The following is a 1,001,001-nucleotide window of genomic DNA, read 5'->3' as shown; positions in this document are numbered from 1 at the left end:
TAAGGAAGGGCTAAGCACGGGTGTCACCGAACATTTTATACTCTCGCATGATAAAGTGATAATCGAGATTTCATTATCCGTCATTTACATATTTTTCAAATACCGTAATTGTATAAAGTTTTATTCCGCTATCACCATTGGATCCTAATGTACATATATATTATACAGAGAAGGAATCAGATGGAATTCAAAATAACGTTATATTGGAAGAAGGCGGGGTTGTGAACCGATTTCACCCATATTTCGTACATGTCATCAGGGTGTTAAGAAAATATCATATACCGAATTTCATTGAAATCGGTTGAGTAGTTCCTGAGATATGGTTTTTGGTCCATAAGTGGGCGACACCACGCCCATTTTCAATTTTTAAAAAAGCCTGGGTGCAGCTTCCTTCTGCCATTTCTTCCATAAAATTTAGTGTTTCTGACGTTTTTTGTTAGTCGGTTAACGCACTTTTAGTGATTTTCAACATAACCTTTGTATGGAAGGTGGGCGTGGTTATTATCCGATTTCTTCCATTTTTGAACTGTATTGACATAGCTATAGTAGTTTCCGAGATATGTTCAAAAAACTTAGTAGGGGGCGGGGCCACGCCCACTTTTCCAAAAAAATAACGTCCAAATATGCCCTTCCCTAATGCGATCCTTTGTGCCAAATTTCACTTTAATATCTTTATTTATGGCTTAGTTATGACACTTTATAGGTTTTCGCTTTTCGCCATTTTGTGGGAGTGGCAGTGGGCCGATTTTGCCCATCTTCGAACTTAACCTTCTTATGGAGCCAAGAAATACGTGTACCAAGTTTCATCATGATATCTCATTTTTTACTCGAGTTACAGCTTGCACGGACGGACGGACGGACGGACGGACATACAGACATCCGGATTTCAACTCTACTCGTCACCCTGACCACTTTGGTACATATAACCCTACATCTAACTCTTTTAGTTTTAGGACTTAAAAACAACCGTTATGTGAACAAAACTATAATACTCTCCTTAGCAACTTTGTTGCGAGAGTATAAATATGCCGATTGAGCCAGTCTTTTGGATTGAGTGCATAAAAAAATGGTTTCCAACAGGCATAACTCCTCGAGAGGCAATAAAATTTAACCGATGGATTTTCTAAACAGTAAAAGTCTATAATCAAAGTCGACTATTTTTTGGGTTTATACCTAATTATATACATATGTATGTATCTACTCTTAGGACCCTAAATTTGTCGGTTACCACACAAAACATATAAAAGCGGTGGCTGTACTGACATTGTTGGCGGTTTATAAGCTCTCTCTTATTATTCATACTACATTCCTTTATTGTGCATTGACTATTTAATTGCGATTATTACAAATGGCATGCACAAACAAATATTTGCACATATGAAAATACAAAAAATTATACCAGGGGAAGTACCATACGTACACCATATAAAAATTCTCAACTTTGCTTTAACACAATAACGTTTGACTAAGTCAATATTCCTACATACAAGTAGGTGTATAGTAAGAAGAGCCAAATACGTGGCACATTGTAGCGATATATTTGCAGTTTTGTAGCAATTAAAGCTCCCAACATGACTCCTCTCCCGCAATGGCGGCAACTTTTGCACTTTGGCACATGTGTGGCCGACGATCGTGTGTATAAAAAGGGCAGCTGCTTGCATGCCGAGCACATTTGAAAACTTATTTTCAGAGTGAATGCAACAACGGCGAGCTGAATTCTTCCAAAGTTGAAAGATTTTACTGTTATACACATACTTACATATTTGGTTGCAGATAAACGTCAGCTCATTGGTGCTTTATGTACTTATTAATATACATATGTACATATTGACTTATCTATGTAAATGCTTGAGTTAAGCGAGCATACAGAATTGATTACTTCAGCTGAATTCTGAATTTCACCACAAGGCAATTTGATTTGCCCAAAAGCCTTATAAATTATATTAATTTTTTTTAGAGATTTTCTTATTGAAGTTTTTAAACATGGAAAAATTCTACGTATTACAAGTAAGCATTTATTTTTAATTATACTTATATGATATTTGAATATAAAAAATTATATGATTTCATATGGAAATTATTCAAAATGAACAGTTAATATTAAGGATACTCAAGGGCTCGGTGTTTAAAAAAAAATATTGGCTACTTTATGGGTTATGCCCTAAATGACGTTCCTTTTATGTACAAAATTAATAGAAATTTACAATATATTTAACGCTCTGCCCTTATGTATGACGTTATGTATGAAGTTGGAAAAAATTTTCATTGAAATTGAAATTCTTCAAATTTTTATATTAAATAATTTGTTTTTAAATTTGGCTTCGTAAACATTCTTCCGAAATTAGATTCTATTGGTGTTATTTCAAAAAAAAATGAACAAATTAACAGTAAATGTATATTCTATTATTATTTCAAACATATTAACAGTACATACAAACAATTTAATTTTGAAAAATTCGCAAATTCATTGCATGACATGGCTATTTGTTTGCGAGACGCCATTTTATACGCTTGACGAAAGTGCAAATGATCGTCTCTCAAAATAAGTAGCGCACACATATATACTACATACATATGTACATATGTACATTAACACATTTGTATATATGTATGTATATAAGTATTTCTATGAAAATTCCGTTATTCGCTTCAGTACAGTTCAAATTGGCGTACAGTTGTCATTTATATTATAATTGAAATTATTTCTAGTATATTTAAAACTGAAAATATTTTCTTCAAACAAATATGCCACCTATTATTTTTAGTATACATACATATGTACATCATATCTAATTAAAAAAACCAAATATTTTCTTCGAACAAATGCCACACGTTACACCTGCCCACTTATAGCGAATATTATTTTCCAAGTAAAAGCTTCCCTCCTCCCCTGACACTAATACATACATACGTACATGCATACATACATTGTAATATTGTATTTTTCGATCGTTATTAAACCGAATATCCAAGTACTCATTATATTTTCTACATACATACTATGTAATCTGCCGTCACATGACGTGAACTCGGTGAGTCGAGACCGAGAGCAACGTTTGTTTCTGTTCTTTGGTAGTAAGATGACTCATCCGCTGAAATTGCGCTTCGCTCACCCATACTTGCACACATACAACTGTGCTGATGTGGTGGTGCATAAATTTCCCAATTTTAATTAAAAGCTTTGGCAAAGCTTTCTCTGCTTCCGACGCACTTTTGCGCATGTGTTGGCGAAAACTTTTTTCAAAGCACCGTTGTTCTTATTGTTGTTAACAATACAATACAAATACATATGTATTTTGCCATCAAAAAATTCCCCATTATATTGTAGTGCAGTGAAACTTGGCATATTCGGATTCGTTTTTAGCAATACCGATGCGAAACCACGAGTATTTGCTAAAAGCAAAGCATATTTTAACATTTCCCGAGTACATAGCATGGGAAAAAAATGTTAAAAAAATTTCAAAAAATTAAAAAATTTTCGAAATAAATGGCACTTAGTATTTAAATCATGAAAATTTGGTAATTCATGTTTTTCAATTTCTCTCTTTCTAAAGTTACGAATTACTTCTCAATTCGGTTATAGCACCTTTTTGAAGTTAGGAAACTTGAGTGTTGCTTTTAAAATTGTCATACAATATGATTAATGATGAGAATTAGTAGCACCTTCTTTTAATTTTTTATTTCTTTATTATTGATACGTGCCTCCTTGACGATTGAAAATATATTCTTTACTTGAAGTTTATAACCACATGTTTACCACTTTTCAAAGCTTTATTTTTTAACTTCAATATTGGTAATGTCAATGTATGAAGTGGAATATACAGTTATCATGTACCGACCCATTCGGCGCCGACCATTTTAAGCTCTAAGACTATAAATCTACTCAAAAGTACTTACTTAGATAAAATTAGACTCGGCACTCGCACTCGTGTGAAGGTATTTATTTAAATGTATTATCGCTTAGCGATGGGGAAAAATTATTGAATTGTATTTTTTTAAATAAATAGTAACCCATAACCGAATTGGCTCTGGTTGCAAGCCGATTTATTGCGCATTAGCAATGGGGAAAAGTATTAAATTCAACTTTTTACAGTTAAGTAGAGAGCTATCATCAAAAGGGTTCAGATTATAAGCCACATTATGCAGTCTTTGTATAAGTTCTTTCGATTTTGTACTTTTGGATACATAATATGCTTTTTGCTATAACTATTTTGGTTTAAAGAGAAAAACCGCGTTTTTGAAGGAATTTCAAATCAATATTTAACGAATTTAAATTGATTCAGCTTTTTCCGGAAATGAAAAGAAAATAGGTATTCATACCTACTTATATTTATTAATTTTCCAAAGTTATTATTTAATAACCACATTTATCTATGTTTAGTTTTTTTCGAACTTTCCTTCTTCTTAAATATTTTTCTATCCATAAATACATATTAGATCATGCAAAAATTTCTCTACTTATTTAATAACATTCAGTATGTATCATAGAAATGACTTCTTGCTTTGGCTTGACTTCTGGTTTTCTTCGCCAAAAACTTCGTTCGTTGCCGGTTTTGTTCAGCTTTAGCATTTTATCCCATCACCGGCACTTGCAGGGAATTTAATGTACACACACAATATAGAAGAATAAAAACCGGTTCACCACCAGCCATAATTTCGCTTTGGCTCTTCAAAACATACACGCATATGCTTTCACATATACGGTGGTAATTTTGCTCAATATCTGTGTGTGAAGCGTATCTCTATGTATCACACTCGTGTAGGGGGGCTATGTATGTATGTAGTGTTATCATTGTGAATGTTTTGTAAATACGACGAGCACTTTGACTACGTTCAGCGAGTGTCGATTTTGAATTTCACAACAGATTCGTGGAGTAAAGCAACTTGACGTGCCGACGGTCTTTTATTCCGTGTGTTATTTAGGTGACTTGGCTAGCTTCGGTGATATTTTGTGTCATTTTCCATATAATAGCTAAAGCCAACGTTTGGTGTTTGCTCAGCAAAAACTGAGTTGTGAAATCTACAGAAAATTGTGTAGATTTAAAGGCGAATAGACGGCACTTTATTGGGTGCACGCCGCCAATAGTGCGCAAGGCTCTAGCGAAAAGCAGTGAAAGCTAAAGAAAAAATTATAAGTGTGGCATAAAGTTATAAATTGAAAAAAAAGAAAAAAAGTCAAGCACAAATCGCGCATAAGTCGCAAATTTTGCAAAAGAAATAACGTAGTAAAGTTTTTCGTATTTGGTGGAATCGTCGGATTTCCGCCGATCTTATAGACATATAAACGTAGTAAAGTAAATTCGGTTGACGTAGTTCCTGCGTCTGCCGAACCGCGTTTTTTCGCGAAAACAACAACAACAACACCCACCGATTGGTTTCTGAACAGTTTATGTAAGTTTCCATTTTAACATATACCAAATAGTATCTAAGACCACATATAGTATATACCTATGTAGGTATATTAGACCATATAAGGTATATACCTAGGTATTTATGTACATTCATAGTATATAGTGAGTAAAAATTTTCAAAAATCTACATATATACAGTAAAAACCCGCTTAAGTGCCGAACCCGCTTAAATATCCACCATTTCGCGCTTAATACTCACTTCGAAAGACTTAAGTGGGTCTTTTAAGCACCCAACCCGCCTAAGAACCTCAAAAACATGGAATTTTTTGTGAGGCATTTAAGCGAGTTTTTCTGTATTGGCCAAAAAAGAGGCGGGCAGCAAGCAATTTGAGGGTTAAGTTATGATAACCGAAAGTACTGTGTTCTCCAGGGTGACAGTTGGACCTTGTATGTTATATAATATAAAGAAAAAATTAATTTTTTTTATCGAAATAATATGATTTAGGGTTATGTTTAGCACATGACTACCATGAGGCTACCGTATGATAGTACTTACATACTTACATACATACATACTTATATCTAATAGTACTCCTATTAGTACTCGAAAGTTCTAATGATCACTCAAATCTAATGGCAAATCTAGCGTTGGTGGTTATGAAGGCTGAATTTTATAGAAAAGCTATAAGAACATTTGGTAAACTAACGGTTATAAACTACATAGTATTAGCGTACAGAATCAATTTTCGGAAACAGTTTTAATGAAGTTAAACTATGAAAATAACTTCAGCACTTACAATCAACTTTAAGAATCAAGTAAATTATACATAGATACATAAGTATGTATGTACATATGTATGTATGTAAGTATGTATTACCAGCGAGATTTTTAAGCATTTTAACCTTATAAGAAGAGTGACATCATGCCTTAAGTAGAGTCAAGCTGCACACATACATATGTAAATATGTATGTAAGTTAGTAACTACATACTTATGTACTTATGTACGCATGCAGTTAAGCTTAGTATCATCGTTACTTTCCAAAATAAAATATTTGGACAACAAGAGCAGCGTTGTGTTGGCACAAATCCATACATTTACTACTTACATACTTATGTAAGTATGCCTATACTTTATGACTTACTTATAACCAAGTACCTTGGACTTAAAGTGGTGTTTTTCCACACCTTCCCGCTTGCTTCCAACCCTAGGTCAACACCTACTGTAAGTGTACGCAACTAAAACGTAAGCAAACGTTTGCTGGTCTCACCAATTTTTCTTGGAATTGCCATTACCACTTGCCATACATACACACATACATATGTACATATAATTATTTATTTGTATCTGCTCATACCATACATATGCTGCCTACACGCATGCAATGAACTTGCGCTTTACTCTTTCGATGAGTAATATCAGCAACAAATGGCCATGTCGTGCCATGCACGAACATGCACAATCTTGCTTCGATCATTGTTGTTATACAGAAAGCCAAACGAAAGCTCGACATCAACTCTTTGCCCTCCCAGGGGGCGTTGGGGGACAAGCATACATAGTATGTATGTATGTATGTATGTATGCCTGTTCGTACATAGCGAGCTTTTTCTGACGCAAATGGAGTGCTGTTTGTCGTTTGTACATTGAAACGCAAAACAAGTAAACACCTATAATTCCTGGAACTGATAAAGATATTTATTTGTCTGCTTGTAATTGAAATTTTTTACAATACCATTTTATCTAACGTACATATGTACATACTTATACTTATACTTATGTACATACAATGTGAGTCGAATGGTGCCTGCAATCAACACGACCCATACAAATTGCTTCGTGTCAATGCGAACACCAATAAACACTTGTACGTTTACTACTTTTGTTTGTATTGTCTGGTGTGTGTTTATTTATTTAGTTGTGTGCGTCAAAAAAGCACACACTTCAGTTTCCAGCTTTCGGCCGATTGTTGTGAAATTCATTTTTGCTGAAGCAGTGAAAACTTTTGCCAACAAACGAGTACGTTGGCCGCGCCGCCATCACCTATAACTACATTTGTATACACACACACTCATACGCACTTACTACGGTAATTAGGTGGGGATTTTTCTGCTCACTTTAGTTCGTTTTTTATTATTTTTTTTGGTAGGCTACTAATTATCTGATTGCTTTTATAAGCACGTACATATTTATATGTACAAATAATTATAGTTTATATGTATGGATGTATGCACATAAGTATGTATGTATGTATGTATATATTGAAGCACGTCAGTCCACTCGCTGACAGATGTTATCAAATAGTTTAATATTTGTTCTAAGCGTTATATAAATCCCCAACTGTGCGAACTGAAGCACATGCACACAAACACACTTTCATATACATATACATATACACATGTACAAATGTATGTTTGCATGTAATTATCAAAATTGAAAGTCACGACATCATCGTATTTATACAGGTACATATGTACATACATATGTACATATGTATGTATACATGTGAATTGTATTTCAAAATAATAAATGCGCATGCAGGCGGCAATTAGTCCAACACAACAACAACATTAGTTTAGATAATTTTGATGGAAAACACGCGCTGTACTGCTGCTATCACCACGTATGCAGATATTTTCAATTTTATTGGCTTTTGTAATAATATATGTACATATGTATGTACATAGTATGTATGTAGATCCACTTAGATTTTTGCAAATGGCGAACGCCATTTTGTAAGCTAACGGTTTTGTGACCATGTATTAGCATATACATATGTATGTATGTATGTATATGTACATATTTAGCTATACTTACATATGTACATATGTATGTATTTTCGAAAAAATATCTATTTATGGCTTCATTAGAAGGCTAATATGACATTCAGCTATAGCCTAAATTAATGATAATAATATATTATATAATAATATCAAAATAACGCAACATCACTTTCCATAAGTTTAGGGGCGAAGAAAAAACGAGTTAATAGAAACCACTAATATTGAAACAAAATTTTAGTTTTAGTTTTATATTGGTTATATCTATTTTTTATGCTACATATATGTACATACATATGTATGTATGTAATATAAGGTAGTGAATCGTAGCAATAAAACATATCAATTTCGATTTTTCCATATGCATACATACTTATGTACATATGTATGCAGGCATGTCTTCAATAGTCTTGAAAATTTTAAGTAATTTATGATTATTTCGCTCATTAACTACAACATTTTTTCACTTTTAATTAAAAAGTTGTATAACATAAGTATCATTCAAAATAAAGCATTATAAATAATCATGTTGTTATTCTCTCTTCTCTTTGCAGTCTGAAGGGAAACTACATCTAAGGCTCTATTCAGAGACCGTTTAGAGGTTCCCCTACAATTTCTTTATTTCTTTATAACAGAGAGTTAAAAGTAAGTAAACCGAGTTAAATAATAAATATTATCATAAATATTCCATATGCCATATACAAGCTTAAACGAATGCCTATTTATGAATAATTAAAGATTATACTTAAAAATGTAAAAAAAAAATACTTATGAATTTGAATATTTATATTTAATAAAAAACGAAGCAGTAAAAATGTTTCTGCACTTTGGAAGTCATAAACAAATACATACATTTTAAATGACACTGTACTGTTACAAATGCGTCATAAGTATCAAATACTTAAACCTAATTCCAAACTAAAAAAGATTCGTTCTAAATCTATAAACAGTTCTGTTAGTTAATAAACACACGAACATGAGATGATTGCCTTCTCTGGATTGTTATCAGTATTGGCTAGAAACTGTTCATTTTTATTAACAGAAAATTCAAATTTTCATATACACACTACATTTAACAAAAAAAAACATATTTCATTTTTATAAAAACAATTTAAACTCATGCATATCCTAACGTAACGTAACTTAAAATGCAAAATAACGTAATATCACTTTTCATAAGTTCACAAGTGAAGGATAAAATGTAAAAAAAAATTGTGTTGGTTACAAACTGGTTATATATTGGATATTGTTTTGGTTATACTTATGTATATTGGATATATACAGCGGAAGCTCAAAAGTTTATGATATACTTACATATAAGTACATATGTACACACTACATCTAATACGTATGATAATATTATGAAGCGAATCGTAAGCAATAAAAAACCCAACTTCGAATTTTTGATGATACGTTGTTTTGTATTTTAATTGACGATATACACTATTTAAATTTTTACTATATATTATTAATACGTGGATAAAAAATATAATAAAAATTGAAGCAGACTTTATTAACAATTATTATATATTAGGAGACTGAAAAATATGGAGACTGTTTGAAATTTAGCTCTCCCGACCAATGGAGATTATTTCTTTAACTAACGGAAAATGAAGTTTTGAAACCTGGTTAATAATAATAACCTCGATAATGAATATAAAAAGTATATATTTAAATTATTGTATGTTGATTTTCTATATATAGTGTAAAGCGCTTTTTGTTAAAAAAAAATAACTCAAAAGTACTCAAATTTTTCTTGAAATTTAAAATTTATGTTTTCTTTCTGGAAACTCGTATTTGGGGACTTTAAACTTTGAAATTTATATGTCAATTCTAAAAATTAAAAAAAAAAGAAATCTACTTATATGCAATTGAACTTCCTTAACTCGCATCACCATAATAAAGAACTATTTCGAGTTAGAGAGACTTCGAGTTATGGAAGAAAATTTGGAAGAAAGTTGACTTTTATTGCCAAGTCAAGGGTTCAAGTTATGGAAGTTCAAATTAATTTTCATTTGAGTGTCTTAACACACTTCATTATTTACGAAAAATATTAATATCTATGCCTTCAATGCAGTCATTTATAATGTTATCAAACAACTTGTTGCTGTTCCTAAAAAAATTTTGAACAAAATAATTATTTTATACAAAAGTATTGCATTTTTTCTTCAAATATAAAATAAATGTTTTGTTTCAAGAAAAGCCTTTCTTAAAGACTTTTAATTATGATAATCTGATATAAAATAAATAATAAAATATAGTAAAATAAAAATCTAAAAATTAAAGAAAATATACATATATATATTTCTATTAAATAAAACCCTTTTATGAAAAATAGTAGTATATATGTATGCTTTTAAAGTAATTTTTTATACCGTTAGCCAACATTTTGTTGAAAAGAGCGCTTTTCCTAAAAATTGATATGACCGTACATACATAAAACAGAAACCAAAAAAAAATTTTTGGTATCGTAAAGCTTGAAAAATTTTAGTTAGTCCGAATTTTAAGTATTTTTGAAAAAAATTTACAACAAAAATATGTATTTTTATAATGACTATCATTATAATATCCGACAAATTCTGCTTTATTTATTTTACATATCCATGTATATATGTATGTATTACAGCTGTATATAGTATACACATACTCACACCAGTCCCTTTGTTCCATACTTCATCGTATGCCATGTTCATCGTATGGAATGAATATGTTTATGAAACATTATGTTTTGTTTTACTCTGTTCGCATTTTCGAATTTTTATTAATACTATTTTTCTCTTTTATCTATTTTTCTTCCACATCGAATTTGCGTTCGCTCCACTCATATGAAATATAATAAAAACTCTCTGTCGAAACTTGGTGTTAATTTGCGCACACAAAAACAAAAAAAAAAAACAAAAAACTGAATCCCAACGATACAATTTATGCACATGGATAATCCACTGATGAATGAAATTTTTTTTAAATGAAAAATTTGAAAACTAAAAAATCTAATTGAAAATTTGTTGCCGATCTTTGTTGTTGCTACTATTATTATAACCTCAACGAAAAAAAAAAATAAATAGCCCTGTTCAAAATGGCATCATTCAACGCCGCCCAGTCTAGCCAAACACGGCCCACAAGCGAATCCAACAACAACAACTGCAACAACCAGAAGAACATTTGTACTACCGAGGACAACAACCAGAGCAACGGCATTACCAAGCAGGATTACGAATACGTCAAATTCAAACAAGATAATATTGATCCGGGAGCAACAACAACAACAACAACAACAGCAACAACCAACATTAGTGCAAACGAATTTGTGTTCCCTGAACGAGACAGAGGATCACCAAACCATAGCGATACAATTGAAGCCATCGCAAAGATTATTGGTGATAACTTCAGCGCCCACTACTGGCCAAACGAAAATCTATCAAGTTCGCAAGCAAACGCCACAGTTGCAACAGTCGCAACTGTCGCCACAAACGCAACAGCAAAGACAAAGGAAGAGTATAAGCTTACAACAGCTGCAAAGAGCACGCTTAATAGCAAAGCAAAACAGAATAGCATCGGCGAGTGCCTCAGCAATCAGGGTACCCTTTTTACCAGGCTCGCCATCAACGCTGCCTATACTGAAACAGAGTTCGCCAATAAGGAAAAACTCAAACTTGCTGGCCTCAACGTCCCCGACATTGATAGGAGATCCAATAGCAAGCAATCCAAATACGATTACGCAATTAACGCAAACGCAAAGGCAAACGCCAGCGGTGAATACGTTGACCGACACCGTCTACTATACGACTGTGTTGGATTCAACCAATCTGACCCAGGTTCAGGAGCAAAACAAGAATTCGGAGATAATATTGACACACTCCGACAATATTATAGACAATTATACGAATTTGTGTGCGTCGTCACAGCAACAGCAACAACAGCAACAATCGTCGCATTCATCTGTGCAATTTACGCAAACGCAAACGCAACCACCAAGAACACTGGCCGCCATGGCTGGGATTCAGTTGACAGGTGCCGACGAGCACATGTCGCCCGCGTTCATGAGTGGAGCAACGCCTACTGCTACAGTTGAAGAGATAAATGTTCCGGTATTCATAGATGGTGAGTACTGTGTTTGTGTGATGTTTATGACGATGTTAACCGTGTACGCATACCGATATGAACCGTTGCAAGTGCAAATCAAAAGTATACATATACATATTTTATATGCAAAAAGCAAATGAGTAATCATTTTACCTAGAAACATGCTAACTGGTATTTTCGTAAAAATAAAAACAACCATAACATACATATATACTCATATGTAAATACCATGTGTCAGTGTGTAGGTATGTAATGACTCGCCCGGTTCAGTGGCATGGTTGGTGGCCAAAACGTCTGTGCCCAGCCGAGCTGGCGCTGCGGCGTTGACTTCACCGACCCATATGCCGATTTAGGTGGTACGCGATGTTAGAGCACAGTGCAATGACCCAGGAAGAAAACCTTGGAACAGTGTCGGCGCAAGAGAAGTAAGTGCGGAGGCGCAGAGAAGAGCAGTACGACACCGACTACAAGTTGGTTGTTGTCTAATTAGCAGAAATTTGTTTTTTTTATTAATTTTATCATAATTATTATTATATACATATTTTTTGCGCCATTAGAATTGTATGCAAATCTTTACATACATATATGTACATACATATGTATGTACTTACTAATCATCGAAGTGTGATTTATATGTACTTATGTATGTTCCAAAAAAAATATTTAAAAAATCACTTTTCCAAAAAATGTTTAGCGACGTTTTCTCAATGTCTGGGTAGCAGCCATCTGTCAGTTAAGTTCTGGTTAACTTAACCAAGACTCCATTTTCAGTTAAGAACATTTTTTTTAACCAGAATTTAACTGACAACTGACATTGATAAAACGGCCCTTAGTGGTCTGTTGGTAATATTTATCTCGAATAAATATTATTGGAAGGACATACATGACTATAAAGAGAAACTAATTTAAAAAAATGCTCTTCTTTGTCGGTGTTTTTTCGATAAAAATAAGGTATATTAAATTAGCTTATCCAGCAATTATACTTGTAACTTAAATCTTGTTAAACAACCACTTTAAAGTATGAGTTTATACTTTTGGGTATTGGTTGCCATTGGTGGTCTAATGATGCCCCAAGGAAGACCCCCTGTGGTCCAGCGCTCATGTGCATGTCGTTTCAAATAACCAAAATTAAAAAGTAAAATCAAAAGATCTTCCATTTTAATATTTTAGACGCAAAAAAGGTACTCGAAAATTTCGATTAATGTCAAAAATCTACGACAATTTCAAGTTTTAGAGTTTATTTCTTCAGTTTGTGGGGAAAACAATACAAATATTAGGAAATAAACTTTCATGTCAACAAACAACAACAAAATAACACTGCGTAGTTAGTGAAAATACCTTGTTTTTGCAAAAAAAAAAGGGAAATTCAAGTTCAAGTAAAAACTGGGAGTGCTTGGCTGGGATGTTTTAATGCACCCACCATATAGCCCTAACCTCCCACCTTCGGACTACCATTTGTTTCGGTCAATGCAGAACTTTCTTAATGGAGTAAAGTTGGTTTTGCTTGAGAAGGCTGTGAAAATTACTTGTCGCAGTTTTTCGCCGAGAAACCAAAAAAGTTTTACACTGATGGAATAATGTCTCTAGCGGAAAAATGGCAAAAGTAGCCAACCAAAATGATACATATGTATGTATGTATTTTGTTCATTAAAGTTGGTTATAAATATACACACATACATATGTATGTATGTATGCACAAAAAAAATAAATTGAAGTTATATGAGAAATACGAAAAGACTTTTTCGACTACCCAATATGTTATATTATATGTACATATGTATATATATTAATTTTTAAAGTAAATACTGTAAATATGCATACAAACAAACATACATACATATGTATGTACATGTAAGTATGTACATAAAAAGCGACGAATGGCTCGGCAAGTTTTTAGTTTATCTATTTGGTACTTTATATAATCTAATACATACATAAACATATTTAAAAAGCCAAATCTACACACATCTGTATGTAATTGTGGATTTCAATCTAATGTTTTAGTGACAATGATCACGTTCTCCATCACTTCACCACTCTATTTCGCGCTCCACCTGTTTAATCGATTTTAGTCACATGTGCAACAGATGACTCATGGCCTTTGTCTATCGTGCACCGATGGACCAATTAAAAGTACACAAAAACTGTCTACAGTAGGCACAAACGCGCATTTGTGTGCATATCCTATCATATAAGTATGTATCTACTCTTCTTCGTACAGACTTACATATGTACATATGTATCTACTTGCATGCCTATATTTGTATATTGGTTATTTTCAATACTGCACCTGCAATCAGCTAAAATATTGTCAGTCAACTGCTTAAAAATAGATTACATTTTGTTTGCATAATAACCGTCTCACTCGTTACGAGTGTTATGACGTGTCGTATACGTATTTACACGAAGCTCATACGCCTAGTAGAGCGGCATATCAACGAAAATTTTTGTAGGCACATGTATGTAAGTACGTATGTACATACATACATACATGCACAAACAAACTAAAATATGTACATATGTACATACATACATATGTGCGCAAATTATTAAAAATATAAATTAATATACATACAAACATATATTCATACAAACTAAAGTTTACTATTTACTACAAAAATGACTTTGGCAAAATTTCTACAAAACTAAAATACTGAAAAGAAACTAATTCATAAAAATTAATTTTTTATCGAAATTTCAAGTACTTCCATAAATACATAAATATAATTCCCTACATACATAAATATTTCAAGTATTAACATACATATATACAACAAATATTTTCTAACACATGTATGTAAGTACTTCACGTATTTACTAGTATTCACTCATATTAAGTTAAAAAAAGCCGCAATAATTCTTACAATGACAATGAAATCGAATCTAACCTCAAAATTTTGCAAATCCCTTCTTGTGAAATTCACTTACCCTTTAAACACCTTCGCTCCCGTTTCACCTCAACACATGTTCATGCTCTGCTCTCGTTTTTGGATAACAAAAATACAAGCCGAAAGACGAGCTGTTGGTAATCGCCTTCATTCACGCATACCTATGTATAAAAAAATATACTTCTCTTTCCTATGTGCGTGTTTACTTCCCCATTTAGGGAGACCATGAGTGCTTTCAACTCTTAATTAATTACATTTGTATATATGTATGTATGTAGTTATTGTCTTTGTCTTTTGATATGTTAACATGAAGTGAGTCCAGACCATGATCAGCTAAGAGTTATTGCTGTTTCACACTAACAACTAAGAATGTAGGTCAGTAAAAACGGAAGAGAACTACAACCGAAAGAGCCAAGTATAGCCCCAATAACGTTAACAGACTACCCCAACTCTAAAGTTTACTGAGTATTTTTTGTTTGCTAGACTTTTTTACTTGACTTTTGTTTAAATTTTGTTTTTGATATCTAAAAATTGTATTTAAAACCAGTCCGATTTCTTAGAATTTTAAAGTAGACGGCAGATGAAAAATCTAACGGATTTAAAAATATCTAATCTATATTTAAATACATGTATGTATGTATGTACGTATGTACATGCATATTTATGTACACCATTTTATATTTTCCAAGAATTGCCCCTCGAAAAATTCGCCTTTTTTCCGCAAACCGCCATTTTGTAGTAAACACTTGTGTACTCGCAAAATGCATTAAGAACAAGATGGCTTAAACGGATGCTAATTTTCCGCCATTTTATGTGCCCACAGAAACACATATTTTGCAACTCAAAACTTAGGCAGCGAGGATGAGCATCTTAATACATACATACATACATATATAATATTTATGTGCAAACGTTCATATATTTTATATAAAATGTAACACAACATCATCAAGAAAATTGTTCGCATTATTTTTAAAAGTCCCACGTTTGTATTATTCATACACACACAAAATTCTTTCATAGATATTTCATAACTAACGCCGATCAATAGACACAAATATTGCCCCTGATAAAAATGCAACAGATAGCTGTGAGCCAAAATTACGCTTCCCCAACTGCCTACCCCTTTCCGAGTGCTGTTAGCAGCATTGATTTCTCACCACGCTGTTAAGCACGTCACATTTGCTATTTCCTATACACCTCTGCGTACATCTTTTTCACGCCTATTGACAACAATTAGCAATACAATTTAGAAAGGGATGTGAAAAGTAGCTTAACATAATACAACATAACAGTAATTCACTCATAATTTGTGTCCCCTCCAATTGCTGACAATGTCAACAGCTGATAGCGCGGCAAAGAGGCACGACCATTGAACTAAAAACGCAAACAAGCACATAAGTCAATATGTAAATATGTAGGTGTATGTGGATGTTTGCTTGAAAAATCTATTCAAGATCACCACCTGATATTGTACCCACTCGCTCTAAAACACCTCCGTGTTGTTGAAAGGGGCACGAGCAGTGACAGCTATACCAACAACAGCCCCATTTCTCTCGCTCTCTCTCTCTGTCTCTATTTCTCTTAATCTTGCATTCACTATACATTTGGAGCTCTCCCCTTTAAAATTTGCGCGCGCCGGCATGCATTTGTATTGGTAGACCAGCACCATAGCCACGAACGTGTTCATTCTTGTTCGCACGTGAACGATTTCTCCTTACCACTGCTCTGCCAGTCAGCCACTCAGCTTATCGTTGACGTGCACGAATGCCATATATTTGTTTACGATGCTTCACTTGCTGTTCAAAGTTATTTCAACAGCCAAGGAAGTAACATCGTTTGCAGCGGCACACAGCTCAAGGTATTTACACATTCAAATATATTTTGAAATTGGCTGCAACGGGTTACAATATAATAAAATGCAACATTGAAAACATACATAATTTTTATGTATGGTATGTAAAAACATTTTTACATACATACATATGTATGTACATATATTTATATTGTGGCTGGTTGATTCTAAGTTTGACTTATTTTTGTTTTACAGCATGACTTGTGATTTTTTGTGCGTCCGAAATGTTAAATACAAAACAAACATTTGATGTTCAAATGTACAAACATACACACACATACAATAATGTGTGCAGTCTGTTCATGCCTAAATTTTTTTCATATTCTATTAGGTTAGAAATGTTTTTTTTTAGTTCGAAAAGTTTAGAACTTAAAGAAAAAAACTTATAATGCCCCTGATCTGCGTCTTTAGGTTATTTTTTCAGTTAGCCGACATTTCTGACCCTTTCCAATTAATAGAAAAATATTTTAAAAAAATATTTGAAAAATTTCCAAATTGGATTATTTGACAACGAAAGCTACAAAGCAAAATTTAAACATTTTGATTTTTGTGTTTTATGTTACAAGTGACTCAAATTTTTTTTCTTACGTGCATACCATGTACATAACACATTTATTTATTTACATACATACTATGTACATATGTATGCATGTATGGCTTTTGTCTATAAATCAAAAAGAAGATGTTTGTTTCTTTTAAAGAAAGGCTCAAACTAATGCGTTGGATGTAATTAATGTATGTATGTATTTGAAGTTAGATAATATGCAAGCACATAAGTATGTATGTATGTATGTACATTTGCACATACATATGTATGTTTATGCGCAATATAAGTATGTATATTTATATACATACATACATACATACATACTTATACATACATATGTATATGCGTGATATTTGATGTTTCCTACCGGTAAATCGCATGCAATATTTTCAAATAAACCATTTTCCGATACTATTTCGAATATAAATATATACATACATATGTATTTATTTACTTACATATGTATATAACTTTGTTTGCATATTTAAATACATGTAGCACATTAGTTACATACTTATATGTACATAAATACATATGTATGTACATACATACATATGTATGTACTTATGTGCATGTAAGCCACGTAAGTTTTACTTCCCCCAAAGGCCAAACATTATCCAAAGCCATCAGCTGTTGCGCACCTTTTCGCAAACATTTTTACTCCGCATGTTTAAAATCAAAACAAAACATGTTTTAACGTGCTCAACGCACAAACAAGCAATTTTTACACGCACACCTTAACACAAGTCAATTATTCTGGAACAATTTCTGTGTTATGAATGAATTTTCCTAGCAAGAGGCTGGTGGCGATGACTCACGTTTGTACGTGTGCCAGAGAAAGCCCTGAGAACTAGCAGTGTTATTTGCAAAAATTTTGAGAGAGCAACAGCGAAATTGCGTTGAAAAGAGTGTAATAATTAAGAGCAGAAAGAGCAAATCCAAGTGACAATGGCAAGCATGTGCCAAAATGTGCTACACATATTTACCTGTGCATTTGTATATTTTGAAGTGCACGGTCAATAATTTTGCAGTTAAAAACTCTTTGTTTTATTACATATGAACCTTTTAAGTTTTTTTTTTACTAAAAAAAATTTAATTCGATTTTACCAAAAATCAGCACGAAAATCTTAAATAATTATTTTTCGCTTCAACAAGTTGCATTTTGTTGCTGTCAATTTCACAACAAAAGTCTACATCTATGTGTGCGTAGGAGAGTTGCATTGCAAAAACTGCACTCTCCGCAATAAGAAAGAGCGACCTTGTATAAGAGAGTGATAACAAGAGCATGTATTTGCCGGTTATTTTTTATGCATGTATGTATGTATGCGTTCTCTGCAAGTTACGATCGAACACCCACAAATGACTTTGCTGCCCATTGCCTAGCTTTATTAAGTGCCATACTCTTCTATTGAACGGATTGTAATTGAATTTCTTATAAAGGTGCGCTTAAAATTATGCTGCAATTTTTCTGAATTACTTGTGTGATTTAAAAATCTTTAATTATGTTTGAAAAGAAAAATAATTTAGAAAAATATTTATTCTAAAATTAAAAAAAACTGTTTTTTAATACTTGGCGATAAATTTTCTTGTCTAATCAAATGTGTGTGCGTGTTCTCCAAACAAGCCAGCATTGAAAAATTACAATTTAACTACAAATTTGTAACAAAAAATATATGGTTTTAAATAAAATAATTTAATTTAAGAAAGTGACCAATTTAATTTAAGAACTAACCGAAGAGTCAAATGCAAATAGTGTAGCAATAATTTTTTCATTAACCTACCTCGAACATTAAACATCAGAATTGAATTATTCGTAAAAAAAAAATTATTTTTAATAAAATAATTGCTTTAAAAAAGTGAGCTGAATAAAAAGTCAAATGTAAATATGTATATTTGCGCTTTTACTTCATCTACTTCTAACATTAATCTAATTTAGGAACAGAAAACTATTTTTTGTTATTTAGGAATTTGAAAAATAGATAGCTACGTGGCAAACGCAAGCTGGAATCAGTACCTTGGCTTACGAGAGGATTATAGTTTCTTGTGCGCAATTTCAAAAATATATATTTTTTTAATTTCGAACTTGGTTTTCTTAAAGCAACAATGCACCTAAATAAACTACGTACCTAAAAGGTACATAAGTACATAAATATGTATATACTTGTATTATACATTTAAATGTATATTTGTGTATATACACATACATATGTATATATGTACATATGTATATGTGGTCCATTTTCACAGAATTAAAGATTTTATTATTTTTTTTATTTATACATACATATGTAATGTTTCAATATGTATTATACAGGATTTTGCTATATACATATGTACATCGGTCAGTCGGTTGTCATGTCAGTGTGTGCGTACACAAAATAATAAAATAATGTAAATAAATATTGGCTGCAAATATTATCCATAACTAACGCTTAAATTATCTTATCTCCCATAAAATTTATATAGAATATCTACAGCAGCCAGCGGCTACGCATACTGAAGCAGCAACCAATATCAACAACTACAGCCAAATCAGCAGCAATAGCAGCAGCAGCAGCAGCAGCAGCAGCAATATTTGCCATAGCATCAGTAGCGGCAACGGCAGCAACGCCAACAACAATATCATAAACGGCAACGGATTTGTAGATTTTGAATTTGACATTGATATGTTTCTGGACGGCAGTGACGCAGAAACTTATAACAACAACCACAGCAACAATAACAACAAAAATAACAACTCTAGTACCACCAGCATGAGTAACAATACTTTGAACAACAACGGCATCGACATGGCCGACATCGATGACACCTTTTTAAGCTGCATTAATAATACAAACAACAACAACTATATTATTAATAATAATAGCAACGCCAATAATAATCAGTGGCAACAACCCATTAACATTAAATATGAGAATTCCGAAAATTTATCAGAATTCGATTTGAGCAATGATCTCTTACTGAGCACGGATATTTCGACAGCTATCGATGATTTTATGCCAGAGTTTTTCGAATGCAGTGAGCAGGCGATCAATATCAATGGTTTGGATTTCGGCAATCTGTTGAACAATTCACAGGATCCAATGTTGCCTTGCACCAGCAGCACACCGAGCAACAGCCAACAATTGTCCGTCAATCGTTTGGAGCCCATAGTTCCGAAAATCGAGGAACACGACGAAGTACCATGTGACGATGATAACATGCTCGTAGAAATAGAGGATATGGATATAGCAACACCAATCATAATACCGTCATTATCATCACTGCCATCAAATAGTAGTCGTATGCAACAAAAGCGTTTAAAATTGCATCTACCATCTGCGCATATAGCAGATCCACTCTCAACACCTACCGTACTCGGTGGTATTGTGGATCTACAGGTACGTTCGTTGTTATTATCTACTTTTCGTTTTTTTTTTGTATAATATGTTCGTGTTTCATTTGGTTTCCTTGTTCAATACGAACACCGATCGACTGACTTGAGAGTTTTCAGCTTGCCATTACGGATTGCGTCATGCTTTTCGCTTAGTGACCGTGTCATATTGGCTAACTCGGTTAGTAGCTTGCGATTGCTTACTGTGCGCAGAAGATTAATTTCACAATAGGCGTTCACGAGTGCATTACTTAGCAACTTCTTTTTATTATAATTCGGAATCTCATTTATTAAATGTAATATGGTATATTAGATTTTTTTACTTTTAATATTTGATAATATTTTTTTTTTAGTTTTATTAAGGGGCACATTTTTTTTTTAATTTCGAAATTTTTTTTTTTAATTTTATTAATTGTTAATAACTTTTTTTTTTTAACTTTAATAATTGTTAACAATTTCTTTTTTTAATTTTAATAGTGGTTACATTTTTTTTAATTGTATTAATTGTTTAATTTTTTTTAAGAATAATTTTTTATTTATAATTTGAACATTGTTAAATATTTTCATTTTATTAATTTACATTTTGTATTTCTCTTTACTTGCAGGTCGAACAAATGGCTATTGGTTCTACAAATTACGGTGAAACTACCATCGATGACATTGTAGAAGTCTTACAAGATCCCAGCAGCCATCCGCTCATATACAATGAAGAAGATTTGCCACCAACGCCGCGCAGTTACACCTCCACATCAACATATACCAATGAATATATGCCCAGCTCACCATCACCATCCAACATTTCATCCAATCAGCAGATGAACAGCAACAAAAAGAAACGCGGGCGTCCTGCTAAAGACCGCAGCGATCAACCAGATCCCTCAAAATTGTTGAAAATGTCCGAGGCTGAACGTAAGAAGCTGATGGATCGTGCCAAGAATAATGAAGCGAGTCGTGTATCGCGCCGAAAGAACAAATTGCGCGAGGAGAGGGAAATACGACTGGAAAACGAACTGCTTGAGGCAAATAATCTGAGGCAGGCAGAGCTGATGAAACTCAATAAGATCAAGGATAAGCTGAAACGCGCTCTGAAGCGTGGACTGTCCAACACTAGACCACGTAGCTTCAATTAATCATCAAACGAGATCTATACATTTATTACATTTGTTAATTGTTAATTGTTTAAAATTTTAAGCAGCGAATTATAGTATACCTGTATTAAGTATAAGTATATTAAGGTGTCATTCTTTAGTTGTTCCAATTGTAAACAATTGCATGTGTGGAAAATACTCCACGTTTAATGTTGTTTGAAGAGATATGATAAAAACAAGTGGAGATTTATATTTTGTAATCAATTAAATATATATTATTTTAAATTCTTACAATACATATACATATATATTTTTAAGTTTATATGGAAAAAATGATTATCTTAAACATAGTTTACAAAGAATACATATACACAAAGTAGTTTTAAATAAATGGAATAAAAAATAGATCGCAAGATCATGAAACCAACAAAAGACGAAATATTTTTATTGCGCGGGAGAAATATTGTGAGTAATTTAAAAAAAAAAACTTTCAACGCATTTTATATTTATATATTAATGGCATTTCTATAGATTTCAATTCGACTTGACGGTGTTAAGCAAAAGCGAAGAGTTAAATAAAACTCTTCTTATGTTTGCAACAACAACACCTAGCGATAAGCATGGAAAGCGTAAACATTCTAAATGAAATTTATTTTAAATAATTAAAATCATTAATTTTTTGTAGCAAAAAATTAATTAAAAATCTCGGCAGTTTTTTAACCCGTAAAACAAAAACGTTGAAAATAGTTTTAAAAAGAACGAAACGAGTAGAACATAAATTAACATTGTTTTTATATCCATTAACGAAAAAATACATAAACATGCATACAATTGAGTATATTACACGATTTTAGAAAATATTTATACCAAAAAATTATGCAAAGCAATTTACGATATTTGCCCACGTTAATATGTAACTTCAGAAAACAAAGACTCCAAGTATAATATATTGCGTACATATGTATGTTAAATATAGTAACTACGTCGCGTATAGTTATGCGCTACTTATGTACATACATAGTATATATGTATGTATGTACTTGTATGTGTGCGCTTATGGCGCGAATTTAATGTAACAAATTTAAAGAAAACGAAACTAAAATTTAACTCTCTAGCAACAGTGACTAGAGTATACAAATTAAGCGTTCGAATTTCACAATAATGCGATCAAAAGCATTTGCTGCGCGATGAAGATTTACTGCGATTATTATTGACGTTGGTAGAGGCAACACTCTCGCTGCTGGTAGCTGATTCATCTTCGTCTAATACTGTTTCGTCAACACTATCATCGTCCGGTATGTCCTCTTCGCTATCGTGTTCTCGTGCGCCACTGTCGAGTGAGTTCTGTAAAATATTTACAAAATACGACAATTTATTAAAATATGGGAAGAGCACACACAGAGGTAATGTACATATATACATATGTATGTACATATATACTAGTTCAAAATCAAACAACAATTAGTGAAAAAATGGAGTTAGGTTATAATTCACAGATATGAGGTGATTTTATACAATGCATTCACTAAAAGTTTCGTGAATGAAAATCTTCTTTTTGTAGTTTGGAGGATATGTTTAAAAGTGGAAGGTTGATTTTTAAGTTTAAATATTTAAAAAAAATATAGATGAAGAGCCAGTTTCTGATCAGAAAACTTATCACGGACACTAACTAATACGGCCGGCGGCTGTATTCCTTTTTTTTTTGAAATATTCAATTTTGAAAAATTTATTTATTTGTACTACAGAGTGCTAGCGTTCAGTTGTGCGAACTCAACGGACATATTAGAAAAAAAATTGATCTATATACGTATACTATATTTCTTGTTGGGTGTAATTTCCCATCGAGTACGTGATAGTTAGCGATCGTCAAAGTCCCCTAACGATCCAAACTAGTTGAATGAGTAAGCAAGAAGTGATTCTAAATCTGAGAATTACAACGATATTTAGACTATTTTAGCAATTTACCTATTCGTATTTGGCAGAATAAAGTACATGTTATATGTATTTACATAAATAGGTATGTCTATATGTATATGAGTCTTTAGGTGAATTGTATTACACTGCATTTAATTAAAATGTTTGGTTGGTTAGATTCAAGATAGTTAAAGTGTGTAGTTAGTATATTATAGTATGTATGACTTCTTACCTCAGACAAGATTACATCGCCATGAAGATCCTTATTCTTCAAATTGCCCATTGTAAATACTGAAGAACATTTATTGGATGTCATGAGCGCTTTCACACGGAAAACTATGGTTTCAACGGTTTCACGTAGTGCGGGAATTTGGCCAACTATTGCGGTATTTTGAAGCGCCTAGAAGTGCGTTAAAAATTAGTTTCCAATTGAATCATTAGCAGCTGTTTTCATTAGTAACATATTTTGATACACTTTGATAGTATTAATAATTACAAAAATTAGCTCCAATCATTAATAACGGTATTTTTGAAAAAATATTAAAATATTTCAAATATTAACACTAGAACTACCGATGTTAAATATCGGCATTTTGGCGGGTCTTGGTATAAATAGGTATAGGTCGTACCGATTATGGAAATTAAAGTCGATGAGGGGAAATTGAATAATAATACTTAACTGTTCTTATATTTTATTAAAAGTCGTAATAAAACTCTGGAACAGTTATATAAATAATAATCAAATTTTTAAGCGTTTGTAATTAATCTTAGAGTTTTTGATTGGTATCTTTGTAGAATCTCAATATTTGAATTACAAGCAGTGCCCCAAAGTTGCACACCGTATGTCCATATAGGTTTTAGTATAGATTTATATAATAGTAATTTATTTTCAAGATATAACTGCGATGTTTGCCCAAGTAGCCAATAAAGTTGTTTGGTTTTTATTTTTAATTGTTTATTTTTGGCTTGTATGTGCTGTTTCCAAGTTAATCGTTTGTCCAAGTGCATGCCGAGGTATTTAACGCAATCACTTTTAGGAATAGTATTACCATTTAAAAGCAAAGGAGGGCAGTCGCTTCGCCTTAACGAAAATAAAACGTGTACGGATTTACTCACGTTTGCTTTCATTTTCCAGCAATCTAACCAAGTCTGAATCTTGTTCAATTCTCTTTGCACTAAATTAGTTGCTTCAATTGGCGACTGGCTTGACGACAATAGAGCAGTGTCATCAGCATAAGTAGCAATTAATACATTTTCAGTTTCTGGAATGTCAGATGTAAAGATGGTGTATAGTACAGGGCCAAGAACGCTTCCCTGTGGTACTCCTGCATGAATGTATTTTATGTCAGACGTATCGTCATTTATCTTTACATAAAACGACCTGCTTGTTAAATAGGACTTGAGAATTAGATATACTTGAGAGGAAAATACTTTTTTTAATTTGTATAGTAGACCATGATGCCAAACTTTATCAAATGCTTGTTGTATGTCTAAAAACGCAGCTGAACAATATTCTTTACGTTCTAAAGCATCAATAATGTGATTAATTACACGATGGCATTGTTCGGGAGTACCAACAAACGCGCCTTGGTTCATAACAAATAAAGCCATTCATTCAGATCTGAATGTACCTTTTGTTAAAGATGAAACTAAAAGATTTAGTTCAGCATATTTGCACAGGATAAGTTATCATGACAATCCTTTGGTAGTCATGTTATTAGATGATAGTAATGGTACTATTAGACTTAAAAGACAACATGTTCTAGATCTCCCATTTAGGAATTAAGTAAATGTTTAATTATATATGTTACTACGAAATTAAATGTATAATTAAAAATTTTTATATAAACATTTGTATTTAGAACATATTGTTATATTGTATATTATTTTTGATTTCATGGGAGACTAAAAATATAAGTCAAATTATGGTTTTGTTATCAAATTTGCTTATTATTTACTGAAATAGATTGCAAATAAAATGTATTTAACAAAAAAAAAAAAAATTTTAAGCATGCAATTTGAAAACCGTCAAAATGACGGTCTTGGTAGTTCTAGTGTTAAAATATTTCAAATATTAAAATATTTCTGAAACCATAAAGAGTGCGAAGAACAATAAAAGTGAATTGATACTAGAATCAATATTAACTTTAAAATGGATGTCACGGCATATAAAAAGAGATACAAACATATGTGACCTGGACTAGTTTTCTGGGGAAAAAAAATTGTTCAAATCGGACCACTATAGCATATAGCTGACATACAAACTGACCGATCAAAATCAAGATAAAGATCTATTTAAAATTACAGTTAGCATATTCAAATTTCTGATATGCGTATATTATTATTATTTACCTTGGAATGACAGCATAAATTATGTAGAAATCGAGTGACAGTTTGTAAATTTTTCAAAAATTCGCTGACACGTGCTGGCTCATCACGCAACAAGTTATCGATCACACGTAAGCCATGCTGCAGGAATAGTTTCAAGTATACATGGGCAGACTGAAATAGAAAGAGGGAAAAATATTTAATAACAAAATATTAATTTAAAAATATGTAAGTATATGAAATATAAAAAATATGAAGTATGCAAAAAATCATAAATTAAGTGAAATGAATTTTAGAAACATACATACATACATATATGCTAACCTTTAAAAATATTTGAAAATTTCTTGGCACCTCCAGCGATTTTACAATGTCAAGCAACACATTGAAGAGCTCACAACTTTTCTCCCACATCTTCATTTTGTCAGACTTTTGATTGGTGCCCTGGTTTATCGATTCACATAGATAAGAAACCGTCGTCTCACACAACGCTCGAAACAGTAAAGGAAAATTCGCTCTAAATGGATATAAATATGTTTTAAAAAAATGTTTTAAAGCATTTGTGCCACTCACTTTTTGAAATTTGGAAACGATTTCAGTGCATTATCCTTGCCCTTAAGTTGTTTACACTCTTCCAGTAAAGCCCATAAAATATTACGTAAACGATCAAAATCGGAATTCTTAACAAACTCTTTTACCAAAATATTCAAATATATATTGCATGTGCCACCCTTCTCCGCAATACCTTCATAACTAAACCACTTCCTTTGTAAGAATTTCTTACACATAGCACCTTGAAAATGTTTTATATTAAAACAATTAGTATTAAAATTGGAGAATCTGTTTCACAATACTAACGTATATCTTTGTCATGCCTTTCAGACAATGTTTTGCGCTGCTCGAGTTCATTGCTCTTATTGGTAGAACATTTACTAGAGAAGCGGTTTAAAACTTTCAGCAAATCATGTAAATACACAGCGGTTTTCAAATCAACTACAGAGCTTTCGAATGTAAGCATAGCGTCGAAAGCTGCGTCGGCAACATCAGCAGCTGGTTTTTTATGAAAGCTCTTCCGCTTGGAATCGTCTAACAGCACAAGCAGCGATTCTTTAAAGAAACATTGAATATGAGTATTTGAAAGTTTTAAGAATTTGAAAATACATTTTACTTGGATTACCTTTCAACAGCGTTTCCGTAGCATTGGAATCACTGAATTGCGACCAAGAGAAGAAAATTGCCAACAAGCGTACACATAAATTAAAGCAAACTTTTATGTAACTAAAATCGGTGGCAAAGAGGTCTCCATTACTGTAGACATGCTTAACAAGATCCAATTGTGTATTGATCACTTTCGAAAGCTGAAATGTTTTTAAAAAGTACTATATGTAGCTAATTCAAATGTTGCATTTGGTCACCTTTGTCATGTTCTGCAAGATAGTTTGCAAAAACTTCGATAAATCGGACATGAAATACTCGGGTTTCGCAACATGTTGTAGTGGCAGTTCAATTTGTAGCTTTTGCGCATTATTGATCGACTCCAATTTACACACCAAATCATATAAAATAAAACGAAATTCAAGCAAACCAATTCGCTTGCCAATATCCTCGCTTGGTAATGGGTATGTGATTACCAATTCCTCACGTAGGATTAACATAATATCGGAATCCATTTGCCTAACCGTAATGTTGTACAACCGGAAAAGAAGAATCAATAATTTATAATTTTTTTAGTATTTACATATGTATACAGTATACCTGTATATTTCACGTGGTCTATATAGAACATCAAACTTGTTTCTATGTTCTGTGCTTTTCGAGCGCCCAATGTTTGCCAACTTGGTGGTAACATCGCCCGCATTTGTTACATTGCCGCAATGTGTATCATTGAACACTATAGATTCTGAGTCTAGTGATTTGTCTTTCTGTTCTTTGGCTTGCTCACCTTTGGTTGATGAAACAGGCCCGCCGCGAGCTGGGGAGTAAATTATAAGTATTTAAAAAAGAAAAGATAAAATAAAAATTGTACTAAAAAAGTATATATACCTATTTATAATTACAATAAATAATATTAGCAATAAAAACAGAAACAGAATATAAATAAAAAATAAATAATATATAATAAAACATTAATAATATGACCGACGTTTTCTTCTGTGTATTACGAACTTCATGGTAAACTGAATACACCCTACTCAGGGTAAAAATAATATTAACAGTTAAATTAAAAAATAATACCAATATAAAAAATAAAAATTATGTTGCTTCGACATAAAAAGAAAAAAAATAACAAAAAAAATAAAAGTATATCAAAATTAAAAAATATAAAAAGAGTAAAAATAATGAATTATGTAATTAAAAATTATTTTTGAAAATTAAATGAAATTAAAAAATTACCAACCTTCTGAATTTTCTGTTGCATGCCACTTATTCGAAGTTATAAATTGTGCTTGGGGCGGTAAATAACCAGCTGGCGCTTTATCCAACAACAAACGCAATTTATCTTCGGTCGCAATTAGTTCGCTTAGACGGTGCAGCACCTACCACAATATTATTGGAGACAAACAAAAAGCAATATAAATTACAAATGATAACTACCTTAGAGCGTATCATTGGCTCCTGTTGCGTTGAAAATGAGCTGACTGTTTCGCGCATCCAGTTTACACAATGGAAATAAATATCTAAAATGAGTTTTTGCAATTGTTCGTCGTAATTATAGAATATTGCATCGCTATTGGACTCATCGAAAAACGTAGGCAATACTATAGCGCAACCAAGTAATGCATTTATTTGCTCCAAACTACCTTGATACCGTTGAAAATGCAATGAACGTACTAAATTGAAGAGTGGAGCAAGTACCACAATCGAAGATGAGGAGCTGCAATGCAAACATATAAATCAATTTAATACTCATAGCAGACTATTTCGCAATGTTACATACACAGAGCCCGGCTTCAGCACCAATTCTGCTATATTAATCGCAATTGATGGTATTTCACTTTCCTCCATATTAGCTGTGTCATCGATTGTATTAATGCATTTCTGGTAAGTCAATTCAATACCACTAAAGTTAAAAATAAATAAGTATAATTTTTAGACGAAGTTAGATGTGTAGCTAAGCAGACTTACAATGGTTTGGTGGGTGAGTGTTCGGCAACAAAATTATTCTGAAAATAGAATGTCATAACATCACATAACCAAATCAAATACGGTTTGTCAAGTTGTGTGGATGTTTCGCGTTCGCTGGGCATACACATGCAGCTGCTTGCAAGTTCGTCATAGAATAGTGCTAAGGATTCCGGACAATGCACGCAGGCCGTCTCCACAAGCACTGCAATTGCATATTAAATTAAATGGTTAATAAACCATAAAATTTATTTATTTTTTTATTAAAATATTTACTTATAAAATTTGCTGCCGTTTTGCCGCGTCCATCAGGCAGCGCACTAGCGGTTGAATATGAAGTGTCGAAATCGTCATGTTCTATAATAGTATCCTCAATACGTGCCATACAATCGATAAGTTGTACACCGCCAATGATGCCTTGCTTTCTCACACTTTTAAATAACAAGCATTACAATTTTATCTTAGTATGCGCATTATTTGCTATAAACTTACTGCATATCAAGGTTTATTATTTGTTTTTTCAAAACCATATCTAGCTGGTCCTGCAGCACAGTACATTCCGAAAGCGGTGGTGGAGGAAAGGCTATTGAACAAAGTAACTCCATCGCCAACCGGGTTTGTGAAAGCGACAAATCGCTAAGCCGGTCTAAAAGAGGCTTTAAAAATGTGCATTGTGTAAACAAAAACAGGAAAAAGTAACTTTAGTTGCACCGAAGCTACAACATTCTCCACAAAAACAGAAGATTCCACACAAGAACTTGATTTTGAACGATCAGTTTGGATGGCAGCTATATGCTATATTAATCCGATCTTAACAATTTCTTCGGAAAGTGTTCCGTAGCCTTGGACAATAATCGTCACCAAGTTTCGTGAAGGTATCTCGTCAAATAAAAAAATTCATACAAGGACTGGATTTTGACCGTTTATAAGTCAACTTTATGCTATGCTGATCCGATACCGATGGTTCCGAAAAATGCGCAACTTCTTGGTGAGAAAAGGATGTGCGCAAAATTTCAGATCGTATATGTATACAGACAAAGGGACAAATCAATTCCCACGACAGCAGGTTCTACTTTACCGGAGTTTATCTGGATTTTATCCGGCCAAAAACTGTTTTTTCGGTGATCTAACCCCGTTTGGAAAATAAACAGACGGATAAATAGTCAGACGGAAAGATGGATGGACGGACGGAATGACTGATAATTTAATTATATATTTTTAAGTGTTCCAAACTTCAAACGGACAGATCAATTCCCGCGACAGCAGGTTCTAATTTACCGGAATTTATCCGGATTTTATCCGGCCAAAAACTGTTTTTTCGGTGATCTAACCCCGTTTGGAAATAGTCAGACGGAAAGATGGATGGACGGACGGAATGACTGATAATTTAATTATATATTCTTAAGTATTCCAAACTTCGTGTCAAACCTAATATACGCTGTTCAATGTATAATTCTATGATATTTCCATTTACCATCAGGAGAGTTCCCCAATTTTGTATTTCAGCACGATATTTTCTTTGTAATTCTCGAAGTAGTTCCAAAGACAGAGTTGCTAATTTGAGCGTTGATTTGTCACAGGTTAGCTGTAGCAGCCGCTTAAGTATGGTGCGTTGAATAGACTCACAAGTCTTAAACAATACACTGAAAGTAAGTTAAAAGATAGCAAAGTTAAAAAATACATAACATATCCAGATTACATTACCCAAATGATGATATGGCGAAGCCTCTAACCACATTATGATTTTCTCTTAAAAAATCATACATCAACTCCATAAGAGTGTGCGTGTGTTGCTCTAAAATGGCAGCATAGTTAGACTTCATTTCAGCAAATATATCCACAGTAATATGCTCTAATTTTATGTGTCGACGTAGCTAGTAATAAAATAATGTATGTTGAGCTATACTTTGGCAGAAGAATTTCATTTTACTTACAATATTCGCAATAAACAAATAATTGTCTTCCTTAATATATAGTAGAAGTAGAAGTATGATAAAATCCACAGATCTAAAAAGTGCGTAAAATATATTATAGAGAATTCCCGTTTAATAGGGAAAACATTTTATTCTGCAAACCTGAATTGACTGCCTGGCAAAGAAGCCAACAATTTTTGCCAAGTAGTATAGAACTTCTTGGAACGCACAAAAGCCTGTTCAATAAAAGTGAAAAGGTCTTGTTGTGTTGGGCAATCCAACGGCGTATTTAAACGCCATACCAGAATTTGACGTGTTGTTGTAACTAGCTACAAACATATATATTAGTTAAAAATTAAACACCTCGAACTATACCGAACACTACCTCAGTGACATTCTCATCGCTGCTATCATTTAATGCCTTAAAAAGAAAATTCACTAATAACGGTAAAACCTGATAAAATTGTAAACATTAATAACGCCATATACATATATATTATGTAAAAAGAAAAATAACAATCAAAAGAAAAGGAAAATATATAAAAACTGCCGCATACCGTGTTATTAAAACCATCTTCTTTTATGTAATCTAAGACACGATGGCGTAGCTCTGACTGCATGCTGCGGCCTAAATTCAGATTTGTCAAGGATTTAATTGAAATGGAGTTGAACAAGTCTTTGCTCGTGGGTAGATTCTCTCTAAGAACATAACATAAATAGTAGTAGTTATATTAATAGTTAGTAGTAAAAGGCGCTTACAATAACATTTGTACAAAATCATCATGGTTGCTTTCGTCCAAAACGAGCTCGGCGTTAACTATTATATCCTGTCTAGCTGATTCACTGGCATCTTTAAATGCGCTTGAGATTCGCTCAAATATTAAAGTACTATGCGACTGCGCGACATAACGCAACTGCACCATAAGCAGTGGTAGTAAAGGAACGGTACCATTTCCGAGAAACAAAGGTGTTCTGAAAAATTTCAAAAGTATAATTGTGTAGTTCACAATGTAATAGTGTTTAATTTAATTATTAATTACCTTTGGCTTGCAGCTTCCGTTATTTTCTGAAGCAAAACTTCTACAACGGCATCTTGTAAGAAGTCAACCATTAAAAAGTTGAAAATCATACTCTCCTGTGATTGATATTCAAAATTATGGTCAGGCACCTTGATTGTACAACCGCTTAACAATTTCAAACTGTATTTACATTTCGGTGACAATGCATCACTTAAACCTGTTTTGAACATGTCCACATTTTCCATATAATTTGCACATTTCATGAAAACTTCACGGAATTTATTAACAAACGTAATATGATCACAAGCTAATTTTTAAATATAAAAGATTAATAATATTTTCATATACATATGTACGCATATTATTATACAAACATACATAAAACAAAATTGTCTGCTTCGTCCAAAAGCACACCAGATTTAATTAATACCAATTCAAAGTAACTTTTGGGTGGGCGAACACTTGTGTTACGTGATTGTGTACGACCTAGTGATGAAGCGATCGTGCTACGTTGTGATAAGTAACGCTGAGTAGCCTCTTGGGATGCAGGTATATTTTCTTCGCTACTGCCACCAGCACTGCTAATCTCAGCTGCAACAACAATCTTTGTCGATGGCTGGGTCTTCCGTTGACTATGGCCGAGATTTAAGGAAGTACGCTGTACGATATTGAATGTTTACATTTTGAAGTGCGATTTTGTTTAATCCACTGCCAATTGAAACCAGCTTAGGTATAAGTACTTACTGCGAATTTGACCGATGCGTTTTCATCTATTGAATCTAAAGGCCTTTTGTTTTCACTAGACCCAGACGCATTTGTATCTTTGAGGGTAATTTTATTTTTACCAAATTTTCGGTTTTTGTACATTTTACTTTTTATTTTGAAAATACCACTGAACAATTGTAAACAAAAAATGACCGCGAGAATTGAATTAGATTTCACAAACCTACACAGAGTTGCATATTCGACATGTCATTTGGCAAGTGATTACACTGAGGGCCGAAAGATTGCGAATATTTTTGGTGATATACTTATTAATAAAAATAGAGACAGTGCGATTTCTTCTGTTAAACAAAAAGTAACGAAGAATATAATCGAAAGATTATGTTTTTGTTTACATTATTGTGAAATTGTGACAGCTTGTCTGTGCTTCCTTTTTTTTTTTGAAAAACCTGCATATGTATTAACAACAATAATCCTTTTGTTAATATCAGAAAATTATGATTACTTGGTGTTCATGTCGACCAAAAACGTCTGAACTTCTTTAAAATATCCAATAGCAAGTACGATCAGTGTTTATTAATCATTTAATTTTTATTAAATATTGTATCTACAACTACAAGCTTATTCTATTATTGCTTTATCATCTTAAAGATGTTTTTAATTAAAAACGGCTATGTATCTGACTATTCTTTTTTTATGTTGCTGCATGCTTTATAGTTTAATTTAGCCAAAGTTAAATACGGTTTCAAGTTTGTATTTTTCATATGTATCTTGATATAAAGTGTGTATTGTTAATTAATGTTTAAATTGACGATGTGCTTAGTCCAAGTTATATAAATATATTTTTTTTTTGTATTTCATTATTGGAAAGTTTTGATAATAAGTGTTGTACATACATATATGACATTTGGGTTTTAATTGATAATTCTTAATTAGTTCCACATATTGCTCCTACTTTTACAAGTTTTTAAATACTATAAAATTGAAAAGTTTTGCCAACACAGATTAATATTGTGGTTAATATATTTACATACGTGTAAATTAATCTTGAATAGTTCGTGCTCTTAAAACCATACTAGATTTTAATTGTTTAAACTAATACTGTAATGTAATTTTTAATATGTTTTCCTTTTTTTATACTGATAATCATTTTTAAAAAAATTCCGTTAAAGTGCTTCTAAACTTGTTGTATTCATGAAAATATCACTCTAATATATTTGTTTTTTAAATTTTTTCTAAATTTTATATTTGTTTTTTCGTGCGGCGTCGTTTGAAACCAGTCATTTGCTTTAGTAATTGCGAGTTTTCATCGTCCATATCTGAGCTGGGCTCCCACAAGCGTAAACGCCTAGGTATATAAATGAGTCCAATTAAAGTAATGGCTGGAATGGATAAAAGCATATGATTTAGTATTACAATCCGATATATTTGAAATAAAATATATACGTATGCATAAATATTCATTCATATAATTGTTATCGACCTGTACTTACAATTTAGAACGCAGGGGAAGATCACATAAAAGTTCAATGTACTCGAACGAAAGTATAAAGCTTCGGAAGCATAAAGAACCATGGTTAAAGCCAATGAGCAGCCACCCATGCTAACGACTCTGTAAAATGTAATTTAGAATATTTACATGTAGACCATGGCATGCAGAAGCCATATCAAAATAATTTTACAAAAATTAATTATATTATGCAGTAATTTGAACTTTCTCTTATGTCGTATATTTTAGACCAATTTTAATTCTACTTCAAATATAGTTCAACACTTACTAACTGCTATTAACAGGGTCATAAGATAATTAACGGATAAATTTTATATTGCTTTAAAAATAGCCACGAAAGTAGTACCATCCAATCGCATACTCTTTACAAGTTGCTATTATTGGCGTAAAAACTTTTCAGATTTTCAGGTACTTACGGTCTGTAGTGAATGTAGAGCGTGCAATGAACTAAAGCAATCGCTTTGAGCAAACAATACATGCCAATTATGCGGGATATTGTGTAATCGCCTGAAAATATGCAATATAGAAATTATTATATATAATTATCATATTATTAATAATAAATAATTGTTATTTAATATATCAATAACTTAGAGTTGTTAATAAATAATGTTAAACTACGTTTCATTACAAATAAATCGAAAATTATGAAAATCTTAAACTAGTGGATAACGGTAAAATTAGTCTTTCTCACCTTCGATAAATTGAGTATCCGTATGATCCCCAAGAAAGCTCCGCCTCTCTATATAACTACGAAATGCCGTTCCCAAATCCATAAAAGCAACAAATGCTATCCAGCCCCGAAAGGCGTATAGCAATTTGCGCTCCATTTTCGTTTGGTACGGCGTTTTGGCGATTTTTTTATCTCACCACAATGTAATTATATTAGGATTATATAGAACTCGGTAATCAAATGTTGCTGAAATAAAAATTAATTAATTAAACAGATTATAATTTTTAAGGTTATTTAGTTTTTAAATATTAGGAGTTAAGCCGACGAAGTACACTTTTATTTGAAAGTTGAGTTTGTTGTTTTCGTAAATATTTTTAACTTGTCATTGTTACTTTTTAACATGTACTAGGTCTTTATTTTCCACCATGTTTCTTAGATATTTGTGACCTCAAATTATTCATATTTTCTGTCTACAAAGATATGTAGGTCTACTCCACTAAAAAGAAATTTAGTTTAACATCATACCGGAACACATTTAATATTTCCTTTCATAATTTTTATGGTTACCGTAATATACGGCGGAAATAATTAGTACACATGCAGGGTGCACAACAAATCACACATGCATTCACACATAAGGTACTTGAAGCAATAAATAGCTGTACGAGTATAGCTTCAGATGGCAAATAAAATCAATAAAATGAACCCTTTTGCAATTTAGTAGCGAATGGACTAGGTAGCAAGCGATATTTATGCCACAGGTACACATCCACCAATAAATCGCGTGACATATCCGTTTTTCTGCTCCATCGCAACCGTAGAAAAATCCATAAAACGCTGATCCATTCCGATAGCAATGTACAACTTGCACACATTCCAAGCAATTTAAGGTTTTGCCTTTCGCCTTTACATCAATATCAACTTTTATTTCAATTTTATTTCTACATTAATAAATATTAATAATATTATTTAAAAAATATTATCTTACCGTTTGTTTCTTTTCACTTTTTTGCTTAATAAGTATTCTTAATCAAACTGTGGGTGCACTTGCCGAGTAACGCGTGCATTCAAAATATGTAGATTTTCTTGCTTTAATTTTTTCTTTTATTTTTAATTTTTATGTTAATTTTAGATGTGTTTCCCAGGCTAACTTCTTGATTTGATTGTTTGTATTTTTTTATGAATTGTCTGCGTATTTGGTTTTCCGGCTTTTCCACACTCTCGAAATTTGTTTATATACGTCGAAGAGAAAAGTTTGACTGTCTGACTGCATTCTCTACAGATGCCAATGTACCATGCCGAATGCTGATTGTTTGCTGGTTGCTCAGCAATTTTTTTTTCCGCCGGCACATGTGACGGACTTGCGCACTGAGTTGTTTATAAAAATATGGGTATTCCCTGAGATTTTATATATATACCGTAAACTTGACTAGCGTTGGTTAGAAATGCTGAATGTTATTTAACTTTGTTGGCTTAGTATTTGCAAGCTGAAATGTTAATAAATATGATTTGAATAAAAAAAAAAAAACATGTGTACTAAATAAAGTTAAAAAATTTTATTTAAAGAATCAACAAATGTCTACACACGTTAAAAAATTGTATGAATTTTATGGCTTCTTTTGATCATCGCTAGTTTGAGCATCCTCACTCTTTCGGTACTCTGCATAATCGACATAGCCATCGTTATTCAAATCCATTTGCTTTAGCACATAATCAACTATGTCCATCAATTGTTCATCGGAGTAAATTTTGCCTTTTTCCTCTTCCTCAGTCCCATGATGCTCATCCGCTTTGCCGTGCGCGCCTTGAACTATGGTTGAATGAAAATTTTATGCAAAATGTGGTGTTATTTTACTTTTATTACTAAAGCAACATTTTCAAATGTATGATGAAACCATGCTTTTTAACCAATTTAAGCTCACCAAACACCAAACCCAGCATAGGCACCAATTTTAAGTACCATGTGTCAGCATTTATGTTGTGCTATCTACTACTATGAAGTGTAGACAAAACCAATGAAAACTTAGAAATATTTATAAATATACCTTTGGTTGAAAAAATTCTCGTAATATAAAAACAAAAAACATTTTAGATCACAATACCAATATTAATATTTCATAATTTTAGTTACATAAATTTTCTAAACAGGTTCTATATTACTGCAATTGTTACGGATTTTATTCAATCCAGGGCTGCCATTTCGAGGACCTAACCCTGTTTCGTCGCTTAAGTAAAACTTATGATTGTGTTCTTGTAGAAAAGTCTTAATTCTAACCCACTTGAGCTGGCATGCCTTGTCGGTACAGATTTACTAACGAAATTAAAAAAAAAAAAAATATTTTCACAGGTATGTTTGTGTTTTTTGTGAAATTATGCCATAATCAGTCAATTTTCGAACATGTATTTCTAATATTTGCATTAAACGGTTAAGTAAACATTTTTCTCTTTATAATTTTTGTCATACTTTTTTTCGTTGAATATTTATTTAATTTAAATTTTTGTAGAAAATCTAACTTTGTTCACATTTTATGTAGTTGTAATGAGCACAGTTCTAAAATACCTACATACAAATAAATTTACCTAAGATAATTAAATAAATTAGGTATCCAAAGAAGAAAGAGATTCGAGAAGAAATGGTGAAATTAATTTGCTAAATATATAATTTGTTCATGCGCACAGCTATATCTAATAGAAAAGTTGCCTTTTGTTTGGAATGACGACATTCAAAATGAAAAATTGTAAACAAAAAAATAGAAGAACTAAAGAAATTGCAAACAAATTGAATTCAAATCACAATTTTGCGCCAAAAAATTATGTCATGGAATCATAAGAATCCTTAAGTAGAATAGGGATAACCTAACAACAAATAATAAGAAACATGTTTCATTGCATCTCTTATTTTCCACTTTGTGGCTGTTGCTGTTGTTGCTGCTGCTGTTGTTGTTGTTTTTGTTGTGATGCTGCCACAGCCTTTTGTTGTGCCTTTATAAATTCTGGATAGTCAATATAGCCGTCGCGTGACGTATCATCCATTTGAAGAATGGGATCGATCAATGCCACTAGCTCTTCATCAGAGAAGATCTTTTCTTCCACATGTGGCGTCTGTTCGTTGTGCGGTTGCTCTTTGCTTCCTTGCTCTATTAGTTAAAATCATTCAAATCAAAATACCGTAAGATTTCCGAACATGCGATTATGCGTTTGATTGAATGAAATGAAAGCATTTATTTTTTTCCAAAACCAATCCATTCACAGAGAATTATGGTTGTTAATGATGAAAGTAATGTACGAGTATAATTTGATGTATGTTTGTTGATAACAAATTCACGGTTCACATGTAAATAAAAAATAAAATATGATTAAATAATTAGATTAAAAATTAACTGTACTTGGCATTCTTTGTCTTTTTTAAATAAACTGTTTATATTAACCATACGAGCTTTATGCGTCTACGGTTGAGATCATATTTTTTAGCAATATTTTTTATTGCAAAATACATATATGTACATACATATGCACATATATACATTCATATTTTTAAATCATCAACGAATTGACTTTTGAATTTGATATATATGCTATATGTATGTGAATTTAATATTTTAAATATTCTGTTTTCCACAGAGTAACAGAAGAAAATTTTAAACTCATATATCATTTTTCATTAACGTAAGTTTATAACTTTTTATGCAAATTGAAAAACGAGAGGATTCGCACAAATATTTTTTTTTCGTAGTATATACAAACACAATTGTTGTGGAACTTTACATAAAGTGTGTATGTGATGTTGGTGTAAAAAATATAAAATATATCATATGTGGGAATGTTCCGACACCGTATCAACAAGCATACATACAAAAATCCATATGTAATATAAACAATTGAAACAACATACCATGCCAGTGAATAAGTGATTTTATGAGCTCACAACCGTCCAATTTGTTGTTGTTATCAGAATCATGCATTTTGAAGTAATGGAATTGCAGCTCTGCCTCAGACATTTTGCTCGTATCAATCGGAACCTGCATGTGTTCCTGAATGTGACTAAAATAATATTAAGATAAAATTAGTTTTGAAATAGTTCTTGCTTTTGTATTCCAAACAGTAATATGATAATTCCAACGTTACTTACGCTCTCTCATCTTGTATGTTGGCTGCATTCAACACTTGCTGTTGACCATGATGAGCTTGATGAGGTGCATGTGGCGCTTGTTGTTGTACCGGTTGTGGAGGCTGTTGTTGGAATTGTTGTTGTTGTTGAGGTGGTTGCTGTTGTTGAAATTGCGGCTGTTGTTGTTGTTGATACTGCTGTTGTTGTTGCTGTTGCACGGGCACCTGCTGATATTGCACTTGCTGTTGCTATATTTCAACACAAAATATTTCATTATATTAATCGGTTCTAATTGCTTTTTAACATTTTCGCTCACATAATGCTGAGGATTGACATTTGGCGCATGATGTATTTGTTGCTGTTGTTGTTGTTGATATTGTGGCTGCTGATTATGCTGCACCGGAACTTGTTGCTATATATCGTCCAAATGCAAGTTTCTCATTATTTTTTTTATATTTTGATGTATGTAGGTAGTTTTACTTACATAGTGTTGTGGAGGAACTCCTGGAGCAACCCGTTGAGCGGATGTGAATCCAAATAACATTAACGATAACAGCATCAGCGGAAAAGCTGGTAACTGTTTTCGGTGGAAAGACTTGATTTCAGGACGCATATTGGCACACCTACGTCAGGTAGGCAGGGAAGCACGGCAGTGTAATAAATCTTTTTAATTCTAGACTGAGTCTTAATTTTTATATTAATGCAGCAGAAGGGAATCGAACAACCACGTCAAACAAAAAAACCAGAGAAATTCACACGTATACACGTATACAACTTTGAAATGTCAAAACACTAGAGCTGTGAACTATACGATAGTTAAGAACAGAAACTAGTATTATCGACTGTAACTCTATAACTAGGATACAACCGCTCACACAGGGCCTAAGTTATTAACCATATGTAAATATCAATTAAGCTGTTGCCAAATGTCTAGACGAGCTTTTATATGATGTTTCTCTCAATGATTAACTATGTTGACAAATTACAAAAAAAATTCATGTTATCGCTAAATGATCGATCTCTCAACTTTTGAAATTTATATTTGTATATTTGTTTGAAAAAGTAGTAATATATAATACTTCAAATAAATCAATACTACATTCCTCCCACAATTTTTACTCTGCAAATAACTTATTTTTTTAACTCACAAAATATTTATTAGTTGACTAAAAAATGTTTTCCTTCACTGAACACACTCTGAAAAGAAACGTCATGGTTGAATGAAGAACTCTCCAAAGTGAAATTTTTTTTCTTACAGTATTTACTTGAGGATTTTGTTTTGTTTCACATATTTTCATTTTATATTATTATTAACATATCAAATAACTATAACAAATAAGTATAACTCTGCAATTTCCTGCTCAAGATTTTCAAGTATTTCTAGAAAACTTCAATAAGAAATATTTAAATAATACTTAAATGGTAAGTAAAAGTTTTTATGTAAATATTAAAAAAAATAATTACAAAGTTTCACTAATTTGGAATAATTGTTTATTAATTCGTAGGCTCGTTATTTCAAGGAACAGGATATTGATGGTATGGGAATAACTTATTTTACTTTAATAAGATTGAGTTATCTACACTTTCTCCATATTTGGAAGTTGATACTTTCTAATTGCTTAATCCGTATACTTTCGATGAGTAACCTAATTTATCTTATCATTGCTAGAATTCCGTGAATGTTTTTACCTATTTGCCCGATCGGGACAGATAACTTCCCTCGATGAATTGACAGTAATTATGCGATCCCTTGGTTTATCTCCAACCATCCAAGAACTGATTGCATATTTAAAAAAGAAAGGAGGAAAAATGAGCTTTGCAGACTTTTTAGAAATTATGCATCAACATTCCAAAGTCGAAAAAATTCCTGACGAAGTCATTGCTGCATTCAAAGCGGCCGATCCGCAAAATACAGGAACTATATCTGCAAGGCAACTAAGAAATCTATTGCAAAATTGGGGAGAGGGCTTGTCAGTCCGTGAGGTAAATAGAAAATGATTACTTTGTAAACAATTTGTATTTGATAAATTAAAATCGTTCCCAGGTTGATAATATTTTCCGTGAAGCAAATGTGAACAACAACAGTATGGTCCGATATGCCGATTTCATAAAAATCGCTTGCGCTCCAGTTCCAGACTACTATTAAAGTATATTTTAACTTGATTAAAAGTAACTGCTTACGAAATATATACATTCCTTGACTTCAAATATCATTCAAGAATAAAACAAATAAAGCTCAATTTTATATACAATAGAAAACTGTATATTTCACTATTGTTTCAAAAAATGCATTGTATAAAAAGTTATACACGTTCTTTTTTAGTTGGCAATTGTAACCTCAACTTCTACGCCAGCTTCAATGTTGATTGAGGTGATCTTCTTTACAATCTCAGATGGTGAATGCAAATCGATGATACGCTTATGGATTCTCATCTGAAGAAGATAAATAAGTATAAGAATAAGTAAATGGTGTGAAAAACAGTTGAGCTAAATAATATTTACTGATATTTGCATTTGTAAAACTCAGAGAGCCATTTAGAATGAACAATATTTTAAATGGACTATGTGAGTGCGTTTTTTATGGGCAAGTATATTAATACTGAACGAAGTGTGATACATACATCTAAGCTCTATATTATATTTGCCATGCATTAAAGAATATTACAATAAATTAATTACCTGGAAGCGATCCCAAGTTTTGGAACCTTCACCACAAGGTGTTTTACGTGTGGTGATGCGTAGAGTCTTGGTTGGCATGCGTACTGGACCCTGAAATAAAAAATAATTTATTTATTTTAAAAACTTGATTAAACAACGGAAAACACGTGTAGCTTGAACATAAATATCTTTCTTTGCACAAAAACACTTAGAGAGATAATGTCCAATCCAAGCCAAATATATTATAGCACTAAAATAAAGACTAGGCTATGCTCATTATTTTAAGCAAAACCTCCAGGAAAGTGCAAATACAATTAAATATAAGCATGCCGTATGCTTACCTTGACACGCAGATTCTGGTTCTTGGCACTATTGATTAAATCACGGCACACATTCTCCAAAGAACGTACGTTCCTAGAAGTTAAAGTGATACGAATGCGGTGAACTGATGCAGAATCAGCGCCTTGGGGCTTTTCGATATCCTTAGGTACGGCAGACTGAAATAAACGAATTGAGGTTATACTAGTATAGTTACACGTGCCCACTTTTACATTGGAAATCTTAGCCGTTCTGTTGTAATAAATGCATATTATTGTCAAGTATGCATTATGTTAACAAAAGCGGATGAATGCAATGTTAAATACATACCATTTTAATAAAAAATCCTGGTCGAGATATTCAAATCTTTGACTATTGAACAGCGCTGAACCAGAGCTGAGAACGAAGTGAACGAGGAATAGGTTAGCATTCGTTGTGAACGAGATGCGGCGAATTGGAGAGATATCGATAAGTCGCGCAACCGATAATAATCAAAACACAATATTGGCATACGTCTTATTTTCTTGTTACAATTTTAATTAATTAATTCTGATTTTTTTACATAAAAAAATCGCTTTGAATTTAAAACGACTGATATGATGGTTATTCTTAAAATTGTCTGAAATTATTTCGATTTTATCGATAACAATGAAGAATATTCCCAGTATAGTGGTACTGCAGTTTGCAAGTTTTATAACTTATAAATGTTTTAATTATTTTCTAAACATTTTAAATTAGATATTTATATGTTACTTAAACATGCTTTAATTATTTTTTTACATCAAGAGAAAAAGGGAGATCTTTGGTTAAGAAAAAAAAGTATTTGCATCGTCTTTTAAAAATATATGCTTTGTTTTGTACTTAATAAACACACACAAACAGAAAGTAAACAGGACTTTTTGAATTTCAGCGATTTAATTTCTATGTTTAGCGCCCTGGTGGCATACCATCTATATGTCGACAAATATATGGAATATATGCGTTAGAATCTGCTATCTTTATCGATTGTCCAGTCAGAATTTCATGACATTTCATCGATCATTTAACACTGAAAATGCTCAGTTATTGCGTTTTGAGTGTCAATTTGCTTGTGTTATCGGTGCGAAAATGAGCTTCGAATAAAGAGCCAACATTAAATTTTGTTTTAAATTGGTAAAACTTTTACCGAAACGTTTTAATTGATGAAGAGCTTATGGCGATGATTGCTATCCCTTAGCAGAGTGAACGAATGGTTTCAACGTTTTCAAATTGGTCGTGTGGACATAATTAACGATCAACATGTGTGCCAATCAAAACGTGATCACCGGAAATTCCATCGAAACTTGAATTCATAAAAATCAGCCGTAATCATCATTGAAATTCATGAAATGGAATTGAACATCTCGAAACATCGATTTAGAGCATTTTTAACGAACGTATTGTCCACAAAGAATTTGTTCCACCCGGCCAAAACGTTAATGCGGTATTCTACCTTAGAGTTCTGAAGCGTTTGGTGTGCCGTCTCATCGATCGACGCTTATGGCCGATTATTTGACCAAAAATCACATTTTAACCATTAACCACTCCTCGTATTTACTTGATATGGCACCGTGCGACTTCTTCCTTTTCGGAAAAACGAATTTGCCCATGAAAGGAAAGCCTTACGCAGACATGGAAGCCATTCAAAAGGCTTGCATCTGTTGTTGTTTTAACGGATTCTCAGTCCCCGTTAGGATGGTAAGGGTTATCTGTGTTGTCGTCGAAGTCATCTAACGGGAGGCCCAGGAAACGTGCTGTTTCGACGGGACCGGACCAAAGGAAAAGGGTGTTAGATGAGTAGGGTTGTCAATGGTAGTCAAGGAAAGACCTCTTGAAGCTCCTACGTGGTGGTTCCACTCCAAGCAGGTGTCTGATGTAGAAGTTAAACAGTAATGGGGAGAGGACACCACCCTGTGGAACCCTCTGTTTAATTCTTCTCAGTTTAGATGTTTCACCTCGAAATATTACGGATGATTTGACGACCGCTCAGGTAGTTCATGGTCCACCTTTTGACTCCTAGAGGAAGCGTAGTTTTCTCAATGTCCTGCAGTAGCGTTGTGTGGTTGACTGTGTCAAAAACTTTTGACAAGTCCAACGCTACGAGGATCGTTCTCTCATAGGGTGGTTTCTGGTTGAGGCCAGGAACTATCTGAGTGTTTATGACGCTAAGTGCTGTGGTGGTGCTGTGCACTTTTCGGAATCCATGCTGGTAGCTGGCTAGGCTAAGGTGGTGTGTAAAGGTCGGAAGTAGCAAGGCCTCAAGTGTCTTCACTACTAGGGAGAGGAGAATTATCGGACGATAGGACTCCCCTTTGTTTGCGGGTTTCCCAGTTTTTAGTAGTGGGACCACTCTTCCGACTTTCCACACATCGGGTATTTGAAGAGTGGTCAGCGACAGGTTGAGGACCTTGGTAAAATAGCTTACTCCTGTCGAACCTAGATGCTTTACCATAAGTATGTGGAGTCGATCAGCGCCAATGGACTTAGAAGATTTCGATTTGTTGATGACATTCTGAACCTCCTCATGAAAGTAAGTGGCGCGCAGTCGTTTGGCATTTTGCGCAGCCGTCAGTTAACACATCGCTTGGTTTTGTCTACCGAAGGGTGCAGTGTAAACTGCCGGCTGAAATAGCTCGGACTCTTCCTATGTCCGTAGAAATGGGTAGAGCATTGAAGGTGCTCTCAGTAAATTCTGTGAAGCCGACCCAGTTAGCTTTGTTAAAGTTAACGAAGGTACGGTTGTCCACAGAAACAAATCAAGAGGTTTTTCGATCGAGATAATTATGGGCAGACCATCTGCCATGCGAGAGTTAGCATAGGTCGCTAGGTTATGCTATTTATCAGACCACCACTAGTAATGGTAATATCGGGAGAGCTATTACAGGTGCCCATAACTCTGGTGGGGGCTTCGTCATTCATTGTGCAGAATGTGGAATCGTCAATCTGTTCCGCCAGCTCCATCCCCCTACGATCGTTTGACAGGCAGGAATGATCAAAGATCGTGGTGCGTGTTAAAGTCGTCTAGTACCAGACGGTTTTCACCATGAAGTAGCGCGCCTATATTCGGGTGATATCCTATAAGGCCTGATCGGATAGATATATCCTGACATTCTAGGGTAGTATCCCTGCGGTCGATGTCTTCATCGATTAGACGATACTGCACGCTACGCCACCACCATTATCTTGCTCGCGATCTTTACGTATTACGTAGAAACCGACACAACACAGAAGATCTGAGCGGCTGTTTAGTTTGGTTTCTAGGACCGCAGCTATCGATACACGTTCCCGATTCATATGTGCAACCATCTCCTCGATCTTACTCTGGAGTCCGTTGCAGTTAAATTGAAGAACGCGGGTTTGTCGCGGGTGTCCGTGGGTGATCCTGGGGCCGAGGGAGTGGCGTGTAGGTGGTGTTTGTTGCAGCTGCAGAACCCGCAGGGGCGGTTGTCGCACTGGGGTGTTGGTTGCCGACGCCACTGTTGTGTGTTGCGGGGGCAGACTCCTGCAGCATGGGGCAACGTACGACACACTCCACTCACGTGTGGTGCGCAGGCCGGAACAGACTGTGCGAGGAACCAAGAGTTGCTGATTGGTTCTCGCACGAGGATTGGAGCGGGATGAAGGTTAGGGGGGGCAAGTATATTACTAAAAATTTTTTATGTTAAAAACTATAATTAAAAAGTTACAAATTGAAAGGAAAATAATTATTTAAAGAGAAAATACTTTATTCTAAGCGAATATTATGTTCATAGCTGTTGTTTTCATCTAATTATTCAGCAGGGTTGTTAGTTAGGTAAGTTTTATATTAATTTTTGGGAAATAGTCTGAGATCTTCATTCAGCAGCAAAAATTAAAACCAATATTTAAGGCTGTTTATGTTATCAAATATGTGTGTATGCAGGTATACAAGCAGAATAAATTGTTAAAATAAAGTCGTGTCAACGTAACCGGAACGGACCCGGCCAAAGACATTCTTCAAAATAATTTGAGTGTTGTTTTCTACCGCTACAACAACAATAAACTTGATAATCTTATACATATATGTATTTACACCCAACCCGATAATAAGTTATGAACTAAGAATTAATTCAGACAAGTATTTGTATTATTTTATATTTATATGTATTTTTACAAACAATAATACATTTAAAATATTATAGTACAACTTTTGATTTCGCATCTTTTAAGGCTCGTTATGATAAATTATAAAAAAGCACATTTCTTAATTAATTTCAAATACACTAAAGACTTTTAACATTACACTTTGTAGTTCGCTCTATTGCATCTGCTTTTCTTGAGTTTCGACTTTTGTGGGTTAGTATATAATAAATTTCTAAGTTTAAAGTGATAATATAAGTATGTATATCAAGTAAAACTCAAAACAAAATATTTTTATTAACATAATCCTTAAAATTCATTAAAGTACACAATCGGAGTTTCTGTGCAGTTGACAAAGCCAATTATGCAAAAACACAAGTTTCGTGTTAAAATTAGTGGATGTTAATTATAGACTCACGACCTTTGCCAACTCCAACCCATTGTACTGGTACACTCAGCTCACTTTCTAGGAAACGTACATACTTTTGTGCATTTTCAGGCAACTCCTTAAAGTTGCGTATATGTTCAGTGCTCTCTTGCCACCCGGGCAGTGTTGCGTATTCAACAACAATTTCGCCCAATTCGGCAATTGTGCCGGGGAAATGATCCAAAGTTTCCCCATTAGCGCGTTTGTAACTATAAAAAAATGTTTAACAAATTTGTTACCCATTTGCAATGCAAGCTAAATCGTTGTATACTTACGCAACAGCCACCTTGATCTCTGGTAAAGTATCAAGTATATCAAGTTTCGTTAAACAAATGCTTGTATAACCGTTTACAAGTGAGGTATATTTAAGTAACGGAATATCTAACCAACCACAGCGACGTTTTCGTTTTGTTGTAACACCAATTTCGGCACCCTTTGTCTGGAGCAGCTCACCAATTTCCTAAATACAAAAAAAAAACGGGAAATAAAAATTAAATTCCATACGAATGTATTGTAAATACCTACATTAATTTGTTCGGTGGGGAACGGACCATCGCCTACACGAGTGGTATATGCTTTAACGACTCCAATAACATCACCAATAGTCTGAGGTGGTAGACCCAGACCAGTAAGTACGCCACCTATACTGCAATTGCTGCTCGTTACGTATGGATAAGTGCCAAAATCAATATCCAACATAGCGGCATTGGCACCCTCTACCAGTATCTTCTTGCCTTGGCGCAATGCAGTGTGAAGGAAACAAATGGTGTCTTTTACATAGGGCCGAATCTTTTCCGCATACTCCTTGTATCGCGCTAACTCAGCTTCAACGTCGATATTAATAGAAGGGAAAAGACGCAAATGTGTTGCAACAATCGATTTAAACCTGAAATTGCATTTTTCTTTTATAACAACATGTTTATAAAAGATATAAAAGTAAATACTTTTTGGTACTTACTTATCAGTGAAGATATTGAAATCACCCAACAATTCGCCTACGCGAATGCCATTACGTGTAGCCTTGCTGGAGTAAGCCGGACCAATACCTTTCTTGGTGGTACCGAGCGATTTGCCACCCTTTTCGGCCTCCTGCATACCATCCACCAATTGATGGAAGTCAAAAACCAAATGCGCGCGATCCGAAATAATCAAGCGATGTTCGAGCTTTTGCAAACCCTTTGCCTCATTTTTAGATAATTCTTCGAAGAGTGATGGTAAGTGGATGACAACACCGTTGCCTATAAGTAATTAATAAAATTTGCATTATAAACACATACATACATACATATAAATGAAATTAGCCAGAAGTTGTTTATGAGAATATTTTATAACGCAATAAGTTTCACTTTAAAACCCAAAAAGTCCACGGCAGCAGAACTTAGAATTCTGTAATGCCGGCCTTACAAATAAAAAATATGTGATATCTGAATTATCAAAAACACAAGCCTACGAGTGGTACAATGCCTTTAAAGACGGTCGTTGAATACATGCCTCGTTCTTGTCGACCTTCGACCTCTCCAACCGATGAATATTTTAAAAAAGTGAAGGATATGGTGCTTGAAAATCGTGAGGTAAATGCTAGAGAGATGGCAAGAGAGCTCAAATTTCAGATCGATATCTCAAAAAGCAGAGGGACCAGCTCGCGTATATACAGATAGACATACGGACTTGCTTAAATCAACTCAGCTCGTCATGCTGTTCATTTATGTAATATTATATACCCTCTTCTGGGCATAAAAAATAATTAGTAATAATTAAAACAGTAACAGGGTGGTGAATTACTATAACTTTAACTATACATAGTCTTGTGACATTCGCCGACAGCGCCGCTTCAAGTTGAATAAAGCATCGATTAAACATTTTGAAATAAAGTGGTTAATCTTGCGAACAATTACTCATGCAAAGATCATAAATATACAAACCCATGCACAAACAAAATATGTATGTAACGTGTTGATGTTTGCGTTTTTCTGTTTATAAGTCCCACAAATTCAAATCAATGCTGATTCCTTTGCGTGTCAAATGATAATTTGTCGTTGCGAAAAATGATTAGCTTGCCGAAATAACTATAGCAATTATGAAATTATCCCTAACTATGCTTTATTATAAATATTTATATATGAATAAATTAAAGTGGCAATAAACGCATTTATAGTATTTGTGTAGTTAAATCTGATATGTGTTATCTTCTACAAATTTCTTGAGAAAAGATAAAAACACTGATAGCTCGTATTGCTGAAACAAGAATAAAAACATGTACATGTACTTTGTCCTACAATTTCGTGATTACCCTTCAAAAGCTGTAAATATGTACGTACGTATACATGTTTGCGTTTATTAGATAAAAAGTGCATTTCGGCAAAAAATGTGCTCGTTTTGGCCGTGACCGTAAACTAATAGAATAGCCGACACAACTCAGAATCACTCTTGAGATGCTACATTCACCTAGACTGTATGTTGGCCACATAGTACATACACATTTAAATGTAGATGTATATTTATTTTTGCTTTCCATTGAAGTAACGTATGCAGAATGAGTGTGTGACTAGAAGAGGCTCTTGCCAACTTTTTTCAAGAGCAAATTTTATAAGAGGGACGTACGAAAGTGGCGATGTTGTTCTTATACATATGTATATCTTATATTAGTTACAAATACTAACTATTATACTTTTACATACTCGATAATTTACTTACCAATCACAGATATACACTTCTCATTTACAATTCCACTAGGCAGCAAATGAAAATCAAATTCAGTGCCATTAGCTACAACGGTGTGTCCAGCATTATTTCCGCCCTACAAAAGATATGAATTTATATTAAGAAATATACTCGTATATTATATTATGTATAATTTAAAGACTTTGACGAGCATACGTATATAAATGTTGGTATGTGTGTGTATGCATATGCACTGTTCCCATGCAAAATGCGAAAATAAAATAGTATAATTATTATTTATCTTAAGTTTTTGCGGATTGTTAGAAAGAAAGTGCATGTATGTACATACATATGTACATATGTATATGTCCATAATTAATCATCATTCAAAGGTTTAATGTGTACATAAAATAAATTAAGTACAAAATATTTACCTTCTAGTAGATATACTAGGATTAAGCGATGTAAGAACTCATATTCCTATTATATTTGAACAAATGGAGGAGTATAAATATGTGCACCGAATTATGTGGACGATTTGTTGAGTAGAAAAAATCATAAAATTTGAAATTAGGCGGAACAGAATATAATATAATGGGACATAAGTTTGCCGTTGAGGCAATGTGCTCCCTATTTTGCCAGTATCTATCTCTGTCTTCTTCTTTTCCTTGAGGACGCATCGCGGCAGAAAACTACCTTAATTTGGGGAATGTTGCCGTGTTGACAACCCATGTGTAGAAATAAATCCGGGTTTGATCCGGTTACGTAGATTCTATCGTTTGCGAAATTCAACAAATATAACAACAACAGTAGATGTACTATATGTTGAGGAGATAGTCCTTGAAGGGAGAATCACGGAATTTTTGTGCACTAAAATTTAACATGTCTATTAGCGCTCGCCCGGAAATAGTCTAATCTACTAAAGGAATAGATAAAATATGTATATACATATGTATGTTAAACTAATGTATACATATATATATATATATAAGCATACATAAACATTGTTTGGCACAAGTGCAAAAAGTACTAAAATTTGTAGTTTGTATATATTTATATACATATGTATATGTATATGTATATGTACATATGTACATATTTCAACGAACCATGAGCCCCGCACTCATATAACTCTTGAAAGTACATACATATAGTATATGCTTACGTATCATTCATTATATGAATACATGTTTATATATTTATACAAAAAAAATCATAATTTTTAAAAGAGCATCTCAATAAAATGCCTTAGTACAAATTGTATTTCCAAATAATTAAATGAAAAATTTGCTTCTTTCACACTGAACTGCTATTATGTTTCTATTGTTGTATCATTAAGTTATCAGACTTAGACAGAGTAGTAATGTTTATATAGAGATCGTGCATTCACCCGTGAAGCGACTCTAAAGTTTAATTCTTCAAGTTAACACATAAAATGTGTACATACACACTAGAGCACTGGTCTTACGACATATTAATTTTTAACCGCTTATTTATTGTACGTAAATGTGTGTACATACATGTATAATTGGTTACAGAAATTTCCATACAGTTTACAAAGGTACAGAATATGTACGTATTTATATATTTATGTACATCTGAATATGTATGAGCAAATATATATAGGAATATGGCTAGATAAGATAAATGGTGTTAATTATTTACTCGCCTATAAATGAGTGTTAACTATCAGTTTTATGTAAGAACACTCCTGCACTTTAAAACTTGTAACCATTTGGAAGCAACATAGTTTCCAAAGAAATATGCTCTATTTTGAATTTATTATTAATCAATTAATTAGAACTAATTAATTATACACATATATTTAGTGTAATAACTTTACTAAAAATGTAAACAAGACATACTAGTTTTAAGCAATTACTAGCGCGGTAATATATACATATGTATATGTATGTATGTAGATTGCTTTCATATGTAGAAGTAATTAATAAGAAGAAATACGAATGATTGTGTGTGCATACCATCCAGGCGAGCTACGCGACAAAATGGAATCACAATTGTCGGTTATTCACCAACTCAAAGTCAAATAGAACGCAAAACTATGTGTTATGTAAACATTAAAACGCCAAAAACACAAGTATAGAAAATTTTGCTGAAGTAATCATGCGTATCCAATTTGTGTATGTGTTTTATGAATGAATGCTGTGGTAGGCTGTGAACAGATTGCCACACACAAGGGAACGGGAACTATTTCATCAGAATTAACAAATATTACTCGGTGAATTCTCAAGTATAGGCTTGATAATATTCCAAATATGAACAAGTGACAATTATTTAACTTTTATTATCGTTTTCCGCGTGACTTGTATGCCGCTGCAGTACAATGTGTATTACTCACCTGACACCTGCAAACAATGTCCACTTCCAGCGCTAGCATATCGACAACTTTGCCCTTGCCTTCATCGCCCCATTGAGCTCCTAGCACAACTCCAACCTTGGATTTGTACATGTTGAGACGTCCTTGATGTAATGTCTCATAGTTACTCCCGTTCACAACACTGCTACTGGACTCCGTCATCTTCACACGTTTGGTCGGCGTCGGTGGCGCTATTTTGGTAGATATTCTGCAATCGACCGAAAATACACAAATCCCGATCACTGTCACGAACGTACCCTAAGTACTTTTCTCGACACAAGCAAAACTTGTAAAGAAATCACAGGGAATAGAAAAGCACATTTATCGGTCCATTCAGAATGTGTGCGTCAGATGTCAGCTGTCACTTGTCAAGCATAAGCATGCGTACTTGACTTTTTATAGTAGGGTTGTCAACACTTATTACCAGAGAATTGCCCTCATTGGCAACAATTTGCGAGGCACTTTTCGTGGTAGACAAGGTAATCAATATTATCATCATATCTAACAATTTTTGGTAACAATCATAACAGATATTTAGTATAAATACAAACAGCTTGAGGTATTACACATTTCAATGCATTTCGAAATGTTTTGGGCAAAATGTTTTATCAACCACTATTTAAACATTTTCCATTTTCGATATCTTAATAAATTACTTTTGGAGTATATATATATATATAATTATTTTTCAGTCATATACAGCAGCTTTGATTACCCTTTTCTACAATCAACTAATTTCCATATTTTTTTCATATTATTTTAAGTTCTGCCTAAGATAATTAATTGTTTTTACGAAATCTTTACTTCTATGAACACAATTTTGAAGGTTCCTTCTAATGATTTAATTTTAATTAGCCTTGCTACTTTCAAAATCACGTCATAAAATATTGCAGCATGCCATTTTTTAACTGGCAATAAATATGGCAGCAACAACTACCTTAAAAGAGCCTTCAATAGCAACTTGTATATACGTTGAAATTAATTTAATTTTAATGTGTTAACGTCGGCTCTTTAGAATTTATTTATTTAATAATTAGAGATAAACATTTCACTTTCATTTGCCAAAAGCTTTAATTTTTTACTTATTGGCACACAACCCACAGCACAGAAAAATGCTTGGCATCCCTGCAAAAAATTAAGTATGTGTGTTTAACCATTAGAAGTCGCTCTTGACAAAACCTATTTGGGTTATGCCATTAATAATAAAAAGAATTTCACATCTATAGACGCGTCTGGTTTTGCTATTTATTTTATTTGGTGCAGTTTCCTTTAGTTTAATATGGATTCACCTCATGCAGTTTGTCAATTGTAAGTATTTATACTCTGTAAATTTTCTAGTTTTAATTTCTGTTTTGTTTTCAGCTGCGAAAAGGTTGCATTTAAATATACATGTCCAAAATGCAATGCGCTGTATTGTTCTATCACTTGCTATAAGACTCCAGAACACTTGAAATGTACAGAAGCATTTTATAAATCCTGTATACAAGAAGAATTATCATCGGATAATCGTAATGACGTGAAGAAAATATATGAAATATTAAAAAGCCTACACGAGACAGACGCTGGAATAGAGCATGATTTTAACGCAGAAAAAACAGAAAGTGATTTGGATGAGGATGATATTTCTGATGATGGTGATAACGATGGCAGTGATGATTACGATGAGGAAGATCTTGAAGATATTGCTACACGTATGCAAAATGTTGATATAAATGATGCGGACGAGGTCTGGGAACATTTGTCAATGAGTGAGCGTGCTGAATTCAAAAAGTTAATTGAGAACAACAAAATAATGGATTTAGTGCCAGAGCATAAACCGTGGTGGTCTTTAAAGAAAACAAAAATAATGGAGATGAATAACACCAATAATGATACTCTTGTACCTGAAATTGAAAAAAATATACCAAAATTTTCAAGTATTTTTAGTAAAGCGCCATCACCGTGTTTGCATTATAATTTATGGAATATATTGTGCTCATATGCAGCGATGGTGCGTCACTTCAATGGTGAACACTCTACAACCCCAATTGAAGCTGTTGCACATTTGGTAAATTTAAGTTTAACTTTAAAATTTGGAACGAATTTTGAGAGTGTTGACAATGCTCTAACAACTGTAGAAATTGAAGCGCTTAATACGAAAGATGTTGGCCTAGGCATGTCAGAAAATTTCGAACCAACTTATTCGATGGCATTATGCTCTCTATTAAAACATGATGCTGAATCCTTAATGTCGTCCTGTCATAACAAACTAGCAGCACTTAGCGACATTTACCATTTAATAAAGAAGGCCACAAATCATTTAAAAATAAGTGATTCTAAAAAAGACGGTGATTTTTTCAAATTATTCGCCGTATGTAACGGAAGTGTTATGCTGGATCGAAAAAAATTATTACATTTAACAAAAAAAATCCAGTTTTTATTATCATACGTTAATATTGACAATGAAGAACTATTTGAAAAGAACAATAAAAAATGATCTGAATACTTATAAATATAAATATTTGAGTACATTTGTTTTGAATACGTTTGATTTGTAAATAGGTGTGAATGGAAAACTGTAAGATTTGAATCCATATTTTTTTATTAACTATCGGGTGATTTTTAAGAGCTTGATAACTTTTTTAAAAAAAAACGCATAAAATTTGCAAAATCTCATCGGTTCTTTATTTGAAACGTTAGATTGGTTCATTTTGAAGATAATTTCATTTAAATGTTGACCGCGGCTGCGTCTTAGGTGGTCCATTCGGAAAGTCCAATTTTGGGCAACTTTTTCGAGCATTTCGGCCGGAATAGCCCGAATTTCTTCGGAAATGTTGTCTTCCAAAGCTGGAATAGTTGCTGGCTTATTTCTGTAGACTTTAGACTTGACGTAGCCCCACAAAAAATAGTCTAAAGGCGTTAAATCGCATGATCTTGGTGGCCAACTTACGGGTCCATTTCTTGAGATGAATTGTTCTCCGAAGTTTTCCTCAAAATGGCCATAGAATCGCGAGCTGTGTGGCATGTAGCGCCATCTTGTTGAAACCACATGTCAACCAAGTTCAGTTCTTCCATTTTGGCAACAAAAAGTTTGTTAGCATCGAACGATAGCGATCGCCATTCACCGTAACGTTGCGTCCAACAGCATCTTTGAAAAAATACGGTCCAATGATTCCACCAGCGTACAAACCACACCAAACAGTGCATTTTTCGGGATGCATGGGCAGTTCTTGAACGGCTTCTGGTTGCTCTTCACCCCAAATGCGGCAATTTCGCTTATTTACGTAGCCATTCAACCAGAAATGAGCCTCATCGCTGAACAAAATTTGTCGATAAAAGAGCGGATTTTCTGCCAACTTTTCTAGGGCCCATTCACTGAAAATTCGACGTTGTGGCAGATCGTTCGGCTTCAGTTCTTGCACGAGCTGTATTTTATACGGTTTTACACCAAGATCTTCTGTACGCACTGTACGCATTCGTGTGGTTGGTTTAATGTCCAATAAAGTAAACTGAGTGCGAAACTTGGTCACAATCGCATTAATTGTTTGCTCACTTGGTCGATTATGTAGACCATAAATCGGACGTAAAGCGCGAAACACATTTCGAACCGAACACTGATTTTGGTAATAAAATTCAATGATTTGCAAGCGTTGCTCGTTAGTAAGTCTATTCATGATGAAATGTCAAAGCATACTGAGCATCTTTCTCTTTGACACCATGTCTGAAATCCCACGTGATCTGTCAAATACTAATGCATGAAAATCCTAACCTCAAAAAAATCACCCGATACTAGTAATGCATCACGTAAGTTAATTGTGTAAATTAAAGTGCTGAAAATATAATAAATAAATGTTTTTAGTTTTTCCAACTAAGTAACCGGGCAGACAATAGATGTTCCGATAATTTTATTGCTGTCAATATAACGTTGCATCTTAGCAGGCAATAACTATATCCGCCAATCAACTCACCAAATCCAAATTGGGCAATAATTTTGTGTAGGCATTTGTTATCCGGATAAAACCATTTGTCATATGACGTTGAACAGGTATGTTTGAGATGCTATTGAAATATTTTGGCATCCCATATGGAATCAAAGCTATTTATTATATCCATTAGAGGGCGCAATGTAGTTTTAAGCGATATATATCCATATTGTGTATTTATCGCATTTTATAAAGTTGTTTACAAGTCAACACATATTTTTTATTTTGTGATTTATTTAATTTGGTTCATACTTCGCTTGGAAAAAATAACTTTAGTTAAATATGGATCTAGCTCACTCAGTTTGTCAATTGTAAGTAGATGTGGTTTATAAATTGTTTAGTTTTAATTGCTACTTTATTTTCAGCTGTAAAAAGGTTGAATTCAAATATACTTGCCCAAAATGCAGTGCATTGTATTGTTCGAAGAGCTGCTTTAGGAAGCCAGTACACAAGAAATGTACCAGTTCATTTTACAATATCTTTCGCCAATCTTCATCATATAGTAAAGAGGAGCGTAATGAAATAATGATGAGATATATGATTTTGAGAAAAATACTTGAGATACAGAATGGAACCATGAAGGAAAAAACAATAACTGAGAGTAGTAACGAAAGTGAACATAGTGTCTGGACTGGGGATATTGGTAATATTGGTGAAGATGGTTTCTATTCTCATATTGGTGATGATTCTTTTGATATTTGTGAAGAATGTAATGATGATGCTGATGATTCTAACAGTAATAATTTAAATGAAGTTGGCGATAACTTTGAATTTGATGATGATAATAATAATGATGATAATGGTGATGATGATGGTGAAATTGATGAAGATGAATATGATGATGATGATGATGATGACGATGATGATGATGATGATGATACTGAAGATGATGATGATGATGATACTGAAGATGATAATGATGGTGATGACGATGATGATGATGATGATGTTGATGATGAGGACGACGAAGATGATTCCGATGATTCTAATTATGAGAGTGGGATTTCTAGTGATAACGATTATGATGACGTTCATGATGGTTCTAATAATAATGGTGATAAATATAGTGGTAACGATGGTGACGACTTTAATGATGATGGTGATAATAAGGGCAATGTTGATGATGATGGTGATAACTACGGCGATGACGATGATGATGATGATGATGATGGTGATGACGGTGATGATGATGGTGATGACAGTGATGATGATGGTGATGACGATGACAATGATAGTGATAACGACGGCGATGGCGATGATGATGATGACGATAGTAATGATGATGGTGATGACGTTGATATTCGTGATTTAGGTTACTTTGGTGATTTTAATAATTTATGTAATTATATTGTTAGCGATGATCTACTTGAACTTACAAGACAATTTTGCTATTCGCTGAGAGCGCGGATATTAGAAAGACGATCGAAATCATTAAAAGCAAAGTTCGATTATTACAACATACCCTACTGATTATATGCAACATAAAGGTTTTTTTGTGAATTATGTATTATCATCTCATATTATACCATACAAATATTTTATTTTCTAGGCAATGGTCAATACCGGTTGTCTTCAGTATTATACCTTTGTGTGAGTACGTTAATAACTTGAGTTTTGAATTTTTTCAAAAACGATTCCGTATTTGAACTAGTTGCCCGTTCATCAGGAATTTATTCCTGTACAACAAGTGAAATGCTGGTTAAAACTTGCAGTAACAATGATTATTTTGTACTTGCAATTTTACAAAGCCACTGCAACTTTGACACTAATACGAGCGTACCTAGCCATAGGTATATCAAAAAGTTTCGTATAACCTAATTTGGTTCTGTTAAAAAAAAGAGCAGCACTACCTAGCCCTATAGATATATCAAAAAGTTTCGTATAACCTAATATGGTTCTGTTAAAAAAAAGAGCAGCACTATGTGCATATGTCGCCTAATAGTTAAGACCACAACTCATAATTATTATTTTTATTATTTGCCATTTAGGTAGTAGGACTATGGTATAGATAAATAAGTAAATAAATATATCGAATATTTATTATTATAGTTTAATATTGATAACACAATACATTGTGTTTGTAGCTGAAAATCTAAAGATAATATACATATGTACAAAATACGTTATGACAAATAAAGACTGATCTACATTTTAAAGGCTTTATTTTTATTGCACTTTATTTGTAAACAGGATTTTATCTTTTATCTTGTCAAATAACAGATTTTGTATGCCAGTAATTTACAATTTGAAACATTCCTAAGAATCAAATTTGTCTATAATCTGTAAAACACAACTTGATAGCTTTGAAGAAAGCAGATTCAATTCACTTACCTTGTTCTTTTTTTACACGTAAAACGCGTTTACACGTTAACAAGTGTTGGCGGCTAAAATGCCTAAGTAACCTGGCTAATATGAAACGATTAAATAAAAATAATAAATAATTCAAATCCACACTTAACAACACATCTTAAAGAGTAAAAGAGCTTCCAAATCCGAGCAACTTTTATTCAGAGCTAGCTGTCTTATGTAGTACTAGCATTGAACAACTTGAAAAAAATATCAAATATTATTAATAATAGTAACTAACTAAATGCACAGTATGTAAGCGAATACTATACCGCTATGATCACCAACTAATTAACGCTTTTGATTATTATTATTTTTTGTTAAATTTTGAACCTTGTCGACATACAATCATATCTACAAAGACAATTTTTTTTTCGTTTAATTTTTATATATAAGATTAAGAGTTGAAATCGTGAAAGAATACCGTTACCAGGTCGTTTTAAGCTCTGGCCGTTCACTTGGAATTTACTCCATATTTTCGTGAGTGTAGGTCTTTAAATTATGTTCCATTTGAGTGGAAAAAAACATATCAACAATTAGCACAATATGCCAAATATTTGTTGTAGACTTCAGCCGGTATGGATTGTTGTTCGAAGGAAACGTTGGAATTACTGTAAAATAGTTTCAGTTCAGTTCCTGAGATATGAATCTGAAATTTTGTACACGCCCCTTTCACGCGAAGAAACTGTTCATTTGTGGGAACCACTATAGCATACAAACTAAATTTGGCATTGAGTATTATGTTGTTTTAACGGTTATCAGTACCCGTTTGAATGGTAAGGGTTATCCAGGTTGTCGTCGACGTCATCTAGCGGGAGGCCCAGGAAACGTGCTGTTTCGACGGGGTCGGACCAAAGGGAAAGGGGTGTTAGATGAGTGGGGTTGGCGGGGCATGAGGTGGCCAGTGTCATTGCTAATTGAGTATTATCATTGCCTGTGATGACAATATCCGAAAAATATTTTCAGATTCGAATATTAAAGCTTAAAGCTGCTATACGAAATGACCGATCAAAATCTAGCTTCTGTGCAATTGAAATGAACATTTTTTATTTTGCTTGAGAAAGTAAATTGGGGATTCTTTTCTTGCCATACCTTTAGTATTGAAAATGCAATCATTGCAGACTGAAAAATGTTTTAATGACACTACAAAACACACGCAAGAGAAAATATGCAATATACTACACCAAAACTCATGCTAATTTTCATGCAACGAAGTGTAGCAAAATAATTGCAACCCTCTGCCAGTTGTCATATTAGACATACATACATACAATGTATATCCATTTCGCTATTATTTTATTGAGAAAGGTAAGTTGTACACAATTTTAAATATTTATATTTATATGTACTTATGTATAAAGCTTGATATAACATTTTAGGCATAAATGAGTGAAGAAGGTGAACCCGCCGCAAAAAAGAAAAGGCAGCAGCCACACAAAAAATGGAAGGAGCGCGAGGTGCTCCTGATAATTGACTACCTAAAGGAGGAACCAGAGTTTGAGGCAAGTTTATAAATTTGTTTAAAAATTTAGCCCAATTAATTTTTCCTTCTTCTTAGGCTCCAACGGCACGATTTTACTATAAGCGGTTTTTGGAAAAGTCGCAGTTAGATGCCTCTTGGGAACTCGTGCGGTGGAAGGTGCGGCATTTGAAGGCGCAGTATAGCAAAGTAAATGACTGGCTGGCTTCAAATGGTGCAGGTCTTATGGACAAAACTTATGGAAGAACTATTGCAGGTTGGAAAATTTTTAATGTTTTAACTTATACATACATATGTGTGTAATGATTTTTTAATAATTTCAGCAAAAATAGGTAAAATGTGCCCATATTTCAAACAGCTCAGGGAAATTTTAGGCAAACGCGTATCTACTATTGAGTTGTTAATAATCACGCCCGAAGTTGTTGACTCGCCTTACTCTCAGCTGTGTCCAGCAAGCCCTGCACCTATTAAAGTAGAAGCTGAAGCTGAAAAAGTAGAAGCTACATGTGTTTCGCTAATAAATTTTGCAACTTCTTCTGTGCCAGATTCCACCCCATCATCCGCATTTCAGAGAACAATTTCGCGAGTGCCAAAAGCCTCCATAGGGCAGATGGCAGCTGTGCAGAAGCAAAGAATCGCAATTGAGGAAAAAATGCTGCAATTTGAGAGGGAAAAATTTGAACACTTAAGATAGTACAAGAAAAAAAATTAGACCTAGAAAAAAAAAATTAGAAATGGAATATATGTAAGTGGAAGACATTAGAATTAGAAATGAGGAAAAGAGTAGCTAAATACGAAATTGACAAAAAATATGAAAATAAATATTAATTAAATATATTTAATATGTGTTTGTATTTATGGTAGTCAGGTTGCTTGTTTAGTTTTAGTAAATATGATCTTTTAGTAGCTTCAAAAAATATGGTATTGCTTTATACATAGCATATGTACATTTACGCTTTATAGCTTGTATCGGGTGATTTTTTTAAGAGCTTGATAACTTTTTAAAAAAAAAAAACGCATAAAATTTGCAAAATCTCATCGGTTCTTTATTTGAAACGTTAGATTGGTTCATGACATTTACTTTTTGAAGATAATTTCATTTAAATGTTGACCGCGGCTACGTCTTAGGTGGTCCATTCGGAAAGTCCAATTTTGGCCAACTTTTTCGAGCATTTCGGCCGGAATAGCCCGAATTTCTTCGGAAATGTTGTCTTCCAAAGCTGGAATAGTTGCTGGCTTATTTCTGTAGACTTTAGACTTGACGTAGCCCCACAAAAAATAGTCTAAAGGCGTTAAATCGCATGATCTTGGTGGCCAACTGCCCATGCATCCCGAAAAATGCACTGTTTGGTGTGGTTTGTACGCTGGTGGAATCATTGGACCGTATTTTTTCAAAGATGCTGTTGGACGCAACGTTACGGTGAATGGCGATCGCTATCGTTCGATGCTAACAAACTATTTGTTGCCAAAAATGGAAGAACTGAACTTGGTTGACATGTGGTTTCAACAAGATGGCGCTACATGCCACACAGCTCGCGATTCTATGGCCATTTTGAGGGAAAACTTCGGAGAACAATTCATCTCAAGAAATGGACCCGTAAGTTGGCCACCAAGATCATGCGATTTAACGCCTTTAGACTATTTTTTGTGGGGCTACGTCAAGTCTAAAGTCTACAGAAATAAGCCAGCAACTATTCCAGCTTTGGAAGACAACATTTCCGAAGAAATTCGGGCTATTCCGGCCGAAATGCTCGAAAAAGTTGCCCAAAATTGGACTTTCCGAATGGACCACCTAAGACGCAGCCGCGGTCAACATTTAAATGAAATTATCTTCAAAAAGTAAATGTCATGAACCAATCTAACGTTTCAAATAAAGAACCGATGAGATTTTGCAAATTTTATGCGTTTTTTTTTAAAAAAAAGTTATCAAGCTCTTAAAAAATCACCCGATATATTTGTATATTGTAGAGAAAGTATCCGTCTGTTCAAAAAGGCTGTAGTAAAAAAAAAAAATAAATCAGTCAAATATTGTTGATTGCAAGGGTAGGAAAAAAAAGTTCAGCCGATTCCTCGTCGTCTTAGACAGTAACATAATGTCTACATATTCCATATCATCAGCAGTAGCTCGAATGATGTTATGTAATATGCATCAAACAATAAACCAATTTGAATTTGATTTCTTCTTCCTTAATAGGTGTTCTTATTTTTCAATTTTGTTTACAATGAATAAAGTTAATTTTGTGTTTTGATAAATCATGATTTTCTGATTGGAAAAACGTCGTTGATTCAAAGCAATGGTCTGATAAGTGTTACGGTAAATCTGGCCCAGCTTACTCAATGGTTAAATACTAATTTGCTAAATTTCGTCACAGTCACGAATATCAAATTTGGCTTTAAAAAATATTTTTTAAAGCTTCACACTATTAATCCGCTATCGAAATGTTGAAGCCTCGCTACTCTAGATTACTCCGATAACTGAGGATTTTATGGGTAACACAAAAGGTGAACATCTGCCCAAGTGAGATCCATGGAGTAGGGTCAACTGTAGCTGGAAAAGGTTGCTGGTTTTATATAAGTTATCCTATAAACATACATACTCTGAGAGCACTTAACAGCAACTCGGTATAAGGGAACTGTAGGACGATATTCCTAACGTACAGCAGCAAACGAAACCATTGGTTTTCGGAAAATGTAAAAGACCAGCTGGTACGATGAGGAGTGCCGTGTCGCAGCATAGAGAAAACATACTGCCTACCTCGCAACGTTACAATCGACGGGGTGGGATAGATACCAAGAAGGAAGCGAGACGCATTTGCAGCCAAAAAAAGAGTGAGGCCGATATGCGGATATGCGTGGGTATGATGTGCTTGACAAGCTGGCCTTTAGAGGTGATTTATTAACTCATGGCCAGAGAATATTAAAATTATGGAGAGAACACTTCTCCAGCCTGCTGAGTGGCAGTGAAAGCATAACACCAGGAGATGGCGGACCCGATTCCCCAATCGATGACGTTCTATTGCTCGACCTTGAAGAAGTTCGAATAGCAATCTGGAGGGGCCGATGGATTGGTTGCGAAGAAGTAATATGGAGCATATGACAGCTTCTTTGTAGAATATGGTTTGACGATAGCATGCCTGATGATTGGAATTTGAGTGTGCTCCACTCCAATTCCACAAAACGGGTGAAAAAGACCTATGAAAATAGGATTGACACACACCACTTCTTCGTCGATTTTAAAGCTTCTTTTGACAGCACGAAAAGGAGCTGCTTTTGTGTCGCGATGTCTGAATTTCGTATCCCCGTAAAACTAATATGGCTGTGTTAACGGACGTTGAGCAATACCAAAAGCTCTCTTCCAAAAGCTCTATCAGAATCAAAAAGACCTCTCCGAGCCGATCGATATCAAACAAGGCTTCGGCCACTTATCGTGCCATTTGTTAAATCTACTGATGGAGAAAATAATGGGAGTTGCAGAGCTTAATCGAGCAGGTACAATCTTCTATAAGAGTGTACAGCTGCTGGCGTACGCCGGTGATATTAATATCATTGGCTTCAAGAACCGCTCGGTGAGTTCTGTTCTCTCCAGAATGGATAAGGAAGCGAAGTAAATGGGTCTGGCAGTGAACGAGAGCAAGACGAAATGTCTCCTGTCATCAAATAAACAGTCGTAGCACTCGCGACTTGGCCTTCACGTCACTGTGTGTTTTACGTGGGTACCTGCTGTCGACAGCCTTACTCCACGGCGCTCAAAAGCACAGCGGATCAAAATAATGCGTTGATCACCGCCCTGAAAATGCTAAGCATTTACAGTACCAATTGGCAGTGTGGCATGAACACACTAACCACCTTGGTCGGGTTCGAGATCCATCTAAAACCTCTGCCGTGCTTTGGGCCCGGCACCCGGTTGCAATGCAACTCCACATTCAACTGACAAAGTCAGTTCTTCCCGCATTTGGGTTTTAACCACAACCACCACGAATCTCCACAAAGGGCCAAACCCAATGAGCAGATTGGAGTTACCTCCAAGGGCTACTGCTCCCCGTGGTACCAGAATTGAGTCTCCGGTCAGACCTCGTAACCGAAGCTACTAGCAGTTGAGCTTCCATACAGCTCTGGACTGGTAGCCAGGATATTAGTCGCCTCTTACGACAGGCATGCCTTACCACGGGTATATTCGGTTTCCCCCACGAACTCAAAGAGGGTCCACCCTACCCGCAGGGGGAGTCACTGTTGACAGTCATAACTCCGAAGTCGCAGATAATTTCGTCTATCTTGGCACTTGTATTAGCACCAACAACAATGTCAGCCTCGAAAGCCACAGCAGAATAACTCTTGCCAACAGGTGCTACTTCGGACTGAGTAGGCAACTGAGAAGTAAAGTCCTCTCTCGACGAATAAAAACCAAACTCTATAAGTCACTCATTATACCCGTCCTGAAAGCATTCGACGCAGTACCCTCCGGCGGAAGCAGAGGAAGAGGAAGACCTCCACTTCATTGGAGGGTTCAGGTAGAGAGGACCTGGCTGCACTTGGTATCTCGAATAGGCGCCGAATAGAAAAAAGAAGAGATGACTGGCGCGCTTGTAAAAAACTCGGCTATAACCGAGTAACCGGTGTCTACGCCAATAAAGAAGAAGATATATATACATATATGATCAGCGTGATGAGCTGAGTCGATAAAGCCGTGTCCGTCTATCTATCTGTATATATTCGAACTAGTCCCTCAGTTTTAGAGACATTGATCTGAAATTTTGCACACGTCATTTTCGCCCTAAGAAGTATGTGTCGGAAACGCCGATGTTGGACCACTATAGTATAGTATTTTCAAGAAACTTTTTTTATTTGTGAAATGTATTATGGCTTCGAACTTTTTTCGTGTTAAAACTTAAATTAGACCAAATATTATTTTATTTATTATTTTTAATTTTAAATGAAATGAAAATACATATGTATGTATATGTACAAGTATTTCTAATAAAATTTAAATAATTACTAACTGAAATCACACCATACATACATACATATGTATATTGTGTATACTATTTGTATATGTAATTTGATTACCTTTTAATAATAGTTAAAGTATAATAATCCATCATTATTTGTCTTTTAAGTACTTTTGTTTCAAATATTATCGATAATGCGATAATACTATTTCTTATCACAGATTATGTTTAATGATAATTCGTTTTCACTGAGTGATCTGTTTCAACATAGTATTACCTACATATACTATATAATAGTCAAAATCTATACTAAAACTAAAATTAAATAAACATGAATACCGAAATTAATTGTATCATTATTTGCAAATGCAATATTTCTTAGCCTCTTTTAAATTAATACAGCCTGCGGTGTTTTCATATGAATCAAGTCGGGATATATCTTCAACATTGATCGAGATCGCCTTCGAATTTCTATTGTAAATAGTTGTCGCTTGAAATGACGGCTCTTTTGGCAGTGCTTCGAAGGTGAGTCGGTACGTTGACTGATTTGGTTCATCAAACATCTTCAATTCAGCTGAATTTAAATATTTTAAAGTCAAATTGGCGCATTTATCGCTAATATTTTTAATAACCAAATATTGATTGATTTCCTTGAATACCAGGCTGGTAATATTGCTTATGAGTTCATCATTTTTATCTACTGTTTCATATGGTACGCAAGTACACCAATGCTCCGGAATGCCGGCATCATTACAGGTGCGATTCTCTGGTATTTCACGAAAAATGCTAACTCCACGTATGGTGCCATTGAGGTAAGGAAATTCGTTTTCCGGTTCGGCCACCTCAAGTATATGTCTCATGGTCGCATAAATGTCATATGGCGATGTTAAACGCCGCTGATTTATTTGTAGGTTTTTCATAAAATCCGGATATACGTTTTGATACCATGACGGTATCGATATGAACATTGTGGGTAATCGTTCTTCTAAAAATCCAGATTTTAACCATAGCAAAGAGCCCCAACGCATTCCATGGTCTGAAAAAAATATCACGATTGAACGTTCCAGAATGCCGTCACTCTTCATTCTCAAAAGATATTCCAATATTTTCGTATCCATTGTTGCTGGCGTGTCGAACGCATTATGACTAAATGAGTTGGCCCAGAATAGTCCAAAAAGCGGATCCGCTGGAAAAGTATTCCCAAGTTGTAGAATAAAATCAAATACATATTCAGCGTGATGTTTACGACCAACACAATATTCCAGACCGGCGTTTTTCACAATATCCAAATTTTCGGTGAGGGCCATCAACATGGGCCTCAGATAATAATCGGTCGGCTGTTGAAGAAAACCGCATTTTACATAATTAAATGTACTCATGCCATTACAATCTTCTGCATATGCTGTTTTATAACCGTAATTTTTAAAATTATTCCAAATTAGATTACAAATTGGGTCATTCAAACCGCCCACAGTTGTTGGACGACATTTTTCTTCACCTGTGGTTAAATTGTACGAAGTTAACATAGCCAGCAAATTGGGGAAAGTATTATCGCCTATCTGGGGAAGAAAACACATGTTAAATAAGTTTATAGTATATTGCGTTATATTTTTATAGAAATAAATTACAACAAAAAAAAGGAAAAAGTTTTAACTTCGATTGCACCGAAGCTTTAATACGCTTAACAGGTACATTTCTTATACAGTAGAGGCCCGCTAATCCGGATCAATTAAAACCGGCCCCCATCCGGAATATAAGGAAATCCGGATTAAAAAAGACATATCAGAACTATGTATTATGAAAAAATATTTATAAATTTCTGTTTGTTTATTATAACAAATAATACATATGTTCCAAAAAAACAAAAAAAACTTAAACCAATAAAGCATAAAAGCGAATGTAGTGAATAATAAACATGTGATCCGGATTAGAGAATACGGATAAAGAATTTCGGTCCGGATTATAAGGGACATAATAGAAATTTTGAGTTTTTTAACCCTCTCCGGATTACAGTGGAATCCGGATTAGGCCATGCCCGGATTAGCGCGCCTCTACTGTAGCAAGAAAAGGTATAAAACGATTTATCATGCGATCTGAATAATGTGTTGGCGCTGCTTTGGATAATTATTTATACCAAATTTCATAAATATATAGTAGGTCTAATGATAGAACCCTTTTCGATCCGAGTCGATTCGATCGAATCAAATTACGTTAAAATTATTGAAAACGTATCGAAAACAAATTTCTCGATAAAGTTGATCTCACTCACTGACTCGATAAAAAAAATTCTGCAGAGATGGAGGAAAATGTTTAGAAAATGCTAAATATGCTTATTTCCGATCGAAAATTCTTTCCTTATCGAATTCGATTTTGATGTGGAATGAATGATTCGACTCATTATCAAATAAAACGGTTTTCAATACAAGAACTCCGTCAGTTTGTTTGGCAGCTAAGTATATAACGGGTGATCCAAGTAAAAGTATTTTTTTTAATTTTTGACCGAAAAGACTACGTCCATCACGCAGTCTGGAAAATATAGCAGCCGTGGCTGAGAGTGTACACGAAGACCGTGGAGAGTCGATTCGGCGCAGCAACTCGGACTGACGTATGAGACAACTTTACGCATTTTACGCCGAGCATAAAAATACTGCTTGTGCAAGAGTTGAAGCCGTTCGACCTTACCAAGCGACATCGTTTTGCTGTATGACCTTTTGAAAGGTTCCAAGAAGATCCCACGTTTTCGAGTAAAATTTTGTTCGGCGTTGCGATTCATTTCTGACTCAATGTAAACAAGCAAAATTGCCGCATTTGGGACGAAGTTCAACCGGAAGAGATTCAAAAGCTGCCATTTCGTCCATCCATTTGGCGTGACTTGTGGGCCGGTGGAACCGTCGATCCATATTTCTTCAAAACTGATGCCGGTAAGAACGTAACCGTCAATGTCGACCGTAACCGCGCTGTGATAATCGACTATTTGACGCCTAAAAATGAAGCTCGTGTTCTCGGCGACATTTGCTTTTAACAAGACGGCGCCACTTCCCACTCATCGCATCAATCAATGCATTTGTTGAGTGAACACTTCGGTTAGCAGATATTTTCACGTTTGGGCCGGTCGATTGGCCACCAAAACCGTGTGATATCACACCGTTAAACTTTTTCCTGTGAGGATATGTAAAGTCTAAAGTCTATCCGGACTATCCCGCTCGATTCAGGCCTTGGAGCAAAACATCACGTGTGTCATTCGCCAGTTACCAGTCGAAATGCTCGAACGAGTCATCGAAAATTTGACACAACGAATAGACCATTTGAGACGTAGCTGCGGCCAATATTTGAACAAAAAATAAATGCCAAAGGATGTTCTTTCGCATGATAATAAACAATCCCCATTAAATTTGAAGTTTCTGTTATTTTTCTTTAAAAAAGTAGAGAACTTTGAAATGAATCACACTTCACATGCCCCAGAAGTACGATACAATTAGTAGTAGTCGCTAAGGTTGGAAGTGCTTTTATGAGCTGGCGATTCATTGAATTTTCGTGTTTTTGTTCGTGAATTCTTGGCTAAACACAATACTGTAATGACGTCCCAGCCACTATATTCTCCAGAAATGGCGCCGTGTCCCTTTCCTTTTCCAAAAATAAAAAGAATCTTTAAAGGCCATCGCTGAAAGAGCTAAAGGCTATCCTAAAAATCGAGTTTCAGTGTTTCGACGATTGGAAGAAGCGCTGACGTGAGTGCAAAACATTAAATGGGGACTATTTTGAATAAAAACATATTTGTTCCAAAAAAATATAAACAAAAAATCTCGTTATTTGGCGTGCAATTTTCTTAAAGTGTGTAAAGAGGCAGCTGTTTTTACGTATTTTCTCGTTTTCAGACAACTTAGTACTTTGAATCTGTGCGGTAAAATTTTGAAATGAATTTAGTTAGCTGTATGCACATACAATATGAAAATTCGATTTTTGAAACTTTTACAGGTATTGCCAATAATCTTGAAATAAAATTTATTTAATAGTTGTGTAGTTAAGACTTTCAGTATCTGCTGCGTACTTTCGAGCTCTTCTAAGTTATGAGGTGATTCAAGTAGTTTCAAATTATTTGAAATTCTCAATTCTCATAAGAGCTTTATAGTTCTTTTGAGTTCTGTGTGCCTTTGCATTAATCTGAGTACTCATTATAGATGAATTTTATGATGTGATTTTGCAGAGTATTTTAAGATGCACTTTCAGAGTACTCTGAGTAGTGATACTCATGAATACTGTATATATAATATATCATTGTAAAGAACGTAACTATTAAATTAATTTTATTCATAAGTGCACCTGTTGCATAAAAACTGCATTTGAATGTAGGATAAGCAGTTTTAAACTTGTTTTTGCTTGTTCATGCAATGTTATATACTTATAAAATAAATATATGTATGTAAATATGCGTAGTCATTGTTCCCGGTTAGCGCTTTGGTGTTTAAAGCCACCCAAAAGTCATTGCTTGGGCACGTTTTCATTACGGTAAGTCAAAAAGAATGCAACAAACCATTTCAAGTGCCGGTTTCGTGGATTTTCTTGCTTGGTTTTGTTTACAAAATCTGGCTCAGCATCCAAAACTTTTTTGGTACATACGCTGTGTGTACCTTTAGACTTACTCAGTGAAATCTGTAATTTATGGATAAAAAAGTGTAAACAAAAACCACTAACCGTTTTTAAAAGTGAACAACTAATGTCTTTAATACACGTGACATGTTTGTTGCAATTTAATTAAAAAATGGACCATTTACTTTTAAGGCAGTAGTCTGGTAACTTGGGTTCAAAAACTCGAAAATTTTTTTTGCTTAATTTGAAAGTACAATGTCTGGAGAATATACTGTGAAAATTTCAGACAGGAATTCGAAATATTTCGGGAGTTATAACATGTTTCCTAAAGCGCCTCGGAGTCCTCTCTCCTGGAGTTGTTGAACTTTAAACGCGTTTTTCTCAAAACATTGTTTTTCTGGTCGGCCCGGGTCCTAACTTTTTTCTAATGAACTTATTGCTTTCAAATTTGAACAGGCTATTTTACACACTTATAGTTCTCGTGGGTACTAACGGGAATTTTTTTCACCCCTAACTTTTTATTTTGCAACCCTTTCTTTGCTAAAATAAAAGGACTTTTTTTCAAAGTCCGCCATTTTGTTCTTTACCCTTGAAGTTTAACTTCAGTAGTTCCGACCAGAATGACAAGTCTATAAATTAAGAATAAACAAGAATATTTGATTTCAGATAATATCAAGAGCCAAATCCACCCGCGCCACCCACGTGCATTTTTTTGAGGTTCCAACTTCGAGTGACAATAATAATACTCGTAGTAATAATGTATTAAAATTTTTCAAATATTTTTTTTTATATGTATTTTCAATATGTAAAAAAAAACACTCTAAATATTCAAGATAATTAATTTTTATTTTCCTATAAAAAACCACCCTCCAAAAAAGTCATGAAAATAGGCATAAGTTACCAGACTACTACCTTAAGGCAATTATGCGCTAATTGAATCGTCAATTTAATCATCCTTTTACATTTTTTTTTACCCTGAACAGGGTATATTAAGTTTGCCACGCAATTTTTTACTCCCACAAAGAAACGTCGGAGAGTTTGTGTTTTGGTTATAAAATGGTTATTTGTTGGTTATATCTGTCAGCGGAAGCCGAAAAATTTATGCTATGCATATCTGATATGATGTAGTGAATCGTAAGCAATATAAAACTCAATTTCGATATTTTTGATGATACGTTGTTTTGCATTTTAGGTGACGATATATAAATGATCAGCAGGACGAGCTGAGTCCACATAGCTATGTGTTTGCATGAAATTTGGCATGGATTATTGTCTAAAACATCTATAGAATTTCCGCAAATTTTTTTTCTATCGGATTACTATAGTATATACATAGGTGCAATACAAATTAACCGAAAGTAAATTTTTTGTATTTTTTTTTTTGTATGGAATCTTTTGTATTTGATAAGGGTAGTATAGCTTCGGTGCATCTGAGGTCAACGTTTCTTCATGTTTCACCAGTGGCGAACGCAGGAAAAAAATTGGGGGGGGGTTTTAGGTAAAAAGACAATGTTTAATTTTTTTATTCACAAATTGAAGTCTAATCTTCTTTTATTTTGGGCCATAACATTTAAAATCTCTTCCTCCGTCACGTCTATATCTCTATGGATATTCAAGAGAGCCATTCCGTTCAGGCGTGCTTCTCCAGTTTTATTTCTTAAATATGTTTTAAGCCTGCGAAGTAAGGAAAACGAGCGTTCACTTGAAGCGACAGATATAGGGATTGTTGCTCCAATCTTTAAAAAACGATGCACTGTTTTGAAAATTTTTGCATCGCAACAATTCAACGCGTCTAAAAAAGTTTTGGATCTCTTTGTTTGATTTAACCAGTTCCTGAAAATATATTCAAAATTTTAGTTAGAAAATATAATCTGAAGAAAAGATTTTTAACCTTTTCCACATTCTAAATTCAGCAACGAAATCATCGGGATCTTCTACATCAGCGGACCATTGCTTTTCTAAAACACGAACAGTCTCCTGCATCTCAATAGCGTCAAGATTTATGCATTTATTTGGCAAAATGTTTTCAATTTTGGAAAGCAGCTCTCGATGTTTTAAAAATCGTTCATTGATTTGGTCCAAAAAATGATCTAAAAACGGTATATAAATTAATCTGCGGTAATATTCTTCCGGTTTGCCTTCATAATTGTCGCGATTAGTTTGCCGTTTCGCCAAACGCGGAATTTTGATTTCTAAATCTAATTCTGCGGCTATTGTTTTAACTGATTCAAAAATTAGTTTAAACGATTGTTCAGAATCCTTACGCATTTCACTAATCTCAGCATACAAATTATTTGCATAAGCAACGCAGCTGCTCAAATCACAGTCTATTTGCTGCAAACATAGGCTTATGTGTTTTGATAATGCAAAAATTGGCTTTAGTATCGCTATAGCAATCACAAATTGAGGTGATTGGATTGCAGTCAACAAAGCATGTGGCTTTGATAAATCACTTCTTAAATTTTCAGTATCAAGCTCTTCCAACGCTGTACAGATCAATGGGAATAAATCGTTAAATAAAGAAAGAGATTCTAAATGCTCCACCCAACGTGTTTCGCAGTATTAAGTAACCTCACTTGCTTTGAGTTTGGAAAGGATTCAAGAATAAGATTTTTGAGCAGTGTGCCTGCTTTAGTTGACATCCGAAAAAGATTTACGGTCTCTTTCATGGAACCAATACAATTTCTTATAGCAGGTATCTTGCAAGTCGTTGCCAAGCAAAAAAAGTATCAAAAAGTATCAAAAGCACAACCGTTGTTTTAAAAATTTTCATTTGAAAAACAAATAATAAGTAAAGTTGTATATCTAGGTCAGACCAGTTTTTTCTGGTTGTTTTTATTAAAAATATAGACATTTTAGTTAAGACACTCAAATATTTTTTTGCAAATAGCATAATTTTATTTAATTTAAATTTATTTCACTACAGTTTGCTCATGGAACGAAAACTGAAAGTCATAATAAATGAGTTTTTATTTTTCCTGTATTATGATTAACAATAAACTCTAAAAAAAATAATAGAAACCTTATTGGTGACTCTTCAGTTCAGAACTAATTTTCAAAAGAAGTTCATTTTCGAATCACAATTCCCCTTAAATCTAAAAAAATCCAGTTCAGCAGCCACAGAGTTATAAGGCAAACTCATTACTTTGAAGGAAATTATAAAAATGTCTCTGTCCAGTTTATATTTTTCTGGGTTTTTTAATTGGCCTACATTCCCACAACTTTTTAATACTATCCAGACATAATAGGTTTGTTTTTAGTTTAATATTTTCATAGTTTCAAAAAATTAAATTCTATCAGCAGAAAAGTATCAAAATAGGCCGTTTGTGAACAAAAAATTATCAAATCACAAAATTTAGAAAAAAAAGTATCAAAAAAGATACAATTGTATCAAAACGGCAACGCTGTTAGTGACTAATGTATTCATTTATTTTACATATTCATACATCGTCAGCAGAAAGATTGCTTTGAAAACAACAAATTACAATTTTTCAAATGACTAAAAATAAAAATTCAATTACCTTGGGGGGGGGTTTAACACCGAATCTAAAAAACAAAATAATTTTCTTAGGGAAGTTTTCGCTATAAAAAAGAGAAGTCAACAGATCTTTTCGGTAAGACACTTTTGCCAAATATCGAAGAATTATATTTTTTTTAATCTTAACTGGTAATATGAAGTGTCTGACGAAGTTTGCAAGAGAGAATCGTCAGAGACCCTATAGAATGTATACATATGCAAATACGACGGGCTGAGCTGATTTAGCCATGACCGTTAGCTTTTCCCTCAGTTTTTGAGATATTGAACTGAAATTTCGCACATTCGCACACACATGGAAGCATTAGCAGCTATAGTTATGCCAAACAAACTGAACAATAAAAATCAAGTTTTTGTAATTAGAAAATGGTGCACCACAGGGTTCTCCCCTCTCGGTGACGTTATTTCTAAACGCATTTGAAAAAATTAATGCTTTAATGGAAAAAGTTAATAACATATTGCACTATTTATATGCAGATGACCTCTATTTTGTTTCGAAGATTAATGATGTAAACATCTACGTTAATGATTTGGAAAAGTTGTTTACTTTATTTACAAATTGGTCATTAACATCGGGTGCATCTGTTAATTTTGAAAAGTGTAAGCAACTACATATATGTAAGAAGCGGAACTGCTATCTTCCAGATCCAATATTTCAAAATCATATAATAGAAAGTGTGCTCTATCTTAAAATCCTACGAATAACCTTCGATCAAAAACTCACTTAGAAATACCAAATTGAAGACCTATGTTAAGACCTTTCAAAACGTACAAATCTACTCAAAATCATATGCAGCATAAAAAGTGGTGCACATACAAAGTCTAAATATTATGAAAGCCTTGATATTGGGGAAAATATCCAAACGCTGTCTGCAGAAAATCAAAAAATATTACTCATGGCAGCGCATAATTAGTCTCGCGTTTCGAACAACTCCAATTGCAAACATACTCTATGAACTGAAACTCCCTACTATAGAAGACTGCATTTTAGTTAATAAAATATATAACTGCATACAAAACTCAGATAACATTCTGTACACAGACTTTAAGGCTCTAGCTCACTCAAAAAGATACCTAAAAATTAATTCTACAATCACGGAAATCTTCAAAATGGCTAAGAAGTTAGAAATAGATTTTTCGAAACTAAAAACTTTACAATGTATTCAGTCCTCCCTGGAAATCTGCAGAATCTCTTTTCATCTCCAGTGGTTTTACCAAAAATAGCACGAACCCACTTGCTTTAAGGCAAGAGCAAAATAACTGGCTAATTTGGTACTGTGTTGATTCAAAGAAAGTTGAAAACACTTTTGCTATTACAACAGAATCTTTTAGGGGAGGGATGGACGTGTGCAAAAATTTAGGTCGTCAACTCAAAAACTGAGTAACTAAGTACTTTGCATATATACAGACAGACGGGCGGACACGCTAATCGTATATATTTTATCGGATCTTAAACTTTTCATACTGGGTGCTAAAAACTTTGTGGCATACCGTATATACCATATTAGAATTTTTTTCTAAGAAACACTTTTTTGTAAAAAAAAATTTAATTTACATAATTTTGTAAATTTATTTTTATAAAAAAAACTCACTTTGTTATAACCTTGTAACTCGAACCAATTATTCATTTGCAAATGCTTAAAGGTCTCCGGCATGGTACGTCGTAAGTTTATACGGGAAACACTATCTATGCCCAATAATAATACATTGGGCTTCTTGTGTGAGCTCGTTGTGTGCTTATTACTCGAGTTAGTGGCACTGTTATTTTTTTGTTGAACGAATGAGAAAGCATCCTTTTGAATGATAGTAGTATTTGCATCCTTGCTCAATGAACATTCGGTAATAATATACTCTATGTGTAGAGGCACCATAAAATCCTGATGAAATGTAGAGCATGGCAGTATCCTAAATAGTTAAAATAGAGTAATAAAATGGTGTGGATATAATTTAAATGTATGTAAGTACCATTTTTGGTTAACATACTATACTATAATTTAAATATTGTTAACAAAACTAAATCCAAAACCATTAAAGCTCATTAATATTTGTATATTACTAGGGAATACATTGATATTTGTAAATATTAAAGAGGTTAACAAAGAAATATGGCTGGCATTAAAAACTCCGAAAAGCAAATTTTTCGAATTTCTTCGAACGCCATTGCCATCTATATGTATTTCTGTGATTTGGAAGACGGGAATCAGTTTGTTTTTCATAGAAGAAAGGGCAAATAGTATATAGGCTAAAACTCCTCTTATTGGTTAAGCTATCGCTTGTTAAGTTATTATATATATTATATATATTGAGGGTAAGGAAGTATTTGAGATTATCTGTTTCATTAAGGTACATTATGGAATGAACAATATTTAAGGTATACAGTTAACGGGATATGCGGTGACGGGTGGATTTCACCTATTTTCACATCGGAAGAAGCTGCCGAAACTATTGGGTGAGCTTAGTTATTACAGCTTTAGTGGTTTGTTTGATATGTACATACATTAAACAGTTTGAGGTGTCGCTGTAACGTCCACTTTTTGACACTTTTAAACCAAAAATACCCTTCCCTACTTAGCTTAGTTATAGCGTCCTTTTCGTTTTCGATTAACGGCAATTCCGCCTATCTTCAATACCGAACTTCTTAGATGCACTAAGTCAAGATACATAACTCGCACAGCCATGAACAGACAGTCAGTTGGTTGAGGTGTTACCAACAACAAAACTTTTATGCTATGATTATTAAACATACTGCAGCATGCTATCCCTGCTACTACTTATCGGTTAAATCACCGTTTAATTACCCAATTGCGGCACTAGATATTTTTGTTAGAGTTTCTATGAGTTTCATAAGGGCCAATTCTAAACGAAACTGTTGTGTAAGTGTGATCGTTCAGCTGTTTCTTAGGCAAAGGCCTTATGGGTTGCACGATGTGCTTGGGTAAGTTTTCGCGCTAACTCTATTAATGTATTAGTCGGTAGCCGACTTGACTTGTTGGGATATGAGTTTGATGATGAAGTCCCATCTCAACGACTGCTGAATTTTTGTCAAAGCAGAGAAGTTCACTTCGCTCCTGAGCTCAAGGCGTGGGCATAGTTGTTCTAAAACATTATTATTATACGATAAATTTAGTCTCCAAAATAATACAGACATTCTGTCTACCAAAACTAGTTTCTTGCATAGTAAACAAACAATATGTAGCGATATCGTATTATCTAAATTCAACAGACAACAACAAGCACTTCAATTCATTATTAACTCACTCGAATTTATTATCAGCCCATCCACCGCTGCCACTTCGCACAATTTGCCGATAACAACAGCCGACATCCGCAGCGCTGGCATTTAAGGGTTTAACAGCTCGTTCAATGGCCTCCACATTCATGTGTAGAAAGTATTGTCTTGCATTTAGCTGAGAGTTGATTGTTATGAATGATTCGTCGTTTGCACAATTGGTGTAGTTAAAATCTCGTCGATTGAAGAGTTCCGACACACCCTTCTCGAAAGGATCCACAAATGGCACACGACATTGCGAAGTGTAAATAAAATATTTTTGCAGCTCTTGTGTTGGTGATGAGGATTTTGTTGAAAATGTTGTTATTGCTGCTGGGATTGCTGTTGATACACGTACATATATTAATGGAGTTAGTTGGGAACAATTATTTAGTTATGATTTTCACTGAATGAATAGTTATCAGCAATATTTTTATACCCTGAAGTTTTAAGTTTGCCAGAGATTCTCATACTCAGAGGGAAATGTAGGAGATCCTATAAAATATGTATATAACGGGTTTTTCAATAAGGACGCTACAAAAGTAGACCGATAGGGACAACTAACTACGCCATATTTTTCCCAATCTTTAGACATTTTTCTACCGTAAGGTTTGCCATTTCATAATGGAAAGATATACGATCCAATAATGAGTCAAACTTTGCTACCGAAAATCGCAGTCAGTGGCCTTAACTTTAGGAGCGCTACGTCCAATATATGGCCATCATAATCGTCCTGTTAGATCAACAATTGCACGTTTAGTGGAAAATTTTGAATCCACATGCACAGTAACATGTTCCCGTGTCAGTGGGTTTTTTACACGTCGTTCTCAAGCGTTGGGCATCTCTCTGACGTCATTGTGGCAAATTTTGCAAAAAGATCTTGGCCTACATCCTTACAAGATCAAATTGAAGCAAGAACTGAAGCCGTTTGACCACCAAAATCGTTGTATGTTTGTGAATTGGGCTGAGCAACAATTTGAAAAAGATTCGGATTTTCATCGAAAAATCATCTTCCACGATTAGGCTCATTTCTGACTGAATGACTTCGTCAATAAGCAAAATATGCGCTATTGGTTAGGCAGCAATCCACGCATACTCCATGAGTCACCATTGCATCCCGAAAAAATTACGGTTTGGTGCGGTTTATGGGCCGGCGGCGTAATTGGGCCGTACTTCTTCGAACATGATCAAGACCGGAACGCTACTGTGAATGGAAATCACTACCGCTCAATGATAACCGAATATTTTTGGTCCAAATTCTATGATATGGACGTGGACAATATGTGATTCCAACAAGACGGCGCCACCAGCCACACAGCGAATATCACAGTCGATTTATTGAAAACCAAGGTGAACGTGTTATTTCACGAAATGATCCAGTCAATTGGCCGCCTTGGTCGTGCGATTTGACGTCGTTAGACTATTTCCTGTGAGGCTACGTCAAGTCTATGGTCTACCCAACAAGTCAGCGATGATTTATGAACTTTGGACGAATATAGAGCGTGAAATTGCAGCAGTATCGGCCGATTTATGCTTGAAAACCGTCGAAAATTGGGTTCAGCGTTTGGACTTCTGCAAGCGTGCCCGCAATGGCCATGCAAAAGAAATCAAGTTCCATACATAATGGCATCGAATGTACTTTCACAGGAATAAATAATTTCATTATCTTTGTTGTGTTCTTATTGAAAAACCCGTTACGTTAAAAGATTAGCGTGACGAGCTGAGTTGATTTAGTTATGTATGTATTATCGGATCACTATAGCATATAGTTGCCGTACATATAAAGCGAACCATCGGAATGAAGCGCTTGTATGGAAAGTTTTTTCATTTGTCGAGGTATCTTCACGAACTTCGCATGGGTTATTGTACAAAAAACCGGTACAATCTCCAAAGAATTTTTTCAGCTCGAGTCACTATAGCATATAGCTGCCCTACAAACTTCTTCTTCTTCTTAATTGGCGTATACACCGCTTACGCGATTATAGCCGAGTTAACAACAGCGTGCCAGTCGTTTCTTCTTTTCGCTACGTGGCGCCAATTGGATATTCCAAGCAAAGTCAGGTCCTTCTCCACTTGGTCCTTCCAACGGAGTGGAGGTCTTCCTCTTCCTCTGCTTCCCCCGGCGGGTACTGCGTCGAATACTTTCAGAGCTGGAGTGTTTTCATCCATCCAGACAACATGACCTAGCCAGCGTAGCCGCTGTATTTTAATTCGCTGAACTATGTCGATGTCGTCGTATATCTCGTACAGCTCATCGTTTCATCGAATGCGATATTCGCCGTGGCCAATGCGCAAAGGACCATAAATCTTTCGCAGAATTTTTCTCTCGAAAACTCGTAACGTCGACTCATCGGTTGTTGTCATCGCCCAAGCCTCTGCACCATACAGCAGGACGGGAATTATGAGCGACTTATAGAGTTTAGCTTTTGTTCGTCGAGAGAGGACTTTACTTTTCAATTGCCTACTCAGTCCGAAGTAGCACCTGTTGGCAAGAGCAATCCTGCGTTGGATTTCCAGGCTGACATTGTTGGTGGTGTTAATGCTGGTTCCTAAATAGACGAAATTATCTACATACAACTTCAAAGTTATGACTGTCAACAGTGACGTGAGAGCCAAGTCGCGAGTGCGACGACTGTTTGTTCGATGACAGGAGATATTTCGTTTTGCCCTCGTTCACTGCCAGACCCATTTTCTGTGCTTCCTTGTCCAGCCTGGAGAAAACAGAACTAACGGCGCGGGTGGGAGGATGGAGTCATGTGTAGAAGTTCACGCGAGTGAGGAAAGTTCTCTGATCGCCATTCACTTGGGAGTGGCCAGAAACGATTCTTTTACACATGGCTCAAGCAGCTCGCTACTTCCGGTCTTTGACCAAGTATCCTCTGGGTAGCCTAAGAACATCCGTTCGAAGGCGAGCTAATGTGAGAAGGCGAAACATCCCCTACATAGGGTTGTGCGCTGGGTTTGGGACCCGCCAAGTAAAAAAACACCCCCAATGAAAGGAAGCCCTACAAACTGATGGAGTTAAATTTAGTTTTTGTACGAAATATTTTGTATTTGTGAAGAATATTAAGCTTCAGTGCAACAGCGTTAACGTTTTTTTTCCACAATAAAAATTATTATCATCATAACGTTAATTGGTACTCATAATTTCTTGTATTTAATATTTTTGTCAACCATATATGCATATTACTTACATTTTTGTGATTTTTCATTATTAGGTTTTGCACTTTTTGGTTCCACATAGTTGTTGTTGTCTATGTCGCTAGAGGATTGCCAATGAAGCAAGTGTAGTATAAAAATGATCATACAAAATATTATGATATGTTTCGATTGAATCTTTTGCTCTTTGTATGCACTATTATGTAGTAATTTATATTTTATTTTCGACATTATTGCAAGTATTTTTTAATAGGACACATAAGTATATATTTTTGTATAGAAAATTTTTGTTAACATTTCGATTTATAATATGTTTTCTCACGAACCTAGTTTTCGGCACTAAAGCCCTACTTGACTTCACCCTTACCTATTTATATGTCAACATCGTTGCAGTTTTTTATTGATGTTTTCCTCGTCTCGATAACTCGGCTTTTACTTTTTGCTATTGGCTGAGTTCGCAGCTCGCTAGAACATTACATACATTTCTTATCGCTCCAATTTTTTATACTAGCACGGAATTGTGTTGCACACAAGTGTACTGTATGATTTCGCTCACCCACGGGTGTAAATTAGATGCGCCCGCTTGTAGGTTGGTGTTGTGCATAATTTAAGTAATCTCGTGAAAACTTATGGGTAATGTTTAAGGACAATGTTTCTTTAATATACAGAGTTAGTATTTGCAAGTTTAGATCCAAATTGCTTGGACTTAAACTAGTCAGTAAACTAAAAGCTGGGGATATCCAAAATCTAGAAAGGACCGGAAGGAAGTCGGACTTATCTACGGCCAAGAACTGTCAACTCAATTTTATTTGGGATCAATTTTCTACTGTTAAGGGGTTACATGAGTTTACGGTTTTCAAAAAACTATTTTCTTATTAAATTCTACAATATCTCTAGAATAGTTTCCTAAATTTTCAAGTTGAACGTTAGGGTTGTTGAGGGTAATCGAGACTTCAGATTCTGTCTGGGTCAATGTTTTTTGCTTACAGCTCGTGGGCCTCTGAATGCATTTTTGCATCAGAGGTACCTATCTGATAGATCGGGGTGTGGGGTGTTTGTGGGATTCGAGGATTGGGTGCAGGTTATTGCAGAGCGAAAGATGTACTCGGACATTAGGGCTCTGGGTAGTATGGGAATTAGATAGATTGATGGATGTTTAGATATTAGCGGTGTGATCTCCAGTAGAAGGCATTTAACTTAATTCTGGTACCACGGGGAGCGGGAGCCCTTGGAGTTCGCCGCAACCTACTCATGAGGACTGGTGATCGTGGTGATTGTGTTTAAAACGTGATGGGTTTCGAACGTTACCAAGGTGGTTAGTGTGTCCATTCCACAATCTCAATTGGCATTGAAAAATGCCTGGCATTTTGATACGCTGTGCTTTTAAGCGGTGTGGGGTAAGGCTGCCATAAACAGGTGCTTTGGATATCTTAGCAGGTTTTGATGCTTTCAAGTATCCAGATCACGTTCTTATTCATGAAAATATTGAATTTTGAACAAAATGACATACTGAATATTTTAATAAATATCTAGAATTCCAGTCTACAAAATATCTTGCTTTACTCAGTAGAAATTTCGCTTTCGTTTAAAAAGTTATTCGCATGGATTATAGATTGGAAGGATATATGTACATAGTTTTGGTGGTATTTGTAGAAAATTCAGTACGGAAAAGCTGATAGGCGAAAAATGCGATGGTCCTCAAATGCAGTAATTAATGAAAGATACAGATTATATAAAAAGTTATGACAGTTCTGGAAATTGAATCTTGCTTTGTGTTGATAGTCGAAAATTTCCTACAAAAGTACCGAATTGAAAATGTGCAAAATATGCTGGCAAAATTGAGATACATTGAGGTTACATTGTGAGGTGCACCAACTGTTAATTAATTTAAAACTTTTTTGCTATAATTTGTTATCGGTTATTCGAGCCATGTAAAATTTGAGTGCAACAAGTGAAATTAAATGTCGATGCGGCTCCTTTAAAAATTCGGAAATTGCAGACATCAGTAACTACATACACACATGTGTCATAAAATGCCATACATATTAACTGTGTGTTCTACATGAAAGCAAACTACATATGTTTTTATACTTTGTATAATTTACAAATATCGCTATACCAAAAATAACTGATATTTTGAAGTGGTAATATTGCTAGTGCACACATTTGTTAGTCCTTATCAGCGCCAAATTATGTTTTTTCTTCAATCACTCTATATGTACAAGTATGATCATGATGACGGGAAGAGTTGATTTTCGAGAGAAACTTGAAAGTGTTAAAAAAGCTGCCAAAGAAACGAATTATGCGAGGAACTTAAAATTTAACGATAATAATGAACGAACATCAATATTAAGAGGATATATATTTTAAGGAAGCTATCGAAATTAAACATAGAGAGTATCTCTATTGTGGAAAAATTCATTTGAAAGCGTTTCCTACCTTATCTAGGCCCGTACACTGAATATCGGGATCGACGTGCCTACGACTGACTTTATAACGAAAATATCGGCAGCTTTCTAAGATCTTTTAATGAAATTTGGGGAAACGTATTTTCCGAAACACAAAGCGGCTTCGTGCGTGTATAAAATGGGTTTAAATCTTCCCTCGCCTCTACATTCCCATTACAATGATTTTCAACATTTGGTTTACTTGCAGTCATGTTTTCTTGGACCAATATTTTCATAATATAAATGGTAAACCTCTAACCTCCGCATACTATTATTTTTTCGGTGAGCGAGGGAGATACGTTGTATGAAAACTATCAATAAATAAATGGATAATATTTTGTAGTGTGGTTCAAGCTCTTAGCTCGCACTTACTTGTTTCGGTTTCATTCTATGTCTGATGCTCCCTTCGTTAGAATGTAATTTCAAAGTATATAAACATATGAATCCAGCCAGTCTAAATCTGTTACTAGCAAATATTTTTCATTTATTTTTAGTTTAAGGGGATACATGGGTTTATGGGTTTCAAAAATTCGAAATTTTTTATTGTCTTATTAAATTCTATAAAAACTTTAAAATATTGTCCTAAATTTTCAAGTTGATCCGAGTAATAGTTTCAGATGTGCAGCCTTGAAACTTGTGCGCTCGAGGCTACCTAAGCTAAGTGCGACGCAGGTAAACTCTTTTTCTTGAAACTGTGTTTTTGAAGTCGGTTGGAAAGACTTCTCGAGAACCGAACTTTATGAAATTTTACGCAGGCATTTGATTTTTAAGATATAATTGTTAAAGACTTCGACGAAGTATTTTTCTTTCGACTAAAACTTTTTGAAAAAAAAAATTCACTGAAATTTCAATTTTTTGTAAAAATGTCTGCCAAAAATGCAATTTTAAGTTTTTTTCCTAAAACAGGTATTTTTCTTAATTTAGATGATTCTGTAAGAAGTTATCCTGCCAACGCAGGCGCATCTTTATTCCGAGGGTTCACCGGAAATGGCGTCGCAATTGCCGAGTTTAAAATATTTTTTTCGAAAAATTTCAGAATTTCTTTGTTAACAGTGTATGTTTGTAACAATAAAAAATTCTAATAGAATATTTAATTTTTATGAGAAAAACAGTTTTGAAAAAAGTGCTGTTTTTTACCCGAGAAAACCCATGTGGCCCCCATATGATAACTTCAGGGGTAAATAGGAAAAACTTTCAAAATATTGCAAAATTGAATTTCGAATAAAATAGTAATAGTTTTTAGCATAAGAATTTCGTATTTAATAAAAGAGTATTAAAAAGCCATAGTAATACAGGATTATTCGCGACAAATGCAGTACTTTTTCGCTTCTTTCATATCAATGCAGTATGCTGTCTGCTCATAGGAATCTAGACGTGAAATATCCTCCACATTAATTTCAATTTTATTTGCAGTCCTATTAAAATTAACCGTTGCTTGGAAATCCTTAAATCCTGGCCGTACAAAGTACCACAATCGGTACGTTAGTTCATTATAACTGTTATTGTCTTTTCTGCTTGTTTTTCGTAAGGCTTGATAAATATTGTTTAACTTGAGAACAGCACATTTTGTTTCAATATTTTTACTAACGAGATATTTATTCATCTCATCAATTAATAAATGAGCAACATTTTTCACCTCTTTATCATTAATCGAAACAATTTCAAATAACAAACATGTACACCAGTGATCGGCAATGCCTGCCTTGAGACAAGTACGATTCTCGGGAATTTCACGAAATATGCTGATGCCTTTGGTGGTGCCGTTTAGATAGGGGAATTCTATTACGGGATTGGCCAATTCCAGTACATGCTTCAGTGTTGCATATATATCAAATGGTGATGTAAGACGATTCTTATTCACCTGCAAGGCTTTCACAAATTCGGGATGCTCATTGCGATACCACTGTGGCAATGATATAAACATCATTGGTAAACGTTCTTCCAAGAAACCAGATTTTAATTTCAATAATGGACCAAAACGCATGCCGTGGTCAGCAAAAAGGATTACAATAGTACGATCTAAAATGTTCTCATCTTTCATTCTCGCCAGATATTCCAAAATTTTCATATCCATCGTCGCTGGCATGTCGAAGGAATTATGACTAAACGAATTCATCCAGAAAAGTCCGAAAATCGGTTCATCGGTATAGGTAATCGAAAACTGCTGCGCATAGTCGAGTATGTATTGGGCATAATGTTTGCGACCGATGCAGTCGGGTAGACCGTCTATTTTCTGAACGTGCATATTATTTTCGATACACATTGTAAAAGGTCGTAGATAATAATCGGTTGGTTGTTCCACAAATCCATACCGTCCATAATTAAACGTACTAATTATTGGTACATCTTCTGCGTAAGCGGTTCGATAGCCGAAATCTCTGAAATTATTCCAAATTAGATTGCACATACGTTGATTGTAGCCACCGAGTGTTTTGCATTGACACTTCTTCTCGGCTGTAGGTTGATTGTATGAGGTTAAGGCTGCCATTAAATTTGGAAACGTATTATCGGCGATCTAGTGGTAAAATTTAAGTTTTATTAGATACAAATTAATGAAGGCTGTTTGACTTCACCTTATTAAAACCCTTCAACTCAAACCAATCATTTCTCTGCAAATGCATAAAAGTTTTGGGCATAGTGCGGCGCAGATTTATGCGGGAGAGGCTATCAATACCCAATAAAAGCACGCTTGGCCTTTTTATTCCAAGTTTCGAAAATCTTTCAGCTTTAAATGAATCAGTTAATTTACGATATTGTATAAATGTAAAGGCATCTTTTTGAATTGCCACTTTCGTTTCGTTACCGATATAGCACTCGGTTATTAGGTAATCGATATGGCGTGGCACCAAAAAATCTTGTTGAAATCGATGGCAAGATGAAATCCTACATTAAAGTAAATAATGAAGACTTAAGAGGGTTAGGAAATTGGGAATAAAGCAAGTATGGAAGTATAAAATTTTAAAACAGCCGTTAGTAGCACAAAAATACATATTGTATGTTAGACAGTGATGAAGCGTAGAAGGTTTTGACCTTGATGTTATATTGACAATGATTAATACGCATAAGTGAGCTGGAATAATGCAATTTTAGCACCACGAATGAAGAAAACAAACCCACAATGCTGCAAATGTCCAAAATTATACTTGGAAAAAGTGTAAACGGATTAATTCGAAGAGTATATATTATATTATATTATCGTTGCAGTCGTACATATATCTCCAGTGCTATCACTCACATTGTGTCATACCATATGTGAGATCTTACACACATAAAATTTCATATCGTTCCGGTGAATACTTTCGAAGTTACATACAAATTTGAGAATTCGTTTCAGAGTGCTTGGAAGTAAAAGACCAAACTTTAAGCGCATGTTTCTCAAAATGGTCGGTGACCAACATTACTTGAAAACGGTTAAACCGATTAGTTTCGAATTTCAACACGAGCTTCTTAAATATATTTTTTAGGAATTTATCGAGGAATTTTTCTCAACGATAAATACTTTTTTATAAACAATTTCTGTCCGAAATTTGAAAAAAAATTGTTTTTTTTTAGAAAGCGTCATTTCGTCAAAAAATTTTATTTTGCTTATTACTTTGGTTTGCTTTATTAGATTTAACATTACCATAACAAAATCTGTTTTTTTTTTTAAATTAGTTTCGGAGGATTCAGTTCAGCGATATAGTGGTCACCGCAAAACGTCTTTTTGGAGAAGAGCTTCCGGAGGTCAGCTGTAGTTTCTTTCTAAATAAATATTTTTACTGATACTAAGTCTTAAAATACCGATAATATGTGTAAAAAATTTTTCATCAATAAATTTAAAAGTTTTCTCAGAAAAAATTCTGAAAAATTCGCTTTTTTCAGCCTTCTAACTTTATTGAACCCTTAAAGTTGCTGGCTCCTTTTCATTATCTTGGCCAAAATTAATCGATAGCTAAAACATCAGTTTTTATATTTTCTGCCTAAGTTTGCGAAATATTTGAACGCACTGAACCGGTATTTGTGTAATTTTGTGCTTGGGCCAAACAATATACTGTGAGTGTAATCAATAGCAAAAGAGCATTTGAATATTTGTCAAATTATTTCTTCAACAAACACTTACTCATAACCGGAGTTGGCTAACTCATATATTCCTGACCGCTTAATTTCCCTGTAACAGCAGTGCATATCCTCAATATTGCCATTATTTGTATTCGAAACTTCGGCCATTGCCGACAAATTCATATGTAGCTTATATTGTTTAGTCTTATGTAGATAAATTTGCTGGACGAGAGCTACATCATTTGTACAATTCAAATATGTAAAGATTTTGGGATCAAAAATTTCAAGTGCTTCAGAAGAAAATGGATCCACGTAAGGCATTTGGCACTCAGATGTGAGTACGAAATAATCCGTTGGCGCTATGTCGGTTGCAGTGCGATAAAAGTGACGAGCATCAAGCGTATAGAGTATTCGTATAAACAGAATTATCAAACCAATCACTATAATCTGCATTGAGTTCAATATTATTGCCTTAATATGTGTCCTTCGTGATGTGTTGCTATTAATTGGTAAATATTTCGATTTCAACATTTTGTTTATTTATTTATGTTAAGTGTATGAACAAATGAGAAGTATCTACTATAATAAACAAACAATGAAAATATTTTTTTCAAACCTTTTTGTTTTTACTTTTTGTCATTGAAGTCAAAGAAATTTTCCCTAAACGTGTTGCCAACTAGCATTTCCTATCAAATATCTTTAGCTAGATTTAGGATGAAAAAAAAACGCGTTTAAAGTTTTACGCGCTGAAGCTAACTGACCCGAATATTTTTATGTTACAGGAAACACAGGAAAAACATTCGATATTTGCAAAATACTATAGTGTTCGAATCAATTAAAAAAACTAATTTCTCTCATTAAAGAAGTCTTAAAAGTTCATACAATTGCTCGCTTTTTATAAGCTGTCTTAAGTCGTATTCGTCGTATAAAATATGCGTCGTTACTTCGGATTTGCGGTGTTAACATGCCGATGATATCGCTTAAGAGCCAAACGCGTTACAGTGCGAACATAGTCGAACAGAACATGTCGGTGTTGTACGGCGGTATTAGGAAATGCAAGCGTAGTCAATTAAACACTAATTACATTTCTTTAAGGTGCAATGTTGACATAAACTATCTATTATTATCGAACTCAAGTCAGCACTTTATTTGATTGAGTTGCTCATTTCTGTTAAAATGTAATTGTGAACATAACAAATGAACCGATATTATTATTATTTCCGCTCAGTGATTGAATTCGTCCTCGAGTATTACCATATACAGGTACATTGTATTTACTATCATGATAACAGAATTTTGCAGTTTCTTTTTATTTAACTTTTGACAGATAAGTTAGTTGTAGAGTGACGTCTGTTCAAAACCTTAAAATACGGTAGACGCCATAAAATTTGACAGAAGAGATCTTCTTCTTCTTAATTGGAGTAGACACCGCTTACGCGATTATAACCGAGTTAACAACAGCGCGCCAGTCGTTTCTTCTTTTCGCCACGTGGCGCCAATTGGATATTCCAAGCGAAGCCAGGTCTTTCTCCACTTGGTCCTTCCAACGGAGTGGAGGTCTTCCCCTTCCTCTGCTTCCCCGGCGGGTACTGCGTCGAATACTTTCAGAGCTGGAGTGTTTTCGTCCATCCGGTCGCTGACCTATGTCAATATCGTCGTATATCTCGTACAGCTCATCGTTCCATCGAATGCGATATTCGCCGGCTAACGCGCAAAGGACCATAAATCTTTCGCAGAACTTTTCTCTCGAAAACTCGTTACGTCGACTCATCGGTTGCTGTCATCGTCCAAGCCTCTGCACCGTATAGTAGGACGGGAATTATGAGCGACTTAGAGAGAGGACTTTACTTTTCAATTGCCTACTCAGTCCGAAGTAGCACTTGTTGGCAAGAGTTATCCTGCGTTGGATTTCTAGGCTGACATTGTTATTGCTGTTAATACTGGTTCTAGGATAGACGAAATTATCTACGACTCCGAAGTTATGACGCGGCAGCCTAGTCGCGAGTGCGACGACTGTTTGTTTGATGACAGGTGATATTTCGTTTTGCCCTTGTTCATTACCAGATCCATTTGCTTCATTTCTTTGTCCATTCTGGAGAAAGCAGAACTAGCGGTGCGGTTGTTGAGGCCAATGATATCAATATCGTCGACGTACGCCAGCAGCTGTACACTCTAATAGAAGATGGCACCTTCTCTATTTAGTTCTTCAGTTCGAATTATTTTCTCCCTGAGTACATGGAAGAAGCCGCACAAAAGGAAGTCGCCTTGTCTGAGTTCTTGTTTGAAATCGAACGACTTAAGAGAGAGGTCTCGTCCCGATCCTGACGGAGCTTTTGGTATTACTCAACGTCAGTTTACGCAGCCATATTAGTTTTGCGGGAACACCATATTCAGACATAGCGGCATAGAGACAGCTTCTTTTCATGCTGTCGAAAGCAGTTTTAAAATCAACGAAGAGATGGTGTGTGTCAATCCACTTTTCACGGATCTTTTCTAAAGTTTGGCATATGGTGAATATCTGGTCAGATGTTGATTTTCCAGGCTTAAAGCCACAGTTGTTGTTAACTTGGGTAGCACCGCGTAAGCGGTGTTCACGCCAGTAAAGAATTAGCTGACGGTGGGCTTTAATCTTTCATACAATACGCTCGATAGAACCTTATAAGCGATGTTGAAGAGGCTTATCAAACGGTAGTTGGCGCAGATTGTGGGGTCTCCGTTTTTGTGGATTGGGCAGAACACACTTAAATTACAATCGTCGGTAATGTTTTCATCCGACCATGTTCTACAAAGAGGCTGATGTATGGTCCTTATTAGTTCTTCGCTGCCTTGTTTGAATAGCTCGGCTGGCAGTCCATCGACCTTCGCCGCTTTCTTGTTCTTCAGACGGGTAATTACTATTCGAACGTCTTCATGGTCGGGCAATGGAACGTCTGCTCTATCGTCATCGATTATGGCGTTATGCTTTCACTTCCATTTAGCAGGCTGTTCTCACCATAATTTTAGTTTGCTCTGGGTATCAGTCACTAGAACACCTCTGGAGGTTCTACACGAGTATGCTCCGGTCTTGAAACTTTCTGTCGCTGCATCTTATCGTAGAGTGTTATCTCTGTCAGCCAGCTTGCCAAGAACTTCATATTCACGCATTTCGACCTCTCTCTTTTATTTTCTGCAAATGCGTCTCGCTTCCCTCTTCATCTTTCAGTATCTATCCCATCCCGCACGTGTTGTGGTCGATTGTAATGGCAGTCTGTTTTCTCTGCACTGCGATACGATACTTCTCATCGTACCAGCTGTTCTCTTGCCTCTCCGAAAACCAATGGTTTCGCTTGCAGTTGTACGTAAGGAGCTTGAAATGCCGTCTCACTGATCCCTTATGCCGAGTTGCTGACGAGAGCTCTCAGAGAGCAGGAGCCGATGTTAGGACCTCGGAGTGTACGCACATCTGAAACACGGTAACTTTTCGAATCGGAGATAGCCAGGTAGCTTGATGAAATTTCTTGTGCTGGAATCTAATCCCGGCGAAACCGATCAATCTCTGTTTGGGGATGTTACATCGTGGATGCTGAATTTACCAACACTTCTCATAGGTGCGCTCCAAGCACTCATAGAAAGCATCTTTCTTCAAATCGTCCTTCTCTTCCGTCAAGGCGTGGGCGCAAATAAGCGATATGTTGAAGAACTTCGCTTTGATGCGGATTGTGGCTAGATCTTCAACTGCCGGCGTGAATGCCAGGACTCGGCGACGGAGTCTCACTCCCACCCATCAAAAGGACCTACTCGTCTGTCCTTGTCCCGTCCATCGCACTTCTTGGACGACGGTGATGTCAGCCTTTATTTTTACGAGGACATCAATCAGCTGGGTATCGGCAGCTTCCCAATTAAGGAACTGGACCATCCAGGTGCATGCCCTTTAATCATAGCGCGGGTCTCAAACGCGGGATGGTTCGCCTTCTCACTTTAGCTCACCTTAAAACAGATGTTCTCTGGTTACCCAGAAGATACTCGGTCCAAGACGGGAAGTCATGAACTGCTTGAGTCTTACGTAAAATAATCGTTTCTGGCCATTCCAAAGTGAATGGCAATCAAAGAACTTTCCTCACTTGCGTGAACTTCTACACATGACTCCATCCTCTAGACTACTTTAAGCTAGAAAAATAAGTACTCGTACTTATACATGAAAAGAAACGCAGAAATATGTCTCGAATTTAGAGTTTCTACAATAGTAACTATTTAGTAAATATTATCTTAGCTTATCTCCAATGTACTATATAATGGGTTGTCAAAAAAGTCTTGCTGTATTTTTATTGAATTTTTTTTTTATTGAATTTGAAATGAATTTTTGATGACTCATGCCCAGCTCTTGACCGATGCTACGGCTGCTACTATGTCGCTCTCTTTCGACCAATTCAGCGGTTTTATCGCAATTTTCGACGACAGGCCTTCCGGAGCGTGGCGCACCTTCGACCACCTCTTCACCAGAACGAAAACGTTGAAACCATCGTTGTGCGGTGGAAATGGAAACTGTATCGGGTCCATAAACTGCACAAATTTTTTAGACTTTTTTGACAACCTAATATGTTGTATGAAAATTTGGAGAATTAATTTTAAATTATGTGAACCCAATTTTTTAAGGAAACTCTATTTAGAAAAGGCTCGTTTAATTACTATCAGTAAATAAGAATTAAAATGCTCGGCAATGATGTAATAAATCTGTTATATTTTCTTTGCTAACCTTTTTTTAACTTTTTTTTTTATAATCGGGAATAAAACCTAGCAAAAGGAGCGGAAGTAAAACATTCAAGCTAAGCATTATTGGTTTTGGAAAGTCAAGTTATAAAAATGATTTTTTCAGCCCATTTGTAATGAATTTGAAAAAGTCCCCTAAGTGATTTCGGATAAGCTTAATATGAAGTGACACTACAGAGATATCAAAGAAATGTCGTTCATGAATATTCGTACAAGTGGGGAATCCACGAGCAAACAAACAGACACTGCAGAGACAGGTGTCTCAAGTTGATAAATACATTGACAAAATGATTGTAGTTGTTTCGACATACAGCTAGAATCTGATAACAGAATGAGCGCCGTTGAGTGGAAATGAAGTTGATGTATGTAAATACATATGTATGTAATTAACTATTTGAGTTATTAATAAAAGTGTAATACAGTAAAATGTTGTTGACAGCAAACAAAAGTGACAACTACTGTTTGTCTGATTGTAGTGGAGCGCTGGGAGGCCGATAGTATCATTGGAAGTAATTGAAATTTGAAGACATCGTTTTCATCAGCTGCTAATTCTGGAAGTAAATATGACTACACTAATGAATGTTACTGCACATTCGATTGTCTACGTACATACACTTCTATTTCTATGTACTTACATATATGTATGAGGCCACAATTGTAGGTTATCACAGCAGACAATCTGCTAAAACGATACATAAAGGAACTGCTTGAGCAAAGCACAGTTCACACAAAATTATTGTTGTTTATACACTCGAAAGGGATGCAATTAGTAAGGATGAAAAAATTCGTAATGAAATATTCATGGCCATTATACCGATCAGGCGCTCGTTTGCGGTGACAGATGCTATTGGTGTTGTCATCTAAGCGGCCTCTTTGTGGCATGCGCTCTAAATAGATAATTACTTTGCGGTTGTGTATGTGTAAACTAGTGCACGCATACAAAAGTATTTACTGTTTATTTGCTAACAATTATATCATGCGATCGATAGCTTACGTTAGAGTACCGTAATTAAGATAAGATAGACATATTAAACGGAATTGTGGTATTATTCGCAAAAATCTAATTGGTAACAAAGATATTGTTTCCACTTGACCATAACGGCATTTAGATACATTTATGTATAAGTATGTCCACCGCAATTAGCGCAATTACAATAGTTGGTAATGCAGATAAGAAGGAATTAATTGTCTTCTAAATTACTTAGAATTGCACTTTCACAAGCAGAGATTAAGACGAAAAGCAAATGATGAGTTTATTTCATTTGTATCTTCTAAATTTTCGTTAATTCCGCGGAATCGGCAACAGTTTCTGTAAAGCAGCAAAGATTGTGTGACACTATCAGAAAACGAGGTTCGTAGATAAAATTATCCCCATATTAAGTTCAAATTGGATTATATTTAAAGCACGATCGTTCTTAAATATTAGAGGAAACCTTTACTTTACAACATGTGACGTATTAGCATGCCATTGCATATCTACAGGGTATACCAACATGAGCGACGTGATGCTAAATGAAATACAATACTCAAGTTTTGTCAACATGACTTTGTATTGTTGAAGAAAAAATCGATTTGATATTTAAAAATTTTGTCGTGAAATTATAAATCGATATTACAATTAGCTTTTGAGATAGCACCAAACTCAAATTTGCTTGAGTGATTACTTGGAAACATTTTTCGTTATCCGATCTCTATAAAATTAAAAAAATAATAATTTTTATTAAATCGACGCCTTTTTCCTACTACAATATCTTATATTAGTTAATTTTTTTTACCTTTCATTCACTGAGAAATCTGGGATTACTGCAGCAGCCTTTGGAGATCTCGAAAAACTCGAAAACATTTAATATTTTTCCAAAAATTTTTTACTACAATATTATAAGTATTTCTTAATATGCCCTTAAATTTTTAAAACATTTGATAGAGTGGTATTTTTTTAATCCCAGAAAATCGTCTTATTTTAGGCAATCACTCTAGGTGTGCCCTTAAAAAACATCACTGCATTAAAGCACATATGATCATATATGATCATACATATTAAATCATCACATCACAACAAAAAACTCTCTCTTGAATCACATCACCACATAAAATCACCTTGCTACATTAATGAACATCACTACTACAAATCACATCACTTCACGAGTCTGCATGTTCTTATCTTATAGAAAGGACAATCCGAAGACCATTACTTTGTAACAAATCAAATCACACTTGGCTTGATTTGACTTGATTTGACCAAGTCACAAAACACATTTAGTCATATGAATTTATATATACGGACTGGGAGTATTTCAAAGTTATGCTCGACAAAAATATTGATTCTAAAGTAAATATAATTACTCAAAATATGTTAAAAGATGAAGTTCATACATTTACGAAAACTATTCAAGAATCGGCTTGGAAAAGTACTCCTGTTCCTAAACAAAAAAACGTTTATACTAAATATCCTTCCGATATTTTAGAACTCATAAAGAAAAAGAGAAAACTACGTAAATAATGGCAAATCACGCGATTTCCTCAAAATATTTCTAATTATATTAAGAAATCAACGCCAAACAAACATACGGATTATTCCTTTTAGAAAGCGGTAAAAAATTCTAGGAAACCAATATTATCGTATGCATCCCTCAGAAAGCCAAAGGGATCTTGGGCCAGAGGCGACGAAGAAAAAGCGGTAAAACATTTAGTCTTTTTGCGTTCAATGGTACTCTACCGCAGCTGGAAGAATCGCAATATGTGGGTGAAATCCAACCAGCAAAAAATAAAGAAGTAGAAAATATTATTAAAAGTAGATTTAAACCAAAAAAGGCTCCCGGCTTAGACTTGAAGACGGCTGATGTACTAAAAAATCTAACACGAAAAGCAATAGCAAAGCTTACGACGATAATAAACTCTTGCTTAAATCTCAGGTACGTTCCACTGTCATGGAAAGTAACTGAAATCATTATGGTACAAAAACCTGGCAAAAGCGCACATGAAGCCTCGTCATATCGTCCAATTTCACTGTTGTCTATTTTGCCCCAACTGCTTGAAGCTGTAATCATAAGAAGACTTCAGAACATAATTGAAGAAAAGGGACCTATACCCATTCATCTATTTGGATTTAGATCTCAACATTCCACAATCGATCAAGTTCATCGAATAACGAGCTTAATCGAAGATGCGATGAAAAAAAAGCACAATTGCACAGCTGTTTTTCTTGACGTATCCCAGGCGTTCGATAGAGTATGGTACCATGGCTTATTTCATAAATTAAGACTTCACTTTCCACAGTATCTAACCGATCTCGTTGACTCTTACCTGAGCAACCGCTACTTCAGAATCAAGCAGGGACAATCATATGTATAGGTACTACGTTACAGCCGATAAAAACCGGTGTACCCCAAGAAAGTGTCCTGGGACCACTCTTAAACATTTTGTTTACTAGCGACACACCTACGCCTCCAAATCGCCACTTTTGCAGGTTGCATCATTACGACCGGCAAAAATGAAGTTGAGTCGTGGCACAGATTGCAATCTTCACTAAATCAAATGGACACATAGAATGGACACAGAAATGCTAGATTAATCCATATAAACTTCACTGACAAAAGTTTTACGTACATCCCCTTACATATTGGAAATGAAGTAATCTCGTACTCCACCTCGGTGAAATATCTTGGTATGACGTTGGATGCAAAGTTTAATTGGAAGGAGTAAGGAGGAACTAAAATACCACAAAATAAACTGGTTGATCGGCAAGATATCACCCTTAACAACATCAAATAAAATCCTAGTCTACAATCAAACTTTGAAACCTATTTGGACATCTGGAATTCAATGAAACATGAAAAAAGGTTACAAAATAATGTAAACACTGAAGCCCGACAACTAGGAGAGACTAGAAATAGCAGGCGCAGACTGAAAAGAACAACGTTTCATGATCTATTAAGAATCTAAGAAAGTAACAAATATCATTATTATTATATTGTTATTACAGCTTTTATTGTTTTACTTCATAAATTAAGAAAAATATTGCTTGTTAGTTTATATTTCTCACTAGTTGAAATTTCAATGAAACGTAAAATCATCATTTATTACGTTTAAAAAAAATATATATTCATACGAATTTATATACGTTGTGACAAAAAAGTCCCCGGAAATTGTAAATGACACACAAAATATTTAATTACTAGCTGCATTTATTTTGTCGCCTTCAAAGTAATCCCCACCAGATGTAATACACTTATGTCAATGATTTTTCCAGTCCTCGAAACACTTTTCATAAGCACTTTTTGGAATGGCCTTCAGTTCTTTCAGCGAATTCTTTTTATCTCTTCGATCGACTGAAAACGGGTATGGACCCGATGATTGTTGACTTCTTTGCACGTCAAACTCATAAAACCATGTCTCATCGGCGGTTATAATACTCTTCATGAATGTGGCATAGGAATTCGCACGACCAAGCGTGTCCAAAGAGACCTGTTTACTTCACTATTTTTGAATAAAATTCAGCTTTATCGGGACGAGTCGAGCAAGTTCGGGTTTCATACCTAGAATATCCACCAAACAAACTCGCTTGTTGAGCTCTCTGGCCATTTCACTAACGCTCTCCTGAATATTTTCAAGCACCAAATCCTTCACTTTTGTAATATTATCATCAGCTGAAGAGGTCGACGGTCGTCCAGACCAAGGCATGTCTTCAATGATCTCTAGATCGTCTTTGGCTTGTGTTTTTGTTAAAACTGAATACCCTTAAGCCTTTTCCAACATTCGCAACGATTCCGTGCACGAAATTTGGTTAGAAAAACAAAACTTGAGATAAGTTATTTGTTCGATATTTTTATCCATTGTAAAAATCGCAACGCACTACCGAGGTATACCGACTTAAGCAGCTGGTGTAAACAATCTGGTTCACAGATCGCACTCATATTTGGCATAGCAATTAAGGACAGTCTTACCAACTAAAGCAAAATATCATTTCCGGATGCTCGTGTGTCACAATGTATATAAAATGAGCTACATCATATCACTACATTAACTCAATCAAGTCGATGTCTTCTAGTTAGCCACACTTATAATCTTTCTTTTATTTGGCTAGCAGCCAATTGGCGTTCATGGTTTCACACATCAACTGATAGCGAATGACATCATTTGTTGTATAGTCCCATCAGCAAAGTCAAGTTTCAGCCAATCAACGGCGGTTCACAGGAACTTCATTTAAGACACCATAAAGTATAATGACTTCCCATTAATAGTCATATGCCTTCTGCTTACGAAAAAACTAAAAACAATCAAACTGCTTAAAAGTTCCCCCGTTTGAAAGATAACACAAAACATTCTTGGCAATAAATGGTGAGAAGAAACCACCAAAACGCTACTTAAAAGTATACGTCATATAACACAATCATATTATGTCTTCTTAGTTTACAATTGACTCTGTTTTATTTGTTTCATTTGGGTGGGCTTGAGCCCTGATGATAACACTGAATATTTGTTTTCCAACATCTGTTTTAGAAGCTATTTATATTTACTGAAAGGTTTAAGATTATATCACTACTAATCGTATTGTTTGTTTTGTGATTTTTTTCGTCAAGCGATATAATAAATATGAGTAATGAAATTTGTAGTTACTTCAAATATTAACACTTGGCAGTGGCGTAGCTAGGCCCCGGGCGCAACGTCTTGTGGGCGGAAAAACGATCTTAGCTGTTTTTTAATATTTAGAAAAATACTTCAACAAATTTTTTTTACAAAATTTATTATAAAAGATAAAGAGTTGTACACTCACAATGTAATAATTGGAATAACAATGAAAAATATTAATTTTTACTCGAATACTATTCAGCCTTTGAATTTTTCTTATATCTTTCTTAAAAATAGTGACAGAACTTAAAAAATGCATTTTTCTAGCTTTGATCACTGCAAAATCACACTATAGTAACAAATGTTTGAATCAGTAACGACTTTCGTTCTTAAGGTAGTACGAGCATGGATTCGTTTATTGAATAATTTTTCCATTTTCAAGAAACATTTGTAACAAGCCTCGTGTACAGACAAAAACTTCCATAGTTTCTTTAACCGAACATATTTGGGGAAACCAACGGATATGTCACAGTTGAAGCATAGGGCAAACTGTGAGAGCGACACATGGCGACGTAGGAGTGACAAAAAAAAAACGACGTGTCACTCTCACATTTACCCTATGCTTTGAATGTAACAAATACTTTTTTTCTCCAAATTTTCAAAAATGGTATTTAAAAACTCCAATCCGGGCAAAAATTTCTGCAAATTGTTTTAAAAGTGTACAAGATATAGGGCGAAAATGGGTTTTTTCTACGGTTTTTAATAAGATGTCTTGTAAATTTATTATCAATTTCCTCAAAAACCGTATTGTGAGAATTTTGGAACTTCAGAATTTGTGTGGCTTCTAGTTCCTAAATTTTATATACTTAATATCGACGATATTTTGAAAAAATTCACTTTTGTTCGCACCACCTCATGAAACTTGTAGGTAGATAAACGGGGCGGCAGAACATCCTTGGCCCCGGGCGCCCGAAGTTGTAGCTACGCCACTGACACTTGGAATTGTAAAAGGAATCACACCTACATAAAGCTTATTCAAATATTCTTACGATTAGACTTTATTACGGATACTTTATTAATATCATAAAAGATATGAAAATTTGTCTTCGATAGTTATCGCATTTTTTAATTGTAGCAAATTTTACTGAGTTAGCTCAGCAATTTATGAGAAAAAACGTTTGCCGTGTATAGTATTTTAGCGATTATTGTAAATATTATCTCTATTCTATTTATCTATCACTATCTATTATCATAATACCATATACATAGTGCCCTTAATCAACCCTTATTAAAGTACTTTAATTTTAAGTGGGGTTTACGGGTATATATTGTTTCATAATAAATGGTGGGTAATATAGATTTATGGTTGTTGTCTTATTAAAAATTGGCGTACTAATTGTGTAGGAGGATTTTATGACGAACTGGTTTGTACTTTCCACCAATGTTATAACACTGCACATAAGTATATTAGATATTAATCAACGCCTATTCAATTGTCCTTATGTAGTTGGTACAATTGAGTAGGCGTGGTACCTAGACAGTACTAGTTTACTCCTAACTACTTCATTAATTATATATCTCAACACAGTGGTCATTCTTTCTTGCCTTATAAAATTTAAATATCTCTGAATGTTTTCTGATTTCGTTTACCTTAACCGAGTGGAAGTAGAATTCGTGAGTCGTGGGTGCAGATGCCTGGCGGAGTAATATCTAAAACTATACAAACTGGTTTTTATAAAGAGTGATCGAAACGATTGTTGTTCATATAAAAATCTTAACCAGATCCACCTGAATTTTTCTGCTTCCTGAATTTGAATGCAATGTAATTTGGTCTTATTAGCTTTAGAAGGATATTTCTATTATTATATATATTATTTGTCATTTAATCGTGAATTGTTTTATTTACAGGGAATTAAAAAATTCATCTCGGCCAAAAAAAAGGTATTAACTCGTGAACATTTTCGTGCGATCATATTTCACAACTTTCGACGTGGATTATCACGACAAGAGTGCATCGATGAACTAAAATCTTTGTATGGCTATGAAGCATCATCCTATAGCACTGTGAAAAACTGGTACAACGAATTCAATCGTGGCCGACGCTCGCTCAAAGACGAATTCTGTGAAGGTCGTCCAAAAACAGCCGTTGTGCCACAAAACATCGATGCCGTACGTGAACAATTTGACAATCGCTCAAAAAAAGGCTCGTGTGGATTGGTGTAAGGAAATGCTGAAAAATTACGATCGCGGTGCTTCAAAAGACGTTTATAAGATCGTCACAGGTTACGAATCATGGATCTATGCGTATGAGCCCGAAACCAAACAGCAATCGACCGTGTGGGTCTTCCAAGACGAGCCAAATCCAACGAAAGTTGTTCGTGGAAGAAGCACATCGAAGCAAATGGTCGCCTGTTTCTTCGGCAAAACTGGTCATGTGGCGACTGTTCCGCTTGAGCAACGTAGGACGGTCAATTCTGAGTGGTACACCACCATTTGTTTGCCTGAAGTCTTCGGAGAAATTCGAAAAACGAACAAGAGAAGACGAATCATTGTGCACCATGACAATGCGAGCTCTCACACATCGGCTCAAACCAGCGCCTTTTTGACCGGCCAAAACGTCGAATTGATGGGTCATTCGCCGTACAGCCCTGACTTGGCACCCAATGACTTCTTTTTATTCCCACACATAAAGAAAATAATGCGTGGTCAACGATTTTCGTCGCCAGAAGATGCTGTTGAAGCATTCAAAAACCATGTTTTGGAGGTGTCTCAATCGGAGTGGAAAAAGTGCTTCGAAAATTGGTTTGAGCGCATGCAAAAGTGTATAAATCTTGATGGAGAATATTTTGAAAAACAATAAAAGCATTTTCGTTGATAAATATTCATATTTTCATTATTAGGCCAGAAATATATATAGCAGCCTCATATATGTTGCTGGCTGATGGGACAAGGACTGAGGCGAGTAGGTCCTTGTGACATTTACTACAGTGGCCAATTGGCGCCACGCAGCGAAAAGAAGAAACGACTGGCGTTGTTAACTTCGCTATAATCGCGTAAGCGGTGTCTTCGAGAGTAAAGAAGAGGATGTAGCACAAAATTTTCGGTTTTCGCCCTCAGATATAACCAATATACAATATAACCATTTTTTAATCAAAACTCAAATTTTGTTTCAATATAAGTGTTTTCTATTATATCGTTTTTCCTTCGCCTGTAAACTTACGAACAGTGATGTTACGTTATTTTCCATTTTAGCTCATGATATGTATATACATATATACAATTATTAGGTTAGGTAGTCTGGTAGATCAATGAACCAAGCATAGGCCAGTTTTGATCCTCTACGATACCAGATAGAGTTCATTTGCTAGGTCCATGAGGAGTAGTCATTCTTTAGAATGCCTGCGCTTGACGCGAATTCAGAAGCTTGCAGCGTAGTCTTGTCAGTGCGGGTCAAGTGCACTAGAGATGCTCAGTTGTTTCCCCGGTGCCTTGCTCTAGACATTTCATGCAGTGACCAGTTAGTATTCCGATCATGTTCCTACAGTCTCTTCTATCGTGTGCCAATGGGAATTTTGTGTTCTTCCGATCCACGGTTTTGCACATTACTTTGCAGTTTTACACGCAGCTAGCTTGTTCCATCGGGTTTTATACAACTATTACGAATAATATAAATTTAATGCTATACTTATTTCAATTGTATAATTTGCTATTTATTAAATTCTTATTAATAATCACAACCACAAGGTTATATCCACTTTCTAAGTTATTGTTATGGTGACACAAAATGTAATCCAAATAGTTTTCGGGTGATACTGTCGAGTTAACCGTTCTTTTGCGGATATTGATTCGAATGTTTTCCGGTTAAGTATATACAAAAATCCGAGGATCACTCATGTTTAGGTACGCAATACCTAAGTAGACGAGCTCTCTAACCGCTGCCTGTACTAAGATATAGTTATTCTCAAGGCATGTTCTATCCATTTTTTGAACTGAACAATCATTTAATTATAGCACAATATCACTTTGCGGTTCGGGACTCGAAGCATTTGATGAGATAGTGGACTCATAACTCTCATCTCGCTCGCGTTTTTCGCGTCGCTCACGTGCGCGTCGATTTTGAAACCAAATTTTAACACGAGTATTAGTCAACTCTAACGTCTCGGCCAGCTGATTAGCTTCTTCCGCGCTCAAGTAGTTGGCTGTGCGATAGGCACTTTCCAGTGCTTCCAGTTGGGCGGGTGTGAAAGGGATGCGTGGCAGACGTCCGGGCGTGCGTTTGGCGATTGGTTGACGTAATGTGCCTGAGCAAAATAAAATTCCTACTTAGTAATGCTATCAGTGAACGAAGGGACTCCATACTTACGTGGCAAACGCGGCGGATGATAGCGCGTATACTGTAACCAATCGAACATGGGCATTTGCGCCACACTCTCATGATTGAATGCGCTCATCGTTGCGTCCACAACACCAGCGGCCATATTAGCCAACTCAACGGCTACGCCGGCTTGATAAGTTTCGTAAGCTTCGCGTTGGCGCCGGTGCTGTTCCTCCAATTTAATGCGCTCCACAATGCCAATCGAAGCATTTGTGCCAATATATCTTTCGCCCGCACGATGCAGTATATAATCAATGCTAAAGTCGCTCATATTCACGATTGCTGAAGATAAATAGGCTAGCTGAAAATATTCCTTTGATCTTGACGAGTTTGCAAATAAAATTGTACTGAAACGGTCTTTGCGAATGCTGTGCCTTTTTAAGGATCTTCGAGGATAGTAACTCTGTGTTTAGCTGGACATCCATGGGTTTATATGCCATCCCTCTTTGCCATACAGTGTTTGTAGCGCCCAGTGTTCCGTTTGTAGGATACGAGTATATACATACAAAAACAAAATAAAAAGTACAAAACAGCAAATTGCGACTCACTTTCAATTTAAACCCATTGAGGCATAATTGATACGCTAAATGGGCGTTACCCTTAGCTAAAACCGCAAAGGTAGACCAACATGCCGGAATACAGCCATAAACACAAACACACACGCGCCGTAAGGCGCTCCCATATTCAGGTAGTTGCATTTATTATCTTTCAGATGTGATTAGCACAAATTGAAATGTGGTTGGTCCGCAATGGCCACTTCAGATGCGCTCATGCAAATAATGATACAACAACGTTTTGTTATTGTTTTTATTATATTTTTTCTACAACTTCTACTACCACTACCAGTCAACTGTGCCAGAGCCGGGGTTGCGCTGGCACGTTTCATTCATAAATCGGGCGGAGTACATATTGTGTGTGCTCGTTTGTCTGTACGTGTGTGTGTGTGTGTGTGTGAGTAGAGCACTATCTCGATACGCGATGGGAAAACAAGCTGAGCGGCATATCTTAAATATTTTGATTGATATGTGATTGTTTTCGCATATACAAAATGCAAACAAAGACGACAGCTAATTCGCTAAAGTATCAATTACAGTATTTACATACACTTATACACAAAATATAAACACGAATGGTTGGTTATGTCTGATAACATTATAACATACATATGTGTGCTTTGCGATATACATTTGTTTGTATGTCGAGTTGTGTGTGCATATAAAAAAGTAGTTTTGTGTTTCTAAAAAAATATAAAAAATGTAACCGAGTTCGTAGCCTTATATTAAGCACATAAGTACATACTTTTTTATACATTGTATATGGTACATGCATATTATACATGTATGTATATTCGTTGACATTTATACTATTATAAAGTCAGTAATTTTCCCATTAATGATTTCATATCGCAAAACTTGTACGCAAGTAATTTAAATTAATCTAATAGTTCAGTAAGGCGGGAAATTGGTTGAGCGAGTGCACAGTGCTAGGGAGGCTGAAAAATTCGTTCGTTTGTTTGAGCTGGCGCCACTAGAATTGAGTGAATATATGTATGTACATATGTACATACATATGTAAGTATGTATGTACGTATGTTTTGTAGTTGGACCTCAAGTTTAAAATTCAGAGATATATTCGTAGCATGTGAGGTAAAGATTTCGAGTGATCCAAGCTTTGTGTTTTGTAAAAATAAAGAATACAAGTAAGAAAGGGCTAAGTTCGGGTGCAACCGAACATTTTATACTCTCGCAACTTGCAAGAATGAAAGGCAGGGAAAACCTTACGACGTAAAACGTCAACCAGAGGATCGAAATCCAAACAATTTTATATATACATACACCATACAGGTAAGTATATAACTTATACACTGTTCTACATACATATATTCAGCATAAGGTTTGTTAGAAAAACCAAAATCATCATACATATGCAGTCATTATCCGATTCCACCCATTTTGGATACACGGAATTACTACTGCAGGAAAGGGATTCTGTCTGAATTTCTATTACATACGAGGTGTGTTCAAAAAGTATCGCGAATTTTGTGTTTTTTCAAAAACTATTTATTTATTCATGAATATCTATTTTGTCCCCTTCAAAGTAATCGCCATGAGATATTATACATTTGTGCCAACGAGTTTTCCAATCTTCGAAGCATTTCAAAAAATCATTTTTTTTATCTTCTTCAGCTCCTCCTTCGATGCCGTCTTTATCTCATCAAGAGAAGCGTAACGTCGTCCTTTCATGGGCCTCTTCAGTTTAGGGAACAAGAAAAAGTCACAGGGGGCCAGATCTGGGGAATACGGTGGCTGCGGCATCATTAGTGTGTTGTTTTTGGCCAAAAAGTCGCGCACAAGCAACGATGTGTGAGCAGGGGCGTTATTGTGGTGCAAAAGCCAATTTTTGTTCTTCCACAAATCCTGGCGGATTGCTTCGCGCAAATTGCGCATAACTTGCAGGTAATAATATTCCTTATTGACCGTTCTTTCCTGTGGCAAGAACTCATGATGCACCACGCCCCTGCAATCGAAGAAAACTGTCAGCAAACTGTCGCGATATTTTTTGAACACACCTCGTATTTCACACATTGATCGATATTTTCTAACAAAAGTTAACTATAGGTACTGGGGTCCACATATTCGGTACCTAGGGTCTTGAACAGTTTTGGTTGAATTTGAACAATTTTTTGTCATAAGGTGGCATACACTAAAGGCATTATTCTTGCAAAGTTCAGTCCCGTTATATAAATTGCTTTTTGATTTGTGGACTGGAAAGTAAAATAATCAAGTGGAATTTAAAATTGTGCTATATGGGCAGTAGGCGTGATTATTGTCCGATTTAACTAATTTTCACAGAGCGACATAGAAATATGAAATGAATGCCACGTTCCAAATTTTGTCGAAATCGGTCAGTCGGGTCCCGAGAATTGGCATTTCACCAAAAATCTCGTTTAGTTTTAGGTGATACGTACAACTGTTAGGTCAACAAAACTATAATACTCTGTAGCAACTGGTTGCAAGAGTATAAAAATAATGTCTTGTGTTAATTAAACAATATTTTTGATGAAAAAAAAACGGTGATGAAATAATGTTGTAGGGTTGGCGAGACTAATAGCGTTTTCTTTTCTTGACGAAAATAATTGGTTTGCAAAATTCCATTCAAGTCAGCAAGAAAAAGTGGTAGTAATAACCAAAATCATTTTGAAAGCCCGTAAATGAAGTTTATGAAGATCGCTGGTACCGTAAAGATATCAAAACAGCATGTTGGGCAAATCTTTATTGCTCTCAAACCTCGAGAAAATATTTGCTGGAAAGTAATTTCGTGACAAAGAAAAGTAATCTTAGATCTTAGCAAGTATATAATTGGGACTAGGCTTTTACTAAAATTTAGTCAGAGATTTAGAATTATCTGCCAAGGGCAATCTGCTTTGTGCTTTTTAGGTTTGGTCTTATCTGAGTTTTAATCCCACTATCTAACGACTGGTAGCATTAATTTAATACTTTTGGAACTCGTATATATGTACGTTTGGTCGGGTTCTAGAAAAAAAATTCTTGACCGACAATCCTAAATCTCAGACTGAATTTTAGTAAAAACCTAGTGCCCATTATGTACTTGCTTGTTTCCATTATTTTCTGTCTATAAATATGCATATGTATGATAAATATGGTGCGATGAGCATAATTTGTTAAGTGGTCTTGTTACGTCATCGCTTAATTGTGAAAATATTCTTTGACAAGCAATGAAAAACTAAAGTGTGCAAAGAGTATACAAATTTTATTGAACTAAATGTTTGTTTTAAATGCTTTATTAGAGATATGTACATAGGTATCTTTCGAATTTATCGTAAAAACCAAATAAGTGCCAAGACAACTCAAACCAAAACTGGATGCCAATTTTCCGAAATGTTAATTGGTTTTGTGCGATTAGAATGGATAGATAACCGATTACTTTAACGTTAGAAACATGTATGTGTTACGGTGATAGAGTTTCCTGTCAGTTCCACTTAAACATTTTGAGGACATTTTAATATTATTTTAGTGTGGTTGTTGTAAAACTTGTTAGATGTTCAACACACGAAAATCGCTAGGAATAATGGTATTGTCTGGGAACATAGGGATGCCGGCTAAGGACTGATAATGGCAAAATTCGCTTTGCTTTACGACAATGCAGCGTGTAGACTAACTAAGTTAGCTTCAAGTTTGACGATTTGGGAGTTATTGCGATATTTAACAATATACTGAATACTGTTTCCCAAACGGTATGGATAGAAGATGTATATGTTTAAGCTATGATATGCATTTGATATATGTGATACACTTTATCATATTAACATAAACTGTGTAACATTTTTATTGAACATGAAGAGTGACGTACCAATATCTGTTATAAAGGTAATCTATCATATCTACCAGTTATAGCAATTTAATGAGGTACATATCTACACACATATTATCTACTATTGATGATTGTTTATTGCTCTGGGTAAGCACTACGAAATTAGTAAATCCACTTATAAGTGAAGAGATTACAATGCATATCTATTTAAACAAAATCGTATAATTTTTAGCATTTTTATTGAACATGAAGAGTGACGTACCAATATCTGTTATAAAGGTAATCTATCATATCTACCAGTTATAGCAATTTAATGAGGTACATATCTACACACATATTATCTACTATTGATGATTGTTTATTGCTCTGGGTAAGCACTACGAAATTAGTAAATCCACTTATAAGTGAAGAGATTACAATGCATATCTATTTCCGCAAACAAAATCGTATAACCTTTATTATAAGTTCCTATCGGTTATAAAATATATTTTATTATATTAACATGTTATGAATGTCAGGAATTACTGGTCGTAATATTCGTGCAATCGTTTGATAAATATATCTCTATATATATGTATATGTCAACATTAATGCATATTTACAAAATGTTGTACATATATCGTCGCCAAAATGCAAAATAACGTAACATCACTTTTCATAAGCTTACATATATTATAATAAAAACCACTCATATTGAAACGAAATTTGAGTTTAGATTATAAAATGATTATATATGGATTAACATATGATTATGTTGAAAAAAAAAATTGAGTTTAGGTTAGAAAATGGTTATACTTGTATAGTATATTGGTTATTATATCCGACAGCGATTTTCGATTTTTTTATTGATACGTTGTTTTGCATTTTAGACGACAATATGTATATCGTCACTTGAAATGCAAAATAACGTAACAACATTTTCGGAAATTTACAGTGGCATGAATGAAACACGAAATGAAATGGAACATGAGTGAAAAAAAATTTAAATTGGTTAAAACTGGTTTATATCTGAGCGCAGAACCTGAAAATGTTGGACATACATATGTAATATTATGTGTATGATTTGAAGTAGCAAATCGTAATCAATAAGACACTCAATTTCAAATTTTTTGATGATACGTTATTTTGCATTTCAGGTGACGATATGTAGCTTAAAATTTTCAGCTTCCTCTGCCAGATGTAACTAATATATAACCATTTTATAACGAAAACTCAAATTTTGCTTCTGTATCAGAGGTTTCTATGATATAGTTTTTCCTTCGTCTGTAAACTTATGAAAAGTGATGTTACGTTATTTTGCATTTTACGTAACGATATATGTATGTATAGACAATACATTGTTTGTTAAAGCTGACGTTTTTTCAATACTTGCTTCAATCTTAGGCGTACTTTACAGCCTGACATCTTTGATGGTAACTCACAACTCAATTTTCCACATATTTCACAAACGGAATCAATATGTTTTCCTTGTTTCAGTAGAGTGTCTGCTCCTATGCTATGGTTCTTTGTCTTTTTGCATTATTCAAGCATAGCCTTTTACATAAAGTATTTCAGCTGATTTCAGCAAACCATTTTAAAATAATTTTATCATTCGTATGGCGTTCAGGTTTTCTATGAAGCACCTCAAAACTCTAAAACCAAGAGCACAGAAGCATTCATAAACATGCACTTTATAGGGATACTTAATACTTCTGTGAATAAATGTTTACACTCTTTCTTTGCCAAACACGTCTTGAGGGATGGAACAATATAAAATTTGACTCATCTGTAAAAATGGCATTGCTCAGGTGGTGATTGAAAGTAGGGATTTGACTATATACAGTACTGCTGCGCTTGATGTCAGATCTCTGAACTTTGTCCCGCATTTAGTCCAGTCATTTAAGCTTAAATTAGGTAAGAATCTCGGAATTCGGTATACCTACCATATGTAGGTTTTGAGACAACTTTAGGGTGTCAATATACTTATGTAAAAGCATTTACAGACATATAAATGGGTATATCGAATTCCGAGGTGAACTTACTATAATGACTGGACTAATTGTAGTTTGAGATGCAATCACACCGTCTATCTCTTCACAAATGTACAACAAAAGTAGGTACTTTATATTTTCATAGCCCATTTGCGAGCTTAAGGATGCGTCGTTAGAAAGGCTACTTCAAAACGTTCATTAGCACTTTCACTTCACCACGTGACATATTAAGAAGATTGAAAAAACTGACCGAACTTTACGTGTCACGGCTGTATTCGTAATTGAATATGACGACAGGACTACCGGAGCGTGGCGCATCTTCGACCACTTCTACACCAGAACGAAAACTTGAAACTATCGTTGTGCGGTGGAAATGGAAACTGTGTCGGGTCCATAAACTGCACAAATTTTATTGGTGGCTTGAGATGCATTTTTGCCTTTATCGTAGTAGTACTGTAAAATATGCCGTATTTTCTCTTTATTTTGCTCCATGTTTGCGACGCTATATGTAACTCACGAACGACTTAAAAGAAACGACAATCAATCAAACACGTGTTAGCGCGTGAAATGAGCTTTCCAAAAAGGTATAGCATGACCCGATGCGACGAATAAAACTAGAACTACGCGCTTTCAGCGCTAACTAGCGAAAATACCGCAAGACTTTTTTGACAACCTATTATATACATATTTATTTGTTAAGGTTTCTGCAGTCATCAACAATTCAAAGACCTGTTTATTTTCGATAAAGTAGTAATGTTGATATATGTATGTATCGTACATATGTGAATGGTATAGTGTAATATTTATTTAGCTAGTGATTGACGTTAATTGTTTATGTTTTTACTAGCTTTTACTGTACAAACATTTGGTTTATACTTCATTTCGCTGGAAATTGTTATAGTTTATTTTTATTTGGTTGATAACAAAGCATAAATAAAATGCACTTTTTACAACAAAAACAGAGTGCTAAAGCAGATTTTGGATTTATTTGCCCAGACATTGTTTTATTCATACGAGTATACATTTCTATGTTCTCACACATTTATATGTACAGTAGTTTTACTTCAAAATATTATAGGTATTATATGTATCATTTACTGGCTTAATAAATAACCTTAATAGATTAATTGCTCATGAACTCTTTACACACGCCAAATTTTTTGCCCTTCACTATTATTATTCTTAAATTTTTAAACCTACCAAGTCACTGAAATATGTAAATAAAAGTCAAAGAAGTAAGGAAGGGCTATGTTCGGGTGTCACCGATTTCTTCAATTTTTGAACTGTATATGGAAATGCCTGAAGGAAACGACTCTATAGAGTTTGGTTGACATAGCTATAGTAGTTTCCGAGATATGTACAAGAAACTTAGTGGGGGGCGGGGCCACACCCACTTTTCCAAAAAAATTACGTACAAATATGCTTCTCGCTAATGCAATCCTTTTTGCCAAATTTCACTTTAATATCTTTATTTATGGCTTAGTTATGACACTTTATAGATTTTCGGTTTTCGCCATTTTGTGGGCGTGGCAGTTAGCCGATTTTGCCCATCTTCGAATTTAACCTTCTTATGGAGCCAAGAAATACATGTACCAAGTTTCATCATGATATCTCAATTTTTACTCAAGTTACAGCTTGCACGGACAGACGGACGAACGGACAGACAGACAGACATCCGGATTTCGTCACCCTGATCACTTTGGTATATATAACCCTATATCTGACTCTTTTAGTTTTAGGACTTACAAACAACCGTTATGTGAAAAAAACTATAATACTCTCCTTAGCAGCTTTGTTGCGAGAGTATAAAAAGAAGCTTTTCGAAAACTGATAAAATGTACTTTCTCTGAGATAACAAAGAGGGATTAAATATATAATAATTTTTGGCTGACAGTGTCTCAGTTTAGACAAAGCGGTAAGCAAAAACGGTGCGGTAACGGTTTTTGTTTAAGGCATCGTCTGAGTGTGAACCTCCGAAAAATTACTCATTTTTGTGATTTAGTTTTTTAATGTTGAAATTAACTAATCGGTCTGATTTTTTTATAAATAAATACATTCATGACGAATACAAAATTAATTTTTTATGTTTATTTATTGCGTATACTATATAATAGTTAAATAAATTGTTGAAATGACACGGAAAAAAGGGACCTGTACGATGTCCACTTTTGACCCAAACCAAAAATTTCAAAAACATTATTAATCATTATTAATATTAAAAAAAGCTTCCATAGTGCAATAGAGAATGAGGTTAAAAATGTTTTCTCCAAATTGGAACTAGATATCTTCAAAACTCTTCCTTTAAGAGTAGAAACCGTTTTTGAAAAACACCATTCTGAGAAACGCTGTAGAGACCGTAATAATTTGAATTTCGATTTCAAAATTTCAGAGAATGTTTATTATAGTGTATGTATACTATCCGATAATGCAACAAAAAAAATCGATTTATCGAAAATTTCACACTGAGAAGCTCTTTTACGTGTTGAGAGGTGTAAGGACAATTAAAGCAAAGAGTAATCGGAAAAAAGTTATGTTAACATTTTTATAGTAAATAACTGCTATAGACCCTACATATGTTCGGAATAACCGTTTCCCAGAAGTAACGACAGCGATTACAAGGACCTACTGCCATTGGAAACAAAATAAAAAGGAATTCTTAACTTATATATGACTAGCAAGTAAGGTTTTAATTTTAAGTCGAAAATATCAGAAAATGGCGTATTTGGAAAACTTGAAAATTTTCACCGAAAAATGTAGCACTTGTTTCTAAGAAAGTTGCATGTAGTTAAGTATATGTAATCTTCAAGTGCTATTGTCGCATTATTTGAAAATTATAGAAAGATAAATACATACATTTAACGTACTCATCCGAAGAGTGGTGTGGACAGTGACATTTTTTCCGCTGTTTCACCAGTTGAATAATATTTCAAGGACCTAAAAAAAATACGATTTTTGAAAATTGTAGACCGGCTTAACCCCTTAAAGAAAAAAGAAGCGATCAAGAAAGTGTGCAGTGACTCGAGAATCTGCTAACTGGTAAAAAAATGAGCTCTATTGATATTTATAAAGATTTTCGAGTAAAATAAATTGTTTGCAAAAAATGATAATAGATTCTGCAGAAAATAAAATGATTTATTTTTTTAAATTGCCAAAAGGAAATCGCTATTGTTGGCAGAGAAAGCAATAATCGAAGCTTAGGAACAGTTACAGCTTTCAATAACTGAAATATTAAAAAGAAAACTTGACGAAATTTGAAAAGTTATAAACAATTTAATTTTAATTAAATTTACTCCCATCAATCGACCGCCAAGATCCGGCAAAATGCTGGTATTAGAATAGTTTATCTACTGTTCAAATGGTGCTAGGGAATGCTCCATATTTGCAACTATTGAAACTAAAAAAAAATCAACCTTAAGTTGGCCCAAACGAAACGCGATTTCATTTTGCACCCGAGCATACAACCTCAGGGTCTCATTGGCGCGATATTGGATTTTTAGATGAAAAAAATTAACTTGGAAGGGCTGATATAAATTATTATTCCATGATCTTCGGAAGTTAGTACATCAGTAGGAACGAAAAAATAGTCGGGTAAACGGTTTGACGATGTGGAGAGCCATCTTTTAATTTGGTAAAAACAAACTGCAACAGTTTTTCTCCTTTCCAAAAATATGTTCGGAACTTTACACGTAAGGATGAAGCATAAATCTTCCGCAGAACTTTTCTCTCGAAAACTCGTAACGTCGACTAATCAGATGTTGTCAACATCCATGCCTCTGCACCGTATAGCAGGACGGGCGTGATGAGTGACTTGTAGAGTTTGGTCTTTGTTCGTCGAGAGAATACTTTACTTCTGACGTTGTTTGTGGTGCTAATGCTGGTGCCATGATAGACGAAATTATATACGACTTCGAAGTTATGACTATCAACAATGACAGGAGATATTTCATCTTGTCCTCATTCACAACCAGACCTTTATCCAGCCTGGAAAAAGAAGAACTAAAGGCGTGGTTGTTGTTTTACATATATTAATATATATTGTAAGAGGGATAAGTTGAAGGTACTATAACTGCCGGATCATAAATTTTCAAAAATGATATTGGAAAATTGTACCCAACTGGGATCATTATTAAACATTAATATCTCATTATTAAAATGACATACATATGTTTAATTTAGTTAAAGTTTTCGCTTAAATTATCTATTTTAGGCACATGGATACTCTGTTATGAGTAAAACACGTTCTCTTATTTTCATTGGGATAACTCACATATTGGCCGATATATGTGGGATTTCCCCAAAAAGTGGGCGGTGCCACGCCCATCGTCAAATTCTCACACCAGCTCCCATAAGGCTCTCTCATACCATATCGGTGGTAAAATTTAATGTCTCTGGCGTATTTAGTTATTTATTTATCGCGCTTTTAATAGTACCGTATATGAGAAAATCCATCCATTTCATCCATTTTCACACTGTCGGTAAAAATTCTTATAAGATTTGGGCTCAGCGAATTTGGTTGTTGTAGTTTAGGAGATATGTACATTAAACTTGTTAGAGGGCGAGGCCACGCTTCTTTTTCAAATTTGCCCAGAGTTGCCTCTTGCTACTGCGATCCTCTGATCCAAATTACAGTTTTATATCTTAATTTAGTGCCTAGTTATGGCACTTAATGTCTTTTCGGTTAATGGTGATTTGTGGGCGTGGCAGTAGGCCGATTACGAGCTCGAAATTTTTTTGTACTAAGGAACTCACATACCAAGTTTAATCGAGATATCTCAATTTTTACTCAAGTTACAGCTTGCACCGACGGACAGACAGACAGACAGTCAACCGGATTTCAACTATACATATAACCCTATAACTATCTCGATTAGATTTAGGTGATACATACAACCCTTAGGTGAACAAAATTATAGTGCTCTGTAGCAACTGGTTGAATGAGTATAAAAAAGTGATGTATTGTAAGCGAAAGTGTCACACTGTAAATAAATCTATATTATTATATTCAGAATTATTCGTTTCTAACGAAAGGAAAACGAATAACTTATGCTTGTATTCGTATTGATATAAAGGCATGCATGTATGCGTGCGCGTCGCTTGTTCCGCAATAGAGTGTGTGAAGATACAATAAGTCCATATACATACCTATATATGTACATGTATATTTTGAGTTTTGTAAGTGGGCACATTTAATATTGTGCATTCAGTTATAAAAGTGCGCTCGCGACTTAGAAACTCCAATTGAACGTAGGAAGTGACGAGCGATTACTCGAAATTGTATAAGACAAATGTCGAATGTAAAATATGCTTTACTGAGTAAACATGATTTTAGTGAAATTGCGTATGAAAATCAAAGTCAAAGTGTGTTTGAAAAAATCTTAGCATTTGTAAAGCACAAACAATTTGCAAGAATTTTAGCATTTTGTGCGTTAATTACAACACTACAACTGCTGCATATGCGATTCTACTACGATGAAGCAAAGCGCGTGTATGAGACCACAATCCAAATTGAAGTGGGGGAAAGTAAGAATTAATTTTGTGATATTAAAAAAAGAAAAAAAAAAAGAAAATTAATGTGATTCTGGCATTATCAGGCAGTTTCCAAAAATATTTTTAATGGAAAAAATATTGATTTTAATGAGTGACAATTACTTTTCGTTACTAATATTCGGTAAAATTGTGGCTCCTCATATAACAACGGCGCTCGAAAAACATTTCACATGTATTTTTATTTTATTCTCATGTTACTAATACATAAAATGTTATGCTTTCATACTTTTGTACATATGTACATGGTACATGCATACATGGATACACGTTCGTATATGAGTACATAAATGTTAGTTTTATCGCCACTTGTTCTATAACTTTGAACTGAATGGTATTAGAAAAAACTGAAAAATATGTTATATGTATATACACATATGTATGTGTACTTGCCTATAAACAAAATCGTGACAAATTTGTGGTTTTTACTAAAACTTTAAACTAAAGATTACAAAGTATTTTTTTAATTACAATCCAGTACTTGTGTGTTTTCGTGTATGTGAATTCAAAATGCGTTGGCGGCAAACTTAATTTTAAACAAGAAAAAACGTTAACTTCGGCTGCACCGAAGCTAATATTCCCTTCACAGGTGCATTTCTTTAAGAAACTATGTGTTCAGTTTGTATGGAAGCTATACGCTATAGTAATCCGATATGAACAATTTTTTCGGAGATTATATAATTACCTTAAGCAGTAATCCTTGTCAAATTTCGTGAGGATACCACGTCAAATGCAAAAGTTTTCCATACAAGCCCTTGATTCCGTTCGTTCGGTTTGTATGGCAGCTATATGCTATAGTTCACCGATCTGAACAATTTCTTCTGGGATTACATAGTTGCCTTAGAAAATAATCCATACCAAATTTCGTGAAGATATATCGTCAAATGAGGAAGCTTCACATACAAGAACTTGATTCCGATCGTTCAGTTTATATGGCAGCTACATGTTGTAGTGGTCCGATATCACCAGTTCCAACAAATGAGCAGCCTCTTGAAGAGAAAATAACGTTTGCAAAATTTCAAAACAATATCTCAAAAACTGAGGTACTAGTTCGTATATATACAGACAGACAGACGGACGGACAGACGGACAGACAAACGGATATGGCTAAATCGACTCGGCTCAACATACTGATCATTTATATATATACTTTATAGGGTCTCCGATGCCTCCTTCTGGGTGTTACAAACTTCGTGACAAACTTAATATACCCTGTTCAGGGTATAACTAGCGATTCGCGTATTCGCGTGTTTATGTTCGGCGGAAAGCAGTGGTTTCAATGTCGAAACAAATGCGATTGAAATTTATGAGCCAGAGTGTGTTACAAGATTGAGAATTTAGGGCATTAAATCTTTAAAACTTCCGAAAAAATGAAACTATGATTTCTTGCCACATTATTTGCAATAAGCAACATTCAAGTCAAATTAATGTTACTTAACACATTGACTGCAAAGCAAATTTTGGTTAAATCCATATTATCCTTATGGCTTTCCTCATAAAATAGAAATCTTCATAGTGTCTTGAACATGAGACCAAATTTTTGTTTTGAAAGTCGATCAACCCCTGTCATGCAATTTCATGTGGCGTTGCAGTCAATCTGTCAACGAAGAAGTTAAATCTTTTCTGAAGATCTCTATCTTCACTTTGATCGATTGGTTTGTATGACAACTATATACTAAATTTTTTTGATCTGACCAACATGTTCGTGGACCGTTGCCTTATATAATAATCCATGCCAAATTACGAGAAGATAATTTGTCAAGCAAAAAAGTTGTCCAACCAAGGACTTGAGTTTGACCGATCAATTTTATATGACAGCCTATATATCCTAAAATGGTTCTATATCGGTTGGGAGAAAAGTATGTGTGCAAAATTTGAAATCAAAAACTGCGATAGTGGTTCGGGTAAAGGGTCTACCAACAAGAACGAAAAGTTGTTAAAATGAAATGAAACACTCAAATTTGCTCTAAAGGGGTTATGTTTTTTTGTTACACAGATGATTTTTTATAGTACGTCGGCCAAATGACCACCACGGCTCCGTTTACATATCCCACCCGCTTACACCATTTTTCAATAATTGAGTGCAGTATTTTGGCTTTAGTGCTCTGTCTTCGAGCTCCTCGACCGTTACATATTGATTGGAGTAAACCTTTGATTTAACTATCTATGTTATGTTTAGGCGTTAAACATGAGACGGCGCACCAAACAGTAAATTTTTGGAGATGCAAGTCAATCGCCACAATCTTGTTTGTTGACTCATCTGGGCAGAAGAATTCTCATAGTAGCCGTCGGAGAACGTGAATGCGCGTAATAATCTTGAATAATTGTCAAGCGTTGTGCAAAGTGACATGATGAAATGGCAAACTTTACAAAAGACACTGAAAAAATTTGAAACAAATTCGTAAACAAACATAGCCGCCACGAGCTGTTACGTCATCCCTATTCGTAGACGCAGTATATCGAGACAGACAGACGGGCTTGATTAAATCGGCTCAACTCTTTACGTTGATCATTAATATTATTAATACCATATAGGGACTCCGACGTTTCCTTCTTGGTTTGCAAACTTCGTAGCAAAGTTAATATATCCTATTTAGGGTACAAAAAATTAAATAAGCCAAATATAATTAGGAACAGGACAATGGTTCACATTGGCTACCATTTATTAGTTCAATAAAAATATAGTTTTGGGTTGCAGCTCCTGACTTCAAAAATAAATTTTGAACATTTGTTTTTGTCACGCCCCCATATATGGACAGTTCCGTTAGCCGGCCCAAAGTACTACGACGGCGGTTGTCCGGTTATGAGGAATTTCACTGCTCACATAATTTTACATATTGAAAGAGATGTATGTATTTCAATTAATAGAGAGATAAGAAGTTGAAAGTATACGATTTATGAAGAGGGTTGATTTCTCCCTATAAATATTTGCTAAACGAAACATTTTCGTCTAAATTTTCTGCATTCCCTTGCGACATAAAGCCAATAAAGAGAACGGAGGTCTCATAATTGGGAAATGAGAAAGATGTAAATTGACCCCTATGCTCCTACCGTGTCATCAATAACTTGAACTTCTTTGGGCGTGTAAACTGATTTGAGACAGAGTCAGATGTTGATTGAAATATTAATATATGTATATATTAAATAATTGGTTGCCAACTAAAAGCTCTTGACGGGCACAATCTTCAGATAAGAAATGAATAATGGTGAAGTTTCGAAGAATTATGTACATCTACAAAATTTTTCTCGAGTCGATAAAAAATAATATGAGAAAGTACAAAATCTTAAAGTAAACATTGAATAGTTTCGAGTATTGAAATGTCAAAAAGTATTTAAAAAAATCTGATAAGTTTGATATATTCAATGTAGCGACGTGTGGAGAGAAAACGAAAAAAAGAAAAAACGTTAACTTTGGTTGCACCGAAGCTAAATGCCCTTCACAGGTGCATTTCTGTTAGTTAGTTAACTGTGTTCAGTTTGTATGGAAGCTATATGCTATAGTAATTCGTTTTGAACAATTTTTTTTAAATATTATGTTGTTACCTTAAGCACTAATCCATGCCAAATTTCGTGAAGATACCACGTCAAATGCGAAAGTTTTCCATACAAGCCCTTGATTCCGATCATTCAGTTTGTATGGCAGCTATATGCTATAGTTAACCGATATGAACAATTTCTTCGGAGATTACATTGTTGTCTTAGAAAATAATCTATACCAAATTTTGTGAATATATCTTGTCAAATGTGAAAGTTTTCCATACAAGAACTTCATTCCGATCGTTCAGTTCATATGGCAGCTATATGTTATAGTGGTCCGATATCGGCAGTTCCGACAAATGAGCAGCTTCTTGAAGAGAAAATGACGTTTGCAAGACTTCAAAACGATATCTTAAAAACTGACGGACTAGTTCGTATATATACAGAGAGACGGACATGGCTGAATCGACTCAGCTCGACGTACTAATCATTTATATATATACTTTATAGGGTCTTCGACGCTTCCTTCTGGGTGTTACAAACTTCGTGACAAACTTAATATATACCTTGTTCAGGGTATAAAAAATCCAAAGTATTATTGATATAATTAGCAGTGATAACGACTCTTAGGGAACCTCAGGTGCAATACCGTGATAAACGTAGTATGAAATGATGTAATCAGTTTATAAGTACACTGATTATAAACAACAACATATGAATGTGATTATTAATGATGTAATATTAAATATAAAGGGTGCGCCAAAATTGAAGCAAGATTTTATGTAGTAAAGTGTTGACAACCCTAAAAAAAACAAATCGACAGCTGACAGTTTAGGCTTCGTAAAAATGGAGCGTCACATTGCTTCTTCCTTATTGAACAATATTTCTAAAATATTGAAAGCTTGGCGATCGTGCTTCCATAATTGCATACAAAATATGGTCGGAATGGTGTTTTAACTTCGTCAACTGTGAAAATTAACTGAAATGGAGCCAAATTTAAATCTTGCATTAATTTTGGAACACCCTGTACATTACTTGTAGTTGTTGTTGTTTGATTGTACATTTTTTCAGATTCTTTAAAGCTTATCAATTAAGTTATTTCCGGACTTGCGGGACGCAACCACTTCACGTCAGTTCATAGAGAAATCAGTTAATTTCATATCGGTTACTATGTACACAATAAATCAATTGTATGACAGTATGAAGTGGTTTAGTAAATATAGAAGCCAATTAGAAGAGAGTAATAAAACAACTTCCGAAAAAACTTCTTACTATATCTATGATAAAGGCAAGCGGAAAAGTTCGTATCGGTGACATTTTTTTAGTATGTGGCATAGTATGTGTTACAGACAAAAAAAAATACTAAACGCAAATTATTTATTTTTTTGCTATTGAATTTTCAAGAGTTAGAGAAAACATTTTACCTCAAAATAGTTTCATTTCATTTCCCTAAAGTCGCAAATTTTGATAAGTTTTCTAATTTTTGTTTTCTGAAAAAAATATTTATTCTTCATTAATGCTGTCGCCTTGAAAATAGTCCCCATTTAATATTTTATTAAGAGGTAGATGATTAGGAAATTTATTACTATTACTCTCTGGGTTAACAATATTTATGGCAGGATTAGGGCTAATTTTGAATTTGATTTAAAGAAGATTATTGCTCTTTCTACATTAAGACAGTTGGGGTTGATAATGAGAATTTTATCTATAGGATTTTATAAGCTTTATTTAAGGCTTTGTTATTTATATGCGCTGGAGCTATTATTCATAATATAAATAACTCTCAAGATATTCGTTTAATAGGAGGATTGGGTGTGTATATGCACTTATGGTAGCGTTTCTTTCAATAGTCGAAATACTTCCTTCTCAAATTCGAGATATGTGACAAATCATAAAGAGAGACGTTTGAAATACGAGTACTTCGTACAGTATAAGCCTATTTCTACATTAGTTTCTCTGATTGAGTGAAAAACAAGCGCCAGCACTTTCTGTGCATATCTTGCCAGTTATAAATCTAATTTAGTTAATATGGTCATGAACACTTACTGAAAACCACATTTCGTTTAGATGTATACATCTAACAAGTATTAAAAGAAAATTGTAAAGGATGAAACTTCCAAAGTCTAAATCGTAGTAATGAATTATGCACAAATTTGTATACTTAAATAGTATAAAGACGGTCTTAAATATAATATATTGAAGACATGTTTATCTTTTATTTTCGTAGATAATATAACGGCCACAGAATCTGTTCCAAATGTGACAAATCATAACGAGGCTCGATCACAATACGAGTACTTCATACACACGTCACAATGTCGCATACCGTATGTGGAACCTTTCGGAGAAAGTGTTCTAAAAATATTTAATCCACAAAAATACAAATACACCAATTGTACTAAGGATGAAGCTTTCATTACAAGCATTTACCAACTAAATGCACGACAATACTTTCTACACATGAATATGGAGAACATAGAGCGCGCCGTTAAGCCGTTAAATGCCAGCGCCACGGATGTTCGCTGTTGTTATCGGCAAATCGTCAGAGCTGGAAGGGGAGGATCAGCTGATCTTAAGTATAAGTGAGTGATTAGTGCACACGATAAAAGTTTTTTATCATTTCCTGGTAATGTGTATAAATAAACAGTTATTTATTGTCTTTTGAATTACATTGCGTTTGTCGCGCCTTTACGTACACCTTTGTAAAGGGTGTCCCAAAATGAACGCAAGCTTTAAATTTGCCGCAATTTACAGTGGTGGTTAAAACATTTGCAACCACATCCACACAGTTCACAGAGGAGGTAGGTCTTGTTCCACAATTCTAAGGGAAAACCGGCAAAGAAAAAATTTCTTTACAAAATACCCCAAAGCAGTTCCTAGAGATATTAAAACTGAAGTTTAAGACGACATCAGTCTCTCCACTATCAAAAGACGGACCTTGGAGTTTGATCTGCGTAGTTACAGATGTTCGAAAAACCTATTTCTGCCTCCAAAAAATAGAAAAGCGAGTTTGAGATTTGCACGATCACACACTTAAATTGGACTAAGCGGAATTGGAATTCCATTTTATGATCAGATGAACCGAAGTTCAACCTTCGAGGCTGAGATAGCAAAGCTTATGTTCGCCGCGAGGCGAAAAATATAACACAACTGCCAAAGTAAAACAAGGAGGGGCTAATATTATGATATGGGGGTTCTTCTCCGGTAATGTCATTAATCGTATATCTGACACGATGATAGCTGTAAATTTTAACTAATGGCCGATTGGGTAATGTCACTCGTATGGACTTTCCAATACGATAAAGACCCCAAAAACACGTCTGGGCTCGTAAAATCATGGTTAGAAGAAAATCATATAAATACTGTGATGTGGCCGGCACAGTCCTCCGATCTCACACCGATTGAGAATGCGTGGATGATGGTTAAACGCAAAATAGGCAGTGAAATACTCCGGAATGGTGATTAACATTTCACCAGATTGGAAAGGGAATAGAAAGCGATCCCTTACAGTTACATGAGTCTAGTTGCTGCAATACTTAGAAGATGTGCTGAAGTTATTAAAAATAATGGCTATGCAACAAATTGAAAAAATTTTGGAATATTTTTAGAATACTTAAAAATTGCAAATGTTTTGAACACAGGAATTTTGACTTTTGGTTGGTTTGCACTGGCACTACACAGCTATTGTAGGACCAATTCTGCTCTACGGTGGAGTAGTATGGTGGACAGCCGCACGGAAATCCACCTACCGGAAGCCAATGGAGTTCAGAAGCTCGCTGCGCTGTCCATAACGGGAGCGTGAAAAACAACTCTAACGGCGGTTCTTGAACTGGTACTAAACTTGTCACCTATAGACCTCTTCATTGGATGCAGGAGAACTTGCATATAGAATCGTCGGACATATCTTGGTGGTAATAGCGGTTGGGCAAACACCGACTACTTGATCACACTTTTCAACTGGAAAAGAAGTTTCAAAGTAAACATAGAAAAAGATGGCTGGTATGTTAGCTAAGCGCAACACTCTAAACATCTACATATATGATGGCTCGAAAATGGACGATGGAGTTGGTGTGGGAATATAGTGTCAAGAGTTAAGTATAAGCTGAAGCAAATGAACCTGCAGGCAATTCCAGAGTCAACATCTACGATAGTGAGGTCGCAAAGTCTGTTAAAATTCACGTCTAGCGCGGGGTTCGTATAGGATGACTACTCCTCTTAGACCTAGCAACTGACTCCATCTGGTATCGAAAAGGACCAAAACTGGTCTATGCGTGGCTTATTGGCCTACCAAATTAACCTAGCCTAACCTACATACTTAGGTTGACAACACTATAAAGAAACAAATTGACAGCTGAAAGTTTAGGCGATAAAACTACATATCTCCAATTTTGATCATTATTCCAAATTTCATCCACAACTGGATGCATACTTTTCGAAAAAAACCCTCCTAAGCGATGAAGTACATTTTCACCTTAATGGGTTTGTTAATCGCCAAAATTGCCGTTTTTGGGGGCAAATGTGATTATCGAAAATCAAATGCTTTTACAACATATCTCTTTTTCGTGTGGATTTTGGGCTGTAAGCACAATTTGACCAAACATGTTTGAAAATGGGCCTGGTCAAACAGTAACTGTATCTGGGGCTCGACGTCGCAACATGATAATCCAGTTATTTTTACCGAAATTGGATGATATTGCCAATATGTTGATTCAACAAAGCGGTGCCACATGTCTAGAGCCCGTGAAACAGTTCAATTACTGCATGAGACATTTGCCGGTCGTGTACTCTCTCGTTTCGGTGATCAGGCCACCTAGATCGTGTGATTTAACACCATTACATTTCTTTTTATGGGGTTACTAAAAAATACAGGTCTGTTGCAACAAGCCCATAATGAAGCCTGCTTTAAATGAGGAGATTCAACGTTGCATCAATCCAAATCAGGCACATTTATACAGAATAGTCAATGGAAATTTCGACAAACGAGTGCGTATGTGTGTGGAAAGCAGTGGAGGCCATTTGGCCGATGTGTTATTCCATAAATAACCCTATCCTATGTATGTACTTTATGATCCTTTAAAAAAAACTACAATCAGAAAGCTAAAAACTGTGTTTTCTTTTTCATTTCAATCTTACGTTAATTTTGGGACACCCTTTTTAATTCAAAATTAAAATTTATTCCCCAAATTTCGATTTATTTGATTTTTATTGTTTAAAAACCACTTTTAATTTGAATGAAGAAAAAACTATATTACCTTTACAGCCTCTTAAACTGTGTTATATTTCATCAGGACTTCTTGGTACCGCAACATATAGACTATATAATTACGGAGTGCTACCTAGGCGCCAATGATAAAAAACCGCTACAAAAGGACGCCTTTTCATTTATACAAGTTACAAAGAAAACAAATAGCACAGGCAACGCTAGCGAATCCAAAGTTTCGGGTATAAGGAAGCCAAGCGTTTTGCTGATAGGTATAGACGCAGTTTCGCGAATCAATCTTCGACGCACAATGCCACAGACGTTTAAATATCTGCAAATGAATCAATGGCTCGAACTGTTGGGCTACAACAAAGTAAGTAAGTACATACATGTAATTTTCTCAGAATTTATTTATCTGATTTTAAACGTACATACATACTATATTAAAAAGTGATAACAGTTATTTTAACAGGTTAAACATTTTTGTATTATTATTACATTTTTACACTAGAAAATAGGGGATTTTTCACTTTATATACGTAAATGCGGTTATCATTTTGCAAATAGTGAAATAGTCTTACAGAGCTAACAGTTATTTGAAAGACCATAAATAAATGAAGTCATAAAGTGAATTTATTTCGCGATACTTAGTTGTTAGGGCTATGCAACTGTCATGATCAGAAAACCTTTGGGTACTAAAATGCCTACCAAATCTGTTGCAATTTTTTTCTTCATTAAAACATTTTTAGTTCAATACACATTTGAAAAAATATGTTTGTACTTAACACTAAATTTAGCTACATGTAATGCTCGCCCTTCCTTTTCTTCAAGCAACTACGAGTGCATAAACGATCTGCGCCAATGGTTCTCCTCAATGAGTTTAGAATTGGCTGAGAAGGCTCAGAATACACTGCAGGTAAAGCGAATAAAATCCTAAACGCCTTATGAAGAATAATGGCAAATAAAGGCTGCGTGTGTTTCAGCCGGCGATTTTCACTCGCAAGGTAATGAGATCGGTTGTATTATATGCGACTCTAATATGGATCCAGGCGCTAGGCATTAAAACATATGACACACAAATAAGCACAGTCCACTGGCTGTCGGTACTAAGATTACAATCAGTGCTCTTCGAACAATATCAAGTGACGCTGCTGAAGTACTAGCCAGTATGATGCAAGTTATCAGAGACCGTATATAGGAGCCAAAAGAGAAGAGTGAGTTTAAAGCTTAACAATATGTCAGCAGCGGTGGCAAACCTGACGCAAAGGACGGTGGACCCACATACTGATACCGGACACCCATTCGTGGATTGACGAATGACATGTGGACCTCAATTTTCACCTAACCCAAATACTAAGTGAAGATGGGGACTTTATGTTAGAAGCTACCTGTACAGATTCCAGCACGACATTAGTCCAAATTGATCGACGTGTTCAGAGCGCTTTAAGGAAATTTAAAAAATTTTAATTTGTTCGTTGACATAACAAAAACGTTTAATGTGTTTTCATTTACCTGACGTTGATAACATTTTGTTCGCTTAAAGCGAAGGTTTTATTATTGTTTCACTTGAAAAATTATTTAATGTAAAACTAAAGTATTTATTTTGTTGGTTGAAATTGAAGAAATGCCCGTGAACATCAAATTTTTCCACTTTTCATTTTTATTTCACAGTTTTAATTATCGCTAGATCTGTCATTTTCCACACAGTGAGCACATGGTTGACAAACATGACTATTCCTAAGTTGGAAAGTATGCTATTTACACGTATTCCTTGAATTCTAGACCTTTTAGTATTGGTTATAAATAACACCCTTCATAGGTGCATTTATAAAAGGATATACAAAGATTTTTTTTTTATTGATTTTGATAGATCAGTTTGTTATACTGGTCCAACCCAAAGAATTAAGTATTAAGCCATGCCAATAGTCCATGTCAAATTATAGCTTGTGAAGTAAAACCGTTTTCCATACAAAGACAAAAACAAAGTCTCGATCCAAGGTCCGAAATTGGCGCTTCCGATAAATGAGTACCGTCTTGGAGAAAAGGACGTATGCAAAATTTCAGATAGATATCTCAAAACATGAGAGACTAGGTCGTGTCGGACAGACGAGCATGGCTAAATCGGTTCAGCTTGTCATGCTGATTTTTTGATATACATATGTATATATGTATATAGTTTGTATGGCCTCCGACGTATACTTCAATGTTTTTACAAATTTCGTGTACCACTATTCAGGATACAAAAATATCATTGCAATGTCCACAGAACGAAGATACTCAAAAATTCAAAAAATATGTTCTTATAAATAAGCAAGATAAAGAACAAATACATAGGTCTCACAACAAATTATTATAATTAGATTCAAATGTCGTACCTTTTATTGAATGGATGTTTGGGAAACAACTCAAAGCTTGGAACACCACAAAAAATTGCTCTCCCGTTGTGTGATTAGAAGACAGACACCTAGTGGCCTCACGTTCAAAAACTTGGCGAAAATGCTTACAGATATTAGACATTTTCCAATTTCCCACTTATCAGCTGGTAAAGTGAAACTGGGTCTCTTTCATGGCTTCCACTAATCTAAACTAAAAGTAATGGGAGACTAGTGTAGAAAAACCTTTGTAAATTGATCAAATATAGTGAACTGTTGAGTGGTGCTTAATTAGGAATCACTTGCACGCACTGAACATCATTCAGGCATTTGTCCTTCCCAGTCAATCAATCTGTAATGATAGAAATGCCATCTTGAAACTATAGTATTGTGCTTTGACACAATTTTGTATGAAATTATGTATGTCTTAACACCTGAAAATGTGTGCTTTTGGGCCGTATAGCCTATTAACATCCATATATTGTTTAAATGTTAATAAATAAATATTTATATAACTTCTTTTATTTCTAGATTGGTGATAATACCTTTCCCAACTTAATGGCCTTGCTGACATCATACAATTTAACGATGGCTGAGGCGAAATGCTTGCCCAAAATTGTAGGTGGACTTAACAATCCACTTTGTAACTTTATTTGGAACGATTTTAAGCGATTCGGTTATAAGACCGCCTATGCAGAGGACACAAGTTCAATGAGCACTTTCAATTATAGAAAAAAGGGATTTGAGCGGCCACCTACCGATTATTATCTACGCCCCTTAACAATGGCCATAGAAAAAGTGTTGATAGTGACCAAAAAAGCTGGACTGTCCTACTGTGTTGGCCGCAAACACTATGGCGAATACATCTATGATTATGCTTTACAATTTGCGAATGCTTATCCAGAAGAACCGCTCTTCGGACTATTCTGGACAAATTCCTTTAGCCATAATGCCTTTGATATCGAAGCAACCATGGACGTGAAAGTGTTGGAGTATCTGAAAAAATTGAAAACAGATGGCATACTAGAGCGTTCAATTGTGATTTTTCTTGCTGATCATGGCATTCGTTGGGGTCCATTACTGAAATTAAAATCGGGTTTCTTAGAAGAGCGTTTGCCAATGTTTTTCATATCACTACCACCGTGGTATCAAAAACAACATCCCGATTTTGTAAAAGTTCTACAAACTAATCAGAAACGTTTAACGACACCATATGATATTTATGCGACCATGAAACATATACTTGAAGTGGCGCAGCCAGAAATGGAATTTCCTAAACTGAATGGAACTATGCGTGGTATTAGTATTTTTCGGGAAATACCCGAGAATCGCACTTGTAATGATGCCGGCATTCCCGAGCATTGGTGTACCTGTGTACCATATGAAATTGTACCCACAAAGGATGGACTCGCAAAGAATGTAACTTTATTGGTGTTAAAGGACATAAATCAATATCTGGTTAATAAAAATATAAGCGGCAAATGTGCCGAATTAAAATTAGAAAAAATCGACAGTGCTGAAATGAAAATGATCAAAATACCGAATGAGTCCACATATCGTATAAGTTTCGAAGCGAATCCGGAAAAAGCGAGATTTCAGGCTACGGTCGTTTATAATATAACAACAAATACAATCAAAACAGACGTGGAAGATATCTCGCGTCTGGATTCGTATGAAAAAACTTCCAACTGCATTGATTTGAAAGAGGAAAAGAAATATTGCGTTTGTAAAAAATAATGCTACGAATACGATTTGAGGGAAGCTTCGAATAGTTTCAACCTCTCAAGCGGTAAAAGTGGATGCTAAATTTATAAATGTAAATAGTGAAATTTTAAAACCTTATTAACTAAGTACTTAGATTTATTATATTTTTCATTTGTATTTATTGTGGAGAAATATATATTTTGTAATACCGTTATGGTTTTGTTTTCGTCGCGGCATTTCAAAAGGCTTAACTAATGTGTGAGCCTAACACGTTAAACGAAATTTAACATTTGAAAAAGTTTAATTATTTGTAGAACCAAACAAAGTCATTTCATGATGCTACTCTCATAGAACAAAACTGTTGACTGTTCCGATCTGATACAATTTTCTATGCCACTCGATGTAAAATATGTTGGCACTAACATCATAATGTACAGCTAACATAGTAGCTTAACATGCGTCTGTAAATAGTTTAACATTAAAATGAAATGCGGCTTCTTGCGGCCAGACCTGAAACTCTACTTTCAACCAACTAACCAACATTAATATAAAATTTTAAGAAAAGTGTTCAGACTTGCAAAACGTATATATGTACAAGTATGTACGCAGACGTTGAGTGTTAAGCCAGCCAACAAAGAGCACTAATACAGCGTGCTGTCCAAAAAGATGTTACTCATACGCCGTGTCAATGCTCAAATGCGTTTCTGTTTTTAATTGAAATCAACTGTTATGTAATTAAAAAATCATAGATAGCTAAATAAAAAATAATAATTTCATTTACGACGGTTTTAATTGAAACGGAAAATAAAAGCATGAAGCACCAAAAAAATATTAAAATTAAGTTTTAAGTTTCAAATTTTTTATTAGAAAATGTTTATTTTATTGAAATCTAGTTTGTGAATAACAAAATATTTTTTATTAGTTGTTACTAAAATTAGTAGTTATAAACACACAAATAAAAATATAAAACAAATTTTTTGAGAGCGAGTTAAAACTTTGACAAATTAGGAATATATTTATCTTCACTGTTATGAATTACATTATTTAATTCATAATTTTAGATAAATATCAAAACGGTGAGCGTTAAAAGAGCCATGTACAAAGTTTACTTATTACAGACAAATCAGGGAAAACAAATATTTTCTAATATTAGTTAAAGTAAACTGAAGTTGAACAATACCAAAAGCTCCATCAGGACCTCTCCGAGACGTTCGATACCAAACGAGGTTTCAGCCAAGGCGACCACCTTTTGTGCGATTTCTTCATTCTACTTTTGGTGAAAATAATTCGAGCTGCAAAAACCAATAGAGAAGGTACCTTCTTCTATAAGGGTGTACAACTGCTGGCGTACATCGATGGCATCGATACATTGGCCATAACAGCCACGCCGTTAGTTCTACTCTCTCCAGGTTGGACAAAGTAGCGAAGCAAGTGGGTCTGGTAGTGAACGAGGGCAAGGGGAAATATCTTCTGTCATAAAACAGTCGTCGCACTCGTGACTAGGCTGCCATGTCACTGTTCATAACTTCGAAGTCGATAGATATTCGTCTATCTTGGAACCAGTATTAACAGCAACTAATGTGTCAGCCTTGACTTGAGGCAACTGAGTAGGCAATTGAAAAGTAAAGTCCTCTATCAACGATCAAAAACTAAACTCTATAAGTCGCTCATAATTCCCGTCCTGCTATATGGTGCAGAGGCATGGACGATGACAACATCTGATGAGTCGACGTAACGAGTTTTCGAAGGAAAGGTTGTGAGAAAGATTTATGGTCCTTTGCGCGTTGGCCACGGCGAATAACGCATTCGATGAAACGATGAGCTGTATGATATACGAGTCTAGGCCAATAAAGAATAAGACGTTAAAGTATTATATAGTAAATTCTTAAGTGGTTTTAAAAGAAATGCAAGCTCTACCTAATATTGCACAATAATAAACACATAGAATAATAACTTATTTCGGCTTTTTGGAATCTTAACATATTTCTCATTTCTTGCATAGATATGTGCTTAGCATTTTCAAAGGCTGCCTTAAAATATGTTTACCCTTGGCATATCCGATTTCTAAAATTTCCATTAGCTTATAAATACATACAGAATTTTAAACACACGTAGTGTTGGTTAGTAAAAATCATACCAAACAGTAATAAGTATGGCTTATTGTCATTGAGCGAGGCACACGCGCCGCTGGAATAAATAATGTGTGATGCCAATAGTCATGCCAAATGTCATAAGCAAGCATGAGAGAAACACGCGTAGCGTTGGCGATAAGGGAGAAAGATCAAATGACTGCTACCATTAGGTACATTATGCTTAAGAACAAAAAGGTATTGAAAAATATACACGCAAACTCTAATTTACTCGAGAAGAACGCCTCATCCTCTCTCAAATTTAACGAACTCAACGCACTTGAAAATATTCCAAACTTCTTGTTATCTTTGTATTTGCTGCGTGTGTATCACAATCGGGGTTTTCAAATACCCAGAAGCCCTTCCGATTTGCATGTTGGATAGATAACTGAACTGTGTTTGGTCTTCTTTGAATTGAAACACACGTTGCTATTTGCCAATGCCAAACCGCCAATAAGTAAATATTGATGTGAAATTGTTTGTTGTACTTTTGTTTTTTTAATTTTAATAAGTACTATGTCGAAATTATTTCAACACTCATCCATTATATATTTTTTCCTTTTCTTTACTGGCGTAGACACCGTTTACGCGGTTATAACCAAGTTAACAATAGCGCCTCAGTCGTTTTTTCTTTTCCCTATTTAGCGTCAGTTCAAGATACCAAGTGCAGTGTTCAAGTGTCCTTCTCCAAGTGATCTCTCCAACGGAGTGGAGGTCTTCCTCTTCCTCTGCTTCCCTTCCATCCGGACAACATGACCTAGCCAGCGCAGTCCCTGTTTCTTGATTCGCTGAGCAATGTCAAGGTCGCCGTATATCTCGTACAGCTCTCGTACATTCTTTTGGTGTTGTTTAACGTCAGTTAGCAAAGCGTTATTAGCTCTGCGAGGTATCAACTTCAGACGTAGCATATCTTGCAAAGAAGCTGATACATGCACCACGTTGTTCTTCAGCCGTGTAATTGCTATTCGAACCTCATCATATTCGGGCAATGGAAGATGGAATAGCCATCGTCATCGATTGCGGAATCGAGTTCGCCATCTCCAGATGTTACTCCTTCACTGCCGTTTAGCAGCATGAAGAAATGTTCCCTTCATAACTTCAGTATACTCTGAATAGCAGCCACTAGGCCACCACTTTTGCTCCTACAAGAGTATGCTCCGTTCTTAACACCTTCCATAAGTATCTACGTTTTTTCGTAGACTTTTCGAGCAATACTCCTGTCCACTAGCTTCTCAAGCTCTTCATACTCACGGTTTATTTTATATATGGATAGATATTATGGAGTAAGTACGAACATTTCGCAACACGTTTGAGTAAGAAAACTATCCAATTTTCAGAGTAAAAATACTTCGAAAATACCGGAAACTACACCATAAATTTCAACCAAATTCGTTGTATAAAATTATCTATTGTATATGTAGACCTCAGTGGCGATGAATGACTTTTACCGAAAACTTCGGTCAATTTGAGAAATATATTTATAAACATAGGAGAAAATTTTTTTTTGATAATACTGTGCCCTGCTGTCAAAAATGGGTGAAATCGGATTAATTATTTCTTAAGCAATTATAAGGATTTTCAATTTGTTAAAAATGGTCCTTTTATAGTAGCCACCTCAGTTATTTTCTTGAAATTCAGATACCGTCGTAGACCCGATTTATCAGTTGATATATTTCCGATTTTCTATGTTACTTTGAACCCGTTTTGGTAGGCTCCGACTCTCCACCTGATTTTAAGCCACTTATTTATTAGGTGAAATGTGTGATATTTTGGTGAAATTGAGTGGCTTTGGTTTTGTAGCTATAAAGTAGTTCATCGCCTAATATGAATAAATCGGTCTAATTCTTGGTCTAAACCGCCTAACTTCATACACCTAATAAATCAAATTTCGTTTCCTCGGCTGCGATTAGCTCGCATATATCTCCCAAAAGAAGTTGTCTCAACAAAATTAAGCGAGAATATTTTGATTAGTATTATGTATTATTACCAATCGGTTGTAAGAATTAGGGCACTAGTGTGATGAAAATAACGATAATTAATATAAATATCTCGTTTATAAATAGAGTCTAAGTTAATAACATGGAAATTATTAGTCCATTTAAAACTTTGTCGAATATAAAGTAGAGTCAACAGCTGAAAGCGCTGGCATTACACGATTTTATTTAAAATACAAAAAACACTTTAACAACCAATAATTTTAATGCGTCTCTTTAGGTCCAGCGCAATCAAAATATTACATCCGCACTTCACAATGTTGTATGCCTTATGTGAATCCCTTTTCCGAGGAAGCGCTAAAAATATTTAGACCAGAAAATTATAAATATACTGATTGCACCAACGACGAGGCTTTCATTACAAGCAGTTATCAGCTAAATGCACGACAATACCTTCTACACATGAATATCGAGGCCATAGAGCGAGCCGTTAAACCGTTAAATGCCAGTGCCACAGATGTCCTTTGCTGTTATCGGCAAATTATCAGAGCTGGAAGCGGTCGCACGGCTGACAAAAAACATAAGTGAGTGGCTTGTGTTGAGTATTTTCATACATAATTTTACGCGTAATGAAAGATTTCGATATTAAGTGATAATAATCTTCCTTTGCAGGCTTTTAAATTGCACCACATTTCAACAGGACATTCTGGTCCCCATACATATAGAATATATGGTTACTGAGTGTTATATTGACACGAAACCTATTCAAGCGGATGCCTTATCATTTATACGAACACAAAAGCATTTGAACAGCTCTAAAACTAGTTCGAACGTTAGAAGTGCGAGACCGTCGACTATAAGAAAGCCGAGCATACTCCTGGTGGACATTGATACGAGTAGTATGTCACGCATAAATTTAAGACGCACAATGCCGCTGACTGCTAAGTATCTGGATATGAGCGAGGAATGGATTGAATTTCATGGTTATAATAAATTAAGTGAGAAATGTGTACTAAATACCCGGAATTCATCTATGAACTAAGACTTAGCTTAGTAGATAGATGTGCTGGTGCTTAATATGTTAAAAAAGGGGTAAAATCGGGTCAATACTCGCACTTCCTTAAGCCCACATTTACCAAATATAAGGATTTTCGAAAGTCCCTTTGATTTTATGCCGAACATATCGGTCAGAATATAATATATCTTAAAACATTTTTGAAAGCGCCTTTTTCTGTCCTCGTGCCGAAAAGGGGATATAAAATCGGCTCAATACCATTCAATACCAATGTGCATAAAATTAGATATTCGAACTTCTTTTTGGCGTTGTATCATTTATATCGGCTAATCTGTAAGTTATCTTAATGAAAAGTAGATAGCATCTTTTTTTGGTAAAAACGCTCCCTCTCCCTCTCTTTTAATACGAATAACGCTCATTAATGACTACTTTTTATTTCCCTCTATATAAACACAGGTCGGTGATAACACTTTTCCAAATTTGATGCCGCTGCTAACGTCTTACAATGAATCAATGGCTCATGAGAAATGCAAGCCTACAACGGTAGGCGGACTTAACCAACCCATTGGTAACTTTATTTGGAATAATTTTAAGCAAGCCGCTTACATAACGGCATATTCGGAGGATGTGGTGTGTATAAATACGATTAATTATAAGAAGATGGGATTTGAGCACCCACCAACTGATTACACAGTACAACAGCTAATCTGGGGGGTGAGAAATTCCAAGTCAGGACGATGGTCAGTTTTTTTTATGACCTTTTAAATTTTTTCCTTATCTTGATGTTTTTTCGCTTAGTTGTAACATTTTGGCAAAAAAAAAAAAAAAATTTCTTCTACTGTTCGCGTTCGTCGGCACTTGTTGAATGACAAAAATCACAGAACCAGTGTGAGATATGTGAACATTACAGAACCAGTGTTGCTGGATTTTTTATGAATTAAAAAAAAAATATTTAAATTTTTAGAAACAGATTAGAGAAACTGTAATTCTTAATTTTTCTAAATTTGTTTCATCAAAATCGGACAAGGGGTTCGCGAGTTATGTTAAACTACGTTTTTGCCAAAATGTTACAGCTAAGTGAAAAAACATCAAGATAAGGAAAAAATTTAAAAGGGTTTGAGGGTTTTACTATACTGACCTAGTACCATCACCCTGACTTGGAATTTCTCACCCCCCCAAGAACCCCAAATATGTTCCACAGTGTTATTATCTACATCCCATGACTTTGGGTATTGAAAAAGCACTGAAAGTAGAATCTAAAGCTGGTCTACCACACTGTGTTGGCCGGCGACATTATGGCGATTACATTTTCGCATTTTCGATAGTGCATTACAATTCGCGAATGTGTTTACCGAACAACACACTTTCGGACTGTTTTGGACGAACTCATTTGGTCATACTGCTTTCGATACGGCAGCGACAATGGATCTGAAGGTGCTGGAGTATCTTAAGAAATTTAAAAGTGAAGGAATACTGGAGCGTTCGATCGTGTTATTTCTTTCGGATCACGGTGTACGTTGGGGTCCATTGGTGAAATTAACATCTGGCTTCTTAGCAGAACGTCTACCAATGCTTTTCATATCGTTACCACCGTGGTATCAAAGCGAACATCCAGATTTCGTTAAAAATCTAAAAAGTAATCAGCAGCGTTTAACGACACTCTATGACATTTATGCCACACTCAAACATATACTTGAAGAAGCGGATCCTGATATAAAAGTACCTTATGTCAACGGCTCTATACCTGGTAAAAGTATTTTTCGTGAAATACTGAGGAACGCACTTGTAATGATGCCGGCATTCCCGAGCATTGCTGTACCTGTGTACCATATGAAATTGTACCCACAAAGGATGGACTCGCAAAGAATGTAACGGCACTAGTGTTAGGCGAAATGAATGAATATCTGGTTAATAAAGATATTAGCAATATATGTGCCGAATTAAAATTAGAAAGGATCAATAGTGTTGAAATGAAAATGATCAAAATACCAAATGAGTCTACATATCGTATAAATTTCGAAGCAAATCCGGAGAAAGCGAGATTTCAGGCTACGGTCGTTTATAATATAACAACAAATACACTCAATACCAAAGTAGAAGAGATCTCGCCTCTGGATTCGTATGCAAAAACTTCCAAATGCATTGAGGACGAAGAGAAGAAGTATTGTATTTGTAAAAATAACACAACGACAAAGCCATAAACCATAACATATTACTTAGAAGACTATGTATATATATGATGTTAAGTCTTAAGATTCATACTCATTATATGTATGTGCTAAAACTTGAGAACTTTATGAATGTGCTAAAAATTACAAAAAAATTTAAAATCAAAATGGAGTTGCTTTTTAATGTACATACAAATTTGGGATATGTGCGTCTAGTTAAATGCAGCATTTTTGGTACATAAATTCAAAATCTCAACGATATTACAATTTTTCATTCACTTGTTCTAAGTTTCGATCGTAATGGTTTTTAGTTTCTTCAGCGAACTTACTTTCCTTTAATAGTGTGAATATTTGAGTGTCAGAAACAGAAGAAAAACAGATGGAACCAAAGCTGACTGCGCAGTTGGCTTTTACTGCACCTAGCGATAAAATTCAGTGAGAGTTACAGTTTCAATAGTGTGACTGTGTAAGAGCGGTCAAATATACACAAATAATTCTGAACAACCTCAAATCGGCTAGTAGTTCCAATTAAATGAATTCCTTCTTCAAAGTCTCATGAGCACAGTTAATGATCGGTTCCAATAAAACATTCCAAAATCTGTGTTCTGCCCCCGGTTATAATGCAAATGCTTCATATTCAAAATATCAACCGAAAAATGTTGAGTTGTTCCATAATTAGAGCCTTTTCTATCTCTTAAACAGTATTAACGTAAGCGCAGATGGCTGGATGCTTCGTTTCCATCATTATCACGATCCTCGTTGATTCGCTAAATATGTTATAATGTGTCGCAAAAGTACTTGAGTCACGAACAAATAAACCTTTTTTAATGAAATTTGTAAATGTTTTAGAACATTTGGGGTCTGTGTTTATATATCTGAGTCTGTATTTACAAATTATCATATTTAGCAAGCCATAAATACAAAATAAATGCAATTATGGACACAGGTGGAGGATATTTAACAGGTATACTCTTTTCAATTGGACCTCAAACTTATTTACTGAAATGTAATTAAAATTTTTTTGAAAAGTTTGAGCGACGTTAAGCCCCTTCATTGAGAACAGTGAGAGATCAATGAAATGATCAGTTTAAGAGTTGACGTGATCACTGCCCGATTTGTTTTGGCTTGTTTGAGCGTTTATCTTTTTTTTAATGATACTGTACTTGGTAACACTTTAGAAGGTTCCACTGTATTAACAAATATTAAAATAACCGCAACATTTGCGAATTGTAAAGGTATTTATTTGAATCGATTGGAGTTTTAAATTCAGTAATTTGAAGGGCATAGAAACGTAACAACTGATAAGCAAAAAACGCTAAGAAGAGTGACACCACAATTTGGAAAATGTCGAATAAAGAAGTGTTAATACGTACTAAGTATGAGATTCTCAAAAAAGTGGAAAATCAAAGCGCTTACCTTGTATTAAAAGCTTTTGCGAGAAATTCGAGAAAAGCATTACAATTTTTAATTTGGGGCTTCTTAATCATAACTTTTCAATTGTTTTATATCCAAATGTCATATATTGTGAATATGAGCCCTTCAGATGACACTTTCGAAATAACAGTAAATAAAAATGCTAGTACAAGTGAGTTTTTGAATTTAAAATAATTATATTATATTATATTGTGCTCAAATATAAAAATAAAATATAATTACATATAATTATAAAATAAAATGTTGATTAAGAAATCGAACGAGTCGTATATCACTCTGAATCGAAAGGTGTATGTCTTAAAAATCTGTGAAGTAAATAAATTATAATACAAAAAAAAAAAAAAATTCTCAGAACACCTGCATAAACATATTTTGGAGACGTTTAATTTGCGTCAAAGGTGAAAAAATGTCACACATTCTCATCTAAAAAGAAAAATAACGTAATATCAAGAAAAATTAATTTGAACTTTTATTGATTATGATTTACTATATCTTATCAAATATATCGTCACCAAAAATGCAGCGTATCATCAAAAACAAATCGAAAATCGCTGGCAGAAATAATAACCAATATATAACCATTTTATAATCTAAACTCAAATGTTGTTTCAATATGAGTGGTTTCTATTAATCGTTTTTCCTTCGCCTATAAACTTATGAAAAGTGATGATACGTTTAAGTTATAACTGAAAATCAAAAAAACATATAATTAATTTTTTCTTTTGTTGTAAACTTGTGAAAAATGATGTTATGTTATTTTGCATTTTACGGGACTTGCGGTCAATAAAATCGCACTACCAAATATAATTGAAATAATATCACATAAACAATTTGTTTATAAAGTTAGAATATTGAGGCTATTTTAATTTCTTTGGCCATTTAGTGCAAATTAGTTATGTACAACCATTTTTCTGGAAAATGGCCGATAATTCAAAAAAATTAACAAAAATGTACAATCCATGATACTCATGATTTAATGAAAGAAAGCAAAGTGAATTTAATTTAAAACGACTAAATCACTTTCACTGCTAACGGTGGAAATGTAGACTTCACAATAGGGTCTTCTAATAACAAGTCCTTTCTCCTTTATATATATATATATATATATATATATATATATATGTGCCATTATTGCGAAATTGGGCGAGTTTCCACGCCAGGAAAAGGGAGCTAACGTGCGAAAACTTTTTGGATTCTATCACGTGAAAAAGCATCTCATCTTCCATCCGAATCAACTAAAAAGTGAAAATTGATTTTTTGACACCTAAGTAGGGCACAATCTTCAGATAAGAAATGAATAATGATGAAGTTTCGAAGAATTACATCTACAAAATTTTCCTCGAGTCGATAAAAAATAATATGAGAAAGTATAAAATCTTAAAATAAACATTGAATAGTTTCGAGTAGTGAAATGTCAAAAAGTATTTTAAAAAAATCTGATCAGTTTGATATATTTAATGTAGTGACGTGTGAAAGGAAAACGAAAAAAAAGTGCCAAAGCATTATTAATATAATTAGCAGTGATAACGACTTTTAGGGAACCACATTACTTGTAGTTGTTTGATTGTACATTTTTTGAGATTTTCTTAAAGCTTATCAATTAAGTTATTTCCGGACCTGCGGACCTCTCATGTGAACGCATACATTTTACCACTTTTTAGGAAATTTTTTTTTATGCGACAACAAAATTGAATCATTTTAATTTTTTAATATATTTTTATTTGTATTTTGAAATGTACAAAAATTTTTTTTTTCGTTTTTTACATTTTTAATATTTTTTTTTTATACATAAATCAAAGTAGTCCCCAACAAAAAAAAAGTAGCTCACTGGTCATGGTGATAGCGGCTGTTCATGTTGCCTGAAATAAAAATATCGAATGGATTATTATTCAGTAGTTCTGCGGCTATCGTCCCCACCAAATATAATCAATTTCATTAAAAAAACAAATGTCGAACTTCGAAAAAAAGTCGCGAAAATCTTGTTTTTTTCGTTAAAAATCGTTTAAAAACAAGTAAGGAAGGGCTAAGTTCGGGTGTCACCGAACATTTTATACTCTCGCATGGTAAAGTGATATTCGAGATTTCATAATACGTCATTTACATATTTTTCAAATACCGTATTTTTGTAAAGTTTTATTCCGCTATCATCATTGGTTCCTAATGTATATATTATACAGAGAAGGCATCAGATGGAATTCAAAATAGCGTTATATTGGAAGAAGGCGTGGTTGTGAACCGATTTCACAGTTATGTTAAGACAATATTACATACCGAATTTCGTTGAAATCGGTCTAGTAGTTCCTGAGATATGGTTTTTGGTCCATAAGTGGGCGACGCCACGCCCATTTTAAATTTTTAAAAAAGCCAGGGTACAGCTTCCTTCTGCCATTTCTCCGGTAAAATTTAGTGTTTCTGACGTTTTTTGTTTGTCGGTTAACGCACTTTTAGTGATTTTCAACATAACCTTTGTATGGGAGGTGGACGTGGTTATTATCCGATTTCTTCCATTTTTGAATTGTATATGGAAATGCCTGAAGGAAACGACTCCATAGAGTTTGGTTGGCATAGCTATGGTAGTTTCCGAGATATGTACAAAAAACTTAGTAAGGGGCGGGGCCACGCCCACTTTTCCAAAAAAAAATTACGTCCAAATATGCCCCTCCCTAATACGATCCTTTGTGTCAAATCTCACTTTAATATCTTTATTTATGGCTAGTTATGACACTTTATAGGTTTTCGGTTTCCGCCATTTTGTGGGCGTGGCAGTTGGCCGATTTTCCCCATCTGCGAACTTAACCTTCTTATGGAACCAAGGAATACGTGTACCAAGTTTCATCATGATATCTCAATTTTTACTCAAGTTACAGCTTGCACGGACGGACGGACAAACGGACGGACAGACGGCAGACGACATACTATGAATTTCGGTCTGAGTTTTTCACATGTTTTCAATACGTTTTACTGTCAAAATAAAAAAAAATCAATTTTTCGAAGTGATTACATGATTGCCTCACATACAATGACCAATTGAGTAAAGTCAGCCGGATGATCGAAAATCCTGATAATGGTTATATGGGGGCTAAGCTTTCATCCGATTTATCTATTTTAGGCACAAATATACACTGTTATGACTAAAACACGTTCTGTAATTTTTATTGAGATAACTCAAATATTAGCCGATATCTTCTTCTTCTTAATTGGCGTAGACACCGCTTACGCGATTATAGCCGAGTTAACAACAGCGCGCCAGTCGTTTCTTCTTTTCGCTACGTGGCGCCAATTGGATATTCCAAGCGAAGCCAGGTCCTTCTCCACCTGGTCCTTCCAACGGAGTGGAGGTCTTCCTCTTCCTCTGCTTCCCCCGGCGGGTACTGCGTCGAATACTTTCAGAGCTGGAGTGTTTTCATCCATCTGGACAACATGACCTAGCCAGCGTAGCCGCTGTCTTTTAATTCGCTGAACTATGTCAATGTCGTCGTATATCTCGTACAGCTCATCGTTCCATCGAATGCGATATTCGCCGTGGCCAATGCGCAAAGGACCATAAATCTTTCGCAGAATTTTTCTCTCGAAAACTCGTAACGTCGACTCATCGGTTGCTGTCATCGCCTAAGCCTCTGCACCATATAGCAGGACGGGAATTATGAGCGACTTATAGAGTTTGGTTTTTGTTCGTCGAGAGAGGACTTTACTTTTCAATTGCCTACTCAGTCCGAAGTAGCACCTGTTGGCAAGAGCAATCCTGCGTTGGATTTCCAGGCTGACATTATTGGTGGTGTTAATGCTGGTTCATAAATAGACGGAATTATCTACAACTTCAAAGTTATGACTGTCAACAGTGACGTGAGAGCCAAGTCGCGAGTGCGACGACTGTTTGTTTGATGACAGGAGATATTTCGTTTTGCCCTCGTTCACTACCAGACCCATTTTCTGTGCTTCCTTGTCCAGCCTGGAGAAAGCAGAACTATCGGCGCGGGTGTTGAGGCCGATGATATCAATATCGTCGGCATACGCCAGCAGCTGTACACTCTTATAGAAGATGGTACCTTCTCTGTTTAGTTCTGCAGCTCGAACTATTTTCTCCAGAAGCAGGTTGAAGAAGTCGCACGATAGGGAGTCGCTTTGTCTGAAACCTCGTTTGGTATCGAACGGCTCGGAGAGGTCCTTCCCGATTCTGACGGAGCTCTTCGTGTTGCTCAACGTCAGTTTACACAGCCGTATTAGTTTTGCGGGGATACCAAATTCAGACATCGCGGCAGCAGCTTCTTTTCGTGCTGTCGAAAGCAGCTTTGAAATCGACGAAGAGGTGGTGTGTGTCGATTCTCCTTTCATGGGTCTTTTCCAAGATTTGGCGCATGGTGAATATCTGGTCGGTTGTTGATTTTCCAGGTCTGAAGCCACACTGATAAGGTCCAATCAGTTTGTTGACGGTGGGCTTTAATCTTTCACACAATACGCTCGATAGAACCTGCGATGTTGAGGAGGCCAATCCCACGGTAGTTGGCGCAGATTGTGGGGTCTCCTTTTTTATGGATTGGGCATATACCCAGCATAAAATCACCAGGAAGTTCGAATATCTTTATATTATATGTATGTATATATGGGGGCTCAGGGAAGTATTAACCCGATTCAACCCATTTTTAATATAATACATAGAAATACTATTGTCAGGAAAGGTTTCTGTCTGAATTTCAATTGTATAGCTTATACAGTCACCGCTATTTTCGGTCAAAAGTCAACTATAGATACTGGGGTCTTCAACAATTTTGTTTGGATTTGAATAATTTTTGGCATACTTGTTAGGAATTATTAGTGCAAAGTTTTAGCCCGTTATATCAATAGCTTCCTGATTTGTTTATTCGAAAGTGGAATTTTAAACTGTTTTATGTGGGAGGTAGATGTGATTGTGGATCGATTTCACCCGTTTTCACACTGTGACATGGAAATATGACAAAAATGCCAAGTATATGTAAGTTTAGTCGAAATCGTTCGGTCTGGTTCTGAGGTATGGGATTTCACCAAAAATGCGCGGTGCCACGCCCATCGTTCTATTTTCCATATAGCCTTCTTATAAATCGGAGGTAAAATTTAATGTCTCTTCATCTCTTCATTTATTGCGCTTTTAGTAGTTTTGAACATTACCGTTATATGGGGAGAAAGTTATTTTCCGATTTCATTCATTTTCACACTGTCGGTAGGTCCTCTTATAGTATTTCAGCTGGGTAAATTTGGTTGTTCTTGCTTAGTGAGATATGTACATTAAGCAGTGGTCCGATTACGCCTATCGAATTTTCCAAAGCCCGCATATCAAGTTTCATCAAAATATATCAATTTACGGTTTGCACGATCGGACGGACAGACAGACAGTCAGTCAACCGAATTTCAGCTTTTCTCATCATCTTGATCATTTATATATGTATATATAACCCTATATCTATCTTGCATAGTTTTAGGATAGTTTTAGTTTAGATAGGTACAACCGTTAAGTGAATAACACTATTATACTCTGCAGCAACAGGTTGTAAGAGTATAAATATGGCGGTGCGGTTTTATTGACCGCAAGTGTACATTCTTACATAGAAGATTATGTGAAGGGCAGCTGTTGTGTAGGAGTTAGAGGACTTCTTATAGTCTAGATATTAACATTTTTACTAATAAACCGAGAGTATTCCTAATCACGGTCCCCTCGTGACTGGTAAAGATTTAAGACGGCATTTCTACTTCTCAAAAATCCTCGCTGTAAGACGAACTGCTGGTTCACTAACTCAATATCACAATATGTACATACATTACTTCAAACTGCAAGGGAACTTGGGCCCAACATCTGGCGAAGGCGTAAGCACCCATTGTAGATATAATATATGTTTATATACATACAAGTATTTACGTAGTACGCCTTTAATTGATATATATTTTAGCTACCTATTAAAACCTTTTCTCAATAAATAAAATATATAAATAGTTTTTGAACAAACAACAAATTATTTATTTAAAACAAAATTTAAAAATAACAATTTGGAAAGTTTTTTCCCTGTCAAGCGATTTCTTTGCTGTGTGATCGTTGCTCCAGCTTTAGAAAACGGTCGTTCACTAGGGACTGAAGTGGCCACAATGGATAAATACTTGGAAGCTTGTTTATACAATGCAGGAAATACATTTTTCATATCATCCCACATTTCTGTTGGATTCTGATTGATAGAAGCAACAGCTAATCCAAGATACATTTGCACTTCAACTTCCGTTGCTGTTATAGCAGATAAATTGGAAAGCTTACATTTCATATTTTGGTGGGCCAACTGTTTATGATGGCTCCAAATATCAAACGGGTTTTCTGTTGCACACTCATCCGAAGATTCCGACGTACTAACGCCATTATTTGCATACTTTATGAAATTTTGAAGGGTATTAATTTTTTTTTTCGCCAAACAAGTTTCTATTTAATTTCATCATGGTTGAATCATTATCTGTTACACAAGCAGAAACTTTATTTATGCAAACGTGCCACTCGTTGAAAGGTTTAAACATAGTTTCTTCTAAATAAGCTGCTGTATGACTTTCGTGCAGTTCGATTACTCTGAACGTCCCACTCAACAAAAGTAAATTGTTCAAAAAATGAATTGTTACACCAAGGAACGACTGATTTTTCATTGTCTCCGTCCATATGCCCTACATTAGGCAGTAACTGTCGCACTTACGAAATATACTCTTTGAAAATTGAAGACAGCGCTTCACATTTTTCATCCACTCGTAATTTTATTGTTTCTCTACTTGGAACTTTAAAAACCGGAACCAGTTCTTTCATCATCTGCAGAAAACCTGTTTCTTCTACAATGGAAAATGGCTTGTTGTCCATTATAGTATATTTTACAATTGCTTCAGTAATTTTCCTTGATTTAGGGTCATCTTGGTAAGAAATACTTTTGACCTGCTCAAAAAAGTCTTTCACATTAGGTTGGATCAGCGCAGGCAACTGATCCGATTTATTTTGCAGTACTGATGGAGTACATGTACTAGAAGACGATTCAATACATGCAGTCTTCTTATTACTATTGTCGGATAACTTACTTGACGCTTTCGTCCCAGCGGTTGGTGATATGTTAATTATTTCAGAAATTTTTCGCTGTTTTGGTTCCGTGTCCGGCGTAGTTTTGGAGGAGCATTCTGCATTATCAATTTGATCGAGTAATACTTTTTATGTACATTCTCAACGTGACAGCGAAGATTCGACGTGTTACCTGATGTTTTTAATTTCTTGTTGCAGAGTTGGCATGTGGCGGATGCATCTGAATTTCTTATAAAGAAGCTTCAGACCTTGCTTTTTAATTTTGAAGGCAGCACTTTGAAAATCTGAAATATTATGTACATATTTAAACGTCTAACGCAATTATTTACATATATTGACCTGGTCAGTCAAAAAACAAAAGGGGGCTGACGATTATTTTTAACAGCTTTTACTAGTTTTCGCACGTTAGCTCCCCTTTTCGTGTCAAACAAAGGAAACAAAACTTATATTGAAGTATATTATGTGTTTTCGATTTTTTGTAAAACTTATTTCGCATTAATTCATAAGCGAATTCTCAGTATTATTCAAGTGCACATTCAACCAACGAATTTTCCGTATTTTACAACAAAACACATGAAACATCGCCATAAAACATCGATCCAGGCAACATCAATGTATCGATGTTTTTAGAATAACAACATCGACAACATCGATGCTTTTTGACAAAAACATCGATGTTTCAGAACCATCGAGGCATCGTTTGCATCCCTACCTGGACGTGGTTCGTCGTCAACGCATTTTCATTGAATAGTTTGTACCAATCAAACACACTTTCTCGCGGCAAACAATTTTTAGCGAAGGCCTTTTCTAAAATTCTGAACATTTCGGCACCAGAAGTTTGAATCCGTACACAAAATTTATTGGAACTTCTTTGTTGAATAATTTTACTCATCGCAAAAATCGCCGAATGCACTTTATGTACTTTAGAAAGACAAGCATATACTAAACACTAATGATTATTTTGATTTGACATTTGGCACAAATGTCACAGACAGTTATTCCAACCTATAAAAAATTTTGACGAATAATTTTCCGTGCGAAATTTAAGTTGAAAAGTCTAACTATTTTTTGCCCACATAAGTTTTTGGCTTAAAGTTTAAGTCAAGACAATGAAGTAAAACAGTCCAACTATAAATATAATACGAGTATAGCTGCCTTCGATTCGCAGAAGGAAAGTGTTGAATCGAGCGCACATGCTGTTATATAACAAATATAATATATGTGACCTGGTCTACGAAAAGGGAGCTAACGTGCGAATTTTTTTGGATTCGAAATTTTTTGGATTTTGAAAAAGCATCTCATCTTCCGAATCAACTAAAAAGTGAAATTTGATTTTTTGACAACTAAGCCCCCTTTCCGTAGACCAGGTCACATATACTGAATAGGCACGAAAAGGTGTTATAACACCCTAACGAGATATCAATAGATTAAATTAGTTGGTGCTTTTAAATGAAGATTTTGGAAAGGTGAGTGAAGACCAAGCATTATACTCTGAGAAACGGCGAATCAACATACACATTTCCCAATGTTGCTGAAAAAACAATATTAATATGTACATTGTACATATGTACATACATATGTACTATTGGGAATTATGTGCAGTATACACATATAACAAACAATAACAAAATTATTTAATATCATTTTTGCAGAGCCTTTAAATGTCACAGACTCATACCTCAGCATGGCAAATGATAATGAAACGCAAACCAAATACTTCATCTACACATCACAGTGTCGAATTCCCTATGTGGATCCTTTCGGCGAGGGTGTGTCAGAATTCTTTAACCCAAAAGATTTTAAATACTCCAATTGTACAAACGACGAATCATTCATAACAATCAAATCAAATCTGCTAAATGCACGACGATACCTTCTGCACATGAATATGGAGGCAATAGAAAAAGCCGTTAAGCCGTTAAATGCTAGCGCTAGCGATGTGCGCTGTTGCTATCAGCAAATAGTCAGACCTGAAAGCGGTGGAACGACTGACAACAATTATAAGTAAGTGATTTTCTATTTCTGCAAATGCTTTACTGTAATTTTATGTCCTAAAAGGAGTTAAAAACTGTCGGAAAAGATAATATTAATAGAAAGCTTATATATTTGAAACCATCTTCGTACTTGACATTTCCAGAAACTTCCGAATATCAAAATATATTATAAATTGCATATGTACATATATTAAAATTCGGTGATAAAATAACTGTAAACATTTTGCAGGCTTTTAAATTGCGTCATATTCCATCAGAACTTTATCGTGCCTCACCACATCGAGTATATAATTACAGAGTGTTACATTGATAAGGAATCCAAGATAACTATACAAAAGGACGCATTTTCTTTTATACAAATACCCAAAGAAGTTCAGCGGAAAAATATTACCGGATCTGCAAGCAAAAACCAATCGGCGGTACTGGATGCAATTAAGCCAAGCGTTTTGTTGTTTGGCATTGACGCTTTGTCGCGCATAAACCTGCGACGCACTATGCCACTGACATTCAAGTACCTGCAAAGTAACCAATGGTTTGAGTTGCAGGGTTATAATAAAGTAAGTTTGCTCCTAAAATTGATATTTTTTTGAAAGCGTCAATCATCAAAATTATATTTTTTATATTTATGATGTAGGTCGGTGATAATACATTCCCTAATCTAATGCCGCTGCTCACATCATACAATTCAGCGACGGCGGAGAAAAAATGCTTGCCCCAGACTGTAGGTGGACTTAACAAGCCAGTTTGTAACTTTATTTGGAACGATTTTAAGCGATTTGGTTATAAAACCGCCTATGCAGAGGACACAGGTGCAATGAGCACTTTCAATTATAGAAAAATGGGATTTAATAAGCCACCGACCGATTATTATCTACGCCCCATGACATTAGCCATTGAAAAGGAGCTAAAAGTGACCGAAAAAGATAAACTTCCATATTGTGTAGGCCGCAAACACTATGCCGAATACATCTATGATTATGCTTTACAATTTGCGAACGCCTTTGCAGGGGAACCACTCTTCGGATTGTTCTGGTCGAATTCATTTAGTCACAACTATTTCGACACCGAAGCAACAATGGACGTGAAGGTATTGGAATATCTTGAAAAATTGAAAAGTGATGGTATTCTAGATCGTTCGATTGTGATATTCCTTTCGGATCATGGTATGCGTTGGGGTGAATTACTGCAGTTAAAATCAGGATTCTTAGAAGAACGATTACCCACAATGTTTATATCGATACCGTCGTGGTATCAAAACAAATATCCGGATTTTATGAAAAACCTACAAATAAATCAGCGGCGTTTAACAACACCTTATGACATTTATGCGACCATGAAACATATACTCGAGGTGGCTGAACCCAAAAACGAATTTCCTTACCTCAATGGTACCATACATGGTGTTAGCATTTTTCGCGACATACCCGAGGATCGCACCTGTAATGATGCCGGCATCCCCGAGCATTGGTGCGCTTGTGTACCATATGAAATTGTACCCACAAAGGATGGACTCGCAAAGAATGTTACGGCACTAGTGTTAGACGAAATGAATCAATATCTGGTTAATAAAAATATAAGCGGCAAATGTGCCGAATTGAAATTAGAAACGATCAACAGTGTTGAAATGAAAATGATCAAAATACCGAATGAGTCCACATATCGTATAAGTTTCGAAGCGAATCCGGAAAAAGCGAGATTTCAGGCTACGGTCGTTTATAATATAACAACAAATACAATCAAAACAGACGTGGAAGATATCTCGCGTCTGGATTCGTATGAAAAAACTTCCAACTGCATTGATTTGAAAGAGGAAAAGAAATATTGCATTTGTAAAAAATAATGCTAGGAATACGATTTGAGGAAAGCTTCGAATAGTTTCAACCTTCCAAGCGGTAAAAGTGGATGCTAAATTTATAAATGTAAATAGTGAAATTTTAAAACCTTATTAACTAAGTACTTAGTTTTATTATATTTTTCATTTATATTTATTGTGGAGAAATATATATTTTATAATACCGTTACGGTTTTGTTTTCGTCGCGGCAATTCAAAAGGCTTAACTGATGTGGGATCCTAACACGTTAAACCAAATTTAATATTTGAAAAAGTTTAATTATTTGTAGAACCAAACGAAGTAATTTCATGATGCTACTCTCATAGAACAAAACTGTTGACTGTTCCGATCTTTACAAGCTCCTCTTGAGGCGATTCACCAGCAAAATCATTCGCAAGCTGTAAGGTGGATGTACATGAATATGTCAAGTAAGCTCTCAGAGTTTCTGGTGAGTCACTATCGATATGTGTATGGCCTGTTGTAACGCATTTACCATAGCTTGCCCTGTTTATGTGATTGCGTCCTTCAAAATTAAAAGAAATTAAAAGTAGGGCCTTAAAATATCATAGTATACATATAACCGTCAATTCTGGCTTGGTCACCCTTTGTACTGGCTTACCGCGATTCAATAAAGATCGTCTTCGCTTGCCGTAAACGTAAGTGATCAACTTGTTATCACACGTAATCATTCGGTTCAAGTGAGGGGTTTGGAGCGGTCCATGAGGTCTTTTGCGGCATCCGTACATCGAACTTCTCTTTGCATCCACCCTTACTGAAAAGACTCTAAATTGTTTTTGACTCAAAAATTTCTATAATTTTATCGATATTTTCGACAATCGGTCTTTTAGAACATTGTACACCTTTGAGGTCAAAATTGCTGGAATAGAATGAACAAAGCCAAAATTGCGTGTGATTGACTGTTACAGTATCAGGGCTATAAACACTATTTACATTTTAAGCCGACTTTCAAATATAGTAAAATACGAAATTATCTTGTAATATGTTGACTACTGTAGTTTGAAATACTTAAACCTAAACGAAATAATCAGTTATATATCCTTAAATCCGTTTGCGATATTTAATCTACGCCATATTCGACCTGGTATACTTGTATAGTATGTGTTCCAAAGATTTCGATGAGTACCAATACCAGAAATGAGTAGTATTTTAGTGGTTTCTGTGAGTGTAGTCGTTGAAAGATATATATAAAACCTGAATCTGGAAAAGGATGCAGCGTCGTCTCAACTTTTCGCAGATATAAGTATAATGAAAGTATAAAGTAGCTCAATTAATTTTTTTACAAACGAAAAAACACCTGGTTTGACAACATTTACGCACAAGAATCCAAAAATAAAAAATTAACTGCGAAACAAAGTCTCAATAGAAAAAATAAAAAGAGGTGGGTAAATATTTATACCAAACAAATATAAATAGATAAATAAATTTAGCTGCAAGCTGTCTATGGAAATACTTTTGGTTATTGTCTCCGCAGCTAAACCTCTAACATGTGAACCTAAAATACGGATAAATACATAAATGAGTATTTCTAAATTTTAACCTCATGACTTGAAAGCCTTTTTCTATAATCATAATACGGTATATAATATTATATCTAATTATAAATAAGTAAACATTTTTATGTGCATTTAAAGATACACAAGTATAATCGCTAATAAATTGCTGAAATATATTTAGAGTTACTATTAAAGTGGTTGTACTGTAGATGTTAAAGACATGCAAATCTAACTACTCTATTCTTATTCACTTAATTGCCGTTCATAGAGTTTGCTATATTTCTTCTTATTTATAAAAAACTGCATCATATTAATAAAGTTTCAGTTATAAAACTGAGTTCGATAGAACTGTATACATATGTATAATCTCAATAAGGAATTAGAAGAAAATTAAGTTATGAAAATTAAATTACCCAATTTAATGTGCACCTCACGTGCTTCTAAAAAATGGCGAAATTTGAAAATGTCAGTTCAGTTTGTATCAGTTACCAAATTTAAACAATTCACGAAGTTATCGGTGTTGTATGTGCTCATTTTAGCATTAATTTTGTTTTGCGAATCATTCAATTATACAACTAATGTGCAACACGCAATACTTTACGGAGTGGATAAAAATGTCAAACAGGGTAAGTGTGATCGTAATGTGCTTTTTATTCGTTTCCGAGATACTTGCAAAAATTTATTAGAATCTTAGCACTCAGTTAACAGCATATTTTGTGAAATCAAAGTGATGCAACTAATTTTTTTTAAATTTTTTTTGTATAGGTGGAAATTTCGCCTATACAAAAATATAATTTTAGGAAAATATAGTTTTGAAGTGGAAGCAAAAGATTGTCTAAGGGTTACATGGGTTTCGTCGGGTAAAAAACGGCAGTTTTTTAATAACTTTTTTTCAAACAAAAAATTAAATATTTTATTAGAATTTTTTATTGTTACAAACATACACTATTAACGGAGAAATTTAAAATGTTTGGCAAAAAATATATTTCAAACTCGGCCATCGCGACACCATTTCCGGTGACCACTCGGAAAAAAGATGCGTCCACGTTGGCAGGATAACTCTTTACAGGATCATCTTAAGTGAAAAAATACGTGTTTTAGTTAAAACCTTAACTTAGAACTTGGACAAAGGAAAATAAATTAAAATCGCATTTTTGGCAGACATGTTTACAAAAAAATTAAATTATTTTTCAAGTAGTTGTTCTCGAGAAATTTTGCCAACGACTTTAAAAACACAGTTTCGAGAAAAACGCGTTTAAAGATGGCACAATTAGCCTAACTAGCCTCGAGCGCACAAGTTCTCAAGGCTGTATCTCCGAAGCTATTACTGGGATCAACTTGAAAGTTTAGTACAATAGAAGACAATAAAAAAAATCGATTTGTTGAAACCATTAAATCCATGAACCCCTTAACACAAAAAATTATATTTTTGTTTGCAAAAGTCTAGACTTTCAAACGTGTTTGGTTTATTCTGAGAACGTTACTCGGTGTAAAATATGTTGGCACTAACATAATAATGTACTGCTAACATAGTAGCTTAACATGCGTTTGTAAATAGTTTAACATTCAAATGAAATGCGGCTTCTTGCGGCCAGAACTGAAACTCTACTTTCAACCAACTAACCAACATTAATATAAAAAATGAAGAATAGTTTTCAGGTTTGCAATAGTTTTCAGATTCCGACCACTTTTGAACCCGACCCCTTTAGATTTTGCTGAAACTTATCCATCCTTTTCTATCCTTTAAAAAACATTTTGAGAATTTTTTCAAAATTTTTTGTCCAACTTCAAAAAAGTTATAAATTTTTTAAAAAAAATGGCTTTTTTATTTTCAAATAGCCCTAACTTTTGCAGAAATTGACTTTTGGGGATCTTTTTTTTTAATTTTTGTTTTTGAATGAACTTTTCGAAAAAATACACGAAAAAATTTTACACGATCAATTATATAAAATAATCGGTTTTTTTAAGTAAACTCGCCAATTTTTTTTTGAAGTTCGCCATTTTTCCCCGGAGCGGGCCGATTTTTTTATATTTCCTTTATTTAGTTAAAAAAAATTGTCAAATTTTCAAAAATGAAAACATTTTTTCTCCGTTAACTTTATTTCTATCATATAGAAAATATAATTTAACGATTTTATGATATAATATTCTCAATTTATAGACGATACACACTAGCGTATAGTTTCTAGTATACTGACTATAGGTAAGTAAGGTCGATAAACTAGGGTTGGACAATTATAGAATTTTTTTATTGATACTGTACTTGGTAACACTTTAGAAGGCTCCACTGTATTAACAAATATTAAAATAACCGCAACATTTATGAATTGTAAAAGTGATTATTTGGATCGATTGGTGTTTTAAATTCAGTAATTTGAGGGGCATAGAAACGTAACCACTGATAAGCAAAAAAATTGTATCAATACTTCTTTGGAATTTTGCTTCGTTTTCCCTTCACACGTCCCTACATTAAATATATCAAATTTATCAGATTCTTTTAAAATACTTTTTGGCATTTCACTACTCGAAACTATTCAATGTTTACATTAAGATTTTGTGCTTTCCCATATTATTTTTTATCGGCTCGAGGTGTAATTCTTCGAAACTTCATCATTATTCATTTATTAGCTGAAGATTGCGCCCGTCAAGAGCTTTCAGCTAGCAACCAGTTACATAATTTATTTTAATTTTTACGTACAAAAATGTTTGGGGAGAGATGTTAATATTTTAATCTATATCTGATTCTGTCTCACGCCCAAAGGAGTTGAAGTTATTGACGACACGGTAGGAGCATTGTGCTCGATTTGCAACTTCATTAAAGTCTAATTTGCCAATTATGAAGACCTACGTTCTCTTGACTGGCTTTATGCCGCAAGGTAATGCAGAACATTTAGACGAAAATATTTCGTTTGGTAAATATTTGGAGTGAGAAACCAACCAGTCTTCATAAATCATGTACTTTAATATCAACTTCTTATTTGCCTACATAGTATATCAGTTTCAATATGTAAAATTACTTGTATGTGAGAAGTGAAATTCCTCGTAACCGGACACCCACCGTCATAGTGTTTTTTGCCGGTTAAGGGAGCTATCCATGTGTGGGTGCGTGACAAAAACGAGTGTTCAAAATGTATTTTTGAAATCAGAAGCTGGAAATCAAAACTATATTTCTATTGAACTAATAAATGGGAGCCAATGTCTACCAAAAGTGATTTAAAGATAATTATCCTTTTAATTTTAGTTGAGTCACCGCTAACCAGACGGACAGAAAAAGCAATAAGAATTTACATAGGTTCGGGTTCAACCGAACATTTTATACTCTTACAACTTACAATAAACAACGCCAGGAGATTAAGCGAAATACCTTAAGATGTAAAACGAGCCGATTTTATCCATTAACTATATATTATACCACAAACAAAAAATGTTTTCCGGCTTTCATTAAGATATTCATATCCAATGACCAATCATATCGACTAAAGTCAGCCGGATGATCGAAAATCCTGATAATATAATAGTTATATGGGGGCTAGGTCAAGCTTTCATCCGATTTATCTGTTTTAGGCACAAATATACATTGTTATGAGCAGAATACGTTCTGTAATTTTCATTGAGCTAACTCAAATATCAGCCGATATACCCTGCATAAAGTCACCTGGAAAGGTTTCTGTCTGAATTTGAATTGTATATTTTCGGTCAAAAGTCAACTATAGATACTGGGGTCTTGAACAATTTTGTTTGGATTTGAATAATTTTTGGTCATAAAGTGGTATACTACAAAGGAATTATTAGTGCAAAGTTTTAGCCCGTTATATCAATAGCTTCCTGATTTGTTTATTCGAAAGTGGAATTTTAAATTGTTTTATGTGGGTGGCAGATGTGATTGTGGTTCGATATCACCCGTTTTCACACTGTGACATAGAAATATGAGAAAAATGCCAAGTATAAGTTTAGTCAAAGTCGTTCGGTCTCGTTTCGAGATATGGCGTTTCACCAAAAAATGGGCGGCGCCACGTCCCTCGTTCTATTTTCAGACAGACTCCCGCAAAGCGCTCTTATATCTCGGAGGTAAAATTTAAGGCCTCTGGGGTGTTTAGTTATTCATTTATTGCGCTTTTAGTAGTTTTGAACAGTACCGTTATATGGGAGAAAGCAGCGCTGTTCCGATTTCATTAATTTTCACACTGTCGGAGGTGTTCTTATAGTATTTTAGCTGGAAAAATTTGGTTGTTCTAGCTTTAAGAGATATGTACATTAAGCAGTGATCCGATTACACCTATCCACGAATTTTCCTTGTGCTAAGGAGCCCACATATCGAGTTTCATCAAGATATCTCAATTTACAGCTTGTACGATCGGACGGACGGACAGACAGACAGTCAGTCACCCGGATTTCAGATTTTCTCATCCTCTTGATCATTTATACATAAAACCATATTTATCTCGCATAGTTTACTGTTCATCGTTGTGCAAAAAGCAAGAATTACCGGCCCTTAATTCCGCCCTATTTTTAGCCGCAAACGACGGTTACTAATCAAATAGTATTTCTTGTTAAAAGGTTTGTCTGGTCGGAAGAAATTCGGAGTGCTCGATAATCGAAATAAATTGTCAACATAATTTGATTTTTGACCGGCTTTGACGTGTTTTATCGGCTTCGTCTCATCTTTGCCACAATATTCGGCCGATTAATCATTAATGTTTCGGGATCGCGAGCATAGGTTCAAGATATTCTGGTAGTCGGAAAACATTGTTTCCCAGACGTTAACGCGACCCTGTTTTTCGAAAAAATTAAGTGATTTTGAAACTAATCGTGCTTTCACGTTTCTTGGTCCAAAAGATCTTTTAAAATAGTTTTAACTAATTCTACTATATTCAAACGATGCCAGTAAGATTAGTCAGAGATTGGCGATTTTCAAGTACCAATTTCTTTAATTTATTGACGACGTGACCATCAGCCGTCTTGGACGTGGTTCGTCGTCAAAGCGTTTTCAGCCCTCTTTGAATAATTTGTTGCAATCAAACACACTTGCTCGCGACAAAAAACTTTTACCGAAGGACTTTTCTAAAATTCTGAACATTTCGGCATCAGAAGTTTGATTCCGTACACAAAATTTATTAGAACTTCTTTGCTGAATAATTTTACTGACAGTTATTCCAACCAATAAAAAAATTTCGACGAATGAGTTTTTGTGCGAAATTTAAGTTGAAAAGTCTTACTATTTTTTGCCCACTTGGGTTTTTGGTTTAAAGTTTAAGTAAAGACAATAAAGTAGAACAGTCCAACTATATACATATGTAATATAGCTGCCTTCGATTCGCAGAAGGAAAGTGTTGAATCGAGCGCACATGCTGGTATATAACAAATATAAAATATACTGAATAGGCTCGAAAATGAGTTATAACACCCTAAGGAGATATCAACTGATTAAATTAGTTGGTGCTTTTAAATGAAAATTCTGGAAAGGTGAGTGAAGCCCAAGCATTATACTCTGAGAAACGGCGAATCAACATTCACATTTCCCAATGTTGTTGAAAAAAAAAAAATATTAATATGTACATTGTACATACATACATATGTACTTTTGGGAATTATGTGCAGTATACACATATAACAAACAATAATTAAATTATTTAATATCATTTTTGCAGAGCCTTTAAATGTCACAGACTCATACCTCAGCATGGCAAATGATAATGAAACGCAAACCAAATACTTTATCTACACATCACAGTGTCGAATTCCCTATGTGGATCCTTTCGACGGGGGTGTGTCAGAATTCTTTAACCCAAAAGATTTTAAATACTCCAATTGTACAAACGACGAATCATTCATAACAATCAAATCAAATCTGCTAAATGCACGACGATACCTTCTACACATGAATATGGAGGCAATAGAAAGAGCCGTTAAGCCGTTAAATGCTAGCGCTAGCGATGTGCGCTGTTGCTATCAGCAAATAGTCAGACCTGAAAGCGGTGGAAACACTGACAACAATTATAAGTAAGTGATTTTCTATTTCTGCAAATGCTTTACTGTAATTTTATGTCTTAAAAGGAGTTAAAAACTGTCGAAAAAAATAAAATTAATAGAAAGCTTATATATTCGAAACTATCTTCGTACTTGACATTTCCAGAAACTTCCGAATATCAAAATATATTATAAATTGCATATGCACATATATTAAAATTCGGTGATAAAATAACTGTAAACATTTTGCAGGCTTTTAAATTGCGTCATATTCCATCAGAACTTTATCGTGCCTCAACACATCGAGTACATAATTACAGAGTGTTACATTGATAAGGAATCCAAGATAACTATACAAAAGGACGCATTTTCTTTTATACAGACAGCCAAAGAAGTTCAGCGGAAAAATATCACCGGATCTGCAAGTAAAAACCAATCGGCGGTACTGGATGCAATTAAGCCAAGCGTTTTGTTGTTTGGCATTGACGCTTTGTCGCGCATAAACCTGCGACGCACTATGCCACTGACATTCAAGTACCTGCAAAGTAACCAATGGTTTGAGTTGCAGGGTTATAATAAAGTAAGTTTGCTTCTAAAATTGATATTTTTTTGAAAGCGTCAATCATCAAAATTATATTTTTTATATTTATGATGTAGGTCGGAGATAATACATTCCCTAATTTAATGCCGCTGCTCACATCATACAATTCAGCGACGGCGGAGAAAAAATGCTTGCCCCAGACTGTAGGTGGACTTAACAAGCCAGTTTGTAACTTTATTTGGAACGATTTTAAGCGATTTGGTTATAAAACCGCCTACGCAGAGGACACAAGTTCAATGAGCACTTTCAATTATTTAAAGGAGGGATTTGATCAGCCACCGACCGATTATTATCTACGCCCCATGACATTAGCCATTGAAAAGGAGCTAAAAGTGGCCGAAAAAGATGAACTTCCATATTGTGTTGGCCGCAAACACTATGGCGAATACATCTATGATTATGTTTTACAATTTGCGAACGCCTTTGCAGGGGAACCACTCTTCGGATTGTTCTGGTCGAATTCATTTAGTCACAACTATTTCGACACCGAAGCAACAATGGATGTGAAGGTATTGGAATATCTGGAAAAATTGAAAAGTGATGGTATTCTAGATCGTTCGATTGTGATATTACTTTCGGATCATGGTATGCGTTGGGGTGAATTACTGGAGTTAAAATCAGGATTCTTGGAAGAACGATTACCCACAATGTTTATATCGATACCGTCGTGGTATCAAAACAAATATCCGGATTTTATGAAAAACCTACAAATAAATCAGCGGCGTTTAACGACACCTTATGACATTTATGCGACCATGAAACATATACTTGAGGTGGCTGAACCGGAAAAAGAATTTCCTTATCTTAATGACTCCATACATGGTGTAAGCATTTTTCGTGAAATACCAGAGGATCGTACCTGTGATAATGCCGGCATTCCCGAGCATTGGTGCGTTTGTGTACCATATGAAAATTTGCCCACAAGTGATGAAGTTGCGAAGAATGTTACGGCACTAGTGTTAGACGAAATGAATCAATATCTGGTTAATAAAAATATTAGCGGCAAATGTGCCGAATTGAAATTAGAAACGATCAACAATGTTGAAATGAAAATGATCAAAATACCGAATGAGTCCACATTTCGTATAAGTTTCGAAGCGAATCCGGAAAAAGCGAGATTTCAGGCTACGGTCGTTTATAATATAACAACAAATACAATCAAAACAGACGTGGAAGATATCTCGCGTCTGGATTCGTATGCAAAAACTTCCAACTGCATTGATTTGAAAGAGGAGAAGAAGTATTGTGTTTGCAGGCGGCTGGCCGATCGAAATGTAGTGTAGCATCTGAAAAAAATGTATAGTAGAATCCCGATTAGCCGGATCAGATAAAACCAGGGGAATTCCGTATAATCGAAAATCCGGATAATCGATTTCAAAGCAAATCAAATAACATTTAATTTATAATAAAGTTTTATTATGTAATAAGTTTTACAAGTGTAGTTTAGATAATATGTACGATATATAAAAACCGTGCTATAACGATAAATAATGTGTTGCATAATGCCTATGTAATTTAAAATTTTGGTTGGAAATAACTTGTTATTGGTCTTTGTCGTAAAGAATCACATCGTTTCATTGCGGCCAAGTCGCTGATGCGTTTCAGTTATAACATCTGTATGGGATCCGATACATCCTGTCTTTCAAACCACTTCAAAGCAATATCAAGAGCTTCAAAAGCTTCTGCGTGAGATGGTACTTGACATACATCCCCAGTTTCAGTCTCTTCTTCATCTTCTCTCTCGTTATTGTTCATATTCTCAATGATTTCCTCATCAGTTAATATTTGGAATCCAGGGTATCATTATCGCAGTTCAGCCACTCCTTAATATTTTCTTCATCGTACCCTTCACCAATGCTAAGAATTTTCATTGCTTCTGTTACTTCTTTAAAATCGTCATGCGGTTTAATCGAGGAATTAGATAGAGTTAATTTTAATAATTTATTCCGAGCCCTTTTTAATGTTTACAATTCCACAGAGTTCCACGCTTCTACCAGCATATAACAGCAAACTTTTAAGTTTGTTTCCTTAAAAAACTTTAACGTCGTTTCTACTTCACTGTCCTCTGTTGTCAAAAGACGACGCAATAGTTGCTTTCAGTATAAACGTTTTAAAGTTTCAATGATACTTTGGTCCATTGGTTGCAATATCGATGTTACATTTGGGGGTAAAAACTTAACTGTGAACTTCTCATTTTCTCGATTTAGTGTTTCAGCGGAAGGGTGCGTTGGCGCATTATTTAACAACAACAATACGTCGCCCTCTTTCCACACGACCTTTTGAAATTTCTTCACTTCAGGAATAAACGTATTTTCATACCAAGTAAGAAAAATATCTGTGTTCATCCATGCTTTTTTTGGTTAGCGTAAGTTAGCGGGATTTTAACAGTTTTGAAACAGCGCGGATTTTTTGATTTACCAATAAGTAGCAGTGGCAATCGATGTGTTCCATTAGCGTTTTCGCAAACCATAACTGTAACTCTGTCCTTACTCACTTTGTGACCAGGTACTGCATTTTCACGACGCGATGCTAACGATCTGCTTGGTAGAGCTTTCCAATTAAGCCCTGTTTCATCTGCATTGTATACAAAATCTAAATCGTATTCCTTTTCATCTAGAAATTCTTTTAACTCGTCTACAAAAGAGTCGGCTGATGCAACGTTAGCAGAAAGTTTCTCTCCTTGAATCTCGAATGCCATGTCTAGTTTTGAATCTTGCTAACCATCCACAGCTCGCTTTGAAAGAATTATCCCCACCAAGTTTTTGATTAAAACCCAATGCTTTTTCACATAACAGAGGTCCTGATATCGGCTGGCCGCATGCTCTTTTTTGTAAAAACCAAGTAAAAACTGCATTCTCCAGAATTTCATTTTGAGATTTTTCATAACTTTACGTTGCGATCTTCCATCTTCTTTCTCAAGCGCGCAGGTGAATTTCATTATGGAATCAGAATTCTTTTTAATGTCTGATATCGTAGAAGTTCCTACACCATATATCTTTCCCAACTTACTGCCAGATTCACCATTTTTTATACTCCTAATTATCTTCACTTTGTCATTAAGAGACAACACTACTCTTTTTCGCTTGGACATTGTAAATTTCCAACACAAAAAGGCAGACAAAAATTAGAGACAACCTTTCAGTTGAACGCTATCTAAGAAAATGAAACCATAAAAAACACTATCCCGCAAAGAAATGAGAGCGGTAGTACACGTAACACGATTGGACGCGAAAATAAACTTGTCGTAACATGTAACATTGCGCCGTCAAAACATTTTTAAATTGACAATTAGAGCCGAGACGAATGAGTCCGGATAATCGGATATTCGTATAATCGATATTCGGATAATTGGGATTCTACTGTATATATTTTAACCCTCTAACAGGCAAGACCGTCCTCAGGCCGCCTTAAATAAATTGGCACAAGCTTATAAGAAATTTTATTTTTGTTTACAACTATTAAAAGAACCGTTAGATAATACATCAGCTTATAATTCCTAGATATCAACAAATGTTGAATGCAGAAATTCAGTGTTAAAGTTCAATTAACTCCAGCACCGATTTTGAAATTTTCAAAGATAAAATGAAAAGTGTTTTATCGAAATATTCATACTGAAGATTTTTTTGTAAATAAGTAAGTTTATTTGTTTTAAGTTAACATACTTTTTTATACGAAAACCGCCCATGGCAGCCTTGCCTGTTTACGCGAAATTTTTCTTAGCTATTTCTTTGAATGCTGGTATTTTTTTTATTTTTAAAAATGAATCGTTAAATTTAATCTAAGTAAACTTAGTGATGAAGAGTTGCTCCTTTAATGGAATCAGTTGAAATAGGAAGGGATGATAGTGATTTTAACAGTGACGATTAATGGGACGAGCGCGATTATATGCTATTTCATTTATACAAATCACCGATATGTCCTTGAATATAAGTTCAATTGATGGTAAACCTGTAGGATCATCAACGCTCTCTAAAATACCTTTCCTCTACCGCAGCTAGGTCATTGACAGCAATACACTTTAAAGCAAAAAAAAGGACCTTGATCTCCATTACCAACCTTGGAAACTACTGGTCCCTTGGTCATTCCCTCCTCTGGTGGTTTTACAGGTTCAGGTATATGTTTTTCATTCAAAGTTTACGCTTGATGTGAATGCAGTGGTTTTCCGCGGCAACTCACTCTTACCGCTATGTATCACAAAGCTTGACTCACTGAGGGAAATGTGCTCCGATTTTTTAGAAAAGAACTACAGGGTGGGCCATCTAACGTTTTAAATTTGAATTATCTATATTTCGACGTTGGAAACGTCAAATACCATTCGGAAAGTGACAGATATTCAGTAAAAAGTCTAAAATTTACGAAATGGGTCCCTATTCACTAGAAGAAAACTGGGAAATATTGAAAACTTGAAAAAAACCAAGGATGGTCAATTTTACCGAAAAATCATCGTTCCGGACGAGGCTCATTTCGACCTCGATGGCTACGTTAACAAGCAGAATTGTCGCACTTGGGGCACAGAAAACCCGCACGTGCCATACAGCAAACGCTACGCTCAATATTTTACGCCTTATCTTCGAAAATCGCATAATCAGCAAAAAAAAAGTGATGTGAATTGGTCTCCCAGAAGCTGCGATTTTACTCCGTTGGACTATTTTCTCTGGAGAGCTGTTAAAGATAAATGTAACGCCAACCATCCAGAAACAATTCAAGATCTAAAGTACGAGATTCAAGCTGCTGTAGCTGCCATAAGGCCTGAAACCATCGAGAAAGTACTCAAAAATTGGGTGGATCGGATAAGCTACTGTAAACTCAATCGTGGTGGTCATTTGTCCGAAATTGTTTTCCACAAATAAATTTCATAAAACAACCTTTTAAGTAAATGTTAGACCTTTGAAAAATATTAAGCCGTTTTTTTATTGACTTTTTAAATTTAAAATTTTATATGGCCCACCCGTTAGTTCCATTGATTGGGGAAGAAAAAAATTGAGCAGCTTATTCTGAAAACGTTAACAGAAAGTTTAAGATAGACGCTGAAAGAACTTGCGTACTCAGTTATATGTATGTCTGTTTACCGTTATCCGAATTTGGAAAGCTATTGGGGTAAAAATGCTTTCACTCCAATTCAAGAAACAATGATTGTAAAACAGTTTTGGCGCTAAAAAGATATTTGCATTCAGCGATTTAAAAGAGAAAATAAAAACGAGCAATCGGCCAAAGTTGCACGCTACGATCGAAAGCAATAGCAGCATATTAAAGTAGAAAATTATATAAAAAAATTATACGGGAACATAATAGCCAAAAGGAGGGAGTAGACTTAATGGATGGACTCATAGATCGTTACCATATCCACGCAAAGACTCGAAATCTGATGACACGGTTTTTTTACCATTTCGTTGATATAGAAGACAAGCTGCTAAAGATGCCTGAGTTCCATGAAGAAATTGCTGCTGGTCTTGTCGCTTACAAACACAATCGTCCTAGTGGTCGGCCAAGTTTTACTCCATCAACACTCGTAGGAAAGAAACCAAATGTGGGAAAAAGAGCAGAACATCCAGTCGCGGATGCTCGCTTTGATCAGTATGATCGCTTTCCGATTTGGCTTCCTAAACATGGTGGAAAAAGAAAATGTAAATTGTGCCAAAGTTCAGAAATTAGTGTTTTTGTTTCACATATAAACTAAATTTATGCTGCCCAACTATGAAAATATAAACTAAACTTATGCTGCCCAACTATGAAAAACTGTTTTTTGACTATCATCAGAAAAATTAATAAACTTTGTTATTTGAATTCCCCTAGTTATTGAAATTCTTCTTTTGCTTTTGCTTATTTTCTTTAATTTTTAATTAAAATGAATTCCTAATTGAAATCACACCTATTTCTTTATTTTGACCTAAATCGGCTTCAGTAATTCTCACCTGCCAGCACAAAAAAATTAAAAAAAAAAATCTTCTGATGATATTTTTGAGCCTAAGTACACCACAAAAAAATTCCCAAACTTTTCTGTCTACGACTTTAGATTTGCCTGTTAGAGGGTTAATGTCAATATACGTATACAAGTATACACATCCAGTTACGCAGATAAGAATATCGAGTATAATTTCACTTTAAATGGTATTAGGTTTGTTTGATCTACAATTGTATTTAGTTTCAGTGTGATCGAAAATATTTATCTATTTATTAATAAAAAAATTGTGCCCATATTATGGTAATTTTTAGTTGTATTTTAAGATTTAGTATTAATAAAAATACTTATTTTCAAAAGACCTACAGCTGATCTCCGGGAGCTCCTCTAAACAAACACGTTTTGCGGTGTCTATATATCTAAACTGGATCCTCTGAAATCAAAAGGCCATCGTTAAAGTAATATTAAATCTAGTAATTAATAAAAGGAATAAGCAAAATACCATTTTTTGACAGAATAAAAATTTCTAAAAAATAAAAATCAATCGAGCAAAATTTCGGCCTTAAATTGTGTATAAAAAATATTTATCGGAGAGAAAAATGTTTTCGATCAATTACTAAAAAATATATTTATAAAGCTCGTATTAAAATTTGAGCCTAATCGGCTTAGCCGTTTTCGTGTATGATAGGCACCGACTTTGAAAACACCATTTTTAGAAAAACGCGTTTGAAGTTTCGAATGCACTTCCAAGCACTCTGAAACCTTGTCAAACTGCGTATAACTTTGAAAATATTCTATCTCTTTGTGAGTTCTAAAACATATAAGTACATTAAGAAAATAAAACAATAAAATCGATTTTTTGAAAACCCCTTAAAATAAACGCGACTGGCATAGTACAGCGTCTCTAACAAAAAACAGTGCGCAATCGCTTTTCCAAAATACAAAACTTACTAAAAGATTGTTTTACAAGATAAAGATTTAAAAATGATTGAGAGAAAATGACAAAACTTACAAAAAAATTGTGAGAACAAATATAATTAAAATCGATTTTATACATACATACAAGTATATAAAGTAACAAAACCGTTGGAGACCTGGAATATTATCTAAAATGTCTCTTTTGTTATAATACATTTATGGCGTTAACTATCGGTAACGATTATTTTATCATGCCTAAAATGGTATGGAATAAACAAGATATAAGGAACGAAAAAACATATACATATACATATATGACAATTAGATTTCTCACCAAAAATATAGTAAATTAAATTTAATTAGGGAGTCAACTAAAAATTCTAATACCTAAACTACCTTGTTGTGGTTGGCTTTCTCTACCTGTACAATGGTCCGGATCATTCCCGGTTGCCTTTCAAGAGTCTAACTATTACATGTAACTAAGAGAACCACCACTACTATAATACAAGTATATACTTCCTGGTCAGTATCTCCTGTGTGCTCGTTGCGTATGAATTGCCACTCCAATCGTATGCAACATACATATTTACATAATTATGTATGTATGTATATCTGCACTCAATATATAATACGTACAATCTGTACAAAATTTGTTAACAATAAAATTAGGGAAATTATATTTGAAAATTCAAGCAGGCGGCGTGATCAAAACTAATCTGGAATAGGTGTTCTCGTACGTCAGCACTTCAAGCGTTAAGAGAATACAAATGAACAGCATACATACACATATCATCCATATCTTAGCCGAATAAAAGCAGATCCTCTAAATCCGCTTAAGATTAGGGTTTTCGCAATTGTTGCCATTTTCACAGGCATTTATATATATATACATATATATATACATATATATATAGTGTGTGTGTGTGTGTGTGTGTGTGAATAATATTGTAAGCACGCAAGCGTAAATGTATGTATGTATGTATTTATGTAAATATATGTATATTTGTTTTATACACTTAGAACATATTGAATGGGAAAATTCTGTAAAAGTATCACATTACCAACTAATTTTGTGGAGGAAGTAAGTCATGTGCGTGTGGCAACTTCCGTGTTATGGCAAGAAAATTAATTTTCTCTTAGTGGAAACACTTTTATATACTATATGTAAGTGTTTATAGTATGTGTGCTTTGTAATTGAATATTATTTTCCAGCATTTCATTAACTGTATACATATGTATCTACATATATACATACATATGTATATACGAACATACATCTGTATTTCATATAAAATCTGAAAATATTATAATTTTTAAAACATATGTTTCAATTACCACGCCTTTTTTTATAGGTTAGGTTAGGTTAGGTTAATCTGGTATGCCAATAAGCCACGCATAGACCAGTTTGATCCTTTGCGATACCAAATGAAGTGCAGTTTCTTAGTCCAATGGTAATCATCTCTTAGGATGCCTGCGCTTGACGAGAATTTTAAGAGACTCTGCGTTCTCACTGTGGATACTTTCTCCAGTGTATCATACCGTGGGGACCCCAAATGCTTGCAGAAGTCTTGCCAATGCGGGTCAAGTGCACAAGATATGCTCCATAGTTTCTTTGATGCCCTGCTCTTGACATTTCCTACAATCTTCTTTATCTATCAGCCACATTCTGCGGGCGTATGCCGCCACCAAACTATGACCAGTTAGTATTCCGATCATGTTCATATAATCTTTTCTATCGAGTGCCAAGAGATTTTGTGTTATACACATGACTTTTTCAGTTTTGCACCCAGGTAGATCGTTTCAAGGGGTGTCGATTTTCTTTACTATGCTTCTGTCAAGATCGTCGTATGGACAGCGCAAGGATTTCCCAATCAATCAATCCGTTTTCGGATGTTAATCGCACACCATCATTTATAATCTCGTCCACTATTTTATTGCCCTCGATGCTTTTATAGCATCGAGTAAAAGTGAAATATCCACTGTTGCCATGCTTCCCAAGACACTTCTGGCCGATATGTGATACGAGGTTACTGCCTTCATTGTTGCTTCGTTGTCTACGTAGATGTTGACTCTGGATTTGCCTGGAGGTGCATTAGAGGCCAGCTCCGCGGCTTTCTCAATAGCAAAGACCTCAGCTTGAAATACTTGTATACTGCAGTGATTCGGCCACTTAAAAGGTTGCCTTATGCCTAACTTTGGGCAGCATATTCCCGCACCAACTCCATCGTCCACTTTCGCGCCATCCGTATAGATGTTTATAGTGTTGCGGAAGCTGACACATTTTTACGCCAGCCATCTTTCTCTATGTTTATTTTGAACCTTCTTTCCTAGTTGAAAAGTGGGATTATGTAGTCGGAGGTCTATGGGTGGCAGATTTAGTACCACTTCAAGAACGGCGGTTGGGGTTATCCTTAAAGCTCCCGTTATGCACAGCGCAGTGAGCCTCTGAACCCTTTCCATTGGCTTCCGATGAAATTCAGCATACTCGTCATTGCTTTACATCAACGGTGTTTTTTCGCATCAGAAAACAATGTTCTCTCAAAAAATTTGTTTTCAAAATCAGTAGAGACCAATAACTTAAGAACCCTTGGATGAAAGTTTATTAAATTATGACAGTATTCTTGTTAAGGTAGGCAAGTCTTAGCTAAATGTAAGGCAAGTGAGTAAGTCCGGCCGAAGATTAGTAGTTAGTACTTTTACCATTAGAACATGAGATTAAAAATTGTACTGTTTTTCAATGGCAATGTTAAAATTAAAAAAAAATAATGTGATCCTTAACTTACCTGTAAGTATACCAGATCTTTACTACCACCCAGTCAGTAATAGGAAGAGTGACCGGCAAACCTTTTTGAAATGAGGAGCATCGGGAAATAAATCCTATTCTCATTGTGAATGCAGTCATTGGTGCGACTCTTTTACCATAAGCATTCATTATTAGCAAATAGACAACAAATTAGCATGCGCATGCGCCTCCTTTTAATCCATTGTCAAACATTCTGAACAGTTAAAGAAGTAGCTCATTCGCGACAAATATACGTAAGTAGATTAGGAACTAAAAACACTTACATACGTACATAAACTGTTAGGTATATTCGAAAGAAGAACATCAACATGTTTAAAAACAAAGATATTGTGCACAGATATTGCAAATGAGTGTACATTCCCTTAACAACTAAATAAATTCGCACAATCGGCTTACGATTTATTTTAGTGCAACTCTGTTTACACTACTAATCTAGTCTTGTTTTATAAACAATAAACAATATTTACAACTATTATGTATACTAAGAGTTTTAAATAGCAAGAAGCACTTAGCTACAACTATTGGATATTTCATGGGATGCAAGAAGGTGCATAAGAATACTGTCACATTACTAATGTCTTTCGTTTGCTCAAAACTTTAGATTAAGAAGAGTGCAACAATATACTATATTTATCTATTTACGAACTCATTAGTGGCATGCTTATCCTTTGAACAAGAGATTATTAAAGAAAAAAGTAACAAAGGCGTTGCTAAATATCTATTAACGCTGCTCTAGTATAAGTATGGGTATATACTTTCTAATAATCTTGAAACAATATAGTATATGCTTAAGATATAACTAATAGTAATAGTAACAACCGTGAAACACTCGCTATAAATATGCTTTATTTCGAATATATTCCTAAACCACCTCATAGATAAACAATTTGCCCACATTGAAGTTGTACTACATGGGCTGAAAAGTCTTTGATCTTTGCTGAGATCGCGCCAAATAAATTTTGAACTATTTACATTGGCTTAGAGTACCAATCTCAACTATAATTCTTTCAAAGTTTCATGGAATTTCATAAGAACGTTCTGAATTTAATTCTGCTATATCTAATAAAATGGAACACTCCCAATTCAACTTCTTGATAAATATTACTTCAAATCTGTCCCAGTTAACTATCAATCACTAGTTTGCTGAATTTCTAATTTCTTTACATTGACGAATATCGGGAATCGCTGCGGCTCACTGAGCTTCTGATATGCCAGTTACATAAATAGAAAGAATTGCGCTAATCCCCTAGCCAACCCAATGTATTTGTTAGATTGGGTTTCAAGAGACTATTTTTTCCTTCCCAGACTCACAAATTTTCTGACTAGAAAAATATTACGCTCCAATGAGGAGTTGAAAATGGAAGTAAATAATGCCTATCATAAAGACCTCGAAGCTTAATACTAAAAAGAGCGACGTGATGTTAAATAAAAAAAAAATCTAATATATTTGGTCAAAATTGGTTCTGTTTTTTCTTTCAGATAATTTTTTTCCATTTATAATTTGAACAAGATTTCGGCCAAATGGTCAGAACGGTTCTGCTTGCATATTTGCACCCACTTTCGCCAATTTTCAATGACTCGCTGCAGAATTTTGGCTGAAATTTCCGTATCCGTAGAGAAAATAATTTAGAAAATAATCGCTGGGCCATTTCTCGAAATTAACGAGTGCCCAAAATTTGCACGCATTCTGTCCATGTTTAGACTTGAAACTGCGTACCGTCATGTTGAAAATTGAGATCGTCCGGATCGATTTCACTGAATTCCGAGAAAAAAGACCGTCAACATCGTGTTATGTTGATGGTAACGGCATTTTTTGCCTCACTTCGAAAGAATTAAGGCTCGAAGTACTATTCATACCATACCATAATCCGCAGCAAACGTTCAATTATTGGGAATATAATTGCATTTCCTGACCCACAAGAGAATGACTCATCTCAATAGCCATATTTTTTTTGATGATGACGCCATTAGTTAACGAACTTGAATATTCGTAATAATCTTGGACAATTTCCAAGCGTTATAGCAAAGTGAAACGTGACAAGATAAAATAGTAAACTTTACTGAACACAATGACAAACAAACATGGCCGCCATGAGTAATTAAAATCTTGTCATCCCTATTGGTAAACAGTTTAGATTACTCTGGATGATGTCGAAGGAAAAAGCTACAATTTCATTCAAATATAAAACGTGCTCTAATTGTTTGAAGAAAAAAAAAGAAATATTTTACTTGTATGCGCACACATACATATATTTCTATATATTTATATGCATCTATTATACATACTATACATAAATAAATATCTATATATATATATATATATATATATATAAATATGCCGATATGTATCTCTTTACAACAAATAGATATATACCTAAACACATACATACATATGTATTTATTTTTCACCATTTTATTTGTTGAAAAATTTTGCCAAACCTCCAGGAGTTTTTCTCAATATTTCACATTATTTAGCGATACCATTCGCCACTATTTCGCTTCGTTTCTGCCTCAATGACAGCCATGAGCTGGATCTGCGAATCAACTTTCCGTCCGTAATACAGTAAGCTGCTATCAATTTCGTCCGGTGCATCTACCAAATGTATTAACCAACCATATTTTTGATTCTCCGTAATCGGTGCTAGCGAACGATTTTTTAAAGCATTGGAACGTTGTTTGCTAATCAAATCCACATAGTGATTCACTTTTGGCGAGTTTAAGAGCTTCGGATCGCAATCAAATGACTCATGACGGGCGTAGAATTTTTCCGTTAATGCTTTTATCCGATAATTTGGACGAAAATAGTTGTCATTGTGGTTAGTATTTTTGGTGTTACAACAGGGCATGCCTTACACAAAATATACAAAAGTTATAAAAATTATAAAAATGTATGTAAATAGAAAATCGTAAAAAAATCGGCGCGAGAGAGCAATTTATGTATGTTGCTGTCACTTCCAAATTTTTTAATTTTTAAACATGTCAATTGTTTAAGTAGAACATTTTTATACCCGATCATAATATATACAAGGGTATTATGACTTTGCGGCAAAAAATTGCGGTTACGAAGAGCTGACTGTCGTGGGAACATGTTAAAAAAAAATGCTTACATAGGTGTAATCGATCGATCGTTAAAGAAATAGTATTAATAGTGTTTTATGAATATTATTCACCTTGAATCAAGTTGAATCAGTCCCAATATAGTGGCCTTTGCAAACCTGACTAATACCTCAGTGGACCTATATGCGTCGACAATCGCGACGTGTCATTGTTCTAAAAGTAGTTGTTGTTGATACGGTTTTATAATCCACGCTAGAGTGGCACGGTTTAGGCGGTTGTCATCGCGGTCATCTAACGGTACGCCCAGGCAAAATGCTGATTCGACAGTGTCGGATCATAGGGAGGGGGTGTTAGATGAGTGGGGTTTGCTGTCAATACGAAGAGGTGTTTAGAGTCATGTTGCGACTCGTTGCATGCTGGACATATTATACATATATTTGCTATGTCGGGGTCCCACACAATATAAACAAGACTTTGCCTCTGATATTCATCTGTAAGCAATAAAAACTACTGGCAGCTCTGCTTTAACCTGAAAGTCAGTCGAAATCTCTATATTAATTCAGATTGGGATCTTATTTCAGAATTACATACAAATAAATCACCAGACATTTTATAATATATATATTTGACTTATTTAATATTTCACGTGTTCAGTTTACTTTAATATTTTTATTTATTTATTTCTATTTTGTTGACTATTGGGACTTTCTCATTTGGTTTCGAAAAAATTGTCGATTTTTGCTCTTGTCATTATTTTCAAAGAGAGAACAAAGAAACAAAAGCAGTTAAAGTTTTTACGGATTGACATCTTATAAACGCTTTTGAGAATTTTTTCACAATTATGGCGTTCAATAAATTTTTGCGTTTGTCCAACGGCCCCGATATGCCGGCTTTTGGCTTAAGATTATCTCAGGTTTGTTGAAAACATAATAAGAATAATAAGCTATGTAATATAAGTATGGATTAGAGGTAAGATTAAACTGAGTTCCAACAGTTTTCCTTCTCTTTTGTGAAATAATATTGTTAAACTAACGTCTCGAGAATACATATTTATACCGTTTACTTAATACCTGATTTTCATCTAGGTGAAAAGAGATGACGTTAGTGTGGTTTTAAATGATGCCATCGAAGCCGGTTATCGTCTGTTTGAAACTTCGCCGTCCTATAATAATCAGAGTGATGTTGGAGATGTCTTGACCGCTTGGTTAAAGGGAAATAAAATTAGACGAGAGGAACTTTTTATTGTGACTAATCTACCTGTTTCAAGTAAGTTAGCAGTTTGTGCAAAAAAAAAAAATATGTAAACGATTCTTTTGCAGACAACAGGCCCCATGAAGTTGAAGACACGCTAAAAGAGTCTTTAAAGAAACTAAAACTAGATTATGTTGATTTGTATTTAGTGGAAGCTCCATTTGCAATTAAAATGGAAAATGAAGAAGTTTTTAAGCGAGACAGCGCTGGCAATGCTTTATTAGAGGAAGCAACCGACCATGTGGCCATTTGGGAGGTCGGTATTCGATGACTAAAAACTTATGTTCGAAAAATTATGATCATTTAAAACTTTTAGATCATGGAAGAATTGATGAGTACCGGTTTGACCAAATCCATTGGTTTAGGAAATTTTAATGTCGATCAAATACAACATATTGTAGAAACCAGAAAGATGATACCACACGTTTTGCAAGTACATTGAAAGCACCAAAAAATTTCTTCCGGTTATAATGTTATGGATATCTCTACTTACAGATTGAATATCATGTATATTTGCAACAACCGGAACTTATAGACTATTGCAGAAGAGCCAACATCACCTTATTAACCTATGCAGCACTGGGCGCTGTAAATAAGCCCGACAAATACCAAAGAGTATCTGTGCAAGATAAAGACGAAATTCCTATTTTGGATCTACCGGAATTACGTGAAATCGCTGCAGCACACAAAAAAACACCGGCACAAGTAGCATTTCGTTGGGTGATTGATAAGAAAATGGCACTGACCGTGAAAAGTTCAAACAATGAAAGAATACGCTCGAATATTGATATTTTCGACTTTTCACTTACCAAAGAGGAAATGGAGAAGCTGAATGCATTAGATAGGAATAGGCGTTTTGTGGACTTCTCGCAGTATAAAGGGTAAATATTATACGTTTTAATTATTGAAAAATGTGTATATTTTTAACATATTACTTTTTGGTTTTACAGTATCGAAAAGCATCCAGATTATCCATTTCATACGTAATCTATTTCAAGAACCAAAATAATACATTTTCTCATATGGTGCATTTGTATGGTTTACATATCTTTATGGAATAAATTTTATTTTAATTTCAATAAATAAATAAATTTTATTTTTCAACATAATAAAGTATAAATCTTTATGGGCAATCTTCTCAGCAGCATAGAATATTATCTAAATATTTTATTGAAATAAAGGGTGATCCACTTCGAGATTCCCTACTTGTTTTTAAGATAACTCACAGAAACTTTTAATTAAATGGGGAATGTTTATTATCATTCGAATGAACATTCTTTGGCATTTATTTTTTGGAATTAAGTTTTTTAAATGTAGGCCAATAACTCACTCGAGCATTTCGACTGGTAACTGGCTAATGACACGCGTAATGTTTTCTTTGGACTTTGGACTTTACATATCCCCACAGGAAAAAGTCTACCGGTGTGTTATCTCACGATATTCGTGGTCGATCGTCTGCCCCATAACGAGAAATTATTTGATCACCGTAGTGTCCTCTCAATAAATTCATTGATTGATGCAATGTGTGGGAAGTGGCACCATCTGGTTGAAACCAAATGTGGACCGATGCCGTTTTTTTTTTTCTGGATGAAAATGCAGCTTTTGAATCTCTTCAAGTTGCTCTTCGTCTCAAATGAGACAATTTTAGCTCATCCTTGAAGAAAATTTGGCTCGAAAACGTTGGAACTTCTTGAAACTTTTCAAGAGCTCATAGAGCGAAGCGTTGTCGCTTGGGAAGGTTGAACGGCTTCAGTTCTTGCAGAAGCTGTATTTTTTACCAAGTCGTATGTCAGTCCGAGTTGCTGAGAACGGCGGCGAATCGACTCTGCACGGTCTTCGTGTACAATCTCAGCTTCCACTGCTATATTTTCTTCACTGCGTGCTGAACGTGGTCTATTTGGTCGAATGTCATCCAATAATGAATGCTGGGTCTCACGATGGTTGATGGGGCTGCGAATAGTACGCCCTGTAGGCTGATTATATTGACTATAAGCTGGTGAAGCGTGTGAAACACATTCTTTATAGGACGTGAATATTCGTAATAAAGTTAAACGATTTGTAGACGTTGCTCAGAAGGAAGTCTTTCCTCGATTAAATGCCAGAAAATATTGAAAAAAATGACAGCTTGAAACGACTCACGCGTGATCTGTCAAGAAAGGCTATTGAAAATGTACCTCTACTAGATCGCCCGTTATTGAATTCCAAATTTATAAAAAATTCCTGATTCCTGAATTTTGTTCGAAGCATTCAAGTATTCATTAAAAGATTAAACCTTTCATTTTTCATTCTGTACTCGAGTACTGGACATTTTTTTCACCGGATTCAATTTTACTCTGTGGAATAGCAACGAAACTGAAACAAATATATTCAGTTATGGATTAAATAAAGTTAGATCAATCAATTTTTCATATTAGACAATTATGGGATATAGTTGCCATACAAACAGACCAATCAAAATCCAGTTCTTGAATGAAAAACTTTTTTTTAACGAGATAGCTTCATGAAATTTAGCATGATTTATTTTCCAAGCAACGGATTGTTGGGTTAAACCACTATAGTATATAGCTGATATACAAACTAATTCTTTCTTTCAAATAATTTTTCAAAAGTTTATGTATAAATATCGTAATATGAAAAAATATAAAAAATATGCTTAAGCCCTTAAGGTGAAACTTTATTTTATTTTTTTTGAACACACCACTTTAGAAAACGGAACGTCGTTTTTCGACATTCTACGACGATTTTATAAACAAAAGAAAAACAATATCATTCAAAAATAAAAAAAGAAACAGCAAATTATTAAGCAATTTTAAATTTGAATTGAGTGAAGCACATCGACAGCGTATTTTGGCATTAATTTTATTTGAAAAGTGCTCATTTGCTTTATTCAATAGATGACTGTACCGTTTTCCTTAACGTTAAATGATGGCAACAAAATGCCATCAATCGGAGTTAACACGTGGAATGTTAGTGTTAAAAATTAACAATTATGGAAATAAATATTCATATACATTTTCAGCTTGATATCGAAGATTTGGATTTCGTCATAAAGGAGGCGTTATATGTGGGGTTTCGCCACATAGACACATCGGTTTTCAATTTAAACGAAAGACTATTGGGAAAAGTGTTGAAAAAACTCATGGATGAAGGCAAAGTGCAGCGATCAGATTTATTTATTACCACAAAGCTTCCTCCTACAGGTATACATGAACTGAATATGTGCTTAACACGACGAACATCAGATCACAGTATGGCTATATACTTGTATACCTATAAAAACCAGTGAAAATTTATTTTAAATATCGATGTTATAAATACGAATTTTCGTTCGTCAAAATTCTTCACAAGAATCGCTCGTTGAAAATGTCACAGTAGTTAGTAATTGCTGTAACGATAATTCGTTCTTCAAACTATTTGGCGTTCTCGTAGTGCTTACGGGAGGATATTAAGACTATTTCATTTCACTCCTCATTATAAGAACGCCGACGGGACTTGTGAAAAATAAAAATGCAAATACTTCCTTAAAGGACTGGATTTTGACCGGTTAGCTTCTATTGCAGCTACATACGTAGTGTATGCTATAATGAAGCGATCTGAACAATTTCTTCGCAGATTGCTCTGTCATCTTTGATAATAAGACATGCCAAATATATTAAAGATAGTTTGTCAATTGAAAAAATGCCATATAAACACTTGATTTCGATCGTTAAGTATGCATGATAGCCATATGCTACCATCATAAAAACGCCTTTAGAGAATCGCTTTGGCACCTACATATGTACTATAGTGGTCCGCTATAGGCGGTTCCGTAAACGAGTAGCTTCTTGGGAAGAAAAAGCTCAGATCGATATCTCAAAAATTAAGTTCGCGTAGACACCGACAGACGGATGGATGTAAAAACATACCTTTATGTCTTTAGATATTCTTTTTTTTTTTCAAAATCTAACACTGAAAGGAGTTATAGCCCTTCAGTGAAGAATTTATAATTTGAATATAAATTTATTTTTCGTACTTTTCTTTTTTTTAAGCTAATAAACCCGAATTTGTGGAGACCGCAATGCTACAATCGTTGCATAACTTACAGCTGGAATATATTGATCTATATCTGATACAGTTGCCCGTTACATTAATGCATGACGAGAGTTTCGAAGTGATAAAACGGCAAAAGGATGGCTTAGTTTGCTTGGATAATACGGACCATATACTTGTTTGGAAGGTAATGTACGTACATACTTCATTTCTATATGATAAGAACGATCCATTCAATTTATACAACAAGCTTTTGAAATGAGATGATAGTGTTTTCGCCCCTAAAATTTGTCAACTGTTTGAAAAAAAGAAAAAAAACTTTATATTTTACAAAATACCTTCCCATAAAAAATGCTTTTCAAATTTATGTTAACCAACTTCATAATAACTTTTGACGTTACTTGCAGCAAATGGAAGATCTGGTCATAAAAGGCTTGACAAAGTCAATTGGTTTGGCTAATTTTAACCAAAATCAAATCACCAATATACTATGTAATTGTAGTATTCCACCCGCTGTTCTACAGGTGTGCCCCTTCACTCGAAAAACTCCATGTATTTAATATTGCTTTACGGTTATATTCATGTTACAGATCGAATATCACATATATCTGCAACAACCCGAATTACTGAAATTTTGTCAGTTGCATAATATTACAATAACATCATTTGCCTCACTCGGTACGCATGATATGCTATCTTCCAATTATTTTATGACTAAACGCACGCGTTTGCCGAGCTTGCTGGAAGTGCCCGAAGTGCGAGAAATCGCTAAAAAATATAACAAGACCGAATCACAAATACTTATGCGTTGGATTTTAGAGAAACAGCTCTCGGCTTTATTGCGAATGCACAACTCCGGTCGTATGCATGAAATTATGGGCATATTTGAGTTTTCCATCGGAAGTCATGATATAAGAAAACTGGATGCCTTAGATAGAAACATACGTACCGTAGACTTTGGCTTTTTGAATGGGTGAGTTAATTCATACAGGGTGCGTCAACTTTTAAGTCGTTATGGTGATATTGTGTAGATTTGAAGTTATGATTTCGGTTCGAATATTTCTTGAGCTCGTCGTTGGCCCGAGGAATACCGGCGTATACTTTGCCTGTGAAATAAATTAGATGACGCAACCTGTAGTAACGTGTTATATCCCGATTATTGGGTTAAATGCTTCTCAATAATCTTGTTGTACTTCTTTTCAGCATTGAAAATCATCCTCAGTATCCTTTCTAAATAAAATGTACTTTGGGTATACAATAATATGAAATAAATTATACCTAATCATTTGTATAACAATTGTGATATTTGCAAATTAATATAACGGGTGATCAAGTAGAGGTACTTTTATCAATAGCTTTTTGTTTTACAGATCACGCATGAGTCGTGTCCAGTTGTCATGCTACTTTCGTTTAGTATTGCAACTGCAATTTTCATTTCGAAAATTCACGATCTGTAAGAATGTGTTTCGTGCGCTTCGGTCAGCTTATGATCAACATACACGGAGCGTGTTATTCGCAACACCGTCACCCATCTCGAGACCCAGCATTCATTATTGAATAATATTCGACCGAATAGACAACGTTCAGAACGCAGTGAAGAAAATATAGTAGCCATAGCTAAGAGTTTATACGAAGAGCGTGGAGAGTCGATTCGGCGACGTTCGCAGCAACTCGGACTGACGCATGGAATGACTTGGCGCATTTTACATCGAGATCTCAAATTGAAAGCATACAAACAACAGCTTCTGCAAGAACTGAAGCCGCCCGACTTTCCCAAGCAATATCGCACCGCTCTATGAGCTCTTGAAAAGTTCCAATTTCAAGAAGATCCGACATTTTCGAGCCAATTTGTGTTCAGCGATGAGACCCATTTCTGGCTCAATGTGTATGTAAACATGGACGAAGAGCAACCTGAAGGGATTTAAGAGCTGCCATTTCATCCTGAAAAACAACGGTTTGTTGTGGTTTGTGGGCCGGTGGAATCATCGGTCCATATTTTCTTCAAAACTGATGTCAGTGCGAACGTAACCGTGAATGGCAATCGTTGTCGCGCCATGATAAGTGACTATTTGATGCCTGAAATTGTAAAATCGTGAGCTCGGCGACATTTGCTTTCAACAAGACGATGCCACTTCCCAAAACATGTGGACAATCCCGCCTCGATTCAGGCTTTGGAGCAAAACATCACGCGCGTCATTCGTCAGCTACCAGTTGAAATGCTCGAGCGAATCATCGAAAATTGGATTCAACGGATGGAGCACATGAGATGTAACTGCGGTCAACATTTGAAGGGGAGTAATTTTTTCTGAAAATAGATGCTAAAGAATGTTCTTTCCAAATAAATATTTCCTACTAAATTTGAAGTTTCTGGGTTTTTTCTTGAAAAAAATTTGAAACCTTGAAATACTAGGTACATATATACTACCTCAAAGTACAGTGCGAAATCAGTTAGTAACCACGCCTTCATCCCACCTAACGATACTGTTTGAAACTCTTAGGTATGATAACTTCAAAAAGTAGCGCAAGCTAATTGTTGATTAAACTATAATCCCTAGTTAATAGGCACCATTTATTTTATATAGAATAAATTAATTTCTCCACTCACCTTATGATTTATAGCATACAATTTGCTGTGAAACAGTTATAAACTTGAAATACAAGTATGTGAAATTTGTACTATAAACAAACCTAAATTTTTGTGAATGAAAACGTGACGCTTTAAGCTAATATCATCTAGACGCTTATACTATACATACAAATATGGTGTTATAAAGTGGCTGTTTAATCAGAAGTAACAAATGTTTCACTAAAGAATATGACACATGTGTTTATTTTATCAATACAAATATAACATATTTTCTCAAGGAGCGCTTGTGGGCGCTGGAATTTTCCTTGCCATCTGGGCTAAATAATTAAGCGTGTACGTAAGTAAACATTGGGAGGAAACAATCGCCAACTTTTTGCAATAATTTTAATATACATATTTTATAAATAGAAATAGTTTTCTGTCATATTCTGGAATACTTAACTTCCAGCTGTTCATTTTCTAAGTCAGTTCTTATTGTAAACATACCACAGAATATTTGACCCTGGATAATGGGAGAGATGAACATGTGAATTGGGAATGTTTAAGAGTGGATCTAGTTTCACTTGTATTCAATAGAAAATATCTTACGATATCTCTATGAAACTAATATATTTCAGTACTGAAACTATGACATAAACCCGATGAAATTGTATCGGTTTCTTAGATTTTATATCTCGTTAGCGGTTTAAATCAAATTTAGTATTCAACATTGTCAAAATATAGCATTAGTACTAATCATAAATATTAACGCACATAGTAGTAACTCTTTCAAAAATATGTGAAATTTGTGTGCGTTTTCCACTGATCAGGTTCTAGACCCCTTTCTATGGAACCTAATGTATGATGGAATGCTCAATAGCACCCCATCCACCACCAACCAAAAGACATTAAATTAATCGGTTACGCAGACGACCTTATTGTGGTAGCAGTGGCTAAACAGCTAGATGATCTCCATAGCAAATCCTATGAGTGCATAAACAATGGTACTCCTCAATGAGTTTACAACCGGCTGAGCGAAAGACAGAAGTCTTGTTCATAAGTACTAGAAAAGTGAAGGAAAGTATATCGTTCAGCATAGGGGAGTGTGAGATTAATTCACAGCCACAACTAAAGTATCTGGGAGTAATATGTAATAGACTCAAGGCTCAAATTAATGGATCAACTAGAATACGCTGCTGGTAAAGCGAATAAAATCCTAAACGCCTTTTCAAAAATCATGGCAAAAAGAGGCTAAGTGCGTTTCAGTCGGCGATTTTTACTCGCAAAGATAATGAAATCGGTTGTATGCGACTCCAATATGAGTCCAGGCGCTAGGCATTTGAGCATGCTGCTGAAGTAATAGCCAGTACGATGCCCATTTACTTCTGGAGTGACGAATACGAGCGGGTATACAATTTATCAGAGCCGTCTCACTTAAACAACCGTGGACCGACTGACTGATACAGAACATCCATTCGTGGATAGACTGACGACATGGGGACCTGGATTTCTACCTAACCCAAATACTAAATGGACATGGGTGCTTTAGAAACTACCTGTACAGATTCCAGCATAATATTAGCTCCAATTGTCCGAGTAGGTTCGGGTTGAAGTTCCGGCTTTTGAAGCTACCATGTACAAAAAAAATAAAAATGGTACTGGGGTCCATGGTATTTGGACCTAGGAAATTGAGCAGTTTTGGTTGGATTTGGTGCGACAATTTTTAGTCATAAGGTGGCATACTTCAAAGGCATGCACAGTTTTATACCGATTTTTTGGTTGGTTCTTAATTTTTATACCGGTAAGTGAAAGAATCAAAGGAATTTAAAATTGTGTTATATGCGAAGTATGCGTGGTTGTAGTTCGCCCATTTTCACACTCTAACATATAAATATGAGAAACATGCCACCTACTAAGTTTAGTCGATTCGGCCAAGCGGGTCCCGAAATATTTGATTTCACTTTAAATTAATACTCACTGATCCCAACGGGGTTAGATTGTCGAAAAAATAGCCCTTGGGCGAATAAACTCCGGGTCAATTCCGGTGCGTAGAACCGACTGTCGTGGGAATTGATGTGATTTCACTTAAAAGAGGGCGGTGCCAGGCTCCTCGTCCAATTTTGACACTGGCTCATAGAAAGGTTAAATTTCATGCTTCTGAAGTTTTTGCTCACTGATCTATCGCGCTTTTATTAGTTTTTAACAGTACCGTTATGTGGGGAGTTACCGGGCTTATTATTTGATTTCTTTTTCTCACTTTCGGTAGGGGTTGATATAAAATTTATCTTGAGAGAATTCAGTTATATTTTAATTTGGTGCTTAGTTAAAACACTTTATACATTTTCCTTTAATGGCGTTTTGTGGGCGTGATAGTGGTTTTGTAAAATGTGCAGAAATTAATCAATAACCTTTTAAAAAATCAATTGACTCAAAAGGTCACACGACCTTGGGAACATCTGTCAATATCTCAAGCTATGTATTACTCCTTTTTCGTGTGTTAAAATTTGATTTGGTGAATGCGTAAAATTGATCTAGTTGACTCAACGACAGCTGTTATTTTTTCATAAATAGAAAGCTTCAATTTCAAACTGTTGATGCACTCAAGCTCATTCTTATGCAAATTGTTTAATTATCCCATTATTTTATATTCAAACACACGCACATAAATATTTATATTTGTACGTATGTATGTGAGACTATTTGCGAAGGCACCGATAAAAGTTCGAAGTCAACTACTGATAGGGTAGTTTGACAAAAGGTTCAATTAGTTTTTGGTTAGGTTAGGCCAGTCGAGAGCCCTAACAGCTGACGCTATTATTTTGGAGTATTTGTTCAAAAATATATTCATATTAAAAAATATCAAATCAAAAATTAGCGAACGTTTAAAAAAAGACAAACTTATTTACCACAAAATTACGAGTAAATTATTTGTCAAAAAGTTTGCAAAAATTAAAATACTCTTACGTGGTTTATTAGATAATCTAACTGTGAAGCCAGAGCTTAAATTTTGATTTGATGCGGGCGACAGTCTCCGAGTACTTTCCTCACTCGTTTTGGAGAAACTAACTATCCCATTAAGAGGTTAAAATATTATTATTGTTAGTAATATTCATATATTTTAATTACTTAAAATTAAATGTCATTCTATAAAAAGGCTCAATAAATTACAAAACGGCTATCAACAATTAAGTTGAGCTCAATTTCTTTACTGTAAGGGTGCCATATTTACTCATAAATGACTTCCGTTTTAGACACATGTTCACGTCCCCAGAGAAGTTTATGTATGAAACAAAAAACTATGAAATTTTAAAATGCCTATAATTGATTTTTGCCCTCACCAGCTCACTGGCTAAAATGGCATAAATTATTCACACCTTAGAACCTAAAAAAACACAAATTGCTTGCAAAATTACTTTAATTGTTTCAATATTGCACGAATAATCCAAAGCATGAAATCAATTACAATAAACATTAGGGTGAACTTATTAAATATAATATTATCTAGCTTGACAATAATATAAGAAGGCTCTTAATCTTGGATAGTAAGGATATTAGTAATAAATGTGTAAAGGATTGATGTTAGATAAATAATACAAATATTTTATTAAAACTATTTTCTTATTATTATTGTTATTTTTGTTAATAAATATTTTTTATGCTGAAATTACATGGAAAATTAATTTTTTTTTATATAAATTGTGACAAAAGAGTAACCGGAAATTGTAATTTAAACTCCACGGCTAAATTATATTTCAAAAAAAATTTATTTTGCTAAGTTGGTAGGACTGTCCTTAATTACTATGCCAATTATGAGTGCTATCTGTCAACCAGATAGTTAACAGCAGCTGCTTAAGTCGGTACACCTCATTAGTGATTTGTGATTTTTACAATGGATAAAAATATCAAACAAAGAATTTGTCTCAAATTTTGTATTTCTAACTAAATTTCGTGTGCGTAATCGTTGCGAATGTTGGGAAAGGCTTACGGTGATCCAGTTTTATCAAAAACACAAGCCTACGGGTGGAACAAAGCCTTAAAAGATGGTCGAGAGATCGTTGAAGACATGCCTCGTTCTGGACGACCTTCGACCACTTCAACTGATAAACATATTGAAAAAGTGAAGGGTATGTGCTTAAAAATCAGTCAGGCAAGTGTTAGAGAGATGACAAGAGAGCTCGACATCGCGAGTCCGTTCGAACGATTTTCATGGATATTTTAGGTATGAAGCGCGTTCTTGCTCGACTCGTCCCGATAAGGCTGAATTTTATTCAAAAAGAGTGCCGTAAACAGGTCTCTTTAGACATGCTTGATCGTGCGAATTCCTATCCCACATTCATGGAGATTATTATAATTAGAGATGAGATATGGGTTTGTTAGTTTGACATGCAAACAAGTCAACAATCATTGGAATGGAGGGAAAAAATGTGCCGAAACCAAAAAAATCATTCATTGTTTCTTTTTCGATATTCGTTGTTTGGTGCATAGTGAATTTATTCCCGAAGGAAAGACGGTCAATAAGGAGTTCTCTTTGGCTGTATTGAGGCGTTTAAGAACATCCGTCGAAAACGGCCGGAATTGTGGAAGAACAATTCACTGATGATACACCATCTCATTGAGCCACGATTGTGATCGAATTTAAAGCCAAAAACGCAATGAATACCATCGATCAACCATCGTATTCACCAGATTTAGCGCCGTGTAATTTTTTCTTGTTCCCCAAACTGAAATTACGGCTTTGTGGAATTCCTTTTCACTCGATTGAAGAGATAAAACAAAATTCGCTGAAGGAGTGGTTCTCGAAACACTTTGGAAAAATTCGCTGGCATAAGTGTATTACATCTGGTGGGGATTACTTCTATGCGACAAAATAAATATTGATTAATAATCAAATATTTTGCGTTTTATTTACAATTTCTGGGTACTTTTTTTTCAAAATATTTTTAACTTTTTATTATTCAAATCAATTTAGTTAAAGTTCTATCTGGAGATAGAAGAGCAAACAGCTCAAGATTTTCTGGGGCGCAACAGAAAAGGTCACTATTTTCAAATTGAAGTTCACTACATAAATTTGTAAAAATTAAGCTACTTAAGAAGCAAGTTCTTACCAAGTATATTGTTTGTCGCTAAAGTTTTTTGTTTGAATTGTCTATATTTAAAATTTACAGTTAGGTATACATATTTTAAATATTTTTGGTTATGTTTCTTTTCGATCGTTTTCCACATACAGTGATCCACACTAATATTTGTATCACACATTTTTATACATACATACCCACACATATAATATTTATAATAACATATGCAAATAACTAAGCACAAAAAGTTTTAAAACTCTTTCGAAGCTGCAGGGAGAAGAGGAATAAACATTTCCCATTCTTAATGTAATTAATAAAATAAGAGCTAAAGCGCAGTGAGCGCAGCAAAGTAAATGAATGGCTTTCTTTATACTTGTAGGTATATGAAAACCAGTATTTTTTACGACGATAAAGCTTAACGGTTGGCTAAAAGTGTCGTTGGTTGATACACAGTCAGCTTTCTTTCGTTGCATTCAGAGTAGAATTGAACTCGGCGCGGTCAAGTTTGTTGTGCGCGGTGATATTTGCAATCAAAGATAACACAGTGTTATTTATTTAATTTATTTACTGATAATTACAAGATATGAGCGAGCAAAAGTACTTGAACTTGAACAATGGCTTGCGGATGCCTATTATTGGTTACGGCACTTGGATGGTAAATATAATATATTTTAATAATAAAATATATTTTTAATTTTTCAATATTATTATATTATTTTTTAGCTAAGAATTGTTGTAATCGAAAATTTTTAATTAAAAAAAATGTTTTCATAACGCTTTATATCGTCACTTAAATTGAGTTTTTAAACAATATTTTCAGCTTCCGCTGACAGACATAGCCAGTATATAACCATTTTATAACCAAAACTTAATTTTTTTTCTATTACTGGTTTCTATTATATCGTTTTTCCTTCGTCTGTAAACTTATGGAATGTGATGTTACGTTATTTTGCATTTTAGTTGACGATATGGAATTTTACATTTTGCCGCACTTAGTGAAGCTGAAAATAGTCGTTAAAAGGGGTGTGTTTGATTGCGGGCAGCAACTTGTTATAAAATAAATAATTGCTGGTCAAAGTGGTGAAAAGTGCCGCGCCCTTTATTGTAGTTTAAAGTAGATGAAGGTCTTAAGTTTTAGTTTTGGTCAAGTAAATACGCCCAACGCCAACAGAAAACCTATGCTCCATATCGGCTTAGTTGCCTTACTATTATTAAAAGTTGCAACTTTTATATGATTTTGAAAAAAGAAATGAAAAACGTTAACTTTGGTTACACAGAAGCTATAACTTTCAGAAAAAAACAGTTTTCCATGCAAGAACTTGATTTCTATTGTTCAGTGATAAACATATAGTAGCTAATGGTTCCATATTGATGGTTTCGAAAAATGAACATGTGCCAAATTTCAGTTCAATATCTCATAAACTGAAGGACTAACAAACGGTCATGGCTAAATCGACCCAGCCCGTCACGCCAATCATTTATTTACATATATACATACATTCCATAGGGTCTCCGACGATTCCCTCTGGGTGTCGAGAACTTTGTGGGAAACTTAATATTGTAAGTTAAGGTTATAACAAATATAATTATTCTATCCTCTGGTTGTTGCAAACTTCATCGGACACTTCATATTACCAGTTAAGGTTATAACAAATGTAATTCTTCGATATTGGGCAAAAGTGTCTTCGCGAAACGATCTTCTGACTTCTCTTTTTTATAGCGAAAACTTTCCTAAGAAAATTATTTCGTTTTTAAGATGCCTTTTAGTATTACTACGAATTCTATAATGAGTTATTCAAAGCGTATATTTAGTCTTTTACAGGCTAGTCCTTCTTCCTCAAATTACGAGTTTATTGATATCGCTGGACAACTTACCTTCGATATGTCAAAAGCTCTAAGTAAATGCTCTTATAGTTACTTAACTACAAATCATTTCCGTTTTTAATTTCATGCATATTCAGACTAAATTAACTAAGCTTAACCTCACCCACATATTTCAGTACATTTCCTCCAAGTTTATAGAGCATTTTATCCAGGCATATATACTAAACAAATATATAAATAACTTTATAATTGTATGCAGTGAGCAAAAAGATTAGTGAAATATGAAGAAACGTTAACCTCAGTTGCACCGAAGCTATAATACCCTTATCAAATACAAAAGATTCCATACAAAAAAATACAAAAACTTGACTTTCGGTTAATTTATATGGTACCTACATATATGCTGTAGTGATTCGATCTAAAAAAAAAAATCCGGAAATTCTACGTACCAATGTTTTAGACAATATTCCATGCCAAATTTCATGCAAATACCTTGTCAAACAAAAAAGTTTTGCCTACAATGATTTAATTCCGATCGTGCTGTTTGCATGGCAGTTATATGCTATAGTGGTCCGATATGAGCGGTTCCGAGAAATGAACAACTTCTTGAAGAGAAAATGACATGAGCAAAATTTCAGATTTATGTCTTAAAAACTAAGGGACTATTTTGCATATGTACAGACATATGGACGGACAGACATACCGACATAACTAAATCGACTCAGCTCGTCATGCTGATCATTTAGATTGCTATGTAATTTATAGGAGCCCTGACGTTTCCTTTTGTGAGTAAAAAACTTTAGTGGCAAACTCAATAGTATACCCTGTACAGGTATGAAAATGTAAATGGATAATTAAATTGATGCATCAATTTAGCGCGTAATTGGCTTTGAAGTAAATGTTCTCATATTTTAATTAAATAGCAACAAACATGTCACGTGTATTAAAGACATTAGTTGCTCACTTTTAAAACCGGTTAGTGGTTTTTGTTTACACTTTTTTTGTCAATAAATTACAGCTTTCACTGAGTATGTCTAAAGGTACACATAGAGTATGTACCAATAGAGTTTTGGATGCTGAGCCAGATTTTTTAAACAAAACAAAGAAAGAAAATCCACGAAACCGGCAATTGAAATGGTTTGTTGCATTCTTTTTGACTTTCAGTAATGAAAACGTGCCCAAGCGATGACTTTCGAGTGGTTTTAAACACAAAAGCACTAACGGAGAACAGTGACTACGCATATTTACATATATTTATTTTATGAGTATAGAAAATGTAGTATGATCGATAAGCATGAACAACCAGAAACAGGTTTAAAACTGCTTATCACACATGTAAATGCAGTTTTTATGCAACAGGTGCATTTATGAATAGAGTTAATTTAATAGTTACGTTCTTTACAGTATATCAACTACTGATGTATTATATACGAGTATTAAGAACACTCAGAGTACTCCGAAAGTGCTACTCAAAAGACTCGACAAAATCACATCATTAAATTTATCTATACACAGAGAACACAAAATAATTATAAAGCTCTTATGAGAGCTGAGAATTTTAAAATTATTCTAAACTACTTGCGTCACCTCATAACTTAGATGAACTCGTAAGTGCACAGGAGATACTAAAAATCCTAACTACACAAATTTTTTAGAGCATTTTTTTATTAAGTAAAAAAATTTTTACTTCAAGACCATTAACAATGCCTGCAGAACTTTCAAAAGATGAAGTTTTATATTGTATGGGAAGCCAGCTAACTAAATTCGTTTGAAAATTTTACTGCGCAAATTTGAAGTACTAAGATGTCTGTCCGGCTGTACCGAACCCATAACATCCTTCATAGGCGCGGTTTAGCTCTCTCAGCGGTTTTCAATTATGTTGTACCCACGGAACCATTTCTGTCGAATAAAGTGGCTGGGGCTTCATTATAGCATTGTTTTTGGCCAAGAATTCACGAACAAATTCATTGATCCATTGAAACGCCAGCACATAAAAACACTTCTAGCCTTAGTGACTACTACGGGAAGTTTTATCGTACTTCTGGAGCAGGTAAAGAGTGATCAATTTCGAAGTTCCCTACTTTTTTAAATAAAAAACACAGAAACTTCAAATTTAATGGGGAATGTTTATAGTCATTCGAAAAAACATTATTTGGCATTTTTTGAAGATTATCTCCTTCAAATGTTGGTCGCGGCTACGTCTCAGATGGTTCATCCGTTGAGTGCATTTTCGATGACCCATTCGAGCATTTCGACTGGTAACTGGCGAATAGCACGCGCAAGGCTTTGCTCCAAGGTCTGAATAGAAGTGGGTTTGTCCGCATAAACTTTACATACCCCCACTGGAAACAGTCTAACGGTGTGATTTCGCATGATCTTGATGGCCAATCGACTGGCCCAAAAGATGAAATTATCTGCTCAGCGAAGTGATAAATTCATTGATTGATGCAAGTGAGTGGCGCCGTCTTATTGACACCAAATGCCGCCGAGCTCACTAGTTTCAATTTCAGGCATCAAATAGTCGGTTATCATGACGCGATAACAGTCGCTATTGACGGTTACGTTCTCATCGGCATCATTTTTGAAGAAATATGAACCAAATCACATCAAACCGTTGTTTTTTCTGGATGAAATGGCAGCTCTTAAAGCTCTTCTTCGTCCCAAATGCGGCAATTTTGCTTGTTTACATACCCATTGAGCCCGAAATGGGTCTCATCGCTGAACGGAATTTTGATCTTCTTGGAACTTTTCAAGAGCCCATAGAGTGAAGTGATGTGGCTTGGCATGGTCGAGCGGTTTCAGTTCTTGCAAATGCTGTATTTTATATGCTTTTAATTTAAGATCTCGACGTAAAATGCGCCAAGTCGTTCCATGCGGCGCTGCGAACGGCGCCCAGTCGACTCTTCACGCGTACACCCTCATCAACTGCTGTTATATTTTCTTCACTGCGTACTGGACGTAGTATATTCGGTCGTATATTATCAATAATGAACGCTGGGTCTCAGGATGGCGATGGTGTTGCGAATAGTACGCTCAATAGGCGGATTATGTTGAGCATAAGTTGAGCGAAGCTCGCAAAACACATTCTTTCCAGAGCGTGAAGTTTCGTAATACAGTTAGACGATTTATAAACGTTGTTCAGGCATTAGTCTCTCCATGACTCACACGTGATCTGCCAAAAAAAGTCCATTGAAAAAAGTGTCTCTATTTGAATCACCTTTTATATCGAAATAATAAAACAGAATTTCGACAATAGGACTCTCCAAACCCGCGGAGTTTTAATTTTAAAACTACCGTTATTTTTTTTTATCACAACTACAACTGGTATAACTAAGTCATAAATTCAACTACAAAGGAGAATATCAAAATTAAGAGGGCATCGGTAGTTAAAACGTGGGAATATGCGTTAAATTCAGATGTTACTTTTGAGACAAAAATAGATAATATCGGGGTTTCGAAACCTAAAATAAAGATTATCAAGGTTCAGGTTGACTTTATACCATATACATACAAGTATATCGGCCAATATGTAACATACATATATTTAGTGAGCGTACATTCTTAGATATGCTATAGTTTGGTTAAGAAAATGGGGGAAATCGGTCAATCCATATTACCCTAACCCACATTTCAAGATTATGATTGTCGTTAGTTTATCAACTTTGTGTCACTATATCGGTCAAATTGTAAAGTACCTTAAGAAACCTTATTGAAAACGTGCTCTCGAGCATACTTTATTTCAATGCAGGAAGTAATTGAAATCAGCTCGGAAGGTCTCTAGCTTCGTTGTACATAGTTAAGTGAATAAATCGATTTAGACCTTTGTCTAAACTACATGCCATAATTTTGTAATTTGTTCTTATATTCAATAAATTTTAATAAATATACATATTTCGCACATAAAGAAGAATGGTGTAATGAGGCTAAATGAGGCTATGAACTAAAATATACTCGTAATTTATTAAAATACCAAAGCAACGTTTTCCAAAACTGGAAAGTAAGTTTAAAAGATCAAGAACCACTTTGACCACCTTACTTAAATATATGTACCATTGTACCATTGTGAAATCCGGCCCTTAGGGTTATAATAACCATCGAATTTCTTAGATTTTGCAATAACGCGTAGCCTTTTGCTCTACAATTCCTTATATAGGCTAGTGAGGAAGAAATCAACACTGCTGTAAATGAAGCGCTCAAGGTGGGCTACCGTCATATTGATACGGCACCGGTGTATTTAAATGAAAAGGCCATTGGAAACGTGTTAACCAAGTGGTTTTCTTCGGGAAAAATAAAGCGATCCGATTTATTCATCACTACCAAGTTACCACCACCAGGTATTTAAGAATTGTATACTATATACTATGTAGTTTATCAGTTGTGTACCTAAAAGAGCTCTTGTTCACCCGACAGGTGCCGACAGACCCGATCTAGTTGAACTCACATTGCGAAAATCGCTTGCGGATCTACAGCTAGATTATGTGGATTTATACTTAATACATACGCCAATAACTGTGGTTGTAGACGAGAAAGGTGCATTTAAGCACTATGAAGATGGAACCATAATTGTTGATCCCAGCACGGATCTTGTAGCTATTTGGAAGGTGAATTACACAACGCACGGGTCTATGAATATATGTAAAAATAATTATCTCATCTTGGTTTAAAGGAAATGGAGGGTCTGGTCGCAAAAGGCTTAACCAAATCGATTGGAATTTCCAACTTTACTATAAAGCAAATCGACAGGATCCTTCAGAACTGCACCATCAAGCCAGCAGTCTTGCAGGTCTATACCTATCTAATTAGAATTATGTTAAGATTATAATTAAACTTTGTATTACTACTGCCGTAGATCGAATACCACATTTATTTGCAACAACCAGAACTGATCGAGTTTTGCAAATCTGCAAATATAGCCGTGACCGCCTATTCGCCACTCGGCTCCAAAGGTGTGGGTACCTTGAATAAGAGAGCTGGAGTGGAACGTGAATTACCCGATTTACTAGAAGTGCCCGTGGTCAAAGAGATCGCACAAAACCATAGCAAAAGTGAGGCACAAGTGTTGCTACGCTGGATTGTGCAAAAAGGTATATCGGTTATACCAAAGAGTACCAATCCTAAACGCATGTACGAGAATAAGAATATCTTTGATTTTAAATTGAGGGCGGAGGAAATGGAACAGCTAAACAGTTTGGACGCAAATATACGTGTGGTGAATTTCTCATTTTTCCCAGGGTGAGTAAACCATAAGAAAATAACAATACAAATTTAGAAAGAATACATTTTATTTTTTGTTTTTTTTTCCTGCTACAGCGTTGAAAAGCATCCAGAGTTCCCTTTCTAAGTGTTTTGGATGGTAACGCATGGTAAACAACAGCCGATTTACTCTCTTAATATGTATGAATTATTGTAAACTGTTTCACACGAATAGACAGAATAGACAGACCCTGGGGTGCACACATAAAATAGTTTAGAAATCAACAACAAAATAAACACATTATTAAATCGCTTCAGCAACTGGCATTAAAGTTTTCGTTATTATTTTAAGTTCGATGGCTTGGGGTTTTACTGTGCTCAGATCTTTACTCTCATCTTGCGCCGCTGGTGAATTGTTGATTGGGGTGATGCTTTCAGCGCTCTCCTTGCTCTCCATTGCTTCTGGCAACGTGGGTGCCGGCAACGTAGCTTTCGCCTGGCTGTCTGGCTCGGACATCTCAACTTTCACATCTATTGGTGGGTCAATGTGACAGACCTCACCATTGCAACTGATGCTGCTGTACATACATACATATATGATAATATATTTTAGAACTTGGCTCAAGGAGTTATTTGTAACAAATAATACGTGTTATCCGCTTTGATAGCTGTTAGGTAGGCGCGCAAAAGGCGAAGTCAGTGCACTAAACCACAGCAACTTGGCAAAAAATGTAAAAAACAGGGCTTTGAAAATAGAGGCATACACATATTAGAGGCAATAAGTATTTATTACACAAAAGTGCTTACAATATTTGCAAAATAACACATAAAATCGAGATAACTTTACGTCATAAGGAGTACCGCAGCATTTACGGCGAAGGAACACACCAAATGTGAAATTTCGAAAAAAATCAAAATTTTTATCTTCATACTATACACTTGTGCTCACGCAATTCAACCGCATAGACTAATGCTGAAGTCTATGAAAATTATAAAACAAAAATAAATTCATAGTAGATTGAAACTCATTGGAAGGCACACTCACATTAAAAAAAAAAAACTGAAATTTCAACTTGAGATTTGTTATTGTAAATCACGGGTTTTTCGATATTAGGTCAATACAGTGGACCATCGCCCCGGGCGCAACGTCTTGGGGGGCGGCAAAATGGTATTTAAAAACTCAAATTCGGGCAAAAATTCCTGCAAACTGTGTCAAAAGTGTACAAGATATAGAGCGAAAATGGGTTTTTTCTATGGCTTTTAATAAGATGTCTTGTAAATTTACTATCAATTTCCTCAAACACCGTATTGTGAGAATTTGGGAACTTCAGAATTCGCGTGGCTTCTAGTTCCTAAATTTTATATACTTAATATCGAAGATATTTTGTAAAAATTCACTTTTGTTCGAACCACCTCATGAAACTTGTAGGTAGGTAGATAAAGGGGGGCAGCAGAACATCCTTGGCCCCGGGCGCCCGAAGTAGTAGCTACGCCACTGGGTCAATAGAAGTAGAGAAAAATATATTAAATAAAAAATACTGTATGTTTGGTACATAAGCAGGTAAGTTTACACCGAACTTCATTAAAGAAAACAAATGTGCAACATAAAATAAAAAAAACCCGAAAGCTGAATTTTCCACTTAAATTTTGAGGTTATTTGAAAAAGGTCTGTATGTAAAAGTTATAGATCTTTTAATTATTTTCAACATTGCCATATAACTTAGGACTAGTAGTTTTGGAGGAAATCGAGATAAGCCGTTTTTAATCCTTAAAAATTCAACCATGCTCCCTCCCTTTCTTTTCTCGATCTCAGATTTAATCTGACGTTTCCTGTGAGTTTCATCCTACCATGTTTTTTTATAACTTTTCAACGTTTCGACCGTAGGTTTTCAGACAATATTCTCTAGCTCAGAAGATTTTTTAGTTTCATCCACGCAGAAGGCCGGAATGCAAAAGTAAGGATTTTTTTTTTATATTTTCTTTACAATTTTTACTGTGTATCCTTAAATGCACTTAAAATGTTAAAACAACTGATGATACACAGTTTTTGCTTTTATTACCAAAAATTGCGTTTTTAGGCTGTCACACTGGATGTGCTTCTTAAGTAATTTACAAAATCAAATTGCATAAAACAATACTCGCATATGTACAGGAAGTATTAGAAACATATTGATTAGTCTGTTTTTATTGTTTGCTGCTATGCTGTTATGCTGAATGTTTAATAAAAATAACTTAGTCTGTACACCAGGGTTGCAAATAATTCATAAAAAATTATTGAATTACATAGATTTTCAATTTGGAACCCCTCCATTAAAAAAAAAAGTTTTATCGCAAGCAAATACGGGTTTGAAAAAAATTTTATCCCAAATATTGGATTGAAGAAATAAATGTAATCTCAAATACTCGATTAAAAAAAAATAAAATGTAAATTAAAAAAAATGTTTTAGAAATTGTATATTTTCGCGTTTGTGCTTTACCATTTTCAACAAGAACAAGCCATCATCTTTCATATTCTAGAGCACTAATCGACAAATAGAGATTTAACATTTTTTATTTTATAAAATTTTTAAATATTCAACTGTTAATTCCAAAAGTAGAATTACAAATTTTAAATTTATTTTAATGTTTAACCAGGATGTTGGAATATAATTCTCAAAGCGGAATTAAGGCTTAAATTTTGTTTTTTTTTAAATTTTGATTAAAAAATTCGCAACCCCGGTATCCACTTAAAACTTGTGGCTTGCAGAAGTTCATCTTTTCATGCCTTCTTAATTTATATGTATTATTATCTATTTGCTTGTAAGCATTTATTTACTATTATTATTATTTATTTATTATTATTATTATTATTTATTTATTATTATTATTATTATTTATTTATTATTATTATTTATTTATTATTGTTATTTATTTATTTTTAATATTTATTTAATACGTCTTTTTTATATTAATTTTTTCTATGTATTATTACAGAGTTGCAAATAATGCATTAAAAAATAATTTAATTAACATTTGAAATAGTTTTTTTTCTTTTTATTTGTATCAAAAAAACAGGATGAAAAAAAACATCAGAATAAAATACAAAAAAAATCATATTAATTAGTAGTTCAAGTTAAAAATAAATTTTTACCAGATTAAAAAATAAAAAAGAAAATTATTAATCCCAAGCATATAATTAAGAATTAAAAAAATATAGAAATTGGTTTAGAATTAACGTTTACGTATTTCATTTATATTAAAAATAAAAAAAAATTAAAAACAATTACATCTAATTTTTAATCCCAACATCGGTATTAAAAAATTAAAATTTTATTTTTTAAGAAAATGTTTTTAATTATAAAATTTGCAACTCCTGATTAATTATTTTTTTATGCTTGTTTTATTTATTTCAGTGCTTATTTTAGTTAAATGATGTTTGTGTTTTTTTATTTTTATATTTAATTTTATTTATTTTATTTTATTTTATTATTTTTAACAGCATTTCATTTTTCATAAAAATTTATTTTATTATTTCTATATAAATTTTGGTTAAATGATGTCAGTGTTTTTTTTTATTTTTATATTTACTTTTATTTTATTATTTTTAACAGCATTTAATTTTTCATAAATTATTATTTTTAAATATTTTATTTTATTTTGAAATAATTTCACTTTTTATGCAGTTTTATAACAATTTACTATTTAACAAACTCGAGATTTCCGTATTGTATATTATCTTTAATCTCATTTTTTACATCGTACAAAATTAAATCTTAAGCTAAAACTATTATAAACAACTTTTCATTTTGTAAAAAAATGCAATACAAAAAACTCTAATTACATATAATTTTTTTTTTTGGATAGTGGGCGGATAAAAATTCGTTTAGCAATTTTAAATAATTATATAATATTATTTAAGAAAAACAATAACATGACATGCCACAAATGTACACAGAATTTAGATTATTTAATATTTTCATTGTTAAGTTCGTTTATCATTATTTAAGTAGTTTTATATTTCAAAATTTTCTGTGATTGCGTACAACTTGTAAGCTTACATAAATATATGTATATAGCATATAGGAGTTTAGTACATTAGTTACAGCATCAGTTGATAATGTCTTTATCAAACTATTCGAGGTAGTTATGCCAATTGTTTAACATTAATACATTCATTGGAAAATTCGGAAAATTTTTTCTTGCAATTAAAATTCTTTTTAGTTTATTTAGTGTTAATAGTCATAAAAGGAATGTCTGCGTTCGCTGAAAATACAAAGGGATAATAAGGCAATGCAATTTGAAACTTTAAAATCCAAAATGATGTGGTGAAATGGAATTTAATGCAAACATCAAATTTTTATTTTTTTTTCAAATGAATCGTTAAATTTTTTTGTTAAATCAGCGCATACGCACGTTAGCCCTTAATCCAATGAATGTTTATGGATTGTTATGTAAGTATTAAATAATCAGCTGTTATAAGTTAATGTTGTATTAGCCTAAAAGTGTTAAAAGCAGCATGTTTTTGGCATTAAGATAAATACACTTTAATGCGATGTACTGTTATTTGCGTTAGATGCTCATGTCATTTAGCATGTGTCAATGCGTTTGTTAGGCAACTCACGTCGCGCGGGTGTCCTCATCGGAGCTGCGCCTACAAAATGCACCTTTAATTATTTTTTTACTTGCGATTAGTATAAACGTAATACTCACCTTGCATCTTCGTTGGCACGCATGGCTACGGCAGCCACTTCAAATATGCCTATGAAGAAGCAAAGCATTAACGGGCCGAAGATCGCACCCTGCCAGCCAATCCAATACATGCCGCCGGCGATAGCCAAACCAGTCAAATATGGGTGTCCACCGCTGAAATTAAAAAAAAAATAGTGATTTTCATAAAAAATAAGAAAACACGTTAACTTCGGCTGCACCGAAGCTATAATACCCTTAACAGGTGTATTTTTTATAACATAAAAGCGTATAAAAAGATATACAATATATATTGATTTTTATGAACTGTTGTTGACAGTTTATATAGCAGCTGAACAATTGGTTCAGATCTATGCAAAATTTCGTTAAGATACCTGGTCAAATAAAAAAAAAATTTCATATAAGAACTTCATTTTGATCGGCCGGTTTGAATGACAGCTATATGCTATATGCGGTAGGATATTCCAATATATGAGCGGCTTTTGTGGGAGAAAAGGGCGTGTACAAGATTTCAACCCGATATCTTGAGTTTTTAAAGGGAACCGGTTAGCGCATATAAGGGCGGGCAGATAAACAATAAACACCAAATCGACTAAATTCGTTCCGGTGCTCATTTTTGTGTTTACGTTTTCTTCTGAGTGTTATAAATTTTTTGCCAAATTTAATATATACTGTTCTGGGTACAAAACTATTTACACTATAGCACAAACTTACCCCTTCATCTCCGCATAGATGGCGGCCTCGAAATACGGTGGCACGAAGAATTGCAGTAGAAAGAGCACAAGTCCGGCATAGAAGCGATCTTGCGCCAACCACAACTCTAACAAAGCCGGCAGCGAACACCAATAGCTGCCCAAAAATGGTGCTGCCGACAAAATGGCCGCCAGCGCCGATGGCAGGAAGACAATGCGCGCGCCAAACACTGTATGCACCAGCCATGTGAAGAGACCGGTGAATATGGAACACTTAAACATGGAGATTAGTACGCCCGAAATGGAATTCTCCAAAGCATCGGCGATTTTAGAGCCGGACGTTGAGAAGCCCAAATATTTGGTAACCTGTAGTGGCGCATATTTCGTATTACTGCTCGAAAGCAAATAGAATAGCGCGGTAAAGAAGACAATCTGCGTGCGAAAGGAACAAAAAATTTGACAAATATTAAATTTCCGTATAAAATGTGTGTGTATCAGCAGATCACGTACCATATCGAGTATGAACTCCACACACGCTTGACCGCCAGACAGTAGCAAAGATAAAATATCACCCGTAAAGCTCATGATCATCGAGAGATTCGTGCGTATGATGTGCCACAGAGATTCAGCCACTTCCAGTATGGTTTGTGTGTTGCTCTTCGCCCAGCCGATAATGCCCTGTTTTGCCACTAAAACTAGCTCTTTAAAATGTCCTTTATTAAAAACACATTGCAATTGGTTAGCTTCTGAAACATGCAGTGAGCAATGAGCAAGTACAACAAGGGGGAAAACGAACCAAACGAAACGAAAATCCTTCATAGTATACATAAAAATAGGAGTATATGTATGTACATATGTGTGCATGTACATTGGAAAATATCGTTGAGAAGTCACAGAGAGTCCCGTTATCATTGCATACTTAACACGCTGATATACTTCGGGTGTATTTAAATTAAATTTAGATGGACTTAAGATGGAGCGCGAAAGTTTCTTTTCTAACTTTGGTATACTCACTTTATTATGGCGTAATAATTTACTTTTCTTAGGGCGTTTCTTCAGGAAAGCCTCGCATTGGTATAAATATAGCCTTTTCTGAGCTTCAAACTTGGCATTGTAGAAAGTCAATTAAGAGTTTATGGATGTTAAGACTTAATAGAAAGTATGTGCGCTTTTGTTAGAGCTTAACAAATGTGAAGTATTATTATTTGAAAATAAATGATATGCGGAAAAGAAAGCACTTATTTTCCGACACCGATGTTTTTGTAGATGAAGTTAATTTAATTGAATTGTTAAAATTTTCTCAAAAGTTTTTGACTTTTATTATTTTTCTAACAAGTGTTAAATATAATTTAAAAAGTTCGCCTTCATTCGAAAATGCGTATTTTACGAACAGTATTGCTACATAGTATAAAGAGTATGTATGAGTATTAATGTTGCAATGTGTAAAATATATATATAAATTTTTTAAGCAAATTGTTAGTACAATTGTCATTGCATTTGGGTCATAAGTGGATTAAAAAGTTAAAACACAAATGAAGCAACTACATGTGGAAATTTTTAACTTACCAGGATTATCAACAATTTCACCGAAAGTCGTTTTGAGGGCATCTGTTGGCACACGTGGTCCATAAGCCGAGTCAGATTTATTAACATCAATCCAGTACTGTATTAAACGATCCCAGACATCTAAAATTTGTTCCTTTAGCTTAGTGGCATGTACGGAATCGGCTTCGGCTAGCCAATCATCGATGTACGTTTCGATTTTCCGACGCCCATAATGATGCGCATTATCCAAGGCATCATCGATGGATGACTGTATATTCTCAGGTAATATATCGATCAATTCCGGACGATCAGTAATTGTTTTGTTTATCAGATCTTTGCCCAAGTAAGCAACTTCAATGGTTTCCGAATAGATATTGACACAGAAAAATACGCCAAGAAAGACGATAATTAACAACATGAGTATTATCATCAGTATAGAAGTGACCAAGTCAACAGAGGACTTTAATGAATCGCGTATTATGGCGTTTATTTTGTAATTCAATTCAAGTACACCGGGCAAACAGAGCGGCAGTACGGCAGAATGATGTTCAATAGCCCAACTCTGAGGGTTAATACAAAAATATGGTTTAATTTGAAATTATTGACAATTAAAAACAATCATACCTTTAAGTTTTCATAGGCTTCATTGATTTTATTTGATATGAACGCCGTAAAGCCAGTCACATTGCCCAACGTGTATAACAAATGCAGCGATATGGGTATGGCGGCCAATATGAACATCCAAACATTGCGATACAAAAATGTTGCTACGCATGCGTAGAATAAGCATTTGAAGTAGATGCCACTTAGGTGTGGCACCTCATTTTCATCTAACAACTCAGTATTGTCCAGCGAATCCAATGTTTCGCTCAAGGAGACATCTTCGACGTCGGAATGCAAACTTTGCTTCTTCACACTGATGTTGCTTACTGACTTTTCAAAGTCAGTTTTGTCTAGCAACTTTTTTAATTTTTCTATACAACTGCTAGATCCTTCCGCAGTGCGCATATGGTATATAATTGATACACCTACATACAACATTATCAAAATAAAGGCAGGTACTTGTAGTGCGCCTAAAAAGCTGCAACCATAACTAACTATAGCCACCCAAAGCGACTGGCCAGCCATGACGAACTTGGTGCTATTTTCTGGTCTCCACAAGAAATATACCGACGTCAAGTATACAACAATTATTGCAATTAACTGTAAAATAAATATTGTGAGTGCTTTTTAGAGTTACCGCATTATGGAAGTATGAGTACTTACCAGGTAGATATTAAGAAAACCTATTAACTGCACGAAAGTACTATGCGAGAAAACTACAAAACGCCAAACGGCACACAGGAACCCTTTGGGTGCATATAGCACCAACAATTTGATACAAGTAGCTACGCCCACGCCTGCTGTCAACAATTGCCAGTGTTCGTGCAGCCAACTCACCACTAAACTACCACAATGTTCGGTAGCTTCAAGCGGTGCCAAACATATTGATACCAACACATTAGAGTCACGTTGCTCCAAGCGCTCAAACCAACCATTCAGCAATTGCGCTAAGCGTCTTTTGAAAGGAAAGAGCACTGCTCCCATCAGGAATGCCCAGAGTAAAGGACGCACGAAAGGACCTAGTATAAAGCAGACGGCAATAAATGCTGCAATGCCGGCAGCTATTAAAAAATTGTACATGGCTGCTTTGAAGGTTTCATGATTCTGCGAACGCATACGCATCAACTTGTTAAGAACGCTGTCGAAGGAGCGATCGCGCCTAATCGAGTCGGAACGATTCATTTTGTGTGTAAAAAATATGTACTGCTGTCGGGCATGCAATTAAAGGCTGCAAAAGAAAATAAATTTTAAAATAAAAATTGAACACAATATAAAAGTTTGGATATTTTAATTTACAAAGGTTGTTCCAGCATTTACTATCAACGATTTTACAAACACATGTACTTAAGCATACATCATCGCTATAGCATATAGATATTCAACTAAAAATAGCAAAGTTTTACCACAGATATGTGACCAAATGCGTGCTGATGACGTACGCCACTTCGGCCACACCTACTGCCTTAAATTAATAGCTTGGCTTATACGGATAACAACTAGAATTTCGGATCAAAGCCTTGGTTTATATTATTCACAAACTAGCGATGGATGACTGTATATCAAATATATTTCAGCAAATTATTCTCTATCAACAGAACGAGGACACAAAGATGACGTCAGTGTACTTGACTAACGTTTCAAAAAGTTCGGCTAGTTGATTTGGCCTTTCGGTTCTTCAGCAATAACTCACTTATATCGTTGTTGTTACACTGCTTTGCAATACTATGCTTTATCCGGCTTAATTTAGAATTCCATAATTAATTAGAGCATAATTTTATTCACTTGGTACTTTCGTTCGTATTTAATCAATTGTTTTGTACCGTGTTTATTTTGTTTACATCAGTTAGCATCCACTTTTTATGAAACCATTCAGAGTTGTCGTGAGCTGATAGCAGTGTGGATATCAGCTGTTGTGGACACTAACTACAAATTTAGTATGATTTTTGAAGATTTGAGTACCCAGTACTAATTAATTTAAAATATATATTCTCAAAGCAAAGGAAGCGAGTAAAACTTAAAAAGTACATATCATAAAATATTTTATAGCAATAAATATGTTTAATACTGATTAAGAAACCACTAAAAACTGTCCACAAGTAATCGGTTCGGCAACATTCCTCTTATAAACTATTAAACAACACTAATCTGTACCGTCGGCACTTTATAAGAATTTCGGCAGTTAAATATCTGAAGTGGTGAACACACAATTTCGTTGTGGCCATACTAATTCCTTTCACTTCAATGAAATTTTAATATTTTGTTCAAAGTGAAATTTTTTATGCAAAAAATAAGTAAATAGGTCAATATTTTTGCTTTGAATTATCAATTGTTATTATAAATGATATAATAGAGCTATAATATAGCTATTTTATGCTTTTATATGTAAAATAACTTCAAGTTTGTTAGAGCTGTGAATAATTTTACATTTTACATATTAGTGGCATCACCGCTCTAGCTCATCTCTCTATCTTCCATTTTAAAGTGTAAACACAATGGCTACGACAGACTGCAAACTACATCTGTCAAATATTAAAATACACACGTTCTTAAGTGTTATTTTGTTGCAGGCCGAAGTTGTCGTTCTGAAATTTGCTTATTTTTGCCAACGACAAAAAATAAGTGACGGTAAATGGAAGATCAATATTTTTGCTTTAAATTATCAATTGTTATTAAAAATGATATAATAGAGCTATAATATAGCTATTTTATGCTTTTATATGTAAAATAAATTTAAAGCAAAAGTTTGTTAGAGCTGTGAATAATTTTACAACTGCGTTGTTTTTTACATATTAGCCATTGTGTTGCATGCTTCTCAAAATGTACATCTCTAAGATGAATAACGACGTTTTCCATTTTCACTGTCAACTGCAGTCTGTCGTAGCCATTGTGTTTACACTTTTATTGTCGTTGGCAAAAATAGGGGGATATGGAAGTTATCGAGAACGACAACTGTCGGCCTGCAGTCGTGTCCATAAGAACGTGTGTATTTTAATATTTGACAGATGTAGTTTGCAGTCTGTCGCTCTCTATGTGTTCAGCGCTTCATACGGCGTAGGCTTTTCTAGAGAGCGTTGATCTGATTGAACCTTTTCTATAATCAACGTTCCCTGATGTTTCCCTGCACGGTCAAGATAAATGGTGGAGTTAGGAATGGCAGGTGTTTTACAACAGGTGGGTATATCCATATGTAAGTACATATCTATGTAAGCATACATTAAATATACATACATACTTATGTATACCTAAGTACATTTTAAATTTGTATATATATATACATTTCCGGTAAACCAACAATACTTCAACGATGTAGAAAGTGTTATAATGAATCCCCCCAAGAAACCAGTACGCAGAGAATTAAATTACTTTCTTTTTAAACGAGGTAGTTGTTATTAAATAAATTACTGTCATTTGTATTTCAATATTTTTTTTTGTAGTTGTGCGTCAGTTTCCAGTTGATGTTGTTGGTGCCACATTAGGCAGGTGCGAGTACCTGCTAAGATCAAACATTTTCACGTTTATTTTTACATTTGTCCTTTTAGATCTTACTACCGGTCTATATATGTAGATATATGTTGAAACCTGACCTTGGGTGTGTATCCGACTCTGAGTCCATAGATACATCTCATGTAGTGAAGAATCAAGGATTCACAAATTTACTTTACATTGCTTAGCACCTAAATCGACATCGATGTTATATTCAGTATTCGAAGAAGGAAATCTAGCTAGACAACTTTCGTTTAATAAACGAATCTTGTTGATTGTGCAGAAAATCGACGTGAGGGTAAGTGAATTCCATGCTGAATTGGGCAATCAGCTAAGGGCCCATCTTGATGAGAATGATGAGAGGGGAAGGGTCATGGCTATAAGTCTTTCCACGATGAAATGCCAAACAATACTGATCACAAATAACATGACAGGTTGACACGACGAGTGATTTGTTAAAAAAACGCTACTAATAAATTATCTCTATTTGGATCACCAGTTATTTCAGGATATTTTCTGAAATTTTGATCTTATTTGTAGTCATTTTTTTACTTACGTAATCGGCTTCCAAAACTTTAAAGAGTTACGGGGGATATTTCAAACTATCGATTTTGCATTTTATTAAAGTAAAATACATATGTTATAAATATTGAAAAATAAATAAATCCGACAAATACTTTTGAGTTATTCGAGGATTAGCAAAGAGTTTTCGGGTGTAAAATTTTTGTAAAATTTCAAATGCGTTTTCCGCTAAACTGTGTCTTTTGAACTGATGAATGAACAGATTGTTGAAAACAAGAAAAACTAGTGACTGGGATAAGGATTTTTTATTTAGATTTTTTATAAACAATTAACTGTGGGCTTTTTCTGAAATTTTGAAAAAACTTCTGTTATTTAAAAAATCTAATTTTTTTGTCTGATTGATTTTAAGTGAATCTTCAAATTATAGGGATGGTCCCGGCAAGAAGCTTCGGTGGAAACTGAATCAACACAACACATCGTTTTTTGAATGTTCTCCAGCAGATCACCTAATGGATCAAGTGAATCCAATACTCTTCAAAATGAATCACCGTTAATTAAAACACATGAAATTCTGTAAATACGCTTTATTTTTATTTAAATATTTATTAAGTAAAATGCTTCTTCAAACAACAGACTTGTTTTGAAGTATGGTCTTTACATTGTTCCACTTTATAGCTCCTCAATCCTCGTCGTTAACAACCTCTTTTGGGCGTTCACTGCTTACTCCATCTTCGGTGCACATTTCACCACGTCTAAACTTAGCATACCAATCCTTGATGGTTGATTTTCCTGGGGCAGTGCCCGGAAATTCTTCATCAAGCCAATTTTTGGCTTCGTCTGTATTTTTTCCCTTCAAAAAGCAATATTTTATCAACACGCCAAATTCCCTTTCATCCATGTTTTTCACAATTCCTTTTCACATCCAAAAACACATAACCCGACAGCTGTCAAATTTATACACGCGCCTTTTGAAGGTTAGTGCGGGTGTTGCCGCATGATAAATTCTTTGAGTGCTAAAACGCCTATCAAATCTGCTGACAAACTACCAACTACTTTTATTATCATCAAAACATTGGGTTTTAATTGAATTAAATTTAGTCACATATACATCGTTACTTTTCTTCAAGCTAATCGAATATTTTTATTAATTCCCATTAAAGTTTTGGCTTTAAAGGTCAGGCGAGAGAGAATTCATTAGAAAAAATTTAAGCATTTATCTAACGTCATTATCATTTTATTTATTGTTATACCTAAAAGGCAAGTTGAAAAATATAATTTTAACTATTATTTGAAATAAAACTAAAGTATTTTCTTGTCCACGAGCCTCCTTTTCATTTAGCCGTTGTATGAAGTTGAAGAAATGCTCGCAGATATCAAATTCTGCACACTTTCCATTTTTTCATAGTTTCAATTATTCTTAGATCAGTGAACGTAGTTTTATGTTTCTACGTTCTCTGTTTTATTGGACAGCGGATATTTTCTCGAGATGTAGGTGGCCTAGTTCTATTCTCATGACAATGAGGTCAACGGAAAAGGACGGACTTGATTGTTTATTAGGTATTTCTCACAATTATTTGAAGAATTTTAATTGCTATAACCGTTAGTGTTTCAAATAAAAATATCACTCATCCCATATTAAAATACGGTGTAGTAATTAGGTGGATGGCATTATCACAAACGTACTCCATTAATCCCCTGGTAGAGGTGCAATGGGCCTGTTCTCTTGAATGAAAATTACGTCAACAATGGCTCTGGAGAATGCCTTCGATAAGGGCTAATATAAATGCAAATAAAGTGATGCAATGCTTAGGGCACAGCTGCTCGTAATTTTAGGACGTTAGAGCCGGAATCGACGTAACACTCGACCTTGTTAATGAACTCAAACTAAATTGACAAAGAGGCCGAGAAAAGAGATACATAAGGAATTAAACACAACGTTTTGATTCCCCAGTAGAGAAGAATGGACCAATGGTTCTGTGATCGACAGTTCCGACGGTAAAATCATCATTCCAACGGAGTGGAGGTCTTCCTCTTCCTCTGCTTCCCCCGGCGGGTACTGCGTCGAATACTTTCAGAGCTGGAGTGTTTTCGTCCATTCGGACAACATGACCTAGCCAGCGTAGCCATTGTCTTTTAATTCGCTGAATGTCAATGTTGTCGAATATCTCATACAGCTCATCGTTCCATCGAATGTGAAATTCGCCGTGACCAACGCCCAAATGCCCATAAATCTTTCGCAGGACCTTTCTCTCGAAAACCATATAGCAGGACGGGAATAATGGGCGACTTATAGAGTTTGGTTTTGGTTTGTCGAGAGAGGACTTTATTTCTCAATTGCCTACTCTCTCCAAAGAAGCACCTGTAGGCAAAAGTTATTCTGCGTTGAATTTCGAAGCTAACATTGTTATTGTTGTTAATACTGGTTCCAAGATAGACGAAATTATCTACGACTTCGAAGTTATGACTATCAACAGTGACGTGGGAGCCTAGTCGCGAGTGCGACGACGGTTTGTTTGATGATAGGAAATATTTTGTCTTGTCCTCGAACGCTACCAGATCCATCTGCTTCGCTTCTTTATCCATTCTGCAGAAAGCAGAACTACCGGCGCGGTAGTTGAGGAAAATAATATCAATACCATCAGCGTACGCTAACAGTTGTACACTCTTATAAAAGATAGTGCTTTCTCTATTTAGTTCTGCAGCTCGAATTATTATCCAAGAGTAGATTGAAGAAGTCGCACGAAAGGGAGTTGCCTTTAATGAATCCTCGTTTGGTATCGAACGGCTCGGAGAGGTCTTTCCCGATCCTGACAGAGCTTTTGGTATTGCTCAACGTCAGTTTACTTAGCCGTGTTAGTTTTGCGGGGATATCAAATTGAGACATAGCGGCTATAGCCAGCTCCTTTTCGTGCTGTCAAACGCAGTTTTAAAATCGACGAAGAGGTGGTGTGTGTCGATCCATTTTTCACAGGTCTTTTCCAAGATTTGGTGCATGGTGAATAAGTATCTCGTCAGTTGTTGATTTTCCAAGCCTAATTCCACAGTTGCTGTTAACTCGGCTATAACCACGTAATCGGTGGCTACGCCAATAAAAAAGATGAAAGCAACACTGATAAGGTCCAATCAGTTTCCTTTTTCCATCATTTCCTTTTTTCCATAGCAGTTGGCTCAGATTGTGCCTTTTCATGAATTGGGCAGAGAACACTTAAATTACAATAATCGGGCATGCTTTCGTCCAACCATATTCTATAAGGAAGCTGATACATGCTCCTTATCAATGCTTTGTTGCCGTATTTGAATAGCACGGCCGGCAATCCATCGACTCCCGCCGCTTTGTTGTTCTTCAGGCGGGTGATTGCTATTCGAACTTCTTCATGGTCGGACAATGGAACACCTGCTACATCGTCATCGATTGTAGAATCGGGTTCGGTTCTTGAAACCTTCTGTTAGTCCCCGCGTATTTTCGTAGAAGTTTCGAGCATTACCACTGTCGGCCAGCTTATCAAACTCTTCGTACTTACGCATTTCGGCCACTCTCTGTTTTTGTCTTCAAATGCGTTTCACTTCCCTCTTCAGTTTTCGGTATCTATCCCATCCCGCGCGTGTTGTGGTTGAGTGTAATGTTGCGAGGTAGGCAGTCTGCTTTCTCGCCGCTGCGACTCGGCACTCCTCATCGTACCAGCTGTTCTTTTGCACTTTCCGAAAACCAATGGTTTCGGTTGCAACTGTACGGAATGAGCTTGAAATGCCGTCCCACAGTTCCCTTATACATAGCGAGAGTGCAAATCGAGTAGAAAATCGTTGGGCTGTCTGTTGTGATTGCAGCTTCTCGACGTCGAATCTTCCTTGCGTTTGTTGATGTGCGTTTTTTGCTGCACGGAGGCGTGTGCGTATCTTGGCTGCAAAAAGTCCGAGTCGATGTTAGGACCTCGAGCGTATGCACGTTTAAAGTAATGGAGACGTGTCTTCCGTCTATCACAACATGATCGATTTGGTTGGAGGCTTTTTGAACAGGAGATAGCCAAGTAGCTTGATGAATTTTCTTATGCTGGAATCTAGGACTACAGACAACCATACTTATTTCGGGACCCGGCGAAATCGATCCATTTGGGCATGTTTCCTCATGGAGGCTGAATTTGACGACCGTTGTGCCAAAGATACCTTCTTTGCCCACCCATGCGTTAAAGTCGCCAAGCACGATCTTGACATCGTGGATTGTTGCAGGCTGCCCAGAGGATACTCTGTTGTGAGCTGCTTGTGCCATATGTAAAAGAATCGTTTCTAGCCACTCCCAAGTGAATAGCAAAGTTTTACTTATTTTTTCTTTAATTTTTTATTTAAAAATAAAACAAATCTATTTTCCAGTAAATTTATTTGATTTAAGCTCTATTTTATACAAAATAATTTTGTTTAATATTAAATTTTTCTTTAAAATAAAATACAGTTGTAAGTTCGTTAACCAACTTAAACAATATACATACATTTAAATAATTTTTTAAGTATTAACTCTTTTATTTACTAGAGAGATTACTTCCTTTATTTGTTTGTAGCACAAATAACTTAAACTAATACGTTAGACAACTTTTTTCCACATAATTAAAATATTAAAATTAGGCAATTAATATTTTTAATATTTTTTGCTTAAACAAATGCTCACACAACCGATTCGTTTTGCAAAATTGCAAAAAAACTGTAGAAAATACTTTAACGCTTTATAATATCGTCAATGGTGCTTACTTACACGTATATAATTGTAAATATTTTTGATTTTCTGGCATAGATATATGTTAAGTTTTCATTTTTATTACTTTTATGTAGGCTGCTAAGTAAAAAATCATATAATCGCTTCGAAAAATATCTCAATTATGTCTTTTGAATATATCACTTAGAATGTTTAGCTCAATATTTATTATTTTGCGAACAGCAAAGCCTTGCAGAGTTGTAAATATGTATATAAATACATACATATATGGTATATAATTGTATATATATTATTTGTCATACTGTTTGATTCAGCAATTTTTCTGAGCATTTGCGCCTAATGCCACTAAAAGAGAAGCACCAAACCTTTGGAATTTGAAAATATTTCTAAATGAATTATGTAATTGAACCGGTGTATATTACATATATTTCCAAACATTTTACGCGATATTTTTATATACTTACATAAATAACATTTCTCACTCCCGAATTGTTCGTATAAAAATAGTTAATGTAAATCTTCGTATACATTTCCGACACTTTGCGCACAAAACTATGCTACGCTACACGCTAATGACAGAACACACGTTGACTAACACTGCATAATACCGACGATTTACGCTGCTTAAACGATTACTTGACGCGAATTTTTACTTGTTTTTTGGGTCTTGAGGCAACTTAAAAGCTAAGTTCTTGCAAATTCGAAAATTTGTGTATGAATACCATAAACTTAAGTGTAATAATAATGCCGAAATAAAAATGCTGAGCACATTTTATCAATTATTTGTATGGAAACCATTTGTTCGCATACATTTAGCGAGCACTGTACCACTTACAAATACTTAGGTGTGAGGTGTTCAGCCCTCATTGTCTGGTGAAGTTTTTGCCGTTGATGTGGTGGGCGCTTCCACGCTGGCGTCCGGGTCATTTGTCGAGAGATCTTCGCCCGATGAGATGGTCGAGAGTGAACGCACTGGCAGCGCGGCTGGTGCTGCCGCTGCTGTGGTCGCCACCGGTGCAGTTGCCACGGCTGGCGCTGGTGCTGGCACGACGGTGGTGGGTATTATGGCTGCTGCCACTACGGGCACCACAGTCGGTCCACCATCTATGCCGGGCGCTGTGCTGATAGTGCGCGCCAGCTTTTGTTGTTGTCGCTGCATGCGTTCCTTTTCGCGCGCTGCTTTCAATTTGTCGAAATCGTCGCCTTCGTCCTCGACGCCGGGCGCATCCGTGGTTGACTTCGTGTCCATGTCATCGACTGTGGGGCGAGAATGTTAATGTGTGGAATAACTGTTTAGTTCAGATAAAATTTTATAATAATTTCTAATTACCATGCAATTAGGGGGACTTTGATACATATTTGGAACATTTTTGAGCAAGTCGAGTGTAAAATGTTAGAAAAAGCTCTGTTTACACGCTAGTATTAACTTAGATGACCTTAATGGAAATTTTCGAAAGCTATTTAGGTATTTTTTTGTTTGAAAAACTATATAAACTTTACTTTGTATCATAATACTATTCTCATCCGTCTTCAAATTTTTGAAAATTTAATTTTCCATTATTTTTTATTTTATAGTAAGTATATACTCATACATACATACATATATTATTATACTAAAATACGCGCACATATCGAATCGATAAAAAAAATCCAGATTCGTACAGCTTTTTTATGGACGCGTGAAGTTTGACCTCCATACGAAAAAAAAGTTTGTCAGCGATTACCATGGAAAAAAATTGACATTTTCGATGTTTTGGGTTTCCTATGTAATCTATGAAAATTTTACAGAAGTATTTTGAGGAGTCCTCTTTATTACGAACACAAGTATTTGACTATAAAACCATCGTGTTGGCATTAGAGAAATAACAGAGAACAACTCTTTTGGATCGATTCAACATATTTTGGTTAATGTTTCGGGTAAGCAGTGTTTGTCTCATACCAAAAGACGAAGTGAAAGGGAGGTCACAAAAGAAGTGCTTGGACGCTGCTGAGGGCCCTAGAGGTTTATGAGAATGATGACGAAAATGTCTAACAATCTAGCCAAAGGCGTTTAAAAAAAGACCCAAAGGCGTTTAAAAAAGGCCAAAATTCGCTGACAAAATAGAATCCATTCCAGCCGACGCTTGTAAAAAGTGTATGGCTCAAGAGCCAACTTTGAAGGCGTCCAGGTCAAATTTGATCAGGCAGTATGTAATTCATTTAATTCGGAAGGATGAGTGGCTTATAACGATATTGACAATTGGAAGTTTTTGAAAGCTTGATTTGAATTAATTTATTGGTAATTAAGAAAAAATTATGATAGGAAATATTAATTTTCAAAAACTACGTCATAGCTTTAAATCCTTTGGCTTATAGAATGTTACCAGTACGGTATTCAATTTATTTTTTAACACGACTTATGAGCCACTTCCATAGAACCACAGGTACAAATAATATATTTTTCTTACAACTCGATTGCTCAAAAATACACAAAATATAGGAAAACACTACAAGATCTGTCAAAAGTAAAGAAAATGTATATTACATATACATACATACATAATATTGATCAGATCCAAAAAGTTAATATTTTTGCAGAAAAACGTTGACCAATTAGAAGGAATATAGTATATTCGTAAAATTAAAATATAACTAGAGTTTTAAGGGGAGAGTAGATATATACATACATACTTTTGGGTTTAATAGAATTCAATGCAATATAATGTAATAATATGTGTGGATATAACAACTATTAATTAACAACTAATTTATTTCAAGAACTATTTTAGATATTGTATGTATAATCTGGCGATCGTACTGATAATGCTTCAATGATTTGAGAGGTACTGGGAAAATACTTGATAATAATATGATATTAGTAGAAGTTTTTACCATCTTGCATTTTCAAACCTTGTGAAAAACATATTTTGTGTACAGTAATATATACGAGTATCAGATCTTCGTATGTTAGGTTAAGTTTCGGTGTTGATTACAGTGACGGAAACTACGGAGATCCAACTTGCACTGTTGAAATACCGGTATTTTGTTATATATCAAAACTACCACGATCGAGATTAAGGATCATAAGATCCTTATGTATCGAATCAATTCCAGCCAATTCGCTCGGTTTACCGAATGTATGACCTCCAAGATGTGTGAAGTCAAATATAAAAGTCGAGGAGGAGAGGCGATATGTTTTCAGCCAACTTTAATAATGTTTGCAAAATTTTTGCATCCTTTAATAATGTACACCGGTAGTGTTAGACGGGATATAAAAAATTAATCAATCAATTAGGGTTCAATAAAGCCAAAAACTGAAAAAATACTAAAAGTCGGAAATAGAAAAATGTTGTTTCCAAACCGGTACTATCTAAAGCCAAAAAACCATTCAAGCCATGCAGAAGTTTGACCGCTAAATCTTGGTGGGGTAAGCCGAGCTTCATCAGGTAGCTGTATGCCATGATCGTGAGACCGAGTGTTACATAAGAAGCGATTACTTTAGTATCAAAGGCATAGAAGACTTCGATTGGACTTTAACTAACGAAGCTGCAAGGACTTGCTTGCGTCTGCGCTGCTGGAGCAATGCTGGTTGACACTGCTGCCGCTTCTAGGATGTTGGCACCAGAATCATCTAGGAGCTGCTACGCATGGAGAAGAGAGTGGGCAGAGCAATAGGTAACAAGGTTTTAAAACATGATAAATTTGCCCAGATACAAATTCGTCTACTAGTCACATTGTACACTGGGCACTGCAGATTCAAGAATTTGTCCTCTTATGCAAATTGCCGGTTTTGCCAAATGCAACCGGAAACTCCTGAGTTTCTGATTCTAGATTGTACAGCAATTTGTAGACACAGGCTTAGCGCTCAGCAAGTTCCTGTAATTCGTCTTTGTAAGTATATATGATAGAAGGGAGGGCACAATAGTTCTTAGGCTGTGGTGCAAACGTCAATTATGTTCCATTACATTCAAACGAAACAATAACATTAGAAACATTATTAGTTGAAGGGGTAGATGTAAAGGTATCTCCCTCTCACTCATTTCAGCTCGTGATCTCGGCGACATTTAGTTTCAACAAGACGACGCCACTTCGCACTTATCGCATCAATCAATGGATTTATTGAGAGAACACTTCGGTGACCACTTTTGGGCCGCTCGATTGGCTACCAAGATTGTGTGATATCACACCGTTAGACCTTTTCCTGTGGGGATATGTAAGGTCCAATGTCCCTATGTTGACAACCCCGCTTCGATTCAGGCGTTGGAGCAAACCATCACGCATGTCATTCGCCAGTTACGGAAGGACCATCTGAGACGTAGCCGCGGTTAACATTTGAAAGAGATAATCTTCAAAAAATAAATGCCCAAGAATGTTCTTCTGTTTTTTTTTCTTTAACCTCGAAATGGATCACACTTTACTACGGTAAGGTGCTTCCTCTAAGATACTTGGTTAAAGCGAGGTCTTTAGTAAACAAGCGCAAGTTGAGGCTGCAAGAAGCGGATACTGTTATCTCGGTATTGGAAATAAGTATGAGAATTAAATGTTAATGTTTATAAATACTTGTCTTTTGGATTCATAATCATACCTCAACCATGTTCGATTTGTTACTTCTCTGCATGTTATGTTAACTCTTTGGTCAAAAATTTGTTTTTTTTTAAACAACAACCAAATAATCAATTATTTAAAATAACAGTGGATACCTCATTAAAGTAGTACCATATAGCATCTATTTGTTCTATATCTACTTGATCTATTACTTTAATTCTACTTGTTTTTTCGATTCTCTACACTCTAAGTTTTGGCGAATCGAAAGCAACTTTATCTACTTTAAATTTTTGTTTTTGAAAGCTAGAAAGTTTATGTTCCACAACACAATATCCAAGGCTAACGGAAAGCAAGGACAAATATTAAATTGGGAGAAATCAAAGGGATTAAGATTAATAGGTTATGTAATTTCTAAGCAATTGAGCACATTACGAAACGCAAAACTAGCTAAATCAAAAACAAAATAAAAACAAAAACATGCCAATAAACAGTTGGGAAAATTGCTACATACATATGTACATATGTACGTACATACATACAAACGCAGTTAGGGTGGGAAAGAAGAAGCATGAACACTTTTCTCACTATCAAGAAAAGAACAACTAAACAACAATGAAATTCAGCAAAGTAATATAAATCTTAAAAAAAATTTACCAGTCGACAAATACCATCTGAAAACCTGCGGCACTTCTGGGGGACGTTCTACTGTTGTTTGTCAGAACAAAAAAGACAGTTAAATGAAAATGAATGAATTTTGCTAAAGTAAATATATGAACGAAGAACTTTTCATGCAATTGCATTGACGAAACTTACCCTGCTCTCGACTGCCCTTCTCCGTATTGACCTGTCGATCGAAGAGCGATTTGGTGCTGGAGGGATCCGCAGGCGAATTCGGCACAGTCTGCACCATGCGTGGACTGCCATTCGTGGGTGCTGATGTGCTGAGTAAAGCCTCTACACCGCCCGGTGGAAACAGCGTTGGCTCGTAAGTCGATTGCGTGCGCATATACGAAGTGGGCCGTGGCGGTATATCCATTGGTTGGGAGTGCGCAGCGTTGCTTGCCGACGCCAAGCCCGGCAGAAATATATCGTGTAAATTTGGACGCACCTGATCGTTGGCACGATGCGAAGTGATCGTAGCCTGTTCATCCACCTCTTCGATAACTTGATCTGTGATGCGCAAACTACCGGGAGGTTTCATGATTAAATTGCCCGTAAGACTGGCCGAACTGGCGCTGCCGGGGAAGCGCATTTTCTGTGTGCCATCATCGACGGGTGTCGTAGAACCGGGACGCTCATCACGACTGAGGAAACGTTTCAGCGCCGATGCAACTGTGTTGACGCGGGACAAAGTGCCACTTAGGCTGGCGAGGCTGGGAGATGAGCCGTGTCGCACCTTGCCATTGCCGGCTGTGAAGTGTATACCGCTGGCATCATCGGCCTGTAGTCCACATCGGTGAATAGAAATGGTAAAGCAGATATGTTAGTGGGATTTTGTTTATGATCAGTTGGTTTTGTTGTATATATACAATAGTTGGATTCACCAGTACTTGAATAACCAAAGCGATATAAAAGACAGCCAATCTTAATAGTTAGGCGTAGTGAGACAGAAATAGTGCGTGCAGTTAATATATAAATCCGTGAGAGAAGGAGACTCACACAGCTGTGAGGTGCGTGCAGTTAAAGTGAAATCCCGGTCCTTGAAATGCGGTGAAGTGCAGTGATTAAGACCTAGTTAGATTTGAGTGCATGCAATAAGATATAACTTAAATGATAATTGTGAAATTTAATGTTTAAGCACAAGATCTGATCAAATTTGACCCGATCCGCAGATTTGATTCATACCAGAGTTTAAAGTCGAGTCTAGTCTAATGAATGCGGAACTCACTTTGTTATGTATATTATAAAGTTAGCAAAGTCAAGTAAAAACCTATGAGCTTTCTTGGAAATCTTCAAATAGAAACTTTAAAAAGTATGTTTTTTTAAATATTTTCCTACAGTTTATACATAAATATTCTATAAAATCAAGCAGACAAGCAGCAATCACGGCAATAACCTCGTTTCGGTTTAAGGGGGTATTCTTGTCTAGGATTTTGAAAAAAAATGTTTTTTTGCTAAAACTGTCCAAATTCCAAAAAAATTTTGTATTTCTAACCAAATTTCGTGTGCGGAATCATTGCGAATGTGGGAAAAGGCTTACGGTGATTCATTTTTATCAGAAACACAAGCCTACGAGTGGTACAAAGCCTTCAAAGACGATTAATTTTTATCAAAAACAAATTGTACAAAGCCTTCAAAGTCGAGTCGAGAGATCGTTGAAGACTTGTCTCGTTCTGGCCGACCTTCGACCTCTTCATTTGATGAAAATATTAAAAAAAAGTGAAGGATATGGTGCTTGGAAATCGGCAGGCAAGTGTTAGGGAAATGGCAAGACAGCTTGACATCTCTCGCGGGTTTGTTCGAATGATTTTCGTGGATATTTCTTTGGGTATGAAAAGCGTTCATGCTCGCCTCGTTCCGATAAAGCTGGATTTTTTCAAAAACACTACCGTAAACAGGTCTCTTTGGACATGCTTGATCGTGCGAGTTCCCATGCCACATTCATGGAGAGCATTATAAATACTGATGAGACATGCAGTTATGAGTTTGAAATGCAAACAAGTCAACAGTCAACGGAATGGGGGGAAACAAAAGAAGCTGCTCAAAAATCTTTTTTTTCGTATTTGGTGCATCATGAATTTGGAACAGACGGTCAATAAGGAGTTCTAATTAGCCGTATTGAGGCCTTTGCGTGAGAACATCCTTCGAAAACGGTCGGAGTTGTGGAAGAACAATTCATGGATTTTACGCTATGATAATTCACCATCGCATCGAGCAACGATTGTGACTGAATTTAAAGGCAAAAACTCAATGAATACCATGGTTCAACCACCATATTGACCAGACTTGGCTCCGTGTGACTTTTTCTTCTTCCCAAACTGAAATTGTCGCTCCGTGGAACTTGTTTTCAGTTGGCTGTGGCATTCTACGTTTGATCCACGGCAATAAATAGTGTTTTCTATATACTTAGGTAGGTTTCTCAAATGTTCCACAAATAACCGTTGAGCAAATAAGACATTTCCTCGGTTAAAAATATTTTGACTATCATAACTTAAGTGCTAATACTTAGTGGAATGAAGAAAACTCTTTTGAAATATATACATAAGTTAGTATTAAAAAAATAAAAAATTAAATATGTATGTATGTATATCATCTAATTAAATACTAGAATGAATGTTATGAATGTCATGTTATCATAAAAAATAAAATGTTGTATAAAAATATGCATTTGTATCTCGATTACCAGTGATACTGTGGCAGTCAACGTGTTAAAGGAAAATTTAAATTGAGTTGCAATTTACCCCACTGCCTCATTGCATGTAAACAGAAAATGTTTGCAGGTTAATCAAGTTTAAATTATTCGTTTGTCATTGACGGACCTTTAATCGAGGTGCCACTGTACGCATAAACATATTTTTATGAATGAAATTTAGTAATGCATGCACTCAAATCTATTAAGTTGCTGTTAAATAAACTTTCGTTGGCGAAAAGTGTACAGATAGTTCAAGCATTTGTACAGCTGCAGAAGAAGGAGAAAGAATCAGAATCAAAAGTTAGTTTGAAGGCTTAGTTTGTAAATATTTCTATTGCTTTTTGATATTACGAGTGCAGATCACATCAATTATATATGCATGTAAACGTATACAATCCAAATCCGTGAACTTAAATTTTGTTTTTGGCATTTTACATGCACATAAACACACACAGACATAGATAGTTAGCGATAAGATTGCGTAAAGAAGTCAATTTTGCAACGCTGCGTACGAGCAGCGGTAAATTAAACCCGCGTTGGCAAAGAAAAACGCTTACAAAATATTCAAAAGTGTTTGTAAATAATAACTAATGTAGAAAACCAGTCACCAAATCGCATGAAAAATGCAAACACTTATAACTAGATATAAATATGTAACTAGCGCATTGCAGTTGAACCGATTACCCATTGCAATGTCTATATAAAACACCAATACCAAATAGTATAATTGAATAGAACATTATAAAACTATGTGAAAGTGCACACCAATCACCGTCTGTTATGGCCAATTATCAACCGCTTGCGATTGTTAACCTCAAAGCACTTTTAGTTACAAGTAGTATGTATGTTTGTTGTTGCGCTAGTAGGCACGTGCACAGTAAGTTTTTAGACAAAAGACGTTAGCAACCCAGTTGGTACTTTCTTTCGCGTTGTACGAGCGCTACTAGTTGTGGATAAGACTAGTGACGCTTGGACCATAGATAAGTTATATATGAGTTAGGTGTGAGTTAAATAAGCCAATTGTTTATCTTGCATATCAAATTGTAGCTATTGTTGTTGTTTTTGTAGCAATAGTTGAATTTTAGATAAAAGTTAAAGTTGTAATTGTTGCTATTGGCATTGTTCTCGCTGTTGACGAACAACGCGTGTTGCCTTTTAATGCATACAGGAATTTTGATTCTAACCTCCTCTTCTTGTGACATTTCGGGAAATTTATAATTAACTGCTTGCATTGGTGTCTGTGTTTGGTCTGAATTTTGAGCTTGCTCATGTAAGGACAAACGCTTGGTTGACCCCCTGCTACCAACCATTTCGTCGATGCGCACGCTCGACAATGTTGTTGGCATGGCGGCCTTGTTCGACACCTCGATTTTCGCCGTTGACGGTTCGGGATGCTCTTCGCGGAAACGTTCGGATGCCACCGTGTAGGGCAATTCGTTAGGGAACACTTCATCCCAATATTGATCCTTGATGAGTTCCGGATGGTCGTGATGCATTTCATCGACAATTAAATAGGAGACCTGCAGATTACGATCCACCATCCAGTTGACCTGTTTATGTAGATAAAACATAATGTAAATAGAAATCTTATTACATAAAAAAATACGACATTTTAATTGAAATGTTAATTTTCCTTTTACCTCAAAATCATCGTCATCCTCACCGAACGGATTGATCAGCGACTCGGCCACTTTCAGCCAACCCATATAGAAGAAGAACTGCAACGTTGTGAAAACTGGAAAATATATATCGATCTTTTGAAATGCCTGCTTATCCTCCGTCCACTGTTGACCCATAACCGAGCAGAGAAAGAACGAGTATACCGCCAATGTGACCACTTGTGTGTACACGAGCGGCACACTGATCGTATCGTACGATATCAATAGACCGCATTGACCGCGAAACTTATTCAATTCATCGATAATTGTTTTCACAGCAAAATCATCACGTATGCGTCCCTCCTTTCGTGCTCTTGTTATAATACTGGCCGCCCATACAATGGGTAACCAATGCTTTGAATGACGTGGGAAACCCTTATTCATACTCTCGATGATCGCTTTCTCATTATCATTCAAAAGACCGGCATCCACCAGATGTGTTAAGTCGGGAAATCGTTTCTTTACGCGCGGCGATACATTAATCAATACCATCGTCAGGCAGAGACAGACATAACGCATAATGGTACGACGCATAACACGTCCACGTTCGTCCTGGCCATGCACGTTGGAGCTAACGAAGACTGCAATCGGATCGGGCCATGGTATGCTGGTGTATTGATTCCACCAACGTGTCATCACGATTGATACATAGAAACCCAACACGAATGAAAGCGGTATCAGATCGCTGTAACTGTAGCAATACTTTGCAACGCCTTCGAATATTCTGTGTGTTTTCGAAATGGAGGAAAATCAAGATTAATAGTTGGTTTCGGTTCTTAAAGACAGTCCGTTTGTGAAACAAAAGGAAAGCATAAAATGTTATATTATTGCTGTTCAAAGCAGTTTCAAAATCCTTAATAGGTCTGTAAGGATGCTAAAGAATATGGGTTCAAGTTGCTGAAATGACCTTTTATACTGAATATAACTGGGGTCCGGCCCCAATCTCGACAGGATAAATGATAGTAAAAAAATAGTTTGACATACACAAAAAAATAATGGTTCGTCCTAAAACAAAATAATTTTTAATCAGAAACATAAAATGGTTCAACTCTATATATCAGTGAAAATAGAGTCTCTAAAGATTAAGTTTGTACCGGTGTATACATATGTGCCCAACAAGGTAAACAGTAAAAATTCTTGCTATCTATTTAAAGCCATAAAAGGAGCAAAGGACGGTCGACAAGCTTCTATTTGAAGGTTTTTGGGACATGAACGGCTTTCCTTAAATATGAATTAACTGTCTCTTGGTCTTAATTATCATTTCACAATATACTATTGGCACCAGGACATAGTGCTATTCCTGGCACCTGTGAAGTAACGGGTTTTTCAATAGGGACCCTATAAGAGTAGACCGATAGGTTTGTCATTTCATCATGGAAAGATATACGATCCAACTCGTCGAAGTAATTAAAATTTACTACCGACATTCGGAGTCAGTGGCCTCAACTTTAAGAGCGCCAATTTATGGTCGTCATAATCGTTCACATCTACCATTGAGCGTTGATTCCCGTGCTTGTGAGACAAAGAAGTGCCCGTAGTGTCGAGTGTCGACCCAAATCAGTCTCTCACACGTCGTTCTCAAGCGTTGGGCATCTCTGGACCCTTACAAGATCAAATAGACGCAAGAACTGAAGCCGCTTGAACACCAGAATCGTCGTATGTTCGTGAATTGGGCTGAGCAAGAACTTGAAAATGATCTGGATTTTCATCGAAAAATCATCTTCACCGATGAGGCTCATTTGTGGTCAGGCAGCAATCCACACGTACTCCCTGAGTCATCATTGCATCACGAAAAAATTACGGTTTGTTGAGGTTTATGGGCCGACGGCGTCATTGTGCTGTACTTCTTCCGTGAGGAGCAAGACCGACCCGTTACTGTGAATGGGGATCGTTACCGCTCAATAATAACTGAATATTTTTGGCTCAAATTCGTTGATATGGACTTGGACTTGTTGATGTACTTCCACAGGAATAAAGAATTTTATTAATATCGCTCTTATTGAAAAACCCGTTAGATGAAATAGCTAGCAAGCACCGGCCTACGTTTAGACATCCCATGAAACTTGAATATAATGCCTCTGGCTCTGGGTATGAATGGAATGTGAGCCATACATGCCGATTATCAAATTCAAAAGGAAAGACTAGGAGTGCTAATAAATCACTGTCTTGTTGGCAGGCATGCCAAAAGACTGCGCATACTTTACAACAATTATTGTAGGAGCTGCCAAGACGTAGAAGAAGACTTATAATATGAAAATAATCGGAAGTTGCATATATAAAACGTTTTGATACGATGAACTGAGAGGATATAATAGAATGAAAAGCTTTTAGCCTTATTACAAAACACACATATAGTACAAAAGTATGTTTGGGCAGTGTTGATAGCGTTCAGCTCAAAAGTATTCTACCTTTAGGAAAAATCTTAATTGTTAAGGGGGTATTCTGGTTTAGAAGCCCGAATTTTAGGTATTTTTTTGACGCGATAAAAAAAATCAAAAATTATTTCGACTATCCATTTTTTTACATGTTTTTTTACTGATATTCTAAGAATACAAAAAAAAAAATAATATAAGAAAAAAATTAAATTTAAAAAAACTGCAGGTCGGCGAAGTAGAGACTGATGAAACAATGGCTTGTTCTGGTGTGCAGGATATAAATCCTTTCCGTGACCTAAAATTAAAATTTATGCGAAATCCATGAAGAGTAAAAATGTAGTTATCGCACTACGAAACGTTTTTGAAAAAAAAAAAAAAAATTTTACAAAATGGTGGAGGTTTGAAAAAAAAGTTTCGTATTTTCCCTGTTTTTTTGTGGTTCGGAATTTTTTAAAAATAAAAAAAAATCTTTCGAAAGCTCTTCGTAATGCGATACTATAATGTAAAAGAAAGCTTTGTGTAAAATTTCATGTGAATCGGTCTAGAAAAGTAGTTATGAGAAAAACGAGTTTAAAGAACTAGTCTCGCGCAGTCGGAATCGGAGTCACAAAATGAGCTGTAACTCGGAAAATAATTTGAATTTCGAAAAATCCTCTTAGGGACATTTTCTTGAAGGGTTATACTATAAAAATATGCAAAAAAACAAAACCGATTTTTTCGAATTTCTAAACCAAAATACCCCCTTAAGAGCATTTACCCCCTAGAGCCTCATCTTCTAAATCTTGGTAATGTGAAATCGGCAAAGTATACAGCATGCACTGAGGACAATGTGACCCTTGTACATTACTTTTGCTAATATACGGTTTAGGTGGGATCTCTTCCACGGTTTCCAAAAATCCAATTAAATGACAATGGACCACTGAGTTGCTAAATAGGACATTATTGGCTATCGTTTGGGAATACAATGAGCCACAAAATGGGCCTAACCATGCTCTAAGAATGATCATTTGAGGTAAGGCGTTTGCGCGCTTTCTTTTGAACCAACCAACCATTGCACTAGTACAAGTATTTAAGGTGACTGCTGAGAAATAATTTCCCAAAGTAATATACTTAAGCAATTGGGGTCAACTACTTGAATCGCGTTCGATGATCGAATGCCTTTGTAATTAATTTTTGCTAAAAACATACTTTTTTAAGTTACTTAAAAACTCGTTAACTTTAAGGGCCACCAAGTTGTTTGAGATTCAAGTAAAGTAAAGTTCACTTACGTCTTTTGATATTCATCTAAACAGAAACGATACACTATACTAAGTAGGTAGTAAAGGAAGAGAAATGCGATGAGATCCAGCCAAACTAGCTTGTAGATACTGCCGCGCCATCTGTGAGAAAGAAAATAAAACATGTGATTTTGATTATTGTATAGAAAGAAATCATAATTTTAAAAATATTTTAGAAGTTAGTGGAGTATAAAGTAGATAATTTTCACAATTACAGAAGACTTATACAAGCTGTGTTCCAAAGTAAACAGGACTTTAGAAAAAATAAACAGAACAAATGGTTTTTCGGCAAAATTAATTTATTTTATTTGAAATAGTTTCCTTCTTCTTCAATACAGTTTTTTGCAAGCCTTTTGAATGGCCTTTACGTCTGCATAACGCTTTCCTATTATGGGCAAATGCATTTTTCCGAAAAGGAAGAAGTCGCACGGTGCCATATCAGGTGAATACGGGGAGTGGTTAATGGTTAAAATGTGATTTTTGGTCAAATAATCGTCCTTCGAATGTTGGATTCCGAGCAATTTTTGGTCGTCAGTCGATTTGCCAAAATGCGATAAATCGATGTTTTGGAAATGTTCAATTCCATTTCCATGATTTTCAATGATGATTTCGGCTGATTTTTGATGAATTCACGAACAGTTTCGATGGAATTTTCGGTGATCACGGATTTTGATTGGCCCACATGTTGATCGTTATTTATGCCCTCACAACCACTTTAAAAACGTTGAAACCACTCGTGCACTCTGCTACGGAATAGGCAATAATTGCCATAAACTTTGTTTCATCAAATGAAACATTCGGTAAAATTTTTTTTATTATACCAATTTTAAAATAAAATGTAATGTTGGCTCTTTGTTCGAAGCTCATTTTCGCACCGATAACACAAGCATACTGACACTTAAAACGCAATAACTTCTCTTCCAATGATGAAATGTCGAAATTCTCACTGAACAATTGATAAGGAACAGGAACGCACCAGTCGACATGTAATAGATGCCGCCACTAGGTGGCGCTAGATTCAAAAAGTCCTATTTACTTTGGAACCCATCTTGTAGTTAAATTGTATTATATATTAGTATATTAGTCTTTGAAAAAATTAATTCATTCGTTTGCAAAAAGGTTATAATTAAAACAATTATATGTTGTTGTTTTTGTAGCGACAGCAATCTGCTGAGTTGACAATTCTTGACCGGATAAAAAATCCGGGTCTGTTCCAGTTACGTAGACCCGACTGTCGTGGGAACGGAACGGTCAGGTGTTAAGCTCGAATCCATTATTCTAAATTTTGGGAAATATCTGTTGCCCCTACAATGCAAAAGTCGACATTATAGCAAAAAGAAACTAGTGGTAGGTGTAATTTGATTTTATTATGTTTTGGCATTAAACTAAAATCTGTATCTAAAATATTTCCATTCATTAGGAAAGAGAAGGAGAGACTGAGCCAAAATTACTCAGTTATAAGTTGCAAAATAATAAAAAGCACTAATTCTTTTAAGTTCTGTTGTAACCTCCATTAATGCTTGAGGTTTTTTTTTTTAAAGAAGCAGCCGGTAATCAGATGGGATGCCATAGAAGTGGCCATGAACCAAATTTGGTTATGATCGGTAAGCGGTGCCACGTTCTGATGTCAATTATAATAATAGTGATATTTTTTTGATAACACTACATTCATCCCGACCGGATTCTTTGTAAAAAATGGTTGAAATTATGAATATTGTGTTTGTAAAATAAACAAAAAAAAAGTTAACTTCGGCTGCAGTGAAGCTATGTTATAGTACCTTTCAAGGGTACATTTCTTATACATACAAACTATATATGTATTACTGTGGGCAAAAATAGTAAGACTCACGAAAACCCATCCTTCGAAATATTTTTTCATCATTAGTGTTTAGTATACGCTTGACTCTCTGAAGTATAGAAAGTGCATTCGGCGATTTTTAAGATAAGTGAAATTGTTTACCGAAGAAATTCCATTAAATTTTTTGTGCGGAATCAAATTTCTGGTGCCTAAACGTTCAAAATGTTGGACAAGATCTTCGGTGAAATTGATTGGTACAAATTATTCAAAGAGAGTTCAGAATGCAAGTTCAGGACCGCCATCAACATCAACCTAATGATCAAGAGTGTGACACTTTCAAAAAAAAAAAAAATTTTTTTAATTGCTTTTTCGATAGCTTATATTTTCATAAATATCTTGTGAAATCGGAAAGATCCTATCTTGAATAGTTTTTGGATGACAGCGTTCTAAAGAGCGACCGCTCGGAGGTGCAAACATATATAAGCGAAACTTTAAACGCGTTTTTCTCGAAACGACATTTTTCAAAATTGCTGGCATCACAACTCAACGAGAAATTAACCGATTGACTTCAAATTAAAATTGAGTATTGTTGAATACAATGACATGCGATCTTTCTGATTGGTTGAAAATTGTTAATTTAGCATTAAAAAACGATTTTTTTTTTCAAAATTACGTCATTTTGTTAATTTTTAATATTTTTCAAAGATTGTAGGTCATTGTATAAGAAATATTTTTAAGTTTAAAAAACTTTTCAAGTTTGTATACCCTGAACAGGGTATATTAAGTTTGTCACGATGTTTGTAATACACAGAAAGAAGCGTCGGAGACCCTATAAAGTATATATATAAATGATCAGTATGTTGAGCTGAGTCGATTTAACCATGTCTGTCTGTCCGTTCGTCCGTCCGTCTGTCTGTATATATACGAACTAGTCTCTCAGTTCTTAAGATATCCTTTTGAAATTTTGCAAACGTCATTTTCTCTTCAAGAAGCTGCTCATTTGTCGGAACGGCCGATATCGAACCACTATAACATATAGCTGCCATATAAACTGAACGATCGAAATCAAGTTCTTGTATGGAAAACTTTCACATTTGACAAGAAATCTTCACCAAATTTGGTGTAGATTATTTTCTAAGGCAACAATGTAATCTCCGAAGAAATTGTTCAGATCGGTTAACTATAGCATATAGCTACCATACAAACTGAACGATCGGAATCAAGTTCTTGTATGGAAAACTTTCACATTTGACAATGTATCTTCACCAAATTTGGTATAGATTATTTTCTAAGGCAACAATGTAATCTCCGAAAAAATTGTTCAGATCGGATTACTATAGCATATAGCTTCCATACAAACTGAACACATAGTTACCAAAAGAAATGCATCTGTGAAGGGTATTTAGCTTCGGTGCAGCCGAAGTTAACGTTTTTTCTTGTTTTATTTCAGCTACCCATTCGGCCGGAATCATGCCAGCAGTTGGGGCACTTTTTTTTTGTGCACCTTCGAAGACAGCCCATAACTCCATTATTTTTCAACATTTTTGTAAAAAAAAAGTCTTAAAATATAGCTAAAAATATACCTTATTACGTTTAAAGAAGTTCGAAATATTCAGTCTAGTACTTTCTTTAAAAAAATTCACGAAACTCTTCTAATTTTTCATGCGTCACACTAGTATAGCCCCTTAAGTATCAAAGCTATTTCTAAAAAGAAGCCCACGTTTCCGCATCACGAAATGCACCGTCGCATTGATTCTTCGTGAGTTTTCCGTCAAATTTTCAATCAATATTGTGCCGCAAACAGCGTATTCACCTCATTTAACTCCGTGCGACTTCTGACCATTCAGCAAACACAAACGACTGCTCCGGGAAATCTTTTTGAGTCAAGTGAAGACATTAAAGTTACTTAAGGAAATAATTATTTTATTTTGATTTTGATCAACCAAAAAAAAAAAAATTGTTTGAAAATTGTGGCGTTACTTTGAATTTGATAATTTATATCAAATCGCGTGAAGACATCTTTTAATAAAAATTTTTCACAAAAGGTCTTGATTTTTTCGATCAGTTTGCATTGCACATTTATCATATAGTGATTCCGACAAATGAGAAGTTTCTTTGGTGAGAAAAGGAAGTGTGAAAAATTGCAGATCGATATCCCAAAAACGGTCGGTGTTCGGGGTATAATAATTTTTAGTATTTAAATTCAGAATAAATTGCAAGAGCATTGCAATCGAAGTTTAGTTCACTCAAATGAAATATTATATTTTAAAAATCTTAAAAGCACTTCAGTATATTTAATTAATATCTATACAGAGAAACACTGTTCTTTCTACTTCTTATTGTTTTGAAAAGATTAGCGGTAAAAAAAATATCTTAATCGTTTAAAATTTTCAACAATTCAAAAGATTATGGCAAAAGTTATCGATACCTCCCAATGTTTTGGCATTTTTAAAAATCTGATGACTATAAATAGGAATGAGCAGTAAGTAAGTAAATAAAAAATCAACATAAGCATGTCTGATAACGTCAATTTTGCCTGACAGATATGACTGCGATGTTTAATTTTTTCCCTAGCGAAAGTAAGCAATTAAGTTCAAGGGTGATCTAATACATCATATTAAACTTGCATGCCTATAAGTTCCATTGAGTGGAATAACATGAACTAACAGAGTTATCAGTTTCAAATTGGTCAGCACCTATTTTTGTAAGCGTACGTAGGTTGCTATATATATTTCTGGCCTAATAATGTAAATAGGCATATTTATCAACGAAAATGTTTTTTTCCTTTTTTTTCGTTTTTTAAATTTTTTTTTTAATTTTTTTTGTTTTTTGTAGATTGCTGTTTTGTTTCGGGCTCTCATACGCATAGATCCATGATTCGTCACCTATGACGATCTTATAAACGTCTTTTGAAGCACCGCGATCGTATTTTTTCAGCATTTCTTTACACCAATCCACACGAGCCTTTTTTTGAGCGAATGTCAAATTGCGCGGGATCCAACGAGAACAAACCTTTCTTACGGCCAGGTGTTCATGCAATATCGAATGTATGCTGGTGGGATAAATGCACTTAGTGTTGCCATAGGCCAGAATATATATAGCAGCCCTCGTATTAACACAGAAAGCATCTAAGCGGGTATTACACATAGTTAGAGCCTATAAAAGTTAACATTAGTAATTACAGTTGATAAGATTTTAATTGGTTTCACGTTTATGATTAGCGCGTCATATAATACGTGTAATACACGAGCTAAGTTAACACGCAGATACAAGACTACAAATATACAAGAATATGAGTGTAGCTAAGTATTAGATTATTCAACATATGTATTATATATACATGAAGTTAAGCGAATCCTGTAAATCAGCAAACACTTGTGGCACAGTGGGCCAAATAGCAGAAAAATGATTCCTAAATTGAATTGAGTTTATTTATATAGAGCACTAAGTATATCATTTACTAGAGCGATTGTTGTCCATCAGCTGTTAAAGTAGGGTAAATAAATAACTTTTACACTTATTTTATTAAGTAATGAGTCTCTTTATTGGTCACTTAAGATCGCGATTTGCATCCGGGATTCGGATTTCGGGATTGCTTCCCCTATAATCGTATTTTCCGGATCTAACCTTAAACGACATTTTCGTTCCTCAGATCTCAATAGCATACTAACTGGAAAGAACGTTAGAGACTGGGCGATACGCTTAACAGGGTATATTAATTTGCCACGATGTTAGTAACACCGAAGTGTGCCTAACCTCGTTATCAATAGCATCAAGTGTCTTTGTGATAAGACCGGTATGGGTGCCAGGCCATAGCGGAATCGCAGGAAATCGCAATGCTGATGAGCTAGCAAGGAAAGGCATTCTAGAACTGTTATGGGTGGAATGAGAGCGGGTCGGTGCTCCTGTATCCTCTTGTGTTCTACTACCAGATTGCTGGGCCACCATCGGTACATGCGTTCGCAAAAGCCTTTTGGCCCAAGATCGATCGCAAGAGATCGATAGTTGTGGGCCTTTTAACAGGCCATTGCCCCATTAGCGTCTATGCTGTAAGGTTGGGAAGAAGATGAGGTGGAAACAACTCAAAACTTTCTTCTGAACTATCCTGCGTTTGGGAGATCAAGACTTGAACATTTGGGAGCGCATACCTTCATACATCCCACCAAACTGGCGGGAGTGGAAATTAAACGCCTGTGCAAATTTGTATTGTATTGGAACACAGGAGTTCTTTATTTCGTATGGCTTTACAAAGGACTACATATAGCAGTCCTCGAGCGATCTTTGATCAGCTATCTAACCTAACCTAACCTAGTAACACCTAAAGGAAAGGTCGGCGACCATATAAACTATATAGTTCTTCAGCTTTTGAGATATCGAAATGAGCTTAGGTGTAGCCGAAGTTAACGTTTTTCTATAATAAGAATTGACTTGTAATTTTTAAGAAATATTGTTTTTCGATTGCTGCAAATTACCAAGATATAAACATAACCAACACTGTTTTAACAATCATACACAATGATTCAATTTTACGATCATTCTATAACTTTCCAGTGGTAAGCAGTTTCGAAACAATAGCATAATAAAATACATGGTTATTACAGCCATATAAATGATGGAGTTTGGTATTTTTATAACAACAAAAGTTGTATACCTCCATACATTTATCATTTGTGCTATAAATGTACATGGTGTATGGAAAACCCTGACAAGTATGCCTCATATTTCGCAATTTGCTTATTATGAACGACGTCAACGTCATGTTATTAAGCCTTGGTCGATAATGCGACATGCTTTCTCTCCCTAAGTGCCAATACAGTCATTTAAACGAATATGACCGAACGTAATCTATTTTTGATATTGCCGAATTACGTACCCAATAAATCAAGGGCGAGGTTGTCACGTCCATGTCATGATATTTTTATACCCTGAACAGGGTATATTAAGTTTGTCACGAAGTTTGTAACACCCAGAAGGAATCGTCGGAGACCCTATAAAGTATATATATAAATGATCAGTATGTCGAGCTGAGTCGATTTAGCCATGTCCGTCTGTCTGTCCGTCCGTCTGTCTGTATATATACGAACTAGTTCCTCAGTTTTTAAGATATCGTTTTGAAATTTTGCAAACGTCATTTTCTCTTCCAGAAGCTGCTCATTTTTCGAAACTTCTGAAATCGGACCATTGAAAATTTTCACATTTGACAAGATATATTCACGAAATTTGGTATATATTATAGCAATGCCATATAAACTGAACGATCGGAATCAAGTTCTTGTATGGAAAACTTTCACATTTGACAATATATCTTCACGAAATTTGGTATAGATTATTTTCTAAGGCAACAATGTAATCTCCGAAGAAATTGTTCAGATCGGTTAACTATAGCATATAGCTTCCATACAAACTGAACACATAATTACTAAAAGAAATGCACCTGTGAAGGGTATATTAGCTTCGGTGCCGCCGAAGTTAACGTTTTTTCTTGTTTTTCTTTCTAATTTTTTTGTTTTACTAAAGGAAATCTTATTTCGTTAGTTTCAGTTTCCATAATTAAAAACATTTTTTTTATAAATGAATGACAATATTTGCAAGGAGGAAAAGTAGATGCTTATCAAGCTGTCAAAAACTTTCCTCATATTTTAATTATTTATTTACTTTGTCAAAGTAGTGATAGCAGCAATTGCAAACGATCTATTTTGAGTGTGAAAGCCGTGAGGTTTGTTTGATGTTTGCTCTGAAAGCACGCGGTTCTGTTAGACAGATAAAGATGGCAGTAAATAAGAAAAAAACATTGTTTGTTTTGTATAAGTATTACATATGTACAACAGTTTTATCTTCCTATCATTAATCAACGTCATTTACATTTAAATTAAAAGCTTAATTTTCAAGTAGATAATGCAGAGCATTACTTTTGGTATTTTGTGCTTTAATTGTAATGCCAGGCACTTAGATAACAGTAATTATTTTGAGTAAGATCGTCAACACAAAGAAGAATCTTGCTTACAAATTAAGTTCTGGATTATGTTTCAAGGTGACTGCTGACAGTCTATAAAAGTTTTCAAATAATAATGCCATATATTTAGAAATTGCTGGGCTCAGATAGAAGAGCGTATTAAAATAATACCGAAGAATATAAAGGTATAGTACTAGATGAAAGAAAATTATAGATGAAAGTAACAGCAAAGTAAAAAGGGAACATCAATAAAAAAATGTGTGTCTAGCGGCGAAGATTTTTCTGTTTAAAATTACTTTGATTCAAAAATCAAAAAAATGTTATCATACAGGTTCCCCTATTATAGGTCAACACAGGTGATGATCGAAGGGTTAGTCACAATTAAGATTTTTAACAAATTTGGGGTTTCCGAAAGAAAGCCGTCTTTGAGAAAAAATTGATAATTCAGAGAAATTATTATCGAAAATATTATTCCTTTGATCGTTAGCTGACAAATATTTATATATAAAAAGGTGTTAAAAATTTCAAGGTTACAAGTCGATCGGACTTGCCGTTTTGGAGAAATTTTGCTCAACGACTCAAATAACAACGTTTCGAGAAAAACGCTTTAAAGTTTAGAGAAACAACCACACTATGTTATAAAAATCCTAAAAATACGCTCATATATTGAGGGAACTTCAAACTTTCTGAGAATATTTCTCAACATAAGTTATTCGATATATGTACATATATCCAAAAAATATATATTTTTTTAAATTCAAAAGTGGGTATAATAAAAGTTTAAGTGATATAGCTCTTGCTATTCTATCACTCACCGTTTCATAAACTGAACAGGGTTTATTAAGTTTGTCACGAAGTTTGTATTTTCATTCTGTGCCAAATGTCATCTCAAAATAATCATTAGTGTTTAGTATACGCTTGTCTTTCTGAAGAACATAAAATGCATCCGGCGATTTTTACGAAGAGCAAGTGTTTTTGATTCGTACAAATTAGTCAAAGAGGGTCGAGAATGTGTTGACACGAACCACGTTCGGGACGGCCAGCAACATCAACTGATGGTCAACACGTCAATAACATAAATGAACTGGTGCTTGAGAATCGACGATTAATGGTCAGAGATCTTACTGGCATCATTGGAATTTCGGAAGGATCAGTGAAAATCATTTTGAAAGACCATTTGGGCCTATGAAAACTGAAAACACGATTGGTTCCAAAATCACGAAATTTTTTCGAAAAACAGCTTCGCGTTAATGTAATGTGAAACAATGCTTTCCGACTACGTGGATTTTATGAAACGTATTATTACTGGCGATGTGCCTTGGATATATGCTTTCGACCCGGAAACAGACAATCATCGAAAGATGAGCCGCAGCCGAAAATCCACGTCAAAAATAAAGGTTTTGTTGACAGTTTTCTTCGATTATCAGGTGTGGTGCACTCCGAATTCCTTCCGCCTGGTCAAACTGTCAACAAGGAATCATATTTGTGTGTTATGCGTGGTTTGCGCGATGCTATTCGTAAAAATAGAGCGAAAATATGGGTCGACAACTCTTATTTTTTGCATCACGAAAATGCACCGTCGCAGACTGCATTGATTATACGTGAGTTTCTCGCCATATTTTCAGCCAATATTGTGCCGCAACCGCGGTATTCGCCTATTTAGTTCCGTGTGACTTCTGGCTATTCAGAAAACTCAAACGACTGGACCGGGAAAAGCGTTTTAAGGTAATTGAGGACATTAAAAGTGAATTGAAGACTATTTCAGAAATTGACTTAAACAACTGTTTCGAGGATTGTAAAAAACGTTGGCGCCAAGGAGGATTACTTTGAGCGGGGCGACATACATTATTTTGAGGAATAAATTACGAATTTTAAAATTATGAACAAAGTCTTACTATTTTTTGCGCATAGTAGTATAACGCTTTTATCTCATTTCCTAAAGTAAATGCAAATATGAGAATAAAATCTTTAAGAGAAAGATGTTGTTTATCATATGACATATATATATGTATGTAGTATATTTAGATATATGTAAATGTCTATATGAAATTATTCAGAAATGATTTTAATGCAAGAGCAAACAATCTTTCTTTACTTTTTTCGAATCAGATTGTCAATATTGACAAAGCGGCTACAGCAAATGCATGGTATGTGTGTATGCAGGCATACCTCATGTATGAAGAACGGTTTATTTAACCAATAAAATCATGATATTTTATATGAACACATGGCGAAAAGTTTAAAAGGCAATTGATATACACGACCAATTTAATTAGCACATGACTGTTGCAAAAAAAATATTAAATGAACCCGAAAAGTTAACTTTATTTACATCGTTAACATATTTACATATGTGTGTATACTCGTAAATTCATATCTTATTAATCTAATCAGCCAGAAGTAAGTACACCCGAGTACCTACTCATAAATTTCCGTAAGGACCAATAAAACATAGAAAGCACTTATTGAGTACATTTATTGACCAGATGTACTTGTGTTGTAATGTAATCCTATCTAGGCCATATTAAGTGGCTGATGATCAATGCTCAGCACAACATAATAACTAATATGTTATCAATTATTATCTCATTTATTAATTATACGCTTTCAGTTAATATAAAGCTTATATAAGTGTATGTATGAACTAATAAATTGTATATTACATTTAAGGAGTATTATATTATTTGTATACTCTACTTAGTCTTACCATAAGTTTGTTTACAAAGTGTATAATGCATACAGAGAGGAGAAAAGTCTTCTTAATTATAATCGACCAGATCCATATCAAGACTCATTCGAAATGATCTCTACATGGAAGCCAAAGTCTACGCAAAAATTTCTAAAGATGCAAAAACTGTTATTCCAAGGTGGTCACCATTCAGCTGTTGTAATGGTTTAGTGGAGAGTAAAAACTGGGGCAAAAGCAAAAGTGTTTATCAAGATGTTTTCGAAAGCGTGATAAATCAATTAAGTAATACTCTACTCGATGGAGAGTAAGATTCCAACATGATTCTGCTTCAGGTAAAAACCAACCAACAGTGGTTAAAAAGCAATATCCTGGTTTTATAGCTGCAGGTAATTTGCCGTCTGGAAGTTCAGATTTAAAACTAGGTTGTTGTCAGACTTGAAGAACATGTCTCCTCAAATACCCCACAAAAATTTAGTCTCAGTCGTTAATACCGATAAAAACTGTGATTGCTGCTTTTGATCAACGGCCGAATCGTTTGAGGAAAATGTAAAATAGTTAAATTTTTATAACGATCTGAACTTGTAACAGAACATATAATCTTATAATACCCACACTAGAGCTCCCACTCCCGGAATGTTTTCGAATTCCCGGGATTTCGGGATATCGAAAATTCATTTCCCGGGATTCCCGGGAAAAACGGGAGAAAATAAAAATTGTCAAAAAACAAATAATAAAAATCACAGAACGATTTCTGTAGGAACTAATTTTAAATAGTCTTTTAAAAATACAAGCGCATCCATTGTTTCATCGTTTAAACTAGATCTGATTTTAGTGCAAATGCTTCCAGACACTGAAAAACAAATTCGACAAAATTGTCTTTATTGCTGCCAAGCCCGCCACCCCCAAGAAGTAAATTTATTTATAACGACATCTCTTTTTGAACAGTTTCTTGCAACCTTTCCTTCAGCGTTTTTTCCTTTTCATTTTCGATTATTTTTAAATCGATCAACATAATTCTTTTTGACAATTAGCTGTAACACAAACAATGTTCTTAACCATTCTTACTAATTGTTTTTTGGCAATGTTCATCTATTGTAAATACAACTTTGTTTATGAAAAAATAATAACTTCCCGGGAAATTAATTTTAAATCCCGGGAGGAGTTTTAAGTCCGGGATCCCGGGAGCCCGGGAGTGGGAGCTCTAACCCACACACACTGTTATACCAGAATGTCGAAAACATAAGTGAAAAACGTTTAAAAAATATTGTTAGAAGCATACAAATTGAGATTAGACGCTCAACGTCTCTTGGTTTCAGATCATAAGGAACCCGAAGTCATTGTTTCTAAATCATTTGACCCAGATCATCATTGAGCAATGTCTTCAATTCACCATCTTTGAACATTTTTGAACTTCCTTCCCGCGGATGGTCCCTAATATCATCCCAAATTGTTTCACTTGGGGCAGCACCTTCGTAAACTTTTTGGAGATCCCGACTTCAAATTAGCTTAATAAAAATCCAAACATCAAAGAATTTTTTGTTTCAATAGGTTCATACAGGTAAGGTTGGAAGGACTAAATTTTTCTGTTTGACAAAAAAATTTAGACTTCAAAGTTGGTTAAAACATCGAAATCTTATGAAAATTATTACGTGACATCTCGACCGGTTCAGCTGGATCGGATATAACCCCAAACCCCATTATTCCCATGTAAGGAGATTAAGATCTTCCTTTTTTTCTAAATTTAGTGGGCCAGTATTTATAAGTCTGCTTGCATATTCAATGACGGTTTTTTTCAGTTCAACGTTTTGTAGTTATAAATAAGTGAAGTGGGTTTCACAGCCTCAACCCATTCACCTGTATTTTTCTATGTTGCGCTAATTATCTTAATGACTGCAATTATCTTATACGAGTTTAAAGGTGTGATAAATCACATGTGGGCTATAAATAGTGAAGTGTTAAGCACAGATGTCTATGTATATAGCAGGCAGCTACATAAAAAAGTATAGTTCTTATTGTCACTCATGCACTCACCTGCTCAATAATTTCAGAAAGCAGCCAAAACCCCGACATGTGGCCACCTCCGCTGTGTAGGTTACCGTCATTTTTTCGCACTTTTAGTTTTTTTTTTAATTATCACAATTTCTTACTTTTATGCTTATTTTTTATTTTTTTTATTTTTTCCGTTTTTGTATTAATCTATACTTTTGCTTCTTCAGCTTCTTTGTAGTTATTGTTGTTTTTAAATGTTGACACTCTTTGTCACAAAATGAGCACATTTGGCGGCATATCAATGTGTGCGAGTTGTTTGATTTGAGTTCCAGAAAAGATTTCTTTTAAGTAGAGCAGCATAACTGTAATAAATAAAAAACATATAATAATTAATGACTTGTCATTATTTAGCGGTAATAATAAGCATCAAAATAGTAAGAATTATTCATAAATCTGTATCTAAAAAGAACTGAGTAAGATGGGCTGATTTAGCGAATCAATTCTACATGGTTTCAGATAAGATTACAAATCCCAAACAAGAAGTCTCCTAATTATTACCCCTTTCAGTAGTGGATTCAGAGAATACAATTTAATTATTTTGTCCAAATCTTAAATATTTACCACATAATAGTTCCAAAATGTTGAATTACTCTACTTTCGATAGAAACTCGACACTCCATTACCATTCCAAAAATGAAATAACTCTCACCTAATAAGGAAGCTTGGTCAGATATATGTATGTATATGTACATAGTTTTTTGCCAAGGAACACGTCTACCAAGTTTTATTCAGATATCTTAATATTTCAAGTTGCAGCTTGCACGGCCGGACGGACGGACAGACATACTATCACGCGGATTTCAACTCATCTCGCCAACCTGATCATTTATATAAATATGTATAACCCTGAATTTACCTCGATTACTTTTAGTTGATATATACAGATATAAAAATATATCTGTTTCTATGTAGCTAGCTACAAATCTTAGCTAATCAAATAGCTAGACAGAAAGGGTGAAATCGAGAACGTGAGAATTAGAGCGAAAACTAGCAGCTGTTGGCAACGAAACAGGATTTAACAAGCGATGTTACGGTATTGGCTTTAATTTTGTTTCTTTTTCTAGTTTTAGAATAGTAAATCGTTGAATAATGATAAAGTTGAATAGTTACACCCATTAGAATCCGATCTTAACGATACTTATTGGATATATAACGGGTTTTTCAATAAAAGTGCTACAAAAGTGGTGTGTTGGCAATGCAAAAGAAATCAAGTTCCATACATAATGGCATCGAATATACTTTCACAAGAATAAAGAATTTCATTGATATCCCAAACCGTTTTTGTTTTATTAAAAAAAAAAACTTTTGTAGCGCTCCTATTGAAGAATCCGCTTTTAAAGTTGAGGCCATTTTAATAATTTTGACTCTTTGTTGGAACGCATATCTTTTCATCATGAAATGGCGAACGTTACTAAAGAGAAGTGTGAAAAAAGCAGGAAAAAATATGACGTCGTTTGCTGGCCCTATCGGTCTATTTTGTAATGTCCCTATTGAAGAGCCCGTTGCATATACGTATGTGTTTTTGTTAGGGGTTAGGTGGGTTTCACAGGTTCTAAAAAAGGGTATTTTTACTATTACATAATCATATGTGACCTGGTCTACGGAAAGGGGCTTAGGTGTCAAAAAATCAATTTTCATAAGAGATAACGAGAAACTGACGAAACGAGTTGTTTATTTTTAACAGCTGTTTCCCAGAAAACTAGTTTTCGCACGTTAGCTCCCTTTTCGTAGACCAGGTCACATATATTTTATTTAAACAATTAAGGATATTAAAGAAACATATATTTATAAAATATTTGAATAGTTTTTTGTAAAATTTTTATTGAAAAATTCAGAAAATTCAGCCGTCTAAAAAAGCGATCTTGCTGTGGACAGCAGAACTCATTGAGCGTTGTTCTCGTTAATGGACGAAGGAAGAAATTTTAAAATTTGAAGTTTTGACAGACTTTGAGAAAAAAAATATCTATTGTTAAACTTTTTGCCATTTATAGGCTCGAAAAAATTGTGTAATAAAATAAATCCTTCGTTCATTGACTTATCTATGCTCCAAAACTCACATAAACACGTCGTAGACTGATCGGCGCAACTTCCGAAGTGTCTGTTTCTTAGAACATTTGAAACCTGTTGTGCTATTTAAGAAGACAAAAAACAAAACAAACAAAAAAAAAAACTGTTTTTTTAACACGCTCAAACACACATAACCTCTTAATGCTGTGTGTGGGCGTGACAATGATGCGATTTGCTGCTAATTACAATACTCAAGTAACATTTGTATCAAGCTTCTTCCAGATATCGCAATTATCGTTTGCATGGAAGGACGGAGAGAGAAACACCATCTAGTCAATATAACCATTTTTTAATCTCAAACAAAAGATGAAGAATAATGTTATTCCCTGTATAATATGTGTCGTAATACAATTTTAATTTCATGGTTGTGCTTAACTGTTCGAAAAAAGCAACAAAACTAAATTAACAGAATGTTGCAGCGGGGTTTCCTCTCGAGTTTGTGGTGTGCAGTGTCTCTATTTCTTACAATTTTGGTATGTATGTACATTAGGGTGATTCAAAATCTTTTTTTTTTTTTTCAATTATACTGCATAATATAAAAATCTCCAAATTGAGTTTTTAATAAAACGGTTTTCTATTTTTTCTTATTATCAGATAGAAAAATTTATATCTCGCTTCCAACTACTTGAAAAAATATCTTGTTAATTAGGTTTTGTAGGAAATAATGCTCTAAAATATGTCTCTTTTGATTTTTGTATAAAAGATATTAACAGTTAAAGTTTGATTATTTTTGGGAAAATTTTTATTTCTTATGAATTTTATAACTCAATGAAAAAAAATTATTAAGAATGATGAAACTCATAGTTTTGTAGGAAATTTACTGCTCTATAAAAATGGTCTACTATGAATGATTAAGTTTGTTTACGAGATATTCGTCAAACATCAATGCATATTAGAAATCAAAAAAAAAATTTTATCTAAGAAAGCTTCTCCAAAAATCTATTCATAATAATTTTTTTTCATTGAGTTATAAAATTAATAAGAAATAAAGAATTTTTCTAAAAATAGTCAAATTTAGACCGTTAATATCTTTTAAACGGTTGGGTTTACAAAAAAATCATAAGAGACCATATTTTAGAGCATTCAATTTCCTACAAAACCTAATTAACAAGATATTTTTTCAAGTAGTTGGAAGCGAGATATAAATTTTTCTATCTGATAATAAGAAAAAATAGAAAACCGTTAGGCGGAGGACCTTCCCGTTACAATTAAAAACTCATATTTGGAGAGGCTTTCTTAGAGGTGTCTAGGAACCTATTTTTGCGACTACCAATTGAAAAAAAAAAAAAAAAAAAATTTTGAATCACCCTAATGTACATATGTATATGTATATGTACATATCTTTATTTTATATACATACATATACATAAGTACATAAATATGTTTGGTATTAATTAAGTTTCCCAGTGTAGCGGAAAAGCAACATATGTATGCATTATCAATCTCGGCATCGCGATTTTTTTTCAGTGAAATAAAGATCTAACTAGAACATCTCAGTATTTTGGAAAAACGGTGCTTCGTTTTGGACAGAGAAATATTAAACAAATAAAAGCAATAATACAAAATAAATGCAAAATAAGTAAGGAAGGGTTCAGTTCGGGTGCAACCGAGGATTTTATACTCTTGTAATTTGCAGGAATCAAAGCCTTAGGCTGAACTCGCTTATACGGTGCGGTCAAAAACGTCTTTGACTAATAAGACACAAAAACGTCTTGTGCTCTAACCCAAACCAAGCGAACCACAACAAATGCAACAAAACCGTCTTTCTTGCCGACATGTATTGGTCTTGAGCCACGGCGCAGCCCACACCGAATGGAACAGACAAGACAAGACAGAAAAACACGTTTCGTTGCTTATAGTTGTACCATTGTTTTCCATAGTCAAAATTACGCATTTTATTCGTGCTTACACTGTGCATACAAGCTGTTTTAATGGACATTGACGCGGAAAAATTAGTGTTTTTGATCGAGGAAAGGAGCCCAATATTTAATTACAAAAATAAAGATCACAAAAATAAGTTAATAACGGAAAAACTATGGGACGAAATAGCTACAGAAATGAATAGTGAAGGTAAGTTTAATTTATTTTATTTATACCATTTGTACATATGTACATACGTAATGTTAATAAGTATTTAAAAATATAGTGAAAGTCCATTGTAGATATACAGTACAAAACTAAAGAAAATTAGATAACGTACTTAGTTTGCCAAAAAACTGTGGTAGAGTTAAAAAATGATAGAAACTGGTCACGTATGTAACGCGCACCATTTGATGGCCTTGTGTTTTCAATATTTCATGAAGCAAATGTTCTCATTCCCGAATCATATTATGTAAAGCACAAGCAGCTAATATAATAGTTTCTACTTTATAAGGCGGCAACAAAGTTTCTGTATGAAAAATTCGAAACTTGTTTGCAAGCATACCAAACGCGCGTTCCACGACTCGTCTTGCTCTTGATAAACAGTAATTATGCTTGTATATTCTTCGCTCATTTGTTAAGTTCCTTAGTGCAAAAGGTCTTAGAATATTCGTAAGTGAATAGCCTTCATCGGCGACAAAAACAAAAGGTATGCATTTGCAGCTTTCTGGACATAGCCTTTGACTATGTGGTAAATTTAATTGTTTTTGAATAAGTTGTTTTCCAAAGTCGCCAACATCAACACAAATGAACTGCCCATATGCATCAACTACAGCTTGTAAATGGATTAAATGACATTTTTAAAATTAAAATAATCTGATCCTGCCGATGGAGCCGATGGATTACCGGCCGAGCTATTCAAAGACGGCGGCGAAGAACTGATAAGGAGCATGCATCAGCTTCTTTGTAAAATATGGTCTTTCGTCAGACCATGCACAACGATTGAATTTAAGTGTGCTCTGCCCAATCCACAAAAAGGGAGACCCACAATCTGCGCCAACTACTGTGGGATAAGCCTCCTCAACATCGCATATAAGGTTCTATCGAGCGTATTGTGTGAAAGATTAAAGCCCACCGTCAAAAAACTGATTGGACCTTATCAGTGTGGCTTTAGACCTGGCAAATCAACAACCGATCAGATATTCACCATGCGCCAAATCTTGGAAAAGACCGGTGAAAGGAGAATCGACACACACCACCTCTTCGTCGATTTCAAAGCTGCTTTCGACAGCACGAAAAGGAGCTGCCTTTATGCCGCGATGTCTGAATTTGGTATACCCGCAAAACTAATACGGCTGTGTAAACTGGCGTTGAACAACACGAAAAGCTCCATCAGGATCGGGAAGGACCTCTTCGAGCCGTTCGATACCAAACGAGGTTTCAGACAAGACGACTCCCAATCGTGCGACTTCTTCAATCTGCTGCTGGAGGAAATAATTCGAGCTGCAGAACTTAATCGAGCAGGTACAATCTTTTATAAGAGTGTACAGCTGCCTGCGTATGCCGATGTTATTGATATCCTCCAAACATAACTTTGAAGTTGTAGATAGTTTCGTATATTTGGGAACCAGCATAAACACCACCAACAATGGCAGCCTGGAAATCCAACGCAGGTGCTACTTCGGACTGAGTAGGCAATTGAAAAGTAAAGTCCTCTCTCGATGAACAAAAACCAAACTCTATAAGTCGCTCATAATTCCCGTCCTTTTATATGGTGCAGAGGCTTAGACGATGACATCAACTGATGAGTCGACGCTCAGAGTTTTCGAGAGAAAAGTTCTACGAAAGATTTATGGTCCTTTGCGCATTGGCCGCGGCGAATATCGCATTCGATGGAACGATGAGCTATATGAGATATACGACGACGAGTAGGCAATTGAAAAGTAAAGTCCTCTCTCGACGAACAAAAACCAAACTCTATAAGTCGCTCATAATTCCCGTCCTTTTATATGGTGCAGAGGCTTGGACGATGACATCAACTGATGAGTCGACGCTGAGAGTTTTCGAGAGAAAAGTTCTGCGAAAGATTTATGGTCCTTTACGCATTGGCCACGGCGAATATCGCATTCAATGGAACGGTGAGCTATATGAGATATATGACGACATTGACATAGTTCAGCGAATTAAAAGACAGCGGCTACGCTGGCTAGGTCATGTTGTCCGGATGGACGAAAACACTCCAGCTCTGAAAGTATTCGACGCAGTACCCGCCGGGGAAAGCAGAGGAAGAGGAAGACCTCCACTCCATTGGAAGGACCAGGTGGACCAGGACCTGGCTACGCTTGGATTATCCAATTGGCGCCACGTATCGAAAAGAAGAAACGACTGGCGCGCTGTTAACTCGACTATAATCGCGTAAGCGGTGTCTACGCCAATTAAGAAGAAGAAGATCCTGCTTTTGGAGGACACTGTATTCTTATGTGTTTTCCATCTATACCTCCTGACAATTAGAAAATTTCAGCATGTTTTCAAACGCATCTGCTATAGAAAGCCATTTCGCAACGTCGGGTTTTGGAAGGTAAATTGGTGATATTTCCCAGACAGCTTTGCAGGTTTCCATTACAATGTTTTCAATTGTGGAAGCCCCACAGCGAAAAAAAAACGAAAGCGACTTGAATGATTCTCCAGTTGCCAAATACCTGAAATTATATTAATATTTTAATTAATTGCAATTTTTGTATACCCACCATAATTCAAAAATTCCAAATTTTATATCTTGCAGTAGCAGCATGCAAAAATAAATGGACAAATTTACGGAACTCATATTCGAGGTATTTGAGGGAAGAAAAAAACAAACCATATAGATCGAGTGGTAAGCAGAAGCGGAAATGGTACTTGGCTGATGCAATGTCTTTTTTAAAAGAGTTTGTACATCAGCAACGTGAAATGCGCAGTAATTTACCTGTAAATAGCCCTGATGTCGAAGAGCAAACTGCCGACATGTCGCAAAATGATTTTACGGATGCAGTAAGTACTGACAAAAGCAGTCCAATACCAACGAAAAAGAGTAAGATATCTATATCTGAGATGATAGCAGGACCAATGATTGAGTTCCTAAACTCCAAAACGAAGCAGAAACCAAAAGAAAATGGAAATGAATTATTTTTTAAAAGTTTGCTGTCTGATTATGAAAAACTCTCCAGTAAAAGGCAAAGACTATTCAGAATGCACATGATAAAGGAAATGAATAAATTTCAAGAAGAAGAGGAAAATGAATATTTAAGTAGCTCAACGTCATCGTCGGTCAAGGGATTATCTAATGTGGTATATGAATAAGAATAAATATTATAATAATTTATATTTTCATATTGATCATTTCAAAATTTTACCAAAGCAGGGATTTTGAATTAAAAATACATTGATTTTAAGTTTAAAAAGCTATTTGTTTTTACTTACCGTAGCGTTATAATTAATCTTTCCGCAGGAGTTCTGCTTTTGCGTTAGTTTGCATTTTGCTTAAAAATTAAATGTTTTATTAAAGACAGCAAATATTCGAATGTTTACACCTGCACCCTTTTGAGATTTCGAAATTTTCTCGGATGCAGTGTCAGTTCAGAAATGAAATTTGTAATAATATTTTCCGAATCGCGCTTCTGGTTGTACGGATGCTCCCACCATTCTCTTTTATTTCTTTCACTTCGTTCACAAAACTCAATTATTGAAAATAGAACTGGCACAAAATATTAAATATTAAAAATATTATTACAAATTTGATTTCTGAATCGTCCGAACCCGACGATATCTTTGCAAGAACAGATTCGTGTCCTTCTTTTTTCGTTTTATTTCAATGCACACCATTGAGAGACAAAAAGACAAAATGTCGCATTGTGCTTCGCTTGGTGTGGGTTAGAGCACAAGACGTTTTTGACTAAACCGGTGTGAGTTTAGCCTTAAGGCGTAAAACGTCAATCAGAGGATCTGAATCTAAGCAATTTTATATACATATGTATGTACATATGCTACATATATATGGCTCATACATTGACAGGCACATAAGGTTTGCTAGAAAAACGAAAATCATTATATGTAGTATCGACTAAAAACCAATCATATAGAGTAAAGTCAGTCGGATGTTCGAAAATCCTGATATTAGTTATTTGTAGCGCACATAATTACATACTACCGATATTTTCGGTCAAAAGTCAACTACAGATACTGGGGTTCACATATGCGGTACCTAGTGGCTTGAACAGTTTTGGTTGGATTTGGGCAATTTCTGGGCATAAGGTGGAATTCTTTAAAAAAAGTATTAGCGCAAAGTTTTATCCCGTTCTATTCATTACTTCATGTTTTGTGTACTAGAAAGTAAAAGAATCAAATGAAATTTAAAATTTGTGTTATATGGCAAGTACACGTGATTGAAGTCCGATTTCGTCCATTTTCACACTGTGACATAGTTATATGGGAGAAATTCTAAGCGAATTTCGGTTATTGTGGCTTAAGTGGTTTAGGAGAGTAGAGATGTTAAATCAATTAGAGGCAGGGTGACGTCCACTTTTACAAAATGTTTAGCCCGCATATGGCTAACGGCGTTTCGTTGGCTGTAGTCCGATTATGCCCTTCTTGCAACTGTTATTTTCGTGGCAAAATTAACGCCCATACCAAGTTTCATCAAAATAGCTTAATTTTTGCTCAAGTTACAGTTTGCCCGGACGTACGGACAGACAAACAGTCACTCGCATTTCAACTTGTTTCGCCATCCTGATCATTAATACATTATTATATATATATAATCCTATATCTATGGTGGGGCTGAGCTCAGGCTACTACCGGGGTCACAGCTGGCGGATAGTGGACGGCCTACGCTAAGTAGGTTAGCTGCGAATAGTAATACGCAGCCCCCGACCAAGAGCTGCAGGAGAGGAGGGCCTGGCTCAAAACGCCTAATATGCCCAATGAACCTCCGGCGAAGAGGCGAGAAGATGCCGCCTTTAAATAAGCGTCCATAACCCCCACCGGGGTTGCACCGAGGGAGAACCTACCCACGAGAGGGAGGCAACAAAGCGACGAGGGAACCATACAGGAAGCAGCACCAAAAGTGCACAGACGACGGCGAAAAACCCTGGGCAAGCGCCCATCAGAATCGAGGCCAGTAAGGTTCTGATTATGGAATACTGGAAACAAATAACGGATTAGTCTGACAAAGGGCTGGTGAGGGCAGTATTCTACCACCTCAGTAGGTAAGAGTGACATCTTACCGAAATGGCTGGTAGGCTAATACTGCTCTCGCCTCCGTCTCGTTAAAACCCTGGCAGGTCTTCAAGTACGTTCAATGCACGTCGCCAAAAAAAATTTTTTTTTTTTTTTTTTGGCCGTACAGGTTCAGTTGAGACGAGCTCCTGATTCGTGCCTGAACCTGGCTCTGAACACAAGCTCCCATAAGGACTTGTGTCAACCCTAGCGTGGCCTCCCTGCTTGCATAGATAACCACGGGGTTCATAAAGGGCAACTGTTACAACGTGCGGAGATAGCGGCTTGAAGCGGAGACCCATTAGATCTAAAATGAGTACACCACAACAACAACAAAAACACCAACAGAAGGAATCACATAAAGAACAACAAAACAAAGATGCTCAAGACGAGGAATACGGGACCGTGTTCCGCAGAAGTAGTAGGATGCTTAGATCCCCTATACTGACCATCACTCCCAAGCAAGTCGAAAAAGCGGGAGAAAAAATAGCCGCAAAAGAAACTCCTGTCACACAGGAACCACCAGCAAAACAAACAGAAGGGAAGAGCACCCCAGTGGCCACCACAGAAGGACCTCAAAATTCACCGAAACAGGAGTACATCACTCAAATGAGACGAGCAGAAGAGGAATCTTTGGAAAAATGTAAGAGTATCGTACAAATCATGAAGACGGCGATGGCAAAGCAAAAGAACGTCAGCTTGGATGTCAAGAACGGAGCGGCACAGCTGGACGAACTCTTTGATGTAATGAAGAGTTACCGCAGAAACTGGCTCATCGCAGAAAACGAGAAAAGACGCGGACTTCTAAGCAGACGGATCATGACCCCAGAGCCAACAACCTCGAAGCGGCGGGCGACAAGCCCAGTGGAGCCTCGAGAAACAGTGCGACCAAGAAGCGAAAAGGACGGCCAGTGGCAGAAAGTCTTGCCCAAAAAAGCAAGGAAGACACTCACAACCGAAGGAACGGAAAACAAAAAACCGAAAGAGGGAGGACAACAAGGGAAGAATACCGTCTCAAACCAGAGAGCAAAAAGCAGGCCCAAACGACAATCGGAGGCCGTAATCATTAAGCCAGCAGAAGGAAACAGCTACGCCGAGGTCCTCAAGAATATCCGTAGCAAAGTAAACCTAAGAGAAGCGGAGGTAAAAATCAAAGGGATCCGCAAAACAAGAGCCGGGGCTCTACTACTAGAGCTGGAGAAGGGACAATCCACAAAAGCCAGTTTCTGCGAGGCACTCAAGACGACCCTCCGAGAATCCGCAACTGTGGCCGACCTTAAGACAAAAGCAACAATAGAGATCAGAGACCTCGACTCCCTTTCAACAAAGGAGGAAGTAGCAGAGGCTGTAAAAAAAGTGCTACAAGACTCCATCGGAGACTTGACGATAAGCATAACAGCACCTAACATAAGAGAGCAGGTCAGGGCATATATAACGCTCGACGAGGACAAGGCTGACACACTGATGCGACAGGCACGCATAAAAATCGGCTGGGTTAACTGCAGGCTCCGTCTGAAAGAAACCCCAAAAAGATGCTTTCGCTGCTTTGGACCAGGCCATTTAACCTGGGACTGCAAAGGGCCCGATAGAAGAGGAGAAGGGGTCTGCATAAAATGCGGCCAACCAGGTCACAAAATGAAAGAGTGCACAAAGCCTCCCTCATGCTGCCTCTGCGTGGAGGCTAAACACGAAAAAGTTGACCATATCCCGGGTTCCGCGAAATGTATGGTATATAGGAAATACCAAAACAAATGAATATCTTACAGGCCAACATGCATAGATGCAAGGCTGCTGACGCACTACTCTCGCAAATGGTGATGGAGAACGCCTACGAGTTAATCATCATAAGCGAGCAATACCAAAAGAAAGAGAGAGGTACCTGGCTGGAAGATAGCAGCTCGACCGCCGCTATATGGCTACCACCAGGGAGTAACGCCATCGCTGTAGACAAAGGGAACGGCAATGGTTTTGTGTGGGCCAAATGCGACCTTTTTACAGTAATTAGCTGCTACTTGACGCCAAGCGATAGCATACAGGAATTCCAAGAAAAGCTCGACAATATTGAGGACACAGCCAGGTCTATAGAAGGTCAACTAATAATCGCCGGAGACCTAAATGCCAAAGCCGTAGAGTGGGGTATGCCAAATACGGATTCGAGGGGAAAGCGCATCCTAGAAATGGCTGCGCGCCTAAGTCTAATAGTGCTCAACACGGGAAATGCAACCACGTTTAGAAGACCGGGATGCGAGGAAACTACACCAGACATCACTCTATCATCCGAACGCTTGGCAGGCTCAATAAAGAAATGGAAAGTCCTGGAGGATTACACTGGTAGCGATCACCAGTACATTTCCTTCACTATCGATACTGGAACAAACGCTAACCAGCACAGGAAAAAGACTGCAACACGGAAGTGGAACATTTCGAAGCTAAATACTTCGAAACTGATCTCTGCAATAGACGACCAAAACCCATCTAGCAGCTCCCCAAATAATGCAAAAGAGATTGTCGAGCACACAATGTTTAATATAATAAGAGCCTGTAAAAAATCAATGCCCAAGGCTTCCCACAGCAAACATAAGGCAGCAGTCTACTGGTGGACTGAAAATATCGCCCAACTCAGACGCACATGCCTCCGCCTTCGCAGATCCTACACGAGATCCAGGCGCAGAGGAGCCGCACCCGAAGAAGCCGAGCAATACAAAGCAGCAAAAAAGGAGCTGAAGCACGCCATCGACGACAGCAAAAAGAAAAAATGGGAGGAACTACGCGAGGATATAAACAGAAACCCCTGGGGACTCGGATATAAAGTAGTTATGAAGAAACTCGGCGCTCGAGCAAAGCCGCCTGACTTAACCGCTGTCAAAATGGATCACATCGTGAACGCGCTATTCCCCACACACGAAAGCAGGGCTAGTGATCCAGAACAAACACTAAGATCTGCGCAAATCCCCCTGTTCACCCTTGAAGAGCTGCAGTTAGCCACTGGCAAGCTCAAGGCCAACAAATCACCCGGTCCGGACGGGATCCCAGCAGAAATCCTCAAAATAATCGCTGCAGAGCGCCCGGCAGTACTACTGAAAATGTACAACGCCTGCCTTGAAACCGGAATATTCCCTGAACCATGGAAGAAGCAACGGCTAGTGTTAATCAGTAAGGGAAAAGGAGACCCCAATTCGCCATCAGCTTACCGTCCTCTATGCATGCTTGATACAGCGGGAAAGCTATACGAAAGCCTCATAAAACCCAGACTCGAAGCGGCCATTAACGAAGCTGGAGGATTGTCCCCTAGACAATATGGTTTCAGACCCGGTAGATCAACAATAGGAGCCATAAAATGCGTCGTCGAAAGCGTAGAAGCAGCGCAGCGTAGATGGCATAAATATAAAAGAATAGTGTTACTGGCGACTCTAGATGTCCGAAACGCTTTCAACAGTGCTAGATGGGTGGACATGATTGACGCTCTCGAAAAAAGCTTCAAGATACCCGACTACCTCAGGGCTGTGGTGCGGAGCTACCTTAGCAACAGAAAACTGCTGTATGAAACCAAAGAAGGGTCACGACAGATAGCGGTTACGTCAGGAGCAGCGCAAGGATCCATTCTAGGCCCAGACTTATGGAACATCAGCTACGACGCTATATTAAAACTAGAAATGCCAGACGAATCATATTTAATTGGCTACGCGGACGACATTGCGGCAGTAATCACAGCAAGGGACACAGAAGAAGCGCGAAGAAAGCTGAATCAGGTCATGATACGGACGCAAACATGGCTTGACACACACAACCTCCAGCTCGCTACGGAGAAAACAGAGCTACTGCTGCTAACAAACAAGCACATCCCTCTCGAGATAAGCATGCACACAACTACGGATATTCTTAGGACGCAGAGAGCAGTAAACTACCTAGGCGTAAGACTGGACCCCAGACTAACCTTCTGGGTTCAAATCCAGCACGCCGCAGGAAAGGCAGCGAAGATCACCTCTCAACTGAGTCGATTAATGGCCAACATAGGGGGCCCCAGCCAAGAAAAGAGAAAGCTCCTAATGTCGACGACAATAAGCGTCTTACTATACGGAGCCGAGATCTGGGCAGACGCCCTTAAAAAGGAAAATCGGCGTAAGGTAATGGCCAGAGTGCACCGCACCGCAGCCCTCAGAGTTGCATCAGCGTACCGGACAGTATCAGGCGACGCAATATTAGTTATAAGCGGCAATGCTCCAATCGACCTTCTGGCATATGAAAGGAAAAAGCTGTGGGAGCTAAAGAAACAAGAACGCACCGCCGTAGAAAACCTGGTTGGCCCAATAAACGCGGACAATTTAGTCAGCGTCATGTTGGAGAGTGAAGCAAACTGGGAGATCATCAAGAATTTCGCAGCAATTTTGCTTCGCAGCAAAAAGCGGGACCTGGACGCAGGTGCGCAGATGTAAATCTCTCAATGAGAAAAATGGAACGCCACCCTGAAGTAATGCAAACGCGGTCCCAGGGTGGGCGACGGTTCCTTAGAGGGGGGGTTTTTAGTGACCTGCAAGTGGCACATACCGCTGCTGTGACGATAGCACCGATGATGCGGAAGGCATTTTCCACCCCCTCACCCGCAAAAAAAAAAAAAAAAAAAAAAAAAAAAAAAAAAATTCTATATCTATCTAGATTAGTTTTAGGTGATACGTGTAACCGTTAGGTGAAAAAAAGCTATAATACTCTGCAGCAACAGGTTGCAAGAGTATACAAATTTTAAACACAGGGTTGTTTTAAAGCTCATTATAGGTGTTTGTAAGTACACTTACATATATGAATGCACCTCTACAAAAGCAAAACACAAAGCGTCGCCGAAGTTGATCAATTTTAATTTGATGGCGTAATGATCAATTAGTATGCAAAGCTGATGTTCTTTTCAATATTCATATATAGATCTATACTTTTGTAAGTTCGCAGAATTGTTAGATTGTTATAATAAGTGCACACGTATGTATGTATATAATTCTCGTTCGACTGAAATATTCATAAAAAAAGTAAATAAGTACAGAAATGAATATTTTACAAGCTGTCGACTGCTCATTTCGGAATACAATGCTATGGAAATAATGTATCATACCTTTTTTATGAATTATGACAACAAAAATTAGAATTCATAATTCTTATTAAGAACAAGAACAGGCGATAACCTCGGCTGCGCCAAATAATACCCATCACAGGTGCATTTCTTTTATCATAAAACATTTTAAAAAGACGGGTCATTTGTATGGAAACTATATGCTATAGTGGTTCGATATCGACAGATAAATGAACAGCTCTTGAGGAGAAGAGATCGTGTACAAAATTTCAGACCGATCTCTCAAGAACTGAGTTACTACTTGTAGTTCGCGTATATACAGGCAGACGTACCTGACTAAAGCGACAAAGCTCGTCACGTTGATCAGTTATATATGTACATACATATATAACCTTTAAAGGTTCTCCGACGTTTAGTTCACGATGTTACAAACTTCGTGGCAAAATTATTTACCCTGTTCAGGCTATATAGCTAATAACCCTGAGTACCAAAGAGCCTTAAAATATAATTATAATTAATTATTTCAGCGATTAGCTGAGGTTTTAAACTCTTGTGAGTAATACTGCTACTAATTTGCAAAAACCACAAATTTTATGAAATAAAAGTATCACTTCTAAGAATACTGGTATAATCAGTTCGGCTTAAACATTAAAAATTTTATTTTTAAATTTCTCCTGTAAAGTGCTTTCAAAATATAGTATTCATCTTAAGTATTGGCATGTTAAAAAAATTGTATTCAACATATTAAAAATATTCTAGGTTTAAATTATTTTATTAATAAATTTTTTTTATTACACGTAATTCCAAGCAAATATTAAACAAACAACGCAGAAGTGTTCTCGTGTGGGCGCATTTGAAGTCCGGTCTGCGAAATTAATTGTTGTGAGTAGTTATTTATAGAATTGTGCACTCGCAAATATGGTATATAATATATAGTATATATGCTGGTACATATACAATATATATACTATTTTATGCTTAATCAAACCCAGAAGGAAAATAACATATGGAATAGACCAAAAGTCAAATTAGAGGTCGTGGTGTTACGAACAACATGTGAAGAACTAAGTGAACAAATTCAGCAGCAACTCTCGCAACAAAGTTGCCAAGGAGAGTATTATAGTTTTGTTCAAATAACGGTTGTTTGTAAGTTCTAAAACTAAAAGAGTCAGATATAGGGTTATATATACTAAAGTGATCAAGGTGACGAGTAGAGTTGAAATCCGGATGTCTGTCTGTCCGTCCGTCCGTCTGTCCGTCCGTCCGTGCAAGCTGTAACTTGAGTAAAAATTAAGATATCATGATGAAACTTGGTACACGTATTTCTTGGCTCCATAAGAAGGTTAAGTTCGAAGATGGGCAAAATCGGCCCACTGCCACGCCCACAAAATGGCGAGAACCGAAAACCTATAAAGTGTCATAACTAAGCCATAAATAAAGGTATTAAAGTGAAATTTGGCACAAAGGATCGCATCTGGGAGGGGCATATTTGGTCGTAATTTTTTTGGAAAAGTGGGCGTGGCCCCGCCCCTACTAAGTTTTTTGTACATATCTCGGAAACTACTATAGCCATGTCAACCAAACTCTATAAAGTCCTTTCCTTCAGGCATTTCCATATACAGTTCAGAAATGGAAGAAATCGGATAATAACCACGCCCACCTCCCATACAAAGGTTATGTTGAAAATTACTAAAAGTGCGTTAACCGACAAACAAAAAACGTCAGAAACACTAAATTTTACGGAAGAAATTGCAGAATGAAGCTGCATCCAGGCTTTTTTTTTTAAATTGAAAATGGAACTAATTTTATGCAATTTTTGTTAGTTGCCGGTCGATGTCATTCAGGTATCGTTAAAAAAACTGAATTAACATTTATGAAATTCTGCGAATACACTTTTATGAATTTACAATGGATCAGCCATTAATATTAATAAATGCTCGCTGGGAAGAAAATTAATAGATACAAAAAATACGCAATTAGCTGCCAAGGTTACTAAGTGCATTTTATACGAACAAATAAATAGGTGTGTACAAATAAAGTTTTACGAAACGAAGCAAAACACGTTTTAGATGCCAGATATTGAAAGAAAAGTTGTTTATCTTAGTACTAATCGTACTCTGAATCTCTTAAGGGGTTAGGGGTAGTCAGAGGCACGAAAAAATGAGAGTTTTCAGTATTTTTTTTTGCTATTAAATCATGTTATTTTACAAACGTAGTAATATGGCATTATTATAGGATGTGTTGACGTGAAGTCATGAAAATTTCAAAAAAAAAAACTTGATTTCCAAAATTATAGTTGTTTGTGTTGACCCTGTTCCAAAAAAAGGTACTTGCGGTGACAAGCATAAGTCCTTGGAGATTCATCTAAAATCAATCGGACAAAAAAAAATAGTTTTATAAATAGATAAACTCGGGCCTGATCGAAGGATTTTTTTATTTTCAAAATTAACAAAATGGCGGCCTCAGGAAATTTTTTTCTAAATTTTTGCGAAAAAATCAACCAATCAAGTTAAATGGTCTTAAAAAATCGAACTTTTCGAAAAAATAAAAATCCTTCGTCAGGCCCGAGTTTATTATGTATTCTAAAAGCTGCATAAATTTCATTAAAATCTACAGAACGGTTTTCGAGTTACAGTTGTCACCGGTTCAAACAACATAGTTTTGAGAAAAACGCGTTTAAAGTTTCACACTAGCGCTTTGAAGTGCCCGATCTCTCTTTGTTATTTGTCGAATAACTCAAAAACTAATTATCGGATCAACGTGAAATCTTCAGGGAATATTTTTAAGATATTATACTTAACGAAAATGCAAAAAAAAATAATTTTTTGAAAATTCTAACTACCCCTAACCCCTTAAGTGGTTATCTACAGTTAGAATTTTCAAAAATCGGTTTTTTTATTTCATTTTTTAAATGTACATATATTTCAGACTACACACAGAGAATTTCATATCATTCCGGTGAATATTTTCGAAGTTACATGCAAAGGCTTTTAAGAGTGTTTGGAAGTGTATTTCAAACTTTAAACAAGGTTGTCTCAAAATGGTGTTTTCAAAGTCGGTAACCAACATTACTCGAAAACGGGCTTCTTAAATATATTTTTTAGTACCTAATCGCAGATTTTTTCTCACCGATAAAAATTTGTTTATAAACAATATAAGACCGAAATTCCGGTCAAAAATTGATTTTTTTTGAGAACTGGCATTTTGTCAAACAATTCTATTCTGCTTATTAATTTTCATTGAGATAACTCACAAATTGGCCGATATATGCGGTATGAAGTCAACCGAAAGTTCGAAAATCTTTATATTAGGTATATGGGGGCTCAGGAAAGTACTGACTCGATTCAAGCCATTTTTGATACACAGAATTTCCGAATTTCAAATGTATATCTCACATATTGAATGACATTTTCGGTCAAAAGCCAACTATAGATACTGGGTTCACATATTCGGTACCTTGGATCTTGAACCGTTTTAGTTGGATTTGATCAATTTTTGGTCAAAACGTGGTATACTTTAAGGGAATTATTACTGCAAAAATGTATTCCATTGTGTTAATTACTACTATGCCCAAAAAATAAGGATATTTGAATTTAAACTGCGCGCGTCGAAGGATTTGGAGAATTATTTTTTTTTTTAGGTTGGTAGTACTGTCAGTCACATTTATGTCAAATTTCATGTCAAAATATTTGTTTGTGTTTGAGATACGTGTGGTTTTGTGAGCTGCTAAAAGTGAGTTTTTCGTTTTTTGCGATGTCGAAATTTGTTGAGCAAAGTATTTGCATTAAATTTTGTTAACGGAATCAATTTTCTGCTGCGGATACGTTGAGGATGGTGCAGAAAGCCTTTGGTGATGAGGTTTTGTCTAAAAAAAATGTTTACAAGTGGTATAGTGAGTTCCAAGCCGGCCGTGAACGTGTCGAAGACGAAGAGCGTCCAGGGCGACCACCAACCTCAACCGACGAAGCTCGCGTTCAACAAATCAAAGATTTGGTGTTGAAAAACCGTCGATTAACAATTAGAGACCTGATGAAGTTGGCGTATCGAAAGGCTCAGCCAATACCATTTTGAAGAATGTTTTGGGCCTCAAGCGCGTCAAATCTCGACTGGTACCGAAAACATTGAATTTTTTGGAAAACAGGCGTCGCGTTGAAGTGTGTGAAACGATGCTTTCAGACTACCAGGGTGTCATGAAACTCATTATAACTGGCGATGAGACTTGGATCTATACTTACGACCCCGAAACAACCGATCAATCGATCGAATATCGTGCCAAAAGAGAGCCGAGACCAAAAAAATCGCGCCAAAGTCGCTCAAAAATCAAGGTCATGTTGACTGTTTTCTTCGATTATCGTGGTGTTGTGCATTATGAATTCCTTCCAACCGGTCAAACAGTCAACAAGGAATATTATTTGAACGTTAAGCGTCGTTTGCGTAACGCTATCCGCCTAAAAAGGCCGGAATTGTGGAAAGACAATTCTTGGTTTTTACACCACGATAATGCACCATCTCATACTGCCCTCGTAATTCGTGATCATTTCGCCAAAAACTCAACCCATATTTATTCACCTGATCTGGCGCAGTGCGACTTCTGGCTGTTCACCAAGCTCAAAAGACCGCTCCGGGAACACCGTTTTTATACGATAGAGGAGCTTCAAGTGGAAAGTGACTACAACCAGTGTTTCGAAGATTGGAAAATCCGTTGGCATAAGTGCATTGCATCGGGAGGGGATTACTTTGAAGGGGATGAAATTGATTTGGAAGAATAAATAAAGAATTTTCAAAATAAATACAATGTCACCTTATTTTTTGGGCACCGTAGTACTTCTTGATTTGTGTACTGGAAAGTGAAAGAATCAAGTAGAACTCTTAATTGTGTTATATGGGAAGTAGGTTGTGGTTGTGGTCCCATTTCGCCTATTTTCACACTGTGACTTACGAATATATTTATCAAAATTTTATATCCACATCATACATGTATAGGGATCTTATTTGGACAGCTCATAATGACGGTTCGTTGTGATACCTAAAACCCCTTTATAATAGTTTATAAGACCCTTACATATCGACAAAACGCTTTGAGCCTATCACATATTTGTTGAGACGGTGTTCACCTCACCCTATTCCATACAACTTTGACACTTAGTGCCGACAAGATTTTTATCCTTACCGAGTGAATGGCTATCTATTGGACAGTGTCCAGTAAGAGCCTCTACGATTACCTGCTAAGAGCATGCGAGATCCATTGGTCTATTGATAGAACGCAAGAAGCGAATGGAGATCTAACTCGGTCTCATTCTGATGCCTAGCTCATCGGCTTTGCAGTTGCCAGCGATTCCGCTACGAGTAAGCTGAAAAATGCCGCCACGAGTGGCCTTTGTGACGCAGTCATCGAAGTTTTGTGGAATAAAGGAGGAAATAATTTCGGTGTGTCCTTGTTCGGACGCCTTCATATACCTACCTTCTCAGTATTAATTTTGTCGGTAATGTTCAAGGGTACTGTTTTTAAAATAGAATTAATTGCTATTGTTGGTGCAGTGTGCACGGGTGATGCCGTTGAAAGCCGCTTTTAGGACAAGTTCAAGCTTCTTAGCAGATGTACCCTTTTTCGACCGAACAATCCACTATAGAATATAATTGGCTTGCCTGTTACTTTCCCTCTTTTTAAGTCTAAAGTTTATTTCTAATATGAACATATTATTCATAAAATATGATATACTTTCATTTGTTGCTCTCAGAACCATTGTCATAGGAACATCTCCTGATTTCGAAAACCAGTGTCAAAAGCTGTTTGGGTGACAAAAGTTTCATCACAAGTCACACATTAACGTAAGGAAAAATGCCATCTAGAATAAATAATTTTAATGAAGATAACCAAATGGATAAACTTTGATGTTCGATAACCTCGTTGACCTTTAGTTGCACTTGGTATCAATGACAACACAAGACGGCAAAAATATTTCGCACTTCTCACATATTTATAGAACCATGCACGTTTTTCATAATCTGAGGAAATGCGCTCTTAAATCAACGACTCAAATAAATTTAACGAACCTCTTTGTTTATCGGACTATAGCACAATTTCATTGAACTCAGTTCTAACAAACATGACACTTGACATTTCTCAAACAGTAGCTTGTCAAATTTACGCTGACTACAGGCATATGACATTTATGTATTGGTTATATACAATTTGACAGCAATGTATACGCCGCATAACTTCGAAAAGTTGATTACAATATTTATGTGGAACCAATATGCAAAGTTTATTACCACCTTCTCAACGAGTTTAATAAGCATGGACGCTAGAAACTCGTGTGTCTCTCGCTATTTTTATACCGAATGAAAAAAGTGTTGCTTTATCTGTCACTCACTTCTCAAACGTCACAGCGTGATAACTCATGTCAAGAATATTTTGTTGGACCATAAATTACGCTTACGTCACAGTTGACAATTCGAATTTCGCTGGAGAAGAAAAATGCCAAATATAGAAACCGCATCATTTGTATTTGTTTGCATGATTCAGTTCAGTGGTTAGTGATATCATTTGATAAGAAGGTAGTTGAAATAATGTATTGGTCATAAATAAAAGGCAAATGAGCATAACACTGCCAAAAGATATATCTAAACTCTTAAGTCTGACGTCTCACGTGGACTTTAAGTGTTTGTTACGAAAGATTCGAGATCTCAGAACACTCTATAGGAATTAAAATTCTTCTTATAGAGGTTTCTTAAGCTGAACGCGCCATATTTATATATATTTTTCGAACATATAATTGAAAATAGCCCACTTATAGTGAGCAAAATCATTCAAACCCTTACTCACATACTTCAAAGTGCACTCGATTGTTTTCGAAGTGCTAATTAAATACCGTACCGGAGTATTGATAAAATCTAACTTGTTGAAATTAAATTATTTTAACGGCAGTTTTTGCCGCAATCGAAGGGGAATCTCATTCACGTCAACACATTTAACTAAACAGTTGGTTTTAATCAAAAACAAAGTTGCAACTTTGCTTTAGCTTTTAGTTTATACAATTATCTTCGCGTTTTATTTTTTTCCCTCAACGCAAAACATTTCATAAACGACTAAGTAGCAATAAAAAAACGACTGACAGCACTTGACTTTCAAAATAATTTGCAATTAAAATTCATCTAAGTGTTGTTGTTGCGCTTATCGTATTTCAGTTTAGACTCGAGCAATTTATATGTGAGTACATTGCTCAGATAAATATTAATTAGGAAAGACATGCGAGAGACAGTTTTATGGAGAACTTTATTTTGAATAGACAACCTTCTCAGTTAAAAAATAACTGTGATTCCGTGTTTCTAATTAAGATTCTTTAATTTTTATTGATCTGAATTAATATTTATATGGTAATGTTTTTCTGAAAATAAATAAAGTGGCCAACGTGGCGTTTCAATTTATAAATAAGATTCTATGCATATAGACTTATACGTTTGAGAATAACGATATCAAGGGAATGTGCGAAATATTAGAGCCACAGATAGTGCTCCCGTTAGTGATTCACTGCGCCAAATCATGTTATGTGTTCACAGAAAACATGCTTCAGCTCACCACCTGCAAAGTATGTTTAATCAACGCACTATGCCTTAAAAAAAGACGACTCTACGATGTGCGCTAACTACCGAGGAATCACCCTTCGCTTACCAGGAGTTTTCAAGTACTGAAAGACTGAAGCCGCTTGCAAACAAACTGTTTGGATTTCATCAGTGCGGCTGAAGACCTGGTCGTTTTACTATTGACCAAATATTAACGCTTCTCCGAATCCTGGATGAGACGCGAGAATACAAAATCTGCACTCGTTATATATATCATCTATTTATTCAAGCCAGCTTTCGATACCCCTATAAGGGATCGTGTGAACGCCTCATTGTGTGAGCTTAAGCCATCGAGATAGCAAGGGATCTCAGACGAACCTATTGAGAGATATATTGGATGGCATGCATACACAAGGGCGTAGCAAGCAACATTTATTCGAAGAAATCGAGAGAGAATCTGACAAAATGAGTCTGGTCGGAGTGACAAGTGGCAAGTGGAATATTGAAAAGCAATGCACGACTTATAGTCATAAAAAGTCCAAGTAAAAAAAAGTACATACATATGTACAAAATGACTTTCTCGTGCTCGCTTTAATTATGCCTTTCGGGCAGTATTTCAATCGAATATTGTTTTTTCCGCTGCCTCAAAACTTATGACACACGTACATACATATCTACTCATATTGACATCGCGTGCGAATTGTGTGGGCCCCACGGTGTAAATTGCAGTATCACGAATTAGCAAATGAATGACATAAACCGCAACATGTCAGCTGACATTGAAAATGAAATTGCAGCAAGTAAATTTCCCTGCACTCACAAAATGATGCTTGCATTCAGTTTCTATGAAACGGTAGAAGATTATGGGTGTGGGGAAGTGCTTAGAAATATTTAATATACTTGTAAAGCGCTTGTATTAGGATGGGTCAGTTTACAGGATTCCCAAACAATTAAAAAAATATACGGGATAGTGGTAAAATGTTATTGGAGCACAAATTTTAGTAACATAAACAAAATAAATATAATAGCAAATTAAAAAGGTTTTTAATTTTATAAAATTTTTATACTCTCGCAACAAAGTTGCTAAGGAGAGTATTATAGTTTTGTTCACATAACGGTTGTTTGTAAGTCCTAAAATTAAAAGAGTCAGATATAGAGTTATATATACCAAAGTGATCAGGGTGACGAGTAGAGTTGAAATCCGGATGTCTGTCTGTCCGTCCGTCTGTCCGTCCGTGCAAGCTGTAACTTGAGTAAAAATTGAGATATCATGATGAAACTTGGTACACGTATTTCTTGGCTCCATAAGAAGGTTAAGTTTGAAGATGGGCAAAATCGGCCAACTGCCACGCCCACAAAATGGCGGAAACCGAAAACCTATAAAGTGTCATAACTCAGCCATAAATAAAGATATTAAAGTGAAATTTGGCACAAAGGATCGCATTAGGGAGGGGCATATTTGGACGTACTTTTTTTGGAAAAGTGGGCGTGGCCCCGCCACCTAATAAGTTTTTTGTACATATCTCGGAAACTACTATAGCTATGTCAACCAAACTCTATAGAGTCGTTTTCTTCTGGTATTTGCATATACAGTTCAAAAATGGAAGAAATCGGATAATAACCACGCCCACCTTCCATACAAAGGTTATGTTGAAACAGCCTACACTAAATTTTACTGAAGAAATGGCAGAAGGAAGCTGCACCCAGGCTTTTTTTAAAAATTGAAAATGGGTGTGGCGTCGCCCACTTATGGACCAAAAACCATATCTCAGGAACTACTCTACCGATTTCAATGAAATTCGGTTTATAATATTTTCTTAACACCCTGATGACATGCACGAAATATAGGTGAAATCGGTTCACAACCACGCCTTCTTCCAATATAACGCTATTTTGAATTCCATCTGATGCCTTCTCTGTATAATATACATAAATATATGCACATTAGGAACCAATGATGATAGCGGAATAAAACTTTACACAAATAGGGTATTTGAAAAAAATGTAAGTGACGTATAATGAAATCTCGATTATCACTTTATCATGCGAGAGTATAAAATGTTCGGTGACACCCGAACTTAGCGCTTCCTTACTTGTTTTAATGAAATACGTTGTTTATGGAGCAAAACGACATGACAATGGAAAGATGTGTCTACGTATCTGATATTTATAGTGGCCAGAGCTGTCAAGACGACAGGATTTCTTAAAATTTTTCGATTAATGTTTTTTGCTCATACAAAAAATACAATAAACAAAAACTTATAACACTCTTATCAGGGTCCTATTAAAAACAAAACATATAATTTAACTAGAGACCAAAATAATGATAAGCCAATCTTCCAAATTTTTAATACCATTATTGTAGCACAATTTTTTAGGTCCAAAAGAGGCTTTAATGTTGACGCCAGCACGAAAAGGAACTGCCTCTATCCACCGTGTTTGAATATAGTATCCCCACAAAACTAATACGTCAGTGTAGACTGGTTTTAAGCAACACCAAAAGCACTGTCAGAGTCGGGAAGAACCAAACCGAGCCGTTCGATATCAAACGAGGTTTCGAAATATATTTTGTCATCATACACACAGTCATTGCATTCACACCTTGGCTCACATCTTATTATTAACACCAAGAACCTACCTAGAATACTACCAAAGGTCGCCTGGCGTAGACTTCGATTTAGCCGAGTTAACAAATCTTGCTACTGGAGAAAATAATACAAGTTGCAGAGTTTTCGTCCATTCGAACAACAAAGCTAAGTAGACGCTGTGCATTCTATAAAAGTTACAATGCGCAAAGGACCATAAAGCTGCTAATATGTCATCGTTCATGCCTCTGCACCATAGCAGGACGGGGAAAACTTGTAGTATTTGGTCTTTTCGTCGAGAGAGTTTTCTGTATTACTAAAACTATATTTTTGGCAAAAATGAGGTTAATTAAATCAAGAAGTGGTTATTATCTCTTGCTAATATGCTGAATTCAAAAGAAAAGAGGCGGAGAGGAGACAAATATGCATAAATCTAAAAAATTATTTAGTATGACCGTCAAATGCAGTTAATCGGAAAGGTCGACCTATTCTACGCCAAAAATAGACTAACAAATATATGGACCACCCTAATGTGTATATTAAATCGCAATAAAGATATAGCAGTACATATTATATATCCATTAAATATAGTGCATCTAACTTTAGGCTAAACGTACATATGTACATTTTTATACAGAAAACTGCATATACCTAAGTTAACACACTCAACCGACGTCATGATACATAAAGGTGACATGTTCTGCCACATGACACACACGATAAATAAATAAAAGTCACTAAAATTGCATGCAATTTTCACAATGCAACCATGATTAATAGTTGTGCCAAGAAATTACTCCATATTTCCAGCTAACTAACTAAACTCACACAAAATCCGAGAGAAACGCAAAGCATGCAGCTTCAGCTTACATAACTGACATTTCCAATCAACCGATTTGTACTTGCTTTCCACACATTTAGAAAAGTAAATAAAGAATTGAGCTATCATGTTAGAAGAGAGTGAAGTGCGCTTACAGCTTGGCTTGGGTAAACTTTTCAGACAAAAATGTCGTAATTTGTAGCTTCGTAGATAATCAAGTATATATACAAAGTATTTGTGTGTTTGCGTGGGTAGTCCCAACTCGCGTTCAGTTTTTATTGTCTACTAAGCTGGCTGCCGCCAAGTCGACAGTCGATTCCGGTAATGAGATGACCTCATTGGGTGTTTGCATTGGTAAGAGCCACTAAAGTTAGTACACACACAACCAAATACATTATGTATGTACATACATATATGTATATGTATGTGTATTTACAAATACATATACATATGTGTATGTGTGTGCATTGGTTAAAGAGCACGCAGATAATTCTTCATTAATAAAAAGTAAAAAACATTAATAAAAGTGAACTGAAATGAGCTTGGCTCAAGTAGAGTGTAGAACGAGTGCTGCGTGAATAGGTATGTGCCTCGACTACTTGTGTGTTACATACGCAGCTGAAACTGGATAACTAGGTCGGATATATTAATGTGAAGATATTTTTATGAACAACAATACAATTGAGCTTTTTTTGATATCTGTGTAAATTGCAATTTATTTCCTTGGCTCTTATGATGGTGATAGTAAAGTACAGCTTTGACTTATTATTTTATCTAAAACTGTATATTTTGCTTGATACATTCTTCATAGAGAATCTAATATATCATACCTACAGTACATATGTATGTACAATTGAGTGTCTCGTCTTGAGGTGTATATATTTTTTAATGTTCTTTGAACAAAGCTTTGCTAAAGAGATATCATAATAGTAACAAATGGGCTGAATTTCTCACAAGCGTTAGAATTTAATAATAATATCGCGTTTACACTTTTGTTTGCCCGATTTCCTCTCTCGTTTGGTGGTGTCTGTATGTGTATTAGATCAGTTTTGAAAGCTTTGTCATCAGAAATGCTCTCGGAAGTTGATCATTGGCTAGCCGATAAAAAGGAATAAAGTCCGACCGAAATTGATAATGATAATTGAAAAAGTCTTTGTCATTGGTACTGAATTTTACGTGGCGGGTCCCAAACCCAGCGCATAACCCTATGTAGGGGATGTTTCGCCTTCTCACATTAGCTCGCCCTCGAACGGATGTTCTTAGGCTACCCAGAGGATACTTGGTCAAAGACCGGAAGTAGTGAGCTGCTTGAGTCATGTGTAGATTTACGGTCCTTTGCGCATTAGCCACGGCGAATATCGCATTCGATGGAACGATGAGCTGTACGAGATATACGATGACATTGACATAGTTCAGCGAATTAAAAGGCAGCGGCTATGCTGGCTAGGTCATGTTGTCCGGGTGGATGAAAACACTCCAGCTCTGATAGTATTCGACGCAGTACCCGCCGGGTGAAGCAGAGGAAGAGGAAGACCTCCACTCCGTTGGAAGGACCAAGTGGAGAAGGACATGGCTTCGCTTGGAATATCCAATTGGCGCCACGTAGCGAAAAGAAGGAACGACTGGCGCGCTGTTGTTAACTCGGCTATAATCGCGTAAGCGGTTTCTACGCCAATTAAGAAGAAGAAGAATTGAATAAGTACTTCCAGAATTATTTTTGTTTTGGGAAAATTGCTCAGTCAGAGCTTACATACTATGATGTGATGGTAAGTTACCATCGGATAACTGAAAAAAAGAGAGCGAGAGAGAGATACAAAGAGAGAGAGAGAGAGACAATTTTTACCTCATAAATTTAACGTCTACTTTAAACAAAACCTTCAAAAAGATCAATATCAAACCTGCTGTCCTTAAAGCCGATTAGCCGCTTCAGTTCAGAAATGCTCTTGGAAGTTTAACATCGCTTATCAAAAAGGCACGAAAGAAGTTCGACCGAAAGATAGTTAATAGTAACCGAATAATTTCGTTCAAAACTACTTTTCGTTTTGAAATTCGTTCAATAATAGCCTACAGGCAGGGAGCTGAAAGGTGTAAGCCACCATTAGGGAAAGTAGAGACGGAGAGAGAATTTTTACTTCGAAAATATACCGTCTACTTTAGTCAATATCTTCGAAAATATTAATAACACTTCTCTATTTATTATCTTTAATGCCGCTTAACCACTTCTGGACAATATTTTTCGGCTAAAACGCATAAAGTACTATTATAGGCTCTATGAGCGAGCACTGCACGAAAGGGTATACTTGGTTAGTAAAAAAGCTGGTTTTTACGATATAAAAAAATCTATATAGATCTTGAGCCCATAGTGGACGAAACGATTTGAGTTTATCAATCCAATCTGGTCGTAGCCTCGGCTACAAGGTCATACCAAAGACTTTTATACCACGGGGAGCATGCCTGGAGTTCGCTCCAGTCTGCTCATTGGGTTTGGCCCTTTGTGAAGGCGTGGTTTGACTTTGAACGAATTATATGCAACCAGGCAAGGTTTTAGATGGGCCTCGAGCCCTACCAAGGTGGTTAAATATTGTGAAAATTTAAAATTGGACTCTACAATACTGGGCATAGCTCTTCTATATATTTACGATGTATGTATACTCTCAAAAGCTACTTGTATAAGATTTGAAATCCAAGTTATAGCCGAGTTTACAACAGCGCGCCAATCGTTCGTACTTTTCGCTCTTTGGCGGCAATTGGAGATTATAGGTGTAGCCAGGTCTTTCTCCACCTAGTCTTTCCAACGGAGTGGACGTCTTCCTCTTCCTCTGCTTCCCCCGGCGCATATGCGTGGAATACTTTCAGAGCTAGAGCACTTACATCCATACGGACGATATGACCTTGCCAGCGTAGACGCTGTCTCTTAATTCGCTGAACTGTGTCGATGGCGTCGTATATCTTGTACAGCCTATCGTTCCATCGACTGCGGTATTCGCCGCTGCCAATGCGCAAAGGACCATAAATCTTCCGCAGAACCTTTCTTTCCTAGGACGGGATGATGAGTGTCTTGTAGAATTAGGTCTTTGTTCGTCAAGAGAGGACTTTACTTCTTAATTGCCTACTCAGTCCGAAGCAACACCTGTTGGTAAGAGGGTTTCTACGTTGGATTTAGAGGCTGACGTTGTTGTTTGTATTAATGCTAGTTCCAATATAAACGAAATTATATACGACTTTGAAGGTTTTTAAACTTTACTTTCTTGTGAGTAATATATTATTTAAGTCTCTACCAGGCTATTGTATTTCGGCCAGTTGCTTGTTCGGTTTACCACTTCTTTAGTTTTGGGAAAAATATACGACTGTTTACATTTTCTAATTATTTCGTTGTTTCATTAAATTTTTAATGGATGTTAGAATTTAATCTCTCATATATACTATAAACCATATGTACACCATATGTATGTATATACATACTATGATATTTTTTCTACTTATCCATGAATCGTATACCAACGTATGGCGTCCATTGTTTAGTAGTGTTACCAAACTAGGCTTGAAAGGTAATTAATGACTCAATGACTTGTTGAAGACACACTCGTACATACCATACATAGAGGCGGAAATGAAAATCATTACAAAAACGATATAGAAAAGAGAAGAGAATAAAAAGGTTAATGGAGAAAAAACAAAAAATCTACGCAAAAAATTAAATCAAAATACAAAGTCGGCTTTGTTATTTGTGCGCTTCTCTATTCGTGTGATTACACATTCGCTTGCTCTGCAATTTTTCGCGCTAAAAACATGACATCATTTCAGTTTTAAAACTCTTTTATTATGAGCTCGAGTTGTTTGGCCTGCGAGTAAAGTTTTTATGCCTTAAAAGAATGTTTTTTTTATCGATATGGCTGAATGAAGAAGTAAATAAAATGAAGAAATCTGGATATTTAGCGTATATATGGTAAATTCTGGCTTAAAAATGTAAAAAAAAACAATTCCAGTGGGGGTTTTAATATCTCAAATTATATTTTTCAAGCACGAACGTTAAAATATTTTAAAATCTTGGATCATCAACTAATAAAAAAGCTACTCTGAACCTTTAATATTAGCTTTTTGATAACACAAATAAATATTTAAGATGAAACTAAATGAAATATGAACATTTTTTAATATTTATTTACAGAATATTATCGCTATTTGAAACAGAGTTCACAAGAATGCTTCTATGTTGAAAATTTAATAATAATAACATAGAAATTTTCTGCCTTGAGCAATATTCAATCAAATATTTTCAACAATGAGCTTGAAATACAAGCAAATCCAACCTCAGCCCACGCTTATAATCTCGAATTACGGAAAAGTCTGATTACTTAGATGATACTTTATCTATCTGATCGTATTTGCTGCACTATGGTTGTAATCACAAACCAATGGTAATTTGTTTTTGCGGTTTCCTCATTGCATTGCATAGTCTATCAACATTTTACGAAAATATTTACGCATGTAAATATGTAAACAAAGAAGACTGATGTGAATCATAAAAGAGTGGTTAAGTGTAAACAAAATAAAATAATATTTACAATCAAAGTACAATCTTTCTTGGAGAATGTAGTAAAATACACTTTTTAAATAAACAAGGGACATATTTGGCAGGGTGCAAAGTGCACCACCACAACACTCAGTGTCATAAAATTCCAGATGGTTCAAACCCCAAACTGAGAAATTGATTCCCGAACCGTTGGACTTGCCAAAAGCTTTTGGCACAGTCAATCATACAATGCTGCTTGAGGGCATAGAACATTCCATGCTACCTCAGGTCTGAAGAGGTGCACCAAGAACTATTGGAGCTGTCGGCAATCATCTGTACTGGTTCGAGGTCAAAACTATAAATTAAGAATAATTAAATAGGTGGTTCGTCAGAGTGGTGTATTTCTGCGTTACTGTTGAACTATATTTCGAAACTGTCTCAACCACCAGAGGGATTTCCATCACCTCGAGCTCTGTTGATTGAACGAAGGTGTTTCATTGATTACTCGTAGTACACCGACCAGACTTCGGACGCAACTAACTTTAGACACGCACTGACCATTATTCACCGGAACCATTAACACCTTCAACGACTCCCTCTCAGTGAATGGCGTATTTGGAGTCAAAACAAAAAAACGAAGAGCTCGAGTTGCCACGAGAATATAAGTGACCCTTGCGCAACTTCGTTCTGGATAATGTAGTATGTTAAACTCCAGGATCCAGGATCGACCTCGACATACTAAGTCCAATGTACAATAAGTCTCCGTATAACTACTTCTTTGCATACCCATCAAATACACCTCTGGCCACGGTCGTACCCCGTGACTTCTATGAAACCCAACACGACACTTATCACCCAAGCGAGAACGTGTACAAAATTTTAGATTGATATCTCAAAAACTGGCTGACTGGTACATACAGGCGGATATGGAAAAATCGACTCAGCTCGTCATTCTTATCATTTATATATTTACATATTTTATAGGGTCTCCGATATTTCCTCTAAGAAGTATGACATATCGATGTTTTAAACTGGAGGAGACAATTTTACTTCTTTTTGTGATATATCCCAATATTTATCGTATCATAAATTACTCCGAGATGATAACAAGATCTTCAGCAGAATTTCAAGTTTTTAGCTGGATATCAAAATATAATTTCTTCTTATAAAGTTTTGATTTCATTATAAACCTATTTTAATTAATTTATAGGAAATCTCTTACATCTTAGATTGCTAGCATTGGATTAAGGATATACAACTTTGATGGTTTGATGGATATGTACATCATACATATATAAAATGATCGAGTGTCCTTCATTGACAACCATATATACGGAAGCTGATTGATAAATTAAACTAGAATGTAAAATTCAAAAATAAAATCGCAGCTATCTTGGCCTCGATAAGGGGAAAATAGAGACGTTTTGTACGATCATATGAACTGCATATTCAGTTCTAAGTATCAAGATCAGAGAAATGACAGCAGCGTTTTGCCAAATTTATTGGCCGACATATTCACGGCCGTTCAGCCTCTTGCCTCGAGTGAAAATTTTTTAAACTCTACCACTTGCCGAAATCGCTTAAAAAAGGCTTGGAACAAAATAATCATTAGTGTTGAGTATACGCTTGTCTTTCTGAAGTACATAAAGTGCATTCGGCGATCTTTACGACAACAAAGAAGTTCAGTTAAATTTTATGTGCTGAAACGTTCAGAATATTGGAAAAGGACTTCAATAATAACTGTTTGTCGCGAGCAAGAGTTTTTGATAGGTACAAATTATTCAAAGAGGATCGATAACACATTGACGACTAACCATGATCAGGACAGCCTTCAACTTCAACTGATGATCAACAAGGATCAGTGAAAACTATTTTGAAAGCTCATTTGGGCCTAAGAAAAGTGTAAGCACAATTGGTTTCAAAATCATTAATTTTTTTTGAAAAACAGCATCGCATTAACGACTGTGAAACAATGTTTTCCGACTACCAGGATGTCTTGAAACGTATTATTATTGGCGATGTGCCTTGGATAAATATATGCTTTCGACCCGGAAACAGACAATCAATCGGTCGAATATGATGGCAAAGGTGAGTCAAACCCGAGAAAACCACGTCAGAGCTGATCAAAAATAAAAGTTATGTTGAAAGTTTTCTTCGATTATTGAGGTGTGGTGTATTCCAACCGGCCAAACTAGCAACAAGGAATACCTTGTGGGAAACCGTTTTGAATCAATTGAAAACATTAAACGTTAATCGCTATGCACATTGAAGGCTATTCCGGAAATTGACTTTGACAACTGTCTCGAGGATTGGAAAAAGCGATGGCACAAGTGTGTTGATACTAAAGTGGATTACTTTGATGGGGACGACATACATTTTATTTTGAAGAATAAATTAAGAATTTTAAAATTATGAAGAAAGTCTTACTATTTTTGACCCATAGTTAGTCGACTGAAGCTAATTTGATTGCTAGTAAAACCAAGTAAAATAAATTATATATATAAAATTGCTGCGAAACTTTACAAACAAGATTCAATTAAAACTATTATCACAAACATTGCTTGTACTCAGACACTCAGTACATACGATATGTAAGAATGTATGTATGTACCGAGCGAACAAAACACACAGACCTTGAAAAGAAAGAAAAAGTCAACAAAAACAAAAGCAGATAAGTATGTACGTTTTAAGTTTTAGTAAAGCAATTGCTCAAGTATATTTTACAACAGACATTCAGCAATAAAAATGAGAACGAAACCGGTGGCGAGAGCTTTTAAATGTTTATACGCGGAACATTGAACAATGGAAATTAATATTATTGCAATTATAAGCAATCAAAATGAAATTTATTGCAATTATATGTAAATGAAAAGCACAGGGCGACTAACACGCCCGCCAGTAAGGGGAGTTAAGGGTAAAAGAACGCGCTACAAGTAGCTTATGTAACAGTTATATTTTCTGCATGTGTGTGTATGGAGATAAAATTTAAATTATATAAATATTTCTCGCATTTTAAGGTGTAATATTCATTAACATTTCACGCGCCAAAAAGTCGTGTTATCAATAAACGAAAAATAGAAAATGATATAATAATAAAAACAAAAACAGCGACACGCTATTTTGTTATCGAAGACGCCAAGAATTGTGTTGACGGTGGCGGCATTAAACGGGTACAAGTGTTTAGAAGATAAACCAGAATGAATGGCGTGGAAATAACGTAAAATGCATAGGCTTAGCGAGGCAGTGTTTACTCTCCAGTTGAATATTTCAACAATACATGTGCATAAAAATATTTAAAGGGTGTCTCAAGGGGGGACGAATGAACAATTAGTAAATAACCTGTAGAACATATCAATGAATCACTGATATGAACTGGTAACACAGTATTCTTTCTATTTGTATCTAAAACGCCATGAGTTGAGGATGATATATGGAAGAATCAATTTTTATAAGCAATCTGAAACCTACGGAAATCTGCAACTGACTTTTTGTCCCGCGTTTTATGTAAATATTCAGTTAAAAAAGGTCAGTATTTCTACCAAGCCTAGAACCACAAAATATTAAACAGAAATGAAATAATTCAAAAACTTCTTACAAAATATATCGATAATATTATTTAGTGTTCATCAAGTGTATAAATTTGGGAAAAAATATATTTTAAGCTTGAACATTTTTTTAAGGAAACTCTATAATATATTCATGTCCGTCTGTCCGACTATCTGTATATACGCGGAACTCAGTGTTTTGAATATCGCTTTGAAATTTTGCACACTTTCTCGCCAAAAAGCTGCTCATTTCTCGGAACCGACGACGTCGGACAACCATAGCATATAGCTGCCATACAAGCTGAACGATCGGAATCAAGTTTTTGTATGAAAAACATTTTTCTCTTAAATATACTTGCTATGAAAAACGCACCTGAAGGGTAAAGGGTGTAGTAGCTTCGGTTTCGAAGTTTTGGAAAAAAAGAAAGAAAGAGCTAAGTCCGGGTATAACCGAACATTTTATAAACTTGCAACTTGCAAGGATTAAAGTGAGGGGAGTACCTTCAAGTACATAAGGCTTGTTAGTTAGTTAGTAACTCACATATTGGCCGTTATATGCGGTATAAAGTGACCCGGAAGTTCGAAAATCAGTATATTAGTATATGGGGGCTAGCTAGTATATGCGGGCTTTTAGCACACAGAGATAGTATTGCCAGGAAAAGGTTCTCCCTGAATTTCAATTATATATCTCACACATTGACCGATATTTTCGGCAAATAGTCAACTGTAAGCACTGGGTCTACATATTCAGTAGCTAGGGGCTTACACAGTTTCGGTTCGATTTGGGTAATTTTTAGCCATAATACCTCAAATGTACTATTCGTGCACAAACCTTATCCCGAATATTTCCCTGGCTTTGATTCCTGCAATTTGCAAGAGTGTAAAATATCCGGTTGCACCCGAACTTAGCCCTTTCTTACCTTTTCGATGTAGTTTTTGCATTTTCAACGCATCTGCAGAATGTATGTTGTTTTTTAATAAACATTTTTAATTCCCGTAACAGTTTTAGAATCTTTTATTTTCAATGTGGCACCTAAGTTCTTCGGAAGTCCCTAATTGAAACCAGTCTCTCTTAACTCCGAAAAACATTCAAGTTTGTACTGCTGCTTTACAGGTTTTCTGGGTTTTTATCACACAACTTTTTGCCAAAAAAAGTTATTCGGTGCTTCTAAGAACAAAATGCTTTGTTTTGAGCTCAGACAGTTCTGTAAACAACAATGCTAAATAATTTCAAAGAATGAAAGTCTGGTACAATTAAATTAATTTGATTGATCCAAAATAGAAATTCTGAATTTGAAAGTGCCTAGAGGCACTTCTTTAACAAACAAAAAAATAAAATTCAACAAATTTATCAACCTATACTCAGTGGAAAATCTAGCATTTGGCCACAACTGCTTATTTAGAGAAGACTAAAAAAGAACATTATTCTAAGAGAGAATTTTCAGCTGACAAAATTACACCTTAAACCAAGAAGATTGCGCGGCTCTCACTATATAAAAATTTACTATGCAAATGTATGTATGTATGTATGTTTATATGTATGTCACATGTAATTTATGTGCCATTCAACTTTCTATAAAACTGTTCTAGGTAATATACGATACCGGCATGATGTTGAGCGATTGTTTGCGATATGGGCCACTTGTTTCGGCCATCGATAGCGATTGCTTAGTGCACAATTTAAAATAAGCTTATGTGCATATTTACATACACATACAATGTGTGTATGGTATAAATGGAGAAATTAAAATGAATTATTCAAGGCGTGAGTTACTGGTCAGGCGGTTGGGTTATTGACATATTGGCAACGATTTTGTTGTTTCGGTGTTTTATGACGCCGGCTTTAGCTACTCATTTTGTGCAAAGCAAGCGTTTTTGGCGTGCTTTTCTTTAATTTTAGCCAATTTTATTTGCATTTTTCCATAAACCATTTGCACTTGTTTATTCTTTTCTTCGAATATAGAATTTATGAATTTAAAAAACAATTTATTTGTATCTGGCATTATGAACTGCTGGCGAATCACATAACACAGTGCCAGCCAAGTGTTATTTTTATTGTTTAATTAAGCATATACATACATATGTGCATACTTAAGTGCGATTTCATTAGAATTACTCTGCCAAATGTGAAAGATTATTACACATACGTTATTTAAGCAAGTCACTGCAGGTTCTTCTTCAAGTTTTAGCAAGTCGAGGCATAAAAATATTCTTTGAATTTGAATTTGAAAAAACTTGCATACGATCAAAGCAGAATTGCCTGTTTACTTCAACTGTGCGCACTTAGTACTGAAATTTGCTTTTCGATTTTAATTATTTTATTCTCTTGGCAGATTAAATGTGTTATACTGTAGAATTACTTCGCCTACTTCAACTCGTTGACAGTTTGCGGAATGCGAGCACTGAACTGCACAGAATTTCTTTCCGCATGCCACCAGTGGGGGTTTCACTTTTGTGTATCCACCTTTGGCGGTAAAACATAACCCACAATTGTACATACATATGTATGTATATGTACTTCATTTCACTTGTTCCTTTATTTATTTTTGTCGGTGGTACATACGTCATATACCATATGTGTACGTGTGTGTGTAGTGCGCTACCAAACATGAAGAACTCACTCAATTCTCGGTAGGGCACTCACTTTGATTTACGCTCTTAAGCGATTGCTACTGCAAATGACTCATAGCATGTAATGAACTAGCTGACAGCTACAATATTGCGCGCGGAAATATGCTGCACAGTGATTTGGGTTTAGCAAATTGTGAATGATGGTCTAAGGCTCCAGTTTTATGTTAATTTTTTTTCGCTAAAATTATACTTCTTTTCCAGCATCACTTAAATAGCTTAAAACCTGTTTTTATTATCCACGAGTTCCAAAAATCATCATTAGCTTTACAGACTCTCTTGAAGAAGAATATTATCCTAGTAACCGCCATTTGGTATCAATATTTTTTTAAAGCATTCAAACATATGTTAAAAAATAAGATTTGCAAGAGCGTAATTCGAAAAGGGCAACCGCCCTCAGAAGTTTCAGTTTTTGCCTAAAAATTATCCATTGCCATTCACTTGAGAGTGGCCAGAAACGATTATTTTACATACGGCTCACACCGCTCACGACATCTGGTCTTCAACCAAGTATCCTATAGGTAGCCAAAAAAACACCCGTTTGAATGCGAGCTAAAGTAAGAAGGCGAAACACCCCTCCCCAGGATTGTGCATTAGGGTTGGGACCCGCCGCGTTAAAAAAACATCCGCAATGAAAAAAACAAAACGGTCTCGGATTAGAGAAACCGCTTTAGATGACGATCATTGCATGAAAGTTCGGCCATATATGCCTCATTTGCGCCCACGCTCCGACGGAAGAAAAGGACGAAGTGACCGAAGATGTCTTCTATAAGGGCTTGGAACGCACCTACATATGAGAGCTGCCACCGTTACAACGTCAAAATCGTGCTTGCCGACTTTAACGCCAGTGTGGGCAATGAAGGAATCTTTGGCACAACGGTTAGTAAATTCAGTATCCATGATGAAACATTCCCAAATGGGTTGAGGCTGATCGACTTAGCATAGAAAAATTCATCAAACTACCTGCCTGTTTCCAGATAAAAAAGCCACCAACTAGATAGACGGAAGACACACACGAATCGTAAAATTAATATCAACGAGACGAGGTTTTGTTCGATAAATTATTTTCAAAGAACCATAAATATTGCCTTCTTGAGTTATTCAATACATTAAGATACAAAATCTCATCTAAAGAAATGATTTGAACTAAGAGGTAAACTGGGTGTTTCATAGTCCGATTTTCGAATGAACACAGCAGTGTACTCTTGTTTTTTATTTCAACTTATATAGTCAACAATTTGATTGTAAGAAAATATAAATAATGGGTTGTCAAAAAAGTCTTGCAGTATTTTTATTGAAATTTTTTTTTTTTTTTTTATTGAAATTGAAATGAATTTTGACCGATGCTACGGCTGCTACTATGCCGGTCTCTTTCGACCAATTCAGCGATCTTATCGCAATTTTCGACGACAGACCTTCCGGAGCGTGGCGCATCTTCGACCACCTCTACACCAGAACGAAAACGTTGAAACCATCGTTGTGCGGTGGAAATGGAAACTGTATCGGGTCCATAAACTGCACAAATTTTATTGGCGGCTTGAGATGCTTTTTTGCCTTTATCGCAGTAGTACATACTGTAAAATATGCCGTATTTTCTCTTTATTTTGCTCCATGTTTGCGACGCTATAACTCACGAACGACTTAAAAGAAACGACAATCAATCAAACACATGTTAGCGCGTGAAATGAGCTGTCCAAAAAGGTATAGCATGACCCAATGCGACGAATAAAACTAGAACTACGCGCTTTCAGCGACAACTAGCGATAATACCGCAAGACTTTTTTGACAACCTATTATAAAAATTAAAATCTAATTTTGTACGTGTTTTTATCCCTTGCGTCCCACTGTAACGCACATCAGCGGAAATCCAATAGTCACGCCGGCTCTGTCGCTCAACACTGCATTAAATTCTTGTATCGCAATTGGAACTTTTGCAAACTAAGAATTTAAATATTTATGACAATAGGCAGCAGAAGTAGAACGCACACACAAACAGACAGATATACTTGTACATGTATTTATGTGTCTATTTGTATAATGCGAGTTTCAAAATAGCACAATTATTTGCAACTATGTACATATGTATTAACCATAAATTCGTTGACGAAAATCAATACAGAGCACAATCACGACTCAAATCAAAATGTGGCGAAACGTTTGGAACATAAAAACCGCGACAAAAGGGAGGGAGCGGCTGACGGAGGAAGTGAAGTTAGTTGAATGTACAACGAAGGTGGCAACCTAAATAGAATTCGCTTGTAGCGCATAACATTTAGGATTACGAATAAAATACAGTAGAAGAAAGTAAATAGGAGTCAATAATTTACGAAGATAATTAAAAACACGCGACACACTTTCTGCTTGAATTCAAAATATTTTTATTTTATTCTTTACTTTCTCTTTATTCTTTGTTTGCTTTGCATTTAAATAGCCGATTTCCAATCAAGTTATTTGTTGTTTGTATGTTATTAATTTCACAATTTAGCATATTCACATTCTGTTTGTAAAGAAGAAGCTACGATGTGCAATAAAAAATCTGCCACTCACGAGGTGGAATAAATAAACCAAATATCCGCAAAAAACCCCAAAATACGCGAAGATCAAGTTAATCCAATACAAATCCACTACTTCAGGTAACAGAACACAACAGTTGCAGTAGAAGTAGAATGCTAGCAATAGCACATTCGTGAGAGAGGTTCAAAAGTCGCCAAATACAAATGAAAACACAAACAAACTCACACATGCACACACACTCACGTGCTTGTCACTGCAGCGGCAATAAAGGTACGAAACCGAATGTCATAGGTAGCGGCAGCGCAGAGTGGATGCAATATTTGCAGTTGCCATTGTGTCTCCCGTTCCGTTGCTCTCCCTACGTACGACTCAGCAGACGTGCGCTTGTTGTTGTTGGCAATTCACAAGTAGAGAATGTTTTTGTGCGTTGTTTGCTTTGCTTTGCTGCCTCTTTTCTTATTAGTAATATTTTTCGGGTTTTAATAATTTCATACGCGCACTTATTTACACACAGAATGGCAATTTCAAACACTTGCTTATGTATTTTTATATTATTTACTCAAATATATACATTTACACACACAAATAGCGGCAACAGTGCCAACGAAACGAACGCCGGACGACACTCGCCAAAACACCACACACAAATAATTTAATTCCAAAACACTTTGAACACTTTACCCAACCGCTACTCGCATCCGCACTCGATTGGCAACGCCAGCTGACTGACTCGCAAGCATTTGCAAGCTATTGCGGAAGGCTGCTTATGGAGTGTTTAACCCGTGTATGACTCGATTTGTAATTTTGACACACTGCTTGCAGTGAAGATAAGGCAAAACTTAAATTATTTTTTTTTTCTTATTTAATTGAGTGTAAGTGTACATTATGTGTGACTGATTGGTATTGAGACTGATTGGATTGAATACTTTTCGTTTAAATATAACCCTTAACATGGAAATAAATATTTATTATAACCTGAAAATGTTGAAGCCTTTTAACGAGTTATTTATCTTATCTCGAAATTTAGTATGGAAGCAAAAAAATTTTCAATTTCACTCTAGCTGTAATATTAAACTACTAAGTAAGGGAGGCTTTTGAAATTATTCTTTTCAAATCCTTCCTTCTTAATCCTACTCGGATGTTAGTCCCCCTTACATCTAAAGCGATCACTTACTCAACTTTGTTATTATGGTGGTGTTTTTTTAATCCTTATGTCGATATCCATATATAAAATTGGGGCTGTTATATATATATGTATGTACATACATGTATATATACATATGTCAGAAAGTTTCCCAATATTTATAAAATACTACCTGTTATGTACATATATTAGCGTGTTTTTTTTATTTTAACTATTAATTTTTTTCAGTCCCGTCACGAAATTTCCTTGGAAATACCCTAAAAAAATTCCCTGAAAATTTTAACCCTTAATATTAACATTAAGAACTGGACCAAGGCCTGTAAAAATTTTCCATAGAAAATACACTACAGTCGTGATTTTTTTCTTTAAATTCCTACAGATCAGAGGTATTTTATGACATCGCTTTGACTTTAGACACATATTTCTCAGAATTTTTCACTCTACAAAAGTGCTCAGTGCAACAAAGTCGTAACTCGTACCGGCAAGGTAGTATGGGGCTCTAAACCTGATTTTTCGATGAAATTCGCATTTTTGTTGCACATATCTCGTAAATGTACTTAAAAAGTCGAATATCTCGAGAAGTATTAATGATAGCGATTTTGACCATGGATCTTTTTTGTAGCAAATAAAATTTCCTACAAGTTTGAGATGAACATTTTTTCTATAGCTCTTGTCATTTACGAGATATGTACAAAAAAATGCGCATTTCATGGAAAAATCAGGTTTAGAGCCCCGTACTACCTCGCCGGTGTATGTTACGACTTTGTTGCTCTGGGCACTTTTGTAGAGTGAACAATTCTGAGAAATATGCGTCTAAAGTCAAAGCGATGCCATAAAATATCTCTGATCGGTAAGAATTTAAAGAAAAAAGTCAAGATTGTAGTGTATTTTCTATGGAAAATTTTTACAGGCCTTGGTCCAGTTCATAATGTTAATATTTAGGGCTAAAATTTTTCAGGGGATTTTTTTTTTAAGTATTTCTAAGGAAATTTCGTGACGGGAGTAAAAAAAATTAATAGTTCAAATAAAAAAACACCCTAATATACATTTCTATATACTTTCATATATGATTATTTGTTTGCTCCTTTTATGTTGGAAACTTTATGAGAAATTTCTTTTCTAACAAACAACAATAAGGCATCATTTATTAGTTCAAATGTGACTCATATGTGCTAGCCACCGCTAGATGTCGCCGCAACAAACGGAAGTTATTATCATTTAATAATCAAAGAAGAGAGCTAAATTGGGGCATAGTTGGCAACGCAACCACTTTCAAATTACTGCAAAATGAAATGCTTCTAAATTCTTAGAGCAACAACAACTTTTCGGTGTTAAATTATTAGTTTATATAAACAAAATCAATGTGGAATAGGAACTCAGCCAAATTAGTACATAGAGTGAAGCTTATACAACCGAGTATAAAGAAGAACGAATCTTATTCATCGTTTCTTAGAAGTGCAATTATGCAAGAACATACATACACATATACAGCGACTACTCTCACTTAAATATATGTATGTACATTATATAGCATACTCGTACGAATTTAAATGCGAATGTCAATAGTGTTAGCATTGTGGAGCGTCTCACATTGAAGCTGAGTAATTGTTGCGCAAATGCATTTGCGAAGCATTTATCACTGTTTTGTTGCTAATTAAATTTCAGACGTTCAAGTTTTTACAACTCAATGCGGTTTTTAAATTTTTCGTTCTTATTTAGTTGTTGTTTAAAACTAAAAACAAAAACCGCAGAGCTTGTTGGCAAAGATTTACAGGAAAACCCGATATTAATGCAAATTAAAAATACTTTCTTACACAAAAAGGGCTTTATAAAGAAAAGTAGAAGATAATATAACAACAATTTTTTTTTAATTATTTATAAGAATAATATAAAAAATACATAAAACGATTTTTTTTTTGTTTGATTTAAGTAGGTAACAGTGATATGTGTAATATGTAATTATAAGTTCCAGAAAAAATAAATACATTACTTCTTCAATAGAAGGTTTAGTAATCCGGGCCTTACGTTGTATAAGTGCAATCGGGTTACGCTATACAAATATGTCGATATAAAGATAAGATTTCACAGACAGTCTTGTGATTGCTTGACTCAGCATTTTTGAAAGAGAAAATATCATACTTTCAAATTTTTCTTCAATAGAGATAAAAACACAAACCAGGCGGCTAGGGATGTAAATAGTGTTTACCGTCCCGATATTGTAACAGCAAATTGTAGGCGATTTTGGATTCGTCGATTCTGTTCCAATAATTTTGATATCAACGATACACCACGCTCTGGAAAGGCAATTGCCGAATTGCGAAAGGGATCGTTGAATCCGATAGCTCAGGAGCAAACATTACAAAAAAATTAAAACAATTGGGAACCACTAAAATCTGGCTGAATACAAAATAAAAATCGATGTACAAGTAGCTTTCCAAAGTAAACAGGACTTAAAGAAAAAAAAAAAAAAACAAACAAAATATTTTTCAGCAAAATCAATTAATTTCATTTTATATTTATTTATTCAAAATAGTCTCCTTCTGCTTCAATACAGCTTTTTGCACGATCCAAAAGCATGTCGAACGAGTGTTTTAGCTCGTTGGCCGGTATGACCGCCAGTATGCCGGTGCAAGCCTTTTGAATGGCCTCTACGTCTGCATAACGCTTTCCTTTCATGGGCAAATGCATTTTTCCGAAAAGAAAGAAGTCGCACGGTGCCATATCAGGTGAATACGGGAAGTGGTTAATGGTTAAAATGTGATTTTTGATCAAATAATCGGTCATAAGAGTCGATCGATGAGAGCAATTTTTGTTCGTCAGTCAATTTGTGCGGAACAAACCGTGCACACATCTTTTCGTAAGCCCAAATGTTCGGTCAAAATGCGATAAATCGATGTTTTGGAGATGCTCAATTCCATTTCCATGAATTTCAATGATGATTTCGGCTGATTTTTGATGAATTCACGCACAGTTTCGATGGAATCTCCGGTGATAACGGGTTTTGATTGACCCACATGTTGATCGTCATTTATGTCCTCACGACCACTTTGAAAACGTTGAAACCACTCGTGCATTCTGCTACGGGATAGGCAATCAACGCCATAAACTTGTTTCATCAATTGAAACGTTTCGGTAAAAGTTTCACCAATTTTAAAACAAAAATTTAATGTTGGCTCTTTGTTCGAAGCTCATTTTCGCACCGATAACACAAACATACTGACACTTAAAACGCAATAACTTCACTTCCAATGATGAAATGTCATGAAATTCTCACTGAGCAATCAATAAAAATAGCGGATTCTAACGCACTAGTTGACATATAGATGGCGCCAGCAGTGGGCGCTAGATTCAAAAAGTCCTCTTTACTTTGGAATACACCTTGTATGAATGGCGCGCGAGTTAATGCAAAAGATAAAATAACCTGATGAATCCAATATCCATTTGCGAAAGGAAATAGTGGAATTACCGTGTGCTAGCGGAAACGCTAGGACTTAGGATCAAGAAGGATTTTTGATGTGTTTGGTGGGATTGAAATGGAACCACCAACTGTGAGATCTCTTTTACACCCAACTTTTAATTCGGCGAACCCTTACTTTAACATTACTCTTAAATATATATTGTTTTTAGCTTATAATAAATGTGTTTTCCTTCATCGAATGTATGAAAATGCAGTCTCCTATGTTAATTTCTTTGCAAACCCTTTATAAAGGACGTCCCTAGTTCAGTTTCATCCGAAATTAAAAGTTTACGCAGAAGATTCAAAAGCTTTGAAAAAAATTTGACAACTAATTAGGAACGAAAATATTTTATAAGAAAAAATAAATATAATAAAATAATTTGCTTACTTTCAGTTAGTATTTTGTTGCTTAACCATTATACTTCAATATGACTTCACATTCACTGCGAATTGACGTTATCAGACTCTGACAGCATACCGCTGGTATTCAAGTCTGGGCTGGACGATGGCAGCTCCAAAATATTGATGGAATATCCATCAAAACACTTTTGTGTCAACTCCGGCGACTACTTTGGATCCTTATCTTGTTGGAATTTCCATATAACAGGCAAAGTTTCCTCAGCTCATGGCTACATGACAATTTTTAGGATGTCGACGTATTTCTGCTTGTTGAAAATTCCATCAATCTTACGGAGTGGACCAACATCATTCCAGGTAAAAAACCCCACCATTTATACTCCACCATGCTTCACACACGCGAAACATAGCGAAGATCAAATTCTTGATTTATTGAACGAGAAACATATGTACCTTCGACCATCAAGACCTTTGCGACAAATTTTTGTTACAACGCTCCAAAGGACATACCTCCACTGATTTGTTGACCAAGACCAATAAGAGTTGGCAAAGTCTACGCGCCGTTTCTTTTGAATTTTAGTCAAAAGTAGTTTTTTGCGTAATGCCCTGCTGTGAAGTCCACATACGACCAAACAGTGGGAAATGGTTTTCTTGGATATTTATTATTATTATATACATTATATTCGTCTTGAATTTCACATGGAATGTCAATGGAACTCTTTTTTGGGTCTCTTCGGGAGATAGTGGTATATTTCTGTTGCAGTTTTTCGGGTTTTTTCTTTGAGTGCAATATTGAAAATAGTTTTAAAATTCTTTATATGCTAAAGGACATTCAAAACAATTGTAGGTGTACAGCTTCAGCATTTCCTCATTAAAAAACTTGAATAATACATTTTAGTATATTTTAAACCACAAATTTGAAACACACTCTTACCAGAAATCAATAATATTATTAATAACAAGTAAGGAAGGGCTAAGTTCGGGTGTCACCGAACATTTTATACTCTCGCATGATAAAGTGATAATCGAGATTTCATTATCAGTCATTTACATATTTTTCAAATACCGTATTTGTGTAAAGTTTTATTACGCTATCATCATTGGTTCCTAATGTACATGTATATTATACAGAGAAGGCATCAGATGGAATTCAAAATAGCGTTATATTGGAAGAAGGCGTGGTTGTTAATCGATTTCACCCATATTTCGTACATGTCATCAAGGTGTTAAGAAAATATTACATACCGAATTTCATTGAAATCGGTTGAGTAGTTCCTGAGATATGGTTTTTGGTCCATAAGTGGGCGACGCCACGCCCATTTTCAATTTTAAAAAAAAGCCTGAGTGCAGCTTCCTTCTGCAATTTCTTCCGTAAAATTTAGTGTTTCTGACGTTTTTTGTTAGTCGGTTAACGCACTTTTAGTGATTTTCAACATAACCTTTGTATGGGAGGTGGGCGTGGTTATTATCCGATTTCTTCCATTTTTGAACTGTATATGGAAATGCCTGAAGAAAACGACTCTGTAGAGTTTGGTTGGCATAGCTATAGTAGTTTCCGAGATATGTACAAAAAACTTAGTAGGGGGCGGGGTCACGCCCACTTTTCCAAAAAAATTACGTCCAAATATGCCCCTACCTAATGCGATCCCTTGTGCCAAATTTCACTTTAATATCTTTATTTATGGCTGAGTTATGACACTTTATAGGTTTTCGGTTTCCGCCATTTTGTGGGCGTGGCAGTGGGCCGATTTTTCCCATCTTCGAACTTAGCCTTCTTATGGAGCCAAGGAATACGTGTACCAAGTTTCATCATGATATCTCAATTTTTACTCAAGTTACAGCTTGCACGGACGGACGGACAGACGGACGGACGGACAGACAGACAGCCGGATTTCGACTCTACTCGTCACCCTGATCACTTTGGTATATATAACCCTATATCTGACTCTTTTAGTTTTAGGACTTACAAACAACCGTTATGTGAACAAAACTATAATACTCTCCTTAGCAACATTGTTGCGAGAGTATAAAAATTAACAGCTTGAGGAATGAGTATGTGACCTGTAATACACGCATAAGTTAATAAGATGCTAAACACGATTGTTATCCTTTCACCTTTTTGCCGAAGTTTAAAGTCTATCATTTGTTGATTTAATTTTTTAACAATCGTAAGTCATTGCAAGGGGAATACTTTAGAGATTTATTATATTTTATTTACTTTTTGCCTACATCCACGATAAAAAGTACAGTCTACCATCACAGCAGTGATGTTTTGAGAAATAGCAAATAACTCCAGCTGTACCACTTCACTTTCCTTGCCATAATGAAATAAAGAATAGTCAAGATTTCCAATTAGTTTATATTTTATTTTTGATTAATTTATTTTAATACATACATATTTACGTACATAATTACATACACTCTTTTCGTCAACAAGGTTTGTATAAAATATTTTTGTAAATTATTATTTTTATTAAATATAGATTATATTAGGCATATATTTATAAGGCATGCAAATTTTTGTATATTTTATTTCAAATTTTTTTTTAACATTTTGCAAAATTTGTCTTAATGCCAATCGCTTTTTGAGAATTTATAGTTCGCGCTTATTTAACTAATGACTTAATTTTATCTTTCGTTATTTAAGGAAAAAATAATACACTGGGTTAATATTGATAAATTTCGTACTTAACTTAACTTATGTAGGGTTATATATAAGTAGAAGTAGCAAAAAGACGCAAGTATAATACAGTAGCGCATATTGAGACAGATTTGAGTTTTTTGTTTTTTTTTTCTGAGTTTTTTTCGAGGACATAGAAGTTATAGTGCAGTGCAAAAGTTTGAATTTCGAATATTTATTACTAATATGGAGAAGTAACGGTTTTTAGTTTGCTTTTAATTGCTTTTGGATGAAAATTAATTCGCACTCAAAACTTTGAGAGCATTGCCGCTCAGCAAAGCTTGAGTGCACTCGTTAATATCGTAAAGCGTTCAAGGCCAAAATGAGACCGTGTGTAGATTTTGAGGTTAGAGCGCTGAAACTAGCTTATTTACAATTTTCTTTGATTTTTTTAAGTAATTAATTTTACTTTCCAACAAACAATCTTAGAATTGTACTTAATAGTAAGTGTTATTAGCATTATAATAATTATTATTTTCATTATTTGTGTTACATATTACTGGGTGGTCCGCGGGAGCGGTGTCCTTGCGCGTGTCCGGTTTGTCTAGAGCCGGGACGTGAATGTACAATTGCGTAATTGTCGTTATCAATGGGAATCGACCTTCAAGAATACACAATTTTTAAAAGAACTATTTGTTGTTATTGTAAATTGTTCGCACAAAGTTTTCAAGAAGTAAAAACAAAATTGTTAACAGACAGTTTTAGTAATGGACAAGTGAGACAAATAATTGAGTGACAGTACAGTGGGCGTGTAAAGTGTGGCTACCACTTCGGTATAATATTTTTTTGGAGTTTAAAAATAAAATAAGAAATAAAATATAATTTATTAACAAATATGAAAAATAAATTACAGTTTTTGCGGATTGAGTTGCAGAAAAATTTGTGTACATTAGAGCTATAGTTACATTTTGAGTGAAAAATATATTGAGCGAAAACAATTTGAGTGAAAAATATTCTAACTATGTGCCCGTTGGTTAGTTACAGCACAACTGCTAATAGTTGCCAGATTTTTTGTTTAATTTTACATTAGTATTTGTACTCTAAAATTATGGTAGTTGTTAAACAGTTAAATATTACATTATTATTAACACATACACATACAACTAAACATACATTGTGGCGTATTGGATTTTGTAGTATTTCACTGTACTCTGTGGTATTTCGTATATGTGTTGCTTGTCGGTGGCCCAAATGGCAGTGACAATTTTTTAAAAATTAAAAAATTAAAAATTAAAATTAAAAAAAATATAAAAAAATATATTAAAACAAAATTAAATTAAAATACAAAATATGGTAACATTTCTCAAAAATAAATAATTATAAATTAAAATTAAACAAAAAATTATGAAAAAAATTATTAAAAAAAAAAAAAAAATTAAAAAAATATAAAAAAAATATTTAAATAAAATTAAATTAAAATACATTTATCAAAAATAAATAATTATAAATTAAAATTCAACAAAAAATTATGAAAAAAATTATTAAAAAAAAATAAGATAAAAAAAATTAGTTAAAAAATATTTTAAATGCATATTTTTTAACTAATTTTTTTTATCTTATTTTTTTTAATAATTAAAATTAAATATATATTAATATATTAAATTTAATAACAAATTTGAAAAAATTTAAAAACATAAAAATTTAAAAACAGTACAATGATAAATAAATTTAAAAAAAATCATAAAAAACCATTAAAATAAAAATTATCAAAAAACAGTAAAGTTAATTAATTTTTTTTCAAAATTTCCGAAATTTTTGAAAATTGTGTTCTGGCATGCACTTGTCAACTCCTTGTTGTTTTGATTTTCTTGCTTTTGTTGTTGCCTTTGTCTGCTCGTGTTATCTAACACATACTAGCACATAAACATACACATACATAATTTAATGCATTATTATTTTGTTTTTGTTGTAATTTTGTTTTTGTAAAAAAATGTTCTTTGAGCGAACTTAGTATCTATCAGACCTATTCGAGTGTATCGTCGAGCCACCGCTTGTGTAGCCTTTATGCGCATCACGCCCATGCAGTGAGTAACGCGATCCATACTGGCTACCGTGCCAACTTCTGTACGGATCGTATTCTTCAATGATAGATGGTTCTTTTTCGATGATCTAGATTAGTGACAACAATAACGGCCGGGGGGAAAAAATAAATAATGATACACATTGGTTAAATTTCGAACTTTGGTATGAATGAATATGTTGTTGTTGTTGTTAGTTTTGATAATTACCTCGGTGTTCGCACAACTACAACTCATTGCGGTGCAAAGGAAAATGTTCATCAACAACATGATGAGGAAGAGTACGCCGAGAGTAATGGCCAACCAGAGCAGCCATGGTGGGTTGATGGTGTCCTCACATGTGCTGGTGACCACTGGAAAGGTGGAGAAGTGGATTAATTTTTTTGAAATATATTAAAAATAAAACAAAAACATAGTTTTTTATTTGATTTGTTTATAAAATGTGCTTGAAACCAAAGTTGAACGTAAACAATTTTAGAGCGTCTTTGTTGGGCCTTAATATTTGCGATGCACCAACAAAAACAATAATAATGACACTGAATGTCACTTTGAATGCCTTAGCATTTCTAGTTTTAGGTCTCTAGACAACTTGATGCTAATAAGCAGTTAGCAGATCTACTTCTTCCAGATGTAGCTTTAAGGAGGTATGCATCCATACCGATGGCGCAAGGCTAAGTTCCCGAAACTGGGCTAGCTAAACCGCACTATCGAATACATTGAGTTCTAGATAAAACTCATAAAAATTTCTGACCTTAAGAACTTGCTGGAAACTATAAAGTTGATGATTTTGCAAAGAAGAGTACTCTCTTATATTTATTACCAGACTGAGACCTAGTGGAAGTTCCTTTTACTTCTAACTGTCTAGCCTTGTCTGTCTGTCTGCGTTAAACGTAAGCTTAATGAATGAAAGGAAATCTTCTTAGTTTTTACAGCTTGAAATTAATTTGCCTGCTTATGACTATTTAAGAAGTTTAGACGATAAGAACATGATTGGAATTGTTCAAGTGTGTCTTCATGGTTGGGTAAGTCTAACTTCGCTCTAACTTCTTTTGGCGCTCTAATTTATAAGCTATGCTACTTACATGGCGCCTGCGAAGGATCCAGCACAAACACAGTGGTGCCCGCTAAGGAACCCTCTTCATTTGGACCCAATTTAGCGTTGCCACCTTTGCTAAAACCAACCGCACCCGCACCCGCACCCGCACCAGCCAAAGCGATTTGTTTGCAATCTTCATCATCCATGCAACGTCCATAACATTGAATCACATCGCACTGCAAGTGTACCTCAGAGTCTGTTTGAAGTAGAAAAAGAGAGGAGAGAACAAATTAAATATGTGAAATATTTTTTTTTAGCTTTGCCGTTGAAAAATTAATTAATAATGAACTTTTTTGTGAATATGAAAAAAATGTTGTTAATTTGAATTCGAGGTCAAGAGTTGGTAATAATTTTAATAATTTGGAAAAAATTTATTTCTCACAAACATATCGTCACCTAAAACACAAAACCATATTTCATCAAAATAATCGAAATTATGTTTTTTATTGCGTTTCACTACATCATAATACATATACACTGCGCATCATCAGGTTAGCACATACGCTCGTGCTTTAGGTTCGAAACATAAAGCGCTAATGTTTTTAAAATTAATAAAAATTATTTTTGTTTATGGCCCATTTAATTCCGAGTTAAATAAAACAAAAAAACTGTTTTTTTATTTTTATAATATATTTATTTGTTTTTTTTTTTCGAAAAATAACATAAAAATTAACAATTCAAATTTGGTCATCAGGTTAGCACACATCCTTTTTTTTCATTGTTGAAAAGTTTTTTAACCATGAAATTTTTTATAAAGTGTTACATATAGTAATTTTAACATTTTTATACAAAAATTAATAATGTGCCGATCCTCCCTTGTTGAGGATTACCTCATAGATTCGATTGGGAAGCGATTCATATAATTTTCCAATATAATTAAGTGAAATGGTGGACCAAGCGTCCTTGATGCCTTCAATTAGCTCCTCTTTGTTGGAATATTGTTTCCCAGACTCGTAAACTTTACGAGCCAGCCATCCCCATACGTTTTCTATTATATTGATGTCGGGTGAATAAGGCGGCCACTGCATTAGACGGTCATTTTGGTCCTCAATCCATGGCTTAACCACCCGGGCAGTGTGGATCGGGGCATTGTCGTGTTGGAAAGTCCACGGCAGATCTCCGAACACGTTTTGGAAATGGGGAAAAGCTATTTCAAGTACGTTTTTGTAAGTGCTTGCATTCACATTTGTAGTTAAAAACTGTAACTCGCACGTACCGTAATAGGAGATGGCGCCCCACACCATCACACCCCCACCCTACTATGAAGGCGACCCAACTGATGTTCCTCTTTGCGAAGATCATGGAAGTAGTAGTTGTATCCGACCGGACTTTCCAAATTAAATTTTTTTTCATCCGAGAAGACAACGTAGCGCCAATCAGTGTTCCATGTCATGTGCTTCCTCGCAAAATTCAAGCGCACTTCCTTTCTAGCAACGTTTAGTGGGGGTTTTTTCTTTAATTTCAGTTTTTTAAATGTGGAGCACTACGTATCACTCTTTGAATTGTAGATAAGCTCGCTTTAACATTAACATTTGCCCTAATCTTTGCGGTCGAGGCGTGAGAATTTGAGGCTTCTCTCAAAATTGCTCTCTTATCAGCAGCGGAAATCACTCTATTAGTCCCTCCTTTGCTATTTTTGCCATAATTCAATTTATTGCAGGGGAATGCTGATATAACTTTACGACTTCTGCCCATTTTTTTTGGATATTGAACTTATTGACATCCCTGCTTCCTTGTAAGCTTCAATTTTGGATCTCTCCTCAACAGATAAGGATTTTTCTTTACCCACATTAAAGCGAATAGTTTACTTTAGCAGTACAAAAAAATTGGTTGCAATACGCATTCAACTGTTGAAGATAAACTGAAAAGAGTTTGCATGTGCTAACCTGATGACGCAAAAATACAACACACTTTTCCATCAAAAATAATAGAAATAGCAAAAACCAAATAACGGGATCTTTCTTTCACATGTTCTTTTTGCCAGTGATGGTGTATACGAAGATCAGAAAAATAGAGTAAAATAATTTTGCTGCATCTTAACAAAAACAACTACAAAAGCAATTATATAAAGCTGATAGGGGCTGTGCTAACCTGATGATGCGCAGGTATGAACATACAATCAGCTGCCTCTGTCAGTTATAACCAATATATAACCATTTTATAACCAAAACTCAAATTTTTTTCAATATGAGTCGTTTCTATTATATCGTTTTACCTTCACCTGTAAACTTATGAAATGTGATGTTACGCTATTTTGCATTTTAGGGGACGATGTGTGTATTTAAATGTAAACCAATTTTAGAACATACTTGCTTGGTATAACATTCATATTAATAGCAATAATGTTTAATCGTTAAAAAAAGTCGGAGAACTTTGATTTTATTATCATTTTAAATACATTTTTTTATTAAAATGTGAAACAACGTGCTGCTCAAACAAATATTTTTAAACATAAAATATGATAACTGAAAATGGGTGAAATTGGATGGTGACCACTCATCATATTATCTTTATGCAAAGCGATAACTCACTAAATAAGTTATTTAGAATCAAAAAAAACTCCTATATAGTACAGAAGAATTTCATAGGAGCTGGTATCAAAGTTGGACAATAAACCTAACACCGGCCACTTTAAAGTGAACTCCGATACCTCGAGAACTACTCCATCAATTTTAACCAAAGTTGGTGTTTTATCCTGAAATTCCCATCTTACATCCTGATATTCCCAACGTACATTAAGAAAATGGGTGGAACTTTTCTGAAAGTCACGCCTACTTCACAGTAACAAAATCTCAAATTTTCAACATGATTATTTATTTTTACAGTTTTTAAACCTAGAGCCAATGAGGTTACGGAAATTATTATTGTAATAAAACATTGCACAAATGGTACAGCGAATATCAATAGGGATGACGTGACTTTGACAGCTCATGGCGGCCAAGTTTGTTTACGGATTAGTGTCAAATTTTGTCAGTGTACTAAGTAAGGCCTGCCGTAAAAGATAGTGTTTACCCTTTGTTGATTGAATGCTGTAAATGATAGAAGCCAACGACGATTTTCATCAAAATTCATCAACAAATCTCATCATCTTCTCAGAGAAAGGTCATTTCTGGATTAATGGCTTTGACAACAAACAAAATTGTCGCTATTGGGTTGAGTTAAATCCATTTGTGGTTCAGGAAATGTAATTGTTTTTTCTTTCTTTTGAAATAAGGCACGAAATGCCGTTACCATCAATACGGAGCGTTATCGTGGAGATTATTATCATTTTCGAATTTTTTCTCTCATTCGATGAGTCGATCTCTATTTCCAAAAAGACGGTGCGGCGCTTCATGTGTCACATTTAAACATGAACACATTGAGTGCCAAGTTTGAGGCTAGTTAATTTCGAGAAACGGTCCAGTAAAATTACAGCCAAGATTATGCGATTTAATGCCTCTAGATTATTTTTCTGGAGGTATGTAAAATTAAATGTTTACGATAATCAACCAGTAAACGTCCGGTGTGTTTTACGTGGGCACCTGCTGACGACAGCCTTACTCCACGGCGCTCAAAAGCACAGCGGATCAAATCAATGCGTTGATCAGCGCCCTGAGAATGCAAAGCATTTTCAGTACCAATTGGCAGTGTGGAATGGACACCCTAACCACCTTGGTAGGGTTCGAGGCCCATCCAAAACCTCTGCCGTGCTTTGGGTCCGGCAATCGGTTGCAATGCAACTCCACATTCAACTGACAAAGTCAGTTCTTCCCGCGATTTGGGTTTCAACCACAACCACCACGATACTCCCCGAGGGGCCAGTCCGCACGAGCAGGTTGGAGCGAACTCCAAGGGCTCCTGCTCCCCGTGGTACCAGAATTAAGTCTCCGGTCAGACCTCGTAGCCGAAACTACTACCAGTTGAGCTTCCATACGGCTCTGGACTGGTGGCCAGGCGTTGGACCCCATACACACATCCCTAACACACCCCAATCATACAGAAACTTACCCAAACTTCCAGCTAACCGCCTTCGCCGCTTAAATAATTCACGCGCAAACGACCCTAACTGTTCGGTATTCCGACTAGTGGAGATCACACCACTAACATCTAGTCGTCCATCAGTCCAGCTAATCCCCATACCACCCAGATCCCTAATGTCCGAGTACATCGGGCACTCCGCAATCAAATGCAACCAATTTTCTAACCCCGCCCCACAAAAACACCCCGACGTATCCGAAAGGTGCCTCTGATGCAAAAATGCATTCAGAGGCCCATGCCCCGTAAGCAGGAAACCCAGACTCAGACAAAATCTGAAGTCTGGGTTATCCACAACGAACCCCACGTCCCGAATGTACTCGTACGTCACTCGGCCGTTAGGACTATTGTCCCAACGTTCTTGCCACCTACATCTAACCCTATCATCTAGGAGCCTCTTGCTCCCTAGATATCCCTCCCTCTCCACATCATCGTCAGAAATCCAATCATTCCGCAGCAATGACACACTCAAGCCCCTTCTTAACCTGAATGCAACAGCACGCTGTATGACAATCAGGTCAAGAGGGTGTGCACCTAACAAGACCTGCATCGCATCCGTAGAGACGGTGCGACATACAGGCAAACAAGCAAGCATCATGCAACGCTGGATTGAGAGGATTTTTTTGAGACCCCCAGACAGTCGTGGCTGTCTCCCACCATACAGGGGCTCCATAAGTGGCACAGGCCACAAACAAGCCACGATATATGGTGCGGACAGCACGACGTCCGAGACCCCAATCGCTCCTCAAAATCCGTCGTATTTTGCCTACAGTTGCCTGCAGTCGCTCCTTTACACTCGCCAAGTGTGGAGTAAAACACATCCTTTCACTCATGGTCAGTCCCAGATATTTGACTTGCGTCACATATCTGATGCTGACCCCGTTCACACGGACAATCGGTGGACGACCCGATGACAATCTACCTTTCAGCAGCATTGCCACCGTTTTGTCCATCGATATGTCGACCCCCACACCTAAACCCCAAGAATTAACGATCTCTAAGAGATCTCCTCCCGCCCGTTCTAGCTCAGACCTCGAGCGACCTTCGACCATAAGAAGAAGGTCGTCCGCATACGCACAACATTTACAGAGTGGCTCGAGCTGCCCAAGCAGAGTGTCCATCATAAGGTTAATCAACCAGTAAAGCTCAAGAAACTCAAAGATATCATTTAACGCACTATAGACGAAATTCAAGCCAAAATGCGGTCGAACCCCCAAGATACGCGCCCGCCATGTGCAGCAAAAAATGCAAATTACGGAAGGTTCGACGTCGAGAAGCTGCAATCATAACATACACCCGAACGATTTTCTACTCGACTTGCACTCCGGCACCGTCGGCAACTCGGTATAAGGGAATTGTGGGACGGAATTTCAAGCTCCTTACGTTCAGCTGCAACCAAAACCATTGGTTTTCGGAAAATGCAAAAGAACAGCTGGTACAATGAAGAGTGCCGTGTCGCAGCGGAGAGAAAACAAACTGCCTACCTCGCAACGTTACAATCGACCACAACACGTGCGGAATGAGATAGATACGGAGACGAAACGCATTTGAAGACAAAAAAAGAGAGTGGCCGAAATGCGTGAGCATGAAGTGCTTGACAAGCTGGTCTAAAGAGGTTATACTCCAAATTTGACGAAAAATGCGGCGATTAATAGATGGTTTCAAGCATACTTTTGTAGAACCTCCAGAGGTGATCTAGTGACTGATGCCCAAAACATACTAAAAGTATGGAGGGAAAACTTCTCCAGCCTGCTGAATGGCAGTGAAATTATAACGCCAGGAGAAGGCAAACCGGATTCCCCAATCGATGATGATGGAGCGGACGTTCCATTGGCCGACCATGAAGAAGTTCGAATAGCAATTACCCGTCTGAAGAACAACAAAGTGGCGGGGGCCGATGGATTGCCAGCCGCGCTATTCAAATACGATGGCGAAAATCTGATAGGAATCAAGCAACCGCTTCTTTTTTGAATGTGGTCGGATGAAAGCATGCCCCACGATTGGAATTTAAGTGTGCGTTGCCCCATCTACAAAAAGTGTGAGCCCACAACTTGCGCCAACTACCGTGAGATAAGGCTACTCAACATCGCATATAAGGTTCTATCGAGCGTACTGTATAAAAAACTGACGACCACCGTCAACAAACTAATTGGACCTCATCAGTGTGGCTTTAGGCCTGGAAAATCTAAAATTGATCAGATTTTCACCATGCGTCAAATTTTGGAAAATATCCGTGAAAAGAAAATCGACATATACCACCTCTCCGTCGTTTCTAAAGCTGCTTTTGACAGCACGAAAAGGAGCTGCCTTTATGCCGCGTTGTCTGAATTTGGTATCCCCGCAAAACTAATACGGCTGTGTAAACTGGCGCTGAGCAACACCAAAAGCTCCGTCAGGCTCGGGAAGTGCATCTCCGAGCCGTTCGATACCAAACGAGGTTTCAGACAAGGCGACTCCTTATCGTGCGACTTCTTCAACCTGCTGCTGGAGAAAATAATTCGAGTTGCAGAGCTGAATAGAGAAGGTACAATCTTCTTTAAGAGTCCTGTCTTCTGTCAACAAACAAACAGTTGTCGCACTCACTCCCACGCCACTGTTGACAGTCATAGTTTCGAAGTCGTAAATAGTTTCGTCTATCTTGGAACCAGCATTAACACCAACAGCAACGTCAGTCTCGAAATCCAACGCAGAATAACTTTTGCCAACAGGTGGTGACCAACAGGTGCTGGACTAAGCGACTGATTAGGCAATTGAGAACTGAAGTTCTCTCTAGACGAACAAAGACCAAATTCTACAAGTATTGTCTAGTAGACTCTGAACCGACATATCGGTTAATCTGCGCGTCGTCTTCCCAAAAACATTAACTTAATGTTAATACAATCAGTTAGACCTTCTCCTGGCCTTAAAAGCACTATATATATATATGTATCATATATTACTTTATTTTAATTAATTTTATTTTATTCTGCTTTATATATATTTTTCACTTCACTCACCTTCTGGGAACTTGAACATGGACTTGAGTGTTGCTTCAGCGCTGTGTCCATCCGCGCTTGGCACGAAACGGGAAATGATGTTATCATCCTTCGGGCAGCTGTGGGCGAATTAAACACAAATTATCAGCATTTAATCACAACTTTTTACAAAGCAGCTAAAGTCATTAAGAAATTAGCAAAAGTAAACGTAAAAACAATAAAAATTCGTACAACTCACCCTCTCTCATCGATCAACTGAATGGTAACATTCTTCTTGTCAAACGCAAAGCAGTTGGCCACGCGTACGCCATAGGTGCCTATACAGAAATGTACACAAGTAAGAAAGAAAATTATAGATTTACGCATTGAAAGTACTATAATAGCAATAACCGTTATGTGTAGAGTAGAGTAAAGTGAAATGACGAAATTAATTACCATTTGGCTTCGTTAATTCTGCGCGTATTTTATACTCGTGTCCATAAACCGTTTCGCGTACGCGGCGCTCATTGTCGAAGAACTTCAAAATGACATGAGAGTTATCATCGCTGTTGAAAAAAAGAAATGGGAGAAAGGAAAAAATTAAATAAAGAAATGTTAAAGATCATATTGAAGATGTGAGTAAATATATAATTATATGCCTAAATTTTACTAGCGATATACATAAATATAAATTTTAAGCCGCTGCGCTGACATAAATATTTGAAGAGACCTGCTGTCATTGCTCTTATATCTTTCTCTCCAGTGAGAGATTTTAGTAAAGCTAAGCAAATTGGGGTAAAGCACTTTAGCATCTTTTTTGTGCAACAACAACAACAGTGACATCATATGCAACTGCTAATTAAATATCTGTTATTATGTACAGTTCTATGCGCTTGTTCTGCCACTGCCAGCTGCAGCGACCATTAGATTATTACGTAATATTAGCTCTTTGAAAACGAGAATGCAGCGGGTTAAATGTACTGCAACAATATATGTATATGTATGTATATATTTATATGTAGTCAGGTTTACTATAGACCTGTGACTAGTGAATAGCTGAAAGCTAAGCAAACGTTGCGGAAGCGCGCATCATAACAAAAACAAAAATGCATACAAACATAAAAAAAGCTTAAAATTGCAAAAAGAAAATATTAAAAAATTAAAAAAAAAAAAATAGCAAAATCATGCAATGCCTGCGGAAATGCTCTGTTACGCCGAACAGAGTGCAACGGCTGCGCCTGCGCCGTGCAGCGCATTTTAGCGATTTAACAGAGCATAAAATTTGAATGAAATTGCGTAATAATAAATATATTTTTTTATTTGCCATAAACAACGTTAAAGCACGTAAAAGTGTGCGGCAATTAAGTGGAAACTGTAAAAAAAAAACACAAAAGACTTAAGCAACGAACTCGATGGTACACACATGCTTAGCATACGCATAATAGACATTTTCAAAGCTCTTCGCCGCAAAACATAAATCAAAATCTACAAAACCTAAGAAATGCTGCTTTATTAGAGCAAATTTTTCAGTTCAATAGTTTTTCTGTTTGCGCAAGAAAGCGCTTCTTGACCTTGCTTTCAACATTTTTCGCCAGTTTATTGGCCCTCGAAAAGAAAGCAGACGCAGAGTGATGTGTGTATCTGTGTATGTTTGTCGACATATTTCAACATTTTAAGACTCCAATCAGTTCAGCACATTTGCAAGTAGTAAAGTGTGAAGAATTGTGTGCGCTGACATCAAAGTTATACTTCTGCGTTCGAACGCACTTAATTAAGTGCCAGAAATTCTTTACCCTAATTGAGTGGCCTTGATATTGTTGCTGTACGCTTTGATATGTTTTTTTCGTATCAGAGCAACTCTACTTGAACGCCCGCGCATAACATTCAGATACTTCTGTACAAATGAGTACAACATACAAATATCTATATATATTATAATATTGTATATATATATATATATGTGTGTAGGAGCAGATTTATAGCTTCTTATGTGCCCGCTTTTTCATGTGTATAAAAGTCAACAATAAAAATTCGCATTAATGTCAGCCGTTCTGTATGAAGGTGTTTGATTTTGTTTGCTTTTGTACTAAGCTTTGTTTGTTGTGCACCACAACAACAACAACTACTTGCATGAGTGCCTGTAACGAAGTGGGTACATATGTAGACATGGCGAGTATGTTATACATATATGCAAGTACTTATCAGCACGGGCATTATTAAATCACTTTTGTGTCTGTCAAAACCCACACGCAGGCGATAAACCAGAAAATGTGTGATTTTAAGTGATTCGCTGCTGATTTATATAACAACTGAACTATATCGCTAACAAAGATCAAGATTTGCATAGCAAAAAATAAGCACAAAATAAATAATAACATTTTTAAAATATTTTCACCATATATTAGATTTATTTATTACTTATATATATATGTTATATTTCGCTATATAAATAGTTAAAAGTAAATTGAGTATAGCATAAAAATAAAAATAAAAAAACAAGAAAAAACGTTAACTTTGGGTTCCACCGAAGCTAAATACCTTTCACAGGTGAACTTTGTGTTCAGTTTGTATGGTAGCTATATGCTATAGTTAACCGATCTGACCTATTTCTTCGAAGATTAGATTGTTGCCTTAGAAAATAATCTATGCCAAATTTGGTGAAGATACATTGTCAAATGTGAAAGTTGTCCATACAAGAACTTGATTCCGATCGTTCGGTTTGTATGGCAGCTATATGCTATAATGAGCCGATCTGAACAATTTCTTCTGATATTACATTATTTCTATTAACAATAACTCATACTCAGATTTCGTGAAGATATCTTCAAATGAGGAAGTTTCCCATGCAAGCATTTGATTCCGATCATTCAGTTTGTATGACAGCTATATGCTATAGTAATCCGATCTGAACAATTTCTTCGAAAATTACATTGTTGCTTCAGGAAATAATATATCCCAAATTTCGTGAATATATCTTGTCAAATGTGAAAGTTTTCCATAAAAGAACTTGATGCCGATCGTTCAGTTTGTATGGCAGCTATATGCTATAGTAATCCGATCTGAATAATTTCTTCGGAGATTGCATTGTTGCCTTAGAAAATAATCTATACCGTCAAATATGAAAGTTTTCCATACAAGAACTTGATTCCGATTGTTCAGTTTGTATGGCAGCTATATGATATAGTGGTCCGATATCGGCAGTTCGGACAAATGAGCAGCTTCTTGAAGAGAAAATGACTTTTGAAGAATTTCAAAACGATATCTTAAAAACTGAGGGACCAGTGCCTATATATACAGACAGACGGACAGATGGACGGACGGACGGACATGGCTAAATCGACTCAGCTCGACATACTGATCATCTATATATATACTTTATAGGGTCTCCGACGCTTCCTTCTGGGTGTTACAAGCTTCGTGACAAACTTAATATACCCTGTACAGGATATAATTATAATTTAATACAAATATAAAATACTTCAATAAAAAACAAGACTAGATGTGCATAATTGAAAATTTTATAAAAAAAATTTAAGTTTACAATAAAATGTAAATATTTGAACTAAACAAAACAAAAAAGAATAATAAAAATATTTAAATATTTTCTTTACAAAAAATTTGGAAATTATTATAATTTAGAAAAAAACTATAACATTTTAAATAAAAACAAAAATATTATTCAAAAAACTTAATACTTTCGATAAAAATATGTGAAAATTAAATAAATATAACTTTTTTTTTAATATTGTAATAACAATAAAATCAAAACATTATACAAACTAAATAATTAATTATGATATTTTACATTAATATTTTAGATTTTTCTATGCGTATTGGTATAAAAAAATATATGAGAAATATTTAAATATAAATTTAATATAAACAAGTAAGGAATGGGCAAGTTCGGGCACAACCAAACTTTTTATACTCTTGCAATGCCAAGGAAATATTTAATATATGTGACCTGGTCTACGGAAAGGGGGCTTAGGTGTCAAAAAATCAATTATCACTTTTTAGTTGATTCGGATGGTTGTTTATTTTTAACAGCTGTTTCCCAGAAAACTAGTTTCGCACGTTAGCTCCCTTTTCCCTTTTCGTAGACCAGGTCACATATACATATGCTATATAAGTATATAACTGATACACTGACCGACATATTCGGCATATAGTTAGTTAGAATAACGAAAATCATTACACGTAGTATATGGAGGTTGGGATAGTTCCGAACCGATTTTATCTATTAAGTATTATTATGCCACATATTAAAAAATGTTCTCTGAGTTTCATTAAGGTAGCTTAGTACCAACATAGTAATACTATTGTCACGAAAGCATATCTGTCCAAATTTTCCTTGTAATGGGTTTTTTAATAAGAACGCAACAAAAGTTTTTTTTTTAAACAAAACAAAAACGGTTTGGGATATTAATGAAATTATTTACATTTATGTTTATGCATCGAACTCGATTTCTTTTGCATGGTCTCCACGGGCACGCATGCAGAAGTCCAGATTTTAACTCAGATTTCGTGAGAAAACAAATTCACCAAACTTGGTTTTCAATTAATCGATAATGACATTCGCTATGTGCCTTGTGGCGCCATCTTGTTGGAACTACACATTGTCCAAGTCTATTTAATCCAATTCGGGCCGAAAACATTCGGTTATCATTGAGCGATAACGATTCCCATTCAAAGTAACGTGTCGGTCTTGATCATCACGGAAGAAGTACGGGCCAATGACGCCACCGGCACATAAGCTGCACCAAACCGTAATTTTTACGGGTTGCAATGGTGACTCATGGAGTACGTGGGTATTGCTGCTTGACCAATAACGTATATTTTGCTTATTGAGCCATTCAGCCAGAAATCATCCTCATCGCTGAAGATGATTTCTCGATGAAAATCCAGATCATTTTCATGTTGTTGCTCAGCCTAATTCACGAACATAAACGATTTTGGTGTTCAAGCAGCTTCAGTTCTTGCATCAGTTTGATCGTGTAAGAATGTCGGCCAAGATTTTTCACAAATTCGCCACAACGACGTCACAGAGATGCCCAACGCTTGAGAACGACGTGTGACGGACTGATTTGAGTCTTCCTCCATTGATGTGCTAGCGCCAAGGGCACTGGCACGGGAACATTTTGTATTGTGGCTGTGGATTCAAATTTTTCCACTAGACAATCAATTGCTGATCTGACCGGACGATTATGACGACCATAAATTGGATGTAGCGCTCTTAAAGTCGAGGCCACTAACACCGAATTTCAGCAGTAAATTTTAATAATATCAACTCATTGTAGGTTCGTATATCTTTCCATGATGAAATGGCAAATTCTGCTGAAGAAGAACGTCAAAAGAGCGAAAAAAATATGGCGTCGTTTGCTGTCCCTACCGGTTTACTTTATAGCGTTTCTATTGAAAAACCCGTTACAATTCTCTAGCATATAATTATTTTGGTAATTTGCCATAATTTTAGGGAATGAGCTATTTAATTCTCAAGTATTTGTCTGTGATATTTTAATAAGTAAAATTAGATATAAAAAATCAATGTTATTAAAGATATTCTAAAGAATAATTTTGAATACGCTTTGTGTGAAATGTCAAATATTTTAAAGATATAACAACAACTATTGTACAAGTAAGCTGTGGTCTTACTAAGCCGCCCTACTAAAATAGAAGAATGATAATGATTTAGTATTCTTAAAGTAATCAAAGAGTACTCGGGTAACTGTATACTTATTTTCGATAAATAAACCTTATTCTTGTAACTATAGTATTCAGTCTTGACTTGGTATTTGTATTTTAATATATAGCTTTGTCGAAAGACCTTCTCTGCATCTTCAAATCGTTTTCTGTAACAATAAAAACTAAAAAATGCTGCGAACACAGTGTCAACTGTCGATACAATTTTAGAAAATGAACTGTTTCAAAAGTCAAAACAAATGTTAACTATTCAAATAAGATTTTCGGAAAATTTTCAGCAACAATACCACCTGTTGGCTAATTTATGAATCGAATTTCTGAGGGATGGACTCAGGTAGACATCAATTTGGAAAAGAACAAGTAATTGAAAAGAAAGAATCAATAGGAATTTGAATGATTTTCCAAAATATATATTGTATATGATGAAGTATTTTATTTCACATTCACTTGATCCAGTTATGTACAAAAAAATACTTCAAGATAATAAAATCTGTCTTTTCAACCACATATCACTTGCAGAACTAGTTCCGTAAAATATTTCTATTTGCAGCGAGGATTTTTGAAACATGAATTCTGATACATGCATATTTATTTATGTATGTATGTGTGAATATATTTCTTTCTCAGCGAAAAGCGTTTGTTCTTTTCCAAGTGATAGATAAGCAGCAGAGTGGCGCAGTGGAAGCGTGCTGGGCCCATAACCCAGAGGTCCGAGGATCGAAACCTTGTTCTGCTAATAGCTGTTTCGAGAAATCAGTGATTTATTTTTGCAAAAATATTATTGTAACTCGGCTATAATCGGGTAAGCGGTGTCTACGCCAGTAAAGAAGAAGAAAAAGATTATTGTTTTATATAGGTAGATTGGATAAGAATGGCGAGTACTCAATAAGTGTCATAAAAGAAGCCCGATGTGTATAATTAAAAATGTATTAAAAAAATAATAATGTGGATTTTATGTAAAACATAACACAAGGAAAATAAAAGCGAAGAACACGCTTTGACGTTTGTAGGTTTATAGGTTTATATGTATGGTATATCAAATATATCCATGTTATATACATGTTATATACGTATGTATGCATATGTATTATACGTGAGTTATCAAGGATTCTCTTAAGCAGCGCAAAAAATTATATTATTTTAATTTAATTTAATTAAAACATAATAACTCAATTAGACAACTAAGTGAGCTGAAGGTGCTTCACTTGCGATTCGTTAAGTACCATAATCATATATAATGAGACATTTTCGTCTAAGCAAGAAATGCTTTGATTTCCGGGTGCTTAACAACCAGTTTGACAACCGATTAATTGTTTTGCACAAATTCGAAACTAATTTGCTTGATATGCAATTGGATTTTCTTTGCTGTGGCGGTAATAATGTTAGTGAAATAATTTCTTGCAGCCCGAAATATAATCGAAAGTTAAATAATCTTAAAATTTTGGGGGAAAAATATGTGTGTTTTTTTAAATTTATTGCTGGTTGGTAAAACTTTCTCTATGGTACCTTTAAAGACTGTAGCTATTGCTTATTTTTTTTGCTGTATTGATTGGTTTTAAAGGTCACTAAATTTTTGTGAGTACTGAGTACAGTGGTTATACCAAATTATATGGTCACGCTTAAATTGGACATCGCTTAAGAATGTTCCTTGATGGTTAAAATATATCGAAATTCTTTTAAATTTTTGCTACAAACTGATATCATTGACGAAGTGGACTGTTAAATCGTAATAAGGGCTGTGTTTTTTGAACGTAATGTTTTCAATGAATCAACACTTTTTTCGAAATCGATCTTTGTCACAACTGTTACTTGATTCATACTCAATTTGGTTTGTAATTTTATAATTAACATACTTACTTCAAAACAAATCTCGCAAATCGATAACCAAAATAATTGTTCGGTTCGCTCTACACGTCACCGGCTGCTTTCATATTCGGCACCACCAGCAGAGTTGGTAATTCGAGCAACCACGAATTGGTTTGGTACCATGTTTACTCCAGTGGATAAATCGTATCCTCGGAGGCGCCGTTCAGAGCTCACCAAATAAACTATTGATGCCGTGGAGTAGAGTAACGAAGAAGTCCAGAATGAGTTCATCCGCCATGGCGCGCAACAATTGAGATTGGATTTTGCGGATGAATCTTAGTTTGCGAGCTTACAAAAATCAGCTCTTGCAAGAATCGAGGCTGAACGACGATCAAACGCGTCGCAACTTGACCAAACAAAATGGGCTATGATACCGATTTTCACAGGAGCATTTTGTTCAGTGATCAGCCAAATTTAAGTCGAATTGGTATGTTATTAAACAAAATAGTCGCAATTGAACAAGTCTATTTTTAGATACCGTTATAATTTCAAAGAGGCAATTTTAGGTGTGGTCTATGGGCAGAGGAAATCATTGGTACATATTTATTCAAAAATAAAGCCGGCTCGTTACAGTCAATGGGGAACGTTTAGTACATTGGTTAATAAATTCTTCCTGCCTGATTGGGCTTCAGCAAGACTGCGATATATATCATGCACTCAACGAAATAATCCAATAATAATATTAGAGGCTACTTTTGGTGCGCGCTTTGTCTCGCATCGAGGACTGCGCTTATGTGAGGTCCCTTGTTTGCACAGATAAGTCCAGCGCCTTGCAGAGAACTATTTGGAATTATTGTTGACATTTGGCCTCTATAGCTGCAAAAAGTGATCGAGATTGTACGGATATCTTGAATAATAATCAATAATCCTTGAAGACATTTCGTCAAAAGAAAAAGTTTTCTATACTCTATATAATTGCGATTGTTCAGTTTGTTCAGTTTGTATAGCAGCTATAATGGTCTGATATCGGCGAAATATAAAAAACTCAGGGGCAAGTACGCTTTCGACTCAGCTCGTCATTCTGACATTTATGTATATTTTATGGGGTATATATATATTTTATATGGTCCGATTTTACCTTTTGGGGGTTACAAGCGTTGTGACCAACTTACTATACCTAGTAATACTGTTCGAAGCTGACATAATCAGTAATTTCATGATCTCGTTGCCTGTCGACGTGCACGCCTAAGTTAGCATGAAAAATGTAACTTATCACTGGTTACAATTAGCTCTTTATGTGACAACTTCCGTTACCAGTTAACCATAACTAAAAATATGCGATATTTTATACATGAAATTTTTTGAAAAAAAAAAAAAAAACGATAATTGCTTCGTACTCATGCAAACTTCAAATATTACATAAGACAATAAATACTAGTAATTCTCAGTCATAAAATTTAATCCGATTGTGAATATTACTTTTAATAATTTTTGTTGTTGTTAATGTCTACTTACCGTCCAAAACCAGATTTGCCGCATGTGATCACATAAAATTTATCATCCGCCAATTCCAGCGTTTTGTGTACACGCACCGCCAGCTGTATCGAACGCTCCTCGGTACGCTAAAATATAAAAATAGAAAATTATGAGACAAAAAATCAAAAGGAAGTGCTTTATGTAAGTAAGGAAATGCTGGTGCAAAATACTACGTCGATTAATTTATTATTGGGTTTCAGCTGAGAAATCGCCGACATGCAACCAAATCAGATAACTTCTTGTTTTAGAAAATCGGGAAAATTATAGGTGTAATTATGGTTTGTCTAAATTGTGCGCGTATAACTATGGGGAGTGGAATTAGTTCTTATTTATGCTATTTTGTTTAATGCTTGTTTATTTGTTGTTTAATATTAATTCCATTAATGATGGCATGACTGTTAAACAAAATTAATTGCTGATTAAGAAAAAATAGTATGTATATATGTAATTAAAACATATATACTTGTAATTGCCAAAATTTTGCAGCTAAGCAGGGGAGGTAGGGAGATTGCTAAAGTACTCTGCTAGTAGTACATTTGCCAGAGGATGGCCAAGTTTTATGGTAGAGGATCCAGTGATGGCAAGGAATGCGAAAGACGAGGTGCTGCATACCTGCTGAGAAAAGCTGCAACCGCCAACCAAGGAGAGGCTAACGAGAGCAGTCTTGCCAAATTTTATACTTGAAACGTCAGCAGTGGCAGCCAAGCGACAGAGGTCAGCTGAAAAGGCTAGGCCGTTAGGCGCGGAACTGCATTATCATTGGTGTGCTGGATGAGGGACACCTCTCAGGAGAAAAAAAAGCCCATTAGAAATGAGTGCAAGCTGCATTAACTAATGTGGTGCTGCAGATGCCGGATGGTACCAGGCTCAAATCAATATGGGAGATTTTAATGTTGAGCGACAAGGCCGCAACAGCGAATTTTGGAGCGGTTTAGCACGAAGCTAAGGAAGTAGTGTATATCCCATTCCGGATATACCATCGCAGCCGGACCAGATAATATAGCTCATCGGAGTCTGCAACCCCAATCTGTACTGGGGAATGGAACTTTGAAGATCCCGGCGCGGAAAACGAATCGAGCCATCTGGTGTTGTTGACAAAATAATTCTTAGGACCGCGAACGAAAAATATTTTCCCCATTACTATGGATTCATAACAGCGAAGGTCTCAAGTCGAACGCCATTCACAAATACAAAACGTTCAAGACAAGAACTTGATCCTGAACGGTCAGATTGTATGGTGCTATATGCTCTAATGTGCAATTTCAGTTCGATATCTCAAAAGACCCTGAAAGAGACTAAATAGTTGCCGTATATGCAAACAGACGAATCGAAAAAAGACAGATATTGCCAAATCGAATCAGCTTTTTATGCATATATATATGTATATTTTACAGGGACTCCGTTGTTTTCTTCAAAGTGTTAAAAACTTCAAAACTTTTCCACTTACGCGGTTATAGCCGAGCTGGTAACAGCGCACCAGTCGTTTCTAATAGTGAATATATACCCAGCTTAATTGCAACCAGCTTAGAAGGTCTTGATCGACATTTGTAACACTTACAATCATATTCCTTTGTTTGATCTAAATTCAATCCTTATGCCGCCTCGGCGCCCATGATTTTTTCTTCCAAATCTTTAATAATATTATGAGTTATAACGTATCTTAGTTTAGATAACTTTCACAATGTAACATTACAAAAAAAAAACCGAAAGAGTATATTTTAGGTCGATTTAGCCATGTCTGTTCCTCAGTTTTTGAGTTATCGATCTGAAGTTTTTACCCGTCCTATTGTGCCAAAGAAGCTTCTTCTTGGCGAAATCGTCAATATCGGACACTACAGCATATAGCTGTCATACAAACTGAACAATCGGAATCAAGTGCTTGTATGGAAGAATTTTTTATTTGAAAATATATCCTTGTGAAATTTGGAATAAGTTATTGTGCAAGGCATTCTTAAAAACTCCGAATATATTGTTGAAGTTAACGATTTTTCTTGTTTCTAATTGCGGTTATCTTTTCATATATATTTTAATAACAAAAGCTATTATCATGATATATGTATGTGTAATATTCATTCCAATAAAATGGTGGGAAATCTTGCTATTAACTTTCTGAATAAATTGGTGTGCAAATGCAATGTGCACTAGAATTCCAAGAAAGTCAATAAGATAATCAATGGAATAATCAATTTAGTCAACATATATACTAAGACAATTATTCAGTACCGATTTCGCAAATGAATTATGACTCAGAACAGTTATTAAAATTCCAAGGCACGTTACATTAAAGCAAAAGCAGCAATGACCACCTACAATTAATAGCTGCCACACATACAGAGAAACGCTCCAGCTGCCATTCGTAATCATTCAAATATTTCCAGCGCACAAAACAGAGATACAAATAGCCATTACCGCAGCGCTTCCATAGACAACCAAGCGGTCAATCATCATTTCTACGCCTGCCATTTAAAGCATTTGTTTACTTGGCATTCGCTGTTTGTTGCACTTGTGGCACTTTAATTGCCGCGTGCTGCAATGTAATCATAGTAATTCCTCAAAGCAGTACCTTTATCATTATCACCATTAAAACAGTGGTTTGTTGGCCCAGCCAGTTGTTTCATTGTGGAGGTTTTTCTTCATTTACTTTTTCCGTTTATTTTTCGCATTTATGTTACATTGTAAATGTTGAAAATGGTGAATATGGAGAAATGTTGGAAATCTTACTGAAAAAGCATTTGAGGAAATGTTGTAAGCCCTCAAGTGTGACGCTATGGAAGTGCAGTTATAAAAGCATATGTTTGTTTGTACATAAATACATACATACGTTATTGTTACATAGAAACTACAAGTTTTTATTCTCGAAAAATTTTTCCGATTTAATATTTTCTTTGAGATTACTTTGGCGGGTTATCCACTTCCTTGTCAGAAAAAAAGGCATTGGTCGGTAATTTTTTTAAAAGCATAATTTTATTTAATAAATAAATAAAATAATGTGCGTTTAGAAAATCTATCTTGTATGTATTTTAATATTCGGTGACTTCATTTGAAAACTTTTAAATTTTCCTGATCCTGTATCCAAAAAAGGTGTCTGGCAGGGAGGAGAGTCCTGCTTAAAATTATCTCATATTTATAGATACATATAATTATGTAATGATAAAAGTAAAAATTTTTAATTTTGACAAAATGGCGGTTTCCGAAAAAATCGAAATTATTATTAAAATTTTTACTCATTTGATCGTTACCGACTAATACATACATATGTCTAAAAAGATTGTGTAAATACGGCGAAATTTTCCACACCGATTTTGAAAATAGGTGGAGGAAGCCTTTAACAGATCAACTTACAATTTTCGGAAAATATTTTCAAATATACGCACGTTCGGTATTGATCATCACAACAATAAAATAAAATAATTGGTGCTTGGGAATCGACGATTTTCAGTCAGTGATCTTACTGGCATCGTTGGAATATAAAAAAGAGCAGTGAAAATCATTGTGGTAGATCATTTAGGCCTAAGGGAGGGGAAAGCATGATTGGTTAAAAAATCACAAAATTTTTAAATGCTTTTCGACCGCAAGGATGTCATAAAACATATTATTACAGACGCTGAAGCTTGGAACTACAAAGTGTGTTCCAAAGTAAATACTTTTTGAATTTAGCACCCCCTGGTGGCGTCATTTATATGTCGACTGGTGTGTTAGAATCTGTTATCTTTATCGATTGTCCAGTGAGAATTTCATGACATTTCATTAAATTGGAAGTGAAGTTATTGAGTTTTAAGTGTCAGTATATTTGTGTTATCGGTGCGAAAATGAGCTTCGAACAAAGAGCCAACATTAAATTTTGTTTTAAAATTGGTAAAACTTTTACCGAAACATTTCAATGTTGATGAAACAAGTTTATGGCGATGATTGTCTATCCCGTAGCAGAGTGCACGAGTGGTTTCAACGTTTTCCAAGTGGTCATGAGGATATAAATGACGATCAATATGTGGGCCAATCAAAATCCGTGATCACCGGAAATTCCATCGAAACTGTGCGTGAATTCATCAAAAATCAGCCGAAATCATCATTGAAATTCATGGAAATGGAATTGAACATCTCCAAAATATCGATTTATCGCATTTTGACCAAACATTTGAGCTTACGAGAGGTGTGTGCATGTTTTGTTCTGCTCAAATTGACTGACGAACAAAAATTGCTCGGAATCCAACATTCGAAGAACGATTTGTTGACCAAAAAACACACTTTAACCATTAACCACTCCCCGTATTCATCTGATATGGCACCGTGCGACTTCTTCCTTTTCGGAAAAATGCATTTGCCCATGAAAGGAAAGCGTTATCCAGACGTAGAGGCCATTACAAAGGCTTGCACCGACATACTGGCGGTCGTACCGGCCAACGAGCTAAAACACTCGTTCGACATGCTTTTGGGCCGCGCAAAAAGCTGTATTAAAGCAGAAGGAGACTATTTTGAATAAAATAAACTGCTTTTGCCGAAAAAACCGTTTGTTTTGTTTTTTATTTCTAAGTCCTGTTTACTTTGGAACACACCTTGTATGCCTACGACCCGGAAACAAACGATCTATCGACCGAATATTATGGCAAAGTTAAGCCGAAGCCGAAAGAAACACGTTTAAGCAAGTCAAAAATCAAGGTCATGTTGACAGTTTTCTTCGATTACCGAGGTGTGGTGCACTTTGACTTCCTTCCGACCTGACAAACTGTCAACAAAGAATACTATTTGAGTGTTATGCGTCGTTTGCGCGAAGCTATTTGTAGAAAGAAGCCGGAATTGTGGGCCGACAATTTACCATTTTATTGCTCATAGTATTATAATGTTAGACATTTCTTAACTACTCTAGGGCTTATGGTCAAGCTTATAGTCATCTATAAGCCTAGATTGCCTGAGTATGATAGCAATTGTCGCGTCTTTATGGCTTTGTCAGCGGGTGCTGTGTGCAGACAATTATAATTAATTAATAGAGACCTTTTCAAGTATTCACCAACGATTCTTTCTTTTCAAGAAAATTCTACCTAAATTGAGTATTTTTTCACGCTCATTTTCAAAAGTAGAGACCGTATATGTTTAAAAAAAATATTTTAAATAATGAAAGGGAAGAACCTTAAAGAAAGTAAATACGACTTCGATAATTAAAAATATATAATTTTCAACTTCTTCTTTTGAAATAATATATGTTATTGTTTTATGGAATATAATATTATTGTTCTACAACTGTTAAGTTTGTTACATCCATTATTGATTTAGTAATATAACTGCAAATTACGAGAACAAAATTATTGCTGTCAGTAGTCAACTATTTAAAGGTACATACTTTTTAAAAATTATTTACTTACATTCTGCTAATTGACCTGTAGTCGTTAACAATAAAAACTTGTAAAATATTAATTTTTTCTTTTTGGCAACTTTGCCACAATATTGATTATTTTTTTAATGCATCAAAACACATTTGTGTCAAGCGGCGAAGAAAAGGGTAGAAAAAAGCGCCGACGTTGTGCTGCATCATTGAAGGTAGCAATTATCGCTAAGGCAATCATTGCTTGCAATATGATGATAATGATGACAACTGCTGATGAGCTCATAACAAACAACAATTATAGACACAGTCGATTACAATAAAGTTATTTAGGCAACAATAAATTGCAATAACTCACGGCACTTTGAGTAGGTTGTGGATATTGGCAATAAAGCAGAAGAGAAACAAAAAACGAAATACACGCTAAAACAAATAAGCAAATAAAAGCTAAATGTGCTAACTAGAATGAAGCAATGATTGAGGAACGCCTGTGGTTGTGAGCTTGTGTGATTGTGGTTATTAGCAAAGTTTTTCACGTTACTTGGTTGTAAGTTTTTTGCTTGCAACATCGCAGCGACATATGCAATTTTCATATATTTGTTTTACGCCTCAGGCAATTTACAGTATTTGTTTTTGTTTATTTGGCATATAGGCGTAAATATATGAAACTTTTAATGTTGCAAAGCAGTTTTTTGCTCAGCGGAACTTTTTATTATTTAAGAGACTCCAAACTTTACAGATGTTTGCACTTGCTTATAAATATTTTCAGCATATGTATATTTATTTATTTACATACTATATGCATTTGTGAATATATTGTTGTGTAAGTCAAAATAAATTAGTATTTGTAAGCAATTTTTTACTAGTTTCATCAAGCCCATAGCGTTTATCGAGCACTCAGCAGTTGGAATGAAAAACCACGGAGTCTAGGCAGTTGTTATATAAAATGTATGTATGTATACTCTTGGTTTTATGCAAATTTATTTGCATTTATGGAATACATTAATTTGTACGAATTTGTTAATGAACATTAAACTGTAGGTAGCTAATTCTCCATGGTTTATGACGAATGCTGGGCTGCACTGTCAAATGTATGTCACGCGCATCAGCTACTGATACACTCAAAAATATTGATGATATTTATAAATACTTATGGTGCAAAACAACTACCTATGTAGACTAGACACAAGGAGTAAACAAAATTATTATGATTTTAAAAAATTTAATTAATGAATACAATTATTAATATAACTTCTTCTCTTTCAAGTAAAATTAGTATATATACATATGTAGAGTTTTTCAACAGCTTCAAGAGTAAACTAGGGACAGTAAAAGACGTCATATTTTTACCGCTCTTTTGACATTTCTCTTCAGTACAAGACCAAACTGACGCAAGAACTGAAGTCGCTTGAGCACCAGAATCGTCGTATGTTCGTGAATTGGTCTGAGCAACAACTTGAGAATGATCCGGATTTTCATTGGAAAATCATATTCAGCGATGACGCTCATTTCTGGCTGAATGGCTTCGTCAATAAACAAAATATGCATTATTTAGACAATATGTGGTTCCAACAGGACGGCGCCACCAGCCATACAGCGAATGTCACAATCGTTTTACGAGAACTAAGTTTGGTGAATGTGTTATCTCATAAAATGGTTCAGTCAATTGGCCGTATCTGTCATGCGATTCGACGCCGTTAGACTATTTCCTATTTCTGTGGTCTATGCCAACAAGCCAGCGACGATTAATGACATGCAAAAGAGAATAAGTTCCGCGCGCTTCGCTCAACTTATGGTCGACATAATCGGCTCACTAAGCATACTATTCGCAACACCATCACCCAACATTATTGGATAATATTCCACCGAATAGATCACGCCCAGTACGCAGTGAAGAAACTATAGCAGCTGAGATTAGCCTGTTCCATCTTCCCAAGCGACATCGCTTCGATTTATGAAGAATACAAGAAGATTATTTCTGGCTCAATGGGTATGGGTAAACAAGCAAAATTACCGCATTTGGGACGAAGAGCAACCTGAGGACATTCAAGAGCTGCCATTTTATTTTATACAGAAAAAACAACGATTTAGTGTGGTTTGTGGGCCGGTGGAGTCATCGGCACATATTTTTTCAAAAATGATGCCGGTGGGAACGTAACTGTCAATGGCGACCAATATCCCACCATGATAACCGACTGTTTGATACCTGAAATCAAAGCTCGTGATCTCGGTAACATTTGTTTTCAACAACACGGCGCCACTTCTCACACATCGGATCAAATTACGGATTAATAGAGAAAACACTTCGGTGAGCAGATAATTTCACATTTGGAGCCGGTCGATTGGACACCATGAACATGTAATATCACACCATTAGACTTTTTCCTGTGGGGATATGTAAAGTCTAAAATCTTTGTGGACAAATCCGCTTCGATTCAAGCTTTGGAGCAAAACATCACGCATGTGATTCGCCAGTTACCAATCGAGATGCTCGAACGAGTAATCGAAAATTGGACTCAACGGATGGCCCATCTGAAACGTAGGTCAATATTTAAAAGGGATAATCTTCAAAATATAAGCGCTAAAGAATGTTCTTTCGAATGATAATAATTACTCCCCATTTAATTTTTTGGAACTGTGTTTTTTCTTTAAAAAAGTAGGGAAACTTTAAATGGAACAAACTTTATTGTATTCACTAATTCTGTTCTTTTATAACTTTTACGACAGACTAGAAATGAAAAAAAAAATATTTAAAATTTTTTTCGAAATATATTTCAATTCACCTTTCAATGCAATTCACTAAATATGACAATTCCATAACTTTGTTATTGTTAAGGTTTTTATATTTGCGTGTAATAGTTCTCTCTTATATAAAAATGGAGCCCACAATAACCTTCCGCCAAAATGTACCCGAATAAATTGCTGACTAATTTGGCAAATTTTTACCCAATCGCTTAACAGTAAACACAATCAATGTCACGTAATTACAGAACATGTCTACACCTTCAGTCAATGTTCGCTGAATGCTTGATACCCACTTTTTGATTTGACGACAAGCCTTAAGTGCCTAAACGTTTGTAGGCGCATATGCGCAAATAATCGAAAGACTTAAGCAACAAACTTCAACACACAGTAAATTAAAAGCGCAAATTGACTGCGTCCGCGACTGTTTACACAAATTAACGAAAATAATAACAAAATCAGAATGTGTGCGCGTATTTACATGGTGCGTTGAGGTCAAAAACCATTAAAGTGACAAGAGTTACCGCTTAGTAAACAACAACAACAAAACACAACAAATAGCCAGACAACACAGCGCGGTAATTAAAGTGACAACAGTTGGTAGCCCGGCCGCAGTTGTAATAAGAAAATTGTCTTTAGAAACGCAGCCGCAGCTGCAAATTTGATGCAGAGGTATTTCTAAGCAGTTTTTCCATGAACTAAAACTGTTGGAAATACTGACACAAATACCAAATAGTAAAGTATTTCAAAAATATGCGTTTTTCGAAAGAATGTTAATGTCAAAATGTTGAAAATTTTCCAATATTCTCTTATAATGTGTTTCTTTGTCAGTTTTTTATGAAAATATTTAGTTTTTTTTTATCATTTGTAAGCATTTGTGGCAATGCAACTTGGGCTTTTAATGAGGTTGAAGCTCTTTAATCTCATTTTTGCAATAAATGGTAAAGGATCTTTGATGAAATTGATCATTACAAAAAGTGTGCTTAAAAAAACTTTATGAACTTATATTCATTTAGGGTAAGCCAGTGCTAATAACTTCACTTTCGCACTATACATACTATAAATTCCCGTTTAAAACCTACAACAGGCAGTTGTGTGGGAAAACAGTTCTGAAAAATTACGTAATTTTGGAAGTGTTTCAGTAGTTTGAGATTTCTGTACTTAAAACCAATAGCAGCGCAGGGCTCACTTTCAAAAAACCATATTTAACCACAGAAGCCCCTCCATACTGAGATCCCTGCTTGCTTAATTTTATAGCTAAATTTTGTGACATAGTTATAACAGTTTATAATTTTTCGCTTTACGTTTTGAGTGATAAAAATTTGTTCTAATCCAGCGTTGAATCTCAATATAAGGCTAACATTCATTAAATATTTTTAAATAATAAACTTGAATATATATTTTTCCGACTTTGCACATGAGTATATATCTTATTGAAAGTTCTTAGAGATGCCAGCTATTTTGAATTCAAAACTCTCCCCAAATTTTCCTATTTATAGTGACAACCTTATTATTGAACTTAGCGACATCTAACGTGTTAAATTTCAGAAAATTATAGAAATTTAAGGGGCAAAATAAATGTAAAATAATCAAATAAGATTTCAAAAAATATTCCAGCAACAACTACTGGTTGATTTTTGAACCCAAATACTCATATGAAAAACTAAAAATGCAAAATACTTCATGTTTTGATTTCAAATATATATGGTTATGGCTGAAGACAACTTGAACAAGTAAGGAAGGGCTAATTTCAGGTGAAACCGAACATTTTACACTCTTGCAACTTGCAAGAATCAAAGCCAGGGAAATACTTTAAGGTATGAAACCAGTAATATAGAGTAAAGTCAGCCGATATTCGTGCTTACCAAATTTGGTTATTGTAGCTTAAGTGGTTTAGGAGATACATATGTACATTAAACTTGTTAGAGGTCACTCTTTTTCAAAAATATTTCCCCACAGATGCCTTTTGCTACTGCTTACAGCTTTATAACTCAATTTGGAGCTTAGTTACGTTTTCGCTTTATGCCCATCTACGAACTCGAAATTTTTTTGTATTAAGGAACCCACATACCAAGTTTCATCAAGATATCTCAATTTACAGCTTGCGCGGAGTTACGGATGGACAGTCATGCAGCCGGCTTTCAAATCTTTCGCCATCCTGATCATTTGTACAAAACAAAACTGTAATGCTCTGTAGCAACTGGTTGCAAGAGTATAAAAAGTATAACAAAGAATTTCAGTAAGAAGTCATATTTTTAAATAAACTGTATACAGTATATACGTCATAATTTTTTTAATCATTTGTAAAGTCTTGTAAAAAGCTCGTTTCATCCAGAAGAATTTAAAGGGTTTGCTTTATTTCCCCGACTGCATTCAAACGTTATTTGCAAATAAATATTTAAATTTATTTTAAAAGGTTTTGGCTCAACTATTTTCTAAATTCAATTTCAATTAATAATATTTTCCTTTCAATTATAGCATCAAACAGTAAAATCAACTATACCTGTTTGAAAATAAAAGCTCTTTCCATATTCATATGACCTGTAGAATAAATTTCATAAAAGAATTCAAATTGCAGGGATGATATTTGAAACACTCATATATTCCTGTACACCTACAAATATGAAAACATGTATATATGCATCTCTTTCTTAGCGGAACAAGACTGTAATTTGCATATACAAGTAGTTCGGTAAGCAGCAGAGTGGCGCAGTGGAAGCGTGCTGGGCCCATAACCCAGAGGTCCGAGGATCGAAACCTTGCTCTGCTAATAAATGGTGTGGGAAGCATCGGTTTATTTTTAATTAATTAATTTATTTATTTCTTTTCGAATAAAATATTGCCAAATAACAATACATTTTTTTCATAGCAAGCTCTCTGAAATCTCATATTTTATTAATCAGACAACAATTACTGCGGCGCTATCAGTAGAATAAGACCTCATAAATAAAACTAAACTTTTAATTTTATAAATTAAAAAAAAAATATTTTAAACTATTAAGAAATACTGACTGCACTTACTTAACAATTAATAATTATTAAATCCCTACTTTAAAAAATAATTACTAAAGATTTGAATAAACTATGAAGCCCTTTTACTACAATTAACCAATATCCTTATCTTATTAATCCTGGTTGCTACCTTTTAATTTCTCAATTCAAAGTCGTTACAATTCTTTCCGGCCACCCAATCCCTCACAATGCAGTAACAGCGATTTTCGAAAGTCACTATTCAATAGTTGCCACATCTTTCCGTTAACGGGTTTTTAATGACACGCTGTATTTCTTTTTAATTTTTATTTAACTACCTTTTACCTTCACATATTCGTTTATGGCTTGTCAACGAGCGCAGTGCAAAAAATAGAAAAGGGACACAAAAGAGTGGACTTAAAAAATCACCATTCTATTCTCGAAACCAAAGCTTGCGACAAGCCGCAAGTGGAGCTGCAGAGTGGCTTATCTATTTGTGGTGGACACACCCAGAAAGTTTGCAATTAATAAGAGAAGCGCGATTTATTTCCATGGGTCAACCGCAGTCGCTTCGAGCAGCTGCTCGTTTGCTCGTGTGCTTGGGCCAAGCGATAGTCGCCAACCGACAAAGGTTTCACCAAGACACACATACACATGCAGCTGGACACATGTAGATAATTGTATTTAAAATGAAGGCGAATAAGATGCTTTTAATTCCCTTTTATTGTTGCAGCAACATTTTTGCTCAGCGCTTCTTAGAAATTAAGGCGCGCGCACCAGTCGTCCTGCAGTTAAAACAATTTATTACCGCGAACATGTGTTCGGGCAGCGCATTAATAGTCAAGCGCTCGGAAGGTTAAATATGGCAAAAAATAGAAGGGAAGATTATCGCTTTTTGTTGTTGTCTTTGCTTGCTTGTGAAGGCAGTGAAATAGCAAACAGCATTAATGTTTAAGTGCAGGAGGAATTCATTTGTCTTTGCGTTGCCACAAATGCGGCCACTTACTCAGGCAGCCAGCCAACTATTTGTCCAAAAATTGATGAATAGGCGACAATGCGCGGTTTGTGTTTAAATAAATACTAACATGTGTTTAGATGTCTGCGGATAGATGCTGCAATTAGTTTACTCGCGTGGTGTTAGTGAAGGAAAATAAGTAAGGTGGGGGGATAGTTAGAGTGCAATCGAATGTTAAGGTTAATTAAAGCTCAATTCGTTGTGCTTAAAGCTCAAAGGCTGACTTTCGAATGGAATATTAGTAAGGTGGGCAAAAGTGAGAGTGCGTAAGAATATTAAGGGTATAAACAAAATTTAAGGATCTTAAAGCTTGAAAGCTTGGAATCAGTAGCTTTTAGTGATGAATTTTATAGGCTTAACTATTACCTGTCGTTTGTGTTTAAAGCGCAGTTCAGTAAGCTTAAAGCTTAAAAGCTTAGTTTCACAATTAATATTAGTTAGGTAAGGCAAAGTGAGAGACCAAATGAAGATTCACCTTAGAAAATTTAAGCAGGATTATATATTGCTGAATATCTAATTGATATTTTAAAAGCTCCGTTGAGTAAGCTTAAAGCTTGGTTGTTTGGACCCAGTAGCTTTTACTGATGAATTTTGTAGGTTTAACTTTTATTAAATACAGTCAGTTAAAATGTTTTGAAGCTTTCTTATGGCTTAAGTATTTAACATGTGATATAAAGGGTTTTTTCAAAACGACGCTACAAAAGTTGACTGATAGGAACAGCAAACGATGTCATATTTTTTCCCGCTTTTTTTGACATTTTTCTTCAGTAAGGTTTGCCATTTCATCATGGAAAGATGTATGATCCAACAACGAGTCGACATTTATAAAGTTTTACTACCGAAATTCGGAGTCAGTGGAATCAAATTTAAGAGACCAACAATTGAGCGTCTAGTGGAAAGTTTTGAATCCACAGGCACAGTGCAAAATGTTCCCGTGCCGGTGAGACAAAGAAGTGCCCGTAGTGTCGAGGATATTGCTGTTGTCAAAGCATCAATTGAGGAAGACCCAAATCAGTATCTCACACGTCTTTGTCAAGCGTTGGGCATCTCTGTGACGTCGTTGTGGCGAACACTCAATGAGTCGCCATTGCATCCCAAAAAAATTACGGTTTTGTGCGGCTTAATGATAACCGAATATTTTTGGACCGAATTGGATGATATGGACTTGGACAATATGTGGTTCCAACAGGACGACGCGAATTTTATAATCAATTTATTGAAAACCAAGTTTAGTGAATGTGTTATCTCTCGAAATGGTATTTTTTCAGTGTTTTTCAGCATCCTTTTTGCAAATGAAAAACAGTGTTGAACAAGTTTTCAATAAGCAAAACGATCAATAGATCTTCTAGCAAAATTGTGCTTCAGTAAGGTAAAAATATTCCTGGCTTCATGTCTGCAGATGTTTAGCCGTCTGAAGCTTAGAGCCGTTACAGCTTAGATTGCTTTCTATCTAGATCTCTGCATTGCAGAATCGTCTCCTGACGGTTGCTTCCAGGCTTACACACCTACGAAGGATTTGTGGTTTACGGGAAGTCTTTGGAGAGGGAATGTCGTGAGCTTTTCGGCTCCATCAACATCAAGGTAGCAGTAGATCCACGGTTTCGAAGTGTAACTGCCTTAAGAGAGATGTGCACTTACTTCGATAGACAAGCGGCTATACTGGCTTTAAGCTCGCTGATTGTGTGTTCCAAACTATTCAAGGAGGGCATTACCTCATTAGCACTAGCTTCAAGTATCTTTCATACAATACTTGTATGGGTTATGCTGACAGTGAATTCGTCGGAAACTACAACGTCGACGAGTTGATTTTCCGAAGTGTTCTTACGTACTGATGTTGGACTTTTGCACATTCAGAGAGCTCCGACAGCGCTGGTCAACAACTAAAACTTGTGCAATTGCGAGATCCTTCTACCCAGAGTATATTTGAGACACTCCACAACTACATTTTTTTGAATATTTACTTCATGTAATGAGAGAGAGATCTGATATAGTCATTGCGTCATAAGCTAGTGCCTTCCATTTCATATATACCTTCGGAAATCCTAACCCACTGAAGTAACAACAAGTCTGCTTTCTACTACCTTGGGGCTAGTAGGGCCCATATAATAACTTCTCACAATCTGAATATTTTGATAAATATAACTCAACGCCTTTCCATTACAACACACCGTTAGAAAAGTAGAGCTATTATACCGTCCCCACAACAGTTGGGATTACGTAACCGGAACGGACCCGGATTTTTTCTTATTGATAAGAACTGTCAACTCGGCAGAATTCTGTCACTAGAAAAAACAACAATAACAACAACAAAAGTTATTATAAACCAAACCGTTAAAATTTTTGAGACGGGGTATAAAAAGATATGTTACCTACATACGGATCAATAAATGTGCATATAATGAAGTATACACCTACAAATTATGCCTATGGAAATCTACATATAAACGCCCGACAATCAAACTAACGAGCTGATCGCAAGAAATTAGCATAAGTGCACGCATGCGCGGTGTCCATATGAGCTGCATACCAAACAGCTTAGCGGATGCGGCGCATTGCTTATCCAGTGGGGTCTGACAACACAAATCTCGTATGTGATGCAGATTTCGCGCATGCGTGCATGTTGAGTGGAGCCTGTCTTGCAGGCATACGCATTGACTAGGCATTAAATCATAGAATTGTATGTATGTGCAACGCATTTGGGGCCGACATGAGTGACTGAGTGCGAGCGCCAGCCTGCCCACAGTGGAAATGTGCCGCAGGACCCATATTTCATGCTGCGCCACATTAGTCAGACGCATTGCCATTTATCTGCTCGAATTGTCCGTGTCTGCCTGTCTATCTGTTTGTCCAATCGTCTGGCTGTGTGCGAGGCATGCGCGCGACCAACGATTGACAAGCACAAGACGAGCGCATAGGCGCATAGGTGGAGGCACTAAAAATGTGTACATACATACATATTTATGTGTCTGGAGCACTTTATGTGCGTATATATAATTTTATATATATATAAATATAACTTAAGTATATACATATATATGTACATATTTATTAGTAGCATAGTGCTGAAAAGAGTCAGCCATAAGTAAGTATAAATTGTTGGCAACCAGCTGCGCGCATTAAAAGCTTCGAAAGCATCGTCGGCGGCTTACCGCTGACCAGCCTGGTTTTCTCAATCGCATTTTTCGTAGCTCCGAGTATTTGCTGCGTTTTTGTTTCTTGTCTCTGGCATTTGGACGCGCCTTATTTTGTGTCGTTCGCTTGTCGCTGATTGACTCGGCCGGGTTAAGTACGCGGCAAACACTAAACAACTCAACATATGTACCTATACCTGTGTTATCCGACCGACGTGTGTGCGCATGCGCAAATGTCTGTCTCGCAAATATTTGGCGCTCGTACGTGTTTTGGCTGTGCGCTTGAGCGGCCTTATTGCGGTGCATTGCCGGCTGGCTGTTGGCGTTGTGTCCACTTCGTGTTGAAATCGCTGTGTTGCACACAAAACAATTTTCAATTCAACACCCAATTCTAAATTGTATATACATAAATGTCGTAATTGTTGTTGTTGTTGCCGCCTGTTGTCTTTTGGGTCACAAGCAAATCGGCTTTGTTATTGAAATTTTCATTGGCTTTTGGATGCTGTTTTTTGTTGCTGTCTCTGCTATTTTTAGCTGCGTTTATAATACAATTTTTACGGCAGCATTTTGCCGCTTTAATTTTTCAATTGTCTTACTTTACATTTGTATGTTTTTTAACGTGTTGTTGTCGCTTTGGCGGCGAAAATTCTACTTGCGCAATTTATTATTTTTTTATCTCACAATTTCGTATGGCAGCGTAAAGCTTACGATTAATTGCGTTTATGCAAGCGTAGTTATAAAAGCGTAATGGAAACGCTATTCGCGAGATTAAGCCAATAAAAGACTTGCGCAGCGAACCTGGTGGACAATATAATTGCAGCACCAACGTTTTGAGCTGAATATAAGTTTTATGGAGCTTATGTAATAACAGCATGAGAGAGTTTTGGTGCTGTGAAAAATGCATGCACACATTTTTTTTGAAATTGTGAAAGTAAAATAGTTGATCTGAATTTTGAATAAAAAAATTTAACTTAGAAATATTGCAAAGATTTATATAAAAAATGGAAACAAACATTGATTTTAAGTTACATTGCTTTCAAAATTAATATTTTTATAAAAAAAAAAATTGAATTTAATTAAATACGAGGAATAAACAGAAGCAAAACTCAAACGCAAGCGTATTTTATATAAAACCAGTGGATCGGAATTTACGAATAAAGGCAAAAACGTTTTCGGGGGTATAAGATTGCAAGCGATTATACTTGAGGTTTAATTTAAAATTTGTGCATACAAAAAAAAATTCATTGGAAAAATTAACGAATTTAAGGCTGCTTTCTCAATGTCTGGTTATCAGCCTTTCTGTACAGTTAATAGAGTTGTCTGCGTAATAGATTGTACCTAATAAACATCAACAAATTATGGGACCGGCCAATGTGCTTGGTTAATAGAGATGTTCGCTTAATAAAGCGTCCATTTAATAGAGCTTTCACCGTATTTTTTATTTATGCATTATTTTTAATATTCCATCTTCTAAGTTTGTTCGAACTGGACACAGTGTGCTAAATTCTGCTAAAACAACGTGACACGTAATATTCATACCATATACTATATATAGAGATTACGAGGGCTGCTATATATAATCTGGCCTAGGGCAACACTAAGTGTTGCCAGGTGCAATATGACATTTCCATTGGAAAGTTTGACATTTTTTAGCATAACATCACTCAGAACGTTTTGTCATTTAATCGTGAATTGTTTTATTTACAGGGAATTAAAAAATTCATCTCGGCCAAAAAATGGAATAAACTCGTGAACATTTTCGTGCGATCATTTTTCACAACTTTCGACGTGGATTATCACGACAAGAGTGCATCGATGAACTAAAATCTTTGTATGGCTATGAAGCACCATCCTATAGCACTGTGAAAAACTGGTACAACGAATTCAATCGTGGCCGACGCTCGCTCAAAGGTCGTGAAGGTCGTCCAAAAACAGTCGTTGTGAACATCGTCCGTGAACTGAAAACAGCGTCATGTCAGATGTGCCAGAAATTCGACATCATGAACACCTGGCCGTAAAAACGCTGTGAACAATTTGACAATCGTTAAAAAAAAGGCTCGTGTGGATTGGTGTAAAGAAATGCTGAAAAAATACGATCGCGGTGCTTCAAAAGACGTTTATAAGATCGACACAGGTGACGAATCATGGATCTTTGCGTATGAGCCCGAAGCAAAACAGCAATCGACAAAAAAAAAAATTAAAAAAAAAAAAAAAAAAAAAAAAAAAAAAACAAAAAAAAAAAATAAAAAAAAAACATTTTCGTTGATAAATATGCCTATTTACATTATTAGGCCAGAAATATATATAGCAACCTACATACGTATATATCAAAAGACTTAAGCAACGTACCTGAAGAAAAAATTAATTCAAATTTAAATGCATAAGAGAGTATAAAGCTGCGAATGTGAGAAAATATATATATTTTATGAAACTTATGTAATCTAATTGGGGTTTTTATCACGTTATTTAAAAAATAATGAATCGCTTGAGTTACCAATGACATTATGGCGCCTCCCTAAAAAGCAAGCGTGAAATAAGAGAATGAAAATGTCCAACAATAATAAAAGAGGGAAAACTGCAAACTTCAATCAAAATAATTGCTTCAAATTTGGTAGTATTACATACATTACTTTTTTATGTATATATGAATATTTATGCACCTGTAATTTATTAAGCTTATGCAAATCTGAGAGAGTTTTATTGTTAAGCTTCTTTGAAATTTCGAATTTTCAGATTTAAGGGAGCGAATATTTTTCTTCCATTTAAAGTCTTATTCAATTATAGTATATTACATATACATTTCGTATTTCGGTTGTTACCGAAAATTCAGGATAGGGAGTATATAAAAAATGTAATAAATTTACTTTTGAAAAGAACTGTGAACTTTTTTTTTCTAAATTTGGAGAGTCACTTAATATCAACAAGAAAAGTAACGTCTAACGCTTACTAAACCTTTATAAATTGTACAAATATATATATGTATTTTTTATCGACCTCAATTTTATATATACTGAGAAATATCAAATATATATTATCCGATATATTTGGATCAAACCGAATGTGTATCAATGCAAGGTGCATCCCAAAGTAAACAGAACTTTTTTATTCTAGCGCCTTTTTTGTTGGCGCCATCTATATTACGACTGGTGCGTTAGAATCTAATCGATTGTCGATTGTGTGAGAATTTCATGACATTTCATTGATTGGAAGTGAAGTTATTGCGTTTTAAGTGTCAGTATGTTTGTATTATCGGTACGAAAATGAGCTTCGAACAAAGAGCCAAAATTAAATTTTGTTTTAAAATTGGTAAAACTTTTACCGAAACGTTTCAATTGATGAAACAAGTTTATGGCGATGATTGCCTAGCCCGTAACAGAGTGCACAAGTGGTGTCAACGTTTTCGTTGAGGACATAGATGACGATCAACATGTGGGCCAATCAAAATCCGTGATCACCGGTAATTCCATCGAAACTGTGCGTGAATTCATCAAAAGTCAGCCGAAATCATTACTGAAATTCATGGAAATGGAATTGAACATCTCCAAAACATCGATTTATCGCATTTTGACCGAACATTTGGGCTTACGAAAGGTGTGTGCACGGTTTCTACCGCACAAATTGACTGACGACCAAAAATTGCTCTCTTGTGACCGGTTATTTGACCAAAACTCACATTTTAACCATTAACCACTCCCCGTATTCACCTGATATGGTATCGTGCGACTTCTTCTTTTTCGGAAAAATGCATTTGCTTCTTCTGTGTTTTTAGCAGTGAAAAATTAACATTTTGGTATTGTCTTAATACTTTATTGTGTATCCTTTATTGACTATTACAGCCTTACACCTACGTGGCGTGGAGTCGGGCAAGTCCTGGCAACGCTTAAGGGAATCTACGTCCATGCCTCTCGAACAGCCTGCCAAAACTGCGGCTTAGAAGATAGGGATTGCTTTGAAATAAAACTCTTGACGTCTCCCCATAAGTTTTCTGTGAGGTTGAGATACGGGGATTGAGCTGTTCATGGCACCAAATTTTTTTTTTCTTGGCTGTGCCGATTTTTCACCACTTTGCTGGTGTGTTTTGGATCGTTATCCTGCTGGAGTGTTCATTTTAAGGGCATATTCGAACTGGGATATGGCAGCATAACGTTCCTTAATATCTCCACGTACACATTTTGATTCATGATCCCAACGATCATATGTATTGAGACCACACCGCTATAAGAAAAACAGGTCCTTATCAAAATTTTAAAGCTACCGTGATTTATTGTCCTGACCGTATAATTTGGAATATACTCCGTGTTTGGGGGTCGACGGACTTACTGTCTACAGCCTGCTCCACAAAACAAGACCATTTTGGACTCATCTGTCCAAAGGATATTGCCCCGTTTTGATACTGGCTAGTTCAAATGGCTTTTGGCAATCGCCAACAATCTCCAACAGGGCTTTGATATGTATTTGACTAAGCAAAGGCACCTTTCGTGGGCTTCGCGCTTTCAAATTTTCATTCACCAGTCGTCGTCGAATAGTTTCGTCGCTGATCCCCAATTTCCGCTCGGCTTTTATTTCCCTAGATGATGCAAAGGGGTTGTTTTTGCAGAAGCGCACTATGCGTCGGTCCTCTAAATTTGTAGTTTTGCGTAGGCAGCACTTTTTTCGGGCTTCAATTCATAATTTCTTTTCTTTTATGGCATTGTATACCATCTCGCCAGAATATTTTAAACGATTTTGTATTTTTTTGTATGTTTTCCCCTCTTTTTTAAGCTCAACAATCAAAAGCCTATCTTTCTTGGAGCAGTGAGGTCCTTTACCCACTAAAATTTAAATTTTTTCATTGTTATGGTCTATTGTCATTTAACTTACAATAATAAACTTAATCGAACTCACTATTCAAAAATTTAAAATTTTTCTCGGCACTTTTCGTTGAGAAAAATTAAAAACTGCTATTTCAGTGAACAGCCAAAAAGTTGTGGATTTTCGCAAAAAATATGAAAAAAAGCATCAAATACATCAAATCCAACGGAGTTTTTATATTTTTCTATTCTCTATACTCCGTTTTACAAAAACAATGCGCAAGCGATCAACAAACAGATAGGAGTATGCAAAAAAAACCGTTATATATTTTCGCATCTCTTGCACTGCTATTTCAATGAACACAGCTGTATATGTCATTCTTGTGCAAGGCATAATGGCGGCCATAATGGCGGCCATAACGGCCAAGGAGCTAAAACACTGGACTGATTTGAATGAAATAAATTGATTTTGCCGAAAAAACCCTTTGTTCTTTTTTTTTTTAAAGTCCTATTTACTGTGGAGCGCACCTTGCATATGTATGCAAATAAAATGGTCATTATTGTCACTGTCTGATATTTGATTTTCTGTTGATGGTCTTATTCAAATTCAATTGTCTAATTTTTACTAAAATGGTTGCAAAGACAGAAAATTTTGAAAAATTTGTATTTTCAGAGTCTGCTATTAAAAATTATTTTTCAGCCCGGTTCCGAACTTTTATCACAACAAGTCAAAACTAGAAACTTTAAGGCTATTCATGTTATTGATATTAAAAAAAAAGGGCTATTAATAATTTTAGTCTTATCGCACTTTCTGATGATAAGAACCTGCGGCTTTATATTAAATATGTGTTTAAAATATTGCTGGTTGAATAAGCCTTTAGAATGGCGTAAGCAACATTTGGCTGCAACAGGAAAAAACCGATTGATATCAGTTAGGTGCTAATCTTTTGAGTACTTATGTTTTTCTGTATAAATTGTAGGTATAACAGAATATTTATTTATCTTTTATCGGTTATGACTAACCAATAAGATCATACGTCTTCATCGAATAAACAAAATACCTTGAATAAAATGAAATATCAATCGCCAATTTCGGAGGTGTGTTTTGAGTTTCATATAATCTAATAGTTTATTCTTCCCTGTTACCCAAAACGAAATGTCAAATTGCCAAAGATGAAACTTGACACTTGAGCCTCCAGCATAATTCTATTGTTTTTTTGTCAGGAGCCAGCGTCTTTCAAAAGATGTTAATTAGCATAAAGCACATCTCATATATCCTTAATGCGTCCAATGAACTAATTTAACACATGATTGGTTTGTTTTCTCCCATTTAGGGTTATATTTAGTGGATATCAACCGCTAAGAGAACTGCATTTAGTTTATGTACATGGAAGGGAGGAGTTTATTTGTGAAATAACTAGTATTTTGGCAAAATTTTGAAAATACTTCTGGTGCAAACCGGATTAGTAATTAGTACCACTAATTGAATGAGAAGAAACTTTTAATACCTGTACTTTATTAGTTTTTAAGGTGTTATGACTATCAAGAGCTCTCAAAGAAAAGAAAATAGAAAACACTTAAAGATAAGAAAAAAGAAACCGAATTTACCTTTTTCAGTCTTTATTTAATAAATATTTGATAATATAAGTTTTTTTATATTTGCATTTACATATATAAATTACAAGTATAGATGATATTAAAAGCGAATCGCTATAAGAGCTAAAGGCTAACCTAAAAAGCGAGTTTGAGGAGTGTTTCAACGATTGGACGAAGCGCTAGCAAAACTGCATATTATCGAATGAAGAATATTTTGAAAGCAACCGCAGCTAAAGTAAGTAACTAGAAATAGGGTTTTTAAGCCACTGCTGGTTGGCTTATGTCTTGTGAACTGGTTCAGAATCTGGAAAATCCAATGCTTTCCATCCTTGGAACAACATTTTTTGCGTAGATTTTTTCGTTATGCTTTTAATAATTCTTCAAAAGTGTAAATTGCTTCATCTATAAAACGAAGACTTTCACTGAAGAAGCCGCTTGTATCTGTTGTTGTTGTAGACGAATGAATAAATATTTTTACAAAACAAAAAACTAAAATTCCGTTATTGAAACAATTTAATGTTCTTTTTTCGGGGAAAAATTAAACTGCACTGACCTCACCCGGCATTTGAATGAGAATCATAAAGTATACATTAAGTCATAAAACACAAACATTTTTTGAAAATCTCATACTGTTTTTTTTTTTTTAATTCATGTGAGTCTATTTGGAAGAATATTTTCAATCTTTAGAAACTGTTCCGAAAGTGCTTATAAAGTGACTGGCTAAATCAAGCAAATACTCCTCTGCATTGCTCCAGTGCAATCCGAAAAGTCATTTAGGCGAAATACAATAACAGTAGCTTTACATAAATGAAGTTGAGATTAATTTAATCGAAAGCGGAGGTGCAATGATACAACAAATGTTCATTATTATTGTGGATGAAACTATTTACTCTAAACGTTAACGTCCTAAAACAGTGAAATCATTATTTATTTTTTGGAAGTTTATATTATGGAAACTCCATGTTTTGAAATTCGGATACCGACTCTAAAAATGTTTGGCTTTAAGACAATTTTGTGACGTGAATATAATTCCTATGCCATTTTAGAGTGAAATACAAATTAATATTTAAAGCACATGTTTGCTTTCCTTTTTAAAGAATGTTAAACCTAATCAAGTAACTAACAACAAATATCAATGAATTTAATAAGTTCCCGAATCTCGATTGCAAGCATCACAACTCAAACCACAAAATGTGTACTCATATCCACAACAACATTCTCATCATCATCTTCATTATCATCGAAGAATCATCTATTGAATTACAAGTATTGACAATCGCAAAAAAACGAACACACACAATCCGTTCGACGCCGTGAAAACGTGTCGTGAATTTCGCAACAACACCAAGTACACACGTCGATGCATACAAATCGTTGTACAACAACAAATGTCATGTAAACAAGACAAAAAAAAAGTAAGTGATTGCAAAAACAACACGAAATTAGCTTTCAAAGTCAAGTGAGTAAATTAGTGTGAATTAGTATTGGAACAATTGGTTAGCTTACATTGGCACCACTCACGTTGCTGACCAGCACGCCGCAGTAATCGGGCGCACCCTGCTTCGCCAACAGATTTATGCTGAAGCCCACCGCATCGGAGCCGTCGCCCATGGCCATGCAGGCCGCATTGCGATGATCGCGCGCATGTACTGCACCCGTGTAGGGACCGTTGAATTTCACTTTGATATTCATTGTGCCCGATTTGCATGTCGCCGTTACGCGTGGCGCAAATTCATTTTGTGTCGATACTTCTTGTGTTGCCACCTGGAAGTAAATAGAAAATAATAACATTAGAAAAAACGAGTTAAAGAATTTAAAAGACGACTTAAAGTGCAGAATTTAATTTTAAGGCAATAAAAATAAAAAAAAAACTTAATAAATAACTAGTGCGACCATTTTGGGAAAAATAAATGCAATACTTAATTTTGCTGAAACAACAGACTTCTACAGTTCAATAAGGTCGCTCTATGCTCTTAAGCAAACGTTGCAAGGTTGCTTGATGTTTTAAATTTTTAAATCAAAAACAAATAAAACAAACATTATAAACTGAAGAGGTTGCCGTAGTCTTAGAGAATGTCGAGTTTTTTCGAGAAGGGTTGCCATATCTTAAAAAAATAATGTTTTTAAATTTATGATATAAAGAATACAATATGGGTATAAAAATAAAAGTAATTTGGAATACTCATAGTAGAATATATTTTTGAAAAGTTGTTGCCACCTGTTTAATATTTCTATTAAATAAAAGCGTGAAAGTATATTTTTATATTATACTAAATGCATGATTTAAAAATTTAAAAATAATTTTTGTCCATGAAATTTTTAAGGGTTGCCAGCTTTTTAATAATTTATGTTGTTAAAACTGAATTAAATATTAATTATTATAAAGTAATAATGCAATATGAGTATGAAATAATGGTATGGTAAAGCATTTTTTTAGAAGAGTTGCCACCTATTTGTAATTCATAAAGTAATATTGCTATAAAAGCTGTGACACTTCCATACAGCATAGATATTGTTGCGCAACTCTGTCCATGAAAGAAAGTTCATAGTTGAAAAATTTTTTGAGAAGGGTTGCCATCTCTTTAAAAGTTTTGTTTAACAAAATTATTGTGACATTTGTATGTTTTATTTATAGTATATGCAAATAAAAATATTTAAGCAGGCTTACAGCTGATTTTGTTTATGAGAATGATGCCACCTGTTTCAAATTTTTACTCAATTGATTAGATAATGTAAATAATATAATATATTTTCGAAAAACAGGTTGAAAAATGATTTCAGTGCGGGAAATTAAAAAAAGAGTTGCCACATGATCGGAAATTCATTCAATATATAATGAAATAAAGAGAAAAATATGTACTTGTGAAAACTATATAGCCGTGCTTCTAAATGAAAATTTTAACTGTAATCACACAAATGCTTGTATGTGGTATATTGACGGAAGGGCAATTAAATACATACATACATATGTATATACCTGTATTTATCTTCATTCATCCGCTAGAACATTAATTCCATCGAAAATCAACCTCTAAAACTCACTGTTATTTTGATTCGCGCCTAATGAGGCGCCTATTGTCCCACTTTACACCTTTTAGCCACACTCCAAGCCTCAAAGCAATTTTGCTAAATAACAACAACAACAACAACAGCAAAGAACGTAAACAATTTGTGCTCATCAAAGTAACTTTGAAAAATTAATCAAACAAATTATGAACAAGCAAATGGGCTGACATTAATCACGGCCGCCACGACGCGCGCAGTCACCGCCACATCTTACGAAGCTTACACTCCCAGCCACCTACTTATGACCTCCGGCTTGATTTAATGAGCAACACGGCGCGTCAAGCGCAAATAATGGAAGAACTCGACGAAGCGAATAAAGCGAATGTTTGTTTTTAATGATTACTTATTGGGAAGTCTGCTGCATTAACACAATTTCGTTGGAAGTTCTAAGAACAACAACAAAGAATTTGATCAAAAGTCAGCAGCGAGATAAGTACTAATTGAGGTTAGATAAAAAGGTGTAGGTAAAAACTAAGTGGAAAGTACAAAGAGCGCGAGTTATTAAAAAACTACCGTATCGAAATTCTTCAGTTGTTAAGCGAAATTAAGTGAAACGAAATTCTTTTATTTCAATAGCCTGAACGCCCCATGTGTCGGTGCAAATGTCTGTCTGTGTGTGTCTGTGCTGCCCACACGCTAATTGTAAATAACTGTACTATGGCGGCTGTGAGAGTGTAGGTTGTGCGTTTGCGCACAAAAGCACCGAAGGTTGCCCATAACGGTAGAGCAAAATCAATTAATTTTTGAAATAAGTTTATCGACACCGACAGCGGACGTACACTTACACACATTCATTCTTCTATGTATGTGTATACAACTATTAGAGCGTTCTTTTATGTGAACACATGTAAATGTAGCATAAATAAATTGGCTAATGACTTACTTAAGTGAATTTGCCAAGTGGAGCATATTATGTATAAAAGTGCTGAGTTGTGTTTTGCCGAAAATATTTTTAAAATTTTAATTTTAGATATTTACATTTTATATGAGCATTAGCAAAAATGTAAGAAAATATTTAATTTTTTGTGCCAAAAAGCTTCTTGATAGATGAAATCTGTTGAGGATTTTCCATTATCACAAATTCAATCGCAGTTTTAATCAAAGCAACGTTTCTTATTTTATTATTATTATATTCATATCCATTTATGGCAATGCTTTCGAGCTCAGTTACTTAAATTTACTACTTATTTATAGACCTGGCTGAAGCCTTTGAAAATGGTAAAAAGTGAAAAAATAATAGTAGGAGGAAACTATTTGGAAAAGAAAGAGAATAAATGAAAAGAAAGGAAAAAAACCCTTCACAATTGCACTTTTTATGGCATGAAAGGGTATAACAAAAACTTTGTTTCGATTTTTTGTTCCAAGATTGCAGAGATGCCTTTGGATAATAATCTTAACCAAATTTCGCTAATATACCTTGCCAAACAAAAAAGATTTCCACACAAGGAATTGAGTTTAATCGCTGAGTTTCTACGGCAGCTAATTCTAAGATAATAATATCTTCTAAATTTGGTGACGATATCAAAAAAGATTTCCATACAAGCACTTACGCTCTTCAGTTTCTATGACAGCTTTATGGTGTAGTGGTTCGATAACGGCGATTCTGACAATTGAACAGATCCTTAGCGAGAAAAGGACTTGTTAAGGTGTTCGCATATATACAGACGAGCAAGGCTAATTCGACTCAGCTCGACACGCTGTGGGCAAAAATAGTAAGATTTTTTTATTTAAATTTCGCGTGAGAACCCATATTGATTGGTACAAATTATTCAAAGAGGGTCGAAAACGCGTTGACGACGAACCCTGTCCAGGACGATCATCAACATCAACTGATTACCAACACATCAAAAAATAAACGAATTGGTGCCTGAGAATCGACAAGTAATAATCAGGGATCTTACTGGCATCGTTGGAATATTGGGAGGATCAGTAAAAACCATTTTCAAAGATCATTTGAGCCTAAGAAATGTAAAAGTTCCAAAATCACTAAATTTTTTCAAAAAACAGCGTCGCGTTAACGTCTTTGAAACAATGCTTTCCACTATCAGAATGTCATGAAACGTGTTACTATATTACTGCCGATGACTCCTGGGTCTATGTTTACGAACCGGAAGCAGACGATTAATTAATTAATGGCAAAGGTAATCCGAAGCTGGAAAAACCACGTTAAAACAGGTCAAAAATCAAGTTTTCCTGGATTATCGAGCTGTAGTGTACTATTTGACTGTTATGCATCGTTTGAGCGAATATATTCGTAAAAAGAGACCGGAATTATGGGCCGACAACTCTTGGATTTTCCACCACGATAATGCACTGTCGCATACTGCATTGATTCTTCGTGAGTTTTTCGCCAAATTTTCAACCAATATCTTGCCACAACCACCGTATTTGCCTGATTTAGCTCCGTGTGACATCTGGCTACTCAAACGGCCGCTCCGGAGAAACAGTTTTGAGCCAATTGAAGACATTAAAAGTGAATCGCTACACGCATTGAAGGCTATTCCGGAAACTGATTTGAAATTTGGGTAATTTTTTTGGCCAATTTATGATTTTTTCCAATATTGCCCTGCACCAAATACAGCTGCCGGATCTAGCACATATATGTACCCAAAAATCCCTACATAAATCAACGAGTAAAAAAATACTCAACAACACAGGATTCAGGTCAAAAGACTGCAAAAGCTAAAGTTAATACCTCAACGCTTGCCGCGTGTTCCCTGTCGATATTTAAGAAACCAAAAAACGCTTTCGAACGCCAAGAACGCACCAGCTTAGCTGATATAAGAAGAGCGTGTATGGGCTCAGAGCGCGTTGGATAATTTATTGCCAACACTAATTTTGGCCAACTGCCTGCTGTCGCGGCTGCCAAAGCGATAACGCCAGCGGCGATGGCGAGCTTGACATTGCGGCTATAGCGGTACCCCACGCCAAGCCAATGCATATCACTGCCAAAACGGTGGACAGGCTAAGCCCGCCGATCGGCAGGTAATTGAATTTGTACTTTGCGCCGACAAACAAATCGACTTAAGAAAGCCTTGTCACACACACACACACCCAGATTTCTTTGCTCCCATTTACATAGCCGTGCTCTTTTGTCTGACCTAAAGCGCTGCGGCTTAAGAGAAACAACTCCTTGGCACTTTGCTTAAGCGAAAGGTGAACGGTGAATTCGATCGCTTTGGCGCATGCGCAGAACGCTGACCATTTTAGCCATGTGGCAGCACTTCAATTGATAGAGTTTTTTGCATGCCGGCGCGTTCTGGCGGCAACGATTGTTGGCAGCCACTGCAATTGCTTAGATTAGTAGATAAATCAACCTTAAGGTTGAGGTTTCTATAGCCACCGTGGCACAGCGTGTGCTTGTACGTTGTATATATAGCATTCTAAATGTTTGGCAATATTTTATTGTGAGCGGTAGAGTTGTTTAGAAATTGGAGCAAATTGTAAAAATTTGATGAATGTGCAGTTTGTCGCTTTTGTTGTTTTGTGCTGTTATAATTAAAGTAGCAGCAACATTATTTGCGAATTTTAAAGTAGGTCACTCAGAAACTCGACTAATCGGTTTGCATTTATCAGATATTTTTGCTGTTAAGAGAACATGGCGGCGCTATTAAGGGCACACTTCTTCTAATTTTAATTTCTTGCTTTAATTTTTTTTGATTTCAATTACATTAATCCTATTCCTCCTTTAAAAACAAACTTGCTTATGGTATATAAACATCATGCTTGGCTTTTTCATTTGTTAATTAAAGGAAAAAAATGAATGTTGAAAAATTCAACGAAAAGATGTTGCATCTAACAGAAAGTTTCGAGACCGAGAGCTCCCCAAAGGTGATCTAGTGACTGATGCCCAGAGCATACTAAAATTATGGAGGGAAAACTTCTCCAGCCTGCTCAAAGGCAATGAAGGCATAACAAGGAAAGGAAAGGTTCTGCAGGAGATTTATGGTCCTTTGCGAATATTGCATACGAATGTGTTATACGATGCCATTGACATAGTTCAACGAATTAAGAGACAGCGTCGTCCGAATGGTTGAAATCACTCCAGCTTTGAAAGTATCCGACACAGTACCCGCCAGGGGAAGCAGAGGAAGAGAAAGACCTCCACTCCGTTGGAGAGATCAGGTTGAGAGAGGCTAGAGGCTGGCTACACCTGGAATATCCTCTATCCTCGCAATAATTTTCCATCATGACAACGGTAGGCCTCATGTTGCAAGACCGGTTAAAAACTATATAGAAATTTTAATTTGATTTAGAAATCAACATTTAGAAAATTTTGCCTGCTCTAGATTTTGCCGTTTCTGATGACCTTTCGTTCAGTATAATGCATAACGTCCTCATTAAAATACGGTTCACAACAGAACAGGGTATCAAAAATTCTTGTCTTCCAAGTCAGCACAGTTCTTTTCTGACAGTATCAATAAATTGCCAGAAAGATGGAAAAATGTTATAGCTTCAAATGGGCAATACTTTGCATAATATTATTGTACATTTTTTTGTAAATAAACGATCAAAAAATAATAATTAATTTAAGTAGTAAATCTCCAGGCGATTTGGTTTGGCAGCATCTAATCACTTTATTAACAAATGTACGTCTTACGGAAGATAACTGTTGTTGACATTGATAGCCGTAGAACCGCCTTTGGCTAAATGTGGATGTGTATGATATGTGTATAGTAGAGCTTGTACTCGGTAGTAATTCGGCATGCATCACACTCTGCTAATAGAATATTAATAAGAAATTGACAAACTGAGAAAGTCAAAAATGAAAATTTGATATGTGAACATGTCAAAAAGCTATTAAGATCACAAAATAAAATATATTTTTAATTTATGCAGGTAAACGTAAAATTGTCCAAACTTCATAAACTGCTTCTTGCAGTAAGCATGCTGATATTTAACCTCGTGTCTTAAGATTGGCACTGAAGAAAACCGTTTATAAATGAGGAGCTTGCACTTAATGGCTTCATTATTATATTTTCATTTGCAAAATATACAAAAAATCTTTTAAGATGAAACTGCACCGAAAATCGTGAAATTGCAGCAGAATATGTACGGAAAGATGTCAGTAAACAAAAGGAGGCTAGATGTGACTAGTTCTTCTTCTCATGCCAGAAGCAGCAATGAATATGCATATCTACATACATTTGCATATACAAATGTAAAAACAATTAAAGCTAATTAGCTTATAGTGAAATATATGTTTTTAAGGAGGGTTGCCACTTGGACAAAATTTTTAGTTCAATATAATTTCTATGATAAACTAAACAATATACACGGGTATAAAATTAAAAAGTTTTAGCAGTAATTAGAGTTAAAGAAACATTTGTAATCAGAGTTGCCATATTTTTAAAATGTTTACATCTAGAAGTGTATAACATAAACAATACAATAAAAATGGGTAGCAAATTCAGCAAATCTATGTGTAAAAAAAAATTTTTAATAAGAGTTGCCACTTGTTTAATATTTGTATGGCAATAAAATTTCAAGGATGAACGATACAATAAACACGGGTATGAAATTGATTAGTTTCAGCAAAATTTACGGCTAAAAATATTACTTTAAGAAGGGTTGCCACCTGGTCAAAATGTTTACTTTAATACAATTTTTAAAATAGACTCTACGATATACACTGGTATACCAATTATAGTCAAACAAATACTTTTATAAAAGGTTGCCATCTGTTTAAAAATTTTCTTCTATAAAATATATAAGATTGACAATACAAAAAAAAATGGGTAGCGATTCAGCAAATCTAAGAGTTAAAAGAGTATTTTTAATAAGAGTTGCCACCTGTTAAATATTTGTATTACAATAAAATTTCTAGGATGAAGGATACAATAAACACGCGTGCGAAATTGACTGATTTCAGCAAAATTTACGGCTGAAAATATTATTTTAAGAAGGATTGCCACCTGTTTAAAATTTTAAATAAAATGTCTAGGATGAATGATAGAATAAACGCGGACATGAAATTTAATTGCCTCAAAAAAGTTAATAGTTGAAAATATATTTACGGAGAGTTCCCACAGTGTTGATCATTTGTACTTCTTATGCCAAAATATATAAGCGAAAATATATACAACCACATACATGCGTACATATGTACTATGTAAGAATATATACAAGTATGTACTATTAATATGAATAGTATAAAAGGCAAAGCAAATAAAGTCAATCAGAAAAGAACTTTTTCAACAACAGCAAAACCAATTGACCGAGTTTATGCCATTGCCTTTATGTTGGTCGTGAGAAAAATTGCCATTAAACTTTGAACTCCCTCAGAATCAGAAAATAAAACTCTATTAAAACATCAATATTGTTTTGAACTTCCGCGCCGCCCCCGGAAAGTCAATCACAAACACAAGCGATCAATTGCCAATCAAATGGAGCGTGTAGTGGAGAACTTTTATTGTCAACCATGCCAAGCAAATAACTGCTTGAAAGACAAATGTTGTTGTAATGCTCCAGTTGTTGCTGTAAAGAAAAGTTGTTGTTGTCGAAATGGAAGAGGTGCAAATAAAAGCAAGCGAACTGAAGCAAGAAAGGAAATTAATGCAAAACCGACAAACGGCAAATTGAAAGACAACAATTACAACAAAAGCAACAACAACATATTTAGTGTGTATATTGTGGACCGGAAAAAACTATAAAGCAATATGCAAGCAAATTCAGTTTTCAGCTGAGCCGCAATGAAAGTAGCACAATCCGAACTGTTACTCTTGTTTGATGGCAGCTGCGACTGCGCCGTGGCGCTAACCCAAAATACCTGCTGCCAATTCGTACGACGACGTAGAACGTGCAACGCATTTGCGCAGTGCTTTCTACCGTCGTTCCGATATGCTCGTAAATTGTTGGTGTAATAGCGATTGCACGGCGCTTTGTTGTTGGTGCAATTGGAACGTGGCTTGAGTGCAAAGTGATCCAGTAAAGGAGAGAAGCATAAAATCGGAGCGAAAAAAAGAACAACTAAATAAACTATTAAGTGCATGTGTCTCACATTTGGGAGTGTTCCGTGGTCAAGTTTGTTTCGCAAAAAAGTTGACTTGCAAAAAATTACAAGAAATACAAAAAAAAATTGGAAGAGTGGCAGAAATGCTGCTGTGGCAAGCGAAGCGAGAATGCACATAACAATAATACGGACGGACAGCAATGAAAGCAGCATGACGCATGCCACACACAAACAGGCGCACACAAATTGGTTCAGCCCCTTTTTCAACTGGTATCAAGTATCAGAAGACATTTTAGAAAGTAATTTCTAATACTATGACTATACTATATATTCGATCGTATAGTTTGACAATGACAAAAAAGGTAGTGGAAGGAATGAAAAACTGTCTTAAATATGCAATTTTTCGCCGAAGAGAAAGAGTGAAACGATGTGCGAAGGAGCTTGAAATAGAAATGTGGAACTTTGTAATACATAGTTGCCAGCTGTTTAAAGAACTTAAATCAAGAATATTAACTATGTAGAGAAACATGGTACGCAGAGCAACACACGGAGTAAGTTTGAGGAAATTTACAGTTAAAAAAATATTTAAGGAAAGTTGCCAGGTGTTTGAATATTTATATTAATTAAATTTAGTGAATGGACCAGTAATAATGGTTAACAAATTGAATAGTGTAAATAAATCTGACAATAATACACTATTTTTTTAGAAAGGTTGCCACTTGTTTAAAAACTTTAATGCACTAAAATGTATAAAAAAAAACATTATAACAAATATGTTTATCACAGTAAATAAATTTGGCAAAGCTTACAGTTGAAAAATATTAAGAAGGTTGCCACATGTTTAAATATTTAATTTCAGTAAAAATTTTAAGAGAACGAAGGCATGAATTTGTTTATCAAATGGAATAAACTAAACGAAAAATTAATTTAAAAATAAATTAATTATTCCAACAGGGTTGCCAACAGTTTGAAACAATTTTAACAGTTTGAATATTTATATCAATTAAATTTATTTATTAACAAAATGAATAGCGTTAATAAATCTGCCAATAGTACCGTATTTTTCCTAGAAAGGTTGCCACTTGTTCAAAAAATTTAATGCAAAATAATGTAAAATAAACGTTATAATAAGCATGTTTACCACACTAAATAAATTTGAGAAGACTTAAAAAATTAAGAGCTGGAAAAAAATTAAGTGGGTTGCCATATGTTTAAATATTTTAGTTAACTAAAATTTTTTAGAGAAAAAATACATTTAATTATCAAATGGAATAAACTAAACAAAATCTTAGTTTAAAATTAAATTATTTATGCCATCAGTGTTGCCATCTACTTAAAACAATTTTAATTCAACTAAATTCATAAGATGAACGATGCGTTAAATATTTATGTGTGTGCCTCTAAATGAGTAGATGCAACACAGCTAAAATTTGAAAATATATTTTTGGCCTGAGTTGCCACCTATGTAAATGAAATTTCAATAACATAAAAAATATAATATAAACAGTACCGAAAACCCGGATTTCATATAAGATAAGTATAGAAAATCTTAGAGCTATAAAAATATAAGTAGGGCTGCCACTTGATTAAAATTTTTAAATTAATGAAACTGGTAAGCCTACATAGTTACCAACTTGAATTGGTTTGGCAATGTATACAATGGAGTTGCCACTTTTTTTTAATTTTAAATCAATAAAATGTGATAGATAATCTGTATGATAGATAAGGCTTGGTATCAAGTTGAAAGTATCAACAAAGTAACTACGTCAAAACATATCTCTTAAAAGAACTACCAACTGTTTAAAAATGTTCTTCATTAAAATTTATAAAACGAAATATGCGATAAACACCGATATAAATCGAATATGCTATGAAGCTAACAGTTTGAAACATACTTTTTAATAGAGTTGCCACCAGTATAAGTTTTTTAATAAAATCGTTTCAACAAATTTCACGAAAAACATGATTTTAAAATTGAATGAAGCAAAGCAAAGCTAACAGTTGAAAATACTATTCTCATTTAGGAGAGTTGCCACTTATTTTGAAATCCTAAATATACATAAACGAATTGAAAATAAGCCTTTTAGCCACCTATAGTTAAAGGCTATGCCTATGACTATTCTATTGCACAAAAAAGAACAACAAATACAGCGCAAACATTAAAAACAGATATTTTAAAAGTTACAGAAAACACAACAAATGAACGTGCAAACATTTATTCGAATCACAGCTGCAACGAACACATTCTACAAATCGTTTAATACATATATACAATATGTATACATGCAATACATACATAAGTTGCAACGAGTGGCCATAAAAGCGTCGAGTAACGTACCAGTAATGGCAACGCAAATACAGATTACATGCCCAACAGTTAAGGCGTTGGCGATGAAATGTCGTCATGGCAGTAAAAATTGAGAAGGAAAACCAAGCACTCAAATAACACTAAACTGATAAGCCAATATTTGCAAAATAATTGCCAGCTACCCTGGCGGAATTTGTTGGGTTTGAATTTTATTTTATTTATTTTTTTAATTATGATCGTGAAATTTCTCTGAGAAAAAAATAGTACTTTTTATTGTCAGTCTATTGAAAAGCCTCAGTTGTTGTTGTTTTTTTTTGTTTTTATTTTTTACTTTTTCTGGAAAAATGTCAACAGTTCTTTTGTGGTTCAAATTTTAGGTGGGTTAAAATCTGGCACCATTTCAGGATTTGGTTCATTTTTAATTAGCCTTTTCATATTATCCGAATGAAATATAAAAATGTTCATCCATGCGCGTGGAATTCCATTGTAGCTATTTATCTGTAATGACAGTTCATCGGATCGTAGAAAGGTTTTACTATATAGTCAACGAAACTAATGGGACATTCCTCTTTAATGTTAAGAAATTGTAATTGATGTAGCCTAGCAAACCTTGGCGGTCGTGCAGAATTCTCATAACTCAAAACTCACAGAAAGTCCATTATCTAGTGAAAATATTTTCATTTAACTAATATTTGTCAGTTTTCCTTCTACATATATTTCAAAATGTTATTTAAGCCAGTTTCATGCAAATGACGATTTTGTTGTTCACTTGAGCTTTTAATAAATTATTTTCTGAAATAATAAACGATGAAAGCGTTTTTCCAAACATTTAAAATAAATTTGATCATTCTACATGATTAAAACTATCATAAAAAAATTAGTTTATATTTTAACTAAATGTTACCTTGCCAAATTAAATACCAGAATCCCCTCCAGACCACTGTAATGTCTTCCAAGCGGAGATCCCAAGAATTGCAGAAAATCTTCTTGTTCTGACAACAAATGTGCTCACAATAAGAAATACATTTATTTATAGAGATAGCCAAGCGAATTTGAGTCTCTTAGAGTTTCGTCAAAGATAGTGAAAGAATGCATCGATCCCTTAATAGATATATCATCCTATTTCTCGATAAACATGCATTGAATTCCAGCACATGGTGATATCCCTAATAACTGTGAAGCAGATGAACAAACTGAAACAGGCACCACTCTACAACTAGAATCCAAAAAAAAAATAATAATTCTACTTGTAGACATTTAAACGATAAGTATGGTATAGATATACCTTCGACTCGGTGGAGTTAATCCCTAACTTGTTCAACAAGCAGGCAAACGTAGCATGAATGGAACACGACTATTGAAATTCAAAGGAATGAATGAACCTTGTGGTATAAATTTGTTCGAGCATAATTTCTTTACACTTGCCAATGTGTACGTATACGATATGTACAGAAGAAAAACACTGTAAAATGCGATACTTTATTTCAATTTGATCCTAGCGACATCTAGCGATTATGTTATAATTAAGATAAGGTGTTCGATAAGATGTGGCATGAATCCCTTTTATATAAGATTAAAATCATTCTACCTTTAGAATTATATAAAACATTGGAGTCTTATTTAAAAAATAGACAATTTGTGGTTAAAGTAGGAGAACTCATATCCGTTGAGCGACAGATAAAAGCTGGTATACCACCGGGCAGTATTTTAGGCCCAACTCTATACATCATATATATAGCAGATCTTTCAACAGTTAGTAATGTATTGACATTAACTTTTTCCGATGACATGGCTTTAGTGCGCCATAACTAATGTTACATTATATCATCAAGATTTTTGGCGGAGGACTTAAGTTCTGTCGAAGAATGGCTAGCCAACTGGCGTATAAATGTGAATGAAAAATAACTTGCATGAATATATGAGCTGCAAATTTAAATTGGTTTTTAAATAAAAACTCTCACCTTAGCTTAGACAACAAAGTGCTTTTTTATTGGGTAGTCAAAAAAGTCTTTTCGTATTTTGTCAATAGATGTCGTTACAGTCGTATATCTCCGGTGCTAGCAATCATATTGTGTCATATCATATAGCATTGGAAAAGTGAGATTGTAAGCTTGATGTAACAAAAAAATTTAATTCGGGGAAGTTGAAAAAAAGTTACAGCTGTTCAAAAATTAGTAAAAATAATGAAGAAATTCGCTATATTTTGAAATTATTCGGGAAATTTCGAAATTTTGATTTAGACTGCTGAAAGTTTTTTTGATTAGAAATACGACAAGACTTTTTCGACCCAACAGAATGTGGTCATTAAGTCGATTTGGATGTACGTCATTCAACTGTGGGGTACGACCTGTGCAATTAAAATAGATATAATACAACGGTCCAATGGAAAATGCTTAGAACAATTACGTGTTCGCCATGGTACATTCGTAATGAAAATACTCATACAGATCTTGGCATTTCTGTGATAAAGAAAGAAGTAGAAGATAGCAGAATGAAATATGTACTATATATGTATATCTAAACTCCGAGATCACCCAAACCCATTGACTAATGTTTTTTAGTACATTCCTGCGATCGAAAACAACTAAAACGAAGAGATGTGCCTGCGTGCTAAAGAGCAACGTATCACTACAACTCAATCTCTTGCTTGAGCTTGTCTAGTTTTTAAATAGATTTAAGATTATATAACTTACTGTTAGGCTATAAAAAGTAGATCCAATAAATAAAGAAATATTAAAAAAAAATTAAATTTCAATTACCAAGTTTTCCAATGAGGGCATAAATTTTGCCTAAAACTCGCTAGACATATTAAGTGTTAGGAATGTTATACACGTTCATTGCGAATATTTCCTGTTGGCCATAATGCCAATTGCTGAGTGTGGCAGGGTTCAATGCGCCATCCAATGCCGTTGAGGGTCGTAATTGGTCAGCGCATTGTTGTGCTAAGCCGCCCGCGCGCTGTCTTACTTCGTTCAACAAGCCAAATGCAGCAATAAAACGCAAAGTTTTTAAAACTCAGCTGCAACTCAAAAGTTGTAAGAATATGGGAAAAATTATTTTAATTTTTGTTCTGATATTATAGAACACACTAACATATTGGCACTTTAAACACGACTAGTCGCAACAACAAATGCTGCTTGCTTTTTTTTTACTTAGTCCACCTATTTACTTTGCATTTAGCGGTATTGAGAATTTGTAAAAAATTGAAAAAAACCAAAACAATGAACCTTATATCCGTGAAATATTGCAAAGCTGAGCAATTATTATGTAACACGCTCTAATAACTTTTATGTTACAAATATATTCCATTTTTTTTTGTTTTTGAACGTCAGTAGTCTGTACAAATGCGCAGTTTTAGTAATATGCTAACTAATATTTATGCATATACACACATGTGTAAGTATGTATGTGTTTGGCTGTGCAAATATGCATGAAAATAAATTTTCGTGTAAACAACCGCTGTTAGCTTTGTTGTAGTTGTTGTATTTTTGTTCTGTTTTCCACCATTTTGCCATGAACCAAAGTTATTGCTTTGCTAGCTTTGTAATCAGCCTCAGATAAGTTCATTGTGGCTTGTTCTATATTTTTACATACCAATATATGTACATATGTGTGATATATACATAATATATAAGCATATATGTGATTATATCGCACCATTTGAAATGAAAGTGGCATGTGTTTGCACGATTTATTCAAATTCAACTCGTTAATATTTGTTTTTAGTTCTCCAACAACGGCATAATTGACAGTCACTTTTAGAGTGCCGTGCAGTGGTGTTGAACCTTGAATTAATTGTAGCACAGCTACAAAATAGAGTATTACATTTTATCTAATAGTTGCTTTAATTAATTAATAAATTGGCATAAACATGCGAGCATATGCATGAAAATGCAGCCCATTAGGGTGTGCATTTTTACATAATATGCGCTTAATGAAAGTGAAAGAATTGTAGTAAAGTTGTCTAGTCAAGCGTCTACTGCATTTCAAGTAGTCTACTTTGCATGAAATATGATTCAGATCAGTGTTTGGTAGGGTCAGTATTGCATCCGGTTCAAGAGCCAGACGCAAAAAGAACGAAAAGTAGTTAGTTCAAAGAATTTGAATAAAATCATAGAAAAATTATATTATGCACAAATAAATTGGTAATTTTGGGTGCAATTAGAGTTGAGTATATTTCAACTCAAAAAGTTCGCTGCTTAAGTCTTTTGTGGCAAGTGCAAAACATATGAGAAAAGAAATAATTTTTTTATTAAAAAGAAATATTTAAACACCGTATGACAAGATACGCGCTTTGGTAATATTTTCTGGGTATATATACTTCAAATTAAAAATAAAATTCTTGATGAATCTCTAAAAGCTCGTAGTTTTGCTTTTGAGGTTATATACAGTTAGAATTTACAAAAAAATCAATTTGTTTTTTTTTTCTTAATGTACATGTTTTTAAGAAGACACACAGAGAATTTCATATCGTTCCGTTGAATATTTTCGAAGTTACACGCAACTTTGCTAAGGAGAGTATTATAGTTTTGTTCACATAACGGTTGTTTGTAAGTCCTAAAACTAAAATAGTCAGATATAGGGTTATATACATATATCAAAGTGATCAGGGTGACGAGTAAAGTTGAAATCCGGATGTCTGTCCGTCCGTCCGTCCGTGAAAGCTGTAACTTGAGTAAAAATTGAGATATCATGAAGAAATTTGGTAGTATTTTTGGCTCCATAAGAAGGTTAAGTTCGAAGATGGGCAAAATCGGCCCACTGCCACGCCCACAAAATGGTGAAAACCGAAAACCTATAAAGTGTCATAACTAAGCCATAAATAAAGATATTAAAGTGAAATTTAAAAAATTGCATTAGGGTTAATTTTTTTGTACATATCTCGGAAAATACTATAGCTATGTCAACCAAACTCTACACAGTCGTTTCCTTCAAGCATTTCCATATACAGTTCAAAAATGGAATAAATCGGATAATAACCACGCCCACCTCCCATACAAAGGTTAAGTTGAAAATCACTAAAAGTGCGTTAACCGACTAACAAAAAATGTCAGAAACACTAAATTTTACGGAAGAAATGGAAGAAGGAAGCTGCACCCAGGCTTTTTTCAAAAATTGAAAATGGGCGTGGCGTCGCCCACTTATGGACCAAAAACCATATCTCAGGAACTACTCGAAATATGTACGAAATATGGGTGAAATCGGTTAATAACCACGCCTTTTTTCAATATAACGCTATTTTGAATTCCATCTGATGCCTTCTCTGTATAATATACATATACATTAGGAACCAATGATTATAGCGGAATAAAACTTTACACAAATACTGTATTTGAAAAATATGTAAATGACGGATAATGAAATCTTGATTATCACTTTATCCTGTGAGAGTATAAAATGTTCGGTGACACCCGAACTTAGCCCTTTTACTTGTTTTCTAAACAATTTAAGTCCAAAATGTTGATAAAAAATCGATTTTCTTTTCTTGGAAACCGCCTTTTGTCAAAAAATTTTATTTTACATTATTCTAACGAAATCTGTTTGTTTTTTTCATCATTTCAGAGGATTCAGTTCAGAGTTATAATTTTCACCGCGAAACGTCCTTTTTGAGAGGAGCTCCCGCAGATCAGCTGTAATAACTTTCCAAATAAATATTTTTACTAAAACTAAATCTCAAAATGTATAAAAATGCAGTTAAAAGATACCATAATATGTGTACAAACAATTTAAAAGTTTTCTTCTGAAAAAAATTCTACAAATTTCGCTTTTTCGACCTTTTAACTGTACATAACCCCTTTGATTTACCTACTTGTAATATATAGGTGGTACTTAAAATATTTAAAGAATTTTTTAACTAACTCTAACTTTTCAAAAGACAAATTTGTTAAGTTGATACATTACTACTACATATAGTCCATTCAACTCTTCATTACATATATTATGCCCGCTGAAAATGAGAGCGCTTATGTGCGTGATGACCAAAAGAAGAAAAACTCTTGCTGAAAATGCTAAAACAATTGGAAAAATTGTTGTTTTTAATAAAGATCCATGTTGTGTTAACAAAAATATATCCAGAAATCCAGACCGGGTAAAACTGACAACATTTTAGTAAGGAAGAGCAAAGTCGATCCTTATGTTAGCAGAATAAATTGTGATCGATGTTAATAAAAAATATTGAAGTTAAATGAAGTCTTGAGGTACAAATTCACAACATATGGTGATCATGCGCTATCAGAAGCAACATGTAAAAGAAGGTTCCAGTGATTCGAAGATAAAGATTTTGATGTGAGAAATGAAGAAAAAGTTTGAAGACTACGAAATGCAAATAAAAAATGGTTGAAGATGTTACTTTAGGTCAAAATGAAGTGGCAGCGTGTTAAATGTTGCGCAACAAACAATTACAGACCGTTTGAAAGCTATGGAGAGATCCAAAAGTGGGGAAAATGGGTGCCACATGAATTAAATAAAAAACTATTGGAAACCTGAAAAAACGCTTGTGAAATTTTGCTTCAAAGACACGAATGAAAATCAGTTTGGCATCGAATTGTTACTGGCGATGAAAAATGGTTTACTTTAAGAATCCCAAACGAGAAAAACCAAGGGTTAATCCGGGACAACCATCAACACCGACAGCAAAAAAATATTAATTCGGTAAGAAGGCAATGCTCTGTGTTTGGGGGTATATAATGAGCTTCTAAAGCCTGATGAAACTATTACTACTTATCGCTACAGACAACAAATGGTTAATTTTAAACATGCATTGATCGAAAAATTACTAGAATGGGCCAGAAGACACGGCAAAATATTTTTGTTAGACGACAATTCACCTGCACACAACGCAAAATCGGTTCAGGATACAATCAAAATACTTGGCTGAGAGCTGCTCACACGCCGTATTCACTAGACTTGGCTCCTTCGTTTACCATTTGTTTTCATCGTTGGGACACGCATTTCGGTACCAACGCAGAAGTCGAAAATTGGGTGTCTGAAGAATTTGCTTCAAAGTACGAACATTTCTATTTGCATGGTATCCACAAATTGCCAGAAAGGTGGTCAAAATGTATAAAAAGCATGGGTCAATACTTTGAATAATTTTTTTTTGTTTTCCGTCTTAAAATTAGTATTTCATTTTCTCAAAAAAAAATGCTCATTTTCTCAAAAAAAAAGCTCATTTTGTACTGGTACAAAAAAAGAAATAAAATGAAAAAATTTGTTTTTAAATCCTAATCACTAATGCAGGGAAATGATTTTAATTAGAACGCAAAGTTAGTAAGGCAACGAAGAAGTACAGTGGCGTAGCTAGGGGGGGACCAAGAGGGCCGTCGCCCCGGGCGCAAGGTCTTGGGGAGCGGCAAAGTGGTATTTAAAAACTCCAATTCGGGCAAAAATGGGTTTTTTCTATGGCTTTTAATAAGATGTCTTGTAAATTTACTATCAATTTCCTCAAAAACTGTATTGTGAGAATTTTGGAACTTCAGAATATGCGTGGCTTCTAGTTCCTAAATTTTATATACTTAATATCGAAGGTATTTTGTAAAAATTCACTTTTGTTTGAACCACCTCCTGAAACTTTTAGGTAGGGAGATAAAGGGGGGCGGTAGAACATCCTAGGCCCCTGGCGCCCCAAGTTGTAGCTACGCCACTGAAGAAGTATTTAAGATGTTTGAATGACCTGCGGAAAGCTGGCATTCAATCCAAAAGAAATTTTATGGAATCAAAAAGTCAAGGCAATGAAATAATTAAAAACATTTTAAGCATTTATAATTCTTAGTTTAGCAGGTTTGGTATTCAAGCTCAAAGCAGCGATGTCAAAAAATGCTGGAGAACCTTCCTAATGTGAAGAAGTAATAAAAAATGCTGAATTTAGTTCAAAATACTGAAAAATGAGATATTTTATATCATTTCATAAACATTTGGATATGTTTATGCACTGAAAAGGGTATATACATAGGTTTTCCACAAAATTTTTAACATCCAGTAGTAAACATCGGACACCTTATAATATATGTATATGATAAGTTATGTTGATTTAGCCGTGTCCGCCTGTCTATCTGCCTGTATATACGCGAACTAGTGTTGAAGTTTTCGAAATTTCGCTCTGAAATTTTGCACACGTTCTTTACTCCCAAATAAACTGCTTATTTCTCGGAACCACCGATATTCGAATACTATGGCATATAGCTGCCATACAAACTGAAATATCAAAACGAAATATCTGTATGAAAAACTTTTTTAGTTGACAAGATATCTTTACAAAATGTTGCATAGATGATTGCTTAAAGTATCGCTACGGATCGCCGAAAAAATTTTTGAGATCGAATTACTATGTGATATGGCTGTCATACAAACTGAACGTTCAAAACATATTTCTTGTACGGAAACATCTATTTTTGTGTACTCTAGCTTTAGTGGTACCGAAGTTAACGTTTTTTCATGTTGATTTTTAACTTTTTGTAAACTCTTTTCTCTTCTTTTTCTTTTCGCTATTTATGTGCCTTTAAAAAATAATAATAAAACTGTCGATATTAAAATACCACTGAAAAGTCTCGATAATTTTCGCTAAATTCGTAACTAGATTTTTTAATTTCGCCAATTTTTTATTGGTTTCATATTGTACAAAAACAAAAATTTTGACTATAAGAGTGGTGTTAAATTGCTCCTTCAAGCAACCCACATTTTTGTTTTTATAAAGCTGATTTTCCGGCATTTTGCTAAACATAAATAACTGAAAACACATATGTATAGTAAATATGTAACTATATATGTATATAAATAACTAAAAATTTTCCTTAAACAAGTCGGCCAACATCAGCACACACATACTCCCATATATGCATGTAGGCAGATCTGCATAAGCGCGGATATTATGCGACAAATCACATAACTGTTCCAAATAGACTGTAACCAAAATGTCGAATATCTCACAAGCACAGCAGCAACAGCTAACACTTCCATATAAAGAGACAACAACAAGAACACCAACAGTTTGCTAACAACCAGCCAACCAGCCCGACTTGTACACACACACACGCACACGTCAACTAAGCAGCTCGTAAATTCCATGAAAATTATGTGACACTAACGCTGGCTGACAGTCAGCTGTGAAGCTGCTGCGCGAACGGCGAATTGCACGCACACACACATACATATGCATATACACATATTTACATACATATATCTATATATGTATATACTACCTGGTCGGGCTTCAACAGCGCCAATTGCCACCAATTTGCAATCAGTGCTGCACAGTTGAGCAGATTTGCCACACGGCGGTCAATAAGCTGCTTAGGCGAGCGTTAAAATCTCTTTGCCAGCTTTAACATGCAACTCCAACAACAACAAGCGCGCAACAAGCCGCTAGCAGGCCACCAGCAAATGGCCAACGCTGTCGTCGCTATGCCGGGTGTCGAGTCAAAGGCGAACTGGCTTATGATATAATTTAGTTGTGGGCCAGTTTCGGCGATAAAGCGCAGTACAAGGCAACAGCAACAACAACCACAACAAGTTAACGGCAATAAAACAGTCACAAGACAACAAAGTACAACAAAACTCGTGCAGCAAAAAGCGAAAACGCGAAATAAAGCGTAAAAATCGCACATAGCGGGCATATGAATGCATGCAAAACTCACACACACACACACACACATGCATATGTGCAAACAAGCTTGCATGTTGACCGCATGCAGTTGGCCACCAGCGGCTCGTGATTGGCAGCATTGTTCAGCGCGCAGCTGCAGCTGTGTGCAATTTTGTCTCAACGAAAAATTAGAAAAAAAAACAAAATCAAAAACATTTATCTCAACTTCATTGCTGTAGATTTGCCGATTGTGTAAATCACTGCGAACACACCTTAAAAAGTTATGCGGCAGCTGCTTGTGCGCCAAGTACAGTTTAACTGAAAATTAAACAAACGGCACAAAATCCATTAGTTGGTACTTAAAGTGAGTCGCTTAAGAGACGCCGCTAGCATTTAAGCAGAAAAACCAAAACCCGAGACAAAAAAAAACTGTCAAAACACCATAAAAAATATTGAACCGGAAATCGTTTATGTTTCGAGACAGCAAACCAACGCCCTAAAGCCATTCGAACTCACTTACCACACAGAAATCATTAAAGAGCGGCATGCATACAACGGATATCCATAACGAATTCATTAAAAGTGTTACAGAACGTGAAACCACAGAAGCGTTTCTTATTTTCCGAAGAAAACTGCCTTGCACTTGCGCTTAATTGCCACCGAATGTTGCACTGGAGCAGCTCGTTCTCATTTGCAAATTAATCTTTTGTTGTTGTTGCAGACGCATTTTATCTTAAGTGTCTATGCATTTTTAATCCTTGATAGAATTTATTCAATTTAGTAAGCGTTATATTAGATTGAGAATGTCCTGAGGTGCAACATTAACATAGACGGTTGATGACGCTCCTCATTCTTCAAGGGAACATCTGCTGCATAGTTTTGAAAATAGAGACTTGTTTTCATATAATATTTCGAGAGGTTATACTCTAAAAAGTACTCCACTAAAATTTAAATTGAATATTTCAAATGCTCTTTGAGTAAGGTTAGGTTAGATGACTGATTCCTCAACAAGGCGAGGAACACACTTGCACTGCTATTCATAGTTGTGAAGCCATACGAAAACGTCCTGTGGTTGGATATCAGCAATCGCAAAAGCGCATTCCATCACAAATCTGTTGAGGAGTTTTTTCTAGTTCTAAAGTGTTTTTGTCTTGAAGTGGCAAAACTGGCGCTTTACTGAAGGAAGTGCTATGAAGTTTCTATCTCATCTTCTTCCAAACAGCTAAAGCAGCTAGCATGCGGTAAGATGTTCAATCTTATAGCATGAATCCCAAGCGTACGAACTCCCACAACCATTGAAAGGGGAGCTTGCTGAGAGCAAAGAGTTCCCTAAATCTCTTACGATTTACTCTAGGCCATAAGAACCTTGCCACTGCACTCCAGAGGGTTCAGTAGTAAACCGTATGAAGCTAAGGAAGGTCCAACTCCTTCTCATTCTGCTGTTATTGACGGCTTCCAATTTCCTGCAATACCGCTGTAGCCGATGCTAGATATAAGCAAACTAAACATCTTTTTATTAGTCTTGGGCGCATAGCTTGCGAACGGAAGGCTAATATCGCTCCTCTACTATCAGTAACACTATGAAGGAGACTGAGCTTCACCACCTTTACGGCAGCCACCTCTGCTTGAAAGAAAGTTTCCGGCAGTGTACTCTACCACCAACTCTCCCGACAATCATAGTTCTAGAGGATTTCAGAGTGCCCAGATTCACAGTCATCTAAGTACATAGATTTTCTCAATGTGAGAGCAGGTGGCGTGCACCGATGACATAGATATAATTGGCCGTAAAAACCGCGCTAAGCATATATACTTATATATCTCATATGTCACTCATCATCGCCGCCCTGATATATGGTGCAGAGGCATGGACAATGACAACATCTAATGAGTTGACGTCACAAGTTTTTTCCAGCTCTGTCTCCAGTAATTGACGCAGTATCCGTCGGGAAAGCAGAGAAAAAGGAAGACATCCACTACGTTGAAAGGACCGGGTGGAGAGGGATCTGTCTACACTTGGAGGAACGACTGTCGCGCTGTTGTAAATTCGGCTATAACCACGTAAGCGGTGGAGGATGGAGCCATGTGTAGAAGTTCACGCAAGTGAGGAAAGTTCTCTGAGTGCCATTCACTCACATATGGCTCAGGTAGCTCACAACTTTCGGTCTTAGGCCCAGTATCCTCTTGGTAGCAAAATCCGTTTGAAGGCGAGCTAAAGTGAGAAAGCGTAACATCCCTCCCCAGGGTTGTGCGCTGGGTTTGGATCCCGCATCGTAAAAAACACGCCCAATGAAAAGAATAAAATAGCCTCGGATGAGAGAACCCTCTTTGGATGACGAAAACAGCAAACGCATTAAGGATTATATTTTAAGGACCTGCACCTGGAATGTCGGGTCCCTTAATTGGGAAGGGGACGCTTCCTAGCAGGTTGATGTCCTCGTAAGAGTAAAGGCTGACATTACCGCCGTCCAAGAAGTTTGATGGACTGGGCAAGTACTGTGATGAGTGGTATTTATGGCATTGAGTATAGTTGCCATATAAAGGAGCGAAAATTCGGTGTGGGATACGTGGTGGGAGAGAGACTCCGTCGCTGAGCCCTGGCATTCACCTCAGAGGATAAACGTCTAGCCACAATCCGCATCAAAGCGAAGTTCTTCAACATATCTGCTGATTTGAGCCCACGCCCCACGGAAGAAAGAGACGATGTGACCAAAAGAGATAACTTCTATGAGTGCTTGGAGCGCTCCTATGATAGCTGCCCCAGCCAAGAAGATATTCCATCACCTAATTTATATTTGTATACCCTGAACAGGGTATATTAAGTTTGTCACGAAGTTTGTAAAACCCAGAAGGAAGCATCGGAGACGCTATAAAGTATATACATACATAGGAACTAGTCCTCAGTTTTTAAGATATCGTTTTGAAATTTTGCAAACGTCATTTTCTCTTCAAGAAGCTGCTCATTTGTCGGAACTGCCGATATCGGACTACTATAACATATAGCTGCCATACAAACTGAACGATCGGAATCAAGTTCTTGTATGGAAAACCGTCACATTTGACAATGTATCTTCTCAAAAGTTGGCACAGGTTATTTTCTAGGGCAACAATGTAATCTCCGAAGAAATTGTTCAGATCGGCCTACTATAGCATATAGCTGCCATACAAACCGAACGATCAGAATCAAGAGCTTGCATGGAAAACTACTAAAAGAAATGCACCTGAGAAGGGTATATTAGCTTTGAAGTTGCCAAGCAATTATATGCTCTTTTCTGCCATTGCAAACTTTAGATTGTTATTACGAACATATCAAATCGTCATTTAAATATGTATGTTGTTGAGTTAAATATTAATGTCTTTCAACGTTACAATTCTCAGTACATTTCAGCACCTCCTTAAATTGTTTTGGCGCATAAAATTTGTTCAATCATCTTTCCGATAATTATTAATGAGGTTGCGTGATAATCACAAACGTAATCTTGACCTAATCGTGATTAATATTCCCAAGCACCCAAATACATAATTTTTATTTTTCATTTAATAGTCATTTAATTCTACGCTTTGTGGTGCAGCGACTGCAGCAAAAAACGCATATTCCCACAACTGAAGTAAAGTTTTGCTTAAGTTCTTTTTCTAGTCCTGAAATTAGCTGCTTCACAATGGAAACATTCAAATCATCGCATTCATCAGCAACCAAAGCAGCCGCGACGGCGATGGGAGCAACGGAGGCGGCGCGAACAAAGTCACCAGAAATGTGCTTAAATATTTATGTTAACCTTAATACTTGAAGTGCAGCGTAAGCATTGTTTATCGCAGCCACGCCAATCTGGCTGGCTGCATTCCCGGCAACGCACACACGCATGCATACTTGCCACAGCGCCGCGATCACATGTATGGCTGCATAAAAAGTGGCGCACCCATTGATGTGGAATTACGCGGCAGCATCAGCGCAACGCGACAGGGCATTTACTCAGGCGCAATGACGTGCTAATTTTACGCTATTTAATAGCATACACACAGAAGCATACTGTAGTGCACATGTGTATCCCAGCTTTCTGGAGTAGCCTTGCACCCGTCTCTCTCCTCAACTCGACCGCTTTGCTATCTGTTTTACTTAGCAATTTGTTAGCAGCTGTTTACTAGCCGCTTGTTACTAATATGCTTCAATGCTTGTTCGCCATCTCTAACTGTTTGTTGTTGTGGCATTGCTACTGCTGTTTTTGTTGTTGTTGGTAATTTTACAATGGCAATTATTCTCAATTTTTCTCTAATAACACTTTCAACATTTCCTCCTCTTAATCACACACACATCACTCATGCCACAAACACGCACACACACACATACAAACGCACATATACAGTAGTATCTAAGTACAGCAAGTGCAGTGGGTACTCAGCTGCCTTCACTCAGCAAATGCGCAACTATTGGGCAAATGCGGTAATTTTTCTTTTCTTATTTCATTTGTTGCCTTCCTTTTTGCCGCTGGAAAGTGTCTTGGATTACATTGAAATGCTTGTGATTGCGATTAGATGGATACTGGGCTGCTCCAGAATGCCTCTACTCATGCGCATTCGTAGGCAAGTAGTTAGCTGGAGCTTAGATGGCACGAAAGTGTGTGGAATTTAAGATAAGTGCTCCAGTTGTTGTGTAATGTATCTGCACTTTTGCACCTAGATATTTGTAACTGATGCCTTCAATGAGCCGAGGCAAAGGTACATACATACATATGTATGCGTGTTATGTGATGATATGGTAACACTTAAAATATAGAATGAATGATATCGGGTTTAAGCTATCAGAATGCCCGTCGACGAACATACATGGTTAGGGATATTCCCATTTAAATTAGTTTACCAGCAATCATTTATGAAAGAATTTACCCTCACAAAGTTATTCGCGGTTTTTTTGACCTTGAAAGCAAGCACAGTGTCGTAGTTAAGATTCAATAAAGATATACACTTGTCAAACCATTTTTTATAAGAAATACACCTTAGAGACATGGTGGCTCTTCAAGAATCGAAATCTGGCCCCTTTTCCTAAATTTATGCATTTTCTCAATAAAAGTTATCAGTCTTTTGGATGCTCTTAAGTGAAGCAAGATGGACTTAGTACGCGATAGTTGTGTGCAGATTTAAGCCCAACTGATTTTAAACGCGGCTCTAACTAAAAAGTAAATACAATTTCTAAAAAAATTGTGATTATATATATATCCAGCTATAATTAAGCTGGTTAAAAAAATTAGGCAAAACTCAACTTAGTGCGCCTAGGCTAAGAGTAAACAACTATACACTACACTAAGTGTTGCCAGGTGCAATCTGACATTTCCATTGGAAAGTTTGACATTTTTTAGCATAACATCACTCAGAACGTTTTGTCATTTAATCGTGAATTGTTTTATTTACAGGGAATAAAAAAATTCATCTCGGCCAAAAAATGGAATTAACTCGTGAACATTTCCGTGCGATCATTTTTCACAACTTTCGACGTGGATTATCACGACAAGAGTGCATCGATGAACTAAAATCTTTGTATGGCTATGAAGCACCATCCTATAGCACTGTGAAAAACTGGTACAACGAATTCAATCGTGGCCGACGCTCGCTCAAAGACGAATTCCGTGAAGGTCGTCCAAAAACAGCCGTTGTGCCAAAAAACATCGATGCCGTACGTGAATTGATAATGCAAGACCGTCATGTAACATATCTTTAGATAGAGGCATGCCTATACATTTCTCCCATCAGCATACATTCGATATTGCAAGAACACCTGGCCGTAAAAAAGGTTTGTTCTCGTTGGATCCGGCACAATTTGACAATTGCTCAAAAAAAGGCTCGTGTGGATTGGTGTAAAGAAATGCTGAAAAAATACGATCGCGGTGCTTCAAAAGACGTTTATAAGATCGTCACAGGTGACGAATCATGGATCTATGTGTATGAGCCCGAAACAAAACAGCAATCGACAAAAAAAAAAAAAAAAATAAAAATAAAAACAAAAATAAAAAAATAAAAAAAAATATTTTCGTTGATAAATTTGCCTATTTACATTATTCTTCTTCTTCTTAATTGGCGTAGAAACCGCTTAAGCGATTATAGCCGAGTTAACAACAGCGCGCCAGTCGTTTCTTCTTCTCGCTACGTGGCGCCAATTGGATATTCCAAGCGAAGCCAGGTCCTTCTCCACTTGGTCCTTCCAACGGAGTGGAGGTCTTCCTCTTCGTCTGCTTCCCCCGGCGGGTACTGCGTCGAATACTTTCAGTGCTGGAGTGTTTTCGTCCATCCGGACAACATGACCTAGCCAGCGTAGCCGCTGTCTTTTAATTCGCTGAACTATGTCGATGTCGTCGTATATCTCGTACAGCTCATCGTTCCATCGAATGCGGTATTCGCCGTGGCTAACGCGCAAAGGACCATAAATCTTTCGCAGAACTTTTCTCTCGAAAACTCGCAACGTCGACTCATCCGTTGTTGACATCGTCCAAGACTCTGCACCATACAGCAGGACGGGAATTATGAGTGACTTATAGAGTTTGGTTTTTGTTTGTCGAGAGAGGACTTTGCTTCTCAATTGCCTACTCAGTCCGAAGTAGCACCTGTTGGCAAGAGTTATCCTGCGTTGGATTTCTAGGCTGACATTGTTGGTGGTGTTTACGCTGGTTCCAAGATAGACGAAATTATCTACGACTTCGAAGTTATGACTGTCAACAGTGACGTGAGTGCCAAGTCGCGAATGCGACGACTGTTTGTTTGATGACAGGAGATATTTCGTCTTGCCCTCGTTCACTGCCAGACCCATTTTCTGTGCTTCCTTGTCCAGCCTGGAGAAAGCAGAACTAACGGCGCGGGTGTTGAGGCCGATGATATCAATATCATCGGCATACGCCAACAGCTGTACACTCTTATAGAAGATGGTACCTTCTCTATTTAGTTCTGCGGCTCGAACTATTTTCTCCAAAAGCAGGTTGAAAAAGTCGCACGATAGGGAATCGCCTTGTCTGAAACCTCGTTTGGTATCGAACGGCTCGGAGAGGTCCTTCCCGATCCTGACGGAGCTTTTGGTGTTACTCAACGTCAGTTTACACAGCCGTATTAGTTTTGCGGGGATACCAAATTCAGACATTGCGGCATAAAGGCAGCTCCTTTTCGTGCTGTCGAAAGCAGCTTTGAAATCGACGAAGAGGTGGTGTGTGTCGATTCTCCTTTCACGGGTCTTTTCCAAGATTTGGCGCATGGTGAATATCTGGTCGGTTGTTGATTTTCCAGGTCTGAAGCCACACTGATAAGGTCCAATCAGTTTGTTGACGGTGGGCTTTAATCTTTCACACAATACGCTCGATAGAACCTTATATGCGATGTTGAGGAGGCTAATCCCACGGTAGTTGGCGCAGATTGTGGGGTCTCCTTTTTATGGATTGGGCATAGCACACTTAAATTCCAATCGTTGGGCATGCTTTCGTCCGACCATATTTTACAAAGAAGCTGATGCATGCTCCTTATCAGTTCTTCGCCGCCGTGTTTGAATAGCTCGGCCGGCAATCCGTCGGCCCCTGCCGCTTTGTTGTTCTTCAGTCGGGCAATTGCTATTCGAACTTCTTCATGGTCGGGTAATGGTACGTCTGCTCCATCGTCATCGATTGGGGAATTGGGTTCTCCTTCTCCTGGTGTTGTGCGTTCACTGCCATTCAGCAGGCTGGAGAAGTGTTCCCTCCATAATTTAAGTATGCTCTGGGCATCAGTGACTAGATCACCTTTGGGGGTTCTACAGGAATACGCTCCGGTCTTGAAACCTTCCGTAAGCCGCCGCATTTTTTCGTAGAATTTTCGAGCATTACCCCTGTCGGCCAGCTTATCAAGCTCTTCGTACTCACGCATTTCAGCCTCTTTCTTCTTCTGTCTACAAATGCGTCTCGCTTCCCTCTTCAACTCTCGGTATCTATCCCATCCCGCACGTGTAGTGGTCGATCGTAACGTTGCGAGGTAGGCAACCTGTTTTCTCTCCGCTGCGACACGGCACTCCTCTTCGTACCAGCTGTTATTTTGCATTATTAGGCCAGAAATATATATAGCAACAACCTACGTATAAAACAACTCAGTAAGAAATTATTGGAATATCTTTAGTCTTTCATCAAAAAAACTTTTTCGCGCAAAGTAAATCCACTTAACGACAATCTCTCCGTATTTATTAAACGTTCCGAAGCAGCACAAAGTGGTGGAAAATCGCCAAATAATAATATTTGGAAAGCATACATTATACAAATATATAGTATATGCCACCATCCGATCAAACTTTCCCAAACTTTTGCATATAAACTGGCCGCGCAAGCCGCGGCGATAAAAAAATTCCTAGATTGATAAAAACTATTTTATAATCATATGAATTTTGTTCTCCTTACGTCAATTAGCGATTTTTACCAGAGAAAAAATTAAATAACTAATTTGTTTGAAATTTTAATTTTTTCCAATGGAATTACAAACACGAAATCCTTGAAAATATTGCAGAAGTGGTTTGAGAAGTCAACCTTATCACGAACGCGAGTATTTGAGTAGAACAGAGCATACAGGGAAGATCGTGAAGTCATTGAAAACTATTCTCACACGCGTCTTACATATACCTCTATTAATGACGATAAAATCAAAAAAGTTGAAGGAACAGTACTTGAAAAGCGTCGTGTTAGCATCAAAGAGATAGCAGAGCACCTCAACATCTCTTTTGGATGGACTCAACACATTTTGCTTAATGCTTGGGTATGAAATGTGTCAAAGCTACACTTGAATCTTTTGCAAAAACGACATTGAGTGAAAGTATCAAAGATATGCTTGACAATCTAGCTATTACTATGTGTTGTTCATTCAAACTTCTTCTATTTGACGGTCATGTAATTCAAATAGTCAAGGTAATTGGTTGGATGGTGCAGTAAAAAATTGTTAATAAATTCTGAGAATGTTCACAATATTTCTTTTTATTTTTGAAAATTTGACAATTTTTTTAAATAAATAAAAAACAAGAAAAAACGTTAACTTCGGTTGCACCGAAGCTAAATACCCTTCACAGGTGCATTTCTGTTAGTAAGTATGTGTTCAGTTTGTATGGAAGCTATATGCTATAGTAATCCGTTCTAAACAAGTTTTTTAGAGATTACATTGTTGCCTTAGAAAATAACATATATCAAATTTCGTCAATATATTTTGTCAAATGTGAAAGTTGTCCATACAAGAACTTGATTCCGATCGTTCAGTTTGTATGGCAGCTATATGTTATAGTGGTCCGATATCGGCCGTTCCGACAAATGAGCAGCTTCTTGAGGAGAAAATGACGTTTGCAAAATTTCAAAACGATATCTTAAAAACTGAGAGACTAGTTCGTATATATACAGACAGACGGACAGACGGACAGACAGACAGACGGACATGGCTAAATCGACTCAGCTCCACATACTGATCATTTATATACTTTATAGGGTCTCCGACGATTTCTTCTGGGTGTTACAAACTTCGTGACAAACTTAATATACCCTGTTCAGGGTATAAATATAAAAAAAATCGACCCACTCTGGGATTAGCAGGGATAGTTGTCAAATTAATTGAAGTTTGTTTTGAGGAAAAAAATGGCGAACTTCCAAAAAAATGGCGAACTTCCCAAAAATGACGATTTTACTTAAAAAAACCGATTATTTTATATAATTGATCGTGTTAAATTTTTTCGTGTATTTTTGCGAAAAGTTCATTAAAAAATTAAAAAAAAGGTTCCCAAAAGTCCATTTCTACAAAAGTTATGGCTATTTGAAAGTAAAAAAGCCATTTTTTTGAAAAATTCATAACTTTTTTTGAAGTTGGACAAACAATTTTGAAAAAATTCTCAAAAATGTTTTTCAAAGGGTAGAAAAGGATGGATAAGTTTCAGCAAAATCTAAAGGGGTCGGGTTCAAAAGTGGTCGATTTGGTATGGAATACCTTACATATATGGGCAAAATTAGGTTATTTCCAAAAGAATCACAAAAACCATGTCCCAAATTTACTTTAAGTTGTGGCAAAAGATAATAGTAGAAACGGGTATATGTGATAATATTTTAAATATCTGCCAACCAGCTTGTTTACAACAGCTATTTAAGTCAGAACACCTCAGTAATGTGTTGCGATTTTTACAATGGATATTAATATCGAAAAAAGAGTTTAGCTCAAAGTTTGTATTTCTAACTAAATTTCGTGTGAGTAATCGTTGCGAATATTGGAAAAGGCTTGCAGTGATTCAGTTTTATCAAAACACAAGCCTACGAGTGGTACAATGGTTTTAAGGACCTGTCGATGAGACATGGCTTTATAAGTTTGAAATGCAAACAATTCAACAATGATCGGAATGAAGGGGAAAAAACAAGCCGAAACCTACAAATTTTTTTTCTTGGTTTGGTGCATCACGAATTTATTCCATAGGAACAGACAGTCAATAAGAAGTTCTATTTGAGGCGTTTGCGTGAGAACATCTGTCGAAAACGGCCGGAATTGTGGAAAAATAATAATAATGATAATGAATACTATCGATCAACCACCGTATTCACCAGACATGGCTCCTTGTGATTTTTTCTTCTTCCTCAAACTGCAATTGCCTCTTCGTGGAACTTGTTTTCAGTCGACCGAAGAGATACAACAAAATTCGCTGAACGAGCTGAAGGCCGTTAAAAAGAGCTTATAAAAAGTGTTTCGAGGACCGAAAGAATCGTTGATAATAATACTTATAGTACTGGTGGGGATTACTTCCAAGGCGACAAAATAAATATCAAAAAATAATTAAATGTTTTGCGTTTTATTTAAAACTTCCGGGTATTTTTTGGTCACAACGATGAATGTTACAATAAAAATACGTCAAACTGTAGGATGTCTTAATAAAATTAAAATTCATAAATTCATATTTTTCCCGATAATACCACTATGTGTTCTGGTGCCAGCACTGGTGGAAATTGGGACAATGCTTTCCCTAGTCCTCATTTATCTCATATTAAGATTTTCAAATTTTTGGTTTCGTTTATACCACATATGCATATCGGTCAAAAAATATCTAAACAAAAGATTTCTTAATAAAATTTAGTGAAAGTTTTATTTAAAACATGTAGTACATTGGTGCGTGAAATCTGCAACATCAGCTGAGAAAAATAGCTTGAGTTTACTACAACAACAACAATCGACAACAGAGAGACGTCTTATTCCTTCCCCCATGAAATTCTTAACAGAAGAACTATTTTTTTAACCTGTCGTATGTGTCGCAGAACAATTAAGTACGCCAACATTGTTGTTGTTATTCACAGAGGCTTGACTAATTTTTAAACTAAACAGCTTTAAATAAACTTCCGAGCAGCCTAGGCAGGCGATTTTAATACAGTTGTTTTACAAATACAAGTGCAATAACAAACACACATTGGTGTAATTACAGATAAACCGTGAATAAACTAACATTTTATATAGTAAAAAAATATACGTATGTTAATTTTTTAAATATAAACAAAAGCAAAACAGACTGGCAAAAGAGAAAGTGCTTGAATAAAAATGTAGAATTCCATGACAGCAATGAAAAACAGACCACCGACAACTGCCGCATGGCTGATTCTTTTAGTGCAATCTGGCACTAAGTAAAAGTTGCCATTTTATCAACACACCTACATATTCACATACATATGTACATGTATGAGTGGATTGTTTCTGATATTTTCATCGATTTTTCCTCAAATTCTGGATTTGAATTTGACAAAATCAGTTTTCTCCGAAGTATTTTTTGCATATAATCGCACAAAATTTAGTACAAACTTCTACAGTTTCAATTACATTTTGATGACAACAGCTGTTTTTCTATTCGACCCCCACTTCCCCACCGACTATGGCGAATTTGTATTCACACGACAACGCCGGAACGAAACAATGCAACCGATCATTTGAATGAATGTGCTAAGTGTAACGCAAATGTTACGCCAAATTGAATAGCATAGAATGCAAATGAGAAGAGTAAACTGAAAACAATAACAAAGTGAATGAAAACAATAGAAGAAAGTAAAAAAGAACACAACAATAACATAACAAACTGCAGCGAACGCAACAAAACCAAACGATTTACATCCGCATACATACAAACCTAAATATATAAAAAAATATATATATATATACATACAATACAATACATAAACACATACATAAAATTGTGTGAAAATCACTTGTGGCATCAATGGGTCAGGCGAAAACTGAAGCCAAACAGCTGGTGCTGGGCGTACGTCGCTACGGTGGTCCGCCATGTCTGTTTTAGCCAAAGAACTTTCACCCGAAACGACCATAATTTACTTGCTACACTAATTATAAAAAATGTTGCTTCATTTCATCAAATTGTTAATAAATTTTCCACAACACTGAAACACAAACGCTTTATCCAACCTGATACTTGGGCTTTTTGCTCACCAAACAAGAGCTTCCAATCGCAAGAGTGGAAGAGGTGAAGAGGTATGGCGGAATAAGCTGGAAATGGGTTAATGTGTGACCAGTGTTTAGCAAAAACAGTATTTTTCGTATAAAATATTATTGGTAAGGTAATAAAATCATTTGATTTCACCGGTTGCTTGTGGGTGCTTTTTACTATAAAACATAAAGTATGTATGAAAACTGTAAGTAAAGGTAAAGCTACGTTTTGCTGTATTAATATAATAACAAGAAAACAGGGTTCTTCCGTTGAACCAAAACTACAATATCCTTAATAGTAGCACAAAAGGGTATAAAAGTATGTTTACATCGATTTTGATCGATCAGTTTAAATGGCAACTATATGCTATAGTGCTCCGTTCTGAACAATTTTATCAGAGATTATAGCGGTGCCCTGAATAATTGTTAGTGCCAAATTTTGTGAAGATACGTGGTCAAATAAAAAAGTTCTCTATATTTATCGGTTAGTTTGTATGACAGCTATAAGTATGCTATAGTGAACCAACATCGTTACGACAAATGAGCAGCTGGAGCAGAAAGATGGACATGGCTAAATCGTTACGCCAATCACTAATATATATATTCCTAATAAGGTCTTCGTTTTCATTTGGCAACAAAATGGCTGACAGCACCATCTAAACGCAAAAGGATATCTTCGACCCTGATTCATCAGAAAAACAGAGAACAATGCGTCAAAAATAAAAAGTACTTCGAAAAATTACACTTTTCAAGCAACTAGGAGCTCAAATCGCTATGCATTGCTAGCTGAAAGTTCTTTACCAGACAATATCAATAATGCGGAAACGACCACTTATGGATGTGCCTGCGATTAAGGACACCTTTAACTAAAAGTCGGACAGAGATGGCAACATAAGGCTTATGTTCAATGATAGTGATGGCTATAAAAAAGTAGTAAGAGCGCTCCCCGATGTTAAAGTAGACTTCCGCACATATCAAATGAAAGAGGGGCCTGGGTATAAAACAGTGCGGAAGGGTCTTCATTAAACAACTCCTCTGGAATATGTCAAAAGTGAGCTTGCCAAGCAAGGACACATAGTTCGTCACCTCACTAATGCCAAAAATTATATAACAACAACACCAATAGCATTATTTTTTATTTACCAGCGTCAAGAACAAACAAAATTTTGATGTCAAAAGGATCTGTGGTGCAGTTGTATGTTTCGAACTACCCAGAAAATTTGATAACCTAATCCAGTGTCAAAGATGCCAAGAGGTCGGACATACGCAGAGATTCTGCAACAAACCTTTTAGGTATGTCAAATATGCACAAAACCATCTAACATCTGATTGCACTAAATCGAAAGAAACAGCAGCCTTGCTTTGTCAGGTTGTTGCGAAACGGCCTTAGGCCCCGGCATTTAACCCTTCTCAACCCATATCCTCGTCAGTCGTTAATGAGGAATCAATATTGAAAAAAGTGGAAGTGCTTATTCAGCAATTGATAAAGCAGATGATAGCTCAATTTTCAATCAATATACACAGAATATTTTTATGCCGGTGTTGGAGGCCAAACAGCTTACCCCGAATCATAAGTTTCGTTTCAGAAAATTTCATGGCACAATTGAAAAATGTAATAGGATATATCTTTCTATAACTGATGCTATGGAAAATAATAAATGCTGCTCTGCTATGTACCTTGATAACCGCCAAGCATGTAAAAAAGTCTGGCATCTAGGTCTGTTATTCAAATTAAAGGAACAAAAAAATGTCTTAAAGATGCCAAATGATATGCTGTGTCTCAGAAAATTTCATGGCACAATTGAAAAATATAATAGGATATAACTTTCTATAACTAATGCTATGGAAAAAAATTAATGGCGGCTCTGCTATGTACCTTGATAACCGCCCAGCATTTGAAAAAGTCTGGCATCTAGGTCTGTTATTCAAATTAAAGGAAAAATGTCTTAAAGATGCCATTATGCTGTGTCTCACGGCAGTGCACTCGCCCCTGTGCACTACATTCTTGAACAGAAGACCTTCCAGTGATCAACTCTGACTCCACAATGACGGCAACCTATGCTGATGATAGTGCACAGCAAGCATTAAATGGCAAGCCTAATACTACTTCAAGGAAACTGCAGATGCAATTGAATGCTCTAGAACCGAGACTCAACAAATGGAACATTGGCATCAACACCGAAAATTCCATACAAGTAGTACATACCCTCAAGCACAAAAATTGCCCTCAAGTGGTTTTATGTCTCAAGATCCCGCCTTTGATCTGAGCGTGTGGCATTCAAAAATAAAATCATTTTGAGTCAACAGTAAATCACAAGAATGAAAGAAGAAGAATTACTTCCCACAGAGACTCCAAGAGATTCCTACACACTGATAGGCTAAAAATTTATAATGATTTCCTAACATGGGATTTGAGCTATTCGATATTGATAAAAAAAAGAATTGTAACAGTACTAACTTTGGGGTTAGGAGACATATAGTATTTCTTTATTGTTATTTGACACGACTTAATCAATTCAAAATAAATGTTTGATCAGATAAAAAAGTAGTAGGTCATAATATGGAGCAATGCGTATCTAATACAAGTAATACCTCAAGCAAATTTTAAAAATGTAGTTATAGATGATAAACTCTTTTAAAGACCTCGATTACACCATTAATTTCCTTCAATGGAGTACTCTTTTTTTTACTTCTTAAATAAATATTAACAACCCTGTAATGTCTGCGTGCTTGCTGCTTACAAAATTATAATTATACAACATTGTGTTTACGAAAATTCCACGCTTTGCGCTTGTTTTGCAAATAGCTTTCAAAGTAATATTTGCAAAATTTAGTTGAAGCTATAATTTAGTGTGACAAATCTCAAATTGTTTAGCTAGTTGCACAAGCAGCAGCAGCTAGAAATAAAATAAATAAATAGGCAATCAAATATCAATTCAGCATTTGAAAGCTTTGTTGATCAAAGGTGGCTTATCATGTTAGATTGTTGACTTCAAGTGCGTGTAAAAGTATTGAATTAAAGCTGAGAATTCATAGTAAAATATGAAAAATTAATTAGTCTATTTATATAGCAACAAATTGCGCTTGAAGGCCTCAAAAATATTTTTTTATTTTAATTTTTATTTTAATGGAAAATTAACAATTTCTGCCGCCAATAATATTTTGAAAGCTGCAACCGATTAACTATTTTATTTAATGAGTTTATTATAGTCTTACACCAACTGTTTTTCATTTCTACTATGGTAATTGAATATTTCGCGACGTACAGCGATAAGAATACCAATAAAAAGTAGCTTGTAGTACTACCGGCACCATAAATACGCCTTTAGCGCTGCGCTGCTAGTCGGTTAATTCGCCACTGACACTACTGACCCAGTCAATAAGCATGATTATGACGTCAACAAGCCGCTTGACAATCATCATAAACTCAGCCAACGGCTATTTTCCCATTCAACGGAACTAATGAGCAGCGCGCAGTTCATGCTCCAGCTTGCCTAACTCGTTCGGCGGCCTATCGGAACGTTGACGGCCGCGCGTCTGCAATCGCATGAATGCAATTGATTTGTTGATGGCGCAGAGCAAGTAACATTAATGCACTCTAATTGCAACTAAACAGCCAAGCTAGTGCAACAAGTTGGCAACAGCGCAAAGCAGGCGCTACAGGAAAAGTAGGAAGAATGCAAAGTTGGAAATATGACATTGCGTGCGCATATCTGTGTAGCAGCCGTGGTGGTAGCACTGCTCGGCAGTATCCGCAGTTTTATCACTGGCACTTCGTATTACATAGTTATGTATGAGTCAAAAATGCTTGCAGGTGTTAGCTGAGCCATTGGGCTTGCTTAGCGTTCTCTCTCGCTGTTAAAAGTTATATTTCAGCATTCAAAGTCTTATACAAATTAAAAATTATGATTGCCCTCTAAGCAATTCAGTTTACTAGCTATCTAATTAAAATATTCTTAAGCATTATTGTAGTGCTGGTATCATTTAAAGCAATAATTAATGACTCATAGCCGATGGCCCGCAGTTAATGGGTGCATAATGTAGTGACAAACGTTTGCCGGAAATGCTCGGGTTGCATCATAAACTTGTATTTTTCTACAATATGAAATGTTACTTTTACATTTTTGCTTGCTTTCAGCGTCTAGACATTCTTACATATCCATATAATTTCCCGCTGTAATCGTATTACATAATTTATTAAAGAATTATTTTTTTTTCTTCTGAATTTTTGTAATTTTTTTTTTCGTTCTGCTTCGTGTTATTAGATATTCAGAAATGATGGCTAGTTTCTAGTATTATGCACTTATAGCAACGTTTCATAATCGAGTTCTTGTGCCGCTTGGGGCAGTTAACTTTTTCTTCAGCTTTCCCCTCGAAATTACCACAAACCTTGTTTATTGTTATTATGCTTTTTTATACATTTTATTGCTTTCACGTGTTAATTTTCAGTTTTAACGCGAAAGTAAACAATTTAAATCTAAAGAGTAGACTTTGTAGTAAACAAAAGACTCAAGTAACATACTCGTTTACAAATGAAAACAGAAATTTTAGACCCGAAATAGAAAATATACCATTTTGAACATTGAGTGCTTTTGGATGAGCGCACTTTTGACCTAACTGCGACAAAAGCTAACTGACACGCCTTGGAAAAAATCTGAGTCCGTTCAGGTTATGAGGACCGCACTATTGTGGAAGTAGGATGATGGTATGAAAATCGAACGCGATCATCAGTCCAGTGAATTTCCTCCAATAAACAAAACACTGTGTATGTATATATGTAATTACTGAGTTGCTGGCATAAATTTATTTTAATGGGTTTAAAAGACTAACCGTTTATTAAAGAAAGGTGGCAGCGAATAATATAAATGAAACTCTGGAATAACCAACTTGTTATGAATGATGATGATACTAAAGTAGATGATTTCAGAGAGTAATAAAGGAAAAGAATGGTCTACAAAATCATGAACAAGCAAATGATTTTTCGATTTCATTTCCTTCGAGCTCTTAATCGAATTCATAGAGGATTTTATATACGGATGAAATTAAAATTTTTAGGATACCTGAGAAAAATAATTGACAAATGTAGTAGTGATTTATAATAATTTTTCGGTAAGTTATACAATTAATAAAATTTTTTCCGTTAATATAATAAAATGTTAACCGTCAAAATCTTTTAAATGATTGGGTTTAAGAAAAAATCGTTATATATTTTGTTTTTTTTTTTTGAGAACATTAAATTTCCCTCAAGATCCAAAAAAACAGTTTTGAAGTTATCAGAAGCGAGCTACAAATTTTTCTAACTTATAATAAAGGCAAAAATAAAAAACCGATTACCTTCTCGTTATAATTAGGAGCTCATATTTGAAGAGCCTTTCTTATAGGTGTCTTTCAACCAATTTTTCAGAGTACGAAGCGATAAAAATTTAAATTTTATTTTACCCACCCTAATGTATATTCTACTTAAACATGATTTTAAGAAAATATAGTCGCATATTTTGTATTTGTGTATACTATTGTAAATGCTAAATAAAATTCGTTTTTAACCACCCTAATGTATATTCCACTCAAGCATTATTTGAAGCATACTTTGTACTTTTAGTTGCATACTTTGTATTTGTATATGCTACAAGCATTGTAAATGCTATAATGTGCAATATCTGTTATCTTTTGCAGGATTCATACTGCTACGATAAAAGTTAGAGAAAATCTAAAATAACACAGTGAAGTCCGCGCTCAGACCTTTTGTGTAATTTTTATGGTTAAAAAATTTTACACGTCACCTTAAAAATTATTCTAAAAATCTATTTCCATCATTTTTTACACCTGTATTGCTGCTGCTCATCACATCCTTTTTATACCCTGAACAAGGTATATTAAGTTTGTCACGAAGTTTGTAACACCCAGAAGGAATCGTCGGAGACCCCATAAAGTATATATATAAATGATCAGTATGTCGAGCTGAGTCGATTTAGCCATGTCCGTCTGTCCGTCTGTCTGTCTGTCTGTCTGTATATATACGAACTAGTCCCTCAGTTTTTAAGATATCGTTTTGAAATTTTGTAAACGTCATTTTCTCTTCAAGCAGCTGCTCATTTGTCGGAACGGCCGATATCGGACAACTATAACATATAGCTGCCATACAAACTGAACGATCGGAATCAAATGCTTGTATGGAAAACTTTCACATTTGATAAGATATATTCACGAAAATTGCTATATGTTATTTTCTAAAGCAACTTTGTAATCTCCGAAGAAAATGTTCAGATCGGTTCACTATAGCATAAACTGAACGATCGGAATCAAGTTCTTGTATGGACAACTTTCACATTGACAAGATATATACACGAAATTTGGTATATTATTTCCTAAAGCAACAATGTAATCTCCGAAAAAATTGATAAGATCGGTTGACTATAGCATATAGCTGCCATACAAACTGAACGATCGGAATCAAGTTCTTGAAAGGACAACTTAAACATTTGACAAGATATATTCACTAAATTTGGTATATATTATTTTCTAAAGCAACTATGTATGTAATCTCCGAAGAAAATGTTCAGATCAGTTGACTATAGCATATAGCTGCCATACAAACTGAACGATCGGAATCAAGTTCTTGAATGGACAACTTTCACATTTGACAAGATATATTCACGAAATTTGGTATATATTATTTCCTAAAGCAACAATGTAATCTCTGAAGAAATTGATCAGATCGGTTGACTATAGCATATAGCTTCCATACAAACTGAACACATAGTTACTAACAGAAATGCACCTGTGAAGGGTATTTAGCTTTGGTGCAACCGAAGTTAACGTTTTTTCTTGTTTTACCTTAAGATTGTCATAACAAAAGCAAATAAATACAGAAAATTGGCAACATGGCAAAACTTAAATACGGAAACTTGGCAACATGGCAAAAATCCTAGTAATTAATGGGATATTGCCTAAAAACAGTATATTATGTAAGAACTGGTACTATAAACACCAAACCAATAGTTGCTAGAACATGAGCACGTACTAATAACAACTACATATAAGTATTTGGGTTCAAAAACACAACAGAAACAAAGTCAAATTACTTAAAAGGCAGTCAAAAGGTTAATTGAAAATGTTTTGTTTTTCTGCGACCATAACAATTAACATTAAAAAAATGTAATAATACGTAAAACCAAATTGATAAAAAAATTCAGTCACATAGTAATTACCTAAGTTATCCACGAGCAAAGTAAAATGGCGCATATGCATATGAATTTAATATAAAATAAATGCAAAATAATATAATAAGTATGTACTTGCAGACACACGCCCACTTAAGTATGCATAACGTGACATAGAAATACCAAACGAAATGGGTTTGGCTGTGGGGCGGTGTGACAATTTTGCCGGTCAACACCCAACAAATGGCAAATATCACATGCATTCAGCTGTCTAGTAATGTCAAACATAATAATAGTGGATCCACGCCATGTCATGTTTGCTCTAAAATTATTTAATATCATGTTAAGGTGAGCTAATTTATATTGATGTCTTATTTCTATATGCTCTAAAAGAAATTATAGGTCTTTGAATAAGTTCATGGATTTTAATTTGTAAGTAGACAAATTGAGAATGAATAACATAAACGGGAGTGCAATTAGCTCACATATACATGATGTATACTAACATACAGGGTACGTCAACTCTTATGTCGCTGAGTAAGGTATTGGTTAGACACCTACTGAAACCTTCAATTAATACCATTCTAACCAAGAAACGCTTAACACTAAAATAACTCAATATTTTACTATTTGGGCGAGCTACGTTAGTGTTAAGCGTTTCTTAAGTTAAATCCTTTGAGCGTACTATAATCATTTACGGAACCATGAAGCGTCATTGCTAGATGGAAATATTGGATTTTTAGATAATGATATCACAAATATAAAAAGGTGTTCATTTTTCAGTATTTACATACCGACGTAAAAGCAGAGGCACCCTATAAAACAAATACACACATACAAGCATATGAGGCACATAACTCCGTATATACTTGAAATTTCTCATTAAACCCAATGCACATATTTCTCCATTTCCAAATTTGGTCTCACCTATAAACGGCCGATTACGTCGGCGCGAGTGACTTCAGCGCGCCATAAGCAAAGCCTTACTTAGCCGTATGCGTTCATGTTTTCACTTTCAATTTTATAATTGTTTATTAACCACAAAAATTACGTAGTATTTTTGCATTGTGGATTAACACCCAAAAAAATGCCAACTATTTTTACACATCAAATATTTGACATTGAAATTTCGGCTTGTTTTTTTGTTTGTGCCTCAAAAGCACAACACCATAACGCCCTGAAAAAATATGCTAATGACTAACTAAACAATAAAGAAAAGTCATACATACTTACATACACTGTACTTATATGTGGCTGTGGGTACACATGCATACATTTGAGACGCAATAAAGCACGCGATTAGAATAGTAACGATTAACTACGACAAAATTAATGTAGCATAGCATAGTAAGTTCAGATGATTAAATAAATATTGTGATCTTTAGAGCATACACACATATGCATATGCAGAATATATACTAAAACTTTTTAGATAAGCTTAGACATTGAGTAATATGAAAATAAAGCTCTTAACGCAGTGAAGTAGAGAGGGAGGAGTTCAAGGGCACAATAGCTTCGTCATCCACAGCCATTTGTAGCAAAATTCGGAGGTTAGTCTGAAGTATTGCTTTTGAGCACCAACCAAGTTGGAAAAAAATGTAGAACACTACTCAAAAATTCGAAGTTTGTCAATCAAATACTGTATTTTTACTTCATCTAACTCACCATCCATCCTTCTGAAATATTTGGTCACTCGATTGGGAAATATTTTTATTAATATATTTTATTTATTTTTTTATTTATTTATTTATTTATTTAAATTGATTACAATTGAAATTAAATTAATTAAGCACTAGCTGCCATGGCTATCGGTTTAAGGTGTATAACAGTTTAAATTAAGTTATCAATATGTATTGTTTTACAAAATTCAAATAAAAGTTTAATATTTTTCTCACTTGGAGTACTTCGCAAGTCTAACGGGTTGAGGTTCAGAAAAAATGAAGATCTGTAATGATTCAGATGGGAACAGTCTTTGAGGATATGGGAAATGGTTAAGGGAGCATTGCGACAAAATTGATAGGCTGGTTGAGATTAGTTTTCCAGTAGATGAGCGTGAGTTAGACTAGTATGCCCTAATCTGAAGCGGATGAAACATTTGTTCATGTGTGCTGTAGTCGTCGTGGGGAGCCTGATCAAGGTCTTATACGTGTGGGAATAGTTTGCCCATTTGATAGCACATCGTTGGTACGCTGTATTAGAAATACTTTTCGCCACTGCTTTGGTTGAGAATGGCATGAAAGCGAAAACTGGAGCTTTTATAGCTGAGTTGGCATTAATATACATATTTTATTGTTAATAAATTCGGTCGCTCAGTTAAAAGCTCATTCTAATTAAACGCAATGGACAATAGTTATTAGGAATTGAAATATTGATTTGAAATACTCTAATAAGAATACTTTTTAAATAAACGGATCACTGGTCTATATTAACTTTGTTAAATAACTAAAAAATAAAATAAATTAGTTTTGTGGGAAAAAGTTCTGAATTATATACTTTTGGTCAATGAAGGTCATGTTTCTGGTTAAATATTAGGTTGTTAAATATCTCCCTTCCGCCTTTTTGTCTTTTGAATTTCGCGGCTATGTATAAAGCGCTACAGAGCTCGTATCTGGCAATACTATACATCTTTGAAAGGTCTTGACATAACCTACAAAACGACGCTATGCATGATTAGTTTGGATATTGCGTTCAACAGTTATAGACGTGTAAACATGAAGTTCACTAACGCCGAAATTCGCGCTATTTTAAAGTTTTCCTTCGTTAAAGGCAAATCCGCTAGAGAAACGTTCCGTGAGATTAATGGTGTTTTGGGGATGGTACTCTATCACTTCGAACTGCGGAGGAATGGTTTCGACGATTCAGAGCGGGTAAAAACGACACCATGGATAAGCAAGCCGGCGACAGACCTGCGACGACGAATACCTATCAAATCATGGAAAACGTCGAGTTAGACCGGCATGTGGTATCTGGTGACATCGCCCATTTTAAACCATCTGCAGAAGGCTGGATACATAAAAGAGCTTGATGTTTGGGTGCCGCATGATTTGACGCAAAAAAACCTCCTGGACCGAATCAACGCCTGAGTTAGGCTGCTGAAACCGAACGAACTCGACCCATTTTTGAAGCGATGGTGACTGGCGACGAAAAGTGGATATCAATACAATATCAGGCGAAAACGGTTGTGGTCGAAGGCCGGTGAATTGTCCCAAACAGTGGTCAAGCCGCGAGAGACGACCAGGAAGGTTTTGCTGTGTGTTTGGTGGAATTGGAAGGGAATCATCCACTATGAGCTGCTCCCATATGGCCAGACGCTGAATTCTACCATCTACTGCGATCAACTGGACCGCTTGAAGCGGGCGATCGACCAGAAGCGTCCAGAATTGGCCTACAGGAAGGGTGTAGTGTTTCACCAGGTCAACACCAGACCACACACTTCGTTGGTGACTCGTCAGAAGCTAGGGGAGCTCGGATATTAGGTTTCATCGCATCCACCATATAGCCCGGTCATAGCGCCAAGTGATTACCACTTGTTCCTGTCCATGGCGAACGCATTTGTTGGTATAAAGTTGAACTCAAAAAAGGCTTGTGAAAAGTGGCTGTCCGAGTTCTTTGCAAATAAGAAAGGGGGCTTCTAGGAGGAGGGTATTATGAAGTTGCCGTCTAGATGGAAACAGATTATCGAAACAGATTATGTAACACTTTTTATAAAGCATTGAATAAAGAGCAAAAAACCGGAAGGGAGATAAAAACCCTGCTCTCATCGCAATATCTACACTAATTTCATAGAAACGTGTTTTATAGCCTTATTATATCGGGTGATTTTTTAAGAGCTTGATAACTTTTTTTAAAAAAAAAACGCATAAAATTTGCAAAATCTCATCGGTTCTTTATTTGAAACGTTAGATTGGTTCATGACATTTACTTTTTGAAGATAATTTCATTTAAATGTTGACCGCGGCTGCGTCTTAGGTGGTCCATTCGGAAAGTCCAATCAAGAAATTTTCAGTGAATGGGCCCTAGAAAAGTTGGCAGAAAATCCGCTTTTTTATCGACAAATTTTTTTCAGCGATGAGGCTCATTTCTGGTTGAATGGCTACGTAAATAAGCAAAATTGCCGCATTTGGGGTGAAGAGCAACCAGAAGCCGTTCAAGAACTGCCCATGCATCCCGAAAAATGCACTGTTTGGTGTGGTTTGTACGCTGGTGGAATCATTGGACCGTATTTTTCAAAGATGCTGTTGGACGCAACGTTACGGTGAATGGCGATCGCTATCGTTATGCTAACAAACTTTTTGTTGCCAAAAACTGAAGAACTTAACTTGGTTGATATGTGGCTTCAACAAGATGGCGCTACATGCCACACATCGCGATTCTATGGCCATTTTGAGAGAAAACTTCGGAGAACAATTCATCTCAAGAAATGGACCCGTAAGTTGGCCACCAAGATCATGCGATTTAACGCCTTTAGACTATTTTTGTGGGGCTACGTCAAGTCTAAAGTCTACAGAAATAAGCCAGCAACTATTCCAGCTTTGGAAGACAACATTTCCGAAGAAATTCGGGCTATTCCGGCCGAAATGCTCGAAAAAGTTGCCCAAAATTGGACTTTCGAATTTAAGATTAGCCGCGGTCAACATTTAAATGAAATTATCTTCAAAAAGTAAATGTCATGAACCAATCTAACGTTTCAAATAAAGAACCGATGAGATTTTGCAAATTTTATGCGTTTTTTTTTAAAAAAAAGTTATCAAGCTCTTAAAAAATCACCCGATAGTAACATTTCCATTTTACCAATTTTTAAAATTCAAAACTGAAGTTTTATTTCTCCACAGGCAACAGTGCACTTGTTGAGTAGCGAACTCAGTTGCTAGAACAGAGCACTGTAAATGGCTCTAAATGTACTGTTAGTGTATACGAATGAATATGGGCCGATATGAGAGTAAGTAATGCAAGCAGTTACCAGTTGAAAGGCTGTAAAATTTATTAGCGTAGCTCTGTCATAAATCAACCGATTCCAGCTTAACAAAAACATTAGAACGAAAAATTATTTTTTTTTTCTTCATAGAAGCTCATAAAAATACTTCTTAGAATTATTTCGTTGCATGTCACACCCAAAAATTATATTTATTTTATTATAATATGAAATTTAGTGCTTTGAACTAAAGATTTTAAATATTTTCGAATGAACAAAATGTTGAATTACTGAGCTTTTGATTTAATGCGGTGCTTATTACTTATCACTTAGCTCCTACTTAATAGTGTTATAAGTTCAAATTATTTCTTTATTCTTGCTAATTACATTTATAAAAGATGATTCGTTTCGAGGTTCAGTACTTTTTTAAAGAAAAAACACAGAAACTTCGAATTTAATGGGGAATATTTATTTTCATTCGAAATAACATTCTTGGGGATCTATTTTTTGAAGAATATCTCTTTCAAATGTTGGCGGTGGCTACGTCTCAGATGGTCCATCCGTAGATTCCAATTTTCATGACAGGTTGGAGCATTTCGACTGGTAACTAGAGAATGACACGCGTAATGTTTTGCTCTAAGGCCTGAATTGAAGAGGGATTGTCCGCATAGACTTTAAACTTTACGTATCCCTACAGAAAAAAATCTAACGGTGTGATACATATGATCTTGGCTGCCAATTGACCATAAAGCCATTGATTAATGCGATGTGTGGGAAGTGGCGCCGTCTTGTCATCGGTCATCATATAGTCGGTTATCATTGCTCGTTAACAGTCGCCATTGACGTTTACGTTCTCACCGACATAATTTTTAAAGAAATTTGACACGTTGATTCCACCAGTCCCCAAACCACACCAAACTGTTGTGTTTTCTGGATGGAATGGCAGCTCTTGCATCTCATTAGCTTGCTCTTCGTCCCAAATGCAGCAGTTTTGATTGTTTACTTACCCATTGAGCCAGAAATGGACCTCATCGCCGAACAAAATTTAGCTCGAAAACTAGATTTTCTTCACTGCGTAATGAACGTGGTCTATTCGGTCGGATATTATTCAATAATAGTACGCTCAGTTGAACGAAGCGGGCGAAACACATTCTTTACAGAACGTGAATTTTCGTAATAAAGTTGAACGATTCGTTCCATGATGAAATTCCAAACAATACTGAACAAAAATAACATGGCTCACTGATCTGTGAAAAAGTCTATTGAAAAAAGTGCCTGTACTTGAATTACTCGTTAGTTATAGCCTTGTGTCAGAATTGTCGCGTTAGTAAGCGATTAGGTCTAGAAATTAGTTAATACTTCCAAGAAAAAATATATTTTATATAATCCAAATTCCACTTCAACATGAAACTAACTATTTTAATACTAAAATTTATACTCGTAAGTCTTCAAACATATTTATGGTTTGAAATTTTTCTCAACTTCTTGTTAATTTTCAAATATCACGCGCTTAGCCGTCTCTTATCAACCGTTGCACGCGTGCGCTCGCCGTACCAGTTTGTTGATTATTCAACATTACACTGTTATATCATGCAACATACTCGTTTACACAAGCATCTTCATACATGCATACGCCTACAAAAACAGTAAAAGTGCACCCATTTGGCTTTCGCTTAAATGTTTGCTTTATGCTCTTATACCCTCTACTGCGTACGTTCAACTACACTCCATCGCTGTTTTGAATCTTAAAACTAACAGTTGCACGTTCATTTCTTTTTAATAGCTTTTGTTGTTGTTACACTAGCTGTTTTTTTTTTTTTTTTTTGATTTTTCGCACAGCCGATTTTGGTGCGAATCAGTTTTACATAATGACCGTTGCCAATATTCAAATGGATTTGTATAGCGAGATGGAGGAGACGTTGTCGCCACTATAAATCACCACTTTCCGCCAAAAAGAAATTTGCAAACTATTTTGCAATCATTACATTTAAAACTGTATATATGAGTTATTGAAATTTAGCTTGTGGACACAAACTAATGAATTATCACCCAAAATATTGAAGAAATGGTAATATGCAGAGGTTGTGTCTTACCTATTGAAGCAGTAAGAGGTTGAACCGACAAAAACTTAGTTCATGGAAGTTGAATAGTGGTTGACTTAGTACTTATGTATAACCTTTTTTTATGAAATGACAGATCAGCGGTAGCCATAATTTGATTTATATATTGACTTAATAGCAATATGCTGGAGTTTGGTCAGCCACACAACCCCAAAATAGGTCTTACTTTGAAAAAAAAACCCTATTTAGGGAGAGGGGCGTCAGATGTGTAGGGTTAGCTTGGCGTGCAAAGAGGTGGTTAGTAACTTGCTACAGGATTCAGAATGAAGATGCGTAAGGGTCACTCTCGATTCTCGCCGCAAGTTGAGCTCTTCGTCTGCAACGGGTGGTGGTACGCCATTCACTGAGAGGGAGTCGGTAAAGGTGTTTATGGCTACACTGTGAATGATGGTCAGTACAGGTCTGAAGTTTGTTGCGTCCGAAGCCTGGTCGGGGTGTTTTTTTATGTCGTCGACGTAGTTGAAGCCAGACCTCTTGGTGCTCCTAGGTGGCGGTTCCGCTACAAGCAGGTGACTGCAGATATTATTTCTATGAAAGCACACCAGCAGAAAATGTTTGGAGAGGAGTTTTTTATGGTTCCTTACTGGCAGCATGCAGACCTGAATGTACCTGTACTTTTTTATTTGATAAAATATGTCGCAGAAATTTGGCAAAGATTATTATACTAAGTAAGGCTACAACCTTCTTCTTCTTTTTAATTGGCGTAGACACCGCTTACGCGATTATAGCCGAGTTAACAACAGCGCGCCAGTCGTTTCTTCTTTCCGCTACGAGGCGCCAATTGGATATTCCAAGCTTAGCCAGGTCCTTCTCCACCTGGTCCTTCCAACGGAGTGGAGGTCTTCCTCTTCCTCTGCTTCCCCCGGCGGGTACTGCGTCGAATACTTTCAGAGCTGGAGCGTTTTCGTCCATCCGGACAACATGACCTAGCCAGCGTAGCCGCTGTCTTTTAATTCGCTGAACTATGTCAATGTCGTTCCATCGAATGCTATATTCACCGTCGCCAATGCGCAAAGGACCATAAATCTTTCGCGGAACTTTTCTCTCGAAAACTCGTAACGTCGACTCATCGGTTGCTGTCATCGTCCAAGCCTCTGCACCATATAGCAGGACGGGAATTATGAGCGACTTATAGAGTTTGGCTTTTGTTCGTCGAGAGAGGACTTTACTTTTCAATTGCCTACTCAGTCCGAAGTAGCACCTGTTGGCAAGAGCAATCCTGCGTTGGATTTCCAGGCTGACATTGTTGGTGGTGTTTACGCTGGTTCCAAGATAGACGAAATTATCTACAACTTCAAAGTTATGACTGTCAACAGTGACGTGAGAGCCAAGTCGCGAGTGAGACGACTGTTTGTTTGATGACAGGAGATATTTCGTCTTGCCCTCGTTCACTGCCAGACCACCGAAGACATTTTTCCGGTCGAGCCCTTATAGCTTAAAGCTGTCATACAAACTGACTGATCAAAAACAAGTGCTTATGTGAAAAATTGTTTATTTGTAAGGGTATTATACCTCGGTACAGGCGACGATAAAGTGTTTTCTTGTTTAAAGTTTAACTTCTACAACGAATTGGATGAGGGAAACTATTTTCTATATTCTGTTAACTTGGTACCATTTTCATTAAAAAAAAGTACAAAAAAGTGACATATCTTATGTAGCTCAAGTAGATGATTGTTGCTAGGTATAATATACAAATAGTTTTGTACGTTACTGTATAAGTCTCAAACAATACCGGCTGCATGCAGCGCTTACTACAAGGTTTTCTCAACTAAGGTTTCCGATTTCACACGCTGTTGCAACGATTTATAAAGCTCATACGGCGACTTGCTTTGGCTTTGTTTAACTTTTCACCAGTTTTGTTGTGCGAAATTTAGCGGTAAATGTTGCGAATGGAAAGAGAGACGAAAAGACGCTTAGATGAATGCAAGCAAAAGAGATAATAATAAATAACTGCTTCATTTCTAAAACAAAACCTTGGCAGCTTACACAGAAGTCTTGATGAACATAGAAATGTGCAAACCCAAATTAACAACTCAACTTTGCGAAAAATTGCTGCGGACAACGCCAAAGTGCATAGAGTGTGTTACATAATGTGAATCGTAATTTTCAAGGTTACCATACACACAACAACAAAGACATATAGACGTTATTTTAGGTGCGTGCCACCCATGTGCTAATCAACCGGCGGTTTTAGCCGTTGGCAAACCTGTCCACACACACACACATACACGAATCCACTCGGCCACATGTTTGTCGTTTGTCGCGCATTCAACCGATCGACTTCGTCATCATTACCATTAGCGGCGCTACGGTATTACGTCATTTTTTGCCCCACAACATATTGGATGCTTTAACACCAGATCTGCGAGCACTTAAGCGTACGCTGCAAAAGTGGCAACGACAGGTATAAAAAAATTACAACAATAACAACATTGTTCCAGCGTTGAAGTGACACGAACATATCATTAGCTTTACGATGTGTGTTTTAAAGAATGAAATATGTTTGGTGCGATAGCTGATTGTCACTTCCCTAGAAGGCATTCACACAAAAATCAACACTCGCACACATGCACGTATGAGAACACACACACGCTCAAGCATGCATATTTAATTATTTAACGTTCTGAAGTGGCCAGCTGTTGCTTGGAAGTTGAAAAAGTGAGAATAAGTTAATAATACAAGAAGAAGCAAGATAAATATAGCAAAAATAGAAACAAAACTAAAACACTTGACGATCACAATGCTTAAAGCTGGTTCGGTATAGACAATGGAGAGTTAGCAAAAAAAACCTAACAAAATTACAAAGCGTATCGATTAGCGCAAATAATAAATTTTTTTAGCAGAAATGCGATCCGATTTTTTATTAAAATTGAACTCCACTTTGATTTATTAAATCTAACTAAAATTCTATTATTTGAAACTAGATTTCTGAAAAATATTGTTTTGTTCTTTAAACTATTATATTATCTTATAAACTCTATGCACTTACGCGAGCGTATATCTGTCTATCTAATCACTCCAACCTACAACAATTAGAACTTCTTTGAAGTAATTTCAAGAATGGGTGAAAATTTGGCAGACCTACTCTTCAGAACCTGAGTTCAAATTACTTTCCAACGTATATCAAACGAGTTCTTATGTGATAGTGGTATCCTCTCACAATGCATTGGCTGCTCTCTGAACATGTTTTTGCAGAATTGTATCTGAAATTCTGAAATCCATTGGAAGAAGTTTTTTTTTTATAATTTTCTAGCGCTCAAATAAGATTTTATTATTCAAATATTTCCCTTTTAACGATTTCCGTTCTCTTTGTGACAATTAGAGCAGTTTCACATCCTTTATTGTTATAAACGGCCAAGTGGGGTTAATTTGGTACGTACATTACCGTATTTTCAGTTTAAAATTACTAATCCATCATTAACTAGTTCGACACAAATATAGTCTTCCCCTTCGTATGGCTTTACTTAACTTTGGGGTTACAGAATTCACTGCGACTATATTTTTGCTTAAACGGCAACTGCACCGAACAGACAACTCATGGCAATCCATCCAGCGGGGTTCGAAATAAAAGTGATCGATCTACTGTTATAGTACCATCCAAATTTTCAACAGTTACAACAAAAAGCAAACAAATCAAATTCACCGGAAAAAGACTGTAAATGATCGAAACGTCAAAAAAATTACGCATACAAATGCCTTTCGAAGACAATTTTTCAATCTATGTTTATGTATGCTCAAATATTAACGGAATTTAAAAATTCATTCAGATTCCAATTGTCAAACTTTGTTTTATTATGTTGATATACTACGAGTATAATAAAATATAATAAAAAATTCATTCCATACTTTGTCTGAAGCAACCGCTGAGGTTAGACATGTTTTCATAAACTTGGCGATTTAAATTTTTTAGAAAAATGGATCAAATATTGGTTCGTGAATTCTTGGCCAAAAACAATACTGTAACGATGCCGCAACCTCCATATTCAGCAGACAGAGCTCCACAGAGCTCCGTGTGACTTTTTCTTATTTTCAGAAATACAGAGATTTTTAGTTTCAGATTTGGTTAACAAGACATATGAAAATAGCTGCAAATGCTATTGGCTATCCTATAAATCGAGCTTGGAACATTGGAAGCGCTGGTAAAGTGAATGATTAAGTCTTTTTTCCAAAACACGAAAATTTCCGTATTTTTTTGAACAGCTCGTATATATTTTATTACATATAATTTATGTAGATTAAAATTTTTTATATTACTACTAAAGTGCATCTACTAAGTTTATCTGCTATTAAAGGGAATAAGAAGTAATTAAGGGGTCAGTAGGGAAATATTTTTTGATTTTTTTTTTTGCATTTTCTGTTCTCCTATACCCTTAGAATTAATGTAGAAACCCACTTTACCATTGGAAGGTTTCGAAAAAGGCCCCAACATAATAATACCGCTCGTTCGGAGCGCTCGGAGTGCACACCTCAAAATACACTTTTTTAAACTGGCGGGCATAATTTTTTATAATTAATTGACAATGTTATGACAAAATGTATGTAAAAGAACATGGGAAAAAATTAAAAAAAAACGTTAATTACTTTTTTTATTTATCAACATTTTTTCATGATTCTAGTAGGAACGATAACCACAATTTTTAAGAATAAATTGGGTTTCTGTTCATCGTTTCCGCCAGTGAAAAAACGCATCTCATTCACCCAGCCATTTCTCCGACAGATGTCATCAAAAAATTCCGAAAAAATTTGTTTATACACTCCACGATATACTTCATGATATGTGAAAAAAGTTCTATTGTAGAATAAAAATTTCTATGAAAAAAAAAATTACAAAAAAACAGGACAGATTACCCTACCGACCCCTTAATGAATTATAACCACATTAACTCGTGGAGATAATAATAATTTCGCATTTTAAAATTTAAAGAATGGACGTAAGCATTGAAGCTTTGGTAATTATCACTTTCTAGGCCAAAATTAATAAATTAATAATTGCTACATACTACATATGTATATCGAAAAATTTGTATAAAGTTTTGATTGCATGAAGCTGAAAGTAAGTTTTCCTGTAAGAAGGATACTGAATCTAAATATTGGATAGTCGAAAAAGTGCTTTCGTATTTTGTGAATAGATGACACATACAAGATGTATTCCAAAGTAAGCAGGACTTAAAAAAAAAAACAGAACAAATGATTTTTTTAACAAAATAAATTTATTTTATTCAAAATAGTCTCCTTCTGCTTCAATACAGCTTTTTGCACGGTCCAAAAGCATGTCGAACGAGTGTTTTAGCTCGTTGGCCGGTATGACCGCCAGTATGCCGGTGCAAGCCTTTTGAATGGCCCCTACGTCTGCATAACGCTTTCCTTTCATGGGCAAATACATTTTTCCGAAAAGGAAGAAGTCGCACGGTGCCATATCAGGTGAATACGGGGAGTAATTAATGGTTAAATGTGATTTTTGGTCAAATAATAGTCCTTCGAAACGGATTCTGAGCAATTTTTGTTCGTCAGTCAATTTGTGCGGAACAAACCGTGCACACATCTTTCGTAAGCCCAAATGTTCGGTGAAAATGCGATAAATCGATATTTTGGAGATGTTCAACTCCCTTTCCATAAATTTCAATGATAATTTCGGCTGATTTTTGATGAATACACCCACAGTTTCGATGGAATTTCCGGTGATCAGTGATTTTGATTGGCTGACATGTTGATCGTCATTTATGTCCTCACGACCACTTTGAAACGTTAAAACCACTTTTGCACTCTGCTACGGGATAGGCCATCATCGCCATAAACTTGTTTCATCAATTGAAATATTTCGGTAAAAGTTTTACCAATTTTAAAACAAAATTTATTGTTGGCTTTTTGTTCGAAGCTCATTTTCGCACCGATAACACAAACATACTGACACTTAAAACGCAATAACTTAATTTCCAATCGATGAAATGTCATGAAATTCTCACACAATGGACAATCGATAAAGATAGCAGATTCTAACGCACCAGTCGACATATAGATGGCGCCACCAGGTGGTACCTTGTATATCGGCCAATATGTGAGTTATCTCAATGAAAATAAGAGAGCGTGTTTTGCTCATAACAGTGTATCTTTGTGCTTAAAATAGATAAATTTGAGCGAAAACTTGGCATAGCCCCTATATAACTAATATCAGGATTTTCGAATTTCCGGCTGACTTCACTCTATATGATTGGTTAAAGTATTTCCCTGGCTTTGATTCTTGCAAGTTGCAGGAGTATAGAATGTTTGGTTGCACCCGAACTTAGCCCTTCTTTACTTGTCTTTATAGTAAATTAAATTCTTTCATATATTATTAAATTTTTATAACAATAAAAGTAAAATTTTTATTGCAAAAAATAGTATTAATAAATTTGTAGTCAAAACTCGAGTTTCTACTAGGTATTAAAAATTCTTCAAAATTGTATATTTGGTGAGATGATTGAAAACTGTGTCGTGAACGAATTAAGAGAGCCAAAGTATTTAGAACTCATTAAAAATTGTAGTAGTATCAAAAAGTCTTAAATCTGATTAAATATATGAACCCAAGAGTAAATATTAAATTAATATTGACTTAACAAAAAAGCCATAACCTTAATCGCACTATTATTGTTAATATTTTTTTGCTTTGTAAAAAGCAATAATTCCAACAAATCATGCACAATCCTCGTAATAGAATGCTTTAAGTCCCACTTAACGTCAGTCAAGACTAATGACACCGTTCACACGCCAAAGCGAGGAACTCTTTCCCATATCGCTGGCCAACAGCGGCGAGTGCAACCAACAACAACACACGCATGCAAAGCGCAATCCTCAACTCATGATTGGCCACAATTTGATGAATCGACATATTTTTTAATTTATAGCAACAAATATATAGGAAATTTCTAAAAATATCCAAGCGGGAGAAACTGCAGTTTCACTATTGGTTTTCTCCCTAATCACAAGAAATCACATTTTATTGCACTTAATCCGAGCTTAAACTGAAAAGCAAAGAATCTTGTACACGCTGGGCTGATAAGAGCATCATTAGTGTTTACCTAAGCTACTAAAGGGTAAAAGTATTGCGGCGACAGCAATTGACACAGTAAGCCAATAAGAAGCGTAAGTTTTTGGGGTCAGTCCCAAAACGAGATGAAAATGAAAAGCGGCTGCTTCTACGTGCAGCAAATTACATGAATTTATAGAAGTGTGTATGTGTGTGTGTGTGTACACAAGTAAGAGACGCCGCGTTGAAGCCAAACAACAATTTCACAAGCATAAGTAGCATTAATAAAATAATAATAAATAAGCAACAACAAAATTGGAACAAAACGCTACAAATAACAAGCAATTGTGGCTAAAACGACAAGCGGCTGCTGTGACGTGACGACGGCAATGTAATTGTTACAAGAAAAAAATCATAAAAACGATTTGAGCAACCAAATATCGGTCAGTGGAACTCTACAGCGGCAACAACAACGCCAACAAAATGTTATTGTTTGTATGTGTGTGGATTTAGTTCAGAAAAGAAAAGAAAAGCTGAACTCAGCAGAAAAAACTGACACAAAAGCAACAATTGAAATGACCGGCAACAATGAGCCGGCCGAACGCAACAAAGTGTGCAGCAGTGGCAACAACAACCACCACGGCCAGTGGCGGCAAGTGTTGCTGCGCTTGATTCGCCTGTTATTGACAATTGACCACGAGATATTAGATCGACTTGTCGGCGCATAGAAGGTGCAGCATGTTGTTGTTACTGGTATTTTTTTGTTGTTGATGCTGCGGTTTTCATTGTTAGTGTTATTGTTGGTATTGTTGTTGTTATTATATTTGTTGGTGTTGTCATTGTTGTTGTTGTTATTATTATTGTTGGTGTTGTTGTTGTTGTCAGTGCTGTTTTTGTTCTTTAACGCCACTGCATTTTCTTTGTTGTTGTTACTATTCTGGCTTTGTACCATTGCACTTTGTTGTTGTTGTTGCTATTCAGTCTTGTTATTGCTGTTTTTCTTCTCTTACACCATTGCATTTGCTTTGTTGTTGTTGTTTTCCGTATTTTTCCCTTCCTGTGACCACCTCATCGTAGAACCGATTGCATTCTCATCACCTATCAGCGTTTGGAAAGCTTGAAGAGAAAAGCGGCTGCGCTCTCTACGCGTCAGAGCCGGTGCAATGTGATTATCATCGCTATAATTGATAGTACCGGCGACAGCCTAGCCAACATCAGCAGCTTGAATAACAGGCTCGTCATCATTTGGGCTTTTATGCTCGCCGTTGTTCGAGCGCCACTTTTACCCATGCCATTGAGACTCGCCGCCGAAGAAGACACGCTGCACACATAATTGCTCACGAATCGAGTTTCAGTTTCAGTTTTCATGCAACGCGGCTTATTGTGGCGTGCATATGTATGCTTAAATACACTTACGTGCTTAAGACTTTTATTTAATTTTTTATTAATAATTTTTTCCTCATTTACCGCTTCGTCTTTGACATTCGTGTAGTTTTATTGGTTTCTCCGTTTTTTCAAAATCTTTTATTGCGCATCACGCTCGAACGTTTTGAGCAGCTGCTTACCGCTTTCGTGCCTTTTGCCACTTCAAAGTCATATTTTTTGAAGAAACTTAAGGAGACTAAGCAAATCTTAGCAGTCGACTGACAGCTATGTGTCAAACAATCGTAAATATTGTGCATTTAATGGCTCTATCAAAATTAAAAGCGCACGAACTTCAGCCGAAGTCCAATGGCAGATGAGCGCGAACAGTGAAAACAACATAATTTCTAGTGAAACTTAATATTTCGCTTTTCGCTGGAAGAAATGGCCATTAGAAACATAACTGCCGTGTGGTACATGGAAGTAATGGGTAGTGTAATGCCGAAAAATTACTAACATTACAATTGGTATTAAAAACTAATGTGAGCTTCAAAGTGAAATTGGTTGGATGTATGAATGGAGGTACGTATGTATGTATGTCTGTATGTATGTATGTACGTATATATAAAAACAAGAAAAAACGTTAACTTCGGCTGCACCGAAGCTAATATACCCTTCACAGGTGCATTTCTTTTAGTAACTTTGTGTTCAGTTTATATGGAAGCTATATGCTATAGTAATCCGATCTGAACAATTTTTTCGGAGATTACATTGTTGCCTTAGAAAATAATCTATACCAAATTTCGTGAATATATCTTGTCAAATGTGAAAGTTTTCCATATAAGAACTTGATTCCAATCGTTCAGTTTGTATGGCAGCTATATGCTATAGTAATCCGATCTGAACAATTTTTTCGAAAATTACATTTTTGCCTTAGAAAATAATCTATACCAAATTTCGTGAATATATCTTTTCAAATGCAAAAGTTGTTCATACAAGAACTTTTTTCCGATCGTTCAGTTTGTATGGCAGCTATATGTTATAGTGGTCCGATATCGGCAGTTCCAACAAATAAGCAACTGCTTGAAGAGAAAATGACGTTGGCAAAATTTCAAAACGATATCTTAAAAACTGAGGGACTAGTTCGAATATATACAGACAGACGGACATGGCTAAATCGACTCAGCTCAACATACTGATCATTTATATATGTATAGACTTTATGGGGTCTCCGACGTTTCCTTCTGGGTGTTACAAACTTCGTGACAAACTTAATATATCCGGTTCATCCATATATATGGTAGTATATATGTATGTATGTCGAAAAGTATGGAATTATGTATTTACGTTTAATGTATGTATGCATTTTCAAGTAGTTAGGTCTTAGCAAATGGCAGTAATCAAATTTCTTTTATTATTTAATAGTAAAGGCACATACTTAAACAAATGCTTTATAAGTTTTGAGAGGATATAGACTAATAATATATTTGCAATTTCTTCAATGTACATTAAAATATGCTTAAAGTTCATATCATCTCTGAAAAAGCAAAAGAACGTATCATCAAAAAATTCGAAATTGAGTTTTTATTGCTTACGATTCAGTACCCCATATTACACATACTTTACTTTTTAGCTTCCATTGTCAGATATAACCAATATATAATCATTCTATAACCACTTATTTTGTTTCAATATGAGCTTGTGGCTAGGTCATGTCGTTCGTATGGATGAAAACACTCCAGCTCTGAAAGTATTTGACGCAATACCCGCCGGCAGAGGAAGAAGAAGACCTCCACTCCGTTGGAAAGATCAGGTGGAGAAGGACTTGGCTGCATTAGGTGTCTCGAATTGGCGCCAAATTGCTAAAAGAAGAAACGATTGGCGCGCTGTTGTTAACTCGGCTATAACTGCGTAAGCGGTGTTTATGCCATTAAAGAAGAGGAAGAGCTCGTGATAACCAAATATCATTCAAAATATTTTTGTTTTAGCAGGTATCTTCTCGAAATTTAACAAAGATGATTGCCGAAAACATCACAAAAATACTTGAAAAAAGTTTTTTTCAGATCGGACCAGTGTATAATATGCCTGCCATACAAATTGAACGATCAAAATCAAGTTCTTGTATGCTTCGTTGCAACTGAAGCTCACGTTTAATACTTTTTTGAAATGAAACTTCAGCGTGTAATTGCAAAAAAAAATTAACTTGTGAATGACGGGCACCCTAATGTACATGCTACTACTACTACTCAACAAAGTCATGGTGCTTAATCCCATTAAATTTTAATTACTTGCCCTAAGGGTATTGTGCAGTCAAATATTGAGGTAAAGACGACACGCGCCCAGTAAACATTTAACTCAAAACGATGCACAAACATACGTATATGTAAATTTAAATATTAGATACAATAAGTGTATAGGAGTATATGCTGGCAGCCTGCCGTTTGAGCCCATTTACGCAAAAAGTGAAAAGTCAAGATTTTATTTTTACGAAACATTAATAAATTTTAGGGCCATATAGAGTGACTCAGTGAAAGATACATGAAATTGGCTGCGCTGAACAGTGTCAAATGACAGCATTTTCCTTAATAAATATGAGCTCTTCAAAAGGAAACTAAAAATTTTTTGTTTAATATCCGCAAAAGAAAAATAAATAAATAAATAAAATGTGTGGCTTTTTTCAAGCAAATATTAAGAGGTTTCTTTGACAATAACAAAAATTATTTAATTATTTTTTTTTTTTTAATTTTTACAGTTTTATTTATTATCAAAAGTATGTGTATATAGAAAGAAATTTAGAAATAATATTTTGAGCATTGAGATTATTAGCAAACGAGCAACCAATAGCAATGTTAAACGGTAAGTGTATATCAAAAATTGATTGAAATATTAATTTTAATTAATTATTATACAGAAAATATCGATAAATTTATCGAATTAATAATCGATAAATATCGACAAAAATAACGGAAATATTAATGTGAATCAATTTATATCAAGCGAATATTTACAATGAAGAAATGGCAGAAATAATAATCTTAGATATCGATAAAAAGATTCGAAAGATTATTTTTATAAAGAGAATATTAGCAAACGAGAAATCAATATCAGCAACAGTAAATATCTCACAAATAAATTGAAAAATTTATTTAAATTAATAATTATTTAATAAAATTATCGATAAATTAATCGAATTAATAATCAATAAATAACGATTTAAAAAACGGAAATATTTATATTAATTAACTTTAAGCCAGAGAATATTCACCATAAAGAAGTGATAGAAAAAAATCTATAACATATATAAATATCTACGAATAAATCGAATAAATAATCGATAACTAACGATAAAAATATTTAAGATATTATTTTGATAAGGAGAGTATTAGCAAACGAGAAATCAATAGCAATGTTAAACGGTATTTTATATTTAAAAAATAATTGAAATATTTATAATAATTTATTATATGATAAAATATATTAATAAATGAATCGAATTAATAATAGATAAATAATATTTATATTAATAAACTTTTATTAAGAGATTATTTACAATGAAAAACTGATAGAATAATAATCTTTAAAGAAATATCGATAAATTAATCGAATTAATAGTCGATAAAAATAAGGTCATATTTATATTATTTAATTCTATAAATATATAATCTATAAATATCGATAAAAATGTATTTATGTTATTAAGCAAATAAAAATTTTGAATAATTATGCAAAAGTATTGCGCTAAAGTAAATTAAATAAATACCGTAACAAAAATTATAATTTTTAATTTACATTAAATAACTGATTTTATAATAAAAACAAATTTTCCGCGGATATTTTGAAAAATTATACTAAATGGCCCGACGTATCGCTAAAAGCATCACATATTTAATGATTTTGAAGCGATACACTACTCAACAGATCTAAAGAAAAAATTTGCCACTTATACCTATCAACAATTGGACCGACTGAAGAAAGAAATCGCTTAGAAACAACCACTGTTGAAGAGAAGAGAAACTGTGTTCCATCAGAAACTTGCCCGAAGCTTCGGATGCTTGTTTGGGCGGTTTTTATGCATCCACCATATATATATTAACATAGTTCTTATCTGGTAAAATATAATTCATGTACTACCTGTTCCTGTCTAATGAGAAGAGATCCCACAGACCAGAGACAGTTGAAATGTCTTGATACGAATTTGAGTTCAACAATTTTCAATCACTTACAGCTATTTATGTTATTTTAGTAAATGGTGGTGGTTTGATCCCTACACCCCTTGACTACAACACAAAAAATTTTACGTGTTAGAAAATGTTTACTATCATTTTCGGTTTTAGCAACGCAAAATTTGCAAGAAACAGTCTCTAACATCACAGTCGCAAAACGACTGTAAATTAGTGTTAACAGCGACTGTTGAATGTGTGGTATAACAGAGAAACCTGACTGTATACTATATATTGCAATCGTATTTCTCAAGAGGAAACTAATTCGAATTTACGTTTCGTCAACAAAATCAAAAAAAAAAGGATTTAGTGTACATATTTAAATTATTAGTATAATTATTTAAAACAAAAATTTAATGCTTATAAACTGAAATTAATTTTTAAAACCACTTCCTCCCACAGTGTGAACCTCAATCAATAATTTGATTGAAAGTATTAGAATTTAATTATTTTAATTTCTGGCTGTAATTGCTAAAATTTTCTCCAATAATATAATAAAAATAGTACTAAAGTTACTAATATACACGCACAATTATTTCTTCTTTACGACTAAAAGCGCATTTAAATAATTAGAAAGCCATTTTCATGGTATTCAAAGTAAAAATCTGCATGCCAAGTTAATTTTCGCCGCAAAGTACACAACTTAAATATAATTGCGAAACGCATAAAAATTCCCACAGCGTGACTTACCTGGCTGACCAGCAGACTGGCGAATATTAGCAAGGCCGCGAGCAGCTGGCTCCTTGCCGCGCTCATCTTCGGCGTTGTGTGCGCTTGTGTGGCCATCGCGTTCGGCGCTTAAGTCTTTTGTTTACAAAGAGGTTTGCTTTCACTGTGCCTTTGCTGGCTGGAAATCTGCTAGAATTTACACTCCACACTTGTGCGGCCCTTCACTTGCGAAATTTTATTTTATGTTATCGTTTTTTGCTTTTTGTATTTAAAAATATTTTTTTTTTTCACTATTGCAAGAAGCGCTGCCCACTTGCTGTCGCTTGCAATTACCGCTACCGTTTGATTTTGAATGTTGTCGCACACGAAAAAAATAGTTTCGGCTGAAAATTAATTTGCCTGCGTTATTAGAATGCGTGTACATAAATAAAACCGAAAACCAACATGTAAAGCAAAACAAGCAAAAAACACTTTTGCGTGCGTGCCTATGTGTGCATTGTTGTTGTTTTTTACCTTCAATCTAACTGATTTTTATGCGAGTCACAGCGGCCGTTATTAAATATTTTGCTCAGCTGCTTTTGTTTTGTAGACACTTAGCATTGTATAGTCTTCTAAATTCAGAGGCTGCTAGTGTGGAGGCAGCGCGAGAAAAAAAAATTAAAATATTTTCTTATTATTATGTGGTTTTATAATTGCTTTCGACGCTTACATTGAATTTCATAGAGCGGCGAATGCGAGTTTTGCATAAATTATTTAGTTGTGTCTTTAAAGATGCTTATGAACTGTCTAACATATAAATATTTGTGTGTGTGTGTGTGTAAATTGAACTCTATGATAATATACAAGTTTCTCATTATCTTTGTGGTTTTTGCGATTTGACGCCAGTGATATACTCGCCACAAATTTGAGACAGCACTTCCTAGAATTCACCGCATACCACATAAATATAAGTATATATATACATATACATATAGACATCTCTACATACAGACTTTCATGCATATGGCGCATTGTAGCTTGCGTCAGGCATTGACAATCCCATATTTCATTTGAAGTAATTCAAAGCACATCTGCTGCTTCCTTATGCACACGCCATATATATTTGTATGTATGTATACAGCTACTTATGCATTTAAATGTGTTAAGTCAATAAAACACAGCTAAGAATTAAAATAAAAATATTTGAAAATTTGAAAGCGCATATGCATTATTCTTATGAACTTTTTGTTATTGTTGTTTTTATTTTGCAAAATGGCGCACATTAGCTGTGGATGCGTCATTTCACTTAGCTGAGCAAACAATCAACTGCTTTGTATCAGCGTATTTATGACAGTGGATGACAATTTATTTGCACACATATATGTATGCATACTTGAAACACATACATATATACACATAAACACATACATGTGCGCATTTTATAGTTGTATATTTGTTTTTTTCCTGCTGCCCTTTTAAAGCTTCGGAACAGAATCTTTAGAGAATGACTCACAGTTTCTATCATGATGCACGTTTCCCCAGTAAAGCGGGAACGGTATTGTAGAAGTATTTTTCTAACGGTATCATAGAACTATCTTCTGAACATTTGGTAGCAATATAAAATATTTTCAGTACCTGCAAGTAACTCGAGGAATCGTAAAATGAATTTCGATCCATTAGAAAAATCTAAAAGAACATTAAAGCATGTTTCTTTGAACCTATCAACACTATGCCTAACCCAAGAGTATGCATATCTAATAGTTCGAAAAGAAATCAGATAAGTAGGTCAGGTTAAGAGGTTCAAGACTCGTAGGTGGCTTTGCGCTTTTGTGGTTCGAAAAATCATGGAATCAGCGTTAGTTAGATTAAGAAGTCTGCTAAGCTGCCTCACTTGAACAGCTTAGAATGCTGCTGCGTTTTAGTACCTAAAATTTCTCAATACTGGATTATAATATCCTTACAGATCAACAAAGCACTTTGAGTCAATCACAAATGTGTTGAGACGGCTAATGACAGCATCGGCTATGTGTCTTGGTTCGACGAATGTAAGACTGCCAAGATGTTTCAGCCTCATTTTTGCAAAGAATGGACAATGGAAAAGAAAGTGTTTGGATATTTGTACTTCTCCCTCCTACATACAACTTTGGCAAGCAGTCTTCGACCAGCGCCTGCAAAGCGCAAGCGAGGTCCATTGGTTCAGTGCTAGAACGGAAGATGTCAATGGGGATCCGAGTTGGTCGCATATCGATGTAAGCGAGGCAATGTTGCCCTCTATGTCTAGCTCATCAATTTTGCAATTGCAGTAATATATGAATGACAAAAAAAAAAAAAAACAAGTAATATATAAATAGCTCCGAATTTCGTTTGACCGAATAAAAATTCGAATCCGTTCAGATTACCAATGCTCGTCTTTCATAAAAACGGTCCTTAAACGTGATGATGATTCATAATATGCGTGAATGATATTCAAGTTAAATAGAATAATTTCATATAATGAATTCGGGATCAATTGTAAACTCTTCGAAAACGTTAATCTTACAAGGTAAGCGTATAGACCAGCATAAAGACCAAGAAGCAAAGATCTGTCACTGACATTACACCAAAACAGACAGTACAACATAGACAAGAATAGTTTACGGATACAAAGTTTGGTTAATTTTTCTCATTCCCAGCGAATGTTTTCTGCTAAAAACCTCTAAGCTACTCAATAGCAGAATTTCGCGGTGTGTTTTAAAAAAAAAAAAAAAAATATTTCACTCAAAGCAGACTTCATTTCGATTTAATGAATTTATTATCATTTTATGACAATCAAGCTAAGTCCAGAAACCTTTAATTTCCAATTTATCAAGCGACAGCTAATTATATTTAAGCATAAATTATGCTCCGAATGGAAAAAATGCATAGTATTCTTTCGCCTCCAGCAAATTGGTTCTTATTTAAAACGCTTCCAATTACACATAAATTATGGGATTGAAAACATATGTATATACGTTGCATCTATATGTATTTGTACATATGTCTACGCTTGTATGTATATTAACAACACATCAATTGTCCATTATGTTTTTATGCTTTGATTTTTGAATACGTTTTCTTCAAGTGACATTTTTAAAGCTCCATAAAAGCTTCTATGGTCATAAAAATACTACAAATACGACAGATAAATGTCGCGTTCGCCTTTGATGTAGTGTCTCCAATGCTATGCGCTGTTGATATGTATGTATGTAGTAAGCTGATTAGTTTTTAAATGTGTGCATCGGGAAAATTTACATTATAGATTTTAATGGCGCCGCAATGGCCGAGTTTAAAATATATTTCTCCAAAAATTTCCCAACTTCTTTGTTAATAGTGTATGTTTGCAACAATAGAAAATTCTAATAAAATATTTAATTTTTTATATGAGGGAAAAATTCTTGAAAAAAGCCTATTTTTTACCCAAGGAAACCCATGTAACCCCTTAACTGAGTACGATCAGTTTTTGAATTCACGATTCACCATAAAAATTGTCTCATACCTCTACTATGCTTAATATGATCCTACAATTAGTAGTTTCTAAGACTTAAGTTAAATATTGAAGTGAAAGACTCAATGAAACTCTTCCCAGTAGCCCTATTTACTATATATGATACTTCTGGATGGAATAACCCTTTCTTATTCCATAAAAATGCCACTTTTCATTGGCGAAAATCTAACCAGAGCATGGTTAGCTATCCCGATTCAGGTGTTTCTTCATAAATACGCTCTAGATGTGGCCAGCCAGCCACAGCTTTTTATTTCAATTATTTTCAGCTAAAACCACTTAAATATTTTTGCCCCCTAAAAACAAATTTTAACAACAACAAAAACAAATATTTTCTGTTAATTAATTAAAATCGACGTGCAAAAAGTACATATATACAAGCATACAACAAATAAACGCAAGCATATTTGCATATATATATATATATGTATACAAGCAAATATATCTGACTATAATTGTATTAGTAATTATATCGCCCAATGCCATAACAAAGCAATATTTCATCCGCTTTTCATCAGTCAACCATGCAATGAAAGCTGCATAAATGGCAGAGCCAATAATAAATATACATATGTACAAATACATATGTGTGCGTATAGGCTAAGCGATGAATATAGATAATTGTTGTTAAATATATGTAACATCTAAAATAGCAATAAGCAATAATAACAAATAACGATTATGCAAATTTTTCAACAAAACTAAATGAAAAGTGACATAATGACCAAAATATAGGGTGGCTCAGTATGTGTAGGTATATAACTCAATTTTATTAACTTAACTATTTTTTTTTCAAATGTGTGTATAGTTTTGTTAGAATTTGTAATAAAATACAATTTAAAGTGCATGTGACAAATTATGTATACATAAAAAAATAAAGGGTGCCTCAATATGTGTAGATAATAGTTGATTTTTAGGTAAAGTTGATTGTTTTATTAAAAGCTGTCTATATTTTTTTAAGACTTTCGAGTATTTTGTTTTAAAAAATATATAGGGTGCTTCAGTATGTGTAAATAATATAAGTTTATATGATTTTTAAATTAAAATTTTTAGATGAAGTTGACTGTTTTATTAAAAGCTGTCTATACTTTTGTAAGACTTTCTAGTATTTTGTTTAAAAAAAAGGATAGGGTGTTTCAGTATGTTTAAATAAATTAAGTGTATATGATTTTTTAAATAAAATTTTTTTTGATGAAGTTGATTGTTTTATTAATAGCTGTTCATATTTTTGTAACATTTTCTAGCATTTTATTAAAAAAGATATAGGGTGTTTCAGTATGTAAACAATTTAAGCTTATATGATTTTTTAAATTATAATTTGTGCATATTTTTTGCAAGATTTTTATTAAAAATAATTTAAATAAGAAAAAACATTTTTGTAAAAAGTATAGGGTGACTCAATAACTGTCCATAATTCTCTTTTATATTATTATTTTTTATTAAAATGTGTGGGCTAAAAAAATAAATGCTTAATAAATATGCATCTGAAAATGTATATTGTAAATAAAGTAAAGGGTGCCTCAATGCGTATGGATTGTATAATATTATTTTAATACAGTTATTTTTGTAAAAGTGGTCTTAGTTTTGTAAAATTTATTTTCTTAAAAATAATTTCAATTAAATATAGCAGAAAATGTTATAAAATAAATTTTGAGAAAAATCAGGTATAGATGAAATTTCGAGTATAAAAAACATTAACTTCAATAAAGAAAAGAAATTCTTCGAAATATATTTTTATAGCATAAGTTCAGCGCGTGTAACTGTTTTTGGAGGCTTGGGATTTTTTTAATTTTTTTTTAAACCTTTTGAATTTTTTAAATTTTTAAAATTTTAAAATTTAGTTTTTTTTTTAATTTTTAAAATTTTTTGATTTTTTTTTAATTTTTAAAACTTTTTGATTTTTTTTTAATTGTTAAAAATTTGATTTTAAAATTTTTTTAACTTTTTTTACTTTATATACATATGTTTATATTTTTAATTTCCATCTATTTCAAAGCAAACTGACAATATATTATATTTTATTATGCTTAAGCAAAATTTATTTAAATTTGTGTGCTAAATAATTTCGCTGTACATAATAAATTTTCAAAGTAAAGCGTAAATATAAACATTTCGTCGTGATTTCGCCTTAAAATTTTTTTCTAACATTTTCTATTAGATATTAATTTATATATTCGATCGATTGGCGATAATTTCTAGGCTCGCAATAACAAAATTTTATATGCGCATTTAATTTTAATGTTTTTGTTTTAACACTTTTTAGAAATCACCAAATAAATAAAGCATAAAAAAGTGGTTTACAACAAATTCTGAATGAATTAAAATTTTTTTTTATTGATATACCGAAATTTTTGTGAATAAACACGCAAAAAACCGGCTAAAAAACAAAACGCAATTTTCGAACGTAAATACGCTCTGTACCCACAATGGGCCGCGTGATTTGGATAATTGGCTTGATTTGCCTTGACATCAGGTTTCACGCGCCAATAAACTTTTCTGGCACTTTCGGCATTGGCGCAGTAAACAAAAGCGCTGCAGAAATGAGCCAACAAAACGAAACATTTTTTAATTAAATAATTTTTTAATAATGCAGTCAAGTTTAGACGCTAGCTAAGCAACGAGTTCGCTTAAAATGCAAAAGCCTTCCGAAGTTAATGACCAAACACCGCCTTTAATTAAGTGTGTGAAAAAATGCAAATCCACTTGCACAAATGTGCATTGAAATAAACAAAAAACTGTTTGCTGAAATTCCCAGCACAAGCGAGACTCATTTCTAAGAGTCAGGCGAAGATACGCTTAAGAGCGACAGCCTACAATTGCAAGCATGCTCTTTACGCCTATACACAACTTGGCTGAATAGCGCGGCGCGATTTGGGCGAGACAAGGCAACTGTGTAGAAGCTAAGGCAGCTTAGCAGCTCAAGTTCACTCACACAACACCAAGCGCTTAGCTCACACTCACGGCAACAGATTATTGATGGAGACACCCACGAAATGCCTGAAGTGATTATTTGCCTTAAAATCGCTGATGACTAAAGTTATTTAACGATTTTGTTGTTTAGCAAAAAAATTTTACGTTTTTTATTCATACAAAGCTCGGCTCTGCCCCTCTATTTGGCAATAAAACGTTGCTATTGTTGTTAACTGTTCGCTATAAGCTCGCTCTTGTGGCTACACGCAGCTCTGCTGTTTTTGAAAACTTAGTAAGTTAAAAAATTTAACAAAAAGCACCACAACAACAACAATAAAAACACAAAGGCACAACGCTACCGTAATTAGCTTGAATATTAACCCACACTTTATTAGACACCAACAATATTCACTAGAATTAAATCTCAGTCAACACTTGTTGTTCAGTAACAATTTTTTTTACTTTTCACGTTTCCAACAACGATTCGTCGCTGTAGTGTTTGGCTCGTTTTATCCGCGCTTGTTAACTTTTCCACTCGACAGTCTCGCTTAAACTGATCTCGCCCGAGCGGTAATATTTGGCTTATTGCTAGTTGCTTTTGGCCTGTTGCTTCCACAACATTTCTACTTTGTCTGATAGGAACCATGCTTCCTCCGCGCTGCTTGTTGTTGTTGCTACTATTTGTGTGTGTTTACGTATTTCAGTCGTTTCCAGTTGGCGTAGCTCAGTTGTTATTATTATTGTTGTTGTTGCTGTGTTTATTGCTCGCAGTGCACTCTTTGCACTGTGTGTATTGTTGTTATTACTACTCACCTTTTTACCAATCCGTTATTTGCTTTGTGGCTCATTCGTGGTTTGAGAGGGGGAAGGTGTCTTTCGATTGCAACTTGGCTGAAAAGCTGAATTGCATTTTCAGTGTTGTATAACGACATTAAATTATTTTTGGCTTGAAAGCTTGTTGAGTGGTTTGCCTTACAAGCCAAACACAAAAGTTTTATCTATCTAACGGTTGTTTGTATAACAGTATAATAATGGTAAAGTAATAGTTTTGTACATATCTCTTAAACCACTACAATAAACAAATTATTATAAGAACTCCTGCCGATAGTGTGAAAATTCGACTAAATTTTTTACGTAACATTCTTATTATCACAGGGCGAAATCGGACTACAACCCCGCCTACTTCTCGTGTAGCACAATTTTAAAATGTTTTTGTAGCTTTCACTTTCAAGCATACAAATCAGAAATAATTTAATATATCAAGTAAAAACTTTGCACGAATAATGTCTTTGAGGTGTGCCACCTTATGACCAAAACTTGGTTAAGTCGAACAAAAACTGCTCAAGCCCCTAGGTAATGAAATGGACCACAGTACCTACAGTTCATTTTTAACCGAAAATATCGGTCAGTTTGTGAGATATGTAGTTGAAATTAAGAGAGAATCCTTTCTTGACAATAGTAACTCTGTGTATCAAAAATGGTCCCTTTGAGGCTTCTGTGGGCTCCATATACCTATTCTAAATTCGAACTTTCAGGTGACTTTATACTGTATATATCGGCAAATATTTCAGTTATCTCAATGAAAATTTCAGAGCGTGTTTTACTCAAAACAGTATATCTTTGTGACTAAACTTGAAAAAATTAGGTGAAAATTTGACCTAACCCCCATATAACTAATATCAGAATTTTCGAACATCCGGCTGACGATACTTCATGTTAACGGTGATTGCATGTAAGGAAACCCAGGGAAAATTTTTTGGTATGTGGAATGATAATTAATTTAATAATACAATCGTGTCGATACTATCCCAACTCCTAAATAACTGTTTTTGCAATAGGGACGCTACAAAAGTAGACCGATAGGGACAGCAACCGACGCCATATTTTGCCGTTCTTTTGGCAGTAAGATTTGCCAATTTATCATGGAAAGATATACGATCCAAACAACGAATTGAAATTATTAAAACTTACTACCGAAATTCGGAGTCAGTGACTTCAACTTTAAGAGCGCTATGTTCAATTTATGGTCGTCATAATCGTCAGAGCAACAATTGAGCGTCTAGTGGAAAAATTTGAATCCACAGGCATATTACAAAACGTTTCTCGGAGCCACCATTGCATACGGTTTGGCATGGTTTATGGGCCTGCGGCATCACTGCCAGCGAGCTCAAGGTCTGTACAGTTTCACAAAAGATGCTAAACATCCAAGAAGTACACCGCCTGCTACCTTGATGGCTGTCACTTCTGCTTGAAAAGTACTACAGTGGCCTGGCAGTATGAAACAGGAGTTGATTGAGGGCTGCCGATAGAGTACTTCTCCTCCAACTTTCCCTCGAGCTTCGATCTATACATGAAAAATCTTTCACGCCTCCTCTCCAGCAACTCCGCCTCTGCAAAATTAACATTTGCTATATCAAATTGGCAAACCATTGAGAATTATGTACACCACAAATCTTTCCAAAAAAAAAATAGTTCGTCTAGTTACGAATTTAGTAGCAATTAGGGTTTTATCTAAGTAAGAAAATTTTTCTATAAAACTTTGGTTTTGAGTATGTAACGTTGAAAAAATTATACGGCATCGTCCAGGTTTTCATTCTTCAAGAAATTGTTGTGTTTCCTTAGATCATAGTAGGAATTAACAAGTAAGGAAGAGCTACATATGTTCGGATGTAACCGAACATTTCATAATTTCACTTTCTTGCTTTGCAAGGATTAAAGCCAGGAAAGTATGAGGGCGAGTTTTCACTCGATTTTATTTATTCTAAGCACAAATGTGCACCGTTATAAGAAAACCACAGCACACTCTCTCTATTTTATTAAGATAACTCTCATATTGACAGATATATGCGGTATAAAGTCAGCCGGAAGTTCGAAAATCTCAAGGACTAAGAGAAGTATAGACCCAATTCAAGCCATTTGTAGCACACAGACATACTACTACCATATGAAATCAATCAGGATAGGATTCTCTCTAAATTTCAATTATATATTTCATACACCGACCCATATTTTCGGTAAAAAGTCAAATATAAGCACTGGGTCCACATACTTCAATACCTAGGGGCTCGAACAATTTTTATTCGATTTACGCAATTTTTAGTCACTCTGAATTTGTTTGAAATTGGTCGGGCGGGTGTCGAGATAAGTGTTTTCACCTAAAAGTGTGCGGTGCCACGCCCATCGTCCAATTTTGACCCCGATTCCATTAAGGCCCTTTCATACCATTTAATGTTTCTGGGGTGTTTGGTTATTGATTTATCTCTCTTTTATTATTTTTTCCGGTACCGTTATATAGATATGGAGTGAGTGGGGTTACCATCCGATTTTATCCATTTTCACACCGTCTGTAAGACTTCTTATAATAGGCTGTTGTGGTTTTTCTGGTTTAGCAGATGTACATTAAACTTATTAGATAGCGGGGCCAACAGAGCCCCGACGGTAGTTTGCATCACCTAAAACTCATCGAGATACATATGAAATGTCTGTCTGTTTGAACGATAACTTGAGTAAAAATTGGGATTTTTTGATGAAATATTTATATTAAACATTCCGAAAATCTGATGACAACCACGCCTACTTCCCACATGAGAATTTTTTAAATTCCAATCTGATTCTTTCGCTTTACTTTATACAAATAAAAATGCGCCCAAGGTATTTCATCTTATGCTCAAAAATTGTCGAAATAAATTTTCAAGGGATCAGTTTTTACCTAACCAGTTTGGCGACATAAACTGTGAAATTTGGGGAGAATATTTTTGTGATGACAACATGTCCTTTATTCCAAAAATGGGTAAAAGCTTGTCAATTCACCCTTCTCAATTATCTAATATAAAGATTTCCGAAATTCCGGCTTACTTTATACCGCGTCAATCGGTCGATATTACAAAAAATAATCTCTTTCTAATAACAGTGTATCCTTTTTTGTGTAGTCACTGTATACCTAATATTTTCAAACATTCGCTAGATCATACCTTATACATGATTTCATGACTTTAAGTGTGAGGTTTCTAAATTGTAAATTACGAGAGTATAAAATATTGGATAGTCGAAAAAGTTCGTATTTTGTCAAAAGATGTCGTGAAGTCGTATGTCCACAGTGCAACCAATCACATAGTGTCATACTATATATTGTTGGAAAGGTAAGAGCTTCATTTAACCAAAACAAAAAGGTCGGTGAAGTTGAAAAAAGTTACAGCTGTTCAAAAATGAGTGAAAATAATGAAGAAATTCGCTATATCTTAAAATTTTTGTATAAAAAAGGGAGGAATGTCACGCAAGCCATCAATGTATCAGTTCGTGTAGCACAACAATGGTTCGCTGTGATGTGAAAGATGTACCACGCTCTAGTCCACCTATCGTTGAAAAAGTCGATGAAATTATGGAAAAGATTGATCAGTATCGTCACATAAACAGCCATGAAATCGTTAAGGCACTTAACATTCATCATCAAAGGGTTTTGAACATTTAAAAAAGGCTGGCTACAAAAAGAAGCTGGATGTTTGGGTACAACATGAATTTTCTGTGAAATATTTGGACAGAATTATCATCTGCGAATCTTTGCTCAAACGAAATGAAATCGAACCATTTCTGAAGCGAATGACCACAGGAGACGAAAAGTGGATCAAATACGACAATAATGTACAAAAAAGATCATGTTCCAAGCGTGGTGGAGCTCAACAAATGGTCGCAAAGCCAATACTCACGCATCGAAAGGTTATGCTGAGTGTTTGGTGGTACTGGAAAGGAATCATCTACTATGAGTTGCTTCGGCCTGGTCGAACGATTGATCCCACATTTTACTGTCAACAACTGATGAGATTGAAGCAAGCAATCGAAAAAAACGGCCAAAACTGATCAACTGAAACGGCTTCGTCTTCCATCAGGACAAAGCTAGACCACACACATCTTTCATTACTCGGGAAAAACTGGGATAGCTTGGCTGGGAAGTTTTGATGCATCCACCATATAGCCCTGACCTTGCACCATCCGACTACTATTTGTTTCGGTCAATGCAGAACTCCCTTAATGGAGTAAAGTTGGCTTCAAAAAAAGGCTGCGAAAATTACTTGTCGCAGTTTTTCGTCGAGAAACCAGAAAAGTTTGAAATAATGTCTCTAGCGGAAAAATGGCAAAAAATTAGTCGACCAAAATGGTACATATTTGGTTCATTAAAGTTCTATTCGGTTGCACACAAACTTAGTCCTTCTTTACGTGTTATAATATAATATCATAACATTCCCAAAATAATTCATACTCCTTTTTTCAAAGTTATTTTTTTTCCAACAGGGTGTTTTTCGAAATATTTGTGTACGGGAAAGCGAGTAAAAACAGCAGAGGAATTCGTTTTCCGCCCCAATTTTGCCGAACACCAATAACAGATAAATTCGTTAAACAAAAGAGCATACCACTAGGGTTAACCGACATACTAGCACGCACAGACACACACATACACACGAAACAAAAACTTCGAACTCCATTCGATGCTTACGTGCCACAAGCTCGCGGGCATAATTGAGCAGCGTAAAAATATACCAACAGCCCACCCACCGTCACTCGCCAAACCACCCAACCACCTTTTTGTGTAGGTAGAGCGCTCGAAAAACCAAACACGTGAAAGGGGTTCGTGACTTAAGCACGCTGTACCGAGTGCCGCATAGCTACACACTGCTCTCACCGTTACTTTTTATGTTGACACGCGTAATACGTGCTCTTTGGCTGTGGGGAATTCAAGAACTTTGAAATAACTTGACAAACGGTGAGAATATTACTTACAACAGTAAAATAGTTGGGGGAGAAGGTGAGAGCGCGAAAACAGCATTGAATCGATATGAGCAAATGAGCGTAAAGTGGGTGGCGAAAGGACATGTTTAAGGTGCGCAGATAAGGAGAATTTTGGAAAGAAACTTAGTAGCAGAGGTGTTTAAATTAGTTGCGAGGGGCAATTGGCAGTGGAGGTTGGTGGTTGGTATAAAAGAAAATGACGTTTCGAAATAGCCCCGACTCTTTGGGGTCAGAAAAGTGATTGAATGTTTTGACTACATCAGATGACCAGGCAAGGGCTCAACACTTTTCAATATTTTTGTTATATTTTTTATTTTTCAGTCCATTGCAGTCGCATAAGCAAGTCACGCACGATTTAACCGTTATAAAGACACAAGTAATCGGTTCTCTCGACAGACACTAACCTTTCAAAATGTGGGTGGTAGCGGGCGCTTGTGAGAGCGCGGAGCACAATGCACTCTCGTCGTAGCCGCCGCAAGCTCTTTCGCATGTAACGCTATTTTACTACTAATACGAGCAAATTTTTACTTGGCCACGACGGCTAATCGTAAAACCCTTTGCACTCAGTGAAAATTTCATCACCGTTGTAGACAGTTCATTTTCGAAAGGACGCGGATAAATTTGAGATCTCAAATATTTTAAAACACAATTTGGTTCAAGTTTTGGTTCACAAATAGAAGAAAATTTTCAAAAAAAAAAAAATATTGTAGAGTTTAGCAAAAATTATAAAATTATTTCAAAACCGTTAAATAATCAATAAAATATATATATATAAGTACGAAAGTAAGTCAAGTGTGTATTGCAAGCAAATTTAGTGAAATATATGTATGTGTGTGTGTGCCAATACATACACATAAACGCATAGTTTTGATTATCCTGAAGCGAAAAATATTCGACTGTCGAAAAATCGAAAGAACGACGAAAAATTCTGTATCAGCAATACAGCCATACAAAATATACATACATACATAGATATATACATATACATATATCTACGATTCGTACTACTCATAGTACGAGTATAATGTGCACAGAGCAAGTGCACGCCGCAGAGCGAGTGAGTGATAAGCGCAACCCCTAAAAGCGGTCTATAAACGAGAGCAAAGCGTGTACTTACAAAAATAAAAAAAAAATTAAACACAAAAAAATAATTTAAAAAAAGTAAAAAAAAAAATAATCATTAAAAGATAAGCAAAAATGTTTTGTTAAGTGAAAAAATCGAATTATTTCGTTTACGTTTTCAGCATAAGTACGCTAAGTCAAGGCGAAACGCACCAACACCAGCAACAGCAAGTACAAGCGATTAACGCATTAAACCGTTGCAAGAAGAGCCGAAAAACCTACTCACCTACTTTCGGTCGCACACAGCGCCCACAGCATACATACATACCAACAAACACGCACATACGAGCGCACCGTCGCATTCGGCCAGTAAAGGTGAGTGTTAATTGTAAATCGAAGGCAGTCACGATTAAATGCCATTCATTCATCTAATTTTAATGAAGTATGAGCAATACGCTGGCAGTTCGGGGGACTAAGCGCTTTAGTGTCCTTTTGATTATTTCACATTTTCTTCGTTGGTCTTTTGACTTTCTGGGGTATAGGGGGTCATTGATCTATTTCACTCATTGTTGGTGTTTCTCTTACATCTTGTTACATAACTAGCTTGTGGAGTGGTGGGAGGGGGTGTGATATGCTCGTAGATGACTTACATAAGCATCACAAGCTATTCGTATATTATGTATGGATGTGCGAGTTGTCACCTCGATGGCATCATCTCCGATTTGATGCTTAAAAAAATTCAATATATTTTTTATTGCAAGACAGAAGCAAGTGTGAGTATGTGTGGGTGTAAAGATAAGTGATTTCTTGATATGCTGATATGATGATGACAAATAAGCGAGTGCAATTAGAATTAAATACATACAAAGAGTGATTCGTTTAGAGGTTCCCAAAGAAAAAAACGCAGAAACAGCAAATTCAATGGGGATTGTTTGTTATCATTCGAAAGAACATTCTTTGGCATTTATTTTTTGAAGATTATCTCTTTCAAATGTTGTCCACGGCTATGTCTCGAGCATTTCGTCGGATAACTGGCGAATGACATCAGATGCGTGATGTTTTGCTCCAAGGCCTGAATCGAAGCGGGATTATCCGCATAGACTTAAGACTTCACTTATCCCCACAGGAAAAAGTCTAACTGTGTGATATCACACAAACGTGGAGGCCAATCGACCGACCCAAAACGTGAAACTATCTTTACACTGAAGTTTTCTCTCAATAAATCCATTGATTGAACGCTGTCTTGTTGAAAATCAAATAGTCGGTTATCATGGCACTATAACGGTCGCGATTTACAATTATGTTCTCACCGGAATCTTTTTTGAGGAAATGTGAACCGATGATTTCACCGCATAAAAGAAATGCCAATTTTTTTTTTTTTTGAAACTCTTCAGCTTGCTCTTTGTCCAAAATGTGACATTTTTGCTTATTTACATACCCATTGAGCCAGAAATGGGCCTCATCGCTGAACAAAATTTGGCTCGTAAACGTCAGAACTCTTCAGTTCTTGCTCAATCAATATTTTTTACGCTTTCCGAGCACCTGGAGAGTCAGGACAAACATTTTTGCGCGACGTGTTTCTGTGAGTTGTGCAAGCCGATAATGCAGCGTTCATTAGAGCAGAGGTACACGATTGAATTCTGTGTGAAAATCGGTAAATCTGTGACAGAGACGTTTGATATGACCAAGCAGGCTTACCCAGATGTTGCTTTAGCCAGAAGTGGTATGTATCGGTGGCACCTGGCCTTTTTGGAGGGCCGGGAAGAGGGCGCCGATGAAGACCGTGCTGGGAGACCTGAGACTTCGACAAACATCGACAATGTGACTCGTATGCGCAAAGTTTTGAACTCAGACCGTCGACTAAAAATTCGTTTAATTGCCCAGATGTTAAATTTATCAAAATCTGTGGTTCATAACATGGTGACGGAGCACTTGAATATGCGCAAAATGTGCGCAAAGATGGTCCCAAAAGTGCGCACTGACGACCAGAAATTGCGGCGAGAGGAAATGTGACAAGAAAATTTGAACAAGTGTGAAAGTGACCCCCAAATTTTTGAATAACGTAATCACCGGTGACAGGCTGACTTTTTTTGTTTCCTTGCCTGAAAAGGCCGTTGAAAGACAAACATTTTGAGACGACATAAGGGGTCCAAGCAGCACGCACCTGAGCTCTCAAGGCTATTCGTTCAATGCTTGGAAACCGCGCTGGCAGCGCCTCATCGACGCAGAAGAAGCCTATTTCGAAAGTTTTTAAAGAATTGTAACGATTGGTTCAATATTTTTTTTTTAATTGACTCAGTCCTATTACTTTCCTGACAAACCTTGTATGCAGTCGCTTTCCGGCAGCCACTACATCTAGTGCCTCCCTGCCTTTAAAACATTCTCTGACGTAATGCGTTGTGAGATTATTGACTTAACTGCTGCCTGTCTACTGATATGGTATACATATGTATATTGATCTTCTTTGTGCTGTTTCCTGCGTTATTAGCCTGGAACCACCTGCTTGTTGCGGAGAAATCACTCTTAATTTTTGAGAGTTAAATTTGACAAACAAAGTTGGTGTTAGAAATTTCGAATTGTACTACAAAATCGAGTTTTCTCTGGGGCTGGGATCAGATCGATATTGGATGTTTGGCTTCATTTCGTGAAAAAACAAGAAACGATATTTATCTTGATTTTGATCGGTCAGTCTGGGGCTATAAAAATGAGATAAGAAAAATCCAGTTTGTATGGCTTGAATAATAATCTGTGCTAAGTTTTGTAAAATAAAAAAGTTTGCCCTACAAGAACTTGGTTAGATCAGACAGTTTATATAGCCGCTATATGCTATAAATTACATATGTATATGTATACTTTATAGGCTCTTAGACGTTTTCTTCTAGTTAATACAAACACAATATACTCTAGTATAAAAATAACTAACATTATTTAGGGTTTTCACAAGTCTCATAAAGTTGTAAGTTACAACGATTCGAAAACATAGCATCCAACAACATTTTTTTTTAAACAAGTGTAAAAATTTATAATTTTACGATTTTACGATGCTTTACGTCGGGTTGTGAGTACCCCAATTATATATGTATATGATTTTAATTGTTCCATAACATTCAAATAACAGATATGAACATTAGCAAGTTTGGTTTGTGGGCGGTATTCAAAAATTTATTCGCAGAATCGGGCGCGATTTGCAATGTTTGATGACGAGTCTTTATAAATCGACAAGTCAATGTTGTTGTTGCTGAAGCGGCTAACTAATATCCGCTTGTGTGGTAATGTTCGGTTTGGTTGTCTTCGAAATAATCTTAGCATAGTCGCAGCAAATGTACTCTTTCGACGTTTAACCCGCTACAGTATCCAGAAAGAAGTTGCATAAGAATCACTTTAGATTCTTGATAACGTTATCAATGGCTTTGCGTTTTGGAAAATCTTAGCAAGATTTATGATTTTATAATTGCGACTTTATAAAATATTTTCCAAATTTTCTTGGAAATTGCTGGCAAGTTGCCTGTTCTTATCTTTCCGATAAACCTACATCCGTACTTACTCTCTCATATTCGTATTTTTTTTTATTTTGGTTCTTCCGTTCAAACACTAATTACCGGCAAAACCGAATTTTTTTTATTTTGTTGTATGAAACAATTTAAATAATTACCTAAACGTATAAAAACAACTGTTAATAAAGAATTCTTCAACTATTATATGCAGTTGTGTTTTATACATTACCCAAAAATAACAAATATTTAAATATTCTTAACTTTAAATAGCTTAATAGAAACCATATAAATGTCGTGCTAATTTCGGCAGATGTGGTTGCATATACATAGATTATAAGTGCGTGTGTACCCGGAAACTGTAAATAAAACACAAAATGTTTAATTGGTTGACAGATAGCGCTCATATTTGTCAAATTAATTAAGGACAGCCCAACGAACTTAGCAAATTACATTTCTTTGAAATATTTTTTACCCGGGAAATTTAAATTACAATTTTCGGGTACTCACAATGTATATGTACATTGGAATTATTATTTTTTAATTAATTTTTTAAGTTTTTATAACATGAATTTAAAAAATAATTGAACAAAAATTTTCTTTGTGGCAACAGCAGAGTTAATATCGAGGTGGAAAAATATTCACCACATAATAATATGTATTGCCACATTACACCACGAGCAAACAAAAGAGTAATCTCAAGAGAATTTACAATTGAGACCATTGTTTACACTACACAAATCAATAAACAGTTCTAAAGTGATATTAATTTTAATTTATAAATAAGCATTACGAAATATAAGTAGTGCTACTAAGCTCGTAAATAATTTGTGATAAACGTGAACAGGTGCGGTGAACAGAATCAGTATTAAACCTTGTGCCAGCGTCTAAGGCAACTAGACGCCTTGGTTGCAGCATTAATAATTAGTGATATTTAAACAAGTTTTCCAATATGCCTCTGTATATAGTGTCTAATTGTTGCAACTTGTTGTGTATTATTGCATTTTATTGCCTGTTTTGAGCATTCCAAAGCCTAAAAAGTTATTATTTATAAATCTTCTGTTTGCAAACAAAATGTATATGCAGAACACATGAAAAACCTACCACCTTTTATTGATATGTTAAATTAAGTGTGTGTGGCTTTTACATGGTTGCATTGTGATACAAGACAAAACTTTAGGAATATCTTACCATTTATATTGCAATATAAATTTTTTGGTTTATATACAACGAGTGTAACGTTAAATTTCAGAAAATATGGATTTAAATGAAAAAGTGGAACAACTTACCAATGAAACAGCAGAACTGCGGAATGAAGTTACACAACTCAAAGGTAATATATTTATTTCATTACAATTACGATTCTCAATTTCTGATTTTTCTTGTAGAATCGTTGACAAAGCAAAATCAAACCATAATAAGGCTCATCAAAGAACAATGTCATCTTCTGAGAAAATATGAGGAGAAAAAGCAGGATAGAAACTTTTGTACGCAGAAAGCGAAACAATTTCTAAACATATTTCCGATAAATTCGCAAGACGATTTGGAAAAGGCTGAAGAGAGCATAAATGACGAAAATAAAGGGGAATGTGTGAGTTATAAATGCATGAAACAAATAAATGAGCCCGTAGTAATTTTATATACGCACAAAAATATAGATTGCACTTGCCAGAGCACTCTTAATGCCCGGAAGTTTTAAAAAGAATTTGAATAAGATATTGGGTTGTGATGTCATTCTGGACTACAACGTTGATGGTAGGCACAATAAAAAACGTATACAAGATTATCCGAAAATATTGGATGTGCTTTTTCGTAAGTAACAAAATAAAAAATATTTTATCCATTAATTATACAATCATTTTATTCCATTTCTAAACTGCAGAAGCCACAACAAGAGAGGGATGGAATTATAAGTACTTTCTGGACGACCTTAGGAATGGTTTTAAGTGCGCCAAAAATAAACATTTCAAATTTAATTGGGCTCAACGTAGAAAATATTCTGAACAGCCATCAATTAAAATCGAAGAAGTTTTAATACCATTTGATAATGAATAAAAAGTCCTGCTTGAATGAAATCTGTAATTTTTTTTATTTCTAATAATTCAACTGGATAAGGAACAAAAAAGTTTAATTACAGTTTTACAAAATAGTGGAGATAATGGATTTATTCTGATATATCGGTTGCTATTCCATGCATTCCAGATTGCATAGTCTTTAGACGGCATAAGTGTAATTACCTTTGCGTAAATGTTTTGTGGCAACACCAAAACATTAACTGACATTTTTTCACCTCACTCAATTTGTTGCTGTCAAATATTGGTTCGCCGGGCGAGTGTTTGATAAAATTTATGTGTTTTTATATATTTTAGATTTGCATATTGTAATGCGAGAATTTGTAAATACACGTTTTAAACCAGAAATACAGTGTTGAAATATTTCGCCATATATAATCATACTTTGTTTTGGTTACTGAATATCAAAGATAAAATTTGTCGAGGCACGCGAAATACGCGGCCCTGAATTTGCATATATGTACGAAACTACTGGTAATATTGTGTTTTTTTATTCAATTTGGACGACAATTGTGCGCTCGGAATAGTTATGGTTTTAATTAAGTATGTAGAAAAAAATATATGTAGGGCTGTGTAGCTGAATTATGCACATCTGTGTCTCAAGAAAACAACTGCCCCCACAACATAATCTACCACACTTTGTACAATTTACTTTGCGGAGGGAGTTGTGAAAACAAAATTCATCCAAACAAATGCAGAGCTTTTCTTAGTTGGTGATTTACATCTTGGAAAAATTATTCATGATATATAACGTGGAAATACATTAGTTCGTTATAATTTTAGAACTCAAAATGTTTTTATGGAGTTGTTATACTGAAATATATACTGTATAAAAGAGTTGGTGGTTAATGTGTAGCCGCAGGAGCATCCTCCAAAGATTTTTGATGAATGTTTCGAATTTGACAAGTCCTTGTCCGTTTAAACTACGCGCGTTAAGTTGACGGACAAACTTTCAGAATGTCGTGGGTATAAGGAAAACATTTTGATTTATATTGACCGCCTCTTACTTTAACAGTAACAAGATTTATTAATTATGCGGGGATAATTTTGATAAAAAAATATTACCTAAACTTTTTCTTGCTAGATATCGTTTAATCTTTTTAAGTGATTCCACAATAAAAACTCCGATTTCAGAAAACATGGATTTAACATCTCAAATGCAAGATTTGTCTAAAGAGATGATGGAGATGCGTGCCGACATACAACAAATAAAAGGTAAATATAAATATCATTATTATGCATAACATAGACAACAGCTAAAGAACCATTGAAGTGTGTTAGAAATAATTTTAGTTTGAAAAAAATATTAAAATTTATATAAGCCACAATTTTTAAAATCATCTGCTAAATTAAGAACATACAATTTTGTAAGTTTAATTTTTTATAATGTGAAGAATTGAAACAACTAAATTAAGATCATACAATTTTGAAAGTTCAATTTTTTTATAATGTGAAGAATTTAAACAACCAAATTGTTTACTTTCTCACAGATTTATTTTAAGAAATATTCAATGGGTCTTTAACATTTTATATTTATGTTATAATGCATGTTTACATTAGTTGTTCATAATATATTGGATTCCGAAAGGTTTTATGGAGCGGCAGAATGAGGTAATAGATGAGTTAATGAAAGGACATCAGGAAATGATGAAACGATTGGTGAAACAAGAAGAAGAGGCGGAAGAAGAAAAGAACATCCAAAGACCTGTTTTTCCACTAATGACGCAGGAAGATTTAGACAATGCCGAAGCTTTTATTGGAATGGACGAACGAAAGAAAGAAGAAATGGTAAATATTTATGAAAATATGAAACAAATTGTTCAAGGGTCGTGTGTGAATTTGGAATATAAAAACTAGTTAGACCAGTCAAAAAATATATTATTCAAATATTTATTTAGTACGACAAAATAATTATATAAAATTAAAGTCGGTTGTTTATTATTCTAAAAATATACATTTGTTGTCATTCTTCCGGTTTTTTTTTAGTTTTTTGTGAGAAATGAACAATAATATTTCTTATATGTATATAAAACCATTCAATCTTTTAAAATGTTTTAAATTCACACACACATTTACCTTACGTTCATATTTTTGACATAATTTTTGTTTTTTCATAACTTTTTTTTTATTACAGACAAGATTTCTTAAGCCATTATTGATGCCGATTGGTCTCAAGCAAAAGCTTGTGTACGTGCTATCTGAAGAGATTATTTTGAGTTATAACCTCGAGGGTACCCATGGCAAAAAGCGCATGCTGCTTTACCCAAAACTTTTAAGTGTGTTATACAGTAAGTATAAGTGATAAAGAGTGTTCTTAAAAATAAAGTGTGAAGACAGACATTTTTTAAATCATAATTTATGATTAAACCACAATAAAATAATATTTTTTTAATTGAACTTCGAAATTAAATTTTGTAATTTTCAACTCCAAATACAACACGAAAAAGTTTTATAAACAAAGACAAATCATTAGTGTTCAAGTGTAAATATTTTTAATAGTTTAAAAACAGCACTGAATACTTTTCTCCTCCAAACAGGCGCCACTGATCGACCCGGCTGGTCCTATAAATTGTTCTTAGATGATTTGCGCCGAGGTTTTCAATTTGGCAAGAAAAAACATTTTAGAAAAAAGTGCGCATCAAACAAATTGAATAAAACGACAAGAAATCCACTGTCGAGCGGTCCTGAGGACGACAACATGGATTCAGACTACTAGAACCAGTTGACTTGTATTTGTAGGTTTAGATATAAGCTTAGTTTAAGTTTGTACTTAAGTAAAAAATTAAAATTAATGTTGTAATTTTTATTGCAAAGTAGAAATTTTAACATAATTACTGTATGTATATATAAAAATAAAATTATGTGACAAATTTTTAATATGACATTAAATAAATTCCCTAATGGTTACTGCGTGTGGTTATTTAAGGCGTATTCTAAACGCAAATATTTACAAATAAATGCTATCTGAGCCACGACGAACATGGGAAGCATTTGACCATAATTACAATAGTAATTAAAATGATAAATAAAATAGTTAGTGTGTATATTTCTTGAGCGTGAAATGGCTGTAATAGCTATTACTTTTAGTGGTTTTTATATGGTGCGAATGCGTACTTTGGTATCTAGCTCAGTTTAGTGTTTTCGGCAAGACCGTGCAGACAACGTGAAGGAGTCATAAGCGAATCGCGATGACACGGACATGCTCGTTGTAGGCATTGCAGCACGTTTATCATTTTGAAAGCGCATATTGCAGAGCTTAACGTCGTTTTCGCCTAAAAGTATGCTATGCTAAGTTTGAAATATCGCATTCTGACTATCCCAGCAGGAAATGCTGCCAATCTTGCTGTTAAGTGTGTTTGAGAGTAAGCGTGTTTAATGTAGTAGTTCGTGTAACGCAGTTCTGCTGGCATTTGGGTGTGGTTGGCGTGTATGTATGTGGCATTAGACAAACTCGACTTGCGTTTGCATAAGAAATGCGTTTTAATCGCCATTATATAATGTTAGATACATACATATACAGTATGTCACATAGCGTGCTAGACACATGTTGAAGCCTCTGCAGCTGCTGGCGCTGTCGTCTGCTTGAGTTTCACTCAAAACTTGTGGCATTTTGAGGAACGCTTTTTATTGCTGAACATTTTGACGCTATGCAGTTGCATTAATTACATGGTAACGCATATACAAACATGCAAATAGGTGTATTAGGGTGGGGAAAAAAACGTTTTAAATTATTTTGAATCCAACAATGTTATGATAATTTTTTTACCATTTTTTTCAAAATTTTTATGTGCACTTTTTGTAATCTTTTTTTCAACTCACCCTGAGTTTAAAATTTAAACTCTGTCTAAATTATATTTTTTCCCACGCACATACATATGTATGTACATACATATATATAACTTGTAATTTTTTTTAATATTTTGCATTAAGCAACAAAATCTACAGCTTTGAAAAAGAGATATTGTACAAAAAATGTCTGTCTACAAAAAAGATTTCAATGATTTTTTCCCTTAAAACATTTCTTTTAAAGTTATACGCAGTCAAAGTTATACATCAAACTCAGTGAGATTTCATAGAAGTAATTCATGCATGCTATGTTGCTCATACGACATGGTGTACTGTATGAATATCGTGCATTTGATGCATTACTTTAACTGCGCATAACTTTTAAAGCAATATATTTATGAAAAATATTATTAAGACTTTTTTGTAGGGCGAAAAGTGTTTTTTTAGAATATTCTTATAAAGTTATGGGTTTGCTTTGTTTGGATTTCAAACTTTTATTGCAGACGATCAAAAATTCGCATGTAATGTGTATTGGAAAAGTAAACTGATTTAGGCGTGGTTTAAATTGAAAATAAGGGGATTATTTACATTGAATAAAAAAAAAAATGTTAACTTGGGTTGCAACGGAGCTATAATACCCTTCACAGATACAAAAGCTTACATACAAGAATTTGATTTTGATCGTATGTGTGTATGGCAGCTACATATATGCTATAATAGTCCAATCTGAATAATTTCTTCAGAGATTATATATTTGCCTTGGATAATAATCCATGTAAAATTTTATGAAGATATCCTGTCAAATAAAAAAGTTTTCCATACAAGGACTTGATTTTGATCGTTCAGTTTGTATGACAGCTATATGCAAGAGTTGTCCGATCTGAACAATTTCTTTAGAAACTAAATCCTAGCTTTAGATAATTATCCGAGTATATTTTTGTTGAAGATAACTTGTCAAATAAAAATGTTTTCCATATAAGTACTTAATTTTGATCGTTGAGTTTGTATGGCAGCTATATGCTATAGTAGTCCGATCTGAATAATTTCTTCAGAGATTATATATTTGCCTTCAATAATAATTCATGTAAAATTTCGTGAAGATATATCGTCAAATAAAAAAGTTTCCATACAAGAATTTGATTCTGATCAGTCAGTTTGTATGGCAGCTATATGCTATAGTAGTCCGATCTGAACTATTTCTTAAGAGATTACATCTTTGTCTTGGATAATAATCCGAGTATAATTTTGTTGAAGATATCTTGTCAAATAAAAAAGTTTTCCATACAAGGACTTGATTTTGATCGTTCAGTTTGTATGGCAACTATGTGCTATAGTGGTCCGATATCAGCGGTTCCGACAAGTGAACAACTTCTTGGGCAGAGAAGAACACATGCAAAATTTCAGCATGATATCTCAAAAACTCAGGCACTGGTTTGCGCATATACAGACAGATGGACAGACGGATCTGGCCAAATCTACACATATCGTAAGGAGCCACAAGCGTTTCCTACTAGTTGTTACAAACTTCGGGGCCAACTTAATATACGCCTTTCAGGGTAATAAAAATCAACTTGGGAAGTAACGCATACCCTAATGTATGTATAAGTATTGGTTGGGCGTGCATGCGTTTGCATTTTCGTTATGTAGGACAAAAAGGATGTCATAAATGTCTTCGACCTCAAGTCAAGTGTCTACACATGAAATGCATATTATATATGTATACTAAAATACATATGTATATTCATATATTACTATATATGTACCTTTGTACATATCTGCAAAGACATATTTGCGCTTATATAGTGGCACTGAAGTGGTAATCCTTTTTTATTACACCAGCCACTGCTGGGAAAGTGCTTGTATCATTTCTCAGTTACGACGCTGCTTGCTATTTTTCAATTCGCCGTGATTTATTTTGCCAACAAGCGAGCTGCACTTGTGTGCGGAATATTACACATAAACCAACACGCATAAATATGCATGAAATACTATATGTGTGCATATGTCGGTGGCATGCATTAGTGGTTGCATTTATATGTATGTATGTTTATTTGCATTCATATATGAGTTAGTGTGTCGCTTTCGCTCGAATAATTGCGAATGCAAACAATCGTAAGAAAATGCATACAAACCCCGTGAGGCGTGAATCGCTGTTTGTATATACATACATATGGGTATGTGTGCGTTAATGCGTGGGCTTTTCAGCGGTTTAAAGCTCAACTTTTTGTGGCATCAGATAAACTGCAGCTGACGGATTTTTCAATGCTTTCTGCGCGAAATTTATCGCACATAATTTTTAGCAAACGACAAAATAAAGTACAGCAACCAATCCAACAAATACATAAATAATCGTTAGACAACAAGAAATAAATACGTGTTTGATTTAAATATTTTTGAAATTACTATGTTGAGAGATCTCTAGCCGAAAATAAAGTACATTTTAAAGCTAGTGAAATATTTTCTAAAAAGAGTTCAAATAGCTGCTCTTCAAATATAAAATCCAAACAAAAGCAATTACAAATACCATAAATTTATCACCACAAATTTTCATATTTTCGAGCCAGCCATTTTCAAGGCGAAGCTTAAATCAAAATAATCGGTTGTATGGGAAATATGTGATATAGTTGTGCGATCCGAACGATTTCGCCTAATCAAAAGAATATCAAAACGCAGCTACGTGCTAAATTTCAATAGGATATCTCAAAAACTCGATTTGCAAAAACCCTTAGTTGTCGGTCCATAATTCCGGTCTCCTTTTACAAATAGCTTCGACGCATAACACTCAAATATTATTCCTTATTAACACTTTTGCTGGTCGGAACTAACTCGGAGTGCAACACACCTTGATAATCGAGGAAAACAATAAACATAACCTTAATTTTTGACGTGTTTTTTTTTGCTACGATATTCGGCTGATTGATTATCTGTTTCCGGATCGTTAGCATAGATCCACCGCTCATCGCCAGTAATAATATGTTTCCTGACAACCTGGTAGTCGGAAAGCATTGTTTCACAGACGTTAACGCGACGCTGTTTTTCGAAAAAAATTGAGTAATGTTGGAACCAATCGTACTTTCACTTATATTTAGGCGAAATTATCTTTCAAAATGGTTTTCACTGATCCGTCCGATACTCCAACGATGCCAGTAAGGTCTCTGACTGTTAATCGTCGATTCTCAAGCACCAATTCCTCTATTTTATTGACGTGTTGATCGTCAGTTGATGTTGATGGCCATCCTGGACGTGACTCATCGTCAACGCGTTCTTGACCCTCTTTGAATAATTTGTACCAATCAAATACACTTCCTTACGGCAAACAATCATCATCGCAGGCCCTTTCCAATATTCTGAATGTTTCGGCATCAGAGATTTGATTCTTCAGAACTTCTTTGTTGAATAATTTTACTCATCGCAAAAATCGCCGCATGCACTTTATTACTTCAGAAAGAGAAGCATGTACTAAGCACTATATTAAAAAGTCTTATTACTTTTGCCCACAATAGTACGGATATACATCTAATTTGCGGTATCCGACCTCTATGGGCGGGAGTTGATGGCATGTGTTCAAAAGTATACAACTATCTCACCAAACTTTCACGCTTCTGCTCTGCAAGGAGACTGATACCTCCCTCGCTAGGTCCACAGCGACCATATTCACGAACTGATCGAAGGAGTACAGACTTGATCATAATATCAGAGTCAATGGCTTTTATATTACGACTTTCAACAACCCTTAGATTTTAAACTTTACTTGATAGCCTGTGCTGCTTTACTCCACATAGCCGGAAGAAAATCCTCAAGTCGCTAGCCGACAGCTCTTGGGGAAAAGACAAAAAAAAGTTGTTGGCAGCATAAAAAACAATTGGTAAGCAGGTCATCAACTACGCAGAACCAAAATGCTTGCCTGAATATGGTAAAACGCAGAGGAAGAAGCTTCAGATTTGTAAGAACTCTGCAGTCTTAATGTCTTCTGTCGGTCTACACATTGAGGCTTTCATACTAACGCTTAAGGAACACAAGGCATTTCTCTCCAAGCAGTTTCTGCTTGATGCGGAGCCGCCTCCTAGGAATTTTAAAAGGTATTTCCATAATTACGTCGACGACATTGAACGCCGACCAGAATACGGATGCAATAACTTCAAGCATCCACTGACTGTTATTTAGAGTGGACCCATAAACACCTTCACCGAGTTCCGCCCAAAAATCTATAGTGAACCATGCTCAACTTCGCTCTGGATACTGAGTCAGGTTAAATCCTACTTCTTCTTCTTCTTTACTGGCGTGGAAACCGCTTATGCGTTTATAGTCGAGTTAACAACAGCGCGCCAGTCGTTTCTTCTTATGGCAAGGTGGCGCCAATTGGAGATTTCAAGTGAAGCCAGGTCCTTCTCCACCTGGTCCTTGCAACGGAGTGTAGGTCTTCCTCTTCCTCTGCTTCCTCCGGCGGGTACTGCGTCGAATACTTTCAGAGCTGGACTGTTTTCGTCCATTCGGATGACATGACTTAGCCAGCGTAGCCGCTGTCTTTTAATTCGGTGAACTATGTCAATGTCGTCGTATATCTCGTACAACTCATCGTTCCATCGAACGCGCAAAGGGCCATAAATCTTTCGCAGAACTTTTCTCTCGAAAACTTGCAACGTTGACTCATCACATGTTGTCATCGCCCATACATTTGCACCATATAGTAGGACGGGAATGATGGGTGACTTAAAGAGTTTTATTTTTGTTCGCCGAGAGAGGACTTTACTTTTCAATTGCCTACTTAGTCCGAAGAACTAACGGCGCGGTTGTTAAGGCCAATGTACCATCAGCATACGCCAGTAGCTGAACACTCTTATAGAAGATTGTACCTTCTCGGTTTAGTTCTGCAGCTCGAATTATTTTCTCCAGAAGAAGATTGAAGAAGTCACACGAGAGAGAGTCGCTTTGTCTAAAACTTCGTTTGGTATCGAACGGTTAGGAGAGGTCCTTCCCGATCCTGACGGAGCTCCTACTTACTTATCCAAAATTCACTCCATAATACCAAATATATGTCCTGCGCGCACTGAGTTTTCGCATGACCTTCCCCTCTTAATGAATTCCATTCATCCAGCATCACGCTTTTTATGGTCCGACGCCGTCGATACAGCACGTTTCTTGGGCATGCCTTTAGCTGACTGCGATGAAAACCAACCTCACCGCTATAGTTTTATTTTTTGAATATTTCTCTCGATTGTGTGGAAAAAATTTCTAGAATCAAATGTTCATGCATTATTGAATATACATTGTGACAAAAAAGCACCTGGAAATTGTAATTGAATTCCCGGGTACACCTCAGTAGTGCCATGTGATTTTTAAAATGTATAAAAATATCAGACAAAGTATTTGTCTAAAATTTTGTATTTCTAAACAAATTTTGTGTTCGGAATCGTTGCGAATGTTGGAATCGGCTTACGGTGTTTCGGTTTTCACAAAAATACAAGCCCACAAGTGATACAAAGCCTACAAAGATGGTCGAGAGATCGTTGAAGGCATGCCTTGTTCTGAACGACCTTCGACTTCTTCAACTAATGAAAATCTTAAAAAGTGAAGGGTAGTAAGTGTTAGAGAGATGGCAAAAGAGCTTGACATCTTTCGCGAGTCTTTTCGAATACTTTTGGTGAATATTTTGGGTATGAAATGCGTTATTGTTCGACTCGTCCCCATAAAGCGAGATTTTTTTCAAAAATAGTACGATTGTGAGCAAATTTCAAAGTTTTCACCAGATTTGGCTCCATGTGATTTTTTTCTTGTTTCCCAAATTGCCGCTCCATTGAACCCGTTTTTAGTCGATCGAAGAGATAAAACAAAATTTGCTTATGGAGCTGAAGGCCATCCCAAAAAGTGCTTATGAAAAATGTTTCGAGAACTGAAAAAATCGTTGACATAAGTGTACTACATCTGGTGGGGATTACTTTAAGGGCGAAAAAATAAATATTGATTAATAATGAAATATTTTTCGTTTTATTTACAATTTCCGGGTCACAGTATACGCTGGTCATTCTAGTTTTCTCAATCTCACGATAGGTCACATGACGATCTGGCAATATCGGTTTTCGCTCAGCAGTAATAGTTTCCGGAAAAACAACTGATTTTGAACAACCTCCACGAAATTTGTCTCGAAGTGACCTTCGATTGAATTCACCATAGCATAGATAAACTCTGTTCATTGACAGAACTTCTTCGCCAAAAATTAAAGCACCACCACAATAGTTGTAATGAGGACATTCTATTTATTTATTTTTATTATGAAATTTCGCATTCAGGACTTTCCTTTAATACATGTTCCCTTTTTTCGGTAAGAGACAGAAATTTAAGTAAATTTGTTGTAGGAATATTGAAAACGCCTAGAAACCCGAGCGTTGGGCGAAGAAATCTACCGTAGTATTGAACAATTCGCTGTTAACTCTTCTCAAATATAATTAACATTGAAAAAATTTCGATGTTCTGGAAACTAACCCGTTACTAAGCCAACTTCATTCCAGAAGTTCGATTGTATGCGCTAAAAAAATCACTTCCTTAGCTGAATGTTCCGTAAAAACTTTATGGATATAAAATTATAAGATCCCAGAGGTCAAACTTTATTTCACCTTGTTGTTGTTGTTCCCCCTTATTTTTAGTACGTACGTATACACTACCCATATTTCACCTTCGGAATAGAGTCTCTTCATTAAATAACATAAAATTATCCGCTTGCTCAATGTATATATGTTAATGTGATATACATAGTTTTCCTCTTTACTGCGAGCAGCTACTAAATCAGCGGTGCAAAGATATTTGGTACCGCAAAACTTTTGGGTTATCAGAAAGTGTCGTAAAAATCTGAATATTCTGCTTGACAGCAGAGATGCCACATAAACTTTTAGTTTTGGCAATTGAAGCGGGTATTTGCGTGTGTCGAACTTGTCGATTTCCCCCGGTGATGCATGAAAACTTTTTGCGCACTAATACTTGAGGGAGGTTTACCAATGTGTGTGTGTGTCTGTAGCGCAATGCGCCAAGATAATTATGTAATTCATATATATGTGTTTGTGTGTATAGTTTAGGGTGTAGTATACACTTTCATGAGATGGGAGCATTAAGTTAAAGACGCATGGGCATAAAGCTATTGAATTGCATGATTATAGTTCAATCCATCATTAAGGATTTGTTGAGCACAGCAGCTCACTGCGCTTGGTTAAAGGCTATATAGTTGAAGATGCTAGTCAGCAGTGTGTTTGACATGCTTTTTATGTTTTTATGGCATTAAATGATTGATTATTATTTCCACGTGCTGTCTCGTTTTCTCGCTATCTCTCTCTCCCTCTCTCTCTGTTGGTGACGATGATGGAATGCTAAAGCATTAAATTAAAGGTAGCAAAAGCAGAAAATCTTGAAGGGTTTAAATTATTCTACGGTACTAAAACGGCCCAAATTTTACTTTTTATTTTCGGTTTAAGGAATCGAATTTCTTTCTTGCCCATATACCAAAGTGTATAAAAAATCGTATACAATATTTTAAGGAGCGCACCTAGCGTTCATGCCTACGAAGGTTTGAAGATATTACCCGAAAGCGGTTAAAAAAAATTGACAAACCTTTAGCATTTTTTGGCCTGGCAAAATTCGATTTTTGATCAGATCAAAAAACTGTTAGTTTATTGTATGAAGGAACTATATAAAGAACATGAGAAAAAAATGATATTGATTGGTTCAATGGTCTTCGAGCAATCCCTCAAGCAAGTTTGAAAAATGTACTTTTGAGAAACACGCGGTAAAAGACAAACTGAAGGAGCCCATTGCTACACTTTAGACGGTCGTGGCTCAAAATCTTTAGATATCAATTTAAAATATTATTTTAAAAGGTATAACCAGGGTTGCAAATAACCAATTTTTTAATATATATTTTTTTATTTAATTTTTAATGTGGAATATCTTAATTATATATAATTTTTGAAACTTTTAACTTTAAATAAGGGATTGAAAAAATTAAAAATTATTTTAGTTCCAAATACTGGAATGAAAAGTTAAAAAATTTTAACATAAAAAGTTAAAAAAAAAAATTAAAAAAAAATTTGAGAAATAAAGCAAAAATAAAAAAAATAATTTCCATTTTTTATTTTTTTATACCGTTACTCTCCAAGTTTAAATTTGAACAATTGGGGTACTCACAACCCGTCGTAAAGCATCGTAAAATCGTAAAATGATAAATTTTTACACTTTTTTAAAAAAAATTGTTGTTGGATTTCATACAAAAATGAGTTTACACATTTACAATTCTCAATGCTATGTTTTCGAATTTTAACTTATAATTCCATGAGACTTGGAAAAAAAATTTTTTTTTGTTTCTTAAATTTTAAAAAAAAAAAATACTTTCTCAATTTTAGAAATTTTATTTGAGATTTTTATTAATTCCAAAATTGGAAAAAAAATATTTAAAATCTAATTTTTAATTCCAAATTTTTAATTAAAAAATTTGTAAGGTTCAGTACACGATTTTCAAAATTAAAAAAAAAAATACTATACTAAATGAATAATATCTTTAGAAAATAAACTGTACTTTAAGCCTACAATTTTTTTTAAGATTTATTAAAAATCCTTAAATACCCCAACTTTTTCTCTATCTTGCCTATATACAAACTTCTAATTAACACAAATGCAATTTTAATACTTGCAAATCCTTTTTAAATATTTCAGTTATTCAAGAATGTAAAAATACATCTCAATACTTTTTACTCTACAACCCTGTGAGTATAACAGAAAATTAAAGTAACTTCAATCGATGTTACTCATACGCCATGCACACCCTTCCACATGCGCTTTAATCTTGCCAACCTCATTGCAAGCATGCTTGGCGTTGATTTACATTTTGCCATCGTCTAAGTATTATTTGCATGAAGGCGTTAAAGAAGCTGCAAATGCTTGTGAAAGTGTGTGGTGTGCGGGAAGCGGATGTGAATTTGTACGCGCAAACATTCCAAGCTGCACAGCTTGAATCGCTTTGTGGAGGAATTTCCGCTGAAAAGAAAAAGTGAATGCTTCAGGGAAAATGGGTTAGCTCTCGCGCAGTCCGCAAGTGTTACACCTGCTGGCTCAGCGCTATGAGAACCTATGCAGACTTGGCAATTGTGTTTTAAAGTATGCTTCTGCTTTTCGTATGTACACTCGTGTGCATTATATGCCGTGGCACACACATGCGCTCGCGATTTTTTGCATAAAGAAATCCTTAACTGGTGAAAACGCGCTTTTGCTTGCCTCAGACACATTGCAGCGGCATTAAGAAAAGTGTGCAAAGGCTCACAATAGACCTGTGTGAATATGGCTGTGGGTGTATGAGTGTGTGTGTGTGTGTATGATAAATGGGCTGCTGTCCTGGCATGAGATGATTGTTGGCTGCTGCCAACACTGCCTGACATCAAGAAGAAAATGCACATTCACTTGGATTAATTTACAAAATGAAAAGGTGTGCATGTGGTCGCATACAAAAGTGGAAGATATGCATACATACATAAATATGTATTGTATATAAATGCATATCAGGTTTATGGAATTTCTGGTAATAATATGTGTTAATGACAAATTGCTTTTGTGTACCATAAAATATGAATGCTTGCACCTTTTCAAGGGAATGAATGAAAATATAAAATATTGTGAAATTGTTGAACTAACTAAATATTCTGATTAATCGCTAATGTAATGTTAATATTAAGGGGTTAAGTGTAGTTAGTGACATGAAAAAATTATAATTTTAATTTTTTGTTTGCTTGTAAATTATTTCATTTTATAAAAGTAAAAAAGATTTGACTTGCCAGAAATTCAAAAAAATAGTAATTTGAAATATAATGGCTATTTGTGTTGATCCAGCTCAATCTGAAGCGTTTTGCGGTGGCCATTACTGATCCTTAGAGGTTCATATAAAATCAATTCAACAAAAAAGATTCAAGTGCCCTGATGGAAGCTTTTTTTATTAATACAATTATCGATTAACTCTAAAATTATTTATTAGATTTACTTTTAGTGAATATTTCTAGGATATCATACTTAGAAAAATACATTTTCCCCTTTGTTCAGCTGTGAAATTGCAGCAAAATCATTCTCATCGAAGCATCAGGGAGAAGTGTCACACTAGCATAGATTTTCCACAGAGAAAAAAATTACATACCGACTCAATATCATTATATCTAAATAAAACTGGGGCACCAAAAATTGTTGTATTTGTACATTATTAGTATGGTAATATTTTGAACGGTTTTTATTAATAAGCTGTATGTGCACTCATATTACAGAAAGCTATTGAAGTATACTAGCCAGTATATCTGGGTTGAATACGTTTATAGGACTTTACTTTGCGGTGGGCTACTGAAGTTGGCGTATTTGAAAACTTAGATAACAACCCTAACTTTAAAATTTTAAGAAGCACTGTTCAAAGTATTTGGAAGCATTTCTATAATTTTTGACATAAAATGTAAAGTGAAATATTCCTCGATTAAAATTTAAAATAGTTATGCTCAGTAGAAAAATATTTAATTATGCATCCATATTTATTTTGCCTCCTGCAAAGTAATAACCACAAGATGTAATACAATTATGCCGACGATTTTTCCAGTCCTCGAAACACTTTTCAAAAGCACTTTTTGGGATGGCCTTCAGCTCCTTCAGCAAATTTTGCTTTTTTCTTCGATCGTCAGAAAACGGCTTCCACGGAGCGGTTATTTCAGTTTGGGCAACAAGAAAAAATCAGATGGAGCCAAATCTAGTGAATACGGTAGTTAATCGAATTGGCTTTAAATTCGGTCACACCTGTGACTCGATGCCAGGGTGCATTGTAAAATCAATGAATTGTTCTTCTACAATTCCGGCCGTATTCGAAGGATGTTCTCACGCAAAGGCCTCAATACAGCCAAACAGAATTCCTTATTGATCACCTGTCCCTCCGATAAAAATTCCTTATGTACTAAAAGAGAAATATTGAAAAAAACAATGAAAATCTCCTTGTTTTTGGAGCGGCTTTGGCGTGAGTTTTTAGGTTTTGGCTCACTTTTTCGTCCCCATTCCGTTTTTTGTAGATTTTTTTGTTTTTGAACCTTATAAAGAAAACGCACGATAAAACATATCCAAAGAGACCTGTTTACGATACTTCTTTTGAAAAATAATTGAGCTTTTTCGGGACGAGTCGTTTCATACCCAAAATATTCACCAAAATCATTCGAAGGGATTCGCGACAGATGTCGAGCTCTCTTGCCATCTCTTTAACACTTGCCTGAATATTTTCAAGCACCATATCTTTCACATTTAAAATATTTTCATCAGTTTAAATGGATGAGCAGGCAGTCAATCGGAAAAAGTTTTGCAAAAAAGGTATTCCGTTCATGTAACTGATAAGTTGTCCAATGAAGCTGTTCACCTCAGACACGTTTGCAATACAAAATTTTGCAAACCGTCTTAATCCATAGAACTTATTGAATGTTATCAAAGCTCGAAAATTAGCAAGGCTTTTTCCAAATATTTGCATCGCTTTGAGAAAATTTTGTGCTTTACACATTTGTGTTTCAAGTGATGAACGGTATTTTAGGGCTTTAGCAAGATTCAAAAAAAAAATATTTTCATCGTTCTTGCTCGTAACAGGGCATTATTTAAGGACTAGCTACACTGTGCCTAGAAGTAGAATTAGAAAAAAATGAATTCCCGAACTGTTGTCGACGCATATGCTGACACCAAAGTTTGAAACGCACTTCTAAGTTCCAAATAATTGACAATTGAGTATTTTAAACTGCTTTTTTAAAAATTTAATTATGATATTCAACAGAATTCAAAATAATAATTTTTCTCATTAAGATCATTAGATCGACAAATAAATGTTTCAATGAGATGTTTCTGTATTCTTATTAACTGCCAAGTCCTATATTCATATATTGCGGTTTAAACTGAAAAATATTTTTGACTGAAAGTCTATTTTTGAACTGATTTATACATTTATTTGACATTTCTGCGGCCATAAAGGCTGATAATAATCGATATTATACAAAAAATGACCATTGGCGACGCAATTTTAGGGAAATATATGAATATCCTCTCGTAAAATACATTTTGGTATTCAGTTTTCAAGCATTTTATGTGATTTTAAATAACCAAGTTTCATTGAGATATCTAAATTTGTATTAAATTTATCAATTGCAGTTAAAGACTTTGAGAAAAATAGGTACAGATGATTTTGCGATATAATCATCTGTACTTCCGATAAATTGTATACTTTTAAAATTTTTTTACATTTTATTTTCCTAAAAATAATTTTCAACTCGAGGTCTTTTTGGAAAAATACCCAATTTCTTACAGCAGCATTCGTATCAACACATAGCAAGCACTATAACACGCCATTTATACAATACAGCTTTTGTTAGTTATCCAAGCTTATTGATTTTCCATTTTTACCAACTGCTGCCAACAGCCCATCCACGAGTCGCTGCCAACAAACACTTGGCGAAAAACAAACGCCAAATCAAAGCACTGAAATTAGTGAGCACATACAAACATACACAATTGCATATATATGACACAACTGTATGTGTGGGGTATGTAAGCAACTGTTATGTGTACAAATGTAGCGTGAGCTCACATTGATTCTCGCCTGTTGTCGTGCCAGTGCACAGCTGTGCCTGAAAACTTACGTGAAATCACTAAGGCATTCGGTTTTTGGCAGACATTATGTCGACTATTTCTTTCATTTCGGAAATGACGAAGGCAGCGAAAATGATTTTCTTCTTGCTTTTTTGTGTCTTCTATCTCTTTCTTTTTTCTTCCCGTTTTGTCTATATTAAAAGCGCCGTACAGCGCACTGATTTCCGTTATTTGTAGCTGTTTTGTTAGTTTTTGCTGTCGCCGCCAACAGATTCGGTTGTTGTTTCCGTTTCCTTTTCCAATTGAAACGGTCTTCTCCTCTCTCTGGTGCTCCGCACTGGCACCTGAGTATATCCTTACAACACATGCCATAGTCACATTAGTCTTTATGTATGTGTGTTTTGCTCTTTGTATAATGCTTTTTCGTATCTTTTTTTATTTTTTTGTTTCAGTGCAAATGTGTGCATGTGTGTTAGTGACTTTGAATTTGGCACCGACATTAACTGCCAAATGAGTCGTATCAGATTGCTTTGCTCCAATTCTTTTTTGGATTTTTTTTCTTGTATTCATTGCATTCCCTTTCACAAGCTTTGCGAGAGACTTGGTTCTTAGAGTTTGATTTTTTTTCGAATTCCCATTTGGCGTATCCGTTTCTGTCAATTTGGTTTCCATTTAATTAAGTTCTATTCAGAGAATTGTGATACCTAGACGGTGTGTGCTCCAAAAGCTGACATTATGTAATACAAATATTCGTTTCATGAAGAGAAGCGGCTTAGCTGTCGATCCAAGTAAAATTTAAATGGTTTTATTTACCAGGAGGCATAAAATCCATCTTTTCTTATTCGGATAATCGCTCACGTAACCTGTTGATGATGAAATACAGGGATTTTAGGGAATGCCAAGTGTTGAGGAGAGGGTAAAGAAAACCTCGGTTGCCTTATAGAAGAGATATAGGAAATTGGTGGGAACTCTCCCCAAAGGTGGTGGTTTGGCTCTATGAAACCTTATTCTAGCCAATAATGTTCTATGGCGCATGTGTCTGGTGGATGGCGCTCGAAAAAGCTAGACTCATTAAGAAGCTTATTAATAGCACATAAACCCAAAGGTCGTTCTAAGTCTCAGATAAGAGTCTGAGGCTCAAGGTCGCTGGAAATTCTCTTCTCTTTCTATTGCATTCTTGAACATTTGGACCACTGCGTCGCAGAGGCTACTCCTGCTGGCTGTTTTCCGCTCACATACCGACTAGAGATATGTAGGAGAGAAAATGATTAGTGAGCTTTTTCATGGATGAATCGAAGCTAGTAGAGGAAGTTGAAGGATGTTGGGGAGTCTTCTTAATGGTGTTCTCTATTTAGCCTTGTTCAGGGGGGGTGAGCATTTACTCCGATAGCAATACGGCAATAATAGCGTTAAGATCGCAAAATGTGCGTTCAAAGTAAGTCAGAGAGTACCCAACCCCACTATATATAGCATAAAGCTACTTCATTATCAGGCTCGTTTGGGCTCTGGTCTGGTTGGTCGATGACCAGCCTCTGCGACTGCAAGAACCTTCTGGTCTAGAGTAAAACGTAAGAGATATACTAGACTACTTACCCTTAGCAAAGGTCAACTTGCGTATTGGTAGAATTTCCTACTGGACATTGTCCAATAGGCATAGTGCTGTAAGACTAGCAAACCAGTCAGGTGCAAAGTGTCAAATTATATGAAAGAAGGTGAGGCGAAAACATTCAGGGACTTTCTCCTCCACTGTCCAGATTTTGCAAGTCATATTTTCGGCGAACCAGGAGACATAGCCGAAACTGACATTAATCGTCTTAACAAATTTGTAATCGGCTCAAAATACTTCGTCGATTTATGAGGGTCTTTACGATCAATTTAATAAGAGTTTTGGGTACCACAACGGACCAGCTATAAGCTGTCCATGTGAGATCGGACAATTAACTTAACTGATAGATACTTCAGTAAAATAATATGACGCGATTAAATAAGGCGTTCTAAGGATTGGAGGAATGGCTTTGGTCCAATAATTGGTAGTTTATATTTTCAGGTTTGTACTGGGAATATAAAGAAATTCTGGGTATACCACTAATTGCTCAATGTACTTCTGCCACAAATTGACTATCTGTGACCCTTTAAATTTCCCCAAAACACCCGTAAACCGTTTATTCTCGTGTAATATATTTATTGCTTCAAAAATAGTTCGCTGAAGAACAATTAAATGTATTAAGAGCAGTGGCAGACAATCATTTGATATTTAGATATAATATTATGTTACTTTGTTAGCTCAAATCTAAAGATCTTAAAGATTTTTATAAATTAACATAAAAAATAAAAATATTGTTGAGACATGATATCAATATCATCAGCGTATGTCAGCAGCTGTAAACTCTTATAGAATATAGTACCCTCTCTATTTATTTCTGAAGCGCGAATTATTTTCTCCATCAGCAGATTGAAGAAGTCGCACGATAGGGAGTCGCCTTGTCTGAAACCTCGTTTGATATCGAACGGCCGGAAGAGGTTATTCCCGATCCTGACGGAGTTTCATATTAGTTTTGCGTGGATACCAAGTTCAGACATAACGGCATGGAGGCAGTTCCTATTCATGCTGTCGAAGGCGCCTTAAAAATTAACGAAGAGGCGGTGTGTGTCAATTTTCTTTTCACGGGTGTTTTCCAAGATTTGGCGCATGATAAAAATCTGGTCGATTGTAGATCTTTCAGGTCTAGAACCACACTGATAAGGTTTGTTGAACGTGGCTTCAGTATTTCACACAGTACGCTCGATAGAACCTTATAGCATTGACAGACGGCAGCGTTAAACCAGATTAATTGAATTTTTCGGGATTAATTCAGTTACCACAGCTGTTGCTGAATCCAAAAAAACTCTCAAAATTTTAGGGAGTTTGTGAGATTTTCGTTGGCAACATTGTTAAAAATGGCCAATTTTCATCGGTGTGTGTCGTTTATCAAATTCTCAATATAATATCTTCTATGTTATGATGCCGTTTTAAAAATAATGTGTTGATATGCTTTTGTAATAAAAAATGGTTTGGTAAAAATTGGTCAGCTAACAACCGTAATGTTTATCTTCTATCAATTTTCATTGAAAATATTATAAAAAGGACAATGAGCTGTTTATGAGAGTTTCAAACTCGCATAGTTGCCGTCTGTCACCTACAAATTTGGATCTGATTAAGTGCGCAGTTAATCCGGATTAACGCTGCCGTCTGTCAAGGCTATTATATGCGATGTTCAGAGGGCTTATCTCATGGTAGTTGGCGCAGATTATGGGGTCTTAATGCCGCTTAGTTCAAAGCTTTGTCCAATTATAAGTAAAAATTTGCCTCATTTAAGATGAATATCCGAAAATGGGCTGAGTACCTTGATGGATCATGGAAATAATGAATAATAATAAATTAATTTTATTTAGCACCATATAAGTATTATATAAGAAAATAAGCACCGAAAAGACTTACAACACCAAATGCCTTAGAAACTTTTCTTAAACCCATAGCAAAAATTCATATTTTATATCTGAAATATTTATATTATTTGTCAATCACGTCATTTATAGTTCTAAATACTAGAATTGATATCAAAATCAAATCTCTTCATAGAGAAAAATGAGAAATTTTATCAGAGCGTCTTTCTTTTCGAATGGCAATTCAAGCGAAATGTGAATTTACTCATCTAAATAATCGAAGAGATACCCTCTTTCATATACAAACCACTCATTATCATCTAAAAAATACATTTGTATCTTCGGAAACAAAGTAGCAAATTGAAAAATGAAAAAAATTGAAGAAAAGCTGTGAATACTTTACACTTTTCTTATAAGAAAATTATGCAAAAACTAGACCCTAAACCAAAACAAAACGCAAATAAAAATGCAAACGAATTTATTTATTTAGCAAGAATCAAATTCATTGGCTATACAAAGCAACGTTTATGTTAAAATGCCACGTACTCCAGCAAATGAGTGAAAAAAATACAATTTACAGAATTTAAAGCAATATTTATAAGGAATTCTGCATAAAGCAAGGTAAGCAGTTTTAGGAAATGGCATCGAATTGGTGAAATGGAGCTTACACAAGCAGTCCTTAAATGACTTAGACTATATCAAAGCTTGAGCAGCAAACGATAAGACGAGCGATAACGCTAATAAACACATTCATACGAAATTGGCTAAGGAAAAGGTTGAAAATGAAAAGGAAAAATTTCAAAGCACAAAAGCAGGTGTAAGAACTGTTGAGGCACGCGAATATGTATTACATGTACTATATAGTATATGTGGTTGCGTAGACATAGCTCGAGGCTTTTATAAAAGTGCTAGACGACAGTTTCACTTTCATTTTTTGCCGACAAAAGCAAGCAATAACAAATAACAATGTTTGTCGGCGGAGAAAGGGGGTAGATAAAAGGTTAGAAAGGTTACAAGCAAAACTCGTATATGAAAATGTGCTACAGTGTAACAAAATATCAATTTTGATTAAATTTGTGTATTATATTTTTTCAAGAGAATTTGGAACATTAAGCAACGCTGCATAACAGGAAAACAGAAATGATGTTGTTTCTTGAGATTGGCTTATAATGACTACGGTCTGTTTCGATATGTATTTTCACTTCAGTTATATAAGAAATATAATTCTAAAGCGCTCATTTTGCTTGGAGTTGATCTCGGTTACTTCATTTACTGATTTTGGCAGCTAATGGCTAGTGGTTATGTATGTAAATGTTTTGAGTATAATAAATAGCTTTTCTTTTCGTTGAAGAGCTTTTAGTATTCTTAAATATTCCAAAAGCTACATATCCATTTTACTTATGCTTCACTGAATCAACTTCCATCATTTATTCCATTTGCTTCAAATCTTGCATACGTTCTCCGAGATTTATTTCTCTGTGGCGCTTTAAACTTTGAACAAAAATATAAATGTTTTACATACTTTTAAAGTTTATTAATTATTGGTTATTGAGGTTTGTGACTCGACTAAACTATTATAAGGTCGCCAAAATGTAGGCAACAATTTACCTCAATAAGTGGCTACACTTAGGAAAAAACGTGATGGTATTTTTTATCTGAAATAATATACTTAATTGTTATCCACTTTACACCCACTGTACAGCAAGTGTCGTCTCACACTGTGGCGTTAAAACTTGATAACATTGTGTTGCCTTGTCTACTTCGTGTGTGCAGTTAAGGCTACTAAGTAAAAGCTAAATTCCTTTGAATCAACCGATACGCCCTTCCGCCATCTTAATGACAGCGACATTATGGGTATTAATGGCAGAAATCTCTTCGTCGATGCGCATACACGGCTAATGAACAGCCAGATAGTCAGATTGTCAAGTTGAAGGTTGCCAGCAGCGCAAGGTGCTGTAAGAATGTTCATATGTATGTATGAATCGCTTCACTTCCGCATAATTTCATTTATGAATTCTCTCTGATACTACATAGCAGATGGCAACTGAGCGATAAGGTGAAGGTAAATAATATTTAAGGTAAATCTGCTTAAAAGCATATCCGAAGTAGTTGATTGGCTTACTGGCTTACTTTGCTCGAAGGCAGGTAACTGTGTGTCGCTGGCATTCTACTGCTCGTGGGAGATAATTATCTTCGGCTGCGCATAAATTAATTTTTTCGGTATATTTTGTTTGTGCCGCCAATCTTAAGGCGCTTAAGGCGAGAATTAAATTAGGTACAACCAGTCGTAGGAGGGGCCTGCTATTAATTGGAATTTACTTATTTGATTTTAAAACGGAAATTTTGATTATTTAAAAGTTAATTTTTTGTCTGCTTGAAAATTTATTAACTATAGACCTTTCCAGCAATTTATTGAGTATATGATGATAGGATTTGAAAAGAAATCTACTTTAGGAAAATACATATGACTAAATTTGAGCCTTAATTCTATTGTAACGGTTTTGAGAAATAAAGGTTTGAAAATCGTGTGGCACTTAACTAGTATTTACGGTCTTTACTTATTGTAATGGTTCTTAACATTAGTTGCATTTTGAAATTGAAGAATTTCCATAGAAAAGTCTCAGCTCCCTTAATATAAGAGCTCTCAGCAGAATTAAAGGCTTCAGTAAGTCATAAAAAGTGTTGAGAGTCTCTGCTTATCTCTCACGCTAACAGAACAATTTTCGAGCATTACTTTCTTCGTTTAAATCGTTGTTAAAGTCGTTAACAAATGTGGTTGGATGACTCAGAATTTCAGGCGAAATTTTGATTACTTCGATTTTTGAAAAAAAAACTCTGCAAAATGATAAAATTTTACTGCCATTTGGGATACGACAGACAGAAAATTTTTAAAATTTTTGTGGCGTCACTTCATGAAAACTGCTCCGAATTACGGTGGGGATCTGGCACAGAATTTACTCTGAGATCTGATGTATTTCCTGATAAATCAAGAGATCATTAGTTCACGAATGTTTAGCTTTCTATCTGTCTATTGAGATAGAATATCTTCCACGATGCTCAAATTTCCACTATAGAAGAAATTTGGATGGAAAAATCCAGAACATTTTGAAAGTTTTGAAAGGTCGTTTGCGTGGACCACAGTGGCACTATTGATAACCGACGAATGCCTGAAATAAGTTGTCGTTACGATCGGTTTGTCGAATAGGCTTATAAAGGTTTGGTCAAAATATTTACTTTTTTCAAATTTTTAGAGTCCGTTATATAAAAAAAAACTTCATGCACCGCAATCCGCATCATTAAATTGCAAATTAATCACACCTTCTCGCTACCCGCCCCAATGCAATTAACAACAGTTAACGTTAATCATGTAAACAGCTCCCAGTATTCGTGTTTCCGTGACTGGTACGGAAATAAAAATGGCCGCAAACCCTCTCGCGTACAAAACATAAATATTTATTTGCTTTCAAATACTAAAAAACTAAAAAAAAACGACTAGCCAACTACCTCAATATGACAAGAGTTTATCTGATAATTTTTTAAATTTTTTAAACGCCAGCGACCGTGGGGCGTTAGCCTCGTTATGAGGTGCGCGGTGACAATACACATGTTGCAACAGTTTGTACATATTGTAGACAGTCTTCTCTGAGTGGCGTTTTTGCTGTCGCCCTTTATGTATCCTTTCGACTGATTTTGAAAATATTTATACTCACGAGTGTGTGCTTTGGCTTTTATGTCATAAAAGCTGTGTTACATGCAAGCAAAACAACGCTGCTGCTACACCAAAAGGGACGTTTTGTGTATTTTCAACAGAGGAAACAAATAGTTCGTGTGTCCAAACACACACACATACATATAGTATATGTACACATGTGTGAAATGTTACAACTTGCTGTAGGCGCATAATTCATGGCGCCTTTATGCATGTACATATGTGAGTGAAAACATAATTGTTGTTTGTGTGAGTACGTAGAGTTATTTACTTAGGTATTACAACGAACCTTCAGTTCCGAGCTGAATGTAACATTTTGTTTGGCGTTTAAGGTAATAAAATTAGCGTGTTTATATTTCACCCGAATATGTGTGAAAAATAACATAATGGGCTTTATGAGATAAGTTAACGGAATATAAAATTCTTTTTTGATAAGTAAACATTTATTTTTACGTAAAGAAAATGAACTGCTTTTTAGGTTGACCGCTGCGTATGCGTAATATTTTGATGCGAAAAGTATTTTGAGTTTATTTTAAAGTGCTTTTTAATTGTGTCTTATAACGAGCTTGGACCAAACTCTAAAGTCTGTAATGAGTCAAATTTAATAAAGCTTTTAATATTGGAAACTCAGACTCAAAATTTTCTTTAAGACCCGAAATAATTTTCCGGCTTATATTTTCTGGCTATCGTTCTCAGTTAAGGTTCGTTGTTAGCGTTAAGTCCAAGCGACATACTCCCTAAGGATGTTATGCTTCCTGACAAAGATGAGTAAGAGATGTGTGCAGTAGATTTTTAGCAAAAAAAAAATGCTAGCAATGAGGCCCGAAATAAGTTCAGAATCTTATGTACATATGTCTTGGAAAAAGTTCTTGCATAACAAAAGTGTTTTTTACAAAAAACAAACAAATCAACAAATTTAAATGCAACTTTCATTTACAAATCTAATGAAACCAAGAAGGCGAGTCACCTGTTTCTTTGTGGAAATAACACTGTTGTTGTTGTAGCGGTAGAAAACATTCCCGAAGTAATTTTGAGGCATGGTGCCGAGTTGATAGTCCTTGGCTGGATAAAAATCCGCGTCCGTTGCGGTTACTTAGACCAGACTGTTGTGGGGAAGGTGGAATATTGGAATACTAACAGTCATAGCCATCGGTTTCATATGGTATATCTACAGAGAAAACATAATTAATTATACGTTTGGCTAAAAAAAACGCGTAGTTTCTGCCAATTTTAAATATTCAGTAAGCGATGTTCAGATCGATAAGTTCGTTTTATGGATGTGATTAAACGTTCGATATTTTGTTGTTTGTATGTTTTCGGAGATTACTTGATTTTTTGTTTTAATTTGGATCGTGGGTTTTGAATTTATTTTTTTACAGTATTGGCGATAAACCGGTCTTTGGTAGAAACGGCAAAGATATGGTGCTCGGTATGAATAAACTTACATTTGAGGAAAGTATAGAAATATTTAATATTAGTAATGGCGCCAAGTAGCGCAAAGAAGAAACGACTGGCGCGCTGTTGTTAACTCGGATATAATCGGGTAAGCAGTGTCTACGCCAGTAAAGAAGAAGAAAAAGTAATGGACGAAGCAAAGCGATATTATGACGCTTTAGAGGCACAAATCCAATGTAGTATAGAAAATTTAAAGAATACACGAGCTGTCGGATATTTTACGTAGATTCAAACAAGCGCCTTAATATTGAAATATCAATACGAATAAGAATGCTTGTGATAATGAATTGATTATTTGCTGCATTATAAAGCTAAGGAAAGGTGAACTGTCCCCTTGGGAACTTCAAAAAAAGAAACTAGTAAAATGCAGGTAAACTTTGTTCAATAGCTTTGAAGTATCGAAGAAACTGTTTAATAATGAATCCATTATAATTAGGCATACACAGCTACATGGTCAATTGTTTTAAATGTTTAAGTTGATACTCATATTTATACATTTTTAAATAATACTTGTACACAGGAAAGTGTTTGTTTTCAAAGTTTTGTTGGTTTTGGGCCTGCCAAACCATATGAACCACTATGGGCAAAAAGTAGTAGGACCCTTTAATGTTATTCTCGCGCGAAAACTCATTCGTCGAAGTTTCTTATAGGTTGATATCTCCATCTGCGACTCGCTGCTGAATTGCACCAAACTCAATACATTTCTGACCCTAATGCTTACTACTAATTTAAAGTGGATCACTTACGACAACGTTTTCGAATGGCGGTGAGCCGCCGATTCAATCATTGGAAAAGCCAGATTGGGTTTAGTGTGTCCTTGATGGGATTGGCAGGCAATCGTCTGCTATGAACTCCTTGTCTACGGCCAAATTCTTAATTCGGATTTTTCACTGTCAATAATTGAACCGTCTGAAAGAAGCAACTGCCCAGAAATGGCCAGCTTCGGTCTGGAAGAGAGGAATTCTGTTCCATCAGAGCAACGTGTTGCCACTCACATCGATTGTGACTCGGCAGAAGCTCTAAGAGCTGTGTTGGATATTTTTATAAGACCAGCTGATTGTCCGGACCTGGCACCAAGTAATTACTAACTGTTACTGTTTACGATGAATGACTATCAAAGTCCCAAGAGAAGCTTGTGAAAATCAACTGTTTGCTAATGTGGACAAGGGTTTATATGAGGGTGGCATTATAATACCTATGTTTTATTTTATTTGTCCTATTTTTATCAGTGTTAGTGAACTTAGAAAGCCTTTGGCTCCCCCTGTATAAGTCAAATTGGATACAAGGATGGAAAATTAATAATAATATTATATTATAATAAGTTAAGAAGAGATCTTAGAGTCTTGGTGTCCCGACGTGGTTGAATCAAATTTTCTTTCATTATGTAAATTCAGCTCTCATGCGTACGAAATCCCATAAACGTCTTTGTAACATAAATTTAATTCTATTTCTTTCATCATTAGCCTTCAAAGGATGGCATTTATATATAAGAAACTGCAGTTTATTATTCTCAAGACAACGCAAATAACTTCAACATTCTAATTTAATTTCTTGCAGCATTTGGGCGTGAATCGCAGACATTTCAACGTCTCAGCACTCAGCACGACAGACAAGTAAGGGCCGCAACTGACAGCGAGGATTGCCGCGTGTGGAAATCCTATTTAATAAAACACTTTTGTGTGCTCAATTTGCCAACTTCCTGTGTATCCGAAGCGTTGAACAACGGTATAAACGCTCGCGCCTATTAAGGCACTTGGCTCTGGTAAGCGTAGAGTTGAACACCTGCGGACCGCGAGACAGTTGAGCGCACGTGTGCAAAGCGTCTCGAACTGAACAGCGCAGCACTGTTCGGTTAACTCGCAGTTTTCTGTCAATATTAGCGCTATAGCAACTGCTGGGTGTGGGCGATACTGCGCCCCGCCACCGGTAAGCCCTAAACCAATATTTATTCACACACGCACACATTCACACACAACTGTACATCTGCATATATTTCTATGTGTATGTAAATTCATATATTTATACGCACTTGCACAATCACCTTTTCACCTTTCACCGACCATTTGCACTTGCACATCAATGCTTGCACGAGGTCAACCATCAGCTGCAGAGTTCTTTTTTTAATTTTTTGTTGGCTTTGTGGCTTTTGTACGTGAATTTTTTTATTCATTTATTTTTTTGTTGTTGATTTTTTCGGTTTTATAATTTGTATTATTTATGTAATTAACTTTGAGTTAATATTCGTAAAAAGTAAAATATTATTTTTAAGTAACGGTAACAGTAAGAGTCGAGGGCCTTACGTATTGAATGCTACTCTCTGCCGTATTAGAATTTTTTTTTGCTGCTAGCCGTAACTGAGATCGAAACCAGGTCTTGAAAGTGGTAATGCGCACCTCCAACACACGTCGGCTACAGATAGTCTCAATTTAAAAAGGTCTCTGGAATCTGATTCTTTTTCACAAAACGAGATCACATGTTTTTCATGAAAACAAAGAAGGGTCCAGTTAGCCGATCTGAACAACTAAATAAGCTATATTCTTCTTCTTTATTGTCGTAGACAGCGCTTATGAGGTTATGGTCGAGTTTACAACAACATGCCAGTCGTTCTTCTTTTTCACACTTTGGCGCAAATTGGAGGTTCAAAGTGTAGCCAGGTCCAGGCTTTTCACCTGGTTCTTCCTCTGCTTCTCCCGGCGGGTATTGCGTCGATTACTTTCAGAGCTGGCGCGTTTTCGTCTATTCGCACGACATGACCTAGCCAGCGCAGCCGCTGTCTCTTAATTCGCTGAACTATGTCAATATCGTCGTATATCTCGTACAGCTCATCGTTCCATCGAATACGATACTGATCGCTGCCAATGCGCTAAGGACTATGAATCCTCTGCAGAACCTTTCTCTCGAAATCTCGTAGCGTCGACTCATCATGCCTCTGCACCATATAGCAGGACGGGAATAATGAGTGAGAGAGTTTGGTTTTTGTTCGTCGAGAAAGAACGAAGTAGCACCTGTTGGCAAGAGTTGCTCTGCGTTGGATTTCGAGGCTCACATTGTTGTTGCTGTTAATAATGGTTCCAAGATTATCTGCGACTTCGAAGTTATGACGGTCAACAATGGCGTCGAAGCCAAGTCGTGAGTGCGACGACTATTTATTTAATGACAGGAGATATTTCGTTTTGTCCTCGTTCACTACCAGACCAATTTGCTTCGCTTCCTTATCTAGTCTGGAGAAAGCAGAACTAACGCGGCGGATGTTGAGGCCAATGTTATAATTATCATCGGCGTATGCCAGCAGCTGTACACTTATCAAAGTTTGTGCCTTCTCGATTCAGCTCGAATTATTTTCTCTAGCAGAAGATTGAAGAAGTCGCATGATAGGGAGTGGCCTTATCTGAAACCTCGTTTGATATCGAACGGCTCGGAGAGGTCCTTCCCGATCCTAACGGAGCTTTTGGTATCCGACCATATCCATCGTCATCGATTGGGAAATCGGGTACACCATCTCCTAGTGTTAAAATTTCACTGCTATTCAGCAGACTGGAGAAGTGCTCCCTCCATAATTTTAGTATGCTCTGGTCATCAGTCACTAGAAAACCTAGGGGGTTCTAAGAGGGTATGCTCCGGGCTGGAAACCTTCTGCTTAGACACCACATCCTTTTGTTGAAACGTTTCGAACATTACCCTTGTCGGCCAGCTTGCCAAGCTCTTCGTACTTACACATTTCGGCCTCTATCTTTTTTTGTCTGCAAATGCGTCTCCCTTCCTTTTTCAATTATCGGTACCTATTCCATCCCGCACGTATTGTGGTTGATTGTAACGTTGCGAGGTATGCAGTCTGATTTCTCTCCACTGTGCCACGACACTCCTCATCATACCAGCTGTTCTTTTGCATTAACCGAAAAATAGCGGTTTCTTTTGTAGTTGTATGTAAGTAGCTTGAGATGTCGCTCCACAGTTCCCATATACTGAGTTGCTGACGAGTGCTCTCAGAGAGCACGAGTTGAAGTCGAGTAAAAAATCGTTCGCCTGTCACCCGTGGTTCCTCCACTACTTTACGGTGCTTTGTTGTGGTACACCGATGTCAGCATAATCTTATACAGAAAATCTTTAGTGCGAAAACAGCAGCATACAACAATGCATTAAGAACCTACTCCAACAGCTGAACTAGAAAGGTTACTCAACCAACCATCATAGCAGTGAAAAGCTCTGTAGCTCGAAATTAGCTGTAAGATTGGCAAAGTTGGATGGTTTTCCACAAAAACCTTCGGTATAGCTCAGGGGGTAACAACACATTATAAGCTGTTGAATAGGGCGGTAGCATGAGATGCTGGAACAGCTCCTCCGCTTCTAAGGGCCTTATCTAGAACTAGATATCTAGAATATGAAGTATCAGAATTTGACATTAATCCTCTGTTAAACCTCACAAAAAGCGTTGACGTAAACCACAGCTCATATTAAACTAAACCTCCATTTGGCATTACAGGGGACCTATAGCTCTAGCTATGGCATGACAGACAGCCAGTATAACCAAATCTAACCTATACCGAATAACAAATACTTCTTCTTGCTCCAGTTCATAGGATTAAATATGGCTCTAGAAAATATTTCATGTTCTTCTCCGAGCCGTATAAAATCGACGCAATTTTCTTAGAGCTCGTTGGACCACTTAAACTTGACTTGCTATGGTTTGAGCAAATCTGGAATGAGTTCTATAAAACTCAGATAACAATTCCTCTTTTCTAAGGCATGTCGTGACTGAAAAACTCATTGACCAGAGTACAAAAATAATTTTATATTTTTGGCGCTGAAAATGGTTTATTTTGCCATATTATTCAAACGCAACGATCTGCCAAAGTTTTCTGGATATATTTTCATGTTACTTCTTCCGATTGAATGCAATTTCGCAGAAATATTTTATTTACAAAGCATATAAAAATTTCGAAAATCTGCTATAAAATTTCATTTCATTTATTATGTTCTAACAAGTATTTTTATGAGCTGCATTCGCTACAAAGCGCATATTTTACGAATTGAAAATGTCGCCAGTTTCTGCTGCGGCAATAAGTTTTCCGCCTAAATGTATACTCAAAGAAAATTGATTTTCCATTTCAAGCAGCAAAAGTACAAACAATATACAAACATACAAGTATATACAGTAATTTATTACGATGCCAAGAAACATTTGCGCATTTCAGTCACGTCAACAACACTGCCACCTGACTAACAAGGTCGACCGCCTGCCGCTAACGAAAGGCAGGTAACAACCACAAAAATGCTTAATACTTGTGAAACATTATAAATGTGAGAAGCACATTTGTATGCAAGTATATACATATGTACGCGTATTTGTGGCGGGCTTGTCGTTGAGACTGTAATTGATGCGCTGCTGTCAGCCTAGCCGTGTTTAAGCGCCATCAGTGACCTCTACCCAATGTCTGTAAGCGTAAAAGGCAAAACTGAACTGGCGAAAACACTTTTTCTATATCTTTACAACAATAAAAATGTTGAATCTTCTTGCGGAGTATTGATGCTGTTGCTCAATCGTCGCACGCGCCATTGGCTCAATTGTGTGATGATGGCGTATGGTATTAGATTTGTGGAAATGTCGCAGGCAGACAGTTTTCTTGTGTGTCTTGTATAGGAAAATCCTAGCAATAGTTTCAGAATGCTGCGCGTTCGCACGCGCCAAAGTTAAATGTGCAATTATTTATTATTACTTATAATGTTTTATATCGATAATTTTTCTACTGATTTCTCCAACTTTTGCTTACTTATGTACGTGTGTTGCCTACAAATCGTGCGTTTTGCTTTTATTTTTGCTTTTTTCTTTCACATTTTTTCTTTGCATGCGCTCATTAAGAACTCTTCGTCATTTATTATGGTGTAAAAACATTATTTTAATGTCTGAGAGCATTAACTTTTGTTATAATTACATTGATTTGCTGCACTTTGTGAGCATGCACATTTCTGTTTACTTATTTACTTTTATGCAAAGTAGCAGTGATGCAAGCAAATTTCGATAACAACGTCACAGAAAAGGTAAAATTAATTACAAACAAAAACAAAGTATATTGAAAAGGTAGATTGTGTCAATTTTCATCCCCATCAGTTTCATGAAAATCCCTCACTTTCACTTTCACTTCAATCTCAAGTACATCTCTGTCTCTCTCTCTCTTTCCCTCACTCATTCTCTTTGTATTATATATGTAACGTTCATTTTCGTAAGCTGTCCTATTTATATATAAATATAATTATTATGTAATTAAAATTTTACCAAGAAATTTACTAATACAATTTTGAAGGCATATGAAATTTTAGAAGGCTAAAATGAAAGCGTTGCTTCAAAATAGCTGCCATAAGCAACCAGCTTTTTACGATTTTTACCATCTTTCAGCGTGAAGATTTCATTTGAAGTGAAAGGTTTTTAGTATTTTTAGACTAGCTGGATAATTAGATATGCGTTTAAACAGTTTGAAAATTTATACAAATATGAAATTTAAGACATACTAAAAGCTGTGTAGGTGCCTATAGAAGTTTATTTACGGAAGTTTATGTAAGCTGATTAATTGTGCGCCAGTGTTAGCGAAAATTATGCATAAGCCTTGCTAACTTAAAAGTAGGCTAAATATAACGGGTTTCACTCATATGTCTATATAAAATAATTTTTTTTTTGCCAAAAGAAGTGTTTAATATTTATGAAATAGAGGCTGTTCGAGCCTCAAGCACTGCAGCAGTATAGCAAAGCATCACATTGCAGGCGAAAGTGTTGCAGTATAATTATCAGCTGAGTACCTGAAGAAAAACAAACTAAACAAGGCTAACAGTCATTTGCTTCCTCGAACATCCGCATAGCGGATTTTTTTCTCATTCCGTGAACTACATATGTTGAATGTTCATCATACGCAGTGTCACACTGCTCTTTTTGCCTTTTAACAACTTTTACTGATTAAATTTTCTAAAATAACAAAGTAACAATATTTTCGTCAATATTATGATGCTTCTAATAGAAAGATAGATAGTAGATATAGCCATATATCGATTGTGCTCTCTACTATATCACATGTTGTCACAAAGGTTCAGCATCCTGAATAATTCCAGGAGCCTGCTGTGCGCGACTGAGGTGATGTGATCCCTGCTCACTGCCCCTTGTAGAGGGAACCTAGGGCCTTGAGCCTGCTTCTGCAAATTACTTTGCAATCCAGAATCAGGTGTTCTGGAGTTTCCTGTTCCATGTCGCAGAACCGGCAGTTTGTACCAGAGTCTATGCCTATGTTGGACATGAGCCTGCAGTGCGCTGTATAGAACGCAACAAGTAGGCGAAATTTGTGTCGACAGTCGCTGGTTGCGATAGTTGTGTTGGAGATTGATTTATATACACTGACTAATAGCAAAGACTTCTGTCTAAAAGATGCTCGAAAAACTTCCTATTGGTATGGAAAGTGTACCACTGTATAGTGCTGCCCCTCAGTAGTATGTCGGCAGTGGAATCATTCCACTTCGCATTACTGCCGAGAGTAACTCTGAACTTCTTTATATAGTTAACCCTCTACGTAACGTCGTCACTTGGAAAAAGGGAACTTCAAGTGCTGCGGCTGGACAAGTGCGCATCGTGCCTGGAACGCAGACACAGGAGAGTCTTTGCGTTACCTATGCTTGCTTTGGGTTCTCGAAATAAAGTCCATATTTTTATAAAGTCGTATAAGTCAGTCTTAGCTAAGAAGTGATAATGGATGTTGAAGTTCCCATCCTAGTGATATCGGTGTATTTTATTGCCATACATCACTCATACTAGTTTTATGATATGTTGACTTGATCCCATTGATAGATAGCCTAATCGTAAAACTGATGTTGATAGATAGGTCTTGAAAATATACACCTCCACTAACCTTCCTAAGATTTGACCCATCTGTAAAGAAGCTAAATGCCTCCCTCTCCCTGTGGGAGAGCGACTAGTACCATCAGAGATTGGTTTGGCGACTCCATGTTCCAAATGATTCTATATAAGAATTTTGAGAGAATTCCGAGTGTTCAGATATTCACATGAAGTCCCAAAATAAATTTCTGTCAATAACTTGTACTTCTGTCTTGTCGTTAATATCTACTTGAAGTTACGGCGTTGCACTTTCGGATTACTTTTTCTAATTTTTGAGTCAAGTGACGTCAAATTTTAGAGAGGTTTTTGGTTTAATATTTACTCGTTAACTTTAACGTGCGTAATTAAAAAACTCAGCCAACTGCATTAAAGCCGCAAATAGTCAGCTTACGAGCTTTGTATGTAGTAGTGAGCGGCATATAATCCCACAACAGGCAATGCAATGTAACATAACAGTACATAGAGCGTTAACTTCCGTTTATTAGACCAGGCAACAGCACCAAAATATATAATATAGCTATAGCGAGGTAGTATATGTAGTAGAACAGTGACATACAGTAAATTGTTAAAATATTTTTGATACAGTTAATTTCGGTTTATGTTCAGATTAGCGCAATTAAATTACTAGGTAGGCATATAAGGTATGCATACCGAATATATATCAAATATATAACCGTTAACACAACTACAAATAATGAATAAATTTATTGCACCTAAATAAAATTAGTTAATAATTTTCAATTCTGTGTCTGCCAACTGTTTGTGTTTTGTGCAAAAGACTATCATTTACTTTATTTTCATATAAAAAATGCAATGAAACAGAGCTTTATGTGCTTTTTGTAAACGAATTTGCCGTGTCTTGCTTACACTTTTTGTCAAAAAAGGCTTTTTATGTTGAGAAAATTAAATGCATTTAGTATAAAATTTAACCAGCTCGAATGTGTAATATGTAAAAAGCAGATATCATAAACTATTTATACGAGTTATAGTCGTAGAATTACAGAAGAAGCACCACTAAGAATACCAGAGTAAATTGAACCAATTTTTTTTTCTGCTTTCCATGCGTTCCTCTTTTGGCGTTAATGCGCTGCAGGAGCCTAAAACCAGCACCCTGAATTTCTCATCGTTCAAATCAAGCTTTACTTCTAATGTTAATTTCCTGAAGAGAAGGTAAAAGCCTTAAAAATCCAAGCAGACGTGCTCAGGCCGTCTGCCACAGCAGCGATTAGCACTAATTTAAAATTTCATATGTTCTCTCCATTTTCTTCTTTCATGCTGTTTTTATAACTGTTTTCTTTATTAAATAATCAAAAACGATATTTGAAAACATAAAATCAAAAAAAAAAAAAAAAAAAACTCAACCAACGCTATGTAAATACATGCAACTCCACCAACCACCGCTACCACCAACACATACACATATACAAACACAAACTCGTACACACACACACACGAAAAACCGAAAATATTTTTCCAAAAAACAAACAACAACAAAAACAGATTTAGCTCGGGAGACCTCTCTTCCGAGCACGATGATGTCGATCCCAGTCAACTGCCGCCTGCTGCGCGGCCAATTCAGGATCAGCCCACGAAGCCGCCAATCAGCAGTGGTGGTCCACCGGTCATGCCACCGCCGCCAGCACCAGGTGTTCCGCCTGCCGGTGGCACTGCTGGTGCCCCTGGCGGTCCGGAGTTGTCGCTGAGTTTCGGTGGTGGCAAGGCAGCGGCACCAGCACCGCCGCGCGGCGTCAGCGCTCCAACCAGCCCAGCGAAGTCGCGCGAGAGTTTGCTGCAACGTGTGCAGAGTTTGACAGGAGCAGCGCGTGATCAAGGCGCTTCCATTTTGGGTAAATTCATTTTTATATTACTTTAATAACACACATATTATATTAAATATATAGATGGCTTATGTGATTGATGAGCGCAACAGTTAATCGGCAAATTATTGTTTTTGTTCCGTTTCCGTTCATCTTTGATGATACTCTGAGCTGTCAGATGCTGGTTTCAAGGTGGACATACCATAGCTGACTTTTTATTTGATGACAGGAACTGATCCGTTTTGCCCTTATTCCACACCTATTGCTTATTCAATTAGATGAAATGGTACTTGAATACTTTGGTTCCACTTTTTGGATTATAGTGTGTATCCCTATCTGAAAATCCTGTTTTTCATCAAAGGGATCGGAGATGTTTTGTCTCTGAAAATACTTTCAGTGACCATTCTACGTATAAGATTCTGAATATAGTGAAATGTGAGCCTAACTAGAAAATACGGTGTATATATGTGAAAGCAATTCATTAAATTTTTCTAACGTTTTCATTAATTTGTGCTCGTTTTTACGCCATTTTTTCTCAAATCAAAACTTGTATCACCCAAGATGTAATATCGAACGAACAAATTGTTCGACAGCTGTGAAGTAAGGACACTGTATTTTGAATGTTAATTCTAACCAGACAACATATTCTGGACACAATACGAACTACTATATCAACGACACTTCCGTGGATTTTTAAGTGATTGACAATGAAGTGTTTAAGCCTTGATTTCGTAAAGGCGAGACAGTCAATGAGGAAGTGTTGAGATTTTTCTGCACCGCCTTCTTCCAAATAAATCTAACCACTGTCATCTGGTAAGATTCTCAACCTTACCGCGTGTACAGCAATAGGATAGTTATCAGATAAAGATCTGCAACTAAGGAAATGTTAGTCTTACTGGAGCGAAGAGCCCACTCAAGAGTGGAATGTATGAATAGAACGAGCACCGACCGGTTCCTATTCTACTTATAGCGATTTAGGCTGTACTTCCAGACGTATATCAGTCGTATTAGTCTTATCACAAAGTATCCCGGTTAATTGTTAGCTAGGTTAACCATTTTTTAACTAGTCTTGACCACACAGTTAGTAAGAACAATAGCCGCCTTACTATACCTACACCTGAATAGTGACTTCTCTGAAGGAGGTTGCAAACCGGAGTAGTAGATACGCCGTTACCTTAAAGGCAACAACCACGATATAATACAGTTGCTATAGTCAGAAAGCCTGAAATGGTTCTTGTTATATAGTTTCTGAAAATATACCCCTCCACCAATATTCTCTAACTATAATCAGTCGGTAAAGAAGTTCAATGACTTTCTGCGCCCACCCACATCTCTCTCACATATACATATGTATGTATGAGGTTTGGTTTGGCGACTCCAAGCCCCAAAAGATACGATCAAAACGTGTCAACGTGTGCGAGAATTTCCAAGTGATTTCAGATTTTTCTGAGTCTTATAGCTATTTTCGTGTCTATGGACCTTCCTGGCTTAATGTGCTTGATTATGGTATCGTTAAATCTCACGAGATAATTCGCTCACCAATTGATTGTTTCCTTGGCTATATGGCATGTAGCGCCTCGCAAGTCTTGTTGGAACAAAAGGTGGTCCACATTCCCATCCTCTAATTCAAGCACGTAAAAGTAATTAACCATTGCTCTATAGCCAGATCTATTGACTGCACAATTATGTCGAATTCATTTTTGAAGAAATATGAACGCAGCAGTAGCGTTCGGTGCGCTCTGTGAGACATATCTGAGGATGCATTTTATCCACTAGAGTATACCAAGTATTAATCACAATTATTAGGTTGTGCAATGGATTTAATATTCTACCTTTCAAAAGCTACAATTTCAGAAAACAATATAATTAAATATCACAACAGTTCAAACAGATGACATTAAATGCAAAATAAAGTTGGTAAATTATATTTATTCACAAACTTATGTTCTTAATCTATATTATCCATAACTAATTCATTGTAAGCTCTCTAATAGCTTGCTCTCTTATATTCTCATATTAACCGGCAACCACTCTTACTCAACGCAATTAAATAGTTTCCTAACTGTTAATAAAATTAGCTACTTTTCGCGCATAACCGCACTCACTTACTTGTTGTTTTGCCGACATTAAATTGTCAAAACTTTTGCGCTCATTAAAAGTTCGTAATCCTATAAAACGCTCACAAATTTTTTGCGTAAATTTGAGAACACCGGTATTAACCAACAACCAACCACTAGCTTAATCACTACTAATGAAGTCTCATTAAAAATGCATATGTAAATATAGGTGCTGCGGTGCAGAGTGCCACACGGGCGCCAACCTTCAACAAGGACAAGTACTTCACGTTGCTCGTACTCGACGACCAAAACACCGACTGGTCGAAGTACTTCCGCGGCAAGCGGCTACATGGCGATTTCGATATACGCGTGGAGCAAGCTGAGTTCCGGGTGAGTAGTTGTAACAAGCGCGTGGCGACCGAGAAATTTTTAAAATGTCTGTTGCAACCGAAAGTGTGTGGCTCGTGCGTCATGCTGCAGCCTAGCTGGCCTACAGCAAACATGCGCCCACTGGTGGACAATTGTTTAGTTTTTCTCTCACTTAAATTCCATTTTTTTGTTTTTGTTTTACAAATTTTGCTTTGATGGCACTTTCACCTTTGACCTTGCGCGCTAAATATTTAACGAGCAGTTGTGAGTATGTGTGCGCCGGACTAATTGCGCTTTCACACCTCGATTCTCCACGCGTTTGCCACTTGCAACGACATTCCAACCTCCGTTTGCCGCTTGCTGCCTCACATATTATAAAATGTAACGTTTTTGTATGGGTGTGTGTGTGTGTTTATTTGCAGGACATTTCGCTTACTGCCAGCGCCGAAACTGGACCCATTATTTCCATGGCTGTCTACCGTGGCGGCACCAGGGTGAGTAACTGAACTATAAACTTTGATTTAAACCGTTATGCCTCTTATCCACGCATGCAACATATGAGCTGGCATGCGTGAAAGTACCGTATATAGGTATGTATGTAGTATGTGAATGCGTGCTCGCATTTTAATTGCTCCCTGTTGACCAAGTTGAGTAAATGTTGCCCCATCATTCATGTTTGGCCCACATACATACATACATATGTCCGTTATGTTCGTAAAGCTCCACCACTCAGCCTAGTCTGGGCCTTTGTGAACTTTGTTTGCACTTTGACTTTAGTTTCATTATGATGCTCGCAGTTGCAGCGAAGCCACTCAAGCGCATTTATTTCCATTTTCCGTGATAAATTATATACATATGTCTACATTAAGACGGGTCCGAATCTGACCAACGAAAGGAAACCAAGAGATTGGATATAGGGCATACCTCTTTCCATGAGAATTTTTTTTATATCATACAACCGGATCATTATAGGTCGGAATTTTAATATATGACAACTGATGAGGAACGGATTGCAGTAGTCAAATACGTTGACTGTAGAAGTACCGCTCGCTTAAATTAAATTCGATTTTTTTCTATAGAACTATGTGTCATAAAACTAAATGTAAATACAAGTATGTCTACGAACTCCGAGACTTTGTAGTTAATATATATAATAGAATAAAACAATGGTTACACAATACCTGTAGACTCGTTGGGAGTTTTATTGGTTGTTGTTCAGAACCGCTAGGTCAAATAGTAGAATTGAATAGCTACTATTTTACTACTACATAGATTAAGTGTCTGAGTTGACAAGTGCGACAGAGATTACAAAATCTTATGGAATAGTTGGAATGAACTCCCGTTCTGTTGACTAAAGGTATGACATTCAAGATGTTTCTCAAATAGCTTAGCAATAACTGGACTGTCGAGGAGATATTGTCGATATTATTCTTCGACTAGCCTTTGGAGCCGGCTAAAAGTGTTGAGCATTATTACATGTACTAATTTCGAATAACGTCTGCTCAAAAAACTACTACAACCGGAGGAAGCCCTGATGAAAGCATGTAGCTCAGTTGTGCGCATGAGTTACACTCTAGACTAGTTGGATCCCATATTCACACAACTTTTGGTGGTTTGGAGTTCATACAATTCCGAGTCGTCCAGCACATCGGTCCGTGATGCTTGCTCGAGCTGCTTCACTATTTATGGTATGCGTTGTTGTTACCCATGAACTGACTGCTGAGAGAAAGAAAATATATAAACATATTTTCTAAAGTAGTTTAAGATAAGGGTTCTTCTGTCAGTTACTTTTTTAGTGACTGCCAAGTGATAATTTCTTAGTAGGAAAAAGTGACTGAATGCAGGCCTTGCGGAATGATTGGACTTCTATCCATTTAAAACCTATGACTCTTTTGTGCATCTCGATTAAATTTGCATATGATCATCAATTTCGTTTTATTGGCGTAGATACCGTATACGCGGTTATAACAGAGTATACGACAGCTCGCCTGTCCTTCTTCTTTTTCGCTGTTTGGCGCTTTCTCCAGCTGGGCTTTCCAACGGAGTAGAAGTCTTCCTCTTCTTCTGCTTCCCCCGGCGGGTACTGCGTCGAATACTCGCAGAGCTGGAGTGCTTTCAACCATTCGGACGACATGACCTAGCCACTGTCTCTTAATTCGCGGAACTATGTCAATATCGTCGTATATCTCGTACAGCTCATTGTTTCATCGACTGCGGTATTCGCCGTCGCCAATGCGTAAAGGACCATAAATCTTTCGCAGAACTTTTCTCTAGAAACTCGTTACGCGGACTCTTAAGATTTTGTCATAGTCCATGCCTCTTATTTTCTCCCGGAGTGGATTAAAAAATCGAGAGTCGCCATGTCTGACACTTCATTTGGTATCGAACGGCTCGGAAAGGTCCTTCCCGATACTGACGGAGCTTTTGGTATTGCTCCAAATCATTTTACACAGCCGTTTTAGTTTTGCGGCGATATAAAATTCCTTTTCGTCCTGTCAAAAGCGGCTTTAAAATCGACAAAGAGTTGGGATGTGTCGATCCTCTTTTTTCTTCTTTTTATTAGTAGTGCTTTTTACGTAGCGGGTCGCAAACCCATGTCTCAATCCTGTAGAGGGATGATTCGGTTCGCTTTCTTACTTAAGTTCGACTTCAAATGGCTACCCAGAGAACACTTGGTCTGAGATTCGAAGTGGTGAGCTACTTGAGCCATATGTAAAAGAATCGTTGCTGGTCACTCTCAAGTGAATGGCGCTCAGAGAACTTTCCTCACATGTGTGAAATTCTACACATAGCTCCATCCTCCTTCAAATACATATATTATGTAATATATTTTCATTTTATAAAAACCTTATTACTTCTTTTTAGCAACCAAGCTTTGTGCTCATGCAACCGTATGCATACCAAGTCTTATCGGCAATTAGGCTGGCAAGTTTGTTTTTCTCTGAACACTCGCTGCCACGTCGACTGTGAAGGTCACCGCCATTAATGATTTACTCAGAAATGTATGCGTGTTTGCATAATGGGCCCCTGGCGAGCTGCGCGGAAACAAGTGTTCTGCGACATAAAATCATTTGTTTATAAACATGCGTGCTTATTATGATAAGCAAATGCATATAAATCTGTTTGTGGACTCTTGGCGCACTAATTGGTACTTCACACTTATTTGATGACAAAATGCGTACACATTTCTTTCTAGAATGTCTTTGTATTAGTGCTTGTGTAATCAAAAAGTTCGGTATTAGAAATAACTATGAGAAACTTAGAGAGCATTTTAAATAAATATTTAATTTTTAAATTGTTAAAACAGCTAAGCAAACTCGTCGCCTGCAACAATTTTTTAATCTAAAATGAAAAATATTTTTGCGCGTAGTTGCCGCCTCTTTAAATTTTTTTCTTCAGCATATTTCTAGACGAACGAGTTATTGTAGTATGGGTAGCATAAAAAATAGCTTTACGAAGATTTACAGTTTCGAATATTTTTAAAAGGAGTTGTCAGCTCTTTACAATTTTTACTAAAATTAGAAACTAAAATGCTACAATGTGGAAATTAAACTAGTCAGTTCTAAGAAATTTGTTTTTTAGTTTTATTTTTGAAAGAAGGTTACCAGATTTTTGAAAAATTTCATTTAAACAAATTAATAAAAGACATACAATATAAGTATAAAGATCATCCAATTCGATCATCATCCAAAGAAAATTTATTGAAATTAAGTAGCACTTCTTCTGAACATGGAAAAATCACCCGATTTCAAGACTTTTTTCTTCAAAAACGACTAATTTAATTTTAATGCTCGAAGTTGTTAAACAATTACAATTTTTTATAAAACATTATATGAGTTATAAAGACGTAAAATTTGGCTAAAAAATAAAACCCTTCGGAAAAAGATGCGAACGCGTTGACAGGATAATTCCTTATATAATCATGTAAAACGAAAATATAGTTAGTTAAAACCTTATCCTAGAACTTGGACGAAGGAAAGAAAACTGAAAATTGGATTTTTGGGGGACATTAAAAAAAAAAAACAGAAAATTTCAATGAAAACTTCGTGACATTTGTTTTTTTCCAATAGTTGTGATCGAAAAAAAGTCCTTCGTCCAAGTTTTAAGAATTGTATCTCGAAGACCTGTGTAAAATTTCATGAAAATCGGTAGTCGATTCAAAGCCAACCGACTTCCAAAACACATTTTCGAGAAAAATGCGTTGAAAGACGGCACTTAGTCTAGCTAGCCTCGAGCGCACAAGTTCTCAAGGCTGTATCTCCGAAACTATTACTCGGATCAGCTTGAAAATTTGGGATAATATTCTAGAAGTGTTGTAAAATTTAATAAAACAATAAATAAATAATAATAATACATTTTTGAAACCTGTAAACCATGTAACCCCTTAAACTTTATCACGGCGTCTACATATCATTCGAAAGTAAGTTACTTCTTTCTTAAAACGTTTCTAAATTAGGAAACGGTTGATAATTAGCTAAGATATGGGATAATATTAGGTAAAAACAAGAAAAGTCGAGATGTTTAGGATTGAAATTACAAAATTGGATTCTCGTTTTGCTCGACAAGATCTACAAGAAAAGTAATTTCAGTTCCCAGGTATTTCAACTTTAGATTTTTTTGTGTAATACTACTATGGCCAAAAGTAAGACTATCTTCAAAATTTTTAAGTTCTTAATTTATTTTAAAAAATGTATGTCGACTCCTTAAAGTTATCCACATTGGTCCCAATACATTTATTCCAACCTTTTTTCCAATCCTCGAAACAGTTGCCAAAGTCAATGCGTGTAGCGATTCACATTTAATGTCGGTAATTGACTCAAAACGGTTTCCTCGAAGCGGTCGTTTGAGAAGCAACGCAGCATGCGGCAGCGCATTATCCTGGTGCAAAAACCAACAGTTGTCGGCCCGACTCTTTCTACGAATGGCTCCGCCAAACGGAACATAAAAGTCAAATAGTATTCTTTGTTAACCGTTTGGCAGGTCGGATTGAAATCTTGGTAGTCAGAAAGCATTGTTACACAAAGGTAACGCGACGCTGTTTTTCGAAAACATTGAGTGATTTTGGAACCAATCATGCTTTTACTTTTCTTAGGCCCAATTGTTCTTTCAAAATGGTTTTCACTGATCCTTCCCATATTCCAACGATACCTTAAGACCTCTGACTATTAATAGTCGATTATCCAGCACCAATTCTTTTATTTTATTGACATCTTGATCATCAGTTGATGTTGATGGCCGTCAAAGTCGGAGATTAGAGACTACTATGGTATTACAAAATATTTAAAAAAGCAGAAAATGCCAGTAAAGGAGAATAAGAAGAAGCACAATAACTCAGTTGGAGATTAGAGACTACTAAGATAAAAATAATGCACTATTTTTTCCAATAGATTGGTCTTTAGTAGTGCGTATACCTTGATGTATAAGAGCGATTAGGTTACATTATAAGAGGCTAAAAAGAATAAATCTTCCATAAGATGACAGCCTTTTCTAATAGGAGGGCCATTCTGTTCAAAGAGAAAAAGAGCACACACATATAGTAAATCGGTAAAAGCTCACTAAAGCGTTCTATTACTATCTGTTCTTGTCTATGGTTGAGGACTTTGCAGATGAAAAATTCTGCTCAGGAGAACATCTGAATATCGATTGTTGCCAGTGTTTTTACAAATAAGGATGAGTGTTTATATGAAATCTTCAAAATGGCAACAAGTTACCGAAGAAATCAAAGTACATTTGGCTTAAATCAGACCCATGAACCATGCTAAATAAAAACTAAAATTTGATGTAAAAATAATAGATTTCTTTTTCCTAGACCTAAACTTTCCCAACACTTTAAATGTTAAGTAAAATCCGCTTGCATGAACAACAATTATTTTTATTTTAACTCCCACAGTAATCCTTTTGGGAGAAATATCACATTTAATTGCTCTCACGTGCGTTGCCAGCAGGCTTAATTGTATTTTTATCTACAAATTGAACATTTACATTGCATAAATGATTTCAAGGATTTCAGCAGGGACACATTAGGTACTCACGCACATGAAAGCAAACTTCACGACGGTTTTAACAACAACTATAATTATTTATTTGCAAGCCTTTTTGCTGAAACTCACACACTCTTTCTCTCTCAACAGGTGGCACGCTCATTCCGACCGGACTTTGTGCTGATACGCCAACCACCACGCGACGGTTCCAACGACTATCGCTCGACCATTATCGGGCTCAAGTATGGCGGCGTGCCCAGCATTAATTCGTTGCACTCGATTTATCAATTTCAGGTGTGTAGCATATGATGAAGATTGGTTTTGAATTTTTTTTTATGAGTGTACTTACTTACTGCTTACCTTACATATTTTTCAATATTTTTTTGTGAAAAAAATATTTATTTCAGGACAAACCTTGGGTATTTGCTCACTTGCTGCAATTGCAACGTCGCTTGGGTCGCGACGCTTTTCCACTGATCGAGCAGACCTTCTTCCCCAATGCTAGGGATTTGGTAAGTACATTTTCACTTCTCTAAAAATTTATTTGCAATAAAATTCGACTTTTTCGTAAATTTTTTTTTACACATATAAACAAGTATTATTTGTGGCTTTATTACAATAAATACAAATAACAGTTAATAATATATTTATGTACATACAATTAAAGCTCTAATTAGGTGAAGAAATACAGGGTAAAAGAATAAGTGAGAAGATGTGGAAAAAAATAAAACTACTCGTGCGGAAATGTGAACCTAAAATGTGCTATAGTACGTGGGTTGCCTTTTATATTTCGGGATTAGAGTAAAGAAAACAAAATTTAATCATCGAAAATCGCTTTATCGTGTTCTAAAATATTCTCAATTAAGATCTATAAACTTTCGCATGCGTTTGAACCAATTATCGAAGCGCTTTTGCCACTTTGATTAAGGTATCTCAAAAATCGCCTCTTTGGGTGATGAAAAAGTTTACCTATTAGTTTATCTTTCACATTGGGAAATAAAAAGAAGTCATTCGGTCCAAAGTCGGAACTATTCGGAGGATGACTCATCAAATCGATGTTTTGAGTGATCAAAATTGCGGTTGTTTCGGTCGATGTGTGAGAGTTTGCATTGTGTGGTAAAGAGTAATTCTTCTCCGTCGGCTGGCTTTTCTGATTTCTTGGAATGATTGTATACCACTCAGAATTTAATGTTCTTTATTATTCGAGTTAGATGTTTGCGACATGTCCAGTATTTCCAAAAAACAGGCAACCGTTTGCTTGGATGAGTTTCATACGCAAACCACTTTTGTTGGATTCGGCTCATCTTTAAATACCCATACGGTCGACTGCAGTTTACTTTCAGGCTCATAGACATAAATCCACGATTCATCTCCTGTCACGATGTCATAGATCAATTTCGAAGCACAGCTATCTTATTTTGTTAACATTTCTCACGACCAATAGATACGAGCCTTTTTTGAGCGATCGACAAATTGTGTGGGATTAAACGTGAAATTTTTTTTCACAGTCAAAAGCCCATGCAATGGCTTTATACCAGTATGCTGGTCCCACTAATGCCTTTAGTTGCCTCCATCTCACAATAGGTTACATGACGATCTGTTAATATTAGTTTGTTCACAGCATCAATAGTTTTCGAAACAACAACCGATTTTGGAAGACCTTCACGAAATCCGTCTTGGAGTCTCGACTGAATTCACCATACAATCGATAAACACTGGCCAAATCTTGATAAGTTAATCAACAAGTTGTAACAAATAATCGCTCGAAGTGTGGTTTGATTCTATTTTTTGTCCGGCCGGAATGCATATTTCAAGTTACTGTAAGCAACACAAATAGCGTTCGTACGTCAAAATGTTCTTAGTATGTATAACATTAAAAATGCCAAGCTTTACGACGAAGTTGTGAGTTGCTAGATTGCAACACTAGGGTTGCCTAATCCCGAAATATAAAAGGCAACCTACGTAAGTGAACCTAATTAGTGAAAAATTAATTAAAATATTTTTAAACAATTTTTTTTTTTAAATAGAATACCGAAAAAAGAATAATTTAAAAATTTAATTTTAAAATTAAAGAATTACAAAAAAAAACAAAAATTATTTGAAATTTTTTAAATTAAATTAAATATAAAATGAAAAAACAGTTCTAAGAAATTAAAAGATAATCTCAAAACAACAAAAATTATTTAAATATTTTTAAATTAAAGTAAAAAAAAATTAAAAATAATTTAAAGAAATTAAAAAATAGTCTTAAAAAGATTGATAATAAATTAAAAAAGATTAATTGAAATTAATAATAAATTTTAATAATTAAATGAAACTATGAAATTTGTAAATGTCAAAATGGAAATGCTGCGCGTGTACAACTACAACCAATACATACATATCAATTTTAGTGTATACACGTATGTGTGTAACATGTTAAAATTAAATAAGTATTATTTCGTAAAATACAGCTAAACTACGAAGAATAAGCAGCAAATTTTTGTGTAAAACTATTTCTTGCCGATTTTGCTCAATTCTTTTACTGCCTCGATTTATATATACATACATAACTAGTACATATGTGTTATGCAATTTATGGATCGGACATGCATTTCTTGTATGCCGGCGTTCTTCGCCAGTGGCACTTGGAGATTATGCCTTCGGGCGTGCGGTAGTGTGAGGGAATGCAGGCGCTGTAATCGGTCTCACACTTAGCGAAGGGCGACCATTTGCACGAGGTTGCCGATTGGTGTTCACTTAAACAGCTTTGGCCGAAACAGGGTTGCACCTGTAAGAAGAAGAAAATTTTAATTACTATATTTTTTGTTCTCATGGGAAAAATGAAAATAGTAGCACTTCAAAATTGTTTTTGGTTTTTCACAAGCTATAAGTAAAATGTTAAAGTGATTGGATTCAAACACTTTGCCGATACATGAGTGTTTAATTTATTTTCAGCATTCATATATACCAATAATCGTTTCTTCACGATCAGCAGCTCAGCTAACCTAACCTATTGTTTCTTTCGTACATTTCCAGCCATGCAAATCTTTTTGTAGTAAATTGTAAGTCTATGCAAATATTTTGTAATACTCACCGAGCATTTGCAACCCTTGCGATATGCGCCGGCAAAACCACGCCTCTCAACCACCGACATTTTCAGGTACTCCTTAACATAGCTGCAACTGTTCAAATACGGACCACGACCGGCAATCACGTAGAGCTTGCCTATGTCCAGATTAATGCCACACATAGCATCAGAGTTTGGTGTTACTATGCGACCGTGCTTGAGCAGCTTGTGACCGGCTTCGTTCATCTGCGTACACAATTTAAAATTTATATCTTGCTTTTCGCGGTTTATACATTTTCTAAGTGCTCACTTACCTTATATGACTTCTTGACTTCCACTTTGTATGCGACGTTGTCTTGCACTAAACGGAGGGACTTACGCATTACGCGTATTATGACAACTGAAAATTTTAAAATAACAAATGAAGTTTTGAATAATTTGTGAAAGAAGGTTTGTGAGTTATGATAATGATATGGATGTGTTAAGCAGTCGCTCTCGCTACAAGTTAGCCTCCTTATTCATAATATCACATCGTTTAATGCCCCTAAAGCAATGCATTTCATACAAAACTAGTTTCGAACCATTCTAATTTGAATCAGGAAAATATTTCTAACAACTAAATAATAAAAAATAATAATCGATTACCATTTAGATTTTTTATCAACTTTTATCGATTACTTACATATTCGATTAAAATAGCGATTTTAGGTACTCTTTCGAATTTTAAAGAAGAAGAGAAAATGGCTTCTTTTTTCGAGAAATTTATCGATAACTATTTCAATTGGTATAGGGATTAATCGATTACTTAATATTTTAAATTAAAGTAAGACGAATTTCGAATTTATTTTTATCGACATTTATCGATTACTATTTCAATTGATATCTGGATTTATCGATTACTTATTCTTTTAAATTAGCTATTTTAAGTACTCTTTTCAACGCATATTAAAGAATAAGCCAAATATCGATTTATTTTTATCGATATTTATCGATTAATATTTCAACTGACTTTTGAATTGATAACCTTTCATTGTCAAAAAATTAAAAAAAATTAAAATTTTCGATTCTTGGCCGACATTTATCGATTAAAATAGCAATTGTAGATATTCTTTGGTTCGAATCATAAATAGAAGTTATATAAATATTTCACTTACTTTTATCGATACATATCGATTACTATTTCAATTGATTTATTGATTGTTAATATCCTCTTCAACGACGTTTCCACGGCACTTAAAAATAAAAATTAACTCTTTACGATATACATTAATCTTATATGCAACTAGTTTATATATACGAAGTAGTCTAGAATGAACTAGCTGCACTTTTAGTTTGAAGAAACCTTATTTACGTTGAATAAAGATGCTATAAAACTTGTTGACTTTGAGATGAAATAAAGCTGACATTATCGATTTTTCGTTATGAACTAGTTAAAAATGAACAAGTTTCTTCTACCTCTTTGCACTCGATTTAAGCCTTTATCATTATCCATTTATATTTCTGAAGTTATTAAAAGTCAACTAGTTATAATTTCCATGGCATTTGTAACTAGTTTCAAACTAGTTCTAACGAATTCAATTTGGTTGGAAAAAAGTATGTATTATTTATCAACTAGTTAGAAATTTCATGACATTTGTAATTAGTTTCAAACTAGTTCTAACGAACTCAATTTAGTTCGAAAAAAGTTTGTATTTTTTGTCAAATAGTTAGAATTTGTGTGTTATTTGTCACTAGAGTCTAGCAAGTTCTAAAGAACCCAATTTATCAACTAGTTAGAATTTTTTTATCATTAGTAACCAATTGTAATGAATCTTTTGGTTCGAATTAAGCGTGTATTATCTATAACTAGTTTAGATCTGGTTAAAAATTCACTAGTTATTTTTTTGGCAACCAGTTTTACAATCACAATCAATTAAAGCTAATACTTTTCGTTTCACAAATTATAGTATTACAATTACGCTTTCACCTCTCGTTACGAACATTCTCCAATTTTCATCGCAGATCAAGTATACGCCACGTACACCTGCACTACCTTTCCGATTAAAATGTATAAGAAACTACATAAAACGAACAAAGCTAAGCAACAAATTTCCCCAGCGTAAGAGCAACAGAATAGAGAAATATTAATGTTTATTTAGTTGCATGTTCTCATTCAAATAAAATACTGCGAACTGCAACGATACAGATTAACTAGTCTCGGGAGTTCCGGAGAACTCGGAAGTAACTGCAAGCACAAAAGAAACTAATAGCTGTAACAACAAGCAGTGTCTAGAATAACGCAATAATCTTCAACATATACAATCCCCAGTGTTAGCTGTTGATTCCTTATAGAAGCCGCCAACGTAGACAGCGCTTCGAAGCTTCAACTTTGCTTGCGCATCCAAGCGCAGCTCATATAATTTTTCTTCAGAATCCTTTGCAAATGGTTATAAACGCTTAAGGAAATAGGGAAAATTATTTTCCTGTAACGAATCTGCAGGCAGGCAAAATGTCTTAATGCTGCTAAGCATTGGCTCGTGCAAGTATTTTTAATATACGAGGACTGCTCGAAGAGTCGATGACTGTCTGAATGAAACACATTTTAAGGTATTTACAAAATCTCGATATACTTGTACATAGTATTCTCTTGTAAATAGAGTTAATAATTTTTTTGTTGGATATTCCTTGAAATACGTGTTAGAGTTAAGAAACCTCTGTACCGAGATGCGAGTAAGATAATTATACCGAGTATATAAAGACTGTGAAGTTGGGAAATTCTTTTCCAAGTTTCAGGACCTAATTCATGTAGAGCCTTGGATCTAATTTTCTTAGGGCTCCTCAAAAAATTTTTGGAAAATGATTTCATATCATATGGCGTTGATACGGATCTTCTTTTAGTGTATTCCAGTAACGGATAGCTCACTAAATTAATTCTAAAATTAAGTAGTGCCGTTTAACAGCTGTAAATTCTAAAATTCACATGAACCCAATAAAGTTTCGTATTTATATCCTAGATACTTGCTGCTAGTTCTTGTTAAAAAACAAAAAAAAAATCGATTAATTTGTGGCGATAATGATTTAGTTTTTTTTCGATATTTATCATTTATTTGACTAATTCCATTAAAGTATCGATTGTAAGTATTCCTTCGTTCAAATCCTAAAGACAGGTGTAGCTTATTTTACTTATTCCATTAATGTAGCAATTTAAAGTATTCTTTTCTGCAAATATTAAATAAGCAGACAAATATCGCCTAATTTTTATCGATAATTATCGATTATTTTTTCGAATGATTCCTGAACTATGAAAATTTTACTGTAAAACAAATTATAAAAAAGTAAATATTTCGACTTTTTATCGAAATTTATCGATTTTATTCGGCATTTGTCGATTATCCGTTTAAATTTTCTAAGAAATATTCTTCCGACTTAATCATAAGAAAAATATAAATAAAAATTTCATTTACTTTTATCGACATTTATCGATTATATTCGAAATCTATCGATTACTCGTTTATATTTTCTACAAATATTTCTTAGATTGAATTATATGAAAAAGATAAATAAATATTTCGCTTATTTTTATCGATATTTATCGATTATTTCCTTAATTGATTTCTTGAATGTGAATATCTTCTTGGACGTAAAATTAATAAAAACAAAATATTAATCAAGCTTGAGTGAGACACCATTCAATTTTAATTCTAAAATATAAAAAAAACCTAGGCATATCCAATTGCACTCGTACAAACAAAACATTCAGCTATCTTGACACCTTTTCGCACTTAGAGCGCTATGCTTCTACTCTAAAGCGACTATGATGAGATAATATAATTTGTACGGGCACACTTTAATGTATTATTTCTGCACAACGAAGCCAGAAGCAGCTTCCTTCCTATATTTACTATACTCTACATTTTGCTACAGTAATATTTACACAGTGGCTTCCTGCCTAAAGGAGGTTACGAGTCCTGTATCCTTCCGTGCTGTCCGTCAGTCACGTTGTAAACGCATACCAAACCCACTCTCCTCGCCACTTACCATAGTCAGCATTGCAGAAGTGTGTCTGCGGATGGCTGGGCATGCAACTGCACGCCTCCACCGGACTGCTGTAGAGCGCCAACAGCGAGAGCAGCATCAACGCCAATAATCCCAAATATTTTCCAACATCCATAGTTGACAGCTATTGATTTTGCGCTTGATTTCTATTTGCTTTATTTGCTTAGCCTTTTCTGGTGTCGCTATGCCTTCGAGCGGTGGACGGGTGGGCTATTTTCTATTGCCTTGAGTTGAGTGTGTAACTGTCACCGATTAGTTTTGAAGCTTTTGCTGAAATGAATAAATAGACGAATAAATATAGTACCGTATTCTGTTGAGTGTGTTGTTGTAAAATGTTTGCTAAGCTATTTTAATTAACTTAATTCGAATTGCAGCAAAAAAGTTGTGTGATTTCTAGTCCCTTATCAGTTGTCAGAAACATTTATGCTGGCGAATAAAAATGTTTTTATAACTGTATAATCCACTGAAACTAATTTTATTTTGAATTTTATTATTTATTTTCCAGCACTTATGTAACACTCTCCATCAGCTTGAGCATGTCAAATCAATTGTTTCATTTACCATTTTCTAAGTGTGTCCTTATCACTTACATATGTAAATGTTTGCCACCGCCGCACAAAATTTTGAGTCGGTAGTCATTTACATACATACATATTTATTTACTTATATGTTTGCTTTTTGTTTTGAATGTCATCATGTCAAGCGCAAACCGCAAAGTATTACGAAACAAGAACAAGTGATTTCAAGAAGGCTTCAGGCGACACCTTCACACAGGGTTGTAGTTGTGTTTCCAAAATTTGTTTGTTTAGTCTTGAGCAAATACGTTTGAGCTTAACCAAATAAATATTAATAATATCTGTTTAAGCAAGCTTGTTCAAGCAAAATTGATTACGAAACTTATAAGTTTTCCTACAAATCGGCTAATATTTGAAAGCAGCAATATTAATATGCTACGAACAAGAAAAATTACATGGAATAACTGAAAAATACTAAATTTCGAAACTATTTAAATGAAGTTATAGTTTAAGTAATACTTTTTGGAAAAATTAAGAAGACTTACTGAAATATTTTGATCTCAAACCAAAAAACTGGCGGATTTATAAGTCTTCCTGCAAATTGTGGCTCATATTAACTAAAACACATTGTTATGTAATACCTACTTTTGTGGAAAATATTGTTAATTTCATTGAGAAGCATTCATAAGAGATCAAGCGATCGGCTACTTTCAAAGTTCGATATTCTATTAAACACATTGTCGAGTGTACTAGTGAAAAGGCAGGTGGCGCTGCTGCAGACATACATATGTATATTTTTTCATCGATTTTGTTACTTTTATATTTTGTGTTTATAAAACTGTTCTTGGTATGTTTGCTTTAAGCCGATTTTTGACACTTTGGATTATAACGAGTTTTCCAATAAGGACGCCACAAAAGTAGATCGATAGAGAACGCAAAGGACGCCATATTTTTTCCCGCTCTTTTGACATTTCTCTTCAGTAAGGTTTAGCTATTTCATAAAAAGACATACGATCCAAGAACGAGTCCAAATTATTAAAATTTACCACCGAAATTCAGAGGCAGTGGCCTCGACTGTAAGAGCTAAAATTAGAAAATTTTAGCAATAAATCTTCAGCAATGAAGTCCTTATATATTGGGAAATTACTAAAATTGAAGCAAAGCTATTACTTTTAATAGACTAATAGCAGCTTTCTTAAGATTTGATTTAAGCCGTAAATAATAGTTTTTTGTTCGTTTTTCCATCAACTACTATACATATGTATATCCTCAAATAAATCTGCACTTCTAAACGTCGTAGCCAGCTCTTACTAAATTTAATCACATAAATTGAGTATCGTTACAAATTACTACAATACTGTGAGCAACTTGAAGTACAAATATAAATATGCAACCCAAATAAGTTGTTATCCTTGAGATGTTGGCTCTCCTGCTGTAAACACAATTGCTCATCAATCATTTTCGTATACGCACTATAAGTACTTACAAAGTTACGTAAGTCGTATTGAGTTTATGCTCAGTTAGACTATTCTGCTCGGGGACTATAAAAGTACTTGTGCATACATACATATTCAAACACATAATATATACAAGTTTGTGAATCTAGTTACTATCTTTAATAATAACGCAATAACAATTCTCAGAAGATATGGTGCATTATATTGTGTTTGCCAAGAGTTTAACGCTTTCAACTTTTGTTAACGGGAATAATAATTTAACCATCACAAATTCTAGTTAATATGGTATTTCTGCAAAAGTTCGGTATTAGTTTAAGAACTTTGTAAATTCTCGTAAGTTTGCTAATTTCTATTTGTTTCTCGTTGTCTATACATACATACTTGGTATGAGCCGTGCCGACAGTAGTTTAAAATTGCCAGAAAGATCAGTTCATCACTGAGATGCGCGTCAAAAGATTGGTTTGAATAAACGTATTACCACTCAACATTTCTTAAGTAATGCGTTCGATCCCTGTTTTGGCAATTTCGAATACATCTGTATTCTGTATGAATGGGATGCGGATAGTGTGAACATTTGGGTAATATTCGTTTGTATGATTTCAAAAATCTTGGATTTTTTTACCTGACAAATGTAATTGAGATGGTCGAAAGTTGATCGGGGAAAATTTTCTTCAGCGCCTCTGAGAGCAGCGCTTAAGTTTTTGGGAGCCGGTCACACTAAGTTTTTACAAATACGCTCCTATCTCCGAAACTATTTGTCAGATCACCATCAAATTTTCGGAAAATATTTCCAAATGCATGTAAATGCGATATATACAAGGTGCTTTCCAAAGTAAAGAGGACTTTTTGAATTTAGCGCCGCCTGGTGGTGCCATCTATATGTCGACTGATGCGTTAGAATCTTTAGCGATTGTCCAGTGAGAATTTCATGACATTTCATTGATTGCAAGTGAAGTTATTGCGTTTTAAGTGTCAGTATATTTGTGTTATCGGTGCGAAAATGGGATGCGAACAAAGAGCCAACATTAAAATTTGTTTTAAAATTGGAAAAACTTTTACCGAAATGTTTCAATTGATGAACCAAGTTTATGGCGATGATTGCCTATCCCGTAGCAGAGAGAGTGCACGAGTGGTTTCAACGTTATTAAAGTGGTCGTGAGGACATAAATGACGATCAACATGTGGGCCAATCAAAATCCGTGATCGCCGGAAATTCCATCGAAACTGTGCGTGAATTCATCAAAAATCAGTCGAAATCATCATTGAAATTCATGGAAATGGAATTGAACTTCCAAAATATCGATTTATCGCATTTTGACTCAACTTTTAGGCTTACAAAAGGTGTGTGCATGGTTTGTTCCGCACAAATTGACCGACGACCAAAAATTGATAATGCGTCGTCTCATCGATCGACGCTTGTGACCGTTTATTTCATCAAAAATCACACTTTAACCATTAACCACTCCCCGTATTCACCTGATTTGGCATCGTGCGACTTTTTCCTTTTCGGAAAAATGCATTTGCTCATGAAAGGAAAGCGTTATGCAGACGTAGAGGTCATTCAAAAGTGCTTGCACCGGCATACTGGCGGCCATACCGGCCAACGAACTAAAACACTCGTTCGACATGCATTTGGACCGTGCAAAAAGCTGTATTGAAGCAGAAGAAGACTATTTTGAATAAAATAAATTGATTTTGCCGAAAAGACCATATGTTCTGTTTTTTTTTTTTAAGTCCTGTTTACTTTGGAAAGCACCTTGTATATCAAATTTTAAAATTTCGAAATTCATAAGTGGATATAACTCGAAATATACAAGTATCACATTATCATCGAACGTATCTCCTTCCAACAGTTCGCGAGACGTGTAATCATAGTAATCGCTCTAAGGAACATTCTAATCAAATTGAGTTATGAAAAGGAAGGGAGTGAAGAACATCGCAGCAGTGGCTTATACAAATATTTAGAAAATGGGATTGTGATTGATTATTTTGACGGAATTGAAGGTGAAATTTAAAACCTGTTGTGAAAAGAAGATGAAATGTAAGCTTCGGATCAAATTTGATGAAACGGTATATTTTCAAATATTCAGAAAAAAAATCGTGGAAAAAACACATTACGTATGTATTTATACTATATATATACCCCCTTCCCTTTCTACAAAATGAAATTCATAGTATATATTCCCCATATGAAAAGTGAAAATCGCAATTAATTGAACAATCAAACCTGAAATAATATAATAGTAGAGAGTGTACTGGTAATCAAAATAAGGTTATAACCGCAAATGTAATTTAAATTTAATTATAGTCTATTTAAAGTCATACTGTCGGTATTAACCATAAATGCCGTTATGTGGCCATAAAAAGTTATGCGGTAACTAGTATAAGCATCTCTGCAGTTAAATAATAACCGTGTGGCAAATTAACGAGAATATAAATTGATATGCAGACACCCACACACATGCAAATATATTATATGTTTATTTTAACGGCTTACTGCTTTGCTTGTGGCTACATAAACAGGCACCAAAGCGTCAGATTCATAAGGAGATGTTATGTCGACTGACACTTTGGCACCAGCGTTCATTTGCCGACTCCCAGATATGTTGTACATGTGTAGCACATACATATTTACATATATTTACATATGTATGTGCGTCATATTTACTTGCAAGATGTTGCCCCTGTGTCTTTCGGCGGCCAATTGTGGCTGATGAAAGCTGTCTGTGGAAGTGTCTAATTGCCTAAACTAATGAGCTGCCGCTGAAATAAATGGATACATTTTTCCAAACACACGCACACACACATAGATATGTACATACATATGTATTCAAATGTGTGCTGTGCTCTTTGTCCTTTAATAATTGCCTAATTGTTTAACGGTTTTCTGCATTTCAACATGAATGTGTGGCTAAATTAATGATAATGTTTTTGGTGCAATATAAATTTCGTTAGAAGCAAATATAATTGTTTACACGAGCTGGCTGGTTCACACATATAATACACTTGGGTATATGTGTGTCGTCATATGTTTTCTTGGAATTTTTTTTTCGGACCAGTAAACCAGTAAAACAGATTTTGCTTTAATCTTCTCGTATATATATTTTAGTTTTTTATACTCTCGCAACAAAGTTGCTAAGGAGAGTATTATAGTTTTGTTCACATACCGGTTGTTTGTAAGTCCTAAAACTAAAAGAGTCAGATACAGGGTTATATATACCAAAGTGATCAGGATGACGAGTAGAGTTGAATCCGGATGTCTGTCTGTCCGTCCGTCCGTCTGTCCGTCGTCCGTCCGTCCGTCCGTGCAAGCTGTAACTTGAGTAAAAATTGAGATATCATGATGAAATTTGGTACACGTATTTCTTGGCTCCATAAGAAGGTTAAGTTCGAAGATGGGCAAAATCGGCCAACTGCCACGCCCACAAAATGGCGGAATTTGGAAAAGTAGGCGTGTCCCCGCCCCCTACTAAGTTTTTTGTACATATCTCGGAAACTACTATAGCTATGTCAACCAAACTCTATAGAGTCGTTTCTTTCAGGCATTTCCATATACAGTTTAAAAATGGAAGAAATCGGATAATAACCACGCCCACCTCCCATACAAAGGTTATGTTGAAAATCACTAAAAGTGCGCTAACCGACTAACAAAAAACGTCAGAAACACTAAATTTAACGGAAGAAATGGCAGAAGGAAGTTGCACCCAGGCTTTTTTTAAAAATTGAAAATGGACGTGGCGTCGCCCACTTATGGACCAAAAACCATATCTCAGGAACTACTATACCGATTTCAATGAAATTCGGTATATCATATTTTCTTAACACCCTGATGACATGTTCGAAATATGGGTGAAATCGGTTCACAACCACGCCTTCTTCCAATATAACGCTATTTTGAATTCTATCTGATGCCTTCTCTGTATAATACGAGTACATACATTAGGAACCAATGATGATAGCGGAATACACAAATACGGTATTTGAAAAACATATAAATGACGTATAATGAAATCTCGATTATCACTTTATCATGCGAGAGTATAAAATGTTCGGTGACACCCGAACTTACCCTTCCTTACTTGTTTTCGTATGTTTTTATATACGAAACTACTCCCTTAATTACTGAGATCTCGGTCTGGAAATTTCGCATTCGCTCTTTTCTTTCGAAGAAGCCTCTCAATTGTCGGAACTGCTGATATCGAACCACTATAGCATATACCTAGGTGCCGTACAAACTGATTCATCACCATCAAGTCCTGTCATGAAAACTATTTTTATTTGACGAGATATCTTCACGAAGTTTTACATAGATTATTGTCCAAGGCAAGGGTGCAATGTTCAAAGAAGGGCAAATTTTTTCACAAAAAAAAACGACTTTGTTTTTCCAAAATTAAAGTTTTCAACAGCCTTTTGATCATTACTTGTTTGTATCTATAGTTGCATTTTTTTGTTTTGAGAATATTCGTCACTATGAAATCAAGAGAATCTGCAATGTTTCAACGTCCTCTGGATTAGTCTCAAAGCCATTTGGTCATTATTCAGTAAAATACTTATATCGAGTTATTTATTACTATTTTTATCGTGTCTACTATTAAAATACAATACACAAAGGTTACTTTCACAAATTTTTTCTTGTAAGTAGAACTTGTTGTGAGCAACCGATAGTCTCCGAGTATTATTGAGGTTAGGTTAGGTTAGATGGCTGATCAAAGATCACACGTAGACTAATAATGTAGTCCTTTGTGATGCCATTGAAAAAGAACTCCCGTGTTCGGACTTACAGATTGGCGAAGCGCTTTGTAGCCAATACATAATTACACAGACGCTTAATTTCAACACCCGCCAGTTCGGTGGGAAGTCCGAAGGTATGCGTCCCCAAGTGTCTATATCTTGACCTACTCTAACGGGGGACAGTCAAGCAGGAAGTGCTGGCTTGTGTCTAACGCATCTTCTTCCAAACAGCTTCTACAGTCGGCATTCAGTAAGATACCCATTCTTACTGCTTGTATGCCAATAGGACAGTGGCCTGTCAAGAGTCTCACTATTAATGAGAGGTTAGCCTTACTGAGGGCAAAGAGATCACTAGATTTCCTGCGATCTCCTGCGATCACTGGGCCAAAAGGCTTTTGCAACCGCACAAGTACCGATGCTGGCCCAGCGTTGGACAAGCATCCACGTTGCCCAGCTATCTAAAAGTAGAACACAAGAGGATACAGGAGCACCGATCCGTTCCCATTCTACCGATAATGATTCTAGGGTGCCCTTCCTTGCTAACTCATCCGCTGAGGCCCGGCACTCATACCAGTCTAATCACAAAAACTCTAGCTGCTACAGATAGCGACGTTAGACATTCTTCGACCAACCCTGAACGCACTGTGAATGAGTTCAAGGCCCAAGGTCACCTCTCAGAAGGTGGATGCACTCCATGGTAGCAAATCTGCTGCTACCTTGATGGCTGCGACCTCAGCCTGGAATACACTGTAGTAGTCGGGAAGTCTGAAACAGCAATTTATGGAGAGCTCTCGACAGTAGGGTATTATTGAGGCATAAATCCTTATTAAGCGGAAGCTATGTCGACACCTACTTAGCCAGTTTGCATGGTGCGATTGGCTCGATATGAATAATTTGCGGAATACTAATAGATATTCTTTGCCAAATTTTTTTAACATGAATGTCTTGTTATATAAGTTCTCCATATAAAACTTTTATTTTGATCTATAAATAAATACTGGTCTAATATCGACAGTTACGAGAAATAAGCAGTTTATTGTGAAGAAAAGGACTTTTACAAAATTCAGATCGTTATATAAAAAACTGAGGGACGCCTACATACAGACCGACGAAAATTGCTAAATCGACTTTTGTGCGAAAAGCTTCATGTTCAAACTGCAAAAAAGTTTGATCCATTAAAAAAATTTCTGTAGAAGTTTATATTCGATACATTGATAAACAGTTCATCGCTTTGACGTTAGTAAAATACCTTAAAACAACATCAGATCTGAGAACTTATACACATATAATATACAAATAGTTATTTTTTGAGATTTTACAACATTCTTGGCGCAACAATTTCCAGAAATTTCCCACTTTCCAAAAATAAACTAAAATAAAGCAATAACTAAGGAGAAATCATCAACAAAGTCACGATCGCCTCCCGATCACTGAGCACATTTCCAGCGGCTATCAATCGATCAGTGAGCAAACTCAAAGCAGAACTGTAAATTGCACATAAATAAACAATCGCCTAAATGAACAAGCAGCAACTAACTTACAATGGTGTGATTACTGCGAGATTAGTGAATTGATTGCGGTGCATTATTTTGCAAATAAAACCGTAAAGCATAATGAAAGAGCCGCTGAAAGGCGCGCAAGGTGAATGCGAATGTGCAATGTGAGAATTTCCAAGTGCATAACTGCAAATGTAAATATACGTAGATGATACATGTGTATGTATGTAGCCAAGTGTGCTGCGGCTAATGTATGTATATGCACTAAGCATATACTGATCGCGTTGATCTGGTCGCTGATCTCTAACCCGCAATCAGCGCTATTTAGCTGCGCCTTTGTGTGTGGCGAATGCAAAATAACGCAAAACTAAATGCAAATAAAACGAAAAAATATTAAAAATATAATACCCTTTACAAGTGCAGTTTTTATTTATATAGTAAATAGTTATGAAAAGATATTAACTTGATTTTGATAGGACAGTTTACATGGTAGCTGTATGCTATAGTGGTCCGATCTGAACAATATTTTCGGAGATTGTAGTCACACCTGAGATAATAATCCGTGCCAAATTTTGTGACGATAAATTTACCAAATAAATCATTTTTCCATAAAAGAAATTGAGTTTGATCGGTCAGTTTGATTGGCAGCCATATGCTATAGTCGTCCGATCTGAACATTGTTTTCTAAGATTACAGAGATACTTAAGATAATAAGCTGTGCCGAATTTCCCGATGATGCATTGTCAAATAAAACAGTTTTCCATACCAGGACTTGAGTTTGATCAGTGAATTTGTATAGCAGCCATATGCTATAGTGGTCCGATCTAAACAATTTACTCCTATATTGTAGCGATACTTTGGACAATAACCCATGCGAAATTTTGTGAAGAGATCTCGTCAAATAAAAAAGTCTGCCGTACAACAACTTGATTCCGAACCTTGAATTTGTTTGGCTACTACGGTATATATAGTTGTCCTATCTAAACAATTTCTTCGAAGATTGTGGCAAGGCTTTAGATCATAATTTATGCCGAATTTCTTGAAGATAACTTTTCAGTTAAAAAAGTTTTCCATACAAATACTTGATTTTTACAGGTCAGTTTGTATGACAGACATATGCTTTACTTGTTCGTTATTGGCGGTTCTGTCAAATGAGCTGCTGCTTGGTGACCACAAGACGTGTGCAAGTTTTCAGGTCGATATCTCTACAACTAACAGACTAGTGCGCGTATATACATACTTATGTATAGACTGCCAGACGTGTGGCCAGACGGACATGGCTAAATCGACTCAGCTTGTCACGCTGATCGTTTATGTATATGTTGTATAGGTTCTCCGACGTTTCGTTTCAAACATCGTGGCAAACTTAATATACTCTATTCAGGGTATAACTAGAAACAATCTGATAGTTAGTCCAAGTGAAAAATGTTTATTATTTTTTTCGTGCTCATAATTTCCAGTGAACTGCCAAGTTGATAATTACTGGCTGTTTTGTAAAACTAATTGGTTTTGTTTTAATTAATTTTAGTGTGAGTTGTTAAATTGCAGTATTTTGCACTCATGCAAATAAATATTTTCAACACGCTATTGCATTAGTAATTTATATGGCTGTTATACCGCGCTGTGCTATGCATATCGCACAGTTTTAATAGCGCCACTAATGAGCTGTAAGTGCTTTGGCTAATAAATTGCGTTTTACTTATGCGAGAGTTATTGGTGGCAAATGCGAAAAGTGCACTTTGTCATATGTAAGTAGCCATAATATTTCGAAAGGCAATTTATTTCGGATCGAACTTACAGATTACACTAATTCATAATCTCACCTAAAAAAATATTACACTCGCTTTGCAGGCATTAGCGGCCGCCTACTTGTGCACCTAAATCACGAGCTGTCAGGCATGACACGAAATGTCAACAATGTCATTTGGTTAACAGTTTCGTGTTCATGCTTTAACGCCCGAACAATTCCCAGTCACGTCTAACCATTCCCAACGCTTGCGCCACCGCGTGTCTGCAACCAAATAGCAGGCATATTACAAATACAAAATATGCCGCAGCATCTTCGCGGCGTTCTCGTGTCAGCGATTTGTTTAATGAAGCATTTATTGTGAGACAAAAAAAAAATTATAAAAATAGAAATAATATTTTTTTAATGCCAAAGCAAACAGCGCAACACCTCCATGCAGCGCATCATGACCGCTGCGAGCGCTTTACTAAGCGCAATAAATAAAATAAATATTTAATATTAACTTAGGCGCGATTTTCAGCAGTTGCCTTATGAGAAACTACAAATAATACGCTGTCATGTCGCGGAGATTTAAAATATTAAAATGCTATATTTAAACAAGCACACGGCCACACACACACACATATACACACTCTCCTGCCCACTTCAGCGACAATGTTTCGCTGTTTATTTTTGTTGCTCGCTTGTTTACTTGACTTATGCATGTACATATGTATATGCAACTTATTGGCGCTTTTGTGTGTTTATTTTGCTTTTTGTTTATTGTTGTTGTTTTAATTATTGTTTTTCTGCGCTGCCAATAACGATAGCCTTTCCCAGAAGCCACTTCGTTGAGGTGAGTGGGTGTGTTGGCAGATTATGCGCCAGCATTCATTCGTCATTACTCGTCACTCATCGCCCGGGCAGTCGTCATTTTGATTAGTCGCCGCTGCTTTGCGTGACTGCGCTGCTTTGTTTAATGTACGGAAATTAATACTATTATGCTCATCGGTAATTAAATATTAAATGATTTGCATTTGTTGAAATGGCTTCTGCAAAAATTTATGCAAGGATTTGAAGCAATAAAATTTAGTTAGGAACCATTGGGCCTTGACTGACTACTAAATAGCGAAATAACAAGCATACATACATATGCATATGTATACATGTCTAACTTTATAATAGTAGAGCTGTAATGTTAATATAACAAAATTGAATGCAAAATATTTCGAGTAAAATACATATGTTCAATAACATATTTTTGTGAGCAATTAACATTTATTTTGCAGCTTTTGGATTTTGCTGAAAATTAATTTATTTTTATTTATTGCGGATGGGTTGCAATAAACTTGCATTTATTTTTGTTTTTCCAAAAATGTATATGATAATAGGTATTCTTATTCCATGAAATATATTTTCATATCGTCCATCGACTTTTTAATGACCTTCATGAATCCATATTATTCTTATGGCCTTGAGTTGCGGAACATGTGTTTTGGGCTGAGTGTTACATACATGAAGCACGGAGTCACTATAAATGTACATATATAACGAGCGCTACAAAACCGGTTTGATATCCCAAACTCTGAAAATCTTTATTACCGTGAAAGTACATTCGGTGCTATTTGTATGGATTCTTTCGCAGGGCTACCACGGGCACGCTTGCAGAAGTCCAGGCGCTGAACCCAATTTTCTAAGGTTTTCAAGCATAAATCGGCCGATACCACTTTCACGTTCGATATTAGTACGAAGTTCATCAATCGTCGCTGGCTTGTTGGCATCGACCATAGACTTGACATAGCCTATCAGAAAATAGTCCAACGGCGTCAAATCGCACCATTGAGGCGGCCAATTGACTGAGCCATTTCGTGAGAGAAAACGTTCACCAAATAAATCGATTGTGACAATCTCCGTGTTGCTTGTGGCGCCGTCCTGTTGGAACCACATGTTGTCCAAGTCCATATCATCCAATTCGGGCCAAAAATATTCTTTATCATTGAGCGGTAGCAATTCCCATTGATAGTAACGTGCCGGTCTTGATCATCACAGAAGAAGTACGGATCAATGACGCCGACGGACAATAAACCGCACTAAACCGTCAATTTTCCGGATGCAATGGTGGCTCATGGAGTACGTGCAGCTATCCGCCTGATCAATTACGCATATTGACGAAGTTATTTAGCCAAAAATGAGCCCCATCGCTGAAGGTGATTTTTCGATGAAACTCCGGATCATTTTCAAGTTGTTGCTCAGCCCAATTCACGAACTTACGACGATTGTGGTGGTCCAGCGGCTTCAGTTCTTGCGTCAATTTAATCTTATAAGGACTCCAAATAACCTCTCAAGAAGTAGTCTAATGGTTTTAAGTCACAACTTCTTGGAGGCCAGTCAATGCCACAATTTCTGGAAATAATCGTAGGCAAAACCAACTGCTTCCAATTGCGGCCATAAAAATTCTGTTTTCACGAAACTATACCGCTCTCCATTGACAGTAACCATGTCATCAACTTTATTTCGAAAGACGAACGGACCAATGATTCTACCAGACCAAACACCACAACATTCTATCAATTTAGGTGAATATAATTTGTGAATTTTCTTCGCACCAGAATCGACAGTTTTGTTTAAATATCACACTCATACTCAGATGAAAGTGAGCCTCCTTAGAGAAGAAAGAATCATTAAAACAATCGTTATCGTTTTCAAGTTGTTCCATGGAGAAATCAGCAAATTCTTCACATTTGCGGTGGTTCAATGGTTCTTGAGTGGTTATATACAGATGCTAGTGAAATTCGAAAAAACGACGCAATTATTCTTACAAGTTTGATTGATTTTTTACCTTAGCGTATTCTAGGTGGCTCTGTGGTACATACATATTTGTTAATATTTCCCGAATTTCTGTCAAAAAGACTTTATTATTTTGTAGTTGTAACAAAAACATACAACTATAAAAGATATGTGACCAAAATAGGTATTCGATCATTAGCGCCAATAAATATCACCTCGAGAAGCATCAAATTTGCTACTAAGCTTGATTTTGGGTATTTTCATGTATTTAAAGTAAAAAGAGCCATACTTTTAAAGAAGTAATTACAAGCTTCTGCACATAGCTTTTATTTAAGTTTTTTTATAATGTATCTTTACCACATTAAAATCTTCTTCGAAATATTCACACACATATCTTTTAAAAAGCCTTATCCCATGTATCTATCCAACGGCTATTACATTCACCATAACCGCGTGCACTTGGTCAGTGAATGTCAATAGAATGATAGCTGATTGGTTGAAGGAGAATTTAATGGTGTAGTGCAAGCTTTTTCCATATAATACAAGCTTCCTATTTCCGAGTGTATTATCAGCAGATAAAAATGAATTTGTTCTCCGAGATGGCATAAGTCTTGTATGACCTCCAACTGGACGGTAGTTTAGCAGCGCCGAATATATTTATATATTTCTTGCATAATATATAGATTTTTCAAGATTCTAAGAGTACTTAAAAACCACGATGAGATTTTAGGACATCCTTTATCTACATTTATGTTTTCCAAATAATAATTTTTTGAGATTCTCCACAACTCATTTATGTGGCAGTAGCTGAGTGCAATTCTAAAAATAATTGAAAAATTTTCAAACATGCATTTTCCATAGAAATCAAATAATAAAAGCTGGAATTTTCTAATATCTCAATAAACCTCGTTCCATTAAATCCGTAACCATTCCCGTTAAATTTTATAAGCAATAAAATTATTTATTGTGAACATAAAATAGGCTGAAAGTAGCACAGTGTGTGGAGATGCAAACAGTGAGCTGTGGAAAAAGAAATAAGAGTGCGACTAAGCAATTCTAAACACAAATCTACATTAAGCATTCAAATAGAATTTATTTGCTCACAAAGTGCACACATTTGTAGCAACTTAATACAGACGAGCTGCAGAGGCCATTAGTTCTTCTAATGCCACAAATTATCGGTCCGTTCTAGACTGTTCTGTTGTTATTGGCAGTGAGTGGGAAAAAGCAACTTTGTTGCCGCGAATAGTTAGTGGTCTGTTTATGATCAAGCATGGCAAAATTGATTTTTAAGCAAACAAAAAACAAAAACAACAATAAAATAGTAAGAAAACCCAGAACCAACAATCTCATAGCATCCCAGTTGGAAAATATTCAACGCAAGAAAAAATGTTAATTGTTCAGGAGAAAATTGTGTGAGCTATGTACAGGAGGGTGCTTGAAATTTAAAGCAAATGAAAAATTAGTACTGATCAGTCAGCGGATAAGTTTTTTCCGAATAAAAAATATTTTACATCAAGAGTAAGAAGCACAAGCCTTATAAACCGAGACATAAGTGTGGTGGTTTACGGTCTTTAAAACTGATTTATGTAATGTGGCTGTTTCTGACAAGTCAACCCAAGTAATGTTGGAAAACAGCAAATTGTTGAATCAGTCCTTTTTCAATCTGAAAATCGTTCGTTGATTATTTCTTTGCTGACATACATATACATTTGACTTACAATAAGACCTCAGTACACCAAAATCAAGCCTCAATACTCAATACACCACACTGACAAACCTCTTTGAAGTTCATACAAATTTCGTCAACCTCATGCTATTTTTTGTTATTTAGCTTAACCCTGAAGTCACAAAAAACATGGTCTTACAAGGTTTACTCTCGGAGGGAGGAATAATAATTGCTTTCGGAGGAGGAATGTCCATAAAATATTTTTCTGTTGGCTATGATGCTGACTTTTAAGCGTGATGGAACTTCTTCTACATTGTATATAAGGGAAATGACGCCAGATTCTTCAAATCGTAGATTTCAGTAAAGCTCTTTGCACTTTTTAAGACGAATATTGCTTCATCAAAACCATATTTTCGCAACTCAGGAATTGAAAACTTTGAATTTAGAAATGTCAGTGAACCGCCAACGACATTCTTCAAGTAATCAAATAACTCTTTACTAGCATTTTGAAGCCTTAAAAATTATGTTAACATTTCAGGAAACCGACAAAATGTGCAATTAGCTTCGACCAGTGCCCTGCCACGCTTCAGCATTAGGAAAATGAGTATTTTCTTGTACAGGCATACTTAAATAAGTCCTTTATTAAAGGTCATGAATATCACAAATAATTGGTTGAATGAAAAGGCCGCCTTCCTACTTCCCGGTCTCTTTCAACCGCAACCACTTCTTGCGCTGCTTTTTGTAATTTGTTTATGGCCCCGAGCATTTGCGGGCGAACGCGTTGAGCACTTCATTTTATGAGCCAACACCGTTGAGTGAATAACATCACATCACAGCACTTAATGAGCTACTAAAATTAGCTAAGCACCTTGGCGGCTAAGAGCGAAATGGTTTAGGCATTTTCCTGCATCGAACTGCGGGGTGTGCGGCTTCAAAATTGGTTTTTGATTATGTTGTCGGTACTTGTGTTGTTTTTGTTCTTTTTTTTTGTTTTTTTTTTTAATGTACTAATTTATTGACGCACTCATTCACTTTTGTTTTCTTTTATCGTCGTGTCACAACTCATAATCTCTTCTTAAATTGCTTTCGAATTCGTTTAAATGGAAGCATGTCAAGTCTTCTTTATTATGACTTTGACAGCACGGAAAAGGACTCGTAAGTGGCATGAATCGTAAAATTTCGTTAATCAAATTGTTTCATTAATTATGGCGGCTTTATTGTTGTATGAATATGCGCAAGTATCTGGTTGGTTAACAAACATGAAAAAAATATATATATTGTTGCGTAAATCAAATTGATTTGGGCAAACTTGAAATTTGTTATGATTAAAGAACTTTGCAAGTCATTTTGAGGAGCTGAAATATAATTGAGATTAATTTCCACGAAAAATTATTTATTGTGCAATAATATTGCGTTGTATGACGCTTCTGGCTTTTGGCTTCTTGAGTGGTGTTTGTAATATTTGTTTAAGAACAAAGTTTCTGATAAAAAGCGTGAGTGTTTTGGTAAGAATTAAGATGCGCTTGAAGCTAATAAATTCACTATGGTAAAATAATCGATATTATTTACAAGATGCTTGTCGATTAATCGATTTTCGACTATTAATATTAATAACGTATTAAATAGTCTAGCCGAGTTTATAACAACACGACAGTCGTTCTTACTTTTCGCTGTTTGACGACAAACGGAGATTTCAAATGTTCTGGTCTTTCCAATGTAGTGGGAGTCTTCCGCAGAACCTTTCTCTCGAAAACTCGTAACGCTAACTCATCAGATGTTGTCATCAACCATGCCTTTGTAGGATGGCAGGGTCGGGAATAATTAGTGACTTATAGAGTTTGGTTTTTGTTCGTCGAGAGAGCACTAGGCTTCTCAATTGTCAGTCGAAAGTAGCATCTTTTTGCAAGAGTTATTCTGCGTTGAATTTCGATGATGGTATTGTTGTTGGTGTAAATATTGGTACTTTACATATCGGCCAACATGTGCGTTCTTCTTCTTCTTTATTGGCGTCGGCACCACTTACGCGATTATAGTAGAGTTAACAACAGCGCGCAAGTCGTTTCTTCTTTTCCCAGGGTGGCGCCAATTGGAGATTCCAAGCGAAGCCAGGTCCTTCTCCAACTAGCCTTTCCAACGGAGCGGAGGTCTTCCTCTTCCTCTGCTTCCCCCGGCGGGTTCTGCGTCGAATACTTTCAGAGCTGTAGTGTTTTCGTCCATTCAGACAACATGACCTAGCCAGCGTTGCCGCTGTCTTTTAATTCGCTGAACTATGTCGATGTCGTCGTATATTTCATACAGCTCGTCGTTCCATCGAATGCGATATTCGCTGTGGCCAACGCGCAAAGGACCATAAATCTTTCGCAGAACCTTTCTCTCGAAAACTCGCAACGTCAACTCTGTTGTTGTCATCGCCCATGGCTTTGCAGCATGGCAGAGTCGGGAATAATGAGTGACTTATGGAGTTTGGTTTTTGTTCGTCGAGAAAGGACTTTACTTCTCAATTGCCTACTTAGTCCGAAGTAGCGCCTGTTGGCAAGGGTTATTCTGCGTTGGATTTCGAGGCTGTTGTTTTTGGTGTTGATGCTGGATCTTGAATAGACGAAATTATCTACAACTTCAAAGTTATGACTGTCAACAGTGACGTGGCAGCTAAGTCGCGAGTGCGTTGTTTGGTGACAGGAAATATTTCGTCTTACCCTCGTTCCCTACCAGGCCCATTTGCTTCGCTTCCTTATCTAGGTAGGAGAAAGCAAAGCTAACGGCGCGGTTTGCTTTAAATTTCATGTTTATTAACCAAAAGGTTCCAAGCATATCACATAGTAAACTATGCTTTTAGAAATTTTTTTGAAAAGTGAATTTTGGTAGTTTCATAATATTTCCTAAGAAGATGTAGCATTTTTTGAAGAGTTGAAACTCTGATTACTGATTACAGAATCTAAAGTATGGGGCTTACCAAGGATAATTACCATTATAGGTACTTTCAGAGGCTTCACTTTACTCCGCCATTTCTATCAGTTCCAGATGTTTCATGCCAGAAACACAACAGTGGTTGCGTTTTAAACGTGAGAATAGCCGTCGGCCGTCTTTTTATCACAAGATGCTTAACAGCACATACATAGATCACAAAAATGCGTTAATCAGCGCCCCAAATAGCACATGTTTTTTGCAAGTATTATTTGGTTTCAATTGGTCTGATGGAAGGCACGCCTTTTCACATACGGGTTCGAGGTCGACCTAAAACCTCTATGTGCTGTGGGTTCGACATCCGAGCGCAGTGCGATTCCACACTTTACTGAATTTTCAATTCAACCAGCCTTTAGGTTTAAACTACAGCCACCTCGAATCTAACCAAAGGACCAGACCCAATGAGTTGATTGGGGTAAATTCCAAGCGCTAACTGCATCCCGTGGTGCCAGATTTAAGTCACCGGTCAGACCTTGTAGCTTTTGTTACTACCAGTTGAGCAACCATCAAACCCAATGACTGGTGTCAGTTGCCTCTTGAACTTTAAATATTTTTTCATTGGAAGGAATCTCATTCAAAGTCTATAATTGAGTCTATAACTGAGTATTATAGCACTATTTCTGACTATGCCAAAATTTCGAGCCTAGTCAATTAACAAACATAGTGAATATTGGATTTTAGTCGCCTCTTACGACAGGCATACCTTATCGCTAGCAAATTCTACCACCTGCCCGCTGGTGGAATGCCAGTAACACAATCCGAAATTTTTATTTGTAATTGCCGGGGACTCTTTCTCTACGCAATTTAGAATTTGTATGCGGGCCTCAAAAATATTAAATACAAAAGCGGTCAAAAGTTTAAAAAGTTAAAAAGTTTTAGGGTATTGTTTTTTTCAGACGCGATACGACGATGATTTTGAAAGATAAATTTATAAACGAAAGTGTCATCCCTTCACAATAACTAGAAAAAAGTTAAGAAAACTGCTGCCAATTGTACACAATACAAAAGTTATTAATTCATTTTCATAACCTGAAAATAAATTTCTTCCTTTATTATAACCAACTTTAAAAAAGCCCATTAAAACTGTCTCGTCTATCCGTACGCTGAAAACTCATAGCCTGCAGTTTTGCGGAAACTTCAGAAAAACTTTTTAACAATAGCGCTACCTTATTGTTCGTTTTTGTTTTTTATTTTCGCTTTTCTTGTGTATTATGCTACCAAAAGCCGTCTTAACTTCGTTTGCAATTAAGCGGCGACGAACGAAAAGTGAAAGATAGGCAAAGACAGCAGACGAATGCCTCTAAAACTCACGTAAACCCGCACTTAAACTATTACGCCACAACAGCCAAGCGCTATCAACAGTTACCGAACTCTCATCCATCCGTTTCAGCGCGTTTTCGAGTCAAGCGACCATGCACTTCCGGCATTTCACCGCTGGCGATGATTTAGTGCGCGTGTTTTTGCTGCGCGACCAAATGTTATTGTTTTTTTCCACACTTTTGCTGTTGCTGGTTTGACCAAGTGCGCCGAATTTCGGAGCCGACCTTAGTCCGGTGGTTGGACGAACACTTTTTTAATTAAAGCCACCACCACTTTGTTTGCTTCTATTTGTTGCTTTTGTACGAGTGGAAGCTGCGGGTAGCCGGATGCAAGTTCTAGCTGTGCGCGGTTACTGTGGTGTGGTAGGTGTGGATGTTAAGGGTTACAGGGTGGTTTTAGGTGTATAATATATACATATATTTTATATGGGCGCTCAAATAGTAGTACATTAGGGATCGATGCGAGGCATTTATATGTAATGGCGCATGTTTTGTAGTTCAGAATAACTGGAATGTCCTGTAGTGGTCATTCGATAATGGCAGACTCAAGTATATAAAAGCTTCTTCCTTTACCAGGTTTTAAATAATTGTTTCGGATGCTGCTTTTTTATGATCTTCGAAGTCTGAAGATGTATTAATTTTTTATCTTTAAACTTTTTAGATTAAACACTATACATTTCTCTTGATTGAAAGCTATGTCTTAAGTACGAGGTCCGACAGAAATTCAAAACAATGCCAGTTATTTTGTGTTGTTATTGACTAAGGATCTCACCAAAAGTGAATCAATAATTGTATTGAATGGGATATTTCGGTCTTGTTAGGTTCCCTTCTGGAGTCTGATAGCTAAAAATGTTCCAAATATCCGTAAAACTTGCAATCGCGAGTGATCTACCATGTACATGAAGGATGTATACGAAATTTCAATAGACGTCGGATAAAGGATAGATGTTCAGTCTTCTTTCTCAGCACTCTGTACACATCGGACAGTTCGGATTAGTGTCAAGATGGAATTTGTTTAGGTAGCTTCTTAGGTACCCATGTCCACTCAGTATTTGGGACAGGTGGAAATTCGGGTTCCCATGTAGTCTGTTTACTAACGAATGGATATTCGGCATTAGTCTGCGATTACCTTTGCGAGTAAAAGCCGTCGGTGTTCCATACATGCAGCTTTTTTTTGTCCTCATTCTTGATAAGGCGTTGAGGGTTTTATTCGCTTTACCAGAAGTGCATTCTTAAATTTGAATCTTAGTCTAGTATTACACCCAGCTATTTGTGGCTGAGAAAGAATCTCTCACTCTAATATTTTTTAGCCTCGCCTTGCCATCGTTTGCCATTTACTGCGCATTTCGCAGTGTCGACATTGTTCAGTGCCGTCAATGGTGAAGCTCTGTATCAAAGCCATATTGTCTCCTGGATATTCCACCGGTTTTCTGAATTGCTAACTCCAGCGGTCCCTTACAATGCGTTCATACACTTAGCCAACAGTGTCAAACATGTCTCACCCTGTATAAGTATGCCTGTGCGAAACCCACATTGCTTAGCTCAAAAGACAAAAACTACAACTTACTTGTGGTCAACAGTAAAGTGAAAGATGGCTGGTCCAATAAAGGCAAAAGAAAAATGCCTGGAAATATCGAAAGTTCTCTCAGCAAATTGCAATAACGGAACTCCAAAGATTTCTTTGGCATTTCCGAAGTCTTAAAGTGGTGGCGAACTGAAAATACAATAACAACAGCAAAAGCCGCACTAAGTGCACAAAGCGCACAGAAGACAGCCGGAATAAGTAACTAAAAGTGATGTTTAATTGAAAATTAAAGTGCATAAAGGTGCACTACCGTTTAAATGTTTCTTGCTGCAACAACAAGTGCAAAGAATTGAAATAAGAAGTAAAGAAATTAAAGTGAAGATTTTCATGAGTACATAGCACGGCATTGCCTGCCAGCGCGTTCGATTGACATACAGACCTAGTGCGCACTGTTTTAAAATTAATATAAATTTTTCTATTTCGATTTTTGTTGTTGCATACGCGCCAAAAAGCCCCACATTTGTTTCGACTCGCCCAGCTAATCGTTCGAACATAACTCAGCACCAGTTTCATACACAAGCAGAAGGGTCTGTGCTAGACATCACAAGCATATCGAGTGAGCCCAATAGATATGCATTCATCAATCGATCGCTGCAAGTCAATTAGTTTAATTGAAACGGAATAAATCAACAGCAAAATACATAGATATGTGCATGTATGCGCACACATTCGATTGCCTTATTGATGCACTCGCCTTTATTTTTCTATGTTTTTGTATATATAGACTCCTGCACATGGAGGCGTGTGCGGGCCTTCATAGCACACTTTCACAAAAGCCAGCTGCAATTTACTATACACAATTTCTGTAAATTTAGAATTTTTCAATTACTGTGAAAAAGTGATTTTTCCTCTTCCTCCTGCTGCCTGGAGAAATATGAATTAAAAAGTGGTAATTTTTACATGGAAAACACACTTGAAAAGTCAATTCAGTGAAACTGCCAATAAACAATCGCAATCGCTCGTACAACACATTTGGTTAAATGCATTTACCGTTACTTGGTGTGCAACTCAGAAAGACATGGAAAATATTCAAAACACTCTCCATATGATTTTGAAATAATGAAGCAAATGTAGAGCAAGTTATAAAGACAGCAGCGGTGAGTGAGCTTTCAGTGACTAAAATTTCAAAACTAACAAAAATATTATCTCGAAGTAAACACATACATATGTACGATTGATTTGTGCTTTATCTGCGCGCCAAGCTTTAGCGCTGCATTCATACATGAGAAAGTGACAATAAATTAGCTAGTTACTTGTTCGATTCGCCATTATTCAAAAGTAGCCCTTTTCCTTTTCCATTTTTTTTTTGTTTTTTAATTAGTGAAAAACATCTAAAGCCGGAGTACGAAACTTCAATACGCTAATCCAAACTTACTCCAAACTACAGACTCCCCATGAAACCACCTGATTAAGTATTACTTCGTGCTGGTGATAAGCCATAAAAGTCTCTTTTATGGTACGGACTGACATCAGTTTTGTCATGATTGAGGCAGTCGCTTCGCTGACATCCTTGCAGTTTTTAGTGGACTGACATGAGTGTCGTCAAATTTTCCACCGTAAAACTATCACCGAAAGTAGTTTTCAGTTTTTTTTTACAACTAAAAATGATAGAGTTTCACACTCATTACGCGTACGCGATTATAGCCGATTTAACAACAGCGCGCCAAGGTATTGTGTCGAATACTTTCAGAGCTGGATGTCAATGTCGTCGTATATCTCATACAGCTCATCGTTTCATCGAATGCGATATTTACTGTGTTCCGCGCAAAGGACCATAAATCTTTCGCAGAACCTTTCTCTCGAAAAGTCCGACTCATCAGATGTTGTCATCGTCCATACCTTTGCACCATATAGCAGGACGAGGATAATGAGTGACTTATAGAGTTTGTTTTTGTTCATCGATAGAGGACTTTGCTTCTCATTTGCTTACTCGGTTCAAAGTAGCACCTGTTTGCAAGAGTTATCGTGCATTTTGACTGTATTAGTTAAGAGAAAATAATACATATTTTTTTTAACGTTGAAAAGAGAGTCGGGTGTATTAAAAGTGCAGGATTGAGTGTTAAAAGCATAGCATATACGGCGGAATGGTTCGTTTACCTGCTGCGAGAAACACACATCTTCTTCTTCTTCCAACACACACATCCTACAATTTTATTGGAAATGCTCTAACATAGAATGTGAAAAATTTTTTTGTAACGGAAAATATCTTGTCAGAACCGATTTGAAAACTAAGATTCGATACCAATATATGTAGTTCTAACAAAATTTCTAAAAATAGTTTTAACATCATAACAGTCGGATCTCTCAATTCTTTAGACCATCCTCGAACAAAACTAAGTGCATCTTTAACTTTCTAAGTCACTGTATTGACATGAGGATTAAATTTAGGCTTAGGGTTCATGGTAAATCCAAAGTTATTATGTAAGGAGAGGAAAACACAGCTCTACAGAAGACCGCTAAAACTAATTATTTATTATATATTAAATGGAACCGGAACACAGATCACTAAAGGACGCAACGCAACAATGGTCTTGTCGTTCGATACAAATAAGTATTATCCCTTGTCAATTTTGCACTTTCCAGCAAAATAACACTATCACCACGGTTGGCACGAAGCAAGGTGTTGGCTTTCTTATTTATTTCGGCTTTTTTCAACGTCGATATGAGTTACTTTTGCTACATTTTTCATTTAACCCAAAAAAATTTCAAGCATCTTGGGTGGTAAAATGACTCGAATGTTGCTCATCAATGGTTTGAGAACTACTGTAAAATCTAAAGATTTGGATGTTACCTTGCTCTGACAACCCACAAGAACTTTGAACCGCAGAAATTGAAAATTTCAATTGGTAGCTCTTTTGTTAAAACAATTAACCGTCAAGATATTTTTCTTGTACGATTGGGCAGATGAAGTGCGCCAGCAGCTACGGATGTCGATAAAAAATTACTATTTCATGTTTGTTCCCGAAAAGTGTTTCTCAGAGATATTGGTACAAACGTAGATCATAGATTCTGAATCCATATTCATAGATCCTGAATGGAATATGAATTCTCTAAATACTGTCTGATAATTTAAAATATGAACGACATTTTTCAACACATCACCATTTCGTGAGCATGGTTTGGTTTAAAATTAATCGGGGTTTTAATATTGTGTATTGATATTTCTCAAACATGTCTGATGAACTCAAATTCGTTAAAGTTCTCTTTATTTACTGCTTTACCGAAGAAATATCATGTATCCCTTCCTATGCTTTGTTTAGAAAACTTATAAACCCGGGCGAAAGCTTCCACAAAATTATTTTTTATAATCTAACATGAATTGAATAGACTTTTCTTACATTAAATGAAGACTTCTCAGTTAGCACTTAGGTGAGATTAATCTTGAGGTTGAGTTTCAAATTTGCATATTTTTAATGTTTCACGAAAACTTTCGAAAACCCTTCGGACAGTTTTTAGAAAATAACGCTAGTTGATGAAGAGATGAAATCCACGTCCTTTTTGGATAGCGCGGTAACGAACTGGTCTAAGTTGATGCAGAGATAAAATCAAGGTCCCCTTTAAATAGCGGTAGCGAATATATATATACATATATTGTATTTGATATCTTGACCTTTTTTCTTATCGATACTTTTGAAATTACAACTCAGCAAGTTAAGCTCTAATATATTGAAGGAATTAGCGCGGAAGCAAACGTTTACACACCGTGTAACAAATAAGGCCTTTGTGTAGAAAAGTGATTATAGATTACACTTAGACAAAAATTTCAGTTATAAATTGTAAGTTGGGCCTGTAGAAACTGATAAAAGCTTTAACAGAACTCTCTGGCAGCTCTGCAGGGTAGCTAACCGGTTATTTAACCAATAGTTGGCTTGCAGGTTACAAGTACAAAAACTATTACGTAGCACAAACATTTTTAAAGTATAACAGAAAACTGCCATATATACACTTGTGCAAATATACATACTTACATATACATCTATATTGTTAATATGTATTGAATTTGATTACTTTCTTGATTACTCAATTCCCCTATTTGGAAACAGTCAAAAGAATCTGGTAATGGTAATGGTAAGCAAATCAATAAATATGTGAGTTTATTGTGCTAAATAAATAATCGTTTATTTATGGTTACATGTAGATTGGAGTGGGTCAAAAAAATCTTTTATTTCCTTCTTATCCTTAGATAACACAAAAATATTGTCCGAAATGATAGAAAAAACAGTCTGATAAAGTTTGAACTCTTAATATATTAATATTAACAGGTGGTGCATTGTGATTTTAATTTCCCATATGAGGGAACGTTGATATGTAAGGAAAATAATATTTTTTTTTTTTTGGCTCATCTTAATGTAATACACGTAAACTCTTGTACTACCAGTCACCTCCAAAATGCGCTTTCCAGGAATTTCACTTTTCCAGCGCCAGCAAGAAACTATTCATTATACTATATTTATATATAAGTATTCATGTATGTTTATCAATGTCGATTTGTATGAGTGCACATCGTAAATGTTGTTATGAGCTTAGATGAAAGAATGTGTGGAAATAAAACGAATTTAAATGGCAAATCGCAAACTGGTGCAAATATTTCACACTAAAATTGCACAGATGCACAGATGTACATACATAACTGAAAATACATACATACAACATATACTATATGTATGAACAAATGCATATTTGCATATATAGATACATATAAGTTGGCAAATATTTGCGCAAATTAAGATCACCTACTTATGAAGATTCGAAAATTTTACCACTGCGAATTTTATATACACAAGTTTATATATGTATATGCATACTTATGTATGTACATTAGGGTGATTCAAAAAATTTTTTTTTTTTTGCAATTGGTACTCGCAAAAATAGGTTCCTAGACACCTCTAAGAAAGCCTCTCCAAATATGAGTTTTTAATTGTAACGGGAAGGTCCTCCGCCTAACGGTTTTCTATTTTTTCTTATTATCAAATAGAAAAATTTATATCTCGCTTCCAACTACTTGAAAAAATATCTTGTTAATTAGGTTTTGTAGGAAATTGAATGCTCTAAAACTGGTCTTCGTAAACCCAACCGTTTAAAAGATATTAACGGTTGAAATTTGACTATTTTTGGAAAAAATTTTTATTTCTTATGAATTTTATAACTCAATGAAAAAAAATTATTATGAATAGATTTTTGGAGATGCTTTCTTAGAGGTGTCTAGGAACCTATTTTTCAGAGTACCAAACGAAAAAAAAAATTTTTTTTTTTTGATCCACCCTAATATGCATTGATGTTTGACGATGAATATCTCGTAAACGCTTAACTTAATCGAAATATCATAGTAGACCATTTTTATAGAGCAGTAAATTTCCTACAAAACTATGTGTTTCATCATTCATATTAATTTTTTTTCATTGAGTTATAAAATTAATAAGAAATAAAGAATTTTTCCAAAAATAGTCAAATTTCAACCGTTAATATCTTTTAAACGGTTGGGTTTACGAAAAAATCATTAGAGACCAATTGAAAAAAAAAGAAAAAAAAAATTTTTTTCAATCACCCTAATGTACATCTATACTCGTAATAGGCAAAAGCAGAAAGTGCAAGAAAATAGTGTGAGATTGAGAAATTACTTTCGGCTTCTTGTGAAAGAAAATACCAGTGCTCACACGCACGTATATGCACACACACATACACAAACAAAAGCTCACATGCATGCTTGTGCTCTTAAGTGTAGTGAAACTATGCATGTGAGTGTGCAGTCGGCAATCATTTTGCCATCACAAATGCCAAACAAAACATTTCAAACAATAAACAATAACAACAACAACAAGCGCTATTGTAAATAACCGCAAAATTGCACAAACAAGCCAAGGCTTAGACATTAAATGCTGTTGACATTTTCTCCACTAATAAAGATGTAGAGTGGAGAACTACGCTACACGCCGCCAAACGGCATTTTGAGTGCCGAAAAGTGACAAAGAGTCAAAAGTGATTATTAGCGAGTCGAAGCAGAAGAAAAAGAAGAATAACAAAAGTTTGCTGCCAAATAAACCGCAGAATATGGCAAGGCATAAATAAAATGTGATTGCAGCTGGGAGTGACTGGAGTGGAGTAGGCCCGAGGCGGCGCAGTCACTTTCAACTGGTGTGTGTGTGTGTGTGTGTGATATCGTTTGTTTGCCGCACGGCACATTAACATTAATTGCATGTGAAACATTTGCTATTAGATGCAGCTGAACTACTTTTCTTGCGAAGCACGACGCAAATATGATACTAAAATGTTGGAGGAAGCGGTGGAGGGTAAGGGGGCAGATTTGAAAATATGTAGAATATGTAACACACAGGCCGCTTGCAATCAGTAAATTGATATTAACTCTGTGAGTTTAAAGCTGATTGAAGTTGATTTGATTGGAGCCTAAATATTATCCAAATAAATGAAATAATGTCAAAATAAAGTAAAGTATTCTATAAACAAATGGACACAAAAAAATGTTAGAAATTAATTTTTTTATTAGTAATTGATCAATGGACCCTTTTTCACTATTAAACTATAGTATATTCAATATATTAGAATTGTTCAGAATGCTGGGCCTTTGTGATCTTATGTGTTATAAGTTAGGGCACAATAGTCCATAGGTCGCAGTGCAAAGCCTCAATTCTACTATATATCTATCTATATTCGACATAGGCGAATTATTGACATGAGTTTATTAATTTTTGACAGCAGGCCACATTATTATCAAGAAAATATTTTTTTTTATTATATACACAGTTTAAACTGAGAAGTACTTCAAACACGGCGATATCTATAGATACAATTTTAGAAAATCTTTTGCCTCCAAGTTTCAAAACATAAGCCAACTATTCAAATAAAATGTTTAAAAATATTTCGGCGTCATCTACTGCTTAATTAGAGAATCAGAATCCTCAAGGATGGACTCAGGTAGATATGAAATTGAAGAAGAACAAGTAAATTGAAAAATTGAAGTTTTGTTTAATAAAGCCATCTACCTTCTCGAAATTTTAACTGAATTTGATGCGACAACTTCAAGCATTAAGACAACAGCAATCATTCTTCCAGATTTGCTTCATTTCGTAATATACCTCTAATGGAATTTCAAAAATATATACATATATGTGACCTGGTCTACGGAAAGGGGGCTTAGGTGTCAAAAAAAAGGAGAACAATTAATGAGATAACGAGAAACTGACGATTATTTTTAACAGCTTTTCCCAGAAAACTAGTTTTCGCACGGTCCAGACCAGGTCACATATGAAGAAATATTTTAGGTTTATTTTTCCAATTTTGAAAAAAAATCTATATCAAGTTAATAAAATCGGGGTTTTCAACGACAAAGTCACCAATCACTTGCAGAACCAGTGCAATAAAATGGGTGTATTTGCAGGGATGATTTTGGAAATATGTTACCCATACATGCATACATACATAGTTGCTAAGTAGCAGAGTGGCGCAGTGGAAGCTTGCTGTGCCCATAACCGAGACGTCCGAGGATCGAAACCTTGTTCTGCTAATAACTGATTGGAAGTCTCTTATTTCGTTCCTTTTACGTTACGTTTATTAAGAAAAAATAACTCAAACAATCGTATCATTGATTCTGAAAATCAGTATATTAAGCATATGACTGATGGAGCGAAACTTATATCCGTAATTTCTGCCGCTAAAGTAAGGCGGATCAAAATAACTTATTCACTTAAATTCATTAAGCTCAAATTCTTTCATGTTGATACAAATATGGTATACTTTATAAAGTCAACCGAAAGCAAGAAAATCATAATTATTAATATATTGATTTTAGGAGAAGATCTCGACTGATTTGAGTACATTTTGGCATTATACTATGCTTTATGCTTTAGAAGATATTTCTTTCCAATTTTAGTAAAAATAATTCATACATTGACTAACGCATTAGGTATACAGTTAAATAGATAGCGAAAATCATTATATACTATTTGGTGTATGGTACAAATTTATTAAGCTTCAGTATACGGAAAATTATACCTTTACTTAATTTTACTAAGTTAGCTCTCAGTTTGACCGATATTTTCGTTATAAACACAACAATAGGCACGGAGATGTTCTTATGCGGTGGGAAAAAAGTAGTAAGATTTCCTAATTTCAATTTCACATGAAACCCCATTCGTCGAAATATTTTTTTTGTTGATATGACTGTAAGAGACATCTGTGCCCAATGGCACATCAAAATAATCACTACGCTTGTCTTTCAGAAGTACATAAATTGCATTCGGTGATTTTGACGATGAGTGAAATTACTCAACAAAAAAGTTCCATTAAATTTTGTGTGCGGAATCAAATTTCTGGTGTCGAAACGTTCAGAATGTTTACAAAGGCCTTCAGTGATAATTTTTTGTTGCGAGCAAGTGTTTTTGTTTTGTACAAATTATTCAAAGAGGCTTGAGAAAGCGTTGACGATGAACCACTGACGATCAACACGTCAATAAAATAAAGTAATTAGTGCTTGAGAATCGACGATTAACAGTCAGAGCTCCTACTGGCATCATTGGAATATCAGAAGAATCAGTTAAAATCATTTTGAAAGATCATTTGGGCCTAAGAAAAGTGAAAGTACGATTAATTCCTAAAATCACCAAAATTTTTCGAAAAACAACGTCGCGTTAACGTCTGTGAAACAATGATTTTCGACTACCAGGATGTCATGAAACGTATTGTTACTAGCGAACTGTCTTGGATCTATGCCTACGACGCGGAAACAGGCAAATGTCGTGGCAAAGGTGAGCCTAAGCCAAAAAACCACGTGAAATCAGGTCAAATCTCAAGCTTATGTTAAGAGTTTTCTTCGATTATTGAGATGTGGCGCACTCCGAATACTTTCCGACCTTCCAAACTGTAAACAAAGAATACTATTTGTCCGTTAAGTCGTTTGCACAAAACGAGGCCGGATTTATGGGCCGACAATTCTTGGTTTTTGCACCACAATAACGCACCATCGCATACTTCATAGATTCTTCGTGAGTTTTTCGCCACCGTACTCGTCCGATTTAGCCCCATGTGTTTTCTGGCTATTCAGCAAACTCAAGCAACCGCTTTGAGGAAACCGTTTTGAGTCAATTGAAGACATTAAACATGAATCGCTACAAGCATTGAAAACTATTCTGGAAACTGATTTTAACAACTGTTTCGAGGATTGGAAAAAACGTTGGCATAAGTGTAATGGGGCCAAGTGGTATTACTTCGAGGGGGACGTCATAGCTTTTGGAGAATAAATTAAGAATTTTGAAATTATGAGCAAAGTCTTACTATTTTTTGTTTGCAGTCATATATTTTTCTTTTTCTAAATTAGAAAAGTTTAATTTCACTTAAGCTAATGATAAACATTTTCATTATTTTGATAAACCTATTCCAGACGTGCTTTCTAATTTTATCTCTTGAAACACCTTAGAAACTGTAACTTTAATAATCTGATTAAATATGGAAAAACAAAATACACGAATTCTCATTGGCAGTCAAAATACCTACGCACCTCAGCTTAAGTAGGTTAAAGATCTTTTAACACTTACATACATATATCAATTACATTTATTTGTCAATAAATACTCTGTTGAAAAACTGGAAAAACAAAATTCAGGTGTCAAACACATATAATTGTCAAAAAGGTGATTATTCGGTTGTTTTTCTCATATTTGACTAATTGGGTAAGCAGTCAATTATGTGTAAAAGCAGCAATACTTAAATACTAACGGTATCAAATTTCAAAAATATGATATCACAGAAAACATAATCCAAGTTATTCAAGTCATATATGGGCCATTCCATCAATTGGCGACATGGTTTTGTACCCGTGGTTCTCCGATTTTAACGAAACTTTAGAATATCATAATATAGACCAAAATAAGAATATCTGTAAACTTTTAAGTGGTCAAAGTTGCTCCATTGTTTTTTGGCGCGCAATTCAAATTGAGATCAAACAAAAAAAGACTATTTCTTTTATTTTTTAGCGACCTCAAAATTGAGTGAAAAAATTTTGCAGTTATCCAATTTTATGTAAAAAAATCTCAGCTTTCTGATAAAAATATTTTCATAATCCAAAAAAAATTCCAAAATCCAAAAAAAACATTTTTTCTCCAAAAATCCCGTTTTTGTGCTTTTCTCCCAATTTTTTTTTTTTCAAAATTGACTTTTTCATTCGATTCCTCGTTCAATTTTACATAAGAATCAGTGTTCAAAAATACAAAAAGTTTACAGACATTCTTTTTTTGGTCTATATTATGATATTCTAAAGTTTCATCAAAATCGAAGAACCACGGGTACAAAACCATGTCGCCAATTGATGGAATGGCCCATATATTATTAATACGCATTATCAATGAAAATATGTATTAAATTACAAAATTACCAGGTTATTGTGCATATATTTTCTTCTGGAAATCTTTTATATCAATTTACATTAAAATAATTAAAACGTTGCGATTGTGAAAAACAGCACACTCGTTTAAAATAAATGAAAAAGCTTACACAGCCGCACTTCATGCGCTCCAAGCATTTAAATTTTATTAAGTAACTAAGCCATATGAAACATGCATACATATGTATATGCAGATAACACTGCGGTTGGAAAAACCAACACACACAAATTACTTAAATGCAAATATCATCGCTTTTGAGTTGAAAAAATATGTTTGCGAATTGCAAAAATATATTCTAAGAAATAAAGCATATAAAAGCAAATTTATGTAAAACAAAAAAAAAGTTGACTACGGTTTCACCAATGCTAGAATACTCTTCACAAATAAAAAGCCTTCTGTACAAGAACGGTTTTTTCATAGATATACGTTATAGTGGTCCGACATGACTAATATGTTGAGACTTTATATCGTTATTTTGGAATATGGGCCGTTTCAAATTTCGGGAATATAAAGTCAAATAAAACAGCTTATCATACATTGAGTGGAATTTGATTGATAAGTTTGTATGGCAGCTATTTGCTAAAGTGGCGCAATCTGAACAATTTCTTCGGTGGTTATATCGTTGCTTTGGAGAATAATCCAAATTTAATTTCGGGTAGATATCTTGTGAAATAAAAAAGTTTTCCTTACAAGGACTGGGTGTTTTTCGTTCGGTTTGTATGGGAGCTATATGATACAGTGGTCTGATAACGGTGGTTCCGACAAATTTCAAAAACTTTAGGATTATACGGACGGACATGACTAAATTGACTCAGCTCATCACGCAAATCATTTAATGGGTTTTCCAATAAGAGCGCTTTATTCCTGTGAAAGTACATTTGATGCCATTATATATGGAATTTCTTTTGCATGGCCACCACGGGCACGCTTGCAGAAGTCCAGACGCTGAACCCAATTTTCTATGCTTTTCAAGCATAAATCGGCGGATATTGTGGCAATTTCACGTTCGATATTCGTACGAAGTTCATAAATCGTCGCTGGCTTGTTGGCGTAGACAATAGACTTGACGTAGCCCTACAGGAAATAGCATAACGGCGTCAAATCGCACGACCGAGGCGGCCAAATGACTGGGCCATTTCGTGAGTTAACACGTTCACCAAACTTGGTTTTCAGTAAATCGATTGTGACATACGCTGTGTGGCTTGTGGCGTCGTCCTGTTGGAACCACATATTGTCCAAGTCCATATCATCCAATTCAGGTTAGAAATATGGGACTATCATTGAGCGGTAGCGATTCCCATTCACAGTAACGTGTCGGTCTTGATCATCACGGACGCCGACGGTCCATAAACCGCACTAAACCGTCTTCCCCAATTGATTCGCTAGCGGCAGCAATACTCTCGATACTACGGGCACTTCTTTGTCTCACTGTGATTACAAATTTTTCCACTAGACGCTCAATTGTTGATCTGAATCATAAATTGGTCGTAGCGCTCTTAAAGTTGATTCCACTGCCTCCAAATTTCTGTAGTAAATTTTAATAATTTCGACAACAACAAACAACGGTTTGGATCGTATATCTTTACATGATTAAATGGCAAATCTTACTGAAGAGAAATGTCAAAAGATCGGGAAAAATATGGCGTCGTTTGCCGTCCCTATCGATCTACTTTTGTAGCGTCCCTATTGAAAACACCGTTGCTTTATGTCGTCTACGACGTTTCCTTCTGTGTGTAACAAAGTTCGTGGCAAACTATTTATTTTATTGAAGGTATTAAAATAAGCGAAAACTTACAATTCAGTTCGCATTGTCACATGTGGCCGATTATTTTGTATAAATATAAAAACAAATTTTGCTCTTTCGCGCCGGCCGCCAATTAGTTAGTTGAAAGATATAAATTATTACGCCACAAAATTTTAAAAACACTTTATACAAATAATACAAGCCATTAGGCTCTGATATGTGTGCATAAAAGGCTATTAAATATTTAAACGTGACTGCGGCTACGGTCTGCATTTAGTCAACTGACAGTTGTATGCAAATGACAATCAAACGCCATGTTAGGTGTCAATTAATTGTTATGGATCGTCGTTGGTACGCGATAAATTTCAAATTGATTCAAATCGCTTTGAAAAACTTAGTAGCGGCCGATTGGCGAACGAAATCACGTTTCTTCATGCAACAAGATGCAAATTATTAGTTGTTGTAGCACGAATAACCGGGTGACCACACGGCTTTGCATGCTAATGAAATGGCCAATGCAAAGATTTATGAAAATAGGTATAAATTTGTTAATTTGTGGGTGATTTAATTTTGTATATTTATCTTTTTTTGCAATTTGTTTTTTCTATAATTTTTGCTGGTTTTCAAAGCGCAAGCCATTGGAAAGACTTGTGCGCTCATTAACAACAGGACCCTGCATTACAGCACATACTAACAACAACAAAATATTCTAAACATAAATTAATAATTTTTTGTTTTTGTTTTAATCTAGTTATGTGGGTGCAAGTGCATTCGAGTGTGCTCGTGTATTCGCACTTTGGCAGCCGGCAAGCGTTTGAGTGTCTAATTGTTACTTATGTCACTACTGACATTTGACACTACTTAGTGCGCACGAGTCATCCGGTCACAAGTCTGTGTTTTCACTTTAGATTAAGTCATTTACAAGACGCTGGCTTTTGGCTTTTTCATTACACACAAATTTCTTGATTTTATATGACATGAACTGATTTAATCTTCATTTTAACTGCTTTTGTTTGGTGTGGTGTGTTTAGATAGTGTTAATTTATAGTTTTTGTTTGACTTCCGTAGCAAAATCATTATTATATTATATATAAAAAATCGAATAGCATCTGAAAGAAAGTATTTCAGCAGTACACAATCATAGATAATAAATTTGCTGAATATTTAAGGGATTTCTTAAAAAATAAATTAATAAATATTCGATTCAAATATTATTTGTATATTAATAAGAAAATATATATCAAAAAAATTATATAATATACTTACTTGGAGTTCCACAAAAAAGTTCAGAGTTGGTTCAGTCAAATAACTGCAATGAAATTCGTTTGAAAATTACATTAATTCATTTTTGTTTTTATAAAATTATTTTTTTGGTTGCAATTGAAATTTCAAAGAATTAAATTACAAAAAAAAATGTTTTGAACGCTGAAATCAATAACAGCTTCATTATTATATTGTATTATCTAACAGTTAATTCGAACTAAAAAGTTGTACATTGTTGATTATGTCCTAATGGTAGAATTTGCCAATTTTCAAAAGGATTCGGACCAACTAAGTCTTTGTACGCATCTGAAGAGAATTCGGTATGATGTCATTGAATAAAATTAATGTTTCTCCGGGCACGAGAAATCGATATCGATATAACTTTTCAATTGTGTTAATACGTTTCAATACAGATCATTATTATTTAAGCAAACATTTCAAAATTATTTGATTGTCCAGCTTTTTATAATAATACACTAAAGCCATGGCTTTTAACATTTCGAACTAACCCTTTATTGACCAATCCCAGAAAAATGGTTTTCCTTATTTATTTATTTATTATCGTTTAATAATACTATTTAATATTATTAAATGTCTATGAGTCCATTAAACACAAAAATGTGCACTAAACACTTAACCATTTCGTTTTGGCGTTTTAATTTTCAAAAGTCACTAAATGTATTTTTTAAAGCACTAACTGATTGATAACTGTGCTTATTCAGCTTAAGTCGGAGAGGGAGAGAGATAGACAGAGAGAAAAAGAGCTGAATAAAGGGTTGAAAGTCAAAGCTACCGAAAAAGTTATATGAGAAAACTCTCAATCTCAATCTGCGCTGAAAAGATTATAAACTTTTCCTCAAAATATTTCTCGTAAGCACTATTTAGGATGGCCTTCAGCGAATTTTTGAAAATCTCTTTGATCGACTGAAAACTGATTTTAATCCGGAGATTTTTAACTTGTTTGCATGTCAAACTCATAAACCCATGTCTCATCGGTAGTTATGATGTTCTCCATGAATATGGGATCGCAATTCCCACGATCCAACATGTCCACAGTGACCTGTTTACGATAGTCTTTTTGAAAATAAAAATTCATTTTATCGGGACGAGTCGAGCAAAAACGCGTTTCATATCCAAAATATCCAGCAAAATCATTCGAACGGACTCGCGAGAGATATCGGGCTCTCTCAGACTTGCCTGACGATTTTCAATCACTATATCATTCAGTTTTTTATACTCTCGCAACAAAGTTGCTAAGGAGAGTATTATAGTTTTGTTCACATAACGGTTGTTTGTAAGTCCTAAAACTAAAAGAGTTAGATATGGGGTTATATATACCAAAGTGATCAGGGTGACGAGTAGAGTTGAAATCCGGATGTCTGACTGTCCTTCCGTCCGTCTGTTCGTGCAAGCTGTAACTTGAGTAAAAGATATCATGATGAAACTTGGTACACGTATTTCTTGGCTCCATAAGAAAGTTAAGTTCGAAGATGGGCAAAATCGGCCCACTGCCACGCCCACAAAATGGCGAAAACCGCAAACCTATAAAGTGTCATAACTAAGCCACAAATAAAGATATTAAAGTGAAATTTGGCACAAGAAGGGGCATATTTGGACGTAATTTTTTTGGAAAAGTGGGCGTGGCCCCTCCCCCTACTAAGTTTTTTGTACATATCTCGGAAACTACTATAGCTATGTCAGCCAAACTCTACAGAATTGTTTCCTTCAGGCATTTCCATATACAGTTCAAAAATGGAAGAAATCGGATAATAACCACGCCCACCTCCCATACAAAGGTTATGTTGAAAATCACTAAAAGTGCGTTAACCGACTAACAAAAAACGTCAGAAACACTAAATTTTACAGAAAAAATGGCAGAAAGAAGCTGCACTCAGGCTTTTTTTAAAAATTGAAAATGGGCGTGACGTCGCCCACTTATGGACCAAAAACCATATCTCAGGAACTACTCCACCGATTTCAATGAAATTCGGTATATAATATTCTCTTAACACCCTGATGACATGTACGAAATATGGGTGAAATCGGTTCACAACCACGCCTTCTTCCAATATAAAGCTATTTTGAATTCCATCTGATGCCTTCTCTGTATAATACGATTATATACATTAGGAACCAATGATGATAGCGGAATAAAACTTTACACAAATACGGTATTTGAAAAATATGTAAATGACGGATAATGAAATCTCGATTATCACTTTATCGTGCGAGAGTATAAAATGTTCGGTGACACCCAAACTTAGCCCTTCTTTACTTGATTTAAATAATAGCCATGCCTCCCTTTCCGAATTATTATTCATAGCGCCTTGACTTCGAAATTAAATATCAATTTAGTTACGATAGAGACATAGTATATGTATTTCGAGCATCTAAAGCTAAAATTTTAACAGAACTACAAGTTAAAACCATTCGATTTTATGTCAACCGTAAAACAATAGCATATACCTCAAACTCAACAAGTCTTGAATCTTTAAAAAGAATTATGAACAAATTGAAAATAGATATGAAATTATTATTTTCCTCTTTTCGAATTCAGTACAAGGACCAATTATTTAAAAAAAATTAAAATCAGTGGCCTCTAAAAGAAAAATAAATTTTGTTTGCTTCAAAATAATTCTTAGGGTTTTAGTACTCTGACTTATTAAAAATTGTAAAGAAATACGTCCATACATTAAGTCAAGTGATACCGACGGACCGATAATTTCACCGGCCCACAAACCACACAAAACTGTTGTTTTTTCTGGATGAAATGGCAGCTCTTGAATCTCTTCAAGTTGCTCGTCGTCCCAAATGTGGCAATTTTGCTTGTTTACGTACCAATTAAGCCAGAATGGGTCTCATCGCTGAAAAAAAATATATATAGAGCGAAGCGATGTCGCTTGAGAAGGACGAGCGGCTTCAATTCTTGCACAAGCTATATTTTGTACGATTTCTCTTTAAGATCTCGAAGACCTGGTCTGTTCGGTTGAATACTATCCAATAATGAATGATGTGTCTCAGGATGGGTGATGGTGTTGCGAATAGTACGCTCAGTAGGCCAATTATGTTAACCATAAGTTGAGCGAAGCGCGAAACACATTCTTTACAGAACGTGAATTTTCGAAATAAACTTAAACGGTTTGTAAGCGTTGTTCAGGCGTAAGCCTTTCTATGGTGAAATGTCAAACAATACTGGATAAAAATTGCATGACACCTTCATACGACTCGCGCGTGTTATGTCAAAAAAAATCTATAGAAAAAATACTTCTACTTGGATCACCTGTTACATAAACCAATATTCTGATATTGAAATAAATGAAAAGTCATTGTGGATTAAAAAAGAGATTGGTAATTTAATATATATCTCTTTTAGGAAAGTCAAACTGCCAATTGATTCAGTAACATCAATTTAATTAACCAAATAGTTAGTAGTATTAATGTTAAATATCCATTTAATTAATATATTAGTTTAATAATTATTCCATGTGCGTTTATTGAATTGCAAACAGATTTCAATATAACTGTATAACTTATCATACAATATATTAAATAAAATATTGTCTTTTAGTAAAATATGTCATTTAACTCGCTTCTCTGACAAATTGCAAAGTTAATAACAATTGCACCTCTGCCACATCCAAAGCATAATAATTCTTGTTCCATTCTGCATGCAATGTAATTAGTTTTGTTTTCAAATATGTTGTGTTCTCGGAAATTGCTGAAACCACTTTCCACTTCAAGATAATTAATTTGCATGGTTACGCAACAACACAGTTTTCAGTTTTCAAAAAATTTACAAGAATTAAAAAGTGTTGTTATTTACTCACAACTTTTATTATAATACATACTTATTAAAGATAGCAGATTTTGCCTACATGGTAGTTTGCGATTTAGCTTATCGAAGCACAAAATCATGAAAGGTCAGCCAATATGAAGGGATCTCTTCCAGATTAAAAAATATTGAATTCAAGTTTTGTTATATTAGCACTATTTTTAGAGTGGTGTCTGTAGTACTCTGTAATCTTATACGAATTATAAAACCGTAATAGCAATTTTCAAGAAAATAAAAAATTGATTTCATGGTTTTTCATTTTTTTCTTTCTGCTAGTTCATTATAAAAAAAAAAATATTTTGATCTATATGTACAATAAATTGCAATAATTGTGTGACAATATATTTTATATTCATCGTTGCTCTTGAACTTATGAACATACATAGGTAATCAAGCTCTAGGTATATAGTAAAAAGATCCATATCATGGGTATATTTGTTCTGTACGAGACTCATCAAAGCGGCTGGTTTTTGTTGAAAATAAAGAATTTTTCTGATAAGCATATATCATTTGAGAAACTGAAGCATGAAAATGGATCCAAAAGTTGACAAATTTTTCGGTGGCGGAAACCAATAAGTATCATCGAAGTAAAAATTATTCGCTTAGAGACAAATTATAGCATAAAAAAAATTGGATATATTTTTACTTTATGCTCAGAAAGATTGTTTGGTAGACAACTCTGAAAACTTTTTCCCAAATATTTCCCCCAGCTTTTCAATTATATATTTTTTCCTTATTCGTGGAAAGAAATTGATTGGATTCAGATCGGTATTTTCTATTTTTTCTCGTTCTCGCTTAATAAAAAAAGTATGACCACACAAAGTTTCTGAGCAGAATATCATAGACAAATTATGTCAATATAAGTTTTCTTTGAGTTTTGGCTAATTTTGTATTGTGGCGAATCGAACAAACAACTGATGTAAGGGGAACAGTGTGGAATAGAGTTAGAACAGTAAGCTGCTTTTCTAATTTTATTCTCTCTTTCACTTCCTCTTTCTTTACTTTTTCGAATTTAATAACGCTTAGTAACTTTCTTGTTAATTTTTGACGAAAAGCTAAGAGAGCAGAGCACTGGCGCACCGACAACGGCTTTAGTAATGTGAAAAATGTATAAGAATATGAAATTTGATTAACAAATTGAAGAAAATTATTTTTATTTATTTTTTCTCAATACTTGTATTTGATTGATCCAGAAAGTGCTTGCAGAGAGCTACAAAGGCAAAATATTATTCAAATTATTGCCTGCTCAAGTGGTTTAAATGACTCAAGTGTACAGCAATGCTGGTGGATTTGGGGATGGCTGTCAGCAAAGAACAAGTATAAAACAAAAAAAGTTATTAAACAAATAACTCCAATTTCGCTTGTTCATAATGCATCGCCCAAAAGCCCCGATTTTTTTGTGCCTGCTGTGTTTCACGTTTTCGATAAGCTGAAACTGTGTGGGCAGTAAGAAGTACATATGACATTGAATTTCATTATTAAGCCTTTTATTAAATATATTCATGTGCAATATTAATGAAAAAAGTGTGTGCATTAGTCGCCGTGATTGCGACGAGACTAAACAATACGAAGTGCCACCACAAAGACCAATCATTCTGAAACAGAAAGCCGCGTTCGCTCATAACAAAACACTAGAGTTGGGGAACAGTGTTTTTCAAAGCGCTACATTGCGATTTTCGCAAAATAAAAAATTTCATTGTTTTTGTAAAGCGGCTTGTATGTGTCAGTGTTTATTGACATAAGCTAAATTATTGACAAAAATTTTGAATATTTTCGATTTTACTAGCTGTTTGCTTCGTATTGTCGCCTTCAGAGTCTCATTGGCAATAAAAGTTTATGCCGGCAATTATGATTGTTGGAGGTCATTTTTGGAGACGTCGAACGTGCCTGTGCGACTGGCCGACTAGCCGACTGTCCGAGTGGCTCGCTTGTAAGGCAATTTAATTAGCATTTTTAATTGAAACTGTTTTATGATCCTTTCAACAGCTCGACTGCTCAGCAATTTTGTATGCAAACATATTATTTATGAATATTTGTATGTATATATGTATGTTTTAAAAGTGTGTATGTGTTTGTTTGTGTTTGCACTTTTCATAAATCGCACTGCGCTGCACTTCTTTCGGTGTCATAATTTCATGCTGCCACTTGAATGTGCCATTCACAAAAAATATGCAATATTTGTATGTATGTATGTATGCATACATATTTTTGTAAGATCTGTGTGCGTCCGCGAATAGGCCACACAGACGTGACAAATATGGCAATTTTTGCATCCTCACTCAAAGTTTGCTGTTTGTTTATGCTTTGAAGACACAAATGCCAAAAATTTTTTTGGTGTATTTGTATGTGTGTGCGTTTGTATAGGAATGTATTAAAATTGTTTTTGGCTCTGTAGTCCGCAATTAAGGGCTCGAAAAGTTTTCGTTGCCGGCATATTTGTCGAAACTGAAAATATTTTGCATTTTAAATGACGCGTTTTGACAGCGGCTGCGGAGGTTAGGCGGAAATCGTTACTTTTTTTAATTACCAATTTTTAACAAAGTGTTGCGTTTGCCAGTTAGAGCGTGACTTTTAAAAATGCCATAATTGAAAGATTTTTGTGAATGGAAAACAAACAAACAGTGGGCATGCACAAATGGCGGCTTCATTTGATATTTGCGGTCTTTAAGTGATAAAGCAAATGCTTTAGAGGAAAATGTAAAAAGTGATAAATGAAAATCTGAATGAAATTTAATCTTTATGTTTAGGGATTGCGTAAAAATAGAGAATAAATATTTTTGGTAATTGTAGGCTTAGCTTAAAAATGGTAAAACATCACCCTATTTCTATTCAAAAAATAGATAAATTGATAGTTGGTGGGAACCAGCAGCTCAATGCGTAAAAAAGTAGAGATCTGACTATAATTTCATTGTTTTTTGCAGTTGCCTGCGATTCCGCTCTGACTAGGCACCCAAAAGAGTCTGTTCATGAAGTGGCTTAATGATATTTTTAGTGAAGACAGACCCTCTTTCACAAGCATTGAGCAAACAGTTAGCGAGCTTAGCGCTAGTTTTGTCGTTCTGTTTTTGAAATGGTTGCTTATCTCCCAGAAGGAGGTTGCACCTCGAAGCAGTATGTCTACCGCCATCTTAATACTAGCAGCTTCTGCTTGAAAACGCAAGCGGTTCGGCAGCCTAAAGCTAAGATTGACGAAGGACTGCTTACAAAAACTACCCCTCTCTCTATTTCATACGATACTTCATTATTTTGACTAGAGAAGTACCACTTTTCTGAAACGGAAAAGAGATAAGATACTCTTCCCTTCTTCACTTCTGAATTTTCGAATATTTTTGAATAGGAAATTTTCTCCGAAACGGATAGACCAGTCGACTTGAAATTTTTACCTACAATATTATACAATTTTATTTTTGCTAACAATTTTGGAAATTGTTGACTAGACCTTCGATCATTAAATATGTACCTATTGTAATAATATAATGGGTTGTCAAAAAAGTCTTGCGGTATTTTTATTGAATTTTTTTTTTATTGTTTGAAATTTAAATGAATTTTTGATGACTCTGCCCAGCTCTTGACCGATGCTACGGCTGCTACTATGCCGGTCTCTTTCGACCAATTCAGCGATTTTATCGCAATATTCGACGACAGGCCTTCCAGAGCGTGGCGCATCTTCGACCACCTCTACACCAGAACGAAAACGTTGAAACCATCGTTGTGCGGTGGAAATGGAAACTGTATCTGGTCCATAAACTGCACAAATTTTATTGGCGGCTTGAAATGCTTTTTTGCCTTTATCGTAGTAGTACTGTAAAATATGCCGTATTTTCTCTTTATTTTGCTCCATGTTTGCGAACGACTTAAAAGAAACGACAATCAATCAAACACGTGTTAGCGCGTGAAATGAGCTTTCAAAAAGGTATCGCACGACCCGATGCGACGAATAAAACTAGAACTACGCGCTTTCAGCGCCAACTAGCGAAAATACCGCAAGACTTTTTTGACAACCTATTATATTTGTTTGGTTCTTGAATTTGCAATAATTTTAAACAGGAAAAATTTTATCACCGTCAGATATCGTTTTTCTGAAGTCTTCCCAAAAATGAGTCATCAATTATTAAAGTTCGTTAAATCTTGTTTGTTTATATTTTTATTTATTTCTTAAATAATGGCTCTTCAAAACAAAAAACTTCAAAACAACAAGTATTTTCGGACTTGCAAGTGGATGCAATCCCTCAAGTTATAGGCTTCACTTATACTAAAAACCGCACAATGTAATGCAATGCAAAACCTATTCCACTTAAACCAATCTCAGCTATTGAGTTATCTAATTTTGCATAGAGAAAAACGAGATAAGAGAGCGTAGCTAGCCAAGTTTGTCGACGAGCATATTACTATATACTTATATCAAATTCAAGTAGAAGAAACTATCGGAAGAGTGGACGCTATAATCGGTTCTAGGATTCCATCCGACACTTACAGTTAATGATAAAAATAGCGACGGAAATCTTCATATAATATCTCATATATTTTTCTGTTGTAGCTTCATACATATATAGTATTTGAAAGATGCCAAGAACAATCCTGTGTGACCTTTTAAGTGTTGGTTAGTGCCAAGCTTATTCAAACCCGAGATTTTTTTTAATTTTGGAATCTGGCAGAAAACCCTTGATTTTAAATATGTTGATGTTAACAACGACGTTAAACTTTGTAGAATTTTTTTTAACCGTTAAACTTCGATTTGTCCTAGTCAAAAATTTGCATAACCTGTTGCTTTTTACATTTTAAACTATCTAATGATTATTTAGAAGTCATAAGTGGTCTTTCAGCTATTTCTTCTTCCAGCCTTTTAATAGCCTTTTTTGACAAATCACTCATGAGTCGTGTCAAGCTGTCATGTTATTTATATTTAGTATTGCATTTCATCGTGGAAAGGCTTACGCCTAAAGAATGTTTACAAATTGTTCAACTTTATTACGAAAATTCACGTTCTGTAAAGAATATATTTCGCGCGCTTCGCTCAACTAATGGTCAATATAATCGGCCTACTGAGGGTACTATTCGCCTATCTTGAGACCCAGCATTCATTATTGGATAATGTTCGACCGAATAGACCATGTCGAGCACGCAGTGAAGAAAATATAGCAGCCGTAGCGGAGAATGTACACGAAGACCGTGTAGGGTCGATTGGCGCCGTTCGCAGCAACTCGGACTAACGTGTGGAACGATTTGGCGCATTTTCCGTCGAGATCTTAAATTGAAAGCGTGCAAAATACGACTTGTGCCGCTCGATCTCCCCAAGCGACATCGTTTCGCACTGTGGGTTCTTGAAATGTTGCAAGAAGATCCGACATTTTCGAGGAAAGTTATATTCAGCTATGAGGCCAATTTCTGGCTCAAGGGATAAGCAAAAATGCAGCATTGTGGACAAAGAGCAACCTGAAGAGTTAAAAAAAAACTCCTTTTCATTTAGAAAAAACAACGGTTTGGTGTGGTTTGTGGGTCGATGGAATCATTGCATTTATTGCGAGAACACTTCGGTTATAAGATGCTTTGGGTCGATCGATTGGCCACCAAGATTGTGCGAGATCACAGCCTTAGACTTTTTCCTATGGGGATATGTAAAGTTTAAAGTCTATGCCGACAATCTCGCTTCGATACAGGCCTTAGAGCAAAACATCACGACTGTCTTTCGCCAGTTAAAAGTCGAAATGCTCGAATAAGTCATAGAAAATTGGACTCAATGGACAGTGCATCTGAGACGTAGCCGTCGCCAAAGAAAGAGAAAGAGATAATCTTCAAATGCTAAACGCAAAAATGTTCTTTCGATTGATAATAAACATTCCCCATTATATTTGAAGTTTCTGTGATTTTTCTTTAAAAAGGAGGAAATCTCAAAATGAGATTTAAATCTTATTTCCCGAAAGATTCTCTCGTAGATGTTTGCATCGAAATCGAAATCTCCAAATCTCAAATTGGGCGTACAAAAGATAGCCGCAACATTTAAAAAGCACTTAAAACCAAAAAGAAAACTTCAATTGAAATAAAATTAACCAATTTTAAAAACATTTGGTTTTAATTATGGGCTTAGCGGATCATACAAGGCGACAAAATGCGAAAGGCATAACAAAGAAAATAAAAATTGATGTGCAAACAATAAATATTTAATAAAAAAGATACAAAAACGAAAAATAAATAAAAGACATTTCGTAGTCAAACATTTTATTAATAACTTAGGAAAAATGTCGACTACATATGTATGTGTGTATGCATATATGTACACAGAAATCCACCATCGCGGGGAATCCATATTAAAAGCGCTTACAATAGACAAATTCCGCTGTCTATAAATACATACTGAGTTATTGGCATTGCTTTAATTGAAAGACTTTGATTTTATTTGGATTCGTTGTGGGCATTGGCTTACGCATATGGGCATGCGACGCAATACAAAATGTAAATACACATCGATAACATCGAACTGTCAGCGTTGTCACACACGAAAATAGAATTCAAAACATTAAAACGATGACAACCGGATCAGAGGGGTGCAGGCGGCGTACTAATACTTGTAAATTGTTGAGAATTATTGGGGAGCGCGCCAATTATTGATTGAAATGGAGCGGTGGACTCGTCTCTAGCACCCTCTACTCTGTATAAATATGCAGAAATCTTTCTATATGTGCGTATGTTTGTATATGTAGTTTGTGAAAAGCCAATAATTAATTGGAAAAGGAAACTGAATCACTGCCGCCGTTTACCGTCAGTAGCAGCGCTGCCGCCCTAGTCATTTAATTAAAAGCTATGCCATCATTACGACCACTACACTCAACGGCAGCATGAAAAAATGAATGGAAAGAGGCGAAAATCAATAACATTTATGATATTGTGATGCTTAGATGTTGGAGAGCGTATAGTAAAACTACAAATACGAAGAATGTCGACGGCAATTATGATTTATACGGCTGTCTGCGTTTTCAAGGCATACAGGCGTATAGTACATATGGACATATACATATACTTACGTTTAGAACGTACGTGCATACATATGGACATGTGTGCTTACAAGAGCTTTGATGCATGCACTAGATGTATGTTTGTATGTGATTACACATGTGTCGCTTGTTTTGTAGTTTGGTCTCACAGGCGATTAGTCAGTTTTTAATTTGGGTGACTTACGTTTTTGCCGCCGAAACCATCATATTTAACACATACATACATATACATGTCGTATGTACATGTATGTATGTACATTCTGGCAATTGAAAAATAACTTTGAATGAAATGTTAGACTATTCAAATATTAAATATGTATATGTATGAATGTATGTATATACGAATACAAATACAATAGGTTCTTCCATATGAACGGATTTCAGAAATAGAAGAAATTATCTCAGATGTATAAATTTATTTTAATATTTCGGATTTATTTAAGATAACCCCGCTCACTTCCCATATAACGGTACTGTTAAAAACTACTTGAAGCGCAAAAAATCAGTAACTAAATACGCTAGAAATATTGAATTTTACCCGCGAGGTGGAATGTGAGGAATTTAAGATTTATTGGAGTCGAGGTCAAAATTTGAAAATTTTTGAAAACGAAAATGAAAGTTAGTACGTGACATTCATTCTTATGATTCGAGTCAATGCTAGAACCTCGGAGCCTACGCACGTCAAAAATACTGGAGATGTGTCTTCCGTCTATTACTACCTGTTCGATTTGGTTGGTGGCTGGTAAATTGTCGAATGCCGGAATCTAGTACTACAGATAACCATATTTCGAGCCCGGCGAAGTCGATCAGCCTCAACCCATTTCGGGATATTTCATCATGGATGCTCAATTTACCGATCGTTGTGTCAAAGATATTTTCTTTGCTTACTCAGACGTTAAAGTCGCCAAGCACGATTTTGGCATTATGACAGTTCTCATAAGTGGGCTCCTAATGCTCAAAGACGACATCTTTGGTCACATAGGCCTTTTCTTCGATGATGCGGATTGTAGTTAGACGTTAATCCACCGGGGTGAATGCCAGGACTGGGCGACGGAGTCTCTCCCACATCAAATTTGTGCTCCTTTATATGGCCACTGTAGTAAATGTTACAAGGAAATATTCACAACAGTCCTTGTCCCGTTCATCGCTCTTCTTAGACGGCGGTGACGGCTTTCACGCTAACGAGGACATCAACCAGCTGGGCAGCGGGACCGTCCCAATTAAGGGACCGGACATTCCTGGTCCATGACCTTTTATCGTAGCCCTTAACACGTTTGCAGTGGTTCTCTTCAATAGGTGGGTCTCTCTGAGGTCCGAGGCTGTTTTCTTCTTATCAGTGGGGATTGTTTTTAGCCACAAACCAATATATACATGCATATGTACATTTATTAGACATCTACAGAAATTAGATTGATTCATCATACAAAATAAAAATGTTATTTTACTACATTAATTCTTAATCGAATTGAAATGAGCTGAAACTGAAAGATACTCTACGGGTTATTTTGAAAACTGTAAATTTGTCTGTGTTTGACTCTGTCGATTGTTGTTCAATCAGCTGATGATTTTTAATCAGCAAAAAAATTCAAAATGCAGAACACAAGCAAGCTTAACAGCTGGTCGTTAATCGACCCGAATGTTAATCGAGTAGCTGGCTGTGCGAAAGGCAAAAACTGTTTTCACAATTATAATCTTAATGTACTAAATTAATTTGCATGTGCGGCAAGGCTATTAGCTAGCACAAATGTAAACAAAAATTAGCTTGAAGTACCTTGTCACTTTGAGAAGTGTAAAAATATGCAAAAAATCGAACCTAGAATCCCAATCAATCACTTAAAAGTATAAAACTGCGGCACAAACAGCCGGTCGTGACGAAATTCACGTCAAAAGTTTTCGGTGCTAAAAATAAAAAGTAAACAGACAAACAAAGCTAAAACCGCAAACGGCCTACATACTTGCTTTTAATGACTTGATCACAGTTGGACTGACAATGAGCAACCAGAAATGTCAGCTCTCCTTCGGGCACAATACATACATACATTAAACTGAATTGCTTTGTTTTTTTTTTTTGATTTTACAATTTTCATATACTTTTTCACTGGAATTAGCATTTTTGGAACATAAACAAAACTGACCTTAACTATTTTTAACGCCGTGATACAGTTTTGCCAAAATTCTACGGTTATGGCCAAAGTACAAAAAACCCATTTCAAGTTGTTTTTACGCAATAGAAAAGTCCAAAAGCGATCAGAACGTGCTTAGAAATAATAATTATATGAGGAACATACCCATATACAAGTATGTATGTATGTATGTATGGGTATTACTCATTCAAGAAATTTTAGAAGACTGCTGATGTTTGCTGATGTGCTCGAATTTGGTATTCATTACTGATACTTCTATTTCTATAATGATTATTAAGCAAATATGTACGATATTTAAGTGAGAATTTATCAAAGAGTGGCACACATACATACATACTACAATACTTACATATGTATATATATGTATATCCATAAGTATATACCCGCTCAATAGCACATTCATGATTTATATTACATTATATGCACATAAGCACACATGTGTGTTTGTAAAACATCTGCATTTATTTTCCGCTTCGATACCCGCTCTCCTCCCCACTTCACCGCCGTGTACAAGTAATTCAATATGCTCGCATTTCAGTGCTTATTCATTAACCTGCAATCATACGCATTTGTAGCGTCTCCTCTATTGAATTCCACTTTAATTCTTCTATTGTACTTTTGTGCGGCCACTACACACAAGCATCACAGACAGACAGACATACCGCTTCGCTCTACACTGAGTTCACGGATATTTTACCGTGTTATTGCACAATAATGGGAATACCCAAGTGTGAAAGCATCTGGAGTTTGATAGTCTTGGCAATTTAATTGAAGTTGAAGTATTCATTGAGCGCGGCGGCAGGGGCGAGTGCGAGCGAAATTTGGTTTGTGCAGGATTTAGCGGTGATGAGTCATAAGTGTTTTGGAATTTCTGTGCATATTACTTTTTAGATCTTTTTATTAGAAGTTGCGCGTATAGAATTAATAAGTTTTTTCTCTTCTCCTCACCGTATTATGGTTAGATTCCCTACAAGCAAGCTGCCTTTAATTAAACTTAAAGAAAAGGCGGATTTGAGTTTTTTTCGATAAGAAAAGGAGAAGCCAATGACCTCGGTTTATAAATAATAAACAGAGCTCTATTGTTTAGGCCGCAGTGGATGTTGCCAGAATAAATAAAAACATTGTAGAAATAATTATACTTTATGTACTCATAAAATATTATTGGTTTTTGCTATATCCGAGTTCAAATCGTATAATAGGTGACTGTCTTCGATAAAATATATTTGGTGCCCCAAGTCTATTTTATTTTCAATTATAGTCGAAAAAGTAAGCACACAGATGAATAAATTGAACTTTTTACTCCCGCTCTGCTCTACTCCATTTCTCTGATACTGCCTAAATTGTACATTTATATGTTCATCAAGGTGCTATATCCGAGTTCAAAGGTAGGTAGAGTGGTCTATTTTATTTTCTGTCTGACGACACTCCATTTCTCTGATACTGCCTAAATTGAACATTTATATGTTCACTGACGACACACCTAGGCCTTTAGGAGGCTCATTGTGAAATTACCGTGAATAAAGTCGCCTCACTCTATTATGTCTTCTCTAAACAACCCAGTGCTTCTGATGAAGTTCATCAGTACAAAAAGTTGTAAGTGTGCAACCTCCGAAGCATCATCTGAAAGCCCTCAACCGATTGTTACGATTATTTTCATATACAAAGCTTTACATTCCCATAGAAGATGTTTTCAAGTCTCTTCTTTCTCTACCTTCTGACATTTTCTAAAATAATCATTATATGGTGTTCCCAGTTTGCTGTTTAGACAGTGACCTGTTAGCACGCCTGCTAGTGTTCTTATATCATTCCTTTTGAATTTGAATAGATGGCTTGAGCAACTCGTATTCCATTCATGCCACGTTTGTCTGCTTGTTGCTCCACCGAGACGCAACTATATTTGCAACATTTTTGTCAATTAAATACATATTTACACGTAGCCGCATTCACACAAATTCACTCTTTTTCACAAGACAATTGTAAGATGGCACCTGCTCTGGCTAGCTCAAATGCTTCACAGTGACCAGAAATATCGCTATGTCCTGAAACCCATTGCAGTCTTAACGTGAAATAGGATGCTAATCCACCAAGAGATCAAAGTATTCTTTCACTAATTTTTATGAAAGACTTCAGTGATTTCATTGATGTGTCAGATTGAATGTAATCCTCATTATAGTCGTCCAGGAAATCGGCTTCTTTGTTAAGTGCTCAAAAGTGTTTTCTAGCCGGTTCGTTTTTCGAAGGTATATACATGAGCAACTCGTATACTTCAGTATCATTAACAATAAAGAAATGATATCGTAAAATCTATGTGTATACCGTTATTAACGCCTATTGATTAATCATTGCAATGAAGTCATTGAAGACTTTTCAAATGGGTTTAACTTTAAATTGTTGTACTTTAAAAGTGACTATTTTAAATGAAGTGGCACTTATTCAAGCCAATAAAAACTGTCGCTTATCAGCTGAAATATCCGTTCGACAATTGATGAAATAGTATTATATTTATAATCGTCGACAGTTTCTGGACGGAAAATTTTAACAAATACATTTGTTGGATGATATTACTACTACAACTACTTACTAATAAATGACTACATATAAAAGTCAAACAAGAAACTACCGTATAACGAAACCAAAAACTCAAAAATTTCCTAGATATCTCTGGTGTGGATATGTTTCGAAAAATTTGAAATATTGCTTGTTTTCTTAACTTTTGAATGATCTAAGCAATCTAAAACGATTTTTTAAGCTTGAATTGACAGTTAAGTTTTGTTATTCGAAAATCGAACGCATTGGTCAAATATTTACAATTTTATTTAAATACAACAATTTACATGAATATGGGATCGGAATTCGCACGATCAAGTATGTCCAAAGAGACCTGTTTACGGTATTCCTTTTGAAAAAAATCAGCTTAATCGGGACGAGTCGAACAAGAACGCTTTCATACCCAAAATATCCACCAAAATTATTCGAACGCAGTGGCGTAGCTAGGGGGGGCGAAAGTGGCCGTCGCCCCGGGCGCATCGTCTTGGGGGCGGCAAAACGATCTTCGCTAATTTTTAATATTCAAAAAAATACTTCAACAAATTTTTTTACAAAATTTATTATAAAAGATAAAGAGTTGTACACTCACAATGTAATAATCTGAATAACAATGAAAAATATTAATTTTTACTCGAATACTCTTCAGTCTTTGAATTTGTCTTATATATTTTGGCTTATATCTTTCTTAAAAACAGTGATAGAACTTAAAGATGCACTTTTCTAGCTTTGTCTAGCGACGTGTCACTCTCACAGTTACCCTATGCTTTGAATGTAACAAATACTTTTATTTCTCCAAATTTTCAAAAATTGTATTTAAAAACTCCAATTCGAGCAAAAATTCCTGCAAATTGTGTCAAAAGTGTACAAGATATAGGGCGAAAATGGGCTTTTTCTATGGCTTTTAATAAGATGTCTTGTAAATTTACTATCAATTTCCTCAAAAAACCGTATTGTGAGAATTTTTGAACTTCAGAATATGCGTGGCTTCTAGTTCCTAAATTTTCAATACTTACTTAATATCGAAGATATTTTGTAAAAATTCACTTTTGTTCGAACCACCTCATGAAACTTGTAGGTAGGTAGATAAAGGGGGGCGGCAGAACATCCTTGGCCCCGGGCGCCCGAAGTTGTAGCTACGCCACTGTTCGAACGGACTCTCGAGAGATGTCGAGCGCGCTTGCCTGACAATTTTCAATTAATTACAATTTCCGTGTGCTTTTGTGTCACAATGTACATATTTTTTATGTAAATGTTGAAAATTTCCAAACAACACCAACAAGTGACAACATATTTTGCATGTTTTAAATGTGTTAATTAATAGAAATATTCAATAGTAAATAATTTTGTAGTTGTCACAGCCTTCCAGTGGTTGTTGTTCTATGCATTTCATTTCTAAATCCAAATGATTTATTGCTTAAGTGAGTGGCAGCAATAAATCTTTGCCGAAATACTTTCGAAATGCTTTAATGTTTTTGTAATTTTGTAACAGCAGAATGCTGGCAATGCAAAGGAAATATCTTCATGTGTTTATTGTTGTAATTAAGGTGACTTAATTTTAAATAATTTATGTTTACATTCTTTTTGGATGCTAGTAGCAGCAAGAAGACTACTATATAACGTATTGAAATAGAAAAAAAAAAAAAAACAAATAGAAAATAGAAAGCAACATTGTTCACTATGCTTAGCTTTAAGATTCATGATTTATTAAATTCTTAATGTATTAAATAGGATTGGAGTTCTTTTGATTTTTGGAAAAGCAATTTACATTACTTCTATCGTTACCTAAAATGCCAAACAAAGTATGTATCATCAAAAAAATTGAAATTGAGTTATTGCTTACGATTCACTATATTATATTACACATACAAGTACATATGTACATATGTATGTACTCGTATGTAGAAGAAAAAATTTTCAGCTTCCGCTGAAAGAACAAATTAGAAAATCGTTAGATGGAGAATCTTCTCTTTACAACTAAGAGCTCATACTTGGGAAGCGCATTTCAGAGGTGTCTACCAACCAATTTTTCAGAGTACTAACGATTATTTTGACCCACCCTAATGTCCATAGCGAGATATAGATAAACGCGCATATTACATATATATATTAGATTATCAAAAAACTCAACAGTAAATAAAATGCATTTTGAAGTAACAATAAATTCGTATGGAAATAAATGTAAGTACATACATATAATGGGTTGTCAAAAAAGTCTTGCGGTATTTTTATAGATTTTTTTTTTTTATTGAAATTGAAATGAATTTTTGATGACTCATGCCCAGCTCTTGACCGATGCTACGGCTGCTACAATGCCGGTCTCTTTTGACCAATTCAGCGATTTTATCGCAATTTTCGACGACAGGCCTTCCGGAGCGTGGCGCATCTTCGACCACCTCTACACCAGAACGAAAACGTTGAAACCATCGTTGTGCGGTGGAAATGGAAACTAAATGGAAACTGCATCGGGTCCATAAACTGCACAAATTTTATTGGCGGCTTGAGATGCATTTTTGCCTTTATCGTAGTAGTACTGTAAAATATGCCGTATTTTCTCTTTATTTTGCTCCATGTTTGCGACGCTATAACTCACGAACGACTTAAAAGAAACGACAATCAATCAAACACGTGTTAGCGCTGAAATGAGCTTTCCAAAAAGGTATAGCATGACTCGATGCGACGAATAAAACTAGAACTACGCGCTTTCAGCGCCAACTAGCGAAAATACCGCAAGACTTTTTTGACAACCTATTATATAACACACCATCAGTAGTATATACCCGTAAAGCTTTCTGGTGGAACCGTCTCTGTTTGTACCCCCAATAAACAACTCTACTCAACTAAAAAATAATATTGTTACCTCGAAATTTCTTATAAATATACATGTTCATTCATACATAAGTACTTTCATACTTGCAAACAAATGAAATTGATATGTGATACATTTAATTATGATATCATTACTAGTAAAATGGCATACACACATATGTATATGCACTTTAATTTTTTCTTAGAAATTAACTCGTACGGAAGCTCTACAACTGTTCTAACACACCAAAGAAAAACTATTGCTCACTTGCATTAATATTTACATAATCAGACACATGTCCAATGTAAATTGTGTGCTGTTTGTTTACTCAACTGCGGTGGCTATTAGAGAGACTATAACTATATTACTACAGACATGCAAAATTACTTAGGTATATAAGACAGAATGAAGAAGACACTATTTATATGTGCATATATACATATGTATGTACATACATATACAGTTATATAAAAAGTTTTTTTTGTTCGCTATCTTAGACAATAAATACGGAATAAAAAGTGGAAAAATTCGCGCTGGCAAAGATAATAGAGATAAAGAATCTAAAATTCCCGAGAATATATGTATGTACATACGAGAGAGTCAAGAATGGTAATGAAATTCCAATTGTCTTACATACATACATACATATGTATATGAAAGCAGATTGCGCTAAAACTCTTAGCTACACACGTGCTGTTAATCTAGTATGGTCTGCTATAGTTTAACGCTTCATAAGTAAGATAGTAAAAGTGATTCTGTTGCGAGATTTCCGGCAAAGTCAAATTTCTCTTGATACATGCACCAATTTTGCTACAATTTTTGAATTGAAACTCACTGGTCCAAAAATTTTTATTAAGTAATGTATAATGATTGCTATGTTCTGATAGAGAGCGCATTGACAAATGTGGAAAACTTCGGAAATCTATCTTTTAATTGCAACCAAATACCAAATGATTTGATTGCATGGTCTGCTGATCTTTTTTACTCTGAACAGCGTACATAAGTATATTAAGTGTGCTATGAAGTTTATAACATCTCAAAGGAAACGTCGGAGACCCTATAAAAATAAAAAATATATATACTATTTAGGTGATCAGCTTGGCGAGCTGTGTCGTTATAGCCATGTCTGTCCGTCTGTTCATCTGTATATACGCAAACTAGTCGATGAGTTTTTGAGATATCAATCAGAAGTTTTGCCCACGTGCTTTTGGCGTAGGCACCGACCTGAGACCACCATAACATATACACAGCTGCCATTCAAACTGAATGATCAAATTTAAGTCCTTGTGTGGAACTTTTTCATTTGACGAATATCATTACTAAATTTGGCATGGATTATTGCCCAAGTACCTGATATATGTAATCTTCGTAGAAAGTGTTCAGAGCGAGTCTTTATATCATATAGCTGTCACACAAACTGACGAGTCGAAATGATGTTTTTGTACGGACAACTTTGTTTTATTTGTGAAGATATATTCACGAAATTTGCCATAGAACATTCTTCAAAGTAGTGCTATAAACTACAAATGAAATGTTGATATCAGTCTACTAAAGCACACAGCTCGATACAAATCGATCGATTAAAATAAAACACGATTTTTTTATATCCTTTTATGCTATAAGAAATTCAAAGTTATTATAGCTACAGTGCAATCGGATTTAATGTGTTTTCTAGGTAAAAATAAAATTATAGCAAGCTTCTCAAGTAGAGCGTAATCCTTCTGTAAAACAAACAAACACAGTATTTGTTGATAAACTGATTTAACTTGACGCACACACTTCAATTTCTCACTTATCTCACTAAGTGTACTCTTCAACAATGAGTTTTGGTTTTAAGCCTTAAGAGACTCACTTTAGTTGGAAATCAATTTTGTATTACTGTTTAAATATACACAAATAAATATGGTATAAAATTTTATGAAATTGCAAAAGTGGTGCTTTGGGTGATATGTACATACATACCATATATATAACTCAGAAATTAAGAACAAAAAAATAGTTTCTTGCTGACATATAAAAATAGGCCCAATACTCGTAGTAATTCGCCATTCCACCTGCGGTTTCAGAAAAAAATCTTTATTAAAAACCTATAACTTCTGTTGAGAATCAATCAGCTAAAATGCTAGAAGTAAAAAAACATTTTAAATGTTACCCACAAGAAGTGACTCATTTACTAATATTTTTAATGTTTTCAATGCTGTCGGAGCGTTTATTATGAAGGTATGACCAGAGAACATCAAACAATCTGCATTCTGTGGTATGACGCCTACAAACTCTCGTCAAGACATCAATTACAAAAAGGAAATAGCTTTTTTTTTCAATGAGTGAACGTTAGTCTTAATTACTGATTGTTATTTGACTTTTATGGCTTTAAATAATGTGAATAGTATTTATATCAATTTTTTTTTCAAGTTTATATATTTATGATTAAATTTATTATTTTAAGCTTACTTCTCACTTTTTCTGTGCAATTCTCAACTGAGTTACGAACTTTATCAGCGTGTGTCATAGCGTATTTAGGAGCAAAAAAATTTAAAATTTAAATTTACACATTTAACCTTCTGTGATAATAAGAACGAGTGGTGTTTGAAGATCGAAGCACAAACACATGACTCATTTATTAAAAAAAATATTGCGATTTGTGACCAAAAACATCTCATACAAAGCTTGAGAATATATGCTTTGATTTGAATTTTTTTTAAAGGTTCTATACAATGGCAAGTCAGAAAAAATGTAATTTTCGTTTTTTTTCTTGAAGTGGCATTTTATTCAAGAAAAAATAAAAATAATACGCATTTAAAGCATTTAATGTACTTTAATAATCAGTGAGTAATTCTATAAAATTTTAAGATTATCTTGATCCCGTAAACACTCTTCTGGAGGAGCTCTGAAAAGAGATATCTGGCGGCGAGGAAGATTTTTCAGCTTAAAATTACCACTAATTCAAAAACAATAAAAAAAACAATATTATTATTACTGTAAATGAATTCAGGTAATGATCGAAAGGCTAATCGAAATTAGAATTTCTGACAAAATGCTGGCTTCCAAAGAATTTTTTTGTTTTATGAAAAAGTTTTCATTGGTTTCCCAAAAAAAGATTTTGGGAAAAAATTTACATTGGCTTGAAAATAAATTTTTTTTTTGGAAAATTATACATTTCTGAGTGGCTTAAAAAATCGAAATTAATCCGAAAACATTACATCTGAGTGGCTTCAAAAATTGAAATAAATCCGAAAACATTATGCCTTCGATCATTACTTGAAAAATGAATCCGTAAAGTTTATGTGAAATTTTCAAGTCAAACAGTACAGTCGTTTCGGGGAATGTTTCCTTACCAACTCTGAACGCAGCATTTCAAGAAAGACGTGTTTAAAGTTTTGGGTGTCGATTATATTAAGTTAAGTTAAGTTATTAAAAAAATCTTCTTTTCTAAATTCAAAACTTTACTTCTCATGAAAAGTGCGGTAGATATAAGTATGTGTTTATTGATATCAAAAATAAAGAAAATAAATGAAATTTAATGGGTTTGTTCAGTCCAGGCTGTCCAATCGCAAAACTTAAAGCATGGCTTTTTAGTTCTGAAAATATGCAATAAACATGCATATATACCTATGTATGATTAAAAAAAAAAAAATTATAATATACAAAACTCTTAATTTTGTAAGTTTTTATATGTTCTGCTATCACTCTTATAACCTTATAACTTTGACACTGGATTTGGTTCTTTTATCAGACAAACTTCTGAATATTTTTTAATTTATTTATTTTTATTTTTTTTTTATTTTTTAATACAAGAAGCGTTGAGAATTTCACAATATGCATAACCGTACCTCATAGCATAGTATTGTGTTTGGCTTATTTATTTCTATACTAAAAAGTGTAACATCCACAGTTAAAAACAGACAAAAATCAGAAAATACGATACCTTCGGTCGCATCTAAAATACCTTTCACAAATACAAAGTATTCCTTACAAGAACTTGATTTTGATCTTGGTTTGTCAGATATATGCTCTAGTGATTCAATCTATACATTTTTTTTAGGAAATTGCACCACTGTCTTAAGTAATAATCCATTCTAAATTTGGTGAAGATACGAGTATCTCGTTTTCTACCCGAGCTCCTGATTTCGATTGTTCAGTTTGTAAGGCAACAATATGCTATACGTATTAACGAACTCAGCCATGAAAACTGTTAACGAATACAGAAAATAATTTGTATGAAAATGTATATATCGACCAGACTAATTTCAAGATTCATTCGAGATGAACTCCTTATGACTTCCTGCCGTCGGTCAACTGGCCATCTTCTGACTATTCAGCTGCGGCAAATGGTTTGGTGGGTAGTCTACTGTAGTAGCGTATATATCAACCAGACCAATTCCAAGATTCATTCGCGATGAAGTCATACTACCGACGCGTCGATCAACTGGTCATCTTCTGACAACGTTTTTAAAGCCAATTAAGCCCAACAAATACAAGTGGCTTATTCAGTGGCATGCAGTCAATGGCGATGAAAGTCTCCTTTTTGCAGTTGAAAATATTTTCTCCTATTTCAAAACGTGGACACCATTCAGCTGCAGCAAATGGTTTGGTGGGTAGTCTCCTGTAGTAGCGTCACACCTTTTCACTAGGGAAACTGGGGAAAAATTGTACTAGCAACATATTTTAAAAAGCGTGGTAAAGCACTTAAGCAATACCCTCTTCGATGGGAAGCAATGTATAATTCAGCAGGAACAAGGTAAAAGCCACCCAGCAGTGGCATCCTGTTTTCATAGCTGCAAATGATTGGCCGTATGGACAACCGGATTTGAATCCATTGGAATATAGTTTCTAGCGAGAGATAAAGATTATGGCCTGTTGAACACACTACAGAAATGTGGAGAGTCTCAAAAAACCTTCAGCTCGTGCAGCGTCGTCAGTACCAATAGAAACGGTTCGTTTACTTACAGAAATTTCTCCATTGCTGTACTTTTCTCTAAAGAAATAAAACCCTGTTATAATGCATTTTTTCCATAATTTTATTAATATTATTATTTTTTACTGATGCAAATATTTTTTCATTATTTTTATTACTGTTTTGTTTTATTTTTTATTTTTATAAATGCAGTAAATTGTGCGGTAAGTGCATGAGCCTATGCGGCCACTCCTGCACACCCCAGCCTTCCTGGCATGCCTGCACTTGCAGCTTGGTATTTTTTAATTGATACAAGCTCGTCTAACAAATAGCTATTTGCTATGCAAATATTGACACATTCAAGGTTATTATGTGTAAATACAACGTACAGCAACAACAAATCAGCCAACGGGCAGACCGGAGCGTATGAGCAACATGTAGAGTGCTTATATGTACACACATGCTTAGATATTTATTGTACTGGTATATGTATTATACTTGCTTACATATGTATATTTGTTTGAGTACAAATTTATATATGTTTGTATGTAGTATATGAGCTCGTAGTCAAGCGCGACACTTGTTGTTTGCCGTGAATGAAAATGTGTTGTAAATAAAAGGAGTGAAATTCGAATTAAAATGCCAGGCATGTACATACGTTTGTATTTACTTGTACGAGTATATACGTGTGCATATATTTATATGAGTCAATGCTCAATAATTCAAATAGATATATTTGTGAAACAAACTTTAAATGTAATAATCTATTACTAGCAAGAACAAGCGCCAAAGTCAACCAGCAAAGCTCGAAAAAACGACGAGCAGAGAGCAACTGGTGTTAGGCCCTAAAAAATCACACAAATCACCAAAGCTATAAGCAAATACACAAAAGAATTAGTCAAATGCTGAAACAAATCTGCAGACACGATGAAAGCATAATGCTGAACCGCCCACAATTTGAAAGAGAAAACCGAAGGAGACAACAAAAAGACTTTTGTTTACAAATTGCGGACAATAAAATCAGTGACGCAACCGCAGGCCAACACCAACTGAAGAAATACAATGCAAACCACAGAAAAGGAGGAAAAACAAATAATATGAGCACATGAAAAAGTTGTATAAAATGCGAAGACAAATTGTCTTTTAAAATGTAGGCGCACACACACAAGCACACAGGCCTATAAACCATTTTATATGAACTCCCTGCGGTGAATACTAGCCAAACACGGCACAAAACTCGAGCATAAATAAAAAGTATGCAAACAGCGATCAAAATAAAATATTAAAATTTATAATAAAATGTAGAAAAAAACGTAAATATGTACTATGTAGGCCGCAATGCAAACGGCGGTGGTTGGCTTTAAAGAGAAAATGAAAATTTAAGAAAAAAAAATGTAAATAAATAAATGCGAAAAAACCGAAAAAATAAAAGTGACCGCACATAACTCGCGCCGTTTGGGCCACAGAGGGACACTGCCAGCAAAAAGCAAGCAAAAGTTGCCTAAAAATAGCGTAGAGCTGCTACTAGTACGGCTGGTGGCTGAGGCGATGCCGGAACAAAATTGTTCAACAAAATTATTTGGTGGCCGAAATAAAAGCGACGCGCATTAAATTAAGTAATAAATAAAGAAAAACTTTTACAAAAAAAATTAAAAAAAAACTAAAAAATAATTAAAAAAAATATTTAAAAAAATAAGAAAAATTACAAAACAAAATAATTTAAAATAAAAAAAATTAAAACTAAATAATATTCAAAATTATTGCCTCATTAAAATAATGTTAAAAGTGACGCATCGTAACCAAAAAAAAAACTTTACAGAAAAGAAAAATTAAAAAAAATTAATTTAAAAAATAAGTAAAATTAAACAAAAATCAATTAAAACATAAGAAGAATTAAAAAATAAGAAAAGTTTTACTGAAAACAAAAGAACATAAATTAAAGAAAAAAAATTTTACAGAAAAGAAAAATTCAAAAAAAATTTTATTAAAAAATATGTAAAATTAAAGAAAACGCAATTAAAAAATAAGAAGAATTAAAAAAATAAGAAAAGTTTTAATGAAAACGAAATAAGATAAATTAAAAAAAAATGGAAAAAATATTCAAAATTATTACCTCATTAAACCAACATTGAAAGTGACAAAATCAAAGGAAAGTAAAAAAAATTAATTTAAAAAATAAGAACAATTTAAATAAAAGAAGAGGTATTTAAAATTATAGCCTCATTAAACCAACATTGAAAGTGACGCATCGAAACCAAAAAAAAAACTGAATATTATAAGTAAATCAACTTTTCAACGCGTTTAAACGAAAACACACGCACAAACACACTTAAACGGCTTACTCACCTTCTCTTATAGACTGCTAGCACTGTTTTGGACTTTTTGTTTTGAATGCCAAAAGTGTCAATATTACGCACAATGTTGCACGAAAAACAACAGTTATTTATGAAAAACTTCACAACACTTTGAAACTACTCGAACACGGTCTACGCTGACGGAAAATTTCATAGATTACTGTTAATGACGAATCTGGGCTAACTTCGACTATTTGGCTTGGTTTTGCACACCTTGCACTTTATTGCAAATTTGCGATATTTCACAGAAACAACACTTTCGTTACAACGCAATGAGAAACACTCTCTCCGGCACTTCGCTAATTATGTTGTTGTTGCTATAATTTTTATTTTTACTCTAATAAATCACACGGCAAATATTTTGCCACACTTTCTGCCTTAGTTGTCTATGTTCGGTTGACTATAACTTCGAGCGCTTCCAAATCGGAACGTTGCTTTGGGTTTTGTCTGCCAATTTGAACTAAAACCGAAAACGTACCGTTTCGTTGCTTAAAAATCCAATCAAGAAAGCGACAAACAAAACTCAGTAAACACCGTGTGCGCTCAAAGCACTCAATCAAAATAGGCATATGAGTTGAGTAACCGGCGAAAAAGCGCTCAATTTTTCAAAAAAAAAAATTGAGAAAAATAGACGACATGCCGAGCATAACACAAGCGATCGCGGCGCGTTGTTATCACAGATCGTAAAATTTGAGTGAGTTTACAGATAGACTTACGCTCTCAGCGCTTTTATCAATTGAGCGCGCAGGCATGAGTTGCTGAGTGTGAGTACTTTTGTTGGTGAGCGCTGACGAGCGATCGCGCCCAAATTATGTGCCTTCGAGCGCACAATCAACTCACACTCAAAATCAAGCAGCCCCACCAATTTGTGCTCATTTTTGTGATTTCGTTTTGCAGCGCTCTTAACTGGAGCAAATTCGCGCCGCAAGTGCATAAATTATCGTGGTCGCGCACGCCGCGCATTGGCGGTGAGTTAGCGCAGCGCGTTGATCGACAATGCATTGCCGCTGGCAGCATCTTCACGATAGAGCAGTTAGTGGGTGGGACAAGCCGACAGCTGGCCACCAACTAGGTGTCTACCTTTTTTAACAATGGAAATCAAAGGAAAAGCTAAAAGCTAAGCAATTTGTTGTAGCAACTAAGTAATATAAATCGCGCGAACCGCTTAGGCACTAAATGTGGGTGAAGCTGCGCTGGCCGCGAAAGCGAGTCGATAGTTTCATAAAAATAAACACATTTACATACATATACATTTGTGCAACACCAAAAACTACTGCGCGCTCTAATTTGCTCGTGAGTAATAAATTCCGATTACAATTATTTACGCGTTGGGGAGACGCGACGTGGAGCGCGCTCCTCAACGATTGTCGCTCATAAATAAATACTACTTATGGGCGCTGACGCTGGCGCTGGCGCTTTGCAATAGAGCCGTTGACAACGTTGATTTGTTATATGATATTTGTTTGTGTGTGTATGCAGGTGTGTCTATTTTGATTTGTGCATCTGTGCGCTTGACGGCTGCGGATTTGTAGAGTGCGCGCGTAGGTTCATACATCTTGATCTCGAACACTGTCGATTAAAAAGTTTGAAATATGCAACTCGAAAAAATACTGAAATGTTTAAGGATTGAAAATAGTTTATAATCTTCAAAAATACTTTCAACTATATCCTCAAAGGGAATGATAAACAGGGTTTGTCCGGAAAATAATAGGACTGAGTCGATTTAAAAAAATTATTAAACCAATCGTTACAAATCTTTAACAACTTTCAAAATAGACTCCTTCTGCGTCGATGCAGCGCTAACAGCGGAAGGCACTCTCCAAAATAGCCTTGAGAGCCGAGGTGCATGCTGCTTGGATCCCTACTGTCGCCTCAAAATGCTTGCCTTTCATCTTCATACTCAAAGATCCATGACTTGTCATCTGTGATTACGTGATTCAAAAGCTGGGGCACACTTCCACTAGCCGCAATTTCTGGTCGTCAGTGAGCACTTTTGGTTACCCATAATGATCCTCTTTAAAACAACAGCCTGGTTGGCATTGCTCTATGCAGGTTCATCTGGACTACAGCTATGTGGGTATCTGTTACAGAATCGGCTTTTTTGTTGTTGTTATAACGGTTATCTAGCTCCCGTTAGGGTGGTAAAGTTCAGTTGTCATCGAGGTTATTCAACGTGCTGTTTCGACTTGGTCGGACCATAGGTAGAGGGGTGCCAGATCTGTAGGGTTAGCCAGGTATGCAAATAGGTGGTTAGAGTCATGCGGGGACTCGTTGCAGTGGTCCTCTATCATCGTAGGTCCCATCAGTGGGGGATAGTCCGTCCAAGAAGACTCGAATTGATGGCAGCGGATCTTCGGGCTGCTGCACAGCTACCATGGTAGCAACGCTCATTGAGCAAGACGACATATCATTAAGTGATCACTTCAACAGCACTTTACGTACCTATGCGATATTTGCCCTCATCCGCCTTTTTATTTCAGAGTCTCACTATAAACGCACTGAACCTAAAATTCGGTATTCGATATACCTATTGGCGGATTTTACTGAAAGACTGATCGTCAATGCCAATGTTCAGCCTTAAACTTGCATCTTCGTCATTGATGTTAATAACTCTCTAGGCGGAGATGTTTAAACTTTTCATTTTATGAGTTGGCGGTGTTTCTACCGTCCTCTTGTAACATAGTGCTGGTCTTGATCTTGTCCTCCCCTCTAGCTCCGCCAGCCAGACGAGGAAACCACCGTCTCACAGCCTATTAGAAGTAGACCTGACCTAAAGAAAATACCCGAGAAGGGAAAAGAATAATTACAATCTTTGAATATTTCATTCCAAAATAGGCTCCTGCAAGATAGTTAGCTCATCGACCTCCATTTCTTCAGACGGGTAGTTTTGGGCAGTATCGTTATTCTGATGTTTTTGAGGCATGCTTGAGCCATATGTAAAATAGTCGTTTCTGGCCACTCCGAAGTGAATGGCATTCAGAGAACTTTCCTCACTTGCGTGAACTTCTATACATGACTCCATTCTCCAAATACTCCGAATAGTATTTGTATTTGTTTAAAAATCACAAATTGAATGAAAGACTTGGTTAATAAGCAACTAAGTATTTGACGCTATATTAAACAGTACTAATATTTTTCTCGCCACTTTAAGCGCATAGTGATCTATGGATGTGTGGGGGTACAGCATTTCATTGAATGCACGTTGTTATATAATTACTCGAACATTTGTTTTACCTTATTCGGTGATCGATTAATACGTTTGCTGTTGTTGCGCTTATAAATCAACAATTCAATTTAATCTTGTCTACTTTATGAAGTTGTAATCTTTTTTCCATTTATGGATAATTGCACTTGCTGGCGCTTATTTATAGGAGTTCACATTTTTATGCGATTAGGCAACATGAACAATCGAAATAACTTTAGAAACTAACACGTACGCACGTATTTATTGGTGGTTAGGGTTTTGTTAAATATTAACAGGTAATGAGAGATCGAAAGAAAAGCTTTTAAAATTACTATTGCATACCATAGTTCCTTTGATTTTTTATTTGAAATAATTGCATATTTTCAATGATGTAAAATAATATGAAAACTTTTTTACAATTTTCGGACGGGTTATGATTTATCTGCTTTAATGTAAATTATGGATATATATTACACTTCCGACACCGATTGTTCGATTTCGCCAAACTGCAATATCAATGTTGTAAAAAAAACGGTAACACGATCTTGTTGGCAGATAGATCGGTTTTTGTCGTTGATTTCTACTTCCACTCTTGTATAGCACAACTTTCAGAGCTCTTTGATATTACCTAAGGGCAATAGAGACAATATTCTAAGGGCGTCTAGCGTAAACAACTCAGATATCCAAGAAGCAATCCATAATCTTGTTTTGTGATCTAAATATTAGGTCTACAAATTTGCTCCCGCCGTTTTTTTTATAAATTTAAGGCTTTATTGTATAAAAACGGTCCGAACGTGTTTTCCCTTATACCCTCAAAACGCAATGCTTAATTAACACACGAAATGCTTTATGATCTATTTTTTTTGTAAATTAACACAAGTTGCTTTACAAAAATTCTATATTTTTTTAATACCTAATAGAAATCATATAGGTGGTAGTAGTAGAGTAATAGTATTATCTATGTATGTGTCAGCCTCTGTGAAGCGTGGACAGGTCCTCAGCCGCACTTTTCTTGGAATTAAAAAAGAAAAGCAAAATTTACCGCAAATGTCGAGAATTCGGCTCAAAAAGTGACATTTTCAGTTGAGAATTAGTTTGGGATGCAAACAGACCTCTACAAATATTTTGTTGGGTTAATGTTGACACAAATGACCAAGATCGATATAAAACGATTAAATCGATTTAATCGACCAGTGCTGGACCATAGAGACATCTATTGGAAAACGACGGAAGCAAAGTTGTATCTCAAAACTCGGATTAAAACCACACCTACTTCCCATATAACACATTTTGAAATTTCATCTTATTCTTTGACTTTCCAGAATGCAAATTGTATCGGGATGAAAGTTTGCGTGAATATTGACCAAAGTTTTCCAAACCGGGCCAAAACTGAAGCCCAGATATAGAATATGTAGAACAAAGTTCCAATTCCCTACTTTTTATCGAAAATATTGGCCCATCTATGAGATATATGTATTATAGAAGTTCGGAGAGAATCTTTTGTTAAGAATAGTGTGCCTGTATGTAGACAACGGGTAATATCTGATCAATAAGTTCTTTAGGCCCCATATACCTAATTGAAAGATTTTCGTACTTTCGGTTCACTTTATATCGTATACTTATATCGGCAAATCTATGATTTATCTTAATAAAATTAAGAGAGCGTGTTTTTCGAATAGTGATTCACCCTTGTGAATAAAATTGGGCGGAAACATGCTCTAGACCCCTTGTAACTAATAGCTTATGCACCTAACGGTATTTCCTTGGTCTCGATTCTGGCAAGTTGCGAGAGTATGTAATATTCGGTTGGACCCCAAATTAATCCTTTCTTAGTTGTTTATATCGAATTTATGACTTTAAGAATGTTAATGTTCTCATGTCCATGAACTGCTCACCCTCCGAGTATTGGACGGAATGTTGTAATATTCAATCTTCAGGAACATTCAGCTGTAGACTAAACGCATGAGATGAAATTAAGTATGTACGGACGTAGTAGAGGACTATCTTTCAAATTTTTCTCTTAAACCGAATCAGGAAATAAAGTCTTTTTTGATAAGAAAAATAAGTGCGAAAGTACTTTTGGAAGCAGTTCTATTTCACTACTATAATACTTTGCGTTTAAAAGTACTGATTTTGGCTTGGCAAACGAAGAACGTTCTGGGTGGCCAAAAGAGCTTGAAGATGAGTCACCATTTAAAAGCAGTCGGATACATTCAAATACAAATAAATTTGTTGCCATATGAATTGGAGCCAGAATACGTTAAAAGAAGATTTTGCTTTTCAAAAATACTGCTTCCAAGATTCGCTTTTGCATCAGATTATAACCGGTGATGAAAATAAGATTCATTGCAACTCTAAACGTAAATAATTAAATGTGGAACCAGCCAAATCCACGGCAGACCCGAATATCCATGACGCCAAGGTAATTGTCTGCAGTTGTTGGTATGGAAGGGTTCTGTTGTATTATGAGCTTCTAACATCGGAAGATACTATTAATAAGGAACACTACCGACAACAACTCAACAAGTTGAAGCGAGTGACTGAAACGGTTTCCCCGGAGCGGTCGCTTTAGTTTACTGAATAGCCAGAAGTCACACGGAGCTAAATCAGGCAAACACGGTGATTGCGGCGCGATATTGGTTGAAAATTTGGCGAAAAACTCACGAAGAATCAATGCATCGATGGTGCATTATCGTGGTGCAACAACCAAGAGTTGTCGGCCCATAATGCCGACCGCTTTTAACGAATAGCTTCGCGCAAACGACGCTTAACCCTCTAATAGTATTCTTTGTTCAGTTTAGCCGGTCGGAAAGAATTTGGGGTGCACCGAATAAAACTGTCGACATAATCTTGATTTTTGACCTGCTTTGACGTGTTTTTCTCGGCTTCGCTTTACCTTTATAACGATATTCGGCCAATTGATCGTCTGTTTCTGCGTCGTAAACATAATCTCAAGACTCATTGCCAGTAGTAATACATTTCATGACATTCTGGTAGTCGAAAAGCATTGTTTCAGAGACGTTAACGTGACGCTGTTTAAAAAAAATTTAATGCTTTGGGAACTAATCACAAATGAAATTTCAAAATGCGTTTCACTGATTCTTTCGAAATTCCAATGATGCCAGTAAGATCTCTGATTATTAATCGCCGATTCTCAAGCACCAATTTCTTTATTTTATTTACGTGTCATCAGTTATATTGATGGCCGTTCTGAACGTGGTTCGTCGTCAACACGTTTCCGACCCTCTTTGATTAATTTCGACCAATCAAAAACACTTACTCGCGACGAACAATTACACTGGTCAACAAATTTGTAATTTTTTTTGTCACATGAAAATTTATATCAAAGTTTGAATATACATACTTGGACGACCAAATAATAATGTTTTCTTGTGACATCAAAACATAAATTTTCGTAAAAAGTACAAAATTCAGCCACACTTACAGAATTATTTCTTAATATCTAATAGATACTTATGATTTTCTTGAATATTTGGCTTCCGGTAGGTCCCTTTTAAGTCTTCAACAATGGTCTGCTAGCATTCCTGGCAGGGGCGAACGCAGGGGGGGGGGGGGGTTTTGGGGTGTTAAAACCCCCCCAAACTAATTGAATTTTTAAATAATAGAATTTAATTCTACATAGTCATTTGAAAAATTGTAATTTGTTGGTTTCAAAGCAATCTTTCTGCCGACGTTGTATGAATATGTAAAATAAATGAATACATTAGTCACTAACAGCGTTGCCGTTTTGATACAATTGTATCTTTTTTGATACTTTTTTTTTCTAAATTTTGTGATTTGATACTTTTTTTTCACAAACGGCCTATTTTAATACTTTTCTGCTGATAGAATTTAATTTTTTGAAACTATGAAAATGTTAAACTAAAAACAAACCTATTGTATCTGGATAGTATTAAAAAGTTGTGGGAATGTAGGCCAATTAAAAAACCCAGAAAAATATAAACTGGACAGAGATTTTTTTTAATTTACTTCAAAGTAATGAGTTTGCCTTATAACTCTGTGGCTGCTAAACTGGATTTTTTTAGATTTAAGGGGAATTGTGAGTCGAAAATGGACTTCTTTTGAAAATTAGTTCTGAACTGAAAAGTCACCAATAAGGTTTCTATTACTTTTTTTTAGAGTTTATTTTTAATCATAATAAAGGAAAAATAAAAACTCATTTATTATGACTTTTAGTTTTCGTTCCATGAGCAAACTGTTGTGAAATAAATTTAAATTAAAAAAAATTATGCTATTTGCAAAAAAATACTTGAGTGTCTTAACTAAAATGTCTATATTTTTAATAAAAACAACCAGAAAAAACTGGTCTGAATTAGATACACAACTTTACTTATTATTTGTTTTTCAAATGAAAATCTTTAAAACAACGGTTGTGCTTTTGATACTTTTTGATACTTTTTTTGCTTCGCAACATATACTTAATTTGTTTTAGCTCGCGGCAACACTTGACAATCGTTTAAACTCCTTTTTGAATCAGTTAAAACAATAGCCGCAGAATTAGATTTAGAAATCAAAATTCCGCGTTTGGCGAAACGGCAAACTAATCGCGACAATTATGAAGGCGAACCGGAAGAATATTACCGCAGATCAATTTATATACCGTTTTTAGGTCATTTTTTGGACCAAATCAATGAACGATTTTTAAAACATCGAGAGCTGCTTTCCAAAATTGAAAACATTTTGCCAAATAAATGCATAGATCTTGACGTTATTGCAGATGATTGTTCGTGTTTTAGAACAATTTTTGCTGATCTAGAAGATCCCGATGATTTCGTTGCTGAATTTAGAATGTGGAAAAGGTTAAAAATCTTTTCTTCAGATTATATTTTCTAACTAAAATTTTGAATATATTTTCAGGAACTGGTTAAATCAAACAAAGAGATCCAAAACTTTTTTAGACGCGTTGAATTGTTGCGATGCAAAAATTTTCAAAACAGTGCATCGTTTTTAAAGATTGGAGCAACAATCCCTATATCTGTCGCTTCAAGTGAACGCTCGTTTTCCTCACTTCGCAGGCTTAAAACATATTTAAGAAATAAAACTGGAGAAGCACGCCTCAACGGAATGGCTCTCTTGAATATCCATAGAGATATAGACGTGACGGAGGAAAAGATTTTAAATGTTATGGCCCAAAAAATCCGCTGAATTCTTTAGGTCCAATTACTCTTCAAAATCTCCACAAAATGTTCCGCATCAGCACAAGTTATGTCCGATTTCTGTCATTAATGCACCTACCATTTCCGAAGCAGACGTCTTAAATCAGTTAAATATGTTAGAAAAAATACAATTACGGCCCAGATATGATTCCCTCATGCTTTCTTAAGAAATGTGCCAAATATATATACCAACCCCTAACAAAACTATTTAACTCATCTCTTAAGCAAGGCTTATTTCCATCCATATGGAAAAAGTCATTTATAATTCCTTTGCATAAGAGTGGATTTAGGTCATCTATTGAAAACTATAGGGGAATAGCAAAGTTGCCTGCAATACCTAAACTTTTTGAAGCAATTATAACAGACGACATAACCTTCCGGATCTCTCCACTAATTTCTTGTTCTCAGCATGGTTTTCGTAAAGGGAAATCTACCACAACTAATTTGCTTGAATTTGTATCACATGTATCAACGGGCTTTAGGGAGAATAAGAATACTGATGTTATATATACAGATTTTAGTAAAGCTTTTGATAAAGTAAACCATTCAATTCTTTTGAATAAACTTGATCTTCTTGGTTTTCAACCAATATTTCTAAAATGGGTTGCTTCTTATCTTAGTAATAGAATTCAACAAGTCATATTTAAAGATACTTTTTCTGACATAATCAATGACATTAACGACATATCATCTGTTGTTAAGTTTTCAAAAGTTTTATTATATGCTGACGATGTAAAACTTTTTAAAACATATACTTCAAACAGCGAAAGATGTCAGTTGCAAACAGACTTAAACAACCTAGTTTCTTGGTGTGATAGAAATGACATGCCATTGAACCTTAAAAAATGTAAAACGATGTGCTTTTCACGTAGAGCTACCTCATACGCAATACAAAACTTTAGGTTGGAGCAAGTATGCAGTTTTGTTGATCTGGGAGTAACTATGGACCCCAAACTCAATTTTAATCTTCACGTATCTTCCACGGTTTTTAAAGCTAAAGGTGCTCTTAGTTTTGTTAAACGTTGGTCTAAAGAATTTAGAGATCCGCTTACCACAAAAATTCTTTTTACATCTCTGGTGAGGCCTATATTGGAGTATGCTTCTGTGGTTTGGAACCCTAGTTACCAAGTCCATTCGGATAAGTTAGAGTCCGTTCAAAAACATTTTTTACTTTTTGCCTTAAATCATTTGCATTGGGATTCCAGTTTAAATCTTCCCCCTTACAGTAACCGTTTAAAACTTATAAATACAATATTTCTTGTAAAACTCATGAATGGGTCAGTCTGTAGCCCATCTCTCTTATCTGATATTAATTTTAACGTTCCCGCTCGCCCTACCAGGCAGTTTAGACCCTTACTTTTAAAATTTTCTAGAACAAATTTTGAGTTAAACGAACCATTCCGCCGTATATGTCATGATTTCAATTTTCATTCCAGCACATTTGATCTAACAGACTCACTCTTTACCATTAAAAAAAATATTTTATCTACTCTTAACAAGTAACATTTAATAATTATAAACTTTAATCTAATTCTTAATTTCGGCTGTTGAAATTTTTGTTTCTGTAGCTGAGCAGCTTAAGATCGCAACGCTTAAAACTCTCTTGCCTTTTATGACTCGGCTAATTCCGCTCGTTCGCGGATTGCGCCCCTCGCGTCGGTTGGGCGGGAGGAGGGTAATCGTTGGGTATTATTATTATTAATAAATAAAAGAAGTTTACACTTCAATTTGTGAATAAAATAATGAAACATTGTCTTTTTACCTAAAACCCCCCCCCCCCAAATTTTTTTCCTGCGTTCGCCACTGATTCCTGGACTACATTTCCTTTGATAACGCTTCTCCATTAAGGAAATGTCTTGATGGAACCTCTCACCTTGCTCGTCACTCACAGCACCCAGAGTCCAGTAAATCTATATTCAAGGACATACGAGTATCACACCTCAAAGCTTTAAATGTTATCATAAGTTCATTTATAAAATCTTTGTAATTTTCCCCTTTATGGTTACCTAGAAAATTTTGAACAACATTCACAAAACATTGCCAGGCGAGTTTTTCCTGATTATTCAGTTTTTCTTCGAAGCTCTTATCCTTCATCAATTGCCGTATTTCTGGGCCTACAAATATTCCCTCTTTGATTTTCGCCTCTCTGGGTTTAGGGAATTTCTCTTTTAGATATGAAAATCCATCTCCATCTATCGGACAAGAATTCTCACTTTTTGATCGATTTGGAGGTATCGGCACAGGCAGTTCGGCACTATGTAGGATGGGTCTCTTGGCCAAAGACAAGTTTGGATACTGGATAGTGTGTTTGGATTTGTTTGAGTCAAACAAAAATAACAATCACTTACATGATCCTTTGGTTCCGTCCAAATCATTGGTATAGCAAATGACAAATATCTAGGTTCTTGTTTAGCATAACCTAAAAAGAGCCTCACACACATTACACAACATTTATGTGCAGTTATGTAAACAAAGAAAACTGGATGTGATAGAAACAAAACTGTTATATATAATTATTTAATGAGGGTACACCAACATAAATAAAAATCATAACAAAGTTCATGTAACAAAAACAGTGTTTACCAGTGTTGTCACGGAGGCCTTTTCTAACATTTTGAATGTTTCGGCAACAGAAACTTGATTCCGTACAGCAAATTTAATGGAACTTCATTGTTGAATAATTTCACTCATCGTAAAAATCGTCGAATGCACTTTATGTACTTCAGAAAGATGATTTGGCACAGATGTCATACCAAACTTGAAATAAAATATTTCGACGAATAAATTTTCATTAAAAAGTCTTACTATTTTTTGCCCACAGTAGTATGCAGCGCTGCAGTTTTCACATATTTGGACTTCTATATTTTTTGCAAATGAATAATATTTTGGCACTAAAAGTATGTATGTATGTATGTTATGCGAAATTCTTTAATTTTACGTATGAATAAAAATATAAATGTACTATACTATTCACTTATGAATATTATCGTAATAAGAGCTTCAAGGTTAACAAATCGGTGGAAAAAGCAATAATTTCGCAAAAACGCCCACAATAAAAATTTTATACTCTTTGATTTCTGAGAAAAGGTTGTAGTACTATATACATATGTACATATATAAGTATGTACACCCACACATATATAAACGTAGTACTACAATATGTTATTATTACTGTTGTTGTACAGACGACGCGAAAGTGGTGACGCAATGTGGTGTCATGAGCAAAAATGTCACACTACTAACCGCAAACCACCAGCTTATCAGCGAGCCCACGCATAAACAAGCACAACAACAACAACATCAACAACAATGTCAGTCACAGCCTCAGTCGTTTACATAACACGGAATATCTACGAATGACAACAGCGCGGCGAACGAAAGTCACAAAAACAACAAGCATAGCAACAGCTCGAACACCACAAACGACGTGCATTGAGGACAACTAAGTGCAATTGTTGCAGTTGCAGCCTGCTATTTGTGGCAGCTGTGCGAACGAGCGCGCTTGCCATCGCAGCAGCGGGCAGTTATTCGCACGCCCACGCAGCTGACAAGTGCGAATGCAAATTATAATTGGCCGCTAGAATGTGCTAGAGATGGTAAGAGACGGCAGGCCAACAAGCGGGCGGGCGGGCAACAGGAGGGCGGAGGAGTCTACATACTATAATATTAGTGTGATTGATAAAGGAATGAGTGTGTCCAAAGCAAATACATTTGCCCTAATTGGCATAATGCGACAGCGGCAACTCGCTGCAGATACATAGAGATGAGTTGTAAGCTGCTCCAAGCTGAGCTAAGCGGGTGAACGGTGTGCTCGGGTGGGCGCCACGTAGCAGGCGCACAGTTCGCAGAATTACGCTGAGCATTTACATTGAAGAATTTATGAGTAGATTTTGCAGCGCGCCACACTGATTTCCTTTTATCGCTCGCCTTAAATTATTTTCATTTTTTTTACGGCCGCGGAATTATCTCAGCGCGCTTAAAATATCCAATTGACGCAGCGCGTGGTAGACACTTAGTACATATGTACATACGTACATTTGTCTGCGCTTACATACCGAACTGACAAATAAATGTACATGGATATACACACAAACACACAGCTGTTTGTAATTAATTGATATGTGATACGAAGTCTACACCGACATCACTCAGTTTGGTTTTTTGAAGATACCCAGTTGGCAAATGAATTGTTTTCTATTCACCAAGCGTTAGAGAGTAGCGTATCGAACACATTATTCTAATCATGCAAACCGAGTGGCAGCGCTAAAAATGAACTGTCGAAATTTATACAGATTTGATCTCACTGAATCATTCATTATAAGGATGATCCATTTCGAGGTTCCCTACTTAAAAAATAAATACAGAAACATAAAATTTAATGAGAGATTAACTCTTTCAAATGTTGGCCGCGGCTACTTCTCAGAAGGTCCATCCGTTGAGTCCAGCTCACAAACCACAGCTCTATATACAAGTGTATACATATACATACAAGGTCTGTCGCAAAAGAAACAGAACTTTTTAAATATAACTGTTTCTGGTGGCGCCACCTATTGGTTTGTATATGAAATAAAAAGTTGATCTCTTGTTGACATTTCGTAAAAATTTTAACACAATTGGATAACTACAATCGATGTTATCGATCAAAAAGTGACAGCAGCTTTTGGTCATCGGTCGTAAAATGCATTTTGAACAAAGAGCAAATATTAAATTTTGTTTTAAACTTGGGAAAACGTTTACTGAAACATTTCAAATGATGAAAAAAGTTCATGGTGATCAGTGCCTATCCCGTAGTAATGTGCATGAGTGGTTTAAGCGATTCCAAGAAGGTCGAGAGGACCTCTGTGACGATCAGAAGTCGGTTGTCTTCAGAAGTCAAAAATAAAGACAATGCTGATTTGTTTTTACGATTCCGAGGGTATTGTACACCGAGAGTTCGTCCCACCTGGCCAAACGATTAATGCTGTGTTTTACCTTGGTGTTATGAAGCGTCTTTTGTCACGCATTCGTCGTGTTCGACCACAATACCGTGAGGCAGGGTCCTCGCGCCTGTTGCACGATAATGCGCCGTGTCATCGGTCGACGCTTGTCACTGATTTTTTGACAAAAAACTCCATATTAACCAATATTCACTCACCCTGCTCACCCTACTCACCTGATCTGGCACCCTGTGATTTTTACCTATTTGGAAAACTTCATTTGCCCATGAAAGGTCACTGGTTTCAGGACATTTCAGCTATCCAAAAGGCGACGACCGATATTCTCAAGAGCATTCCGAAAAATGACCTTAAACACTCATTTGAAATGCTAACTGACCAGGCTAAACGCTGTATCGAAGCACAAGGAAACTACTTTGAATAAAAAAATATAACTTTTGAAAAATATTAATTTGTTGTTGTTTTTTTACCAATCCAGTTTCTTTTGCGACAGACCTTGTATATTCAGAAAAGTAATAAAGTAAAAATTTTCCAAACGTGTGTTTCTGTATTTCCAAAGCAAACTCGATCAAAACTTGTGGACAACCCATTGCAATTTAAGCCGTGCCCATCTCTGAAATTCCACTAATTACTCATGACGTGGCTGTCTTAAAAAAGCGTTTGTTTGTTTTAGATTTTAGAACGCTTCAATTGCACCAGTTCGTCATAAGAACGCCTCTTCCAACTCGATCTCATTGCGACAGCAATTGATACTGTCATCGCGTCATTCCTTCGCCGATTCGTAAGCGCGGCGAACACGTGCTTCGCATTACACTTCATGTGAAGATTTATTATGCATCGGCAAAATATCATTTAAAGACTGTTGAGTGCTTTAATTTATGCTCGGCTCTTCTGAGCGCGCTGGTGAGCAAAGGCGGGCGGTAATCTTTGGCAAGACTGCATGACTCAGCGTATAGATTTATCAATGATACAAGCATCGTATAAATCTACTCTATGAATGAATAGCTACAGCAATGGAGATTTATGTGGTTCATTAAATGTTTTATTGGAGTAGATTGAGAATCAGTTTCCGTGTGAGCTTTAAGCAAATTAATTTTTATTGTTTTACAATTGGATTACTTAAATGTCTTGTTGTCGGTAGTGTAATGATTGCTTCCTTCATTTATTATGAGTAAATATCGCCGTAAAAATTAAACATGTATCATAATTTATATGGCCGGGCTCTAGAAGAAAGGACTTAACTCTATCAATTCTTCTTAGGAACGCACTTCAAATAAACAATGTATAACTATAAAGACAGCATATCGTAAAAAAAGGTCATACAGAAGAAAGTCCTAACCTTAGGCAATAGGATTATACAAAGAGCTTTTTATATGGCTGCCAGATTTCTGTAAATACCAGTTGACGAAAATGTTATCATTGAGGGCTGTAAAGAAATTATCTTTAGAAAAAGTTAGTCTTTACTCCGAAGGGTCCAATTCTGAACCCTGTCTACAAAAATATATATAGCGGTGTCTCCTAAATAATGTCTTGTTTATATAAATGGATACCTAGGAGTTCTGGGTATAACAGCAGACAGGCTTCTCTAGCTATCTAAGTGTGATTATTCCTAGTCTCACAAGAAATCAGCTTATTCACCTAACCTAAATATAGATTAATGGGAATAAAGAGCTTTGGGTCGACAGAAATTGTGAGCAAGACCTAATTTTAATGCAAAACTTTGAGTTTGTGATTACTACGAAATTCATATCAAATTAGCTCGCCAAAAAACTCGCTTTCGGTTCCGGACAAATCAGTTTTTACTACAATAGATGACTAAGAAAACTAAGTTTCAAACTAATCACATTGTGAAAATAAATTTAAACTATAGATAACATCCGATCCCACCGGAAGAAGATGAATAATTTAAATATGGGCAATAATTTGCCAGTCACAGTTCTAAGAAACCTATGAACCGATTATAAAATGTGCTATAAATAATATTTCAATAACAAGCGGAAGAAATATTTTTGGTTTTGCATCAAAAATTCTAGTGAAATTGCACACTTTTCCCGGTGTACTGGCCGAACTAAAAATATTGCTCATTACTCACTTGTTTATTATTAGCGGAAAAAATAAAAGAAACAACATTATGAATTTTTAAAACAAAGTACTCGCAAGTGCGCTCACAATTTCTAAATGAAATTAATGCTTGTATTGATCAAACTCATTTTCAATGTGAAGGTTATTTAGGAAAAATTTTTGTATGACGAAAATAAATGAAATTATGAAACTAGCTGGCATGGGCAAGTAAAATTAAGAAATTTCGCATGAGAGGCAGTTCGATAAATCTGGGAAAATTAACTGAAAGAAAATTAGCTAATGAAAAAGTGGCTTTCTTGTTCCCTTTGGGCCTAAATCTGTATTGATTTTATGTTGTTTCAAAAATCTATATGTTTCAGAGAAAATTTTTAAAAGCAGGTGCCTTTTTATTAGATTAGATTATGTATTATTTTAGAAAATGTTGTGATGATCAGTCGAGCCTTAAAGTTTTTAGCTTTGTTTTAACTGCATAATTTATACATCTTACACCGTTATTGGAGCTTTTGACGCTTTTTTGATGTATGCCTGGATGTTCCTCATATATACCTCTTCCTTTTTACTGGCGTAGATACTGCTTACGCGGTTATAGCCGAGTTAACAACACCGCGCCAGTCCTTTCTTCTTTTTGCTATTTGGCGACAATTCGAGATACCAAGAGTAGCTGAAACCTACTCGACTTGATCTCTCCAACAAAGTAGAGGTCTTCTCTCCTCTCAGGCGGGTACTGAGTTGGAAATGTTCAAAGCTGGAGGTTCTCTTCCATCTGGATAACATGACCTAGCCAGCGCAGCTTCTGCTTCTTAATCCCTTGAACTGTAACTTGTAAATGTCGTTGTATATCTCTTTTCATCGACTGCGGTACTCGCCGTTGCCAATGCGCAAAGGATCATAAATCTTCCGCAAAACCTTTCTCTCGAAAACTCGTAATGCCGACTCATCAGATGTTGTCAGCGTCCATGCTTCCGCACCGTAAAGCAGGGCGGGAAAGATGAAGGACTCGTAGAGTTTTGTCTCTGTTCGTCAAGAAAGAACTTTACTTGTCAATTGCCTACTAAGTCCAAAGTAGAACCTATTGTCATGTGTGATTCTGCGTAGAATTTCATGGCTGACATTGTTGTTAGTGTTAATGCTGGTTCCAAGATGGACGAAGTTATCTACGAATTTAAAGTTATGACTGCCAACAGTGATATTCCCATCGTGGAATGCGATGACTGTTTGTTTGATGACAGGAGATATTACGTCTTGCTCTCGTTCACTACCAGACCCATTTACTTCGCTTTCTTATTGAGTCTGGAGAATGCAGAACTAACAGTAAGATGGTTGAGGCCAATTATAACAATATCATCGACATACGCCAGCAGCTGTACACTCTTATAAAAGATTGTACCTGCTCGATGAAGTTCTGCAGCTCATATTATTTTTCCCAGCAATAGACTGAAGAAGTCACATGATTGCTACGAACGACTTTGAGAGGTGCTTACCGATCTTTACGAAGCTTTTGGTATTGCTCAACGTCACTTTACACAGCCTTATTAGTTTTGCGGGAGTACCAAGTTCAGACATAGCAGCAAAAAAGCAGTTTCTTTTAGTGCTGCTGATGACTTTAAAATCAACGAAGAGGTGGTGTGTGTCGATCTTCATTTCACTAGTCTTTTCCAATATTTAGCGCATGGTCAAAAACTCTGCTCATTAGTAGATTTTCCAGATGTAAAGCGACCTGGATTAGGTCCAATCGTCGAGCATGCTTTCATCCGACTATATCTTGAAAAGAAGCTGATGCATGCACCTTGACAGTTTTTCGGCACCGTGTTTGAATAGCTGGTTTACCTATTGTTTGATTTTCGAAATCTTCTAGCTGCAGTCTTCACATCTGTCATCAAGATATAATGGTTGTCAAAAAAGTCTTGCGGTATTTTTATTGATTTTTTTTTTTATTGAAATTGAAATGCATTTCTGATTACTCATGTCCAGCTCTTGACCGATGCGACGGCTGCTACTATGCCGGTCTCTTTCGACCAATTCAGCGGTTTTATCGCAATTTTCGACGACAGGCGTGGTGCATCTTCGACCACCTCTACACCAGAACGAAAACGTTGAAACCAGCGTTGTGCGGTGGAAATGGAAACTAAATGGAAACTGTTTCGGTTCCATGAACTGCACAAATTTTATTGGCGGCTTGAGATGCATTTTTGCCTTTATCGTAGTAGTACTGTAAAATATGCCGTATTTTCTCTTTATTTTGCTCCATGTTTGCGACGCTATAACTCACGAACGACTTAAAAGAAACGACAATCAATCAAACACGTGTTTGTGCGTGAAATGAGCTTTCCAAAAAGGTATACATGACCCGATGCGACGAATAAAACTAGAACTAGCGAAAATACCGCAAGACTTTTTTGACAACCTACATCGTTCCAGTTTTAAGCAAAAAGTAATTATATAATGTGAAAGAATACATTTTATTAATTTTGATCTGAAGCTACAATGTGCGTGTTATATACAGAAATATTTATAAATTTACGAAAGCAGAGTTGCATTTACACTGATTTTTTTTTTTTTTTTTTGTAAATTCTAAAGTTCACAAATATTTTAATCCACCCTCGTACATAAAGACACCGGGCGCCAAATGTGAAATGTGTGGATAAGTGGCTAATTGGCATTTTATGAAAAAATCCATTACATATTCGTGGAAATTTGGTGAAACAAATGAAAAGCAGGCACTCACCGTCAGTGGGAATATAATGCGCTGATACTCGCTACGCGTCGCCTTTGACCACTTACATTGCTGGCTGCAAGCCAGAAAATAAAACTACATTAAATCAAACATTTTTTTTATACCCTGGATAGGGTATATTTATTTTACTGCAAAGTTTGTAACACGCAGAAGGAAACGTCGAGATCATATAAAGGGTATATATATAAATGATGAACCAAACGAGTTGAAACCATGACCGTCTGCTCGTGTATACGCGAACTAGTCCCTTAGCTTTTGAGATATCGATCTAAAATTTTATACTCGTCCTTCTCTCCTCTCAAGAGCACTCATCTATCGGGATTGCCGATACTGGACAACTATAGCATATAACAGTGTCATATTTGACACATATCTGGACGAAATTTACCATGGATTATAGTCTAAAGTAACGATACAAGTTCCGAAGACATTTTTTTGATCAGCCCACTGTAGCATATGGCAGCTTATACGTAGGTTGCTATATATATTTCTGGCCTAATAATGTAAATAGGCATATTTATCAACGAAAATGTTTTTTTTTTATTTTTTTTTTTTGACGATTGCTATTTTGTTTCGGGCTCATACGCATAGATCTATGATTCGTCACCTGTGATGATCTTATAAACGTCTTTTGAAGCACCGCGATCGTATTTTTTCAGCATTTCTTTACACCAATCCACACGAGCCGTTTTTTGAGCGATTGTCAAATTGTGCGGGATCCAACGAGAACAAACCTTTTTTACGGTCAGGTGTTCATGCAATATTGAATGTATGCTGGTGGGAGAAATGCATAGGCATGCCTCTATCTGAAGGTATGTTACATGACGGTCTTGCATTATCAGTTCACGTACGGCATCGATGTTTTCTGGCACAAACGGCTGTTTTTGGACGACCTTCACGGAATTCGTCTTTGAGTGAGCGTCGGCCACGATTGAATTCGTTGTACCAGTTTTTCATAGTGCTATAAGATGGTGCTTCATAGCCATATAAAGATTTTAGTTCATCGATGCACTCTTGTCGTGATAATCCACGTCGAAAGTTGTGAAAAATGATCGCACGAAAATGTTCACGAGTTAATTCCATTTTTTGGCCGAGATGAATTTTTTAATTCCCTGTAAATAAAACAATTCACGATTAAATAACAAAACGTTCTGAGTGATGTTATGCTAAAAAATGTCAAACTTTCCAATGGAAATGTCAGATTGCACCTGGCAACACTTAGTGTTGCCCTAGGCCAGAATATATACATATAGCAGCCCTCGCACTATACAACGGATTATTTGTCATGATAAGTTCGCGAAATATGGCACGATTTATTTTCCATGCCAATGCAACAAACAATATATTCGGTTCAGATTGGACCGCTACGTATATAGGATATAGCTCTCATATAAACTTACTGAACAAAATTCAGTTCTTCTATACAAAACGTTCTCATTTGACGAGATATCTTCACGAAATTTGACAAAGCTTATAATCCAAGGCAGTGTTCTAATATCTGAACAAATTGTTCAGTTCGAACATACATATATAGCATATAGCTACCGTACAGCCTGACAGATAAAAATTAAGACTAAGATCTTTTTATATACATTTTTGCTATAAGAAATGCAACTGTAAAGGGTATTATAGCTTCAGTGCAACCGAACAAGTTTTTTTTTGTTTGTGAATATACTTTACATACTTATGTACCTATATATAAAAAAATACATGAAAAGAAGAAGCAGAACATACTAAAGTACTCATATTGGTAATAAAGCCACAAATTTATTTAATTTTGTATTTTTTTATTTTTAGTTTATATTTCACATTTGTTTTGTAACATCCAATAAATACAATTTGGTATTTCCTGAAATATTAATTTTGCGGTTAACTTTTGAGAATGCAATCAATATAGTGAATTATTTTTCGAATCTTTTTGCTTTCTGCTTACAGTTCAGTTGGACCAAGTTCCCGTGTGTTTTGAAGGCAGGTCATTGCCACGGTGGTGTGGCCACCGCACGTCTGGAGAATCAGAGCGCTCTGCAAGATGCAGCCGGCCTTGTCACCGGTTCGGGCAACGATGCGCACTGCTACTGCACCATTGAGCCGTACATCGATGCTAAGTTCGATGTGCACATTCAGAAGATCGGAAATAATTACAAGGCCTTCATGTAAGTATTGCAAGCCTAAATGTGTGTGCATGTATGTACATCAATACTATATGCATATATGTATGCACATATACTTATATATTATATATATATATATATCTATATATATATGTATGTTATATGCAAGTGCGTGGCGCAGACAATCAGAACTGTATTGAGTTGTAGGCACGCAGACGTCAGCCAGACACATGAAGATCGCTTTGAAAGCAAAATATCTATATACATACGTATGTATGTATATGTATATAATCCATATTTCGTGTGGCATCACTTCGTGCAGGCGCGTAATTAATGCAAAACATCGATTACTCGCTTTCCTTTTATTTTGCTTTTGAAAGAAATGAGAAATCTTCAATCAAAATAGTAACTAGCCGTACTCGCCTATTTGTATGTATGTATGTAAATGTATGTAGGAGCGCAAGCCTTTTATGCTATTAACGAATCACGAATGCATTGCATCAACACTGTCAATGGCCACCGTTAAAGACATGGATTAAGTTGTCCGCTGACTCGCTGACCTTGATTTTACTCTGTGTGCCACTCATCAGCGGCTGCCTAAGTGGTTGAGCGGTCGGTCGGCTAGTTAAAAAGTGCAAAGCAACAGGGCACAAGATGAAATCAACTGCCGCTCGCTGGCGTTGCAATGCAATTGTGTAAAGTAATTGAAATGCGCACCATCAGACGGTTTTTTTTGGTTGGTGTAAGTGTTTGTGCAGAGAGTGGTCAGCGGCGGCTTGTGGTGTTTGTTGTTGGTGCTTATGGTACGGTGGCGAAAATGTCGGAATTCTTAAAACGATTAAAAATTTTTAGTCACAAATATTTTACAACAATCAAATAGATATAGAAAAAGAATAGCGGTTCACATTTGATGCTTTAGTATGTGCCTCAGTTAGCTTCGGGTGCACCAAACACAAAAAATTTCATACAACAGCTTGACTTCGAGCGGGCAGTTTGTATGATAGCTACATATGTATGTATATGCTATAGTGATTTGATCTGAGCAAATTCTTTGAAGATTGTACTGTTGCTTTGGACAATAATTTTGGCTAATTTCGAGATGACATATTTTTAAATAAAAAAGATTTTCACATATAAACTTTGTTTTAATGATATTAGGTAACGTTACAACAGGGTGATTAAAATTGGGTTCATATTCAGCAAACATTTTCGATAATAGTCACTCTTACGTAGTTAAAATTTCGCCAGCAATGACAGGGTAAAAGGCCTAACTGACTTTTGAGTGTCATGCAGTTCCAATTCTTTTATGAAAACCTTCAATAAAACTTTTAGAAATTGGAATGTTGGCTAAAACTTCGTTTAAAATAGATCTCCAGCAGCCTCAAATTTCTTTTTAAATTCTCCTGTTCCTCAATAAAGGTCACCTATACAGAAATAGTAGTTCCATGAGAGTCGAGTACTTGGAAATTTATTTAGTAAATAAAAATCCGTAAAAGTTTCTGTTTCAGCTCTGGAGGATGTATACTTTTACACATCGCGATAGATCTGACAATTCCGAATAACGGAACAGACGACAACAAAAGAAAGAAGGCTTCAATTGTTTAGAACCACATAACAATGTTTTTTGTTTATTGTTGCTGGGAGGAAGATAAGGTGGAAACTTCTAGGCACTTTCTTCTTTGCTATCTAGCTTTCGCCAGACAAAGGCTGAAGTATCTTGGTTGCTAAACTTTCAACGAACCCGGCGGAGTAGATATTCTGGTTTATGAGTTAACGACAACGCGCCAGTCGTTCTTCCTTTTCACCATTGGGCGCCAATTGAGGATTCCAAGTTCAACTAGGTCTTTCTCCACCTGGTATTTCTAAAGGAGTGGAGGTCTTGCTCCTCCTCTGCTTCCCCGGCGGGTACTGCGTAGAACACTCCCAGACCTGGAGTGTTTTCATCTATTCGGACGACATGACCTAGCCAGCGTTGGTGCTGTCTCTTAATTCGCTGAATTATGTTAATATCGTCGTATATCTCGTTCAGCTCATCGTTCCACCGGTTGCGATATTCGACTTTTGCCAATGCTCAAAGGACCATAAGTCTTCGGCAGAACCCTTTTCGCGCAAACTCGTAATGCCGACTCATCAGATGGTGTCATCGTCCACGCCTATGTACTATATAGCAGGACGGGGATAATTAGCGACTTGTAAAATTTGGTCTTTGTTTGTCGAGAGAAGACTTTACTTCTCAATTACCTACTCAGTCCGAAGTATCACCTGTTGGTTAGAGTCATTTTGCATTGGATTTCGAGGCTTCTTATGAGTGCATCAACCAGCTGGGAAGCGGCACCTTCCCAACTAAGGGACGGGACATTCCCGATGCATGTCCTTAAACCCTAATACTTAATACGTTTGCAGTGGTGGTCATCAAAAGGGGGTCTCTCATCCCAATATGTTGTTGTTTTTTTACGTGGCGCATCCCAAACCTAGCGCACAACCCTGCGGAGGATGATTCGCCTTTTCACTTAAGCTCGCCTCAAAATGGATGTTTCTTGGCTACCCAGATTATACTTGTTCTAAGAACGGAAGTCGTGAGCTGGTTGAGCAAAATATAAAAAAGCAAAAAAGTTTTTGGCTACTCCCAAGTGCATGACGCTTACAGAACTTTCCTTTCTTGGGTGAACTTCTACGCAAATCTTCATCCATTGGCCAACTCAATAAATTTGTGGCAGGCTCTAAGCGCTTTATGGATATGCGTCGGTCTTTTTGATCCATACTTAGGTGTATCCAGCTGTTCAAGTGGGATTACTTGTGGTCTCACGAAAAACAGCCTATTTACCTAACGTAAGCTTTAATTCTGCGTATATTCTTCTGACATAATACAATTTTTTATAAAGTGGTTGTGTTGGTATTGTATTTTATTGCCAGAGGTACCGTGACGCCGTTGACGCCGCTATAAACTGTATTCTTCAGTTCATCTTCTTCGACTATTGGTTGATATCCTGAATATTAGAAGAACATCTAATAATAACATCCAAAGAATTGTCGAAGAGCGGAAATTGACTTACTGTGGCCGTGTGCGTTTACAGGCTTTTTTGATATTTCTTTATAATAACTACCCGACCAATGAGAGAAATGTACATTAAAAAATTTATAGCTTTATTAATTACTTATATCGTATCCTTCAATTCCATTTCGTATCTTTTTAACAATCCTTTTGGAGGAGGATTATTGAGTATTCCTGCACAAAAGTACCGGAAAGTCAAGAGAAGTAAATCCATCAGTCTTATATTTGTCAGTCTCGTTTCCGAAGCACCCTATATGCATGAAGCTAAGCTTTCTTGCATGAGTTCTTCTTGCCTTTTTTTTAACCACATTTTTACCCAACCTGAACCACTGTTCAGCAGAAGTTACACCAGCACAGGTACACGTTGGCAACGCGTTCGCCGCATAAGTTACAAATAAATTATCAGCAGCAAGTAGTGTTGCATTTGCATCGATGCCCAGCACTCGGGGATTTTGTGTAGTAAATAGGAGTGCGATGAAAGAATGGAAGTTCATTACGCGAGGGCGCGCACGCAGCACTTGAGAAATCACTTCACCACAAAGGTTCCTAAAAAAGCGCGCGAACGTGCAGGTCGTTTATGCAGTTGTACTCGGCACTTATATAGCATTTACAGCATTTAGTGCGCATTGATATGCCACCACAATAATAATAACAACAACATAAATTCACAATAACAACAAAGGCGTTATGAGCGCAATGAAAACAAAAGCCGCTTATGAAATTACGGCAGTCAAAGACCTCTTTTGCCGCCAATCAAGTGCCGCCACCGAAGCCGACTGCTGCAACGGTACGCCCGACCAGCCAATAACTCGATAGTCGCGTAATTTAATAATAATACCATTTAAGCATTTAAGTCAGCACAAAGTGCCGCTTATTATTTCGTGATTTATGCTACAATTTTGTTAAATGAATTTATTTTGTTTTTGTTGTTAATCATATTTTGAGATTTTCCCCTCACCGATATACTCTCTATCTCCTTTGCAGGCGCAAATCGATCTCAGGCCATTGGAAAACTAATCAAGGCTCAGCGATGCTCGAGCAAATCACGTTAACGGAGAAGTACAAGTCCTGGGTGGATGAGGTGAGTAGCATAAACCACAAAAGCACCAACACAGAAAAAATATATACTGTTAAGCAAAAATTGTCGGAAAAAGTGAGACACTTCCCAGACACGGCGGTGAGCGGTTGAATGGCAGCCGCCAACGAATGGCTTTGTATCGCTATCATCTCATCGAATTGCAATTTGCAAATTGTCTGCATCAATCAAATCCGGTTCGATGACGGCTTCACGCTCTCTCTCTGTCGCATAGCTCGAGTGCACTCACTCAAGCGTTGTTTCGCGTATCAAAGCTCGTTTAGTCGCAACCGCTTAGGCGATGCTCATAAATTTACTGTAATTTACAGTTTTGACTTGTATACCCCGCCGGCGCGCTAATAGTTCCATTGATTTATTTGACGAACAGTGCCGCGTACATTCTAATACAAGTTTACAAATATTACTACGAGAATGTGAATGTTAACGGCATATTATGGCTGTGAGTCTCAAATTTAATGTTCTCTTATTGTAAAAAAAACGTATTATATTGCCAAAATTATGTCAGGACGAATTATATACTAGCGGGGCATAACGTTATGGAAAGGTTTGTGGAATTCTAATTTTTCGAAATATCGTTTAATGATGTGTTTAGATGTTATCCAGTGCGTGCCGAGCTACCCCTTCGTAGGTTCTAGGTTCGCAACAAAGATCTTACGTTTCCAGTAGCGAAAAATGCAAAAATAACATATTATTTTGGGAATGAATTGTGACATATGAGACGCAATTAGTGTGTAAACTGGATAAAAGCATTTTCTGTCACAGTTAATGTACACTCAAGATCATCTTGAAAATCGTCGTGTTGGTTTCAGAGCGACATCTCCATAAAGTCTGCCTTCAGTTTGGTTATACTCAACTTTTGCAAAATATTTTGTGTGGTAGACGTAGTTAATTACATTCATATGTGTCGTCACCATTGTAATACAACATATGTATGTATGATGACCCTATATTGATCAAGCGTATTACTAATTTCGTATACGACTTAAAAACAGTCCAACATTAGAGCGAAATTGTGATTGACATTTTGACCAAAAATGAAATAACACTAACCTTTCTGACCTGTAACTTTTTTCAAAACTGAAAAATCTGCTAGAGGGAACGCACCATGAGTACCTTGACCGAATATATAAAAATGAACAGACAAACTTTTGACGACGTAAACAAACATCTGAAGATCAATCTTCACACGAATTAAAGAAGGTTGTACCAATCCAACCAAACATTTTATATAAACCAGTCTGAGTCAGCTTTGATCTTGAGTGTACTTTATAATCATATGAACAAATTTTTCGAAAGTTTTAAGGTTTGTTTATAACTTTAAGTTTTAAAGTCTACTCTTAGTTAACACTGGGCTTATCGGCTTAACTATAGAAATTCGAAAAACCAAGCGAGAATTAACTTATTTTTGTAATATTAGTAATATGCGAAGATTTTAACCAATTACAGGGTTTGTCCAGTAGAGGGCGTTCCTAGCTAACGAATTTGTTCGGCTGGTCAGTTGTCCGAGCACCAAGAGAGTCAGGACAAACATTTTCGTCCGACATGTTTCTGTGAGTCATGCAAGCCGAAAATGCTGGGTTCGTTAGAGCAGAGGTACGCTACTAAATTCTGTGTGAAACTCGGTAAATCTGCGACAGGGACGTTTGATAAGAGTATGATCAATCTGGCTTACCCAGATGTTACTTTAAGCCAATCCAAAATGAAAATGATGCTTATAGTCTTTTTTGACATCAAAGGTATCGTCCACCATGAATTTGTTCCTCCTGGACAAACCGTCAACGCCAAGTGTTACGTGGAAGTCCTCAAGAGACTCAATCGAAGAGTCAATCGGGTCCGACAAGACATCACAGCCAATTGGAAGTTGCCCCACGTCAACGCGCCGGCTCACACCGCATTTCTTGTGAACGGCTCCCTAACCAAGGCCGGCATCCCCATGCGTCCGCAGCTGCCCTACAGCTCAGATGCGGCTCCCCGGACTTTTTTTTGTTTCCTTGCCTGAAAAGGCTGATGAAAGTCAAGAATTTTGAGACGACAGACTTGGAAATCGCGCTTGCAGCGCTGCATCGACGCAGAAGGAGCCTATTTTGAAAGTTTTTAAAGAATTGTAACGATTGGTTCCACAATTTTTTTTTAAAATCGACTCAGTCATATTACTTTCCATACAAACCCTGTTTAATTGAAGAATGTGTTAATCTGCCGTTTACATGTCGAAAAGATACATTAAATTATCATTTTTTCGAGGATTTGCTAATATACCCGAAATAATTATTAGTGAATTTTAGTTCTTTCATTACATTGTGAACAGGGTATAAACGACGGAGGTCCTATAAAGTATTTATATGTAAGTCAAATATATTCTATAGGGGTCCAACATCCGCGATTCCAAAAATGACTAGCTTCTTGGAGGTAAAAGAAAAAACTGAGGCACTAATTCGCGTATATACAGACAGACGGATGGACGGACAGGCAGATGGACATAAGTAAATCAACGTACGTTGATCGCCATATACTTTATATTGCCTCCGATGTTGGCAAAACTTACATATGTGATACAAATTCAACTGAAAATTCGAAAATCTTTATATTAGGTACATATGGACTAAGGGAAGTATTGATCTAAGTCAACCTATTTTTGACATAAGGCTATATTAGTATGAAAGAAACATTTTCTCCGAAATTCAATAATATATCTCAGAGATTGACCGATATTTTCGGCAAAAAATTAGCCATATGAGTTCCACATATTTGGCGTCTGGGTTCTTGAAAAGTTACAATCAGATTTCGAGAATTTTCGAACGTAAAATAAAATAATTTGACGGTACTATCTTTGGAAAGTTTTATCCGGATACTTTGATTTGTTCATGATTTATATACTGGAAATGAAGAGAATCAAATTGAATTTAAAATTATCTTATATGGGAAGTAATAGTAGGAATAGGAAAATATTACTTATCGAATTTGGTTGAAAGCGAAGAAGTAGATCCTGCGATATGAGTTTTCACCTAAATGCTGACAGTACCACGCCCATCGTTCAAATTTGACACCGGTAGTGAACAGATCTTAACAATTTATACGGAGATTGTAACGTTTTGTTTTTTTTTTTTTTTTTGAAAAAATAACATCGGAATGGAGAGAAGTAAAAAAGAACATTTTTTTTCAATTTCTCTTTTAGTACAATCACTGTCAATAAGGATTTCTATTTGGCCGTATTGAGGCATTTGCGTGAAAACATCAGTCGGAAATGGACGGAATTGTGAAGAACAATTCATGGATATCATCGATCAACCACCGTATTCACCAGCTTTGGCTCCGTGTGAAATTTTCTTGTTTCCCAAACTGAAACTAGCGCTCCGTGGAACCCGTTTTTTGTCGACGAACAGATACAAAACAAAAAAAAATAGAATAATTAAATATTTTGTGTTTTACAAATGATCATTTTCCAAACTTCTTATGGGTCACAATAGCTTGTATTTCAAATAGTTCAAATTGGTTGATTACCGAAATTGAAACTTAAGATAGGTTTTGTGTGAAGTAAAGTAGGAATAGGAAAATGGAAAAAAATATTTATTTGATTTGATCAAATTATCTTCACGAAATTTGAGTGCAAATTACTTTTCTTGAGATAACGCCACAAATTCAAAAAAATTATTCAAATCGCCAAAGCTTATAAATGACTCCAAAATCAAGAAGATGATCTTCGTAAAAGATATTTTTATTTTTCTAAGGAATATTTAGTTTTTTCACATTTTGTTTGTAAACTAAAAGAATTTGTTATATATCAGAAGGGATCAGACTGTCAGAGTCGTTATATCCGGATTTCTAATTGGAAGGGACAGACCGTATTGCAAGCTGCATTTGAGTAAAAATTGAGAAACATGAGTTGGAAATCCTTGGCTCCATAAGAAGGTTAAGTTTGAAGAAAAATGTATTATTTGACAATGGATATCATCGATCAACCACCGTATTCACCAGCTTTGGCTCCGTGTGAAATTTTCTTGTTCCCCAAACTGAAACTACTGCTCCGTCGAACCCGTTTCCTGTCGATCGAACAGATACAAAAAAATATTGACGAATAATTAAATATTTTGCGTTTTATTTGCAATTTCCAGTTACTTCTTTGGGTCACAATGTACAATGTATAGTACAAATTGGTTGATTAATTTCAAGGTTTTGTGTGGAAAACTGTATTATTTGACAAATTATCTTCACGAAATTTGGTAAAAATTACTTTACAAGATAACGCCACAATCTTCAAAAAATTATTCAAATCGGAGCACTAAGCTTATAAATGACATCCGGGCCAATCAAGATAAAGACCTTCATAAAAGATATTTTTTCCTTATTAAGTAAACTAAATTTTGATGAAAAAATTAAAAATATTTTGAAAAATTATATCTGCATAATTTCTTGAACTATTAACTAATAAAAAAAAGTATTTATTAATTTGAGCTAATACAAGAAAAGGCGTAAAGCGCCAGCCACTTTATGTCACGAGCCACTGTTTGCCGAAAAACATTTTCAAGTGCCACTTAAGGTTGTCATAACCAATCGCACACACAATATATCAAAATGCACTTAAGCGTGAGTGTTCTTAACAAAATTAATAATAATAAATTTACAACACCCATTAAAATAGCTTTAACTCTATTAATTTCAAGGCGTTCGGGCAAAAGAAACCCAAGGAAACCTGAAAATTTGCGACTAAAATCGCTCGTTTGCAGTCAAGTGCAACAGTTTCTCATACAAACTTCCACATGCCATGTAGTTGTTGCCAAAAACAAGGCATTTGCACGTAATCTACACCACACCCACTGCACTTAATAGCCGTTGCACTGCCTCTGGATCTCATTGCCTTCAATTCAAAGGCGGCAAAACTGACATTTTCCTAATAAAACCATGTAAAAGCACGTGATTTGGCGCTTTGCCTAAAACAATTCCAGTTGCACTGCTCATATGTATACTATAAATATGTATGTATAAAAATGTCTGTTTGTATGTATGTGTTATTGATAGTTTAATAATATTTAGAATATATTGCACTAAATGGTAATGTCTGTCAAATGACTCATTTCATTACTTGGCATCGGCATTTTGCTGTGAGGATTTGTTTTACCTTTGGCATAAAGTGATTTGGCTTGCTTGCGTCATGCAACTATGTTCTTGTATATTTGTGTATTTACTACTTAATTTACATGTAAAATACATTAAATATGAATGCCGATGTTGTCTGGATTATGCACGAACAGCATATATATAGTACATATGTATGTATTCCATACGTACACAAGTAAATGCCAATTTATACAGAAATTGAAACAAGCATCAGTAAATGTAAATACCTGCTCTGTTATGCATATGCATCAAACATAACTGCGAAATAACAATCGTGATTCAGCTCTGAAAATTTTATAGGTTTATGTTAATAATTCACATTGAGAATTCAAAGTTTTAGATACAGATTACATAAACCTCGTCTTTGGCGTAAGCACTTTGGCATATAAAGGGCGGTCCATGTCGAGGTTTACTACTTTTTTAAAGAATAAACACAGAAACTTCAAATTGAATGGGGAATGTTTATTATCACTCGAAAGATCACTTTTTGGCATTTCTTTTTTGCAGATTATCTCTTTCAAATGTTGACCGCGGTCACGTCTCAGATGGTCCTTACGTTGAGTACAATTTTCGATGACTCGTTCAAGCATTTCGACTGGTAACTGACGAATGACCCGCGTTATGTTTTGCTGCAGGGCAAGGCAAGGAATTGAAGCGGGATTGCCCAAATAGAGTTTGGATTTTACACATCCCCACAGGAAAAAGGCTAACGGTGTGATATTGCACGATCTTGCTGGCCAATAAACCGGCCCAGAACGTGAAATTATCTGCTCACCGAAGTGTTCTTTCAATAAATTCATTAATTGATGGAATGTGTGGGAAGTCTTGTTGAAACCGAATGTCGCCGAGATCACAAGCTTCAATTTCAGGCATCAAATAGTGGGTTTTCATGACGCGATACGGTCGCCATTGACGATTACATTCACACTGTCATTATTTTTTAAGAAATATGTACCTATGATTCGACCGGCCCACAAACCACACCACACCATTGTTTTTCCTGGATGCAGCTCTTCATCCCAAATGTGGCAGTTTTGCTTGTTTATATACCCATTGAACCTGAATTTGGCCGCATCGCTGAATAAAATTTTGCTAGAAAACGTCGAAATGCGATGTCGCTTGGGAAGGTCGACCGGCTTTAGTTTTCCATAAACTGTATTTTGTATGCTTTTAATAAAAGATCTGGACTGGAAAATGCGCCAAGTCGTTCCATAGTCAGCCCGATTTGCTGCAAACGGCGCCGAAGCGACTCTGCATGGTTTTCGTGTGCACAAAATAGCAGTTACGCTGCTATATTTTCTTCAGTGCTTGCCGGACGTAGTCTATTCGGTCGAATATTTCCCAATAATGGACGCTGGATCTCAAGATGAGCGATGGTGTTGCGAATAGTACGCTCAGTAGGCCGATTACGTTAACTCTAAGTTGAACGAAGTGCGCGAAAAATATTCTTTACAGAACGAAGTTGAACGATTTGTAAACGTTATTCTGGCATAAGTCTTTGCAAAGTCTTTGAAAGTCTTTGAAATGCTAAGCAATACTGAACAAAAACAGCATGACAACTTGACACTACCCACGACTCACACGTGATTTGTCAAAAAAAGGCTATTGAAAAATGTACCTCTACTTGGACCCCTTTATATAGTAAAATTGACAAGCCTGATGAAAACATGGATTTTGGAATGTCTGCCTCTCCGATCATCCGTTCTTCCGTCAGTCTCTGCATGCAAGTGATAACTTTCGTAAGAATTGAGATATATTCCGAGGAGTGGTATTGTAAATTATCGAACTTTTTACAACCCAACTCAACTTCAGTTGAAATGTTACCAATTTAGATTTCTCCTTAACAACTCAATCTTTTTTGAAATTTTAGGTTAAGTTGTCAACGTCTTACAACTGAAAGCCTACAACATAAATAACTGATTCGTCTTTACTAGTAGTTTAATTCTCTATGACATATCTCGGCATTCTTTAAGAATTGTTGTAACTATGTGTACGACTATTGGTTGTACTTGAGAGTGAAATGGTAGAGCCACCTTTCATCCATTGTCACATATCGATGCAAAAACTCAGGCTTATTACGCTCGAAGATCTCCAAACTCTGCTCCGAATCATCAACATGTGGCTGTTTTTGGTCAAAAGTGAGCTCGCGCAGCATCCAATTTGCACAGAACTTTCTCATACCCAAATATTCGTGAATGATATGATATATACATTCATTTTATATCTCTAAAGTGCCTGCTCTCTCGAACAACTTCACTTTACGGTCATCCAAAATTATTTTGTGGAACTTAACAAAGTTGTTTCACTCCAAATGATATCATTCCCAAACTAATGATCCGACAGCAGTCAAACTTCTGAAGCCTACGGCTTACTAGAAATCATATCGATTTAGTTCTAATAGCAAAGCTCAGATTTCTTTTTCTGGACGTTTTAAAGCTCTTGCTCAGTTGGAATAATTTCTTTTGAGCTTTAAGTACATTATAATGATACATAATTTTCCTATATTCTAGTAAAAAATAACTGGTTTGACAATACGGATGATATTATTTCTAAGTGTCGTTGCGGCCATTTTTAATATGTCATGATCTGTAATTCTTTTCTTTACATAATGTTCAAGTGGCGATAAGGCAAAGAACCGCTCGAAGAAATGAAAATATTGCTGACGTTCAGGCAAGTGTTGCTGAAGACGGCAAGTTGTCGATTCCAAGACTTTCTCAAAAATTGGGACTGTTTCAAGCCACAACCTGGCGGAGAAAGGATTTCGGCTTGCATCTGTATAAAATTGTTCTGACTCAAGAACTGAAATCATTAGACCATCGTAAATGTCGTGAAGTTGCTGATTTTGACTTGGAACAACTTGAAAACGATCATGATTTAAAAAGAAATTTCTTTTCCGTGAGGCTTCCTTCAATCTGAGTGGTGCGCACACTGTCATTTCAGGTGCGAAGCAAATCCACAAATTATACATGAACAACCATTTTATTCACTTAAATTGACAGTTTGGTGTGTGTTTTTGGTCTGGTCATCGGTGTATCATAGGTCCGTACTTCTTTGGAAATGAAGCTGGTGACACCATTACTGTCAGTAGAGAGCGGTACATTTAGATCGATGATAGCTCACTTTTTATAGCCGCAATTGGATGAAGTTGATCTTGACAACATCTGGTTCCAACAAGACGGGGCTACGTGCCACACAGCACTTGCAACAACCGAATTATTGCGAGAAATGTTTGAAAATTCGATTATTTCACGAAATTGTTACATTGAATGGCCTACAAGTAGTTCATTAGATTACTTCTTCTAGAGTCATTTGAAGTCATTGGTCTTTAGCAATAAACCAGGTTCACTTCAAGCTTGAAGTACGACTTGATTTAGGGTAAAAAGTATTACAAAATTGGGTTCAACGAATTCGCTGCTGTCAAAGAAGTCGTGGAGGCAATTTGCATGATATTATATTCAGAACTTAATTGCATCGATTGTACTTCATATTAAAAATTTAATTTCCTTAACAGTTAGTAGTTGTGTTTTTTTTTTTTTAAGAAATCGTATCTCTGGGATGGTTCCATGGCACTAGTTTACCATCATTTTGCGACTGTGCTGTTAGAGGCTGTTTCTTACTAGTTTTGCAAACATTTCCTAAAACGTAAGGTTTTTATTGTAGTCAAGATGTGTAGTGGCGGCATGCCACCATTTACTAAAGTGAACTCAAATTCATAGGCAAGACACCTTTTGGCACATCAGTCCCAAATGTTTGCTTCAGGTTCGTTGAACAGTGTTATCAGTGTGAGTCATTCAACCAATAACAATCCTAATTTTGTATACGTCATACATCTCTAGCTAGAACTACTGAATTGATAAGCTCAAATACGTTGCCCAACAGGGGTGTTTGTTGTGGCCACATATCAACAACAATCAACTGCGTATTTTGAATAATGAATTAGCCAGCGATATACATACGTATTATTTGTCAGCAGGAGAGCGGTGAGGTTAGTGTAATGCGAACCGCAGTCATTCGATTAAATACTTATGTACATATGAGTATACAAGCTACAAATAAACAATCTAAGCTCACTAACGATAAATCGTAATGTGTTGCGATTTGGGCAAACACAGTATCATTAGTTGTTATTAGAGGGAGACTTTAGGCCAGTCGTGCCCGCAATCCCGAATTGATTAATGCATAACAGAAGTCGGTCGAATTGCAAATTGCAAACACATGTATACCACAGCAACCGCATGTTTGTCCACAGCATAGTGCATTAGCAACTTGATTGACTAAATTTTTAAACATTTGCAGATTTCCGAGCTCTTTGGCGGCATGGAGGTATGCGGCATTTCCGTGGTGGTCGGCAAAGACGGCCGCGAGCACATAATAAGTGCTTGTGATTGTACATTCGCTCTAATTGGCGATAGTCAGGAAGAAGATCGGCGCCAGATCGCCGACCTAGTCTCAGCACGAATGCAAGTGAGTATATTACAATTATATTAATGGAAAGCTGAGCTGGAACTACAACTCATACATTCCAATCATTTCAGAACGTCTGCCGGCCAAGCATGGCACAGACCGGTGGACCACCACATGGTATACGTCAACCTTCACGTTCATCAATTTCCTCGCGTGGTGAGAGTCCCACCGAGGATATGGCACCAACACCACCGGCACCCGCCGGTCCACGCCCAGCTCCAATGGGCGGTCCACCACCAATACCCGAGCGTACTTCACCAGCAGTCGGCTCAATAGGACGTCTCAGCAGTCGCAGCAGCATTTCCGAGGTACCTGAGGAGCCAACTGCACCGGCTCCGACCAGTGTACCTGGCAGTGCGGGCGGTGTGGTCCGTCGTGATTCACAAACATCGCAGGCATCGAGCGTATCGTCGGCCTCGAGGGTCTCGACACGTCCTCCGCAAACTCAGAGTTCCGTTGTTGAAGATGCGGAGGATACAATGAAGAATTTGCGTAAGACCTTTGCGGGGATATTTGGTGACATGTAGGAATTAGCGAACAAGAAACGCGGAAGAACAGCTAGCGAGACAAGCAGCGGTGGCGGTGGACCTGGCAGTGCAGGCGGCAGTGGCATAAGCGGCATCAGTACCGGTTCGTTTCTAGGCAAGCAATTCTCGTTCGCAAGCGCCGGTGGCAAGTCGGTGAGCGGCAGCACTTCAAGCGTCGCCTCAGACGTGATCTCAGCACAGCCATCACCCAAATTGACCGCAGAGAAGCCATACGATGCACGCTCGGACACCTCAACGAACTCCACATTGACAGCGGGCAGTATGAGCGTTAGCGCCAGCTCAGCTGCTAGCTACAGCAGCAAGCCATCTTCCAGCGTTTTAGATACATTCCAAGAGGAGAACAAATACAAGCCAGTCACCAATTTTGAGCCACAAGAGCGCGTTAATCCCTTCGATAAGGGCGCACTAAAAACTTCCGCAACCAATCAAACTATCGGTAGCGCAGTATCCACCACATCATCTTCATCGATCTCATCCTCTTCGATTTCATCGCGCATCAATCGTAACGGTAATGTGGGCATTAAATCGCCACCACCGCCGACTGGACCACCACCACCACCACCGACTGGCGCTATCGCTAGCAGCAGCTACCGCAATTCAACCTCGACCACGCCACCAAGCGCCGGCAAGGACAACCGTACTTTCAATTACGGCAGCTCAACTTCCATTGAGACCATTACACGCATGGATACTAACACAACAAACACGACAACAGCTGGCCCGAGCAGTGATGCCGCCCCTGTTGCCGGTGCACTTGCCGATGATAACAATGCAACAGGCGTTGCTGGTGGCGCTACTTCCTCCACGAGCGGTGGCCCAGATTGGAAGTCGAAGATGGGCATACGTTCGGCAAGCGTCTACAGCGCGCCCGCCAATTTGCCAGCAGCTGGTGATACCTCCGGCTATGCATCCAACTCAAGCCCTGCTTCGAACGCCTATAACACCACAGCCGATCTGCCATCGTACACACGACCATCTTATTCGCGCTCCGAGAGCAATGGTAATTATCTGGCCGTGGGCGTACTGCTCGTTAGTCTAACACTACGAAAGTCTTAAGCGAAAAGCAAAGTGCAAATAATATATAGAGGCGATCGTGCAGCGCTGCAGTGCCAATATAATTCTCAAAGGCTCAGTCACTACTTAAAAAAAACATATCAGTCATACTAACCCATTATTCAAAGAAAAAATAACGTATATTTTCTATCAGCTCATAATACATCACTATACTCATACTCATAGTTCAGTTCACATATGCATCATTACATAACCTCAAATAAGCGCAAAACTAATTAGGAGAGAAAATATTTTTTCACCTCAAATTAAGAGCAGGAATTGAAAAGAGTAAGGCATACTAACAATAATATTTTCATAAGCGAGAACAAACTAGGGAAAGTGCTTATAAGCCAACCCATGACCAATTGACTATAAGTAAAGGTTACTACTTCAGCGCCTAAATCTAGCCTACACTACTAAGATGTATTTTTAGAGCAGTGAAATGCTAAAGAGTAAGCCAAAACCATATACATTTTCTACGAGCAAAAAAAAAAATATTTTCATAAACATATTAACAGTTTAAAAAACATACTCAAAACGTAAACCTATTTCTGATACATACCACAAATATGACTGCATACAATTAAGACAACATCAAATATAGCCAAAACTTTTCCACTTTTCTACGCGCCCGCTTACCAAGAAAATCAGCCCTACTCATTAATATCCCATTAACTCATAGTCCTAAGAACTTTTAGTTATAAGAAACAAGCCCTAAAGAAAATTCTAAAATTATGTGCCACCCACAAGATCCTTCCTCGACACATACTTACATACATACATATAGGCAACTTAGTTATATGTAGACAAAAACAACAATATTTCTATTCTACTGTACTCTACTTTATGCTAATCAACGTTAAACGCCTACGCCAACACGCCCATAACTGCTTTTCCGTCCTCCTCTCTAACGAACTAAACTCGATTCACACTACAATATATTATACGTTTGTTATTGTTGTATTCAATCGTCATGCCGCACTGAAGCATGTCGCCGCAAAGCAACAAAGCCAATGTTTCGTAAGTTCATAATTGTCTGAATAAATGCAACCCTGCAACTTGACAAACACTACAGTAATATATAATATGCAAAGATATCTTTTTATATTTTTATATATTTTTATTTTTCTTAAAAGTAAACGACATTCTTGCATCCACTATATTCGTTGAATGTCTAATTGTTAATCGAAAATAATACGAGCTAAGGCTAAACGCATAGTGGTGTGAAGAGCAACTCAGCGTGGGGAACAAGGCATAAGCAAACGAAGACAAAAGTATTTGCTGTAATATTGCAACAAAAAATAGTGTTTTTGTCTTTCTCAGAAGTGATGGTTTACTCCTCACGCCCTATGTGCTTAGCCTAGGGTTTTTCACGGTATGCTGAGTGAAATGGTGCATTCCTCAACCGTAAAAGTAGCTGTAAACTTAAAAATTGACGTTGGAACTTTGCAATGAAAATATAAAATATTTCAAATATAAAAACTTTACTATTTCAAAGGCAACCGTGAAATTCTCCACCACTTTAAGTAAAGTAAATTCGTCTAAGTTCGCAGTTCGAACTCTTAATTATTCGATTTCGTATTACTCCAAGTATGAGAGCAACACTTCTTAATGCATAAACACCGCAATAACTGTTTTCTTTGGCTTTGGGCACTCTACACGCGGCACTTTCACCCACTTAACTATACGTACTACACACATATTGCATAATATAAGTATAGTACATACATATGTACATGTACTGCAAAAGTAAGGAGTGCTTCTGTCTTCAGTTGCTTTATGAAATATAAAGAAGGCTTCGTAAGCGTAATTTGAAACACGACGGCACAAATTGCTGGCTTCTATGTCTTTTTGTCTATTTATTAATGCAATTTTTCATTTCTACATAACTGTTATTGGCGAACTTTGCATTAGAAAAAATTGACAATATGTATTTTATGTATGAACTGTACGGTATCTTTTGCTTTCGACTAGGCGCGGATGGGTTATCAAAGTGGATATGATAAATTTTAGTAGTAATATTAAATTTAAAGGAGCAACCTAACAATCCATTATGTGAGTTTGTAGAGTATGAAGAGAATATGAAATGTTTTTCAATTTTTTTAATTATTTCCTGCAGTTGATTATAGAATTTTCGTTAACTTAGTAAATAATAATTGGTCACTTAAACACCTTCTCTGATTCCACTTTCTGATTATTTGAAATAATCTGATTTATTTAAAGAAATTAATAAATTGGATACTGGAACCAAATATATAGCATTCGTCATTATATCTGATCCAAACTAGTGGGTGTATGCTTGATGAGGTCATTAATTCTGTACTTTTTAGTAATTACGCACCTTTCAGTTCCAAAACTTGTAATTAAAGAAAGAGAACTTTTTTTTACACACTACATACAAGCTTAAAGCAAGTCGGTTGGAAAAAATAAAATCTGTAATAACATATTACTTGGCTGCAGACCATTTCGAAAACACTGTGTTACAAATAAATAATCTATTTCGAGGTTCGCTAATTTTTTAAAGAAAAAAACCTACAACCTTAAGATTTAATGGTGAATGTGTACTTTTATTCGAAAGAATATTCTTTGGTATTTATTTTTTGAAGACTATCCCTTTCAAATGTTGCCCTTGGTTACGTCGCATTTCGACAAGTAACTAGCGTATGATACCCGTTATGTTTTTCTCCAAGGCCCATTGGAGATCCTCTTGGAGCTTTTTAAGAGACCATAGAGCGAAGCGTTGACGCTTGGGAAGATCGAACGGTTTCAGTTCTTTCACAAGCTGTGTTTCGTACGCTTTAAATTTAAGATCTCATCGTAAAAATCAACTCGTCAGGGTATTCGCGTACACCCTCAGCGACGGCAGCTATATTTTCTTCACTGCGTGCTGGACTTGATCTATTCGGTCAAATATTGTCCAATAACGAATGCTGGGCCTCACGACGGATAATGGTATTGCCAATAGTACGCTCAGTAGGCCGATTATGTTGACCATAAATTAAGCGAAGCGCGCGAAACTCATTCTTTACAGAACGTGAATTTTCGTTATAAAATTGACGGATTTGTAAGAGTGGGTCAAGCGCATGTCTTTCTATAATGTAATACCAAACAATACTAAATAAAAATGGCATGACAGCTTGACACGACTCACGCGTGATCTGTTAGTACAAGGCTATTGGAAAAAGCACCTCCGTTTAGATTACCCGTTACTTGTCCAGAGCCTCGGCTGGAATATAATTGCTTCAACGACTTCATGGCACGTTCTTCGAAAAGAATTTTTCAGTTTTGAAAACAGAAAACAGTCTTGCGGGAGCTGCGCGCGCACTCTTTTTTATGTTTGGCTAAAAAGTCAGTAACAATCATACAAGAATTCCTTATTAACATTTTGACTCGGTCGAGCGAATTCATGCTGAACTACACCACAGTAGTCAAGGAAAACTAAGAGCATCATCTTGATTTATGATCGGTTCCGATTTATTTTTGGAGCATTATTCGTTAAATTATTGGACAGTTCGATTCATTAATAGGAGTAAACACGCAAAAGGCAAAATTTCGATTACTTTACGGCCTTCACTGAATGCCTCTTGCCTTTGAAATATTGACATCACTTAAATTCAATTAAATCCATAGAGATAATAAATGGTATTGGTAATCAACCAGCAATATTGATTATATCAATATTCAGAGGGTGTTCATATGTGTGTGGAGCTGGTTGATTTCTAATTCGAATTTAGTGTGCTCATATCAGTAGTCTCTGCAAATATGTTTGCGTCTAATTGATTATGCAATCAGTACAGAGTCTATAGAATTCGAGACCATGATTTATATAGTAAATTTCATAGAGATTTTCACCGGAAAGATAATTTTAAGTATTTTTTGCAATACCGTACTTTCGCTATAATTAATTTTATTATTTAAACAAACAATATTGAAAAAGTTAGGAAGAGCTAAGTTCGGGTAAAAGCGAACATTTTATACTCTTGCAACAAGCAAGGATTAAAGCCAGGGAAGTACCTTCAATTACATAAGGCTTGTTTGTTATATGGGGTCTATAGCGAGTTTTCACCCAATTTTATTCATTCCAAGCACAAATGTGCACCGTCATAAGAAAAACACATGCTCTCAACTGTATTAAGGGGCTATACTAGTGTAACCCATGAAAAATTAGGTTATTTTCGTGAATTTAAAAAAAAAGTACTTCATCGAATGTTTCGAAGTTCTTTTGACATAATACGGTATATTTTCATTTATGTTTGAAGAATTTTTTTTACAAAAATATTGAAAAGTAACAGAGTTTTGTGTTGTCTTCGGAGGTGCCAAACCGAAAAATTCCCCAACTGCTGATATGATTCCGGCCGAATGAGTAACTGAAACAAAAAACTTCAAAACGGTTATTAAAGATGAAAGGATTTACTATACAATGACCTACGATTTTTGAAAAATATGAAAAATTAACAAAATGAAGTAGTTCTGAAAAAATTTATTTTTTTAGGTAATAAATGGTCGTTGTTTTAATGCCAAATTGACAATTTTTAACCACTCAAAAAGATCGTATAAAGTTTCAAGAATCCGATTTATACCTGCGAGCGGTCTTTCTATAGAACGCTACCATTCAAAAACTATACAAGATACGACCTTTACGGTTTCACAAGATATTTTTGAAAATATAAAAATCGAAAAGCAAAAAAAATCAATTTTTGTAAAGCACCTTAAGATAACTTATATGTTGGTCGATATATGAGGTATAAAGTCACCTGGAAGTTCGAAAATCTTTATATTAGGTATATGTGGGCTAAGGGAAGTATTGAACCGATTCAACCCATTTATAGCATACTATACTCTGGGAAAGATTCTCTCTGAATTTAAATTGTATATCCTACAAATTGGTACAAGGATAAAGTACCGTTATTTTAGCACCCGTTAAAAACAGTTTATTTCAACGCTTTTAGAACAAATGGCAGGAGTCGGACTCATCAGCATTGCTTTCATTTCATTATCAAAGTTTCAAATCACTTACATTTCATTATTGATCATATTCAAAGCTATTGGCTGAAAAAATATTGCACAGTCATCACAATATTTTGATAACTCATCCCCATCACTCATACATTACTCAGTGTCTATGCATTGATTTTCCAATTTGGCGCTCAAGTATTGCTAATTTGAAATTTTCGTAAAATTCAGCAACAGTATTTTTGTAAACGCACCGCATAAAGAACTTGTAATCATAATATAAATTTCATAATCACATAATGAGTAAAGTTTAATAAGTTATCCACTACTTACAGCTTCCAACAAACAATCCGACTTGGACATAATCTTCGGCGACACCAACAACACCAAGTCCAGCCATGGTAATGGCAAGTACACACGCGCCAGCGGTTCACTCTCCGATGCCGAACTCATCTTCGGCGGTCCACCGACCAATTACAAGGCCGATCGCTTTGGCGCCTCCAAGAGCATGAGCGTCACATCCGAGCGCAGCAACGACGGCAATGACAGCTACAATGCGTACCGCAACTACGAGGGTATACAAAATGCGGCATTTAGCGATTTTAGTGATTCGCCGAAGACGGGCAGTGTTAGCAGCATTAACTCGTTTGGCAATACGAATCGTTGGAATAAGCCGACTGTCGAAGAGGATGACGAATTGGATTTGAAGTAGGACAGGGTAATGAATCGTAGCAAAATTAAAGTTCGTTAAATGGCTGGTGTATATATACTTATATGGTATATAAATTATATATATGTATATGGGTATGTACGAGCGCCAGTTATTAGAAAATACATATTTGAACTTACAAAAGTCAGAAGAAGTGAATAAATGGAGCAAAAATATATATGAAAAGTAAACAATACATACACATGCGCATCTATCGCCTCTGAAGTTTCCTGGTTTCATAGTGGAAAGAATTCTTCATAGAAGCAAGCGTAGATGAAAAGTTGAATTTGTTTTTAGGTTTCTTTAATTTTTTATTACTTAGTTTAAATTTTTTTGTCAAAGTAGTTTTACATCAAAACATACTGGACCAGTTTAAAGTATTCCTAAAATTTTTGGAGAAAATAGATTTATTTTTTAGAAAATGAACTAACAACGGAACTTAAAAGTGAATAAAATAAGATGAAATTAACATCAAATATTTTGTGAATAACTCTCCTATTCGTAGCATGAACAGGAAATGTTTCGAAAAAGTACCGAACCTATGGAAAAAAGCTGTGATGGAGGGCAACAATTGATATTAATATGGGAATTGAAATATTATGCCAACAAATCACACAATCTGTGTCAAAGGTCTTAAATTTTTTACCATATTACATTATTGCCTAATTATGGAAAATAATATAAACTTTGGCTACGCACATAGTGGAATTAAATTTGAAAGCTTTATCTGTGCGGTAGTGAAAAGAGTTTGTGTTAGAGCATGCGAGCGTGAGAAAGCGTTTGTGCTGAGAGAAGTAGGTAGCTTACAGAGTACAGCAAGGCTTACAGAGCTTTATAAAGCTCTCAAAACACATTAAAAGCTTACGAGGTGTCTGAAACGCACAGACAACTTCAAAGTTTAAAGAGCCTAATAAGGCTTTGTAAAATAAAAGTAAGCAAGTTTACTTCCATTCTTACATTCGGCGTTGGGTTCCAGATACAATTACGCGAATACAAAAGTATTTTATGTAACTCTACAACAACAAAATATGCTTCTGCCTTTCGTGTTATGCTTTGTTTCTCACGAGACTAGAATGAGATTTCATGGACCAAATGAAGTAGTAAAACCTTAATCCACAGGTAGACACTTTAAGGCCAACAAATGAGACTCAAAACTTGCGCTTAAAATTTTTGGAATAATTTCACATATTTCTGAAACAGATTCGTTTTTAAAAGCCATTCTTAATTTTCCACCACATTTTTACCAAGTAAGCAAACTAGTTCTCGTCAATAGGGGGTCTCTCAACCGAGGCTGTTGTGTTTTTTTTTTTTCATTGTAAGTGTTTTTTCACGTGGCGGCTCTTAAACCCAGCGTACAATCTTGGAGAGACATTATTCGCCTTCTCTCTTTAGCTCGCTTTCAAAGGGATGTTGTTTGGCTATCCAGAGGATACTTGGTCAAAAACCGGAAGTCGTGAGCTGCTTGAGCCATATGTAAAATAATTGTTTGTGGTCACTCCCAAGTAAATGGCGCTTAGCTAACTTTCCTCGCTTGCGTGAATACTCGGCCCCATCCTTCAAAGAGGAATAAGAAGCATTATTTAGTTTGGGGAACCAAAATTTTCAAGATGGAACTTCAAGAGTTCGGATATATGTATATTATACATTAGTTACAGTAATCGGTTTATATTAGGTTAATAGACTGATTTCTCTTGAGGCCATCAATAATCCTACTAGGACAGCTAGAGGCGTTTGTCCGTTGTAATGCTCAGAACTACTCCTGAATCAAAATGACCTTTGCATATCGACAAAACGCCTATAGTCGGGCAGAAATTTAATGAAAATGGCTAATATCAATTCCAGCCCATTCGCCGGGTTCATAAAAAGTATGACAATCTAGATGCTTCAATCTTAGTCTGGCGAAAGCTGAACAGTATAGTAGAAAGTGTGTAGATACTGCCACCTCATCTTCTTCATTGCAACTTTAACAGGCTGCGTCCCACAAAAGCGTTAGGCTCACCGCGTGAATGCCAATACTGGATAGTGTCCAGTTAGGACACTCATCAGTACGGTGATGTGAGCCTAGCTATGAGCTAATACTTCAATGGACCTGCTAAGTTCCATTCTGGGCCAGCAGGTTTACGGAACCGCTGGTTACTGATCAGCGCTTGCTGAACTCGCTCTAAGTCCATGGAACCAACGCCCGTGTGCACAAAAGCAAGCGAACTCCTTCTCATTCCCATCGCGACGGATTTTGTATAGGGCTGTCTTTTCTTGTAAACGCATCGACTGTACAATTTCTGACGATTCCGTTGTGGTCAGCCACCTCGGCATTTTACTGCTGGTGACGTCATGCACTCCTTGACTAGCTTTTGGCTTTCTGTTAGCGAGCTCAAGGCCTGTATTGCAGTTTTGTTATCGAAGTGGATGCATTGAAACAGCAGTTAATTGAGGACTCCCGACAGAGCACTTCTCCTCAAACTTTCCCCTCGAACTTCGATCAACCGTTATCAAGTCCAGCATGCTTTATCGAAGATTGTCGTTTGGTTTGAGATTATTATATTATTACTTTTTTATAAGTACATATGTATGTATATCATTTCTGTTAACGAATTTTTTTAACAAAGCAACACACACATAAATAAATAAAGCTTGTTGCTCTAACCATGAATAAATACTATTTTTTTATTTTACAAATATTTACATTTTTCAAACATAAAAACTTACAAAAATCAATTTTAATGCAATCAAAGCATCATTTTAAAAATTTTGATATTAATTTAGAAATTATTTTGTTGATAACTTATATTTTAGTTTTAAACATTTACAGACATTAGTGACGATTTTCGTAGTGACGCCTTGACTCAAAAACCAACTCGTCTACTAAACCAAATTATATTAGAAAAATATTGAAAATATTTAACGTTCAAATACTTTTACTTACAAACTATTTATCTCTAATATTTAATTGCTTCATTAACAGCCATTAAAAGTAGCATACTTCATCTAAACATAAATTTCGAAAATCATATTTCAAAAGTAGTTACTTAAATAACACGTACAACTACCACCTATCTACTCAACATAAATACTTAAAACAACAAAAACAAAAATACATACAAATCACTATACAAGTACTATATACAAATACAAACACATTATTAGGTGTATGTGAAAGAAATGAAAGCTAAAGTGTTGCTAAAGAAAAAAAATTAACGCAGAAAGCATAAAGTGAGGTTAAACTAGCCGAAATCTGCAAGAAACATTAATTCAAAGTAAAGCAATTTATAAATTATACAAATGTGAGGCGTATGTGTTGGTATTGTAATTTTTGGAAAAATATTGTATTGCATTACTACTTAACATATATATATATATACATATATACTAAGGAAACCTAATATGAGAACATAAAACAAAAAACTGAGAAAATATTAAAAATTGAGAAAATTATGCAACTATGAGATGTTAAGCGGCAATTCGCTGAAGATCATTGAAATCTATTTAATGCTGAAAAATTATTAACACTCATAATAAAGAACTAACTTACATACTATGGAACAAACAAGCTAACCGAAACTCAAAAAAACACTATAAAAGGTTAAAAAAACATTATAAAAGATAAACAAACATATAATATATAATATAAGATAACAAAATAAAAATTTGTTATTCCAACATGAGACACTAAACAACAACAACACAAATGACGCTGATTATTTGTATAAGTACACAAGACAATATATATGCAAAAAATAATTATGAAAGAAAAACAAAAAAAAAATTAAAATTAAAAATATCAAAAAAACAAACACTCATTATAAAAGGGGTAGTAAATTATATAAATTTATTTCCTATTGAAAAATACATTATAAATTACTGTTAACTCTAATACTCAATGATACAGAAACTATTTGATGTGAAGTAAAGCAAAAAATTAAAATATAATATATATAAGCACATAAAAATATGAGTTGACGAAATGCCGTATAAAGTATATAAAAAATGTGTTTGATATCATTAATTCTGTGAACACCGCACTTACATATACAGATATACAAGTAAAATTCGTAGAACATTGCTTTGCATGCAGACACTCTTTTTTTTCAAAAGATTCAAACAATAAAATGAAAAAATAAAAACCGCAATAAGCCACAACGAACTTGAAAAACATTTAAAAGCATAATAAAAAATCCATACTAAACAAAGTAGGAAAAAAATACTGAACTTGAAAAGCTTATACAGCTATTTTTTACTGAAAATCATTGTTTGAAAAGTGGAGGCACAAAGAATTTTATTTTTCTTTATTTGCATGATTTTAAAGCTTTTATAAAAGCTCCAAAGCAGTTTTCAAATGAGTTTGGAAAGCATTATAAGTAAGCTAACATAAAAGCTCCCAAAATGGTTGATTTCGTAAATCATACGTAATCAAATAAGTAAGCTTGCATAAAGTATAAAATCTCCTGAAATGGCTTAATCCAGATTTTGGAATTATATGTAAGCACTCTAACACATTATATATAAGCTTTCATAAAAGCTTCTAAAATAGTTTACGAACGATTTTGAACAATTTTCATAAAAGCTCTTAAAATAATGTACAAGCGTTTTAAATAAACTTTTTTAAAAGTTCCCGAAATAGTTTACTCACTATGTCGAAAAGCATTATTAGTAAGCGAACGCTCTGAGAATGCAAGTCATTTATAACGGCTTAGTGCACTTACTTCCAAAAATTCTTGAATAAAAATGCTAATTTGACAAAATGGCGGCGGTTTGTTTCCGTAGAAAAAAATGGGAAGACTTCAAACAAAAAAAAAATAAAAGCTTCTAAATTGGAACTAGATATGTATCTTCAAAACTCTTCCTTTGAGAGTGGAAACCGTTTGAAAAACACCATTCTGAGAAAAACGCGTTTATAAGTGGAGTTGCACTGTTCCCCGCTCTGTTCTTTTGCTACAAGAAACGCTTTAGCGGATTTGAATTTCGATTTCAGAATTAGAGAGAATGTTTATTAAAGTGTATACTATCCGATAATGTAACAAAAAAAAAATCGATCTCTCGAAAATTTCACACTGAGACGATCCCTTAAGGCTTTCGTATTATGAAGAGAAAGCTTTTATAAGTAGAAAATTGATGCTCAAAACAGCTTTTAAACACATATCGGAGCGAAAGTGGAAGCTTTAGTAAGCTTTTACAAACTACTTAAAGAATGAAAGCTCTACAGAATTCAAAAATTAATCGATGGTTGGTGTAAGGAAATTTTTTAAGTGTATTATTACTCATAGAAAGAACTCAACCGGAAAAATTTCACGTCTGCACTTTGTGCTCTCAAATAATTTATTTATTTTATTTTTTGAAGATAAAGCTTTCGCCTGCTTTAGTGAAAGTCATGGTCTTGGTAATATGATAAGAAAGAAAAATTAATGCATACAAAATATTTTGAATACATTTTGGAGCGAGAATGGAAGCTTTACTAGCAAGCTTTCAAAAAGTATTTAAAGTGTGAAAGCTCTAAAGAATTCAAAAGTTAATTGGTAATTGTAGTAAGGTGAAATATAAGTATATACGTACGTGCTTACGTATATACGTTGTGCTTTAAAATAATTTATTTTTTTTTTTTTGAAAATAAAGCTTTCGCCTGCTTTAGTGAAAGTCAAGACCTTCGTTTTATTATGAGAAAGCGTTTTTAGGTTAAAAATTATGAACATGAAATATTTTAAATAGGTTTGGAGCGAAAATGGAAGCTTTACTAGCCAGGTACTTAAAGAATGTAAGCTCTAAAGAATTCAAAAATTAATCAATGATTATGGTAAGGCGACATATAAGAGAGTCTTACTAATAAAAAGAACACAACCTAATGCTTTCACAATATTTCAAAACTTTAGGTCTTCACGTCGTCTTCTTGTTTGTGCTTTCATAAGCTTTTCGATTTTCTATTATTTTTTTTTAAATTTTTACTGTAAGAGTTTTTTCTCAAAAATACAAAAAAATAAAAAAAATACAATAAGTATATTATAATTAATAAATTAGGAACTAAATGTGTTTAATGTTATGCAATGTTTGTTATGCAAGCACTCACACAAATACACACATACATATATTATTTGGTTGTGTTTAAAGCTAATAGCAGAAATTTTATTAAATAAATATTTACATATAAGAACCCTAAGTACAGTTAGCCAAAAATACATGGATAGTTCTTAATATAGCTTAAGCATAATATAAAAATAGCAAAAAAAAAATTGTGTTGTTACAAATTTAACCATTTAACTTACAATCCAGTTATAGAAAAAATTCAAAATACCCTAATTAAATGTTTTCTTCCTCAAATCGACTCTAACCCCACTTTTTCCCTTTAAATGTGACATGTTTTGATGGAAATGTTTATGAAAAAATTTTTATTAATATTAAACAAATATATTATATTATCTAGTACAAGCCAGGAAAATATAAAAAATTTTCAAATGTGTTTGCACGCTATCCAGTCGCTGAAAATTCCAGAAAAAACTAACCGCATATTAATGCACACCGCTGTATAGGATACATACTTACTTACGTACATTCATCAGACATATTCATGTTGTTCTTGTATACTCCACGAAACGTTAGGCAACAAAGCATTATCATACAACAACACATCATTAACTTAAATATACATACAAACAAACAAACATATAAATTTAGATATTGGAACAAAAACAACAACAAGCAAGCAAAGTTATTAGCACAATTACACTTATTTACGAAATAAAAAGAAACTTAAAATATTTAGCATTAAATAATTAACTGTAGTTAATCAATATGAAAGTTTATAGGCAATTGTGACAAAAACGCACCAACAAGCTAACGCAAATACAAAAACAAATGCACTAAATAAAAATAAGAAGCCCACAAGAGACATAATTAAAGAAGTTGACCCGAAAAAAAGCTGCATTTACCGTTATGTAATCATATATACATGCATATACAAGCGTACATATACATACATATATAACATCCTATTACACCGACGTGCATATATCAGAAGAAACAAACATACATACATATATACAAATATTTGCTCATATATTATTCGAAAGATATAACACAGCCATACATACTCCTGTAGGACACCCACACAACCACTCCCCTTATCATACATTTCCTGAAGAAAAACTCGCAGTTTGCAAGAAAAACTCATACAATTTCACAAAATCATGCGACACTCCCGAGCAGTTGTTCCCAAAAGCAAATATTTACTATAAAAGCAAGTTAAGAAAAACCGCAAAACAAAAAAAAAAATTATTTATGAAAAAATTATATATACTATTATGTACTATTAAACATGTATGTGTTGGATGTGACTACATAAATAAATATTATACAAAATGCATGTATACTTGACACAAATTACAAATACAAATATAAATACAAAAATGAAAAGCATTATACATACATACATACATACAACTATGAATATGATTATTACAATTATTAAATATGATGATTGACTATGAGCATAATGGGATATAATGGATACAATAATGAGTTGATAAATAAAAATATTACATTTTTAAAATGAAAAACAAAAATATGTGTCTTTTTATTTGCTGCCGACAGACGAAACTGTTTAAGGAGCTCGCTTTATTTGGCCATTTCAAAGAATCGATCATTTTGTGTACTACTGTGAGCAAAAAGTAGTAAGACTTTATATCGTCTTCCTCAAAGTAATCCCCCTCTGCCCCAATACACTTGTACCAATGTTTTTTCCAATCCTCGAAACAGTTGTTACGGTCAATTTCCGGAACAGACTTAGCGATTCACTCTTAATGTCTTTAATTGACTCAAAACGGTTTCCCCGAAGCGGTCGTTTGAGTTTGTTGAATAGAAGTCACACGGAGGTAAATCTCGCGAATACGGTGGTTCCGGCACGATGTTGTTCACTTTATTGGTCTTCATTTGATTCATGTAGAACAAAATCCACACATACCATTTTTTTACTCAAATTCTTATTTTTTTTTTTGTTAAATACATTTTATTTGCAATCTATTTTAGTAAATAATAAGCAAATTTGATAACAAAACCATAATTTGACTTATATTTTTGGTCTCCCATGAGATCAAAAATAATATACAATATAACAATATGTTCTAAATACAAATGTTTATATAAAAAATTTTAATTATACATTTAATTTCGTAGTAACATATATAATTAAACATTTACTTAATTCCTAAATGGGAGATCTAGAACATGTTGTCTTTTAAGTCTAATAGTTTCATTACTATCATCTAATAACATGACTGCCAAAGGATTGTCATGATAACTTATCCTGTGCAAATATGCTGAACTAAATCTTTTAATTTCATCTTTAACAAAAGGTACATTCAGATCTGAATGAATGGCTTTATTTGTTATGAACCAAGGCGCGTTTGTAATTAATCTTAGAGTTTTCGATTGGTATCTTTGTAGAATTTCAATATTTGAATTACAAGCAGTGCCCCAAAGTTGCACACCGTATGTCCATATAGGTTTTAGTATAGATTTATATAATAGTAATTTATTTTCAAGATATAACTGCAATGTATGCCCAAGTAGCCAATAAAGTTGTTTGGTTTTTATTTTTAATTGTTTATTTTTGGCTTGTATGTGCTGTTTCCAAGTTAATCGTTTGTCCATGTGCATGCCGAGGTATTTAACGCAATCACTTTTAGGAATAGTATTACCATTTAAAAGCAAAGGAGGGCAGTCGCTTCGCCTTAATGTAAATAAAACGTGTACGGATTTACTCACGTTTGCTTTCATTTTCCAGCAATCTAACCAAGTCTGAATCTTGTTCAATTCTCTTTGCACTAAATTAGTTGCTTCAATTGGCGACTGGCTTGACGACAATAGAGCAGTGTCATCAGCATAAGTAGCAATTAATACATTTTCAGTTTCTGGAATGTCAGATGTAAAGATGGTGTATAGTACAGGGCCAAGAACGCTTCCCTGTGGTACTCCTGCATGAATGTATTTTATGTCAGACGTATCGTCATTTATCTTTACATAAAACGACCTGCTTGTTAAATAGGACTTGAGAATTAGATATACTTGAGAGGAAAATACTTTTTTTTAATTTGTATAGTAGACCATGATGCCAAACTTTATCAAATGCTTCTTGTATGTCTAAAAACGCAGCTGAACAATATTCTTTACGTTCTAAAGCATCAATAATGTGATTAATTACACGATGGCATTGTTCGGGAGTACCATGATATCGACGAAACCCAAATTGGTGTTCAGGTATCACCTTATTCTCTTTTAGTATTGGCAATAATCTGCGCAAAAATATTTTTTCAAATATTTTGGAGAATAAAGACAACAAACTGATTGGTCTATATGAAGTGATTTCGTTCTCAGATTTAGCTGGTTTAGGCACCATCACAATTTCAGCACATTTCCACTGGGTAGGGAAATGGTTAAGCCTTAAAATAGAATTAAATATAAGTGTTAGCAACATAATTCCTTTTTTAGGTAAGCATTTAGCTACTTTGGCATCAATTTTGTCATATCCTGGAGCTTTCTTGTTAGACAATTTCTCTATTTCAGTACGTATTTCAGCGGGTGTAATATGCTTCAGTGGTAAAGACATTTGACATGCTATGTCAAGGAATTCTAATATTTCAGCATCATTGTTCCTGCCACTGTTATCAAAAGGAGAGAAAGTTGTTTCAAGGTATTTACTAAATGCATTTGCTTTACTTTTATCTGTTCTACACCAAACGTTGTTACTGTCTTTGATAGGTACATTTATTTTTTTAGGCCGTTTTATGTATTTTGTAGCATTCCATATCCTATGGTCTTCATTATTTCTATAATTTAAACTCGCAATATATTCGGATATCGATTTATTTTTGAAATCAGCTAATTTTTCTTTCAGCTCCTTTGTGGCTTTGTTTAGAATAGTTTTGTCAGTTGGATTTCTGCTGGTTTGCCATTTTTTTCGTAAACGTCTTTTATTCTGTATTAATGCTCTAATTTCTGTAGACACATGAAATGAGTTGTGAGGCGAGAATTCATTCCTCTTTTGGGGAGTAGCAGCAAAAGCAGCTTCATGAATAAAGTTTGTAAAATCTTCAACTGTATCATCCAGTTCAGCTGAAGTTTTAATAGAGGTGTTAAGTACTATATTTTGAGTTAACCAGTTTTAAAATATGCAAATATTACTTTTGTTGCTTAAAGCAGAATATTTTCGTGGTTTAACATTGATTAATGTGTTGTAGCTGACAATAATTGGCGAGTGATCAGAGCTTAATTCTTCTGAGCTAACCGCATCTAAAAGCTGAGTTGGGATACCTTTATAAACGGCAAAATCTAAGAGGTCAGGAATTTTCAATGGATCACTTGGCCAATAGGTTGGCTCACCACTTGACAGAGTTCTTAAAATATTCTTAATAATGCATTTGTAAAGCTCTCTACCCTTTGGGTTTAGAATACGTGAGCCCCACCAGGGATGCTTAGCATTGTAATCTCCTCCTACAAAAAATCTTGGACCGAGCCCACTAAAATTTGAAAATAAAAAGAAGTCATTCGGTGCCAAGTTAAGACTTTATGGTGGATGACTCATCAAATTGATGTTTTGAGTGTTCAAATATTGACAACTGAATATTCGTCGACAGAGAGTTTGCATTGTCGTGGTAAAGAGTGATTCGTCTCCGGCGGTTGGTTTCGCTGATTTCTTGAAACTGTCAAAGAAATGTTTATACGTAGGTTGCTATATATATTTCTGGCCTAATAATGTAATTAGGCATATTTATAAACGAAAATGTTTTTTTTTTTTTTAATTTTTTTGTCGATTGCTGTTTTGTTGGGCTCATACGCATAGATCCATGATTCGTCACCTGTGACGATCTTATAAACGTCTTTTGAAGCACCGCGATCGAATTTTTTCAGCATTTCTTTACACCAATCCACACGAGCCGTTTTTTGAGCGATTGTCAAATTGTGCGGGATCCAACGAGATCAAACCTTTTTTACGGCCAGGTGTTCATGCAATATCGAATGTATGCTGGTGGGAGAAATGTATAGGCATGCTTCTATCTGAAGGTATGTTACATGACGGTCTTGCATTATCTGTTCACGTACGGCATCGATGTTTTCTGGCACAACGGCTGTTTTTGGACGACCTTCACGGAATTCGTCTTCGAGCGAGCGTCGGCCACGATTGAATTCGTTGTATCAGTTTTTCACAGTGCTATAGGATGGTGCTTCATAGCCATACAAAGATTTTAGTTCATCGATGCACTCTTGTCGTGATAATCCACGTCGAAAGTTGTGAAAAATGATCGCACGAAAATGTTCACGAGTTAATTCCATTTTTTGGCCGAGATGATTTTTTTAATTCCCTTTAAATAAAACAATTCACGATTAAATGACGAAACGTTCTGAGTGATGTTATGCTAAACAAGTAAGGAAGGGCTAAGTTCGGGTGTCACCGAACATTTTATACTCTCGCATGATAAAGTGATAATCGAGATTTCATTATCCGACATTTACATATTTTTTTATTTTGCTGTAAAATGAATTAGATTAGATCAATTTGTGTACTTTGAGTATTGAATTGTATTCTCATTTCCTAATGTATATATTATATAGAGAAGGCATCAGATGGAATTCAAAATAGCTTTATATTGGGAGAAGGCGTGGTTGTGAACCGATTTCACCCATATTTCGTACATGTCATCAGAGTGTTAAAAAAATATTATATACCGAATTTCATTGAAATCGGTTGAGTAGTTCCTGAGATATGGTTTTTGGTCCATAAGTGGGCGACGCCACGCCCATTTTCTATTTTTAAAAAAGTCTGGGTGCAGCTTCCTTCTGTAGTTTGTTCCGACAAAATTTAGTGTTTCTAACGTTTTTTTTTAGTCGCAATTTTAGTGATTTGCAACATAACCTTTGTATGGGAGGTGGGCGTGGTTATTATCCAATTTCTTCCAGTTTTGAACTGTATATGGAAATGCCTGAAGGAAACGACTCGGTAAAGTTTGGTTGACATAGCTATAGTAGTTTCCGAGATATGTACAAAAAACTTAGTAGGGGGCGGGGCCACGCCCACTTTTCCAAAAAAAATTACGTCCAAATATGCCCCTCTCTAATGCGATCCTTTGTGCCAAATTTCACTTTAATATCTTCATTTATGGCTTAGTTATGACACTTTAAAGGTTTTCGGTTTCCGCCATTTTGTGGGCGTGGCAGTGGGCCGATTTTGCCCATCTTCGAACTTAACCTTGTTATGGAGCCAAGAAATACGTGTACCAAGTTTCATCATGATATCTCAATTTTTACTCAAGTTACAGCTTACACGGACGGACAGAGACGGACGGACAGACGGACGGACAGACGGACGGACAGACAGACGGACGGACAGACAGAGATCCGGATTTCAACTCTACTCGTCACCCTGATCACTTTGGTATATATAACCCTATATCTGACTCTTTTAGTTTAAGGACTTACAAACAACCGTTATGTGAACAAAACTATAATACTCTCCTTAGTAACTTTGTTGCGAGAGTATAAAAATGTCAAACTTTCCAATGGAAATGTCAGATTGCACCTGGCAACACTTAGTGTTGCCCTAGGCCAGAATATATATAGCAGCCCTCGTACTATTCTCAACATTTACTGCACGGCGTTGTTCCAGAGGCATAGTGGCGACATGGCTATGATAAAATTATGAGAGTGCAACACTGGTGTTGCTAATACACACCATACACTCAATCCATCAAAAAAAAATCAGTTGATGTATTGACAAACTTCAAATTTTTTGTGGTGTTACGATCTTCAACCCCGTGCCAGTGGGATTTACCAGAATATCAAAAAACTACAACTGCTGCCATTGCTGCGATTATTTACGAAAAGTATTATTAATAAAAATGGGTTATAAAAACTATTTTATTTATAATTTTAAACTATTTTAATCAATTATTTTGTACAAACACTTAGAAACGCAAACGACTTGTTGAGCTTGTAGAGAAAAATCTCAAGGTAAGCTACAAATGGGGAAACAGTAAAAATAAAATTAAGGCACCGTTGGAAATTTTTCGAACAAAAAGAGAGAGAGTAATATATTCAACATAGTCTTTTTCTTGTAGAAACATATTTTCGTATGGAATCTCTTAACGAAATTTACATTTAACACACGATAAAAAATGAATAGCTGGGGATGCCTAGGCGCAAGGGTAGTTTTATTGCGATATCTTAATTATTGTTCAAGTATCGCTTCATGAATAGACTGACAGGCATCAGATCATTTCGTCATCCTGATCAATTTGGTATATATGGTAAAACCTTTTTATTTAAACCCATTCGTTGAAATATTTTTTTTAGGTAGGTATGACTACATTGACATCTGTACCAAATATCACATCAAAATAATCATTAATTTTAGAATACTGTTGTTTTTCTGAAGTACACAAAGGGCATTCGCGGACTTTCAAGATTAGAAATTATTCAACGAAGAAGTTCCTTTGCATTTTGTAGGCGGAACCAACTAAAATGTTGGTTAAATGTTCAGAATATTGGAAAAGGCCTTCGACGATAATTTTTTGTCGCGAGCAAGTGTTTTTTATTGGTAAAAATTATTCAAATAGGGTCGATACGGCCATCAACATCAACTTATGGTCAATACGTCAATAAAATGGAGGAATTGGTGCTTGCGAATCCACAATTAACAGTCAAAGATCTTACTGGTATCGTTGGAATATCGGAAGGATCAGAGAAAAACATTTTGAATGATCATATGACCTAAGAAAATTGAAAGCTCAAAATAGCATCGTTTTAACATTAAATTCGGCATGAAAGGCCTATTGGGCAGTTCGCTAAGCAATTTAATTTTTCTTTTATTTTTTGATCCAATACGTTTGCTAACTGCCGAGAAAGATATTGATTCCACGCTCATAAAACTTTTGAACTGGTCCAAATGGCTTCTGGCATCTTGACTGATTGATTTGAAGGTTATTCCACCCAAAAAATCTACATGGACCAGAACAAGTAATAGTTAGATGGTGCCATGTCTGGAGTATATGTTGAGTGCGGTAGCACATCCCATTCAAACTGCAAAAACTTTTGTGACCATAACAGGCAATATTCAGTGCGAAAATCTACTTATTATCCCTTTAGTCCCCTATGCCTTTGTATAAATAAAATGATGTTTAACTTTTTTAAGTATGAACAAAATGAAACTTTATTTATTTATTTCAAATTGTCTTGATTACAGATTGATTAAATATTAATATAGAACGGAACTCACATAAAAAATACGCTTACGCGTTTATAGCCGTGTTAACAACAGCATGCCAGTCATTCTTCTTTTCACAACGTGGCGCCAATTGGAAATGCCCAGCAAAGTCAGGTCCTGCTCCACCTGGTCTTTCGAACGGAGCGGAGATTTTCCTCTTCCTCTGCTTCCCCCGGCGGGTACTGCGTCGAATACTTTTAGAGTTGTCTCTTGATTCGTTGAACTCTGTCAAATTCGCCGTGGCCAACGCGCAAAGGACCATAAATCTTTCGCAGAACTTTTCTCTCGAAAAGTCCGACTCACCAGATGCTGTCATCGTCTATGCCTCTGCACCGTATAGCAGGACTGGAATAATGACTGACTTATAGAGTTTGGTTTTTGTTCGTCGACAGAGGACTTTACTTCTCAATTGTCTACCCAGTCCAAGAGTTATTCTGCGTTGTATAACTAGGCTGACATTGTTGTTTTTGCTGTTAATGCTGGTTCTAAGATAGACGAAATTATCTACAACTTCGAAGTTATGACTGTCAATAGTGACGTGGGAGGCTAGTCGCGAGTGCGACGACTGTTTATTTGATGACAGGAGGTATTTCGTCTTGCCCTCGTTCACTGCCAGACCCATCAGCTTCGATTCCTTATCCAGTTTGGAGAAAGCAGAACTAACGGCGCGGGTGTTGAGGCCAATGAAAGCAATATCATCGGCATACAACAGCAACTGTATACTCTTATAGAAGATTGTACCCTCTCGATTAAGGTCTGCAGCTGGAATTATTTTCTCCAAGAGCAGATTGAAGAAGTCGCAAGAAAGAGAAAGAGAGTCCCCTTGTCTGAAACCTCGTTTGGTATCGAACGGCTCGGAGAGGTCCTTCCCGATCCTGATGAAGCTTTTGGTATTGTTCAACGTCAGCTTACACAGCCGTATTAGTTTTGCGGGGATACCAAATTCAGACATCGCGGCATAGAGGCAGCTCTTTTTCGTGCTGTCGAAAGCAGCTTTGAAATCGATGAAGAGGTGGCGAGTGTCGATTCTCTTTTCGAGGGTTTTTTTCAAGATTAGGCGCATGGTGAATATCTGGTCAGTTGTTGATTTCCTAGGCCTAAAGCCGCACTAATAAGGTCTAATGAGTTTGTTGACGATGGGCTTTAATCTTTCACACAATACGCTCGATAGAACCTTATACGCGATGTTGAGGAGGCTTTTCCCACGGTAGTTGCCGCAGATTGTGGGGTCTCCCATTTTGTGTATTGGGCAAAGCACACTTAAATTCCAATCGTTGAGAATGCAGTCGTCCAACCATATTTTACAAAAAAGCTGATGCATGCTCCTTATCATGTTTTAAGACATGTAGTTCCGTATAAAGTACGATTTGATCAACTGTAAAAACTCCATAGCGACAAAAAGGAAAACCTTATATGGATTTATTTTACATAATTTGGGTTACTTACTATATATTATGCTTTCTTATTTTTGTTGTCTTTTTTTCATTTAAAAAAATGTGTCCTTAACCCCGGAATTAATTTGTGAAATGCAATTTTATTCAAATCAAATTATGTATTTTAGTTCAGAAAGCGTGCAACATGTCTTTGATTGTGAGATTGCCGCACTTAACTTCCAATAAAGACCAACAGCTGGAACGTATCACTTCATATACATAGGTACATACATTACATTACATGAATATGCATAAGCATGTATGGTATATGTATATGTATATGCCATACCAATTCACAGATCGCTGACATTTATGAAATTGCAAAAATTTCAAATATTGACATCAAATGCTATGATGGAAAAGAGCTAAGTTGATTGACATAATGCGTTAAGGTTCAAAACGCAAGGGTTCAAGCAAACAATTTTCACAACTAAAACAATTTTGTAAAATGCAGTTTAAAAATATTTAAATCGATATAATGATAACATAAGGAATGTATGTAGATGTTGTTGATTGGCTATTTAGCTTCCAGCTAACAAGCTTGATAAATTAAAAGTAAGTTTCCATTAATGACTTATATGTATCTCCTTTAAATTATTTCAAAATATTATAAGCGGGCATCTAACACAATAATTTGTAATATTAATAAAAAAGGCAAATACATAGTCTGATGACCGGCCTTTAGATATAGGATAAACAGGGCATTATTTAAGGTGATCTATTTCGAGGATCCCTAATTTTTTAAAGAAAAAACACAGAAACTTCAAATTTAATGCGGAATGTTTATTATTAATCGAAAGAACATCCTTGGCATTTCCTTTTTGAAGATTATCTTTTCCAAGTGTTGGACGCGGCTTCTGTTGTCTAATTTTCGATGACTCGTTCGAATATTTCGTCTGGTAACTGGCGAATGATACGCTTGATCTTTTGGCCTGAATCGTCTAACCTTGTGATATCACACGATTTTGGTGGCCATTCGACCGGCCCAAAATTATCTGCTCACCGAAGTGTTCTCTCAATAAATCAATTTTTTGATGCGATGTGTGGGAAATGGCTTTCTCTTGTTGAAACTAAATGCCGCCGAGATCATGAGCTTCAATTTCAGACATCGGTTATCATGGCGCGGTAACGGTCGCATTGACAGTTACGTTGTCACCGGCATAATTTTTAAAGAAATATTGACTGATGATTCCACCGGCCCGCAAGCCATACCAAACCGTTGTTTTTTCTGGATGAAATGGCAGCTCTTGAATCTCTTCAGGCTGCTCTTTGTCCTAAATGCGGGAATATTGCTTGTTTACATACCCCTTGAGCCAGAAATGGGCCTCATCGCTGATGAAAATTTGGCTGGAAAACGTCGCCAAACAATACTGAACAAAAAAAAGATGACAGCTTGACACAACTCACACGTGATCTGTCACAAAAAGGCTATAAAAATGTACCTCTACGTGGAACAGTGGCGGATCCAGAGTAGAATTTTGGGATGGGAAGTATATGGTTTTGTTCTTGCAACTCAAAGTTCTTTTCTTCGCGGAGTGCCACTTATGATGGAAATAACGTACAACTTTTAACTTTTGGGGGGAACTGTTTATTACTTTATCTTCCATTTCCGATGCGTTTCATACTACTATGCGTCTTTTCCACCTTTTAAAATTATGATACCTATCCAAATTCCTCTATTTCGATTATGACCATAGGTTCCGTGTCCGTAATGAAATCCGTATGTGAATTAGCTTTAAAAACCGATAAAATAGTCTAATTTACTGATTTTGATGTTCTTGCTGATCTATACATAGGTCAGGGACTCTCTCGATTTGTTCTCCTTCCCTCAAATACTCAATACTAAATGTATATAGTTTCCGCACTTGGCACATCTTTATTTGTTACCAGCATTATTATTTGAAAGTGCTTATGCCGGAACGAAAAACTAAATTATGCTAAATAAGTACACCATTAAGTGAGTTTGGCTTATTCAATTAAATTTGTATTATAATTAAAAACTTCTTCAAATAATTTTCATTTGGTGTTTGTATGCTCAATTTATTCTTTAATAGCTTATTTTTACTGAGTTACACATAGAAATAAATAAATAATAAAATTGCTTGAGTTATGTTTCATAATAAAAAAAACGAAATCACAGACTGTTGAATCAGTTATTAGCAGAACAAGGTTTCGATCCTCGGACCTCTGGGTTATGGGCCCAGCACGCTTCCACTGCGCCACTCTGCTGCTTATCCACAATGCGAAACAACGTGGTCAAACGTTTTTCGACAAGAACAAAACTAGTACAAGAACATATATATGTATGGGTAAACATGTTTCAAAAATCACCCCTGCAAATGTTATTCTTTCGTGGCACCAGTTCTGCAAGAAACTCTAATTGGAAAAACTGATTTTATTAACTTTTAAAATATTTTGGTACTACATATATTGAATGCAAATCTAAGTTAGTTGCTTTGCAAATACTTGTTCATCTCGAATTTCATATCTTCGATTATATAACCAGTAGGTGGCGCAGTTCTGTATTGCATTTCTCAAAATCATATTTGAATAGTACGCTTTGTTTTGAAACTGGAACGCATATTATTTTCCAAAATTGGACCGCTAGATGTCTCTGTATTCAAAGAAGTTCTTAGTTCTCACTGTAAATCAGAATATTTTCGGAAAGTTATGATTCCGAAAATGAAGATTCACAGAGGGACTTATGCTAAATTCACTGACATTTGGCCTTCTACGATGTGTAGACACTGTAGTAGAACCAATTTAACATTTTGTTTATTATTCCTATAGACCACTAAATTATTCAAAATACTTGGTATACAATTAATCTATATTTTAATAATTTTTAATCGATACAAAAATTTTTTTTCAAAATAATACCACTTAACTACAAAAAAACTCATAATTTAATACTCAATCAAGCCCGCCTGAAGATATTGGAACAACTAATTTGGGATATTGCGTTTCCAAAGTTTGCTTTTTTGTATCTTAAATTGGTCGAACATTTCTTCATGCCGGCGATATCAAATATGTATAGCTCGCTGCCGAAAATATCACTCACTCTGTAAGATATATTAAAGAAATTCAAAGAGAATTCTGATATTCATTTCCTGATAATAATATGGCCTTACGTTACCGGGTCGATACTTACTTCAATCTCTATATGTGCCTAGTTAATATAATTTCGTTAATGACGAACAACGTCCAGGACGGCCATCAAAATCAATTGATGATCAACACGTCAATGGGAATATAGGAATCGGTGCATGAGAATCGACGTTTAACGTCAGAGTTCTTACTGGCCTCGTTAGAATTATGGAAGGGTCAGCGAAACCCATTTTGAAAGCTCAATTCGGCGTAAGAAAAGTGAAAGCACGATTGGTTTCAAAATCACTCAATATTTTCGAAACACTTTGAAACAATGCTTTCTGACTACTAAGATGCCATGAAACGTATTACTAATGGCGACGAGTCTTAGATCTATGCTTAATACCCGGAAACAGACGTTCAGTCGGCCGAATATAGTGTCGAAGGTAAGCCGAAGCCGAAGAATCCTGAAGCAGCATGACAAAATCATTGTTATGTTTACAGTTTTCTTCGATTATCGAGGTGTGGTGCACTCCAAATTCCTTTCGCCCAACCAAACTGTCAACAAGAAATACTATTTGAATATTACGCGTCGTTTGAGCGAAGTTATTCGCAAAAAGAGACTGGAAATATGGGCCGACAACTCTTGGCCGACGACTTTTGGGGTTTTTATATAATACGCCGTAGCATATGTCGCGTTGTTTCTTTATGAGTTTTTCGTTAAATTTTCAACCAATATCGTGCCGAAAAAACCGTTTTCACCTGATTAAGCTCCGTGTGACTTCGGGCTATTCAGAAAACTCAAACGACCGCTTCGGGAAAACTATTTTGAGTCAATTGAAAACATTAAACGTGAATCGCTACGCACATTGAAGGCTATTCCGGAAATTGCCTTTAACAACTGTTTCGAGGATTGGAAACAAACGTTTGCACAAGGGTATTTGGGCCCAGAGGGACTACTTTGAGGGAGACGACATAGATTTTGAAGAATAAATTAAGTATTTTAAAATTATTAACAAAGTCTTACCATTTTTGCTTATAGGAGTATATATATATAATTTGGCGGTGAAAATGGCTGAAATCGATCCACGTATTTACGCCGAATGTATGAATGAAGTTTAAGTTTTCTTAAAAAAATTTCATAGGAATCTGTTCTTGAATCTACTTTAGTTTAATGTCAATGTAAAGAACATAAAAAATACTCTTTACAACTAGCTCAGAGCTTCACCTAGGCACAATTTACCAGTTAAAGTGATTTACGACTTTACACTTGACCGTAAATCCTTGGTTTAATATGTGATGACATATGCCAACACGTGAAATATTATAATGTTTGTTTGTTGTTAGTTTAGTTTAGAAAATTGGGCTTCAAATCTCCTGATAAATGATTTTCGCAACTTCGCTTGACTTTATGGTCATATATGTATATATGTGACCTGGTCTACGAAAAGGGGGCTTAGGTGTCAAAAAAAGGAGAACAATTAATTAGCCCCCTTTTCGTAGACCAAGTCACATATGAAAAGTCTCAATAGAAAATGACTCATTGCGTAGTTAGGTTAGGGTTAGGTTAGGTCGTAGGGAAGACCTTAATTGCTTGATCTCACTTGGACAGATGCTCGTCCTTTGTGTTACCCAAAAACTCCTATAAGTATATCACCATATCCTTATAGATCGGCGAAACGTTTTGAGCTTACTACAAGTTTATTTAGGCGCTTAATATCAATCCAAGCTACTTCGCTAGGTTCTTTGTGGGCGTATCTACCGAGACATTTCAATCTCAGTCTGGCAAAAGCTGGACAATAGAGGAGAAAGGGAAAAAGATATTCTAGCTCGCCTTCCGCAAAGAGCGTCCTGCAAAATATTTAGCCGTACTACGTGTGAACCAATTGGACCCTTTCTTTAGTACATTTATGGATATCGATTCGCACTTCTTCTGTTAACACTTGCAATATTTCTGAACACCCAAAAATATTTCCTCACCTCTGGTGCTTGCAAATTAAAGGAGACATTGTTCGAGAGTATAAAATTTTCGGTTCACTGGAACTTAGCTCTTCTCGAACATTTGTGTTTATGCTGTTCTAACGGCATGAAATATTCCCGGTATTTTGAGGTATGGTGGTTTCCAGCCGATTTTAATTCGCTTACAAAAATCTGGGCAGTCGTTAAAACAACTAGCAATTGTTCAGCTTCAGTCGAAATTGCTAAGTCTATCGCATAGATGACTGCCGCAAACACCGTATATAAGGTATGTAAACAACCATATACAAATGTTATGTGGGTGTTCTCGATAATCTTGTAAACATAATTTAGTTATTACGTTATTTATTACACTTCGGAGCGACGCTTCGCTGGCAAGCAAACGCCTGTAAACAAACGGCGCCGACTGGGCTAATGACATGCGCTAGAGCAAGTGCACTTGCAGTTTTGGGTATTTATGTCTTTACGCCAAATTACCTAACTACCTGTTGCTGTATTGACGCATTCACAAATACGTTTGCGGTCGGTACAACTGTTGGGCTAAAACAATAAACTCAACATCTTTCTTCTTCATTACTGACTTGCGGCTTCAATGTTTCATTGCAGATTACATTTATTTACTTGCTTACTTGCTTCCAAATTTGTTGGGAAAACTCACTTTCGTGCGCAGCGATGCCTGCTAAATCAGCACAAATTATCGGCGCGCATGCGCAGGTACGGCGACAGCGCACATTTTGCACCTGTGCAAATACCTGTAGCAGTGTCTTCGTCACTGCACTTGCCAGCGACGCTATTAAATGCGGAAACTACCAAAGCATTTCGCGCTTCTTTGGCTTTGCTCTTGAAAATACCTTGATAAAACCAGGCGTGCAGTGACGCCAAATTTTAGTCACGTTTCGTTGCCGAGCGACACACACGCAATTCGGAAGCAAGTTGCGTTGCGCGTTTTCATTAGATTTGGTTATAAAATAAATTTTTCTTTGGCAATGTCAGTGAAAAGTTGGCACCTTCTTTTATATTGCGCGCTTGTGGCGCTACCACAAATTCGTTGTGCAATCTTCGCTTACGATGTGGATCGTAATACGAGTACGAATAATTTCAATGAAGTGATCGAGCGTCCGACAGGTTGGCTGCAGGCGGCACAGGATATGATCGCCAGTCCGGCGGGGCATGTGGTGACGCAGGTGGCCAAGGAGCTGATCAATCGCTCCACAGGCAATAGTCAAGTATGTGAAGCAGAAAAGTGGTGCATAAAATTTAAGAAGTGAAAACGAGTCTGAAAGCAAGTGTAAACGATTAATGGAACTGAACCCTGATACTAGAGTTTATGTGAAAATTTTGCAAATATTACTACTTATAGTTAAGAACATGTTGATTTGATGTGTTCAAATACCTTAGACGGATTATATGTGCTTTTCTAACCCTGTTTTAAAAAGGTCGAATAAAAGTATAATATTCTACACATGGGTATTTCATATGGCAATTATATGCAGTTATTTCTAGCAACCTTCTTTGGTATAAACATTATCTTGCATAATAATGAATGTTTTCGTACAGGAACTTTAAGTGAGAGTGAATAATTTTTAAATTAATCTTCTAAATTCGGAACGGAGGTCAGTTTCCCAAAGTTACCGGTACACTTTGCTCTCTTGGCAAGTAGTTGCCGAAAATACCTGTCGGAGACCAATAGAACGATGTTACTGACTCAATGCGTCTATTTAGACTAATTATCGTGGAGCATGTTGTCCGTGTTGACCAGAGAGGATATAATCCTGAACTTTCTCACATAGGCACCATTGGCTCCAAAACATGGCAATTCAAATAATAAAATTAATAATTAGTAAATTACAGAATTACTGGACATAGCGAAGGACCACTGCCAACATCGTTTCAATAGTACTTATACGTGTTTCCAAACTCTCGAAATATTATCAGAGAACTGGTAAACTTCTCGATTTAAATATTTAAACCGGATTACCAGCCTTTTTAGAATTACCTATAAACAAAAAAATCTGAAATTTTTGAGGAAAAAAACTTCAAACTCGGCCATTGCGACGTCTTTTCCGGTGACCCTCGGAAAAAAATGCGCCCGCGTTAGCAGGATAACTCCTTACAGGATCACCTAAGCTGAAACAAGAAAAACGTTAACTTCGGCTGCACCGAAGCTAATATACCCTTCACAGGTGCATTTCTTTTAGTAACTATGTGTTCAGTTTGTATGGAAGCTATATGCTATAGTAATCCGATCTGAACAATTATTTCGGAGATTACATCGTTGCCTTAGAAAATAATCTATACCAAATTTGGTGAAGATACATAGCAAATGTGAAAGTTTTGCATACAAGAACTTGATTCCGATCGTTCAGTTTATATGACAGCTATATGTTATAGTGGTCCGATATCGGCCGTTCCGACAAATGAGCAGCTTCTTGAAAAGAAAATGACGTTTGCAAAATTTCAAATGGATATCTTAACAAGTAAGGAAGGGCTAAGTTCGGGTGTCACCGAACATTTATACTCTCGCATGATAAAGTGATAATCGAGATTTCATTATACGTCATTTACATATTTTTCAAATACCGTATTTTTGTAAAGTTTTATTCCGCTATCATCATTGGTTCCTAATGTATGTACTCGTATTATACAGAAAAGGCATCAGATGGAATTCAAAATATTGTTATATTGGAAGAAGGCGTGGTTGTGAACCGATTTCACCCATATTTTGTACATGTCATCAGGGTGTTAAGAAAATATTATATACCGAATTTCATTGAAATCAGTTGAGTAGTTCCTGAGATATGGTTTTTGGTCCATAAGTGGGCGCCGCCACGCCCATTTTCAATTTTTAAAAAACGCCTGGGTGCAGCTTCCTTCTGCAATTTCTTCCGTAAAATTTAGTGTTTCTGACGTTTTTTGTTAGTCCGTTAACGCACTTTTAGTGATTTTCAACATAACCTTTGTATGGTAGGTGGGCGTGGTTATTATCCGATTTCTTCCATTTTTGAACTGTATATAGAAATGCCTGAAGAAAACGACTCTGTAGAGTTTGGTTGACATAGCTATAGTAGTTTCCGAGATATTTACAAAAAACTTAGTAGGGGCGGGGCCACGCCCACTTTTCCAAAAAAATTACGTCCAAATATGCCCCTCCCTAATGCGATCCTTTGTGCAAAATTTCACTTTAATATCTTTATTTATGGCTTAGTTATGACAACGGACGGACGGACAGACGGACAGACAGACGGACGGACGGACAGACAGACATCCGGATTTCAACTCTACTCGCCACCCTGATCACTTTGGTATATATAACCCTATATCTGACTCGTTTAGTTTTAGGACTTACAAACAACCGTTATGTGAACAAAACTATAATACCCTCCTTAGCAACTTTGTTGCGAGAGTATAAAAACTGAGGGACTAGTTTGTATATATACAGACAGACGGACGGATATGGCTAAATCGACTCAGCTCAACATACTGATCATTTATATATATACTTTACAGGGTCTCCGACGCTTCTTTCTGTGTATTACAAACATCGTGACAAACTTAATATACCCTGTTCAGGGTATAAAAATACGTGTTTTAGATACAACCTTAACTTAGAACTTGTATGAAGGAAAAAACTGAAAACTGGATTTTTGGCAAACATTTTTACAAAAAAATTAAAATTCAGTGAATATTTCGCGACATTTTTTTTTAAAATAGTTTTAATCGAAAAGAAATCCTTCGTTGAAATCTTTAAGAATGTTTCACAAAGATCTTTGTAAAATTTCATGAAGATCGGTTGAGTAGTTCTCGAAAAATCTTGCCAACCGAATTCAAAAACACATTTTCGAGAAAAACGAGTTCTCAAGGCGGATCAACTTGAAAATTTAGAACGATATTCTAGAGTTGATGTACAATTTAACAAGACAATAAAACCAATGATTTTTTGGAAAGGCAACCCATGTAAACCCTTAATACTCTTACGCGTTAACCCTACTCACCAAACATAGAAAGAACAAAGATATGGGATATTGAATGAATATGTAATTGAAATGGTAGGGTTTTCTTGTAAAGAAAATATTTATACTCTAACAACCCGTTGATACAGAGTATTATAGTTCTGTTCACCTAACGTTGTACGTATCATCTAAAACTAATCGAGATAGATTTAGGGTTATATACTTGTATATATAAATAATCAGGATGACGAGAAAAGTTGAAATTAGCTTGACTGTCTGTCTGTCCGTCCGCCCGTCCGTGCAAGCTGTACCTTGTGTAAAAATTGAGATATCTCGATGTAGGTTCCTTAGTAAAAAAAAACATTTCGAGTTAGTGGATGGTCGTAATCGGACCACTGCCACGCCCACAAATCGACAGTTTTAAAATCGGAGGGTAACCCCGTTCACTCCTCATATAACGGTACTGTTGAAAACTACTAAAACGCGATAAATCAATAACTAAATATGCCAGAGACATTTCATTTTACAACCGAGATCGTAAGAGAGAGCTTTATGGGAGCCAGTGTGAAAATTGGACGACGGGCGTGGCACCGCCCACTTTTGGTGAAATATCTTGGTACCAACCGATTTTGACAAAAATTAGTAGATGGCGTTATTTTTATATTTCTATGTCACGTTGTGAAAATGTTCGAAGTCAGACAATAACCACGCCTACTTCCCATATAAGCAATTAATATAACGGGATAAAACTTTGCACGCATAATGTCTTTAGTGTGTGTCACCTTATGACCAAAAATTGTTTAAATCCAATAAAAACTATTCAAGCCCTTCGGTAGCGTATATTTAGACCCCGATACCCATAGTTGACTTTTGATAGAAAATGTCGGTGAATGTGATATATATATAACTAAAATTAAGGGATAATCCCCTTATAATGGTATATGATTATATCAAAAATGGGTTAAATCGGACCAATATTTTCCTTAGCCTCCATATACTTAATATACAGATTTCCGAACATCCGGCTGACTTTACTCTATATGATTCGTTTTACCCTTAAAGTATTTCCTTGGCAAGTTGCAAGTGTGTAAAATGTTCGGTTGCACCCGAACTTAGTCCTTCCCTATTCGTTTTAATTGTTATAGTCTAATTACAAGGTCGACCTTAGATAGAAAAGTTTTAACTCATTGGTCCACATTACAAAGAAAAGAAAAAAGTACTGCCTGGATATGTTGGCCAACTTTGCCCAGTTCCAAGAAGTTTATATTTGGTTTTATAAACAAGCAAAATTGCCGCATTTGGAACGAAGAGCAACCTGAAGAGATTCAAGAACCTGCCATTTTATCCAGAAGAAACAACGGTTTGGTGTTGTTTGGTTCACATTTTTTTAAACATGATGCCGGTGGGAACGGTTTTGAGCCGTTCGATTAGCTACCAAGATCATGTGATATCACACCGTTAGACTTTTTCCGGTGGGGATATGTAAGGTCCAAAGTCTATGCGGAAAAGCCTATTTTTTTTCAGGCCCTGAAGCAAAACATCATGCGTGGCATTCGCCAGTTACCAACCGAAATGCTCGAACGAGTTATCGAAAATTGGAATCAACGGATGAACCATCTGAGACGAAGCCGCGGCCAAGATTTTAAAGAGATAATCTTCAAAAAACAAATGCCGAATGATAATGAACATTCCCCATTAAATTTGAAGTTTTAGTGTTTTTTCTTTAAAAAAGTAGAGGAAATGGATCACGCTTTAATAACATCTCAAGTATTTTGTGTACTTGTGTTTGCAAAGTATAGTATATTCAAGTTATATTTACCTAGTATCACTTGCTGAAAGACCAAATCACTGCAACAAGTTTTAATAGAATTGGCTTTTAATTCTGCTTAGAATGGAGGATAATTTATTATACTACGAGTATATATGCCTGTGCATCATCTAATTTATATGTCATATAAACTTCTTCTCATCCACATTTATTTATTTTTCCAATGCAGGTACTCAGCTTGAATCTGACGAACCTACTTATCATAATTCTTCTAAAAATATTAATATTTGCCGCTGGCATGTTGGGTGCTGGACACTGGAGTGGCTATGGATATGGTTATGGACATGCGCGAAGTGCAGAGGGTAAGACAAAAATTTAAACTTATAAGTTTTCTCGGAGTTTCTTACTACTAATGGATATTAAAAGTTGTTGAGAATAACTTTCTAACCCTTTCTAACTCAAAATATGTATATGTTGGAGGTTAAGATATTTTAGATTAAAGGCATACCCCATGCCGGTTACTCATAAAATGCAATGTTAAGAAAGCGGCCTAACAAGTGTCTGTTCTAAGAAAAAATTTAAAAATGAGCTTTCTACGTAATCTCATGTATCATTTTTCCATACCACCTTGCTTTGAAGCCCTAAAAATTTCCTAACTTTGACAATTTGACGAAAGAGTAAGGAAAAAGTAATCTCTTTTGGGAATTTATTAAACATTTATTTTACTTATTTTTTTTTAATTTTTATTTTGAATTTTCGGAATAATTTTTTGTAAAAAATCATCGGTAGTAATTATATAAACGGTATTCTTTTTTGTTGTAATTATATAAGGTTTTTATGTATATACTAAAAACATATATAACATATAGTAAATATGTATGTATGTATGTATGCTAAGTTAAGTATGTAAGTAAAAATGAATGTTTGTTTGTTAGTAACGAACATTTTAACTCTCGCACGATAAAATGATAATCGAGATTTCATTATCCGTCATTTACATATTTTTCAAATACCCTATTTGTGTAAAGTTTTATTCCGCTATCATCGTTGGTTCCTAATGTATATACTTATATTAAACAGAGAAGGCATCAGATGGAATTCAAAATAGCGTTATATTGGAAGAAGGCGTGGTTGTGAACCGATTTCACCCATATTTTGTACATGTCATCAACGGGTGTTAAGAAAATGTTACATACCGAATTTCATTGAAATCGGTCTAGTAGTTCAAACAACAGATATGGTTTTTGGTCCATGGTGGCGGCGCCACAGCCCATTTTGAAATCATTTTTCGGAAAAGCCTGATGCAGAAAGATCCAGTATTCTGCAATTTTTTTCGTAAAATTTAGTGTTTCTGACGTTTTTTGTTAGTCGGTATCCATTTGCTTTTCTTTCGGAATCGCAAACTGGAAATGATGGATATCCACTCTATCGTCGTAGCTCATCAGACGACCCTACAACTTAGAGTAGTGAATATCGAAGTTGACAACATATGGATCATACTATATTCGCCACTGATGTCTAATTCACATTTAAATCTCATGTCAATGTTTGATATTGTAGTTTGGTGAAATCGATCAAATATGTTTGCAAGTAAGTCACCACAGGATGCAACATGGCGGTTATTGGTCTTGAACGATACGGTCGAACTGCAATAAAGTGCTTTGTTGGATATTTACTTTTGCAATTCATGAACGTTTTCCGACTGTTGTGCGTCTCGCAGTTCATTTGGAGAATGGCCAAAGAGTGTTTTTCAACCCAGAGAATACAGTACACCCAGCGGAAACACCTCCAACAACAAAATTAACATTGATAAGTTTTTTCTCAACTTTTGTCAGTGATCCGTTTGCGATAACATTGCTCTATTCGGAAATATCTTGACATTATACATGGAATGCATCGTCGAAGAAATAGTTACGCAGAAAGCAAGGCCAACCAGTAGATGAACATCCAGGTGTGTTCTCAACTAATGCATTAGGACGAATTTACACAATCCACCCGAAACAACACTTCTACCTACGGTTGCTATTGATTAATGTACGCGGTTAACTTCATTTGAGTCATTGCGTACTGTGAATGGTACGGTGTGTACAACTTTTTGAGAAGCAAGCCAGCAATTACAATTGCTGGAACATGATAATCACTGGAATCAAACGATGGACGATGCGATAGCTACTTCGAATACAAATGAAGATCGCACACTTTTCGGGATAATCATTTCGACATATCAGCCTCCAAAACCGCGTCAATCATGGAATACGAATAAAAGTGACATTGCCAAAGACATTTTACATCGTATTCGCCAAGAATTGGAAATGGGTCGATTCGGGTGGATACTTCCGGTGGTATGATATCAATTGCATCTGCCGTTTGTCAATTCACGAAAGATGAGCTCATCACGAATGTTCGGACATTGGCCAAATTATCATAACTATGATTCCTTAAGTGCACGCGCAATGTTTGCTGCCAAAAATACCGATGTTGTTGACTTAAACTTGAGATTCAAAGTCAAATTCCGGGAGATTTGCGTTAGTACAAATCGATCGATCGTCTTGACGTCGCCGTGAATTATCCAGTGGAATTTCTAAATACTTTGGAGAGGCTAGGTATGCCACCGCATCATTTGCGTCTCAAAGTAGGATCTGTCATTATTATGTTTCGCAATCTTCATGCGCCGAAACTTTGTAATGGAACCCGACTGATTGTGACGCCGCTATGAAATACAAGGGGGCAGAATGCTTGATTCTTCTAATTCCTTTGAGTTCTAACGATTTGCGATCTCAGTTCGAATGTGTTCCGTTTCCAGTGAAAATTACATTTGAAATGACAATCAAGGATAGTTGCATAGTGTGTGGCATAAATTTGGAAGTGCTATGTTTTTCAAACGGCCAGATATACGTGGCGTGCTCACGAATTAGAAAACCATTTTTTCTGTACTTCAGAACAGAAACCAAAAAATGTTGTTTATCAAGCTGCGTTACATTGAAAAAAAAAGGAAATGATAAATGCACCTTTTTTTCCATTTCAAAACACATAATTTCACACAGGACAACGGCTGCGGGGCCAGCTAGTTTCATATAAAATTTGCTGGTAAAGTAATTATGTCTTTAGCTTTATATAAAAATTTAGCACAGTAGACACAGTAGACTCAGTTTAGACCAATAATAACTTGAAAAAGTATAACAAAATCATATGTTGCTTTCTGGATAAATAGTTTACTGATCCGAATGCTTCGACACCAGAAGGAAAACAAACTGCATGCTCCATCTCTTTATTGATGACTAGTCCTGCACCAACCGGCCCATCTATCTTTCAGGAAACTTTCTGATCACGAGTTCTTCAGACATGGAATTCGGGTTTCTTGACTTTCTCCACATTTTCTCTTCCAACTACACTATTTTGTGTAGTTATTATTTTACAAGGAAAAAAATGTCTTCAAAGTGGTTGAAGAATTCTGCCCGGATGACACTCTTCGCCGAGTATTAACCAGAATAGCTTTATTTAAATAGAACCTACTTGCTTGCACATATTGAATCCTTCATTATCTGTTCTTACTGATACATAATAGTTTGAACTCAGATTTGAATACTGCTCTATTTATAATACAATAAATTGCATATACGAAGAATGATAAAAAAAAATTTTGGTTTAATTTCAACTTTTTTTTAACGCCGCCATTTTGTCAGTTTTTGATTTTTTCCTTACCGTAGGCCAGTGTAAGGAGAACGTCCGGTGTGTTTATCGCAGGAACCTGCTGGCGTCAGCCTTACCCTGCGGCGCTCCAAAGCACAGCGGATCAAATCAATGCGTAGATCAGCGCCCTGAAAATGCCTGGCATTGACAGTATGTAATGGACCCACTAACCAGCAGGCAGGTTACTTACGTGGAAAACTTCCAAATGACTCTAACTATTCGGCATTCCAACTAGTTTAGATCACACCGCTGACATCTAGCCCTCTATCTGTATAGCTAATCCCCATTCTCTCAAGGCTACTGATATCCGAGTATATTGTAGATTCTGCAATGATATGTACACAATCCTCAACGCGTGCTCCACGCATACATTAAACCTTTCCGATAGGTTTCTTCTATGCAAAAATGCATTCAGAAGTCCATGCGCAGGAATTAGTAAGCCTAAGCTCAGACAGAATTTTTAGTCTGGGTTTCTTTCCACAAACCAATATCCCGATGTACTCGTAATTCACCCGACCGGGATCGATGTAACTCGAAAACTAAATATAAATATTTTTATTCAAAACTTTCACCGTATATTCCTAAATTATATTTAATCTTTCTCCATTACTTAAAGTATTTTTATTGTAGCTTCCTTTTTTAATTTCCAAGAACCGCCTTTTTCGAAGCCGTCTCACATCACGTCACGTCAGAACTCATTTTTTCCCATTAATACATGTTACTGTTTCTCTTACAGATATCCACTTTGGCTTGAGTGACGGCGAAGATTACCTTATCACCGGTTTCTTGGCAGCACAAGGCATCGGACTTGATGATTGTCTATATGCAGCGGCATGCGCCAGCCCGAATGTGGCCTATGAATATGCAAAGGCCGCAAAAGCATTAATTGAAGGCATCGAAAAGTACGAGGGGTAAGTAAACCACCATTTATATCTTCGAAAAGTAAAATAATTTTCCTTTTTTATTTATTCACCAGCAATGCTTTCAATAATCCGCGCTACAACGATCTCATTGTGCTGCTGGAGAAGGCGGCCTATGATGGCTATCGCGGCTTGCCCTGCAACAGATCATCGAAATGCGATAATATTAACTGAGCAGACTAACAGATAACCACACCGTTATATACATTAACAAATACATTTTTCAATGATTACTTTTTATTGTATTGCTATTCAATTATCAGTAAGTAATTTAGCATTTTTTATTATTAATCAAACAGACTATTATTTATGCTAGCGTTGTTTATAAAAAAATTTTAATCGCTTGGTAGTTATTTACAGTCTTAATATGTTGCTCTGCATTGTTATTACAATAAAGGTAGAAATATTTAATGTTTATTACATTATTATTAATAAAAAAACACATCTCGATAATAACTACTTATGAGTGTAATAATTTAGCAAAAGGTTTCTTGAAAAAAAGCATAATGCTTACACATGTGTATGTATATACTTATAAATGTTTATTTTCTATATTTTCACTATTGTTTACATATTTCCAATCGCTTGCAAATTGAGCTAATTTTCCTACAATTAATTACCTACTATTTTTTCATATTTTACTCCACACACTACATTTCATCTTTTCCTTCCGTCCCATCGCTTGGCTCTATTGCCCCTCTGGCGCTCCAGTAACCGCTTTCACATATTCCGCATAGTGTAGGAAGCCATCCTTATTAGCATCCGCGATTTGCAGGAACTCATCAATAACCTCTGGAATATGTAAAGTCTGCTGCTCTAATGTTAAGCTTTCAAAATTTAAAGCACTCTCTGGCACTTACCTATGATATGATTCAATTCTTCGGTGGCGTTGTGCAGGAAATTATCTCGATCGACTTTTTTGAAATGTTCATCTTGATGTATGGCCGCTTGTAGCATCTCCAGTCCATCCAGAGCATTATTATTATCGCTGTCATGAATCTGTTGGATTAGTCAGTAGATTAGTCTATATCTCTTATCAACAATTTCTGCCGTTTTGGAACTGTCAATAGCAATGGCGTTGTTTTTTTTTACAAAACTCGCGTTCGTTCGCCTCTTAATTGTTTACAATGAAAACAATAAAAATCATAGCAACTCAAATCTGATAACTAACAAATCATGATGTTAAGCCTATATAACCGGAACGGAAACTTATAATTAAACAATTAAGAATTGTCAATTCGGCCGAAATCTCTAACTTTTTGCTATATGACTCTACAACAAAATGCTTTGGAACTTTCTCCCCTGATTTTCCCTACAATTAAATTCTAATTAATTGAAAAAAACATTTGGTCCAGTTCAAAAGGTGTATCATATTAATTTTATTCTACATTGCTTTCAAACTTGCCTTAATATTTTTTTCTTGCACAAAATTCGAACACTTTTTTAGAAACCATGAGGCACAGAAACTTTCGAAAACATCCAGTTTAATAAAAAGTCTTAATTTCGATGACTACATCTATTCTATAGTCAAAAAGCTTCTTATCGTTGCCATACATTAGACGTTAAGTTTTCTATGTTTAGAGACTGATGAGCTGAGGTTACGCAAAACTTCAGGATATTGACATAATTTCCAAAGGAACCAAAAAATACCACAATACTCAACTCTTTAAGCATTTGATTAAAAAAGAGATGAGCGAAAACACATACATATGTACACAACAGTTTTTATTAGGTTTGTCAAGTTGGTGTTAAGGACCTCTCAGAAGCCTTAACATAAATTCTGGTAGCGCTTTTGGATAACTAACGGGTAACTTAACTGATAGTTAACTTAAAAATCAACCTGAAACTCAAAGGTTCATAACACTCTGTAGGCAATTATTTATTTTGTATCCTAGAGAGGTATTGAAATTTGTATCTACTGCTCAAAGCTACGTCTTTAATTGGAATGTCTCCCGAAGATTTCGTCTTAAAGTCGATGAAAAAACGAATTTCCGCAGTTTTGTCTTCGAGTGTGGATACCACGATTTCTGATTGATAATAATTGCAGAAGAACAATCCCTCTTCAGGAAAAATGCTCTATGCATTACACCTCAGATTTACTCAAGGTAATGAGAGTACAAAAAATTCTAATATGTATGTCTGTAAGAATTAGATATGATATCGCCCGGTAAGCTAAATATTTTTAGACCTAATATGAACTTATGCGCATCTTTTTCGAATGAAGAAACTTAGAGCCTCTCTATATATCCTTACAATACTTTCTTTTGGTAAATATATTGTAGGATTGACCTATAGGTTAATGCTTCTTAAAGTGTCACGTGGAAATCTTAAATTCGACTCAAGTTAATTATGCATAGAACTTTATTTCTCCTTTTGAATATTAAAAAAAAAATCTTCTTTAAACGCCATTTGCTTACATATAAATTATAAATAAATACATGTTTATCACTAACTCAAAACTATAGTATATAGGTTGTGTAAAAAAGGAGAAACTGCGTTTCCGAAAAGTAGCGAAGAGTTGATCTTTACGAATATTACAAGTTTTTCAATAGAATTTATATTCAGATCACGCGTGAATCGTCTCAAACTGTCATGTTATTTCTGTTCAATATTGTTTGCCACTTCATCATGGAAAGACTTACGCTTGAACAACGCTTACAAATCGTTCAACTTTATTACGAAAGTTCGCTTTCTGTAAAGAATGTGTTTCTCTCTTCGCTCAACTTATGGCCAACATAAACGGCCTACTGAGCGTACTACTTGCAACAAAATCACCCATCTTGAGATCCATACCTTATTGTTGGATAATACTCGACCGAATAGATCACTTCTAGCACGCAGTGAAAAAAAATATAGTAGCCGTAGCTGGGAGTGTACACGAAGACCGTGGAGAGTCGATTCGGCGCCGTTTGCAGCAACACGGACTGACGTATGGAACGACTTGGCGCATTTTACGTCGAGATTTTTAATTGAAAGCGTACCAAATACAGCATGCCAAGCTCCATGGACTCTTGCAAGAAGACCCTACGTTTTCGAACCAAGTTTTGTTCAGCGATTAGATCAATACCTGGCTCAATGGGTATGTAAACACGCAAAATTACCGCATTTCGGACGAAGAGCAACCTGAAGATATTCAAGAGCTGCCATTTAATCCAGAAAAATAAGAGTTTGGTTAATTTCACGTTATGGGCCGGGTTATTGTCCACCAAGATCGCCTGATATCACACCGTTCGATTTTTTCCTGTTGGAATATGTACAGTCTGAAGCCTATACGGACAATCCCGCTTCGATTCAGGTCTTGGAGCAAAACGTAAAGCGTGTCATGCACCAGTTACCATTCGAAATGCTCGAATTGAACTGAACGGATAGACCATCTGAGACGTAGCAGCGGCCCACCTTTGAAAGAGATAATCTTCAAACAAGTAAAAAAAGAGCTAAGTTAGAATGCAATCGAACATTTTATACTCTTGCAACTTGCAACAACCAAAACCGAAGAAATGCCATCAGATCTCAAATGTCAAGAGATTAAAGAATGAAATGGAATTTAAAATTGTGTTATATGGGAAGTAGGCATGGTTGTAATCCGATTTCGCCCATTTTTACATTGTTACATAGGAAAACAATAAAAATGCTATGTACTAAATTTAGTCGAAGTCATTTCACCAAAAAGTGGGCAAATTCGGTTTGAGCCACGGCCACTTTTTCCAAAATTGTTGCCCACAAGTGCCCCTTGGTACTGTGATCCCTGGTACCAAATGACAGTTTTATATCTTAATTAAGAGGTTCAATAGGAGAGGAGGATACCATCTCAGTCTATACCGACGGGTCCAAAATGGACTGCGGAGTAGGCACGGGGGTTTTCTCCGCTGATCTAGGCATATCTCTCTCTACACGTCTACCGAACTCGGCTAGCATCTTCCAAGCAGAAGTACTAGGCATAGATAAAGCCTGCGAAGTTCTATTAGAAAACCACGGGAATATACATAAAGCAACTATATTTACGGATAGCCAGGCGGCGCTCCTGGCCTTGGCTTCACCTATGACAAATTCCGGCATAGTTCACAACTGCAAGAGAGCACTAAGCTCAATAAAAGACAAGCTCCAACTAAACTTAATCTGGGTTCCCGGCCACAGGAACATTTTCGGTAACGAAAAGGCAGACGAGTTGGCAAAGGCAGGAGCTTTCCTCAACGAATCCGAGACGGAGCTAATACCAAGCCCGCTAGGATCGATCAAAGGAGATATCAATAGACAATTTCAACAAGTTGCAAATAACAGGTGGAAAAACATTACAAAATGCGTCATAACTCAAAAATTATGGCCAAAATATGACAGGAAAAGAACCAACGACTTATAAAATAGGTCAAGAAAAAGCATTTACAGAGTAACAGCTACCACAACAGGGCACTGGCCATTTGGGGAACACACATCCAAAATGGGTATGCCCTACAACGACATCTGCCGTGGCTGCGGAGTAGCAGGGAACAAGGAAACAATCTTCCACTTTCTCTGCGAATGGCCATCTCTAGCACAGATCCGACACAAAACACTTGGAATCCATCAAGCACCAAACCTTGAATGGATTTCCACTAAAAGCATATGGGACATAAGTAGTTTCATCGCAACCTCAAAATGGTTTGAGAGAGAAGGTGAAACGCAATAGCAGATACAGGAGGTTCTACGAATAGTGTCAAAATGGCACATCAAGTGCTAATTGAGCCCGATAGGGCTGCACTCCTACCTACCTACCTATATCTTGATTTAGTACTTAGTTATGGCACTGACGGACAGACAGACAGTCACTCCGATTTCAACTTTTCTCGTCATCCTGGTCATTTATATATATATATAACCCCATATCTATCTCGCTTAGTTTTAGGTGATACGTGCAACCGTTAGGTAAACAAAACTATTATACTATTAAGCAACAGTTTGCAATAAAAAAACAGTTTGGTATAAAAAAATAAAAAAAAAACCGAAATTTATCATCCTGTTGAACTAATATTTAGAAAAGCACAAATCGTCAAAATCAAAGGAAGGCTTTTAAATGCATTACTTTCCACAAAAATCTTCAAATCGTGTAAAATATTTATAGAACAAATATTTATTATATAAATTTATAGGTACTCACCTTAAAATAGTAGAAATTCTTCTCCTCATCGGACATGCTATCCAAATTGACATTTATGCCCATTTCCTTAAGATCCTCATCGATGCGACTGCATGTAAAGTAGGAAAGTAAGATTTTATAAATAAATATATTTTTTACAGCCAAACAACTCACTGCTCTTCGTGCGTTAAATGCTCATCCACTTTACGTGTTTTGGACTGTTCACTGCGCGGGTGATGCGGTCCGCGCTTTATAGCTGCACAGGGGTCCATTGTTTGGCTGAATGTCGCTACACAGATTATAAAATTTACAAAATTCAACAATTTACACATTTCTGCACGAAAACTAAAAGTTGCGGTGCAATTCCGTTTAAAATTTTGTCAAATAGTGCAGCTTTAACACTGAGCAACTCGTTACTTTCACGACAAATATATGTGATAGGGAAATTCGGCAGGTGTGTTCTTCACTATTGCTGAAATCAATAAAAGATGCAAACCGCAAAGGAGAGCAGTGCGCAAGTCACGCAAATGCGCTTGACACTTCTAACACATAGACACAACCCCCAAAACTGTGCGTTTTGACAGCTGACAGCAACTGTAGGCAGTCAGCTGTTGCACCGTTATCAGAGTGACAGTTGTGTTAGCGCTTAGCTGAGAGGGTGAGGATTACTTACATATACGCTTTTTAATGTGTTGCTTCGCTTTGGTGTACGTTAGCTTTCAACTTTCTAAACTTTCCAAACTTTTCGAACTTTTTCTATTTTGTTGCTGCAGCAACAAATGGCTGTTTTGTCAATTGCACTTCATTCGTGAACTTTTAAACAAGCTCTCAAGCGAGTATAAATTCCGAATCAAAGCCAAAATATTTTCACAACTTTTACGAGTCTAAAAAAATCGTGTTTAAAAGTCTCTTTCAACGTTTTTTGAACATTTTTTTCCATTAAAATACAAGTAACCCGCATAAGCATCAATTTAATACTAAAATGTGTGAGCATTATTGTGATGATTTGGAAACCTTCAATCCCGAAATTGAATACCAGAAGTTTTTGAAACGTAAACCCATCGTGCAAACGGCCAAGTTGTATGAGCAATTGCATACGCGTGAGAAGATCAAATGCCCGTGTGAGTATTGAGCGCTAAAGAGTTGAACCTTATCTGACCTTAACTACAATGAGTTTTCTTCCTTGCAGACAACTTCAAAGGCTATGGCGTGGAGACGGACAAGAACACAATGTATCGCACTTGCAATTCCGAGTATGGCTACTATGCACCGAATGCCTATACAATACCGACGCGCTACTTTCCCCTCTCACAGAAATTCTCCAATGAACTTGCTCGTTGTGGCATGTATCGGAATTTCTCTCTGAATACTTTAATGGATCGTGCGTATTTCTGAGTAACTCTTTGCTTGGCGTCGCATTATTGCGGTATTTAAATTGGGAATATGTAAATTGCGCCTTCTCAAAGCCAGTTTAATCATCCAAGTATTTGTTTGTGTGCCAAATGCTGGATAATTAAATTGAAAATATCAATAAATTCAAGAACATAATAAAATTTAAGTAATTTTTTTGTCCTAAAAACTATACAATCTACACATCGTCACCTAAAATGCAAAATAACGTAACAACATTTTCGGAAATTTACAGGGGAAAGAATAAAACACGTTATAAAATGGAAGATGAGTGAAACAAAATTGAAATATTGGTTAAAACTGGGTTATATCTGATAGCAGAACCTAAAAATGTTGGGCATATGTACTTATATGTATATAAGTATACATAAAAACAATGCATTGGCTTTCTGCAATCCGAGCTTTCAGATCGATATCAAGCGCTGCTGATGAAGTACTAGTCAGCATGCCGCCTATTGACATCCAGGTGGACGAATATACCAGCTATCAGAGCCGTCTACAAGGCGGGAAAAAGCAGAGCGAACCAAGAGCCTTGCAATATAGCAGCAGCGGTGGTAAACCTCGTCCAAAGAACGATGGACCCACAGACTGATCCCAGGCATTCATTCGTGGATAGACAAATGACATGATTTCCACCTAACACAAAAACTGAGTGCATAGATGACTCTGAACACGTTTTTTTTCAGTACCCTCGTTTTTTAAAAGTAAGCTAAAATCTACACTCGGCGGTGGTGTAACGGTGGAAAATTTGGACTTGGAGTTTTGATGCTTCCCCATACCATAAAAATTAAAAATCAAACCAAGGCAATCGCAACAGTTCCAACAAGACTGTCAGTCCCGACGATTCGCATTGTGTTATCAATATTTCTGAAAACTTGTATTCCAAAAGTGTAGGGCCTCGTTGTCAAATTACCGAAACGGAAACGACAAAACCAAATTGCAGCTAATTGACTACGTATTATGGTATAACGACCATAACACCAACGAAACTATAAGAATATTCTCTTAACAGCGAATTTTAAGGTAACGGAGTTGAAGACTTGACCACTGCACAAATCATTATTAGGGATGTTTATCACGAATCCGAGTCATTTTTAACCAAGCACATATAGTTTTTCAGCCCATTTTTCAATGCTGCAGGTTCCTCTAATAATTCCCCTCATGGAGCTTTAACGAGACATTAATCTATTATTGTGTGTAAACACTGAAATAATTTTGAATTACCGCTAACAAGAGCTTTGCAAGCTAAATATATTTCAGAAACGGTGAGGTAAATACAGAATATTCTCAAATTTTTTCATTATTTCTAATTAACATTAGGTGGAAATCACGAACAGCTTTTGGTGTATGAGAAAATTGTGAACAATCTAGAGCTAATACCGCTTTAAATGCTCAGCTAAGAAAAAAAAGAAGCGGAACAAAAAATAGGTTTCATTAGAGAGAAGTATGGAACTCAATGCTTAAGAATTACGAAAGAATTAGTAGACATGTTTCACACATCCCTCTACCAAAGTAAACCTTCTAAGAAATTTAAACTGTGAATAGGGTCGCCAAAACGAACACTGGCGGCTCCTTCTTTGTCCATATACCGGTGAGGGAGTTATGGGTGCAAAGATGCCGTTGGAGGAGAGGGGCAGTGAGCTTCTTTGCAGATAGGTCAAAGCTTTGAGGGGGAAAGTTAGTGGAGAGGTTTACTGTCAGGAGCTCTCTACCAGCTCCAGCTTCAGACTTCCTGTATCCATTAAGGTAGCAATAGATTTTCTGCTCCGGAGTGCGGCCTCCTTCAGAGAGTGACGGTACTAGCCTTGAACTCATTAACAGTGCGCTCACGGTTGGTCAAGGAGTGCCTAACATCGTTATCAATAGCATCGAGTTTCTTTGTGAAAATCCTGGTATGGGTGGCCAGGCCAGAGCCGAATCGCAGGTAATTGTTAAGCTGATAAGCTAACGTGGAAAGGCGTCCAAGGACCGATATCAGTAGAATGGGAGCGAGTCGGTTCATCCGTATCCTTTTGTGTACTATAACTAGATATCTGAGCTTCGCGGAAGCTTGGCCAGCACTCGGCAACCATCGGTACATGCGCTGTCACAAAATCGTTTTGGCTCAAGATCTATGGCAAGGGATCTAGTGCTCCCTTTGCCCTCAGTAAGGATGTGGGATTTTAGCAGCCCACTGCCGTATTGGCGTCCATGCTGTAAGGCTGGGAATCTTACCAGATGTCATCTGCATCTACAACTCAACACTTCATTCTTGACTATCCCGCGTTTGGGAGACCAAGGCTTAGACACTTGGATCGTATACCTTCAGACATCCCACCGAATTCGCGGGAATAGAAATTAAACGTCTGCTATACAAGGTGTGTTCCAAAGTAAACAGGACAAATGGTTTTTTCGGCAAAATCAATACAGAAGCATGTCGAACGAGTGTTTTAGCCCGTTGGCCGGTATGGCCGCCATAACGCTTTCCTTTCATGGGTAAATGCATTTTTCCGAAAAGGAAGAAGTCGCACGGTGCCATATCAGGTGAATACGGGGGTGTTTAGTGGTTAAAATGTGATTTTTGGTCAAATAATCGGTCACAAGCGTCGATCGATGATGTTGGATTCTGAGCAATTTTTGGTCGTCTGTCAATTTGTGCGGAACAAACCGTGCACACACCTTTCGTAAGCCCAAATGTTCGGTCAAAATGCGATAAATTTCGGCTGATTTTTGATGAATTCACGCACAGTTTCGATGGAATTTCCGGTGATCACGGATTTTGATTGGTCCACATGTTGATCGTCATTTATGTCTTCACGACCACTTTGAAAGCTCGTGTACTCTGCTACGGGATATACAATCATCGCCATAAACTTTTTTCATCAATTGCAACGTTTCGGTAAAAGTTTTACCAATTTTGAAATAAAATTTAATGTTGGCTCTTTGTTCGAAGCTCATTTTCGCACCAATAACACAAACACACTGACACTTAAAATGCAATAACTTCACTTCCAATCAATGAAATGTCATGAAATTCTGACTGGACAATTAATAAAGATACCAGATTCGAACGCACCAGTCGTCATATAAATTGCGCCAACAGAGAGCGCTAGACGCAAAAAGTCCTGTTTACTTTGGAAAACACCATGTATTGGCAACTAAGCGTTTTGCTAATTTTTATGTTCTTTTTTACGACTTCACAACGGACTACATACTACTGTGATCAAATTGAAAGGTGAATTTTTAATTTATACTTATTTTTCGAATCGGTAAATTTTTTTCTGTAAGTTGGTAGTACTGTTCGTGACATCTCTGCTAAATTTCACGTCAAAATATTCATTAGTATTTGAGATACGCGTCGTTTTGTGAGGCTCTAAAAGTAAATTATTCGATTTTTACTATGTCTGAATTTATTGAGCAAAGAAGTGTGATAATGCATCATCTCATACTGCATTGGTTATTCGTGATCATTTCGCCACATTTTCAACTAATATCGTGCCGCAACCACCGCATTTGCCTGATTTACCTTCATGTTGACTCAATTGAGGATATAAAAACTTAATCGAAGAAGGCTCTGACGGCCACGACGGAGAACTTTTCCAAGTGCTATGAAGATTGGAAAATTCGTTGGCATAAGTGTATTGCAGCGGGAAGGGACTATTTTGGAGGAATTGAAATGGACAAAATTCACCTTTCAATTTGATCACAGTAGTATAGCAGTCCACATATGATCTCTCTGGATCAGCAGTCTAACCTAACTTAATGGGGTATATTAAGTTTGCGACGAAGTTTGTAAATAGAGGAAAAGTTGGAGATCTATACAATATTCATATGTATATACAGTAGAGGCCCGCTAATCCGGATCAATTAAAACCGGCCCCTATCCGGATTACCAAAGACATATCAGAACTATGTATGTATTATGAAAAAATATTTATAAATTTCTGTTTGTTTATTATAACAAATAATACACATGTTCCAAAAAAAAAAAAACAAAAAAAACTTAAACCAATAAAGCATAAAAGCGAATATGGTGAATAATAAACATGTGATCCGGATTAGAGAATACGGATAGAGAATTTCGGTCCGGATTACAAGGGTCATAATAGAAATTTTGAGTTTTTTAACCCTCTCCGGATTACAGTGGAAGACGGATTAGGCCATGTCCGGATTAGCGCGCCTCTACTCTATACAAAACGAGGTGACGAGCTGCGTTCATTTAGCCATGTCGAACTCTCTGACTCCCTGTTTGTCCATTAGTCTATATATACGTGAACTAATCCAACAGGTTTTGAGATGTCGATCTAAAACTATAGAGTAGAGCTGCGGTCAAAATCAAGTCTGTATGAAAAACTTTTTTATCTGATAAGATATTTTCCCTAACTTTGATATGAATTATTATCTAAGCCAATGTTATAATCTCCGAACATATTTCTCAGATCGAACTACTAAAGCATATAACTGTCATTCAACATGATATATCAAGCCGATCAAAAAAGATTTTTATAAAATATAATTCTTCCTTATTAAGCTACCTTAATTCGAGTGGAAGGTTGCTTAGATCACACAAATATAAATGTAATATCCGTGAAATAACTTTATCTTTAATGTGAATACCGTTATTCAAGTAAACGCAAACTTGTTTTGAACTTTGATTGACATAACGTTTTTTTCCAAACAAAATTTCAAAGTCACTGCATAAAATAAAGTCAAATTAAAAGCAAAAAAAAGCAATTCAATAACACAAACTTGATAAAAATTCAAATTTCTTAGCAATTCACGCAGCTAAAGCTTTGAGCGAGTAAAGAAACTACCACGCAAGTACAACATTGAAACAGAAGCCCATACAATAGCAACAACGACATGAGGTAGGTACTCGTATTTATGTTTGCAAAAGTTTCAACAACGCTGATAAGCGGCAACCAACGACGAACTTCCAACGACTTCTCACGCCCTACACGCATTTGTTTTTTGTTATTGTGTTGCCCAGCGAGGTGAAACAATTGTTGAGCTCACTTTTGTGGGACATTTACGGCAAGCAACAGAGAGAACAACATTCAAGGCGGTTCAGCAAGTATAGCGGTAAATTTAGCAAAGACGATCCGGACATGTTCGACTTCAGTTCGTTGAAATTCGCCAGTTGCGCTGAGGACTTAGAACATTTTAGTGTACGTAAGCTCATTGATATTTCCGCCATCTTAAAAGTTGAAATACGTTTGATGGGGCATTTCTTGGAACGTGTGCTAATCTCACGTGAACGCAATCGAAGGCATCAGGACGCTTTGTGCGGCTTCGTGGACGCATTGCTCTATGTACGATACCGTGAGTATATTTTCAATAAGATACAGTTATTTAGTAAAATTAAGGCCTATTGGAAACGAAAATGAAGTTTTTGAAATGAACCAATCCTATAATACTACCTCTAACTTTTGGGACTTTACAACTAAATCGAAATAGCGTTATTTCATTGATTATTGAATCCGTTGAGAGTTAATTCAGTATGTGACTAGGTTAAGGTTAAGTTAGGTTTGATGACTGAACATTAAGATGAAGGTCAATCTCGGAAACCAGTAGGTAGTCCTTTGTGAAGCCATGAAAATAGAACTCCTATATACGATGTGCAGGACAATCAAGAAGAAAGTGTTGAGATGCACCTGGTATCCGGTAAGATGCTCAACTTTACAGTGTGGACGCTTGTTAGAACTCCCAGAACCAGAAAGGGGCTAATTTTTCTGAGGGTAAAGATATCACTGGATCTCTTCCCTCGACGTTGGGACAAAAGAATATTGGAATAATGCAAGAACCGATGAGCAGAGAAAGCGATGGGAGAGCAGAATCCCGACGCGTTCCCTTTCTACTGACAACGGATCTAGGTCCCTTACCTTGCCAGCGCGTCAGCTTTATAGTTACCTAGTTGGTATGTGACTAATCTATGGAAGATCGTGAATTCAAATACCGATAAAACGTCGGTTATGACTTACCGGCCAGATCAATCAGCCTCATTCTTTTTGTAAAGGGTTGTCATGAGGTCTGAATTTTTCAAATTTCAATCCTATCAATCTTAAACCTGGGAAGTGCAACTTTTTCCTATCTCAATGTCAATGTCCTCTCATTTCTTGCATTTTACTAGTAGTTGACTGACCCTCACGTCAGCTTCGCGAGCGCCAATCAATCATTAGGTCATGAAATCATAAGATCATTGTGGTCCAAGATAAATTGCAAAAAAGTTTAGTTAGCTTTTTGCGTTCAATAAGGTTCGGATTTCTGTCGTCTATGGTTACAAATCTTGACGGATGTCACTTGTAGAAGTTGTTTGGAAGAAGAAGTTAAGACACTTTTTTTGGTATTCTACATTAGTTCGCTCATCCCGGTGAGCTTGCGCAAATTAAGTTAAATTATTTTCATGTGTTCAACCAAGATGCTTTGCTGACTAATGAGATCCAAAGGTAATAATTTTATGGCATCACGAAGCTCTATCTTGTAGACAAGCTATGTACGTATATAACCTAAATTCAAGAGATTCAGGTTGCTTTGAGTCGTTTTTTTTTTGAAAAATTTTTATTGAACCATCTGTAGAATATATGCAGAATCTCGAAGCGTTGAAAAGTTTATACTCTCTCAATATGTTGCAACAAAAATGTTAATAATTGTATATGTAAAACTAATTGAAATATATGTACATGGACTTATTTCAATATAAATGATCAGGATAACGAGATGAGTTGAATTCCGACTGACTATCTGTCCATCCACCTGTTCTTGCAAGCCATTACAATTAAATTGACCAATTCGCTTAAGGCAAATGTTTTCGGTAGCCTCTCAGAGTAGTTAAAATTTGTGAAACTGGATGGGTACCACGCCCATTATGCTGAAAACTACTAAAAGTGCAATAACTCACTAAATAAACGAGTCAAAAACGCAAAAATTTACATCCAAGAAAGTATGATTCTACTTCATAGGAGAAAGTAAAAAAATTGAACAATTGTTCTAGAGCATTCATTGCATCTGCAGTTTTTTGGAAGCAATACTAGGGCTGTCACTTGATGCTAGTAGTGCGGTACAGTATCATCAGCATAATGACGGCATTTTGGAGTTAGAGTTGATCAATGTAAGGTCTGATGTGTAAAGAATGTAGAGCACAGGCGCGAATACACTGCCTTAGGGCGTGTACGAACAGGTCTTATATCCGACTCAGCGTCACGTCCTCTAAGTAGACGTCCGATTGTGCAAGTAAAACTTTAGCAGCAAATAATAAGGCATTCGTAGTTTTTCCTTTAATTTGAATAATAGATCTAGATGCCAGACTTTGTCAAATGCTTGGCGGACACCAGGAAACACATCGGAGCAGTATATATTATTTTTCATAGCATTAGTTATGAAGCTCTACCCTACTACATTGTTCAGTTGTGCCATGAAATTTTCTGAAGCCAAACTGATGCTTCTGAATAATCTGTTTGTCTTCACCAGATGTTCAGGTTTTCCGTGTTTAAGGATCAAAGTAACCTCAGTGCATTTTCATTGCTATGGGAAATGAGAAAGTCTGAGCATTCCTTTAAAAAGCTTAATATGCTGATTACAATGTCTGGAAGCGCTTTAAGTCCAAACGCTTTAATTCTATCATAACCTGGCGATTTTTTGTAAAGCTTTGATCTCCTCCTTCACTTATACAGCCTCTATTTCAGCAATTGGAAATTCCATTTGCTTGTCAAATCCAATTCTGTCTGACTGCCGCATTGTTAGATCCATCACTAAACTCTTAGGAGTAAGTAGGAGTAAACGTGTGTTGGAGGTGTGTGATAAACACCTCGGCCTTCTCTGTATTGGTTCTGCACCAATGGACTCTGCTGTTTAAAATTGGTGGGCATCTAGATATCGGCTTATTCTTTTGTCTAATCACATTCTAAGGATTGTTTACTGGATCTCCTGGTTTAGCAGCAATCATAAACGCCCCTAGGGACTTATTGCGCAATTTCCAGAGAACGGGCTTCAGCTTTGTTACATTGCTTTTGATTGAAAAGTGTTTTGTCATTTGGATTTCTACTGACTTGCCATGCATGCTGTCTCTTCTCTCTTAGCTTCGTCATTACTTCATTGGACCAGAGGTGTCTGGTGGTTTGGTCTGGACGCTCTGTGTAGTTTTAGCTTCTGGCGTATTTATATTGGCGCCGTTGTGTAAGCTTCTGGTCAAGACTTCCGCAGCATAATCGATATACATATGCCTCAGAGGATATGACGATGTTGGGGTCCACATTGTCTCCTAGGGAATTGCGATAATTTAAAATATTCGCCATTACTATGGTGGGTTTATACATTGCGAGTACCAGCGCATTAACTGCGTGCAAAACTGCGCTGTGATCAGATACCAGGTCCGAAGAAGTGGTAGAGCCTATGTACCTAGAATTAAAACCTTTCGAAATACCAAAACCAAGAACGTCTGGAATTTTTTTGGTTCACCACCTGTATGACAGATTTAATTCATGCGAGAGTGTAAAATGTCCGATTACGCCCGAACTTTTCTCTTTCTTAGTTGTAATTTTATTTTAAGTCTTTGAAGAAGTCTACTGTATACTTAAGAAATTATTTTCCCCATATGCTTACCACGAAATACTCCATCAGACCACTACTATTATTATAATAGAGATGAGGGTTCAATACTGATTCAGTTTCATCTAATAGAATTCCATACCCGCCGGGGGAAGCAGAGGAAGAAGAAGACCTCAAAGCCTTTGAAAAGCCTTGAAAAAGAAAGACCTGGCGCCTGCGAAAAAAAGAAACGACTGGCGCGCTGTTATTAACTCGGCTATAATCGCATAAGCGGTGTCTACGCCAATTGATGAGAGATACTGATTCAGTTTCATTAACGAATTCCATTTTCGAATAGATAATCTACTTGTTGAATTTACGTTACAGATAACCGAATATATAATACCAAAAAGTCCCACTTTATTACCCACTGTGCCAACTGTCAGTATCGATATCGTGTGACCACTGCGCAATCGCGAAAACTGTCAAAAATGGGATTCAATGTCAAAGTATTCACTAATGGTATTAGCACTTCACACAAAACCATTCAGTCACGTCGGACGTCTGCTGCTAGTAACAACTCTTGGATCCGGAACAGAATACAGTGGTTATAGTTAAGTGTGCGAGGAGCAAAAAACAAACTGGTGAAGCATTGACCGCAAATGCGCCTCCACCAGCAACACACCGCATAGCCAATAGTTGCCAAAACAACAACAAATTGTGTAAGGTGCGAAAATGCAAGAAAACGTAGAAGGAATAAAGCGAAAAAAGCAAAATAATGAAACTGCAAAAGTTTACAAAACAAAAGAGTGCTTGAAAATAGTGGTGGAAAACAAAAGAAAAGTGGTGAAAAAAAGACAATTTTTGTGATAACTGTGCGACCACAGCTGCTGGCACGACGTAACAGCATTCCAACATATAAGCGAATCACGCACACATATATATACATATATGTATATATGGTTTAGGAAAGGGAGCGAGCAATTTAGCGAACTACACACCTCACGAGTTGTGTGCGATAGATGAAGCGCTGAGTAGGCGCAGAGACGATACCTACACCCTTTCGCACGGCAAGTGGGCGCTGTTAGAAAGCAGTGTGTGCATGTGTGTGCGATAACGCAAGTACACACACGCATATTACCCACCATCGTTAGCCTTGATATTCTTGCTGGTGGGTTGGTCGCTTGGATGGATAGTTCATTACTCGTTTTATTTTCAACTGTGAGGGACGCAGCGTCACAACGGTGTTTATACGTACATACATATATGTATATCAGCATGTGTGTGTGTCTGTGTTGGCTGGTGTGCTAAAAACGTGCTGTCAGCTGAGGTCGCCATAATGCAGCGCATTTGCTTGGCGTCCGTTGCAGCGTTCTGCTGCTTTCGAGCAATTTTCTGTTTTGTTTTCGAACGCCTTTCGCAAGCAAATTTTTATCATAAAAAGTAGAATTGCATACTGAGTTATCAAAAAACCGTGTCGAAAGTGTATGTGTGAGTGTGTGTGAGCAAAACAAGTGAAGAAGTAAAATCAAAAAACAAACAAAAAAATATTTTCTCCAAGAGAAGCGCGAATCAGTGTGTTAAATAACCGTCAATCGATCGCAGTGCTGAACAAAAACAAAAATGAAGAAAGCAGCAACAAATCAGAAATTTCCTTCACAACGCACATCCGGGTTACTCATCCGCCATGGCGTACTCTGAGTCAAAGCTCAACTTGCCCACCAGCGTGTAACTATTTAGCTCAGCATCGTTGATTTTTGTTATCTATTTGAGCAGCGTACTTTGCTTTTATTGGAAACTCGTGAATCCGTTACGTCGAAATTTCGCTGCTACTGCTACCTGCATTTGTGTGGTGTGTCTGCGTACGCGTTTGAATATTTCGGCGTAGAAATCTTACTTCAAGAGATTACGAAAACGTGAGGAATTTCTTAATAGAAATTTGTGGCGTTAATCGAAAATTATTTATGACATATTTCTCTGGGTGTGATTTTAGTGTTGTAAAATTTAAAATTTTATAATTTTTAGCTTGTAACAGCGAAGTATTCCGTTTAAGAATCTAGCGGATCATATTTTTATATATTTTTATAAAGCATCTTAATCTTACGTTTTCTTAAGCACACCACACTGTGTTTTGTGCCTAACTCATAAAAGGAATATAACAGAAAATAACTTAAAAAAGAGAAAAAAGTTTAATTTCGACTACACCGAAGCTACAAAACCCTTCATAAATAACAAAAATTTTATATAATGACCTAATTGTGATCGATCACTTTGTATAGCAGCAGCTTTGGTATGCATAGAGATGTGATCTTTACTCAAAGAAGATAATTCTCCATGCCAAATTTAGTGAGGATATCTCGTCAAGTAAAAGAATTTTCCATATATCGTCAAAAAATGCAAAATAACCTAACATCACTTTGCATAAGTTTACAGGCGAAGGAAAAACTTTATAATAGAAACCACTCATATTGAAACAAAATTTCAGTTTTGGTTATAAAATGGTTATATATTGGTTATATCTGACAGCAGAAGCTGAAAATTGTATGCTTCATATACATAAGCATGTACATATGTAATATGATGTGATAGTGACTCGTAAGCAATACATTTTTTGATGATACTTTGTTTCGCAGTTTTGGTAACGATATGGACATATAGTATATATCGTAGGTCCATATCGGCGGTTCTGACAAATCAGCAACTTCTTGGGAGAAAAGGAAGGGTGCACAATTTCAGTTCGATATCTCAAAAAGTGAAGGAGTATTGCGCGAGTATACAGACAGACGAATATTTTATAGGCTGTCTAATGTTTCCTTCTGAGTGTTACAAACTTCATATACCCTGATCAGGGAATATAGGATAGGAATTGTGATAGTTAAATATCAAGGTTGATAATTTCAATCTACTTTACTCTCAAATAATAATAGTAATCGAAGCAGTTACTATTAAAGAGTGATATGCCAATTTCTAACTTAAAATTTCTTTCTTGTTGTTGGGTTCTTTTTTTCAACTTTCAATAATTCTCAACATTTTTTACAAATTAATACTTGACAAAAATTAGAAAAAAAATCGGAAAAATATGCGAAATTCAATTTCTGATACTAGAAATACGTTTCAAAGCTCATGAAATTTTTACAAACAAAAACTAACCAACCTTTGCATGTTGAGATATATTTAGCTTTCAAAAGCCTCTTTATTGCAGAGCTGCCTATTTCCAAACAGATAAAATATCATGTTCTCTACCTTCGATTGGCCATAATTGAGTTTTCCAAATCAATATTCAAAACATAGTATCCTTCTGCTTCAGTACAGCTTTTTGTACGGTCCAAAAGCATGTCGAATGAGTGTTTTAGCTCGTTGGCCGGTATGGACGCCAGTATGCCGGTACAAGCCTTTTGAATGACCTCTACGTCTGCATAATGCTTTCCTTTCATGGACAAATGCATTTTTCCGAAAAGGAAGAAGTCGCATGATGCCATATCAGGTGAATACGGGGAGTGGTTAATGGTTAAAATGTGATTTTTGGTCAAATAAACGGTTAAAAGCGTCGATTCGAATGTTGGATTCTGAGCAATTTTTGGTCTTCAGTCAATATGTGCGGAACAAACCGTGCACACACCTTTCGTAAACCCAAATGTTCGGTCAAAATGCGATAAATCGATGTTTTGGAGATGTTTAATTCTATTTCCATGAATTTCAATGATGATTTCGACTGATTTTTGATGAATTCACGCATAGTTTCGGTGGAATTTCCGGTGATCACGGATTTTGATTGGCCCACATGTTGATCTTCATATATGTCCTCACGACTACTTTGAAAACGTTGAAACTACTCGTGCACTTTGCTACGGGATATGCAATCATCGCCGTAAACTTGTTTCATCAATTGAAACGTTTCGGTGAAAGTTTTACCAATTTTAAAACAAAATTTAAAACAAAATGCAATAACTTCACTTCCAATTAATGAAATGTCATGAAATCCTCTCGATAAAGATAGCAGATTCTAACGCACTAGTCGAAATATAAATGGCGCCACCAGAGGGCGCTAGACTCAAAAAGTCCTGTTTACTTTGGAACACCCTTGCCCTTATGACCCTTAACCGGTGAATGAGAGCGGAAGTAAGATCAGCTGCAAATTTCCCGCGAGTCCTGACTTCTCATCACAGCTCAGTGCTCTGTAAAAATTTTTCGGCGATTTTTTTTTCATCAATTGATGGATCATAAGCTCACATCCTATATACTCGGGTTTACGCGGTTTTCTCGCCCTGCCATAAGAATGGTTTGTTTGATTTGCCACTTTCAAAAATATGACGAATCAAAAGTAGTTTATTTCATTAATAATTAATCTTTATAATAAACAAGAGTATTTTATATCGTTCAATTCCATTTTTAAAACCAACTTAACCTCATTGTCTTACAAGTGGGATGTTTAATGCTTTTTCAATGGAAAATGTGACCAAATTGCCCGAAGGGGTGATTTTCTCTTGGAGCATTGCTCAAAAATATGGGGCGAAAGGAAGAGAAAAAAAAAATTTATTCAAAGGTTTGAATATTTTTGAACAATACCACGGAGACGGAGAGCCGTCAGATTTTGTCTTACAAATATATGGTTAGTTTGTTTCAAAAAGAAAATCCCAGTTAAATTTGATTTTTTGAAGCAAAAGTTTCAATATGGACCAGCTCGATAACATTTCATCGTGTGTACTACTACTATTTCTGCTTGTGCGTTATAAAATCATGAGATTTAAGGAGACTGATTGGGCCATTGCATCACATCTGGTGCTGCCAGCATGTCTTCAGGCTGACATGTAAGCAATGAGCGGAAAGGCAATACCGTCTGTGTACTCGGTCGATAGGGCCTCGCTAGCGATAACTGCCTGAAGCATTTTATCCCTTCGATCGACTGAAAACAAGAAAAAAACACACGTAGCCAAATCTGATGAGTAAGGTGGCTGAGCGATGGTATTTATTGCGTTTTGGCTTTAAATTAGGTCACAATCGTGTCTCGATGCGAAAAAAATTCAGCTTTATCGGGTCGGTCTGAACCGAGAACTCGAAACTTCTGAAACGAACTACGTGCGCGAAATGTTAGCAGAAACAATTTGACGTGACCTTGAAAATATATTTTGCTTCTATTTCCCCCCTCGTGTTAGACACAAAACAAGCTTATCTCCTGAAACGACCGGATTATGTAACAATGTCGCGCAGTTAGCTGACGTTAAGTTTCGCTACGGTTTTCATCTACCACAAAATTACGTTTACGTAGCGTAGACAAGCTGTCACCGCTCTTAATCTGGCTTTGTACAGTAAGTGCTTGTCCTCAATGCGGCAAGTGGAATGCAAGTAAGCAAAAGCAAAGCAGCAAATCCACACATTTGTTGTTGGTGCTATTGTTTCGACCGAAGATTGAAATGCATTGGCCCACGGTAAAGGGGTAAACACAGGAGAAAGTCGGCTAGTGGATTAAATGTGCGCGGTCGGTGGATTATGTGTGCCAAATGCAGTCATGGAACGAGATGATATGTAAACTTTTTTTGAGGCAATCGGTTAGTAGTCTGCAAGGTATTGCCACATCACGGAGTATATAGAAAATGTTGTTTATAACAACCATCACTCTCTAGGCGGTGACCCAAAGCTTTTATGACGCTGGCTATTTAAGGTTATAGATAAGACTATACAGATGCTTTAGAGGCGTTCCAGCGTCTCTCTCATGCCTACTTCCCTACACTTTCTACTTGGTGCATATGTAAGATAACGTAGATATCTTCTTTATTGGTGTAGGCACCGCTGACGTCGTTATAGCCGAGTTTACAACAGCGCGCCAGTCGTTCTTCCTTTTCGCTGTTTGGCGCCAATTGGTGATTTCAAGTGTAGCCAGGTCTTACCCTGGTCTTTCCAACGGAATGGAGGTCTTCTCTTTTTCTGCTTCTACCGGCAGGTACTGCGTCGGGTACTATCAGAGCTGGAGTGTTTTCATCCAATCGGATGAAAGGATCTAGCCAGCGTAACCGCTGTTTTTTTAATTCGTTGAACTATCTCATTGTCGTTGGAGGATGAAGTCGTCTGTTGAAGTGCGCGCAAATGAGGAAAGTTCTCTGAGCGCCGTTCACTTGGGAGCGGCCAGAACAATTCTTTTACATATGGCCTAAGCAGCTCATGACTTCCGGTCTTAGACCAAGGATCCTCTGGGTAGCCAAAAAGCATCCGTTTGAAGGCGAGCTAAAGTCAGAAGGCGAAACATCCCCTACACACCACGTAAAAAAACGGCCAATGAAAAAAAAACCAGCCATAGTTAACGTATATATACATATAACATATAACGTATATGTACATCCTGAAAATTTTATAAACTCGGTTTTTTGATGTAGAGTATGTATGTGGTGAAAGATGCCCTCTAAAACCTTAGGTTACACATAATAAGCTTTGACTTCAACTTCGGATAAATTCGGTCACTAAACCTTCATCCTCAATATGGATTTAATACTTAAAATACTGAGCGTGTTGCTTTCTTTAGATAAATTCCATCTCTATGCGTTTCTCTAAAATATCAGTGCGAGGTCTAGAACTCTAAAGCTGACCCAGAATTTGGAAAAATTTAGTTACCAAATCTTATTTTACTAATCGATCCGAACTCATAAGGAAAATTGATTCATTTTACAAGGTCTATTTACGAAATTTAGCGTATATTATTGCCAAAGCAACGGTGCAATTGACTAATAAATGGTTGAGATCGCACGGGTCGGATGGAATCGGATCACCATAGCACATAGCTGCCATACAAACTTACCGATCAAAATCACGTACTTAGAAGGCATCTTTTGTGTATTATAGCTTCCGTACAATCGAAGTTAACGTTTGTTTTTAAAATCATTTAATAATTGGACACCTCAACTCGGTCTTTGACCTTCATAATAACCACTTGGTAGTTAAAATCATATATTCCTTGTATAAAGAATTTTATTTTTGCACGAATTTCAGCTAGTTATCCTAGTAGAAGCTTATCGATCTGAGCAAATAACATTTATTTCCCAAGACATGTGGTTTTCTTAGCGCTTTTTCAACATCGCACGGATTTTCTTTTAAATTATTTGCGATTACGCCGCAAACGCACGAACTAGGTCAAGAAAAAATAAAAATAAAAAAACAAAACTACTGAAGAAAGCAAACAAACAAACACATAAAAAGCACGTCAGTGCAAGCAGGGCGATGCATGGTGCATAGATAATCGCTGAAATTGCTTAGGCATATACAACAACTCGCAAAGTAGTAACGTAAATGTATAAAATCAAAATGCTTACTCAAAGGAATACAGTAGAAGACTATAGTAGAATGGCACAAAGCAAAGGAAACGAAAATAATTGTGTGGAATTGTTTGTGGCCAAGCTATATAGCGGTACATATAAGCGTACAATCGCTTTGTTTGCCCCCACACTTGGGCTCTATCTCTATTTAACGTTCCTTCACATTCGCTGCCATAAAATTATGACTAGTAGTACTTATATGAACCCCTCCGCACTGCCTTACGGCACTGTTTCCGCCACACCAGCGCCATTCTCTCTTTTATGAAAACGAAATGCATGCAAATGAGTGGCAAATTGTGAACGTCACAATTGTTAAGCCAACATTAGCAGTCTAAGCTGTGGAAGTGCGCCTTAAAGTATGTAAAGAAGAGTAGCAAAAGGTAAACTAAAGTTTGACTTGCAGTTTTCGGTAAAATGGAAAATTAAAATTTTTATCACAGAGCAATTTTTTCAATGCGCTAATTCTCTTTAATGCCATTCATGACTTTTCGGTTAGCTTTTTATTGCAGTGTAATAGCAAAAAATTATCGCTAATTGCTGCAGCCCCAGTTTGGAGAGTGCTACCCACTCTTATGTGAAGCAGTCTTTTTTAGTTTTTTACTTTATATACTTTACTTTTGTGTGTATTGCTATTGCAATCGCCGAAAATAGTTTTCAAGGTAACTTTTTCACTGCTTTGAACCGTTTGTAGATTCTGCTGTTCTTCGGTCTTTGGCGCACATTCGCTAGTGCATACCTATATATGTGTATACATATAATTCGTGCGTAATATTCACATATACATGTGAAATTGTACATAAAAATATATAAACACCCTGTAATGAAAGCACATGAGGGTGAGATCAGCATAGATTGGTCAAAAAATATATCGTTTGGCATATTAGTACTTTCCAAATAAGAAAAAACGAGTTGCTCTTTTGGTCTCTTCGACCTCTCTCTTTCTTTTTTTGCTCATTTTTTCTTCATTTCATCTTTTTTTTACAGATAAAATTTACTTTAATTAGAAAATGTCGCAAAATTTTAGTTCTTTCGCAATTAAATTACACCGTTGCCAATTTTCATAACAATGCCCCTGTTGGAACTTTGTTGTGCCATTATTCACTGCTATTCATTCAAGAATAAACAAAAATTTGATGAATTTTACACAAATCTAGTGAAAATTTATTATTTCTAGTATATCCGAATTTTCTTTCACGCTTATGATATGTTCCAATCGTTTTAACTAAGAAGTCCTTAGTACCGTACTTTTATTATCAGATTTAAAATTTTGCAAATTACTTCCAACTTTCTACTAATTTTAGTGGCATTGGAATGGTATTACAAGTGACCGGTACCAATCTGCTTAAAAGTACTACTAGCATTATTGATTGTATCTGATAATTTTAAGTTAGAACTTCTAACCAGTATACAATTTAGTAATATTATATTTATTCATCCTTTTACTTCTACAAAATTTTATTGAAGATTGAGGCATCGATAATATAATCGATATCGGTATTTATATCGACAAATAGTTTGCCTTTTAAGGACTCTTTTTTCAGGTAAAAAGTCAAAAAACTGCTTATGCCAATTAAATTTATCAGCACGCGGAGGCTGAGTCGATTTAGCAAAGTTCGTCAGTCCACCGTCTGTACGTAGGTGGTCTAGTCCTTCAGCTTATGATATATCAACCTGAAATTTTGCACACATCCTTTTCTCTTCACGAACCGATATCGTACCAGTATATCATATAACCGCTGTATAAACTGATCGATCCAATGCAAGTTCTTATACGGAAATCATTTTTCAATTAATTTTTTGAAAATTATATTCATAAAATTTTGCAGAGATTATTCTGAAAGACGACACTACAACTTAGAAAAAATTGTTGAAATCGGGCAACAATAGGATATACCTGCCATACAACCTGGCCGATCAAACTCAAATGCTTGTAAACTTTTTTATTTGTTCCTAAAACGCTACATTCTCCGAAGGTATCCTTTAGATCAAAGCATTATAACATTTATATTCTCCGAAGGATTCTTTAAAGCATTATAGCGATTAAAAATATTTTTATAGCCTTTTATGGTATAAGAAATGTACCTGTAATGGGTATAAGCGTATTATCGCTTCGGTGCAGCCGAAGTTAAGGTTTTTCCTGGTGTTTTTTTTTTTAACATAGAGCACGAGTTACTAGCCAGAAAAAGATAAATTTATTAATTTTTTCTTACTTCCAAAATAATTAATTATTGTTAAGCAATTTTTGGGGGTTATAGACTGGTATTAATAATTAAACACTTTTTGAGGATTCCAGATTGGTGTTAACTCCTTAAGGTATGCATATCACTTTCATGCATTCCTAGATTATTTTTTCTGCCAATGATGTGCAAAGAAATGTGTACTAAGTAAGTTAAGAGCATGAAAAATTTCCCACCAGAATGTTGTCAGGCGTGAGATATAGTAGCAAAGCAATTGAATCCGGTTTGTGGGCAAAATATTGTAAAACTGTTGAATTTAAATTTCGCGCTAGAACCCATTAGTCGAAGTACTTTTTTTCTAGGTTAGTATGACCGTCAGTGACATCAAAATGTCAAATGACGCATCAAAGTTAATCATTAGTGTTAAGTGTACGCTTGTCTTTCTGAAGTATAAAAAGTGCATTCCGCTATTTTTACGATGAGTGTAATTATTCAACAAAAAAGACTAACTATATATTTTGTGGGCGGAATCAAATTTCGGGTACTGAAACGATCAGAATGTTGGATAAGCCCTCGATGATAATTGCTTGTCGCAAGCAAATGCTTTTGATTGCTACAAATTATTCAAAGAGGATCCAGAACGTATTAACGACAGACAACATTCAGGACGGCAATCAACTGATGATCAACACGCTAATAAAATAAAGTAATTGATGTTTGAGGATGGAGGATTAATAGTCATCATACTTGCATCGTTGGATTATCAGAATTATCAGTGAAAAGCATTTTAGAAGATCATTTGGGTCTAAGAAAAGTGAAATAACGATTGGTTCCAAAATCACAAAATTTTTTAAAAAGAAAGGACGCGTTAACGTCTGTTAAACAATGCTTTTCGACTGTCGATGCCATGAAACGTATTATTACTGGCGACTACTCAGTGATTTATGCTTACGACCCGGAAACAAACGATCAATCGGCCGAATGTCGTGGCAATAGTGAGCCGAAGCCGAAAAAACCACGTCAAAACAGGTCAAAAATAAAGGTTATGTTGACTGTTTAATTCAATTATCGAGGTGTGGTGCACTCCAAATTCCTTCCCATCGACCAAACTGTCAACAAGGCATACTATTTGAGTGTTACGCGTCGCACCGTTGCATACTTCATCGATTCTTCGTGAGTTTTCCGCAAAATTTTCAAACCATTATCGTCCCGCAACCACCGTATTCCCCTGATTTATTTCCCTGCGACTTCTGGCTATTCAGAAAACTCAAACGACCGCACCGTGGAAACCGTTTTGAGTCAATTGAAGACATTAAAAGTGAATCGATATGCGCATTTAAGGGTATTCCGGAAATTGACTTTAACAATTTTTTCGAGGATTGGAAAAAACATTGGTGCAAGAGCATTAGGGCTAAGTGGGATTACTTTGAGTGGGCGACATTGGTTTTGAAGAATGAATTAAGAATTTTAAAATTATAAACAAAGTCTTACTAATTTTCGCTCAAAGCAGTAAATATAATAATATTTCTTACGTCATCGAGCGCCGTTACAACTATATATATATATAAACATATGCATATAAAAAGTTGATACATATATCCACTTTAAACTAGTTTAAGTGTGATTACATAAAAGGTGGTATGTCAGCTGAACTTGCTTGGATGTCTGGCGGTGTTTATTGCCACTGTGTTAAACGAATAAAATTATATACGCTCCGGAATGTATGTTTGCACACATGTGGCCCTACACACACATACATATGTATATGCCCTCATAAATTGTATTATTGCATAATCTTAGGCGCTGTGACTGTGAATACCAACAAATGAGCAACGCAAGCGAAATGCGTAGTCAAACATAAATTTATGTCATACAATTACGCAATAAACCATTTAAAAAAATCGTGTGTAACCAATAAAACAGTGTTTCACAGTGTCAAAAGTTGCATGCCAAAATTAACAACAACAACATGTAAAGCCGACTAAGCATCTCATCACTCAAACGCTCGGTTCAAGTGTGCGGCGCTTGGTGAGCTCGTCCAACCACAACATAAGCGAGTGAGCAAGGTTGCCACCTTGGATGGATCATGGGTAAATATAAGCGTTTCACACATATTAAACAAAAATCAATTTAATTACAAACAAATTTAGCAGAGCAATATTTCTTTTAAATAAATATTTTGTATAATAGCGAAGCAACAAAAAGAAAGTAATTGTTTAGAAAGCGCAACTGAAATGTGCCGTTTAAATGTACTTTACGCAATTGCTAACTCTTTCTCTTTAGACATTTTTATTTTGAAAATATTTGTACAAAATTACTAACTAACTGTAAAAGTAACTATAAATTTATTTTTCTCAACACTTGAAATTATACACAATATTTACTTAACTTATAAATAACAAATTTAATATTTCATTAATTTTTGTGCAATGCAAAAACACTTGAAAACAAAAAACCATAAATATATTTACGAAAAAATACTAAAAAAAAAATACTCAACACGAAAATAATACAAAAACGTCCGAGGCAGGTAAATTGATTATTACATATTTATACCCAAACGAAATATTCGATTTCTGCTAAAAACACTAATTGGTTGACGCCTTCATTTCATGACATTTGTTCGCATACCAAATGCATTTTAAAATGTTTAAAATAAAAACATTCATGAAAAATTTTGTTAACATGCTTCTTCGATGTTTGAATCAACAAGTTACTTTTAATGCATCTTCATTGCCTCTCATATTATGAAAAACTACCACAAACCGCTTTGTTCAAAAACGTTTCATTTTGGTTGCCCATTAGCTGTACTTCTAGCTGTAGTCTTATTTTTTAAACCAAATTACATTTTTGAACCCAAAATTCATTTTCGAAAGCACAAGTCTAGTGCTTGCACAAAAAAGTTTACCTACAATTATTAAAATATTTTGCAACTGTAATTTTTCTACACAGATTTCCAAGCATAACTGTTATCTGTTTCCACGTTTTTATGTTATGTTGTTCCTTTTGGCTTCACATTCTTCAAAACTCACATAATTTACGACAAATGTTACAGTATTATTTGTAAAATAAATCCGTTTTCACTAAATTTCTTTCTCACGAATTCTTAAGTTGACTGTCGCCAACGTGGAATTTTAAAATAAAATAACCTGGACAATTTTTTTATAAATAAATATTATTAAGTTTTCATTAGTTCCCAAGCTCTTCTGGTTTGATCATTGAATTGAAAAACACCAGATTCATCGTACAGTAACTTTATAGCTAATTTCAACATTACTTAATATACAGACACGAATACGATTATTTAAATTCAAAATTCTCCAAGAACTTCAGACTGTAAGTATTCAAAACAGCTGTACTTCCAACAGTCTGTGACTTTGTTCTTAGATACCTCAGCGTTCTAGAACACACACTTCTCTAGAAAGTTTTTATTGGGAGCTATGTACTTAGTTCCGCAATAATTTCTACCATAAATTCTGTTACAAGTTCAGGCCGTTATAAAAATGAAACTAAAATTAATTTTTTAATAAGCTTCAGTTCAATTAATGATGAATATATATATAAAGAGGGATACAAATTTATTCGAAATGGTCATATTCTGCTTTTATACAAGTCCTCAAACTTTTCGACCATTGATCCATACCAGTCCGCACAGTTTCTTCTAGTATTGACAACGCTGCTGAAACTAAAGATTTTTGAGACTTTCCAAATTTCTTTTGAATATACGACAGACTATGTTCTCTAAGTCTGACCACAAATTGTAGTCCAATGGATTGAAATCTAGACATCCAAACGGCCAATTATCTGTAGCTATGGAATGCTACTATACATGTATTTTAAGGCATTGCTGAGTGGTTTTTGTCTTGTATTTATGCTGGAATATCGAATAATTGAGATTATTGCTTAACTGCTTTACGATGCCTTCTAAAACATCCACCCGTAACAATTTTATTTCAGTTTTAATCCCTTTTTCATAGAAGTGAAGCGGTGTAACGCCTTTACAGCGGACTCCCCAACAAACCATTACACCAACTAGACCGGGACCACGATGAACCCTTGGAATAACATTTTTTGCGTCTTTTGAAGTATGTTCTTTGTTTTTGTTGACCAACGATAGGCTTTCATGTGGATACTACTTCGAATAAGTCCTGAGAGTGATCGTGTCGATATATACATTTCTTTGCTCCCCTTTCCTTCCTAGTTTTCTAAGAAGATTCCTGCGAATGCGTGCACGAACAGTTTTTATGGCTAAATTGATTCGATTTACGCTAGGCCGACCACTTCTCTTTCTGTAATCAACTGTAGATGTTTGGGAAAAACGATCACCAGTGAGGTAAACAAATATTTTCAATATATAAAGTTTTTTGAGAACTTCATAAACTTAACTTACGCCTTTTCCACACTCATGTAAAGCAATCCTCGCTCGTTGTATACATTGTAAGCTTTGTAACAGAATTTATGGGAATACGAGTAGTAAGTACCTAAGTATATTCGAATTACGCGCTCTAGACCATACTGAATTCTGTCTTTCTTATTTGACCTTCGCATTTCAGCATTTTTAATGTCTTATATAGTTCCGAAATCTCTTTTTAGTTGTTTTTCACTAGTCGATATATAACCTATATTGATTTACATTCCTTTCAAACCTCACAACCTTTTTTCCAATAATATCTGAATATTTGGTACATGCTGCTAATTTACCTCACATTTTAAACTAAACTCAAAACTCAACAAATTGACAAACGAGCAACAGTCATCGATCACAAATAAATGTGTTAGTTTGTGGTGATATGTGAAAGTTGGCTGACAGATTAGTGAAAGTCTATTTATCAAGTGTACATATCGTTTATATATGCATACCCGACTGCCGTGGAAATGTGCCAAATAAGAGAGGCTGCTTCATTGTGAATTGAGCTAGAGTTAGCATAGGTCGCCAAATTATGCTAATTATCGTACCACCACTAGCGATGATAATATCGAGCGAGCTATTACAGGTACCCATAGTTCTGGTGGGAGCGCCTTAAAGTCACCTAGTATCAAACGGTTTTCACCACGAAGTAGCGCACCTATGTTCGGGTGTTATCCTGTAGGTCAACATGTAATTGGAGGGATGTATATATTAAATATTTTTAGCTCTATATCGCCTGACTGGATAGCTATACCCTGACATTCGAGGGTAGTGTCCCTGCGTTCGATGTCGCCATCGATAAGACGATATTGGGGTGTTATGCAATATGAAGGCTATGAACAGAATGGGAGTCATGCTGCTATTTGAGATGCTATGGACCATAGGAGTGCTTTGTTGGCCATTCGGGAGGAGTGGCGGCGCAGTATATGAACTTGGCCACGTAACTAGTGGCCCACTCCCGGTGTGTCTGAAGGCCTGAAGAGGTCTTAAGATGGCTTCATTCATTGCAAGTAATGTAATAATAACCGATGTAAAGTTTGGACGGAGCCTTTTAGCGCAGACGCAGCAAAAAAATTCCTGTAGGCCCGGGTTGGATGCAATGCCAGCACAAGCCAGGAGGGTATAGAGCAACTTTGCCGCAAAGATTGGCTCCAATGATCCGATCCAAACCGAGTTAGATCTCCGAAAAAATTGCCCTTAGTCGGATAAAATCTGGGTCAATTCCGGTATTGCGGAACCGACTGTCGAAAGAATTGAGTGATATACTACACTTGTGTAACTTTGAAAAGCAGGGATGTGTTCAGCTCTATTATAAGCGATTTTCTCCTAGCCTACTGCATTGTCTTATTCAATAATCCGCAGATGGTATTTATAGTCCTATCAAAAGAATGAGTAATTAATGATTAAATATTTGATAGGCTCTTTCCAGATTTCAATTCGTTATTTGTTAGCTGCTTAAGTTGAATCAAGCATAATAATAAAATTTCGCTTTGACCTGATTGCAGAGATTTCGAATCAAAAGCAACAAGGTAACAGACAAGTTTCTGCGAAAATCACTTTTCAATAGCTCTCTAGAGCACCAAATACTTGTTCCTCCTTTACGAATTCTATTCGTCCGCTATGTTTGGCAGCAACTCCTACCTTTATTGTCTTCATATTATATATGTATGTAGGTATTCACAAGACCTTGGCTCACCATATGCCATTACAAACATTTTTTTAGCTTTCGGCTACCGATATTTGGTTTCTTTATTCTATTTTATATTTATTCTATTATATATTCTAACCTTCAAGTACCACAACGCCAGTAAAAACTAACAAATGTCATCATTCTACGTCTCTTACTTCACCACACTTCTGTAACAGTGCATTTTTCCTTTTCTTTTCATTTCTTTCAATTTTTCTATCCCTTGTTGTATTATCTCTTTGCTTTCACCCACAATTGCGCCTGCTGCGCTGCCACCAAAACCACCACAAAACTGTAAAATGGCAAACCAACAACCACCTACGCATATTCACGCACACACAGCTGCATACATTTGGGCAACCTTACATAATCATATACCGTTCGAAGTTTCCTAGTTGATTTTGAGAATTTTCTCAGCAAATTTTACTTATGACAAAAACAATTTTCGCCCACCCAAAAACTGCCTACACACATTCCTAAGCCGCAGCATTTGTATGTGCTCACCGCCGCATGTGGGTGTTGCAAACACACATCCAAACATATACACAGTCCTGAAATATCAACACACACTTTTCTACTTAGAAATTGCAATGTTTTCCGTACACAATAAATATACTAAATGTTTGCACAATTTTCCTTAACAACTAGCTGTTGCATGTTCTCTAGTCACGGGTCAGCACGTTTGCGTATACTTGTACATACAAACAAACATCGTTTAACTGTAATTTACAAATTTTCTGCTAATTATTCGCTGTTGGCGCTACTCGCTCGTAAATGTGCTTGCCGAGGCAGCTCCTTATCGTTTACTGCTGCTAATTCATCGAATTTATTGTCATTAATTTGTTGGCAGTAATGTTTGTTTACGGTTAGTTTGTACAGTTATTGCTAATTAATGTTATTGTTATTGACTGCGTAAAGCTTGTACAAATCGGAGGAGAATGTGTGAAGCACTTATCTTATTTCAGATAAGATGGTTAATTTAAAAATAGAGAAGGCTTTTAGTGAGTACAATAGGTATTCTGATTTCCAAGTCCCTAGATAGAGTATCTCCCTGTAAAGTCTGTCTATTTTCTTTTTTGCAAGAAAATGTCCAAAAATTTCTTAACATAGAATGAGTAAGTGTTATTCTCACTTTCCGGATTTATAGGAATCATTTCTCGATCTAAAACTTTCAGTCCAAGAAGTTCGTGCAAGCTTTCAATAACTTGTAAGAACATTCTTGTTTTTGGAGTGGCTGTCCATTAACGCACCTAGGCCTTTAGGCGGCCTATTGTGATACCATCCCTCACTCTATTGTCTCCTTTCTGATCCAACCCGTGCCTCTGATGAAGTTCATCAGTGCAAAAAGTTTTATTTTTGCAACCTTTGAAACGACGTCCTGAAACTCTCGACCAATAGTTGCGATTATTTTTCTGTACAGAACCTTGCATTCGCATAGATGATTTTTGAACGATTCTTTTTTTACCTCCTGACAGCTTCTTCTTGTACAACTGTCACGTAGTCTTCTGGTATGTCGCCCAATTACACAGGGACCTATTAGTACCCCTACCAGAGTTCTCATATAATTCCTTTAGAAATTGAACAGTCGGTATGTGCGACCCCCGTTTCATTCCTGTCACGTTTGCCTGCTTGTTGAGAAAGTCAGAGATTGACTCCACCGAGACTCAGCGGCATTTATAACATGTTCGTCGAATATATATCATCTACAAGTGGGCCGAGGCATGTAAATTTCATTCTTTTTTTGGAATCTAATTGGACGAATGCATCAATTTTACAGTTAAATTGTGAAAAGCTTGTCGATAGCTTAGCAAATATAACCAGAGATGGAATTAGGGACCGTTTTTTGGGCAAGTTCACCCCATAATTAAATTTAATTGCTTGCTGATATTAAGAACTTGTATATACTATATTCATTATTTAGAAGTAAGTAAAAATTTGAAAAAATGGAGAACTTTACTTCTCAATTACCTACTCAGTCCGAAGTAGCGCCGGTTGGAAAGAGTTTTCTACGTTGGATTTCGAGATTGACGTTCTTGTTGGTGTTAATGCTGGTTCCAAGATTGACGAAATTATCTAAGACATCGAAGTTATGACTGCCAACAGCGACGGGAGATCACTAGTGCGATGACTGTTTGTTTGATGACAGGAGATATTTCGTCTTGCCCTCGTTCACTGCCAGGTGCATTTGCTTCGCTTCCTTATCCATTCTGGAGAAAGCAGAACTTGCGGCGTGGTTATTGAGGCCAATGATATCGATTTCATCGACGTACGCCAGCAGCTGTACATTCTTATAGAAGATGTACCTTCTCTATTCAAAACTGCAGCTCGATCTTCTCCAGGAGTAGATTGAAAAAGTCGCACGATAGGAAGTCGCCTTGTCTCAAACCTCGTTTGGTGTCGCTCGGAGAGGTCCTTCCCGATGCTGACGGAGCTTTTGCTCAACGTCCGTTTACACAGCCGTATTAGTCTTGCGACGATACCAAATTCAGACATAGCGTAATTAAGGAAGCTCCTTTTCGTGCTGTATTTGAATAGCTCTTCAGGCAATCCATCGGCCCCGTCGCTATGTTGTTCTTCAGACAGGTATGAGTACCCACATAGCGCAACAAAACAATCGAATACACGTAACTCGTCTATTTATCGGATAACATTAATTTTTTCTCAGAGTGAACATCTCGCTGTGTTAAAATTAGGTTTCTCACACGCCTACCAGACTGCGAGGCTTTATTAATTCTACACTCTTCCAAACAATTTTAGTTACCGAAGCTTCTGATACTTATATGTAAATGAACTGTTTCGGAACAAGTTTATAAATTTAATCCCTGATATGTAGATCGAATTTATTTTAAATACGAGTTATTATAAAAAAATGGAATGAAAAATGGATGTAAATCTGCATAGGTCATGTGTATAGCGATAGTTCAAAAATACACAAAGGACCTGTTCATTCTTGAACATTCGAAGAGGAAAACAATAGAGCATCTTTTGTGCACTTGTCCCGCACTAGGAATATTAGAAGGCTTCACGGTATGAAACACTGGAAGAGTCGACATAGAGGCCGTGCAACCTATTAACATTCACGTCAAGCGCTGGCATCCATAAGGATGGGCACTTCATCTGGCATCGCTAATGACCAAAACTGCTCTCACACGGCTCACGCGCCTACTAAACTAATCTAACCCATTTAAAAACAGACTGAAAAACTAACTAATAACTGGGAAAACTATTTAAAAGACTTCACATCCAGAATTTTCGATATCTTATCGAAATACCATCAAAATACAGCCATACAATTCTGAAGTTTAAACGGTTATCTAAAGTTGTCAAGTTTTTGTGTTTTCTATTATGACTTTGCTAGAATAATATCTTAACTCAAAACCCCCTAACTACAAATATTATTCGTAAAATCTACCATTTTATACTCTAGTAATCCTTATGTACTGTGTTTTGTCACTCTAACGTGCTTTTATCTATATTTACCACTCTGGTTGGTTGGTTCTTTCAGTGAATTTAAAGTTTTATTACTATGGCACCGAAATTTTAAATGGGCAAGATAAAATTTACATTTCGACCATTTCAATGCAAACATTTCGATAAAATAATACTGACCGCCTTAGCAATTTTATTTCCATTTCACATTTCTGAATGCGTGTTGCTGACAGCAGCGTCTCATACACTTCTTATGCATAGACAAGTATCTAAATATATATGTATGTATGTCATTTTATTGAACATCTTCTCGAGAATTGCGTCAAAATGGTTTCCTTGTAGCCAGTTTCTTACAACCACAAACGTGATAGCATCGCAATGATAACGAGAAAAACAGCGCATTGGAAAACGACAGCAACAACTGACGTCAAGACCGGCATCTACTTATTTGAATTTTTATGACGATTGGGGCGAAATTGAGATTTGCTAGTTAAATAATGCAGCTGAGCCAGTGGGCATTCAAGTGAAGCACACATCTGCATTTCTCGCCATTTCTTTTTTAACATCCTTTTTATTTTATACTATTTTTTATGTTCTTGCAACAGAAGGTCAAATTGCTCGTAGGCCTTCCAAATTAAAATACAAGGGCATAAAAACATTTTTTTCTTAATTGGTCTGCGCTTGTCCCGTTATTGGAAGGTACACACAAATTTGCAAATTATGCCATGGCAAACGTGTGATACCCTCCTTATGTAATTATCTTCTGCTTTAATCTACTTACTGCTTGACACTTTCTTTCGTTAACTTTTTTAGTTCTGAGAAAAAATTTGTTGATGCATAAAATTAAGCTGGCTATTAACTAAACAGCTTACACGTTTACACTCTTTTGTTGTAAAGGGTCTGCTTAATTCATGCATTAATTCAGTGAGTATTTTTCTCAAAATCTATGAATATTTATGAAAACCTATGACATACCTGCTGCTTTTATTCTGTTAACACTGGAAGTAGGCACGTGTCTGCATGTCCGAATATTTATACCCATTATCCGTAGTCGCGGATAAAATTCGGATAATGCGGATAACCGGTTAATATTAATTTTTCCAGATGTTTACACGCACTATCCGTTGAAACGGATAAAATCTGGATAAGCCGGATAACGGGTTAATATTACTTATTGTTAAAGGATATTTCTTAACAGCGTTTCTTTAATATAACCGGATAAGTATTAAATGAATTATATAAATAAATATTAAATTGTGTGCTCTCGAAAAGTTACAATTTTTGAACATCCGGATATCTAATTCTTTAGTTCAATTCATGAATATTTGGTTAATTTTCGTTGTAATTGTCTTATCTATTTTATTATAATATTACTTATTTTTATTTCTCAAATTTTATAAATATTTACCTGCATATCCGAACGTCGCACGAATAAAATGCGGATAATGCGAATAACCGATTACTAATAATTTTGTTTGTAGAAAATAGGTATACATGTTTGAACTATTCACAAATTTTTATATATATATTTTGTAAAGCTGATTGTTGAATATTTGTTTAATACTCGTATTCAGTATATTATTTATAGCCATTTTTTATAGCCTGAGAGGTATCAAATTAAGTAATATTCTTAAATTATATCAATATTTATCAAAATCTGTAATTTAAGAATTTATTCATAGCTTATATTATTTTTTCGCTTATCTGGTTAGTCGTAATGATTATCCGTTAACATGGATAAAAATCGGATAATGCGGATAATCTAGATAAGACTGTTAGAATTATCCGCTATCCTAGTTGTGGTTGAAAAAAGTTCGTTAAATTGTTGGATAACGGTTTATCATCAATAATAAAAACCTTTTCGAGCTTTCGTCTTTAATAAAGAAGCTCTAGTGGAACTTAATAAGCAAAGTTCCAATGACGTCAAGTATCGCGTCATTAGCGATACATTTTTTTCTTCTTTTCCAAATAAAACTGCTGCAGTTCCATTTTGGTCGAAATTGACCTTATTCAATGTGGAAAAAATTTGGACTTTGTTATGTTTTCAACTGCCTTGCAATTCATTTTGAGTGCCATAACTGACCTGAATATGAGAATCACAATTCCATCACTTCTACTTCTTAGAAAACATGCCGTTATATTGCAAATTTCCAAATTCCTGTTAGTCATTCATTAACGAAATTAATTGGAAATGGAAATTTCAATTTCCAATGAATAAGGAAGGAACAAGTAAAAAATAAAAAATATCAGAAGCATACTTATAGGCGCTTACACGAGTACTTGGAAGTCTAAATAGAAACTGTGCCGCTGTACAATTTTATTGCGCAGCAGTGTGTATGTTTGATATTATTGACAAAATTTTCTTCGGCCGAACATAAATCAGTGTTTTAATGCTCTCAATTGTATGAAAAGTCATTTGAACACACATACATTCATACATTTATACATTGAAATATACACACACATATACAAATATACAAATGTGTATATGGTTTACTAATGCATTTGGCATATTGTTCTACTTTTCGCGCAAATTTGAACTTTTCAGCAGCATTTCCATTAAACTGTTCGTGCAGCAGCCAAAGTTTTCAAGGACAAATATGAAATTAAATGGCAAATGGTGCAATTGCACTTTTCCTTATACTTTGCCTTTCATGTTTGGTATTTTGTGACAATAGTTTTGCAGATTGGTAGAAAAAAATGTAAGTGATATGAAAAGAAAGCAGTAGGTCGATCAAAAGAAAATCTCGGCACAGTTTATACAGTTAAACGTGAGTTGCATTATTCGAAGAAAAGCGGAGAGTAAAAATATCACCCAACATCTTTCCCAGGCTTTAGTGCAATAATGGACTTAGCATCTACCTATAATGGTAATCATTTTTGAAAAAATATGTTTCTGAGAACGCGCGTTAACCACTAGAGTAAATTTGATACAAAACTAATCTACGGTTATCATCGCACGAACTGAACCATAACTTTGGTGGAAAATTGCATGATTTTCAAATGTTGCTGAATGAGAAGAGTACTGAAAACTACTATGAAAATTTAGTGAAAAAAAATTGTAAGACTTTGTGAAAACCAAGAATATTTTAACAAAATCGCCCAAATGACCCATTCAAATATTATTCCTTTTTCTTTGTCCAGGAAGGAAAATCAATGTCGTCCTAACCTTGAGTTTGAACTGCTTTGACGTTATTTTTTCGGCTTCGGCCGAATCACCTTGTACATAGTTACTTCAGCGTATACTACATACTAATGATTATTTTGGTGTGGCATTTGGCACGGATGGCTTTGACAGTCATACCAGCCTAGAAAAAAAATACTTCGACGAGTGTGTTTTTCGCGCGAAATTTAACCCTTTCGATCCGAAAAGCCGTTGAAGTAAATAAAACATATTTTGCATAATAAATCGAGATGACAGGTAAGGGAAAATAATATATTTACCGTTAAAAAACGAAATCAATGAATCAGGGGCGGGGGGAGGGGCTGGGACAAATATGTCCCGTCAGTATTTTTTGATGGGACATATTTATCCCGATCAGTACTTAATGCTCCCAAGGCTTACATATTATTTTAACTGGTTTTTATATGAAAGCTAATTTTATTTGTAATTCAATGAACATTTTCGGTAAAGAAAAGTAAAATACATATTTCATATTAGACTATAAAATAAAATTAATTTGAAATTAATGAAAATATTTGAAAATATATAGAAATAAAACGATAACAATAAATGTGTGTGTCGGATCCTGACTGGGACATTTTTAGCCCAACAAGAATACTGATGGGACACATATATCCCACAAACTTATAAATATCAATAATTACAAAAATACAATATAAAATTAGTACTCACCAACTTCACAATATGTCAAAAACACTAACACAACTATTTATTAAGGTTTCAGTCGATTCAAAAACAGTAAACTTACAAATATCAAAAAAATTCACTGCGAATAATGAAATACACGTCCAACCATTCGTTCTATTTTGGCAAATGAACACGTGTTTCTTATTTAAAATACCACGAATGTAAACAAATACCGTTAAGAATAGTATAAGCTACGAAAAGGGACTAATTTCAACTTTTTAACCACTTCTTTTCTACGCTAGGTATCTTTGAAAGTACAGCGGGACACATAGGACCCGTTCGGATCGAAAGGGTTAAATTTAGAAGTCTTACTATTTTTTGCCCACAGTATATTTATATGAAAGGGCAAACCAGGCACATTTTTACAATACCTTTATGATACCGATCTGAAATCATCATCAAATATTATGAAACGAATTTAAAGTGCTTTAATTAGAATTTCCCAAAATCAGAGTTGGTAGTGTTGGCAGTGTTCGCTTTCGGCCATTTCATAACAAAAATGTTTTAATCTAAATGAATTTACAACAGCCGACAGCGAATTTCGTTAAATTGATTAGCGAATAATGTAATTCAATATTCGATAAAGCACACAATGAAGGCATGCACTTAGCTGTATAAGCCCAGAGGTTGTGTGCTTTGTTGTAGTGTCAGATTACCTGCAGGAAAAAAGTTTAAAATTTGGAAAATTAGAAGTTTACATTAAACGTTCTTTTATGTTTGCGTATGTTTGTTGGTGGTAACGAAATTGTTGCAAGAGTTCAGTGAATAAAATCATAGCAGCCACATTGACTAGAATACAAGGCACGAATGAAAATACGGTATTTAGTTCTCGAAGTATGTATTCAATGTATTACCTGCTGGTGTTAAGATGAGAGTAAGACTTTCGCCGTTAAAAACTCAGCTTGCTTTGTCAATACTGGCAGAAAATTATAAAATCAAACAGAAAATACAGTTTAAACTAAAATACTAAAAGCAAGTACTAATTCTTGTTCCATAAAACCAAGATGAAATTATGCAAGAAATAAGAGATAAAAGTTTTAATTTATAATTACTTATTCAAAAAAAACTTTTAGATAGGATCAAAATATGATTATTCCAGACTTTTCCCATCTGTTGATGTTTTTCTTCTTTATTAGTGTTCTTTCGCGGTTATTGCCGATTCTACAACAGCACACCAGTCGTTCTTCCTTTTCTCTGTTTGGCGCCAATTGGAGATTACAAGTGTACCCAGGTTCTTCTCCACCTAGTCTTTCTAACGTAGTAGAGGTCTTCCTCTGTCTCTGCTTCCCCGGGGGGGTAATGCGTCGAATACTCTCACAAATGGAGTTTTTTTCATCCATTTGGACGATATGACCCAGCCAGCACAGCAGCTATGCTCTTAATTCACTGAACTATGTCAATGTCGTCGTATATCTTGTACAGCTTATCGTTCCATCGACTGCGGTATTCACCGTTGCCAATGCGCAAAGGACTATAAATCTTCCGCAGAAACTTTCATTTGAAAACTCATTACATCGACTAACTCTGCACCATACACCAGGACACGGTTGATGATATACTGAGAATTTGGTCCTTGTTTGTTGAGAGAGGACTTAACTCCTCAATTGCCTACTTAGTCCGAAGTACGCAAGAGTTATTCTAATTTTTTATTTCGAGGCTGTTGTTTTTCGTTTTAATGCTGGTTCCAAGATAGACGAAATTGTCTACAACTTCGAAGTTATGACTGCCAACAATGACGTAGTAGGCCCTTTTGCTTCGCTTCTTTGACCAATCTGGAGAAAACAGAACAAACGTCGAGGTTGTAATGGCAGTTGTACACTCTTGTAGAAGATTGTACCATCTCTATTCAGCTCTGCAGCTCGAATTATTTTCTCCAGCAGTAGATTGAAGAAGTCGTACGATTGGGAGTCGCCTTGTTTATTATCGAAAGGCTCGGTGCGGTCTTTCCCGATCCGTAAGGAGCTTTTGGTATCGCTGAAAGTCATTTTACACAACCGTATTAGTTTTCTTTTTATCTATGTATATGACAAAACCAGTTTTATGTACGTATTATGAAATATAATATCAAGACTCGGTAAAATATGGCACTCAGTAGGGAACTAAGTTACCTTAAACTAAAAATCAGATAGATCTAAATTCCATATGATATAATGATTATTGATACGAGTAGATGTATGAATTCTTAAAAGTGAAAATGGTGTAATCCAGTGAGGGCACCACATATTTTAAGAGGATTTTCTCTTTTTAAAAAGACGGGAAATTCTTTCACTCACACAATTTATTTCTTTTTTAAACAAAAGCACTCACATTTTTATGAAAACTCCTTATTAAAGTGGGCAGATTTTCCAATATAAATATTGATGTGAAAGGTTAATTTTCAAACAACCAATATATTGATCAAGGGCCACTCACTTCCAAGACTTATGCATACATCAATCCACATGTAAACGCAAAAGTGAATGTCTGTTTACAGTTATTAGCCTTGAGTGCAAAATTACCTAGAAGTTTCCGCTCCTCCTCCTCAAACAACTCAGTACAGATTCAATTGAAACGCTACAAATGAAATATTCTCTGCTTGAATGCTACTAAAAGCTTCGGGAGAAGCACCTCAGGTCACATTAAAGTGCGGTAAACAAGCATTGTTGGAATACTCTCAGAATGCTATATGCTTCTCGGAAGCATTAAGAGCTCGGTATAAAAATTTAATAACAAAAGTTAGCTGCAGCTTGAGTGGGCCATTCATCATAGGAATAACATGGAGTAAAGTGCAATGCAAATAGTCTCTATTTATGAGCCATAACAGCTTTATGATATTAATTAACGAAATTAAGTTACGGTCTTAAGAGTGCAGTAAAACACCAACAAAGATGTGTAGCAATTAATGCATACATATGAACATTTATATCAATTTACGCCGTTGTAGGTTGTATGCATGTGCATGAGATAAGGGAACGCATAAAAATATTTTAGGTGTTCTTTTATTTGTTTATCTTTCTATCTGTTGATATATTTTATGCTTATAAAAACTTAAAATCTATAACAACTGCAAAGAATTGTATAAAAGTATGTAGGAAGGTGTGCGACTCTACTAAGATATGCCTAGATGTAGGCAACAAATAAAATCAACCTGTATTTCCAGAGTTGTGGTATGATCGTAGCACCAAATGAGAATAGAAGAACAGATGAATTGACAATAATACAATATAAAGAATGAATTAATGTATATACACACACATTAATAAAAATCATTTAAAGACTATCAATACTCGTATTTACTATTTTAGTACATAGTATATTTAGTATTTAACTTAAGCGTTACTGAGAAGTACCGTTGTAACAATTTTGAATTGCAATCGATAAGGAAATAATATCTAAAGGAATTCGATAGATTATTTGGAAGAGTACAACTATATAAGTAATACTGCCGGAAGTGAGGATTTATATCGAATTGCCAATTTTTTAATGGATCTTAAGGTCCACTTTTACTCAGCCATATTATATTTTTAAAATTTTGTGCGACTTCTTTGAATTGATTATTCTTGCAAAAATATATAGCAAAGGCTAGACAAGCCAGAGACCCGCCAATGTCGACCCTTTCTGGCAAACCACCTTCTAGCATCGTTTTGCATAATTTGTAGAGCAAGTTTCAGTTTTACTTAGTATGTAGACACATAAGCAAAATCGTGACCCAGAGATATTTTCGAGCTATAATTTCATTTCATTGGCTTTGCAAACTTCATATCGAAAAATTTTCAAGTTTAAGACGCCTTAGTCCACAAATCGTTCATTTGCGCGTTGCCAATGAATTTAGTGCACCAATTCAGGCATTTCTAATGTTTCTACTGGTATAAAGCCACACATATCCGTAGTCATGTGCCAACACCATTTTCAGTTTCCGCAATTAAAATGGAAAATTATTACGCAAGTAAAGCCAGTTTTCAGCAAAAAACAACATCCATGCACGTCTTTATTTATTATATACCCTGTAGGAAAAATTCGCGGAAGATTTAAAAGTTAACAGAATCAGAAGACTTTCTTTCATAGTCTTATGATAAAAGTATACATATTTGAGTCAGTATTAGATTTAACTTTACTACTGAGTCTTTTCAATAGCACCCTTAGCGCCATCAATTATCGCATCGGCAATCTGAGGGATTGAGAATTTCAGTTTATTTTAGTAACATTTTCCACTTATGAATTCAAGTTTATTTAACTTCTCTCAACATTCTCCCATGTCTAACATTATCATTCCTATATAATAAAATGTTTCTATGTTATGTTATGTTGTTATGTTATATCCAACGGCTTGAGGGTTAACTTATAGTTCCAGATAGCAGGACGTATTCACACTCTGTGTTCAATTGGAGTTTTCTCCGACGGAAAGTTAAATTTAATACAACTTTTTATACTCCAAACATAAAAGGCCTGATATGAAAAAATCGAATTAAAGCTAAATATTCCCAGAAAGAAATTGCGATCTCTTAGTATGGTTTCAATTTGAACCAATGTTTTTTCTGCTCTGGAAGAGGTTCTAAACGGAAAGCTTTCATGGTTTTATTCAGTGTATTTTTAACTCTACAAAATTTGTGAATGGCTTTAACGAAACCCCACAGTTCATTATCCACAAAAATATTGTTTTGAACTTCCAAAAGGAAATCTCGTAAACCCTATAAAGTATATACCATATAGTAATCAGCGTGAAGAGCTTAGTCGATTTAGCCATTTTTTATAAAGAATAAAAGTGAATTCGTGGAATTTGAAGTTTTAAGACAACGCCGAGTTATTAATATGATCCGACCAGCTCCACAATAACTTCCCTTTAAAACCATGTATTTCATGGCGATTTACCTTTACTGCTTGCCAGTTCGAATGAAAGTTCCTACAGGGTATGCATATGCTTGAGCGAGCAAATGGTACGCCGGAGCGGCAAAAACAGCGGCAGAGAGTAAGCTTCAGCATGTGCTTGCAGAAAAATAGAGAAGAGAATACATATAGCTATTCATACGTAAATACATGTGGAAATACTACAACTATGCCACAACCGTCATGGCGTCATTAAGCGTGTCAAGGATGTCCCAAACTGACTGGCACGACAAACACGGCTGCCTGCCGCCGACTGCGCAGCCAAACCGTTTTCATATTTTTTGCATTTTTGATTTTTTTTCTTGCATTTCTTGTTGGCAAATGTTTGCCATGTGCCATGGCCACTGAAAGCCGCAGTGGAATACACGTATCCTACTTACAAACACACACACATACATACAACCATTACACGTGCATATGTATGATTGGCACATGTTTATTTGTGGCTGCCGCGTAGCTTTGGGCGACACGTGAAGCAGCAGCAGCAACAACAACAAAATTGTATAGCTAAAGTCACGTTCTATTCAGATTGGTTAGAAGTGTAAAGCGCAAAAGATAGAACCGACGCCACAACTATTAAAAACAAAAGGCAAAACCGCTATGCGCAGACAAAATCTGATAAAATAGAATACACCTCAGAGGGTTCTTGTGTATTTAGAAAACTAAGTGCAAGGAAAATATGAAATATTTGCAGAATTTAATGTGATGACGTCGGAATGGCTTATAGCTAGTGAGTGTTTTATTGCATTTATGGTAAGTTCTGAGCTAATGCGAGTACGTTCCCCACATTAAAATGAAAATAGTTCACAAGAGATTTGAGTCCTCGGTTAGAACTAATCGTACTAGTATTTTTTATTGCGGCACAAAATCTCTCTCTCCTCTCTTAGAGTACCAATTTACCAGCTAACGGTCTAAGTTTCGTTGTATTTCTTTCGATTGTTCTCAAGTTATTGGTCTGAAAGTGACACCACCTCTGCTATTTTTATTTACAATGGAAACAAAAATTCATTTCGATTTATAGGTTAAATTATATTAGGTTAATCTGGTAGGCCAATAAGCCACGCATAGATCAATTTTGGTCCTTTGTGGTACTAGATAGCGTTTAGTTTTCTAGGTTCATAAGGAGTATTCATCCTTTAGGACGCTTGAGCTTGACACGAATTCGATACCCCCTCCAGTGTCTCATACCGTGAAGAGTCCAGATGCTTACAGCGTAGTCTTCCCAATTCGGGATAAGCGCACAAGAAATGATCCATTGTTTCCTTGGTGCCTTGCTCCAGATATTTCCTGCAGTCTTCTCGTTCTGTGAGCCCCATTCTGCAGGCATGTGTCGCCACCAGACTAGACGTACACCATTCTAAGCAATCTCGTCCACTATTTCATTGCGCTCAATGCCTTTATGGCCAGGCACATAGTACAACAGAACACTTATCAATGCTGCCCTGCTTCCCAAGACACTTCTGGCTTCGTTGTCATCATCTGCATACATCTAAGTATGTTGAATCTGGATTTGCCTGCAGGTGCATTAGAGACCAGCTCCGCGGCTTTCGCAATAGCAAAGACTTCAGCTTGAAATATACTGCAATGGTCCGGTAACTTAAAAGGCTGCCTTCTGTCTAACTCTGAACAGTGTATACCCACACCAACCCCATTGTCTATGTATTTTCGAGCCATCCGCACAGATGTTTAGAGTGTTGCGCGTAGCTAACATACCTTTACGCCAGCTATCTTTTTCTATGTTTACTTTGAACCTTCTTTCCCCGTTGAAAAATGGGATCATGTAGTCGGTGTTACATATAATAAAACACTGTTTCCAGATGGGAGAAAGCAATTAACAAATTTTTGGAAAATAAAACTTTTGGACTATCTTCAGCGCTATGACTTAATCGCCTACCCGCCGTATTCGCTAAGCACTGCCCTCAGCGATTATTTAGTCTTTCCTAGACTCAAAACCTGGCTTGCTAGAAAAAAAAAATTATCTGAAATGAGGAAGATGGAAGCAAATCTACTTCAAAAGCTTTACTTAACACTATTGAACCAGAATCGAAATGTTGGAGAACCGTTAAAATAAATACTTTACTCCGGAAAGAGATTATTTTAGTATTTGTAATTTGTATGGGCTCATAAAGACTATTAGAATTAACTTCAAACTAACGGTTAAGCTAAGATAAAATAAACAGATGAACCGGCAAATATAACCGGTTACCTTTCATGGTTATCATTTTGACCTGCATTTTTTGAGTTCTGTCAATCCGATCTAGTACTGTTATAAGCTCCGATGGTATCTGAGAAATTTTAGTTAGTTATAGCATTTATACTCACCATCCGCTAATTGCTCATCACTCTCACGGGTCATCATTTTCTTACTGCTTTCATTTTTGCAGTTATTCCTAGTCTAATTGTACCAAATTTCAATAAGCCGATGTTGTCTCTGGAGTTTGAACAGAAAGTAAAATTACATATAAACCGCATTTTAGATAAAAATTTATTGTGAAACCTAGCTAAAGATTAACCAGTACAAACAATTATAAAAATGAGTTTAATAATAAGACGTATTTATATTCTATTCCAGACCTCAATGTTTTTAAACATATAACTCTTTGCTTAAAAATACTGAGATATGTTACATAAATCTTTTTCCAATTCATTTCCGAATGCAATATTTTTCTAATGTTCTTTACTATAACTGGAAGGGTAAATGCAACAGTTCCATGTATGTATTTAATCTGCCGTGAAACATTTCAGGTGTGTGTCTTTGCTAACTCTAAATGGCAAATGCGCCGAATTGTAGGCAACACATCCTCCCGAGTACAGAAAAATGTTCAATATGGGGGCATACAGCGAGTAGTAAATGAGTATTTGAGTCAATATGTTAAGGTAGCTTAAGTCTATTTAAAATAATGGAAACAGCTCGAATAAATTTGGCCACCTAAATCGAAATTCATTATGGTATTTTTTTCTAGAAGGCTTTTCGAGTTTGAAGCTTCAAATGATGATCAGAAAGAAAACTCATAACCTTAACTAGAAATCAAAACATCTACCTATTTAGTCGCTTTCAATTATTTTTATCAACTCAGTATATGTATTTGACATATTTATTCTTTAACACAAATAGCCAAATAATTCATTGTGCCGTCTTAAGTAGTGCTTCACCACTACTCAACGGCATCCCCGCTGTGCACGTGCCGGGTGCGTCTATTTATGAACTCTCTTCACTAATATGGGGACGAAAAATTGTTGTGCAAATAACGAATGAAAAAATAAAATAAATATCAGAAATAAAAAAGAGCCGCTCACGCACACATCTAATCGAAATTCCCAGACGTCGTTTGAATTTGTCCTTTGGATTGTCGTACATAAGACCGCAGCGCACGCACTCGTGTCACTGGAGTTATTTAAAGCGTAATTTCTCTGAGCAACACACTTACATATATATTATTTAGACGTTGAGACGCCAAGAAGTTTGCACAACGCAATTCAACAATTGTTATTGTTTTTCCATTTCTTTGCACTTTCAAGTTTTGTATAATCTTACTTTATATACACTTACTTACTTGTACATATATGTATTAGGGTGAGTCAAAAACTAATCTAAATTCGTTTATTAAAAAGCTTTGAAAATTTGTTGGTGCTCTGAAAAAAGGGGATAACAAAGTTGTTGAAAAGATATCAGAGATTTTATCACAAAAAGATTGTTAGAATTTTTTATGAATTTATTGGAATTATTCTTGGATATTTTAAATAACATTCATTATTAAATTGGGCAGGGAAGAAAGAACGGAAACATAACAATATTTTTTTTATTAATACAGATACTAAAAGATTTTTTATTAATACTATAACTGAACAAATTTCATGAACACAAAGTTTTGACAATGATTTTCATGTGAGGGAATTCCTAAAACCGGACATGAGTAGATTCCAATGAACGGACGCGGGCACTATTTTGCTAATATTTCGTTCAAGTTATCCCTGATGAACGAGAAAAACTTCATAAATTCTTCTCTCTTCAAGAATACATTTTAAACATTCGGCGTGCCACCGCCATATATGGACAGCTCCCTTAGCCGGACAAAACACTGACATGTATCCGGTTATGAGGAATTTCACTGTATACTAATAATCTCTGGTGGATATAGTACATATGAAGAATACAATTCATGTGAACAATATTTGAACTTAGAGAGGTAAAGTGGCGATTGAAGATCAATTACTTATAACTTGTGGCCCCGCCTTTAGCTTTTATGACTGCTTTAATAAGGTCAAACATAGAGTTAATTAGATTATCTAAAATTTCTGGAGAAAAGCTGTTCCAAACTCGTTCATCTTCAGTCCAGAGTTCATCTAGGGTTTTTGGTGTTTCTCTCTGAGCAATTAACCGTTTTTTTACAATCGTCTAATTTTCAATAGGAATTCATATCTGGTAACTGAGCTGGCCACTCCTTCACCCGAATTCCGTTATTTCCTAAACAAGATTTTGTAATGCGGGCCGTATGTTTAGGCTCATTGTCTTGCATGTATAACAAATTAGAGGGTTCACATCCAAAAATCTCGAAGCTAGGGATAAGTGAATCCTCTAGAATGCTAATATAGTCCGTAGCTCTCATTATTCCGTAAATCGACACAGTTTTCACACCTTTCCGTCACAGAAATAACACCACACCGTGGACCATCTCCGAATTTAAGTGTGCGCAGCATACTCCTATTCGTGGGACTTCATCGCTTGTCATACCATCTTCAAATGCGTTCATCTGAATTAATACCAAGATTACTAGTTTAACTGTTCGCTTGCCCAGTTTTTATGTTCTTTCGCAAATTTCATTCTATCCGTTTTGTTTTTCGTTGACATGCACGGTTTTTTAATCATTGGTGTTGCACGCATATGGGAACTTTTCAGCGAATTTCGAAAGGCATTGTTGCATACTCTAGTGCTTAAAGACGGCAATAACACTTTGTTGGCCTCTACTGCGTTTTAGCTGCATCAGTCATGATAAGACGCCGTAAAGTCCTTTCTGTTTCAGGAGTGAGCTTTTAATGCCTGCCTAACTTTTTGGGTGGTGTGTTAATATTGTCTTGTCTTTTCATTTTGCTGATGACACCAATTGAAATTTTATGTTTTTGTGCAATCGCTCTAATTGAAAGACCCTTCTGAAAGTCCGAATGCTTTTCGTAACATGAGGTTCAGTTTTTCGGTTATGTCTGAAAATTGAGAATTTTTCGATCTTTAATTTTAGTTACAAAACCTTAGTAAATGTGAGATCCTTCGCACAATAAAATTATTAAAAAAGGGATAACAACTATTTTGTAACGACGGAATTATTTACATACCGCGTCACACCAGCTCAGAAAGTGTTCATGTGGGCTCATTTCAAAACATGTGCTCAATAGGTTAGTTTTTGTCTTACCCTAATTCAAGTAATAAATAGTAAATGGGAAACATTTTGCATTTACGCAAATAATTAATAAATAAACATTGTGGAATTTATAGATACTCTACTACTTGTATTTCTATAGTAAACAACTATGATATTATTCTTCTTTATTGGACACCGCTTACGCGGTAATCGCAGAGTTAACGATAGCGCGCTAGTCATTCCTTTTTGCTGTTTGGCGTCTATTGGATCCTTCTGCATCTGGTCTTTCCAACGGTGGAGGTCTTCCAATTCTCTACTTCCCCGGCGGGTACTGCGTCGCATACTCTAACAGCTGGAGGGTTTTCATCCATTCGGACGACATAACCGCCAACAATGTGGGTTTAACGTGGGATCCTGCTGGCGACAGCTTAACTCCACGGTGCTCAAAAGCACAACGGATCAATACAATGCGTCGATCAGCGCCCTGAAAACTGGGTAATGATTTTCAGTACCAATCGGCAGTGTGGCATGGACACACTAACCACCTTGGTAGGGCTCGAGGCCCATCTAAAACCTCTGCCGTACTTTGGGTCCGGCACCCGGTTGCAATGCAACTCCACATTCGACTGACAAAGTCAGTTCTTCCCGCGATTTGGGTTTTAACCACAGCCACCACGAATCTCCACAAAGGGCCAAACCCAATGAGCAGACTGGAGCGAACTCCAGGGGCTACTGCTCCCCGTGGTACCAGGTTAAAGTCTTTGGTATTGACCTTGCAGCCGAAGCTACGACCAGTTGAGCTTCCATACAGCCCTGGACTGGTGGCCAGGATCTTAGTCGTCTCTTACGACAGGCATGCCTTACCGCGGGTATATTCGGTTTCCCCTCGAACCCGGAGGGGTCCCCCCGTACCCGCGCAGGGGGAATAACCTAGCCAGCGTAGCCATTCTCTCTTAGTTCGCTGAACTATGTCAATGTCGTCGTAAATCTCGTACAGTTCATCGTTCCATCAAATACGATATTCGGCGAGTAACCAGTTTTTGTCATCTTCCATGCCTCTGCACCACACAACAGGACGGGCAGTTGGTATTTTTTCGTCGAGAGAGGACTTTACTTCTCATTTGCCCACTCAGTCCGAAGTAAGCAAGAGTTATTCTACGTTGGATTTCAAGACAGACGTTGTTGTTGGCGTTAATACTGATTTCAAGATAGACGAAATTATCTACGACTTTAAAGTTATTAATGTCAATAGTGACGTGAGAGCCTAGTCGCGAGTGCGACGACTGTTTGTTTGATAACAGGAGATAATTTTTCTTGCCCTCGTTGACAACCAGATCCATTTGCTTCGCTTTCTTATCCACTCTGGAGAAGGCAGAACTAATATTATCAAAAAGGTTGTCTATCATTCGAGGCTGTTTTGACCTTTTCATAATAGGTGTTTTTTACGTGGCGGCTTTTCAAGACTGTAGCTTTAAAAATGTTTGAAATATTCATTAAAAATTTTAGTATAGTATTTTTAGGTTAAGACTGCCGAAATGTGAACGAGAAAAGCGATTTGCTTGCATTTTAGGTGACGATATGTATAAATATACTAACGGATCTGGCCACGCTTTGCTGTGGTATTCATATAATAAACTATTCAATACAGTTGTAATTTTATTTACGAATAAAGGCGAACACGTTTTTGGCGGTATAAGAATCCAAGGGATTGTACTTGAGGTTTAATTTTGAATATGTTCATACAAATAAATTTCATTGGAAAAAATAACGAATTTAAGGCTGCTTTCTCAATGTCTGGTTACCAGCCTTTCTGTCCAGTTAATAAAGTTGTCCGCTTAATAGATTGTACTTAAAAAACATCAACAATGTGCATAGTTAAAGGAGATATACGCTTAATAGAGCGTCCATTTAATAGAGCTTTCACTGTTTTTTTTTTATTTATGGATTGTTTTTACTATCCTATCTTTTACGTTGGTTCGAACTGAGCACAGCGTGCTAAATTTTGCTAAAATTGGTTCTGTAGTTTAGTAGTCCATCGCAGACAAACAACGTGACACGTAATTTTTATATATAAAGATATATAAATTATATAAGTATCCCACACTGCACAAAAAATATATTTGTGCTTTTCAAGCCAATTTGGTGATGAGGAAACGTACTCTCAATTTTTCGTTGTATAAAAGTAAAAAACTCAGATTGTACATCATACACTTGCAGAGTATATTCATTTTTGTGAAATAAGAGTCAATATCGGTAACACACAATCATCACAGTTGCCAATAAAAAAATCCGCGCAATAAATTTTTACAATCGTTTGCATTTCGCAAAATGCGCATAAACAATGCTGAATCACGCGCGGCTATTTTTGTACATTCCGCGCGGAACGACACTCAACACTCAGCAGAAGAGCAACCAATCCGTGCAGAGCAATTGAATTGAAGCATAACTCATACGCCGCGGAGTACTGCACTTAAAATGCGTGACACAGGCACACACGAGCACACACTTACATGTACATGCTAAGCATACGCTTATATAAATATGCTTGTGTGTGTGTTTTTTTCTATTTTTAACTGCTAGCTAATAACACTATCTAACTGTTATAGCCCTTATGCCCATCAATCAACTCAAATTACGATAATATCAATTTACCACGCTCCGTTCACTACTCATTTGTGACGGTATTAAAGCGACGCGTTTCAAAGCTTTCGAAGTGTGCGTGGCGGTATGATAGTGTCTGGCTCAAATGCTTAAAAATAGACTTCGCTGCTGATTCCTGCAGGCCTCAAGCAGCTCCTTACGCAAGGGAGCCTTTTTTCGTCTTATTTCTTTATGCTGTATTCCTTCTCATTGTAATACCCGCTTTGTTGTTGGCGCAGCTCTATTTTGTGCCACGCGCTTTACGCTTTCTGCTTCTTGCATTTGCTTTATTCTCTTAGGAGCACGGATTTTATGCATTTTTATTATTATTTCAATGAATTTTTATTCATTCTTTGCTTACTTGATCTCTGCACTGCAGAGTCGAGTCACTCGCTGGCGAGGTCATTGTTCTCGCATAACTTCCGGGGAGCTCGTGGGCGATTTAACTTTTTAATGCGCATATCATTAGTGGCATCAAAACGACATTAACGAGTTGAAGAGATAAAAAGTTTTAATTTAATGAAATACAGAGTGGCATAGGTAGATTAAAGAAAATCTTAAAGAAATTAATGTAAATTTCAGTCTTTTTTACTTATTTTTCTTTTGGATTTTACGTTTTAAAGGAAACGTCTCTTTTACATTTTTTTCTTTCAAGAGTCTAGTTTTCTAGTTTCTCTAAATTTGAGTAATAGTAGTCATTATAAAAGCAGATGCTTATATGCGTAGACAAGCGTCTTGACATAACGCCGCTGGCCACCATATAAATGGTGATCAATTTCGAAGTACCCTACTTTAAAAAAAATAACTCAAAAACTTCAATATTAATGGGGAATGTTTATTATCGTTCGAAAGAACATTTTTTGGCATTAATTTTTTGAAGATTATCTCTTTCAAATGTTGGCCGCGGCCACGTTTCAGATGGTCCATCTGTTGAGTACAATTTTCGATGACTTTTTTAAATTTAGCAACAGTCTCACACTATACTCTTTATCACCCTTTTTATCGCATGCAACTTTGTATATATTTAAATGTGTCATCAGCTTTGTTCGTTTTTTGATCTCAATAGTTGACCCTTGGGCATGTTTAATCCAGTTTCGCGCTGCATTGCGCTAATAATCTTTTATTACTCAATTATGCATCCCAAGCAGAGACAGTTAATGACACTCATTATAGAAAGATATGAAATGTTAAAAGGAAATAAAAACGCAGTGATTGTGATAACTTCAGTCAAATTACTTTAGTTTTGGGTTATGTTTTCCTGTCGAGTTAGAAGATTATGTTTATAAGTCAGTAAAGACGTATATCAAGATAAGCTCAGGCAAAAAGGAGATATTTATTATATTTTGTTTGTGTGAAAACTAGAAGCAATCTATAGAAAAGCACAAGGTAGAAATGAAAATTTTTCTCAATTTCTGTGGATCCTATCAAACGGAAAGGAATAAACTATTTATTGAAGTAGACCCGTAGGGTTTTATGCCTCGACAGCAGAAATAACTCTTAGGTCCTCAGAGAAGAAATTTTAATTCACACAATCTCCTCCATTAAATACAATTACTGAAACCGTATTAAAAAATTTCGAAAGAAAAACTGAAGATTCTTATATTTTTTAATTTTTTCATACAGGATCCAATTAAAAAAGCCATAAATTCGGTTTGGAAATTATTTTTATATATTTTAAAGTATAAAATGTGTGAAAATAATCATAAATTCAGGACCAATTCACTTTTGCTCGATATGACCAACTTTTGCCTTAACTATGGCCTTAAGACGATCAAAAAACGAATCGTAAGCTGCCCGAATGTGACTTGCCGATATTTTGGCCCACTCACGGACAATGGCTTTCTTCAGCATCTCGAGACTGGTGTATTTTTTACTTCGGACCTTGCTCTCCAAAATGGTCCAGAGAGAATAATTCATTCACGGCTTCAAAGCAGTCTCCAGAACACTTTCCTGATAATATATCGTATTTATTTTGACGATGAAAACAATTGGAGAGCGCCCATCTGCGGTGATAGCGACCCAAACCATTATTTATATCGGGTGCTGCCTCCTGGTGGCCAACCGATGACTTAGATTCGTTTTGAGAGTTTACGAATTGCTCAATTGGAAAAATTTTTTCGTCAGAAAACACAATGTTCGGAATTTGACCGCTTTCGGCCAAGCGAAGCAACTGCTTCGCTCTCTCAAGCCTTTCTTGTTGCTGCTTGGGTGTGAGATCATGGGCCGTTTGAAACTTCGCCTTCGGATGCTGCGGTCGGATATTTTCAGTTGTTTAGCCATTTGATTGGCACTTCGTCGTGGATTTCGCTCAAGTCGCTTCTTCAATACTCCGAACTGTCATTCAGCAAATTTATGAACAGATGATTCCAGTGCGACAGCTGCGCGAACGGTCTGAAGTTGGTCTTCGAGTACCGGACCCTGTATTTAAAGCCCAGTGAGTGAGAGGCCGTTAAACAATTATTTTTCCAAAGATCTATATTAGAAAGTGCATATAAAACCAACTCTTCTCAAGGCAGGAATGAAATCTGATGCTTAAGAGATACCTCTAGTTTCATAAAATATCTCCTTTATTAAGCTAAACATTCGACTAAAAGATTCAAATTCTACAGAAACAGGTAAGAAAGAACAGTTTATACTCTTGGACCTTGCAAGAATCAAAGGCAAGTAAATACCTTCAGATGTAAAACGTCAACCTGAGGATATTCTATATACTATGTAATTATATGTAAGGTAAATCAAATATTGGCCAATATATCCAGTATAAAATCACCTGGAAGTTCGAAAATCTTTATATTAGGTATATGAGGTCTCAGGGAAATACTGACCCTATTCAACACATTTTTTGATACACAGGATTATTGCACATCTCTCACATTGACCGACATTTTCGATCAAACGTCAACTACAGATAATGGGGCCCCGATATTTGGTACCTAGGGGCTTGAACACTTTTACTTGATTTCGGTAAATTTTTGGTGATCATGTGGCATGGTTTAAAGGAATTATTAGTGCAAAATTTGATTCCGTTAAGTTATCAAATGAAATTTGAAATTGTGTTTTATGGGTAGTAGGCGTGGTTGTTGTCCAGTTTCGTCGATTTTCGTCCATTTACATACTGTGGCATATGTAGGAATGTGACCAAGTAATTTTAGTCCCATAAAGCGTTCTCATATCATATCGGAGGTATAAATAAGTGCCTCTGACGTGTTTTGTTACCGATTTATTGCGCTTTTAGTAGTTTTGAACAGTACCGTATATTTGAAAATTATTGTACAACTCAGCCATCCCCTTCAAAGTAGTCCCCTTAGGCAGCTACACAGCGTTTCCAGCGCGTTTTCCATGCTTCGTAACATTTCTGGAACGCTTCGACTGGGATGTCCGCGAGTACCCTCGTCATGGCCGCCTGGATGTTTGTAATCGACTCAAAATGGGTTCCGACCACCGATTTTGTTTTAGGAAACAAAAAAAGTCACACGGTGACATGTCGGGCGAATAAGGCGACTGTTGCAACACGGCGATCCCGTTAGAGGCCAAATACTGGGACGGTCATTCGATGCAGCTTTTGCTCCACAGAAATCCCAAAATCTTCGGATCTGTCTGACTGTTTCACGGTTCATACTCAGTTCCGAGGCCAACATTCGAACTGTTAAACGCCGATCTTCAGGGATTAATGCGCGAACATGCTGCGCATTCGCGTCAGTCCGCACCTCGACTGGTCTCCCACTCCGCGCCTCGTCTTCCACGCTTTCACGCCACTCCTTAAACTCTTTGTGCCATCGAAACACCTGGGCACGACTAAGAGCACTATCATTATGCACTCTTACAATTTTAGCGTACGTTTCCGAAGCTGTTTCGCCCAATCTGGCGCAAAATTTTACCGCGACTCGTTGCTTTTGATTTCGTTTTTCCATTTTCGTGACGAGCCCTACAAGCACATGTCTACTCAACTTGACGCAGCAGGCGAACTAAACAAGCTAGAGCGATGGTACATATATCAATGGAGAGGGGAGGGATCCCGGAAAAAGAGAAAGGGAGAATTTCAAGGTCACAGGTTTACCACAAGCGCGGCAATAAAATCAGTCTCATTACTTAATTGTCAAACCTCGTTTGGGGATTAATTGGGGTTATCTTCCGATTTCGTCCATCACAATGTCGGAAGGAGTTCTTATAGTATGTGCGCTGAGCAAATTTGGTTGTTGTAGGTTTATTGTTTTAGGAGATATGTACATTAAACTTATTAAAGGGCGGGGCTACACCCACTTTTTCAAAAATTTGCGCCCACAATTGCACCTTGCTACTGCTAAATTTCAGCTTAATATCTTAATTTAGTGCTCGCAAACTAAGTTTCTTCAATGTATATCAATTTTTATTCAAGTTACAGCTTGCACGGACGGGCGCTTAGTTATAGGTGATACGTACAACCGTTAGGTGAACGAAACTATTATACTCTGTAGCAACAGGTTGCAAGAATATAAAAACAGTAAGACAAGTAGTTCTTGAGGAAGAAAGTTAGATTTATAGAAAACTTAAAAGTGTTTAAAAAAAGTTTCAGGCAATTAAGTTTGTGGTCCATTTGAGCTAATTTTTGAGCTCGTTTTTAAATATCATGAAACTTTCTTCCTCTCTCACTCTTGAAACTCTCATGAGTGAATTGAAGTTAATAAGCTCTCCTTGAATCAGAGCAATACAAGACCAACAGCTTCTGGCGAAGTCATTTCAAGAGCAATTTCTCATTTAACGCAACCACTTTCGTCCTTCAAGTAAATGTCAAACAAGGCTGTCCATTATGTAACTTGCATAGTTCACTACCAGAAACTGATAAGGTCATTTACATCCAATATATATACTTGTATCTATATAATATTCATATACATGTTTATGTGTATCCATATATACATATGTATATATGTATAAGCACGTGTATGTACATATGTCCAAATGTCTAATATTTCTTACTTCCACGACTAAAAGCTGATATACTAACGGTACATATGAACATAATCAAGCATATGAAAATTCATTCAATTGCGTTGAATAAAATTTGTCAAAGTTTGTTTGTATGTATTCAAGCACTAGTAGGTATGTATGTACATGTCTGCGCAAATGTCATGGTCAACTGAGTGAGCGAAAACTCCTTTCATGCTGGTAACGAGCACTCAACTAACGACGTCATAAGCTTATTTATGTATATAGACGTGCATGCCTATATATACACACAAGTATGTATGTAGACATACATGTGCACCTAACATTTACATAACAACAAGTATAAAGTGTCAATATGACTTGGCAATGTAAACAAAGCGTGACAACCCTGTGAGTACCTCCGTGATAAGCATGTGAGGGTGTCTGATAGTGAAATATTGCACGTGTGTGCGTGTGTGACACATGCTACCAACCAGATACTCACATGCATCATTCAACAGAGGAGGAGGCAAGGGCTCAGTGCACTACAATATACATCGATATTTAATAAAATTGCCTGTTTATTATTCAAGTGCATGCATAATTACATTTTCGACCTGCATCTCTTGCCTATCACACGCTTTATTCTTCACTTGTTTATTTAAATTCGTTTATGCGAGAACGTAAAATAAGTTATGTAGATAGTGTTTTCCTAACTAAATGAGAAAATAAATTTAATAAAAGCATGCTGCTGCTTTGAGGCAAATGATTGTTTGTTTTCTCAACTGGAGAAAAAGGTAATTATAAGTTGAAGGCAGCAAAGTTCAAAGCGAGAACTTAGCAAACTTTTCTATTGAAAATTATTGAAAGAGTTAAATTTTTCAATTAAATCAGTCTTATATTTCATCATTGAACTAAAGTCACTTCAAATACTGGGAAGCTGGATAATTTTATATCTAAAATCAAGTCAACTTTCAATGCACTGTAATTAGATTGGCAACTCGTTAAACACCAGAATAAGTTTGTGTAATTAAAATTAGTTGCTTCCAGCAATTGAAGAAAATTATTGTTATATGTATTAGTAAATGGTGATAGGCGGCAGTGGTAGGTATGAAAGAAAAACTAGTGAATATCAGGTCAATTGAAAAGTTCACGGCCTGACACGCAGATGGCGCTAATTGAATTAAATCCATATGATTTTTAGTTAGCGCTAATCTTCAAAAGGCGCGTATATAAATTTGACAGCTGGCGGATCATTACTTTGTGAATTATATCATTTTCAGTGAAGCAACTTTTGTCATTTGAAAAAATGTATAAAAAAGAGTTTAGCTTGATGATAAGGTATTGCTCTTCGAAGGGAAAAAATACAGTTGGAGCAAAAACTTGGCTCGATGACGAGTTTTCGGACACTGCAGAAAAATCAACCAGGCATGTTTGGACGTGGTGAAATGAGTACCGAAGACGGTGAACCCAAAAAGTCCACAAAATAATTTTGGAAGAGCGTAAAGTGAAGTTGTGCGAAAGAGCAGACACTCTAAAGATGTTAACTGACGTATACAACAGTCATTCACGAATATTTTGATATGAGAAACTATGTGCAAACTGGAAGCCGAGCGAGCTCACTTTTGACCAAAAACAACGACGAGTTGATGAATTCGTTCCCACGACAGTCGGGTCTAAGTAACTGGAACGTACACCGATTTTTCATCCGGTCAAGGACTGTCAACTCGACAGAGTTCTGTCGCTACAACAACAACAACGAGTTGGTGAATCTGAGCAATGTTTAGAGATGTTCAAGCGTAATAAACCCGAGGTTTTATGCTGATTTTTGGCAATGGTTGAAACTATGCTTCATCATTTCACAGGACCATCAACAGCCGCTATTACATTGCGTTATTGAATCGTTTGAGAACGAAATCGCCGGAAAATGGTCGCATTTGAAGAAAAATAAAGTGCTGTTTCACCTAGACAATGCACCGTGTTACAAGTCGGTGGAAACGAGAGCAAAAATCCATGATTTGAATCGAATTGCTTCCGTTTCCACCCTATTCTCCAAATCTGACTCTCATTGCCTATTTATTGATCTCAGATCTCAAATGTTCACTGGGAAGAAAATTTCGTCGAATAAAGAGGTGATCATTGAAACTTAGGCTTATTTTGAAGAAAATGGCAAATCATACTACAAAAATGGTATCGAAAAGTGACGGAGTGGCGGGAATATTGGTAATGCAGGAATCTTCGCGGGTTATTCACCCATTCGGGCAGCAATTCTCCATGAATGTGAAATTATTATACTGGCCTACAAAATTTTGGTTTGGTTCAGCTCTGTCCATATCTGCAGTCGGTAAGGTAGGCAGTTTGTCAATCTGATAATCACTACATTAATAGTAAAAATATATTATTAAGTTGAAATGAGATATGTATTTTGGTATTGAAATCGGCATTCAAGAAAAAAAATGCGATGCGAACAAAGTGACTGATATTTTCGTAATATTCTCACAAAATATTCCAAAAATAATGAGGCACCAACATTAGTGTAGGCCAGTGTTATTTAAATGGACTTATCTCAGATTAATTTAGAGAGAAGGGATACGAAATCGATGATGAATTTATTGATGAAATGTCTCTAAATGCAGTGTCATAACTACAGATATTTATGTGGTTCAATAAGAATTGCTTGATAGCTTTATAAATAATCTATCCGAAGAGTTTCCAGGAAACATACTTCGAATCCGATTTTCTACTTTTATTATTTTTTTACCTTTCAACTAACGGTTGTATATATCACCTAAACCTAGAGGAGATAGATATAGGGTTATTTATATATATTAGGTCTACAACTTTGCTTCCGCCGTTTTTATACTCTCGCAACAAAGTTGCTAAAGAGAGTATAATAGTTTTGTTCACATAACGGTTGTTTGTAAGTCCTAAAACTAAAAGAGTCAGATATATGTAAGGTTATATATACCAAAATGATCAGGGTGACGAGTAGAGTCGAAATCCGGATTTCTGTCTGTCCGTCCGTCCGTCTGTCCATCCGTCCGTGCAAGCTGTAACTTGAGTAAAAATTGAGATATCATGATGAAACTTGGTGCACGTATTCCTTGGCTCCATAAGAAGGTTAAGTTCGAAGATGGGCAAAATCGGCCCACTGCCACGCCCACAAAATGGCGGAAACCGAAAACCTTTAAAGTGTCATAACTAAGCCATAAATAAAGATATTAAAATGAAATTTGGCACAAAGGATCGCATTAGGGAGGGGCATGTTTGGACGCAATTGTTTTGGAAACGTGGGCGTGGCCCCGCCCCCTACTAAGTTTTTTGTACATATCTCGGAAACTACTATAGCTATGTCAACCAAGGTCTACAAAGTCGTTTTCTTCAGACATTTCCATATACAGTTCAAAAATGGAAGAAGTCGGATAATAACCACGCCCACCTCCCATACAAAGGTTATGTTGAAAATCACTAAAAGTGCGTTAACCGACTAAAAAAAAAACCTTAGAAACATTAAATTTTAAGGAAGAAATGGCAGAGGGAAGCTGCACCCAGGCTTTTTTTAAAAATTGAAAATGGGCGTGGCGTCGCCCACTTATGGACCAAGAACCATATCTCAGGAGCTACTAGACCGATTTCAATGAAATTCGGTATATAATATTTTCTTAACACCCTGATGACATGTACGAAATATGGATGAAATCGGTTCACAACCACGCCTTCTTCCCATATAAAGCTATTTTGAATTCCATCTGATGCCTTCTCTGTATAATACGAGTATAAACATTAGGAACCAATGATGATAGCGGAATAAAACTTTACAAAAATACGGTATTTGAAAAATATGTAAATGACGTATAATGAAATCTCGATTATCACTTTACCATGCGAGAGTATAAAATGTTCGGTGACACCCGAACTTAGCCCTTCCTTACTTGTTTTTTGTAAATTTAAGGCTTTATTGTATTAAAGCGGTTACAAAAATGTTATTCAAAATGTGACGAAAGAACTCCTCATCTTTCGAATCGATCCAAGTATCAATCCAATTTTTGACTTCTTCATAAGAACTGATGTGCTCGTTAGCTAGACCGTGTGCCACCGATCGGAACAAGTGGTAGTCAGATGGAGCAACGTCTGGAGAATACGGCGGGTGGGGTAAGATCTCCAATTTCAGCGTCTCCAAATATTTTTTGACCACCTTTGCGACGTGAGGCCGAGCATTGTCATGCTGGAGAATGACTTTATCGTTTCTTTCCTCGTACTATGTCGTTTTTCTTTTAGTGCTCGGCTCAAGCGCATCAATTGCGTTATTGCAGCTCATAATATATCACCCCCAGCTGGTCCCACCAAATGCAGAGCATTACCTTGGCGCCGTGAATGTTCGGTTTTACCGTCGACGTGGAGGCATGTCCAGGCTTTCCCCATAACTTTCTTCGCTTAGGATTATCGTAGTGGACACATTTTTCGCCGCCAGTTGCAATGCGATGTAAAAATCCCTTTCGGTTGTGCCTTTGAAGCAGCTGTTCACATGCAAAGAAGCGCCGTTCGACATCTCTTGGTTTCAAGTCGTAAGGAACCCAGTTTCCTTGTTTCTGAATCATCCCCATGGCTTTGAGGCATTTTGATACGGCTTGCTGTGTCACTTGCAACGATTCGACCAATTCCTTTTGGGTTTGAATCGCATCTTGGTCGAGTAATGCTTCCAATTCAGCATCTTCGAAAATCTTCACCCTTCCACCACCATTCTTAAAACGTTGAAACAATTCGCGACATGTTCTTTCACTTAGGACAGCCCACCGTACGTATCCGAAAGCATTTGATGAGCCTCAGCCGCACTTTTCTTGGAATTAAAAAAGAAAAGCAAAATTTCCCGCAAATGTCGAGAATTCGGCTCAAAAAGTGACATTTTCAGTTGAGAATAAATTTTGGATGCAAACAGATCTCTACAAATATTTTGTTGGAGACCACTGACCACTTTTTTCTTATAATAGTGCATCTTGGCCTAGCCAAAACAGCCACTGTCTCTTGCTTCACTGAACTATGTCAATTTCGTCATATATCTCGTGCAGCTCATCGTTTCGTCGACTGATGGGAATGATGCGGGAATTGTAGAATTTGGACTTTGTCCGTCGAGAGAAGACTTTACTTCACAAATGTCTACTCAATCCGAATGGGCACCTGTTGCCAAGAGTTATTCTGCGTTGGACTTCGAGGGTGACATTGTTGTTGGTATTAATACTGGTTTCAATATGGACGAAATTATCTACGACTTCGAAGTTATGACTCCCCCTGCAGGGTATGGGGGACCCCTTGGGTTCGGGGGGGAAACCGAATATACCCGCGGTAAGGCATGCCTGATGTAAGAGGCGACTAAGATCCTGGCTACCAGTCCAGAGCCGTATGGAAGCTAACTGGTAGTAGCTTCGGCTACAAGGTCTGACCGGAGACTTAATTCTGATACCACGGGGAGAAGTAGTCCTTGAAGGTAACTCCAATCTGCTCATTGGGTTTGGCCCTTTGTGGAGATTCGTGGTGGTTGTGGTTGAAACCCAAATCGCGGGAAGAACTGACCTTGTCAGTTGAATGTGGAGTTGCATTGCAACCGGGTGCCGGACCCAAAGTACGGCAGAGGTTTTAGATGGGCCTCGAACCCTACCAAGGTGGTTAGTGTGTCCATGCCACACTTCCAATTGGTACTGAAAATGCTTAGCATTCTCAGGGCGCTGATCAACGCATTAATTTGATCCGCTGTGCTTTTGAGCGCCGTGGAGTAAGGCTGTCGTCAGCAGGTACCCACGTAAAACACACCGAATGTTGTCAACAGTGACGTCGCGACTGCGATGACTGTTTGGTTGATGACTGGAGATATTTCGTCTTGTCCTCGTTCACAACCAGACCCATTTGCTTTGCTTCCTTGTTCAGTCTGGAGAAAGCAGAACTAACGGTCGCGGTTGTTGAGGCTGATGATATCAATATCATCGGCTCATTTATAATAGTTTATTTCTCGTATCAAGTTGTGCTGTCTATAATATAAACTACACGTTGATACACCCTGCACATACTACTTGATTATACACATTTTTACATATTTATTAGACATTTAGAAAACTAAAATTACCATAAATGTTTAAATGCTTATTTCGAGTTCAATAAAAATAAGTTGTTTATACATATCGTCACATAAAATACAATATAACGTATCATCGCAAAATTCAAAATTGAGCTTTTTATTGCCTACGATTCACTACATCTTATTATCTATGTATGTATATTATCCATAAAATTTTAACTTTCGCTAACAGATATAACCAATATATAACCATTTTATAACCAAAACTCCAAATTTTGTTTCAATATGAGTGATTTATATCGTTTTTCCTTCGCCTGCAATTTTATGAAAAGTGATGTTACGTTTTTTTGCATTTTAGGTGACGATATATAACTCACAACTCAAACTTTAACGAAAAGTATTAAAATTGTTAACCAAAAACTTTAAGGCATATATTCATTAAAATTAATATTTTTTATTTGCTTGCAACTGTTTGTTTTTACTTTTCATAGCCTAAGTTTTAAACTGCAAGAACACACACGATTTTTTCACGTATTTAGTTCACTTTGTAAAAAAATTAAATATATTGCCGTTATATGTTTAAGAATCAAATTAAAACTCGTCTGATGTTGCATAAAGGTTGACACAAATATTTAAACATATGAAATTAAATCCGTCCTCAATTTGCTTTGAAATCGCTTTCCCGCTAATATTTGTAAATTTGTTTGTGTATGTCGCCTGTGGCTCCAACAATTTCATTTCGCTTTCATATTTCGTTCGCATAAATATTTTTCGCCTAAAGCATAATTCATTTCAAAATTAAAAATTTATACGAAATTCAAATATTGTTGTTGTGTTTTCAAAAAATATTCAAAATAATATAGTAAATTATGCTGAAATTGTATGTAAATTTTTTCTATGTGGTAATTGTGTTCTACTTTGGTTCTAAAAGGATTCTTTTATGTTTTTGTTTCGTTTTTTCTTGTTTTCTCAAAAACGAAAAAAACGTGTCTTTTTCCTGTAAAAATGCTAAATGCCAAACTACTACTACTACTACTGTACTACTACTCTCTATTTACCAATAAAATTAACTAAAAGTTTGCATACTGCACGGATATTGTAAGTCTCACTCGAAACCGTCATATATATATACATATATATATATATATATATATTAATGTATATTTATTTATATGATACTGTATTTATGTATGTATATGAAATATTTTTACTCTTTCTATCGACATACAAGTGAATTCTTTCTCTCTCTCTCTATCTTTCCAAATTTCGTAAAATTACATATGCGCCTTAGAATATGCTATATCAAAATTGTTATTCTCGCCAGAGCTGCATTTAATATGAGTTTCCGTTTTGCACTACAATTGAATTTCATTCGAATTTGCAGACAATGTTCATCCAAAAATGCGATTCAGTCTCTCACCACCACCATCATCCAAGTCCGCTTCCGTCATAACATCGCCCACCAACATGCAGGCCAATTACGCACAAAGCAATTACAATGAACCACGTGCTTCCGGCGTTGGCGCCCGAAGTGACGATGATATCTCGCCCGCCAAAGCCACGCCAGCAGCAACAGTCGCTGCAGCGCCAGCTAAGCACGATGTAGACGATGAGGCGGCATCCGACTACAATCAATGGTTGCATGCCATGAAGCTGGTGGCGCGCTTGCCAGGCGGCATGCCACCGGAATTTAGACGCAAGGTAAGCTATAGTCGCATGCGATTGTGGGTCAACCCACTGGGCCGGAAATATTTATGTAATTGTTTTTTAATTGAACTTTTTCTTTTTGCATGCTGTCGCACTTACACTTTACCTTCCTAGTTGTGGCTATCGCTGGCAGATAAATATTTGAAATCGAAGAATGTAGACTGGGCCAAAGAGGAGGAGAAATGTTTCTGCGAGAAGTGGCGCGAAGATGACGAAGAGCTGGGCATACAAATTGTCAAGGTAAGTAGTTTGTACATGTGAAAACTAGTACACTTTAAGTGAAATGTCTGCTGAGCTTTTAGAAAACCTACTTTTTTCTGCAGGATTTGCACCGTACCGGCTCGAATCTGTGCACCGGTCCGGCTGGTTCGATCAATCAGGCCAAATTGAAGCGTATACTTTTGGGTTATGCGCGTTACAATCCAGAAGTTGGTTACTGTCAGGTAATTTATATCAACCATCATTTTACCTGACTATTTTTCATATTTCACCGCCGCGCAGGGTTTCAATATGCTTGGCGCGCTGATATTGCAAGTAATGGAGAAAGAGGAAGCCGAATCCATGAAGGTGATGATCTATTTGGTTGAAGGCGTGCTACCGCCTGGTTACTTTCATGGTTCCATGGGTGGCTTGCAGGCCGATATGGCGGTATTTCGCGAGCTGATGCAGACGAAATTACCGCGTTTGGCAAAACATTTGCAAAAGCTGCAGGGTCCCAGTGAAAACGCTTTCGAGCCGCCGTTGACGAATGTCTTTACTATGCAATGGTTTCTAACGATGTTTTGCACCTGCTTGCCAATGAGCTGTGTGCTCCGTGTCTGGGATCTTGTGCTCATCGAAGGTAGTGACGTGCTGCTACGCACAGCGCTGGTACTATGGAGCCTGTTAGAAGAGTGAGTACCTTGAGTAGAATGAGTGAGTAAAGTATCGAACACTTCCCTTCATTACAGCCGCGTGCTGAGTACACGCACAGCTGATGACTTTTATGGCAAAATGGGTTCCTTCTCGAGCGAGTTGCTTAATGGACATCTGATTGATTCGAATGGTTTGATTGAGAAGGTGGTGCAGCTTGGTCCGATACCGGATATACAGAAATTGCGCGACAAGCACCTATACAACATAACTCCGCTGCACCACAAACAAGGATTACAGTAATTTCACAGATATTGTGTGAAAGACCTAGAGCACTAAATGTATTTCTTATTTCAGATTCTATTACGATGACGAGGAGCCCGGCTCGGATGAAGAATCACGTCTGGCTGTCGCCACTGTTTGGGGTATGCCTTGGGGTCGTCGCGGATCACAAGGACAAACTGCTAACGCTGCCAAGCAAGTAACCGAGAATAAAGAGCGTCTAGCTTTAGATATTTCACTGCTGAAAAAGCAATACGATCGTCTGCGCGAACGTCAACGTCAAGCACACATTATTTTAACCACCGCCTGCTCCACAGCCCGCCAGAGCGCTATCGCCACAACTTCCACACAATCCAACCAGTCCGTCACTATGAATCAATTACTTTTGGGTCGCCCTGCCATCATCACTAACAAAGGTAGACGTCCTCCGCCAGGCGCTATACCACCCGCGCGTAAGCCATCTCTGCCCACAGTGCTGCACTCAAGACCACCAGAGCGGCAATTGCGTCGTGGTGAGACTTTACACTGGCGTGATGCCGATATAAGTAAACGTCGCAGAGACAGTCTAACATGGAAAGAGATTAAGGCGGATCGTGCTACATTGTTGCGTGACGGTGTGGAAGCGGTACCAAAGTCACAAAAACTTCGTTCGCGTATCGGTAAAAGCGACTCATCGTCGTACAGTGAAGAAAGCGAGGATGACGACGAAGAAGGTGGCTCGAGTACTGATACAAGTCTTTGCGATGAGGATGATCCCAATTCGGGCGCTGATAAAACACATTCCTCTTCAATAGAGAATAGTCCCAAACGGAGAGCGAAATCATCTCGTAAAGCCAAAGAACTCTCCACGAAGCTAGAAGCCCTAAATGAACCCAGTGATAGTGAGAAAGAACGTAAACGTCCTAAGTCTTGGGCACCTTCTTCAACTGAGATTCCTTTCATGCTTATGACATCAGATTCTCCAACATACAGTGGTGATGAGCAAAAGACAGCACGTTCACATCATTTCGAAGAATTGATAAAGGAGGAGGAAGATAGCTCGACGGAATGCGATCGCCTCGGTTATAAAGGTGCAACTGCGTCAGTGGATTGGTCTGACACTAAGTTCTCATCTATCGCTGGCGATTTGGCTACTACGAAGCTGGGTGCATTACATATTCAAACAGATGTCTTAGAGCTTCCTGTGATAACAAGCACAAGTCAGCTTTCTCCGATGCCAGATATAGCTGCCTATCTCAACGGTTCCAATATTAGTCCGTTGCCAACACCGAAACCACTCTTCCTCGACTCAACCAATTCTCTAGGTAGTGGTGATGATGGCGAAGAGGGTAAAAGATTTGCTGTTAGCGATGATGGTGTGACAAATCAGTATTTCGAACGTGTCAATAGTGTAGAAAGACCCACAAAGTTAGACTTGTTTTATTCGCTCAACGAAGAAGATGGCATACGTCGAGATGTTGAAGAAGTTACTGACCTAGTAGAGGTTGAGAAAAGTGATAGAACGGTAGATACAAATACAAAAGTTGTCTGTGAAAAGAGTGGTGCAGAAGATGGTATCAAAGAACTAGAAGCCACGGATGAGGACTCGCACAGACGCATGGAGCTATTAATGGATTACTCTGAAAAATCGTCAGCAGCTTTTATAGCTGAGGCGACTACTGAGTTATCCACAAGTTTAAGACAAGACACAAATAAGGATTCTCACGAAACAGCTGATTTTCGTAACACAATTCACGGGAAAGCAGAGAGTGAGGAAATATCTAGAGACACAATTAGAGATGACAATATACCTGGCGAAGCAGCTGCACAATTTGAAGAACATTCTACAAAAGTTGGCGAACGCAAGGTATATGAAGACAAGGTGAAAGCAGTAGGTCCTAAGAAATCAAATACACTGAGCAGCGCTTATAGAAAACGACGTGATCCCAGACGTATGACGTTAACACGCTCTGCAACTATCGAAATTGAAGAGCGCTTTCAGGCACTGGAACGCAGAATGAGTGAAGATAGTTTCCGAACAGACAAAATGAAGACTAACGGTGAGAATATGTTTGTTGAAGATAGCGCAAGAAAAATTCCAACATCAGCTGAGTTGGACAAAAGGTTGAGCACACTGGAGAATGAAATAAATATGGACGCGAAAGTTAAGAAAAGGTTTGCAGAAAGTAGCGAAATTAGAGATTTGTCTAAACACAAATCCACAGAACTAACGAACAGCCCTTTTACAGAATCAAAACACGTAGAAGATTCAAGCAAAAACTTGAATGAAAATTCCAAAATAGCAGACTTAGAAGTTAAACCCCTCGATACCGACATTAGTAATCGTATACCTGTTATTGTAAACTCACAGAAAACACCTGAAGATACATTGCCCAAACGAGCCAGCAATCACATACCTTCAACCACAGAACTGGAAGATCGCTATAATGCTTTGGAGAGACAGTTAAGCTCGAATGGTTTGCCAAGCAAAAGTTCAATGGATTTGCGACGAGATGATAAAGCAAATGGCAGTAAGGATATACCAACTCCACCCAATACGCCAACTGAAAGTAGGAAGCAACATTCAGAGAAAGGTGAGAGTCAAAAGAAACTGAAAAATGAAATTGAGACAGATGCAAACTTGGACAAAGAACAAGAAACTGGGGAAACCGAAAAACCACCGTTAAGGAAATTGCCGTCTACTGCCGAACTGGAAGACCGATTTAATGCGCTTGAACGAAGAATGAGTACACAAAAGTCAAGTCCCCGCAAAACAAAAAAGGAGCCACCTGACGAAGCCGACGTTGAAGAAAGACATGGCGCAAAAAAGAAACCAAAAGATGAAGATAGCGAAGTTGAAAGTGCAATTAAAGAAAAAACAAAAAATCCTAGTGATGAAGATATAAGAACAGAAGAAGTTAAAGAGAACGTGCTCTCAGCCGAACAAGTTGAATTAGAGACGAAGAGAGGTACCACAACTGAAGAAGAAGATGCAAAATTAAATGCGCAGAGTGAAGAAGAGAGTAGACTTGAGAAAGAAAATGTAAAACGTACGATAGATAATGAGGCAAAGTGCTCAAGGAAACATTCCGAAGACAAAGATAAAGAAGGTAGCGATTTAGAACGTTCGGGCCACAATGACAATTGTCAAGTAGACACTAGAACTACTACTAAAGCTACAAAAATCGATGCAAAAAAGGCAACAGACACTAATAAATTAGAAAAGCAATCAAACGGACGTGAGGGTGAACATAGTAAGGCGGTAGAAGAAAGCAAAAGCGAAGCAAAAAATGCGGGGAAAAAGTCGCCACCCAGTACGGAGGAGCTTGAGAAGCGCTTTAAAGCTTTGGAAAAACAAATGAGTAGCGCCAGCTTGCTGAGTAGCAAAGAAAAGAAAAGCTCAACAGAAAGTACAAAGACACAGGAAAATAGGAACAAAGATAGTTCACACAAATCTGCGGACACTGTCCAAGAAAAGAAAAGCTCAACGTCAACTGAAACATGTCAGACAAAGTCTGAGGTAAAAGAAAGTCCACCAAAAACAGAAAAGATTGTGGAAAAGCCTAACACAGAATTATCAACAAAATCTGAAAAAGCAAAGTCGAAGAATATCGAGAAGAAGAAAACTGCAACACAGTCCAAAGAACCAAAGGCACAAATTCAATTAGGACAAAACAAAGATATATCAAATTCCGAACCAACAAGAGATGTTAACGCAATAAAAAGCTTTGAGGAAAAGTGTAAGCAAGTCAACAGGGAGTTAACTAAGCAGGATGGGGCAGACCTCGAAGACACACAAAACAAAGTAAAGACACCAGATCCTAAGCTAATTGAGGCCTTTAATGAAAAGTGTAAGGAGGTCAACGAAGCACTAACGAAAACTGCTGAAACGATAGAAGTCCAGGTAGAAAGTGGAGAAAGTAGCAAGACTCTTAATGTGAAAAGTAAACGTCGCGCCTCTGAACCGCCATCTACAGAAGACTTAGAAAAACGTTACGAATCCTTAAAAAGGCGAATGAGCACCAAATCGATAGCTGAAAAAGAGCACAACGTAAAAGTAAAATCTGAAACAGTTGTAGAGGAAGAGTCACACGAATCACCAGAAGTCAGGGTTATCACCAAGGAGGCGAAGAGGAAGTCTTCGGAACCGCCAAGCACTGAAGATTTGGAAAGTCGATACGAGGCACTACAACGGCGAACAAGTGAGCAAAACGCACAAAGAGTCGAAAAGGAACAAGAAACAGAGAAACGAGAAGAGAAAGCAACATATGAAAAGACAACGAAAACTACGAATAAAGAGAAACTGACCAATGCACAAGATGATGAACAAAAAACCGCAGTAGTTGACACAAAGGTGTCCTCTAACATACCCATTGCGCCACCTATGCCATTAAAAGATTCAACAGAAACACCATTCAATGACGAACAACACCGCGCGCTCATAGAGGAGTTCCAGAGTAAAATTAAGGTACAGCCCAATGGTGACAATCTAAAACCGAGCGACATTAATCCAAATCGCCGAATAATACCAGAACGACAACGAGCATCGCCGTTCGATGGAACCTCGGAAGCACATGCAAACACCGCTTTCTTTAGATCGGAGAATTACGAACCCTGGTACCATCAATCATACAAAATGGTTCGTCGTTTCTCCGATTTACCATCAAGAGCTGATCTTGAGAATCGTTTACAATTTTTGGAAAGACAATTGATCATGAAATTCTACAAGCAGCGCTGTGCAAGTGATTCCGAAGTGGCATCGAGGAAACAATTCGCCGATTTGAAGAGCCAGTCCGCAGACGACGAAGTACCCACCACATCCACACGTGCTCAACAGCAAACAGCCGATGATTTGGAGAGGCGTGTTTTAGCACTGGAAAAGCAGTATAGTGAAAATAGCCTCAAATTGCTAGAAGCCGTACGAATTAAGGAACAGCAAGCAGCTGTTGAGACAGACTCACCACGGCGACTCAGCACAGAGACTGTTGATGCGACCGGTAAAGAACTCGTGCGCTATGTCGGCGAACTCGAAGACTCTGGTGCCCTCAAACCGATCAATATAAGTATTAATATTAAAATGATGCTTAAGCGTAATGAGGACACTGACACGAGTACTAAGCCCAAAGATAACCTCCCGACAGCTGCCGAATTAGAAAAGCGACTCGAAGTGCTAGAACAGCAACTAAAGTTGTCCAGGTCACGACGTGAGGGTAGCATCGACCAATCTAATGCTGATGCAACGCAGGAATTGAAGAAATCCGTAGAGATATTAGATAAAGCCGAACCCAAAGAAAAGGCTAATGTTGAAGTTGTAAAAGAAACGCCTGAAATTAAAAAGGTTGTAAAAGAAGTGTTAAATGAGGAATGCAAAAGTGACAGTAAAGTTGCAGAGAATGGAAACACTAAGAAAGCTGACAAGAAAAAGAGCCAGACAGAGGCTAATGATCCAGAGATTTTAAGTAATAAGAAAGATGACAAAGAAAAAAGTCAGGCAATAGCCAGCGCTTCAGAAAATGTAAATAAGAAAACAGAAGATAGAGAAAAGGGTCAAGTAAAAACTGATGCTTCAAAAGCTGAGAAGACATTGGAGAATCAACAAATTGCACGTTCAAATAAAGAATGTATTGATAACAAGGGAAAACCTAATGATAAAGATACAAGCAACACGAACTCAATACCTCAGCAAGTTGACGAGCACATTGACAATAAGACGCAGAGCTTGTCAAAAGAAGAAAAACCAACCGAGGAAATCGTTCGTGAGAAAGACGTTCTTGCAAAGGAGATACAGCACGAGAGCAGTAAGGAAACGGAAAAAGATAAAGAGCACTCAGCGGTGCAACAAGATTTCAACAAAGAAAAGCAGGATGATAGCAAAGTTCCAAAAGAAGGAATTGAGACTCATGAAGCCACGAAGTGTATAAGCGCTCCCACACAAACTGCCATACAAGTTGGAACATCCAATCCCAACAATAAAACGATGGTATTGTTACTCGATAACGAACCTAAGGCTGTTAAAGTTCGACGATTGACACGCGCTAACACAGAGGAGTTAGAGAACTTATTTCAGGCGCTCGAAAAACAATTAAATGATCGCAATCTTATTAAATCTGAGGATGGCAAACTGATGCGAGCTGCCGAAAAGTCGGATGTGCCGACGTCAGAAGAATCTAAAGCGATAACTCAGCTCTCGAAAGAAATAGAAGATTTTACCAAATCAGATAAATCAGCAAAAGAAGAGGAAATAACCCCTAAAAAAGCTGCTGATGTATCCAAAACACCGACTGACGACTACGATTGGGGAACGGACCCCGTAAAACGACATTTGAAACGTAAAACAGCACATCTTCCATCAACCAAAGAGTTAGAAGCGCGTTTCAGATCACTGGAGCGACAAATAAAACTGCTTGAAGATGTGGAAAAAATCGACGTCGAGCAACGTTTAAATGAAATTGAGCGCAAAATCAAAATGCAGTACTCATTGTCGCATGAGAAAGATTTGACGAAGTTCTTAGAGCTCTGTGAAGGCAAGAATCTGGACGAACTGCCCGAAGCTATATCAGCTGCACGTGATAGATATCAGCCAGACGAAGGCGGTGCTACTAGAACACCTACACCTAAGAAAGATCGTTCACCATACACTTCTCCTTCGCGAAATAAGGAAAAGACACCTTACACATCACCTGCGCACACACCGCACGAATCCCGAAGTCCCAAAAGACATACCTCGCCCGGACGTGTTAGATATGAAGATATAAATGCATCAGGTAGTAAAAGTCCCAAACGTCGTGCTTCGCCTGGACATGTTCGATATGAAGATCCAAATATACCATCGACAGAAGATCTTGAATACCGTTTTAGAGCTTTGGAATTGCCCAGATCCAAATCGAGAGAATCGTTGAATAGCAAATCAACAAGAAATGTCGGAGAATCTAAGAAATCACTTATACATCCATTGGAAATGTTGCTCGATCCCAGCCCCGATGAAGATGCCATACCAACAACCGGCGAATTAGAGCACCGAATACGTGTACTGGATGATAAAAGAAAACCAACTTCACCTTCTCGACGAACACGTTCACGCTCGCCAACCATTGAAGATATCAAAAATAGAAAATTAGCTGAAGAACAGCAACCGCGAACGCCAATACATAATTTGGAAAAGCTTGTAGCTTCACCAACTAAAAGAGAATTACCTACCGCCGACGAATTAGAAGCACGTATGCGTGCACTAGAAGAAGAACATTGCTTCGATTTTAAAATGCAGAAATCATACCAGGAATTCAATCGAAAATTAAAGGATGCCGTGTCCCCATCACTTTCCTTTGAAGAATTCAAAACATCAAAATCACGGGAAGAAAGTCCCAGACGTGGCGAAGCTAATCGCTCAACTACACCGAAATCTGCGCTACGAGACACCGCCAGCAGTTATGAGGATGTACCATATAGATCCACCAGTCCCAAGGCCATACGATTCCGTGACGAAGAAGCTGATTATGTGCCTTGTATGCCGTATAGACCCAAATCGCGTACTGACATACGTGATGTCACTGGACGAATGGTGGGCACCATTAATTCTGGCGCTTTAGAACAAATTGAAGAAAATTCTAAATACCTTCAACGTATTCTTAAGCAGACTCTTACAGATTCATGCAGCAGCATAAATGCTATCGGACACACGACGGAAGGACTTGATGAGTTCGGCAGTCGACTTATGAGGGTGAGTTATAACTACGTAACACTTATAGTTAGATCCCTAACCAATTTTGTTATTGTGTTGCTGTAGGAGACTTCACCGCTACAACGTACCGGCAGTCACACCGGCGTACCGCTGCGAACAAATGACAATATCAACGAGCGCTTGGATTCCATAAAGAATACGATCAAGTCCATCGACACGTTGTGTGAAGAGAAACCATATCGCAAGGAACGTTGTCAGCGTTACATTGATTCACTGTTTTCCGACTCGATACACTTCGCCAGCAAGAAGACCTCGCTAGAAGATCTCTCACGCTCAGAGAGCCGAGCGCGCGAATATGGACCCTCCATACGTGTCTCAGATCACAGCCAAAGGCATTCGGACTATTTATATGGACGTACGACGGGTTCGGCGGACTCCATACGTTCGACGAGTCCGTTGCGCGCTGCCAGTCCGTTGCATCATCGTTCAAATCGGGATATACGACGCGAAATTTCACCACGCCGGCGACGCGAGGAAGAGCGCGCAGAATACGAGAGTAGGGTAAGACGTGAAAATATGTTGCCAAATTATTATTTATTTGATAATCATAGAGATGTAAGTAGTAGTAGTTTAATTAAGTTTCATAAAGTAGATAGACAACTAGACACATACAAATATGATGATAGAGACAGATCAAGTTCACGATCGGCCTCCAGATCGCCGTTGAGATCGCCGTATGGATCGAGGGAGACGATGATGACGACAGAAAGGATGTTGCACGACAACACCAAAGCCAGCACACTACAACACAACACTAACACCAACCACAGCTGCCCCGACAACGACCGCTACAATACAAAAACACCAAACGATAAAAATTTCGAATTGGATTTGGACAGACAGCAAGCGTATACAATGCATCATCACACTACGGACAAGCTGCTGGGTCTCGATCCACTTAAACGCTCCATCACACCCGTCTATGCGCCCGGACGACTCGATATACGTCACACCACCGTAACGTCGACCTTCTACGATCGTTTGTTGGCGGAAAAAGAGATTGAGCGAAAATTTTCTCGGCCATCTAGTCGTTCGCCCATCGTTTCACCTTCGGTTACGTCGAAAAGTTATGTCGACTTAGCCAGTGCAAGCGCAAAGGCTCTATATCAAGACAAATCTCCAACAGCTGCGGTAACAATGCGTTTAGATAGGTCCACTGGCTTATCCAGCTTCTGCAATACAGAAAAAACACAACACTATCGTAATTCGATGACCGGCAGTTATCCGAGTAGCGCTTATAGCGCCACCTACCAGACAAACCTTTCGAACAGCAACACGACTACCCCGAAATTTAGTACCAACACCGACACCCATACCAACATCACCACCAACAATTGTACTACTGCTACACTAAATTCGGCCACAACAACCACAGGTAATTCAAGCACTTATTCGTACGAAAGCACTAAGCTCACGCGGTTCCCTCGGGTAACCGAACCTACTAATATGGACTTACGCATACAAAGTTGTGATAATATACTGATGCAATTGAAATCTGCTTCTATAACTGCAGCTGGGGTAGGGTATATGAGTAACATCACAACAACTACTACAACAACAGCAATAACTGCAAATACGACCGGGACGCCGACAACAACGACTGAGATCACGACCAATTATCGAATTGGTGGTCTGAGCGGTAATACAACTAACTACACCACTAACTTCACCTCAACACCAGCTACAGCAACAACAATTACCAATTTTTCCTTCTCCTCTATGAACATCACAAATACGCCTATAACTACAACAACAGCAACAGTATCAAACTTGAACAGCAAGCATAGTTTCACAATGCTGGACAGATCAACAACAACAACAATACCAACAACAACATTATTTAGTACTGAAACAGCGACAATGACGACCACAACAACAGCAAATACTTACAATTTGTATAATCTGACGACGACGACGACTCCAACGACAGCTATGACCACAACAAGAACAACAATAAACACCACAGCTGTTGGCAGTGAAAACACCAACAAATTCATCACAAATAATTCGTCTCCATCATTTCTGTCCTACAACGCGACTAGTGGCGGCAACCTATACACGAGTAATACACCCCTGGGTATGGCTCTACCAACAATGCAACCAACTTCCGTTACAACAACATTCGCCTCATTGGGCCTTTACACTAGTAATTTAAATAGCTACAACAATAATAACAACAACATTGGCAGCAACAACAGCCACTTGAATTAGTACAACAACAGCAACAAAAACAATTTGAATGAAGTGAAAAAAGAAACTATAAAGACCCTTGGAGTTAACCGAGCTGCCTAAATATATAAAACAAAATAAAAAGAAACCCGAAAAAACAAGTGATTGTAGTGTGTAGTGTAGGTAAGCAAGAAAGTGCTGAATGCTGTGTGTCTGTAGTTGAATTGAGAGAAGAAATCTTGTTAACAAGTTTTTAGCGTCGGAGCAAAGTAAGATAGAAATTATATTTACATACATACAAACATAAAAGTAGTTATACATACGTATACTGTAGTGCGAAGGAACTTGTAATCAAATCTAGTTTCGGAAAATCAATAGAGCGTTTACTTATTTGTAGCAGTAAGATAGGGCCGATAATGCCGGAATAATTAATGCAGTCGGAATTGGATAACTCAAGCGGAAACCTACATAAAGAATACATGACTAACATCTCTTAGCGATCCTAGGTCCTTTATAACAACGAGTATGTCGAAAGTCTATTGAAACATGAACTCTTTTTAAATCCAAAGACCTTTCCGACCCATTATTCTAGGATAAGGGAATCAAGACATGAGCAAGTAAAGAATATATAAGTACTTTTAAGAACCGTTCAGTACTTTCAAACAAGGATTTTCGAAAAGTAGATTGTGATCATATGACACGGTATTGCTAGGACCACAAAATCTTTCAACTTTTCCATGAACCTCAGGCTCTGGGATTTGTTTCCAATGAGCATTCTGTTGAGCTATCGGGAAAAGGTAGTTCGGGGTCAGATCCCGAGAACAAGTTAGAAGAGGAAGGAATTCGTGGCATAGATGATATCTTTTCAACGCGGAAAGATAGCTTATGGTCATAGCCGGAGAACTAGTTAGAATAGTAAGGAATTCTTAGCTCAAATCACGCATCGGTGATTTCTTCCCATTGCATTCCGTTGAGGTCTATCGGAAAAAGGTAGTTCGGGGTCAGATCCCGAGAACAAGTTAGAAGAGGAAGAAATTCGTGGCATAGATGATATCTTTTGAACGCGGAAAGATAGCTTGTGGTCGGATTCGGAGAAGAAATTAGAAGAGGATGGAATTCTAAGCTCAAATCATGCATTTTATCTTCGCTGTCATTGTGTTGACAAAACAGTACGTTCTTCCCTTTCAAATAAGATAATTTTATGCGATTTCCTTCGTTGAACATCCCAATTATTGTTATACAACAAGAGTTGTTATTAATATACGTATATTCGTTAAAAATTATCCCTTGTACATGCGAAAATATAAAACCAGCAGTCATCTAACTTTTTTTAATTGGGATTTGGCTCAGATTCTTTGATGAATTGACTCGGGTTCTCAAATGACCTTAAATTAAAGTGGAGTGAAATTAAGCAATTATGTTTCGTTCTTTCTGATTGTGTACAATAGAGCCGAACCAAACAGCACTCAAAAACTTCAATTCGTTGTTTCTTGTAGTCGATTATGAGTGAGCTGACGTAGCTCTCACTTTAAATAGAATTAAGCAGACAACATCTGTCTTTGATAACTTAGGAGTGTCAGCTGTCGGGACCCACTTCACATTACTTTCGTATAAAATCGTTTTGAGGATCTTTTTGACGTTTCTTTCATACCAGCTCTTTTTTATCGACGTTTTCCATGCACATATAACCAGGGGACTTACGAATGCCTGCTCTTTTCCAATATTCTGTATGTTTACAAACTCTTTCGCCGCCTCTTTTGTTTGAGTTATCCAATTTCGGATATCAAAAGAATCTTTGCACTTAGAAAACTCAGTAGCTTAACCTGAGTACATGAATAATCGCCTTGCACGAGTTTTAGGAGAGTAACCGCTTTTTAAAAATATATAGCTAGGGCAACTATGAGTGATACACACATAAACGAGAAATGTTGGCTTGTAAAAAAGGGTAGTGAAGACACACGCTTAGCATCACAAGGAAATTTTATACTCGACTTTATGTCTCAAAGAAATGATAATTTTACATTTAGTATGCAGTGTTTTACCCAAAAATTTGTTGACTATGGGACAAATGTGGATAAATTGTACTTAATTTTAAAGGTTTTAGAAAATGGGCGACAGTAATAAGTCTCTTGTTAACAGAGGTTTCAATATTTAAAACAAATGTGTCAATTTGATGTACTTTTCATAAAATTTTAACTAATTCTAAACGTCTTAACTTTCATACTCGATTTGTTTTCAAATTTTCAACAGTCATTTTCATGAATTTCCTTTACTGGAAAAGCATTTTTGTGATAAAGTGCTTACATAGCTTCTTTAAAATTCAATTAAATATGTACTACTTTGTGAACTCTATTTATGTAAAAAAATATTTAAAAAAATTTAGCCTTACATCATAAAAGTAATTACGAAAAATATAATAATTATATAATATTTGAAGTGTACTTTTCAAATAACTGTATTTTAAGGAATTTTCGGAGTTTTCCATTGCAATGAAATAAGCGAAATTTAAATGATAAGCGATTTCTATTTAAATAAATTATCATTATCTTATAAATGTTTTAGCAATTTGCCTTTAAATTAAAACAAATTAATTAACTTTATTTTGATCGCTTTTTAACTTATTCAATCTTCGTATCGTTTCTAAATTGAAGCTTCAAGATTTGCATTTCTTCACGCTTCGAATATCAACGCGTATTCCCATTTTATGTTAGGTTAGATTAGTCTGGCAGGCTAATGAGCCAAGCATCGACCAGTTTGGGATCTCAGCGTTGCCTGATGGCGTTACGAGGTCCATGAAAAGTGCTCATTCTGCAAGATGTCAGCGCTTAAAGCAAATTTCAACAAAATGTCACTCACGTTTTCGAATGACAACCGTAACCACTCTTTGCAATCTCATTAATTATTTTATTGCGCTCGATGCCGCACTTCCTTTAGGATGCCAGCGCTTGACGCGAATTTCAACAGATTCTACGGCTTCACAACTGATATCTCTTCCAGTGTCTTATACCGTGGGGCTCTCAAATGCTTAAAACGTTGCTTTGCCAATAGATACTCCATTGTTTCTCTGGTGTCTTACTCTTAACATTTCCAGTTTATTTCTACCACGTTTTCGTGCGACAGCCATATACCCTTCTTAGCAATCTTGTTCACTACCGTTGTAACGTAGCACCTATGTAGTAGAAGTAAAGTCACTTGTTCCTGACGACACTTACCACTGCTGCCTTGCTACCCAGGACGCTTCCGGTCGATATGCGAAACGAGCTAATTGTCTTGAGTGCTGTCTGGCTGTGCACGTAATTGTTTACTTTAGAGTTGCCTGCGGTTGCGTTAGAGCCAAGCCCCGCGGCTTTTCCAATAGCAAAGACCTTTGCCTGAAACATACAGGAGTGGTCCGGCAGCTTAAAATGCTACCTTAATTCTAGTTCCAGGCTGTATATCATCGCATCAACTGCGTCCTCCATTCTCGAGATCACGAATTTGAATTTCAGGCTTCAAAGAGTCGGTTAACATGGCGCGACAACGGTCGCCATTGACTGTTACGTTCTCACCGACATCATTTTTGAATAAATATGGATCGATGATTCCGCCGGCCCACTAACCACACCAAACAATTGTTTTTTCTGGATAAAATGACAGCTTTCGAATCTCTTCAAGTTGCTGTTTGGCCCGTATGCGTAAATTTTATTTATTTACGTACCCATTGAGACAGAAATCGGCCTCATCGCTGAACAAAATTTGGCTCGAAAACGTCGGATCTTCCTGGAACTTTTCAAAAGCCCATAGAGCGAAGCGATGTCGCTTGGAAAGGTCGAGTGGCTTTAGTTCTTGCTCAAGCTGTATTTGGTACGCTTTCAATTTAAGATCTCAAAGTAATATGCGCCAAGTCGATCCATACGTCAGTACGTGTTGCTACGAACGACGCCGAATCGACTCTCCACGGTCTTCATCTCTTCGGTATATTCTGTCGAATATTATCCAATAATGAATGCTGTGTTTCGAGGTGGTGATGGTGTTACGCATAATACGCTCAGTAGGTCGATTAAGTGGACCACAAGTTGAGAAAAACGCGCGAAACTCATTTTATACAAAAAGTGAATTTTCATAACAAAATTTAACGATTTGTAAACATTGTTCAGGTGTAAGCTTTTAAATGTAGATATGCTTTCGCTTCGATCAAGAAAGAAATAATAGTTTACGACAATTTTGTTCCGTTACTTCTTTTGAAATGCGGTTGGCAGAAGAACTAACGGTTCGTGACGTCATGAAAGAACGGAAAAAAGTTTTAGTTTACAAATAATTTAGTCCAAAGTTTCATGTTCGAAAGAATAAGAAAACGCCAAAACAAAATTATACTCTCAATTGGGGATGACGACCGTTGACATTCGTTGGGGTTAAGAAACGCAGAGTTTGCAGTTCAATTTTTTATTGAAATATTTTCTATGAAGAAATATTATGTCTTTAATGAAAACGATTTCAATTATTTGAAATCTTTAAATATAACCATTAATTTTTAAGTTGTTTACATAACAGGAAGAAAAATGCACTCCAAAAAGGTGCTGAAAACCTCATTCATTCTCATGCGATTCCTTCTACGGTCTAGAAACTAGCAAACTTGGATATTAAATTATTGAAAAGTGAACCATCATGAACACCGCTATAAAATTTCACTCTGAGTAAATAGAAAACTACACACACACACTTCTGAAGCCCTAAAATTATACTGACAATTATAAAGCAATAATGATAGAAATATTTAAAAATCGTGGAGTTACAGTTAGCAGTCGAGAAACAGCAATAAGTTAGTCTAATTATATAGACAGTTAAGTACTAGATAATCGCGCACCAACATTACTCTACTTCTTCACCCTCCAAAACTTCTTTAACTGCACGCATTTTAGCACTCATATACATAGCAAATATATAACTGTATTTACATACATATATAATACTAAACTTATATAATTGATTTAAAATCAATAAAATTTTTCGAAATTTTGCACCTGAAAACTGGTTGGGCCTAGAAGCATAGCACCACTTGCAACATACCTCATATATTCATACATACAAGCATACATACCTACATATGTATATGCTTAGTGAGCAACTTACTTGCGAATAGATATAGAAAATACTATACCAAAAACTCTTTGCTAGCACTAAAAATAAATTTTAAGCAATCTAACTACTAATACTACACAATTAAAAAAATAATATTCAAATAAATTTCTTAGAACTCTTACTTGCCTTTCTCGCTCGGTATTTAATGTAATGCGTTTGAAGTTTCCTGTTATACACAAATACCAACACCCTTACATAGTTCAGTGGTTTTTTTGAAAGTCTCGCAAAGCGCTTATCTAACTAATAACTGAAAGTATTTAAAATTTATTAAAAATACTTGAATAATGTGTTTTGCGAATATTTAAAAAAATGCTCAACTTCAGTAATCAAATACAGCATTAAATTTCGAAATATTGTTCAAAGATCCAATTAATTGTTAATGACTGAATTTCCATATATACATATGTAGTAATTATAGAGAAAATTACAATAACAAAAACGCATATATATATTATATATTGTATTAAATTATTAATTAGTTAAATATTTTGGACATAATGTGAAATTTACATATAGTAATGAGATATTTATAATTACAGTTATGAAATGAAAAAAAATATTTAATCAAGCATAGAGAAAACTTCGTTTCGAATAGTATATATAAGCGATAAGCTGGAGAAATGTCAAAATTCCGAAAGAAAAATTAAAAAATTATGTATATGAAACTAAAAAGCCATAAAAATAATCTTAAAAAATATATAAATAAATATTAAAAATTAAAAATTAAAAAATATATAAAAAAATTAACAAATATATAAGTATATATATAACATTAAAAAAAATAATAATAAACAAAAATTAAAAATATACAAACCACTAAAATCGAAGCGAATTCACCACAACAAAAAAAATTTATTATATACAATAATATTTTGCGTGTGTGTGAGTATTAGTGCAATGCAAGTAGGTATATTAAATATACAAAAGCAAAATTTTAGTTAAATTTAAGCTGCAACAGATGAAACATATATTTATAGCATAAAAATATTGAAATAAATATATTCATAAATGTATGTATAATGAAGTTTGCTTAAGTTAATTAAATTGTTTTAGTGTTAACAAAAAATAAAAACAACGCGGCGAAAAAATATATTTAATATATACATAAAAATGTTGTTAATTTATATGTAAATTGAAATTACTATTTCTCATATGTTTTTTATAGTTCTATAAAATTTAGTTCAAATTAATTTAAAAAACAAAAAAAAATAATTATTATAAACTATTGCAACAATTAAAGTTAAAAACATGCAATTTTCGGAAAAATTAATAGCTCTGCTATGCATTATGTATATGTATGTACCATGTTGTATAGTTATATAAATTTACTTTGTTATTTAGTTTGTGTAATTTGTTTATTTGTTAAGGCATTAAGTATAATTATATCGATAATAATAACAAAGAAAGCCAATAAAAACGCATTAAATAAAAATTATTAAACAAAACTTTTACTTTGACTTTTACTCCAACTCGTACGTAAAGAAAGTTTTGTTCGGCTTGAACCAAAGAGGCACGAAACTGTGATATGTAAAGGAAACGAACTGTCAAACTTTCATAATAACTATAAAACCGTTCGCTTTTTCATATATGCCCTTAAAAGCTGGTGTATTTTATGTCAAATGCACTGGAAAACAAGAAAACACCTTAAAATCGGCTTCACCGAAGCTATAAAACCTTCACAGGTGGATTTCAGATAGCATACTTCTTCTTCTTCAGCCCAGAGATTTTGCAATGCTGTGGAGGCTTATCCACAGGAGTGAATGCCAGAACTCGGCGACGGAGTCATTCTCTCACGAATAATCCCACACCGAATTTGCGCTCCTATATATGGGCATTTTAGTAAATGCCACAAGGACCTACTCGTCTCAGTCCCAACAACCGCTCTTCTTGAGGTGATGTCAGTCTGTACTCTTACGAGAACGTCAACTTCCAATTAAGAGACCGGACATTCCAGGTGCATGACCTTAAATGATAATACTTAATACTCTCTAATCCGAGATAGTTGCATCCTTTTCATTGGGGGTGTTTTACGGAGGATACTTGGTCTAATACCGGAAGTCGTGAGCTGCTTGAGCCATATGTAAAACAATCGCTTCTGGCCACCCGCAAGTGAAGGGCGCTCAGAGAACCTTCTTCATTTGCGTAAACTTCTACACATGACTCCATCTTCCATAGTACTGTAATCAACAAATAAAGTTAATTTGTTTTTAAATTATAAATTCTTTAGTTTTTCTCAGAAATCAATTTTATCTCCTTCAGAACAATCCACGTCCAATAAAGCGCTCTTTTTCCTTTTTCCGTATAGACTTAAGAACCTTTTTCAATTCGGTCAAATGGCAATTGAAAAGTACCCGGCCTACCATAGTAAAACACACTTAAGTTAGTAACACCCAGAAGGAAACGTCGGAGACCCTATAAAGTATATATATAAATGATTTTCGATGAGTCATGTCTGTCAAATCGGACCACTATAACATATGCCATAAATATATTCACGAAATTTGGTACAGATTATTTTCTAAAATAACAATGTAATCTCAGAAGAAATTGTTCAGATCGGCTTACTATAGCCTAACCATAAACTCAGCACATAGTACAAAAAAACACATGTGTTTGGCTAAAGATAATTTATTTATTTTTTTTATTCAACATTGCTTTGTTACTTTCGAGGGTGATACACTGATTATAGCGACCATCCAACTTTTCGATACCATTTTTTCGTTCTTGTTGTACTTTGTTTTAAAATAGGTCTCAGTTTCGGCGATCATCTCTTCATTAAACGAAATTTCTTCCCAGCGAACATTCTTTGCGTTTTCTACGCTTTGGAGCGGATTCACAATGTGCAGTCCACTCGGAAGACTGTCGATTGGACTTCGCAGTGAAATGGTGGAACCATTTTTCATCCATTGTCAAATATCAACGCAAAAACTCGGGTTTTAGCCATTGAAAATATCGACAAGTCCATTTTTGTTGTTTACAAAGGAGGTGTAACTATGAGATAATTAAACTTTTTGACAAACACGCTTGGCAACTATTATTGATAGACCTACCAACCTAGAAAACAATGTACCTGCCTTCCTGATGCCCCGCTGTTTATATATATATATTATATTGTTTATATATCTATATTAAAATATATATATATATATATAAAATCTGAAAACGTAACCGGCCAACAGTTTACATTCAACGGAAAGCGATTTGCCAGTTCTATCTAGCCACGTTGTTTGACATAAAAAACCTTTCAGTGACATCAAGATTATACCAAAAGGAAACATCTTTATCTGATTTTGATCGGTCACTTTGAATGCAGTTAAGAATACCAAGGGATTCCTTTCGCATAGTTCGGATAATACAATATTCGCAGTGCTGTTCCAAATAGATGCTCGCGCTCATACAGTGCAACTACTTCTTATTCAATATTCCTCTTTTAAGGAGCCTGACTTTAGAGAGTTTGGTTAGCAACATCATTTGGGTTTTGTTGGTCAGTAAGCTGTTAAGAAAAAATTGGGGAATATTTTGTTGCACAGAGAACATCCCCGGACCTCCATCGCATTTAATTTGCCGCATGTTAATCCATAGTTTTCGCCCTTTAACATTATCGTGTCTGGAATTAATTATAGTGGAAAGTATCATCACTGAGTCCAAACTCTGCATATTTTCCCCTATTACGATATTATAGGGTATGATAAGAGAAACCTAAATATGTTTCATCCCATCTTTTTTTAACGAGAAACCAAAATCTTTCCTGCAGAGACCTTTAATCCAAACACATACAAACCCAACGAACTGTGAGATAAGACTAGCAAAATCTAAATCAGTGGAAATTTCAGACAATGCTTGCTGCTGATAAGAGCAAATGAGCGCTTAAGCGCAGCTTAGACCACTTACTTTAGTCTACACGCCAATGGCTCGTTTCAGTTAGTCGGTGATCAGCAGTTGGTGGCGGTAGAAGCAATTCTCTTGAGAAGATTGCTTCACATCTCAAGTATTGGCTGTTACTTGCAGTGAAAACGAAAGTGCAGTGAAAGCTTAGTGCTCTTTATTTAGTCAGATATCCTTTATAATTTTTGCATTTCCATAAATTGAAAATATTAATAATAATGCAACATTTAAATCGCATACCAACGCGCCAATTGATCGCGCTCACGCAGTCAACGCATAAATCTTGGCAGCTGCCACGTGTGCTCTACCAGACACGTTGCTTAGCCACCGTGCCTGTGGGTGAAGTGTTGTTTCCCTCGAAATCTGACTTCCCCAGTCGTCATATTGGACCGCGTAAAACGGATGTGGTCGCCATGTTGGATACGCTGGGCTTTAAATCCTTGGAGGAGCTGACGGAAAAGGCTGTGCCGAAGCGCATACAATTGAAGCGTGATCTCAACTTGGAAAAGCCTTTAAGTGAGTATTTGTTGGAGGCATAATTTTGAATTTCAAAAGAAGTTTGCGTTCATGTCGAATATAGCGCCAGTGCCAAGATATTTCTTATTTCGAAAAAAATTTGTCTCTTCGTGATAATTGTTCTATTTTAATCGCGCTTTTTCATTCACTTGTTGTTTGTGTTACTGAATTGGCAATAGTAGGCAGACCCCCTGCGGTTTTCATATACAATAACACTGATAAGAGCGTCGGCTCCAGGCATTATAATACGCATAGGTCGGCGGTTCAACAGCGCTTATCATTGATTGTCTTCGGTTGTTAGGGCATTGAAGACGCGTTTTGCGAATCTCCCATTTATTTATAATACAACAATTTTTTTTTTTATTTTTAACTCAATATTTGAGCTGACAACGTTTCCTGATGATTGTACAAATATTGTACAAGTGGCTTAGTGATTAGACTCGTACAGACACAGCCTTTGGGTACACTTTCAAGGCGGTATCATGTGGGCAGATTGTTTAGTTCGACTGAAATTTGGTATGTCTTGATAACAAATAATGGAATTTGTGAACCATATGAGGCGGTTTTGCTTGGCATAAATATATTCGGCGTTTGGTATTGTTTGAAGAATGCTTTAGCAAAAAAAATTTCAGCCGATTTAAGTTTAGCTTCGACCATGGTTTTAAGATAAGACGCACCGTCGGTAAATATACATAAATTGTGGCAAAAAAGTAATGAAATTAAGAATAAGTAAGACTGTAAATTAAACGCAAAATATTCAATTATTCATCAACATATATTTTGTCGCCTTCAAAGTAATCCCCACTTGATGTAATACACTTATGCCAAATATTTTTCCAGTTCTCGAAACATTTTCATAAGCATTTTTGGCTTTAAATTCGGTCACAATCATTGTGTAAAATCCATGAATTGTTCTTCCACAATTCCGGCTGTTTTTGACGGATGTTCTCACGCAAACGCCCTAATACGGCCAAATACGTCGACTCATCAGATGTTGTCCATCGTCTATGCCTGTGCACCATATAGCAGGACGGAAATAATAAGCGACTTATAGAGTTTCGTTCGTCGAGAGAGGATTTTACTCAGTCCAAAGTAGCACCTGTTGGCAAGAGTTATTCTGCGTTGGATTTCGATTGTTGTTGGTGTTAATACTGGTTCCAAGGTAGACGCAATTATCTACGACTTCGTAGTTATGACTGTCAACAGTGACGTGGGAGCCAAGTCGCGAGTGCGACGACTGTTTGTTTGATGACAGGATATATTTCGTCTTGCCGTCGTTCACTACCAGACCCATCTGCTTCGTCTCCTTATCCAGTCTGGAGATAGCAGAACTAACGGCGCGGTTGTTATGGCCAATGATATCAATATCATCGGCATTCGCCAGCAGCTGTACACTCTTATAAAATATTGTACCTTCTCGATTAAGTTCTGCAGCTGGAATTATTTTCTCCAAGAGCAGATTGCAGAAGTCGCACGAACGGGAGTCGCCTTGTCTGAAACCTCATTTGGTATCGAACGGTCGGGTCGAGGTCCTTCCCGATCCTGTCGGAGCCAAATTCAGACTTCGTGGCATAAAGACGGCTCTTTTCGTGCTGTCAAAGGCAGCTTTCAAATCAGCGAAGAAATAGTGAGTGTCGATTCTCTTTTCAAGGGTATTTTCCGAGATTTGGCGCATGGTGAATATCTGGTCAGTTGTTGATATTCCAGGTCTGAAACCACACTGATAAGGTCCAATCAGTTTGTTGACGGTAGACATAATACGCTCTATAAAGCCTTATATGCGATGTTGAGGAGGCTTATGCCACGGTAGTTGGCGCAGATTGTTGAATCTCTCTTTTTGTGGATTGGGCAGAGCACACTTAAATTCCAATAGTCGGGCATGTTTTCGTCCAACCATATTCTACAAAAAACTGATGCGTACTCCTTATCAGTTCTTCGCCGCCGTATTTGAATAGCTTGGCCGGCAATCCATCGGCCCCGTCGCTTTGTTGTTCTGCTGAGGGGTAATTGCTATTCGAAATTCTTCATAGTCGGACAATCGAACGTCCGCTCCATCGCAGTCGATTGGGGAATCGCGTTCACCATCTCCTGATGTTATGCTTTCACAGCCATTCAGCGGGCTGAAGAAGTGTACCCTCCATAATTGCAGTATTCTCTGGGCATCAGTCACTTGATTATCTTTAGGGGTTCTACAAGAGTATGCAGTGGTATCAAAGCCGATTATTGAAGCTAAATGCATTAAGACCATGTTGAATATTGTGGATGCTTAAAAAAGAGTTTTTCTTGAAAAGTTTTGTTTGTGGAATATTATGTTTCTTCAGTTTCTGGATATTCCACCCGCAAAACGTTCTTGGTCAAATGGGTAGATACGTAAAGAGTAAAGTAGCCTTGTAAACACCCACAATCAAATATCCTATCAAATATCCTATAATAAAAAACGTTTATATCTGGACTATATAGCTATGCTCCTTTATTGTATTTGTGCAAGAATGAATTTTACAATTATTTACGCTAACTCTAAAAATTTTGTTACATTCAAGTCCTGACGTTGCGCTTCCCACGAGTTGCCACTCCCTTAAAAATACTTCTGATTGATACTAATAAGCTATTGATAGGAAGTTCTTTGAAACAATACAATAACTCGAAGAGTTGCCAAAGCCTTGACGAACAAAACCAGTCATAAATCTGTGAGGCTAACCTAACTATAATTACTGTAATTTTCGTGCTCAGAATTTCGAAACAAACTATCTTGTATTGAATTTCCTCAGAAATCCCTCAGATAATCATGTTCTAAAACCTTTTTTCTAATAATAATTTCTCTTAACATGTCACAGACGAACATGAGCTCGTGCGCCATATACGTGAAATCGCGAAGCGCAATGAGATTTGGCGTTCGTACATCGGTATGGGTTACCACAACTGTCATGTGCCCCATACGATTGTCCGCAATGTTTTTGAAAATCCTGGATGGTTTACACAATACACGCCCTATCAGCCAGAAATTGCCCAAGGCCGCCTTGAATCACTGCTTAACTATCAAACTTTGGTTGCCGAGTTGACGGGTTTGGATGTGGCGAATGCATCGCTATTGGACGAGGGTACTGCCGCCGCCGAGGCCATGAGCTTGTGCACGAGGTAAGTTTCGACGAAGGAGTCTTAATAGAATAATGTAATCATTATTTTTGCTCGCAGACACAACAAGCGCAAGAAGATCTACCTGTCAAACAAGTTGCATCCACAAACTTTATCTGTGGTGCAGACACGCGCTGAAGCTTTGGAGTTTGTGACAGAAATTGGACCGATCGAGAACGCTGATTTGGAGGGACGTGAAATATCAGGCATCCTGTTGCAGTACCCCGATACTTTCGGTGATGTTAAGGATATTGAGGATATTGCAGAGAAGGCGCGTAAAAATGGCGTAAGTCGATTCGAAATTAATAACTTAAAGTACTATATGCGCTTAGTAAACATTTTTTTCGTAGACTCTAACTGTGGTCGCCACTGATCTGCTTGCGCTAACACTACTCCGTCCACCCGCTGAATTCGGCGCCGACATTGCTATCGGTACATCGCAACGTTTGGGCGTACCGCTGGGGTATGGCGGTCCCCATGCTGGCTTCTTTGCCTGCAAGCAGAGTTTGGTGCGTCTAATGCCGGGCCGCATGATTGGCGTTACGCGTGATATGGACGGTAACGATGCCTACCGCTTGGCATTGCAGACACGTGAGCAGCACATACGTCGTGACAGGGCCACCAGCAACATTTGCACCGCGCAGGCTCTGCTCGCCAATATGTCTGCTATGTACGCCGTATACCACGGTCCCGAGGGGCTGAAAGAAATAGCTAATCGCATACACCACTTTACGCTGGCGCTGCAAACGGGTCTGCGTGAAGCAGGCCATCAAATAAATAACAAACACTTCTTTGATACACTGCATGTGACACCGTCGGAAAGCTTGTCGATTGATGAGATCAAAAAGCGCGCCGAGCAGAAACGCATTAACTTCCGCTACTTCCCTGATGGTAGTATAGGTGTAGCACTAGATGAAACTGTGGGTCCGCAAGACGTTAATGATCTGTTGTGGGTCTTTAAGTGCAAGTCGTTGGATGAAATACTAGCCACACAAGATATACTCACAAACTCCATCGAGCGCTCCAAGTTTTTGCGCACATCTCCGTTCTTGCAGCACCCGATATTTAGCTCGCACCACAGCGAATCACGCATGGTTCGTTACATGAAACGTTTGGAGAATAAAGACATTTCTCTCGTACATTCCATGATACCACTCGGCTCTTGCACCATGAAGCTTAATTCCACTACCGAGATGATTCCATGCTCCTTCCGTCACTTCACTGATATACATCCGTTTGCGCCTGTCGAACAAGCAAAGGGCTATCATCAAATGTTCAGCGAACTCGAGAAGGATCTCTGTGAGATTACCGGTTATGATAAGATTTCTTTTCAACCAAACTCTGGCGCTCAGGGAGAATATGCTGGTCTACGCGCTATACGCAGATATCACGAACACCGCAATGAGAGCCATCGCAATGTCTGCTTAATTCCCATCTCGGCGCATGGCACCAATCCCGCGTCTGCACAAATGGCTGGCATGAAAGTCGAACCTATACGTATTCTCTCTGACGGCAGCATCGATATGGCACATTTACGCGACAAAGCAGCAGAGCACAATAACGATTTGTCCTGTCTGATGATCACCTATCCATCCACAATGGGTGTATTTGAGGAGACTGTTGCTGATATATGCGATCTGATCCATAAACATGGCGGACAGGTATACTTGGACGGCGCTAATATGAATGCACAGGTGGGTCTATGTCGTCCCGGCGATTATGGCAGTGATGTCTCTCATTTGAATCTACACAAGACTTTCTGCATACCACATGGTGGTGGCGGCCCTGGTATGGGTCCGATTGGCGTAAAAGCACACTTGGCACCCTATTTGCCAGGTCATCCTGTGATTAGTCCTCTAGAATGTGAGCAGGAAAGTTTTGGTGTAGTTTCGGCAGCACCATTCGGCTCCTCTGCAATTCTGCCAATTTCCTGGTCTTACATCAAGCTTATGGGTAGCCGTGGACTTAAACGTGCAACCCAAGTAGCCATTCTTAATGCGAACTACATGTCTAAGCGTTTGGAAAATCACTATAAAACCTTGTATAAGTCATCGAAGAGTCAACTTGTGGCACACGAGTTTATTCTTGATTTGCGCGATCTGAAGAAGTCGGCCAATATTGAGGCGGTAGATATTGCGAAACGTTTAATGGACTATGGCTTCCATGCGCCCACTATGTCTTGGCCTGTGGCAGGCACTTTAATGATTGAACCGACAGAGTCTGAGGACAAAGAAGAGTTGGATCGCTTCTGTGATGCGATGATTTCAATACGTGAGGAGATTACCGAGATCGAAGAGGGACGCATGGACAAAGTCGTGAACCCATTGAAAATGGCACCACACACACAAGCACAGGTCATCTCGGACAAATGGAACAGACCATATACCCGCGAATTGGCTGCCTTCCCAGCGGTAAGTAAACCACTTTATTATTATTTTTTCGAAGCTAATCGCTTTTTTGGTTTTGCAGTTATTTGTTAAGCCCGATTCAAAGGTTTGGCCCACTGTTGGAAGAATTGATGATGCCTACGGCGATAAACATTTGGTTTGCACTTGCCCGCCCATCTTACCCGACCTGTAAACACTATATTGGAATTTTCTCGTTTGAAAATGTGTTCTCTTTTAATAGTGTTAATTTTAAGTTCAAATATTCAATTAAGTGTAAAATAAAAAAAATATTCAGTTATTAATCTAACACCAGAAGCTCTATAGAACGGGTGGTTGTCTGTTGCTTTGATATCCCGGTCGTAGGCAAAGTCGGCTAAGGATACAAACAGCAAGTTAATACATTATAATGGGACTCAGGGTGACGTCTGAATATGTAGGAGCTTAATCCTTTACATTAACCGGATTGCAATTGTTTTCTTAAGGCAACTCATGGTCTTGATTACCAATAGTTTATGGTTTAACACTTAGAGCTTTATTTAATCTTTTTTAAATATCAGTGTGCCCGAAGTTCGGGCACTCAACGTCATCATACGAAAGAGCGAGCAAAAGAATCGGAAAAGCGTTCGATATTCTAGTAAGGTATAACTTTATTTGTAATTTGATTACCTTAATGCAAATTTAAATCTACATTCTCGTTATTATTGTTATTCTAGAACCTACCATAGCTTTCAAACTGTCAAAATAGTTTGTGCTCACAAAAAGCTTCGCCTTTCCGAACACATGTTGCTTGGCAACTGTCAGTCGTTTGACAACCGGCTGCTTATAAAAAATACAATAGCAACAAAAGCGTGCGCCGCATTAAACGTCGAAAAGCATTTTAAATATTCTAGAAAGAGATTTTAGTTTGATCGATAATCTAATTTAAAATAAGTCTTTCACGTGTAAAAATAACAAATTTCGTTCGGCATGAAGATCGAAGAAGTAAAAAGTACTGTGCGAACACAGCGTATTGCGGCGCATAGCCACGTGAAAGGTCTCGGTCTGGATGAGAGTGGCGTGCCACTACCAATCGGAGCAGGCTGGTCGGCCAAAAGGCTGCACGCGAGGCCGCTGGCATCGCTGTGGATCTCATAAAATCAAAGAAGATGGCAGGGCGAGCATTGTTGTTAGCTGGCCCGCCGGGCACAGGCAAAACTGCAATAGCACTTGCCATAGCACAAGAATTGGGTAATAAGGTACCCTTCTGTCCCATGGTCGGTTCTGAAGTTTTCAGTAGCGAAATCAAAAAAACCGAAGTTTTAATGGAGAATTTCCGTCGTTCAATTGGACTACGCATACGGGAGACGAAAGAAGTGTATGAGGGCGAAGTGACTGAGTTGACGCCAGTAGAGACGGAAAATCCAATGGGTGGTTATGGCAAAACTATTAGCAACGTAGTTATTGGTTTAAAAACAGCTAAGGGTACAAAGCAATTAAAATTGGATCCCAGCATTTTCGAATCGCTACAAAAGGAAAAAGTAGAAGTCGGTGATGTTATTTATATTGAAGCGAACAGCGGTGCCGTTAAACGTCAGGGTCGAAGTGACACCTTTGCAACCGAATTCGATTTGGAAACCGAAGAATATGTGCCCTTACCAAAAGGCGATGTACACAAAAAGAAAGAAGTGATACAGGATGTCACTTTACATGATTTGGACGTGGCGAACGCGCGTCCACAAGGTGGACAGGATGTACTTTCAATGATGGGGCAATTAATGAAGCCGAAGAAAACTGAAATCACAGGTTTGTAGTCAAGTAATACAAATTATATTTCATAGTGCCAAAATGATTTTTGCAGATAAGTTGCGAATGGAGATCAACAAAGTTGTTAACAAGTACATAGATCAGGGCATCGCTGAACTTGTACCGGGTGTACTCTTTATTGATGAAATTCACATGCTTGACTTGGAAACATTTACGTATTTGCATAAGTCACTCGAATCGCCTATCGCACCAATAGTTATCTTTGCAACAAACCGTGGACGCTGTGTCATTCGGTAAGCTATTTAAGACATTTATTTAATTTACATATTTTGTATACATAATTAATCTCTTTGCAGTGGCACCACAGATATTGTATCACCACATGGCATACCTTTAGATTTGCTGGACCGTTTGCTAATTATACGCACATTACCATACTCATCTTCGGAAATGGAACAAATTATTAAATTGCGTGCGCAAACTGAGGGCCTACAGCTGGAAGATACTGCGTTCAGTCGTCTCAGCGAAATCGGCAGTACATCTACCTTACGTTATGCAGTGCAATTGCTAACACCGGCACACCAGATGACCAAAGTGAATGGACGCACACAAATTACAAAGGAGGATATTGACGATGTACACTCATTATTCCTGGATGCGAAACGCTCTTCAAAACATTTGTCAGAGAAGAACAACAAATATATGTTGTAATCTGATACTGATAAGTTAGAATATACATTAATATTACATTGTTTATTTTTTTTTAAACATTTCCAAAAATATATAAATTCTATAAACTAAAATTTGCAAATTGAACATTTATCATATAAGTATATAGTGTTGCGAAGAGTACATTGTAATACACTTGTTGCGTTAAACAGTTAACAATTTGTATGGGAGATAGGTGTTTTTTGTGCAACGTTGTTGGATTATTTATGTCACTTCACTCTTTATGAGGATGCACATATCAATTGTATGTTTATTTTCTACTAAATATTAGTAGAGGATCTACAAATTTCTGCCCCTTCATTTGTGCTATGAAGCACCTAAGGCAACGTTTTCTGTGCTTAGTAAATTTTTGAGAACTTTTATATCGACGCAAACATATGTTGCATCGATGTAAACAATTTGTTTTTGTATAAAAAGGCCGTTTAATTACTATCGTTTGATCGAGTGTAAAAGTCACACAAGCACGTCGCCTTCGCATGCGGAAGTGCCTACGTAAGTGTTCATTTAATTCTTTTGTTGAGGCATTCACGGCGCCACACCAAAAAACGGGACATTGTCTGTACACCTTTTTCCTCTTTTTACTTTTGCGTAGTCTCACTTTGCATTGATGCAACGACATTAACCTGCGATGTTCAAATTGTAAACCACAGAGATGGCACAGCGCTGCAGGACCCCAATGGAGTGCTAAGTGCGAAAGCATTCTTTCCATTGTGTCCTCAACTTCTCCACATAACATGCACTCGTGTCTTCCATTCAAGTAAAATATAGAATTTTCTTGTGTGAATGTCAAAAATTGCTGATTTTCAGCGCCTTTCTTTGCTTTCAACTCATTCTCATCAGTCGGCGCTTCCTCACATTCCAAATAGTCATCTAAATTGCACTGAATGCCTACCGCTGCAGTTTGTATTAATGTTTTTGTTGTTTGTTGTGCCCGATCGCGACAGGGATTAGGACTGTCAGTGTTTACCTCGACATCAACAACATCGGGTTTTGCTAGTGTGCCTACCTCTAATAGTAGTGGTGGCGTCTTCGTTTGTGCGGCGTTTGTACAGGTCTCCTGCGCGTCTAGCTCAAATCTATAATCAGTTATTGGTAATAATGTTTGCGCAGAATATATACGATTCTGTGCAGCTATCTGTTGTGTAATAAAGCGCGTCTCTACAATTATCAACTGCGGCAGCTCTATCCAAAAATTCTGCAAAGTGGGAAAATCAGATTACAATTCGGTCATGGTGTTCCAATAATGCATGTTAAAGTAAACTCATAACTTCTGCAACCTACCTTTGACGAAGTAACATGTTTTTGTAAATTGTTACCGGGCCCACCGTTTATTAATAGACTCCTAGTAGCAGCGTCGAGATTAATAACATCCGCGTCTCCATCTACAGGTTTAATAAGTAGTAATTAATTTAGCAAAGCGAGGACATTATTTTGATTACTAACCTGCGGACTCTAGTGTAACTGTGATGATGGGATCTGCTGAGCTATCACTCATCTTGTAATGTTTTCCTCCACTTATGGAACATATAACTGCTTCATATTACATTAGATTTCAGTTAATATAATATTTTGTTGTTTAAAAATATAAATATCACTTTTTACAGAATTTTTCACCGGCGCGAACATTCGAAAGCCACAATAAACATTTTCTTTATTACACCCGCAGAAGTTGAAGAGTTGCATTTTTATTTTAATTAGTTATCGATCCTCGAGATACAATATAAATAAAGTCAATCGATCGTACAGAGAAAGAAGATGTTGAATCCTGTTATAAGAAGACTTATTAATTTCGTTTCCAATAATAACAAATGCATTTCAGAAACGTCAGCTAACATATTACACTTTGACGCCTCATCAATTTTCATGAAATAATTTTAGCCAATTATACTTTACGAAAATAAGATAGCGATATTTATCGATTACTTGTGGTAAATAAATGTTTTTGATATTAGCCTCCTATCAGTTTTTTACTTTAATAAATTAGCTTTTCTGCCACAGGCATGTGCTCTCAATTGTTGACAGAAAATCATCTACCGTCTGTCGGTTGGCTAATTAAGAATTATCGCCTATTTATGCACATCATTCACTTTAACAAAATAATTCTGAAACACATTTTTGTTTGTTGGGGCTCCATAGATTTTAGTTTTATTTGATTGAACATACTCTCAGTGTTGCAAATCAGACTGAATACAATAAGTGGATTCTCTTGCTCTTGCAAGATTGCAGGATGACACAAAATGCAAAAATCCGATGTACCGAAATATGCAAGGCCAAGAGAGCACTCCTTGCATGATTATTGTGGATTGGCGCACATTCTGTATTCATTCTTAACAAAAAACTGTAACAAATCTTTATAATTATGTCTTTATGTAAAATGACAGCTAAAACAGGGTTGTAATTATATATTTCCGTGTCATTGCACGAAAATAATAATGGGTTTTCGTCTGATATATTTTTCAGTCCTTGCAAATAATTTTCGGCGTGTGTTCGTTGTTGTGCCGTTGCATCAAGACGAAAATTCTGCAACTCGTGGACCGTGCAAGGGTTTTGCAAGAGCAAGAGAATCCCCCTAATGTTTTCAACAATTAAATAAATATTAAGTAAAATTAATATATTATGGAAAACAGAGAGTATTTCAGGAACATAATATAAACGAATTAACCTTCGTAAATTTTATTTGTTATTTTTTTCCATACAATAATAGTGTTATTTTCACTCTTGAAAGCTTCAAGTGTGTGACAACGGCAACACTGGTGCACATTGACAACGGCGACGCAATGTTTAAGGCGCAGCGTCTACGCTTCAGTCGGCTTCGTTCACCGTCTCGATGCGGTTTGTTTTGTCTGATTGGATTTAATAGCGTACGGTGTCAAAAAGTGGATATAATATATAGATAAATGTGTGTGGCAAACAAAAACAAATGTCAATTAGAATTTGACCAAGGCTTAATGCCGCCCAAGAAAGCTAATATGAAAAATATTTTATTTTCCCTTAGTACAAGTGAAATAGTCAAAAAATTGTTTTGAAAAAATTGGGCAATAAGTTGAATTGTGTAATTTTAGAAACGTCTGGTGCACAACATTTTCGACTGTAGCGTAAAAAGAGCGGACACAGACGAAGTTGCAGAGCAAGAGCGTACACCAAGTGGGAGCAGCGCACGATACTAGAGATCCATTTTCAAATACTTATATCAACTACGCCCCTTACCGCACGCAGCTACTAAATATACGATGTAGCCATCGGTGGCATTAAGAAGCGTATGTATATTTTCAGAGCATCCTAAATACCCAACGACAAACATCTATTTGCGTTCTTGGTCAATATGGTGTTGTTGGTGTTGTACTTACATACATATACATATGATCCCCATACCACGTACGGTGCATTTTGCTCATTTCCCAAGTATTCATATAGTACCATCAGCGCCAATAAGAAAAATATTACATTCACTCAATGGTAGCCACCCACACTAACGCCCAAATCAGATGCTCTACGTATTTGTTATTGCAGTATCGTTAATTTAGTCGCTATTCCGCCTTTGCCATCGCGTTCGTTGTTGTCTTTTTAGCGCCTTAACCAACGACGTTGTATCGAACTTGGGTGCGCTTTTGTTAGTGTTTAGTTAATTTTCGGTAATTCTTTGTTCTACCAAGCGGCGCTGCCAACGTCGGCGCTGACAGCGGCAGCATTTAATCTTATTCAACAATACAGAATGGAAACAAAAAACTAAAAAAAGTTGAAAAGAAAAACGAATAGGTGTTAAAACTATAACTATACACAATTGTACCTTGTGTTCAATAATCTGTAGAGCCAAATGTGCATGTTTCCAAATAAATTTAAAAATGATTTATATATAATATATTTCAAAATAAATGCGCCTAATGATAATATTTGGTAAATAATATTGGAATGTGTACAGGAAACTCCACTGTAGTTTGTGATGTTCTTAAAAGTGTTTTGTTTGCATACGCATCATCAAACACCAGTCGGAGTGCTATCAAATGCCAGCGTTAAAAAATAACATTTCTTATACGTAGGACTGTCAAATCCACTAAAGGAAATATTTATAACTACACAGCTAAGGTGCAGGAAGTCACGTTTCGTTCAACAATTACACAAAATGCACGTGTATATATACATAGTACATATGTAAATACTTTAAAAGCCGTCACGCTGTCGCCAAACTTCCAATTAAGCAAAACCGTATGGATTGTACTTTGGTGAAAAATTTTTAACTCAAAGGCACACCAAACTGCTGCCATCGATAAATAGCAATAGTGAAGTGCAAAAAGTGAAACGTTAATTCTGTAAAGTATATGTATGAATGCATGCATGTACATATGTATGTACATGACACAACATATAAATCTTGGTTAAGCTGCTTTCCTTAAAAGCGTCCGACGAAGTTATAGCACACCCATCTGTACATACCAACCTACTGAAACGAACGAAAGTGAAAATCTACCAAATTCATGCTGCACATTCAACGGGTATGTAAAACGATAAAATTATTACTTTATTATTTAATTACAATATCGCTATATCTCCTAAAAGGTTCGCTGTGCGAAACGAAAGTGATTCCACCCAGTTTATTTAATGTTGAATGCGTACACTTACATAAATATGTCATATGTACATATGTGTTAATGCTTAAATTATCCAACATTATCTTAAGACAATGCTTGACATTCTTTATTGACCTCCTTAACGCACACATATGTACATATGCTTACACATATTACAGTACACTTCGTATTGACTTTTTTCGCTTTCTTCGAGTATTCTGTTCTACCACCAACCGGCTCCGGCGGCCTGTCAATTCCATTGTCTGGCATTTGTTTGACCGTCTGCTTGTCTGTCGTACATATCATTTATCTCACTTCTTGCCGCTTTCGCCTTTATTTGCAATTTTTATTTATTTATTTATATTTTGTTCTTCGGCTTTCAACGCTTTTCACACAGAAAGTCGGTATGATAAATTGACGCTTTTGTTCCTCGCGCATACTTATGTACATAGACTTTATATTTGTACTTCTGCATATGTATATATATATATTCGCATGTACATACATACGTACATACATATGTACATAGGTAAGTATGGGTATTTGTGCGCTCCCTGTGTAAACGTAAATGTTTAAACGCCCACTGCTGAGCGCTAACTTTGCTTGTCCGCAGCGGCACGTCGGTAGCACGCAGAGCAGGCGCTTAAGTTTACTCTGTCTCAGTCGACGCCTCGGTGATCTACATACTCGTATGTACCTAGGTATGTATTGAATATACACACGCTGGTATGTCGCTGTAGGCGCTTTTCATCTACCCATGTTCGTTTGTATCTAATTAGTTGATCGTATGTGTGTATGTATGCACCATATTTTGCTCACTGATCGTGTTGAAAATTTTGTTATAATTATACATAATATACACATATGTACATACATATGTATATACTAGAATTAAAAATGGAAATCGATAAATATTGTATGTGAAATAATATGAATTAGAAATGTGGCGTTATAGTATAATTTTTTTAAATTATATAAGAAGGTGTCACAACCCTAAGCCACTGTTCGATATCCGTGTAATTGATCATGTAAATTCCCGAATTATAATTATTTATCAAATATATGTACATATTCAAAAATATAGTAATACAGCACATAGGTAACTGCTGTTCTATAGAGATTTGACAAAGGGAAGACCTCTCCTGTACTTTTAGGGAGATCCAAGTTGTGGATGGTTTGGTTAGTGGTTTCCTTCTGCATATATGAGAGGGTTTATTTGCCGCTAGTTTAAAATTTTTGAAATTCTTGCTGTTATATGAGGGTTCGTTCCAGTTAGGTAGCTAGGACTGTCGTGAGAACGGAGTTCGAATGTACATACATACATAACTATTGCTGTTGTTGTAGCTGGAGAAAACATACTAGATAATTTGAAGAAAAGCACAACCGCCTTCCTGGAGCATCCTTCGTCAACGGCATAAGACAATACGCCGAACAGATTTCGGACGCAACTCACTTCAGACATGCACTGAGCACCATTCACAGTGGAGCCATTAACACCTTTACCAACTCCCTCTCAGTGAATGACGTACTTGGAGTCAAACCAACACCCATTGCAGATGAAGAGTTCGAGTTTCCGCGAGAAACGAGAGTGACCCTTGCGTAGCTTCGTTCTGGATACTGTAGGTTAAACTCCCACTTATCCAGAATAGACCCTGACATGTCAAAAAATGTCTAGCGTATAATGAGTCTTCGCATAACAATAACCACCGTTTTGGATGCCCTGCTGACCTCACACATCTGACATCCTTCTCACTTTGGTCCAATCCAGTCAAAACAACACCTTTTCTGGGCCTATCGTTAGATGACGTCCATGACAAATTATCTAACCCTTACCATCCTAACGGGGATTAGGTACTCGTTACAACAACAACAAAGAATGGTGCCGTGTTAGGAGCTTTGGCAAGATAAAAATCCGGATCTTCTCCGTTTACGTTGATTCGACCGTTATGGGTACGGATTGGTTTTGGCCACTTCCAGATTCGATGATTTGTTCTGCCGTACTATTCCAAAATACTTGTTGTTGTAGCGGCAGAAAACACTTTTGAAATATTTTCGAGGAGTGGTACCGAGTTAACAGTCCTTGGTCGGTTAAAAATCCGAGTCCGTTCTTGTTTTTTAGACCAGACTCTCATGTAGTTCCAATGTAATTATCTGCATAGGTTCTGTTCGGAAGTCTCATTAAATGCACATTCTTATTTTGCAGCGATGAAAAACACTTCTAAAACCATTTGGAGTGCTTGATCCGGTTCCTTGACTGCTGCACATTATGCGACTAAAGATTCTCTTGCTTTACTTTTAGGATTTCAAACTCTGTCTGAGTTCGTCTCTCTTGTCACATGTAACGGTAAACGTGGTGAAGAGAGTTGGTTTGTACTAACACGAACTTCGAGAACTAATTCAATTTTTTCTGCGCCTGTAGACGAAAATTGGTCTTCTATGATGTGAATTAAGGTTCCAAGAGACATACACACAGGACACAGCGTTGCACTGATTTAAGGCATTATATGAGGCAGATATCGCCACTTTAGCGGATGATGTTTTCACAAGTATTATTCTTACACGAATATACATACGTTCGGGTTCTTTTCGGTCATTTAGATCTGCCTGATATATATGTATATATATATTTAAATAACAGTAACCAAACAATTATGAGTCTATTAAAACGGCAATGTTATTTGTCATCTGATTAAACAGATACAGGTTGTAAAGTTCATCGGACGGAAAACGGCTTCGATGCCTAGACGATCCCAATCGAAGGATATATCTTATACAAAATTTTATTCGTATTATTTCGTGAAAAACAGCTCAATTGAAGAGTTTCCAATTGTTCTAATGGTTTAGGGTTTATTGACCCGCACACTGCGTTAAAAATACACACACACACACACACACATGGAAGTATATATGTACATGCATGTATGGATGTGTGTATGGACTCGTGAGCATCGCACATAGACTTTAATCTGAGCTGATCGCTGCTATATTTATTTTCGCTTGCAACCAAAAACCAAACTGGGTCCAGGAAGAATGTGCTTTCGCCAACTGAAATTTGCCCAGCATTAAATTCCCCGACTACAAGTGAATTTGCATGCCATACACACATACATCTGTGGCAAAGAATCTGTGTGTGCAGAAACACAAGTACGCAAATAAATAATTGTACTTCACAAACACCCCGTAGGAAAATTTTACAAGCAGCAAATAATATTTTTATCATAAATACACATATATTTTTTTTTGTTTTTTTTTTTGTCTATTTTGCTTTGTTATGTATATATCTATCGTTATAACTGACATTTTCAACTGCAACAAGTATTTATATCCAATTATGTTTTTCCTATAGGGCACAAGTACACGAAAGCCATTGCGTATAAGCTACTATTTATCTTCTTGGTTCTTTTTTTGCATCCGCTGTTGTTTTTGCAATTGTTTTTTAGCTAACTTACGCCACAATTCGCAAAAGTATGCATGTTTCGAGCTTTGTATGTGTATTTGTGTGCGTGTGTGTGTGCGTGTGCATGTTTTTCGACACGAGTTTCAAAATCTATAGCAGAAAAGTCGAACGGCCAACATTCATTGTTTTTTGGCCAAAATAAACAAAGAGCGTTTGCTGGCGTACGTACAAGTACAAAAACAAACATTTTAGCATGCTAAGCATACAAACACTCACACGCACACACAGAAGTTTTCGTACAGGATTACACACATAGCGAGTATTTTGAAAACATAAAACCCAAAAAAGATAGAAAAAAATTAAATTAAGCTAAAATATGCACGCACACATACATAAATACTTTCATTTTGTGTGCATATGCAAGTCTATATACATATTTGTGCGTATATTTGTATATAAGTACATATCTATGGATCTGAAGATACGTGGCTGTACAACCATGCGCATTCTGCCGCAATTTGTTTCGCTTCTATGTACTTATGTACATATATACTCAAATACATGCATATATATACATATATACACATATATGAACCCACATATGTACATATGTATATAATATTACTCTCCGTTAGGCGCCAATAACCATCCTCTTTATGCCTAAGCTGTCGCAGTTCTCTAGCCTGTTTTCTTTCTTTCTTTTTTTGGGTAGACTTGTGGCTAAATGACGTTAATAATTTCGCAATTGTTTTATACTCTATATAAATGCCGTTATTTAGGGTATTTAGTATTTACACGATGGCGACAAGCGCCAAAGATCAGCAGATCAACGAATTGGTGCTGAATGCCGGCATTTACGTCCACAACATAAATCTCAAATGTCAATACATATTTACATACATACATACATATACACATATAGCCATATAAGCTAAATTTTTGTTTTGTGGCGCTAACTCACTATAAGCGGGTACATATGAGGGTACGAGCGAAATTTCGGTAGGTTGCTGGGAAAAAAACTGGTACATTTTGTACATAATTCCTATTATTTGTAATTTTCAAGCAAGCAATATTATTATTATAAAAATCTTTAATTTGTCATCTTTAATCCATTGTCAACATAGCGTCCCCAAAATCGCTGTCTAAATCTATTTAACTAAGCTTGTATTGCTACCGTAGATTTTTCTTCTTCGTTCTTTCTCTCTTCTGGAAGTAATAAAATGTCATACGGTTCCAACTTCCAGATATATGCTACCGGTCTAATGTTTTGTTGCCTAGAACCGTAAAAAGTTATTTGAAATTTCAACTCTTCTGTTTTATTTCATATTCTGTTTGCAACACTCAGAAGAAAACGTCGGAAACCCTATAAAATAGATACATATGTAGTGTAAAGAGCAGCGTGATGAGCTGAGTCGATTTTGTCATGTCCGCCTGTCGGTATATACAAGAACAAGTCAAGCATCAGTTTTTGAGCTATCAATCTGAAATTTTGTACACATCCTTTTTTCTCTCAAGAAGCTGCTCGTTTATCGGAACCGGAAGAATATACCTGCCGTACATAGTTCTTGCATGAAAAACTTTTTTGTTTGACAAGATATTTTCCCGAAATTTGATATATTTTGTTGCTCAAGACAACGCTCAAATAACTGAAAATTTTTACCAGATCGAATCATTATATCATATAGCTTGCCATGCAAACAGAACGATCAAAATTATCCTCTTGTATGCAAACTTTTTTATTTGTGAAGGGTACTATAGCTTCGAAGCAAACGAAGTTAATCTTTTTTCTTTTTTCAACAAATAAGCTATCCTTGGGATTTTTTGAGCAATACCTATTAAATGTTTTGACTCTTATTCATGGTATTTATCGAGTTCTTTAAACAAATTTTGTATTATTATCGTCTATACTTTTTCTATAAATTTCAAGACTCGTGATCCACCAGGTTAGGTTAGGTTAGGTTAAGAGGTCGATCCTAACAACGATCTAACTTGGACAGCCAAGAACGCCAATCCGTTGTGGTACCTAAAATTTCCTATATACTGGATCATAAGACTCTTGTATACTGAATATAAGCACTTTGAGCCTCCCATAAATTTGTTGAGACGGTAATGTCAATTTCGAATATGTCTTCTTTCTAAGAAGGTAAGACTACCTAGCTGTTTCAGTCTTAGTCGTGCAAAGGCTGGACAATGGAAGAGAAAGGGCCTAGATTTTACATCTCACTCTTCCATACAACACTGACAACTGTCGTCAGACAAGATTTTTAGTTTTACCGCATGAATGCCTATTGGACATTGTTCAGCAAGAACTCCTACGATACCGGCAAGATGAACTTTGCTCAAGGCACTTGGTTCAGTAAATCTTCTGCATTCTACTCTAGGTCAAAATTATTTCGCCGTCGCACCGTCTTCGACCGGCGCCTGCTAAACTTACGCGAAACCGTTATTTTCAATAACGTAAAGAGAAGACTGTTATAAGTAGTGGCATCTGCATCTTCTTCTATATTGCCGTAGACACCGCTTACGCGGTTATAGGCGAGTTTACAACAGCGCGCCAGTCGTTGTTCCTTTTTACTGTTTGGCGCCAATTGGATATTCCTAGTGTAGCCAGGTCTTCATCACATGCTCTTTCCCACGGAGTGAAGGTCCTCCTCTTCCTCTGCTTCCCCTGGCGGGTACTGCGTCGAATACTCACAGAGCTGGAGTGTTTTCGTCCATTTGGTTCATTCGTACCACAAACCTTTATCTCGAAAACTCGTAACGTCTACTCGTTAGATGTTGTCATCGCGCATGCCTCTGCTCCATATAGCAGGATGGGAATAATGATTGACTTATAGAGTTCGGTCGTGGAGAGAGAACTTTACTTCTCAATTGCCTACTCAGTTCGAAATAGTACCTAGTTCCCAAGAGTTATTCTGCGTTGGATTTCGAGGCTGACGTTGTTGTCGGTGTTAATGCTGGTTCCAAGATAGACGAAATTATCTAAGACTTCAAAGTTATGACGCCAAGTCGCTAGTGCGATGACAAGAGATATTTCAGCTTTTAGTCACAATGTGAGAGGGAAATCAAGCTTCAAGTCAGTGAAACTGATTTCGATCGTCAACCCAAGACAGTCAATGTAAATGCTCTTACTTTAAGCATGTTTGCCTTTAAAAAGATTTTGATAAGTGGTATTTTTGGATAACTAATTTTTAAAAATTTAAAATGCCTTTCTTTCTCTGCTTATATGCAGTTACAATCTTGAACCAGGAGCTTGTACTTGTTTGCCCATATTTTTGTATTTTTCATGTTCACGTTCTTCTTTGTGCATCAACATCACTGAGAGTACCCGTACATAGGCAAATGTCGGACTAAGAGCCGTTGCACAAAGAAGTACTGCGTTTGTCGCTGCTTTGCCTTTGAATCCATTTCGTACAATACCGCACTTTTTTCTGCTTGTCACTGCTCTCCACAGAATTTCTACAAAGTCTTCGGTCCAATGAAAGTGGGCACACACATAATGCTCTAAAATAAGACGCAGCCGCGGTCAACATTTAAATGAAATTATCTTCAAAAAGTAAATATATTTATTATTTGTACATATAACGTACATACATATATGTATATAATATAAAAGCATATGCATTTTTCGTAGGTGGTACAGTGAAATGTTCGCAGAAGCAATTGAATAAACACTTTGATTGTATTTACTTTAATAACAAAATTTAGTCTAAAAAGTCTTTGTCGACTTGTCATTCTTTGAAAGCTTAGTTCGGAGTTTAGGATCCATGATCAGTATTTGTGCTCATGATCACTGTGTTTTATAAAACGATGACTAAATTTGTGTCTCTTACACAAATTTGAAGAGTACTCCAATCTACACTTTTGACATTATATATCAGGTTTTGGCTCCTTAACATTTCCAAACCGCGGAATACTGTTTTTTGTAATGTACTATTTGAAGCTTCCAGGTTTTAAGTTTTGAGCCATTCTCATGGCTAACTCCGGTGTCTAGCGGAGAAATCGTTCTTGTTGTTGAGCGGCAGAATTGTGCCGATTTGACAGTCCATGGTCGGATAAAAATCCGGGTCAGTTCCGGTTACGTAGGCCCGATTGTCGTGGGAACGACGGAGAGATCGTTCATGCAGGTTACCCAGGTTGCTGTTGTTTTAAAATCAGAAAATAGCACAAACTAATTCTGAAGAATGTTGCTGAGATGACAATGCTTGGCACGACACAAGTCGGGTCGGCAGAATAACCGCTAGTGTAGTACATCGAAATCATACTGCTAGAACTGCCTAATAGCGCTATTCGTATAATATTTTCTAAATATACACGATTAAATGTATCTGCGGGGCCGCAATCTGAACACTTGATAACTTGACGCGATGGTGTGAGACTTGTGATGAACGTGGTGATGGTTGGGGTCCCTCGGAAATACCTATCATTATTAAGTTTAACACAATAACCGATTGAATTACTCAAATAAAAATATACGTACAGAAAAGCCTGTGGAGGACGCATTCTGGAAAGAAAGTAATTTACTATCTCGTGCCGTATAGACAATGCCTGGGTTTTCCAATGTTGATCGCGTTTTCTGGTGAAAGACGTAGACCACTCTTGGCAATCTCGGCCATTATCTTATTGCGCTTGTGAGCTGGCACCCAGTAGAAGTGCAGTCGCCTGGTTCTGGCGGCACTCTTAACTGCTGTCCACGACACTTCTGGCCGATATGCGAAACGAGGTTAAAGCACTGATTGCTGCTTGGCTGTCCCCGTAAATGTGGAACCTAGAGTTACCTGCTGTTGCTGTTTTTCGAACAATCGTGATTTGTGGAAAAAATTCACACTTTAGAGTAGCTTAAAAAATCGAAATTATTATCAAAAATCTTATTCCTGACATTACCGTTACCTGGCACATATGTGTTAATATGAAGAAGTCGTGTAAAAATGTAAATTTTGCATACTGGGCTATGCCTCAGTAAAATTTTAATAATATTGCTCCCAACTGTGGGCAACGCTTTACGTTAGTGTTTACAGTTTCACAAGCCAAACATAAACTCTTCCCTACATTTACGAGTTCTTGGCTAACTAGAGAGTTTGGAGATTTTTAAGCAGTGTAACTAGGGGAGCGTTCGAAAAATTTAACCGGAACCCAACTAGTTTCAAATTATCTTAATGTAGTTAGGGGTGTAGATATAATAATTCTTCTTTTAATTGAATGGCTCACAAGTGATAGTCCCGAAAATACAGTCGACGGAGAATTCAAATAAAGTTTCTCTTCAAGAATTTTCAATCTACGATTTAGAAAATAACACACCATACGAAAAATTTGCAATGATTTTGTTTTTTTACGCTGGTGAAGTGCTGCCATGCCGCTTCAACTGTCTAGTTATTGTTGTGTGTGTTGTAAAACATTTTAATGCAGTTGGTGTTGCCGCTACTGTGCGGCATTGTCTGGTTTGTGCCACCACAGTTTTCTTCCGCAAAACGTGAAGCTACGTTTTGTCTCTGTACACAGTCATCCGGGTCTTGTCTTGTCCTTAGCTTTGTCTTTGGCTTCATAGAAATGCCAACGCACAGTTATTGCGGTGCAACAAAGCTGCGAATAGACAGACAGCGAGCTATTCTAATAACTGTATAAAGATGCAGTGAATGAATACTTTCGTAGATACTTCTGTGTGTAGCTGGTATGCGCTTAACCTGTAGTAAACATGGAGGTGAGCTTGGTTTTATATAAAACTAGACTCGAATATTTTGATACAAGCTTACTGATGCCGGTGAACATCACGGCAGCAAATCCATATACTAATGCCACTGAAATACAGTAGAAAATCTCAGACTATATCACACAGACCTCGGGGGTAGTCTAATACCGATCTAACAGTTCGACAGATCAACAAAAGAAAGTGAAGTATTTAAATTGATTGGGCTTATATTCGAAAAGTATCGATAAAGCGCTAAGCTGAAGCTTGATGTCATGGCAAACGTAATATCCTATTGAAATACAAATTAATCTATATCTTCTCTAAAGTCTCAAAGTTTTGGTATATCCAAATTCGCATATTAGTTGAGAATACTTCATTTATTCCCGAAATGTGTACTTACAGGGCTCGCCATAGTTTCCGTAAAGATTATATCGAAAAAATATATACCATATACTTTAAATTGTTTTTAAGAACACCGCGGTTTTCGCTCTTTTTTTATATTAATCAAATTTCCGAAACCAGAAGGGTTCATGATTTTCAAAAAATCGATTTGGGTTCTTTTATTTCCTGAACAGAGTTTGTCACGTAGGAATCTTCGAATACCCTATAAAGTATATATGGGTCATTCCATTCAAAATTTTTCTCGAAAATAGTTTTTATAAGGGATAGCCAATGAATTATTCACGATTAATTAAAAGAAAACGATATGAAGTTCATTTAAAGCAAGTCATTTTCAGCATTAACGGTAGAAATATAGACTTCACAATCGGTTATTCTAATAACGAGTTGTTCTTTAGCCACAATAACTCCGTATTTCTTGAAGGTATGGATTTCACTAGGATCTCAATTGACTTCCCTATAACGGGACCATAATATACCAGTTCTAAATTCTTTATCAATTGACTTTCATGTGCTGGCTTCTGTTTAGTAACTCCATACGTCATTATGTGCTATAAATACTCAATAGAGTATAAATCGGGCAAATGTATTGGCCAAATAAAAATAAAAAAAATTGATCTGAATAGGGCCATATGCGCCAATATTGTAGAGATGTTTTATACAAGATTTGTTTTCAATCAAAACTTGGCCATTTTGCACGATGGCAGGCGCTGAGTCATCCTGGAAGATTTGGCGATCCGTAAAAGAGAGTATTATCCTCTTACGGATCGCCTAAACTTTCGGCTACTAAAAAATTGGCTCACCTTCAAACGGACTTTTTTTTGGCTACCCAGAGGATACTTAGTCTAAAACCGAAAGCCGTGAGCTACTTGAGCCATATGTAAAAGAATCGTTTTTGGCCACTCCCAAGTAAATGGCACTCAGAGAACTTTCCTTACTTGAGTGAACTTCTACACATGGTTCCATCCTCTTGGCCATAAAAAGTTTTGTGTACCAACGGAGTAACTAAATTATTACTTTCTGAGATTTAAATTTATATCACACATAACCCTCGTGTTTCCTAAGCGCATACTAATGTATGTATGTTTATCGGAAAAGACAACCGATGAATTATGAAGTCTGTCCAACAGTTCAAGCTACAATACTGATTTAACCTCCAATTTGGTCTCTGTTCATTTGCATACCTGAACCAACTCAATGCACTTACAAAAATTCCAACTAAAAGCCAAACCGGGAACTCTCCGCTACACCATCGGGTATTTACCGAGGCGCGCACTTGAAGAGTTACGAACACTAAACTCTCTGCCGCGTTATAAAATTGTTCAGCATATTTGCATACCGGCGCATGTATGCGGTGTTTGTGTGCTCGAGAACAGAAACAAGTTTTCAATGAGATTATAAGCCGCAGCCAACAACAACAGCAACATTTGCCCACCCACGTACGCGGATTCAGTGAAATTTCGCGCTACAAGCAACAGCCAACAAGCAGCAAACCAGTCAATAAAGCCACAATAAAAACAGTACTATGAGTATGAAAACAAAAATAACAAAAACAGCTGTTAAGAGTGCGTCGCTAGGCAGTCAGTCAGTTTGTCACTGTGCTGTGACTATGATTATGCATGCGATGTGAACGAACGACTGAAAGTGCTCATATGCCGACGCATGATTGCCAAGCACCGCTGACGGATGGACTGACTAACTGCCTGAATGACTAGTTGACTGACTGACTCTTACGCTGGATGCACTGGCTGCTTGGCTGGATTCGACTCCACCATGGTGTGCTGCATCACAACCGCAATTCCCGACCTCTGCTCCGCAATGCACACCCTCTGCCACCGGTCGGTTGCCAGCCTGTTGGGCGTTTGTAATCACAGCTCGGCTATAACGAAAATCCGTTCGTGTCGGCTCACGTTTGTTGACTTTATGCGCTTTGTTTGCATGCACATCATATCTATGCATGTGTGTGTGTGTGTGTGTACGATCGCATTTGCGGTTGTTCCAGCTCGAAAACTAGAATTTCAGCTTTGCAGCGAAACCTGGCGAAGAATTGTGGTTTGCGCACGTATGGGTGTGTGCACATGCCGCTTGCGTCTCCAATTACTTGCACTTTCTACCAACCCCCCGCCACCGCATTGCCGCTCATAAATATTGTTGTTTATTTCGTAATTTAGAAATGTGCTTCACGTGGCTTCGGGCGCGTGCACTTCAGTTCAATGGTGTCAAATACCCAACTATGTACATATACTTGTATATATATCTATGTATGTGTGTATGTCTAATTACAAAAACAACTGTACATAGTAACTAAATAGTAATTTCACCAGCTGTTAAATAATGTGCCTTGTTAGTTGCTTCATTGGCGGTTGCTGGTTTACTTGTGGTCCCTTCGTGTCGGCTCTCGCAGTCGTCAACAACTGTATTCTCATTGTTGCAGTCTTTCGTCGTTCTCGTTTTGTGCAATTGATTGCGTAAAACAGTTTTTCGTAATTAACTTTCGCCGTCGCACAGCATTCGATATCGATTTCATTCCAAAAAATATCTGTAAAGACCTTTCGGAGCGCTTTAATTGGCCGCCAATAGTAAACGACAGTTTAATGTAGAAGTGCTTATTACAGTTATGTACGGTTAGGTGGGGCAATTAATTAAAATGCAATCCTAAATTGGCGCCTCAGGCGCCCCATAACTGCGGAAAATCGAAATTTTCTAATAATTTGTATCGAATTCGTTACGTCGGAAAGTTGGCTGCTGTAGGCTTATGATCCTAAGAGAGAATGCGACATATATATGTACATATTTTAATTGAAATATTCAAAATGTGGCAGGGAAAGGAAAATTAAAACTTTATAGACCACGCGATGGGTCACGGCTTCACTGTTAATCCAGAAAAAACACAAATCTGTTCTCCTACAAGAAAGATAAAAGTTTCTTAATTCAATCCCCTAATATGTAGAACTATTGCACTCTCGAGCTCTTCCAAAAATCTCAAAGTTACTGGAGCTGAGAAAACTAAGCTGCAGAGTACACTTTGAATGTAGGGGTTTCAAAGCTTTTCGAATTTGTAAATCCTCTAGAAGAACCATTGCCCCAAGCTTTAATTTACGACTCCACATATTTTATTGACTCTACACAAGTGTCAACCGTTCCATACTAGCATATGGTGGAACGAAAAAAGGAGATCTATGAGGAGTTAATTATAATGTGATCATTACCCAGTAGAAATAAAATAGACCAATGATTATGTGGTTAACAGTTATAACTCCGAATTCTAAAAGACAGACGAGTTGGCCGATGTTCCAATTAAGAGACATTAGGCAGACAGGGTGAAAGACGAGGTATTCTACGAAATAATTTATTCAAAGTAAAAAGCATTCAAAACATGGCCTGCTTTCAAAGAATCCCTGCATTATATAATAATTTTTATGTTTTTTTATTTACAATAATACTTATCCAAAATCCACTTTTCATATGGGCGCAACGTAATCAGCCTATAAAATATAACACTTAAGGTTTTTCTAGATTGTTTTGAGAAGAATTATTATCCCATATTAATTCCATCTAATGACAATATCAATGGATCTGGATCCACGGGTGAATCTGCACTCAGTCGAAATTGGAAAAGTCTTTTCTATACCAAATGAATATTGCGACTTTTCATCGGGGTGTTTTTTTTTTACGTGGCGGGTCCCAAACCCAGCGCACAACCCTATGTAGGGGATGTTTCGCCTTCTCACTTTAGCTCGCCTTCAAACGGATGTTCTTAGGCTACCCAGAGGATACTTGGTCAAAGACCGGAAGTCGTGAGCTGCTTGTGCCATTGTGAAAGAATCGTTTCTGGCCACTAGCAAGTGAATGGCGATCAGAGAACTTTCCTCACTTGTGTGAACTTCTACACATGTCACCATCCTCTCAAATGAATATTACCAAACCTTTTATAGAGAACATCATAGACTCTTCGCCAAGATCACGATCTTCAATTTCATGCATCAAATAGTCGGTTATCACGGGGTGATAACGATCGTTATTGGCGGTTACGATTTTATAGGCATAATTTTTGAAGAAATGTGGACCGATGGTTCCACCGGTCCACAAACCACACCAAACCGCTGTTTTTTCTGGATGTAATGGCAGCTTTTGAATCTTTTCATGTTGATCTTCGTCCCAAATGTGGCAATTTTGCTTGTTTACACACCCATTGAGCCAGAAATGCGCCTCATCGCTGAACAAAATTTGTCTCGAAAACGTCGGATCCTGTTGGAACTTTTCAAGAGCCCAAAGAGTGAAGAGATGTCACTTGGGAAGGTCCAGCGGCACAAGCTGTATTTTGTACGCTTTCAATTTAAGATCTCCAGTTGTTGCGAACGGCACCGAATCGACTCTCCACTGCCTTCATGTGCAGTCTCAGCTACGGCTGCTATATTTTCATTACTTCGTGCTGGACGTGGTCTATTCGGTCGAATATTATTCAATAATGAATGCTGTTTCTCAAAAAAAGTATCTCTCTTGGATCACCCGTTATATGGCATAACGCGAGTCGTTATATTTTGAAGACAATCGACTGTCTGAATTCTCTTTTTCTCCTTAGTTTTATTAATAAAGTTTCATCAGTTCAACTTTTCTAGAGAACTGGACGAGCCTCTGTTTAAGACTTGGAGTGTGATAATTTAACTATTGAAGTACCTCCAATTTTACTTGTAGCAATAATTTTCTCCCATGAATATGCGCTTTTCAAGTTTTCATTTAATTTGCTGCCACCAAAGCGTAAATAGTTCAACTTCTATCGAATCGCATGAATTTCTATTTCGCTTTCAACGGTTGATTCGATTATTCCCAATGCAATGGCAAAGCACGTTTCGGCATTCTCGCAAGAAAAAACTAATACTGTAAAACGTGTGGGTGTCCGACATACACACACACACACACATGCCCACACAAATGAATTGTGGCGTTTGCATTTTAATCCGGCGCAAGGTTAGCTGAGTTTTGCGAGCAGGCGAAGAAGGAGAAGCAGCAGGTGAAGCAATTGTTTGCACCACTTTGTTGCATGTGCATGTTGCATGTTGCACGTTGCAAGTTTGTGAGTTGAGATTTAAAGTTTCGCTCGCTGCCACTACAACGTTACACACACAAACACACGTAAGTAGCGAATTTTGTTGGTGTCATTTTGTTCGCTTTTTCGTCGCGCATTCGGCATTCGGCATTTTACAGTGGCAATCTGTAAGTGTTACTAATTGAACAATTGTGCTAAAATATGTAATTGGCGAGAGAAAACTTTTCATTACTACTTAGTCACTTAGTTAGTCAGCCGATTAGGCGTTCGCTTGCTCGTGTGCACGTGTGTGTATGTGTGTGCACGTGTGTGTATGTGGGCGGGTGGAATGCCAATTTGTGTTATTGATATGCTGCTTGAGCGCAGTTGGATGCCATGCAATTAACGTAAATTATTGAGGTTTATAACCACTTTTTTGCTTTTGTTGTAATGTTTGGCTTGCAATGTAAATGTTTTAGAAATTCTGCGAATTTAATCGGTTTACATACATATGTATTTGATTACTGGTTTCGCTGCAGCACGCAATTAATGGCTGTAAAGTTGGGAAACTGAGACATATACATAGATTCTCATAAATTAAAGTAGAATATTAATTTTAAATGCAAAAAAAAATTTATTTTTCGAATGTAATGATTAACAAATTATCGAACGGAAGAAATAATTATCGGTCGGCGCTAAATCGGGGGACTATAGCAGTTGGAGTAGCGCTTCGGGCTATAACCGCGTAAGCGTTTTCTACGCCAGTAAAAGATGAATAAGTAGAGCTTTCCATTTAAGCGTTAGGCTACGTAAACTTGTTGGAGTTCCCGATTTGCTTCAGCCGCCGATTCCTTTGACTGAAAAAAGAAAATCAACAGTTCCCACAAATGACGATTATTTGAGGAAAAATCGGACATATTATTAGGTTAGGTTAGGTAAATAAGCTGATTCCTGCTTGGGCTTGAGGATCCTATTCGTTGTGATGCCTACAATACTTAGATATGGTTCAAAAAGGCCGTCGCATATCTACAAAACGGCTAAAGCCTGCCACAAATTTATTGATGCCGCCAATATCAATTCCAGCCAATCCGCCTTGTTTGTAAAAAGCTTAACAATCGAGTTGCTTCAAACTTAGTCTGGCGTAAGCTGAACAGTACAGGAGGAAGTGTATAAATGTGTTCACCTCATCTTCATATTCTTCATTTTAATTTTGAGAAGTTGTGTTCTCCAAAATGTTTCGTCTCACCACGTGATTGCCACTGGGACAGAGTCCAGTTAGGACATTTCTGCGATGTGAGCTAATTGAACCTTTCATTTTCTACTCTGGGCCATAAGGCTTTCGCAACCTCACAAGAGATACAACACGCGCATGCACAAAGATAGTGGAACCTCTGCTCGTTCCAGAGTGAATTTTGGTAAGGGTGCTTTTTCTTGCAAGCTCATCGACTTTACAGTTGCCGACTATTCCGCTGTGGTCAAGCACCCTTCTTTTCTTCTTTACTGGCGTAGACACCGCTTACGCTATTATAGCCGGGTAACAACAGCGCGCCAATCGTTTCTTTTTTTCGCAACGTGGCGCCAATTGGAGATTCCAAGCGAAGCCAGGTCTTTCCAACTTTCCAATCTTTCTCCACTTGGTCTTTCCAAAGGAGTGGACGTCTTCTTCTTCCAATGCTTCCCCCGGCAGGTCCTGCGTCGAATACTTTCAGAGCTGGAGTGTTTTCGTCCATTCGGACGACATAACCTAGCCAGTGTAGCCGTAGATTATAGGCGAATCTTTGTCTAGAAACTTGGCTGCATTTGCTATGCTCTTTATCCTCCTATCCTTATATTACACCCGCCGTAAGTATAATGATTGTTGCGTAAAACACCTACGATTCTTTATATCGTTACAGAAATACAATCTTCTATCTTTTCCGTTTGTTCGGTCGACATTGTCATTGTTAGAACATTCTTGCTTTGCGTTTTCAATTTTCCAATCTACCCTCTACAATTTGCGTTGCACCTTTTTTTGAAACGAAAATTACAGTTCACTAGTTACGAAGTTAGGAAGTAGAGGAAAGGCTAGAAAGAAATGACAGTGTAAATGAAGCTCCAAGAGTTTGAAGTTCGAGAGGAGACATTCGTTTGAAATTGCTAACATTGGTCTTTTAATTACTGCTACATACGCCTACAACTGTATATACATATGTACATAGAGTTTCTTGCTTTTGCGGTTTGCAGCTGAACGAGCTTCTTCTGTACTAACTTTTCACTTAATGTCGCTTCGGTAAAAAATGTTGACTCAGGCAAGCTGAAAATAAGTAGTTTGGAGTTTAAAAGGAGAGAAACATATGTACATCCATGTTGATATGTATGGTTTTATTGAATTAGAGCGTTATTTTTTTTTGTCTACAAAAGCGCCAAGTGCAAATTTAATCAAAGTTAGTAGTTAAGAGTCCTAATAAATCTTAGAAACCTGTTAAAAAACTCGGCGTTTCGAACCTTTTAAGGTTTATGATTTTTTCATAATCTCTCTTAAAGCTAAGGAAATATATTTTTAATACTTTGGATATTGAATTGAGTAAATAAATCATTTTCAGTTATAAAAGTGGACTACAGCTAGCCCGTTATGGACTAGTCGTCATTCGGTTTCACTGAATGAAATTGCTTAAATGATTGCTTGTACTTGTGATAAGGTGCAAAAATTACTCCATTATTGTATATTTCTCTCACCTCTACTCTTTCGCACAAAAAACACACACATTCGCACTTAAGTGTATTTAAAATTTGTTTACTTATTAGGGTGGTGGGTTTTTTGAAATTTAAGTACTTTCACAGAAAAAACTATCTCCAAATTGTGACAGGTTTTTGGGACTTCCACCAGGCTGCGCTAAATATTCCATTGCATTTTGATTTTTTTTAAACAAAATTTGCTTTTTTATTAATTACATTACAATTAATTAAGCGCGACTTATTGAATATAACAGTTTTCTAATTTTTCGTTACAATTTTTGGTAGTAAAAACACATTTCCTTCATAATAGGCCTCTAACCTGCTGATCATCGTCATTAAATGCCTTTGAAGCCGACACAGAAGCCAAACGGAATATACGGTGCCTGCGAAAGCAAATCGAAAGAATTTTAATTTATCGGCCTGCTGAAAGCTTGTTAAATTACGCTTGTAAAGGGTGATCCATTTCGAGGTTCCCTACTTATTTAAAGACAAAAACACGGTAGCTTCAAATTGAATGGGGAATGTTTCTTATCATTCGAATGAATATTCTTATTGTTTTTGTTTTTTTCAAGGTTATCTCCTTCATATGTTCATCAAGATAAATATTCAAAAAGTTCATTTTTATTAAAGTTAACGTTTTTCTAATGTATTAATATTCATATCACATTAATTCCATAACCTCTGAAACTTACACGGACCAAAACCGCTTCGAAGTCACACGTTAAAATATAATATTGTATGATTTTTTTTTAAATTGGTCCACCCTAATGCACACATGCCCAATAAAACATCTGTAATTATAAACAACGGAGTGTGAATTTTACGCGACACATGCTTTCTAGCATTCGCACGATCTGACAGTCAGCTTGGTTTGTGGTTTGCAAAATGTCGCCACATTTTCACCCGCAAACGCCCCTTTAACAATTACGCTTAATTCGCCAACTAACGTATATGTGCAAAAGTGACACACACACACCCACACACATGCACATTAACTTTCCCTCTCTCCATTTCTCCACCTGGCTTCCTCTTTACTGAAATTACCTCTGCTTGTGCGCTGGCTGAAGTGACTTGGCGCACTTACTGTGTGCCATATCGTATTCCAGCTTTTGCTAATGGGCTTTGTGTCGTCTTTAAGTGCACCTATACATACATAAACACACATATCCACGTAAAAGGCTAGTATTTACTTAGTGGTTATGTGCTTAAAAAATTTCACACACTCACCCTTTGACGTGAGGCCCCATTATAACTGCTGTGGGCGCCCGATGCACTGCCACACCCTTATCAGCACCATTTCTGGCTGAGTGAGTGAGCGTTGAAAAATGCCGGTATCGCTTTATTTCGTTGGGCAGAGTTGAAAAAATGTGGCAAAAACAAAAACGACACTGTTTACCCACATACATATCATCGCCTTTACATACCATATGCATATGTATATGCCACTGAGTCAATTTAAACGCATTTTCGCTCTTGCACTTGTATAAAGATATACATATGTATATGTACCATATATGCACATGCGATATTCCCGAAATTGATGTATGCTACGAAAATTCAATTGACTTTTTGATAATTTTTTTTTATTTTTATTTGACCGCTGATTTCGTTGTAAAATTGTCTGAAACTTTCGACATTCTGCGTATTACCGATTTATTTAATTGCCAAACGTTCCGTTTTAAATTTTACTTTTTGTAAATTCGAGCAGCGCACAGGGAGCCATTTCTTACATTTTGTGATAGAAAAAGAAATAATACACAACGTTAACTTTCGTTAAACTAAAGCTCTAACATCTTTCACAAATAAAAATTTTCCATACAAGTACTTGATGTTGATTGGTCAGTTTGTATGGCAGCTATATGCTATAGTGATCGGATGTGAACAATTTCTTCGGAGATTGCTCTTTTGTCTTGGACAATAACCGATTCCCATTTTTGTGAATATATCTCGTCAAATAATCAAGTTTTCCAAACAAGCACTTAATTCCAATCGTTCAGTTTGTATGACAGCTAATATTTTTCTCTCTCTTTATTGGCGTAGACGCTATATATTGGGCGCGTTTTCTTACGTATCTTATCATCATTTCTTTAAACGCTCTATTGGTCTTTTTGATATAAAAAATCGACGGTTTCGTTAAACAAGGCATTAAATTGATAGATATATCAAGTTATAGCTTTCTTTTGCAAGACAGCGGAGGAAATTCGAGAAAAAATGGTTTTTTTCATCCAAAGTATCGAAGATGAGATCTACAAAGTACTATAATTCTGTTTTGCTCATATTTTTTTTTATTTGCTAGTTGCTCAGTCTGATTTCTGCATTATTTTGACAAATAAATACTATAAAGAGTGATCAATTTCGAGGTTCTCTACTTAAAAAAAAACAACACGGAAACTTCAAATTTAATGGGGAATGTTTATCATCATTCGAAAGCACATTCTTTGACATTTATTTTTTGAAGATTATGTTTCTCAAATGTTCGTCGCGGCTACGTCTAAGATGGTCCTTCCGTTAAGTCCAATTTTCGATGACTTGTTCGAGGATTTCGGCTGGCACACGATCTTGGTGGCCAATCGACCCTCCCAAAATGTGAAAATATCTGCTCACCGAAGTGTTCTCTCAATAAATCGATTGATTAATACGATGTGTGGGAAGTAGCGTCATGTTGTTGAAACCATATGTCGCCGAGATCACGAGCTTCAATTTCAGGCATACAAATAGTCAGTTATCATGACTCGATAATGGTCGCCATTGACGGTTACGTTCTCACCGGCATCAATTTTGAAGAAATTGGTTTCACCTTCCCACAAACCACACCAAACTGTTATTTTTTCTGGATATAATGACAGCCCTTGAATCACTTCAGGTTGCTCTTCGTCCCAAATGCGGCGTTTTTGCTTAATTACATACCCATTGAGTCAGAAATAGTACTTATTGCTGAACCGAATTTGGCTCAAAAACATCGAATCATCTTGGAACTTTTCAAAAGCCCATAGAGCGAAGCGATGTCGCTCGACCTCCCCGCACAAGCTCTATTTTGTACGCTTTCAATTTAATATGTCGACGTAATATGTGCCAAGTCGTCCGAGTTTTTGCGAATGGCGTCAAATCGACTCTCCATGGTCTTCGTGCATCTCTCAAAAAAGGCCATTGAAAAAGTGCCTCTTCTTGAATCACGTGTTATAAGAGAATAACTAGAGTTATACAAAGCTTAGTTATCATTACAAATCTGAAGCCCTTTCGGTTTAAAGAAATACATCTTAATTTTCCCATTTCTATTTTTTTTACTAATTTTAATTTGCAAATATTCCAAAATATTTTTTGAAATACTTTCTTTAAAGATTAAACTATACAAACGTAAAATGTTAATTGTTAAAACTACTTTTTTTACTGTCCAATCCCACTGTGCAGCTCTAGCTGTTGGCGCCGGCAGCAGAACACACTATTCAAGAGTGATTATGTGTGGGTTGTCGCATTATTGAATAAAAGCGAATTTTGCTTTAAATATTTTATGACCATTTTTGCAATATTTCTTTAACATAACACGTCAGAGCGTTTTTTCAGAATTCAGAATTTGGTGCTTTAACAAATTTGTTCATGCATTTTATGACTTAAAAAAATGTAATAATAAACTTATATTCATTTGACTTTATTAACTTTATGGCAAATTTAATAAAGAGCTTTTATATTGAACTTTTCGGCACATAATCAAGTTTATGAAATAAAATAATAATTATACAAACAATAATATTTTAATATGGATTTTATACAAATTTTCCAAAATGAGGCAAAATATGTAATCAAAGGTTGTTTTTCGTTCGTTCGTTTAACTTATACTAAAAATTTAAATACAGGTTGGATCAAGGGAGAATCAAATCACTAGCTACAATCCAAAAAAATTATAGAGACATAGCCTAGTCATTTCGAAAATATCACATATGTACATACTTTACAAAACGCCTGCTAGAGTTCAATATTTTTGGGAATGCCCAATTTGGTATAGAAGTATTGCTAGCTCATATCAAAAGTTCGTCGTCCCAGACGTTCTTCCCCAAAAATATTGGAGGCCGCCGTCGCGTTGTGAAAATTAATCATCGTCCAGATTTTTCTCCAAAAGTGCGAGAATAACCGCTCGATGCGTTTAAAAGGAATTATTTCACTTCATTCTCGTTTTGGTCTCATTCTCTTGTCTTCTGTTGTTCCTGGAGGCTGTAGGATATCCGCCCTAGTATCGATAGGAAGGATTCTAAGGGCCATGCCTTAGCTGATGGCACACGTTTCATCGGTGAGCGGATCGATGGCCTCCTTATTCGGGATCAACCTGTCGATATTGTTCTTCAGTTTTCTCGAGCTCAAGAGCCTTCCAGTCTCCTCGGTAGTGAAACTTTCGAAGGAAAAATCAAAGGGAGTTGGATTAGTTTCAGCTAAACAAATATAAAATCATACTAATTTAATATATATAAGTATAATAATATTTATAATATATATTATATAATAAAATGACCAAAAATCAAATAGTTTTTTGATAATAAAAAAGTCTAAAATATTATAACTTCCAATTAAAAAAAAAAGACTCGAGCGGGAAGCCTTGAACAAAGTCTCTAGTTTAGTTTCGATGGATTCCTTGTTCAGGAAAACCACCCACCTGTCTATGTGGTTCATCAGTTTTGTCGAGCCTAAGAACCCCCCAGTTTTCTCGGGAGTGGAACTTTTGGAAGGAAGCCACCGGGATCGCGAAACCTAAGACAAAGTCTCTGGTTCAGTTACCGTAACGACTTCTCCAACCGTAGCTAGCGCATCCTTCTATGGTCCTCGCTGGCGCTAAGCACATTATAGCCCACTCGAGGTTTCCTGAACAGTCTGCTTACTACCTTGGCGGCGGTTCTTCTTCCTCTTCCTGACTGTCGCCTGCTTATTTTTAACTATGCCTGTGGTTTCCGAACCCTCCTTGCACTTATCAGAGGTTCTTCTGCTGACTGGCTTATCCTCCTTAGGCTGAAACCACGCTTTCAAAATGAAAGTTCTTTCTTAACTTTCGAGGAGGACGACTTCGTCGCCCACGCAGTTACCCAACTGGGGCACCGTCCGAGTTAAAGGTCGGTTTCGACCTTGTTCTATTCTCCATTCAACATTCTTCGTATTCAAGTTAGTTACTATCTTAATAGAGAGAGAGTGCATGTTGGTTTTCTAGGTCGTCGTCCATAATTTTATTATATATGAAGCTAATTTATAAACTTACTTTACCAGTATCAACATATCCATTTCCTAGAATATTCCAAATTTTCCATAAAATATTCAAAACAAATATGTATGAACCCAATTGCAGTAAAATCAAATTCATCTCACTGGTTCGGCAGTGTTCACTATTAAAATATGCGAATTCTTTGAAGAGCGAAAACACCACATGACCTCCAAGTTTAGCACGATATCGACCTGCATACGTAATTAAGTAACTGTCAATTTTACCACGAGTCAACTAACGATTACGGGATATACTCAATTGAGAATCACTTTCGGTGTCACTCAAATTTCGTTATGCAACAAGGATAGCAGACAGAGAATCTGCAGCTTCCGAAGATGCAAAGAAATGAGAATAATAAATGTCTAGAGATAATAAAACATGAACCGGTCGCTTACATGCCTCAGGCAGCACCGTCTATGATGGGTGTACGCCCGTAGGTGGCAATCAGTTGAAGAGTGTGCGAGAAGTCAAGTTGTGGCGTGTTGCGAAAGGCAAGCGGAAGCAACTGAGCAGCTGAGGCGCCAAGTACCTCTAAACTGGTTTAACTAAATGCAATTTACTTTCGAATAAATACTTTTCGAGGCACACACGTCAACTTGTGCGAATCGCCAGCGTTGAGCTACAGTCAGGTTAACTACGAGCGGTACACCGAACACGTAACTTACTGTTAGGTGTGGTTAGTTTTGGCGTTCCATGTATTTATAGCTATACAGGGTGGTTCATGTGTATTTTGGTATGTTAGTAGTTCATTCGAAACCTGAAACATTTTTATTGTAAATGAAGGAAAAAAGAAGGGAAATTGCTGAGTCCTTTTTTTAACGCTTTCTGCAGTTCACTTTGAATACACAACGGAAAAATGGGGCGGGATTCGTACATTAAAAACGAATCCTTGCAGACAACAGAGTCCAGTCGGACAATACGGAATAGACTCTTTGAAAAGGATTTGAAGACACGTTCAGCTATGAAAGTTCCACTTCTAAATAATAAAAAATATCGTAAGAAGACTGTCTTTCGCAAAACGACATCCGTCAAAACTGGAATAACGTAGTATGGTATGAAAAAAAATTCGGAAAAAATATGCAAGACGGCCAAAAAGTACTGCCTTCGATTCCAAACACACCATAAAAGCTGCCAAACTTGGGGAGGCAATATCACGTTATGGGGATGGCTCAAGCGTTAGTCCGATATTCTGTATAAAAGAAAAAATGTGCGTTCCAGACTACGATAATATACTAAGCCGAGGCAGGAATGGCCCTAAAATGAGACCAAACATTCATCAAAACAAGGAAGAAACCAAAAAATAAGTAAGAAAAATTAAGTCCGAGTGGTATCCTTTAACTTGTACCCATATGGTTAATGCAATGCCTCGACGAATCGACTTCATCATGGAAGACTTACCCGAACAACGTTTACAAATCGTTCAACTTTATTAGGAAAATTACGTTCTGTAAAGAATGTGTCTCGCGCGCTTCGCTCAACTACTGGTCAACATAATTGGCCCAATAACATGTACAAAATACAGCTTGTGCAAGAATTGAAGTCGTTCGCCCTTCCCAAGCGCTTCGCTCTATGGGCTCTTAAAAAGTTCCTAGACGATCCGACGCATTCAAGCCAAATTTTGTTCAGCAAGCAGGCCCATTTCTGGCTCAAGGAGTACATAATCAAGCAAAATTGGAGCATTTAGAACGAAGTACTACCTGAGGAGATTCAAAAGTTGTCATTTCATCCAGAAAAATTAACAGTTTGTTGTGGAATCATCGGCGATCTCGTCGACATTTGATTTCAACAAGACGGCGCAACGTCCCACATATCGTAATAATCAAAGGCTTTTTTGAAAGAACACTTCGGTGAGCAGTTAATTTCAGCAGTTTTGAGCCGGCCGATTGGTCACCAAGATCGTGTGATATCACACCGTTAGACTTTTTCCTGTGGGGATATATAAGGTCTAAAGTCCATGCGGACAATTCCACTTCGATTCAAGCCTTGGAGCCAAACATCACACGTGTCATTCGCCAGTTACCAGTCGAAATGCTCGACCGAGTCTTCGAAAATTGTACTCGACGGATGTACCATCTGAGACGTAGACTCGACCATTCTTTGAAAAAGATTATATTTAAAAGTAGAAAACCTCGAAATGGATCACGCTTTAGTATCGATGCAACCGAATATAAGCGTTTTTCTTGTTGTTTTATCTTACAGTACAAACTTGTAGGTTAAGCGCCGGAGACCTTCTTGAAACTCATGGTTCGAAGGATTAGTCGTTTATTTCGAAATTTCAATGTACAAACTTTTTTCCTTAGTTCCAGTATAAATCGTCAAATTGAGTCCTTCTTTGGGGGCTTAAGCTTAGTCTTAAAACAAAAATTATTATTTGAAACACCCTTTATACATTTGCGGGCATATTTAGTCTGCTCGGTCCAGTCTGCACACCTAGAGCAGATTAATATTAAAAGAGTTGAAATCAATTTTGTAAGTTTCCGTCTTTTTTCTGCACTTTTTCGCAAATGAAAAATGGTGAATATTAGATTTATGCACACAACCGCAAATGTATTAACATATGTATGCGTGCACGTGCATGTGTGTGTGTGCGTGCGTGTGGAAATTTGCAAATAAATGAAAATTTTTATATATGCGGTTGTAAGCTCGGTTTAAGAGCGAGTGTTTGCTGCAATACGCTACACCCGCTCACACTCCACATGCACACTGTGGTGCCACTAGCCTGTCAGTCCACCCGTCTGTCCGTCAGTCAGCGCGCCATTTATCCATCCATTCATCTAACCAACCAACCAACCAGCTCGCTTTGCTTTGCTACTTTCGAATTTTCCAACATATATTAGTTGGCTTTATGTACTTATGCATGCATGTGAGCTTTTATTTCAGGGTACAAACCTGCATTTGGTTTTATGAGTGGGTGTGTGTGTGTGGCAATAGCAGCTAGAACGCTAACCGACGAGCTACCGGCACCGAATATCGGTCAAGGTTCATTTTTGCTATATTCGTAAAAATTATGTATATATACGATGCACAGTTGTTGTTGTTACGAAAATAGTGCTGTTGTTGTTGTAGTTGCAATATTAAAAACAGTTCTGTAGTGTTGTTGTTGTTGTTTTGGCGTTGTTACGAAACGTGCAGTATATTCCACATTTTTACGGCTGCAGCAGCGACTGCCGCCCTGTCGAAATGAAATGATATACAATCGCGTCTGCTTGGCTCGGCGCTGTACGGCAGCAAGCTAAAATGTGCACGGGCATGCAGCAGGCGAATAAGGCCAAGGATTCGACAGGAATATTATTTGCACGTAAAAGGCATTGCACGAAACAAGCAAATCTCAACTGCCCGTTGGCGATTTTTATTATCCATTTGCCTGCGTCTTCTTGTTGTTATTGTGCTCGCTCTTAGTTCGTACACTTTTTGCTGCATGTAACTGTGTGCAAGAAGACAACAACAAGCAAAAATAAATTTGCGCAAACATTTTGTGCGGAAATGACAGCAATGAATGAAGAGTTGTGAGGAATTTGTGCGCGGCGCACGCGATGCGGACAGGTGGTGCACGCGGCAGTGGGCAAGCGGGCGCGCAAGCGGTCAGCGGAAGTGAAGGTACAAGCAATCACAACTAAAAGGTGCAAACTCTCGAAGCATTCGCACGGAAGTGGCGCGCGCAAAGTACACAAAAAATGGGGCATAGTAAAAAAAAAAAGTGTGCAGAACAGCAAAACAAAAAAAGGAACGAAGAAAAAGTTAACTTCGGCTGCACTGAGGCTGAAATACCCTTCACAAGTGCATTTCTCCATTTCTTGTAACGTAAAATGCTATAGAGAGCTCTTAAGCTTGCCTTCGATAGCTCAGTTTGTGTGACATCTATATACTATAGTTGCCAGATCTGATATATGTACATATATGTTCAGAGTTTGTAGCGTTGTCTTAGATAGTTTCGTGAAGATATCTTGTCAAATAAAAGTGATTTCCAAACAAAGACTTGTTTTTGATAGATCAGTTTGTATGGCAGCTATTTGCTCTTGTCATCCGATAACGGCGGCTCTGACTAATGACTAGCTTCTTGTGAAGAAAAGGAAATTTGCTACAATTTCTAATCGATAGCTCAAAAACTGATGGTTTAGTTCGTGTATATACAGACAGACGGTCCGACAGTCAGAAATGGCTAAACCAACTCAGCTCATAATTTCTATATATATATGTATATACTTTCTTATTATTGTCACAAAATTCGTGACAAACTTAATATACCCTGTTCAGGGCATAAAAAAACAAGAAATACGAGTAGCAAGCCAGCAAAAACTTGACTACCGAAAGAATTTTCGCAAGCTATTGAACTTGTGCAAGATTAATTAGCGCAATTCGCAAGCTGTCCATTTGCACACTTTTTCATGCTGTCGATTCTCGCTTTTTATCGCATGCTCACATTTTTTAGTTACATCCAAGCATTCCATAATTCACAAGGGTTTTATGGTGATGCGATGAATATGGACCTCGCAAGTGCATATCAAAATAATCAAATGTGACGAAAGTAATTTCTCACACGTCTACAGTCGTTCGTCTGAATATAATAACGAGTGAAATATTAAAGAAGTCTCTTAAATATATACTAGTATATTTCAAACTATCCCAAGTGCTATCCACGCAAAGGGAGTTATACGCGAAAGAACTGAAGACGCCTCAGTGGCGGTCCGACCAGGGTTGTTTTTTTGAAACGCCGCCGAAAACCGCCAACATAAAATTCTACATATATTTTTAATCTATTATTTATAACGTAGTAACCATTTCCCGTGTAAAATTTTTCTAAAAAGTGTTTTTAGAGATCTGGTTTTCAAGATGAAATAAAACGTGTACAACTGAATGTAATGGCCAAGAATTCAGCTTTATTATAAATATTAGGAATTACAAATAATTTTTAGAAACGATTTCGAGCATGATTCGGAACGCCACGGCTTGCTTGAATACGAGTAAATCCTAGATAATGCGCTCACCTAAAGTTTGCTTCAATAAACTGATCGTTTCGTTGTCTCTCGTTGTCCCCGTCAACATACTCCAATTCATGCACGAAATAATTTATCATGTCTCTATAGCGTTTCCGGCCGGCTTAATTTTTGAAGAAATTTGAACCAATGAGCCTATAGAGCACATGTAATCACAGACTTTTTGAGGATACAACAGCTCGTCAACAATGGTTTGTGTATTGTCATCACTCCAAATGCAGCAATTTTGTTTAATAACAGAAGTGAGCCTAATCGTTGAAAAACATTTTCTAGTGAATATCGGGATAGGTAGCCATTTCGCTTTGGGCCAATTCACCGAAGATACGACGCGCTTCATAGTCGTTCGGCTTCAATTTTTGTACGAGTTGCATTTTAGAAGCCCGCAAATCAAGATCCTGTAAAATTTTGGTGGACGGAGGCAGCTGAACACATTGGGATTTTCTTCGATACTCTGCTCTAGAACAGCGAGGCTTTACATTATCCACAAGACTATTCACGTATCTCTGTGTGTGTTTCCATACCCATACAATCCGATCTGCTATACAAATATTTTAAGCGTTTATTTCCTCAGTTTGTTTGAACCCAAATTATATTTTATTATCCCTGTTTTGAAGGTGGGATTAAGTGCTGCCCGGCGTTTTTCTTTATTGGCGTACGTAGACTCGTACAGCTAATCATTGCATTGTCTACGGTATTCGTCGTTGCCAATGCGTAAAGGACTATAGATCTACCGAAGAACCTTTCTCTCGAAAACTCGTAACGCCGACTCATCAGATGTTGTCATCGTCCATCCCTCTGCACTATGTAACAGCATGAGAATGATGAACGATTTGTAGAATTTGGCCTTTGTTCGTCAAGAGAGGATTTTACTTCTCAATCGTCTACTCAGTCCGTAGTACCACCTGTTGGCAACAATTATTCTGCGCTGGATTACCAGGCTGTCGTTGTTGTTGGTATTAATACTGGTTCCAAGATAGGCGAAATTTGGGAGTCAAGTCCCGTCTAAAGAAAGCAGAATGACGTGGTTGTTGAGGCCAATAATATCAATATCATCGGCGTACGTCAGCAGCTGTACAATCTTCTAGAAGATCGTATCCTCTCTATTTAGCTCTGCAGCTCGTATTATTTTCTCCTTCAATAGATTGTAGAAGTCACATGGTAGGAAGTCTCCTTGTCTGAGACCTCGCTTGGTACCACACAGCTCAGAAAGGGACCTTCCTGTTCCTGACGGAGCTTATGGTGTTGCTCAACGTCAGCTTACACAGCCGTATTAGCTTTGCGGGGATACCAAGTTCAGGCATAACAGTATTGAGGCAGTTCCTTTTCGACGAAGAGGTGGTGCGCGTCGATCTTCCTTTCACGGGCCTTTTCCAAGATTAGGTCCATGGTGAAAATCTGGTCGATCTGGTCTGTGCTGCCCAGGGTTATTAATCGCAAAATTCAAATTGGGCATCTCTGCTTCAATTTCGAAAAGGCTAATGACAATTATTCTTTTTAGATAACGCCACGTCTATCAAATTGTTCGAGTTATAGTAACAACCACAAATAACCACTGATCTACGGTTACTTCATCTTAATAATAAAGTTTGTATTCATTAGCCCTCTAGACACTCACAAACCGGTGAGATTCTTAAAATTTTTTAAAATTTCCGAAATTCATATATTTTCGGTATCCCTTAATAATCGGTTTCGTCCGAACATAGTCGCTCCACAGCTGTTTTTCTTAATTTATTTGCGTTTGCTGCGCTTAATTGAAGTGCCAACTATCTTTCTTATGCTCTGCACTTTTTGCACCTATTTCCGTTTTTAATTTCGCATTTTGTCACTGATTAAATTCCTCGCCTGCTGCTTCCTCATCCTCTACTTATTGCTTACTTGCTGTAATTTCTCTCAATGGCTTCTCTTATCATTTAATTTCCAGCAGTCACTCAGTGTGTCTCCGTGTCTGCCTGCCTTCCGGTAATAAGTCACTTTCAGCTTCCTTGCATTTAACCTCACTTCAACTCTCATGCATTTTCTTCATAACTTTCTTCACTCAGCTAAAGATTTTCTTTCAATTACTGTTAGTTTTTCGCTCAGATGTGCATTAAAATTTCACTTTTGCTTATTTTGCCGGCGGCTGCTGGCAAAATGTTATTAAAGTAAAATATTAAAAGATAATAAATTACATATTCACATGTGATATGCGTATATGGTACACATGTAATATGGAGGGCACATTATTTGTATTTACGAGTCGTATAATTTCATCATTAAAATTTAATTATTCAATAACTTTTGGTCTGCAGTAAATGTGACGAATATTGATTTTCCTGCGTAGTTGATGCCATGCAGGTTGAAAAGTTCATATTAGTATTTTAAAGAGAAAAATAAATTCGATTTCATTACATTAGTCCTAGATATAAGACCGATTTTGTATACATCTGTATTCACAATTCACGAAACTATCAATTTTCTTTTACTTTTAGACGCTCTTGCAACCGCTCTCCTTCTTCCTCATTGTAATTTCCGAAATTACCCGAAAATGTATACAGATGATTGCGGCTATAGATACTTTTCGAGTTTTTGTCAGCATTACTTTTACAGTTTAATTATAATTTGGTGCTTTTTGGTTGCCTAGGAAATTTTCGATACAATACTTCTCCACTATTCTTCTTCTTCTTTACTAGCGTTAGTATCGCTTACGGAACTATAGCCGAGTTAACTACAGCACGCCAAGCGGTTCTTGTTTTGAGCTATTTGGCGCCAATTCGATATATCAAGTGCAGCCAGGTCCTTCTCCCCCCGATCTCTCCAACGGAGTAGAGGTCTTCCTCTTCTTCTTCCCGGGCTCAACGTCAACTTACACAGCTGTATTAGCTTTGCGGGGTTATCAAGTTCAGATATAGCGGCATAGAGGCAGTTCCATTTCATACTGTCGAAGGCGGCTTTAAAATCGAACATTTGGTGCACAGTGAAAATCTGGTCGATTTAAAATTTTCCAGGTTTAAAGCCATACTGATAAGATCCAATCAGTTTGTTGACGGTGGGCTTCAGTCTTTCACACACTACGCTAAGTAAGACCTTATAAGCGATATGAAGGAGGCTTATCTCAAGGTAATTGGCGCAGATTGTGGATTCTCCATTTTTGTGGATTGGGGAGAGTACACACAGCTTCCAATCGTCGGGCCAAATTTCATCCGACCACATTTTGCGAAGAAGCTATTGCATGCATCTTGTCGGTTCGGCCGTATTTTCTATAATTTGTCCTTCAAACACTACAATTACGCTATTTTATAGTCTCTGTTGATTGTTTCTAACTTCTCATCGTAGCACCAAACACTGCTTAGATATAATTATAATATAAATTCGTTGATGTTTTTGGTCGCTGGTGAACCTTCAAGCACGCTCTTGGCACAGAGCTTTTCTTCTCCTCAATTTTCCTCATCGATATGTTGTGTGCGTTCCTTTGATACCCTCAAAGTATCGGTTATTTCGATCAACTTCATTTTATCAACAAAAATTGTAAATTGTGTGTATTTTTGAGTGTAAAAACGTCTTTTGTATAATCATAGAGCGATGCTCATCTACATATGTTAGTTTCTAGTTTCGGCACGAAGCATTAGAGTAGATTCTGTACTCAGTGGAAACAAAAAACCATGCTGTTACTTTAGATTGAGTCAGCAAACACTAATCCAATGGAGGATGTTATGTTTCAAAGAAAGACAAAATATCAAAAAAAAGAAAACCATTTAACAAAAGATTTCATTCGGCTAATCCAACATACCCGGAGCGCGCTTCCTGTAGAATATGCGGTGAATTTAGTTGAAAGTTGCTATCAAAGATGTTAAGCTATGATAGACAACGCGGGAGATTGGAGTCAGTATTGCATAAACGTCGGACGGTCCGCTATAAGAAATCTATACTAATGAGCTATGTATTCTCTATAATGAGAACATCCTTTCCAGTAAACGACCTTGTACAACGAAAATGTTATTTTTGGCGATACGAGTATTGTGCACGAAATAAAACATTTCTCAAATATTCACAAATATTCAAAAGCTCATCAACTAATTTAATAACTCCATTTGAATGAAAAAATTGAAATCTGAAAATTCATTGAATTATTCTATTTATTCAATCATGAAAGTTTATCGAAAGCTTGCAGTTTATGTGTGCTTATTTCTGGCTTAATGCAGTCGTAAAAGCTTTCAACGCGGCAAAAAAGTTATAAAAAGTTTTATGTGAGTGTAACTTTCAGCACAAACATACAAATATAGCAGCAAGGTAATGACTTATTGAAAAATATGCCAAAATTACAAAGTCGAGAGAAGATATTTTTATATTTGCTTATTATGGGGGTTATATAAATTATAATAATAAATTATTTAGCTTATTTTTGGTTGTCAAAAAAGTCTTGCGGTATTTTTATTGATTTTTTTTTTTTATTGAAATTGAAATGAATTTTTGATGACTCATGCCCAGCTCTAACTTTCGCTGTCGCTGTTAGTCGACTTTTTTTTTGGAGGGTTTCGAGTCTACTCGTATATGCTTTACAGGTCCTTGAATTTATTCTAACCTTTAGCGAGAATGCTTTTCTGAACTGCACGGCAGTGTTGCTAACGTCAAATGTATGAATGAATATGGTATTTGTAATCCAAGTCATCACAGAAGGTATTGATTTAGTGGAATACCGTTTTGCCGGATTCTGTTTGGAAGTCATAAGGAGGCATCCACTGTATCAAACGCGCATTGTAAAACGTGGAGGATTATACCAAGTCACTCTCAGCAAGCATCTGGTAAGTGCCTCAGAAAGAAGAAGGCGAAACAAACCATATTATCTGAAAGCTCCTCACCACAATTTGAAAATGAAACGTTTTATTGCCGGCGATGAGTCTCGTGACAAAGGTGAGCCGAAGCCGAAAATACCACGCTAATGTAGGTCAAGATCCAAGTTGTCGTCGATTATCGAGTTGTGGTGCACTCCGAATTCGTTCTGACCCGCCAAACTGTCAACAAGAAATACTATTGAGTGTTATGCGTCATATTCGCGAAGCTATTCGTAAAATGAGGCCGGAATTATGGGCCGTCAACTCTTGGTCTTTAGACTACAATAATGCCCCGTCGCATTTTGCATTGATTCTTCGTGAGTTTATCGCAAACATTTCAAAAAATATCGTGCCGCAACCATCGTATTCGTCTAAGTTAGCTCCGTGTGGCTTCTGGCCATTCAGCAAACTGAAGCGAACGCTCCGCGGAAACTGTTTGGAGGCAATTAAAGACATTAAACGTGAATCGCTGCACTCATTGCAGGCTATTCCTGAAGTTGACTTTAACAACTGTTTCGAGGCACACTGTTGGCACAAGTGTATTGGTGCCATGGGGGATTACTTTGAGGGAGGCGACATAGATTTTAAAGAACAAATTAAGAATTTTAAAATTATCAACAAAGTCTTACTATTTTTTGCCCGTTGTAGTATTTCCCGATGTAAACCCATTACATTAGTTTTAATGTACGCACTTAGAAAATTTTATGTTGCTCCAACATGTTTTCCCTTCAAACTTGCTGAGTGCTCTCTAAATCCTTTCAGTTAATTGCCATTACTAAGTAATTCCATGCCGTTGTTGTTGTTGTTATTTGTTACATCTTTACAACGCAAACATCAATTAGAATAAGCTGTAGCGTGTTTTGTTGTTGTATGTGTTGTCAACCTCCTTATGTGCTTTAAGAAAATTTGGGTCGACTCCAATGTTGCATTACACTTCATTACCTAAAAATGGGTGATCCATCTTTCGCTCTGCGTACACAACAACAAACATAGACGCCTTACATATTGAACGAGTGTAAGGGGGCCGAGTGGTAAATACTCGAGTTAGTCACACATCTGCTTAACATGTGTGTATGTGTGTGTGCGTGTAATGCATTGCTTTACTGGTATTTGTGACCATTTCCCAGTGCAGCCGAAACATGGGCAGTAAAAGTAAAAGCACCAGGCTGCATGTAATTGTATTTGTCAACTCGTGTTTGTGCAGTCACACGTTCTATATATGCATGTGTGTATGTGTGCATAAGGCACACACTTGTATTTATATTTGTATATGTGTCGCAGAAAATCCTTGAGCTGGCTGAGAGGCTTGCCATATCACAATGGCGCAACGCTTCAGTTGTGGCATCTTCGACGTTGCCTTCATACTTGTCGTCATCTTCGTCGTCATCGTCGACATCGTCTTCAGCTTTAAGTATCTCAGTATCTTACAGTGCCTTAATCCATTTTCATGTTTCGTTTTTCGAGCATACATAAATACATGCGAAGGTCGTTTGATGTGTCAGTGGCTCCTAGCAAAATATTTGTCTTACATTTTTTGAAGGGAAGAGTTCTGGATCCGAATTTCAAACCTAGAAAGTCTTGAATAATATTTTTTTTTTGTTTTCGGTAACCTCCAAAATTCTGATAAGCAAAAGTTCCACGTAAAAAGCTTTTTCTTGTTCGTAAGCTTTTTAAAGCTTAATTGGACGAACGCTGTTTCTTATGTATCATTATGTATGTTGAGATCCTGGAAGCAGACATTCGCTTTAGATCTCTTTATTTGACTTCGGACCTATTTCCTTAAGTTTGTAAACAGAGAAGTGGCTGCGAATTCAAGGCACTTGTGCTTTCAGTCAACTATCGGCTTACTTCTCCCATTTTGGAAACAGAAAAGAGAATTCAAGGCCTTTGAACCAGACATTAGCTTGAGAGCTTTGCATTCGACCTATGTGTGCTATATTTTTACAAGTTGGGGAAACAAGACCTGGTTGTTCAAGCAGGGCAGTATATGTTTTAAGAGAGCACAATTGTAATTTACGTGTCTTCACAAAAGTCTGTGACCTATTCGGCTGCCCTCGTACTATACATATATGCCTATATAAAGAGTTGTTTCTTCAGAATTTTTCTATCTTAATAGCTACCCTGTAGGAAAATGGCTTATTTAAACTTAATATATTGTTTTTTATTATTCCAATAACTGATAAACATGATAACAGTGAAAATTGTCAATTGCTACTCCCATCATGAGTTTTCTATATTTTATTAGTAGTACGTACTCTCTAGTAGTAAAAATTTTGCCAGTCGACGTAAATGTAATAAATTAGCTCCTTTAGCTGTCGTTAACGAGGTGACCGATGTATTAGTTTGATATTTTCTCGGTTTTGCGTAAATTTTTGGAAGAAACAGAGACCAATTTTACGGATGGGAATAATGAGCAACACATAGAGTTTGGTCTTTATTTGTCGAGAGAGGACTTTACTTTTCAATTGCTTACTCAATTCGAAGTAGCACCTGTTGGCAAGAGTTGTTGTTGGTGAAAATACTGGTTCCAAGATAGACGAAATTATCTACGACTTCGAAGTTGAACCACTTGCTCTAAGCAAAGTTTATCCCAATTGCTGGGGCACATTTTCCAAAAAGCATATGTACATGTATTGAGTTCAAAAAACTTTGATTCCTGCCAATAGTCAAAGTTGTCTGGAAGAACTGGAGATACAAACATCTCGCCAACTTTCTTTCCTCATTTTGAATATACTATATATTAGACTCAAAGGCTTGGTTAATACACGAGAGCTTCTTAATTCTAGATTCATCCCAAATGAGCAGTGTTTCAACTGTTCATGTGGTATGCCTGAAATCTCTAACGTGGGTATCAACTTTGAGGCCTAGGCTAAGTTCCACATACATTAATTGCAGGATATCTGCAATCTACCTAGAACCGGTAGGAAGTTTTGAACTAGAAATCGGCCCACTTCGTATTTCTTGCAGGGAAAATAGGTACGCACATGCATTTCTGTGGGTGCCGTATGTGCGCTGTCGCTTGTTCGGTGCAGAAATCAAAGTCCCCGTTGAAGCATTGAAGAGCAAACTGTTTTCTGCACTTTTGCTTTTCACTTTTACTCTCGTTTTTTCTCGTTTTCTTTTTAATACATAACACTTCTTAAAGGTTTTCCTTACTTTATGACAAACATATACTTTGTTCTTGGTTTTTTTTTTGTTTATTGCTTTGCGGCTGTTTTTTCTTTGTAGTCGGATTTTCCTTCTAGCACTTATTTTACATACTATATATTATTTATTTATTTATTTTTGGTTTGACCCACATACAAGTTGTGGTGTGAGAGTGTATGTGCGCTTGCCAACTGATGCCTGATGGCTGATGGCCACGACTGGGGTATTTCATTTGACGCATTTAACGAGGCGTTCTACTCGCCACCACTCCACCCTCCGGCCAATTCCCACACTCTTTTGGCGATTATAATTTTAAGCTTTGCTACAACTTGTTCCTCTCCTTGTTATTGTTTTTTGCTACTCAAACGTATAGTTTTATTCTATTGTTTTTGCTTTTTTTTGTTTTTTGCTTGAGTTTAGCATTCTTAGAGCGTTAAGGCCCGTAGCTTTTTTCTGCGCTTCCCTGCGGGTTTGTTCGGATTGTTTTTCTAGCATTGAACAAAACGTTTTGCGGTCGTCTTTGGTGGTTTTACTTTTTGTTCGACTTTTAATATTTGCAGCTCGTTGATAGATCTTCTGTCTGTTGTTTGCAAATATATCATTTACTGGCCATCTATTATTTCATTTATTTATAGTTGATTTGTTCTTGGTTTTCTGATTTTTGTTGTGTTCTCTTAATCAGTTAAGTAGTCGGATTTAGTGCTGGTCTAATAGTGTCGTCCAATTCGCTACATAATACATATGTATATGTAACTAGCAAATAATAGTTTTTCTCGTATAATATTGCTTTTTACATAATTTTCTTAACTTGTCCTAACTTTTGGGTTTTGACGTTTCAAAAGGATTATGTTTTTATCACTTGTTTTTTTCTTTATTGGCGTAGACACCGCTTACGCGGTTATAGCTGAGTTTACAACAGCGCATCAGTCGTTCTTCCTTTTCGCTGTTTGGGGCCAATTGGAGACTCCAAGTTTAACCAGGTCTTTCTCCACTTGGTCTTTTCAAAAATTGAATTAAATTCATCGATCGAGACCAACGATTTATCAGGCCACAATTGCTTATATTACAAGGTCTATCGCAAAAGAAACAGAACTTTTTAAATATAACTGTTTCTGGTGGCGCCACCTATTGGTGGGTATATGAAATAAAAAGTTTGATCTCTTGTTGACATTTCGTAAAAATTTTAAGACAAGCAGTGACAGCAGCTTTTGGTCATCGGTCGTTAAATGCATTTTGAACAAAGAGCAAATATTAAATTTTGTTTTAAACTTGGGAAAACGTTTACTGAATCATCAAATGATGAAAAAAAGTTTACGGTGATCAGTGCCTATCCCGTAGTAATGTGCATGAGTGGTTTAAGCGATTCCAAGAAGGTCGTGAGAACCTCTGTGACGATCAGAAGTCGGTCGTCTTCAGAAGTCAAAAATAAAGACAATGCTGATTTGTTTTTACGATTCCGAGGGTATTGTACACCGAGAGTTCGTCCTACCTGGCCAAACGATTAATGCTGTGTTTTACGTTGGTGTTATGAAGTGTCTCTTGTCACGCATTCGTCGTGCTCGACCACAATACCGTGAGGCAGGGTCGTGGCGCCTGTTGCACGATAATGCGTCGTGTCATCGGTCGACGCTTGTCACTGATTTGTTGACAAGAAACTCCATATTAACTATTAATCACTCACCTGATCTGGCACCCTGTGATTTTACCTATTTGGAAAACTTCATTTGCCCATGAAAGGACACTGGTTTCAGGACATTTCAGCTATCCAAAAGGCGACGACCGATATTCTCAAGAGCATTCCGAAAAATGACCTTAAACACTCATTTGAAATGCTAATTGACCGGGCTAAACGCTGTAGCGGAGCACAAGGAAACTACACATTCGGATGCGTTGGAACCAATTGTCTAATCATTTTTGCCACTCTCATTGAGGTTACTCCAAAACATGGGTTCTGAGCACATCAACCTCCTCTTCATGTGTCGAAAACAGTTGACGTCTTAGTTTATTTTTTAACAAATTTAGTAAAAGGGAGTCGTTCGTTGCCAGGTCAGGACTATACTAAGGGTGGCTCATCAAATTGATGGTTTGAATGCTCAAACATTAAGAATTTTTGTCTCCGACAGTTGGTTTTCCTGATTTCTTGAAAAACAACTCGCAAACAACTATTCTGACAACAATTTGCTTCAAACGCGAACAACTTTTGTTGAATTCATCTCATATAGAAACACCCATACCGTCGACCGCGCTTAATATACAGGTAAAGTCACGATCTTTCACCTGGCGCGATGTTATAAACGTGTTTCGAAGCACTGCTATCTTATTTTCTAGCATTCAGTTTACGCCCAGCATCACTAGTTTCCGGAACAACAGCTGATTTTAGAAGACCTTCAATATCTACGACTTCGATTAAATTCACCACACTATCGAAAACACTAGTTCTGAAGGGAGCTTGATCGTCTAAACTTTAATTTTTTTTATCGACGCTCTGTTACTAAGTTAATCCCTGTCGAAAACGTTCGAGATTTAAATCGACTTTTTGGTCGACAAGAATATTTTAAGTTACTGTAAACAATATAAATAACGCTCATATAGTATGTCAAAATGTTCTGAGTAAAAATGCTAAACTTTACGATGAAGTTGAGAGTTGCCATATTGAAACAAGAGCATTGTCAAATTTCGAAAGGAGAGAGATTTCTTTTTTCCCAAGACTCTCAGCTCCAAATGAAACTGCCAATAAGTGTAATGGAAAAAATAGTATGTGCTGACGCTCTAAATTTTGGATCCCATTCCTTACCTTCTATTATGATGTTGACAATATCGGAACGTCAAAATGTATACACATCCATTCGTGACTTGATTGCTTAATTCTTTAAAACTTGAAATAAGTATTTTTCTGACTATTTTTTTTTATCAAAGTTCTTCGCTAGTTCTTGAGATATCGATATGAAATGCACTATTCTTTCCAAGAACCTGCTCATCTGCCGGATCGGCCGATATCGGACCACTATAGCATATAGCTGCCATAGAAAATGACCGATCAAAATCAAGGTTTTTTGCAACCGAATTAAACGTTTCTTCTTGTTTTGTGACATAAATACCTCCATCGTTATGAAAGCTAAAAAATAACGGTATCTAATCATGCCCACACTATACAAAAGTAGGGTTATTGGTTGAGACTTTAGTACTATTTATATTCCCACATGTCAAGATAATTGGCGACAGACCACACTCAAAGAGTCAAATACTAAATAGTGTGACAGACGAGGAACTTTTCTGACAGAGTGTGCCGAGCGTATACAAATGTACATATACATGTATATATACACATACATATATTTAATGTTTGACAGCTGGAGAAATGAAAAACTGTCAACAGGCGCATTTTTTTTTACCCACAACGCGACATTTTTTTCTTTTATTTATATTGTTTTTTTTGTTTAGCCCCTCGTAAACAGCCAGAGAGTGAGTGGGTGGAGTGCAATACTTTACCGTTAGCGTTTTAAACAGGCAGAGGGCACAAGAAACGATTGTCGTTTACCGCTACTTGGCTCATTCGCGTATTTGCACAGTTTTCGAAAGCGGAGCGGCCGCCGCTGTCCCAGCAGACTGACAGTGCCCGTCGCAGAAGACGTGAGGCGGCAAATGGCAGGCGACATTAACACATCAAACATTCGTAGTTTGCGCAATAAGCAGTGGAAGCAGAAGAAGACAGCGCAAAGCACACTATTTTTGGTGTCACTTGCGCTGCGCCATGCTTTACATACAAAAACAAAAAGCGAAATATCAAATGCAAAATTTGCATGAAATATTTATGCAAATAAAGTGCATGGGAAGGCATTACAAGCAAGTTACGTCATTAAATTTAAGTTTTGTCGTGCTTTGCATTCGCTTGCCTCTGCTTTTGCTTTCGCTGAAAATTGCTCTTAATTACTTCATTTCGCTGCTCCTACTTGTACCGTGTGAATATGCTTACTGCCTACTTACAGTTGTATGTAGTTGTTGTGGTGTTGTTGTTGTAGTGTTGCAGAGCGCCGACCGCGTGCGCGCGCAAAACGACCAAGACTTGTACTAGTAAATTATAATGCCTTAATGACGTCGTTTTACCGAGCCTCAAATACGAGCAAACGCTTGTGAGTTGGCGGCGTGTGGGCGGTCAGGGTGTAGCGCGCACTTTTGCTTTGGGTTGTGTTGTGCGCATACACTTTTTGTTGTTGTAGAGCAGCTTATGCGCTATGTAGTAGGACGCTGAGCAATTAATACGTTTTCCACTTGACTTGTCTGACCAGTTTTCGTACTAATTACGCTGCTGTGTGGCCATAAAAAACTATTGTGATGACATTTGGTTTCCTCTGCTATTAATAACTGCACATTTAATCTCGTGAATGAGTTAGTTCCAATTATTACTGCGCCGATTTGCATATGAATTCATAATAAATACACGAAATGCAGTATTGCATCCGATTACAGTTACTTTATTTATAGAAGTTTACAATATTTTCAGCTTTTTATTTAAAACAAAATAGTTTTTGTTTTTGCTATTTGAATATGTGAATGCACTCCCTTCTTTCATAAGAGCACACTTAAACCCAGGACCCTTGTAAATTTAAGGTTCGTGCTAGGTGCTAGAGGGTCGATGTATTTTCTGCAAGAATATGTGGATCTTAGGGCCTTGTTTTTGCGTCTACAGATTGCTACGCACTCTAGCAGCAGAGGACCCAAAGTGGTGATCTAGTGGCTGATGTTTAGAGCATACTGAAGTTATGAAAAGAACACTGCTTCATTCCGCTGAACGGCAGTGATGTAACGTTTAGAGTTAGCGAACCCGCTTCTCCAATCGATGACAATGGAATAGATGTTCCATTGCCCGATTATGATCAGGCTAAAATAGCAATAACTTGCCTGAAGAACAACAAAGCGGCAGGGGCAGATGGAGTACCGGCCGAGCTATTCAAATACGGCGGCGAAGAATTGACAAGTTCTGCCCAATCCACAAAAAGGGGGGACCCCAAAATAATTACCGTGGGATAGTCTTGGAAAATCTACTATCCATCAGATTCTGACCAAGCGCCATTTCTTGGAAAAGACCTGTGAAAGGAAGATCGACACACACCACCTCATCGTCATAAAGGAACTACCGCCATGGCGCTATGTCTGAACTCGGTATCCCTGCAAAGATAATACGGCTGTGTAAGCTGATGTTAAGCAACATCAAAAGCTCCGTCAGGATCGGAAAGGATCTCTACGAGCCGTTTGATACCAAACAAGGTGACTCTCTTTCATGTGGCTTCTTCAACCTACCTCTGGAGAAAAAAATTCGAGCTGCAGAACTAAACAGAGATGGTACTATCGGGATACACTTAAAATACCGAACCTCAAAATGCCGACAAATCAAAATACTGACAAAATTTATATATGCAGCTAAATCAAAACACCGACAATTATGATCCTGAGCGTGGTTGTGGCCGGAGGCCGAAGGCCGCAGGGCCTCAAACGAACAACGCCACCTTTTCTTGATTTTTCGGTGTTTTAATTTGACGAGATTTTGATTGTTTAACTTATCGGTACAATCATGCCTTGGCAGTTAGTTCTGCTTTCTCAGAATGGATAAGGCAGCAAAGACGAAATATCTTCTGTCAAATAAACAACATTTGATGACGTTGGCAACGTCTGATGAGTCGGCCTTAGGAGTGTTCTAGAGAAAGGTTTTGCGGAAGATTTATGGTCCTCTGTGTATTGGCTACGGCGACCACTACATTCAATGGAACGATGAGCTGTACGTGATATACGACGCCATTGACATAGTTCAGCGAATCATGAAACATCGGCGGTTCTAACTAGGTCATGTTGTCAGGTTGGAAGAGAAGACTCCAGCTTTGAAGGTTTTCGATTCAGTACCCGCGGTGGAAGCAGAGAAAGCGGAAGACCTCCACTTCGGCAGAGAGAGATTAGTTGGAGAAGGACCTGGCTGCACTTGGTATCTTGAATTGAAGAAACGACTGGCACACTGCTGTTGACTGGCGCGCTATTGATAAATCGGCTATAACCCTGAAAGGGTTTCAACGCCAATAAAGAAGAAGAAGTACATATGTATATATCTTTCCAATGCCATTTTGTTTGAGTGTAGGTTAAATGTACAACTTTTAGTGCGTCTCTAACTACACACACTATATCACTCTAAATCAAAGGCTTGGTTTCCTTTGGCTGATCGTGATTAACGCTGACCTTTGTATTAACAGTGGCCATTTTTCAATGTTAGCCAAAAATAAAGTACTGGCGTGTCAGTGTTGAAAGTAACGCTGTTAAATAAAGTTGTCATTTCCTGCCAATGATGTGGCCTGTAGGAAAAATATATAAAATTTTGGCTGGTCTGGTTTAGGTTTAGAACATTCAATGGACCAGATCGTTAATTCGGGTTGATATTAATAAAAAAATACAGTCACAATTTTTTGACAACTCATTCGAAGTGAAACAAGTATAAACTTAATAAGTAATTAAATCGAAAATATGAAAGTTTGAAACGAGTATTGGCCATTTTCAAGCCGAAGTGCGTCTAATATAACCCTAAATTAACCTGTAACCAAAAATGAGGGTCTATTCCTAGATGTATTATATAAAATATATCACAAAGTAGTTTCTCGGATTCCAAAAAATATATATTCTAACAGATGCCAATATTGATGCAGGCCTTTTGGGAAATTTTTATCAGGTAAAGCGATATTTTCTCGCCCAGTACCAGATATGCGAACATTTCATTGCTTCTCTTATAAAATTTTATCAAGCGACGACCACTCGATTGGGTTTGCGATCGGGTTCAGCTTGTTTGAAGTATAAATACCTCGCATAACTAAAGGTTCAAGTTAGAAGATCCCTCCATTTGTGATATGATATCAGTATATGTACACTTGATAAATGGGAGAGTGTAGTTCTTCAACGCTTCCATTAAAATATAAGTAATAACAGGTTTCCATCATTTCCGAGTGGGTTATCACCAACTAGTCTAGACCGAGTATTTTAGGCCGTAACGTGTATGTCAAGGTGTTTGCGTCCATTTTTCGCTGGTAATTTAGCTCTGTCCGTGCTTAATGTGTGTCACCTTAACCGCAAAGTTTGTCGTCCACCGCCGACAATGCTGTGTGTATACACTCGGAGCAAGTACATACCTGGTCGAGTAGTGGTTGGTGGCGTAGGGAGTATAAGGGCCATGAAACTTTGCCAACTCGTTGCGATACGCTCGCACGTGAATTGCACAAAACGGACCTAATTTGCGCGCAGCTGGGTCGCACGTCATGGTGGATTCGGGCAAACAAAACACACACACACACGCCTACTTGTGCTGCAGCAACCGAAACCACAGCCGGTGGACAATTGTTTGCATAAATGGCTCAGCGAAATTGTTGCTGTCGCTGTTGCTGTCATTGCAGTTAGATGCTCGCATGGTTCGGGCCAGCGGTTATGTGCAGTGCGGGGTCTGCTCGCGCTATGCAAATTTGTGACTAACTCGCTAACTCGCTGAATGAATAAAAGCGCGGTGCAGCGAGCGAATGGTCGTCAACGGTCGTCCACGGTCGCTAACTCGCCAACCAACCAGTCAGGCAAGTGCACATGCAACACCGAAGCAGAAAACTTTTCCACTTCACGTTACTTAAGTGAATTCGCTTTGTTGCGCTATGGAAATCTCAACATACAGACATACAAGTGTACACATAAATGCTGGCCGGAGTGTGCGCGTGGGTGGGCCAAGTGTGCGCGCTAGGCCAGTGGCTCTGTGTGGGTTTCATGTGAGTGCAAGCACTTTTGTATTTTGGTGCTGCAAACACTTTGCCGTCAAAAAACGCTGTTGGTGCGCTAGTATGTAGTTGCACTGTCGTAACCAACGCAGCAACAAGCGAAGTAAAAGTAAACGCGCAACGGTAAAGGTTGAAAGTAGCGGGACAATTCCTGTAAACTAGAAACGCACTGTGGAATGCTTTAAGAGAGAAATTCAAAAATTTTTTGAAGAATTCGATAGGACCACATTTCTCTTGATGTGATTAGTCTGGGTATAGCTTCAAAACTGCAACCGGAGTATTGATTTCTATGATGTATACTACATATGTGAAAGAAAACAGAGTGTTTCTTCGCTTCATAATTAAAATATTCCTTATAATTCATTATATTTACTGATCACATTCAGTCCGAACTATTTGCACATTTTAATGGAAAAACCGATGGATTTCACTTGGACAGATATTCGTTCTGTTTGTTACCCATAAACTACTGAAAGTGGATTACCAGAGCCTCATAGTTAGACATAGCTATGACACAGTCTGACACAAACCAGATAATCCCTCCACCTCTTCCTCTTCTATAGATCTTTAGCAAAGACCATCCGACAAAATAATTAGCCGCACAGCGGGTGCACATATTGGACAGTGTTCAACAGAACACCTCCATTTGCGGCGACATTGATTTTGCTGAGAGCAAGTATCGGAGGACCTCTTTAGGTTTACTCTGGGCCAGAATGTTCTAGTAGTCGCTCAAGTTCTGGCTGTTGACGAGCGCGTGCCATACGAATCTAAAATCGAAGAAACTTGAAGCTTTCGCTAATGAGTTCAGGCTTTCCTTGATTAGTTTTTAGCTCACAGTCAGCGAGCTCAAAGCCAGTACAGCCGCTCGGCTATCAGAGTGAATGACAGCCACCTCCGCTTAAAATACGCTACAGGGGTCTGGTAGTTAGAACCTAAGTTTAATTGAGAGTTCCCGACAGTAGACATCGATCCATCTGTGAAACGCTCATTGCAACTCTTCTCCAACGAATTCGCCTCACCCACAAATCCCTCGCAGGTGTGTGAGCCAAAAAGGGTCTTTATTTTAAGTAATGCAATTGAGTTAGTGGAGAATTTCAGTATGTCTCTGCCTGGGGACCCTCATATACCCATCTTCACTCAGTCTAAGAGTAGCCTTCGCCGTCAAGCAGCCTACCTACAGGTGCAACGAGTAGAATGACATTGGGTACCATTGTACCGATACTTATGCCCGTATTCTACTTGTCACGATTGTCTCATGTCTCTAATTGTCACAATCGTAATTTAGTGACTCACAGACTAACAGAATCACTACATTACGATTGTGACAATTAGAGACATGAGACAATCGTGACAAGCAGAATACCGGCATTAGTCTTACTCGAACTTCTATTATGTAATCAAGGATTTACACTGTTATCTTCAAAAACTCGATCAATCCCCAATACTTCCGGGTGGTGATTTATGTTAATGGCGAAATCTTTTTATGCGGATGTGAAGAACAGCAGATAAAGATTATATTGTACATATGTATGCCAGTGAACGAAATAAGATCACCGAACTAACAACCAGTGCTGGAGTCCCCAAGCTTTCTTAAAGTAATGGAAACAAAAATTTGTTTAAGACAAAGTATTGAACCAGTTTTATCTTCTAAAAGCTCGAGAAGTTTAAGGAATCTCTATGATTTTTTTATATTCTTTGTATTTGGCTGCTTCCGAATCGAACTACAACTGCCATCGCTTTAGTAAACATTATAGAGTGACGAATCGAACAAACCACTGGCAGAAGCCTTAAATTCTGTCATACTGATGTATGGCTAGAAAATAAAAATGTTATGCCATTTTAATTTAAAATCTATATGATGCACTCTTGCAGTAGATACAAGTGAATAGGTTTGTTCCTTGAGCTTAAGTGTAGCGGGCTGAGAACTGTCCAATTGGAAACGAACTATACATTCAAAGAGATTTGTGTTCGAAAAGGTTATAAAGAAAATGTTTAACATACAAAGACCCACTTGCTGATAACGGTTAATTGAGACATCTATGGTTTGTGTCTTGACTTGAAATTTAGAGGCTTACAATTTAAAAGGCGCTATTGATTTGCTCGAATTCATTCATTGAACCAATATTGACTCGCTATACACAAACTCAGGGTCCAAAGTGCGACAAATAGTCACGGTCTACACTCAACACTCATCATTCCCCGTGCGTGTTTGTTATAAACTACAACAAAAACAGAAACTTGATAGTCACTAATAGAGTTTGGAATCAATTGAATTTCGCATTCAACAATCTCCACTCCACTGTGTGTTGCGGCGCATACAACTTTTTCAGCGTTCACTGCCACCGGCACTACAAGCTTGTACTTTTCAGTGTTGGCGTCAATATGCACGGTGCTGGTGTGTTTGTGTGCGCTTGAGCGCTTAAAGCCAGCTGCTGGTAGTAGGATGTCAAGCGGAAATGACTGAAAGAATACACCGCACGCTAGACTACCTTGAACTATAAACGTGCAAGCGAACTTTTTCATGCGGTCGCTGGGCAATACTTGCAGTTAAAACGCGACCACTGACTGTTGCCGCCGCTACAGCTGGTCTTCGGCTGTGGTTGTGGCTACACAGTTGTGACGTGCGCGATAATAACGCGATGAGCGTGCCGTGATAGGATGATGACGTTCGTGTGTATTTACGTAAATATATTTTTTAGTAAAATCATACATATGTATATACGAGGAAGGTGCGTTAAATACTGAGACTTGCCGTTCAATGGTGCCACTATCGCAAGAGCAAATTCTCAAATGCTAATGTTTCAAAATATCAGCTAGATCTGATTAATAGTTTTGTTTAGATAGTTTAGATTTAAGAATATTTGAAAAGAGCTATTGCTTGATGTTTCAATTACTGCTTTTGGAAGGGAAATCGGAGAGCGAAATTAAGAAGCACTTGAATTCTTTTAAAAGTCCTCTCTGGGCGAACAAAGACCAAACTCTAAAAGTCGTTCATCATCCTTTCCTTCTATATGGTGCAGAGGTTCTGCGGAATATTTATGCCCTTTGCGCATTGGCAACGGCGAATACCGCAGTCGATGGAACGATAAGCTGTACGAGATATGCGGTATTGACATAGTTCAGTTAACTAAGAGACTACGGCTACGTTGGCTAGATCATGTCGTCCAAATGAATGAAGAAAACACTCCAGCTCTGAGAGTATTCGACGCAGTACCTGCCAAGGGAACCAGAGGAAGAGGAAACCTCTACGCTGTTGGACAGATCAGGTAGAGAAAAACCTGGCTACACTTGGAATCTTCAATTGGCGCCAAACAGCGAAAAGGAAAAACTGGTGCGCTGTTGTAAGTTCGGCTATAACATCGTTAGTGGTGCTTTCGCCAAAAAAAAGAACTCTCTATATACAGTAATTTTTAAGTTCTAACTTTATTTTTTGATGAACCACGACTAAGTGCCCTGAAAATAAACGGATTACAGTGAATGCACTTGAGAAGTGTTCACTCTTAACAATAGCTCCAACCTTGGGACCAATTCACAGCAGTGTCTGATCATTTTTATGTACAATTCGGAAAGAGTTTCCACATGCGTTCGTGACAATCGACGAAACATAGATCCACTGGTATCCGCTACAGATTAGAGGACGGTCGAAACGAAGGATTTCAGTCAGCGAATCTGCTTTGATAAAGTCGAAGACCATTCACTGGATTCACTGGCTGGATTCACAAGGTGTGATCGACTACCTGAAGAAAGGCAATATGGTCATAAGGCTCTCCTATGATAATTATCGGGCTGAGTCGACGCGAAATTGCTATAAACATGGCCCTATTTGGCGACGAAAAAATCTTCTTTAACTATGAGTTCACACCTTTGCTACCGCCATGTCCAAATTGGTCAATTAAGGCTACGATCCACAGCTTCATCCAGTGTATTCTTCATATTTGAACTTCGTGCGTCTACTTTTTATTTTCAAATTTCAAGAAGATCGGGTAGAAATTTTATGCAAATGAGGAGGTTATTACTTTTCAGACTCGAATGCTGAGTCAAGTGTACTTATCAAACGGTCCTCGTATATTTACTGAAATATACAGACTCAGAGATATTATATGCAGAGGAAGATGATCATATAATGTTAGTGATGATGATGATTTAATGATTGTGTTGATGTTATGATGATCTTATGATGATTGTGATGATCATATGATGTTGAAGCTAATGATGATGTGTAATAATTTGGTCGAGTCGCCACAATAGTTAAGCGCGTTGCAATCACTATGCGCTGCCTGTCGAGGTGTGAAATGCGCCATAAACGTTTCTTGCTCGGGCAGCTGTCACGAAACGCCCCGTGAATATGAAAAAGGCAATTGCGTGAACTTTGTTGCTATTGCTGGTGCTTTCTGTTGCCGCTGTTGCATTATTACAAACGCAGAGGCAGAATTTAATTTCAATATTTTCTGCCTTTTCTTTCACCGCATTTCATATTAATTTCTGTTTTGTGCGGAAAATGCGGATAAAGTTTTGCCGCGAGCGCGCGCTTTCTGTGTACGTGAGTGCGTGCGTGCGGTTCTGTGTGTGTGTGTGTGTGGCACATGAATGGAAAATGTTAATTTGCACTGCACAATTTTCTATGCTTAATTAACTGACTGATGCGCACTTCATCTACAAAGCACAAACACATACATAGATACATGTACATTTGCATAAGTTTTCACGCGCCTGTAGTGGTGGTGCGGTTGCAGAGTTGACTGACTGATTGACTAACTTACAACTAATGAACTGTCTTGTGCGCGCCGGTGTATGTGTGCTGTTGCATGAATATGTGCGAATGAATGCGCTTGGCTCTCAGCTGCTGGGCACCTGCTTCCTTCCAGCAGTCAGCTACACACACACACACACACACACACACACATACACAAGTGCGCACCTGCCTTTTCAGCCAGCCATTTGAATGAAATTTAATTATTCTCATTATAATGTTGCAACAACATTTGCTTTTTCGCCTCTTCCGCTCCTTCTGCCACGTCTTGCTTTTGCACTTTAACATTTGATGACTGCAGCAGCAACATTTTTCATGAATGACGTGAGCCATTTGCCATTTACAAAGCCGTTGCCGGGTTGACACTGACGCTGACGTCGACAGCGGCGCTGGCGCTGATTTTGACATTTATGATGAGCGCAATGTTACTGTGAATTTATGGAATGAAAAAGGTTCTCCACAAGCAATACACATGTATGTATGTAAGGCTGTAATCACATTTCTACATGTATGTACATATACTCGTATGTGTGTAAGCATGTAAGCAAGTAATTTTGCTGCTGTTGTCGTCGCCGACGACATGCTTTTACTACCTATTCAACTGTTTTCTTGCCTTTGAGGTGTGAAATGAGTTGACGTTTGTAAATATGTACTTACATACATATATTATAATTCATTTACATGCCTGTATACATCTACATATATGTATGTATATTTATATAGCTGCGTTTGTAGGTGTTTAAATGAGTTTGCAGGTGATAAATGTATGCGTCATCGCTGAATATACCGATTTTGTTGTTATTACTATTATTACGGCTGTTTAAAATGTGTATTTACGCATGAATAACTGTAGGCATAGGTACTTATGTGTTTTTATGTATGTATATGTACGTATGTATGTTCGTACGATTTTATCACTCGAGTGGTGTAGTTTACGAGCGTTATTATAAATGAATAAATGTATGATAGCGTTTGTAATTACAGTTACTAATATATTTAATTTTTTTTTATATTAGAGTGGGTCGTTTTTTTTATAAAATCGCGTATGCGGGCAATGTTCTACGGATCATTCTGAACAATTTTACTTAAAAGACCCAATCAAAAAAGTGATACATTTTTAAAGCGACGAAAAGTGGGTTTGAACAAAAAAGTAATGGGTAAGCGATCATGAACTTAAAAGGAGGAACCAGCTTTGAAGGCCAATAGTCAACAAAATAAGGTTATGTTGTCTGTTTGGTAGGATTTCAAAGTTTATTTTGAGCTTTTGTCCGGCAAGAGCGCGACTAATTGTGAAGTGTATTATGCTCAGCTCGACAAATTGAGTGATGCATTCAAACAGAAGAGGCCAAAATTGATCAAGAGAAAAAATGATAATGCGAGACTTCAATCAAGTTTGATGATCCGTCAAAAGCTTTTGCAGCTTGAATGGGATGTGTTGCCACACCCTACATATTCTCCAGACTTGCCACCTTGTGACTTTTACTTGTTCCGATCTCTGCAAAAATTGCACGGTAGAACCTTCACCTCAAATCAGGACTTTAAAAGCACTTCAACAAGTTTTTGCCTGAAAGGATGAATCATGTTCTAAGCGTGGAATCAATCTTTTGCCCGAAAGATGGCAAAAGCTACTAGATCAAAATAGAAAATATGTTAAGTGAGACTATACTGACCGGCTATCACGCCATACATAGACTTGCTGGTCCTTAGTAATGCCGGATGGAGGTGAAGAATTCGTCACACAGGACGTCAACGTTTGTTGCGAACTTTAAGAGCGACTTGATACTTCGACCAGTCATTTTAACTCCGAAGCTCCTAGATACTTGAGATGAGCTCTTGATAGTGCTTGACAAAGGCATATGAGGTGTTCCAGTGTCGCTCTCATATCAACTTCTCTGCACTTTCTGCATGTTATCAGTTATGCTCGCATGTGATGCTCGTAAGTTGTGACCTGTCAATAGTCCTTTCGAGAACGTGTGCGTAAGAAGCAAGCGAGTTTTCTTAAGGCGTTCCATCTCGTCCTGATCCTTCTGTCGGCCCTTTTGGAAATTCCGTTTTATATCGTTCTTAGTGGCTTCCGTATTTCCTGTACTCGTTTCGTAGTCAGAGCTGTGTCATTTCCCGGAAGTCTTTTGTGGCCAGAAACCCAGTATATATGCAGACGTTTTTTGGTAGCCGCTAAATCTCCTGCTTCTCTGCTTCTAAGAACATCCTCTGACGTAAGTCGATGTGATATTTTTGCCTTAATTTGAAAGGTCGTCTGAGACCGAGCTCTGAGCAGTAAATTCCGGTTTCCACTTCATTAGTCATTTTGGATCCATCTGTGTAGATGTTGTAAGTTCCGCTGTTGTGTCGCAGGCTTCTACCCCTTCCATCTTCCTTTAGTGTGACTTGGAGCATTCTTTCCCAAATAAAGCGTATGAAGTATGTGTTCTAATTTGTCCACCAGTCCCCCGTCCTTGTAGAGAACTCACCTAATGCCGTTAATATTGCAGGTTATTTTACTGTAGAGCTTTCTACTGTAATGTCGATCGGTGATAGGTTGAGTAATCCTTCTATTGGCGCCATTGGATTGGTTTTTAGCGCTTCCGTTATGCAGAGAATAGCGAATTGCTGTACCCGTTTTATCGGTTTCCTGTATGAAATTTTGTTCATAGCGGTCCATTACACCAGAGCACCATAAAGTAAGATTGGCTTGTCTACCGTTGTGTAACACATGATATTAAATGCATGAGGCCAGTTGATTGGCCCCACGTAAACTCTAGCATTTTCTTACATGCGTATAGGGCACTACTGGCCTTTATCACTCTCTCCTCCACATTGAGTTTCCACATCACCTTGCTGTCCAAAATTACTCCCAAGTACACGGTATGTTCCTTAATTGTCAATTCAACTTCATTGAGTCTGCAGAGTTTCCGCTTTGTTAAGAGTACCATATCCGTCTTATCAGCATTGACTCGCTAGGTTGGCCGATTTTTACCTTAGAGCGTTATCGATGGGAAGTTAACCTGCCAAAAGTATTTGGTTGTGTGGTCATTGTCTTCTAGCGTTTTTATGGCGCTACCGTTTGCTAGTATAGCGATTTACAACAACATCAAAAAAGCCAACAACTCAAGACTATAAGTTATCGTAAAGGTTTAAAGCAGTTGTTTTCTACAAAACTTTAATAAATCTGGCATGCTGGTGGATAAACTATTTCAATTTTTAATCAGCATTTTTGTTCAAAAATATAGAAAAGTTAACAATAATATAGAAAATATTGCAACTAAAAATGGTTGCCCCTCTTATTGACAAAAGTTGAGTTGTTTCAATTTCAATTGAACTCTAGTCGACTCATTGTATTATTTAAGATTTTAATTTAACTGTAATTTATTTTTATCAAGCATGATATTTTTAATATATTAATAAATAAAAAATATAATTTTAATAAGATATGCACTTTTCTAATCTTTCCATTTATTTTAAATTTTATTTCAGAAGCAGTAACTCTTTCTACAAAAGGTGGTAAGTTTCTAATTTATAATTTTATACAATTTACCTCAGTTACCTTAGACCCATTTTACTTAGTAGATATCGAAAATTGAATATCAAAAGTGCTACGTATAAATAAAGTGAAATTTCTAGTCAAAAATGTTCTACTTTAGAGCTTTACTGCCTATGAGAAAAATCTACTAGAAAACAACCTTTTTTTTTTATTTTTAAGTTTGCTTTAGCGGAGCTTTGAACCCATGAACCACTGAGCGCTAATCAAGCTGTCAAGCTACTACTCAGCTAAGACGAGTATGATTTACCGACTCATTTCCGACTCTTCAAATATAAAATTGCTATATCGAAAAAAGCACTTTATCTCAGATATTTCCTGAATTGGTAATATAAAATTTACATTTGTTTATTTATACGCAGGTTATTTTAAGGCTGCCCTAATTGTCCTGTTAAAAGTGATTATACCCTGAACAGGGTATATTAAGTTTGTCACGAAGTTTGTAACACCCAGAAGGAAGAGTCGGAGACCCTATAAAGTATATATATAAATGATCAGTATGTCGAGCTGAGTCGATTTAGCCATGTCCGTCTGTCTGTCCGTCTGTCTGTCTGTCTGTATATATACGAACTAGTCCCTCAGTTTTTAAGATATCGTTTTGAAATTTTGCAAACGTCATTTTCTCTTCAAGAAGCTGCTCATTTGTCTGAACGGCCGATATCGGACCACTATAACATATAGCTGCCATACAAACTGAATGATCGGAATCAAGTTCTTGTATGGAAAACTTTCACATTTGACAAGATATATTCACGAAACTTGGCACAAGTTATTTTCTAAGGCAACAATGTAATCTCCGAAGAAACTGTTCAGATTGGTTTACTATAGCATATAGCTGCCATACAAACTGAACGATCGGAATCAAGTTCTTGTATGGAAAACTTTCACATTTGACGTGGTATCTTCACGAAATTTGGTATAGAATATTTTTTAAGGCAACAATGTAATCTCCGAAAAAATTATTCAGATCGGCTTACTATAGCATATAGCTGCCATACAAACTGAATGATCGGAATCAAATACTTGCATGAAAAACTTTCACATTTGACAATGTATCTTCACGAAATTCGGTATAGATTATTTTTTAAGACAACAATGTAATCTCCGAAGAAGTTGTTCAGATCGGCTTACTATAGCATATAGCTGCCATACAAACTGAACGATCATAAGAAAGTTCTTGTATAGAAAACTTTCACATTTGACAAGATATATTCACGAAATTTGACATGGATTACCGCTTAAGGTAATAATATAATCTCCAGATCGTATTATTATAACATATAGCTTCCGTATTACTAAAAGAAATGCACCTGTGAAGGGTATATTAGCTTCGGTGCAGCCGAAGTTAACGTTTTCTCTTGTTTTTGTTTGTTTTTAGCGAATGAATTTTTAAATTTAATTCGATAAATGGCAAATTGTGTGTCAACATATGAACAGCTTTGTATAAGCGTAAGGAAGATAAAAATTATCTAAATATTCTAATGCATTTATAGTATTTCAGGTATATCGAGTTGTTTATCATATAACAGCGCATAGCCATATGCAGAGTTGCACACAAATATACTTTAGTATTAACCAAGCGTAAATTCATTTCATAAAAGCATATCCACATTTTATAAATTCCCAATTTTTTGCCTGTATTTATTTCGTATACAAATTTGCACAAAAATGTCTCTTGTTTTTCAGTTTTGCTAATGCTCATAATGACTTATGTATTTGATTTCATTCGATTATATTTGAATATGTTGATTGCTAACATATTTTTCTAACAGTCTATTAAGTGAGTTAAAAAATTTAAATAATTGCCTACAATTATGGTTGAAAGTATACATACGATTCGTATTTTGGTTGAATATTTCTGTTTTGTATAACTTTTAAGCGGAACCTATGTGGTAGCCTTGTATGCGCAATGAAAAGTCAAACAGCTTACCATAGTTATATAGTACATATCTACAATGTTTCTGAGTGAACAATATCTTCCGACATTGGTGGATCCCGACGCTTCTCTGCTTTAGACTAGTTGTTAGTACGGTCTTAGAAGATGAACGAAGAAAAGCTGGACATCTACAACAGCGAACCTCATTTCCAACTGTATATGAAGTGTAGAAGTGTAAAATGTAATCGAGGACTGGACAAAATGGAATTCGCTGACCTTGCATTATTACTGCAAAACGTCACTGATCATTAAACTGCTATCAACTAACATTCTTTTGATTCTAAGTAGGTGCTAGTATGGTCTTGATGCTGAACTGGACTCCACTCATATAGACTGGTGGTATTCTCAATGACGAGAAAAAACATATACATTTTTTTATTTAGTCCGTTAACTAAGTAATTAATCAATGCATTTTTTCTAATTAATACACCTCAATCTTAGGGTTGCCGATGGAAAAATTTTCGGACAAAGTCGTCAATGTAAGAGCCAGTGGATTCCATTAGGGAAATAACTTCAGGTACATAAGGTTTGTTACTGATGTGGGAACAAGGCCAAGCTTTCACAATTTTATCCAGTTTAGACACAAAGTTATAAGAAAACACGCCTTCTCACTTTCAATACGATAACTCACATATTTGCCGATTTTATGCGGTATAAAGTCAATCGGAAGTTCGAAAACCTTAATACATATTAGGTATATGAGAGCTAGCGAAGCATTGAGCCGGTTCAACCAATTTTTGACATACAGGCATACTATTATTTTAACGGCAAAAAGTCAGCCGTACGCACTATTGCGTCTGAGCTCTTGAGAAGTTATAGTCCTATTTCGACCATTTTTGGCGTTAAGATGAAATATCTTGAGGGCACTATCTGTGCAAAATTTGTTTTTATTTTAACATAGGTCTTCTTTTGTGAACGATTTGTCACTTTTTCATTCGATGAAAATTTTTAAAACCTGAGAACAGAAAATAGTTGCCGGGGGCCAGATCTGAAGAATACTTTGGATGCAGAAGCAACTCGAAGCGCAATTCATGGACTTTTGCCATCGTTATCACTGACTTTTGACACCGTCTCGGTGACACAACACTTACTTTTTTTTTAAATGCGGGCGTTTTTCGGCAGTTTCGTCCTTGAAACGGTCTAATATTGCTATGTAATAGTCGCTGTTGATGGTCCTTACTTTTTTAAGGTCAATAAAAATGATAACATGCGCTTCCCATAACCTTGACAGTTGACTGTTGCGTTTTTCTACGCGGGTTTACAGTGTGCATTTCATTATTATTAAGTCCATTTTATTAAGCTTGAACAGCTCCAAACACTGATCCGAATCATCAACTCGTAATCGTGTTTGTACAGAGCTTTCTCATACCCAAATATTCCTGAATGATATGATTTACATTTTCAGTTGATATCTTTAGTGTGTCTGCTATCTTGAAACATATCATTTTATGGTCATCCAAAATTATTTTGTGCACCCTGCTGATGTTTTCGTCGGTAAGAACCGGGTTTCGGGCGTTCACTGCGTTCACTGTCTTCGGTGTTCATTTCATCACGTCTACGAGGGCTGCTATATATATTCTGGCCTAGGGCAACACTAAGTGTTGCCAGGTGCAATCTGACATTACCATTGGAAAGTTTGACATTTTTTAGCATAACATCACTCAGAACGTTTTGTCATTTAATCGTGAATTGCTTTATTTACAGGGAATTAAAAAATTCATCTCGGCCAAAAAATGGAATTAACTCGTGAACATTTTCGTGCGATCATTTTTCACAACTTTCGACGTGGATTATCACTACAAGAGTGCATCGATGAACTAAAATCTTTGTATGGCTATAAAGCACCATCCTATAGCACTGTGAAAAACTGGTACAACGAATTCAATCGTGCTCAAAGACGAATTCCGTGAAGTCGTACAAAAACAGCCGTTGTGCCAGAAAACATCGATGTCGTATGTGAACTGATAATGCAAGACCGTCATGTAACATACCTTCAGATAGCGGCATGCCTAGACATTTCTCCCACCAGCATACATTCGATATTGCATGAACACCTGGCCGTAAAAAAGGTTTGTTCTCGTTGGATCCCGCACAATTTGACAATCGCTCAAAAAAAGGCTCGTGTGGATTGGTGTAAAGAAATGCTGAAAAAATACGATCGCGGTGCTTCAAAAAACGTTTATAAGATCGTCACAGGTGACGAATCATGGATCTATGCGTATGAGCCCGAAACAAAAAAGCAATCGACAAAAAAAAAAAAAAATAAAATAAAAAAAAAAAAAAAAAAAAAATAAAGAAATAAAAAAACATTTTCGTTGATAAATATGCCTATTTACATTATTAGGCCAGAAATATATATAGCAACCTACGTGAACTTAGCATACTATTCATTGACGGTTGAGTTTCCTGAGGCAGTGTTCGGAAACTCGTCCTCAACCCAAGTTTTTGCTCCAACTGTATTTTGTTTCTTCAAAACACTTTACTTTCTTCACTGTTAGAACTGTAATAAAGCGAGATAAAATAATAGTTCGAGCGGTAGAACTAGATATTTCAAGAGTTACCTTATTGAAATAATTTGATCAACTAGAAACCTAATTGTACCATATAAGACTCTCATTAACAATGCAAATCAGCTGCCTCCAGCTTGTCTTATTCTCGAAAGTTAAATTTCAAAGATTGTATATAGGCGAACTCGTTCGGAAAATGTTCTAAAAGTCGTTACAAAATGTCACTTACTCGTATATAGAGAAGCAAGAGCTATGGTAGCTTCATATTACACATAAAATTACACAAATTTTACGGACTGACACCTTCCTGATTTAATACTCAAATTTTGATCTAGCTTTGGGTTCGGTCTTTAGATTGGTTCGCAAGCCGAACTAATGGGCGACTGTCTGTGACTAGTGACTGAATTTCAAATACACTCGATAGCCTCGTCTCTCCATTCTTCCAATACGTCATTAAAACCTGTAATCCAAAATAGGAAGAAAAGTAAATCTATGCAACAACAATTAATTGAAAATTTTGGGTCACCCTGCGTCTTCCTTAGGCCAATCGAATTCGAGCCTATTGAATAATTATTGCAAATATGCTCTGTGCTTTAATTAGATTATGCCCAATATGCATTAATTAATTATGTTTAGTTATTCGGCTGTGGCTCTGGTGGCACACATGTTCTGCAAATTTCTACAATTGCCAGAGGACCGAATCTTTGCTGTTGTTGTTGTTGTTGCTGTGTTTATATTAGATGTGCGCTCATTTGAATCAATTTTGCTGTAAATTTTTTTACTGTTTATAAAACAATATTTAATAGCATTAATTAATGTGAGGCCGCAGGCAGTTTGTTGTTGCTTTGGTTTTCTGTTTGCCGCTTTGGTTTGTGTTTTCGCAATTTTTTATTTCGCTTTTGCCGATATTTTGGGATATCAACACTAGTTTATTTAATTAATTTATTTTTTCATTTTGCTTCAAATTTATTTCAAAGGTTTAATTGCTTGCATTGGTGCCAATTTATTTGACTTTGCGTTTCCGCTCTCTGTGGCGGTTCACCGAATACATACGCGAACTACAAATACATATAATTTATGTGCGAATCAGTATACTGTATGCATACATAGATACATATATTCGACATACAATGTTGCTATAAACGCAATAAGCAATTTATAAATGAATTTTTCAAATTATGTGCTAAAAGTATATACATATGTAGTATATGTTCATATATATCTACAGACATGTTTACATACAGTGCTGGTAGTAAAAATAGCATTACGAGGATTATTTGACGTATACGAAAACTTTAAATTTTTTCACCCTTCTTCTGTTCAGTAATTTGAACATAATACTCTTATTTGTAGGCAATTCCGTTCTAACAAGTTTAGGCGTCATATGCGAACTCACGTCCAAAAATAGTCGTAATTGGACCAAAAATTTTCTAGTTCCCAGATACTGCATATGTGGCCCCCAATGCCTGTGGTTGAGTTTTAACCGAAAATATCGGTGAACCAGTGAGTTACCTTAAGGAAAGTCAGAGAGCGTCGATTTCTGGAAATAATATGTCACAGCGGCGCAAGCAGAAACAAATTTCAGGGGGCTTTTGTTAAAATTTTGCATCATGTTAAAAAAGGGGTGAGAAAGATAAAAATAGTTAGTGAGTAAGATAATATTGCCTCAAAAAATGAAGGGAAAGACACACCCTTCTTCGTAGAGATGGCGTTACGAAGAAATTTAGAGTTTAGAGCTACACTGACAGCTCGAAAACACCGGAAGACATTGGAGCAGGCATTGCGGAACCGCATACCAAACTATCCATACCAATGGAACGTTTTCCGAGCAGAATTCTTTGCTATAAGTCAGTGTAATGAACTGGCTGCGATAGCGTCCAAGATGATGGGGTCAGAACCGTGCATTGCGATTAGACCCCACACCATAAAGGAGGAGAGAGTGGGAGGAGAGAACTTGGCCCCACGCCGAGCTACTACTGAGAGGGATCAACCTCCCCCTGAGATAAATTCCATCTCCTTGTCGCGTTCTATACAGGGCACTACAGGCTCAGGAAGTACTTGTCTAACATGGGCATAATCTCTTGCGCAAACTGCCGGTTTTGCGACATGAAATGGGAAACTCCAGAACACGTGATTCTATATAGGATTATAACACCCCAGCAAGCTTCTGGAATTGTTATCCTGTCTGGATATTGAGAAGAGCAGTCCGTTCAATTTGTCTGCGCATTCCGCAAATAAGTTCGAAAACGATCTTTCACTGGGAGAAGTTTGCACCGGTAGAGTCGCAGCGATCTGCAGATATCGATGCACAGTTGGGTAGACCTTTTTGCCACAAATATTTGGAGTTTCAATGAATGTTTTTGGCTCGTCCCTACCTAGTATTGTCGTCAGAATGTGAAGTTCAAAATTTTTTTATTCTGCAATAATATTTATTAATTTATCTATCAAATAAACTATGCAAAAATCGTCGAAAACGATTCATCGCTAAATAATAAGGGTTAACTTGAAGTGATTGAAATTGATTTGAAGAATAAATAATGAATTAACATTTTATAAACGAATTCGCCTTATATTTGGATCACAGAAGTATGTCTTCTATTAATTTTATTAAATAGTGCTATTATTTTTTTCAGCACTGTCTATATACCTACCTACAAAATTACAGAAAAATGTGTGTGGGCTGCAAGTGGTGGCGTTTGCGGTGCATGAGATGGCGGCTATGTTTTTAAATGTAATAATTTCCGCCTGGTTAAGTCCATTTTTGTATGCGAAACAAATTTTATAAAGAAAAAATAAAAATAGAAAAAGCTTGCGCTGTCGGCTTGCAGTTATTTAATCTTGCGAAAATAGTGTTAAATAATTAATATTTATTAAAAGCGCTGAGATTTCAATATTTTTGCACTGACAAGTGTCACTTTGTGTTCGCACAACAACAACTACCGCAATCACACAGATAAACTGGCATACAAACAGGCATTTCTTTATGAATTGAGGCAGTTGATTTGATAAGGGAATTTTTATTGACTCTGACACTAGTTTCATTTATTTTTTTTTACGCTTTGTTGTTGGCTTTTAGCATTTCTATTTTTACACATACATTTTGTTTTAGAACTCTTTAATGATAGCTGGTGTTCTTTGCGTCATGCGCTTTGTTTTGTTTATTCTTTTATAGCTTCGGTTTGAAATTTTTCTTTCATTTATGCTCCGCCGGCATTATTAGCTACTGGCAGAGCAGCAGTGACAGCGTAATTGCTGAGCGAGCACAGCGTTGCTTCAGTGACGAGGTGGCCGAGAGGTTAAGGCGTTGGACTGCTAATCCAATGTGCTCTGCACGCGTGGGTTCGAATCCCATCCTCGTCGCAAAGTTCTATTTTATAATTTTTTGTTTAAAAATATTTTGTGTTTTCTTACTGAAATAGTTTGAGTGTAGCACCAAATTCTTTTTACAAAATGCAAAACAATTTAGTATTTGTTTTTCAGCAAGCTTAAAGTTGCTTAGCTGCTTTGTGGAATAGAATTTTTTATTGCGGGGTAAAGATCTCGTTTGGTTAAATACGTTCAGTCAACAATTCGATTTTGTCGAATGTTTTTCCATTCAGAAATTTATTTTAAAATAAAATATAATAAAAGCTTGAAGCCACGATTTCCCGATTTGACCGAAGTCGTTCCAAATTAGAAACTCATATCAGGGTTTCATAGCAATTTGAAATCAATGTTGAATGAATGTATCGAAGTTTTTTGCAACTAAAATTTATTTCAAGATTTGACAGAAATCTTGACAGAAGCCAATAGTACACATTAGGGTTTGGCAAACATTTCTAAGCATTATAGAATGCTAGAATTTTTCGAAATAGTTCCTATAAAGAAATTCATTTGAGGACTTGATGAAAATTTGAAATTAATATTGGTCAAATATGTCGAATCTTTTTATCCACAAAGGTTTGATAAAATTTAGAAACATTTTCCGGATCGATTTGTCGAAGCTTGTTCTATTCAGAAATTATTTTCTTGGTATGATAGAAAATATAACTCAATATTAGATGCATTTTTTAAACGATTTTCTATCTTTAACTTAATTTAAACGATTTTAGAAATTTAAAATCAATATTATGCCATATTGTCAAACTTGCTCTATCCAAAAATTTATTAAAAAAAAAAAAATCTAAATTATAAAGCATTATTGAGGGACCCTGTCGAAATTTTTTCTTTACAGAAATTTATTTCAAAATTTGACGGAAGTTTGAAACAAATTGGTAAAAAATTTTTCGGTCTAAAAATTCATTCTAAGTTATGACCGAAGTTTGAAGCCAATATTACACGATTTGCTCGAAGTTTTTTCCTGCCAGAAATTTAGTTTAGGGTTTGACATAACTGAGAAACCGTTATTGGAGGAATATGACGAAGTTATTTCTAACCCGAAACTAATTTCAAACTTTGAAAGGAATTTTAATTCAAAATATTCCCAAATAATATCGTTTTCCTATATTGCTTTGACTATAACAGTAGTTTCTGTAGCTGTGAGGATGCTAGGGTTGCCATATATATATATACAATATTTTATAAAATTTAAACTATGTGGCATTTCTTTGGCTAAAATTTTATTTTCGTTAAGCACATTAGTCAAAAATATGTAAAAGTTAAGGAGCTATGTGCAGTTAGAATACTGAGAAAAGCGATATTTCCAGAATTTTTTTCAGAGAAAACTTTTAAATTTATTGATAAAAAATTGGTACAAATATTATGGTATCTTTTAGCTGTATTTTAAGACCTAGTATTAGTAAAAATATTTATTTGGAAAGGAACTGATATTCGGGAGATTCTCTCAAAAAAGACGTTTTGCGTTGACCACTATATCTCTTTACTGGATCCTCTGAGATTAAAGAATCCAACAGATTTAGTTAAAGTAAAGTTAAATCTGGTAAAGCAAATCGAAGGAATAAGCAAAATAAAATGTTTTGACGAAATGACGGTTTCTAAAAAAATAGATTTTTGGTCAATTTATGGAGTAATTTTTTAATGCGTTAAGTACCACTTCATCCTAAGTGTAGGCTATGTTGTTATATAGAAATACAAAATACGTTGCCTATATTCAGACGATAAGCCTTAATTTAGTCGATATTGAACCCAGAATAATAAAAATTGTTAAAACTACCCAATTTTTTCGGATTCTCACCTTCATTATTTAGTCCTCCGATTGAAATCTATGACTGCTGTTCAAATATTAAAGTCGGTCTGAAAGTCGAGATACAAAAGCGCTCTTTAAGGGAAAACGGCTGTCGAAAGACTAGTGACTAGACTACAGATACACTCAATAGTTTGGTATCTCCGTTCTTCCTGAACGTTATTAAAAACTTCAATTCCAAATAGGGTGGAATTAAATTTAAGCAAATTTAGCAATAAATTTTTAATTATAGGTCAACTTGCGTCTTATTTAAGTCAATAACTAAACACGTTGCCTACTTTAGGGCGATTAGTCTTATGCTAAGAATATTGAATAAATAGTAGTAAAAATTTGCTAAAATGAAAACATGAAATTTGTTTTAAAGAACAAAAGTACTAATTTTAAAGAATTAAATAGAATTAAAACAACAGAACTTAAAAAAATATATGACAACTCTTTAAAAATCTACTTTTTAAAATTGTTTTAATTTTTTTTTGTCGTTTTATCAATAATCACCTTTGTTTACCTCAATATTTATAAGATACGAAGTACGCTGTTCAGGTTTGACTATATTTCAATAAAAATTTGAGATTCCCTTTTATCATTATTCATCATATTTTTATGCGTTAGTTCATCAAAATATTCCAAAAAAATTTTTTTTTTTACTTCATTCACTTATTCCTACAGAAGTGAAATTTTATTCTAATATGTTGGAAATTTTATTACCCACTATGGTTTTTATGTTCTCGTTTTTACTATTTTTTATTTTTATTAATTTTTTTTCGTTATAACTCTTCATGAGGATTTTTATCAGAGGTGCCTTTGCTGATTTGGTGATTTTAGAATTTCATTGCCAACGCCCGCCATTGTTTGTCTTTGCCAGCGACATTATTTTATTGCCAATTGTTTAATCTCTTTTGCAAGATTTTTGTTTTTGGGTTTGTTTTTGTTGATGTGTATGTAGTTCTTTTCTTTTACACTTTCATGCCGCTGCACATTTTCATTCATTTCATCTATTATTCATGCAATGTTTGCTCGCCTCCGTTACTCATTGTTATGCAGCAGCACACTCAGCAATGCAAATAAAAGAATTCTCTGATTTCTTTTGTATATTTTTCGCTCTTTGTCAGTTTTACTTATTTATTTATTCCTTTTTTGTATAGTTGATTGCTAATATTGCTGTTGTTGTTGCTGTTTTTGCTAACGCCCAGCAGCTAGTTTAATTGACAGAACAGCTGGTACGAGCCAAGCGGCGGATAACACGCAGCTCGAATCAATCAAATGTAGCATTACGGCTTAAGCTCCGGGGAAAAGCCCGGTAAATGCGTAAATTGATTGGAAAAATTTTAATAGACACTTGTGTCGCATTAACTATTTACGACTGTACCTGATATTTATAATTCAGCTGCTGTTGTTTATCAACTATTTACATGATCGGCTTAAATGTCTAAAAATTTTGCGCAATATTCATTAATAAAAGTGTATGAGAGTGGCAAAAGAACGCACAACTCGCTTAAAGTCTTCTATAAGGTGTGTAACACCACTGTGGAAAGCTGTCAGCACAGCTGTCAAGCATAAGTAGGCTGGATTTCGGTTTTTAGTGCACGTTTAACAGATTACGGCTGCGTTCTTTATTTCACCCGGTTGCTATATCCGTATATTGGAAGTCTTATATGATTTAGCAATATCGTTGAAGTCAATGTAAGTAGACTTTCTAACATAGATCTTAAATTGAAAGCGTACAAAACACAGTTTTTGTAAGAACTAAAGCCACTCGACGTTCCCAGGCAACATCTCGTCGCTCTACAGGTTCTTTAAAAGTTCTAAGAAGAGCACACGTTTTCGAGCCAAATTTTGTTCAGCGATGAGGCCCATTTCTAGCTCAATGGGTATGTAAACAAGCAAAATTGCCACATTTGGGACGAATAGCAACTTGAAGAGATTCAAGAGTTGCCATTTTATGCGCAAAATACAACAGCTTGGTATGGTTTGTGCGCCAGTGGAATCATTGGTCTATATTTCTTCAAAAATGATGCCGGTGAGAACGTAATCGTCAATGGCGATCGTTATCGCGCCATGATAACCGACTAGTTGATGCCTGAAATTGATGTTCGTGACCACGGGGACATTTGGTTACAATAAGACGGCGCCACTTCTCACATATCGAATCAACCAATGAATTTTTTGAGAGAACACTTCGGTGAGCAGGTAATTTCACCGTCCGTATAAAGCCGGTCGATTGACCACCAAGATCGTGTGAAATCACACCGTTAGAGTTTTGTCTGTGGGGATATGTAAAGTCTAAAGTCTATGCGAACAATTCCGCTTCGATTCAGGCCTCGATGCAAAACATCACGCATTTCATTCGCCAGTTACCAGTCGAAATGGTCGAACGAGTCATCGAAGATTGGACTCAAGGGATGGACCAGCCGACACGTAGCCGCGGCTACGATTAGAAAAGGATAATCTTTAAAAAATAAATAAAAAAAATGCTCTTTCGAGTGATAATCAACATATCCTATTAAATTTGAGGATTTTGTGTTTTTTCTTTAAAAAAAAAAAGTAGAGAACCTAGAAATGGATCACCCTTTACAAGTATGCTTGTTTCAATCACAGAAACACATTTTACATTTTTAATCGACATATTCATACGTTTTTCGTGGAAGAAAAAATGTAAATAATAATTTCATTCACCTTCGCCTAATTGGCTCGTTAAATAAAATAAGCACCGATGACCCTCTCAAGTGCACTCCAGCAGCAACTGCTAAACCGGCTGAGACGACAGTGTGCACACACACATACATAATTTTCATGCTAATTTCATTCATTCAATTACTCTCTCGTTCAGCCAATCGAATTTGCAAATTATTTCGAAAAGCTTTTTTGCTACATGCTCGAGTAGTGTCTTCTTCAAACAATTTTGCTTTAAAATAATTTATTTGTTTTTACCTCCAGTGTATTTGTTGTCATGTGCTTGTGAACGTATATATGGGTGTACATGTTTGTTTTTGAGAAATGAAGTAGCAGCTGTGAGGGTTTCGAGAATTTTGTAAAATAATATAAACTTCTTTGTCTTATTGGAACACAGTGTACGAAATTGAAACTTTTTTGAACATGCCTATAATCTATCTATCAAATGAGTGCGGGTATACTAAATTAAGTGTTTAAAGTAATTTTTCTAGGCTAAACCCAAGTTTAAGACGGGTGTCTTTGCTCAGAACCTTTTGTTTTTCTTTTCGTCACAGTTCTTGTATCAAGAATTATTGCCAACTGGCATTTCTTCATAACAGCTTTCATATTAAAAAGACCGAGAGTTCCCCAAAATGTCTAAAATTCTTTATTTATGTAAAGCAATCGACTAATTGCTATTTTTAATGAAAATGCTTTCCTTTAAAGTTCAATGCAAATGAAAAAATACACCATCCATAATTTTGTTAGAGTTCTAAGAAAACCGTTTTGAGTCTCCTTCCATCAACCGATAAAAATTTACATCAGTTATAAATTAAATTTGGAATTGTGAAAAGTGCCAGGAAAAACTGGAAACAGCTTGCTATGCGGCGGGATACTAATTAAAAATGGAGTGATGGGGTTTTCAAAGGTATTATATATTAAACAAGTTTAGTAATTTTATTCTTGAGATTTTGGATTTCTTGGCTTTTCAAAAAAAAAAATATATATATAATATAGAGGATACTTGGTAAAAGACTGGAAGTAGTGAGCTGCTTGAGCCATGTGTAAAAGGATCGTTTCTGGCCACTCCCAAGTGAATGGCGATCAGAGAACTTTCCTCACTTGCGTGAACTTCTACACATGACTCCATCCTCCCATATCTGTATTTGCGTTTGTATTATATAACACCTTTTTCAAAGTTTAAATTACTGGAACGAAGTTATACGTAAATGTCTCACGATGTTCGTATACATAACCGAAACTGGCCTGGATGTATATCCGGTTTATTTAAGCAATATTAACTTGGAGCAGCAGAACTTGTTGTGAACAATAGTTGAATAATTATAATGCCAAAAGGAATATTAGAAATAAACTTTGTTCTTGTTAATCTCTCTGGCTTAAAAATACTGAGAAAGAAAGCAATATACTTATACTATGTCTAATATTAAAGAGGCCAGATAGCACGATAGAATAATATTCAGATGGTGCTCGCAATTAATGTTGTTGACGTCGCATACCGATATCCCCAAAAGTTTTAAACTTCAAGTTATATGAATCTAGGGAAAACGGATGTTTTCTACCTAACCATGAATGTTGAATGTTAATCATTGTTTTCAAGTTTGAGTAGGTGCCTTAATCGAAGCCTTATGAGGAAAAGAGATCGCAACACTAAAATTTTTTAGCTTGGTAGTATTTTGAAGGTAATTTCATAATGTTACTCATAAAACCCTCATCCCTATTGGCAAAAATCGGTGAGAGTCGATTAACTTAAGTCGAATTTGTCATCAGAAAAATCGTTCGCCATAGCTATGGGTAAACATTACCTGGTTACAGATCCTAAGAAATGGTCCTATGCTATTAGAGCTTCTTGCTACTATCGATGTGTGTGGCCAGGCATTGTCCCAATGGATCATGATTCCTCTCCTATTGCCCAAAGCTAGGTTTTTCTGGGCGATTGCTTCCTTCAGATGGTCCAATTGTTTGACAGTATCTTCTTCTTTATTGGCGTAAAAAAGGCTTACGTGGTTATAGGCGAGTTTACTTCAGCGCGCCAGTCCTTCTTCCCTTTGTCATTGTCCATAGATTGAAGTAGTCACACGATAGGGAGTATCTTCGTCTGAAAACTCGCTTGGTATCGTACGATCCTGACGGAGCTTTTAGTGTTGCTCAACGGCAACAACATAGTCGTATTAGTTTGTCGGGGATACCAAGTTCAGACATAGCGGCAAAGAGGCAGTTCTTTTTCGTGTAGGTCCATTTAATTAAGAATGTGGTCGTGGGTAGTACTGATCGTTAACCCTGGATAGTAACCGCTTGCGCCAGGACAACGGTGATTCGACCAAATTAGTTTTCCCTTGACATCATCATTCCGCTTCATAAATGGATTGTTTTTGGGTTTTCCTGCATTCATTTTCATCCAAAGCGTTCTGAAAAGATATTCAACTACGGCGTTGCAAACAGAATAGACCAAGAAACTTGAGTAACTATAAACGGCTAAACTGCTCATAATTCCTATCTCTATTCCGGGACCATTTTATGTGCCGAGTCAAAATTCTATGATATATTCCTGACTCTAACAATTCCTGTTGCCTTCCTGTACAGCATGAAACTCTAGTAAAGCCGTTAGAAAATATTTATTAAGTATCACAGCGTTGTATTTCTACACTAATTTCCTTTCTACTTTCACAACAAATACAACTTCAAATTAACAGCTAAGAACATTTCTTAGTTCTACAAATAATTTTACTGATCGACATGGTACAGATGTATAGATACAGATGTCTCTAAGATACATAGAGCCGGAGCAACAATACAATTCCAAATTCTCTGCATGATGCATCGGCAACACTCGGCCGCAACTCGTGTGTGGCGCGTGCCTCTCTTGCTTGCGGGCATTATGCTCACTACAAGAACAAACGCACTCACCTACATATTTAATACATAATCGCACAGATCGTCACTCTCTCGTGCTTAGCCGTGCGCTGCACATACATAGGTATCTATAGCCGATGAGGTTCGTGGCTGAAAATAAAGCATTCATACAACCGATTTATTTTTAGGACATACGCTTCATGGCAGCCAAAACCGTTGAAAACTCTGTCTGTTCGAGTCCAAATTGAGCGTGTGTATTTAGACGGCGCGAGCACATCGTGGCTGAAAGGTACTCGCGGCAAGTCGGATAAGTGTGAAAAATCGGTGAAAATACTATATAGAAATATTTATATATATTTGCTTAATACAATCCGTGCAGGCAGCAGCCCTAGCAGTAAAGTGTAAAGTGCTATTAAGTATTTAATTACCTGTGGGCTCGAGTGTAAATAATTTGCTGTAATAATTAAATAAATTCGCAATCATATATGGATGTAGTACATACTTATATTTACTATATAACGAAATTTCGGTGAGCTACGAAAGTGATCGGCAAAATCGTCTTAATACCCAAGTGTGTATCTATAATAAAATTCGTGGCGTGTACAGCGTGTGTTGCAAGCGTAAATGCCTCCAACGCTGGGCTTGTGTGTGTGTGTGTGTGTGAGCAGATACTCGTAGCAAGGCGCTTATTGTTGTTGTTGGCTATATATTTTGGATTGAATTTGAATTTGTGATTTCGGCACGAGTCCACCATATAGACGACGGGTACGTTACGGAACGGCTTGTACTTGTGCATGGATGGCTCAACAGCTTTACGCTTTCCGCTTTGCGCTCTCGTTCCTGACTGCGCTGCACACACACACATACATATAGCTATATACTGTGTATTATATGCTTTTCAAATGAAAATTCTTCTTGCGTGTTAGCTAAAAGTTATTTTTATAAAATATAATACATATATGTTTTGTATAAATACGCGACTGCCAGAAAAATTGTGACCGCATGTGTTTAAGTGTTTGTGTGTGCGTGTGTGTGCGCGCGCTTGCTTTAGTGCCATACGAAATCTCGACAATAGCTTGTTAAATCTTATAGCAGCGTAAAGTTTATAGAGAATAAGGCAATTAAAGTGTATTGAAGTAGAAAGTACGCAGTGAAGAGCCCAACCCCAAAAGCAACAACAATCAACACAAGGGTGTATGCCGACAGGAGCCAACGGAAAAGGAAACAAAGTGGGAAAAGTAAAAAAAAATAATAATTAAAAAATTAAGAAAAAATTACAATAAATTAAAAAAAAAATATAAATAAAAATTAAAAAAAAATTAATTAACAAAAATTAAAAAAATTATTTAAAAAAAAATTAAAACAAGGAAAATTTTTAATTTAAAAAAAGTTTAAATAAAAAGATTAAAAAAAACTAAATAAAAAAATAAAAAAAAAAAAAAAAAAATAAAAAAAATATAAAAAAATTAAAAAAATATAAAAAAATTAAAAAATGTAATTAACAAAAATTAAAAAAAAATGTAAAACAAGGAAAATTTTTAATTTAAAAAAAGTTTAAATAAAAAAATTAAAAAAAAAAATAAAATCCAAATGCTTTAAAATAATAATGCAGTGACATTGATTTTTTAGGTGCAGCATTTTAAAAATAGTTGCTTCGAGTTTACTTCCTCAAAAATAAAAAATTGAAAATACTTAAATCACGCGTGTGTACAAGTTTTTCCTTAACTTTTTTGCAACTTTTCACACACAATCTTATCGCCTACGCCGCTGCTGCATGCATTTGCCGAAATTTGTTACTTCATCCACGACAATAACGCCGTTTTCAACTGCACCAGGCTTAACGGTTAAGGCGAGGAGCATGCGAACACTATTCGGCTGCAGTCGCACACACGGTTCACGGACACTCGCTTAGCGCTGCGCTAAGTCAATACTCTTCGTCGCTATTAAATTGTTTCAACTCGTAATACACACACCGGCACAACGTACGACAACTAGGTATGAGAAACAAGTATATATAATCATATGTATATACATATGTACATACATAAATGTGTGTAGAAGTCACTACCCATTCTTATGCTATGAATCACTAATTATTATTTTGGCTGCTGAGCACGACCACCCTCCCTCCCTGTCGACAGCAAAAACAAAAAAGCGGCGAAAAGCAAGCGCTGCCGTTATTACCTGTGCATGAGTGCGTCGGCGAGCGTTTAGCGTCATCGTGTTTGCCGAACACGTAAGCTGATTGAGAATGTGTTCTGATAACGTTTTGTACCATTTTGTCTAAGTTGGTCAAATACTTTCAAAGTCACGATTTCGTTGTAGTATTATTTCTGTTCTATGATGTCATGGCTTTTTTCCGAATCATTAAGTACTGCTGTGACAAAATGCTTTGATAGCAGAGTTCTACGAAGAATATTTGTTAAAGAGTTGTGTGTTTTTTTTACTGGCACTTCGGAATTTCTCAAGAGACAGTTGAGTGCGTTCTGAGTTGCACTCGTTAACAGTTAGTTCGACGTTATCAGCTGTTCATTTAAGTGCTCTCTTATTAATCAAACGCGATTTGTCATTATTATTTACTGTTCCGATGTCCATTTTGATAATTTCATTTATGATCTCCCAGAGTGAGCTACTTACTGACGTCACTCGTGTTATAATATTCAGTTTAGCTTCCAATCAGTACAAATTTTAAATACAGGTACAAATTACAAATACAATTTAAGATAATTACGGTAAAAACCATAAAACGTTTGTTCTTGGGTGTCTAATGGAACAATATTTGTGTCGTTCTCTCTCAGAGTTAATAAATATGTTTTCTGGAGCTATTACACATTCTATATTTTTATACTCTGGCAATATGTTTCTACAGCGTATAATAGTTTTGTTCATCTAACGGTTGTTTGTATCACCTAAAACTAATCAAAATAGATATATACATATGTATATAGAATATATATAAATGATCAAGTTGACGAGACGAGTTGAAATCCGGGTGGCTGTCTGTCTGTCCGTCCGTCCGTCCGTGCAAGCTGTAACTTGAGTAAAAATTGAGATATCATCATGAAACTTGGTACACGTATTTCTTGGCTTCATAAGAAGGTTAAGTTCGAAGATGTGAAAATCGGCCCAAGGGATAAATTTGGCACAAAGGATCGCATTAGGGAGGAGCATATTTGGACGTAATTTTTTTGGAAAAGTAGGCGTAGCCCCGCCCCCTACTAAGTTTTTTGTACATACCTCGGAAACTACTATAGCTATGTCAACCAAACTCTATAGAGTCGTTTCCTTCAGGTATTTCCATATACAGTTCAAAAATGGAAGAAATCGGATAATAACCACGCCCACTTCCCATACAAAGGTTATGTTGAAAATCATTAAAAGTGCCTTAACCGACTAACAAAAAACGTCAGAAACACTAAATTTTACGGAAGAAATGGCAGAAGGAAGCTGCACCCAGGCTTATTGAAAAATTGAAAATGGGCGTGGCGTCGCCCACTAATGGACCAAAAACCATATCTCAGAAACTACTAATCTAATTAATTTTACAGCAAAATAAAAAAATATGTAAATGACGGATACTGAAATCTCGATTATCACTTTATCATGCGAGAGTATAAAATGTTCGGTGACACCCGAACTTCGCCCTTCCTTACTTGTTGAATACCAAGTTTCTTCAATTCCACCCCATAAATCATCAACATTTTTGAATGTTTTGCTTGCTTTGCTTTCATAAATTTTCTCTTGGATTCAGTTCCGGGCTCAGCACAGGCTAATCCAATATTCTTAGTTTTTCATTGTCAAGCCAATGCATTACTACCTTTGCGGTGTGCTTCGTGTCGTTGTCTGGCATAAATTACTAGTTTCTGGGCGTGGACTCAAATACAAATAGCTCCATTTTTCCTTTCAGTAAATCCAAATACTAAACCCGGTGCATTTTGCCATTTATATGAACAATTGGCCCGACGCCATGCCATAAAAACGCGCCCCAAACCATGATACTTCCACCGCCGTGCCTAATGTATTTTTTGGTATACTTAGAGTTAAGGGCTTGACCTTGTGAACGACATACAAATGTTTTTATATCAGGAAGCATCCTACTTTTCTTGGTTTCGTCGTTCCAAAGCACGTTCCTTCAAAATTGTGCTGGTTTGCCTCTGTGGGCCTTTGCAAATGCCAGTCGAATTTTGATGTGACGCCTTGGCAGGAGTGGTTTCTTCCTGCTAATCTGTCCAAAAAGTTGAGCTTGGCTGAGTCGTCTTCCTACAGGCTTTCTGAACACGTCCACACTAAATTCGTCGTTAACTTTGATAATAATTTCTCTGACTGGTTTAAAAGGATCGGCTTTGCTCTTCCGTACAATGGTTTTGTCAACACTAATATCGGTTTTACATGGTCTTGGTTTTCTTGGTATCTGTGTTTGACACAAGATGGGTGTTTTTATGTTGCATAAAGAGCATTATAACTATTATACAAGTAAACGGTATTTTTGAGTTTCTTAACGGTAACAAGTGGATAAATACCACATTTTTATCGTACAGCTACTTAACGATTAAAGAAATTATAAGTAATATTGGATTCGGATTTGTACTTTATGTCCACAGCTGTATATATGTATGTAGTTCTCAATTCTGAATAAGTCGGAAGTATAATAGTTCTGCTGTGTCTATTTTCAATTTCTCTAACACAAAACCCATTTATTAGTTTAAGAGACAAAATTTTGTAAATAACTCATTGTCCAATTAGTTCTGCTTTCTTTCAATGCATTTCCTCTATTTGAAATGTGATCGTAAATATATATGCATTTAACACATTCATCATGTAAATATAGGTACATACATGCATCTCGCTTGCACATCGCCTGCGATGGCATTTTGTATGCCACAGTCGTTGTGGTGTAACGACCTCAGCTGGCGCACCCGCCGTCGCCGCCCATCAACACCTCATCGGGAAAAACAATTTTGACATTTTGAAAAATAGTGTAGGCAGGAAACTGTCGTATTGTCTTGTACGGAATTTATTGTGCCGTTATAAACTGAAATACTCATTCGAATGTGTGTGTGCTTTCACTGCCTAAATGTCAATGCGAAATGCAACGAGCAGCATTGAGGAATAACGGCAAGAAGACAAGCTGCACGGCAAGGCAAAATAGAATTGACGAGTGAACCCAAAAACAAAAAAAAAAAAAGAAACAAAATTTTGAAAAGACAAAAATATTTCGGTGCGACAAACAACTGCTGTTGCAACAACAATTACAACAACAGCGAGCGCATTGCCAGCACGACAAGTGATTTCGAAGAATTTTCGTATTTGCATTCGCATTGTTGCTGCTGCACTTGCGAACGACTGACAGACAGACGACTGCAAATTGTAAATGCAGCGAGGAGTGTGCGAAAAACAGCAACAAAAATTACAATAAATAATGAAATAAATTGTGTGTTGCCAAAATAATTATTGAAAATGTTGCGCGACATTAGTGGCTGAACGAGTGCTTACCGACTTGTTGTTGGCTGCTTAAACAACAATGATTTGCCCGTTTTTGTAGCGGTTTGTTGCTGGTGTTTTTGTTGGCGTCAAGCAGAAGCGATCTTGACTCGAAAGCAATAAAAATTAGCAGCAATAAGCAAACTTCTAGTTAATATATAGACATATGTATATATATATATATGTATGTATGTATGTATATGTATGTATATGTATGTATGTATGTATGTATGTATGTATGTATGTATATGCGCTTATATACTTTTCATTGGGCACCGAAAGTCGCCTGTGGGCGTTCGCCACCATTTGACAGACTGACAGCTGAATCGGAGACAATGCAAAAAATAAATCAGCTCAAGGGTGAGACATTTTACGCGTGCGAATTCCTTGCTTCGTTATTTTTAGCACCGAAATTAAATTCGTTAAGAAAGCATAAATTTAAATTTTTTAAAAGAAATAAATAAAAAACATGGCAAAACCCTAGTCTCGGCTGCATCGAAGCTGGAATACCCTTCACAATTAAATAGAACTCGATTTTTATCGTTAACCGTTCAGTTTGTATGACAGCTATGTATAAGCTAAAGTGAACCGATATGAATAATTTCTTCGGAGGTTGTACCGTTGCATTGGCCAATAATCCATGCCAAATTCTGTGAAGATATCTCTTTGAATGAAAAAGTTCTCCACACAAAGGCTTGATTACGATCGTTCAGCTTCTATGGCAGCTAAACGCAGTAGTGGTTCGATATCGCCAATTCCGACAAATGAGCAGCTTCTTAATGAGGAAAATAAGTGCAAAATTTAAAATCGACCGAACAAAGCGATATTTTAGACTAAGGGATCAGAAGTACAGGTCAGACGGACATGGCTAAATCAACTCAACTCGTCATGCTGATCATTTTCATATATGTGAACATACATATATAACTTATTATTACTGGCCTTAAGTCTTGGATCTATGTTTACGACCCGGAAACAGACGATCAATCGACCGTATGACGTGGCAAAGGTGAGCCGAAGCTGAAAAAAACACTTTAAGGCAAGTTAAAAATAAAGGTTATGTTGACAGTTTTTTTTTCGATTATCGAGATGTGGTGCACTCCGGATTCCGACCGGCCAAACTGTCAACAAGGAATACTATTTGAGTGTTATGCGTCGTTTGCCTGTGAAAATAGGCCGGAATTTTGAGCTGACAACTCTTAGTTTTTGTCCACATAGATTCTTCGTGCGTCTTTCGCGAAATTTTTAACCAATATCGTGCCGCAACCACCGTTTTTGCCTGATTCAGCTCCATATGACTTCTGGCTATCCAGCAAACTCAAACGATCTCTCCGGGGAAACCGCTTTGAGTTAATTGAAGGCATTAAAAGTGAATCCGGAAATTGACTTTAACAACTGTTTAAAGGATTGGCCAAAATGTTAACATAAGTGTATTGGGGCCAAGAGGGATTACTTTGAGGTGGACGACATAGACTTTGAAGAATAAATTAAAAATTTAAAATTTCGAACTAAGCTTACTATTTTTCCTCATAGCAGTATATATTTTATAGGATTTCCGACGCTTTCTTCTGGGCGTTACCAACTTTTTGGCAAATTTAGTATAAGTTATGGTTGCGAGTTGAAGGCGAAAAAGTTTGACGTATCGCATGAATTCATGCATACCTATCAATTATAAAATATACAAGTATGGTACACTTCATCCATACATAACATATGTATATATGTATATCCCTACCACACTCTGTCCCTCACTCACTCTCTATAAATATTGCCAAAAATCTGCACACTCACTACATGCTCAGCCTCCCGCCGCCATTTTCACTAATTCCCTCACTCAATTAGAAAATTGCCTGTTAACTGTTGCTACAATTTGCCATGTCTATTTCATCTGAAATTGCATCGTGCCGCGATTTACAGTTGAGTGAGTGGTGAGAGCATGAAAACTGCTCCTCTCCCAGTGTGCGCTGACACGAATATGAGATTTGTTATATATTTCTCACATGACTTATGTATTATTTGTACTAATTACGAATAACAAAACATTCTGCATTGTTCCTTGAACCCATTTCTTGTTTAGATCTATTTCGTTTAATTTTATATACGCCCACCAGTCTGTGAGCAGCACAGTTGAGTTAAGACTCAATTGAGTTATGGAAACAAATTTATTCATGGTTTCCGAATGCTCCACAGCAGAATTTATTTCTTGTTTTACTTTAAGAGATTATCACTTAAGATCTGAGCATCTGAATGAGCTCTATGGCCTTGCACCCAATTTTTGGTAGTAGTTATTATGTGATATTAGACATTATGCCATCACGATGGCCAAATAATCTGGACCTTCAGCTATGTGGTCGAGTATAACCATGCTAGGTTTGGGTCTGATGGTGTCGAAGGAGGATTATGTATTCTTATTACAGAGATGTACATGTAGCCTAAAGTCAAGTCGGGGTGCGAACAATAAAGATGTCGAGTTTTTCGGCCAAAGGTTACTTCATCTTTCCCTCGGGAACGATGACAAGTTCAATAATTTGGCTTGATATGTATTTTTTTCTGAAAATTTGTTTACTGTATCTTTCCTTTGTACATCCGCTTGACTTGGCAAATGAAAAGAGAGAAAGAGATTGTGGAAGAAGTATTGTACCTCCCATTTACGTCTGGACAAGAAGGTTCACTGAAACATTTTATTGAAGTTTAACCTCGGATGTATATGATCAGATTAAATAGCCTGTGGTTTCAACATTCTAAATCCCTTTAGTTTGTTATATTGAACCTAAATTTCGTGAAGGATTTCTTGAGTTTTAAGGTCTTCCATTTCGAGGTTCCTTACTTTTTTTTAAAGAAAAAACACAGAAGCTTCAAATTTAATGGGTAATGTTTATTATTATTACATTTACTATTTTACATTGTTGGCCGCGGCTATGTCAGATGGTCCATCCGTTGAGCTCAATTGCCCATGACTCGTTCGCGTATTTACACTGGTAACTGGCGAATGACACGCGTGATGTTTTGTTCCAAGCTCAAAGGAGTCAATTCTGCTTGTTAGTATACCTATTGAGCCGATTCTGGCTTCATCGCTGAACAAAATTTGGCTCGAAAACGTCGAATCTTTTTGGAAGTTTTCTAGAGCCCATAAAGCGAAGCGATGTCGCTTGGGAAGGTTGGAGTGGCTTCAGTTCTTGGACAAGTTGTGTTTTGTACGGTTTCAATTTAAGATCTCGAAGTAAAATGCGCCAAGTCGTTCCATAAGTTAGTCTGAGTTGCTGCGAACGGCGCTGTTCGAATCTCCACCGTCTTCGTGTACACTCTCGACGATGGCTCTTATATTTTCTTCACTGCGTGCTAGACGTGGTCTATTCGGTCGAATATTATTCAACAATGAATGCTGGGTCTCAAGATGGGTGATTGTGTTGCGAATAGTACGTTGAGCGAGGCGCGCGAAATACATTCTTTACGAAACGTGAATTTTCTTAATAAAGTTGAACGATTTGTAAATGTTCTTCAGGCGTAGTTCTTTCCACAATGAAATGCCAAACAGTACTGAACAAAAATAACATGACAGCTTGACATGACTCACGCGTGATCTGTCAAAAACAGGCAATTGAAAAAATCACAACTACTTGGATCACACGTTAGCTGTCATATAAACTGACCTATCGAAATCAAGTCTATGTATGGAATTATTTTGGTTGTTAGGGGTATTATAGCTTCGGCCCTTCAACCGAATATAGGACTTACCGATATATAGGACTTACAGTTTCGAAACTAGCAGACCCGGTACTGAACCTTTATCATCTGCCTTGACTCGTACATCAAGCCTTTAAATTGAAAACACGAATTGTAGACGAAAAGTTGTGCGACACTAATTATAAATTACTCAATATCGTGTAAATTGAAAAACAAATTCTCCTCTCGGTGAACCCTAATTATAATGTAATTTGCCACAATGTGTTCTCCCCACAACATCATCATCATCATAAATTGAAGCGTCTCGGAATTGAGCTTTGAAATTCGGGTGCCGCTACCTAATGCGAATTTCGTTGTGCAAACAAATTGAGCGACATCCTTGAATTTGTATTCAGGTGACCTACACACACAGACGTTATTGGCGCACCGGCAACGCTCTGTCGTCGCAACCGCAAGGCATTAAAGACAAAGGCGGTCTCCTCTCACATATGTGTGTCGTATACCTATTCATATGTATGTGTATCTATAAAATTATCTATGTGAATGCATTATATATAGTATATTAACATTTAATGCAAATTCACACAAATGTTTGTTGTTATTGCCCATGTTATGCCGTTGTTGTCGTTATCGTTGAATGGGTTGCTGCTCGCCTGCCTTTGTCTCGATACGCGTCTAATTTTAATTTATACTAATTGTCTTTGATAAATGATTATTGTTGGTGGCTTTTGTGGGCGTGTCGCTCTTCGCGAAAACGAAGCTACTTACATGCAGACAAATGCTCATATGAAAGCACTTATACTCACAATCACTTATACTCACAATCACTTATACAACTCACACAAAACTCGGTAGCAGCATTTATTAGCTTGTTATATTGGGTGTTTGCTCGTGACTGTCGCGAAAGCAACATACACACATCCCAAACAAGTACCCTGTAGGCAAATCAACTAGTTATAAACTAGTTTATGTTTAGTATGGACTCTAAGCGCTGCTAGAAAAGCATGTTAACTGACTTTTTCCATACAAACTAACTCGTGTTTTTTCGTGTTAAGTGCTTAGATCATACTAGGTTAAAAAACGATTTTTTTTTTGGTTTAAAGTACACTTTAGGGTTCTGAAAGCGTTAATCACTGGTATAATAGTGAAAAAAGGTCCATGTTTAAACCTCTCTTGTGTCGAAACATTCGAGTCAGTGAGCTCTGATTTCTGGTCGAACGGCGTTGGTTTTCTGAAACTACCGCAGATATCTACTTGATCGTATAATTTAAATAATTGATTATATAATTTAAAAAATCTAAATCTAACAAAACTATTATACTCTGTAGCAACATAAGGTCCCGCACGAGTTTCTTCCTGGTAGTCGCCCGTAGATGTTCTTTTAAGCGGTTATATTCACTTGTTAACTTCAAAAACTCGATTTTTGGATATGTATCGAATGTACATATATTTGAAAATATTTTCCGAAAATACGAGTAATGGCAAATAGTTTCGGGTTATATTATTTTATCGGCTCTCAAAACTTTATTTTCGCGAAACTCTGTTTTCATAGTCGCTGAGGAATATATCTCGGAAGTGGCTAGGCCGATGGATATGAAATTTTCTTGCGAACTTCTTAGATATATTTTTCAGATAATGCTCGAAGAAATGAGAGCCATTTTGTTAAAAATCCAAATGCTGACTATTTCTTTTCTATTGTCATCTATTGTAAGACTAATTGTGTTTCGCCTTTAGATTTGAGATAATTTAAGGCACAAAAGTCTCCTTATAACCAGACACCCATCTTCTTAGGTCGGGGTGTTACTGCTCTGGGCTCAAAATCACCCTATCACCAGACACACATTTTCTTAGGTCCTCCTGTAGATCGGCTGCGGCATCAGATAGGTGGGAGTATTACCAATCTGGGCTCAATTAGCGTTGAATGCGCCATTTAATTGCTCTGTTATGATTTTTGTGGACAGCGTTCAAGATATGGTGCCTGAAGGGTTGCAAGTATTCTGTGTCTATTTTGAGTTACAGCTGGTATTTCACAAAGAAAGTGCAATACTGCTTCCTTATTCCCTTTTAGCTTGCAACTGCGGCAGCTACCAGTTTGGTTGAGAGAGGGAGAGACCTCGAGACCATTGGAGTATACACCTTTCCCTACTCCGTAGATGATTTTGGACTCGTCGGTGTGGATAAAGGTTCTAAAACCCTTCCCTACCATTTGTTTATTTATTGTAGCGCCAGAAATCATTCCTGAAGTAATTCCGAGGCGTAGTGCCGAGTTGACAGTCATTGGCCGGATAAAAATCTGGGTCCGTTCCGGTTACTTATACCCGATTTCCTTTTTTTAATCAAAAAAAAAATTGTCAAGCTAATGTCTCTTTTGAGGGCTTCTTGGTTGGCCTAATTAACCCTTTATGGGTTATGGGTATATAGTGGTTCAAAACAGTATAGTTCAGTACCGTTTTTAAATTGGATTTTCTTAAGGTACTCCGTATTTTTTGATTAAAAAGAAACTTAATATGCCAACTTTTCGGTAAATTGGTAGAAATCAGCAACTTTTCGAACTAGTCCGATTTTTGTCAGGAGATGTGACTTGCAGCTGCTACTTTTCCAGATTAGCTTAATGTTCCGTTGAGGCGTATGTAAGGTATGCATAGGCATCTAAGTATGTCTACATGTACTATAAAATCGCATGCAAAGCCTTGCAGACTACTAAATTATGTGCTTTTCACGGTTTATTGCGTTTTCCGTTGCTACTTTATGGCCATGTCGTCAGACGCCGCGACGTACTTACCCGCTCCCCGTCACTTCCACCCACCATCATTACCCCGCTAACTAAATGTCAATTTGACTTTTGGAATACTACTATGTTGCTTTCAGTGGCAAATATTAAAACGACTCGGTACATTTATATGCAAATTATGTGCTGCCATCTTTGCTCGGCGCTGGCGGATACACCAACACACGCACGCTCTCACACACACACCACCTACGCGCCTCAATTTATTTGTTTGCACTGAAGTTAAGTAAACAAACAGTTTTCCATGCTTGCCCCATCAACACTCGCCTCAATATATCGCCAACGTGCCACGCACTTCCACAGTTGGTAGTCGTCGTGACCCAGAAAACGTATTTACGAACTTATCAAAAGCGAGAAAATCCGGAATTTCGCACAGAAAGAAAATCAATTGCAAAAATAATGTGCTTATAATAATCGTGCGTGAATTGTCGGCGAAGTGGAATTTTGGAAAGTTTTGTTAATATTTTATTGTTGTTATAGACACATGCACATTAAATAAAAATCGTATATTATATACGGGAAAGTCACCAGAGAAAAGTGAATTTAGGTTAGGAAAAAATATCTAAAGTTCCCTTAAAACCAATAAAACAATCGAGCGAGTTTTTGGTAACTATAAATGAGGAAGACAATATTATTTAATCTGTGAAAATTACCATATATTTAATTATTAGATATGCTAGATAATATTTAAGTTCTCCAGTCATTTTAATATACTTTTTATTAGTTTGGGATGCTCTGGTCAAGATTTTTGAAAATTTCGCTTTAAATTTGGGCTTTATTTGTTATCGTAATCCCCACCAGATGTTATACTCTTATGTAAACGATTATTCCAGTCCTGGTAACACTTTTTGGGATGGTCTTTACCACCTTCCGTGAATTTCGTTTTATCTCTTCGATTGACTGAAAACGGATTCCACGGAGCGGCAATTTCAGTTTGGAAAAAGAGAAAAAATCACACAGAGCCAAATCTCGTGAATAAGGTGGTTGATCGATGGTATTCATTGCGTTTTTGGCTTTTAATTCGGGCACAATCGTGGCTCGATGCGATGGTGCATTTTCATCGTGTAAAATCCATGAATTGTTCTTCCACAATTCCGGCCCTTTTCGATGGATGTTCTCACGCAAACTTCTCAATATGACCAAATATAACTCCTTATTTATCGTCTATCCACGAATATCGAAGAAGAAACAATGAGCATCACCTTGATTTTTGAGCGGGTTTTGCGTGTTTTTCGCTCCATTCCGCCGATTGTTGGCTTGTTTGCATGTCAAACTCAAAAAGCCATGTCTCATCAGCAGTTGTATTGGTCTTCATGAATGTGGGATTGGGACACGCACTATCAAGCATGTCCTGTTTACGGTACTATTTTTGAAGAAAATTCAGCCTTATCGGGACGAGTCGAGCAAGAACGCGTTTCATACCCAAAATGTCGATCAAAATCATTTGAACGGACTCGCGAGAGACGTCGAGCTCTCTTGCCATCACTTTTTTACTATTTTCATCAATTGAAGAGGTTGAAGGTCGTCCAGAACGAGGCATGTCTTCAACGATCGCTCGGCCGTCTTTGGCTTTATACAACTCGTAGGGTTGTGTTTTTGATAAAACTGAATCACCAGAAGCCTTTTCCAATATTCGCAACGATTTCGCTCACGAAATTTGGTTTGAAATACAAAATTTGAGACAAATTTTTTGTTTTATAAGTATTTTTATCCATTGTAAAAATCTCAACGCACTACAGAGATGTGCTGACTTTTTATTTTGGTAATATTTCTTTATTTATTGAATCTGCTTTTTGTATTAAAAGCCTAACAATAAGTAATAAAATCTTAATTCTATTTAAAAACTAGACAAATTCAAGCAAGCAACTGAGCTGTTTTGGTGATACGTTGCTCTTTAGTACGCAGGCATATCTCTTCTTTTAAGGCGTGTCTGATCGCGGGAATGTACCAAAGCATTAGCCAAAGGGCTTGGGTGATCTTGGAGTTTAGATATATATTTAATTCTACTGTCCTCTACTTCTTTCTTTACCATGGGAATACCAAGATCTTTATGGATATTTTTGTTACGCATGTACCATGGTGAACACGTGATTGTTCTAAGAATTTTCGATTGGAACCTTTGTATTATATCAATATTAGTTGCACATGTCCTACTCCACAGTTGAAAGCCATACATCCAAATTGGCTTTATGGCCGCATTATATAAAAGCACTTTGTTGTCTAGGCTAAGTTTAGAATTCTTGTTTAAAAGCCAATTTAAATTTGAGGTGTTTTCTTCACGTAAGTCTTCTATCTAAGTGAATACCAAGATATGTTACTTCGTTCACTTGGGGTACTAAAATATTGTTAATTTTTATTGCCGGGCACAGTTTTGGTCTAAGCGAAAATGTAAGATGCTTACACCTTCTTCATCCACATTCATACGCCAGTTGGCTAGCCATTCTTCGACAGAACCTAAGTGCTCGGCTAATATTTTTGATGCTATAATGTGGCATTTGTTACGGCTCACTAAAGCTGTATCATCCACAAAAGTTGAAGTCAATATACTTGTATTATTAGCTGTTGGAAGATCTGCTGTATATATTATGTATAGAGTTGGGCCTAAAACACTGCCCTATGGTACACCAGCCCTTTTCTGTATTTCATCAGTTATGAAATCTCCCACTTTTACCATAAATTTTCTATTTTTAAAATAAGATGTCCAATGTTTTATACCATTCTAAAGGTAGAATGTTTTTAATCTTATATAAAGGGCGTTCATGCCACACCTTATCAAATGCCTGAGCCACGTCTAGAAATATAGCTGAACAGTACTCTCCGTCTCCAAATGCTTTTCTTATATCTTTAGTAATTCTATTTACTTGCTCTATCGAGCTATGTTTTTCACGAAACCCGAATTGGTGCGTTGGTATTATATTTTTTTCGTGGAGGAAAGGAGACATCTTTGATAGTAACACTTTTTCAAATACTTTAGAAAGACAGGGTAGAAGACTGATTGATCTGTATGAAGTCGGCTGTGTTAAATCTTTCCCAGGCTTGTCTATCAAGATAATCTACGACTTTTTCCGTGAAATTGGATAATATCGGAGACTCAGAATTGCATTGAAGAGCAAAGAGAGCACCTCTACAGTAATATTTGGTAACTCAGTTGGCATTTTTGGGGTAATATTGTCATATCCTGGGGACTTTTTTGAGTTAAGTTCTCTTATGATTCTAATAAATTCAGAAGGTGAAGCTGTGTTGGGTAAGCTGGACAGCTTAAAGTTGTTCTTTGGGCAATTAGGTTGAAATACCTTTATTAGGTGACTTGCAAAACAATTAGCCTTTTCCTCGTCGCCTCGAGCCCAATTTCCACCCAAGTCTCGTATAGGCATGTTGGAGTCAATTGGTGGCTTCATGGACTTTTGGACTTTCCAAAGGCTGACTTAAGCAGACTGTTGACAGATCGCGCTCTTATTTGGCATAGTAGTAAAGGATAGTTATATCAACTTAACAAAATACATTTTTTTGAAATATCATTTACCTGGGGAACTTAATTACATCTTGCATGCCCTCGTATATTAGCTTTGCTAGAGGATTTTTCACCAGATTTTAGATTATTGTTTAAATTTGAGATCCAACTACAATAGCAAAATATTCGGACGCTTGAATAACCATTCACAATGAATATTACGGTGGCATATCAATCCCCACTTTAAATGTTAGGACTGAAATAGAAATAACCACCCAGGCAAAGTACTTTAATAAATCCTGATTCATAGCCAATTAAGTTGAAACATGCTAAACATTTCATCAATGCAAATCTAAGCGTGCCAGTATCAATCAACAAGTCCTGCACTCATCAGTCAGCGCCTATTATTTAGTTTACACCGCGAGGCATAACGCAGGCAATCTAACGCACACACCCACCCAAATTAAGAGCTCGCAAAGCTAATTGTTTGGACACGATATTATCCATATGCCACAACCCAAATGTTACCTTCAGGCATATACTATATACATATATAGATATGTATATATATATATATAGATATATATGTCTGAATCTCTGAGCGTACGTATGTATGCGCCCAGCAAACACTTTCCACCCAACAAGTAGGCAGCACGGCTAGACGGCGAGATCATCGAGAGATAGCGTTGAGTTCGCCGATTTACCACGATCACCGGCCACACTAGAAACAACAAACAGTGCGGCGTGAATTTGTATGCAATACGTTCGGTACAGCGGGCGCTGATAATTATGCGCCGCCACAGTGGGGTATGGCGGGAGGCCGGTGGAACGGGTTCAGCGCACTTTGAAATAATTCGTTTCATTTCGATGCGTTACATTTTTATTGTTTTGTTTGTTTAGTTGTTGTTGTTCTTATTGCAATCGCCTTAAGGTTTTTACTCGGCTACTTAGTTGTGTGTGTGTGAAACCGAATTAAGTGTGTGTGTGTGGATTTCGATTTCTTCTCCTGCGTCTTACCCGCCAGACTGCTTGAGTGCAGATTTACCGCCTGTCTCTCTTGATTGCCTGCCTGTCTGACTATTTGTCTGTCGTTTTCACTTGCTTGCTTCTGTGTTTCTCCTTTTGCTGCTCTTTGCCGCTGCGAATTTAATTACTTCACTTGATGTGCGTTCCTTAAATGTCGGGCTGACTGACGGCATGCCAGCCTCTTGGTCTCTGGTTGTCTGCATTTCCGAGATGCAGTACAGTGGGGTTTTACGGGCTGCTTTGGGTGAGAATTTTTCCAAAATTTAAGAGCTTCAAAGAAATTTGAGAATGTCATTCAAACATTTTGTGATCAAAATCTCTAACTTCGATATTAGCCAATATTCTTCTTCTTTATTGGAGTAGACACCGTTTACGTGGTTATAGCCGAGTTTACAATAGCGTGCCAATAATTCTTCCTTTTCTCTGTTTGGCGCCAATTGTAGCCAGGTCCCTTTCCACCTGGTCTTTCCAACGGAGTGAAGGTTTTCCTCTTCCTCTGCTTCGAATACTTTCAGAGCTGGAGTGTTTTCATCCATTTGGATGACATGATCTAGCCAGCGTAGCCTCTGTCCTTTAATTCGCTGAACTACGTCGTCGTATAACTCATCCAGCTCAACGCCGACGCCAACGCGCAAAGGACCATAAATCTTCCACAGATTCTTTCTCTCGAAAACTCGTAACGTCGACTCATCAGCTGTTGTCATCGTCCATGCCTCTGCTCCATATAGTAAGACGGGAATAATGAGTGACTTATAGAGTTTAGTCGAGAGAGGATTTTACTTCTCAATTGCCTACTTAGTCCGAAGTAGCACCTGTTATCAAGAGATATTCTGCATTGAATTTCGAGGATGGTATTGTTGTTGGTGTAAATATTGGTTCAAAGAAATTATTTACGACTTCGAAATAATGACTGTTTGTTTGATGACAGGAGATATTTCGTCTTGCCTTATCCACGGAACTGACGCCATTAAGCTGGGCAAGAAGTTAGTGAGTCAAAATGAGTTCCTTTTGAGCCATTACAAGCATGTTAAGCTTATTACTAATTTTCATATCCTTTTTATTTACAAGTCTCGGCTGGGATTATATTCAGTTAATGAAATCAAGTTGAAAAATCCAGGAAGTTTCTGCCTACTTATCTGATCGGTTTGGTTTGGCCTTGTGGAACGAATTCGTGATGAACCACATTATGCTAATCCGACTTTGTCACGGTTTTTTCGGTTTCGGCTCACTCTTGGTGCGCCATTCACCTACATTATCAAAAACCCATTTCTCGACATCAGTAATGATGCGTTTGACCTTGTTTGCCAACTGTACTCCACTTCGGTTTTGCAAAAAATTCAGGTCTTTTAGTCTATATCTCTAATGACAACTGGAAGATTTTGAAGAGCTGTGTAAGATTTATCGTCATTAACAAAGGTGGATGGACGACTCGCATGTGACCAGTTTGCGATGACTTTACGACTTTCACTGAGTGCTTTGGGGTTCGTTATAAAGCAGACTGCCCAAAACACTTGAGCAAAATCTTCCATGATTACTTCTATCGATTCCGTAGCCGTGATTTCATTGAAAACACAATTTTCATCGATTCGGATCAGTTTAGTCCGTGTTAAATTTGATCAGATGGCATATTTTAGTTTGTTTTGTTAGCTTAAAAATTAAAAATAAAAATTCTGTTTTAACCAATATTTTCTTATTAGATACATTATCATTAATAATGTTTTGCCAAACTAAACATTCATATTTTATTTTCTAAATATATTTTTTTAATTTTCAACATATTGTTATCATATCCATCCCACTGTGCACACAAACACGCACGCCAACTCCCATTTACCAGGCGTTATCTGCCTATACTCAAACTGCTCGCTACTGTTGCATTAACCACTCATATGTCGAAATGTATTTAGTGTGCACTCAACCACCCCTTCCTACCTTGTTCCCCTTAGTTCCTTTCCAATTCACATTTCGTGCTAATTGCACTGAATTGTGTTTGTTGTTCTATGGCTTTTATTGACTTGTGCCTTACTTTGTCTCAATTTACTTCACTTAGCACAGAGCAGCCGAAATGTCTACATATCTACAAATATACTATATATGTATATTATATACATACATACTTACATACGTATGTGTATACATATATTATGTACTCTCATGTGCATTGCTTTGCTCCCAATCCGTCAGCTATCTGTTTTTTATGTCTTTAAATTAAGTTTCCTTTGCATTTGATCAGCTTGACGAACGCATATTTGTCAGCACCCTGTATTAAGCGAGTGCATTCAGCTGAATTTTCAGTTGCTACTTTTAACATGTTTGTTTATTTGGTGTTGATGCTGCTTTTATACACGGAGCCACATGTGACAAAGTGTATTTTTAGCCACATGTTCTTCTAAACGAGTGACAAACGAACACTCACTAAAAACTAACGGAGGGTCTCCAGAACAAAAACATAAACCCTATTTTGTTAACGGTTACTGTCTGATAGTTGATAAATTAGCGTTTTGAAAATATATATAAACAGGATATTATAAATTTTGGACATATTTTTTGAAGAGAGTTGCCAGCTGTTTGAAAATTTTCATGTAAAAATTTGGCAAGATAAACAAATTGCTAAAGTATGATTATAAAAACGGTTTTGAAAGTATACAAGTGAAAATATTTTGGACTGGCGTTGAAATCGGTCGGATAACCGTAATTTATCCGTGGTATATTTTGTGGAAAGGATTGCCAGCTGTTTGAAAATTATCAGTAAAAAATTTTACAAGATAAATTTTACATTTAAAACTCTTTCTGACAGAGAGGGATTGGATAACCGTAATTTATTTATGGTATTTCAACTGGAGTATAGACATAGAAGGTGTGTTCTCAAAATAACGGACATTTTTGGACACAGAATAATATGGCGTTATATTATCTTTGAAAGGTGTTATTTAGCGAAAATAGGTTCCTTTACCTCCTCTTACAAGTTGCATCTATAAATTCTTATGACCCGAATGCGGTATATTAAAGGGTTAGGGGTAGTCAGAGGCACGAGAAAATGAGATTTTTCAGTATTTTTTTTGCTATTAAATCGTATTATTTTACAAAAGTAGTAATATGGCATTATTATAGAATGTGTTGACTTGAAGTCACGGAAATTCCAAAAAAAAAATTTTATTTCCAAAGTTATAGTTGTGTGACCCAGTTCCAAAAAAAGGTACTTGCGGTGACAACCATAAGTCCTTGGAGATTTATCTAAAATCAATCGGACAAAAAAATTAGTTTTGTAAATAGCTAAACTCGGGCGTGATCGAAGGTTTTTTTTTTTTAAATTAACAGAATGGCGGCCTCAGGAAATTTTTGTTTAAATTTTTGGGAAAAAATCAACAGTTAATTGGTCTTAAAAAATCGAAATTAAAAAAAAAAATTCTTCGATCAGGCCCGAGTTTATTATGTATTCTAAAAGCTGTATAAATTTCATTAAAATCTACTAGGCGGTTTTCGAGTTACAGTTGTCACCAGTTCAAAAAACATAGTTTTGAGAAAAACGCGTTTAAAGTTTCATACTAGCGCTTTGAAGTGCCCGAGCTCTCTTTGTTATTTGTCGAATAACTCAAAAACTAATTATCGGTTAAACGTGAAATTTTCAGAGAATATTTTTAAGATATTACGCTTATCGAAAATGCAAAAAAAAATTAATTTTTTGAAAATTCTGACTACCCCTAACCCTTAAGTTTCCCACGAAGTTTGTAACACCCAGAAGGGAACGGCGGAGACCATATAGGTAGAGTTTTGAGATATCGATCTGAATTTTTGCACATTTCTACACAAAGAGCTGCTCCGTTGTCGGAATCGGCGAAATCGGACCACTATATCATATAGCTGCCATACAAACTGAATAATTGGAGTCAAGTTCTTGTATGGAAAACTTTTTCATTCGACGAGATATATTCGCCGATATTGGCACGATTTATTATCCAAGACAACATTACAATCTCTGTAGACATTTTTTTCAGATCGGACTACTATAGCATATAGCTGCAATACAAATAGGCCGATCGAAATCAAGATAACGATCTTTTTATGCCCCTTTATGCTATAAAAATACTCCAGTGAAGGGTATTATAGCATGTTATCGATGCAGCCAAAGATAACGTTTATTTGAAATTGATGTTATTTTAACATCTGTAGTCCGATTTACATGAAGATTTGAAGAAGGAATTGAGTGTCTGAAATCGTTCTTCTTAAGCAAACTCATGAAAGGTGTTGAGAATACATATGTACATCTTGCATATTCAAACAACTGCAACCAACTTCGCTTAAAATTCTTCAGATGAGGCGGAATTTGCAAAAAGTAGCATCGTTCTCGATGACCTCGTTTTAAGCCCATGGACAGAAATAGTTTTGTTTGATTGAATTCTAGCATTGGCGGAACCATTTCTGAATCCCGGTAATAATTTAAAGCTTGTACAGCCTAATCGTAGCATTTTTAATGTCACTTCGACTTAATTGTGGTAAAGAATTTTTGTTTACTAAATAACATAAAACTAGCGTGTACTTTTGGTGCCCACTGTATGCATAGAAAAAATATAAATAATAATGGTACTTTCGAAATATTCAATACTCAATTATAATTTCTAAACATACGTTTTGAAAATGTTTAGTTCCGTCCGTCGTAGGCCACCCTACTTATAGTAATACCAGCAAAGCACGGCGCGTGTCATCACTCAGCAGCAACAGCAGATTGCCGTCGTTGTCTGTCGCTTGGGTTGTTATGCTACAGGAATACTGTTGTTGGCTGTTTGTTGCTGTTGTCACTGCTCCTATCTTTAGCAATCTGGTATTTATCGCCATGTTGTTGCATTTGTTGCTGCTGTTTTTGCGTTGTTTGCACGCTTGTCTTTGCCTTTGCTGCTGTGCGCATTCTACGGATCAGTAGTTGCCACCAGCCAGCATTTACACGCACATATCAATGTATGCATGTAGCTTATATGGAGCATGTATGTATGTGTGTGTGCGTTTACTCGACATATATTGCTCCGCTTGCATTCCGCTGCTCTCACACACTTAATAATCGCCATACTCGCTCATCTCGGCATCTGTCTGCTGCCACGCCCGCCAAACCGCCCGTTACATCGCCCACTCACTGCCGGCACACACATGAATTGCACCGTTAAGTGTTCACTTAAATTTGCTAAGCACAAACGAATCTACAGCTGCTTGCGGCTTACCAGGTATTCCTGCTGCTGCTGCTTGCGTGATTTTTCGCCACAAACACTCGCACACACACTCACATGCAGCTGTTACTCAGCTATGCGTGGCCTAATGTATGTGGTTGTGTGTATGTTGGTGGCACAATGCGATCATCCACTCTTGGCGCTCTGCTTATTGTTCTGCTTTTGTGTCCATCAAGTGCTTGTGCAACTCATTATTATTACCGCATGATTTTCCCTTCGAACATTACTTATGTGTGCTTACGAACACGCTTATGCCTTCACACATGCGTACTTATATAGTTCGCCATGAGTAAATACATATTTACACTTTTAATGCATGCCCACACATATGCTTTGTTGTCTTTCCTCGCACTTGCCACATGCAACACATGTTCGCCTTCTTTCATTGCACTCAAGATTTACCGTTAGCTGCTTGCTTGCACACAGCAATAATCTTGAGTGCGTGCCAGAGTGTCTTTTAAGTGATTTTCATTTGAACGCTTGGAAAAGTGCAACAAGCGAGCCAGCACACAAACACACATACATGCTATACAGACATCTGTAAGCATTTGTACACGCTTGTTTATGGCTGCAAATTAGCAAATTGAAACTACAAAATACTTTAAATTAATCATGCACTGGCTTATATTCACTTATATTCACTTTCATGCCAGCATAATTTCGCACATCGGCACTTGCAGGTTCATATTTACATGCAATACATATGTAAAAGTACATATGTATATACATTTGTACATGCCTGCTTCATTAGCATCGCTTGGTCTATGGACTCCTTCGAGCCGCAAATGTTGCGAGTTTGTTTGCCATTAAGAGCAATTGATTGCAATCTTACATAATGTGCTGCATTTTAATTGAATTTGCCATTCAACTGGTGTTTCAAAAATGGTCTGCAAATGAAGAATTTGTGGGTTTTCAGTAGTTTATTACATTTCGAATTCATTGAATTTGATTACAATTGATTATTATATGATAATTAATAATGGGTTGTCAAAACAGTCTTGCGGTATTTTTATTGAATTTTTTTTTTTATTGAAATTGAAATGAATTTTTGATGACTCATGCCCAGCGCTTGACCGATGCTACGGCTGCTACTATGCCGGTCTCTTTCGACCAATTCAGCGATCTTATCGCAATTTTCGACGACAGGCCTTCCGGAGCGTGGCACATCTTCGACCACCTTATTATTACATTTCATTATTACATTTTACATTATTGCACTCGCTGTTTTTTTTTTATATTGAAAATGCAATTTCATTGTAAAGAAATCGTTAGAAATGAATCATTAGTCACACATTTTTCCCAAATAAGCATTAGCTCGAGTAAAACTGTTCATCTTGTGGTTAGGTTAAACGGCTGATCAAAGATCGCACGTGATATAAGTAGTCCTTTGTGAGGCCATGGAAAAGAAGAACTTCTGTGTTCGAACTTATAAATTAGAAAAAAAAATCTTAGTAGCCACTACAAATTGGCACAGGTGTTTAATTTCCATTCCCGCGAGTTCAGTGGGATGTCCGAAGGTATGCGCTCCTACATAAGTGTATAAGCCTTGATCTCCCAAACGCGGAACAGTCAAGAAGGAAGTGTTGAGCTGTTTCCACCTCAACTTCTTCCACACAGCTACTACAGATGACGCCTGGTAGGTCCGTAATGCGTGGACGCCAATAGGACAGTGGTCTGTTAAAAGCCCCACAAGTAGGGAGCGGCTAGCCTTACGGGAGCAAAGAGGTGCTATCCTAGAATTAAAAGATGTTGAATTGTGAGTAGAACTGCTTCTGAGCCAGACCATGTGCTATCGCGCGGAATAAATAATAATCAGACGGTGCAATATCTGGTGCGGTTGGGGTAGAACTTCACACTTAAGCGTATCCTGGGTTTGGTAACGTAAAGCTGAGCGTTTTCATGCAGCAGAATCAATTTTTCCTGCCTCTATTGGTATTGGGGTTATAAATAATTCATGTTCCTTTTTATGAATTATTCCCAGCATGAAGTCGCTTTCAAATGACTTGGTGGGTGACCCGCAATGCTGCAGCAAGCTCTTCGTTTGATAGTTTCAAGCGTTTGATACGAATTCTCGTCGTGCAACGTCTCCAATGCGTCGTCTTCGAAGATTTTTGGCCTTCCTTTACGCGGTCCGCCGTCGTTAATATCGAAATCGCCTTCTTTGAGGCGACGAAATTAATCCACTGCACGTCGTTTTACATAGAGCAGCAGCTCCGTAAACCTTTTGCAGTTCCCGCTGTGCTTCAGCCGCCGATTTCTTTGACTGAAAGAAGAAAATCAACACTTCCCGAAGATTTTCCGTTTTCAAGGGTTGGCCTTCTTACGCGTGGACGGTCGTCGTTAAAATCGAAATCGCCGTCTTTGAAGCGACGAAATCAATCACGGTACGTTGTTTCACTTGAGGCAGCACTTCAGTAAACTTTTTGGAGTTCTCCATGTGATTTAGCCGCCGATTTCTTTGACTTTTGAAGAATATGTACTTTCCTTAGATCTGCATAAAAATATGCAAATTCTAAAGTCCTTCACTGTTACACTTTATTGATGACTTAACACCTCCTGATTATATCGTCGTTTACATATAATTTTACTTTATTAGTTGGCCCTTTCTACTTACGCTCAGTTCACATTGTGTCAAATCCAGTGGCGCTAAATCGAGAATAAAATTTCAAATGCCAAGAAGCTGTCAATTTCAATTATGGCGACATTTTCCTCTACTTGATTGACAGCACAGATTTTCACATAGTTGCCAAATTGGCCGTCATAAATTACTAGAACCACTCTATGCTGACAATTCTTTTCACTCAGTTTGACGTAATTGAAAACCGCACATTATACATTGTGACAAAAAAGTACACGGAAATTGTTAACAGAACACAAAAAATGCGATGGTGCATTATCATCGTCTAAAATCCATGTTCTTCCATTTCCGGCCGTTTTCGATGGATGTTCTCTCGCAAACGCCTCGATACGGCCAAACAGAACATGATGTACCAAACCACGAATATCGGAAAAAATACTGAGCATCACCTTGATTTTTGAGTGACTTTGGCGTGGCTTTTTTGGTTTCGCCTCGTTTTTTTCCTCCATTCCGATGATTGTTGACTTGTTTGCATGTCAAACCCACAAACTCATGTCTCATCGGCAGTTATAATGCTCTCCATGAATGTGGGATCGGAATTCGCACGAGCAAGCATGTATATAGAGACCTATTTACTGTACTTTTTTTTTAGGAAAAATTCAACTTTATCGGAACTGCGTAAGAATGGTTTCGACGATTCAGAGCCGGTGAAAATTACACAATGGATAAGCCAGCTAACGAAAACCGATAAAATCATGGAAAACATCGAGTTAGACCGTCATGTGGCTTCTTGCGACATCGCCCAGAAGATGGGAGTTAGTCACCAAACCATTTTAAACCATCTGCAGAAGGCTGGATACACAAACAAGCTTGATGTTTGGGTGCCGCATGATTTGACGGAAAAAAACCTTCTTGACCGAATCAAAGCCTGCGATATGCTGCTGAAACGGAACAAACTCGACCCATTTTTGAAGCGGATGGTAACTGGCGACGAAAAGTGGATCACATACGACAATATCAAGCGAAAACGGTCGTGGGCGAAGGTCGATGAATCGCCAAACAGTGGCCAAGACGGGATTGACGGGCAGAAGGTTTTGCTGTGTGTTTGGTAGGATTGGAAGGGAATCATCCACTATGAGCTGCCCCCATATGACGGAAGCTTAATTCTACCATCTACTGCGAACAACTGGACCGCTTGAAGCAGGCGATCGATCAGAAGCGTCCAGAATTGGCCAACAATAAGAGTGTAGTGTTTCACTTGGACAACGCCAGACTACATACTTCGTTGATGACTCGTCAGAAGCTACGGGCGAATGATTATCACCTGTTCCAGTCCATGGCGATCGCCCTTGTTAGAGTAAAGTTGAACTCAAAGAGCCTTGTGAAAAGTGGCTGTCCTAGTTCTTTGCAAATAAGGAGGAGGCTTCTACGAGGGGGTATTATGAAGTTGCCGTCTAAATGGAAACGTATTATCTAACGAAACGGCGCATATTTGAACTAAATCCGATCACTGTAACACTTTTTATAAAGCATTGAATACAGAGCAAAAAGGCGGAAGTGAGATAATTGACAAACAATATATCGAAACATAACCTTCTTTCCAAATCAAAAAAAAAAAAAATCAAAAAATAAATTAGATGATATTATTTACGGTTCATTTCATTCGTATATTACTCAACTTAAACGTAAAGCTACGATTACGAAAGAATTATGAAAGTTGATGGTTAAATGTCTGCTAGTTCTTGGGAAACCGGTGAACCATCTCTAAAAATAATCGATAATGATACTAATATTGAATATTTATACCTATGCTACATATGCTATAATATTTCAATGATAGAGATATTACTCAATATCATATTGTGTTTATTTTAGTTTCCGCTGGTATAGTCTTCATTTCTGCAAATACCGGAAAGTATGTCTTTTCTATTTGATTTGTTACATAGATACATTTATACTTACGTACAGTATATTTATGACCACATGCTATTTGTGTCTGAGGCATTAATATACATATGTACTTATATACGAGACTTGCAAGTTTAAATATATTTTTATGCTAGTGAATTGCACTAGGAATGTCCGTTAAGTTTTATGTGGTGGTATAAAGAAGTCATATAACATTTTCAACACCCTGCATTGAAACATCCGACTACATGGTGCGCATTATTTTAAGTCTGTATGTAAATAATGGCCATGAAGAAGTTCGAATAGCAATCATCCGTCTGAGGAAAAACAAAGCGGCGCGGGCCGATGGATTGCCGGCCGAGCTATTTAAACACGGCGGTGAAGAGCTGATAAAGAGCATACATCAGCTTCTTTGTAAAATATGGTCGGATGAAAGCATGCCCAACGATTGGAATTTAAGTGTGCTATGCCCAATCCACAAAAAGGGAGACCCCACAATCTGCGCCAACTACCGTGGGATAAGCCTCCTCGACATCGCGTATAAGGTTCTATCGAGCGTATTGTGTGAAAGATTAAAGCGAACCGTCAACAAACAGATAGGACATAATCAGTGTGGCTTCAGACCTGGCAAATCAACAACTGACCAGATATTCACCATGCGCCAAATATTGGAAAAACCCGTGAAAGAAGAATCGACACACACCACCTCTTTTTCGATTTCAAAGCTGCCTTTGACAGCACGAAAAGGAGCTGCCTTTATGCAACGATTTCTGAATTTGGTATCCCCGCAAAACTAATACGGCTGTGTAAACTGACGTTGAGCAACACTAAAAGCTGTGTCAGGATCGGGAAGGACCTCTCCGAGCCGTTCGATACCAAACGAGGTTTTAGACAAGGCAAAACTACGAAGTTGTAGATAATTTCGTCTACTTAGGAACCAACATCAACACCAACAACAACGTCAGCATCGAAATTCAACGCAGGATATTTCTTGCCAACAGGTGCTACTTCGGACTGAGTAGGCAATTGAAAAGCAAAGTCCTCTCTCGACGAATAAAAACCAAACTCTATAAGTCACTCATTATTCCCGTCCTGCTATAAGTTGCAGAGGCATGGACGATGACAACAACTGATGAGTCGACGTTGCGAGTTTTCGAGAGAAAAGTTCTGCGAAAGACTTATGGTCCTTTTTTCCAATATCGAATTCGATGGAACGATGAGCTGTATGAGATATACGATGACATTGACATAGTTCAGCGAATTAAAAGACAGCGGCTACGCTGGCTAGGTCATGTCGTCCGAATGGACGAAAACACTCCAGCTCTGAAAGTATTCGATGCAGGACCTGCCGGGGAAAGCATAGGAAGAGGAAGACCTCCACACCGTCGAAAGGTGGAGAAGGACCTGGCTTCACTTGGAATCTCAAAATGGCGCCAGCTTGTGAAAAGAAGAAACGACTGGCGCACTGTTGTTAACTCGGCTATAACCGCGTAAGCGGTTTCCACGCCAGTAAAGAAGAAGAAGAAGAAGTAATGAATAATTTTTAGGTTTATTTACCAACTGAGTTGGTTAGACCTGTTTTAGAATCCTCTATTATTAAGTGCAATAATTAAATGCTTTTCACACTGAATTATTCAGTATAATTGTTTTGTATTTTGCTAAGAACGGAACACAGAAATCCTGTCAGAAAGTTTAACAATTACCAAGTCACTCGAATGAACTAATAGAATCTGTGAGAGTGGCTTGCTTAAAATCTATCGGGTCGCATCGCCACTGCGGTCAGCATTTTGACGTCAAAGGAACTACTTTTTTTTTTTTTGTACGGATTCTTTCAGTTCATTTCAATATAAATGCCAAATAATAAAAAATCCAATACCAACTGATCGTGTATATCCTTCATAAAACTGTCCGAAAGTCGATCAAAAAACTCATAGTAGTTCTAAACTAATTTCCAGAAAGAAACTGTGAAAAAGGTATTTACAGTTACTGATCTCACCAAGGCATTCTGTAACAAATCCCTGCACTTCTGTAGTCGATAAGACATTTACTGGCCATTTAAGCTAATACATTCTAATCCCCCTGATTTCTTTTGTAATTACATTTTGTTATTAAACCAAGAAACTGCTCATTTGCCCGAACCGTCGCCTTCGGATCACAATAGCATATAGTTACCAGAGAAACTGCTTGAATGGAAAACTCACTCATTTGACAAGATATATTGACAAAATTCGGCATGGGTTATTGTTCAAGCCAATGATGCAATCCCCGAAGAAATTGTTCAGAACGGATCACTATAGCATATAGCTGCCAAACAAACTGGTCGATCATACTTAAGTCCTTTTAGAAAAAAAAAATTATTTGACAAGATATCTTCACGAAATGTGGAATAGAATAGTTTCCTAACTGTAATGGTACATTCTCTGAAGAACTTAGTCAGATCGGACGACTATACCGTATAGCTGCCATACAAATTGACCAATCAAAATCAAAATAAAGATCTCCGGTGAAGGCAATGACAGCTTCGTTTCAGTCGAAGTTAACGTGTTTGTCTAAAAACTAGAGACTTTTTTATAATAAATAAATGAAACTTTCCCTCAACACCTAGTAAGTTTACTCAATTTACTTTAAGAAAAAGAAAATAAATATTGAAAAATTTCAAAATTAAAAGGACACCCCTAATACAAGATATGTATGTCTACTGAACACATTACAACCTAGTACATTACAAGCTTCTGCTTTTCGATTTACAACCTGCGCATGCTGCAGAGTTATGATTTAGACAAAGTGACTTAAGCTTCCTGGCACACTTGGCAAGCTTGTCACCGCTTGTTCCGCTGAATGCTTTTCAAATGCAATACTTTGCTTTGGGGCAATAAAGTTGCCATAATGAGCTCAATAACTCACTGCAAAATGAGGCACACACACTTTTATGCAGCTGTAAGTGTGTACACTTATATATGTATGTACAATACAACAATAACAAATACATATTTTACTGTCACTGATATCCTTTCGAATGTGGAGCAAATAGCACTTTCTACACATTGCTGCCACCATCTCATCCCACTTCAACTTGGCGTTGCCGCTTTTAGGAGTGTGTACGTGCAACATTGCACTTTAAACCCAGTTTTAGCTCTTCCTACTATTTTATGGATGTTTTTGCTACGATTTATCTACAACTTAGCTGTCTACTTTAAAATATTTTATGTTTTATTAAACTATTGTTGAATTGCATATTTATGTCTTGCTCTTTCCTCTGTATTTCTCTTTGCAGTGCACTCCACAGTTAAAGCTCCAAAATGGTGATAAGCAATCCGGATGCAGTGGCCGCCGCCGCCACCACGAACAATACTGCTGGCGATGCGGTTGACTTGGCACATCCATCGGGTATTCCACGTGATAGAATCGATAATATAATGAGCGGTATAGCAAATACGGGCGATGTGAAAATGAATAACCACCGAAAGAAGCTGCGTCAGAGGTGAGTTTGATGATGATAAGAGCTTTTGGTATTTTAAGCAGCTTTTCATGTGTTTATCTAACGACTAATGAATCTTGTTACTTCACTGTCCTTCCCTTAAGGTTTGACATTATTAAAAAGTTAGGTCAAGGCACATACGGCAAAGTGCAATTAGGTATAAATAAGGAAACCGGCCAGGAGGTGGCTATAAAAACTATAAAAAAGTGCAAAATAGAAGCTGAGGCGGATTTGGTGCGCATTCGTCGTGAGGTGCAAATTATGAGCTCGGTGCAGCATCCCAATATCATACATATATACGAAGGTAAGCGGAGCTTTTATGTCTTATTTAATGCATAGATAAATTAAAGTTTTTTGTGTAGTAGTTTATGCTGTGGGCAAAAAATATTAAGACTTTTGAACCTAAATTTCGCGTGAAACCCCATTTGTCGAAGTGTTTTAGATTGGTACAAATTATTCAAAAAGCGTCGAGAACGCGTTGTCGACGAACCATGCCCAGAGGGCTAGCAGCATCAACTGAGCAAGCAACTAGCATCGTTGGAATATCGGAAGAATCAGTGAAAATTTTGAAAGATTATTTGAGCTTAAGAAAAGTGAAAGCACTATTGTTTCAGAAATCACTAAATTCTTTCGAAAAGCTGTGTCGCTTATATGTCTGTGAAATAATGCTTTCCGACTGCCGGAATGTTATGAAACGTTTTATTATTGACGATGACTTTTGGATCTATGCTTTCGACCCGGAAACAGACGATGAATTGGCCGAATATCGTGGCAAAGGGCAGCCGAAGCGGAAAAAAACCACGTCAAAGCAGAGCAAAAATCAAAGTTGTGTTGATTCCAATTAGTTGTCATCGAAGTCATTGAGATCGTTTCCTTGCGCTTCCGTTAGATGACTTCGATGACAACCAATTTGAACCCTACTACACATGTGGGGATTAGATAAACGTTACAACAACAACAATTACTGCCCTGAATAACAAGACTCGCCGTCCATTGGCTTCATTCCGTATATATCTTTAAATACATAATATACTTTAACAGAATTTGTTAATATTGACTTGGTACTATTAATGAGGTTAATCGGTATAGTTATGGTATATATTCGCCTACTTTTATAAATCAGTTATTTTTACTAGATGCTTTTTCCTTGGAGTTCCTTAATCAATGTGAATTTAAACAATATATATTTCTTTAATCTTGCAGTATTCGAGAATCGTGAGAAGATGGTGTTAGTTATGGAATTCGCCGCAGGCGGTGAACTGTATGACTATCTCTCGGAACGTAAGGTGCTATCTGAAGAAGAGGCGCGTCGCATATTCCGGCAGGTGGCTACGGCTGTCTACTACTGTCATAAGCACAAAATTTGTCATCGTGATTTGAAGCTGGAAAATATACTACTCGATGAGCATGGCAATGCGAAGGTTAGCGAACGCAACTTAACCTTACGTTTACACATTTCCAATACATTTCATTTACATTTTCAGATCGCCGATTTTGGTCTCTCGAATGTGTTCGATGAACAAAACTTACTATCCACATTTTGCGGTTCGCCGCTTTACGCCTCTCCCGAAATTGTTGAAGGTACTCCCTACCAAGGTCCAGAAGTCGACTGCTGGTCCCTTGGTGTGCTCCTCTACACTCTAGTCTATGGATCGATGCCATTTGATGGTTCCAATTTTAAAAGACTTGTTAAGCAAATCAGTCAAGGTGATTACTATGAGCCAAAGAAACCGTCGCGTGCCTCAACGCTCATACGTGACATGTTGACGGTGAGTCCACGCAAACGTGCCACCATCGAACAGATCTGCGCCCATTGGTGGGTCAATGAAAATGATAATGTCTCATGTTTGGACTTGGCTGAAGAGCTAGCGACACAAACACCGGTACGTTTGGATGTGTTGCTGTCGTTGACACCGGCCGCTGTGACGGCCGATCAATTGGTTGTGCCATCCGCTGATGCGGGTAAAGGAGAACGTGTGCCACGAAGCCATTCGGTGGGATCGATACGTGATATGGGCGGTAATACGGAAGCGGAACGCAGAATATTGGACATGGTGGCTGGTATGTTGATAGTAAATGCATTTATAAATACAATTTAGAGAGTTCAGCAGAGATTGTAAAACGTAAACTTGTTTGGATACATAACCTAAATTGGTGACTTTTACAAGCTCCCGCTCGATTATTTGTTTGAAGCTTTCACATTTTGCTTAATTCTATTTATATGTGTGTATGTATTTAGTAGCTGCAGTTGTCCCGTTGTCTGTAAATAGCTGATAACTGTCTTTTCCTACTCTTCATGTGTCTCAACTTTACTCCTAACTATCATTTCTGCGCTCCTCCGAACCCAACTTATTCATATATACTGTATATTACTAAAAAACTACAATTTCTTACATTGAACTCTGCCCATGCACACATTCAAGTGGACTAAACTTGTGTTTCCATCATGTAATAACCCATAATTCATCACATCTCCTCTTCTCTCTCTTTTTCCACATATCTCTCTACCACTCTAGCTGGCGGCGAAGCAGCACTCATGCCATCACCAACACGCACAATCACACCCACGCAGAGCCCAGTGCAGAGTAAACGCAAACTCGAGACCACAGTCTCCACGGAGAACGCACATGGTGCGGCGCTCAAGAAGAAGGATAAACTCGGCAGCAGCTCAATGGTACTCGGAGAGTCCAACCTGCCACGACCACAAGAAATACCCATGGAGACGGAGGAGGACGAAGCTGCAGAGCAGGAAATTGACGAAGAGCCATCGGCCGCAGGAAATACAATGCCATCGAGCAGCTTCTCCCAAAGGGATATGGAAATGGTGGGTGATCTATGCGAACAGCTGATTAAGGAAGAGTCAAAATCGCCGATCGCTGCACCACTGACTGATGCCAGCACTACTGTGACACCTACACATGGAGGTGTGCTGCGCCAAAAAACGATCAGCAAGTTAGAGTCGTTGGAAGAGGCGCCTGAAGAAAAGGACGCCACCAAAGTTATTAAGAAATTCGTCAATAAGCACAAAACTGCTGATCTGGTTAATGCCATCGGTCAGATAACACCGACAGCTGAAAAAACCAGCGAACAGTCTACGCCCACACCTGCTACAACAACAACAACAACCAATAATGCCAAAAGTGCAATCGCCAAGCCAACAGCGACAGCCGCCAATAACGCCACACCAGCGCCCTTCGTGCGCAAATGCAGTTTGCAAGATGAAGGTTCCTTGAGTAAGTTCAATGCCGACCGACGAAAGTCGCGTGTGCTCGAAACCACCGAAAAGTTACAGCAAATGAACACCAGCAACGCTACCGGTGGCGGCAGTGAAAAACCGAAGAAGTTCAGCATACCCGGCGTAAGTGTCGGCAGTTTTAAGAAAGAATTCGAACGTAAAGCCACAAATCCGCCAGTACAACAAGGCCCCACACCAGGTGAGTTACGCGCAATGGAAGAGGTGGCGGCTGCAGCCGCTGCCGCCCAAGAATTGGAGGCAGAAGATCAATCGCCCACAGCTGACAGTGCGCAACAGCCAACAACACCCGTGCCAACCGGTCATATTGAGTCAAGCGATTCGAAAAACTCCGTTGCATCGCTGTCACTGGAAGACGCGCGTCGCTCCATGGAGAATTCGATTGCGCTGCTGCGTCAGGCGCAAAGCGAATCCTCGAAAGAGGTGGATCAGCTGTGCGCGCAAACAGAGAATATCGAAGTCAGCGAGGCCAGCAGCCCAGTAGTGACGGCCGAACGCGAGCGGAAGTTGAAGAATGCGCGCGCCATTATCGGAAATGCCATACAGCCAGGTAAGTGCGAAGCAAACGCTGCTAAAGACTTTGCAGTAACTCAAATAATAACAATTAATGCTAATGCCGGAATGTGTTAAAACAAACAATTGAGAAACGTTATGCAGTAGTACACTACTTCACATGCTTGCCAGTAATGTGCTTTGAATAACTATATGGGAGTTCTAACCAAAATTGTCCAAAGTTTATAACAAGTTCTCTGAGTTTAAGAAATAAAATTAAATTGTTTAGCATGCAATCGCAACTTTTGTAAAGCAAACGGTTTAGACAGCGAACCGTTAGATAACAGTCGCAGCAACCTCGATCTAATGAGTCTTTATTGAATTGAGGAACGCGAGACGGACTGCTTTACTAAAACATTCCTTAGACTGTCCTTCCGCTTACCTCGCTATTAATTTCACTTATTAACAAAACTTAAATCAATTGAACTGTGCTGTCTTCTCTTGCTAAAACTTAGCATTTTGGAGGAGAAAGTGAGAGATATATTACATACAAACTGTATCCAGATTTAGGAATTTAGAAACCCTTAAGTGGTGAGCCCAGCCTAGAGCTCTCCAAACTGCCTTATTTTGACAATTTATTCAATTAATTATGTATTTGAATGTATTAAAATTTTGTTAATAATTTGATAGAAACTGTTGGCTACTCGGTAATCATCGATATGTCATTTTTGAAAAGGGCCTCGACGAAGCGACGGCGTTTCTACGGGAGCTTAATATAAAGATGTATCCGTTTCGAGTTTCCCTACTATTTAAAGAAAAAACACAGAAAGAACATTCATTGGCATTTATGGTTTGAAGAATATCTCTTACAAATGTTGGCTCCTGCTACTTCTCAGATCATCCATCCGGTGAGTCCAATTTTCGATGACTCGTTCGAGCATTTCGACAGGTAACTGGCGAATGACATACGGGATGTTTTGCTTCAAGGCCTGAATAGAAATGAGATTGTCTAACGGTGTAATATCACACGATTTTAGTGGATGAACGACCGGCCCAAAACGTGAAATTAGCTGCTCACCGGAGTGTTCTCTGAATAGATCCATTGATGTGTGGGAAGTGGCCCCGCCTTGTTCAAACTAAATGTCGCCGAAATCACGAGCTTCAATTTCAGGCATCTTAATGCAAATAGTCGGTTGTCATGGCGCGATAATGGTCGTCATTGACGGTTATGCCCTCACCGGTATCATTTTTGAAGAAATATGGACGATGATTCCTCTTTCCCACAAACCACACCAAACCGTTGTTTTTTCTGGTTCAAATGGCAGCTCTTGAATCTTTTCAGGTTGCTCTTCGTCCCAAATGTGGCAAATTTGCTTTGTTACAAATTCATTGAGCCACATCGCTGTACAAAAATTTTCACGAAAACGTCGAATTTTTTTGAAACTTTTCAAGAGCCCATAGTGCGAAGCGATGTCGCTGGAAAGGTTGAGTGCCTTAATTCTTGGACAAGCTGTATTTTGTACGCTTTCAATTTAAGATCTCAATGTAAAATGTGCCAAGTTGTTCCATACGTCAGTCCGAGTTGCTGCGAACGGCGCCGAATCGACTCTCCACGGTCTTTGTGTACATTCGCAGCTACTGCTATATTATTTCCACTGCGTGCTAGACGTAGTCTATTCGGTCGAATATTATCCAATAATGAATACAGGTTCTTAAGTTGGGAGATGGTGTTGCGTATAGTGCGCCCAGTAGTCCGATTAAGTTGAGCAAAGCGCGCTAAACACATTCTTTACAGAACGAGAATTTTCGTATTAAAGTTGAATGATTTGTAAACGTTAACAATACGAAACAAAACTAACATTTGTTTGGCACGACTAAAAAGGATATAAAAATTACTCCTACTTGGATCACCCGTTATTAAGTTTTATGTACATACCAAAGGTCACAGTTTTGATAGGGATTTTATGGCCCTAAAGTGTGTTTTAAGACATAAAAATTCGATTTTATTTGGAGAGCTCTAGACTGGTCTAACCCCCTAAGAGTAAGGTAAAGAAACGAACGACAATTTGATTTTGCCTTAGAACTCCTATATTTTCTTTCTCCGCACGACATTTCATACTTGCCGAAAAATTGGTCTTCTTAACAGAAAATTTCAAATACGAATTTAAAATTTTTTTTTTAAACCACATTTTAAAAATATTTTTCAAAATTTATAAAAAATACACAATCAATACTTTGGCCCATCAAACATACGATTTCGTCTCCCTCGGCATAAAAAAAAAACATTTTTAGTAGTTTCATTTTGCATTCGTTCATCACTTTTAAGTACTTCCATACATCCCACAAATACATACACATACTACATATAATTTCAAACCGACAGTAGCACACTCACACTCGCCCAAACCGACACACACACACACTCACACGTACGTTCATTTGCATCATCTCATCATTGGTTCATCTATTTTAGTTATACGCAGGCCACCATCACAACCATCCTTTGGCAACGGCGGCGGGGGCTACGGTCAAATGCGTGCAGCCAGTGGCGGTTTTATTGGTTTTGGCAGCAGTGGCAGCGGCATCGGCAGCGGCAGCATGAACGGCATGGGTGGCGACAGCGGCTGTGGCTCCATGGGCGTCCACGCTCCATTTGGCAGCGGCAGCGTCGGTGGCTTTGGCTGTGGCGTCTTTGGCATCGGTAATAACAATGTTGTTGGCAGCCATGCACCACCGCCGCAAATGTTGGCGTACAATATGAGCGCCGCTCCGCAGACACCGCCGCCTCTGTTGACATCGAATGCAAATGCAAATGCGAAGGCAAATTCAAAAGTGAACGCGAACGCGAATGTGAATGCAAACGTCGCCCTCGCCGCTGCACGGCAGCACATAATGGGTCGTTTGGCAGCTACGGCTACGGCTGGTGGTCAGAATGAGTACCAAAGCGAGTTTTCACCGTCCAATTATTTCATACAGTCACCTCCCTGCACTCCCTCTCCCCTGTATAACAGCAATAATGCGAATATCCAACCACACCTCCATCACCAACAACCACAAGAACATCAACACTATTCACAACAACAACAACAACAACAATTGAGACAAGCACAAGCACAGCCCAGTCAATATCAAGCTACTAATTCTTTGCCGCAATCAACACAAAATCAACTCTTGCAATTCCAACAAAGACTACAACAATTACAACAACAAAGACAAAGACATCATCAAGCGCTAATAGAGCAGCAAAAAGAATTTGAATTACAACAGCAGCAACAACAACAACAACAATACCAAAAACAAGCATTTCCCCAACCATTATTGCAACAATATCAAAATAAACAAGCTCACAGCATGTCAATGCCACACACACTAGCCGCATCTGCCACTGCCACTGCCGCCAACGTCAAAAATACCGCCATTTCCTCTACCGCCGCCACCGCGAATAGTGTGCCAAAACCGTTTTATAATGCACCACCTCCTTCGATATTCTACAAATGTAAGTTTAGTTGTCGTTCGTTCGCCCGTTCGTTCGTTTCTTAGTTCGTTAGCTGGTTCGCTAGTTCTTTCTTATACTCTTTTGTTTTTTGTTTTTTTCTTTCCGTTCTTTTCCTATTTAAGCCTTTTTGTTGTTGTTGTTATTTCCTTTTCGAAATTTATGATTTCCAAAATTGTAGACTTATTTTAAATATATATATATATATTATTTTTGTTATTTTTTCCGTTTGTTGCTTCTTTTTGTTTAACCATAAACACATATATGAATACAGGGTTTTCCAATAAGAGTGATATGATTTATTTTCCAAAGAAAACACACTAATTGTTAAGGGAATCCAAATGTTTTTTTATTTAATGTGCGGAACAATCGATACAATTAAGTTCTGAATATAACTGCATTCAAAAGGCCTCCACGATTTTTTTTTGCAGAATTCGATGAACCCAATTTTCGAGTACTTTTTCCACTAGCGCAAGTCGTATCTCATAAATAGCACGTTAAATATTGACTTCTAAAGCTCGAAGCGAGTCTGGTTTATTGCTAAAGACCAATGACTTCAAATAACCCCACAATAAGTAGTCTAATGGTGTTAAATTACGACTTCTTGGAGGCCGCTCAATGTCAAAATGTCTTGAAATAATCGAATCTCCAAACTTTTCTCATAATAATTCGGTTGTTGTACGTGCCGTGTGCCACGTAGCCCCGTCTTGTCGGAACCCGATGTTGTCAAGATAAACTTTTCCCATTGCGGCCATAAAAGGTTGTTTTTTGTCGATCTATAGCGCTCTCCATTGACAGTAGCGGAGGCACCAGTTTCATTTCGAAAGAAGTGCGGATCGATCATTCCACCAGACCACTTTAGGTCACAAATTTAGGTGAATGTAATGGTTGTTCATGAATAACTTGTAGATTTTCTTCGCACCAGAATCGATACTTTTATTTATTTACCGCGCTATTCATTTGAAAGTGAGCCTCATCGGAAAAGATGATTTTCTTTAAAAAAAAAAAAACGTTTTCGAGTTGTCCCAAGTCAAAAACAGCAAATTTATGACGTTTACGTTGGTCCAATGGCTTCAGTTCTTGAGTAAGAAACAATTATATACGGATGCCCAAATGTTTCTAAAAATCCGCCAGATCCCAATTCTTGAGAACGTCTTGGAATCGACAAATTGAGGTCTTCAGCAACATTTGCCTGAACGGCAGTATTATTTCCATTACTTCCTTATTGGCACTTGAACTTTATGTAAAGAAAATGTAAACTTTCAACAATTCGAAGAATACCAAGCGCAGGTGGACGATTATTACGACCATAAAATGGCAAAAGCGCACGAAAAGTTGCAATTCGAGAACGATTGTTTTGATAATAAAATTAAATAATTAATAAAGATTGTTCCTGCGTATGTATTTCCATTATGATATTAAAAACATTAGTGAATAAAATGAAAGAAAATTACATAACAAGATATATTAAAAATGGCCGAAATGAGACTTAGAAATCATATCATCTCTATTGGAAACTCTGATACATCTCGCAACGCAAAGCCTCTCAAAATACACCCGGGATTTTGTAAATACACACAGATGGTACCATCATAAAACGTGGTGTTGTTTAGTATTGCTCTCCTATTTCGGTTTGATCTTCGTAGAAAAAAATAAATCCACACTCGATACATCCTTAGAAACTATGTGAATATCCTTCGAGAAATATTTGAAATTTTCGATGAATTTTGCGCACGTTGATTATCCCTCACTAACTTTGCAGTTATCCTCTTATTTGTGCTTTATGTTTTTTAAACAGAACCACTCGATAAGAATCCCCCTTAAATGTGAAAGAAAAATGTATCCGAACATACTGTACATAGTTATATACGAATATACTATACATCGTTACACACAGTGATTCAAATAATAACGTCGGCAACTAAAACAAAGCGGACTTCAGATTCTTTCGTAGATCTAAAATCAATGTGAATCCGCTGTCGACTCCAAATACCAACAAATTGGGTCCATTTCCTCGGGTCGACGTAACCTGGATGGACTCGAATATTTATCCGACCACGGATTGTCAAATACCAAAAATTAGGTTCATTCCCTGGAATCCCTTGACTTCATGGCTGCTTTCTGATACAACAACAACCAAAAGTAGTCGTTGTCTGACTTCAAATGATTATTCTTGTGACAAAACCTTTCATAGATCGGGATTAACTAGATATCGTTTACAAGACTATCAACGACCTTCTGACATAAAGGAGGCTAATGGAAAGCCTAAGCTCTGAACTTACTACCTCAACGAGCCTTCTCAGCTGGTATAAAGGAATCCAGTTAGGTCTACTATGAAATTAAATACGATCTCACTTCACCAAATAAGTTAAAAGTCTTATGTATCTCTAGATTATAGCTGCATTTTATTTCTCAGACTTTGAGAGTAGCGAATCGACACAATCATATGTATATATATATGTATGTATATATAGAAAAGTAAGAAATTATAGCAGTTTAATGAGGTATCCCCATACTCTTTTGCATTAAGCTCATCTGGTTCGCTTTTTCTCTTGAATCCAGTTGTAAATATTTGATAAAAGAGTAGAGCTTAAGTAAAGCAATTTGAAAGTAGTAAGAAATGGTAAGAAGACAAGATCGTTTTTGTCTAATCGTAATATACCGTTGAAGAGTTTTAAGGCTGGCTTTAATTTTTTTTGAAAGGCTTGACCGAATGAATGATTGAACGAATTTCATTTTGTCAAATCAGCTGTTGCTCGGAAAAATATTGAAGGCCGCCATTTCGAGTCCATTACCACGGGTTTACGAAATACGAAAGCTACAGAAATAAAACAGTACTTTTTTTGTAGGCTTAGGCTTACGAAAAAACGTTAGAGACCTTTTACGTAACCTTCTCGATTACTTTTCGTCAAATCTTCCACAATTCTGACCACAAAGCTCTTTTTCTGCACAATTTAGGGACTGTCTTACGTGCAGCTATAATTTCTATGAAGGACAGATCGATATTCTAGTAAATGTTTTCTGATCTCACTCATTTACCACAAGTATTACAGGTATCTTGCGAAACTTATTCAAGTTCCACTGACTTTCGAGGGTTTTTTTTTTAAGTCAAATAAAAGCAGGTTTGAAGCGCTGATATATTTTGTGTGTTCGAAAAATGAAAATAACAAGAAAAAACACAAAAAATCATTTAATTCATCCTTATTTTTTTTTTTTAACCGGTATGTGTATATTTCTTTCATTGATTGTTAGTACACGGGCACAATATCTCTTCAGAAATAAAACCTAAATATTTACTCATACTTGTCGGAGTCCTCAGAAATTGTCTCTAAATCAATTGGCGTGCATATTTGAGTGATAAGTTGCTAAAATAATTTATTTATGTCATGTATTCCCTTTTGCAAAATTTTTATGCACGTTACTGTATATTTATTTTGTGTACAATACGGTCCAATGGCAAAAATATTCCAACCCTTGGCACACTCTGCGAATTATTGGTAACTTATGCGTCATTGATTTCCCACATTCAAGCAATAGGTTGGTGAAGTATACATACATATGTATATATATCTAAAGTCCCCTCACGTGCTTGTAAGTTTTTTCTTTTTATTTTAGCTCATTTCATTCATACGCTTATTTCATGTCGCTTTCTCAATATTCATACTAATCATAAGCATTTCGCACACATTGTCGCTTCGGCACTCAGTACAGTTATTTACTGAACCTTTTAGAATACTCATTTCATCAACATTTTCTTATACCCTCCCCTCACAGCATCACCGGGTGGCGAGCCGAACAACACCGTGAAGACATCCACCGCTACCATAACACTGAAATCAGCCACATTGCCGCGCCGTAAGCCGAGCGCCAAAACGGAAATCCAATTAGAAATAAAGCCACGTATTGTCGAACAACCGAATATGCGTTTCACAACGGAAATGCAGCATCCTGTCGCCGATTTGCGCAGCGCGCCGCCGCGTGAAGGTCCGGCGCCCTACAGTCCCATCAAGACGATGTTGAATGCGCGCGCCACAAGCCTCGAACCCAAGGAGCACATTATACCCATACAGCGACCACAAGCGCCCTATGCGCGCACAACATCTAATACAACAACAAGGTGAGTGCCAGATAATGTAATATTTACTTGTTGCCTGCTAAAACTGCGTTTTTGCTTTAAGGTCCGGTTCACTATCGCGACAATCGACCAATGATTCTGAATCTGATACAACAACAACGGCAAATATGTCACAATCCACAGTTACGGGCTCATCACAACCGATTAAGAAGAGTCCACGCGAATTCATTATACCAATTGCGATGGAGGGCGGTGGCTTCATAACACCGCGCGAGGGCAGCATTGAACCATCAGAGTCTAGTCATACCGCCTCGAGTCGTTCGACCTTTAATCGACTGCGGCCAACTCGTCGCATTGGGTATGTTTAGCAATAAGTTGTGGCTTAAATGTGTATACTAAGCGCTTTATTTGCAGCAGTTCACTGCTTAACGATTCTGGCATCGACGATAATTCGCCTTTCCAGAAGTTCCGCACCTCGTCCGGCACCAGGGAAGTCGATGAGGAGCCACGTTTCACGCTGCACAGGTTAAGGTAGGTGCACATGCACGTTTGAGACACTTAAATATGGCAAATAATTTAATTTTTCTTTTCTACATGACAATATGTAGAAGCTCTAGACCGGTGAAGAAACTTAGTCAGGAGAACGATTCACAAAGTTCCGGCGAAGAAGATGACGATGATGGCTTTGAAATACTCACCGCTGAAAATCTCTTCTCCACACTACTACAACGAGTATTTTGCTTTCACTTGCAACGTAAAGAATTGTCTACTAAATTTATTTTTTGTTTTTCGGTTTTGCCTCATCCTCGTTTAGGTGCACGCTTTGACACATCGCATGAATGTCGATAAAGATTTAACTGCAGGCTTTTCGAATTCAAGCCGCCTGCTGAGCAATATGCGGCATGGTCCCTTCTGGAATCAAGAACCTTTTGGCAGGTGAGTTCGCTGCGAGTTGTATTTTAAGGTTATGTTTATACATATATTTGTGACGATAACTAATTTCTCTTGCATAAATAAATCGAAAATTATATTAAACCTTTTCATACTTATTTCTGTTTTCATGCTGCGTGTGCTTTTGGCTAAAAAATAAACTGCAACAAAAACAAATGTTTTTTGCTCACATAACAATAATAATAATAACAATATTAAATTTCATCGAATCGAATAAAATAAAAATGAAATACATACATATATATTTGGTTAAAAATGTCGAACCAAACAAACGCTTTTGCAATTTTTGTTGAATTTCACAACAATAACAAAAAATCATTACCAAACACATTGTTCAATTTTATGTTAAGATCTCAAGTGAGTTATACATACAGTGAAACGGTCGAAAAGAAACAAGTGTAAGTATGCCACAAGCAGGAATATATTTTAGATTAGAATCAACATCTTTTCAACCTTTAGACTGCACTACTTCGTTAGTTCTTTGTCATTTTGTTCTCTCTTTCTATCTATCCTTAAAAGCTGATTTACTTTTTAGTAAATTTTGGTTCCGACTTATTTTTTATTTTTATACTCTTGCAACCAGTTGCTACATAGTATTAAGTTTTGTTTACCTAACGGTTGTACGTATCACCTAAAAGTAAGCGAGATAGATATAGGGTTATATATATGTATGTATATATAAATGATCAGGGTGACGAGAAAAGTTGAAATCCGTTTGACTGTCTGTCTGTCCGTCCGTCCGTGCAAGCTATAACTTGAATAAAAATTGAGATATCTCAATAGATGATCTCGGTTTCTTAGTACAACAAAAAGTTCGAGTTCGTAGATGGGCGTAATCGGACCACTGCCACGCCTACAAATCGCAAGAAGTCGAAAAAGTAAATTTTTTATTAGTTCATAAATCGTTCAGAGGTCTAGACACTTGACGGTTGTAACTCATGGAGAGTTTTCGGTATTGTAGAAAATAAAAATTTCAAAACAGAAAAAAATTTGAAAACCTTTAAAAGGTTCAAATCACGTCGTTCCGAAAAGAAAATGTCGAAATCATATTTTCCAAACTTATAGCTCAAAAAAGTTCGCATTTGAACCTTATTTCATACCGACAACTTCAAAACGCATTTCAATAATTAACTCTGTGATCTTGTAAAGCTAAATTTCTAATTCACGAATTGTCTATTGCGGAAGATCCACATTATTTCCATATTTTTTCGACATTTTAATTATCAAAAGCTTTTTTTCGGCATTTTATTCCTTAAAACCTTCTTTCTACTATTTTTGACCCTTTCTTTCTCACAACCTTTCTTTCTACCGTTTGGTTTTTTCGTTATTTTTAGACATGTTTCGACATCCGTTTCTGACTATTTTCTCAAAATATTTTTATCAAAAAGTTTCTTTAGAAAAATTTCCTACTATATTTTTAATACTTGCATTCTCAATTCTACCATTTTCCACTATCTTAATTAATTCTCAAGATTCGCATTAACCGTTTTTTTCTACTAGTTTTTCGACATATTATTTCACACAAACTTTCTTTCGACCGTTTTTGAACTATTTTCTCACAACTTTTTATTAGACCTTTTTTCTACCTCACTATATTTTCAATATTTTATTTCTCAAAACCTGTGTTTCAACTGTTTTTTACTATCCTTTTCTATATTTCATTTCTCAAAAACGTTATTTTGACCATTTTCGAACTATAATTTGACATTTTATTTCTCGAAACCTTTTTTTTCATCGTTTTCCTTAAAGTTTTTCGATATTTTGTTTTTCAAAACTTTTCTTTCTCAACACTGTTTTTTCAAAACTTTCCTTTAGTCCATTTTTCTACTATATTTTTAACATTTTAACCTCACTCTTACCTCCCAAAACCTTAAGTTCAACCATTTTTCTACTATTTTTTAACATCTTATTTCTCAAAACTTTTTTTCGAATGTTTTTTTCTCATAGCATTCCTTTTGTCATACTCGATCAAAGGAATAGTTTTCAAACAATTAAATAAAATTCAAAGCATAATTATTTTTTGCGAACTGATCGTCAAATCAATTCTTATCTACTCATTTTTCAACTATGTGACTTTCGTTTTTGTAATAGTTAGTATCTCGTTCATCGTTTCTACGCATGCCTTGTCTTCCACAGTATAAACTCACTCTTGTATTATGCTTCTATAACATTTATTTGAAGCTTATAATTTATGAAATATTTTTTTTTATATTATTTTCTCAATTGCTTTAGATCGATTTCGATTAGGCAACGAGTTAGAAGGGGTCTTGCCAGTTTTAAACGTTTAGTTAGATTTTTATGCAAGTTCAAATCACATTGCTGCTTGTAAGTTGAAAAAATATACATATGTATGTATGTATATGCCTGAAATGTGTTTGTTTTCATACAGTGATCTAAGTAAATGTTCAGTAAGCGCCGGTCATATACCCATCGAAAAGCTTGACCCACTCTACAAACTGACTGCAAAGTCAATACATTTTTTGGAGAATAGTAGCAATAGTGAAAATTCAATATTTATCACCCTTTAAATGCTAAAAGAGTATCTGTGAAATATATATCGAACTTATTAGTGGTAGGGACATACTTAAAATGACTTTTTCGTAAAAAACTAGTATCACTAGTTTAATTTTGGTCGAAATTATTGGTGAATATGTATCTTTAAACTTAAGTATACCTTTTAAGTTCTTCAAAGAAAACTAAAAAAATTTTGCTAATTCTATAATTCTAGGCGATTTCCAAGACATTAATCTAGATCTAAGAAATATCTGAACAAATGAACAGATCGAACATGAAAAGATAAAAAAATATGGGTATCAAACTTATTTACTTTGTAAAATAGTAATTCAGATATATGTATATACTACATACAAGTACATAGGGATGCCATCAAGGATACAAATTGCAAAATATTATAATTTGTGAGACAAAATAAGGCGCTTACAATAGAAAAAAGTAGGAAATATGTAGAGTTGCCGCCTTAAAAAAAGGGTAAAACTAAAATTTATTCAAAATTGTTCGGCTTGTGCCCGCAGTGCTTTAATCATCTTCTCTTACAAAAACATTCTAAGGCGCCTCAATATTGTTTAGAGCTTTCATACAAATTTTGGAGCTTTTTTATATACTGGATTAGGGTATGTTATATTTACCACTATTGCTTGTAACATCCTAAAGGAAACGTTGAAGACTCTATAGAATATAATAGTTAGCTATGACCGTCTGTCCGTTCATGTGTATATACGAGAACTAGTCCACTGTAGGATATCCATCTGAAATTTAGCAAACGTGCTTTGGGAAGACCCAAGAAGCTGCTAATTTTTTCGTAAGCGCCGATATCGGACGACGATGACATATATGTACATAGCTGACATACAAACTGAATGATCAATCGTGAAGCTTTTATATGGACAATTTTTTCATTTGACGAGATATATTTACCAAATCTGCCATGGATTATTATTATCCAAGACAACGGTACAATCTCTGAAGAAATTATTCTGATCGGACCACTATAGGATATAACAGGTCAAATATAATAGTAAAACACATTTTTAGTTTTTTTTTTTATTCAACATAGTATGTACCCTTCAAGGGTGATACACTGATTATAGCGACCCTCCGACTTTTCTATACCACTTTTGTAGTACGATTTGTCCTTTGCTTCAAAATAGGCAAACTTTTTTATTATTTTTTTTATATGTGAAGGGTATTATAGCTTCACTGCAACCATAGTTAACGTTTCGTAGAAATTTAAAATTTTCGATTTTTTTCTAAATTTTAAAATCTTGATTTTTTCGAAATTTTAAATTTTTCAATTTTTTGGAAATTTTAAATTTTCGATATTTTCGAAACTTTCAATTTTTTGGAAATTTTAAATTTTCGATATTTTCTAAATTTCAAATTTTTGATTTTTTGAAAAATTCTTTGTTTTCATTATCAAAAACACTCATCAGAATCGTTAAATTAAAACTACCAATTCTGACTAATTCTTCGTGTGAATTCAAATTTTATGTTGAATTGTTTTAACTTTTTTTCTCGTTTAGAGTTTTTATCAGTCTATGTTAGTGTATTACAATTATTACTTAAATTGGATTTTCTATTAATATAAATCTCAAATACCATTCAATCTACTCACAACAAATATTCGTAAACCTTCAATGAACTAACACAATTGCTTCGTCTAACCTGATATTAAACTTATTTCAAATTTTCGCGTTCTCAACTTTTCAGCACTTTTTGTATTTTCATCTGAAGAAAATTTAAAAGTAAACTTCTGCTAACTTTTTGCTTTGTTTATCTCTCTTTCGCCTTGCAGCCGCCTCAACAGCGCCTCCGGCAATAATGTGGGCGCACCATGGCGTCATAGCATGTCACGTGATTTGGGCAACGACATGGACTCCATATTTTCACGCACTGGCGCTACACTGCCAAGAGGTGAATATCACAGATTAAAGAGTAAATTTTTAGATCAATAAACAAAGAAAATAAATAATTTACAAAAGTTAAAACTCAGTAACGAAGTATAAACAAAAAAAAAAAAAAAACAAGTCAGGCCAAGTATACTATATAGTGTTGTTGAAAGCAAAAAACAAGAAAATATGATAACAACAAACACAGTAAAAAGCTAAGTGAGCAATTCTAAGCAATAAATAAAAAGTAACCTACTACTCTTACTATATTAGCGAATAGTGCACTGCAAAGCAGACGAAAATGCAAATGCAACAAACGTTAGTGAGCCAAGCAATAAAATGTATGTAGTTGTGTTGTTAGTTCGATGTTGATTAGCTATTTGCTATATTTTGCGCTAGTTTGCCAACACGGTAGTGAAAAGAATGCAAAACTAAAACAAATACACACACACGCGCATATTTTTTGTTGTAGTGTGCCAGAGTAAATAATGTTCTAGTTAAAAGTGTTTAGTAAACGGCAAATAAAATGAAGTAATTAGATTATAAAAATTGTCTAAACGTTGCTATGAAGCATTGCAAGTAGTCTAAAGTAAAAAAAGCACCGTTATAAATGAATGTAACTTGTGCAGTTATGTTTATTTGACACTTTGGCCAACAACAAAATCACATGACAGCCAACTTGCAATGCCTTCATTTATGAATTATTGTTTTTTTTTTTTGAATATAAATTAATTTTGTGACCTTAACATTGAATTTAAGCTATAGAAACGTATATTCGCTGAAGTGGAAAAACACTCCTAATTTTTTTAAAATTATTTTAATTTAATTTTTTATAGTTTTTTTTTTAATAAATTTCCTTTTATATATTTTATAAACAACGATTTTTTATATTTAATTTTTTAATATTTTTTTGTAACTTACATATACATACATATATACATATATATATTTTATAAATTTTATATTTTTTTTGTTAGTGTGTCGCTCACGCACAATATTTTTTTTTATCAAATTGTCGCCTAAATGAAAAGAATTGCCATTACAAAAACAAAAAAAAATAGTTTAGCGTTCTGAAACTACCAAAAGCCAACTTGTTGCATATTCAATTTTTTTTGAATAATCATAGAAAATATATATCTTTGTTTTAATAATATTTCTTCAATTAGCACAGCAGCTGTTACTTTTGTATGGTTTAGCTATAATTTGAACTACAGTTATCCAAGTAGTAATTGTAAATGTGTAACACGCCCACAAATGGTTATTAATTCAAATTTCTCTATAAAAATATGTTGATTTTTCTATTATAATTGAATTGAAGATTGTTTCTTATTTGCTTCTGACTTTTATGTTTTTTATTATTTGACATTTCTACATATAAAACAAAACACCGTTTTCGTTACTTTACTCTACTACTATTTTTACTATTTTTTCTTCTACCGCCTGTTTCTTAATACTGTTTAAACAATTTTGTAGTTAACTGTTAAGGAAGTAAAACCTCGTATTCAAAGTTTTGTACAGCAAGTGAGTGAACATTTTAGTGAGCGGAAATGTGGCCTTGAAAGTGCCACAGTGCGAGAGTTTGTGTATCGAAGGTTTGGTTGCTGAGGTGTGGTGTGTTAAGCGGAAATGTGGGGTTAGAGTGATTTTATTTTTTATTCATTAATTTGAATTTTTTCATGCTTGGAAAATTTGTGTGTCATTGAAACTACTTTTAGTTATAATATTTTGATATATTATTTCAAGACGATACCAAAGCTTTAAAACTCAAAAACCCTAACCTAAAATGTACAGAAATTTCTGGAAAACCAAATTTTTTCTTCTAATAACGTTGCCACTTACGTGTATGCTGACTAATTCAAATTTCATTTGAAATTGTTTTTGAAAATCTCGAAATTTTAAATTTTCGTATTTTTGAAATCTAAAATTTTCGAAATTGTACATTTTTCGAAATTGAAAGTTTCGTATTTTTGAAATTTAAAATTTTCGAAATTGTACATTTTTCGAAATTTAAAATTTTTGATTTCTTTGAAAATAATCTGTTTTTTATTATAAAAATCACTCATCTGAACCGTTAAATAAAAACTACTTGCTCAGACTAATTTTGGGAATGGGTCAATCATTTTGAAGACTTCCTTTTCGAAAATTTCAAAAGTTCAAATTTTCAATATAATTGAAATCTAAATTTTCAATTTTTCGAATTTGTAAATAAATTAAAAATTTAAAATTTTCCATTTTTTCAATTTTTTTTTGTTTTTTTTTGTTTTTTTTTTATTATAAATATCACTTATCAGAACCTTTAAATTAAAAATATTTGCTCCGACTAATTCTGTTTATGACGGTCATACATATACATATAAATTGTTTCAAGACATCTTTTTCGAAAAATTCAAAATTTCGATTATTTTCAAATTCAAAAATTAAATTTTTTCGAAATTCCAAGTTTTCGATTTTTTTCGAAAATACTCTGTAGATTATTATTAAATTCACTCATCAGAACCGTTAAAATAAAAGTACCTACTCTGGCAAATTCTGCGTGTGAATTCAGTTTTCATTTTAAATTGTTTTCAAGACATATTTTTCGGAAAATTCAAAATTTCGATTATTTTGAAATTTTAATTTTACATTTTTTCGAAATTTCGAAGTGTTAATTTTTTTCGAAATTGTTAATTTTTTCGAAATTTCAAATTATCGATTTTTTTGAATATAATATGTTTCTTATTTCAAAAATAACTCACCAAAACCATTAAATTAAAACTACGTACTCTGACTAATTGTGCGCGTGAGTTCAAATTTCATTTCAAACTGTTTTCAATCTAAAAATTTAATCTCGTAAAAATTTCAAATTCGAAAATGTCCACAAAATATACCAAGTTAGTATGACAAACATATTCCAAGTTATATTACACATATTCTAGTCACTCGAACACCATAGTTCTATGCAGCACCCACAATGCTCGAAAAATCAAGCCAAACCGGATCTACGATACCATTTACGATAATGTCTAATCTCACTTGCGTGAAATTCCTAAACCCACTTTAATAAAAAGGAAACACAAAGTGCTTACGGCACATGTCTAGGGTATCATAAAAACAACAACTAACTAACCTTAAATATATACAAAGCAAATGTATATTTGATACGATATTAAAAAAGCAAATATTTAAAAAAATAAAATAAAATATTTACAAATATTATAAACATATTAAAAATGCAGTTTAGTGAAAATTACCGAATACATTTGTAGAATATACATACTTAAATATATATGCATAATGCTGATGACAACCAAAAATGAGAACTTGATTGAAATAAACGATTTGATGCACAATATTACAAAAATAAAAAATGAAAAAAGCTGTTTTTTGTTATTATTTGGTATCACTGTTTCTTTAGATTTCAAGCAGTTAAACAACAAAAACAAAAACACACATTGTGCCAGTGCAACAGTGCGCCGCCGTTGAATGCGTGCAACCAAAAGAATTGTGTAAATAAATTAAAAAAAAAAAAACAACAACAAAAGCAATTGATTATACAAATATTATATATACATATATCTAAAAGTTTCTGCCTATTTATGGAACAACTTGTAAATTTGCAATGGCCCCGCTACCTTAAATTTGTTTTTTTTTCTTACTTTAATATTTTTAAGTATTAATTGCATTAACCAAAAAATTTACGTTTTACAAACACTAACGCTGCAGTTCGTTTATAATATCCCTAGTAAAAATTTATTTGTTTACCAATTTTAATCTATTAAATAGTTTTTTTTTTGTTACTGTTGTTTATACACCTGATTGCGCTTTGAAGTTGTTGTAGCAAGACAAAAAGTGCGCGGTTTGAAATTTAAAAATGTTGTCCTTCAGACATTACTTGAAAATGGAGTTACTAAAAAATCGTATTCAAAATAATATATAATCTATATAATTTAATATAAAGGAATTAAATAATTATTATCAATCTATGAATTTTAAATTAATTTTTGTTCAACATAATTAAATTTAAATTGAAGTTAAAATAATTTTTTTAAATTAAAAATCTTTTATATAAATAAGTTCAAAAAATGTATTCTTCAACAAAAAACAATATCTTTTAATCTTATATTCATATTTGGTTTACATAATTTAAAACAAATTAAAATCATTTTTTAATTAAAAAAAAGTCTGATAATGCAAAAACATATTTTTTATTGAAAAATATATGTAAAAAAAAATTTATTTTACCAAATTTAAAAAAAAACAAAATAAAAATATTCTGAATTTAAAAATTATTTTAAAAAACATATTCTTTATTTAAAATAAAATTTGATTAGTTTCCTTAATTTTTTTTTCGGAAAACAAACTACTTTCTTCTAATTAACGACACCACTTACGTGTGTTCTGAAATTTGTTATTTCAAAAATTATATTTCCGAATGATTTTTTATTCAAAATTTGAAATTTTTAAATTTTTTTTGCAAATAATGGCGAAAATTACTATTTCAAAGACTAATTTTTCGAAAGTTTTTTTTTAGTGAAAATTTTGAAATACTTTGTTTTGATTTTTTTTAAATAGTAGTAAATTTTCCTTTTTCAAAAATTTATTTTAAAAGTTTTTTTTTCGAAATTTCGAATTACTTCGTTTTGAAAATCATGCTGCCTTTTGTGATTTCAAAAACAATTTTTTCGAAAGATTTTTTATTCAAAATTAAATTTTTTTTATTTTTTTCAAAATAATGGTAAATTTTCCTTTTTCAAAAACTAATTTTAAAAGTTTTTTTTCGAAAATTCGAATTATTTCATTTTGAAAATTTTGCTGACATTTGTTAATTCAAAAATTGTTTTTTTGAAGACAACGTTTCCGGTAAAAAATTAGAATAAATAAATTATATTTTATTTAAATTTTAAAAATTCCACACCAAAATGTTTCAAAAGTTGGCTTAATTAAAGAAATATCAAAAAAAAAAATTATAATAATAATTATCAATTTAAAGTAATTTAGAATTAATATTGGGTCCAAATAATTTAAATAAAATTATACTATGTTACATAGTGAAAACCTAAAAAAAAATATGTTTTGATATCGCGAAAAAAATGTTTTTGAATTTTGATATATAGAAAAATAAAAAAATTATGTTACCAATTTAAAATTAATAGTAATTTTATATTAAATCATTAAAAAACACCTTTTATTAAAGAAAATTAAAATAAAGTATTTTTTGAGTTTAAAATTTCGTATTATGTTTTGGTCAAGTTTATATTGAATAAAAAATATTTTTATTAAAAAATTGTTATTTTCAATAAGAAAAAAGAAAAGAGTTGGTATTGAATGAAATATTTTATGGTACCAAATTAAAAAAAAAAAACAAAAATCCATATTTTCAATATAGATCTTCAAAAGAAAAATAATAAAAAAAAAAATAAAAATTAATAAAATTAATAAATTATAAAATATTAAAAACTTAAAATCAAAATATTTCAAAAGTAAGATTCACCCGTTAAGGGTCAGAGAAATTTTAAAATAAATTTAGACTCAGTTTTGAGTAATTTTTAATTAAATTATTTTAAAAATTTAATAACTTTTTTGCGTAATTGTTGTTTTAATTATTTGAATATTTATTCTAGTTACTTATTGTGTGTTGAAACTTAACTCAAAAGGTGTGGAATTTTTAAAATTTAAATAAAATATAATTTATTTATTCTAATTTTTTCCCGGAAATGTTGTCTTCAAAAAATAGTTTTTGAATTAACAAATGTTAGCATAATTCTCACAATGAAATATTTCGAATTTTCGAAAAAAAAACTTTTAAAATTAGTTTTTGAAACTGGAAAATTTACCATTATTAAAAAAAAATCAAAAAATTTTAAATTAAAAAAAAAATCTTTCGAAAAAAATGTTTTTGAAATTACAAAAAGCAGCATAATTTTCAAAACGAAGTATTTCAAAATTTTCAATAAAAAAAACTTTCGAAAAATTAGTCTTTGAAATAGTAATTTTCACCATTATTTGCAAAAGAAAATTTCGAAACCAAATTGCGACTTTTTAAGTAATACGATAAAAATATAATTAAAAATTTGAAAATGTTTAAAATTGGAAAAATTGCTGTTTTGTGTAACCTTATTCACACAAAAAATTTGTTTGTAAAATTTTTCAAAACAATATTTTTAAATTTCGAAATGCTTACCCAAAATACCGACTTAACCACTAAATATAAAAATATTTAGCTAACGTTCTGTAAAAACTTATAAACAAATTAAAAATTGTTTCTATAAATTTTATGTTTGTTCGAAAGTGCGCAATTTGCTAAAAATTATTTTTGAAATCTCAAAACGCAAAACTAATTTTTTATACTTTATATATTTATTGCTATAAATACTTATGCAATGTGCTGTAAAAAGATAGCCACCAAGAATTTATAATTGATACTAACAAAATTATTATTTTTTTTTAATTTTAACTTTTTATTGAAACATTTTTTGTAAACTTGCTGTTTTTAATACTAAATTACATGAAATTTATAGAAAAATTTATCATCTCATGCATTAAAAGCACAAACAACAACAACAACACAAGCTAATACATATTTTAAACGAAATAGACATATAACAAAACAAATTTCTGAGTTCTGGGCTTTTTTGAAAATTCAATTATATTTATATATATACATACATATGTATATGTATGTACCTCTATACATATTTTAATGCAGTTTGTTGCTACGCGTACATATACCAAAAACAATTTGCGAAGCATATACATAAATATTAATATTGTTTTTTTTTTGGAGGCAAATTATTTTGAACTCAAAATTTTTGAATAATCCGAAAACAGCATAAATCTTTTATCTTCAACTTGTTTCTGTGTCATTGCTTGCCGCATGAAAACTGTCAATGTGGCGTATTAAGTATTTTTGCATAATTTACGAATTGTTAAGCTGAAAATAAATGAGACGAATTGACAATTACAAATTGTATTTGAGCGTAATGAAGCTGGTATATAATGGTTTATATAAAATCAATATTTTAAAACTTAGAAAAAATGTCCAAAACTTTGAATACGACTATTTTGTATGATGTTATTATAATATTAATAATATTATTAATTATGTTCAATACTAATTGTTCAACTTTGTGCATACATAGCTCATACATTTGCTTGAAATTGTGCGTTTTTTTCAATTTCAATACATTTTACTAGTTTTTTAAGTTTTTTTTTGTACTAAGCGATTGTGTGACAAACGTATATTTTATTTTACCAAGCAAGCTAAATCAATTTATTGCTAATACTAATGCGTGCCATTTACCGTTAGTGAAGTTTTTTCCCCCAAAATAAAATTAAAATGCAAAACAACATAACTAATATAAAAGATACATGAGTTTTCAATAATTTCAATTTTTAATAATTTTAATTTTTCATTGTTACCAAATAAAAGTTTTTTTCTTTGCTAAATAATAATGATAAATAATTTTATTAACGCCCGCTTTTCCTTTTTCTACTAATTATTTGTTTTGTCATTCTCCTTTTGATTTTATATTTACATTTGTGTTTTTGTTTTTTATTATTGTTTGCAGTGGGTTTGCGTATACCTAAAGCGCATGCGCTACTTAATAGTAAACGCAGCTTTCCTAATACAACAACAACTACCACAACTACTACCATAATGCCAAAAACTAAAACCAATATCTGTACTACCACCACAATCAGTACTACCACAATACCACAAAAACCAAACAACCAACAAAAACAACAAACGAAAATTATAACGCAAACAAAAACCAGTAGCGATCCTGGCATTGGCATCGGCAATCTCAGCGGCATCAACAATATTCGTAACATTAAACCATTAATTGAAAAGACGCAATCAGCCACCACCGCCACCATAACGGCATCGGCGTCCAAGCCATCCAACACGAAAGTGTAGCCAACAACATTAACATGCAATAATGAAAACAGAAAAGACAGCAACTACCTAAATTAAACAACACAACAACACTAACAGCATAGCATTAAACAATTTGGCTTTAAATAATTTTAATAAACTTTTTTTTTTATAATTATTACCTTTAATATAATATAAATACATCATATACTCATACATTTTGTAGTATTGAGTGTGTAGAGTGAATTAAAATTTTTGGTTTTAACATTAATTTTTCTTTTTAATAAACAACCTTTTGATAAATGTGGCGGTTTTAACTTGTAAGCTTAACAATTACTTAGATTTCATGAAACATACATACATACGTACATACATACTTACTTACATACAACCAAAAGTTTCCATATATAACTGTAATACTCGCAAAAAGGTTTAAGTGCCCAATTTTGAAAATTGTTTGATATAAAATTTTTTAAATTTCTGTTTATGTTTCATTTTTTCAATAAATAATATTCCGGCAAGCTCAAAAAGTCACTTAAACCTTTTATTTTTAATCCTCTGCCACCTAATATTTCCAATAAAATATTTTAGTTTTTTTTTGTCCACACACATATGTATATAGGTATTAAGCAATAACAGCGCCATTCATTAACATCGACAAGTGGTTAAGTAATTATTATAATTCTTCGATTCATCATAGATAGTGACAAAAAAGTACCCAGAAATTGTAAACGCAAATATTTAATTATTCATCAATACTTACTTTGTCGCCTTCAAAATAATCCCCACCAAATGTAATACACTTTTCATAAGCACTTTTTTGAATGGCTTTCAGATCCTTCAGCGAATTTTGTTTTATATCTTCCGTCGACTGAAACCGAGTTCCACGGAGCGGCAATTTCAGTTCGGGAAACAAGAAAAAATCACACTGAGCCGCATCTGGTGAATACGGTTGTTGATCGATGGTATTCACTGTGTTTTTGGCTTTAAATTCGATCACAAACGGGGTTCGCTGCCATGGTGCATTATAATCGTGTAAAATACATTAATTGTTCTTCCACAATTCCGGCCGTATTCGATGAATGTTCTCACGCAAAAGCCTCAATACGGCCAAACACAACTCCTTATTGACCGTCTGTCCCTACGGAACAAACTCCTGTTGCACCAAACCACGAATATCGAAAAAAGCAATGAGCAACACCCTGATTTTTGGCGAGATTTTTTGGTTTCAGCTCTTTTTTTCCTTCCATTACGATGATTGTTGACCTGTTTGCATGTCAAACTCATGAACCAAGCATGTCCAAAGAGACCTGTTCAAGGTACACTTTTTGGAAAAAATTCGGCTTTATCGAGACGAGTTGAACGAGAACGTGTTTCATACCAAAAATATTCACCAGAATCATTCAAACGGACTCTAGGGAGATCTTTTAAATATCTGCATCAGATGAAGAGGCCGAAGGTCAGCCAGAACGAGACATGTCTTCAACGATCTCTCGACCATCTCTGAAGGCGTTGTACCTCTCGTAGGCTTGTTTTTTTGATAAATGCATTTTGAATCACCGTAAGCCTTTTGCAACATTCGTAATGAATTCGTACACGAAATTTGGTTAAAAACACAAAATGTGAGAGAAATTCTTTGTTTGATTGTAAAAATCACAACGCACTACTGAAGGTTACCAAATCGCACTCATATTTGCTGTAGTAATTAAAACAGTCCAACTTAGCAAAATACATTGTTTGAAATATCATTTATGCTGGGAATTAAATTACAATTTCTAGTTGCTTTTTCGTCACAATGTACATAGATTGTCTTTTATATTTCGGGATTCGAGAACAAAAACAAATTTTAATCATCGAAAATCGCTTTATTGTTTTTCAAAATATTTGCAATTAAAATCGATACACTTTCGCATTCGTTTGAACTAAAGTTCGAAGAACTTTTGCCAATATGAGAGATATGTCTCCAAAACAAGCGTTCTAAACGTAGCAACCGCCTCTTTAGGTAATGAAAAACGTTGACCTCTTAGTTTATATTTTACTAACTAGAATAAAAATAAGTCACTCGTTGCCCAGTCACGGTGGATATGACGGTTGGAATGCTCAAAAATGAAATTGTTTCAAACGATGTTTGAGAACTCGGCTCGTCTTGAAATATCCATACATTCAACCTTAAAACCATGTTTCATCATCTGTCACGTTTTCATGGAAATGTTTCGAAGCACCGCTATAGTATTTTTTAACACTTCTCTCGACCCATCCACACAAACCTTTTTTGAGTGATAAACAAATTGTGTAGGATCCCACGTGAAAAAAAGTTTTTTATAGTCAAATATTCAAGCAACATTGAATATACATACATACATATGCTAGTCCCACTATTGCTCATAGCTGTCTCGATATCACGATAGATCACATGACGATCTTGCAATATCAGTTTATGCACAGCAACAATGGTTTCCGGAACAATAACTGATTTTGAAAGACCTTTGAACAAAGACGAAATCCGTCTTGTAGTGATCTACAACTTCGATTTAATTCATCGATAAACCCTGGTTCTTGATGGAGCTTCATCACCAATAATTGAATTAAGTTCTTCGATGATCTGTTACTGAGTTAATCCATGTTAAAAGTTGTAAAAAATAAAATCTCAGAGATTTAATTTAATTTTTTGATTTTTGGTTTCTAAGTATGTATAACATCAAAAATGTTCAAATTTACGACAAAATTGTTTGTTTCCAGATTGCAATACTAGTGTTGCCAAATCCCGAAATAAAAAGGGCAACCTAGGTAATAACTTGGATAGTGACGAATCGAACTAATAGCTAGCTTAGTCAAATTCGTTTTGCACTCTGAAAAATAGGTTTTTAGACATCGCTAAGAAAATCTCTGCAATATGAGCTCTCAATTGTTACGCGAAGGCGTATAATTTTCTAATTATAAGATAAAACAAATCAAATCTCACTTTCGATTGTTTCAAAAATATATCGTTTCATAGATTTTGTAGGAAATTAAAAGTTCTACAAAAGGCCACTTACGAGTTTTTCGTAAACCTTACCTTGTAAAAGATATTAATGACTAATTTGATGGTTTACTATTTTAAGGCAAGTTCTTTCTCCTAATGAATTATGTAGCAGATTGGAGAAAAAATAGTTTTGAATTGCAAAACTCATAGTATGGTAAGGAATTCAATGGTCTCATACATTTTTTGATTTGATTTTCGTTTTCATCGAAGAAATTCATCGCCAAATATAAATAGCTATCATAATAAAAAAAAAGAAAAATAAAAGAAACAATCCAGTGGATTCAATTCAATACTTCCAGAGGCCAATCATTGGCCACTATGAAACCAAGAATATTGCTTTTAAGTCGCTTTCAGTCTTGTCTGCTGGGGCAGAGTCTTGCTGAAAGGTCCCATGTCATGCATTGTAGAGACCCAATGGCCTCCGTCGAAAGGAGTATTGCTTTACTGCTTTACCACGCCTTCTGAATCATTCAGTTGGTACAGTTTTGTCCCACCTTTAACCCCTTTCTCACAGCAGTAAAGAGGTGTAACCTTTCTAAGTTTATAGCTACACAACACACACTTATTTCCTGATATTTGTTATAAAATAAATGTAGTAGTACCATTTCTATAAATTAAGCAAAAGTTTTATAATTTTATACAAATGATTTTATGATTTATATATATAAATTTACTTATTATTTTCGTCATTTATTTTACCTTCAACTAACCGTATGACTGTGGCTACAAGGAAAACAAGGAAACTGATTTTTTATTAATTAAAAAAACAAAAAAAAAATGTAAATAAAATGTTTTACAATTTAAATTTTAAGTTGTGGGCTATATAATGATCTAAGATAGTTGAAAAACAAAACGACTGACTTTGAAAGGAACGTTTCAATTTTTCTTAAAGATAGTTGATGTTTGGCCCGCCTAATTGCAGTTTTCATACAATCGAAATGGTGGTAGGTGGTTATTGACAGAAACAGATAGCAGGTATTTTTGCCTTAAGACGTGTGGTTTTCAATGAGACATTATCTTTTTCGAAGTTTGGTCTTTTTGACAGCTGTTAAGGCAGAACCGAGCAACATTGGATCGGTTTCGCACCAGACTTACTAGTGGCTAGTGTGCAAATGCAGAGCTGCCGAAGACACTATTTCTGGAGCATAGTGTCAAAGAAGACCCGAATGTGATCATTCGCCATCGCTCACTTCAATTGGAGCTGCGTCCACTCACTTTATGAAAGATTTTGTGGCAAGGACTTGGTTTGCAGGTTCATAACATCTAAATTGTGCAAGAATTGAAGCCGAACGAACGTCAAACACATCGCGTGTTCGGTAATGCGTTTAAAACGATATGGCCACCGATCGCTATTTCTACAAGAAAATTTCGTTCGGCGATAAAGTTAACTTTTCACATTTCTGTTTCCTGCTTCAATTTAAAAAAGCAACTTTGAAATATTTACATATATGTATTTGTTTTTTCTTGTGGCCTCAGTTAAATCAGTGAGCGTTTTTTCCCTTATTTTACTTTAATTAATTTATTATTTTCTACCTTTTTTGCAGTGAATATTTGAACTAAAATCTTAAAAACCGCAAAGCGTTAATAATTTACCAATCAATACTATGCAGTTAAAAATAACCTAAAAAATACTTGCAAAAAAAAAATTGTTTTTGCGGTTCTTCCACAACACAAACACATTTGCGATATATGCATATATTTTCTATTGTTTGTATGTATGTATGTAATTGATTTAGTATTGTTACAAAATTGTAAACCCGAGAAAAAGACGCAGGCGCTCATTAATCAGCATGTTTTAAAGCAAATGACAGCACAATCAAGCATACATTTATATTACATGCATCAAGCAATAAATTCGAAATAAATCAAGAATGCCTTAAAATGCTTACACCTACACATAGACGCTTGTAATTCCACACAAGCAACGATGAAGCAGCTACCAGTGAGTTATTGAAGAGGCGATGCTCTTACACATATTTCCTCCATTCTTTTGCTAATATTATATAATTATGCCTTAAACAATCTAATTGAGTATAAAAAAAATAAATAACTGTAATTGTATATTAAACAAAAAAAAAAAATAACAGAAACAATCAAACAAAAGACATAACAAACACAATAATAACATAATACATTATATACCATATTCCTAATATGCTTTATTTTTATATATATTTTTTATATTATCTAGTATGTGTGTTTTAAACAAGCAAAAAACAATAAAATTGTAAAACTAATATTAAAAAAAAAAAAAAAACAATTTGTTAATTATAAATATTCAACTTTTTGTTTTATTTTAATTTTATTTAAACATTTCATTGCAATGAATTTTTTTTTAATTTCAATATTATTATTTTATTTATTTAAAATTTTTTTTTTGAACTTTTTTTTAAATTTTTTTTTAAATTTTTTTAATTTGAATTATTATAATTATTTTTAAATCTTATTATTCCTTTTTAATTAAATTTTTTTTTTAATTAGTTTTTTTTTTATATATTTTTATTATAATTTTTTTTAATTGTTTTAATTTTATTTTCATTTATTTTAATTAAATTTTTATTTTTTAATTTCAATATTGTTTTATATTATTTTAAAAAATTTCATATCGTTTAAAATTATTATTATTTTTTTTAATTTTATTATTCATTTCTAAGCAATATTAAAAAAAAAACAATTTGCTAATTATAAATTTTTTTTATTGAAACATTATTTAAATTTTAAATTTCGTTTTATTAAATTTCTTTTCTCGCTTTAATTTTTAATTTGTTTTTTTAATTATTAAAACAAAAAAAAAATTAATTTATTAATTATTAATATTTTTCTTTTAGTTTTATTATTATTTTTTTTAATTATTCATTTAATTAAAGTTTAATTTTTTAATTTTGTTTCCCATATTTTTATTGAATTTAAAATTTTTTTAATTATTTTTTTTATATTTTTTCATTTTAATTTTATTACGCATTTTAAAGTAATATTAATGAAAAAAATATACATAATTAAATATTTATCTTTTCGTTTTATTTTAATTGATTTTTTCGTGTATTTTTATTGTTATTTTTAAGGTTTTTTCAATTCGATTCTTTTATTATTTTTAATTAATTTTTTTTTGTATATGATTTTTTTTTGTAATTTTTATTATTTATTTTTATTTGTTTTTATTAATTCTTATCTTTTTTACATTTTTTTTCTAATTTTTTTTTTTATTTTATATTCGTTATGAGGCTATGCTCATGCCTTTATTTGTACTTTTTACCTTTATTAACCTTTAACACTTGTTGGCCCAAGCATGTGTTTGAAGCCCCAAACCCAATTCCTGCACTCGCTTCCCGTTCCTGCAATTTGTGTTTTGCAACTGAATATGTATGTAGCTGTTAACAGTGTGAGTTTTTGTTGTTCCGTTGTTGCTATGTGACCTTGAAGTGTTAATGCGTTGCTGCAAGAGCCATAAATATACTCAGCTTTCTGATTTTAAAAGACATTCTTTTGGTTGCATTGCTCGGCAAAGAAGTTTTAATATTCCCAGCAAGCCGAGAATGTTGGTTCCATATGGCAATGTGTGTCGCAAATCTGAGAAAAAAGGTAAGTTTAATATTATAACGCAATCGGTGTAAGTTCTTCGAAATTGAGTTAAATTGGGTAGGTTACGTTAGGTTAGTCTGGTAGGCCAATAAGCCACGCATAGGCTAGTTTTGGTCCTTTGCGATACCATAAGGAGTTCAGTTACTAGGTCCATGAGAAGTAGTCATCCATATCATAAGGATGCCTCCGCTTAACTCGAATTTCGACAGACTCTGCGGCCGCACTATCGATACATCTTCCAGTGTATCATACAAGTGCACCAAAAATGCTAAATTATTTTTATGTTTGCCCGCTCTAAACATTTCCTGCAGTCTTTTTGATCTGTCAGTCCTATCCTGCGTGCGTGTGTCGACACCAGACAGCGACCAGCTAGTATTCCCATCATGTTCCTGCAGTCTCTTCTACCGAGTGCCAATTGGAATTTGGTATACTTCCGAACTACCGTTTTGCACATGATTTTTAGACTTTTACGCCCAGATATCTCGTTCCATCGGGTTTTGATTTTCTTTAACGTGCTTCTGTCCAGATCGTTGTATAGACAGTGCATGAGTCTTCCAATGTTGATTACTTTTTGGGTGTTATCCGTACACCATTCTTGGCAATCTCGTCCAATATTTCATTGCTCTCGATGCCTTTGTGACATCGCATCCAATAGAACTTAAGTTGCTTGCTTCTGTCGCCACTTTTCACTGCTGCCCTGCTTTCCAAGATAATTCGGACCGATATACAATACGTGGCAGCTGCCTTGATCTTTGCATGGCTGTCTACGTAGATGTTGATCTGGCGCAGATTGATATCTCAAAAATTGGTGTAGTAGTTCGCTTAACAGATAGCGGGATGGCCAAATCAACGATAATCTCTTATATATAAGTACACACTTTAAGGACTTCCGCCGTTGTCTTCTGCGTGTTCACCCTTTTCAGAGTATGAAAATAAGCTCATTAAAAATCAGAAGAGCATAACATGAGAGAGAGAGAGAGAAAGAGACAAAAAAGGGATATAAAATCTAGCAGAAACTGGGAAGAAATGAGTAATGAGTGCAAATGAGTTTGTTTTCAAAACATTTCTGAAAAATGAAACTAACAGGACAATGTAACTAAATCTGGACTGTGAAGCTAATTATTTTCAGACAATCCCCTAAATTTCCATAAGAAGTTGTTCGCCTTAAAAATGCTTGTAGTTTTAACATATAGTCAATCTCTTATGCCTAACCACAGTTTCAAGGAAAATGCACTAAACTTATACCTCGAACATATGTATAAGCGAAGCGATATATTGAAAATAATAATGAAACCAATTCGTCTACTGACACCCTCCGAACCCCAAGAATAGAATGAGATTGCAAGCTCAGTTCGCGTATGAATTATTTTACTCTAATTTTAACTTTATGCCTGAGGTTAATATAAATATATTATTCAATACATGAAACAAGCAAGTGAAGAAGAATCAGACAACAATTGTCGTTCCTTGTTAAGCTAACCGGTAAGTACATTTTGAGCTTCTTTTGCAATCAGTTTTAAGTATCCAGATACCAATTTTACATCGAATCAAATGAAGTCTTCTTAGTGTTTATCCGTCGCGCCTTTTTGCCTTTTAACGCATTCATTTATATTTCAGGTACAAAGGGGGCAACCAAAATTGGCCGTCCGGCCACTATCGCCGAACCTAGTAGCACAGTTGACGGTCAGGCAACGCCAGCCCTAGCCACGGATGAGCCACTCGATTTGGCTGACTTAGATCTCTCGCGTCTACGTTTGAGCAAGAAGGATCTAGAAACATTATCCAGCATCACACCCGGTCTACCGAAATGCTTCCAAGAGCAACTACTGGCCAAATTGCCGCCAACACAGGCGCGCAAATTGTCACGCACGTTGAGTATGCAAGGCGGTACACAAACCGCGCCGGTTAGAATTTATAAGCGCAGTCAGAGCGGCGGACGTGGTGTGTTACACACCGGTGCTGGACAGGATCTTAAAGAAAACGTCGCGGAGGAGACCGCTAGCAGCAGCACAACGAGCAAACGTAGCACAGATAGCAGCGAACGTCGGCACTATGATCCCGTATATCGACGGAGTCTCAGTCGTACGCGTTACGATTACGAATCGAGTATCCCTTCGTCAAGCGATGTGGTGTCGAAAAGCCGCAGCAGCAGTGTTTGTCGCGATGATTATGGTAAATCGATGTGCTCTACCTATACAACTGACATCAATGATCGCTACAAATACTACTCACCATATTTTAATAAAACGGCGCCTAAAGATTCGTCTACCGAAAGCGGTTCCGTATCGCCACAAAAACGTTATAGCACTTTAGGTATACCACGTGAAACAGTCGGTTCTGCGCAAGGGCGTCCACCAAGTGGTTGTTTATCGCCGCCTATTATATCAGCAGACGGTGGTAGCAGCTCATTGCGTAGACGCTCTTCACAGAAACGTATCTCACGATTTTTGCGACCAGACTTTTTCGACGAACCTCTCGATGAGAATCCATTTCAACGTGAAAAGAAACAGCGTGAACGTGAAACTCAAAGTGTGTTGCGTGAAATACGAGAAAGATCACGTGAGCCTAGTAGAGAGCGCTGCAATTACACCAGTTTTGATGCGGAAGACGCAATGTCGCGTAAAAATAGCTTACCCAATGCGGAAAGCTCGGGTATACCACTGAAAACGGAACCGAAACATGTGCGTAATAAAAGCATGGAAATCTATTCAGAATATCAGCCGGCTAGCAGTTCATCCCAGGAAACAATTAGGCATAACCGACGTAGTTTGTCCCGTCCACGTGAGATCACTGAAGAGTTACGTAAGAATGAGCTGGCTGATAAGATTTTGGAAGAGTTACAATTACTGTCAGCTACACGAACGCAGCAAGATCAACAGCAGCAGCAGCTAAGATCGGCGCTGCCCAGAGAGATTTCGGTAGAGCGCTCTTCGGAGACGACCACAAAGTCGGTAGTCGAGGGGCCAGGCAGTCGTGCGGAAATTGAAGAGAAAGAGTCTTCATCTACAATAAAGAAAATTAAAAAAATAAAACCTAAAGATAAGTTCAATACAACGGAATCTAGTACAGATGCGGATGCGACCGTCACTACATCTGTAGTGAAGAAAGTGAAAAAGATTGTGAGAAAGACTGAAACTACAAAGACGACACTAAACGAAGCTGCCACCGCTAACTCGAGTACAATAGAGGATAATACTCTCACACCAGCAGAAATAGAGCAGTCTAGAAGAGAATCTAAGCTTAAGCGACCTAAGTCGTATCCAACCAAAGAACCGAGTACTTTGACACCCAAGTTACCTAATAAGCCAAGTACTATACCAGAAATGACTGCAGATTCAACTTTAGAGGCGTCCAACTCCCAGGCTACGCGTGAAAGCCGACTGATACGACCCAAGAGTTATCCAGCATCTAAGTTAACACCCCCGAAAGAATCGAGAAAAGTTACGCGTAGCGGCGCCGCAATACCAACAATAGCCGAAGGCAGGGTGAGAAACTCAACCCCACCACTAGCTGTTGAAGAGAAATTCGAGCCACAGACGCCAATATCACGAGGCACTGTAGAAACTTCATCTTCGAGTGACATTAAACCAACCACAGTTAAGAAAATCGTGAAAGTTTCTAAAAAATCTAAGTTAGCACAACCACTGCCAGTCACACCTACAACTCCGACGCCAGCAACAACGTCCACAACGACTACGCCAGCGGAAAATTCTAAGGAGTCAAGTCCCGTCGTTAAAGAAAAATCTCCGGAAAAGAAGCCGAGTAAAGGCCTGCTCTATGCTATTGGACAGAAATTTGAAAAACTACGCGATTCTGCTATGAGCAAGGAAAAGAAAAGCGCAACCTCCAGTCCCGCTTCTTCGGCAAACGGTGCGGTGGTAAAGAAAAAGTCGCCAGATAGTTCCTCACCAGACAAAGTAAAGGATAAATCCACGTTACTTAAAAAAAAGAAATCTCTAGATGGCACTTATACAAAGACTGCCGTTGAAAATAATACAACCACTAAGCCACCTGGTATGGAAGGTGAAATGAAGGAAAAACCAGCAAAGTCGGATAAGCGCTCGAGAATTGACGCAGTAATCCGTTCATTACGTGAGCGCTCCGTACCACGGTCACGTCCCGCAACCGAAACAAACTACATCAAGCGCGCCGTCAGCGTGGAGGACATGCCGGGAACGTTTAATAAGAATGCAGTTAACCGCGTATTAGGTCTCTTTAAGCGCAATGATAAGGAAGCAAATGGCGCAGAACGGCGAGTACAAAGCACGCGTTCTACTAGCAATATTGAACGTCAGATACGCGAAACATCGCCGTCGCCAATCTACCAGAATACGGGCGAGTGTCATCGTTCCAGTAGCATTTCAGCCGCCATTGCCGCCAACTTAGGCTCCGGACGGAAACCAGAGATCACTGCCACATGTAGCTGTGAAATTGCACCGGCGCCTAGAGTTAACACAGAAGAAAAGCAATGCGCCGAATGTTTACAGGACGCCGTAGCGCTACAGAAGTCCAAGAGCAGCCGCGATGAGAAAGATGTCGTATTGCCGAGCAAGGAAATGACGCAGAGCAATAAGGACAAACGCAAGGGACTCATGTTGGACCTTACCAAATTGGATAAAATTGATAACAATACTACAACGAATCGCAACAACATGAAAACGACCTACATGAACGGTAATGGCATCTACTCGAATCTGCCACCTTACCCTGGTGCCGTGAACAGTTCGTCAAATAACAGCTCCAGCCAGCAATCCATGGATAATGCCACTAATAATAATAACTCGTATATGACTAATAACAATTCATCAATGCAGACCTCGCAAACATCAGGTTATCGCACCTCGTCCACACACGAGATAAATCGCAATCACTTACTAACCCCATCTACTGAGAACATTGCCAATTACTCATCCGACTCGCGCAGTTATCAAGATGATTGTGCCTCAACTTCGACGTTCCTATCGCCAACTGAAGAGCCCGAGCTCTACTTCGATAACTGGTCTGTGTGTTCGGAAGATAACTACATGCTACACGCTTCACCTTCGCCAACTGTATCGCGTCTCTCACGTGCATCGCAGCTCTCATCACCCACACGTGGTGAAAGCTCCGATCCAAATGAGAGCGTAATTGATCGCATCAAACGTCGTAGTTTCTATTGCCGCTTTAACGATAAGAAACCTAAGCGCACGAGTAGCATTGTCGGACCGAGTGCAGTGCGCGACTATTATCGTGAGCAACAGGCCGCCGTAAAAGCACGTTCTAGCACTAAAGTAAACTCCAATGAACGCGCCAAATCACCAGACATTACACAAGAGTTCTTCAGACCGTTGAAGTTAAGTCCGGTTGGCACTGAATTGAAACCACCCATTTACAAAGCGCCGCTCGACTATGCCACCAACATCACAAAACCGCGTAAGAGCCTCAACGATATACGGCCTACTACATCACCATCATTGATCAGCAAACGCTATGGCTCCACTGCCGACAGCGATTATATGTCATTAAATAGCGGCGTGCCAATACGCTATAAGTCATCTGCCAGTTCAAGTCCTTACGAGAGCAAAGGCTCTTCGGCGACTGGTGGCTTGAGTATGGGTGTAGGCACCGGCATTGGCGCTGGTACAGGCGTCGGCAGTACCTACTACAATACCTACAGCCCGAAACGACGTTCCTCATATACATTCAATGGCACTCTGCCCAGCGGTGCTACACTCACCAATTCCACTTTGGACGGTTACGCGACGGTGGGTCGGCGACCTATACGCGCCTACGATCATCGCACCATGTCACTGCTCGATCCTACAACCACTCCTCCGTCGACCGGTGTCAGTAGTTTCAGACGAGAAGCACGCACGCCAGTACGGGACTACACTTCAAGCATTTCGAGGTAAGTTGTCGCACTTACCTAAAATTTTGAGACGGCATCAATTTTCTTAATTTTCTAACATCTTTTAGATCGAGTTCACGTTATCGAACCTCGTCGGCCACACGCAGTCCAACAAACATTTGATGTACAACACCGCAGAATGGCTTCTGTATCTTCTGCTATTACTCGAAACGGAATCGTGGCAGCAGCACGCATACCGCTTCGTCGTCGGCGTCCTCAAGGACTAGTGGCGACAAGAAACTGCAGGAATGCACAACGCGCATTAGAAATAAGTTTTAATTCTACTACGACAAGTAGTGTTTACTAAGAAACTAATTTAATTACCAAATATACATACAGTATGTAGGTATGTAACATATATGGTAGCGTACACTTACTTAAGTCTGATTCACACCGATTGATAGATGTGTATATAGGTCCACATGGAGGTACAAATGTAGACAGCGTTTACACATGGTTCATGAGAGCTAAGGAAAGCTATTATAATTGGACCCTTTTTGGAGTAAATATAGTTAGGGTAGAATTTGAAAATGTGGCGAGTTGAAGACTTTGATAAACCAGTTCAGCTGGACGAGAAAAGGCATTATAGAGTGAGGTAAATAGGTCAATATGTGCAGCTGTTAATTTAAGGTTTTTCTTTGGCATTTTTCGGGGCTTTAATCTGAAGCAATATATGAAGCTTAATGGTATCGAGGGTATAGTGATTAAAGGTTGTGTTTGCTGAGTTACTGAGTTACTGAACGTTGTCTTCTTAAATACGAAGCTGCATCAAAGCGTTCTGAAATAACACATTAATACGCACGACATGTTTCACTAAAAGTGTGAATCGAACATTGTTCTCAATTAATATATTAATGAACTCGTATTTCCATGAATGCAGGTTCGTGGTTTTGCATCATTTGGAGAGAGCGGGCTGCTAAGGTTTTCTCATCTGTACTACACTTTAACTCATTTAGTTCTGTTTATCTTAGACCACTCTACAATAATGGTTATCATATTGGGTTAATTGATTGACTAATTTTCAAGCTTTGCTTAATTGAGAAAGTAATGGAGCTCCATCTACTAAATAAACCTAAAAGATTTTATCATTAATTGATTCGAAATTTTAGTTTATTTTCAACGAAATATTATTGATCATAATCGAATAAAATGTAATTGTCTCAATTGACAGGAAATTAACATGTAATTGAGCTTAATTTACTAAGTAAATATTAAAATATTTATCAATTTTTTATGTTTTCGAGAAAATACTATTGATTATATACGGTTAAAAAAGCAATTGTCTCAATTAGCAGGTAATTGAGCTCCATTTACAAAATAAATAATAAAATATTTATTTTTAACCGATTCCGAATTTTCGTCTATTTTCAAGAAAATACTATTGGTTATATTGCATCAAAATATAATTGTCTTAATTAACAGTCAATTGAGCTCAATTTAATAAATAAATATAAAAATATTTATCATCAGTTGATTTAACATTTTGGAATATTTTCAAAAAGATACTGTTGATTATAATCGAATAAAATGTAATTGTCTCAATTGACAGGTAATTAGCAGGTAATTGGGCTCCATTTACAAAATAATGATACCATATTTTCGTCTATTTTCAAGAACATACTATTGATTATAATGGATCAAAATATAATTGTCTCAATTAGCAATCAATTGAGCTCAATTTAATAAATAAATATTAAAATATTTATCGTCAGTTGATTTAAAATTTTGGAATATTTTCAAAAAAATACTATTGATTATAATCGAATAAAATGTAATTGTCTCAATTGATAGGTAATTAGCAGGTAATTGGGCTCCATTTACAAAATAACGATACCATATTTACCATAATGGATCAAAATATAATTGTCTCAATTAGCAATCAATTGAGCTCAATTTAATAAATAAATATTAAAATATTTATCGTCAGTTGATTTAAAATTTTGGAATATTTTCAAAAAAATACTATTGATTATAAGCGATTAAAAACAGAACTGTCTCTATTAACTTTATCGAATAAAAAGTTTATTGCCCACATCGAAATATACATAATTTTAGGACTATCCGCAATTTGAGAGCCTCGCCCAGCGTAGAAATTGGCAAGACGGTCTCGAAAAGTATGTTTTCTTAGAAGTTGGTGTATAACAGACGAAGTTAGGTAAGATTATAGTAACAAATGAGTGGAAAAAGTCGATTGCCGTTAGAAATATTTTAAATAATTAAACTTCAAAATAAGAAAAGTGTAAAAAACATATTATCTACCCTAAAAATCTCATTATTAGGCTCCAAAAATGTTAATTTTGGTTTGCTTGTCAGTTGAGAGAATTTATCTGGCTAATGATCGAAAGTTCAATAAAAGCTCCCAGTTAGTAGTACAAATAATGGAATCAGTGAGTTGCCAAAACAATTGTCATTATTTTGTCTCACCGCATTGAGCTTCCAGCAAAGAGTTATGCAACCGCAAAGATTTCGGTGTGAATCATACATTTAGAAATCTTTAGAGAATTTAAGTAGTAACGAAAGCGATTAATAACAATATTTATTAAATTAATAGACTAATTATGATTACGATATGAATTATAAGCAGCTACATACTATATTAATAATGACTGACTTAAAAGAACAATAATACAATTTGAATTGAAATATCAAAAGCTTTTTGGTTTTTATTATCTCATAGAACCTTTAAAATGTGCCTTTTTTATTTGGAAAATAATTTCAGTGTTTAAACAACTATGAATTATTAAATAAAAGTTATGTAATGTTGAAGAACTTAGCATAAATATTGTTAGAGTGTTGCATGATTTCAAGAAAGAGAGAGAGATAGCGAGAGAGAGCTTTTACTTATACCTAAGGGCTTGAAATGTCAGAAAAGAGTGTGCATTTATGAAAGTATTGTATTTGAAATATGCTTTTAAAATGTGTAAGCGCCTCACAAAGATTTCAGTAAAAAATGAAAAGTTTTCGATAAAAAGTAGTAAGAAAATTGACAAAAACGTGAAAGCTAAATAAATAAAACAAATTTCGTTGCTTGTAATGTTATTAACAAAACACGAAAGCTTGCATTGATTTATTTCAATTACTCAACAAATATGTACCTTTCGCAAACTGGTGCCAAACGTTTTATAATAAACGGAAACTTTCGAAAAACTCAAGTTGGAGGTTTCGTTAATAATGTCATTATTCTTTCCGCTGTTGATGAAACAAACTACCTATTTGACTATTGAAAATTTAAAAATTGTGAAAGCGCTGAAAGCTTCAAAAAATAGTGAAAGCTTTTAAGTAACTAATCAAAGTAATATTTTGATGGTTTTAATTTCTAATTACCACTTGTAAACTCTTAAAATATAGCAAAAGCTTTAAATGAAAAGCTTAAATTTTTAAAAATTGTGAATGCTCTTTAGTTAGCAACGAAATTAATATTTTTGGTTTTATTCATTTCTAATTACCACTTGCATGAAATGACTGCAAAAATATCGTAATAAAATGAAGCGTACGGTAGAAAAGAGTAGAACTGAAATACATGTTTAATATAAAGGTACATTAAGTGACTAATTTCGCTGCCAAAAACATGCATGAAAGCACTTAAAAGTTAAAGAAACTGCAATAATATCTTTTTTCTACACTTTTTAAGTTTTACAAGAGCTTTTGAAATACCAAAGTAAAAAAGAGTACATAGTTTTGTGAAAAGAGTTGATATCTCGCAAAATGTCAGAAAAAAATCTATAATACTTTAACTTTTATAAAAGCTTTCGAAATCTCATGAAAACTCTGCAAAAATAGCAATAATATCTTCTTTTATATCCTTTTTAAGCTTTAGAAGAGCTTTCAAATACCGAAACAAAATAGGTACTACAGTTTTTGAGAAGAGGTGAAAGCTCGCACAAAATTAGAAAGAAATTTTTAACTATCACGTTAAGATTTGATTTCATATATTTTAATTTAATATCTCCTTTTATACCCTTTTTAAGTAACCACGGTAAAAAAGGGTTTATATTTTTGTGAAAAGAGATGAGAGCTTGCAGAAATTCAGAAAAAAATGTATGAACATTTTGTTATGATTTGATTTTAGTAAAAAATAAAAGCTTTTGAAATCTCACGAAAGCTTTCCAAAATAGCAAAAAATTGCTGTAATTCTTTTATTTCAGTGAAAATACATATGCCTTTAGTTTTCGAAAAAAAGCTTCCATAATCCAACGTGTGAAAGCTCTTAAAAAGTCACACATGTTTTGCTGAATCACTTAATTTTTAAAAGGAATATACACTTCAGTTACCTACAGGATTAGATTAAAAATATCTTGTTAAATGCCACTTCGAAGAAGCATTGGTGATTTGGTCCCTTTCAAAATTAGAAACTTTCACATATGTACATACTATCGAATACGAAATATAGTTTGACTAATTTTATGTAAACCAATTTCTCACCTGTGACACTGTCATCAGAACTTTTATTTTTTATAACGAGAAACAGTGGTTGCACAGCCATAACCGGACAAAAGTAGGCGTAAATGGAATTTTTCGTGAATTAAGAAAAGAACTGATTTTTTAGAATGAGCACAAACACAAAAGTAATAAAAAAACTATAATCCCAAAAGTAAATAAAAACACAAAACGAAATAAATGTGTATGTTTGTAAACTTGCACTCAAATTTAGTTAAGAAATTTAATACAAAAATTATTTTCAAAATTAGAAAATTGTTAAATCATAGAAATGTTAATGTTATTATGTATATCTCATACCGTAAATTAACGAAACATATTGGTAGACGGACACTAACAGTGTTAGTGTAATTGTGTAAGACTTGTATGTGGTGTGAATAACCCCTTTGGTGACAGCGAATACGCATAGCGAATTTTCGAAACGAATGCAACAAATACGTATGAACTCAAAACAGGCTGATAGACTTTAACAATGGAATTGTAGGGAAATTTATTAGATTTGAACTGTCTGCGTACTTAATGGCACAGCATGAATGAAACACGTAGCTACTTGTTTAGCGAAAATGTAGTTAAGCGTAGATATAACAATTAAATAAGTTGAAAGTATAAAACATAAAAAAAAAAAATAAAAAAAAACAATTAAAAAAAATAAACAGTTTAAGAAATAGTTAATTGAATATGTAATCAACAATAGCAGATGCATGGATTTGAAGAGTTAACTAGAATTCAAGATTAAACATTTGCCAAGTTCATTGAATCAAAAACCAAAAATTAATAAAAACAAAAAAATTAAATAAATAAAAAAATGATTTAAATACAAAAAAATATAATATTTAAATAAAAAAAAAAACAAATAAATAAATAAAAATAAAATTATATTTACTTAGTAATAAAAATCTACAAAAAATGCGCGCAGTTGTTTATTTGAATTACAAAAACACCTACTATTTACCCATAGTGCATATTGTTTAGAGAATTTTTCAATAAAAAACTTTTATTTAGTCCCCAGTAAATAAATAAGAATGAAGCGAATGGCGAAACACAATAACAAACATTTTTGTTTTTGAGGGAAAAAAACTCTTTAGAACCAATTTCAAACTGTTGAAATTAGCAACGTAAGCAATGTAAACACACAATAGAAATAAATAATTTCATAAATAAATAACAACTAAAATTACAGAATTAAATACTTTTGTAATTAGCAGTTATATTGAAAAGCACCACTGCTTTTAACCGCAAAAGAGTAGGTACTTATTAAAACATTTAGAAAATCTGTATGAGCAAATGTACTATTTGACTTCCATATATACATACATACACAGAACTGTTGCGTTATTTCTCATTTATGGAAATACGAGTACAAGAAGCAATTATTTAATAAAAAAAATAAATAAATTTTTGTTACTTTCATTTGAATTTTTTTGTTTCAATACAAAGAAAATACTATATTGGATAGTCGAAAAAGTCTTTTCGTATTTCGGCAATAAATGTCGTTGCAGTCGTATATGTCCAGTGCTACCAATCACATTGTGTCATACCATATAGTGTTGGAAAGGTGTGATTTTAAGCTTCTTTTAATCGGAAAAAAATTTAAATTTAAAAATTAAATTAATCGGGGAAGTTGAAAAAGAATTACAGCTGTTCAAAAATGAGTGAAAAAATGAAGAAATTCGCCATATTTTGAAACGTTTGTAAAAAAAATCGAAGAGTGCCACGCAAGTCACGCATGAAATTTGTAAAGTTTACGAAGACGTAGTACAACAATGGTGCAGCACAACAATGGTTCGCTCACTTCCGTTCTGGAAGTGTCTTTACCGGAAAAATGTCAAAAAGTGGTTCGACCAAAATGGTACATATTTGTTTATTTATTTATGATTACAAATATAAAAAAATAAGTTGAAGCTTGATTAGAAATACGAAAAGACTTTTTTCGACTACTCATTATTATTTAAGACAGGTTGTACGTTAGAGGTATAGAATTTCCCAAAGGGATAGTTGTCAAACCAGAAAACAAATACAAGTTTTTGACAGTTAAGTTCAGTGCCACATGTAAAGACCAACGACAAACAATAGTGAAAAATCGTGGAAATTTACTATATATTATGCCTCTTGTTTTTGGAGTTATCCATTTCGAAGTTCTTGATTAAAAAAAAAAACACGTAGACTTCAAATTTAATGGGCAATGTTGGGAATGTTTATTATCATTCGAAAGAACAATCTTTGGCATTTATTTTCTGTAGATTATCTCTTTCAAATGTTGGCCGCGGTTATGTCTCCGATGATCCATCCGGTTAGTCCAATTTTCAATGACTCGTTTGAGCATTTTGACACTCGTTTGAGCATTCTGACTGGTAATTTGCAAATGACTTGTGTGGTGCTTTTCTCTCTATATACATACTATTTGATGCCCAATCGAAAGGCCGAAGTGTTCTCTCAATAAATCCATTGATTGAAGCGATGTGTGGGAAGTGGCGCTATCTTCGTGAAACCAAATGTTGCCAAAATCACGGTCTTCAATTTCAGACATCCAATAGTTGGGTATCATGGCACGATAACTTTTCCATTGACTGTCACGTTCTTACCGGCATCATTTTTTGAGAAATATGGACCGATGATTCCCCCGACCAACACACCAAACCAAACTTTTGTTTTTTTCTGGATAAAATATCTGCTTTTGATACTCTTCTGGTTGCTCTTTGTCACAAATGCTTTAATTTTGCTTGTTTGCATACCCATTGAGTCAAAAATGGGCGCCATTGCTGAACAAAATTTGGAAATCAAAAACTTCTGTTCTTTTTGGAAGTTTTTCACGAGTCCATAGAATTAAGCGATGTCGCTGTCGATGTTATTGCACAAGGTGTATTTTGTACGTTTTCAATTTAAGATCCCGATGTAAAATAAGCCAAATCGTTTCATACGTCGGTCCGTGGTGCTTTCCACAGTCTTCGTGTACACTCTCAACTACAGCTGCTTTATTTTTTTCACTGCGTGCTCTATTCGGTTGAATGTTATACAATAATGGATGCTGGGTCTCAAGATAGCACGCTCAGTCGGTCGATTATGTTGACCATAAATTGAGCGAAGCGAGCTAAGCACATTCTTTATGGAACGTGAATTTTCGTAAAAATAACATGACAGCTTGACACGACAGGTGATCTGTCAATACACGTCTATTAAAAAGTACCTCTTCTTGGATCACACGTCAACACACTTATTGTCCTTTACGTGTATTGTTCGGTTTCAAACTTTGAGGCTGAAAAGTTTAAACATTTAATTTCTTCTTACTTTTTAAAGCAGTTCTTCTTTGTTATTGGTGTAGTTACCGCTTACGCGGTAGCCGAGTTCACAACAGCGCGCCAGTCGTACTTCCTTTTCACTATTTGACTTCAATTCGAGATACCAAATGCAGACCCGTCCTTCTCTACTTGTTCTCTCCAGTGGAGGTCTTCTTCTTTCTCTTCCTCTGCATCCACCGGTGAGAATACTTTCAAAGCTGGAGTATTACCATACATCCGGACAACAGGAGGCAGCCAGCGCAATTGCCGTCTCTTGATTTGCTGAACTATTTAATTGTCAATGCGCAATGAATCATAAATCATCCGCAGAACCTTTCTTTCGAACACTCCAATAACCGAATTATTAGATGATGTCATTGTCCATTGTACCATATAGAAGGACGGGAATAGTGCGTGACTTATAAAGTTTGGTCTTTGTTCGTCGAGAGAGGAACGTTGGATTTCCAGCCGTTGGATTTCGAGGCTGGCATTGTTGTTGGTGTTAATACTGGCTCCAAAATAGACGAAATTATGTATTACTTCGAAGTTATGACTGTCAACAATGACGTGGAAGCCAAGTCGATAGTGCGACGACTGTTTGTTTGATGACAGGAGATATTTCGTGTTATCTTCGTGCACTACCAGACTCATATGCTTCACTTGGGGAAAGCAGAACCATCGGCGAACGTCTGCACTTCTCTGTCTGTACACTTTTATAGAAAATTGTACCTTCTCTATTTAACTCTGCAGCTTATATTATTTTCTCCAGTAATATAATGAAGAAAAGGAAGTCAGCAGGATAAGCAAACTTTTAACTTCTTGGATCATGAAAACTCTTTTTAAATAAGTTGCATATCATCATTAGCATGACATCAAAAAAAAATAACATCAGCCTCATTTAAAAAAATAATAATATAAAATAATATTGGTGAATATTTGGCTTCTGGAAGGTTTTTTTAAGTCTCTAACCATAATTTGATAGCATTCCTGCGCTCTATTTCCGTTGTTACTGCTTCGTCATTATAGAGCTTTCCTGGTGGAACTTTTCGCCTTGTTTCTCCGGCATTCGTTTTTTTAAATACACAGTATACATTCTTTATTAAGCCTTCGTAATTTTCCGATTTATGGTTTCCTTAAAAATATTGGATTACTTTTATAAAACATTTCCAGCGAGTTCTTCCTGATCATTCAGTTTTTCTCCGAAGCCTTATATTTCATCTGCTGCCGTATTTGTTGTCCTAGAAATAGTTCCACTTTCATTTTTGCATCGTTGAGTTTGGGAATTTCTCTTTCACTTCCACTGAAAAAATGATAAGAGCCTCGGATGAAAGACCACACTTTTGGTGGGGACAACTGCAGACTTATTAATGGAAATTCCTTAAGTAAGGAACATGCTGCTGTGCAGCATCTGTCCAAGATATGCGATGGGCGGGAAAAGAATGGTGGCGAGTAGATCTTTGTGACATTTCTTACAGCGGTTTTATAAAGGAGCGTAAATTTGGTGTGGGGCCGTGGTGGGAAAAAGACTCAGTTGTCGAAACCTTTCATTCACTGCGATGGATGAGCGCCTTGCAACAATGGAAGATGAATAGAAGCAAAGGAAAGGTTTCAAGACTGGAGCATTTTATTATAAGACCCAAAGAGCTGATGTCAAGAGTATAGTCAATTTATGGAAGGAACAGTTCTCCATCCTGCTGAACAGCAGTGAAAAGGTAACAACAGGAGATGGCGAACCCACTTTCGACAGCACGAAAAGATGCTGCCGCTATGTGTGAATTTGACATCCCCCCAAAACAATTATCGTTCTGTAAACTTATTGTAAACATCACCAAAAGTTCCGCTAGGATCGGAAAGAATCTCTCCGAGCTGTTCGATACTAAAGAAAGTTTCAGATAGTTACATTTCCTATCGCGTGCCTTCTTTAATCCACTGCAGTAAATACGAAGAGGTACTCTTCTATAAGAGTATATGTACATCTGCTGGAGCATGACGATGATATTGATATCAGTGGCTTCAAAAACCAGTACCCGAGTCAGTACCCGCCCGGGGAAGCAGAGGAAGAAGAAGATCTCCACTCCGTTGGAGAGATCGGGTGGATAAGGACCTGGCTATACTTGGTATTCTCAATTGGTGCCAAATAGCGAAAAGAAGAAAAGCCTGGCACTGTTGTTAACTCGGCTCTTACTGCATAAACGGTTTCAGTGCTAGTAAAAGATGATTTAATAGCTCTTTCGACAAAAAATTTGCGCTTTCCTTCTATAAAACAATCGAAGATTTACTCTTATCTCTTATTAGTGTCAGTAGCCTTCAGATCCAAACTTTTATATTATAGAAAAAATTAACTCTAATAACAGTCGCTACTCATAAGCGAATCTGATAAGATTTGAGGCAAATTCTTCACATCTGAAGTAGATAAAAGTTAATAAAAGCTTTTAAGTTTTACTTTTCCCGGAAGCTTTAACCAAACAAACGACCCGGAATACACATACACATCCATAACTATATTAACTTTCGTGCAAGCTCCATAAGCTTTCGTTGGAAAGCTTTTATAGCATTGCTGTTAAACGGACCGTAAAGTTCAATTTTGGGATATTGTAAAAATCTGGTAAAGCGACCCAACTCACATCACCAACCGCTAACTTACACTATTAACTAGGAAGCGTTTTGACTAACTTAATAGATTATTTAGACATTTCAAACATTTTCGAACTCGTTTCTTGACAGATATATAGTACATATGTACCAGAATTATACAAGGTGCGTCCCAGGATGCGTAAACAGGAATCTAGCGCTCCGACGACCGGAGTAGCCGCTCTGCAGATAATATTGCTGCTTTTGCCGAGGATGTCATGGAAGCGCCGTTGTCATCGGCAGACGACGTGCCACGCAAGTGGGTATCAGTCGACAGTGTTTACAGCGAATTCTGATAGAAGATTTGAAGATGTTTCCGTATAAAGTCCAGACGGTACATCAGCTGTTAGCTGCTGACCACCAATCGCGTCTAATATACGCTCAGGCCATCCTTAATCACGACGAAGAGGAAGATGATTTTTCATCAAAAATAATCATGAGTGATGAGGCCCATTTCCATCTTAGCGGGTACGTAAATAAGCAAAATTTACGCTTCTGGTGCACTGAAAGTCAACGTGTAACCCACGAAGTGCCATTACACCCACTCAAACTCACTGTATGGTTTGCTGTTTTCGCTGGAGGAGTTATCAGACCTTTTTTCTTCGAAGACTACTGTGAGTGGTGAGCGCTACGGAGCAATGATCAACGAGTTCTTTTTGACGTAACTTGATGAATTGGGATTGGAAAGCATGTGGTTCCAACAGGACGGTGCAACGGCACACACTGCACGTGCCATAACAGATATGCTGAAGGATGCATTTCTCGGGCGCCTAATCTCCCGTTTTGGCGACTTGCACTGGCTAGCAAGAGGGCCTGATTTGACCGCTCCAGACTTCGTTTTGTGGGGCTTTTTGAAATCACGGGTTTATGTCAACAACCCTCAGACTCTTGCAGGCCTTAAACACAGTATCCGTCAAGAATGTGAAGACCTATCGCCGGAAGTTCTGGCCAAAGTGATGGAAAATGCCATAAAAGGGCTCAAATGACAATCAACTGTAGCGGCGGCCATTTACATGATATCATATTCTCGACTTGATGTAAAAAAATTTAAAAGACCAAATAAAAATAATCCACAAGCAGAATCAAAGTTTTTAATTTTTAAAAAAATTGCAGCCAAAAAACATCGGAAGGTTTTTTTTATAATACGATTGTTTTTTTTCGGAAGGCTACAAAATCCAGTATGCTTGAAAACGCAAATAGCAACAGTGATTTCATTTGAAGGCTGATTTTGTTATTGTAAAGTATGGGCCATCATTTCGAATCAAATTGCGTTCCACTGGAAGTATGTAGGTGTGTTTTTGGTGTTATGCACAAAATTTTTATTATATATTGCTGTTTTAGTAACTTTAAAAAATTACACTTTTTAAACTTGACCCAAATATCACAATATTTTTTGTAGGCGGTTGAATTTTACCAATTTTATTAGACAAATGTAAATCGACAAAGAAGCTTGGAGAAACTCTCCTCTGTTCTTCACGACACTAGTCTCAACTCCGACTGATATATTTATATACAGGTATAACACCTATCATCATCCCTTCATTGTTTGGTGTGAGTGATCTTTGATCCGTTTTTGTTCAGCATATTTTGAGATCAAAACAATGTTTTAAATTTTTGTATGATTTCATAGAAAAATCTGAGCTTTGATCATCTTAAATCAGTTTCTTACTATTAGGTCTGTAGTTTAAGTCAGATTAGGAATGTTTTTGTTAAGCTCAGGAAATATGTAGGCCCTGATCACATTTTAGTTGTCAACAGTTAATTACTTCATATATTGGCCAAAGGATTGACAATTTTGAAAGAAACATTCTTTAAACTATAGGGTTTGTTCAGAAAGTAATCGGACTGATCTCCTTCCACAGCGACTGTAATTCAAAGCTTCGACTGGATTCGGTAAAAGGCGTTCCAAGCTGGCGAACGAGCGCTGGTCAGTTCTCTACGAGCACCTGGAGACTCAGGACAACCATTTTCGTGCGACGTGTTTCTCTGAGTGGTGCAAGTCGAAAATGCAGCGTTCGTTAGAGCAGAGGTACGCCATTAAATTCTGTGTGAAACTCGGTAAATCTGCGACAGAGACGTTTGATATGATCAAGCAGGCTTACGCAGATGTTGTTTTAGCAAGAAGTTGTGTGTTTCACACCCGGTAAGGGGTCGCTAATGGCGACCGTGCTGGGAGACCTGCGACTTCGACAAACACCGACAATGTGACTCGTGTGCGCAAAGTTTTGAACTCAGACCATCCACTAAGTATTCGTTTAATTGCCCAGTTGTTAAATTTATCAAAATCTGTGGTTCATGACATTATGACGGAGCACTTGAACATGTGCAAGGAGTGCGCAAAGATGGTCCCAAAAGTGCTCACTGACGACCAGAAATGACGGCGTGTGGAAGTATGACAAGAAAATTTGAAGGACTCAGCCCTATTACTTTCTGGACACACCCTGTATAAAGGAGTTACTAAGTGAAATAATATAATCTGGATTCATAATGTATAAGCCGAGAAACCTCTTGACGGTTAAGAGTTAGTAGTTCAATTAATTGGACAATTTGTACATTTTAATTATACTAGGAGTGTTCTTTTGTTTTCTTGTATAGACCCGGTGTTCCTTCTTAAACCATGAATTACATGTAGAAAAGAGTTAATGGTGGTAAATTAAGCTTCCTTAATTTTGAAATGAGTAAGAATGCTTTTTAAGAAGGGTATTTGAAAAATTAATGTTCCAAAAATATATATGAACTATATATACATATATATATATATATAATATTTATTAATTGACTATATCTTTATATTCTCAATTCTGCGCTTCTTCATTATAAATTTAAATACTTCTGCAGGCAAAGAATATAAAAACTTTGTTCATAATTTTAAAATTTGTAATTTATTCTTCAAAATTTATGTCGTCCCTCGCAAAGTAAACCTTCTTGGTTCTAACCCAATTGTATCAACGTTTTTTTCTATCCGCGAAATAGTTGTTAAAGTCAATTTTCGGAGTACATTTCATGGCTTCAAAACGATTTCCCTGGAGCGATCAAAATGATTTACTGAATAGGCGGAAGTCACACGAAGCTTAATCATGCGAATACGGTGGTTGCGGCATGATATTGGTTGAAAATTTGGCGACAAACTCACGAAGAATGAATGCAGTATGCGACGGTGCATTATCCTGGTGCAAAAACCAAGAGCATAATTCTCGTTGACAGTTTGCACCACATCTGATTTGTCGTGGCATTTTTGGGTTCACATTTCTCACCATATTCGGACTTTGGATGGTCTGTCCGCCATTAATAATACGTTTCATGACATTCTGGTAGTTGGAAAGCATTTTTTCACTGACTTTAAGGAAACACTGTATTTCGAAAAAATTGATTTTGGGACTAATAGTGCTTTCACTTTTTTTAGACCCACATGATCTTTTAGAATGGTTTTCACTATCCATCCGATATTCCAACGATGTCAGTAAGATCTCTGTCTGTTAATAGTCGATTCTCAAGCACCAGTTCCTTTGTTTTGACGTGTTGATCATAAGTTGATATTGATGGCCTCCGGGGCGTGGACGTTCTCGACCCGCTTTGAATAAACATTTGCTCGCGACAAAACATTATCACCAAAGGCTGTTTCAAACATTCTAAACGTCTTGGCAACAGAAATTTGATTCCGCACACAAAATTTAAGGGAACTTCTTTGCTGAATGATCTCACTCATCGTAAATATCGTTGAATGCACTTTGTGTACTTCAGAAATGTAAGCGTACATTAAACACCAATAATTTTTTCGATGTGACATTTGGCACAGATATCACTGAGAGTCAAACCTACCTAGAAAAAAATATATTTTGACGAAGGAGTTTTCGCGCGAAATTTAAATTTAAAGTCTTACTATTTTGTGCCCACAACAATACATACATATATTTACATATATTCCTATTAATTTAATTGTCTTTAGCAATCTGTGCTGCTTTGTATTCTCGCGTTGCTTTATTAGAGCTCTGCGAAATTAGTGTAAATTGTAAATAAAGCTCGCGGCGTTTCGTAATTAAACACAAATCGTTGTTGACACGGCCAGGCAGCACTTTCCAACTTTCCCGTACACATGTACAGCGAAAGTGTTCTTATGTACCGAAAATAAACGAATCGCAGTAACTCTTTAACCATGGAAAGTATTTTCGCAATAAACAAATAACCTGCGGATGTAATTATGTAATGAAATCAAATGAAAAGTGATTTTAATTGTACGCGCTCTTTGCCTCTGCAGCGGCATCTCGTTGGCGCGCAAAGTTCCGCTGCTGCTTCCCTTCTACTTTTTCCCATTGCCTGGATATTAAATTGTCTTAGAACTGATGGAATTTTATTGCCCGCAGCAGTTTCATATGTAGTTATTGCTGCCACTGAATTGAAAATTCGCAATTAATCGCTTATCGTTGGCAGAGATGATGGCGTTTTTTACATTCCAACAGCTTGTTAGGTGACAGCTCAGCAATTGCTTTAATCGTATTAGTTTAACTTTATGGCTCTGTTGAGTTTAACTTAGTTAGCTGGTGATAGTTGCAGCGCTAAGTGACATTTGTTAACTTAAGGCTAAATGTATAAGCTGTGGTAGTAATTGGATGACATCCCAAGGTGAAAATATATTTGCAATAAAATACCAGCTTAGGAGTAAGTTATTGGGGGAAAATCATTATTTGATGGGTTACATATAGTAATTATAAAATATAGCACAGCATAATAAAGCCTAACAAAGCCAAACAAGTTAAATAACCCACCATAAATTGGAAGGCTATCTCATGTTGACTGAACTTAAATGCCAGCAAGACAGTACTAATAAATGGTACCAGGCTACCAATAGGAATGAAAGCAAGCTACTTGGGACTAACTGTAGGCAGGAAGCTGTCATTGCAACCAAATTTAGAGGCAAGGGTAAGAAAAGCAGCTACATCACTTTACACCCGTAAAAGGATGTTGGGGCCCAAATGGAGACAAACACTTCTTGCAACTCATTCGCTAAATACAGCTGTTGTAAGGCCGATTATGACATATGGTATATTGGTATGGTGGCCAATAATGGAAAAGAAAACTTGGTAAGGCGTATGGAAATCACACAAAGAGGAATTAATCTGTGCATAAGAGCTGCTCTTAGAACAACGCTCAATGAGGCACAAAAGTAAGTTTTATATTTATTGCCCATAGGCTTGTTCTGCAAGCAACTGGCAGCAAAGTCAGCTGTTAAGTTGAGGAAAGACTCCCTAACTTATTTTTTATAGGCGTAGACCCAGCTTACGCGGTTAAAGCCGAGTTTACCACAGCGCTTCAGTCGCCAAGTGTGTCCAGGCCCTTATCCAATTGGTCTTTCTAACGGCCTGGAGGTCTTCCTCTTCCTCCGCTTCCCCCGGTGGGTACTGCGTCGAATACTCTCAGAGCTGGAGTGCTTTCATCCATCTGGACAATATGACCTAGTCAGCGCTCTTAGTTCGCTGAACTACAAGTGTGTGAATGTCGTCATATATCTCGTACAGCTCATCGTTCCATCGAATGCGATATCCACCGTGGCCAACGCGCAAAGGACCATAAATCTTCCGCAGAACCTTTCCCTTGCAAACTCGTAACGCCGACTCATTTGTTGTTGTTATCGTCAACGCCTCTGCACCATATAGCAGGACGGGTGTAGTGAGTGACTTGCAGAATTTGGTCCTTGTTCGTCTAGAGAGAGCTTTGCTTCTCAATTGTTTACTCTGTCCGAAGTAGAACCTGTAGGTAAGAGGATGATGTTGTTGTTGGTATTAATGGTGGCTCCAAGATAGATGAAATTATCTACGACTTCGCTAATATCATCGGTATACGCCATCAGCTGTACATTCTATAAAAGACTGTACCTTCTCTAATTAGCTCTGCAGATCATATTATTTCCTCCACCAATTGAGTAAAGAGTAAATGGATGGGAAGTCGTCTTGTATGAAACCTCGTTTGGTTTCGAACGGCTGGGAGAGGTTCTTCCCGATCCTGACAGAGCTTTTAGTGTTGCTCAACGTCAGGTTACACAGCCCTATTAGTTTTGCGCGGATACCAAAACCAGAAACTGATGCATGCTCCTCATCAGTTAATCGCAGCCATATTTGAATTGCTCGTTCGGAAACCCATCAGTTCCGCCGTTTTGACGTTTTTCAGACGGGTAATTGCTATTCGAACTTATTTATGGTCGTATCCGTTTTTACATAGATTTTACGGTTCCCAATATTGGCTTTCCTTCCAGAGACACAGGGATAATTATCTAAACGGATGGGCCAGCACTAGATAAGCAGGTGAAAGGTGGTGTCTTTTCACCAACATTAGATAACGGAATCGCCGTCCTATTACGAGACCATTGAGGTGTATTCCAAGTGGAAATCACAGCAATTAAAGCAGATTTCTTGTTCTGGCAAAGGATGTGCTCACAGCAAGAAATATATTTATATATCACTATAATCACTTAAATCTTCTAGGGTTTCGTCAAAGACAGCCTCGATGGCTTAGTGGATCTAACATTCTTTTTCTCAATAAACTTGCAATGGGTTTCACGATACAGTGATATTCCTGGTAATTGAAAAGCAGATGAACTAACCAGAGTCGATAGCACCCTGCAATTAGACTTCGGAAAGAGGTATTTTAAATGCCTCTGACTACTTGAAGATATTTAATTAATAACCATGTTCTAGATATTGCTGAGTCTCTATGGAGTTAATCCCTGACTTTCTCAATAAGCAGTCAAATTCCACAGAAATGGCATAAGAACTCCCTTAGGAGTAGTAACAGGTCACTGCCTAATTGGCAAATATGCTATTAGACTACAACATGTCAGGTGTTAGAAAAAGATCATACTATAAATAATCGCACCTATCGGTCAAGGGTTTTATAAAACACCATGCACTGATCAACTTCATCAGGATCACAAGTTGGTTCATGGAGGACATAATACAGTTAGGGGTTTTAGCCCCGGTCTACTTATAGTGCTAGGTGCGTCTTCAGACAGCCACTCTACTTACCTACCGATCTGCCTATGTGTCGCAACAAAACAAAACATTACATAACCTAACTTGTTATGACTTAGCATAAAATAACAAAGCTGAATATCGCAATAACAAAATAACCTTCCGATGTTTTTTGGCTGCAATTTTTTTAAAATATGAAAAACTTTGATTCTGCTCGTGGATTATTTTTATTTGCATTCAGCATATCGGTTGTGGCACGTGCAGTGTGTGCCGTTGCACCGTCCTGTTGGAACCACGTGTTTTCCAATCCCAATTCATCAAGTTGCGGCAAAAAGAACTCGTTGATCATTGCTCTGTAGCGCTCATCACTCACAGTAACCGTTTGGCCCGCGACGTCTTCGAAGAAAAAAGGTCCGATGACTCCTCCCGCGAAAACAGCACACCACACAGTGACTTTGAGTGGGTGTAATGGCTCTTCGTGGGTTACACGCGGATTTTCAGTGCCCCAGAAGCGTAAATTTTGCTTATTTACGTACCCGCTAAGATGAAAATGAAAAATCATCTTCCTCTTGGTGGTGATTAAGGATGGCTTGAGCGTATGTTAGACGCGAATTGGCGGTCAGCAGCTAACAACTGATGCACCGTCTGGACTTTGTACGGAAACATCTTCAAATCAAGTACCAAAATTTTCTGTAAAAACCGTCTACTGATACCCATTTGCGTGGCACGTCGTCTGGTCGATGTCGACGGCGCTTCCATGACATCCTCGGCAACAGCAGCAATATTCTCTACAAAAGGGCTACTTCGGGGTCTGACCCGCCTGACAGCATCTCGTGTTGTTCCAGTCTCTTCGAGGCGAGCGGCTAAACGTCGCAGTGTTTCACCAGTAGGTGTCGGACGGCCACGAAATTTGCGACGAAATTCACGTTGTGCTAAAATCACCGACCGACTATTGGTCAAATAAATAGTCACAATAACCCGTGTACTGGAGCAGTGTAGCGCTCCATTGCGTGTATTTCGCATGTGTTTACTGCACAAATGTCAAAACAGAAATTGACATTAGAGGTCAGTTGCAAAATTTATAGCATCTTCTGATAGGAGGACTACTTCTGCTTTGTGTGTATAACATACGATGACACAACGTATTATCTTGTACATAACGTACCATAACATAACATAATGAAAAGAATACATAATTTTACAATAAAAAAAGGCAAAAATAATTTTTTTCTATTTAGTTTCCTTAAAAATGAAATTTTATACAGTAGGAGTAAGTATTAGCAGATTTTTATATCAATTTACCAGCTTCTAGACAAGTTTTCAGAATAATTTCTATAGATTCTTTACTTTTAGATCAACTTAAATTTCAAACAAGTTGCAAGAATTGATAACTTGATATTTCAAAGTATATATCGCTTATAAAAATATTAAATGCGAAAACCTTATGTAACCCCATGAGATAGCAGCAAAAACATCAATACAATGGTACAGTTATTACTTTGGCTTGCTGTTGCATTTTTTATTCTTTTTTTTCATTCACAAATAAGTTACTAATTGGATTTTTATTAAGTATTTTTTGAAAACAGATTTCATTACTGCATTATTGTGGCTTTGATGCAAAAGTATTTTTCAATTATCTTTCTTTGAAGTGGAATTATTTTTTAGTGGTATGCATTAAAAAACGGAAATATTTTTCCCGACCTCATCATGTTTAACGCCGTTTATTCATATGTATGTTTTTAATAGAAATATTATATTTGTAACATTCTTCAAAATGGTGTAATTTTGCATTAATACAGTATCTGTTTCTATACGTTGGCTTCAGACGGGATGTCAGCGAAATTTCTTTAAATTTTTAGAGAAGAGTCATTAAAATTTCAATTTAAAAAGTGAATAGTATATTTCTAAAAAATCTGCTGCCACTTTTATGCTATAAAGGAAATTTTCTTGAAAACTTTTCTAACTTTTAAATCCGAGGACAAGCACGCTTTCTCAGTGATCAAAATCAAACCAGAATGACTCGCCTGTACTTGAACTTGACAGCAGCTCTCTAAGAGTGTATACGAGTACTACCCCATAATAAAAAAATAATATAATAATAATAGTGGCTCCAGTGGTCATAAAGGGTAAAAATTTATAGAGCCCCACGCCTCCTATAGGCATTTACTATAAAAAAAAGTAATTAGATAAAGACTTGAGACTTAAGACTTAAGATAGTGGTATTATGACTTTTGTTAAGGAAGAAATATTTTTACAGTTCTTTTATGAGTTACCATAAGGCATATATGTTTTAAGCTATCTTAATATGGATTATATGGTTAAATGGTTGAGATGTGAATCGGATATAATAAAATATTTTGTATATTTCTGATGTATGATATATGATATTCCGTTGGTCAGATTATGCAGCAATCAGCGGCCTAAGAATTTTAATTCTCCGTTCTGTTTTTATATGCAAAGTTGCATTATAGTTTTGTTCACATAACGTTTGTAAGTCCTAAAACTAAAAGAGTCTCCGTTTTTGAAATCCGGATATGTCTGTCCGTCCGCCCGTGATCTTGAGTGAAAATTGAGATATCATGATTAAACTTGGTACACGTATTTCTTGGCTCCATAAGAAGGTTAAGTTCGACGATGGGAAAAATCGGCCCACTGCCACGCCCACAAAATGGCGGAAACCGAAAACCTATAAAGTGTCATAACTAAGCCATAAATAAAGATATTAATGTGAAATTTGGCACAAGGGATCGCATTAGGGAAGGGCGTAATTTTTTTTGAAAAGTGGGCGTGGCCCCTGTACTAAGTTTTTTATACAGAAACTACTATAGCTATGTCAACCAAACTCTATAGAGTCGTTTCCTTCAGGCATTTCCATCAGTTCAAAACGGAAGAAATCGAATAATAACCACGCCCACCTCCCATAGGTTATGTTGAAAATCACTAAAAGTGCGTTAACCGACTAACAAAAAACGCCAGAAACACTAAATTTTACGGAAGAAGTGGCAGAACGAAGCTGCACCCAGACTTTTTAAAAAACCTATTGTTGGACCAAAACCATTGGATTTCAATGAAATTCACATAATATTTTCTTAACACCTGATGACATATACGAAATATGGATGAAATCGGTTCACAACCACGTCTTCTTCCAATGTAACGCTATTTTGAATTCCATCTGATGCCTTCTCTGTATAATATATACATACATTAGGAAATGAAAATACAATTCAATACTCAAAGTACACAAATTGATCTAATCTAATTAATTTTACAGCAAAATAAAAAAATATCTAAATTATTATCACTTTATCATGCGAGAGTATAAAATGTTCGGTGACACCCGAACTTAGCCCTTCCTTACTTGTTTAGATATCGATCAGATAACTTTCTCGGCTATGAACGAAGTTAACATAGCACTTTAGCGCGCTAAGTCGTTTCTCGTTTCTTTTTCGCAAGGTAGCGCCAATTGGAGATTCTAAGTGAAGAAAGGTCCTTCTTCACCTGGTCCTTCCAACGGAGTCTAGGTCTTCCCCTTCCTCTGCTTCACCCAGCGGGTACTGCGTCGAATACTTTCAGAGCTGGAGTGTTTTCGTCCATTCGGACGACATGACCTAGCTTGCGTAGCCGCTGTATTTTAATTCGCTGAACTATGTCAATGTCGTCGTATATCTCATTCACCTCATCGTTACATTGAATTCGATACAACGTCGACTCATCAAATGTCGTCATCGTCCATGCCTCTGCACCATATAGCAAGACGGGAATAATGAGTGACTTATAGAGTTTTGCTTTTGTTCGCCGAGAGAGGACTTTGCTTCTCAATTGCCTACTTTGTCCGAAGAAGCACCTGTTGGCAAGAGTTATTCTGCGTTAGATTTCGAGGCTGACGTTGTTGTTGGTGTTGATGCTGGTTCAAAGACAGACAAAATTATCTCCAACTTCGAAGTTATGACCGTCAACAGTGAGGTGGGTGCCTAGTCGCGAGTGCGATGACAGGAGATATTGCTTTTGGTGTTGCTCAACGTCAGCTTACACGGCCGTATAACTTTTGCGGGGATTCCAAATTAAGGCAGCTTCTTCAAAGGCCTTTGAAATCGTGGCTGTCAAAGGGGTATTTTTGAAATCAAAGAAGAGTTGTTGGTGTGTGTCTGATACGAGGGCTCTCTTTTCCGGGTAAGTGTTTGCAATCTGACATTTCCATTGGAAAGTTTGACATTTTTGCATGAATATCATTTAATCTGAATTGTTTTATTTACAGGGAGTAAAAAAATTCATCTCGGTTGATTTTGCGATCATTTTTCACAACCTTCGGCGTGGATTATCAAGTCTCACTGATTATGTCCTATCTGTTTGTTGACGGTCAGCTTTAATCTTTCACACAATACGCTCAATAGAACCTTACATGCGATGTTGAGAAGGCTTATCCGACGATAGGTGGCGCAGATTGTGGGGTCCCCTTTTTGTGGATTGGGCAGAGCACACTTAAATTCTAATCGTTGGTCATGCTTTCGTCAGACCATATTTTACAAAAAAGCTGATGCATACTCATTTTCAGTTCTTAGCGCCGCCTTATATTCCTATCGTTGGGCATGCTGTCGTCCGGCCATATTTTGCAAAGCAGCTGATGCATACTCCTTATCAGGTCTTGGCCGCCGCCGCTTTGTTGTTCTTCAGGCGGGTAATTGCTATTCGAACTTCTTCATGGTCTGGCAATGGAACGTCTGCTCTATTGTCATCGATTGGGGAATCGGGTTCGTCTTCTCTTGGCGTTGTGCGTTCACTGCCACTCAGCAGGCTGGAGAAGTGTTCCCTTCATAATTAAAGTATGCTCTGGGCATCGTCACTAGATCGCTTTTGGGGGTTCTACAAGAGTATGCTCCGGTCTTGAAACCTTCTGTAAGTCGCCCCTTTTTTTCGGAGAATTTTCTAGCATTACCCCTGTCGGCCAGCTTGTCAAGCTCTTCATTCTCACGCATTTCGGCCTCTTTCGTTTTCTGTCTGCAAATGCGTCTCTCTTCCCTCTTCAACTCTCGGTATCTATCCCATCCCGCACGTATTGTGGTCGATCGTAACGTTGCGAGATAGGCAGCCTGTTTTCTCTCCGCTGCGACACGGCACTCCTCGTCGTACCAGCTGTTCTTTTGCATTTTCCGAAAACCAATGGTTTAGGCTTTCAGCTGCCATAAAATTTGATCGATCGAAATCAAGATGAAAATCTTCTCGTCTTTTTTACTCTATAAGGAATGCACCCATGAAGGGTAATATAAAAAAGGAATTTAAATTCTCTGGTTTACACCCTTTGCGTTACTTACTTATTTCTCGCTTTTTTGCAAATGTTAAATAGTTGTAGAAGAGACAAAGCTTTTTGATTAATACATAACTGTTTTACACAATCACTATATGCCAGCAAAATTAGTTTAATAATTATACCAGTAAATATTTGCGAAATCTTTATCAACACTTTATCTTTTTGCTACTAAATCTGTAAAGTTTTCCTCTAAAATATTATGCATTTCCTTTCATATGTTTGCTTAAGTGGTCATCATAACCATTCTCATTAATTGCCATAAGTCTCAAGGCAAGTAAATTGTCCAGCAATTAAGGTTAATAGTTATACGCATTTAAACTTAACAAATAAGACATAGTGATGGTCAGCAATTTAGAGATTGTTGCTTTCGATCTGCCTTCATTTGGCACATTGGCCGCTCTTTAATGGGAAAAGTTTAATAGCCTACGACAATAAAAGTTTCGAAACAATAAGTGCAGTGTCTGTGCTTCGCTCCACATGTATTCCTGCAATGTGCTCATATTGGTAGGGTTGTTTATGAACACGTACACGTCTGGTAAGTTGTGATGGAAGTTAATAGAAAGTAGCTGGAGTTGTGGTAAATTAAATGAAAGTTTACTCAATACGGATTGAAAATGAAAGGAGTTTCATCACATATGGCGAGATAAGCAAGGAAGAGCAGAGTTTGTGAGTCAATAAATATTGTATAAATATAGAAATTTTATTTCAATTTTGTTTATTGCATTCGAAGTTGAATTGGGTTGTGGAATGTGGAGATTTGGACAATACTAGGCTATCTATAATGTACATATTTTTTATAAATTCTATATGTGACCTGGTCTACGGAAAGGGGCTTAGGTGTCAAAAATCAATTTTCACTTTTTAGTTGATTCGGATGGAAGATGAGATGCTTTTTCACGTGATAGAATCCAAAAAGTCATAACTAGTTTGAAAGTTCCCTAAAAATGTAGAGAAATAAGAGTAAAAATACGAAAAAATATAATTTTTTTTGTAATGAACAAAATACATTGAATTATAAGCTATAAAGACATGATTATACACTAGAAAAACGTAGGTATTATGGGCCAAAAATAATAATGCTGAGTAGTTTATGTATTTTTCTTTGTTGTCGTTTTCCTTGAGATCTTTTTACGTGTTGATCCTGAGGAAGATGGACCTGGTTCCTCGTCTGGTTTGAGAACATCTTCACTAGTTTTTGCCTTCCGTTTCTTCGATGGCAAATCTTTCGGCAATGGAGCCACAATATCTACTTTAGATATATCCGAAACTAAGCTGCGAAGATTGTGATAGATGTACCACTGACGTTCCAAAGATAAACCGGCTGATTGTATAACTTTCGGCATTTCAGGATCGATAGGTTTTAACAGAATTTTGTTACCAGCTCCTCCTCCTTTACTTCAACAACAGACATGTCAATCTTAACAAAAGTTTGTTCGGTATCATCTTCTGCCTGAGATACACATACTTCGTCTTCATCATAATCGCTCTCTTCATTGTTTTCATCATCCTTTTCATGGAAATATTGTCCGTATACGGCACTGAACTCCTCATCAACACTCATGTTTCATTTCATGCGAAATGCGAAGCCGATAATCAACAGAAATACTAACACAAATGTGATAACAGAACATCCGGAAAGAAAGACGAATGAAAACAAGACAACTGCAGCTGCGCGATATTAGAGTAAACGTCACTTCTTCAGTGTTACTTTTTTAAATGTTCCACACTAGCAACTTACGCGATGAACTATAATAATATTCCGACCAAAACAACACTTACTGGACGTCCTTGAAGCCTCTGAAAAGGAGAACAATTAAAGAGATAACGAGAAACTGACGAAACGAGTTGTTTATTTTTAACAGCTGTTTCCCAGAAAACTAGTTTTCGCACGTTAGCTCCCTTTTCGTAGACCAGGTCACATATTATAAATTTTTCTTTTGAAACTTCATACTAGGAACTCTTCATTTCGTCCGTTGTATGCTTTAGAACTGATCCTTACTTTTTGTTAAACCTTCACTACCTGAACGCTATAAATAATATTATAATAGGTTAGAAAAAATAGTCACTGCAATATTAATGAGATTTCTGAATTCAGTGCGGTTAAGTCGATTGGTAGCCCAATTAAAGTTTGTGGATTAAAGCGGTTCATTTCCAGAGAGTTTTATCATGCGAATGCATGTTTTTTATAAAGCTTACATATTTTCTAAAAGAACATACGCCGTTGGTTATAAAGTTTCAGAGGTTGCATTATTATGTGTCTATGCATTACTATGTGTCGTTCCCAAATAGCAAAACCAATGTTACTAGATATTTTTCATAAATCTATATGTTTAGCCTTCCTTCCTGGAAGTTATTGCCAACAATTTATATCTTAATATTAAACAGTCAGGCTATAGCATCTGTGAATGAATACTTGGTGGAGTTCCTTTTACTACCTAAGACCGTCCTTTCGGCCAACAGTTCGCTCGTAAGACTTTTTTATTGTAGTTAAAAATTGAAGATATTTGCACAATTTTTGTTTTAAACTGAACTACTCAAGATCAATGATCGTTTTGTCAGAGAACTAGGCAACAAATGTTGATCGCTATAGAACCTCAATTTGTTCCAATTAACTGTCTTTCAAGTTGACTTTATAGTGCTTATGACCTTAGTGAAATTAAACAATCTTAAAGCAGAAATGAACAAGATTAGTTATCATCTGCCCTGTTCAATTCTAACATGAATATACCAGTTCCTGAGAAATAAATGAGGATTACATTCCGTCTTGATGCTACTAATAATATTTACTTTAGTCCTAATTATTTAAGAAACTATTAGTTTTTTTTAACGGGTGATCCAAGTAGAGGTACTTTTTCAATAGCCTTTTTTCATCAATCTGTCATGTTATTTTTGTTCAGTATTGTTTGGAATTTCATCACGGAATGAATAACGCCTGAACATCGTTTACAAATCGTTGAACTTTATTAAGAAAATTCACGTTCTGTGGCGTACTATTCGTAACACCATCACACATCTTGAGACCCAGCATTCATTATTGGGTAATATTCGACTGAATAAACCACATCAAGCATACATTCTTAAAGATACAGTAGCCGTAGCTGGGGAGACCATGGAGATTCGATTCGGCGCCGTTCGCAACATCTCGGACTGACGTATGGAATGCCTTGGCGAATTTTACGTTGAATTGAAAAAGCTTACAAAATATAGCTTGCGCAAGAACTGAAGCCGCTCGTCCTTCCAATCGATATCGCTTTGCTCTATGAGCTCTTGAAAAGCTCCAAAAAGATCCGAAAGCCAAATGTTGTTCAACGATGAGGCCCATGTCTCGCTCAAATGATAATTATGTCAATAAGCAATATTGCCGCATTTGGGACAAAGAACAATCTAAATAGATTCAAGAGCTGCAATTTCATCCACAAAAAAAATGGTTTGGTGTGGTTTGTAGGCCGGTGGAATCATCGGTCTATATTTCTTCAAAAATGACGACCGTTATCGCGACAAGATAACCGATTATTTAATGCCTGAAAGTGAAACTCATGATCTGTACATATTTGTTTTCAACAAGAAAAAAATATTAATAATCTAACAGTTTTGTAATTGTTTGACTCAATATTTTTTGAGTCATACGTCAAGGATGGGCTCTAGCGAATATAAAAAAAGCTAAACCTTACAGTTTATCTTCGCTAAATACAATATAAATATGATTAGTGTTTATGGCCCTGACAGTGCAAGAGCAGATCAAGTGCAATTTTAGTTTCATCGATTGCGCTCCGGTATGCTTGACGTGTGGGTACCCACTAGTTAAAGCAAATAACACTGCACTTCTATCTATGGTATATATTTTTGCTGCGGAATCGCAAAAAATCGTTCCTGAAACGGATGATCAGTTGTAATGGAAAGTGAGTGACTACAGAGAACATCAAGCCAAAACGGAACGATCATGCCAGGATTGTCCGTTAGAAAGGTTTAGAATGTACTTGGTGGGATTTGTAGAAATCAGGTACCTTGAGCTACTTTTCTACGGCCAAACTCCTGATTCGGATTTGTAATGTCAAGTAAGCAATCGCGCAGAAAAAGCTAGGTTAACCAAATTGAGCGGAGTTGTGGTCCATTAGAACAATGTCAGGCCAGGAATTTCGATGGCGACTCGCCAGGAGTTCCGAAAACTTGATCGGGAGATTCTTATGTAACCATCTTGTAGTGCGAATCTCGCACCAAGTGCTCTTGCCTTTATCGAATTGCTGGTGAAAAACTCGATACAAGTGAAGCTTGTAAAAGTCGACTGTGCCAGTTTTTTCGCAATATGAATTGGCAAGCAGTTTAAGGTAATCGAACAAAAATCATGTATATTTGACCAAAATTGGATCATTCGAAGTGTGTTAAATATAGCCTTCAATTTACTTGAAAAATAATGGACTTCTTTTACTAGACTTTGTAATAATAGAAAGTTCTTAGTATACAAAAGTAGTAGCAAACTTAAGGTTTTTTACATTGTCTATAGATAACAAATTTTAAAATTATCATAAATTTTCTACTGATATGTAATACACTTTTCATAATGCAGAGTTATAAGAATTTATGCAAATGCTTGTAAAATAATTCAAATTGTTGGACAAAAATACACAATATCGCTTAACACTTGGATAAACATTAAAAAAGTCTTGAGCATGATGATAACAAAACGGTAACTTCGAATACAACGAAGCAAAAATATCCTTCGCATAGGCTCTGCGACATTTGCTTCTGGACAAATTTCGTGGCAAACCTAGTATAGTCCATTCAGAATATAAAAATAGTGACTATCTTATTTGAATATTTATATTTATTTCATTAACACCATTATGCTAAGGAATATTAATCCTTATAAATTCTTTTCATGTTTAAAGCTATTTAACATATATTAGTATCTGCTGTATATTTGGGTCAATATGACCCCACATCATTCACGCAAGGTTAATCTCCATCAGCACTTAGTAGCCAGACTCCAGGTAACTTTTGTAAATGCAAATTATTTTAAACATTCTTCGACGACAGAAATTATTCAACATTTAAGCATTAAAATTCAAAAGTTTCCACGCACACACCAAATACTTGCAAAATATGCGCGCTGTTAGGGCCGTTGCTAAAACAAAACTTGGCTTTGATATTCAATTTACATGCATTTGTATGTGTGTGTGTCGCATCGTTAGTTTACACACAAGTACTCCCTTTGTAACGCACTTGCCTTCTTTGTGTTGCATACTTTACGGCGCTTAGCAGGATATCTCCTTTTAACATAATCATTTACATAATTTGACGCTGCCATTTGTAAGCAGATATCTCACTTACAAATTTAATGTCTTTGCATACTTTGTGGCATACTTCTATTCCCGATGAGACGGAGTTGCGCCGGTTCCTAAGTTACTTGGCGCGACTTTTATGTGAAACGGACATTTGGGCGTTTATTGCATTTTAAAGTGGCAGCGGAATGTTGCGTAACATATTACATATTCGCAAGTAACTTAGGCACCGCCAAGCGTATATACCAAGATAAGAAAATTTCTAATTTCAAAAGGCGAATGTGAAACTCACGGTGTTTTAAGGGGCTTAACTGAAAGTTTGTATGTAATCCAATAATGATAAGTTGTTGGTATTGTGGAATATAGTTTCAAGTATTTAGGTTATATGAGTCTTAACTAGCCTTACCGAATAACTTATATTATGAAATTCTGTAAGTAAGCGACAACTGAAAAGTTCGGAAGAGATACGTAATATCTTGAAGTAGACTCCTATAGACGATTACTACCAAAATTTTAGCCGAATAGTTTTGCTTTGATCGCGTGTAGAATAGTGTGGGTTCGCGCATTTTAGGGAAATGGAAACGCAGCCGCCAAAAACCACAGTCTTAGCAGTCAAATAAGACTACTCACTTTCACCATATCCAGCGTATTCTCGGAAATTCTCAGCCGACACAGATGAGAAAAATAAGAAAAACCAGAAAAAGTGTCAACTTCGGTAGCGCTGAAGCTAAAATACCCTTCACAAGAGCATTTGTTTTAGCATAAGAGTGAAAAATATATGTTTATTTTGATTTGATCGACAAGTTAGTATAGCTACTTTGAACAATAACTCATGGCAAATTTCGTGAAGATATCCTACATGATATATTGGTGTGATATCGGCAGAAAAGGATGTGTGCATGATTTAAGAGCAATATCTCGAAAGTTGAGTCATTAGTTCATATACATACCAACAGACGGACAGATGGATATGGCTTAAGGGTGGTTACATGGGTTTCCCCGGCTAAAGTATAGCCTTTTTTTCAAAATTTTTTTTCTCATATAAAAAATGAAATATTCTTTTAGAATTTTTATTGTTACAAACACACACTATTAGCAAAGAAATTCTGAAATTTTTGGAAAAAAATATTTTAAACTCGGCCATTGCAATGCCATTTTCTGTGACCACTTGGAAAAAAGATGCGCCAACGTTTTCAGGATATCCCCTTACAGGATTATCTAAAGCGAAAAAATACATGTTAAAACCTTAATTGGACTAAGGAAAAAAATGAAAATTGGATTTTTGACAGACATGTTTACAAAAAAAAAAAAACATTCGTCCAAGTGTAAAATTTCATGAAGATCGGTTGTGTAGTTCTCTAGAGAAAACAAAGTTTCGAGAAAAATGCGCTAAAAGACAGAGCACTTAGCCTAGCTAGCCTCGAGTGCACACGTTCTCAAGGCTGTATCTCCGAAACTATTACCCTGATCAACTTGAAAATTAAGGAGAATATTCTAAAGGTAATGTACAAATTAATAGGACAATAAAAAAAACGATTTTTTAAACCCCTTATTTGAATCAGTTTGCAACGCTGATCATTTGTACATACGTAGATTGCCTTTAATATTTCGGGATTCGAGAACAAAATAAATTTTAATAAACGAAAATCGCTTTAATGTTTTTCGAAATATACTCCATTAAGATCTATACACTTTCTGATGCGTTTGAATTAATGGAAGAAACACTTTTTCCATTGAGGTATTTCCAAAGCATGCCTTTTGAACGCATCAACCGTTCACCTCTTACTTTAACAATAAGTACCTGATTGCTTAGTAAGGTCCATACTGAGAATGACTCATCAAATTGGTGGTTTGAATTTTTTTTTTCGAACTTCCGCGTAAATCCACGATTCATCATCTGTAATGACTTCCTAAATGTCCCTCAAAGCATTTCCCTTGACCAATCGACATGAGCTTTTTTTGAGCGATTGACAAATTGTGTGGGATCTGATGTGAACAATTTTTTTTTACTGTCAAATGCTCATGCAATATTGAATGTATGCTAGTCCCACTAATTCTCTTAAAGTGATCTACGACCTCGATTGAATTCACCACGCCATCGATAAACCCAGGTCCTTGATGGAGCTCTCTCATCAAAAATTGAATGAAGTCCATCTATGTACTCTTGATGAGTTAATTCACGTCGAGAGTTGTGAAAAATCATGGTGCAAAACTGTTTGCGATTTAAATACATTTTTTTATAGAGAAGAATATTTTAAGTTACTGTAAACAACACAAATAGCGTTCGTATATTCTGAGTATGCTTTTCATCAAAAATATCAAAATTTACGATAAAACTGTGAGTTTCTAGATTGCAACACTAGTGTTGCCAAACCCCATAATATAAAAGGTTACCTACGTACATGTATACTTTCCTTCTGGATATTACAAATATCGTGGCAAACTTAATATTCGCTGTTCAGGGTATACAAATTTTTAACAAACCCTGTAGGGCACACATACATACATGTGATATAACACATAAGTACCTGTATAAGCTTTCATAGTTTCACCAAACAAATTTAAATCTACAAATATTTTATACGTTAACCAATTCGTTACAATGTATGTGTGTGCGAGAAAACATTTCACCGTTTCGGGCAGCCACCGGCAATATTATGACTCGAGGGAAATTCCGTTTGCCATGTTTACTTGAAATTGCAAAATGTCATAGCTTTGACACACAGGTGACCAGCATATGCTACTATTTTCGTGGGGATGGCTATTGTTTCATTGTTGGTGTCTCTCATGCGAGACAAATGAAATATTCATTTAACAAGGCAAACGAAAATCATATGAGCAGAGCGGAACATAGGAACACATACATGTAGTAAGTAATAAATGTCAGGTATATGAGTGCATATCCGGAACTTATTTAAAATGGTTAGACTAAAATTATATTTTATCAATAATTCCTAAGGGTATTTGGAATATGATACATGAAATAGATACATTGATGGATAGATAGATAGATCGCATGCACCGCGACGTAAGATCTATTGTAACCTCCCCTCTGCCACAACGAGTGACCTAGGCCCAGAACACTGGCAAATTCCTAGTTTATCATCGCAGAAGCTTTCGCAAGAGGCTGTACACATGTTAAATAGGAGCTTCTTGAGCCTACAGTGTCTGGTAAAAAATGTTGCGAGTAGCCGGAATTTGTCTCTCGGGATGTTGCTTTCTCTTTTCTCCTTAAGAAGCAGCTCCTTTATGATATACCAACCGACATACAGGGTTCCGATCCTATCATTCAAGAAGGCAGTTCGTTCCCGGCTATATCCTTGTGACCTTGTAACCAGATGAGCTGCACTTGGTTGCGAACTGCACAAAAAGTGATGTAATCTCGTAAGCTGAAATCTAGTGCCCCTTGACTATCGCTGAGTATGAAAATAGTTTCATTGCGAGAGTATGGTTAGAGATTTATTCCAACACACCGAGTAATAACAAAGTCTTACGATTGAAAAATGCTCGAAAAAGTTCCATAAATATGGAAAATTAAGATGAGCGGTCTTTCGACAGCCGTCCGTGTATTTTAATATGTACTGCTACCCCTTAGCAGTAGGTCAATAATAGAGTTATCCTCAAAACGAAATAATGAAAAGTTCAAGAGCACATAATACACGCTTTTAAATGTTCTCACAGTGAGGTTATAGTATTAATGTGTACATAACAAAGTAGTTGTTGGAATCAGCTGTTTGAAAGTATTAATATAATTTTATTGAATATTAGTTTCTATAAAATTTTTCAACACTACAAATATCAGCATTTGTTTTTGTATTTATACACAAATGCTCCAGTTGAACTATCAACATATAACTTTGCCCTGTGAGCTCCTGTAGCCACATATCTATGTTTGTGCAATTCAACAGCTTTATGAAAATGGTTGACTGCGTTTTCAGTGGATTTGGTTCACATGAATTTACAGTTTGCTGCCGCAATGCATTCTCTCATTTATATTGAATTTAAATTCAAATATTGTATTTGTTGGCTTCCGGTTTTAGTAATTCACAAATTACGGTTTATATTTAATGAAATACTGATTAAAATGGAGTTGAAAAAACTGTTGGAAAATATGAAATTACTGTTTTTACATATATTACTAAAATTTGGGAAAATATTTTGAATAAATTGAAAATTAATTTTTAACTAAATAGTAGTCCATGTGCATTGCAGTCGTCGCGTTGTTGTGGCTAGAGGGAATAGCTTGTGACCGACATAAAAAGTTACATTCGACATCCTGGTTGATATTTTTTCTTCTTCTTCTTAATTGGCGTAGACACCGCTTACGCGATTATAGCCGAGTTAACAACAGCGCGCCAGTCATTTCTTATTTTCGCTACGTGGCACCAATTGGATTGGATGGAGCGAAGCCAGGTCCTTCTCCACCCGGTCCTTCCAACGGAGTGGAGGTCTTCCTCTTCCTCTGCTTCCCCCGACGAGTACTGCGTCGAATACTTTCAGAGCTGGAGTGTTTTCGTCCATCCGGACAACAACAGTAGCCGCTGTCTTTTAATTCGCTGAACTATGTCGACGTCGTACAGCTCATCGTTCCATCGAATGCGGTATTCGCCGTGGCTAACGCGCAAAGGACCATAAATCTTTCGCAGAACTTTTCGCTCGAAAACTCGCAACATCGACTCATCCGTTGTTGACATCGTCCAAGACTCTGCACCATATAGCAGGACGGGAATTATGAGTGACTTATGGAGTTTGGTTTTTGTTTGTCGAGAGAGGACTTTGCTTCTCAATTGCCTACTCAGTCCGAAGTAGCACCTGTTGGCAAGAGTTATCCTGCGTTGGATTTCTAGGCTGACATTGTTGGTTGTGTTTTTACTTGATGAAAAAGTCCCTAGTCAACACGTTCCAGTTGATCGTATGAGGCTACGAACTGCTGCTTCATCCACCAAATTTTGCAGATTTAAATAAGCGATAGCTTTCGCCGCCACTGAGGCATATTTTGCCGACCCCACCTTTCAGTCGGCCGAAAGAAGTTGGGTCATGTATTTTACATCGAGCTAAAAGGAGAATGTTTTGAAAAAGAAATCGTAATTTTTGCAAAGCTTTTGCTTGTCTTTCATAGGCTGACTTACTAGCACTAGATCCAATATTAGTGAGGGTTTTTTTTTCGTAGATTTCGATGATTCTTAAACTACATAGACTGATACAGCAAACTTTCTACTCTTTGCTGTTTCCCTTAAATAACATATTTTACTAAACTCAATAAGATTTCTGATCAAGGCATTTTGTTTGACGCTGGGTTCACATTTGTGAATCTCTTGTAATATATTTTATATACCCCAACACTAGGAAGAGGCTGCAAGATTCTTTGAATCGTTGAAAGCTTGAAAAAGTGATATCTGATTCCCAAAGTCGGTTCATATTAATATTTATAGATCCATTGACTGTCCAGAAATTCTCAAACAGAAAAGTTTTATTCTCTTTTTGTTTGCCTTCCATTTAATGCTCAGATAGCTCATTTAGATATTGTAAATTTTGATTTCGATTTATCATGCCCCGGCTATCTTAGGTTAGGTTAGATTAGCCTGGTAGGCCAACGAGCCACGCATAAACCAATGTTGGTCCTTTGCGATACCAGATGGAGCTCAGTAGCTAGGTCCAAGAGGGGTAGTTATCGTTTAAGATATCTGTGCCTGATTTTGCGACCAAACCATCGATACCTTCTCCAGCGTATCATACTGCTCTGGACATTTACTGCAGTTTTCTCGATCTGTCAGCCTCATCCTCTGTCCGTGTGTCGCCATCAGACAGTGACCAGTTGTTGTTCCGATGATCCTTCAGTTTACAGTCTCTATCGAGTGCCAAAGGGAATAAGTGTACTTCTGATCTATCGGTCATGACTTTTGCAGTTTTGCACCAAGGTAGCTCTTTGCACCGGATTTTGAATTTCTTTACCATGCCTGTTCAGATCGTCGTATAGATAATGCATGGGTTTCCCAATGTTGATCACGTTTTCGGGTGATAGCCGTGCACCATTCTTGGCAGTAGGAGTGAAGTTGCTTACTTCTGACAACACTTTCCACTGTTGCCCTGCTTCCCAAGCCACTTCTGGCCGATATGCGATACGAGGTTACTGCCTTGATTGTTGCTTCGCTATCTGCGTAGATGTTGAATCTGGAATTGCCTGCATGTACATTGGTGGCCAGCTCTTGTCTGATCAAAAATTAAGTCGTATTGCTTTAGATGTTCCTTATATTATTGGGAAATATAATTAGTTCTTAATGAAATGAAAATCTATGGATGCCTTTGAAAGTAATTCTGCTATGAAAAAGGCTATTGTATATTCCATTAACCATTCGGGGGCTTCAGTTTCATGGAATCATGAAATAAAAAAAATCGCACATCACGATTTGAAAGAGAAGCTCGACTAATCAATGTTACATGTCCCTGAAGAGCCCGTTCTGGTAGAAAACTCTTGCAAGTTATAAGTTCAAATTTGAATACGGATTAACGACCCAATATATCAACATGTCAAATGAATTAGATATAAATTTATCATTTTTATTCCCTTCGTTAAAGAAATTAACGTGCGCCTATTGACTTTATATATGTATACTTTAATGCTTTTAAATATTTGCCCAAAAATATATATATTTACATGCATACATTTGCTTCTTTACCACCACTCTACCATTTGATTAATTTAAATTCGCGATTATTGCCTAATAATCGCACCTCAACAAATTGAATTTTCTAAATTGAAAATTAAAACAACAGTCATAATAATGAAAATGAATTGTTTATTTATTTAAGATTTAATTGAAGCATTTGCTAAACAATCAGAAAAATGGAAAATTAAATAATTTGTAGGAATAATATTGAATTACTATTATATAAGACAATTCAAGTGAAGCGTGTAAAATTGCCATGTAGAAAATAATTGCAAATAAATTTAAAATTTAATAATGCAAATCGACGAGCTAACCTTTTGGCTTAAGAGGTATATGCACTTGTAAATTTCCCAAAAACGTATTTTTTGCTGTCAATTTTAGGATTGTTAGGAAAACAGGGAATACGATTATTATACTCTTGCAAAATGCTGCTAAAAAGTATACTAATTTTGGTCACCTTATGGTTGCATGTATCTTCTACTTCTTCTTTATTTTCGTGGGCACCGCTTACGCAGTTATAGCCGAGTTAACAACAGTACCCAAGTCGTTCTTCCTTCTACTCAGTCTGAAGCAGCACTTGTTTGCAAGAGTTATTTTGCGAGGAATTTCGAGGCAGACATTGTTGTTAGTGTTAATGCTGCTTCAAAGATAGAAAAAATTATCAACAACTTCGAAGTTATGACTGTCAACATTGACTTAATTCTGGTACCATGGGGAGCAGGAGCCCTTGGAGGTAATTCCAACCTGCTCATGCGGACTGGCCCCTCGGGGAGTATCGTGGTGGTTGTGGTTTGTACCCAAATGCGGGTAGATCTTACTTTTTTGTCAGTTCGATATGGAGTACCTACCTAAAACATTCCGGTTGTTGTCAACATTGACGTGTGAGTGAAGTCGCGAATTGGACGACTGTTTTTTGGATGACAGAAGATATTTCATCTTGCCCTCTTTCACTACCAGATCCATCTGCTTCGCTTTCTTATCCTGTCTGGAGAATGCAGCTTAGCGGCGCGGTTGTTGAGGCCAAAGATGCCAATACCAGCAGCGTACGTCAGTAGTTGTACACTCTTGTAGAAGATTGTAGCTTATCTATTCAATTATTTTTTTCAACAGTAGCTTGAAGAAGTCGCACCATAGGGAGTTGCCGTGTCTGCAACCTCATTGGGTATAGAATGGCTCGGAAAGGTCGTTACCGATCCTGACGGAGCTTTTCGTGTTGCTAAAGGTGAGTTTACACAGCCGTATTAGTTTTGTGGAGATACCAAATTCAGACTGGTTCTATATATGCTACGTTGAGGAAGCAACGGTAGTTGCCAAAGATTCTGGGGTCTCCCTTTATTTAGTTTGGACAGAGCACACTTAAGTTCTAATCGTTGGGCATGCTATCGTCCGATCATATTCTACAAGGAAGCTGATGCATGCTCCTTGTCAGTTCTTCGCAGTCGTATTTGAATTTTCCTGGCCGGAAATCCCTCAGACCCCGCCGCTTTGCTGCTCTTCTATCGAGTAATTGCGAACTTCTTCTTGGTCTGGCAATGGAACGGCTGTTCCATCGACATTGTCTGGGAAAGGAGAGGACGAGTCTCCTGGCGTTATCCTTTCACTACCATTGAGAAGGCTGGAGAGGTGTTTCCTCCATAGTTTTAGTATGCTATGGGCATCATTCACTAGATCACATTCTGGGGTTCTACAAAAGTATTCACCGGTCTCTTCGCGTCGGTGGTACTCTGTTATCGTCGGGGAGGGAGTGTGCGGGGGTTCTGTCAGGTGTGTTCTTTCCCAGCTCGGAGGTGCAGGTACCTCAAGCACAAGAGATGCCTGTCCCTCCATTAGATGACGGCGAGTTGGGGTACGCCTTTGGCCTGGTTAAGTCAAACGGTCCCCAGAAGCGATCCTCGATCTTATCGAAGCATCAGTCTCCTTCCAGTACTTGGAAAAGGACGCAGTAGAGAGGATGTATGGTTTTACGTTCAGAATGTCGTTAAGGGAATGTCAACAAAAATGTCCTTGGCAGGAAGAAAAGGGTGGCAATACTGCTTAAGGGCAGATTGTCACCGGTTCATCCACCGATTGTCCGTGTGAATGAAGGAGGCAGCCGCGAGTGTTTTGGGGTCTCAAAAACTCCTCTCAATCCAGCGTTGTATGATGCTTGCTTGTTTGCCTGTATGTCGCACCCTCTCAACGGATGCTTTGTATGCAAGTTTTGTTAGGTGCACCACCTCTTGAACTGATTGTCATACAGCGTGCTGTTGCATTCTGGTTAAGAAGGGGCTTGAGTGTGTCATTGCTACGCAGTAAATAGATTTCCGACGATGATGTGGAGAGGGGGAGATATCTAGGGAGCAAGAGGGTTTTAGATGATAGGGTTAGATGAAGGTGGCAAGAACGTTGGGACAATAGTCCTAACGGCCGGGTGACCTACGATTACATTCAGGAGGTTGGGTTCGTTGAGGATAACCCAGACTTCAGATTTTGTCTGAGTCTGGGTTTTCTTCTTACGTGGCATGGGTCTATCGGATAGGCCAGGTTGTTTTTGTGGGACGGGGGTAGAGGATTGGGCGCATTTAATTGCAGATTGCCCGATGTACTCGGACATTAGGGATTTGGGTTGTATGGGGATTAGTTGAACTGATGGACGATTAGATGTTAGTGGTGTGATCTCCACTAGTCGCAATACCGAACAGTTAGAATCGTTTGCGCGTGAGTTGTTTAAGCGGCGAAGGCGGTTAGCTGGGAATTAGGGTTAGATTTTGTATGAGTGGTGTGTGCATGTGATGTGTGTATGGGGTCACCAGTCCTGGACCTGGCCACCAGTCCATAGCTGTATGGAAGCTCAACCTTCGGCTACGAGGTCTGACCGGAGACTTAATTCTGGTACCACAGGGAGTAGGAGCCGTTGGAGTTTACTCCAACCTGCTCATGCGGCTGGCCCCTCGAGGAGTATCGTGGTGCTTGTGATTAAAATCCAACTGCGGGAAGAACTGACTTTGTCAGTTGAATGTGGAGTTGCATAGCAACCGGGTGCCGGCCTCAAAGCACGGCAGAGGTCTTAGATGGGCCTCGAACCCGACCAAGGTTGTTAGGGTGTCCATTTCACACTGCCAATTGGTACTGAAAATGCCTGGCATTCTCAGGGCGCTGATCAACACATTGATTTGATCCGCTGTGCTTTTGAGCGCCGTGGGGTAAGGCTGTCGTCAGCAGGTACCCACGTTAAACACTCTGGACGTTATCCAGAGGATACTTGGTCTAATACCGGAAGTCATGAGCTGTTTGAACCAGATGGAAAATAATCGTTTCTGACCATTCCCAAATGGATTTTTTTATAGTTTGTACATATTTAAGATGATAGTCTATATCAACTAAATTTTGCGCAGTTTTTTCAGAGAACTCTTCATAAGTCTGTATTAGCCGCATGTCTGACTATTAATCGTCAGTATGCCATGCTCTCTTCATACCCTCGTCCGATGGGTGGACCAACGCCTACACTATTTTAGATCCATCTTATTTGCTTTAACCAATTTAATTTGCTATTTTTGTACACGCCCACAAAGCTAATTACAACTCAGACGCTTATTCCGCATAACTAGCCTTTAGTAGGCGCAAAATTACCCGACAATAATTAGACTAAACATTTTAATTTTGTAACTAAAAATGAGCGGACGCCAACACACAATAACTACACATAATTGTCATCATCGAACCAACGCGGTCCGCTTCATAGCAAACGCGCTAACTTGTTGGGCAAACAAGCGAAGTGCAAAATATTTCGGATGGTCTGCATATTTGTTGCAAATTAGTTGAATTTATTTAATATTAACAGATTAGCCGCACGACATGCGGCATGCCAGGCCACGTAACAAATACAAAGAAGCAACAACAAAAAACGCAAAAATGTATCGGATACCTAATAGGCTTGTTAGTTTTAAACTTAATTAACTGCATAAACAAGCCACTAGACATGTGTGCGAGGGTTAGGTTGGGTGTGTGTGTGTGCGGGAAATGTTGAGTGGAAAGTGGTCATTAATGAAAATACCACATACTGTGACAAATATTCTGAAAACACATACCCAACTTTTTGCGCTGCCAAACTTATACTTATAGTATGTATGTATGTATGTCTCTATGTAGATAACTACTTATAAGAGCAATATTCTTTATTTGCCTCATTACTTGTGGCCCGGAGGCAGTTGACCGGAAAAAGGCCGCTATTAGGCAGTACTTAGTTCAAATTGGGTTTCGACCGCTGAGACACACAATTCGGCAAAGTCTACTTGAAGAAACTATGTGCCACTACATCTATTATATAACGGTTTGTTTGATTAATTTGGTAACCGCTGCGTGATGAAAGTAAATGAAGCAGCCGACTGCTTTTAACCCCAAAAATTCCGGAACAAAACAAATGAACTGAAATCATGTGGGTGATGGGCAAATATTCTTCTAGAAGGATTTTTCAACGACCACAGTGTTGCTCTCTCGGTCACACCATATGCAAGTAAGTTCCATTCCAGCGAGGTGAGAAGGAGATCAACATACATTCTTTCTGTTTACAGTAAATCAAATGGTCCGGAAAGGATCACCCTTAACAACTCGCTGATTATTAACTGACTTTATATTTTCATCATACTCTGAGATTTTTTGAAAAAAATTGATATGAATACGTTCCAATACTCCAATTCATATTCACCTATTGTTGCTCCTTACGACTCAAAACGCCGATGGACTCAAAAAGTCGGTCTGAGGAATAAGTTCAAATGGAGTACTAGTGTGATCAAAAAGAAGAAAGTCATTTGTTTAAAAAATGTAAATTCTTTATTTATTCTGCAAAATACATTTCATCCGCTCCAAATAAAATAGAGTTGATCGAGTTAGCTAGCTGTCACCGCTTATGACCCAAAAGACTTTATCTTGCTCTTAGACCGCAAGAAAAGTATTGCTGGTACGAAATTCGCTAGGCTGAAGCTTATTTTTCAGTCAAAAACCAAACAGACTGTAATTGATGTAACGTCTTATTTTGAATAATAAAAACGATAATAAAAAGATATTCACTATATTTTTTCTTCATAACCGAGCTTTCACGAAAACAATGAAATTCGACATTCCCTACATTTTTAAAGAAAACACACAGAATCTTCAGATTTATTGGGATATGTTTATTATTATTAGAAAGATTATCTCCTTTAAATGCAGGCCGCAGCTACGCATCAGGTAATATCGGGTGATTTTTTAAGAGCTTGATAACTTTTTTTAAAAAAAAAACGCATAAAATTTGCAAAATCTCATCGGTTCTTTATTTGAAACGTTAGATTGGTTCATGACATTTACTTTTTGAAGATAATTTCATTTAAATGTTGACCGCGGCTGCGTCTTAGGTGGTCCATTCGGAAAGTCCAATTTTGGGCAACTTTTTCGAGCATTTCGGCCGGAATAGCCCGAATTTCTTCGGAAATGTTGTCTTCCAAAGCTGGAATAGTTGCTGGCTTATTTCTGTAGACTTTAGACTTGACGTAGCCCCACAAAAAATAGTCTAAAGGCGTTAAATCGCATGATCTTGGTGGCCAACTTACGGGTCCATTTCTTGAGATGAATTGTTCTCCGAAGTTTTCCCTCAAAATGGCCATAGAATCGCGAGCGAGCTTGTTGAAACCACATGTCAACCAAGTTCAGTTCTTCCATTTTTGGCAACAAAAAGTTTGTTAGCATCGAACGATAGCGATCGCCATTCACCGTAACGTTGCGTCCAACAGCATCTTTGAAAAATACGGTCCAATGATTCCACCAGCGTACAAACCACACCAAACAGTGCATTTTTCGGGATGCATGGGCAGTTGGCCACCAAGATCATGCGATTTAACGCCTTTAGACTATCTTTTGTGGGGCTACGTCAAGTCTAAAGTCTACAGAAATAAGCCAGCAACTATTCCAGCTTTGGAAGACAACATTTCCGAAGAAATTCGGGCTATTCCGGCCGAAATGCTCGAAAAAGTTGCCCAAAATTGGACTTTCCGAATGGACCACCTAAGACGCAGCCGCGGTCAACATTTAAATGAAATTATCTTCAAAAAGTAAATGTCATGAACCAATCTAACGTTTCAAATAAAGAACCGATGAGATTTTGCAAATTTTATGCGTTTTTTTTTTTTTAAAAGTTATCAAGCTCTTAAAAAATCACCCGATATATCCGTTGAGTTCAGTTTTTGATAACTCATTCGACCATTTCGACTGGTAACGGGCAAATGACAACGCGTAATGTTTTGCTTCACAGCCTGAATCTTTGCGGGATTGTCCGCATAGATCTTAGACTTCTCATATCCCTACAGGAAAAAGTCTAACGGTGTGATATCACACGATCTTGGTGGCCAATCGACCGGCCTAAAACGTGAAATTATCTGCTCAACTCTCAATAAATCCATTGATTGATGCGATGTGTGGGAAGTGGCGCCGTCTTGTTGAAAGCAAATGTCGCAGAGATCACGAGCTTCAATTTCAGGCATCAAATAGTCGGTTATCATAGCGCGTTAACGATCGTCACTGACGGTGTCGTGCTCACCGGCATCATTTTTGAAGAAATATGGACCGATGATGCAATCTCTTCTTGAATCTCTTCAGGTTGCTTTTTTTCCAAACTGCGGCAATTTTGCTTGTTCACATACCCTTTGAGCCAGAAATGGATCTCATCACTGAATAAAATTGGGTTGAAAACGTCGGATCTTCTTGGAATTTTTCAAGAGCCCATAGAGGGAAGCGATGTCACTTGGAAAGTCGATCGGCTGCAGTTCTTGCACAAGCTGTATTTTGAACGAGTTGCTGCGTACGACGTAGAATCTCCACTTTGTTCATGTACATTCTCAGCTACGGCTGCTATATTTTCTTCATTGCGTGCTGTAGGTGGTCTAATCCGTCGAATTATCTAATAATGAATACTGGGGCTCAATATGGGTGATGGTGTTGCGTGTAGTACGCTCAGTAGGCCGATGATGTTGACCATAAGTTGAGCTCAGCGCTCAAGACACATTCTTTATAGAACGTAAATTTTCTTAATAAAGTTGAACGATTTGTAAATTCCTTTAAAGGAGACAAAATAGATATTCATGAAAAAATTAACACTTTTATAAAAAATACAAAATTTGCTTTATTTTTTGAGCAAGCCTCATACTTTATGTTCTACCATTTTGAATTAGTGCGCGCACAGGGCCATCATTTTCAATACTCTAGAGCAGTGGACGGCAAACTCGCACGATTATACGGTTCATGTTTTATCGAGTTTGTTGCGAAATCGAATATATAACGTTTATAAAATTGTCCATAACTAAGAAACAAACGTTCTAAAAATATATTCCAAAAATATTACTCTAAAACTATTATTTGATTATTTGATGAAGATAAACTAAATTTCTCCGAAGTAGATTATATGCATATATTTTAATACTCTTGCAACCAGTTGCTACAGAGTATTATAGTTTTATTCACCTAACGGTTGAACGTATCACCTAAAACTAATCGGTATAGATATGGGGTTAGATATATATAAATGATCAGGATGACGAAAAAAGTTGAAACCCGGTTGACCGCCTGTCTCTCCGTCCGTCCGTCCAAGCTGTACCTTGAGTAAGAATTGAGAAATCTCGATGAAACTTAGTATGAGGGTTCCTTATTACATAAAAAACAGTTCATAGATAGGCGTAATCGGACCACTGACACGCCCACAAATCGCCATTAACCGAAAACATATAAAGTGCCATAACTAAGCACTAAATTAAGATATGAAGCTGTAAATTGGTACAAAGAATCGCACAAGTAAGGGACACCATTGGGCGTGGCCCCGGCCTCTAATAAGTTTAATGTACATACCTCTTAAACCACTTAAACTACAACAACCAAATGTGCTGAGTAAAAGTCTTACAAGAATTATATACAGTAAGTCAAGTAAGAGCGTGATCGTGTTAATTTATAAAAAAAAATTATTTTATGAAACTTTCATATTTATATATACATTATACATATTACAAACAATGATGCAATTTGGTCAATAATGTGGCCAGTCACCATCGGCGTCGATAATTGCATGGCATTGCATTTCTACTAATTTGACGGCGTATTCTAGTGGCAAGGATCTCCAGATCCGACGAATTTCGTAAGACAACTGCTTCAAAGTGTATGCGCGTCTTCCACGAAGCTTCTGTTTAATACATTATATGCCTACACATTTTCAATAGGGTTCGCATCGGGCGACTGTGACGGCCAATCCAATGTAACGATGCCAGATTGAGTTTTCCACTGATTACAGAGTTTTTCAGTCAGCAGAGGCTTCTTCATTGTGTTGCGCCGTTTCAGATCATGAGTATGAAGAATGGTTCGGATAGTTTCGTAGGATATATCTAAACCTTTTGCCATTAATTTTGCTCGTCCTTGCTGCAGTGCTAAAGCAGTATTCCGCGAAAACAGATTCACTATTCTTTTTTCATCTGCTTTGTTCACTTTTCCTATCGAACCACGTTCTGGTAAATCATCGACATTTTTAGCCACTTTATATCGCTGTATCCACTTCTGTACAAATGCCTTCAAATTTCTCATATATTTAGCAGCCGCTGATTGCGACATTTTGGGACCTTTCGGGTGGATGCAAAGAAACACAGCCTTGTAGCGCGACGCGTACTTAGCACTCATGGCGTTTAACGTGATTCTCTTTCAAAAGATCAACGACAACTGAACCTTTGTTGACAATGCATCAAGGACAAAGCTTCCCTATATCGGCTCGCGAAGGAATTAGAGCGAAATCTTTCATTAACTGTCGGTAAAGTCGACCACGCTCTTACTTGACTTACTGTATTATAAGGAAGGAATATAACTAAATTCAAGGGATAATCCTCCTCTTATAATGGTATGTCTGTATGTTGAAGATGGGTTGAATCGTACCTATACTTTCCTTAGGCTCTATATACTAAATATAAAAATTATCGAACTTCAAGGTGACTTTGTATTGCATATATCGGCCAATTTGTGCGTTATACCAATGAAAATAAGACCACGTGTTTTATTCATAACAGTGCATCTTTGTGCCTAAATTAGATAAATTTCAGCAAAAAATTGGCCTAGCCCCCATATAACTATTATCAAGATTTTCAAACTTCCTTGGCTTTGATTCTTGCAAGTTACAAGAGTATAAGATATTCGGTTGCACCCGAACTTAGTTCTTTTTTACTTGTTTTGCATAAGTTTGTGCTCCAATTTGTTATTTGTCGCAATAAGCATTTATCAAGATTTCCTCAGTTTAATTCTAAGATTTGATAGTCTTTCTTAAAATGTTTTGTGATGTTTCCGTTCATAGTTTGCGCTCACCACCAGCCTCGCTATCTTGTAATAATGTGCTCCTCTAAGTCCATGATGGTCGTTCGTATCGACATTTTTTCTGAAATACCTTTAATGTATTTATGTTTTAGTCATATTTAAGCATATTCATATTTTTCACATAATAGTGTTCCTAAAAACACTTTCTTTGTTTAACATAAGCTTGGGATTGACAGTAACCATAATACTGTCAATTCACTTGCCAATTTGTATTTAGCCCTACGCATGCCTCTTTACTGCTTCAAAAACAATAAAGGCCTTACCATAGTGTTCGTTAAAAGGTAGCCACCTCACAAAAAAATAGGGTGAAGCAAAGTAAGTTATTACTTATTTCATTTTGACACGAGCATTTGATTGACAGCGCCTGAGCTCAAAGTTCAATACGGCTGTCAATCATTACCCTTTTGCAATGATATTGCAACAATAGTGAAATGGTTGGCCAAAATGAAAATGCGAGAACACAAGTAAGGAAGGGCAAAAGGCAGGTGGTGTTGAAGAATAAATATTTTCGGAATTAGAGAGGTAGCAGGTGAGGAAAAAGTTTGTGTTGGCTGCGGAACTTTTTTGAAGAAACAAAAAATTTATATAATCAGGCAGTCGAAAAATCACTATAGATAGTGTATGCGGGTTAGAAAGTAGTCTGGCATGATTGGATTGATTTTTGGCATATTTATATATACATATGTATATTTATTGAGATATCTCGCAAACTGACCTACACAAGCGGCATAAGGTCAACGTTAAGTTGAAAAATCCTTATATTATGTAAATTTACGAAATTGTTAAATCTAGTTTTTCCATTCTTCCTACCAGGACATACTATTGCCAGGAAAGGATTCCTCATAATTTCAATAAAATCTCTCATGAAGTGACCGAGATTTACGGTGAAGAGTTAGCCAAAGGTACTGAGGTCCCTACATTCGCTATACAAAGGCTTGAGTATAGTTCAATTTCGACTATTTTCAGATGATAAATGCCAAACTTCAAATTAATTATTTGTGCGAAGTTTTTTTCTGATATCTTCTTTGGTGCTTTACTTGTTTAGCGTAAGATGAAAGATGGATTATAAAACGGTGTCTCATTAAAAGTAGGCGTGGTTGTAGTTCAATTTGTATCAAATCATGATGCGGGACATCCAAAGACTGTACTAAATTTCGAGCAAATTAGCTTAGTTCTACTAACAGAGGAACGGAAAAATGAACTGATGAAGATCCCGAAATCGACTTATTTAATTAACATGCTTATATTGATATATACAATACCTTTAAATTTAGTGTTAAAAAAACATTAGTTGATAAAAAATATACTACTCTGTGCAACATGTTGCGCCAGTACACAAATCGAAGCAACGAACATTGGCATTACCTTTCATTTACTCATATTACGTATACGCCGTGTCGCCAGCTACGCTCGCATACTTTGTTAAACTCACGGTACGCAACGCTAAGCCGTATATTCTTTTGAAAACTAACTGCAAACACTAAAAGCTAACATATCGGCGCTCATAAATCATGCACGTTTTGCTGCAAAAGCACTTTGACGGTGAAGCGGGGGAAAATAGCTCAAATATTTAACGCTAAAGTGACTGCTGCTCAGCTGGGCATGATTGAGGAAGATATTTGTTGAACTATAGACATGAAAAAATAAATATACATACACATACAGTAAATACGCACACATGGAGTTATTGGTCTGTGTTTATGTTGCAGCTGTGCATTTGTTTGCGTATTTGTCTGAGCCAGCGGAAGCGAGCATTTACACCAGTTCCGGCGGGAAGTCAGTTTTATGTTCACTTGAGTTATTGTTGTTTTTTTGAGCAGCCAGCACTTGTTTCACATTTTCCGCCTGCAATCCAATCTGCTGCTATCTGGCAGCGAATGTGGCAAGAAGTCTGCAGTTTTTTGGTTTATTTTCGGTTTTCATCATCCACCTTCTCTTCGTTTCCTCTGACAGACAAACTTAAATGTTTCAATGCAGCGAAGAAGTTAATAAACTGTAAATCACAGCGAACGAGTTGAAGCGGCGGTGACGTCATGTAGCGCTGCTAAAGACGAGTGTTTAAATTTTCGTAATTATTTGTGGCGTTTCGTCACTTATACTGTACATACATATATATATAGACAAACATACATACATATATACAATAGTATATTTATATATATTTATTCTTTGTCATATAATGAAATTAATTAAGAGCAATTTTAACATAATTAATTCTACCGCTTGTTTTTAATTTTAGTGACACCCGCGTATTTTTATTTTATGAGGAAATTTATGTAGGAAAAGGCTGAAATTTACTTAAGATATCTGGGTGATAGGTTGCCTTTAAAGTGCATAGTGTGCAATCTAACTTTTCGAAATTCTATAGCTAGTAAAGAGTATTAAATAAAGAGTATCAAAGCATTTTCCGCTTTTGTCGGCAGCCTTGAATATATCTTAATATGTCTGACAATAGGCTCCCTTTATCAAAAAAAGGTTTTAATGTTGATTGGAACTGGAATGGAGTTCGGCATAGCGATAGCGGGCATCTCTTAGCACTACTCCCAAGTAGCTTTACTTTATTCTTTAAAAGTTTATGATGTTAGCATCGAAAAAGTTAAAGAAACAGTTCTTGAAAACCTTCGTATTGGAATCAAAGAGATAGCAGAGGATCTGAGCATCTCTCATGGAGCAATTAAACATTGTTTGGTTACTGTTTTATGTACAAAGCGTGTCAATGTCAAAATCTTACCAATAAAACTTTCACATTTAAGCATGATTGTGGCTGACCTTTGACTGACTTTTGGCAAATCACGAAACGAGTTTCTTCGCTAAGCCACCATACTCGCTAAATTTGACTTACTGCCACTTTTTGCTCTTTTCAAAAATGAAAGATGCGCTTATTAGCAACGCACCGTGAGTCCTTCAAACCAATATATAACAAGTAAGGGAGAGCCAAGTTCGGGTATAACCGAATATTTCATACTCTTGCAACTTGCAAGGATTAAAGCTAGGAAAGTTCCTTCAAATACATAAGGCTTGTTAGTTAAATGGTATCAGGTAGTTGGTATCATCCCATTTTATGCATTCTAAACACAGAGATGCACTGCTATAAGAAAAACATGCTATCTCAGCTTTATTAAGATATCCGGAAGTTCGAAAATCTTAATACTAGGTATATGGGAGCTAAGGGAAGCATTGACCCTACTCAACCTATTCGAAGCCTACATGCATGCTATTATCAGGAAAGAATTCTATCTAAATTCCAATTATAAATCTGACACATTGACTAATATTTTCGACGAAAAGTCAACTATGGGTACTAGGGTCCAAATATTCGGTACCTAGGGGCAGGAACAGTTTTTTTGTTGGACAATTTTTAGTCATATGTTGGCATACTCTAAAAGCATTATTCGTGCAAAGTTGTATCCCGTTATACTGATTGCATCCATGGATTGCTTGTACACTGTGGATGTCGTCCATTTTCACACCGTAACGTAAAAATGTCAGAGTATACGAAATTTTGCTGAAATTGGTCGAGCGAGCCCTGAGATATTTTTTTTAACACCCACTCCTATAAAGGGGTCGCTTAAAGCCGAAAGTAACGAAATTTTTCGGTTTTATTTGGAGGTCCTTAAGGCCAACATGGAGACTATTATCTGTCCTTATGCATGGTGTTATACAACGGTGGTCAAGCGAATTTAGCTTTAGTGTCGTGAATGGCTGCTGGAAAAGTATTATATAGGAAACCGTTGGAGCGAATACAGCGGCTCGCAGCTCTCTGCATAACAGGAGCACTAAGAACCACTCAAACACATGCACTTGAAAGGTTACTCAACCTGCCTACAATTGGCATTGCAGTGAAAGATCGGCAGTGAAATCAGCTGCTAGATTGGCGGTGTTAGGTGAATTTGCCACAAGAATCTACAGACTGCCACATATCGGCACGCGATCCGCCAGCGATCGACTCTGAAAAGCCGTTGGGATTTCTTGCGTACAACTAGATCTCTGGCGACCCTTCAAACTGCTGGAATACTGAAGCATCTTCCAGAAAGAAGTGTTTGCGGTCTAGGAAGTTGCAGAAATAGGTAATAAGACAGGAAACGACATAAAGAACATCAATATATAGTATACGTAAACAGCTAAGTATCGATTAAAGTAATAATCTCACATCGCATTACGTTAGAAAATTTTCCTTGAATCGGAAAGGATGCAGATATAGTGGCTGTCGGAATACGGCTGTATATATAAAGGGTTCCAGGCCTTAAGGGATTTCCAGAAAACGAGCTGATAAATTATCAAAAGTGCCATACGTCTGGCTACCGAACCTCGCACTACGAACCAAACAGGAATAACGGAAGTCACTAAAAACGATATGCAATGAAATTTAGGAAAAGACAGATGAGATTGAATGTCTTAGGGGCATGTAGAATCGCAAAGATCATGGAACAGAAGGAAAACACGAAAACTTTCAACTCAATTATTCTTCCTTTTATTTGCCACTACAACACTGAGGGCTGAGAACACGTATCTTTCTCCTATTGTCTTTATCCTTTGCCAGTTCACGCCAGTTGTATGTACATTTAAGTGCAGACAGGATTGATTATTGCTTATTATGCGCTTAACTATATCCATGTCATAGTTCATGGTTCTATCTTCTTCGATATTCGTTGCTTACGCAGACGGCTCCAAAGATCTCGCGAGAAACAGTTCTATCGAATGCTTCAAGTGTTTTTTCATCTACTCGGTCTCGAGAAAACGGCCGAGAGAGCCCTATGTTAAGCAGAGATATGGCGAATCGATGACAGCTCGTAAGTACAATTTAATATATAATTTAGCATAGGAATTAATAATTCCGACTAGGAAAAATTTGGACAGTCAAAAATGATCGTTCGAGAGAAAGATTTTGCGGAAAGAACCATTGGAAACGGCGAATACCGCGGTCGATGAAAAAATGAGAGACGCTGGCTGGGTCAAGTCGTCTGAATGGACAAAAATACTTCAGCTCTGAGAGTGTTCGACGCAGTACCCGCCGGGGTAAGCAGAGATAGAGCAAGACCTCCACTCCTTTGGAAAGACCAGGTAGAGAAGGACTTGGCTTCATTTGGAATCTCCATTGAAACTAATTTTCTTAAAATGTTGATGACGTCGATGAACTTTCTTGAAATATTAGTGTTCCTTTAACCTAGAAGTGGAGCTTCACATCATAAAATTGGAAATTACATTATCACACAGTGTTTCTTTTCTAAGAACAACTGGTTATGTTATGTGTGAAGTTCGAGATAAATTTACTCTCCCCATTTTATATATTATATTCATATATTAAATAATGTCCAGCTGCGTTTATCTGCACAATGCTTACACACATAAGCTTAGCATATAAATGTCTACAAGCGAAATGAATAAATTATGCAATCTGTTGAAACTTCTAAAACTTCGGCTTCATAATCTCAATGTATAATATAACCGAAAATTTTGTGCCAAAAATTTATACGCAACTTTAGCTGACCTTTCTTTACTTTAGCTACTTTGGATTTGACTGCTTTCGCAAGTTTTGCCAGCACTTTCGTTCAACCGAGAGACGCTCAAATGAGTGATGATTATATTTCATTAATTATTAACAATTGATTACGGAAACGGCAACATTGTTGTTCGTCAAACTTCTATTTGAACTCTTGGTCTTGGCCGTATCAGTTTAACTGAGGAAATAGTTTTACCAAAGTTAGAGGCGATGGGAAGCGGTGCGAGAAGATTAGTGCAAACTTTGCAAACAAAAGTTTCACAAATTCTTTACAGATTAATTACAAATAAAGGCGGGAAAGTAATTAAATTGTGAACGTCCAGCAAACAGCAGTTGAGTTGAGTTGTGAGTCAGAGCAGCTTGCGCGTTGAATAGCATTCTTTAATCGGCTGAAGTCGCGGCTGAAATGTTGCCTTGTAAGGAAAATTTATATTTTGGTAATCTTTGGTGTTTCTAACGCGCAGAAATAGAAGCTAATTTTAATGTATTACTTAGAGGAAAGAATTAAAAGTTCAATGCCAATTGAACACTGAGACACTCCTCTCCGTGGGTCATTCATATTATAGAATATTATTGGTTATCTTTTCAACTGTAACTTTTTCAAAATTCCAATTTTCGTATGAGAATGATAGATTCTCGTTGTGTGGTTAAGCACTCTGCGAAAATTTACGGGGAGTTCATAAAAGGCTGGATGCATAGTAGAGGATTCGATGAGTGCATCTTAAACGACATCATGCACAAAGAAAGAGCAAAAACATTTTTTGTAGTTATTAAACTCTCTGGATTTATTCAAAATTGTTTTTTTGATATATAAAGGGTGATCTTCTTCGAGCATCACACATTCTTTGGCATTTATTTTTCGACGATTATCTCTTTCAATTATTGGTCGTGGCTATGTCTCAAATGGTTCATCCACTTGGCGAATGACACCCGTGATGTTTTGCTCCAAGGTCTGAATCGCAGCGAGATTGTCGAGACTTTAGACTTTACATATCCCCATAGGAAGAAGTCTAACGGTGTGATATCACACGATTTTGACGGCCAATCGACCGTCCCAAAATGTGAAATTATCTGCTCGCCGAAGTATTCACTCAATAAATCCATTGATTGGTGCTATGTATGTATAGAAGTGGCGTCCTTTTGTTCAAGCCAAATGTCGCCGAGATCATGAGTTTCAATTTCAGGCATCAAATGGTCGAGTATCATGGCGCGATAGCGGTCGCAATTGACGGTTACGTTCTCAGCCGGATATTTTTTTAAAAAATATGGACCGCTGATTCCACCGGCCCACAAACCACACCAAACCGTGGCATTTTCTGCATGAAATGGCAGCTCTTGAATCTCTTCAAGTTGCTATTCGTCCCAAATGCGGCAATTTTGCTTGTTTACGTACGCACACAAACCACACCAAACCGTGTTTTTCTGCATGAAATGGCAGCTCTTGAATCTCCTCAAGTTGCTATTCGTCCCAAATGCGGCAATTTTGCTTGTTTACGTACCCATTGAGCCAAAGATGGGCCTCATCGCTGAACAAATTTTGGCTCAAAACGTCGGAACTTTGGACGCCGAATCGACTTTCCACGGTATCTGTGTACACTCTCAGTTACGGCCGTCCCATGTTCTTTACTGCGTGCTGGACGTGGTATATTCGGTAGAATATTATCCAATAGTGAATGCTGGGTCTCAAGATGGGTGATGGTGTTGCTAATAGAATACTCAGTAGGCCGATTTGGTTGACCATAAGTTGAACGATACACAATCTTTACAGAACGCGAATTACCGTAATATAGTTGGACGATTTGTAAACGTTGTTGGGGCATGCGAGGTTTGTCCGGAAAGTAATAGGACTGGGTCGATTTAAAAAAATTTATTGAGCTAATCGTTACATTTCTTTATAAACTTTTAAAACAGGCTCTTTCTGCGTCGATGCAGCGCTGCCAGCGCGATTTCCAAGCATTGAAGGCGACATGGAAGGCAAGGAAGGTTGAGAACCGAGGTGCTTCGCCGGAGGGGCCACATCTGGGCAGGAGGGCGGCTGCGGAAGAGTTGGGATGCCGGCCTTGGTTAGGTAGCTGTTCACAAGGAAGGCGGTGTAAGCCGGGGCGTTGTCGTGGTGTAACTTCCTATCGGTTGCGATGTCTTATCGATCCCGATTGACCCTTAGTTTGAGTGTCTTGAGGACTTCCACGTAAAACTTGGCGACCACGGTTTGTTCAGGAGGAACAAATTCATGATGGACAATGCCTCTGATGTCAAAAAAGACAATGAGTATCGTTTTCACTTAGAATTTGCTCATTCTTTCCTTTTTTTGGCGAGGAAACGCCGGCGTATACCACTCGGAAGATTGCCTCTTTGTTTTGGGATCATGCTTAAAGATCCATGGCTCGTTACCTGTGATTACGTTATTCAAAAATTGGGAGTCACTTTCATACATCTTAAAATTTTCTCGGCACACTTACATATACTCGCCGCAATTTCTGGTCGTCAGTGAGCACTTTTGGGACCATCATCGCGTACACCTTGCGCTGTTCTGCTCTGTCACAATGTTATGAACCACAGATTTTGATACATTTATCATCTGGGAAATTAAATGCATACTTAGTGGACGGTCTGAGTTCAAAACTTTGCGCATACGAGTCACATTGTCGGTGTTTGTCGAAGTCGCAGATCTCCCAGCACGGTCTTCATCAGCGACCTCTTCCCAGGCCTCCAAAACAGGCCTGGTGTCGCCGAAACACACCACTTTCTGCTAAAGCAACATTTGGGTAAGTCTGTTTGATCATATCAAACGTCTCTGTCGCAAATTTACCGAGTTTCACACAGAATTTAATCGCCAACCTCTGCTATAATGAAAGCTGCATTTTCGGTATGCACCACTCACAGAAACAAGTCGCACGAAAATGTTTGTCCTGACTTTCCAGATTCTCAGAGACAACTGACCAGCCGCTGGTTCGTTAGCTATGAACGCCCTCTACCGAATCCAGTCGGCGGAAGAAAATCAGTCCTATTATTATACTTTCCGGACAAACCCTGTAAGATTCACACGTGATTTGTAAAAAAGGCTATTGGAAAAGTGCCTTTACTTGGATGGCCTGCTAATATAACGTAGATATATATATTTTTGCAGAAAACTGATACTGGACTTCGCTAAAGTTGAATATTTACTTTCAACTGAAATTGTGTACAATTCCTGTGAGACAATTTATTTTAACACAAAAATAGACCAACAACAAGGGTTCGAAAACCGTGACTATGAGACACTCGAGTATGGACTAAATGGTGACGAATCTGATTCGATCCGATTTCTTACAGGGATTTTCTACCAACAGCTGAAATTTTCCGCTAACGCACGTGATGATTTGTGCCCTCGGCGAGCTGATGAGCGATGGCATATTATATGTAGTCAAGTAGGTCAGCTCGCCTATCACTCAACCCGTCCACTGCTTGAGTAAGTTAGCGTTGGTGTGCGTATTAAAAAAATATGGCTAAATGGTGTTGATGCTTAATCGCGGTGTGGTGTGGTGCGAGCCCACTGCTGCCAAATGCTAATTATGCGCATAACAATTCAATAATATGCACACACAGATAGAACTTTAAATGAGCTAATTAAGTGCGGCCATCATTAAAATTGAAATGTTTACAACAAAGTTTGTTTGTGTTGAGTGAGTGAGGCTGGCGGCGATTTTAATTGCTTGCAAAATGTTGAAGGAACGGTTAAACAGTAGAAGTGACGGTGGAAAAGTACAGACTGCCACCTGAAAGAGTTTGAGTTTAGAGTCATGGTAATATTACATTCAATTGCCATATTAATTTTCAATTTATAGTAATTTAAAAACAATATTATTTTCTTTACAAAATCATAACCGAGTTTTTTTTCGAAACTGATGAAGGTATATATTATTAACTCTATAGCTGCATTAAAAGTAATGGCGTCCTTCTTCTTCTTTAATGGCATAGACACCGCTTATGCGGTTATAGCCGAGTTAACAAGAGCGCGTTTCTTTCTTTTCGCTATTTGGCGCCAATTCGAGATACCAAGTGCAGACAGGTTCTTTTTCTCCTGATCCCTTCAAGGGAGTGGACACTTTATCTTGCACTGCTTCCCCCTGCGGGTACTGCGTCGAATACTCTCAGCGCTGGAGTGTTCTCATCCATCCGGACTACATGACTTAGCCAGCGCAGCCGCTGGCTCTTGATTCGCTGAACTAGTTATGTCAATGTCGCCGTATATCTCGTACAGCTCCTAGTTCCATCATCTGGGGCACTCGCCGCTCATAAATCTTCTGCAAAATTTTGCTCTCAAACACTTCTAAGCCCGACTCATCAGATGATGTCATTGCTCATGCCTCCGCACCATAGCACCTGTTGGGAAGAGTGATTTTGCGTTGGATTTAAAGCCTGATACTGTTGTTGGTATTGATGCTGGTTCTGATATAGACGGAATTATCGACGACTTCAAAGCATTGAAAGGCTCGGAGAGGTCCTTCCTGATCCTGACAGTGCTTTCAGTGTTGCTTTTCGTCACCTTACACAGTCTTATTATCAATGCGAAGATACCACGCTCAGAAATAGCGGCATAAAGACAGTTCCTTTTCGTGCTGTCCAAGGCGGCTTTAAAATCGACTAAGAGGTGATGTGTGTCGACCTTCCTTTCACGAGTCTTTTTCAAGGTTTGGCGCATGGTGAAAATCTGGACGATAGTAGGTTTTCCAGATCTAAAGCTACACTGATATGGCCAAACCAGTTTGTTGAGTTTGTTGACGGTGGACTTCAATCTTTCACACAGTACGTTCGACAAGACCGTATATGCGAAACTAAGGGAACTTATCCCACGCTAATTAAAGCAAATTGAAGGGTTGGGCAAAGCACACTTACGTTTCAACTGTCGCACATGCTTTAATTCGAACATATCTTGTAAAGGAGCTGATGCATACACTTTGTCAGTTCCTCGTCGTCGTATTTGAATAGCTCGAATGGTAGTTCATTGGCTCCTGCCGCTTTTTTGTTCTTCAGGCGGGTAATTACTATTGGAACCTATCTCTCCCATTTACATTGATTGAGTAATCGGGTTCGCCATCTCCAGATATTACACTTTCACTGCCGTTCGGCATTTGGGGAAGTGTTCCCTCCATAACTTCAGCATTCTCTGAATATCAGCCTATCAGCTTTGAGTCCCATAAGAGTATGCTATGGTCTTGAAACATCAGCAGCATTATGCTGTCAGCCAGATTGTCAAGCTCTTCATTCAAATTGCAAGTCGAGTAGAAAAGCGTATCGCCGTCGGTTGTGATAGTAGCTTATCGACGTCGTACCTTCCCTGTGTTTGTTGATGGACGTGCTTTGCTATACAGAGGCGGGCGTCATCCGAGTCGGTGTTACGTCCTCGGAGCATACTCAAGTCAAGGACACTGGAGACATTTCGTCCATCTATCACAATATGATCCGTATGTTTGGAACCTTTCGATCCGGAGAGTTTGCTTTTGCTGGAATCTAGTACCACAGACAACCATATTTCGGGCCTCTGCGAAGTCGAGCAGCCTCATCCCGTTTAGAGAGGTTAGGTTACGGAGGCTGAATTTTCCGACTGTTGCACCAAAGATGCTCTCTTTGCCCGCCCTGGAGTAAAGTTAGCAAGCACGATTTTGACATCGTGGCGGGGGCAGTTGTCATAAGCGGGTTCCATCGTATATCGGTTCCATCTAGGCATGGATTATGGCTAGACGCCCCTTTACCGATTTGAATACCAGAAGTTGTGTGCGAAATCAAATTTCTGGTGCCGAAACGTTCAGAACGTTGGAAAAGGCCTACGGTGATAATTGTTTATCGCGAGCAGATGTTTTTGATTGGTAAAAATTATTTATCGCGAGCAAGTGTTTTTGATTGGTATAAATTATTTGAAGAGGGTCAAGAACACGTTGACGACGAACCACGTCCAGGACGGCCAAGTTAACAACGTCAACTGATGATGGTCAAATAAATAAAAGAATTGGTACTTAAGAATCGAACGATTAACAGTTAAAGATCTTACTGGCATCGTTGGAATATGGGAAAGATCACTAAAAACCATTTCGAAAGATCATTTGGGCCTAAGGAAAGTGAAAGCACAATTGGTGCCAAATTCACAAAATTTTTTCAAAAAATCGGGTGGGGCTGTGTCGGGGCACACGGCCGTTGGTTTTAACATGAAACGTCTATGTTAGGGAATCGCTTTTAAAGTAAAAGATTCAAATGAAAACAATAATATTACGATTAATATTCGACAACAATTTTATTTAACATAGGTCTGTGATATGTGAAATAAGCAACATACGGCATAATGTCATCCATATCTTTGTCAAACACACTCCAGTCGATCTTTATGTCATAGTGTTCGTACGGCGGTTGGTTTACCAAATAACGCAGCCAGGCCTTGATAACTGATATACGTCCGAAACCACTCTAGTAATTCGGTTTATGAATAAGTTTCGTTTCTTTGTTGACATTAAAAGCAAAATCGTCGTCTATCCGCCTCGGTAATTGTTGCACCATGTTGTTTACATCGACAGTTACCTTCGTGGCGTAATCGACGAATTTGCATAAATGGTAACCGCGGTGAAATCAATCGAATGCTGATCGGGTCAAGCAGCGGCAGTCCGCTCGGCTTTGGAGAATAACGAAAACCGTTTGAGCGCGACAGCGTTGGAATTTTATTGGCATCTATCGATATGCTACAGGTACTGCATAAGCGAAATTCTGTTACATTTTCATCGGGTAATTTTGTTTTAAGGAAAGAAATGTTGCGATGTTTCACTTTCTTTAAGTCTCTTTCGAACCAAAGTCGATCACAAATGCTGCAAGATAAACCAAACGGATTGGCTTCAAATACAGTTTTGAAGCGTTTGTCCGCTGAACGCCAATGATTTTGCATTACTTCATCTCTACTGATATTGACATCTCTCAGTTCCGTGGCAGATCCAATAGATATATCGATCGTCTGTTCATTCGTTATGTCCATAAGTATAGGTATTCCAGTGGTAGAGAGGTACTCGCGAGGTCGGCAGCAGCAGCTTTGCGACGTTCCCGAAACCGTCTCGCTCGCTCGACGCCGGACATTGGGGTACGTATGCGTGGCCCACAGCCCCCTCTTTGTAACGATAGCCGTAATTTATATTTCTGGTTGGCTCTTGCACGAGCTGAGGCCGATATACCAAAATTTTAAAATATTTTTTATCACTTTCTGGTTATTTTAAATATAAATACTGTCCAAATTACACTTATTTTTGTATAAATCAACACACGAAAGAATCACTGCGTTATATAGTCGGAGTCACGAGTTACACTGAATAGAAACAAGCGAGAGCGCCGGTTTCGCACAGTTAACGCAGTATGCCTCCCCCGTCGCCCCGCTCGACCCCGACACGAACTCAATGTCATAACAGCGAGCTGACTATATAAGCGAAATATTCACAACACATTTTTGTTTCTAAGACTAATAGTTTTTTAATTATTAAGGTACGATGATATAACCCTTTTCGTTACGCTCCACTTTTGCAGAACTGTACTTCACTTTCGCTTTACTCAGGTGCATTTCAAATCCTTAGATTCATAAAAATTTTGAAACGGCTATGATTGCCAGTATTTTGTACTCAAACTATCAGCGGTTTTCCATTTATTGCCTTATAAGCAGACATGATTCTTGTTTCAAGTAAAGGCTCTCATATGCTTCTGGTTAGGTTGTGTAAGTAGCCTTTAACATTTTATTGCCATGAAACTTTGCTCGGGAAAGCTATATGTATGTATATTAAAGCGCTGATTCACTGGACATGAATAAGAAAATATTTGTCAGTAATAAAGCTGCGTATTTTAGCAAACAATTTATACTAGAAAATCACAAAGCTTCTGTATTTAACTCAACTAAATCCCTTCAGAGTTGCACTACTGGACCGCATTGCATTAAACCAATTAAATTATGAAACAGGCTAACATTCCATACAAATTTCCGGTATATATGGGTGCATATGTGTGTATGTGTATGTATTATTATATATTATGTACACACTTCCATTGTTCACTTTGTTAGTTTGCCTTTTATTTGCTCAAGGTGAGTAAATACAGGTTGCGTTTGAATGGAAAAATATTTCCCTATTGACAGGCATGCGTTGCTAAGAATCCACGCTCGCATACACACACGCAAGCACAAAGATGTCGGTTAAGGAATTTAAAATTAATTTTGAATTTCAAATGCATTCTGATATTGTTATTATTATTTAAGGTTCAACATTTTCATTGGCATCTGCCTGACAGTGTTTACCAGCACACATACACCCATACATACATACATATGATTATATTAAGGAATCTTGTAAATAACAATTCTCACTTCTGCCTTTCCTTGCCACTGCTCAAGCATATATACATGTATGTATGTACAAACGTATAAAAGCAAATAATAAACAAATGATGTATGTAAATTCATAATAATGTTTACGAGTTTCGTTTATTTGCTCACGCAAATTTTCCTGAATACACACGCACACACATGCGGGCATTTGCACACTTGTAAAGCACTTTTACATATGCAATACAATCGTTCAAGCATTTGCATACATGTAAGTTGACAAAGAGCCAGACAGACACATACAGGCACACTACACACTCATGTATTCACACACACACTTCCATACAACTGCTTGAATAATTTGTCGTAAAAAATTTTGAGAATATTCGGAAAATGTATGGCTTGCATCTGTAATTATGTTGTGCAAATAGCCGAGTGAGCAAGTGAGCTTGTATGTATGCATGTTTATTTATATATCTGTGCATGTGCTTTGGCGACAACACTCGGCTTTTGTGCGCACGGTGCACATATTTTACACATATTTCGCTCTTTTGTTCCTTTTGCTTTGCTATTCTTTGCTGCCTTCCTTTTGTGCAAATGCAAATGCGGTCCCTTGTTGACGATTCGAATTTTAATATTTTGCCTAAATATTTACGCAAGTATGACATTTAAAACAATTGTTGTGTCAAGTTAGCTCACTTTAAGTCTAAATTAGATCCTTGTTGTTGGACACAGAGCGTGGTTATTTACATTGTTATTACTGTTTAGTTTTGCATAAGCTCATAAATTAGAGAATTGTAAATTTAAGCTGTTTGCTTAGCCTTTGAAAGCCTTTCCTGACAGAAAAAATACCTCGAAATTTGATATAAAATTAATGAATGAAAATACCTGTTTAAAACCAGCATTTCCTGATTAAAATAGAGCTAGTTAGATCAAGTAAGGAAGGTCTATGTTAGGGTGCAACTTAACATTTGAGACTATAGCAACTTGCATGAATCAAAGCCAGGAAAATACCTTAAGGTGCAAAAGGTCAACCAGGCGATCGAAAGTTTGAAGATCTTACATTAGGTATATAGGAGATAGTATTGACCAGATTTTATCGATCATTTCTCACTACTGCATACAATTGAAAGGCCACAGGTCAACTGCTTATAAGCACTGGGCCATTGAGTACTTAGGGGCTTGAACAATTTTGGTTCGATTTACGCCAGTTTTAGTCTACATATTCTAACTAACTATTCGTGCAAAGCTTAACTCAGATATATTAATTCATTCTTGATTCGTTGGAAAGTGAAAGTTTCAAATGGATTTCGGCCATTTTCACATTGTAACATAGCAATGTTAGAGGAGTGTCCAAAGTTGGCTGAAAGCGGTATGGCGGGTCCCGATATATGTGATTTCACTTAAAAGTGAACCCCGGGCCTACAAAATCCTCTCAAAGTGGGAGTTTCTATAATTTTTGCGTTCGGTGAATGTGGTTGTTGTAGCTTTAGCGGTTTTTGAGATATGTATATTAAGCTTATTAGAGGGCGTTGCTATGCTGACTTCATCAAAATGACAAATTATGGCCTTATACGTTTGCGGTTAATGACGTTTTCTGGGCATGGTAGTGATCCGATTACGCCCATCTACGAACTCGATAATAGTTTTGCCAAGGTACGCGCACACCTCAATTTTTACGGACAACTCCCCTCTTCATACTGATTATTTTGGGATATTTAAGCTATATATCTAATCTATTTTGATTAGTTTTAGGTGATACGTACAGCCGTTGGGTGGACAAAACTATTATATTCTGTAGCCATGTTACTAGATTATAAAAGTACTAGAAATATAACTATATATCAAAAGAAGAGACCACAGCTAATCTATTATATTCTTACTTTTAATTTAACAACTATGGTTTTCAATTAGGGTTCGGCTCAGTTCATCAAAGTCTAAAGCTTGGCAAATTATTAAGGGACTAAGTTCTTGAATTAGCTGTGATTACCAAGTAACCAACCCCTAATCAAGGTCGGCATGAGAGGAGGGATCGGCTCAAAAGACTTGATACATCCTATGAACGTTCGGTGACGAAAACTATAGATGACGAGTCGAAATGAGCATCCACAACGCTTAAGGGGCTGCCTCGAGGGAACACGCACGCACGTGAGAGGGAGATAACTGAGCTACGAGGGACGCTACAACGTTAGACAATTAATCGCCATTTCATCCGGGGGCCTAAATTTTCGATATTGAACGGCCCGAAGTTGGAACACGATTTTCACAAACCAATTATGGTCGTTGAACTTGGGATGACAGCGGTGGAATTCTAATACCTCAGTTTGACAGAAGATGTATTTTGCCGAAATGGCTTTCAGGGTAATATTGCAGGCGGCTCTGTTCTGTTAAAAACATGGCAGGCCTTCTAGTACGTTCGATGCTATACTGCTAATATGTTAGTGGTACGGGCCTAGTTGACTTAAATCTTGAATAGCGCTATGGTTTGGCGCCAACCCTCATGTGGTGTCCTTGCAATGAATAGATAACCACATGGATCGGTAATGCAACTGTACGATCGAGCGGAAACGCATGAATATAAATAAAGGAAATAATGGCAACAAAAGATTGGAAAACAAAAAAGTTCAAACAGAACGAATTGAATGCCTTCAGAAAGCAAAACAGGATTCTGTGTTCGCCACCGCAGATGATAAACGAGAGAGCCGTTTAAACTATTTGCTCGGAAAAAATTACTTCCCTTATTCATGTTTCAACTTAACTACATTTTGTTTGAAGTTGTGAAATTCGGTGTTATCGATATCAATATTTGCGGTTGCGGTGTTGACTAGACTATTCCTACAAATATAGGTTTGGACTAAATTAAATTCAATTATCTGACAATATTTAAATTTTGGCTTGGCAACACTAAGGCAACTTCGGCTGAAAATAATTGAAGTTCGTAATTCCAAAAAAGAGTTAGATTGATGTAAAATTCACTTGCTTAAACTTCTATTCAATTCAGTCGAGTTGAGAACCATACTAGGGGTATAAATAACTGCAGACTTGAAAGAAGTCCTAACTGAAGTTATTGCTCAGAATTTCTTATATCTTTCTAGTTTGGTTATTTACCAGGGAAATTATGTGATTGAAAGACTTTATGAATTTAGGTATATTAATAATGTATGTTAAAGTATATTTGATCAAGGCTGAGTGGACGTGAGGCACGTTTATCTTATGAGTACCTAAGCCGGCCTATGAAAAATTTCATTTATTTAAGAGACTGCAAATATCTCAGCCGATTTAGCAGATAGCCAAGTGTCTATTAGAAGAAAATTTATTCCTGAGGTTGGCAAGATATGCCAGGTAATTTTAGAAGTCTTATCTAAACATAATAAAGTAATTAAAAGCGGAATGTAATTTAGCCAACATCATAGAGTCTAAACCAGAAAAAAAATTTAAATTACTATATATTTTTGTGCCAGAAGTGAGTCACAATAAGCATCTGAGTCAAACCATTTTGTCATAACAAAGATTGGTCGCAGAGAAATAGTAAAAGTTACAGATAAAGTTAAAGCTTCTCTAAGGACATTTCAATAGAAATGCAATGCCAGTTGTCAAATATTATACCTAAAACTCGATCAATTTGATTCAAGGGCTATTGTGAAATTCAGTTTTCAATTATGTTTATATTGATGTTGTTCTGGTCTCCAATATATGTAAGTATATTGATTGAGTTTGGGTTTTCTGGAGTTTAATTAGAGCTGAAAGTCTGTTTTGGGGCAGAATGGTTTCCTAACAGACCTTTGTATTGCTTGTGAACAACCTTTAGTTGATTAAGGATTTTTATTTGACTTTACCACAGCCGCGACAGCAACCCGTCGATTTGTAGTCGAGCATTAAACCTACTCGATTGTTGATACTAAACCTACTTTGTGATAGCATACCAACAAATTTTATTGACTTTTAGCCCCAGAAAATGTTTACATAATTTCATTCGCAATAATTTACCGAATATTGAATAAGCAAATCTCAATTACGTAATAATTTCTGAATATTTGAGTGGCGATGATGTTTATGAGCAGGTGAATGTGGTCGAAACAAAAGCGCAATCAAATCAAATAAAAAGGGAATCGGAATAACTCAACACAAACAAATTAACATACTTTGTTACACAAATATACATACAAACACACAAAGAATCGCACACTAAAGCGACTTCCGAAAAGGCCAAGAAAATACGAAATATTGAAATCGAATTTCATGCTTCAGCGGCGGGCAAAATCATTCAATACAAGCAAATCAATTTGACATAACCTCATTTCGATATGCAAGAGCCAAGGAACGGCACACTTGAGGACGCAGAGTTGCTTGTGCACTTTAAACGGCGCGGTAAAGAGTGCGCAATTGATGATTGCTTGCCATCAAAATGCCCAAAATAAGTGCGAAGGGTGCATGTACTTATTTGTGGAAGACTTTCGGATTTCTGCGTCTAATAGATGCCGCCGGTTATTGATGGTTTATTGCGCAAATATATTTTGCTACAAATTTGATTTCAGCAAAATGATTTGCGATGTAAGAAGAAACGAAAATAATTCCCAAAAATAATATATTTGAAGAGTGCGCTGGTCATTTGGCAGGCTATTGATGCAAAGTCTTTTATTTGCAAAGTCCATTTGTTAATGGCATTGGGACTGCAATGTTACTATGTGCTTGAATATTATGGTTGTCAATTATAAAATGAAATGCCAATGAAATATTAAATTTTATTGATGATTTTAAAAACGGCGTAAGTTTATTAAATAAAAAATAAGTGAAAGGAAGGTTGGTTTGAGTGAAGTAAGATTAATTATCTCATGTTAAGTTTGAAGTAAGCTCACATGTGTTCGTGGCTTTCCAGTAGCACATACTTGTATGTACCACCTGACTTTCAAGCCGATAATCTGAGAACCTTTGTTTATCATAAAAATACATATTTCGAAGTCTTGGACTTAATAAGTTGAATTTATGCCATCTGATCAAATTCGACTCATACTCGTCCATTTAAACTACCTGCGCAAACCGAACCGATACAATTTTTTTCTATTTCAACACCTTTTAATCTTTGTCTTTGGTTTCGTGTCGGCTTAGCAACTGTTTATTTGCGAGGCATAAAGTTTGTCTGACGATTTTTATGATGAAAGAAGAATTAAGCAAAGAGTTTGCATCACACTTTGTGGTTCCAAAAGAATCACGACTATCTCTAAAAATGATGCAGAAGTATGTTGGGGAATCTACTTTATCCCGAGCACCAGTATATGAATAATACAAAACATTCAGTGAAGGTCGTGAAGTGATCGAAGGCTTGCTTCATGCGAGTCGTCGATCTCTGTTAATGGCAATGACATCGAAAAAGTTAAAGAAATAATGCTTGAAACGAAAATGGACTGCGTAGTATGGCGGGCGTATACTACAATGATTTCGATTTCTCTCTCTATTTGACTTCTAAACGCAGTCCACATCTTCCAGGCAGAAGAACTAGGTAAAGGGATGGCTGTGGTATTCTATTAAATAACTACGACATCATACAGACAACAACCATATACATGTATAGCCAGGCAGTATTGCTGATCTTGTCGACGCCACTTATTAATTGCAGGAATGCTTTAAGCTCAGTAGCAGGACAACTCTACTTGTCCTTAATTTTTGATTCCCGACAACAGGAACACTTTCGGCAACGAAAAAGTAGACTAAGATAGGAGTTTCTTAAGGTCAATCTGAGGCAGGAACGTTCAAAAGTGAGCATAACTTTGAACAAATAGCTCAGAGCAGATGGAAATCTATAACCAATGGCAGATATAGCCCAACTATGATGAGATTAGAACGAAGGACTTATTACATAGATCCAGGAATAGAAACGGGCACTGGCCTCTTAGAGATAATGCGCTAAATTAATGTATATAGAAACCCGTTTTCCACTTACTCTGTGAATGTTTTGCTCTAACGTAAAACATAGATGGACTACTTGTCTCTGAGCACCAAGCGGTTAAAGCGCAAAAATGGAACGAGACATAAAGATTATAAAGGTTTTATGATAGTGCATCCAAATGACGCGGTGCTAATTGAAACTCTCACCTACTAGAAATGCTTGTAAATTTTCACAGATGGTGAAACGAGGATCCCAAATTTCTTATCGGTTGATTCAACACATTTCGGTTAAAGAATTTTGATAAGATGAGCGTCAATGCTAAACCGAAAAGACCTGAATTCTTTGAAAAAATATGTGACTATTGGTCGGAAAATATACTTGACATTGTTGCTAAGAACTTCAATGATCAAACGCATCAGTATTTTGGAAAAACTAGACATGTCACCACAATACTATAGCAACAGCGGAGAACATAAATTAAGTGTGATACACAACCATTTCTTTGCCAGTTGTCTTTCAAAGAAATCAGGGAAGCCAACCGCCGAAAATGGGTCAATCTCACACATCCACTGAAACAATTGTATTTTTGAGCATTCAAATCATCAGTTTGGTCAGTCTTCTATTGTCTGGTCCAGACTTAGGATCGAATCACTTCTTTTTATTTCTCTGCACTATGAAACTTATAGTTCAATGTTTTTCGACTCATGAAGAGGCGGTTGATGCATCAGTACCTCAATCAGAGTGGAAAAAGTGCTTGGACAATTGGTTCAAACTTACGCAAAAGTGTATGGAGAATATTTTAAAAAACAATTAAGCGATTTTTGATGATTCAAACTTGTTTTTTTTCTCCAATCTCGAATTATAAAAGGAACCTACGTATCTGGCATCATTATGAGAATTTAATGGAAAGAAATGCCGGGTATCGTTTTTTGCCCAAATTTCAATACGAGCTAAGCCATACTCTTTGTTGGCTGTGGGAATATTCCTTGGTAAATATTTAGCTATTTTATTTTACCTTCCCAAGTACCCCACCTTAGCAAGAACGGAATTTCGTACTCGGTACAAGGCGGGATTTGTTGTTATTTAGATTTATTTTTAGGTTTGATAAGCTATATGAGACCTGAGACGTAAGACTTCGTAGTATATGTTATTGATTTTTATGTTTATCTATAAAGAAAATGTTTAGAAAGCTTATATATAAACTACCCAAATACTACCTAAATATCTTTACTATAACTGAGAGAATATATCCTCAGCTTCGATGATAACTTTAAAAGATAGCTTTATAGAGTATTATATAAACGAACATACTTGAGTACTGTCTTCCGCAAATATTTGTTCTCACCACGACAGCATTTTCTATGGAACTTCCGAGTGAAATGTATCAAACTTGTATCTTAGTGGTATATGTTTCTTGATTCCTATTTACCTTTTTGTGGACTAATTAGTCACCTTAAAAGACGTGTGAGTAGTCTAAAAGCTGTCAGTCAGTGTCTCCAAATCAAAACTGTAACTCACATCACACTTCATCTATTTATTTCGATACAGTTTACCTTTTCTCCTTATTTATTTGTTTAATTCTCGAAGTTAAAGAAAATATCAGGTTTTTTATTATACTGTCCAGTCATTCGATACCACTTAATAAATTGAAGGCGGTAGAAAGAAATTGAAAAGGTGAAAGTCAATTTGTCTCCTGTCGTTTTGCTTTATTGTGTTTTTCCTTTGGGGTTTCTTTCTTTTTCCTTTTTTATTTATTTTTTCTTCTTCTTTTCTTATTTTGTTATGTTCATTTTTCTTTCTTAGCTAGAAAAATTAGCTTTTATAACATATGCATGTACCAGGTTTGTATATTTCAAGGTTCCTTCTTCGTTTTTCGTTTAACGTGACCTTCAATTTTCGCAACGAGCTGCTGACTTTGTTATTTATAATCTACCACACCTAACTTGCCTTTTCATTATTGCCTGTGATAAAGTAATGGAAGACAAGGGAAAAGGACACATGTTGCACAGGAGTGCCAGCAGCGATTCATATAGAGGATGACAATAATAATTAACTGCTATAAAAAGTGTAGTAGAAATCTATTTTTTACTCCGTGAAGTTTGTAGTGCAACCTAGTCGAAGAAATTCAATCAATCAAGCGTCCTGATGTAATTAAAGGAAATTTGCTGACTCTTGGTGAAACATAGGCCGGTAAATTATATATTAAAAAATGGAACAGAAGCATTGTGTCGCGATAATGTTTGTGGAGGTTCATACCATTTTAATTTGAATATCTAATGTGCTTCAAAATGTCATTTTTTATTATTTTTTATGCAGATGTCCATCGTGTTTGATTCGCCATTTTAGTAAAAAAATAGATATGGGAAAACAATAACAATGTTCTCAAGTAGATTTAGAGACAAGAGAGACTGTCTATATGTCATTCAAGGTGAGGGAAAAATCTTTAGGGCTGTTGCTGTTTTTGAGATTATATACAAGCGTTGTTATTGCGATTGTCTAAAGAGCCAAAAAGTGTCAAAAATGTCAATACACAATTGTAACAATAGATCAAGAGGTTTTTTTTTTTTAATATTTCATTGATTCTAAGCATGAGCGCTGTTTAAAATTAAGGCTGCTTGAAAATGTCATTTGGTGCGCAAAATAGTTTTTTGCACCAAAGACTTCAGTTCCGCATATTAACAGATTTGTCAGAGAATACAAAGGTGGCACTGTAAATGCAGAGCTTCTTTTAAAAGCTAGTGTAGTTGGCATGCCAAAATCGCGCGACTATACCAGCTATCAGAGCCGTCTACATGACGGAGAAAAGCAGAGAGAACCTACAGCCTTACAAGGTGGTAGCAGCGGTGGTAAACCTCATTCAAAGCACGACGGAGCCACACACTGATCCCAGACATCCATTCGTGGATAGACAGATGACAGACTTGAATTTCCATCTTACCCAAATACTGAGTGGCCACGGATACTTTAGAAAATAACTGATCCAAATTAAACATGATAGTAGTCCATCATATTGTCCGACATATAATATACAGAATGCGTAGAAGATTCTGAACACGTATTTTTTCAGTGCCCCCGTTTTTCAAACATAAGAGAAAAGCTAAAATCTACACTCGGTAACGGTAACGGTGGAAAATTTGACAACACATATGTATCAGTACTCTGATAAATGGAAAGCTGTTAGCGAAACGTCAGCTCTAATTATGACAAAACTAAAGAATTTACTATAGATTAGGAATCAGTCAGTCCATACAATAGAACAAATGGTTCCGTGAGGGACACATAAGTTAGGAGTAGGTTAGATTTAGCGGATTAAAACTCTGTACTCCGGCTTTTGATGGTTCCCCCTATTATAAAAAAAAAGCTTTATTAATAAGGTTATTTGTCTTGATAATCTGGTTAAATATAATACCCAACAGTCCTCAGAAAAGTAATCTATGTCAGTGGTGGAACCCACGGGGTGTTAAGCTACTTCGGATTACGCTCAAAAAGCATACACTTGTACAGTATCCCCAATTTTGCACGGCGTTCCCCACACCAACAGGTTTCTCACTCCCATTATTTTATGCAAGATATGACGCACTTGGTTATATGAGAATGCAACGCAATCAAGGATTGAAAATCGTATTACAGCTTACTGAATTGACTAAGATTTAAAAAAAACTACAATTTTTTCAGAAATAAATTAATGATAAAAACTAAATTTTCCTGATCGGCAGGGCTTTAGGGAGACGCTTGGCCATCAAAGTGAAATTGTTCCTGAACTACAATCCAACTAATCGAAACCAATAGCCGAAAAATGGACAGTGACATTGACTGTGTTCTTTTAATATACGTACACGACTTCCATCTCGAAGTAAGTGAAATCCTAGTTGCGGGGAAATTCTAAATGATCTAAATAATCTATTTGGAAGCTAAAAATGTCTCTACTGGCTTGGGAAAGTCGTAGTCGGAAATCCATGCTTTTGAAAAACTCTATTGCGCAGGAAAAGCTGGGATATGTCTTCTTCTTTACTGGTTTGACACCGCTTACGCGATTAAAACCGAGTTAACAACAGCGCGGCAGTCGTTTCTTCTTTTCTTTACGTGGCGCTATGTTCCTTATCAGTTCTACGGCGCCGTGTTTGTACAGCTCGGCCGACAACCCATCGGCACCCACCGCTTTCTTTGTTCTTCAGACGGGTAATTGCTATTAGAACATCTTCATGGTCGGGCAATTGAATTTCTGCTCCATTGTCGATTGGGGAATCGGGCTCGCCTTCTCCTGGCGTTGTGCTTCACTGCCATTCAGCATTCTGAAGAAGTGTTCCCTCCACAACCGACGTCGAACCTCCCTTGTGTTTATTGACGTGCGTTTTTTGCTGCACAGAGGCGGGTCCGAATATTGGCTGCAACAAGATAGTGGTCAGAGACGATGTTAGGACTTCGGAGCGAACGCACATCTAAAAGACTGGAGAGGTGTCTTCCGTCTATCACAACATGATCGATCTGGTTGGTGGTTTTTCAATCCGGAGACAGCCAGGTGGCTTGATGAATTTTCCCTTGCTAGAATCTAGTACTATAAATAACCAAATTTCGAGTCCCGGCGAAGTCGATCAGCCTCGATCTATAGGTGCGCTTCAAGCGCTCATAGAAGGCATCTTTGGTCACATCGTCCCTCTCTTCCGTCAAGGAGTGGGCGCAAATCAGCGATATGTTGAATAACCTCGCTTTGGTGCGGGTTGTGGCTAGACGTTCATCCACCGTGGTGAATGCCAGTATTCGCGGACGGAGTTTCTCTCCCACCACGAATCCCACACCAAATTTGCGCTCCTTTATATGGCCGCTGAAGTAAATGCCACAGGGACCTACTCGCCTTCCATCGCATTTCTCGGACGGCGGTGATGTCAGCCTTTACTCTAACGAGGACATCAACCAGCTGGGCAGCGGCACCTTCCCAATTAAGGGTCCGGACATTCCAGGTGCATGCCCTGAATTCGTAGTCCTTATTTCGTTTGCCATAGTCGTCATCAAAAGGGGGGTCTCTCATCCGAGGCTGTCAGTTAGTTTTCATTGGTACTGTTTTTTACGTGGCGGGTCCCAAACACAGCGCACAACCCAGCGGAGGGGATGTTTCGTCTACTCACTCTAGCTCGTCTTTAAACGGATGTCCTTAGGCTACCCAGAGGATACTTGGTCAAAGACCATAAATAAAAGAATCGTTTCTGGCTACTCCCAAGTGAATGGCGATAAGAGAACTTTTCTCGTAGCGTGAACTTCTAACTTCTACACATGACTCTATCCTGCGACATGTATGTACGGTTGAAAATTTTTCGAATTCAGAGAATCGTACAATCGATGGGTGAATTTGAGAACCTTAAAGTATATTTCAAAGCAATAGAATGACTAAGTAAGTACCGTACTAAATACCAATTTTCACATGAGTTTCTGTTGAAAAAATGTGTTCAAAGAGCTGTCGACCTCATCACATTACTTTCGCCGGTATTTCAGGGTGTCACAATAGTCAACTTTTGCTTGGCACTCTTAGAAGAGTTATTCCACACACGCACAAAAGTGGCAGCAATGAAAAGGTAAACAAAAACGAAACTAGAAAATGAAAGGTGCTTACACTACAACTAAAAGAGCCTGCATAAGCTCACACACACTTCCATGAAACCCTGCTTATTTTCAAGCTTGGAAATGGCAACGCGTCTAAGCAGCCGGCCACAACTGCAGCTGAATGCTGATGCACAGTGTTGATTGCCTGCGACTACAACGGCGCACGGCGTGACCATTGTCACACGCGTTCACCCATGCAGGCTTGAGGGGCTTCGGTGAAAGGGATAATGGCCGACGCACAGAAGCCACAGTATTGACAGCGGGTTTATGTTGTGCTTTGACGATTACCCCGGCTCCACACACACACCTTTTATTGCGGCAATTGCGTGCCAGCGCACAAGTAGTTCGAAGCCAGCCAACTGCCACGTGTGATTTTACGGCGCCAAGTGAAGTTGCGTATACGCCGTGTGGTACGCCAAAGCAGTTGGTGCTTCACAGCACAGTTGTTGCACAATAATAATGGAATACAAAAGCCTGCATTTATTGAATTCACATATAGAGCGAAAACTGTTCAATGGATCTATAAAAGACTGTCACAGCTGCGGGTTGGGGGGAGTTGAGCTGTGGTTGAATGCCAGTAATACACACACATAAGGGGCGAGCAATGCGTTTGCTGCTGAAAAGAGCACATTAATTTATTTCTATTATTTTTCAGTGATTAAACTCAGTTTCCACAATTTACATTTTCTCTATATTTTCATATTTTTGTATTTGTTGTGCCATTTTTCGCGGCAGGAAACATGCAAACTTTATTCATAGCAGTTTGGTAATTAATCTTTATTATATCTGAACAGCTATTTGATGAGTGAGTACCTGACCACCCATACCACTATGTCTCCCACCAGTTGCATCATAAATATTTTTGTTGTTATTGTTGCTGGCGTCGCGGTTTTTATTGGCATTGACTTTGTGGTTGAGCGCGCGGGTGGCTGCGTGCGGATTTGCGAGTAAAGTTAATAATGACACCAACAGGTACTATCACATCACTGTTACAACAACAATAACAACTAAACGAAAACAAAAGCAACAACAGAAAGAACACAAATAAATAACAACAACAAGTTCAACAACGCTTGTAACACAAATTTTTGTTGCTCATCGCTAACGGTATAATGAATATTAATTTTTGTTTTATGCACAAGCAGTTTCACCGTTAATGTTTTTGTAGGCAAAGCGGAAGTTTATCGTTTTTCTCCGGTTTTGGTAATTTACATTTTGATGAATCGCAAATTTTTTGTAAACTGTATTTTGCTATGACAATTAAAATTGTTTCTGCTTTTATTAGCATTTTCCCTAAAGCGTTATATTAACAGGCAAGGAAGGACTAAATTCGGGTATAACCGCACATTTCATACTCTTGCAACATGTAAGTATTAAAGCCGGGAAATACCTTCAGGACGGGTCAAGTTTCATTGAGATGATAGCTCACATAGTGGCCGATATATAGGGTAAAAAGTCAGCCGAAAGTTGAAAATTTTTGTTCTTTAGAAATATGTCGCATAAATAAATTACTGATCCGATTCAACCAATATTTGATATATGGACATAATATGATCAAAAAAGGATGTTTTCCGAATTTCTATAGCATATCTCAAAGATTGAGCCATATTTTCATAAAGAGTTCGCAATAAGCAGTGGGGTTAACATACACGCTATTTGATGGCGTGAATATTTGTAGTTGGACTACGACAATCCTTGGTCATCAAGTGGCAAGTCAAAAAGGCACTATTTATCGCACCTTTAGTAGTTTCTAACAAAATCGTTCACCAATCGAATCACCCATCTGCTGAATTCAACAAACAAGGCTTGTAGGAATGCCAAATGTATTTGCCTTGAGCAAATTCGATTATTATAGGTTGAATGTTTTATGAGATATGTATATTATTCAACACCATTTCGACCTTAAATGCTCCCAATTCGTTGTAATAAAATGCAACCTTTAATATTATTGTGGAGTTTAGTTGATTTCATATTCATCTCAATTAGTTTCGGGTGATACAAATAATCGTTAGGTGTACAAAACTATGTTACTCTGTAGCAACATGCTGCTGGAGTTTAAACATGTTGCGAAATAATTCAATATTCATTATTTGATGAAATCATGTTTTAATCCCATCAATTAAAAAAATCGTCAAATGAGAAATATGTGTTATAAACTCAACCAGAAAGGCTATTTTAATATATTGGGGAGATGTAGTGAACGTCATATATTTGGGAAATGATATTATTATTTTATCGAACTATATACTTTATGTACTTACCCGAATACTCATACCAACATAAATTGGAAATTCTTTGGAGTGTTTTCAAGAGTGAATGAAAATTTGACGAGCGCAGATTTACTCTTCAGAACCTGGGTTCGATATCTCTACCCAACGTGTATCAAAACAGTTCTTATTTGATATCGGTAGCCTGTTACAATACATTGGCTGCTCTCTGAACAGGTTTTTGAAAATTTCTATCTGAAATTCTGAAATCTAACAATCATTTTGTCCATTTCATCTTCTTCAAAGGAATCCCCTCCCGCTGCAATACACTTATGCCAACGAGTTTTCCAGTGATCATAGCTCTTGGAAAAATTCTCGAGTCGTAATGACCATCAGAGGCTTCTTCAATTCAGCTTTTATATCCTCAATTGAGTAAAAACGGTGGCCTCGGATTGTTCAAGTGAATTTGTTGAATAGCCAGAAGTAACACGAAGGAAAATCAGGAGAATGCAGTGGTTGCGGCAGGATATTAGTTGAAAATGTGGCGAAATGATCACGAATAACCAATGCAGTATGAGATGGCGCATTATCGCACTTCTTTGTTCAATAAATTCAGACATAGTACATAGTTACAAGACAGATGAAAATAGCTGAAAATGCTATTAGTTATATAATTTTTTATTATAGTAGTAAAGTGCATCGATTAAGTTTACCTACTATTAAGAGTAAGTAGAAGTAACGAATGAATAACAATCACATTATCTCGTCGAGATGTTTCGCGAGTTCATATAAGTTGCATTTCAAAATTTAAAGAATGGACACGGCATTGAAACTTGTGGCCAAAGATTTAAAACAAAGTTTAATAGCTACATACCATAGTAACTTTTTATTATTTTGACATCACCTCCTACAAAATGCAAAAATTTTATGGTTCTGGCGTTGTATTTATTTCTTTATCACGCTTTTAATAGATTTTAACAGAACCGTTATATGTGGAGTGAGCATTGCTGTAATGCGATTTAATGTGTCGGCATAAGGGATTTGTGCTGAACGAATTTGGATAAAGAACTTTAAGAGGCTTGGTATATACAAGGTGCGTTCCGAAGTAAACACTACTTAAAAAAACAGAACAAATGGTTTTTCGGCAAAATCAATTTATTTCATTCAAAATAGTCTCCTTCTGCTTCAATACAGCTTTTTGCACCATTAAAAAGCATGTCGTGCGAGTGTTTTAGATCGTCGGCCGGTATGGCCGCCAGTATGCTGATGCAAGCCTTTTGAATGGCCTCTACGTCTGCATAACGCTTTCCTTTCATAGAAAATGCATTTTTCCGAAAAGGAGGAAGTCGCACGGTGCCATATCAGGTGAATACGGGGAGTGGTTAATGGTTAAAATGTAATTGTGGGTCAAATAATCGTCCTTCGAATATTGGATTCTGAGCAAGTTTTGGTCGTCCGTCAATTTGTGCGGAACAAACCTGCACACACCTTTCGTAAGCCCAAATGTTCGGTCAAAATGCGATAAATCGATGTTTTGGAGATGTTCAATTCCATTTCCATGAATTCCAATGATGACTTCGACTGGTTTTTGACGAATTCACGAACAGTTTCGATGGAATTTCCGGTGATCACGAATTTTGATTGGTCCACATGTTGATCGTTATTTATGTCCTCACGACCACTTTGAAAACATCGTGCACTCTGCTACGGGATAGGCAATCATCGCCATAAACTTGTTTCATCAATTGCAAGGTTTCGGTAAAAGTTTAACCAATTTTAAAACAAAATTTAATGTTGGCTCTTTGTTCTAAGCTCATTTTCGCACCGATAACACAAACATACTGACACTTAAAATGCAATAACTTTACTTCCAATCTATGAAATGTCATGAAATTCTCACTGGACAATCGATAAAGAGAGCAGATTCTAACGCACTAGTTGACATAAACAAGGTCTGTCGCAAAAGAAATAGAACTTTTTAAATATAACTGTTTCTGGTGGCGCCACCTATTGGTGGGTATATGGAATGAAAAGTTTGATCTCTTGTTGACATTTCGTAAAAATTGTAAGACAATTGGATAACTACAATCGATGTTATCGATCAAAAGGTGACTGCAGCTTTTGGTCATCGATCGTTAAATGCATTTTGAACAAAGAGCAAATATTAAATTTTGTTTTAAACTTGGAAAAGCGTTTACTGAAACATTTCAAATGCTAAAAAAAGTTTATGGTGAACAGTGCCTATCCCGTAGTAATGTGCATGAGTGGTTTAAGCGATTCCAAGAAGGTCGCGAGGACCTCTGTCGGTCGTCTTCAGAAGTCAAAAATAAAGACAATGCTGATTTGCTTTTACGATTCCGAGGGTATTGTACACCGAGAGTTCGTCCCACCTGGCCAAACGATTAATGCTGTGTTTTACCTTGGTGTTATGAAGTGTCTTTTGTCACGCATTCGTCGTGCTCGACCACAATACCGTGAGGCAGGGTCCTGGCGCCTGTTGCACGATAATGCGCCGTGTCATCGGTCGACGCTTGTCACTGATTTGTTGACAAGAAACTCCATATTAACTATTAATCACTCACACTACTCACCTGATCTGGCACCCTGTGATTTTTACCTATTTGGAAAACTTCATTTACAATGAAAGGACACTGGTTTCAGGACATTTCAGCTATCCAAAAGGCGACGACCGATATTCTCAAGAGCATTCCGAAAAATGACCTTAAACACTCATTTGAAATGCTAATTGACCGGGCTAAACGCTGTAACGGAGCACAAGGAAACTACTTTGAATAAAAAATATAACTTTTGAAAAATATTAATTTTTTGTTGTTTTTTTAACAGTCCTGTTTCTTTTGCGACAGACCTTGTAGATGGCGCCCCCAAGGGGCGCTATATTCAAAAACTCCTGTTTACTTTGGAGCGCACCTTGTATGTACATTACACTTTTTAGAGAGAGGGGTCACGTTCATTGCTTCCAAATTGTTTTACTGTTGTTTGGGACTATTATACAACTATTAATCCTTTAGTTTTATTAATATCGAGAAAAGCTGTAATAATATATATCTATAGTATATACGAGTATATAAAATCCGTATATAAAAAAAAGTTGTGTTAGTTACACCATTTATAACTCAAGAATGGCTGAACGGATTTGGCTGAAAATTGGTGGGGAGGTAGCTTAGAACCCGGGTAAGGACATAGGATACCTTTCATTTCTTTATATTGGAATCCAATACAACTCATAAAAACAAAAATTATATTTCAAATCATATGCATTTGTTCAAAATTCATGTTTGTAGGAATCCTTTGAATATATACGTACAATTTTAAACAGATTCTTCCTCAAAACTGATACAATTGCTTAGTATTTGGAATAGTACAAAAGAGCTGCAACCAAATACGCTGTGAAATAGATTGTAATTGCCTCAGTAATCCAGCCGATTTTTCGTCTTTCCACGCCTGAAAACCGGTTCATCATGTGCTGTCCACTAGAATGACTGTCGATTGCACTCCACTGGGAAATTATGGAGCTAAGTTTCTATTGTCACACCGATGCAAAAATTCAGTTTTATTACGATTAAATAGTACTCAAACACTTCTCAGAATCAGTAATTCGTTGTTTTTGTTGGATTATGAACTTTCGACGCACCCACTTTTCATAAAGCTTTCGCCTCTTTAGAGTATAATTGTCCTCAGTGCTCATTTCGCTTGTTTACAGCTAAGCAAATATCTTTTCAACGGTGGATTTCCCTGAGCCCAAATTCAACAGTATTTTGCCCAAAAAAGGATTACTTTATTAACACACGAAATGCTTTATGATCCATTTTTTTATGAACTAACACAAGTTGTTTTACAAAAATTCCATATCTCATTAACTAATAGTTATAATCCAGCTAATAGAAATCATATAGGTGGTAGTAGTAGTACTATCTATGTATCAACCACAGTGAAGCGTTGACGGGCTCTCTAGTGATATATGTATATATGAAATATTCTTGATTTAAACACTGTTTTGCTTCTATTGAATTTACGTAAAAATATGTTTTACTGTCACTAGAATTACAATTGTTCTTTAACATTTTTTTATTAAAAATTTATCAGAATCGTAATTACTCCATTCAATGACCTTCAATGAAAACATTTCTGCATTAGGCTCATAGATTCTGTCGCCGTGATTTCATTGGAAGCATAAAGGTAAACTCGTTGTTTTTTCATCGAAAATTGAAGCCTTTTGCACAAGTCTGTTGAGAGTTGTAGTCATTAAGTTTTAGTGGGTGCCCCATCATTGGCTGTGTTAATGAATGGTACATTTTCTGACATTAAATAATCTCTAAAAATAAGTTCTAAATTTTGATCATCAAACTTGACGAATTTAACAAAATATGGCATTCTCTGAGATATTTCGTCAACCAAATTGGATGCACAGATAGTTTTTTAAATTTTAAAATTTTTTGCTGGTTTCTGCGGAATCCGTTCTGTAATTGCTTCACGTTTTATTGCGCCAACAAAGATTTCCACAATCCTCTTCGTTAAATGATGAAACAAGAAAGCACAAGCGCACCTTGTCGCAGGGGAATTAATTTCAGCTTGTTTACATACAAAAACCAACTCACTTTAGCCTGCGGTGTTATCTCTCTCCCAGGCAAATGGTCTATAGTGCGTATACGCAACACACAAAAGTATGAAAGCGCCTGAACGCGTAAGACGTGCTGAATAAAGGATTGACAATTGTGACACGTAAAAGCTCGCTTTCGGCCTCTGTGTCAATTAACGTGCAGGGTGCTTTAAGATTACACTTTTCAGTGGCGGGTGGAAAAACGACGAAGAAACAGGTAAGAAATGGGTAAGTTCAGGTGCAACCGAACATTTTATGCTGGAATCAAAACCAGAGGAATGTCTGAAGAATATAGGACTTTTTTTTTATTTTTTAGCCCACAGGTGGTCTTTGCTTCTGCGATCCGCCATGCTAAATACATTTCTATACCTTAGTTTAGTGCTTAGTTATGGCTTTTTATTCGTTTTCAATTAATGACGTTTCGTGGGCGTGGCAGAGGTCTGGTTATAACCATTTACGAACTTCGTCTTACTTGTTTGCCAAGGAAGACCTGTACCAAGTTTCATCGAGATATCTTAATTTTTACTAAAGTTCCAGCTTGCACGGATTGACGGACAAACAGAAAATCCCCCGGATTTCAACTATATATCTATCTCGATTAATTTGAGGCTATCCATACACCGTTAGGTGACCCAAACTATTATACTCTGTAGCCACATGTTGCAAGAGCATAATTACAAGGTATAGCACTAGTGCATGGCGTGGCCGTGGCGTATGAGCAACCTTGCTTGAAATTGAATGAGTAAATTTTTCCTATCTTCCTTTGCAAAGGTGAAAAGGAAAATTAAAAGGCAATTGTTTCGTGCACGCGTATATGAAACTTTATCTCATTTATAATTTGCAGGCAAATTTTCTGTTCTGTCTGTAAAGACGGCGTCGTATTGAAACAGTTCGAAGTTGCTGATGAGTTTGCCTATTTAATTGGATACAGTAATCCCTGATTAATTGACTTTTTTGATTTAAATTTGAAGGTAAATACGAGCGTGCATAAAAAATGATCTTTTCGTAAAACGAAAGTATATTATAACATCTTTGTCCATGCTCCTTTTTGCAGAAGGCATCCATACTTTCCACCCTTTATATTTCTTGAGCTTTTCCATACAATTTTCATTAAATATTAATTACATTTGAAAACCAATAGGTTGAGGTTTCTGTCATTCGAATTTTTATCTAAGAAAACAAAAAAGTTTATTATATAAGTATATAGTAGGTATTTAAATTCAAAATATTTACAGAGTTTTTGTTATTGTAATTTTGAAATTTTATTGCCATGCTTCACTTTTTTTCCTGCTTAGTTTACACAAATACCTTTATTAGAATATTATTTTAATGAAGAGTTCGCTCGAAGCTCGCACAAAGGTTTTTTATGTAGATCCTCTGGATATTCATAAGCACAAAATCGGCAATCAAAAGTCTAAAATATAGACGGAAGGACGTCAGCAGTCTTAGTTGTGCATTTTTGCTAAGAAAATTATTATCATAAATTACGCTAAACTCTCGACGGCGAATAAAAATTTGTTACACTCCCTGTGCAATAGTATAAAGCTTGAAGATCTTCTTAGGTTTTTGATTTATTTTGGACATTTTTATCCGCCGAGTTACTATCTGGGAAAGAGGAACCAATCACGTGTACGGTATCCTACCACACAACTAATTAATAGAGTAACTCCTTCAATTGAACAGGAGGATGGACTTATGTGTAAAAGTTCACGCAACTGAACTGACGCAAGAGACCCTCTTTTTGATGATGGCAAACGCATTTAGGATAATGATTTGGGGGTATGCACCTGGAATGTCCGGTACCTTAATTGGGAAGGTGCTGCTTAGCTGGTTGATGTTAGAGTGAAGGTTGACATCACCACCGTACAAGAAGTGCGATGGATGGGACAAAGACTGAAATGAGTAGGTCCTTATAGCATTTACTGCAGTCGCAATAAAAAGGAGTGCAAATTCGGTGTGGGATTCGTGGTAGATGGGAATGTGTAGATTCCAACATAGAAAAATTCACCAAGCTAACTGGTTGTCGCCGGATGGAAAAGCCGCCAAACAGATCGGTAATGTTGTGATTGCCGGAAGACACGTCTTTAGTCATTTATACGTCCAAACATCGACTCGGACCACTATTTTGCTGCAGCTAAGATACGCACCAGCCTCTGTGCAGCAAAAAACGCACGTCAATACTGGAGGAGACTGCCTACCTCGCAACGTTACGATCGACCACTACACGTGCGGAATGTGATAGATACCGAGAGTTGAAGAGGGAAGCAAGATGCATTTGTAGAAAGAGGCCGAAATGCGTGAGTACGAAGATGTTGACAAGCTGGCCGAAAGACGTTATACTCACAAAATTCTTCGAAAAGATGCGGCGACTAACAGAAGGTTTCAAGACCGGAGCGTACTCTAAGAGTACAGAGGTTATTTAATGACTGATGCCCGGAACATACTAAAATTATGTAGAGAACACTTCTCCAGGCTGCTGAATAGCAGTGAAAGCATAGCGCCTGGAGGTGGCGAACCCAATTTCCCAATCGATGACGATGGAGCAGACGTTCCATTGCCCGACCATGAAGAAGTTCGAATAGCAATCACCCGCCTAAAGAGCAACAAAGCAGCGGGAGCCGAGCTATTCAAACACTGATAAGAAGTATGCATCAGCTTCTTTGTAAAATATGGTCGGATGAAAGCATGCCCAACGATTGGAATTTAAGTATGCGCCACCCCTACAATCTGCGCCAACTACTGTGGGATAAGTCTCCTCAACATCGCATACTAGGTTCTGTCAAGCGTACCTAGCACCGGCGAATAACGCAGTCGATGAAACGGTGAGCTGTTTGAGATATACGACGACATGGATATAGTTATATCAATTATAGTTCAACGATTTAAGAAACTGCGGGAGCGCTGGCTAGATCATGTTGTCCGTAGCAGAGGAAGACACTTCTGTGCTTAATGTTTTGTGTTACATTTTTGGGTGTTTTCTTTATTTCAAACACAAAGATTTGAGTTCACAATATATTCAGTGAAATTGATGAAGTCATCAAAAACTTGCCGCACGTGAGTCCTCAATTTACCTCTGTTAATGACAATAATATCGAAAAAGTTAAAGAAACTGCGCTTGAAAATCGTCATATCGGCAGAAGATCACAAAATCTGTTATGGATCAACTCAGCTGACGGTGGTTAATGTTTTGGGCATGAATGATGTCAATGCTATGTTCGTATGTATGGTTTCCATGTTGTGATTTACCGTGCAGTCAATAAATAGGCCGTGTTGAGGCGTCTCCATGAAATCCTCAAGTGTAACATGTTTTTGATTGCCTGTTTTTTGCCAAAAATGTATATGGTTTTTGAAAAATTCGCTTCGCAGAATGTTCACTGAAAAAATTGAAAGTCACTCGCAGTAGCCATTGCATATTATTTTCACTGAGGCTTATAGCAAGTTTATGAGAAATTGCATGAAGAGTAGGCATGCTTATACAGCCTCAAAACAATCCTACTTTGAAGACAAATTTCATTTAAATTAAGTGAAAATGTTTTCCTTTTAAGTATGGATCAAATCGGATCAGATGTTATGAGCGCTGTAGTCGCTTCTTTCACCGAAGGATCACTCAACATAGTAAAGACTGTAGTATAATTACTTACTTATTGTAATATATTCGTATTTGTATTAAGTAACGATTATGTTGATATAATGCTCTGCTGTCTTTATTTATCTGCTCGTGACTGAAGGTGGCCTTGCGTGATGGCGCCTGTGAAAATTTTTCATTATGAAATAATTCCTTGCACTGTCTACTCTTTAATCTTCACCTTTTAATAAAGCACAGGCATATACATCTCTGTAAATGTATGTGTGCGGGTATGTACTCGTATGTATGTATATGTATATGTATGTATAAGAGAACGTGTACGGCATTGCGTAAGGCCAACAAAAATTCGAATTAAAGTATTACCAACAGGTGATGCGGTAAGCTTTTATTTTCAGTTTTGCTTTTGTTAAGAGCAAATTAAATTCCTTTCAACAAGAGTGTCAGTTTGCCATCAATTCGCACGAACAAAAAGCAGGCATACATATATATGCATACATTTACATATATACACAATCATATATAGAAACACATACATTTTTATATATACATATATACTCACTTCGTTGTACATATTTATGCCTTAGTGTGTGGCGCACTCAAATGTTTTCCCGAAAAGTGTTTAAAGTACTCACAAGTATGGCTGCACATGCTTTATATATATGTATATGTGTGTATGCATTTATGCGTGTGCCTGTGCTTGTGTTTATATGTGTCATTTGGGACTCAAACAATGCTTTTTCCGTTAGCAAATAACTCGTTTCGAATCACCGTCCGTAAGTAAGTTAGTCCTACAGTTTATTGCATACTTTCAGGCGTCGGCATCATACTTACCAACTACAGCTGCGTTCAAAGGACGAAGTGATGCCTTCGGGTATCTGACCCATCACGCAAGCAAGTAAACAAACAAACTGTTGGCAAACAAACAAGCTATTGGCTTTCCGCACTTTCGCTGACGCACACACACACCTATATCCAACATTCATACATACATATTTACATATGTATACTCAAAGGACTTTACATGCCACACGCCAAAATGTATGACCATGCAGACGAGTATGTGTGTTGATTTGAGAATTTATCGTCGTAGACATTTATGTACGTCTGTATATATATACATATATATAATATATATATGAACACTTGAATACAAAGGAGAGCTTATTCAACAAACTCTTTTTTTTTTGTATGTGAGCTCGTACACATACTACCACTTACGTGTATACATATGTGTGTGTCTGCTTAACTTCTCTGGCTTTGCAATATTTGTTAAATATAATGGAGTTTTCAATGCTGGCGGACCCTTGTCAATTTGTAGCTTTCGAAATGTAATTAATTTCCGATAATTTAGATTCTAAAGAGCTTTCTGTGTGAGAGCGCGCTTACCAGAGTTAAACAAGCAAACCTAAGTATATAATATATGTGATAAGGTGCAAGATAAAATTTTCGCATTCATAAAAATCAAAGAGTAAGAGTAAGAAATAACCTTTAACCGACTTTAATTAATTAACGAATTTTCATGATAATGAAAGTGTAAGGAAAAAAAATATTTTTAAAACTTAAAGTAATCTATATACTTCAAGAATTTGATGCGAAATTGACTTTAATGAGCTCTACGAAAGTGGATAATGACTTCTTACTTGATTACTCAATTTATGGAGGAAATACTTGCCTCTTTTTCTGAAAAACAAAAGATTAGAGAAAAATTGGGAGCATAAATCTTGAACTAAACATTTTGAAGATTTTATTTGATCCACAAAAACAAGATCGATCTATTACGATGGCATTGAGACTCAATGCAGCTACATGCGTACAAGGAAAAAAGTCTTTTTGGACCTTTACCGAGGGAAGTAAGTATAATGTCTAGAGTTTGAATAAAACCAAATACTGCGATTCAGTAAGTATAATGTTTGTGGAAGCTAAATATATGATGTCCGATCTAGAGTTTGAAGAGAAAATGACGTTTGCAAAATTTCAAATATCTTAAAATTCGTTTATATGAAGAATATCACTCAGCTCGACATACTGACATTTATATATATAAATGAAGGTGACGATTCCGTTGTGGATTGGGTTGACAGCATATGAAACTGTGGCTATATCTGGATCTTTAGTTTTTATAGAGAGCACTATGATCCGCTACGTTTATCAAAGCATGTTTGAGTACAAATTAAAGGCAAATGTGGATATTCTGGGTCTTTGGGAAGCATTGGATGTTCCAGCAAAACAACAATCCAAAGTATCTGACGTAAGTTGTTCGAGACTGGTTTCTATAAAATGCCCACAGGCACCCAAATTCATCACCACATTTACCAGATATAATTCCGATTGAACAAATCTTGGACGCTACAGAAAAGAATATAGGCAAATTTGACATCAGTATTCCTGAAACCCAATAAAAGGTGCCAATACACAGAAGCTTTATGTCGAAAACTCGTAACGTCGACTCATCAGATGTTGTCAGCGTCCATGCCTCTGCACCATATAGCAGGACGGGAATAATAAATGACTAATAGAGTCTGGTTTTTGTTCGTTAAGGGACCGGACATTCCAGATGCATGCCCTCAAATCGTAGTCCTTATTTCTTTTGCCATGGTCGTCATCAAAAGAGTGGGCTCCCATCCGAGGCAGTTGGTAATCTTTCATTTTACGTGGTGGGTCCCAAACCCGTTGTGTCGTTGGCGATCAGAGAACTTTCCTCACTTGCGTGAACTTCTACACATGACTCCATCCTCCATATATATATTATAAACCTACAAGTAATAAATGAGTCAGCTGTTTTCAAAGAATTAAACACTCCTGAGACCACCTGATCGACATCAGTGTTTTTTGGGCACAGAAATGCAAATCAAAGGAATGTACTACCACCTAATAACTTTTTGTGAAAAAATATTTATAATGGAAAACAAAAATGAAAACTGTCAAGAAGGTTGTCGAAACAAAAATTTATTGCATATTTATTGTTTTTCCTCACCACCTCTGAGGGTGCAGGAACGTTAGCAATCTTTTTTCGGAGATCGGTTCCTCAGGAGGCAGTTCTAAATCAATATACTTGTAACAGCAAATGTAAATAGGAAAAAATAAATATACTTGTATAAAATCTGGTAAGTTTCAGGAATTTTAATTACATAAACAATCTATGTCAAAACATTCAACTTGAAATAATTTAAACAAAATAAATATGTATATAAAAAGTAAGGAAGTGCTAAGTTTGGGTGTCACCGAACATTCTATGCTTCTGCGACATGCAACTTGCTGGTCTGGCAAAACTTTATATTAAAATAAGAACATGTTGCTTTTTCATTATTCTATGAAGTCGTCAATAAATTAAATAAAATTTGGTATCTGCTTCTCTTATAACATATTATTGGCCATAAAGATATACTCAGTTTTATTGCTATCCTCGCATTTTAGTTCACTTCAGCTAAAATTATATAAGTAAAACCTCTTCAAATGATATATGTGTAATATTTATTTTGGCCAAGACCCCGTGTTAACGGGCTGTCTATGACCAGTGTGACACTTTCAAAAAATCGATTTTCTTCTTTTTTTGCTTTCTCGTTAGTTTATAGTTTCAAAAATATCCTGTGAAATCGGTAAGATCGTGTCTTGAATAGTTTTTTAATGGCAGCGCTCTAAAGAGCGACCGCTCGCAGGTATACATGATAGTTGAAACTTTAAAAGCGTTTTTCTCGAAACGACATTTTTCACAATTGCTGGCATCATAACTCAACGAGAAATTGATCGGATGAAACTGAGTATTTATAAAGATATTTGCTATGCTTTTGATTAATTAAAATGCTTTTGATTAATTAAAAATTGTGAATTTGGCATTAAAAAGACGACAATTTTTTACCAATAAAAACGACATTTTTTTCAGAACTACTCCATTTTGTTTATTTTTGATATTTTTCAAAAATCGTAGGTGATTGTATAGGAAATACTTTCAGCTTTAATAACCTTTTTGAATTTTTTTTGTTACTCATTCGGCCTGAATCATGTCAGGAGTTAGGGAACTTTTTTTTATTTGGCACCTCCGAAGACAGCACATAACTCCTTTATTATACCCTGAACAGGGTATATTAAGTTTGTCACGATGTTTGTAACACCCAGGAAGAAGCGTCGGAGATCCTATAAGGTATATATACAAATGATCAGTATGTTGATCTGAGTCGATTTAACCATGTCCGTCTGTCTGTCTGTCCGTCCGTCCGTCCGTCTGTATATATACGAACTAGTCCCTCAGTTTTTAAGAAATCCTTTTGAAATTTTGCAAACGTCATTTTCTTTTCAAGAAGCTGCTCATTTGTCGGAACGGCCGATATCGGACCACTATAACATATAGCTGCCATATAAACTGAACGATCGGAATCAAGTTCTTGTATGGAAAACTTTCACATTTGACAATGTGTCTTCACCAAATTTGGTATAGTTTATTTTCTAAGGCAACAATGTAATCTCCGAAAAAATTGTTCAGATCGGATTACTATAGCATATAGCTTCCACACAAACTGAACACATAGTTACTAAAAGAAATGCACCTGTGAAGGGTATATTAGCTTCGGTGTAGCCGAAGTTAACGTTTTTTCTTGTTTTCCAATATATTTTGTAAAATAAAAATCTTAAAATATACCTATTATATCCAAAGTACTTTGAAACATTCGATCCCGAACTTTCTTTTAAAAAAAATCACGAAAATCGTCAAATTTTTCATGGATTACACTGGTATCCCTTTAATGAGATTTGCTCGGGTAAATGAGATTTCAAATAAAGTATTTTGTTAAGTTGGTAGGACTGTCCTTAATTACCATGCCAAATATGAGCGCGATCTATCAATCAGTTTGTTTACAGCAGCGGTACAACTTAGTAGTGCATTGCGATTTTTTCAACGGACCCAAATATCGAACAAAGAATTTATCTCTAATTTTGTATTTCTACCAAAATATCTTGTCGGAATCGATGCGAATGTTAAAAAAGGCTTATGGCGATTTAAAAACTCAAGCCTATGGCGGTACATATCCCTCAAAGTCGAGAGATCGTTCAAGACATGCCTCGTTCTGAACGACCTTGGACCTCTTCAACAGATGAAGATATTGAAAAAGAGAAGGATATGATGCTTGAAAATCGTCAGGAATGTATTAAATATATCGATTTCTCTCTCGAGTCCATTCGAAGTATTTTGGTGGATATTTAGTGTGTGAAACGCGTTCCTGCTCGACTCGTCCCGATAGAGCTGATTTTTTTTTTTTCAAAAATAGAACAATTGTGACCGAATTTAGAGCCAAAAACGTTATGAATACCATCGATCAATCACCATATTCACGAGGTTTGGCTGCGTGCGATTTTTTTTTGTTCCTCTAACTGAAATTTCGCTCCGTTCAGCCGATTGAAGAGTTAAAATAAAATTCGCTGAAGGAGCTGAAGGCCATCAAAGAAGTGCTTATGGAAAGTGGTTGGAGGACTAGAAAAATTGTTGGCATAAATGTGTTACATCTGGTAGGGATTACTTTGAAGTTGGCAAAATAGGTATTGATGAATAATTAAATATATATTCCTGGTACATTTTTAACACAATATATTTCCAGAGAATTAATCTTGGCTTTACTTAAGTGAATCTCTTGTTTATTAATCAGTATCTCGAAATAATTAAAAATGATATAAGTAGACAAAATGTTATGAAAGAAATAAATTGTAAATCTTGAGATGTATACAAATTTAAAACACCTTAATATTAATTTTTTTTTCGAAAGTTCTATGTTAAGCTACTATTAATTGGCACACAAATATAAATCGCAATGCTAAACCTATCCCATTGAAGCAAAATATAGCGGTGGAAAACAAATAAATATGTAAAATGGCTGCTCTATTGTATACTGCCTAATTTTCTAGATTGCATTGGCATTTGTTCTATTGTTGTTTTTTCTTTGTAGTAGTATGCTGCATGCTTTACTATATTAAAGTGTGTTTTGCTCTTTTCGATTTGGCAACACTTACAGCTTCATAGACTGCCCTTGCAACGCTTCATTACTCACCAACTATTCGGTCAACATTGTAATAAAGAGAAGTGAAAACGTGCCACTACATCTATACATACAAACAAATATGCACATATACTATATATGTACACATCGACTGGTATAAGCAAATGAAAAAAGCAAACGCAGACGACTAACTGGAATATTTGTGGTAGGAGTGTGAAAGCAAAATAGTAACGGCATGCCTAAGTGGACCAAACTGTAATGAAAAGAAAATACTCATTGCTAGTTGAAGGGAGTGGAGGACAATTGGAAAAAAAGAAAACATTGAGTTGAAAGTGAAACCAAATAACGGAAAGTTTAAAGCAATAATAATAAAATGGAAAATGAAGTTGGTGGCAAGATGGCTTATCCATGCGGCAACATCAAAGCGGCAGTGGCAATTGAATAGTAGGAGACACGTTGAGCTCTCTTCATTGTGTTTGGTTTAATTTCGATTATTGGCATTGGTGTCTTTGCAGCAACAGCTATCATATAAATAAATTCTATAGTGACTTTTTGTCAAAAAATTGCTGGATTTTAATTTAATTGATTTTGTGTTCGAGTGGCTGTGTAAGAATATTTATCGTGGAGATCCTGTGATCGACTACTGATGAAAACTAATCATAACTTTTTAACAATTTTATTTTGTTTTATTGAATTCGTGTATTGCGATAGAAGGTCTTTAAAGTTTTTAGATGAATAATGGTTTCTGATGAGAAGGTCTTTTACTTTTAGTTTCACAAATAAAATTTATCGGTGGATAATAGCTAGCGAAGTTAATGAGGCTTATAAGACGAATTACCATAACGATCTACTTTGGAACTACACTGTGGAACCTCTCAAGCAATGGTTGTTTGAAAACTACAATAAGTGGATTGCACTACTAAAATTAAATCCATTCGAATTTCTATTATTCCTAACCTTCAAAAGACGCAGGTATAAATTTGAGGGCTGTCAGATCATTTGTTTGTGAATTATATCATTTTGAGTAAAGCAACTTTTGTAATTGTCAAAAAATTGCTAAAAGGAATTTCCCGAAAAAATGTTGTTTTTGAAGGGAAAAAATACTGATGAAGCAAAAGCGTGGCTTGATAACGAGTTACCGGACACATGAATATGAGAAAGCTCTGTCCAAAGTGGGTGCCGCGTGAGCTCATTTTTTTACAAAAAACAAAGCCGAATTAATGATTCGGAGCAGTGTTTGGTTCCGAATGGACTGCACCGGATAAACCCGCTACAAAGCGTCGAAAAATATAACAGTCAGCTGGAAAGATTATGGCGCATGGAATAAAATCCTTGACATAAGTACCATCAGGAAGTACCAGCGACTATCACATAGCGTTATTAGACCATTTGAAAGACGAAATCGCCGAAAAACGGCCGCATTCGAAGAAAATCAAAGTGCTGTTTCACCAAGGCAATAAAAATCAGTCAAAAATCAGTGAAAATGAGGGCAGAAATTCATGAATTGGACTTTGAATTCCTTCCGCATCTGCCGTATGCTCCACGTGACTATTTTATGTTCTCAGACCTCAAAAGAATGCTTTTTGAGAAGAAATTTCGTCGAAAGAAGAGAGATTGCCGAAACTGAGGTCTATTGCGAAGTCAAGTAGCATCTGAAAGTTGGGAGGCCTTTATAATTAGTGTATCAATCTTGAAGGGAACTATGTAATAAAAAACAAACAAATTTTGCCAAACAAAATGTGTTTTTCTATGGTAGGTAGGATACTTCTTATACATTTTTATTGCCATCAGAAGCTCCTCAAAAGTTCGAAGAAGATCCGACGTATTCGTAAGAAATTTTTATCAGCGATGATGCCCAGTTATGCTATGTAAACAAGCCAAATTGCCGCATTTCGGACGAAGATCAACCGGTGAGAACGTAACCGTCAATGGCGACCGTTATCGTGCCATGATAATCGATTATTTGATGCCTGAAATTGAAGCTAGTAATCTCGACGACATTTGGTTCAGGAAATCAATGAATTTATTGAGAGAACACTCCGTTTTGGGCCGGTCGGTTTGCAATCAAGATCATGTAATATCACACCCTGAGACTTTTTTTGTTGGGTTGTCTAAAGTCTACGCGAACAACGACACTTCGATCTAAGTCTTGGAGCAAAACATTATGCGTATCATTCATCTATTACCAGTCGAAAGGCTCGAACAAGTCATGGGAAATTGCATTCAACGGATCGACCATCTAAGACGTAACCGCGGCCAACAGTTTAAAGAGATAATCTTGAAAAGATAAGTGTCAAAGAATTTTGTTTCGAATGATAAAATTCTTTAAAAAAATAGGGAAACTCGAAATGGATCACCCTTTAGAAGTGACTACCGGACTTCCTTGATTATTGAATAAGTTATGCTACCGCTAAAAGCGAGTGCAATAGACAACCCAGGTATGACTTCTAGTTTCTCTATGATAATATCAATATTCATTAATGGTTTCGATGATGTAGCAAGCCTGAGGCCATCATTTTTTATACTCTCGCAACAAAGTTGCTAAGGAGAGTATTATAGTTTTGTTCACATAACGGTTGTTTGTAAGTCCTAAAACTAAAAGAGTCAGATATAGGGTTTTATATACCAAAGCGATCAGGGTGACGAGTAGAGTTGAAATCCGGATTTCTGGATGTCTGTCTGTCCGTCCGTCCGTCTGTCCGTCTGTCTGTCCGTCCGTCTGTCCGTCCGTGCAAGCTGTAACTTGAGTAAAATTTGAGATATCATGATGAAACTTGGTACACGTATTTCTTGGCTCCATAAGAAGGTTAAGTTGGAAGATGCAAAAATGTACCCACTGCCACGCAGTCATAACTAAGCCATAAATAAAGATATTAAAATGAAATTTGGCACAAAGGATCGCATTAGGGAGGGGCATATTTGGACGTAATTTTTTTGGAAAAGTGGGCGTGGCCCCGCCCCCTACTAAGTCAGGCATTTCCATATACAGTTCAAAAATGGAAGAAATCGGATAATAACCACGCCCACCTCCCATACAAAGGTTATGTTGAAAATCACTAAAAGTGCGTTAACCGACTAACAAAAAACGTCAGAAACACTAAATTTTACAGAAGAAATGGCACCCAGTCTTTTAATTGAAAATGGGCGTGGCGTCGCCCACTTATGAACCAAAAACCATATCTCAGGAACTACTCGACCGATTTCAATGAAATTCGGTATGTAATATTTTCTTAACACCCTGATGACATGTACAAAATATGTGAAATCGGTTCACAACCACGCCTTCTTCCCATATAACGCTATTTTGAATTCCATCTGATGCCTTCTCTGTATAATATATATATTAGGAACCAATGATGATAGCGGAATAAAACTTTACACAAATACGGTATTTGAAAAATATGTAAATGACGGATAATGAAATCTCGATTATCACTTATCGTGCGAGAGTATAACATGTTCGGTAACATCCGAACTTAGCCCTTCCTTACTTGTTTAGTTACAAATTCAATTCAAGAAATGAGCTGGTCACTTGGCCATCTGAGTCACGTTCTGTGATTTCTACAAGTAGACTACTTATGAAGAAGTACATACGGTACAAGATTTGTGTTAATAAACTAGATATTTAATATCTGTCCAGTTATTATTGGCAAGGTGGCGGTTGAGTAGGGTAAAGAAAAGAGACTGGATCAACTAATAGTCTTGAAAAAATGCATTCACGTTGACCATATGGGCGAACATCTATCGAAATACTAATGAACACAAAATTTTTAACATTTTCAAGATGATTTATTAAGCACTAACTTATGTATATGTACTCAATTCTGTTTGGAACATGAAATGTTTTGAAAAAATATGTCTCCATGCAGTTGCTAAATTATTATATAATTATGTGATTCTTCTATGAAGTCATTCACCTATCTTATTTCAAATGTGAGATTTTGAATTGGAGTTTACTAGATCTTTGCATTCTCATAGTGCAATCGTTTTGAAATACTTTTGAACTCATAATTTGATCGCTGTCAAATTTGTCGTTAAACTTCAGTCTTTTTGTGTTCAAATGTAAACATATTTTAGTAAGTATTTTCCATGATACTACTCTCTCCTAGCAAATATAAAATCAGTTAAACTAAAAGTGATAGTCGCATTTTTCTTCGGCTGCAATATCAATCCCATTTGAATCAAATACACAGAAGTGAAAAATTTGTACCCAAATATTTGAAAGGCAATCTGACGCCAAGGTTCACTGGCCGAATCAAAGTGTTTGCTTTGGACGCCATAAGAAAGAGAGCAAATTACCAAAAAAAATATGAAATCAATATCCACAAAATGAGCGACCATTAACAATAAACTCAGCACCAGCGCGTTCTAAATGTAGCATGAAATAACGGTATAAAAAATTAGAATTCGAAAGAATGAGAGTATGCAATGCCAAGTGTAGTTAAGAAGCCATAAAGGCGGGTGCGAAGGACAAGAGCGAGTCGAAATATGCGAAAATTAAAGCAAAAAGTGTCAAAAAGTGGATCCGAATATTTGCGTGAAATCAATGAGACACGCGTAATGCCATCCAGTCTAGTCGAGTCAAGTTTAAACGCGGCGTTATCACTGTCACTGCCAATGGCAAAGGCAAAGGCCAAAACGCCAGATGCCTTGAACTTGAACTGTCAATGGCGCATCAACGCTGTGCTTCGTAGCTCGTGTGGGGCTAGCGTACAAATGTATCTAGACAATGTTGTGTATAAGACTGTGTATGTGGTTACTTTAATTCAATATTGCTGTGTGTACTCGTATCTATAAAAATATTAAAGAATCGAAATAAAACATAGATATGTGTGTAATGAAAATAACGCGCATTGTACCCCCATGGTGTCGAGCTGTCAACGACAACACTTGCTCTGACACATACGCAATATATGTACATTCTATAGCTACATAGCTGTGTGTATATATGTATGTAATTCGGCGAGGCAAATTATCGAAACCCTGTTGGAAAGCATTCATACATATACCTAATGAAATAGTCTTGTACTTGTATTTAAGATTATATGTTTTTTAAAACTCTTTCCAAAAATATAGTACATTGTAGCTTAGTTAAAAAACACGGCAGGTGAAGACTAAAATGCACCTAAATTTAATTAGATTTTATGAGATAAATTTCGAAATATATTAATAATCTTCATTCTAATCTTGAAAATCTTCAGGCAGTGAAAGAATATTCAGATATTTTCAAGTAGGAAAATCTCGATAACAACACGATAACGAGTTCCTATATAACTTTAATCTTAGAAGTCATTGCCATTAATCAGTCAAAATTTGGCACACAATTCAAGCACATTCTCTTCCAACAAATAAAATAATTTCCCATGACCTAATAAAATATTACGTATTTCTTATTTTAAACATTAAATACATTAAATATATGTATATACTTATTTATATGAAGCCGTAAAAATTATACATGATCCATTTCGAAGTTCTCTACTTTTTAAACATAAGGCACAGAAACTTCAAATTTAATGGGGAATGTTTATTATCATTCAAAAGAACATTCTTTGGCATGTCCTTTTTGAAGATTATATCTTGGCGGTGGCAACGACTCCGATGGTCGCGTGATGTTTAGCTCTAAGCCCTGAATTGAAGCGGGATTGTCGGCATAGACTTTATACTTTACATATTCTTACAGGAAAAAGCTTAGTAGGTGATATCACACGATCGACCGGACCAAAATGTAAAATTATCTGCTCACTTCCAATATCAATAAATACATTGATATATGAGATAGGTAGTGGCATCGTCATGTTGAAACCAAATGTCACCGAGATCACGAGCTTCAATTTCAAGCATCATATCGTGACGCGATAATGGTCGCCATTGACGGTTACGTTCTCACCGGCATGCTGTTTGCAGAAGTATGGACCTCTGATGCCACCCACAAACAACACCAAACAGGCTCGTGAATCTCATCATGTAATCAGGTTGCTCTCTTCATCTCAAATGCGACAATTTCGCTTGTTTAAATACCCATTGCACCAGAAATGGGTCTCATCATTGAAAACAATTTGGCTCGAAAACGTCGGATCTTCTTGGAACTTTTCAAGAGCTCACCGAGCAAGGTGATGTCACATGAGAAGGTCGAGCGGCTTCTGTTCAAGCTGTATTTTGTACGCTTTCAATTTAAGATCTCGACGTAAACTACAACAAGGCGTTCAATACGTCAGTCTTCGTATACATTCTCAGCTATATTTTCTTCACTGCGTACGCACTGAACATGGTCTATTCAGTAAAATATTATGCAATAATGAATTCTGAATCTCAAGATGGGTGCTGATGTTGCGAATAGTGCGCTCAGTAGGCCCATTATCTTAATCATAAGTTCAGCGAAGCGCGCGAAACACTGAATTCTTGTAATAATGTTGAACGATTTGTAAACGTTGTTCCGGCGTAAGTCTTACCATGACGAAATGCAAAACAATACTTAACAAAAATAACTTTGTTATTGATCTGTAATATTAGAATAATACTTGACGCTAATACTTGTTTTTTTTTATTGAATATAAGCTTATGAAATCATACCAATTTTTTTAGTGAATTGCATACCAACTTACGAACTTATTATACGTGTGTCCTAAAAATAACTAAACTTTTCAGAAATTTAATATACAGTCCACTCTACATTTTCCTTGTAAGTTATTATTTTTTTGTACAAAATAAGTTCAACTAAACTCAATACAACATTAGGAGCGATCAGCCAATGCATGTATAGATTATTTATGTCTTATATGAAAATGTTCTTCAGCCCCTGGGTTAGAGCTGCTTGAATAACAAAGTCATTCATTATCTCTACTCCTAACATGATCCTTTCATGTTGGTTTTCAATTTTGGAAATAGAGAATAATCACATTGTAATAGATCAGCCGAATACGGAGAGTGATTGACGAGCGGAATCCGTTGTTTCCATCAAAAACTGTTGAGCTCAATGCGCCTCCACTTCAAAAAGCCATGAGAGTTTTGTTTGGCGCCTGCCTAATCCAGAAAATCAGGTATAAAGTCAAAGCGTGCGAGGATTTTCGAAAGTTTAAACACATGTTAACTTAGAAACCCAGATTCTTTGTGTCCGATAGCAAGAGTTGTACTGTTTTACTTACAGGGATCCTTCTTAAAATGGCTATTGGATGTATATGTATGCACATGCTTACAAATAGGCGTATGCATGACTTGAAATGCGGTTAGCACATCATTCATCTATGTAAATATGTATGTAGGTATGTACATATGGGACATATTGCAAGTACATACAAGTATTTGCGCTGTGCTTTGTGTGGCGGGGAGCCAACTATTCGCCTACAACTGCCACAAGCAATTAAATAAACACAAATTTGAATTTATTGCGAATTGAAAATGGGCAAAGCTTATAAGGCAAGCACTGGTGAAGCAGCGCAAATGCAAGTCAGTATATACATATGTGTACACTTGAGTGCACGTGTGTGTGTGTATAAGCACATGTGTTCAGACATGCCCGCTTTGCTATTAAAATAGACAAATATGATTGATGTGCATTTGGTGAGCGGGCACTCGCTTGCCGCTGGACAATCACCCGTCGCTCGGATCGCTCATACTTCGTAGGGACAGCCAGCAGCTATGTACATATTCGCACTTTTGTTGGGCGATTTGCTGTCTGTTTGAAAATTCTAATACGGAAATAAATAAATTGCTACAATACACGATACACTGCTAACTGGCAGACAGAAGACAGCCAAGCGGCAGGCAAGCAAGCTGGGTGGCGGCGAGTGGCAAGGCAGCCAGAGCCGCAGTTGAAGGGACGGACAGGTTGGCAGGCGATTGGGTAAACACCAGGGCGTAGCAGCCAAGCACACATGCGGACAACGCTGAGAACATCATCTGGTCAAACAAGCGAAACGGATAAATGGTTTAGCAGACGGACAGTGCAATTTGCTTATTTACAAACAAGTAGCTGCTTTCAAGTCTATGAAGACAAGAAACACTGAATATGTGTGCTTGTAAATATGCAACAACAACAATCATATGCGCGTGTGTGCGTGCATTTGAGTTTACAAAAACAACAAATCTTTGATCAACAAAACTGTGCGAACACAAATCCATTCGCAGACTTCGCCCTTCAAATGGCGTTAACCTTCACCTTCCCGATTGCCAATGCCCACGTGTGTGCGCACATTCAGATATCTATGGCGATCATGTAAATAAAAGCTATATATTATTTTTGGAAAATATTGCTAAACGCTTAACAGAATTTTTAGCTGAACACGTGTGCATTTGGTACAAGTGAATAATTGCTTTGGACAGAATCGATTTAAAAAGCACTCGAATAACTTATCAATAAATTTTATGTAACAAGATTCTCCAGATACCGCTTGCGGCTTATAATATATAAGACCTGTCTGCATCATGAACTTTTCTCAGACTAGTTTGGTGAAAGTACGGTCTTAATTTTCATTAAAACACCTCTTTTGGCACTTTGGTGTAACGAAAAACTTGTTAGAATAAGGTTTTAGTTAGATAAGTTCCCTCTTTAGTTATCAACTATACATATACAATATATTTTTATTTGTTTATACTAGGAGGAAGCATCGAAAGACGGAGTGCGGAACTTTAATCCGCTAAACCTAACCTATTCCTATCTCATGTCTCTCTCACGGGACTACTGGACTGGACAAGCGAGGACAATGATATATGTAGTACGTGTTCCGAGCCTTCAATACACCCTGTACACCATGTACAATACTTATGGACTAATCATCACGATAATTGTATATGGTAGCTTCAATCATCTGGTGGAAATCCAGGTCCCCATGTTGTCTATCTATCCCCGAATGTCTTTCCGGAATCAGTTTGTGGGTTCACCACCGCTGTTGCCACATTTTGATACTTTCGATTCGGCCTTTTCTTTTTGCTGTTGTAGGTAAGTTGTAAGTATATTCGCGCGAATTCGTCTCCTTGGATGTCAATCGGCGTCTTACTTCAGCAACGTCGTTTGATATGGATCAGAAACCACTTATGACGCGTATTGCAGCAATCCTATGTTCTACGTTGATTGGTCTATGTGAGATAAATTTACAGCCGCAGTTGAAATGCCTTGTTGTAATAGTGGATTCTAGAATTAAATTCAAGGAGTTCTTGGAAAATACGACATGTAAAGAAAATAATATATAATTATAAGACTTAAGCCGGATTGTACCTTTCAGATTCATTCTTGTAATCGTATGAAGTTCTCAATAAAATATATATATTACAAGGAAGTCATCTAGGGGCCTAATAAGATTAAAGTAAATTTCTCGATAATATTTCCTATGTATAATGGGATCCCTTATGAAAGGGTTTAATGGCATCAAGTTAGCGCGACGACTTTATCACTTCCAAGAAGTAAATAAAAAGGTTTGCAGTAATTTAATGGAAAAGAACGGCTTATATGAAAAAATAAAAGTATTTTAAAAAGAGAAAGAAAGATATAACTAAAACTTCTGTTCCAGAAAATGTTGGTATGTAAGCAGAGTGGATGAAGGAGAGTTTGTCAGTATTTGATTAATTACTGAATTCTGGAAAACTCTGTTTAGAAATAGGATAAGTGATTTAGTAACCGCTGAACGCTTAAACGACTTAAAAACTGCTGTAGATATTTCCATAAAGAAAACCTCAAATTTCTTTCTAATATTTGGCGAATGCCATGATGTTTTTGACGTATGAAGGCAACGCGGAACTACTTCGTATATTGTATTATACTGATCCAATCAAAAAACATGAAACATAATATAATATGTAGTATTTGAGGAAGAAAAATATACCACCTGAACGAAGGCGCTTATATTTTCCAAATCAGTGCAAGTTGTGCTCAAGATTCGGGCGTCGGTGATATTTAACTATAAAGTGATGGGATCAAATGGAAAATGAGACAAGTTTCTCCTTGTGGGACAGAATGTTCAGTAAAAAGATCCTTTTATAAGTATTCTTATACAAAGTGTGGCTTGGGCCCCACCCTCTCATTAGCATGTACATACTGGTCTTTTCAAATAACCAAATCTTCTCCGAATAAATCCCTTTAGCATCCCTACCGACACTGAAAAAATTGATGAAATCGGAAGATACCCCTGTCCACTCTTTAAAACTACTTGCAGGAATTGGCATTCTGGAATGAAATGAAGTCAAAGATTTTCCTGCGTTAAGAAAAGTTCTTTTTCTGCACATTAATCCTTGTGGAGCTTCATACTGGTCTTTTCAAATACTTCATAAATTAAAATCGTCCAAAAGAATTTAAGATATGCGATACCAGAGGTATGTAATAGTGAAAACCGTTGAGTGCTCATATTGCTCAGCTTTAACGTTTCGAACAGCTGCACAGCTAGTTAATAAATGGATGGCGTGGAATGTTTCGAAATAATATTTGCTGGAGTGCTTCCATTGCAAAACCGAAAACCTCGAGAGGAGTTAAGACAATACGAAACTACTAACACTTTAGAATCGATTAAAAGTTTATAGGCTCAATCGTCCTGTTTTTAGATGAAGACATGTTTCTTATTGCTTAGCCATTTGCTTCAATATAAAACTTCAGTTGTGTGATTATAAAATATCGTTAAAATAGGAATCATTCATACTATCGCTAAGAAAACTTGCTGCTCATTACTTTTACAAAAAAAAGTAACTATTTTCAAAAACCACTCTTTAAAATCTCCTACGCTGTGAAAATTATTCAACAAGTGTATAATTTGGGCTCTGAAATTCAGTAACTAAACTTTCATAACGTACCATGGCGTATGAGCAACAATTTAAATAGATAAAAGAGCGTGTTGTTCTCAGTGGCCATTTTCAAACAAATAAATTTGGGAAATAGCAGACACCCTATGTACATATCCATCTACTCATATGATTTTCTAAATGTATGCCTACCCAGCGACCAATACGACTTTAGTCATGAACTTTGTAACAAGTATTGACTCTCAACTAGTTACTCGATTGTCAGATTTTGGTCAGAACTATCCCAATTCATTACTAAGCGGGATACACTTTTTTATTTAGATTTTATTATGGCCCTTCTCTCTAAGCCAGTCTTTCAATAAGTTAAAATAAATATGCTGATTTTCTGACTAATCCAATTCCATGTAAGAAACTAAAGTTTTAAACTATACATATTTTCTGACTACTTTAATGCTTCACTGGATTGTACATACCATTACATGCTTGCATTTGTCTTTGAAAAGCAAATTTATGTTCGCGGTCGCGCTCATGATCCGACTTCTTAGTTTCTTTGTTTGTACTCACCGCCGATAAAGTTCCATTTTGATTTATGATAAATGCGCATAGATTTATTTCCTTTGAATCTTCACTGAACCCATGTAAGACATACATACTCGTATGCGGTGCCGTGTGTGCCATCTTTGAGTCGGCGAAATTCTCGGTGGATACATTTATCGCGAAAACCAATCGACCGCAAATCAGCGTGCTTACGAGCTCAAGATAAATGTTGTTTGCATAGATTAGCTCAAACGCAGATGCAGAATTTGTATTTGGTTGGCATGTACACTTACCACACACATGCGTGCTTTTAAAATTGGGAAAATTGCTTAAAGATTTATTGAAACTCCAATTCCGCTATCGTTTTAAGCATTAAAATTATTTCCCGCAATTTTATAACCACATTTTTGTAAGCACGGGTGCTTCGTGACACGTGACGTGGCAGTAAATGTGGGTGTGTAGTAAAATATGATAATATATATAGAATACTATATAATTCACAGAATAATCGATTTATAGCGACAACGTAGTATTTATTGGATTCAAACTACGCTTTGATGCAACACTGAAGCCCAAGTTACTGTCCTATTGAAAGAACACTAATCCATAATAATGCTGACGGTTATATAAAGTTTTGAAACGAAATCATTTACAATACGAAAACAGTGAGCATTTGTAGAAGTATTTTTAAAGTAATACTGATATTCTTGCAATTAGTAGATTTTAAGAGGAAGCGGGGAGCTCTTTGAGAAATACGGTCGTATTTGAATTTTTTTTAAGCAACTGAGTTAAGAAATTGATATGACAGCCGCAGCTCTCTTCAACCACTGATTGGTGAGTTGAAAAATGAGGTCGGAATATTGGATGAACTCAAAGTTCTGCTCTTTAATCATTATTAGGCTCACTGCACTTTCAAGTGCCCTCCTAAGCAGTTCAATAGTCTTTGGTAACTCATGGCGATGGTAATTCTGGTAAGACTGGTCCACCTAAGTCAGACCATCGATTGGAAGACAAAATTTTGAAGCGCTTTTGTGGTAAGCAGGCTGATCAGGAATCTGAGGAGCATTGAGAGTGCCAAAAGGGCAAGGCGGGGCATAATGAGCCTCTACCTTTGTTTAAGCAGCGAATGCCTCAAGAGGGGGAATCCTGCTTCAACATTGATGTTGGTGTGGCACCGATGTTTAGCGAAATTGGTTAACCATCTAAATAGAGCTTGACGTGTACAACCGCAGCAGGGGAGATGGAACCATCACCCATAGGAATGGAAGCGGTTAGCGGCTGCTGTTTTCGCTGTGTTTGCAGAGGAAAACCTGGACCACCGCCTAGATGCGAAAGTGCCGGTTGGTATATTGGCATGTATGAACTACTTGTAATATGGTGTGTCGACGAACGGTTTGGCTTCCCACCGAACTCCGGTTGAAATTGAAGCGATATTGAAGGCTGGAGGGTGATTAGGCTGAATAGGAAGTAGAAGCCATATCGGCAATCGCTGATACTCCAAAACAAGCAGTTCTTTGCTCCTCTCAGTGTGGAAAAGGGAGCCATAAGTTAGGACTTCGAGAGTGTGGTCGTCAGAATACTCCCGACACTAGTCAGGGCGGTTGACCCGCTGCCCTTAGGTGGGACGGAAGAAAAGGGGAAGAAATCCACTCGAAAACGTATATGAACTCTATCCTCTCAGACGCGGTGAGTTCAGGGGGCGGATCGTTATTCGATGAATCCGTTTTCAGTCTCAAGTGCTTGTTCGTGGAAATTAGGGTCGGTAGCCATAATGTTGCGGAACTTTCACTCCTGGACAAGAGTTTGGAGAAAGAAGATTTTTCAAATTAACCTCCAACACTCAAAAGCGGTCTCGGCGGTCGATCTCCTGCGTCGTCTATGACGGGACGAATACGATTTATTCCTTATCCAAGAGCCTCGGAATGCTATAGCATATAGCTGTCATATAAACTGATAGATCAAACTCAAGTTCTTGTGAGGAATATTTTGCACCCGTGAAGGGTATTATAGCTTCTATGCAGCTGAAGTTAACGGTTTTTCTTGTTTGTTTTAGTTTATTTAATATATCTCGGTTCATTGTACTATTATATATTATCCAAAAGCTTACAAACAAATTGCGTACATCAGCTGGGTAATCAAGGAAGAGGCGAAGGAGTTCTTGTATTGTTTTTCTGCCATAATACTCCCAAATGGAGTGTCCCTTATTGCGGCAGTATCAAATCTTGATCGCAGTGATTGTATATTTATTTGGCAATTTTCATCCATTGCACCATTAAGTGCACATCGCCCTCAGTCAAGCCGCTTAATCATAGTCAAACGCAATGCAATGTGGGCGAAAATGTTTCCCGCGTTACCATTTTATGTAAATTTTTTATGCAATCGCTTTTGCTCTTTAATACGAGCGTGTGTGTGTACTTGTGTTTAGAATTCATTTATTGCTATTTTTATGCGTTCAAAGGGCCTTTAGGTTGAGGCTCGCGTATTGCGGTTAACCGCTGCCACAGCTGTGTTGTTGAAATTTTTCTCTTTTCTATGCGAACTTTATTTCTGCCTTTTTATACTCTCGCAACAATGTTGCTAACGAGAGTATTATAGTTTTGTTCACATAACGGTTGTTTGTAAGTCCTAAAACTAAAAGAGTCAGATATAGGGTTATATATACTAAAGTGATCAGGGTGACGAGTAGAGTTGGAATCTGGATGTCTGTCTGTCCGTCCGTGCAAGCTGTAACTTGAGTAAAAATTGAGATATCATGATGAAACTTGGTACACGTATTTCTTGACTCCATAAGAAGGTTAAGTTCGAAGATGGGCAAAATCGGCTCACTGCCACTCCCACAAAATGGCGGAAACCGAAAACCTATAAAGTGTCATAACTAAGCCATAAATAAAGACATTAAAGTGAAATTTGGCACAAAGGATCGCATTAGGGAGGGACATATTTGGAAGTAATTTTTTTGGAAAAGCGGGCGTGGCCCCGCCCCCTACTAAGTTTTTTGTACATATCTCGGAAACTATTATAGCTATGTCAACCAAACTCTACAAAGTCGTTTTCTTCAGGTATATCTCTTTTCCATATATTTCCATATACAGTTCAAAAATGGAAGAAATCGGATAATAACCACGCCCACCTCCCATACAAAGGTTATGTTCAAAATCACTGAAAGTGCGCTAACCGACTAACAAAAAACGTCAGAAACACTAAATTTTACGGAAGAAGTGGCAGAAGGAAGCTGCACCCAGGCTTTTTTTAAAAATTGAAAATGGGCGTGGCGCCGCCCACTTATGGACCAAGAACCATATCTCAGGAGCTACTAGACCGATTTCAATGAAATTCGGTATATAATATTTTCTTAACACCCTGATGACATGTACGAAATATGGGTGAAATCGGTTCGCAACCACGAGTAATACGAGTATAAACATTAGGAACCAATGATGATAGCGGAATAAAACTTTACAAAAATACGGTATTTGAAAAATATGTAAATGACGTATTATGAAATCTCGATTATCACTTTACCATGCGAGAGTATAAAATGTTCGGTGACACCCGAACTTAGCCCTTCCTTACTTGTTTTTAATATTTTCGGTATTTTTCAATAATAAATTTTCATGTATTTATAGACACACGATGAGTGTATGTGTAAGCGCATATGTTGTTAGAGGCTGTGTGTGTGTGGTGCTACTCATATTTCGTCTGTCTGCAGTGTTTTGCGCTTTCGCTTGGTTGGAGAAAATTGAATTTCTGTCAATAATATCCAAAGCATTGCATAAATCAATTTGGCTGTCGTCACGAGTTCACCAAACTCTCGTGCGCGTCGCTGACGTTTCGGAGTCGCGGAGCGGCATGTGTTTAGAAGTATATGCCGGAATAAAAATTCGTTCATGTCCTGACTGCTTGTATATGTAACATATGTTATCTAGTGTTTGTATATAGTGCAAAATATGACAGCTATCCTTTTGTGCTGTTTAAAAATCAAATTTAAGTTTACAAATCTAATCCGAAATTCCAAAATACTATATTCATATAATATGTGCCCATCAGCAATCACATTGCTCTAGATATTTTCAGCTATTGTTAAATAATTTAATGCCCTTTTAAACATTATTATTTGCATAACTGAATGTCAATCAGCTGTCGAACTCAATGATTGCTCCAAATTTGTAAAGTGATAAAAGAGTCAATCAAGAGTTAAGTGAAATGTGTGGCGCCTGACTTTTACTTCATTTATGGTGCATATACAATTTTATAGCTTTCATATGAAATTCTGCTTTGGAAAAGCGTTCGAAAAATTTATAGAAATCTTAATTAAAATTACCACGAATTTTATAATAATTGTGGTTCGAGGTCGTTTATTTTGTGAAATTTAACTTAGAAGAGTACTGGAACTATTTTCGCCTTTGAATATTCTGTTAGTGTTAACTACAACCCAATACGATGAATGAAACTTGCATAAAATGGACATATAGTTCTCATTATTTTATGCGAACATCTGAATTTTCAAAGATTAAATTACTCTGGGTGTTCGCGGTTGAATTTATTAACCATTTTCAAAATGGAACAGGAATCTTTCAACCCTACATACTTTATGCAAAGCGCGGTATTTATAAATGAATTTCGTAGTAAAGTTGGAGAGGGGAGAGTTACTCTTCATTCTCTCTCAATAATAATAATATTCGGAAAACTGATATATTCTGTTATGTTCTGATATCTGTGTATCCACATTATTCGAATAACTCCCGAAAAAAACAAATTTCGCAAAGCAAAATTCATTTGAAATTCCGAGCTTAATTTCGAAATAATTGAAAACAAGTAAAGAAGGGCTAAGTTCGGGTGCAACCGAACATTTTTTACTTTTATAACTTGCAAAAATCAAAGCCAGGGAAATAATTTAACATTTTATTCTCTTACAACTTGCAAGAATCTAAGCCAGGGGAATTATTTAAGGTGTAAAACTTCAACCAGAGGCACAAAATCCAAGCAATTTTATATACAATAACTCCTATACTGACGAACACATAAGGTTTATTAGACAAACGAAAATTGTTATACGAATTATTTATTAATATTTATTTTTCCCAGTACTACATACTATTAATCAGTCACATAGTATAAAACCAATCATCTAGAGTAAAGTCAGCCGGATGTTCTAAAATCCTGATATTAGTTATATAGGGGTTAGGCCAAGTTTTCGCTCAAATTTATTTATTTTAGGCACAAAAATACACTGTTTTGAGTAAAATACGCTCTCTTATTTTCATTGAGATAACTGACATATTGTTCGATATATGCGGTATAAAGTCACCCCGGAGATCGAAAATCTTTATAAAGTATATCTAAGGGAAATATTGGTTCGATTTAACCCATTTTTGACATATGGACATACCATTATAAGAGAAGGATTATCCTTTAATTTCGGTTGTATATATCGTTCATTTACCAATATTTTCGATCAAAAGTCAACTATAGGTACTGGTGTCCACATATTCGGTACCTAGCTTCATGAACAGTTGTGATAGGATTTAAACATTTTGTCGTCATAAGGTGGCACACACTAAAGACTTTATTCGGGCAAAGTTTTATCCCGTTACATTAATTGCTTCTTGATTTGGGTACTCGAAAGTAAACGAATCAGGTGGAATTAAAAATTGTGCTATATGGGAAGTAGGCGTGGTTATTGTGCGATTTCGCTCATTTTCACAGCGTGATATAAAAATATAAAAAAAAATAATCATGTACCAAATCTTGTCGAAGTCGGCTAATCAGGTCCCGAGATATGGGATTTCACAAAAAAGTGGGCGGTGCCACGCCCAACGTCCAATTTTGACACTGTTTCCCATCTTAGTGGTAAAATTTAATGTCTCTGGCGTATTTATTTATTGATTTATCCATTTTCACACTGTTAGTACTGGTAGAAGTTCTTACAAGGTGCGTTCCAAAGTAAACAGGATTTTTTGAATCTAGCGCCCTCTGGTGGCGACATCTATATGTCGACTGGTGCGTTAGAATCTGCTATCTATCAATTGTCTAGTAAGAAGTTCATGACATTTCATAGATTGGAAGTGAAGTTATTGCGTTTTAAGTGTCAGTATGTTTGTGCTATCGGTGCGAAAATGAGCTTCGAACAAAGAGCCAACATTAAATTTTGTTTTAAAATTGGTTAAAACTTTTACCGAAACGTTTCAATTGATGAAACAAGTTTATGGCAATGATTGTCTATCCCGTAGCAGAGTGCACGAGTGGTTTAAACGTTTTCAAAGTGGTCTTGAGGACATAAATGACGATAAACATGTGGGTCAATCAAAATCCGTGATCACCGGAAATTCCATCAAAACTGTGTGTGAATTCATCAAAAATCATCGCAGACTTGAAGGCTGATATGTCGAAATGATCATGGCGAAAAGTAATGAAAGTGTGCGAAGTAGCTAGCGCATCGTCCATCGTTTGATTCCAGTGATTATCATTAATGCATTAGTTGAGAACACACTTGGATGTCCATCTACTAGATGACCTTGCCATTTTTTCAACGATGCATTCCATGTATAATAACAAGGCATTTCCTAATAGAGCAATGTTCTCGCAAACGGATCACTGACGCAAGTTGAGAAAAATCTCGTCAACGTCAATTTTGTTGTTGGCGGTGTTTCCGCTGGCTGTACTGTATTCTCTGGGTTGAAATACACTCATTGGCCTTCTCCAAATGAACTGCGAGATGCACAATAGTCGAAAAACGTTAATTAATTGCAAAAATAAATATCTTACAAAGCACTTAATTGCAGTTCACGTATCGACCCATTTGATACTTGCTGATCTCATCTCGTTCAAAGCCAATAACCGCCATGTTTCTTTCTTTGGTGATGTACTTGCAAACGTATTTGATCGATTTCACCAAACTGCAATACTAAACATGGTGAATATAGTACGATCGATGTGTTGTCAACTTCGATATTCACTCCTTTCAATTGAATGGTGAATGTTCTTTTTTGCCCCTCAGCATAGTACATACAGCATCTAAAAGCTTCAAGATAAATTCCATCAAACATCGTAGCTGTTGTTTGAAAAGCCGTGCTGTGACATCGTGACGATCTTGCTGATTGTTCTCGATTCAATAATTCCGTAATCTATGTCGTTGCATCCGGCGAGCACTCGTGCAAGTGCCTTGGGCTGACAATGTATGTATGCTGATGGCAAAAAGAAAACCTACCGATATTAGCGCGACCTCTTCGTGGCATGGTAACAAATTCCAATCTTAAATTGAACACTTTGTTTGAAAAACACATAAAGTTTTCACGGAGCAATTTTCAATAATTTACTTTTTCCTTTTGAATAGCCGAAATAAAGAAAGCAAACGACAGAAATTGAACGATTCTAATAATTTATAAATAAATCAATTGTAAAACTTGAAAAATTGAAAAAAAGTTTGTATGGAAAAGTAGCTTTTTGGAAATTTAGGCTCGTAATCGGTTAAAAATGAACATTTTCTAATTTGTTTTTACAAACTATCAACTTACATATATAAAAATAATATTACATATATAAAAATAAGCTGGGTTTTTGTCTGTTCGCTATAGCTAACTTAACCCTTGCATGAAATGAAAAATGGCCTGAACCACAAGATAAAAGAGCCCTTGTATGCCATGTCAGATATTATCATTAAATTTCGTTTAAGAGTCAGTATACATCGCGCCATACACGAAGGCGCAACAGATCACTTATGACATTCGGTAAGGCTTTATCTTATGTTTATAGAATTAATACTCCTACTCGACCAGAGGAAATTTACGATAGTCTGCTTTCTATGTTCAAACAGAAACCTTATTTGTCTATTCTAGACATTTTAAATTTGGGGACTTTTGCAGAAAATATCCATGTAAAGAAGAATGACCCAATGGTGCTGTTATCAACAGTATCAATTGTGAAAGCTATATATTGATCGATGGATCAAAGCCTGAAACGCGAACACGATTAGGCTTTTTCCATAGCAATCTATAAGCAGAAGGTAGTAAACTAAACGACTAGTGGAGAGCCAACAGGAAGTCTGATTGCGTAGCATTATGTAAGGAGGCAAAAAATGTTATTTCCAGTGGGAAACTCGGTGAATATCTGGGGACATAATCATAAAGGAATAGAAACAATCGAAAAGCCAGCGAGTTAAGCTGCTCGAGGGAATATATCTTCCTCGAAACCCAATGTTCCAACTTAAATGATATTGGGAAGTTATCATTACTTACCTTAAATACGTGATCTGATAGTGAGCTGATCTATTGATAAAAAGTTTTGTTCAATTAGAGAATTACTCCTCTCTCAATCCTTTAGGTTTATGGTTTAAGATTAAATATGTATTTCAAACAGGTTTTCACGGGCGACCTGACATATTCTTTTTGTTTTTTTTTTTTGTTCTGTTTGGAAACATGTTGACACGTGACAATAGTGTTATTATAACCTTAATTGAGCATGCTCTGATTTGCCTGCGCTGTAGCACCCATTATTTGCTGATGAAAAGGGAACTCCGAATTAAAAGTTGAACAGCCCGACAAAATTAGCATGTAGGTATGTATATGAAGCAACACAAAATAAGTTTTTGATGAATAATCACACAAGTTTCATTCTAGACTATATTATAAAGCTCTATATTTCACTTATGCAAAAATTTTAAGCCATAACAGTACTCTTTTATGCTGGACTCAACTATTTTGACAAGTTTAGACAGACACTGCTGCTTGCTTTCACTTCAGCAGTCGCATAAATCTACTGACTTACATATCTGCATATTTGAAATGATAAATAGGCTTTGAAGTATTCAGCGATAAAATTTCTTTAAGGCAGCTGGTGAGATAAAATATATATTTTTCATGCAAATTTTGTGGAAAATTTCTGTGGAACCACAATAAATTGCCATTGGCGTGCGCCGCGAGGAGCATACTTATAAATAAATACGAGGCAATAAAATGTACAGAAGCACATACTTGTGTATACTCGTATCTACTTTATATTGGGTGTAAGTACAACTAAAAGTTTAAAGAGCTCGCAGTGATGATACCAATATCGTTTTTTGTTTTGTTGTTTTCGGAGTAAATTTGGAATGAGAATTTCAGCAGCATGTTGAAAGGTGCTAAGGGATAGTATAATGAAAACATAAGTTCATAAATATATATGGTATATGTAGGGTGGATCATGGCAGACTGCGAATAAAACTATTCGGTGTTTTTAATAAAAATTTTCTGAACGTCTGCATGCCAAAAATATGGAACATTGAATGACTGGTATATTTATTTATTTTTCGCCAGTTTAATTGAAAATCAAAGTCATTCCAGAAATCTTCTGATCATAGAGCTCAAGGAAAACATTCGTGACGAACTCATTGATGTACCCTCTAAAAAATAAAAAAAAATATCCAAAGGAGAGCTAGTTAAAAGATAACATGTTAAGGTCTTAATAAATAGGAAAATTCCAAAATAAATAGAAATATTTCAAATATGAAAAGTGTTTGTCTCTTTTTCAAAATTTTTCTATAAAAATAAAAATAAATATTAATATAGCACACTCTTTATGTATTATGATATTGGCTTTCAAAAAATATCGAACTTGGTCTATATCTGCATAGTACGCTGTAACTAATTATCCATAGCAACTAGAATTTTAGGTGACATTTTTTAAAATCTGAGGCACACATTACAACTTTCCGTCATTTAAGTACCACCTTAATATTCGAATGAATTTCGGTCTATGTATGTATGCTAAAGCGGAAGATTCGAAACATTTCGTCAAATGTTTTTACCTTCAAATACATTTGGGTAGTTGCGCTTTTATTGCACAATTTTTAGTACACAAATTTCAAGTGTGACCAAAATAGCCAAAATATTTAAAAAACCATTTAATATTTTAAATTTGTCAAGTGCTTTAAACATGCTTGGTTGTTTTTGTTTTTGTTTTAATGTGAATTTTTGTGTTGCTCACTCGTGACTAAATAAACTGTTTGCTCACTTCCCGTGAAGACCAACGGAATTAATGTGTTTGTTGTTGTTGTTGTTGTCGACTTGTTCGTTTGTATTTTTGTGCTGCTTTTGTTTTTGGTATTTTGTTTTGAGTGACTGCTCGCATTGCTGTGGCAACCCACCGACTGTTTGCAGCGTCGATTTATTTTCCTATTCGAATGGCTTTTGTGCCTGGTTGGCGCTGGTTGTGGCATGCTTTGACCGCCTAACGCGCAGCGGTGCTGCAGATAGAGTGCTAAAATTGAAAATAAATACTTTCACCGCACCAGATTGGGTGGGTGGGTGTTTGTGTTGTTGATTGTGGATGTCCTGCTGTGTCTCAGGCGTCGCTATTAATTACGGACATATATTTCTTGATTTCTACACAACTATATTTTGGAAATGTGGCATAACGGTGCAGTTGCCTAGCGCTTATAAAAATAAAAACTGTTAGGCGTTAGCGGTAATTTGGCGATCTGCAAAATTTCAAAAAAAAAAAAATTATTTATTTAAAGAAGTATGAAGTTGGTGGGTACTGAACAGATTATGGCATAAGCAGCAGGATTTGTTTTAATTATTTAGCGTTAGCTTTTGAAATACGACCGAAGAAAAATAATAAATTATAGAAATTAGTTTAAGTATTTCTAAGTCCGTTTACAAACAGTGCCATTAATTTTTCCATGTGGCCTTTTCATTGAAATATTTATTTAATAAGAATTTAGTAGCTTTTGAAAGATGATCTAAATACGATATAAGCATATGTAAGATGGAGTTCGGTTAAAGAAGAGAAAAAGCCTTAAACGAATTATTTTAAAACCTATTTGGAATATTACCAAACACTGTGACAAAACAGTACCGGAAGCCCTCAAGCCAACGAGTCGACAGACCGTTGAAGACATGCCTCGCTCTAGACGACCTTCGCCCTCTTCAACTGCTGGAAATATTAAAAAGTGAAGGAGATGGTTCTTAAAAATCGTCAAGCAAGTGTTAGAGAGATGGTAAGAGAGTTCAACATCTCTCGCGAGTCCGTTTTAATGGTTTTGGTGGGTATTTTGGGTATGAAACGCGTTCTCTCTCGACTCTTCAAGATAAATCTGAAATTTTTATCAAAAATAATTTTCAATAATAATTAAATACAAAATATAACATACATACATATGGACGAATTATGCTTTTTCCAAAAAAATTACATACTCGATATCTATTAATCAAAATTGTTGTTATAGTCGTCCGAATGTTTTCGAACTTATAATAAGGCGTCATGGGATAAAGTTGGTTCCGTTTCCATATCGACCAATATCAATCTTTTTCAATACTTTCAAAAATCCAGAAAGCCGAAAATGTGAATAATGTTTATGATTCTGATACTATAACAGCCAACCTTGAGCAATTTTGTAGACGATGATTCCGTTCCGAAAAACTTCTTTTCCAAAATGTACCGCTCTGAAAGAGTAAGCTCTAGAAGCGTAATCGTGGAGTCCTTCCTGAATCGCAGCAAAATGCATCCATTTCTGAAGCGGATAGTTACTGGCGATATAAGTGGGTCTTTTAAGGTAACGAGAAAATGGTCATGGTCTAATGGCGTTGAGGCGTTGCCAACCACAGCCAAACAAGGATTAAAGGTCAGGATGGCTTTGCTATATGCTTGGTGGGTTTGGATGGGAATCATATGTCAGCTGCTGCTGAGGTAAGCAATTGTCAAGAACTGGTTAGCTTTGGTGCACAGGAAATGAATTGTGTTACATCAGAACAGAACTACACATACCGATTGGTAACTTATGCATTCATCTTGTAGTCTGGGCCTGCCAACAATTGATTATTCTTTGTTCCTGTTTATAGCAAATGATTTTACTGGTGAAAAGTTTTCCTCACGAGAAGAAGAGATTGGATTTACTACTACTTTTTAAATGAAGTATGAAGATTTCAGATGTGATCCCTATTAATAATTCGACAGTTTTCTTAAAGCTATAAAAATTTTTGTCTGTCAGCCTCTTACCCTACATACCTAGATATGAAATGTTCCTGCTTTACCTATGACCTATACGACACCCAAATGTTGAGAAATTCTCAAAGAAACTGACTCATTTTGTAAGACTAAGCATGTTTTCAGATTATATTCTATTTGCATCTTGTTCAGATCCAACAGTAAATATATATATATAGTTATAGACGTGTATCAAAGTGATTCAGATGGCATTTTTTCTTATTTACACTTGAGTAAAGGTTATGTGGCAACGCCTATCTAAACACAAGAAAAAACGTTAACTTCGGCTGCAAGCTAATATACCCTTCACAGGTGCATTTCTTTTAGCAACTATGTGTCCAGTTTGTATAGAAGCTATATGCTATAGTAATCCGATCTGAACAATTTTTTCGGAGATTATGTTATTACCTTAAGCAGTAATCCATGTCAAATTTTGTGAAGATACCACGTCAAATACCAAAGTTTCCCATGCAAGCATTTGATTCCGATCATTCAGTTTGTATGGCAGCTTTATGCTATAGTTTACCGATCTCAACAATTTTTTCGGAGATTACATTGTTGCGCTAGAAAATAATCTATACCAAATTTCGTGAATATATCTTGTCAAATGCAAAAGTTTTCCATACCAGAACTAGATTCCGATCGTTCAGTTTGTATAGCAGCTATATGCAATAGTAAGCCGATCTGAACAATTTCTTCGTATATTACATTATTGTCTTAGAAAATGACCTATGCCAACTTTTGAGAAGATACATTGTCAAATGTGAAAGTTTTCCATACACGAACTTGATTCCGATCGTTCAGTTTGTATGGCAGCTGTATGTTATAGTGGTTCGATATCGGCAGTTCCGACAAATGAGCAGCTTCTTGAAGAGAAAATGTCGTTTGCAAAATTTCAAAACGATATCTTGAAAACTGAGGGACTAGTTCGTATACATATATACAGGCATACGGACGGACATTGCTAAATCGACTCAGCTCAACATACTGATCATTTATATATATACTTTATAGGGTCTCCGACGCTTCCTTCTGGGTGTTAAAAACTTCGTGATAAACTTAATATACCCTGTTCTGGGTATAATTATTGCCTTCCCCTCCACTAAATACAGAAAATGAGCATTTTAGTGAAATGTAATGATTAATCCAATCTCGTTGGTGATATATTTCTGAGAACATCGGCCATATTTCCTTCAAAACTAATATCATATTTGCTAAATGGTAGATTCCGCTACTGAAGTTAGTTTAAGGTGAAAATTCCCGATATCAATTAAGCCTTACATACCCAATGTCACCTATAGGCACTTCGCCGAATCCACTGTTATCGTTTTTGAAGGTGGGATTTGAAGAGTATGTGCCCAGTGATGACTCCTACAAAGCTTCCTAGAAGTAGGAATTGTTTGGACTGACCACCATCAGCTCTATCGCGAAGTAACTTTGTGGTATGCGCTGTTCATTTCCTTCTATTTCTATATGACCAGATTACTAGATGATATACATATGCACAACGGATAGCCGTTATTGCCGCTTTGCAGTCCACTAAAATGTTTATACTGCCCATGCATCCCGAAAAATGCACTGTTTGGTGTGGTTTGTACGCTGGTGGAATCATTGGACCGTATTTTTTCAAAGATGCTGTTGGACGCAACGTTACGGTGAATGGCGATCGCTATCGTTCGATGCTAACAAACTTTTTGTTGCCAAAAATGGAAGAACTGAATGGTTTCAACAAGATGGCGCTACATGCCACACAGCTCGCGATTCTATGGCCATTTTGAGGGAAAACTTCGGAGAACAATTCATCTCAAGAAATGGACCCGTAAGTTGGCCACCAAGATCATGCGATTTAACGCCTTTAGACTATTTTTTGTGGGGCTACGTCAAGTCTAAAGTCTACAGAAATAAGCCAGCAACTATTCCAGCTTTGGAAGACATTTCCGAAGAAATTCGGGCTATTCCGGCCGAAATGCTCGAAAAAGTTGCCCAAAATTGGACTTTCCGAATGGACCACCTAAGACGCAGCCGCGGTCAACATTTAAATGAAATTATCTTCAAAAAGTAAATGTCATGAACCAATCTAACGTTTCAAATAAAGAACCGATGAGATTTTGCAAATTTTATGCGTTTTTTTTTTAAAAAAGTTATCAAGCTCTTAAAAAATCACCCGATAGATTTGTTGGTTAGACCAGAAGACCACTTGGCACTTTCTGTGATGCCACCAATTTTGGTTTTAAAGACTTTATTAGTTTGAAATTGCCTCCTATGTATGGGTAAGCTCAGAAGAAGCCCACTCCTGCTCCTGTTTCAGCTTTTGATCCTTCAGTAAATATATGTCGGTCGCAGAACCATTGGTCTAGTCTTGTCGGTCTCCTTTTCTGGGTCTCATTCACTGCTTTGTCCAAGTTCATTAACAGGTCTAGTATGATATCATATTTCACTTGTATGTTTATTAACCGGATGTTGAAAATAACATACAGAGCCTTTATTGAGGTTGTGAATACCACATGAGTATGTTAATAAGTTCACAATTCCATACTCTGTAGACTAGTACTTAAAATTAGAGAAATTCCTTTACCTGGCTCTGTTAATAGGGCGCATATAGTAAAATAACTGTTAAGTAATGTTTTCAACCAGAACTTTTATTGATAACATGCTCTGTTCCAGTTATTTTAAAAATATTACTGCAAAGTATAAAATCACTCAATTAGCGCTCCCGTTATTTTGAGTCAACTGTTGATTTGTATAACAGCTATCCAACATGTTCCGTTTTCACTATGTTAACACGCTTACAACACTCAAATTGCATGCGATAAAATTGTACAATCCCGTTAAAGCAGAGAAAGGTGAGCACGAACAGCTGGCGAGCGCTTAATAACGACTGAGTAATCCAGAGAAAGAGAGAGAGAGAGAACAAGGAACATGTGCTGCAAATCCGAAAAACGGCTGATAACAGCGCACAAACTAATAAACAAACACGCTGGTGAGTAATAGGTCGAACAAAGAAGTCTGCAGAGATTTACAGCCGTGGCTCCGCGATGCCATGGTCATGCTGTACAGCTGGATGGCTGACCGAGCACAAATGCACGAGCAACAAGGGCGTGCGCGGGCTGGGCAGCAGCGCTGATAGGCGATGCGTGTGTTCGATAGACCCACTGACATAGAGAATACATTTACGAACAGCATAGGAAGTGTCAATTGTATGCGCCCGAAGTGCTGTTGGTCTTGGCCGGTGCTGATAACAGTTCACTGCTTCGATAGTTGGGTAATACGCGTACACGTGTTTGTGTGTTGCGCTGAGCGAAGAAATGTGCTGAGAGCGAGAGAGAGTTTACGAATAGAATATGAAGTGCTCAGCGCTAATCACAGTTGCCCGCAAGTACGAGCGATAACGGCATAAACGAGTGCTGCTATAGCGCGTGGATGACGTTGGCGCCGTGTAGAAACAGCAGCAACAACAACTACCGCCGGGGCACCCAGCAGCTTGCCTACACTGTTCGGGCTGCAGAGCTGCGACTACTGTTGGCTTTTCAGCTGTTATTGGTTCGGCCTGCGAACGGGGGCAAAGTCACCGCAAAGGTTCCAGTCGAAAATGCTCCGTGCGCGCGAGAACAAACACAATTGAAAAGCGGACGATAACGCGCTAATTAAATTTGTGTGATTGTCTTAATGTCTAAGCGTAACGGTTTAAGAGTTTCAAAAGCGCTGTAAAAAGTTAGTTTAAGTGGAAATTTTTCCTTCGAAACGAGTAAAAGTGGAAATTTGTGCGAAAAACTTCTATAAGTCTAAATAAAATTTTGAATAACGGGAATTGTGTAGTGTGTTAAAAATAGTTAAGAGCATAAGATATTGCAGTGCAACGGTAAATAATGGAAGCTTCAATATAAAATTAAAAAAAGTTTACGAATCAAATAAATCCATTTGATTGTGCGCCGCTTGGAAGAAGTGCACACAAATTAATGATCTCTTAATGCAATAACGGTACATAGTTGCAAAATAATAATAGTAATAATAATAATAGCGTATGCAAGTGATGAACGCTGTGCAGCGAAATTGCTATTAATTTTAATTCACTTAAGGAAATTGCTCATACGCCGTGTACGCTGCTGTGCTCCAGCGTTGAAGTGGCTTAACGACAGCAGCTGCGAGCCTGCAACTTGCAACACTGCAACGGCAACGACAACGGTAACGTTGAGCTAAAGTAGCTGCGCAATTATGCGTTTGTGAAGATTAGCTTAATCTGATTGCAGCCGGAGCGGTGATACACTCGAAGCAAAAAGTAAAATTGCGCTAATCAAATCTGAAAATCAGTGTCAATGGGGAAAAAAAGAGCTTTGAGTTGACAAATAGTGCAATAAACAAGCAGGAATGTAGGAAGTGATAAATGCAGCCAATGAAAAATATTGAAAAAATTTAATATAAAAAAAGTATACTCTTCAGGTACTTTTAAAGTAGTGAATTTGAATAATTAAAATGCAAGAAATTAAGTTTGGCAAACTTTTCGAGTAAAAAAATTATGAATTGATTTTGTTGTATTCACGTGTTCTAGGCAAAAAATTAATCATTAAAAACAATTTAAAAAAATTAAGAAAATTTTGAAAAAAAATTAAAAAAAAAAATTGAAAAAAAAAATTTAAAAAAGTTTTAATAAAATTAAAAAAGTGTGGAAATATTAAAAAAAATGTAAAAAATTTTAATTAAAATTAAAAAAATGTTGAATGAAATTAAAAAAAATATGTTTTAAAATAAAGAAAAGCTAAAAACTTCAGTCTAAAAAAATACAAATAAATACAATATACTTTTCGAATTAGTTTTAACAAATATTGTAATAAACGCAAATTCTCAAAAAAAAAAATACAAAAATATATATAAATGTTAAATGTGCTTGAAAATTACTTAGTAATAAAATAATATATAAAATTATATAAAAAAGCAAAAGGAAAATAGTATTTTAAAATAAAATTCACATAAACAAACCAACCAACTCACTGACGCAAATTTCCCTAACGTTTTTACACCACCTACCTGTTTGTGTGTTTGTAAGTGTTTTCGCCTGGCTTGCTACCCTTTCGCCAAATATTGAAGTTTGCCACACTGTGCGCGTCTGCCCGAGTGCCGACCTTCCCACTCACTCAGCTGCATCAGTGAAATATTTAAGAAAGTCTGCTGACTGCGCACTTTCGTTTATTTCCATATTTACCAAAGTGTTTTTGTGTGCGTGTAAGTGTGTGCATGTGCGAAAACTAGCTCAGCAGTTTTCAGCTACAACAGTTAGCGGCTGTGTATTTTCGGCAACTTATAGTCCAGCTTTGTTTCTGGTAAGTTATGCTTGTATTTGTATTAAAGTTAATTTTAAATTTTCCTAAACCTTTACTTTCGTACTTTGAGGCTGGAAAAATATGAATAGGGATTCAAAAATAATAATTTTGTATTGGCAATAAAAATAGGTTTGAACTTGTAAAATGTTGCTTCTCGGCTTAAGGGTGTCTCCCAGTATGACATCTTCAAAAATCATTTTCTTACATTGCTAAAAGTCATACCTTTAAAAATAATAAAATTCTGAATCGATATCTCAGGTAGTTTTTCAATTACAAGTATCTGAAATGTAACCGCTCAATTCAATCAGATTCATAAGTTTATCTTTAAACGCGCTTTTCTCGAAATAGAATACCGCAAACTGAAATTATAACCAAATTCAGTCTTTGTCTTGTTAGGAAACTGCGCCTACATACATACACTTCTTCTTTAAAGGCATAGACACCGCTTACGCGGTTGTAGCCGAACTCGACGTAGGTGTAAGTATATTTTACGATTTAATAACGGTTTCTATGGTCTTTGATAACATTATAAGCTAGGGGTGATCAAGTACAAAGGTATGATTATCTATATAATGTTTATACCCTGCACAGGGTATATAACATATAGCTGCCATACAAACTGAACGATCGGAATCAAGTTCGTGTATGGAAAACTTTCACATTTGACAATGTATCTTTACAAAAGTTGGCACAGATTATTTTCTAAGACAATAATGTAATATACGAAGAAATTGTTCAGATCGGATTACTATTGCATATAGCTGCCATACAAACCGAACGATCGGAATCAAGTTCGTGTATGGAAAACTTTCACATTTGACAATGTATTTTTACAAAAGTTGGCACAGATTATTTTCTAAAACAATAATGTAATATACCAAAAAATTGTTCAGATCGGATTACTATAGCATATAGCTGCCAAACAAACTGAACGATCGGAATCAAATGCTTGCCTGGGAAACTTCCTCATTTGACGTGGTATCTTCACGAAATTTGACATGGATTACTGCTTAAGGTAATAACATAATCTCCGAAGAAATTGTTCAGATCGGATTATTATAGCATATAGCTTCCATATAAACTGAACACATAGTTACTAAAAGAAATGCACCTGTGAAGGGTATATTAGCTTCGGTGCAGCCGAAGTTAACGTTTTTTTTTGTTTTTTTTTTCGAAACTAAATTGGATAACTTTGGAAAGGATTTTCACTTGCAAAAACTCTTTAGTTTAAAATGTTAAACACAATTTCAACCAAATTTATTATTTCGGAATAAAATACTGCATGTAATAATTAATGAATGAGATAATCAAACGGAATGTATATTATTTGTTTCGATTACAAACATATAGAAAACTCAGTCACCATGTGGTTTATAGTTGTGTCATGTCTGATATAACCGGTTTATTAATTTGAGATTCCACATTTAATGCAATATTTAATTATATATGCTATAAGTACTACTATGAGCAAAAAAAAAGCATTGCTTTGTTATTAGTTTTAAAATTGTTAATTTATTCTTCAAACTCTATGTCGTCGCCGTCAAAGAAATCCCAGTCGGAATGAATCGAAGTGCGCCACACCTCGATAATCGAAGGAAATTGTGAACATAACCTTGATTTTTAACTTGCTTTGACGTGGCGTCTTCGTCTTCGGCTCACCTTTGCGACGATATTCGGCCGATCAATCGTCTGTTTTCGGGTCATAACCAAAGAACCAAGAATTATCGCCAGTAATAATACGTTTCAAGATATTTTAGTAGTCGGAAAGCATTGTTTCACAGACGTTAACGCGAAGCTGATTTTCGAAATAATTGAGTGGTTTTGTAAATAAACGTTATTTCACTTTTCTTAGACCCAAATGACCTTTTATATTGGTTTTCACTGATACTGCCGATATTCGAACGATGCCAGTAAGATATCTGACTGCAAATTGTCGATTCTCAAGTACCAATTCCTTTATTTTATTGACGTGTTGATCATAAGTTGATATTGATGACCGTCTTGACGTGGTTCGTCGTCAACGCGTTACATGGGTTTACGGAATTCAAAAAATCGAACTTTTATTGTCTTATTAAATTCTACAACACCTTTACAATATTGTCATAAATTTTCAAGTTGCTACGAGTGACAGTTTCGGAGATGCGGCTTTGAGAACTTGTACACACGAGGGTAAGCTAGGGTAAGTGCGCCATCTTTAAACGCGTTTTTCTCGAAACTGTGTTTTTGAAGTCAGAAATTTTTTTTTATATTTCTGAAAATATTTTCGAGATTTAATTTTAAAATTTCTTACCGAAAATTTAAATTAAATTATCTGTATGACAAATACTTGGTTACTCAACTAACCTCAATCAATACAGCTTCCAATGGCAGACCAGTATTTCTTGCCATCTTATAAATATACGACAATTTGGTCCTTTTTACTTTGTTGATGAGTTTTTGCCAGCAAAATACATGGATTCGTGACGTCATGAACGAAAAGAGGCAAGCTTTTTGTTTACAATTACTATGAAAGTTTGACGGTTTGTTTCATTTATGAGGTTGCGCCTCGCGAGTTTGTATCTAACATTCTTATACCGTTCCAAGTGACTAAAAGAAGTGCGTCTAAACTATATGTTAATATCACAGATGATTCTTATAAGCAAATTTAAGGTCAAAATTGAATTGTGTTCGATAGCAAGGAATATAAGCAAATCATATCATTGCATACATTCTTCAAACGAAATTAAATAATTTTCAATAAAAGTTCGAAAGCAAAGCTTTCCTTTTAAATTTTGATTTTAAACAACCACCATAACCAAGTATCGTCATCCTCAATTTATTATTATTTATGTGCATACAAATTTTCCGACGTAGCTACGCCAATATATCCGTTTATATGCACTACATATGTGTGTACATACTTCTGTCTCTCTATAAGAACACTGCAACATTAATCTTATGGGCAATCGATCACACGAATACTATATAACAAAGAATGCTACACTTGTGTATGTGTAGACTGGCTACAAGCCGTAAACGTGACCATAAACTTCCAGTGAACATTAAACTTTTTATTCAATCTCTTTCTTGTTTGAAAAATGATAGCAGGCGAAATTTAAAGATAAATGAAGCAATTTACAAAATACTGTTATTGGCATAAAAGGGTAACTTGATGGGCGGATAGTGGGTGATATACAAAAATGTGACTGCAAATTAATGTATACAATTTTTGTGCTTATAAAGAATCGAATATCTATATATATATTTTTTTTAGCAAACTAAGTGATCGCTTGAATAAAGCACTAAATTGACTTGACGCTCTAAACGTGCTTAGTCATGCGTTAAAATTACAATAAATACTTAACTGAGTGGATCTGACTTGTCATTAAAATTATACCAAATTGCCAATGCATTTTGTAAGTATATTCTGTTTATTATTAATAGACATTTACTTAGCTAGGGCTTGAATATGATTTTTGTCATGATTATTCAATCATGTTTTTACCCCTAGTATTTATGTGTTAATGAAAATATCGCAGAAATTTATTTACTCAATTGAAATTGAGACGCGAAGATCATGAAAGAGTGTGTTAATTATATTGAGATTTTCTTCATTATAAAATTAAGTACTTTTCAAGGTCAAAAACATATTTTGACATTATTTTTAATGAGGTAATGTGGTGAACTATGGATTATTTTAGTTAAATCTGGTAGGTCAAAAAGCAGTTTAGGTCCTTTGCGATACCGAATGGAGTTCAGTAGCCAGGTTCTTTGGAATGCCTGCGCTTGAGAAATTTTTTGTACTTCCGAGTTACCGTTTTGCACATGACTTTTAAGTTTTGCACCCAGGTAGCTCGTTCCATCCGGTTTTGATTTTCTTTACTCTAATTCTGTCGAAATCGTCGTATAATCAATGCATAGGTTTCCCAATGTTGAGTACGTTTCCGGACGTTAGCCGTACACCATTCCTGCTAATCTCGTCCACTATTTGGTAAACTACACGAAGCTTTCCAATGTAAACAGGTCTTTTTGAATCTAGCCACCCCCTGGTGGCGCCATCTATATGTTGACTAGTGCCTTAGAATCTGCCATTTTTATCGATTGTTCAGTGAGAATTTCATGACATTTCATTCATTGGAAGTGAAGTTATTGCGTTTTAAGTGTCAGTATGTTTGTGTTATCGGTGCGAAAATGATCTTCGAACAAGGAGCCAACATTAAATTTTGTTTTAAAGTTTGTTGGTAAAACTTTTACCGAAACATTTCAATTGATGAAACAAGTTTATGGCGAGGATTGCCTATCCCGTAGCAGAGTGCACGAGTGGTTTCAACGTTTTCAAAGTGGTCGTGAGGACATATAGTAAATGACGATGAACATGTGGGAAAATCAAAATCTGTGTTCACCTCAAATTCATCAAAAATTAGCCGAAATCATCATTAAAAGTTATGGAAATGGAATTGAACATCTCCAAACATCGATTTATCGCATTTTGACCGAATATTTGGGCTTACGAAAGGTGTGTGCACGGTTTGTTCCGCACAAATTGACTGATGACCAAAAATTGCTCAGAATCCAACATTCGATCGACGCTTATGACCGATTATTTGACCAAAACTCACAATTTAATCATTAACCACTTCCCATATTCACCTGATATGGCACCGCACAACTTCTTTCTTTTCAGAAAAATGCATTTGCTCATGAAAGGAAAGCGTTATGCTGACGTAGATGCCATTCAAAGGCTTGCACCAACCTACTAGCGGCCACGAGCAAAATACTCGTTCGACATCCTATTGGACCGTTCAAGCTGTATTGAAGCAGAAGGAGACTATTTTGAATAAAATAAAGTGATTTTGCCGAAAAAACCATTTGTTTTGTTTTTTTTAAGTCCTGTTTACTTTGGAAAGCACCTAGTATAACAAAGTTGTTCATTTGAGAGTGTCAAGGGAACGATGTAATAATTGAATAAAGAGCGTGGTACCGCACACCGTTAGGTGAATTCCTCTATCTCCGGAATTACTCTACAAATTTCAACGAAATACTATATGTCACTTTCAATTTGTTTCTTTATCTCACAGTGTGAAAGTTGCCGACATTGGAATAAAACTACGCCTACTTCTCGTTTTTCAAAAATTTTAATTTAATCTGAGCCTTTCACTTTACCTTCTATAAATCAATCACTAACGAAGCCACGGAAATACAACTTTTAGCAAACAATTTCCTTAAAGGCTTTATACCGTATATCTAAGCAAATACTATCTTAAAGACATTTCTTCTTTACTGGCGTAAACACCATTAAGCTGCAGTATTCTCTTTCATCCGGACAACATGAATGCGATATTTGCCGTGAACAAAGTGTAAAGGACCACAACGTCAACTCATCAGATGTTGTCATCATCCATGCCTCTGCACCATAAATCGGAATAGGAATGATGGAGGACTTTTAGAGTTTGGTCTTCGGCCTACTCAGTCCGAAGTAGCATTTGTTGGCTAGAGTTATTCTGCGTTGGATTTCGATGTTGACGTTGTTGTTGGTGTTGCTGCTGGTTCCAAGATAGATGAAGTTATCTACGACTTCAAAGTGACGACCCACAGTGACGTGGGAGCCTAGTCGCAAGTGCGACGACTGTTTGTTAAATGACAAGAGATATTTCATCTTGCCTTCGTTTACTACGAGACCCATCTGCTTCGCTTTCCTATCCAGTTATCCAATTATGTCAATATCATCGGCGTTTGCCAGCAGCTGTACACATTTAGAGAAAATTATACCTTCTCCTTGATCCTTGATTATTAAATTTTGCAGCAGTATAAACTGTTCAGTTCCACCCGAACTTAGCATTCCACACTTTTTCTTTGTTTTTTCTTAGTGGATTGTCAAATTTCCTGTCCGTGTAATGTTCAGTTATTTTTTACAATGCTCAAATATCAAGGTGCAAAAGTAACAAAGCAAACTTTGCCCATATAATTTCTATGGAAATTCGAAAAGTTTAGATCACATACCTTTTAATATTAATGTTAAGAGTTGAAGTTCTAAGAGGCTTGTTGTTTTACTTTCTTGAAAGTTTTTGACCTGCCCTTCATTTTTTTTTAGAAAATGTTGCCTACAAATGAACAATGCCTAAAAATAACAATTTAAAATATTATTATATACCATATATACTTGTCCTTTCAAATTACTGTGCTTTCAAACAATTTTTGAAAACAAAAACTAGAATTAAATTTTTCATTTGTCTCGTGTAGCGAATTTACTTATTTTATTTATAACAGCTGATGAAATTTACCGGCGGCTTCGCTGTATTGTGCACCCACTAAGTGCGCAGGTACTCACCTCAGCTTCCACGCTCTATTCATTTAGTGATAATAAACAATTTTAGTTTAGAATAAGAAATATTTACTTTAGCAACGTACTCGCAGCGCCTACTTAAAAAAAAATAAAAAAGAATAATATCTAAATATATTTGCATAAATACATATATACACAAGTGTGTGTGGACAGCCACAATATTATTATAGTGAAGAGAATACGCGATAAAATAATTTCGTGGCGGGTGTTGATGAGTTGAATGCATCAGCGAATGTAAAAACAAAACGTGAAATTGAAATGCGAGCGAGATTTATGTTCTCTCAAACATTTCCGTACACGGTCGTCACGTTTTTAGTGACAATTTTCCCACTTTGATGATGCAAATAAAAATATTCCACATTTGTGCTATGACGATTACTTTTTATGTGGATAAATGTTTACATAGAATGCGTGAATAAAACTCTGAAGCATTATCTCGTGCTTATAAAAAAAGTTGTGTTTAGTTTGTTGTTTACTGCTTTGGCTACAGTTAACCTGCTTTCTTAGAAAAAGTAGATCTGATATGAAAAGAGATACATTTTCCCGGTATTTACTCAAATATCTGCGTAATAGGTTAGAACATGCGTTTGAAAGTTTACTACAATCGGGTGGTATCAGCATCGCGGAACTTTGACCTGAAACCCCAAATATTCCAAATATTCAGTGGTATATAAAGAGAGTGTAGGCAGGACCTTCTCCACCTGGTCTTTCCAACGAATTGGAGGTCTTTCTCTTCCTTTAATTTTTCTGCCGGGTTCTGCCGGGTACTGCCTGCCTGACCAATAACGCATTTTTTGCTTATTGACGAAGCTATTCAGCCAGAAATAAGCCTCATCGCTGAAAATGATTTTTCGATGAAAATCCGGATCGTTTTCAAGTTGTTGCTCAGCCCAATTCACGAACATACGACAATTCTGGTGGTCAAGTGACTTCAGTTCTTGCGTCAATTTGATCTTGTAAGACCAAGATTTTTTAGCAGAATCATCGCAAAATCTTTGCAAAGTTCACCACCACGACGTAAGGAAGCGCTAGAAAAAAATTTCAGCAAATTCGTTGATTCAGCTTCTGTGGTCTGTGATATACAGTATCGGACAAAACATTTGCAACTAGAACGAAGTTCTAGATTTTTTTGTCTTACAATGCCATTTTTCTTTCGAACTCCTTTTTGTTTCTTGTTTTTACAAAAAAATAATGAAGCACTCTGAGCAAGTGTTATTGATGATTATATTAACGGAACATCTCAAAAAGAAATTTCTATAAAGTACAGAATTCACAAGTCATCAATCACTCGAATAATTTCAAACTTTATTACGAACAAAACTGTCGAAGTAGTGCATCGTGGACGCCAACCAAGAAAAACTGATGAAAAAACTGACAGCTCAATTGTAAGAGAGGTAAAAAAATATCCATTTTAAAGCGCTCCGCAATTGGTAAACTTGGGTTACCAGTCAAGAACGGTCGCTCGTCGCCTAAATAACGCTGATTTACACAGTTACTGACTAGAGAAGAAACCGCTTATTAGCAAACGTAACCAACTAAAACGATTATGTTCGCTAAAAATCATCTAGAATGGCCAATAAGCAAGTGGCAAACTGTTCTTTTTAGTGATGAGTCCAAATTTAATTTGGTAGGAAGTGATGGCGTGAGTTTCGTTCGACGCCCACGAAACAAGCGTCTTAAAAATTTCTATTGTCTAAAAACAGTCAAACATAGTTGCAATGTTATGGTCTGGGGATGCTTTTCTGCTTCTGGTTTGGGGCCGCATCATCGTTTTAATGGTAAGATGGATCGGTACGTTTACAGACACATTATGGAATCCGTAATGTTGCCACATGCTGAATGGCAAATGCCACTTAAGTGGGCCTTCCATCAGGACAACGACCCGAAGCATATGTCATAGGTCCTAAAATCGACAGTATTTTCATTATCATATTCCAGTGGCAAATCTTTTGACCGATGTTGTACGTATGCACATTGAATTTATTAGGGGCCACGCCTAAAATTTTAAATCACTTACAGTTTTGTATTTTAATTTGTAGCTTACAGGGTTGCGAATTTCTTAATTAAAAAATTGGAACTCAATTTTCAATTTCTGTATTTCTATATAGCTCATCATTAATCTGAAACTCATTTTTAATCCCAAACTGTATCGGTATTAATATATGTATATCAATTTTTAAATCCGAAAATATAAATCGTTTGAATATGTCAGTTAACCGAGTACTGTTCTAGAGTATTGAGGGTAAAGGTTCTGTGTGAACTCTAATTCGAAAAGTTGAAGCGCAAAAGTGCGAAATCTTAACAAAACACTTTTAAATTGCAAACTTGGGTAATTTGTATTTAAAACTAAATTTTATGTGGTCGTTATTGTGCGATGCGCCAAATCGTATGAAGAGTTGAAATATAATATACTGTGGCTCGGTCCTCATTTAAATTTTTCTATTCAGTATTTGGGATTAGATTTTTGAGAATTATTTTTTTTTAAGATTATCGTGATAAATAAAAAAATATGTTTTGATTTTAACTCAATTATTTTTTAATGCTATTTTCAACCCAGGTGGTCTATTCACTTTTGTATATTATATATAACTGTGTATAGGTCATTAAATCCAAAATTTACATTCACAAATTTTTTTTCGTACAAAACATTTTTGTTGTGCCTTTTGAATCAAAAGATTGAACACGTGTTCATTATGAAACATTTCAAATTTTGAAAAATCTACCTTTGCGCTCAAACACATAAATTTTGTTTTTCAAACTTGGAGCTATTTTTACTCCTTTTTTTAATTAAAAATGTACAGAGAAGGGCTATGCTTTGGCTCAAAGTTTGCTGATTATAACTATAGGATTTGTGATGTGTTGACTTTGTATCGAGTGGTGCTTTGAGTCTAACTGTTGGTGTCTCTTGATTTTCACAAACCGTGTTGCATTTTATTCTACAAATTACTTAAAAAATGCATATTCTATTTTTATTTTCTAGAGGATATATGTATGTACGTTAGGGTATTAGCATTAATTTTTTCATTCCCGTCACGAAATTTCCTTGGAAATACCCTCAAAAAATTCCCTGAAAATTTTAGCCCTTAATATTAAAATTCCTACAGATCAGATGTGTTTTATGGCATCGCTTCGACTTTAGACGCATATTCCCCAGAATTGAACACTCTAAAAAAGGATGAAGGATGGTGAGATACATCAAGGGGAAGCTATGTGTATCGGAAAATATATTCAGTTGTAATTTATTAAATAATTAAATCTATATGAGCAGTGGTATGATAAAGTGTGATGCAATGTGTTCAGCTAAAAGCTAAAAGCTAGAGTCACTTGCTAAATGCTAATGAGAAGAAGCTATATTAGATGTTCAAAAGGACTTTTTGGACGTAAAGGGAGATACGTGTATTCACTTACTCTTCCTCATATACGAATACACCTTCACTAATTCTGTTGTTGCATTCTCATACAGTTTTCCTTAATCAGAGAGGATTGCTAAAATTTAGCGAGTAGAGTTTTGGCGTATCGAAGACGAGTATACCAGTGGTAGTTCACCTCATTGATTGGCAGTATTAACGATTGATAATTACATTTGATGGTGTTTGTAAGTTAATAACATACCGATTTAAAGAGCTGTGACTTCTCGTTTCTTACACAAGGCGATATATCGTAGATCTTTGATCGTTTTTATTTCGAATAATATTTATATTTGATTGTTTTTGTTATTATTTCACACATAATTAAGAGTAAAGTGCTTCTGTAGCACCCTTTGAAGCAATTTAGTTGCTGACTATACAGTTATATGGGAGTACTGCCATGTAAAAATCGCAAAGGCACTAAGGCAGCTTAATGTGTTAAACAATTAGCATTATAACTGGAATATGATGGCCAGCGTAGCCGTGATATAATATTGCAAATACGTTTTGTGGTGCTAAAATATTTCCATTGTGTTCCAATTAAGTCATTAGCATTACAGTTTGAACGCAAACAGTCAATATATTTAGACGATTTTATTTTTAGATTCGCTCACTTCGCGCTTTGTAGCGAAATTTTAGCTAAGCAAACACGCGCTTCAATTTTTATTTTGCTTTTAATAAGAAATATATATATTTTAATATACATATATTGGATTTGAAATATATGTGTTTACTGTTTTTGTTGTATTATAATTAAAAACTACAAATAATGCTGATAAGCGGACGCCTTTAGCGTTTTAATCAGCTCGCATTCAAATTAATTTATTTGTTGTTGGTATTACTACCGCTTTACACGGTGACATAACTGTCATTCTATTCACGAATTCATAAATATACATAAACAATTATTTATTATCTACGAGCATTTAAATATTTCAATTCGCTGCGCCTGTTAACTCAACCCTTATCAAAATTCAGCGCCTTTTCTTGATAAGCTCATATTTAAGCTCACATATACGTTTGTATGTAAGTGTGCGTGTGCGTATATGTCGGCACGTTTATGCTAATGATTGGCCTTTTGACTTGTCTCTGCCGTGGGTGACATAATTTATGCTATAATAAAATTTATTTATTGATACCGCTACTTACCGCACACATACACAACCCCAAACACACATCTGTATGTATGTATATAATCAATATAATTCCTGCGTTGACCGCCGTTCTTCTGGGTTGTACATTACTCACCCTGCATTTAAAGTGTTTTCTGGCTTTGTTTTTATTCCATAGCATACATATACATATTTATGTGCTATATCGATAATATCTATATATGTAAAGCACATATCATTATAGTAATTTAACACGCGCAGGTTAAGTGTAATGACATATTTTCGACAAGTACACATATAACTACTTTAGTAATTAAAATTTACAATCGGTTCAAGAGTGTAATAATAAACTCTCTCTTATTTGTGGTTTGATTGTTGATAGTGAAATGGTGTTAAACAATTAAGGAAGCGCCACGTTCAGGTGTCATCGAACATTTTATACTCTCGCACTTCTCATATATCAAAACGGGGGAAAAACCTTAGGTTCTGACCAATATATTGAAAGTGAGGAGAATAGTCTAGAATTACTATGTCACTAACATTGAGATTAAGGGAAGGTCTGGACTGATTGAATGAACTTTTACACAAGTATATAATACTCGAGGAAATGCTTACACGTATTTTTATGAATATGACTCCTAACTGACCGTCAAATTCTCCATGAATGTGGGATCAGAATTTACACAATCAAACATGTCCAAAGAAACGTGTTTACGGTACTATTTTTGAAAAAGTTCAGCTTTATCGGGACGAGCCGATTAAGCACGGGTTTCATACCCAAAATATACACCAATATCATTCGAACGGGCTCCTGAGATGTTGAGCACTCTTGTCACCTCTTAAACACTTGCCTGACGATTTTCAAGCACCATATCCTTAATTTTTTTTATATTTTCATCATATGAAGAGACAGTTTACTGACACTCATAGGTTTGTGTTTCTAGAAAAACTGATTCACCGTAAGTTTTTTCCAACATTCGCTACGATTCCGAAAACGAAATTCGGTTCGAAACACAAAATTTGAAAGAAATTCTTTGTTTGATATTTTAAATCATTGAAAAAATGGAAACGCACTGCTGAGGTGCACTGAATAATTATGAATAATAATTAAGAACAGTTCTACTAACTTAGCAAATTACAGTTTTTTGAAACAATATTTACCCGGGGAATTTTAATACAATTTCCGTCTGCTTTGTTGTCACAATGTATATCATATGTAATATAGGTCATTTGGGTTAATTCGTGGGCCAATTTCAAATATTGTAGACATTAAACTGTAAATTAACCAATGCTATACAAACACTTAATTTTCTAATACTAATATTTTCTTAAACAATCTAAACCCAACAGGAAAGTTGAAAATTCCCTTGTTAGGCATATGTACTCTATGGGCAGTACTGGCCTGATTTTATTCATTTTTTGACACAAAGATATATTACCAACTGAGCAGGTACTCTCTTAATTTCCTTAAAATACCTGAAAGGTTGACTGATATGTAGAATAAATTGAACGGGTAGTTTGAAAGTCTTTACATATATTAGCTATATGATAACGAATCAAAGTATTGATCGGAGTTTATACATTTTAGGCAGTTATTTGAAAGAGACGCCCTCTGAATTTCATTATGAAAGCTCACATATTGACCATATATACAAAGTCAAGGAAAAAGTTTCCAAAATTTGAATTTCCATAATCTGAGACAAAACCACATTATACCTAAAAAACAGATTCCTTCAGAATTTCACACATTGGGTACCAGAAATAAGAACCCTTGGACACTCAAAATCCGAATCAGTTCCGATAATTCCGAGTTATCTTCACTGAGAACTTTAACGCTTCTGATGCATTTACTTATTGAGTTTTCGCACTTTCGGTACTTTCAAGATTACTGTTAGATATATAGGGCGGCGACGATTCCGGTTTCACCTATTTTCGTGCTATCGTAAGAGGGGTCGAAAGATTTGTCCTGTATAAATTTGGGCGATTTAGTTTTATTGGCTTGTGAGATATTATTAAAATCAGAGAAGTATACATATGTACATGCTGACAGTTCTAAGATTCTTCACAAGAGCTCATTCAAATTTCATTTTTTTTTCTTTTTCGGGATCAGACTAACGGTGAATTTAAAAGCAACTGGGACGTCAAATCTTTCATTTCGCAAAGCGGTTTAAGTCAGGAGGAATTGATTTAATGAAATAGTACTTTCTTGTCATAATTATATGATTTTCTCTTCATCTGGCTCAGTACGGGTATGTCCACTCAGATCACTGTCGATTGGACAATGCCCATCCAGCATCTCTCGTCATATATCGATAAAAAGTATGGTTGAAAATCAATTAGTGAATTTTTAGATGCCTTTGTCTGTCGCAGCCTCTCTTGGACACCTTATATTCAAAAAAACTCATTTCCATTCGGTTTTTCTCAATACAGTTGCTCAGAATATCGAAATATAAATATTAAAAATTAAAAAATAAAATAAACAAGTAAGGAAGGGCTAAGTTCGGGTGTCACCGAACATTTTACACTCTCGCATGATAAAGTGATAATAATTTACATATTTTTTTATTTTGCTGTAAAATTAATTAGATTAGATCAATTTGTGTACTTTGAGCATTGAATTGTATTTTCATTTCCTAATGTATATATGTATTATACAGAGAAGGAATCAGATGGAATTCAAAATAGCGTTATATTGGAAGAAGGCGTGGTTGTGAACAGATTTCACCCATATTTCGTACATGTCATCAGGATGTTAAGAAAATATTATATACCGAATTTCATTGAAATCGGTGGAGTAGTTCCTGAGATATGGTTTTTGGTTCATAAGTGGGCGACGCCACGCCCATTTTTAATTTTTAAAAAAAGCCTGGGTGCAGCTTCCTTCTGCTATTTCTTCCGTAAAATTTGGCGTTTCTGACGTTTTTTGTTAGTCGGTTAACGCACTTTTAGTGATTTTCAACATAACCTTTGTATGGGAGGTGGGCGTGGTTATTATCCGATTTCTTCCATTTTTGAACTGTATATGGAAATGCCTGAAGAAAACGACTCTGTAGAGTTTGGTTGACATAGCTATAGTAGTTTCTGAGATATGTACAAAAAACTTAGTAGGAGGCGGGGCCACGCCCACTTTTCCAAAAAAAATTACGTCCAAATATGCCCCTCCCTAATCCGATCCTTTGTGCCAAATTTCACTTTAATATCTTTATTTATGGCTTAGTTATGACACTTTATAGGTTTTCGGTTTCCGCCATTTTGTGGGCGTGGCAGTGGGCCGATTTTGCCCATCTTCGAACTTAACCTTCTTATGGAGCCAAGCCAAGGTTCATCATGATATCTCAATTTTTACTCAAGTTACAGCTTGCACGGACGGACAGACGGACGGACGGACAGACAGACATCCGGATTTCAACTCTACTCCTCGCCCTGATCACTTTGGTATATATAACCCTATATCTGACTCTTTTAGTTTTAGGACTTACAAACAACCGTTATGTGAACAAAACTATAATACTCTCCTTAGCAACTTTGTTGCGAGAGTATAAAAACTCACACTCTATATCCCTTTATCAAGGATTTACAAAAATTGTGCCACAAATAATATCAGCGATAACCATATCTCAATGTCAGAAATAATAATTGATAATTCCGTGCTTAAATAAGTTAAAATATACTGCTCAGGAAAGATGGGAATTCTTTATTATGTTAACAAAGCATTGACAAATTTACGTACATAAATGAAGTGTGATGGTAAAAATGAGGAACTTACCTTTCCGATCATTTAATCATTGAGCATATAAAGTATTGTTCACTTATAATTTGTACGCACTCTAGGGACCGCTGCTCCGTTATTTTACAAATTCTCTGAGTAAAATCAGTTGGTCTGAGTACATAGTTAAAACACAGTTATGTATAAGACTTTTCAATGCCCTTGCTTATCAGTTGGCTTTTAAATGTGAAATGGAGTATGCTAATCGAAAATTAATAGTGAACGAATTTATAGCAAGTCCGACATGGTCAGGTTCAAAAATTGGAAAAAATTAAAATTGTCCAAAACAACAGTTTGTAGTGTAATTAAACGGTACAAAAATACTTTGAGCATAGAAAGAGCTAAAAAAATGTGTGTAAAAAGAGGAGCGCGGGATTTAGAATTAGTAAGGAAGATACTAACCTCAATTAAAAAAAATCCCGGGCTATCTGACAGTGATCGCGCCAAAAAATTCGGGACAAGTATAAGTACCGCCAGGCGAATACGTTTAAATGCTGGGCTAAATACATACCGTGCAATTAAGTACCCAAACAGATCGGACAAACAGAATATTTTGGCAAAAAGACGCGTACGACTTCTCTACAATCAGATTTTGACGAAGTTCAAAGGCTGTCTTAATGGATGAAACTTATGTCAAACTCGATTGCAATCAACTTCCTGGACAAAAGTTTTATGTTGCAAACAAGCGTGGGAAGGTGGAAGCAAAATATAAATATAAAAAAATTGATAAATACGGTCAAAAAGTTATGATTTGGCAAGCAATATGCTCCTGTGGCCTTAAAAGTCGTACTTTCGTAACGTCGACCACAATGACATCGGATATTTATATAAAAGAGTGTCTTGAGAAAAGATTACTGCCGTTTATTCGACATCACAGAACTTCCATAAAATTTTGGCCAAAATAACAAGGTGGAAGTAATACCAAAAATCTTTTATCCGCTTCGCCTAACAGAAAAATATTGGGCGATAGTAAAAAACAATTTGAGGGGAAGTGGTCGGGTAATAAAAAAATATGACTCAATGTTGCCTTTATGGAATAAACATGCAGCTAAAGTAACAAGAAAAACTGTTGGAAAGTTAATGTCTTCTATTAAAAAACATGCTCGCAACTTCCTACATAACAAAGTTGAATAATTATATCTTGTATTAAAATTATAAGCTTAATAAATTTTCTTCTTTAACGTATTAAAATTTTTAGTTTCCGTTGTTTATCTTTTTAGTTATAATAATATTTTTGAGTACAGATTTTAAGTGAACAATGCTTTATCTAAATGGCTTTCATAATTCGAAAAAATTAATTATAGTTATAATTAATTAATTAAATTGTATATTATAATTTTGGAGGAATATATAATACAAAACCAAAAACACTACGACGAGGAATCTGACAAGTACATTTCAAAATCACGATAATATCCGAAATAAAAAGGTACTCAATTTTTATTGTTCCCAGGGATTGTAGCTCCAACCACGAATAATCGTTACAAAGTAAATATTTCGAGCTCGCAACCTGACAAATCTGAGTTTTCAGATTTATTTCAATTATTGTGTGGGTTTCATCTATAAAATAATTAGAAAAGTAAGACGACACAGATTCAGATTTGGAACTAAACTATCTTCTATTATGCATATTGTCGATTGCATTATAGTATAATTTTGATGAGTGTATGTTTGGGGGAACTCTCCGATAGATAGTAGATAAATGATAATTAATGTTACGCTACAAGACACAACAATATAAATCGTTGTGATTTACGTGAGTATGTCACGTAGTACCGTGACGGCCTAACCTCACCATGCTTTTAAAACCACATACATAGATCAATATAATGCGTTAATCAACGCCCTAATAATAAACGCCTTTTGCAGGTATTTCTGGTTCCAATTGGTAGAATAGAAGGGACAGATTTTCCACCTTAGCCGGGTTCGAGTCCGATCTAAAACCTGTGTCGTGGGTCCGGCACCCGGCCGCAGTGCGAGTCCACACTGTATTGAACTTTTCAATACTACCTGCCTTTAAGTTTAAACCACAGCCACCACGAATCTCCATAAAGGGCCAAACCCAATGAAATAACTAATACCTGCAGCACCAAACTTAAGTCCCTGCCAACTGCCAGTTAAGCACCCAACTACTCAATGACTGGGGACATTTGTCGCTTGAACTACAAATGTCTTTTCATTGGAAGGAATCTCATTGAAAATAATATTACAATTCAAGCTGAGTATTATAGTAGGTACTGTTTCTGACAAGACTATGCTAAAATTTCTAGGCAAGCTAAAAATATAGACATAGTGCATATGTATTTTAGTCGCTTCTTACGGCAGGCATGCCTTACCGCGGGCAAATTCTACCCCCTGCCCGTTGGGGGAACCAAGACACAACTGACGAAGAGACATCCGTCTTTATAGAACTGTAAATTTTGCTACGCCTTTTAATGTATTTTATGCTATTAATCAGGAATCGGACTTCGTTATTTTCTTTTCAGTACTGCATTATTACGAGCATATTAATTAGTAAAAACAATGGCGTTGGCGGTAGATCTGACGAGTTTCGGCATTTAAAAGAATAATTAAACATTTTTTCTCTAAACGCTGTCGGCTGGCATATGTATACATTAATCACATGCTGGTTGCCTTGCTGTCTGGTCTTTGCGTTTTATCTTCCACAGATTGAGAGCATTTTCCTGAACGATAATGATGATGATCCTTGAAAAATGTATGCAAAATGTTATTAATTCGCTTGTCTACGTTATGGAGATACGATAGGGGCTCTTATGACCTTCTAGTACCTATTTCGAGTAGCAAATTTAGTTTTATTCAGAGATCATAAGAATCTGCTGTCAAACTTATATACGAGTGATCAAGAAGTTAATATTAAATCCGCACAGATAAATATTTATAAATATTTTGATTTTTATTTCCTGTACCTAACTCTGAACCAAAAAGTGATACTCTTAATAAACAATTTCATTAACTATTATTTAATATGTAAACCTAAAAGATGTTTCTCGTAAGAATTTCTCACTCAAACTTTTGTGCCTTTGTTTAGTATTCAAAGCACTTAAGTCCACAATTTCGTCGTAGCCTCAGCAAATAAGCCGTAATTGAGCAGCAAAAAATATGTGTAATAAAATGAAAGGAAAATCAAAAAAAAAGTATAAATAAATAAAAATGAGCGCACAAAGCCTAGAATCTCAGTAAGTGCTCATGCACCCATTGGATACGCTAGTTAAGTGTTATAATATCAAATTCATTTGACGTGGAAATCATAAGCATATAAAAGCTTTTCATTGCCTGTGAAAATCGATTAATGCCTACAAAGGTATCAGGACGTATGAGTGACATTTAATCCTTTTGACACAATTACGGAGGAGAAATGCGAAAAGGCACAGAAATCTAGGTGAGTGCAACAACAGCAAAAAACCGAAAGGAAAGCAGCGATGAAAATAAAAAATAAAACACAGTTGCGTGAAAAATATGAGTAGGGAAATGGTGTGAGGAAATTGAAGGCGCAAAAAAATGGAAGGGAAATGAACTGAAGCACGAAGGACGGTTGATGTGTAAGATGAGACTGTTGGGTAGATTAAATGGGTTTACTTTTCGTTTTTTTTTTCATTTCAGTGCGATTGACTGGATGTACTGCGAATAACTAGTGCAACAGTATACAAGTGACATACACACAAATGTGCATGTATGTAGAAACTGCAACAAAAGCAACAAACGAATGGCAATAGAATGAAAACAAGCAAATCGGATGTGGAATGAGTTAGCAAACGCGTTGTTATCAGCCAAACAATGGAGTGGAGGTGAGCAGAGGGGAGGAGGATTGCAAAAAAATTACAAGCCAGCAAACCAGCGAATAACAAAGGAAACTGAGACGACAAAAAACCAGCGGTGCAGTGCGATTCCACCACCCAGAGTCGCACTCAGTGTAAAAATAAATAGCTTCCGCCAAACGTATAGTTAACCGAAATAGGAGATTGGAAAACAAGAACGCATACACCAGCAAGCGAATGAAAAGCAAAAAAACAAGTTCTGAAAAAACACGCGAGTGTAAAAAACACAAAAGAGGAAACGGAAATACATTGGTTGAAGCTGAAGTCCTCTAACTGCCAGCGTCGCTTATAAAGCACGCACACATGCAGACTCATACCTTGAACATACAGACATGCAAATTTACATATCTACGGGGAATTGTAAATCGGAGAGAAAAAAAGTGAGAAGTGAAAGAGAATTCGCAGAAAAAACAGACTGCGCTCAGCAAGTGTTGCGTGGGATAAGTGCAAAAACCTGTTAAGATTAGCTGGCAGCGAAGGGTTAAGGCAGTTAGGAAGTTGCAAAAGAACTCCGTTTTGTATGTGTGTTTCCCAGGAAAGGGTAAACATTTGGTTTGGGAATACAATAGTAGTAATCTAAAATTCGAAAATAACAAAAAAATAAGTGAAAAGAGAAGTTAAAGTATATATAACTTCAAGTGCGTTGACAAAACCAGTTTTCAGTTCAGTGCTAATTTGGTCTTTCAATTGGGATTTGAGTTTGAAGTTGTAGGCAACATTGTTAGAAATTCTATGTTCGTTTTTCCCAAACGTTTACAGTTGATGACAGAATGAGAAGTGGTCCTCCCCGCTTGCTTTCAACCAATTCAGCTAGGAAAACAGAAAATTAAGTCAAGAGAAAAAGATATATCAACCAGATCAATATCAAGACATATTTGAGATGATTTCAAAAATGATAGTCTAGCGTTGGGCAACTGGCCATCTTTTTTCACGCTTGAAACAAATTACACTCAACAGAAATCAGCAAAAGTAAATTTTTTTTAGAGTGAATTAATTTTCACCGTTGAATACGTTTTTAATAAGCAAATTGACAAAATCAATGGCAAAACTTTCAAAGATGCAAAAAATGTTATTTCCAGGGTCCAACCTGGTTACCATCCAGCTGCTGTAATGGTTGTGTGGGGAGTCTTTTCTAACATTGTAACATTTCTTCATTTATGTGAAAGAGGTATTAAAACTAGGGCAAAAGTGTACTAAGAATGTATTTCAGACGGCGCAATAAAGCAGTTAAGCAACACCCTCCTCGATGACTCGAAGAATTGACTTGTTGGTTGAGGAAAAAGAGCGGCGAAATATGATAAAAGGTTATGATTATCACATTTTTCTCCAAGCGAATCGCAGTTTTATAAAAACTGTGTGTTTCGGGTTAACTTAAACTTAGACATGACAATAACCGACCGTGTAATCTCAAAAAGGTATACGGTTTTAAAAAGGATTATGTGGAATAAAGAGGTCTTATTAGCTCAAGTTTTTTTCAGAAAAATGAAAAATGATTTGCTAGCAAAACCGAAAGCTCAGCTCAAGCAATCAAAGAAGAAATCATAAGCGATTTGGCCAATCACTTTTAGAACAGCGGTTCCGGTTGGAGTTAAATTTTCCAATACCTTCGCTAACCTTATAAGAATACTATTAAATATAATGCGCAATAAACCAAAATTCTACCAAGACGGAGCTAATATTGTTCACACAGTGCTCTAGAAGCTACTTAGAAAAACTCAGAACAAATGTGTCTGAGTCACGGTGGAGTCTAAATATCATTTTTAACTTGTTCTTCAAACAACTGTGCTTATAGCTGACTTTATGTTAATAGTATTCAGCATTAAATATAAATGGAATCTCTCAAGGTAATACGGTTTTAATTAAGGATTAATATTTTGATTTAAAAGGAAATAAAGAGGTCTTACTGTTAGCTTTGAAGTTTCTTTCAGAAAAATGAAAACGAGATTGCTAGCAAAATCAAATGCTCAGCTCAGATAAGCAATCTTCTCAAACAAAATTAAATCATAATCGATTTGGCCAATCAGAGCTTTTAGAACAGCGGTTTAAAATTCAAAAGTAAGAATTTTCCAATACGACTGGCGCGCTGTTGTTAACTCTGATTATATCGCGTAAAGCAGTACTATTCAGCATTAAATATAAATGGAATCTAGAATTAGCCCCGAAAGGGTATCCATTATCATTATATTTCATATAATATTAATTTATGCTACTACTTAGTCCTGCCATAAGAACTGTTACAAGTTCAGGTCCTTATAAAAGTTCCTTTAACCCTAGAAACGTTTTTTCTTCTCGTTGCGAGAGTATAAAACGTGTATCAAATCATCTTTTCGGCGAGCGTTGAACAGCTCGTTTTTTCATAAATTTGAGGTGTATGTTCGATTGGCTTCAGCGAATCAGTAAACAGTAAACATGCACTAAAAAACTGGTTGGCATTGGGCTCGAAATTCATTTTCAATATTTCCAATTTAATCTATTATTGTTTTGCGCCAAAGTTGCACTATATAGTTTTCGTTAAAATCCGAGTGGCCACCATTCGGTAGATGATGGATGTTGGTATAGCTCGGTTTTAAGGCTATCATGAAATCATAAAGTTTCTCGCTTTAGTTAAATAATTTGCAGATTGAAACCACATAAATATGTAAAGCAAACATTATATAAAATATTAAAAAGTTAAATCATTTAAAATAATTTATTCAAAATGGCATCAACCACATGATAACCGGTTTTCGAAAATTTTCTAATTTGTTGTAATAGTGCTGCTAATATGTGCACACATTTCCATATACATACATAACATATAGTATTTTTTGTTGCCATACACTAGAACCACCCTAACAATAACGCCTGCGAGCTTTTTAAAGGCAAACACTGAACTTTGCCAAAAATCCAATTTATATTTTATTTTCCTCTTTACTATAGTTAATATGCCACACGCTGCTAACTTTATGTTGTTGTTGCAAGAATGTGCTCATTTCTATATATACATGTGTATGTATAGGTTTGTGTGGGCACACAGAGCAGGTGTGGTGTGTAAAAAGTATCAAAGCGCAATGCAAATAAAAGATTTAGTACAGACTTGTTGTTGTTGTTGTTCGTTGGCTGGGCTGTGCGCAAAGGGATTTAATTCGAAAATTAACGTGTTAAGCCGAAAGGGCTTAAAGAAACATAATTAATGGAATATAAACAAACTGTCAAGCGAAATCAAATGAAAGGCAAACAGAAATTTAAAAATATTTACCTGCCAACAACCGGAGGCACGGCCTAAGAGCTTAAGCCAGAGGTGTGAGTGAGGTGGCTTTAGAGCTGAGTTGGACAAGTATGTGTATTTAAGTATAAATTTAAATAAGCGGTTGTGTATAATAAAATAATTAACTTACAAACTGAAAGTAAGTTTTAACAATTTTTGGGCGCAGAAATTATTTTGCCACAATTTGTATTTAATGAGGTGTACATTAGAGCGGGTCGATTTTTTCGCTATAAAATCACGTATTCGGGAATTGTTTTACGGATTATTCTGAACAACTTTTTCTAAGAGGCTATGGGTCTGAAGCCAGATTATTTTCAAAACGAAATTAAAAAGAAATGAATTATTGGTTATATGGAAGATATATGGTGTATATAGTTGTCCGATCTGACCGATTCTGTCATATGATCAATGGAATATCAAAAAGCACCTACATATGTATAACATTTCATTCAGATATCTTCAAAACTGACGAACAAATTTTTATGATCACTGAAAAACTTCGCCTTAAAAATCGTTGACTCGAAGCTGGGTTTAGATCAATAGTCTCTTAGGCAACGTTGTTCAGCATGATCCGTAGAAAATTCTTCGCATACGAGATTTTTCGGTTGTGTTGCCTGTAAATCGATCCGCTCTAGTGTACATTCATATGTGTATAACTATTTTGTTTATAAATTCTGGTAATGAACCCATACATTTTGCTGTGATATTTTGAATTAGTCTCTAATATGTGAACATTTTTGCAAAATGGAGAAAATTTATTAATTTTATGATTAAGGGGTTACATGGGTTTACAGGTTTCAATAATTGATTTTTCTTATTCTCGTATTAAATTCTACAGCACCTTTAGAATATTGTGCCAAATTTTCAAGTTGATCGGATGCTAAGTGCGCTGTCTTTAAATGCGTTTTTCTCGAAACTGTGTTTTTGAAGTCGGTTGGCAAGATTTCTCGAGCATTACTCAACCGATCTTCATCAAAATTTACACAGGTTTTTGAGATTTGATATAAGGCTTGGACGAAGGATTTTTTTCGATTACAACTATTTAAAAAAAATGTTGCGAAACTTGCTCTGAAACTTTCATGTTTTTGTAAAACTGCTTGCAAAAAATTCAATTTTCAGTTTTTTATATCGTAAAAATTCTAAGTTTAAGTTTAACTAAAATAAGTATTATTTCATTCGAGAGGATCCTGTAAGGAGTTTTCCCGCCAACGCGGGCGCACCTTTTTCCGAGGGGTCACCGGAAATGGCGTCTGAATGGCCGAGTTTAAAATATTTAATTCCAAAAATTTCAGAACTATTTTGTTAAATGTGTATGTTTGTAACAATAAAAAATTCTAATAAATTATTTCGTTTTCTATATGTGAAAAAAATGTTTGAAAAAAGCTGGTTTTTACCCGAGGAAACCCATGTAATCCCTTAAAAGAACAGTTAAATTGAATGCTACAATTTTATTTTGTTAAAAAAAATTTGTTCTGTAAATAAATTTAAGTGTATTTTTTACACATTTTATTAAATTAACGTTAAATTTCGTTAAGATTTCACTTCAATTTTTCACTTCTATTGTTTGACCTTAGCCCATACTTATATAGGCATTACTAGAATAGCAAAGATTTGTTATACTAATTTTTCGGTAGCTTTTATACCTCAATATCCTCTGTGAGTTTGCCACGAAGTTTCGAACAATCGAGAAGAAACGTCGGAATAATGGATTTATTTACATACTTCTGTGATTAAATTGAAAGGTGAATTATGCCCATTTCATCTCCTTCAAAGTAATCTCCTTCCGCTTCAATACACTTATGCCAACGAATTTTTCAGTCATCATAGCACTTGAAAAAATCTTCCTTCGTGGTGGCTATCAGAGGCTTCTTCGAATCAGTTTTTATATCCTCAATTGAGTCAAAACGGTGTCCTCGGAGTGGTTATGTGAATTTGTTGAATAGCCAGAAGGTACACGAAGGTAAATCAGACGAATGCGGTGGTTGGGCACGATATTAGTTGAAAATGTGGCGAAATGATCACGAATAACCAATGTAGTATGAGATGGCGCATTATCGCACTTCTTAATTAAATAAATTCACACATAGTAAAAATCGAAGAATTCACTTTTAGAACCAATTTAGCATAAATGTCACTAACAGTTCTACCAACTTATAGAAAAAAAATTTACCGATTCGTAAAACACGCGAAGTATAAATTAAAAATTCAACTTTCAATCGCAGTAGTATAGGGGCGAGGCCAAGTTTTCGGTCAAATCTAAATCTATTTTAGACACAAAAATACACTATTATGAATAAACCACGCTCTCCTATTTTCATTGAGATATCTCACATATTGATCGATATATGCGATGCAAAGTCACCCGGAAGTTCGAAAACCTTTATATTACATTTATGGTGGCTAAGGAAAGTTTTGGTCAGATTCAACCCATTTTTGACATACAGACATACCATTATAAGAGAAAGATCATGTCTTAATTTCAGTTATATATATCACATATTAACCGTCATTTTCGACCAAAAGTCAACTATAGGTGCCTGTTTCTAAATATTCGTTAACTATTGGCTTGAACAGATTTTATTGGATTTAAACCATTTTTGGTCATAAGGTGGCACACACTAAAAATATTATTCGTGCAAAGTTTTATCCCGTTATATTAATTGCTTCTTGATTTGCGTGTTGGAAACTGAACGAGTCAAGTGGAACTAAAAATTGTGCTATATGGAAAGTAGGCGTGGTTGTTGTCCGATTTCGTCCATTTTCACAATGTAATATAAAATTTAAAGAGGAATACCACGTACTAAATTTTGTCGAAATCTTTTGGTTGGGTCTCGAGATATAGGATTACACCAAAAAGAGGCGGTGCCACTGCAGCTCTGAATATATTCGATGCAGTACCCGCCAGTGGAAGCAGAGGAAAGCAAGACCTCCACTTCGTTGGATAGATCAAGTAGGAAAGGACCTGACTCCACTTGGTATCCCGAATTGGTACCAAATAGCTATTGCGCTGTTGTTAACTCGGCTATAACCGCATAGTAAGAATCAAAAACGTGTCGGCAAAAAAAATTTTACATTTACTTGAACAATTTTTTAGAATGAGAGTTTCTTTTTTTTCGTAACAAATACAATATTTGAAGAAATACCTATAAACCGGCTTATGAAATATTAGTTTTAGGATACTAATCTATAAGATCTGTCTTACTTGTATGAAGGTATCCATTGAAGAAGTAACTAAGCAGATGTTGTCCACTTTAAGTTTAATATTCAAGGACTCTTTTGCTATCTTTTTAAAATTTGTAGAAGAATAGACTAGACTGTGGCCACTTTGGGCTCAATTAGCGCTATTTGTGCTATTTTGATATACTATTCTGAAGACCTTTAACTGTTGTCATCTCGTTTCATTATTGCTTTCAATCCATTTGGTGCCTCAATAAAACTACTTATCTTGGTTAATCTTTTTATAGATAAACATTCAAGGTTTGATATTTGATTCTAGATTCCAATAATTCTAAATCGGGACGCAGATGAAGTACAGAATCGTTTTCTTTCTCTCTTTGAGTTTGCAACTGGGGCAAATATTGTTATGAGGCATTTCGATGATATGATATGATGCCCTTAGTTTTTGACTTGCCATATTTTGGTCACAGTGGTCTCACAATCTTGCATTTGGTTGTAGATTTCTATTTGCTCCGAGTTATTCGTTTAAATTCCTTATTTAGCTTCCTCTTGATAATTCCAAACGAGCACTGTATTGTCTCCGCCTCATACTTGTTTAAAGAGGCTCCTGACTAGGCCAATACTTCAAATCTGTGTTGACTAAATATTTTAAGACTTAGATTTAGTAAAAATATGTATTTAGAAAGGAAGTAAGGCTGATCTACGGGAGCTCCTCTCAAAGAAGACGTTTTCCGGTGACCACTATATCTCTGAACTGGTTCCTTTGAAATTAATACACCAAACAGATTTCGTTAAAGTAGTGATAAATCTAGTAATAACCCAAAGAAATAAGTAAACGAAAATTTTATCATTGGTTTTTATCCAAAATTTTGGCCTTAAGTTGTTAAAAAAATATTTATAGGTGGGAAAAAATCTTTGTTTGATTACCAAAAAAAATATGTTTGAGAAGCTTGTGCTAAAATTTGAGACTAATCGGTTTAGCCGTTTTCGAGTAATGTTTATCACCGACTTTGAAAACACCATTTTGAGAAAATCGCGTTTAAAGTTTGGCCTTGTACTTCCAAACGCTCTGAAATGCCTATTCGAATTTGCGTGTATATTCACCGGAACGATATGAAGTTTTCTCTGTGCATTCTTCAATACATATGTACATACATGTATATTTAAAAAAAATTTTAAGAATTACGTTGAATACGATACGTTGAAATTTTTTTAGCTTAATGTGAATTTCATACTTTTAAAATATATGTCAATTGCTTATAACAACGAGCCATTCCATAAAATTTTCTTTTCTGCTGGCAAAACCAAATGTTTAAAGAGCAGCTAGCTTCACTTCGTAAATATTTAATTCAAGTTCCAACCACATATACGCTTTGTTCATACAAAATTTCGCTGAAAACTTTGTTGCGCTGCTTAAAATCCCCTCCTTTCCAAACCACAACAGATGCCTCTTCTTGTCGGTTTTAATTTGAGTTTAGGCATTTGACTTATTGGTGATGCGGCTTTTAGGATTTTCGTTTCAGCGCAATCTTAACCACGTCGGTTTTTTCGCTGTCTTGCGTCTCGAAGTATTTGGCTCACAATATACTTTGTACCTGCTGAAAATTTGTTAAGCAGCTGCGTAAGCCTAAAGCAGCCATAATCTTATTTAAACACATCAAACCTAGATTTATGTACTCTTTCCTGCAGTCGGAAACGCAGTTGGCTGAGTGTGTGTTTCTAATACCGTCTTGGTGTTGGCGGTTAGGGGGTGGTCCAGTGATTTAGTGTGTAGCATTAGTGGCGGCAGAACTTTCGCTACGCTAAGTGAGCATTAAGCTAATTAGCTATGTTAATTAGTTTTGGTTAATGAGCAATGTAAGCGGCAGTGTTGCGCATAAGCCACCTGGGCGTATACGCAATCAGCTGGTTGGATGCAAGACAGAGTATACAGTATACAGTAATTATGTGCGTGGAAGCATATACTACTTAGTTAAAGCGAGTAGAAATTGTCGCCGGATATTGCTCTTGCCATTAGAAGATATTTGTCAGAATATTTTAAATTTTATTTTTAAAGTTTATGAGAAAATGCTTTGAGGATGTTCGAATGTTTTGAGAATGTATTTCAAAGTAAAGCAAAATGCTAAAATAATGAATACAAGTAAAAAATCATTAAGAAATTAATATGCTTTACAGTTTATATTTTTTTATTTAAGATTTGATGCAACCTTAAAATAAATAGATTTCTTTGTCTGCGTATAATGCAAATTATTTTCGATATTTTTTTGAAGAAACACAGAGAAAATATTGAATGAGAAATATGAATTGAAAATGCATTAGCAATTTTCCCACATCGCCGTATGAATGGCAAAATAAATTATTATAAAAACGCTGTGATATCAGACGAATAATTTTCTATGTATATGAATCCAGCAAAGAATATCAAGCCATACCTAAAAAAATATGACCAATACAAAGAAGAAAAAAAATACTAAAATCACATTTTAATATAAAAATATTTCCATCAGCAAATCAGTTTCAATGAATTTTATCCCTTTTAAGCTGTCTTTGTATATATTTTCCGCTTCATTAAATTATCCGAGCGAACTTTTTCGCTTTTTCGCTAACTCACTCATTCATTCATTCATTTAAATTAATGTGTTTGTGCTCCAAAGTAATTAAAACTGCAAAGCAAAAATTGCTAAAAGGATGTAAATTAAATTTCAAGTTAACTGTATAAAAAGCATGTCAAGACAAGCAATAAAAGCGGCGAGTGACTTCACAACAGTGACATGTGACGGCATGAACACCAAGCGAATTGGCAGCATTTGACAGGGTTAAAGCGAGCAAAATAAGGAAAACATACACAACAGCGCTGCATAAAGAAACAATGTTCCAGGGAGCATTGTATGAGAGAAGTTTAGAGAAGCGCATAATTTTTCTGAGTTTGAATTTTGCGGTGTATTCTCTTCTTCTTCTATTATCAGCAGCACGTGTGCTTGGGTCTTGCTTAGTTAATAGGGATTAGTTAACTTGTAATTAAGTAAAATTAAGAGTCGACTAATGCTTTGTAAAGAGTTTTGCATAGAATATGAATACATGCTAAGCAAAGTTGTAGAATTAAATTTGGTGTAAAATTGAAATATCATTAATTCTTGAAGGGTTCTGGTTGTGCGTTAAACCATTCTTAATAAAATATCTCGCTGAGGTATCGTCAGAAAGTAACGTCCAAAATTGGTTGGTTAGGATATTTTCTTTATTTTTGCCATCAACGCTTTTTGAAGGGAGGAAGTTTTCTTCACAAGTTATTATTGAGAAATCATAGAAATATGTTGGGGGTATATGTGCAATATACATACATATATATATTGTATGCATTATATATCGGGTGAAAAGTTCGTAGGCTATCAAGAGCAACAAGAAATTTGTTCGAGAAACTTTGTTTTTATTTTTCCACATAGTGGTCAATAAATTTTTCAATATAATTTGTATAACAATATTATAATCTTAGCCTTAAGTCTCAAAATAAGCCTTAGTTTCTGCGATTGGCTACTCACTGTTGCTAAACTTGTTTCCAGCCAGCATTCTTTTGAGGTCTGAGGACAGAAAATAATCGTTGGGGTCCAGATCTGGAGCATACGGCGGGTGCGGAAACAATTCGAAGCACAATTCATGAAATTTTTACAACGCATTCATTGATTTTTGACACGGTTTGGTGTCTTGATGAAACAGCACTTTCTTTTTCTTCAAATGCGGCCGTGTTTTCGCGACTTTGTCCTTGAAATGCGCCAAAAACGCAATGTAATAGTGCTCATTTTACCACGTCTAAACTTAGTATGCTAATCCTTCATGGTTGATTTTTCTGCGGTTGTATCCGGAAACACGTCATCAAGTCAAGTTTTTGCTTCAATTGTATTATTTTCTTTCAAAAAGGGAAAAACACGCAAAACTACTTTTTAACCATTTCTTTCACAAGAACAAAAGTTGCTTCACTCAAAATGATTCACAAACACACGATCTGACAGCTGTCAAATTTACACATGCGTCTTTAGATAGTGAGCGCTAATTAAAAAGCAAAAGAGATTTAAATCTAGTAGCACGATCTACGTGTCAGATCTTGGCTTTTCAATTGACCTGTTGTATTCGGTATCAAGTCAGCCGGAAGTTCGAAAATATTTTTATAAGGTATATAAGAGAGAATTATTGATCCGATTCAACACGTTTTCTACGTACTGGCACAATAAAAGGGTGTTCCTTTTCGAGGTTCCCTTCTTATACTACTAGATACAATATTTTTTGACATTTGTTTTTTGAATATTATCTCTTTCAAATGTTGGCTGCGGCTATGACTTTAAGACTATAGATATCCCCACAGAAAAAAGTCTATCATTATGATATCTCACGATCTTGTTGTACAATCGACCGGCTTAAAATGTAAAACTGAGCTGAATAGACCTTGCAGAGTGTCTTCGTGTACACTCTCAGCTAATAGCATTGACAGACGGCAGCGTTAAACCAGATTAATTGCATTTTTCGGGATTAATTCAGGAGTTACCACAGCTAACTCCGTTGCTGAATCCAAAAATAACTCTCAAAATTTTAGGGAGTTTGTGAGATTTTCGTTGGCAACATTGTTAAAAATGGCCAATTTTCATCTATTGTGAATGAAATACAAGCAACCCTGACAGCTGTTTATCAAATTCTCAATATAATATCAATAAAACTTCTATGTTATGATGCAGTTTTAAAAATAATGTGTTGATATGCTTTTGTAATAAAAAATGGTTTGGTAAAAATTGGTCGGCTAACAACCGTAATGTTTATCTTCTATCAATTTTCATTGAAAATATTATAAAAAGGACAATGAGCTGTTTATGAGAGTTTCAAACTCGCATAGCTGCCGTCTGCCACCTACAAATTTGGATCTGATTAAGTGCGCAGTTAATCCGGATTAACGCTGCCATCTGTCAAGGCTATAATGCTGCTATATTTTCTTCACTGCGCGCAGGACGTAGTCTATGAATGCTGGGTCTCAAGATGGATAATGGTGTTGCTAATAGTACGCTCAGTAGGCTGATTATGTTGACCATAAGTTAAACGAAGCACGCGAAATAATGAAGCACGAACCTAATGAGTATTTTCGTAATAAAGTTGAACGATTTGTAAATGCCATATGGCACTAAAAGCTCATTTCAGTTCTAGCAAGAAAAAATGTTCGTTTGTTTTATGTTCTACAATAACCTTCCTATGTTTGATTTCTTAAAGGGTAGCATAAATTAATATATCACACATACTCTTGTTTGCTAGTTTTTAACTCGTTAACTTGGTATGATATCATTGCTGTATCATCGCTAGATAAATCAAAATGTACCCTAATTGTAAATTGTCTCTGTTCCGAGAAATTTTTTGAACCATTTCTCTAAAACTGCTTACTTAAAAAAGCTCTACATCCCACTAAATTCTGCTTAGCATAAGTTTAGCATAAACATTGCTTGCCAATGAATACCCATTTTCCATGCGTCATCACTTTTTTTTAACATCAAATAGTTTTTAATGACGTCTACATGCGAGTGTCATCTCCTTGCCAGATTTTAAAATGCCACAAAAGGTGTCTGTGTTTGAAGGTTATTAATGATGCTGCTCATTATCCTTATGCATCCACATATGTATGCTTACGACATCCACAAATACTTATATGCGAGTATAAATCACGCTCTGGAAAAATAATGTTGAAAACCAGCTGCTGCTTCTGTCTGTATATGAAGTTGATGAATATGAACAGATTTATGTACTTCTGCACATGGCTATAAATAGCAGTATCCATCGCCTGTGGACACACCTTTTCAATATGCAGCTGTCACGTGTAACCGCAGTGGCCATATGCTAACAGCGAGCTGCTGCGAATAGGGAAATTTGCAGCCCGTAGTTAGAGTTCGCAGAAGCACACATAAATTCTTATGTACATACAAATAATAAGACAATAACCCAGCAGCGCGAGATTTGAGCTTTTTAGATAGCTGAAAATAGATTTATATTATGGGATTAATCAGCAAAAGTGAAAGTTTTAAGTCTGGATCTCACAAAGGAAATGGAGGCTAATAATACATAACTTCGCATCTGCCTGGAAGATATATGACTTATATGTAATACATAATTAGAATATTAGAAAATGAAGAAAACAATTTCATGTATGGTTTTGTTTCTAATCCGAATTTGTAACCTACCGAAGATCGAATATTGCATTCTTTCCAACATTACTTTAACTTTTTTATATTTTCGAATTTTCAGATCTCTTACGATTTAAGAATTTTGACCTCTAATAACTTTTGAACGACACAATGGTAAAAAATCAAATTAGATTTTTTTTTAGATCATTTGATATCCTGCTAAAATAAGTTTTAATTTTTTTTATACAATTATTAATATTTTTTTCAAATGTATCAAACATCTAACCATATGAGAAAATATTCTTGAGTTATTTAAATCGAAAATCAAATCAAACGACATCGCTTCACTCTATGGGCTCTTGAAAAGTTCCAAGAAGATGTTTACGCGCCAAATTTTGTTCAGCGATTAGCTCGTGAAGAGATTCAAGAGCTGCCCTTTCACCCGAAAAAAAATGTATGGTGTGATTTGTGGGCCGGTGGAATAATGGATCCATATTTTTTCAAAAATGATGCCGGTGAGAACATAACCGTCAATGGTGACCGTTATCGTCACATGATAACCGGCTATTTGATGGCTGAAATTGAAGCTCGTGATCTCGGCGACATTTGGTTTCAACAAAACGGCGCCGCTTCCCACACATTGCATTAATTTATTGAGAGAACACGATTGGCCACTAAGCTCGTGTGGTTTCACTCCGTTAGACTTTTTCCTGTGGTGATATGTAATGTCTAAAATCTGTGCGGACAGCGATTCAGGCCTTTGAGCAAAACATCATGCGTGTCATTCGTCAGTTAGCAATCCAAATGATCGTACGAGTAATCGGAAATGGGATTCAACGAATGGACCATCTGTGGCGTAGCCGTGGCCTATATTTGAAAGATAAAATTTTCAGAAAAGAAATGCCAAGGGATGTTCTTTATAACGATAATAAAAAAGTAGGGAGCTTCCAAATAGATCCCCAACCACAAAACGAACTGAGAAATGAATGAGTTTTTGCGAATGAATGTATGAGTTGTTTTCAAGAAGAAATAAATGGTAAATAATTTTATTGTACGGAAAAGAAGTTATCTTTATAATAAAGATAAGGGTTTGCCAGTATGTTTCAAAAATTATTTTGGACAAGTGGCCGACAGGCCATATTTTTGTTCACTGTTTGCAGCAATTGGGGCCGTCTGTCAGCAGATAATAGTCTCGTCTTTATCTGCCTATAAAAGCAACTCCACATAACCCACAAAAAATAGTACAGCGATGCTAAATTGGACGATCTTCAAGCCTATGCCACAGGCCCACCATGCGAGGTAATGTGCTTACCAAAAGTTTCATTCAATTAATTGTCTGTTTCGTTGGCTGTATAGTAGGTAGTGACGTTTCGTTGGAGACAAAGGTCCTCCATAACAAGATATTCACATTTAGTTACGAGAAAGTCATTAATCCGCCTACATTTTTAAAGAACCAATGATTTCTTCTGCCCATAGAGCACACCAAACAGTGGCTTTTTGAGGATGTTACGACGTCTCAACAATGGCTAACATAAGCCATTTGGAATGATGGCTTCAGTTTTGTTTATTAACATACCCTTTCAACCAGAGGTGAGCTACATCACTGAACCAAATTTTCTTGGAAACGGCGGCTATATCGTTTAGGGCCTTTCATTGAACTTGCGAAGCGCTTGATCTTTGTAAGTCCGAAAACCTTCAGAAAAAGCTTCCATAAAGTGGTTCCACACAATGACGGATGGACTCATGCGGGTCTTCTTCGATACTTTGCGCTACAGCAGCATTAACATCAAAATAATCAGGATAACGACACAAATTTGATTCCTGTTGATTGTTGTCTTGATGAAACACTGTTTTCTGAAAACCGGAAAGATTGGTGCTGCCTGGTGAGCCTGATTCAATTGTTATAAGAGAACTACAAAAATAAAAATTGCTACAAAAGATCACAATGGGATCCTGGGTGGTGTGAAAAATGGGTTTGTCTCTAATACAAACCGCAGAAAATATTAAATATATAACAGTCAATCAGAGAAATGCAGAAAATAATAAAGCTTCGAAACTACCGAAACACGTTCTCAAGCGTTTTTTATTGTAAATTAATCCTCTCTGACCTTACGTTATTCCCAATATATTCAATATAATGAATTTCGACTTTCCAGTTGACTTACAACTTTCTTCACCGCAAGGTATTCTCCATGCGAATCAAATCAATTCGGAATCCTAGGGAGATACATTCCGCTTCTTCGGTTCTTAAATAGGATCAAGTATAAATCACCGATAAATAGATCAACTACTTCATATTTTTTTTAATATTTCGGTTAGATGGCAGCCAAATCTTGATATTGGCTTGATCTGACGTTGTACTATGGATATTTATTTATATGTAATATATTTCCAAGTATTTGAGACTGTAACCTTCTATCCATGGGGCAATTTATATACACGTTTGAAAATTGCGTGTCGAAAGACGTCAAGCACTGCATAAGCATCACGCTCTCATCAACTCCATACTGGACATCTCATTATTATCATCGCCAACGTTTGTCAATCCATCACACTGTACTTAAGCACATTCTTTGCCGTTATTCGGGCGCTATATGCAGCTGGTGGCAATCTATTATCTTCTCACATACACTTGCTGAAAATGCGGCGGTGATGAGAGTGTGCGTGTCTGCATATTCAGGAGACCGAGCGCCATATAACAACATGATAACGATAATTATGGCTGATGCATACGTTTATCGACTCTAACTTGATGCGACGCTTGGCAGCCTCGCCCGGCTCTCGAGCGCCGTTCTAATGCCAACTCACCTAAGTGTGCTTGTGTTTGTGTGTGTGTTCGCTCTTAATATATTTTCAAGCCACCGACTGATACCGGTGTGACAATGAAAAAGCGAAGCAGTGAAAATGTATGCGAATATTTGTGAGTATGTGTGTGTGCGTTTGCGTGTCTGGTGTAGCTATTGCGTCATTATGCCAAAAAGGACCACAGACCGAGAGCATCATGACATTATGACTGCCATTAATAACGCGTCAACAGGGTGGCTTACTTGTGTCGCATGTTAGTGGGGTGTAGTGTGGGGCAGTCAGGAAAATGTTGCTATCAAAGCATGCCATTGACGATGCCGCTGCCGCTGCCGCTGCTTTTATTATCAGGCACATGTGAAGGCATGCGATGACATTTTAGCTACTTTTGTACTCCAGTTTCTTGCCACAAAATGCAGTTAATGAATATCATGCAATATTTATGTGCGAGGCTGTATGTTTGTGGGGAGATAGATGTGCTTGTGCCGAAGCGAAATTTTGTTCAGCACAGATAGCCGCATCTTTAAACGCTTTTGGAGCACATAAGTGGAAGAAATTTGTGCTTGGAAATTATTATTTTTTTATTATTTGATAATGAAGTGAATGTCCAAATTAACGGCGCTTCTAAACTCGGTAACTTAATATTCTTGCGACTGAAAATATTTTTTGAAAGAAAGTTTTCCGATGGAATTTATTAGAGTAGCATTAACAAAAACAGAGTTGTCAAACCAACGACAGCTTTGTTCACCTAAGTGTTATATTTAATATCTAAAACTAATTGATAGATTGATCTCTCTGACTTTAGTCATATTTAAGAAATTGCCTTACCTAGAATACTATTAGATACATTACCCATAATCTATTTTAAAAAATCAGACTATTTTTTTAAATCTGACTCTTTCATTATACCCTGAACAGGGTATATTAAGTTTGTCACGAAGTTTGTAACACCCAGAAGGAATCGTCGGAGACCCTATAAAGTATATATATAAATGATCAGCATGTCGAGCTGAGTCGATTTAGCCATGTCCATCTGTCTGTCCGTCCGTCTGTCTGTATATATAGAACATCATTTTCTCTTCAAGAAGTTGCTCATTTGTCGGAACGGCCGATATCGGACCACTATAACATATAGCTGCCATACAAACTGAACGTTTGAAATCAAATGCTTGTATGGAAAACTTTCACATTTGACAAGATATATTCACTAATTTGGTATATGTTATTTTCTAAGGCAACAATATATTCTCCGAAGAAATTGTTCAGATCGGTTAACTATAGCATATAGCTGTCATACAAACTTAACGATCGGTATCAAGTTCTTGTATGGACAACTTTCACATTTGACAAGATATATTCACGAAATTTGGTATATATTATTTCCTAAAGCAACAGTGTAATCTCCGAAGAAATTGAGCAGATCGGTTGACTATAGCATATAGCTTGCTATAGTTTCACTCTACCATAATCAAGCATCAATGAAGATAGCGTTAATAGTGTCTTCTGAGTATGAAAATGTCCACCAAGACTGGTGGAAATCGACCATAAGTTTTCAAGACCCTATGTACGGCACATACGGACCTTAGTTTCTTCCTGAAGTTTCCATTTACCTATTAAAAGAATTCCTTACCTCCGGCTGAATTTTATCGTATATGTATATTGGTCAAGATGTATAGTAAGATATATTAGCAAACGTAAGTGAATGTATTCTTCTTCTTCTTTATCCTCCTTTCTCTCGAATATTCCCAAGGCCAACTCATCAGATGTTGACACCGTCAATTCCTCTGTACCATATAGCAGGACGGGGATGGTGAGTAACTGGTAGAGTTTGGTCTTTGTTCGTTGAGAGAATACTTTACTTCTCAATTGCCTACTCAGTTTGAAGTAACACCTGCTGGCAAGGGTTATTCTACGATGTATTTCTATACCGACGTTGTTGTTGGTGGTAATACTGGTTGGAAGATAGACGAAATTATCTGCGACTTCAAAGTTATGACGTGACGTGGGGCCAAGTCGTCTTTCCGTGGGTGTTTTTTAAAGGCTTGGCGCATGATGAATATCTGGTCCGGCTAGGCCTAACGCCCCACTGATAAGGCCCAATCAGTTTGTTGACGATGGGCTCTAATCTTTCACACAATACGCTCGATAGAACCTTATATGCGATATTTAGGAGACGTATCCCACGGCAGTTGGTGCAGATTGTGGAGTCTCCCTTTTTGTGGATTGGGCAGAACTCACTTAAATACAATTTTCGTCCGATCATATTCTGCAAAGACGTTAATGTATGCTCTTTATCAATTTTCCGCCGCCGTGTTTGAATAGCTCGGCCGGTAATCTATCGGCCTCCGTCGCTTTGTTGAAGTCATTATATTGTATTTATTATTGTTTAATGCTGAAAATTGGTGAAATGTGTTCATGAAGTATTACTCTTTTTCCATAATATAGTCATTTTCTATAATATGATTAATTAATGAAATTGCTTGTAAATATTTCCTCAAGCATTTATGGCAATAACGAAAGAAATTTGCCCAGACCTTTCCCTAGCGCCGATATACTGCTGCTGATTTCTTGTCGTGTGTAACTGTGAATACGATCGAAATTTCATGAAATTTAGCGGTCATGTTAACCTGATAACAATCGCTTTAACATCAGAATTGAGCAAACTCTATCTCATCTCCTGGTTGAATTTATGTCGAATATATGAGTTAAGTTGTAAATTATTTGAGTAGGTCATGTCAGGTTATATAACTCAGGGGCAATCACTCAGCAGTTAATTGCAAGAAGTCAACCGATTTGGCACAAATTAAGAGTGTTCGCCCTGCTTAGAGTCCAGCTACTATATCTTTTCAATAAAACGTAGGACTAAGATTGTAAAAACGTCTTTTTATAGTTAAAGAGAATATTTGAAGTAAGGAATGGTAGATAATTGAGAAATACTTTGCGCAGGGTGCATCATATGAAATGAAATATAAATCTTTATATATAAAAAGCACGTGTCAATTTGTTTGTAAGCGATGGACTCCTAAACTACTAAACCGATTTTAATAAAATTTAACACAATGTGTCCAGTTCGAACCAATTTAGAAGATAGGATAATAAAAACAATTCATAAATAAAGAATCCAGTTAAAGCTCTCTTAAATGGATGCCCTACATATTAAGCGGACATCTCCATTAACAATGCACATTGTTGATGTTTATTGAGTACAATCTATTAAGTGGACAACTCAATTAACTGAACAGAAACGCTGGTAACCAGATATTGAGGAAGCAGCCTTAAATTTGTTATTTTTTCCAATGAAATTTATTTGTATGAACTTATTCAAATTTAAACTTAAAGTACAATCCCTTGGATTCTTAAACCGACAAAAATGTTTTCACTTTTATTCGTAAATAAAATTGTCACTGTATTGAATAGTTTATTATATGAATAATAATATAAAAAGTATAACACAGCAACGCGTGGCCGGAGCTAGTGTAAAATAAATCTTAGACTATATATCTGTCATTTAAGTAATAAAAATAAATTCTCTTCATCTGCAATATTCTTTAGTAAATGTTTTCTCACGACTGGAAATATTTCCATACCTTAGATTTTTAAAACTTACTCGTTAGTTACTCCTTTTTGAAATGTTAATATATATTATTCTTGTTATATTGGTTTTAAATTGTCGTAGCAGGTACAACACATAGTGAGTAAATTTTTACATAAACGTTATCATCTTTCATGGAACCAAGGTGCTCACTATAACCTTCTTTCGGAGAGCACAACTTCTGCATAAATCAAATTGTTATTGTATTGTTTATTATTATAAGATAGCAAACATTTATATCGCTTCTTTTTCATGTATAAAAACATATAAACTTAACATTCCCACAAAAGTGGCGTAATGCCCAATGATTTACTGATACGCGCCACCGCTGCGTATGCGCAATTTCTTTTTTTGCTATATAGTAAGCCCATATGTGTACATTTGTTGGCGGTTTACGCTTTGTTGCTCCCTACGAGCCACAAAAATTGGCATATGCTATGTAATTAACATCATTAATTGATTAAAATGGTGCAATTAACGTCAACATTTATTGCATAAATAATTTATCTTACTTAATGTAAATATTTGCAATAAATTTGCATGCACACACACGCGCATACGCGTTAGTACATGCGATTGTTTTGGTTATGAGGGAGTCTGCTGTATGTGGCTACATTTAAAATACGAATGTGTATAATTTTTTAATTCAGCTTAAAAATTAATTGTGTGCTGGTAATGGTAAATGGAGGCTGGCAGGCAACTATTACTGCTTATTTGCGGATTTTGAATATTTGTGTAAATAAAAATGAAAAAAAGTAAAGACGAAAAAAAACGATTAATAATACCATTCACAGCTATATGCTTTATAGCATTAAAGGTTATAAAAATATGATTATCTTGATTTCAATCGTTCAGTTTGTATGAGTAGAAATTGAGATATCATGATGAAACTTGGTGCACGTATTTCTTGGCTCCATAAGGAAGGCCCACAAAATGGCAAAAACCGAAAACCTATAAAGTGTCATAACTAAGCCATAAATAAAGATATTAAAGTGAAATTTGGCACAAATAATTGCATTAGGGAGGGCCATATTTGGACGTAATTTTTTTGGAAAAGTGGGCGTGGCCCCGTTTTTTGTACATATCTCGGAAACTACTATAGCTATGTCAACAAACTCTACAGAGTCGTTTTCTTCAGGCATTTCCATATACAGTTCAAAACTGGAAGAAATCGGATAATAACCACGCCCACCTCACATACAAAGGTTATGTTGAAAATCACTAAAAGTGCGTTAACCGACTAACAAAAAACGTCAGAAACACTAAATTTTACGAAAGAAATGGCAGAAGGAAGCTGCACCCAGGCTTTTTTTTAAAATTGAAAATGGGCGTGGCGTCCACTTATGGACCAAAAACCATATCTCAGGAACTACTAGACCGATTTCAATGAAATTCGGTATGTAATATTTTCTTAACACCCTGATGACATGTACGACATATGGGTGAAATCGGTTCACAACCACGCCTTCTTCCAATATAACGCTATTTTGAATTCCATCTGATGCCTTCTCTGTAAAATATATATATTAGGAACCAATGATGATAGCGGAATAAAACTTTACACAAATACGGTGTTTGAAAAATATGTAAATGACGGATAATGAAATCTCGATTATCACTTTATCATGCGAGTGTATAAAATGTTCGGTGACACCCGAACTTAGCCCTTCCTTACTTGTTATTATATTATTTCGAGTTTTTACTCCTCCATAACTATCATCAACACATTGAGGTTTTTTTAATTGGTGAGCAGCCTGGAATTAATACAAGTAGAAATGAAAGCATCAAATTGACGAAATTTTTTCACTCAACATGGTCTAAAGGAAGTTAGAATAAGTTGGCTTAATATCTGTTCAATGATGTGTATCGCTGAGTTAGAATTTTGATTTTAAATTATTTCGTATAACCCTCCTGCTAGCAATTTTATAAGTGTAGTACGTTATAAGAAATCACCATGTTTAACATCTTTTTTGTTCTTATGAAGCCATTTTTTAGTTGTACGATATTCGGACACAATGTTATTATAATGTCTTATTTGACCTCAACAATTGTCAAAAATTAGAAAATCTCATAGTCATCGCCTTTTACCTCAGTCATCTACCTGTCCATACATGCCACTACTATAACAAACATTTTAACGCTCTTTAAACCGCCGCACTAAATACCACTTTTGTGTTTCTAATCCCTGCTTGACACTCAAATGCCGCTGAAAAGGTAATATCTTTTGAAAACTATTTTTATTCCATATTTTCTACGCACACTCATACTACACAACTGCTGTCATTGTTGGCGTTCGTACAGTAACTCATTTTCGCACCAGTCAGACACCACAAAGTCGCATCTTTATCGGTGAATTTATGCACGCGTTTTCTATGCGCGCCGTTTGTCACGCCAATTAATTGATCAATGTGCGTGCCTAACTACTGGGTATCCCGTGTATTGTGATTAATGTGCTATAATTAATGTTGAAAGCCAACAAAGTTGATATTCGTCGCATTCTTCCGGCTGCCGGTGGGCACTTTCAAATTGTGAGTGGCGAAATATTTTCCAAAATAATAATAAGCATGTAAACATATGTTTAACCACCCTTTATGTATGTATATGTATGTATAAATGTACAAAAGCTTGTGTTTGCTTGCTATTATATAATTATAATCACAAGCAGTCATTATCTAGGTAAGTTTTGACATTTCCGCTTAGGGGAAACCGCAACAAATTAGTTTGGCCTGTTAATATTTGCTGTGTGCATAATTAGCAAGGGCTTAAGGTGGACGTGAGCAGAGTCGCCATGTGGCACGTAATCAGAGATTTAACCGTAATATCTATACTACCGTTAAGCATGCTTGTTTAAAATTTAGTGATCAAATATTAAGTAAGTTAATCCTTTGTTTATTTCCCGGACAGTGAGTGTGATTATGCGAACTGGAATGGATTGTACCTTTCACCTAAAACCAGCACATTAAATATTAAAAACGTTGATCGTTTGTTCAAGTTTTTTAATTATTTTAGTATCAAATGCTTAATTCTCAATGCTTCTGAAAGGTTGTATGCAGTAGGCAAGGCTTAAATGAAACACACGCGACTAATGAGAAAATATGTTCAGTTAACTAGTTTTCGATATACAGTGTTAAGTATTAATTATTAAGTATTAAGTTTTAAGTATTAAGTATTAAGTATTGAGTATTAAGTGTTAAGGATTAAGTATTAAGTATTGACTATTAAGTATTAAGTGTTAAGTGTGAAGTGTTAAGTTTTAAGTGTTAAATGTTAAGAATTAAGTATTACGTTTTAAGTATTAAGTATTAAGTATTAAGTATTAAGTATTAAGTATTAAGTATTAAGTATTAAGTATTAAGTATTAAGTATTAAGTATTAAGTATTAAGTATTAAGTATTAAGTATTAAGTATTAATTATTAAGTATTAAGTATTAAGTATTAAGTATTAAGTATTAAGTATTAAGTATTAATTATTAAGTATTAAGTATTAAGTATTAAGTATTAAGTATTAAGTATTAAGTATTAAGTATTAAGTATTAAGTATTAAGTATTAAGTATTAAGTATTAAGTATTAAGTATTAAGTATTAAGTAAGTATTAAGTATTAAGTATTAAGTATTAAGTATTAAGTATTAAGTATTAAGTATTAAGTATTAAGTATTAAGTATTAAGTATTAAGTATTAAGTATTAAGTATTAAGTATTAAGTATTAAGTATTAAGTATTAAGTATTAAGTATTAAGTATTAAGTATTAAGTATTAAGTATTAAGTATTAAGTATTAAGTGTTAAGTATTAAGTGTTAAATTTTAAATATTAAAAATTAAGTGTTAAGTGTTAAGTATTAGGTGTTTAGTATTACTGATCGATCAAAATCAAGTTCTTGGACGAAAAACTTTTTTATTTTACAATATATCTTCTTGTAATTTAACATGGGTTATTCTCCAAAACAAGGTTGCCATCACCGAAGAAATCGTTCAGATCGGACCACTATAGAATATAGCTGCCATACAAACTGATCAATCAAAATCATATTCTTGTATGAAAACTTCGTTATTTCTGAAGAGTATTATAGCTTCGGTGCAACCCAAGTTAAGGTTTTATTCTCGTTTTTTTTTTTTTCATTTTCACGTTATGTATGAATCACACTGTATTTTATGTCACATTCATATCTCGTTAAATGTTATGTATACGCCATGTCACCCTATTTATTTGACCCGGAACTTATACATATATATGTATATATCATATAATTGCACTAAAAATACTACAACTATCTTTTAGTCTACATATATACATTTGTTTTTACATATGAAGCCGATGACTATAGATAATCTGATTATTTAAAAACAAGCTCTGTCTCTACAAAAAAATCCGCTCAAATAATAATCGGAGCCATAGGTGATATTCTGCTCAAAAACAGTCACTCATATCGTTTTTTATGCACAGCTACATACTTATATGATAATCTACAGTTATATGCATACTTAGTAGAAAACAGGGAATGTAGATTTCTTACATAATATTAATCGCAACTGAAATTAAGTGTATACCTAGAAATTATAACTACATCCCCACCCCCGCACTCCTCACCTAGTAATCTTAACTGCTGAGCTCCTCGGACCACTTTTCACTTCGCAGTTGCCTTGGTCACGATGCCATTGAATGCGCAGTACTTTGCATTCGCGCCAATCCACCTTTGTAGGTATGTGCGGTTGTATGTAATGCACCGTTAGTGGCGGGGTCGCGTTCTGCCGCGCAGCGACTGTGGCGAGCACTCATTAACGATGTGTTTGCGGGATCAAATGTCAGTGGAAGCAGCCGCAGCGCGTAATTATCTGCAGTCAGCAACAGTTGCTCGTCGCACCCAAACATACACACACACACACACACACACACACACAGGCAAAGAGCATCGCTCTGGCTATGCGCTGGTGCGGCGTTCATTTCCACTAATTGTTTGTTAGCTTATTTGTTTTCACTCAGCGTGTTTTGTGTGGGCTTTTTGCATTGCCTCCCATACACTTTAGTTTTCATTTCACCGCAGACTCCAACACAGGCGTCTACAATTGCGATTGCTGTTTCCCCATTGGACTTTTCTTGCGCGCAAATAACGGGCAATTGTTATAACAGTTGTTGGCGCTATACACTTGAGAGTGCCTGTATGTGTGTAGAACGGCATGTTTAGTTGTTGTTTAATTGCTTTCTCGTTTTGTGGTTGCCGGCGCCGCTTTGTTGCATGTTGCAGCTGGTAATACAAGCGTTTTTGTTGCTGGCCGCCACGTGGAAGCGTGCTCACACACAATTCCATTTACAAATATGTTTGTTTTTGTGTTTTTGTAATGAAATTAAACTGCTCCATTAAGATATTACTAAGTGTGCACATGCAAATGACAGTTTTTATGCGTTCGCAATTGCGCGCTTCGAATATCGTGTGCATTCGCGCGTTAATCGCGTTTTCCCTTTGATATGACATTTCAATTTCAATTTAGAAATGCTTGCAAGTTCAATGCCGACTCCGGCATTATACATTTATGTCCATTAGCGGCTAATGATAGTAAATTTTATTAAATTACTTTTTATCCCTTTTGAGTGTAGCAATGCAAGCTATAATTCTCATTATAAATCCGATTAAATATAATATTTTATAGATTTTGTTAACGAAAGAAGCAAGTTTTTAAGCTAGCTTTAAAGAGAGGATTGAAATCCGTTCTTCTAACATGGTTTTTATAAAACGTGTGGAGAACATGAAAAAACGTTAACTTTCACCGCAACGAGGCTTCCTGATCATGCTCTATCAAAAGCAATATGGTTTCAATGGTTCAGAGCTATGATATTGATGTGAGAAATGAAGAACGTGGAAGACCACGTCGAAGGCGCCGAACTGCTAGCAATATTGGATGAAGATGATACCTTGAGTCAAATACATATGGCACCCATATGAAATGTTGTACAACAAACAATTTCAGACCGTTTGAAAGCCATTGTAAAGCTCAAAAAATTTGGAAAATTGGTGCCACATGAATTGAAAAAATTACAAATGAAAAACCGAAAAACGATTGCGAAAGAAAAATCAGTTTTTCATCGAATTGTCACTGGCGATGAAAATTACATTTATTTTAAGAATCCCAAACGTAGAAAATCAGGATTAATCCCGGACAACCATTAACATCGGCTACAAAAGCAGATCCATTCGGTAAGAAGGCAATGCTTTGTGTTAGATGAGATCAGAAGGTTGCGATATATCATGAGCTCCTTAAACTACCGAACTGTCAAGGGATCGCCTCAGTGTGACCCTCCGAAAAATCACTATTTTTCGAGATTTTTTTTATGTTGAAATTAAGTAATCTTTCCGGATTTAAAAAAAAAACACATACATGACGAATACAAAATGATTTTTTTATGTATATTTATTGGGTGTATAATAACTAAACAAATTGTTGAAATGACACGTAAAGAAAAGGTCCTGTACGATGTCCAATGATCTAAAATAAAAATTTCAAAAAGATTATTAATCTGTAGGAAAGTCGTTATCGCGCTATGGAGATATGTGTTTTTGAAATTTGACAAAATTGCGGCGGTTTGAACAAAATTAAAATATGCGTTGATCGAAAAACGACCAAAATGGGCCAGAGAACACGACAAATTGTACTTGTTACACGACAATGTACATGCACACAAAGCAAAATGGGTTCAGGACACAATTAAAGTGCTTGCTAGATTTTCGTTTTCACTAAAAAAGAACGCTCTTTCATACTAGTACACGTGATATAATAACCTTTCGAACTAGCAAAAACGACGAATGCAGAATTTCAGAACAATATCACCAAAACTGCGGGACTAATTCACATATATGTAGATATGCTGATCATTAAATTCCTTCTTTTTCTTACGAATTTTGAGGTTAACTTAACATAACCTTCTAAGAGTCTAAGAGAGTGTGCAGCACTTATTATGCCGATAGTCCTCCTTACAAACATTAAACATACTCTTAAGTAGAAAAGATTATTTAAAACGTGACAGCAAAAACTCAATTGAATGATAAGAATTTTATATCCTGATATAAGCCCTGGTGAGACTAAATGCCTTACACAAACTGTCAAAGTTGTATGAAAGAAATTGAGGTGAAAATATCCAGGCAGCTCCTCCATTGTTCAACTTTTGTAAGACTGATGTTGAAACATTTCGTCAGCCATGCCTTCGGCGTATCAGGAGACATAGGTGAAACTGTCATTAGTCACCTCAAGAAATTTCTGATAGGCTCAAATCGCTTCATCGATTTATAAGAGTCTTTATGATCAGTTTTATAGTAGTTTAGGTGAGATACTCGTTAGGTTTAACCTTTGAAACTCACCGAATCTGTTAGTAAATACAGATCACACTTTTTTCATTCTATTTTGTGCAATAAAACCGTCTACGCCTTTGCCAGATGAGCTTCACTGTTTCGACTGATGAACCAATGGATTCATATTCTGTCAGCAGTCACGATGCGATGCAGACAATCCTTCGGGTTGCGCTTAAATAACGTCAAACTCTGCTTTACCGGTGTACTCTCTCTGCTCTCTCTGCTTTGTAACCGGTGGGCTGTAAAGCTTGTAGGCTAACATAGAAAAACATTTTGTTTGCTAAAATCCATTTCTTTATTTAATAAAGTCATCTTCGAGAGCGGCACAACGATTATAGCGGTAAATGAATTTGCCATTACTATTTTTATTATAAATAAGCCTCCGTTTTTGCGATTATCTCTTCATTGTTGCTAAAACTTTTTCAGCGAACATTTTCTTGATATCTGAGAACAGGAAGTAGTTACGTGGGGGTCAGATCTACATTTATTTTTACATCGTTTCCATTGACAATATGGCACAGTGCCTTGCCCTGGTGAAACACACTTTCTCTTCTTCAAATGGGGCCGTTTTGCACGATTTTATTAATCCGTGTTGTCCGGAGTGAAACTCGCTAAGCCAATTTTTTCTGGTCATCTTTTGGTATACCGATACCGTATACAGCATGCTTCCTTGAATTTCATTATAGGAATTCAATTCCAAAAACAAGCATCAAATTAGCGGCTAATATTGCTAATTTTGCATTTTTCTGAAATCTTCGCGCTCAAATCAAAAGTAAGAGTCCCATTTGTGTTCAATTTTGAGAGTAGCCGTCTAATGAATTAATTGCACGATAGTTTCTATAGTTCATTCCCTATCAGATCCCCTTCTAAAAGCTCTGTTCCCACAAAAAACTTACACCCTTAATGGTGTATCCGTAATTCATATTTATATAACCTATCATATTGGACTGCATAACTTTGTTGCAATATATTTTTATTAATATTAAACGATTTTTTATTGACGAACTGCAGATTTGGTCTCAAATTACTTTCCATGTGTGTATGTATTGTGTATATGGATGTATGTATACATTGTCAATGAATTTCCGATGCAAAAATATGCAACTTATATATTATACTACTACTGAGTTCACACCTTTTAATTGAGCAAATAAAATAAAAGCTATTTATATACGTGATTTTAATTTATAATATAACAGAAAATTGATAATTAAATAATTAGTGACACACGACAAGTGGTTGATTATTAACTTAATTGTTTGCAAATATTTTTGATGAATTTAAATTAGATGTAATAGAAGTGGATGGCGCGGCGCTCCGCAGGTAGGTTCGTGGTCATTTGACAGTTATTTGATTGCTTCAAAGAGCTTATTAAGGGAAATTTCATTACAATAATTAATAAAAAATCACATTTCCGCTTTCTCGAATAGTTATTGCCAGTTTCGGCTTGTGTATGCAATTTGAATGCATTTATGGATTTCAAAACAAAAAAGTGAAAATTTGCGCCGCTATCTACACCTTGCGAAAATTGTATGGATTTTAATTGCCTATGGCATTTAATAGTATTGCCATAGCGATTTTTATCTATTAACAGTGCTTGTCGCTAAGTACCTATTTGAGTAGCTGAAGTACCCGTTAAGCTTTGACACTTGAGAGCACTGTTGCGGGAAGCAATTATTGAATAATACAAATGTCAATATTTATGCAATAATATCTTTATATATAATTACTGTCTAATTCTCTAGCTATTAAGCTTAGCAGTAAAGCAGAACATATTAAAAATGGCAGCACTGATTGTGCTTTAGAAGTACTATTAAGACTTTACTCATGCCATTAATGCTTTAAATATTGTTTTAATTATTATTTGTTATGAATAAGTAACTGTTCTTGAGTTTTTATGTATTTTTCTTTTGTTTTCTTTCAGCAATTTACGAAGCAGTTCAAGAAGTCACCGAGGATGGCTTGAAACCCTTCACAAAGGTAAGTTTAAAAATTGGATTTGTTTTTTCTATGGAAATATTTATGTTTTCGAATAATGTTTACGTATTTAGTGCCCTATTGAGGTGAATAGTTTGCTGTCTTTTCATTTATTTAGCTATATTTTTCATAGACCTTGCAGCTTGGCAACTACGATTAACCTCTAATATGTAACTAGTGCATTACATAATATTGCGATTTTGATAGTATTGATTAAGTATTATTCTCAAAATAGTTTTCGGCTAAGTATTGTTCAAGTTTTAATAATGCTTTAAATGTAAATGTATATGAAAATATTGATTAGAAAAGAAACTCGAGTCGTACTTTACAAAATGTCAGTAGCACCGAATCACTTCGTAAAAAGACAAAAAAGGTTGCCAGGTCACAACCGAATCGCAGGTAACTGCAAAGTGGAAAAGCTATTAAGAAAACGTACCTTAACTCCGTTATTAGTAAAAAGAGTACGGGTTCCCAAGTGCGTTCATTATGACGATCAGCCGACATAACCACACTTCACCTAAATAAATAGACTCCTTGCAGAATTATAACAAAATACGAGCAAACCATTGTTGTGCTACACGAACTGATACAGCATCGTCTCCGTAAACTTCACAAACTTCATTGGTGGTGGCTTGCGTGTTATTCTTCTTTTTTTTATACAAAAATTTCAAAATATATCGAATTTCTTCATTATTTTCACTCGTTTTTGAACAGCTGTAACTCTTTTTCTATTTCTCCGAATCTAATATTTTAATGTTTTTTGTTTGTTAAAAGAAGCTTAAAAACTCACCTTTCCAACACCATATAGTATGACACAATTTGATTGGTAGCACTGGAGATATACGACTGCAACAATTGACAAAATACGAAAAGACTTTTTCGACTACCCAATATTAAGAATATAAGCTAAGGGAAATATTAACCCGCTTCAAGCTATTTTTGTTTCACCGACTAAAAAAATCAGGAAAAGCATTCTCTCCAAATTACAAATATATATCTTACACATTGACCGATATTTTCGAAACAAATCAACTTTAGGCACTGGGGTCTACAATTTCGGTACCTAAAGGCTTGAACAGTTTTCGGTTCGATGTGAATATTTTTGGGGTTTTTTCCATTTCATTCATTTCATTCCAAATGCGCCATTGGTGCAAAGTTTTATCACGTTATATTAAATTCTTCTTGATTTGTAAAGAAAGTATAATAATCAAATGAAATATAAAATTGGGAAGTAAGCGTGGTTATATGTAAGTTGTGAATTTCTAAGGAATATTATGTGGCGAATTGGGTTAAATTTGGTCCAGCAGGTCCCAAGATATGCCTTCTTATATCATTGCCCGTGTAAAATAAAATGTTTTTGGTGTATTTACTTTTTGATTTATCGCGGTTTTATGGTAGTAGTTTTTAACAGTACCGTTATATGGAGAATGAGCAGGGTTATCCTCCGATTTCATCAATTTTCACACTATCTGTAAAAGTTCTTATAACATTTGAGCTTGGTAAATCGCCAAGAACACATGTACCAAATTTCATCAAGATACTTTAATTTTCAATCCAATTACCGCTTGAACAGACGGTCGGATGGTAAGATGAACTGACAGTTGCTCGGATTTTAACTCGTCTCACCACCCTGATCTTTTATATATATATATATGTACATCCTTATATCTAACTCGATTATTTTGAGGATTATTTTAAGGACACAAACAATAGTTAGGTGGCTATCAAACCAAATAATATAAAAAAATGTTAATTTCGGCTCCACCGAAGTTATAATACACTTCCCAAAAGCAAAAGATTCTCAACAAGAACTTTGATCGGTCAATTTGCATGGCAGCATGGCATATTAACTCGATCTGAATAATTTCTTCGGGGCTGCACTAGTGCGTTGGGCAACAATCCATGCTAAACTTATTAAAGATATCTCTTCAAATGAAAAAGTTTTCCATGGTACCTAATACTAATGAAAGCACCAGCATAGCACCTTAATCCTATTACAGTGCTACGAATTTCAGTTAAAAGATAGCCTCTCGGCCACTCTTAATATGCAGGAGACGTGATTAATTACTGGAGACCCTAGACATCAAGTAAATCTGAACTGGATGCCCGCATGAATATGTATAGTATATAGTATATCTTATAATAATTGGAGTTCAAAGCCTTATCAAAATAATAAGTTTCACTCAATTTGCTAGATTGAGAGCCATAGATGCATCATTAATTAAATAATATTGGAGAATGTTTTTAAGAAAAAAACATAAAAAGTCCTCATTCCTATCAATTTCTATTGTAATGCAAACAATTTTAAATATTTTTTGTGGGAAATAATAAAAAAGGTTCTTAAATACTTCGTCGCTAAATTCTAAAAATAATGCTGAGAATTCATAAAGCACTTTAGAAATTTGCTATTACAGTAATGATTACAAAAAGTTGTGAGTTAAAAGTGCTTTTTATGACTGCGTTATGATTTATGATTTCAGGTGAATGTTCGATATATAGTATATAGCAAGAAAATCAGTGTAAAATAAATTATTCAACCTATATTTTTATTGTAACAGCCAACACTTATTTTCCTACTTAAAGTTTATACAAATTCCTTTTCGCTTAACTACTTCTATTGCTATTAAATATGTGTGTACTAAACATTTTTCATCAACCGTTTATCAACCCATGCATTATTCCGAAAGTTTGCGCGTCTCTTTGTTGCCCAAATCAAATATTTTTGGTCTTTTGAGCGAATGCTATAAATAACCATCGATTAGACGAATTATCAATTGCTCACACTTGCGTCTTTATTATTATTTATGTACAAGCTTACTTTATGAAATACAATTTGTGTCGAAGAAATATTTATTACCCAACGCAGAAATAAATCAAAATCCCCAAAAAGTTCCACTGGACGCTATCAAAAAGCACTCGGTCTTTCCTCGTGTATGAAATTTTTTAACAAAGGTGTCTGTATGTAAATAATAAAAAAAAGGTGGCGACTAATTTTCAGTTCAGGGTGGCCTCTACTGACCCGTATTTGTCTATTTTTTGCCTCGCTTTTTATTTTCCGCTTATGATTTGTGGCGGGCGTTATGAGATACATATCATACATACATACATATATGTATGTGAGAATTCTAGCTAATTGAAGCGCTTTAAGTGCGCCGCAAAGTAAATATTATTGAGTGCAAGTACATATGTGTTGTGTATTAGGGTGAGTCAAGAACTAATCTATCAAATTTATGTGTTAAATGGGCCTGTATGCAGAAAAAAATTATAATAAAATTGTATAAAAATTTTATAATAAATTAAAACACTTCAAAAATTTAAAATATGATTTTTTGAAAACTTTTAAAAATTTAAAAATTCAAAACATGCAGTGTATAAACTATTACAAACGCAACGGAGAATGAATTAATAAATATTGCACTTTTTTTGACAAATCTAAATGAAAAACCAAATTATAAATTATTTAATTTTATTTGATTCTGAGATTTTTGTTAAATTTTGATTTAATTAAAGGGTGTTTATTTGGAAACGAAGAAAAAACGAAACGGCCATATTTTATGTCATGGCCAAGAATTTAGCTTAATTTAAGGGCTCGTCATTTGGTTCAAAAAGTAATTTCGGCCAAGTGAATAAGATCGGAGAGGCCCGCTTTTCGACCACTTTTTGCAGCAATTGGTGCCGTATGTCAACAATAACGCTTCGAATATTATCTTACAAGGCGTCAACGTCTTTGGCTTATCTGTATATACAAGCGAGTTAACATAACCCCACAAAAAGAGTCCAGCGGTGTTAAATCGTATTATTTTGGAGATCATGCTACTAGCCCACGATGCGAGATAATGCACTCACCAAAATTTTGATTCAACAAATTGATTGTTTCGTTGACTATATGGCATGGAACATCACCACTCTTTAATTCAAACACAAGTAAGTTATTAATAATGGTTCTACGGAGCTCGTCGTTAACTATAATATTATGGACGACTTCATTTTCGAAAAAATATAAACCAATGATTTCCCCTGTTCATAGATCACACAAATCAGTGACTTTTTATGGATGTTACTGTATCTCAAAAATGGTTTGTGGATTATCATTACTCCAAATGCGACATTTTATTTATTAACTTACCCATTCAACCAAAAATGAGCTACATCGCTGAACAAAGGTTTCTAGTGAAAATCGGGATCAGATTCTTCCGCAAAGTCTTCCATTAAGTGGATACGAACAGCTTCAGTTGTTGCGCGCAATGGCGGCTGAACTCATTCAGTTTTTCTTGAATACTCTGCGCCACAGCGCCTTCAGGATGTCTAAAGATGCGCGGTATATACTCAAAAGTAAACGTGCTGTGAAATTTATCCATGATTGATCGTTATAATCACTGTGCTGGGCTATCATATCGACCGAATATGGGGCGCTAACTGAACCATCATTTTCTTAATAAATTTGGTCTTTTTGAAAACGTTTCGTGTTGTATAGTAGGTCTATAGGTCTTAGTAAAAATCAAGTTGTCAGCTGTTTCTTGAGCCTAACTCCGATAAAAGTATTGCAATATTGATTTGATGGCTTAATCAAAAATACATGTGACTAAAGCTACAGCAGTACAGCTACTTCTAAATATGGTTCGTGAAAAACCCAGTGCGGTAGAGCTTTAGAGAAATTTTTTGTTCAACAAGAATCCGGAATAAAAATATTTCAACCGAAACGGTTTTAGGTCTTAATTATATGGCGAGCTTGAAATTTTCATCGACATAATTTAAAATTAAATTTGAAATCCTGTGTTGCTGGGCCATTTTATACCCTGAAACTTAATATTCCCTGAAGTTTGCCATGAACTTTGTAACACGCAGAAGGAAACGGCGAAGACTCTATGAAATATATAGTTTATATAATATAATATATAGTTTCATGATCAGAATGATGAGCTGAGTCCATTTAGACATGCTCGTCTGGGGCCATGGCAGTTGAGGATTTGTGTGAAAAATTTATTTTGACAAGAAATCTTTCCAAAATTTGCCATGGATTATTTCCTAAGACAATAATGTAATCTCTGTAGAAATTGTTCAGATCGGATTACTATATCATATAGCTACCATAGAAACTGAACGATCGGAATCAAGTACTTATAAGAAATCTTTTGTATTATGGCTTCGCTGTGCATAAGTTAATTTTTATCCATAAATTATATATTTTACTTTTTTTTTGGCTCGCCCTAGTGTGTATGTATGCAAGTATGCATTTTTTCTATTATGCGGCGCTATAAGGTTATAAATTGTAACACTGAATATTTTTAACTCGCTCTTTTCACTAAACGCTTTTGTGTGCGCTTTTCTTGTTTACTTGTTATAATTTGTATGCGTTGTTTGCATTCGTTGTTGTTTTTTCTCCAGTGTTTCTTTGATTCCGCGGCTTTTCGGCGACATAATCAATTTTAAACGATTTATATGCCATAAAAGCAAAAGATATGATATGTAAATACATATATGTGTGTGTATGTATTTTAATGTGAATATATGTACTTATGTATGTATTTATATGTACATATGTATATGTGTATACATGTATGCAAGGGCGCCGTTTTCTGTTGGTACTCGCCACAAGTCATATTTTATAACGCAAAATTACATATAAACACACACAGCCATATGCATAGAATATATAAGTATATACATATCTATGTTTATGTAAATAAATTTGTGTGCGCCCTATTAATATATGACGGCTGACTGCCCATCTTATCGCCAGCGTCGTGGCTAGCTAAATACTGATATAGCGTTTTAATTGAAATAGAATTATAACAGCTTGTTCCCTCCCGCTCTGCCTGCCTCTCATGCACTGTGCCTTGCTCGTCTCACGCACTCCCCACTCGCCGCTTGTAAGTTTTGAAGGCCGAGTTACTTTTATGTGAATTCTGCTGGCGTTATGCCGCAACTTTTTCGGCTTGGCGCTGAGGTAAAATGTACTGAAGTGTAGCTAATTAATTAATTAAAACACTTGTGTTTCATCTGACCTAAGAACAAGTTTTTGTTTTGCTTCCATAATGCATGCATTTGTTGGACTTCACTTGAATAACTAATTGAAAATTTATAAAATTTTGGAAAAATCCGATTATAAAATTACGCACGCATGTGTTTGGGTGTTCGCATTCTTATGAGTGACTTCGTTTGGAGTAGAAGTCAAAGTCAGTGAAGCAGAATTTATGCATACATTTGAATCGACGCTTAAGAAAATCGAAGCTTCCCTATTTACATATGTATGTATGCTTGAAGCAAAATGTTATCAAGACAAGTCTTCAAGAATGCGTAATTAAATAAAAAAAATCGTGTTTAGAAATCAGATATGTGTGTATGAATGCGCCTACGAAATTTATGCATATTTCACATTTTTACACATTTCACTCATTGAATAAAGATTTTGTTGTATTTGAATATCTACTACTATGAGCAAATTGTAAAACTTTGTTCATAAATTTAAAATTCTTAATTTATTCTTCAAAACCTATGTCGCCCCCCTCAAAGTAACTCACCTAGACCCCAAAACACTTGTGATAACATTTTCTCCAATTTTCTTAACAATAGTAAAAGTCCATTTTCGGAATAGCCTTCAATGCGTGTAACGATTCACGTTTAATGTCTTCAATTGACTAAAGCCGGTTTCCCCGGAACAGTCGCTTGAGTTTTCTAAATAGCCGAAGTCACACGGGTCAAAAACAAGAAAATAGGTTCGTTGAGGCACGATATTGGTTGAAAATTTGACGAAAAACTCACGAAGAATCAATGCAGTATGCGACGGTGCCGTATCGTTGTGCAAAAGCCAAGAGTTGTTGGCCCATAATTCCGGCCTTTTTTACAAATAGCTTCGCGCAAACAACGTACAACACTCAAGAAGTACTCCTTGTTGACAATTTGGCCAGTCGAAAAGAATTCAGAGTGGACCACATCTGGATAATCGAAGAAAGTTGTCAACATAAACTTGATTTTTGACCTGCTTTGACGTGGAAGCTTCGGCTTCGACTCACCTTTGCCACGATATTCGGCCGATTGGTCATCTATGTATTTCCGAGTCGTAAGCATATATCCAACATTCACCGAGAATAATAATCCAACATTCAGAGCGTTACGGCACCAGACATTTGATTCCGCACAGAAAATTCAATAGAACTTCTTTGTCATATAACACTGGTCAACACTAGTTTTGGTGCCAATAAACTGTATTATTTTATTAACTCAGGACTGTATTCTGATAACAAAGAAACAAATTTATAAAGGAAAACAGAATATATTAAATTATCATGTATACAAAAATTTTCTTTTTCGCGTCTGAGATGTATTAGAACAATCGCGTTGCTGGTGGGCCATCATATACCGATTCCATCGACTTTGATACCTCTACTCTATGGTTTTAAGGTCCTGGTGAAACCGCTCCCCATGTTCTTCGCTATAGAATCCAAGATTCTCTAGAAATTGATACAGATGACTGTGGACAAACGAAGTCCACGCAGCTTGTTCCAAATCATTCATTGAACTTAAGAAATCAGTATCCTTAATTAATGTTCTTATCTTTGGACTTTCAAAAATTCCTAATTTTAACTTTTTTATGCTTATACCAGTAATTTTCCTTGATATATAAGAAAAACATTGTCCATTTTCATCTAGCGTCTTAACAAATTGTTTCATTAAGCCTAGTTTTATGTGCATGGGGGGCAATATAATTTTATTTCTTGAAACCAAAGGTGGGTTGATGACATTTTACAGGCCAATCTCTTTTTTCCCACTGTTGATGGGTATTTGGTGTATCCATCCTGCTGTCCTAATAAGAAATTGACCATTTTAAGATCAACACGAATACTCCTTTGGTGTTCGTTATGTTTGACTTTGTCTAACACGAGTACTATATTTTGATACCTCTCTTTTAATTTTGTTGAATTAGCAAGTAGAACTGACTCATACGGTTTCTTTGACCGCTGACCCACTCTCTCAAGTATTCACAACATATTTTATAAACCATTTGAGGTATCCACGGCTTGTATTCATCCACACATTCTGCACTTATACCTTAGTTCCAATTGGTTCGGCTGGATAGGGACACCCTAGCCGCCTTGGTCGGGTACGAGGCCGACCTAAAACCTCTGCCGTACTCTGGGTCCGGCACCCGGCCGCAATGCGACTCCACATTGAACTAAATGCCCTGCCTGCATTTAGGTACAAACCACAGCCACCACGAATCTCCACAAAGGGCCAAACCCAATGAGCAGATTGGAGTAAACTCCAAGGGCAAACTGCTCCCCGTGGTACCAGGTTATAGTCTCTGGTGAGACTATACTCTCCGTTATTCATACTTTACTTAAGTCTGGCGATTACGTTTGACATTAATGTTTCATGTCTACAATGAAATTCCACAATTGTATGAACGAAGGTGAATTTCAAAATATTGCCTCAAATAAATCGTACATAACATGTTTAAAATAAATACTAATTTTAAGATATTTTAAAAATATTTTTTTTTTAGTTTATACAATTTGTAAAAGTGCTTATTTATTTCAACGAAAATTATAAGAAATAAATAAAATAAATGTATTAAATTTTTCATAGAAGGCTAGAGTACAAAAATTAAATATATTGGACCAGCTGACTTTATGTGTCGTACATGATAAAGGTTATTCGCTCACAGCCTCAAAAAACTACAATAAAAATACAAACAATTGTACAAAACGAAATTATAACGTCAAACAAAAGCATTTATGTAGTTTAAAATAAAAGTCGCTCCTTTCAAAACTATCATAAATTCCTTTGGCAGCCTGGATTTTTTTAACACTCTAATAAATATTACATCAAAGAAATTTAGAGAAAAGAAATAAGAGAAATGCGCACTCTTTATGCAAACATTTGCAAGTAATTAATTTTATGAGCAAATGTGGGCGAGTAAAACTGGCACATCAAGCTATTACATATTTATTTTGCAAGTATACTATATATTTCTTTAAATGCGCTCACGAGACATAAAGATCGCTTTTAATGTTGTGACTGGTGTCTTAATCTTTTTGATAATTTTGCAACTTGTGTATGGTCCACAACCTTATACGTATATCGTAATTCGAAAAAAAATTATAATTTCTAATTGTTTCAAGGGGCACATCTTAATTAAAAAAATCAGTTTAGATAGCCTATACTCTTAAAAACAACATATTAAAATTTTGATTGATTATTTGAAACCTTTTTGAGTTACAGCCTTTTAAAGGGTAGTCACTCATCTATAAGTTTATTTTTAAACGCGTTTGTTTTCAAAACTATTATCTTCGAATTTGTTTGCATGATTACTCCGACACAGTGGTGGATCGACGTAAGGATTATGGGGGTCGAAACCCCTGCCCCAAATTTGGAGAATAATAGTTCGGTTATAAAAAAAAAAATCGACAAAACATTTATATCAGCAGATACATCAGCGAAATTCATGAAAGAATTTGTGTTTTACAAGATACTCATATACCAAATAAGATAACAGATATTTAATTTTTTCTTCTTGCATACTAACATTTCAATTCAAAAGTCTCCCAGTCCCATCTCCTTTATGCCTAATATAAGGTTTTCAAACTTCTAGTCCGCTTTATGCAATATATCGCCGACCTACCATAGTAAAACACATTCTTTTAGAAAATTTAGTTTTTTTTATTCTTCATAGTACCCTTCCAACTTCCTGAGTCGAGTGGTTTGACCAAATATTTTTCCCAGAGAGCATTCTTTTAAGATCAGTGAACAGGAAATAGTCGCTGAAAGCTAGATCGGCGGATGCGAAAACAATTCGAAGCCCAATTCATGGAGTGATGGAGCCACGTTTCATTCGTTTTCACATATCGACACAAGAACTCGGGTTTATTACTCTTGAACACCTTCAAAAACTATCCAATTCATCAGCTCGTAGTTGTTTTTGTCATACCAAACCTTGATGTTTGATTTTCTGGGGCATTGCCCGAAAACTCGTCATCAAGCCAAGTTTTGCCTCCACAGTACTCAACTGTATTTTTTTCCTCTAAAAAGCAATATTTTATCAACACGCGAAATGTCTTTTTAACCATTTCTTTAACAATAAAAAGTGTTGTATTCAAAACCAATGAACCGACATTAAAAATTATACACGCGCCTTTTGAAGGTTAGTTCTAGCGAAAACTCATATGGAATTCGTTCTAGTAGTACCTATCTATATATTTGTAAGGCCTCATTTGACCTGTGATATGTAGAACTTTTATTCAGGCAATTTTCTACTTTTATAAAAACAATATCAATTCCATGAAAACGAATAACATTTAGATTCCGGGTATTACGAGTATTACGAGTGTTACGGTTTCTTGTCATATTTTTCTCGGTTTTTGAAAACTGTACACACCAATGTCTCTGTGAATATTCATGGAAGCTTGATCGTTGAGTCTCTCTTCAACTGTTGCATTCCAAAATTAGATTTTCCGCAAACGTGAAAAACTTCCTTCAGTTGTTGCTATTGACACGGGCGTAACCTAAGGTCTTAAAAAATTTAAGAAAGATTTTTTTTTACAATTGCTCGCTGCATTTCGTTTTGAGAATAAAACGATGCATTTGACGACTACTGTATCAAAATACAGTTAAATGTTGCGAATGGAAGCCTCTGGCTTCATCCGATTGCTGGAGCATCATCATAAACTTGATCATACCAAAAATAGCAATCAACACCAATTTCCAAACGAATCTATTCTATTACTGGTTTTGCTAACTAACTAATTAACGAAGTTAAGATGATTGATCACAATATCAAAAACGTATAGCAGAAGAATCTATATAGTAACATCAATATTGAAAATATGTTGGAAGAAAACTTTATCTTTTTCTTTTTCCAAGAAAGGAATTCTGGAACCACCACTTCTCAGAAACGATCGGCTGACTATAAAATTTGTTTGCATGTTGTGTACATAGTTCTACATACGATTATCCAGCAGTCTTTTGATCATATCGAAAATTGAGTTTTGGCAGCTTAAGAACTGAATTCAAGTTTTTTCGGAACGCGTAAGCGTTAAGTTTCTTATAAGCATATCTATTCTTCAACTTAAAATTTAGTATTACATTGTAAATATATAGCAACAAATATTCATAAGTGTATGTATGTATATACATATGTACTCAGTTGAAAGACATGAACGCCCATGGAATTCACTAATGAGGTCAACTATTAAATTTTCGCACGCTGACAAATGCGACTAAGCGACCACTGCTTGAGGCAACATTCTTTACACGCACCACAAGTGATGACAAGAAATTAATTTGTATGCAAAAGCGAAATGAATTCCGTGAGATGCCCACACACGTTAATTAAATACCTACCTACTTAGCGTGCGACGTAAAAATGAGATCGAGAGAGAGGAAGAGTGTGACGGCAACAAACCATGAGCATAAATAAGTCAGCGCAAGCATTAAATTAGCAAGGCTGTCGGGCTGCGCGCACGCCACCAACACCGCTCCGCACTGTTATTAACGGTTGACAGTGGCGCCGGCTCCTGCAAATTAGTGGACAGATTTTGTGCTTACTTCGGTGTTCATGTATGAAATGCTCGGAGTCGAACGTGCGCTGTCTAGCTGGTCTAGCTTTGCTGTTTGCTTTTATTTAATGCGATAAGTATGCTGCAACAGCTGTGATAACGATTTTGCGGGGCTTTAGGGTTGTGCTTTTTTCTAACATACATTTGGAGTTTTGGTGCTTTCCGGAGCCACGCATCACTATTGTTCACTCGGCTTGCAACAGCCCTTCGTCTGGCAGCTGTGTGCAATTCGACAATTACGCGGATTTTCTGTAGTCACCCGCTGCTTTCACGTGGCGCCGCTTGTAAAAGGCGTGATTGCCTTAAGCTTGTTGCACAGTGGGCCAAAAGCGCAGAATAGGGTGACAAAAGAAGTCATATTGGAATGTACTATATCACACTCCAGTTTCGCAACACAACACAAAGATATCTAGTTTTGACCCGATATATCTGTTTTGAGCGCTTAAGGCTGACTTTGAGGGTTTTATGTTCTTTAAATGACCAGTTTTTTTGGTATCACAACTGTGAACTAAATTTTATTTCAACGAGATCTGAGGCAATGACTGATTGACTATGAATATAGAAACCAATTTTAAAGCAAGTATTCAATGAAAGCATGCTTGAATAAATACTTCTGAAAATATCAGAATAAAGTTAGTTCGATCTGGTTCCCTTTATGGGAAGCTTCCCTGGTCATTACCACCCTTCTTTCTTGCTTTAAAGGAGTTTTACCGATACGGATACCAACAAATTCTCAGTTTTTAGGTTTGAATAAAACATACATTAAATTCATTATATGATTGTATCATTGGAACTTTCTTATTCCAACAAATTTCGAGATATAAATTAGAATTCAAATTCTTTCTAGATTATGATGTAAAGAGGGACAGCTGTTGGGATTTTTGGTGTTGTGTGTTTGTCAGTAGAAGAAGTGTTTGTCAGTTTAGATGAACTTTACCAGTTTCGAAATGTTTAATTTTCTCTGACACACTTTTGCTAAGATATGTCCAAGTTTCATGAAATCGTGGACAGGATTTTACTTTTCGCCTAGTAATATGCACAATATGTATTCATGACCATAACTATCAGTGTACCCAGTGGGCTTTTCTCAGGCCAGTGTTCGGAGAAAATTTTTCGTCTTCTTATTGATATGCTCATTAAGCCTGCCTGTGCATACTGCCATGACAATTTTCTTGTACTTATACTTATACTTATACTTATACTTATACTTATACTTATACTTATACTTATACTTATACTTATACTTATACTTATACTTATACTTATACTTATACTTATACTTATACTTATACTTATACTTATACTTATACTTATACTTATACTTATACTTATACTTATACTTATACTCATACTTATACTTATACTTATACTTATACTTATACTTATACTTATACTTATACTTATACTTATACTTGTACTTATACTTATACTTATACTTATACTTATACTTATACTTATACTTATACTTATACTTATACTTATACTTATACTTATACTTATACTTATACTTATACTTATACTTATACTTATACTTATACATATACTTATACTTATACTTATACTTATACTTATACTTATACTTATACTTATACTTATACTTATACTTATACTTATACTTATACTTATACTTATACTTATACTTATACTTATACTTATACTTATACTTATACTTATACTTATACTTATACTTATACTTATACTTATACTTATACTTATACTTATACTTATACTTATACTTATACTTATACTTATACTTATACTTATACTTATACTTATACTTATACTTATACTTATACTTATACTTATACTTATACTTATACTTATACTTATACTTATACTTATACTTATACTTATACTTATACAAAAAATAGTTCAGCGTTCCTAAATTTCACGATCTTAAAAGCCACGGCACAGACCCACCATGCGGGATAATGTGCTCACCGAAAGTTTACTTCAAAATATTGATCTTTTCGTTAGCTGTATGGCATGTAGCCCCGTCTTGTTGGAACTATAGATCGTCCATTTCAACAGTATCTAATTTAAGACACGAAAAGGTAATTAATTATGGCTCTACAGAGTTCCTCATTGACTGTAACGTTATGATCAGTTCCATATTTGAAGAAAGAGGGACCAATGATTTCCTCTGACCACAGACTGCACTTATTTGGCGCTGACATCTTTCAAAGATTTGTCCCCAAGAGAGTTAAGGAAAATTGGTGAGTACATGTGCTGAGGACTTCGTGTCTCTCCGCGGTATATTATATGGCAAACATAATTACATTATGGATGACCGACAATTTAAGAAATTGATATTTCTAAGCTGCAAGCATTCTTTAAAGCATTAAAATTCTCGTTGTGTCTCCGGTACATCGCACCCTACTGAAGGTACCTACACTGCACCACTGTTCGAAGCCTTGCATACAGTTGGTGTCATATTTCATACGCCGCCGGGAATGTTTCGCACGCAACGCCAAAGTCAAAGCACTTTAGCGCGTTGTTACTTTAGTAAAAATTACGCGCTTTGCGGCACATAAATTCGATACTTAAAGTTGCACACAAGCACGCACTTATGCGCCGCACCGCTGCTTGCCACTGCAGTACTTCTGCAGCACACGCTTACTCAAATGCATGCGTATGTGTGGAGGAGGAGCACGTACATATGTGCCTATGCATAAGTGAAAGCATGACGTTGAAAGCGCAGAAAATAAATGAGACAAGCAGTTGACTGCCACTTGTGAATGCTAAATGTTACTCATACGCCATGTACACATGCAAGTGTTCTTCACAAACACTCACATTCACATGTGCATGTGTTCATATGATTTTAATTTTTTAAATATAGCCGACTTACAGGCTTAGCAGCGCGCATTTGGCTTCTGTTTATGGGCTTTATTTCATATAATTTCGCTCAACTTTTTCGCTGTACGTTTCAGTTTGCGGAGTGTCTTCGCGTGCGGCACTGAAATTAAACGCTTAAATGTTAATTCAACTTTTTATTGCTGTCTACGGCAAACTTAAATTGTCTGTGCAATTGCGCGAGCAGTATTTTGTTTAAATGACGACACCTTTAAACGGGGCCAACAGCGTGACTCGTCTGAAACGGCGTCACACACAGTGCTATTGTGCTGAAGCTCCCACTGGCACTAGTAGTTCAAATTCAGTGCGCCTTTTTAGTATAAAAATGAATTAAAAAACAGAAGTGTATGCGTGCCGCAAGGCCACAACCTTGCCACATGAACTTGCTACGTATTTATATTTACTCAGCACAGACACTTAAAGTTGCGCCATTCGCTTTACGCCTCTTTCACGTGCAAGCATTGGCAGCGTTGGCAGTGCCAGCCGGCCAATGAACGCAGCTGCAACGCGTCATTAAAGCGAAATGCGCATTAAAACGGGTGAATGCAGTAAATATGCATTGCTTTATTGATTTTTACGCCAGCACAAGTGTAAGTTGGAAGAATATATGAATGTATGTGCGGGTGCCTTAGCTTAAAGCGTTTTATTTATGACTTTGGCGCCTCTGTTGTGTGCCATTTGTCTTCTAGCTGCTCGTCCAAATGTTTGTCTTCTACTTATACGTCGAGGCACATATGTCTGCAGTTATAACGGTACTTTTGCCACAATGTGATTGTTCCTTATTTTGTTGCTGTTCTGCTTGGCCTCGCTTTCTGTGCACATTTGTTACTGCTCAGCACTGGCAATTGCGATTTTGCCCAATGTGCATGCATGCCAACTGACAATTTGGCAGGAGCGAGCATTGAACGATTTGCTGACGCTTCAAATCAGTTCTAAATATAGACTGCATTTTTAGTTTGAAAAATATATACATTCATGCATTTTAATTTGTTTTATTTTTAATATTAGATAAATTGGTTGCTTAGCATGGCATGTTTTGTGTAGCGGGGCATGCGATTTGTTATGCCTTCGTTGTTGGCGGACTATTTCAATATTTTTTATAAGCGAAAGCAATTGGAAGTATTTATTCTTTTATATTATTTCCTTAAATAGCCCACAAAAAGTTAAATGATATACAAAAAGCTTTTATTAAATGCTTCGATGGAAAATTTAGTTTCATAGTTTTTAATTATGATGAAAATATAAAATTAATATCTGATCACAATTGATGCGGACTGACACAATTTTTTCAGGTATTTTAATAAAATGTTTATTATCGTCTTCTAAATAGACTCCTGAGGCAAGTACAGGCATGCCAAAGAAAAATCCAATTTCATAAAAATTTTATAAGCATCGACAAGGTTAGCCTTTAGCCTTTTTATTTTGATTTTTTCGGCTTCGGTTAATTTTTGTAGCGCCATTCGCTAGATTAGTCTTTTTTTCGTATTCAAACGCTTACGATTCGTTATCAGTAGTGGTTCATTTGATAAGTATAAGATATTGAACTAATTTGAAATTTTCTTTTTTACCCGATGATGCCAACAAGTCAAATTTGTTTATTTATTTAGTTACTCAAGTCTATGAACATTAATTGTTACGGACTAATAGAAAATTAAGATTTAAATTAGGATTCTAAAATAATAAAATTACAACTATACAAGTAGACAACTTAAATTAAAAAACAGAATTAAGGATGTTGATAAAGGAAGCATTAGAATGAAAAAAATCGAGTACAACTTTCTCAAAAATCGAGTTGAACTCACGCTCGGCACGCTCAAGGGGGGCGTAATCCACAAATTTAGTTTTCTTCTTTTTACAATAAAATGGGAGAATAGACTGAGGTAACGTGGAGGAATGTTAAAATTACTTTTTCCTAATAAATGGGTACAGTCAATACCTCCATTAGACCGAACAAAAGATGTATACAACAATTTTAACGTGTAGGGGTTGGACAAATTGGAAGCATTTCGACGGACAAAGCCATGCACAGATAATGATGAAATTATAGAGTTGATGTGATTAATGAAAGAAAATGTATTGTTAAAGATTACCTCAAGATCTTTGATTTCAGTTACGCATTTTAGGACGCAATGCGAAATATTGTAGCTTGAAGGTAAGATGCTTCCCAAAATACTTCGAAAATATTTTTATGATTATGTATTCGGTGGAAATATCATAAAAAAAATTCCCTGAAAATTTCAGCACTTAATATTAACATTAAGAACTTGACCAGCGCATGTAAAAATTTTCCATCGAAAATACACGACTATCGTTATTTTTTATCTTTAAATTTCTATAACTCAGAGGCATTTTGTGGCATCGCTTTGACTATAGACACATATTACTCAGAATTGAACACTCTACAAAAGTGCCCATTGCGACAAAGTCGAAACTCATACCTGCGAGTTAGTACGGGGGTCTAAACCTGATTTCTCCACGAATTTAGCATTTTTTGTAAATACCTCGTAAATGGCAAGAGCTATAGAAAAACTGTGAATGACAAACTTGTAGGAAATTTTATTTGCTACAAACATAAACCACTATCATTACTACTTCTCAAGATATTCGGCATTGAAAAAAATTAATAGTTCAAAAAAAAAACACCCTAATGTATATGAATGTAAATCAAACTTCACAAAAACATAAAAAAGTTATACTAATAAATCGAAAAAAAAAAAAAACATTTATATATCTTTTAAGTCTACCACTAATTCCATGCTAGAACTTGATTTTGATCGGTCAAATTTTTTGACAGTTTTATGTTTGAGTGTGCCAAATTTAGTGCAGAAAATTACTTGGAAAAACTTTAGATCAATATTTTAAAAAGCGGGGGGACTAGTTCAGATATAGAGACAGGCGGACAGGCAGACAGCCAGATAGACAGACAGACATTCCAAAATCGACTCAGCTCATATGCAGATTATTTTGCAGGGTCCCCAAAGTTTAATTCAGGGTTTTTTAAACTTATTGGTAAGCTTAGTACATCCTATTCAGGGTATTAATACATATTCAATTTGCAGTTTGCGCGCCAAGCTAAATGATTTATTTCTCATGTCGTAGGTAATATATGAAACAATATGGAAACCGCGCTGCTAAACTGTGATATTAATATTGATTATTTTTGTGATATTCTTGTTAAAAAATTTTGTCAACGAAAAGCAATATGTAGTGGTTTTCGGAATAATCATCTTGATTAGTATGATAGTTTGACACCTCGACTAAAACTTAAATATATCTTGGCGAGATGTCACTTAAGTCCCTAGATTGTAATTGAATAAACAACAACACTCACTTTAGGTGAATAATATAAATGAATGGCAAACGCCAATGGTCTCCGTGTCGTGGTATACTGTTTGTGTATTCGTGAAAGTAATAAACAATTAGGAAGGTTGGAGCTAGGCGTAGAACTTCACGACAGTGAGAAAAGTTCTCTGAGCCCCACTCACTTGGGAGTGGTCTGAAACGGATCTTTTACTTATGGCTCAAGCAGCTTACGACTTCTGGTAAAAGACCAAGTATCTTCTGCGTAGATAAAAAATATCCGTTTGAAGGCGAGCTAAAGTGAGAAGGCGAAACATCCCATCCACGAGGTTGAGCGCTAGCTTTGTCACCCGTCATGTAAAAAAAACACCCTCAACAAAAAGGACACAACATCTTCAGATGAGAGACCCCCTTATGATGACAACCATGGCAAACGCACTAAGGATTACGATTTAAGGGCATGCACCTGGAATGTCCGGTCCCTTAATTGGGAAGGTGCCGCTGCCAGCTGGTTGATGTCCTCCTTAGAGTAAAGGCTGACATCACCGCCGTCCAAGAAGTGCGATGGACGGGACAAGGACTGACACGAATAGGTCCTTGTGGTATTTACTGCAGTGGTCATATGAAAGAGTACAAATTCGGTGTGGGATTCGTGGGGGAGAGAGACTGCGTCACCGAGTATTAACATTTTCCCAGGTGGATGATCAAAGCGACGTTAATTTGCGCTCCGACACGACGGGCAAAGAAGGTATATTTGGCACAACGGGGTCCGAAGTATGGTTGTCTGTAGTGCTATTTTTCAGCATAGGAAACTTCATCAAGCTATATGGACGTCTTCGGATCGAAAAACCATCAACCAGGTCAACACGTTACATCTCATTATTGTCTGGACTGCGGTACTTGCCGTTGCCAATGCGCAAAAGACCATAAATCTTCCGCAAAGCCTTTCTCTCGAACACTCCTAAAGGCGACTCATCAGATGATGTCATTGTCCATGCCTCCGCACCATATAGCAGAACGGGAATGATGAGGGACGTGTAGAGTTTTGTCTTTTTTCGTAGAGAGAGAACTTTACTTCTTGATTGCCGACTAAGTCCGAAGTAGCACCTATTGGCAAGAGTAACTCCGCGTTGGATTTCAAGTTACAGTTGTAGTTCTATACCAAATTCCGCTTCTTACGTACTCATCGCGCACAGGGTAACGTGAGTAACCTTCCTGTGAGATGCAGTAACAAACCCGTGTGGAGCCCGTGGTTACGGCAAAAAGTTAGGAAGCTGCAGCGGATTCACTCCGACGTCTATTCGCCAGGTTACGGCTGCGAGCGGGCGTCAGTCTTGAAACAAGCGGCTTGCTATATAAACATGTTTAAAAATTTATACCAATCGCTAGCTCGGTTGAGCCCGGCACGTAGAAACCACTGCCAATTAAAAATATACAACACCGACCTGGTTAAATAATTCGTCAGCAAAATTCTTACTGATAAAGCATGCCTTTATTGGTGCTGATATAAATGTATTGCAACAGAAATGGAAAATCAATTTCCCATATATGTATGTTTACTAGTAATGCAAGCTTAGTGTCTGCTAATTGTGATTAATTTCTTCGTTTTATTGAATTCACAGAAATTTAATTAAATTATGGGATATGAATTGGAGTTTGATTTTCAAAATTCGAAGAGATTTCCTAGGAATGTCCGCTATGCAAGTGTTGATTTGACTAAATTGAATTTGGTAGTGCAGGGGTTAGTTTTAACTCAATTGAATGAGTTATTAGTAATAGAAATGTGTGAAAGTCGTCAATAAAATATACATAACTCTACGTTTATGTGCTTGTAAATGGCACTAATATTCTTGTGAACTCTAGGCTTGAATAGTGCTTTTCTTATTGAGCAAATGGGTGGTACTAGGAATTGGAGCCTTATTTTATGAGCTAGAGGACTACCGGTCCATATTACTTATACTCTCTGAAGTTCAAAGCTATTTTTTCGTTTGGGTACCACTAAACAGACATCTTAATCTTTTTCTGGTGAGTATCGGCCTACGAAGTGGTTTTAGCTGGCTCATCCTTCTTACACCCACGCCAGTAAAATTGCGCTTAAAAATTATTTACTTTTTTGGCGTTGATAATCAATTGACAGTTCTTATGAAGTAAATTTTGTTCTGTAAGAACACGAGGAACCCATACTTCAAGCTTCGAAATTAATCCGTTGGACGACTTTAATCTTTCAGCCGTTTCTCAAGCTGTTATTGGACGCTTTGCATTACCCAATGACTTTATTTAGTCCACATTGGCTTCAAGAGTCTTTCCGACTCGTGATTTATTTTTAAGACCGAAATTGCCAGAATGACATTTTGCAAAACAGTTTGTCATTGGCGTTGGGTCAACACATCCTCTCCGTACACATTACATAATTTTTACTTTACTTGGTTTGGTCTTTACAAGTTCGGGGAGTACATATAACTCTCCCTCTAAATCAGCCATCAAACATAATCTAACCTAATCTTACTTGAACTGCACTTTTACGCGCTTGATTGTTAAACTAGAAAATATGTCGAAATCGCTGTTTTTGATCTTCCATCTTCGAAAGTCATCCAACGCCAACGGGGGGAAAAGCCAACGCCCTAACCGTTAATCCGGAGAAATATGTCTTTCACAATAAAACAAAAGTTCCGCAATTCCATCCCGCCTCTTTAAGGAGTAGAACTATTGCACTCTCGAACTGTATCTAATATATCGAAATTACCTTACACAGCTAGAAAACTAGGCTGGGGAGAACCCACTGAATGTAGGACTTTCAAAGTCCTTCAAAGTTATAACTCCCGTAGAAAAGACATTGTTCAAAGTAGGCTTTACGACCCCATATGGTCTATTAGCTCTACAAAAGTGTAATCGGTCATATTGTGTTGGTGTTGTGAATTCCACTATCGAAAAAGTGCCGCACTAAACCCTTGGAATTGGCGAAACGGGGCTGCTTACTTGCGAAAAACAACGGCTGTAGAAGTTATTTTCGATATTCAGCCAGCATGTATTCAAGTGAAGTGTAATGAAATGCTTATGGTCAGCCGGCTCATAATTAGGTCATTGAAACCTGGCTCGGCTATCCATTGTACATGGTATTATACTCGACCTTCTTACTTTGCTCGGTCTAAATTGGCAATACGACCATGAAAAGAAGGTAAAAGATCCATGAGAACTTAAACACAATCTTTTCATCCTCCTGTAGACAAAAATTTGCCAATATTTCTGTGGTCGACAGTTTCAACGGTGAGACCTATATAATCACCGCCAGATCAAAGGAAGAAATAAGAGCAGGAGCTTTCTGCCGCCATAGAAATGCATAAACAGAAGGTAGGGCACCTGCGGTCTGGCGCTCTTGCATTCAGTTTTCAACCAATGCGTAAACTATCCTACTAACCTACTTTAAAATTAAATTTCAGAGTGTTTAAACGCAGAGCTGATCCATTGTAGCTTCGACGTTTTTTTTAATTTCTTCAAATAAGTTTTTACTTATTAATCCCCTTTGCTTAGGCATCACTTTGCATATACATATGTACAATGGTTAGTATAATCAACGCTTACAATACCAATTTACCTAATGCTTATTTTTACACATGCCAGAAAGCATACAAAACCTCGCAATTCCTCATTCACCTTTAGTACTTATTTACCTTTAGCATTTATATAAACACTATGTACTTATATAGTATATAAAAGAAACATATGTATACATATGTACTCATGCGCATATAATCGCATACTTAGTTCAATTAATTTCATTAACAACAAGAGCGAAATGAATGAACAACTTGCCGTTCATTGTCGCTTGAGTGTTACGTATACGCAACGGTGTCCAACAATGTCCTGTTGTTAAACACATTGTACTTGCTCAATTTACCGGGCAGCCACATGTTAAATTGGTGAAATGTTGATCATTTGCACACGTGCTGCACTTAAGTGCAAATAAATGTGGCAAAGCGAAAATGATATGACATTATATACTTACATATACATATATACTAGTATATAGCATATAAGCACGCACTAATTTGCAGGGACAACTATATAATGTGTGTAGATAATTTTGCCTGGCAATAAAGTGAGAAGATTAATGCGCACTAATGTGGAGTACACACATGATTGTTAAGTATATGCGTATGTATGGTATGTACATATATACATACATATATATTAGTCCAATTAAACCAAAGAGCCCACACATATAATGATACAACAAGCGGACGCAAAACATTCACACTAACCATGGAGAATAGTCAAAACAAGCCCACGTCAAAAGTAAAAGTAAAAGCACGAAAGCAAGTAGAATAACGTTTTCGGTAAGTGAAGCATAAAGTAGCGGAAATTGCGTACAATAGTCCTAACGAAGCCAAGCAGCGCACTGTGGCCCGAAAAGCAAGCAATGAAATAGTCGAAGCATCCAAGGACACGAAAAAGATTTTATACACGCATAAACACACATGCACACCGCAACTGAAATGTGTGGGTGTTACAACGCAGAAATATACATACACATACATATATGTGGTTCCCGGCTTTGATTTGTCACTCGGTGATATGAGTCAGCCAGCAGGCAATTAAGTGTGAGTAAATATGCAAAGGTGCGATGACATACACACATGTGTGAGTGTACGATTACTATGTGGAGCAAACAGGAAAAGTCAACTAGCTTATGTCATGGCACTCAAAAGCTTCCTGTGCGCGGTGAACAGTGTGTTTTTACGTGGGACGTGAAATAAAACCGAAATTATCAAATGGTGTCTCCCATGTGGCAGTTCCATTCATATGATTTAAGTCCGTAAAATATTTGCTGCTTTCAGAATTTTTTATGCCTTTGTGCCTCTTTTGAATAAGATTTTATTATTGTATGGGCTGTGAATTATGACTGACACATTCTTCGAATGACATCAAATGTTTGTTGAAAATAAAATGAAATTTATTTTATGCAAAAATATGTTGACATCTATTTAAAGACAAAATTATGTAAGAGATATAATATATATTTATACTCTCGCAACAAAGTTGCTAAGGAGAGTATTATAGTTTTGTTCACATAACGGTTGTTTGTAAGTCCTAAAACTAAAAGAGTCAGATATAGGGTTATATATACCAAAGTGATCAGGGTGGAGTAGAGTTGAAATCCGGATATCTGTCTGTCCGTCCGTCCGTCTGTCCGTCCATCCGTCTGTCCGTGCAAGCTGTAACTTGAGTAAAAATTGAGGTATCATGATGAAACTTGGTACACGTATTCCTTGGCTCCATAAGAAGGTTAAGTTCGAAGATGGGCAAAATCGGCCAACTGCCACGCCCACAAAATGGCGAAAACCGAAAACCTATAAAGTGTCATAACTATGCCATAAATAAAGATATTAAATTGAAATTTGGCACAAAGGATCGCATTAGGGAGGGGCATATTTGGACGCAATTTTTTTGGAAAAGTGGGCGTGGCCCCGCCCCCTACTAACTAACAAAAATCTCAGAAACACTAAATTTTACGGAAAAAATGGCAGAAGGAAGCTGCACCCAGGCTTTTTTTGTAATTGAAAATGGGCGTGGCGTAGCCCACTTATGGACCAAAAACGGTTATCTTGAACTATAATCTAAAATTTTACCGACTAAAATAAAAAAATATGTAAATGACGGAAATGAAATCTCGATTATCACTTTATCATGCGAAGTATAAAATGTTCGGTGACACCCGAACTTAGCCCTTTTTTACTTGTTTCAGATATGATATTGTAAATGCAGTAGGTAGTTTTTAGGATGGTATTGTAAGAGATGAGTTAAATTTTTATTTGCTAAGCATAATTTATGTGATCGGGAAGTGCGAAACCTTAAAATTGATAATAGACTCCTACTAATAATTAACTAATTAAAAATGTCCAAGAGAATATATGTACATTGTGCCGTTGTCGACGGATGCTTTCCGCAAACGCCTCAATGAGCCCAAATAGAACTCCCTATTGACTGTCTGTCTCTGCGGACGTGTTTTTTTTTGGGTTTTGAGTCGTTTTTTCCCCTCTTTTCTGATGAGTGTTGACTTATTTGCGTGTCAAACTGATAAAATCATCTCCAATCGGCAGTAATAATCCTCACCATCAATTTTAGATTGGAATTCGTACTATCAGACATGTCCAAGGATACGGTTGACGGTACTCTTTTTAAAAAATAATCAGCTTTATCGGGAGGAACGGGCGAACGGACTCGCGAGAGATGTCGAGCTTTCTTGTCATCTCTCTAACACTTGTCTTGATTTTTTTAATACTTTCTTCAGTTGAAGAGGTCGCAGATCGCCCAGAACGAGGCTTGTTTTTAAAGATCTCTCGACCGTCTTTGAAGGCTTTGTAACGCTAGTAGGCTTGTGTGTTTGAAAAAAACTGAGTCACCGTAAGCCTATTCTAATATTGGTAACGATTCCGTGTACGAAACTTGCTTAGAAATAAAAAATGTGAAATCAATTCATTTGTTCGACACTTTTATCCAATGTAAAAATCGCAACGGACTAGTGAGATGTACCTACTGAGGCAGCAGCAGTAAACAAACTGATAAACGGATAGCGCAGATATTTGGCATAAAAAAGATAGTTCTAATAACTTGGAAAAATAAACTTTTTTTAAAATATCATTCATCCGGGAAATATAAAAAACAATTTCCGGGTACTTCAATGTCTCAATGTATAGAAGTACTTGCCCTTGAGCAATAGAACTCACCATGTGTATGAACAGACCCTCAGGAACTATAATATTAGGGAATGTGCTAAATAATACTTTACCATTATTACAAATACAGTTTCGGTTTACTTATGAAAATATGTTCATATAGTATGTTATATGAAAAAGCTCATCCAACCTAAAAGGTATTATATTCCATTTTGAAGACTCCAGCCTATCCAATAAACCTGCATTGCTGAATGGACCAATTCAGTAGCGTTATATGATCCGCTAGACGAAGAGTGGCAATGAGCTACAAACATTTTATAAAACTTAAAGTGCTCGAGCTAAAATGTCAAATTTCTTGAAGAAATCTCGTCAAATAACAAATATTTCTGTACAAGTGATATCTCAAAAACTGAAGGACTAGTTTGAGTATATTCAAGCAGACGGGCAGACGGCAGTTAAATTCTCCCAATTCGACATGCTAAACAGGTAATGGGTTTCTCAATGGCTAAGGTACAAAAGTAGGCCGAGATGAACAGCAAACCATGTAATATTTTTTCTAATTTTTGACATTTTCCTTCAGTAAGGTTTGCGATTTCGCCAGGGAAAGATGTACGATCCAACAACGAGTCAAAATTATGGGAATTTATTACCGAATTTCGAAGTCAGTGGCCTCAACTTTAATAGTGCTACTTCCAATTTGTGGTCATTACAATCGTCCTGGCTGAGGAATATTGAGGAAGACCCAAATCAGTCTCTCACACGACGTTTTAAGCGTTGGGCATCCCTGTGACATCCTTACAAGATCCCATTGTCGCAAGAAATGAACCCGCTTGAAAATGGCGCGGATTTTCATCGAAAAGTCATCTTCAGCGATGAGACCAATTTCTCGCTGCATGGCGTCATCAACAAGCAAAATACGCGTGATTGGTATGGCAGCAATCCACACATACTCCATGAGCCACCATTACATCCCGAAAAAAGTACGGTTTAGTGCGGTTTATGAACCGGAGGCGTAATTGGACCGTATTTCTTCCGTGATGATCAAGACCGGCACATTACCGTGAATGGGAATCGCTACCGCTCAAGGATAACTGAACATTTTTAGCCCGAATTGGATGCTATGGAGTTGAACAGTATGCGGTTCAAACAGGTCGGCGCCACAAGCCAGACAGGGAATGCCACAATCGATTTATTGAAAACTAAGTTGGTAAACGTACCAGTCAATTGGTCGCCTCGGTCGTGCGATTTCACGCCGTTTATTTACTGTATGACTGTGTAAAGTCCATGGTCTATGCCATCAAGCCAGCGACAGCGAACGTGAAATTTAAGCACAATACAAGAATATAGAATTTCATTGGTATCCCAAACTTTTGTAGCACTCTTATTGAAAAACCCGTTATATATATATATATATATATATGTATTATATAGTCTCCGATGTTTCCTTCTAGATGTTTCTAACCTCATGCTAAACTCAATTCACAGCGCTCTGGGTACATATGTATACAGTCCCTCAAATATACTACTGTGCCCAAAAAATAAGGTGACATTTGAATTTAAACTGCGCGCGTCGAAGGATTTGGAGAATTTTTTTTTTTAGGTTGGTAGTACTGTCAGTCACATTAATGTCAAATTTCATGTCAAAATATTCATTAGTGTTTGAGATACGTGTCGTTTTTTGAGCTGCTAAAAGTGAGTTTTTCGTTTTTTGCGATGTCGAAATTTGTTGAGCAAAGAATTTGCATTAAATTTTGTTTACGGAATCAATTTTCTGCTGCGGATACGTTGAGGATGGTGCAGAAAGCCTTTGGTGATGAGGCTATGTCTAAAAAAAATGTTTACAAGTAGTATAGTGAGTTCCAAGCCGGCCGTGAACGAGTCGAAGACGAAGAGCTCCAGGGCGACCATCAACCTTAACCGACGAAGCTCACGTTCAACAAATCAAAGATTTGGTGTTGAAAAACCGTCGATTAACAATTAGAGACTATGCTGATTCGATATGCCAATATCGAAAGGCTCAGCCAATACCATTTTGAAGGATGTTTTTCAAGCGCGTCAAATCAAAATTTGGTGTAATTTTTGAAAAACGTTGAAGTGTGTGAAACGATACTTTCGATTAACAATTAGACACCTATGCTTACGACCCCGAAACAACCGATCAATCGAGCGAATATCGTGACAAAAGAGAGCCGAGACCAAAAAAAATCGCGCCAAATTCGCTCAAAAATCAAGGTCATGGTGACTGTTTTCTTCGATTATCGTGGTGTAAATTATGAATTCCTTCCAACCGGTCAAACAGTCAACAAGGAATATTATTTGAACGTTATGCGTCGTGCTATCCGCTTAAAAAGGCCGGAATTGTCGAAAGACAATTCTTGGTTTTTACACCACGATAATGCACCATCCCATACTGCCCTCGTAATTCGTGATCATTTCGCCAAAAACTCAACCCATATCGTTCCGCAACCACCGTATTCACCTGATCTGGCGCCGTGCGACTTCTGGCTGTTCACCAAGCTCAAAAGACCTCTCCGGGGACACCATTTTTATACGATAGAGGAGATTCAAGCCGCAGCGAAGACGGAACTAAAGGCCATCCCGGAAAGTGACTACAACCAGTGTTTCGAAGATTGGAAAATCCGTTGGCTTAAGTGCATTGCATCGGGAGGGGATTACTTTGAAGGGGATGAAATTGATTTGGAAGAATAAATAAAGAATTTTCAAAATAATACAATGTCACCTTTTTATAGAAATTTTCGTTCAAGTCGCGAGACATCTTAATTTTTCTTAAATGAAAAAATTTTTATGTCAAATTAATCAAATGAGTTTAGTGCCTCCACCAACCCCAAACGCCTATTATATTTTACGAACGTACCATTTTCGAACCACAATATGCATTATTTAGAATAGGTTCGAACTATATAGCAAATTTATTTCAAAAAGTTGTTATTCTTCGAAAAAATCTATGCAAATTATGATTTGAACCCTCCAGCTTGCTAGTGTAAAAACTGTCATTTCTATATATGTATAGTATATCACTTTAAAGTATGTTGAAAAAATGACCAAACGCAATTAAAATAAAATTAAATACTCAAATATTTTCCGAAAATTTTCACCTAGTCACAATGGTTTTTTGTCAAGGCACAAAAAAATCCATATCATTTACAAACTTCCTGTTTGAGATTTAACTGTAATTTGTACTTCAACGCATACGCCCACTCAAAAGTAGATGCGTATGTGTGGGTGCGTGTGCATAGTGAAAAGATAAGGATTTGCTGTTGCTGCTGCCAGTTAAAATTTCTTCCACTCCATTATATCGCATTAGCAGGCAGCGATGTGCAACGAAATGTGCCGACAACAGAAAGGCAAACAACAACTGGCAAAAGGCGCATAGCTACACATTACATACACACAGACTTATTAACGGCTAAGTGCTGATGGCTTTTTGAGTGGACTATGCTGTAGACAAATGTAAACACAAGTGAGCACACGCGCTCACACACCCACACAGTCACACACACACATATATAGTACATGCGTTTTAACAAAAGCAGCATATTTTTCACCTAAATACCTTGACAGAACATTTGGCTGAGTGCTCTGCTAGATGCCATGGTGATGAATCAATGTTGTTAGGCCTAACCCAAATCTTAGATAGCACACAAGCATATGTGCTGAGCAAAGTGATCCCTGCAGTGTGTTTGTGTGTATGTGGGTGTATATGTATAAATCTCCTTCAAACACAGACGTATGTGCATACATCACTGAAGTAATTTAAAGCCTTGTACTGTGTACGACGAAATTCTGTGAATTCTTTAAACTCAACAAACTCACAGAGTCTAAAAATTTTAATAATTTGTTTATGATTTATATTAAATTTCCAAGGAAAATGCATTCGTTTCTGTAAACATATACATAAGACCTTTTAGCCAACTCGGAAAGGCAAGATTCCTATAATCATTCGATAGTGAGAGTTTTGGCTCTAACTAATAAACAAATTATTTGCAAGCTCCAAAAGAGCACAACTAACCTATTTCGAATTTTTCAAAATTATTTGAGTATAAAAATCTTTCGGAGCTCCAAGTTCTATTATTAGCTTGATGAAGTGAAGTGCTCATCCACGTCCATTGTGCTTGTCCACATCCAATTAGACTTAACTTGTTTTGCAAATAAGTAAAACGAAGCTTAAGCAAGATTTTCTAGATTTTTCCGAAAGAGTTCCTGATTAGAATCAAGGCAAGAAATGAATCTCTGACTTATATAGGCAAAAAGTAACTATGGGACGTTTATAATCAAACCTCATGAGAGGTTTCACACAGAGTGGGCAGTCTCTAACCTGACTTATTTAGTCGTTTAGTTGGTAGTAACGTCACCAGACTCCTGGATAAGTCAACTAGAAGATTATTTTGAAAGAGTCAGGTCTCAATATTTGAGTTTGTTGCTTTTCATAAAATGAAAGGTATACAGGAGGAAGGAGCATTTTACTCTTGACCTCCCTAACGCGGGACAGCCAAGAGGAAGTGTTGAGTTGTTTCCACCTCATTTTCTTACATACAGCTTCTGTAAATGGCGTAGGATTCCAGGCCTTACTGCGTGGACGCCAAAAGGGCAATGGCCCGTTAAAAGCCCCAAAACTAGGAAGAGGCTAGCCTTACTGAGAGAAAAGAGACCAATAGATCTCCTGCGATTGATCTTGATGTCTCTGTCTACCAACGGCTTCTTCCCTCCCACAACTACCTCGCGGGTATATGAGTACAGAAGGAGCCGCCAGACTCCCAGACTCTCTTAGTCTGATGACAACTTTCACAGCCATACATGCTGATGAGCGTCGCTTGTTGAACGCTAGTCCCTAGTTTCTTTGCAAGTGTGGTCTTTTCTATAACGATCCACCACATTAAGACTCCATAGAACATAATGATCTTTAATATGGTGTCGCACAGTCAGAGAACCACTTTGGTAAGAAATCCCGCCTTTTGCCAAAGACTCCTCTATAGCAGTACAAAGCAATCGATACCTTTTTGCTCTCTCTTCGATGCTCCTTCCTTCCTTCCTTCCAAGAAAGCTTCCTATTCAGGATGATCCCTAAATATTTAACTATATCAGCTGGTTACAGACGGATGTCTCCCATTTGCGCCATCCCGGTTTTATTTGGGTTGATGGTGAGATTTTTTATGACTGACTAATTTATTACGACGCTGAGATACCTCTGCGTCCATTCGTATACGGTACTCAAGAACTTTCCCTTGACCATAAGCCATACATTGTCTGCATAGACAATCACCGCGCAGCCGTTAACGACAATAATCCAAGGGAGAGGAGCGAGAACTTCACCTACTCACATTTCGTCGAAACGTGCATTTTTCCATCCCGTTTCATTCACTTTGTCACACAAAAGACTGAAAATGAGATGTTGGAGACCATCCAAAACAGTTACGACTGCTTTCGGCATCAGGGAAGATACCAACAGCGATATTCAAACCCTAATGGCTTCCTCAAGCCATGACACGATAGTATGCAGGGCAGTATCCACTGAATTGTCTTTACAATAAGCATGTTGCGCTTCTGATAAATGGTCCTTCGGAATGCCCTCCTTATGTACTAGTCCATCGGTCTCTCCAAAGTTTTTAGTAAGAAGGAAGAGAGGCTGTTGGATCTGAAGTCCTTGTCCACAACGTGAGAGCCCCTCGCAGCCTTCGGGATGAACATGACTCTGAATCTGCTTCAGGCCCCCGAGATGTAACCCAGTCTTATGCAGTTCGCATAGATAGGTGCCATGCCACCTTAACAGCCTCCTGCAGCTGAGCTGGTATGATGCCAATCTGTACCGGGGACTTGAAAAATTGGAATAAACTGAACGCCAAAGTCAAGTGCCGTTTAACCTAAAGGTCGACAAAGGCCGCTTAAACGTCTTGAAGCAGTCCCAGAGATATCCCTCTAAGGGACGTGTTGCTCGGAAAGTAAACATCACTCCTCAGAGCCCACTTTTCATGTGTAAAAGTTTAGAGGTCATATTTATTCATAAACCCGCGTCTCGTCTCGTGAACTACGTTGTAAATCATCTCTTTTTGGAATTCTGTTCGACGACGTTTTTGCAAAAGATTTAAGTCTTCTGGTGAAAGTCTGTGCTTCCATAGGAGATCGCGAAATCCTCTGTCATCTCTCCGACGTCGACAAGACGATTGTCATTTACTGTTGCTTAAATTTTTTCGAAGTTATCCTCATTACCAAAGGTGATGGACGTCTTGCATGAGGCAAGTTTTCATTGAAATTACGAACTTTACTGAATATTTTGATATTTGAATTCGAAATAACGTAGACTCCCTAAAACAGTTCTGCAATTTTTTCAACGATTCCGCAACTATGTTCCCTTTAGAAACCAAGAAAGCTGTACACCTTGTTTATATTAGGCACTGCTAGTCAAATTTGATCGAATTATTATAATATAAATTCCAGTTCCTATTAGCTCACAAATTGTTTAGAAAAGTTTTGGTAAAAATTTCTTTATATTTCTTTATCTATTCTCTTTTCTCACAATGACATTTCACATTTTTTATCCGGTTCCTTAATTTTTGCCTTCCTTAATTTTAGAGTGTTACATTTTATAACCTTCAAATTATTGTAGTGGTTTCCAGTAGAAATAATACCGATCGACTTATATGAATTTAGTAGTCTGATAGCAGTACATATGTACTTCTCTACCTCCCTAAGACCTACAGTGCATACTTCTTCAATCTACGCGATTAAAATCTTCCAGTTTGACATTTTTAGCCGGTCTCTTTGCTCTGTGTTTTATTTTGGCTGTTAGCACTAAAACGCCTACCAAGTCCCTTAGCTGCGCCACGGCGTACCCTTAGGCATACTAGATAACCTCAAACAAACACTCGTACAGCTAGAAAGCAGGGTTGCACGTGCGTGTACAGAAGTTTGAAGGCCAGTGCATGCCAACACAACAGTCGAAATAACGCACACACATACACTCTCCACTACATACGAAAATTTTCTAGTTCCTCACTATTACAACAAAGCGAACGCAAACGATATGGCACATTTTGGTACTTTTTCAGATGCGAGTGCACAAGCGCTCCGCCAGCGAGCGCTCCCTCGTGTGCATAGCGTACTTACGCTTCACTTCAACATAAGCGTAGGAAAATCGATACTGCGTATAAGAGATGGATATTGTGTGCATTGGCCCCCAAATGACAGCCGGAATCCCCTATTAGGAGCTGCCTATCAAGCATAAAATCTATTACAAGCAGTTTATTTAACCATATCCTTGGTCAAATTCAAGGCATAACTCGCCTTAAGCCTCCTTTGCGTGATCCTTTTTCCTACTTGCACTGGCAGCTGCCATTGTCATTTGCCCCGAAAAAGCCTTACTGTCACTTTCTATTTTCTATTTCTCGTCGTCAACAAACAGCGACGGTTGTGTTCGTTTCACCATCATACATATTGCGACTGTGAGCGCACGTCTATGTGCACACTGTTTATATGTATGTAAGTCTTCTAAATTTTTGTCATTTTGTTTTTTACTCAGTTTGCGTTACCGTTATCTCATTTGTAAGATTTACTATTTTTGCAATCTCATTCCCTTTGCGTTTGTAGCTTTGTGTCCACACGCGCCTCTTTTTGCCAAGCTCTCAATGCTCGCTTGCTATTCGTTCTTATTTAGCTTGCCTAAAAATCAATTTACGACTTGTCACTTCATTTAAGAATTAAGCACATTGAAGGGTTTATGAGTTTGTCAATGTTTGGTGTAACGCAAATCTTCGCGTGTGAGTTTATGGTATGCTCGTAAGTAGTCCTGTTTATCTTGATAATTTGCTAAGAGCTCTGTGCTACAAATATGATATTGCTGTCAAGTGTGGTCAGATTCTTTGGTATTTAATTGGACAGTGTAGACTAGTGCTCGTAAAAATGGAACTTATTCCATCCTAGCAAAAGCGAGTTCAATTAAGTGGAGCGTGTACACTTCATATTCATGTTTCGGGTATGAAGTGATTAACTTGTTTGTTTTAAAATTGCCAATACCCATATTTAAGAAGTATTGTATAGTTGCGTGTAATGTTTTCATCGACTATCTTGAAGGGGAAACAATGTCACAAGTCAATGAAATTGATGTCAATATTGTTTGTTTAAAATTGTATAAATAATGAGTGACTTGTAGAGTTTGGTTTTTGTTCGGTGAGAGAGGATTTTACTTCTCAATTGTCTACTTAGTCCGAAGTAGCACCTGTTGACATGAGATAACCTGTGTTGAATTTCGAGGCTGACGTTGTTGTTGATGTTTATGCTGGTTCGAAGATAGACGAAAATTATCTACAACTTCGAAATTATGGGGTGCTTAGTAGCGAGTGCGACGACTGTTTGTTTGGTGATAGGAGATATTTCGTCTTGCCCTCATTCACCCTCAGACCCATTTGCTTCGCTGCCTTATCCATTCTGCAGAAAGCAGAACTAACGGCGCGGTTGTTAAGGCCAATGATATCAATATCGTCGGCATACGCCAGCAGCTGTACACTCTTATAAAAGATTGTACCTGCTCGATTAAGTTCTGCAGCTCGAATAATTTTCTCCACCAGCAGATTGAAGAAGTCGCACTATAGGGATTCGCCTTGTCTGAAACCTCGTATGGTATCGAACGGAGAGGTTCTTCCCGATTCTGTTGAAACTTTTGGTGTTGCTCAACGTCAGTTTACACAGTCGTATTAGTTTGGCGGGGATACCAAATTCAGACATCGCGGCATAAAGGCAGCTCCTTTTCATACGGTCGAAAGCAGCTTTGAAATCGACGAAGAGGTGTTGTGTGTGGATTCTCCTTTCACGGATCTTTTCCAAAATTTGGCGAATGGTGAATATCTGGTCGGTTGTTGATTTGCCAGGTCTAAAGCCACACTAATAAGGTCCAATCAGTTGTTGACGGTGGGCTTTAATCTTTCACACAATACGCTCGATAGAACTTTATACGCGATGTTGAGGAGGCTTATCACACTATTTGTTGATTGGGCAGAGCACATAAATTCCAATGCTTTTGGGCATGCTGATGCACGCTCCTTATCAGCTCTTCACCGCCGTGTTTGAATAGCTCGGCCGACAATCCATCGGCCGCCGCCGCTTTGCTGTTCTTAAGATGGGCAGTGCTTTCGAACTTCTTTATAGTCGGGCAATGGAACGTTTGCTCCATCGTCATCGATTGGGGAATCGGGTTTGGCTTCTCTTGGCATTATGCTTAAAAGATCGTTTGTTGCGAAAAAACAAGGAAAAACATTGACTTCAACTGAAGCATAGCCATAATAACCTCCGCAGGGGCATTTCTTATAGAAATATATACATACATAGTATAATTAAATCTTAAAGGGAACCGGCTAACCACATTAGATGTATGGAGGCAGTTTACACCTTATAAGTCTATTGAAATGTCAGCAGTTATTTGGATTAAAAGGCTAGAAGAGATGTCAGCGCAAATATTTTGTTGTATGACTATCGCTTTCTTTGGTTTTATAATAATCATTTGGGGTATATTTGAATTTTGACAGTCGACTTGCATCTTATTGATCTGACCTCTTATTCATACAACTTGTGTCTAGGCTATCGATGACCTACTGATTTTTGATTACTTTGTGTTTCCTTTTGACTACTGTCTGTCATTTGTTTACTGTTGAGTTGTTTGCCTAACAATGATTATTGACTGTCAACAGTACTCCACTCAATATTGACTATTCGTTAGGGAGTTACCCACTTAGAATACAAGCAAAGGATTATTATCCTGCCGTTTTGCCATTGTATTGACTATACGAATAACTGTTTATTAAATTCTGAATCATACTAATTATAGACTATTGAATATTGATTGTTATTTACTGATGATTGAATTCCACTATTCTATTATTGAGTAAACCATTTCGTATTAATTATTGGTGATTAAGTTTTGAAGAGCCATTAGAATATTGCTCTTCACTTCG

The 1,001,001-nt window shown here is 36.0% G+C and overlaps 34 protein-coding genes, 2 long non-coding RNA genes, 4 other non-coding genes and 1 pseudogene across 83 annotated transcripts; 25 read left to right on the top strand and 16 right to left on the bottom strand.

Annotated features, from left to right (window-relative positions):
• The first annotated feature begins 4,861 nt into the window (after nucleotides 1–4,861).
• Nucleotides 4,862–22,394, top strand: LOC126750958 (GATA zinc finger domain-containing protein 14). Its single transcript, XM_050460822.1, has 5 exons — nucleotides 4,862–5,391; nucleotides 8,683–8,773; nucleotides 11,194–12,229; nucleotides 19,968–20,881; nucleotides 21,480–22,394. Exons 3-5 carry the CDS (start codon nucleotides 12,118–12,120, stop codon nucleotides 22,002–22,004), a joined length of 1,551 nt encoding a protein of 516 aa, XP_050316779.1. The 5' UTR covers nucleotides 4,862–5,391; nucleotides 8,683–8,773; nucleotides 11,194–12,117; the 3' UTR covers nucleotides 22,005–22,394.
• Nucleotides 22,035–33,463, bottom strand: LOC126750935 (Fanconi anemia group D2 protein). Its single transcript, XM_050460779.1, has 25 exons — nucleotides 33,004–33,463; nucleotides 32,638–32,917; nucleotides 32,281–32,566; nucleotides 32,000–32,212; nucleotides 31,798–31,939; nucleotides 31,626–31,694; nucleotides 31,403–31,569; nucleotides 31,262–31,334; nucleotides 31,032–31,201; nucleotides 30,802–30,970; nucleotides 29,820–29,983; nucleotides 29,604–29,758; nucleotides 29,331–29,532; nucleotides 29,143–29,265; nucleotides 28,800–29,079; nucleotides 28,603–28,741; nucleotides 27,960–28,176; nucleotides 27,620–27,878; nucleotides 27,382–27,562; nucleotides 27,063–27,311; nucleotides 26,778–26,997; nucleotides 26,529–26,721; nucleotides 26,229–26,378; nucleotides 24,109–24,276; nucleotides 22,035–23,306 (listed from the first exon to the last, which is right to left on the bottom strand). The coding sequence occupies exons 1-25, from the start codon at nucleotides 33,124–33,126 to the stop codon at nucleotides 23,130–23,132; spliced, it is 4,569 nt and encodes a 1,522-aa protein (XP_050316736.1). The 5' UTR covers nucleotides 33,127–33,463; the 3' UTR covers nucleotides 22,035–23,129.
• Nucleotides 33,464–33,548: 85 nt separating this feature from the next.
• On the bottom strand, nucleotides 33,549–35,918 carry LOC126751001 (uncharacterized). The gene is made up of 5 exons (XM_050460894.1): nucleotides 35,691–35,918; nucleotides 35,187–35,411; nucleotides 34,909–34,999; nucleotides 34,476–34,594; nucleotides 33,549–34,364 (listed from the first exon to the last, which is right to left on the bottom strand). The coding sequence occupies exons 2-5, from the start codon at nucleotides 35,320–35,322 to the stop codon at nucleotides 34,225–34,227; spliced, it is 486 nt and encodes a 161-aa protein (XP_050316851.1). The 5' UTR covers nucleotides 35,323–35,411; nucleotides 35,691–35,918; the 3' UTR covers nucleotides 33,549–34,224.
• Nucleotides 35,919–36,236: 318 nt separating this feature from the next.
• LOC126750979 (probable serine/threonine-protein kinase irlF) lies at nucleotides 36,237–40,067 on the bottom strand. Of its 3 annotated transcripts, XM_050460862.1 has the most exons (6): nucleotides 39,758–40,067; nucleotides 39,590–39,685; nucleotides 39,295–39,521; nucleotides 39,058–39,206; nucleotides 36,753–36,975; nucleotides 36,237–36,652 (listed from the first exon to the last, which is right to left on the bottom strand). In XM_050460862.1, exons 1-5 carry the CDS (start codon nucleotides 39,884–39,886, stop codon nucleotides 36,773–36,775), a joined length of 804 nt encoding a protein of 267 aa, XP_050316819.1. In that variant the 5' UTR covers nucleotides 39,887–40,067; the 3' UTR covers nucleotides 36,237–36,652; nucleotides 36,753–36,772. The 3 variants fall into 3 exon arrangements, with proteins under 3 accessions (XP_050316819.1, XP_050316818.1, XP_050316817.1); XM_050460861.1 differs by lacking the exon at nucleotides 36,237–36,652 and having other exon boundaries at nucleotides 36,707–36,975; XM_050460860.1 differs by lacking the exons at nucleotides 36,237–36,652; nucleotides 36,753–36,975 and adding an exon at nucleotides 37,252–38,302 and having other exon boundaries at nucleotides 39,758–40,063.
• Nucleotides 40,068–40,518: 451 nt separating this feature from the next.
• Nucleotides 40,519–41,532, top strand: LOC126751002 (calmodulin-like protein 4). The gene is made up of 4 exons (XM_050460896.1): nucleotides 40,519–40,695; nucleotides 40,779–40,809; nucleotides 40,943–41,256; nucleotides 41,318–41,532. Exons 1-4 carry the CDS (start codon nucleotides 40,693–40,695, stop codon nucleotides 41,417–41,419), a joined length of 450 nt encoding a protein of 149 aa, XP_050316853.1. The 5' UTR covers nucleotides 40,519–40,692; the 3' UTR covers nucleotides 41,420–41,532.
• LOC126751003 (40S ribosomal protein S20) lies at nucleotides 41,510–42,697 on the bottom strand. The gene is made up of 4 exons (XM_050460897.1): nucleotides 42,580–42,697; nucleotides 42,273–42,428; nucleotides 41,953–42,042; nucleotides 41,510–41,706 (listed from the first exon to the last, which is right to left on the bottom strand). The coding sequence occupies exons 1-4, from the start codon at nucleotides 42,580–42,582 to the stop codon at nucleotides 41,593–41,595; spliced, it is 363 nt and encodes a 120-aa protein (XP_050316854.1). The 5' UTR covers nucleotides 42,583–42,697; the 3' UTR covers nucleotides 41,510–41,592.
• A 3,653-nt stretch (nucleotides 42,698–46,350) lies between these two features.
• Nucleotides 46,351–52,166, bottom strand: LOC126750966 (adenylosuccinate synthetase). The gene is made up of 6 exons (XM_050460842.1): nucleotides 51,813–52,166; nucleotides 49,487–49,589; nucleotides 47,751–48,030; nucleotides 47,318–47,678; nucleotides 47,068–47,252; nucleotides 46,351–47,001 (listed from the first exon to the last, which is right to left on the bottom strand). The coding sequence occupies exons 1-6, from the start codon at nucleotides 51,990–51,992 to the stop codon at nucleotides 46,758–46,760; spliced, it is 1,353 nt and encodes a 450-aa protein (XP_050316799.1). The 5' UTR covers nucleotides 51,993–52,166; the 3' UTR covers nucleotides 46,351–46,757.
• Nucleotides 52,167–52,990: 824 nt separating this feature from the next.
• On the top strand, nucleotides 52,991–54,328 carry LOC126750970 (zinc finger HIT domain-containing protein 2). The gene is made up of 2 exons (XM_050460849.1): nucleotides 52,991–53,138; nucleotides 53,193–54,328. Exons 1-2 carry the CDS (start codon nucleotides 53,110–53,112, stop codon nucleotides 54,304–54,306), a joined length of 1,143 nt encoding a protein of 380 aa, XP_050316806.1. The 5' UTR covers nucleotides 52,991–53,109; the 3' UTR covers nucleotides 54,307–54,328.
• A 1,628-nt stretch (nucleotides 54,329–55,956) lies between these two features.
• Nucleotides 55,957–57,948, top strand: LOC126750972 (fibrinogen-binding protein-like). Of its 2 annotated transcripts, XM_050460852.1 has the most exons (3): nucleotides 55,957–56,103; nucleotides 56,158–57,279; nucleotides 57,342–57,948. In XM_050460852.1, the coding sequence occupies exons 1-2, from the start codon at nucleotides 56,075–56,077 to the stop codon at nucleotides 57,260–57,262; spliced, it is 1,134 nt and encodes a 377-aa protein (XP_050316809.1). In that variant the 5' UTR covers nucleotides 55,957–56,074; the 3' UTR covers nucleotides 57,263–57,279; nucleotides 57,342–57,948. The 2 variants fall into 2 exon arrangements, with proteins under 2 accessions (XP_050316809.1, XP_050316808.1); XM_050460851.1 differs by having other exon boundaries at nucleotides 56,158–57,948.
• Nucleotides 57,949–59,023: 1,075 nt separating this feature from the next.
• LOC126751010 (uncharacterized) lies at nucleotides 59,024–60,455 on the top strand. The gene is made up of 3 exons (XR_007665841.1): nucleotides 59,024–59,446; nucleotides 59,518–59,874; nucleotides 59,942–60,455. It is a non-coding gene; the product is annotated as an uncharacterized LOC126751010 (long non-coding RNA).
• A 4,245-nt stretch (nucleotides 60,456–64,700) lies between these two features.
• Nucleotides 64,701–79,272, bottom strand: LOC126750949 (uncharacterized). The gene is made up of 4 exons (XM_050460808.1): nucleotides 79,149–79,272; nucleotides 75,945–76,296; nucleotides 74,279–74,591; nucleotides 64,701–66,123 (listed from the first exon to the last, which is right to left on the bottom strand). Exons 1-4 carry the CDS (start codon nucleotides 79,258–79,260, stop codon nucleotides 64,921–64,923), a joined length of 1,980 nt encoding a protein of 659 aa, XP_050316765.1. The 5' UTR covers nucleotides 79,261–79,272; the 3' UTR covers nucleotides 64,701–64,920.
• Nucleotides 79,273–82,857: 3,585 nt separating this feature from the next.
• Nucleotides 82,858–86,129, bottom strand: LOC126750950 (uncharacterized). Its single transcript, XM_050460809.1, has 3 exons — nucleotides 85,660–86,129; nucleotides 84,134–84,443; nucleotides 82,858–84,075 (listed from the first exon to the last, which is right to left on the bottom strand). Exons 1-3 carry the CDS (start codon nucleotides 86,127–86,129, stop codon nucleotides 82,858–82,860), a joined length of 1,998 nt encoding a protein of 665 aa, XP_050316766.1.
• A 13,788-nt stretch (nucleotides 86,130–99,917) lies between these two features.
• LOC126750997 (homeobox protein GHOX-7) lies at nucleotides 99,918–100,754 on the bottom strand. The gene is made up of 2 exons (XM_050460887.1): nucleotides 100,276–100,754; nucleotides 99,918–100,213 (listed from the first exon to the last, which is right to left on the bottom strand). Exons 1-2 carry the CDS (start codon nucleotides 100,556–100,558, stop codon nucleotides 99,918–99,920), a joined length of 579 nt encoding a protein of 192 aa, XP_050316844.1. The 5' UTR covers nucleotides 100,559–100,754.
• An 11,065-nt stretch (nucleotides 100,755–111,819) lies between these two features.
• On the top strand, nucleotides 111,820–125,662 carry LOC126750947 (uncharacterized). The gene is made up of 4 exons (XM_050460805.1): nucleotides 111,820–112,109; nucleotides 117,838–118,192; nucleotides 120,871–121,183; nucleotides 123,714–125,662. Exons 1-4 carry the CDS (start codon nucleotides 111,875–111,877, stop codon nucleotides 124,917–124,919), a joined length of 2,109 nt encoding a protein of 702 aa, XP_050316762.1. The 5' UTR covers nucleotides 111,820–111,874; the 3' UTR covers nucleotides 124,920–125,662.
• A 2,885-nt stretch (nucleotides 125,663–128,547) lies between these two features.
• Nucleotides 128,548–132,165, top strand: LOC126760173 (uncharacterized; annotated as a pseudogene).
• A 1,479-nt stretch (nucleotides 132,166–133,644) lies between these two features.
• LOC126760104 (uncharacterized) lies at nucleotides 133,645–144,626 on the top strand. Its single transcript, XM_050475554.1, has 4 exons — nucleotides 133,645–133,717; nucleotides 142,282–142,633; nucleotides 142,853–143,180; nucleotides 143,258–144,626. Exons 1-4 carry the CDS (start codon nucleotides 133,645–133,647, stop codon nucleotides 144,461–144,463), a joined length of 1,959 nt encoding a protein of 652 aa, XP_050331511.1. The 3' UTR covers nucleotides 144,464–144,626.
• A 250-nt stretch (nucleotides 144,627–144,876) lies between these two features.
• On the top strand, nucleotides 144,877–153,844 carry LOC126760038 (uncharacterized). Its single transcript, XM_050475419.1, has 4 exons — nucleotides 144,877–144,883; nucleotides 151,618–151,969; nucleotides 152,189–152,516; nucleotides 152,594–153,844. Exons 1-4 carry the CDS (start codon nucleotides 144,877–144,879, stop codon nucleotides 153,818–153,820), a joined length of 1,914 nt encoding a protein of 637 aa, XP_050331376.1. The 3' UTR covers nucleotides 153,821–153,844.
• Nucleotides 153,845–165,926: 12,082 nt separating this feature from the next.
• Nucleotides 165,927–167,532, top strand: LOC126750975 (aldo-keto reductase family 1 member A1-like). The gene is made up of 6 exons (XM_050460856.1): nucleotides 165,927–166,127; nucleotides 166,300–166,480; nucleotides 166,534–166,721; nucleotides 166,782–166,898; nucleotides 166,961–167,346; nucleotides 167,416–167,532. Exons 1-6 carry the CDS (start codon nucleotides 166,056–166,058, stop codon nucleotides 167,450–167,452), a joined length of 981 nt encoding a protein of 326 aa, XP_050316813.1. The 5' UTR covers nucleotides 165,927–166,055; the 3' UTR covers nucleotides 167,453–167,532.
• A 1,827-nt stretch (nucleotides 167,533–169,359) lies between these two features.
• On the top strand, nucleotides 169,360–171,728 carry LOC126759966 (aldo-keto reductase family 1 member A1-like). Its single transcript, XM_050475300.1, has 6 exons — nucleotides 169,360–169,431; nucleotides 169,485–169,665; nucleotides 170,494–170,681; nucleotides 170,902–171,018; nucleotides 171,085–171,467; nucleotides 171,698–171,728. The coding sequence occupies exons 1-6, from the start codon at nucleotides 169,360–169,362 to the stop codon at nucleotides 171,726–171,728; spliced, it is 972 nt and encodes a 323-aa protein (XP_050331257.1).
• A 6,871-nt stretch (nucleotides 171,729–178,599) lies between these two features.
• LOC126750976 (aldo-keto reductase family 1 member A1) lies at nucleotides 178,600–185,484 on the top strand. Its single transcript, XM_050460857.1, has 6 exons — nucleotides 178,600–178,790; nucleotides 184,113–184,293; nucleotides 184,370–184,560; nucleotides 184,626–184,742; nucleotides 184,809–185,191; nucleotides 185,270–185,484. The coding sequence occupies exons 1-6, from the start codon at nucleotides 178,719–178,721 to the stop codon at nucleotides 185,298–185,300; spliced, it is 975 nt and encodes a 324-aa protein (XP_050316814.1). The 5' UTR covers nucleotides 178,600–178,718; the 3' UTR covers nucleotides 185,301–185,484.
• On the bottom strand, nucleotides 185,351–194,543 carry LOC126750941 (transmembrane protein 245). 6 transcript variants are annotated; one of them, XM_050460789.1, is made up of 9 exons: nucleotides 194,369–194,543; nucleotides 193,342–193,906; nucleotides 192,700–193,278; nucleotides 192,097–192,637; nucleotides 191,041–191,243; nucleotides 190,553–190,962; nucleotides 189,842–189,994; nucleotides 189,753–189,782; nucleotides 185,351–185,730 (listed from the first exon to the last, which is right to left on the bottom strand). In XM_050460789.1, exons 2-9 carry the CDS (start codon nucleotides 193,858–193,860, stop codon nucleotides 185,457–185,459), a joined length of 2,709 nt encoding a protein of 902 aa, XP_050316746.1. In that variant the 5' UTR covers nucleotides 193,861–193,906; nucleotides 194,369–194,543; the 3' UTR covers nucleotides 185,351–185,456. The 6 variants fall into 6 exon arrangements, with proteins under 6 accessions (XP_050316746.1, XP_050316748.1, XP_050316749.1 ...); XM_050460791.1 differs by having other exon boundaries at nucleotides 191,041–191,231; XM_050460792.1 differs by having other exon boundaries at nucleotides 191,041–191,219.
• A 2,211-nt stretch (nucleotides 194,544–196,754) lies between these two features.
• On the bottom strand, nucleotides 196,755–197,651 carry LOC126751013 (uncharacterized). The gene is made up of 2 exons (XR_007665845.1): nucleotides 197,247–197,651; nucleotides 196,755–197,189 (listed from the first exon to the last, which is right to left on the bottom strand). It is a non-coding gene; the product is annotated as an uncharacterized LOC126751013 (long non-coding RNA).
• A 3,385-nt stretch (nucleotides 197,652–201,036) lies between these two features.
• LOC126750945 (bestrophin-1) lies at nucleotides 201,037–266,182 on the bottom strand. Of its 6 annotated transcripts, none has more exons than XM_050460799.1 (8): nucleotides 265,687–266,182; nucleotides 227,043–227,362; nucleotides 214,563–214,673; nucleotides 210,902–211,643; nucleotides 210,446–210,811; nucleotides 206,723–207,350; nucleotides 206,564–206,614; nucleotides 201,037–202,642 (listed from the first exon to the last, which is right to left on the bottom strand). In XM_050460799.1, the coding sequence occupies exons 2-8, from the start codon at nucleotides 227,111–227,113 to the stop codon at nucleotides 202,242–202,244; spliced, it is 2,370 nt and encodes a 789-aa protein (XP_050316756.1). In that variant the 5' UTR covers nucleotides 227,114–227,362; nucleotides 265,687–266,182; the 3' UTR covers nucleotides 201,037–202,241. The 6 variants fall into 6 exon arrangements, with proteins under 6 accessions (XP_050316756.1, XP_050316755.1, XP_050316759.1 ...); XM_050460798.1 differs by having other exon boundaries at nucleotides 265,705–266,182; XM_050460802.1 differs by having other exon boundaries at nucleotides 210,569–210,811; nucleotides 265,705–266,182.
• On the top strand, nucleotides 231,059–234,323 carry LOC126759923 (uncharacterized). Its single transcript, XM_050475163.1, has 2 exons — nucleotides 231,059–231,197; nucleotides 233,770–234,323. The coding sequence occupies exons 1-2, from the start codon at nucleotides 231,059–231,061 to the stop codon at nucleotides 234,321–234,323; spliced, it is 693 nt and encodes a 230-aa protein (XP_050331120.1).
• A 6,582-nt stretch (nucleotides 266,183–272,764) lies between the features above and the next one.
• On the bottom strand, nucleotides 272,765–382,532 carry LOC126750964 (uncharacterized). Of its 8 annotated transcripts, none has more exons than XM_050460833.1 (11): nucleotides 382,354–382,532; nucleotides 375,581–375,958; nucleotides 315,291–315,548; nucleotides 292,203–292,309; nucleotides 283,638–283,747; nucleotides 283,441–283,519; nucleotides 283,224–283,321; nucleotides 276,200–276,409; nucleotides 275,328–275,470; nucleotides 275,063–275,208; nucleotides 272,765–273,700 (listed from the first exon to the last, which is right to left on the bottom strand). In XM_050460833.1, the coding sequence occupies exons 2-11, from the start codon at nucleotides 375,674–375,676 to the stop codon at nucleotides 273,589–273,591; spliced, it is 1,359 nt and encodes a 452-aa protein (XP_050316790.1). In that variant the 5' UTR covers nucleotides 375,677–375,958; nucleotides 382,354–382,532; the 3' UTR covers nucleotides 272,765–273,588. The 8 variants fall into 8 exon arrangements, with proteins under 8 accessions (XP_050316790.1, XP_050316795.1, XP_050316791.1 ...); XM_050460838.1 differs by having other exon boundaries at nucleotides 315,306–315,548; XM_050460834.1 differs by having other exon boundaries at nucleotides 375,581–375,942.
• Nucleotides 289,546–289,617, top strand: Trnam-cau (transfer RNA methionine (anticodon CAU)). Its single transcript has one exon. It is a non-coding gene; the product is annotated as a tRNA-Met (tRNA).
• On the top strand, nucleotides 302,981–303,052 carry Trnam-cau (transfer RNA methionine (anticodon CAU)). The gene has a single exon. It is a non-coding gene; the product is annotated as a tRNA-Met (tRNA).
• Nucleotides 382,533–388,327: 5,795 nt separating the features above from the next.
• On the top strand, nucleotides 388,328–552,506 carry LOC126750940 (synapsin). The gene is given in 15 exon segments (XM_050460788.1): nucleotides 388,328–388,532; nucleotides 388,994–389,186; nucleotides 420,917–421,285; nucleotides 425,352–425,395; nucleotides 428,323–428,399; nucleotides 428,730–429,076; nucleotides 431,333–431,493; nucleotides 431,895–431,966; nucleotides 437,604–437,747; nucleotides 437,861–437,965; nucleotides 523,797–524,014; nucleotides 528,009–528,105; nucleotides 537,529–537,696; nucleotides 537,768–539,244; nucleotides 544,586–552,506. Coding segments are annotated over 12 exon segments (3,279 nt in total). The 5' UTR covers nucleotides 388,328–388,532; nucleotides 388,994–389,186; nucleotides 420,917–421,285; nucleotides 425,352–425,359; the 3' UTR covers nucleotides 544,963–552,506.
• On the top strand, nucleotides 392,981–394,377 carry LOC126750996 (uncharacterized). Its single transcript, XM_050460885.1, has 5 exons — nucleotides 392,981–393,149; nucleotides 393,555–393,635; nucleotides 393,691–393,893; nucleotides 393,961–394,114; nucleotides 394,185–394,377. Exons 2-5 carry the CDS (start codon nucleotides 393,560–393,562, stop codon nucleotides 394,355–394,357), a joined length of 606 nt encoding a protein of 201 aa, XP_050316842.1. The 5' UTR covers nucleotides 392,981–393,149; nucleotides 393,555–393,559; the 3' UTR covers nucleotides 394,358–394,377.
• LOC126750993 (uncharacterized) lies at nucleotides 394,461–397,281 on the top strand. 2 transcript variants are annotated; one of them, XM_050460882.1, is made up of 5 exons: nucleotides 394,461–394,834; nucleotides 395,509–395,589; nucleotides 395,963–396,162; nucleotides 396,509–396,662; nucleotides 396,912–397,281. In XM_050460882.1, the coding sequence occupies exons 2-5, from the start codon at nucleotides 395,514–395,516 to the stop codon at nucleotides 397,088–397,090; spliced, it is 609 nt and encodes a 202-aa protein (XP_050316839.1). In that variant the 5' UTR covers nucleotides 394,461–394,834; nucleotides 395,509–395,513; the 3' UTR covers nucleotides 397,091–397,281. The 2 variants fall into 2 exon arrangements, with proteins under 2 accessions (XP_050316839.1, XP_050316838.1); XM_050460881.1 differs by having other exon boundaries at nucleotides 394,461–394,848.
• On the bottom strand, nucleotides 438,050–504,227 carry LOC126750992 (tissue inhibitor of metalloproteinase). Of its 2 annotated transcripts, XM_050460879.1 has the most exons (6): nucleotides 503,743–504,227; nucleotides 478,188–478,230; nucleotides 444,520–444,807; nucleotides 440,817–440,902; nucleotides 440,530–440,748; nucleotides 438,050–440,223 (listed from the first exon to the last, which is right to left on the bottom strand). In XM_050460879.1, exons 3-6 carry the CDS (start codon nucleotides 444,650–444,652, stop codon nucleotides 440,029–440,031), a joined length of 633 nt encoding a protein of 210 aa, XP_050316836.1. In that variant the 5' UTR covers nucleotides 444,653–444,807; nucleotides 478,188–478,230; nucleotides 503,743–504,227; the 3' UTR covers nucleotides 438,050–440,028. The 2 variants fall into 2 exon arrangements, with proteins under 2 accessions (XP_050316836.1, XP_050316837.1); XM_050460880.1 differs by lacking the exon at nucleotides 478,188–478,230.
• Nucleotides 552,507–562,788: 10,282 nt separating the features above from the next.
• Trnam-cau (transfer RNA methionine (anticodon CAU)) lies at nucleotides 562,789–562,860 on the bottom strand. The gene has a single exon. It is a non-coding gene; the product is annotated as a tRNA-Met (tRNA).
• A 3,821-nt stretch (nucleotides 562,861–566,681) lies between these two features.
• LOC126750994 (uncharacterized) lies at nucleotides 566,682–576,393 on the top strand. Its single transcript, XM_050460883.1, has 4 exons — nucleotides 566,682–566,921; nucleotides 571,643–571,775; nucleotides 575,840–576,014; nucleotides 576,080–576,393. Exons 1-4 carry the CDS (start codon nucleotides 566,682–566,684, stop codon nucleotides 576,195–576,197), a joined length of 666 nt encoding a protein of 221 aa, XP_050316840.1. The 3' UTR covers nucleotides 576,198–576,393.
• A 149-nt stretch (nucleotides 576,394–576,542) lies between these two features.
• On the bottom strand, nucleotides 576,543–581,637 carry LOC126751000 (multiple coagulation factor deficiency protein 2 homolog). Of its 2 annotated transcripts, none has more exons than XM_050460892.1 (4): nucleotides 581,308–581,632; nucleotides 581,155–581,242; nucleotides 576,884–577,022; nucleotides 576,543–576,815 (listed from the first exon to the last, which is right to left on the bottom strand). In XM_050460892.1, exons 1-4 carry the CDS (start codon nucleotides 581,463–581,465, stop codon nucleotides 576,712–576,714), a joined length of 489 nt encoding a protein of 162 aa, XP_050316849.1. In that variant the 5' UTR covers nucleotides 581,466–581,632; the 3' UTR covers nucleotides 576,543–576,711. The 2 variants fall into 2 exon arrangements, with proteins under 2 accessions (XP_050316849.1, XP_050316850.1); XM_050460893.1 differs by having other exon boundaries at nucleotides 576,724–576,831; nucleotides 581,308–581,637.
• Nucleotides 581,638–581,816: 179 nt separating this feature from the next.
• On the top strand, nucleotides 581,817–582,809 carry LOC126751004 (piercer of microtubule wall 1 protein). Its single transcript, XM_050460898.1, has 2 exons — nucleotides 581,817–582,254; nucleotides 582,323–582,809. The coding sequence occupies exons 1-2, from the start codon at nucleotides 582,116–582,118 to the stop codon at nucleotides 582,526–582,528; spliced, it is 345 nt and encodes a 114-aa protein (XP_050316855.1). The 5' UTR covers nucleotides 581,817–582,115; the 3' UTR covers nucleotides 582,529–582,809.
• An 8,799-nt stretch (nucleotides 582,810–591,608) lies between these two features.
• LOC126750929 (uncharacterized) lies at nucleotides 591,609–656,606 on the top strand. Of its 7 annotated transcripts, none has more exons than XR_007665833.1 (12): nucleotides 591,609–591,772; nucleotides 602,324–602,613; nucleotides 638,825–638,845; nucleotides 639,132–639,448; nucleotides 639,569–639,694; nucleotides 639,778–639,897; nucleotides 639,956–640,347; nucleotides 640,405–640,605; nucleotides 640,664–648,125; nucleotides 648,201–648,284; nucleotides 648,351–651,271; nucleotides 651,465–656,606. XR_007665833.1 is itself a non-coding variant. In XM_050460750.1 (12 exons), the coding sequence occupies exons 2-12, from the start codon at nucleotides 602,610–602,612 to the stop codon at nucleotides 649,825–649,827; spliced, it is 9,192 nt and encodes a 3,063-aa protein (XP_050316707.1). In that variant the 5' UTR covers nucleotides 591,609–591,772; nucleotides 602,324–602,609; the 3' UTR covers nucleotides 649,828–649,918. The 7 variants fall into 7 exon arrangements, 6 of the variants coding, with proteins under 6 accessions (XP_050316707.1, XP_050316705.1, XP_050316706.1 ...); XM_050460750.1 differs by lacking the exon at nucleotides 651,465–656,606 and having other exon boundaries at nucleotides 648,351–648,806; nucleotides 649,819–649,918; XM_050460748.1 differs by lacking the exon at nucleotides 651,465–656,606 and having other exon boundaries at nucleotides 648,351–648,806; nucleotides 648,962–649,228.
• Nucleotides 656,607–659,531: 2,925 nt separating this feature from the next.
• On the top strand, nucleotides 659,532–665,819 carry LOC126765989 (glycine dehydrogenase (decarboxylating), mitochondrial). The gene is made up of 5 exons (XM_050483711.1): nucleotides 659,532–659,993; nucleotides 662,828–663,128; nucleotides 663,186–663,411; nucleotides 663,476–665,536; nucleotides 665,595–665,819. Exons 1-5 carry the CDS (start codon nucleotides 659,696–659,698, stop codon nucleotides 665,703–665,705), a joined length of 2,997 nt encoding a protein of 998 aa, XP_050339668.1. The 5' UTR covers nucleotides 659,532–659,695; the 3' UTR covers nucleotides 665,706–665,819.
• A 519-nt stretch (nucleotides 665,820–666,338) lies between these two features.
• On the top strand, nucleotides 666,339–668,058 carry LOC126759714 (ruvB-like helicase 1). The gene is given in 4 exon segments (XM_050474754.1): nucleotides 666,339–666,590; nucleotides 666,593–667,294; nucleotides 667,350–667,548; nucleotides 667,612–668,058. Coding segments are annotated over 4 exon segments (1,368 nt in total). The 5' UTR covers nucleotides 666,339–666,478; the 3' UTR covers nucleotides 667,967–668,058.
• LOC126759722 (uncharacterized) lies at nucleotides 667,990–670,051 on the bottom strand. Its single transcript, XM_050474766.1, has 3 exons — nucleotides 669,428–670,051; nucleotides 669,266–669,366; nucleotides 667,990–669,179 (listed from the first exon to the last, which is right to left on the bottom strand). Exons 1-3 carry the CDS (start codon nucleotides 669,477–669,479, stop codon nucleotides 668,235–668,237), a joined length of 1,098 nt encoding a protein of 365 aa, XP_050330723.1. The 5' UTR covers nucleotides 669,480–670,051; the 3' UTR covers nucleotides 667,990–668,234.
• Nucleotides 670,052–670,798: 747 nt separating this feature from the next.
• On the top strand, nucleotides 670,799–811,656 carry LOC126751314 (serine-rich adhesin for platelets). Of its 15 annotated transcripts, none has more exons than XM_050461480.1 (18): nucleotides 670,799–670,845; nucleotides 672,022–672,474; nucleotides 723,972–723,998; nucleotides 768,587–768,793; nucleotides 768,895–769,094; nucleotides 769,994–770,211; nucleotides 770,275–770,851; nucleotides 771,307–772,593; nucleotides 779,803–780,145; nucleotides 780,207–780,461; nucleotides 780,518–780,634; nucleotides 780,712–780,835; nucleotides 780,918–781,039; nucleotides 781,405–781,452; nucleotides 785,367–785,485; nucleotides 801,534–805,803; nucleotides 805,872–807,098; nucleotides 807,364–811,656. In XM_050461480.1, exons 4-17 carry the CDS (start codon nucleotides 768,612–768,614, stop codon nucleotides 805,924–805,926), a joined length of 7,917 nt encoding a protein of 2,638 aa, XP_050317437.1. In that variant the 5' UTR covers nucleotides 670,799–670,845; nucleotides 672,022–672,474; nucleotides 723,972–723,998; nucleotides 768,587–768,611; the 3' UTR covers nucleotides 805,927–807,098; nucleotides 807,364–811,656. The 15 variants fall into 15 exon arrangements, with proteins under 15 accessions (XP_050317437.1, XP_050317436.1, XP_050317435.1 ...); XM_050461479.1 differs by having other exon boundaries at nucleotides 670,801–670,883; XM_050461478.1 differs by having other exon boundaries at nucleotides 670,801–670,883; nucleotides 671,047–672,474.
• Trnas-gcu (transfer RNA serine (anticodon GCU)) lies at nucleotides 731,757–731,838 on the top strand. The gene has a single exon. It is a non-coding gene; the product is annotated as a tRNA-Ser (tRNA).
• Nucleotides 811,657–1,001,001: the final 189,345 nt, after the last annotated feature.

Source organism: Bactrocera neohumeralis, chromosome 2, assembly GCF_024586455.1.
Source record: "Bactrocera neohumeralis isolate Rockhampton chromosome 2, APGP_CSIRO_Bneo_wtdbg2-racon-allhic-juicebox.fasta_v2, whole genome shotgun sequence".
Lineage (NCBI taxonomy): Eukaryota > Metazoa > Arthropoda > Insecta > Diptera > Tephritidae > Bactrocera > Bactrocera neohumeralis.
Note: the sequence above shows the minus strand (reverse complement) of the source record. Positions and strands in the feature narration are given on the sequence as shown.

Coding starts and splice junctions, on each gene's coding strand:
- LOC126750958 (XM_050460822.1), top strand. CDS start 12,118: ATGGCTGGGATTCAGTTGACAGGTGCCGACGAGCACATGTCGCCCGCG. Junction 12,230..19,967: donor TGTTCCGGTATTCATAGATG/GTGAGTACTGTG, acceptor AAATTTATATAG/AATATCTACAGCAGCCAGCG. Junction 20,882..21,479: donor GTGGTATTGTGGATCTACAG/GTACGTTCGTTG, acceptor CTTTACTTGCAG/GTCGAACAAATGGCTATTGG.
- LOC126750935 (XM_050460779.1), bottom strand. CDS start 33,126: ATGTACAAAAACCGAAAATTTGGTAAAAATAAAATTACCCTCAAAGAT. Junction 31,202..31,261: donor ATTTGTTTATTGCGAATATT/GTAAGTAAAATG, acceptor TTTTATTACTAG/CTACGTCGACACATAAAATT. Junction 27,563..27,619: donor TCTTGCAGAACATGACAAAG/GTGACCAAATGC, acceptor AAAACATTTCAG/CTTTCGAAAGTGATCAATAC.
- LOC126751001 (XM_050460894.1), bottom strand. CDS start 35,322: ATGGAGCGCAAATTGCTATACGCCTTTCGGGGCTGGATAGCATTTGTT. Junction 34,595..34,908: donor CTCTACATTCACTACAGACC/GTAAGTACCTGA, acceptor TACATTTTACAG/AGTCGTTAGCATGGGTGGCT. Junction 34,365..34,475: donor CTTCCCCTGCGTTCTAAATT/GTAAGTACAGGT, acceptor TATCCATTCCAG/CCATTACTTTAATTGGACTC.
- LOC126750979 (XM_050460860.1), bottom strand. CDS start 39,886: ATGCGTCCTGAAATCAAGTCTTTCCACCGAAAACAGTTACCAGCTTTT. Junction 39,522..39,589: donor ATGTCAATCCTCAGCATTAT/GTGAGCGAAAAT, acceptor GTTGAAATATAG/CAACAGCAAGTGCAATATCA. Junction 39,207..39,294: donor AACATACAAGATGAGAGAGC/GTAAGTAACGTT, acceptor ATATTATTTTAG/TCACATTCAGGAACACATGC.
- LOC126751002 (XM_050460896.1), top strand. Junction 40,810..40,942: donor CAAGGAACAGGATATTGATG/GTATGGGAATAA, acceptor TATCATTGCTAG/AATTCCGTGAATGTTTTTAC. Junction 41,257..41,317: donor AGGGCTTGTCAGTCCGTGAG/GTAAATAGAAAA, acceptor AATCGTTCCCAG/GTTGATAATATTTTCCGTGA.
- LOC126751003 (XM_050460897.1), bottom strand. Junction 42,043..42,272: donor ACCAGAATCTGCGTGTCAAG/GTAAGCATACGG, acceptor TTTTTATTTCAG/GGTCCAGTACGCATGCCAAC. Junction 41,707..41,952: donor AAACTTGGGATCGCTTCCAG/GTAATTAATTTA, acceptor TATCTTCTTCAG/ATGAGAATCCATAAGCGTAT.
- LOC126750966 (XM_050460842.1), bottom strand. CDS start 51,992: ATGACGGAGTCCAGTAGCAGTGTTGTGAACGGGAGTAACTATGAGACA. Junction 47,679..47,750: donor TTCAATATCTTCACTGATAA/GTAAGTACCAAA, acceptor ATGCAATTTCAG/GTTTAAATCGATTGTTGCAA. Junction 47,253..47,317: donor TCCCCACCGAACAAATTAAT/GTAGGTATTTAC, acceptor TTTTGTATTTAG/GAAATTGGTGAGCTGCTCCA.
- LOC126750970 (XM_050460849.1), top strand. CDS start 53,110: ATGGATTCACCTCATGCAGTTTGTCAATT. Junction 53,139..53,192: donor CCTCATGCAGTTTGTCAATT/GTAAGTATTTAT, acceptor TTTTGTTTTCAG/CTGCGAAAAGGTTGCATTTA.
- LOC126750972 (XM_050460852.1), top strand. CDS start 56,075: ATGGATCTAGCTCACTCAGTTTGTCAATT. Junction 56,104..56,157: donor GCTCACTCAGTTTGTCAATT/GTAAGTAGATGT, acceptor CTTTATTTTCAG/CTGTAAAAAGGTTGAATTCA.
- LOC126750949 (XM_050460808.1), bottom strand. CDS start 79,260: ATGATCATTTTTATACTACACTTGCTTCATTGGCAATCCTCTAGCGAC. Junction 76,297..79,148: donor TAATGAAAAATCACAAAAAT/GTAAGTAATATG, acceptor GTGTATCAACAG/CAATCCCAGCAGCAATAACA. Junction 74,592..75,944: donor TGGGCTGATAATAAATTCGA/GTGAGTTAATAA, acceptor TTAACTATTTAG/GATACTGCCATGCTCTACAT.
- LOC126750950 (XM_050460809.1), bottom strand. CDS start 86,129: ATGTTGAAATCGAAATATTTACCAATTAATAGCAACACATCACGAAGG. Junction 84,444..85,659: donor TTAGCCAACTCCGGTTATGA/GTAAGTGTTTGT, acceptor ACTTTAATGTAG/GATTTCATCTTGCCATCGAT. Junction 84,076..84,133: donor AGTTGAAGGGTTTTAATAAG/GTGAAGTCAAAC, acceptor TTTTACCACTAG/ATCGCCGATAATACGTTTCC.
- LOC126750997 (XM_050460887.1), bottom strand. CDS start 100,558: ATGAGCGACTTTAGCATTGATTATATACTGCATCGTGCGGGCGAAAGA. Junction 100,214..100,275: donor TCATCCGCCGCGTTTGCCAC/GTAAGTATGGAG, acceptor TATTTTGCTCAG/GCACATTACGTCAACCAATC.
- LOC126750947 (XM_050460805.1), top strand. CDS start 111,875: ATGTCGAATGTAAAATATGCTTTACTGAGTAAACATGATTTTAGTGAA. Junction 112,110..117,837: donor CCAAATTGAAGTGGGGGAAA/GTAAGAATTAAT, acceptor TTATTTTCGTAG/ATAATATAACGGCCACAGAA. Junction 118,193..120,870: donor TCAGCTGATCTTAAGTATAA/GTGAGTGATTAG, acceptor TTACCTTTACAG/CCTCTTAAACTGTGTTATAT.
- LOC126760104 (XM_050475554.1), top strand. CDS start 133,645: ATGTCATATATTGTGAATATGAGCCCTTCAGATGACACTTTCGAAATA. Junction 133,718..142,281: donor AAATAAAAATGCTAGTACAA/GTGAGTTTTTGA, acceptor TCATTTTTGCAG/AGCCTTTAAATGTCACAGAC. Junction 143,181..143,257: donor AGTTGCAGGGTTATAATAAA/GTAAGTTTGCTC, acceptor TTTATGATGTAG/GTCGGTGATAATACATTCCC.
- LOC126760038 (XM_050475419.1), top strand. Junction 151,970..152,188: donor AACACTGACAACAATTATAA/GTAAGTGATTTT, acceptor AACATTTTGCAG/GCTTTTAAATTGCGTCATAT. Junction 152,517..152,593: donor AGTTGCAGGGTTATAATAAA/GTAAGTTTGCTT, acceptor TTTATGATGTAG/GTCGGAGATAATACATTCCC.
- LOC126750975 (XM_050460856.1), top strand. CDS start 166,056: ATGGCGTTCAATAAATTTTTGCGTTTGTCCAACGGCCCCGATATGCCG. Junction 166,481..166,533: donor GACTAATCTACCTGTTTCAA/GTAAGTTAGCAG, acceptor ATTCTTTTGCAG/ACAACAGGCCCCATGAAGTT. Junction 166,899..166,960: donor TGATACCACACGTTTTGCAA/GTACATTGAAAG, acceptor CTCTACTTACAG/ATTGAATATCATGTATATTT.
- LOC126759966 (XM_050475300.1), top strand. CDS start 169,360: ATGACTGTACCGTTTTCCTTAACGTTAAATGATGGCAACAAAATGCCA. Junction 169,666..170,493: donor CACAAAGCTTCCTCCTACAG/GTATACATGAAC, acceptor CTTTTTTTTAAG/CTAATAAACCCGAATTTGTG. Junction 171,019..171,084: donor TTCCACCCGCTGTTCTACAG/GTGTGCCCCTTC, acceptor TTCATGTTACAG/ATCGAATATCACATATATCT.
- LOC126750976 (XM_050460857.1), top strand. CDS start 178,719: ATGAGCGAGCAAAAGTACTTGAACTTGAACAATGGCTTGCGGATGCCT. Junction 178,791..184,112: donor TTGGTTACGGCACTTGGATG/GTAAATATAATA, acceptor TTCCTTATATAG/GCTAGTGAGGAAGAAATCAA. Junction 184,561..184,625: donor ATCTTGTAGCTATTTGGAAG/GTGAATTACACA, acceptor CTTGGTTTAAAG/GAAATGGAGGGTCTGGTCGC.
- LOC126750941 (XM_050460789.1), bottom strand. CDS start 193,860: ATGAATCGTTCCGACTCGATTAGGCGCGATCGCTCCTTCGACAGCGTT. Junction 191,244..192,096: donor TGAAATTGTTGATAATCCTG/GTAAGTTAAAAA, acceptor TTTTTAATAAAG/GACATTTTAAAGAGCTAGTT. Junction 190,963..191,040: donor TGGAGTTCATACTCGATATG/GTACGTGATCTG, acceptor TTTCGCACGCAG/ATTGTCTTCTTTACCGCGCT.
- LOC126750945 (XM_050460799.1), bottom strand. CDS start 227,113: ATGACGGTAACCTACACAGCGGAGGTGGCCACATGTCGGGGTTTTGGC. Junction 214,674..227,042: donor TTTCTGAAATTATTGAGCAG/GTGAGTGCATGA, acceptor TCTTTCTCACAG/ATGGCGCGGCAGTATCTACA. Junction 202,643..206,563: donor CAGATGGTATTTGTCGACTG/GTAAATTTTTTT, acceptor CTCGCCCCACAG/TCGATGACATGGACACGAAG.
- LOC126759923 (XM_050475163.1), top strand. CDS start 231,059: ATGGACATTGACGCGGAAAAATTAGTGTTTTTGATCGAGGAAAGGAGC. Junction 231,198..233,769: donor TACAGAAATGAATAGTGAAG/GTAAGTTTAATT, acceptor TATATCTTGCAG/TAGCAGCATGCAAAAATAAA.
- LOC126750964 (XM_050460833.1), bottom strand. CDS start 375,676: ATGGCCACACAAGCGCACACAACGCCGAAGATGAGCGCGGCAAGGAGC. Junction 315,549..375,580: donor CCAGTCTGCTGGTCAGCCAG/GTAAGTCACGCT, acceptor ATTTACTTCCAG/GTGGCAACACAAGAAGTATC. Junction 275,471..276,199: donor GGATCCTTCGCAGGCGCCAT/GTAAGTAGCATA, acceptor CCACCTTTCCAG/TGGTCACCAGCACATGTGAG.
- LOC126750996 (XM_050460885.1), top strand. CDS start 393,560: ATGGATTTAAATGAAAAAGTGGAACAACTTACCAATGAAACAGCAGAA. Junction 393,636..393,690: donor TGAAGTTACACAACTCAAAG/GTAATATATTTA, acceptor TTTTTCTTGTAG/AATCGTTGACAAAGCAAAAT. Junction 393,894..393,960: donor ACGAAAATAAAGGGGAATGT/GTGAGTTATAAA, acceptor ACAAAAATATAG/ATTGCACTTGCCAGAGCACT.
- LOC126750993 (XM_050460881.1), top strand. Junction 395,590..395,962: donor CGACATACAACAAATAAAAG/GTAAATATAAAT, acceptor GGATTCCGAAAG/GTTTTATGGAGCGGCAGAAT. Junction 396,663..396,911: donor ACTTTTAAGTGTGTTATACA/GTAAGTATAAGT, acceptor TCCTCCAAACAG/GCGCCACTGATCGACCCGGC.
- LOC126750992 (XM_050460879.1), bottom strand. CDS start 444,652: ATGGATGTTGGAAAATATTTGGGATTATTGGCGTTGATGCTGCTCTCG. Junction 440,903..444,519: donor CTTCTGCAATGCTGACTATG/GTAAGTGGCGAG, acceptor TAAAATTTTCAG/TTGTCATAATACGCGTAATG. Junction 440,224..440,529: donor GCAAGGGTTGCAAATGCTCG/GTGAGTATTACA, acceptor TTCTTCTTACAG/GTGCAACCCTGTTTCGGCCA.
- LOC126750994 (XM_050460883.1), top strand. CDS start 566,682: ATGTCAGTGAAAAGTTGGCACCTTCTTTTATATTGCGCGCTTGTGGCG. Junction 566,922..571,642: donor GCTCCACAGGCAATAGTCAA/GTATGTGAAGCA, acceptor TTTCCAATGCAG/GTACTCAGCTTGAATCTGAC. Junction 571,776..575,839: donor ACATGCGCGAAGTGCAGAGG/GTAAGACAAAAA, acceptor TTTCTCTTACAG/ATATCCACTTTGGCTTGAGT.
- LOC126751000 (XM_050460892.1), bottom strand. CDS start 581,465: ATGTGTAAATTGTTGAATTTTGTAAATTTTATAATCTGTGTAGCGACA. Junction 577,023..581,154: donor AGAATTTCTACTATTTTAAG/GTGAGTACCTAT, acceptor CTAATCCAACAG/ATTCATGACAGCGATAATAA. Junction 576,816..576,883: donor AGAATTGAATCATATCATAG/GTAAGTGCCAGA, acceptor TACATATTCCAG/AGGTTATTGATGAGTTCCTG.
- LOC126751004 (XM_050460898.1), top strand. CDS start 582,116: ATGTGTGAGCATTATTGTGATGATTTGGAAACCTTCAATCCCGAAATT. Junction 582,255..582,322: donor TGAGAAGATCAAATGCCCGT/GTGAGTATTGAG, acceptor TCTTCCTTGCAG/ACAACTTCAAAGGCTATGGC.
- LOC126750929 (XM_050460746.1), top strand. Junction 638,846..639,131: donor TTGCATACTGCACGGATATT/GTAAGTCTCACT, acceptor TCGAATTTGCAG/ACAATGTTCATCCAAAAATG. Junction 640,606..640,663: donor CACCACAAACAAGGATTACA/GTAATTTCACAG, acceptor TTCTTATTTCAG/ATTCTATTACGATGACGAGG.
- LOC126765989 (XM_050483711.1), top strand. CDS start 659,696: ATGCAACATTTAAATCGCATACCAACGCGCCAATTGATCGCGCTCACG. Junction 663,412..663,475: donor AGAAGGCGCGTAAAAATGGC/GTAAGTCGATTC, acceptor TTTTTTTCGTAG/ACTCTAACTGTGGTCGCCAC. Junction 665,537..665,594: donor AATTGGCTGCCTTCCCAGCG/GTAAGTAAACCA, acceptor TTGGTTTTGCAG/TTATTTGTTAAGCCCGATTC.
- LOC126759722 (XM_050474766.1), bottom strand. CDS start 669,479: ATGAGTGATAGCTCAGCAGATCCCATCATCACAGTTACACTAGAGTCC. Junction 669,367..669,427: donor AGTTACACTAGAGTCCGCAG/GTTAGTAATCAA, acceptor TTAAACCTGTAG/ATGGAGACGCGGATGTTATT. Junction 669,180..669,265: donor AACATGTTACTTCGTCAAAG/GTAGGTTGCAGA, acceptor CCCACTTTGCAG/AATTTTTGGATAGAGCTGCC.
- LOC126751314 (XM_050461480.1), top strand. CDS start 768,612: ATGGTGATAAGCAATCCGGATGCAGTGGCCGCCGCCGCCACCACGAAC. Junction 780,462..780,517: donor CGGCCAACTCGTCGCATTGG/GTATGTTTAGCA, acceptor CTTTATTTGCAG/CAGTTCACTGCTTAACGATT. Junction 781,040..781,404: donor AATCAAGAACCTTTTGGCAG/GTGAGTTCGCTG, acceptor TTTTATGTTAAG/ATCTCAAGTGAGTTATACAT.